Source organism: Notamacropus eugenii, chromosome 5, assembly GCF_028372415.1.
Source record: "Notamacropus eugenii isolate mMacEug1 chromosome 5, mMacEug1.pri_v2, whole genome shotgun sequence".
NCBI classification, from domain to species: domain Eukaryota; kingdom Metazoa; phylum Chordata; class Mammalia; order Diprotodontia; family Macropodidae; genus Notamacropus; species Notamacropus eugenii.
This window is the reverse complement of record NC_092876.1, coordinates 266,261,768-267,322,872: the sequence shown is the minus strand read 5'-3', so window position 1 is coordinate 267,322,872 and position 1,061,105 is coordinate 266,261,768. Positions and strand designations below refer to the sequence as shown.

Below are 1,061,105 nucleotides of genomic sequence, written 5' to 3'. Positions count from 1 at the left end.
TTGCTTTAGCTAAAAGTAAATAAACAATCCATCACCAGGTAGACAGGCTTGTGGCCCCTTGCTTGGGAGGAGGGGGAAACAGGGAAGTGGCCTAAGAGGGGCTATACTTTAACTACACCTGGGGCAGTGTACCAGACCATGAAAAGCTCCCCCAGAGCCTCTGGCATCTAATGCCTTTGTCCAAATTAATTAAGAACCGTGATGTCCCATCAAAGATCATAGAGCTAAAAGGGAATTTTGAACTCATCTAGTGACTGATACTGTCTCATCCTTGTTATTTTACAAATAAGAAAACTGAGACCCAGGGATGCTAAGTTACTGCTCAGTCACACAGATGTCAAATGGTAGAGCCACAATTTGAACTCACAGCCTCTGGCCCAAATCTAGCACATTTTCCACTTTACTCTGATACCAACGTATGGCAGGACTGGCACAACAACCCCAGCCTCCCCATTCCCTTTCTTTCCTTTTCTTCTCTCTTCTTTTCTTCTTTCTCTCAATCTCTCTCTCTCTCTCTCTGTCTGTCTCTCTCTCTCAATCTCTCTCTCTCTCTGTATTTCTTTCTTTCTTTCTTGTTTTTGCGAGGCAATCAAGATAAAGTGACTTACCAGGATCAGAGAGTGTCAAGTGTGTAAGGCAGCATTTGAACTCAGGTCTTCCTAACTACAGGGCCAGTGCTCTATCCACTGTGCCACCTAGCTGTCCCTCCCCATTCCCTTTCCATACATTCTTTCTGTAACACCATATTTACTTCTGGTGTCAGAAAAGTATATAGTGGGAACAGAGGTCAACATTCAAATGAAGAAAGTTGTTCAGAGACTTTTATGGGCCTTTGTAAATGAGCTCAATGTAAACTGTAGAGGGATGGGATTTTACATTCCCCTTTCAAAATGTATGTTTTACTCTTGTTAAGTTAATTTGAGCAGTGCTAGGAGGATGGTGGTGCCCTCAACAGTAATGGAGATGTTAGGAAGGAGAGGATAGTTTGAGAAAAAAGATGATGAGTTCAGCTTTGGACATGTTGAGTTTAAGATATCTATAGGACCTCTAGTTTGAGATGTCTAATAGATGGTTGGAGATGTAAGACTGGAGGGCAAGAGAGATTAGGGCTGGATAGAAAGATTTGAAAATCATCAGCATGGATATTATAAATGTATTCATGGGAGTTGAAGAGATTACCAAATGAAGTAGTAAAAAGGGAGAAGAAAAGAGGGCTCAGGATAAAGCCCTGTGAGACATACATAGCTAGCAGGTGTGACCTGGATGAAACTCCAGCAATGGAGATTGAGAAGTGGTCAGAGAGGTAGAAGGAAAACCAGGGGAGTACAGTTTCATGAAAATCTAGAAAGAACAGAATATCAAGGCGAAGTGGATAATCATCAGCGTCCAAGAATGCATTACAAGAAGGATAAGGTTTGAGAAAAGACCATTAAATTTGACATTTAAGAGATTGTCAGTAACTTTGAGGAGAACAGTTTCAGTTGAATGATGAGATCAGAAACCAAACTGTAGAGTGAGGAAGAGAGTAAGAGGAAATGAATTAGTCACCCATTGTAGATGGTCTTCTCCAAGATTTGAGTCACAAAAGGGAGGAGAGATATGGACCAATAGCTAACAAAGATAGATGAATCAAGGGAGGGTTTTTTTTGAAGATAGAGGAGGCATATACATGTCTGTAGACTGTAAGGAAGCAGCCAGTAGACAGGGAGAATTTGAAGTTAGTCTTTTCAGGTCTTCCTGACTTCAGGACTGTCACTGTCTACTCTACCACCTAGCTGCTCTAGCAGAAGTAGCAGCTGCAGCTCCAGTGGCCATCTATGAGCATAGGGTATGGTCTTTTCAATCCTCTCTCCCACAATTTCTCTGGACTTAGAGATGTTCCCTACACAATTTGAGAGATTCTTTTGCATGTCATACTTCTTCTGTAAGGTATATACCTATCTGATTTGGCCACCATCAGATCAAATATTAATTTAATGCCTGGCAGGACGTGGGGTATGAAAGTTCAGTCTCCTTTTTTTGATCAAGCACCAGGGAACAGTGAAAACAGGATAATTATATTAAGTCCAGGCACCCAAGCAGTGGAAGAATGAGAGGAGTGGGAGAATTATGGAAAGATATGCCCTTTCCCAGAGTAGAACATCAGAGGAGAATTAGGGAGGATATGTGATAGAGATCAAAGAAAAAACTTATTCAAATCCGGTCAACCTGGGGCATAAAGAAAAATGGGTCAATGTGATATGTGCTAAGAAGCATTCTTGGTAGGATGAATTAAGAAGACACATAAGTCAGAAACTGTTGAGAAAAAGTCTGCTTTTGGAAGCGTTGAAATAAATCTCATGACAGAAGAAGGGTATTGTGTACGTGTTGTGGAGGGGCATCAGTTAGGAAGACACAGTTTCAAATCTTGCCTCAGATACTTAATAGCTGGGTGTGACTTTGGATAAGTCAGTTAACCTTTCCCTCACTTTCCTCATCTGGAAAGCAAGGGTAATAATAGCTCCTACCTCCCCAGGACCATTGTGAGGATCAACTAGATTAAATATACAAAGCTTTATACAAAGCAAGTGGTTGTGGTTGTTATTAGTAATGATGTTGGTCTTCTAAAAGAACATTCATTTTAAATCTTTTTTTTTCAGTCATTAATGGTCACACACTGTGTTTACGACTGTTACTAGAAATTGCAGACAACCCAGAAATTGTGGATGTGACAGATGCCAAAGGACAGTAAGTGACACACTCTCTGCTCCATGGTTTGTGACATGTCAATGATAAATGCTATTGTTGTAGGTTGCTAAACAATCCCAGGATGAGGATTGGTATATCCTAGGTCTGGGGTGAGGAGTGCACATACTTGGAAAAAGGACATAGATAGGTGCTTTGGAATGGAAGCTTTCTCTGCGCTGCTGCCTTCCTCATGTGTTACTTTCTTTTCATCCTCTCAAGCTTCTATCACTTCATTCTTAGAACCATTAAACAAGAGCCTAACATGACTGTTACCCTTAGCACTTGCATGATGCTTCTATTTTTTCAAAATGTTTCCCATCTACTACTCTGTTTTTTCCCCTTATCACAATATTCTTGTGTGGAAGGAAGATATTTCTATGTCTGTTTTGCGGATGGGAAAACTGCACCACCAAGAGTGAGTGACTCGTAATTAGTTAGTGGTGGAATATACAATTATGACTTCAGATGCTTGGTCTCCCAATCAACTGCTTTCTCCTAGGTTACTCTGCTTCCTAATATCAACCTGGGCTTCCTTCAAAACAATTCCAAACAGATAGTTCTCATTTTTCTGAAGTTGTGTTAGAAAAGAAATCTAAACTTTTCTACTTTGTCCTCTCAAGTATATTAATTTCTTTATAATTATTTGACTTTTCATGAACCCTGATACCTTTTCAAGGATAATAGTTCAACATGGTACAGTATTTATCACTCTTGCCATGCCATGCAATTAATGAGTTCTTAATAAATGTGAACTGGTTCTGAAGATGGTGGAAACAGCATGTGTCTTTTGGCATTGGCCAGATTAATACAACATCCCCTTGCTGGCTTCTCCATCTCCTCCTCTTACACTCTTACTTTAAAATATGTGTCCTTCCTGCTCAGAGACAAGCAGACTGTGTCTTTATAGCATTTGACACATTGTGGACATGTGGAAAATATTAAGAGGGGGCCAAAGCAGTATCTTACCCCTGAGAAATGGTTACTGGTTTTGATCTGGTTATTAATAACTTAATTTGCTCCTCTCTCCTAGAACCCCACTGATGCTGGCTGTTGCCTATGGACATATTGATGCTGTTTCTTTGTTACTTGAGAAAGAAGCAAATGTAGATGCTGTTGACCTCATGGGATGCACAGCTTTACACAGAGGGGTGACTAAATTCTTCCTGAGCTTTGCACAAACATTTTGACTATTTTTTAAATGAATGTTTAATGTAGAAATTTTTTAATGACATATTATCCTAATAGCCAAAAGGAAATTTATTCTTCCAGAGATGAAAGTAATGACAGTTATGTTTAGATTAATTCAACAAACATTTATTAAGTGAATACTATTTGACAAGGTATTATGACTATGCCAGCTGCTGAGAGAGATACAAAGTTTTGTCTTTCTTCAAGGGTGAAGTAAGGTAGATGAGTGGGATTCAACTTTTGATTATAATATATTTATACATATGCACACACACACATATATAAATGTGTTATAATGTGTTGTATTATAGTAATCTCAACTCTTTAGACCATTAAGCCCTATTCAGGTATTGTGGCTTTTACAATCATCCTACCTATCTACTCTAGGATCCAGCACAGTGGTAACACATAGGCATTTATTTGCTCAACTCCTCCTCCACCCTTTGGTAACACCAAAATCTTAGGGAAGAAATCCTCTTGAGCCTCAAAATCATACAGTTGCTTCAAGAAAGTAGATAGAGCTAGAAGGGAACTTAGAGGTCCTTTCATTCAATTCCTTCATTTTACCAATGAGGAAACCGAGCCCCAGAGAGGTGAGATGATTTGTCCAAGGTCACACAGGTAAATAGGTGGTTGAGCTAGGATTCAGACATAGGTCTTCTGACTCCAAATCCTGCCCTGAGCACCCTGAAGAAAGCTAAGTGCTTTCAGTCAAGGGATACCCCTAAGTGAATCTTTGACGCAGTGGTTTTCTTGAGTGCTGCTGTTATGACTTTCCAATTATAAATCATGCTTTAGTTCTGCCCATTACTCTTCTCTAAGTTATTGTAATGAATGCTTTCCATGAGGACTGGTTGAGTAGATCTGAATGGGCTCATTCTTTGAGCCCAATTATTTTTTCCCAAGGGCACTAACTCTAAGGGACTCTTGTATTTCCACATCATGTTCTCGCCTCCAACTTTCTGTCACTTTAAAAACCTGTTTGCTTGTGTTTAATCTTTATGCACTAGATCATGACCGGGCATGAGGAATGTGTCCAAATGCTATTGGAACAGGAAGTCTCCATTCTGTGTCGGGATTTCCGAGGAAGGACCCCACTGCACTTCGCAGCAGCTCGTGGTCATGCCACGTGGCTGAGCGAGTTATTGCAGATGGCACTTTCAGAGGAAGACTGCTGTTTCAAAGATAACCAAGGTTACACTCCATTGCACTGGGCTTGTTACAATGGTAAGTTTTTCATCCATGTCTGGAGGACACACAGTATTGTTGATGGTCCTCGGAGTGTTACATGTTGGGACCATTATGATTGTAACCTAAGCTGTGAAAAATATTCTAATAACATGAACTAGTCTGCAAAACCATGCAATGTGAATTCTGTCTTCAGTCAGATCCTTCAGTTCAGCCAAGTTGAAAAAGTAGCAAGTAGGCAGTTGGGGCTAGCAAGGAGAAGAGTGAGAGGGTTAGTGTGTTACAGTCTTAAGACTACCTATGTCCATTTCTAGATAGGGTCCTTGATTTCATTGATCTGAGTCCTCTCTCTACTGATACAGATGGCAATGCCTACATGTCTTGGTAAATGGTCTTTATGAGTTTCTGTAGCCAAAATAATTCATCAACTTGTGACCTACCTTCTCAGGATGACCTCTTTCAGATTTAATAGCCTCAGATAGTTACTAACTGTGTGACTAGGCAAGTTGCTTAACTCTCTGTCTTAACTTTCTGATCTGTAAAATGAGGATAACAATAGTGCCTACATGACAGCAGTGCTATAAGGATGAAATGAAATAATATTTGTAAAATTCTTTGCAAGCCTTAAAGCGCATTATGTGTGTTACTTCTTCATCATCATCATCATCATCACTGAAGTCAGACTGTTGCTGAATATGTGCCTGAAGCTTTTCCAGTTTTCTGGGTCCTTTGATAATCCACATCTATACCACAAAGAGACATCAAAGAGGACTTTAGTAGAGTTTAATCATTTCTTATACTTTGGAAGAAACATCATCAATCTGTTACTTTTATCCATGTCTTTTTTTAAGTACTGAGAAATTGTAGTTTTTGAAACTACAGTTTTAAGTTCTTAAAATTGTCTAGTTCTTAAAATTGTTTCAGGAATGCTTTGAGATCCAAACTAGATCGGTTAAAATCAGAGTTAGAATTTGGACTGCCACTAATTTTATGCTGATGTTGATCTTAGGAAGGACCTGCACTGATCTATATGTATTTGGTCATCATGTTTACAAAGTGATTTTTTTCCCTTTTGCTCAAATTCTAAAACAATCCTATTCCATACAAGTTGATTCCTGTAATCAGGAAATTCACTTAGAATGCAGAAGTCACTGTGGTTTTGCTATGACTTAGATGAAGGGTAATAGTTACACAACAGTGAGTGAATTATCTATGGCAGTCTGTCTGCCTTCCCTGTAGGACCCATGCAGATTTCTTCTGACAGGTCCAGAAAAGTAGTCTCAAGCTCTGGAAGATAACTTATGGTGATAATATGTGTGTTTGAGAAAGCATATAAAGCAGCCTATATTATGAAGATAAAAATGGAATCATAGAATCTCAGATTTAGAAGATGTTACACTTATCTAAATATAATCTTTACCTGAAATGTCAATCATCACAATAACATCCTCAAAAAGTGGTCTTCAAGTCACTGCTCAAACATTTCCATCAACCCATATCTCACAAAGCCTACCATTTCATTTTTTTTTTCATTTGAGGGAGCTAGGTCATACTACACCTAGGGCACTGAACCTGGGTTCAGGAAGATCTGAGTTCAGTATATGCATCAGACATTTATTATCTATGTGATCCTGGGCAAGTCACTTAGCTTCTATCTGCCTCAGTTTCCTCATTTGGAAAATGGGGATTATAATTGCACCTGCCTCCCAGGGTTATTGTGAAAATAAAATTAGACAATATTTGTAAAATGTTTTGCAAACCTCAGGGTGTTATATAAATTTCAGCTTCATTATTATTGCCTAAGCTCATTAGAAAGTCCCTCCTTATATTGAGACAAAATGTGCTTCTCTTTAATTTCTTTTTATTTTTCACTCTGAATTTAGATATTAAAAAAGAGCATTTCCATCCATGTAGCAGAACACAAAAAGAGATTTCTTTATGAAACAGTGAATCTCCATTTTTCACACTTTTTTTTTCAAAACTGCTTGTTTTGTTTCCTTCTGAATTTCCTTTTTTTCTCCTCAGTGCATTTTTTAAAATGCACTCTTTTTTCATCATTATTGTTAATCCCCCACCTTGCTGAACTCCTCAGACATGAACTGAGTGAAAAGAAAGGGGGGAAAACTCTTGCAACAAATAAGCGGTCAAACAAAAGAAATCCATCCAATGACTGCATCCAAAAATTTATGTCTCTTCTCATTTTATACATTGTATCTCTATTAGGAGATTATAATCATGCTTCATCATGGGTCCTCTGGAGACATGAATGGTCATGCTTTGATCAGCATTCTTAAGTCTTTCCACATACTACCCAGGATGCTCTGAAATCATCTCTTTCACCATTTCTTAAATGTAACAATTTTCTTTAAATTCGTGTACCAGAATTTGTTCAGCCATTCTCCAATGGTCTGAGACCCTCAGACAATTTAAGGCACTCTCTTAAATTCTAATTCTTTTCCTCACTTTTAATCCTCCCTTTTAGGATAAAAGAGTTTGGTTTGCAGCTATTCATTCCTTGGTTTTATCTTTCCTGTAAAGCAGGGGTTGGCAAATTATGACCCAAGGGCCAAATTCTGTTTTGAGTTAAGGATGATTTTTATATTTTTAAAAGCAATTAAACTTTATTTAGAAATATAAAAACCATTCTTAGCTTCCTTTCCCTATAAGCCATAGTTTGCTACAAACTCTACACTCTCCATTTGTTTCCCTGTTAGGTTGACATATTTCTGCACCAAGCTGTACGTATATGTGCTTTTCAATTTGCCTTTGTCCATTTTAAATAATAATTTGTTTCATCTGGTGGTGACTCCCCTGCCCCCCTTCCTATGTGTTTGTATATTCTTCTTGTCATGCACCCCAGTTATAAGAAACAGCAAGTTCAACTGCTAACTACATTAGCATAGTTGTCCTTCTACCCTCCTTTCTCTTTTCCATCTTAAAATCCTCAGAACACAACCATTCCTTCCAAGAACCTCTGTGTTGCTCATTTAACTTCTTCAATACCTTTTGAAGACATTAAGCTTCTGAAAGAACACTTGTTTCTCCTTGCCCCATTAGTGTTACATTTAGCTCTTTCCTAGAGCTGAATGTATTTACTTTCTTGGTTTCTCTGGACTTGTGTTTGTGTTTCAGAGTTCCTGCTCAGATAATATCTTTCCATAAGAATGTTTGAAAGTCATCTAGTCCATTAAAGATCCAATTTTTTTCCTTCGTAGATTTATATTTAGTATTAAATGGTAAGTTATTCTTGATTGTAAGCATATTTCTTTTGCCTTTTGGAATATTCTATTCCATGATCTCCTCTGGTTTTAGTAGAAGCTACAAAATCTTGTGTGATACCAACAGCAGTTCCTTGGCACTTTTGAACTGCTTCTTTCTTGATGTCTGCAGTATTGTTTTTTTGTTGTGGAAATTCTAGATTTTGACTGTGACTTTCCTGAAATTTTGGTGTTCCTTTCAGAATATCGGTAGATTCTTTATCTTTTCTTTATCCTTTGGTCCTCATAAATCTAAGCAGCTTTTATTTGTGATCTTTTAAAATGTAGTGTCCCATTCCATCCCATTTCCTTCAGCAAATTGCTTCATTTATCACCCCACTCTTTCATTAATCTTTAGTCTCTCAGTCGTGTCCACCTCTTTGTGACTCCATTTGAGGGTTTTTTTGGCAGAAATACTGATGTGGCTTGCCATCTTATTTTTAGATTCAAAACTGAGATAAACAGGATTAAGTAATTTGGCCAGGGTCACATAGCTAGTAAGTGTCTGAGGCCAGATTTGAACTCAGGTCCTCCTGACTTCAGGGCCAGTTCGCTATGCAGAGGGCCACCTAGCTGCCCCTTCTGTTGAACTATCCTACTGTCTGCAAGCATGTCCTTGTCTCTCTTATCCTCAAAAAACCTTCACTTGATTTGTCTAAGCCTATGAGCTACTGTCTTATATTTCTTCTCTCTTTCATGGCTAAAAATGAAGTCAGCCTTCTGACATCTATGAGTGTCTCCGCTTCCTTTCCTCTGACTTTAACAGTCTGGATTCTGTCCTCAAAACCAGAAAAAATCCTCTCTCCAAAGTTATTGATGCTTTCTCAGTTGCCAAATCTAATGATCTTTTCCTAATCCTCATTGTTCTTAACCTCTCTGCATCCTTTGACACTACTGACCCCTATCTTAATACTTTTTTCTCTAGGTTTTTTTGTGGTAATACTAGCTCCTGATTCTCCTCCAAATCCTGCGCTCTTTCTACTTTACTTCTCTGCCTTCCTGTGGTTATACTTTTTTTAAGGATATTTTTTATTCCCCCCACCCAATTACATATAAAAACAATTTTTAACATTTTTTTTTTAAGTTTTAAGTTCCAAATGCTGTCCTTCTATCTTTCTCTTCCCCTGTCCCTGAAACAATAAGACATATGATCTGGGTTATACATGTGCAATCATGTAAGACATATTTCCATATTAGTTATTTTGTGGAAAAAAAACTCAAACCAAAAAATAAAAAAGACAGGAAAGAAGGAAGGAAGAAAGAATGGAAGGAAGGAAGGAAGGAAGGAAGGAAGGAAGGAAGGAAGGAAGGAAGGAAGGAAGGAAGGGAGGCAAGGAGGGAGTATGCTTCGAGCTGTATTCAGACTCTATGAGTTCTTTCTCTGGAGGCTGATAGCATTGTTCATCATGAGTCTTTTGGGATTGTCTTGGATCGCTGTATTGCTGACGATAGCTTAATCATTCACAGCTGATAGTACAGTAGTCACAGTACAATATTGCTCTTACTGTGTACAATATCCTCCTGGTTCTGCTCACTTCACTCTGTATCATGTAAGTTCAGGTTTTTTCTGAAATTATGCTGTTTATCATTTTTTATAGCACAATAATTTTTTTTATTTTTTATTTGTTTTTTTATTTTTTATATTTTATTTTTATTCATTTTTATAGCACAAATAAATAAATAGTATTCATGTATAATCCTATACCATGGTTAAATATGTTTAAAGCACTTTAGCATCAATATAAACAAAAGATTAAGTTTGGCCAGTATAAATAACCAAAATTCTTTTTCCTTCCTCCCTTAAAATGTAAGCTCATTGAGTGCAAAGACTGTTTGGCTTTTGTCTTTTTAATCCCCAGTACTTCATATAGTGCATGGCACATAATAGGCACTTAATAAATACACATTGATAGATGCAAAAATGAAGCTATTTTTCTAGGACATCAAACTTTGTAAACCTTGTCTTAAATTTTTTTCGGAGAGTTTCAAAACATCTTTGAGCAGAATTAATAGCAATTCAACTTTTAGGTTTTTAATTTCATGGAGAATACATGCAGCCAGTTCAACAGTAAGAATTATGAGCTTCAAATCAATATTTAGGTTCTCAGGATTTTGTATGTTTTTAAAAGATATTTAACAACTCTGAACATTGTAACTGAATTCATTTGATCCTTTGCAGGTAATGAAAACTGTATAGAGGTACTTTTGGAACAAAAATGTTTTCGCAAATTTAATGGTAATCCCTTCACTCCATTGCACTGTGCTGTGTGAGTATAAATGTTAGATGTTAATCTAATTGTTTTGTTATTTTAAAGTACTTAAGGGAATTTGCCTTATTGCAGTTGAGAGGAGGCCATCTTTAACATGACCTGTTGTGTATTACATTCTACAGTTAAAAACAGATAAGTTTATGTTGTTGGCATTCATAGTCTAATTTGCAGCAATCAAGTGGGACAACCTGAAATATATTCTTTTAAAGTGGCTATTTAATTGATGTCCCAAAAGTCTTAGTCCATTTTAAAACTATTAAAATGCAAAACTACATTGAGGCAGTTTTAAGTCAACTCCTATATTATGGAGTTGATGTATCTGTATATGTCATCTCTTTTATTAAAAGTGTAAGCTTCTTGAAGGCAGAACTTGTTCCAGCTTTGTCTGTGTAACCCAATTGCCTAGTACAGTGCTTGGTACATAGAAGGTGCTTAATCAGTGCTTGTTAATACACAGAAGTTACCCTTCTGTATTGATGAATTCAGGATCACAGATCTAGAGCTGAAAAAAAATTTGGAGGTCCATTTAGTCTAATCTCTTTATTTTATAGATGAGGAAGCTGAGACCCAGACAGTTTACATGACTTGTCATGGCAGAAATAAAATTTTAACATAGGTCCTCTGTCGCCAAATCTACCACTCTTTCCACTATAACACAGATTCCACCACCCTCCAAAAAAGGCAAGATTGAAATTATGCACAAATGTTCTGGATTCTGCATGAATGGTAGAAACATTGGCACTTGAGGAGGCATGGCATATTTCATTTTGAATCAAATAAGCACATATTTATTAAGTACCCATGACTCACCAGGCACTGTCCTGAGTATATGAAGGCAAAAAACAAAACAAAAAGACCCACCAGCCTCTACTCTCAAAGAATGCAAAAGTCTAATGGGAGAGATAACATGCAGACAGTTATATAAAAACAAGATATATACTCTGGAGATAATACCAGTCAAAAGAATTAGTGTTAGGGGGACCAGGAAAGGCTTCATGCAATAGGGATTTTGAAACAAGTCAGGGAAGTGAGAAGACAAGATGAAGAAAGAGAGTTCTAGGCATGGGGGACAACCAGTGGAAAATGCTAGGCTTGGGAGATGGAGTGGGTTGTGCAAGAAATAGCAAGGAGGGCCATGTCACTCTATCACAGAGTATGTGGAGGGAAATCAGGTATAAGAAGACCAGAAAGGTATGAAGCAATGAGGTTATGAAAGGATTTTTTATTTTATTCTTGAGGCATTAGGGATCCATTGGAGTTTGTTGAATAAAGGGATGATATAATCAGACTTGAACTCACTTTTTTCTTTGCAAATAATGAAACTTTATAGAGGTACTTTTGAAACAAAAAATGTTTTTTGCCAATTTAAAGGTAATGATAAAAATGTTTCTATTTTAGAATTAATGACCACGAAAATTGTGCATCACTGCTTATTGGGGCCATAGATCCCAGCATTGTCCATTGTAGAGATGACAAGGGAAGGTAAGTAGCTATTTGTGTCTTAATGAATCCTGGTCTCTTTTAAGAGTATCACAGTAGTTATTTAGTCTAAATTCATGGCTTGACCCAAACAATTGGCATGACTTACTTTTCAAAGCGCTTGAATGGATCTTTATAACATTAAATCTAATCTTATCTTTTTCTTAATATTATTTTAGTATCACATATCTAACAAAGATAATGGAGACAAAAGTAACTTGATTAAAGTACAGTTAAAGATGGCATTATTACGCTTAATAAAGTCATCACTTTTAAATTCTCAAGATGAAAGATAAGGGGTTCATATTACACAGAAGGAATAAAAGTTATAGTCCACTAAGTTCAAGTAAAAATATATATTTTTTTAATCCTCAGAACCCCACTTCATGCTGCAGCATTTGCTGATCATGTGGAATGCTTACAGCTTCTTTTAAGCCACAATGCACAAGTGAATGTTGCAGATAATTCAGGGAAAACACCACTCATGATGGCAGCTGAGAATGGGCAGGCAGGTGCTGTGGGTATGTATTGGCTTGGTAGAGTTCATTTTTTGTTTTTGTTTTTACCCTGTGGGAAACAATAAGTTAAATTGGAAAATTCAGTTACATCCCATCTTATATGGTGCTATTGGTGCAACCCTGATGGATGATTTTGATATTCATTAAAAATACTGGTTTTGTTTCAGTTGGTTTACAGAATGGCAGCTGTGGTTAGCAGGTTTAAACTCTTACTTACCACATATGCCTTGCAAGAGCCATAGAATCTTAGTACTATAAGACCCCACTATAGGAAACCTCAACATTCATGTAGTCCAATTCATACTTGATCAATAACCCTTCTTTTACATGCTCAACCAGCATTCAAATGAAGAGCTCTGACAAGGGGAAGCCCTCTAAGTCTTGGACCAGACTATTTAGTTTTTGGATAGATCTGTTAGGAAGTGTTTATTTATATTAAGTCTAAATTTTCCTCTTTGCCGCTTGCAACTATTGTTCCTAGTTCTTCTTTCAAGGGCTGAGAAATCTATTCCCTCTTCCATTTGACAACCCTTCAGATACTTGAGGACAAAAATTATTTCAGCCCTTGGGGGGTAGGATCCTTCAGATTAAGCATTCCAAGCTCACTTATTCAACCTTCACATGGCATGCTCTTAAATTCTTTAAACATCCCAGTTTTCCTTCCCTGGATGCTTTCCAGTTTATTAATGCCCTTCTTAAAAATTATTGCCCATAAGTGAACACAATTTTCCAGATGTATTCTGACCTGGGTGGAGGACAGTAGGATTTCTAACGTAGTCCTAGATAGTATACCTCTTAAAATGATTGACCTCAGAAGAGTGTTTCAGGTGCCAATAAGTATTCGTTGATCTTCATGCACAAAATCATTCTAGGTCTACCACCTGGTGAAACAATAAGTACCCACACCTTGAGACAATTTAATAATATGGAGTCAGGTAATAACATATCTTCTTGGTCTTCTGGGGAACCAGCAGTTCATTGGAACTTACTATCACTTGGAAGGAAAAATATGGGTCCATAGGAGTCTGACCAGTTAAGGCAATACACCTGCAACTATTATTACTCTTTTCTGCTTTAATATATAAGCTAGTCCTGGACCAGGTGGAAACACTAGCAGCATGTACTTTCTCCCTGTCCTCAAGGTTTAGTTACATTGCCTTGACTTAGCTGACTCCCAAAAGTCGCTTGGCTCCATTTGCTATAGCTACCCTCTGAAATTTCTTGATTGTCCATGGAATAATGGAAGTGAATTGACCTTTCTACAGTAAGACCACTACACATTATAAGAAAATGTTTTATTGAAAACTCTCATTTTTTACACAGTTTACCAACAGGAATTTATTCAATGGCTATTATTGTGTGCCAGACATTGTGTCAGGTACTAGGGACACAAAGACAAAAACAACGATAACAACAAAAGTCCAGTTCCTGCTCTTGAGGAGCGTACATTCTGGGGGCAGGAGGGCAACATGTATATGTAAAAGTTTAGACAGAACACACACACACACACACACACACACACACACACACATACACATATATATACATACACACACATATATATGTTTTGTAAATATATGATACACACACACATATATATGCAAAATATAAAATAAATGCAAAGCAGTGGAGGAAGGGAGGACACTCACAATCGAAGGATCAGGAGAAGTTTCATATAGAAAGCCTTTGAGCTCTATTTTGAAGGAAATGGGGTATCTTGTGAGGCAGAGGTGAAGAGAGATTGTACATCAGGTATGGGGTACAACCAGCCCAAAGAAACCAAGAAGAATAATGGAGTGTTACGTATGTAAAACAGTAAAGGTTAGTTTTGCTTGATCGTGCAGCATGCAAGAGTTGAAGTAATATATAATGAAAATGCAAAAATAGGCTTAGTTAGGTTGTGAAGAGGTTTAAAAACCAAACAGAGGTAATATTTTATCTTAGAGTCCTATCCTAGGGAGCCACTGGAATCTAGTACATATTTTTTAGGATATAGAAGTGACATGGTCAGATCTGAGCTTAAGGAAAATAACCTTGGCAGCTATGTGGAATGGGTATAAAGAATAGAGAATCAGAGAGACCAAGTAGTAAGTCATTGAAATTGACAAGAGGGGATGAGGCGTGTGATGCTCAGGGGCATAGTAAGTAGAGTGCCAGATTTAGAGTCAAGAAAACTCATCTTTCCTTGTTCAAATCTGGCCTCAGATACTTACTAACTCTGTGACCCTGGGCAAGATACTTAACCCCCAAAGGTGAAAATAGGTGGTCCACTGTGGCCCACAATACTCTCAAATGTGACCCCAAACTGACTGAAATATATTGAGAAATATGTAACAAAAAACATAAAAGTATAATAGAACATAGATAATGTTAATAAATGTGGTTTTCTAAGACAGTATGAGGTCCACAAAAATTCTTATGTACAGTTTAGTGGCTCTTGTTTCTGAGTTAGACACCACTTCACCATATTTTAATAAGCAAATAAACCCATTAATAACATTACTCTGAAAAGAACCAATTAAATTATTTAACATTAATGCCTGGCACCACTGGGTATAATCAATATCTTTTTTCCCATCTAATATACAGGATCTGATTATGGGCAAATGCTACCTAATATCAGGTGTTTGCATGAAAACTTACAGGTCTTATAAATTATCAACCTGACTTTAGATTATAATTGATTAATGATATCATTGACCAGAACAATGTCATGTGGGCTGTATCTGTACATACTGCTTTTATTTATTTTAACTTCTTCAAATTGCATATGATTAGCATTTGGTGCCAATAACCCTGTTTGAGTTTTTTCTTCTTTTTTTAGATCTTTTGGTGAACAGTGCCAAGGCTGATCTGACTGTAAAGGATAAAGACTTGAACACACCCTTACATTTGGCTTGTAGTAAAGTATGTAAATAATTTCTAGGAATTGTGTTATTTATATCTATGTATCAGGATACTTAAAGGATGGGTCAGGATATCCTCAGGTCAGAATATCTATTTCCCAAAATGCTGCTACTTTTAAAGATGAATTTCAAGTGAACTTGTAATCCAAAAAAGACCACAGAACCCTATAAACTTTTGCACGCAGCCTGGAAGCTGATTGCCATTGTAGCAGTTCTCATTCATTGCCTCAATTATGTAGAACTACTTTGAACTAAGGGTAGATGAAAACCTTGGTGATATGGTTAGATGCTTCTTCAGAATGCAAGCATTTTGACTTGGATTCTTGGGCTTCAGCATATAGTATTGTCTAAACATAGCATAACAATTCTAATATGCAGCAAATGAATATAATACTGAAAGTATCTGTGACCACTTCAAAAAAATGTGTTTTTTTCAATAAGCACCTTTCTTATGCATTTCATCCTTTCTACCCTAAAAGGGTGACAAGCCTGAAATCTTATATTATACTTGTCATAACCATCAACAGGTATTTATTTTGCATTACTACCTTCAAGTTACTCTTCTAGATCCTATGAGCAAATTTTAAAAAAGATATCTTCTAACTGTACTATCTCAACTATATAAACTATATCAGATAGGCTTTTCAATGAGGGAGGAGGGGAGGAACAGAAGGAGAGAACTTGGAACTCAAATTTTTAAAAGAACTAATGTTAAAAATTGTTTTTACTTGTAATTAGGAAAAAATAAATTTAAAAAATATGTTCCCTCCCTCCAAATGAGACCTATGACTATTAAAAAGACAATTAATTTACATCATAACATAAATGCCAGATAAATGACAAGGACAGTAAATACTCTGATAGTTCTTTAAAGGAGGATATAGTCAGAGGAAGAAGATTCCATGAAACAGGAAGAATTTATATACTGAAAGTATCCCTGAAAGAATTATAGGTTATTCTCAACTCCAATCATTATAGCACCTCAATAGTCTGAGCTTGCCCCTCCCTTGGTTGTCTACATGATTAATGCTAAATGTTAATTCAGAAATGTCATTTTCCTGTAATTCATCTTGCTTCTATAGATATCTAACACGTAAATCTTAATTGACTTGAATCTGACTCTTGAAGGATGTACTATATCCATGTCCAGACAACTTTCTCCCATTTGACTTTTTGCTACACTATCCTCCTTAGGTTTTTCAAGACAATGACATTCATTTTAAATTTTAAAATTTAAATTTGAAGTCTTAAATTAATAATTTCCTCCATAAGGTTACTTTCCATCTATCTAACATTCTTTGCCATTTTTATATATTTGTTTTCTTAATTAGGGTCATGAAAAATGTGCCTTGTTAATACTTGACAAGATACAAGAACAGAGCCTTATTAATGCAACAAATAATACATTGCAGACGTAAGTACCAGCTGCTGTAATTTTACTCTTTAAATATACACAGTCATTTATGGAAGAAAAAGAATTCTAAACTTATAGTCAAGTGACCTGGGTTTGAATTTTGTATCTGATCTTTAGTAGTTTTATGAGTATAGACAAGTCACAAACTTTTGGAGTCTATTTCCTCATCTGTAAATAAGGATAATAATAACTGTGTTATGTGTCTTCAGAGAACTTCCTCTCTGATCTTTCTCATAATTGATTTAGTACTAGGTACTTATTTTGGCATATGGAACATAATGTTTGCATGAAATGACTTATGACACATAGAAGTATGAGCAGAAGATGGCAAGTCAGGTGGCCAGATCAAAAACACCATGGACTGAGACATGCAAAGCAATACAGTGTTCAGATAATATTACTATATTATTCTATTTCTGTCTACCTAACAAGGTTAGTGTGAGGATCAAATGAAATAAAAGATGTAAAACGCTTTGCAGAACTCAAGGTGCAGGGGGAAATATGAGCTGTTGTTATTCTTGGGAGCTGTAAAATTTGGCCTCACTCAAAACATTTTAGGAGGCATCCTAATTCAAATCTAGTAGCACTGATTTCTCTCTAGGAAATTCTGTGGAGTCCTTATTAATTTTTAATACTCCTCTGTTGGGGAAACTCATTACATAACTGTGTTATCATAGGATCGTTAATTTAAAACTAAAAGGAACCTTAGAAGTCATTTGATCGAACTCTCTCAATTTATAGAGGAAGAAATTAATGCCTGGAGAGACCAAGCCACTTGCCCAAGGACATAGAGGTAGTAAGAAACATAGCCAATAGTCACACCCAGAACTTCTCACTCCAAATCCAATATTCTTTCTAAATCTAGTGTTAGCATGGTGTGTTGTTGCTGAAAAATGGTGATTTTATATTTCTTTTCTCCCCAAGGAGACATGAAAAACTTCCACATTTCAGTTGCATTCCATGTAGTCATTAATGTGAAATAGCTGAAAACTGCTTGACTTCTAGTTGTTCAAAATCACTTTGACGATTGTCTTGTCACTCAAGAAACATTTAGGAGGGCAGGGCAGGAAAAGGATCTAAACAGGCACTGAGCTAAACAGTTTGTAAATATTATCTCATTGCATCCTTACAACCACCCTGAGAGATAGGTGCTATTATTATCTCCATCTTACAACTAAAGAAACTGAGGCAGACAGAGGCTAAGTGCCTTGAGCAGAGTCACACAGGTAATAAGTGTCTGAGAGTAGATTTGAACTCAGATCTTCCTGACTCCAGCCCCAGTGCTGTAGCCATTGTGCCACCTAACTGCCTTCAAACATTTATTAAGCACCTGCTCTATGTTAGGCACTGTGCTAAGTATGGGCAATACAAAGATAATAGAAAAATGGTTTCTGACCTCAAAGAGATTGCATTTAATCATTTGAAACGACATTTAGAAATCAGTATATTAAAAATGTATATAAACTACATAAATGATAAGTTGGAAGGATACATATTAGCAGCTAGGGAAGCAGAAAAGGCTTCATATATAAAGTGTTACTTGAACAGAGTTTTGAAAGAAAGAAGGGATTCTGAGAGGTAGAGGCCAGGTACTTAAGTTATTCCGGGAATGTGGGACAGCTGGTACAAAAATGCAAAGACCAGAGATGAAGTGTAATGTGTGAGAAACAGCAAGATGGACATCCAAGTTGGTGGGCCATAGAGTGTAGGAAAGGGAATGATATATCATAAAGTTGGAAAAGTAGAATGTTAAGGGCTTTAAAAGTTAAACTGAGGAGTTTATATTTAATTTGATAAACAAAAGGGAGTTTATTGAGTAGGGTCGTGTCCATATTTAAGGAAAATCCCCCTGGTAGCTGAGTGAAGAATGTATTAGGTGGGAGGAGTACTGAAGCAGAGAGATAAGTTAGGAGGCTAATACACCAGTCTAGGCAAGTAGTAATGCAAGCCTGAACTAGGGTTCAGTAGAGAGAACTAAATGCTACCCTTGTGAGTATAGAGAAGGAAATAGATGCAAGAGATATGGAAACAGGATGACAAGATGATAAATGACTGTATAACATAATCAAAGTGAGGAGTCAAGAATAATGTCACACTTATGAAACGGAATAAATGGAAGCATAGCACTGCCCTGGACTGAAATATGAAAGTTTAAAAGATGGGGGGATTTGGGGAGGGAAATAAGGATTTTTGTTTTGGACATGTTGAGTTTGAGTATCTCCAAGACATCCAGTTTGAAATGTCCAATAGACAGTTGGTAATGTGTGAGTAGATCTCAGGAGAGAGACTAAGGCTAGGTATAAAAATCATAAAATATTTGAATAGAGGTTTTTTTTGTTTATTTGACTTCTTATTTCATTTCATTTTTTAAAAATTAACATTTATTTTGTCTCCTTCCAACCCTAACTCCATTTTAAAAGAAAAAAGAGGAAAACCTTTGTAACAAATACATACATAGTCAAGCAGGACAAAATCTTGCTTTGTCCACATCCAATAATGTATCACCTGAATTTTGAGTTTATTACATCTCTGTCAGGAGGTGAGGAGCAGAGTTCATCATCAGTTCTCTGGAATCATTGTTGATCATTTCAGGAAACAGAGTTCTCAAGTCTTTCAAAGTTGCTTGTCTTTAAAATATTATTATAATATAAATTGTCCTTAGCGTTCTGTTGATTTCAGTTAATTTATACAAGTCCCCCCAGGTTTCTCTGAATGTTTATCTTTCATCATTTCTCATGGCACAATAGTATTCCATTACATTAATATACCATAATTTGTTCAGCCATCCCCCAATTGGGATGATAATTAAACCCTGTGCCCCGAGAGAAAAAGTAAAAGAAGGCATCGGAGAGTCTTAGGGTATACATACAATGAGAGGGCATGACATAGATGATGAATATAGCAAAGTAAAAAGAAGGAGCTTACAGGTAGACAAGTAGGAGGACCAGGAGAGTAGTATCATGAAAACCCAGGGAGAAAAAAGTACCCAGGAAGGAGAGAGGATAGTCAATTATGTCATATGTTGTGGTTTTTTTATTTGGCAATTAAGAAATCATTATTAATTTTGAACAGAACCAGTTCAGTCAAATGATAAAGTCAGAGTCAAGATTGCAAAGGGTTGAAAATGAAAGGAGAGGAAATGGGGCAATGAGTAGAGAACTTTTTCCTAGGAGGTTGACTGTGAATAATAGAAGAGATGTAGAACAATATTTTGAGGGGATGGCACAGTGCAATGTAGGGGTTTGTTACAGGATGATGGTGAAGGAAGCAATAGATAGGGAGAGATAGAAAACCAGAGAGGGAGCATAATTACATGGGTAATCTGCTGAAGAAATTAGGAAGGCATGGCATGAAAGGCATAGAGAGATAGATTGGCCTTGTCAAGGAGAAAGGTCACACCCCTCTTCATCAGAGACTTAGTAAAGGAAGAAAGAATAACCGACAATGTAATGGGTTTTGAGATACAGAGAGGAGGAGAAGAGAGAGATTTAATGCAATCTAATAATATAGAAAAAAAGAATTTCTTTGAAATTTGAAAATCTAAAACAGTGTTATAGTAAAGGATGCTGGGGGTTAACATTGTTTTCTTGTGTTTCCTATAGTTTCTCAACTCCTAGTTGAGAAAACAGCCTTCAGTGATGCAGGCTGAAACCTTCCTTGCAATTTGTAGTCCTAGAGATTTGCTTAGGATGCTATGGTTAAGTGAATTTCCCAGGTTTACACGTCCAGGATGTATTAGAAGTAGCACTTGAACCAAGCGGACAGTTCACAGTGGAGAGTTCTGACAAAAGGTGATCCAGAGGAGAAGGAAATGACAAATCACTCCAGTATCTTTGTCAAGAAGACCCCATGAACAGTAGTAAAATGATAAAAGAAATGACATCAGAAGATGAGCCCATCAGGTCAGAAGGTATAAACAACAAACGCAAACTTGAATAGAATTCAAGCAATAATGAAGGATATAAGGGCTTGGTGTGCTATGATCCATGAGGTCATAAAGAGTCAGACACAACTGAATGACTGAAAAACACAACTTTCTAGCTCTAAAACTACATACTGCTAGATCAAATCCTTAATAACAATCTACTGTTTTCCCCTATGTCTGAAAGGGGAGGGAGGGAATCCTCTAAGAACTTCTTAAGGTTAGCAACTATTTAACAGTAATAGCTGACCTTCCTGTAGCATTTTCCATATACATACATACATACATACATACATATATAGGTATATGTATATGATCCTCACAAAAATCCTTTAAGTAAACAATAGTACAAATGTTGTTATTTCCATCTTGAAGACTATGGGACTAAGACAGTGAGAGATCTAGTAACTTTCCCACAATGATACAAGGAGTTAGTGGCAGAGCCAATACTTACTATTGTTTGTTTTTTTCATGATGTTATGTTGCATTTCCATGCATTCTATTCCCTTTGTATCAAGTGACTACATGTTATTTCTGTGTATTCTATTCTTGGAATTAGTATGTAAGAGTATTATTTATAAAGGAGCTTAAATGGCCAGGATGAAAATGACATCATATAAGATATACGGTAGCCTGATACATTGAGTAAGGTGGCCTAGATTTCTTCCTTTGGCCCATAGAAAAGAGTTTCCTTATTTCTATTGCCATCAGGATTTTCTGAGAGCATATCTCCACCTGCAATCCATTCCATCCATTTTCTATCAAAGGATCTAGGCATAAATTGGAAGACTAAATTGATCATTATCATCTGTAGCAAGTTGTATCAACAAGCATCATAAGAAAGCCTAGACTAGAACGCAAAAGGTTTTCAAATATCCTTTCCTCACCACTTCTTTTGACATAGGTAATATTTTTATCTTGAAAGTGATTCCTTAAGGTAGTTTTGAAAGTTAACCTTGAAGCTAAGTGTTATATTTTGTAGACCTCTCCATATTGCTGCACGGAATGGCCTGAAGATGGTGGTTGAAGGGCTGCTGGCCAAGGGAGCCTGTGTCCTCGCTGTCGATGAAAACGGTAAGAGAAAACATTCTTCACCTTCTTGCTTTACCTTTTTGTATATTTTTGGAAGCCAGAAAGACAAAAGATAGATAGGAACTGGTTAAAAAAGTCAAAAGACTGAATGTAGTTTCTGGAAGCTCATTGTGTGTCAGGCATCAGGCAAGGAGGTCTTGCCCTGTCTGTAAACCACATACGCTACACTCTACTAGAGTTTTTCATCTTGCATGTAATGTCAGCTGTTGGTCTCTAACTCCTCAGGGTAGGTAGTAGTTAAAATGTTTCAGATTCATTTGAAGCCTTTGAACTTGGCACAATAAATGCTAACTGCATGCCCTGAAGAGTTAAGGGTGATATATGTATATATGTACATATATATATACATATATATGTATATATATATATACATATATACATATTTATCATTAGTGCATGTATGAGGGCTCAAATACTTGAATGTCTGCTTGATTGTGTCCCAGATCATTCTGACATCAACCTTGGTATTTCTAATTGTCAGACTACAATGGAGGTACTATTAAAAAAGATTCTTGTTATGGAAATTTTAGGGATGTATGTGAGAATTGAGAGGCAGCATGACATAGTGGATAGAGTTCTGAACTCGGAGTCAGAAAAATCCAATTTCAAATCTTGCCTCCGATATTTTCTGGCATATTTCTATCTTCTCTTAGCCTCAGTTTCCTCATCTGTAAAATGAGGGCATTGGACTAGATGACCTCTAAGATCCTTTCCGATTCTAAATCTATAATTCTATTATGATTTTTGGAACTGAATATATTTCCTTATCTATAGAAAGTTCCTTTAAAAATATTTTCTCTTTGAGGGATCATCAGTCTGCTATATTAGAGACAGCTGTGGAATTGGAATCAAAGGACTTGAGGTCAAATTCTGGCTTTGCAACCCATTAACTATGAGACCTTGGGCAAGTCACTTGATCTCTTTGGGTCTCAGTTCCCTCATCTGTAAATTAGTGGGATTAAACAAGGTCTCTAAAGTCCCTCTCAGCTCTAAATATATGTTTCTATGTTTTCAATCCTATAGGAAATTTCCATTTCTGTTTCTTAAGAAATTCTAAGACATTTGGCATAAAGGATGGAAGGCTGTCCTTAGAATCAAAGACCTGTGGTGAGCGCCTATGTTTCATACACATTGGCTATGTGACTTGGGACCTACTGCTTACTTTCTCAGTGGCCCCAGACCGCTCTCTAGAACCGCAGGTTATAGGCGAATTTCTCATATGTGTTAGTGTAGGGAATTCCCCACACCAGTGAAACACTAAAACAGGAACATGAGTTTAGAGTTGGAAGGAAACTGAGGTTATCTAGTACAACTCCATCCTTTTACAGAAAAAGAAAGAGACTCAGAATGATTAAGGAAGTGATTGGCCCAAGATCACACATATAATAAGAGGAAAAAATCGGATTCAAAAGTAGGTCTTTGACTTTAAATGCAGTATTCTTTGCAGTACACACCATGATACACAAAAGAAATCTGAAGTCAAATTTCAAACATTTCCTTTCTGGTAAAAGTGATTAAGGACTGAATGTTAGGTGTCTCAGTACTCAACTTCTTTTAGGACAATATCAATTATGCTTGAAGCAAATAGAAAATTCTTGATACTTATGAGTTATGAAATAAAGAATGTGGCTCAATTGTAGCATTATAGTAAAATGTATTAACATAACTCACTTAAATGCTTATTACAGGTGTTGGAATTAGCAGCGCATGCATATTTCTCAGAAGTAAGCAGCCATACTGATATCATTAGCTAACTCAATATTTTTGGTTGTTTAGCTGCATTTTATCCTAGCATGTGCCCTGCTCTGCCCCTTACCTAATTCATCCAGAAAGAGAAGGGGAAATTTGTTCCCTACTCCATTTCCTTGGTTTTTTCTTTCCCTTTCTCTTCCCCCATCACTCCTCTTCTCCCTCTTACCACCACTACTGCAGTTCTATTGATGAAGTGTATACCTACTTTTAGGCCACTTTAATATAGTTGGGGTATAGAGACAGGTGAATTTTGTGGGCACTAAAGTTTAGTGATCCACATCTGCCTTTGCCAGGAATGGTCAAATACATTTTGGAGTTGGAGGTTCCTAACCTTTTTTCTGTGTCATGGACCCCTTTGGTAGTCTGATTGAAGCCCAGGGAACCCCTTCTTGGAAGACTGGGTTATTTTATTCATGATTGAAGAAAAGGTTAAATTTCACTTTGAGTTTGGTAAATTATGTTAATAGACCCCTTAAATTTATCCATGGACCCCATGATGGTCCATGGACCCCTAGGTTAAGAACTCCTATTTTTAGAGGCTGTTTTGTTCAGCATTTTGGAATCATGGAGTCTTTATTTATCAATTACTTAACTTGTATAGTATAGTATCATACCTAATTTTTTCTTATTTTTTTTCTTTCTTATCAATATGGGGGTGGGAAAGTGAGTGGCAGGGAAATTTGATAGATGATCACAGATAAGAAATGAAATGGTGATGACCCCATGGGAATTTCTATTCATTGGACCAGATCCTGTGGGTTGTGAAAGTTATTCCCTGAGGATACTAATAATAGTTCACATATCTATTAGCACTTTGTAATCCTCCAGCTAGTGCCAAAATGCAGCATTAGGCGCTATAATAGTATACATTAATAGTATAGTAGCTCACATTTCTACAGTGCTTTGAGACTTATATTTTCCTCATAATAACCTGGAGAGTATGGATAATACAAGTAGTATTATCACCATTTTACAAAGGAGAAAACTGAGGCAAAGTGAAATAATTTTCCTCAGGAAGCATATTGCTAAAATGTGACAGGGCCAGTATTCAAACCCAGGTTTCAAGACTCCAAGTTTGGTACACTTTGCAGTATACATGCTGCCACCATTTTGTCTAAATCACTAAGGTAGAATGCCATAAAAAAAAAAAAAACCCAACCTACCTTCTCCACGTACCTGATTTATAATGTAAGAGCATTTTATCTGCAGGAACTGGATCAAGTGTTCAGCAAGAAATCACTAGAATTTTTTTTTCTGTCCAGATTTGTGAAGCTTGAACTGTGACTCAGGCTAAGAATTCCTCATGTCATTCTTCCCTTTGCCATATCTACTGGGTTCTAGAGCAGGGTTTCTGTCCTGTTTGTAATTTTCATTAACTGAGTTGCCAACTTGAATACCAAGAAAAGTAAATTTTGATTCAACAAGGACCAGTTTTTTCATGGGTCTGATTTATTGTATCTGTCCCAACTAATACATTTCAGTCTCTTAAATACCAGTTGATTAATAGTCATTGAATGATAAAACTGTATAATTTGATGTTTAACATTAATTTTTTTGTTATCTAACGCACATTTGTCTACAACTAAAAGTCATTGTTCTCAGAATGAGACTTGTCCCTATGAACCAAGTCTGAATGCTGTATCGGGTTCATAGTGCCATGCGCGCTATGTTGTATTCATCTCTGTTGTTGTGGATCTATGTTCTCCCAGTGTTTTTGTCCATTTGGTGAAGGCTAAATTCCCCCTAACTTAAAATAGAGTGCTTGTTGTGGTCACATGAGCTGAAAACCTTCATAAATCGTCTCTTCCTCCCTTTTCTCCCCCAATTCCCTTACCCCAACCTTCCTTCTCTCTGAACCAAGCTCCTAGCATGTCTACTTAGTATAAGTAACTCATCCTCTTGCCTGGCATGGTTTTAACTTGATATACATCTCTCGCTTTACCAAATCATCTTGAGATGTATTTGTGGAATGCTCACTTTCCCCTTTGATTTCCCCAGTACTAACCATTGCCTTGTCTGCATTTATGCCCAGGTCATACCCCAGCCCTGGCTTGCGCTCCTAACAAGGACGTGGCTGACTGCCTGGCACTCATTTTGGCTACCATGATGCCTTTTTCTCCTTCCAGTACAATGACGGCTTTCAACTTCGTTTGTTTTAAAAAAGAGCATTTGAGCAGGACACAGATCTGTGATGGCACCAATCTGAGTGGCACCGCTAGCTCTTGCACTCACAATATAGGATCACAGGATGGATACAATGAGAATGATTCTGATTCGGAAACATTTTGACTCTGGACTTCAGAAACTTCCACTCAATTATTTACATTAGGTGAAGGCGGGACAGGAAGAGTTTTTATTCCCCCAATTATGTTGTGTCAAGTGTCATTATGGACCCAAGCTTTGAGAAAACAGGAGAGAAGGGTTCTTAGTAAAGTGTGCAATGAATCTATAGGAGGGGACTTGGAGTTTTTGATGGAAAACATTCTCACAAAATGTGCCCTGACTTTGATTTGCGTCATGTTTTTTTTCTATCTAAAGTACTACTGTGAAAGTCTACCTCTCATCTTAAGTAGGGAATTTTTTTAAAAGGCATTTTATTATTTCTTCTTTTGAAATAATGCAACAGAGTAAGGGGCTATTATATCAAGGATTTTTTTTTATTATATCCTTGCTGTACAATGAATTATCAGAAGCTCATCCTTGTGGCTTTCTTGTACCATGGGGAAGTTTGTTCTCAAATTTCTCCTCACTCTGATGTTTACTTCCTCATTACAAGCCAAAGGTAAAGTTCACCTTCAGAGATATTGCCTGGATTATTGTTGCTAGGAGAGTTTAACCACTCACATGTATTCTCTCTGCCTCTCTATCTTTGTTGGTCTGTCTCTGTCTATATCTGTTTTTCCTTTCCTCTCTCTGCCTGTCCATATACACGTACATGCATACTAATACATTAAGCACACATGTCCAGAAGGCATGTGTCAGGAATCTTTGCCTAATAGATGAATATTAATCTAAAATTTGATCTGATTTTTAAAGTACAATACAAATATGATATATGCTAGATTATATGATGGATCATTAATAATTTTCACCTGATCCATTCAACTCTGATCCACCATAGAAAGTTTAGCTGATAATTACAGAGTCCATAAACTTTGTAGCAGTTTGCCAGTTTAAAGTGCAGTGGTGGGTTTTTTTCACTGATTCTTCCTCAATTAAATCAGAATACTTCCTTTTAAAAAAATAAATTAACCACTAGGTTGAAAAAATATTTTTTACTCCATACTAAGGTGTTAAATAGTCCCTTTGGTCAAGAATAATACAAATCAAGAAACAGTGTAGGTCCCAAAGTGAACATAGGCACAAAATGGGGAGTAGCAACTAAAAACTTGGAAAGAAAAGCCAATTGGCACTTGCTTGATAGTGGGATCAGCATTGTGAATACTGTATCTGCTCCTTCTGCCAAAGCTTCTAGGTCAAATGGACCCCGTTCCTCACCTGGGACAGATGTATAAAAAGAAGAATGAGACTCTTTGAAAAAAACATATATATACATATATGTGTACATACACATATATTTCATCAACCAGCTATACACGAGGACCAAAATGCTTCAGTGTCTAAAATGGAAGATAATTTTTTTCCTTCAAAATGGAAGTGAGAAATGATGTCACTTTTCTAAAAAGTTAAAATGTAAACTTTTTGAGTCTTGGTTGTATTTTACATTTCTTATGACACAGATTTATAGTTGATGGCTTAACATTTGTAACCAATGATGTGTTGACCACAATTTATTTTTTTGCCAAACCAGAGAAAATGTTCATATATACTTTTGATGTAAATGTGTTTATATTTATTTGAAGCAAAAGCCCGGGAATTTTCTCCATAGTTATGTTTTAATTGTTATGTGTCTTATCTGGCCTATCAAAGAAAAAAAAACAGCAGGAAAAAAATTTGACTCTGGGCTAGCTAGAATGCCTGGGGTCCCTATGCCCAGTATATCCATTGTTAAGCTTTCCAGGCTAACCTCAGGTTCTTCCATGTCTATTAGGAGGGGATACAGAATGCAGAGTCATTCCATTGCTCACATCCTCTCTCACTGTAGCTTGCAGGGCATTGCTATCTCTCAGTAAGGAAGGCCAAACTCCAGATCTGGGTATACTCTAGATATAGTTCTTAAGAAAAGAGAATAGAAATGGATGGTGGTGTGTGTCAACTTGATCCAGAAGTGAAAGGTTCAAAAATGATCCTACTAAACACAAGATTGCACATAAAAAGATCCTAGCAGGAGAACTATGATAGGCTGTTGGCTCATGCTCTGAGAGAAGTTAAAATCTCCACACCACATGCTTAGTTTTCCATTTGAGCCAAGAAAAAGGAAAGAAATATACTTCATGAGGGACTGTACCTCTGATATTTCTTTCTTTTTCTAGTTTAGCCCTGGAAATTTCTATTTTATAATAATTGTGATCATTTTTAAAAGCAGTGTTCTGTGAGATCTAAGTAAACTATAGATACTATATTGTGTTTTTCTATAACTGTAAAATACCTTAATGTTTTAGCATCTTGGAAGAGTTATAAAATTGGAACTCACTTTACTCATCATGAATGAGAACTTGTTCCAAGGACTTGTAGAATTGGTATTAATTTCATTGAAAAAGTTCTATGACACTTCTCTAGAACTCTGAGGAAAAAGGAGTGTTTTCTCCTTTCTCCTCTTTAATGTTAGTACTGTATTCCTTTTTTGAGAAGAATGATTTAAAAAAAAAGAAGTTGCTAATTAGCAATAACTACCTTATCTTTATTAAAGCACTGAAAATAAGGAAGAACCAGCTTTGAAGGAGAGCTGTGTACTGTGGTGTCTTTTTCTAGAAGTGACTGGAAATCTCACTAAAATGGTATTTGGTTTGGAATGAAAGGAAATAGCCTTTTGAACAAGAAATGAAATGTCTTCTTTTAGGAGACTAGTGTTGAATTTTTCTGTAGAAGAGCAGAGAGAACAGGTAACATTATAGCAAACCACAGTGATTCAACCTAATCTCAGTGGAACCGTATTTTGCCTTTCCACTCTATTAAATTGTAAGGAGGACAGGAACAAAATTGAAACATGCTTACCAGGAACTGACCATTAAATTTATTTTTTTCCTTTTCTCAAGTTGTTTTTGGAGGCTACAAAATTTGCTTTATTTAGGACATAAGTAAAGATTGCATTTAATTTTTGTATCTTCTAAGTCTACTGCTACAAAGAAAATCATATTTTGAACAAGAATCACTAAGAAAAAAGTTTTTTAAAATGAATTTTCAGATTCCTATATCATGGTGTTTATTGCTCTTACTTAAACACTTTTTTAAGACTGTATTTTAACCAGAGACACGGGAATTTTTTGCATTGCACATCTCTTCTTGTTCACCAGTGTCTGCCTATCTTTGATAATATGTTACTATCTATCTCCAAATTGCCTAAAATCTGTTCTGATTCTACAGTAAATAGCTCAGGGGATTTCTATTTATCACTACTAAAAGGGCACCATAGTATGTTTGGTACTTTATGCAGTAAACAGCTGCTTGAATTGTTATTTTATTATTAAACTAGAGCAAGAACATCAAGTGAATTGCTGCAGTAGCTATTCTTCATACCGTTGAGAAACTCGGTTAGCTCTCTGTTGGTTTGGTTTAAGAATTTGTGTCTTTTTTGGTTGTGTAATATGAAGTTAGAGTGCCTTTTTATATTTGTGTATTCTGAAAATGTTTTGTGAAATTTATCGTATTTTTTCCATTTGAGTGTTATCAAAGCAATATAATACCAGTCAGTTTTTATTTCAAACTTTCTTTGAATGTATAAAGTCTTTTTCCCCATTCCCTTTCACTTGCTTTGAATTTAAATGAATATGCTAAATTTCCATAGGAATGATGTATGATTTTTTTTTGCAGTGCTAAAAATGTTTTCTTCTTACAGAAACTGTAAACCATAGATCAGTGTTAGAGGGAAAAAGCATTTTAAAATAGTGACAATCTGAGCGTGTGTATAAAATGTAATTCTATGCGTTTCTTATGCAGTGATCTAAACATTCAAAGCCAATATCATGTTTGTAGTTTTGTCGACATATTTTATGCTTTAGCATGTGCAATATATCTTTTCAAAGCACGATGATACGAATCTGGTGCCAGTGTTATATTTTGCATAACATATTTGTAACAGCAGAAATTATTGGTTGATGGTTTCAGTGGGATTTTGTCTGTAATGTTTTATTATGTAAATTGGAGTTGAATGACTTCAGTAAATGTCATAACTGTAAAAATGAGAAAAAAACTTAATTCATTGAATGATTGATCCAATCTGAATCTTCTCAAGCACAGTTTAATATCTTTTTCAACTACTGAATGCTCTATTAATGTAATGAAATACCTAACTGTAAACTATTGTAATGCATTCAGATGGTTATTTTTACAAATAAAAGCGGTACAAATATTGTGATTTGAGTATGACTTTTATTTTTCCCGATTATGTTGAATTAAACATTTGTCCAGAACACTTATACATACTATACATTCTGTATATTTAGATATATACTATGTATAAAATATATTTTAGGTATAAATATACAGACATTCATTGTGCATATATACATATATGCATATGTATGTATATAAACTTATACATAGCACCTACCTAATTTACTGATTTGCTGTTTAGAAATTTGTAATGGCAGTTTTGTACAAGTTATATTAGAAGCAGGAGTTATCATTATCTACATCTATAGAGCTCACACAGATGTGAAAAAAGTCTGACAATGTAAGCTGTCCCAATCAATCAACAAGCATTTCTTAAGAATTATATTTGCCAGACACTATACTAAGCACTAGAGATATAGCTAATGTGAATAATGAATCCCACAAAGTGGACCTATGTATTTGAATCTGCTTTATTTAGAGTTACAATTATGTAAAAATATAGTAATTGGATGGAAATATGAAGCTCAGATGTGAATAATATAATGTGAATAATAAATGTGAAACCTCTTCATAGGTTTCATTATTTTTACTAATATGATACAAAGCAAGTTAAGAACAGGGCCCTCCCCCAAGGAACTAACATTCAATGGGAGAGACAAGAAATATACAGTATAAATAGGAAGTAATCAGAGAGAAGGCACTATAGTAGATGGATCAGTGAGGAACCAGAATAGACTTCTAGCAAAAAATACTTTTTTAATAGAATTTTATTTTTTCCAATTACATGTAATGTAATTTTCAACATTCATTTTCATAAGATTTTGAGTTCTAAATTTTTATCCCTCCCTCTCTCCTCTTTCTTCTCCCTTCCCAAGATGTCAAACAATCTGATATAGGTTATACACATGCAATCATGTTAGCCACGTTGTGAAAGAAGAAACAGAACAAAAGGGAAAAATCATTAAAAAAAAAAAAAGCGAAAACAGTATGCTTCAATTTGCATTAAGACTCCATAGTCTGTTCTCTGGATGTGGTTAGCATTTTCTATCTTGAGTCTTTTGGAATTGTCTTGGATCACTGTTTGCTGAAAAGAGCTAAATCTATCATAGTTGATCGTTGCACAATGTTGCGATTACTGTATACAATGTTCTCCTGGTTCTGCTCGCTTCACTCTGCATCGGTTCATGTAAGTCCAGGTTTTCTGAAATCCACCTGCTCATCATTTCTTGTAGCACAATAGTATTCCATTACATTCATATATCACAACTTGTTCAGTCATTTCTCAATTGATGGGAATTCCCTCAATTTCCATACAAAAAGTGCATTTTAAGTTGATTCTTGAAGGAAGGCAGGAAGTGGAGGTGAGGAGGGAATGCATTCCATATATAGGGGATTACCCCCATATATTAAAGGCACAAATTTGGGAAATAGTGTTATCTGCAAGGAACAGCAAGACCAGTGTGACTAGGTGATAGTGTGTACAGGGGGGTTAAATGTAATATGACTGGAAAAGAAGAAATGAGTCAGGTTGTAAATGGCTTTAAAAGTCGTCCCCCCCCCCCCATGCACCCTTTTTTTAATCTGGATTTTGATCTGAAAGGACCTGAAGAGTTCTTGAGTAGGGGAGTGACATGGTAGGACCCATGTTTTATGAAGACTACTTCAGCAGCTAAGTGAAGGCTGGATTAGAGTGGAGAGACACTTGGGGCAAGAAGTTTTGTCTGAGACTTAACGGAGCTAAAGACTGGATCTATTAACAACTTCTAAGATTAAAATATACTCTCAGTTCTTCCCTATACTTTGTATTACTATGATGAAAGCCCTTGAGTTTTGTGAGTGTTAAGTTTCCTCAGATGCAAAAAATAGTCAAATATGGCACAAGCCAACCTACAGGGGTGATTTTAAAGCTAGACAAACTGATACAGAAATGTTCAACAACATAATTATTTTGATAGACACCAGTGTTCTCCATGTTGAAGACAGCATAATTGTAATATGTGGAAACATTATATCCAAGGTTGTTTTTGAAAAGCTAAATTTAGAAATAATAAAAAAGGAAAACACTAAGTTTCCCAGTTAATAGCTTGGGAAAAGTGCTGTGAGTTTACTATTGCAATGAGGAAAGTACATCCTTCACTGAGCCATTTTGATGAACCAGGCACTCAAATATGGTGCAGTTTGAGGTAAGTTGACTTCATGGTTCCAAGACGCCCTTTAAACTCATTCATTCATGGGGTGATTTGCACTTGCTATGTTACAAGCATTCTGTTAAGCACTGGGGATACAGAGTATTTGTTTTTAGGGAATTCACATCCTTATTGGGGGAGAGAACACAGAAAAGAAAGTTCCACTGAGGGAATGGGATTAGAAGTTCTAGATTTGAGATGGATCTGGGGCATCTAATCCAGAGGTGTCCAACTTGCAAAACTTTTCAGTGTAGCCCAATCCAGATTAAGATGTCATTGGGAAATGTTTAACGAAATAAATCAAAATATAATACAATACAAATAATGTTAATTTGCTCTTGTCTAAGTCAGTATATGTCTCCCACATTATTATCCCTTTTAAGTTTGACACCACTGAATCCAATCCTGTTGTTTTACACATGCCCAGGCTCAGAATTTAAGTCATTTGCTCAAGATCACCCAGGTGTAAGTAGCACAGCCAGGAGCTGAAATACATTTCTCTTTAATTTTTTAAAATTAAAAATATATTTGTCCACCTCTCCCTCAACTGGAAAAAAGAGAAAAACAAAACCTTTGTAATAAATGTGCACAGATCTAGGAAAACAAATTCCTGCAGTGGCCATGTCCAAAAACTTTGTTTTGTTGTGTACCCTGAATCCTTCACCTCTGTCAGGAGGTGGGACTTGTATGTTTCTCTCCATAAAGACATTAATCCAGTTACTTGTTCACAAAGTATGTGTGGGGGGGGAGATGAATTTGCTTGAGTGTTCTCATATCTGAGAGAGCAACCCACAATTCAGGGAGACCCTGAGAAGTCCTAGAGAAATTCTTGTCATCAAGTTAAAAAAAACTGTTGGAGTAGTTTTTAAATACATGAGTGTTTGATATTTCCCGTTTCTAATCATCTTCCACACAAGTGCCAAACTGATATTATTCTGTGAGTACAGGTCTGAACATGTCATTCCTCAGTCAAAAGGACTCCTGTAAGTACCTTTTTCCTCTAGGATAAAATATAGACTCCTCTGTTGAACATTTAAGTCCCTTCACAGTATGACTGTAGTCTACCTTTCCAAGCTTATTACACACTATTCTAATTCATGCACCCTATGATCCATTCAAATTGATCTTCTTGCTAATATACAATACTCTGCATCCTATCTCCATGCCTTTGTACAGGCTGTGCACCCTGCATAGAATGCATTCCTTCCTCACTTCTGCCTTTTGGAACTCTTAGTTTCCTTCAAAGTTTAGTTCAAGCATCACTTTCTCCAAGTGGGCTTTTCTGATTCTCCCACACACATACACCCCAGATGCTAGTGTCTCTCTTTCTAAAAAAAAATGCCTTGTGTTTACTTTGCATATAATATATAATAGCAAACATTTATGTAAAATTTGCAAAGCATGTTACAAATATCTAATTTTATGCTAACCACAACCCTGGAAAGTAGGGGCTGTTATTATCATTTCCGTTTTACCGATGAGTAAACTGAGGCAGATAGGTTAAGTGACTTGCCAACGATCACATAGCCAATAAGTGTCTGAGGATAGATTTGATGCCCCCCTCCAAGTCATTCTGACTCTTTTCTCAAGAAGTTCAGTACCTCGCAAGCTTACTTTCTACACAAACGTCTATCTACCCAAACTTTCTATCCAAACGCCTATTCTTATGCTAGAGGACATAACATGTTCTTGATATGCCTCTTCTACACACATTCTGCAGTTCCTTCAACCAGTTACCTACCAGGTCCTTAATGTATTTAATTTTCATATCCTACTGCTCCATGCCATTTTATCTACACAAGAATGCTCACACCCTTCATCTTGCCATCTCCCATAAGTCTCAATTTCATAATCAAGAACTATGAAATCTCTTTTATCTAACCATTGCCTCTTATTCCATCTTCTCTGTGTATTTATTTCTCATGAACTTACTCATCCTCACCATGTTCTCTAGTTCCTCTACTGCTTATCACTTTCCCCAGGCCATCACCTGTATGACTTACATCCCTTTTTAATATTGTTAACCAGTTCTCTCTTTTACTACAGTCTCTGATGAAAAGGTGACCTTTTCCCCTTTCCAAGGCGAAGTTGTCTGCAACAATCCTAACCCCTTGATTTTCTCCCGCAGATTACCTTCTTGTGCCACCTGGCTCTATCCTAGGGCTTTATCCCCCAAGGGCTCTATCCTAGATTCTCTTCTCTCACTATGCTTTGTCTTGGTGACCTCCATATTGATGGCTTCAAATCCACATATCCCTTCTTAATCTCTCCCTTGATTTCTAGTATTGCATCTCCAACTGTTAGATATTTCAAGCTGGATATTATATAGGTATCTCAAAATCATTATGTCGAAAACAAATCACTATTTCTCCAAAAATCTATCCCTCTTTTGAACTTTCCTATTTCTAGCAAGGGCACCAGCATCCAGTTGCCAAGCTTATAACATGGATTCATCTTCAACTTTAACTCTCTTTGTCTACATATCTAATCAGTTGCTAAAACTCATCATTTCTACCTCTACATCTCTTGAATTTATGCCCTTCTTCAATCACACAGATACTAGCTAAGTATAGGTCTTCATTATGTCTTGCCTTTGACCATTGTAATAGACTCCTAATTGTTCTTTAAGCCTCAAGTCTCTCAGCTCTACAATCTATTCTCTACATAGTTGCCAAAGTGATTTTCCTAAAGTGCAGATGTGACCTTTGTGCAATAAATTCCAATGCTTCCCTATTATCTATAGGATCAGATACAGGAAAGTGTTCCAAAGCCTTAGTGCAGTTTTAAACTATAAAAGCTTAAAACTACCACTAAGACTTTTTGGGACACACTATATAAAGTTATCTATTTTTTGAAAGAAAAAGTTTTCACTGCCTAGTCTCGGCTCACCAAAAGAAGGAGAGGGAAAGAGAGAGGGAGAGTGAGAGGGAAAAGGAAAGAGAGAGAGAAAGAGAGAGACAGAGACAGAGACAGAGACAGAGAGAGATTCCCTATGCTTACTCTACAATTCAGCCAAACTGGTCTTTTAATCAAATTAACCAATGGTTTATTTCTTTTATTGTGTTCTTTTCTTCATAAAACCAGCTCCTACTTCAATGGATTTCCTACTTTCAATCTTAATCATCTCACCTTTGATTTTCAAGATTTCTATTCTTGTGTTTAATTGGGGATTTTAAATTTGTTTTTTCAGTTGAATATTCAATTCATTGATCTGCTCTTTCTGTTATTGAAGTAAATGTTTAGAGATAGAGAATTTCCCCTAAGTAATGCTTTGGTTGCAATCCACAAATTTTGGTATGTTATCTCATTGTTGTCATCATCTTTAGCGAAGTTGGTTGTTCCTAAGATTTGCTCTTCAACTCATTCTTTAGGATTAGATTGTTTAGTTTCCAAATAATTTTTAATATATGCTTTCAAGGACTTCTGTTGAATTTCAGTTTTCTATAATGGTCTGAAAAGGATGCATTTAATATTGCTGCCTTTCTGCATTTGTTTGTGAGGTTTTTATAGCCAAATACATGGTTAGTTTTTGTGAAGGTGATATGTATAGCCTAAGAAAAAGATGTGTTTCTTTTATTCCCATTAAGTTTTCTCCAGAGATCTATTCATCGAACTTTTCAAAAATTCTATTTATCTCCTTAGCTTCTTTCTTATTTATTTTATGGTTAGATTTATCTACATCTGAGAGGGACTAGTTCTGGAGGCCTTTAAATTTTCAATACTTCCAAAGTGGTGTGATCTGGGGAGAGATGTGGTCACAGCTGTCCTTTTGTGTGCCCTGGTCCTTACCCAGATAGACCCCTGCTCTCTCAAAACCACATGTCTTCTCCTCTCTGGAATTGCAACTCATACCCAGGCAGGATTCCTGCTTCCTTGTAACCAGAGTGCTCCTCTCTGCCCTGGAATTGCAACCCAGAACTGGGTAATGGTCAATGGAGTTGCTAAATAGCACCGGGTCCTGCACTCGGAGCTAACATAGTGTTCCCCTGTAGTCTCTTTCTGACCAGGCCTTCAACCCTTTTACTGTCTCATGAAAGCTACTCCTGATGGTGCTGCCACCTACAAACTGGACTTTAAAAAAAAGCTATTACTTACAAATGACATTCCATCTCTTTTCTCCAGGCATTTGTATTAACTGTCCTCCCTGCCAGGAATGTACTGTCTCCTTATCATACCTAATCTCCTTTAAGACTCAGCTCAAGTGCCACCTTCTGAGCTTTTCCACATTCTCCAACTTGTCATACCACCCAGTATCTTTTATTTATTTTTAAATTCATTTTTACCTTCCAAAGATCATTCCATTCCAGAGAAAATAAAGTAAAATAAGATTTCAGAAGCTCAGTTTTCTGTCTAACATATGTTAATCATGGTGCCAGCCACCCTTCCTACTCTCTCTTTGATTCTGTTTTCCCTTATATAGCTTTAAAGCCCTCTTGCTGCTGCTCCCAGCTTTACTTAGCAATCTCAACTTATTCCGAAGTTAGTGTTCCTGACACTTCTTACAAGGGCAGGCCAAACATTTATTCACTCTGTTACTTACCTTAGTTTCTGTATTCTGTTAATGTCTTAAAAAAAAAAAAAAACTAAGGGAGTTGATAATTTCCCTAATCCTCCATGCCAGTCCATTAGTCAATTCTTTTTCTTTCCAATTGATTTTTCTGTTCAGATATTCATTCTTGAGAGTTTATCATCTCTCCTAGTCTGACTTCTCTTTTAAAAATGTTAATTCATAGGATCCTACCTATTATTGATACTTTCCCTAAACCCATTGAAGTCAGCTTTTCCAAAATATAAGGTACATGTCAAATTATTCATCCAATGTCCAGTTTCCCTCTGCTCTAAATTTAAAAATGGAATGGTTACTTTTCCCCAAGTTTCTGCCATTTCCAGACAGCTACGTAGTATAATAGAGTGTTGGAGCTAGAGTTAGGAAGAACTGAGTTCAAATCCTGCTTTAATCACTTTTCAATTGTGTGACCCTTGGCAAGTCACCAAACCTCTCTTAGCTTCAGTTTTCTCATCTATAAAATGGGAATAATAATATCTACCTCAAAGGACTGTTGTGGGGATCAATGAGATAATATATGTAAAGTATTTTGAAAACCTTAAAATGCTATATAAGTACTAACTCTTATTATAATACTTGTATTCGCTGTTTTGCTTTTGGCAGGAAAAGACCTCCAGCAGAGTCCAGATAATTAAACTTCTCTTATATGATATCATGCCTCTGTGCCAAGCTTGGGAGGTTTCTCAGATTCTTCATCTATTTCATCTTTCTTTCTGAGTTGTCTGTAGTCTACTCCAAAATCAATATAATTTGTTCTTGACTTGCTTAGTCTTTACCCAGGCATTTTTACCTGGGGTCTTTGAACTTCAAGAAAATATATTCAAGGGGCAAAGCCAAGATGGCAGAGTAGAAAGACATACAAAGGCAGGCTCTCTCCCCCCTGCCCATAAAATACCTGTAGAGAGGGACTCTCAACAAATTTTGGAGCAGCAGAAGTGGAGAACAACAGAATGGAGGGGATTTCCAGCCCAGGGTGACTTGAAAGGCCCAAGGGAAACGCTGGTTGCACCAGACACAGAGCAGATCCCAGCTCAGTCTTGGCTGTGCAGCGTGGCAGGACTCTGGGAGGAGGACACCTCGGGGGAAGAATCTCCAGTTAAGAAATCCCCAATCCCAGCAGCAGCAGCAGCAGCAGCAGTCCCCAGATTCCTCAACCCACAGGTGCCAAAGGTCAATGATGGGTTTTTTTCAGCTGACCAGGAAGGGAGAAGGGCCTTCCTATAGCTCCAGCCTCAGGCAGCGGCAACAGAGGGGCCACATTGGGCAGGTGGCAGCAGTTCCCACAGCAACTGTACAGCTGCTGGAGTCCATTGTTGGAGCATAAAAACCTCTGGGGGCACTGAGGAGCTGAATATTACCTCAGCCCTGTATAGAGGCCCTGAGGGAACTGATCTTTATCTCACACTGAATGGCTGCCATGCCCATCCAGTTTATCTGAAAATCAGCCCCCAGTGCTGGCTTGGCAGAACTGGAGACCAGGTGGCTGTGGAGAGGTAACTGCTAAGATTCTGGGCACAAAAATCTCTGTCTGCTCCCAGACCAGTGTACATGTTTGATTATGCCACCTTGGAGGAACTGAGATCTTACAGATTCCCAGAGTATACCCTACTCTTGACAAAGGACCCAAAAGTCAAGTAACTGGTTGGGAAAATGCCCAAAAAAGGGGAAAAAAATAAGACTATAGAAAGTTACTTTCTTGGAGAACAGATATCTTCCCCCATCCTTTCAGATGAGGAAGAACGATGCTTACCATCAGGGAAAGACATAAAAATCAAGGCATCTGTATCCCAAACATCCAAACTAAACATTCAGTGGGCTCAGGCCATGGTAGAGCTCAAAAAGAATTTTGAAAATCAAGTGAGAGAGGTGGAGGAAAAACTGGGAAGAGAAATGAGAGAGATGCAAGAAAAGCATGAAAAGCAGGTCAACATCTTGCTAAAGGAGACCCAAAAAAATGCTGAAGAAAATAACACCTTTAACAATAGGCTAACTCAACTGGCAAAAGAGGTTCAAAAAACCAATGAGGAGAAGAATGCTTTCAAAAGCAGAATTAGCCAAATGGAAAAGGAGGTTCAAAAGCTCACTGAAGAAAATAGTTCTTTCAAAATTAGAATGGAACAGATGGAAGGTAATGACTTTATGAGAAACCAAGAAATCACAAAACAAAACCAAAAGAATGAAAAAATAGAAGATAATGTGAAATATCTCATTAGAAAAACAACTGACCTGGAAAATAGATCCAGGAAAGACAATTTAAAAATTATGGGACTACCTGAAAGCCATGATCAAAAAAAGAGCCTAGACATCATCTTTCATGAAATTATCAAGGAAAACTGCCCAATATTCTAGAACCAGGGGTCAAAATAAATATTGAAAGAATCCACCAATCACCTCCTGAAAGAGATCCAAAAAGAGAAACTCCTAGGAACATTGTGGCCAAATTCCAGAGTTCCCTGGTCAAGGAGAAAATATTGCAAGCAGCTGGAAAGAAACAATTCAAGTACTGTGGAAATACAATCAGGATAACACAGGATCTGGCAGCTTCTACATTAAGGGATCGAAGGGCTTGGAGAATAGGATATTCCAGAAGTCAAAGGAACTGGGATTAAAACTAAGAATCACCTGCCCAGCAAAACTGAGTATAATACTTCAAGGGAAAAAATGGTCATTCAATGATATAGAGGACTTTCAAGCAGTCATGATGAAAAGACCAGAACTGAACAGAAAATTTGACTTTCAAACACAAGAATCAAGAGAAGCATGAAAAGGTAAACAGCAAAGAGAAATCATAAGGGATTTATTAAAGTTGAACTATTTACATTTCTATGTGGAAAGACAATATTTGTAACTCTTGAAACTTTTTTCAGTATCTGGGTAGTTGGTGGGATTACACACACATACACACACACACACACACTCACACACACACATAGAGAAAGAGACAGAGAGCACAGGATGAATTGAATAGGATGGGATCATATCTTTAAAAAAATGAAATTAAGGGGTGAGAGAGAAATATATTGGGAGGAGAAAGGGAGAAATGGAATGGGGCAAATTATCTCTCATAAAAGAGGCAAGTAAAAGACTTTTCAGTGGAGGGAAAAAGTGGGGAGGTGACAGAAAAAACATGAAGCTTACTCTCATCACATTCGACTAAAGGAAGGAATAAAATGCACATTCATTTTGGTATGAAAACCTATCTTACAATACAGGAAAGTGGGGGAGAAGGGGATAAGCAGGGTGGGGGGGATGATGGAAGGGAGGGCAGATTGGTGATAGGGGCAATTAGAATGCTTGGTGTTTTGGGGTGGGGGAGGGGAGAAATGGGGAGAAAATCTGGAACCCAAAATTTTGTGGAAATGAATGTTGAAAACTTAAATAAATAAATTTATAAGATTAGGAAGTTTTATGATTATGATCTACATCAGTAAGGAAAGTATGAACTTCTACTTCTTTAGGGGTGTAGTAGCTATCCTTGCTGTCACCCAAAGTCCTGAAGTCCTTGAACATCTGTCTGTACAATGATCTTGATGCTATGGGTACCTTATCTGCTTCAAAGTATATAATGGAATTTTTTTTAAAAATATCTTAATTAAAGTAAGATGAAAGAAACAAAGGAAGGCCTCCAATATGCTATGGATATGTTGTATGGAGGATTTATGGAAATAGCAGAAGAATGGATTTCATGAAATGAGGCTGTGATCTCTGACTAGTAGAAGAAGTAACTGCATAGGCAAGACACCAGAATCAGTAAAGTGTTGGAATTAGGAGGATTTCATTTAATATAAACTCTGTAAATTAAAACCAACTGTTATTCAATCATATTTTTGGAAGAGTAAATTCATGGAATCAAACCAATACAAAAAAAAAAGAAAATATATTCTATCTTTCAATAAAATTGATTTCCTTTGAATCATATGTATTTTATTTTATGCATTTGTAATGTTAATGGGATTTAAAATCTCCCCTGCCCATTAATAGGCCTCATGTGGAGCCCATTAAGGGAAGTTTGCTTAGGGGAGGCTTGCTTGTAGGAAGGCTTTCACATCTTTTGCTAATTTCTAATTAGGCAGTGAGGCATGAGGGTTGTGATGCCTTCTGGTTCTGAGAAGTGTATATATACTCTGAGTTGGTATCTCACTTTGAGGGTTCACTTATGAGAAGGATCTTGTGATTCCCTGTTCAGGGCTGCCCAAATAAAGGCTCTCTTGATCCAAGGATGTATGTAAAGTGTATAGCAATATTGTTTAGATTCAGGCAGTAGAGCCCTGTCTATTGGTCTTTATTTCTGTGCTTATATTTTCTTTATGTTTTCTCTGTTTGCATTTTCTCTGAAGTTCAGGTTGCTGATTTTCCCCTGAACTAGTGAATGTAATTTTTAAAAACTGTTAACCCTTTAAACAGCTATCTCTCCTAGTAAAGCAGATCCAAGAACCTGTCTAGCAGGTCATCCTGAGTATGTTAGGGTGCTTGCCTTTACAGTATTTTAAAAAGTTATTCTGAGAAGGGTCTATAAGCTTCACTAGACTGCCAAAGGGGTCCATAACACATATACATTAACACAAAAGATCAGAATTCCTGAGCCAAAGGTTCTTTTTCCCTGGCTCATGCATTTCTTCATGTGAGATTTTAATTTTCAGTGCTACTTCACAACATTTTACTTATTCTGTTTCTTTTGATTAGCATATACCCTTCCAGTATAATATTCTAGTTTTAGATGTCATTCTACCATTTCAATGATATTCATGAGATCAGATGTATCACCTCACATTAGGCTGTCTAGTACATATTGTTTGCTATACTTTCAGCTTTTGCATCTAGACACTCAAGGCTCCTTTCTAAGACTTTTTTTCTTGTGAATTTCTGGGAGATCATCCTGCTTTTCTTTCATCAGTACAACTTCTCACTGAGATATCTAGCTTAATACATAGATATAATTTTCTCCCTCTCTTGCCATTTTCAATTTTAAATCATTTTAACTAATGGTAAGACTGAAGACAAAAACATTTTTACCATGTCTTGTTAAATATATATACTCTGTCTTTGGTCAGCAGCTTGTCTTTCCCATATTTTAAGCCATGATCAAGAAGGCTAACTCCTATTCTCAGACATCTTTTTTCTTAAATAACTGCTTACCTTCCAAGTCTACAATGAACAATCTCTTCAGTGATGTGGTCATCAAAAAAAGCTAATGTAATCTTGGGCTGCTACATCAAGAGATATAATTTCCAAGAATAATGAGGTAATATTATCAATGTAATCTACCTACAACAGACATCATGTGGAATGTTGTATTCATTTCTGGGTGCCACATTTTATGGAAGAAATGTCTTTTTTTTATAAGATAAAACTCAAGAAGAGGGAAACAAAAATGATGAAGGACTTTCAGTTTGTTTTATATAAAAATTATTTGAAAGATATGGGGAGATTTAGCCTGGAGAAGAGAAAGTCTAAGAGAAGACATGCTAGCTTTCATCGAGTATTTTAATGTGTGTCTGGGGTTATTATTAAATATACTCTATTTGGCCATAGAGGGTCAGACCAGAAGCACTAGGTGAAAGTGTCAAAGAGGTAAAGTTTGGCTTGGTGTATAGAAAAACTTTAAAACCATTAGATCTAGCTAAAAGTAGAATGGATTGCCTTAAGAAGAGACGTTTCCTTTCCATGAAATTCTTCAAGCAGAAGATGGATGCCCACTTTTCAGATATGTGATAGTGAGGATTAGCAGCATATCTGGCAAATAGTATGTATTTAATAAGTGTTGATTGATTGATTTCTTTCTGGTATGAACTAAACTAGATGTTAACTAAAGTTCATTCCAACTCTCAAATTCTGTGATTCTGTAATTGTGGGAAACAAACTCCACAGAGTTAAAACTCCTCCTAGCTTTGAGTGATAGCAGTTAATCAGAGTTGTGACCTAGCATGGTCAGGTAAAAGCTCAGAAACTTGTGTGCAGGCTTGAAGGTGTTTGAGGGGAAGCCTATGTTAACCTAAAAGTTGATTAAAGAAAAGGCATCAGGCTAAAGGCATGCATTTATTATTAATTCCCTTTAAAGAAATGGTAACATGGTACTACAGAGCCAGGATCAAGACCTGGCTGCTCAGTACAGAAATCGCCAGGCTTAAGTACATTTTTACCATGAGAAAAAAACTCTCTTAGTTGAACAAATGGTAAATTTAGTGAGACAAGACAATTAACAAAGTAGTGTCAGTTGGGTTTTATTATTCCAAGCTGTGTAAACTTCCTCTCTGTAGCATATGTTTCCATGACATACGATAAAGAGAAAATCCCACCACTCTAGTGGCAGGCATCCTGTCGTAAACAGGTCCTTGAAGTTGCTGACACAAGAAAGAGTATCTTTAACAGAGTTGACAAAGTTGAAATTACAACCCAGAACATCTGTGTTTTTCCTTAACATGCCATAAAAAGGGTCTCCTAAGGAAATTACTAAGTCAACCCCATCTGCTTCGCTGACATACCAAAAGGCATTCTCTGAGTTTACTTAAGATAAACAAAAGAGACTATTAGGTCCAGACTCTTCTTAATTCAAGCTCTGGCCTTCATTAAAATCTAAAGCTTATAATAAAGAATTGTCACTTATCAGAGAGCATGAAGTCATGTGGCCAATAGATGTCGTAATGGGAAGATCAAACTTGGAACAGTACAAAGGGGCTTGCATTGGTCTTAACAAATTGTAGTACTCCCCTAAGAGCTAGCTATTCATTCAGGCGGAATGAACATCAACATTAATGAAAGCTTTCCTAATTTCACAATTGTTCTTTGTTTAAGGTGTGTTTACTCTTCTCTCACAGTAGGGAATGTGCTCTCTTCTTACAAGGATCATAATAAAAGATTCTTCTTTCACTCCAGACTTTTGTTTTGTTATTGGGCCAGGTGTGAGCCTTACTCTAGATGGGTAGAGGGATTCCGGTGGAGTTCTATTTATAACAATTGGTGCATTGGCGGGGCTACTCAAAGAAGAACGCTGGGAAGAGCTCTCCTGCTCAGATGGAGCAGTCTCAGCCTTCTTTTTCAACTACCTCAGGTGCAAGTAAGGTTCCCAAGACCTCAGTGTTTGCTGAACAGTGACTGAACCAATCAAGGGAAGACCACGATGACCAGGGACCACACAAGTCTGAGATCTCAAGCAAGGTAGGAAACTGGCGGCAAAAGTACTATCTTGTTGGTCAGGCTCATTTTAGTTGAACCAGTCCCATAGGAGGGACCTTCAGAGGAAAATCCTTGGATGGGGGGCCAGGGTTCAAAAGGAAGGGTTCCAGGGGAGGTGAAGCATCTCCAAGAATTCCCTGAAACAGTCCAGTAGGGAGGGAAATGCTAGCAGATTGGGGTGGTACATCTACCCAGAAGGAGCATTTTAATGGTCAAAAAATCTAATTCTTGGATCTGTATTGATTGCTCTGTCTATATATGTTGTGTTGATGTTTCTGTGTGAATGAAAGTCTATGTCTGTGTTTTGTTTGACACCTTGTAAGGATGTAAATTTAGCCAGCCAGTCAGCAAGAGCAGAATGCTGCATTATCTCCTTTCTTCAACCCTCCTAGATCAGTTTCAGAGGAGCGGATAGACAGGAAGAGAGAAAAATTATTTTACTGTTTAGTTTATATGATTGCTAATAGCAAGTAGAAGAGTGTAGGAGAAGTGTCAGATCAGTAGAAAGAAATAAGGTATGTGCAGTTTTAAAGGGGCTTTAATCAAAATCCACCAGAAAGAAAGGCGAGGAAGTTTAAACGGTAGAAATAAGAGGAGCATGGGTACTGTGTGATCAGAAGGCTTGAAAGAAAAAAGGAGGGAGAAGGGAATCTAGATTCTGGGAAGGATCCTTGTGAAATTGATTAGAAATCAGTCAGAGTGCATTACAACTCTGTTTTTGACAGGTCTGAATTTGAATTGAAAATGGGTGTGCACTCCACAAAGCTTGGTCAAACATCTTCTCGGTTTGTGTAGGTGATTGTTGTGTAAAGTTGTAAATGCAGACAGTCTGCAAGGAATGCCTTCCTCTTTATCCTCTTCTATCCCACCTCTGGAGCAGGTTCAGTGGAGTGAGTGGAGAGGGAAGGAGAGAGAAAGAGAGAGAGAGAGAAATATTTTGCTGTATGGCTTGGTCTTGTTGTAGGAATGGTGTTAATAGAGAGTTTGAAAACTTTTAAAGTTGTTAAAAAAAATCTTTCTGCATTCTAAACTCTGGCCAAGTTTCTGAATGTGAAAAGAAAGATAAAGGAGGGGAAAATCTTTTTCCATCAGATGGGGAGAGGCAGGCTAACCTGATATGTGACCATTTCCCGCCTCACCTAAAGGAGAGGTTTTTCTGTGTTGGGATACAACTGAAAAAGTGATTAAATAACAAGATTTTTTCTATCATAGCCTTAAATGTGATTCATTTTAGACTTTCAGTGATTTCTTTTAAATGCATGTTAAACATTAACTCTCCCCAGATTCTGAAAGATGAAGACAAGGAGAGTGAGTACTTAGGCAGTCAATTATTTAATCTTTATCTTTGGAAACTAAGGAGGCTCTTACCTGGGGAAACTGGCAGCACCCTGTCAACATTAAATTAAATTCCTTAAGCCTCTGCCTGGACCAAAAGTACCAGTAAAACCTAGTCTTTGAATATTGGTATATCTTAAACTCATCTGAGGTATGATTTCAAACTCTTTGTAGAACTTCATATGAATTTCCTAATATTCACTGTCTGAAAAACCCAAGGGGATGGAATGGGAAGCTGGAATGCTTAGGAAATCTCTTTATCTGATAAGTCTTAAAAAGGAGACAGGATTTCAACTCTTTAAGGAAGGAGAGGAAAAAGGCTATTCAGAGCTGGGATTGATCACCACATTTCTTTAAGGAAATATGTGAAGTTATGGATAATGTTTTCTTTTAAGTACCAAAAGTATTCAACTTAAAAAAAAATGGCTCTCTTTATCTGTAAATTATTAGACATGGAGGTGGAGGTGGTTTGAATGGAGATTGGAAAAGAGAGATGGAAGATTTGGAAGAAATATTTAGGTGGGACAGCAGTTAGCCCATGTGCCCACAGGATCATGTGTTCTTAACCACTCTTACTTTAAGAGACTTGGGAAAGAGTGCAAGGTCAGAGAATCAAAAGCAAAAATGTTTAGCCTGATTGGAAAACCAATAGACAAAGTTATAGGAAGTTTTATAAAATTTAAAAGTGGGTAATGTTTGATTATAATGTAAGAATGATATTAATGTTTGATATGATGGTAAATTTTCCATTTGAAATCTTGGCTATTATGAAAATATGGATATAGTAGTGTTAATATTTAATATAAATTTTAGACTTTAATAAGGGCCAAAGTTTGAATTAAGAAGAGTCTGGACCTAATAGTCTCCTTTGTTTAGAGGAAAACACAGATACCTGGGGTTGTAACTTCAGCTTTTGTCAAACTCTGTTAAGGCCTGTTTAGGACAGGATGTCTGTTATCTGGGTGATGGGACCTTTTCCTTATCTTGAATCGCAGAGATATGCTACAGAATGAAGATGCCCATTGCTTGGGATCATAAAACCCAACTGACGCCACTTTGTTTACAATGTGTTTATCTAAGAGAACTCCTTTCTCATGGCAAAATGTACTTAAGACAGTCAATTTCTGTACTAAGTCAGCCAGTTCTGATCCTGGCTCCATAGCGCTATGTAACCGTTTTCTTTATGGGGAATTGATTAATTAATTAAATCATAAAATGTATCCATTTAGCCTGTTGCCTTTTCTTAACAAGTTTTCAGGTCAACAGTAGGTTAAGGTGATAGTGTGTGTCCACATGTTGGTGAGGAGATGAATTTCTGTGCAAGGTGATTTGGAAATACGTATGAATAATTCCATGAAAGAGTTTCTGTGTTGTAGAATTCCTGTTGAGAAAATGAAAATCCTTAAGAATATACATAAATATATATGGGTGTGATTTTCAAGCCTGTTTCATGTAAGAATGTATTGAGTATATTAAAAAGTTTATTCCTGCTATTAAGAAGGAAGTTTTAGCTAAAATTGTTTTTGCTATAAATCAATCATTTACAAAAGTATGTTTGTGAAAGGAAACTTGGTAATTATGCAAAGACCTTGGTTTTAGATCTTTTCTTGTAATTTTTGTCAATTAGGTTCAAGAGAGTTTTGTGATAAACTGTAAACAATTTTTAAGAAAGGGAAATTTTTTTTGTATGAAGAAATATTTTATAAAATCTTTTGTATGCTTTTTAGAAGGCCTACAAAATTTATATTTGTAAGCTAATTTGTTATAATAACTTGATACTGAAGTGAATTATGCTGATATATGGAGGCTTTATGGAGGTTGAAAGATGAGGGACAAGATAATGGAGACCAGGAATTTATGGCTCCAGGAAGCTCTGTGATATTTTAAGACAAACAGCCTCCTGGTGATCTCCTCATTCACCTTCAAAGTCTAGTCATTATTATAGAAGGACCTCTTAAGATCTAATCTGAACTCAGAGCTGCCCAGACAGATCTGGGAAAATGTTGACTCTTTCCTATTGTTTAATGATATGGAAATTGATGTCTCTTTGGTCAGGATTAAGTGACTTAGGTCACTGTTCAAGACTTCATTTTAATATAGTCCACCTCCTACGTGGGTCAAGTTGTAAAATAGTTAACTAAGGTATTTGGAATTACTGTTTTAATGCTAAAACCTAAAGCTAGTCATTGATTACTGTGTGTTGTATGGAAAGGAAGGTTCTGCCCATTGAGAGCAGCCCTCAGAGCTAATCAAAAAAGTACAACCCCCAGCAGCTCTAAGGAACTTGTTTGAGTCATGGAGTTCCTAAACAAGGAACTTGTTTTGGTGATAAATGATTTCTGGTGATTGGCTTTTAGGACAAATTTAAGATTCAAGATGTAAGTCCTGGTAAAATTTTTGATTAGTGAAACTTGGCATCTGATGCAAAAGCCTCTGGGACCATAACAAATTATGTTCTACTACCCAGAGAAGAATGTGACTGTTTACAGGCAGAGGTTTGCCTCAGCCTGGGATGGGATCCTTCTGGTTCAGTTTTCCCATTGTATTCCTCTGAAAAGGAATGTTTTCCCACCTGACTATTCCTGAGTCTGGCTATAAGGTGGAGATGATGTCTAATTAGGTCCTTGCTTTTCATTTTATGGCATGTTTTTGTAATCAAAGGAGGTAGTTTGATAATCCTTTAATATAAACTCTAGATTTTAGTAAAGGCCAGAGCTTGAAGAGTCTGGACCTTGACAAATCCTTTGATATAAACTTTAGATTTTTGGGAAAGCCAGAGTTTGAATTGAGAAGAGCCTGGACCTAATAGTCTCCTTTGTTTAACTTAGAAGATGCCTTTTGATGTCAAGCAAACAAATGGGACTTCCTTACCAGACCCTTCTTCTGGCATCTTAGTGACAAGGAAAAAACACAGATATCTTGGGTTGTAACTTCAGCTTTGTCAACTCTGTTGATACCACAACCTCAAAGGCCTGTTTAGGACAGGATACCTGTCATCAGAGTGGTGGGATTTTCTCCTTATCTTATGTCACAGAGACAAGCTACAAAAAGAAGATTCCCACAGCTTGGGATCATAAAACTCAATTGACACTACTTTGTTAATTGTCTTACCAAATTTACAATTTGTTTAACTAAGAGAGATCCTTCCTCATGGTAAAATGTACTTAAGACAGTCAATTTCTGTACTGAGCCAGCCAGATTTGATCCTGGCTCCAGAGAGCTATGACTGTTATCTTTAAGAGAGGATTAATTAAATAATAACGCATGCCTTTAATCTGATGTCTTTTCTTTAACCAAGTTTTCAGGTTAGCAAGTTTAAGATGTGAGCACAATGCAAGTAGTGAAATCTTGCTGTTTTTGATCAAATAATTGGGTAAATTTGTACTCTTGTATAGTCTAGTGAAAGATAAAATCCTTGGAATAGAACATTCTTTCTAAATGCTATGAGCATAATTAAATAAAGGAAAGGAAACAAAAGTATAAATATGATGTTGAATCATTGTTCCATAGAACAAGATTAGGATTTAAAGTTAACTGTAATAAAGGTGTATCTGTATGGAAATGTTGAGGTTAGGGATGCTTGGGACCCCAAAATAGTGACACACTGGGTTCTGCTCTAATGAATTCAACCCAAGCCTTCTTTCAGTCAAAGAAAATCAAATTTTATTGAAGTTTCTCAATATTGGGTAGATACTTAAGGAATCTGAGCATTTGTATCACTAATGCCAGTGGCCAGATTGAACATTTTGTCTTTATAATGATAGTGTAAGCAGGTTAGATAGTCTGAGTACTTTCATGGACAGAGGGACTGAGGAAGGAGTCCAGGGGTGGCCAGGTGGTCTAGGGGTTCCAGGGATGATCTTGATGGAAGTGGCCAGTAGCCTGGAAAATTGGATTGATAGGATTAAGGGAGGGAAGTAGAACAGAGATTTGGGCATAGCAATAAGGAAAAACTTATGGGCCTCAGGAGAGCCAGATCAAGTGGAGAAATCCAAGGAGCTTTCAAGGTGAGCTTTTCCAGACAAATGTTTTAGACATATGGGATTAAAACTCTTTTGGGGGTAAGGGACAAAGGTCCCTATTTGGGCCATTGGAATAAGGTCCTTGCAGGTTTCAAAATGATGTAGGAGCAATGGGGTATTAATACAATTGATTGAATTAATTACTGAGAGTAGATCAGAAACATCTTCAGTTTGGGAAAAAGAATTTCAGTATAAGCTTCATAGAGCCAGGTAACGTCTGGTAATATTTTGCATTGATGGAAAAGCTAAATGTTTCTGTTTTGACTTGAATTCATTTCATGAATATAAGTTGAAGTTAGTGTTCAAACTTATCATATGTGTAGCTCATTCTTTTAGAGTGAGCATAGTTAGAAAGGGATAGAGAATCTTGAGAAACAGATGTAAATCTATTAATGCAATAACATGATTTTAGTGGTAAATTTGATTTTATGATTGCTATTTAATCAGGAATTAGAATAAGTATAGAAAGGCATGATAGCTACTTAAATGTGTTCCCCAGACAATGTTAAATTAATAGTCATATCTGAAACTGATTATTGGAGCTTGCTATTTTAAGATTTGTATGGGATCATTAGCTGACTGTTCTTCTGAGTCTAACTTCAGGTGTCGATATTAAGAAAGGCTGTCTGAGTCACTGATCAATGATGTCAAAGAGTCTGTGAGATGCTGGTATGAACCGAAAAAGGGTGATCTCATGGGAAGGTTGGGAAAATGATTTTTCCACCTGAGTTGAGATAAGATTCTCTTGACTCAATTTCCCCACTAACACATGGCAGACTTTAAGCCTGGCTAAAATGCTGGTTGACAATCTATTCCTGCCTGGAATTGACATGGTTAGGGAGATGTTGTTTCCCTGCTATGTCCCTACTCTTACTGGCAGATTCCTATAATCAAAAGTTTTGTAAGCATAATACCAGATCTACTAAATAATAAGTTGGTAGGGGAACCTCTGAGGTTAAGATGTAAGTCTACGATTAAGCTATTAGGTTTAGGATTTTAGACCAACAACAATAAGTTAGGGTCCTTTAATTCTTAGTAATAGAATAGAGATGATCAAGTCAAGGGCTTGTGAAGTTAGCGTAGTTAGTTAATATTATTGTTGTCTCAATTAGTTATTGTTAAAAGAATAATGGTTTGTGGTCTATCTTGTAAATGCTTTAAAAGAAGCATCATGCAACCAGAGGTTGGAATTTCTTTATGATGTAAAATGTATTAAAAATAGTTACTTATTGTATTTATATATGTACTGGAGCCTGTTATTAATTCCTTAGTGAAATTCCATCTTCCAGATGGGGGAATGAATAGTGAATTAATGTAAAAACTGGATTCTAATGTGAATTTCTTTAAGCATGATAATTAGCCAAAGTTTCGATTCTGATTTTTTAAGAATGATAAGGATATGTCTTAGGAATGGTAATCTAAAATGGTATCAAGGTCAGTTTTGTAGGGGAATGGACATCTGAATTTCTGCAGGAAGCTAGAGGGAAGAAGATGCTGAGATGCTGTGCTGAAGATGGCTTAAATGAGCATCCAGACCAGAAAATTGCATTAGATGATGTTCTTCCGCAGATTGCTGTATGAGATGAAACTTCTAAATGCATAATTCATTGACTTACCTTTCTCTTTTGAGTCTCTGCCCTCTTGTAATTTGTCAATGTATTGATCAACTTTGCTCCTTTCCCATGCTGACTTAAAGGAAAGACAGATAAGGGGAAGAACTCATATGGGAAAGTGAGGTGGTATTAATTGGATTTAGGTGTGGAAGCAAAAATTTTGAGTAAAAAAGGCAGGGAATTTGTGGGAAACAAAGAGAGGAATTCTGTTTCCACAGGGTTAAAACTCCTCCTGGCTTTGAGTGATAGCAGTTAATCAGAGTTGTGACCTACTGATGAGGTTAATGGGTGATTGGGGACCCCAAAATACTGACGGTCCGGGTCGTGCTCGAATGAATTCGACTCAAACCTTCTTAAAGCCAAAGAAAACAAAGTTTATTAAGGATTCGCCTAATTGGGTTGCCTCTTAAGGAGCCTAAGCTTTTGTAACGCTTGTATTCACAAGCGGGCCAGACACAATCCCAGCTAGACAGAGTCTGAGCTGGATTGCATCTGAGCACCTTCATGGAGGCAGGATGGAACTTAAATACAGAAAAGAGTATAGGAGGGATCTGGGCAGGGGGTAGGGTGGGGGTGGTGGTCTGATAGTCCAGGGTGATGGGAGGAGGGGTTTAGGAAGGGTCTTGAGGAGAATCAACAAATATCAGACTTGGGGGCGCCTAGGTGGGAAGCAGGTAGGGCAATCAAGGGATAACAGACAATGATCACAGATCTGTGTATGAAAGGCCAGATTCTGTGAGGAGATACAGGAAGAGATCAATGTGAGTATGAAAGGTCAGATTCTGTGAGGAGATACAGGAGAGCTCAATTTGAGTATGAAAAGCCAGGTTCAGTGAGGAAATTCCAGGGGAGCTCAAGGAAGTTCCCAGAGTCTGAACCTCATCACTACCATGGTCAGGTAAAAGGTCAAAAACTTGTGTGCAGGCTTGACAAGGTGTTTGAGGAGAAGCCTGTCAGAGAGAAGAGCATGAAGTCATGTGGCCAATAGATATTGTAATGTGAAGTTCAAACTTGGAACAGTACAAAAGGGCTTGCATTGGTCTTAACAAATTGTATTCCCCTAGGAGCTACCCATTCATTCAAGGGCAATGAATGTCAAAATTAATGAAAGCTTCCCTGATTTCACAATAAGTATTATTCTTTGTTTAAGGTAAATACTTCTCTCATAGTAGAGAATGTGCCCTCTTACAAGGATCGTAATAAAAGATTCTTCTTTCACTCCAGACTTTAGTTTTATTATTGGACCAGGTGTTAGACTTTCTCAAAAGGGGAGGGAAGGTCCAGGGGGGGCCCTATTTGTAACAGTAATTCTGCAAAACCTTTTCCTTTGGTTGGAAATGGTGGTGAAAACACCATCTATGTTTCTAAGGTTCCCCCCCTTTTTTTTTTTGCCCAAGACTTTATCATCTCCAGAAATGCTTTCTATTAGATGCTATTTGGCAAATTACACTCTCATTTTTGCCTACATGAATCAAGAGAAGTGGATAATAATTATCTGGTTTGATTTTATCTAAAAGTCAAACTTCTATAAAAGAAGAATTGGGTAGATTCTTGGTCACATCCTAAAAATATGCTCTAGAAAGAAAACAGATCTCTCTTTTGTGAATATCAGCTCAATAAATAGATGTTTCAGTAATCTTCAGTAGAGAGACCCTAGTACCCCCTTTACCCATTGGCTCGTCTTCCTCTCACTCTTATCTGATGATCTCTCATGTGCTAACAAGTGTGGATCCCATCTTTCCTTGGAAGATAATAATCTGCTTCTTCCTTAGGGGATCCATCTCCTTTCTCTCATAGAAAAGCTTTTTATCCTAGTCTGTCCTGACTTTATGGTGTCTCTATTTTCCTTTGACCAATCTCTATGCAAGTCTAACTGCCTTTTAAAGATCAAACCTATTACTCAAGTGTGTGAGTTAAGCCACGAACTGGATATAATGCCACAAAAAAAGGGCAATAAGGATACAGCACATGCAAAAGTCTCCCCGTCTTGGGAATTATAAGAAGACATCCTAGGGCATACCTATGCACACCCACTACATTTAGCCCTGATGTTTTCCTAGTCAAACTATTGTGGCTAATCAAAATTGACCACTCTGAAACCTCTAATGCTATTCAGGTGTTGTACATTTTTTTCCACTTCTGTTCTTGTATCCTTTTGTCTTTGTGTCTTTTTATGTGTTGTTTTTAGAATGGAAGGACTGTCTTTTTGCTTGTATTTGCATTCCCAGTGCTTAACATAGTGTCTGGCACATAATAAGTGCGTAATAAATGTTCGTTGAGTGGAATTGAATTACTTTGCATCATGTGTTCAGCACCAGCTTTTTGTCCAAGTTAAAGTTCTGTTCCAGGAAATATGAAAATGGCCAGTTTTGGACAGAATTCAAATAATCACATTCATTTGTGCTAAATACAAACAGACCTTGGCTTCTACATGGCAGCAGGTTTTTGGACCATACGGTTTAACCTAAATGTATCATAGGTCTTTCTAGGAAACATAACAGATGGACAGAAAGTACAGTATGACTAAAAGGATTATGTGAATAACTGTTACAATAATAGAGGAAACATGAAATATTGAGTCCTTAGTGGAGGACCGAACTGTCAGGTTTGAGTCACTTATCCTATAAGTGGAAACCTAGTGAAAGGAGAAATAAAATCTTGATCTTTTGCTTTGAAAACAATTGCCAAAACTGGTCCTTGTATTTCCTACAGATTTCTGATTTTGGCTAAAAATATAAAGTTATTCACTTATTTTAAGAAACAGGATGTCATTTTTAAGTTCTTCCTTTGGGAATATAAGATTTTTTTATCACATTATTATTATTATCAAAATTCTAGTTAAATTTCACTTGTTTACAGTTAGTTGTTAAATTGATTAATATCCTGGCCCACTTTATTCACAAGGACTCATTCATGAGCATGTAAATTTCCCTGAGACTGCTGGCCTGATTAGGTTTTGGACATCTCAATTAAAAATCCTTATAAAAGGGCCATTTGGTGCCATCTGGACTGTTTGATTTGTGATGCCATGATTATCAACAAGAAATAAGATTGAAATTATAGATTTTAAAAGTTGTTAATTTTCCATAGGATGTATTGCATTATGTATTAAAAGAAAATACACATATATTTTTAATTTGCTAACATCCGTAGAGACACGAAACCTCAACGCTTACTTTATCTACTGCCAGTTCAAGCTCTTAAAGAATTTTTAACATTTTTGTAGGAGAGGTGAATTCAGTTTAATTTAAATATTTGTTGAGTGTCTGTGCAAGACACTGTATGCAAAATGCTAGATATAACAAAGCAAAAATGAAAAAGTCTCTTTCACCAAGTAAATTTGTACTGAATATGCTGAAGCATGGTGATTGGAAGTGTGACGCTTTCAGCGTCATAGATCAGGGAAGAGATGGTACCACAGCTGAATATTGAAGGAGGATAGGACTGTGGCAGATAGGAACAATTAAGTATATCTGAGGAGTTGGGGACAGCTTGTGAGAAGGGAGAAGGGAGGTACAAAGTCAAATTCGGCAAAGAGCTTGTAGTTCAGTTTGGCTGGAATATGGAATGCATGAAAGAAAGTAAAATACTAACGGTTGAAGAGATAGGCTGCAGTCAGACTGTGAAGAGTCTTAAAATACCAGGTAGGCAGTTAGTTGGAGACAGGAAGATGAGTTTAAATCCTACCTCAGACTCTTACTAGCTGTGTGAACCTGGGCAAGTCACTTAACCTCTCTTGGCCTCAGTTTCCTCACCTATAAAATGGGAATAATAATAGCATCCACCGCCCAGAGTTGTTGTAAGAATTGAATGAGATAATATTTGTAAAATGCCTTGCAAACCTTCAAGCAATATATAAATGCTAGCTGTTATTTTATATATATATATATATATATAATTATTATTATTTGTCTAGGCTTAAGAGTTTATATTATATCCTAAAGGCAATAAGGAGTAATAGAAGGTTTTTGAGAAGAGTAATGGCATGATCAGATATGTGTCTTAAGGAAAATATTTTAGAGAAGGCAGAGACTGAAAGCACGGAGACCAGTTACGAGGGTATTAGAAAACCTATATGAAGGTCAATGAGGACCTGAACTAGTGTGACAATGTGAGTAAAGAGAAGGGGATTTTTAAGATTTTCATCATTCCTTGGCAACTAATTGGATACAGGGCATGAGGAAGATGTAAATTCAATGATGATGACTGATTTTGTACCTGGGTGACTGTGAGGACAGTGGTGCTCTCAGGAAGAGGTGGATTTATCAATGACAACAAATTATCTTAAACTAACACAGCCACGGTCTATGGGCAAAAGGTAGTGGGAGTGAGAGCAATAGGAGAAATGTAAATGGTAAATTGGTCTTCAGTTTGTTTTTTTAACAATTCTGTTGCAATTTTTTTCAATTCTCTTCTTTCTGTCCTTGCTAACTTTAAGGCATATGGGAACTTGTGTTCAATTTGAGGAGTTCCTGAATCAACTTGATGCAATAAATGGAGGTCATGAACCTTTGTCTTAAGGGTACCTTTCATGGAAGTAGCCATGTGTCCTAGCTTCTTGCCCAGAGGAACCAGAAAACTCTTCAGATTGGTCCCCAGTGACAATGGCTAACTCCAAGATGACTGGCAGCTGAGAACAGGGTTAGGTGGATGGGTGGAATTCATTGTAGGAGTCTATAAGGGCAAACTGTAAGACAATTATAATTTCCCTATTTCTTTTCTTGTACTTTCTATCCCTTGGACTTCCAGACAGAGGAAAATTTTCTTTCCCTGGACTCCCATCCCCATCTCCAAGAAGACAAAGGGTCAACTTTTATAAGAAAACCATAGCAAGTGATCTGAGGAGGGATTTTCTGACTACCTTCTACCTTTCTTTTCTTTTTCTGAGTACAGGTAAGAGACTGACTAGAGATATTGATGGCTATTTCTAGCCTTTGGGATCACCTGATGGATAATCTTACCTTCAAGGGTTTTCAAGTTCAAAAGTTTCTGGATTTCAGAGTTGGACACTGGTCTCCTAGAGAGAAATTTCTAAATGAGGAGTAGATTCTTCATGGGGAACTAGGTGGAACTAGAGTGCTGGGCCTGAAGTCAGGAAGATTCTTCTTCTTGAGTTCAAATATGGCCTCAGACACTTCTAAATTGTGTGACCCATAGCAAGTCACTTAATGATGTTTACCTCAGTTTCCTTTTCTGTAAAATAAGTAGGAGAAGGAAATGGCAAACCACTCTGGTATCTTTGCCAAGAAAACCCCAAATGGGGTTAATAACAATTGGACACTCCTGAAATGATTGAAAAACGACAAGATCCTTCACAGATCATTTTGTTGCTGAGGGACTAAAGCCATGCCATAAAGGGTCAGGAGAGCGGGACCTTGCCAATCTTCTATGAAATTGCAATAAGTTGCTTAAATGGTGAAAATCCAATGTGGAAAGAGACAGTCCCATAAAGTGGTTTTCCTTTTTTTTTTTTTTTTTGAGGTGGGTGGGTAGTGGAAAGGGGATTTCTAATCTAAACAATGAGTTATGCTTATTGAGTTATTTGAGTTATGTTTCTGTATTTGTTCATGAATTCCCTTAAGTCCTTTGCTTCTTATGATTTTCCTATGATGACTGGTGAAATAAAGGGTTTCTCACCCTTAATATCTGTATTGTATATTGAGTATCTACGTGGGAATTGGGGTGCCTGTTACCTGGTTTTGAAGAAAACCTACATGAGTTATAATTAAGTTTGATTTACTTTGGGGTGGCAACAATAAACTAAAGAGAAAGAAACTGACCCTTTGGAGTCAGATTCCTAGATCCATCCTGGTATCTGTGAACCCAAAGTCCTTGGTGGCACCCTGGGGGTGAATGATAGCTCCATTTTGGAGCGTTTTTCTTTTTTTATTTGATGTAGCAAAAGGGAGCAGTGCCTAGGTTTCCTCTCACTCTGTTATCCTCCTAGAAGCCCTCATAATTTATTATTAACAGGATTATTTGTATGCATTTCTAAGAGGAAATAGTGATTTGTAAAGTCCCACATCCCTTCATCAAGAACTAGTCATGTCAGACCAATTTCATTTTCATTTTTAATAGGTGGCATATCAGAATACTCTGCTTCAAGAGTTCAATAAAATAAGCTCTTAAGAAGAGATTGATTTTGAATATTAATAAGAAACCATAGAATATCCAAATTGTAAAGATCCAAAAATATTTGAAGACAAGCTTACCAGAGCTCAGAGGTCATCTAGTCCTACTTATACATAAGAATTCAGTAAAAAAAATTTTTTTTAATAGTATTTTATTTTTTCCAATTACATATAATGACAAATTTTAACATTCATTTAAAAAATATTTTAAGTTCCAAATTTTCTCCCACCATCCCCCCTTCTTAAGATGCTGAGCAATTTGATATAGGTTATATATGTGTAATCATGTAAAACATATTTCCATATTAGTCATGTTGTGAAAGAGGAAACAGATCAAAAGAAAAATAAAAAAATAAAGAAAGTGAAAGTAATATGCTTCAGTCTGCATTCAGACTCCATCAGTTCTTTCTCTGGATGTGGATAGCATTTTCCTTTTCTGTCATATTAGCTAATCTAATGGGCGTGAGGAAGTATCTCAGAGTTGTCTTAGTTTGTATTTCTCTAATCAATAGTGATTTAGAGCATTTTTTTCACATGACATAGACAGTTTTGATTTCTTCATCTGAAAACTACTTGCTTATATCCTTTGACAGTTTGTCTATTGAGGAATGACTTGTATTCTTATAAATTTGACTCAGTTTTCCAATATATTTGAGAAATGAGGCTCTATCAGAGACACTTGCTTTAAAAATTGTTTCCTAGCTTTCTGCTTTCCTTAGAATCTTGATTGCACTGGTTTTGTCTGTGCAAAAACTTTTTAATATAATCAGAATTATCCATTTTATATCTCATAATGCTCTTTCCCTCATTCTTCTGAAATATCCTACTCCAAGCCCTTCGTTCATTTAATGTTGAAGCTGCCAGATCCTGTGTTATCCTGATTGTATTTCCACAGTACTCAAATTGTTTCTTTCTAGCTGCTTTTGCAGTATTTTCTCCTTGATCTGGGAACTCTGAAATTTGGCCACAATATTCCTAGGAGTTTCTCTGTTCGGGTTCTTTCAGGGGGTGAGCGATGAATTTTATCAATATCCATTTTGCCCTCTGATTCTATAACATCAGGGCAGTTTTCCTTGATAATTTCATGGAAGATAGTGTATAGGCTCTTTTTTTGATCAAGGCTTTCAGATAGTCCAATAATTTTTAAATTATTTCTCCTGGATCTGTTTTCCAGGTCAGTTGTTTCTCCAATGAGTTCTTTCACCTTATCTTCTATTTTTTTTTAATTTTTGGTTTTGTTTACTAACTTCTTGGTTTAACTCATAGTCATTCTTTTCCCTGGACTCAATTCTCTCTTTCAATGAATTATTTTGTTCAGTGAGTTTTTGAACCTTCTCCTCCATTTGGCTAATTGTGCTTTTTTAAAACCTCCTTCTCCTCGTTGGCTTTTTGGACCTCTTTTTCCAATTGAGTTAGCCTCTTTTTAAAGCTGCTATTTTCCTCAGTGTTTTTTTGGTTCTCCTTTAGTAAGCTGCTAACTTGTTTTTTAAGGTCTTCTATTGGCTGAGCCAAGTTTAAGTCCCCTTTGGAGGGAGCGCCCTTGACTTCCTCTGTCAGTATGCCTTGTTCTTCCTCATCCAAAGGGATGGGAGGAGACACCTGTTCCCCAAGAAAGTAACCTTCTATGGTCTTATTTTTTTCCCCCCTTTTCTGGGCATTTTCTCAGCCAGTTACTTGACTTCTGAGTTTCCTCTCCACACCCACCTCACCTCCAGTTCCGCCCAGCTAGTGCTTAGGGGCTGAGATTCAAATGCTGCTTCCCAGCCTCAGGCTTTTGGCAGGGCAGGACTGCTATTCAGTATGAGATTAAGGTCAGCTGCTCGGATGGAGGCAGGGCCGCCACACGGGGCTTAGTTCAATAATGGATCCGAGCTCCTGCCTGGTTTGGGAGCCCCTGTCCGCTGCTGCCTTTGGAAGGGGCCTGAGTTATGGGGACACCCTGCTCCCCCATCAGCGAACTGAAAAACCCTCTCACTGACCTTTGGCGCCTGTGGGTGGAGGGACCTGTGCTGCCACTGGAGATTCTGTCCCTGAAGCCTGCTACGATCTGCTCCCCTTGGTGCTGCGCGGCCAAGGCAGGGCTGGGCTCCGCTCCGGGTCCAGTGCATAGGTGTTGGTTTTTCAGGTCTTTCTGGAACAGAAATCTCCTCCACTCCATTGTTCTGTGGCTTCTGCTGCTCCAGAATTTGTTGGGAGTTCTTCTTTACATGTATTTTATGGGCTGTGGGTTAGGAGCTAGCATATGTGTGTCTTTCTACTCCGCCATCTTGGCTCCTCCTCTTTCTCTTGTTCTGCATAAATTGTTCTCTTCTCTATGGATTTGACAGATAAACTATTCCTTGCTCCCTTAATTTGTTTATGGTATCACCTTTTACGTCTAAATCATATACCTATTTTGACTTTATTTTGCTCTGTAAGATGCGTATGATGTTGATCTATAGTTTCTGCCATATTATTTTTCAGTTCTCCCAGCAGTTTTTGTCCCAGAAGCTGGGTTCCTTGGGTTTTGGGTTTATCAAACACTAGATTACTATGGTCATTTACTACTGTGTCTTGTGTACCTAGTCTGTTTCACCGATCTACCACTATTTTTTAGCTAGTACCAGATAGTTTTGATGATTACTGCGTTATAATATAGCTTGAGATCTGGTATGGCTATTCCCACCTTCCTTTGCATTTTCCTGCATTTTCCTCCCTTAATTTCCTTGATATTCTTGACCTTTTATTATTCCAGGTGAATTTTGTTATTATTTTTCTAGCTCTCTAAAATAATTGTTTGTAATTTGATTGGTATGGCACTGAATAAGTAAATTGATTTAGGTAGAATTGTCATTTTTATTATATTGACTCAACCTCCCCATGAGTAATTGATAGTTTTCTAATTCTTTAGATCTGACTTTATTTGTGTGAAAAATATTTTGCAATTGTGTTCATATAGTTCCTGGGTTTGTCTTGGCAGGTAGATTCACAAGTATTTTATATTGTTTGCAGTTATTTTAAATGGAATTTCTCTGTTTCTTTTTGCTGGACTTTGTTGGTAATATACAGACATGCTCATGATTTATGTGAGTATTTTATATCTGCAACTTTACTAAAGATGTTAATTATTTCAAGTAGTTTTTTCAGCTGATTCTGCAAAGAGTGATAGTTTTGTTTCCTCATTGTCTTTTCTAATTCCTTCAATTTCTTTTTCTTCTTACACATGTGTGTATATATACATGTATGCATATACGTATGTATATTTTACATAAACACATTTCTAGTACAATTTTGAATAACAGCAGTGATAATTGGCATCCTTGCTTCACCACTAATCTTATCAAGAAGGCTTTCATCTTTTCCCCATTACATACAGTACTTGCTGATGGTTTTAGTTAGATACTACTTATCATTTTAAGGGATGTTCAATTTATTCCTATGCTCTCTAGTGTTTTTAATAGGAATAGGTGCTGTATTCTGTCAAAAGCTTTTTCTGCATCTATTGAGTAAATCATATGATTTTGGTTGTTTTGTTATTAATATGTCAATTATGCTGACAGTTTTCCTAAAACTGAACCAGCTCTTCATTCCTGGTATAAATTCCACCTGATCACAGTGTATGATCCTTGTGTAATCTCTTTGCTAATATTTTATTTTAAAATTTTGCATTAATATTCATTAGGAAAATTGGTCTATAGTTTTCTTTCTCTGTTTTCGTTCTCCTGGTTTTGGTATCAGCACCATATTTGTGTCCTAAAAAATTTTTGGTAGGACTTCACTTATTTTTCCAAATAGTTTATCAGTATTGGAATTACTTGTTCTTTAAATGTTTGGTGGAATTCATTTGTGAACCCATCTGGCCCTGGGCATTTTTTCTTCAGGTGTTCATTGAATTCCTGTTCATTTTCCTTTTCTAAGATGGCGTTATTTGGGTATTCTATTTCTTCTTCTGTTAATCTTGGTAATTTACATTTTTTGTAAATATCCATCAATTTCATTTAGATTGTCAGATTTTTTTGGCATATCATCAGGCAAAATAACTCAGAATAATTGCTTCAATTTCTTCTTCATTGGTGATGAAGTCACCCTTTTCATTTTTTTTCTTTTTTTCTTTTTAACCCAGTTTATAACAGATAAAGCAATTCAAACTCACCCTTTTCATTTTTGATACAATAAGATTGATTTCTATACCCAACTGATTGTGTATATTTTCCCTCTTTGAGTTAATTCCAATGAGAATGAGGTTCAAGCAATGCCCATTGCCCCCCACCACGTTATCCCCTCCACTGTAGTAGATCTTTTGTACTTCTTCATGTAAGATAATTTACTCCATTCTACCTCTCCTTTATTTCTACTCCCAGGATAATCCTCTTTCTCACCCCTTAATGTTTCTGGGGGGAATATCATCCATCAAAGTCACCTGATACCCTCACCCCATCTATGTATACTCCTAACTCACTAATAGTAATACAGTTCTTAAGAATTGTAAGTATCAATTTCCCATGTAGGGGTGTAGAGTTAAACCTTATTGAATTCCTTATGTTTTCTCTTTTCTTTTTTACCTTTTTATACTTCTCTTGAGTCTTGTATTTGAAAATAAAAATTTTTGTTGAGTTCTGGAATTTTAATCAGGAATACATCAAAGTCCTCTATTTCAACAAATGACAATTTTTTCCTCTGAAGGATTATTATGCTCAGTTTTTCTGGACAGGTGATTTGTGGTTGAAATGTTATCTCCTTTGGCTTCCAGAGGATCCAGTAAAATATAAACTCTTTGAGGTCAGAGACTTTTATTTTTGTCTTTATAGTGTCAAAAATTAGCACAGTGCTTTGCATGAAATAAAGGCTAAATAAATATTTATCAAATTGAATTGTTTTCTCTGACAAGTGGTGCTCTAGCAAACATTGTCTGAAGAGCTCCAGTAATAGAGAATTCAATGTTTCTTTCAACAGCTTCCTCCTCTTTTAGACAGTTCTAATCATACCAAGAAAAACAATCCTAACATTGAAGTGGAATCTTTTTCTGCAACTTCTACCTACTATTTCTTAGTTCTGTCCTCTGGGCTCGAGCAAAATAAGTCTAATCTCTCCTCTACATAAAGGCTTTTTAAACTAGAGGTTCAACTTGGATTTTTAGAAGACTGTATATTTTACATGAATAAGTATTGTGAAAAGCTAGCAAAAAAATCCCATGGTCCTCAGTTGCACTGAGAGGCACAAAATGAGAGGATAACATGAGATGGGTAAAAATAAGAGAGTCTTTATTATACTCTACTTAGTTAAAAATAATTTCTAGGGTATTATGTTCAGTTTTGGGTACCATATTTTAGAAAGGATTTTGCAAAACTGTCATGCATCCAGAAGAGAAAAAAGTAGCATTTGGTGGTAATCAAGACAATACCAAGTGATCTGGGTTTGAATATCACCCCTACCACTCACTAAAGGTGGTTGAAACCTTTAAACTTGAAGCTGGCACTTTTCCCCCTCTATATCTGAATGACAGCCTATTTAAGATTATTACAATAAAGGCAAATTTCAATCCATTACCAAAACTAGAAAATTGGGTTCAAAATGAAACCTGACTTAATTCAATGCTCAGAAATAAAAACAGTCACTTTGACTCTTCACTCACTCTTCCTTACTGTTATAAATCATTCCATCCCCCTTCTCCCCCCCAGCCCTTTCCCCAAGTAGAGCGAGGCTCACCCCTGGCCTGATGGCAAAACTAAAGTCTGAAGTGAAACAAGAATCTTTAATTATGATCCTTGCAAGAAGAGGGCAAATTCCTTACTATGAGAGAAGTACTCACTTTAAACAAAGAACAACACTTGTGAAATCAAGAAAGCTTTCATTAATTTTTACATTAATTACCCCAAATGAAATGGTAGCTCCTAGGAGTGTACTACAAATTATTCAGACCAATGCAAGCCCCTTTATACTGTTCCAAAATTCAAATCTCCTGCCTCACCATCTACTGGCTAGAAGGAACCTCTTGGACACCTCACTTCATGTTCTCCTCTCTGATTGGCTTCCCCTCAAACACCTTATCAAGTTCTGACCTTTTACCTGACTGTGCTAGGTCACAACTCTGATTAACTGCTATCACTTAAAGCTGGGAGGAGTTTTAATCCTGTGGAAACAATTTCTTCTTTTTCCCATACTTACCAAATTATTTTACAAATTTTTATTGCTTCCATCTCCATAACATCTTTCACATCCCCTCCCTTCTTTTTAATCCCTCAGCCTCTATCCTAGTTTAGGCCTTTAACAACTCTTGCCTAGATTATCAGAACAGCCTCTTAATTGGTCTGTCTGCTACCAGTTTCTCCTTTCACCAATTTTTCTTAGAAAGTGATATTCTTAAATATATATTTGACCCTCTGTTCAAAAATCTCCAGTGACTCTATTGTCTTTAAGATGAAATACAGATTTCTCAGCTTGACATTTAAAGCCTTCCATTATTACTATAGATCTTATTTAATTTCCTTCTCATTTACATAACACCTTCATTCACTCTGCATTCTAATCAAGCAAACACACTAGCTGTTCCCTGAATGAAACCATTTTCCTTCTGTTGCCATGTTTTTGCCTATGTGTTCTGCCATATCTGGAGTACTTTCCTTCCCTTCTTCCATCTGACATCTCTAGCTTCCTTCAAAACCCAGCTCAGGAGCTACTTTCTACAGAAAACATTTTCTGATTCTCTTCATTGCTAGTGCCTTCACCCTCTCGAAATTATTTTTCATTTGCTTAATCACAGGTCATAAATAGTATAAGCTAGAAAGACTTTGGAAGCCAACCAGTCTAACCCTCATTATTTACAGATGAGGAAACCTGAGACCTATACTTACTCAAGATAATGAAGGTATTAGGCATGAGAACTAGGTTTTGAATCTGTCTTTTGACTCTAGAGGCCATTTTCTTTCCACTGGGCCATGTCTGGCCAACATATGTGTTGGGCTCCCAAACTCTCATAGAATGTAAGCTCCTTAAAGGCAGAGACTGTCTCACTTTTTTTTCCCTTTGTATCCTTAGCACTTAGCACAGTGCCTTATCCATGGTAGGAGCTTAATAAATGTTCATTTTATTTATTGTGGTACCTGTGTGACCAAGGGAAGTCACTTTAACCTCTATGTGCCTCAGTTTACTTATTTGTAAAATTTGGGGTTGCATTAGATGATCTAAGACTAGTTTTCCAGCTCTAAATCTATATTCCTGTGATCCATGCTGCTCTATATTCATCACATACATTATTTCTTTCAGCATAACAATATTCCATTACATTCATGTACCATAATTCGTTTAGCCATTCCTCAATTGATGAGTATCTACTTTTTTTCCAATTCTAAGCTGTCACAAAATTGGTATAAATGTTTTGGTGTATATGAGGACTTTCTTCTTATTGGTAAACGAGGCATTTAAGTAGAGGATTGATTAAGACTTGTTTAATATTGACAAGGAATTGTAGAGGGGATTTTTATACAGGTACCAGTTGAGTATACGCATAAAAATTAAGATGCTGTTAGGCAGAAACAAATGCACAATATTATATATGTTGAATATATGATATGACATTATATATTAAATTTTAAAAATTGAATTAAAACAACAAAAATAAGGAGTATAACTTTTGCAACAAATCCTGGTCTTGAATCTTGGCTATGTTCATGTCAATGCATTGAGATCAGGGAACGTTGAGGTTTGGGATGCTTGGGACCCCAAAACACTGACACCAGGGGTTCTTGTCCTAATGAATTCAATCCAAGCCTTCTTTTAGCCACAGAACAACAAAGTTTATTAAAGATCTGCCATATTGGGTTGATTCTTAAGAAGCCTCACCATTTGTGATGCTTTTATGGAGGAGCTGGCCAGCTAGAATCAGAGCCTGATTGAATCTGAGGGCCTTCATGGAGGCATGCCGGAATTCACGTACAGAAAGATTGTAGGAGGCATCTAGGGCTGGCCAAGTAGTTTGGGGTGATGGGAGGAGGGGTCTGGGAGGGTCTTAAGGAGGACCCTGATGGGACTGGGGTGACTAGAGCTTGGAGCCAAGAGAGTGGGATTTTGAGGTGATCTATGGTGGGAAACAGCTGGAGGCAATTGGGAGATATCCAACTACCCAAGGCTGGGGTAACAGATTTAGATATGAAAAGCCAGAGGAAGTAGGAAGGCTCTGGGAGAGTTCATGGGGGTTCCCAGGGTCCACACCCCATCTCCATCTGTGGAACATAGTAACTTACTTAGTCCAGGGGACTCTAAGAGAATTCCCACTTGGGCCTCATGTAAGAACAGAAGGACTGGGCCTAAGCCTAGGGGGCCGCTACCCCATCCTGCCAGACCAAAGCAGGGCGGGGGAGGGGTGGGGGAAACACAGGCTGGGAAGCCTCGTGGAATCATTTTCCCCAGTTTTTTTCAATAAATCAATCCCTTTCCTTGCCACTTTTACTGATTTTAAGCCAGCGTATTTTAGTCCTGGAGCCTGCCATGTGGAGTCCAGCGGCTTAAAAACAAAGCCCAAAGCACCTCGTTCACCTGCTCTCCGTCCCGCCCGGCCCCGCCCGGCGCGCATTTCGGGTGAGACCCCCTGCGGTGGCCTCGGGCCTCAGTCGGAGGGCTCCCCCGGGGCGTTTCCCAATTGAACCCAAGGCTAAGCCGGAGGCAGAAAGGGAATCCGGAGGGACACCTGACGGCCTCGAGCCTTTCATTACCCTTTACTCGCCTTCCTCCTTCCTCCATTTCCTTTTCCTCTTCCACCATTACTCTCCCAGCCCCGGAGGCTTTGAATTCCGCGAATCCCCCTCCTCCCCTCTAGTGATGGTACTTTTAAGGAGAGGGAGGGGGCGGGGAAAGCAAAACACACACACAGACACACACACGTACGCCCCCCTCCCCTGCGCGCGCTCCCGTTCCGCGCATGCGTGTTGACGGTCGAACAGCCGCCGAGGCGGGCGGGCTGGCAAGCGGATCGACCGATGTGGGGGGGTTTGGGGGAGAAGAAGAAGAGCTGCATGAGCGCATGCGCAGACGCGCTCCTCCTGCCTGGTCTTCTAGCAGGGAGTCGCTAGGGTGTCCTGGTCTCCGTCAGTCAGCCGGTCGGCCCGGGCTGGGGGCCCGCGCTCTGGGTGCGAGATGGTCTCGTGGGCCAAAGCCGGGACGGTGACGTTTTACGGGGCTTTGGCGCTGATGGTGGCCCTCGGAATATGGGACGTTTTCTTTGGGTACGAAGAGAACCGGTGCAGCATGAGCTATATGTTCGAGTATCCGGAATACCAGGTGAGCGTGGCTCCGCCCCCGCCTCGGCCCCACCCCTCCCCCAGCCCCATTTTTTTCTCCCCTCACCCCAACATACCCTGTCTCTGTGAGCCCTCCTTTCACCGAGCACCCACTCGTATTTAATGGGGATTGCTGCCAGGTGCTAGCCCCCCTCCCGCCCCCTCCCCAATTTTCCCCCTGCTCCTTGCCTCATCATAGTTTCCAGATCCCAAGCCCTGGATTCTTATTTTTGGCATGTCCCTACCGAACCCCCCCATTCCCATGGTTACCCCAGGATTTCCTGCCCCCCAACAGGTGCCTCCCGATACCTCGTTATCCTAACTCCCCCTCCCCCCGATATCACGGGTGACAGCTCTCCTTTTTTTGTAACCGGGTATAAAATGCTGCATAGAGGAAGGTGGGTGACGTCCGGGCTGCCTGTGGAAGGCGTTGTTGTCCTTTGTGGGAGCTGCGTCCCGCAGCGTTTGACGCCCGGCTGAATGGGGGGACAGAGGGAGCGTGCCTCTCGTTAGAGCCTGTTGGCACCGATACGCTGTATAAGCTGCATCCCTTTTGTGTGTGTGTGTGCCAGCACTTAACAAGCCCGACCTGTTACCAGTTGCATGCCCCACCTGTTCCACGGTGTTGTTATTTTTCTATTCAATTCAAACATTTATTAAGTGCCTACTGTGTGCAAAACAGGCAGCGCTACAATGTAAAAAGAATCAATTTCTCTCCTTTAATGTGCGTACAACAAAGGCCTTGCTTGTATCAGTTTAGCCACGCCCCCTCCCCTTCTAAGTATGCTCAACCTCGATTTTCTCACCCATGTGGTGTACTAGAGCCTGGGATGATGCTCACAGTAAAATGGTTCACTGTTAAAATGATGGCACTGTCCTAGTTAATTTTTCTGTAATCTTTATCCAGAATATGTTTAGCTTTAATTATAATAATAATGTAGTGGAAAGCATTGGATTTGGAGTCAGAAAACCTAGGTTCTTATCTCAATTTCCTATGTTACCTTTGTGACCTTGGGTTAGTCAGAGCCAAAGGTGACTTTCTGTAGGTCCCTCAGTTATGTGAAAAAGGAGTTAGACTAGAGGATGAAGATCTTTTTTGGTGCTTACATTGTACAATAATAACTCCTGTAATAATTCCAAGAAAAACACCTCCATATGGCTTCTAAAACTATATTTTGGTAACTCGGAGAAATGTAGTACCACACTTATTCAGTGAAATGTCATGGAAAAGTAGTAAGTTTCTGCATATGCTTTCCTACTACTGTTTACAGTTCTATACACTATTCCGTCTGAAGTGGTGATCTGTTTTCTAAGGACTAAATTTGTGGAAATAAGGCTCTTTTTTTTTTTTTTAATGTGCTTGCTACTCAGGGTTTTTAACTAGTGACTGACAAAAGAAATGAAATGGAAACATTTGATGATAAATTTTGCTTGGCCTAAGAGAGCAAAACAAGGAATAAAGAGTAGAATATGCAAAGAGCAAATTTAGGTCTGATGGCAGAAGTGATGAAATTATGACATTTTACGATTGCTTTTTACATTTTACTGATTATTTGAATGGTTCTGCTTTATTTAGTCTCTTTAGCTCAAGGATTTTTAGGTTTTTTTGTGTGTGTAATAGACACCTTTGATAATCTGGTGGATTCTGTGAACCCCTTTTCAAAATAATGTTTTAAAATGCATAAAGAATTAACTTTATTGAAATACAGTTGTTGAAATATTTTTTAAAACAAGTTTAAAGATCCCAGGTTAATAACCCTTGCTCTAACTGAATATTACTTCCTTTCTATTTTGTGTCATTTAAGAATTAGGAAGATCTCAATAGGACAAAGTAGGTTACCTTAATTATCTATGACAGGTGTTTGGTTTAAATCATACTGTGGAATAATGGTAATTTCCATTTATTTTTAGACTACAAACAATGAATGAAGGCATTTTAGTTGTAGTAGTAGTAGTAAACAATTGCCCTTTCGCAGAAATCAGAGAATTTTGGAATTGGAAGGGCCCTCACTGGCCATTTAGTCTAGCCTATGATTGGAAAAGAATTCTGTCATATAATGTATCTGACATGTGGGTATTAAACCTTTACTTGCAGTCTTAGACTGCATTCTTCCCATTATTCCCTCTCTAAATCTTCATGGTGAATGTTATTTACTATATTAGTCATTAATTCTGTCAGCATTTATTAAAGGCCTACTACGTGCCGGGCGCTGCTACATTTTATTTGTATCTGTATTCATTAGGGATATTTCATCATAGAAAGAGATAGAAATGATATCTTCTTTTTTATTATTACTATTATTGCAAACAGTTTGTGTAGTATCAGAATTTGTTGATAGAATTCCCTTGTGATACCAACTGGTCCTAGAGTTTTGCTTTCCTTTGTGAATTCATTTATTATCTGTGCAATTTATTTTTCTAAATTGGGTTATTTAAATCATCTATTTCTTCACTTGTTAATTTGGGTATTTTACGTTTTGTAAGTATCAGTTTGGCTAGTATGTAATTGGGCAAAGGAGTTTCTAATAATATCATTTGTTCTTTAGTTTTAAAGTTTTTTTTTCATTTCTGATAACTCAATTTGGTTTTTCTCTTTTAATCAAGTTAGTTAATTTTGTCTCTTTTGTTATTTTTAAAAACTAGTTCCCATTTCTGTTTATCAGTCCAGTGGTTGTTTTGCTTCCAGTTCTATTAATATCTACAATTTTCACAATTTCTGCTTTGTTAATTAGTTGAGGATTTTTGATTTGTTGATCAAATTGTTTTAATAGTATGCCTTATCATTGATTTGTTCTTTTACTTGTCAGTGAAAGTATTTAGAGAGAGAAATTTTCCCCTTATAATGGCTTTAGCTGCATCCCATAAGTTTTGGTATATTGTCTTATTATTGCCATTGCCTTTGATGAACTTTTGTTTCTATAATTTAATCTTGTTACCTTTATATTCTTTCTTTAAGGGCTCTTTATTGAATAGAATTTTTATTGCATTAAGATCAGTAAATAATCTATATAATTTACATTTTTGTTGAGGTTTTTATTCCCTAGTATAGTCAGTTTTTTAAAGGTGCTGTATGCAGCTCAGAAATACATAAATTCATTTCTACTCCCATTCAGTCGGCTCCAAGATTCTATCATCTCCAAGTTTTCTAAAGTTGCATTCAGGTCCTTAATTTCTTATTTATCCTTTGGTTAAATTTCTTTATATCTGAAAGGGATATATTACAGTGCCCCACTATTATAGATTTACTATCTATTTTTCCGCAATTCAGTTAAGTTTTCCTTTTACTATTTTGCTATGTTATCAATTACATGTATGTTAAGTATTAATATTGATTCATTATCTATTGTATCTATGGGAAACAAGGAAGAAATTCTATTTCCTTAGCTTTGGGTGATCAGAGTTGTGACTTTGCAGAGTCAGGTTAGAGGTCAGAAACTTGTGCACAGGCTTGGAAAGCCTATAGGAGAGGAGAACATGAAGTCACATGGCCAGTGGATGGTGTGGTGCCGGGTCCAAAATTCGGAACAGTATAAAGGGGCTTGGATTGGTCTAAACAAATTGTAGTCTTCCTGTAGACTACATCATGAAAGTTCCTTTCATGAACATAGAATTAATAAAAGCTTTCCTGATTTCACAAGTATTGCTCTTTGTTTAAGGTGAGCATATTTCTCACAGTTTGGGGGCTTGTTAGTTGGGCTCATTTCTCACAGCCCTTCATCATACTATAATTTCCTTGACTTATTATCTCATCTCTGTTTACTGTAGCCTTATCTAAAATCATTATTGCCACTCTTACTTTTTTGAGTCTAGGTGAAGTGTGGTAGATTTTGCTCCTGCCCTTCATTTGAATGCTACGTGAGTCTTTGTGTTTCAAATTTGTTTCTTGTAAACAACATGTTGTCAGATTCAGCTTTCTAATCTATGCTGCCACTATTCCTTTTTGTGGGTGAGTTCATGCTATTTCCTCTCACAGTTTTGTTTTTTAATTGTGTATTTCCCTATTCTTGCATTTTTTTTCTTCTCTTTACTTCTGCCTCCCTATTTACAAATAAGGTGAGAAAAATGAGAAAATTTGCCTGATACTCATGATCTTCTAAATGAAACAGCTTACTTCCTCTCTGTTATAGCCCTTTTTTTCCTTCTTAACCTTCCCCTCAGGTTTTTTACTCTCTTCCTTTTCTTTTAATCTTCACATTGCTTTATCCAGTATTCAAGATTGTTTTGCTTATGATTGTTTCTTTCTCTTCTCCTCCTCTTAATCTTCTCCCTTTTTCCTTTAAATATATTTCTGTATCTAGATCATTATGTGGTTGTGTATATTTTTAACTGTATCAGTCTTCCTTTATCTAATTCAGATGCAAATGAGATTCATGGGATGCTCATTTTCTCTACTTCTTCATTCATGACTATTTAGTCTTCATCTTATGCACTTTCTTTTATGCAACAGTGATTTCCCTCCTCTTCTTACTCCTTTCTTACCCATCATCATCTCCTGGTCTCTTCTTCTATTTTTATCTTTTCCTAAGATCATTAAAAAAGAACAAAATCACTTATAGACCTTTTGTCATTTTTACCTTTCTTCATTGTTTTCTACCTGGTCTATTCTCATTTTTAGAGCATTTAGTTTTTGAGTGAAATTTTCTACTCTTCTAAGATAGCCATTTTCTTTGCCAAGTAAATAATGTTTATCTAAGCCCAAGAGCAATGGTTATATATATATATAGTGAAGAAAAGTTAGAAGCTTTACCAGTAAGATGAGAAGTAAAGCAAAGATGCTCATTTTCACCACTGCTATTTAACATAGTTCTTGAATCTGAACACGTTTTTGACTTAGGGTTCCTAAATACAGCAATAAGAAAAGAAAAAAAAAGTGAGGGAGTAAGCATAGGAGAAGCGGAAACAAAATTATTAATTTTTGTAGATGATACAGTATTGTACATAGAAAACCCTAGGGATTCAACCAAAATTTAATTTAACTTTAGCAAAATTGTGGGTTGTAACATAAATGCAAATAAATCATAATCATTCCTATAATATATTCAAGAAAACCAAGTAGGAAGACCTAGAATGAGAAAATCTATTCAAAATATCAGCAGAAGCAATAAAATATCGGGGAACTTATCTGCCAAGATTTGCTTGGGACTAACTATAACTAGCAATCTAATTATTTACCCTTTGCAGAAATAAAAATATCTAAATAATTGGTGAAATATTAATTACTCATGGGTAAGTGTAGCCAATATAAGTTTTGAAATTCCAGTACTACCTAAATTCTCAAATCTGCCTCTACTGTCCCATTATCTATCCTGAACTACAATCTCACATTTCCAAATGCCTTTCAGACATTTTGAATTGGATATCCAGTAGACATCTAAAGTTCAATATGTCTAAAAGAAAACTCATTATCTTTTCCCCTAAACATTATCCACCTCCTATCATTCCCTGTTACTGGAGAGGGCATTATTATGCTCTCAGTCCTTCAGACTTATAACCTAGGAACTATCCTGGATTCCTCACTATCTCTTACTCCCGATGTCGAAGTTATTGCAAGGTCTCTTAATTTCACCTTTGCTGCATCTCTTGAATATGCGCCCATTTCTCTTCTGACTCTGCCTCCACTCTCTGCTACAGGTCCTTATCACCTCATGCCTGGATTATTGCAGTAGCTTGCTAGAGGGTCTGTATGTCTGAAGTGCTCCCTAATCTATTCTCTATTTAGCTACTCAAGTAATTTTCCTAAAATGCAGATCTGATCATGTTATCCTTCTACTCACTAAACTCTAGTGATTTCCTCTTGCTTTCAGGATAACTATAAGCCCTTTGTAACTTGGTCCCCTTCTACTTTTTCAGTCTTCTTATACTTTTCTCCCCTTCATGTACTCTTCAGTCAAGTGACACTGGCCTTCTTGTTCTTCTACAAATAAGACTCTTCCATCTCTTGGCTCTGGCCATTCATTCTGACTGTTCCCCATGCCTGGAATGCTCTCCCCTCTGTTCTCAGACTGCTGGTTTCCCCTTAAGTCCCAACTAAAATTTGACCTTCTGCAGGAAGTTTTCCCCAACCTCTCTTAATTTCATTTCCTTCTCTCTGTTAATTATTTCCTAATTATCTTGTATATAGCTTGCTTTATATATATATTGCATGTTGTCAGTCCCCCATTAGACAGTAGGCTCCTTCAGGACAGGGATTGTCTTTTTGTATCCACAGTGTCTGTCACAGAGTAGGTACTTAGTAAAGATTTATTGATTGATTAAAAAGAATTTTCTTATTTTGTATTGTATCAGTTGAAGTCCTATAAAGTATTTTGGATCTAGAAATATAGTAACAAAATTCATATGGAGTCAGCTAGTATTTATTAAGTGCCTATCTATGTCAGACACTGTGCTAAGTGCTGGAGATACAAATAAAGGCAACAGTTACTGCTGTCAGGGAGCTCACAGTGTAATGGGGTTGATGACATGTAAAAAACTATGTACAAACAAGATATATACAGGGTAAAATGGAGATAATTACAGAGGGAAGATACTAGCATTGAGAGGGAACAGAAAAGGCTTCTTGCAGGATTTGAACTTAGGGCTTCCTGAGTCCAGACCTAGAGTTCTACCCACTGTTCCACCTGGCTGCCTACTTAAAATGAAAAAGAGGCATACATTTTGAGTTCTTTTTTTATATTTGATAGCTAGAGGAAGTAGTGAGAAGAGGTTAATTAAAATACTTGTTAATTAAAAAATAAAAATAATGAAAAAGAATCCCCCAAAAGGCAATATAGGACAAAAATGATCGCTGTCTGTAAATCAAAGAATATTACAAAGAGCTAAAAAATTATAGGCCAGAAAACCATGACCAAAAGAAAATATGGATAAAATGATGACTGTTTATGAATCAGAGAATTTATTACATAGAGCTAAAAAAAATTGTACACCTGAAAACTATGACTAAAAGGAAAAAAAAAGGAACCTGAATCTTTTTTCAAAAAATTGTGGAAGGTGACTTAGATTTCTTAGGGGGACCATGTGAAATAGGAAGATTCCACCAATCACATTCTGAAACAGACTCCAAAATGAAAACTCCTAGAAACACGATAGCCAGTATCTGGAAAAAATACTACAGACTGCCAAAAGTTTAAGTACTAAGGAAATACAATTAGGATCACACAAGGTTTTTTTTTATAGTTTTATTTATTTATTTTTAGATTTCGACATTCATTTCTACAAAATTTTGAGTTCTAATTTTTTCCGCATCTCTCCCCTCCCCCCAGCTCATAGCATCTTGCATTCTGCTTACCTCTTCCCTCAATGTGCCCTCCCTTCTATCATACCCCATCCTTCTCTTATCCCCATCTTCTCTCTTTTCTTGTAGGGCAAGATAAATTTATATACCCCATTGCCTGTATTTCTTATTTCCCAGTTATATGCAATAACAATTCTCAACATTTGTTTCTAATACTTTGAATTCCAACTTCTCTCCCTCCCTCCCTCCCTCCCCTCCCATCCCCACTGAGAAGGCAAACAATTCAATACAGACTATATATGTGTCATTTTGTAAAAGACTTCCATAATAGTCATGTTGTGTAAGATTATCTATATTGCCCTCCATCCTACTCTGTCCCCCCTTTTTTTCTGTTCTCTCATTTGATCTTGTCCCTTCCCAAAAGTGTTTCCTTCTAGTTAATCCCTTCTCCCATTTGCCCTCCCTCCCTTCTGTCATCCCTCTCACCCCTCTTCTCCCCTTCTCCCCTACTTCCCAGTAGTGTAAGATAGATTTTCATACCAAATTTAGTGAGCATGTTATTCCCTCCTTAAGTCATATGTGAAGAGAGTAAGCTTCACTTTTCCCCTCTTACCTCCTCCCTTTTGTCCTCCATTGAACAAGATTTTTCTTATCTCTTTTATGAGTGATAGTCTGCCCCATTCCATTTCTTCCTTTCTCCTCCCAATATTTTCCTCTCTCACACCTTAGTTTTATTTTCTTATGGATATCATCTCTTCTGATTCAACTCAATCTGTACTCTCTGTCTATATGTATGTGTGTGTGTAATCCCTCCACCTACCCAAATACTGAGAAAAGCATCAAGAGTTACAAATATTATCTTTCCATGTAGGAATGTAAACAGTTCAGCTTTAGAAAGTCCTTTATGATTTCTCTTTCTTGTTTACCTTTTCATGCTTCTCTTGATTCTTGTGTTTGAAAGTCAAATTTTCTGTTCAGTTCTGGTCTTTTCATCATGACTGCTTGAAAGTCCTCTATATCATTGAATGACCATTTTTTCCCTTGAAGTATTATACTCAGTTTTGCTGGGCAGGTGATTCTTAGTTTTAATCCCAGTTCCTTTGACTTCTGGAATATCCTATTCTCCAAGCCCTTCGATCCCTTAATGTAGAAGCTGCCAGATCCTGTGTTATCCTGATTGTATTTCCACAGTACTTGAATTGTTTCTTTCCAGCTGCTTGCAATATTTTCTCCTTGACCTGGAAACTCTGGAATTTGGCCACAATGTTCCTAGAAGTTTCTCTTTTTGGATCTCTCTCAGGAGGTGATTGGTGAATTCGTTCAGTATTTATTTTGCCTTCTGGTTCTAGAATATCAGGGCAGTTTTCCTTAATAATTTCATGAAAGATTATGTCTAGGCTCTGTTTTTGATTGTGGCTTTCAGGTAGTCCCATAATTTTAAAGTTGTCTTTCCTGGATGTGTTTTCCTGGTCAGTTGTTTTGCAGTGAGATGTTTCACATTATCTTCTATTTTTTCATTCTTTTGGTTTTGTTTTGTAACTTCTTGGTTTATCGTATAGTCATTAGCTTCCCTGAACTCCACTCTCATTTTTAAAGAACTGTTTTGTTCAAGGAGCTTTTGAACCTCCTTTTCCATTTAGCTAATCCTGCTTTTCAAGTCGCCTTCTCATTGGCTTTTTGGACCTCTTTTTGCAATTGAGTTAGCCTATTTTTAAAAGTGTTATTTTCCTCAGCATTTTTTTTGGTTCTCCTTTAGCAAGCTGCCAACTCGCTTTTCAAGCTCTTCTATGGCCTGAGCCCATTTCATATTCATTTTAGAGGTACTGGAGGCAGAAGCCTTGACTTCCTCTGACAGTATGCATTGTTCTTCCTCACCCAAAAGGATGGAAGGAGATACCTGTTCACCAAGAAAGTAACTTTCAGTGGTCTTATTTTTTTTCCCCTTTTTAGGCATTTTCCCTTACAGTTACTTGACTTATGAATCCTTTGTCAAGAGAAGGGTCCTAGTGCTCCTCCTCCCCCTAGGACCATGCTCAGGTCTGAGATTTAGATCAGCTGCTCAATTCCCTCAGGGGTTTTAGGCAGGGGCAGGGCCACCACTGAGGGCTGAGGTTCAGATCTCCTGCTCACTTCCCCCAGGGGCTTTAAGCTGAGTTGCCTAGACAATGGACCCAGGCTGCCACCATAGCCACGCATAGCCTGCTGCTGCTGCCACCTGAGGCCAGTGCTAGGGGGACCCCACTCCCCTCTTGCCCAGCTAGGAAAACCCTCCCACCCTGACCTTTGAAGCTTTCAGTGTGGCTTGTGGGTTGAGGGATCTGGGACCCTCCCTGCTGGGGATTCTGCCTTGGAGGCCTGTTCGGATCTTGTTCCTCCCTGTGCATGGCCAGGGCTGGGCTTCGCTCTACTCAGCGTCCTGTGGCATAGACCTTTCCTGTTGGCCTTCCAGGTTACCTTTGGCTGGAAATCTCTTCCATTCTGTTGTTCTGTGGCTTCTGCTGTTCCAGAATTTGTTGAGAGTCATTTCTTACAGGTATTTTTTGGGCTGTGGGGGAAGTGCTAGAGTATAGGCATCTTTCTATTCCGCCATCTTGGCTCCACCCCTCATGCAAGTTTTAGTAGCTATCACAATAAAGAAGAAGAGATCATGGTATATGATACTGCAGAAGGCAAAAGATCTAGGTTTACAAGCAAGAATAACTTACTCAGTAAAATTGAATATAATACTAATTTTACGAAGGAAATGGACGTTTAATGAAATCCTTATGAAAGACTGAATTACAGTAGAAATTTCAAAATAAAAATATAGAAGTGAAAAGAAACATAAAAAGACAAATACAAGTGAGGAATTGGAATATATTTTATAAGGAAGAAGGGTTTACATTCAAATGGGCAGTGGTTGGATTTTTCAAATATCCCTGAAGAACAGCTGTCAGTAGATTTCATACAGGGAGTCAATTAAGATAGAGGAACTGGGAGTGATTTCTGTTATGTTTTCATGTTGTGAAAAAGAAGAAAAGAAATGGAGGCTGAAAAGAAATAATAGAGAATAAAATGGAAGGAACAGGAGAATTTATTTCACATAATTGTAGTCACAAGTAGAAGCATTTACTTGATGAGGAAGGGTTGGGGGCAGTAGGTGTTTCATGAATCTCACTTTGATCTGATGCAGAATAAAGTGATTAGAACCAGGAGATAATTTTTATTATAACAACAGCATTGTATAAATGAATCATTTTGAAAGACTTAAGAATAGCAGTCAATGGAATAATCAGCCATGATACCAGAAGACTGATAATTTAGAATTTCACCCATCTCTTCACAGCTGATGGACAGGATATGTAGAGTGAGATGCAGTTTTGGAAATGGACATTGTGGAATTGTAGAAATCATGGAGTCAAGTAGCATTTTTTAATCATCAACTGTGTTAAGTACTGGGGATTCAATGAAGAGCAAAAGCAGTTTTTGTTCGCAAGGAGCTCAAGTCTAGTGAGGGACACAATATACAAGCAACTATGGTGAAACAAGATGTATGTGGGATAAATTGTTAGTAATCTCATAGAGAAAAGACATTAAAATTAAGGAGGACCAGGAAATGCTCCTTGTGAGAAGGTAGGACTTTAGCAGAGATTTGAGGGAAGCCAGGAGGTTGAGATGAAGAAGAGCAATTCAAGCATGAGGAGCAGCCAGTGGAAACACTTGGGAGTTGAGATGTCATTCAGGATACAGCAGGGATATCAGTGTCACTGGATCTCAGAATACATGGTTGAGTGTAAGGTGTAAGATCAGAAAGGTAGGAGGGGACCAGGTTATATAGGCTTTATAAGCTAAATAGGATTTTATATTTGGTCCTGGAGGTGATAGGGAGTCACTGAAGTTTGTTGAATGGAGATAATGGAGATAATTGTGCAGCTAGATGACACAGTGGATAGAGCAGCAGACCTAGAGTCAGGAAGACTCAAGTTAAAATTGGCCTCAGACCCTTAATAACTGTGTGACCCTGAGCAAATCACTACCCCTGTTTGCTTCAGTTTCCTCATTTGTAAAATGAGCTGGCGAAGGAAATGGTAAGTCACTCCAGTGTCTTTGCCAAGAAAACCCCAAATGGGGTCATGAAGAATCAGACATGACTGAAAGCACTGAACAACAACAAAGATAATAACTCACAAAATCTCAATTGAGTGATTAAATTTGGATTGAATGAACTTCAGAGGAAGAGAGGTTATTTGTGGTATGATAGTGACAGAGGGAGAGTCTAGACATTATAATGAGCAGCAGAGTTGGTATATTCTCACTGTCTCACCATGACCAGTGAATGCAGGATATGAGTGAAAGGTAGCCACAGATATAGTGGCATTGGGAGGGAGCCAGGTTGCAGTGAGAGCCAAAAGACGGAGGGAGTGAGAAGAAAAGATTTTTAAGATTGAAAGCAGGTGTTTCAGAGAATACAATGGAAGGGACAAATAGATTTGGAGCGGAACATTTGAGGTACAGGGTTGAGGAGAATGGGAGTGAAGGAGCAGGGAATGGGGGATGGGGAATGGGATTTGGTGTTTATAGTCCTTGGGGACATGGAGAGTATAGGGGACTAGGAGTATGCCAACCATTGAGGAGCAGAAGCCATGCGAAAATATTGGTGATTGCAGAGAGATTCATTAAGGGAGGTAGATGATTATTCTGTTTAAGGCTCTCCCATATGGTTTAATCTCATGGCAGGTGGTTAAATATTCCTTGGGTCCCATGATGTCCACAGGATCTTACATCAGGAAAGGGCAGGTGATGGCATGTCTTGAGGGCGTATGGACAGAAGGCAGGAGCTTGCAATTTTGTGAGGGGACTTTAATATACACATAATCCCTCAATTACAAATTTCCCAATTCTATATGTGTACACTGCATATTTGCCTCTTTGATAACTCTAATTTTAACTAGGTAGAAAAGCATATGTAAGGTTACTGCTGACCCCAAGCCTCTTGGGTGTTCAGGTGATATTAACTTTTGATGTCTTGTGAAGTAGCCTAATACAACATTGGGGCTATTCACCTCTTACCCTTTTCTCTTGCTGTGTAATTGGCCCACCACTTTCTCCATTCATCCACATGTTATACCCCTTCCATGAAGGTCACTGTTAGGAGAATCAATGAATGAATGAAGGAGAAACATTTATTTATTTTTATTAAGCATTTATTAAGTGTGCCAAAAACGCTAAGGAGTGAGGTTAAAATTCAAAAGTAAGTTTGCCTCTGTCCTCAGTTTATGTTCTAATAAGGGAGACAGCACACTGGGAGTAGCATTTTGGATTGGGTAGTCACTGAGATGACACAAGGGAGTTGATTTGATGTAGCAATGGCAGTATGGATTTGATTACGATTTCCAGAAGAAGAGGTGGGAGAGGAGGGGCTAGAGTGTTGTGTGCAAAGCCAGGAAGGTGGTAGATGGCAAGAAGAGGAGTGGGATAGAATTTGAAGCATGACTTGGGCTGGCTAAATATATTAGGCCATGGCACACCAGCATTGTAGATGGGCATAAGATGGCTGGGGTGGAATCTAAGCTCCTTGAGGGCAAGGATTTTCATTTTTGTTTGTATATTCTCCTACCCTGATATCTTGACCTGATAGATTAACAGATGTTCTATTGAACTGAATTAGTAATATGATATAGATAACTTAAGCTGTTTTGGGGTGGTAGATAGTCCCATTTGAAGTAAGCAGTGGACTTGTGATTTCATTGGCATAGGGAACTTCTTGATGTGGGTACTCTCCACCAGTGCCACTTAGTTGTTTAGGGTATTGAATGAAGTTAAGTGACTGCTTAGAGTTATACAGCCAATTTGTGTAAGAAGTGGAACGTGAACACAGTTCATCATCTCTCACAGCATGCTGCCTTTATATTGTTTGAACAGTGCTAGAATTATAGGATATATGTGCTATGTTGAAACTTTTTCTGTTTGAAATAGTAACCAAGTCAAAATGCAGCCTTGTAAACTGCTCAGAAGCTTAATGAGAGCTAAGTGTGTGTGTGTGTGTGTGTGTGTGTGTGTGTGTGTGTGTGTGTGTGTCTATATCTATCTATCTGCTTGGCCTTTAAAGTCAGCAACGAATGCTAATACCTTAGCTCATCTGTGTAAGAAATGTAGGATTTTCTCACAAAGCTTGGCTATAGGGTTAAAATATATTTGCTGAGCCCATTACAGAACAAAATATATAAAACAGAGGTCATAAATCTGCTCTATTAAAAATAACTAGTTTTCTCTCAGTTAGGTAGCATATATGTTTCGATGAGTATTTGGGGATATGAATTAAACTTCAGAAAGAAAAAAAGGATTAGTGATGTATTTTTTGTTGATTTTTTAATATATTTAATTTATCCTACTTGATTCTATGAGTACTTTGCTGTGGTAGTTAATGGATTTTCTAAGTATTCAATGACCGGAATTCTTTAGCAAAGTTAAAGATATATGGCAAAAATGTTTCTTTCCACAGAAAATCAGCCTTCCGCACAAACTGACTAGACAGTATCCAGCTTATGAGTTGTATTTGTATGGAGAAGGGAGCTATGCCCAAGAAAACAAAAATCTCTTGTTGTCAGGGATTCCAGTTCTTTTTCTTCCTGGTAATGCTGGAAGTTATAAACAAGGTAAGACTGTTTTAAGTGAATTTTGAAAAATATTGCATTAAAGAATCTTTTTATCCCTACAGTGTGGTTATTAGTAAGTACTATGTTAACTTGGGGGTAGGGAAGTTCTAAAATAAGTATATAATATCCTGCCTTCAAAGAGTTTGCAATCCAGTTGAGACAGCGTTTACTTTAAAAGTGAAGAATAGGACTAAACAATGTAATTATGTGATTAAAATACCTAATATATAGATATTAATTTCTATGGGAGGTCAAAAAGGAGAAAGAGTATTATGGGCTAGAGTTTTCAGGAAAGGCTTCATTTAGCACAGTTGGGAGGATTTGGGATAGGTGGTGAGGAGTCAGATGAGTTTTGCAGGTGAAGCAGCTGCAGAGCCATCCAAAAGCAGAATGGGCTTCTTCTTAGAGTAGAGGCTTCTCCTTCAGTGGAAGTCTTGAACTAAAGGATGAGTGACCCTTAACATGACTGTGTCACACAGGGGGTGCTTACTGAAGTACAGGTTGGATTTGATAGATTCTGAAAGGAAGGAATGGGCGTATTGTGTTGGGAAGCATTAAAGAGGATGAACGAACTACAGCTGAGCTTGGTTTTGATGGGGAGATGAAGATGATGGTAGTGGTGATAACTACTATTTATATAGTGCTTTATAAATACTAGCTCCTTAGATCTTCACAGCCACCCTGTGATGTTAGATTGATAAAGTCAGGGGTTATAGAAGGGTCTGGATACCAGAGTGGGGAGTATGAACTTTATATAGGTTCTTTAGGGGGATTAATTTTGTGGTGGATTCTCTCAAGCTTGGGTAGACATTCCAAAGCTAATATTCCATTGTGAGAAACAAAGAGAATCCAGGGACATCTCTGTGTTACTATGTGACACTGGACTACTCCATTAGACACTTTGGGGATGATGAATTTACATATCACTTAATTAGTTTCTATGACACTATATGGCTTTTGGAGTGATCAACTCACTTTTTCCCCTCAATTCTAAACCAGCAGTAATTTTTCTGAATAGAGAGGATGATACTGCTAGAATGAAGACATTCCATTGTTGGTTGTTGCTTGCTACCATTATGAAATATGCTATTTATGTTCAGTTCCTAGTGGGCAAGTCATTATTTGAAAAAAAGACTTTGTGTTATAGTAATATTTGTCTAAATTATTTTGGACTTCCTTAAAATAATTTCCTCCCTTTTCCATTCTAGTGCGTTCTCTTGGCTCTATTGCACTTAGAAAGGCAGAAGACATTGACTTCAAATACCACTTTGATTTCTTTAGTATAAACTTCAACGAAGAGCTAGTGGCACTATATGGTGGAAGTCTTAAGAAGCAAACAAAATTTGTTCATGAATGCATTAAAATAATACTTAAACTCTATGAGGTAAGATAAGATAGCAGATCTTCATCTTCCTTTTTCTTTATAAAGCAGTATATGTTAGTTAAGTAGTTATGGGTTTTTTCACTTTGAGGTATTGTTTATTTCAGTTATTAAATTCACAAGAGTTTTAAAAAGTTGCGTGTGCACACATGCATACATATGTGTGTGTGTGTGTGTGTGTGTGTGTGTGTGTGTACTCAGCTGTGGTTTCTGAAATTTAGAATTCACGCTAAAATTTCTTGTGATGAACTTGAATATTTATTGGGATGGGGATTTTGGAAAGTATAAGTTAACAGTTATTATTAAGACTAAGAGTGTAATACTATTTATTCATTATGTTTATATAGTCCCTGACAGTAATTTTCTTCACTTTAGAGATAAGCACATTGACCATTTACCTAGGATCACATAGCAAATTGCTTATGCACCTGGCTTCAGTTTACATGGTGTAGTACTAAAAGCTGCATTTAGTAATAAGTATTTGAGTCTCTAGTAAGTTACTAAAGAATCGTATTTAAGATACAGTCTTTGAATGTAATGCACATATAACTTAATACAGGAAATGACATAAGTAGTGTGGCTGTATAATTATTGATTTTTTTATACATATGTATACTGTTTAATTACGATATTCACACTATGTACATGTACTAAACAGAGAATAAGAGAATATCTAATGATTTTGTAGTATGGACAGTAGGTTAAATTAGAGAAGGAGATTATAGGTGCCTAGAGCCAGTAGTGAGGACCATAGAATTGGAACATTCGATGAGTTTTGAATATGCAGGATTTAGATAGATAGAGTGGAAACAATATGAGGAACTCAGCATGGGGGATTGGGGAGACTGAATGAATGAATGAATGAATAAGTGATAGATCATTTAGTAATGATAATAGCAGAGGAAATAACAGACCTGCATTGGTAGAGGAAGTTTCCTCACTTGAGAGTTTTCTGTACCAATGACATTACAGGTCCAGTCTCTGTTACCTTTAAATTGATGTTTTCAAAGGTGTCAAGCCTTATTTATACATTTTTATTTTTCACAGGGTCAAGATTTTGCTCCAAAAAGTGTTGCAATAGTTGGTCATTCAATGGGTGGCCTTGTTGCAAGAGCATTGCTTACAATAAAGAATTTTAAGCCAGGACTGGTAAATCTTCTAGTTACCCAAGCCACACCTCATATAGCACCTGTATTGTCATTAGATAGCTATCTGAATGGTAAGTGTTTGAATAAAAGTTCTCAACTTACAGATACAAGTTATTGATTGCTAATTTATTTAGATTATGTATCCCAGGAAATACCTGTAGTATATGTTATGGACCAGAACGTACAGAACAATCTTTTGTTTGCTATTTCAGCAGTATGAGTACAGAATGAGTGTTTTCTTAAAGTTGTTAATTGTTAAATAGACCAAGTTGATTTCAACTAAGATTTGAATTATGTAAGGAAGTCAGAAAGTAGAAATATAGATAATATTCTGCTTACTGTTTTCTGAGGAATTTTGGAACCAAATGTATCTTAGAATAAACTAGATCTTTTTAATGAAGCAGATCTTATTTTTGGAATATGATGATGTTAAAAAAACAAAACAAAATCCAACTCTTCCTATCCCAGTCTTATGCTAATTAGAGTCAGGGGTACTTTGCAGAGGATTAGAAGTGTGAACACAAGTTTATTTTGAAAATGAAAATTATTTTCCTCACTCTGTAAAAACAACACAAGATTCCTTTCTTACATGTGTTTTATGAGCTTTTCAAGATCAGGGACTGATCTTCTGTTTAAATCTCTGCTGATTGGCATATAGAGTAAATAAACTCTATCTGTATATTAATGTCATGGTAAAAATTCTGAGATGACCATACATTAATTGTTATTTTTTGCCTTTCTGGCCATTATTATATTATCATGTTGTACAAATGAAATCATTTGTTGAACAGAATTCTTTGGGAATCTGAAATAATGTAGCAATCATAATGTCATTAAAGTGACTTCTAATTTATTGCCAAAAAGTAGATTTATGCTAGGAGAGAATCTGACCCAGCAGTCCTCAGGAGGAATCTTGCCTTATCCTTTTGACCTCCTTGTACTTATCCTGTATCAGTTTTTCAGTGAGGAAGCATTTTTGTTGTGTTGTTGCTGCATGACTTTTAATGGTAAGTCATCAGTTAGGTTAGAGACGATTTAAGGCTGAGTTGTCAGTCTGTGTAGCATATGCCTGGAACTAGGACTCAGGGACATTTTTCAAATGGTAGCATTTAAAAGCCTTAGTGTTAAGACTTAGCATACTGTGAAATTTTAAGGCCCGCATAGACAGCGGGATACCACGTACGCAGGGCGTGAGAGTCTTAGAGCTTTTCTGTGGAGGCAGGTTCTAGTCTTGATTTTGATGAATTTAAGGCCTAAGGTTCTCTGATAAAGTGTATTTCTCATTGATTAACAGTCATTCAGATGAGATATCTGTAACTTTGCTTCTGTGAATATGGAGGTGCCAGAGGAGATTAAATTTGTAGGTATTATTTTTTTCCTTTTTTTGACTAGCCTTACTATTGGCGTAACTACTGACCTGTTGGTAAAGTGGAAATAGATAACGATGTTTTTCTTAGGTTTCTATTCATTTTTAAGGTAAGACAATGGTAATTATACATTGTTGAATATTAATCCATTTTAATTTCTTGTTTAATTACAGGCATTACAGAAATGTTACTATTGTATAACATATTTACGTCACCACCTTATTAATTTTTTTCTTTCAGATTTTTACAAAACAGTAAACAACTACTGGCTTCTGAATGCTCAGGACATAAAGCTAATCACCCTCTCAATAGCTGGAGGATTCCGAGATTATCAAGTTCGATCAGGACTGAGTTTCCTGACAAAACTAAGTCATGAGACCAAGACTTTATCTGTTGTGGTAATCAGTTTTGTTGATTTTGGATTTTTCTCTTTAGGGTTTACTGGGTTTCTTCCTGATGGCAGATGGGGGGAGTCATATGTAATCAGTCAGCAAGTGATGATTAAGCTTTAATATGTTCTCATCACTGGAAATAAAAATGCAAAGAATAAAACAGTCCTTCTCAAGGAACTTACCTTCTAATCAGCAAGACAACAGTTATGGATGTAGGTATATACAGAATAAATCTGAAGAAATAAATACATGGAAGTGTAAGGGAGGCCACTAACGATTGAGAGGATTAGGAAAGCCTTCATTTAGAGGGATGGGTCTTCAGATACTTCTTGAAGGAAGACAGAGATTCCATGAGTGGAGGGAAAGCAATCAGGGATCTAGATGGAGTTCATTGTATTCATGGGATACCTAGAGCAGGGACACTGGTCAATTTATTAAGTCCCTGTTAAGCACTGGCATGAGAATGGGAGGTAGAAGAGCAGATCGAAGGCCAGTTTGCCTGGACTGAAGAGTGTGGGAGAATAATGTCCATTGAAGCTGGAAAATTAGGTGGAGGCTGTAAAAGCTAGACACAGAATTTATATTTTTATCCTAGGAGTTTATTAAGTAAGGGCATGAGATGGTCAGATCTATGCTTAGGAAAAATCCCTTTGTCAGATATGTGAAGAACTACAGTAGAGAACGACTTGAGGCTGGGAGACCAATTATGAGACTGTTGAAATAATTTAGGCAGAGGTGGTGATAGGAAATAACATGTAATTCTCCCTATTGCTTAGACAGTAGAGTTGGACATACTTATAATATCTCTGTTAATGTTAAAGAAGATTTGGAAAATATAACTAATAATTTTAAAAAGGCTGCTTCCTATAATGGAGAAACTATTGGAAAGTTTATGAATGAATATTTTCTCTGTTTGCAAAGGCATTATAATCATTTGTTATATTTAGTAAGACCTACTTCTCTGATTATAATTCTCATAATGAGAAAATATTGACTGAATTTTGTCTCTGCTATGAAATTCATTATGTATAAAAAGTTTTAACATACCAGTGAAAATTCATAGTTCGTTTATTCATAGGCACCAGCCCTTAGTGAAGTTATGCCAGTATTAATAGTAAATGATTATTCTTGATAATAGAAATGTAGTCAGGGTCCTTATTATAGTGAATTTGCAAATTATACTTCCTTCCTAGGTCATCAGATATTTGGGTTTTAGTAGGACAAATAACTTGTCCTGATTGAGTTTAACATCACTTTCAGGTTAATGGAGCTCTTTGGTTATGACCATAACTTCATGATTCACTATATAGTTGGCAGTCTGAACACAATAATACAACTAGTATAGATTGCTTGAGGTGCCGGAATATTCAACTTGATCTATAGTTTGTTCAATAAAACTGTAATAATTATAAAGGTTAGCCTTCTCAAGTCTCCTAGTTAGCCTTCATGGACTCCTGTCTGCTCAGATAGATCCTTAATCTTCTACCATAGATAAATCTCTGGCTTCTTGCATACTTATTTGTATGTCCATTCCTTGTCTTTTTTTTTAAATTAAGTTATTTGCTTTCAGTTTTCAACAGTCACTTCCATAAGTTCTAAATTTTCTCCCACTCCCTCCATGAGACAGCATGCTGACTTATATGGATTCTACACATACATTCTTATTAAACACATTTTCACATTAGTCATGTTGCATAGCAAAATTAAAATGAATAGGAGAAACCATGAGAAAAACCAAAACAAAACATAATGCAAGAGAATAGTGTGTTTCATTCTGTGTTCACATTCCATAGTTCTTTCTCTGGATGTGAATAGCATTTTGCATTGAGTCCTTTCGGAATGTTTTAGATCCTTGCATTGCTGTGAAGGGCTAAGCTATCAGAAACAGTCCTCGCATCCTGTAGCTCTTACTGTATATAATGTTCTCCTGGTTCTGTTCATTTCACTCAGCATCAGTTCATATAAGTCTTTCCAGGTTTTTCTGAAGGCCACCTGTTCGTCATTTCTTATAGCCCAATAGTATTCCATTACATTCATATATCACAACTTGTTCAGCCATTCCCCAGTTAAAGGGCATTCCCTCAATTTCCAGTTCTCAGCCACCACATGTTCCTTGTGTACCTCCAAATTTAATTGGAGACAGATTTTGAAAATTTCTTATTCTACACTCTCCAGACAGATACCTAGTCTGTTGTCCACTTGTCTGGCCTGTCATTTTTCCCCTTTATGGATCTGTCCTTCTGACCTATTCCATTTATATTTGGCCAACTTACTTAGCTACCTGGTAACTTGTTGAGTGAGTGCACACTATGTGAAGCAAAACCTTTATTAATACAAATTGTTTAATGACACCAAAAACTAAGGCAGCAACATTAATAGGATGAAATGCAGAAAAATTGCATAGAGGTTATGATAGTGAATATGCACAGTGGATAAGCCTTGAGAAAGAAAGGATTGATAGTATGATATTAATCATTGAATGAATGGAAAAATATTTATGAAGTGCTTACAATTCCTAACCTCAAGGAATTTACATTCTAACAGGCAGAGACAATCCACACAGGGCACTGGTGGCTAAGGAAGAATATTTTGGTATAAAAAGTTACAGGGATGATGTGGAGCCATAGGAGAGCAGATTGACATACCCTTTTAGGAAGAAAGACAGAATTGATTTGTTAATAGTTCCAGAACCAGACAGGGTGAGTTTGGGGCAGGATACTTTTGTTGCAGCATGTGGCTGGTGAAGAGAAATCTAGGGAGTGAAATGAAGCATGGCTAGGTTCCAGACATAGATATAGTAGACAACTGTCGATCAGAACAGCATGATCTCATGGCAAGAGTTCTGGTGATGAAAGGGCTAAATCTTCCAGGGCTTGGTTTTTGGTACAAGTACATGGCAATTGGCAAGGAGATGAAGGAATGTATTTGAAAAATAGAGAAACAAAATGTGTGGTTCCCAAGGAACAAGAACATATTACCATCTATGACTGTCAATCACTTCCTAGTAGTAGTTCCCATTGGACTTGTCCACAAAAATTCTGTTTTCTTTTATTAACTTTCCTTGGCATAAATATTCCATGGAGGGATAAACTCTTAGCTCAGTTTTTGTGTATCTGTTCTCCTCTCGATTGGCCTCTCTAACCTTTGCCTGAATCAATAAGTCCACATAAATCCACTGAGACTTTTTCTTATACTTTCTCGAACTCTATATGCCGTTACTCAAATGAAACTGTGTCTTATAACTTAAGAAAAGAGACACTTGAATTAGATAGAATTCTCAAATTTCTAAACTGTGATTTAAATTCATTCTTCAAGTGTAAATAGTCATCCAATTTTGTTGGCCTATTAACTACAGGAATTTGCCTTTTCTCTCTATAACTTCCTCTTGGGACCTTCCTCTTCTCATTCAGCCCCTGACTCTTTGTGGCAGGACTGACTGGTTAGTAAAAAGGGAGGGTAAACCTTTGAGATTGTGCTTCCCTTCTGTGCTTCCTTTCCAGACCCTCAATATTATCCCCAAAATGCTGGTTGCATCATGATCCCAATCAGTCTGCCAAGTTCTCTCCTTCATTTGTCCTTTACCTCTTACTCCTTTCTATTTTTTACCTCAAAGCCATAGAATCGTAGAATCATAGTGCTGGAGACAGAAGGGACCACAGAGGACCTTCATTTTTTTAAAAATAAATTTACAAGTAAGGACAATGAGACTGAGAAAAGGAAGGTAAGTGACTTACCCAGGATAATATAGCCTTTAAGTGTTTTAAGTTGGGAGACTGGAACTCTGGTCTCCTTGACTCCAGGTCCACTGTCCTGTCCACTATACCACACTGCTTCCTAAATATGTTGACTTTGAGATGCTTGTTGTTATTGTCCAATAGACACTTGGTGTTGCAGGACTGAAGCTCAACAAGGGGAAAGCTAAGGGATGGATGGGTATATGGAGATAATTAAACTGTAGAGATAATTCATTAAACTCATGGCAGCTGATGAAGTCAAATGATAACAAAGGGAAAACAGAAGAGGTGCTAGTCCGTGGTTAGTAGATATGATTAGGAATGTGAAATAGCAGAAGAGATGGAGAAGGGCAGACATGTAGCAGGTAAATCAGGACAGATAATTGGGTTACAAGTTTTAGAAGAGAGAGGTTACAAGAGAACAGGGTGGTCAGCAGTGTCAAGTGCTGCAGAAAAGTTAAGAATTGAGAATTGACCATTAGTTCTGGAACTTTGAGAAATCATTTGGTACCTTTGGCATTATGAGTTCTAAGTAATCAACTTTTTCTACAAATTGGATTTGTCATTCACTAACGAATAAGGAACTACCGGTTTGGTTTGTCTTTCTGCTACTTCTGGTAGTAGTCAATATCCTCTCTATCAACTTCTCAACTAAATGTGTCCTTTGTAACAAATCCAGATTATTCAGGCCAAGAATAAGTTAGATCCAACTTTAGCTTTGTTAACCTTTGTCTTAGTCTAGAGGCTAATTCTGTGTTGTGGCACATTTACACACAACCTCTTTATCTTCCTAATTAATCTCTCTCCTTTTTCTGTTACTGCACTAGTTGCCGATTTGTTATAGAAGAGAATTGCATTTTTTCTAGCATGTGATGCTGTGCTAGTTAGGAGAAATAGCCTATCACCTTTTGCTTGTTTCCATGAATATTCATTTCTGAAATAATTACCAACTATATGATGACTGCTGAATAAATAATAGCTACCCAATGGATCCTGGATGACACTGACAGCTGTGAGGACCAACTATAGTACGTTAACATTTTATATACATGGTCTTATTTGCTCCTTGCATCAATTCTGTGAGGTAAGAGATATAGGTCTTTAATATCTCTATTTTAGATCTCTATTTAGATAAATTTATTATTTATTTATTAATATTGTTTTTATTCCTCTATTGAGGAAATGAATCCAGAAAGGGCATTACTTGCCCATGGTCACAGAGGATACAGAATTTGAACTCAGATCTCTTCCAAGGTCTACATTCAGTGCTCTTTCCATTATTCCATGCCACTTCTCAGTACAGACAAGTATTATGGCAGCTGTTGTTACATATTTTGTATTATTTTTCTTCTGTTACTTCAGAATACTTGCCTTATATCCTTTATGATGGTGATTTGAATGAATAAATAAATGAAAAGCTTTTGTGAAGCCCTTGCCATGTTCCAGGTATTGTGATAAGTAATGGGCATGCAGATACAAGCTAAGACAATCCATGCCCTGAGGGAGCTTCTGTTCTAATATGGAAAGAGTAGGAAAGATACCAAAATAGTGGTAGTTTTTTGTTTACTGCTTTCAGAGCTGTAAACACAAGGCAACATTACATCAAGGAGTTTGGTTTTTTATGACATACTTGTTTTCAAGCTGTGAAATGGCCATCTAATGTAATCTTTGTAACTTACTTAATTTAACTAAGCTAATTTATTTAGTAGCTGATAGGGTTAAGACTTAAAGATAGTGTCAGATGCTTACATTTATCAACAAAACAGAGTTTTTGCATATTCCCTATATGTCTGTCTTTGTTAAATCTCAGAGATCATGGTAGGGGCAAAGGTCACTCTGTGCTTCTAAAAGCACTATTAGTAATGAGACATGGTAGGCAGTTTAAAAAGACTCCTCCTGCCCCCCAACCTTTTGTGCTGTTTCTTCCCTTGAACCATTTGTCACAATATTCTTAGATTATATGACTCATTTTTAGTAAGCCTTTGTTTTGCTGCATGGGAAGTACTTTCTGAATTCTTTCTTAAGGAATTGAGTCAGAACCAGTGATGAATACTTATTGTACATGTGGAGCTAAGAGGGATGCTGTGAAAATCTCATTCCCAAATGAATATCATTGCTTACATTGTTCCAGACACAGGCTTAGGATGTGGAATCTAATATTGCAGAAAGTCACCTTATCGTTCACTTTGTTGGTTCTCAAAAGAAGAGCACTGTTAAGGTATTGTTAGGGAGCATTTTGAAGACATTTCCATTTTCTGGGAGATTTAGTGACACCATTTGCACAGATTAATTATATTGTTAGCTTAGATCTAGCCCATTAGGTAATTTGGCCAACTGCTCTGCACTGTGTACTTCTGTAGTCATCTTAACTTTCTTTATATTTTCAAAATCCTGTTCTTTGAATGTCAGTTATATCCATGATGTTTTAGGTAACATTGAGTTGAATTTCTTACTAAAGCCATGTAAGGGATAATTTCTAGTAACCATTAACTTCAGTAAGGAGTGATTTATAGAAGCTTTGACATCTTAAAAATAAGGGATCATTAAACTTCACAGTAGTAACATTTGGGTTAGGTGGATTTTTAAAGCTTATTCTTAAAATGCTTTAATGCTGTTAAGTCATCTTCTGGCACAATGAGAAGAATACTGGATTTTAGCATTAGGGGACCTTGTTTGGAGTCCCACCACGTCTAGGACCTTAGACAACTTCAGTTTCCTCATCTCCAAAATGAGGGAGGTTGGACTCCATGACCCTTCACATTCTTTCCAGCTCTTAATCTAAGATCCGATATTCTCTCTTTGGAGGACTGTATTATTTCAGAATGGACTAGCATTGGATAGTACAATGAATATATCACTTATGTGTGTAAATGTTTGCTTGTAAAACATATTTTGGAGGCTCTGAAAATGTTTTAAAGTCTGAGTTTATTTTTTTCTCTTCCTTTAGAGCACTGCAGTACCTAGAACTTGGGCTTCAACAGACCATCTCTCTATAGTTTGGTGAGTAAGATCTGTGATTAATAAGGCAGCTGTCATTTTTGCCATTCATATTGTGGGGCCCCTACTTACCATTTGGTCCACTGAAGGGTACTTCAGAAAAAGGCTTGTTTTTTTAACATAGAGACTTAATTAGCTACCTGGTAGGCAGGATTTGGAAAAGTTACTTGCGTCTCTTAGATCTCATACTTCTCAACCTTAAAATAGATAAGATAATAATCAATACCTATTTACTCTTGCATAGTAAGCATGACAAAAATTAAAGGGGCAGAATCATTTTGTCCTAATTCTTCCAATTGTAGGGTGGCACCCCCTGAGAGAATAGAGGTACCTAAGAAAGCAGGGTTCATACCAGCTTGGATATTAATAGGTTTAATTACGATTAATTAGGCTAATTGAAAGAGTTTACTTACAAGAGGCCCACTGTCCTGGGTGGCAGCAGAATATAGTAACGTTGTAGATCCCCACCCCAATCTTAGGTCAGATATTATATAGAAACAGAACAAAGAAGGCATAGTGCCAGGATGGCCCAGGGCCACATACAAGTTTTCACATGGACAGTTGGAGTTTGTTTTGCTTTTTACATTTACTCAAGGTAGTTTGCATTCTCTGTGAGACTCAAAGTAATGTTCTTAGGCTCTGGCTACCACTGTACAAGGTGCTATACCGTATCTAATAATAATGATTAAAATGATAAAATTATAATCATTCCTGAAACCAGTCACATGATACAGAACTTTCCTGTTTTAAATATTTAGATAATTAAATATTTCTTATCAATTTCTTTAGGTGCAAACAATTGCAGTTAGCTACAATTAGAGCTTTTTTTGACCTTATTGATGATGATACTAAACAGGTAGGTATTCATTTATAAATTACATGTGTATTTCAGTAAATCATTTTTAACAAAATAGACTCCTGTACCTTACTGATTTATGGACTTAATACATAATTTATTTTTACTGTTACAGAAATAATAGCTTTCGTGATTAAGATACCAGAAATGCAGGGCTTAGAAAAAACCATTAAAAATGTACAACTTAATACACAATATGAAGCTTTAATAGCTTGTAGTTAAGTTGTTTTTCAGTTGTCTTCAACTCTCTGTGACCCCATTATATCATTTGCCTGATATAGGTAAAATGGAGTGGCTAGGTAGTGCAGTTGCTAGAGTACCAGGCCTGGAGTCAAGAAGACCTGAGTTCAGATTCAGCCGTAAACACTTACTAGCTCTGTGACTGTAGGCAGATCACTTAACCCTGTTTGCCTCCATTTCCTCATCTATTAAAAAGAACTAAAGAAGGAAATTGCAAATGGCAACCCCCTCCAGTATCTTTGCCAAAAACTCCCCAGAAAGGGTCCAACATGACTGAAAACAACAGTAGCAAGAATAGAAGAATCCCAGCTTCCTACTCTTGTGGGACTTCAGAGTATAGTAATTGTACGAGTGATCCGCTCTTCTCTTTAGACTGCTACTGAAGTATGGTTGACTTAATACCATTTACATAAACCATGAAAAAGGTTGCGTTTTTCTTTTCAGATAACTATGAAACCTAAAAAGAAGATGTCTGTTTTGAATCATCACTTTGTAAAATATCCAGCAAAGCCTTTTGAGGAAATTCCTAATATAGCTGCTGATTTAACAGGTTGGTGATAAGGATAGCATATTTTATACTTTAGTAGTATGTAAGAATATCTGGAAATGCCATCATTATAGCCTAACAGAGTTTGAGACCTCATGGTGATTAAACAGAGAGATAGAAAGATGATGGGTAGGTAGGGAGACAGGGAAGCAGTAGGTAGATATAGATATAGATATAGATTGATAGATGTAGATTGATGGATGATAGATAAGTAGATAAAGATAGATAGATGTAAATAGGTAGATAGTTAGATAAATAGATGATAGAGCATTTACCAAGCAACAATGTGCCAGATTCTGTGATTAGTTGTGAAGATACAAAAACAAGAAAATGAGATTCCTGTTTTCAAAGAGGTTATATTCTAATGGGGGAAGATAAAGCATTAAGAGGAATTGGGAAAGGTGGGAGGAAGGTGGAGAGAAGGGTTCCCACACAGGGGCAAGGCTCCTGGGGAAAGGTGGAACAGATCAGAAAGTGACTAAGCTCCAGCCACTCTGGACATTCACTAGATAAAGGCTGTCCTGGACAAGTATCTATCTATCTATCAGGAATCAGGCCTTAGGACAGAGTCATTCTTAGATAGACAAGGGAATCTGATAGGAAGATAGGGGAAGACTGAAGAGTGAACTAGAAGTATTTGCTATATTGTAACCTTTAAAAAATTCATAGTGAAACAGTGGCATTTATGAATCTTTTTGTGTATTAGTATGACATATACATGTGATGATATATTAATATAATACACAAGTAAGAAACCAAAGGAGAAAGGATAGAAGCAGGAAATGAGAAAAAGAAATTGTCAGATATTGTGGATGAAAATTTTCTTCTACTGGCAACAGTATTACAAAATAAGGAAGGTATTTTCCCATGAAACTGTGGTTAAAATTTAATTAGCCTAGTACCAGATGAGTGAATTTTCAAAGGAAAATAGAGGTAATAGGATAAACATAATAGGTATGGACTTAAGTAATGATGTAAGAAAAGAACTCAAGATTCTTACATTTCCAGACTAGGTAACACTTTATCTTTCAAGGTGATAACCATCTTGGGTGAGAAGTGACCCTGGGTTTTCATGCAGAAATATATCTTAAACATTTTAATTCTGAAGAAGATAATGGTACCTTCTTTAGTATAAATACTAATTATACTATAATTAGTGTATAAATACACAATAAAATGGCTACTAAACTTTAGAGGGTGTGTGAAATTCTTTAGTTCTTCTCCTGACTTGATTGTGATTGCTTCAAAACTTGATTTTTGCACAAATATTAAATTTGAAATTTTTTTTAAAATCCACCTCACCTCCAGGGTATGGAATTTTTTCTACATAAAATTAGGTCCACATTCTCACAGTTATTGGTGCAGGGCAATAATTTACCAGGAAGTTCTGCCAGATGAATTCTGCAATCTGTCTACACACACAATTTTTCCTCTCAATCCATTTTGAAGAGCCTAGGAGGAGAACTTGCCAAAATTCAAGTCTGTACCAAATTCAATACAAAAATTTTGTTTCTGCTTTCAAATTTCATGCTTGTTACATAGCTATGGCCAAGGGCTGGCAAATGAGTACGATGTTTAAGATATATTCCTTCCATTTTCAAAAGCCAGTTCAGTAATTTCAGCTGGAATTTGCACTGAAGGAGTCATCATAGCAACCTTTGTTCTCATTTAACCGCTGAAACTTTTCCTCTGCCAGCTGATGTGAGCATCTTCGAAAATTTTAATCTTGTTATCTTGTTACCATATCAAAAGCCTAGCCTGCTAGGGCAGTTTGTACAAAAAATGTGACCCATGTATGCCAATGCATTAAGTACTTGTTTCTTATCCAGTTGAAAAAATTAAATGAGCACTTTGTATACCTTTCTCATGCAGGTCTTGTATAGTACCAGTGGTAGAAATAGTGAAGTCAGAAACTTTGGGAAAAGGATACATTGTTTGAGATACACATGGCACATCTAGGCAGAGGCATCTTGGATGCAGTTAAAGACTTGGGTCTGGAGCTTAGAAGAGAGGTCAAGGTTAGAGAAAACATACTTGTGAGTCATCTGTGGAAATGAATTACTTAAATCCAGAGGAGTTAGTGGAGTCACCAAGGTAGAGAGAGAAGAGGATGTAGCTAAGGAAGAGGAGAAGGTAAGGAAACAAACACAGAATCAGCAGAACATGTATGATGTCTCAGAAGCCAAGAGGAGGAAAATTTTCCAGAAATACAGTGATCTGCCTTCTCTTGCTCAAGACAGGTCATTACATTGGGTGATTTGGAGGACACTGGTAACCTTTGAGAGAAGTTTCAGTGAAGCTGTGCAGACAGAAAGTGAGATTGCAAAGGACTGAAGAGAGCTAGTAAAATGGAACATTGGAATAAAGGATGCTTTTTTGTCGCAGTGTCCAGAAATGAAGAAATAATTTTGCCTTTCTCTGATCAAGCTACATTGACAATAGTGTGTGTAATTCTGGGCACTACATTTTAGAAAAGTGTATACTGGAAAGCATCCAGAATGTGATGGACCTTGGGATCCTGACAAATAAGGATTGTTTAAAGGAAAAGGACATATTTAACCTGGAGAAGAGAATATTTAGGGGAAACATGATAGTTGCCTTGTCTTTATATCTTCAATGGTGTTTTACACATAGTAGTTACTTAATTTATGCTTTTAAATTAGAAAAAAGCATTGACCACAAAGTGGAAGAAAAGAAATGGAATAGTAACAAAATGATTTAGAAGGGATACATTTTCCTTGTTTTATGAAAGAAGATAACTTTGTTTTCCTTTCTGTTGATAGCTCCATAGTGAGAACAACACAAAATATAGTTATTAAATTATTAATGTAGGTGCTAGCTAGTTATGGAGTACGATAGAAACTTTTAATGGCTTATATTGAGGAATGTAGACTTTGTTTAATGTCATATTATGAAGAATAAATATTTCTTCCTGCAGCCAGCAGGAAAGCAGTTAAGATTTTATCATTCAGAAGTGAGAATAATTTTCTCTACTTTAGGGACTTCTAAATGGGTTCCAGTAAAAGTATCAAAATGGACCTTTATGGCTTTTAATGTAAGTACTTAACCAAATATTTTAAAATGAAGATAACATCTACTTTGTGAGGGTGATTGTATATAGTGATTTTTTTTCCTCCCTATTTTTTAGGAGTCTTATGCGATGTATTTTTCATTTCCTCTCTCAAATCACAGAAAAACCTACAGCCATATATTCTGTCAGAACAGCATGATGGTAAGAAAATGTCTGTAACTTATTTTTTAAAATTTAAAATGGCAAAATATAGTTCATCCTTTAGAGCCAATCACATAATAAATAATAATTTTTGTCTTCATTGGACTGAATTTATACTCTTCCCAGTATTTAGGTATCTGTGACACTTAATAAATAATCAGGAGGTTCTTGAGTGAGTATAGAGTTAAGGCCAAGAGAGTTAGCTGTCTAAAAAAGAATATTTTTATGATACTATAGTAACCACGTAAGTAATCCTTACCTCCCACAGAGGTATCAGCTGTACAAATAGGAATTCCCATATTGGCAGATGAGAACTCTGCTAGACACTACCACAGATAAGATAACATTATTTTTCCAGATATTCTTTTCCTGGACTCCATGAGGTCCACTGTCCTTCTGTTAGCACTTTCATTATATGACCAATCTTCTTAATTTCAACATACTGTCATTATTAGCATGTAGCAGTTCCTGTCTTTTTAGATGATTTTTATCTGTGATTTTTTAGTATGGTTGATTTCTGGTGAGAACTCTGCCCCTCCCACTCTTCTCCCTCTGTTCCCCCCATGTCATCAGTCAGCTTCTGAAAGGGTTTGCATTAAGTTACACACATAGACAGACAGACACACACACACACACACGAACACACACTGTCTTTGAATTCATTAATATAGGATACTCGAAGTGAGGACACTTCCTTTATCAATGAGGTTCAGCAGCTCTTCCGAAATTTCTACTCTCAGAACTGGCAGGAGCATTGATGGTGACTTGCCCAGTGGTACAGAGGCAGACCTTGACCCTAATTCTAAGTCTAGCTCTTTGTTCACCACATCACACTGTTTTTGTGGGTATAAATGTCATCAATCTATAGGTTTTGTCTTACAGCTCTGTTGATAGATCCAGTTGAATCATTGGTGTGGAGAATTCCCAGTGAGAAACTTCAGTCAATGCAGATCAGCAACCCTTCTTCAAATTAAAGTCTTAGAATGGTGGTTGCTTCACATCTAGGCCCAAACTCAAGCCATGTTTCATTTGATTCTCCAGATTTCTCCTCATTAGCCACCATGCTCTGTCATACGAATGACCCTACCATCTGTCCCTTTCCTAGTTAGGGAACCATGACCAAATCAACTGTCTTTGCTCATGGAAAATATGTCAGTCTTCAGTCTACTCCCTTGTGACTCTACTCGCCATCGCTGTAACTTTCCAAACCAAGAGATTCCTCCCAGGCAACTGTTTTCCTGTATGTGTTAGTTAGCTCTCTTGTTAGAAGGCTAGCTTCTTGAGGGCAGGGGTTGTTTTTGTATTTGTATTTGTACCCTCAGTGTTTAGGACATTGTACAACATGTATTAAGCATTTATTAAATGCTTTTTTATTCATTAATTCATTTCATTCATTTTTAAGAATTGCACGCAGCACTAAGAGATTAAATGATTTGTTGAAGGACACACATCTACTCTGTGTGTCAGAGATAGGATTTTCATGTGAATCTTCTGACTCCAAGCCAGGAACTGTGTCCACAGCATTCTGCTGACACATGCACACACATGCACACATGCATACTTTCTGTACATCATAAACATGTGCACATCTATGTATAAGTCTCTCTGTAAATACATGTATGTTTATATACACACACATGTAAAATAAAGTGTTTCTTCTCTTTGCCAAGGTCAGTACCTCTACATATATCCTTAATTCCATGCCTTCCCTGAAGCTTGTCCCTTCAGTCATTTCCTTCCTCTCTCTAATTCTCAGTCTCTCACTTGGCTCATTGCTTACTACCTTCAAATATGCCCGTTTCTTCTCCACCCCTCCATCATTTAAAAGCCTTTACAAGACCATCCCATTTCCACAAGCTATCATATTCTCATTCCTTTCTCAACCAAATTCCTAGGACAAAAAAAAAGCAAGCTCCCACTTAGGTTGTCTCCACATGCTCTCATTCCCTCAAATGTTTGCAATCTGGCTTCTGCTCTTATCCTTTAGACCAGAGGTTCCCAAACTTATTTGACCCACCACCCTTTTAAAAAAAATTACTCACCCCCCCTGGAAATAATTTGTTTAACTCTTTAATGGCTTTAAAAAAATTTGTATCATTTCAAAAATATATATAAAATAATTTATTAAAAAAAATTGCACCTTAAATTTAATAATTTATTATGAATTTTGGGAGTTTTCCTGCATTGAAATTTTGATGGTACAATATTGCATCATGTAACTATATTGTAAATAATGTGCAACACACTTGCCTGCCAACACTTCCTTGTTAAAGACCTGAGAGTGGACATGACCACTGATCTGTTAAAACTTGCATTTTGTGTGTTTATTTGGAAAATAATATAATCACTATGACTTTAAGTCTGTTGCACAACAGATGAAACATGTGTGAACAGTTTTTCAAAATTTTCTTATTTTCTCTTCTTTTCTTATACTTTCACCACAACCACCTCTTATTTTTATTCAGTGTCCTGCAGTTTCACCCAGTGCTACTACCGACCCCTTATATCGGTCCAGTGCCCCAAGTGGGGTACTATTGCCCAGTTTGGAAACATATACCCCTTATACTTCTCTCTAGGGTTACCAATAGTCTCTTAATTGCCAAATCACAGACTTTTCTCAGTTCTCATCCTTCTTGATCAGTCTGATACATTTGACAGTGTTGACTACCCTCCTTGCCTACATATTCTCTCCTCTCTGCGTTTCCATGACACTACCCTTTCTGTTGCTCCTCTTATCTCTCAAATTAGTCCTTCTTAGATGCCTATTACTTAAAATTAGAGATACTTGTGTTTTAGAAATAGTATTTTTAGAGGATGAAGTTTTTAAATATATATTTAATTTTTTTCTCTGCTTGTTTCACCAGCAGTGAATTGGAGACATCTATGTTATCATTTTGTTTGTTGTCTGTAAGCATATCTTAAGACCAATGTATGTCATCAGTCAGTTTCACCCTTCACATATGAAGGGTGTCCAATTTTCTGTTATTGATTCAATTGATTTATTGGCACTGAGTTAGGTACTGAGGCTTAGGGTTAGGTATTAACTCTTCAGATTGATGAGACATAGGCACATAGGTCTAGAACTGGAACAGACTTCAGAAGCTTCCTCTAATGCAACCCTTACCTTTTACAGGTGAGAATAGTAAGGCCTAAGGAAGTTAAATGACTTGCCCAGGGTCACATGGACATTAACAAGTCCTTGCTCTCCAAAAGTTTATAATCTAGTAGAATATTTTGGCTGCATGACTTTTTGCAGAGTTTATCATTATTTTTGTGTTTGTCTCTGTTCTCATGGTTGACTTATTTATTGATTTCCCAGGCCTCTCTGTTCTAGTCTGCCAACTGCCTTAGTTTTTCTAGAATTTCACAGTTATATCACACTTTATATGAAGTTATTTATCACTTTGTTCTTCATGCATTTCTTTTATCGTCTTTGCTTGTGGTTTACTCCATTTAAATTCATTCTGCAGCTGAAATAGAATATTCTATTATTTCGTCTCCTTAAATGGCTAACACAGTCATATCCTGTTTTGATGAGTATTGCTTCAGTTTTAGTATGCTGAATATATTTTAGGGCCAAATGTGGCATACTTGCAATATTGATAAAATTTATCAGGAAACTGGATTTAATGCCTTTTGTAGGTTTAGGATGAAAAACTGCTTAGGAGATTAGATGACATTATAGCCAAGGACACTCTTGTCTAGGAATTTGATGTCCCATTAATACCAAACTTTTCTGCCAGCCTTCCACAGCACATCTTGACTTCTCTTCCCTCTCACCCTCCAACCATTTAAGTTCCTCTTTTTTTGTTAAATCATGTAAGATACATAGTAGGTCATCCTACTGCTTTAGAATTCCTGCCATTCATGTCTTCCTCCCTCCCAAGCATCCTGGGTGGAATTCTAAGTAACAGTATCCTTACCTTTGTTTATGTTGCTTCTCCACTCAGTCTCTAGTGGATTTTTAAAAAGTTAATGTTGCCTTTGTCCTTATTTTAACTCTATTTAACAGTGTGTCTTGTTTTGTGTTAACTGACAGGATACACATAGTTGGATTTATGGCTGTATAAACAGTGTTTCTATGTGGTGAGTATGTTATATTGTATTAGAAATGTATCACTTTGCCTCCATTTAGAATCACTTAAAGACCAAAATTTAAGCTTTTTCCCCAATATAAATTAAATATTCAGACCCATAAGATTGTGTTTTAAAATAGTTTAATGTTACATGTATAGTGGAAGAGTGCCAGACTTGAAGTCAGAATGACCCAGGTTTGAGTCTTCATTCCAACACTTAATATCTATGTGACTTTAGACAAGTATCTTAAACTCTTCGCTTTTGTTAAATGAAGATTATAATACTCTCACCACCTTACCTCCAGGAATGTTGGGAATAATGAGATTTATAAAACTTGAAATGCTATATGATTGTTACAAATTACATAATTCGTGATGGTTGTTTACAGATGTGTTACCAATTTTAAATTTGTGCCATGGTTTATTTGCTAATTCTTTCTCATTCTTGCTATTTGTTTACCAGTTGGTTTTGGTTTTTGTTTTTCTCATATGCAACTGTTCTATTCATCAGAGTCTAACTTCAGGTAGTTTTCTCTTTTAACAACTTTGTAATGGTTCATTTATAGTACTCAGGGTGTTGACCTGTCCTGGAAGAGTGAACTACTGCCAACAATGAAGGTAAATGATACCTTTTTAATTTTGGTTCTTCCTGGTAAAAAAAAATACTTTGGTATATTTGTAAATACTTTGAAAAGATATTGCCACACGTAGTTTTAATCTATCTTGGTATTAAGTACTTCCTGCTATTATATAGAGTAGCCTTATAGAAACATTTTCTTAAGGAATATTAGAAACATTTTTTGTTTCCTTTTATTATTTTCCTGGTTAATTGCATATCTGTTCAAATAAATCTTGCAAATAATTTAATGGTTTATTTTTTTTTGTTAATAACCTATTATCCCACTGTTTCTCCCATAGTTAATTTTTAAAAAACAATAAAAATTAAGCCATTCAGTTTGTGAAGCCATTCCCCAATGAGAGGATACCCCCTTAGTTTTCAATTCTTGCTACTGAGGAAAGTGCTGCTATACATATTTTTGCACATATAGGTCCTTTTCTGCTTTCTTTGAGGTATAAAACTAGTAGTGATAGCTAACTCCATTTGTCTTGGATATGGGACCTTTACCAGAGAAACTTGTTGCGAAGATTTTTTTCTCAGTTACCAGCTTCAATTTTTACAATATTGTTTCAGAAAAACTTGTTTTACATTTAAAAATCTATAGTAAATGAGTCAAATTATTTAATGTAGTTATTTCAAATTGCATTTAACTTACCATGCTTACAATGAAATATAAAGAACACAAAGGTAAAATTCCTTTTTTGGTCTTGAATACCTAAAGGTAACATTTGTGGAATCTTTAATCAATATAATTATTAGGAACTTGGTTTCCAGTTATTTTATCATTATTGATCATTTAAACATGCCATCAAGGAAATCTTATAAAGTTCCAAATAAAATTTGGAGGCTCTGTCATAACTATGAACATAATTCATATATGTTTAAAGCAAAGTTTTATAGCATATATCAAGCTATTATGCACCTGATTGAAACCATTCTCATTTGTTTTAGACTTTCATGCTGAAGCTCCAAGATTTTCCAAGATTGTCTCATGTTGTTGTTTATGTACCATCTACTAATGGAAATAAGGTAATAACAGTTTTTAAACATTCTCAACTTATCTGTTAATGTAAAAATATTAATGGAAATAAAATATTCTAATTATATTTATGATAGTTATATAAAAATTTTAAAATAACCTTTTATAAAATTATATTTGGTGATTGTATTTATTTTTTCTTTGCCTCTTTGCAAATAACAAGATGTGCACCATGTGTATTTGCAGCACTGTTTAGAGTCATAGAAAAGCATTAATTCCAATTTTATTCTAATTCAACTTTGAATAAAAATCCTTATCCAGGTGGGAACTTTCAAGTTACATTTTTCTGCCTTAGAAAGGTTTGCAAGGAAAATTCTCAGTCGTAAAGTCTTACCAAGTTCCTATATTAGATTCATTATTTTCTTCTACTTAGCTTAAATCAGAGAGGATTCTTCAGCTGCATTAATTTAATAATCCTTTTTTTACTTTCCTGTTCACTTTTTACGTTTAGGACTTTTTAATTTTCTACTACTTCTACTGCTACTAATAATTTTTATAAATACATTTTGTTGATATCTTTTGGTTTTTTGCATTGCCTAAATTTCTTCTTGTATCCTCTTCCTTCCCCCTCCTAGAGAGTTGTCCTGTATGGGCTATAACAACAAAAGAGGGAAAAAATACCACCAAAACTTATGGTTATGTTTTTTTTTAATCTCACAATATGTTCCCATGTTCCATGACCATGGACTTCCCACTCCTTCCCCTTAAACTTACACGAAGAAGTAGGGAAAGGTATTGTATCATATCTCTTCTTTGGGGCCAACCTTGTTACTTGTAACTTTTCAGCATTCGTTTTGATTGTTTTGTGGTTGTTCTTTCCATTTCCATCCCTAGATATTGTGTTTATTGTTTTCTTGACTATTCTTACTTCATTTTCTGTCTGTTCATGTAGTCTGGGCTTTTCTGTATTCTTAGGTGTTTCTCACAGCACATTATTTTCTTTAGTCATTACCCAACTGTTGATTATCTACTTCGCTCTCAGTTCTTTACTAACAAAATGCTGCAATAAAATGTTGTATATAGAGCCTTTCTTACTACTCAATAACTTTCTTGGAGTGTATGTATAGCATATACTCTGGGCCAAAAGATAAGAACATTTTAGCCCCTTAATTTGCTAATTTTACTTAATTCCAAATTATTTTTCAGAATTGCACTGATTCACAGGTCCACCAACAATACATTAGTATGCTTATCTTTCTACAATTCTTCCACTTTGGTTCTTTCTGTGTTTTGCCTTCTTTGCCAATTTGCTGGATGTGGGGTGTAACTCGGGCTTGTTTCAATTTGTGTTGCTTTAATTATCATTGATTTGGAGCATTATTTCATATGGTTTTTGGTAGTTTGCAGTTCTTCTGTTTAGACTTAACTTCTCTATATTCTTTGACTACTTGTCCATGGGGGAATGTAAGATCCCTCTCTTCCAAAATGTGTTTCAATTCAGATAGATTTAAATGATTTTCCAGCCTTTACTCAAATTTCAACAATTTTTTCTTTAGGAAGTTCCTTTAATTTCTTTCCATTTACTGACTTTTTTGTCTTACAATAAGCACTATTATCCTGAAGTATTCCTTAATTATAAGACCAACCATATACAACTGATCTACAAGTTTGCAAAAACCTTTTATGGTTTGTGTTTTGGACGCACTGCACACAATAGATGTTTCTTTTAAGTGTATAAATCAAGCGACCTTTTCCTTTTGACTTAGATATTCAGTAAAACAGTCTGTTCATTTATAATTCATCCTCATATGTTAGTAGCTCCTAAAGTACTTTTGATATTCTCTCCCTTTCCTCTTTCTGATCCTGTCTGCCAAGTATGTGATTATTTATAAACTAATACTCAAAAATAATAAGCAAACTTGCTATTTAAAGATATATTGCCATTTCTCCTTTTATAATGAACATAACTTTAATATTTGGGGAAAGTTAAGTGGAATGTGTAGTATAAAATTTTCTTAAAAGTTGGTGCACCTTTAATAGAAGTTTTTTTTTTTTGCAACTTATGTTGATTGTTATGTTGAGACAGTTAAAGATCATTGGTATCATTGATATAACTTGGTTAGAGGCTGAGTTTTGTAAACTTTTACAGTGACTTTTTGTTTGGTTACCACCTTTACTATAAGGTCAGTTTTACCAGTAAGGTTTTTTTGTATGTGTGTGTGTTTTCCTCCCAGTTTGTTGTGGACTGTGAATTTTTTCAAATAGAGTTACGAACTGTACACCTTCCTGTAACTCATCTCTTTTCTTTTGGTAGGTATCTTATTTCTGCAAATCTTGAAAACTACTTTTATTTGTAACATATTGTCTTTAACAGATTATTTTATGTTTTATAGTTTCAAAGTATCTTTTACCTGTGTCCCGGATTCCTTCTGACGAGTAAGAGGCACTGGAGCCTGCTTCCTTATGTTGTTAAAGATTGTTATTTAACTGAGGCAGCGTAAAAACTGTTTAAAGCAAACATCATAATTATGCCTCTCCTGGGGATGGTGACGTAGGAAGGGTTCTCACCTTATATGACTTCATTTGATGCTAATACTACCCTATAAAATAAATAGGACTGATATTATTCCCAGTTTACAAATAAGAAAACAGAGGCTCAGAGACAATGTGATTTGCACAGCTCCTAAATAACAGCACTTAAGCTTGAATCCAGGTCTCCTCAATGGCTTCCTGTTTTCCTTCTACCATACTACCATACCTGTGTAAATATCAGAAGTGGCTATGAGTATGAATACTCTTGTCATAATGAGTCAGTACTTTGAAATGACCTTTGTCTTTCCTTTATAATAATTACATTGATTTGCAAATTACATTAAAAAGTGTGTGAATCTGATTTTTTAAAATTAATTTTACTTTTACTTATGTTCTTGCTCTATGTTGACCCTTTATGAGATCTTCATTTTCCTCACAACTTTACAAGATATATCTAAAATGTTCTTTGCATTCTATATGAGAAAAAAAGTGTTATTTGAAAGAGAATCCTGTTTTTAAGTTAAGCCTCATTTTTAAAAAAAATACTAAGATTAACTCTTAATAAGACTATGGTATCCCATTATATAATTTCTCAAAAAATGATGTGGTAAAATTTTTAACTTGATAAAATTAATTAATCTACATTTTTAAGCATGTGTGTATATGACTGAAAAGTTAGTGTAGCTCATTATTTGCTTTTAAATGAAAAGGGAATAAGATGTTCAAGTTTTTAAATTTAAAGATACTAACCCAAATAAAATCCTAAAACTTAGATCAAAGAAATCAAGACACTAAAAGAAACTATACAGAGTTGATTGTAGTGTCATATATCCCCTGTAGTAGTTTTTTGACTGTGTGAGGTCAAGCATACAAGTAGATGATATATAGGAATTCAGTCCCTCATTATTTCTCCTTGGTATTTTTATAGCTATACGTACAATTTTACATTCTTGCTGAATTTTATCTTGCTCTTATTGGACATTTCTTCAATTTGCCAAAGATATTTTTATTCTATTCCTTAATTTTTATCCTAATTCCTTAATCCTCTTCTCTAAATTGTTCACTATATTTCTAAATTAATGTAATAACCTTTAATATAAATTCTGTCTAGTTGCTTATCCATGCCCATGGCTTTTAAAAATATTTCTGTTAGATTCAGAAGGATATTGTACCTCTGATGTAGCTCCTTTTTCCTGTTGAAAACTTCTTGTGGTAATACCCTGTAAAATTAAAAGGTTATTGCATTTTTCTTTGAGTAATCCAGATTTCAGCAGGTGCTAGATTTGGACATAGGGAAACTAGGAGATACATTGGATAGAGAATTGGGCATGGAGTCAGGAAGGCCTGAGTTCAAATTTCCTCAGACGCTTATAGCTATGTGACCCTGGGCAAGTCACTTCATTCACCCTGTTTGCCTCAGTCTCTTTATCTGCAAAATGAGCTGGAGAAGGAAATGGCAAATTATTCCAGTATCTTTGCTAGGAAAACCCCAAATGGGGTCATAAAGAGTCAGATACAACTGAAAAGCAGCAACAGATTTGAGCGAGTCATTTACTCTATGACTATTTCTCTGTCTTCAGAGTGGGGTTAATAATACTTACATCCTGTGAACTGACTTCTGAGCCTCTTATATGTTCAGCCTGTGGTAAACAAGTTTTTGAAAAGTGTAACCTGTGACATAATCTATCAGACTGTTGTCCAGTAAACCCTGACTTTTATACCAATCTATGCCTTAGTAACTTTCCTTTATATACTGCCACCATTGAAGTCTCTAAGTCAGTTTTCTTTCTTCATCCATGAACTGGGCATCAAGGACATGTTTGGAGAAAAAGACATTTCAGGAATGTTTTCTTGTGGAAGAAAAACTTGATCTAGAATCAGAGAACCTGGTTTCAAATACCATTTCTGTTTACTTGCTACCTGTGTAGCAAGTCACTGAATCTTTCTGGGCCTCAGTTTCCTCGTATTTAAAATGAGGGAGTTGGATTAGAGCTATCTAAAAGTAGAATATGTTACCTTAAGTGGTAATGGATTTTCCTTCCTCAGAAAAAAGTGTCCAGGCAGAATTTGAAGACTACATATTAGGTATGTTATAGAGAAAATTCTTATTCTTTACAAATTGACCTAGATAACCTCAGAGATCCCTTATAAATCTAAGATTTTGTGACAAGATAAAACATGAAAGCATAGTATTTAAAAGATAAATATGGAGGCTATTCACTTTCATGATGACTCAAAAGAGAAGTTACGTTTAATGGTTATGTCATTTTTCCCAATTAATTGCCAAAGGACAAATAGAAAACCCTACTGAAACTAAGATTTATTACTTCTGTTACAATTCCTAAGTTTTTTTTTTAATTTCTCAGTGAAGGAAATTATTTTTCTCTGAATTCAAGAAGTAATGTTAATTTCATTTGCTACGGAAATGTAGCTTTAAAAAAGTCCTTTTTCCATTTTTAGCATTGTTCATTCAAAATGTATATTTTGTCTACTGCCTCACATAATATGGTATGAATAAGTGTTTCCCAAACTAAGTTGAACTGAACAGTTGTGGGCTTTGAAATACAGTGACAGAACCTTAAAATTCTGGTTCAGGGACTGTGAAAATGGTATCTCTCAGGAATAAAGGAGGGTTGGGAACATTTGAGAGCAAGTTCAGCGAAATTAAACTTATTTTTATGTAATGAATTTTGCACGTAAGAATTTCACATTAAATACTTTAGAGGGAAGCATTTTTTATTGATATTTTATCATGAAATCCTTTTTTTTCATAATTTGTGGAGCATGAAGACTCCACAGAATATAGTTTGGGAAATGTTGACATGGAAGATGACTGAACTGTGAGGACACTTGAATTTGAGTTCTAAGCATTTGGACAAATCACATCAACTCTCGAGCTTCAGTTTCCCCATCTATAAAATGGGGATAGTTCTTGCACTGCCCACGTCAGTGTTGAGGGTCTGGTCAGTGTTATGGGTCCACTCATAACAGGTATGAAAACTCACTGAAAATTACAAGTGCTATACAAATTAATATGTTATCAGTCCTCCGTGACTTTTCAGTAAACAAACCTAAACCTTTTTGGCAATATGAATTCTCCAAGTGTTTTATCAAAATATCTTATAACCTCCCTTTTCTGTTTTGATTTAAACATTCCTTTGTCATAGTTATGTCAAAATTCAAATATTTCTTTTTAAAAAATCAGAAACATGTATAACCAATATTCCCACCTAACATAACGAATTTTTGTCTAGAAGTGTTTAAGAAATGATTTTCTATTTTCTATTGTCATTTGTCTCTCACATATTATAAGACAAATGTGTCAAACACGAGGACCACATGTGGCCAAGTATGGCCAAACCTGATTAAATTGTAATTGAGAAATATTTAACAAAATGAATAAAAATACAACAAAACATAATAATACATTTTAAAACTGAGTCCATATACAGCCTGCAGGGATCCTGCTGTACAGTTAGGGTCCCCCATTTCTATTCTTTGTTTGATACCACAGTTGTAAGAGGCAAAGAAATGGGGCTCTTTGTGTTTGAAAGAGCTTTTCTATTCCAGGCTTTATCACTTGTACAGAGAAGTCTATACCTGCCTACAGTAGGACCTGTATGATGTTAACTGAGAAGTTTCCTTTCCCGGGTTTCAATTTCATTGTCTGTGAAAATGAGAGATTCCTTTTTCAGTTTTTCTGATTTTCTCTCAGTTCAGGATATTTTCTTATAAAGCAGAGCCTTACTTATTAAGACTATTTGGAGGAAAGAATTATCTTTATTATACGTTATATTGAATGCAACAGGAACCAATCAGATGTTGCCTGGTAGAAGTGCCACTTTAATGAAAAAAAGTAATTTGAATTATTATCAAAGGGCCAACTCAAACAGTTTTGGCTTCAGCTTATTTGGCAGGTTTTTATGTGTAAGTGAACACAAAAAAAAGTTTTCTCCCTCTAATAGGTAAACATTCCCTTTCCAGTATTATTTTTATCGGCTTTTGTGTAGTAGACTCCTAAATACGTATTACGAAATATTATTAGAAATAATAATATTAATAATAATTAATAATAATAATAATAATTAATATTATTAGAAATACGTATTGCGTATTTCTTGAGTGATTTATTTGCTTATTAAATAAGCAGGTTCCTCTTTTTTAGAAATTGTTCAAAGGTAAATCACAACACAGCACCTGTTGATAGTAACACAAATACCAACTTAGTAATAACCAATCTAGATACCTGTTCTTAACATATCTTTCTTAGCTGTTTTTAAAAAATAAATTTTATTACTGTGTTGACTTATTATTTTTCAAAGTCTGATTCTTTGGTAATCATTCTAATTCAAACCAAATTTTAATTAATTCAACAGGGTTAACTTCAAGGCAGATCAAATTAAATTCAAATGGCTTATTCTACACTGTACCAGTCATGAACTTTGGACAGGTAACAATTCTAAGGGAAGAAAAAAGAAAAACTTTATATTTCCTATTTGAGGTATGTAAATAAATGAGTAAATTTTTCTTTTCAAAATTGTGCTTAGATATACCAAGCTTTCAAAATGGAAGTAAAGAGTAAATGCGCATCAACCAAAGGTAATTTTAATTCCCCTAAAATAAGATGTACAATCTAAGCTTGCTTGTTTTGATTTTTCTCAAAATGCCAGCTTTATATGTTTCCTTAAAATTGAAAAATATATAGGAGATTTGCAGTCACATTAGATATGTTTTTAACTTCAGAGTTTAGGGAATACTATGGTTTTTTAGACTTTATAATAGCGAAATTTTAGCTATTTGGCAGTTTTCCAGTCTTTTAGTACTATTGAATTAAATCAACAAGTATTTATTATATTCAAATATGTTAATTTATAAAATCATCATAATTAGGAATGTTTTTATATAGGAATGTTTTATAATCTTTTGTTAGAACTAGTAACATCCCTGATCCTAATTATGATAATGATTAGAGAACTTGTCTTTTGGCCAAGTAGAAATTGTCAAAATCTTTCATACATTTTATTTAGATGTGATTTTGAACTACAGTAGATTATCTTAATTTTGATGATATGGTAATAATTGATGACATATTTTTCTTATTTTAGTTTCAGTAGAAAAAACCAATGTCTTTAGACTCCATATACCTTGGTACCATGAAGATTTCATGACTATTTCAAAGTAAGTGTCTGAAAAGATTTATCTTGGAATTGGTGTTTTCCAGGTAGCTTATATGCTGTCTTGGTTTATTCACTAAAAATCACACAGACAAATCTCAGGGTATATCGTTAAGAAGTATTCTTTATTTCCTCTGATACTTTGCTTTATATATAATATTGTCAGATATGATTAACTTGATTTGGAGAACCAATCACCACTAGAGGAGAGGAACTTTGTGTTTATGTATTCCTAGTATCTAGTACAGAGCTTGGCAGTGTAGTAGTTGCTTAAGAATTGTTTGTTGAATGAATAGATGAATGAGAGATAGTATGGCATAATAGAAAGGCATGGAAAAATGGAAAATTTTAGACCTGGAATAAAGGGTGATCTGTTTTATTGTCTTTGTGAAAATGGCTTTTCTAAGCATTAGTTTCCTCATCTGCAAAAGGGGATACTATCTATAACTCCTATTTCATAAGATTGTAGTGAGAATAAAATAAAGTAATATAGTTCCTTGTAATCCTTGACATGATACAGAAATACGACTACAGTTATTCATGTGAATTGTTTCCAAACAATCCAGTGAAAATATCCACTTTTTTCTATGTCTTCTTTTCAGATGTCATCATCAGCTCCACCCTAGCTGTCAGCCTTTAGTTTATTTTGTTGGTTAATATCCATTGCTCTTACTATTTATGTTATATTAAAAAATGAATAATTTGCTTCTCATTTCAGAGCCCCAACTTCCACAGAAATTAATTTAAAACTTCATGTTGCACAACCAGAAAATGATAGCCATGTAGCTGTGTTCCATATGTTTACATCATCAGAATGTCGCTATGAGGTAACATAAATTCGTAATTCTTATTACACATAAGGGAAATTTATTTGTGTTATATTTGATATATTTTTATAATTTATTCAGTTAATTGTCTAAAGCAGTGGTGTCAAACTCAAATAGAAACAGAGCCCTTGCAAGTTACATATTGACTTATAAAACCATAGTTAGTATTATATTGTATTTTCATTTATTTTGCTTTTCAGTTCTCAGTTTCACTTAAATCAGATCCTGGTACATCTGAGAAACTTGACACCTTCTATCCGACATCTCTGATCTAAAAGCACACAATATTGTTATGGTCATTTTAAATAAAAGCTCATGTGATACAGTCCCTTAGTTGTGTCCTTGGCATCTTTAATTTTGTCTCTTAATATCATCTTAGTTTTTCCTGAATTAAATAAAAATAAAGTAATAGTCATAAAATGAAATATTAATAATTTATATTATTTTATAATAGTGATGCCATGTGTAGATATAAAATATTTTCCAAGTGTTCTCAACTTTGCTTTTAAACTAAACATTTGGTTTCTTTGTAAGAACTCCCTTAGGATGAGTAAAAATTGATATTAAGTGCCATGGAATGCAATTAATTTCTTCCTTCCTGAATGGTAGATTCTTTGAGAGAAGGGACTTATTCCTTGGTTAAAATAAGGACAGTATCAGTGACTTAATTTAGAAGTCTTAGAGTTGACCAAAGGTAAAATGAATAAATGGCTTTATAACGTACAATATATTGTAGTTTTGTAGAAAATCTTAAATTCTTAAGATACTTCTGAAATATGAAATATTTTTGTAATGTCACATTTTAAATGTGTTCTCTCAATAACATTTCATTTTATAAAACACTAACTTAACTAAATCTGAGTTGATAAATATGTAAAAAGAAAAATACTTGATTTTGTTATTAAATAATTTTGCTTGATACTATAACTGAAATTGCTGTATGCTTTTAAAAGCTTGCCAATCTTTATTAAAAAAAAAATGTAGGACACCTATTACCCTAAGTTAATTTTACTCTTCAAAAAAACTCTCTTTTCTCATTTTTAGTAATATAACATGAATTAATTTTCTAGGGAAATACAGGGAGAATTAATGATGAATTTACTCAAACGTGTATTTTAACCTTTAAATTTAGTCAACCTGGTACTATTTCTTTTTGACTTTGTATCTTGATGGAACACTTCTTATGAAGTTTACTCCAAATTAGCAGAATTGTATTATGCTACTTAGTATTGACTTTGGATGTTGAAGTAACTTGATTAGTTCACACATGACTATTTTTCCCTACAAAGATTTATATACTTTCTAGATTTAGTCATTTAGTGAGCTATATCAGTCATGATCATGTCTATGGAATAATGTATTTTTCAGGGTAACCTAACATAATTGTTAGTAATTACCAGATTGACTGCAAGGCACTTAATATTTTGTTCCCAGCAACTTTTGAAGACTATCTACTAGGTAACAGAAGGATTATAAACTGAATTACTGGAGGAAGTAACTATACCAGAGAAATTGAAAATCACTGAAGTATTGAAGTACTGTATATATCAATTTCCAGTTCCCATTTTCAAAGACATCAAGTGAAAAAAAAATATGAATGCCAGAGGCTCCAGAGTTGTCATGGTATGCATGCATCTCTGTAAATTATGGCAGAGAATTATAATAAGGTAAAAGAGGTTAAATTTTCTGTTCATGGTCACACAGCTGGTGTCAGCGTAAGGATCTGAACTGAGGTCTTCCTGACCACGAATTCAGCACTCTCATCATTATGCCACCCTACTCTTTGCCCAGAAATAACCCCTACATGTAAGTGTACACAGTTGCACATACTAGCTCTGTTTAAATTTGGATCCTTTAGACTGATAACCCTTCAAGATCTTGAAATACTTTTAGGGTTTTCTTTAGCTATAACCATTATGCCCATGAGTCATGAGTATCCTATAGCTGTTTGGAGGTATAAGTTTAATAGCTCTGGTTGATGCAATAAGTAAGAAGGTTTATTATAATAATTTCTTCACTGTATAAAAATAATCCTGACATGTTGTTGAAATATTTTTTTTTAATCAGATAACACTTAGGACTTCATTTTTACAAATTCTTGGACAGGTAAGAAATGTTTCTAGTTAATTACATTTTTTCTTGCTATATTTATTTATATCTTTGAAATGAATAAGAAATGACATCTGAACCCCATATGAATTAAATTCTTTTACTTTATCAGGTATGTAATATGAGGTGTTGTAAAGATGTTTTTATGTTTATTTGTCATAAGATTTAGAAATATTTTAGAGTTACTTTTTTACTCTTTTCTTTTAGAGGGGAGAAGGCAAGGCAATTGGGGTTAAGTAACTTGCCCAAGGTCACACAGCTAGTAAGTGTCAAGTGTCTGAGGCCAGATCTAAACTCGGGTCCTCCTGACTCCAGGGCCAGTGCTCTATTTGCTGTGCCATCTACCTGCCTCTAGAGTTACTTTCTACATATTGTATATTTTGGTGAGCAGAAGAGATGAAGAATTTTATTCTTTGTGAATATATTGAATCATCTTGAATTTACTTGTGCTGCCCTTATAGAATTCCTGGACAAGGGTTAGGGAACCTGCAGCCTTGAAGGTGACACGTGTCCCTGTAGGTCCTCAAGTGTGGCCTTTTGACTGAATCCAGACTTAAATCCCCTTAATAAAAAGATTTGTTCTGCAAAACCCAATGACATATGTACAGTTATTCTCTTTTGAGAGGCTAAATGATTTGCCTAAGATCACATAGCTAGTAAGGTTTTTTTTAATTTTTATAATGACTCTTTAATAGTATTTTCTTTTTTTCTCAATTACCTATATATCAAGACAGTTTTTAACATTTATTTTTACAAGATTTGACTACCAAATTTTTCTCCCTCCCTCCCCTCTTCTCAAAATGGGAGGCCATTTGAAAAAGGTAATACATGTGCTATCATGATAGTAAAATGTATTTCCGTGTTAGTCACAGTTGTGAAAGAAGACACAGATTAAAAGGAAAAAAAAACATGAAAAAAAATAAAGTAAGTGGAAAAAAAAGTATACTTCCATCTGCATTCAAAGTCCATTAGTTCTTTTTCAGGATGTTAACATTTTCCTTTGTGAGTCCTTTTCATACTTATCTTGGTTCACTGTATTACTGAGAAAAGCTGTGTCATTCATAGTTGATCATGACACAACGTTGCTGATACTGCTCATTTCACTTTACACCAATTTGTACAAGTCTTTCCAGGTTTTTCTGAAATCTGTTCGTTCGTCATTTCTTATTGCACAGTAGTAGTCCACTATATTTATGTGTGTGTGTATATATATAATGAATATATATGAACAGTCTGTTCAGTCATTCCTCAATGGATGGGCATCCACTGAGTTTCCAATATTTCACCACCATGAAAAGGGCTACTATAAATATTTCTGTACATATAGATCCTTTTCCATTTTTTTATGATCTCTTTGGGATACAGACCTAGTAATCATGTTACTAGATCAAAGAGTAGGCATAGCTTGGTTGCCCTTTGGGCATAGATCCAAATTGTTCCCCAGAATATTTGGATCTGTTCACAACTCCACCATCAGTGCATTAGTGTCTCAATTTTCCCACATCTTTTTCAGCACTTACCATTTTTCTTTTTTGTTATGTTAGCCAGTCTGATAGATTGAGGTGTTTTAATTTGCGTTTCTCTAATCAGAGTTGTTTTGATTTGCATTTCTCTAATCAATAGTGATTTAGAGCATTTTTTATATGATTATAGATAATTTTGATTTCTTCATCTGAAAACTGCCTGTTCATTTCCTTTGACTATTTATCAATTGGGGAATGACTTGTATTCTTATAAATTTGATTCAGTTCCCTATATATTTGAGAAATGGGGCCTTTATCAGAGATACTTGCTGTAAAGATAGTTTCCTAACTTTCTGCTTTCCTTCTAATGTTGGTTGCATTGGTTTTGTTTGTGCAAAAGGTTTTTAATTTAATATAATCATAATTGTATATTTTACTTTTCATAATGCTTTCTGTCCCTTGTTTGGTCATGAACTCAATTAACTTTTCTTTTAAGAATTTGAGTGCTTCACCACTTGGTGCATATATGTTTAGTATTTATATTACTTCATTGCCTATGATATCTTTTGGCAAGATATAGTTTCCTTCCTTATTTCTTTTAATTGAGTCTGATTTTGCTTTTGCTTTGTCTGAGATCAGGATTGTTACCCTTGCTTTTTTTACTTCAACTGAAGCATAATATATATTACCTTTATTCTTTGTGTATCTCTCTACATCCAAAAGTGGGCAACCAGGATGGTAAAGGTCCTCAAGTTTCTGCTACATGAGGATTAGTTAAAAACCTGAGCATGTTTATTCTGCAGAAGAAAAGAGTTGAAGGTGCAGGAGTGGGATAAGAGGACAGGATAGTTCATTTAAGTATTCAAAGGGTTGTCACATGGAAAGTAGCATTATACATATTCTGTTTAGCCCATCAAGACAAAACTAGGAACACGGGGTAAAAGTTGCAAAGAGACAGATTTCTTTCTTGCAAGAAAATACTTCTTAACCATCAAAGTTTTCTAAAAATGGAATGGTTTTCCTTTGGAGGTAGTAAATTCACACACAGATGAATAATCACTTCTTAGAGAGGGTCCTTCTGGAGCCCCTTTCATATCAGTGATTCCATGATTCTTGTAGGGTAGAAATTCTAACCTGGCACCCATGAAGTTTTTTTTAAAAATATTTTTGATCATTGTATTTCAATATTCATAACTTGTTTCTATTGTCATCCTATGTATTTCCTATATCTAAAAATATTATTCTGAAAGGTAATCCCTAGGTTTCACCAGTTTGCCAAAGGGTCTATGACACAAAATGTCTAAGCACAGACTTATTTGGATGCCGGAGCTGTATACTGTCTTTATTTACAAATGTTTGTTTTATAGGGGGAACAGTGGGGCAGAATTGTCTGAAGTGTCATATTGAATGTCCACATTTGGGAAGTTTTTCCCCATTTCAAAGATTTTGGTTTTGTTCCTAGCTCTTTTTGTTGTTGTTGTTGTTCATCTTTTCTGAATCTTTGATTTTCCCTTCTTTTTCATATAGGAGTTTTTTGTCTTTTTTGCTTCTCTTTTAACAGATCAGCTTGCTTGGTGGATGTACTTTAATATGTAACTTAATTTCTAGATCTAAAAAATCTGTTTTTGCATGCAAAGTACGTCTGCCAATCTAGCAGTTCCCTTCCTTGCATTTTTTTGTCTCTTTTCTTTTATGTTTCACTCCAGCTGTGGAAGTGTCTTGGAAAGATGTCATTGGGCAACCTCTTGTAGACCTCAGTTTAGCAACAGTCAGCATATTTGCGTAATCTGGAACTGTTGTTGATGGAGCCAACCCAGTAAATGTACTGGATTGGTAGATGTATTATTAATATGAAGACCAGTTTACAGGTAAGACACCAGCCTGGTTATTCATTGAACTGTCCTTAGACAGAGGTACTTCTCTACATGTAAGAGAGTCTAAACACATGGAGCCAAACAACAGGAATGCTTAAAGGTTAGAAGCATTTTTACTTTGATTATCTTTAGCAGATATGCCTCTAATAAACTAAAGAGGTTCCAAAATTAGATTTAAAAGTCAGTTTATGTCTCATTTGGAATATCTTGAAAGTCTACTTATTTAGAGGACCTGCAAATTGTTTCTTTATACATGTGTGTTTTTATAAGACCTAAGTCTGAGATCATTTGTGGGAATCATTCCTGACAGGAATAGGTACTTGGGCCTGCCTTCATCAATATTCCAGTCAGTTGTATTTAGTAAAGCTAGAGAGACCTTAGACAAAATATTGATTCCATGGCCAATAAAGGTGCTTCGTGAGGAAATCTTACTTTTCATTTTTGTAATTATGGCTTTCTTAGATATAATATGATCTTGAAAATGTCATTCCAAAATGTCATTAACTGGTTCTACAGTTTTAATATCCCTCAAAGCTAATAAGGTTTTCCAGAAACTGTAGTCTCAGCTCTGTTTTTAGAAAAGTATTTTATGTCCTTGATAGCAGGTTACCTAGCCCTGGTTTTTCTGCTTTGTGGGAGGGCACTTGAGTTAGCCTATGAAACTCGTTTCTACTCTCGGAAAATATATTTGGAGGAGATTTTAGCTCTAATGACTATAAACTGATTTCCCTCAAATCATTTATATTTATGGTAGGAAAAAGGTAGAGGTTAAATTACCAGCTCCAGAGGAAGAGATCTTTAGAGTACTTCTAAAGAGTCTAACTGGAGGTGAGGAACCTGCAGCCTCAAGGCCAAGTGTGGCGTTCTAGGTTCTTGGGTGAAGCCTTTTGACTGAGTCCAAGTTTTACAGAAAAAAATCCTTTTATTAAGATGTTTTGTTCTGTGAAGTTTGGATTTAGTCAAAGGATCTATTAGGAAAGTTTCCCAAACTTCCAAAGGTTGCCAGAAGTTACAGAATTTTTCCCACTGAACACTGAAGAGAAATGATTGCATTTACTGCTATAATGAAAAAAAAAAATACTAACAGTATAGAATACAATAGACTCTAACCCAATTAGGAATAAGCAGATGCCACATTTAAACTGTTTTTAATGTTTAAAGTAAACATATTTTGAAGTCGTAGAGATACCCAACTATACTTATGTTATCTAGGTTCTACCAAATATTTTTATTTGATCTCCTCCTATCATAAAGATCTACTTTGGAAATCTGTCATATATATATTCTAAGAATGTCATTTAACAGTAAGTCAGAGAATTAAGGGAAAATTATTTATATGATTCAGTTATAATGAAATGTACTCTTTTGTTGAGATTAATATGAGCATAAGTAAGAAATGTATTTTTTCCTAATAATATTGGGCAAAATATATTATGAAAGATAATCAACTTATTACCTTAAGATTAGCAAGCAGGTGTAATTGAGTGGAGGCTGTAGCAACTCATGAAACAATTTATTAACATTTAGAAGGGATTGAGATCTAAGTCTGTGGTAGGCTATCGCACATTGACATAGTCATAGAAGTTTTGAAATATTTAAGTATGAGTAATAATGAACAAAAATTAACAAGTTGATATACCTAAAATACAATTAATCCAAGCACTTTTAAAGATGAAAAAGAAGTTAAATTTTTCCTAAAAGCTTTTATTAGGAAAATATATCATGCTGCATTTTTATTGTTTCTTATATGTATTTTGGTCTTGAACAGTGATTCTCTCCTTTCTTTGGAATTACAGTATCCTTTTATTTGATTTTGTGATAGTCCTTCTTGAAATGGTAGCATGACACATACTTATTTTATGAATTAAAATGAATTTTATTAACTCTGCCAGATATTTGGTGATACTTTTGGATGTATTTCTAGAATGCCACCTTGAGATTACGCTGGGATGACTTAATTTTTGTTTTCATAATCTTTGGATTGTCTCCATTTTGCTCTTCATTCAAAATCAGTCCTAATTTCTCATTTACTTCATCTTTGCCTTCATTTTTTCTGGTGCCATGGTACTCTGAATAGAAATAGGAGAAATATTAGGGAATTAGGCCAGTGTTCTTTTACTTTGCTATCTATCCCTGTCTCATAAAATTGAAGTAAGGGAAGAAATGATTATTTAGTTGCTGGTACAAGTGAATATAGTGAAGTAGATCTCTAAAATTGTGACTGAGCCATTTTTTTGTGTTCTTTTGTGTAGTTATAATTAATTGAAGCACTTCTAACGGTCTAGTAGGAAAGTTTCCTAAAGTTTTCCAGAAGTTACAGAACTTTTCCCACTGAATACTGATGATTTCATTTACTGCTATGATGCAAAAAAAAAAAAAATGCCAACAAGATAGAATATAAATATAAACTTAATACAAAATGGGATATGATAAGTGCATAAGGGAAGTCTATAGCAGAGTACATCTCAGGAGAAATAGCACTTCCGAATAACTATGACCAAATATATAGAGGCAGAAGAGAACATAATGAATTTGGGAAATAGATATTCAGATGAATTATGGAATCTATGTGCATGGATTAGAGCCTGTGTGAAATATAGGTTGCTAAGACAGGTTGAAACCAATATGTAAATGACCACACAGTCAGTAATGGAACTCATAGGGACTCACAGTCTAGTGGGGGAGAGAGTATGTAAACATCTGTGCACAAGCAAATTATATAGAGGATAAATTGGAAATAACAAACAGAAAGAAGACAGTAGAATTAAAGGGGCTCAGAAAGGGCTTCTTGTAGAATGTGGGATTTTTGGTGGACTTGAAAGAAACCAGGAGGCAGAGATGAGGAAGATGCATGCCAGACATGAGAGACAGCCTGAGGAAATGGCCAGAATTAGTAGATGGAGTGTCTTGAGTGAGGAACAATTAGGAGGCTAGTGTCTTTATATCACAAGGTATGAGTGGGTGTGGGAGTGTAAGATACCAAAAGACTGGACAGAGTCAGCAAGTCATGAAGGATTTTGAATGCCAAACTGGATTTTGTATCTGATCCTGAAGGTTTTGGGAGTCACTGGAATTTGTTGAATGGGAGAAGAGAAAAAGAGGGAGTAGTAACATGGTCACGTCTATGCTGTAGGAAATTTACTTTTACAGCTGAGTACAGGATAGACCAGATTCAGAAGAAATTTGAGGCAGGCAGACTAACCAGAAGGCTATTGTAGTAGTGCAGGCGTGAGGTGATATGGACCTGTACCAGAATGGTGACAATGTTGGAAGAGAGAGGGGCACATATATATATATATATATATATATATATATATATATATATATATATATATATATATTCGGAGGTAAGTTCAGTTTTGGTCATATTGAGGTTAAGATGTCAAAGGGACAACAATTCAAGATGTCCAGCAGACAGTTGGAGATGTGAGATTGGAGGTTATCAATAGATATGAGAATCACATGCACAGAGGTGATAATTGAATCTGTGGGAGCTGATGAGATTATCAAGTAAATAGTATAGAGGGAGAAGAAAGAGGGCCTGGGACAGAACCCTGTGTGACACTCCTGCTTAGTGGTCATGACCCCGATGTAGATCTAGTAAAGGTGACTGAGAAGGAGTCACAAAGGTGGAGAACTGGGAGTTATCCAAAAAACTAGAGAGAACAGTGTTAATGGATGGCTACAGAGAGGTCAAGAAGAATGAGGACTGAGAAAAGCTCATTATATTTGGCAGTTAAGAGACTGTTAATAACTTTGGAAAAGGCAGTTTTAGTTGAATGATAAGTTCAGAGGCAGGGTTATGGAGAGTTAAGAGAGTGTGAGGAAAGGAAGGGGAGGCACCTGTTGTAGACAACCTCCTCAAAGAGTTTAGCCACTAACAGGAGGAGAAATATTGTACACAACTTATTTAGGATGGATTGATCCAGTCAGTTAACATTTGTCACTGTTTGCCAGACCCTGTGCTAAACACTGGGGATACAAAGAATGACAGAAGACAGTCCTTTCCCACAAGGAGCACCCTGTCTAATGGGGATGGGAGAAAACAGAACATAATAGCAGGATGGAGAAGGTACTCATCTTACAGGCATAAAGAAGTCTAGAGTGCAGCTACATGTAAAATAATGAGATGGCCCTGGGATCCCACCTTCAGAGAAGTTGTGGAGGAGCTCACCCCTGTCTACCCTCCACCTTCCCCAGTCAGAGGAAGGGAAGAGCCCCAGTGGCAAGGGAGGCTGAGAACCTGTACATTTCAGAGTTAATGTTCTTTGGGATGAAGATATTCTGGAGATTGTTGAGAACATGAAATGAAGAGAGACTGTCAGTGAAGTGCAGAAGAGGGTACGTGGGTGGGAAATAATGAGGGGCTTTTGAGGATGCAGGAGACATGGGTGTGTTTTTAGGCAGTAGTGAAGCAGCATGGTAAACTGAGAAGTTGATACTTTTTTCAGTAGGTAGAGATCCACTGAAGATTTTTGAGCACGAAAGTAACATGATTAGAGCTGAAAATTATTCTCATTGCTCTGTGTAGTCTAAATTTAAAGTGGAGATAAGACTGGAGGCAGAGACCATGCAGAAGACTGCTGTCGCTAATTTGACAAATCCGGATGAAGATTTTCCAACAGGCAGTGAGAGGTGTGACATCAGAGCAAAAGAAAAACGTCAGACCTGGAAACCAAGACCTAGATTTTATATTCTCAAGATGGTAGTTGAGGATAATGGTGTTCCATGAGTTCTTTTAACTAGAGGTGACAGTTATTATCATTTGGAAGTTAGAGTCAGGATTCGGGGATCAACACTTTAGATGTAGAACCTTACTGACTACCTTGAAAATGTCTATTTTTGGTGAAAAAGGATCGATGTAGATAAGTTAAAGCAAACTTATCACTTATAGTCAAAAAAGAACAGAAAGCATATTCTTTAATTTAAACCAATATTTATTCAGGACCTGTTGTATGCCAAAACGAAATGAAAGTGGTTACTATCCTCAAGGAGCTTTCACATTGATGGGGGGGAGGAGTAGTGCTACTAAATCCTCTCAAAAACTTACTGTCTTAGTGGTGGTGTATCACTGAGTTTCCTCATCTGTAGATAGAAAAGGGTAACAAATACCTGTAGTAGATCAAATGAGGTAATGCTTGTAAAGTACTTTGCAAACGTGAGTGATAGATGAATATTAGCTATTACTTAGTAATAAAGTAGAGGACGTGGGAAGAGCCTACATATAAGGGTCTGCTCTTTTGCTTGAAATAGTCTTGGAATTTTGAAAAATTGTATGTTTCTGCCTTTGCTAGAAGTGATATGGGATGAGGATGAATGACCTCAAGAGTCTATAATAATTTGAATAAACAGTGTATTCATCTGTCAGGGTAAGGTGAACACAATATCCAGAAGGCCTAGTTTGTGTTTTCCACTTGACAGATGTTAAAAATGCACTGAAGAGCTCGTTTTCTTTGTAGGGAAACTATAAGTCAGGTCTTTACATTTCAAAGATTGTGAATTGGACACTTGAAGGAAAATGTTATATGATTTTCATTGTCTGTAAATTGAGGCCCAGAGAAGTTACAGCTGTCCTAAGGTCACAAAGTTAGTTAATGGCAGAGCCTAGACTAGAACCCTAGATCTTCCTGACTCTCATTTTAATACTTTTTCTACCAAACTTACACCATTTACTTTTGAGTATTCAAGTGCAAGTTTAAGACTAATTTTTATACAGTAATACTCTCTGTCTTGTAAGAAATGAGCCCCAACAAGCTCCCAACTGTGAGACACATGCTCACCTTAAACACAGTCAAGAAAGTTTTTATTAATTTTTACATTCATTTACACCCCCTCACTCCCTGCCCCAAATGGACAGGTAGCTCCCAAGTAAGGCTACAGGAAGTCTGCAATTTGTTCAGACCAATGCAAGCCCTTTAAACTGTTCCAAGTTTGAACTTCCTCCATGCCATCTATTGGCCAGAAGTGTCCTGAACACCTCACTTCATGTTCTCTCTGATAGGCTTCCCCTCAAAGATCTTGTCAAGCCTGCACACAGATTTCTGTCCTTTTATCTGACCATGCTAGGTCACAACTCTGATTAACTAATATCACTCAAAGCTGGGAGGAGCTTTAGCCCTGTGGAAACAGAATTCCTTCTTTGTTTCCCACGGTGTGATGCTCAGATTTCTGGCATCCTTACCTTGCAAATCCCTTAGGAACCTGGAAATAAGAGAAATCTGTAAGCAGAAATAACTGTGAGAAGAATTGAAAATTAAAGAATGTGAATTGTGATTGTCCAATTAGTTCCCTGAGCCAGTGGTATATTCTTACTATTTCACAGTTTACTACAAAAACCTTAGAGACACTAAAACTGAATGAAAGAGAGAGAAACAAAAAGAAAGCAAAAAGGAGAATGGTGAGAACAGGCCAAAAAAAAGTCAGCAAGCATTTGTTATGCACCTACTGTGTGTGTGTGTAGGATTCCAGGGATAAGTCAACAATCAATAGTATTAAACTCTAATTATGTTCCAGGTACTATGGTTAAATAAAATAATCCCTGCCTATTAATGGGTGCAACAACATAAAAGAAGTAAGTATACATAGCATAGAATGAAGGCTAGAGGAGAAAACTGTTGCAGGAGGGGAGGGACAAGATTGGTGCTAGAGTTGAGTCCAGAGTGAGGGCATTAGGGACAGTGAGAAACTGATCAAGTGACCCATAGAAATACAGCCACCAAGTGGGAGAAGGTACCACCTCTAACAGTATTCTGGTAGGCTACTCCTCTGCTGCAGGGGTTCTTAATCGTTTTTGTGTCTTTGACCCCTCTAGCACTCTGATGAGGAAATTCGAAATAAAATACATAGGAATATAAGAAGAGCCAATTATATTGAAATATAGCAATCAAAACAGTAAAAAAAAAAAAAACAACAACAAAAAAGTTCCCATTATCTCAGGTTAAGAACCTCTCTTCCAGTGAAAGGCAAGAGGGAAAAATTTAGGTTGTATTGTTAAGAGTTGTGCTAACTTTAAAATAAATAAATAAAATAAAACAGAAGATTTCTATATAAAAATGAAAGGGTACATTTTAGTGGATCAATCAGAAAGAGCGTCAGGTCATATTATTTGTTTAGTCACCTAAAGCTATTAAGCATGGATTTTATATGGTTCATAGCTAAATTTAAACGTTTAACATGAGATTGTTGATAAATAAGTGTCCCTATCTTTTTCCTGAATTTTAGTTGAAAAGCCAAAATGCTTTTATGAATATATGCAGTTGTTGAGATCTTCATAGTTTTTCAAAATATTTTTAATAATGCACCTTTGTTTATAAATTTGTAAAAAAAAAATTTAGCACGCACACCCTGGTAAATACATATTTGTGCTAATATATTGTGTATATTACTAAAATGCACAGAAAGGAAAATTTTAAAGAGAAAAGATAAAGGTGAAGTAAAACAATATTAGTGAAACAAAGAGCACTGTATTGTACTAAAATATTACTACTATTTTAAAAATAATGCCTGTAAGATGGGTACCTTCCCCATCCTGTTATTATGTTCTGTTCTCTCCCATCCCCATTAGACAGTGTGCTCCTTGTGGGAAAGGACTGTCTTTTGTCATTCTTTGTATCTCCAGTGTTTAAAATGAATATGCTTCATTATTTTTGAAAATTTTCATTTAACACTTTTTGTGATATATTAAATAATAACCCAGTCTTATGTTATTTTGATACTTGGTTTTAATAGTTAACATAGCTTAAAAAATATACTTCACAAATATCCTAATAGGAAACCTGCATTGTTGGTTGTACTTGACTAAATTGTGTCATTTATTTTTTGTTCCTGTCCATTTAAAGGTTTTTAATTGAAGTTTGTCCACTAAATTTCCATCTTGCCTGTTATTAAGCAGTAGTTCTTAAAACTAATCAGAACTCCTTGCATTTTTATATTTTAAGTAAATAGCTTCAAAACCCATTTTTTAAACAAGTTAGAAAATTATGTTTTCAAGTTTGTGTGCACCTTTGAGAGTCTTTTCTAGGCAGCACACATTATTTTTGGCAACAAAAGCTTAGTTTTTAAATGCCATTCTGTCATAATAGCTTCATACTATTATTAGTAGTTTCTAAATGTACTATATACATTCAGAGTAAGGGGTTTTTGTTAGTAATACTGGGTATAAATTTGTATTTCAAATTATCTTGTATCTTGTGTTAATCTTACATGTATTCCAGATAATAATTGTGTTTTCTTGTTCAATAGAATTTCTTTTTCTTTTCTTCCTGAGTTTTGTTAGTAAAATTTTTAGTAATTTTTTTTATATTCTGCATTCTGCTACTATATTAAAGCTATTACTTGAAACTATTGCTTTTCATTAATCCTCTGGGGTTCTGTCAGTAAATCATCCTACCATCTGCAAAAAAATAATTTTACCGACTTTTTTCCTTGCTTATTCCTTCTTTTTTTCTTGTTTTATTGTTATAATCAGCATTTCTAACACTGCATTAATTAATAGTGGAGATGGTGGGAATCCTTGCTTTACACCTAATGTTTTTGAGACATTTTTTAGCATTTATTACAAATCATGCTAGCTGTTAGTTTCACATATATGCCCTAATCATATTTAGGAAAGAATTTCTTATTCCTTTGTTTTTAGTGTTTGGGGTGTAAATGATGGCTGTATTTTTCAAAAGTTATTGTTTATACTTTTCCTAATGTTGGATCATATTTGCAAGTTATAAAAATAACTGAGTCATATTTTTAAAAATTTCAATGATGTTACTACAGTATCTTTGCCACTATTTTATTTTATATTAATATATGTATATTTTCTGCTTCCTCTCTTCCTGATTTTACTATCAAGATTATATTTGTCTCATAAAACAAGCTTATTAAGATGTCATCTTTCTGGGATTTTTGAGAATCATTTTCATAGAACTTATTTCCTTTTTATAACTCATATTTATATAGTATTTTGAGATTTGCAAAGTACTTTATATATATTATCTCAATGGATCTTCACAACTCTGTGAGGTATGTGCTATTATTACTCTCATTTTACAGATTAGGAAATTGAGGCAGAGAAAGGATGAGTGACTTACCGAGGGTCACATGACTATGAAATATCTTAGGCAGGATTCAAGCTTCAGTCTTCCTAATTCTAAATTGAGCTCTATCTATTGTGTCACCTAACTTTCTCATTTAGTTTTTTAAGTACTTGATAAAATTCACGTATTTGTTCATCTTGGCCTGGTTTGTTTTGGGAGGTGGAAGCTTGGATTTTTGACTTGCTAAAAGCTATAACTTTCCTGCATCAGGCTAATTATATTATTTTCTGCTTTGTTAATCTGGGTATCCTATCTTTGTAAATTTCCATTTTATTCAGAAGTTTGGACAAGGAGTCACATATAATTGAGTTTAGTGGTTTCTGACAGTTTCATTTTCAACAGAAGGATGAAAGACCATCTATATTTGTTGTTTCCTTAGATTTCTTCTCAGCCATTTGCAATGTTGTCTAGTTCAGGGCTTCTTAAACTTTTTCCAAAATTGATTTAATGATTTTGTATATAGAATCAAAACACTGCAATTCATAACGTACAATAGTCTCGAATCTGAGCCAAGGTGTTTCTGGCAGCATTCATTGGCATTGTGTGGCATGACAGCGTGCAAAGTGCACATGTGCATTCGGAACCAAGGCTGCAGCGAAGTTGTGCGATGCAGCACGTGCAAGCGCTGCCAGAAGCACCTTGGATTCATTATGCATTTGATTTTGAATTACTTTTTGGTCCTTGCACATTCAGAAACCTTTTATTGTTGCCAACTCTTTCAAGACCCCCACAGTGAGCCACAGTTTCAGGGGTGCTGTTGTGGTTGACCTAGGAACGCTCATGTTTGGCAGTTACAGTTCTGGATCTAACCTAGGATGTTCCTCTTCAGTGGCATCCTATGAATTTTGCGTAGCTTTGGTTCTAGTACTTTTGGGCCATCGATATCTAAAAGTAGAGTATCCATGTTTTTTATTTCGTTAGATTTCTGGGAGGTCCTTGATTCTTTGTTAGTTTTTGAAACTGTTTTTCATATTGATTGTAACTGTCTCATGTGTTCCGAATTTGCTTTATAAATTATTTCTAGTATTTCTTGAACTATTACATTTTTAATTTTTTCTTTTCAAGAATTCCTCATTTTCAAGAATTCAACATTCCTCTTTGGCATTCAAGCACTCCAGTTTTACTTCCTTTCGTCTGTTTTGTTTTTTACATTGTAAACTTTCTAATTACTCTTGGGGGTTTTGTGGCCATTCCTTTTTCTTTTTTCAAATTCTGGTTGTAGTTTTTACATAATTTTCTTCTCTTGAATTTTATTCTGGGAGTATCCTAGACAATGGTATTTTTTCTTTACTCATTTTTTCACTCTCCACTCTTCCTCCATCCCTCCCCATCACTGAGGCTTCTGTTAGAATTTCTCTCCTTTTTGTTATTGTAGTTAGTGACTTCTTTTAAGCTCATTTGTTTTTCTGACTTTTTTGAGCATCTGAGAGAAAGCTAGGTAAATAGCTAGAGTACTAACTGAACATTTTCTTCCTTATTATTGGGGACTCTTTCTTTTTGGTCCTAGATAGCCCTGGAACAGAGCTGCTGAGTCCGTCTTTCATCCAGTGCTGGCCCTTTTCTTTTGTCTGGGTTATAATCCTTGTAAATTAGGTTTTGCTCAAATGGACCCATGAACTTCATCTTATCTAAAAATGAAGGAACCTGGTTGAATTGTTGCTGGAAACAAACTCTGAGGAGTGTCAAGTGGAGTGGCTTTTGAAGGTTCTTGGTGGGAATCTACCCCACCTGCTAATAATAACAGCCTCCTGTAACCACTGCTACCAGCACATAGAGCATAGAGCAGGAAATACACATCTTCGGGGTCTCATTAGTATGACCCCCTCACTTTTTTTCTGTCACTTACTAAAATGTGTTTCTTGCTGTTTTGAAGTGGTGAAGAGAATCTGCTTAGATCCGACCTCCGTCATCTCACTACACATCTAAACAGTTTTACAGTGCGGTTAATATTGGTCAGATTTGGGAGTGCTGGCCACAAGTGAATAAGGTCTTCTTGGGTTTAATGAAAGGTTGGATGTTATTGATGAATACTGCCACATTCTTACATAAAAAAGATGCTGATTGAAAAACTTAGTTACCTTAGAGTTTTCAAAGTTGCCATGTGTATATGTTGCTCATAGAACACATACTGATGCATAGAAGAACAAAATAATTTCTTTTCTGATCAGTTCTACCCTAATTTTATACCTGCAGGTAAAGAATATTTCAGAATCATGGATTTCTCAAGGGTAGCAAAAGTAGTCTGTTACTAGACAGATGCAGAGCTGATAGTGATACTGACCAAGGCATAGTATTGCCTAGTAATAGATCTGCCATCTCTGGCATCCCATATTTGTTGATTCAACTTGTGAGCCAGGCTGTTATTCAGAATATGAAATATTATTAGTGAAAAGATTTTATAAAAAAGTTGATTTCATCATGTGCTTACTAACTGATGATTTTCAAATTTATAACATTAAGGATATAATTCGTAATGTTGCTTGTGCCTAGGATTATGTATAAAGTCAAGCATAACGTCAGGTTCCGGGGAAAAGGTTAAGGATTGTATTATGTTTTCAGAAGCCTCAGATAATGATGATGGTGATTTTGAAAGCATTAGGTTAAGTCTTCATGAGAATGCGGTAGCACAAATTCTTGAAACATTGATTTTTTTTTTTTAAAGGCTTTCGTGTCATATTACTAAATTTTATTGAATGAAGAATACATAAGAGGATTCAGGTGGCAGGGAATTTGTATTTTGGAGCTGAAGAAGTCCTTGCAAAAAAAAACCCAATGCATATATCTGTCAAAGATATGCATCCTATATATGAGAAGTAGAAATACGAGAAGCAGTCAAGCTAGACTAGCTTATGAAGTGGCATGGATTAGATCTTTGAAAACAGATTTGCAACACAGTCTAGCCCAACAATGGATTGACTTACCCAAATTATTGGGAAAATTCAGGTAACATTCATAGTACAACAAATTCACAATATTTATTGTACCTAGAGCCATGATTTTATTTTTCTTTGATGAAAGTGATTGTATATGTATATGTATATGATTGTATAACCATATTAAAAAAGATAAAAGAAAAATAACATTTTTATTATACATGAAAGTACATTTTCGTCAATAATTTGAATTATTTGAAATACCTTGTTATCTGTTTTCTAGGTAATTCGATTCCATGGTGGAGCTCTTCCTGCCTACATCATGTCCAGTATTCTCCTTACTTATGGAGGACAATTACAATCCCTTATTTCAATAGGTAAGAATGTCCATGAAGATTTTTTGTTATTTTGGTTATGAGACTTGAAGTAAAGAAGTTATTAATCTACTTTATTTTAATGATATTTCAAATTCAGGAACTTTAAAAATTAGCCACATAGTAGCAGATGATTTTTCTTCCTTCCCTACTTCTATTAGCTAATTTTTAAATGGTTAACATGTTCTAGAAAAATGTTTAGATATTTTCTCCAGATACTTTATTAGCCATCAGTCCTGCTGTGAAAGTCAACATAGTACAGCACTGAATTTGTAGTCAAATGACTAGGGTTTGAATCCTGGCTTTTCCATTTCCTATCTGTGAGATTTTGGACGAGTCATTTAAACCTTCTGATCATAGCTCCCTTCATCTGTAATATGACGAGAATGAACCAAGATGACCTTTGAGATCTTCTCTAAAACTTTTAACTCTTTTGATCCTAGGATCCAGAGTTGTGCTGATAAAATGCATAGACAAATAGATTTAAAGCCTGGTCATTAAATCCCCTAGCACATCATAACTGTTATCTTGAGTCCTTCTAATGGTTTTCTGAACTACTTGGCCCCCACAAGATGACTTTTGCTTTGCATGTTTTCATTCAGCTGACTACATTTACCTTTCTTTCTGAGAGGATGTATGATACAAAGGGTGGGGAAAGGGGAGAGGAAAACTGAATTTGAAGTCATTGCATCTGGGTGTAAATTGTGGCTCTGCTCTGGCTGACTACAGGTATGATTTTGGGCAAGTCAGTAACCTCTCTTGGCCTATTTCCTGTGTGAAATGAGGGGGTTAGATTAAATGACTTCTAAGATTCCTTCCATTTCTTATTAAGCTGTGAGGTATTTGAGGATAAACTTTTTATCTCTCCCATTGCCTAACATAGCTTACTGCCCTGCACCCAGATATTTATTGTTTATTAATTTCTTTTTTGTAGCATGCCCTTCAAGAACTCCTGGATCTCAGATGTAGAGAATACACTCTAGAATGTTTGACTGATTTGTAGTATGATTGATTTAGACATGGAGGCCTTGATGTTAGAAGTCATCTAGTCCAGCCATCTTGTTTAGTCTTAGATTGCTTCTTTTAAAATCTTCCTTGATTTAGAGACAGCTGTGGGATAACAAAAATGGCACCCTACTTGTCATTAAAAGACCCAAATCGTGTCTGCTATTTAATAGCTAGATGAGTATGGACAATTATTTAAATGGTCTGCTCTTTGGTTAACTCATCTGTAAAATGGGGATAATTAAACTCCTTTCCTTAGATTGTTGTAAGGAGCAAATGTATGCTTTGTAAATTGTAAAGTGCTGAATGACAGCTGTTATTATTATTTTGTTCTTTGAAAAGACTGAATGAACCAGATTGTTTCTGAAATCAGTTAGCTCTTTATCAGGTATTACTCTGGCAGTTACAGACATGTACTGTCCCTAAAACTAAAGCTATTGCAGTTATTTCCAATTCTTTAAAATAACTCATACTTAATTAAATTTAAACTTTCTCCCAGGCCATTGTTTAGACTATACTAGTATGTTGGATAAAGAAGCCAAACCATACAAAGTCGATCCTTTCGTAATAATTATGAAATTCATGTTGGGGTAAGTTACTTTTTCATGTTTAATTTTGATTGTTAACTAAAGCAGTATGCTATTTGGTAAACACCAACTCCCAATGTTACTTCCCTTTCTTTACAAATTGGCTAAAAACAACTTTTATTATAATTTGAGTAATTCAAGATCAGTTTAAAATATTAGATTTTTTCTTTGATTTTTTTAAATTGTATGTATGCCAAGATTGATAATTATCTTTTATGATATAAAATAAGAAATTAGACAAATTCTGTTTATTATAGTTTTATTTTTTAAAATAAGATTCACAGTGTCTTTGGTCACAGTTGGTTCTGGAAATTATCCATTTTTCCCCTTCCAAGTTGAACCTTCCCTTTTAACAAAGAATGAGTTCAGAAACAATTGCTAAAATAACTATTCTGACGATGTATACAGCATTCTTCCCTCATCATCTGCTGTCTCTCCCTGAAGGATGGGCTTGTATTTCATTATCTATTCCCTGGGAGCATTTTGGTTTTTCAGTTATTTGTTTCTACTTCCTCCTAGTGACCTTTGTGTTGACATCGTTGTAGTTGTCGCATATATTGCTGTTTTGCTTCCTTTTATTTTCCTCCGAGGCTACTCTGAGTTCCTTGACTTTCTCAGTTCTTGCATTAGAGTGGTTGTCCATTACATCCCAACTATCAGTTTCGCATGTACCATCCATCAGTTGGTGACCACTCACTTTTATTTCTAGTTCTTTTCTTCCATGGAGTGCTGTAACGAATATTTTACAACTTTGTTTCTGTAGTTGACTGGTATAGCTTTATTTAATAACAATAATAGCTACAGTGAGGTGGCACAGTGGATACAGCACCTGGCCTGGAGGGAAGACTCATTTTCCTGAGTTCAAATCTGACCTCAGACACTAGCTGTGCGACTATAGGCCCGTCACTTAACCTGGTTTTGCCTCATCTATAAAATGAGCTGGAGAAGGAAAAGGCAAACCATTTCAGTATCTTTTCCAAGAAAACCCCAAATGGAGTCACAGACAGTTGGACATGATTGAAATACAGCAAATTGTAATAATTGTGTAAACGATGCTTACCGTGATGCAGGCATTGTGCTGCTAAGCACTTTCTAATTGTTATCTGATTTAATCCTCACAATAACCCTGGGAGGTAAGTTTTATTGTTAGCCCCATTTGACATGAGAAAACTGAAGCAAATGGAGGTTAAGTGACTTGCCCGGGATCATACAGCTAATAAATGTCTGAGGCAGGATTTGAACTCAGGACTTTGTGATTCAAGACCCAGTGTGCTATCCACTCTGCCACTTAGCTGCTTCCCTGCAGAAAGTGGCACAAGTTGCTTAAGACCTTTTGAATCATGTTGTATTTTCTAGTAGAGCTTCTGAGATAACTTGATTTTGAGGCTGGATACAGCATAATGTGGTGCATTTGGAGTCCAGCTACATTGGTTTAGGTTATTTCATAGGTCCCTACTAGCTCTCAATTTGTTTTCCTAATCTAGTATAGAATCCCAGCTTTTGGTTAGTCCTTCAAGCACCAAGAATAGCCTTTTCTTTTCTTTCCTTCCTTCTTTCCCTCCCTCCCTCCCTCCCTCCCTCCCTCCCTCCCTTCCTTCCTCCCTTCCTTCCTTCCTTCCTTCCTTCCTTCCTTCCTTCCTTCCTTCCTTCCTTCCTTCCTTCCTTCCTTCCTTCCTTCCTTCCTTCCTTTCCAGCAGTTGGGGTTAAATGACTTACCCAAGATCACACAACTAGTAAGTGTCTGAGGTCAGATTTGAATTCAGAGACCTAGAGAAGGGTAGTCACTTCCCCCTCTATGACCCTACTTTGATCTTCAAAAAAATCTGGAGTTTCAGGAGCTGCGTTTCATTAGTCCTTTCCTGAAGAACTTCAGTCCCTGATCCTGTGCGATGCTTTTGGTTTTCTCATTGATCTGTATACAGGTTCCTTAAATAAAAAGAATTATATTGATATTGTTGATTATTCTCATGTTAATAAGATGATTTGTATTTATGGAAGACATTAAAAAAAGGACATAATGTAGTTATAGTATTCTGTTTCTTGATGTGCCCTACTCTATATGGCCTTATTTGTGGGACCTCTAGCCCAGGTCTAGCCTGATTGTCATTACACCAACTCTTACTTCTGTCTCCCAAGATCTTTGCACATTTCCTCTCCCAGAGAGTCATTTGGATGTTTGGGAAGCTTCTATGCACTGCTGGGTTACCTGGAACCATTGTAACTAAACTGCAAGTACCGTAAGAGCCAGAGGAGGATAAAATTGAGTAAAGGAAAAAGATTTGAGTGGGGGAGATGCAGCTCCAGTAATAGTGCCCCATATTTAATTTACAAAAGACTTTTAGAGTGACTGATAAAAGAGAAATGCAGTGTTTTGGGGATCATTTTGATAAGAAATTTAGAAAAGGAGCTACTCTGGGGATCAAAGTCACCCTTTTCAAATTGCAAGAGTTTTGTAAGAAACAGAAATGGGAAATTATTAGACCCAATTCATATTGATCTTTAAGATTTTATTAGAGAAAATGAGAATAAGTACAGAAATTAAAAGCATGAGCTCATCCCAGTCTTCTATTACAAAACAATAGTTAGGATCTGTGGAAAAGAACTATGTGAACTTGGGAGCATTCTGAGTATAGTCACCTTTCATAGAGTCATGGTATTTCAGAGCAAAAAGAGACTAATGTTAGAAGTTAGCTCCTACCCAAAAGCCAGATTCCTTCCACAGTCCATGTAATAAATGGTCATCTAACCTCCACTGGATCAAAGGCTTTGCTTCCTAAGACGGCTCAGTCCAGTCAATCAGCCAGTAAATATTTGTTAAGCCCCTACCATGTACTAAGCCCTGGGAATGTGAAAAACAGTAGAACAGTCCCTGCCCTCCAGGAGCACAAACAACTATGTTCAAACAAACTCTTTACAAGATAAATTTGAAATAATCAACAGATTTGTTGTGTCTAATGGTAGCCATCTCCAGGGTGGGAAGGAGGAAGGAAAAAAATTTACACGATAACTTTATTATATATTTAAAAGCATTAGCCAATTGTACATAATAGGTTTGCAGTTTCATGTGCTATTATTTTTTCTTATATAGTGTGTTAGGAAAATGCTTGTTTTATTCCGTAAATTAAAAATAAATAAAATTTAAAAAATAAAATAAAAATACATGTACTAAAATAGCTAAACATAAAGAATTTTCTTTTATTTGACTACTTTGGTATCTGCAGCACTACTCACTTTTTTTTTTTTACCATACAAAAAAGTTTACTGCATTTTTTAAAATCAGGCACAGTGAAATAAAATAAAGATTAGGCACATAGCCATTTAGATAATTACTTTGATAAATGTTTAGAAATGTTAATGGGTATCATAACCCCCCCAAACAGGGGTTTTTAATATGAACTTGTTTTTTTATGTATATTTAGAATTGTTATTCAATGAAAATGATTTATAATTTCATATTTTGTTCTATTCATTTAAAAATATTCTGAGAAGGGTTCCATGGACTTCTTTAGATTTAGAGGACTATGACCCAAAAAAGGTAAAAAACTACCCTACATGGTTCTCAGAACGTATTTTACCTGTGTAATTCCTTTCAAGTGTTGTTTTACCGCTGTTGCAAATATGTACATGTAGGACAATAGATAGTGATGTTCGGTTAAGTTTGAACTATTGCACTTTTGATTTAAAAAAATAAAACTGTTCTAAATGAATATGAAAGTTGAGTTCTATAAACCTGCTAATAGTTGAGTTTCAGAAATAATTGTTTTGCATGGCTCAATAAGAAGTTAAATCATAAGTGTATATACGCATCATATCTGACTATAAGCGTGATATTTTAATTACATCACTGTCTTTTTTCTCTACAGCTATGACTGGTTTAAACAAATTTGGGATAGTTTCTTCTTACCAGAATTAGATGCCATTTTTCTGAATACACAGAGTATGTGTTTCCCACTTGTATCGTTGGTCCTCTTTCTATTTGGAACCAGTATTGCCTACTGGGGTGGCATGCTCTCATCTTTATCTGTGAGGTTTCTTTCTTCACTGTGGCTAACCTTACACAGGTAAAAAACAAAAGCATATTTCAATAATTGGTTAAAATCTTCTATTATTTAAGAAGATTACATGTTGAAACTATTAAATATTTTAGTAAGCTAAAGTTATTTTCTTAAAAGAGAACCTTAAAGATTAGTTTGCATATTTCCCTGAACATTAACTGGTTTCTGTAGATAATTTACAGATTAATTACTCTTCACTTTTATTATAAAAGTTAATCATTGTAGGGTGTTCTGTAGTGGTCTAACAAATATGAGTAATCAAAATATGTTGTAATCTGTACACATATTTGAATTAGACTGTTTTGCATTTCTCTCAGTGGGTGACCCCATTCTAGGACGGTATTTTTGTATTTTCATACCTATGGTGGAATCATAGTATAGTGGTTCCCAACTAGTGTTCTATTTATCCACCTCAAAACTGTTTTCTGATTCCATTTTCTTTTATCAGAGCCCTCTTACATCATTTGCTAGGATTTCTGGCAGGAACTAGAGTAAACCTAGCTTTAGAACCCCCTTACCATTACCACGCTCAGATACTGTGCTTTTAGTATCATTCCCTGCTCAGTCATTAGAAACAATTATCTCACTTTCTCCCACAAGGTTTCCTCACAAAAAATATTTGGCATCCTGGGCTCTAAGGGCTCATGTTAAAATATTATTTTTCACAACAGGCATATAAATAGAACTACCATTTCATTGCTAATTGTCTTCCTCTGTTTTATAAATATGCCACTTTAGTCTTTATTAGCTATAATATGTATAGATAGAATAACTAATGTATTTAACTTTGGTTTCTATATCTGCTTATAATGTGAAACTTTGAAGATGCCTCTTGTATTAATTAGAAGTGCCTTTAAATAAATAATTTAAATTTAAATCATATGAAATTACACTCATAAAATTAATATAATGTATGAGATTATATTAATTTTATTTAAATTATATAATATTAAGTGATATATTAATTATGTATAATGATATTCAATATATAAGAATTATATAAAAATAAATAAATCTATTCAGTAATATAATTGTATAATTTACATAATGATATAAAATTAATCTAATAGAAATATATTTTGTACATATAAATTATATAAAGTTTATTTAAATTATATATACACATTAAGTTATATAAACATAATATATACATTTATACAAAATAACATATAGTATAAAAATTATATATAATTGCAAATTATACAAAATAACTTAAATTTAAATAAATTAGATTGTTTAAAATAAGTCTTAAAATATTTAAAAGTTTTGAGATTCCAACAATTAACATACTCTAGAGCCATTGTAAATACCTAATATTTTCTTGAACTTGCCTTCCCCAAAATGCATAGAACATCTGATTCGTGTTGTTTCTAGCATATGACCATATTAATAAATGCTTAAATTTTTTTTTTCAGTTTTGAAACTTTATTTCCTCACTTTCCTCTTCATCCCATTGGTTGGGGGCAGGGAGGGAATGAAATGTAAAACTCTTAAAGTAAATAAACATAGTAAAACAAACAAATTCCCCTATTGGATATGTCCAAAAATATTTTTCTGATTTTGCATATTAGTACGTTACCTCTCTGTCAGGGGGTGGGTAGCATCCTTCATCAGCATTCATCTAGGATCATGATTGGTCATTGCACTGATCAGCATTCTTAAGTCTCAGAATTGTTCATTGTCAAATTTATACTGATATTACAGTATAAATTGTTCTCCTGGATCTGAGCTCTTTTTTTTAAAGATTTTGAAAGGCTGTATTCTTGTTATTTTAGACCTTCTGAAATCCCTAATGATCCCAGGTTGATAACAGCAAGATTATCATTTCTGATTATGCTTCTGCTAATAATTGGTTGGACAACTTGTGGAGCACTTGCAATACTTCTCATCTATCTTTACTATGTGTTTAAGGTATGAACTTAAAGTCTTTTAACTTGAATGCCAGAATGTGCTCATCACTATATCAAACATCATTCCATACAGACTCTTCAAAAAGAGTTTATAAATTCTTAAGTTAAAATGTGGGTTTACAGTTTATTTTGCTGGACAATTTTAAATATTTTTGTTAGTATTATAACCATTTGTGTATGTTGGTGTGATGTAGATCTGTAACAAGAATCTGTAGCAATTAATATGGTAGGGTTTGCTGGTTAGAGGCCAAAAATGGAAAAGGGAAGGGAGTAAGCATTTAAGAGCCTGATATAGTTCCAGGCACTGTGTCAAGTGCAACTATTTTCTTATTTGATAAAAGGAAATTGGGAGAGTTTGAAATCCACCTTGAGTTGTGAGGACAGGGATGGAAAGGAGAAGCGTGCTTTGAAATGATGTGGGAGAGAGTGGTTGACATGTACTTAGAACAGAATGACGACAAATCAAATAATGAAAGAAATTACCTAAAGTGCAAAACTGTCAAGTTATAAAACATAAAGAAGGTTACTTGCCAAGAGTGGTTACCAAAACATTCTGCCTTGCTAGTCTATATACAAAATTGAGAGGGTAGGTAAAAAATAAGGCAATAGCACAGTGTATCAGTAAGCACTCCAGCATACACAGGGCGGGGAGCTACTACCACAGGTTCTTTGATCTGCTTCTGTTAAAAGAAAGGCAACTTTTGAGGGGTTAACAATCACTTTACTCAAACACAGGTATCAGAGAAAATCAAAATGAAAATTTCAGAGAAATCAAAAATCAACAGACAGCATTTCCAAACTGCCTGACCATTAACATGCATACATCTTTACCAGAGAGGGAAGCACCAACATCTGGGTTTTCAAAGCCAGGGGACTCCTTAGCTTCCCAGAGTCTCATCTGGTACACAAAGCTTCTTCCAAAAAACCAAGCCCCTCAGTAAAACCTCACCCTCAGAGTATTTATATACTTTTCAGACCCTCTGACCCAATGCCTCAATAGAAAAAAACCAAAGGTACTTGGGACCCTCCTACAAAACAACTCCCCTAATCAAGCTTCCCTCAGTGGGCAAGCCCATTAATGGGTAGGGAAGATCGAATAGAGGTATGCTTCTTGATTATACTGAAACAAAAACAGCAAAAGATCTTACTTTGCTTGACCTCACACACAGGAAGATAGCATAGACTAGTAAACTGCTTTTTTTGGAGAGGCAGGGAAGTCAGTATTTCTTTTTTTTTATTGATATGTTTTGTTTAATATGTTTTCAATATTATTAAGCAAAGGATTTTTGCTGCCTTTCCTCCCACTTACTGTGGATATTGCTGTTATCCATAGCAGCAAATTAGTATAAATGGTTTGGTATGGAAACTTCTTTGATGGTTCTGTGATCCCATCAATGGGCCACATTCATGTTTTCTTATCACTCTTGTGCATGTCCTCCCTTAAATTCCACATGGTTGTCCACCCAACCTACTAGGAATCTTCCTCTGGATCTCTTGAAGTTTTGTAGCTCGAAAATGGCATGCACATCATTTAGTCAGTTCTAGATTTTAAAATGAGAAGATAATTGTGTGTAATTGAGGTGGATCCAGTATAGTCTATTTAAACAGCCTGTTTACACTGAAAAATAGAATAGCATAGACTCCTACCATTTTCTTAGGACATTCAACTCATGAAATCAGTTACCACATCAAGGAAATTAAAGGGCCTGAAACCACCTGAACAAAAAAATTGCAAATACTGTCTTTGCCAAATACTAAGAGATAATGGCCAAAGATAAATACCAGTTTAAAAAATATTAACACGTTTTTAAGACAAGACAAGAAAGCCAACAGATGATTATGAACAGTGTTGTGGCGTAAAAACTTCTCTGTTTTAACAAGATATTTAATAACAAACACAACTAAGCTCCCACACATACACAAGGGATGAAACTTGAAAGACAACAATCAGAAAAAATGAAGATTTCTGTAGCCAGTCTCCTTCAGTGACTATGATGCATTCCATTTAGAATCCATCTTTACACTACCCTAGTTGCATATAACGGAGAGCTAGCCCAAAAGAAAGCTAAGGCAGAGGAAGCTGGAATAGAAAAAATTTTGTATAGAGGAGGTCCATGCTGAAGGGAACACAATTTTGAGGATATTGCGTCTCAAGGATGGAGGAGATGATGCTCAATGCTTAGGAAAGATAATATTATTCCTTTTTCCAGAAAAGGTGATTGGGAAAACATATGCCTAGTCTACCTCTATAAATCTTAGTGACAAGACTTACATGATGAAGAATAAGATAAGTGGATCCAGGAGAACAGCATAGAAAATGATTCCTACATTGTAAATGGAAACAACACTAAAAGGCAACTGGACTGATTAGTAGTGATCAGTCTTGGTCCTGGAGAACAGGTGATGAGAGAGACAGAGGACTGTAGCTATGGAATGTTGCCTATGCTGTTGAACACAGTTGTTCTATTAGTTGGTTTTGTTTAATCGTTTTTCTCTGACACAAGAGAAAGTTCACTTGAGGATGTGGAGTAGATTCGAAAATGACATGTTAAAAACAAGGCATCAATAAAATATTTTTTTAAAAATATCAAGATAATTTACATGGATGTTGAGGGCGATCTTGATAAGTGTGTAAATTCCTTCAAACAAGAGACAGTAGTCTGCAGTTACAAAATTGACTCAGAAGTGTAGAATCCTATATAGCCCTTGACCATAAAAAAAGCATTTGTTTTAGAATAGCTAATATTTTCAACAGGTTATCCTTCAGTGAGGTGTCTTCCTTGCACATTGCAAAATCATATTAGATTTCTAAATAGATTTAATGGAAATAATTTCAAGCCTTTTTGCTAATAATATCAAGTGAAATATAGAACAGGAAGAGGTGCATTTGCCACTATTATATGAGATATTGAGCATGGAGTCCAAAGGAGATATCTCCTATAGATGTTCCTATTTATAGCTGACATTACCTTGAAGAGAATTCCATAGACTTTACTAGATTGTCAAAGGGGCACATGACATAAAAAAGAATTCATCAGCAGAAGACATTATGTCTTAATGTTAACTAATTCCAAAGTTATTAAAAAGTGAATTTATGTTCTTTTTGGAAGTAGTTCCAGAGTTATGAACACCCAACTTCTCTTATGTATATTCCTTACATATTAACAGCTGCTGCATCTAATAACTGCAATATCCTTCCCAAAAAACACATGTATACACACACACGTACACACGCATATGAATGCATATATGTAAACAATAAGTATGAGTAAGTATAAGGTAATTAAATACCTTGTAATTTGGGAGGGGAACATTCACATTTGGGGGAAATAGTTAAGGCTTTATGCAAGAGATGGTTTTTGAGTGCATCTTGAAGGAAGAAAGAGATTCTGAAAGGCCAGGTTGAGTAGAAAGTATATTTATGGCATGGAGTCTGGCCAGTGCAAAGGCACACAGACAGAAGACATGGAGTGCAGTCTGTGAAGAACAAAAGAGGCTAGTTGGGCTAGACTGCAGAGTGTAGGACAGGAAAGATAGGTTGAACCAGATTATGAAGGAATTTAAATGCTAAATCCAGGGGTTTCTATTTTATCCTAAAGGCTGAGTTGATTGAGTAGTGCAGTGGTTGCAAACTCAAATAGAAGCGGGACCCCTAAACCCTACATAAATATCGCTATTGCTGCATATTGACTTAGAAAACCACAGATTAACATTATGTTCTATTGTATTTTTATTTATTTGGTTCAATATTTGCCATTTATATTTTAATCTGGTTCTGGCCTCATTCAAGAATGCTTGACACCTCCGGAGTAGGCCAATCACACAGTCAGATATGTGCTTAATGTGTATTAGTGTGTAGAATGCACTGAAATGGTGATATCTTTGAGGCAGGGAAACCCAAAAGGCTGCTATAATAATCTAATCAAGAGTTGATAAGGGCCAGGTCTAAAGTGGTAGCTGTATAAGTATCAAAAAAGGGTTGGATGTAAGAAATGTGAAAGTGGACCCTGTAAGACTTGGCAATGATTGGCTATGTGGGGTGAGGGAATGTGAATCAAAGATAATGTTGAGGTTACATGCCTGGGAGACTAGAATTCCCTTCAAACAGAAATAAGGAAGTTTTGAAGAAGGAAGGTTGAGGAGAAAAGATAAGGAATTCAGTGTTGGACCTGTTGAATTTATGCTACCTCTGGGACATCCAATTTGAAATGTCCAGAAAGTGTTTGGTGATTAGGACTGAAGTGGGAGGGACCAGGGATACACAGATGTGAAAGCATGTGCATAGAGATAATAGTTAAATGCATGGAAGTCCATGAAGTTACCAAGTAAAGAAAGAAGAGGGCCTGGTGGCCTGTCATAGTTAGGAAGTGTTCTATGAATCCTTAGCCAGCAAAGGAGACTGAGAAGAAGTAGTCACGTATGTTGGAGGAGAACCAGAGAAATTGGAGGGAGGAAAACCCTGAAAAAAAGAGAGCATCCAGGAGGAGAATATGATGAAATCCAGCAGATGGGTTGAGAAGATTGAGGACTGAGGAAAAAAATACATTAGAATTGGAAATTAAGAAGTCTTTGAGGACTTTGAAGAAAGTAATTTTAATTGAAAAATAAGATGGAAAGCCAGATTGGAAAGGATGAATGAGTACCGACATCAAGTGGAGACTGCTTTTTCAAGAAATTTGGCTGAGAAAAGGAGGAGAGATACAGGAAGACAGCTAGAAATTTTAGCGAAGGCTTTTTTTAAAGAACAGAGACATAGACATGTTTAAAGATCATAGGGAAGGAAATAGTAGAGAGTGAAAGACTGGAAATTTGAGAAGCACTATTGAGGATGCAACTCAATGGAGAAAATAGTAGGGGATGGGTAAGTGATTGAACTTGGCAAGGAGAAGAACCGCCTTTGTCAGATACTGGAAGAAAAGAGGAGAGAGTGGGAGATTGCAAGGTTTGGGGGATGAAGAGAGGGAGAAGGGGGAGCTCACATTGAATGACCTCCATTTTCTAAGTCAAGAGGCAAAATTCTCAGCTTAAAGAGAGGGAAGGGTGAGGTGTGGGAGGCTTTGAAGAGGAAAGAACATTGAGAATAGCTTCTGTGGCAAGTAAGATACAGAATTAATTAGAAAGGAATACAATCCCATTGCTCCCGGTTTTTTAGTCTTCATTTTAAGAGGGATTAAGTGTATTAATGAATTTTACAAGGACACTCAAATAGTTCTTCATCCAAAGCAATTTTGAAAACAAAAATTCATTTCTTTTCCTAGATTATTAAATTGTACTCCAACTTAACAACAATGAAAAATAACCCTGATATGGTAAGTTGGGTTTTTTGGTAAAACATACTAAATATTTTTATCATCTTTAGCCATTTATCATTTCATTTATCATTTACCAATTAATCCTTATGAAAATCAAAGATCATTTTGATTGCCTTATTTAAAATTAGTAATTACTTTCTCTGTCTCTAATGTCTTGCTAGGTCCTTTATCCATCTTCCCTTCTAGCTGTCCCTCAGAACTCTGGGGTTAATGTTTCTGGTACCTACTGTATTCACTTGTATTCCATCTTGTCAAAAGGTGATTTTAGCCTTGAACTTCAACTATTTGCGTCTTAATTTTTAAGAAAATATGGAAGCTACATGAAAACTTAACACTCTCACCTTCAAGGCTCAGTTCTTCTTAACTGTAGCAAAATTAGTCATTTGTCATTCCATGAATTAGTCTATCCAGCTCTATCCGTACCAAATTACTTTTTGAAAACAAGTTTATTTCAAACTTAAATTGTTTAAATTGTAGTTCTTTGTCTTAGATAAAAAATTGAGGAAGAACCAATGTCTTTTGTCTGTTGTGGATTAAGGAGAAAAATTTTAGAAAGAAGATCATCTTTTGAGGATATATTAGCCATAAAATTTAGAGTGGCTAATTCAGAAGGCCCAGAAGTTATTTCCAGTTGTACTTGTAGGAAGACAGTGAGCTTCATTATCTAGCAAATCTTCAGTTGTGGGGATTGTATCCTATGCATAGTAGTTTTTTAAATAAGAGTTTGATTTAAAATGCAACTATCTTGAACTTGGTTTTGTTTAAGATAACAAATATCCTAATTAATAAATTCTTGTGTTCTTTATAGATTCCAAATGTCTCTGCAAGAGATGAAAACAATACAAACTCCTCTGCTGAAGAAAGAAAGAAGAATAGATCTAAGCAAAGCCCTCCTCCCAAGCCAGATGTACCTCCTATAAGTTTAGTCATTGATAATGCTGAAGATAATTTTAAGATGCATATTACTATTGTTAACTTAGTAATATGGGTTGTAATACTCAGTATGCCATCCTTCATTTATTGGCTGAAGAATCTCAGGTAACGATACAATTAAATGTTTAGAGTTGTATAGAAACAGTGGTATAATTGCTTTGGTCCATAACTAAACTGTCCATCCGGAAAGCTTAAGTAAGATTTAAGATGCCCGCACATCTTCTGGTCATTGTATGAAATTTTTTTATTAGGAAAATTTACATTGAATCCATTTATATTTTCCAAAGTTCTTTCTTTATCTTATTAAACATAAATTTCCATAAATATTTAACAAAAAGAGAAAGGTAGAACTTCTGTTGCACTTTATTGTAACAGAAATAATTGCATTTGAAAAGTTCAGACATAAAAAGTGGATTTCTCCTTTGCCAGGAGTCCCTTATGTTGACCTAAAATGACTTTAGTGACTAAAAAGAATTTAGCAACTAGGAAACTATCATCAACTCTCCTGACTGAAGTGGCAAGTCATACAACTCTTTCAGCAGTGTTACAGAAGTTTGCTTTTAGAGTTTATATTTTCATGAGTTTTTGAAAACATGCTAATTGTTACAGGAGTTTTACTTTTGTTTTTCTTTTCTTCAGGGAGAGGTGTGGTAGAAGGGAAAGAAAATAAATGCTTGTTAATTAAACTTTTTCTAAAGGAGACAAGTAGGTAAAACCTCAGAGTATTCAGGGACTCCTACTCAACATAGATTTGAGAAATAAGGTTATGTACTTTTTAAGTAGTTCCCTAATCCCTTGTTGTCTTTAAGGTTCAGGCTTTTGCTATTGGATCACTTTTATTTGAAGAAACTGCTAATCTTGTTTTGTAAGACTTCAGATATTCCTTTTTTTTAAGCAAAACTAAAATGTGGAAGTTCACATTGACCCCAGAAGACAAATTTTACTTTTTGTAACCTCTCTTGAATACTCCCTTTTCTCTTCTCTGTCACCACCGTCACTCTGGTACATGCTCTCCCCATCTCACATCTGGACTATTGCAATGGCCTGTCAGTGGGTTGCCTCAGGTCTCTTTTCACTCCAGTCCATGCTCCATTCAGCTTCCAAAGTGATTTTCCTAAAGCACAACTCTCAACATGCCACTCACCGAATTAGGGGCTCCCTGTCATCTCCAGGATCAAATATAAAATCTTCTCTTTGGTGCTTAAAATCCTTTGTTACCCTCCTAGTACACTTCTACCTTTCCAGTCTCCCTTACTCCCTAACACTGGTACACTTTGATCCAGTGACACTGACCACCTGACTGTTTCATGAACAAGGCCTCCATTTCTTGGTTCCAGACATTTTCTCTGGCTGTTCTTATAACTGGACTGCTCTGCCTCCTTATTTTTTCTGGCTTCCTTTAACTTTTAACAACATTACATCTTGTTTAGGAAGCCTTTCCCAACCTCTCATAATTCTAGTTGTTTTCCTCTTTAAATTATTTCATATTTTATCCCATATATAGCTTGTTTGTACCTATTTGTTTGCTTATTGTTTTCCCCATTGGATAATGAGGTGTTTGGGGGTAAACATTCTTTTGTTTCTTTCTGTATCCCCAGTGTTTAACACAGTGCCTGGAACATAGTAGATGCTTAATAAATGTTTCTTGATTAACTTGCAAATTCTGGATGGTGTGGCTCACAAAGCCATTTAAATGATTTAATATACAGTAATTTGATTTACAAATGATTTCTTATAAATATATCTGTTGTGTAGAGTTAAGTATATTTTTGTAGCATGCTTTATTCTTTCTCCCTAGTATTCCTTTATACATCAATTCCATATACAACATCTTACGGATAAAATATGGCCTGGAGAATAGATATCTCAGTGACAATTTGAGGTGTAGCACATGAAAGTTTCTGGAGTTTTGTCCTCATACCTTTGAGATAGGTAGTGTATTATCCCCCCTTTAAACTGCATTGCCTCTCACGTCCATGATTTTTGGGTGTTTTTCAGAGTTATACTGGTTTGAAATAACCATGTCTATGTAACCACATTTTTTTCTCCCCCTTTCCTCCATATAGGTACTATATTAGACTTAATCCTGATCCGTGTAAATATCTGTCATTTTTCCTCGTTCCAACTCTGGGAGTTCTTGGAAATTCTGACATTGTTTCAGTAAAGTCAAGGTATAATACTTTAATCTTTTATTTCCCACTTAGATTTTTAGTCCTCATTTGCAGAACATAGTCACATTTGATATATAATTTTAGATTACTTTTTTCTTTCCTAAGGTTAAGTAGATTGGAATGGGAACTATGGTGTATATGCAGATTCATACTGCTAACCATTTAGTAACATTTCTGTAATTAAGTTTATATGTATCTTCAGACCTTTAGATATTAAATTAGCATTGTGCTTTGTTATTGTTTTTAGACAGCTCTTCCTATACCCTTCCTTTTCTGTTTTGTTTTTGTTTTTATAGGCAGATATTTTACTCTTGGTACACAATTAGTGATCACCTTAAATTAACCTACATCTTTGTAAGGAGAATATTTTCAGCCTAATAAATTTCCATCTTTATTTGCTAGTGCTGATGATTTTGGATCATTTGAAAGAGCCAGATATTTTGGTTGTTGGACCCAGTGCAACTAATAGTCTAACTTCAAGATGCAATGGAACAAGCCATACTCAGTATCCAAAAACATTCACTTCTACGTCTTGTCTTTCCCATGATCATTTTCCTTTCCATTTGCCATGCAGTCTTATCTTTGGATGTATGTCCATCGTCCCTCTGCGTTCAGTAGCCCCCAAAAGCTCCACTATGACATTGTCTGTAGAAAAATAACCTTTTCAGGGAAGATGATCTCCCTGTGTACTATGTGTACTACCTCCCCACAGATTAGACCCATTTATATTGTATTTTTATATATTTAAAAATATATTTCCTTGGAAGTGTTATGTACTACACATGGCCTAAAGGACCTTGTTTGACACCTCTGGAGGAGAGTGTATTTTTTGAGGATTGTGTTGTAAAAGATATGACCTAGAATTTCATTGACATAGAGAATTTCCAGGTAAGGAAACTCCCTCTATTGATGTAGGTTGGACCCTTCTCTGCCACTTATATATAGTCTTAGCCTATAGAGAACACTGAGAATTTCAGTGTTTCAGATTTTCTTAGGCTCACACAGCCAGCACAAGCTACTACTGTGTAGTCTCTAATAATAATACCCATTATTATTATTAACAACTAAGGCTGATAAAAGGGAAGAATCAAAAATACATAAAAATCAGACAAAAGAATTTAAAATTTCAGCAGTTTGGGTCCATTTTGTTTGGTCTCAGGCAGGCATGTACTCCTCAAAGGACCCTAAGGGTATCACTGTTTGGCAGCATATGAAAATCATAGAGTATTAGTACTAGCTATTAAAAATCATTTACTTCAGCTCTGATCTTTCACGAGTGTGCTAAGCCCTCAAAGTTAAGTGGCGTGTCCAATGTAATAGAGTCATGATGATGACCCAAGAGTCACTAAGAAAATATTAACCCTGTTGTAGAGCCCATCTGAATAGTTAAGAAGGCTGGGCAGTGTGCAACATATTTTAGAGCTATTTTCATCTAAACTGGTTAAAAATTGTACAAAATGATTTCATGTTTGAAGAGACAAATCTTCAGCTTTCTAGAAAACTTGGTTTTTCAGAATAATTCCTTGAGTGTACAAAATTGATGAGATTTCACTGCGTAAGAAAAAATTTAGTATGTAGGGAGAAGTAATAATAACTAACATCTACATGGTACTTTGTTTTCCAAAGAACTTTATATACATTATCTCTTTTGATCCTCACAACTACCCTGTAATTTAAGCTTCATTTTACAGATGGGGAAACTGAGACTGAAAGATTACATGACTTGCCCAGACTCACACAACTAGTGATTGAGCCAGGATTTAAATCCAGGACTTCCTGACTGAGCCTAGCACTCTCCCTATCACTATACCATAGGGCCTATGGGAAGACAAGCAATGGTTTCGAATAAACTAAAAGATGAAGTAATTAATAATATAAATCACCTAGATGCCTCAAGATGGGAAGGATGAAGTAGTATATGCAGGATCTGCATAGATGCAGTGATTTTTTAAAAATGTTACTGTAATTCTCAGCTTTATGTCACTTGCAAATGTAAGTCCATATAAGACCTCATGGTATAGTGGATAGAGAGATGTCCTCAAAGATAGGAATGCCTGCATTCAAGTCCCATCTGTGACTTTGGGCAGGTCTCAGAGCTCTAATCACAAAGAAGGTGCCAGACTGTATTGAGAGAGAATTATCTCATCTTGGAGTCCCCTTCTATCAGTGATAACACAGGTCCAGTTCCTATCCCTAACATCAGCAAAAATAATGTCAATAAGAAACGTAGCAACCTATGTTTTGCAAAGAACTGTACATCCATTATGTCATTTGATTCTTACAATAACCCTGACTCCAGGCTCATTACTCTTAACACTCTACTACCTTTTGAATAGAAAGACCATACACTTAGAGCTTTTCTAGTCTGTGTCCCTTATTTTAGAGGTGAGAAAACTAAGGCCCAGCAAGAGTAAGTGACTTACCAGGTTCACTCAGGTAGTTACTTAGTAAAGCCAAGAGTTAAACTCTGAGCCCCTGGCTCTGAATGCAAGGCTCTGCACTCAACCACACTGTCATGAGTGTCATGCATTCTAGTAGCTGCCCTTCTCTCTTCCTCTAATTGGGGGAACATGGAGGCTTGGAAAAGAGGCAACAGGTATTAAAATTGACTGAAAATGAAATAGAGTCTGAAGGAGCCACTTCTAAGGGCTCACACTTGAATAAAGTGCAGAGACGTAGGAACCTCCCTTTTGGCTGCTTGGGAAGTTTTTTGTTCTTTATCCCTGGTTCTCAGATGTGTCCTAGCTGGCTGAATTTAAGGCATGTGAAGAGTCATCTACTATATTGGTTTGTTAAGATCCTCTTATGTGCTTACTTAGAATGCGGTAATTCTCTAAGAATGCAATAAATTACTGATGTTTTCCTTGAGTATAAGGATAAGGACTAGATCTGTGATATCATTGGTATAGGGAGCTCTCAGGTCAGGAAACTGTGGACCAGTACAGGTCAGCATCACCTCTGCTATTTATGGTCTTAGAGAGTTTCCTGGAGCACTGAGAGGTTAAGTAATTTGCCCAGGCTCACAAAGCTAGCATGTGTCAAAGTCTGGACTTAGAAACAACTCTTCCATTACACCACACTACCTTTTTTTTTTTTTAATTTGTTGCAATCCTGTTTCTAGAATTGTAAGTTTTTTCCATGTCCAATCCTTATTTTATATACTGTATTTTGATTTTTGCCTTTGAAAATCCTGAAATTTTTTTTATTGTTGTGATTTCATGGGACATATATCTACCTAATCAGTTATTTTCAAAGGTAAAATGAATGGAATTCACAGAATTTCAGTGTCAGAAGGGAATTTAGGGACCCTTCTCTATAATATCCTCAACAAATGATGGGGAGCTCATTACTTATGAGCTGATGTTAACTGTAGCCCATTCCACTTTCTGTCAGAAAGCTTTTCCTTTACATTGAACCAAACTCTGCTTCTCCATAACTTTTACTCACAATTAGAATGTAAGCCCCTGAGAACAAAGAGTGTCTTAATTTTTGTTTGGTTTCCTCAGTGCTTCGCACGTAATAAGCATTTAATGTTTTTTCATTCGTTCATTATTCACTTCTCTTACTTATGCTCTCTAAACTTTGCCCAGTGAGAACAAGTCAAATCCCTTCTTCACCTTTTTCCTCTTTTCAGGGTTTTTTCCCCTGCCTTTTAAAATTATTCAGTTGCTTTTATGTTCTTTCGAACATTAACATACCAGCAGTTTTGAAGTTTTGTTTTGCTTTCAGATGATTTGGTTCCTGTTCTGAGCTGTGTACAGTCTCTTGGTTTTATCTGTTTGTAATAATTAAGTGTTATAAAAGGATTTGGAGACCGGTTTTTCAGAACAGAAGGAAAAAATCATGAAAACCTTTTTAAGGAACAGAACAACTCAGCATTTGAATGTCAAGAAAATTGCAAAAAATGTCCCAATGATGAACTAAATAATTTTAGTTGGACTCCTAATAAAATTTACAAATACAATATTAAATATAATAAGGTTTATATATTTACTTAGGTATAATTGTTCATATTCGTATTATATACAATATACATTTATGATATTTATTATGGTTAAAGTCATATTTTTCAGTCAGTCTGTTTTAATATTTGAAATCTTTAGTTTTTGGAATGTATACATATATTTGTATTTTAAAAATAAAACCTTATATTACATTTATTTATCAATTTCAGAACATTTTTGTCCTGCAAAATTAGCACACTCATAGAAATATAATTTGTAATCATAATTTGTACAAAATAAAAACCATAATATTCTTTCCTTCTCCGTTAACTTTGACTGTTTTTAATTGTGTAAAATGGTAACCTAAATAAAGTGGTAAAAACTCTGGATTTGGAATGAGAGAAGCTATTTTCAAAACATGATTCTGCTGTCTTGTGACCTTGGACAAGTGAAATTTTCATGGCCTCAGTTTCCTCAGCTATGGAGTGAGGGAGTTGGATTCTCTGAGGCTCCTTATAGCTCTAAATCTGATATCCTAGTAATCTTATAAACAAGTGACAATGAAATATGCATTTTCATACCCAAATTTTAATGTTACGTATATACAGAGTGAAACCAAAGCTAAGTTTTAGGAATTCAAACTCCTGAAAGCAGTCATTATATTTAAACATGAATAAATATTGAAACATTTGAAGCATCCTTATACTCTTACATTGCTGATAAAGTTATGTTTTGATTTGCTGTGTCATGTAAATATATACATACAGTCAATAATGTAACCACACTTGCCTCTCATCTACCACATTATTAGAAGTTATAAAAGGGACGTTTCCAATTGCACTAATCCCTACACATTCCAGATTGCTTACAAGCCCCAGGTGTTGAGGAGGATTGGCAGAAAATTAAGCTTTCGGAAGCCTATCTTGCTTCTATCATCAAATGACAAGTTTTTATGTGCCTGTTACTGCCAGTACAATTCCCTGCCTTTTTCATTAGGATTCTAAGAAAGCTTTAACTTTACTACAAAACTGGCATTTGAAATGTTCTGGATCTTACTTTGTATATTTATTTTTTGTTTGCAAGTGAAATTAATATAACAGTGTGCAAAGACTTAGCTGTAGGCTAAGCTAAAGAGATGTGCCTTTTAAAGTCCTTTTTTATCTGACTTCTTTCTACGTTACCAGTCTTTTAACATTTTGTTGCTCAGCATAGATGGTCCTCTACAATCCAGTGATACCGGCTTCCTTGCTGTTAGCTTCTGATTGATTCTGTGCATTTTCACTGTTTGCGCCTCATACCCAGAATGCTCTCTCTTCTTACCTTGTCTCCTGACTTCCTGGGCTTCTGCCTTCAAGTCTCAGCTAGGTTCCCATCCTTCTGTAAGAAGTCTTTACCGACTTTCCTTTCCTTTCCTCCCGTGGCCACTTCCAGTTTGCCCCTTGTACGCTTTGTTGGTACGTAGTCTGTGCGTCTCTCTCATTAAAGCTGAGCTGCTTCAGGGCGGAAGCTGTTTTTGCCTTCCTTTTGTACGTATCCCCAGTGTTAGCACGGTGTTTGGCACATTGTAAGCATGTTATAATTAGTGTTTATATGATGTTTAAACATTATATCAAGTTGTTCATTCTTCCCTCGGTTGAGTTTATTTTATATGAGGTTCTCTGTGCTTTTATAATTTTTTTCAACCATTCATCATAATTGTCATATGTAAAGTTGAGTATAAAATGAAATTTGGCATAAATTATAGTAACAGAAATAATTAGTGCTATCTCGCATTGTAAATTTCCTCCATTTAGAGAATTAGTGCTTTTCTAGTGGTAAAATTTTACCAAACAAAACTCTGATTATAAAATATAATTTTCAAAATCAGCTTTTTTAACCTTTAGATACAGAAAAAATGTGCAAATGAAACTTCACAGTTAGCAAAATATTACATTTAAAACCATAAAATATTTTAAGTTTTTTTCTCAAAGTCATGCATAATATTGACTTTACAGAATTCCTCTCTTCCTTGTAGTTTGTAATCCTAACATATAATTGTGTTTCTTTCTTTTTGCAGCAAGCTGTTGAAGACTGCAGCACAGTTTCCACTCATAGTGGCCATTGGTGTGGTTGCCTTTGGCTCTACACACTTATACAGAGTGCCATACTTTGTCGTCATTCCTCTTTTGCTCCACATGTTGTCTAGTATTTGATTTGAGAAATAGTAGGAAGGTAGTGAGAAGGAAAAACAGAGAGACTCATCCACTCAGACTGCGGGATCCTTTGGAGAAGACAAGTCTATTTTTGCAATATGGAAATTCAAAACTAGTTTTGTAACCCCTAAGGAAACTATCTGAGGCATGGTGTTGTATTTGTCTGCTGATCATTTTGAAAAATGAACATAAGGAGTTTAGCGGCCAGAATCTTGGAAGATTTCATTTCCTGTGCATACCAATCTATTTGGTTTGTGATGCCAGTGATGTTTTATAGTCTAGATTCGGTAGATACAGCAGTGTTTGTATTGACATTGCAAGCATTTTGTTCTTTCATCCAATTTTTCTACTAAAATGTGTGTTTCTTTGTATTTACTGTACTTTGTATATTGAGAATTAAGTCTTAAAGAGATGGATAAAATTCATAATATCACAGTTTCCTCAGAAAACAAAATACTAAGAATACTTTTTGATCAGTTTTGAGAAACCATATTTATGAAGTGTATTGTTAACATTCTATTATGTCTACAAGGTTATATTCACTTTGAATTTTTCTTGGCCTTCTGACAAGATATTTTTCAGTAACCTTTCAAAACTTACTTAAAAGCATCAAGAGCTCAGACGTTAAAGAAATGGTCTTTTTGTTATTTTTCAAATGCTGGCTATCATTTTGTATTCATGACAAATATCTTAAGTCTCCTAAATAATGCTAGTTTTTGGTCATAAGAAAACAATAGGTCATAGTTAATCACTTACTGGCATTGAATTAATTATTTCAGTTTGTGCCTTCATCAAACCTAAGTTTGACTCTTTGCAACTATTGCTTTTGTTCTGCCCTTTGGGGCCAAACAGAATAAGCCTAATCCATCTTTCACATGACAGCTCTTCAAGTACTTGAACACAATGATCTCTCCTCTTCCCTCCCCCTAGCGTCTTCTGTTCTCTGGGCTAAACATCCTGGTTTCATCAGTCAATCGTTATATAACATAGGCTTAATGTCCTCAGTTTTCCTGGTTGCCCCTCTCTGAAAGTTGTATTGATGTCCTCAAGTGGTGATGCCTGGAACTGGACATAGTGCTCCAGATGAGGTCAGTGATGGGTAGATGCAAAAAGACGATAACCTCTTTATTTCTGGAAACTATGCCTCTCTTAATGCAGCCCAAGATCACTTGAGGCTTTTTTGGTAGCCACATCACACTGTTGACTCATGTTGTACTTGCAGTCCATGAAAACCCGTGGATCTTTTTCAGATAAACTGTCTATTCATTCCTCTCCCATCATGTATTTGTGAAGGGGGGTTGGGTTTTTTTGGTACTCATTTATGAAACTCCACATTTTTGTAGCCAGTAAAATACTTTCCAAAGTCCATGATATTAGACTCAGCCCATTACTAGTCTACCAATATATTGGAACCTGACTGCCCACTCTGTTAGCTATCCCTCCCAACTTTACGTCACCTGCAGATTTGATGAGCATGCCATACATATCTTTGTTTTAAAAAATAGTTTATTTTCCCCCAATTACATATAAAGACAATTTCTAACATTCAATTTTTTTAAATTTTGAGTTCCAAATTTCCTCTCTCCCTCACTCCCCCCAAGACAGTAAACAATTTGATATAGGTTATACATGTTCAATTATGCAAAACCTATTACCATATTAGTCATGTTGTAAAAGAAGACACAGACCCAAAGGGGAAAAAAATACAGAAAGTGAAAAATATTATAGTTTGATCTGCATTTGGACTCCATCAGTTCTTTCTCCAGAAGCAGATGGTGTTTTTCATCATGAGTCCTTTGGAATTGGATTGGATTGTTGTATTGCTGAGAATAGCTAAGTCGTTCACGGTTGATCATCATACAGTATTGCTGTTACTGTGTATGGTGTTCTCCTGGTTCTGCTCACTCCACTTTGCATCAATTCATGTAAGTCCTCCCAGGTCTTTCTGAAACCATCCTGCTTGTCATTGCTTGTAACACAATAGTTTTCCGTTACAATCATATACCACAACTTGTTAGGCCATTCCCCAACTGATGGGCATCTCCTCAATTTTCAGTTCTTTACCACCACAGAAAGAACTGCTGTAAATATTTTTGTACATATAGGTCCTTTTTCCTTTTCTTTGATCTCTGTAGGATACAGAACTAGTAGTGTTATTGTTGGATCACAGTTTTATAGCCTTTGAGCATAGTTCCAAATTGCTCTCCAGAACGGGTGGATCAGTTCGCAACTCCAACAGTGCATTCATGTCCCAGTTTTCCCATATCCCCACCAACACTTGCCATTTTTCTTTTCTGTCATATTAGTCAATCTAATAGTTGTGATGTGGTGCTTCAGAGTTGTTTTAATTTGCATCTCTAATCAGTAGTGATTTAGAGCATGTTTATAAGACTATAGATAGTTTTAATTCTTCTGAAAACCACCTATTCATATCTTTTGACTATTTTGACTGTTTATCAAACCAATAATAAATTGGATTTTTGTATGATATGATTTCATTCTAGTGTGAGATAAAACATTTCATAGCAGGGATAGGGACTGAACATTTGATTTTATTGATAAAGGGAGCTGCCAGATGAGGAAATTCCTTCTACCAATGTAAGGCAATACCTTCTCCCCAACTTATAGTTTGAAAGTTGCATAGGGCACTGGAGGTTAAGTAACGAGCAGAATGATGTAGCCACAAGTGGGACTTAAATCCAGGTGTTTCTGGCTCCAAGCCCAGGTTTCTGTTCTTTGTGCCAGTAGCCTTGCATTTGTAGTAATGGTAAAGAAATAGATATAGAGAGAAATCAGAATTATACATTATGGAGAAGTTTGTCCTAAGACTTAGCAGTTCATAGTAATAAGTGCTTACTTTGTCAAATTAAATTTATTACAGTTTTTAATAATAATCCATAATAAGCAAAGGTATAATCTGTTTATGCATCATAAAGGGAAATAGGGAATTAGAAATATTCACTTAAGTTGAATAGTATGGACCATTTATATGGCCTGAATTCATAGGATCATGGTTTGACTGTCTAATGAAACTAGACAAATAGTTTCAAATTTTCCATTTGGATCTAAATAAATGCAGACTGAAAAATGCTGGTCTGTTTAAATAAGTTGAGAAAATTATTTTTTTACATCTACAAATTGAGTATTTACTAAAATTCAAAATATTTCTATACCTTTGCTATAAATGCTTATTTAACTTAGTTACTAAGAACATCAGTTTAATGGAAAGTACAAAAAAAAGGTAATCAGGAGACACAGAATATTGTATTTAGAGCTGGAAGAGACCTTAGAGAACACTGAGTTCAACTCTTCATTTTATAGATAAGGAAACTTAGGCATGGAGACATTAAATGAAGTATGTTCTTGACTTAGGCCTACTATTAATGACTCATTTAGCCTATTCTGATTTTTTAAAAATGTTGAATAAAACAAGGAAAGTTGAACTAGATAGATGATATCTAAGTTTATTTTCAGCTCAAAAATTATTAATCTAATTATTTCTTGATTTGTTGATTTTTATATTAAATTTTTTCATGAATTAGGATGCATTATTCTGCAGTATTTGAGGCATCACAATGCTAGGCTTATGAAGTTAACTAGGAGAAGGCATTGTGGAGTGTCAGTGACAAGTATTTATTTGGTATACCTACTATATTCTAGGTACCATGCTAAGGACGGGGTATACAAAGAAAGGCAAAAAGCAGGCTTTGCTTTTACAGAACTAACAGTCTAATGAGAGAAAAATTCAAGCAACTGTCTACTAACAAGAGATAGAAAATAAAACTGAGGTAAATAATGGAGAGAAGGTAATAGCACTAAAGGGGATTCGGATCTTCACAGTAAGGAAATATGAAAAGTATCTTTAGGAAGTTTATACATGTAATCAAATTATACAGAAAAAGTTTTCCACAAGCAGAAAAACTGTGTATGCTTGTGTATGCATACTTGCATACCCATGCATGTTCTTAGGTAAAAGTGAAATGATACTTTTACACCGTAGAATCAGTATTTTGCTTTAGAATCAGAAAATTTGCTTCCATCTTTTTGAACTAAGGGCACCACTTTGAAATCAGAAGACCTAAGTTCAGATCCTGGCCATGCCACTTAATGCCTGTATGACCCTGGACAAGTCATTCAATGTCCTTGAGTCACAATTTTCTCCTCTATAAAATGAGGGGTTGGACTAAATGACCTCTGAGGGCCCTGCTCACTAGCTCTGAATCTTATGATCCTGTTATAACCTTGCTTCAAAGTTCTGTGCCGCTTTTGTAATTAGGCATTTAACGCTTCATGTCTTACCTCATTCTGAGGAAACAGGAAACTCCAAATTCTAGCCTTGTGTTCTTTTTAATTTGTAATGATTAGAAAGTAAGGTTCAGTGATGCTAATTGTATCAAGCTAAAACCTTTAAAATAAATATGCCCAAATTTCCCAAATGCCCAAATCTCAAAATTTATAATAATTTACTGAGGCTGAACTGATTTTCTTTTGAAATTAATAAATTTTTAAAGAGAAGATCTACTAAAGAAAATGAATCATTTTGAGGTGTAATAAAAGTGCATTCATTTTATTCTCCCCTAAATTCATCTAGAGTGAGTAAAAAACTCACAGATGTCTAAAGCCATCACTATTCTTTTCTAACACAGAAAATGATGGCTCTAGTTTTGTTTTCCAGATCTCTCTCTCTCTCTCTCTCTCTCTCTCTCTCTCTGTTGCTTACAATTCTTCTTTTAGAGCTAAAGGGAAGATTTCTTTTTGGTGTAATCCAGCATTATCAGCCTCCCATTGATTACTGAGAGACCTGCACATTTCCCTTCAATAACGCAGTCTGCATGAGTAGCCAGTAAGGGAACACAAAGCAAGGGGACCTTTGTTGTTGACTTGTTTGGGTTGTCAGGGCTTACTGGATTTGAAACCATGAATCCTGAACTCTAAATTCTTTCCTATAGGAAATTATGGCACATGAAAAGGCAACTAGAACTGACCTGAATCCTGCTTTGATAGACTAATTGCAAATAATTCTTATTCATTTAAAAAACCCTCTTTTCAGCAATATTTGGTTAATGGAGCTCTAGTTATTATATTTAATTACTTGATTGCGATGAGGCAACATTTTAGTAATTCAGAACAGTCTTTGCTTTCAGTTCATACTGTAAGTTTTCAAGATTCTGTCGTAACTGGTAGCATAAGACAGTTTCAACACTTGATTCATAAAAGGCATTGCAGCAACCACACAGTTCAAAGGAAAGACCAAATTAAAGCATCCTATGGTTGATGAGAAAAGCTCCATATGAGAAAATATTGTTAAATTGGCTTAATTGAACTAGAAATGCAAATATCTGGTTCTTTGTTCCTTATAAACTAAAATATAAAGCTGTCTAAGGTCCAGAGAGAAAATATTAGTGACCATAAAATGCTTAAGATTGATATGAAAGAATAAGAATGTGAAACATTTCATTATAGGATGAATGTAGACAATGCACCTCAAATGTGAAGGGAGAAAATATCACAACCTCATTTAGTTTCTTTGCAGAGCTGTATCTTGATGATAGAACTTCATTTTTTCTATGGTCTTTTCATAACTTTGTTTGGCATGGTATATTAACAACAGTAATTGTTTTGAAATGCCAAGTCATAGGTTAAATTGGTGATGATTTTTTCAATAGGACTTGATAGATACCAAATCAGAATCAGTGTGTCTTTATTCTATAACCTCTAACTTTGAACATTTATGAAGAACTTTGTTGATTTATTTTGTTTGGGCCAGTGAAAATTTGCTTCTGAAAACACTAAGAATAGCCATTTTATAGGTTTATATTTGCCTTTATTTTTTACATTACTTTGATTTTTAGTATTTATATAGTAACATAATTAGTTAAAAAAAAAATTATATGTTCCAGGGCCTCAAAAGGGCACATTTTATATTTTACATTACATTTGTTCTGTGTCGTATTAAACTTTTTAAAATCTTTTTTGTAAGGAAGAAAAATGAATTTTTTTTAAGTTTGAGCATAAAGCACTGAATTGGAACTTATTGAAGAGTATTCATAAATTTAGCAGAATGTACTTTAGCCACCAAAACTACATGCAGCTATGGTATACCTCTGGATACTTGTGCCAATGAACTATATTTAGCAAACAAATGCAGATTGGGATAAAGCAAAAATAATTTTTTGCATTTTTTAAGCTAGCACTTATAATAACAAATTTGTAACTGGCAAATTAAAAGCTTGTACTTTGTACTCCTGTTTTTCTATATCTTTAAAGATTTTAGTATAGTATCAAAACTTTATTTGATTTCTGAAATAGTGGTATCTGGTTCTTCATTTGAAGTATCTAATTTACATTATTTGACAGTAATTTGTCTTAATTTTTATATCATTTGGCCTTTTTGTGGTCACTAAGTGTCCCTCATTTGATGGAATACACCAATAGTTCCAGGGAACTTTGCTTGGTTCGTTGGTTCCAATTTTTCCAAAAAGAACTTGATTGCCAAGGTAATACTAGATGTGTTATGTTAGGGAAGAAAAAAAATGCAAAAAAAGTTAGAATTGGACTTTAAAGATATTCCTCTTGTTTTACAGATAATAAAACTGTTGTCCCAAGAGAGAAAGTGATATATCATCATTCACCTTGGGAGCAGTTCACCTTTTAGAGTTGGGGTTAACCATAATGACTCTGCCAGCAGATCAAACTGCACATGTTCAAAGGCAATCATTCAATTCAGGAAGTATTTCTTAAGCATCTACCATGCATTAGACACTGTGCCAGAATACAAAGACAAAAAGGAAAATTCTTCCTGGGTTCCTTCCAGCTCTTTAGATTCTCTGACTCTGGGACTACCATGAAGGAAACTTGACACAATGAGCCTACAAGATGTACTCAAATAAAACTTTAATTTTTTAAAATATCAAAGTTTAGGGAAAATCAGGATGCCACGTTAACCATGCTAACATAATAGTTGTACTGTTGTATTTAAGTCACAAAATAGAATTACTAAAACTGAAAATGTACAGCAGTCGTACTTTGCCTCCAGTGTATAGATGTAGTAGATTTGCCTTTATGGCAAGCCCTAACACTTCTAACTTTGCATATCAGGCAATCTTGCCTTATTTTTTCTACTTTTACATCATGTGACTTCACTGGCTTCTCACTGCCTACTAACACTTGTACAGTCGAAAGGTCAGCAAGATTTTGTGCTAAGAGTGCCTGGGAGTTAGAGACCTCTTGCTCTAGTCCTGACCCAATCCATAACCTAGTTGCATGACCTTAACCTGTCTTGAAAAAGAGGGGGGTTGGACTAGATCCCTAAAAATTATGTATAGCTATATAGTATTATCCTATACCTTGTCTGACAGCTACTTCAACAACAGTTAGTAGATTGTGCATAATTGTTTATTTAACTGAATAATCGCTGCTCTCTTCATGTTAAACACTGTTGAATTTTAGCAAGTGCTGTAGTTTTCGCTGCTGTACACAGATAGCTCATAGAAGTTGTTAGTGGCAGCAGGACCATGTGGAAGTAAAGGAACTATAAATTCAAGAGAAAAATGTTGCAATTTCATTCATTCTTAAAGTGCTTTGCAAACCTTAAAACACCAGAAATTTGAGCTAAACTCCAGATTAATGTTGTTAGTATCTGTGAAGTGGGAAATATGTGTATTTCATGTCTTTACATTTTGTATATGTTCAAAAGTATATTTTTGGAGTACTACTCTGAATTCTCCCATAGTGGGTTTTTCTTAATGCAGATCATTTAAATCTTTTATTTTAAATATATGATATTACTTCTAATATAATTTTAGAACAAGAATAATTTGACATTTTACTAACTATAAATGTGGCAAAATGCAAAGGTCAATATGGCCTGTGCTCATAGGGAAACCAGGGCAAAACAGCTTATATTCTCATGTGACCTTGATTTCTAGTTTTATAGGGCAAAATAGACTGTGCCTTAAAACAGTAAAGAAGAATGCCCTATAGATTTTTGGAAACTGTAGATTTCATTATGGGTATTCATCTCAAATTGGCCAAAAATCTTTTTCTTCAAGGTCAACAAAATTGGGCATTAAAAATATGAGCAACTCATTTCCTTCGTATTTGGGGAACTGTCTTTCAAAGCATCTCCCTTACTTTCCAGAGATTTCATTTAAAATTCAAATGAACAGCTCTAATACAAAGAAATAGGGAATTGATGACAATGATTAAATTATTTTTGCAGCAATTGGAAGAATCTATGGCTTTGACATTACATGTGAAAATCTAAATATTTACATGTAATTGTTGTCTTAAAGATCCAGCAGTCACACATTTCTTCCCAGGATTTACTTTGGCCAGGGACCCCTCCCCTCAGAGTGTGTAGAAGCATGTGGTATGTGAGCATTTAAATGTTCTTCATATTAAAAGAAAATTGGTGACTCATACTCGTAATGTACCTGTTTGAGATTCTTTTCCCTCTCCACCTCAATTGTCAAGACTGAACAGATTTTTTTGTCAAAGAATTATGTGTATATTTTCCTAAAATAATAGATGTGATTCTGAACAATAGTTTGAATTCCAACTTGTCTTTTGATCTGTAATCTTAACTGAAATTTTCCCATATTTGTGGACTTGATAGGCCAGTTCATTTCAAGTTGATTTTTTAAAAAAATCATCCCTTTTCATGTTAAATTTCTGCTCTCACTGATTTTTATGAAGTTTTACAGTTCTTTGAAAGTCTCTAGAAACTATACCTTTCTTGAGTACATTGAGATGGAAGCAGAGAAAAGGGAAAGTAATAGAAAAAATTCATTCCCAAACTCAGTACTGTCCCATATCAGCTTTAATACTCTAATTGCAGGCTCATAGAAAGTCTGTATGTAATGATAAGAGACATAGAAATCTTTTTACAAATAATGTTCACATGCAGATCATGCAGTGCATAGTAATTGAACTATTCTGTACACTCATTGTCATTCAGTGCAAAGGATTATTATACCACAGTGAAACTCCAACATGGACTAAAAAAGATAACCCTCTTCCAAGTCTTTTCCACATGGACATGCATGCTTTTCTTCAGAACTTTGTACAGTATTTGTTGTGCTAAAGACACATTTGTGTGTACTTGTTTTGTATAGTATAATTAACATTATTATATCTAACTTCTAATTCACAAGAAGTGCTACTTACCGTGCTCTATATAGAGTGTTGTTAAATGGTTTTTTTACCTTGTTTCAACTCTCTGCTATTAGGTGTAGGGTGCAGTGTGTGAATACTTCAGTCCTTGCTCAGGTATTATTGTGTAGCAGTTTTTGGTGCTTTCTTTTTAACCCATCATACTCAATGTTCTAAATGTTCAACAATAAATTTGGTGAAAAAGAGACTGTCTTGTGTAAGTGGCATTAATTATGACCTCTCTTCTGAAGATCCTTAGTGCCAGCTCTAAAGTAAACTGAACTATTTTCCCCTAAGCCTAACTACTTGGAACACTACTGACATGGAATACAATGACCAACGCATCATAGACAGTACAGTTATAAATCAAATTACACAGAGGATGTGCTGTGCCTATGAGATGTCAAATCAATTTTTAGAAGAGAAGTAAGAGAAGTACTACATTGTGATTGAAATTTCATTGTTACTGCATTGTTTAAGGGTTTTTCTCATTTCTCAGAATCATGTACATGCTTCCTCAAAACAGATCCGAGATGTTCCTCAGTGCCTAGAAGAACTAGGGAGCCAACAAGCTAAAAGACAAATTTCCTTGGTATTTAAAGCATGTCAGGAGGGCTTGGGAATTCAGTTAGCCAGATTTTATCATGGAATTGATTTCATCTGGCCCTTGCTGTAGTACTTACCCAAGAATCTACTGACTCTTGATTATCTTTTTCTCTCTCAGTCTTGTACCGCCTTTGAATGGGTACCTTGTGCTCCTCTCTTCCTTGCTATGTGTTTTCCCATCATATTCTTTCTGCCTTCAACCTCCCCCCAAAAGCCCAAGTAAGTTTTATATTCTTGTAGTTCAACAAGGTTCATGCTCCCTGTTCTTTATTTGAAAAAGGAGATGAGTATATTTCTCAAATGTAAAGAAAACCAATTTTAATTTTTTTCATGTTTCAGTAAAAGATTTTAAGTAAGCCATAAATGAGAGAGGAGGAAGTTCACCCCTAAATTAGCCCTTTATCTGGAGTGAGAATATAAGAAAGAGAGGGAATATGTCTAAATTAAAACTTAACCAGTCAGGAACAGATTAGGGGCAGAAGAACAGTTAGGACAGAACCTGCATTGCTTGGCCTTCTGACGAGATCAAGACAAGAAAGGACTAGGACAGAGATGAGGAAACTGGCCTTGAGGCGCCTTCTAGGTCTTCAAGTGTGGCCCTTTGACAGTCTAAGTTTTACAGAACAGACTTGAACTCAGGCAACGGGCCGTACTTAAGGACATAGAGGACTGCATATGACCCCAAGGCGACAGGTTCCCCACCCTTGGGCTAGAAACGTCTGAGCTACCTTGTCTGATGAGCACGCCATGTTTCTTCTAGCAACAAGACTAACAACTGCCTTTTACTGAAACAAAACATGCATCTGAATCTCTGTATTTTTGCCTTGAACTTCAAACGCATAGTAGGTTACAATCTTCCATTCTAAAAATAGAGATGATTTAATTATAATATGTATATTGCCAGTAGTATATATACTCTGTCACTATCATAGCTTGAGGCAAAAGTTCCTGAGATAACTTTTTAATTTTAAATTATGATAGAGAAGCTTTAGGTAGTTAGTTAGTAGTTAGGTGAATTTAGTCTCACCTAAATGTTAAAAATTGTAAGGGATCACGAAAGTTAGCTAGGTACAGAAAATGGAGCGCTTGACTAGGATTCAGGCCACTAACTAGCTGTGTAAACTTGAGTAAGTACCTTATCTTGTCTGTTTCTGTTTCCTCATCTGTAAAATAAGAGGTTGTAATAGGTGCTCTCTGAGCTCCCTTTCAATGCTAAAAGAACTATAATTCATTGATAATAATAATAGCTAACATTTTATAGCACTTACTGTGTGTCAGGCACTGTGCTAAGTGCTTCACAATAATCTTATTTGATCTCATGACAACTCTGGGAGGTAGGTGCTATTATTATCCCCATTTTACAGTTGAAGAAACTGATGCAAAGGTTAAGTGACTTACTTAAGTGAGTAAGTTGGATTAGATAGATTGGATCTGAACTCAGGTCTTCTTGCCTCCAGGCTAAGTAATCTATCCATTGCAAAAATTATTCATTCCTAAAGTGGTGCCAGAAGTTTCTGTAACAGTTGTACTGTCCAACTGAAAATGTCTCAAAACCATGATTGATGGTGTCCCTGTGTGCACCTCTGATCATCGTAACTCAAGAAAGACAAGCAGAGCCATCCATTGAAAGGCAGGTATAATGTCGAGGCTGTTAGACTAGAATCAGGAAGGTCAGCGTTCAAGTCCAGCCTCAAATACTTACCAGCTGGGTAACCCTGGACAAGTTACTTAATCTCTTTTTTGCCTCAATTTCCTCAACTGCAAAATGGGTTGATAACAGCACCCACCTTGTTATGTGCCTGGAATATAGAAGGTGCTCTATAAATGTTACTGTCTTTAACCTTACCTTATGAGGATACTCTAAGACTCCTCCATCTCTAAAAAACCAAATAGAACCCTTCTAAAATATTGAAGAGTCATTGTGGATATGTGACCATGGATATGTTTTAACAGTTATTCAGCCCTTCAAGTTGAGAATTTAATGTTTTTTGTTTGGGGTTTTTTGTTTGCTTTTTTAAACACTGTGTAGTACTTATTACCTCCAAGAATCAGGAATGGGGAACAAATGCTAAAATACAGATACTAGCAATGACAAGTTCAGAGGGGAAAAAGGGAATATAGAAGACCAGAGGGAGGAAAAGACAGCAGGAAAGGAGACTCGTGAGCATTGGGGCAAAAGAAAGTAGAAATAGAGACAAAAGAATTGAGAGGTCCAATCCATCTCCAATACAAGCATGTTGGTGAGAATTAAATTGTTCTCACAAGCTCTGTTCACTTGGACTTAGAGAAAATTTTCATATGAATCATCAAACATTAGAGTAGAAGGGCCTTTAGAAATAGTTGGGTATAATCATTAAATTTTTATCACCATTTCTGAATTGATGATTACTATTTATAATTAAGAAATGGCTTTGAATGAAATTTCCATTATCAGCACCAAGACAATGTGATACACTGGTGACAGGGATTGTGGGTGAGAAATAGTGTGATCTCTTGTTTGGGGTCTGGATGACATCAAGATAGAAGACTAGGAATTCCCCGTCCTAGGAACACAGCCTAAAAATGGAAATAGATCTGCTGAATTAGTCACTGCCTATCATAATTGTTAGCATTTTTTTTAAACAGAAGAGAATTTTAATATTCTTAGAATGTTCATTTTTAAAGAGACGCATTATACACACCTTTTTTTTTTCACCTGGGAGAGTCAACATTAACTTTTGTATGTTTAAGTCTATTTTTATTATTTGATTTATACAAGAGTTTTAGGAGGTTAAGGGACTTAGAGGTGATCAGATTCTCCAGGTCCAATGTCCCCACTATTCATCAAGCAGGGTATTTTAAATGGATGATTTTATGGTAAGTCAGCAGATACATCAGAAAAATGCACAAAACTTAACATATCTAAAGCCAGATTTATTAGGAAGATATTTTTGAGGTACGGTCAGCTAGCTTTCAGTCTCATGGCCTCCAGATATTTCCAATAGAGGCCATATTCTCCATTTTCCATCAATACCTCTGCTTGGTTTCAATTCCATGATATACCATGCCACCCCAAAGATAAGATGATCACCTGAAATCTCTTGCAGATTGGCTCAGTTTTTGATACTCAGCTCCTTCTCAGTTCTTCTGCTGCCTCTTCCTTCTGACTGGAAGAGAGAACATTTAATTCCCAGAGCCTTCCTTTATACAGGGCTCATAATTTCTGGGTAATTGTCCATTTTTTGTTGGTAGCTGTGCTTGGTTTAGATTTGCCTCATGTTTTTTTCAGGTCAGAGGCCAGGCTTAATTTTAGCTTAATGATAAGATCTTGATTTCATTGAGCTTGGGCCTTGGTTTTTTGAAGAGACATTCTTATTAGCCCATTGGCCTGAGGAAGCAGAAGGGTTCCTCTACATGACGGTCCAGTATATAAACCCGTAACCAATGTTTGGCAAGCCAGAAGGACCTCCTCAGTTTTTAGGAATTGAAGGCATCCAGAAAACACACACACAAAACAAAAACTAAATAAGACTATAAGGGTATTTTATAGAAGCAAAATATAAATTTATAGATATGTATTAAAATGTGTTACATATACTACCAATACAAATATTTTCCAATTAAAATCCTCCAGAGTTTAGTATGCCAGAATTTATTAGCATACTTCACAAAGAATCTGTTAGCCTTTTGAAAATTCCCGGTAAGATGAATCAATAAACATTTATTAATCACATACCTTTAGGCAGAAGAAACTAATAGGTTCATGTCTCCTATATTTTGGGTCAGTCTAGTTTAACGGAGAAAAAAAGTAGTGAGACTTCCCTCAAAATTAGAACAGAAGCAGAGCCAACACAAGAATTCTTACATAAGTAGATTTTTTTTCCCCAGCAGGGGGAATTTCTTTGGAGTATAATCTTACACTAACACGACTCAATGGTGATGAAATAGAAAAAGCACTCTTAACCAAAGGTAATGCACAAATAAGTCTCCAGGCATTACCATCAGTACCACTATTGATACATGTTTGATAGTGGTAAGCATTTCTAGTTACGAAAAATGTTGCTGGTTTATCATTTTTTAAAAAGTAAATGTTTTGTTAGAAACTTAACATTAAATATGGATATAAATATACACTAACAACTTATATGTAAATTAATTCATTTCACTGCAAAAAAAACCAAACCACATTTCACACCTTCCTCTTAAGTCTGTAGCAAGGTTATTTTTCATTATATTCTCATCCTATTTTCCTCACATGTTCATAGTTAATATACGTTCCCTTGTGCTGGTGCTTTTTAAACTTTGTATTACTTCATAAAGATCTTTCCAGATTCCTTTGATTTCCTCACACTTGTCCACAACTGTCCACCTCTCCCTAGAAGGTAAGCTACATGACTCCCTTTCCTAGGTATGCAAGAAGTCCCTCTATCCTCTAGAGGATTTCGGTGACTATATCCACACCCTCCCTCTGACACAAAGGCTTAAATTTAAACAACTGATCAAGAAAATCCCTTGATTAACCTCCAGGAACTATAATAGAAAGACTATATTATTTACTGCCTCTAGAATATGAATTCTTAACTTAAGGTCTGTGAACTTTTAAAAAATATTTTGATAGCTGCATTTCAATATATTTGGTTTCCTTGATAATTTATGAAAATTTATAAAAATTTATTATGATAATTTATAAAAATATTTTATTTATGATTTAGAAATCATTGTTTTGGGCTGGGGGGGTGGGGCAGGATTGTTCATAGGCTTCTCCGGACTGCCAAAGGGTTCCATAATACAAAAAAAGGTTAAGACAGTCCTCAGCACTCAAAACTGAATAATCCAAAGGGCAAAGGGAATGATCCAAAGGTTCACATAGTGCACAGACACACTGCACCATTATTTCCTAAATGACTTAATAAATGCCATGGAGCAGTTAGTAATATCAGAAAAATAGGTGGATCTTTTAGGTGTAGGAGAAAGGGATTACATCAACAACCCAAATATTGCACTGATACCTATGAAATGTAAAAAGACGAAGAAGAAGGCCTCTAGTATGATCAGGAGATCTTCTGTGGAGGATCTATGAGACACCATGGACAAAAATAGTACAATGGAATAGGCACAGATGGACTTAGAGTCAGCAACGTTATAGAGAATACTCCACAGAGCCATTGAAATAGAAAGCTTTTTTCTTGCAATGAAATGAAAAGCCTTATTGAGTTTCTGTGTAATTAATAATCAATGTATTAATTAGGTTAGCAAATAATAAATTGATGGTTAGTGTCTCTCCCAGTAACCAAAGATAACTAATGGAGATACTGAATGCTTTAATGTGCTTTTAGAAAAGGGGATTCCACTGACAGGTGAAAATCAACCCCGATTCTTGAACAATTAATGAGGGAGCATGATGAGATCCTAACAGAGCTGCTCCCAGCCCCAATATTCTAATTTCATTACAGGCCCACTGTACCTACCAAACCCCACCCCCAACCCTCCCCTGTCAATGTCCTAATTTGTTCATATATACTCACTGGAACAACAAATATGGCCCTGAACTCTTAGTTCCCACAGAAACAGCAGGCATGTCTATATGATGGTACCCCAGACACTGCTCCCCAGACCCATTCCTGTATTTGAACAAGTGCGTTCTTGTATTCAATCACAATCACATCATCCATCTAGACCAAAACAGGAGCACAATACCTAACTATCTATCTTGACCAGACAGGACTACAAGAGCTAGCCAACTGGAGGGCAGCACGGCCAGAACGTTTAACCACCAAACCATAGATGGTACCCCTCCTCCATTATCTAATTACTTAACAAATTCCTCCTGCTTTTTAAATATTAATCATATCCCTATGTTCTGTGTAAATTTCTGTTATGTAATTGCATCTTTATCCTATAAAATCCATCTTGCTTTCTCTGAAGTTGCTGGTTTCTCTTGGAACTTAGCCTGCTTCATAAGAGGCATCAATCTCAATAAATGCCTTTACCTGGATTAGAGGTGGTCTGACTGAATTCTTTGAGATGGTTCCACCCCAACATATCATGAAACTCCAACAGTTTTTGGTGTCCCAGAGTTGAAACCTCAACAGTTTGACTTTCAAATAAGAAGGTAGGTCAAAGGCCTTCAGCTCCTCTTGCTGAGAATAAGGTTTGATTGTGAGACTCAACTACCTCTAGCAATTTGAACAAAGTAATTCATCTCTACCCAGACCTCTCTGGTTGCTTTTCTCTTTCATGAGCTGGGTTACCTTAAATTCCAGTGGGGGTGGGGTGGGGTGCAAGGGCATAGATTTAATGCTTTAGGACTGGAATTCACCTAAATTAGATTCTATTTACATTCTCAACAGAAGTAATGTCTTTTGGTTGGTTGGTTTAATGGTAAGAGATTTTGAAGATCTTCCCAGGCCACTGTGACCTGCTTTGAGCTCTAACCCAGCCCATAGCTTGAGTCACATGGAGTCTATGGTGAGAGGAGCTTGCCAAACAGGTGGGGTAGGAAGGACAGATCTGGGAGAGAGTGAGGCAGAGCTGAGAGAGTGCAGGCAGAGCAGGGTAGCTAGCTTGAGTGAAAGAGGGAGTGATTTTGCCTAAGGGAGCTTGTTTGTGGGGAGGCCTGACAGAGGGAAGGCTTGGGGATGGCTATGCTCCCTGCATTGATGATGTGTATAGATTTCTTTATTACTATGATGGATTTGGCTTTCTGGTATCTGAATAAATATTTTGGTTTCCTCTTTGAGGAAGAGAGTTTCTATTTTGTGAATTTGCCCCGGAAATACACATGCATATCCATAGCAACTGCTGTGGGTATTGCATTGGTGTTACAGGTAGGGACCTGCCCAAGATTGAAGAGCTTGTACTACGATGCTTAGGCCAATAGCATCTATCAGCCCTCAGAGACTGGATGAATGACCTATAGGAACTGGTCTCTGCATGAGGAAATAGAAAGAAAAAGGCTTAATCCTAATTTAACAATTGTTTATTAATATAACAGAAAAATAATTTCTCTCGTTCTAATGTAACAATGGCCCAGAACAGGGGTGGAGAGCCTAAGGTTTCAAGGCCACAGGTGGCCTTCTAGGTCCTTAAGTGTACCCATTGACTGAATCCAAACTTCACCGAAAAAATCCTCTTAATAAAAGTATTTGTTCTGTAAAACTTGGACTCAGTCAAAGAGCTGTACTTGAGAAGCTAGAGGGCCACATGTGACCTTGAGGCTGCAGGTTACCCACCCCTGGCCTAGGAATTTGAAAGAGAACCTTGTCAAGCATTCTTCCTTTAATGCATTAGCACAATAAGATTAACTGTCACCTTGATAGAGATTGACCTTGAGGTTAATTTAAGGACAAAACAGATGCTGTTGTTGTTCAGTTGTTTCAATTATGTCCAACTCTTTATAACCCCTTTTGGGGTTTTCTTGGCAAAGATATTGGAGTGGTTTGCCATTTTCTTCTCCAGCTCATTTGACAAATGAGGAAACTGTAGCAAACAGGATTAAGTGACTTACCCAGGGTCACATAGCTAGTAAGTATCTGAGGCCAGATTTGAGGCCAGATTTAATCCCAAGTCTTCCTGACCCCAGGCCTACTGGGATACCCACTGTATCCATTGTGCCACTTAACTCCCCATAAGATGAATACTGGCTTTTTTTTTTTTTTTGAGAGGGAAGGAGGTTGTGATGAGAGGCATAGCATCAGGAAGTTGATGGAAGTTGCCAAATGGGCTAAAGAGAGAGGGCCTAAATAGGGTACCTCTGTGCTTTGAGCCTGAAAGAAGAATTTTTATGAATTGGTGCAGAAGACCCTTGGTTGGGTGTGGTGTCTAAGGTCCTAGTCTAAGGTGAGTTTCTAGGTTCTGGGAGCTTGATAGTCTTGGAGGGCTGTGACCCATGACAGAGTGGGTAGAGCTTCCACATGAGGCAACAATTGAAGGCATGGGTGTCCATCCACCTTACCCAGAATACCTGGTTCATTAACTTGGAGCATCCTCAGCCCGTCCTTCTTCCTGATCCCTACCAGGATTAATCAAGTGTCCAGTGTTATTGATTCTACTACCACACCATCTTTTGCAACTGTTTTGTTCACTCCGCTACCACAGTTTCTATCCTGGTTCAGGCCTTCATCATCATTCTCCAAACTAGCTTGTCTGCCACTCTCTTTACTGCCTATGACCATACTAGCTAGAGTAACCTGGGCCAAATGTCCCTCCTTCGAGTGAGGCTCTAGGTCCCTCACTTCCCTCAGGCTCTAGAGGCCCTATGAGCAGGGTCCCTGGGAGTTCTTTCTCAATGAGTTTGCATTTTGTCCCACTGCTGAAATAGTCATGTAAAAGTGACCCACCTGTGTCAGCCTCCTCCTCCAGTGGGAGAAACCTGCTGAAGTTCTGGGATCTGAGAATTCTCTGTCTTCCAAATGGAGAACAAATTGGTAACCTTAGCTTAGAGTCAGTCTGAATCCTAACATGAGCTATTAGAGAAAGAGAAAAGGTGAAGGGGGATAAGATGGGAGGAAAGAAATTTGTCATTGTTCCCAGCGGTGGAGTTTCTACTAAACCCCTGATGGATGCAGGGTGAAAGTGGGAGTATGATATGGTACTGCAGAAGCGATGAGGTGGGGAGTGGGGGGAAAGAAAATGGTTGGGAATTACCATCTGTTTTGACACTGTCACATGGAAATGAGGCATTGAGAAGGAGGGGAGACCTGGCAAGACACTGCTTTCCCAAACTGTATCTCCTAACATTCTCCAGCTCTAATTTCCAGAGAAAGAACTGAAGGAGTCTGAATACAAATCGAAACATGCTTTTTTTACCATTTTATTTTTCTTTTTTGGTTTGTGTTTTCTTTCATACTGACTAATATGGAAATATGTTTTGCATGACTGCACATGTATAACCTGTATCAAATTACTTGCCTTGTCAATGAGGGGAGAAGGGAGGAAGAGAGAGAAAGAGAGAATTTGGAACTCAAAATTTTAAAAAATGAATGTTAAAAATGTTGTTACATGTAATTGGGGAAAAAATAAAATATAAAAAAAGATTCCCTAGCTCTAGAAGTAATTAAGTTTTTATATTTAATCTGAATGGAATTCTTCTAGGAGAGAAGTGACAGGGAGTGTAGGGGACACAGAAAGAAAGCAATTAGTGGCCAACAAAAATTCCCACCATTTTATATGGACATTTTTGTTTAATTATTTTCAGTATATTTGATGATATTTATATACTTTTTTCCTTTCCAAGACAACTCATGTTAAGAAGGCAGTCTACATTGTGACCAATAAAATATTTAAAACATAAAGTTAGATAATATATTCCAACATTACATCTCTCTTAGATAACTCCAGTTTATCCTGAATATAGACAGACAGATAGAGAGATAGATAGATAGATAGATAGACACATAGATAGGCAAACAGACAGATAGATAGTTTGTACATGGTTGTTTGCATGTTGTCTCCCCCTTTAGAATGTTAGCTCCTTGAAGTCAGGAATTGTGTATGTTTCCTTTCTTTGTATGCCTAGTGTTTAATACAAGGCTTGGTATATTGCATATAGACTTGATTGGGCTCCTACAGAAACACCTGTACCTCCTGCCAGAGAAGGAGAACTCTTGAGGCTCCCCCTTGCCCTTTTCAAAGAAAGGAAGAGAAAGTTCTGCCTTGGCAGAGAGGGCTTTTGGTATTGTCTGGTCAAAAGAAAACTATGAAGACAAATGATGGGAAACTACACTTAGGGCCCCTGCTGGGAACAAGGGTGAGGGAGGGTGCTCCAAAAGTAGACACAACAGTGTCTTGGCAACACTAGTCAGGAGCAGGAACCACAAAAGGAGCAGTGGGAGGACAGCTGAAAGCAGCCCCCTAAGCCATCTGCTAGGATCTACACCAGGAGGGGAACTCTCATGTTTGGATTCTAAGGGACTCTATAAAGAAAAGATAACATTTTAAACTTGGAAACACTCTGCCGGGCTCTGTACCCCAGTCCTTTAACAAAATATGGCCATTTCTAACCTTAGTTATGACTACTGGGCTTTACCCTTATCAAGGAGACGTTTTTCTAATCACCACTGCACTTCAGGAGGTAGTTCCAACGAACTACCAGGGACCTGTAACATACAGAAGTTTGATGACCATGAAGGCCAGGGACCTGTAACAGACAGAAGCTTGATGACGGCGAACCCAGAGGAGAAACTCAGCAGCACTCAGCAGAGCGGCACTGAATGGAGACCACATGCCTGATCAACATTGACCACAAGGCCAGTGGAGATCCCTTGCTTGGAGCCCATAGGTATTCAGCAGAATGTGACAGAGAGCAAGGTGATTACATCCCCAGAGACATCAGCACTGATTTGATCAGATTGCTTTCACACAAACTATTATCTAGTCATACTTCATTTTTTACTTCTATGGTTGATTTTTAAAAGTCCAAATGTAAGACTTACCATTTATTTTTCTTAGACATTTTCTGATTAAATTTAGCCCATTATTTTAGCTTGTTGTGATATTTATGTTGTCAACCCACATTAGACATTCCTGCTAGCTTTATGTCATATGTAAATTTGATCAATTGGTTGGTTGTTGACCTTCATTTTTAAAAACCAAAATGACATCACTGTATTGCAAATTTGATCAGTGTTGGTACACTGACAGTGGTAGTGGTAAGGAAGGAGCATGTGCACAGGGCCATGAGCCAAGAGAAGTGAGATAATTCCTCAAAGTGTTCTGAGGGTCCCCTTTGTGCCATAGGAGTCTGTGATACAAGCATTAGACCCCTATCATTACCTACATCTATGTAATTTAGTTGTTCATTTAATTTGAAATAGGAGTAGACTTTTAAAAGTAGTTATCATTTCCGTCCAAAGCCTCATTTGACTTATTACCTCATTTGGCTGATAATTGGTGGAAGACGAAATCAACTTAGCTACTATAAAATTGAGAGTTCGGCAAGTTCTGAATGGTAGGACAGAGGTGTGGTTTGAAGAGTTCATATTTGGGGCAGGATAAGAAGGATTGCTCATTTTTCCATTTTGTCTAAAAGTAATTGGTACCAACAGAGTCTAGACTCTCAGGACACTGCTAATGGGCTCCAGGAAAAATCAGAAATGAGTAACAAAGGATTTTTTTAAAAAGCTATTTGGTTCCATTTCAGAGCTGACAAAACTGAGAAAGGGAATCATTTGCTCAATTATGTGTCAAAGCCAAAAGAATCCAAAGAAATATCCCTCTATTGTTATTGGTTTTCCTCTATGGTGAAACTACCCTGCTTTGTCACAGAACAATACATACATGCGAGCTTAGCTAATATTTTACAAATCGTGTTTGGTTCCTTTTTCCAGGAACTTTAACAACTTTTGTAATGGTTAGAGAATATAGTCAGTGATGTAGTGATATGATTCATGGGTTACATGAAGTATGGCATGGAATTTTGTCATTTCCTTGCCCCTTTCTACAACAAAGGCCTTTTAAGGCATAACAGTATTAAAACCTGGTTATCTAATGCTTACTTGTATTTGAACAGTGGCAGAATCGTAGAATGTGAGAAGTGAAAGAGACTTCAGAGGATGTAGACAAGCAAGAAGGGTTCAGCAGGTAGATTTTGACTAGAAACAAAACTCAGCCTTACCAAAAAAAGAATGTGGCATCTGGCACCAGGGTCTTGGTCTGCAATGTGCTGGGATCAGTGGGAGAATAGACAGCTGGTTGTTCCTCCTCTGCAGTGGGTAGTCTGATATTGTGGAATCCTCCAGTAAAATGAGGGGGTTGAACCAGATGATCTCCAAGCATTTCTAGTACTAACATTTTAAGATTCTATAATTCTATTCTAAGGTCCCAGACTATTCCCAAATCCTTCCATCTGAGGGGATCCCAGTCCTCAGGGAGGCCCCAAAACATGGTCTGCCAAGATTCTTTCAAATCAGGGCTCACCTCAAAGTATATGATACTGAGTTTGCTAGTATAATCCTGTCCCAAACCAGATCTCTCTGGAACCAGCACTTAAATTCTTAAATCAGGGATTCTTAACCTGTTTTTGTGTCATGAATCCCCTTTGGCAGTCTGATGAGATGTATAGACCCCTCTCAGAATAATGTTTTTAAATGTGTAGAAGAAAACACGTAGGATTATGAATGAAGGCAATTGAAATACAGTTATCAAAATTTTTTTTGAAAAGTTCACAAACTCAGGTCAAGAACTCAAGGCACCTTTGAATAGCTGAGTAGGAAGCCTGCAGTAGAGTTGTTCAACTGTCTTATTGACAGCTAAAACAAATACATCTTTAATACCCTAATAAATCCACAATCACATCAATATGGGCATTCCCTCCAGTGCAAATTGCTACCTAACCATGCCTTCTCAATCCATGAGATCCCTGTGCATGTAGGGCTAGGGACTAGACCTGGGATTTCATTGTTTTGGGGAACTATCAAATTAAGAAATTCACTTTGAAGGTGCTGGTTGGCATATTCTCTGAAAGTTATAATCTTAGAGAGGCCCTGGAGCACTGAGAAGTTAAGTGACTTATTCAGGGTCTCACAGCTAGTACATGTAGGAGTGTAATTGGAACTCAGATCTTGTGGGCTCGAAGGCCAGCTCCCTATCCCGTATGCCATAGTGCCTCACTATTGCCCACATTTTCTCAAAAATCCTCTGAAGCAGATCCACTCAATGTGCTGGAAGCCTTTCTTTAGATCAAGGGTTCATCTGTTTTATATCTGAGACCCCTTTGGCAGGTGGGTAAAGCCTACTGAACTCTTCTCACAATAATGTTTTAAGTCCACACAATCAAGTAGGAATAAAAAAAAAAGCAAATATTTTGAAATCCAGTTCTCAAAATATATATTTTTTAAAGTTCACGGACTCTAGGTTAAAAACCCCTGCTCTAGATCTTTATAATTTTATTTGCTAAAATAAAATAGCTTATAAAGATTTACTTGCTAATGATAAGCTTTAAATGTACACTCTGAGTGCATCCAAATTGTGGCAGAGGCATCCTTCCAATATAGCTTTAAGTATGTATGTAAAGTCAAGCCAAGAAGCATTCTTTAAGTGCCTACTTTGTACCCTAGCACTGTGCTAAACAGGGAGACAGAGAAAAGCCAAAAGAAGTCCTGCCCTCAGGAAGCTCACAATCTCCTGGGAAGGGGAAGCAAATAAACATTTATTAAGCACCTACTAAGTGCCACACACCAGTGCTAAGCGCTTAACTCATTTGATGCAACTCTATTATCCCCATAATAGAGCAGCTCACCCACCATGGGGGAAACAACATGCTAACAACTATGTACAAAAAACATACAGGCAGGATAAATTTGGAGGTGATCTCAGTAGGATGGTACTAGCATTAAGAAGGCCAGTAAAGGCTTTTTTCAGAATTTTAGCTGAAACTTGTAAAAAAAAAAAAAGCCAAAGAAGCCAGGAGGCCTAGCTGAGGAAGAAGAAGACTGCAGACATGGTAGGCAGCCAATGAAAATGGAGTTGGGAGACCAAGCATCTTTAGTAAGGAGGTCAGAGGTGTTTGTAGCCGATGGCCTAGAATTCCCTAAACTCTGACCTCACGTGGCCTGGGTCCAATCTTGTAGGCCCCTGGAAAAAATTTCCTTCATTTGTTTGCTCCCACCTGGAGTTTTCTCTAGGAATTGGAATAAAGGTGGATGAAAGGGTTCCAGATCCTATCTAAGCAGACAAAGTAACAATGAATACTGGATGCAGGACAGCCTTTATTTCACCCACATACACAATGGAATTAACACTGAGGACACCCAGTAGCCCATAAACATATTTAAGTGTTCCTGCTTCCCTCTTCACTGAGGAAGTCACCCTTCCCCTAGGGATCTACGCATTACTCCCTATTAATAGCAATGTCTTCTTGTGTTGTGGACTGCCTCTCCCCTCCCTATTTTCCTCACTTCCTCCCCCCATCTTTGGAAAGTAAGCTAATAAAGGTTGCTAGAGGAACAGGCAGTCTTTTCTTCACTTGAGGGATCTACTTATATGCCTCCTTACATGGTACTTACCACCTTAAAGGTCTTGGAAGTAAATGCACTTGAAGTTGTTGGAGAGGCAAACTCCTTTTCCATCAGACCTGTATCAGAGGCAAAGTCTAGGGTTTTTGCTTCTCTATACTGTGCATCAGTCCCTTGCTGTTGTTCCAACACTGGGGATCATATGTGTGATCTTTTTCTCCTCTGGAAGCTGTCAAAAAACTCCCTTAGCTCTCTATAGATAGATAAAATCAAAGTCCCAAAGGTCCCTCTCCCCCAAATCTTCCACCGTGTAGCCTCAAGTTGATCAGGACACTTCAATATTCTATACTTTGTTCCATTTTAACTTACTTCTCTTGGTGGAGCCAAGAGATGGAACTACTCTAGCTCCCTCTCCCCCCATAGCCCATAAAATACCTGTAAAAAATAACTGAACAAATTCTAAAGCAGCATAAGTCACAAAACAACAGAGTGAAACAGATTTCCAGCCCAAGACAGCCTGGAAGGTTGACAGGAAAGGTCTATCGCACCAGGCTCAGAGCAGAGAGCAGCTCAGTCGTAGCTGCTACACAGGACTAAAGCAGACTTCAGGGTGTGGAATCACGGGTAGCAGCTGTGATTCCCAGATTTCTCAACCCACAAACACCAAAGACAACTTCAAAGTCAGTAAGAAAGTTCTTTCACCTGGATGAGAGGGGGGCATGGGTCTGGCCCAAGCCCTGGCCCCAGGGCAGCGGCAGTCACTGCAACAGTGTACACTTTTGGAGTCCTCAGCCTAAAGACCTTGGGGGAATCAAGTGACTGATCTGGATCTCAGCACTGAGTGGCAATCCTGGAGTGAGCCTGGAGTGGTGGAGCTAGTGGTGATAATGGAGAGGGAACCCTACTCGCAGATCTTGGGAAGAAAAGATTGCTTGTGGTTGCTCCTAGACCAAAGCACAGGTCAAGAGAGGAGTAAACTCCTCTCCCTTGATAGCGCCACCTTGGAGGAACTGAGAACTTACAAGTCCCTAGAGTATATCCTCTACTTGTCAAAAGACTCAAAAGTCAAGTAACTATCTGAGAAAATGCCCAAAAAGGGGAAAAAACAAGAATATAGAAAGTTACTTTTTTGCTGAACAAATATTTTTTTCCATCCTTTCAGATGAGGAAGAAAAATGAATACCATCAGAGGACGACATAAAAGTCAAGGCTTCTGCATCCGAAACTTCCAAAATAAATATGCAATAGTCAGGTCATGGAAGAGCTCAAAAAGAATTTTAAAAATCAAGTAAGAGAGGTGGAGGAAAAATTGGGAAGAGAAATGAGAACGATGCAAGAAAATCATGGAAAGGGAGTCAACAGCTTACTAAAGGAGATCCAAAAAAATGCTGAAGAAAATAACGCCTTTAAAAATAGACTAACCCAAATGACAAAAGAGGTCCAAAAAGCCAATGAGGAGAAGAATACTTTAAAAAGCAGAATTGGCCAAATGGAAAAGGAGGTTCAAAAGCTCACCGAAGAAAATAGTTCTTTAAAAATTAGATGGAGCAGATAATGACTTTATGAGAAAACAAGAAATTATAAAACAAAACCAAAAGAATGAAAAAATAGAAGACAATGTGAAATATCTCATTGGAAAAACAACTGACCTGGAAAATAGATCCAGGAGAGATAATTTAAAAATTATTGGTCTACCTGATAATTATGATAAAAAAAAGAGCCTAGACATCATCTTCCAAGAAATTATCATGGAAAACTGCCCTGATATTCTAGAACCAGAGGGCAAAATAGAAATGGAAAGAATTCACTGATCACCTCCTGAAAGGGGATAGGAAAGGGAAGATAATAGAAGGGACAGCAAATTGGGGAAAGGGATAATCAGAAGCAAACACTATTGTGAGAGGACAGGTCAAGGGAGAGAATGGAATAAATGAAGGACAGGATAGGACAGAAGGAAATGTGGTTAGTTTTTTTCAACATAACTATTATGGAAGTTCTTCGCATCATTACACATGTATGACCTATATTGAACTGTTTGTTTTCTCAACGAGGGTAGGTGGGGAGGAAGGGAGAGAATATGGAACTCAAAGCTTTAAGAATGAATGTTAAAAATCATTTTAGCATGCAACTGGAAATTAAGCTATACAGGCAATGGAGTATAGAAATCTATTTTGCCCTACAGGAAAACAGATGAGAAGGGGGATGGAAGAAGGGTGGGTAATAGAAGGGAGGACAGACTGGAGGAAGGGGTGGATGGGGTGTATGCTGTCCTGGGGTGGGGATCGGGGAGAGATGGGGAGAAAATTTTGAATTCAAATTCTTGTGGAAGTGAATGTTAAGAACTGAAAATAAATAAATTACATGTATATATATATATATATATATATATATATTAAATATCATTAAAAAAAACCCAATTTATACCTCTTGTCTCAAGCTCCCATCCCAAAGCCTTGAAAACACATTGTTGTGGACAGACCAGTGTCCCACACTTGGAAGTACTCTGAACTCAAGTCATGAAAGAACTTTTAATGAACAATTCTAAAACATCATCAGTAACTTTGTTTGCAACAATTTGCTAGGACCTATCTCTATACCTTCTTTTAGAGGCTACTTCTCTACAGGCCCCTTCAGTGGTCACTTATTACATTGGATAGCCACTGTCACCAGTCTCATTTCATTGACAGAACTCTGCCTCCTTTGCCCAATGTGGTCCTTTGCCTCCCTCATGTCCCAGTGGGCTTCTTTCAAGTGTGCTCCGACTTCTTAGTTGATGGGGATACATATGGTCTGATCCAGTCACTCCTTCCAGAGGTTTACAACTCTCCAGAAAGGACCATGAGAGACTAATATGTGGAAACATTCTCTAAACTTTAGAGCACTACGCAAATCTTCCCCATGCTCATTATTTAGTATGTAGCTTTTTTTAACCGGACTCTTGTACTGTTTTCACTAATGAAGTTCTAATTCACAAGTCATTCCCTGTTTGGTCAGTGTTACCTCTGGTTTTCAGTAGTCACTGCTATTTTAATAAAGAGTGGGGTAGTGCTATTGTTCTCAAAAATTAACATACCCTTTTCCCCTCCAAAACTTCCCTTCTGAATTCACTTCTATTTCTGTTATTGATGGAGTTACCATAGGATCACAGAATCTAACTCCATAGAAAGAAGAGCCCCTTGTTCCTTACCTTGTTTGGCTAGGTAAGAATTGAGACAGGGACCATTTCTAGTCATCCTGATCTATATCTTGGCTCTGGAGGAGAAAGTGAGGCTGGTGACCTTGCACAACTATCCCTCACTTAAATCCAATTCACTTGCAAGTCATGGCATCATCTTCCTGATGCCATGGTCTTCCAACAACAACAAGAATTGAGGCAAGAGACAGCCTAATTTACCATCACAAAAATATCAGTCTAGGAGGGGAAGACCTTCAGCATTTCTGGCCAGAAGAGAAAATAATTGCTATTTACACTCATTTTAATCAAGGACTAAAGATGAACAACACCTTGTTTGGCAGATGATGTGTCCTTCACTGAAAACCTGCATCCTAGCTCTGGGATTTTCCAGACACCTTCTGTTGGCCATAGAGTATTCTGTAAGGTACATATGTTATCCCTTCCTCAGGGTATAAGGGTGTAGTGCCCCCATGATCTGGAAATTCCTTGTAAAATTTTTTGGCCCTCCCTTCCTACAAGAGGAGTCTGAATTTTTTTTCTTTTTCTTTTATGGGGTGTTTACAGTAACTTAATGTAAAATTTGAGTTGATACCATACAATACTACACACATATTTTATGCATTTTTGAGTTTCTAAATTTTTTTTGTGTCATCTGCTGGCTTTCGTGTGTCATCTGTGGCTTCCACAAAACTCCCCCAAAATTCCCATTTAATTTCTTATGCCGATGGGGAAAGTCATGGTGTGGAAGGAATAACTGCATTCTAGGTAGCAGAAAGAAGCAACTCTCAAGAGCTGTGAATTACTTTTAGAAGGTGAGCAAAGGAAACAGGTGAGATCCAAAGACATTCTTCCACTAGGTGCCATTTGGTATAGGTAACAATAATAATGATAATTAACACGTATATAGCACTTTAATGTTTGCAAAATGCTCCACAACTATCTCACTGTATCCTCACAATAACTCTGGGAGGTCGGTACAATTATTATCCCTATTTTACAGAAGAGGAAACTGAGGCAGGCAACAATAAAGTGACTTGTCCAGGGTCACACAACTCATAAGTGTCTGAGGCTGGATTTGAACTCGGGTCTTCCTGACTCAAGGTCTAACATTTTGTTCACTGTACCACCTAGTTGCCTTAGGGTAATACTAGCAGGTATAGTATGGCGATAGTATCCGGAATGAAGGGCCACTGAGCCTACCATCTGAGTAGCTACCACAAAGAGGATATTATCTTACTACATCATATTGCAGTCTCTTAAGATGCTGACGTTCAAGGCCTCAAGCATTTAGCCATAGACTTTTCTTCAAAAATATAATATTTGCTTTGAAAAATGATAATTATGAAGTAAATAAGTAATTCTCTATAAGTTATAGAAACACAATAAGGAACATGATTTAAGTAGCAACTATCTAACCACAAATGACTTTCTCCTACCTAGCTACTTCCCTTATTAGCAATTAATTCCATGTGTATTGTTAAAACTCTGTAAAAACTTCTTGGTATCCTCAGCACCTTGTAGACTGGAAATAATAATTTTATCTCTAACAAAAGATGTTTTAGCTAAAAAAAATACTGCTTCTTTGATATATCTCAAAGTATCTTGAAAAGATCATTCTATTCGTTAGGAAAATCATTATCAAATTTCTAGCCTTAGCATATATAAAGTTTTCTTTAATTTTAGAAAGGGAGGGAGTGGCCTTCTTTTCATGCAGAAGAAATACCTGTCTTGTCTCTCATTTTTTGCCCAGTTCACATAAAATGTTCCATGGCTCTTAGGGGTGTGTGCTGAGTTCCTAGGGCAAATGGATTTTGTGTTATCATTGAAGTACCTTTAGGATCAGATTCTCAAGGGTCTTTTTGTCATGGATAAAAATGGAATCATTACTTTATTTTTTAACTCCCCTTGCTAACGTCAGTGACACCCACCCACAGCTAGTCCACTAGAGATATAAGTACAGACGACTCAGCTTGCAGATTACTGAAAGGATAACCAATACAGGGCTAGGCAAAGCCGAACTCTCTGGTAAGCTTTATTTTAATTCTACATGTGTGTAATTATTCTTTTTGTCCTCTGGGAGAAAACAATTTGGAATTCTTGTGAGTGATGCTGGCTTCCCAAATCTGTATATATCTTATACATTTATACTCCGATTTCTCAGGCTCCATGGTCTGCAGGGAGAGATATCATGATCTGTGTTGGATTTATTCCTTTAAAAGAACAATTTTGGGAGAGGGCTTGTAGCAGAGGAAGGACAATAAAGGCACAGTCAGATTTTCTGTATTTTTCCTAATTCGTTTCCTTTTGTGGACCACTTCAAACTAAACATCTGGATATTTATTCTTCTTTTGTAGGTGAAAAGTTCTCCAGGGGCTAATGCTCTCTCTCTCTTTCCCTTTTTTCCTCACTCTTTTTGTCTTGTCCTCCTATTGTCCTTCTTCTTACTTTTCCCTGCCAATCCCTCTCTTTCCCTCTGCCTGACTCTGTAACCTCTTTCTTACCCTCATCCTTCCTTTCTGACGGTCTATACATCTCTTCAGCATGTCCCGGGTGATGATTCTGCTGCCTCTGTGCATAGCACTTATGCCAGTAAGGCTGGGTCAGGGAGTCCCACTGAAAGAAGAGGAGAAATGGAAACCTTTAGACAACCCCAGAAACAGAGATCTGGTAAGACAATCTCATTGGGACTGAAAGGAGTAACAGGCACTGTTCACCTCTGTATACACTGCATTATAAATTCTGGTTAAGAGTAGTGGTGATGATACATGTCAGGTAATCACTGAGGTGATGAGATGTTCCACTAGAATCTAGATAGCTTTGCTCTCGCTGGTTGATTTTTCTGTGGCTCTAAAGGTCAGTTTCAATGTGGTTTTTTTTTCTTTCTTGAGTGGAGATGATCATATAAATGCAGCTAATGTACTGTATACATAATTCCAATTTCTAATATAAATACAAAAGCAAGACCAGAGTAGGCAATTGCTTCCTACCCAGATTAGATTTCCCTGATAATGAAAAGAAGTTTACATAAGCCCAATGCTTCAAAGATGGAATGGAAAATTTGGAAACTGGTAGCATATTTTCATTAGTCATCAGGCAATATTTTAAAGGTAGAGCTATATGGAAAATATGGTGACTTTACATAAAAGTTCAAATGAGGTCTCACTAAAATGAACAAATACAGTGAAGAGAATGGAATTTTAAAAAAATTTATACATGTATATTTCTTTATAGTTTATATATACATGTATATACATAGATATGTACTTTCTGGAAAAAAAAGGATGCAGAATGTAACAATGGAAGATTTTTGGTAAGAACTGAAACCATTTCACATGTCTTTTGTGATGACACTGAAAAATCCAAGTCTGAAAAAAGTTCTCACAAATGGTACTGATTTATACCTTTGTTAGTTGCCATAGAGAAACTCAAAATTCTGATTACTCTGAAGCTCAAGTTAACATCTATTTCAATAGTCACAGGTACTGAAAATGAGAATAATTTACTCCAGGATTGTCGTGCTCTTAAATGACCTGTATTCTTTAAAGCTCAGCACAAATGCCAACTCTTACATGAGTTCCTGATTTCCTTTGGTCATTTAGATACCCTCCCATTACCTGGCATTCATTGTAGATATATTTTGTGTATATTTCTATATGTACATGTTCTTTCCTCCAGTAGAACTGTTGAGGGTAGGGGCTGTTTCATTTTTGTCTTTGTAGTCTCACATCTTACACGGTGCTTTGCACATAGTAGGTACTTAATGAATGCATATTGCTCCATTGACCTCCATATTTCTGCCACTTGCATCTCAGAATCATGGAGCCATAAGGAAGTTCAGAGGGTGTCGAGGCCAAATTGTAGCAGGCATCATATGTGAGGTTAAGATATACAGAAAAATGGAAGAGAGGAATGGGATAGAGAGTGAAAAGTGGTTAAAAAACTATATACTGTGTATTGTATTTTTATTCTATATTCTGTTCCTTTTAAACACTAAATTGAATTCAGAAACACAGAAAAAAAAAGGGGGGGGGAAACCAATTGCTGACGTATATACTTGGCACATTTTTGAAAGTGTAAATTGTTTATTCAGTTTTTCAGAACCCTCCAGGCATATTTTTTGAGAAGAGGCCTTGATCTTGAAAAGGTTCCAAAAGCTTTCTACATAAACAACGAGAGACCTTGGCCTTCCTCCTTCCACTCAGACCCCCTTACTTCTGCATTTACAGATTATGAGGAGCAGAAAAATTCCCTTTCCAATGATTTCAGAGGCTGAAACTCTGCTCAGGTAAAAAGGAGCATTTTGTTCCCAATCACAGTAAGCACATGAAGATCCATCACATAAAAGGAATACTGATAATATTTGTATTATCTTTCTCTCCCTAGAACAAGTTGACATTGTTAATTATTATCATTATCTTTAAGACCTAATCTAGTTCTGTTTGAATAAGATAATTTACAGTCTAATTTTAAAAATGTAAGAGCTTGCTGATTGTAATATTTTAATATTTGTATGTGTGTATAAACGTATTAAAGTAATAGGATGACGGCTGCAAACAGCATTAGTATATATGAAGAATGTATCGTGACTCAGGGCAGGCATGTGCTTTTTGAATATTTTGGTCCTTTATAATAGTATGGTGAAGACCATGGACCCCTTCTCAGAATAATGCTTTTAAATGCACAAAACAAAATACATAGGATCATAAAAAAAACCAAATTATACTGAAATGTAGTGATCAAACCTCAAGTTAAGAACCTTAAGAAGACTTTTTTAGAGCTACATTTTTTTTCTGAGGAGTGGGACACACATTTAATAATATAGAAAACCAAAATTTAAAGAAATAATTGAATACTAAAATAATTTATTAACACTGCTGAAACTTATGGATACCTCAGAATAATGTTTAAATTCATAAAATGAAATACATAGAATTTCAAAGAGAACTAATGATACTAAAATAGTTAGCAAAATATTTTTTTCATATAAATTTATTTAATTTCAGTTTTCAACATTCACTTCCACAAAATTTTGAATTTCTGTTTTCTCCTCATCTTTCCCCTACCCCCTACCCCAAGACAGCATGTATTCTGATTGGCCTTTCATCCAATCTGCCCTCCCTTTTATCACACACACACACACACACACACACACACACACACACCCCTTTCCCTTCTATTGTCCGGTAGGGTAAGATTGCTTATGTATCTTATTTCTTTGTTGCGTTTAAAAACAACCGCTAACATTCATTTTTAAAGCTTTAGCAAAATATTATTTTGAAAAACAAGTTCATAGACCTCAAGAAATCCATGAAACAAAATACACAGGATTGCAAAAGAAACTAATTATACTAAAATACAGTTAGCAAATTAAAAAACAAATTCATAGACCCAAAGAAGACTTGGAGCTACTTTTTTGGGGGGAATGTGCCACACCTCTTAATAATAGAGAATAATTAAAAGGAATAAATGAAATTGAGGACTAGGACCATTTAACTGAGCCAGTAGCAAGAAGACGACAAAAGATATTAGCTATAAAAGATATATGGAAACTCCTTTTGCCAAATATCTGACTTGGTCTTGAGTTTGAACTTATTTGTGGAAATAGTATAGGATTTTTGTTGTAAAAATAGTCTAGGATCTTAACAGCAACTAAAAAAATTACGCTTATTATTCGTTCTTAAGGCTAACATCTCAACCTCAGTGAAAGGGATATGTCACTGGGCCTTAAAGAGACTGACGTGCTAAGAGCTCCTCATTATAATATGTTATATGACACTCCTGAATGAATAAATGTATTCTGTAAGAATACACTGCTTAGTGGGGAGAGAGGAGGACCAATATAACCTAATAGGCTAACAGTGTTCTATCAGACTTTTATTGCATAAAGTTGTTTTTTACAGGGAATATGATTTGATTTTCTGATATATTATAAAATAAAAGGCGTGGTAGCATAGTGGATGTGGAAGACTGGCCTTGGAGTTAGGAAAACTTGGGTTCAGGTCGAACTTTTTATACATACTAGCTATATGACCACAGATAAGTCACAAGACCTCCCAGGTCCCCAGGCAACTCTATGAGACTATAGGTTGTAGATGAGTTGCTGATCTGTATGAATGGAGGGAGTCTGCACACCAGAATTTCCCTGACATTGTTGACATCACAGGTCTGGAACAACAACAATAAAATATTTTAATATATTATGAGTCATATCATATTGGATCCTAACATGACATTTTTTTTTAAATATATGGCTAATTAATTAGGTCAATTGTTCTTATAGGAGGTTAATTAATGAAATTGGTTAATTTTCCTATAAGTGGTTAATTTAATTAAACTTTTTTAAAAAAGTTTGCATTTGAGATGTGATACCAACCTCTTACTAGTCCAGTTATCCCATTGTTTCAACACTCTGACCCCAATGGTGTCTTCCTAAAAGGCAGGTATGGTTACACGACAGTACACCGATGTTACTCTATCAGTAAAGCAACAATTTTCCAAATCAAATCACTGAGGATTTTTTAAGTGCTAACTGTGGGCCAAGCACTTCACTTACCACAAAGGCAAAATTGTGCCTACCCTCAAGTAGTTCACAGTCTAATGGAGGAGATAGTGCAAAGACATATACAGGAGAAACTGGAGATGATCTCAGAGGCAAAGTGCTAAGGGGAACTGGTAAAAGCTCCTCGCAGAATGTGAGACTTGAGTTGAGATTTATTCAATGACATTGCAAAGAAGCACCAAGGTAGAAAAAAAATGATCATGAAAGGACTTCAACTGTGAATCAAATTGCACTTCACACCTCCCACAGACTGAGGAAATAGACCACATCACACTTCATGGTAAATGTAATAACTGACATTTATAATTATCCTTAAACTTTACAAAGTATTTTTTTAATATATGACCTCATAGAGCTTCCCCAGCAATACTGTGGGTATCATTATCCACATTTTGCATATGAGGAAATTGAGGCTGAGAAGTTAAATAACTTACTTGCTCAAGGTCACACAACCAGAGGTAGAACTTGAACCTATGCCTTCATGATTCCAGGTCCAGTCCTCTAGCCATACATCTCAAGGAGATATATTCACTCATCTAACATAAGTACCAGTTTTATATGCTATAAAACTATGAATGAAGGCACTTGAACACAGAACTTTGAAATGAAAAAATAAACTGAAGTGAAATCTTTGATCTGCTGCACTAAGACTTTTGAGATGCCCAGTCTATTTCACACTAGTGGTGAGCTTCATGTGTGGAATGAGGCATATATTATCAAATATGTTTGTAGTGCCTGTCTGTTCTTATTGGAAAACCTTTATTTAAATAAAAAAAGAGACTTCCATTGGTGGCAGAGGTTATTGAGGAAGGACAGTGGCATATGGGCATTTTTAAAAGCTTCAAAAATCACTTAAGTCAAAGCTTCTATCTAGTATAAAGTTGAGTTGATCAAGTTGTGTTCTTTGACTGAAGGGCTCTGCACATTGTCTGATATTGAATATATATTTTGTGGGGCAGAAGGCTTATGGCTTATTCCATTTATAAAGTTTCTCTTCTACATGAATTTTCTGACATGGACCAAGCTGTGTCCAGAAATGGCAAACCTTCCCATCATGGAAACTGAGAAATGCCATGGAACACTAACCTGGCATTTCTCCTCCAGTAGGTCTTAGGGCATTTTGTGTTCCATTTTTCCACTTTTAGCGTGATTGATGTGTTTTGTTTTTATATTAGAAACATTTACAGATTATTCTTGCTTCATAAAAGGTCTTTTGTAATGAAGCAAAACTAATTATACAGTGAGTATGCTTTTGTAGAATAACTAAGGATTCTTTCTAGGAGTTTATTTTGTCATGTCAACTTATCTGTGCTACAAAATCATGAATAGAAAAATGTATACTTTTTTTTAAAGGATGTTTATTCAACTGTTTTTGTTATTCATGCTAATGAAAGATTCCTGATAGGCTCTCCTTTTATGACATTTGTGTTTTTTTCTTTCAGGTGGCTATTTTTAATCTTCTTACTAGAAAAAAATGAATAGCAGGTGTGCTGACCTTTCCTACTTCTGGCCCTGCTCTTATCTGACTCTGTACTACTGTACGTGGAGAAATCATCTGGCTATATCTGTTACATCTGTACGCTTACTGAATGCGATTTTTGAGAACCATAAATCTAGCTCAGGAAGTTAATGATTCTCTAAGACTCTTACTGGCAGTGCAGTTAGCCCCTGTCTTGGTCCCCACACTGAAGAAATCACAGGTCCAGTTCAAAAAACCTCCTAACATAGCTATGGAGAATTGTGAGGATTTGTTGTTGTTTACTGTGGTTATAAGTATACCAAAAAGTCTAAGAAAACACAAACTCCTAAAATGTTTTTGATCAGGAAACATAAAGAAATACATGTTATCTTTTGTGCTTATTACCACATCAGCTCACAAGTCTAAAGAGATTTTACTGTGCTATCACTGAACCACACAGTGTAGAATTTTAAATCCCATTTAAACTTGAATCAGTGTGATGGGGATTGTACATATGACACACTTTTAAGTTTAAACTGCACTGTTAACACTTTCTTTATTATTTTCTCAAGTCTAGACAATAAATACAACAAGTCAATTTGTAGTGATCTGCAGTGTTTGCAGAGTTCTGAGTTGTAAATGTTCAGAATGAAAATTTAACAACTGACTCCCATAAGCCAGTTCAAGCTGGCTCTAGTACACTCTTGATTGATTCTGATTACAGCTCTGAAAAGATGACACATTCTATCTGCATAATATGACTCAAAAATAATCCATATTTAGACGTGGCCAGGTGGAGCTATGGATAGCACAGCAGCCTTGGAGTTGGGAGGATCTGAATTCAAATCTGACTTTAGACTGTGTGAACTGGGATAAGTCACGTAACCTCAACTGCCTCAAAAAAAACCCCCAAAAACTCAACCCAAAACATATTTACACAATATAATAAAGATTCACAAAGACACTAAAATACAAATTGGATAAATTTAAAAGTGACGAAAAGCCAATGGAAAATCATGGAATCAAAGTTTTTCCCTCTATTATATTATAGCTTTTGCATTTATATATGTCCTATATTATATATTATATGTCACACCTATATCAAGTATGTCAGATACCTGTAAGTTTGCTTCTTCCCCAGCTAGCACACAGTGTCTACAGGACTAGACATAGGGGAAGGTGGTAAAGATTTTTCCTTTTCTTCTACTTAATCCTGATCCCTGGACTATACCCTAAGCCTGAACATCTGCTTCTCATTTTCATATGATTAAATGTCATACTTTGATATAAAGTAATTTTTAATAGCACCATCATTTTCTCCAAGATTTCTCTTCTTTCCTTTCCCCTCCCCATCGTCAAAGGGATACCAGTAATGAACAAGTGTTTGCTTGCTTTTAAATTCAGTGACTGAATTTAAACTAATATGGAAATTGGCATCATTACTGTACTTTTCAGTTATAGTGTTTTTGTGGATAGTTAACATTCATTACCAGTAATAAAGAAGTTAGTGAAGAAAAACTTTGCCATTGTTTCTTTTCTTTCTCTGAACCACTTTATAATATGTTTTCATCCCAAGTAGTTATTGAAGTCAACTTCAAATTCTTTTAAATTATCTTTTTTTTCCCTTTAACAATCTAGGTAAGACTTTTAGAAGATTAGAACCAGTTAGGACACTAGAACATTTTAGAACATTAGAACCAAAGAATGAGACACATGAAAGGAACTTTAGAGATTCCAAACCCCTAACTTTACAGATGCAGAAACTGAGGCACAGTGAGGTGAAGTGGCTTGTTCAGGGAATACGATGAGAAAGTAGCAATGCTAAAATGAGGAGGAGATGCATTCCACCAAATAGGATGCCTTGTAGAGAGAGGCACAGAATGGGATAGATGCAGAGAAACCTGGGAAGACTTGTCTAAATGGAGGCAGAGTGGAATGAGCAGAACCAGGACAATGCATTTGTGCAATACCAACATTTGTACAATAATAACACTATAAAGACAAACTACTTTGAAAGACTTAAGAACTCTGATCAACACAATTACCAACCTCAGTTCAGAGACTCATGGTGAAAAATGCTACCAACCTCCAGATAGAGAGGAAAGGTCAAGACACAGGGTACAGACTGAGACATATTTTTTGGACATGGTCACTGTGGGATTTTATTTTGCCTAAATATGCACATTTGTATGAAAGGTTTTTGTTTTCTTTCTCTTTCAGCAAGGAAGAGAGGTGGAAAGGAGAGAAAATGGATTTTTGTTCATTGAAAAAAAGAAAAGAAAATAAGAAAAAAAAGCAATAAATAATGTTTGGGGATGAGGATGATAGGTCAAGTGCAGGGAACAAATAGCAGACTGTTCCAAAGAGATTATGGAGAGAAATAGGGTGAGATTACTCTGGAAAGGTAGGTTTGAGCTAGGCTGTGGCAGATCTAAAATGTCAAGAGAGGAAACTGAGGCAGACAAAAGTTAAGTGACTCATCAGGGTCACAGAGCTAGTAAGTGTCTGAGGCCATATTTGAACTCAGATGTGTCAGCACTCTATCTACTGTACCACCTAACTGCCTATTTGAACCCAGAGGAGAATCCTTAAAGAAGGAAGTACATATGAAGAGAGAAGGAGGTCCCAGAATAGAGACCCAGGGGACTCCTGCACCTAGCAGATGGAAGATTAATGATGATTTAGTGAAGGAAACTGAGAAGAGCAAGCAGGCAAATAAGAGGACAAACAGGTAAAAGGAATGTTATAGAAGCCAAACAAACGGAAAGTAACTGGGATGTTCAACTATAAAGACTTTGATCTTTCACTGGCCTAATCACAGAAAAGAATGGCATAATAAAGTATTCCCTTGATGATTGTGTTTGTACCCTGGTGTAACAGTGGATAATGTACTGGACTTAGAGTCTGGACAATCCTGAGTTCAAAACCTGCCACAGACATTCATTAGCTTAGTGATCCATAACAAATTACTTAATCTCTCATAACTTCAGCTAAAATAAAAAAATCTTTTTTTTTTTTGATTTTCAGAATTTCTATCTTTAATTTGTTGGTTTTTTAGGGTGGTTTTTTTTTTTTGTATTCCCAGTTCACTGATATGCTTTTTCTCTCTTTTACTTATAAAAAGTGTTAAGAAATAGAAAATTTCTCCTGTGTATTGCTTTGGCTGCATCCTCAAATTTTTGGTATGTTGTCTCAATGTTGTTATTATCTTTAATGAAATTGTTGGGGGTAGAGCTAAGATGGCAGAGTAACAGCACAGACTTTCTAGAGCGCTCCTGTCAAGCCCAGCCAAATACCTGTAAGAAGTGGTTCTAAACAAATTCTGGAGCTGCAGAACTCACAGAATGACAGAGTGAAGCAAATCTCCAGCCCAAGACAACCTGGAAGGTCACTGAGAATTGTCTATCGCACCACGCTGGGAACAGTATAGTGTATGCCACGAGTGCACAAAGGGGACCTGAGCAGGCCTTGGGGAGACAGAATCTCTCACACCTGTGGTGGTTTCTAGATTTCATGACCACAAAACACTGAGGATAAATTGGAAGGTCAGTGGGGAAAGCCTGTGGGACCAGTGCAGGAGAGTGGAGTGGTCCGGTCCCAGTCCCAGGGTGGCAGAGGGGGCAGAGGGTGGAGGAACCCTCAGCAGCCACAGCAGCAGCAGGGGCAGCTGCAGCCACTGTTTCTGGAGCTCTAGGCCCACAGACTGTGGGGGGATCAAGCAGCTGACAGTATACCCTCCACTACCACTGGAAGCAGAGAACTACCTTGACAAAGAACTCAAAAGTCAAGTAAGTAACTGAGGGAAATAAGAAAAATCCAGAAAAAGAATCAGACTATAGAATCTTACTTTGGTGACAAGAAAGACCAAAGCATGTAAATAGAAGAAAACAAGTCAAAGCTTCTCCATCCAAAGCCTCCAAGAAAAATATGAATTGGTCTCAGGCCATGGAAGAGCTCAAAAAAGGATTTTGAAAATCAAGTAAGAGAAGTAGGTCAAAAATTGGGAAGAGAATGAGAGTGATGCAAGAAAATCATGAAAAATGAGTCAACTGCTTGCTAAAGGAGACCCAAAAAATGCTAAAGAAAATAACACTTTAAAAAAAAGAGACTAACCCAAATGGCAAAAGAGATTAAAAAAGCCAATGAGGAGAAGAATGCCTTAAAAAGCAGAACTGACCAGATGGAAAGGAGATTCAAAAGCTCACTGAAAAAAATAATTCCTTACAGATTAGAATGGAGCAGATGGAAGCTAATGACTTTATGAAAAGTCAAGAAATTATAAAAGAACACCAAAGGAATGAACAAATAGCAGACAATGTGAAATATCTCATTGGAAAAACAAGTGACCTGGAAAATAGATCCAGGAGAGACAATTAAAAATTATGGGACTACTTGAAAGCTATGATCAAAAAAAAGAACCTAGACATCATCTTTCATGAAATTATCAAGGAAAACTGCCCTGATCTTCTAGAACCAGAGAGTAAAATAAATATTGAAAGAATCCACCAATCACCTCCTGGAAGAGATCCAAAAGAAAAACTCTTAGGAATATTGTAACCAAATTCCAGAGTCAAAGAGAAAATATTGCAAGTAGCCAGAAAGAAACAATTTGAGTAGGGTAGAAATAGAATCAGGACTACACAAGATCTAGCAGCTTCTACAGTAAGGAACTGAAGGGCTTGGAATATAATATTCTAGAAGTCAAAGGAGCTAGGATTAAAACCAAGAATCACCTACTGAGTATACTATTGAGTATAATACTGTGGAGGAAAAATGGTCGTTCAATGAAATAGAGGACTTTCAAGCATTCTTGATAAAAAAGATCAGAGTTGAATAGAAAATTTGACTTTCAGACACAAGAATCAAGAGAATCACGAAAAGGTAAACAGGAAAGAGAAATCATAAGGGACTTACTAAAGTTGAACTGTTTACATTCCTACATGGAAAGATAATATTTGTAACTCTTGAGACTTTTCTCAGTATTTGGGTAGTTGGAGGGATTGTATACATATAGACAGAAGGCACAGGGTGAGTTGAATAGGAAGGGATGATATCTAAAAAAATAAAATCAAGAGGTGAGAGAGGAATATATTGGGAGGAGAAAGGGAGAAATGGAATGGGGCAAATTATCTCTCAGAAGAGGCAAGAAAAAGCTTTTTCACTGGAGGGGAAAAGGGGTAGGTGAGAGGGAAAAAGTAAAGCTTACTCTCATCACATTTGACTTAAGAAGGGAATAACATGCACACTCAATTTGGTATGAAAATCTATCTTAAACTACAGGAGAGTAGGAGAGAAGGGGATAAGTGGAATGTGTGAGGATGATAGAAGGGAAGGCAAATTGTAGAAGGAGGTAATTAGAAATAAACACTTTTGGGGAGAGACAAGGTCAAAAGAGAGAATAGAATAAATGGGGGGCAGGATAGGATGGAAAGAAATATAATTAGTCTTTCACAACATGACTTTTATGGAAGTCTTTTGCATAACTACACATGTATAACCTATATTGAAATTCTTGCCTTCTCAGTGGGGATGGGTAGGGAGAGAGGAAGGGAGAGAAGTTGGAACTCAAAGTTTTAAAAACAAATGTTAATAATTTTTTTTACATGCAACTGGGAAATAGGAAATACAGGTAACGGGGTACAGAAATCTATCTTGCCCTATAAGAAAATAGAGGAGATAGTGACAAGGGAAGGAAGGGCAGACTGGGGGAAGGGGTAATCAGAATGCATTGTGTCTTGGGGTAGGGTCAGGGGAGAGATGGGGAGAAAATTTGGAACTCAAAATCTTGTGGAAATGAACATTGAAAACTAAAAATAAATAAATAAATTGGGGAAAAAAGTGCAAAAAAATGAAGTTGATTGTTTTCATGATTTCTTCTTTGACCTACCCATTTTAACAGATGAAGTTATTTAGTCTCCAATTGATTTGAAATTTTTGCTTCAAAAGCCCTTTCTTGAATATAAAGTAATATTGAATATAATGGCTTTTCATTGTACTTGGTCTGTAAAAGATGTGTTTAATTTTTCTGCATTTCTTATGGAAAATCTAATGCCATATCTGCTGCAAGCAGAAGCTCAAAGGAAAAAAAAAGGATTTTTTTTTACAAAGAATAATGGAATGCCTAGAAGAGATAAAGTAAGGGATGAAAAATGAAAGTCAAAGAAAGATTTGTAAGGAGAATTAGTAGCTTAGAAGAGTAAGTCATAAGTTTTACTCATGAAATGAGATCCCTGAAAGCTAGAATAGACCAAACAGAAATCAATCAGTAAACAAGACAGCAAGAACTAGTAGAAAAACACAAAAGACTTTTAAAAAATAAAAGACAATGTAAAAGATCTGGAAAATAGAAGCAATTTAATTGGACTAGCTAAAAAGTAAGATTTTTTAAAAGATCTGGTCACTATATTTCAAGAAGACTAAGGAAAAGTGCCCCAGCTATATTAGAAACAGAGGGCAAATAAAAATAGAATCTGCCAATCACCTCTGGAAAGGAAAAAAATCACTTTCCAAAAGGAAAAGTTCAATAAATATCATAGCTAAAGTACAGTACTCCCAAAGAAAAAACACTGAAAGCATCCAGCAAACAGCAATATGAGTTGCAAAAAATTTAGGACCACACAAGATACAGTAGCTTCTACAACAATTCTGAGAAGATTTCTTGGAATATAATCTTCTAAAAGGCAAAAGACTCAAACTTACAACCAAGCTGAATATAAACCTACAGTGTACAAAGGGAGAGTTTTGTATAGAGTAGAAAACTTTAAAGTATTTCTGATGAAAAGACCACAGCTGAGTAAAAACTCTGACATGCAAACCCATTAGTCCAGAGAAACCTAGAAAGGTATATTTATTCGAACAATTCAAAGGAGCTATATGATGGTGTGGTGCTAACATTCTAATGGAGGAGAAGAAACAAGGGTCTTCCAGGGTATTGAGGGAGTCAGAAATGAAAAACAGAGGTCCTAGAGCAGACTGTCTCTACTTTGCCAGTTGAAGAGGGAGAAGAAAAGGGAGATAAAGAGAAATAACCTAGGGTAGAAGGAAAGGGGTAAAGCGGGGTGGAACTTGTTATTTCTCATAATCGGGATGCATAAGAAGAAAATGCAAACATGAAGGAAGTGGTGGAGGAAGAGGGCATGAGATGAACCTCACTTTTATCTGAAATGAAAAAAGGAAGGTTACACATACAAATATAAACAATTTGGTATAGGATTGCAATCAAATTCAACAAGGAAACAAATGGAAAGCGCGGTGAAGTTGAGGGAGGATATTATGAGCAAAGTAAACTTTTGTCATCCTGAAGGGGAGATTAAAGGGAGTGAGAAGTAAGAAGAAAAGAAAAAAAAAAACCTAGATTATAAGGGGATGCCTTGGATTGCCTCTTAGATAATGAAGGAAAGGGTGAGCAAATTGTAGTGTATGAATATAATGGAGTATTATTGCTCCATAAGAAATGACAAAAACTCTTTTAGAGAATCCTGGTTAGTATGAATTGATCCAGAATGACATGAGAACAATTTAGACAATGACAGCAACATTTGAAATAAAAACAACTTTGGAAGACTTCAAAACGCAGGAAAGGACTTATGATGAAATTTGGTGCCCACTTCCAGAAAGGGAGTGGATGGACACAAAGTGCAAAAACAGACATTTTTGAGCACAGTCACTGTGTTGTCTTGTTTTGCTCGACTGTATTTATCTTTGCAAGTGGCAATGTGCCAGAGGCAGCTTGAACCAGGAGAACCAATTCTTAAATTTTCAGTGTGAGTATTTACACTTAGAAAATCAGCAAATGCTAAAAATCAGGACTTTGTTGATTGTCTACACTTAAGAAAGTGATTAAGATACTAAGGATACAGATTAAAGTTCAAAGTATGTTGTCTGTACGTTCTCTCTCTAGGCTGACCATCAGCCGTCAAGCTTTTACCAGCACATCACTGGTTACAAGGGTTTTTCCTCCCCCACCTTTTTTTCAGTTACTTGTTTGGGGTAGGAGGATAGAATGGCAGGGGGACTGTTGAAACTCTTTTTTGAAATGCACCAGAGAATAAAAGTTCAGAAGGATGCATAGACAAGCAGGATGGTTTTGAAAGTAATGTAATTTATTATATGGTTTGTTAGAAAGCATATGCCGGGACAAAGAGATTCTTAGTTTCATAGAGAATCTTTTCTGTGTTTTCTGGGTTGGAAAAAATAGTAATATAAAATCTCATTGGTTTGTGGTCTTTGGGGATTTATTTCTCTTGTATTTAGGCAGGTATAAAGTATAGTCAGAAAAATTCTCTTTTTGTGTTTTTGCTCGCAAGGTGATGTGATGGATAGAGGGCTGAACTTCAAGGCAACAAAACCTAGGTTCAAGTCTGGCCTCTTCACACAACAGCTGTGTGACATTGAGCAAATCAATTCACTTCTCCCTGTTTCTCTCCATCTCTATAAGACTATATTACATGTAAATTGTTTCAAATAAGGAAGGAGTTTCCACAAGCAGGAGTTCTCTGCAACAAAGAAAGCAGGCCAGAATAAAAACAAACAAAAAACTCATGGCATCACGTTCTGATTAATTTACACAATTAAAGGATGTAATTTAATTTAGAAAATCAATTAAATGTACTCATTAACTAAGCATAAACCTAGGCATGACTGCAATATGAAATAAGTAAGATTAACTTATTTAGAAGCAAATGAAAACAATACTTCCAGGTTGCCTTTCTCTAAAAGATCTGTGCTTTCTCAGTACCAGTTTTGGAAATTTTAACTTGTTCTTACTCATTTAGATCAATTAAGCAGCAAGCATTTATTGAGTCCCTACTATGCATCATCACTGTACAGGCAAGACAGTCCCTGTCCTCAAAGAACTGCCATTTTTTCTTTTTATAATTTTATTAATATGTTTTGCTTTAATATCAATAATGCCCCCAATATATCCCTCCATTTTTTCCCCTCTTAAGCAGTCATCCCATATGACAAAGAACAAAAATTAATGAAACAAAACAGTTTGGCAAAATTAACCAAGTCCAATATTACACGCTGTGTTCCACATCCATAATGTTCAAGGAAGACTATGTAATGAGGTGAAAAAAATTTACACTCTCCAAGGGAAATATAACATGTTCAGAGATAAGTAAACAGAAGATATATAAAAAATAAATATCAAGTGGTTGATGAACCATTAACAGCTGGAGGGAATCAAGAAAGACTTCTTGAAGGAGCTAGTACGTGAGGTCAAACTTGAAGGGATTCAGGGGTTTTAAGTGGTAGAGATGAGAAAGGAGGACATTCTAGGCATGATGAACAGCCTATACAAATGAAAAGAGATGGAAGTTAGAGCAAAAAAAAATGATTGACAAGAGATTTGAAAGGAGGGAATGATATAAAAATTTTACCTAGACAAGAAAGTAGGCATATGGGTCAATAGTTACTGACTTGCTCTTGACCACTTTTTTCATCAATAATGCCACCTGTGATCTTTTTCTTAATCATTTTATGAGAATAAGCTACACTAATGAAAATTAGAGAGAATGGATTTTTACAAATCATTCTCTGCAGCAGATGACATCTTCAGGCACAAAACTGACTGAAAGAATACTAAATTCCACTGTTTGTTGATTTAAAAAATATTTGACTCCATTGAATAAAATGAAGGATTAAAGCCTCCCCTCCAAGTTCTCTTCCATATACAGCAGAATGAGTGGACCCCACACATATAGAGGAGAGGCCCCACAAGTGGTGAGGGGCTGTCTTTGTGTGTGGATAGATATCCCTTGCCTCTTCTCTGTGCCCCTCCCCTCAGCCACTTTCTCCAAGAGGATGTTTAATTAATGCCAGGAAGGGATGTAGGAATTTGGAGACAGAGGCCATTCTGCTCTCCTCAGAAAAAAGGGGGTATTGGGATGCAATGATATCTCTCTGTTCCCTTATATATTGTTTGTCTAGGGGATATGATCAGGTTTGAGTGAATTTCTGATTGCTTTGTCATTTCTGGGGAAAAGGGGAACTCCTAAGCTCTCTCTATAATGCTTTATCCCTTTCCCACCAAATATCAGTTCCACAATGAATGCACATAGCAAATAGCAAAGAAACCTATTTATCCAAACCATAGCAAAACAGAAATCCGAGATCTATCTATCTATCTATCTATCTATCTATCTATCTATCTATCTATCTATCTATCTACCTACCTACCTATCTATTATATTTATATATATATGTATATATATATATATCAGAATATGTACCTGTTAATACAGAATAAAGTTGTGCCCCCATTGAAAATGAGATAACTGTTCAACCAAGAGAGGGAGCCTAGGATCTCATAGAAGGGAAATTCCCCCAAAGTTCTAGTACACTAAGGTGAGAACAGAGATGTGCTGGAGATTGCTGGTTCCACTCAGGTCTTCTCAGAGTATATTCCTTCAGCAACCTGGAGTGGGGTTGGCCTCTTCCATCTTCTCTCTCAAACCAGAAGTCAGAAGAGTTTGCTTGCCTCAATTAAAAAGACTCTAAGCTTGATAAGTCCCCAAAGAGGACTTACACTAAAGAGTCCCAAAGGAGACTGGCCTTGAAGACTGGTGAAGCGGGACTGGCAAAGCCTGGAGCTCTCTTGCCTCTCATCAGCTCTTTCTCTCTCCTCCAATACAGGGCAGGGCATTCATCTCCACCAATAAGGAGAGAGTTCTATACCAATGGACTTTAGGAGTTACAAATACTTCAGATGACTCCCCAATCTGTTATTACCAACTTGAGAAGGAAGAAACTCTCCCCACCCCCCAAGGTACACCTTTCTTTGTACCCCTAGGGCTCAGCCTACAGCATGGTACATAGTAGGTACCTACTACCTGATGGTTGACTGACTTTACATCCAGTTCTCCTTCCTCTCCAGTTCTTCATTACTCTACCATATACTTACCTGCTAGATAGCTCCTCCTAAGGTCCCATAGCCATCTCAAACTTGAAAATGTCTCCCAGAAAACCCATTACTTTCCTCCTAAGCCACTTCTCCATTTCTGCGAGGGCATCGCCTTCTTTCCAAACATGCTGATGTCCAGTCTGAAGGTTACCTTGAGCTCTTCCCTCTCCTCCACCCTTCAGAAGGGATCAGCTGACAAATCCTTCCTATTCTCTTCTCCACAACGTTTCCCACGTGTCTCCTCCCTGTTCTCAGGACCTTTGCCACCCATCCTGGTGCTGCAGTAGCCTCTTCATTGGCTTTCTCCCTCAAGTCTCTACTTTCTCCATGCTACCCTCCACAAAGCTGCCAAAATAGTTACTCCCCTGCTCAGGACCTTCGGTGGCTCCCCATTCTCTGTAGGAGGAAAATGCAGACTCCTCAGGTTTGCCTTTCTGATGCCATCCACCTTTAGTCTGGTAGTCTGATAGTCCGGCTCCCCACTGTCTTTCCAGGTGTACCTGAACATTACCTCCATCTCACCCTATCCCGTTCCGTGAAGACTCCATTCCAAAGGAATGCAGCTTTTGCAATCCGTTACTCTTTCTTTCCTTTCCTTTTTATTTACTTTAAACATCCATTTTAAACAATTTTGAGTTTCAAATTCTCTCCCTCCCTTCCCTGTGCATCGAGAAGGTAGGCAGTGTATCACTTATACATGTATAAATATGTAAAACATTTCCATATTAGCCTACTGCAAAAAACAAAACCAGAAGAAAGCAAGAGAAATAAAGAAAGGGACGAAAGCATGCTTCAGTCTGCATCAGAGTTCAGCGCTTCTTCCTCCGGCGGTGGATGGCATCTTCCTCTTACGGTCCTTCAGAATTATCTCGGATCACCGTCTTGGTCAGCGCAGCCAAGTCTGTGTTACCGTAATTACGCTACTGTTGGGGCTGCGCACGCCGCTCTGGTTCTGCTGTCTTCCTTTGCGTCGGCTATTATCCCCTCCCTCTTCTACCACGGAGACACAAACCCCGCCCCCAGCCCGGAAGGCGCGCCCATCCAGGGGGCGGAGCCTCTCTAGGAACTCTTGCGCTCTAGCTCCCGAGGCTGCCGGGCTCCTTTGGCTGGAGGACACTTCCTCCGGAAGTGGGCGATGCTGCGAGAAGAGGCCGGCGGCCTCCGTCTCTTCATCCCCAGGTCCTCCCTGTAAGAGGAGCGGGACCAGCGGGGACATGTCGGGGTTCAGCCCCGAGCTGATCGATTACCTGGAAGGCAAGATCTCCTTTGAGGAGTTCGAGAGGCGAAGGGAAGAGAGGAAAACCCGCGAGAAGAAAGTGAGTCGAAGCCCCTGCGGCCGGACACCCGCTCCCCAGCCCGCCGAGGCCGAGAGGGGAGCGGGCCCGGGGGGGTCCGGGGGCCAGGGAAGCCCCGCTCCCCTCCTCCCCTTCTCCCTCCCGTGGTCTCGGCCTCGCTGCGCCGAGGCCGCCGGAGAAGGAGGCTGGGACGGGGTGGAAGTCTTTGAGTCTGCCGTGTAGGGGCGTCCCGCAGGAACGCCGTAGAGTCTGCCCCCGCCCACTTTTACCGCTGAGAACCCCGAGGCTCAGAGAGGTGGGGGGCCGCCCCAGGGCTGCACAGGCCGTCGTGGGGAGCCATGGAAGGCCAGAGCCAGCCTCTTTCCCCTGCGCGCTGATCTCCACCGTAGGACAAGGCCTCAGTTTCTCTCACCTGTAGCATGAAGCTGTCGGGTTGGAAGGTGCTCCGTTTGCCCCGAGGAGGCCCAGAATTGCCCGGGCCTGTTGGAAGCGCCCTCCTTGTTAAGGGATGATTCTTTGAGAGGGGCATTGACCCGGCCAGACCCGCGTGGTGGGCAGCAGCAGTCGTTGTGCCCGCACCTCCTGAGTCCGGACGCTCCAAACCTGCTGGCTCGTGTACAGTAAGGGTTGGACCGCGGTCCCCAAGGTCCCTCCGGCCCGAAGCTCCCCGTCAGCCTGCTGTGGAGAGGCCGCACGTAGTCCGGAGGGAGCAAAGCCCTGGCTCACCCTCGGGCGGCTGTTTGATTCACATGGTGGATCGCAGTCTTCTATTTTCAATTCTCCTGTCTAAAAGCATCTGACAGAACTTTCTTATTCTCCTGCGCTTTTCCTTTAAGAGAATTGCACCCCACCTGTAAGCAACCACATGACCAGGAGGACGGTTGTTTATGTCTGACGAATAATATCATTTGTGATTTTATTAATGTGGCGAGTTCTTCCATTGGCAAAGATTGCAGACTCGTTCATACTTCCTCATCCTGTTAAATTCTTGTCCTAACTTCTATAGGTGTTCCATGAAGGATCCACCTTCTGGAAGCTTTCTTTTAGGTTGTTTTTCCTTTTTTTTAACCATTTCAAGGCTGCTAGGAGAGTATTCAAGCTGTTCGCCTTTTGTCTCTTGTAAATTCCGCATGAATGACTTCTCTTAGTATTTGGCCATTCATTTCTTTAGATACGTGTCTTATACCTGAGTGTAGGTCATCTCTTAAGAGAACTTACTATGTGCCAACCACCCATCCCTCCCTTGAGCCATCTGTAAGTTTAATTTCTTAGAGATTGTAGGGTTGCAGAATTTCACAACCACAGAATGTCTGTGGGAGAACATTTGTATTGAGAAGATGGATCTTTGTACTAGGAAATAGTCTGAGGTTGAAAGCGTGGTACGGTTTCCCAACTGTAATCCACTCCCTTAGTTTTTCCTATTTAGTTCTAGGCCCAGTTTATTGTTCATGTAATTCAGTGGACTGGCTACCATGGCATTGCGTGATATAAACAATAGACATCATAGCTTATATTTGTCTATGTGGCACTAAATACATATCTCATTTGGTCCTCACAACAACCATGTGAATGAAGTAGTACATGCATAATATGCCATTTTATAGATGAAAAAAATAAGGCTGAGGGAGGTTTAGAGACTTGCTCAGGTTGACAGAGTTGTAGTAGGGCTTGAATTTGAACAGTAGTTTTCTGTCCACTGTACTCTTACTTTATAATTATCTAAACTGAACAGAAAACCCCTTGTTTTTGAGACTCAAGATACTGTAAAAATTACATTTAGAAGTAAACGTCTCCATCATACATGCATGCACATGTTGTCAAGAACAGAAAGTGGCATACATATGTCAGTTAAAATTTGTGATTGCTAGATTTTTTTTGTGCATGTTTTCTGTACTAATAAATTTTAAATGCTTCAGGCTGGTCCAGAAAAAGGAAAAGTTTTAGCTGAGGAAAATCTAAATGACTCAGAGGTTCCATCTTCTTCTGGAATTGACTCTATCAAATCTCAGAGCCAAGATATCAATGAAGGTATGTTGAAAAGGTTTAATATCTACAGTATGTAGTAAGAGTTATAAAAGTGTTTATTATTTTGTGATTAACGTAACATCTGACTGCAAATGTCCTATGTATTTGGTGATTGTGTTTATTTTTGTGACTTCAGTGTAGTAGTTAGACGCTCCTTAGAAATGGTAGTTTTTGGTCTGCTTTGTGGTCATCTTTAGGGATGTTTCTTACATTTTTAGTTTCTATTCCTCAGGATCATAGAAGCCATATTCTAGTGCATAGAAGAAAAGACATTTGTATTCTTAAAGTAGGAGACAGCTAGGTGGCTAGAGTAGTAGGATATAGATATAGATAGAGAGAGAGTAGTAGGCCTTCAGTCAGAAACTCCAGGAACACCTGAGTTCAAACCGGCCTCAGATACTTTAGGACCCTGGGCAAGTCACTTGACCTCTGTTTGCCTTAATCCACTGGAGGAAGAAATGGCAAACCACTCCAGTGTCTTTGCCAAGAAAACCCCATGGACAGTATGGACCATGGGGGCACATGACTGAATGACTGATCAGCAACATTCTTAGAATGACTTCAGAGTCATCCTTAACTAAAATCTTTTATCCAGAAATTATGTGTAGTTAGTTCTGCCTCGTAGCTAAATTGTTACTCCCAGAGTGTAACCTACTTCTAATATTAAATTGTTCCAGATTGTTTCTCTTTCTCCATTCCCCTCCTCCCCCCTTCCCCAGCCCTCTCTTATCCTCTGATCTATATTTAGGTTAGTAGCTTTAACCTGGAAAAGTTTATTAGGCAGCTTTTTTAGTTTAATTTCTTATTACATTACATTACATTTTATTGAAAACTTTGATGAGTCTTCATTATAATCTTGTTAACTAACAAAAGACACCAAATATAATATATGAATTTAAATAAAATTTACTACTATTAGAATCTTGGTACTCTTTTGGGTATGTGCATATTATCTTATGAAAAAGTTTTTAAAATGTATTATAAACCAACTCATATAACCCAAATGTGTTAGATGCTTCTGTTGGGATATGTTTTGATGCTTGACTTGGTCATTGACCTGTATCTTCATTTGAAATGGCAAAATTACTCTTAATAATTTAGAAACTCATACGGTATACCTTATAATAATTAACATTATCATTTAGGCATAATAAATTCTTATATAAGACAGGCAGGGTATCGGAGTGTATAGAGAAATGGCCTGAGATTCAAGACCTGGGTTCAAGTCCCATCTCAGATATATACTGTCTGTGTGCTCTAGGGCAAGTTATTCATTCATTCATTCATTTATGAGGCAGTCAGGGTTAAGTGACTTGCCCAGGGTCACACAGCTAGTGTGAAGTATTTGAGACCGAATTTGAACTCAGGTCCTCCTGCCCCCAAGATTGGTGCTCTCTCTTCTGTGCTTGGGCAAGTATTTTACTTCTCAATGCCTTAGACAGCTCTTGAAGACTTAAGTTGTAAAGCAGCTGCAAATCTGCATTGATTGATAGAGGGAGTTTCCTTACTAGGGTTTTTTTTTTAACTAGTGAAATCACAGGTTTGGTTCCCTTTTATATATGCTACTTCCTTTCCCCCAATTAAAATAGCTATATTTATTTTAGTTTAGTTGAAAACTTTAAAAAACAACATGGTAATGTTTCAAATAACAATTTTTAAAAGCCAGACTTGTGACTTTATCAGTGTAGGGAACTACAGGTAAGTAGATCCTACCACTACAACTGCCTGGGTCACTGAGGGGTTAAATGACTTGCCTGGGGTCACATAGCTCTCTATGCACAAAGCCCCTCTCAGTTAAAGATGTAGTCATTTAAATACTTTTGTTTGTCATTCTTAGACTTTAGAGTGATTGAGTGTTCAAAAAATTAAAATCCTGCAATTTAAGTGAAAACATACTTTTCGCCTTTATTTGTGTATTCATTTTATTTAATCAAAAATTATTATGTTCAATTTTATCCAGCATCTTTATGATGTTATTTATTTTTTCATTATTTTTATTACTGAAACTTAAATACACAAGAAAAGAAAAAGAAACATATTATACACTTAAATACAAAATAAGAAAAGAAAAAAAGCATCTCATGCACACAATATAATATAAGAAAGGATTAAAAATATATAGCAATAAATTTCCAATTCATTGTGTTGTGTTGAGAGCCGTCCATCTTTTCTCTTCTTCCTTGTTAGTTTTCTTTTGTTCTCTGCTGTGCACTTTTTACTGTGTTCTTTTTTACCCCTTCCTCCCCCCACCCCAGCTTCTCAGAAGACTACAGTTAATCTCGGTTATATTTGCATATAGATATATAGATACACATATACACGTATATACATACATACATAGATATATACTTTCCCTAACAAATTCTATTTTTGATCTTTGTTTTAGTTTGTACATCTCTTATTTCCTATCCCTCCTAACTTCTCTACTTTACAAACCCATAGTTTTCCCTCCTGTTATTTAATCTACCCCCCCCAGTGATCCCTCTGTTATCCATTCCCATTAATTTGACTCTACCTTGCCTTTAACCTGTTCTGTCACCCTTCCCCTAGAGATCAGTCCTCTCCCCGCTTCATATCCCTTTAGCATTTTATTTCTTTCTGAATTTAGAAGACTTTTATACTCTTCTCAATAAATAATAATAAATGCATTGTTCCCTCTTGAACCCATTCCTGATGAAAGTAGGTTTCTAAAACTAACAGCCCTCCTCCCCCATCAAATTGCTATCTCAGTTCTTCTTTATGCACCTCATTTGTATAAAATAATTACTCTTTTTAGCTTTACTAAGCGATTTTACTTTTTAAAGTCATATCATACTCAGGTCTACCTCAGTCTTTCTTATGAACTACCCAGTTACTAATAACAATCTTAGACACACATTTTACATACATTAAAAGTAAACAGTCTGCCCTTATTGAGGCCCTTGTAATTAGTCTTTATATTTCTTTCATTTAACCTTATATTTCTCTTGACTCTTGTATGTCAAATCTATTAAATTCAGGTTTTTGTTTTTGTTTTTTTTTAACAAAGTCCTGAAAGTGTGATGGTTCATTAAATGTCCTTCTGTTTCTTCATTCAGGACTCTGCTTAGCTTTGCTGGATATGTTTTTCACCAGAGCCCTGATAATGTGTTCTACATAGTTAAATTTTCTAAATAACTGACACTTACTGCTTTAAGTACAAAAACCATTTCCATCTTTAAAAAACATACACCCTTATCTGATTTCTTAAACAGTTGTTATGAAGAAGAACCATTTCTTGATGATTCAGGTCATTTTTCAAAACATCAGTTATTATTCTGTACTATAATACTGGGATGTCCTGAGGGGTTATTGAAGTGTTTATTTCTATTTTCCCCTGTACTAAGTTATCCCACTGCTATGCTTTTAAACTTTTTGTTTTCTGTAGTTTTTCTCTTAGTTGTCACTGAGCTCTGTTTCCAGTCAGCTGCCTTAATTCACACATAGTTGTCTAGCTGTGTGCCCGAGTGTGATAGTGCCTTTCTTATTGAGCAGGATATAGCTGATAACAGGCCTCTCCTCATCTCCCCCAACTTAATTACAGGTTTGTGGCTATATTCTGGAAAATCATGATTAGAAGTCTAACCTCTTAATGAGTAGGGTACTGCAGTAATAGGTTGTAAAGTGACTACCTTTTTTGAAAATCAAAGTGATTGTGTTTGGTTTTGGCTTCTCTTTACCCAGGAGAAACATCAGATGGAGTCAGCAAATCAGTCCACAGGGTCTTTGCTTCCATGATTGGAGAAAATGAAGATGAGGAAGAAGAGGAAGAAGAGGAGGAAGACGATGAAGAAACACCTGAACAACCTACAGCAGGAGATGTATTTGTGTTGGAGATGGTCCTTAATCGAGAGACTAAGAAAATGATGAAAGCAAGTAGATTTTTATTTTGAAGAAAAAGTAGTTAGTACATATTTTTTCAGTGCATGAAAACGTACCTGAGACTTGCCATAATAGAGACCATATTCAACTAAAATTTCAATAAAAAAACAATTCAGCAAGCCTTCATATGCCTGCCCTGACAAGGCACTGTATTGAGGAAGATGACAGAGAAAAAATGTGACATCATCTTTGCTGTGAGAGACCTTGGAGTCTAATAAGGGAGGTATTGAAGGCTTGAACTAGAGTGGTGCCAGTGGAAATGGAAATGAGGGGACATTTTGGAAAGATGATGGAAAGGCAGAATCAACAGGATGTACGGGGGACTAACAGGGTTTGATTGGGGATAAAGGAGTCAGTGGTTTGAGTCTGAGATTTTCAGCATGTTGACTGAGCAGATAACACCATTAACATTAATAGGCTATTAAGGAAGGGGCAGATTTGGGGAAAAAAGATTCAGAATTTCTGGTGCAGGAAGGAAAGAAATGGTCTTGTGTCCTGTTGTACCAGACCTTCTCTGTAGTCTTTTATCCTAGTCTAAGTCTGATGGCTAATTTCACAGTATCTGGCAGAGGGTATATGGAAAGCAAACATTGTAGTTAACATAAATGTGAAAGAAAATTTGGGAGCATGAGAAAATTTATTCTGTAAAAGAAAATTTATGGTTCCGAGCTATATTAGATTGTGTCATTGCGGGGTTCTGGTGTATTGTAACTTCCATGTTTGCCTTAAAAAGCACATGTGTGCTTTTTTATGTGTACACACATACCTGCACACGCATGCACACAGACACATATGCGCACACACATATACACCCACCCACCCAATCCACAGAATTACTTTATAAAGTTATTTGGCGTTCACAAAACCTGTTTCAGGTAAAATTTTAAACTTTATTTTTTTAATTTAATTTAATTTTAAAATTTTAAACTTTTAAAGCTCTAGCCTTTGAAACTGTTAATGAGATAATTTTTGTCCTTTTCTGTAATTGAATTTTCAACTGTTGTTCTGATAAAAGTTCATTAGTCAGTCAGTTAAAATTGCAGCCATTTAGTCTGAACTGTTGAATTTTGAGCTTGAAAAGATGCCTTTTTAAAAAAAAATGTAAGATTTTGATTTTATTATTTCCTAGTTTTATTAAAGTATTTTAAATTAATATGTAGAATCTTATGTTATTCAAATGTAAATGCCATTTTTCCTCTGTAGGAGAAAAGACCTCGAAGTAAACTTCCTAGAGCTCTCAGAGGGCTCATGGGAGAAGCCAATATCCGATTTGCTCGAGGTGAACGTGAAGAGGCCATATTGATGTGTATGGAAATTATAAGACAAGGTACTTTACGTGGGGGTCTATATGTTGACTATGGGAACTGAAAATTTTGTCCCTTAACATAACAGATAATGGAGTAGAGATTCATACTACCTTGCTAACTGGAAAATACCAGTTGTTTGAAAATCACAGCTATTTATGATGGCATGTATCTTACTGCTTTTTCTTAAATACAAGTGTTGACTAAGAAGAATTTAAAATCACTTAATTTAATTGAATTAAATACTTCAGGTGGCAATAGAATAGCAATATATTCTATTCTCGTTACCATTGAATTTGCTACTATTTCTCTCATTGGTGTTTTGAACTCCTGGTTTTCAATTTTCCATTATTCTAAATTTGGACTTAATGTATAATGATAGACTTTCTTAAATATATCAAGGATATTATGTTGAAACAGAATTGAAGAAGTTTTGCTTTTCCATTTCCAGGTCAGATAGTGTCAAGTGATGAATTTAACCTGTATTTCTTTTTGGCAAAAGACAGTTCTAAACTTGTCATCTTTCTTCTCCATTTGAACCTCAAATCTTGTTAATAAGAGTACCTTTAAAACTGATTTTTCTTCTTTTACTTAAAATTATTGTTTCATTTTCTCAGTGTTTTGCTAAACTACTACTCACTATAGAAGATAGTCAATTTAAAAAAAAATTCCTTAAGTTATACTATCAAGAACCTCTTAACATTGGTTTGAATTTTGAGAGCCGCCTTGCAGACTTTATACGTTGTAAATGTCACTGCTTTTTCTTTCTTATTCTTTTAACAACTAATAGTATGTTAAGTTTCTTTTTCTTTAACATTTACTTAATTTAACACTACTTACTATCCTTGTCGACCCCTTTATCTCAGTCCATCCTTCCCTTTTAATATAAGTTTAGGGCATTAATTTCTAGATGTGTTTGTATTTGATTTTTGGAATTATTACATCAAATATCAACACTATTGGGCATTGTCATGTAAGTTATCTAGTTTCTTCCTGGTTAGGACATGCAGCTCCAAGGGTGTCCTGGACATAATCCCAATGACTGAAACACATTGGTGTCTGTCCTTTATGGCAGGATGGAGAGGTAGTGGTAAAAGTTCCATGTAGCAGATGTTTTACTAAGGCATATTTTTTGGTCTTTTTTTTTCCTGAATAGAGTACTGAACCTGGAGTCAGGATGACTAGTTTTAAAATTTGCCCCTGTTTAATAGCTATGTCATTTTGAGCAAATCATTTAGAGTCTCTGAGCATGTCTTGTCACCTGTAAAATGAGAATGATAACACCTATGTTACCTATCTTCTGGGGTGATTGTGATGTTTATATGAGATAATCTGTATAAAAGGTTCTACTGGCTTTAAAAGCACTACATAAATGTCAGTTATTATTGTATTATTAATAAAATAAAATAAAGAAAATTATAGTTATTAGTTTATATATACTTAAAGGAATCTTGAGTTCCATTTTTAGTTCAGTTCTTGAGGTTCTCTTAGAGTGAAATAAAATGAACATGAAAAATATTGGCATGTTTGAATTTTAGAATAGTTTGTGCACCCTGAGAATGTAGCTACCTCAGTCATTTTTTCTCCTTTTTCAGCCTTTTGTAAATATTGAAAAAAAAATTTATCTTTTTTAGCTCCTCTTGCTTATGAACCATTTTCTACACTTGCCATGATATACGAGGACCAAGGTGATATGGAGAAATCGTTGCAGTTTGAGTTAATTTCTGCACATTTAAACCCTAGTGACACAGAAGAATGGGTTAGACTGGCAGAAATGTCACTAGAACAAGACAACATTAAGCAAGCTATTTTTTGCTATACAAAAGGTAATGTATTTTAACATTTTATATCCACTGTAATAGACAGATATTTTTGAAGACAAAATCTAGAATTATTTTAATTGCTAGTCTGTGTTACAAAGTTTTTGAAAAAGAATTTAATTTGTAATTAACTCTGCTGAGATTTGAAATTTGCAATTTGAATTCTCCTGTTTTTACCTTTGTCATTAGTAAGTGAGACAAATGATACTAGGACTAAATCTTTTATCCTGGAGGATACTTTGGTTCAGAACCATCTCTGTGTGCCTAATTTTATCCCAGGGTCAGCTCATAGGAAAAGATTTGCATCTTTAAGGTGTGAAACAGCTTTGAATTGAATATAATCCAGAACTTTTTCTGACAAGATGGTTCACTGAGGCAACTTTAGAGTCAAAGTTTGCTCTGGTGTGGAAACTGAAGAATTGATTTTTAACAGGTTCAATTTATTGTCTGAGAAGATACTGGTAAAATAAGTCTCTGAGAGTTGGAAGGTACTTCAGAAATTATCTAATGTAGAGAAGACTTCAAGAGGGATCTACTTTACCACATTCCCAATAAGTGATCATCTAGCCTCGAGGCCATATATGGCCCTACGGGTCCTCAAGTGTGGACATTTGACTGAATCTAAACTTCACAGAACAAATCCCCTCAATAAATTTGTTCTGTAAAACTTGGACTCAGTCTAAAGGCTGCACCAAAAGACCTAGAAGGCTACATGTAGCCTCGAGGCCACAGGTTCTCATCTAGTGTAGGCAAACCACTAACTGCCCAAGACACTTCTGCTTTAATTGTTAAGACGTTTTTCCTTAGATTTGTTACAGGAACTGCTGACCTGAGGCCAGATAGTTAGGAAGTTTTAAATTTGGGTCACTCAATTGGGGCAAAGTAGGACCGGGATATATTGACAGGAAGAACTTTGCAATGTGGCCATTTTATTTATTAGCCTCACCTTGATTTCATTTTGCAGTTTGCTAAAAGAAAAAGAACCAAGTGTTTGTATGAGACTGGAGTTAGCATATTACTTCCAGTGCTTGTCCAAACCCTGGCCATAATGGAGGGTCCAGAGCATCTTATGATGCTTAGTTAGGAATTTGGAGCCACCCTGGAAGGATCTGACCCTGAGGTGTGGTACCTTGGCTTAGAGGTGAACTGGAAAATGCCTGAGGGTGTGGTGGAAGAAAGTGCTGGATTTGGAATTGGAAGGCCTGTATCCAAATTTTGGCTTTGCTATACGCTACTTGTTTGACTTTGGGTTAATCACTTCAGTGAGTATTGGTTTCTTCATTTTTAAAATGAAGTGTTTTGAATTAAATGACTTCAGAGGTTCCTTTTGGGTCTAAATCTAAGATACCATGAATTGCCTTAGTTTAAAACATCATGTAAATAGGGAGGTTAGTACTTTGTACTGTAGTTTTACTGTGTGTTAAACAGAATATATGTTATTTGTGGTTGTATTTTTAGCTCTTAAGTATGATCCTACAAATGTGCGTTATCTTTGGGAAAGATCAAGCCTTTATGAACAGATGGGAGAACATAAAATGGCAATGGATGGTTACAGACGCATTTTAAATCTCTTATCCCCATTTGATGGAGAGCGCTTCATGCAGTTGGCCAGAGATATGGCAAAGTAAGTGTGTATGGAAGCCTGTTGTAACATCTTACTTTTTTAATACTTGAAATAATAAATTCTGTACTTAACATGTCAAAAAAGCAAGACATGTGTGTTTGAAATTTTTCTCTTCAGCTTCAGGTAGTTATGCTTCAGTGGATCCAAGAATGAAACAGAAGTTGCCAACTTGGAAGTGAGTTGTGTTGTAAAAGATCTTCATAAGTTGGCTATTTGAAATTCAGAAGATAAAAAAGCAAGCATTTATTACATGCTAATTTCCTATCAGGTGCTGTGCCCAGCACTTGCAATACGCAGACAAAAGTGACATTGCGCCTGCCTTCAAGGAGCTTTTATTCTACTGGGAACATTGTATTAGAAACAGTTATAGTAGGCTAGCATGCAAAAGCTAATCAGTCTCTAATTAAAATGTGATAGTATACATTTGCAACAATATTGTTTTCTATTATTTTTCTTTAAAATTGTAAATTGATTTAAATGAGAATATGTACCTTTACTAAGGTTGTACTTAATACAAGGCACAACGCTAACTCTTAGGGATTTAAATAACGTGTATAAAAGTAACAGTAATACATGCTAGAATGGGAGTAACTATATCAGGCTGAACAGAGTAGGTACAGATTTGAAGAAAAAGATTACCTGTGGCTTGGGGTATCAGAGAATGCTTCATTATAGAGGTGGCTCCTGAGCTAGCTAGCACTTGAAGGAAGAGAAGGATTTGAGTAGTTGGAGGTATGAGCATTTCTACGAATGAGGGGTGGGAAAGGTGTATCCAAATACACTGAAATAGAAAAGGCTAGGAGAAAATAAGGAAAGATGGTTATTGCAGTTTTACTAGAGTATAGCATGAATAAGGGGGAGACAGTGAAATAAAGCTATAAATGTAAATTGGAGCCAAATTAAAGTCCATAAATGCCAGAATCTGGAGTTTATGTTTTATTTAGTAGGTAATGTGGTCAATAGAAATAGCAAAGATTGGAAGAAGGGGAGGTTTTTGTGGGGGAAGATGATGAGGTCAGTTTTGGATATGTTGAATTTGAGGTATAGTGTAGACAAGCAAGTGGAGATATTTTAGGGATAGGAAAAGCAGGAATGGAGCTCTCAGTGGGAGAGATAGGGACTAGTGATAGGAATTTCATTTATGTAGACGTGATAAAAGAAGTTTCGGGAATAAATGAGCTCACCAAAGAAGAGAATTTAGAGAAAGTTGAGGCCCAAAAGAGGGTTTTGGAGTCACATTTAGGAGTCAGGAAAATGCAGTAGAACAAATGGAGTAGTAGGAGATAGAGCCAACATAATGCTCAGGAAACCCTGGCTGGAGCCACGCTATGAGAAGGGGCCAGAACAGTGACAAGGACAGCCCCAGCACCAGGAACCCACAAGAAGCCTAAAACCAATGCTTTTGTCAGAGCTACTGTAAAAGACAGAACTAACAGAGCAAGACAAACTAGCACTGGGGCTGTTATTACAATTATTATTCAACATAGTGCTAGAAGTGGTAGCTGTAAAAAAAAAAAAAAAGAAAAATTGAGGGAATAAGAATAGGCAAAGAAAAAACAAAATGATCACTTTTTTCAGATAATATGACGATATACTTAGAAAACATGTAAAGAGTCAACTGGAAAGTTATCTTCAGCCATGTGGTAGCATATGAGATAGATCCTCAACAATCATCTGCATTTCTCTTATCAATAAAACCCAGGAGGAAGATGGAGAAATTCCATATACACAGAATGTTTAAAATGCTTGGTCTCTGCCTACCAAGATAAACACTGGAACTATATGAATACAATGACAGTATGATTTCACAGTTAAAGTATGGGGCTGAGGCAGAATTTATTATGCTTTAAACCAATTCAGAAAAGCAGGAGTAGTTATCTTGAACTCAACATTAAAAAGAGATATGGTTAAAAAGAGATAAACAGGGAGATTATGTTACATATATGTTTAAAGGTATCATAGATATTGGATCACAAATTCCTTTAATGAGACAAATGTGGTACTTATACCTAAACCAGGGAGAGATAGATCTGAGAAAGAAAACTTTAGACATATCTCTAATGAACACTGGTGGGAAAAAGTTGAAAAAAATTAGAAAAATCAATTAATCAGCATTTATTAAAGCTTACTGTGTCCTAGGGACTGTTCCAGGCACTAAGGATGCAAATAAAATGAATAAAACGATCCCTCCTCACAAGGAGTTTACATTCTAATTAAGGAGACACACACACACGTTGATCAGTCAATCATTTATTAAACTCTTGTAGAGTAAGTAAAAAGACAAATCACAAAATAATTATGTACAATGTAGTTTGAGAGGAAAGCACTACAAACTAGAAAGATCTGGAAAGGCTTTATGATGAAGGTGGTTCTTGAGCTGCATCTTGAAGGAAGAGAAGGATTCTGTGAGGTAGAGGTCAGGAGGATATGCATGTTAGGCTTGAGAGCTTGCAAAGACATAGGGATTAGAGATGGAGTGTCATGTGTATAGAATAGAGAGAAGACTAGTTTTCTTGAATTGCAGAGTTCCAGAAGTCAGTGAGGGTGAAGCAAAGATATTTGTTACTTTGTCTTAATTCATCTGGTTCTAGAAATACTAACTGTAGCAAGAAGGTAAAAAGTGAGGAAATAAGTATAGGCAAAGGTAAATTAGCGATTTTTTGCAGGTAACATGATAGCTTACCTAGAGAATTCTTGAAATTCAACTTAAAATTAATAGAAATAACTTCATAAAGTAGCAGGATATAAAATAAACATATAAAGATCTTTTGTGTGCATAGGACCAACAAAATCCAGTATAAAGAGAAAAGGTATTTCATTTTAAATTGCTTCAGAGTTTCTGGGAGTCAGTTTACCAATACTCAAGAATTCTATAAATGCAACCTGAAGATATTCTTTACAGAAATAAGGAATAAGAATGAATTAATCGAAGAAAAATTAATTGTTCATATTTGGGTTGTACTACTAAAATACAAATTATAATACTACCTAAATAAATCTGCAGATTTAGTGGCTTACCAGTTGAAACTACCAAGGGATTACTTTATACAGCTAGATGAAATTATTTTTAAAAATTCATCTGAAAGAACAAAAGGTCAAGAATCTCAAGAAAAATAATGGGGAAAAAAAACTGAGAAGTAAGGGGACCTAGCAGGACCACACCTCAGATTATACTACAAAACAGTAATTATCAAAACAGTTTGTTGCTATTAAAAAAATTTTAAAGTTGTTCAGTGGAACAGCTTAGGGACATAAAATCCAGAAGCAACTGAAAACAAAAGGATATGAACTTGGGTATTAACAAGGATGTTAACAAGAGTAATGCTTCATTGAGCAAAAAAAAAAAAAAATAAGAAAGCATTCTGGGAGAAATTAGACTTAGAGCAACATATGCCATAATAAAACACCAAATAGATACTTGACTTAGCTATAAAATTCACTTAGATGAGAGCAAAAAGAAATCCTTTCATAGTTGTACATAGTTTTTCCATCTGTAAAATGAAAGTGTTAGATTAGCTGGTCTTTAAGACCTCTTATAGCTCTAGAGCTATGGTCCTATTATCTTAAATGTTAATTGCTTGCCATACTACCTGTTCTATAAATAAACTGTTAACTTTTACACTGGTGGCATAATTGTGAATTCTAGCTTGTGAACTGTTTTGGTTATCCAAAGGAGACTGGTTTTTTTTTTTTGCTTGCCATATTTCATGTTTGTTGGAGGAGTGGGATCTGGATTCTCCTTCTTCTGTTCAGTAGAGCATACATAAAAGCAGTTATGTCATCCCAGCATCTGATCAATGGGTTAGAATAGCCATCAGCAAACCATTGCCGGCTTAGATAGTAGTTTGTCAACCCCTGGTTTGTAGAATTGCCCTGATAATTGCTTTAAAGTCTAATTTATGTTGGAGCTGTACGAGTCTCTCTTTTTTCTATGAGATCTTATTTAATCTTTGGATAAGCATTTCAGTACACTTCTTATATTTTTAAATACAAGGATCCCCTCCCTCCAAAAGTTGGAGTAGAGAAAAATATTGCAAACTGTGTGAATGTCAAACATAGATAAAGCTTGATAACCTAAATTAACTAATTTTCAGTCAGTTTTTGTATGCTTATCTTCCAAGGAGTTATTATGAAGCCAGTGATGTCACCTCAGCTATTAACATAATTGAGGAAGCTTTTTCAAAACACCAGAATCTTGTCTCCATGGAAGATGTTAATATAGCAGCAGAACTGTACATTTCCAACAAGCAACATGACAAAGCGTTAGAGGTAGGAGAATTTGTATATGCCAGGTTTAGATTTTGAACAGATTTCTGCTCTGTGTTGAAGGGAATCATAGGTATTTCTCGATTAAAACTAAAAATAGAATTTGACAGATTGACTCCTCATTAAGTTGTATGTATAAAAACTATAGCTCACATTTGTAAAGTGTTTTATGTTTTACAAAAGTGATTCCTGCACGTTGACTCTGTGATGTAGGGAAACAGTCCCATGCAGTCCGTGTATGTTGTTGTAATGATGGCTTTCTGATTTTGTGATCAAGCTTCTTAAAGAGAAGACACATTTAAACTACTTTTAAAAATCTAAGTTACAGTGTTTTTCTGGTATTTAGTATAGCTGCCAGAGTTCTTTATTTATTTATTTAGCTTAGGACAATTGCATTCAAACTAATAGCTGTGGTATGTATAATTCTTAGACTTGAATTTTCTTGGTATTGAATTACATATACATTTTTTACTCAGTGTTTACTCCAAGTACAAATTTCATATCGTAATGAAATTTTTTCTAAGGTATGATTGATGTCAGTTGAATTATTCTGCGAATTGCAAAGATATTTTTCTAAAGTAACCCTTATGCATTCATTCTTCTTTTGGGAAATAAGTTACAATTCTGTTCTCTTTAGGTTATTACCGATTATTCTGGAATTGTACTATGGAAAAAAGTTATTGAAAAGACCATGTCGGAAGAGAACAGAGGTAATATCACACATACAATAAGATTGTTGCATCTTTGCAATGATCATGAATTTTAAAGTTAATGTCCTCATAACCAGCTTTTCTGAGAATTTTTTTACGCATAGATATTTTATTTAAAGCTTCCTCCCTAGTCTTCTGTCCCTTGGTTGATTGCTTCACAGACAACTTCTTTACTTGTTTGTAAATTTTTATTATCAGTCAGGTTGATGCACATTGTACCTCATTGATGCAGAATTTTTTGCCTTGTGCCCATTTGAGTAGTGTGTAATAAATAATCAGTACTCTCAGAGTCCAGAGAGTTAAAGCAATTTGCTTTTTTGAAAAGTACCTAAAAACCTTTTTTTAAAAAATAACCAAAGCTCACAGAAGTAAATATCAGATTAGGTAGAAGATAATATAGTTTGAGTTGAATAAAGATTAAATTGCTTTAGTGAACAGTAACTTTCTGACTGATGTTTTAGAAGATTCATTCCGATTTCTAGGTTTCTCTAGCAGCCTTTTTTTCTAGACCAAACTCTTTTCACTGTGCAATGGTGGTATTAGCAGCATCATTCATTTCAAAAGCATGCTTTCAGCACTTACTATGATGTGCAAAAGGCACATAGTGCTACATACAGAGAGATATAATAAAAGATAATAAGATGATTTGTGGTAAGTGTAATAGATTTTGAAGTATATGATTAAGGAGTTTGAGCTAGTAGTAGCTTGAGCTTATTTTCATAGCTTTTTGGTATGGGACCCAGTCTACCATGATGGCAACAGGGATTGTGTCCTACATGTAATTAAAGAGTGGTTTAGAGCATTGGTGTCAAACTCACATATTAATTGATCCCTGCTGCTGAATATTGACTTGGAAAACCTCAAATTAACATTTTCTCTGTTGTATTATATTTTTACTTATTTTGTTAAACACAACATTTTAATATGATTTGGGCTGTACTCTGGGGAGTTTTGAGTTTCGGCTATAGTGCTAGGGCATTTGTCGCCTCTAGTTTAGAGAATGGATGTGTGAGATATTTTTTGAGGGGTGTTGAAGGGATTTCTTGCATTAAAATATTTTTCCATTCAGTTATTTTTTCATTCCCTGAACATACCACCTCCCTTTTTTTGCATTTATATCTTTGCTTCACTTTTTCCCTTTGCTTAGAGTGCCTTCCCTTATATCTCTTTATGACAAAATTCTCTCAATTCTTCAAAGTCTAGTCAATATGCCACTTTGATGAAGCATTTTGTGGTCTAACGAAGCAGACATAATTTTTTCTTCCTCTCAACTTCCTATAGCACTTTATACCTCTTATAGCACTTATGCTACTCTACTTTGTATTATAATCATTCATGTACATACTTTGTCCCCTCTTCATCCCAGATTGGTAATATCCTTCATTATTACCCAAAGCATCATCTAGCAAGAATCAGTAAATGTTAGTTGTTGAATGAATGAATGAAAATGTTGTAAGCCTGATGATATTGTTTCCGTGAATTGATCTTAGAAGATAATTTTTTATTGTTGTTTTAGAAAAAAAAAATATTAATTGGGAATACTTTTTTATGTCCATAGGATTATATTGTAAACCAAAATTTAAAACTGGTAAAGAAAATTATTGTCCATACATGAAAAATACATCTGATAGATAGGATTCAATAGTCATACTTAACCTTTTTTTTGTTATTCCAAATGGGAAAGATTTGATGGATGTTCAGGAAAAGGAAGAGTCAGTGACAAATGAAGCTTTTTCAGAGGATGCCGTTCTTATACGTAAGTGACAATTTTAAATCAAGGGCTTCATTTTAAAAACAATTGAAGATCAACTAAGATCTTGGGAAGAGACATCAGTGTGACATCAATCAGCATCTGTCTGTTATATGGTAGGCATTGTTCTAGGTATTTGGAATACAAATACAAAAAAAAAGAAAGAATCTCTTAAGGAGCTTGAGACAACACTTGCATTTATAAATATGTAAAAAATAAATCTAAAATAAATGTATAGTAGGGAAAAAAATCACTAGCAGTTGGGGGATCAGGGGAGACGTTAGGTAGAACACTGATAGCTGAGCTGCTTCTTGAAGAAAGAGAGATTCTGTGAAAGTGGAGGCAGGTGGTAGTGTTATCCAGGCATGGGGTTGGCAGGAAATGAGTATCATGCCTGATAAATGCAATGAAGGCCAATTTGATTGGAGCATGGAGCAAGGGAGGAGGAAAATAGAGGAAGGGAACTAGTGCTTATTGAGTATTACTATATTCTAGTAGGCCCTATACTAAGTGCTTTACAAATATTATTTTATTTGATCCTCACAACAGTCTGGGGGATAGGTGCTATTATCTTCTCCATTTTACTATTGAGGAACTGAAGCAAAGAGAGGGTAAATGACTTGCCTAAGCTCACATAGCTAGTAAGGCCAGATTTGAATTCAGATCTTCCTGACTATAGGCTTAGCACTCCTATTTACTGCACCATTTAGCTGCCCAGAGTAACATATAACAAGTTGTGAAAAATAGCTTAGGGCTTTGAAAGCCAAACAGTTTTTATTTTATCCTAGAGGCAGTAGGATGCTACTGAAGTTTATTGATTAGAGGTGTGGCATGATTAGATCTGTGTTTACAGAAAAACTTCAGCAGTTATATGGAGGATAGATTGGGGTGGGGAGAGATTTGGTGAAAGGAACCCAATTAGGAAGCCATTGTAATAGTCTAGGTGAGGAGAGAAGAGTCACTGTATGAGTAGAGGGAGGGGGCCAGCTGCAAAAAAAGTATGGCAGTAGAAACAAGATTTGGCAAATGATTCAATGTATGAGTAAAGTGAGAGGTCAAAGACAACACCAGTGTTATAAACCTGAAAGATTGGAAGAATGGTGTTATCTTTGATAAAAACAGGAAAGTTTAGGAGAAAGGTTGGTTTGTGAGGACAGGCAGTGGATTCAGTTTTGGATATTTGAATTTGGATGTCTCCAGGACTTTCAGCTTGAAATGCTTAATTAGGAAGTTGTGATATGGGGCTTAAGTACAGGGGAGAGGTAAGTTGGATAATACAGATCTATGAGTACTCTCTGCAGAGATTGTAACCGAATCTGTGGGGGCTGATGAGATCACAAGGTGAGTAAATGTAGACAGAGAAGATGACCCACTGTAGAGATGTGGAGAACATTCATAGTTAGGGAATATGTTATGGTTTTTGAGCCAGCAAAGTAGACTGAGAAGGAGCAGTCAAACACATAAAGGAACCAGGAGAGATCACTGCCCGGAAAAGAGAGGAGACAGTATCTGTGAGCAAAGGATAGTCAGCACTTAAAAAATGAAGTAGGTTGAGGTGGATGAAAATTGAGAAAAGACCATCAGATTTGGCATTTAGGACATAACTTAGACAAAGGTAAGTATCAATTGAGTGAAATTTTTTGGTTACTTTGTAACCAGTGTTTATTTGGATCGGTAGGGGTTATAAAAGCTGATGATAATAGAAAAAAGACATTAGGGTTTTAGTGGATTGTGGGCTCAGTCTGAGTCACCAGGTTGATGTAGAAGTCAAGTAAGCTAATCCAAACTTATTCTTCATTAAGAGTGTTCAAGAATAAGAAGATAATAAGCATATAATATTGTGTCAGACCATATCTGTGCTTAGTGTTCAGTTCTCAACTACCATATTTTAGGATAGAAATTGAACAACCTGAAAGATTGCAGAGGACAGGGCCTCATGTTCATCCAATCCAATCTAAACGCCTGTATGTTGTGTACTGGACACTGTACTAGGATACAAAGAAAAAAATGAAAAACAGCTACTGTTTACTTATCTGGGGAATACAACATGTAAACAGATACACATATACATAATAATTTGAGAAGGAGGAGAAATGGACTAACAACCAGGAGGCTAAGGAAAGCCTTTCCCATTGGTATGTCCCATGATCTGAGTCTTGGAGTAGTTAAGGATTGTCAGTGGTAGAGGTAGAATGCTGAGTTCAGGAACAGTAGTAGATTTAACTTGGTTCTAAATCCCAAAGTGATTAATTTATATTTGATCCTATAGACAGTAGGGTGCTGCTGGAGGTTCTTAAGTAGGGAACTGATATGGTCTTACTTGAACCTCAGGAAGATTATATTGACAGCTTGTATGGGTGATGGATTAGAAACTAGAGAAACCAGAAGCCTAGAATCTGGAAACTTTTATAGTGGACCAGGTAAAAAGTAATGAGAGTCTGAATTAGGTTGAATTAGGCTTAAATACAGAGAAGGGATATCAGAGATATTGTGGGGGTGGAATTAACAAGACTTGGCATCTCATTGGATATGGGAGGAAAAAGAAGGAAGAGGCAAAAATGAGGTTTTGGCTTTTAGTGACTATGAATATCATCAAAGTAGTATTGATCTATCTACAATGACATGAAAATAGATTTTTGGTATAGGTTTAGACAGTCATAATGATAAAAACCTCTCAAGTTCCTTCCAGCTCTATGATCTTATGACTTTACATATAATATCTGAATGATAATAAACTATGACATGACTTTTCCTCTTAATGACAAGATTAAAGAACTATGATAATAAAGATAAATAAAGGCAATAAAGATGGTGTATCACCACGGCAATGTTCACAGCACCAAGGGTGACTATGAATATGCTGGTATAGTTATGCATCACAAGTACAACACACTCTTCATATAGAAGGCAGAAGAAAAACATTTATGCAGACACCAGAAAGCCAAATCCCATCGTAGTAACCAAGAAGTCAATACGTGTTAGCACTGCAGGGGACAACGCCATTCTCAAGCCTTCCCCCCTTTCCCTTCAAACCCCCCACACCACCCCCCTGCCTCCCCCCCCAAGCCTTCCCACAAGCAAACACCACCTGTGCTTACCTGTGTCCTTTCTCTCTTCTGCCCTAACTGCTTTCACCAACTTCTCCCAGCTCTACTCCAACCTTCCTGTTCCACCTCTTCAGCCATCTTTTCCCACCACATGTGATGTAGGCTTCCTTGTGATTTAAACAGGTCATATGGACCTATTAATGGGTGGGAAAGATCTTCAAATTAAGCAAAAATATATTAACAATACAAATGGCTGATAATTACAGTCTCATAGTTTTGAAATCTTGATTAGCTTGGTCTAAACTTTGCCTCAGTACGTTTTAAACCAAGTTCACTGTTGCAACATCATTCTATGACTAACTTTCTGAAACAAATTTCCTGCATTATTAGCTTTTTAATCTTTTGATTTCATTGTTTCCAAGTTGCATTTTGGGGTTTTTCCTGTCCCTGGTGTTTCTCTGAACTGAGAAGATTATGCTTTTTAATAAAATTGAGATTTATTTACTATAAAATGTAAGTTATTTTTCAAATGCAAATGAAATCTCTTTATGTTAAATGTTAGACCAACCTCTGTGTAAGAAAGCCAGATTCAGTTTTTTTATATCTAGAGGTGGAGTGTTTTTGAAGGTTTTCAGGATGTTAGCTTGTGTTAGTTACTAAAGATGTTAACTGAAATATTAGTTAGATACTAAGGAGATACCTGTGTTCTGAGATGAAGATAAAGAAGGTATAAACTTTTAGCATTTTTAAAAAAATATGGCTGTAGTTAGCTAGTCATTATAGAGAAAAACCCAGGATTTTTGCATCATTAATGTTGTGCTAATGTGGGGACTGTGGCTTACCTCCAAGGAGTGTTCAATCACCCAGTCAGAGGAAGGAAAGGTGAATCAAATTCCACCCTTCACACAGTGGCCAGTTGTGGAACTTAATTCAAATACACCCTCACCTACTGTTATCCTTTTAACACACTCCCAGGTCCCTTGCCTGCGCAGGGGCATAAGCTTCACCTTACTTCTAAATTTGGCATTTTACTACCACTTGGCATCCACTGCAGCCACTACATAGATGCCAGTGGAAAAATGACTCTGTCTCCAATGACCCTTTCTCCTTCTGTTCTCCCTTGTGGCTGTGATAGAGGACAGCCTCTGTGCACCAGAGCAGGGACTGTTCCCCATTTTCATTTGGGATGAAACAGTAAGTTTTAAGACATGAGCAGTCACAGAGAGGTTGTGATCTTTATTGTACATATTATTACATTATCTTTTCTCTTTTCTTTCCAATTTTCTTTTTACTATCTAGGATACCACCATCCTTCAGGCATCCAGGTTCAGAATCTTGGTGTAATTTTCAACTCTTCACTGTGTTTCACAGTAGTATTTACATTTATAAGTATATACATATGGGGGGGTTGTGCTCAGAAACTTTACTAATAGGTGTGTATGATGAAAAATGTTTAGAAACCATTGCTTTATTTTGTATAAAGGCTATATATAGAGATGAGAAATTATTTTATATAAATTCTTTTATTTCTGCAGCTGAAGAAAAAGTTACTTGCACTATACCTGAAGGAGTGCCAATTGATATCACTGTTAAATTGATGGTGTGCTTGGTTCACCTGAACATCCTTGATCCACTTGATGTAAGTAAAAAGAGTTGCCCTAAAGGAGCTTGTTTTTTGCAAAGTTGCCATCATTTTACCCATGTGTCAGAAATTGTAACCTGGATCTAGATTATTCACATTTCTTTAGAGCCAGGGAATTTATTATGACTATTTATTGTGATTTCTACCCAATCCTTATAATTTCTTCTTTGAAATTGAGTTAATTGCTTTTTTCCTTTTAAAAATGAAACCAGATTTGATTAGAATTAGAAATTAGACCCTTTAAAAGACAGTTGGGTTTTCTTTGAGTACATGTTAAGACACAATTCTTTTTTTCCTGATTAAATACTACTCATGTAATTCTTTATCTTCCATAAGGTACAGTTCACTAGTTCATTTCTCTAGACAGAACTGATAAGAGCCACTCTGTGATTTTCCTCCTATTAAATTTGGAAACTCATTGATTATTGCTACTCGTCTTTCTTGATAAGATTGGTTTGTTTTTGAGTTAAACTGAAATATACATTTACATACATTTGTATTTATCCTCTGAATGTGGACCTGAAACCCTTGTTTTGTGTGATGACAGTCGCTCCTGACCACACTAGTGGAACAGAATCCTGAAGATATGGGAGACTTGTATCTTGATGTTGCTGAAGCTTTTCTTGATGTTGGCGAATATAATTCTGCACTTCCTCTTCTCACTGCATTAGTCTGTTCAGAAAGATATAACCTAGCAGTAGTCTGGCTCCGGCATGCAGGTAAAAATCTTGACATAGTTTTACATTTTGGGAGGCAACTCCCTTTCAGGATGCTAATAAATGTTTGAAATGCTAGTATTAAAAAAACCAACTCCAGATGTATTGTAGTTTTCAGCAAGTCATTAATGTTTTAATATGGAAAACAAAATTATTTCTTTAATTTTCAACAGTCACAGGCTGGAACTTAATAGCACACTAGAAAAATAATTTACTAAATAACATTCCAGTTTAAAAGGGTTAGTGTATTCACCTATGTCATATCTTCTACTGGATCATTGTTTAAGGCCCTAAGGGGCATTTCCTCATCTGGTCAAATCTGCTCATCTTATAGATGATGATATTGAGGCCTAGAGAGGTTAAGGAGGTGTCCAAGGGCACATAGATAGGAAGTATGGAGGTAAGATTTAAACCTAGAGCCTCTGGGTCCAAAACCAGAGCTCTCTCCACTGTATTTCTTGTGGGAACATGGAGTTACTTACATAATCCAGATCATTATTTACAATATCTGGGGAAATATATATATCTCTATTTACTTGAGCCTTTATAGATTTATTTAGAGAAGGAAATGGAAAACTACTCTAGTATCTTTGCCAAGAAAAGTGACTGAACAAATTTACAGATTTATTATTCTAAAAATAAATTTTTGTATGAAATTTAATAGCTTACATTTGTTGAATGTTTTATACTTTAAAAAGCATTTTTGCATGCATTACTTCATTTTATCTCCACAAACTCACAAAATAGATAAAGTCAGTATTACTTCTGTTTTACAGAAGAAGAAGCTGAACTCAGGTTGTAATTTGCCCAACTTGAATGTGTACTTTATACATTTCAATTTGTTAGATTTGATCTATCATTGCCAGTTGAGATTTTTTTGATAATTATTCTTATGCAGTACGTTTATTATTCCTCTCAGCTTCATGTCATCTCCTAATTTAATTAGTGTGTACTGAACAGCATAAGTCCATGTACCTTCACTAGAGATCTCATTATAAGTTGGCATCAAACCATCCATGGTTATCTTTTGGGTCTCTATGATCATTCAACCAATTCTCGATCAACCTAATCTTAATTGCCATCTTTCTTTCATCTTTCCATCTTGTCCACAAGTATAATATGAAAAATCTTTGTTGTATACTCTGCTGTAATCCAGGGTTAAAGTTGTACAGGATGAACAGACATTGAATGCGATGCTGTCAGTCAGTCAGCAAAGATTTATTAAATGCCTACTACATTCTAGGTGTTATGCTAGTTATTGGGGATACAAAGACAAAAATTGTACCCTCAAGGTATTTATGTTCTATTGGGGGAAACTGTATACAGGTGTAAGTATATACTATTGTAGTTTTGGTGGGAAGAATAGTAGGTATTGGGTGGATCACTCAAAACCTTATGTAGATGATGAGGCTTAGAATTAATCTTGAAGGAACTTGCAGATTTGAAGAAGTGGAAGTGAAAGGGAAATTTATACGGGCACAAATGCAGAGAAGTGGCCCGAGTGTCGTGGGTGAGGGAAGTTGAGATTTGAAAAGGCTACAAGAGTAGGTTCTAGCCAGGTTGTGAGATAGAAGAATTAGAAGTAATAGGGAACCTTTGGAGTTGCTGAGCAGGGAAATGACAGTGAGCAGGTCTGTGGTGAATACCCATGACATTCCTCCAATCTACAGGTTTAGTAACTGTGATAAAAAATAAATGGAGATTAATAGGACATAATTTCATATGATTAAGCCAGGCTGGGTTTTTGTGACACTGCTTCCTTTCCTAGTTGTTCATTAATCATCTATTTCATAATATGTTTTAAAATTTTTCCTGGAAGTGTAGTTTACAGATTTCCTTTCCTTTCCTTTTTTTTTTTTAATTTCCTCCCCTCCCCCCCCCCAATTTGGAACATATGCTTACCTCCTTCCATTTGGAACCTGTCCTATAATCTGTAAGTCTTTCAAAGGTCCTTCATAGTGATTAGTACTTTAATGTACACACACACACGCACGCATGCACACATGCACACACGCGCAGATAATAGTGCATTTTTCCTTATCAGCTTGAACTTACTTATGGTACTTTATGGTGATATCATTTCTTCTTCTTTCATCTTGAAATTAACTTTCTTCTTTTGTTCTTTCATTAATGATCTCAAGATCATGATCTTTGGTAGAGAAAACCGACGCAAAATAATAGTTGAGTAATTTGTTATCATCCCACCTAGTTTGAGCCATAGTTACATCTATTCTTTAAATATTCATTTCAGATCGTTTAAGTATTTTGATCATATATGTACTGTATAGGTTTTATTTATGACTGTCATAATTAACTGTTAAACTTTTCACAATGTTAAAATTCCTTTTCTAATCTTTGTGCTTAATTTTGATTTTTTTTTTTTTAACAGAAACCTTTTCTTTATGAATATAACTTTTTGGGTTAGGGTAACTTAGGGAAATTACTCTAGTTATAATACTGAGAACTGTTAAAATTTTATGTTTCATTATGTAAAATTATAGTCTTTCTGTTTTGTCTTTTTTTTTTTTTAATGTTTCTGTAGAATGTCTAAAAGCCTTAGGTTATATGGAACGTGCTGCAGAAAGCTATGGAAAAGTGGTTGACCTGGCTCCATTACATTTGGATGCAAGAATTTCCCTCTCCACTCTTCAACAGCAGCTGGGTCGTCCTGAAAAAGCTCTGGAGGCCCTGGAACCAATGTATGATCCAGATACTCTGGCGCAAGATGCAAATGCTGCACAGCAGGTCAGATGTGCATCATACTTTCTGAGTTTTTTTCTTTTTCTATAGTACTTGGTGTTCATCCTTTTCTACACTTTCCAGCTGTTGACACCCCATACAGTTTAAGCTAAATAGTAATGTAATTCGTAGCAGAGATAAAGTATAAATGAAACATATATAATTTATACTAAGGTATACTACAAATGATCTGTGCTTCTATCGGTATCAATACTTTATCCACTAGTTTCTCCACAGTCTCATAGAATGATACGTGATTAGTGGCAAAAAAGAAGTTATTGCTTCTCTGGTTATGAGCCTCTCTGGACTTCACTTTTTTTTCTGAAAATTATGTCTTATAATTTTTTTTGTAGCTGATAAGAGTAACTTTTTCTTCTGGATTAGTATTAGAAGTATAGGTAATTTTAAAAAGAATGACAGGACCTGGATTAGCCTAGGTGGTAAAATGTGTACTTTCTGATTACTGCTGAAAGCTGGGACAAGAGACAGAGATATGAAAAAAATAGGAAAGACAAATTAAATATTAAGTTATAGAGTAATTTTCAAGTATAAAGGGATGAACTTCTCCTTTGGGTCTTTTCCCATAACCATGAAATTCTCTGACCTTTCAGATTTTATGACCATTCTCTTAAGTGTGTCACTTACTTGAATTATTAATATGAAAACCCAGTGTTGATAAAAGAATTGTAAAGATTTGATCCATTTACAACATAGATAAATAGTTGATCGCTAAGACTCTAAATAAAGCCTTTCCAAACGAATGTTGGAACTCACAGGTTTTACATTCCAGCAACATTACTTTTTGACCACCTGGCTTAATTCCATGCCTTAATGAGGCATTGGAGTAGGACATTTGAGAATATAGTTTATATCCACATATAAATGAGGCGATAAAATTTAAATTCAAAAGTTTGGTTTGAATACATTAAAGTTAGTGTGTTTTTGGAAAGTGAAATCAAAACTTGGATTTCACCGATTTATCTTTTCCAATTATATCTCAGTGAAAACAGTGCCCAGAACATTTCTAGTGATTTATTAGTTATTCTAAATGGGGGGATATCATAGAAACAACCATTTCTATATGGGACACATACAGTGTTCATTGAAGGTGATCTCAGAGGGAAGGCATTGGATGTGGGTAGACCCTATGCAAGGTGGAATTTGAGTCAAATCTTAAAGGCCACAATTTATGAAACAGACATTTTAAATTAAAGTTTTAAAACTGATTTCCTTTATATGCAAATGAATGGTCATCAAACCATTTGTCATTTTCATATTTACTTAGGAACTGAAGTTACTGCTCCATCGTTCCACACTGCTGTACTCACAAGGCAAAATGTATGGATATGTGGATACCTTGCTTACCATGTTAGCAATGCTTTTAAAAGTAAGTAATTAAAACAAATGGATGGAAAGTACAGGGAAGCAGATTTTGACTCAATAGAATGAATGAATAAAAAGTATTTAGTCAAGTATTAATTCTGCCAAGCTGGGGATACAGATTATCACAAGATAACCCTTACACTCAAGGGGCTTATGTTTTAATGTGGAAAGACAAGATATGTAGGGGATTGGTGACCAAGGAGGGGAGGTTTCATTTAAGAAGTCACAGAGATGATGAGTGAACTGAGTCAGTGAGCATGTTTATTAAGTGCCTGCTATGTGGAAAGTACTGTGCAAAGTACTGGGGATACAAAAAAAAGGTAAAGGGTAGTCCTTGTTCTCAAAGAGTTCACAGTCTAATGGGGGAGACAAGTTGAAGACAACTACGTACAAACAAGCTATATAGCTATATACAGGATAAATTGAAGATAGCAGGAAAGACACTTGGATTAAAAGGGATCAGATGAAATTTTAGCTGGGACTTGTAGGAAGCTAGGGAAGCCAGGAGGCAGAGATGAGAAGGGAGAGAATTCCAAGCCTAGGAGAATGCACAGTCAAATGAAGTGTCTTGTGCGAAGAACAATGAGGAGTCCAGTGTCACAGGATTCGTACCTCGGGATGAGTAAGGTGTAAGAAGATTGGAAAGGTAGATGGGGGCCAGGTTGTGAAGGGCTTTGAATGCCAAAGAGAGGGTTTTATATTTGATTCTCAAAGGTGGTAGAGAACCATTGGAGTTAATTGAATAGAGCTGAATGGAGAGGACTGGAATGGGGAGAAAATGGAGGCAGGGAGAGCTAGAATAAAGGTATTGGCAATAGCCCAAGTGTGAGGCTATAAGGATCTGCTCTGGGAGTTAGTAGTGTTGGAGGAAAAAAAAAGGAACATAAGCCAGAGAAGTTGTGAAAGTAGAGTTGACAGCCCTTGGCAGCAGATTGGGTGTAGTGGGGTGAAAGAGAGTGAAGATTTGAGGATGACTCCCAGGTTGAGAACCTTTGTAACTGGGGAGAAGGGCAGGGTATCTTCAACATGAATAGGGAATCTTGGAAGGGGGAAGGATTTGAGGGAAAAGATAATGAATTTAGTGTTGAACATGTTGAGTTTAATGTGTCTGTAGTACATCCAATTTGAGATATCTAATAGGCAAGTGGACATATGAGTTAGGTCAGAGGTAGATATGAGAATCACTCGTGTAGACATGATAATTAAATAGGAGCTAATGAGATTGCCAAGGAAGTCGGTATAGAAGGAGAAGAATGCCCAGGGTAAAGCTCTGGGAGACACTTTATACTTAGCAAATATGACCTGTATGAAGATCCAGAGAAAGAATAGCAGACAGAAGGAGGACCAGGATAGAATGGGTCATGGGTACCTAGAGAGAGCACAGAGTATCAAGGAAAAGATGGTCATTTGAAAGTGTTAGAGGCTTCAGGTAGATCAGGAAGGATGAGTATTGAGAAAAGGCCAGTAGATTTGGCAATTAAGAAATAATTGGTCATTCTGGAAAGGGCAGTTTTGGTTGAGTGATGATGTTGAAAACCAGACTTAAGGGAGTAAGAGGAAAGAAGTGGAGGCATCTATTGTAGATGGTTTTCTTAGAGTCTAGCTACAAAAGAAAGAGAGATATGGGGTGATAGCTTGTGAGGGTGGGTGGATCAAGTGAGAGTTTTTGAGGATGGGAGAGATGTGAGCCTATTTGTGGACAGTTGGTAGGGAGAGTTTGAAGGTAAGTGAGAGAGTGGGAATGATAGAGGCAGCAATCTGCTAGAGAAGACATTCCCTTTCCAAAAATGGTGGTGTTGATTCCTGTTTTTCAGAGCTAGAGGTAGAAAAAAGGTGGGGTACGGCAGGACAGAAAGATGGCTGGAATACAGTGCACAGTTTTGTGGATGTGGTGGACTGTTAGCAATAGGGAGAGCATTGATCCCATTACAGGAGTAAAGAGGTAGAGCTGTGACAGTGGTAATGGAAGAAATTCTTAGTAATTAGAGTTATTAAAAAATAGAATGAGCTGCCTTGTAAGGTAGAGTTTGTTCACTAGATGATTCACAGGATTTAGAATTGACAGGCCTTTTTAGATTGTGTAGACCAACCCCTTTATTTTGTAGATGAGGAAATTAAGGCATAGAAAAGGCCACGTGGGTGCTAAGATCCAGAATTCATACCCTGGTCTTTGCATTTGGATCCAGCATCCTTTCCACTATACTATACTGCCCGTCAAGCAGATGAGTAGGATAAGCATTTGTTAGGGATGCCATCAAGCTGGATTAGCCAGGGTTGAACTAGATGGACTTTAAGTTAGTTTCTGTGGTTAGTGGCTATTTTGCTTAATTTGTACGTTAGAGTCATGAAAGGTCCTGAATTTAAATGAAGTGTGGTTTTTGCTTATTTTGCACCTTTGGCTTACCCAGAAACACGGATAGAACCAAAAGTGATTGGAAAAATAAAGTGTAAGGAAAAAAATGAACTTTGGCACTCAGTCCATAACTCAAAGTTCCCACAAAAATGGACTTTGGAGTTCTTGTTTTGGCTAAGTTAAAGCATAGTAAATAAATCTGTCTACATTAGCAGACTCAATACAATCACATTTGTGTTAATATTTAGAAAAATCATAATGGTGTTACAGTCACTTAGTTCCACAGATAATTATGTCATAAATTATTGACTTTACTGACCAATCTTTTCTTCTGCCTGTGAGCCTGAACCACATAAAATAATTTGATATTCTTTTCTACCCTGGACTCAGATCATGGTCTAGATTGTGTTGAGATTGTTCATAGAAGTAAAAGGTTTTTCATTTATTTCTGAATGGTAAAACCTAGAAGTTGCAGTTTTGACACTGGCTTTATTTTAAAGTGTAAGACTCCTTTTCTTATACATAGATAGATTAAGCTTTGATGTGAGGAAAAACCTCATATTATCTTTAATTTTAGGTAGCAATGAATAGAGCCCAGGTGTGTTTGATATCCAGTTCCAAGTCAGGGGAAAGACATCTATACCTGATTAAAGTATCAAGAGACAAGATATCAGACAACAATGACCAAGAGACAGCAAACTGTGATGCAAAAGGTAATTAGTTTTATTTGTTTAAAAAATATTGTGTTCATGTAAGTTTTTTTAAAATTAAAAAAAAATTTCACAGGTTTGGAATCTGGCATGAATCTGCATAATTATTAGAATAAAATTACTTCTTCATCTTTTTTTTTGGTGAGAAGTACCAGGAAGTCAGTTGGAATCATCTTATGTGTAGGTTATTATAAGGTAGCCTCTTCCTTGTATACAGATACATGTTTGCTTATGTTTTTCTGTTATACACATATATTCTGTGATGGAATGTACAATGCTCGAGGGCAGAGACCACTTAGTTTTTGTCTTTGTGATCCCAGAGTCTAGCCTAGTCTTTGACACATGGTAGACAATTAATGGTTAGTGATTCACCTGAGGCTTTGATACATTTAGGTTTTCCTTGAAGCATTATTTTTTCTGTTTAATACTTTTTTATATCTTGGAAACAGTATTCTAAACTGAGGTACCTTGCTGCCATTTCAGCCATATTTGCTGTACTCACAAGTGTCCTGACAAAAGATGACTGGTGGAACCTGCTGTTGAAGGCCATCTACTCCCTGTGTGATCTCTCCCGATTTCAGGAGGCCGAGCTCCTGGTGGATTCTTCACTGGAATATTACTCATTTTACGATGATCGGCAGAAACGCAAAGAGCTTGAATACTTTGGTCTTTCAGCTGCAATTCTCGACAAAAACTTTAGAAAAGCATACAACTATATCAGGTGAGACTCCACTGCAGTGATTACGGTCTTCTAGATCTTTTGTCATAGGAAGGAGGTTGTGTTCATCGGCTTTGGAGTTTGTTTCTCTTTGTTGTTCAGAGTCACTTCTTTTGCTCCTGCTTTTCAGTGCTCATGGGCGGCTAGTGGCCCAGGGGATAGAGCACTAGGCCTGGAGTCTGGAAGACCTGAGTTCAAATCCAAGCTCTGGCACATACTAGCTGTAGGACTCTAGGCAAGTCACTTAACATCCTTCAGCCTGTTTCCTTATCTGTAAAATGGGCATAGTAACAACCTACCTCGAAGGTTGTTATGAAGATCAAATGAGATGTTTGTAAAAAGTGCTTTGACCAGTGCCTCGCATATAGTGAACACTATATAAATTGTAACTTTTTGTCATGCTATCTTCATCATCATCATCAGCCTCATCATCACTATTTTTACTTATCTCCCAGGACTGTTGTGAGAATCAAATGAGATAATAGGTAAAGCCCTTAGCCCAGTGCCCAGCACATAGCACTAAAAAAGTGCTGTTATTATTCTTTTATGGATTGGCAGGGTACAAAAGGTGGCTAACCTTAAAGCAATTGCTTTTGTTTCTTTGCATTGAAGTTCCTATATTTATTTAAAAACTGGTCCTAAAGTTGTAAAAAATTAATTCCTACATCATTCCCCAGGAGAGAGCTTTCACTGAATAGATTTTGTTCAAAAGAGCCGGCAGTATCCTGCTTTTCCTAATGGTGGTGCTTATAGCTCACTGCTGACTGATTACTTGATTGCAGAGCAGGAGGGTGATTGTGTGAGTGTTGTTGTGTACCTTTCTCCTTTTGCTTTAATTTTAGGATTATGCTCATGGAAAATGTGAATAAACCTCAGTTGTGGAACATCTTTAATCAAGTTACTATGCATTCTCAAGACGTACGACACCATCGTTTTTGTCTTAGATTAATGCTCAAAAACCCAGATAATCATGCTTTGTGTGTCTTAAATGGGCACAATGCATTTGTATCTGGTAGTTTCAAACATGCGCTTGGTAAGTATCATCACATGTTACTGTGGCTTTTTCACAATTTATTTTACATTGAGTTTGTGTTTTATACGTGTTTTTTATAACAGAGAATTCTTTTTTTAACTACATAGTTTAGTTCTCAAATAAATTTTGCGTTTTTAACTTCAGAAGTGTCAACAGATTTAAACTCCTTGACTTTACTGGACAGTAAACTTCATGAGTGCATGGACTGTTTTGTTTTGTATCTTCCCTAGAGCTTATCATATATTCTTCATAAAGGTAGAGATAAATAAATGTTTATTGAATTTAAATTTTTATTTTTTAAGAATTTTTGTCCTGAAAATTTAAACCAAAGTGTTTTTTTATGACAGACCTACACAGATCAAGATTTTTTTTTTGTTGTGCTTTTTTATTCTAATTTGTTCAGGGAAAACTAATTAATATATTGGCAAATTGTTATAAGAAGAAATTAAAAAAAATTAAAGCTAAGCAGATGCTTTGAAATTTAAAGTTATTTATATACGTTCTTCTGCTTAAAGGACCATGTTTTCCATTTTTGCTTATTTAACAGCTTGATGTCCTCATTCATATTTTTAAATTCTCAGGAAAGAGTATCTCAAAAATAGTGGGATGTTGGATTTTTGTTTCCTATGTTTTTTCTTAAATATTGTGGAAACATAAAGGAAACCACAATCTTTTATCCCTTCCTGTCTCCTTCAAAAAACATTCAGGACCTTGTATATTTGAAAAGTTGAATAAAATTCAGTGTGGGATTATCCCTTCCTTTGAAGTCCTCCTTTGATGCCCCATTCTGGTGTGGAGATGAAACTGGGTTAGTGGAGTAGAGGACAAGTTGTGGTAGGTCCTACTTACACGTAGGTCTAACCATGTCACAACAAGACCCCTTCCCAAGTCCCCCAATCAGTTAACTCCAGTGGCTCCCTGTCCTCTGCAGAACCAAATACAAAATCTTCTATTTGTGTTCAGAGCCTTTCATAACGTAGCTCCCATCTACCTTTCCAGTCTTCTTGTACATTTCTTTGCCCTCCCCATGCCCTTTGCTCCAGTGACAATACCCTCCTTGCTGTCCCTTAAACAAAACACTTTATCTCTTGACTCTATACATTTTCTCTGGCTGTCCCCAATGCCTGTAATATACCTCCTTCTCTTTTCTGCCTCCTGGCTTCCTTCAAGTCCCAACTAAAATCCTACTTTTTACAGGAAGCCTTTCCCAGTTCTTCTTAATTCTAGTGACTTCCCTCTGTTGATGATTTCCTATCTATCCTTTATATAGCTTGTTTGTTCATAGTTGCTTGTATGTTGTATTCCCTATTTGATTGTGAGTGCCTTGAGGTCAGGATTATCTTTTGCCTTTTTTTTGTATCACCAGTGCTTAGAACAGTGCCTGGCTCCTCATAGGTACTTAATATATAACTTTTGACTGACTCTGTTGGAAAGTCTTTGAGTACAGTCCTAGTGTGGACGTTGATTCTGTGGTCCAGTTGCTAGAAGTTTATATCACCAGAAAGTTTGCTGGCAGGTAATGATTTTTTATCCATAGTAACCCACAGGAGATTCTCATTCCTGATAAAAGTATATTTATCAAGTTCCAGACCTCCTTCTCCTTTACTTCCCAAGAAAAAAAATGTTACCTAAAATGCCCTTGTATCATATGGTGCTGAGGGTCAGGATTACTTCTTTTCTGAACCCTGAAAATTGTGAGGTATTGAAATAAAGAACTTGACAGCTTAAAATTTTTGATTTTTCTTGGAATACATATTATCTTATGGTTTGATAAATATAGTGTTTATCTGAGACTGCAAAAAACAAAATTTTTTTAGTAAACTTTTTTTCTGCTAGAGTCTGATGTCCCATCTTCATGTAGAGATGACCATGGGTTCTCAAAGGTTACGCTAATGGAGCATAAGATCTTGCGAGTCTTATTAGCTTGGCCCTCATAATGGATCTGAGGTCTTATGCAGAGGTCAGCACAACTAAATTTAGAGGCTCATAGGTGATGAATTTTTTAGCCATAAGGACCATCTACTAAGCTGTAGAGAGGTTTATGTTTTGTATTGGCGGAGGGAATGCCTGTACTGATGAAATTCCAGATCTTTTAGTTATTGAAATAAGGAACTTTTTCCCTCACAGATATCATGGTACTTTGTACATTTGGGGAAAAACATAATTCATGTGGTTTAGAATTATTTTGATTTTATATACCATACTTATTTTTTTTTTTTTTAATTTTTTTATTTTTTTAATGTTTAACAATCACTGCCATACAATTGCGATTTTATCCCTCCCCACCCACCCCCCACTACCTCCCTCCCTCCCCACGACTGCATACAATTCTGTATAGATTCTACATATACTTTCCTATTGAGTATATTTTCACTATAGTCATGCTATGTAGTCAGACTAAGATAAATGAAAGAATCCGTATAACAAATCAGAACATGATACACAAACAGATACACATACACAAACTATACCATACTTATTACAAAGCAATATAACTTGTATTTTTCCTTCAAATATAAACAACACTACTTACTTAAATATTTACATGTGTCTGTTTTATTTATACATATATTTTTAGTTGTTGTTTGGTTGTTTTTCAATCTTGCCTGTCTCTTTGTGACCCTATTTGGGGTTTTCCTGGCAAAGATATGGTTTGCTGTTTCCTTCTCCAACTTATTTTACAGAGAGGAAACCGAGGCAAGCAGTATCAACTGACTGGCCCAGGTTCACACAGATAGACAGTGTCTAGGGTTGGATTTGAACTCAGGTCTTTCTGACTCCAGCCCCTGCCCTCTATCTACTGCACCACCTAGCTGTCATCTGAGAGAGAGTGTGTGTGTGTGTGTGTGTGTGTGTGTGTGTGTGTGTGTGTGTGTGTGTGTGTGTGTGTCTCTCTCTCTCTCTCTCTCTCTCTCTCTCTCTCTCTCTCTCTCTCTCTCTCTCTGTCTGTGTCTGTGTCTGTGTGTCTATGTGTCTGTGTGGGTGCCTGTTTTGTATACACATTTCATGTATCTGTAAGTGCAAATATCTCTTAAAAAATAAACCTAGGAGAGAAGAGCTTAATATTAAATCAAATTAATAAATTGTAATCCACGAATGAGATTATGTAAGGTGTTTTGCTAACTTTAAAAAGTACACTATAATGCACATAAGAATTTATTACTATAATTGATTTATTACTATAATTGTTATAAATCTTGTAGTATATATTTATATGATGGTATTACATGTTTAAACCATTATCTTATGTTGTTAAATAATTTAGATTTCTGGTTGACATGGTAGGTCATCTATAAAGTTGGTAAATAGTGCCTCCCAGTCTCATTTGTAATTCTGGTGAGAGAACATCACTCTAGATCATGACTTCTTAAACATTTTTACTTGCAACCCTCTCAGCACTTCTTAAATTATGGGTCACCACTGCAATTTAAGAAGTGCTGCAGTCTAGATAAGTGTGTGCAACTGTTTCCCTTGTATAGATGCTTTTTTACATGTCTTTTCTTTCCATTGTTGTGTTAGAATAGCTTAACTCACAATGTGTAGGCTTTTCTTTAACAAAGTGTGTTAAAGTATAGTTGTGCCTCAGTTAAGCAAATATGAATTTATTGAGCATGAATTAGGAGTTTTTCACCTTACAAAAGAATTTATTATGTGAACTTAGATTTAGGATTCTTAATTATTTTATTTGTATGCATTTTCAGGATTATCTGTGGGTAAAGTGCACTCTCTTTTGCTAAAGTATTGGATTTTTTTTGAAAATATTAATCTACAAGTAAATGTTAGCATTAAAATGGAGCTAATATCTAAGAGGGAAAATATTTTCATTTTATATAAATCATGGACATGTGTTCATGATTCTCATAAAGATTTGTAGACTACAAATGGTTCATTATTTTAGAAAATCAAAGTAGCTTTCATTCTGATCTGCTTTGAAAATATTCAGATGACATGGCTATGTGGCAAATTATCATAAAAAACAATATTTATCAAAAAATAAAGTTCATTAATTGTTCTTAAGCCTTTGCAGTGCATCTTACAACCTCATCACTCAACTGAAACTGCTTTCTCCAAGATTATAAAAAAACAGTGCCTAAATCCAATGTCTTTTTTCATATTCTTAATTTTCCTTTATAATTTTTGACAGTGTCAATCCATTCCCTCTTTCTGGATCTTTTCCTCCTTTGTCTTCTGTGACCTTGCTTCTTGATTTTCTTCTACCTGTAGAAAATGTTCCTTCTCAGTCTCATTTATTGGATTATTATCATGATCACATTTATTTAAGTTAGGCTGTGGTTTCTCTGCAGCATTTCTCTCAGTAACCTCATCAACTCATACAGATGACTATATAGCTAGCCTTATTCTCCATCATGAACTCTAGTTTTTCCTTTTCAACTGTCTTCGTGACATCTCCCCTTGGATTTCTTATCGACAGCTCAGACGTATCAAAGCCCAGGCAGAACACATTGTCTCCTCCTACACCCACATTTTACTCTGTTTCTTGAGAACATCTATGTAGTCATCCAGGTTCCTAACGTCAGAGTTATTCTTGACTCTTACTTTCCCCTTACTCTAGATGCCAAATCTTGTTTATTATATCTTGATAGTGTATCTGACCTCTATCCTCACTTTCTTCTCACATGATTACTAACCTAATTCAGGCCAGTGTCACCTGGTGGCTTCCTTCCCTTCCTTTCTCCCCAAAGTTAGTACTGTACACTTTAAAAAATCACTTTGAATCTCCCCATCTGTGTATTTGTTGTATCTCCTAGTAGATTTTGTAAAGCAGGAAATTTTAATGTATTGTCTGTTTCCCTAGCAAAGTCTCTTAATACATGTTTGTTCAATTGAATTTGTGAAAATGTTTCCTCATGAACTTATTTCAAATCATGCTTCTTTTCCTTTTCTTTTTCTGTTTAGGTCAGTATGTGCAGGCTTTTCGCACCCATCCCGATGAACCTCTCTATAGCCTGTGTATAGGATTAACATTTATTCACATGGCATCTCAGAAGTATGTATTAAGAAGGCACGCACTTATTGTGCAGGTAATTCCTTTTGATTTCTTCATATTTGTGTTTTTAGACCTTTTGATGCCTTGACTTTGATCAGTAAGTTTAATGTTCTACGTTGGTTATATTTGGTTTGGGCTGTAAAGATAACAAAGGCTAGAGAAATCTTGAGTTATTATTTACTCTAAGGCTGTGACCACTTCTGAGCCTTTTCAGATTATTGAATACGGTTGGGATGACACTTTTTGTTAACCCTACTAACTCATCTACCTGTTTTTATTTCAGTGAAAGGCTGACAACAGTTATCTTTTAAGATATCTAAAGTAGAAAAACCTGGGATGAGCATTAAAAAACAGGCTATGCTTAACCTGCTTTCCAAGTGTTTTTATAAGCCAAAATTTGAACGTAAAGTTCTTATGCTGTTTTCATAGTTGAAGAGTGAGGTTTGGATTTTTTAAAGCTGCTATAATATAAACACAGGTGTTTCATCTTTGTAGTTTTTTTTATGAACTACTTTAATTGACTATGTTTTTGTTTTTCCTGCATACATATGAGACTATCCTTTTCTTCCATGTCGTTTTCCTTAATGTGGTTTTCTATTTTTTATATACTCTTTTCTACCAGTGCCTTATGCTGAAAAACTTTGAATGTCTTCTTTCCACTTTTGCTACCATTTGGTATTTTTCATTTATCAGGCAAACTTTGTATACCTAGCAAATGCTCAGTTTCATGAGAATGATCAAGAATATATAACCTGGCTAGTGTGGAAAGATTATTTCTTTAAGTGTAAATGTATTTTCTCCAGTTTAGTTTTCTCTAGTGTAATGACTGTATATGTTATTAAACTTTTAAATTTTTTAACACATTTTGAGTTATATTTCATTTATTTATCAAGAAACCTTCATTTTTAGTAAACCTTTACCCTGTATGGATGTGATAGCTTCTTATGATAGTGTTTAAATTCCTCTGTTGGGTCAAAAAAAGATGTGATAATTTATATTAAGTTGAATTCATCTCTGAATGTATTTCTTTTTTTCCTCTGGCTTTTGTTTTCATATCTACCTCAGTCACCTTGTAATTTTAATCTAACTTAAATTCTAAAATGAGAGAAAGTATAGCACATTGGAAAGATGACTTAAAGTCAGAAACTGAGTTTGACTTCTAAATAGGACATTTATCTATGTGACTTTGAGCAAGTAATGTATCCTTCCCAGCCTCATTATGTTCTTATGTAGAATAATCATATTTGTACCACTCTTTATCTGACAAAGTTGTTTTGGGAAAAGCACCTTGTAAACTACAAATGTGCTATATAAGCTGTTGTTATTTAAGACATTTCTCTCACATCAATACCCTAATTTTCTATTATTCATTAGTGTAATAGATTCCATGCTTCTGAAGAGTATATAGTCCATATTACTATACACATATGGTTTCCTTTGTTATATACATAAAGTGCAGCTAACCTCCATTCCATCAGACATAAATAATACCTCTTTAATGGGAATTTATGTAAATTTTGGAGTATTCTTTAATACTGATATTTTGAAGGAAATCTTTAATAATTACCTGACATTACATGGGGAAGTATAATTAACCACACTTCACATTTGAATTTCCCAGTTATTGTTTTTTGCTAAGAACCTTTTTTTAAAAGTTATACACTTATGCTGAATAGTTGCTTCTTTAATATTTTTAGCTTTATGTAAAGAGTAAATATGGAGGGTGGACTAAAAAAATACATTTGGGGAAGAAGTAAACAGTTTTGTTGTGTACGTCAGTGAGAAAATGGGTTAGTGCAGTCTCCCAAAGATTCTGCTGTTCTAGTAAAATCACTCTGAGAAGCTCTTCATAGGAAGTATGAAAAGGGGTTAGGGTCCTTAGACTTAATTTACCAAATGGGACCTTGTTAACACCAGAATGTGCTTTAATGGGTTTTCTTCTAAGGGTAAAATTTTCCTGTTTTGTCAGTATATGGTCTTCCCAATGCTAGGCATGTATCACAAATTAAAAAGATTTGCCTCAGTCTTCATGATGCGGTTTTGAGGGCTTCAGGGACCCCCTCAAGGATTGAAGTACAGGACATGGTCCTCTGGAAAGAATTCACAGACTCAAACAACCTTTAAGTCAAGTTGGCAAAAGTTTATTTTCACACTATTCAGCGGGCAAAAGTTCTTAAGGAGTTTGTGGCCTTAGAGGGTTATTGTTAAAGTTTATATAGGAAAAACTATAGTAAACTTGTGCCAGGTATGCTAATTAGGTGATTTCAGGGCAGGATTAAGGAGTGGTTAGGAGTGGTCAGTTCTTAAAGGAACATGCATCTTTTGTATTTCCTGCACAGGTGTTTTACCCAGAGCTCACCAGGAAAAGTCACAGAGTGGTGTGGATTTTAGGTTTGCTATGTCACTAAGTTTACTAGTGGTCAGGGCTGACTGACTGAAGATTGTATAATCTGCCACAGTCAGCATCTTGTTTGACAAGATAGACGTAGGGAATGTGCATATATCTTAAGCCTTGGATACACATAATGAATAGTCCAGGATGTACGTAAAGAGGTAGGGAATTGGTATAGATAGTCCAGTGGGTACCGAATCTCTTTATGAGCCAGTCCAAAGTAATAATTCCCGTAGGTGCAGTTTGTTACTATACCACGGAGAGAGATGTGTTTTGCTAGAGTCCAGTCATGAGTCATTGCTAGGCATAGTGTCCTTGGACTGGGGAGAAACTGCCAGGGACAGTGTTTTGAGGCCAGGGGAAATGACAGTCTTTGAAATGAGGTCGGAGCACAGGCACCCGAGCACCCTTGTCATCGGCATTCAGTAAGCTAATTTGAACCCTGGAGCTCCAAATGTTCTGGCATTTGACTCATAATTTCATGATTTCATTGCAAACAGCTAAATCTTATCAATTAGAATCATTTTAGAGTGCACTTGACTTTTTTTTAATATTACATGTTACTTCTCTTTTGCAGGGATTTTCCTTTCTTAACCGGTATCTGAGTCTCCGTGGACCTTGCCAGGAATCATTTTATAACCTGGGACGTGGCCTTCACCAGTTAGGACTGATGCATATTGCAATCCATTATTACCAAAAGGCCCTTGAACTCCCTCCACTTGTACTAGAGGTACTTCTATATGTTTTTATTCAGAACTGAATATCTAGTTCCTTTTTTATAGATAAATTTGTGAGCCAAATTTTGTGGCATACTCAGTACAACAAATTATGGCTTATATGATTGAAATGATTCTCTAGGTTACAGCTTCTTAACCTATTTCCACTCACAACCCCTTTTTGGGTTTTAGTAGCATTTGTTGGCATGGCATGACCCAAGAGCATGCACAGTGCAAAGTGCACATGCTTTGTGTTCAGAACCAAGGCTGCGGTGAAAGTGTGCAGTGCAAAATGGGCAAGTACTGCCAGAAACACTTTTTAATTTTTAACAGATTTTAAATTAATTTCTAGTCATTGTGCTTTCAGAAACCTTTTATTCTTGCCACATTTTTCACAGCCTTATATCATGGCCCACAGTTTAAAAAGTGTTGCCTAGGTTAGGTAGGTTTATTGAGAAATAAATTTTAAATGTATAGGTCTTAGAAATCCAAGAAATCTAAATCTGGAAGGTACAGGAACATACAAGTTTTAAACTTATGACGTGATGATATAGTAGCCACAGGAGTAGCTGGTGGACATCCAGCCTAATTGCATATGGAGTCAATATTCATTTTGAAGAGAAAACCCTTCCTTTTTGCAAATATTAGGAGTCTGAAAAATTTAGAATTTTATTTCTTATCCTTGGAAACCAACTTTTACTTTGAAGATAAAATATTGACAGGGAAATTGTTTGCATCTTGGTAATAATACTTTTTTGACCCCTATAGAGAATCATGTAGGTATTTTCCATTTTAGCTCAGTGCCTGTATTTTAGATGGAATTTAGAGCATAAACAATAATTCTATTCTCTTGAATTCAGTTGCTGAGTTATTTATTGGAGAGTAGTTTGATTTGGAGAGTAGTTTGATTTGGAGAATGGTTTTTTACACATTGTTCTTTTCTAAAATATCTTAAGAGAGAAGAGATAGGATCTTTAACTGTTTAGGGGTAAACTTTGTTAAGTCTTCCAGTTGGATATATCCTACCTCTTTGATTCTTTGCTACAAAGATTTTATATTCAGTAGACAGATACTTGTTTTTAGATAAGCATAGAAGCAAAAAACCATTTGCTAGTCACTGTGTATGGTAGACACATGAATCAAAACTTATAACAGATACTACCATGAGATCAGAAAACTTTGACCACTTCATTTTACATTTTACAACCTTGAATCCCTAAGAAGTAAAGTATCTTGCCCAGTGTCTGTCACACCCTAGGAAGGGGCACAAGCGTGATTTAGAAGCCATATCTGATCCAGTTCTCTTTCCAGCTGCACCATACACTCTTTGGAAAGAGTCCACAAAATTTCAGCATTCCCATTTATTAGACAAAAACAGAGAGAGAGAGAGAGAGAGAGAGAGAGAGTATATGTGTGTGTGTGTGTGTGTGTGTGTGTGTGTGTGTGTTTGAAACTTTACTAAAGTACAATGATTTTTTGGAGAGAGTTGCTATTGGGAGATCTAATCTTTTCAGTCTTCCCCTGGGTAGAAATACTTGCTGCTTGTGTCCCAACAAATGGACGGTCAGTTGCAGGTAGCAATTTCTGGTAAAGACTTACCGTATTTATTTCAGTTTCTATAAGGACTATGGAATGTCTTTTGTAAATATTTGATAAAATTATAAAAAGGAGAAAACATTGATTTGATATACCTAGGAAATCAAGACCCTTTTATATGGGATTGCGATCTTTGGTTAAAACAGGCATTTTACTCAAGTAGAGATCTAGACTGTTCTTGGACCTTTGTAGGTCAGGTGCAGTGATAGTCAAAATTGACAAATATGTAGTGTATCCTGCGAGTGTTTAATATAATTGTGTGATGTCTGTACAAGATACTAGAGGCCTTTGGTGGCTTGAATACTGTTAAAAATTCTATTTGATGATATAAACATTTAAAATTTAGGAGAAATGATCTTTTTGCTTCACTGATAGAAACTCTCAAATTACTATATAAATCTTCTTTTACTGATGCCTGAACTTTACGAGCTAATTTAAGCTAAGTTCCTTTCTAAAACTGCGTTTTCTGTTATGCTGTTCTCCCAGGTGGCAGTGCCAAATGTAATGGATTTTCCATGCTTCTTTCTTCCCTCTTTTATCGCAGGGTATTGAAAGTGACCAGTTAGATTTGCGAAGAGATATTGCATACAACTTGTCGCTGATTTATCAAAGCAGTGGAAATATGGGAATGGCTCGAAAGCTATTGTATACCTATGGAACTATATAAGTTATCTTGGCAAGAAATGGAGTTTTTATGCAATTCCTGTGAACCATCATTTTGCTTTCTGACTCAGGATGGATGATTTGGGCACCCTTAAGGAAATTATTATTTTGGCATTATTTAACATTCAGAAGTGTTCTTTTTATTATAAACCAAGTGCAAGTGTATATATGTTTTAAAATGTTTGATAATGCTGTTTGGAATGTAGCTTTATGTGTTTCCCCATGGATTCCTGTACACATCCTAGATTTGTGAACTTTTTTCCAGGACAGACTTTACCCATCCTTTAGTAAATTATAACAAAGCACTTCTCAACCTGTTCTGAACCTGTACTAGGCAGTATTAGGTATTGAACCAGTACTTTGTATTCGTCTGCTCTTTTTTCCTTGTTCCTTGTTAACTTCTGAGGTGCTATTCAAAGACTTAATGTTTCTAAACATATTCTCTTAATGAAGGACTTGAGAAGCTACAAATGTGTTTTTAAACCCTTCGTATTACACTGCATTATATATTGTGATTGTTGTCCAGGCAACTGTTTCTTGGTACTTTGTGTTTCAACCTTTTTGCTTTGACTCTTGGAGAAGCCAGATTTTCACACACTTTCAATAAATCAATATTCTCTGGCTAAGGAAAGACTATGTCCATCAGACAAAAGCAGCCAGGTGCTTTAGTCCCTTAGTGCAAAATTAATCCAATAGGTTGTTTTGTTTTCTCAGTTTAATTGAATTTTTCATGTTTATGCTGCCCATTGATGTCTTGTTAGCTCTCTGTTATCAAGGTTGTGACTATTTCTGTGAAACAGATACCACTCTAGCAAAGACTGGACCAGTTCAAAAAATCATGTACTGGGGAAAGGGGGAATCACAGCTTCTTTGCTTGTTGTGGCTTTGGTCACCGTGATGATTGTGGAAGCTGGTAAACTGGTTAAGGTTAGAGACCTCAGAATATTCCATAGATAATACAAAAGATGAAATAAAAGACAAACTGGCATAACTTTTCATCTTAAATGTTACTTTCTGGGAAATCTTACCAATGCTTTACTGATATGCACTTAACTTTTCTAATTTAGAAGCAGAACTTTTGTTTATTGAATAAATGTGTCATTTTGGAGAAAAAAATGTGTCAGTTGAAATTTAATAAACTATTTTTGTAAAAAAAAGCTTAGACCATTTTTAAATTTTTTGTTTATTTTTTTGAAGTCTACTATTCATTTAGGAAAACTATTCATAGTTAGTATGAGTTTCTATGTCTTGGATGTACTGCTCTGTCTTCACTGAATGTTAAACTCCAAAGACACATTTATGTCTTTGACCTAAGGCTGTTATAATGTAATAATCTCTTCTATCTTTATAAAGTATCTGATGTATCCCTGCTCATTGATCCTTTATGTTAGTTGAAATTAAGGCAGTTGTGATCTGTCACAGATGTTACACTAATCTTTATCTTTTCCTTCTAGTATGGAAAAAGGAAGATACATCAACACTGACCATTTGTTATTTTTCCGAGACCCTTATTCTGTTAATGATCTTCTTTCCTGAATAGCTTTTATCCATTCCATCTTTTCCCCCTTTCTTCCGTGTTTATTTATTTTAGTAAAACATTTTAGGGATCCAAAGCATAGGAGCTAAGATGGGCCCTAGAACTTTGCTTGCAAAGCTGCCTAGAACTTTCATATAGTTTGAACTCTGATATAGTGGGGAAAAAAGGAAAGTCTATTTAACACAGCTTTTGTCAGAAACGTGAAAAGGACTTGGCTGCCTCACTGCATTACCTACAAGCATTCTTGCATGAGAAAGAGCTTCCCTATACTGTGTCATGTAGAGCATTTATGCAAATTCAAATATGGCTTTGCAGTTCTCCAGTAAGCAAGGCAGTGATTTGGGAGTTGGAGAGTTCCCCTCATCATTTATTATGAATGGAACACAAAAAAAATTCTTTATTTTTTATTTACAACATTCAGTTCCACAAGCTTTTCGGCTTTAAATTTTCTACTCCCACCCTCTTTTCCCCTCCCCACGATGACAGGCAATCTAATATAGGCTCTACATATACATTCACATTAAACATTTTCATATTAGTCATTTTGCAAAGAATTATGAGCAATGGAATGAATCATGAGAAAGAAGAAACAAAACAGAGAGAGCAAATAGTGTGCTTTGTTCTGCATTCAGCTTCTGTGATAGTTTCTCTGCACATGGACAGCCTTTTCCATCATGAGCCTTTTGGAGTTGTCTTAGAACCTTGCATTGCCAAGAGGAGCCAAGTCTATCAAAGTTATTCATCATGCAATGTGACTGTAACTGTGTACAGTGTTCTGGGTCTGTTCCTTTCACTCAACATCAGTTCTCAAAAGTCTTTCCAGGTTTTTCTGAAGTCCACCTTCAGCCATTCCCCATTTGATGGGCATCCCCTCAATTTCCAGTCTTTGCCACCACAAAAAGCTGCTATAAATATTTTTTGTACATGTGGGTCCTTTTTCCTTTTGTACTATCTCTTTGGGATACAGCCCTAGAAGTAGTATTGCAGGATCAAAGGATATGCACATTTTTGTAGCCCTTTGGCCATAGTTCCAAATTGCTCTCCAGAATGGTTGGATTAGCTCACAGCTCCACCAACTATGAACTAGTGTTCCAACTCTCCCACATCTTCTCCAACATTTATCATCTTCCTGTTTTGTCATGTTAGACAATCTGATAGGTGTGATGTGGTATCTCGGAGTTGTTTTGATTTGCATCTCTGTAATCAATAGTGATTTAGAGTATTCTTTTATATGACTATAGATATCTTTAATATCTTCCTCTGAAAACTGCCTGTTCATACCCTTTGACCATTTATCAATTGGGGAATGACTTGTATTCTTACAAATTTGATTCAGTTCTTTATATATTTATATATTTTAGAAATGAGGCCTTTATCAGAGACACTGGTGGTAAAAATTGTTTCCCATCTTTTTGCTTCCCTCCTAATATTGGTTGTATTGACTTTGTATCAAAACTTTTCAATTTAATGTAATCAAAATTATTTTGTATTTCATAATGTTCTCTATATCTTATTTGGTCATAAATTCTTGTAATCCTTAAATATGCCAGGTAAATTTTTCCTTGTTCTCCCAGTTTGCTTATAGTATCAACCTTTATATCTAAATATACCCATTTGGACTTTATTTTGATATACAGTGTAAGATATTAGTCTATGCCCAGTTTCTGCCATACTATTTTTCAGTTTTCCCAGAAGTTTTTGTCAAATAGTGAGTTCTTATTCCAGAAGCTGGAATCTTTGGGTTTATCAAACAGTAGATTACTATAATCATTGACTACTGTATCTTGTGTACCTAAGCTATTCCACTGATCCACTACTCTCTTTCTTTGCCAGTGCCAAGTAGTTTTGATGACTGATGCTTTGTAATACAATTTAAGATCTAGTATGGCAAGACCACCTTCCCTAGCATTTCTTTTCATTAATTCCTTTGATATTCTGGACTTTCTAGCTCCATAAAGTGATTTTTTTGGTAGTTTCATTGGCATAGCACAGAATAAGTAAATTGATTTAGGTAGAATTGTCATTTTTATTATATTAGCTCAGCCTACCTACAAGCAACTGATATTTTTCTAATTATTTAGATCTGACTTTATTTGTGTGAAAAGTGTTTGTAATTGTGTTCATATAGCTTCTGGGTTTGTTTTGGCAGATAGACACCCAAATATTTTATAATGTCTACAGTAACTTTAAGTGGAATTACTCTTTCTATTTCTTGCTGTTGGGCTTTGTTAGTAATATATAGAAATGCTAAGGATTATTTTATATCCTGCAACTTTGCTAAAGGTATTTATTTCAAATTTCAAGTATTTTTTTTACTTGACTTTCTAAGATTCTCCAAGTATATCATCATATCATCTGCAAAGAGTGATAACTTAGTTCTTCTTTGCCTATTCTAATTCCTTCAATTTCTTTTTCTTCTCTTATTGCTAAAGCTGACATTTCTAGTACCATAATGAATAACAGTGGAGATAATAAACATCCTTGTTTCATCCCCGATTTATTGGAAATTCTTCTTTACCTTATCTCCTTTACATATAATACTTGCTGTGGTTTTAGGTAGATGCTACTTATCATTTTAAGGAAGACTGCATTTATTCTTATGCACTCTAGTGTTTTTTAATAGGAATGGGTGTTGTATTTTGTCAAAAGCTTTTTTTTGCATCTATTGAGTTAATCATATGGTTTCTGTTAGTTTTGCTATTGATATGATCAATTATGCTCATAGTTTTCCTAATATTTAACCAGCCCTGCATTCCTGGAATAAATCCTACCTGGCAGAGCACTTTTTAAATACTCCAATAATTATACTTCAAGGTTTCAAAACACTTTATAGATATTATTTAATTTTATCAGTAGTAAATATTTATAATGAATTTATAGAGTTACATATAGATCTAGAATTGGAAGAGACAGCAGACACCCTGTAGTCCAACCCACTCATTTTACAGTTAAAGGAATCAAGATCCAGGGGAATTAAGGAACTTGCACAAGGTCAAGAATAGGCAGTAAATATTAGAGACAGGATTTGAACATAAGTCTTCTGACTCCAGAGTCAGAGTCCAAAATGCTGCTTTTCCATGAAACTATAAAGATATGCTTAGGGGATGGAATTGGATTTTCTCTAGTATAGTTAAATTTTTCTTCCACTCTTGGAGACATCAGTTTATGTCATGTGCATATGTCTCACTTCCCGGACTAACAATTGTCTGAAACCTCAATTTCTATCAACTGAAACTTCTCCCCATTAATATCCATAAAATTAGAATCCTTTCCACTGGAAATATTTTAGTTCTAAGGCCAAATAAAACCCATAGTTATTGTAACATTTTTCCTACAAGCTTAGCTCAAGTGCTTTTTGTTGTGTCTTCTAGAAATACCTATTTACGAAGAAAGCAGTAATGAATTTTGGGAGACAGTCTGTATTCTCAGTTTTGAGACCTAGTCCTAGCCCCTGCCGTTATTGTGATTCTCCTAAGGCCAATATATCCTACCTGGATCAATGTTCTACTACCCTTGGAGCTGGTAGCAGGAGTATGCTGGAACCATCTTGTACCAGCTCATGAAAGCTAATTGTTCATTTTTTGGTGTGAGCATTTTATGACTCAGAAATTAGCAATTGCTACAAATCAGGGTTTGGATTGTTGTTTTTTGGTTGTTGGTTTAAGAAAGTGACGGAGAAAGTGTTAATAATGCAGATAAAACTTAAAAGTGTGTCATGATAACTTTTTTTTTCTTTCAAAGGGCTGGTTTAACATTTACCAGCACAACCCTGCCTGGCATTATGAGTTCCTCAAGGACAGAGAGCGTCTTTTATCTTTCTTTCTATCCCCAATGCTTAACAGTGCTTAATACACAGTAGGTATTTAGTACAGGTTGATGAGAATGATCACCATATTTTTTTGTTATTATTTACTTTCTGTTCCTTTTAAATCCCTCTTTGTTCTTTTTTAAGTTGTTCAATTTATTTTCTTTTTATGGTAGCCTAGAAACATATGGTTGATTTCATTGCTCAGTTTTTTCCTGAGAAGCCAACTTATTTTCCTGTCTTGTGTTTATCTTGTTAAGAGTGTCAGCAGCAGCTCAAATATGCTGTTCGTCTTTGAAGTGTTTTGTAGGAATGACGCAAATGCCTCTTCTATTGAAGTTCCATTGTTTTTCAATGATAATTAGGCTCAGCTTTTCAGGATATGCCATTTGGGATTGTATCTTGGAATATCCCTTTCCATTCTTTTCACTGATTTCTCATGGCTGTGGAGTAATCCTGGGCTATTCAAATTGATATTCTTTTATAGCTGAAGGCCTTTCAATTTGCTGCTTGCATAATTTGTTGTTTGGCATTAAAATTTGGAATTTCAAACATGGGATTTTTTTCTGGTTTAATCAGTACTTTGTGGTATATATTCAAAATTCTGGGTAGTTTTCTTGGATTATTTCTTAAAGTTTGTTATTCATGTCCCAATTTTTTCCCTTTTTTTCTCCTTGTTTGGGTAATAATTCCAGAAAAATATTCAGATTATCTCTATATTTTATCTTCAAGGTCTGTTGGTTTGGCCTATCTGGAATTCCTATGTTCTTTCAAGATTGTCTTTTGCTTATCATTTGACAAATTTTCTCCCATGTGTTCATTTTTTAGATCCAAATCTATCATCTTTTTCAGAACCTCCATTGCTTTGTAAGGTTTTCCATTACGTGTTCTAAGTTACCTACTCTATTTTTTCTTTATCATCTTTGCTTTGCTATCTCTGATTCTAACCCAATGTCCATTCCAATATCTTCTTTTAGAGATTTGATTTGTCTTTTGACCTACTTTCAAGTTTCTTGCTATTTCGTGATCTCTGGGGAATCTTCAGTCTCCTTTTTCATTGGAGGTTTCATTTTCCTTCATAGTAAAAAATTTAGCAAATATGTTATGGACTTTAAACTTTTTTCTAGTCATTTTTCCTTCTGATTTTCAGTGTGTCAATCCAATCCAATATACATTTATTAAATTCCTCATTTGTACCAGGCACTGTGTTAAGCACTGGGGATACAATTAATAAAAAGATAGACCCTGCCCTTAAGGAACTTACAGTCTAAAGGGGGAGACAGGAAAGAAGGGTCACTGTTTGTTTGTATCTTTTGACTGTCAACTGGGGAATGACTTGTATTCTTATAAATTTGACACAGTTCTCTATATATTTAAGAAATGAAACCTTTATCAGAGACACTAGTTGTAAAAATTGTTTCCCAGTTTTCTGCTTCCCTTCAAATCTGGGTTGCATTGACTTGATTTGTGGGAAAAAAAACTTTTTAATTAAATATAATCAAAATTATCCACTTTTGCATTTGTTCTCTATCTCTTGTTTTGTCATAATTCTTCTCCATAGATCTAACAGGTAAACTGTTCCTTGCTCTCCTAACTTGCTTATAAGTACCACCCTTTAAGTCTAAATCATGTACCAATTTTGATGTTATCATGGTGCATGGTGTAAGATGTTGGTCTATGCCCAGTTTCTGCCATACTATTTTTCCAGTTTTTCCAGCAGTTTTTGTCAAATAGTGAGTTCTTATCCCAGAAGCTGGAGTCTTTGGGTTTATCAAACAGTAGATTACTATAGTCACTGACTACTGTGTCTTGTGTACTTACCAGTCCCAAGTAGTTTTGATAATTGCTGTTTTATAATAAAGTTTTAGCTCTGGAAGGCCACCTTCCCTTCCATTTCTTTTCCTTGATATTCTGGATATTTTGTTCTTCCAGATGAATTTTGTTATTATTTTTTTCTATGAGTCCTGAATTAAATTAGATTTATGGTTTATGGAAAGACCAGGTTACTAAGCCTTATTTTATATTTGGGAAATGATATAGAGATAGTTTGATTTGCTTTTAGCAAATCATTTGACAAAATTTCTCCTGCTATTCTTGTGGACAAGATAGCTTTTGAATTGCTTGTATTAATTATTAATGGTTATGTCAGCTTGAAAAGGTCTCTAGAAAAGTGCTCCAGGGATCTTATGCTTGACCTTTGTGGTTTAATATTTATATCAATACATCTCAATTTTATCAAAGACTTTATAAATAAATAATTCGCAATGACACAAAATTCGGTGAGATAGTTACACACTGAATGATGGAATCAGATATCAAAAGGATCTTGACAGCCTTTGAGAATGCTGAGCCAAATCCAATCAGATGAAATTAATTAAGAACATGTGTCTTACACTTATGTTAAAAAAATCCAACTTTCTAAGTACAAGATGGGGAAGTATGGTTAGATAATGGTCACTTCAAAAAAAGATTTGGAAATTTAGTGGATTACAAGTTAAATATTCATATGTAGCATTAGGTGGCACCCATGAAAGTCAATGTGATCTTCAAAATTACAGAGATGGTACTGTCAGACCACATCTGTAATACTGCGTTCAATTTTGAGTCCTGTATTTTAGGAGGGGCAGAGATAATCAAGTGAATGTCCAGAGGAGAGTGATTAGAATGGCAAAAGGCATCTATGGTCATCTCTTATAGGGATGATTTAATGAACTATTTTTTTTATTGATAATTCCAATAGGGAGTTCTCATGCAATAAATTTAATATGCAGTGGATGGCGGTAAAGACCCACAAACTTTGACATATGTGAGCTAACCTGTTTTGCTAGTACAGGATGCGCCACAATCTGGCAAAGTTTTTAAACCTGAAGAATATTTTTATTGAATCTGAAATTTTAAAAAATAGACTTCTCAGTATTCACCAGTCATATCCCCTATTCTGTTCAAGCATTTGTGCCCACTCACCCATTAACATGCAAAGAGCAGCCTGACATAACCAGGATTATCTTACTTTTACTTACCTAGTTCTCAGTTGTAACAGAAATATTGACTAGTTCAACGAATTACATTGTAATAGTATCCCAATAAACATATCAAATGTTAGGAAAAGCTCCTGCGGTGAGATGTGCCAATAAATTATCATGCACTAGGAATTTTGTGACTTTTTGCTCATAAGCAGGTAAAGGTTACAAAGAAATAGAATTTCTAAACTTTAGTGGAACAACTCAACATTGTTTGTTGTAAATAAAGTCATGGTAGCTCATCCTCAGGAGTCTGGTCCACTGCAGCTAACTCTTAAATGTAAATTATTTGCTTCCTTCTCTTGAAACCTGTTTGTTACCTCATTTCGTCTTATTTTTAGTGGGTATGGACACCCAATCATCCAATGCAAGAAGTGTGAATCATCTAAGCATAGCCTCGCTCCTCTCTCTTATTTTTGTTCTCCCTCTCCTCCTCTCTTTTCCTGTCTCTCTCTGTCTCTGTCTCTCTCTTGGTAGTCTTTTTTTTCTCACAGCATTTATGGTCAGATACTTTAATATGTTTGGGTGGACAGATGGTCAACTGTGATTCTGGGAGGTTTGCTTTCAGAATGATTCCTCCACTTCTCTAGCTGGCTTATCAGCTAGAGATAAGAAGAAAGTATTAATTTTATCTCCTTATTTTGGGAAACAAAAATCATCTCCTTAAAGAGAGCTTGATTGAACCCCAAGCATTATAGATAACGTATATGTAATGAATAGTCAGAATGTCTTGAAAATTAGTTTTCATTGAGAAACGAATTTTATACTTTGGTGGATCCATTATTTCATCAAGAGGGTACGTCACTCTATGCTGTTAAACATTTTTGTCATTACCTTGAATAAAAGAATAGATGATATGTAGATTACACAAAAGCGGGAGAGATATGTAACACATTAGATGACAAAGCTAGGATCCAAGAGCATGTTGACAGGTTAGAGAATGGGGCTGAATCTGGTATAAAGTGTTACACTTTGCTACCAAAATCAACTCCATAAATACAAGATGGGGCAGGCATATATAGACAGGATATGGGTAGATTAGTGATCTGAAAGTTCAGTGAGTCAGTAGTGTGATGTAGCTGCTGAAAAAGACTATTATAATATTGGGCTTCCATATTAGGAGAGCACATCTTCCAGAAAAAGGTAGTTGATAGACCCACTGTACTCTGCTCTTGACTGACTTCAGCCATAATAATGTATTCTAGGCACCATCTAAAAGGACCATTGATAAAAGCTGGAGACTGTCAGGGAAGAGAAAAGGGTCCAAGAAGGTTTTGTAGAGGGTTACCCCAATTAGTGGGTATGACATGGCGAAAGTTTCAGCAAAGGAAACTGAAAGATGGTAATAATACAGGTGAAAAAAAACAAGAGAGAACAATGTGAGAAAAACATAGAGAAGAGATAGAATCCAGGAAAAGGAGGTGATCAACAGTATGAAATGCTGCATAGAAGTCGAGAAAAGGTCATTGACTTAGTTTATTGAGAAATTATTGGTAGCTTTCGGAGAGAGCAATTTCAGGTGGATGATAAGGTTGAGTGCTAGATTGCAGATTTAGGACAGAGTGGGAAGTAAAGAGGAATGGGTTTTTTCAAGGTGTTTCGCTGAAAAGGGAAGGCGATAAATATGACAATAACAGGGATGGCAGGATCATGGGAGGATTTTTCAAGAATTGGAGAAGCATGGACATGTTTATAGGCATCAGGTAAGGAGTCAATAAATTGAGGCAGAGAATGAAGGAGAAAGAGAAAGAGAGAGAGAGATAGAGACAGAGAGACAGAGAAGAGAGATGAGGTCCCAGAATGTAACACAAGAAGCTATAACTCTTGTTAAATGACCTCAATCTCCAGTGAAGTATGAAGTATGGTCCTTAGCAGAGAAAGATATCATAGGAAGGATGAGAAGAGATAAGATGATTAGGAACATCCAGTGCAGTGAGGGGGCCAGTGAATCAGCTAGGGAGAATTGCCTTGTTGTAATAAGGAACCAGTTGAAATTAGATTACATTTGTAGTGGACTCAGCCAGTAGTTTTGTGCCTCCCTCCAGGTCTACTCAGAAGCACACAAGTGGAAGTAGAGGAATAGATGGTAGGAGCACTACAGAGCTGGATTTAGCAAGGTGTGAATGATGATAGGATAAGGGTGAGATAAAAAAAATTACAGAGACACTAAGGGAACCTGTAGCCTAGAAATCACCTCAGCCAGCAAACATCTGTGGCAGATGAAACAAAACTGCCTTAAAACACACTTGTAAAATCTTACAGAAGAAGGTGGTTAAAGATTATGAGTCAATTCATAAAACAGGAAGGAAAAACAGATGCTAGAGGATTTAGCAGATATCCAGTTAAGCAGGAGTAGGCAATGGAATGTGGAGATGACCTGGAAGTGGTGTGGAAGTCTAGTTCTGGGGCAAGATGAAGCAAAAGCTCTCCTTTCAGAGACCAGGTTTCCAGACAGTCTATCTTATCAAATCTAATTTATCTGTCAACTCTATCATCCATCCATTACCTGTCATTTTATTGACCTATGTCTGTCATCTAAATCTATCTGTCCATTCACCCATCTACCATGTCATCTCTATCATCTATCAATGTTTGTCTGTCTGTCTTGTACATGATGATCTGGACCCAGAATTGAAGAGGGAGAGGAAAGCAAACTATAGATTGCTTTTGAGAGACTGCAAAGCTTTTTTTTTTATTTAACTTTTAACATTTATTTTCACAAAATTTTGGGTTACAAATTTTATCCCCTTTTATCCCCTCCCCCCCCCAAACCCACGCATTCTAATTGCCCCTGTGACCAATCTGCTCTCTCTTCTATCCTCCCTCTCTGCCCTTGTCTCCGTCTTCTCTTTTGTCCTGTAGGGCCAGATACCTTTCTTTACCCTTTAACCTGTATTTCTTATTTCCTAGTGGTAAGAACATTACAGTTGATCCTAACACTTTGAGTTCCAACTTCTTTAGCTCCCTCCCTCTCCACCCCTTCCCTTTGGAAGACAAGCAATTCAATATAGGCCAAATCTGTGTAGTTTTGCAAATGATTTCCATACTAGTTGTGTTGTATAGGACTAGCTATATTTCCCTCCATCCTATCCTGTCCCCCATTACTTCTATTCTCTTATGATCCTTACCCTCCCCATGAGTGTCGACCTTGGATTGCATTCTCCTCCCCATGCCCTCCCCTCTACCCTCCCCCCCACCCTGCTTGTGCCCTTGTCCCCCACTCTCCTGTATTGTGAGATAGGTTTTCCTATCAAAATGAGCGTGCATTTTATTCTTTCCTTTAGTGGAATGTGATGAGAGTAGACCTCATGTTTTTCTCTCGCCTCCCCTCTTTATCCCTCCACTAATAAGTCTTTTGCTTGCCTCTTTTATGAGAGATAATTTGCCCCATTCAATTTCTCCCTTTCTCCTCCCAATATTTCTCTCTCACTGCTTGATTTCATTTTTTTTTTAAGATATGATCCCATCCTCTTCAATTCACTCTGTGCACTCTGTCTCTATGTATGTGTGCGTGTGTGCATGTGTGTGTGTGTACTCCCACCCAGTACCCAGATACTGAAATGTTTCAAGAGTTACAAATATTGTCTTTCCATGTAGGAATGTAAACAGTTCAACTTTAGTAAGTCCCTTATGACTTTTCATGGTTCTCTTCATTCTTGTGTTTGGAAGTCAAATTTTCTTTTCAGCTCTGGTCTTTTCATCAAGAAAATTTGAAAATCCTCTATTTCATTGAAAGACCATTTTTTCTCCTGAAGTATTATACTCAGTTTTGCTGGGTAGGTGATTCTTGGTTTTAGTCCTAGTTCCTTTGACTTCTGGAATATCCTATTCCATTCCCTTCAATCCCTTAATGTAGAGGGTGCTAGATCTTGTGTTATCCTGATTGTATTTCCACAATACTTGAATTGTTTCTTTCTAGCTGCTTGCAATATTTTCTCTTTCACCTGGGAATTCTGGAATTTGGCCACAATGTTCCTAGGAGTTTCTCTTTTTGGATCTCTTTCATGCGGTGTTCTGTGGATTCCTTGAATATTTATTTTGCCCTCTGGTTCTAGAATCTCAGGGCAGTTTTCCTTGATAATTTCATGGAAGATGATGTCTAGGCTCTTCTTTTGTTCATGGCTTTCAGGTAGTCCCAGAATTTTTACATTGTCTCTCCTGAATCTATTTTCCAGGTCAGTTGTTTTTCCAATAAGATATTTCACATTATCTTCCATTTTTCCATTCTTCTCGCTGTGTTCTGTGATATGTCTTTCTCATAAAGTCCTTAGCCTCCATCTGTGCCATTCTAGTTTTGAAAGAACTATTTTCTTCAGTGAGCTTTTGAATCTCCTTTTCCATTTGGCTAATTCTGCTTTTGAAAGCATTCTTCTCCTCATTGGCTTTTTGAACCTCTTTTGCCAATTGAGTTAGGCTAGTTTTCAAGGTGTTAATTTCTTCAACATTTTTTTGGTTCTCCTTTAGCAGGGAGCTGATCTGCTTTTCATGCTTCTCTTTCATCCCTCTCATTTCTCTTCCCAGTTTTTCCTCCACCTCTCTAACTTGATTTTCAAAATTCTTTTTGAGCTCTTCCATGGCCTGAGCCCATTGGGTGGGCTGGGACACAGAATCCTTGATTTCTGTGTCTTTGCCTGATGGTAAGCATTGTTCTTCCTCATCAGAAAGGAAGGGAGGAAATGTCTGTTCTCCAAGAAAGTAGCCTTCAATAGTTTTATTTCTTTTCCCTTTTCTGGGCATTCTCCCCAGCCAGTGGCTTGACCTCTGAATATTCTCCTCACACCCACCTCGCCTCCTGGTCCTCCCAGCCAGCGTTTGGGGACTGAGATTCAAATGCTGCTTCCAGCCTCAGGGCTTTTGGTGGGGGCAGGGCTGCTATTCAGTGTGAGAATTAAGTTCAGGTGGTCAGGTCGGGGCAGGGCCGCCTCTCAGGCTCAGTTCCCTCAGGGGGTTTATGTACAGACCTTCCACAATGGATCCAGGCTTCCGCCCGCTTGGGGAGCCCCTGTCTGCAGCCACCCCTCAGCTTCTATCTTCTATCTCTCGACCCGCCAAAGAGACTCCCCCACTGACCCCCGTTACCTGTGGGTGGAGGGGCCCGCGCTGCCGCTGGAGATCCCGTCCCTGAAGTCTGCTCGGATCTGTACCTCTCAGAGCCGCAGCCGCCGCAGGTCTGGGCTGGGCTCCGCGTCCGCAGCGCGACGGACCTTCTGCGAGAGGTTCGCAGGTCCCTCTGTGGGTGGAGGGACCCGCGCGGCCGCCGGACACCCCGTCCCCGTAGCCCGCTCGGATCTTTTCCTCACGGTGTTGCGGCTGCTGCAGGGCTGCCCTCTGCTCCCAGTCCCAGCGCCCAGTCCGCAGCGCGAAGGACCCCCCGCGAGAGGTTTGCAGGTCTCTCCGGAACAGAAATCTCCCTCGCTCCACTATTCCGTGGCCTCTGGGTGCAGAATTCACCGTGAGTTGGTCCCCTCTAGCCGTTCTGTGGGTTGTGGGTTCGGAGCTATGTGTTTGTGCGTCTTTCTACTCTGCCATCTTGGCTCCCAAGCTTTTTTTTTTTAATGATCCAAGCTTCTTCCTAAAATAAAGCTCATCTTTTAAATATTCTTTCACCAAGTAAAAGCACATAGTAGGCACTTTAAAAAAGTGTTGTTAATTAATTAATAGCTATGAGTCATGGACTCCAAGAAACTGAAGTTGAGGATAACACAAAGGGTAATGGAGAGATGGATAAGATGGATGGTAAGTGTGAGCATGCCACAACATGATACAAATAATTAAAAAGGATAAAGGGTGTAAAAGATGTCATCAAAGAACTATTTGCTTTCAAAAATGGTTTGTTGATGTAAAAGAGAATGAGAGATGACTGAAGCTAATTGTTTCAGTGCTGGGAGAATTAGAGGAAGATTCCCTTATACATTGAGTGGATCTCCCATGGTGAAATATGAAAAGTCAGGCGCAAACTACACAGTTTTGAAAGACAGTGTTGGATGGTGATTTGCATTGCTGGAGGCACTATTCTCATTGATCAGATCACAGTCATTTGAGTTTTATGTATGAAATCTTCTTGAGAATAATCTGCACATGCCTCTAGGATATCTCTAACCAAGGGTTAAGAATGTAACATCCAGGTTCTTGTAAATGACATTTTGCTTGAGACATCTTTATATAATACAAATGACTGAAAGATGCAAAGAATTGAAGATCTCATTCTGCTTATTGTTTGTCGACTATAAAAAAGCTTTTGATTTGGTAGAGAAAAATGTCACCTTAAAAGGCTCCAATAAAGGGGTCACATGCAAAAATAGATTTTTGAAGCATGTAATAAGAGATAGCCTTATTTTACAGCCCTCTGATTATTTATATCAAATGAGATATGAAACAGGGAGACCCTATACCCAGCAAAGATGTTTGCCATTGCCATTAAGGATATCCAAATGAAAGGGGAATTTCCTATATACCTCACCTATATATGGTGAGGTTCTCCATATTTGTGGATGACAATGTACAGAATTGCCTTAAGTTCTAAAACATAACCAAACTTTCTCAATGAGATCTGTAATAACTGTTGTTTGGTTTAATTATTCACTTAGGAAAAACCAAATGCATGAAGAATGTTGACTAGACTATGCCATTTAGTTGGACAGGTAAACCTATAGAGCTGGTTTATCAGTACATATATTTTGGACAAAAATTGAATAGGTAGAGGAGAGTGGGTTGGATTGTCCTTTGAATACAAACAGTATTCTTAATGATCTCAAGATTGTTCCTGAAGCAAAGGCTCATCTTTTTTAATATCAGCACTCTTCTGGTAATGCTAAATGGTTAAGAATGATAGAATGACTCTGGGGAATTACAGCTGTTCCTCACCTAAAAGACAATGGCTGAGGTGCATGGTAGGTGTGAGCAGGCTATAACATATTACCAAAAAATTGCAAAGGAAAAGTGGAATAAAGTATATTATCAGAGAAGGACAATGTCAGAAGAATATTTCCAGAGAAGGATATTACCATGAAAGGATAAGAACTGGTTATATGGTAAAAGTGAAGATGAATGGACTCTGTTGGTATCCAATACAACGTCAAGAGATCTAGGTAAAAGTCCTCAACATATTGGGTGCATCCCCATTCAGGATTAATAGGGAGGCATGTATGAAAATTAACATATTTACTTCAGAAATAGCTCGCTGATTTCTTCCCCTTATGGTTCTCTATCCAGAGTCTTGCTTCATGAAGGATACTAGAGGATTAGACTCTAAGTGGAAACAAAAGTAGCCGTCAAATTTGGTGTTCTACAAATGTTTTTAATGATGATTTTGATTGAAATATCTTAAAGTATTCTATTAAAATTATTTTAAAAATTAGGAATATATTAAAGTATCCTATAATACAACTAATAAACATATTATGCATATAATTCTAATAACTCTAAATAAATACAACAAATTCTAAATAAATACTATGTGGATGGGTGGGGATTTGGCCTTAGTTTTTTTCCTATTGATAGAAAAGAGTTCCTAAAAGGATAGTCTTGAAGCAAAATCTTCAGCCATCATCAAAGAATTCAAGCCTGCCAAAGTCCCGAGGCTCACATGATTGTGGAGCTGTACTAGCAATTTTAGATGCTTTTTTGTTTGTGGTGGGGATCACTTCCTGTCCATCTCTGACCGGTACTTCTTGGACATGTATCTAAGTTGCTGTTTAGTCTCCCAGCGGTGCAATGCTGACTGAGCAGGTAGCATATTATACCTTGAATTTTCATCCTGCTAAAGATACAACACAGAATGAATGTAATTAAGCACACATTATAGAGAAGAACTAATTTTGTAAAAGAGGGGTCCCAAATTTTGTCCTTGTATGTCATATTAAAGCATCAGTATCAGTTTTAGGCAAGTTTCAGAAAAACAGGAATATGAACTTCTATTCTTTATGAGAAAGACAAAACCTACATCAGCAGTTTGAATCCACTATTCTCGCTGTTTAAACGGTCTATAAACTGGGGTATGGTTAGGAAGTAAAGATAAAGAAAGATCTTTAGTAATTAGTTAGTAAAAGTAATCCCATATGAAAATGAAGATGTCCATACCACAAAAGTTACGTCTTCCTTCCAACTCTGTTGCTGAGGAAGCCGCTGTAACCGGTTTTTGCTAAGCTCCAGTTGCAGGCCATCAAACTTAGACTTGAACCAACGATGAGCTTCTTCTAGGTTAGCTGTTATCTAAGAATGTGAATGACTGGGAGTCAAACAAAAGGAATAGCCATAAATGTAGCAACGTATTAGTCTGACACAAAGCATGTATTTGGGTAGAATGGGTAAAACTCTGAACTCAAGCGCCTTAAAACCTTTTTTTTGATAAACTCTGATTATATGTTGTCTTCTGAGACTTGCTTCTTTCTAACTTGTTACTTCTCGTTGCCTTCTCAGTTTTTTTCCCCAAACCTGTGATTTCATCAGCATAAGGAACTCTCAGTATAAACCTTTCCCTCACACAGATGGGCAGCTTGTTTCCAACTATAATGGTAGAAAGTTGCTTAGGAGAGAGAGAAGTTAAAATGACTCACCCACTCTCACACAGCTCCCATGTAGTAGAGGGAGAGCTCAAATTCCTGTCTTCCTAATTCTAAAGCCAGCACTGAATGTACTGGAACAGACAGGCAATAGAGTCATAATGTAGGGCTGCCTTCTCAGATAACAGGCAGGACAGGTCTTAGGGTCAGAGTTCAAATTCTGCCTCAGATACCTATTAGTTAGGTTCCCCTGGGAAAATTACTTAGCATCTCTGTATCAGTTTCTTCACCTGTAAAATGAGGAAGCTGGAGACTTGGTGACTTCTAAGGGATCTTTTAATTCTAAATCTAAGACCTTTGTACTTTTTCCAATTTCATAAATTTCCAAATCATAAACATTAACTGGAAAACCTATAAATAGTTACTGCCTACAAAATGACTTTGAGGACAGGCTCTCCCAATGCTTCAGATCAAAGAAAGGTGTCACTGCTGGCTGCTCTGCATTTCCACAAGAAGGTCAGCTCGTATCTGCTCAGTAGTAGATCCTCTTTTGCAAAGAACTAAAAAGACAGGTTTTCCTCTCTGAATCTTGATATACTGCAGTTACACTCTTTGTCTTTAAAGGACTGGGGATAAAGAAACAGGATTTTTCCTTCCTTTTCCCAAGTAAACAAGTAAGTCAAAGCCATACTACATCCAAGTAACATTCAAGATGATGTCTAATAGAAAGGTTTAAGTACTTACTTTTAAGAACATAGTTTAAGATAAAATCAGTGCCAGAAGACCAACGAACAAATTCACTAATTAGAATGTCAACAAATAATTATATTAGTTTAAACTAGAGTCGTCTGTCTTGTAATGCCTGACAATAAATAATTCCATCTCTAATTTTAGAATTACATATTCTGTAGTAGGTACTTGAGGCTAATTATTTTTACATAATGATATGTTAATCAAGGTACAAGGTCTTGCTAAACTAAAAAAATATTTGGGACAGAGAAATCTGCTAGTGGCTAAAGCCATTTGACTAAAGAAAGAGACTAAAACTCCTGTACCTGTCTTTTATGTCCATGCTTCTGGCTCACCTGTTCCGATTCCACGCTGGCTTCTTTCAGTTTATGTTCTGTTACCTCTTTACATTTTCTTAGGTGTCTGATTGTTTCTTCCATTTCCTGCAGAGGAAAGTGATGCAAAGACTTTTTTAAAAAATGCCATTTCTGTTCATTGAGCAAATAGCTTTGGCAGCAAACAGGCAAATAGTAAAAGTGTGAAAGGAGAAGCCCTGTTAGTGAAACGGCAGCAACAAAAGGAGGACATGTGAAAGCTTCAGTCTGGCTCTGTCCTCATTTACATGGTCTTTGAAAAGTATTTTGTAATTGTGTTCATGTGATCTCTGGGTATATCTTAGCAGACAGGCTGAGGAAGGTAATACATTTTTTTCAAAAGTGAAAAATTTTTATTTTATTTTTTCCAATTACATGTAAAAATTTTTGACATTTTTAAAAATTTGAGTTCTAAATTCTCTCCCTTCTTCCTTCTTCTCCCCTCTCCTTGAAAAGGCAAACAAGGTGCTATAGATTACACATGTGCACTCATTCAAAACATATTTCTATATTAGCCATATTGCAAAAGAAAACACAGATTAAAAAAACAAGAAAAATAATGTAAAAAACTGCATTCATATTTGCATTCAGATTCCATCAGTTCTTTCTGTGGAGATGGATAGCATTTTTCATCATAAGTCCTTTGGAAGTGTCTTTGATCATTATATTACTAAGAATAGTTAAGTCACTCACAGTTGATCATCATAAATTGTTGCTGTTACTGTGTACAATGTTTTCTCAGTTCTGCTCACTTCACTTTTCATCAGTTCATTTAAGTCTTTCCAGGTTTTCTGAAACCATCCTGCTCTTAATTTTTTATAGCACAACAGTATTCCATCACACCATATATCACAACTTGTTTAACCATTCCCCAACTGATGGGCATCCTCTCAATTTCCAATTCTTTGCCAATACAAAAAGAGCTACCATAAATATTTTTGTACATTTAGGTTCTTTTCTTTTGATCTTTTTGGAATACAGGCCTAGTAGAGATATTGCTGGGTAAAAGACTGCATAATTTTATAGCCCTTTAGGAATAGTGAAGGAGCAAATTTGAAAAAATAAACATTTTATTTACCCCCACTTACATATAAAGACAATTTTAACATTCACTTAAAAAATTTTGACTTCCAAATTTTCTCTCTCCCTCTCTCATTATCCTGCTCCTTGAAACAATAAGCAATTTGTTATAGGTATATATGTTCAGTCATGAAAAACATATTACCATATAGGTCATGTTGTGTAAGAAGACACAGACAGGGGAGGTAATTCTTCAGAAGTCAATAGGTAACCAAACCTTTGGGATATCTCAGATAGATCCAAACAGAAATAATTATCTTTTCTTCAAAATACACTCCTATACTGAAATTTCCTACTTAAAATGATATCCCTGCTATTCTTGGAGTCTTCTAGGCTCATAATTCTGCTGTTAGACTCAGCTCTTCATTCTCCTTCACTCTACCCAACTCATCAGCTGCCAAGTATCATTTTTACCTTCATGACTTCTTGGACATAGAACTCCTCTGTACTCATGCCTCCACACCTTACTTCAGGCCTTCAGCACCTTTCTTTGGACTATTGCAATTGCCTCCTAAGAAAGCGCATGTTTCCCCACTTTCACTCTATGCCATCCTACACAAAGCAGGCAACATGATCTACCATAAGCACAGAATTGACCATGTAAGTCCCCTACAGAATAAACTGGAGAAGGCTGTCTACAACAGGTGCCTCAGCTTCTCCTCTTGCTCTCTCTTTTTTTTTGTCTTCAGTTTGGTTTAGTAAGTGGTAAGTTTATAGTTAGGTGCACAGTGGAGAGAGCTCTGGGTCTGGCATCAGGAAGACTCATTTTCCTGAATTCCAATTCATCCTCAGACATTTAGTGTCTGTGTAACCCTGGGCAAGTCACCTGCCCTTGCTTGCCTCAGTTTGTCATCAGTAAAATGAGCTGGAGAAGGAAATGGCAAACCACTTCAGTGTCTTTGCCAAGAAAACCCCAACTGGGATCATGAAGAGTCACATGCAACTTAACAAGTTTACATTATCAATGTGCACTAGAAGCAATGATGCAGTTGGAGGATACTGGACCTTCCCCAAGCAGCATGATGAGATCTACCAACAGTATAACAAAACTTGGGGCTCTTTCCAAGACCTTGGCTGTTCTGGCCTGTGCATCTCTTGTGTTTGTGTACTACTTTGGTGAGCCACTGAGTGTCAGAATTTTGTCTGATAACTTTGTGAAACGAGTCAAGAATAACCTAAAAGAATTTACAAACTGAATCTTCACCCACCCAGTAGGAGTCCAAGTTTTATTGTGTTTAAGTAAACAGACACAAGTCTTCAGTAGTTAGTGACCACTGCTGTCACTGTTTCCAACTCCACTCCTCCCCAGGACTCCCCCCCCAAGTCAGGTGGTCTGAGCCTACCCTAGAATTACAGTTATGCAAAATTATAAGCTTGTCCTTTTCTGGCACATTGATAATAAGGGTCTCCAGGTCTTCATGACATTTTTCCTTGACCTTATCAGGGTTTGTCATGAGGGGCACTGATGATGGTGGCGTGGCATTTTCCTGCAAGTGGCAACCTCACTGTCATGAGTCAGTCATTTACTTCTTTTGGTAAGGTACAAGCCTACTGATTACATTAGTTTTGATTGCAAAACCTATACCAGCTTCACAGCACTCCCTTCACTGCAGTCATTCCAGAAAAACGTGCATCCAGGACCAGCTTCAGTAAGCTGGCCTTCGTTTGCCAGACTTGTTTCACTCAGAGCTGCTATTTGGATGTGATACGTGCTGAGTTCTCTTGCAACAAGAGCTGTTCATCTTTCAGGTCTACTGGATTTTGTGTTTTCTATATAAGCGTGTGCACATTCCAAGTGCCCATGGTGAGTGGAATCATCTTTGCAGAAATTTTCGTCCATTTTGTGTGTGTGTGTGTGTGTGTGTGTGTGTGTGTGTGTGTGTGTGTGTGTGTGTGTTTCGACTGCAGGATGGGATTCCCCATCCGTCTTATCAGGCCAGGGTCGGGTAAGCAGGCAATGTTTAGGGCACCTTTTCTAGCCCCTTCCTCACACCAGGAGGTGAGCAGTGTGATCCTTAAAAGGCTGCTCAGACACCCAAGGGGCTGCTGAGTCCCACTGCTGCTTCCAGTGAAAAAAAATAGGGCCCAGGCCCTATGGCCTGGGCTGCCTGTGTGCAGGGTTGTGACCACAGCTCCCAGTGTATATGCACCTGCTGCTTCATCACTTGCCTGTTGCCACAGGACTTTGGGATAGATAAAATGGTAAAATAGTATGGGGGATATCTTTTGATTCGTGCGTAAATTGGATTTAAGTGAGGCAGAGTTGCATGAAGTCATCAGTCTCACTCCTGCACAGTCATCATAGCCCAGTGGCAAGATAGCATCAAGATGACTAATGATGGTTGAAGATGCACTGGATGACATTGGCATCTTCTGGTGTCTAACCAAGCTCTAAGCACTCCACATAGCCTACTTCAGCTGCCTTCATGGCCACTGGAACAGACTGTTCTCATCCACCCATTCCACCAGGGAGGAGTTTTTACATTCTTGGGGTAGATACCCCACTAACTCACCAACGAGTTTAAGACCCCTCGGTTATCCTTAACCTGGTCTAGCCCATCTGCTGAAATGGTTTATTGAGGTGTGGCCAGTGTGCATGCTACAGCTTCTTGGAGAAACAGGTGAGAGTTAGGTGGAACAGGTGGACACCAAAGATGGAATGTAGCCCTGAAAAGGGATCAGCAGCCATTACACCAGAAGTATTAGTTTTTCTGGATTCTGAATAATGGACAATGCTCTCTTGCTTTCCCAGGCACCAATGGAGTGAAATGAGACTGTGTGCTTGCTCTCATGCACATGATGTTTTCAGTCATGTTGTCAAATGTTTTCAATGAGGATGAACACAGCATCAAGATCAGCTATCACACTGATGGTAAAATTTTCAACCTGAAAAGGCTACAAACCAAGGCCAAAGTGGAGAGAGTGATGGTGCATGATTTTCTGTTTGCAGATGATTATACACTCAATGTAGCCTCTGAAGCCGAGACACAACAAACTATGGATCAATTCTCTGCTGCTCACCCTAAATTTGGCCTAACAACACCAAGAAAACACAGGTGCTCTGTCAGCCACCACCACATCATCCATATGTTACAGCAAATGGAGAAATTTTGAATGCTGCGGATAAGTTCACTTATCTTGGTAGTATACTTTCCAAGGACACACGTATTGACGATGAAATTGCCAGAGCTAGCTCAGTGTTTGGGAGGCTCCAAAAGAAAGCATAGGAGAAAAGACTACCAAACTGAAGGCTGACAGAGCCATTATGCTGACCTCATTGTTATATGCATATGAAATCTGGGCAATATAGCAGTGCCATGCCAGGAAATTGAATTGCTTCCATTTGATTCTGAGGATTCTGAAGATCACGTGGCAGGATAAGATACCAGACACTGAGGTCCTTTCTTAAGCTGGAATGCCAAGCATTCAAACTCTGCTTCAGAGAGCACAACTCCAATGGGTTGGCCACATTGCTTGAATGCAAAACACATGCTTGCTAAAAAGACTATTAAAGGAGAACTCACACAGGGCAACCACTCACATGGTGGTCAGAAGAAGCAATACAGGGATTTTCTCAAAGGACAGCAACCTACCATGGTGAATGCAAATCTGGTAGATGACATAGCCATGTTTAGTTTTGTATCCCAATTTGTGAGCTTTCTCAAGTCTGGTTGGCCAGGGAGCTCTATTGAGGGCATATAACTGGTGGTACTGCCAGCAATTCACCTGTAAGAGGATCTGAATTACATCTGACTATTTCTTCCTCCATGATTCTTGGATGTATTTCTAAGCCCCCATTCTGGCTTCACCTGGTACCTTCCATCAACTGGAAAGGAAAAAGGCACCTTACCACAATCTTACTCATTCTTTAACTGTTTACTTACTGCCTAGCTTCTGATCTCTTCATTCAAAACTGCTTTCACCAGTTACTAACCATCTCTTAATAGCCAAATTCAATGGCCTTTTCTCAAATACCTGTGATTCTTAACCTCTCTGCTGCCTCTGATAACTGTCCTCTTTTCCTTGATCCTCTCTTCCACGTTTTTGTGACCCTATTTGATCCTAATTCTCCTCCTACCCATCTGACCACTAATTTTCAGTCTTCCTTGCTGGATTTTTGACCAGGTCACACCCACCTGTTCAATAGCCATGGATGTCTCCCAAGGTTCTGTACTAGGTCCTTTCTTTTTCTCCTTCTACTTTGCTTTGTGACTTTATCAGCTCCCATGTATTCAATTATCACCTCTATGTTCATGATTCTCAAATTACTACCCAGACTTAATTTCTCTCCACATCTCCACCTATGGGATATCTAAAACTGGATGTCCAGTAGACAACTTAAATTCAATCAGTCTAAAAGAGGACTCATTATTTTGCCTGTACATCCTCCCCTCTTCCTAACTTCCCTATTACTCTCCAGGGTAGTACCATACTTCCAGTCACTCAGGCTCCCAACTTAAGTGTTATCTTCAACTCTCACTTTATTTCACCCTCCATATTCAATCTGTTGCCAAGACTTGTCCATTGTACCTTTGTAAAATTTCTTATATCTACTCCTTTCTCTTGTTTGACACTGATATGACTATAGTACTGGCCCTCATCACATCACAGCTGGCTTATTGCAAAATAATGCTGGTTGATCTCTCTGCTTTAAGTCCATCCTCTACTCAGCTATCAAAATGATCTTTCTAAAGATCATACCTCTACTCAACAAACTTCAGTGGCTCCTTATCAACTTCAGGATAAAATATAAAGTTCTCTATTTGACATCTGATGTCCTTTATAATCTCCCCCTTCTTACCAACTTTCCAATGCATATACCACACCCACCTCATGTACTTTACTGTCTAGTGACACTAGCCTCTTTGCTGTGCCTCATACAGCATACTTCATTTTCTGGTTCTGGGAATTTTTTTCTTGCTGTCCCCTATGCCCAAAATTCTCTCTCTCCTCATTTCTACCTCCTAGTTTCCCTGATTTCCTTTGAATCTCACCTAAAAACCTACCTTCTACAAGATGTCTTTCCCAATCCTTAATTCTAGTACCTTCTTTTTGTTGATTATTTCCAATTTATTCTGTTTGTAGCTTGTTGCAGAAAGGTGTTTATATGTGTCTCTGTCATTAGACTGTACACTCCTTGAGTGTTGGTATTCCCCATTAGATTATGAGCTCCTTGAAGGCAGGGACTGCCTTATGCCTATCTGTGCTCAGCACAGTGACTAGTTGTTTCTGACTCATTTCAGCTGTGTTTGATTCTTTGTAACTTTTGCTTGGCTTTGACTCTTTTTCTTGGCAAAGATAGGGGAGTATACTGCCATTTCCTTCTTCAGCTCATTTAACAGATGAGGAAACTGTGGCAAACAGGGTTAAGAGACTTTTCCAGGGTCATGTAGATATTAGGTGTCCGTGGTTGAATTTGAAATCAGGTCTTCATAACGCTAAGCTTGAAGCTCTATCCACTGTACCATCCAGCTTACCTGACTGGTACATGGTAGGCACTTCATAAATATTAATTGTCAGACTGCCCTATTATCTCTAGGATAAAATGTAAAATCCCCTCTTTGTCCCGTAAAGCTCTTCTTTCATAACTTGATCCCAATTCATCTTCTTAGCCTCATTCCTTTCCTATATTCTATGTTCCAACCAAATCGAGCTTCTCTGCTTCTTACACATCATTTCATTTCCTGTCTTTATGCCTTTGCACTGGTTGCTCCACATCCATAGAGTGCACTCCTTTTTTCCCTCTGCCTCACCAAATCCCTCGCTTCTTTTAAGGTGCAAACAATGCTCACGATTTCAGAAAAGCCTGGACTTACATGAACTGATGCAGAGTGAAGTAAGCAGAACCAGGAAAACATTGAACATAGTAACAGCAATGTTATATGATGATCAACCATGAACAACTCAGCTATTCTCAGCAACACAATGATCCAAGACAATCCCAAAGGACTCATGATGAAAGATGCTATCTACCTTCAGAGAAAGAATTGACAGAGTCTGAATACAGACCAAAGGATAGGATTTTTAGCTTTATTTTTTCTTTTTTGGTTCAAGTTTTCTTCACATGATGACTAATATGGAAATGTGTTTTACATTATTGCACATGTATAATCTGTATCAGATTGCTGTCTCAGGGAGGAGAGAGGGCAGGGAAGGAGGAAGAAAGAAAATTTGCAACTTAAAATTTTTAAAAAATGTTAAAATTGTTTTTTACACATAATCAGGGAAAAATAAAATATTATTTTAGAAAAATATGGAACCTTTTACCTAAAGCCTTTCTTCATATAATAAATATCAAATTGCTTGCCTCCTCAAGGAGAGGGGAAGAATGAAGGGAGAGAGAGAATTTGGCACTCAAGATCTTAAAAAAGGATGTAAAAATTTTACATGTAATTGAAATATTTAGCAAAATACTTAAAAATAGATGAAAAAACCTTTCTTAATCTTCTCAAAATCTTCCCTCCATAATTACCTTACATTAACTTTGTATATATTTATTCTAGATATATTTATAAAAGTACATGTTGATTCCTCCAATAGAATGTAAGCTCCCTAAGAGCAAGGGTTGTTTCACTGAGTGACTTTGTGTCCCTAGCACTCAGAACAATTCTAGCCCTGGGCTTGTTGACTGATACTACTAGGGTAGTAATACTTTCTACAGGGTAGATATTAAGAAGTAGGAAGGCCCTGAAAAAGAAGATCTCAAATATCTTTTGAGGCCATACTTAGTTGACTACATTTTAAGAATGTGAACTTTGTTCTCATAAATCTATAAGTGCTATTTTTTTTTGTAGTCAAGGCTATAGTTTCCTCCCAGGTATTACTAGGGGTATAGGCCCAAATTTTCTATTTCTATATTTAAGGGTGGACTAAGACTTTTCCACTATACTCAGAAAGTACATCAGCTGTTATGCTAGGTTTCAACATGTGATCATGGATGACTCAGCCTCTGACCTAAACAGCTCTTTACCTGGCATCGACTCTCCAACTCTAGCCTAATTTTTCGTTCTGCCTCTAGTCGTAGTTCTTGTTGCTTATTTCGTGTTGATAAGTCATGTTGGCTCTTTGCTAACATCTGCATTTCTCGATGTAGAGTGGTAACTTCAACCACAAATTCCTGGATACTCAATGACTGGAAAGGCATACACACAAAAGATTGCAATGAGCAAGTTTAGGATTTTTATATTCGCGGATAAACACAAAATTAGTAAAAAGTATCTACCTGTTCATAATTCTTTTTCTGATATTGATCTTTAATTAGTTCCACTTGCCTCAATTCTCTTTCTATTTGCTGAAAATAAATGAGGAATAATGTAAATAAGATCATGGAAAATCTGCTTGCCCCATTTGCCAGTAGGATGCATAGAACCACAAAGTGTGAGTGGGCTTTTCTTCACATCTGGTCTCCTGGCCCTGAAGAACAAGCTCCAGTGCTATCAATGTGAGGAGGAATGGTTCAGTGGCCAGGACACACCTCATTTTTTACCACATATATTCACATCAGTATTTACTGTTGGAGGGGAAAAAGTAGACTGTTCATTTTCACCCTGTTGCTTTTCTGAAATTTATAGTTTCTAGAAACTCATCATTATGCAAGATGAATAACTCTGAAACACACCTTCTCAGCACCCCCTACTCCTAGAATCTCTCACTCTAATGGGACAGGGTAGAAGGTGGACATTGGAGAGCTTGTCCCAGATCCTCCCCCATTTAAAGAGGACAGCCAGGAAACTCTCATCATTTCTCACCCAGATGCTTTCCTAGACTTCATCATCTCCAGAAACTCATCATTCTGAAAGATGAAATCAACTCGGAAACTCACACCTCCTCAGCATCACCTGCCCCTGGGGCCCTCCTTCCTTTGGGTTGTAGAAGGTGGAAAGTAGACATTTGGGAGCTCCTCCCTGATCCTTCACCATTTGAGGAGCCCAATCAGGGAATTTTATTCATCATTTCCCACCTGTATGCTTTCTTGAACTTCATGGTCTCCAGAAAATCATCATTTTGCAAGATGTGATCAACTCTGAAACTCATACCTCTTCAGTACCTCATCCCTGGGGCTCCTCCTTCCCTCTGGTTGGAGTAGGTAGTAGGGAAAGACATTTGGGAACTTCTCCCTGATACTCCACTATGTAAGGAGAGCACCCAGGGAACTCTCCTCTTTTTTTTTTTTCACCTGGTAGCTTTCCTGGGCTTCATAGTCTCCAGAAAGTCATTATTCTTCAAGATGAAATCACCTCTGAAACTCTCACCTCCTGAGATCATTTCCCACCCCTGCTGCTCTGTTTCTGGGTAACTTCCCTCCTAAACCCTCCCATTTTTCAGTTTCATTTTGTTTTGTCTCCCCCATTAGATTGTGAGTTTTTAGAGGATAGGAACTACCTTATGCCTTTCTTTGTTTCCCAGTGCTGGCACATAGTAGGCTCTTAATAAATGTTTATTGACTCTGTTTCAAGGCAACCTTCCCATTTACCAGCTATTGCTAGTACTGCCCAAGGCCACCACAAGCTATTAAATATTCTGAAAATTTCTTCTCCTGGCATCAATTGCTTATATTTCAGTCCAGGGGACAGTGTTAACAGAGACAGAGGGTCTTAAGATAATTCCTTGTGACAGAGGGCCTTCATACAACCTTCATTCTCTCTGTATTCTGGACATTTTGAGCTTTGGAAGACAAATGGTGCTTGATCTGGGCCCTCTGGCTCTTTAATTTTTCCTTGAGACTGGCTAATGTCTTTTCTAGTTCTGTCACTTTCTGCCGCAGCTCTCTGTTGGCCCGGGACACTTCCACTGATCTGGAGTTGGCATCATCAAGGGCTTTCCTCAGCTGTAGGGCACAGATAAAACCATGAGAATACTTTCACATTCCATTTCAGTTATTTAAGTTTATATCAGTAACTTTACATCTTTTCTTTCACTTATATTCTTTTTAGCAGGAGAGTCGGATGCCTCATTGAGGTATGGAGATTTCTTTTAATGGTTAAAAACTCTATCAGTAGAGTACAAGATCTAAGAAGTCTTATGCCAAGAAAGGCTCCAAGAATGAGCCCAGTGACTTATAAGAGAGTCATCACTTGAGCTGACTACTGAGTGATGAGTTTTTAAATCATAGCAACTTTGGAAGACCATCTACTAAAATGTACAGGAGTTGTATAATCTGTGTTGGTAGAAGAAGTATGATCACAGATCACTGGAATACTGAAGCATTTAGTCTGACCCCCAGAAATTAGCCTAGAGTCCAACTCAAAAATCTTCCAGAGGTAAAGTTCTAAAGACAATTCAGCTGTGGTTTATAGTTTGAAAAGACATTCTCATGGTCCAGCACCAACAACTTATATTTAATTCTGGAGGAGAATGTTAAAAAGAGACTTGAGATAATGTCGTGTGGTTTAGATTACTGATATAACATTTATATTTGAATTCTGGGCATTATGGAAACTTTGGAAAATTTGAGTCTTCTAGCATTTTAATTTCTCCTTGTCACTAATTAATATTTTTTCTAGCTCTACTAGTTCTATTGAAGATTTCTATTGGCTCATACAAATTCCCAAACCAAAGGATCCTTTTCCCCTTGTTGAACAAAAGATAACAAAAAAGTGCATAGAACCCATATATTGCTTGGTATAATAGAGATAATTACTCCCTAACCCTTACACCAAAGTTTCAGTTCTGTACCAACATCAAAAGGACATCACCACTTGGATATCTCACCATCAAGTCAAAACTTAAGATTATCTAATGTAGGAAGGGATTGATCAAAGGAGTTCCTGATGATAATCAACCTGGTGAACTTAGAGGGTGGAAATCTTTGGGATTTTTGATTAGATTTCATGAAGACTATGGATATGCCCCTTCATATCTCCTGGAGAACGGGTTTCACTACTGGGGTCATCCAAAATTGGTTGGCCCTACTGTTTTGGGAAAAGCCACCCACTTGCACTGACCAATGAAATGGAGTTTATAGGCCCTTTCAGCCTATTCTTTTTGGAGAGATACTATGATCACATTAGGACCAAAAGTGGAACCTCTGAAGGCAGCCTTTGGGCAAAAGAACACAGTTGCTACAAGTGTTCATCTGCATGTCCTAGAAGAAGTTTTTGGACAATGTAAAATTCCAAGCCCAGGAAGCAACAGAGTAACTTGCCCAACCACGAGGCAGTTATGGAGAAGAGAACTTTGTGGTCAAGTCGTGAGAAATCCTGGGGGGTTTCCACCTGAGAACCCCCAAGACTGAGAGCCCAGAATGACCTTCTAATAAAAGAAGGGTGATTTCCTCAGCAGCAGCATCCCAGAATCTAACCTTTTTATGAGAGATGCTATGTTTCTTGGGTTGGACTTGTCTTGGGAACTCCCTTGTGAATGGGGTTTCAAGTTTAAAAGTTTGGGTATATGGCCTTCTACTGAAAGAAGGGGAACTTAAGAATAGCATATATAGCCCCTGGTAAAGAAAGAAGTAAAACTAGGACATGGAAAAGCAAAAGATTTAGATTTTGCCCTGCTAGTACTGTTAGTCACACTGTGTAGGTCTGATGGGAAAGGGATGATCTGTCAAGCAGTCCCAGGTGCAGTTCCCTTCCAGGGTAAGTCTAAGCCTTCTGAGTAGAACAATAAAGTTGGATATCTGTATAGGTTTCTCTGTGGGGGTGAAAATGGAATGGATTGGAATGCTGGAATGTTACCTGTCCAGCAACACCATGTTTTTCTGTTTGGAGGGTAATCTAACCCAGAAGGTACTGCTATTAATCTGAGGGACCCTGTAGGTACCTCTATGGAAAATAGAACTCACAGAAAAATAAGAAGGCAGTCCCACAGCAACATAAAATTCATTTTCCTTCTCAGGGGTGTTTAAACCATAGGGGAAAATTCTGAGCCTGAAGCTCTTGAAGACATTAGTGGAAAGTAGGAATCATAGGAAAAGGAGGAGAATTATGTTGATATGTTTTTGTATTTTCTAGGGGATAGAATGATATTTGATATCTGTGCATGTTAAAAGCATTTGTTAAATTGAGAACTAATAGAGTTGCTTGCCCTTGTGGACACTGAGACATGAGCCATATTCTGAGATTTCCCAAAGACTTTAGGGGAGGGCATACAAAGCAAAAAAGATAGTGTTATTTTTGATTTAATAAAAAATACATTAAACTGAAAAAAACATAGCATCATACCCACTTCTATCTGTCATCCTTTTTCCTCCTAAGGTTCAAAACCCTGAAATTAGTCTTCTTTGATTCTTCTTCCTCTTTTGCTCTATAAACCCATTTTAGTCATCAGTTTGGATAATTCCTCTACTGAAATGTCTTATCTCAACACTCTATTCTAATTCAGGTCCCAATTAACCTCATGGTTAGGTAATTCAGTACTTAAATAGTTTCCCTACCTACAGTCTTTCTTCATTGCTCTTCAGCCTACACAAGATTATCAGATTTTATTTCAATGAATCTGTAATCTCAATGACATTGATATCCCATCCAAAGTTTTAGATCATAACACATTTGGACCTTTTAGTTCTGTGTGATTTTTGACCATGTTTGGACAGAAATCTTCCATGTAGAATCTCAACATATTGGAGTACTTTTTCTAGATTTTAAAATATTCTCTTAGTACCAGTGAGTCCTTGGACTATTCATTTACTATCTTCTTCCCTCAATATACAATTAGCCTACATCCTCTTCTATTTAAACATTACTTAATGCCACTTATTGTACCCCAGCCATCATTGTGCTCAATGGAACTCAGTACAGTAGAATCACAGAATTTAAGAGTTAAAAGGGATTTTAAAGGCCACCGATCAACCCATATGTGAATAGAATTGCCATTATAAAAAACCTGAAAAATGATCTGACCTCTGCTTGAAAGACTTTTAAAGAAGGGAAACCTAGTATTTCTCTTTTTTTTTCTTTCAAATTCAACTTTATTTAATTTTCAGTTCTGAATTCTCTCCTTCCCAACTTTCTCCTTTTCTAACTATTGAGAAGGCAGGAAAAATAAAACCCATCACAAATATGTATAGTCAAAGAAAACAAATTCCTACATTAATCATGTCCAAAAAGAAAGAAAAGAAAATATGCTTCAATTTGTCCAGAATCCATCAGTTTTGTATGTGGAGGTGGTTAGCTTGAGTCCTTTCGAATTGTATTAGGTCATTGTGTTGAACAGAATTCCTAAGTCTTTCAAAGTTGTTTATCTTTGCAATATTATTGTTATTGTGTGAATTGTTCTCCTAGTTCACTTTATTTTGCATCAGTTCACACAAGTCTTCCCAGGTTTTTCTGAAATATCCCACTTCATAATTTCTTACAGTATAAAAACATTTCCTCACTTTTCACACATAATTTGTTCAGCCACTCTCCAACTCTTTGCCACCACAAAAAGAGCTGCTATAAATATTTTTTGTACAAATAAGTCCTTTTCCCTTTTTTTGGTTTCTATTTTTGTGGTATAGAAATAGTAGTAGTATCACTGCGTACCCAGTATCAAACTGTTTTGATGATTGTGACTTTGTTTTCAGTATACCTTGGGATCTGGTTTTGCCTTCCTACTTTTTTCACTAATTCTTGACCTTTTATTCCTCTAGACCAATTTGGTTACTATTTTTATAGCTCTTTTATAGTAATCCCTTGGTAGTTTGATTAGTTTATCATAAAATAAGTAAATTGATTTAGGAAGTATTGCAATTTTTATCATATTGACTCAGTCTACCCATAAGCAATGAATTCTTCTCCAATGACTTAGGTCTGCATTTGTATAGAAATATTTAAAATTAGGTTCATATAGTTCCTGTGTGTGTATTGGCAGCTAGACTCTCATGTATTTTATAGTGTCTGTAGTTACTTTAAATGAAATTTCTCTTTCTGTCACTTCCTGCTGAATATTGCTGGTACTACAGAAATGCTGATGATTTGTGTTTTAATGGCAGCCCATTCCACTTTTGGAGATTTGTAATAGGAAGATTTTTCTGACCCTCAGATGACATTGACCTCTTTGCAGCTTTCCCCCATTGCTTCTTCCTTCTGGAGCCCAACAGAACAAATTTAAATACTCCTCCAAATGACAGACCTTCAAATACTTGAAGACAGCTATTATTACTCTACCACCACCAACAATTTCCACCAAATCTTCTCTTTCCCAGGTTAAACATGCTCAGCTTATGCTCATATAACATAGACTCACCATCCTTTCCCAGCCTGACTGTACTCTTTTGAACCTTCTTTAGCTAATGTCCATCTTAAATTGTAGCACCTAGAATTGTGCATGATCTCTAGATGAGGCCTGATCAGGGCAGAATACAGTGAGACTATTATCTCCCTATTCATAAAAACTATGCCTTGAAGACCAAGATATAGTATTTCTTTGTTGTTGTTTTTTTTTGGTTGCTACATCACATTACTAACTTATATTGAGTTGTAGTTCACTAAATCCTTGAGATTTTTTTCAGAACAGCTGGCCTTCCTCATGTTATACTAAGAAGTTGATATTTTGCACCCAAGTGTTAAGACTTTTCATCTATTCCTACTGAATTTGATCTTATTAGATTTAGTGCAGTGCTCTAGTCTATCAAAATCTTTTGGATCTTGAACATAACAGTATGTTAGCTATCTAATGCAGCTTGGTGTTATCTGGCAATTTGAAGAGCATGTCACCTATACCTTTCATCAAATCATTTATAAAAAGTTTAGGCAGTACAGAGCCAAGCACAGATTCCTGGGGTACTCCATTGAAGACCTACTGGCATGATGACACTTGTTAATTAACAATCATTCTTGGAGTCTAGCCTTCCAGCCAGTTCTAACTATATTCAGTTGCATCTCTGTGGTGTATATTTCTCCATCTTCTCAAGAAGAACATGTAATATTTTACCAACGATATTTTACAAAAAGGTTTACTAAAATCTAACTGTATGCACCACATTTTCTTCACCTAAATTAGTGGAAAACAAAGAAAATGTGGTTAATCTGGAATGACCTATTTTTAATAAAGCCATGCCAATGTGTAATCATTTACATCACCTTCAAGTTTTATTTATCTCTTTAATGATTCATTGTTGAATTTTCTCAGGAAGTAAAGACAAGATCACTGGCCAATAGTTTGCAAACTGTTCTATTTTGTTTAATCAGAATTTTCCTTTCTTCAATTTTGTGGTATCTCTTCTGGTTTCCAGGATCTTTTAATTATCTCTGATAAGGGCTCAGTCATCAAGCAGTCTTTTTTAGCCCCCTCCAACAATGAAGTATGTCTGCAATAGGTGACTTGAATTCATCAAGATGTTCTCTTACTATCTTCTGACTTGTCTTGGGCATTGACTCTCTGTTAGTAATTTCTCTTCTATCATTTCTAGTGCAGAAGCCAACCTTTTCCTCAGCAGAGAAAACAGAAGCAAAGTTAAGAACCAAGTGGTTCCACTTTCTCTTTTTTGTCTGTTACCACAGATTCCTCCACTCTTATCTCTTCTTTGATCCTTTTTCCCCCCTTACTGTAGCTTAAAGTTCACTCTTAGTTTCGATACTCTGGACACTTATTTTTACAGGACCATGTTATGCCCTTAGAGTCCTTTATACATTACTCCTTAAAAGCATCTGTCTCTTCAGACAAATCCCAGTTTCACTTCTCAATAGAAGGGATTTTCATTCTTGAGCATGTTCTCTACCTCTTGGACTAACTTTCCCTGTATCATTTTAGTCCATTATTATCTTACCTATATTTCCTTTGATCCATTTGAAATCTGCTTTACCAAAATCTAGCCTGAATGTCATAACATGCCAGGATTTCCTCTACTTCTCTATCACAAACTCCGGGAGAGAGTTGTCACTTCTACCCCAACAATGAGAATTGGATCCAGGATAGAATTTCCCCTTGTTGGTTCCTTTTCCTTTTGAAGGATGAAATTAATATTACAGCAGATCAAGAAGTTATCTGGTCTGTGTGTGTGTGTGTGTGTGTGTGTGTGTATGTGTATGTGTGTGTGAGAGAGAGAGAAAGAGAGGAGAGAGAGAGAGAGAGAGGGAAAGAGAGAGAGAGTGCGAGAGAGAGCATGTGTTTATGTGTGTGCTATGGAAGATGTCTGGATATTTGAAATCCCCCATTAGTACCATATGATACCTCTATGCCAATTTTGTGACGTTTTTCAAAGTGAATCTATTTCTTCTTTCAGTATAGGTGATCCAAATGACATCACTTCTGTTTTTTCCTTTCTTTGACCTTAACTCAAAGACTCTCCATTAAGCCTTTCTTCTCTAGTCCCTTGATTCCTTCACCTGAATATACTTTCTTAATATATATAATGTTGCTCTTTCTGCTTTGACCTATCATGTTTCTTTCGAATAAAATATATCTATCCAGAGCACAATCCAATCATGGGTTATATTGCCCCAAGTTTCAGTGATATATGAGGTCAAATTTACTAGGACCTCTAGTCCTTGTATGTTGTCTAAACTTTAAGTATCTCTATGCAGATATTTGAAATCAGTGACTTTACTAATGATAAGTTTTTGGGATTTTGTTTCCTGTGAACTTTTGGTATTTCAACTGCTTTTCTTCTTTTTTCATTGTGCCTACTTTATAGTATGTAGTTTGGGGGATATCCATACTGTAAAGTAGGCACAATGAAAAAAGAAGAAAAGCATATATATAAGCAGTCTTGTCCTTTTCCCTATCATTTTTAGTTTAAAGCCTTTTTTTCATTGGACTTGCAAGGCACCTAACAAATATAATCTGACCAGCCGCTATCTCTGGAGATGAATCTGTTATTTCTATATTTTAAGTCAGGGTCCATAAGTCCAAATCCTTTTCTCAGACACTGCATTCTTAGCCAGCTGTTCACTTCCCAAATTAGTTTTTCTTTCTATATTCTCTCCAACAATGACAACACAATTTGCACTCCTACATTCTTCAGTTCCTTGCCCAAGATTTCATCATTGGTAAAGCAATGTACTAGGTGGCAGGATAATATCTGAGGTTAATATTAGCATTAACGTATCATGTCTAATTATGCCCACCATGAATCTTTCCATTGTCCTTTGGATCTCTCAAAATGTTCGTTTTTGTGCAAGTGCAATAGTCCATTATTTGTAGCCATATAGCATTGCCAGAATCTCTATGCAATTTTCCAAATACAATCAAACCCATCTGCTTTCTCCTATTTAATTCTTGGCCCAGCTTATAAGCAATTTTGCCCAGCACACACACACACACACACACACACACATGCACGCACACACACACACACACACATATGAAGTTGAACTAACTCAAAGGGCTGCCCATTTAGTTGCATGTCATAATTCAGACAACTGGCATTTTTTTATTTTGTCTTTCTTTGTGGCTTGTTAGGTCAATCTATTTTTAGCAGTTGTGGATCTAATTGAGGAGTACCATTATAATTTTGGATTAATGCATTTAGCACAATGGCAAATAAAAACATTTACCTTACTTTGAATCTTTTCATCACTTTATTACTTTTCTAAGCAAGTCCTTTAGAATTTTGCTTTTTAAGAGTCCCTTTGATGTATTCAATTAATCAGTAAGTATTGAATCAGAACTTACTATGTTAATTTTAAAACAAAAAGAAAATTTCAAAAAGGGTCTTGTCCTCAACAGCCCTAGAAACTGCTTGACTGATGACCAGAAATGTAACAATTGCTCTAGACCAAATTGATAAAGGTAGACTCCAGAAGCATTGACTGGTTGGAGTGTGAAGGGGGAAATTGTTGCACATAAATTAAGTGCTTGATAAATGCTGGTTTAATTAAACTAATTAGAAAGGTAATTTCCTATATGTAAACAGAAAGTCTTGTTATTTATCATGCTTGATAACCAATGGAATAGGAAAAATGTTTGCATATTGGTAGTTCTTTATTAGCATTAGGCATATTCACTTGTTTTCTTTAGTGTAGTACCTACTGCCATCTTATGAGCAACAGTGAGTTTGCTTACCACATCTGGTCTGCCTGGAAAAGAAGACTAGAGTAGTGAAAAGATGGGAAGCTAAAGAAACTACTAGATTCAAAACTCTTCAGCTTGTCTCTTTTTGAAGGATTCATGGGGAGGGAAGGAGAAAGAAGGGAAAGAGACAGACAGAGTGACAACAGTTTTTCATAATCTCACATACCTCATTTGTTTCCCGTTGTGCAGCTTTCCTGGCAGTCTCTCTTTCAGAATGAAACTGTTTTCTCAAAGAATCTATATGTTCAGCATTCATCTCAGCTTGCATTTTGGATTCCTCAGCTACCTGTTCCCTATTTATTTTGAATGGAGGAAGGATTATGAATCATATTTAGAAATTAATCTTAGTTAAGTTTATAAAAGGAAACTTCATATAAAAGTGAACAATACCTACTTTCAGAAAGATTATGGGAACAGAATTCCAACTCTAAAACAAATACAAAAATCAAAGAATCTCAGAAGTAGAGGGGAGCTTAAAGGTCACTTACCCCATGCCCCTAACGACTCTCCCCCAAGTGGTCATGTAGTTTCCACTTGAAAGTCTCCAGTGATGGGGACCCCAGTCTTTTCTGAGGCAGCCTATTCTAGTTCATGATTCTTTAATTTTAGGAATTTTCTCCTTATATCAGACTCTGTGACACTTCTCCCTATTCCAGTTCTGCCCTTTGGGCCCAAGAAGAACACATCTAATCCCTCTTCCAAATGACAACACTTCTAAAATGAATCTGTGAAAGGGAAGAAGACTGGAAGATGGGAAGGGGCTAGTTTAGGAAGGGCTCTAAATGACAGAAAGAGTATTTTGCATTTGATCCTGGAGGTTGAGTGGGATAGACTTAGTGAAGACTCCTCAGATTGTAATTCTTCTCCCAGGGGTGAGGTAAGGCCTAAAGGCTCAAGGTTACAATATTTTTAGAATAGAATAGTTCCATATAAGGATATAAAACTGTGTAGTGTATTAGGGTCTCAATGATTGGACAAAACTTACGTAATTCCTCGATGTCTTCATTTCAAAATGGATTGGTTAGATTTCGTGTCTAGAATGTAAGACCATATTCTCAGCTAATGAGGATAATGGTCAGTGGGGGGAGGAGGGACTTGCGTTAGGGTCTATATAAATCACTGTCCTGTTCTTTGTCTTCGGCTTTCTTACTCCTACAGGTGAGCCCTGCTTCTCGAGAATCGAATAAATCACTTTTCTGTCATCACTTTGAGAGGCCTCTGAGTAATTGATTTATGTAGGGACCTGAGCCATCCCACACAGTTTGGGGGCTTCGCCCAGGATCTGTGACCTTTCTGAGAGATGGCTGACAGCTCAGTTCAAAGACTGGGCGCCCGTGGGGAGATTTCCCTATCGTCCTTGAAAAGGGCTGCTGGGCCTCCCTCTCTGCAAGGTAACGACCCGAAGCAGAGGAACTCAGTGAAGACAGAAAAGAATAGAGATAGGGACTCCAAAGACTCCGAAGCTGTGAAGTGTGTAAAAATGCCAACTGGTTGGTGTTGAAGTTTGCAGTCAGGCAACTTGTACGCATATATGACCCAGCGGTAAGCGCGGGGTGGGGCCTGGGGGTCAATTCGTTGAGTCTTAGATAGATTCAGGGAGAAGGTGACGACTCCCAACCAAATTAGTGGACTGCGGGACCCCAGGGTGAAGGGCCCCCCAAAAAACGTTTGCTGGGTGACTGCTGGTGACGGGCGACCCTCACCTGAGAGCTGGCAAGAGAAGCTAGCAAGGGAGCTAGCATAATTCGTTGAGTCTCAGACTCGGAGGTGTTGGTGACAACCCTAGACCAAAATGAGACAAAAGTGGTCCAAGAATAGAGCTTTGGAGTGGAGTCAGGAAGAAATACCGGTAAATAGTCCCTTGGGAAACCGATTACAAAATTGGCATGAATTACCAAAATTATAGAGAAAAGAATGTAGAAGATGATTAAGTATTGTTGTTTCATATGGGGTGAAAAGACATTGGAGGAGGAGGCACAATCTGGCCCAAATATGGTTCCTCCGAGGATTGGGTTTGCCAAAAATTTAAACCTATATGTACTATTCTATTCTGTTAAATGTTTTGTCTGTATATGTTGTGTTGGTATTTCTGTGTGAATGAAAGTCTGTGTGTCTCTGTTTTTATCTGATAAGGTTGTAAATTTAGCCAGCCAGCCAGCCAGCAGGAGCAGAAAGGCTGAGCTGAACTGTCCTTGAAATTCCTGTTACTCCCTTTCTTCAACCCCTCCAAATTAGTTTCAGAGGGGCGGAGGGACAAGGAGGGAGAGAAAGGAAAAAAAAAAAATTCTTTCTCCCTCAGACCTAAGAGGCATGCTAGCAACCAATTAACCATTTCCTGCCTCACCCAAAAGAAGAAATTTTAGTGTAATGGGAAATAACAGAAAGTTAAGTGAATTCATTCTGGTTGTATTTGGAATTGTGAATAGGTGAAATATGTCATTCTTAATTTAATGTTTCAGATAGGTTAGAATTTATTAAAGTTTGGTGGAAGTAAGCAGAAGATTAGAAAGTAAAAAATCTCAAGCAAGCAACTTAGAGCTGAGAGTTTTGGATTTAGGTTTAATTAGATCAATATATTTGATGCCAGACAATGTATTTAAAGTAAAAAGATAATAGGTTTAGGTTTTTCTTTTTCTTTACAGAGTGGGAGGGCCAGAAAGGGGTGGCCTTGGGAATCCTGGCACAAATAAGAGGAGGGCAGAGACACCCAGGAGCATTTCTGCCAAAAATGTTAGATCCATTAACAAAAGGATAGGTATTTGTTAGATGCAACATTAATCTAATGTAACTGTTACACGATTTTAAATTTTGTAATTTATTACATATAGATTGGGGTTTTAAAAAGATGTAATAGAAATTTGATAATTTGAAACTTACATTTGGTTATAAAAAAAAGAGCTGAATAGGTTAATGGCTTCTTTTAAGTTTTAAGTGAACTTAAATAAGTTTAAATTTTTAGGTAATCTATCTAAATATTGTATTAGAAATTGCATTGTTAAGTTAATTAATGAATTGGTCAAAAAGAGCTGTTATGAATTTTTTTTATAAGAGTTTCCTTGTTGTAGCATTCTTATTAAGAAAATGAGAACGCTTTAAAAATGTACATGTATATATATATATAGGTGTGATTTTCAAGCCTGTTTCATCTGAGCAGGTATTATGTTAAAAGTTTATTTCTGTTGTTGAAAAGGAAATTTTAGCTAAAATTGTTTTTGCCATGAATCAAGCATTTACTCTAAAGTTATTTTTGTAAAAGAAAGTTTATGGGCAAATGTGAAAAGGCTTTGGGTTTAGGTCTTTTCTTGTGATTTCTGTCAATTAGTTTCAAGGGGATTGTGATAAATTGCAAACTGTACATAAGAGAGGAAATATTTGTTGTATTAAGAAATACTTTGTAAAATCTTTCGTATGGGTTTTTGGAAGGCCTACCTATCCAATTTGTATTTGTAAGTTGCAAAAGTGGGAAGAATTTAGTTTCTCTAATAGGATATGAAAATGCAATTGGTGTCATCTGAAATTTATTGTTTGGGTTCATAGCTAAAACAATTTGTTATCACTTATGAAAATTATGTTTGCCATTTGTAATTCTAATGCTAAAACCTAAAGCTGGTACACTGTGTGTATATATGGGGAAAGAAGCAGTCCTCAGGCTAGTAACAAGTACAGCCCCAGCAGCTGAGGAGATTGTATATAGAACTTGCTTTGGTGAGAATTTGAAAATGTACAAGAAATGATCTTCAGTGATTGGCTCTTTAGGGCAAATTTAAGATCGAAGATGTAAGATAAAATCCCTGGGAACAATCTTTCTAAATCTAATGGGAATAAGTAGATATTGTATCATTGTTACATAGAACAAGACTGGGATTCAAAATTAATTGTAATTGTATTTTATTTACAGGGGGATTCAAGGAAAGGAATCCCTTACAAAACAAAAAGGGGGGAGGGGCCCAGGTGGTCTGGGAGCTCCAGGAATGGTCTTGATGGGAGTGGCCAGTAAACTGGAGATTTGGACTGATAGAATTAAGAGTGGGAAGTAGAACAGACTTGGGCATAGTGATAGAGTGGATCTTAGGAGAGCCGGTTCATGTGGAAAAAAAAAACAAAAACCAAGGAGTTTTTAAGGTGAAGTTTTCCAGGGCCTTTAGACAAATGAGACTAAAACTCTTTTGGGGTAATGGACAAAGGTCCCAACTTGGAATAAGATCTTTACAGGTTACAAAATGATGTAAAAGCAATTAGTATTAAAACAATTGACTGAATTAATTACTGAGACTAAATCAGAGGCATCTTCAGTTTGGGGAAAGAATTTCAGTCTAATTTTCTTAGAGGTAGGTAGCCTCTGGTAATATTTGGCATTGAAAGTTAAATGATTGTTTTGATTTTAATTCATTACATGAACATAAAAATTCAAGTTAATGTCTGAACTTATCACATGTGTAGCTCATTCTTTTAGATTGAGCAGGGTTAGAAAGGGATAAAGTAGTTTGGGAAACAGATATAAATCTATTAGAGCAATGACTTATGATTGTTATTCAATCAGGAACTAGAACATGTATAGAAAGGCATGTAGGCTACTTAAGACCTGCTTCAAAAGATGTTCCTTGGCCAATGTGAAATTAGTCATGTCTGAAACTGATTATTGGAGCTTGCTATTTTAAGATTTTTGTGGGACTATTAACTAACTGTTCTTCTGAGTCTAACTCCAGGTGTGGATAGCAAGAGAGGTGGTCTGAGCCACTGATCCATGATGCCAGTAAGCCTGTGAGAGGCTGGTATGAACTGCAAAAAGGTGATCTCATGGGAAGGTCGGGAGAGCGACTGTTCAGTCTGGGCTGAGGTAGGATTCTCCTGACTCAATTTCCCCACTGACACCTGGTAGACTTTAAGCCTGGCTGAATGCCAGTTGACAATCTACTCCTGCCTGGAACTGACATGAAGTAAGGGAGATGTTGTTTCCCTCCAGTGTCCCTACTCTTAGTGGCAAATTCCTAAAATCAGAAGTTTTGTAAGTAATAATACCAGATCTGTTGAATAATAGATTGTTGGTAGGGGAACATCTGAGGTTAAGTCTAAAACTGAGCTAAGAGGTTTAGGACTTTAGACCAACAACAATAAGTTAGGGTCCTCTAATTCTTAGTAATAGTGTGGAGATGATTAGGTCAAGGGCTTGTGAGACTAGCATGCACAGTTATTATTTTGTCTTAGTTGGTTAATGTTAAATGAAAAATGGTTTGTGGACTATATTGTAAATGCTTTAAAAGAAGCATCACATGATCAGAAGTTGGAATTGTTTTATGATGTGATATGCACTGTGTTAAAAATGATTATTTCTTGTATTTATATAAGTACTGGAGCCTGGTATTGACTCCTTAGTGAAATCTCATCTTCCTAATGAGGGAATGAATAATGACTTACTGTGAAATGTAGAAGCTGCATTTTAATGTGAATTTTCTTTTCTTTTAAAAAAAATGACAATTTGTCAAAGTTTCAATTGTGATTTTTGCAAGAGTGATAGGAATGGTAATCTAAGATGGTATTAAGTTCAGTTTTGTAGGAGAGTGGACATCTGGATTTCTACAAGAAGATGAAGAGAAGAAGATGCTGAGATGCTGTGCTGAAGACTGTTTGAAGGAGCATCCAGATCAGAAAACTGCATAAGATGATATTTTTCCCCAGACTGCTGTATGAGATGGAACCTCTAAATGGACAGTTCATTAATTTAAATCTCTGTTATCTGTACTTATGACAACGGGACTGCCCCCTGTAATTTGCTAATGTGTCAGTCAACTTTTCTTCCTTCCCATATTCATAAAAAAAAAAAGGAAGACAGATGAAGGGAAGGATTCATAAGGGAAAGAATGTGAAGAGGTATTTATTGATTGGATTTAGGTATGGAAAAAGGAATAAATAAGAGGAGGGGAGGAATATGGGTAAGATTGAACCTTGAACTATCTATTCCCCCATCCCAATTCAGAAAATGTTTAGCATGATTGGGAAGCCAGTAGACAAAGTTATGGAAGGTTATTGCATTTAAAAATTTTAAAGTTGTTTACTTTCATTTATAATTATTGCTATTAGTTATTAAACTCTCAAGCTTCATGCTTGGAGACACACTTTGTCAGTATTTAAAAGCTCCATTTGAAGCGTGTGTGAGAACACACAGAATTTGGAAAGGGATAGCCAATGAGGTATATATATATATATATTCATTATAAGTTTTGTTATTTGGGGAACTATACTAGGATTATTATTGTTTGTTCTTAACAGGATTCTCTGTTCAGCAATTGTCCTAAGCCATTAATCACAATATCTAAACAGGACTCTTCTATTAAGACTGTGTGGACTTGACAAACCGTGGGAACAATGCAACCAAAATGTAATACCCTGGGAATGTCCCTTTTAGGCATGATCCTGTTCCCACTGCTGGGACACCAGGCCCCAGTTATCAACCCCACTCTTGAAAATAGTTTCCCGGCCCTAATTCAGACCATTGTGGACACCTTTGAGGTATCCGACTGTTGGATTTGTGGGAGGACCTCAGCAGTTAAGCCAATGGCCATGGGTAGCAGTACCGCTGAGTCCAGTATGGATTTTAAGTAATAGATCTGTAGTACATGACAGAACAAGATTCTGGACAAGCCAAGAGAAACACCAATGGTCTTTGTCTGAATCAGTTCCAGATGAACATTGTTTAAACCAAACAGGACCTGAATTGCAGGAGACATGGCTGGGAGAAAGTAATTGTAAATGGACATTCACACAAAGGCCAGAAACACTGGCTCATACTGATTGTGCCCAGTATGCAAACAGATGGGATCAGAACGGTATTACCTGTTCAGATGGTAGGGTGATTCCCTGTACCCATTCATTTTTCCCACCCTCTTCATATGAAGAGAGAGAACAAAAGGGGAATATCACAGAGGTTGTAGGTATAAGTTTTACAACCCCTCTGATCCCAGAAAACCATGTGAAGGGTGTCATGACCATGACTATCTGTGGAGATATATATATATATATATGAATAGTATTAAGAATAACACAGAATATAAAGAATGGGTATGGAAGTGGGAGAATGGAACACATAGGATGATGTTTGATACTTTCTGGAGTGTAATCAATAGAACTGGGGAGAATTATCAACATTGTATATGGAAGAGGAAGCAACAACTATGGAAGGGTAAGTCAGAGATCATGAAAGGGGCACCATTAGGCCCGGATGATGTGAAGTACTTTCCGGCTGTGGATTATAGAGTAAGACTGTTTCTAGAGGAAAATCCTGCTATGAGAGGGCACTATTGGATATGTGGACAGACAGCCTATACTCACCTTCCGCTAAACTGGAGAGGTGTTTGTTACATTGGATTGGTGAGACCTAAATTCTTTTTCTTGCCTGAATCAGGGAAACAGCATCTAGGGGTCCTTCTATATGATGATCTAGCAAAAAGAAAGAGGAACATCGACACCTCCCTCACTCAGACTGGAAATGCAAATGGGTGGGGTGATACTTGGCCTCCTGAGAGGATAATCAGAGAGTATGGCCTACAACTTGGGCTCAAGATGGGAGCTGGGGTTATAGAACCCCTATATATCTATTAAACAGACTAATCAGACTCCAAGCAGTAGTTGAAATTATAACCAATCAAGCAGCAAAGGCTTTGGACTTATTGGCTGATCAAGCCACACAAACTAGGGAAGCAGTACTGCAACATAGATTATTTACTTGCAGAAGAAGGAGGAGTTTGTGGGAAACTCAGTTTATCTACATGTTGCTTAAAAATTGATGATAATGGAAGGATAGTGAAAGAGATCACCAAGAATATCAGGAAAGTTGCTCATGTTCCCACACAAACTTGGGGCTCCACTTTCAATACATCCTGGTGGTCCTGGTTTGAGGGGAGCTGGTGGAAGAGGTTACTGTGGTTTGGCCTTATAGCAATTAGTGGCATTGTATTACTTCCTATTTGTTTATCTTGTTTGATTTCACTAATTACTAAAATAGTTAGAAATTCTTTACTAAAACTTGCTGGAGTAGGAGAAAGGACTGAAGGAGCCATTCGACTGATGATATTAAAGAAGGAAGGTTGGGCACCTGTGGAGACAAGAGACAGGAATGATCCTGATTGGGATGAGGAGATTAATAGACAGTGTGAGATCATGTTACAGAACTTTGGTTGAAACATCCGTGAGAAGTCTTCAGGTTGATAAATAAGAGGAGGGATTGAGTGGGATAGACTTAGTGAAGACTCCTCAGATTGTAATTTTTCTCCCAGGGGTGAGGTAAGGCCTAAAGGCTCAAGGTTACAATATTTTTAGGATAGAATAGTTCCATATAAGGATATAAAACTGTGTAGTGTATTAGGGTCTCAATGATTGGACAAAACTTACATAATTCCTCGATGTCTTCATTTCAAAAGGGATTGGTTAGATTTCGTGTCTAGAATGTAAGACCATATTCTCAGCTAATGAGGATAATGGTCAGTGGCGGGGGAGGGACTTGCATTAGGGTCTATATAAATCACTGCCCCTTTCTTTGTCTTCGGCTTTCCTACTCCTACAGGTGAGCCCTGCTTCTCAAGAATCGAATAAATCACTTTTCTGTCATCACTTTGAGAGGCCTCTGAGTAGTTGATTTATGTAGGGACCTGAGCCATCCCACACAAGGTCATACTTTGAGCCCCTTGAGTTTATTGAGAGGGGTTTGTGTGACATGATCAGACCTTCACTTTAGAAAAAAACACTTGAATGGATGACTAGAGGAAGGGGAGAATGAAGAATGGAGTACGGGAAGACTTGAGGCAGGTAGACCCACTAGCAACTTCTTGTATTAAATTAAGGGATGAAGTGAGGAGGGCCTGTTCTAGAGTAGCGGCAATGTCAGAGGAAAAAAGGGATGTTATTTGAGAGATGTCGTAAAGATGAAATAAACAGTCTTTGGCAACAAATTGGATTGGGGGGGGGCGGTCAAGGATAGTGAAGAGTCAAGGATGACACCTAGGTCGTAAGTCTCAGGGACTGGATGGTGTTGTCCTCTATAGTAATAGGGAAGATGGACAGGAGGAAGATTTAGGGAGAAAAATAATGAGTCCTGTTTTAGACAGTGAGTTTAAGATATCTGCTAGATAATCAACTAAAAGGCAGTTGGAAATACAACACTGGAAGTCAGCAGAGAATATGGAGGTGGGATTGGTAGATCTGGGAGATGGTAATTAAATCCATCTAATGAGATCATCAAGTGAAGTAATATAGAGGGAGAAGAAAGAGGGCCCATTACCAATCCCTTAAGGACACCGATTAGGTAAAGAAGACTGGGATTTCACCTTTTTCCTATAAATATTCCCACCAAATGCTCTTCAATGATACATTTTGCTGTTTGGTGGTCTTTCCTCTCATCACAATGGCTATGATTTATGTGACCTCCCAAATTTTGTTTCTCTTTGCTTTTTCTTCTTTCCTTTCTCCCCAAGTCTTTTTCTCTTCCTTTTGTTCTCTTAGTATGTGTCTCTACTTCTCTCCTCGTAGGGGCAAGCTTAAGTATACGTCTGCCCTAAAAAAGCTCCCTTACCTGCTGGCTAATTCCTGAAATTCTACATTATAACTTGAGGCACCTAGTTGGTGCAGTGGATAGAGCACCAGTTCAGGAGTCAGGAGGACCTGAGTTCAAATCTCACCTCAGACACCTGACAGTCACTAGCTGTGTGATTTTGGGCAAGTCACTTAACCCCAATTGCCTCATCCTGGGTCATCTCCAGTCATCCTGATGAATATCTGGTCACTGGATTCAGATGGCTCTGGAGGAGAAGTGAGGCTGGTAACCTGCACAGTCCTCCCTCACTCAAAAACAAAGTCAAGTGCAAGTCATGTCATTATTTCTCTGATGGCATGGTCTTCTTCGGTAATGAAGGGCGAACACACACATATGTTATAGCTTAAGTCAAACATTCTTAGGGTTGGAATAAAATTCAAAGTCCACCTAGTCCAAATGATGTCTGAAGAAGAATCCCCTCCACAATTTTTCCTAACAAGTGGCTATCCAGTCTTTGTTTGAAGACCACAAGTGAAGGGGAGATCACTACTTCAAAAAACTTTCATTTTACTTTTTTTCTTTTACAAAGTTTTTTCTTGTATCATGCGTAAGTCCCCTTTGTAGCAGCTTCCAATCATTACTTCTACTTTTGCCCTCTGGGGTCAATCACAAGCCTAACTCTTTTTCCCCACCTCCACCACTTTCCAACTACTAGAAGACAGCTACCATGTTTCCCCTAAGGCCTATGTTTTCCATTCCAACTACTGTGTCGTTTACTGTTCTGCATGTGGTATGGTCTGGGTCACCGTTGTCTGGATGCACTCCAGGGTGTAATTCCTAAAGAATTGCACCCAGAAATGTACATAGAACACCAAAATTCTATGAAGATTGCCTCTTTTGAAAATTTAAAAATCATGCACCAGAAAAATTAAACACAAACTTAGCCATACACATTTTATGGCACAATAACATGTCATAAAATTCACATACCACAATTTGTTCAACCATTCCCCAACTGATGATACACATTTTAAGTTCTTGGCTACAAAAAATTACTTCTATAAATATTTTTGTACATATAGGTGCTTCTATTTTTCCTTTGATATCTTTAGGGTATATGTCTAATAGCTGTATCACCAGAAGAAAGTTATAATTTAACAGCTTTTTGGGTATAGTTCAAAAACGTTTTCCAGAATGGAAATGAACTGACTGGACAGGGAATTAGCTCCACTAATAGCTCATTAATTTGTTTGTCCTTCCTCAGTCCCCCCAACACTTGTCATCTTCTTTGTCATCTTGGGAATCTCAGAGTTGTTTTAATTTGCATTTCTCTTATTATTAGTGATTTGAAACATTTTTTAAAATGGTTTGATAATAACTTATATTTTTTTCCCCTTGAGAACTGTTAGAACTGTACCCTTTAGTGAATGCAAAAATTCTATTCCCTGTTTTCTCATTGCTCTACTACAGTTTATTATATTGAACTTAAACTGCATAAAAATTTTCAGATTTTTTCCAGATGAACTATTGTCTAGACATGTTTCCCCAGTCTTGTATTTGTAAAATTGATTTTATGAACCCAAGTATGGGATTTTACATTTACACTTATTAAATTTAATCTTATAAATTCAACTCATTATTCTACTTGTCCAGATATTTGAAGGTTGTTTCTTTCGCCTAAAAGCTTTGAATTATCTGAAAATTTGACAAGCACGCCATTTATATCTTAATTTATATCATGGATGAAAAGTGTTGAAAAATACAAGGTTAAACATTGATCACTTGGTCACTATTAGAGAGACCTTCCTCAAATTAATATTAATCTATTAATGAATTTTCTAGGGAAAAGTAATTTAATCAGTTCTAGTCCATCTAACTATATTATTTTTTAGCTATATTTGATCACAAGGATACCATGAGAGACTTTATCAAATGATATGCTGAAATTTAGATATACTACTATGCCTAAAACATTCCTTTGATTTACTAATCTAATGATCCTATCAAAAAAAGGAAAGGAAAGGTAACAAGTATTTATTAAGCTTACTATATACCTGGTATTGTGCTAAGTGCTAGAGATATAAATACAAGAAAAAAGAAAGACAGAAGCTCTGACCTTAATGGGGGAGCTGAATAGCAGGGGTGTGGGGGAGCTAAGGAGATGAGGTCCCTCTACAAGGGCATGTTGTAGAGGTCAGAAGCAAAGCAGACAGGGAAATGAAGACTGTCCAGTTTGGGTCTCTTCTCAAAATGGAAGCTGTGAGAGAATTTCACCAGTGCAAGAAGGGGGACGGCATGATGGAAGGATGTTCAAGGTAGAAAAGGTCACAGGGATTGTGGACGTTCCAGGATGAGGAGACCTTAGGCTCTGAGGCATGGTGTCAAAGTCCATAAAACCAGAGGCAAAGCTGGGAAGAAAAATTATGTTATTTTGCCATATCCTGTTCTAAATGAAGCCATGCTGCCTTTTAATGATCACTGCTTTCCTAATGGCCAACTGCTCCCTCAAACAAACAAACAAAACCACTCATGCATTCCTTAAAAATACTGAAGAAATTTAGAAAGAATTATAATCAAGTGCACCGATCTACAGTCTATATTATCTTCCCTCTTCAATTTTTGAAAATAAAATTAAAATTTTTTTGTCTTCAGTCCTGTGGCTATCCTCATACTCTAAAAGTGCTCAAAGATCATGGACAGTGACTTAGCCATCTTAGCTATCAGTTCTCTTAGTGCTCAGAGGTGTAGTGCGTGGGGGCCTGTTGGTCTGAAGTCTTTGAGGGCATTTAGATGTTCTCTTATCATCTCACTCATCTTGTATTTCTATTTTCTGTTAACCATTTCTCTTTTCTGATCATACTCTGTCAGGCAATAGATTGCTCTCCTTAGCCAAAAAGACAAACAAAAAAAAAGCTCAATGATTCTGTTTCTTCTTAGTTGTTGGCTATTGTCCCAGCCATCAGGAACATGATCCTTTCTCTTCTTTGACCTTCCTTATGTGCCCCAAATAGATTTTTTTTAATTTAATTTTTTCTCAATTACATGTAAAAACTATCTTTAACATTATTTAAAATTTTTGAATTCTAGACTCTCTCCCTCCCTCCCATCCTTACCCCCTTCTCAGAAAGGCAAGCAACTTATTATAGATAATACATGCCCAGTCATGCAAAACATATTCCATATTAGCCATGTTGCAAAAGAAAACAAAGAAAAACCTCCAAGGAAAATGAAGTAACAAAAGATGCTTCAATCTTCATTTGGATTTTGTCAGTTCTTTTTCTGGAGGTTAATGACATTTTCCATCATAAGTCCTTTGGAACTGTTTTGGATCATTATATTTCAAAGAACAGTTAAATCATTCACAGTTGATCATCTTTACAATATTTCTGCTACTGTGTATTGATTCTGGTCCCTTAATTTCTCATTAATTCATGTAAGTCTTCTCAGGTTTTTCTGAGAGCATCTTGATCTTCATTTCTTATTAGTATTTCATCACAATCATATACCACAACTTGTTCAGTCACTTCCCGAATTGATGGGCATCCCTTAAATTTCCAGTTCTTTGCTGCCACAAAAAGAGCTGTAAATATTTTTTGTATAAGTAGGCCTTTTTCCTTTTTCTTTGATCTCTTTGAGATACAGACCTAGTAGTGGTAATGTTGGGTCAAAGCCTATGTACAGCTAAATAGTCCCATAGGCATAGTTTCAAATTGTTCTCCAGAATGGATGGATCAGATCATAATTCCATCAACAATGCACTGGTGTCCCAATTTTTCCACATTCTCTCCAACATTTGTCATTTAAATTTTCTGTCATATTAACCAATCTGATAGGTGTGAAGTGGTACCTCAGAATTGTTTTAATGAGTATTTCTTTAATTAATAGTGATTTAGAGCATTTTCCCACATGATTATTGATAGCTTTGATTTCTTCTGAAAAATGCCTGTTTTTATCCTTTGACCACTTATCCATTGGGGAATGAAATCTATTCTTACAAATTTGACTCAGTGCTCTATATGTTCCAGAAATGAGCCCTTTATTAGAAAAACTCATAAAAAATTTTGCTCCCAATTTTATTAATATTGGCTGCATTGGTTTTTTGCAAAACCTTTTTAATTCAATGTAATCAAAATTATCCATTTTTATATCCTGTGAGGTCAGCACTGTCCACTGGATTGCAAAACAGTTAGAACTGAGCATAGAACACTGACTGGTTTAAGATTGGAAAAGGAGCACAACAAAGCTATCTATTGTCACCTTATTAATTTAACTTATATGCAGAATATATCATGTGAAATATGAGGTTGGACAAATTAAAAGCCAGCATTAAGGTTGCTGGGGAAAAAGCAACACTCTTAAATATGCAGATATCACCCTGATGGCAGAAAGTGAAGAATTAAGAAGCCTCTTAATGAGGGTGAAAGACAAGTGTAAAAGCTGAATTGAAGCATAACGTTAAAAAAGGTGAGATCATGGCAACTGGTCTCATCACTCCCTGACAAACAGAAAGAGAAAAAATGGAAGCAGTGTCAGATTTTATATCCTTGGCCTCAAAGATCATTGCAGATGGTGACTGCAGCTATGAAATTAAAAAATGGTTGTCCTTTGGAAGGAAAGTTATGGCAAATCTGGACAGCAAAAGTAGACATCACTTTGTTGACAAAGGTTCATATGATCAAAACTACAGTTGTTCCAGCAGCAATGTTTGGTTGTAAGTGCTGGACTATAAGGAAGGCTGAGTGCTATAGAACTGATGTTATTGATGCTTTTAAACTGTGGTGCTAGAGAAGACTATAGAGTCCCTCGTACAGTAGGGACATCAAATCAGTCAATACCTAAAGTAATTAACTCAGACGACTCACTAGAAAGACAAACACTGCAGGTGAAGCTTAAATACTTTGGTCACGTAAGGAGGAGAAAGGACTCAAAAGCAGAGGATAGAGGGGCGTGGTGTGTTATGGTCCATGAGGTTATGAAGAGTCAGAAATAATTGAACAAATGAAGAACAACAAATGCTATCTCTTGTTTGATCTTGAATTCCTCCCTTATCCATAGATATGACAAGTAAACTATTCCATGCTCCTTTGATTTGATATTGATATATCCCTCTTTATGTCTAATTCATGTGCCCATTTTGACCTTATCTTGATATATAGTGAGATGTTAGTCTATAACTAGTTTCTGCCAAACTGCTTTCCAGTTTTCTCTGCAATTTTTGTCTAACAGTGAGTTCTTGATTCAAAAGCTTGGATCTTTGCATTTATTAAACACTAGAGATTACTATGTTTTGTTGTGTTTTGTTTTACTATACTATGTATTATGTACCTAATCTATTCCACTGCTCCATCACTCAATTTCTTAGCTAGTACCAGACTGTTTGGGTGATTACTATTTTGAAATACAGTTTGAGATCTGGTACTACTAGGTCACTTTCTTTTACTTTTTAAAAATTGATTCTTTTGATATTCTTAACCTTTTTTTCTTCCAGATAAATTTTGTTTTTTCTAACTTTATAAAATATTTGTTGGTAGTTTGATTGGAATGCCATTGAAAAAGTAAATCAATTTAAATAGAACTGTCATCTTTATTATACTGGCTCAACTTACCCACAAGCAGTGTTTTGTAACTGTATTCATATAGTTCTGAATTTGTTTTGGCAGGTAGACTACCTAATGTTTTATATTGTCTATGTTTATTTTAAATGGAATTTCTCTCTTTCTATCTCTTCTTGTTGAACTTTCTTTGTAATATATAGAAATGCTGATAATTTATGTGGGTTTATTTTATATCCTGCAACTTTATTGAGGTTGTTAATGTTAATTATTTCAAATAATTTTGTACTTGATTCTCTAGGATTTTTTTAAGTATACCATCATATCGTCTGCAGAAGTGATAATTTTATTTCCTCATTGTCTATTCTAATTCCTTCAAGTTCTCTTTCTTTTTTTATTGATAAAGCTAACATTTCTAGTACAAGATTAAATAATAGTGGTGATAATGGGCATTCTTGCCTCAACCTTGATCTTACTCTAAAGACTTCTGGCTTATCCCCATTACAGATAATGTTTATTGATGGTTTTGCATAGATACTACTTATTATTTTAAGGAAAGGTCCATTTATTCTTATGATTTCTGGTATTTTTAATAGGAAAGAGTGTTAAATTTTATCAAAAGCTTTTTCTTCATCTATTGAGATAATCATATGACTGCTGTTGTTTTTGTTATTGATCTGATCAATTATGGTCATAGCTTTCTTAATATTGAACCAGCCCTGTATTCTTGGCATAAATCCCACCTAGTCACAGTGTATGATCTTTGTGATATATTGCTGTAATCTCCTTGCTAGTATTTTATTTAAAATATTTGCATAACTTGTAAATCCATCTGGCCCTGGAGATTTTTTACTAGGGAGTTTATTGATGGCTTGTTCAATTTCTTTTTATGAGACGGTGTTATTTAAGTATTCAACTTCCTCTTCTGTTAATATGGGCAATTTGTATTGTTTAAAATAACCATCCACCTCATTTAGATTGTCAAATTTATGGGCATATAGTTGGGCAAAGTAATTTCTAATTATTATTTTAATTTCTTCCTCATTCGAGGTTAGTTCACCCTTTTCATTTTTGATATTGATAACTTGGTTTTCTTCTTTCTTTTTTTAAATCAAATTGACCAAAGATTTATCAATTTTATTGTTTTTTTCATAAAACCAACTCTTAGTTTTGCTTATTAGTTCAATAGTTTTCTTAATTTCAATTTTATTAATCTGTCCTTTGGTTTTCAGTATTTCTAATTTGGTATTTACTTGGGAATTTTCAATTTGTTCTTTTTCTAGCTTTTTCAGCTGCATGCCCAAGTCATTGATCTCTTCTTTATTTTATTTATGTAGGCATTCAAAGATATAAAACTTCCCCTAAGAACTGCTTTTGTAGTACCCCATAAGATCTGGTATGTTGTCTCATTATTGTCATTTTCTTGAATGAAGTGGTTGATTGTTTCTGTGATTTGTTGTTTAATCCACTCATTCTTTAGGATTAGATTATTTAATTTCCAATTAATATTGGTCTATCTTTCCATGGCCTTTTATTGCACATTATTTTTATTACATTGTGATCTGAGAAGGATGCATTGACTCTCTCTGCCTTTCTGCACTGGACTGAGAGGTTTTTATGCCCTTAGAACATGGCCAGTTTTTATATATGTGCCATGTGCCGCTGAGAAAAAGGTATATTCCTTTCTATTCCCATTGAATTTTCTCCAGAGATCTATCATATCTACCTTATCTAGAGTTTTATTTACCTCCTTAACTTCTTTCTTGTTTATTTTTTGGTTAGATTTATCTACTTCTGAGAGGGGAAAGTTGAGGTCCTTACTAGTATAATTTTACTGTCTAATTTCTTCTGTAATTCATTTAACTTTTAAGAATCTGAATGCTATATCATTTGGTGCATATATGTACCATTGATATTACTTCATTGTCTAAGGTACCTTTCAGCATAATGTAGTTTCCTTGCTTATCTCTTTTAATTAGATCTACTTTTGCCTTTGCTTTGTCTGAGATCATGATTGCTACCCCTGTTTTTTTCTGTTACTTCAGCTGAAATATAATATGCTGCTCTAGCCCCTTATTTTTACTTTGTGTGTTTCTGTTTCAGATGTATTTCTTGTAAACAAAATATTGTTGGATTCTGGTTTTGAAATTCATCCTGCTACTTGCTTGCATTTTATGGATTCCATTCTATCCCATTCCATTCCATTATGATTAGTATCTGTGTATTTCCCTCCATCCTATTTTCCCCTTTTATCCTTTTTTCTCTCTCTCTCTTTAACCTATCCTTCCTCAAATGTCTGTTTTGCTTCTGACCACTGCCTTGCTTTATCCTCCTCTTTTCTATCAGCAACCTCCCATCTCCTTCTCCTTCTACTTTACTGCAAGGTAAGAAAGACTTCTATACCCAACTGAGTTTATATGTTATTCTTTTTGTGAGTCAATTTTGACGAGAGTAAGGCTCAAGCACTGCCTACCATTGCCCATTTCCCCCTCCACTGTAAAAGCTCTTCCTTTTATACCACTTTTGTGGGGGAAAATTTCCCCATTTTACCTTCCCTTTCCCCCTTCTCCCAGTGGATCCCTCTTTATTGCCCTTTGATTTTAATTTTTTTTTTTGAAATCATCCCATTGTGGTGAACTCACCCATGCCTTCTGTCTATGTACACTCCTTCTAATAAATAATTATAAAGTTGTTAGGAATTACAAGTATTATCTTCCCATATAGAAATGTAAACAGTTTAACCTTATTGAATCTCTTATTGATGTCTCTTTCATGTTCACATTTTTATCCTCAAGTCTTATATTTGAAAGCCAGATTTTCTATTCAGTTCTGATCTTTTCATCAGGAAGGCTTAAAAGTCCTCTATTTCATTAAATATCCATTTTTTTTCCACTGAAGGATTATACTCAATTCTCCTCTAGTTCCTTTGCCTTTTAGAATATTATATTCCAAACCCTGAAGTCCCTTAATGTAGAAGCTGCCAAATCTTGTGTTATCCTGGCAGTGGCTCCATAATACTTGAATTCTTTCTGGCTGGTTGCAATATTTTCTCCTTGACCTGAAAGCTCTGGAATTTGGCTATATCATTCCTTGGAATTTTCATTTTAGGATAGCTTTCAGGAGGTGATCAGCAAATTCTTTCAATTTCTATTTTATCATTTGGTTTTAGGATAGCAGGAAAATTTTCCTTGATGATTTCTTAAAATATGATGTCTAGGCTCTTTCTTTGGTCATGGCTTTCAGGAAGTCCAGAAATTCTTAAATGATCTCTCCTTGATCTATTTTCCAGGCCAGTTGTTTTTCCAATAAGATAGTTCACGTTTTCTTCTACTTTTTCATTCTTTTGACTTTGTTTCATTGTTTCTTAATGTCTCATAGAGTCATTAGCTTCCGCTTCTCCAATTCTAATTTTTATGAAATTATTTTCTTCAGTGACATTTTGTACATCTTTTTCCATTTGCTCGATTCTTCTTTCTAAGAAGTTCTCTCTTTGACAAATTTTTGTATTTTCTTTACCATTTGTTCAGTTCTGTTTTTAAGGTGTTATTTTCTTCAGTATTTCTTTGTACCTCTTTTACCAAGCTGTTGACTCTCTTTTTATAATTTTCCTGCATTGTTTCATTTTTTTTTACCAAGTTTTTCCTCTATTTCTCTTACTTGATTTTGAAAATCCTTTTTGAGCTCTTCTAAGAATTCATTTTGGGCTTGTATCAATTTATATTTTTCTCTGAAGCTTTGCATGTAAATGTAAATGACTTAGTTGTCCTCTTCTGAATTTGTGCCTTTACCTTTCCTATCTCCACAGTAACTTTCTATGATCAGATTCTTTTGTTGTTGTTTGTTAATTTTTTCAGTCTAATTTAATGACTTTTGACTTTATGTTAAAGTTAGGCTCTGACTCTGGGGTGGAGATAACACTGTTCCAAGTTTCAGGTTTTTCATGTTGCTGTTTTCAAAGCTAGTCCTGGGGGTCTGTGACTTTTCAGTTCTTCCACGGTGGTGCAATCTAAGGAGCAGGGTGGTCATTGCTTTACTGGCCTATGTTCTGTTCTGTGAGTGACCACAAGTACTCTTCTCTACCTTAGAACTGTGACTAGGACACTTGCTCCCCTGTGGCAGCAAATGCTAGTGTGCTAGTCATCCTCCTTGCCCTGGGATTGTGACCTAGGAATTTTGTATGGGAAATGCAACCATATACTAGTGTTTCCAAAGGGACTCATGTAATCTCTTTCTGATTAGTTTTCTTACCCCCTTACTATCTATGGACTGAGAATTCCAGAACCTGTTGCTGCTACTCAAACAGCTGCTTTCAAGGCCTGCCACTGGCTTGCTGGAGCTTGGCCTATATTGCACTGCACTCCAGGTCTGACTACCACCCTGGTGACACAGACCTTTCCTGCCTACTTTCTAAATTGTCTTGGGGTGGAAAATTGTTTCACTTAGACCTTTTGTTCTGCCACTCCAGAATTTGAGAAGTGTTATATTAAAACTGTTTGGGGGGAATTTGGGAGAGTTCAGGTGAGTTCCTGCCTTTTCTTTGCACTCCTAGTTTTGCCTCCACTCTAAAGTAGTTTTTTTAAAAAAGACCTTTTATTGTCTTTAGCATTAATAGTCAGATTCAGCTCATTATTAAATTCAACACTTTTTACATTATTCTGACATGACTGTTCTATGCTTTAAAAAAAATTCATTCTTCATTTTACTCCATCTTTTTCTTGTTTAATCTCCTATAGATGTATTTTTAAAATCCATGTTGGTTGATATTCATTGTACATTTATATTAGTTTCTTTAGGAAACTCCTTTTCTTCTTCACTGAAATAATTTCCATTTGTCTCTTAGGAATTTAATTCTTATAAGTTTTTCATTCTTTCTAGGATGACTTCCTCTGTTGAACATGAGGCTTGAGCTCCTATCTTTTTATATATTATTTGAAATCCATTTCCCTCAAATTCAGGCTGCATAGGGGACTACACCTGGTTTTCCTTTCCTTTTCTACTATGAATTTTAAGATGGAGTGGTCATTTTTACCCTAGCAATTAGTTTCTCTTTGTTGGTAAGGATCAGATCCAGGACAACAGTTTCTCTTGTCACATCCTTCAAATCTGAAGAATTTATTGGTTATTCTATTCCTAGCAGAAAGAACTCCAGCAGAATTTTGGATAGTAAGCCTGGATGTCTCTTAAAATACCCCAGTCATTGTGTTATTACGTCTTGATGTCCAGTTTCTGAAGTTTTTCAAACTTGTTAATGTCTTTCTTTTGATGAGTTGTACTATAAGGCACACCAAAAATATTGCTTCTGTTTTTCCCTTCAGTGATCTTCACCCAAATGCTTCCTCTCATGCTTGATATCTTCAAATTTTTTATTTCTTCATATGAATATCTAATTAGCACACAATGTCTGACCCTCCTTTTTATCTATTATGTTTCTTTTCTTAAAGCAAAAATATTTCATTAAGACATATAGAAATATAAATAAGGAAAACTCCCCTCTTTTCACATGTGTATGCTTTCCCTAAAAATTCATATGTGATCCATAAAAGAGAAAAAAATGTGCTCAACAATCCCATATGAGAAAGATAATGTGCAAATCAAACCAGGACATTTTAAGCTTCCAGGACAGACTCCCACTGGCTCTTTGTCTCTGACACTGGCCCTGTTTTGCCTAGTTATCTTCTCTGGTAATACTGCTCTCTATTACAATAGTGGGAAAGACCAAACTCACACTCACACTAAACACAAACTAAGAAGACAACAGTGTAAAAACGCTACAAGCAAAGCCTCAAAGAAGAAAATAATATTTTAAAACAAAACTGGCCTAATGGTAAATGAGACACAAAGTGTCAGTAAAGAAAAGAACTCCTTAAAAAACAGAACTGGACAAATGGAAAAGGAAGTATAAAAATTCACTGAAGAAAAGAACTCTTGAGAAAGAATTGGGCAAATGGAAAAAGATGTACAAACTGTCACTGAAGAAAACAATTCCATAAAAATTAGAATTGGGCAAGTGGAAGCTAATGACTTCATGAGACATCAAAAAACAATAAAACAAAGTCAAAATAATGAAGAAATAAAAGAAAACATGAAATATCTCATTGGAAAAACAACTGACCTGGAAAATAGATTGAGGAGAGATCATTTAAGAACTATTGGACTACCTGAAAACCATGATCAAAGAAAAAGCCTAGGCATTATATTTGAATAAATTATCAAGGAAAATTTTCCTGTTATCCTAGAGCCAAAAGGCAAAATAGAAATTGAAAAAATCCACTGATTACCTCCAAAGTGAAAACTCCAAGGAATATTATAGCCTAATTCCAGAGCTTTCAAGTCAAGGAGAAAATATTGCAAACAGCCAGAAAGAAAATTCAAATATCATGGAGCCATACTCATCACCACACAAAATTTAGTAACTTCCATGTTAAAGGAGCAGAGAGAAGGTTTTAAACACAATATTCAAGAAGACAAAGGAGTTAGGATCACAATAAAAAAGTACCAACCTATCTAGGAAAACTGAATATTACCCATCAGTGGAAAAAATTTATATTTAATGAAACAGAGGACTTTCAAGTGTTCCTGATGAAAAGATCCTAACTGAATAGAAAATATGGCATTCAAACACAAGACTCAAGAGAAGCACAAAAAGGTAAACATAAAAAGAGAAATCAAAAGGGACTCAATAAGGTTAAACTGTTTACATTCCTATGTGGGAAGATAATACACGTAGCTCTGAAGAACTTTATCATTATTAGGGCAATTAGAAGTATTCCAACCTGGTCTAAACATTTTGGAGAATAATTTGGAACTATGCTCAAAGAGCTATAAAACTATGCATAATCTTTGACCCAGTAATACCAGTGCTAGTTCTGTATCCCAAGGAGATCAAAGAAAAAGGAAAAGAACTTATATATACAAAAATATTTATAGCAGCTCTTTCTGTGGTGGCAAAGCATTGGAAATTGAAGGGATGCTCATCAGCTAGGGAATAGTTGAACAAATTATATATATTTGTGAAGGAATACTATTGTGCTATAAGAAATGAAGAGAGGGATGGTTTCAGAAAAACCTTGGAAGACCTATATGAACTGATGCAGAGTAAAGTGAGCAGAACCAGGAGATCACTGTACACAATAGCAGCAATATTGTAATGATGATCAACTGTAAAAGACTTAGCTACTCTGATCAACAAAATTATTCAAGATAATTCTGAAGGACTCATGATGAAAAATGCTATCCACAACACAAGACAGAACTGATGGAACTTAGAGTACAAACTGAAATATAATTTCTCACTTTCTGTATTTTCTTTGCTTTTTTTATGACATGGTTAATATGGAAATATGTTTGACATTATTTCACATTTGTAATTGATATTATATTGCTTGCCTTCTCAGTGGATAGAGAAAGGATAGGGGATGGAGAGAATTTAGAAGCTGAAATTTAAAAAAAGAATATTAAAAATAAATAAAACATTTTTTAAAAGGCCTATTATTTCTAGATTTTAAACCAGGGTCTGGAAATACAGATCTCATCCTTATATACCTTTTTCTCCACCAGAGGTTTATTTCCTACATTTGCCATACTTAATGCAACTATAGTGATGAAACCACCTATGACCTTAAGGTCTTCAATTCCTTATCAAGGAATAATTAATACATAGTAATGATCTCTAGATTTCTTCTAGTAGTGAAACATATTCCCACATTAATCTTAAGAAACTGACACTGACTAACAACTTAATAATTTAGGATATTCTTCCTTACCTCCTAGATACGTGCAATAGGAAAGAGGGATGAATTTGGTATCATAAGACTTTGGTTTGAATCTCAGTACTGCAACTTTGTATTTTGGGCAAGTCACTAAAACTCTCTAGGTAGACTTCAATTTTCTCAATTATAGAACGAAGGAATTAGACTATACTGAGGGTTCTTAAAATGGGGTCCATGAATTTGTTCTTTAAATACTTCAATGACTGCAATTTAACCTAATCTGTCTCCTTCATATTCCCATATTTTTTTCATGCCTTTGAAAAGAATGCTGTGAAGCCCATAGGCTTCATCTAACAAAGGGATACATGACATAAAAAGGTTAAAAACACTAGGACCAGATGGTATCTAAGGCTCTAGATCTATGGTCCTATGGTAAAAAAAAAGATGCCTCAGCATGGAGTCAGTATTGTTATTTAGCTAGATGGCATACTGGATATAGGACTGGGCTTAGAGTCATGAAGACCTGAGCTCGAATTCTGCCTTGGACATTTACTAGGTATATGACCCTGGACATGTCACTTAATCTTTCAGTTTCCTTGTTCCTAATTTTGTACATTTATAAAATAAGGATAATTACATTTTACAGAGTTGTTGTGAGGATCAAATGAGATAATGTATATAAACTTCGCAAATCTTAGTGCTATGTAAGTGCTATTATTTTTCCTCCTTCCTCAGGATGCTGTATTGGATGTTCTTTTTCTTAATTCCTACATTCCTTTCAGGACAAGAAGTTGTTTCCTTCTGAGCAAAACACAGCTTTCTCCTTAATAGGAAGAGTTTCATACCTACTATTCTGCTCTAAAAGTTCTTTTTCTACTGTTTCCCCTCTCTGTTATATTTTTCTAATCTTCCACCTTGAGACACATTGGGATTTCCTTCAACATCTTAGGAATCTTTCTGTTTCATGTTTTGTTCTAACACTCAACATACTGCTTCACCAAGAGGGTTTCTTGAATTGTTTCTTGAATGTTTCTTGAACTGAGGTACTTCTACTATTTTTTCAAAGAAAACTCAAGAAAGTGTGATTGGTTCAAAACCTGCCTCTTCTTTTTAGCTGGTTGCTAGACTGGGAATTTTCCTGGGAGAACAATTTAATGTGTATGAGCCTCAGGTTCCTGATCTATAAGATAAATATAATAATATTTGTAGTTCCTAATGAAGGAGGCTGCTGTGAAGATCAAATGAGAATATTATGTACATGTTAGTTATCATCATCGTTGTCCTCACTATCATTAATCTCATCCTATTCTATTAAGTTTAGAAAGAAATGACCCTGGGACAGGTCACTACTTGCTATTATTCTCTTATATTTAGTGTTTTGACTTCTGGGAGCCAAGATGGTGGAGTAAGCAGGAAATCTCAGTAACTCATTCATACTCACTTCCAAATAAACATAAAACAGCACCCCAAAGTGAATCCTGGAGCAGCAGAACCAGCAAAAAGATGGGGTAAACAATCTTTTAGCCCAAGAAACTTGGAAGATTGGCAGGAAAAGTCTGTCTCAGGAAAGGAGTTAAAGACAAGAAGTATCCAAGTAAGCGAGCAGCAAGTCCTAAAGCAAACCAGCAGGAGATTCTAACCTGAATGTGGTGAAACAGATAAAAGCAAACACTAGGACTCCTCATGTGCCTCAGCATAGCCAGGGGAATGAGAAGATGTTAGCTTTGGGAAGTGCCACGTGCTTCAGCATACCACCAGCAAATAAGCACCTGTCAGCAGCTAGACCACCAAGTGTTTCAGCGTAGCACCTGGGAAATAGGTAGACACCAATGCAGGGACCCCACAGGTATCTAAGCAAATGGGTAGGTACCCACACCAGGACTGCCTCCTCCCCACCAACCCAGCATGTTGAGGTGAAAAGGCAGCTGCCAGCACCATGTGCTTCAGCACAGTCCCAGACAAATAGGCAGATGCCAATGCAGGGCCACTTCACAGGCCTCAGCATACACCAGAAATCAGCACTGGGAACCAGCTCAGCACCAGGTAAGCTTCTAAACTCCTAATGCCTCCAGCAGCACCAGTCCTCCCCTTCCTACCCCCTCAGTGCAGACGTCAGGGCTACAGCAGTGCAACACCAGGTACAAGTGCATCACCCTTGCACAAGAAGCTTGGGACAATGCCCCTTCCATCTTAGAAGCAGAGCTCAAATTTAAAAGTGAGGGAAAAGGCCAGAAAAGATGAGCAAAAAAAAAACAACAAAAAGAGAATCTGGCCACAGAAAATTAATTATTATGATGACAGGGAAGATCAAGACACAAACTCAGAAGAGGGCAACAATGTCAAAACACCAATAGGCAAAGCCCCAAAGAAAAATGGGAAGTGGCCTCAAGTCCAGAAAGAACTCATGGAAGAGCTAAAAAAAGGAGCTTGAAAATCAAATAAAGGAGTTAGAAGAAAAACTAGGAAACGAAATGAGAATGATACAAGAGAATTATGAAAAAAGAGTCAACAGCTTCAAAAAAAAAAGCAACTGCTTAAAAAGTAGAATTGGCTAAATGGAAAAGTAGGTATAAAAACTGAGGAAAATAATTCTTTAAAAATGAGAAATGGGCAAGTGGAAGCTAATGTCTCTGTGACACACCAAGAATTAATCAAACAAAATTAAAAGAATGAAAAAATAGAAGAATATAATTTCACTGGAAATACCAACTGACCTGGAAAAATAGATCCAGGAGAGACAGTGTTAGAATCACTGGACTACCTGAAAGCCATAATCAAAAAGAGGACCTGAACAGTGTCTTTCAAGAAATTATCAAAGAAAACTGCCCTAATATCCTAGAACTAGAGGGCAAAATAGACATTGAAAGAATTTACCAATCACCTCAGGAAAGAGATCACAAAATAAAAACTTCAAGAAACATTATAGCCAAATTACAGAACTATCAGTTCAAAGAAAAAATACTGCAAGTGACCAGAAAGAAACAGTTCAACTATCAGGGAACCACAATCAGGATTACACAAGACTTAGCAGCTACAACATCAAAGGATCAGAGAACATAAAACATGACGTTCTAGAAGGCGAATGAGCTAGGACTACAACAAAGAATCACCTACCCAGCAAAATTAAGCATAATACTTCAAGGAAAAAAAATTTCATTCAATGAAACAGAAGAATTTCAAGCTTTCATATGGAAAAGAACCAGAACTGAACAAAAAACTGATCTCCAATATGAAGACCCAAGAGCAGTGTAAAAATGGAAAAAGGAAAACAAGGAATTCAATAGAACTAAACTGTTTACGTCCCTACATGGAAAGATGACACTTGTAATTTTTAAGAATTGGGTCACTAATAGTGCAGCTAGAAGAAATATATAGACAGAATACAGGTATAAGATGAATTTGAGGGAATGACATAACAAATTAAGGTATGAGAAAGAAGAGTACACTGTGTGCAGAAGGAAGGAGAGGTAGAATAGGGTAAATTATTTCACATGAAGAGGCATGAAAGACCTATGACAGCAAAGGAAAAGATAGGAGGATGGGCATTAGGCATTTCTTGAATCTTAACTTTCTTTTTTTTAATTTGTTTTCAGTGTTCTACAACCACTTCCATATATCTTAGATTTCTTTTCCCCTCCATCCTCTTCCTTGCCCCCTACCTCCCCACTCCCTCCCTGAGACAGCATACAATTTTATATAGGTTCTACACATACATTTCTATTAAATACATTTTCACCTTAGTCATGTTGCATAGAAGAATTAAAATGAATGGGAGAAATCATAAAACAAACCAAAACATAATAAAAAAGAAAATGATCTGCTTCATTCTGTGAACAAATTCCATAGTTCTTTCTCTGGATGTGGAAGGCATTTTGCCTTAAGACATCATCCGGAATTTTTTAAGTCCTTGCATTGCAATGAAGTACTAAGTCTACCACAAAAATTCATCACACACTATGGTTGTTGCTGTATAAAAAGTTCTACTTGTTCTGCTCCTTTTGCTTAGCATCAGTTCATATAATTCTTTCCAGGTCTCTCTGAAGTCTTCCTGCTCATCATTTCTTATAGCACAATAGTATTCCATTATACTCATCTTCCACAATTTATTTAGCCATTCCCCAAATGATGGGCATCCCCTTGATTTCCAGTTTTTGGTCGCCACAAAGAGAGCTGCTATAAATAATTTTGTACATGTGGAACCCTTTCCCATTTTTACGATCTCTTGGGGATACAGTCCTAGAGGCAGTATTGCTGGGTCAAAGGGTATGTACATTTTGTGGCCCTTTGGGCATAGCTGAACCTTAATTTTCATCAGAATTGACTCAAAGAGGGAATAATATCCATAATCAATTGAATATAGAAATCTATCTTACCCAACAAGGAGGTAGGAGCAGAAGAGATTAAATAAGAGGCTGGGGCTGGAGAACTGACAAAAGGGAGGGCAGATTGGGGGAGATAGTAGCCAGAAGCAAAACACTAGTGAGGACATAAAGGGTGAAAGGAGAGAGAGAACAAACAAGAGGAAAAAATAGGATGGAGGGAAATACACAGTTAGGAATTATAAGTGTGAATGTGAATGGGATGAATTCACCTATAAAATGGAAGCAGAGAGCAGAGTGGATCAAAAACCAGAATCCTACAATATGTTTACAAGAAACATACTTAAAGCAGAGACACAAAGAGAGTAAAACTAAGGGGCTGGAGCAGAATCTATTATGCTTCAGCTGAAGTAAAAAGAAAAGTAGGGGTAACAATCCTGATCTCAGACAAAGCAAAAGCAAAAATAGATCTAATTAAGAGATAAAGAAGGACACTAGTGTTTTAAGGAATATTACATAGCTGAATAAAATAATTCAGTTTTATAGTTGAGTAAAAATATTGGGATACCAGTTCATCTTCTATTGGATCAATGAAAGCAACTCAATATAACTACAGCTGCAGGACCACAAGAATGATATGTACCTCATTCTGTTCCCGTATGATTTTGATTTCTTTTGCAAGGTCTCTGTATTTTGGTAGTTTTTCATTTCATTTATCTTGGATGTTGAATATTTGGCATAGAAACGTCAATTAAAAACACTGCTTTTAACTTTTTATAGATTAATGTGATATTTAGACAATTACAAATAACAGTTCTGTTTGTGATAAGTTTGTTAGTACAGTTTATGTATTCTTAAGGATATCTTAAGATTTATAACATTTGTAGTCTGTCAATCTGTGAAATATAGTGAATTTTTAGAAATCTAGTTATTGGGTCATATTTTGTGAGGCCTTTGGAACGAGCTAAATTTTTGCTGCTGCAGTAATATGTTGCAAAATATTTTTTATTTCCTCAAATACTCTATATTAATCACTAAGTCCAGAGCCCTTTTTAAAAGTAACTCTTTTGTAATTTCTGGTGGTCATGATTTAGGTCCAAATCTTCATCATAAACCCTTTATTTTCCACAAACAGATCTGTATGACTCAGTCGTTTGTTAGATGACTCTTTGTTGACATGTTGCTCGTTGAGTTCATGTGGCCATTGCCCATGGGTGGAGAGCCCTTTGATTCTGTTCTTAGATCATAATTCTTTCATAGACTCAATCCAGAGGTACATAAAACAAACACAATGGGCTGTTATTAACCTTTACTTTTGCTCAGTGATGTCAGTTTGCTCCAAAAGATTTCTTTAGGTTTTAGACCTATTTATTATGTGATCTAAGAAAGTCAATTAGTTTTCATCCTTTTTATTGTTGAGAAAATATTAATCTTTCTATTGTCATGTTAGGTAACAGGCTTTATGTTTCATAATTACTATTATTATTTTTACGTTCATTTTTGTTGGTATACTTTCCAAATCTGTTATTATCTATTTCACAAGTCCAAAAGCATACATTAATTGCATACAGTATTGCATAAGTGTTAACTGCTTCAAATGTGTTCTCATTCAGTTTGGATTTTAGGTTATCAGTAAGTCTCAACGTATTTAGCCACAGTCTTCGTTCGTGTGTGTGTGTGTGTGTGAGCGTATGTGTGTACTCTATTATCATCTTGTTCTCATATTTATCAGTGGATTTTAGATAGAAACAGATCTGGGACAAATTACTCTTATTCTTTTATTTGTAATGTTCTATAGACTATTGCACCCGTGAAACATTATTAATATCATCAACATCATCATTATTATCAATAAGTTCTTCTCCCTGATAACTTGGAAAATGAAGAGGTATTCCTCTAGCCCTTCCACCTTTTCCTAGGGGGTAGAGCATATTTTCCTCTGTGCACAAAAACTGCTTCATTTCTAAAGAGGACCATGGCATTAGGAAGGTGATATCATGACTTGCAAATGAAGCAGATTTAAGTGATGTAGGGCTATGCAAAGTCACCAGCTTCACTCTCTCCTCTGAAACCATCTGGGCCCTGTGGCAAAATATAGATTAGGATGACTGGAGATGGCCAAGGATTCAGTGGGAGACCTTGGCCTTTTTAAGCTAAGGGCTTTCCCAAGTCTTGGTTTGTCTGAGGCAATGCCCATCCAGTGATTAAGGCTAGGTAAGAAATAAGGCAAAGAATAATCTCTTTTACTTAGTCAAAAAAAATCAGTCTGGGAGAGGGCCCTCAGGGTTTCTGGCCAAAACAGAAACAATTGCTATTTACACTCAATCTGAGCCATCAAAGCCCAAACAATGAGAAAACTTGGGCTAGGATCTACTGTTGATCGATCAATCAATGAGAGCCAGGGTGATCTGGGTTTAAAGCTTGGTCCTTAAAAGAGAAATGTAGCCTGTAAACCCTAAAATACCTTGCAAAGTTTCAGTGATTAAAATTTATATTCCTCTGGGTAGAGCACTTAGAAGTAAGGATATGATTCCCTTTGTGGACAGAAGGAGAGGAGAGAAGGAAGGAAGGAAGGAAGGAGCTGTGTTGCCCAACTGGAACTAGACGGTTGGGTCCACAATGGGGCAGCTACTACTACCCACAGGTTGCTGTTTGTCCTTTCGTCTCAAAGAGAACCATTACATCAGTAAGGTGATGTCATGATTTGCAAGTGAATTGGTACAGAGATGTTACTTGAAACTAGCAGAAACGTCAATCAGTCAAGAAGCATTTATTCAGCATCTACTATGTGCTAGGCACTCTGTTAAGTGCTGTGGATACAAATACAAAAAATGAAATAATTCCTACTCTAAAGGAGCATACATTCTATGGAGGAAGATTACACACACATTTCTTATGTATGTACAGAAGAAACCCTAAGTAAATACAGGTAGCAAACAGTTAAAGAGGAAGGGTGCCAGAAATTAAATTGGGAAAGACTTTAATTAGAAGATTGTGCTTGAAATCCAGCTCAAAGGAAATGAGGGATTCAATGAGGCAGAGGTGAACAGGGAGTGTATCCAAGCAGGGGTGATAACCAGTGCAAAGGAAATTAAGATGGAATGCTGTTACAATGAACATCAAACTTTCTTTGCAGATTAATGCAAAATATCAATTGTCCTTCATACTTTCTGGAAAGGATATCTTCTGCTTTTTATCATTTTTTCTTAACAGGTCTCATGACCAGTTCTCCTGGAAAATATGGCAAACTGCTGCAGGTCTTCCTTGAGACTCCTGGGGCTTTTTTTTTTTTTTTAAACAGTATTTTCACTTCCTATTTTGAACTTGTTTGACTTCATTTGATGGGCAATTAGGGACTTCATCCAAAAGCCTCATGCAAATAAGTTAAGCATACTGATGAAAGCTGTAGTCTTTTTAAAACTTCTCCAGTAGAATCCAAGTATCAGTTTGGTACCTCTTCCTATTTCAATGTTCTACCACTGATCAGATTTAGATGCCTTCTCCTTCTCTGTAGCTGCTGCTTCTGTTGTTAAGGCCTATGATTTTGAACCCTGTTAAAATGCACACACCCCCCCAGGAGGGGTAACACCTTAATCCAGGAGTTCTTGACCTTTTATATCAAGAACTGGACCCCTTTTTGGCAATTTGGTAAAGCTAATAGACTCTCTCTCAAAATGATAAATTTAAATACATAAAATATGTTATCAAAATATGAAAAAAAACAAGTTCAAGGGCCCCAGCCTAAGAAGCTGTGCCCTAATTTTTTGACTTTTAATTTGAGTACTCAGAATAAGTTTCATAAGGGGGAAGATGAAAGTTTATGAGGAAGATACCAGATATCTGAGAGCTGTCAAGGAAAGTGGGGTGTATTAAAAAAAAATACAAATATTAAAAAAGGAAATAATAAGCATCAAAGGAAAAATTTGCTTTTTCACAATTTTCCATTATTGCTCAGCTAGTTATGTTTATTTGCATTATTACAAATATAAAATACTCCTACATTTCTACTTCTCAGCAAAAATTTACACCCAGTTTCCACCTGTCATAGATCTCCCCCTCATTACTATATTGCTTCTTCTCTTGTCCCACTCATCTTTTCTAGGTTGAATTTTCCTAATCCCATCCCAGTCCTAACCTTATAACCTTACCAATAGGGACCTAACTAAAATTTTCCCATCTACTACTAGAGGAATAAAGAATATATGATAATAACTGTATAACAAATCACTTTAGGTTGCAAATATTTAGCACCAATGGCCAGAACGATGTAACAGAAACTTACTACCCTCCATAACCTAACAAAAGGCAAATCTTTATACTACGAATACAAACAATAAAATATCCTTGATAATCTAACAAATAAATTGTAGTGGCACCAAAGAGTCATCACAGAAAAAAACTTTGCCCCTAATCACCTTGCCAATGACAAGGACCTATAAAAATCTATGAACAAAATTTTAATAGAAGTCACTATACTGAATACTCAAGTTCTAGACAATTTGAAATGAAGATCTTAAAACATAGAGATTTCACACACAAAAATATCCAATCTATGTGGGAACAGGATAAATAATATATCTATTATCCTAATTACAGACAGTTAGGTGGCACAGTGGAGACAGTATTGGACTTGGAGTCAGGAAAACCTGAATTCGATCTGGCCTCATATACTTATTAGCTGTGTGACTCTGGGCAAGTCATTTGACCCTTGCTTGGCTTAGTTTCCTTTTCTGTAAGATGGTGATAATAATAGCACTTACTTCCCAGGGTTTTTGTGAGGAAAAAATGAGATACTATTTGTAAAGTGATAATACACATTTAGTTATTATTGTTGTTATTATCCTTCTGTACTGTCTGCTATTGGAGCTCTCTTAGGATGCTCTGAATGAATCCAGAGAAGATGAGCTAATATCTCACAACTTGTACTCATTTATAAAAACTAAATTACTTTTTCCATCTGCACAATACTAAATTAAATATATAAGCTGTCAAATATTAAACATAACACACAAACATTAGGATAGCAACTTGTCCCAGGTCAATTTCTATTTAAACTCCACATAAGATGAGAAGAATAAGACAATAGCAATGGTAATACATGAAGAATCAGTGATTTCGTCAGTACAGGAAACCATGGGAATTCCTATCAGCAATGCAGGTAGATGGGAAGCTAACCAAGACTCAGGAGACCCACCCTAAGGTGTCGCCTGAGACAGAGAAGGTAAGTGTCTTGTCAGGTCACATAGTAAGAGTCAGAAGTGGGATTCTGAACCTATATCTTTCCTTATAAACTTCTAAGTACCAAATAGTTACTATCAATGTAATTATTAGTTTTTTATTGTTACTATTAGCACAGAAGCAGCACTGCATAAGTAATAGTAGAATCAAGACTACAGAGAGTTAATAGAATTACCCAGTTCCTATTTATGTGAAGGAATTTGTTCTTTAGATTAGATAGGCCAAAATCCCCTGTAAATGTGGAAAAAAATATACAAAATAAATACAAAATAATTTTTTGGGTGAAAAGTAGTGAAAAGATCATGAAAGTCTTTATGTAGAAGATGGCACGTGAATTGAGCTTTGAAAGAAATTCTAAATTCTGCTGTGGGTGAAAGATGAAGCAACTGAGGGAACAAAGGTTTATTCTTCTGAGTATATCAATTTATTTTTTTCTTTCTTTTTTTTTATTTAACTTTTAACATTCATTTTCACAAAATTTTGGGTTACAAATTTTCTCCCTTTTTGTCCCCTCCCCCCCAAAATACCGAGCATTCGAATTGCCCCTATCACCAATCTGCTCTCTCTTCTATCATCCCTCTCTGCCCTTGTCTCCATCTTCTCCTTTGTCCTGTAGGGTCAGATAACTTTCCATACCCCTTTACCTGTATTTCTTATTACCTAGTGGCAAGAACAGTACTCGACAGTTGTTCCTAAAACTTTGAGTTCCAACTTCTTTACCTCCCTCCCTCCCCACACCTTCCCTTTGGAAGGCAAGCAATTCAATATAGGCCAAATCTGTGTAGTTTTGCAAATGACTTCCATAATAGTCGTGTTGTATAACACTAACTATATGTCCCTCCATCCTATCCTGTCCCCCATTACTTCTACTCTCTCTTTTGATCCTGTCCCTCCCCATGAGTGTTGACCTCAAATTGCTCCCTCCTCCCCATGCCCTACCTTCCATCATCCCCCTCACCCTGTTTATCCCCTTATCCCCCACTTTCCTGTATTGTAAGATAGGTTTTCATACCAAAATGAGTGTGCATTTTATTCCTTCCTTTAGTGGAATGTGATGAGAGTAAACTTCATGTTTTTCTCTCACCTCTCCTCTTTTCCCCTCCACTAATGAGTCTTTTGCTTGCCTCTTTTATGAGAGATAATTTGCCCCATTCCATTTCTCCCTTTCTTCTCCCAATATATTTCTCTCTCACTGCTTGATTTCATTTTTTAAGATATGATCCCCTCCTCTTCAATTCACTCTGTGCACTCTGTCTCTATGTGTGTGTGCATGTGTGTGTGTGTGTAATCCCACCCAGTACCCAGATACTAAATAGTTTCAAGAGTTACAAATATTGTCTTTCCATGTAGGAATGTAAACAGTTCAATTCTAGTAAGTCCCTTATGACTTCTCCTTGTTGTTCACCTTTTCATGGTTCTCTTCATTCTTGTGTTTGAAAGTCAAATTTTCTTTTCAGCTCTGGTCTTTTCATCAAGAATGCTTGAAAGTCCTCTATTTCATTGAAAGACCATTTTTTCCCCTGAAGTATTATACTCAGTTTTGCTGGGCAGGTGATTCTTGGTTTTAGTCCTAGTTCCTTTGACTTCTGGAATATCCTATTCCACACCCTTCTATCCCTTAATGTAGAAGCTGCTAGATCTTGTGTTATCCTGATTGTATTTCCACAGTACTTGAATTGTTTCTTTCTAGCTGCTTGAAATATTTTCTCCTTGACCTGGGAACTCTGGAATTTGGCCACAATGTTCCTAGGAGTCTCTTTTTGGATCTCTTTCAGGCAGTGATCTGTGGATTCCTTGAATACTTATTTTGCCCTCTGGTTCTAGAATCTCAGGGCAGTTTTCCTTGATAATTTTATGAAAGATGATGTTTAGGCTCTTTTTTTTATCATAATTATCAGGTAGGCCCATAATTTTTAAATTGTCTCTCCTGGATCTATTTTCCAGGTCAGTTGTTTTTCCAATGAGATATTTCACATTATCTTCCATTTTTTCATTCATTTGGTTTTGTTTTGTGATTTCTTGGTTTTTCATAAAGTCATTGGCCTCCATCTGTTCCATTCTAATTTTGAAAGAACTATTTTCTTCAGTGAGCTTTTGAATCTCCTTTTCCATTTGGCTAATTCTGCTTTTGAAAGCATTGTTCTCCTTTTTGAACCTCTTTTGCCAATTGAGTTAGCCTATTTTTCAAGGTGTTATTTTCTTCAGCATTTTTTTGGGTCTCCTTTAGCAGGGTGTTTAATTGTTTTTCATGCTTTACTTGCATGTCTCTCATTTCTCTTCCCAGTTTTTCCTCCACCTCTCTAACTTGATTTTCAAAATCCTTTTTGAGCTCTTCCATGGCCTGAGCCCATTGAGTGGGCTGGGATACAGAAGCCTTGACTTCTGTGTCTTTCCCTGATGGTAAGCATTGTTCTTCCTCATCAGAAAGGAAGGGAGGAAATACCTGTTCACCAAGAAAGTAACCTTCTATAGTCTTATTTTTTTTCCCTTTTCTGAGCATTTTCCCAGCCAGTGACTTGACTTCTGAATATTCTCTTCACATCCACTTTGCCTCCGGATCTGCCCAGCCAGTGCTTGGGGTCTGAGATTCAAATGCTGCTTCCCAGCCTCAGGGCTTTGGGTGGGGGCAGGGCTACTATTTAGTGTGAGATTAAGTTCAGGTGCTCAGGTGGGGGCAGGGCTGCCTCACGGGGCTCAGTTCCCTCAGGGGGTTTATGCAGAGACTTTCAACAATGGATCTGAGCTCCTGCCTGCTTGGGGAGCCCTGGTCTGCTCCTGCCTCTGCTGCTGCCTCCCGAGGGGGCCTGAGTTATGGGGGCACCCCACTCCCCTCTCGGCAAGCTGAGAAGACCCTCTCACCAACCTTTGGGGCCCGTGGGTGGAGGGACCTGTGTGGCTGCTGGAGATTCCGTCCCTGAAGCCTGCTCAGATCTGCTCCTTTCGGACCTGAGGCCAAGGCAGGGCTGGGCTCGGCTCCAGGTCCACAGAGTGATGGACCTTTTGCGAGAAGTTTTCAGGGCTCTCTGGAACAGAAATCTCATCTGCTCTGTTGTTCTGTGGCTTCTGCTGCTCCAGAATTTGTTGGGAGTGCTTCTTTACAGATATTTTATGGGCTGTAGGTTCGGAGTTAGCATATGTGTGTCTTTCTACTCTGCCATCTTGGCTCTGCGCCCCCCCCTCCCCCCCCAGTATATCAATTTATTAAGAAATGTATGACAATTGCCTAACAAATAGGGACCAGGTCCCTTCCTTAGCTTATGGCTTGACCCTGGAAACAGGTTGAACCACACTTTTCTACACTAAAAACAATTAATCAAATAAGGCCAATTAATTAAAAAGAAACAATATAATATTAGATTATCTGATTTTTAATTGGAGGAAAGATTAGGGACTTTCCAAGTTGAGAGGGGAAGAGTGAACATGGGCAATTGCTCAAATTCAGAAAAAGAGGTATAGTACTCTCCCCAAATGGCTGTGAATAATCAAAGGAACATGGAAACAATAACAGATTGTTTAGTATGGGGCTGGTTTTCAGAAAAGACATATGGGTTGCTTGAGATGTATGCATGTATGTATTTAAGCTCAATAATAATTTAACATCAAGCTTTGGATCTGAGTTTTTGGTTAGCACAAGCTAGATCATTGGCTAAATGCCTCTAAGCAGCAAGGAGATGTGGTCTACTTTCCCAGTCATGCAGGGATAGGTTCAACTAATGCAATAAAGTTTTTTCCCAATTCCTACAAATGAATAAAATTTTTTCACAAGACCCATAATTGAATAGAAACAAGCTAGCTCCATCCAGAACTGAATCAAAGGATGGAATCAGTGTGGTTCACTTATTTCCCACAATTAACCACTTACTGTCCTAATCCCCTCAATTTCCTTGGTTCTATGAAGCACAAATGAAGAGTACGGCTGACTGCTATCATTCATGGCATTTATGTTTTATCAAGTTGCTGTGATTCACTGAATGAGTGAATACTGAAACGTTGCTCACAGGGGGAATACAGGGTTAGGCTCCTGTGAGCCTCTGGTCCCAGTGTTTACTTTAGTACTTTCTTCAGTGGCCATGAGTTTCTTTTTTGTAGCTACTATACTGTAGATTCAATAATACTGAACTCACAGCCAAAAGCACTATAACTTGTGCCTGAGTGAAGCTGATCTAACACACATATTTTCTCCATTAAGGCACATTATAGTCTTATTCTTAAAAAGCACTTGAGTACTAAATAACACTATGCTTGGGGCCATTTTACACAGTAAAATCACCAATAAAAAGTACAAAAATGCAAAAACAGTGACACTAGACTGCAAAAAGAATACTTGCTTAGAGTAAGAGAGCTAGAAGAAAAAAAGCAGAGCATTGCCTTACTTGACCTCAACTGGGAACGTGTGTTAGCAACTCAAATTTTTTGCCACTCTGTGTATGTTCAGAAAAGAACTTTAACTGCTATGAGTATCGATTTTGAGATTACAAACAAATTTTAGCAAGTAGATGAATTTGCAAACACAGACTTTATGAATAATGAAGATCATCTGTATATTCTGGGGATGTGGGACAGCCACTGCAAAAACATGAAAACAGGAGATGGAATACTGTGTGTAAGGTCCATCGATAGAATGCACGAAGGGGATGAATAACATAAAGTAAGTCTCAAGAAGCACATTGGAGCCAGATTTTCAAGGGTATTAAATGTCCAACAGAAAAGTTTATACTTGACCATAGAAGGAGTAGGGAGCCACTGGAGTTTCTTGAACAGGGGAATGGCATGTCCCAACTTGTGTTTTAGGAATATCACTTTGGATACTATATGGAGGGTGGATTGGAATGGGACCAATTAGGAGGGTATTCAGATAGCTCTGGCTAGAGGTAATAAAGATGTGAACTACAGTGGTGGACATGTAAGCAGAGGGGAGAAAGATGTAAGAGATAGTGTGGAGATAAAATTGAGAAGACGGCAACTATACATGAGATAAATGACAGTAAGGAATTAAAGAAGACTCTAAAGCTGTGAACCTGGGTGACTGAAGGAAATAGGAAAATCTGGAAGGTTAGAGAGTTCTAGGGGAAAGATAATGAATTCAGTTTTGGACATTTTGAGTTTGAGACATCCTATTTGAAATGTCCAACAGCTAGCCAGTTGGTGATGAGAGACTGGAACTTAGGAGAGAAACTGGGGATGGATATATAGATCTGAGAGTGATTTGCTTAGAGATAATAATTAAGCTCATGTAAGTTGGTGAGCTCACTGACAGTGTAAAGTGATACATGTGAAGAGCTTTGTAAATTTTAAAGTGATATATAAAAATTAGTTATTATTGATCTGTGTCCTGACTATCAAATCAATGGTTGATATTTTCTCTCCAAATCACTATAATGTACAACTATATCTAATAATAGTTGTCTTACTCCGTTTTTTAGTAGGTAAAAAAGCCTATGAAACCTTTCATCAGAATATAAAACTTGCATGGAACTCTGGGTATATTTTTTAAAATGATCCTTTCTTCCTATTACCCTTTCCTCTGTGATGCATATCGTGAAGAAAGGAAAAATGTTTGTATGTAGTTAGTATTTTTCCTAGGTAAAAATTCCCTAAAAAATTCTAGCAGAATTGAAAGACAACTGAAAGTATTTTATTTATATTTACATATTTTATTATTTTTCCTATTATATTTTATTGTTATATATTTATAAAATATAAATGCATATAAATATATAATCCAAGCATTTATTTATTTATTTTGTATTATATATTTTATTTATATTATTTCTTTTAGGTTCATAGACTGATTTCTTTTAGATCCATCCTGACCTAATTTAATTTAGGCTGTGGACACATGAGATGCTTGATCTTTTTTATGGCCTAAATCTTATTAGTGACTTGAGGGAACCAAGAACAAAACAGTTACTTAGTAGACTCCATGCTCAGCTGAGTTATTTCACTGCTAGGAGTTGGGTAGTTTTATCTGGCTGTCACTCCACCAGTATTCAAAGGACTGCATTCAAATCATGAATAAGGTGGTCGTTACTTTGTTATTCCTGGCTCAGAACGGAAATGAAAATCAGTTATCCAGACAAAAGAGCCATAATTTACCTTCGGTAAGACATTCCCTATCTTTACCACGACCGAATTGTTCTTACCTATAGTTTTCCAAAGTCTGCTGCTCAATTTCTTTGCTGTTCAATTTCTCTTGAATATTGTCCAGCATTTTTTGGAGTTGGGTATTAGTCTGCAGGGCTTGTTCCAAGCTCAAAGCAAGTTTCCTGTTGTCTTCTCTGGACACATCTAGTGCATTATGTAGTGGTTCCATCTGAAAGAACATGGCAACAGTATGCTTTAATTTCCTTGAAGTATGTATGAGGAACATCTATATACTTTGTACATTCATATCACTTTTTCAAGTAGAAGTGGTTGGCTGGAAAACAAATATCCCAGATATCTACATTAGTATAGTGACAACATGTAGAAACTTATAATGAGTACATATTTGATTTCTAAGAATTTGCTGTCCTTTTGAGTGAATATATTGATCCTATTAGAGGTAACTGAAAAAAATTGTCTGTAAAGGGTCCTCAGAGCTTTGAAAATATAGCTAGTGGATACATTTTAGATTCTCCTGACTGGAGTTACAAATTTTTTTCTAAATCTTTTAACTTCTGAATTTTAAAAATGTATTAAATGCAAAAATTGTTAACAGTAGAAGACACAATAAGAGTCATTATAATAACTGACATATACGGAACTTTAAAGTTGTCATGAGTAAAAGAGAGTAAAGTGAATTTTGCTTCAGGTCTGACAGTGACATTGTACCACTTACTTCATGGAACCTGTTTCCCATTTGTAAACCTGTCACTGTTCAAAGTCATCTTTAAGTAAAAAGGGAATTTAAGTAATTCTTTTTCATTCAGTTTTCTAGTTCTTCAAAAAAAACTGGTTCAGACATTTCCCATAAAAATAAAAAGTTTTATTTTATCACCTATGAAAACTTGGCCTCTACCTCACTATTGTGCTGGGATTCTGCAATAAGGAGTCTGGATTGCCATTCATCCAATTCTGCTTCTAACTTCTGTACCTTCTGCTGATTCAAAAGCCTAAAAATTAAAAAGAGAACAAAAATGACTATAGTAAAGAATAATCTTGACATAATAGCATTTGGAAGCTAGGTAGTAGTTTTCATTAACTTAAAAGTCTTAATATATGTTACTTTATTGATTCCCAAGACATTTGACAAGACAAGTTTGTGGAAGGCAGTTACAACCTCAATTTCAGATTATAAAACTAATAACAGAAATTAAATAATAAATAATTAATAATATTCCTAAATTCCCACAGTCAGTGTGTCAATCAATAGTCATTCAGACAATAAATGCTTATTAAATATCTATGTACCAGGCACTTTGCTAAGTGCTAGGAACACAAAAAGAGACAGAGGACAATTCATATCCTCAAGGAGCTCACAAGATAATGAGGGAGATGGCAAGTAAACAGATATGTACACAGGATAAGTACAAAATAATTAAAAGAGGGAAGGCATTAAAATTAAAATTAAGAGGAGTTGGAAAAGGCTTCCTGTAGAAGATATGGTTTTAGTTGGGACTTGAAGGAAGCTGGGGATGCCAGTAGGTGGAGATGAGAAAGCAGGGCATTCCAGGGCAGTCAGAGAAAATGCCCAGAATTGAGGGATGGAGGATGGTGTTCTTGGAATAGCAAGGAGGCATGTCACTGGATCAAAGAGTATCTGTCTTAAGGAGTAAGGTGTAAGAAGACTGCTAAGGTAGGAATGGGCTAAGTGCTGAAGGGCTTTGAATGACAAAGCATTTTTTATTTAATATTGGAGGCATTAGGGAGTCACTGGAGTTTATTGAGTAGGGAGGCAGAAATGGTTGAACCTGTGCTTTCTGAAGACCATTTTGGTGGCTGACTGGAGGATCCATTGGAGTGGCTGGAGACTGGTTGGTTGTTGTGCTTTGGTCTTGTAAAGGACCAAAATGACATCACTAAGAGGGAGGCAGACCCACCAGCAGGCTATTGCAGTAGTCCAGGCATGAGGTAATGAGGGCCTGTACTAGAGTGGTGGCAGTGTCAGAAGGAGACGATGAAGAGGTTGCAAAGGTGAAATCAATAAGCCTTGGCAACAGATTGGATATGGGAGAATGAGAGATAGTTGATAGTTGAGGATGACACTTAGACTGAGAGTTTCAGAAACTGGGAGGATGACATTGCCCTCTACAGTAACAGGGGAGTTAGGAGTGGGGAGAGTTTAAGGGAAAAGATAATGAGTATGTGGCATAATTTAGATCAGAAACTATAGGGCAGAGAACTGAGTTTTCCATTACCTTTTTAACTCTTTATGGTTTGTAAGTATACCACTCTACAAAAAATAGGTACTTATAACATGCCATTGATTAACTTATGATAAGCACCATTTTCCAAGGATCTACTATGTTATTCAGGAGTAAAGAGATGATCCATTTTCAGCAGAGACCCTGTCTTTGCCAAAGTCAACCCACTCTCTGATTTCCTGAGAACTTATGCTATGATTAACCCCTCTCAATTTCTCTTCTTTTCAGACTTTCTTTGTTCAAAGGCTCCTTTATCGTTGCCTGCAAACATGAAGACCCCTCCTCCATTCTAAAAAACAAAAAAGCTTCTGTGACCACGTTCAGTTATTTAAGTTCTGTCTGACTCTTCATGACCCCATGGACTATATAGCATGACAGGGTCTTCTATCCCCCAATATCTCCCAATATTTGTTCAAACTCACCTTCATTGCTTCTATGACATTATCCATCTCTTCCTCTGTCATCTCTTTTTCCTTTCGCCTCCTATCTTTCCCAACATCAGGGTCTTTCCAATGAGTACTGTCTTATCTTAAACTATAAAACTGTAGCTTGACTCCTTTTTATAGCCAAAAACCTAGAAAAAGCTCCCTACAATCCTGCCTCCTCTTTCTCACCTCCCACTCACTTTTCAATCCTCTGAAACCTGGCTTCCACCCCCACCACTAGCGCTTCAGTGGTTCTCTGTTGGCATTTAAAGCCACAATCTAGCTCTAGGCTACCTCCTCATAAATGACAGTGAATGTCCTTACTTCCATGTCCTTGCCAGGATATCTCCAATGCCTTTCTCTCATTTGCCTTTTCTTACTGTCAACTCCTTCCAACCTCTACAATCTTACTTGTGAAACCTCTTTGAAATCACTTTGTATATATCTTGTATTTACTTATTTGTGAATCTGTTGCTACCTTCAAGTAGAATGTAAAATCCTGAAAGGCAGGGACTATCTTCCTCTTCTGTTTTTTATCCCCAGAACCAGGGCAGGGTTTTAGAGAATATCTAATAAGTGCTTGATAACTCTGCTGGGAAAAGTGGGAAGTAAATGCTATAATGAAGCCAGTGGTTTTTTGCTTGTCTGATTTTGTAAACCAGATCAATGACTTGAAACTCAAATAGAAATAGATCCCAATTACATTTTAATCTGGTTCAGCTATACTCCAGAGTTTTGTAGGTTGGGCAGCATGCTGTTTCTTTGACATCTATTATTAAATTAAGTAAAGGCAGCTAAGTGGGGCAATAGATAAGAGTGCCAGGCCTACGTTCAAATCTGGCTGCAGACACTTACTAGCTATGTGATCCTGGACAAGTCACTTAATCCTGTTTGCCTAAGTTTCCTCAGCTGTAAAATGAGCTAGAGAAGGAAATGGCAAATCACTCCAATATCTTTGCCAAGAAATTCCCAAATGGGGTCATGAAAAGTCAGATATAACTGAAAAACGGCTGAACAACAACTAAATTAAGTAATTGTTAGTCATTACTGGTAATTATTTTGAGTATTACTAGTAATTATTAGTAGTAATTATTACTATATATAAAATTATTAAATTTAAGACCAATGTTCTTTCTATTTTCATTCTCCTCCAAAAGATTATTAGCTGACTTAATTTGTTTTTTCCTTCCAATAGAACTCCTTTAAATATGGTTTCATTAAAACAATTTTTATTAATACATTTTATTTCATATACAACAACCTTTTCTCCTTATTAAAAAATAAAAACAGCTAAACAAAAGGGATTGACAAAATTACCTCATCTGTCAGCATATGTGACATTTCAGGTCTATCATCCCCCACCTCTCTGAGAAGAGGGAAGTGCATTTCATCATCTGTCCTCTGTGATCAGGAATAAGCATGTGATGTGGTTTTAAGTGAGAATAAACAAATGTTTCTAAGGTCCTGTTATCTATGGAGCATATATTTTCAAACTCATAAAGGAACCACTGTTATAATTTTAGCTGATCTACTTAAAGCAAGTCTGTGACAGAAAAGTCTTTAGTTCTTAGAACTGACCACTTGAGAAATTTATTTCTGAAATATAATTCTAATAAATAGAATGTAAATTCAAGTTGGGACATCCTGGTGAATGTTCAACAACCAGGCTCAAATGTATCTGCATGATTAACACTTTCAATCCACAGAACGACAAATTAAGTCCTGATTTGTAGTAATTGCCAATGTCTTAGGAATAAATGCTCATACTGAAAAGTTAAAAATGAGCTGGTAGGCTTAATAGAGCTATCTCCAGCACGCTCTTAAGTTCAACCCAGAGAGTGTATTTACCCTGAATTATCTTTATAACTATACTTCATAGACATGAGTCAGGATAAAGCTACAATCTATTCGTCGAACAGTATAACAATTCTAGTTTATTGAAGAATTTGTGCTGAAGAAGATTAATTGCAAGGATCCATTGTTTCATTTGGTTCCAGTACAATGATATTTGAAACTGGATTTCTGAAAACAACATTCACTTTTACCTCTGATCTGAAAAAAAAAAAAGCTTCTTCTTCAAATGTCATATTATTAGCCTCCAAAAAAGAAGAGGTAAAAAGTAATTTTATAACACTGGGTAAAAAGAAGGAATGTGGAGAAAAATGAATCACATGAAATTTTAGATACCTCTCTTTCTTGAGGCCCGAAATCTCTGAATCCCTCCTCCCTAATTCCATCTGCACCTTCTCCAGAGCTCCTTGCATTTTACTGTGAGAAGCTAGGACATTCTCCAGCATGACGGTGACTTTGCAGTTATCTTCCTTAGCCTCTGCCAGCTGTCGCTCAAAGTTCCCCATCTAATATAAAATCAAAGCAGAGGGAAAAGTTTGATTGCAATAACCGGTGCTTTACCATCCTTATTTCTGAGTCTTCCCTGGGCCAATGCATGTATATGGCAGCATACTTTGGATTATTTTTCAATGTGTATAGACAAATGGATGCTAGGGAGAAAAAGAGAATCCTGTGGGTTTTAAAATTTTTTCTTCCATTCAGCCGCATACCACATCATCCTATGTGAAAAAAGTTTGACTCTGCTCTTCATTAAGAACTGCAAAGATTATCTCAGGAGATTTGTTGAAAAGTTTAGAGGTTTCAGAAGAGCAATGTAATGTATGGAGCCCTTTTCACAGTGTAAATCTTTCAGCAATTGATATCAAGGAGAAGGGACCCAAGCTGTGCTTTCAAGAATGACATTGTAAACTAGGGACAGTATTATGATACTGTTTTAAAATGTTTTAAAAAATTGATTTTTTTTTACATCACTTTCATTTCCAAAAATTTTTCTCCCCTTCCTTTTCCAGTGGATCATCACTTGTAACAAAAGTAGATGGGAAAAAAAGACATTCAGCTAAACTAACAAACATATCATCTGAGTCTGATGCAATGTTCTATACCCAGAAGATGCCTCCCTTCCCCTGCAATCTCTGCAGAGAAGAGAGGGAGAGATGCCTTTTCTCATATCTTTCTGAGGTTTGAGCTTGATCATTAAAATTACATGGCATTCAGGGTTTTTGTTGTATTCTTTCCAAATAATGTAAATGGAAAGACTTCAACAAAAACCCTGAATGCCATGTAATTTTAATGATCAAGCTCAAACCTCAGAAAGATATGAAAAAAGGCATCTCTCCCTCTCTTTGTCATTGTGTGTACTGTTGGTCTTTATTCTGCAGCAGTTCTTATATGCCTTCCCCTACTTCTCTGAATTCTTCATATAAATCACTTTTTATGAAGTAGTAATAACATTCCATTCCATTCCTGCACCACAATTTGTTAATCCATTCCCCAGCTGACTGGCATCTATTTTGTCTCAATGGTTTGTCTTTTAAAAATTAACATTAGCTTTCTATTATATTAATATAAACATCAAAGGGTAAGTTATTTTTATTTGGGGCCTAAAGATTTTAAACAAAAACTCCAACAGAGAAAAAAGTCTGGCTTCTTTCTTTGATTTTCTAAGACAGAAAAAAATTAGGAAAAAAAGAATTTTGGAGGGCAAATACTTTAAAGGTAGTTTAACGTTATCTTTCCTTCAAGGGGGGAAAAGCATCAAGGAGGTTAGAGAAAGGTCTCTTTTCTGTTTAGTTTTCCTCCCTGCCAACTATGGCAACAACATAAGGAATGTGACTCATGAAAAGTTTTCCCTCATGTTTCAGTAACAGGATATTTCCCACTCTATCAAAAAAGATTTGCCAATTTCCTTGCCTTGATCCTTTCCCTTTCTTCCAAAGCCTCCAGGTGCCCCCTCATTTTATGACTTTCTCTTGATGGCACATCATGGGATTTAATTGCCTGAGAAAAAGCATCTTCATTCTTTTCAAGAATAGTTTGCATCTTATGAGAAAAAAAGAAATGATTAATACTTTGCAAAATATAGGAGGTGAATGATCAGAATGAGAAACTTAGGGCAATTTAGAAAAAAATGTTAAAAATACTAAAAGTATTATTAATAGTCATGTTTTCTGGATTTTACGAAAGGTAACATGTTTTCCCCATAATGTTTTGTTATAGTTAAAAGTAAACATATGGGCAAAAATAGCACATAAAGACTACAATGGCAGTAAATAAAGAATTTTAATGAGATTAAAATGTAGAACAAAGAAATGAACATTATTTAAGTTCTTTTTTTAAAAAATACAGGTTTGGAGGTGACAGAAATGAAGACTAGTTTAACAGAACTGAAATAGTAATAATGATGTTAGAAATGCACAGGATCATTGACAAGAGTTGGAAGGCACTTTACAGGTCATCTAGTCCAACCCCCTCATTTTTCTGACAAGTAAACAGACCTAGAGCGGTTAAGCGACTTGTTCAGTGTCACACAATAAGTAGCAGAGATATGTTGTGAACTCAGATCCTCTAGAGAAAGCCAGTGTAGAAAGCTACTGTAGAAATTCTAACTAAGACTAGTTTATTTTCTACTAGTTTCCCCTTCCCCCTGCCAAAACACCATCAAAAGACTTTTTTGTCCTCAATTTTTTTCCAACTTTTAGCATATCAAGGAAATTTCTCTAGATAACCATTATTTTAAAACTTTTTTCCTAAAAGATTTTTTCCTTTAACTTTTTTTCTTTTCAAATATTTGAAAAGTTTAGTATTCTTAAAATGAAACTCAATTGATTCAAAGGTATTGCCTTGTAGACTCTAATATCTCAGTTTTTTTCCAAGAAAAGATACAAGAAAGAAGTATCATTGTGCCAATTAGCACCAAGGTTCAAGTTCTTACCAAATATTTCCACACATTCCTGTTTTAAGATGTAATATAGCCATTAACTATAATATATACAACAGGGTACTTCTTGCTGTAATGTTTACAGAAATCATGCAGAACCTACTCAATGCCTATAATAATTTCCTTCTATTTTTAATATCATTTGAAGATGTTTTACTAGAACTTTTAAAAAGAAACATACTTTTCCATGCTCAACTATTTGAAATAGAAATGGAAGTTATGGAGAAAGTTAAATATTTAAATAGAATAGAAATGCAAATACAAAACATTTGACCAAGACTTTATTAATTCTAATATGTCCTGATTTGAGATTGGAGATATCTAAAAATGTAGAATTTTTTTCTAAAAATGATATTTAAAACATCTCTTCACCTCCACCTCTTGAAATAATGACTTTCCCTCAAGGCCTTTCCACATCTCTCCAGTTGCTGGTATTCTCTTCCATCACCTACAAAATTACTTTGTATTTTGTAATACAAAGTAATGCTTTGTATTACTTTCTCTATGTTTAGTATTTATTTAACTGTGTATTTGTTATTTCCCTACAATAAAAGAGTTCCCTGAGGTCAGGGACTACTTTTCTTTTGTACACCAGCACTTATAAGATTAAAATGGTCAAATTTTATATCTTGATCTCCAAAGTAAAAAAGGAAGTGATTACATGGCATCCAGAACTGGAGCTGAGATCTAAACCCTCCCCTGTATTTTCTATTTCAGTATGATCTGTTTCTTATGTTGAAAGGCTCTTTCAGTATTACCTTTATATATTTTCACTTACTGTATGAATTTTTCTTGCTTTTATACTTGGAATTGCAATAAGGTTCCTAATCACCATTTTAAATGCTCATGGTCTTCACTCACCAAATCTCTTTTTAAAATTTCAGATGTTTCTTCAGTTGTTAATGGTCTGGCAGCAAGAATATCTATTTTACCTTCCAGTCTTCCCTCCATGGTTTTAATAGCATTCAAAAGAGTGTTCAGAGAGACCTTTGTGTCTCCCAAATTCTGAGGAGACCTCACAGAAGGTAAGGAAGGTGCAAAGCTGACTCGGCGTGGAGGACTTGAAATAACACTGGGTAACCCAACAGTTGACATTCTTTCCTTTCCATTGTTTAAAGTGGACCTAGCAGAACTTTCAGTGAACTTTGTAGACATTGGTCTTTCTAGAGATTTCTTCCTTCTTGACGGAAAAACCATTTCAGAATAATTTAATCAACAAAAACCAGAATGTGGGGGAGGTAGACACTTGCTCAGGAGAAATTACTTAATATTTTGTCTGACTTAACAGTAAAAGATATTTAGAAGATGAAGAAATCACACTTCTGAGAATACCCTACTGAAGACTAAGATCTATGTAATTTCTTAAACTAAAAGCACTATCTTCAGAGTAACCTGTCCAATGAAATCCCCCTTTGTGACCTCATCAGTCATCATCATGATCAGGTAGTTGACTGGAACTTTAAGTGAATTCTGTGTGAAGACAAATTGCAAGTCCTTGGTTACCAGGTGCCATATACACAGAACTTTGGAAAAACATCAGACTGGGAGTCAGGGACTTGAAGTATAGCTCTAATGCTGTCGTGTGACTGTAGCCAAGTCATTTAATTAATCTGAGTTTAAGTTTTCTTATCAATTCAAATGAAGGGCTTAGACTAGATGATCTTGAGGATCTCTTCAAGATGCCATGATTTTAAGTTTTAGTTTAAAAATTCAACTCAACCCATCAATAATACTTCCCAGTCATTTCCTCACTGTGTGGCCTACATTCTAGGCATCATCCTCATCTCTCTTACCCCACCACTACCTTGGAAGACATCATGGGACGGCAGGTTTTGATAGGTGAGATTATGCCTTATTTTATAGGAAAATTTGGCCTTCATGACACTTCCTGATCAGCTTTCCAGCATGTTGCTGGTCCCCCGCCTCCTTTCCTAGCTCTCTTCTATGTAGAGTCTTTCTTGATATAAACTTCCTCAGGACAGGGTTTGTCTTGTTTGGTCATATTTGTGTCCTCTGCACTTACAAAAGTGGCTGGAATATACTAACTGTTTAGTAAGATAAATACTCATTCTATCTGTCTGTCTATCATAATGATGATGATTAACTTACAAAGTCTTATCTTGACAATTTGGTTTCAACCTCTCTTTTTCTAACTCTACATTTCAGTCACACTAACCTACCTGTTGTTCCCTGTACCTGCTTCTTTCCCCCCTATTTTTGCACCAGTCCCTCATATTTCCAATACTCTCCTCACTTTCACCTCTTGAAATTACTATTTTCCTTCCAGGTCCAATTCAAGTGCTACCTTCTATACGAGGCTTTTCCTAATCTTCCCAGTCATTAATATTCTCCTCTACTATCTACAAAACTACTTTATGTGTGTATATGTTCTTTTGAAAATATTTTATTCATGGTTTTCTTTGCATTAGTCACTTCCAATTAATTACTTTCCCCTACCACCACAGAGCCCTTTCTTGTACCAAATAAATAGTCAATCAAGACAAATCAAAACATTTACCATGTCTGAAAAAATATGTCTCATCCCTTACCTGCCTAGCTCACAATCTCTTTACTGAGAGGCAGGAGACATTATTTCAATATTGGTATTTTTTAAAATTAAAATTTTAAATCAGCAAAAATCTACCTTTTCTTTCTCCTATTTCCCTCCCACCCCCTAACTGAGAAAGAAAGAAATATAGTAGTTTGTAACTTCTGTTACAAAAAATGTTGATGGGGACCCCTTTATTTTCTAATTCTTTGCCACTGCAAAAAGAGCTGGTATAAATATTTTGGTACATTATTGAAGTTTGTTTTGCTTAGGACTAATTCCTCCCTTAATCTACTCTTGTTCCCCCCCTTTCCTTGTTCAATGAAATTATTTCTGCTCTCACTGTGTGTGTGAGTGTGTGTGTGTGTGTGTGTGTGTGTGTGTGTATTTTTACCTCCTTTGACTAAATCAGGTGAGACTGAAATTCAAGTACTGCCCATTCTCTTACCCCTTCCTACTTTTTTTATAGACTTCTTGTATTGACTTTCATATTCTGATTATGTAAAATAAATTTTCCCTATCTTTTCTTTCTTTCCTTCCCCTCCCTGTAGTATATTACTCTTCTCCCTTTCCATTATTCTTTGAAGATCATCAAGATATAACAGAACCACTCACAGGCCCTCTGTCTAATTAGACTTTCTCCATGACGCCTAATGACAAAAGAGCTATGAGTGAACGGACTGAATTATCTCCCTGTATTAGAATGTAAACAGTTCATCTTTCTTTATTCCTTTATGATTGTTTACTCATGCTGTGTTCCCCTTGATTACTTTGTATACACTTCAAAGTTTTATGTAACTCTGGTCTTTTTTTTTAAATCAGGAATACTTGGAATTCCTCTATTTCATTAATGGTCTACCTTTTCTCAGGTAACAATATATTTAGTTTTGCTAGGTAAATTACATTTGGTTATAAGCCTATATTCTTTGCCTTCTGGAATATCACATTACAAACTTTCCATTCCTTTGTACTATGACTACAAAAATCATGTGCGAGCCTTACTATGGCTTCTTGGTACTTTTTGTCTGCTTGAAATAACTTTTCTTTGACCTGAAATCTATGAATTTTAGCTATAATGTTCCTAGGAGTTTTCATTTAAGGGTTCTTTTGGGAGATTATTGGTAGAACCTTTCTATTTCCCCTTTGCCCTCTGGTTCTAAAAGATCTGTGAAGTTTTCATTTAAGATTTTATGAAATATAATGTCTAGACTCTTTTTTTTTAGTCATGGCTTTCAGGTAGTCCAGTGATTCTTAAATTTTTGCTTCTTGATCTGTTTTCCAGGTCAACTGCTTTTGCTTTAACATACCTTACATTTTATTTTCTTTTTACAGTATTTTGACTCTGTTTTAATATTTCTTGTTGTCTCATGGAGTCAACGGTTTCTTTTTGGTCCATTCTAATTTTCAAGGAGTTTGTTGCTTGGTAAGTTTTTGTAACCCTTATGCCCACTATTAATTCTCTTTCCAATTCTTCTGTACTCTCATTTCTTTTCCAAATTTTTTCTTTAGTGCCCTCATTTCATTTATAAAAAGCATCCTAACTCTTTTTTTATATGCTTGCTTTATGTCTTCTTGAAATTCTGGACGAACTTGTTTCCAAGCCATGTTTTCCTTTGAGGCTTTACCTATAGATATTTTACAATCTTCTTCTTGAGGGTGTCTTGAGGATCCTGTTGTCATAATAGCTTTTTATGGGGGGATTAGTTTTTGTCATTTGCTCATTCTTCCAAACTACCTCCTGACTTCAGATTTTGTTAGAGTTGGGCTCTGTAAACTACTGGAGAGAATGTCTGAGCTGGTCCTGTTGCTGCTTTCTTGGGGTATCAAGTATTCTGTTATTCCAGGATCTCAGGGATGATGCAGGCTGGGGATGTGCAAGTTTTGAGCACTCCCAAAACGGTCTGATTCAGGGAAAAGTCTGATTTGTGCCCTGCTGCACAAATCTGCAAGTTCCTGAAGTGAGTTCATGTCTGACTCAAGTGCTGTGGACCTGCCCCATTTCTATGAGACTATTGCATGATTCAGCCAGTATTAACCAGCTGGAAAGTTCTACTGGTCCATAGTAATAAAACTGCATGCTCGCCTTTGCCCTGGCATTCCTACCTTGCTTATTCTGCTGAAGATTTCAGAATGGGCTGGAAACTAGAACGAAGACCCTGCTTCGCCACAGGAATCTGAATCACAGAGATTTCTATCTGTTTTTGAATCTGCTCATTGCTCAATGCACTGGCTCAGGCCTGTGACTGCTCCTTACCCTGGAATGCTACCCCTAGGTTCTGGTGCCCTCCTTACTCAGTCCTGGATTTGTGACCTGGCACTTGTTAGTAAAGGACAGAGCTGCCAGTTTGCACCTATTTCTGAGCCCCAAACAAGTTTAAACCTTGTTGGACTTGGAACTTCATCTTGTCTTGGTGCACTGCCTGTCCCTGTGTTGTGATGCTCCATAGGTCATTTCAAGTCACTGCAGAACTCTTATACCTATTTTTCTAGAAATAAGCTAGAAAAAATGACTGATTTTTTTTGCTTCTCTTTCCTGATCAGGACTTAGTCTGGTGCCTTTTTTATGCCTTTTTCCTTTTTTTTTTTTTTTTAAAGGAGGTGTGACAACATACTCAGTTGTACTTTCTGCTACTCTGTAATTTTGGATCTACCTCCTTTATACATACTTTCTTTACATATTTTGTAGCTTTTTATGTATGTATTTATTTCCCTACAGCAGAATGTACTGTACTTTCCCTTAAGGGAAAAGAGTTTTATTTTTATATGCAAGTACTTAACACAGTGCCTGGCAAACAAGTAAAATGCTTGTTGAATTGAACAAAACTGTGATTTAGGGAGTATAAGTATTATTATTTCCATTTTACAGATAAACAAATTGAGATCTAAAGAAATGATTTATCCAAAATCACACAGCTGATGGTGTCAGAGCAAGAATATGAATTCAACTTTTTTTCCTATATATTGAAATATCTCATTAGTTCTTTTGTGATCACTGAAGATTGTCATTTGCCTTAGGGGAACCCATTACTGGAGGTGTTTTTCCCACTAGATATTTTAAAAAATCTGGACCATGTTATCCTTGTATTAATTTTTTCTCTCTTGTAGAGAAAAAGAATATATAACCTCATACAAAATAGTCCTCTGTACTTTTCTCTGTCCAGGGTTATGTAAATTCAATGTATTGACAAAAAAAATGTCTAAGTCAATTAAGTTTTAAGTTTCTGTTCAATAAGATATTGGGGGTCCAATAAAGCTGTTTTATAATTTAACCAAAAGGATATATTTGTATTAATGGGTGTCTGTATTTTAACTTAAGGACAAAGACTAAGGTTAAACTTCCGACATGCATGACTACCAAAGTCATACCTTCCTACTTGTTGGCATATTTAATAGGCTTACAAATAACCAATGTATTTATTTTCATACCTCTTTCAGGTGAGTTTCTATCTTTCGTAGGTTTATTTTATTTTCAGTGAATTCTGAGTTTGCCTATAACAATTTTTTAAAAATGACATCAGTTGCTAGTACATTGATTATACTGGACGAGTGTGAGAAGAGTCTGTTAAGAGATAATTATACTATAGCAACTACCTGACTTTTCAAGTACTTATCATACCCGAGCATATTTTGTCTCCAGGGCTTTATTCAACTTGTGTAGTTCGTCATTCTCTGAACGAATATCAGCAAGAGAGTTTATTTCTTTTTGTAGCTGTTTAACTTTTGTCTAGAGGAAAATTAAAAAAAAAGGTAGCATAAACATCACGAAGCCTCAACTTCTACCAAAAAAAAAGAGGTTGAAAAGAAAGAGAAAGAAGTTGAAGATGGGAAATCAAACTGAAGGGCTGGGAACATATGGAGAATCCTTGATATTTTCACAAAATTGATGTATTTTTATAATACATGGAAATGACTTAAATTTTTATAGCTTGTCATAAGTTTAACTTGATATAGCTTACATATTCACATTTTAAAATGACATTTTATAGGACATTTCTCTATTTCAACATAATTTGGAAATCTAGAGTAGAGTGATTATAAATGTCAAGGCCTGCAAAATAGACAGAAGCAGGTTATAGATCTGTACTTACTATACCTCATGATATATAGGTATAGGATATCTGAGTAATCTTTAAGTCTTTTTTGCCTATTTTGTTTCTTGATTTTAAAACATATTTTCCTTTATTTCTTGTTTCACATTGAAGTTACCTAATATCAAGGTATATTATTGACTTGATTTAGATCTTATTGAGTTCTTCATATAATGTATTTATTATTCTCTGTAATGGATACTTGTGCATAAGCTACAATTGTTTTTATAGTGCTCTGTATGCTTTCAGTCATCATCACCTCCTAAAGTTGAGATAACAACATAATCACACCATTAAATTATTTTCTTATTGCCTTTGGGAACATTGTGGAACCAACTCTACCCATTTCTTTATTTACCTCTCCAAAGAGCTGACAGTTCATCTTCCATTTACTTGTGAAATGCTTAACATCTTTGGATTTTATTTACAGCAAAATGTCAATAATTACATATATTACTTTTGCCAGTAGCTGTGATGGCAGGCAAAGTGGGATCTTTTGCTGTTTTTGTTCTGGTATAATTAAATGCCTCTGACTGAATCTTGCCTTTATCAACCAAGGGTCTTCACTAGCAGTAAAGTACAGAAACAAGTTTCTTTAACTAGAAACAGTTTATGTATTTGTATTATTAATATGATTAAAGATCCTCCTCATCCAGTAATGGGCCTGCCCATTAAAAGAAGTTTGATCAGCGAAGATTTGTAGGAAGGCCCACATCTTTTGTTAATGAGACACTGGTTCTCAAGGGTTGCAATGCCCTCTGTCTCTAAAAAAGGTATAAATACTCTGAAGGTGAGGTTTTACTATGGGACTTACTGGAAGTGTTCTTTGGCCAGAGGAGGGCTCTGGGAAGCTGCTAAGGGGCACCCCCACCCCTTTTGGAAAACCCAGATGTTGGTGTTTCCCTCTTTGGTAACTACGGTCCACTAGGGCAGCTAGGTGGTGTAGTGGATAGAGCACCAGTGCAGAAATCAGGAAGATCTGAGTTCAAATCTCACCTCACACACTTGCCAATCACTAGCTGTGTGACCTTGGGCAAGTCACTTAACCCCAATTGCCTCATCCTGGGTCATCTCCAGTCATTCTGATGAATATCTGATCACTGGATTCAGATGGCTCTGGAGGAGAAGTGAGGCTGGTGACCTGCACAGCCCTCCCTTACTCAAAACAAAGTCGAGTGCAAGTCATGTCATTACTTCTCTGATGGCATGGTCTTCTTCAGCAATGAAGGACAAATGATAAAAATAAAAAAAATAAAAAAAAACTATGGTCAGACAGTTGTATCTTTCTGTTGATGGTCAGGCAGAGGAAGACATGTCTGTTGATCTTTGATTTCTCTGTATTTTCTGTTATATGTGCTTGGTTTAAGGAATGATACATGTACTTGATTAAAATGATTGTTAACCCTTCAAAAGTTGCCTTTCCTTTTATGAATGCAGATCTAAGAACCTGTGGTAGCAGGCCCCCCCTGTGTTATGTTGGGTGCTTACTGATACAGTAGCATATCAATATGACAGACTTTGGATAAAGGCAATATGTTGAAAGTAATAATTATATTAATTACCTGTGGATAGTCTTTAAAAGTGTGATACTTGGTATCTTCTACTTTCTTTTCTGCTTCTATGCTATTGTGGAAGTAGAAGGGGGCCTTAAAAGATTGAAGTCAATTTTGCATTTTTGTTCTATTTCATGGCTCCATATGGCTAAAAAATAATTACTACCTGGTGGCCAACCGTGCTCATACTTGAGTAGGTTGATTTTCAAATAGGCTAGTTCTTTGACAAAAAGGCTAAACCTAATGTCTTTCGAACTTGGCAGGATCCACCTGAGCTTGTGTTCCACTGGTCTAGCCTGTAAGCAGCTCAGGCTTAATGCCACAATAAAGCATCAGAACTGGACTTTAGTCAAGTGACTGCTTTATCTGAGAAGAGAAATGGAAGATGTTGTCTGCAGCAAATAATACAACATCACCAAAAAATGACTACATCTTCATGTTAACAATGACTAAGAGAGAGACATCCTTGTGACTGACTGTCAAACTAGGGAATGGTTCTTATTGCTATAAATTTGGATCTATTCCATGTATTTGAGAAATGAGACTAACCTGTTTGGGGCTCCCATGAAGAGTTTCTGTAAACAATAACGAACATAAGGGTCTTTTCCCTTTCCCTTTACCTTTCTAGAGATGGATAATGGAGGTATCCTTGAACTTCTGGGGGATAATCTCTTGCTATATAACCTAGTCAGCTTTTGTATGGACCGCCCCCACACACCTTGTAAAATCTCAGCTGGAATAGAATTAGCACCAGATGCTTTGCTATAAAGAAGGAGCCTAATGGCATTCAAAACCTCTTTTTCAGTTGGAAATTCAGCTAGGGAGGGACTGACTACAACCTGAGGTAAACAATCAATGCCTTCAGCATAGATTGATGATGGTCTGCTGAGAACACTATGAAAGTGTTCAGCTCATCTCTCTAGGATCATGTCTTTATCACTAATCAATGTGGCTCCATCAGCACTAAGTAGTTGAGATGCATCACAGGTCTTTGGTCTATAAGTAGCCTTCAGGGCATAATAAAAGTACTTTGAATCCTTAATATCAGCATAAAACTGAATTTCATCTGCCTGGTTATTGAGCCAAGAATCCCACATCTTTAAGCTTTGCTTGTACTTTGCTTTTGACGGAGTTAAAAGCTGCCTTCTTGGAGACAGATGAACTATCCTGTTGGTAAATCTTGTGGAGTTCTCATTTTTCATTTAGCAGCTTCTGGATTTCTCCATCATTTTCATCAAACCAGTCTTGATGTTTGCAAGTATTCTGACCCAGATGAACAAATGCAGTGCTGTACACCAAATCTCTGAAAGCTACCCATTCCTTTTCTGCTCCACTGTTGCCAACTCAACTTTCTCTCCAAGTTAGCAACTAACTGTTCCCATTCAGAGAAGGGCTCTAACCAGTTAACATTAATTCTAGTAGTCATTTTGCCTTGGGGCTGTCACTACTATTGAATGCAAACATATAGCTTAGAGAGGATAAATCTATGATCAGTATAGCACTCTGCACCGCACACTGCCTCTGTTACTCTGACATACTGTCCGTCTCTTCTTACAGTCACATGGTCTATTAAATGCCAATGTTTGCTGCAAGAGTGCATCTACAAAGTTTTATTGTGTTTAGGTAAACAGGAGACAGTGTTGGTGTTGAGAAGGTCATAAGATGCACAAGTCTTCAGTAGTTAATGACTACTGCTATTGCTATTTCTAACTCCATTTCTCTCAAGGACTCCCTGCCATGTCTGGTAGTCTGAGCCTATCCTAGCATTAAAGTCACCCAGAATTATAAACCTGTCGTCTTTGGCACATTGATGATAAGGGTCTCCAGGGCTTCGTTAAAACTTTTTCTTTGATCTCATCAGAGTTCATGGTGGGAGCATATGCACTGATGATAGTGACTTGGTGTTTTCTTGCAAGTTGTTCATTCCATTTGGTAGACATACATGCCTATTGATTAGATTAGTTTTGATAGCAAAACGTATGTCAGCTTCCTGGCACTTCCCTTCACTGTGGCCACTCCAGAAAAGCATGTATCCAGCTCCGACTTGAGTAAGCTGGCCCTTCTTTGCTAGCCTTGTTTCACTCAGGGCTGCTATTTGGATGTCATACCTTCTGAGTTTTCTCACAAGAAAAGCTGTTTTTTTTTTTCAGATCTACTGGGTTTTGTTTTGTCTATTAATTTGTGCACATTCCCAGTGTCAATGATGAGTGGAGTCATCTTTGCAGAAGTTTTTGTAGTTTTTTTATGTTTCAACTGCAGGGTGAAATTCCCCACCTGCTTTGGTAATCAGGTCAAGATTGAATAAGCAGATAATTTTTAGGGCCCTTTTTTTAGCCCCTTCCTCACACCAGGAGATGAGCAATGTGATCCTTAAAAGGTTGCTAAGGCATCCAGGGGGCTGGGAAATCCCACTGCTACTTCCAGTGAGAAGATAACCCTATGGTCTAGGCCGCCTATGTGCAGGGTTGTGACAGCCCCCAGTATATCTGCACCTGTTGCTTCTTCAATTGCCTGTTGTCACAAGACTTTGAGACAGGTAAAAATGTTAAAATGGTATATGAGTGATATCTTTTGACTTGTGTGTGAACTGGATTTAAGTGAGGCAGAGCTGCACAAAGTTGTTGACTTCACTCTTCTTTGCACAGTCATCACAGTCCAGTGTCAGGACAGAGTCAAAATGACTGGTGAGGGCTCAAGATGTAGTGGATGACCTTGGCATCTTCAATGTCTAACAAACTCTAAGTGCTCCACAGCATCTGCTTCCAGCTGCCATCATGGTCGATGGAACAAATAGTTCTCATTCACCCATTCCAAGGGAAGTCTTCACATGCTTGGGATAGATACCCTCCTAACTCACCAACAGCTCTGAGACCCCTGGCTTAGTCCATCTGCTGAAGTAGCTTAGTGGGGTGTGGCCACTGTGCATGCTACAGTTTCTTGGAGCCACAGGTGAAAGGTAGGTGGATCAGGTAGACAGCAAAGGTGGAAAATAACACTGAAAAGGACTGGGCAATCCTCACACCAGACCGACTAGTCTTCACTGAACACACCCTCCACCGAAGTAAATATAAACAAACACTATGCAAAGATATACAAACATTCAACAAGGATACATAGGTACAGCTCTCCAGAACCCAGCTCTGGAGACATATTCGGTTCAATATATCAACAAAAGCCTGGCAGGAACAAACAAACTGTGAAATCTAGAGAGCTACTCTCTCTCCATAACACTGGTTAATATAAAATTTCTCCAAAAGCAGGCCTTAATGCATATAGCTTTTCCCTGTTTTGCAACTAAAGAATATGCTCGAACATTAAATCATGGATACAAAGCAGCCTTATCAGCCCTTCAAGGTCTAAGGCCTGGGCAAAACAAATATGACAAGGCCTTCTTTCTACATATTCCTCCTATTCTCAGTGGAATTTTTAACTACCCTGTCCTGTATCACTGTGTGCTGTTTGCTATTATCTACAAATCATTTACTGTTCCAGCCTCCTTCACTACTAAGGACTCAACTTTGCTGTTACTGAAAAGAAGTGTTGTTTCTCACTATACCAATATATGGCCAAGACCATGGCCACATCCTTTACTTGCACTGGGATTGTGACACAAGAAGTGTATAGTGAAGTGACCCTATGATTACCATGAGTTGATGAGTTCTGTACTACATAACATGGAAATCATTATTATTAATCTTCTATCATCAGCTTATTTCCTGGGCCGTGACAGAGAGGGACAGAAGAGCAAAGCGACTGTTGACATATATTCAGTAAAGTTCTTCATGACCAGAACATTAACAGTGACACATACCTGCTCCTTCTATGATGAAATGAGTAAGCTAATCAATTGATACTTTTCTTATCTCATGTCTAATAAAATCCTACCTTCTATGTACTAATACCTGTAATTCAGAGGACAGATCCTGAGCCCAATTTTTATCAGCAAGAAAAGTACAACTCCCACATTTCAACTCTTGCCACCTCAGTACCTGACATCAAATGTGAAAAAGTGGTAGTGGCCACTGGAAAGAATGGCTAGATGTGACTAAATATACTAAAATCTGTGATCTCACTGATTTAGAAGTTCTCTCCAACAATCCAGATTGCAACCTGTCAATGACTATCTATCCTATGTGTTTCTAGTTCATCGTCTCCCAAAGGTTCCGCACAGCTGACATGCTAGGTCTTCCTTGCTTTCTCCTGAAATTACTAGGGTAGCAGTATAGCACCGTGGTTCCACTTATCGTTCTTGCTCTTGCTACACGTCCAAACCATCTACTCCTATTACCTGATTATTTTATATTTGTTAGATTTGTCCAAATCTGAAAGAAATAGCAAAGTCTCTAGTTAATACCATGTTTACTATGCCATCTTGTAATTAAATTAATTTTTCCTTTACGAATTAAGAGGCTATGGCATTGGGAGCACATATGCTTCACATATTTGCTTGTTGTCTTCTTGTTCCTCTCAGAATAAAGTAATTTCCTTGTTATCTTTATTTTGTGAATTTTTGTTTTTGCTTTGTCTAATAGCATGATTACAACTGTTTTTTTGATACACCTGAAGCATGTAAATTTTGTTGCAGCATCTCATTTTTACTGTGTATATCTTTACTTTTTTAGGTAAGTTTCTTGAAAGCAAGAGATTATAAAGTATTGTTCTCTTATTCAACCTGCCATTTTCATTTTATTGGTTTAATCCATTCACATATAAAAAGCTATGAGCTAGGTGTATATTTCCTCCAATTTTCTCTAATTAAGGCAACCCTATTCTTCCTCTCACTCTCAAGCCCCATTTCCTTGTGTTTGTCATCTTTTCCTCTAGTTTTGGGGGTTTGTTTAACTTAGTTATTTCTTTTTTTCCTGTCTTTTATTTAGTTATCTACTCCTTTTTTTCTCAGTTAAGCAGTTAATTAAAAGCTTTACTCTCTTCTCTACTTCAACTTTTTTTAGTTTTTTTTCCTTACAGCACTTTTTTTCTAACAAAGTCCACTATCCTCATTCTCTTCCTTAATTTTCTTTCCCTTCTGTTACCTTTTATTCTTCTGTCATGGTTCTTCTACTTACCTACTTCCAGCTTTAGTGTTTGTGTTCTTCACAGAAGCAAAGCTTCTAAAGTACCTATTTTTAGTTACTTTTTCTAAACAATTTCTGTTATTACCTCATAGATCTTGTCACCTTTCTCATATGTCATTCTGTCCAATTCTTAGAAGTATAAGTTTCTGTGATAGAATATACGTATGGCCTCGTGGCAGAAATTTCCTTATGTCCTTAATTACATGGTCCATATCAACCCTCTCTCTGCTCTCCCATGATCATACTACTTCCCATTTGCCATGAAATCTCTGTCTCACTCTTCTGGATGCTAGTTGTCCCAGGACCACTGATTCTTCTTCTCCTGAAGTAGGATATCATCACTGGAGGCATAACACTCTCTCAAAGGTAATCTCTTGAGAGCCATATCCCTGTAGATATATATTGTAATGCTCCTGTCTCCTATTACAAAATATCTCTCCCTTCATTTAAGTGCTCTTATATGGGACTAACTCCCAACAGAGAACTGAGGTTTTACTCTTTCTTTCCCCCTCATTTCAATCCTTCTTTTTACCAGTTCATCTATTCTATGATAGACCCCTTTCTTGACCATTTTTTAAGAGACTGTAGGTGTTCTTTTCCTTTCACTATTTACCAAAGACATGCTAAGGATATATCATTCATTCCTCTCAATCTTCTCTCCTCCCCTTTCCCTTTTATGGGCTCTTCCATTTTGTTGTTTATTCCCACAAAAAACAGATTCAAGACTATATGTGTTCCCAAGAGAAGGCAATTGGTTAAGATATTAGTCTATAATGTTTCAAGAGTATTCTTGCACCATTCTCCTATTGTTCCCCTTTCACCTTTAACCCTTTGGGTACTTTTAGAAAGAAATCTCTAATTGATACCTTTGTTGTTATTTTTGTGGTGTTTTTAACTCTATAGGTGTCTTTCTCTTTGTTTTTTTACTTTTGCTTTTAATAGTTTCTAGAGATAGGGCATTGCCCAATTGGAACTGACCACTTGGGTACCCAGTGGGGCAGCTCCTACTAGTCATAGATTGTTGTTTGTCCTTTGTTCTACAAGAGGACCAATGACATCAGGAAGGTCAGGTGATATCTTGACTTGCAACTGAATTGGATTTCAGGGAGGCAGGGCTGAGGGTCTTCCCTTCTCAGATCGATTTTTTTTTTTGACTAGGCAAAAGAGATCATTCTTTGCCTCATTTCTTACCTAGTCTTAATTACTGAATAAACATTGCCTCAGACAAACTGAGACCTGGGAAAGACTTTAGCTTAAAAAGGCCACGGTGTCCCACGGCATCCGGGGCCATCTCTAACCGTTCTGATCTATATCTTGCCAGTGAACCTAGATGGGTTCAGAGGAGAGAGTGAGGCTGGTGACTTTATACAACCCTGCCTCACTTAAATCCAATTCACTTGCAAGTCAAGAGAGCACCCTGCTTATGCACCCTCCTTTTCAAGAATGAAGGACAAACAACAAAGCAGATGGGGTAATTTATTTTGTTACTTGTTTTCTTGGTAGCTATATTTATTCACCTTTTTGTGATTTGTTGTCCGGGGCATTTACAAATTGAATAATTTACCCTTGTCTGTTTTCTTTTTTTTTTTTTGTAGGAATGCTTCAAATGCTTCTGTTTTATTGAACATCTGTTGTTTTTCATTCATGATTAAGTACAATTTGATAGGTTATTCAATGCTGGATTGCATCAAGCTCTTTTGCATTTTGGAACATATTCTATAGGTTTTGGTGGGTGCAGAATAATCCCATGCTATTTAAATTTCCTTCTGTTTGTATTTGAATGTCTGGTTGCTTGCAGAATTTGTTGTATTGAAATTGTTAAATTTAATCAATATGTGCCTTGCAGTTTTAAGCATGAGTTGTTTTTTTTTCTAGAGATGGTCTACAGCTTCTTTTGACTGAGACTTGTTTTCCCTATAGTTCTAGAAAGTTTTCTTGTTTTACCTCTGGTGTTAAAAATTTTTGACTTGTCATGTTACATGAGGACTATGATTCTTATTTTGTCTCTGCACATCTTGTCTTTGAGTTCGACGTGTTTGGCTTAAATAGAGAATATGTTCTTTTATTTTTTCAGTGTTCTACAATCACTTCCATATATCTTAGATTTTTTCCCCTCCCTCCCCTTCCCTCCCCCTTACCTCATGACTCCCTCCCTGAGATGGCATACATAGATTCTACACATACATTCCCATTAAATACATTTTCACCTTAGTCATGTTGCATAGAAGAACTAAAATGAATGGGAGAAATCATAAAACAAACCAAAACATAATACAAAAGAAAAAGATCTGCTTCATTCTGTGATGGAATTCCATTGTTCTTTCTCTGGATGTGGAGAACATTTTGCCTTAAGAGAATATGTTCTTTTAACAATGCAAATTGCTTCTCTCCTCCCAGATCATCCTTCACTAAAATACAATTGTATTAACAATCAGGTTTGCTTTCTTTCATTTCTCTGGAAAAACTCATTGCCATGGATTCAAGTATTTCTACTTTGCTATTATTTTTGTTATGCAGGTTTAATTCCTAACATCTGTTCCCTTTTAAATTCTGCTTTCAAGATTTTTATTTTTTTCTTGAACCATCTGGTAACATCCTGCTATGATTCCATATTCTTTTGGGAATCCACAGGGTCCTCTGCCCAATCAGGTTTCTTTGTTTTTGCAAATTTTATTTAGAAATGTTTATGTTTGTATAAATGTTTAAATATGTTTCTGTTGATTTATCTGATTGAATTCTATAACTGATTTGTTTTTCTCCCAAGATCTTTGATAATTTCAGTCCTTTTTCCTGATATTCTTCTATTACTCATTTTCTGTTTCTTTCCCTTTTGACTATGAATTCCTCCAGTGGCAAGAATAAATAGCTGGCTCAACTCACATTGGGAAAGTCACCTTTTTATTTTTAACCAGCCCCAGTCCCTGACTCAAGTGACTTTTGGGGAAGCACCAAAACTGATCTCTGCTGGATGCCAGTCCCCTTTCCTTCAGGCCTGGTATGGCCCCACATACATGCCTGCATCCTATCCCAGTTTCCTGTATTCTTTAGTTCTCTGGTTGAGCACTGCTCCAAGGAGCTACTGCCCCAGGCAGAGCGTACTTCCACTTTCCTATACTTCCCCTTCTTTCATGAGAGGATGGACAGAGTTGAGGTTTGTTACTAGTTGTCACTGAATGGTGGGGCAGGGGCAAACTGTACTGACAGCTGATAGTAGCAGCAAGAAAACTGCCGAATGGATTCCAGAGCAGAAGTTGGTGGGATAGGTTGTGTCACACTCCCAGACTGTGGGGGTGAGTGAAGGCAAGGCATAGTGAAGTGAGCCTTCTGGGGATCAGCCTTCTCTGATTTAACCAGGTTGTTACATTGTTGGGCTTCCTAGTGTTTTAGCTACTAAGAACGCTATAATTGCTTTGTCTTGTACGCTTAATTTCTGATTGAAGAGTTTTGAAAGCTTGTGAAGGCTAGACAAAATACATAGTCCTTCATCCAGAAATGGACTTCTGGTAATAGTACCTCATGCCTGCTGATGAGCTTGTGCTGACTGGATCAATCTGCATAATATTACAGAGCACCTACAAGATTCTCTGCAATTCAGAGAATGCATCATTACTTCATAGCTACTAAAGAGATCTAACTAACAATCCACATATGAAAACCAAAATGGATTAGGAATGTCAGTTGTCTAGGTAATGATATGAAGTTCGATAAACAGTCCACTAAACCATCCTTCAGTATATAAATACCTTAGGTACTACTGATGGACAATGAGCTAGGCCTAGAAGACACTAGGAGGAAGAGAACGGTATCAATTGCATTGGGGAAACTATGTAATGTTTTCAACAATCAGAAACTTTTTTCCCCCAGAAGCTTTTTAATGACATAAACACCCTTCTTTAAACATCATTATCCTTCCATTGATGCTATATGGTTACAGATCATGAAAAACCCCAATTTTAAAAGAGAAAAATTGCCAGTGAGACAAGGGCAAACTTGACTATTCTTTTTCCAATGTATTGTTTTTGTGGTCTTTAAAGTGAAAAGAAACAAAAGAGTGGCTAACTCTATTAGACCAAGGGCAGTAAAAAATTTTTAGTTTACCTAATTTCTCAAAATGTCTCATGGCATATAAACAAATAATAAACAAGCCCTTTATCATTGAGGAAATACAAAAAAGCCTATAGTAATATAAATAATCTTTCTCCAAATTATCTTTTTCCTCAATTCAGACTGTAAATTTGAATTAGACCCATATAATGGAAATCAGAGCAACAGCTACTGATATGACTGTGGGTATGAAAAACATATTCTTAAACTCTAACAATTTCAAAGTGCTAATTTTTCCTTTTCAACCCCTTTACTTGAACTCCTAAAAAAATAATAATTAATTCTGATGAATTCTATATTATTCATTTCCAATTCAATACTAAAAGGTTTCTTTTATAATATGTGTAGTATTCCACTTACAATAGCACTCAAAATTATTACTTTTTTAAGGATTCTACACATGGATTTTCCTTTAATATTTCCTCTAATTGGTCAGTTATCTTTTATATTTAAAAAAGTCTGTTTCCAATCGGAAGCAGACCATTTTCTCTTGTGTCATGCTTTGTTTTGGTCTGGTTTTTCTCACGGTTTCTACCATTCATTTTAATTCTTCTACACAACATGACTAATATGATAACGTGTCTAATAAGAATGTATGCGTAGAACCCATATAAAACTGCATGCCATTTCGGGGAGAGAAAGTGAGAATATTTAAAATTTATGGAAGTGATTATTGAAAACTGAAAACAAATAAATTAATTTTAAAAAAACAGTCTTGCAAATGACTTCCATAATAGTAGTGTTGTGTAAGACTACTATTATGGAAGTCATTTGCAGAACTACACAGATTTGGTCTATATTGAATTGCTTGCCTTCCAAAGGGAAGGGGTGGGGAGGGAGGGAGGAAAAGAAGTTGCAACTCAAAGTTTTAGGAACAACTGTCGAGTACTGTTCTTGCTACTAGGAAATAAGAAATACAGGTAAAGGGGTAGAGGATGGAAACAAGGGCAGAGAGGGATGATAGAAGAGAGGGCAGATTGGCAGATAGGGGCAATCAGAACACTCGGTGTTTTGGGGTGGGGGGAGGGGACAAAAGGGGAGAAAATTTGGAACCCAAAATTTTGTGAAAATGAATGTTAAAAGTTAAAGAAAGAAAGAAAGAAATTAAAAAAAAAACAGTCTGTTTCTCAAAGTTCTGAGTATTCTCAGACCACATTTCTTGACACTGGTAAAATCAATAAATTAAAAAATTAATCACATTCTAATGAATATTTTGTACTATTTTATTATTTCAAAATTTTTCTTTTACAAATGTGCCTGGCTAATAAGTGGCATGTAATTTATATTAAATTAATGGACAGATTAATAGATGTATATTCTGAATGAGATAACTTATTTGTAAAATAGCTTGTCTTTAAAGCTACCCACTTTTTAATTTTACAAAAATTATTTAGTATTATTCCCAATTACTTGCAAAAACAATTTTTAACATGTTTTTAAAATTCTGAGTTCCAAATTTTCTCCCCTTCCCCTCTCACTGAGAAAGCAAGCAACTTAACATAGATAGTACCTGTATAGTCATGCAAAATATATTTCCATATTGGTCATGTTGTGAAAGAAAATATAGACCAAAAAACCCAAGAAAAATAAAAGTATGCTTCGATCTCTATTCAGATTCTACAGATTCTTTCTCTGGGGATGAATACCATTTTTCATCTTAAGTTTTTCTGAGTTATCTTGGATCACTAAGAATAACCAGGTCATTCACAGTTGATCATCTTACAATATTGCTGTTTCTTTGTACAATGTTCTGCTTTGATTCATTTCAGTTTGCATCAGTTCATGTAAGTCTTTCCAGGTTTTTCTGAGAGTATCCTGCTCATCATTCTTATAGCAAATTATATACCACAACTTGTTTGTCATTCCTCAATTGATTGGCATCCCTTCAATTTTCAATTCTTTGCCACCAGAAAAGAGCTGCTATAGATATTTTTGTACAAATAAGTCCTTTTCATTTTTGTTTTCTATCTCTTTTGGGATATAGAACTATTAGTGGTATTGCTGAATCAAAGGGTATGCATGGTTTTATAGCCCTTTGGGAACAGTTCCACATTGCTGTATGTAATGGTGGAACCAGTTTACAACTTTCACCAACAACGCATTAATATCTCAATTTTCCCACATGTCCTTCCAACATTTGTCATTTTTCTTTTCTGTCGTATTAGCCAATCAGATAGGTGTGGGATGATACCTCAGAATAAAATACCCGCTTTAAAGAGTAGTTATGAGGAAATAATTTTCTAAATCTTAAAATGCTACATAAATGTGAGCTATTATCATTATTCTTCCCCTTGACTTGCCTATTTCTCTTAAAGGTTCTGTTATCCTTCCAGTAATCAAGCTTCACAACTTAGGTGTTCTTGACTATTCACTCTCACTCATCCTAGGCCAATCAATTCCAAGACTCATCAATCCTTCCTTTACAACATTTCTGGCATCTATTCCCTCTCCTCCATCATATCACAACCACTCTAGTTTAGATCCTCATCACCTCTCTCAAACTTTTATAATGACCTAATTGGTCTCCCTAATTCCATAACATCTTCCATAAAGCTGCCAAATTGACATTTCTAAGCTACAGATCTGACGATGTTAGTCCTCTTTTTTTCCAGTTCTCTTTTCAAGAATGCCTCTGGCACTTGAAGTTCTGCTTCATCTGACTTCAATTTATCCTTTCAGGATAATTACATATTACTCATCCTCATATACTTCAAGTTCCATTCAAATTTGTCTACCTAGGTTTCCCTGTACCAAGAGATTCTATCGCTTAATTCCATGATGTTCTTCTTCTTTAGCTTTGACTGCGGGAATCATTAGCTCCTTTCAAGACTCCGTACAATTCCCTGTCCTTCAGGAGGCCTTTCCTAATTCCCCCAGTTGTTGGTGCCCGTTTTCCCTGAAACTACTATGTGAAAATATACACCACATACAACAGCAGAATGTAATTCCTTAAGGGCATGGTTGCTTTTGCTTTTATATTTGTATTCTCAGCACCTGCATAATGTCTGGTATATAAGAAACCTGTAATAAATGCTTGTTTATAATAAGTGAATGAAGGCCAAGTTCACTCCATTCATACTAGATTCATAATTCCCTGGGCTATTTTTATTAGGAAAAGTAATGTATTAAATTAAAAAAAAAATCAAGCAAAGAACAAGAGGTGCTCTATATTTTCTGAGAAAATTACTGCAAAACTGCATTTACAGTGGATTTCATTAGCTTGTGTATAGAGAAAAAATATTTATGGAAACAAGCAAAGTTTGACAAATCTTATACCTGGAGCTTCCCTTTCTGATAGGCCAGTTTATTCTTACTATCAGTAATTTCTCCCAGGACCTTTTCCACTTGCTGCTGGGTATGCTGGTAAAATAAGCAAAGACATGTATATTTAAGCCCAGAAAGTTGAAAATACATATTAATAGTTTAAAAAACATAGAAAAGAGACCTCTACATGCAAAAAAAGAAATCTCTCATCACCCCTAAAGTGATAAAACCAAAAGCTGGCTAAATTATTTATTGCTGCCTCTTTAATTTCCCCTAAACCACTATCCACAGGGGAATACACTCTGCATCCAGGGCAGCTAAGTGGTGCAGTGGATAGAGCACCAGTGCAGGAGTCAGGAGGACCTGAGTTCAAATCTCACCTTAGACACTTAACACTCACTAGCTGTGTGACCTTAGGCAAGTCACTTAACCCCAACTGCCTCATCCTGGGCCATCTCCAGTCATCCTGATGAATATCTGGTCACTGGATTCAGATGGCTCTGGAGGAGAAGTGAGGCTGGTGACCTGCACAGCCCTCCCTCACTCAAAACAAAGTCAAGTGCAAGTCATGTCATTATTTCTCTGATGGCATGGTCTTCTGTGGCAATGAAGGACAAACACACACACACTCTGCATCCAAAAAGATTACTAGAGGAGGTAGTCCTGAGAGTCATAAATGTACTGTTCTTGAACACATCAATTTCTTTTTCATAGTAGACACCAAACTCAAAGGTTTGTGCACTGTTTTTATTATGTTGGAAGCAGTATTTGCATATAATTCACAAAATATCATAAAACAATGCTATGCTATGTCCCTGAGATCACAGGGACATGTATATCATGCCAGCTTGTCTTGATGTTAGAGACATTTCACTTTCTATAATGAGGAAAAAATAGAGAAATCTTTTAAGACAAGGAAGTTATGATGGAAATTCAAATTAAAATTTTTATAGCTTCATCAGAATACCCCAAATAGGGAACTGGTCTGGGAAACTAAACTATTGGAGTATTTTAGAATATATGTTTATTTTGTTTTAAAATCAACAAGACATTTTTGACACCACAGATACTACCCTAAAACACCTGACACACTCCATAAAATATACTCTCTGTAAAGAGTAAAGCAAAACTACATAATAAAGTGAATGTTACTGAAAGTATGAAAAATAAAAATAAGTAAACTAAAAAAAAGGTAAGTGTATGCCATTTTTTCCACATAGGAGAAACTGTAGTACAAAGAAATGAAAGTTGGTTTTGTACTTAGAGGACCTTATTACATTCAATCCTGGCTCTGATTTTCTGTTCCATGATTTTGGGCAAGTCACCTCTCTGGATTTAATTTTCTTGGTCTCTAAAATGAAAGGATCACACTAGATTGCCTTTAAGGTCCCTTCTAGCTCTGAACTGGTGATACTTTGATCTACTTTTGTAGTTGATTATAGAAGAATGAATAATTTAACTCACATAAATATCTCCTGATTTCATGCATTTTCACTGGCTATGCCCCATTCCTTATCTCTACCCCTTCATTTCCCTTAATTACTTCAAGTCTCAGTTAAAATCCCACATCTACAAGAAGTCTCCCCAGTTCCCATCAACATTAGTGCCTTTCTTCTAAGATTATCTCCAATTTTGTTGTTTATCAGTCGTATCTGACTCTTCATGACCCCATTTGGGCTTTTCTTGGCAAAGACATGACTGAACAACAAAAAATATACAATATCCCCTGATCTACCAATCTAGTAAATTTGTCAGAAAAAGAAATAAAGGCTAGTTTGACTTGTTTTGATTAAACCATGATGGCTCTTTGGAAACAGTGAATCCTTTTGAGAATATATTTTATTATTTTACCAAGAAGAGAAAAGTCAGACTCATCGGCCTGGAGTTGGTAGATCCTATCTGAAAATCTGGACACTTGCCCATATCTAATCTTAAAGCACCTTTATCATTTTCCACAGTTTTTCAAAGATTATTGGCAGTAGTTCAATAATTACGTACGTCAGGTCTTTTGGAATCTAACGATTTAAATCATCTGGGTCAGATAACCTGAAGTCGTCAAGTACAGTGAGTTACTCTCTTACTATCTCTCTCCCCATTGACCTTGGGTCTCTACTGGCTGCTACCTATTTTTGTTTGTTTGTTCCATTTCTTCTAGCATGAAGATCACTTTTCCTGGCTAATTAAATAGAAGATTCCTTGTATATGAAGTCAAAAGTAGGTTGTGACTGCTTCATAAAAAGTCATGTAATTCTTTTAAAAAACTTGCCTTTGCTATGAAAATAAAAATATTTTCAGATACTGAACTAGTCACATAAGAAAGCACTACTTTAGTAGCCTTAGAAATCACACTTCAAATCTAGTATTTGACAAAACATGACCATATGTCACAAATGACCTTAAGTGGAGATTTACTCTACCATTTACCTTATACTAAAAGGTATTTCATGTAATTTTTTTTGTCGAAATTTCTACCAGCATCTCTCTCTCTTCCTTTCCACAGAGGTCTATCCTATATGGCAATATTTTTAATGCAGAAAAGAGGAAAAAATCAGCAAAACATCAACACATATCTGAAAACATATTCAGTGTTCCACATTTGTGCACTTCTCACTTCTGTAAGAGTAGGGTAAGAGTGTCTTTTCATATCTCTCCTTTGGGGTCAGTTAATAATTCATAGATTTAACACTTCTGCTTCTAACATTTAGATGGGGAAAATTATATGTAGAAAAAATAACTTCATTCAAAACTGAACAAAATGGAGACAGAGAGGAAAAAAATACCAAAGTAAATACGATAGAAATAATTTTTGCTTTTTTTCCAGATTGTGGGTTATTTATTATCATTACTTCTTACATTGATTCAGATAACTGAGAGTTGGCTATAGAGCTAATCTAAATCTTAATTTCTTTCTACGTTTCAATTATTTTTATGTTATGAGGATCCGCTGCTGTATTTAGTTTTCTAACTGACTTTCAGTAAAAGCAGAAAAAAAAATCCACTTCATAAAGCATAGATTATACTAGTCTTTTACTACATACCTCATGGTTTTCAGAAGTTACTTTTTGGTGTTCCATTGTTGTCATTCTATCTATCAACTGCCTATTCTCCTTCTCCAGGGCCTGTAGGGTGCCAGTTAAGGCACTTATTTCTTGCTTTAAAAACAAAAGGGAAACAAAGTAGTCATTCCAGAGCTAAAACACTATCTCCTTTTTCTTATTCCAAGTCTTAGTGAAAATGGAACTCATTTAATGTACTTGATGACTTATCCCTAATTTTGAAGGTCTGAATAGCCAATCTGGAGAGACACAGCAAAAGGTGTTACAAATAGTAAGTAAGCACTTAATACATATTTGCTCAAGCTAAATTTAAGTATAATTGTAGCACATGTCCAAATTACAGAATGTAACCAAATTGTAGAAATTATAGCTGGAGTATAACTTGTCAGAGTTCATTTGTCTTAGATTGTTTTGTCATGTGAATTAAGGACAGAACTCCATGAATGGTATGATGCAATTTGTCTCTAGGTTAGAATGTGGTCTACTGATACTCATCAAGTACAGAAACTATGAACAGATGAACAACAATTCACTTGTGGCCTCATTTGGCTCCACTGTCTCACAGGGCAGCAATCCAGGGAGTAGCTGGTAGAAGAAGCAGGATATGCCCTTTAGCTAAAGGCAGAGAGACATAGGCCCAAGTTTATACAGGGTTTTCAAAGAGTCTGGTGTGGTCAAGTGGCAGGTGGAGTAACAGGGTCAGGGAACATGGACTAGTAGCAATAAAGTTTTGGGGGGGCTAATTTGTAAAAATTAACCTGGAAGCCCTATTCAGAATAAAGAAGGTGTAACCACAACTAATTCTGCATCAGTAAACTTTCCAGAGAGTTGTAGCAGTCAGTTTAAAACCAAAACTTCATGCAGTTTAAACTTTAAGTATGCCAGAGATGTGTGACAGAAGAAAGGTCTGGGAGAGTGAGGCCACAGCCTCCTCTGGCTATTCAGTTTTCAGAACAGATCAAAGATGATTTAATGGATGTTTTGTATACCAAGTAGGTGATTAATAAATGCCTTTTGACTGAATGAAAACTGGTCAAGGTAAAGTTCTTTGAAAATGTGCTATGTTGTTAAAAGTAAGCTTAAAAAGTTTTTAGCTTAACCTCTGTTAAGGAGCCCTATAGGCAAAACCATAATTCTATGCTGATACAGTGCATTCACAGAGGCAGTCTTTGATGCTGCTACATCTACCATTTGGCATTCTATGTTCTAATACCAAAAAGAGTTGACAGTGTTTAGAAAGAAGTTCGTAGTTAATAATAGTCACCATCTTAAATTTTGATAGCTTAACTGGGATTGTATAGAGTTTGGCAAATTTTTGTCACAAGCTTCAGGGGCAGGGCCTTTTCTCTTCTCAAACTAGATATTTGAAAGTAAGACAACCATGTCATGGGGAGGTAAATATGCTTATCCAAATTTAATAAGCTATTAAAGGTACCATTTCATACCCAACATAAATAAAAAGCAACAAAAAGTGACAAACTCAGTGTCATGATTGTAAACAAATGGATATTTTTTTTTTTACTCCTAATGGAATTATAAATTGGCAAATTTTTTATGGAAGGCAATCTATCAGGAGACACAAAATACAAAAGTACTCTTGGACCTGATAATCATATTTTAGGAACATATTCTTAAAGTGATGTTATCAATGGAAAAAGATTATTTGCTAAAATGTATATGACAGCAATATCTATAGTTGCAAAGAACTGGAAGCAATCCAAGGTGGTAAATGGTTGAAAAAACTGTGTGATACCAATTTAGTAGAATTCTACAGTATCATTAAAAAAAAAGTATGACAAATAAAAAATTTAGAAAAACTTATATGAAGTAATTGAATTAAAGGAAGAACTATAGTATATAAACAAATTACAAGAAAACAAAAATATCTATATAGATATATTAACATAGAAAATGGGAGAATATGCAGAGGGAGTAATTAATAACTTGCTATGGACATACTACATATAACACTGATTTTTTTCTCTTTTTTTTTTAAATTTAATTAATCTATTTGTTTTCAACAATAATGTCCATAAGTCTTAAATTTTCTCCCCCTCTCTCAACTCCCTCCCCGAGATGGCATGCAATCTTATATGGATTCTACACATACATTCTTATTAAACACATTTTCACATTAGTCATGTTGCATAGAAGAATTAAAACAAATGGGAGAAATCATGAGAAAAGAACAAAACAAAACATAATGCAAGAGAAAAAAGTCTGCTTCATTCTGCATTCCAATTCCATAGCTCTTTCTCTGGATGTGGATGGCATTTTGCCTCAAGAGTCCTTTGCATTGCTATGAAGGGTTTAGTCTATCAGAAACAATACTCACATACTGTGACTGTTACTGTGTATAATGTTTTCCCGGTTGTGCTCATTTCACTCAACATAAGTTCATAAAAATCTTTCCAAGTTTTTCTGAAGTCCAACTGTTTGTCATTTCTTATAGCATAATAGTATTACATTACGTTCATATACTGTTCAGCCATTCCCCAATGGATGTGCATTTCCTTGATCTCCAGTTCTTGACCACCACAAAAAGAGCTGCTATAATATTTTTGTACATGGGGGACCTTTTCCCATTTTTATGATCTCTTTGGGATACAGCCCTAGAAGCTATATTGCTGGGTCAAAGGGTATGCGCACTTTTGTAGCCCTTTGGGCATTGTATAACGTTGATTTTTAAGTGTAAATTGTTGTAAATGTACACTTAAATGGTTTTGTAGTTGCTTAATGTTAAATGGATAATTTTATATAAATATACACATACATAAATACATAATGCATATACATACACATACATACACATTTGTAGATAGATAATCATCCAGAAGAAAAATTTTAAGTCCAGTGGTAAATGGGTCCCAACCTGGTTCACAAACCATCAGCATTTTTGACTGCTATTACACACTGCTTACTTAAATTGGGCTGTAGTCCTCTTAAATCCCCCAATTTTTTTTTAAGACTAAATGCTGTCTAACTACACCTTTCCACATTGTGTACTTGTGAGGTTAAATTTTTGTGTATCAGATTTTAATTTATTCCTCCTGAATTTTTTTGTTAGATTCTGCCCAATGTTTTTTCTGCGCCAAGATTTTTTTTGGAGCCTGAATCCTAATCCCTGCTCTTACAACAGAAGTTCAGCTAGTTATAAGGATGCTAGGTAGCTACCTAATTGGAAGCCAGACCATATCTACAAGGCAGGATCTATCTATAGTTGATCTTTACTGGGCTAGCTTCACCTTTTAGGGCACAGGTTAATAGTCCTATGATAGAAACCAGATAGGAAGATGGAGACAGTTGATCTTATCTCCATTCATAAATCTGGAAGCCAGTTACATTTTAAGTATGTGTGTATTTATATATTCACATGCTGGGGAGTGTGTGTGTGTGTGTTCCCAATCAGAGGTTTGCCTAAGTTGCCTAATATGAGACTCAGGAAAAGGTATCTTTATAAATAAATGACAAGTACAAAAATGTGCAGATGGCAAACTAATACTGTTTCTCCCCAAAAAGGAATTGGGTGCTGTTGGTTCTGGCTTTTACAGGTCCTGTAAGGGGCCATTCCTGTAGAAGGGATAGAATTGTTGGTAAATTCTCCATCCTTTGTTCAGAAGCAATGATATGACTTTGTGTTTTAATAACATATATCTTTAGTACTAGTCTGCAATTTAGCCAATCTCATGTTTCCATTTTTCTCCATGTCTTACAGCAAATAACTTCATTTCTCTGAACCTCAGTTTCTCCATCTGTAAAATGAGGGGGTTGGAATGTTTGGTTTCTGAAGTTCTTTCATGCTGTACATCTGTGATCCTATTTGGTTGCCTCCAGATCTAAACCTATAATCTTATGATCATTATCTCTTCAAAGATAAAGAACATTCAGTGGACACCAACATGTAAGGAAATGAACAATCACTGATGAATAATAAGGTTCAATAATACCTTGTTTTTCTTTAATTCCATTTCAAATTTGCTTTTCTTTTGTGTTATGTCACTCTCTGTTTTCTTTAACTGTCCAAGAGAAGAAATGGATAATTTTTAAAGATACTGACAAGCTACTAGAAACAACCTACACATCAAATTATTCCTACACTGCAGAAATAGCTCATCCTCTCAGAAAGAGGCCAAGAAGGGAATTTCTGGGGCAAATGGGTTTCAGAAGATAGCTCTGAAGTCAGAAACACATATCTGTGTTTACACAGGTTTCTTCCTAACTTCTCTTTCTCCACCATGGCTGAAGAAGGTCATTATTGGGAAAATCTCATCACCTGGCAAGATCTCATCAGCTTTGGTACACTAACTTATCACTACCTTTTATCCCTTTGATTGGAGGGTGGAACAATGTACTCCAAAAACTTCCCTTTAAGGAGGGAGCTCAGGTTAGATATCTTCTCACTTGTCAACTGGCTATACCACTCTGGGATTTCTCCACTTTGCTCCTCCACTAAGTACCTTCCTTCTCTACCTCACCTTTCCTGGTTTTTCAGTCTTTTCTGCATTGTCTTCCCCCATTAGATTATAAACTCCTTAAGGGCAGTGTCGATCTTTCTTTTTTTCATTTGTATACCCAGACTTTGCACAGTGTCTGGCACATAACAGGAGAATAATAAATGTTTCTGTACTATTGACTAACTTGGAAGATGTAGTAGCTCTTCCTTAATCTCCACTACCCTACTCATTTTAGGGGTAATCATTTTTTAAGCCAGTTGTTTTAACTAATATACAGTATAGGATATATGAACCACTGTTAACATTGATCATTTTTGCATATGGATCAACAAACTGATTAATCAACATTTATATGTGTAGACATGTTCTAGGTGCTGGAGACACAAATACAATAAATGAAACGTTGACATTTACAAATATTTCTCAATTCAAATTTCTTCCAATTTATTTTACTAAAAACTATAATTAGTACAATGAACCAGTCAGTTGAACTAATTTAATAACTTGCTTTTTAATGTAATTTTAAAACAAAAATGTCACCAATGGAAGATGTATCTTCTCCTACCTCCTTGTGGAGATTCTCTCTTTCCTTCCATAGAGATTCTTTGTCTTTTAGTGCTACTTCCAGTTCGCCTCGCAATCTAGCAATAGTACACTCTTGTAGATCTTTTTGTGTTGCTGTTCTCTCCTCCACTTTCTTTGCTTTTTGTCTACATTTGCTGTGTTCAAGGTGTAAGGCATCACTACGGGGGATAACAAGTCAACATGGATGGAAAAAGCTGGTGAGATTTCTGCTTTAATAGAAATATTCAATACAAGAGATTTTAGAACATGTTCACTTCCTGAGGACATTAACAAAAATATTACAATGACATTATTTGATATCTTTTTCTTGTTGTTTGTTAGAAAGCAGTACATCTGAACAGAACAATGTGCAAGAAAAAAAGCAAAAAAGAGTTGAAACTAACTCACAGGCATTTCTGAAGTTGGGTTCTTTCATTCTGAACATTTTGTAATTCTTTTGCAATATTGGTCCTGGTAGCATTCAACACTAAATCTTGTTCCTGAAACTTTTGAATCACTTTTCTTTGCTCTGTCTGCGAAGAAAGAGTTAAACATGACCATTAACTTAGATAATAAAAAAGAGAATTACTTGATAGGAAGCCAGTGAAAATAATTTAAAGACCTGAAGTTTTAGAAATGAGCTGGTAGAAAAATGAATAAGCAGAATGCTATTTTACAGAATACAATTTTAAATTCATAACTTATTCCCCGCCCAGAGCTTTACATCCCCACCAATGTGCAGCTTCTTTACATAATGTCTTCCTTCCTGCCATCATGGCTCAAATTCTAAATCCATTACTAATATTTTGAAAAGCATATTACTTCAAGTAATAAAATCTCATATGATGGTCATAGACAGTTACAACAGAAAAGGGCAGCAGTATTTACTCTCATGCTCCTCTACCTCAAAACTCACTTTTGTAAAACAGCCTCAAACTTCAAATTGCTACTGTTTGTAAATTCAAAAGTATTTGCTTTATGTACTGAGAGATAGCATAATAAAATAGAGAACCAGCTTTGAGACCAGGAGCATCCAGATTCAGTCATGCTTCTGACACATACTAGCTAGGTGACTGGACAAATCACATGAGCTCTTAGCGTTATAGAACAGAAGTGTCAAACACACAACCAGCAGGCCCACAACACCCTTCAGTACTGCCCAAATCAGAATAAAATGCAATTGGTAAATATTTAACAAAATAAAAATACAACAAAATAAGACAGTAATATGTTGTTTTCTGAGTCAACATGTTCCTTCAGTTCCTTTCATGTTTTTTGGACCTTTTCCTATTTGAGTTTGACACTACTGCTCTTGGTCTCTAAGACTCTTAAGTTGTGGGGAACCTGCTTTGAAAGAGAGTTCACTCACTTGGGGGTTCCTTATACTAATAAAATAATAGGTCCATAGATCATTTTGGACATAGGATTTTAGTCAGTTAGGATCATTTTGAAGAGCTGGTGATGTTTAGCCTGAAGAAGATTCATTGAGCAAAGAATAGCTGTCTTCAAGTATCTGAAGGGTTGTAATATGGAAATATGGATTTCAGAAGTGGGGAACCTGGGCCTCAAAGGTCACATGTGACCCTTTAGATCCTCAAGGGTGGCCCTTTGACTGAAAGGACCTAGAGGGCCACATGTGGCCTCAAGGCCACAGGTTCTCCACCTCTGGTTCAGATTTATTCTACTTGATCTCAGAGGGCAGAATGAGGAGGGATATTTAGAAGTTGCAGGGGCAAACTAAGGCTCAATGTCAGCAAAAACTTGCTAAGCAATTAGAACTGTAGCAAAGTTGAATGGAAATGCCTTGGAAAGAAATGGTGTGATTTGTACTAGTGGAGAGAATGCTCCCACTGGAGAGATCATAGAAATATAGAAGTACTGATGTAGATCACATAAATCTTGAATGTGATAAAATACATGAATAAAACATTTAAGAAATGATCCACCACAGAAATTTAGAAACTTAAAAGTGATAGAAAACTATTGGTACAATGTATAAAAGAGGTATACTGTATTCACAGAATCAGAGCTTGGAAAGGACTCCTCTAGTCATATAATCGATCTCATACCTAGAAAGGGATCCTCAGTATAACATTTCTGATAAGTGATCATCCAGATTCTGGTCAGAGACCTCCAATGAGGGAACCACTTCCTTCCAAGACATTCCACTCCACTTTGTTATCATTCTAATCAATGGACTTTTCTGGAAAGAGATATTTTGTGTGGAGGGAAGGACAGAAGCAAAGATATATACACAGGAAAGGACAAAGTATACTGAAAGGATTTATGTAATCATGAGGTGTATTTCTGAGCAATCATTAACAGGAATATAGAATAAGTATTCTTCTAAGGTAATACAATTTTATAAAGCACCAGAAATATAAGTCCTAATATAAAAGAAAATGAAATCACTGTCCAGAAAATGAGACGTTACAATTAATTTTTTTGAAATTCATTTAAAGTTTTTGCTTTATCATACATTTTACCTGTTCAAATATTCCACCCACTCCTTGAATTACTATGGTTTCATGCTAATTGTATTAGATAGCAATTTAGTGTTAATTGAATACCTTTAGAATAGCTTGATGAATTGCAATGAGTCTGATATTTTCCAAAGCAGTAGTATGAAGCTTGTTATTCAGATCTGAACACTGTTTGTTCAATTGATTATTTAACATCTAAGCAAAAAGATACGTATATTTAGTACTTAATAGGTCTATTTAACATCTAATAATTCATTTTCCTCAGATGACTCAAGGGTTTAATTTTTTTTTTATTTGGTAGTTTGTTCTAAAGTTTTACAAAATATGTTAAAATGTTTATTAAAAAACCCCTGAGTGGATCCACATTTAAATAAGATCCACATCCATTATTCACTGGACCAACTTAAAGCTTTCAGAATTTGATTAACATTGTATTCTTCATTGTCTAAACATCTGTCCATACCAGCAAGGCTTCTGCAATAAAATTCTGAGATGAAATTTTAGTATAGGCCCTTGGGCTTTTAACTGAAACCTGTCCTCACAGTTTTGTGAGGAGCATCCAGAATTATTCATCTCACAGAACTGAATTTTTTTTTTACCTGTATTAAAAAAAGTAAAACATAATTGTATTCCACAATATTAGTGTGTTTAAGAAAAAAATACACTGGCAATATAGAATGATCAACATGTAGACTGTCATACTTTTATTTTGGTAAACACTAAAATTTTATTCTGAGAAAAAGATGGGGAATTTTCTTTTATCACTTTTTAAAACAATTTTCTTTTGATACTAGGCATCAAGCATTTATTGCTAGCAAACATTTGGAAATAGACCATTTTGTCAATAGAGAGTTGGTTTGAACAAAGAAGAAAGTTATATGAGAAGAGACAGTGAGGAAAACAGCGGGCAACATAGTAACAAGCAAAAGAATATAACAAATCAATTCTTAACAACTAATTTTTCCTTTGTCTTCTTAAAATATAGAGAGAAACAGAACTGAAAATAGAAATGAAAGATAGTAACAGAAGACTGATAGGGAATAATGAAAAAAAATCACAACATAGAGAACAGAAAAGCTGAAAAGATCAGTCCAAACAGCCAAACTGTAGACAATGAGGATGAAATGGAATATTAATTAAGAAAGTAACTATATCATAAAAGCACATATATTTGAAACCACAGGGCAGTACATTCATTGGAATATTATATATATATATATATATATATATATATATATATATATATATATATATATATATATATATTTATATATATGAACATTCCTATTGAAAACATATAAAGTGGGACTAGTTGCCTTTATCACTCGTATTTAATACATTAGAAATAATAATGAGGCATGAAAAAGTAAATAAAGGAAGAATCACATGCAAGGAATAAATTAAAACATCTCTATTTACAAATAAGATGATTGTATATTTAGAAAATCCAAGAATTTCAGCAAATTTATTTATATAGATATATATAGACAGATAGATGTGAATTTGACAAAGTAGCCAGGCACATGATAAACCTAGAAAATGACCTATATTTAGATACATCAATACAGGAAATCAGGAACAACGGATAGAAAGAGAAATGTAATATAATATGGTAAAACATAATCAAATGTAGGGGCATTTACTTATCAGCACATGTAAGAGCTACAAAAAATCAGCATCATGATAACTTACACAGATAACTAAGATCTGAACAAATAAATGGAAGCTCATGCCCTGTTCATGGTTAAGTTGTACAAACACAGCAAAAAATGTCAAAAATTCCAAATTGCTTTATATATTTAATGAATTCCTGTCAAAACAGTAACCAGCTATTTCATAAAATTAAGCCATAAAAATTTACAGGGAAAAGCACTGGCAAAAAAATAATAAATAAAATTTATAAACCTACATGGAAACTGAAGACATGATTAGATTAAAAGAAATAATTTAAAAAAGAAACAACAGAATCCTTAAAAGATAACAACAATAATATCACATCAAAATGTATGGGATGCAGCCAAAAATTTTCCTTGGGGGGTGAATTTATATTACTAAGTGTTTACATTAACAAAAGGAGAAAATAAGGTAATAGTCTTGTACCTCAAGGCACTAGAAAAAGAATAAAGCAATAAATGATCCTCAGGAAAGTTTAAAAACAAAACAGAAAAAAGATTATTAATGCAAATACAGATATAAACAGCACAGAAAATGAAAGGATGATTTAGTTGACAAAATCAAGTTAGTTTTTAAGACTAATGAAATAAACATAGACTATTGGCAAATTTAGCAATAAAAAAGGAGAGGAGCAGCTAGGTGGCGCTCCAGTCCTGGAGTTAGGAGGACCTCTGTTGAAACTGGACCTCAGAAACAACGCACACTTACTAGCTGTGTGACCTTGGGCAAATCACTTAGCCCCAGTTGCCTTGCTTCAGCCTCTCCCAAAAAACAAACAAAAAAAAGAATGAAAACTTTCACAAATGGAACAACAGACATAACTTAGGGAATTCAATACAGCCTATTCTAACAAATTAGAAAACTTAAAGGAAACAGATGACTAGCCACAAATATAGAAATGATCAAAGCTGACAGAATAAATCAATAACTTCAAATAGACAATTCAGAGGAAAACAAGGAAAACACATCATCAAAAAACTACTTAAAATACACAAATGGATTTTGAATCCCTTTTGAATCTCAGTGATTCAAAAGTTCTCTTCAATAATGCAGACTGCATCCAATCCACATTCACCAGTTCTCTGACTTTTGCCCACTTCTTTCCTAAAGTTCAATACAGGAGATCCACAGAACACTCTGGAAGGCTTCCTCACTTTTTCATGGTATCACCTGGACACCAGAGGAATACTCTCATTGTCTACTTATTGCCAGCTATGGCCAAGTGAACAACCCATCTTGATGATGTCCTTTACTCCTGTGATTTTTCTGCATTCTTAGGCATTATGATACAGCCTATGCACATCTACCATGTACCTCTCCATAATCATCCATGTGATGTACATTTTTGCTTTTTTGGAGGTAGTGATATTTTAGGTTTCACTGCCTTACAGAAATATCAGTAATATATGATCATTGGAAAGATGGGTTTGGGGTCAGTTAAAGAGCTTTGAAATCTTCCCAAAGCTATCCAAATCACTCTCCTGCTCCTGTTCAATTCTGAACTCAACACGCTGTCCTTCTATACTGTTTGAATCAGATATACATACTGCTTGACCAGCTTTGCAGGGTGTCCTTTCAAATGCATGTTAAAATATATTCAACAAACATTCATCCATTTGGTTTTTCCCGTACAGATATGCTGGCCAGATTCCTCAGAATGACTACAAATCACTTCCAACAAGCTTTGTAATGTCCTGGGGCTTGTTACCATAAGCACAATGTTATCTGCAAACAGGAGTATTTGGAGGCCTTCACCATCTATAGGAAATCCCTCTTCAAACTTGATTCTGCAGTGCTTTTCTTCAATAAAACTTGTGAATATTTTTCACAAAGCATATATCTCCTTATTTTATATCTGATCGTGTGTGGGGGGAAAGCACAAACCTCGTTACTCAAATTGACTGCTCAGAGGCGTCTCAAGGTAAAAACAGAAAATCTCCTTTGTCCGGTTCTCCCGAGAAACCAGATGGTCCCTTCACCAGTAAAGCTCGAGTAGGGAGGCGCCTTACAGAAGCAGAATGGCAATTTATATAGACCCTGACGTGAAAATCCCCCTCCCACCACTGACCATTATTCTCATCGGCTGACAAGCAAGGTCTTACATTCTAGGCATGAAATCTAACCAATCCCCTTTGAAACCTGGTTCAAATTTCCCGCTCCTGGACGTTACAAAGCCCATGAAAATACATGTCATTTTATGCAAATTAGGCATTGAGGAGTCAGTGAGTCATATCCAATCATTGATCCTAAAGCAATGCATAGCCTTATATGGAAATCACCTGACTCTGGAGGAATGGAAACCTGGGCCCAAGGTCTCCTCCACTCCAGGGAGAAGATTCCATATTCCTGAGAAGTCTTCACTAAATCTGTTCCCATTCACGATTTTTACCTTATAACAGTTATACTATTTATAGGGTTATTTATACTATCACATCTTTCAAGGAATTCTAAATGATCTAGATGGGAGACACTTTGTTGTAAAAGAAAAACTTTTAAGGTAGTACTTTGTTCTGCCAAAACAAAGTGTTTTTCATAATCATCAAATAAGGACAATGGGACCTTAGATTCTCTACATCTTTCAGTTAATTGGGATATAGTAAAAATTTGATCCACTGTTGAATGTCACTTGTAAAAGCCTACTTATCCCTAATAATAGCCTCATCAAAGATAGCCTTAATTTTTGTATACATTCTTCTTCTAAACATTTTGTATAGAGAGGCGGAGCCAAGATGGCGGAGTAGAAAGACACACATACACATAGCTCCGAACCCACAACCCATAGAACGGCTAGAGGGGAGTAACTCAAGGCGAATTCTGCACCCAGAGGCCACGGAATATTGGAGCGAGGGAGATTTCTGTTCTGGAGAGACCTGCAAACCTCTCACGGGGGGTCCTTCGCGCTGCGGACTGGGCACCGGGACTGGGAGCTGAGTGCAGCCCTGCCGCGGCCGCAGCACCGAGAGGAAAAGATCCCAGCGGGCTTCAGGGACAGGATCTCCAGCGGCCATGCGGGTCCCTCCACCCACAGAGGGACCTGCAAACCTCTCGCAAAAGGTCGGTCGCGCTGCAGACGCGGAGCCCAGCCCAGACCTGCCACGGCCGTGGCACCAAGAGAAACAGATCCGAGCAGGCTTCAGGGATGGGATCTCCAGTGGCTGCACAAGTCCCTCCACCTACAGGTGACGGGGGTCGGTGAGAGAGTCTCTTTGGCAGGTCGAGAGGGGAGTGGGGTGCCCCCATAATTCAGGCCCCCCCGGGAGGTAAAAGCTGAGAGGCAGCGGCAGACAGGGGCTCCCCAAGTGGGCGGGAGCCTGGATCCATTGTGGAAGGTCTGTGCATAAACCCCCTGAGGGAACTGAGCCTGAGAGGCGGCCCTGCCCCGACCTGACCACCTGAACATAATCTCATACTGAATAGTAGCCCTGCCCCCGCCAAAAGCCCTAAGGCTGGAAGCAGCATTTGAATCTCAGACCCCAAACTTTGGCTGGGAGGATCAGGAGGCGAGGTGGGTGTGAGGAGAATATTCAGAGGTCAAGTCACTGGCTGGGAAAATGCCCAGAAAAGGGAAAAGAAATAAGACTATAGAAGGCTACTTTCTTGGTGAACAGGCATTTCCTCCCTTCCTTTCTGATGAGGAAGAACAATGCTTACCATCAGGCAAAGACACAGAAATCAAGGATTCTGTGTCCCAGCCCACCCAATGGGCTCAGGCCATGGAAGAGCTCAAAAAGAATTTTGAAAATCAAGTTAGAGAGGTGGAGGAAAAACTGGGAAGAGAAATGAGACAGATGAAAGAAAAGCATGAAAAGCAGATCAGCTCCCTGCTAAAGGAGACCCAAAAATATGTTGGAGAAATTAACACCTTGAAAACTAGCCTAACTCAATTGGCAAAAGAAGTTCAAAAAGCCAATGAGGAGAAGAATGCTTTCAAAAGCAGAATTAGCCAAATGGAAAAGGAGATTCAAAAGCTCACTGAAGAAAATAGTTCTTTCATAATTAGAATGGCACAGATGGAGGCTAAGGACTTTATGAGAAAGCAAGAAATCACAGAACAAAGCCAGAAGAATGGAAAAATGGAAGATAATGTGAAATATCTCATTGGAAAAACAACTGACCTGGAAAATAGATCCAGGAGAGACAATTTAAAAATTATGGGACTACCTGAAAGCCATGATCAAAAGAAGAGCCTAGACATCATCTTGCATGAAATTATCAAGGAAAACTGCCCTGAGATTCTAGAACCAGAGGGCAAAATAAATATTCAAGGAATCCACAGAACACCGCCTGAAAGAGATCCAAAAAGAGAAACTCCTGGGAACATTGTGGCCAAATTCCAGAGTTCCCAGGTCAAGGAGAAAATATTGCAAGCAGCTAGAAAGAAACAATTCAAGTATTGTAGAAATACAATCAGGATAACACAAGATCTAGCAGCCTCTACATTAAGGGATCGAAGGGCATGGAATAGCATATTCCAGAATTCAAAGGAACTAGGACTAAAACCAAGAATCACCTGCCCAGCAAAACTGAGTATAATACTTCAGGGGAAAAATTGGTCTTTCAACGAAATAGAGGATTTTCAAGTATTCTTGATGAAAAGACCACAGCTGAAAAGAAAATTTGACTTTCAAACACAAGAATGAAGAGAACCATGAAAAGGTGAACAGCCAAGAGAAGTCACAAGGGACTTACTAAAGCTGAACTGTTTACATTCCTACATGGAAAGACAATATTTGTAACTCTTGAAACATTTCAGTATCTGGGTACTGGGTGGGAGTACACACACACACATGCACACATGCACACATACATAGAGACAGAGTGCACAGAGTGAATTGAAGAGGAGGGGATCATATCTTAAAAAAAAAAATGAAATCAAGCAGTGAGAGAGAAATATATTGGGAGGAGAAAGGGAGAAATTGAATGGGGCAAATTATCTCTCATAAAAGAGGCAAGCAAAAGACTCATTAGTGGAGGGATAATGAGGGGAGGTGAGAGAAAAACATGAAGTCTACTTTCATCACACTCCACTAAAGGAAAGAATAAAATGCACACTCATTTTGGCAGGAAAACCTATCTCACAATACAGGAAAGTGGGGGATAAGGGGACAAGCAGGGTGGGGGGGATGATAGAAGGGAGGGCATGGGGAGGAGAGGCAATTCGAGGTCGACACTCATGGGGAGGGATAGGATCAAAAGAGAATAGAAGTAATGGGGGACAGGATAGGATGGAGGGAAATATAGTTAGTCCTATACAACACAACTAGTATGGAAATCATTTGCAAAACTACACAGATTTGGCCTATATTGAATTGCTTGCCTTCCAAAGGGAAGGGGTGGAGAGGGAGGGAGGTAAAGAAGTTGGAACTTGTAAAGTTGGAGGTAAAGAAGTTGGACAGTGTTAGGATCAACTGTCGAGTAATGTTCTTGCCACTAGGAAATAAGAAATACAGGTAAAGGGGTATAGAAAGCTATCTGGCCCTACAGGACAAAAGAGAAGACGGAGACAAGGGCAGAGAGGGATGATAGAAGAGAGAGCAGATTGGTCATAGGGGTAATTAGAATGCTTGGTGTTTGGGGGGGGAGGGGATAAAAGGGGAGAAAATTTGTAACCCAAAATTTTGTGAAAATGAATGTTAAAAGTTAAATAAATAAATTTAATTAAAAATTTTGTATAGATGTAAGAGCAGGCATATAGATTGGTAGTTAATCTGGTTATCTTTTTCAGTATTAACAAAGTATTATATTTCACCCCCACATTTTTATCATTTTTCCCATCTTCAAAGTCCTCAGAATTGTTTTAACTCCACTATAGATTTCTTGTGTGTATATACACACACATACATGTACGTACATAGACACACACACACACACATATATATACATACTAATTCAGTCTGACTGCTTTTACCATTTTGGTTATCTTTAGTGGTTTCTTTTCTTTTTTATAAACATGTCTGGGGATGTCATGTTAGGGTACAAATTTAGCAGCCTAACTATTTTTGATAGAGAAAAAGTTAAATTTTTCTTTTGCAAGTCTTTTCCCTTCTATTTGTCAGTCTTTCATTTATATCCTTGAATTCTCTTGGGATGACTTCATTTAGCTGGATATCTTATCAAGCTTTCTTTAAACTGATTTTACCCTTCATTGCCTTTTTCTTCTTCACAAAATAATAATGTTCATAATCATCCATCATCATTGTATTTGACATGAGTTTGTATTCAACCTTGTGTTGCCTTTGGTAGCCATCTTTCTTTCTTCAACAACTAAGTCAATCACCCGTTTGATGATGAGGGTCATTTCTAGGTATTTTTGATCTTGTGATATTGAATATATACTTTTTAAACTTTTGGATGACATTATTAGAATCAGTTTCTAATAATGTTAATTGTCCATTTCCCACTTTTGGTTTTCAATTCTTTTCAGGGATTAGTAGTTTCAATTGTATATTTATCTTTTCTTCTCATTATTTTTCTTGTTCTTTTAATTCGATGAGCTAATTTTAACTAACCCAGAAATAACTTCCAAAACAATATCTTCACTATAAACCATTTCATTCTTCTTGGTGTTGTTTGGTGCTTGTCAAATCATTCTGGCTAGTGACTACTCATTTTTTTCCCCAAAGAATTCATGATATAGAGGCATGACGCTTCTGTATGATTTACAAGCCTTTATCCTCTTCCATTCCTTCTTGCTGAACCACACTTTCCCATATATTTCTCCCCGCCCTTCACCTTTTCCACCTTTGCAATGGAGTTGAAGAATCAGAGTATTCTTTGTAGAATTTCTCTACCACTTCATCTTCAGCAACCAATATTGGCACCTTAGCTGCAATTACTTTCATGTAGAAAGTTACTCAATCCAAATACTCAAATGGATCAGTGATCTCATTAGTGTGGATATTCCAATGACACAGACTACAATTTGCCCTTGCCTGCCCATCATGTATGACTTGTTTTCATGTTCTCTCATAAGTCTATCACAGGAGATTCACTTAGGAGGTAAGGGCTTTCATTTAAGTTTCCTTACTATCCAAGGATACCATTGTAAAAATGATGTATTCTCTACATCTTTCAGTCAATTTTGTGACAGTAATTAAGTTATCTTCTATGGGATATCAGGGAGGTTTATGAAAAGCTGACTGTTCCTTTTGTGTACCCCTATTGAGGATGCTATCAATGTACGTGCAAGATTGTTTTTAAAAATTATATAGATAGAAAAACAGGCATATAGGTTAATGTATTTGTGTTCTCTTGGTCACTTAAAAAATAGTAAGAGGGTCTGAGGGTATTCCATGCTTTTGGCATCTTTGTCTTCTTCAGATACTTTGAAAATGGATATTTCATTACTCTCAAAATCATCACCTCTAGCATGGTCTCTGGGTATAAGTTTTAATTTTATAATAATCATAAATTTCAAAATACATTAAAATGAAATTAAAAGCAGGCATCCATTTTGCATTTTTTTTTTTACTAAAAAACATATCTAGGGCTGAAACAGTTTTTACTTCAATGTCATTAAATCAAATCTTGCCAATGGAAAGTTTCTACGAATTATGATTTTAGAAGTTGTCCCATTTATATATAATTGTTTGGGATCCTGTATACTACTCAAATAAACAGAAAAAGTACATATCTCTGCATTGTTCTGGTTATGGGATACAAAAGAATAAACAGCTTTTGTTTACAATCTAGCCAGATAGATAAAGATATATCTATATATAGATATATATGTAAGAAACTTAAATTCTGCAGGAATTCAGAATAGGGGGAAAGTAACTGGACTGAAAAGGCAGTTTATTAATGAAGAAATTAAAACCATATATGGTCATATAAAATACTTTAAATCATTATTAACTAGAGAAATGAAAATTAAACAACTTTGAGATATCATCTTATACCTATCAGATTGACTAAAATGATAGAAAAGGAAAATGGCAAATGTTGGAGGGGATGTGGAAAAATTGGGACATAACTGCATTATTGGCAGAACTGTGAACTAACCCAACCATTTTGGAGAACAATCTGGAATTATGCCCCAAAAGTTATAACACTGGATATACCCTTTAACCCATCAATACTATTAGGTCTGTTTCCCAAGGTGATCAAGAAAGAAGGAAAAGAACCTATATGTTCCAAAATATTTATAGTAGCTCTCTTTGTGGTGCCAAAGAACCGAGGGGATGCCCATCAATTGGGGAATGGTTAACAAGTTGTGGTATATGATTATGATGGAATCCTACTCTGCTGTAAGAAATCATGAGCTGGCTGATTTTAGAAAGACATGAAAAGAGTTGCATGAAATGACAAAAAGTGAAGTGAGCAGAACCAAAAGAATGTTGGATACAGTAACAGCAATATTCTTCCAAAAATAATTGTGACCAAGTTATTCTGAGGACCGTAAGTAATCAAATAAATTATAAAGGACCCATGAATGAAGATGTTATCCACCTCCAGAGAAAGAACTAATAAGTAGAAGTACACATAGTACATATTTATAAGTATGTGTCCAATGGTGACCTTCTCTAGTGAGGAATAGGAAGGGAGAGAGGGAGACAGTCAAAACTCAAAAGGTAACAAAAACAACTAAAATTAATTTTAAAAAGAATAACTGGGAGCTGTGTAAATTCTGAGAAGTCTTTATGGAATGAAGAGCTTGGGGAAGTACTGAATTTGGATAATCAGCATGAATGGAATTTAACTAACCAGGGTTAAATGAATTCTAATCCCTGGGCTCTCTTAACATAATAAAACTAATCAACAACTCAAGGAAAGCTCTGTCACTCCTATTTGTGTAACCTAGAGCAAGTACTTAAAGTCATTGGCCTTTCTTCACCTATAAAATGGGAGGGGGGGAGACCTAGATTAGATGACTACTAAGAACTCTTCCCACTCTAAATCTATGACACTATAAGCCTATGAAATGGACAAATGAGGAAGAGTCTTTCAAGAAAAGCCATTCTAATTACCTGTACTTTTCTTGTTTCTTCAAGAAGGGATTTCATCTTAGCCTTTAAATGTGTAGTCTCTTTATGCTCTTGACTAAATGACAAGTACAAAGTCTAGAAGAGAAAAAGCAAATAAAATTTTTTTTTGACATGTAAAGAGTCCATTAAAGTTTACCTGCTCATCTTCATAGCTCATGTTTTAGGTGGTGCTCCCATTATAATAAGACATATTTCATTACCACTGTTTCAAGACTAGCTAAGTTTTACTCTATGCTAGCTCAGAAACTATCACAAAAAGATTTAAGTTACTGCATTAAAAAGTTTTGTGAAGAATATGGATAGCCACAACCCAATTCTGTCTCCAATCCTGTTATTTATCAAAATAATTCATTCAGTTATGTAAAGATTTTAGAATTCCAACTGGAAGGGATTTAACTTTACATTTGATTTAACTGAATACCCAATTCTCATCATCTTCCATAATTTTCAAATTCTAAGAACAAGGTTTCATACTTTAAAGTAACTTGTATATTTATAAATATATACTTAGAACCCCTCACCTTATAAATTCCAAATCCCAATGAAACTAAGGTCTCTTTCCAATAAATTTATAAGTAAATATGGGATTTAAGTCACTATGCAGAATGGAAAAGCTAAAAGTGTTACTTAAGAGAAATAACTGAGTGAAGAAGAATAAAATAATCTGGCCTTATGATAAAAAAATCTCTGGTTCTTTTTAAGAAAGGACAGTTGGGAAAAAGAATCCAAACCTCAAACTCTCAAATCCCTAAAAAGAAGGTAGAAACAAGAGAGTAAATCCTATAGATGCAGAAATACAGTTCTGTTACCCAGGAGAAAATTGTCTTAGAGAGGACAGGTAAGACGTAATTAGGCTAGGCAACAATTCTAGGTAAAAAGCATACATCAAGCCTCATTTCTTAATACATGGGGAGACATAAAGGTTGTGGAATTTATTGTATTTCATTGTGAAATTCTGATTTATGGAATAGAAAACAATGGAAATATACCTATCTTTTTGAAAGCAGTATAATTATTACTTATACATATGTTGTTAACTTGACCACAGTCCTGAATGCACTTCAATTACTTGTTAACACTTAGCAGGTTATTTTCTGAAGTATTAGCTGGGAGATTCAGCAGAACTGAAAGTAAAGACTAAAAGGAAATCACAATTACTTAGTGCAGGGAAGAAATATCCTTTGTTTTCTAATGATTTGCAACTTGCCTTTCCATCTTCAAGTAGTTGGGAAATGATGTCATCTTTGGATCCTAAAACAAAAAAATTCATGTAATTTTCAATAGTATATTTGAATCATATAGTATTTTTCCTGTGAAAATTCCTTTCTAAAAATTCCTTTGAAATAAAAATTTGGCAGATTTTTGTAGTCACATTTTTATTGGTCAGAAATGAAGCAGAAAGCTACCAATTGATATACAATCTATGCAGAAGGAAGCTTGCTCTACAAGCCGTATTTTTAAATTATCGGTCAAATGGCCTATTCGCTAGAACAATTTTTGAAAACATTCTAAAGGGACAAACTCTTCACTTTAAACAACAATTTGGCTAAACTCTGAAGGTAAAATCTTGTTACATTATTTTTGATGCTCACTACTAATGGTAACACATATCACAAGACAACTTAAAAACCTTATCCTATTTCCTGAGGCTAGCTTTCTATCCATTACATCATGCTCTCTCCTGAATGCCACCTTTTTCTGAAAGGTGTGACTATTTTTGAGAGAAAAAAACCATGAATACTTTTAGTTTTGTTCCAACAAGATAACATTCTAAGAATCAGCACTCACTAAATCCATTTTATTGATTTGAAGGAAATACCTTGAGAAAACCAGAACAGATTTTTCTAAAACTTGTGCAAACAATTAGGTTCAAGCCTTAAAATGATACCATCCCCAATAATACTAGATCCTAATCCTGAATAAATAAGTTTAGAGTATATGAGGATTCTGATACGTGTGGGGCCAAAGTTTACCTTTATAGTATATGGAAGAAATAGGTTGCTAAGTAAATAAACAGTATAAATATGTTTGAAGGGAATGTTTAGCTTATTTTAAATAATTTAGAAAAATTTTTATTTGCTCATTAAGGCAAAGGAGTCCTTTGTTAGCTTAATTGGCATTTACTACATACACATGGAATTACAGAATTTCAGAATTACAAAGCACATTAACAATCATTTAGTTCAACTTTTTATTATAAAGAAACTGAAGCACAGTTGTAATGACATCTTCATAGTCGTACAACTTATCAGTGAAATAAAATAAAAATAGTTCTTTCTAAAGAGAGTAGTGTATTTGGTTTAAAAAGCCATGGATTCATATCCTGGCTCTGCCAACAACTAAGTTATATCTTGTCTTAGAGTCAACCACAACACTAGGCACTACAATATGAGGTATACAGTTGGTAGTCAGTAAGCACTTGTTGATTGACTGCAGGGTGATCTTGGAGATGAAGGAGTGCCTTATAATGTTATAATGGGATGTGACCATATTTTACAGCATGATTAACATGGAACATAGATGACAGTGAAGGATGAAGAAGAATGAAGAACACTGAGACAATGGACTTTAGGTCCATGAAAAAATCAGGTAATAGTGACCTCTTCAAGAATTTAGGATCCTTAATAAACACAAAAGCTGTTAGTAATACTTGTGTACTTCAACATAAAGACCTTACTTTGAAAGATCTTAGCAATCCAAGCTTAAGCCATGACACTTTGGAGAACTAACAAGATAGTTTGATTTCTAAAGTTTCTTTTCATACTTAGCTCAGTCCTAAGCTTCGCACAGTCAGACTCCAGCTGAGCTGTTCGTTGCCGTTCCTCATGCAGTTGTTCTTGAGTAGTCTCTATATTTTTTCTCAGGGTTAAGCAATTTTGTTGTAGAGTTTTTACCTGAAATAGGAAAATCTAATTTTTATGAAGTAAGGAAAATATTTAAACTATTGTAAGCAAATTTCAACTCAAACATCTTTTACAAGCATGCTGTAGTCATGACTTTCTCCATAACTAGCAATAAAACCTTGAGCTAGTTATTTTGACCTCTGTAAACCTTTATGTCTTCCTTTGTAAAATGAAGGTGATATACAAGATCTATTAAGTCTTTTCCAGCTTCTAAATTCTGTGAAATAAAATAAGAGGAATGTGTAGCTAAAGACCTGAACAGAATCCAAGGTCCACAAAAGTGAAGACCTATTAGGTCACTGTAAGATAGGTAACCGTGGATGGCTAGTGCTGGAACTGAAATCAGGGGAGACCCCAGTCTGAATTTCTTCAAATACCTGTGATGCTGGGAAATACCTCTTTTGGACCTCAGTTTCTTCATCTGTAAAATGAGGGGGTCCCTTCCTGCTCTGAATCTGTGGCCTGAGGATGCATGACCAAATTACTGAAATAAATTTTTTTCTTTTTTATCAGAATAAAAAGAAGCTAACATGTATATAGTGCTTTAAGGTTTACAAAGTACTTTTCACATACCACCTCATTTGATCTTCACAACAAGGCTGTGAGTTAAGTACTATTATAATTTTCCCCATTTTAAAGTTGAGGATGTTGAAGCCCAGAGAAGTTAAATGACTTTAGGGTCTAACAAATACTCCTGTATTTGTGTTTGTACTTCAGTGTCGAAGAAGACCATGCCATCAGAAAAATGATGACATGACTTGCACTTGACTTCATTTTGAGTGAGGGAGGGCTGTGCAGGTCACCAGCCTCCCTTCTCCTCCAGAGTCATCTGAATCCAATGACCAGATATTCATCAGGATGACTGGAGATGACCCAAGATGCAGTGGGAGACCCTGGGCCCTTTAGGCCAAAGTCTTTGCAGGCAGCCACTTAGGGTGAGGCAATGCCCATTCACTGAATAGGCCTGCTTAAGAAGTAGCCAAGGCATGGCCCCTTTAATGAGGTCAAGAAAAGAAAGACATCAGGCGGGGTGGGAAACAGCAACAGTTACTACTGATAATCACTGTAAAGCTAGGAAGATCCAGAGTAGCCCTTAGGCAGGGCCCCAGTGGAGTCCCAGTTTCAGAGTGCAGTATGTTTAAGGTTTTGGGAGAGAACAGGACACGGACAGGAGAGGAAAGGAGGGGAGGGAAGGGAAGGAAAAAAGAGGGGAGGGGAGGAGAGGAGCCAATAAAACCCAAGTCAACTGTGCATCTTTTGGTCATCCAAGTTCCCTTGGAGAGGAGAAGGAAGGGGAGGGGGAGGCAGATAGGAGAGGTGGAGGTGAGTTACCCAGCTGCATCTATTGTGTTTGTCCTTCGTGTCGAAGAAGACCATGCCATCACAGAAATGATGGCATGACTGCCTGCAAAGACCTTGGCCTAAAGAGCCCAAGGGCTCAATTCCGTGTGGACAGTCTCGGGCGGGTAAAGGTGGGAGCTTCTAAATCTTAGAGCTCTCATGAGACCCCCCCCAGGAAACAGCTGGGAATCGAGGTGAACCGAGCTATCTCGAGTAATTCCGCCTCTTCCCGTGAGAAACGTGATGGGAGAGAGATCTTCCCGCCCTCGAGATTGTCCCGGATCTGGGCACACCTAGTTACCTAACAGCATGGTATTCAGATGCAAACTATGCGGCTGAAGGTTAAGTAGGATTGAGGAAGCCTGAAAGCTCTCTTAGCACGTGAGGAGCCAAGAAGACAGTAGGCTCCGCTTCTCTTCTTTCCTCTCTCCCCTCCCCCTCTCTCCCCGCTTGTACTTCTACTTCCAATCCCTTAAGACCTTAGCCTCCTTAGGAAATCTCCCCCTCTTCCTCCTAAGGAAGACCTCCCTTCACTTGTAACCGAGACCCTGAAATAAAGCTCAACCCTTGTTCGACTCTGGAACGTCCTTTCTCTCATATGAGCATCCGGTTTTGGCCAACTGAAGACCTCGGAGGTGAGGTAAGAAGACTCGGGTAGCCCACACAGGCCTCTAGGCCTGGCAGTTGGCGCCCGAACAGGGACAGGAGCGCAGATATCCTGGGTGTTTTTGGGGAACACCCGGAAGGGGCTGTGAAAGAAGCGAGTCCCGAATCCTAGATTCGGAAGGAGAGAAAGAGTGAGAGAAGCTTCCCACACCCATGGGAAAAGGGCAGAGATGGGGAATCTATTGCCAGTAACAAAGCCAGAGGAACAGGAGGTCTGGGCTGAGACATTTCACAGGGAAGGCAGGGAGGCGGCGGTCACAATAGAGTTAAACGACCTCCGAGAATTTTGTAAGGAAGGGCCGGAGAGGCCAGGGCGGGATTGGAAAGAGAGTGGAAGTGGAGAGAGGGGAGGGGAGGACCTTGGCGAGCAGAAAGTTAAGGAGCGTAAAGAAAAAATAGACTCGGAGCTCCATCTAGCGGATGGAAAAGGCGAGGCAGGGGAGAATATGCCGTGCCTTCCCTCCGCGCCTCCTTATAACCTGCTCCATTGGTCAGACAGTCCAGGGCCACAGTCCAGTTTGGAAAAAGGAATAAGAAAGGCTATAGAGAAAGGAGAAGATGTAGGGACATTTCCTGTGCTAGAAATAGCGGACCCCAGTGTCCCCGGTGGCGTTCGAAGGAGCCACATACCCATAGAGTGGAAGAGAGTGGCTACTCTTAAAGAGGCTTGTACCAAGCATGGCCCTAATTCACCCTTTGTCATAGCCATGCTTGAAACTCTCAGTGGTCAGTTCGTTCTGACTCCTAATGACTGGAAGAGCTTAGCTAGAGCCTGCCTTACCCCTGGGCAGAATGTGATTTGGGTATCAGAATTTTCTCAGAGGGTAAAGAACACTACCGGTGGGCTAGGGGCTCAGGCCCCCCAGGCTTATCAGCAATTTACAGGAACAGGGCAGTTTGAGGCTACAGGAAATCAATTATAGTACTCAGCCTCTGATTATGTTTTGATTGCCGGAATTGCTATTGCCGCCTGGAAGGTTATAGCCTCTAAGAAAGAGAGAGAGTTTCCCATGACTAGGATTACGCAAGGAAACAATGAGCCATTTACTAATTTTGTGGCCAGGCTGCAGGAGACAGTAGGTCGAGATATGGGAGAGGAGAATCAAGGGAGACCAGTGTGGGGAACAGGAGGGTGCCAAAATACCTTAGAGACAATGTACCCAGTAAAGTGGGAGGCAGAGGATCGCCAAGGGACCGTATGGCCGTTGGTGATTCCAGGACTTAGTTTTAACATCTGGGGCAGACACATTATGAGCCGCCTCGGGATGAGGTTATCAAATTTTTAGTAAGGGCCATTGCTGTTGCTCTGGAGTCACCACCCTTGAACTGGAAGTCAGACACCCCGATTTGGGTGGAGCAATGGCTTCTGACTCCAGAAAAACTCCAGGCACTACAACTATTGGTTAAGGAGCAATTAGAAAAAGGAAATATAGAGCCATCAAAGTCACCCTGGAATGCTCCTGTGTTTGTTATAAAGAAAAAATCCGTAAAGTTCAGGTTCCTTACAGATGTTAATCAAGCATTTGTAAGTACCTGGCAGCAGCTATACCAAAATAAACAGCCGCTATGCATCCTTATCAATTTTACCTTAAAGGCGATTCTCGCTAAAAAAAGAAGGGGAGATAGAGATCGCCTAATACAATCAGAGCTTGATACAGCTGTCTCAAAGAACTCACATACTACTCCAGCTATGAGACATTTTAAGATACTAATATGGGGTCGAGGGTATGTTTGTGTCTCCACAGGAAAAGGTCATGCGTGGATTCCCATTAGAAGGATCCGTAAGTGGGAACCGATGTCGGAGACGGCGGAGACGCAGGAGGCGGAGAGCCCGGAGACCCCGGAGAAGGATCATACACCACCTGAGCCTGCTGCTGACAGCTTTAACCTTGTTGCCCAGAGAGGAGGCAGCACTCATCGCAACCGCAGACACTGCTGCTGACAGCTTCCCATCTAGGCATCTCTTTCCACCGGCTGAAGGAGGACTTTGATATCACAAACCCAGGACATTGGGGGGGGAAGGGGTGACCAACTTTTCACCTGAATACCACAGGCTTGGCCATTCAGGCTTGGCTGTTGAGATCCATTTGCATGACTGAGGGGGTGGTGATGTGTAGGCGCCAGCACTAGCTGCTTCTCTTAGAATATGCTTTGGCATTAGTGATTGCCCTTTCTCTTGCTGTAACTCAGCCATTTAGTTCATCTTTGTTTTATTTGATGCCTCCCTTTGTCAGTTGTGCTAGCTGCAGATTTCTGTGTGAATGAAGTCTTGTTGTAGGGTACTCATATGCTAAAGGCCTTCCTAATCCACTCAGCCTCCAGCCACCGTTTGCTCTAGAGCCAGGTGCGCTCCGCGCATAACAAAGAAGGGGAGATGTTGGGATTGGAAGCTCAATTCCGTGTGGACAGTCTCGGGCGGGTAAAGGTGGGAGCTTCTAAATCTTAGAGCTCTCATGAGACCCCCCCAGGAAACGGCTGGGAATCGAGGTGAACCGAGCTATCTCGAGTAATTCCGCCTCTTCCCGTGAGAAACGTGATGGGAGAGAGATCTCCCCGCCCTCGAGATTGTCCCGGATCTGGGCACACCTAGTTACCTAACAGCATGGTATTCAGATGCAAACTATGCGGCTGAAGGTTAAGTAGGATTGAGGAAGCCTGAAAGCTCTCTTAGCACGTGAGGAGCCAAGAGGACAGTAGGCTCCGCTTCTCTTCTTTCCTCTCTCCCCTCCCCCTCTCTCCCCGCTTGTACTTCTACTTCCAATCCCTTAAGACCTTAGCCTCCTTAGGAAATCTCCCCCTCTTCCTCCTAAGGAAGACCCCCCTGCACTTGTAACCGAGACCCTGAAATAAAGCTCAACCCTTGCTCGACTCTGGAACGTCCTTTCTCTCATATGAGCATCCGGTTTTGGCCAACCGAAGACCTCGGAGGTGAGGTAAGAAGACTCGGGTAGCCCACACAGGCCTCTAGGCCTGGCAGACCTTGGCCTAAAGAGCCCAAGGTCTCCCACTGCATCCTGGGTCATCTCCAGTCATCCTGAGGAATATCAGGTCTCTGGATTCAGATGGCTCTGGAGGAGAAGTGAGGCTGGTGACCTGCACAGCCCTCCCTCACTCAAAACAAATACTCTAAATTTTTGGGAAACAGATTCTAAAGGAAAGATAGGTGGACCTGGACTGAAATGCTAGAGGGGAAGTCAGCTCAGAAGGAAGGGAAGATGTTCAAGAACAAAAATCTGAAGACAAAGAGAATTACTTCTAATGAGGTAGGAAAGTGAGATATAGGTCTAAAGACAATGATGTGGATGCACAGGAAATTCACTAAACAATTTACATTTAAAAAATAAATATACAGAAAAGGGGGAGCAAGTCCAGATAACACAAGGTGAATGAACATGAGTGTGACATGGTTCTGTAAAAATAATGCCAGGAGTACTAAAGGTCAGAATGAGCTGAGGCTATGGAAGCAAAAGGGTTTTGCTTTGATTTGTTTTTTTGTTTGTTTGCTTGGCTATGTTGAGAAAAAAAGGAGGATCAAATTAGGGATAATATCTGTGCTTGGGATGGACAGGACATTGATAACTGACAGTATAAAGAAGCCTTCTTCACTCTTATCTTCTATTTTCTCTGTAAAGGAGAATGACCTTTACGCTGGAAAGGACAATACATAAATGATGCACCTGAGATAAGTAAGGAAACAATAAGAAAACCCTAGCTGCCCCTGATGAATTCAGGTCACCTGACCCAGATGAACTACATCTGGAAAAAATGGCAGATGCAATTGCAGAGCCCTATCAGTGATATTTAAATGATTACATAAAGCAAGAAGTTCCATAACGTTGAAGAAGGGCAAATATTTTTTATTACAAGTTTCTAAAAAGGGAAAGAGAACAGAGTTTTCGAAGTATAGGTCACTGAGCTTGATTTTGATTCTTACAAAAATTTTAGAAAATATCATTAAAGAGAGAGTTGGTGAATACTTAGAAAAGGAAGTAGTGGTTGCAGAGATGTAGCATGTTTTTTTTTTTTTTTATTAGAACAGGTTATGCCAGACTAATCTCATTTCCTATTTTGACAGGTATATTAAACTGCTGGAAGAAAGGAGTGCTGCAGATATCATATATCTACCATTTATCAAAGATTTTGAGAAAGCATCTCCTACCATTCTCGTAAAGAAAATGGAGAGATATGGATTAGATGATAATAAAATCAAATGGATTCACAATGGTTTAGAATGTCAGACTCAAAGAATAGTTGTGAGTGGTTCAATGTCAACCTTGAAGGTCTTGATTGGAATATTAAAGAGATCTGTGCTTCACTTGTGCTGTGTAACACTGTTACCTGGAGATTTGAATAAAGGCACAGATGGCATAATCATCATATTTGCAGATCACGCAAAGTTCTTGATCTCCTTGAGAGAAATGGCAGTGTTTTTGCCTTTCTTTGTATCCTTTGTACCAGTCACATTGGAAGTGCTTAATAACTGCTTCTAAATCGACTGACAGTGGGTGACCAAATCAGAATCCAGAAAAGATCTTGACAAGCTGGAGCACTGGACTGAATCTAATAAGGTGAAATTCATGGAGATAAATGTAAAATCTTGCACTTAGTATGATGAACTTCACATGTATAAGATAGGAAAGGCATGGTAGGATGGCAATTTGTCTGAAAAAGATGTGGAAATTTTAGTGGATTGTAAGGTCAATATGAGTCGGCACTGAGATAGCCAAAGAAGTTAAACATAATCTTGGGTTGCAGAAAGAAGAGTATAACTTCCAGGAACAATGAGATGATAGTACCACTGTATTCTGCCTCATTAAACCTCATCTCCAGTGCTGTTTTTTGTTCTAGGTATAGCAGTTTAAGAAGGACATTGATCGAATAACTGCAGAATGTCCAAAGGACGGGGAAGGGCCTTGAGGTCATGACTGAAGAATACTGGTTGGAGAAAATGGGGATATTTAGGTTGAAGATTTAAAAAAAAGATCCATGAGAGACATGGTAGCCATGTTCAAGAACTTGGAAGGACTGGCATATCAAACAGGGATTAATATTGTTCTGTTTGATCTCAAGAGGCCAAACCAAAAGCAATGGGTGGAATCTGCACAGAGACAATTTAGGCTTGATACTAGGAAAAACTACCTAGCAATTATAGCTGCCCCAAAATATAATGACTTGCAATAGGTGGCTTTTGAGATTGCTTTTCAACTTTCAAATTCCATGATTCTGTATTTTGCCTCAGGTCACAAAGCTAACAAGGGTCTGAGGAGGGGTTCAGACCCAAGGGTCCCTGATTCCATAGCTACCACCTTAACTATTACACCGTGATGACTATGAAGGATGACCGTTTGTTAAGAGAAAAAAGATGCTACAATTACAGATAGCAGCATGTAAAATAATTCCTGAATGCCTCAAATCCTCCCCACAAAAGACCTCAAGATATGATGGATACATTATATTTCTTTGTACACATTCAAACAAAGACAAAACCCTATTTGTCTAGAGTTTAAAACAACAGTGTAAATGTAATTTTATATTATGCATTTATTGATCTTCCTCACTTTATGCAGTAAGCCCATAACTGGAGGTCTGCATAATGTTAAGACTAGAAGAAACTGTAGAGATTGTTTAAAAAAGGAAACTTTTCTAAAGGCCTAGGAGAGGTTAAGTGGACTTGCCCAAAGACTAGGTTTGTGAAACAGTAAACGGAATATCAAGAACTTAAACCCAAGTCTTCTGACTCAAATGTTTAGTGTTTCTTCCATTATACCATATTGTCTCTATTGTGTTTACTGTGTCAGAGAAAAAAACTGTTTGGATTAAGATTGTTTTCAGAGGATTACTAAAAAACAATGAATGATTTTTAAATCTAGGCAAAATTATGAACATTTCTAGGGATTTAGGCAAAAAGAATACATTTTCTTCCTGATTCACCTCATCATAAAAATGAACAGAAGAATCCTGATTCTCACCTACCTGTTCTCGCTCCAACTCAACTGTTGTTTCCATATCCTGCACTCTGCACAGCATAGCTTCTTGGGATTTCTCAAGAGATTCCCGTAGATTCTTCTCCTGAGATAGCTGTTCCCTTAGCTACAAGGCAACACATATTAAATCACCAAAACTAACAAAGATGACATTGACTTAGCAAGAATTAAGGTAACTGTCACCAGGTCACCATATCCACAAACTCTGTAATTCAGAAATTTTGTTTCTTCCTAATGAAATAAACTGATTCTGCCACTTACTACCTATTTGACCTTGAGCAAGTAATTAAAAACCTGTGGACCTCAATTTCCTCATGTGTAAAATGCAGGGGTTGGATTAGATATCTAAGGTTTCAATTGTAAATTCTATGATGTAGAAGATCCAGATAGAAGATCAAGAATGTAAGCATATAACTTAATTCTGAAGTTATTATGCAGTGTCCTGGTACCCTTACCTTCTCCTCTTACTTTGGAGATGGCTTACAAGCCGCAAACTATTATTCATCAAAGTATACTCTTACACTGATAAGAGTCTGTACTAAAACCTGCATTCTAAACTACAAATGCAATTCTGATTGAGTTAGATACTCCAGAAGAAGGTTGATTGTTATCTTACTATCAAATGATAATCACAACTACCAATATATATAAATATATATACACTCTGTCACTCAGGTTCATAAATTATGAATGGTATGGACTTTCAATTCTATCCATAGAATTTTACTTAGGCAATACTGCTCAAAATAGTTTAATAAGGTTAAATACAATTCACAAATATTCTTGCTCTTTTTGGGTTATATTTTCATTTTTCTCAAGATGAAGACATATATTTGTATTTTAAAAATATGAACTTCCCAAATTAAGCCTAATAATTACATTTATCATCTCTTTTAGACTAGTAACAAAATGCCTAGGAAATGTTTTACACGAGGAAATTTTATGTTAATTATAATACTAAGGTATTTCTTTTCAAGATATTAAGATCAGTCAATTCTTTCAATACTCATTTGAATTAGATATATATTAATTATACTCAGTAAACTGGGTATTAGACAACGGAAACAGATGTGAAATGGCATTCTAGATCACATTTATAGTGCAGGAACCTCTAGAAATATATAAGTATGATTATACTAGGCTGCTATGCTTTTAATAATACTTCACCTTCACTAAAACCAACTGCAACGTTTTTTTATTGTAGGAATGTGATGCTAAATTCTCCAAGGCCACATCATGACAAAACAAGTTTTAGCAAGTAAATCCCACAGTTTCAAATACAAAGCACTTTGCCTGCAACCTGTAAGTGTGAAAAGTGGAGCTCAGAGAGGTTATTTGACACACAGCAAGGGTTAGAATCCAATACCATGTAAGCTCTTTAGAGGTAGGAATTGTTTTTTCTAAGTACAGTGTAGGTACTTAGTAAATGTTTGCTGATATAAACAAGGATTTAATTCAATGGTCTTCTAATTCCAACTTCCATCATCTTCCATTCTACTATACTGCCTGTTGTTAATGATCTTCTCCCTGCCTACAAACTGTCACTTTTCAGTGGAATAACTTCTAGCAGCTGTCCCTCCCCAATTCAATGCTTTTTTTTAAATCTATAAGCCACTATGACCTAGGGGGAAATTGGGTTATCAGTGAAATCCTGATAAACATGCTTATTAAAATGGTATCCTTAATTTTACACATAAACTTAATGGTAGTAAAATCTACCACAGGAGTCATTCTGGGACCTTCCTAGGTAAACTACTGAGGCTTTATGACAACTATTTTCCTTGGAGATCAAATGTCTTTTCTGAGTATTCCTAATATTACTATGTCAGAATATTAATGCTAAAAGAGATATTAGAGATTAGATCATTTCCCTGATTTTATAGATAAGGAAACTGAGGGTGGAGAAAATCAGCGACTTGCCTGAGGTCACACTTCTGTTTAGTGGCAGAGAATTAGTAATCAAGGTTCCTGAGTTCTCATTTCACTATATAGTCAGTTCTGTTATAACTCAACATATATGTTCCTAAAAATTACCATGCAATGAAAAACTGAGCAATTAAAGAAATCACAGGACTTATGGGGAAAATGGCATACTCAAAAACTCTGTCTGTGACACATTAAAAAAAAAAGACAAGAAACTAATGAAAACAGCAGCGCAGTTTTATATATGTTAAATACGAAATTCAAAAGTGCTGCAATAATTAGTAATAGTGTCAGCAGCATCAGGCTGCTGCTCAGCCTGGCCCCAGTCTAGAGAAGTTGATGGCTATACCACAGGGTGATCCTGGTGGGCAGCAATTCCAGGTAAGATAGTAAGGGAGTTAAGTGGATGAGTGGGTTTGAACAACTCCTCTTCTGCCCACATCTACTACTGCATCAGAAGACATACAATAAGTGTGAAAAACGCATGGTGTTTGCCTATGGAAGTAGGTATGAGAAGGGTTACAGATTGTTATTGTGAAGTGCTGGATAACACATTGAGTTGAGGTAGCTGGCAGATGTTTGAGATGTACACCTTTGTGTGTTCTGTGGTATGTTCAGCTGGGTATAGTTTTCTCTTTCCTACTAACAAAGTCATGTTATACTCAAATTGTTCCTTAATATGTCATTTTTTCTGGAAATTGGTTCACTTTTTTTTAAACAAGTGTTATAGCAGAACTGACTGCAGAACAGTACCATGATGCCTCAAGGCTATGTCCTAGATGGCTGAAGTTGTCTGAAGTCTAACTACCTAATAGAGATGGGAACTGACTGGACCTGTCACTTCCCTATGACATTTCAAAAAGAGTTGCTCTTCAGCCAGGTTCTGATAAATGCAAATAATTAATCTAGCAAAGTAGCTGCACTATTCAAATTTGTACCATATATTTCCATCGAAATCAATTATCACATTTCACAATCATGACTCTGAATGGTACGAATTCAAATACATGTGACCACTTTAAGGGATTCATTGTTTTTATTAATCAGGATATAACTGTAAATATTTTCATATCTATGGGTCCTTCTTTCTTTGATCTCTCTGGGACATATATGTTTAGTAATTACATCAATAAGTAGTCAAAGGACATACAGTTTAGCAATGTTTCTGGTACAGTTTGAAATTGCTTTCCATAATGGCTAGAGTCTAGACCAATTGATGTTTAATAAACCATAAGGTAAAGGCCAAAAAAAAAAAAAAAAGAAAGAAAAATAGAGAACTCTTAGATGAAGAAACTCTCTTTACCAATACAGGTTGGGACTTACTCTGGAATTTATAGTTTGAGATGCCAAGAGCACTAACAGGTTAAATGACATACCCAGGATCACAAAGCTAGTATGTCAGAAGAATGACTTGAACCCAGGTCTTCTTGTCATTCCACAATTCGAACCATCTTCCCATCATCCTTTTGCCTTACCTCCTGAATTTTGTGTTTTTTGGCCTTCAGCTGCTCTGTATCTACTGTAGCATCCATCTAAAATTAGGGGAAAGGTAAAGTTTCTCAACGTAAAAGTTAAACAAAATTTCAAATCAAGGCTTCTCTAGCATCCCTGCTAGAATATGTGATCTTTCTTTGTCATTATGAGTGAAATAAGAAAATATGACACCGTAAAGTAAAAGAATTTTTTTTACTAATAATTCAACCTTTAGATTGCAGCAAATGAGTGATCACTATCATATGGAGAACTCCAAAAAAGTCTAGAAAGCAAGAAAAACTGGTTCTATTAAGCTGTGAATGATATACTAAAAAGAATGGGGGGAAAAGAGGTATTTCAAAGAATTGTTTAAAAGTACTTGGAGGTGGAAGATCCCACCAACTTTGCAGGTGACTTCTAAGACTCAGTGGCCCTAGCCTAAAACACCTCCACTTGATCCTCTTACTATAATCTATTTCTTACCTTCCTTTCACAGTCAGAATTCAAATGGTCATTCTACCTCTCAGCTTTGATATTTTTTAACACTTCATCATACACTCCAACCCTGTTGATTCCTTGAGATTTGTCTTTCATTCCTACAACTCTACAAAACTGCACAATGAAAGGTTAATGAATTTATTCTTGTGAAATACAATAGACTTTTTTTTCTCAGTTCTCACTTTCTTTCATCACTCTATGGCATTTTACACTATCAATAAAAGACAAGTTTTTATTAAGAGCCTGCTATGTGTGGTACCATGTTAGGTGCTGGGGATTCAAAGACAAAAAAGATTACCCATTTTTTTTACTCTCCAGAAGAATAAGTTCTATCAGGAAAGATAACACATACACATATAAGCATACATAGAATAAATATAAGGAATATAATTACAAAGCAACATGTTATTAGGGAAGGAAGATCATGAAAGGCTTAATTTAGAACATGGTACATTATCTGTATCTTTAAGAAAGTGAGGGATCTATAAAGTAGAAGTGAAAAAGCAATGCTGTCCTTGGGGATAGCCAATGCCAAAGCACAGAGGCAGGAAATGGAGAGCCGTATGTAACAGATTAAAGGTGAGTTTGGCTGGGTCATAGAGTGTAGGAAGAGGAGTAATGTAAAAGATGGGTTGGGACCAATTTGTGAAGGGTTTTCCAAGCCAAAGAGAGGTATCTGTATTATAACCTACAATAACAGGGAGCCACTAGAATGTATTCAGTAGGATATTTACATGAGAAGATCTGCATTTTAGGAAAATAACTTCAGTTGATAGGAGAAGGATAGAATGGAGAAGGGAAAGGTAGGACAGGGAGAACAAACAAGGAGGCTGTAACAGTAGTTAAAAGGGGTGGCTGTAGGAGCAGAGAGAAGGAGATGGATATAAAGGATATTATAGAGGCAGGTGAGAAAGAGGGAGGAGTAAATAATGTTACTGAGGTGATAAATGCAGGTGTGTAATGCTAATGAGATTAAAGAGCTTCCCTATCTATTAATGGATCTGCCCATTAAGGGGAGTTTGATTAGGGGAGATTTGTAGGAAAGTCCATACCTTTTGTTAATGAGGCACCAGTTCTCAAGGGTTGTGACGCCCTCTGGCTCTAAAAAGTGTATAAATACACAGAGGTGAAGTTTTGTTTTGGAGCTTACTCTTTCGGAAGTGTTTGGCCAGATGGGACTCTGGGCAGCAGCTAAGGAGCCCTTCCTCATCCACCTCATCCACCCCCCCCCCCACCCCCCCACCCCCCCCCCACCCCCCCCGCTTTAAAAACCCAGATGTTGTGCTTCTCTCTCTGGTAACTATGTATGTATGACCAGACAGTTATCTGTCTGTTGATGTGTCAGACAGTCGGAAGCCCTATCTGTTAATTTTGATTTCTCTGTATTTTCTCTGAAGTTCAGGATGCTGACATTTCCCTCTGAACTAAGTGAATGATATACGTGCTTGATTAAAGTGATTGTCGACCCTCAAAAGTTGCTTTTCTTTTAGAAAAGCAGATCTAAGAACCTGTACAGCAGGCCCTCCTGTGTGTGCCCGGGTGCTTGCTTTTACAGGGTAACTGGAAGGATGGTGAAGTTCTTGATAAAAACAGGGAAGTTTGGAAGAGAGGTAGATTTGGGGAGAAAGATAATTAGTTCGACTTTAGACATGCTGAGTTTGAGATGTCTCCAGAACATCTACTATCAAATATCCATGGGCAATTGGTGGTCTGGGATTGATGGGCTGCATAGATCCACTAGTCATCTACAAAGAGATAACAACTAAATCTATAGGGGCTAATGAGGTCAACAAGAGATAAGAGTTTAGAAAGAAACGAGAGGAGAGTCCAGGACAGAGCCTGGGGAAACATTCACACTTAGGGGGCATAAAGGAGAAGATGAATCAGTAAAAGAAAAAGAATGGTAAGAAAGTAGGAAGAGAATGAGGAAAGGAGTATTTGAGACAAGAGTTCTTAACCTGGGATCCTTGGATATATTCCAGGGAATCTACTACTTTGAATGGGAAAAAACTATATCTTTAATTTTATACAATTTTGTTTCCTTTGTAATCCTGAGTATTTATTTTATACATTTAAAAACATTATTCTGAGAGGGATCCATAGACTTCCCTTGACTCTCAAAGGGGTCCATGGCACAAAAAAGTTAAGAATCTCTGATCTGTGCTACAAGAGGGAGGTCAACAGTGTTAAATGCAGTGGAAAAGTTAAGAAGACTAAAGATGGAGAAGAGACCATTAGATTTGGTAGTAAAGTAATCAATGGTAACTCTGGAGAGAAAACTTACAGTTGAGTAACAAGGTTAGAAGCCAGGTTGCAAATAAAAGGAGAGGTGGTTAAGGTGATTAAGTGTAGAAAATGTGTTTTCTTTAAAATTTATTTTAAAAATTCTGAACTTAAACTATAAATAAAATTAGTATGGCCATTTACACTGTGGAACAAAAAAGGATTTACATAACACTGCAAGACTTAATTATATAGAACTTTCTTTTCTCTTTAAGTGCATTCAACATGTAACTTTCAAAATGGTCCTGCTTGTCTGTGAATTGTTCTGATCCTTCCTTCTCTTCTCATTTTTTTTGGGAGGGGGGCAATGAGGAAGGAGCAAAGCCTATCCCTAACCACCCTCTCTCTTCTACCTCTTCCCTCTGTTGATAGCTCTTTCTAAGGGATTTAGCTGAAAAAAAGGAGAGAAAGGATGCTACCTTGATGACAGGGTTTCTGGAAGGTTTTTAAGGATAAAGGAAACAAGTATGTGTAAAGACAGTAGAGAAAGAACCAGTAGACAGGGACAGATTGTTGGAGATGATTGAGAGAGCAACTGGATACAGAAAATGAAAGGGGATGGGATCCAAACACAAGTAGAGGAGTTGGCATTAGAAGGAGAAGAGTCATGACAACAGAGTCTGGAAAAAAGAAAGCAGAGCATGGTGAATGAAGTCAAGGGATTTTGACATGAAGCGAAGGAGACAACTAACAGCTTTAATTTTCTTGGGGAAAAGGCAAAGAAACTTCTTAGCTGAGAGGGTAAGAGAAGGGGTTGTGTGGGAGGCCCGAGCTCAGAAGAGAAGATTGTCAGTAATGAGCATAGCTTAAGCCACTAAACTCTTCTGACTGTTTATTCTTTGATCTTTTTCTTTCACCAACTAAAATATGCATATTTCACAATGCTCTTTTCTCTTTCTACACCTTCTACATTGCAGTTCTTATCCATTTCTGAGACTTTTAACCATCATCTCTATTTGGACAGCTTTCTAACTTGAACAGTTCCCCTGAACTCCAGACACATCTCCAATTATCAACTGAACATTTTCTTTTGGATTTATTTTTGCCTTAAATACTGTCTACAAAACCATTATCTGTCCTCACCTCTTTTCTTCCATACTTTTACAATTCTCCCAGTCATCTGGGATTTTAAGTCGTCTTTAATATGAAGTAGAGGGAGAAGTATAATTAGTTTTAAAGTCCCATTAATTCATTCTTCACAATGTCTTCTGATCCACTGCACTACCAAAGTCCTAGTTTCAGGCCCTCATTGCCTGTTGGAACTATTGTAGTCTCTTATTCCTGTAATCAAAAACTAATACTGCTAATAAGATTAATCTTCCTACAATAATGCTTTTATCACATTTTTCTCCTATACAAAAACCTTTAAATGTTCCTTGCAGCCTAGAGGAGAAAGTCAAATTCCACAGTCTAACATCCAGGGTCTCTACAATCCCTTTACATTTCCAACTTTATCTCAAATATTCCTTTATACAAACTCTATGCTCTATCAAACTACCTGGTCACTGAACACCCACCGTTTGCCTTAATACTATTATTCATGTGGTTTTTACCTTTGCCTGAAATGTCCTCTTTCTATTCTCCCTGTGTTTATTATGTGTATTTAAACTTTATAAACTATTCAAGGCACAGGTAAGGTCCTATCTCCTTCCCAGATCGATGGGATCTCAACTTCTGAATCCATAGTACTTACAATCTATATCTATCACTTGGTAACTAATCCTGCACTTCCTTATAACATCTCTTTCATTACAGTTTCATATCTTTTAACTTTTCATTTTTCAGTATTTGTTTCTTCCTAATTAGTCTGTTAGACCTTTCATTTCAGGGATTATTGTGCCTCTTTGTATTCCTTTCCCCTGTGGTACCTTGCAAATAGAAGGAATTTAAATATGTGATTGATGATACCATCCAAAAGCTTGAAAGTTTCAATGTGGGTATTAATCTCAAGTCAACAAGCATTTATTCAACACCTACTATATACCAGCAAAAGTACACTACTTTTAAAAGTTAGTTTTCAGAGACTGACTCAGGTTCTCTCACTCTCTATGCATGAACTTAAATGAACACAACACTAGGGTCAAACCTTTGTTGTTGCTGCAATCTCCAGTGCAGCACTCAACCTTTGAACTTCATCTTGTGCCTTCTCTCCTTCTTCCTTCACAGCTCTCAGCTGATTATGCAAATTAATGACTTCCAGACACATCTCCCTCAGGTCCTGTGAATGCTCTTCCTGTAGTGAACTTAGTTGATCTTTCATATAAACTATTAGACAATACAAGACAATGGAGCATCACCATAACCAAAACAAGCAGCAGAAAAGAGAAAAAATGAGTTTATTAAGTGCTAAGTCAAGTACTAGACTTCTGCTCTCATTGTTCTCTCTATACCTGAATTCTTTGGATTGAACTCTTTTTTAATCCGAAGTTGTGAGATTTTCGCCTTCAGATTTTGCATGATGCTTTCTAGTTGGCACATACGATTCACCAGAGATTCACAGTTCTTCCAGAAAACATTATTTTCTCCCACAAAAGGACCCCTGGCCTGGAGAGGATGAATGATCTTCTGGTTCTCAGAATCCTCTAAAGGTACTGCAGAAAGAGTCTGGAGACTAATTTTAAAAAAATGGATGTGGAAAAATTAACTCATGTGAAGTTTATTATGCTAGTCTCAGTTGTTTTGAAGTACACATAACTATGAAACTGGTTATCATTTGCACTAAACAATACTAGATAAATTAGTTAAAATGATATTCTTAACACTTCAAACTAATGCAGAACAGAGGAGCAACACAGTATGGTAGCTAGAACTTTGAACCCAGCAATATCTGAGTTCAAGACCCTAGGCAAATCACTTACCCTCTCAGAGACTCAGTTTTCTTGTCTGTAAAATGAGGATAATAAAATCTGTAGCACCTAATTCATGGGGTTATTGTGAAGCTCATATAAGATATTCATAAAGTGTTTTGCAAACTTAAAGTGTTAAATGTAATATTATTATCATGTGATGAGGGCAAGGGTAGCACAAAATGAATAAAAACCAGTTATTAAAAAAAGACTATAAATTGATTTATGGGGGAAAAGTCCTATGTAAAGGTTATAAACTATGTAAAACTAAAACAGAAAATGAAGAAACAGATGGCAATCCCCACAGTGTACCTAAGACAACATATTCATATGAATTTTGAGAAAAGTTTATAAAATAATGCAAAGTCAATCAGAAGGGACTAATTAATTTTCCTTTGAGAGAATTAAATTTCCTTTTAAAGTTCAACTCCTACTTGAAGCATGAGTTCTCTCTATGATATCCCCAACAACTGCTGTTAAAGCCCAACAACTGGGGAATGGCTTAGCAAGCTGTTGTATGTGATAATAATGGAATAGCATTGTGCTACAATAAATAATGAGCAGGATGATTTCAGAAAAAACCTAGAAAGACTTATACAAACTGATACAAAGTGAAGTAAACAGAACCAGGAGAATATTGTATACAGTAAAAGCAAGATTGTATAATAAATATCTATGAATGACAACTATTCTCAGCAATACAATGATTCAAGGCAATACCAAAGGAATCATGCTGAAAAAATGCTATCTGCCTTCAGAGAAAGAACTGATGGCATCTGAATATGGAACAAAGCATATTATTTTCCTTCTTTTTTCTCTTCCTTCCTTTCTCTTTCTTTCCTTCTGTTTGAGTTTTCTTCCACAAAATGACTAATATGAAAATGTTTTACATGATTGCACATGTATAACCTATATCTGATTGCTTACTGTCTCAGGGAGGGAGGAGGGGAAAGAGAGAGGAAGAGAATTTTGAACTCAAAACTTAAAAAAAATGAATTTTAAAAATTATTTTTACATATAATTGGGAGAAAATAAACTACTATTTTTTAAAATAAAGGTATATATAATCAAATTCAGCTGTTTCTTTATCTAGATTCTCACAGAAATCTTCCCACGTTAAGCATCAAATAGTGTGAAATGTCTCTCTGTATCCGGTAAATAAGTCCTTTGTGAGACTTGTTTCCTTGGTTTGTGTATCTCCTGTCCTCCTCTGCATCAGTAAGTCTTATTAACTCTCATAAACGCTACAAGAGGTCGCAATAATGATATTCATGGGGCTCCAACTATTCTCTTGATATGTTTTAAGACTATCTAGTTTCCTGATGACTTGGTATGAAGGGACCCTTCAGGGGTCCACTCTTGTATTTTCCTAAGACAGTATGATTTAATTGAAGGACTTTATACTTAAACTCCGTTTAAGTTCCTGATAGCAAATTCAAGCCTTATATTGTTTGTTGTTCTTTTCTGCTCTTTAAATGCAAGGCTGAAGTTGGCAGTTAGCCTCTTTCAACTAGTGTCCCAGCTGACTGGAATACTGGTCATAATTCTCTAGCTCTTCTCTCCGTAGAAATTCCACATAGTAGGTACTTAGTAAATGTTTTTTAATTGACTGAATTAGATCTGAAGTTTTCTCTTGGCCTAAAATCTTCTTGGAGGGCCTTCGTAATCAAACAATGGTAGGCTTTTGGGAAGCGTTCACTGCCTTCTCTTGTCTCACGTAGAACTGGTTATTGTCCAGCAAAGGATTTCAATCTTGTTAGATTACTACGGACAGGGGCATGCCTTAAGCTGAATTCACTATGACTTCTCAAAGGTTATATCCTTCCTGTTGGCCAATATTACTACAATTATTACCCACCATCCTGAAGTCGGGTTTGCCATTGGTTGCCACTGTTGTTCAATCTGGGCAGAGAGGGATTGGTTAAAAGCTACATCATACTTTCAAAAGTAGTACTCCCCTAGATTGTTTCAGTCACTTTTCTCAATTAGAGGTCCTGCTCTGTTCATGTTACAGATATCTTTACCTGCTCCATAGGGATTACCATGGCTTCTAATGCATAGGGAGTACAAGATAGGGCACCTGCATGTGTGTTGGTTTTCCTTGACACTGAACACACCGAACTCATAGTTGTATAAGGCCATTAATACTTCTTTTTTTAAAATTAATTAATTTATTTTTAGTTTTCAACATTCATTTCCACAAGATTTTGAGTTGCAAATTTTCTCCCCAGCACTCCCCTCTTGCCACCCTGAAACTGTGCACTCTGATTACCCTTTCCCCAATCTGCCCTCCCTTCTATCACACCCCTCCCTTGCCTTATCCCCATTTCCTCTATTTTCTTGTAGGGTAAGATAGATTTCTATACCCCATTACCTGTATTTCTTATTTCCCAGTTACATGTGAAAACAATTTTTAACATTTGTTTTCAAAACTTTGAGTTCCAACTTCTCTCCTTTTCTCCCTCCCCACCTATTCCCACTGAGAAGGCAAGCAATTCAGAATAGGTTATACATGTGTAGTTATGCAAAAGACTTCCATAAAAGTCATGTTGTGAAAGACTAACTATATTTCCCTCCATCCTATCTTGCCCCCTATTAATTCTATTCTCTCCTTTGACTTTGTCCCTCCCCAAAAGTGTTTACTTCTATTTACCCCCTTCTCTCATTTTCCCTCCTTCTATCATCCCCTCCACACCCCATTTATCCCTTCTCCCCTACTTTCCTGTAGTGTAAGATAGATTTTCATACCAAATTGAGTGTGCATGTTATTCCCTTAAGTCAAATGTGAAGAGAGTAAGCTTTACTTTTTCCCTCTCACCTACCCCTTTTCCCCTCCAGTGAAAAAGCTTTTTCTTGCCTCTTCTGAGAGATAATTTGCCCCATTCCATTTCTCCCTTTCTCCTCCCAATATAATCCTCTCTCACCCCTTAATTTTATTTTTTTAGATATCATCCCTTCCTATTCAACTCACCCTGTGCCCTCTGTCTATATGATGTATATAATCCCTCTAACTACCCAAATACTGAGAAGAGTCTCAAGAGTTACAAATATTACCTAGGAATATAAACAGTTCAACTTTAGTAAGTCCCTTATGATTACTCTTTCCTGTTTACCTTTTCATGCTTCTTTTTTTGCTTGTGTTTGAAAGTCAAATTTTCTACTCAGCTCTGATCTTTTCATCAAGAATGCTTTAAAGTCCTCTATTTCACTGAATGACCATTTTTTCCCCTGAAGTTTTATACTCAGTTTTGCTGGGTAAATGATTCTTGGTTTTAATCTTAACTTCTTTGACTTCTGGAATATCATATTCCAAGCCCTTTGGTCCCTTAATGTAGAAACTGCTAGATCTTGTGTTATCCTGATTGCATTTCCACAATACTCAAATTGTTTCTTTCTGGCTGCTTGCAATATTTTCTCCTTGACCTGGGAACTCTGGAACTTGGCTACAATATTCCTAGGAGTTTTTCTTTTTGGATCTCTTTCAGGAGGTGATCAGTGGATTCTTTCAATATTTATTTTGCTTTCTAGTTCTAGAATATCAGAGCAGTTTTCCTTGATAATTTCATGAAAGATGATGTCTAGGCTTTTTTTTTGATCATGGCTTTCAGGTTGTCCCAAAATGCTCAAATTGTTTCTTTTGGATCTATTTTCCAGGTCAGTTGTTTTTCCAATGAGATATTTCACATTGTCTGCTATTTTTTCATCCTTTGGTTTTGTTTTATAATTTCTTGATTTTTCCTAAAGTCTTTAGCTTCCATCTGCTCCATTCTAATCTGTAAGGATTTATTTTCTTCAGTGAGCTTTTGGATCTCCTTTTCCATCTAGCCAATTCTGCTTTTTAGGGTATTCTTCTTCTCATTGGTTTTTTTGAATCTCTTTTGCCATTTGGGTTAGTCTATTTTTTACAGTTATTTTCTTCAGCATTTTTTTGGGTCTCCTTAAGCAAGCAGTTGACTTGTTTTTCATGATTTTCTTACATCACTCTCATTTCTCTTCCCAATTTTTGCTCTGCTCTGCTTACTTGGTTTTCAAAATCCTTTTTGAGCTCTTCCATGGCCTGAGACCAATTCATATTTTTCTTGGAGGCTGTGGATAGAGGAGCTTTGACTTTATTTTCTTCTGTTTGCATGCTTTGGTCTTCCCTATCACCAAAGTAAGATTCTATAGTCTTATCCTTTTTCTGGTTTTTGCTCATTTCCCCAGTCATTTACTTGACTTTTGAGCTCTTTGATAAGGTAGTTTTTTGCTTCCATGGGGGGTGTACTGTCAGTCCCTCGATTCCCCCCACCATCTGTGGGCCTAGAGCTCCAGAAACAGTGGCTGCAGCTGCCCTTGCTGCTGCTGTGGTTTCAGAGGCTTCCTCTGCCCCCTTCCCCCTTAGCCACCCTGGGATTGGGGCTGGACCACCTCACTCTCCTGCACTGGTCCCACAGGCTTTTGACACTGACCTTCCAATTTATCCTCAGTGATTTACCGTCAAGAAATCTGGAAACCACCACAGGTGTGAGAGATTCAGTCTCCCCAAGGCCTGCTGAGGTCCCCTGTGTACACTCATGGCCCACGTTGGACTGTACTCTGCTCCCAGCGTGGTCCGACAGACACTTCTTGGCTACCTTTCAGGCTGCCTTGGGATGGAGATTTGCTTCACTCCGTCATTCTGTGGGTTCTGCAGCTCCAGAATTTTTGCAGGTATTTGGCTGGGCTTGGCAGAAGTGCTCTGGGGCCATTAATACTTCTGGCTGTTGTCATTTTATTTAGTACTTATCAGATTATAGTCAATGGATTATTATCTGTCCATACCTGAAATAGAACTCTATATGGTTCAAAACTTTCGGTGATGTCCTGCTTGAAGGCCAAAAGAGTTATCCACTAGTAAGATCATTGAGAGACTTTAAAGTAACACAATGGTCATTTACTCTAAACAGTCACTACACTTCAGAAACATCTTCAGTAATCTTTTTATTCTTCCAACATCTTCCCAAACGTAAAATCATCCACACAAACCAACAACTCTAAGCAGTTGATGTCCAACTACCTTCTCCATGAGCTGCTAGAAAGTGATAGAGGCCCTATAAATCCCTTGGAGCATGCACTCAAATTGGTTAATGCCACTGGGCAGAAAAAAGAATTATCTCCACCAGGGGAAACTGATAGTATCTAGTATATGTATTCACATATGAGATTCATGGGCTGCCAAAATGACAGTCCCTGAATAGTCTTAAATTTATAAGAGGGCATAATAGTTCAACTCAGTATACTCATTCCAAGTACAATAGTATCCAACATATCTTAATTTTCCCAGTTTTCTTCTGTAGCATTACTATGGGTAAGGTATGATATGGATTACAGGATTTTGTGATGATGCTATTGACTAATGCCTTAGGTATTTTTGAGGCCCTCCATCTCTGAGAAAATATCTTCCTAGGACTGCTCTGAAAATTTCAAAGGTGTTAGTGATGGACTGATCATAAGCATCATCTTCTGTGAGGGAGCTTGGTGGTAAGGTGAATAGTATATTAGCCTGGGAGACAGGAAGAAATGATTTTGAACCCTGCTTCAGATTCTTATTAGCTATGTAACCCTGGACAAACCACTTGGGCTCTTTTAGCCTCAGTTTCCACATCTATAAAGTGGGGATAATAATAGCACCTACTTCAAAGGGTTATGGTAAGGATCAAATGAGATAATATATGTAAACTGCTTTGCAGACTTGAAACTGCTATATAGAGGCTAGCTATTATTTTTTATATTATCATAAATTAAAAAACATAACCTATTTGTCAAATGGGCCTGACACTAGAGACCTAAATGAAATCTCACAAATCTCTGGCTTGTGGCCCAGGACCAAAGATTTTGGCTTATCTCTTTCTTTAAAAAAAAGAGTTCTTAACATTTTGATGTGTCATGAACCCTTTTTGAAACCTGATAAAGCCTATGAACTCTTTCTCAGAATTGTAGCTTTAAATATGTAAAAGTAAAATCACAAAGGAAATAAAAAATAGAGATATATTTATTAAAATATTAGAAAAACAAGATAATGGAACCCAAGTTAAAAACTCTGCAAGCACTGAGGATAAGAAGATAAAAATACATGATAGGGCAGAGCCAAGATAGCAGAGTAGAGGAAGTACTAAGCAGAGTTCTCCCAGTATTCCCTCTAAACAATTTTAAAATAATACCTCAAATCAAATTCTGAGGAAGAGCCAACAAATGTCAGAGTGAGACATTCTTGTGGCCTAAGACAATTTAGGAGATTGGAAGGAGAGATTCTATGATATGGGGATGAAGACTGACTCAGAGCTCATGTGGATGAAACACCCATTATGGGACTAGGTGGTGGCAACAGAAGCAACATTAGTTTCAGGAACACTCAAGTCAGAGATGGTAAAGGGACCTGGCAGTTAGAAAAAGATTACAGGGCACCTCTGTGTTAGCATGAGAAGAAGTAACAAATATGATTTGGCAGTTCCATTTCCTATACCAACTTCTAGGTTACAGATCAAGGGCAGAAAGGAGCACTTTTGGTCAAGAGGAAGCAGAAGTGCTGAGGAATAGTATCACTTTCTGTCACAATGTATCAGGGACTCTGAGGAATAGGACTGCTTCTAGTTCTGTGGGAACAGAGACCCTGAGGAGTAATACTGATTATAATCCCAAGGGATCAGGAGTCCTTCCTGGCTAAGGATGAGAGTGAAAACCAGGCGAGCAGTAACCACACCTCTCATATCATGTCAGCTTGGAAGCACCAAAACTTCCAATCTCCCAGAACTAGCTTCGAAAAGCTAGTAAAAGCCTGAAGGTTGAAACAATGCCCTTGCCCCCAGCTCTACCTCCAACACTAGCAACAGAGTCCAACCTTAGCATACAGTTCATAATCAAGAAACAGGGTAGAAAATGAACAAACAAAATGAACCTGACCATAGAAAGAATTTTGTCACTGGAGTGATAAGGAAGGGCAGCTAAGTGGTGTAGTAGATAGCATGACAGGCCTGGAGTCAGAAAGACTCACCTTCCTTAGTTCAAATCTGGCTGCAAACATTTACTATCTATGTGAGCCTGGGCAAGTCACATCACTGTTTGCTGTTTCCTCATTTGCAAGTGGAAAACCAGCATCTTTGCCAAGGAAATCCCAAATATGGTCTTAAAGAGTCAGACATGACTGAAATAGTAAACAACAATATCATTCAACTTCAACTGTTAACTGCTGAAGAACAGTCAGCTATGAGAAAGGCAATAGCAAGTGTCCCCCCACAATAATAACCAGAACAAATTTCTGTCCCTCATGGAAAATAAATCAAGACCTATTTATTACTGAGGAGATTTTTTCAAGAAAATCACACCAAGTATCCCCAAGAGATCATAAAAATGGGAAAGGGTCCCACATGCGCAAAAATATTTATAGCAGCTCTCTTTGTGGTGGCCCAAAACTGGAAATCAAGGGGATGCCCATCAATTAGGGAATGGCTGAATAAATTATAGTATATGAATGTAATGGAATACTATTGTGGAATAAGAAATGATGAACTGGAAGACTTCAGAGAAGCCTGGAAGGACTTATATGATCTGATGCTGAGTGAAAGGAGCAGAACCAGGAGAACTTTGTGCACAGCAACGACCACAGTGTGCAAGAGTTTTTTCTGGTAGACTTGGAACTTCGTAGCAATGCAAAGGCTTAAAAAAAATTCCCAATGGTCTTCTAAGGCAAAATGCCCTCCACATCCAGAGAAAGAACTATGGAATTCAGTTGCAAAATGTAGATCATTTTTTTGTGTGTGTATTATGTTTTGGTTTGTTATATGATTTATTCTTTCATTTTAATTCTTCTACAGAGCATGACTATAGTGAAAAGGTATTTAATAGGAATGTAAGTGTAAAACCTATATAAAATTGTATGACATCTTGGGGAGGGAGGGAAGAGTTAGCGGGGAGGGAGGGAAAAATAATAATGTAAGTTATATAGTAGTGATTGTAGAACACCGAAAATAAATAAAATTAATTTAAAAAAATAATAGTTACTTCTTTCCCAGATCTAGGACAATTCTTTTTTTCTTCCTACACTATCTAATTCAAGAAAGTGCTTGAGATTAAAAAACAAATTCACACATAAAACACAAAACTATGAAGGTTCATTTATTCCCCCAGGCTATACAAAAGCAACAAGAAAAAGGTTAAGATGTAAGTGGGCCTAGTGTAGCAGCACAATCTAATATTTAGAATTCGCATGTTGACCTTGATAAGTCTATTATTAGTTTTAAAAATTCCATATTTCATATAAGTAAAATAGTTTAATGCATAAGCTTGCAGATCTAGTTAAAATGATATGTATAGGGGAGGACTCTGGGAAGATGGTGGAGCAAGTAGGTCAGAAAACTTTAGGGTCTCTAAAATTCCTCCACAAAAAAAAAAAGACAATATTGTCAGGTAAAGCAGTTGTCCTCCTAAGACCTCAGGAAAGACCTGACCTCCAGGGGTGGAGGTTGGGGAGTTAGCAAATAACAAGCCCAGGAAGCAGCTGGTTTGGGAGGCAATTTCAGCCTCAAGAACTTTCACCTAACACACACCCTGGGGGTGGGATGGCTGAATAGATCAAAGGACTTTCCCTGGTAGAGGGACACCAAGCATAGTTGTGCTGCCCAGACTTAATCCTGGGCTGTGGCTGGTAGGCAGGGTGGGAGTGGGAGGGGAAAGAGACGGTACATGCCTGGTAAATCTGGTAGCAGAGGAGCAGGGACCCTGCTGGCTATGGACACTTGTAGGAGGGCAAGGTCCCTGCTTTAAATTCCAGAGCAGAGAGGACAGCTGAAGTTTGCATCCTCCTGTAGAGGCGATTACGATGAGCAAGAACATTAGTGGGACAGTGTGGCTAGAGGCCCTGGCCTTGGCTTAGGTGTGGAGTGTAGTGACTAAGGTTGGGCCCACAGGACTGAACTCAAAAAATAACAGCAAGAAGGACCTGAGGCCTGGGGCATCACTCCCTACACCTAGAGACTAGAATCCTTAAAATAATCAGCTGCTAAAAGTAAAAGAAAACAACAACAATAATAAGCAAAGTGGAAAAATTCAACCACAGATAGCTACTATGGGAACAGAGAAGGTCTGGGTTCATATTCATTGGAAGGTAGTAGAGCTAAAAAAAAGCCACTCCTTTTTCACTGAGAAAGGTCAAATGGTTCCAAGCCTAAAAAGAGTTCTTGGAAGAACCTGAAAGGGACTTTTAAAGTTAAGTAAGAGAGACCAAGGAAAAAATTGGGAAAAAAAATTAGAGGAATCCAAGAAAATCAAGGAAATTATGAAAAGGAAATCAACCATCTGGAAAAAGAGAATCAAAAACTTAAAAAAGAAAATAAAAATAATGAAAAAATAGAAGAGAATGGGAAACATCTCATCAGAAAAACAACTCATCTGGAGAACAGATTTGGGAGAGAATATAAGAATTGTTGGACTCCTGAAAGATAAGGTGATAAAAAGAACCTTGATACAATATTACAAAAAAATATTAAGGAAAATTGCACTAACATTCTAGAACAAGAAGGCAAAGAAGAAATAGGAAAAATTCATTGATCACCACTTAAAAGAAATCCCAGGAGGAAAACTTATAGGAATATTATAGCCAAGTTTCAAAGCTCCCAAGTTAAGGAGAAAATGCTGCAAGCAACAAGATAAGAACAATTTAAATATCATGGAACTACAATCAGGATTACACAAAACCTAGCAGCTTCTACCTTGAAGAACTGTACATCTCAGAACACTATTTTTCATAGAGGAAAAGAACTTAGGTTATGACCAAAGGTAACTTGCCTAGAAAGTTAAGTAAAATCCTGAATGAAAACAATGGACATTTAACAAATTGAAAGAATTTTAGGCAGTTGTGACAAAAACAACATGGAAAAGTTGACATTTAAGAACCAGTAAAAATATAAGGTAAACATTAAAAACAATGATAAGGATGAATTTAAGTCCAAACTGTTTACTTGTATGTGAAAATGTTATCAGTAGTCTTATGAATGTCATCATTTGGGTAGTTGGAGAAAAAGGCTTGCGCTGAGCTATGTAGGATGGAGTGATTCTAAAAAATTGGAGGGAGAGATGAAAAAGAGCAATTGTCTCATACAAAGGGGCATGAAAGGAAAAACTGATAAAGATGCAAGTGGGATGGAGAGCAGGTAGTGCTTGAACCTTACTCTCATTGGAAATGTGTTAGAGGATAAAATAAGTGAGGGACTTAAGGGTGTATAGATTAATAATTAGGAATGGAGAGGGGATAAGGAAGAAACTTAGGCAGATTGTGGTAGAGGGTGGGGGGAAAGGATAAGGGAGGGTCTCTTAGAGGGATGGGTAGATTAAATAGGAGGGCAAGGTGGCCAGTAAAAGAAAATTAGATTAATGAGGAAGGATAGGGTAAGATGAGAAAGTAAGGAAAAACAGGATGGAGAGAAATACATAAGGTAATTATAACTTAGAATGTGAAGGGGATGAATTTACCAATAAAATGGAGCCAGAGAGCAGAATGGATTAAAAATATGAATTTAACAATATGTTATTTTCAGTAAACACAATAAAAATAAGAGATACATACAAAGATAAAATAAAGGGCTGGAGTAGAATTTATTAAGTAAAAAAAAGCAGGGATAGTAGTCATGATCTCAGACAAAGTTAAAGCTGAAATTGATTTAATTAAAAGAGAAAAATAGGGGAACTACATTGTGTCACGAATATTCAATATTTTGTTAGGCCATTTAAAACAACTGGACAGTATAAAATAAGTCATACCCCAATGAATGAATGGTCAAAGGATATGAACTAGTAGTAATGTAAATTAAGATATATTTGAGATACCATCTTACACTTATCAGAGGGGCTAAAATGATAGATGCTCCTCAATTGAGGAATGCTATGCAAAGGTGTAGTATATGACTGTGATAGAATACTGCTGTGATATAAGAAATGATAAGTTGCTTGATTTAGAAAAACATGGAAAGACTTGGATCTATGAAGAAAGATGCTATCCACCTCCAGAGAAAGAAATGACAAATAGTAATATGCATAGGATGGACTTACATATATGTATATGTATGTGTGTTTATAGATATGCATGTATGTGTATTCACAGCCTTCTATAGGATGGGTGGGTAGAGGGAAGAAGAAAAAATAAAATAAAAAGTGCACACCAGAGAACAAAAGAAAACCTAGAAGGAAGTAGAGAAAATCTTGGTTGTTTTAAAAACAATGTGTAGGATTTATTACGTAGGTTGTCATGAAATAGAATTTTTTTGTTTTATACTGAATCCTGTCTTGTGTTCTTTTTTCTTTTCTCATTTTGTATTTAAGATGAATAAATTTTAAAAATAAAAAAAATCTGCCCTCATTTATGATGGCTATTTTACTATAAGAATGCTAAATCTATGATTACTGTTCAATATTATCAAGATTTATTTAAGGCCTATTACATGTAGTGAAGCATTTTGCGCTAGATGTATTGTTGAACTAGAGATGACTGATTTACTTCCCAATGACTTCAAAACCAATTTTGGTATTCTCAGCTTTATATTCAACATGGAAAATAATCAAGAAATCAGTTTGTCCAGGTAGCTGCGACATTAATGTGAAAATATAAAATATATAATTGCTATAAAATGTACGGAATGTTTTCTAACAATTGTGAGAAATGATCTCTCGGAAGTGAAGCCTCCTCAAAAGTTGTTTATTGTATTATTGAGACACACTCCCTTGAACATCTGCAGCTAGCTGACCTTGTAGAGAAGAAGCATGCTGTGTAACATAATCTTGTACTGTGCCTGACTCCCCTTTCGTCCCAACCTTGTCTATGTCCCACATCTTCCCCCTCTTTCCCTGCCACTCTGCTTCCTTTCTTTTTTTGCTCAGCAAACTGTTCCCTGTTTAGCACCTTTCTGTCCTTTCTTTTTTTTTTTAATTTATTTAACTTTTAACATTCATTTTCACAAAATTTTGGGTTACAAATTTTCTCCCCTTTTATCCCCTCCCCCCCCAAACACCAAGCATTCTAATTGCCCCTATGACCAATCTGCTCTCTCTTCTGTCATCCCTCTCTGCCCTTGTCTCCATCTTCTCTTTTGTCCTGTAGGGCCAGATAGCTTTCTATACCCCTTTACCTGTATTTCTTATTTCCTAGTGGCAAGAACATTACTCGACAGTTGATCCTAACACTTTAAGTTCCAACTTCTTTACCTCCCTCCCTCTCCACCCCTTCCCTTTGGAAGGCAAGCAATTCAATATAGGCCAAATCTGTGTAGTTTTGCAAATGATTTCCATACTAGTTGTGTTGTATAGGACTAACTATATTTCCCTCCATCCTATCCTGTCCCCCATTACTTCTATTCTCTTATGATCCTATCCCTCCCCATGAGTGTCGACCTCAAATTGCACTCTCTTCCCCCTGCCCTCCCTTCTATCATCCCCCCACCCTGCTTGTCCCCTTATCCCCCACTTTCCTGTATTGTGAGATAGGTTTTCCTGCCAAAATGAGTGTGCATTTTATTCTTTCCTTTAGTGGAATGTGATGAGAGTAGACTTCATGTTTTTCTCTCACCTCCCCTCTTTATCCCTCCACTAATGAGTCTTTTGCTTGCCTCTTTTATGAGAGATAATTTACCCCATTCAATTTCTCCCTTTCGCTTCCCAATATATTTCTCTCTCACTGCTTGATTTCATTTTTTTTAAAAATATGATCCCCTCCTCTTCAATTCACTCTGTGCACTCTGTCTCTATGTATGTGTGCGTGTGTGCATGTGTGTGTGTGTAATCCCACCCAGTACCCAGATACTGAAATGTTTCAAAAGTTACAAATATTGTCTTTCCATGTAGGAATGTAAACAGTTCAACTTTAGTAAGTCCCTTATGACTTCTCTTTGCTGTTCCCTTTTCATGGTTCTCTTCATTCTTGTGTTTGAAAGTTAAATTTTCTTTTCAGCTCTGGTCTTCGCATCAAGAATGCTTGAAAATCCTCTATTTCATTGAAAGACCAATTTTTCCCCTGAAGTATTATACTCAGTTTTGCTGGGCAGGTGATTCTTGGTTTTAGTCCTGGTTCCTTTGACTTCTGGAATATCCTATTCCATGCCCTTCGATCCCTTAATGTAGAGGCTGCTAGATCTTGTGTTATCCTGATTGTATTTCTACAATACTTGAATTGTTTCTTTCTAGCTGCTTGCAATATTTTCTCCTTGACCTGGGAACTCTGGAATTTGGCCACAATGTTCCCAGGAGTTTCTCTTTTTGGATCTCTTTCAGGTGGTGTTCTGTGGATTCCTTGAATATTTATTTTGCCCTCTGGTTCTAGAATCTCAGGGCAGTTTTCCTTGATAATTTCATGCAAGATGATGTCTAGGCTCTTCTTTTGATCATGGCTTTCAGGTACTCCCATAATTTTTAAATTGTCTCCCCTGGATCTATTTTCCAGGTCAGTTGTTTTTCCAATGAGATATTTCACATTATCTTCCATTTTTCCATTCTTCTGGCTTTGTTCTGTGATTTCTTGCTTTCTCATAAAGTCCTTAGCCTCCATCTGTGCCATTCTAATTATGAAAGAACTATTTTCTTCAGTGAGCTTTTGAATCTCCTTTTCCATTTGGCTAATTCTGCTTTTGAAAGCATTCTTCTCCTCATTGGCTTTTTGAACCTCTTTTGCCAATTGAGTTAGGCTAGTTTTCAAGGTGTTAATTTCTTCAACATTTTTTTGGGTCTCCTTTAGCAGGGAGCTGATCTGCTGTTCATGCTTTGACTTCATGTCTCTCATTTCTCTTCCCAGCTTTTCCTCCACCTCTCTAACTTGATTTTCAAAATTCTTTTTGAGCTCTTCCATGGCCTGAGCCCATTGGGTGGGCTGGGACACAGAATCCTTGATTTCTGTGTCTTTGCCTGAAGGTAAGCATTGTTCTTCCTCATCAGAAAGGAAGGGAGGAAATGCCTGTTCACCAAGAAAGTAACCTTCTATAGTCTTATTTCTTTTCCCTTTTCTGGGCATTTTCCCAGCCAGTGACTTGACCTCTGAATATTCTCCTCACACCCACCTCGCCTCCTGATCCTCCCAGCCAAAGTTTGGGGTCTGAGATTCAAATGCTGCTTCCAGCCTCAGGGCTTTTGGTGGGGGCAGGGCTGCTATTCAGTGTGAGATTAAGTTCAGGTGCTCAGGTCAGGGCAGGGCCACCTCCCAGGCTCAGTTCCTTCAGGAAGTTTATGCACAGACCTTCAACAATGGATCCAGGCTCCTGCCTGCTTGGAGAGCCCCGGTTTGCCGCCGCCCCTCAGCTTCTGCCTCCCAAGGGGGCCCGAGCCATGGGGGCACCCCACTCCCCCCTCGACCCGCCGAAGAGACTCTCTCACCGACCGCCGTCACCTGTGGGTGGAGGGACTTGTGCGGCCGCTGGAGATCCCATCCCTGAAGCCTGCTCGGATCTGCTTTTCTTGGTGCCGCAGCCGCGGCAGGTCTGGGCTGGGCTCCACGTCTGCAGCACGACCGACCTTTTGCGAGAGGTTTGCAGGTCCCTCTGTGGGTGGAGGGACCCGCGTGGCCGCTGGAGATCCCGTCCCTGAAGCCCGCTCGGATCTTTTCCTCTTGGTGCCGCGGCCATGGCAGGGCTGCACTCAGCTCCCAGTCCCGGCGCCCAGTCTGTAGCGCGAAGGACCCCCCGCGAGAGGTTTGCAGGTCTCTCCGGAACAGAAATCTCCCTCGCTCCAATATTCTGTGGCCTCTGGGTGCAGAATTCGCTGTGAGTTACTCCTTTGTATTTGTTCGATGGGTTGTGGGTTCGGAGCTATGTGTATGTGCATCTTTCTACTCCGCCATCTTGGCTCCGCCCCCTCCCTTTTTGTCCTTTCTTCCTGGGGAGAAGTTCCCTCATTTAGACTGTGAGCTCTAAGGACTAGCCAATGAGAGGAGTCAGTGGATGGATGGGGGTTCCCTGTTAGGGACTATATAAACTTGCTTTGAGCTGTGCATATTTGTACTCTCTGGCTGGTATTATCAGGGCAATGCTGGGGGGGGCGGGGGCTACTCTTTCTTGTAAGAAAGCAATATACTCCTTTTTGCCTTTCCCAAAGCAAGTTTCTGACTGATTATTACAAGGGGATCAAAAATACCCCACATAGTTTTGAGGGCTCGTCCAGGATTCCCCCTTATTTGCTGAAGGATCTCCCAGCCAGTCCTGGGACAGGTTCCCGCAGGCCATTTGCCAGCGGTCCTGGAACGGTTTGGGGGTTCCCTTTCATTTTTAAGGAATGGACCCTCAGTGAGACGATCTTGAAAGGCAAAAATGAAAGTAAAATGGAGCTTTTGACCATATTAGTGAAGACACCTCAGAGGAGGAGAGACTGAATCAAGAAGGTCATGTGCACACACCCAGGTAAGCAAGACCCGCGCCAGTCCTTTTAAGAGGGCAAGACCAGTGAGTTTCTGGGGTGACCATACACTTAGGGTTGAAGACAAGAACAGTGAGTATCCCTCTAAAGGAGGGGGCGGGGCAAGAACTGTGAATCTCTGCCTACTCCCCTAGGCAAATGAACTATAGGGAAAGCTAAAAAATGTCTCCCTCCAAAACTCCAGATAATAGTCTTCTAAAAATTCAGAATATGATTAAGTATTATTGTTTAGTTTGGACAGGCACTCAGCTGAAAGGAAATGTCTTCTGGCCAAAGTACAGATGCTCTGAGGACTGGGTTTGCCTATATTTATTTAAACCTATATGTTCACTCTGTAATGTTTTGTTAAATGTTTTGTCTGTATATGTTGTGTTGATATTTCTGTGTGAATGAAAGTCTGCGTCTCTGTTTTATCTGACACTTTGTACGGTTTCAAATTCAGCTAGCCAGCCAGCAAGAGCAGAAAGACTGAGCTGGACTGTCCTTGAAAGACAGGCTTTTTAATCTGATTCAAAAACCTTTTTTTTTTGCAGAAACTGGGAAGGTGGGGAATGGCAGACCATTCCCTACCTCAACTACAAGAGGATCTTTTGTAATGGAAATTGGCAGAGTAAAATACTGGCAGTCTGTGAAAAGTTGAGTTTTGGTTTAATGAGATCTCAAAGTTAAAATCTGTACTTTATGTTTAAATAAGTAAACATATCTGATACCAGACAATGTGTTTAAAATTGCAAATTCACTTTAGAATTTCAGTGATTTCTTTTAGAAACATTAACTCTGTCCATGTGCTCAGACCATGTTCACAAGGGGAAGATTCCCGCCCCTCCCCATCTGAAAGTGTGTTTGGTGGGCCTCAAAGAGGGGGGAGGGGAATTGGTGTTTCAGCTCTTTAAGGAAGTAGGGTAAAAATAGATTATGGGAAGTTATAAAGTTTTCTTTAAAGTAGTAAAAGTATTTGATTTAAAAAAAGGGGGCTAAAATGTTTATCATTAATGATTATAAATCCAGATTTGATACGATTCAAGTTAAAATCTGTCCTGAAGGAATACAGAGCAGTATCTGAGAATGCTCTTCCTATCAGGATTCAGCAGAAAAAGATATTACTATTCAGCAATTATGGTTGTAAAGTGCTTAACACAAGGATGGGTAATGTTAGATGCAACATTAATCTAATGTAATTGTTACACAATTTTTAAATTTGGAGTTTGTTATATATGGATTGGGTTTTTAAAAGGGATGTGATAGAAATTTGATAATTTGAAACATATTTGGCTATAAATAAGAAGACAGAAAAATCATGTAACTTGATTTGATAGTTAATAGCTCAATCAAATTTGAGATGACTCTATCTGATCAGGTGATAGAGTGTGCCCATGTAAGGAGATGAATTACTGTTCAAGGTGATGTGGAAATGGGTAATGGTTTATTTTAAGTTTTAAGTAAACTTAAATAGCTTAAAATTTTTAAAGTAAGTCTAAATGTTGTTATACTAGAAATTGTATTGTTAAATTAATGATGAATTGGTTTTTTAAAAAGCTGTTATTAATTCTGTGTAAGAGTTTCTGTATTGTAGAATTCCTATTGAGAAAACGAGAATCCTTAAAAAAATACATATATATTTTTATATATGGGTGTGATTTTCAAGTTAGTTCCATCTAAGGATATATTAAGTATGTTTAAAAAATATTATTTCTGCTGTTAAGAAGGAAGTTTTAACTAAAATTGTTTTTGCTATGAATCAAGCATTTACAAAAGTATGTTTGTAAAAGGAAGTTTATGGGCAAATGTGGAAAGACCTTGGTTTCAGATCTTTTAATTTTTGTCAATTAGGTTCATGAGGACTTTGTGATAAATTACAAACTGTTCTTAAAAGAGAAAGATATTTGTTGTATGAAGAAATGTTTTGTAAAATCTTTTGTATCATTTTTGAAAGGCCTACCTACCAAATTTATATTTGTAAGATAATTTCTTATAATAACTTCAGGTTTTATGGGGGTTGGAAGATAAGGGACAAGATAAGGGAGACCAGGAATTTTATGACTCCAAGAAACTCGGTGGTAATTTTAAGACAAAAAGGTCTCTTGGTCCCATCCCCCTTTCCTTTTAAAGTTGTCATTACAGAAGGACTTCTTAAGATCTAATCTGAAGTGGAGATGCTCAGAGAAGAGATGTTAACTTTTTCTATTGTTGAAGGACAGGAGTGGAACCAGCACCACCCAGGGCCCCTAAGATTTGAAGAGTCTAAAATGATGACCCAAGAGATGTGGCCCCTCACTTTGTTAAAGTTGTAATCTCTATGTAAAGTGTAAACTATTTGTATATGGAGTTCCTAAACAAGGAATTTGTTTTGGTGATTAAAAAAAAAATCTGTAGTGATTGGTTTTTAGGATAAATTTAAGATTTAAGACTTGAGTCCTGGTAAAATTTTTGATGTGTGAAACTTGCCATCTAACGAAAAGCCTCTGGGACCATGACTTGTGTCCTACTATGCAGAGAGGAATGTGACAGTTACAGGCAGAAGTTTGCCTCAGCAGATAATCTTGTCCTCAGCCTGGGATAGGATCCTTCTAGCTCAGTTTCCCCATTGTAGTCCTCTGAAAAGGAATGTTTTCCCACTTGACTACTTCTGAGTCTGGTTATAAAATGGAGATGATATCTAATTAGGTTCTTACTTTTCATCTTCATGGCATGTTTCTATAATCAAAGCAGACAGTTTAAGATGTAAGAACAATGCAAGTAGTGGAATCTTGCTGTTTGCAATTAATTGGATAAAAGTTTATGGGTCTCTAGAGAGCCAGATCAAGTAGAGAAATTCAAGGAGCTATCAAGGCAAGGTTTTTCCTGGGCCCTTTTAGACAAATTGGACTAAAACTCCTTTGGAGTAAAGGACAAAGGTCCCAATTTAGAATAAAGTTATTACCTATTACAAAATGATGTAAAAGCAATTGGTATTAAAACAACTGACTGAATTAATTACTTAGACTAGATCAGAGACATCTTCAATTTGGGGAAAAGAATTTGTGTACTTTCTTAGAGGCAGGTAACCTTGGGTAACATCTGGCATTAATGGAAAATTAAATGTTTCTGTTTTGATCTGAATTCATTTCATGAACGTAAGTTCATGAGTTAGTATTTGAACTTGCACGTGTAGGTCATCCTTTCAGATTAAGCATGGTTAGGAAGGTATAGAGAGGCTTGGGAAACAGATGTAAATTTGGAGCAATAACTTACGGTTTTAATGGTAAATTTGATTTTGATTGTTATTTAATCAGAAACTAAAACATGTATACAAAGGCATGTAAGGTACTTAAGACTTGCTTCAAAAGATGTTCCTCAGCCAACGTGAAATTATAGTCATATCTGAAACTGATTATTGGCACTTGATGTTTTAAGATTTTATGGGACTATTAACTGACTGCTCTTCTGAGTCTAACTCCAGGTGTGGATAGCAAGAGAGACTGTCTGAACCACTGATCCATGATGCCAGTGAGCCTATGAGATGCTGGTATGAACTACAAAAAGGTGACTTCATGGGAAGTTTGGGAAACAACTGTTCAGCCTGAGCTGAGATAGGATTCTCCTGACTCAATTTCCCCACTGACACCTGGCAGACTTTAAGCCTAGGTAGATGCCAGTTGACAATGTACTCCTGCCTGGAATTGACATGAAGTCAGGGAAAAGTTGTTTCCCTGAAATGTCCCTACTCTCAGTGGCAATTTCCTATAATCAAAAATTTCATAAGCAAAATACCAGATCTATTAAATAATAGATTGTTGGTAGGAACATTTGAGGTTAAGTCCGAAAAAAAAATTAAGGTATTAGGCTTAGGATTTTAGACCAACAACAACAAGTTAGGGTCCTTTAATTCTTAATAACAGTATGGAGACAATGAGGTCAAGGGCTTGTGAGGTCAGAATACGTAGTTATTATTTTGTCTCAGTTGGTTAATGTGAACTCTTTAAACGTGACAATTGGTCAAAGTTCCAATTGTGATTTTGTAAGAGTGATAAGTGTATAAAGCTTAGGAATAGTCATCTAAAATGGTATTAAGGTCAGTTTTGTAGGAGAGTGGACATCTACAAGTGGATTTCTACAAGAAGACATAGGAAAGAAGATGCTGAGATGCTGTGCAGAAGACGGCTTGAAGAAGCATCGCATTACCAGAAGTTGGAAGTATTTTATGATGTGTTAACAATGACTATTTAGTATATTTATGTAAGTACTGGAGCCTGTTATTGATTCCTTAGTGAAATTTCATGAAGGGGACTGCCCCGTCTTGTAATTTGTCAATGCATCAATCAGCTTCATACCCAAGTGACGGGACTAGTGCCAACTCCAACCCAGTGGACTGTAGTGTCACAAGATCCTAGAACCTTAAAATTAACCTTGAAGAAGGGACTGATCCATTCATGACTGAAAAGACTGTTGTGGGTTTTGTTCTTGTTAGCTGCTATACTTTTTCTTTGCTTTGCTGCAGGTATTTTCCTTTGTCTCTGGCCTCGAGGTCTTAGCCATTTCTGTTGCTATGCATGTTGTGAGGAGTCTTCAAATTATAAGAAATAAGAGGGAGGATTGTGAGAGATGATCTCTCAGAAATGAAGCCTCCTCAAAGAGTTGTTTCTTGTTTTATTAAGACACGCTCCCTTGAACATCTGCAGCTAGCTGACCTTGTAGAGAAGCATGCTTTGTCACATATCTTGTACTGTGCCGGACTCCCCATTCATCCCGACCTTGTCTATGTCCTACATCCCCCCACCTTCTTTTTTTGCTGAACAAACAGTTCCCTGTTTAGCACCTTTTTGTCCTTCGTTCCTGGAGAGAAGTTCCCTTGTTTAGACTGTGAGCTCTGAGGCCCAGTCAATGGGAGAAGGAGCCAATGGATGGTGGGGGTTCCCTGTTAGGGACTATATAAACTTGCTTTGAGCTGTGCATATTTGTACTCCCTGGCTGGCAGTATTGGGACGACGAAGTGGGAGGGGGGGGGGTACCGTTTCTCATGAGAAAGCAATAAACTTTTTCACCTTTCCGAAGGCAAGTCTCTGACTGATTGTTACAAGGGGATCAAAAATACCCCCCACACAATGAATTCTCTTCCTCAGTTGTTTGATGCAATCTTTATAAGAAGAATGCATTTTTTCATAGGAAATTAATTAGATTTAATGTTCTAATCTAGAAATATAAATCAAATGGCTTTAATTGCTTTTTCTTCCTGACCACCCCCAACCCCCACCCCAATACTAGGAACTGCCAAAGAAATAAGATAAAGTTTCTTACAAGCAGCTTAAAATTTACAAACAATCCCTGCCCCTCCTAAAGAATAGTTATCAGTCAAGGCAACAACTGTGAAATAAATTAAATACCAAACTGCTAAGTGAATATGAGGTCAGACTATTTGAGGTAGGTTTCCTGGGAAAGGGAATTTTGAGCCAGGTTTCAGAAAAAAAAATTGAGATTGATGGAGAGGTAAAAAGAAAACATTCTATACTAGCAGGGGCAGTAAATTGAGTAAATTTGTGGAGTTGAAAATAAACAGTTTGTATTTAGAAGATGACAGACAAATGTGTTTTGTGTGGAAAAAATGAGTTGGAATGAGAGAGGATAAAAAGATACAGGGGAGTCAATAGAATACTAGGTTGAGGAGTGAGATGGATAATAAGAAACTACTATAGATTCCTGAAAGGGAGAAGGATATGAAAATAGTGTTTGAGGAAAAGGAGGAGGAGGAAATAAGCATAATGCCTTGTATGTGCCAGGCACTTTTACAAATACCTCAAGTATTCCTTACAATAACCCTGAGGGTAGGTGCTATTATTATCATCCCCATTTTACAATCGAGGAAACTAAGGCAGATAAGATTTTTTTTTCTTTAAGTGACTTGCCCAGGGTCCCATAGGTAATGTTTGAAGTGGGATCTGAACTCAGGTCTTTCCTGACGCTTCCTTTTATTAAACCAACAGCTGCCCTTGCTAGGAAGGGAGGAGAAGATGCTACAGACTCATTCTAAGAAACTGGGCTTCCCAACTCCTTCAAGCATTTTTCTCTCCCTCAAAAACCATTGCAAACACTTTTTCAACTGAATTCCAAACTAAAATTCTCAAGTGTAGCTTTTATTCGCAAGGAAGGAGTGCCACACTACACAAGCCCAGCTGATCGCGCTACCTTTGTCCGAGCAGACCCAGCTTTCTGAGGTCCTTCATTAGGGTGTCTGACTGCTCCTCCGCTCTCCTCATCCCCTTCTGGAGCTGGGGCTGCTGCCACATCCGAATCCATCTGCAGTTTAGAAAGGGACAACACTGGGAGCATCAGACTGGCCCTAACTGGTTTGGGGTGTCTTACTTTCATTATTACACTGGCTTGGAAAAACGTCCTGTACCTTTAGTGGCCACGACACGGACGCACGAAAACGCCCGAATTGTAGATAAAGGAAAGGAGCCGGGGTCACAGCAGGGGCTCCCGCCGTGCTGGGGGCGTCCTGGAGGAGGCGTGATTACAGGGGCCTCCGTGGCTCAGGGGTGCGCTTCGTGACCTGGGCAAGGGGACGGGACCTTCTCCAGCGGCTCCAGTGACTTGCCCAGGGTCACACGGCTTAGCAAGGGTCGGAGGCAGGACGTGAACTCGGGTCTTCCCGACTCCAGGCCGGGCGCTCTATCCACTGCGCCACCTAGCGTCGCCCAAGTGGAGTGCAGGCGGTTGAACGAGAGGGTTGGCGTCCCAAGGACTCTCGCGCATTAACCACGACCTTAGACCGGTCCCTTTCTCGCGCTGGGTCTCGGTTTCCTCATCTGTTAAGTGAGAGGCGCTCGCCTTGTCAACAGCCGCCCAGGAGCAGGCGAACTTCCCCTTCCCCTCCCCCCGCGCCCGGAGGAGGAGTGAGCCCGGGCTCCTCTCCGTCCTCTCCATCCCCAGGCCTCCCAAGCCCCCCGGACCCTCACCCCAACGACTGTCCGGCGCTCCTCCTTCGTTCACCCCAATGCTTCAGTCAAGGCGGTTTCCACGGAGCTCCAAGCCCAGCTTCAAACCGACCGCTCCACAGCGAGGCAGCGCTCATGCGCATAGCGCCCCCTCGGCTAGAGAGCATCTTGGGAATTGTAGTTGTACACGCGACGGACCCGCGTCTCTAGAGCAAAAGGAGCCGTAGATAATATAGCAGGTATTTTGTTCGGTGACTCGCGGTGCTCGCTGGGACATGTAGTTCTGGATTGGATTTCCTCGCTCCTCAGGCACGACGGGAGGTAGTCAGGGTGTGTGTAGGGTGGGCTTTAGAGCTTCTGCGTGAAACCCTTCCTCTTCCCCTCCACGTGCTGGGGCTCTTTCTCTCAGACTACCATTTTGTATTTGCCACTTGGCTATGATGACTCTGGAGGAGAGAGTGGGGCCAACGACTTCCTGCAACTCTGCCTCCCTTACTTCCAACTTACCTAGGAATCAAAAGACAGCACCCATGCCAACCACTTTATAAGCCGATTTAGTCATTCGGTAAGCATTAATTCAGCTATTCATTATTTATTAAGCATGCATGTCTATCAGATATAAGCAAGGGTGCACCTACTAAGCGCCTACTTCTTTGTTACTGTGTGCACGTGCGTATACGTCCTTAGAATGGAAGTGGGAACAAATATATTTATTACTAACTTTATACTTATTCTCTCTCTATTTTCATATGTACTAGTTTTCTCTTGCACTAGAATCATTGGGAGTAGAGATGGTTTCATTTTTTGCACCCTGTACCCCTTGCCTAGCATGGTGCCTGGCACACGTAGTGGGTGTTGAATAAATTCTTCTTGATTATTTGATTTATTTACACCTGGAAGAGGCCTTAGACATCAATGAAATTCAGCTGACCTCATTTTGCAGGTGAGGAAACCAAGGTTCAGGGAGACTTAGGGATTTTCCTGAGGTTGTACAAGTCATAAACAGCAAAACCCGAATTCAGACCTTAGGGTTTGAATCTACTTCCTCCTCTTCAGGTGCTCCCCTTATTGTTCAAGCCATGAGATGGGGTCCTGGCCTTCTGTCTCGACTCCCCAGTCACCCTGGGTGGATCACTTCCCCCTCAGCTTCAGTTGTTGCACATCCTTCAGTCTCCAAGAGGCCCATGATATCCAGAAGGTGATGCTGTAACTGATAAGTGAATGGATTTGAGTGAGGGAGGGCTGTGCAGGTCACCAGCCTCACTTTCTCCTCCAGAGCCATCTGGATCCAGTGGCCAGATATTCATCAGTGTGTGGGATGGCTCAGGTCCCTACATAAATCAATTACTCAGAGGCCTCTCAAAGTGATGACAGAAAAGAGATTTATTCGATTCTCGAGAATCTGGACAATCCTACAGCAGTTCACCTGGAGTAGGAGAGCCGAAGACAAAGAAAGGGCAGTGATTTATATAGACTCTAACGCAAGTCCCTCCCCCCCCCCACTGACCATTATCCTCATTAGCTGAGAATATGATCTTACATTCTAGACACAAAATCTAACCAATCCCTTTTGAAATGAAGACATTGAAGAATTAGGTAAACTTTATCCAATCATTGAGACCCTAATGTACTACACAGTTTTATATCCTTATATGGAATTATTCTGTTCTAAAAATATAGTAACTGAGTGGGATAGACTTGGTGAAGACTCCTCAGATTGTGGTTTTCTCCCAAGGGTGAGGTGGGGCCTGGAGGCTCGGGGCTGCAGTGTTTTTGGAATAGAATAGTTCCATATAAGGTATAAAACTGTGTGGTGTACTGGGGTCTCAATGATTGGACAAAACTTGCGTAATTCCTCGATGTCTTCATTTCAAAGGGATTGGTTAGATCTCGTGTCTAGAATGTAAGACCATATCCTCAGCTAATGAGGATAATGGTCAGTGGGGGGGAGGAGGGACTTGCGTTAGGGTTTATAAATCACTGTCCTGATTTTTATCTTCGGCTTTCCTACTCCAGGTGAACTGCTGTGGGATTGTCCAGATTCTCGAGAATCGAATAAATCACTTTTCTGTCATCACTTTGAGAGGCCTCTGAGTAATTGATTTATGTAGGGACCTGAGCCATCCCACACAGTTTGGGGGCACGTACCGGGATCTGTGACCTTTCTGAGAGACGGCTGACAGCTCAGTCCAAGGACTTGGGCGCCCGTGGGGAGATTTCCCCATTGTCCTTGAAAGGAGCTGCTGGGCCTCCCTCTCTGCAAGGTAACGACCTGAAGCAGAGGAACTCAGTGAAGACAGAAAAGAATAGAGATAAGGACTCCAAAGACTCCGAAGCTGTGAAGTGTGTAAAAATGCCAACCGGTTGGTGTTGAAGTTTGCAGTCAGGCAACTTGTACGCGTATACAACCCAGCGGTAAGCGCGGGGGGGGGGTCTGGGGGGTCAATTCGTTGAGTCTTAGATAGACTCGGGGAGAAGGTGACGACTCCCAACCAAATTAGTGGACTGCGGGACCCCAGGGTGAAGGGCCCCCCCAAAAACGTTTGCTGGGTGACTGTTGGTGACGGGCGACCCTCACCAGAGAGCTGGCAAGAGAAGCTAGCAAGGGAGCTAGCATAATTCGTTGAGTCTCAGACTCGGAGGTGTTGGCGACAACCCTCGACCAAAGGAGCCAGCAGGAGAAGCTAGCAAGGGAGCTAGCATAATTCGTTGAGTCTCAGACTCGGAGGTGTTGGTGACAACCCTCGACCAAAATGGGACAAAAGCAGTCCAGGAATAGAGCTTCGGAGTGGAGTCAGGAAGAGATACCGGTAAATAGTCCCTTGGGAAACCGATTACAAAATTGGCATGAATTACCAAAATTATAGAGAAAAGAATGTAGAAGAAGATGATTAAGTACTGTTGTTTCATATGGGGTGAAAAGACATTGGAGGAGGAGGAGGCACAATCTGGCCCAAATATGGTTCCTCCGAGGACTGGGTGTGACAAAAATTTAAACCTATATGTCCTATTCTGTTCTGTTAAATGTTTTGTCTGTATATGTTGTGTTGGTATTTCTGTGTGAATGAAAGTCTGTGTGTCTCTGTTTTTATCTGATAAGGTTGTAAATTTAGCCAGCCAGCCTGCAGGAGCAGAAAGGCTGAGCTGAACTGTCCTTGAAATTCCTGTTACTCCCTTTCTTCAACCCCTCCAGACTAGTTTCAGAGGGGTGGAGGGACAAGGAGGGAGAGAAAAAAAAAAAAATTCTTTTTCCCTCAGACCTAAGAGGCATGCTAGCAACCAATTAACCATTTCCTGCCTCACCCAAAAGAAGAAATTTTAGTGTAATGGGAAATAACAGAAAGTTAAGTGAATTCATTCTGGTCGTATTTGGAATTGTGAATAGGTGAAATGTGTCATTCTTAATTTAATGCTTCAGATAGGTTAGAATTTATTAAAGTTTGGTGGAAGTAAGCAGAAGATTAGAAAGTAAAAAAAATCTCAAGTAAGCAACTTAGAGCTGAGAGTTTTGGATTTAGGTTTAATTAGATCAATATATTTGATGCCAGACAATGTATTTAAAGTAAAAAGATAATAAGTTTAGGTTTTTCTTTTTCTTTGCAGGGTGGGAGGGCCAGAAAGGGGTGGCCTTGGGAATCCTGGCACAAATAAGAGGAGGGCAGAGACACCCAGCAGCATTTCTGCCAAAAATGTTAGCTCCATTAACAAAAGGATAGGTATTTGTTAGATGCAACATTAATCTAATAGATTGGGGTTTTAAAAAGATGTAATAGAAATTTGATAATTTGAAACTTAAAAAGAGCTGAATAGGTTAATGGCTTCTTTTAAGTTTTAAGTAAACTTAAATAAGTTTAAATTTTTAGGTAATCCATCTAAATATTGTATTAGAAATTGCATTGTTAAGCTAGTTTGTGAATTGGTTAAAAAGAGTTGTTATGAATTGTTTTTTTGTAAGAGTTTTCTTGTTGTAGCATTCTTATTAAGAAAATGAGAATGCTTTAAAAATGTACGGGTATATATATATATAGGTGTGATTTTCAAGCCTGTTTCATCTGAGCATGTATTATGTTAAAAGTTTATTTCTGTTGTTGAAAAGGAAATTTTAGCTAAAATTGTTTTTGCCATGAATCAAGCATTTACTCTAAAGTTATTTTTGTAAAAGAAAGTTTATGGGCAAATATGAAAAGGCTGTGGGTTTAGGTCTTGTGATTTCTGTCAATTAGTTTCAAGGGGATTGTGATAAATTGTAAACTGTTCATAAGAGAAGACATATTTGCTGTATTAAGAAATACTTTGTAAAATCTTTCGTATGGGTTTTTGAAAGGCCTATCCAATTCGTATTTGTAAGTTACAAAAGTGGGAAGAATTTAGTTTCTCTAATAGGATATGAAAATACAATTGATGTCATCTGAAATTTATTGTTCAGGTTCATAGCTAAAACAATTTGTTACCACTTACAAAATTATGTTTGCCATTTGTAATTCTAATGCTAAAACCTAAAGCCGGTACACTGTGTGTATATGTGGGAAAAGAAGCTGTCCTCAGGCTAGTAACAAGTACAGCCCCAGCAGCTGAGGAGATTGTATATAGAACTTGCTTTGGTGAGAATTTGAAAATGTACAAGAAATGATCTTCAGTGATTGGCTTCTTAGGGCAAATTTAAGATCTAAGAGGTAAATAAAATCCCTGGGGACATTCTTTCTAAATCTAATGAGAATAGATATTGTATCATTGTTACACAGAACAAAATTGGGATTCAAAGTTAGCTGTAATTGTATTTTATTTACAGGGGGATTCAAGGAAAGGAATCCCTTATAAAAAGGGGGGGGGGGGCAGGTGGTCTGGGAGCTCCAGGAATGGTCTTGATGGGAGTGGCCAGTAAACTGGAGATTTGGACTGATAGAATTAAGAGTGGGAAGTAGAATAGACTTGGGTATAGTGATAAGAGTGGACCTTAGGAGAGCCGGTTCACGTGGAAAAACCAAGGAGTTTTCAAGGTGAGGTTTTCCAAGGCCTTTAGACAAATGGGACTAAAACTTTTTGGGGTAATGGACAAAGGTCCCAACTTGGAGTGAGATCTTTACAGGTTACAAAATGATGTAAAAGCAATTAGTATTAAAACAATTAACTGAATTAATTACTGAGACTAAATCAGAGGCATCTTCAGTTTGGGGAAAGAATTTCAGTCTAATTTTCTTAGAGGTAGGTAGCCTCTGGTAATATTTGGCATTGAAAGTTAAATGATTGTTTTGATTTGAATTCATTACATGAACATAAAAATTCAAGTTAGTGTTTGAACTTATCACATGTGTAGCTCATTCTTTTAGATTGAGCAGGGTTAGAAAGGGATAAAGTAGTTTGGGAAACAGATATAAATCTATTAGAGCAATGACTTATGATTGTTATTCAATCAGGAACTAGAACATGTATAGGAAGGCATGTAGGCTACTTAGACCTGCTTCAAAGATGTTCCTTGGCCAATGTGAAATTAGTCATGTCTGAAACTGATTATTGGAGCTTGCTATTTTAAGATTTTTGTGGGACTATTAACTGACTGTTCTTCTGAGTCTAACTCCAGGTGTGGATAGCAAGAGAGGTGGTCTGAGCCACTGATCCATGATGCCAATAAGCCTGTGAGATGCTGGTATGAACTGCAAAAAGGTGATCTCATGGGAAGGTCGGGAGAGCGACTGTTCAGTCTGGGCTGAGGTAGGATTTTCCTGACTCAATTTCCCCACTGACACCTGGCAGACTTGAAGCCTGGCTGAATGCCAGTTGACAACCTACTCCTGCCTGGAACTGACGTGAAGTAAGGGAGATGTTTCCCTGCAATGTCCCTACTCTTAGTGGCAAATTCCTAAAATCAGAAGTTTTGTAAGTAATAATACCAGATCTGTTGAATAATAGATTGTTGGTAGGGGAACATCTGAGGTTAAGTCTAACATTGAGCTAACAGGTTTAGGACTTTAGAACAACAACAATAAGTTAGGGTCCTCTAATTCTTAGTAATGGTGTGGAGATGATTAGGTTAAGGGCTTGTGAGGCTAGCATGCATAGTTATTATTTTGTCCTAGTTGGTTAATGCTAAATGAAAAATGGTTTGTAGACTATATTGTAAATGCTTCAAAAGAAGCATCACATGATCAGAAGTTGGAATTGTTTTATGATGTGATATGCACTGTGTTAAGAATGATTATTTATTGTATTTATATAAGTACTGGAGCCTGGTGTTGACTCCTTAGTGAAATCTCATCTTCCTAATGAGGGAATGAATAATGACTTGCTGTGAAATGTAGAAGCTGCATTTTAACGTGAATTTCTTATTTTTCTTTAAAAAAAAAAAAATGATAATTTGTCAAAGTTTCAATTTCGATTTTTGTAAGAATGATAGGATTGGTAATCTAAGATGGTATTAAGTTCAATTCTGTAGGAGAGTGGACATCTGGATTTCTACAAGAAGATAAAGAAAAGAAGATGCTGAGATGCTGTGCTGACGACTGTTTGAAGGAGCATCCAGATCAGAAAATTGCATAAGATGATATTTCTCCCCAGACTGCTGTATGAGATGGAACCTCTAAATGGACAGTTCATTAATTTAAATCTCTGTATCTGTACTTATGACAAGGGGACTGCCCCCCTGTAATTTGCTAATGCTTCAGTCAACTTTGCTTTCTTCCCATATTCATATAAAAAGGAAGATAGATGAAGGGAAGGATTCATAAGGGAAAGAATGTGAAGAGGTATTTATTGATTGGATTTAGGTATGGAAAAAGGAAAAATAAGAGGAGGGGAGGAATATGGGTAAGTTGAACCTTGAACTATCTATTCCCCCATACCAATTCAGAAAATGTTTAGCATGATTGGGAAGCCAGTAGACAAAGTTATGGAAGGTTATTGCATTTAAAATTTTAAAGTTGTTTACTTTCATTTATAATTATTGCTATTAGTTAATAACTCTCAAGCTTCATGCTTGGAGACACACTTTGTCAGTATTAAAGCTCCATTTGAAGCGTGTGTGAGAACACACAGAATTTGGAAAAGGATGGCCAACTTGCATACAGGCTGTGGCAGCCACTGCCCTCCTAGTAGAAGAAAGTAGAAAAATCACTTTTGGAGGCTGTTTGATTGTGAGTGTACCTCATCAGGTGCGATCTATCTTAAATCAGAGAGCTGGGAGATGGCTGACAGATTCAAGAATTTTAAAGTATGAGGCCATATTATTAGAAAAGGATGATTTAATACTGTCCCAAGACCATAACCTTAATCCAGCTAGTTTTCTGTCAGCCTCACCCGAGGAGCCTGTAAATTTGGAACACTGCTGTTTGGATATAACTGATTATCAGACAAAAGTGCGGGAGGATTTACAAGAATCCCCTTTGTTTGAGGGAGTGAATTGGTTTATAGATGGGTCCTCCCGGGTGATAGAAGGAAAGAGACAGAATGGGTGTGCCATAATAGATGGAGATAGAAGTTCTCTAGTACAAGCTAGTAGCTTACCTAAGACTTGGTCAGCACAAACTTGTGAACTGTATGCTTTGCATCAAGCTTTAAAATTATTAGAAGGGAAAGAAGGATCTATATATACAGACTCTAAGTATGTTTGGGGAGTAGCACATGTTTTTGGAAAAATTTGGGAAGAAAGAGGAATGGTAAATAGTAAGGGAAAGGAACTAGCTCATACCACCCTACTGACTAAAGTATTGAGTAGTTTACTGTTGCCCAAAGCAATTGCTATTGTGCATGTGAAAGGACATCAAATAGGGAATACCTTTGAGGCTAGAGGTAATCGCCTTGCTGATGAGGAAGCGAGGAAGGCTGGGGAAAAGGAACCTGGACAGACTGCAATGTTGGTATTAATTCCTACTTTGCCTCCCAATCTCCCCTCCCCATCCTATACTCAGGAAGAGAAGAAAAAGGCTCAAGACTTGAGAGCCAAGGAGACAGAAGGAGGGCGCTGGTTTCTCCCGGATGGCCGTGAGGTACTGACCAAGGCAGGGATGAGACGAGTCTTGCAATACCTACATCAAGGTAGTCATTGGGATGTCCAAAACCTGTGTGATGCTGTATTGACCAAGTTTGTGTCACCGGGCTTATACACACTGGCCAGACAATTGGTGGAGGGTTGTCTGATTTGTCGAAGGACGAATAATACTGCTCAACGCCACCCCCCCCAAAGGGGGCAGGCCCCCGGGATACAGACCCTTCCAAAGCATTCAGGTGGACTTCACCGAACTACCATCAGTGGGCAGTCTCAAATACCTGCTAGTCATAGTAGATCACCTGACCTCATGGGTAGAAGCCTTTCCCTTATCACGAGCTACTGCCTCCTCAGTTAGTAAGATATTATTGGAACAGATAATTCCACGGTATGGCATGGTGGAGAGGATACTGCCAAGGTTTTGCAGTCATTAATAAAAGCACTGGAGATTACTTGGGAGTTTCACACTCCCTGGCATTCTCCTTCCTCAGGCAAAGTAGAAAGAATGAATCAGGGAAACAGCATCCAGGGGTTCCTCTATATGATGATCTAGCAAAAAGAAAGAGGAACATCGACACCTCCCTCACTCAGACTGGAAATGCAAATGGGTGGGGCGATACTTGGCCTCCTGAGAGGATAATCAGAGAGTATGGGCCTGCAACTTGGGCTCAAGATGGGAGCTGGGGTTATAGAACCCCTATATATCTATTAAACAGACTAATCAGACTTCAAGCAGTAGTTGAAATTATACCCAATCAAACAGCAAAGGCTTTGGACTTACTGGCTGATCAAGCCACACAAACTAGGGAAGCAGTACTGCAACATAGATTAATCTTAGATTATTTACTTGCAGAAGAAGGAGGAATTTGTGGGAAGCTCAATTTATCTACATGTTGCTTAAAAATTGATGATAATGGAAGGATAGTGAAAGAGATCACCAAGAATATCAGGAAGGTTGCTCATGTTCCCATACAAACTTGGGGCTCCCCTTTCAATACATCCTGGTGGTCCTGGTTTGAGGGGAGCTGGTGGAAGAGGTTACTGTGGTTTGGCCTTATAGCAATTAGTGGCATTGTATTACTTCCTATTTGTTTATCTTGTTTGATTTCACTAATTACTAAAATAGTTAGAAATTCTTTACTAAAACTTGCTGGAGTAGGAGAAAGGACTGAAGGAGCCATTCGACTGATGATATTAAAAAAGGAAGGTTGGGTACCTGTGGAGACAAGAGACATGAATGATCCTGATTGGGATGAGGAGATTAATAGACAGTGTGAGATTATGTTACAGAACTTTGGTTAAAACATCCGTGAGAAGTCTTCAGGCTGATAAAATAAGAGGAGGGATTGAGTGGGATAGACTTGGTGAAGACTCCTCAGATTGTGGTTTTCTCCCAAGGGTGAGGTGGGGCCTGGAGGCTCGGGGCTGCAGTGTTTTTGGAATAGAATAGTTCCATATAAGGTATAAAACTGTGTGGTGTACTGGGGTCTCAATGATTGGACAAAACTTGCGTAATTCCTCGATGTCTTCATTTCAAAGGGATTGGTTAGATCTCGTGTCTAGAATGTAAGACCATATCCTCAGCTAATGAGGATAATGGTCAGTGGGGGGGAGGAGGGACTTGCGTTAGGGTTTATAAATCACTGTCCTGATTTTTATCTTCGGCTTTCCTACTCCAGGTGAACTGCTGTGGGATTGTCCAGATTCTCGAGAATCGAATAAAACTCTTTTCTGTCATCACTTTGAGAGGCCTCTGAGTAATTGATTTATGTAGGGACCTGAGCCATCCCACACATAACCTTGAGCCTCTCAGTCTTACCTCACCTCTGGGAGAAGAACTACAATCTGAGAAGTCTTCACTAAACCTGTCCCACTCATCAGGAAGGCTGTGGATGGCCCAGGATGCCATGGGACGCCCTGGCCCTTTTAGGGTAAGGTCTTTTCAGGTTCTCTCTTTGAGTGAGATAGCCTGTTCAGTGAATAGGCCTCTTTAAGTAATTATTCAAGGGAAGGCCCTTAAATCAAAAAAGAAAAAAAAAATCAAACTGGGAGGGAAAGACCCTGAGGGTTCCTGGCCAAAAGAGAAACAGTTACTATTTACCTTTAGTACGCATAATAACAGCACAATGCCTAGTACACCGTAGGCTCTTAATAAATGCTTATTCCCTTCCACTTTATAAATGAACTATTGTATTATCTCAGTGCTTAAGTCCTTAAGGATCTAGCCCACCAGTACCTGGGAACAATACAACACTTCCAACCACCTTTAGCAGAAGGTCAGAGAATTGTGATCCCCCAGAAGGGGAACAGAAGGCAGACAATTCCCCAGACATGCTTCAAGGGATTTTCTCTGTTCCTAATGTAATTATAGGAAACTTGACCTTTTGATAATTACCATAACAAAAAAAGAAAAAAAACCCAACCCAAACCCATCCCCTACTTTTTTTGATGAACTCATTTTTTTTTTTCTAAATACACATTCATAGAAAACAAAACCAAACCAAACCACTCACTTCTCCATAAGGAATAGGTTGATATTAAAATGAATGAAACCTTCCTTCTTGTTGTTCAGTTGTGTCCAACTCTTTTTGACCCCATTTGGGATTTTCTTGGCAAAGATGCTAAAGTGGTTTCCCATTTTCTTCTCCAGCTCATTTTAGGGATCAAGAAACTAAGGCAAACAGAGTTAAGTGATTTGCCCAGGGTCACCCAGCTAGTAAGGGTCTAAGGCCAGATTTGAACTCAGAAAGATGAGTCTTTCTGATTTCAGGCCCAGCATTCTATCTATTGTACCACCTAGCCACCCCCATTCATTTACTAGCACAGTATAAATTGTCACTTGCCTTGTGAGAACAGGTATGTAGCTTTTTCTAAGTCTACACTGTACTTATCTGTATAGTTTTAAAGAACATTGAAATTGCTATATATCCAGCAAAGCCACAATAATTTGAGGAGATTCTGGGGGACACCTATCACTCTTTTAAAAAAAAAAAAACAAACCTTTGTAGCTAAAACACAATATGTTTTTGATCTTTCAGTGATCATGGAAGGAGCATGTTACCACTCCCAGTGCAATTAATGCAATTCCATCTTCCCCCTTGAGCCTCCACAGAGAAGCACCTCTCTACAGTAATGAATGCAGGCAGATCTAAGATGAGTCATCATTTACTTAGCAACCCAGGACTTGATTGAATTGACCTATTCTTTGTTATATCGCTTCTCACAACTCTTCTACTACAAGGATAGAGTGCACATCAAACCACAGTTGTAAACTCTCTTTATCAATCCTGTTAGTGCGGTATTAAAAGAAAAAATAAAAGCCCTACAAATCACTCAGGAAACCTAAGGCATTTCAGCAAAGGGGGCTTAATAAAGCTGTTAAGAGAACTGAAAAGCATTTCAGTCAATAGAGGGAGCTAATTATACTTCATTATTCAGATATTCTCCTGAACTGATTTTCAATTATCCGTAATCATAGGGGAGAAAGTTAACACAAATAATAGCTCATAGATAATCTTCCCACTGCAGTTGAACAATTGTGTCACCTTTCTCCCTAAAGAGCTTTTTTTTTTTTTTACTAGAAATGCTAACAAGAAGCCTGATTGACTAATTTTAAGATTTCTTTTTTCCTTCTTTCTTATCCGTCCAAGTAAGTAACATGACCTAATTAAAATGACTAGAAGGCAGGAAATGGTAAGGAGAAAAAGAAGCTGAGGTAGAGATAAATTAATTTGTAACCTGGATAATCAGCCCCCGAATAGCTGAGAACTGACTAAACAATTCCATTTTAATATCTTAATCCAAAATCCCCAAAAAGAAAATTTCCCTTTATTTTTGTGGTTTTTTTGTTAGCCCAGTTGATGATTTGATAGACCAATTTTTTTATACTTTTTGAGGTTATGGAACCCTTTTGAATGGGTTTTCATTTTATGGAGCAGGGTTGGGGGCCCTGAAGTTGGCTAACAGACACCAATTAAAAATGTTTACCCTTTTCATGGAAACCCCTAGAGATTCCATTTGGAAGACAACTTGAAAACCAGCTCTGTAAGCAATGACCGAAGTGATAATGTGTCAGACGAAGTCAAACTAGAGAATCTTGTTTTTATTTCCCGTCAAAATTAAAATTTACTTTTCCACTCTTTCATTCCTTCTTATATTTCTTTCCTCTTGAATTTTCAATTATTATGTAATTAAAGGCCAAAAAAAACTATACTCTTCTCTCTGACATGCTGACAGATACTAATAATGATTTAAGATTTGCAATTTGCTTAATGTGAATATTACAAAATTATTTGCAATATTTCCCCCTTCCCCCATTTTCCTCATAGTAAACTTGTAACTTAAACAAAGCTTTAACTCTAAGATGCCTTGAATCTCTTTGAGTGTCAAGGAATTTGAATTTCTAAAATTTTATTCATTCATTCATTTTGGTGCAAGTATTGTTTTTGTTTTTTTTTTTTAATTGGTTCTCTTAGACTCCAGAGCTTACCCTAGAGAAAAATTACTGCCTGCGCTTTTTATTTTTTTCTATGTATAGCTGGAAAAATTTCAGGGATAATCTATTTTGCTTTTGACTTATTTATATTTTATTTTTAAATGTAACAATCATCCAGTAAAATAGACATATCCATCTACATTGTAGAACAGAATAAGAAGAGTATACGTGAAATCTCTTATCTCCAGTATGAACAACTTGCTTATCTTTTTAAGTATGTAAGGTCAACCTATAGCTTTCAAAGCTGTCCTTTTTGTCTGTACTTCTTTTTGACTTAAGGAAGAGTCAGAATGAATAATTTTCTGGACATGATTCATTGTCATTTCCACCTAAGGAAATGCAAGCTATTTCTTCAGATTCTTTCTTTGCTTAAGGATGAAAATCTTCTTAAGGGGACTCTAACTTTTTCTGTGAAGATCTGAGAAGAGCAAGCTACCAGAGGTCATCTCATCTACCATGTAATGCTTCCAGGTTTGTGTCTTTTAGACTCATTGGCAGAAATTGTTGCTCATTCAACATTCTTCTATTCAGCAAACATTTATTTGTTCACTTATTTCAGTTGTGTCTGACTTTTCATGACCCTATTTGGGATTTTCTTGGCAAAGATACTAGAAACTCCAGCTCATTTTGCAGATGAAGAGCTGAGGCCAACAGTAAGTGACTTGCCTGGGATCGTACAACTAGTAAGTGTCTGAGGCCAGATTTGAACTTAGGAAGATGAGTTTTTCTGACTCCAGGCCCAGCATTTTATCCACTGCGTCACCTAGCTGGTGATTGTCACCTAGACATTTATCAAGAGTTTGATATGGACAAAGCACTGTGCTAAGCACTAAGATGAAAAGAGAAATGACAGTTCTTGCCCTCAAAGAGCTTACAATCTGATCCAGCTATAAAATAATGTAAAAAAAAGATGTTCAACCTACAAGAAAAGAGCAAAGTGTATTAAGAATACTAAGAAAGCAAAGATGATTTTTGATCGGTAGTCGGTTGTTGTTCATTCAATAAATATTTTTAAAAAATTTTAATCTGTCCCTCCTATTATTTTCCCATCTCTGAATGAGCAAATGAAAAATGAAAACCTCATTCCAAACATGCATTGAAACACATTCCCACATGGGCCATGGCTGGAAATATAGTTTCTCTTTGTTTTTTAAGTTCATCATTTGACTGGCAAGATGTGAAGGACATGTTTTATCTTTAGCCTTTTGAAATGATTATTTATCATTGCATTGATGAGAATTCTAAAGTCTTTCAAAGTTTCAAAAAGCATTTATTAAGAGCTTAGTAAGTGCTAGACATTATGCTAAGTGTTGAGGATACAGAGAAAGACAAAAAAAGTCCTTGCTCCCAAGGAAGGTTTACAGCTCCTTTGTAGATCTAGTCTAAGACTAAGATACTAGATACTAGAGTTGTGATAATATCACTGCTACTCTACCCCACAAACTCTGTAGATTAAATTACCTTTATTCTTGAGAGGTGATATATAGTAGGCAAAGGGAATAGGAATTTGCATGATTAGTGAAATTATCAATTCCAGTTGTATATGCTAGAAGTCTTATGCTTCTGGTGAAGTTAAAAGTTCTAGCCCTTCAGTAAAAAATGAGATATAGAGATATAGATATGTATGTCTGTATTTGTATGTATGTGTATGTACATATGTTATATGTGTATATCTCCAGTGGCTGGCATTGGTGACAAGATAATATGATAAGTATTGCCCCTTTCTTGAACAGTACACCACAAGCCCCCCAATTATTTCTCCCTCCTCTGTTTTCTCATAATGCAGGGCACAGGGGTGGAGAACCTGTGGCCTCGAGGCCCTCAGGTACAGCCCTTTGACTGAATCTGAACTTCATAGAACAAATCCCCTTAATAAAAGAATTTGTTCTGTAAGACTTGGACTCAGTCAACTGTACTCAAGAACTGAGAGGGCCACATTGTGACCTCGAGGCTGCAGGTTCCCCATCCCTGGAGCCTAGACCCTGCCTTTGCACTTATTTTCTGTTTCCTCATGTGAGTCACTTGCATCCTTATCCTCTCATCCCATTATCTATTCTCTTCTTCCCCAAAACCCTCTTCTCCTCATTGTAAGATCCTTGACAGCAGGTCCTCCATTAGATTTATATCCTAAGCATTTTGCACATGATAGATACTTATCATTGAATTGAATGAAGAATTCTGGAAGCCTAGGATGTGTCTTATGCTGTTACTATTTCCTTTTGAAATTATCCATTACTGGCTATTGTCTCTAACACGATGGTCGAGTGAAGTTAAATAGAATCAGCTTGGGTAGAACTTGGTATTAAGTAAAAGTCTGCAAAGCACTTGAAGGATTAGGAAGAACTACCAGGACCATGTGGTGATACTATTAATGTTGCCTTTCTTATTGCCCCAGATAGTATGTGATCTATCATGGCTCCTTACACCCCCCAAAAAACCCCCTGTTGAAGGATGGAGAAGTTAGTGAGAGAAATATTGGCTTATGATATAAAGTGAAGCTTTAACTATTGTTTCTTTTTCTGTGGTCATGGAAGAAATAACATCTCTTGAAAACAAAACTTGCTAAAAAATACATAAACTATTTTGATAGGTGCATACCTAATGAATGTCCTTTTCTTTCCCTTGTAGGATAGATATTCCCCGAAATGAATCAAACTGCTCTAGGCTGCAGTGCTCAAAGAATTCATTCATTCGTCTGCTGAGGACCTATTGCTCTGAGATAAATAACTGATCAATACCAAGACACAAATGCTTATCATCCCAAAGGCAAGTGAGTGAGAATGAGAGATCAAACTAACATTTCACCCACTTGATACTGCAATTTAAATGAATAAGTTGCACATTCTATTTTTGATTTCTGTTTATTCTGTGTACCTTTATAGATATTTCTTAAGTAGATCTCAATATGTGGAATCAAGTATAAGGGGAAAATGATCACCAGACCTTTGTGGGAATGGAAAACCTTAGAGGCTCTACGTGGAATGACGTTTACAAAATACTTTCGTCCAGTATGAAAGAATTGAAGAATCTTATAGTTATTTCCTATCAAGGTAACCTTTATAGACCTTTAGAATATATGACCTATAGAGTAACAAGGATTATCTATAGAATATATACTTTTAATAACAGTTTTCCAATGGAGCTTGTCTTTTAATGAATGAAAGTGAGACAATAGTTGTTTGGCAAAAAGGCAGCTTGTTTGACATCCAAAATGAACTCTAAATGACGTCTTTTAATGGATTGATGGATCTAACTTACAAAGAGGAAGTAGGTTACTTTCTACATGAAACAGAAAATCTATACTCACAGTGGTTTCTCCTTTGTACCTTCTATAATGCAGAATAGAAGAGCTTTCAGAGTAGCAATTTTAGTTAGACATATTGACAACAGAAAATGGAGGTTATGTATAGCCTTTGAGTCTAAAGTGTCTCTCCAAACCTTTGAGATCCCAGCTGGTTTTAATTTTCTGCCCCCATGCACTCTCTTCTTGGAAAGCTTCCTGGCTTCTCAAAATAACTGTTCATGGAAAACACACTTTAGACAGAGTTCTACTAGAATACAATATGTGTCCAGTCCTTGCCTTCTGGTATATGGTAAATTCCTTCTAAGGTTTGTCAAACTTGTGCTCCATGAATTGATGAAAAAAGAAGTCTTTGGTTCATGTAGAAATTTATTTATGTAATTATTATTCCCTGGATTTTTTATAAGTACAGAGATCTCTCTCTTTCTCCCTTCTTTTGTTATCTTCCACCATTCCACGTCCCCTCATGCCAGCTGATGTCACATTTCTCAGACCTCATTCTCAGTACTCACAAAAACGGGATCCCAAATCTACTATCATTAAGATTCCATACTTGAAATCCTGCTCCTTTGAGATATTATTCTTCACATGAAACTTCTGTTTCATGCACCTTTGTTACCTCTAGAACTTTGACTCAGTAGACCATTTTGTGGAGGAAAGAACATAGGGAAATGTGTTCAAGGATATTCTAAAACTTCTTAGCATCTGAAGTGAAAGTAACACAGGGTTTGGCACTGATTCACTTTGTGTGCAAGGCAGTGTGTATTTTAGTTTAATAAGATTCTGATTTCTTGTATCCTTAAATTTCTTTTTCCAACCCTTTCTACTTGTACTATAGTAGCATTGTTTTTCTAGAGTAGGATTGGCAGTTTATAGAAATGTTTGAGTCCTCCCACGTTTCTCCACTCCTTCTTTTCTGCGGTTGTCCATTTCCAGTGTGGGATGGTTTGCATGTTATAAATGTGAAAAACAGCAGTGCATGTAGGAGGAGGTATTGGTTTAAGCAAAGAATTTAAAGGCAGAATGTATAATAAAGTTATTCCACTTTTTGGGTGATAACCGAAAAAACATATGGCCAGGGCCATACAGCCTCCTGCTTAACCCTCAAAGCAGACATGTATAGTAATATTTCCTCTGAAACTTGTAGCCACAGGGCACTAAGAATACTTCTAGTAGTGCAGGAAGGTAAATAAATAATAGAGACTTGGATTTGGAGTCAGGGGACCTGAGTTCAAATTTTAACTCTGAAATTTAAGAGTATGTTTGTCCTTGGGAAAATCAATAAGGTTAATTAATAGGAATAACAATCACCATTATAATTTCTCTTGCCCGTTCAATTCTGTTCAATTCAATAAGCATTTATTATTCATGGATTGTCATGACTAAGCCACTCATTACAGCCCAGGGAGTCTATGATGATGAACCTCTTGGAACTGAGCTAGCCTGGCCATCAGAAGGCAGTCTGTTGCTGGGAAAGTACCTGAAACCTTTCCAGCATAATAAAATCTCTTAGAGCCTGTGCTCTGTTGGTCCAGCCTCTGAGAACGCAGACTCACTTCTCTACTGCAATAAGGCATCGCAGTGGAGTTTTACAGAGGACTTTATATAGTGAGCTTTAAGGTTACAAAACACCATCCTTGCAAAGCAACTCCCTATTTCCCCTCCCCCCTGGAAAAAAACCACCCAACTGTAAGAGAGATAACGCAAATATTATAGTAGTTATTTTACAGATTGTAAGCTCAGTGGAAGCTCGGAAAACTTAAGTGACTTGTTTATGGTCACAGAGATATTAAGTGGTGAATTCAGAACCTCAACTCTAGTACTCAGCTACAGACACAATGCTCTTTTCACACAAGTTTCCTCATCTGTGAAAACAGAATAATGATACTTCTACTATTTGTCCAATAGGGTTAGTATGAATATTGCACTAAAACAGTGCACATAAAATGCTTTTTAAAGAATAATTTTTAAAGTAAACATAAGCCAATATTATTAGGTAACCTTGTGATAATTGGTTAATTTATCCAATATTTGCTGCTTTGGAGAGGTGGACAAATTGAGGTAGGGAGATCAATAAGGTTATTACAGTAATCCAGTCAATCCAGTAATCCAGTAATCATAGAGTAGGTAAGTGGCCATGTGAAGATGAGGAACATGCCAGAGATGTCATGGAGATAGAATTGACAGGATTTGACAAATGATTGGAAGTGAAGGAAAGAGAATGAAAAGTGTGATATGACTTCTAGAAGGCTGGGAGGATGGTATTGTCCTCAACAACAGAAATGTCCAACCTAAATTCCATGGTCAGCCTACTTTAATGCCACTCTCATTATGATTCTGTACTCCCTTTTCCCTTTAATCTTCAGATAGCTCACCCTGTGCCCAACCCTAGTTCATGCCCACCCGAATGCTTTTTCTGTTTTTGCTTCTAGACCACAGAGCATTGCTGGAGAAAATTATAGGTTGTTACTAACCTGGTTCACTATAAATTGGTGCTGTATGACTTCAACTACTTAACTGTTCTATTATTCATCCTTTGTTGATCCGACAGCATTCATCACCTCCACTTTTCTAAAATTTCTCTACTTTTCTTAACTCTTTCACTATGTAAAGATGACTCTTCTAAATAAGTTGATCAGATGATAATCTCCCTAATTTTTTCCTTCTCTATGTCAACATAGCTCTAAATCTTACCTAACCATCTCTTTCTCTTGTCTCAAAGGAATAGGTATCCCTTTCTCCCCTCTAATGCTAACTCCTCTACTTGAAATCTTAACTGTCCTCTCTTACTTCTTTCATAAGACTACTTCCTCAGTTGGGGCAGCTAGGTAGTGCAATGGATAGAGAACCAGTGGAGGAGGCAAGAGGACCTGAGTTCAAACCTCATCTCAGACACTTGACACTCACTAGCTGTGTGACCTTGGGTAAATCACTTAACCCCAATTGTCTCATCTTGGGTCATCTCCAGTCATCCTGATGAATATCTGGTCACTGGATTCAGATGACTCTGGAGGAGAAGTGAGACTGGTGACCTGCATAGCCCTCCATCACTCAAAACAAAGTCAAGTTCAAGTTGTGTCATCATTTCTCTGATGGCATGGTCTTCTTTGGCAACAAAGGACGAACACACACTTCCTCAATTATTGACTTTTTATTCGGTATCTTCAGTCTCCTTTCCACTGATTCCTTACCCTCTGTGTGTGTGTGTGTGTCTGTGTGTGTGTGTGTGTGTGTACATATTTTATTGAAACATAAGAAAAGCAGTTCTCCTGATCTTGTTTTCCAACTGTTTGCTTGGGAGCACAGAAGGCAACCACTGGATGCATAGAATAGAGACCTTTAATTGTAAGGAGTAAGAATCCTCACCTTTAACCTTTCTGCATCCAACCAGTAAGAATCCAGCCCTCACAGTGAAGTTACAGGAGTTGCAGATCACTGAGGAAAAGCCACTATTACTGGGACAGACTCCTGAGGCTGCCAAGGAGGCTGAGTTAGCTACTTGAATTCTCTTAGGCCAAGGATAGATTTATTTTGTGGAGATCCCCTATGGCTCCATCAATTTCACTGTTTATAGCATCCCCAAACCCAAGCAGCCAGTGATCTTCACCTACTTACTTCTAGCCACTGTTTCAGTTCAGGGGACATATAGGATATTGTCTAGAACTTTGTTTGGGTTCATATGAACTCCTCTGGCATGGAAGAGGGGATACTTGTGTTCCCTTTAGGGTACTGGTATCCGTCTCTGGATCAGTTTATAGATCTGATTGCTTATATCCTGATTGCTTATAAAATGTCTCCACCATAGATGGAATTGCATCTGGAGCTAGAATCTATGATGTTTCAGTAAGCTCTTTCACAAACACAGAGAAATGTGACAGATTCTACTGGGACATGACTGACCTTTTGATTTCTACTCTAACCTTGACCCCTAGTGTGTGATACCCTCCCCCAAAACCCTTGGAGAGAGATCCTAATGTCTCTTAGGAACCCAGACTCCTGATTTCTCATTCCTGAATTGTCTCCCTATTTTGGAGGAAGACTTACCCCTTGTTCCAGGAACCTTAAGATGAAAAGAGAGGGCTGCTGTATTCCAACTCAGATTCTTCTTTTCTATCTCAGGTTAAACTATAATAAACTATAATGAATATATATGTATAATATAATAAACTATAATAAAGGCATCTGAAGGATCCCTTGAGAATGGAGTTACTAATTCTGATTCTGAAAAATCCTTACTCCCTAATGAGGATGGGTGTGTGAATGTAATATGAGTGTTTAGGAAGCTTGTTGGGTATTCAGAGTCAGCAAAGGCCTTAAGACTGCAATGGGGTTCAGAGGATAGAGAAGTAGAAGTGGAAAGTAGAGAGTGTGAATGAATGTGTAGGGGTCAAGGCTAGCGTCAGGAGCTAAAGCAGAGAGGTAGTCAGGGCTTCTTGTCTGCAATAACCCTAATAATAATCAGTTTTATGGGGAGTGGCATGGGGTCAGTTCAGGACTGTACTGCTTAGGACTTTGCATGAAGGGTGGTAAATGCCCAGGGAACAGGATTAAGAGTCTTGGGGGCTCTGGCCACATTATAATAGAAGGGAGGTTACCCCTTTGAGAGCCTCTTGTGCCTCACAGCCCCCGTTGTAACAATAAACTGTAGGCAAAAAAACCCTCCACTTAACCCTGATCTCTCCTTGAGCTATTGATCTATTGATCTCTATCCTTATACCATTAAGCAATTTGAATAAATGCTCTATTCTTGACACCTCCACAGCTCATGACCATTTCCCCCTCAACCCCCAGAAATCTGTACCCCCATGACCCTGCTGCATCGACTCTCTCAAAGGGATAGCGATCTTGAAACCAGGAAATCAATTGCCTTGCCTCAGTACTTCTCCTCCTTGATTTCTCTGGTTAACCTTCCACACTCCTTACCTCATCCCCTTCTGGAATTACGCCTATAGTTTCCATGACATCGTTACTGGTTGTTCTCCTGCCTCTTTACCACTCCTTTGTGTCATTTGCTGGGTTCCCTTCCTTTTCCCATTCTTAAATGTTGTTGTTTTTTGTCCTCTGTTTTTGAAGAGGGCCATGACATCAGGGAAGTGATGCCATGACATACAAGTGAATTGGTTAAGTGAGGCAGGGCCGTGCAAAATCACCAGCCTCACTGTCTCCTCTGGAGTCATCTGGGTTCAGTGGCCAGATATAGATCAAGATGACTGAAAGTGGCCTTTAGATGCAGTGGAAGGCCTTGGCCTTTTTAAGCTAAGGTCTTTGACAGATCTCGGTTTGACTGAGGCAACACCCATTCAGTGATTAAGTCTAGGTAAGAAATGGGGCGGAATGGTCTCTTTTACCTAGTTAAAAATCAGTTTGGGACTAATGCATAGTACTTGTCAGAGACTACAGCAGTTGATGGATGAGTCCCAACAGAATTGATTGATAGGTACAGTGAAAGAATCTTGATTATTTGTAAGGAGATATCAACAAAAAAAAGTCTGAGTGAAAACCACTTCTTGAGGAAGATATCAGAAACAAAGCCAATAGATCAGTCCAATAGATCAGTCCAAGAATCATTAGTGGAAAACTATGGAGTTAGTGTGATTCCAGGTAAGTTAATGAGCTCAGAAACTGAAATAAAAACCATATTTCACAGAAGAAAATTTTTAAAAATAAGGAGCTTATATTGAAGAATCAATAGAATACTGCCTACATTCAATGGTAGTCTCACAGTGTCCCTTTACAGATCTCTGTATATTTTTATAAAGCTAATTGTCATGAATGCGTATGTGATTCTGGTTCTGTTGCTACTATTTTATATAAGTTCATATAAATCTGGGTATATTTCCTTTTGTTCTTCATAGTTTGTGATATTATAATGTTCTATAACTGTAATATACCCAGCTGTTTGCAAATTTCATAAGCATATTGTTTATGCCTTCTTCCATGTAGTCAATAAAAATGTTGAACAAAACAAAGAAAAAGGCCAAGCCTTTTGGCACTCCATTAAAGACCTATATGTGAGTGAACTGCATAGTCTGAATAATATTCTTTCTTTACTTTTGGAAAAATCAGGAAAATATTTGCCCCTTTCTAGCCCTGTGTCTGTTCTCCCATTCTCCACTATTTTTCAAAGCTCTTTGACAATCATTCAGCAATCCTGTCTGTAAGGTTCTTCCAGCATCCTGGGCTATATATCTTGTGTAGATATCACTCCTGCTTCATAATAGTCATGTGGTGCTTGCGTTACTGAAAAGTAGTCAAATTGGAGCTACCCTCTAACCAAGTAAAGAATGTATTATGCAGGCATATATCATGAACAGGCTCTCTCTCTCTCTCTCTCTCTCTCTCTCTCTCTCTCTCTCTCTCTCTCTCTGTTTTACTGGCGACTTCTCTGCTGGATTAGCTGAATCTTAGAAGCCTCAAACATTTCTTATCCTAGCATAAGTACATTTGCTTGTCTTTATTTCTTTATGACAACTGACAGACATAATTGGTAAGATTTGCTGATTAAACATCTGCCTAGAATTTTTAATTTACACAAAGTTTTTCACAGATAGTCAACGCTTTAAAAATTATCTTTTCATTAAAAATGTTTTATTGGTACCTTTAAAATATGTTGTATTGATACTTTGGTCTTTACGTTATTATAGTTTTCTTATCCATGGTCTCCAAGCCAAGTCAAGTAGATAGCCATTGATGAAGTGCAACTTCTTTAAGTGTTGTAGATATAAGAAAGACAAAAACAGATACTGTACTCAAGTAGCTCACAGTTCAGTGGGGAAGACAACATGCAAGCAATTATGTACTAACAAGAAAGATACAGGAGAAACTGGAGATAATTTTGGGATAGCAGTCTCTAGATTGAATGCTTTTTTTTTTTTTTACAAAGAAAAGCAAGTACAAAATGTAATAAAGAGATCATATCTGGCAAAATATACAACAGCGTAATCTACTAGTCTCCCATTTCTCTATTTAGAAGAAGGCGTGGTTCATTTTTTTTTTTCTTTTTTTGGGACTTGAATTGGTTCTTCATTACTCAAAGTTTAACTTCCTTTTAGTCATCTGCTCATTTATGTTGTTGCAGTCATTTCTTATATTATTCTATTGGTTCTGCTTACTTGGCTTTTCATTAATTCATTCAATTCTCCCAATAATTCTCTGTATTCATCTTATCTATACTTTTTTACTGTCCAATAATAATCCCGTTATCTTAAAAATTTTATCAGATGTTCACCAATAAATGGGCACCTACTTTTCTTCTTCTAGTTCCCTTTGCTGTCATGAGGAATGCTGCTATCGGTATATATTAGACCCTTATATCTGACTTCCCTGGTGTATATGGGCATAGTGAGACTGCTCAGTTAAAGGGCATGTAGAGTTAATCATTTTTCTTGCACAATTCCAAATTCAAATTCAGAATTATTCTACTTCCATAGCTACATAGTATCAGTTTTCTGAAAGATCTTTCACTATATGCTATTTCTGTCTTTTCCCATCTTTGACAATTTGGATTGGGTGAGGGGAAACCTCTGAGTTCTTTTTATTTTTATTTCTATTTTATTATGCTAATGGTTCACAGAATGTTTTTATATGGCCTCTTATAGTTTTCAAGTGCTCTTCTAAAAACTGTTCCTAGTCCTTGACCATTTAATTTATTGAGGAATGGTTCTTGATGGTATAAATTTATGTCAATGTCCTACATATTTTGGATATTGTACTTTTATTGGTGATATTTGATGTGAATATTTCCCCCTTTTACCATTTATGTTTTTTCACTATTTTATTTGTGCAAATATTCTTTTTTAATTTTATGTAATCAAAATTGTCTTTTATCTTTTGTTATTTCCTTGATTACTTGGTTCATTAAGAAGTCTTTCTCATCTATAGTTATGAGTGGTGCTTGATCTTATTTTCAAAATTTTAATGGTATAACCATTTAGATTCAGGTTGCATATTTATTTTAAGCTTAACATGACATGTGGTGTGAAATGTTGTTATAAATCTAACTTCTATCAAATTATTTTATGTTTCTCCTAGTAGTTCTCCTTTCCCTAGTAATTTTTTTCTTGAATTTACTGACTAGAGTCAGGCCTCAATTAGCATGAATACTGAATCACATGAAGTGGTCACATGTATTCGAATTTATCCCATTCAAAGTTATAATTATATAAAATACAGTCATTGGTTCCAGCCCAATGGAAATATACACTAAGAATGCAATAAATTCAACCAATTCACAGCTTTTCATTATCTGCAATAATCAGTAGTAATATTTGATTACTGTTTTTCAGTGTTTCTGCTTCTTGCTTATCTAACCAGTTCTACTTCATTACTTTTCTGTTTTTTTTTAAATCCAATCCAAATAACTTTGATAACTACCACTTTATAATGTAGTTTGAGGTTTAGTAATAATTTGCCATCTTCATTTGTACTTTTTTCTCATTTTCCATTAGATTCTAGGATTATTGTTCCTTGCAGTTAATTTTATTGTCTGGTAATTTGATTATTGCAGTACTAAATCTGTAAATTAATTTAGATAATATTCTCATTTTTTCTTATATTGGCATGACTTAACCATGTGTAGCACCAACATAATATTCACAGTGCTTACGACAGATATGAATATGCTAGTGTAATTCTGAATCACAAAATATAACAGACTCTCCACATGAAGACAGAGCCAAAACATTTATTTAAACACCAGAAAGCCAAATCCCAACACTAAAAAGCCAAATCCATCATAACAACAAAAAAATCTATGTACAATAACAATGCAGAGGGCAACACCATCCCCATGCTTTCCACCTGCTAGGGCCTTGTTACAAAGGAATACTCACTGCTCTCGGCCTGCTTCCTCTCTTTCTCTCAGCTCTACCTGCTATGACCAACTTCCTCTTAACTCTGCTCCACCCTTCCTGTTCCACCCCTTTCTGCTCCACCCTTTGGCAAGCTCCTTCCATCACAGACTCATGTGACTCAGACTTCTGTGTGACTCAGGCAGTTCACATGGGCCTATTAATGAATGGGAAAGAGCTTCCCATTATGTAAAAATACATTAACAATACACCATGAGTGATGAATCTCACTTCAATTATTATTTTTCTTTGTTTTTATAATGTGTTTTGCAGGTTTAATTCTATAAATCTTCTTTGTGTCTTGGTAGGTTAGCTCCAAGTTATTTTGTACATTTTGTAATTAATTTGAATGAAATTTATTGGAATATAAGAGAAATCATGGTGCTCTATCTGGAGTCAGAGGGTCTGGATTTGAATCTTAATTCTGTCAGTTAGTAAGGGTATGACCTTGAGCAAATGACTTTAATTTTGGGGGCCTCAGTTTCCTCATCTGTAAAATGAGGGGTCATACTAGATAGCCTTTAGGGTCCCTTTTAACTCCAAATCTATGATCTTACAGTCCTTTTTTGTTGGTACCATATAGAAATACTGATAATTTTTGTGGATTTATTTTGTATTCTTCTGCCTTGATGTAGTTATTAATCACCTAAGTTATTTTACTGATTTGTTAGGGTTTTCTAAGTACAATATTTTGTCGCAATTTTGTCTGTTGTTTGCTGATGTTTATACTTTTTTGTCTTATTGCCATTGTTAATATTTCTACAATTATGTCAAATAATAGTGAGGAGAAGAAGCATCCCTGTTTTACTTCTCTTTTCTGGGAAAGCCTCTACTGTTTCTACATTGCAAACAATGCTAGCTTTTGGTTTTTAAATGTATGTTTTTGGACATGTTATGATAACATACTTCTGTTCCTATGCTTTTTAGGGTAAATTACTTTTCCTTCTTGTTGCTGAGTCATTTCAGTCATGCCCAACTCTTTGTAACTTCATTTGGGGTGGTTTTTTTTTTTTGGCAAAAATACTAGAATAGTTTGCCATTTCCTTCTTCAGCTCATTTTACAGATGAGGAACTGGCACAGATAGGGTTAAATAACTTGCCCAGGGTCACACAGCTAGCAAGTGTCTGAGGCCAGATTTGAACTCAGGAAGATGTCTTCCTGACTTCAGGTCCTTCACTCTATCCTCTGTAGCACATTGGACTTTTAGATTCAATACAGAGACTTCTTTTTTTGTTTCAATGAAATATAATGTATGCATTCAGTGAGTGTTTATTGATTTTTTTTATATTGCTGTCATTTCTCACTGACCACCTCTCCCTCTCCCCCACAGAACTCTCTCTCATAATAAAGATTAGCTAAACAAAATAAACCAACACATTTTCCTTCTATGACAATATATGAATCATTTTGCATCTCCAACCCCACAACCTCTCTGCTGAGAAGGGGGAAAATATTTTAGTACCTATGATAAAGATTAGTTATTGCATTAATCAGAGTTCTGTTCCAGGTAGCTAGGTGGCACTCTGCATAGACTGCTGGACTTGGACTCAAGAAAATGAATTCAGCTCCAGCCACAAACACTGACTAGCTGTGTAACACTGATCAAATAATATAGTCTCTGTCTACCTTGGTTTCTTTGTGTGTAAAATGGAGCTAATAATGGTACTTACCTTGCAGGGTTGTTGTGGGGATAAAATGAGATAATATTTGTAAAGTTCTTCACAAACCTTAAAATGCTATTTAAATTGTAGCTGTTATTATTCTGCTGTCTTACACTTTTGATTTTTTTTACATTATTGTGACATATAAATCATGCTGGGTGCAGAATTAAAGAAATGGAAGAAAATGTCTGGATTGCCTGAGGGAAATTGAAAGATTCCTTTAATAACTTCAAACTTCTCTCTTCTCTGAAAGGCTCCTAATTTGATACCTGGTATTATTGTATGATTGTGCATCATGGAACACTGTTCCTCACTGTACCCTCCAAAGGAACTTTCATTCCTTTGAGTATTTCTCAGAGGATAATGGAAAGGTATATTGTAGATATGAACAGACCATAACATATAACAATAAAGAAGAAGCAGAGTAAAAGATCCATATCATTATTAAAATGAAGATGGGCTGGTAGTGTGGGGAGGATGGTGAGCTGATGGAAATCTATTTTGCATTGGTATTATTGCAAGAAAAAGTGAGAAAGACTTACCAGCATGTTAGATAAACTCCTTGTGCCAAACTTACAGGAGGACAGGGATAAGAAAGGCATAGATGAGTTGGAATATGCATTGTTAGGCAGTATATACATATTAATGAGCTTACAGGTCTATTTGGATATTTTGAGTGTTGTGGCCATTGTGTAAGTTATTCTTTTGGTCCTCCTTATATTTCTCTGTATCACTTTATATAGATCTTCCCAAGTTTATCTGAACTTCTCATATTTGAAGTTTCTTGTGGCACAGTATTATTCTATCATATGAATATAACATAATTTGTTCAGCCATTTCCCAATTGATGAGCATGTGTTTTGTTTCCAGTTTCTTGATACCTCCAGAAAAGTTTTAAATATTTTTGGATTTTAAAGACTTTTTCTTTTTGTCTTTGTTTTTCTTATGATAACTGCTAAGTTGTGGTATTGAAAGAGTATAAGCAGATTAATGACTTTCCTAGTACTGTTCTAAATAGTTTTCCAAGTTATTTGGAGAAATCCAGTTTTACCAATAGTGCATTTATGTGTTGGTCTTTACATATACCTTCCAACACTCATCCTCTCATCTTTTTCAATATGATAGGCATAATAGTTTGTGCATATTATTTATAAATAAATATACACATATTAGAGATGCATGATCACATTTAAAAGAATTTTCTTTTCTAATGGGGCATGCAAACAAAAACATTCTGAGACCACTATTTTAGAAAACTGGTAAAACTACAGGGACTTTAGTTTCAAGGAGTATTTATCTTTAAAGAAACACTGTTAGGAGTCTGGCTAGAAGAAGGAAGTTGTAGAGTTTATAGCTTTGGAAATGTTTAGATATGCATTTCTTTGATTCTACTTGATTCTTTTACATGGTTGTGGATAGTTTTTATTTCTTCTCTGGAAAATGGCTATTTCATATCATTTGGCCACTTATTTATTGAAGAATGACTCTTGGGAAAGAATAGAAAAAAGGCCAGAAAGGAGGCAAGACAATCAAAATAGCTTTGAGAGCTATCTGCTAACTTTTTACATACTTAAAAAGGCTTTAAAAAAAGCTACAGGCTAATCTTTTATATACTTAGAAAGAAAAGTCAGGTATAAATAATAGAGATTGAGCTTCCATGTACAATCCTATTTTTTCCTGTTCTGCTATGTATATATGTATGCCTGTTTTATTTGGTGTTAAGTTTGGAATACTAGTAAAATTAATTTTAAAAAATAGGGTGGGTCTTAGAGAAATTATGCTTTATAAATTCTGCCATGTATATGTAAACACTAGGAATCACTATGGCATGTCTGTGTTTATGTCCATATCAATGTATATATCTGTTTTTACATCTGTGTTTGCATACAGCTAAAACGACTGAACAACAAAAATGTCTGCATCTACATCTGGATCTCTACGTACAGCTTATTTATGCTATAGCTATATGCATACGTACATATCGACATCTAAATCAATATATGTATATATAGATAAAATATGCACATTTATCGATCTATACACACATGTATGTATGTATGCACACACAACATATAGATATAGGTATAATATATCTATAAATCTATATTGTCTATATATCAATTTGCACCAGTCAATTGCCTTGCAGTCAGGAGGTGGCATGTTTTCCCATGGGTCCTTTGGAATCATGGTTGGTCCTTGCATTGATCAGCATTCTGAAGTATTTCAAAGTTTTTTATCTTTACAATATTTCTATTTGCAAATTGGTCTGCTCTATTTATAAATGATTCTGCTTACTTCATTTTGCAACAGAGTGAAGTGAAGAGAGAAGAAGAGCCTTTAAGTAGAGTTTTATTCCACTGAACCAAATACTGGTTTAGAGTTGACAAAAAAAAAAGCCAAAGTAAGATTGTGAATTTTTTACACCTTTCAATCAATTATGTGATAGTAAAGGAAGGGGAAGGTAACAAGCATTTATAAAGCACCTTCCATATGGTGGGCACTGTGCTAAGCACTTTACAAATATTATCTTATTTGAGATTTTGCAACAACACTAAGAGTACGGGGTATTATTGTTCTGATTTTACAGTTGCAGTGATTGTCATGGTTATTTGCTTTTGCTTCTTGTGAGAATTGCAATGTGAGATAACAAAGCATCCCAAGAAATGTGACTTCTTGTTACACTCGAGTGCCTGATGAGTTTGACTCCACCAACTGAATTTCTTTGTCTGAATATGGAGGAAAAAGTGATGTGTGGGAAGTGTGAAAAATGTATATATTATTTATTCCCAGTTCACGCTGGAAATAGTATTTGAAAAGGATCCTGTTCTATTTAATAGTAGACTTGCTCTGAAATCTGTGGATAAGGAAGGAATTAAATAAATGCTCTGCTACATAACTGCTCATTGTAAGAGACCAATCAAAGGGAATTATAGTATTATGTGCCAATTATACCAGTAATCTTTTCCTGTTACCTTCTTTGCTAGCTTTGTTAGATATTCTAAGCAAGATTTATTTGATTATGAAAAGACTGAATACTGGCAATTTTTAGAGAAATAACTTAGCCACTTGTAGATGAACATTCTTTTACTACATAAACAATAACCTAAGAACAGAAGTCAACCATTAATCAAGTAATAAAACTTCATGATTGTTCTGTATTCTTAAACTTTTTATTGGGACCTAAGATAAAAGCTTGCTTTCAGAATTTCTACATCTGGTTATATGGAACTTAACAATTAGTTTCATTCCTACCTACACTTTATATTATGTTCAATGCTTTCTCTGTGTGTGATTGGTTAATACTTTATCTACCAACTATAAGTGGACATTTTTAAATTTATTTTTTTCAGTTTATTAAAAACCATTTTCCTCTCTTTTATCTTCTACAAAGCACTTGCAACAAAGATATATAGTCAAGCCAAATTAATTCCTTCTTTGTTTGAACTTCAATATATATGTATATGTATATATATATACACATACATATACACATATAATATATATATATATATATACACATACATACACACATATAATATATATATATACAACTCAGTTTACACTGAGTCCATTACCTCTCTGTCAGAAGATTGATAGTATGTTGTATTTTGGATCTTCTTGAATTGTGGTTGGTGGTGCTGATCAGAATCTTTAAGGGTTTCAGAGTTAGTTTTTATAATATTGATGTTATAATATAAACGTTCACCTGGTTCTGCTCACTTCACTTTTCATCAGTTCATACAAAATTTTCCAGATTTCACTGGAAATCTATTTTGTTATTCTTATGGAATGTTACATTCATATACCATTATTTGTTTAGCCATTCCCAACTAACAGATGCCCACTTTGTTTCTAATTCTTTGATAAAACAAAACTTATATATATATATATATATATGTATATATATATATATATATATATATATATGTATGCACACTCACATATGTTCTTTTCCACTCTAATCTCTTATTGGGGTATGTTAGTAGTGGTATTTTGGGGAATCAAAAGCTATATGCAGTTAGGTTAACTATTGGAACATAGTTCCAAATAATTTTTTTCTGGACTGCCTGGACCAACTACTCACAGGTCCACCAAAGGTTTAATAATATCTCTCTACTCCCATATAACAATGGTCAATTTCTTCTTTATTATCTTTATTAATCTGATGGGTATGCGATTTAACCTCAAAGTTTTTAAATGTCTATTTCTCTTACTAGTGTTTTATAGCATTTTTTCATGTGGTTATTAATAACTTGCCTTATATATCTTGATATATAGACTTCATAAGGTCTTTTTTTCAGAGAAATTTGCTACAAAAATTTTTTTCTTTGTTAAATGTATTAAATACCACGTATTGTAACCCTTTCTGCTAGCATGTTAAAAGTTAAATGTATTCTTTGAAATGGTTCACAACAATTTGTAAATGCTTAACTTGCATGTTAGAAAATCAATGGGTTTTTTTCTTTGTAATTTTATAAAGAAACCTTATTATAAAGGCTCCTTTGTTCCTTTTTCCTCTGCCCCAAAGAAACAGTAACTCCAACATTATAGAATCATAGATTTAGATCAGGAAGTTCCATAAGAGTTCATCTGATGAACTGAGGTCTAGAGAATTTAAGAAATTTGCACAAAACACAGTAGAAATACAGGTATTAAAACCTAGCTCCTCTCAACCTAGATCCAATATTTCCACAGCACCATGACAATATGTTGTTACTAAACTATTAATAATTACCATTAGGTCTGGCACTATGCAACTGATAGTATCAAACTATATTACTATTTTTGACATATGCAGGGTTTTGCTGGAAAATGTTTAACAACCAGTTCTTTGAGGGGGAAAAAGTACAATGTGATTCAACTAAGTGGTACAAAGAACAGAGTGTTGGACCAGGAGATGAAAGACCTGAGTTCAAATGTGACCTAAGACACTTACTTGCTGGGTGACCCTGGACAAATCTTTTAACCTCAGTTTGCCTCACTTTTCTCATCTGTAAAATGGGGATAATAATAGCACCTACTTCTCAGGTTTGTTATGAGGATCAAATGAGATCATCATGTAGTGCTGAACACAGTGCCGAGAACACAGTAGGTGCTACATAAATGTTAGCCATCATCATGTTAGCTTTTAATCTGCATTATTAACGTTTTCTCATCACCTTCTTAAGCCTAGAAAACCAACAAAATAATAAATCAAGCCCTGATTTTTAGCATTTGTTCATTTCTGAGGCATAAATGCCCACAATGAAAACTTAATGGTTGGCTCTGTTGAGTGGGTATAAACTGACTCTAGTACATTCCTGGTATCTTTTATTCAAGTTGTTATTTGTGCTTTTAGTATATATATATAATTTGTGTCTAATGATGGCCATTTCTAGGGAAGGGGGTGGGAATGGGAAGAAAAAAATGTACATAACTTTGTTGCATATTTAGAAGGAATAGCAAATTGTACATAATAGATTTGCAGTTTCATGTGCAATCTTTTTTTTAAAATTATTATACCGTGTTATGGAAATGCTTGTTTTATTCCATAAATTTAAAATAAAATGAATTTTAAAAAAGAATGGTCATATATCATAATGGTCATATATTTGCTATCTCAGTATGCAAAGGTGGTGACTGTGAGTGAAGAGGAAAGGAAACATATGAGAGATGTGAAGGGAAAAATGACAAGATTTGACAGTGAATTGTGTGAGGTGAGTGAGAGTGAAGAGGCAGTGACATCGTTGAGGTTGTGAATGTGAATGAGAGAGTTTTTGCCAGAAAGAGGAAAGTTCAGATGAAAAATGGTTATTGAAAGGGAAGATAATGAGTTCTGTTTTGGACATGCTAAATTTGAGATGACTGTAGGATGTTCTATAGGAAATTAGTGGTATGAGATTACAGTCATAAGCATAGAGATTGGACAGCTCCAATAGCTCCACTTGTAGTCAACAAGTGAGAATGTGGATTTACAAGAGAAGAGGGCCCAGTAAAGTACTTTGCAGTACATTTACAGGTGGAGGGCAAGGCACTATGCTAGGCATTTTGGGTAGAAAGATGAAAAGAAACTCTTGACTCTAGAATATTGGGGAACTCTGACATGTACATAAATAATTTTATGAGGTAAAAAGTGCAAATGACTAAGGGGACTAGGAAAGGCTATGTGTAGTGTCATTCAAGTCTTTCCTGTTTTACCCAGTTGTTAGCCCCACTTTAAATTATTATGTTTTTATTTTGTATTACCTATATTTGCTTATCTGTGAACTTATTGCCTCCCTCTAGTAAAATATAAGCTCTATGAGGACAGGGACTGTCTTTTGTATTAGTGTCTCAATAATTTAGCAAAGTGCTTATTCCATAGTAGGTTCTAAATGCCAGCTTGTTAATTAGACACTGATACTACAAGATTTATTTTTATTTATTTTGTCACAGTTTTTTTCATTTTTAATTTATGGAATAAAACAAACATCTCACTGCAAACATAAAGATACATCTCTGCCCTAGTGGAGTTCATGAGTTATGATATGTACTTACTTCGGGGTAAGTTATGATGAGTGCAAGGTCAAGATACAAAGAGCTAAAGCTGAACTTTGAGGGAAGAGAAAAATCTTGACAGGTTTGAGATGAAGAGGGAGGACATTCCAGGCTATACAAAAGCACAGGGGCAGGAGACATTCCTAAAACTGTCTCTCTGGAATATAACAGTATGAAACTAGTAAAATAACAAAATATAATTTCAAATAAGATTTGGAATAAAATGACTCCTCCAAAGAAACGATATAAAAAGCAGTAAAAATTAGGAGGATCAGTGTGGTACAGAAAGCCAGTCTTGGTCAAGGAACACTTGGATTTCTGTTCAGCCTAGAGGCCGAAGGGCTACCCGAGCCTTCTTACCTTTCGTCCAGGTCTTCGGTGATCAGCCGGATAAACGTGTTGAGAGAAGAGACTTTCCAGAGTCGAACAAGGGTTAGGCTTTATTCAGGGTCTTAGTTACATATGCAGGGTGAATTCTTCCTCAGGAGAGAGGAATCCTCCTCCTCCCAAAGGGCAAGGATCATACAGCAAGAGGATGGGAGCAGAAGAGGGGAGGGACCCTCTTCCCTCTAAGGGCCCTTCAGCAAGAAGAGCCCCCACAGGGGACTCCACATCCAGAAGAGGGCTTTCATGCTTTCCTGTCCCTACTTAAGCTCTCCCAGCCATATAGTTTGCACGTGAATACCGTGCGTACTATCAGCCCCTAGCTAATTAACAACAGGTGTGCTCAGACCATGGACCAATCTCAAGGGAGGGATGCTCTCCCCAGCAAGTTTCCCACTGAGAAGAGGTGGAAATGCACAAGATAGCCTGTGTTTCATGCCTCAATCCCCAGTTGTTCCCTGGGGGGCCTCGTGAGAACTCTGAGGTTTAGAAGTCCTCACTTTTACCTGCCCGAGACTGTCCATGTGAAAACTGAGCTTACACCCCCAACAGATTTCAAGTTTTGCCACTGACACATATAGGATGTATGACTCTGGACAAGGCAAAGCCTGTTAATATTCTATGTAACTCACCTCTAGTAATTTATGTTATGTCTGTGATAAACAAGGATTCTCCAGTGTTCTGAGACACTTCATCAAAAGATGGTAGAGAGGAAGTGTTGTGTGTGTTCGTCCTTCATTGCCGAAGAAGACCATGCCATCAGAGAAATGATGATATGACTTGTATTTGACTTTGTTTTGAGTGAGGGAGGGCTGTGCAGGTCACTAGCCTCACTTCTCCTCCAGAGCCATCTGAATCCAGTGACCAGATATTCATCAGGATGACTGGAGATGACCCAGGATGAGGCAGTTGGGGTTAAGTAACTTGCCCAAGGTCACACAGCTAGTGAGTGTCAAGTGTCTGAGGTGAGATTTGAACTCGGGTCCTCTTGACTCCTGCACTGGTGCTCTATTCACTGCACCACCTACCTGCCCTAGAGGAAGGGTTAGTTTTGGAAAGAAGACTACATAGATCAAAAGAAGGGAAGAAGTGTTTTGAGGTGCTGAGTGGAGACATTCACAGATGTTCTTTGTTTTTTGGGCAAATTTGGAAGTAATAGACTCTGTTGAGAGTGAGGGTGGGAGAAGGTAATGTAACAGAGGGAGTGCAGAGAGCACATACATCTCTATCTCTATACTCACACAGTCACTATCCTAGCTTAAGAGAAAAGATGTGAAGTAGCTGTTATAGAGACTGTGATAGTCAATGAAGGAAGAATAAAGGGAGAGAATACCTACTTAAGTAAAAATAAATAGACAAATGAATAACGCGAAAACACAGCATGGATAGAACTTAGGATACATCAAGAGGAATAATGTTAGTTGAGTCTGGAAAGATAGGCTGGAGCTAAATAAAAAATCTTCAACTGAGAGTTGGAAAATAAAGTCTCTGAGGGCAACTTTTAAGACAATATTTTTAACACGACTTTCAGGTATGGCTGTTGATTGCAAATGGAATGTCATAAAAATGTCTGTTTCAATTTGCTGGGAGAGCCCTAGCTTAAGAGAACATTAAAGAAGACATATACCTGGAGTCAAAGCCAAATATGTCTTAAATATTGGCTTTATCCCCACAATTTTCAGATTTACTTCTGCTTTGTAGAAGCAGGAAAGAAAGAAAGAACTAGAAAAGAGTAAAGGAAAAAATGACACGAGTCTCTGATTATCACTGTTCAACTAGATCTCTTATGATGTTTATGACATCAATAAAAAGGAATCTTCTACACATAATAAATAATATTTTGCAAGATGATTCCCTGAGGAAACATCAAGGATGATGTCCTAAGGAACTCTGCTGTCAATAAATTAAAAGTGTACTGAGTAACTTGGGGAAGAAAAATACAGAATATATTAGTAACGTAGTATAATCCCTTCTAAAAAGAATAGGAAAAAATGGGAGCAGAATTTGAGAGACAGTTATTTTTTAAAGTACATTGGATTAGGCTTTTTTCCTTTAATTAAAGATTTATGCTCCATAAATAAGTACTGGTGATAAGATGTTAATTGCAAATGTTTTTTATTTTGAGAGAAAACATTTGAAAGACAATTTATATATGTATATATACAGAAAGATTTACACACTACCTATGTATCTATACTATATACATGTATGTGTGTGAATATATGTATATGTGTGATTATATGTTTGTATATACACACATTAGCCTAGGGAGATCATTTTATGCAGATGAAAGTTAATGTTAAAGTACATGCCACCATTCTCTTCAGAAAACCATTGCTAGCTCTAATTTCCACTAAAGAAGAATAAATAATTCTGGAAAAGGTGCTGTATTTAGCAAGAAGGCAGTGAACTTCCAACCTTGTAATTGTATTCTCACAGTCTTTCAAATCAATCTTTTTTAAAGTCATAAAGGAAAAGCAAAAGCAAAATTTACCCTGTTTCTTCTCAGAACTATTGATTTCAAACCCTTCCCCACCCAAGTTTTTAGTTTATTGTTTCTAATATTCTCTCCCTCATCCTTTAAAATATTTTCCTGATTAAAAAAGAATCACATACTTCTCAATATACAGTCAAGGGAAACAAAACAACACATTGACCATGTCAGAAAAGTATGCTGTATTTTGTATTTACGATCTACCTCCGCCAAGAGGAGAGGTGCATGCTTTACCAGGATTCCTTTGAAGCCAGGATTAAAGATTCTTTCTTTTCAAAAACTTTCATTCTCATTACTAACTGCATGCTTTACCATCCACTTCTTGTGTTGGTGAGCATGAACATTTATTTCAACAACACAGATTTTTCTTTTTGGGGTGGGAGTGAGAGACAAGTTTAGAGTTGGTATTAAATTTTGTTTTGCCTTAGAGTTTATTGTAAATAAACCTACCTGGTTAGAATGGACTTGAGGGATTGGTGTGTCGTGACTCAAGGAGGAGAAACTAAAAGAACCCTCAAGCAGGTAAACTGGTTAGCTTATATAAAAATAGACTTAATATATCATTACACATAGCAATAATGATGAGCTCCAATTCTATTTCTTTGAGAAAATGTGATGACATTAACAATCTTAATTTTAGTTCTCATGGAAACCATATCTCAGGGAACATCAGTTGTAAGATGTATATGCAAAATAAACTTGCTGTAGAATTAACCTCTTCATGGCCACAAGACTTGCAAGAGCTTATCAGCTCTTGGCTATTTTCCTCAGTTTGGAGTGGGAAATTGTGTGGATTTTGGGAGGAAATTCTTATGCAATATGTGTGAAATTAGGGGTAATTAGGGAAACCCATACTGAACTATGAATTTATCACCCAGTTGGGCATGCATGCTTTGGATCCATGAGGAAGAAAACATGCTCTTCTTTCTTGCTGGAGAACATTTGTGACCAGTGGTTCCTGTCTGGTCCTCATATATTCCCATAACTGGGTTCTGTGCCAAGTTTCTGCTTGTAGTTGTTATGGAGTTATTCTTTCATTTTAGGTTGAGATTTTGGGCTTTTCTGTCACTATTAGAATTCTTTATAAATGTCTGTCACTTCTTTGGTTTTCTCAACCTCAGTTTGTGAACTTGGGCCTTGTATCAGTTTTTTCTATGTCTGTCCCCTTCTGAGCTTTTGGGTAGGGTGATCAGCCATACTTGGTCATGACTTGGGTCACTTGTGCTGACCTTCATCTCCCAAAGTTAGGTTGCCCTGTGTCACTGAGGCTCACAGGAATGTAGTTCATGGTTCTCTTTAGCATTTCAGGACAGGGTGTTAGGAGTCTCAGAGCTTTGGGCCTGGGTATCCTGATGTGAGCTTTGCTTTGCCTTCGATGGTCGTTGCTGCTTCTCCTGACTGTGGGTTTCTGACACCTTACCTCCACCCTCTCCCCCTCCACCCAGTATCTGACATATAAAGGCTTTCTTGGGGAAGCATCTGTGCTGACAGACTCAGGATCCAAAGCCTGGCAGGCTACATGTGTCTCTGGATAGTCTCTGCTCCATCTGGGAAGTTCCAGGGTTATCTGTGTTAGTGCTGGATTTTTTGCTGGGCCCCCTTTCCCAATGCCTTTGGGCTTCTGGCCCAAAGTTCTGGGACAGATAAAGTCACTTCTATGTAGTTTCTCATTAGATTTCTTAATAATAATAATAAATTATAATAATAACAGTACCAACTATGTGCCAGATACTGTGCTAAATACTTTATAAATATCACCTCATTTGATCTTCATAACAATCCTGGGAGCTAGGTGCTATAAGGATCCCAATTTTTAAAAGGAGAACACTGCAGCAACAGAGGTTGCACAGGGTCACACAACTAGTAAGGGTTTGAAGCTGGATTTGAATTCAGATCTTCCTGAGTACTTTCTCCACAGCTTCACCTGGCAGCTCAATTATTCAGCCTAGTGCTATTTTTTAGGTTTTTTGCTAGAGTAGGAGCTAGGCTGTCTATCTCTATTTAGACATCTATCTTGGTCAGAAGTGCCTCTGTTTAGCTTTGAAAGTCTTTTATGACCTTACTCCGAACTCACTTTTCAAACTTATACATTTTCCCCTTTCCTGCATTGTACAGTCCAGCTAAACTAGACTTGTTCATCCTCACATACAATGTTCCCTTTCCTCTTTCTGCACCATTGTACTAATAGCCAAGTCTGGAAAGCACTCCCATCCTGACTTTGTTTACTTCACTCATACAATGTTTGAAGTTTTTCCATGTATGTATGTATGTATATACAGAGAGAGAGAAAGGAAGAAATAGAGAAGTTTTCTCCCTGATAGAAGGTAAACTCCTTAAGGGCAAGAACTTTCTTTTCTTTTTTTTTAATTTGTATTCCTGTGTATTCCTAGCACAGGGGTGGGGAACCTGTGGTCTCAAAGCCACTCATGGCCTTCTAGGTTCTCAAGTTCAGTCTTTTGACTGAATCCAAACTTGAGGACCTAGACAGTCTTTTGACTGAATCCAAACTTGAGCACCTAGAGGGTCACATGTGGCTTTGAGGCCTCAGGTTCCCTACCCCTGGCCTAGCACAATGCAAAATATAAAGTAGATGCTTAATAAATGCTTGTCAATTGGCAGGTGAGCTTGAGTTGTACCGTAATCTCAGGGTACCTCTTCAGTTTATTTCTTTCCCTAAACCCAGGAGCCCTTTAAGGGAAGCTTGATTAGGGGAGGCTTGTTTTGTAGGAAGGTTCATACCTTTTGTTAATTTCTAATGAGGCACTGAGTTTCAAGGGTCATGATGCCCTCTGGCTCTGAAAAGTGTATATATACTCTGAGGTGAGGTTTTACTTTGGGGCTTACTCTTTGAAAGAAGGTTCCTGTGTCAGAAGAGACTCTGGGTAGCTATTAAGGACCCCCTCCTTTGAGAATCCAGCTATTGGCACTACTCTCTCCAGTAACTATGTATGTATGTAATGGTCAGACAGTTGGATCTGTCTGTTGATCTGTGATGTATGTATTGATCATGGTGAGACAGTTGGAAGTCTGTTGCTCTTTATTTCTCTGCTTCTGTTTTCTCTGTTGGTATGTGTAATTAAAGACCACTGAAAAATTGCTTTCCTTTTAGAAAAGCAAATCTAAGAACCTGTGCGGCAAACCATCCTGAATGTGTCAGGGTGCTTGCTGCTACACTCTGTCACTAACCTTGTGAATTTGAGAGTCTGGGAGCTGAGATGGCCCAGAGATTTCTACATGACATTCCTGGAGCAGAAAACTATTGCCAAGAGTATTCAGCCAAAGATTATGAAAGTCCAAGCCATACTCTGACTTGCCAAAAGATCTGGACTTGTAAATTATGCAGATGACACAGGTCAAAGCTGAAAGTGAAATATCTGTCCTGAAGTTCCTATAGAATTATCTTTACCTCCTCAGAGGGAATAATAGGCATAACTGGTTTTTGTTGTTGACTCATTTTTCAGTTACTTGTGTCTGAGTCTTCATGACTTCATTTGAGATTTTCTTGGCAAAGATCCTGGAGTAGTTGACCACTTCCTTCTCCAGCTTATTTTACAGATGAGGAAACTGAGGCAAACAGGGTTAAGTGATTTACCTACAGTCATACAATTAGTAAGTGTCTGAGACCAGAGTTGAACTCAAGCCCCTTCCTCTGCCCTGGGCCACCTACCACATTATATTCAAAAGTTTTGTTAATGAATACTTTTGGGTCTTGTATGTTATGGCTAATGGAAGATTGGCCACTGAACCTAGTCCTTATGAGCATGAAGATTGCCATTAATGAAATTCCCCACATGGAAAAGACGATGCAAATTCAAGTTTTCCTGACTCTGAGCCCAGTACTGTGACCACGTGTAACCTAACCATGGCTTTTAATTATCATTTCTATGCAAATGACTCATGTTTATATCTAGTTCTAGTCTCTCCAGTTCCCACATCACCAGTTTTCTATGATACACTTCAAAATGGCCATCTCAAACTCAATATATCAGAAATTGACCTTGTTATCTTTCCCTTCTCTCTTCTAAACTTTCCTATTTGTGTTGAAAGCATTCTATTCCTTCAGTTTCTGAGGTTTATAACCTTAGCATTGCTCTTGATTCCTCATTCTCCCTCACTTCACATATCTAGTCAAATGTCATCATTTCTACCTTTATAACATCCCTTAGATCTTTCGCTTTCTTTCATTTCACAGTGACTGGCTTAGTTCAAGGTCCTTCATACCTCTCACCTAGATTATTGCAATAGCCTCTGAATTGGTCTCCCTACCACAAGTCCAGTTTACTGTGTACATGGCTATCAAAGTGATTTTCCTTACGCTTGGATCTGACCATTTCACTCCCCTATTCGATCAATCCCAGTGGCTCCCTATATTACCTTTGAGTAAAATATAAACTCTTCTGTTTAATTCTTAAAGCCCCAAGCTACCTTTCCAACCTAGTTGGCTATTACTCCTCTTCTTGCACCCTGTGATCCAGCCAAACTAGTTTTGTCTTTGTTTCTCACAAACAACATGCCACCTTCCTTCTCATGCCTTTATGCTGGCTATTCTCACCCCTGAAATACACTCTCTCCTGACTCCCCACCCAAACAATCTTTTTTCCCTTATACCCACAGCTCAAGCACCAACTTCTACTTGAAGACTTTCTTAATGTCTTCAGTTGTTAGTGTTTTCCTTTCCAAATTACCTTGTATTTAACTACTTGGAATTTATTCTCTACATTTTTATTTTATGAATTTGTATGAAATGTACTTTTGCTTCACTTCTAGAATACAAGGATTGTTTCATTTATTATACTTGTGTCCCCAGTACCTAACTCTAGCAGGTCCTTTTAAAATGTTTGTTAATGTTGGACTGTATTTAGTTCTGCTTTTGGAACTCTAGAGCTTAGCACAGTGGCTTATAACCTTTTTCAGGGTGCCAAACTTGTGGTTTCATTGGTATAAGAAACTTCCAGTAAGGAAACTTCCTTTGGATTGCTCATTCTCTCTTTCTTCACATATCTAGTCAAGCGGCACCATTTCTACTCCCTCAAATATTACCCTTTCTTTCTACTCACAGTTTTTAAAAAATTGCTCAGGTGGTGGGAAGAGGTAGTAGAAGGGATAAATTGATATAAAAAATACCAATAAAGAATTTTTAAAAGGAAGAAAGGCATATGGAAAAACGCTCCAAATCAAGGCTTCTTAAACTTTTTCCACTTGCGACTCCTTTTCTTGTTTTGGCAGCATTTGTTGGGGGTTGTGTTGCCTGAGAGCATGTATAGTGCAAAGTGTGCATGCTTTGGGTTCAGAACCAAGGCTGCAGTGAAGTCACGAGATGCAGCATGGGCAAGTGTGCCAGAAACACCTCAGATCCATTATGCATCTGATTTTTAATTAATTTTTGGTCATAGCACATTCAGAAATCTTTTACTGTTGTCAAGGTCACAACCCACAGTTTAAGAAACATGGCTTCAACACTCTATTGGAAAAGAGAAAAGAGATGATTAATAATATTATTAATTAAAATCTATTATTAATAAAAATAAATAAGGGAAAGCAATGAAAATAATTCTGATGTGCCACCTTACAACTCAAATTGGCAAAGATGACAGAAAAGGAAAATGGAAATTGTTGGATATCATGTGGAAACCCAGAAAAACTAGTTCATTGTTGGTAGATGTGTAAAGTTGGTGGAAATGCCATTTTGGAAAGGAATAGATTCATGGTTTATTGCACAATCTTTTCTTTCAGGCCTTCTTTGTATATTGAAATGTTTATTTTTGTTGACAATTAAAAAATTCATAATAAAAACCTTTTTTTAAAGTGAAAAAGCTCAACCATAGAAATGTAAGGCTGGAAAAGTGTGTGTGTGGGGGGGTGGGGGTGGGGGTAATAGGAACTCCAAGACTGGAATCCCCTACATGGGCTGTCTGGAGAAGAATTCACAGACTCAAGCATTGTTGAGGTCAAGGTAAAGATTTATTATGCTTTTCAGAGGGCAAGAGTTCTTAGGGAACCTGCCACCTTAAAGGGTTACAGGTGAAGTTTATATAGGATATTCTATGGTATAGCATGTGCCAAATATGCTAACTAGGTGATTCAGGGCAGGATTAGGGAGTGGTTAGTTCTTAAAGGAACATGCACTTTTGGTATCTACTGAACAGGTATTTTACCCAGAGTTCGTTGGGAAATAGCCCAAAGTGGGGCCAAATGGAGGTGTGGTTTTAGGCCTGAAATATCACTAATGGTCAGGGATGACTCAGGAATAACAGGCTGTTTTCATCAATGTCTTGTTAGACAAGATAAATGTAAAGGAGTATCTAAGTCTAGGATACATATGATTGGTCAGTGAGTAGTAAATGTCATTATGACCCAGGGCACAACCAGTTCAGTCAGTGCACAGCTGGTTCAGACTGATAAGTTCCATAGGTATGGCAGGCTGCTGTATCAGGAAGGGAGATAACGGTTGTTGCTGGGGCAGGCTGTGTCCTTGGGCTGGGGAGAAACTGCCTGGGATAGTATTTTGAGGCTAAGGAGAAATGTGATTTTTAAAGAGAAATGTGATTTTAGAATTGAGGCTCAAGCACATGTACCCGAGCACCCCATCACTACTACAACTACCACCACCACCACCACCACCACCACTACTACTACTACTACTACCACTGCTACTACTACTACTACCACTACTACTACTACTACCACTGCTACTACTACTACTACTATGATTTATATAGCATTTACTATATACCAGGCACTGTGCTAAGTGCAATTACTATCTCATTTGACCTTCACAACAATCCTGGGAGGCAGCTGTTATTATTTCCCCTATTTTACTGATAAAGAAATGAAGGGTCACTCAGGAAACTAACCCTAATCCTTCTCCTTTTACACCTCTCTCATAATTCATTATTGATTGAACTGCGGAATTAGATGAGTTCATAATTACCCAAGAATCCAATATGTATTAGCCTAATTAGTCAAATTCAATTAGCCAAAATCCAAACAAAAATGCTTGTAATATGGTGACTAAGGGACACTCCACCTATGAATCAAACTAGACTAGTCTCATGGCTTATGGAAGTTGAGGGGGAAAAAGGTACCTTTGGGAACTTGATTTGTATTTTCTTGGGAGGAAGGGGAGAATGAAAACAATATAGAATTCTCTTTTCTTCTCCCACAGCTCTGAGCAACGTTCACATGAAGTGGAGCCTCTTTGTTGTCCTGGGCATATAATCCCTACAGACGCTTGTTAACCTCCTCTGCCACTGGAAGGCAACACCCATTCCCTAATTGAAGCTCCAAAACAAATAATTGTGGTGGACGGCATTCATGGCATCTCATAAAGAAGCGAGTGGAAGAATGGTCGTTTCTATAGTTTGCTAGAGACTGGGCAGGGTCAGAGTTTTTTCAAGTCTCCCTTTAAATTTCTTTAGGCACAGGGCTGCCTTTAGATGATTCCACCATTGATTTTTAAAGTTGTGATGTGATTTTAGAGGATTTGTTTCTAAAATGTTTGTCTTGTTTTTCTTTTTTTGGTTGGTATAGTCTAAGAAAGTTTAGCAAAATATGTCTATTAGGGCATTCAGGAAGGTGATTAAATTCTTTCCACTTTTTTCTTTTTCCTTACCCCCTCCACAAAGAAGGCCACTGAAAATCTGACTGTTAATGGTTAGCATTTTTAAAAATGTTCAGTTATTCTTAGCTATATGTAAACAATCATAGTCTACGTAATTTTTTAGTGTCATAGACAGCTGTCTTGTGCACCTAACATCATCTATTATTTACAAGATTAGTAAACTACAAGGATTTCCCCCCAAAAAAACTTGCCCAAGGTTGCATCATTTAACTTTGTTTGCCTCAGTTTCCTTATCTGTAAAATGAGCTGGAGAAGGAAATGGCAAACCACTCCAGTGTCTTTGCCAAGAAAACCCCTGAAAATGACTGAACAACAACAAAATAAATTAACCTTGGTCCTTTTACTTCAGAAAAATGAGTTGGTGTTTTTTAAATTGCATAGGGAAAAACTGTATTAAGGATTGTACTTCAGGGTGTTTAAATATTCTTTAGTGGAATTACTAATGCTCTTTTAATAAAGGCATCCCTCCTATCCCCATCACTACCCCACACACATAGCTACTATTGTCAGGTAGGGCATAAATTCCCAAGGATTTCATTGGATGAGCCATGATATTTAACAATATATTTTTAAAAGATCCAGTGGTCCCTGTGTGAGCAGAGTTCATAATACCGTTTCATGAGCATAGTAAGTCATCCTCTAGGCAAATGTAGATTGAAGGATGATTGCTACTGATAAGCAATTTTTGATAAAGGATTATCTTCAGTATGGCCTATGGACAGACTGGATCACATGGAGGTGGGTAGTGAGGGTTTTGGCTATGGACATGATATGATTATCTGGCTGGTTCTTTCCAGTCAGAGATAGACCTCAAATAGGGTATGCCTTCAGTCTTTGGGAATAAAATAAGCAAACTTCATTCTGAATGGGATAATAATAATTCACACAGATTAGATTAGCCATGTACAGAAATCTTCCCAGAAGCAATGTATTTCCCCTTCCTCTCTCCCATCCATAAGCAGATGATTTACATGTATGACTGGAGTGTTTTCTAAAATTTCATTCAAAAGCCACCAATCTAAAATGTATCTACTATAAAATAAATTATAATTTTAGAAATTTTAACATAAGGAATGTGGTAATTTTGAGACTGATAAAGAATATTGCATTGAAAAACAGAAGCTGGATAGAAAGTAATTTGTCACGGTCTCCAACACAGTGTAAGCCTTTTTTTCAATCACTTTTGATCCTTTACCTCCTTGGTTTTCTGTAATCGTGTAGTAAAGAAAGCACAGACCTGGAGTTAAGAAGCGTGGGTTCAAATCCCACTTCAGACACTTACTAGCTGAATGACCTTGCACAAGTCAAAAAAACTGTGACTCCGTCTCCTGATCTGCAAAATGAGAGGATTGGACTAAAAGGCCTCAAAAGATTTGTTTTAGCTCTAAATCAATGACCCTATGAAACCTTCCCATAAATCCCTATTCAGTATGAAAGGAAATAAATTCTAGGATTTACCATGAATATGCATAACAAAAATAATAGATTAACTCTGTTTTCGTAAAGAGAATTTTATATAGTACATCACTTTTTTTTGAGTATCACAGTTGTTTAATGTTTATCAGAACAATCAAATTCATTAATAAGACCTGTAATTCTGTTTCTTGTTATCTTTTTATAAAAAGACACAATATTATATTCAGTTTCTTTACTATTTTGGATTTGGTTGAGAATAGGACTGAGAATTCTGATTCACTGTGATAAATTATTATAAATGGAATTAGAGACTTATGAGCACACTTAGTAAGCATAGGATATACTCTTAAGTACATACCAAAAATATTGCATTTTCATTGCTTGGAAATTAATTTGGAATTTCTGGTTTTTGCAGAAGTCAGTTAGCTCACCTTTCATTGGTTCATTGTTTCTCATTTTTTTCTAGCTCAATATAAAAAGGATTCTGTATCCAAACCTCATTCATTTCATTTTGGTCAGTAAGAACTATTTCTTCAATTTTCTTTCAAAAATTTTAGATGCACTATAATGTCCCTGACTCCTCAATGCTCTCCTTTCAAACCACATTTTAAACAATAACACTACTACTTTGGCATTAGTAAGACAATATCATTAATTATGAAGTATTATCTGTATTTATTTAACAGTGATTTTGTAGTAGATACCATACTTATTTTTATAAAGGATAATTTTTATTTGATTACAGTGATAATGAAGCAAAGAGAAAAAAAAAAGAAGAGTATTAGTGAACCATGGTCCTAAGTTCTTGGGATACAAAACCAAGAAAACAATATGGTTCATAGTCTGAAGGAGATTACATTCTTATAATTAGCTTAAATTCATACGCCTTCCCCTAGATAAGCTTCTTATACCCAGGGGTATTAGTTCCCCAGGTTGGGAAACCATGTTCTAAAGGAATCCAGAGGAATCTAGACATGTCCTTAGAGTGATGAGGGGCTATTCATCAAAATATCATCCAATTTGTGGTTACCACCATCAGGTAGGCAGGGAAGTCCATCTTTGTTTGACAAAGGAAAGTAGTAATTGGTACCAAGACAAATAGCCTTTCTCCCACTCTGATGCTGCCTGTAGGCAGAATATAAAATCAGGATCTATTATAATATTGTGACTGAATTGTGTATTTTGGAAGGAAGAAGAGGAAGGGACTAAGTATGGTTACCTGGGCAATTTTCTTTGTGTTCTTGTCTTTCCCTAGTCTCAATCAATCAACCAATATCCCTTCATCTACTGTGTGACCCATGAGGCCATCTCTTTTAGGAGGTAATGCACCGGTCCAGGACTTGATGCAACCAGCACAATGTTATCCACAGATAGTAGCACAGGGAGAAACTCTTCATCTATAAGGAATCTCTCTTCACTGGATAGTCTTTATGACAGTGAAAAACTTCTTTAGCAAGCATTTGGCTGCCTGTTTTATGCTCTTTCAAATTAGAGAGCTGCAAATTAATTTATGGGGGTCAGCTGGGTGGCAAAGTGGATAGAGTGCTTGTCCTGGAGTCAGGAAGACTCATTTTAGTGAGTTGAAATCCAGCTTCAGATATTTCTTAGCTATATGATCCTGCGTAAGTCACTTAATCCTGTTTGCCTCAGTTTCCTCATCTGTAAAATGAGCTGGAGAAGGAAATAGGAAACCACTTCAATATCTTTGTCAAGAAAACCCCAAATGGAGTCATGAACAATAAGACATAACTAAACAACAGTAACAATTTATGGAATTATGAAATGGGGGCAGGAACACCTGGTAGTTTAGGTACTTTCCAGGAAAGATCAAGATGTCAGCAGGGAGTAATGTTTCAATTATATTTTAATAAGGTACAGAGTAAGCAGGGGCAAATGTCAGAAAGTATAGGGACAAGTGGGACACAGAGGAAGTTGGTGTAGGGGTAGGGGTAGGGATAGGGGTAGGGTGGTGGAGAGAGGCAGGCTGTATCATCAGGAAGAGAATGGGGAGGAGGAAAATTATAAAGAGTAATTCACGTAACTATGGATTAGAATTGGGAGCACTTGGAAGCATAAACCCAAATGGAGATGGAAGACTGCTGGAGGGTAGAGTAGGAGTTGTCTGAAATTGGCAGTGTGTAGAACCATTTGTCTCTGACAGCAGGGCCTAGATGACTTACCCTGATTTAGCACATATTCTCAGGGTGTGAATTTTGGTAAATATATGATAGTTTGCAGATCATGTGATTTTGATCTTTGGGATGGTTTATACAATGACTTCTAGGTTCTCCTTTGCTACCTTATTTCTTGCTATTGTTACTTTATACTAGTTGCTTATAAATTTACTATACTGACTAGAAAGGTAGGGGTGGCCAGAGGGACCAGAAAAATATACGATCTTTTTTTAACACAATTTGTAAATCAAATGAGATAATATATTTGTAAAGCATTTAACACAGTACCTAGCACATAGTAAGTAGAATAATTTAGTAAATTCTCCTTCCTTCCTTCCTTCCTTCCTTCCTTCCTTCCTTCCTTCCTTCCTTCCTTCCTTCCTTCCTTCCTTCCTTCCATAAATAGGTAACACACAAAATAGAATCTTTTATTTAGGTTATTGAGGACAAATCTTTTTCATATGAAAAGCACACTTGTTTGAATTATATTTCTTATTGTTTCACTTGTAAATAATGCTTGAAGGGAGAGAAATAAACAAATAGGGATGATTTCCTGAATGCATACTGCTAAAGAAAAACTCAATTAGCTTGGAGTAGAAGAAATAAAACTGTGAGCAGCAGACTACATGTAGCGATCCCTTGAGTATTAAGGAAACTGGAGTGATCAGAATGGGGTCATTCCTTTGTGAGTCTTAAAAAAAAGGTGTTTTAAAAATACATTTTATTTTAGTTAAGGATAAAATAAGCTACATAGGGAAGAGCATGGAACTGGGAGTCAGGAATCTGAGCTATTATATGAGTTCTACTACTGACTTGTTCATATTGGTGCTACTGACGTATTGGTGCTTCATTTGTCTCAACTACAAAATGGGTATAAGGACACCCCCCCGCCCCCAACAATTCCTTCCCCATACACATGATATGCTTGTTGTGACAATCAAATGAGAAATCATACATTTTAACATAACAATATTTAGGCTCAGACCTTCCCTAGCATTGAGAGAGAAAGTCACAGAGCAAGCAGCGAGGCCCTTAAGAAAGGAAAGTAGTACAGCTAAACTGCCCTGGCAGGAAAGGCAGCAATATCACTGAATGCCAACCTACCAAATCCCTTAAGTTCTGGGAACAAGCAGTCATTATGTAGTAATATCAGATCCAGTTTAGTTGAGACAACTGAATCACATCAACTAAACTTGCTTCCTCAGTTTCTCTCCCATTTGAGGCTGTCTGCAAATAAAAGAAGACAGAAATGGATCTGTCATTGCTAGGCTTTGTTTAAGTCTGGCTTAAATGATACAATAGTACTTGGAGGAGGAAGAGAAAAAGTGACAGAATTTCATTAAGCTAGAGGGTATGACTTCAAGGTTGGATGTCCTAGGTCTCTTTCCCTCTGTGTCTTCAGGAGGTAGTAGGGTTTAGATTGTACTATGAGTGTTTCCCTGGAGATAAGGGACCTTGTGTGCCATATCTTGCTACTATTCAATTTGGGCTTGGGCTTGGACTTGGGAATGGAACCTATTAAAAGAACTTAGCTGTAATGAAACACAAGATCAGTGAGGGTTGTTTCATAGATTGCCATTGTGGTGATATCTACTCTGGAAGTAAAAATGAGCTCAGCTAATATGATTTAATAAAGAGTACTAGCTTTGATATGATATTAATACATCTTTATCAATCACTCTACACTGTTAGATATTATATGATCATGATGTTGGTGCAAATCTGGGTCTTGCCTTTTCCATGAAATCCCACAATCACCACTTAGGACAAAGGCCCAGGGCCAAGCCATCGTTGGCATAACAATCCCTGCTGTTCTTTCCCTGTAACGTACTGGATCATCTCATGTCCAGTGATACATTGCTCTTTCTATCATTTATCAGTTGTAAATAACTGATTCACACCAAGCTGCTCAGCCTTCTCCATACCAAGACCAGTGTCCTTCACCACCAACTGCCAGGCACCAACAACCTGCTTATTTCTCAGCATCCCTGAATGCCATAATTCTTTATCTGTCACTTCTCAGGTTGCTTCCACTAGTGAAAGAAACTTTCTGTGATATGAATGGCATCATGTGTATCTCTTCCTCCCAGCTTAGTCTCCTGAGAGGATTCCTTTTCCTGACATGGATGGTAAACTGACATCTTCACATACATCACATATACATCAGGGTCTTGTGGAATATTTCACATTCACCTTGGATCTGCGTTACCAAGTAAAGTCCAGATCATCTGGTTGGTTAGGCATGCCTCTTCAGACTCAGGCTGTTACTATTAGTGAACATCTTCTCTGGGAAATGGTATAGTAGTAGAAAATACCTCTTACTGGGTAGCCAGCACCAACTTAGGAACTCCCAAACTTTTGAACTTGCCAAGGGTCAGAAATATCCAAAAGTGAGAAATATCCATTTCTTAGGATGTTGTGAGGTAACATGGGTTCAGATAAACACGCCCATACATTCATATCTATAAACCTCCATATACACAAAAGAAAAGAGCTCAGCACAATGGTACAGAACTGGGAGGAGAATGAAACATACAGGCACTAATGCCACAATCTATACACAAAGTGGGAACCCCCCAGTGAGACATGATGACTCCTGGGTCTCTCAGTTTCCCTTGCTCCTTTCCAATATTGGCTTTTTTTTTTTTGCATGATCAAGACCACTACATGTCTGCTGATTGATCCATACTCCACCACCACTAGTGTCTGTTTCCTGCTTACTATGGCCAGTCTCCTAAATCACCACTAGTCACATACCAGCAATTTCTCTGCTTCCTGGCACCTTCAAATAGGTCCCAGTGTTGTAATCAGTTGTCTCCTCTCCAGGCATCCCTTCAGTGGTGAGAGAGATGAAGAGACTTTCCCACACTGTTGACCATAGATCTTGTATGTTTCATCTGCCTCCTAGCTGTGAACATCTCAGTCTCAATAGCATACCTTTGGAGTCATACTCCTTTTCCCTTAGGACCTGTGAAGTCAGAGGTCAGGGGATGCTAACATTTACAGTGAATTTTTCCCATTCCAGACTATTCTAATCTATTCTTGTTTCTCCTAAAAAATGAACTGAAAGTTTCCTCAAGGGGTTTCCTTCCCAGGAACATGCATAGTCTGGACAAACTGTCCTGAAATGGAGATAAGTGGCCAAGACCTTAGGAGTATACACATTTTTACATAGAGGAGAAAGTAGAAAAGCAGCCCAGGGCACATATGAATCAGAAGTTTGTCAAAACCCAGACTTGGATTGGAATATAATGTTATTCACATGCACAAAGCAATCTCTGCCAGAGGTCATTCTGACACATGAGATGGGTGGCCCCATCACCAGCAAAGATTTGCATCATTTTTGGCTGGGATAAGAATACAGCTGTAGTTCATTAGTTAGGCAGGGAAAGCTAGGTGTGGGGTATGGCAAAGAGACATTGCAGATGATCTGAAGGAGAGCCTATGAAATCGTTGCATCTGGAGTCTATAGTTCTGTGACTCTCTGTTGCCCATACTTGGTCCCCTAATCCATCCCAGTACTTCAGTCTTCTCTCTAGATTTGTCCAGCATTTTTGGGGGGGTGTTTACCCCACCCTTCCCATTAGCACTTATCTAAAGTAAATCACTCCACCTATCTTATCACCTAATTTCAGGCTGTAGTTAGGAAATAGTTCTGGACCTAACTCTGCCTCTTTGGCCTGGAGTGGGACAGCACTGACAGTGTGGGATGGTTCTGCCTTGTTGGGCTACCTCTACTTCTCTATTTGTTCTATTGGTTTTGATGGCTGCTTGGTTATGTGGGTAGAGCCCTTAAAGCTTTGAAAGGCACAACTTTACACATATAAAGGCTTAATAGCATGAACAATTTACTTGTGAAGTATTTTTTAACCCAAGGGATACTCACATTTTTGTTTCTCCCATAACATTGAACCTTGTATATGGTAAATACATACATATTTACTGAATGAATTTTTATACACACAGAAAAATCTGTAGAAAGTGTGTTCACTTTTCCATCCAAGCCAGCTATAACTCTGCCCTTCAGGGTCCTAGGGTGCCCTGAGAGTTTGGATTATGTTTCTTCTACTGCCAATGACTGCAACCCACATCTCTGGGTTCTTCTCATTGTTAGGTGCTAGTGACTAGTTTCTCAATTACATTTAGCCACTCAACATCACTTAGCTTTTACAAAGGGATCATGATTTTGAAGATGTAAAAAGAACAAAAGTATAGAAATTTACTCCCAACAGCTGGGGATACGTTCTCTCTTACCATACAACCGTCTCTGAGGAGAGTCAGTTCACCCTTAGCTCAGTTTCAAGATAGCATGGGTCTCTCCCAAATTCCACATAAATGCAGCCTGACAGGTTAATTCTCTGAGCTACTCCTGGGTAGGGTACTGAAGACCACTTTTAGTTTTTCTGAATTCTGATGCTGTTTCTGACTCTTTGTGACCCCATTTGGGGTTTTCTTGGCAAAGACACTGTAGTTGTTTGCCATTTCCTTCTATAGCTCATTTTACATATGAGGAACTGAGGCCAACAGGGTTAAGTGACTTGCCCAGGGTCACGCAGCTAGTAAGGCAGATTTGAACTCATGAAGATGAGTCTTTCTGACTCCAGGCCTGGGTGTTATAAAACCTGGTTTTTGGAAAGCCCAGACCCTTGCTTTCTTGCCTTTTTTTTTTCCTGACTCACAAGATTAGAGACTCCAATCCCTTTCCCTAAAATGGAAAAGTATAAATATAGAGGCCAAGGACAAAGTCTACATGCTCTGTATGAGGAGAAAGTCCCAAAGTCTTTCCTCCCACAACATTGTCGCTCATCCTCAACAGAGTCAAACTGCCACAGTGCAGCTGAAGACAATGAGGGGAAAAGATGAGCCTGAGATGATTTAGCCAGGGGTAGGGAACCTGCAGCCTCAATGGCCCTCTAAGCCCTCAAGTGCGGTCCTTTGACTGAATCCAAACTTCACAGAACAATTTCCCTTAACAAAAGGATTTGTTCTATAAAACTTGGACTCAGTCAAACGGCCACACTTGAGGACTTGGAGGGCCACATGTGGCCTTGAGGCCACGGGTTCCCTACTCCTGTTTTAGCCCTTTTTGAAAGCCTATTCACCACATAATTAGCATGGAACCAGTTACAGAATGTCTATGCATGCTCCACATTCTCTCCAAGATATTTCTTTTAAACATCATCATGACTCTCCTGGAAAGCTGGCTCTCCAAATTCTCCACTTGGGAAATCTGTGTAAGCCCAACACATTGATACCTTCTTTACATGTTCCAGTCCCCAATTACAGACCTGAAAATCTGTGAAGTAATGCTATCACTGTAGAAATCTCAGCAGCAAAATCTAACGAACTTTTTGACTCACCTCTTGAGAGGATAGTGGAAATCCCTTTGTCTAATTCACTCCATATCAAACCAGGGGAAATATCTCAGAATGTGCCATAGTACAAAGATCAACCAAAAAGGGAAATTCAGAAGAGAAGTGAGAAATATATATACATACATATATATATATATATATATATATATATATATATATATATATATATATATATATATATATACATGTATAGCATAGTCAGCATAATTTATCTTTGGCAACCTCTTAATATCTCTTTCAGCACCCTTCCTCAAACTTAAGCAGTTTAGGTAATGGCTAGAGAGTTGGTTATGGAGCCAGGGAGACCTGGGTTCAAGTGCAGCCTCTGACAAACCCCTGACTACATAACCCTGGGCAAGTCAACTCCTCAGTACTCTAGACAACTCTCTAAGACTTTAACTTGCAGAGAAGGTACCTACTTGCATTGGTAGAGATAATTTCCCTTGGGAATTCCCTGTACTAATAAATACCAGACCCATTCCCAACTCTAGAACTCTACATTTCCACTGTATCAACCTACCCTGGCTGGCCTTCTTCACTACTACTTCTTACTTCAAAAATCACTTATCTCTTCCCTCAAAACTTCTAGTTTCTCCATACCTTGATTTCAACTATCTAGCTTTCACAAAGAAAGTATCTGGTAAATAAAGTCACACTAACATGTGAATAATTAGAGATAGCATTTATATTGTACCAATTCCCAGGGTAGTTATGTTTTTTAAGCAGAAACATAGAGCAATATTTTAATCTGAATTAATGAATGATTAATGGTAGAATTTTTGGCAGTATAATCAGCTGATAGAAGAGATGTTTGAACCTATCAAATATCCCTCAACTCACACAATATAGTCAACCAACTCTATTTTGTACAGAAATAGTCATGCAGTGGTGTACTGAGCTTATACCTAAACAAGAGAGGGCAGGACCAACTGACCCATAAAAGATAAAAATAAAACTTGTGACTGACTAGATGAATGAAAAAACCATCCATCAAAGATATGCTGGCGATCTCTTCTGATTTTTAAGTTCAGCTCTCCACCTGCTTTCTTTCTACCTTGTTGATATCATTTGTGATTGTCCTTATTCCAGATGACATGTTGCAGTTTTGATTGTCTTTCCTACCTCTGTCCTCTTATCATGCCCTCTTTCACTTGGACAGCACTTCCCAGGTGCCTCTATGAGAGGGACTTGCATCTTATTTGCCAGAACCACACCTTCCAGGTACCCTATGAGAAGGACTTCTGACTAGTGGCCTTTTTGCCTCAGTTATTGTCACAGTTTTGTGCTGTTCCCTCATGTGCTTCTTTAGAGTGGAGCATCCTTTAGATTCTGCCTTATTTCTTGTCCCCAGAGCATGGCGTGGTATTCCTTCTCCCCTTCAATTTCCAGCTTCCTTGGCCACCTTCAAGACTCAACTTGAGTCTCACCTTCTGGAGGAGGCATTTCCTGACTCTGGCCCCAAACTCTTAATGCCTTTCCTCTGAGATGACCTTCCATTTGCACTCATATATCTTGTACATACAGTTATTTGTATGTTGTCTTTCCCTTCAGAATGTAAGTTTCTTGAAAGCAGAGATTGTACTTTGCCTTTCTTTGTATTCCCAGTGCTTAACACAGTGCCTGGAACATGGTAAGGGTTTAATAAATATTTGTTAACTGTCTGACAGATTGACTCACTGTGACCACCATTGTAGTCAGCTTTATCAGCTTTAAGATATGTGCACTTGCTAAGCCAAAGTGGGGTTTGTATCATAACTCTCTGAGGGATCTGATCCTAGACCTTTAAGTCTGTTTGAACTTTAGCATCCCAGGGCTCCAGCTGTGCTGCATGGAATTGGTCAAGGGGATCCTTTAGTTAGTTTTCACCTCCCAATATTGTCTAAATCTTTTTTGATCAACAAATTCCAGCTCTGGCTACTATAAATTACAATCTTCCTTCATCTCTGAGTTGAAAAAAAAAGGCTACTCTTAGTAATTAACTTTGTTGCCCATTGTTCAAAGCAAAAATGCAAAAGGGAGATATAACAAAGATAATTTTTCAAGGAAGCCAGAATTCAGCCCAAATCTGCTCTATTCTCTTAATAAGTGGAGCTGTGAGTCAGAGAAAGGAAAAGGCTCTGGGCTCCAAAAAGACGTTCTGCATCTTCTGGGAAGTGTTTTCCACTGATCTGCTGCTGCTGCTACCTCTACCACCACTACCATGGCTACTCTCTTCTTGTCCCTCTTCTGGGAGCTTTTTAAAAGTTCCACTGTACAGGAAGTTCTGTCCTCTCGTCATCATCCTGCTATAAGAATTCTCTCTTCCTTACTTGGAAGAAATGAAACTCACAAGGTCTTTAGCAACTTAGTCCTCCTCTAGGTAGCTCTTGCAAGTGGAGTGTGTATTTTGAGGAAAGTCCCCCAGGTTTTGGGAGGAAATGCTTTATTGATAATTTTTAAAATTATGCTATTTTATTAAATACCTTTTCTTTGAACTAATTATGTTCTTTGACTTTTTAAAGTTGAACACATTGGTGGGGGCTCATGAACAATAGTTTTTGAGATATAGACATACAGCGTACCTTGAAGCTGGGTTAACTGTGTCTGGGAAACCTGCCTTATGAGTTCAGTGTTGCCCCCAGGCATTATAAACGATACACCAATATGACTCTGCAGTCCAAGGTATAATATAAATACAAAACAGAGATTTTAAAGAGAATCAATCAATCTAGCATTTATTAAGCATTTATTTATTTGAACCAAGTCCTGTACTAGAAAAAAAATGAAATATTACCTAACCTCAAAGTCAACTCACTAAGCATTTATTAAGTGCCTAACATACCTAACTAACTGTGCTAAGGTCTGGAGAAAGAACGGCAAAAATTACTCCTTGTTATCAAGAAGCTAACAATGAATTGAGAAAAACAACTTACAAATAATTTTATTTCCACAATACTTGAATTGTTTCTTTCTAACTGCTTGCAATATTTTCTCCTTGACCTGGGAACTCTGGAATTTGGCCACAATGTTCCTAGGAGTTTCTCCTTTTGGATCTCTTTCAGGCGGTGATCTGTGGATTCCTTGAATATTTATTTTGCCCTCTGGTTCTAGAATCTCAGGGCAGTTTTCCTTGATAATTTCATGAAAGATGATGTCTAGGCTCTTTTTTTGATCATGGCTTTCAGGTAGTCCCATAATTTTTAAATTGTCTCTCCTGGATCTATTTTCCAGGTCAGTTGTTTTTCCAATGAGATATTTCACATTATCTTCTATTTTTTCATTCTTTTGGTTTTGTTTTGTGATTTCTTGGTTTCTCATAAAGTCATTGGCCTCCATCTGTTCCATTCTAATTTTGAAGGAACTATTTTCTTCAGTGAGCTTTTGAATCTCCTTTTCCATTTGACTAATTCTGCTTTTGAAAGCATTGTTCTCCTTTTTGAACCTCTTTTGCCAATTTAGCCTATTTTTCAAGGTGTTATTTTCTTCAGCATTTTTTTGGGTCTTCTTTAGCAGGGTGTTTAATTGTTTTTCATGCTTTACTTGCATGTCTCTCATTTCTCTTCCCAGTTTTTCCTCCACCTCTCTAACTTGATTTTCAAAATCCTTTTTGAGCTCTTCCATGGACTGAGCCCATTGAATATTTATTTTGCCTGTTTGGGATACAGAAGCCTTGATTTCTATGTCTTTCCCTGATGGTAAGCATTGTTCTTCCTCATCTGAAAGGATGGGAGGAGATATCTGTTCACCAAGAAAGTAACCTTCTATGGTCTTATTTTTTCCCCCCCTTTTCTGGGCATTTTCCCAGCTAGTGACTTGACTTCTGAGTGTCCTCTCCACACCCACCATGCCTCCAGATCCTCCCAGCCAGCACTTGGGGTCTGAGATTCAAATAGTGCTTCCCAGCCTCAGGGCTTTGGGTGGGGGCAGAGCTGCTATTCATTGTGAGATTAAGTTCAGGTGCTCAGGTCAGGGCAGGGCTTCCACTTGGGGCTCAGTTCCCTCACGGGGTTAATGATGGGACATTCAACAATGGATCTGAGCTCCTGCCTGCTTTGGGAGTCCTTGTCTGCTGCTGCCTCCCGAGGGAGCCTGAGTTATGGAGACACCCCGCTCCCCCTTTGCTAGCCAAAAAGACCCTCTCACTGACCTTTGGTGCCTGTGGGTGGAGGGACCTGCATGGCCGCTGGAGATTCTGTTCCTGAAGCCTGCTCAGATCTGTTCCTCTTGGTGCCACACGGCCAAGGAGGGCTGGGCTCTGCTCCAGGTCTGATGTGTGACGGACTTTTTGTGTCAGTTTTTCAGGTCTCTCTGGAACAGAAATCTCCTCCACTCTGTTGTTCTATGGCTTCTGCTGCTCCAGAATTTGTTGGGAGTTCCTCTTTACAGGTATTTATTATTAATTATTTATAGGCTGTGGGTTGTGAGTTAGCATACATGTATCTTTCTACTCTGCCATCTTGTCTCCTCCCCTACAAATAATTTTATACAAACAAGATACAGACAGGATAAATTGGAGATAATCTCAGAGGGAAGGCATTAACATTAAATGGTATCAAGAAAGACTTCCTATAGATGGTATGGTTTTTTTTAGGGAGCCAGGAGGTGGTGATGGGGTGCTTGGGTACATGTGCTTGGACCCAAATTCTAAAATCACATTTGTCTTTAAAAATCACATTTCTCCCTAGCCTCAAAACACTATCCCAAGCAGTTTTCCCAGTCTTTTCCTGACACAGTAGCCCGCTGTATACTGGCTGAACTGGCTGTGTACTGGGTCATGATGACATTTAATACTCAGTGACCAATCGTATATATCCTAGACTTACACATACATACGTATACTCCCTTACATTTATCTTGTCTAAGAAGACATTGATGAGAGCAGCTTAGTATTCCTTAGTCAGTCCTGACCCTTACTTGAATTAGTGATATTTCAGATCTAAAATCACACCTCATGTAGCTCTCCCCTTGGGCTATTTCCTGATGAACTCTGGGTAAAATACCTGCTTGGTAGATACTAAAAGCACATGTCATAGAATATCTTATACATGTGCCCCTCTAAGGTTGCAGGTTTCCTAAGGACTCTTGCCCACTGAAAAGCATAATAAATCTTGGCCTCATGAATGCTTGAGTCCTGCAGTTCATTCCAGGCAACTTACCCCTGTACTCCATTCTTTGTGGGGGTCTCACCCCCTTCCAGTTCTCATCAGTGGGCGATGATGAGGGAGAGACAGTTGATAAACATTTTTTAAACACCAACTGTATGCCAGATGCTGTGCTAAGTGCTGGGAGAGAATTCAGCCAATGAAGGTGATGGAGTATCTTGTTTGAGAGATAGCAAGGAGGTCAGAGAAAGTGCATTGTAAAGTATGTGAAAGGGATTATGTAAAAGAGGACTGGAATAATAGGAAGGGGATAGGTGATGAAAGACTTTAAAAGCCAAAGAGAAGAGTTTATATTTGATCCTAGAGGTAAGAGGGAGCCACTGGAGTTGATTAAATGGGGGAGGGGGAGACATGTTCAGACATTCTTTAGGAATGTCACTTTGACAGCTGAGTGGAGGATGGATTAAAGTGGGGAAGGATTTGAGTCAGGGAGACCCACCATCTGGCTATTGTGAGAGTCCATGTGTGAGATAATTAGGATATGCACAGGGGTGGTGGTCATGTCAGAGGAGAGAAGGGAGCAGATAGAAAGGTGGAATGGATGAGACTTAGTAACTGATTGGATATGGGGAAGAATTGGTGAGACAAAGTAAAGTAACTGGGAAGATAACAGTGCTCCAGATGGCACTAGGGAAATTAGAAAGAAATGAGGGTTTGGGAGCAAAGATAAGAGTTTCGTTCTGTATATGTTGAGTTTAAGATGATGGAGGCATCTAGTGGAATGGTGGAAGGAGTATTAGACCTGGAGTCAGGAGGTCTCAATTTCAAATCCAGTCTCAGATATGTACTATCTTTGTGACCCTGGGTAAGTCCCTTAACCATTATTTGCCTCAGTTTCCTCATCTGTAAAATGAGGATAATAATAGTACCTACCTCAAAAGGCTGTTATGATTATTAAATGAGATAATACCTGTAAAAATTTAGCATGGTTTCTGGCACATAGTAGGTCTTATATAAATTTGCTTTTCTTCACAGGACATTCAGTTCAAGATATCCAGCAGGCAACTGGAAATGCCAGACTGGAGATCAGGAGAAGAATTAAAGCTGGATGAACAGATCTGAGAATATTTTGTATAGAGCTGCTAACTGAATCTGTGGGAGCTAATGATATCATCAAATGAAACAGGATCAAAAGAGAAGAGAGTTCTGGATAGAGCTTTGGGGGACATGAGAGTTAGTAGATTTGACCTGGATAAAGATCCAGCAAATGATACCAAGAAGTAATAGTTAGACAGGAGTACTAGTACTAAACATTGTCATGAAAACCTAGAGAGAACAGAGTATCAAGGTGAAGAGGTTTATCAACAGTGTGAAAGGCTGCAGAGAGAAAGATGAGGCTTGAAAAAAGGCCGTTAGGTTTGACATTAATAACTTTGGAAGGATCAGTTTTAATTTAACTTACATTCTGTTGGGAGAGACAACATGGAGATAACTGAGAAGTGGGAAAAAGCAATTAAGAGGAAAAGATGAGATTTTTAAAAAGGGGGGAGGTGGAAATTTAGGAGGACAAGAAATATTTTTTTCTCTACAAAGTATAGTAGTATATGTTTAATAGCTCTGAAAGTGTGATACTTTGATTAAAAAAAAAGAAGCAAAGCCTCAACTACAATGCTAGCATTAATCATAGAATGGTAGAATATTAGATTTGTATTTGACTTTTGAATCCACCACTGGACTCCACCATAAATGAAGAAACGATGGCCTAGGTGATTTGCCCCACCTGTTCCAAAGATTGTTGTTAGGAAAGCTTTTTATAAAACATAAATGGCAATGAAATGTGAATCAGAGATTATTATCTGGAGAGGTTTTTTGCAATAATGGAGAGGGAGGCAATTCTGGTGTCAGCAAGACTTGGTTTCAAGTATTGTCTCCGATATATACTAGCTGCATGACCACAGGCATGTCATTTATGCTGGCCCTCAAGGAGTTCACAATCTAAAACAATTTATATACTTCACTTTCTTAAGCAGAATATCGGAAATGGAGCTTAACCTTTTCTCAGTGATTCAGGATCATCATTAAGAACATAAATTACTGTAGTACAGTTATAATACACGGCTGGCCCTAAGGCCTACTGAGGTGTATAGAGCTATTTGTCTTATAAGATAAATATCCCAAACTGCCATTTTCTTTGAAACTGGATCTCTGTTTTTCATAGTTTTTTGGGTCCTCACTTACCGTTCACCAGGCTGTCAAGTATTGCTTCTTGTTACAATTTGCATAATTGTCTCTAGCTTTCTTTTGACCTTTTCTCATTTGCTGCTTCTACTTTGTCCAGGGCTGGAAGGTTACGGTAAGGTTTTTATAATTATCTATAAAGTAAAAGCAGAGAGATCTGAACCCTTGTCCTCATTGGTTTAGTGAAATCCTGCAATGTAAACTCCCTCCTCCATCACAAATCAACAAGGTATCTTCAAGTGATAGTCTTGTAGAAGTGCCTTTGATCCTACCAATATTGTTACTGGTCAGTCATTTCAGTTGTGTCTGACGCTTTGTGACCCCATTTGGGGTTTTCTTGGAAAAGATACTGGAATGGTTTAACATTTCCTTCTCCATCTCATTTTACAGACAAGGAAACTAAGGCAAGCAGGGTTAAGTGACTTACCCAGGGTCACACAGCTAGTAAGTGTCTGAGGCTGCATTTGAATTCAAGTCTTCCTGACTCCAGGCACAGCACTCTATCTACTTCACCACCTAGTAACTCCATAATTCTGTATACTATTTAAAATGAAAATTAAATTATACTAAAAAAAATTTTCAGACTTGGTCTCCCTATCTCTCTGAAGTATATCAACCACTCACAATTTTATCCCAATATGGATCAGCATGGAAGCTTTAATCTGTGTGAAGGCAATTATGATTTTCATATTAATTGATATGATATGTATAATGAATAATGAATAATTTAGTTTTTTCAAGAGACTCTGGGTAGGGAGTCAGAGACTTACAATACAGCTTGAAATGATCAATCAAACCCTTGACAATGATCTCAAAATCACTACATTCCTGTGCCTATATACATTAAGTGAAGCCAATCAAAGATTGTAGAACCTGTTCTCATCACAGAACTCTGATCCTGTACCCCACTAAATAACAACCCCCAAAGACCTGAAACAGTTCTGTGAGGATTAAAGTGAACCTGTATTGTGGACTCGTGAGCTTGTTATGGGAAACCACTCAGGCAATGGAAATAATTGTTTATAATCCACCTTTCCCCCCTCCTTCCCCACTTGTGATTTATGTATATAAGCTCTGTCTTTACTCTAGCACAGGGAACATTCCTCACTCTGAAAGTGATTAATTAAACTATTACTTGATTACTGGCACTCCTGTCTCTAGGCCTGCTTTGTGCAGCCCTGAGTATTCCCAAGTTAGAGATTGGCTCAGTAAAATTCTGTTAACACCTGCTCTGTTTTTCAACCTGGGTTGGTTTGCCCCTCCTTAGGAAGCCTGGTGGTCCTCTCAAGGGGTTCACCATAATGGTGCCAGACTTAATGTGGACATCTAATTGCTTTTAGCCCTACTGAAACTCAGGACTCCCAAGCTCAAGTGATTTAGCAGCTTCAGTTCGCCTTGCAGCAAGAACTATACCTATTGGATCCAACATTTAATAAGGATGTTGACTGTAAGTTCAAGATTGGACAGCGGTACATTGTATGTGGTTTATCCTTTGATATGACCTTCAAAACACCTAATGTATGTAACATTAGGTTGTATCAATAAAAATATGATGTTCATATCAGGGAGGCGATAGTTCTGATGATCATAAAACAGCTAGTATACTTTTTAGGCCCAGACTTTAAGAGGGCCATTGATAAATTAGAGAATAATCCGGAGAGAAGCAGTTTTGATAGTGAATTGTTTAGAAACTATGCCTTATGAGCAACAGTTGAAAGAAGTAATGATGCTGAACTGAAAAAAGGGAAGATTACACGAGGAATGATGGCTATCCAGTATTTGAAGGGCCGTTGAATGGAAGAGTAAACTTTTTTTCCATGTAGTTCACAGAGAACTGGAAGTTTTTCGGTCTAAAAGGATCCTTGAAGGTCCCCTGCTGCATCTGTTGGTGATCTCACAAGGATTCAATTTTATGTAGATTGCTACCAAATCTACATATCCAGCACTTATCTCTCTCCTGAACTAGTTTTGCATTTTTAAAGGCTGTGCTGGATATCTTCACTTGGATATACCATAAATATTTCAAATTTACCCCAAATTAAATTCATTCTATTTCCCCTAAACACACACCACATCCTTCTAACTTCTCTATTTTCATTGAGAGTAACACCAATTTTCCAGTCATCCAGACTTATAAACTTTAAGTCATTCATAAATCTTTACTCTTACCCTTACTTCAATTAGTTATCTAAGTCTACCTTCTCTCCTGTCTCTGCCCACACTCAGTCCTCATTACCTATGACTTGGCCTATTGAAATAGCCTCCTAACTAATCTCTGGCCTCCAGGCTCTTCCTTCTTTAATCCAGTTTCCCTAAGTATTCCCTGTTCAAAAAGCTTTAGTGGCTTTCTAGTGTTTCTAAAATAAAATACAAATTTCTCTGTTTGGCATTTGAAGTTTTTTACAATTTGGCTCCACTCTGTTTTGGATTATAGATTATTCCCTTTTTGGGTCTGTACTGGAGCCAGTTCTAACCAGCAAGAACCCATTGTTAAATTTTCAGTGTGAATTTTTTGTTGCTGTTATTATTTTGTTGATTATCTAAATTTAAGAAAGTGATAGAGAAAATGTTAGTAATGCAGATTAAACTTAAAAGAGTGTTCAGCAATACATTTTTTGAGGGAGAAGTGGTTATTAAACATTTACCAGCTCATTTGCCATTAGGGTGCTTACTATAACCACCATACAAACTGACTTACTTGTCATTCCCTATATATACGATATTCCTTTTCCCATCCATGTGCCTTTTGCCCAGCCTATGACTCATACCTTGAATGCTCTGCTTCTCAGAACCCCGGTTCAGCTAAGTGCTACCTACTTTAGGAGGTCTTTCCTTTTTACTTATTTGTTAGTAACTCCTTTCTACAACCTATTGTATTTGGGTACTGTGTATCCTAAATTCCTTTTCTGTGAACGTCTCCGCCAGGTAGAACGTAAACTCCTTATAGTGATTAGCTCTATGTTCACTTTGGTGCCTAGCATAATGCCTGGTGCTTAATAAATGCTTATTGATTTATTGAATTAAGTCAACGGTCCCCCCAACCTTTTTTTTTATTTTTTATTTTTACAGAGGAAACTGAAGTGCAGAGAAGTTAAATGATTGACTAACTTCACATAGCTAAGAAGTGACAACTGAACTCTATGGATGAAATGGAAAACTGAAAACAAAAACAGCAGTTTCTATTTTCAGAGACAAAACAGTGCAAGCACTGGGGTGAGTATTTTGTCAATCATCACTCTTCCTTATGTCGTCTGGTAGATGGTATTACTGCCACCTGGGTTCTACCTTTTCTGAGCCTCGGTTTCTTCATCTGTAAAATGGGAGCGCCAGAGTGGATCACTTCTGGGGGTCCTTTATACCTCTAGATCTATGTTTCCATGGTCCTCTTTGGAAAAATTAGAAGTATTTCTGTCTGGAGGGAAAGGAGACAGTGTGACTACAGATTTAATCTGAAGGTCCTTAAGCTTTGTGGGGAGCGAAGGAGCAGCTTCTAAGGCCGGTGGTGGTACCTGTTCCACCTAGCAGTAGTGGCCAGTAATCTCTCCCCTTGAGGACAACCTTCCACCCAACCTGGTCCCGAACACTCCGCCCGGTACTCCTCCATCCTGGTTACCTGATGCAAGAGGCATTGCAGAAAAGTGCTTGGGAGGGAGGGCGGATGGGAGAGATACTGAAGAGGCGAGGAGGGATGGGGGAGGCGGGGGACCAGGAGGCTTGCAGCAGCGTTTCTCTGGGCAGCATCCTCTCGGGTAGCCGCTCTGCGGCCGCTTGAAGGTGGACAGCTCACCGCCCGGGCTGCTGCAGGGCGAGCGAGCCCAGACGGAGGTGGAGAGGAGAACGGGCGGGGGGGGGCGAAGGCAAGAGGGAGGAGACAGAGGCGGAGACAAGGAGGGGACTGCTGGCCAGTGACGCCCGGAGGGAGCCTCAGAATTGGAAGCCGGGCTGGCTTCACCGTTGACGTTGCAGGCGCTCCTGTGGCCAGTGCAGGGTTTGAGCGCGGCTGCTGTGGTGATCCTTGCCCGGGGATCCGTCCCTCCTTCCCTCCTCCTCCTCCTCCTCCTCTTTCCCTCCTCCTCCTTCTCTTCCTCCTCCTCCTCTTCCACCCCCTCCCCTGCATCTCCATCCAGAACAAAACACCTCTGCAGGTTTCTTCCCTCTCAGAGCCGAGGCAGCAGGCTCGCTATGGCTTCAGGTCCCCCCGGTGCGGCCGCTGCCCACACCGCCGCTGCTGACTCGGCACAACTGGAAGGTGTGGGGGGTGAAGCGTAGACAGGGAGAGGAGGGCGGACCGAAGCAGCCCCGGATTGATATTGGTTGGGGAGTAGAAGATGCCAGGACCCAGGAGGGCGAGCGAGCCTGCCGCTGAAGTAGGCGGTGGCGGAGGCAGCCTGGAGAGCGGTCGCTGAGGAGAGAAGCGCATCTCTCTGCTCTCCCTCTCCGTCTCTCCCTCCTCTCCCTCTCCGTCTCGTCACCCTCTCCGTTAGGCCGTGTCGGTGTCGGCAGGAGGCGAATCCTGCGCTAAGTGGCGGCCGCAGCCACGGCCGCAGCCCGGCGCTGAACGCTGCCAGCCCCGGATGACTCCAGCCGCTTCCTCTCTCGGTGCCATCAGCATCGCCCCCCGCCTCTGCTGGAGCGAAGGGCCGGTGCGTGCAGAGAAGCCTCCCCGTCGGAGGGAAATTGCTCGGGAAGCTCCCTCGCTCACCCCCAGGCTGGAGGCGGGAGCTCGGCGGCCGCGCGCCGGAGGTAAGTGACGGGGCTGCGGTCTGCGTCTGGCGCCGAGCGATCCGGCGTCTGCTCCTAGGCGGAGCGGCTCCCGAGGGCTCCCCGCGCTCTGCCCCTCGGGGGGAGCCCGGAGCAGGTACTGGAGAAGGAGGAGGGGGCGGCTTTGTTGTCCGCGCTGTCCGCGTCGGGTCACCGGGTCTGACATTCGTGCTCGCGGGAGCCCAGCCCCGGCGTGACAGCCGCCGTGTACCTGTCATGCCACGGCCCAGACCTGCGCTAGGAGCTTGGGAGCAGGGAAGGTGCTCAAGTCGTGGCGAGGGCCTGAAGGGACCCGGAGCTGCAGATTCGGGGGGACCTTTCCTGCGACGTGCAGCCGCAGATGGCCAGCTCCTCCGGGGCTGGATGGGCTCCCCTCGTTCGTACCTCCCGGCAGACTTAGTGACTGTCCTCCTCGAGCCCTCCCACCCCATGCTAAGAGAAGATTCTTTCAAAAACATTCTCCCCTCCCCCGTCTTCATGTTTCATCGCCTTTGTAGTAATGCAGGGAACTTCTGTTGGGGCTTTAAAAAGGGTTAAATCAATATTAGACTTTTAGAAGATGACCAGTAATTACTAGTGGGCAGGCAGAGAGGGGAAGCCACAGAGGAAGGTAACTTCTTACTGGGATGTAACCTGGTACAGAGTGCCAGGGGAAGAATTCTGCTGTTTGCTCTCCTTGCCTTACACGGATGCAGTATTGTGTCCAGAACTCTCATTTACAAGCATCTTACCCCTGGGTGAAGCTGACTCTTCTCAAGTAACTTCTTTTAATTTCTGTGCCTTTAAGTGACCAGATTGTTTTAATGAATGAAAGCTGCACCAGACCTTTGTGAAATTTCACATATTCATTTTGTCTTGGAAATATGGCCATCTCTCTCTTCTCTCTTCTCTCTCTCTCTCTCTCTCTCTCTCTCTCTCTCTCTCTCTCTCTCTCTCTCTCTCTCTCTCTCTCTCTCTCTCTCTCTCTCTCTCTCTCTCATATACCTGTCATTCCCTCAAGGATTTATTCCTCCTGTTGCCTAGAGATTTTTTTTCTCCTGATTTCTCTAGTCTCCTTTCAACAGATGGCTTTACCAGCAAAGAGATTACCTTGAAAACAATTTAAAAGATTTTTTTAATTTTAAAACATGCATACATTCACACCGGAAGGGTTCTTATGACTTTAGAGTTAGTCAAACCAGGAGCCCATTCTCGTTGGGAATATTATTAGTTCTGTGAAAATTTGGAGCTTTGTTAATCTATGGGATCATCAGAAGCTGCTTGCTGGGCTTGTTTATAAATGAAATGGAGACAGATGTCTTTTCCTGTCTGCTAGGGATGCTGTGTATAAGGAGTCATTGTATTAGAGAGAAATTTCCACTTAACTGTTAAGAAAAAATAAAGCAATTGTTTGGTCGCCCAAAGGGGACATTGTATCATTATCACCTTATAGCCTATCAAGTTAATTTCTTCCCCTTTTGATCATTTTAAAAACCATCATTAAACTACTTGCTTTTCTTTTCCTGTTGTTTCTGGACTAGTACATATGTCTCCAAAGGCATTGACTCCTTCCATCCGAAAGAAGTGAAACATCTAAGATGCATACATGTCATATATGTATGTGTAACACATATGTGCATATATATTTTTCTGAATTTGAATTTTTTATATCAAGTTAGGAGAAAAACCTACCCATATCTTAGATTCTATTTTAAATACCCTCAACAACTTGGAAGGATTAACAGAGTTGGAAGAGATTTTAGAGGGCCTCTAGTTCAATGTTTTCTAAACTATGTTCTGATAAAATCTAGTATTCTGGGTTGATGTGAAAAAAGTGCTGTGAGAAAATTTCATTTACTATTAGCCTTCCTTCCATCTGTTCAATTTGTTTTTGGTGGTGATGGTGCCAAGGTCCTGTGGTTTTATCAGTGTAGAGAACTCTCTCTACCCATGCAGATCATCAACTCATCTGTAACTTCTAGACTCAGTGCTTCCAGGGACACCAAGAGGGTTAGTAACTCTTTTGGATTACATAGCTAAAAGGTGTCAAAGAAAGAACAAGTATTATGAGGCTAGGTATGTATCAAAAATACTTATTGTATGCAACAAAATTGTGTTGTGGAAATAGGCTCAATTTCCTCTTTGCTCCAAGATTTCCCTGACCATTTTTTTTATCTTCAAGGCCAGTACTTATGGCTTGTGGTAATATATTTCAAGCCCCAACTGTTGGAGGGCCAATTACTTTAGGGAAAACTGTCCTAGTTTAGTGTCTCCCTTGGATGTTCACATAAATATTGATTGACTGTTTTCTGTGACAGAATTTTTACTTAGTCATCCAGAAATACTGTTAGGCTGCATCGAAAGCTTATAAAAACAACATTATCTTTAGGAATAATTGTGTGTGTTTGTGTGTGTGTGTGTGTGTGTGACTGTGTATAATATGAAAGTATGAGCATCTTTAGATGTGTGACCTTGGACAAGTAACTATTGAGAGAAAAACACTTAGCAAATTGTGAAAGATTATGTAAATGTAAGAGATTTGTGGTTATTGTTAGCAAAATTACCTTTCTTTAGGCCTTAGTTTAAAGATTACTTGCTGTGGAGTCAGAGACTGATTTCAAAGCCCACTTCTTCTATTTACTGTGTGACCTTGGGTAAGTCATTTAACCTCTCTGTGTCTCAGTTTCCTCCGTAAAATGCAAGAATTGAACTCGATTGTCTTAGATCCTGCAAAGCCCTCCAACATTGAGAGGTTCAAAGTAACATTCCAACGTACTCTTTCTAATCCCTTTCCTTTCCTAGGTTGCATAGAGCATTTATGTGTCATGTAATGGCAAGTAGATTACAACACTGATTGTCCCAATTTAGAAAGTGCTTTTGATAATCACTCCTCTTGTGAACTGGTAGGGAAAATATTATTGCAAAGTAACTGCCCGGTGTGCACAGGTCTAAATTTAACTGAGAGCATGAGCAATGCCTGACCTCTCAGAACAAGGGGAAGGAATTTTTTTGTAAGTATTAACTATGTTTAATTCAGGCTGGAGGCCATTGGGTTAAAAACCATACCTGCTCATTCTTTTAAATTTTAAAATGCTCCTTTACACCTACCTCAGCAAAAGGGAAAGAGAAACTGATGCTGTTATTTTTATTTCAGTCCCACTGTGATAGCTTTTGACTTGTTCTTTTGGCATCCACCCAGGATAAATGCTTCTGCAAAGAGCTTCTGCCTGATTTCAAGGCATGCCAGGACACTTGATTCTGCAAGGTTGACAGCTAAGAAAGAATGAACTTGCAGAATCGATTTTACTTGGTAGGTAGGTTTGTAGATGATACCTGTTTCCTCCTTTCCCCCATCTTCCAAGTGTCCTCAGGACAATGTGTCTTCAAGAGAGAGGGGACTTTCTCAGTAAGGCTTGCTAGGACTGTAGGCCAGAATGATCCATTCTGCTACCAGCTTTCCTGAGAAGAAATGGTACTCGTTTGCCATCATTCATTTGAGAGGGAATGGTAATGTTGAATAAAGAACCTACCGATTCAGGTGAGGCAGTTCTGACTTATGAGGAGAAAGGGACCAATTATGGACCTTGATTGGAAATTCATGAAAGACCTTGGAACCAGAACTGTCAGAGACAGAAGCCAAAGCATGATGAAAATTAAGTATAAGATCATTTTTGAAGGATGTAGTTCGGAAATTTAAATTATTTCATCTTAATCCTTTGATTCCAGCATCAAATCAATCTTTGTGTTACATCAAAAGACAATTCAGAAATAAAGTAAAATACAGAAACACTGATTATTGAGGAAAACAAGATTCTTGTGTGAGTGTGAGTTCCTTAAGGATAGGGTCTGTCACTTCTCTGTCCCTCAAAATAGGTATTCAGTGTGTTCTTTGAGCTTAATTCTATTTGAGATCCAGTCATAGGTATGTATAACAGGAGGCTGGTGACAATGTCTTCACTGTCACACAAAACCCCCTGGCATTCCCCTTACTTCACCCTTTGGCACTTTACTCTGACTTCATGAGGAACTGGGGCTATGTAGCCTCCTTCTGTTCCAAAAGGAGAGGGAAGGTAGAATCCATGTAAGAAGGGGTGGGGAAGGGGACAGAATCAGAATTGATTAAGTGTCTACTATGTACCATGCTAGAAACACCGTTGAAAGCAGATATTTGGGGCTACCCATGCCAGCATGAAGAATGGGCACATTGGCAGTAAGGGAGAGGGGGCTGCTGCTGTTGCTGCAACAAGAAGCTATGTCTGCTGGGAATCAAGAGGGACACCTCTAGGAATCATGAAGGCAGAGTGCTAGGCTATGTAGGACAAGGACTGTGTGACTGAACCGTGTACCAGAAGCATGCAGCAGGCCCTGGGTTTGTTGGCTGATTTTTCATGCTTCTCTTTTCCTTTCTACTTTGTTCCTCTTCCAATGAAAGGTGTTACGCTTGTTCCCCAAGTCTCCATTTCTTAGGAGTTTGCTTTCTGTTTTTCTTTTTGATTTTAAAACTGGTTTTTCTGAGAGAAATGTAGTTAAATTGTGTTAACTTTATGTATAATAATAGAGAGGAGCATCTTGGGTATCTTGGAGGGGGAGAATGTGTGTATGTGTGTACATGTGAGAGAGAGAAAGATAGAGAGAGAGAAGGACAGGGGGATGGGGAGAGATAGATTTTGCAATGGTAATATACAAGGTTAAGCTTTAATAGGTTAAAACTGCATTGAGACATTCAGGACACCCTGTGTATCTGCCAGTGCAGATTCCCCGGCTGGGGCTCTGACCTATAGAAGGGAAAATTATTGATTCACTTTTATGACTTCCCAGAGCAGGGAGGGAAATATGGAACTGGACCTTTCTAGACAAAATGAGCTAGAAGTTTGGGTTAGGAGGAGGCTGTGATGAATTGGGCCTAGTATGGGAGGGGGTGTCTTGGCTGTTTTCTTTACTTATTGTCTTCTCATGCCAGATTGAAAAAAAAACAACCAAAAACATACTGCCAGATGAACAGAGCTGAGGGAACTACAGATCAAGTCATACATTGTGAGGAGCTAATAGGTACTATAGTACAGTAGAAAGACTGTTAGCTGTGGAATCCTGAGTTCATATCCTGCCTTTACATATATGAGTGATCCCATTCCATCCTGTCTTCTCCAGCAGATTTCCCCCTTCTATCATCCCCTCCACTTAATCTTCACTCTCTGTTGGCTGCTTCCCTACTGCCTATAAACATGACCCCATAAACAAAACACTCTCACTTGATATCCCTTCTCCCCTTTGTGACTTACCTCTTTTGAAGGCCTTCTGCAACCAATAAAGTGATTTATTTTCTTCTTAACTCTATATAGTCTGGCTTCTGAACTCATTCAACTAAAACTTCCTTTTCTAAAGTCACCAGTGATCTCTTAATTGCTGAATCTAATGTCCTTTTCTGAACCCTCATTCTTCAACTCTGTGTAGATTTTAATACTCTTCTTCGATGCTGCACTCTCCTGGTTCTTCTCCTACCTGTGGGGCCTCCTCACTCCTCTTTTCTAGATCTCCATCTAGGTCATGCTCATAAACTATGGTTTGTCCCACAAGGTCCTGAGACCTCTTCCTTTCTCTTTCTGTGGTTTCACTTGGTGATCTCATCAGTTCTCATGGATTCAATTATTAACTATGCAAATTATTCTCAGATTTATTTGTCTAGCCCTAACCTCTCTCTGGACCTCCCATTTCTCATTTCCATCTGACTTCTAGATATCTTAAACTGGTTGTTTTGTAAACATCTTAAAGTCAACACATCCAAACTGAACTCATTTTCTCCCTCCACAAAAAGCTCTTCTTCCTAACTTTTCTATTACTGTGGAGGTTACCACTATCTTCCTAGTTACTCAGGCTTACAATCTAGGTGGCATTCTTGACTCTTCACTCCAAGTCCCACCCATTCTAGCTTTGCAGTATCTCACATTCATACCTCCTTCTCTGCTTTGACACTGACAACACCCTTGTGCAGACCCTCATTAACTAGTGTCTAGACTGTAGACTGTGGCAGTAGTCTGCTGGTTGGTCTCCTTGCCTCAGTCTCTTTATTCAAATCTGCCCTCTACTCAGCTGTAAAATTGATCTACCAAAAGTACCAGTCTGACAATGTCACTTGCTTAGTCAATCAGCACCAGTGGCTTCCTCTCACATTTAGGATTAAGTATAAAAATCTCCTGTTGGCTTTTAAAACCCTCCAGAACTTTGCCCCTTCCTACTTTTCCGGTTATACCTCAAGATACACTGTGAGATCCAATGACATTGTTCCTGCACATGAATCTCCATCTTACTATATGAGCATTTCTACCCATTCCTGGAGTCCTCTCCTTCCTAATCTCTGATTCCTTGCTTCTTTCAAATCTCACGGAAAATCCTGCCTTCTGCAGCAAGCCTTTCCTAGTTCTCTTATATCTTAGTGCCTTTCTATACTCTGAGACTGTCTCCATTTTAATATATGTGCATATATATATACATACATATATATATGTCTCTATGTATCTTGTTTATACATCGCTGTTTGCAGGTTGTCTCCCCCATTAGATTGTGAGGTCCTTGAAGATGGGGACTGTCTTGCTTTCTTCAAATCCCCAATGCTTAACATAGTGCCTAGCACATAGTAGGTACTTAACAAATACTAGTTGACTGATTGACTCAGTTATCATCTATGTGATCTTATTAGATAAATGAGTGTCCTCTCAGAGTCTTAATTTCCATATCTCTCAAATGAAAGGGTTGGACTAGAAGACTTCAAAGGTCCCTTCCACTTTTAACTCTATAATCACATGACCCTCCAAAAGGTATCACTTGTATTGGCAGAGGGATATTTGGGGAGGGAATGACTAGTTCTTCTTACTAGCAATACATCATCCCTATAATACTTCTATAAAATAAATTAATCCTAGTCCTCTTCAACCTAGTAAAAGAATATTAAAACTGTAAACTCTAATATTATCATGCCTGAGGTACTATTAACCCATCTGTAAGCATTAGTACATGCCTAATTTGGGGGCCATCTGTAAGGAACACAGAAGGGGAACTCCTTTTCCAGTTTTTATGGGAGTCTATCTTTGATTTCCCTGGGCAGACACATTAACTGTGTGACCCTGGACAAGTCACTTAACCCTGTTTGTTTCAGTTTCCTCATTTGTAAAATGAGTTGGAGAAGGAAATGGCAAACCACTTTAGTATCTTTGTCAAGAAAACCCTAAATACAGTCACAAGGAATCAGACGTAACTGAAAAACAACTGAACTGAATCTTTGATTTAATTTGTTGGTGGCTTCTTGTGTATTGGTCTAGTGATATCTGTGGACAGTATGAAAATTAGGAATGGCTGCTTTTAAATGTGAGTGGTATGAGTACACAATCAATAACTAGGTGAAAATTTTGGTGGATTCTACTTAAACTAAAAACAAGCTCTTGCAGGACCTTTTCTTGGCATAGACACATTTTGTGACCCACCTTAGATTGCCCGTCTGTGAAATGCATGGGAATTCTTGCATTCATGTTTGGTAGGTCTGCTAGTTGTTTTAATATCTGGTATTTGCTAAGAGTGCAGAATCCCCCCAATTTTCAAACTGTGTGTGCCATTTTTGTGGTGGCCTCTGTATTCACTGCTCCCTCCAGACCTTGGCGTCTATCACCAAGAGCAGTCTTTGATCTCAGCCTCTGTCTATAACTGAGGTGTAAAAGCATGAAAGTGATTTCCCTGGTCTGCTGTTTCTACTGGGTGGATTTCTTCTCAGAGACTTATATTGAACAGGTTACTTCGGGATGGTATGATATTCTCCAAGAAAATCTGAATATTTGGTGCTCATGGCCTAAACTTGTGCAAAAAAAATGCCATAATAGCCAAAGCTGTATTGAATGTGGACTATGCGCCAATTTATAATAATGCCTTTGCAGGCTGCCCAGTCGATGTAATGATTAATTATGGATATAACCTTTTCATATCACTCCACTAAGATCTTCAAAAGCTTGGTCAGCATACCCAAATGAAAAGAAATGCCTAAGTGTTGTTTCTAAGGGATCTACTGAATTGTTTAAGTATTTTGTCCCACAAAGGTAGTGTACTGTGGTTGTTTTTTTAATGGGAAATACAGCGGCAGGTATACTACTGACCAAATTTATTAGCTCTTATGTAAGGGAAAAACCCTCGTACAGTGTCTTTACCTGTTCCAGATAACTGTGATCTTTATTGTGCCAAGGATGACATTTTTCTGCTTTATGTATTCCATGTGCTCCTTTCACTTTTCCCATTCCTTTCTCCAGTCTTTTCCTCCCCTCCTCCATGCATGGAACACATTCCACGTTTCCATTTATTGAAATTCTTTTTTTTTCCAGTTACTGGTCAGGTGTCACCTCTTCTAGGAAGTTGATCTCTCCTGTTAAAAGTGATCCATCCTCAGATTTTCCTGGAGTGCTTGGGTCTCTCCTTTGTGCCTATCACATACAACTTTCTATCATACTTACTAGTGTACAAGTCATATCTCTCTAGTAGATTTTAAGTTCCTTGAGGTAGTTTTCCATTTTTGTATCCCCAGTTCCTAGTATAATGCTTGGCATATAATAAGCATTCATAAAAATGAGTTGGTACAGTGGATAGGTAGAGTGCCAGGCCTGGAATCAGGATTACCAGAGTTCAAATCCAGCCTCATACACTTATTAACTGTCTGACCCTGGGTAAGTTGCTTAACCTCTGTTTGCCTCAGTTTCTTCACCTGTAAAATAGGAATAATAATAGCACCTACTTCCCAGGACTTAATAATGTAATAATTGTAAAGCACTTAGCACAGTACCTGGCACATAGTAAGCAACTCTATAAATGTTAGCTGTTATCGGTATGGATACTTCTTTCAGTAGCTCCTCATATTGTAGCTTCTATAGGCTGGAGTAGATGACTTGTCCTTTGCGGCCACCACTCTGCTGACCAGCTTCTTACATGAAGGCCTTTTCTCTGGTACCAGACACGCAACCAGAGCAGTGATGGAATCATCAGACTAGGGGGTGATCATCTAATCCAGGGGCTGACAAACTATGGCCCATGGACTAAATCCAGCCTACTCCTTGTTTCTGTATGACCTGTGAGTTTTGTTTTTTTTAAGTAAAAAGCATTCCATTAGTTCATAGGCAAGGGCACTTAGGTGGCTCAGTAGATAAAGTATTGGGTCCGGAGTCAGGAAGACCTATCTTTCTGAGTTCAAATCTGACTTCAGGTATTTACTGGCTGTGTGACCCTGAGCAGGTCACTTAATCCTATTTGCCTCAGTTTCCTTATCTGTAAAATGAGCTGGAGAAGAAAATGACAAACCACTCCATTATCTTTGCTAAGAAACTCCAAATAGGGTCATGAAGAGGCAGACATGAATGATCAACAACAAACTCACAGGCTGTACAAAACAGGTGGCTGGCTGGATTTGGTCTATGAGCCAGTTTGCTTACCCCTGATCTATTCTGATCCCTTCATTTGACAGATGAGGAAGCTGAAGCCCAAAGAAATGAAATAATTTTCAAAGGTCACACAGAGGAAACCACCTAAGCAGTTGGGAAAAAAAAAACAATTCAAGACTATGGCTGAGGGTTAGTGAACCAATAAGAAAAGTGAGTTTGTGTGACTCTTCTTTGACTCCTCTAGTATCTGTTTTCCCTACTGCAGGGCTTGGAAATGCCAGGCATTGGTGTCAAAGAGGGCTTCCAGGATAATCATCTAAGATGACAGTTCTCAAAGTATGGTCCATGGATCCATGTACTGAAGCCTGTTTTAATTTCTAATATGAGAAATATTGATAGATAAAACCCACATAAACAAAAGTTCTTCAGCATTCTTATGATTTTTTAAGGGTGTAAAGGAGTCCTGAGACCAGTAAGTTTGAGAACCACTGAACTAAGGTATCTTGGTCAGTAAGTCAGTAAAATTCATTTCTGGTGAGGTATGAACCCTTTTCCTTGTGGGAGAGTCACTGGACACACCTAGAGAGCTCGATCCTAAAAAGCCAGCAGCTCACATTGGTTAGCCTCCTTCTTGTGTTTGTCTTTCATTTTTGAAGAGGACCATGACATCAAGATGATGACGTGACTTGCAGTTGACTTTGATTTGAGTGAGGAAGGGCTGTGCAAGGTCACCAGCCTCACTTTCTCCTCCATAGTTATCTGGGTCCAGTGGCCTGATATTCATCAGGACTACTAGAGATGGTCTAGGATGCAGTGTGGGATCCTGGACATTTTAGGCTAAGATCATATCACATTCTCATTTTGAGTGACATGCATCCATTCAATGAATAGCCTCTGTCTAGGGCAGAGAGGGAGGGAGGGAGGTGAGTATCACTATCTTGCCATATACTGGAATTGCTGCTACACTCATGAATGACTGCAGAGTTTCCTTCTATCTATGTTGGTGTTGCCTTTCATTAGACTGATCTGAATGACATTCGGAGTCTTACTTATCTTTGAACTCACTCTGTATTTCTGCTAGCACAAAGCTGTGAGCTTATTATCAGCATTAACTGTTTTGGGAGCATGTTGGTAGCAATATTTACAAGATCTATTCCTAGGTTTCTCCAGGTGCACTACAGGAATTTCAACCTTGTCCTTCTCTGTTAGATAGCAGAGTTAGATAGTAGAGTTCAGTCCATTCAATTATATGACTAGTCAGCCTCTCCATTAAAAAATTCACTTCAACAGCCAAACTGTATGCATATCACCTACAGTATGCATGGATGGAAGACACATATCTGTGCAGAGCTTTGTGCTGAGGGAGATAACTGGGAAAGATGCAAAGACACGATCCTGGTCCTTTTGGAGTTAGCAGAGTAGTTGGAGTTAGGGTAAGGGATATTTTATTTATACAGATAATAATATTACAAAACAGTAGAATAACATATGATATCGAGACATACAATTAAAGTTCTATATGTGTGATTGGGTAGGAACAAGGTCATTACTGACTAGAAGGGATTGAAGGAGGCTTTCTGGATAAGGTGGTATTTGAGTTTGGCTTTGAAAGATAAATAAAGATTTAACAAGTGGAGAGGATTTTATCTTCAGTTTCTTTTCTCCCCTCTTCCTATCTCCTTTTCTCCCTACCCTCCCCCCCCCCCCACTCTGTGGCTTGAAGTTGTTAAGATAAGCACTTACAAGTGGGGGGGTGTTGGAAGTGTGGCTATGTGGTACTGAAATGGGTCATTTTCAATCAATCAATTAATCAATAAACATTCATTAAGCACCTACTGTGTCTCAAGCACTCTACTAAGTGCTGAGGATACAAAAAGGGGCAAAAGAGAATCCCTGCTCTCAAGGAGTTTACAATCTAATAGAAGATCTTAAAGTCTTGAAGTTGCCTTAAAGGCAGAATCAGACAAAGGACTGGTTGTGAGTAGTTGTGTTTTGAAGATAGAAGGTTTGCTGTTTGTTTTTGGAAGTCGTGTTGTTTTTTCTATCCAACTATCCAGTTTGGGAATTACACATACAGACACTTGGCTGGATATGATGAACGGAAGAGTCAAACACATGGCCCCACCCTCCCCATGAGGCCCATAACACTTCTAAGTGTGGTCCAACCTAGATTAAAATGTAAATAGAAAATATTTAAGAAAATATAGGTAATACTACATTATAGAACTAAGTCAATATGTGACCTGCAAGTATCCTTACCTACATATTTGTGGCCCTCTTTTCTATTTGAGCTTGATACCACTGATATATTAGACACTGAGCACAGAGGATTCTGTTGAAGTTCAGTGTCAAGTCTTTGATGGTTCTTGGACATTTCTGCTCAGGAGGATAATACAACCTCCTTTAAAAAGACATTCTAGAAAATTTAGGCACCCTGATAGATCAGTAAATGGGTGGTGGTAGGGATAGTATTGGTTAGATGTGCTACTCATCCCCTCTTAAATCATATCACATGAGTGTCTGACTCCTCTACTTCTGTGCAAAACTGGTCTATTTCATCAAAATTCATAGCATTCCAACCTGGAAGCCTGAAAGAGGTCAATTTGGGATAATTTAAGTGACTAAGGGGTGAGGATATGGGGTCAACGAGTTTAGCCTCCATTTCCTCATTTCTTAGTTTGACTGTGAACAGATATAGGATGATAGCTTGAGTGGATAGCATAGTCATGCCCTCAAATAAAGGGTTTCCCTTCCTTCTTCCCTCTTTTCTTTTTTCTTTCTTTCCTTACTTTTCCTCCCTCTCTCCTTACTTTTCCTCCCTCTCTTCTTTCCTCCCTCTCTTTACTTCCTTCCTTCTTTCCTTCTTTTTTTCCTCCCTCCCTCCTTTTCTCTTTCTTCCTTTTAGGATGGAGAAAGTCACAGTGGTATGATGACAGAAATCCCATACCAAATGGTTATATAGGCTGAAAGTATAAGTGATTTTTAGAAAAACTAATGTAGATATTCTTGAAAATCATTATTATAGGGTTCTCCTAAAAGTCTAGGCACAGATTCCTTGAAGGTACCTGGATAACCAAGCCATAACTGAGTAAAAAGTTAATTAGGTTGTTTCAAGGTACAATTCTGACCTTTTGAGATTGATATCAACTAGTGCAACCACATTCCTTGGTTCTACTGTTGGGAACAGCATCCTGGGACTCTTTTTCATTAAACAAGCATTTGTTAATGGCAAAATACATGCAGTCTAGAATCAGATGTGTAGTTCATTGTGTAAAGTGCTAGACACACACAGATAAATAAGCCCACAATCCTGTCCTCTAAGAGCATGTGGTGTGATTGCAGTGAGGTGATGTACATAAGCAACTATAATATATTAGTGTAGAAGTACATGAGGGAAGCCAAAAATGGAAAATGCAATGAGTTCTGATGAAAAAAAATCATAGGTTCATAAGATTTATCAGTGACAGAGACTTTAGAGATTATCTGCTTCAACCCTTTCGTCTTAAAAATAGGGAAATGAAGGCCTAGGGAGGTGAACAGATTTGCCCAAGTTTATTACTGGGAAGGTCATGTAGGAGGTTGCATTTTAACTGGGACTTGAAATTTGAGTAGGATTTCTACAGGCTGAGATTTGGGAGAGAGGGCATTCTAGGCCTGGTGAAAGTGACAGCTGGAGATATGAAGAATGTGTTCAGGGAATGACAAGTAGCCCACTCTGGTCTATAAAGTATGCAAGAGAGAACAGTCATGTAGGAAGTCTGGCAAGGTAGTATAGTCATATAGGAAGTCTGGAAAGGTAGTTTGGAAACAGCTAAGGAGGGTTTTTTGACTTTGCAGTGCCTCTCTCTTAACAATCTGTGGAATCAACAACAGAAGAGATACTTTTGGTAGGTATAGACTGGTATCCTGCTCAATGGGGAGAGGTAGATTTAGTATAGTATAACCTTAGGTATTTCTTAGAAATAAATAGCATAGATGTTTGATAGGAGTATAAATGTAAAGCCTATGTCAGATTGCAGTCTGTCTTGGGGAGGGAGGGGGAGAAAATTTAAAGCTTATAGAAGTGAATATTCAAAACTAAAAATAAATAAATTAAGCAAAAAATTAAATGAATAGCCTAGTAGAAGCAGGAGAACAATTTTTACAATAACAACATTATAAACAACTTTGAAAGCATGAGGACCTCTGGTCAACACGATGATAAACCACAAACACAGAATCCTCATGATGGAACTTGCTACCATTTCCTGATAGAAAAATGATGGACTCAGAGTATAGAGGCACACACACAGTATATGTAAATATCTGTATATATGCATATGTATGTTATATATTTTGTATGTGGTCAGTGAGGGAATTTGTTTTGTTTGATAGGTTCATAGAAGATTTTGTTTTTCTTGCTTGTTTAATGTAAGAGCGAGATGGGAGGAAGAGAATGCAGACCTGAAAATAAAATTAAACTAAATTAAACGTTAAAAGAGAAATAACTATTATGGTAAAAAAACAAAAACAGAAGTTTCACAAAAGGACACCATCCTGTCCTCTATGTCCCTCCATCAACAATATTTGGAGATGATTTAGGGTAAATTTGAAAATCCTAATCTACAGACAGATAGTTGAAGAAAGGAGCTAGCCAGTTACCATCTATGATCACAAATAGGCTGTAAAGAGGGGATGGGACATAGGTTCATGTGAATTTTAATGGAAGAGAAGGAGAAATGACATAATTTGAAAATATCTGAATGTTGTCCAAACCTGTATGTCCCATTGCCATGGATGCAGGAGTTTAAGGATACATAACTAAAGTAAGCCAAAGTGGTCATGTTAGCCTAGGACCTGTTCTAAACCATGATGATGGCTTATCTTATTTTCTGACAGTGCAGCGCATCCATAAGACTGGAGAAGAAGAGCCCTGGGTTCTGGTTCTGGACCTTTTGCCTATTTATTGTGTAGCCTTTGGCGGCTCACCTAAGTACTCTGAGTCTGTTTCCTCATCTGGACTTTAGAATAGGTGATTGTAAGGGAGTTTCATAATCTGTTTTGCCCTATCCTGGAAGGTAGAGGATAGACTGAGTCACCGTATAGGTCTAGAAAGAATTGCTAGTGGTTGAATTTCATAAGCCATTCTTAGGGTATCATGGCATTACAACCCTAAATCTAGAAGAGACCTTAAGAACTCATTTAAACAGTTCTATGTTTTCAGGCAGAGATCACATTTATACCATTCCAAGAAGAGAAAGGAGATGCTGCCCTACCTTAAGATAACCCTTCTAAATTTTGAATCATTTTCTAATTTAGTCAGCTATATAATTATTCAAACTTAAGCTTTAATGATTCAGTATAAACCTGTTTCCAATTTTTCTGTTGTTAACAGGAATAAGATCAATGATTTAGAGCTAGAAGGGACTTTTGAAATCATTCATTTCAAATACTTCACTTTATAGATGAGAAAACTGAGGCCCAGAGAGGTCAATTGACTTGCCAAAGATCATACAGATTTTGAGTGGTAGAGCAATTCAGAACTCTTTCCACTGTACCAAGATGCTTTCTAGAATGCCTTAATCCTGTTCTTGGTATAATAACTCTTATTTGTCTACTTCATTTCAATAAAACTTTATTCATTCAGTTTCAACAAACACTAAGTAACTATTGTGTATCTATCACTGCCTAATATGTCCCTTAATTTCATGGATCTTATGGTAGCTGGATTGATGAAACATTACCAAATCCAGGGTGATGCAATATGAAGCAAGTTAATTGCTTGGACTTAACTGGAAATGAGAGGTGTTTATGTCCTTGGAGAAATAGATGGTAAATAAAATTGTTCCTTGTAAATTAGAATCAAGAGGCAGTAGTGTGGTAGGAAGGAAAATGGGATTTAGAGTCAAAGATTTAGATTCAAATTCTGAGTATGTTTCTCTTTGTTCATGTGTCCCTGGCTAGGTAAGTCTTTTTGTTTCTCAAGAACTTGGTGGCTAGATAATTTTAATGGCCTTTGTGGCTCTAAATTGCATGATCCTGAGTTTCATTCCTGTTTCATAACATTGTGTGTAAGTTGATATGCTTGAATACTTCTCACTCGAGATAGAGATCTGATTAAGGTGAAATATGGCAGAAAAACTTAGTTGTTATGGTGGGTTACCAATTGCACATAAGTTAGATTTTGAACAGAGTGATGAGGATGTATAAATAAAATTATAGCATGAGGTAATTTCTATCATATTCAGCACTGATCAGGTGCTTACTAGAGCACCAAGTATAATTTCTGTTTCTACAACTTCAGGGATATAGGAAAATTGGACAGGGTTCAGCAGAATGCACCAAAATGATGGAATGAATAAACCTTACAAAAACATTCTCAAATATTATTTACCTAAGAATACAGAGAGCTGAAAACCACTGAAAGCCGAGGTTGTGGTTTAAGATTACTTCTCATTCTATCCCTAGATTTAGGGGGCTTCTGGTTACATAGAGTCATAAAATCTTGGAGTTGGAAGAGGTCATGAGGTCTGACCTTCTCACCATGGGAGTTCTTTTCATAAAATCCCTGACAGATGCTCATTCAGCCACTAGAAAACACTTGATTTTTTTCATTCATCCAGAGTTCTCTTGGTGAGTGAGACATACCTATCCAATGTATGAAGTATTAAAGCTTTTCTGATTTGTCATAAGTACTCTGAGCCATGCTCAGTCATAGGATCTTTTACTAAATTCGGCATGCAAAGCTATTAGTTGCAGAATAGTTCCTGATCTTCATTGATAGAGCAAGTTTCCTTACAATCAGTTCCCTAAGTTAATGAAATCACAAGCCTACCCCTCTGACCCACCATATACAAAGTCCAATGTTTGGTAGTAGGTGAGAAATGAAGATAATTGTGGCTTTCTATCTCTAGGAGCTCACAATCCATCTAGTGAGTGGGTAGGAAGAGGAGAATATGATACAAATTTGACTAACCACCCACTGTAACGTTGGACAGTAACTTAAGCTTCTGAGTGTCAGTTTTCCCAAAGGGTTGTTGTGAGGATCACGTAAGGAAACTTTTTAAAGCAAAAGAAAATACCCAAAGGTCTGAATATCAGTGATGCAGTGGTATTGACATTGACAGGAAAGAGGAAAGTTGGAATGAGTCAGTTTTAAGTCCTATTTTGAGCATGTTTCAGTTTGAGATGCTGCCAGGACAGGCAAGAGAAGATGTCTAAGAGGTAAATGGAAATGTATTTCAATCTTGGGACAGAGGATGGGACTGGAAATATACATTTGAACACCTAGCTAATAGGGATGTAAGGTAAAATTTACAAAATCGTAGTCTCCAAACAATTATTTGACTGACTACTTTGTGATCACATTGTGACTCATTTTGTGAATTTTAAACTCTAACTCTAAAATCAGTTCTCTGAGTAATCTGAGGTATTACAATGCCTTGCAGCCTTCATCATTGCTGTTCTCAGATATGTTCTTTAAGTTTTCTAGTCAGTTCTTCTAACAATCTGTGTTTGTCATATTTGATCTGAAAACTTCATACTGATTTGTTTTTCATCAATGGTTTTTGTCGTTTTCTGAAACCAAGCTGTTCACATATGGAAGAGACAATACCTCACATCTGTAACAAGTTGATTTAATTCTTTTTCTTATCTAATCATTCATTTTTTGCGCCTTTTAGCCGTCAAATTGTTCACACAAGAAAAGGGCAATTCTTTACACTGATATTAGTTGAAACTATGGATATAGATGAAATTGCTAAGGAATAAAGTACAGGACAGAGAAAATGGTGGTCAAGGACAAAATCTTAGTCAACTCCCATTTAACAAGGACCCAGAGATGAGTGGTTAGGGAATTACGAAAACCAAGGAAACGTGGTATCACGGAACCTTAACCAATTGTATAGTTCCACTTCTTTCCCTGTGACAGGAGGGAAGGCATAGAAAATGAGTGAAGCTGCTGAGAGCTTTAGAGATATGGAGGCAAAAAGTTGAGCAGGGTCATAAGGAAAGCCTCATTCTTCTCAATATAGTCATCTGCCTTTTTTTAAGTTTATTTTTAGTTTTCAACATTCACTTGTATAACTTTTGAATTTTCCCCCCCTCTTCTCCCTCCCCTCCCCAAGACAGCCTGCAGTCTGATAGAGGTTCTACATATATATTCCTATTAAACATTTTCACATTAGTCATATTGTATAGAAGAATTAGAATAAATAGGAGAAACCATGAGAAAAAAAAAAACCAGATTAAAATAACAAAAAAAGAAAATGGTCTGCTTTGCTCTGTGTTCAGAATCCATAGTTCTTTTTCTGCATGTGGATGTCATTTTCCATCATGAGTCCTTTGGAATTGTTTTAGGCCCTTGCATTGCTATGAAGAGCTAAGTCTATCAAAGTGATTCCTGGCACACTGTGGCTGTTATTGTGTACAATGTTCTCCTGGTTCTGCTCACTTCACTCAGCATCAGTTCATATAAGTCAGAAAGTTATCTACTTTAAGTGTGTGAGGGTTGGTGGGTGGGTTGGAGAAGTTTAAGAACTTGAGGAGAAAGGAAAAGGTTTGAAGCAGTTGCTGTAGGCAAAGAGATTCTTGGTCCTTTTTTCTCATCATATTGATTTTCCAACAGCAATGAAGCCCCAGCCGTGATCATACAGGTAGCATACATTTTAATGAATGAAATCGGTTCCATTTTGAGACTTTTTCCAGCAATGCTTAGTAACTTGGCAGCAGGATTACATAAATTGGATGGAGGCTACCCAGGTTTTTTTTAATTAATTTTTTATAGAATATATAATTCTATATATTTAAACACCAAAGAGATTATTTCTATACATACAATCAAATGCAAAAAAGAAGATTGTATATGAAACTGTCAATCTCCTTTCCATGCTGCTTGCATTATGAGTTTACTCACATTTGACTATAAACAGGGAAGGAAAGGAAAAAGGCCAGTGAGGCAAAGAATTCTAGGGTAGAGAAAGATCATTGAAGTTGCTTGGAAACTAGGTAAGGAGGTGAGTGAAGCAAGGGAAGGAGGAGAGAAAATGGAAGAGATAGGGGGTCGAGAGAGTGGAGATCATGAAGGGAGTGAAGACTAGGTTTGCTGTGAGTGAGAATAAAAACAGAGAGAAATTTAGGAAGTTGTGGTTAGAGAGTAGAATTTTGGTATTTCAGGATTGGAGGTGGGAATTCTAGGCTTTTTGGGAAGAGGGGGGGATTGGGAAATGTATCAGCCCAAACACACACTGCATTTATTCCCAGCTCCATACCTTTCTTCATAGTTCACAGTGAGTGGAGAGAAGAAGACTTGGGTTCATATATAGAGAGCTGGAAGGGACCTCAGAGTACATCTAGTCCCTCCTTTTACAGTTGGAGAAATAGAGGCCTGGAGAAGTTAAGTGACTTGTCCAAAGTCACACAGTAGTGTTGGAGTTTTCAAACCTAGGTCTACTGACTGCAAAACAGCATTCTTTCTACTGCCCCAGTGTGCCTCTCACTCACCTTGAATTACTTTCCCTTTGCCATTTAAGGTGTAGCTCTAATTTCAATTCCTTCATGGAACTTTCCCTGAATCTTATGGTCTTCACTGATTTCCTCCTCTACTGAACTCCTCCTGTAATACAATTGAGCATCAGTCCTATTCTGTTACCTTCTTCACCAGATGTTTTGTTGGTTACTTTTAGCCCCCCAATTAGCTTGCAAACGTCTTAGACACAGAGACCTCTTATGTGTAGCCTTATATGACTTAGCTCAGTGTGAGCAAAAAGTAGCATAATAAATTGATTGATTTTGCCAAGAAAGCCATTTTCATGGCCGTGTTTTGGATATTAAATGCTAAGCTGTCAAATAGAGATATATCAATAGGTCAAGTATCCATGATTTCATCAGTTTTGGAGCCCTGACTGTAAATTAGTCTTAGAAAGTTCTCTGAGATTCAGAATGCTTTGCTCCTGGTTACACACTGCCCTTGTATCAAACACAGATGTCACTCTAATATTATAGTGCTTAGGAACAAATAGGTCAGAGAGACCAGCTGGGCTTTGAGGCAATAATGTGCCAAACTTCATTCTTACACCTTCAGCCGCCTTCGGGAGAAGACTCCTCCATGTTCCACAGTTCCTTAAACTCACCGAGTACAAAGCAGAGTTTATCTTACCACCTCCAACTGCTGCCTGATTTCAAAATTTTTGCCTCAGTACCACAATTAAGCCAATCTCCCATGTTTTAAGCCTTTTGACTCTTCCCTCTTCCTTTCTTCTTTCATTCAAGCGCTTATCAAGTCTGGTTGATTTTCTCTCCAAAAAGGGAGGCTTTCTTCTTCATTCTCAGCACTCTAATACAAGGCATCATTGTAAATTGTGTGGACTATTGCAGTGTCCCCCCAAATGGTCTATTTCCATTTTTTTCTATCTCCACACAATCTGCCACACCACTGTTAGTTGAATCTTTCTTATGCATAAAACTGGTAATAGGATTATAAGATTTAGAACTTGAAGGGAACTTGGAGGAGGAGCTTGATAAAGGCTTATTGGTCATTGACTGAGTAGAGAAAATTTGCCCTAATCTCATTTTATAGATAAGAAAAGGTAAGTAACTTGCCAAAATCACACAGGTAGAAAGTGGCATAACCAGTATTTGAACACAGGTCCTCTTTCTCAAAATCCAGGATTCTACATCCCACTGCCGCAAACATTCTGTCCTGCTCAGAAGGCCTCTTACTGCCCACCAAGGAAAGTTCAGACCCTTTTGCTGAGCCCTCTACTATTTTAAGACCCTCCGTAATCTGGTACCACCCTGTCATTCCTTTCTTTCCTACCAGGTAGGAGATAGAATGAATTTCCTTTCTGAGAGTTCCTTATGACAATGAAATCACAGGTTTGGTTCCAAAAAAAGGGACCTTAGAGATCTCATTTTATAAATGAGGAGACTCAGGAGACTGAGGCCCAGGGAGGTGACCTGTTATAGTGGTAGTATAGGAAGCAGGAGCTTGCTGGTAGTGGATAGCATGCCTGGTTTGGAGTCAGGAAGACCTGAGTTCAAATCTGGCCTCTGACACTATGTTACCCTAGACAAATCACTTACCTTCTGTCTATCTCAGTTTTCTTGTTTGTAAAGTGGGAATAATAATACCTACCTGCCAGGGTTGTTGTGAGGATCAAACGGATAACAATTATAAAACCCTTAGCATAGTACCAGGCTCATAGTAAGCACTGTACAAATGCTGCTTTTTATTGCTGTAGTTGTTATTCAGCAGACGTGGCATTCAAACTCAGGCCCTCAGTCTCCAAATCTGGGGCTATATCTTCTACACAACACTGCTCCATCACAAATGGATAATACAACCGGGGAGAATTGGTTATAAAATAGAAAATTGCTTTTTTGCTCCCATCTCTTAAAACAGTCTTTAAGCATCTGAATATAGAACTTTTGTTAAATTGAAATTTACTCTTGCAAAATTATATATTTTTTTAAGCAACAAAAATTGTTTTTAACATTTTGCCATTTGAAAGTGCAAATCAAAGTGTTTATGCAAGGTTCCCTGTAGTGTACGAATACAACGTAAATTTCAGTATTGCCAATTAATCCCCCTGTCCAATGCCTTTTTTTCCAGTTATTCCTTTTGATCCCTAAAATATTTGCTATGTTGTTAACTGTTTTCTCCTTTCTGAAACCTTCTTCTCCCTTGGTTTTTAAAATGGTATTTTTCCTATGTTTATCCTCCAGATTCTCTGCTTACTCTTTCATATTTCCTTGATTGGTTTCCTCTCCTCTTCCTTCCTTTCTAACATGGGTTCTGTCCTTAACGCTCTTCTCTATCAATATTCATTCTCAGTGAACTTACCCACTCCCAAAACTTCACTATACAAATGGTTCCTAAATCCTTTTCTATTTTCAACTTTTTCTATAGCTTTATTTTTTACTATTTCTGACTACTGGATTCTCCCAACTGAACATCCCAATGGCACTTAACAATGAGTTACTGATTTTACCTTCAAAATATTCCTCTTCCACTAACTTCCTGTATCTTTTGATGATACTACCATTCTCCCGGTGACTAGAGCTTCTAAACTCAAGGTTGTCGTTGACTCTTTCCTCTCTCTCCTCCCCTCTCCCCAATCAGTGGTCAAATTCTATCCTTTTTATCTACGTTATGTATCTTATATTCATCCCCTCTTAACATTACATTTTAAATATTGTGAAAGACACAGAAGAAAGGGTCAATATGCCTTCCCTAGGTTTCCTGATCTCTTGCATCCTCTTTTGAAGGATACCCATTATCTGATTAAAAATTATATTTTAAGGTATCACATTATCTTTAATTTTCCTTCCTGATTTTAAAATTTCCAGATACTATCACTACTACTTTTGTTATATTTTACTTTTTAAAGTACTTGCTAAGGTAGATATACTTCATGTGTAAAAAATTTCATTCATCTATCTCTTCTTTGCTATACAACTCTTTTCTTCTTAGTATCCAAGCACTTTCCAGACATTACCTCATTTATTTCCCATCCTGAAGGATTCTTTCTTCAATTTTCAAATGAAATCAGAGGTCAAGTCATGTCCAGGGTCAGAAAAGTGTTAAATAGAATTGAAAACACTTAATAATCAGTTTGTACTTTAAACCATCTAATTTTTTTATACTCTGGAACAAGTAGGAGGAATACAATAATACATGTGAATGAACAAAAATCATAAGCTATTAAAAAACATCTTTTGTAAGAAAATGTTGTGGATTTTGCATATTGGAGAGAGACAAATATATAGAAAAAGAGAAAGCTTATGTTCAAAGTAATAAGGCTCAAGGTCAGTTATTTGGAAATCCATTTTCCACACTGCTGAAATGGTTTTCCATGCACATCTGAACATATTCTTTTACTCAATAAACTCTAGTGGCTTCCTATTTCCTCTAGGATCAAATATCAACTTCTTCTCAAATTTACTTACAAGGTCCTTCACATCCTGACCCCAAGCTATCTTTTCAGCCTTCTTACATATTACTTTCTTTCACACATATTGTAGCCCAGTCAACTTGTCTTCTTACTATTCATCATTCATAGTATTGCATTTCCCACCCCTGTCCCTTTGCACTGGCTGTCCTTCCAGCCTAGGAATGTACTCTTTCCTCATCTCTGCTTGATAGAATCCTTCACGTCCTTCAAGACTCAGATCTAACATTGCTGTACCTTCTAAATAAAGTGCTTCTTGATTTCCCTAATACTGGTATACTCTGTCCTTAGCTACCTTGTATTTAATCATATTTATTCTTATATCCAGTCTTATATTCTTAAATATCTGTATATACTTATGTATGTACATGCTGTCTTGACCAGTAAAATATAAGCTCGTGAAAGTGGAGATTGTTCATGTTTTTGCATCTATGTTCCCACTACCTAACACAGTGAGTGCAGGATGAAGACATTTGTGGCTATAGTATAGTTAACTAAAGTTCCTTTTCAATGAAATGCTTATGATGATCTAAGAAACTGGCTCAAAAATTTTTAAAATTATAGCTAGAAAGAACCCTAGGGAATAGGTAGATTCATTGCCTAATTTTACAAATGGGGGAACTGAGGCCCAGAGATGATTGGTTTAAAATAATGAAGGAATGCTGTTCACTAATTTTCATCTACTAACGCATGTCAGAGTGCTAAGCACTTGAAAAAAAATAGCAAAACGTGAATAGTTCCAGTGCCTGTCCATGAAGTAAGAAATAGAGCTATATGAAGTGTTACTTTTGGCCTTGGGCCTATAAGAAGGATGAGTGAAATCAAGAATTTGATGCATGGATTTTTCATCGTCTGTGTTTGTTCATCTCCAGAGTCTCACTTCCGCTGGTCACTTGATTTTGGAGGGCTTAGGTAGCAATATGACGTATTTAGTCCTAATATTCTCAGTGCTAAAGCAAGGATAATAATAGTACCTTCCTCCTAGGGTTGTTGTGAGGACTAAATGAGATAGTATTTGTAAAGTGCTTAACACAGTGCCTCGCACGTACTAGGCATCATATAAATGATAATTGCTATTATTATCATCTCTTCTAAAAGAATACTGGATTAAGAGTCTGGGCTGTGACTAACTGGGCAAAGAAGCATGACCTCTCTGGATTCAGTTTCCTTATTGAAACACAGCTTTTTGGAAAGAAGCTTCACTTTGCTAACCACTGCCTTTGATTCATTTGGAGCTCCATTTTTGCTTTCTGGTGTGATTGGAAAAGGATATAGATTCCCTTCAGAGTGGAATTAAGGTACGTTAAAAGTTTCATTTTCTTCCTATCCAAAGTCTAATAGATTGATGTGTATTCTTCAGGAGGTACTTTCTAGACAAGGAACTCCATTCTTCTGGCCTGCTTGGATAATAAACAGAACTAAGCAGGCATTAAGGACCGAGGGGAAGGGGCCTTGAAGACTAGTATATTGGAATATAGATGTATTTAAATGCTGGAAGCTTGGGAGCATTCTTGGCTATCCTGGGACTGTCTTCCTATGGCAAGCCTGATGCAAGGAAGATATACTCTAACGCAGGCACTTTGAGGTAATGGATGTTGGTCTGTTTATTGCAACACCAATGCTATTTTTTTGTGGGAAACAGCAGATCTGTTTTATCCTTGATTAATCATCACTGGGAAGCAACATTTCTTTTGGGGGGGCGGCGGTGCCTCTTGCTTTATCATCTTGGGATGAGGTTACAGGACTTCACAGAGCTGAGCTTCACTAGAGATTGAAATACCTGTTATTATTTGAGCAGACAAAACTCCCTCCTTTTTACACCCTCTGACTCTGTGTATTTGGAGTGATCAGTTAGGGAAGCTAAAACCACTACCCTACTTTGGATCTCTTCTTGGTCATCCCTGGAACTTGAAGAGTGGGCAGGCACCCTGATCAGCTAGTTCTTTTTATCCTCTGTCACTACCCTTCCTCCCTGCATGTTAACAACAGGCATGATCCTAGCTCCCACTCCCCTTTTCCCCTTTCCCCTGTCATTCAGCATCACCATCTGCAGATGTAAAATTCCTTTTCTTCCTGTACCTCTCTATATTTTCATCTCTATTTGCCTCAAAATGATTTTGGAGGAGGAAAGAAAAGATTTCGAAGAGTCACTTTGGAGACCTTGATTGTCTGTTAGGAAAAATAAAATGATTCCCGTGCAGCAGTAATGGCACGCTTCTTCGGTCTGCTCCTCTTCTGTTCTCACTATGTGCCCTCTAGGAACCTCCTCCTCCAGTTTTTTAATTTTGTTTATACACTTCCCTGAACCCTAGATCTCTCCATGTTCTTTCTGGGTCCTTGTGATAATGTAAACTTGACTGTCTCTAGAAGACCATTGCATCCATGGCTAACCTTTCTTGTAACTGAATGTTTCTTCTTTTCTCATGCCTTCCCTGGACCAGGAAGAAGGATAGGCACATTCTTTGCTGCACAGTACTACTCCTAAGCTAGCCAGTTACTACCACTATTCAGAAACCTCATCTCCTTGGAGTTTTAATCCATTCTTTTATGTAATTTGTTCTAGATCTTTTGCTCTTTATCCTTCTTCCTCAAGGAACTCAGTGCTTGGTTCTTGGTCTTTCAACCCCTTTTCTCTCCCCATTCCATAATACTTTACTATATATACATAATACTCTAGTATACATGTCAATATTCCACTGAATTACCCTGACCTTCCAGTATGTTCATCAATTTCTTTAGCTCTCATCACTTGTAACTTCACTCCACCTAAGACATACACAGGAACATTCATACTCAAATGATGTAGAGTGCTGCTAGAGAAAGTCAGGCCCCTACAAATCTGTTACCTGATCTCAATCAGATCATCACTGCTGCATGTGATCCTTTTATTTTGCCCTGCTTGTCTATCACACTCTCTTTAATTGCGGTTCCAAGCCATCGCTTCCCTTCTCAACTTGCCATACTATTCTCTTCCCGCTCTGTCTCAAAAATGACAATACATGCTACTTTGCTGAGAAAATCAAGGCCATCTACCATTAGCTTTCTCCATTCCTACTCCATGCCTTGAAATGCTGCTATGTAATCATCCATTCTCTCTTCTCTTGTTCTAGTCTCTGAGTAAGAGATGCCAAGGTATACCCCTGTATTTGTACCTTTGATCTCACCCCTTCCCATCTCTTCTGGGAGCCTATATTCTTGACCATTCCCTACCCTTTTCTCATCTTCAAGCCCTCCATATCAATTGGCTCCTTTTCTGTTGCCTACAAATATGCTTAGGTCCCATCTATCCTTAAAATTTACTTGGCTCTGCCATTTCCTCAAGCTATCATTCTACATCTCCTTTTCCTTTCACACCCAAACTCTCTGAAGTGATTGCTTAAACTTGTTGCTTCTGTTTTCTCACATCTCTCTAGCTGGGTCTGACTTAGGTCTCCATCACTTGACTGAATCTGCTCTCTTCAGAGTTACCAGTCATTTAAAACGGTTAAATCCAGTGGTTCTTTCTCAATTTTCATTCTACCTGATCTCTCTGCATCATCTTAAACTGTTATATTGGATATTCTTATTGAGTATTTTCTTCTTTCCATGCTTCTGTAACACTTTTCTTTCCTAGTATTCCTCTTACTTGTCTACACCTTCCTCTCAGCTTCATTTCCCAAATCATCATCCATCTCTTGATCATTAAATGGAGGTGTCAAAGCTCTTTTTCAATCCCTCTTCTCATCTTTTTCAGTAATCTTATAAATTCTTGTAAATTCAGTTATCATGTCTACACAGTTGACCCCACAATGTATATTTCCAGCCCTAATCTCTCTTCTAAATTCCAATCCCATACTATTAACTACTGGATATCTGAACCTGAATGCTGAATCGAAAACTCAAGCTCAAAATATCCAGTCCCTCCTCCAAATTTCCCTATATCTATTGAGGTCTCCACCATCCTTCTGGTGGAAGTTTGAAGTGTTAGAGATGTCTTTGTCTCTCATTTGTTCCTTACCACCCATATGCATTAACCTACCACGTCTTGTTAGTTCTAACTTCTGATGTATTTCACATTAACGCTCTTCTCATTGACATAGCCATTGCTGTCCTTTAGGCCCTTACTGCTTCCATCTGGTACTGTTGCAGTAGCCTCCTGCTTGTTGTCTAACCTTTCCCCCTTTTATTTCATCCTGTAATCAGCAGTCAAATTGGTATTCCCAAATAATTTAGCTAACCATGTAATTGGGGCAGCTAGTTGGGAGTAGATAGAGCATTAGGCTGGAATCAGGAAGACTTATTTTCCTGAGTTCAAACGTATCTTCATTCACTAGCTGTGTGACCCTGGACAAGTCGCTTCATCCTGTTTGCCTTAGTTTCTCATCTGTAAAATGAGTTGGAGAAAGAAATGACAAACCACTCCAGTATCTTTGGCAAGAAAACCCCATATGGGTTCATGGAGAGTTGGACATGACTGAAAAATAACTGGACAGCAATAACAACAAAACCATATAATTTCTCTGCTCAGAAATCTTTAGTACGTTCCTTGTTGCATCAGGGATAAAATGAAAACTTCCTAGCCTAGATTTTAAAGATTTTCAGAAGCCATCACCTCTCTTTCTAGAATTAATTTATATTACTCCCCTTACCATACTCTACAGTCCACCCAAAATGGTCCACTTACTGTTCTGCAAACTGGATATGTCATCCACCATCCTCCTTGTTTTTGCCTCAGGCTCTTCCCCCATATCTGGTGTGTACTCCCTTCTTAATACTTTGGAATCTCCTGATTCCTTCAACTCTCTGGTCAGGTGCCCATTCTTTTCCGAAACCCCTTCTCTGCCACAGTTGTCATTAATCTGACTCTCCTGAAATTATTCTTTACTGACTCACCTGTGAACCAGTTGTGGTACCCTCATAAGAGCAAGTATCTCAAGGGCAGGGACTTTTTTATTGTTTCTTTGTATCATCTGTATCTAGTACAATGCTTTTACACATTGTAGATGCTTAAAAATCTCTAGTGAATTGAATCTGTAAAATGAAAAAGCTAGGACTGGAAGGCAATTTCATTTTTCTTCTTTCATTACTATTTTTATTAGTAACAGCCAACATGTGAATAATATTTAGATTTTTGAGATGCTTTGCCATCTGTTCTCATCTTCACACATGATAATTCTTCGAGGTGTGTAGAAGTCATTTAAGAGGTGAAGAAACTGTGATTCAGTGGGATTAAGTAATCTGCTAATTACTGCCAGAACCCATATTAGAAGACTGTCTCTCCTGAATTGTACATCCTTATTTTTTACATGAAGTCATAATCTCTTATGAACGAAGTAGGGCAGGGAATAAGATATAGCAGTCAAACAAGAATGGAGTAGAAAATTAATGAAATGCAACTAAAAAGGAAATATATAAGGGAATAAACTGAGTTACTAAACTCAATGTTTTAAAAGACCACCAGATAACATTTCTAGGAGCTGGTATCAAGAGAGGGATATGATTGTTGAATTTAAGTTTGCATTTCTTTTGGATATTGTTTGTATTTTGTATTTGCTGTTGTACTTTGGGCTTCTTGTCCTGTTCATTAATTTTAGCTTTCTCTTTTGTCTCAGCTGAGTGTGGCTAGAAATAGATGAGAATAAGTAAGTACTCTAAGTTATTTTTAAAGTTTAACAGCTTTGTCTGAGTCTTTTATAAGAAAAATTACTGTAAGATGGAAAGAAAATATCTCTAAATTTTAGCTATGCGTTTGTGGACCCCTCTGACTTTTTCCCCCAACATGCAAAATCTGACCTCAAAAGCATTTCTTTAAAGATTCTCAGCCAGGTTTGGAAATGGAAGGGTAGGGAGAGAGTGCATTCTAAGCAACATCTTGTTGCTTAGAAAAATGTTAAAAGAAAATCTTTATGAATTGATGTAATTTCCTGAATTCCTAGGTCTCAAAAATTTGTATAACCTCTTTAATGCATTAAGACCTGTGTGGAATAAGATTGATAGAATCATGTGGTATTTTGGAAAGAGCACAGGTCTTAGAGACAGGAGAGACCTGAATTGTCATTCTTCAGCTAGCACTTCTCTAGCTAGCCCTTCTCTAGCTAGCCCTTCGCTAGCTAGCCCTTCTCTAGCTAGCCCTTCTCTAGCTAGCCCTTCTCTAGCTAGCCCTTCGCTAGCTAGCCCTTCGCTAGCTAGCACTTTGCTGTCTAACCATGAACAAGTCACTTAGCTTCAGTTTATCATTTGCAAAGTGAAGAGTATAGTATCGCCTATCTCACAGGGTAAAGATGTTGTAAAGAACAAGTAACAGCTAATATTTAAGGCACTTTGAAAATCTTAGGTGCTATATAAAAACTGGCTCTTATATTTCTCTAGTTATTTTCTTACCTTTCTTACCTTCTTTCATACCTTTCTTAATGTGTAAAAACCTCATTATAATGCGTATTATCTGATTTCTCATAGCAGAAGGACTAAAACTTCTAGAGTACAGTTTTAGCAAGACATGTACTGTTTTGGGAGAGATAGTGTAATGCAGTGGACAGAGCACTGTACTAGGAGTTAGGAGGCTTGACTTGATTTTGGGTAAGTGCCTTTCTTGGGCCTTCGTTTCATTATCTTTAAAGTGATGATGTTCTTCAAGGCATAACAATCGTTTAATCTATATGCATTAAAAAATTCTTTTAAACTTAACAAAATCAAAAGGAAAACACTTAAAACATTATCATTTTACCAGCAGAAAAGCTGTTGTTTGGTCAGAGCATATATTTAATGATAGTTGAGTTCTCATGCTTAAATATTAAAATTTGGATCAAATTTGGTAAAGCCACACCATGAAGTTTAGGTCATTAACTAGAGTGGTATGTCCTGGAATTTCCATGTGTCCATTAAGACCTCATAAGGGCATAAGCTAAGGTTCTTACCTGGTACTGCCAAAACATGAATTTTTGTCTCATGACATGGCAGGGGATGCTTTTATGTAGTGATAATGTTTTAAATGAGAGCTATGTTCTTAAAGAGCTAAAATTTGAACTATATAAGCTTAAAATTGATTTTCTCAGACTTGAAACTATAATAGATAGTGAACTGGTTTGGACAGGGATACTTGGCTCTGCTAAGAGACTGGAGTTGTGGAAATCTAAAATCTCAAGTTTTTGGAGGGATCCCTGAGATTTGTAGCTGGTGAACAGCCTTTGGAAAAGGGGAAATTTCATCTGGATGGAGTCCTTCATATGAGACAACAAATAAACATGGATGTCCACCCTCCAAAATAGATTTAGAGCTGGAAGGGAACTTAGAAGACTGTTAGTGAAGCCTCTCATTTTTGAGGACCCAGAGACGTTATTTGTAGAAACTGAATTGGTGATGGGAAGAAACGCCTAACAATAAGCTTTAATATGCTACTGATTTTTAAAAATAAAACGTATTTACTGTATTGGCATACTTTTCTTTAAAAAATTAAAACTCCACTATTTATTAAAAAATAAAACCAAAGACATACTGAATGAAGAGTAGAATACAATGCTTTTCTTATAGCAAGAATGACTTTTGCTCAAAATTAAAATAATTGTTAGCTATTTTATTTAATTATTAATGGCTTTTACCATAACAGAGTTTTTAAAATTATAGTGTTAACTATATAGTTCCTCAAACTGTGTTTTTTCCTACATATGCTTTTTTCATATGCAGAAGGCACAATTGCATTTTTTTTTTGATAAGTATCCCATAGGATGATTTCATTTGGAAACTTTAAAAAATTTTCTTCTTAAAATGCGTTACTGCTAGAAGAAATTTATTCCGGCAAAATATTCTTAGTACATAGTTTTGGTATGAGGGAGATTTTTAAATCCCCCTGTAATGGTTAATGGTTTTCCGTGAGACTAATGAGGAATAGGTTTTAAAATGTCTTTTTGAATCTTTAAAATATGACTGATATCTACCTGTATGGGTTTTGAGAGAGGATCAAAGTTTAAATTATCTCAAAATGTGTTCTAGTCTATGATTCTTTGAATATAATTCTTTATTTGTATTTCACTTAATAGGTGTAATATGAAATTTGAATGCTGGGTGATAGTGAGTGGAGAGTGAAGCCATCAATAAAAACAGAAGATAGAGAGGAAGGAGGAGACGATGATTTTTAGTTTTATTAGTTTTCTTGGTTACCGGTTTTCCTTCTCAAAATGCCACCTAGAATTTGTATCATTTACTTTTTTCAGGGCTATGTTGCCTTGAGTGAGAAAAACTTAGAATACATTTCAGAGATATGGTTGGCTTGTTTTCATTTTACTGGAGTTTCACATTGCTTGCTGCTATCTTGGTTTCAGAGATGAAACTTGATGATTGTTTTGGGAGTTCTTAAATTAATCCTTTTTTTTTAGATCTATTATTAGTGAAAGCAGTTGTAGATAAATTATATGCCATAATGGAAAGGAGCCATGGCAGAGTATGTATCCAAAATGAAGTAATCAAAAAATTATCCTTGTGTAGTTTTGTAATTAAATGTAGGATACATTTTATTATAGGTTTACCTGTCTAATTGTGTTTTGCTTAGCCTAATAATTAAATTAGTTTACATCCTTAGGCACACTGAGCCTAGGAGACAGTAAGAAGATTAGATTGTGTTGGGCTGAGATTATATAGTTAGCATATGTAATTTGTAATCCGGGTAGTAGTTAAAGAAGAAAAAAGTAAGGAGCATGTAGATCGCTGCACAAAGATTCTTCCGATTTTTGTTGTACATAGTCCCTGACGTATCAACATTCAGGTTTTCCCACTTCCATTGTCAAGGTTCCAGGAGATTTTCCCCCATCCTGGCACTTAGAATTTTACTACAAATAATGTTAAAATGGCAATCAGGGGTAGTTAGAGAAGGGTATTGTGAGAAAGATGTGTTAGGATTTAAGGAACATTTTAGGTTAAGCATGTTTTGTGGCCTAGCCTGGGACTCTAATCTCCTATATGTAACATTGTTTCTGCAGGAAAATGCATCTTCTCAACCCTGCTATTTTTCTACAAGCTGAAGAGCACTTATTCAGTGTGAAACACTTAGAATATGTTCTTTTCTCCATAAAAAATGATGAGGATAGATTAACCTTTTCCAGAGGAGAATCTACTTGTAATTTGTGACAGATCTTAAGATCACTAGTGGGAGTTAAGAGGGCTCCCTCTCTCTCTTTCCCTCTGTGCGTGTATGTATCTCCAGCTCTGCTTCTGTGTGTCTCTGTAGCTCTTTCTTGTTGTCTCTTGTTTTTGTAGGGGAAGGGAATGATGGTTATCAAAGTTAGAAGTGTGGGGAGGAGATTATACCTGCCAAACCTGCAATTCACAAAGTTGGTCTTCAAAAATCTAATGAATGAGGAGACTAACTTAGTATTTTTAAACTGCCTTGCAATTTAATTCATCTACCAATTCATTCAACAGATTAGTAGCTTCTCTATGGGGAAATGGTTACTTGGTTTATGCATGGTTTCACAGAGAAAGTGAAAAAGAAAGGAATAAAACTTGAACTTTTATGTATTCTTTAATATATTCTGTTTTTTATGCTTCTTTTTGGAGTCATTTAATCCAACCTATTTTTTTTCCTTTCCTTTAAAAAATGTATTTAAGTTCCAGAATTGCATGAGAGGCAATATTATGTAAGGAAAAGAAAAGGGAACAAACTTTTGTTAAGCACCTACAGTGTGCCAGGCACTTATCTTTTAGTATAGAGGAAAGAATAGTGGATTTGGTGTCAGATGACCTGGTCTTGAATTCCTATTCTTTTATTTACTACCTATGTGACTTTGGGCAAATTATTTTACTTTCTCGGGCCTCAGTATTCTCATCTTAAAAGTGAAGGGCTTAGAATAAATTATGGGTTCTTACCAGAGGTCCTTGGATAGATTTCAGGGAGTTCATAGTTAGATGAGAATACACCTTTATTTTCTCTAACCTCTTGTGTTAGGGACTCTAATATCCTTGTCTGGCTAGCTTAGTTTTTTAGAACATTCTCCAAGTAATCCCAAGGTTATGGTCTCAGTCTGCTTTGTACCTATTCCATGACCAGAGACTGAAATTCTGGCTAATCAGAGTTGTTGTTCAGTCATTTCCAATTCTCTGTGACTTCATTTTGGTGTTTTCTTGGCAAAGATACTAGAGTGGTTTTCCATTTCCTTTTCCAGACCATTTTACAGATGAGGAAACTGAGACAAACAGTGAAGTGACTTGCTCAGGGGCACACAGCTAGTAAGTGTGTGAGATCACATTTGAACTCCAGACCTGGTATCTACTATGTCACCTAGCTGCCTAACCAGTATATGCCTTTGGGCATATGTGGATTAGGACCAGTCTCATTGCTCCAACTGCAAGCATGCAAAGCACAACCTCTACAGAAGGAGAAACAGTGTGGTAGAATGGGAAATGAACTCTGGTGCTAGAGTCAAAAAAGTGAGATTCGGATCCCACTTCAGATGCTTCCTACCTATATGACCTTGAGTATGCCACTTTACCTTTCTGGATTTTACTTTATTTTTAAATAAGGGTGGGGAGCAGATGTATTAAATGGCTTCTGAGATCTAGTTCTAGTTCTAGATCTGGAACATCTTTTAACATAGATTCATACAACCTCCCATTCTATCCTCTTTACAGTATCCCCCATAGACAACCATCTAGCCTCTGCCTGAATACTTCCAATAATGGAGAACTTGCTATATCCAAAAGCATACCTCTTCAATGTCCAGACATCTTCATGTACTGATTTCAAGTTTGACTCCCTATAGTTTTCACACATTGCTCTTGTCTTTCTGGAGTCAAGTGGAATGTCAAATCCAGCTTTCATATTCAATCTTTTCAGCTATTTAAAGATGATTATTTTCTTCTTTTCTTCCCTTGAAGAAACATTCTCTGTTCTTTATCCTTTCCTCATATAATTAGGTTAAGTGGTTTCTGGAACCTTTATTATTCAGGTCACCCTTTGAATATATACGTTTTTCAGTGTTCTGTTTAAAATGTGGAGCCCAGGCTTGAACATAAGACTTTGAAGTTAGCTTGACCAGTAAGAGCATTATCTTTCTTGAGTTAGATAATATACTTATATGGTTGCAGCCTAAGGCTGATTTTGCTCCGGTAGTCACCTTATAATTTTGTCTCACATTGGACTTGTTGTTGAGTCACGTCTAGTTCTTCATGATCTTTTCTGGGGTTTTCTTGGCAAAGATACTGGAATAGTTTACCATGTCCTTCCTTCAGCTCATTTTGGGCAAGCAGAGTTAAAAGACTTACCCAGAGTCACACTGCTAGCAAGTGTTTGAGACTAGAGTTGAACTCAGGTCTTCCAGATCCCAAGCCTAGTGCTCTATCCATTATGCCGCCTAGCTGTCCCATATTGAACTTGGATTCAATTTAAAACACTAAGTTGTTGGGTCACCTCATTCCCATCCCCACCCCACCCCCTAGTCCTCTAGAAATCTCTTTCAAGTTAGGTCTCTTCTATTCTGTATTCATGCAGTTGATTTCCTTAACCCCAATAAAGCATTTTACATTTTCCTGTTAAGTTTTATTTTGTAAGTTTTGCTCCATCTTTCCATTCTGTTGAGGAATTCCGAATTCTAGTTTTGTTGTACACTGTATTGGTTCTCTTTCCCAGCTTGTGTCTTCTGAAAATTTGATAACCATATGTTCATCTAAGTAATTTAATAAAAATGTTGAACAGTATAGTTACCTGTGAGATCTTGGAACAAATGACAATCTCTTTGGGACTAATTTTCCTCATCTGTAATAACAGGATAGCAGACTAGCAATAAATGGTTATTGACTGACTGATTAAATAAACTTTGAGGTCCCCTCCAGCTCTAAATCTATGCTCCTAAAATGGGACCATTAGCTCGCAGAACCCTGTGATATGTCATTAGAAACCTTCCAGCTTTACCTCCATTCATTAATCAATGTTTTAGGACAGGGTAATTCAAACAAATATAGCTCCTGCTAACCAAGGAATCATCTGACCAATTGTTCATAGGATATTATGAGAGATGGTTGCCTTATTGAAATTCAGCAAACAGTACATACATAAGATTCCCTTTATTTGCTAGTCCAGTCACAATACCAAAAATGCTTGTTGGATTTAAATTAGGGTTAGTTTGCTATGACTCAGTAAATTTTATATACCATCACTGATCACAACTTCCTTTTAAATTCCTTTCTCCCTCAGAAAGTCTATGATTTTATGTATTCATAAATAATCTGTCTAATAATTTGCCCTAGAAATTTGAAGGTAAAAACTGTTAGCTCTATAGCTTTTAGGAATGTATCCTTTGCCGTTTCTCTCATCCCACATATCCAAATAGTAGTTAAATCTTGTTAATTCTCACTATACAAAAATCTCTGGCGCCTGTCTTCTCTCTGTATACACTGTTATAATTCTTGTGTAGATCCTCATCTCTGAACGAATGCAACAGACACCTGTAAAAGCTCTTTACCTTAAGATTCTCTTCTCTCTGGTCCATCCTCCATATTGCTGCAAACTTGATTTTCCTAAAGTACAGATGTGAATATATCACTCCCCTGCACATTAAACTCCAGTGGTTTCCTGATTACTGCTGAGATAAGCTACAAACTCCTCTTTTTTATTTCATAAGTTTGAAAAAACTTTTTTTTCACTCTTCATAACTTGCCTCTTACTTGGGGTGTAATTTGTTAGGAGCTGGAGATTTGAACTTATTAAAAAAACTAGGTGATTTTTTTATTACGACATAATATTTTCTCTTTCCTTGGAATTTAATTTCTCCTTAACTATGTTTATTCTACTTTTTTCACTGTGAGGATCATTCCTGTTCCTAGAGGAAGGACGCAGAATAGAAGTTGAGTAGTGTTGCTCTCTCTCTCTCATAAATTAACATTAGACCATCTGCCCAAACAGTGGACCAATCCTCTTCCTTGTCATCCTTGCATCCAACATAGCTACAAAAGCCCTTTTTATTGTCCTTAACATTTAGCACAAGCCTCAGCTTATTCTGGGCTTTAGCCTTCCCAACACTGGTCTCACAGATTCGTGCCTTGCATTTTTATTCATGCTTAGTCCTCTTTTCATCTTCTAAAATTTATGCTCATTGTAGATATTCTTGTACAGCTGCATTAGATGCCACCTTTACCAGCTTTCCTCCCTTACTACAATCATTTGTGATCAAATTGTCAGATTAATTTGTTTATTATAGCTTAAGTATATTAAGGAAGAGGGTCACTGGTATGGTGAGAGAATGGAAAGCTATCCCATGAAAGATCTCTAGAAGTCAGTGGGGATCTTTAGCCTAGAGAATGACTAATTTTAACATATAGTCTTCATTTGAAAGGTCAGCCCATGGAAGACATATTAGATCTGTTTTATTGGGTCCTAGAAATCAGAACTAAGACTAATTAGTGGAAATTATAGGGAGGTAAGTTTTGGAGCAAAATAATGAAAAATTTCCAAGTAATTAGAGGCACCCCAAGATGGAGTGGGCTACTTTGGGGGTTATTAAGTTTCTTTTTACTGTAGATCTCTTAAGACTGGATGACCATCAGTTTGGTTTGGCTAAACTTCCTTTCGGCTTTGAAATTCTGTGATGTTGGTTCTGCTAAACACTGCCTGTGCTTCTAGGTGTTGTACAACTGGTGTGAGGAGCAATGCTATAGCTTGAGCTGTTTCACTGAGACTACCCTGTCCTGGCTCCACTCAATCAATAACCAGCGAGCGCTTAAGCACTTAGGATGTGATAGACACTGTACTAAGCTCTGGGAAAGCAAAAGTAAAGGCAGTCCCTGCCTTCAAGGAGCTAACATTCTAATATTGAACATATAAATAAAGAGGCATATAGAACATACATAGAGAGAAGATACGAGGTAATCTTAGAGAGGGAGACCTGCCCAAGGTGGCATTTGAGAGGTCTGGAAGAAAGCCTGGGGATTCTAAAAGGTTAAAAGTGAGGACGAGCATTCCAGGCATGTGAGACAACTGATGCAAAGACACAGAGGTGGGAGATGTAGTTTTGTATGTGAGGAACAGAAAGCAGGCTAGTATGGTTAGATCACAGAGTGAATGGAAGTGAGTAAATGTGTAAGATCACTAGAATGACAGGCAGGGATGAGGCTGAGAGTTTATATTTGATCCTAGAGACTAATAGGGAACTACTGGATTTCACTGAGGAAGATGGTGTGACATGGCCAGATCTACACTGAGAGAAAATTGTTTTGGCAGCTTTATGGAGAATGGATTAGACTGAGTCATATATACTCAATAGAATCCTATTGCAGTAGTCTAGATGAATTCAAATAGCAGATTTGGAAAAATTCCTTTGTAGCCAAGGCTGACTTGTTTATTGTTCTTTCACCTACTCAATTAGTTTTGGGCGGTTCCCTAAAGGAACAATTTTGTTACTATAATTCCTTCTTAAAGACGGAGACCTAATTCTGGTGTGCGGGAGCTGTCTGTCTGCTATTGATTACTGGTACTCTTGAGTACTTGCCAATGTACTTCTCACATAGTGAAAAAAGTTGTACATGAAAAGAGTTCAAAGCTGTAAGAAAACTGTAGAAAACTACGGCTGTCTCTAGTTTCCTATAATATCATGTTTATGATGTGTTTTTTTAAAATCACTAATGAGATAGAGATTTAAAAGATTTTCCAGATTATCAAGAAGAATAATATTTAGAACCTCTTTTGATGACAGCACCAAGTAACATCCTGGCCCAGGACAAAAGGCAGAGTACTCAGAGTTGTTAGTATTATTTCCACACTTTATATGCCGTTCGTATTCAAGTAGCCTTCATGAAGTTTGTTTTCTACTTCATGCCCTTTCATCATAGTAGTAGCAATTTAAGCATAAAGCTGTTTTTTGTTTCAGACCATGCTTTTGTTAATAATAGGTAATATTTACATAGTATTTTAAAGTTTGTTCAGTGTTTTCCATACATTATCTCATTTGGTCCTCATAACAATCCTGTGAAGTCCCATTATTATCTCCATTTTGCTGTTGAAATAACTGAGTCTCAGAGAAATTAAGTTCTCTCTCCACTGTGCTATCTAGTTGCCATCTTGTTGGTTTGTATGTGGTCTCTTCTGAGTTATTTATCATCATCTTATGATTCCTTCATCAATTTCGAGGAGCTAGATATCATCCATTTAGCTTATAAATGCCTTCTCCATTGACTTCATGACATAATGCCAGGGAGGAAGGAGCATTGCCTCAAGAAAGGCACGTTGTTGAGGCAAACTTAAGGTTTCAGTGATCTCATGTTGCCCTGGAATTGATGTCATTGATGTGTATGGCCCTTTGCAAACCTGGTATTCCTGGATACCTGAGTATTTCAGCTTGGTACGAGGTCACTATACATTCTTTACAGAATCTAGGTGAAGAAAAAAGCCTCTCTGAGGTTTTTAAGAGAGACTGGACTAGTGATGGCACCTGCGCTGATATGGTCCAAGACTTCTAAATGAGGACACAAGTGTGCGCTTTGGTTAAAATCAGCGTTAGCTTCACTATCTCTTTCTGTGATATAACTGCAGAGTGGTATGCTTGGTAGCCACTTTCTAGTCTTGTTATGTCTTCCTTAGTTCAGTTTTTAGGGATTTAAACAGATTCTAGAGACCTGCTCTGTGTTTGTTGTTACTTCCTAAAGTTGAATCTTTTGATTTCTACAGGCAGGTAGTTTCTGTAGCTAATGCAGAATTTGGCTCCCAAAGGTGTGATACTCTGAGGGTTTAGAGGCAGAAGGGAGAAGAAGTGCAGAAAGCTAAGAAGATCCTATATAACATATATATTTTGTCTTTAGAGGTTATACTAATATTTCAGCCTGAATCAGGAAAGATGCAGCATATAAGCATAGCAAAGATGTAAAATAGTGATGATAAAATCATTAGTGTCATCAATGAGGTACAGATGTTGGGAGCATAAGAAACATCATGGTAGACAGGGAGGACTGTAAGACCTTTTTGTTATTAGAGGTGCTGTCTTTCAGCACCTCTTTCTACCTCAGTGGAAATTTCTTTTGGTTACACTCAGGAATAAGTTATGGTGGCAGATTTTGAAAATAAAGCCAACTTCAGATATCTGTTGTTTTTGCTTCATCCTTCTAAGTGGTTCATTCGGTATGATCTTTGCTCTGGGAACCTGCTGATTTCTGATGTGAAACTCCTGAGAAAAATCATCACCTCAGTTCAGGCTAAATGTCAACAAATTGATCATATGAATCTAAGTTGTTTTTACTCCTCAAAATCTTTTGTGTTTATATAATTATCTGTAAACAATAGTTCACAATTTTAAGCAAAATACTTTCTTCACTAACACCTACCTCTAGGCTTGAGGACTCCAATTTTACTACTTGGTGTGGTACCTCATTGAACTTTATTTTAAAGTGAATTTTCACTGAAAGATGTTGGGAAACAAAAACTGAGTTTAAGATGGTGATGCCAGGGTTCACTTTGTTTTAGAAACATTTTAAGCATTCAGCCCTTTGACCTAGTGGGAAAAAATGAACCAGTATAACAATTGTTCTTTTAGTTTGTGGCTGTATATCCTTAAAAAAATGAGTGGGGCTTTTGAGGGTGAGGCAAGAAACAATCCTGAAAAAAAAATCAGGATTATTGACTGAAGAGCTAATGGTCAGTGAAATGGAAACAATGACTTATCACAGCAAATGTGTACTTTGGGACTTGTGGGTTGGGTGTTATTGATGTTGTAATGGTCCATTAGTCAATTGTGTGAGAACTGCTTAATTTGAGGATCATTGATCTTTTTGCATGCCTGGCTCCATAGGCAGCATGTAGCTGCATGTAATATTGACAACCTGGAAATTTTAAGTTTAAGCAATTGTCAAAGAGCACTGCCCTGGGAATTGAAAGATCTGAGTTCAAGACTTGCCACTTACTGATTCTGAGACCTCAAGCAGCTCTTTTTGTCTCTTTATTTTTCACTTTCTGCATCTAATGAATCTGGAGAACTGCTCGATAATGGGACTTCAGTGTTCTTTCATAGTTAGCCCTGACATTTGGGTCCTAAGAGCCTTAAGACTATGAAGCATTTTTTCTCAAAGAAGATCTATTACCAAGGACTATGAAGGGAGTATAGAGGGCAGGGGGAGTGAGATAATAGTGAATAATGACTAATATTAAGAATAAATTGTGCACTTTAAGATTCTTCTTTAATTCTGGCACTAAGTCCAAGCAAAGGACTTCAGTGATATTCTTCTTATATTCCCCCATTCACCTTATTTTGGTTTTGATGCTAGCTCTGGCCTAATTACCTTATTTTGAATTGGTTGGCCTGGACGCTCCACTGTTCACAGTTGTCATGGTGATGATACACAAGGTGTTAGAAAAAAAGTAGAAGATAAATATTTCGATGTTTACACCTTTGGAAGATTGACAGCACAGTGTTGTTATTGTCTTGAAAGTTTAAGATAGTTGGAGGAGGGAAAATGGGGTGGGAATGCAGAAGGGAAGGGGAATTGTAGTGGGTACAGTGTATGTTGCTTTATAATATGCCTGATAGCTGATCAGCAACTTTTACTCAGTCCTAGAACCTCTTCCAGCTGGAGCAGGGATTCTGCCTATAATCTACACTACTGGGCAGTCTTCCAGGAAACATCGTATCTGGTTTATGACCAGAAGAACCTAATTAATGATGGTATCATAATAAATTGCTTAAGTTGGTCCAATTCCCTCTTTCTGGAAAAGAACCAAAGTCTCTGTGTACTTATTAATGATTTGCCAAAATTATTGCTAACACAAAGGCTAAATCTGATGATGCAAAAAGCAGTTGTGGTGCCCCACGGCATTGCTAAGAAGATCTGGATGTAGGGACTCTATACAATTATTAGTAAATAATTTTATTGTAAGACTTGGAAGTGAAAAAGGCTTAATACATTGTCAAATGTATTCCATAATAGTGATTTTAAGATTTTTTCACTGAATGACGTTTCTCCCAGCCCCTTTTTACCAAGAAACATCTCTTTGCCCTGCCAGCTCTCTGCTGTCATTGGTGAATTCCAGTTTAAGTTCCTTGAGGGAGGGCTCTCTTTTGGGAACAGCTCAGACTAGTGGTACTTCATTCCCTGCCCAGCTGTATTTCTGACTCTCCCAGACTTAATCACCATGCCTCCAAGAGAGAACCATCCTCTTCTTAGCTTTTCAGCTCCTTTTTATGTGTTTTCCTCCGTTAGTATGCAACTCCTTAAGGTCAAAGACTGTCTTTCTTTTTGCTTGTATTTCTATCTCCAGTGCATGGCACAGGGTGTGATCCAGAGTAAATGCTTAACTGATACTTTTACCTTTTCCTTGAAATTTGTGAGCTTCTACCTGTGTTAAATTTATCTTCAACTTCTCTTTCTTGTCCTCTTCATGTCCTACCTTTGTTTTCACTCCTACTTCTCCGCTATCAGCCTCCATCTCTTATATGATCCCCCATTAAAAAGAGAAATCTTTCATTTTTACCAGTAATGCTAATCACTGATTTTATATACTGTTTTAAAGTTTTCTATGTGTTATATGTACATTATTTTGGTATATTATTTATGATAGACATAGAAATTGAGCAGAAGTTTATCCTTGTACTATGTCTGAAGAAAAGATTTTAAGCTAATTAATGTTATGAATAATATAGAAGGATTTAAAAATATGAAAATATTCATTGCATGTAATAGTTGTTACACTATTGATAAACTATTCTTATCTATTCATTCTAATAGTTCCCTTAAGTATCTCTATTAAGCAGCACTTAGACTAACTTAAGTATGTTATTTCTATTGAGTCCAAACCTTTTTCTCATTCTTTAATTAGTAAACTTGTATTCTCTGTTCCATGGTAATCATATAATGAGTTAACATTTGTAAAACTCCTAGCACAGTGTCTGCCACACAGTAGGCACCTAATAAATATATGCTTATTTGCTTTCCTCTTCCTCTCCCAAATTCTCTATGCTGGGGAAGGGGCAGGAAGACATAAAGGTATAAAACATGTTTGTTTGCCCTGAGAAGATAATAATAACAGATATAAACTACTTGATCGTATTCTACTCATTCATTGTTATATAAATTCCAAGAATGAATGGTATAGACAGTAGTTGATATAAGAGCTTGGAGGAAAAAGAGATCACTGTGGACTTCGGAAGATTGGAATCCTTTTAGAGGGAAGTAGGACTTAAAGGAGTCCTGTAGGATTTTGATGGGGGAGGGGAGTTGGTATTTAGCCAAAGGGAGCAATATGTACAACACCAAAGAGAAATTTGCCTTGGCTAGGGAGATAATTGTAGAAGGTAAGGTCAGGTCAGCCAAGTAGAATCATGTTGTAGTAGAAAGAACTAGAGTTGGAATCAGAAGAGCAGGTTCAAGCTCAGGCTTTCTGACTCACTACTTGATGTGGTCACTTAAATTCTCTTGGCCTCAGTTGCCTCATTTGTAAAATGAAGGGATTAAACAAAATAATTCATTTGTAAAATGAAGGGATTAAACAAAATAATTGCTAAGGTCTCTTCTAGCACTAAATCTTATGATCTTATGATGGATTTGAATGTTGAGACTATCCTGTGATAGCTCAGATGGCTTTTTGAACAGGGCAATAATGTGATGAAAATGGCATTTAAGGAAATGAATTAGTATGTGAGGTGAAATGGATTTGGGAGAACTTTTGGGGAAATGAGTTAGGAGTTATTAACATAATCCAGGTTTGAAGTGATTGTGATGGTAACACTAGGAATGAAAGGAAATGGATGGGCATAAACTGTTTCAAGAAAGTAATTTTAGGACTTAGTTCAAAAGGGAATGAGTCAAAAAATGACTCAGATTTTGAGTCTGGATGACTAAGAGAATGAATGGTGGTGTCAGTGACGTAAAGAGGGAAGTTGGAAGGGGGAACATGGTTTTGGGAAATATGTGGGAAATAGTTTATTGGGGTAAGTACAGTTTGAGGTTATAGGACAAACAAATGGAAAAGGCTTTGAAGCACTTGTAAGAACAAGTAATGATCCTTGGAGAAACGATGATTAATTGTCTCAAAGAAAATAGAGGTGAATGTAGGGGCTTGGTATGTCTACATAGAAAGGAGAAGGCTAAGGGCAGACATGATTCAAATCTTCATATATTTGAAGGACTGTCATTTAGAAGGGGGTGGAATTTGAATTTGTTCTCTCTTGTACCAGAAGTGATAACAAAGATATATTTCAAGGAGGTAAGTTTTTTTTTTTCCAGAGAATAAAACTTTCTATCAATGAGTCATTCAAAAATGGAATTTGACTTCCTTGTGAAGTAATAAGTTCCCTATGATTAAAGGTATTCAAGCAGAGGCTGAATAACCTTCTGTTATGGATGCAATAGATTCCTTTATTGCCTTGATTCCTAATGTTCCTTCTTACACTGATTCTATTTGAATTTGAAGTGAGAGGGCAGGTCTATGGATTTATATTTGGATGTCCTTTGCTAGTTTTATAGATGATAGTTTGATCACATCTTGACTGAAATATGTAGACAGTACAAGATGTCATTGTTCTTACTATTCATTAAAAGAAAAAATTTGACCTGATAGAACAAAACTTCCCTCATGGGCTCTTTTACAACAAGATATCTCAACCATCTATCAAGATAGTACAGGATTTGCCAGAGGATGTAATGACAGAAATACTTGGTTCAGTGACTTTCTGATAACTAACATCAGGTAAGGCGTTAGATGGGAAGATGTTCATTCATCAAAAATATTCACCTTTGTGATTGAGATCAAGCACAGAATTCATGTTAAGGGATTCCCTTATGAATGTTGAGTCCTCCAAATATTACTGTTTGTGTAGATTTTATCAAGTCTGAAGACATTGCAGAGCCTCCTGAAAGACATGTAAGTACTCAAAAGGAGTTTGACTTATGCATCACATAAGATATACCAAATGGTTAAAGACTGTTTATTGGATGGTCATCTTCTAGAGCATGTCCAACAGACTATATCTGGTATAGTTGATACAGATAGATAAGAAGTTGGACTGACTGAAGTGTACTGAAAAAGAGGTGGGGGAGTAATCTAGATTATTTACTCGAAATTGCAAAAACACTTGTATTGACTCCCCTCACTTCACCTTCTCATAACTGCAAAGACCCATGTTTTCAGTACTAAGCTTTTACCATTGCCACATGGCAGCAAAAGACATCAGTGGGCAATGAATTACATGGTTGATGTAAGCTGGTTGAAATGCATAACCAATGAGGAACTCCTGGGAGGAACCAGAGTAAAGGATGTTGTCAAAGAATGATGTAACATAAAAAGAATATGGGCTGGTCATGTGAGCACTGTAAGGGGTGATAGGGGTTTGGCAAGTGTGCTCCACTGGAATCCTTGCAGTGTTAGGAAAAGGATAGGAAGACCAGAGTAATTCATGTTGAGTGTACCATTGTGGCAAACTTTTGGGAGGACAAAAATAAGAGTCACATGGGATAGGAGACAATTGGGTTGCAGTTTGTATTATTGGAGAAAACTATTGATTCAATAAGATCACAGATCCATTTGAGTGTTAGAAACCTGAAACCACAAGAATAATTTTGTAGCAGGAAGAGTAGGGAGCCAGAGCTCAGAAGGCACTAGTCTCAGAGAATACCAACAGTAAGAAGATGGGAAGAAGACTAGAAACAGCAAAGAAAACAAAGGAGTAGTAATGGAAGAAGAAAATGAAATCAGGATGATGTAGGTTATGAAAATGAAGAGAACAGAGGGAAAGGGTGATCAGCCATGTTAAATGGTAAAGAAAGGGAAAAAAAGGACAAGGACTGAGAAAAGACCATTGAATTTGGCAAAAAGGAAATCATTGGTCATCTTACAACAGCCTTATTAGAATGGGGATAGAAATCAGACCAAATAGAGCTATGTAGGAGAGAATGGAGGTTATACTCATTACCTTCTGAGACAGCCTAATTGACTTTTAGATAGCTCTAAATGTAACAATTTTTTTTCAAAATTTCTGTATGTCTTTTTGCAACTTCTACTCATTTGCACTTCTGGCCTTTGAGGCCAAGTAGAACAGATTTTATTATACACATTTGAAAGCAATAAAACTGCATTTCTTTGAAAAATACCACATAATAATTTAGATATCTAATTTGAACAGACTATTTGTCAAATTAATGAGATTTAAAAAAAAAAAACCAGGTATGTGTTGTAAAGAAAATATTTTTATTTTATTATTGATCCTTTGGAAAAAATCCTCCGACCTTTAGGTGACTAAAAGCTACACAATTCTGCAGCGTAAATCTGCTGTGTGTCTATCTTTACTAATCCAAGAAATTTAAACGGTATGTGTCATGGTTTGGGGTAAAAAAACAAAAACAAAAACAAAGCAAAACCCAGAAACAAACCTTGTTCTAGCTTGAGTTGATAAAGATTGATTTTTGTATCATACAGGATTTGTAGTGTTCCTTTTCTACCATTCATCAATTCCAGTCAAAATAGTGTGAAAACATTGTGTTGAACCTCAAAAAGGTTAGCACTAGCCAGAAGAGTGATATTTAATTGTCATTTTTTCCCTGGGCTGTTTTCTTTCCTGTGGAGTAATTTGGTTTTGATCATCATTGTGTTTATTCCTAGTAGTTGGTGGGTGTGTCTTCCTTAAGTAACTTCCATAGTATGACATTTTTCTTGTCCCTAGGGCTTTACATTTCTTTGGCTCAGTCTAAGATGTGTTCAGCCTATAGTAGTGTTTATGTGTTCTGTTGTGATGGAGATGGAGGAAGTTGGACTAATTTCTAGTTCAACTAATTTCCAGGTTTGACCTTGAAGGCATGAAGTTTTTGTTGGGCAAAAGGACAGACAATTGGATTTCACCCAGTTTGGGCTCTGAAGAGACAGGTTTGATTTTTGCTTTTCATGCACATTAGCTGAAAAGACATGTGGAGCGAAGATTCACATCAGCAGGTTTCTTAGTCATGTAACTTTTCAGATGGTTTTGCAGAACTTCATTTATTTTCTGATATCTTTTGCTCATAGATCAGGAATTGGAAGGGACATCAAAGGCCGTCTTTTCTGAACTCCATCAGGTTTTCCTGACTCCAACTCCAACAATCTCCCCTCTGATTGGAGGGTTGGAGGACAGAGTACCAAACTCTTCCCAATACCTTCCTTTATAGGGGGCAGAAACTGACTCTCAGGTCACCCCAATTTGCATCTACTGCTGTGCCTGGTTTCAATTTCACAGAACAATATGCCCCTGGACCAGGTACTCCTAAGGTCTCTTGGCCCAGGTACTCCTAAGGTCTCCTGGCCCCTTTTCCCTGCCTAATTTTAACTGTTATCTCTCTCTTTAGATTCTAAGTCTCTTGAAGTCAGGGACTTTCGTTTTGAAAAATAAATTATATTTCTAGTGCTTAACGCAGTGCCTACCTGGTACATAGTAGGTGCCTACTAAATGTTTATTGGATTGGATTTGCCACCTAGCTACTTTAGCTTTTTGTTCTTTTAAACCTTCCTTTCAAATACTACTACTAACAAGACCCCAAGCGAAAAAAAGATTCAAGTCAAGTTTCTAAATATTGTTACATTTTTATCACTAATCTAAGGAATTCTCATTTGTTCTCAGTATATTTACCTACTTATACTTCATCTATTAAAATTGTTTGTTTTCCCCCAACATCCATGTGGTCAAATTCTTGCAAACTGCCCAAGCCCTACTTGTACTCTCATAAGCTAGATTTCCAAAATAATTCTTTTTGTATTCCATCTGTAAAATTTGATTAACATCCATTACCTTTTTTATAGGGTTTTTGTGAGGAAAATGATTTTTAAGGCTTAAGAGTTTACATATTAACTAATTATAATAATATGTTAATGAAATGAATGTATATACCTATACATACAAATATATATTAATTATACATTATTATACCAAGACCATTTCCAGTGGTCTCAGAAGGCTGGGGGAAAAGAATGCTTTTAGAATCAGAAGATCATAGATTTAGAATTGGAAGGGTCTCCTTAGGGGTCATTTTATCCAACTCTCATTTTATAGATAAGGAAACCAAGACCCAGGGACTCCCTTGCGCCCCCATATACAGAGGTATTAAGTTCCAGAGCTTGGATTCATGCTAAGTCCCTCTGATGCCAAATCCAGGGCTTTCCCACTGTGCCACACTGCTTCCCTCTTAATAGGAGGAAGTAACTCTTGTGCTGAAATTGGATACTTAGACAATGTGTCTCTGAGGAGTCCTTACTGGAAAAGTCCTTGCTGTATTAAAACACATGCTAAAAAGATCAGAAAGGCAGGCTGTACTGGTGAAGTGGACAGCCTTATAATACCAGTTCAGACTTGAATAGCAGCAATTTTTCTTGTGGCTGATCTAAACTACCCCAGAACCAATCTAAACTCTTTCATTTTTGATGGCTCAAAACACCAGGATTCCCTTCTTCAGAGGCCCAAGTTAGATGATGATAGAGCAAAAAGAGACTCTGGTTAGTTAGCATCAAGGCTCATCTTAACAGCCTGTGTGGTAAGGGCATTTCCCTTTAAACAAGACTTACTTATAGACTTATCAGATCTTAGAGTTGGAAATTGCATTAGAAGTCCTTGAGTTCAACCTATGGTTTAATGACGTAATTCCCCATATGATACTCCTGATGGACATTTTTGCTGTTCCTGGTACACAATACCCATCTCTTGATGCCATGTATTTTCTTTGGCTGTTGTCCATGCCCAGAATGCTTTCCCTTTTCACCTTTACCTCTTGGCTTCTTTGGCTTCAGCTCAGATCCCACCTCAGATCTCAGAGGCTTGTCCCAGACCTCTTGCCCCACCCCTCCTATGCCTTCCCTCTGAGAGTATCTTCACTCTCTCTCTCTATTTTTTTCATGCTCACACACACATACACACACATATACAAGTGTGCAAACAAACACCAATAAATAATTATTTGCCTGTTGTCTACCCCATTAGGATACATGTTCCTTGAGAGTAGGGACTATTTTTACTTTTCTTTGTATCCCTAGCACTTTTTGCTGTATTTGGCATATGATTGGTTGGTTGTTGTCCTTTGTCTTCGAAGAGGACCAAAATGACATCACCATTGTAAAGTGAACCAACTATGGCTGATCAGAACATGAGCTCGGAATGCTCTACCACAGGTTGGGCACAGATAGTCTGTTTGAATATTTGGGGTGCATATCTCAAATTTGTGCATCCTGTGTTTACTTTGTGCTGTCTCAATTCTGCTTTGCTCAAAGAGCACAGCACCTTTTCTTATGTGGGCATGCCATGCTGAGCGGTCCAGTGCCAGTGTCTCCCATGTTGCACAGTCAAATCCAAAGTTCTTGAGAGACACCTTCAGAGTGTCCTTGTATCGTTTCTTCTGGTCACCATGTGATCGCCTGCCCCATGCAAGTTCTTCATAAAATTGTCTTTTTGGCAAGCGTACATTTTGCATTCAAACAACGGGGCCAGCCCATTGGAGTTGAGCTCTCTGAAGCATAGTTTGAATAGTTCAGCTTGAGCAAGGACTTCAGTGTCTGGTACCTTATCATTCCACATGATCCTCAGAATCTTCCTAAGACAATTCAAATGTAAGCGATTGAGTTTCCTGGCATGGCACTGGTAGACTGTCGATGTTTCACAAGCGTATAACAAAGAAGTCAGCACAACAGCTCTGTAGACTTTCAGTTTGGTAGTCAGTCTAATGCCTCTTCTTTCTCAAAACTTTCTTCAGAGCCTCCAACATTGAGTTAGCTCTGGCAGTGCATGCATCAACCTCATTGTCAATATGTACATCCCTGGAAAGTACACTACCAAAGTAAGTGAACTTATCCACAGAATTCAAAACTTCTCCATTTGTTGTAACTGATGGTTTCATGTATGGATGGTGTGGTGGTGGCTGATGGAGCATCTGTGTTTTTTTGGTGTTAATTATTAGGCCAGAATTAGCACAGGCAGCAGAGAATTGATCCATACTTTGTTGCATCTCAGCTTCAGAGGCTGCATTGAGTGCACAATCATCTGCAAACAGAAAATCATGCACCAGCACTCCTTCCACTTTGGTCTTGGTTTGTAACATTTTCAAATTGAAGAACTTACCATCAGTAAGGTAGTTGACCTTGATGCCATGTTCATCCTCATTGAAAGTATTTGTCAACATGGCTGAAAACATCATGCTAAAAAGCATGGGAACAAGCATACAGCCCTGTTTCACTCCGTTGGTGACTGGGAAGGCACGAGAGCTTTGTCCATTATCCAGAATCCAGGCAAACATGCCATCTTGAAATTGATGTACAATATGGATGAACTTCTCTGGGCAACCAAATTTTGACATAATTTTCTATAAGCCTTCACGACTAAGGGTGTCAAAGGTCTTGGTCAGATCCACAAATGTTGTGTACAGACCTCTGTTCTGCTCCTGGCATTTCTCCTGGAGTTGTCAGGCAGCCAACACCATGTCAACTGTTCCTCAGCCCTTTCTGAAACCACACTGGCTCTCAGGTATATGCCCATCTTCCAGGTGAAGGATCAGCCTTAAGGACTCTAGCAAGAATTTTGCCAGGATTGACTAAGAGAGAGATCCCCCTGTGACTGTTGCAAGACAATCTATTCCCTTTACTCTTATAGAGATGCCTCTATCCTTGAACTCCTGTAGGATAATCTCTTGCCATATAACCTGGAAAATTTCAGTCAGCTTTTGTATGAGCAATGGTCCCCCTACCATGTAAATCTCAGCTGGAATAGAATCAGCACCAGGTGCTTTGCCACATGAAAGGATCCTAATGGCCCTCAAAACTTCTTCTTCAGTTGGAAGTTCAGCTAAGGAGGGAGAGATTGACTTCAACCTGAGAAAATGGTCAATGGCCTCAGCACTGATTAATGATGGTCTGTTGAGAACCTATGGAAGTGTTCAGCCTATCTCTCTAAGATCATGACCTTATCTAATCAATGTGGCTCCATCAGCATTGAGTAGTTGTGATGCACCATAAGTTTTTGGTCCATAAATGGCTTTCAGGAAATCATAAAAGTGCTTTGGATTGTTACTATCAGCATAAAACTGAATTTCATCTGCCTTCTTACTGAGCCAGGAATCCTGCATCTCTCTAAGCTTTGCTTGTACTTTGCTTTTGATGGAATTAAATGCTGCCTTCTTAGAGGTGGATGAACTATCTTGCTATTAAATCCTGTGGAGTTTATATTTTTCATTTAGCAGCTTCTTAATTTCCCCATCATTTTCATCAAACCAGTCTTGATGTTTGCAAGTGTTCTGACCCAAATGAACAAATGCAGTGCTGTACATCAAATCTCTGAAAGCCACACACTCCTTTTCTGCTCCACTGTTGCCAACTATGTTTTGGCTCAACTTTTCTCCAAGTTAGCAACAAACTGTTCATGCTCAAAGAAGAGTTCTAATTTGTTGACATTAATTCTTCTGGTAGTCATTTTGCCTTGGGGGCAGCGCTTTTGATGAATGGGAATATTTAGCTTGGAAAGGATAAGTCTATGATCAGTCCAGCACTCTGCACCACACATTGCTTTTGTCACTCTCACATCCTGTCTGTCTCTTCTCCTTACAATCACATAATCTATTAGATGTCAGTGTTTGCTGTGAGGGTGCATCCATGAAGTTTTATTGAGTCTGGGTAAACGGAAGAGAGTGTTGGTGATGAGAAGGTTATGCAATGCCCAAGTCTTCAGCAGTAAATGACCATTGCCGTTGCTGTTTCCAACTCCATTTTTCCCTAGGACTCCCTGCCAAGTCTGGTTGTCTGAGCCTACTCTAGCATTACGGTCACCCAGAATGATGTTTGTCCTCTTTTGACACATTGACCATAAGAGTCTCTAGGTCTTCATAAAAGTTTTCTTTGACTTCACCAGGGTTTGTCATGGTGGGAGCATAGGCACTGATGATGGTGGCATGGTGTTTTCCTGTGAGTTGCAATCACATTGTCATGCACCTGTCATTCACTCCTTTTGGCAGGCATACCAGCTTGCTGATTATATTAGTTTTGATTGCAAAATTCATGCCAGCTTCACAGCATTCCCCTTCACTGTGGCCACTCTAGTAAAAGGTGCATCCAGCTCCAACTTCAGTAAGCTGGCCTTCATTTGCCAACCTTGCTTCACTCAGGGCTGCTATTTGGATGCAATACCTGTTGAGTTCTCTTGCAATAAAAGCAGTTGTTCTTTCAGGTCTACTGGATTTTGTCTATTAGTGTGCACATGTTCCATGTGCTGATGGTGAGTGGAATCATCTTTGCAAATATTTTCGTACATTTTTTTGTGTTTCGACTGCATGGTGAGATTCCCCATCTGCCATGATAATCAGGCCAGGGTTGGATAAGCAGGCAATGTTTAGGGCACCTTTTCTAGCCCCCTTCCTCACACCAGGAGGTGAACAGTGTGATCCTTAAAAGGCTTCTCAGACACCCAGGGGGCTGCTGAGTCCCACTGCTGCTTCCAGTGAGAAACGACCCTATGGCCTGGGCTGCCTGTGTGCAGGGTTGTGACTACAACTCCCAGTATATCCGCACCTGCTGCTTCATCACTTGCCTGTTGCCACAACACTTTAAGGCATAATAGTGAAATGGCATGGGTGATGTCTTTTGATTCATGTGTAAACTGGATTTAAGTGAGGTAGAGTTGCATGAAGTCGTCAGCCTAACTCTCTCCTCCTGAGTCATCATAGTCCAGTGGCCCAACAGAGTCAAGATAGCTGGCGATGGCTCAGGATGCAGTGGATGACCTTGGTGTCTTCAATGTTTAATCAAGCTCTAAGCGCTCCACATCACCTGCTTCATTTGCCTTCATATCTGTTGGAACAAATTGTTCTCAACCACTCATTCCACTAGATGAAGTCTTCACTTACTTGGGTAGACACCTCCCTAACTCACCAATGGGTTTGAGAACCTTTGGTTACCCTCAACCTGGTTTGGCCCATCTGCTGAAATGGTTTACCAGGGTGTGGCCGCTGTGCATGCTGCAGCTTCTTGGAGCTACAGGTGAGAGTTAGGTGGAACAGGTGGACACCAAAGGTGGAAAGAGCCCTAAAAAGGGCTCTGCAGCCATCATGCCAAAGCTACTGGTCCTCCTTGAACACACCCTACACCCCATATGATATATATGGGACTGATGACTGATTACTGACTGACGAGAATACTTTTAATGAAGGATTATATCCCCTCTCTTCAATTCTGTTCTTTAAGTCTAAGAATTTTCACAGAATTCTCAACAGTTCCTCATGCAACATGATTTCCAAATCCCTGTTATCCTGAGTACCCTTCTCTGGTTGACTTCAGTTTGTCAATGACCCTCTTAGTGGGAGTCATATTCTAACACCTGTAAGCAGCAATCCCTGATCCCTAGGTGGGATCTAGCCAGTGCCCAGCTGTATGGACAAAACTGTCACTACTTTTCTTATTCTCCTTACATGTCATAAGTCCATCTTCAGGTTATATGTGACTTTTCTTGTGAAATTTTCATCCCTTATAATGAATGTGACTTGTAGGTGAGCAAGCTGATCTAATATTTTATTGAACTATGAACCTTGTGGGATCATCAAGTGACAATTTTCCGTTTGTAGGTTTATGGCTCCTGGAATTAAACATCATCCATAAGAAAAGAAAGTGGGATTAAGGGTTGACTAGGTTATAAAATATTTAGCTGTGTCTTATAGAATAGCTTCAGAACTGAATATTTTTTTAGCTCAGTCTTTGACAAATTCCCAAACATGAGATTTGGAACTGAACCTTCTCAGTAATCAAACAAACTCCTTACTAGAAAGAAATGATTTAAATAAACTTTCAAAGAAAATTCAGAGGCTACAAAAACATTACTTTATTTTCTCTGCATACCCTTGGTCTACTTTGCAGAGATGTTTCTAGAAGAAAAGAGAAAATAACATACTAAGCTATGATCCACTTTGAAGGAAAGACATTATGTAAATGCAGGGTGTTGCTGTTACTATATTTTTCTTTGCCTCTATTATAACTCCTATTCCTTCATTTTTGTGTATCCATTTGCTATATCTCATAATAATGTGTTTGGTTTTATTTTATAGTAAGCTAGTTCAAAACCTAAACTGGGGAATACTTTAGTTAAAGTTTTTATATGATAAAAAAATTCAACTAGTCTGACTGACAAAATGGAAGTAAATGGCAGTGCTAAAGAATAAAATCTTAACTATTTGAAATTGTGTCCCTAAAATGCTTTTCTATTTTATGATTAGAATTTCACTTAATATGGATTGAAAACAATTTTTAGCACAATTCTGGACTTGAAGCACTTGCAGGTTTTTAAAAAAGATAATCTGACTAGAAAATAGCTGCTATTTTTCTTCACTGAAGGTTATCTTTGTTATTCTTTATCCTTTGAACTTCAAAGAAACATTACATCCCCTCATAGTTTAAAAAAAAAGAGCTTCATTAAGAAGCACATGAGAGGCAACTGTAATTTGCTGAGAAGGTGCTCACCTGAGCTGGCAGGAGAGTTTTCCTCACCAAACTACCCGCTATCTGTGGAATCACAGGCTCGGGTTCAGTTCCTATCCCTAACCAGTGTGTTATTTGCCTAACGTTGACTCTGCCACTACATACATATGTCTTTGTCACAAGGATTTATATTTGAATTGTTATGAAGAAATCGATTTGAACGTAAGCAATAGGTAATGAAATTTGGAAGGAGATTTTCCAGGCAGGAATCAGGAGCTAGTTGGATGGAGGCCAAGGTTAAGAATCAAAATCTGGATGCCTAAATTCTAGGGTTTAACAAATATAAACTCAGAATCCTGGAACCTCTGAAATAGAAGGAATGTCAGGGATCCTTTGGTCCTACCTTGGTATCCCTGACAAGTAGTGATTTGGGACTTCTGATTACAGAGAACTCATGACCATGGAAGTCGCCCATTTCCCTCTTGGTGTAGAGGATTGGCCTCTTTTCCAGTCCATTCAAGAGGAGTTGACTAAGTGCCTGTTATGCACAAAAGCTGCCTATTCTATACAATTACAAGGCATTCTACTCTGCACACAATGGTGTCTATATAAAGTAAGACAGTCTCTATCTTTAAGATATATGTACAAATAATTATAATTTTCCCCCAGATTCTGTGATTTCATAGGTTTAGGTCTTTCTACTGACACAGATCGCAGTCTCTTTGCAGTTTAGTGATGATCTTGATGAGTTCCATGGACAGCCCTCCTCATAAGGGGCAATACCAGAAACAAATGAGAAAGGGCCAATGATCCCATTCAGCTTTGCAAGAAAGCACTCACTTATGAGTTCAAAAAATGAAATGTCAGGAAATGGCCAAATGAAAAATATAGTTGGATGCTTCTCATTTTACATTTAAAAAATATTTTTTCTTAGGAAAATGGGATAACTCAGAGCAAGTGTGCTTCAAGTGGAAGTCTGCATACTAATTTAATTATAAACAATTAAAAAAACCAAACTTTTTGTAATATTAGATTTAAAAATTTTAGATACATTTTACTGATGTCTCTTAATGAATTATCCCTTTGTTGAACAAAGCAATACAATTATGAAAAACACATGATTTGATGACTGCCTCAGACAATATATGCTTACATGTATTTTTCTAGAATGAAGTTATTTGTTTTTGTGAATAAAAACTTATCCTAAGTCAAAGCATTTCTCTTTGGGAGATATAACCTTAGCTTGGTATCAGGAGGATGTGAGATTTCTGAGGAAGAGTAGTGGAATTGGTAAACAGAAACAGGGTCAACTTAATATTTGGCTGGATGGACAGAGGAAATTAATTTGAATGAATTTGAAATTAATTTGTGGAATAATATTTGACAATCATTTATAAGGATCACACAGAACACAGAGAGTTGTATATATTCCTAAAACAGGATGATTTAAAAGGATAAGATGACATAATAGTGACTCTATGTTTCCTTACTACAGTTTTGTGTTTTGTATTTATTTAAAATAAAGGAAGACACAGCCCTTCCCCTGTGACTCCAGTATCTTTAAGATGCGTTCAGGAAATAAGCCAGCAGTTAGGCATGTTATTCATTCCCCAGTGCATCCAGTTAGTTCAACATAATCTTTCTTTAAGATCTCTCTTACTTAGAAAAAGGACAAATAAAGTTGCTGTGATCTACATGTGCTCTATGTAAGATGTCCCATCATAGTTTTATGAAAATTGATCAATGTCTTGTTGGCACCTGGTAAGCAACAAGCTGGATGATCCTGATGCTAAAAATAATGTAAAAGGACCCCAGAACTAAAATAGTGTCAAGAGGTTTTCAACAAAGATGCTCAGTGGATACCTGTTTTGATGTGCTCTGCTTAAATGGGTCAGTGGAAGGGAGACCCCTCAACAGAAGCAAGCACAGCTTCAGGGTCTTCCTCTGACAAAACTGTAATGCTATAAATTAGAACATAAAAGAACAGAGCATCTATTTTGAGTAAGATGAAAATGCATTGAGGTAGTCAACTGGCCAGATTTTGTCTTGTTATTTGTATGTTCAAAATGGAATGGATAGAGAATCCCTTGTATTCTTTTCAAAGAAACTACTTTTAATTAAAAGTATCCAAGGAATGTGTTCATACTAAGCAAAAATAGTCCTGATGGTAGAATGGACATGAAAATATTACTCTATAAGGAAAAAATTAATGAGAATGAGTGGATAGACAGAATCCTGATGGGGACTTGGAGTAAGGGAAAAATGTTGATGCTTTATATGATGAAATTAATTTATTTAAATGTAAGTAATTACTAAGAAACTTTAGGTGATTATATTGCTTTTCAATGTTAAGATTTTAATAGAGAATGGGATAGCTAGTGTAAACATTTACTAAGCACTTGTTATATATCAGACACTGTGCTAAGCACTGGATAGGAACAGAACTTCCTCGTGAAGAAACTTCCTCTACAAATGCGGGTCAGCACCATCTCTGCAACTAATAGTTTTAGGCAGTTGTCTAGAGTATCAGGAGGTTAAGTGACAGACATATCCAGGGTCACGTAGCTAGTATGTATTAGAGGTAGGACTTGAACCCAGGTATTTCTGACCCTGAGGCTCTATTTGGTGTATATGACTATACTTTAAGTTTTTAATAAAATATTCAATTTAAAAAGAAAAAAACTAGACTCATGATAAACTTGGATACTTAGAATTATTAGTATGTCTGCATTGCTATTGAGTGAGTTATTTCATGATCTTGGAATTAATTGGAAGCAGGTCTACTATATCCCTATCAGTAATATATACCCCTTATGTAAGTACGTTTACTTATTTGTATTACTGTATATTAATATATCTATATTTACTTATTCATATCCATAAAATATATACACATAGTAATAATTATGTACATTGTAAAACATAAAATAGAAATTAAAAAAGATTTAATAAAGATGAAAAAGCATAGTTATGTTGGGAGATAAGGTAATTGTAGGGAGCTTGGGATGTGACTCATTTTCTACTCTCTATTGGGATGAGCATATCTGGTAAGAGTCAGGCTGAGAGGCTGGCCCCCCACTTTGGAGAATACTGTTCAAAACTCCAGGGAATAAATAATCTAGTAAAATGCTTCAATCTAGCATGGGTAAATGTGGTTTGTCAGACTTGGAAAGGGCTTTGCTACCACTACCAGGATTCACAGAAATGTTCATACCAGGGTAGGCCTAACCTAGTATTCTGTTTCCAGCTCTGATGAGGTCATGTTATGGATGGGCACTTTAAGCAAATCTTCAATTGAATTGATGTTTAGGAGCTTATGATTTAGCTGCTTACACTTTGAGAGATGACATTTTCATTTTTGACTTGTGAAGATAATTTAATTCAATTCAACCACTGTTTATTAAATGTTTATTGCATGAGAGGCAACATAGTGCAGTCAATTGAGATCAGGCCTCAGATCCAGGAAGGCTTGGATTCAAATCCCACTTCTAACACATACTGGATGTGTGACTCTTGGTAGGCTATCTAAACCCTTTGTGCAACAGGCAGTTCCCTAAAGATGCCTACCAGCTTTGGTCAAGAGAATTTCCTTACGAAGAAGTTCCCTGTACCAGTGAAATCACAGGTCCAATGTGCAAGGCACTGTCCTTTTGACAGTGCACAAATATCACTTTTTAACCAAGCAAGATTATCCTGTTTTTTTTAATGGTTAGGGGTTAATCTACACCATGCAAGCTGCTGTTGTTACCACCTCAGCGTCTTCCAACCATGCTCTGAAGTACCACTGGAAAGGGCCCACATGACAGACTTCAACTATTCCTCTTGTGGCTAGTTGAAGACCATTTCAAATGCTGGGAAAGTGGGATCTCTATTTGTGGACATAGGTTTTGGTGATTATCCAGTCCATCAACCTCACTTTTAAAATTGATGTCTACAGTGATTGAATGGCTTGCCCAATATCACCCAGGTGTTAAATAACAGAGTTGAGATCCTATGTTCTTGGATTCCCAGAGCATGGCTTTTTCTGCTACCTTACACTGTCTGACCCCAGGAAGCCAGGCCATGGGGCTGGAAGTCCAGGTGCTCTGGACACTTCATGTCAGCGTTTCAAATTCAGGCAGGCATGATTACAAACATAGGTCAACAGATTAAATCATGGTCAAGGGTTTTTATAAAAAAAATTATGATAGATCTCCTGGGAGCCTTTTCTTTAGAGCGTGATACTATGGAGGCCAATACCTTTATCAAGCTAAAAGCTATGCAAATAAAACAGCTTCCAATTGTGCTAATATATCCTCTACCCTTCAACCCAAACCTGCTACTATATAATTTAGTGCTATTTTTAGGATAGCAGAGAAACTGGGGAAAATTATATAGATGCCTCTGGGCAATTCCAATACTCCTGTGGGTCAGTACCAATATCTTGGTATGAGACACACACAAATTATTTAAAATACATGTAAGGGGAGTAACAGTTAAAAGTACAGTTGCTCTAATTCCTAAAATTTTTGCTATTTAATTCTTAGGGAAATAGGCAACAATGTCCCTTAAATAGACTCTGTAATACCTTCTCAAAAAGTTCTAAAATATGAACTCTGTTGTAAAACTTCATTCAGAAACTAGTTGCCAGGATTTAGAATGAGTTTTAATAAGAAATGATGTAAATTCTCAGGTTAGCTCATAGAAATCTACTTAGCTGAGTAAAAATAGCACCTCATGATAACTCATGTGTATGTAGCACCTTCAGATTTACAAATCGTTTTCTTCACAACAGCCGTATGAGGTGTAAATACTGCAGAAATCATCATACTCATATTATAGAGGAGGAAAGTGAGGCTTAGAGAAAGTGACTTGCCCAGGGTCCCAGAGTATTATAAATTTAATTATGAATGTTACGTGGGAGACTAGAACCCATCTTTTTTTTTTTTTTTAATTTTGTAATGTTTAACAATCACTGCCATACAATTGTGATTTTATCCCCCCCCACCTACCCCCCACTCCCCCCCTCCCTCCCCACGACTGCATACAATTCTGTATAGATTCTACATATACTTTCCTATTGAGTATATTTTCACTATAGTCATGCTATGTAGTCAGACTGAGATAAATGAAAGAAATCGTATAACAAATCAGAACATGATACACAAACACATACACATACACAAACATGATCTGCTACAATATGTGAGTGACTTCCATATTTCTCTCTCTGAGTGTGGCAGGCATTTTGCCTTGAGATCCTCCATTGGGATTTTTTTTTTTTTTTGGTAAGAAGTTCTTGTGTTATTACAAAAATCTAAGTCTACCAGAAAAAACTCTCACACACGGTGGTTGTAGAACCCATCTTTTTTACTTCAAGGATAATATTTGATATTTTTAAGAGGAAAATGTGCTCATGGTTCCCATTACCAATGTCTCTCAACAGCAGAAAGAAAGAAGGAAATAAACATTTATTAAGCACCTACTGTGTACCAGGCACTGTATTCAGTGGTTTACAAGTGCCTCATTTGATTCTAACCATCACCCTGGGAAATTGGTGCTATTATTTATCCCTGTTTTCATAGATAGTGAAACTGAGGCAGAGGTTAAATGATTTGTCCAGATTCACACGACTAGTAATGTGGGACTGGATTTGAATTTGGATTTTCCTGACTGCAAGTCCAGCCCTCTACTGCCTATCTGCTTTCACTACAGTGATACAGCTAACTTGTAATTCTCATTGCCTTCCAGGTTGGGCAATAGGAACCCACAGACTGAGGTACTAGTGGTGGAGTTATAGTCAGAAGTAGGAATTCCAGAAGGGCAGAGGGGTCATAGAATTAGAGCTGGGAGGGACATCTAATCCAATACCCTCATTTTATAGATAAGGAAAATAAGACCCAGGGAGGTGGTGACTTGTCCATAGACTGATGAGTAGTATGCAGAAGTAGGATCTGAACCCAGGTCCTGACAAAAGGCAATGATCTTTCCATGGTACCATGTTGCCTCTTACTCATAATGCAAATAGCCAAAGGAGGATGGGTTGAGTTAAGGAAGCTGGAGTCCATTACCTCTGATGGTCTCTTTCCTTCTTCCTGTTACCTCCTAAGAACATAGGTATATACTTGCATACTTACCTGTCTTAGGTAGCACAGACACAGATTAAAAGAGAAGAGTAAAGGGCATTCTCAAGTGATGGTAGCCAGGAGAAACTGCTTATCGTCTTTGGGTCCTTGAAGGTACTGTTCTAGAATGGTCATTTCTATGGTACGGACGTAAGCATAGACAAGACTACATCAGGAGTTTCCTTTTCTATCTGCAGCATCAAGCCACATACCCAATCTATTATTCTTTGGCTTCCCATAATCGTAAGGTCATAGATTAAAAGCTGAAAGGGACCCTAGGGGCCATTTGGTCCAATTCTCTAATCGAGGATGTGGGAATTGTGAGTAAACTACATAGATTCCATCTTGTGACTCAATTCTGGATGTAGCTCACTTCCCTTTCTATTAAGCCATGCGTCAAATCCAGTTTCTGTCTCGTGAGAAAACTTTACTCAATTATGAGAATTGTGAGAAAACTTTATTGCATTCTTTGAACCTAGTCCTTTGTGGCTGGGAAGCTAGAATCACCTCTATTTCCTGCTTAGAGACCCTTAGCTAAGGACCTACATTATGCTGACTAGAAAACAAGTCAGAGCTAAAGACTGATGTAAAGAAATTTCTACATTCATACCTCTCAAGCAACCCGTATGTCTTATCCGAAAATTGCCCCTGTATCAGTTAATCAGTGGCTGTTTCCATGTTTCTTTTATTGAACACAGACACTTGGGGAGAGTGGGAATACCTCTTTTTCTTATTTCAGGGAATTGTACTTGCTTGCTTCTCTACCTCCCAACTCTCAAAACTCAGTTATCCCCCTCCCAACTTGGAAAATCCCTAACCTTTCCTCTAATTAGAAATCAAGTTACCTAATCTTGTATCGTGGTTTGTATCTTTTTGCTTGCTTTTAATGCATAAAATATTGTCTGCCCTTGTATTATTGTCTAGAGCCAAAGCTGAGGAGGCCCGGTCCTCATTTGTCTTACAGTTGGCATGCCCTACTTAATAAATAGATATGCTCAGAAGCTCGAACCTTCAATTCCTCAGTTATTTCATCTTTCACACACCACAAGAAAACTGAGATGCAGATATATCTAAGGACTTGCCCAGTGTCTACAATTAGTATCTGAGGCAGGATCTGAATGCAGTCCAGTGCCCAACCTACTACCATGCTGCCTCTCCCAAGTAAGAGTTTCTATTTTAATACAAGGGACAGATGATTAAGAGAACATTAGCAAAATTCTTTGATCCAAAGTATGCTCTAAGAATGAGTGCTACAATTGTTTTCATTTCAGGGATTTTTAAAAGATGCTATAAATATGCTATAAAGTGACCAGCAATGGGGAAATGTAGATATTGAAAACAGGGGATAGTAACAGAAAAAAAATAAGGAAGACTTCTGAAAGACTTGACACATACTTGTATGACATATGTAGAGTTGCTACAGTCAGGCCCCCATGGAACTACCTTTATACCATGTCATACCAGTTTTAGTTGGAGATGCCCATTATGTTTTCGTCACCATTGCTTTAGATTTATTAAATAATAATAATGATAATACTTATATTTGTACGATACTTTAAGGTTTATAAAGCACTTTCTTTTCAATGATAGTGAGGATTTGTAATGTAGTCATATGTATACCCTTTCACAGCTGGGGAAACTGAGAATTAGAGAAGGGAAATAACTTCTCTCAAATTATATGGAGTCAGGACTGCAAACCAAACCTGGCAATCTTTTCCCTATATGATTCTGCCTTTAAAAAAATAATATACTTTGGTTCTGTCTGGAAAGGCCTATCAGCTTCAGAAAGGACCTATCTGATCCTACTTTTTGCGGGAGACTATTCCCAATGCTTTCAGCATTTTTCTCTCTCATTACCTCCTATCTACCTTGTATTTATATACATCTTAGGTGTACTTAGTTATTTACATGTCTCTTCCACTAGAAGGCCGTCCCCTTGAGGGCAGGATGGTTTTCCTCCTTCTTGGTATCCACAGCACATCCCTTAGAACAGTATATGGCACTTAGTAAGCATTTTAAAAAAGATTGTTAACCTCATGCTTGCCAGACTGAACCTTTTTCACTAATTCCTGAAGAAGAACTATTTCTAGTTCATGTTATATAGAGATAGGCATAGAGAAGCTCTACTTGTATTTTCTGGGGTAGAAAAAGCTTCTCATGTTTTTTGGGACTGAGAATGGTGGGATGAAGGGTGTGTAACATGTGGCATTTGGATTTGACCTGTGGCTGTTTTATTTTGATTTCCCATTTACATTTAAACCAACAACTATTTATTAATTTGAAAAACTAAATTTAGATACTAGTCCCTCTGTATTTGTAGATTCAAGTTCTGCAGTTTTCACTCACTTATATATCAAATATTTATTAACTATATATTATATGTACATATAACTATGCTAAGTACTGATAGCCTGATATTTATAGTAATGATACTGTTTATTATATGTTTGATCTGGATGGAACCTTAGAGCTTATTTAGTCTAGTGTTTCCTAACCATTAGTCATCAGCAAGTTTTTACCAGCCATACATAATTTTACTGCCAAAGGGCTTATTTATAACTTAGAGACTTAAAAAAAAAGATTCTCCCTAATGCAGGACAGCAGAAAGCATTGAATTTGGAGCCAGAAAACTGTCAGGTTTGAATTCTACTTTATATCTATTTTTGTTGTTGTTCAGTCATATCTGACTGTTCATGACCCCATTTGGGATTCTCTTGGCTGAGATACTAGAGTGGTTTGCCATTTCCTTCTTTAGCTCATTTTACAGATGAGAAAACTGAGGCAAACAAGGTTGTGACTTGCCCAGGGTCACACAGCTAGTAAGTGTCTGAAACACGATTTGAACTCAGGAAGATGAGTCTTCCTGACTCCAGGCCTGGCACTCTGTCCGTGGTGCCACCTTACTCTCAAGCAAATGTTTACCTCTCTGGGCCCCAGTTCTCTCATTTGTAAAGTGATGTAAGACTTTTCCAAGTTGGAATTGGTAGCAGTAAGTAGAAGATGATATTCTACAGCTTGGACCCTTTCTGTTGTGAAGAAAGGTAACCATCAGATTCAGTGACTCATTGGTGGACTTGGATCCATAAGAAAAACAGGTGTTGTTAATTGTGGAAGAACAAAGCTTTGATAGCAGGGAAAAAAGATAAGCACTGCATTCCTTCTTTTCCTTCTGAGGGAGAATTTCTTATGCTTTCCCTCAAAATAGCTGCTTTATTTTTCTGTAAAGGAGTAATGAGGAGGTGGAACAAAGGAGAGTGAGCACATGATAAGGGGCTAATATTCTAATGGGAGATCCCATGTAAACAGCTGAGAACTACAAGATGTATACAAGGTAGATCGAAGGCAGAGAGTAGACGTTAAAAACAGCTAGATTTCTTTAAGTAAGAGATTTGAGTAGCTGGGCGCTCTTAAAATCCAACTAGCTCTTCAAGGATCACATTTATAAAAGGAAAAAATTTCCCCTTAAAACCACAATTGGTCTCATAGGCACTGACTAGCTAGTCCACTACAGTGTGTATTACTTGTATTATCTCTTGCCAGGAATTCACTCTCCAGGGGGTCCTTCCACCTAGTTTTAGAACTAGACTCTCATATCCTCCTTCATGTAAATAGGATGTGATACATAGCTGGTCAGTCGCATTCACTGTGTGATCATTCCACTGAATAATTGTAGTGGTGAAAAAATAATGTACTTACTTTTGCTGGGTTTTTTTTTCTTGGCTTTAAAATAATGTATGCTAAGTATGGAGGGTATTTGGAATCTGGTTTCCATTATGCATCATTCTTCTTTGGGAAAAAGAATCAGCTTCATTGATACTTATTAAAAAAAGATTGTTCCACCCAGAATTGAATATTTGAAGAATAACTGGTATCTTCTTGTCTTTCCTTTCAACTCCTGTAGAGACTGAAGAAAGACTATTAACCATTGCCTCTTGGCTAACTTTTGACTTTTTATGTCTTTTAGGTATTATACTTGTGGATTCATGGATTATTGATAAACGTGATGGTAATTACATGTTAGATTGTTTTTGTTTTGCTTTTAATAAATGCTTATTGATTGAATGTCTGACTTTGGGGTTTCTTGGCATTAAAAAAATTCGTTTGCATGTTTAAGAACAGATAATGATTCTTCCTAGATGGTGTGGTATATAGAGTGTTAAGCCTTCTGAAGAAGATATGAGTTCAAATCTAAGCTCAGACACTTACTAGCTGTGTGACCCTGAACAAGTCACTTCATCACTCTCTACGTCAGTTTCTACAACTATAAAATGGGGATAAAAATAGTACTTATCTCCCAGGCTTGTTGTGAGACTCAAATAAGATAATATTTGTAAAATTCTTAGCATAGTGCCTAGCACAGTGTAGTTGCTTAATAAATGGTTGTTACTTTCTCCCTTTCCCTTCTCTTTTGGATTTATCCAAATATCAGGCTAAACTCTGGAGAGATGCTAAGTAAAGTTCTTCCTCCCACGCTTACTGTGGAATACCCTCACTCTTACCAGTGATATTTTAGCTTCATGAATCACATAATCTAGGTTAGAGGGGATCTCATTAGCCAGTTAGTCCAGTCTAAATCTTCTACAGCGTATCTAAAAAGTCATTATTATCCTGCCTTTGTGTGACGACTTTCAGTGAGTTTAAATATTGGCTTTACTTGCCCAATATCACACAGGTTGTCAATATGTTCCTAAGTGTCCTGAGCTTCAGTTTCCATACTTGCAAAATGATCCTTGTTATATCCAAAACTGAACTCATTATTCTACCCCCTCCCCACCAAAAAACCCCTCCACTCTTTACAATGTCCCTAGAATTGTTGAGAGTAACATCATCCTCCCTGTTACCTAGGCCAGAGGTGGGTAACCTGCAACCTTGAAGCCACTAAATTGTTTGGATTCAATCAAAGGGCTGCACTTGAGGACTTAGAGGGCTACATGTGACCTGGTAGTTGCAGGTTCCCCATGCCTGATAGGCTCAAAATGTGGGTGTCATGCTTGACTCCTTATTCTTCCCCCCACCCCCCCAAATGTCCAGTTTGTTGCGAAATCCATCTCTTGCATAGGTGCCTTTCTCTCTAATACTGCCCCTGCCTTGATTCAGGCCCATCTCAGTCTGTGCCTGGACTTATGCAGTAGCCGGCTAGTTGGTCTGCCTGCTGTAAGTCTTTTCCCACCATGGGCCATCTTTTAGACCCAGCTAAAGCCTGTGATCTACAGGAGGCCCTTCTCAATCCCCACTAGTTTTAGTGCCTTCCTTCTGTTGATTATTTCCAATTTATTGTTTATATAGCTTATTTCTACTAAATGGTTTGCATTTTGTCTCCCCCATTAGACTGTGAGCTCCTGAGAGCAGGCACTGTCTTTTGTCTTTCTCTGTATCTTCAACACTTAGCACAGGGCCTGACACATATAGGTGCTACTTAAGTGAATAGTGACTATCACAGCATTTTTGGAGGGCTAAATTGACATAATGTATAGAAAGCATTTGGCTGAGATGTATAGAACACCTCAAGGTATGCCAGTTATTCTCCTTCTCGTTGATGTTGCCTTTGTTATTTCCTTTTCTGGACTTCCTGGCCTGAGAAATAAGTGGACGTGATCCTGGGACTTTGAAGTGCTTAGGAACTTTAACCGCTGTTAGGATAAATATAAAGGAGACATGGAAGCAATAGGTGAGGAAGGGACTATCTCTCTTTGCCACCAGTGACAGGTTTTGCCTCTTGCCCTCAATGAGAATGGAATGTTGTTATTGGATGTCAGAAATTAGAATTCCATTGATAAAAGGGGAATAATGCTGCAGAGTTCACAGGGCTTTTGTAAAGATAAAATCAGATATTTGTGAAAGTGCTTCTTTGACTGCAAAGCACTAAATAAATGTAAGGCACCATTATTGCTATCACGCAGATTCAGATTTCCAGGAGTGCCCTCATGTTAAAGTGTGACATGGTTGAGCATGAATATTTTTATAAACTTAAAAGCAAAAATTGCTCCCACCAAATGTCAGAACATTATCACTTTTGGGGGACTTTCAGTGTTAGTCCTTGATCTTTTTACTGGGAGACAGCTAAGTGGTATAGTGAATAGAGTGATGATGGATTTAAAGAACTGAGTTCAAATCCTGCCTCAAGCATTTAGTAGTGGGACCCTAAGCAGAGGTTATTCACTTAACCTTTTTCAGCATCAGTTTCCTCATCTGAAGAATGGAAATTATAATAGCACTTATCTCACACAATTGTTTTGAGGATCAAATGCGATAGTATATTGTACTATAGTCACCAATTTTTCTTAACTATTCAAGTCTAGTTCTGGAGGTAGGTTTTGACTGGTTTAATTCAGAAAAAAATTAAACTACTTATCTTGATGGACTTCTAGGTAGCTCGGTAGATAGAGCACTGAACTTGGAATCTGGAAAACCTATCTTCCTGAGTTCAAATCTAGCCTCAGATACCTACCTTAGCTAGCTGTGTCACCCTGGGCAAGTCACTTAACCCTGTCCTCGTCTATAAAATGAGCTGGAGAAAAAAGTAGCAAACCACTCTGGTATCTTTGCCAAGAAAACCCCAAATGAGGTCATAAAGAGTTATACATGACTGAAGCACCTATCTCAATAGGCCCTGGTCTGCTCTCTGACCCTCCTCTTGTCTCTGAAATTCCTGGGACCCTGAGCTATAAAAGATGAACTTTCACCTTATCTTGCCTGAACCCAGGCTGCTATATCATATTTTAGCCATCTCCAGACAATGCTGCCTGTTTTCTGATCTTTCCCCTCTTTTCCAACTCTATCGCCCCTATATCTGTTATCATTCCTTATTAGAATATGAACTGCTTTTTTGCGTATTTGTATTTTTATTTTCAGTGCTTACTACAATGCCTGTAAATACTTTTTTATTCATTCATAAGAAATGTTTTCTGTCTTAAGCAGGCCATCACAAATCACATAGATCAAGTCTACTGATACCTCTCTTGATGTGAGACTAGCCTAGCATCAGAGTCACAGTCTTGACCACAAATGTTAAATTTCCTTTTCCTTTTCTTTTTGTCAATTTGCTTTGTTTTCTCTTGGTTATTGTGAGGTAGATGGGGTGATTTTCAAGTATCTAGTCTGAATTATGGTATGTCAATAGTCTTCCATCTTTGCAGGAGGCTCCTCCATGTCCATCTGGCTTTGGTGAGTTAGACCCTTCCATATCTTCCAAGGACCAAAATACCTCCTCTCAGGCCAGCATGTTTGGCCAAACTACTTCACTACAATTAGTGAGAGGCTACCATCTACATGCAGGGAGGCCACTGTGGATGATAGTACATTCAATGGATATGTCCCTATCTGTCCAGCTACTTCAATCTAGGCTCTTCTCATCCTGGGTCCTTCTGCCTCTAACTTCAATTCAATTCAACAAACATTTATTAAGTGCCAGCTATATGTGCCAGGCACTGTACTCAGCATTGGAGATAGAAAGAAGAAGAAAAAGATAGTTCCTGCTTTCAGGAAGCTTGAAATCAAATAGGAAGAAACAACACACAAATGGAAGCTGAAAAGGGTTTAGGAAAGGGAATAAATAGGCAATACACAGCATGGGGGATTGATCTACTGTGGAGGGGAAGCAAAGTATATTTGCTGATGAAAAACAGAGAGCTTCCTGGAAATGCCTGAGTCTTCCATAAAGAAAGGCGTTGGGACAAGTTTATTGTTCCACCCTGTTGCCCTCTGATCAGAGGGGAAAGGCAACTGAGGGAGTTAGAAGGTGAGTATCAAAACTGAGTCAATGTGCATGATGAGATTCCAGGTGATCAACTTATCTTGAGGGGAACATATTGTTCCATGGAGTGGAAACCAAGCAGATCTACTGATATAAAATGGAAAAATTTCTCCAAGAAATGTGTATTCTCATTTTCTTCACATTTCCTGTCTTTATATCTTTTCTTGGGTACCTATGAGCTCTTCCCTTTTTTGAAAACAACAGTTTGTACTGAACTAAAAGCCTTTTCTCATTAAATGTCCATTGTCTTGAGCCTGGATGACTGAATTTCCCTTGGATCTATTCTTTTGCACCCAGAAACTTTAAGTCTGTCCTGGAGAAGATAGAAGGGCCTTACTTTCCCCCCCATTAATAATTCTGTATGAAACACACACACATACACACACACGTCTGTATGGATCCCACTCTCGTTTTCCCCAACAAATAAAGCCTGTAGAAACATCTCTTATCTATTTTTTAGTAAGTACCTGTATATATTATATATATTACATATAAAGAGGTCCTTTAAAGAACATAAAGGACCTGTCATATATTTGGACTGACTGATACAGTGCAACCCCTTTATACACATAGGCAACCCTCCATTTATCCATGGATCGTACTCTAAATCTTCATTTGTCCGTTGATTACTTGGAACTAGGGACACATTTTCCCATGGAAACAATGCTATAAATAGACCAACCCACAAATTCCATTAAATCTCAGATATAACTGAACCATAATAGTAATTAATAGTAGTAGTCTTAATTCTGGGGGTCAGGGAGAGGGGCCATGTGATTCAAGAGAAAGAAACAATTTCCTCTCCTTTTTCTGTGGTAAGGATGGCCTTGGCAAAATTTGAAATAGATAAAGTTGAAGTTTGTCATTCTCCCTTTCTGCACCTGTCTACCAACTCTCCCCCTCTTGGAGCTCCTCTCTGAGCTCTGAAGTGACCTCATGGTAGTATAGACAGTGCCTCTACTTCAGAGGGCAGCACAGAGAAGGCTTGTGAGAGAAATCGCCTTCACCCTTTCCCAGGACTGAAGGAGGCAGGACATCTGTCTCTGCTCCGTGTGTTGCTATGCTTTTGTATTCCTAGAGAAGTGTGAAGGTTTCTCTCAATACCAAGGGATGGCCCATTAACCTACTAACCATCTGTTATCTTCCCAGCCAAGGTACTGGGACTGGGACTCTTTCTCTGTCATTTCCCTTGTAGGGGAGAAGGGCTGATGGCGTGAGTGGGAGGGAGAAAACAGTCAAGGATCTTAAATAAATGGCTTTGGCCAGTTTCCTAGACAACTTTGAGACTGATAAATTAGAGTGGGGGTTGGGTGCTGAATAAAACCAGGCCTGCCAAACCTCTCTCTGGTTAGACTCTATTTACTTTAGGATAAACACTCTTAACTAACTGTAAATTTAGTCTATTTTTGAAATTTCTTTTTTCTTAGCAACAATACAGTATTAGGACTTCCCTGTAACCATATCCTATTGGTGCATGATTGTCTGATCACTCATTTATAACATTTCCCCCATGGAATTCACCGTTCCCTGTAACACTGTTTTGTCTCCTATCAGCAGAATTAGTTGGCACAGGTTTGCCCTTAGTTCATTCTGGAAGCACTGATGTATTGGAATGCCACTATTTGGTGCTTTATTTAGCTCAGGCAGTTCTGAGGAAACTAGTTAATGTTCTTGGCATGACTTTAGAATGTAATCCACATCTCTCAAAGTGGTGGTAGGAGTCATATCACATCTGCTTGGGTTCTGACCTTGATTTTATATCTATTCCATGGAGGATTTTTGCAACTATACCAGAGCAAAGTGGGCTCTTGCTAGCGATGTAACTATTTTCTCTTTGGAGAGAGGGAGTTGAGATGATTTTTTAAAAAGGCCCTAATAATCACAATTGACATTTGTTTTAAGTTTAAACTTTAATGTTTGCAGAGCTCTCATTTAAGAAACAACAGAATAAGTAACCTTGTGAGTTGGGTGCAATAGGTGTTGTTATCCCTGTTTTACAGATGAGGAAATTGAGGCCCAGAGTAGCTGTCACTTGTTCCTGTCAAAGACAGAATTTAAACCTTGGTCTTTCTTGACTCCCAAATCTAGTACTCTTCACATTATGCTAAATGGTTTAACAAGACGGGTAGAATTTCATTATTAGCAATGTAAATCTATTCTCTTTCCAATCATCTAGCAATTTGTTTAGTAGGATTGTGCTGAATGAATAGGTCATTCATTTGAAATGAAACATCATCCTTCTTGTTAATTTACTGTTCAGCCTTTCCAAAGTCATATTTTATTTAAACATTAAAGGTCAGATAGGATTGGGTTTGTCTCATACTAGAAGAAAGATGGCTGCTTCTAATGCTACGAGGAAGAAAGAAAAGGCCCCAAATTGCGCAGTTTGTTGCAGGTAACATTTCCTGCCCTGTATAGCTGCTGAGCTAAGGTAATGAACACCATCTTTTCTTTTCTTTTCTATTCTTTTTAATAATAAGGATTTATAATACAAATGTCATTTAAAGCTGAAGCAGACAGTCATGTTAAGCAGGTTCACCGTTTACAGTACCAGTCGTTGTCTAATCCCAGCTGGAGCTACTTTTAGCTCTTTCAAAAATTCATATTCCAAAGTCTCAGCCCCACTCTTGCATCACAGCAACTGGCCTACATACACAGAACCTGCAGCAGCTCTTCTGAGATTTGGGATGGCTGAAGAAAAATGCAATAGAAGAACAACTTTCTTGGATTCTATTTCTATTTCTACTGATTCTCATGGATAAAATTTATGCCTCCGTCATCCCTACACATGCATTATTTAAAGAGAAAAAAGATAGAATGAGGTCTGGCCCATGTTTCGCCTTTCCTGCACTGAGGTCTCAGAGCATATTGTTAACTAATAATTCATTTCCTATTCACTAATGCTATCCTATGAATGGTACAGTGCCTGGGCCTGAAGCAATGAAGAAACTACATAATTTAAGAACCAAGCAGAGTAAGGATTTCTCGCTGCAGAGGACTGGAAGCCACAGCACATACTGAAGATTCATTTATAGTTAAAATGAACTGTTCTAGTGGTCAGGAAATACATTTGCAAAGTATGAATATAAATAGCTTACTGTAAAGGATGTCAAAGGTTATACAGACCATCCTGAATGTGTCTGATCTCATTGAGCTCAGGAAGCAAGGTTAGGACTGCTTAGCACTTGGGTAGGAAGTCTCTCCAGGAACCTTGAAGCAGAAAATTGATGATTTCTTGTGGGTAGAATTCTGTAATTTTTTCTTTAACTATCTGATATCAAATGCAAAAAGTAAATCTGATTCTTAGGAAGAACAATTAGCAGGAAAACAGTGTGCATTATTTTAAAATTTAGAATCTATAAACAGCCAAATTTTTGCCGACAGTGTCAAGTGCAGTAGATGTCTTAGACTAAAGGTTTCAAGACTCTGGAACATAAATTGATGGGCCACCCTCTTTCACAAAGCTGATGTTTTATTTAAGACACAACATTTGGTTTCTTATTCTTAATGCAAAGCAAAAACTGAATCACTTAGACTGGTTTGTTCTTATACCCATAATTAAATTGTAGGAACTCATGTTCCCATCACAGCTACTTTACTGCTGAAATGAATTGTTCCAGGAAGAATTCAAACCTGGTTTGGCATGATGGTAGCATAATTCCCTGTCTCTTCTCAAACATGGTGCTAATGGAAAACTGGAATTAAATAAAATTTACATATTATTTTTTTGGTGTCAGCATCGTGGGGAATCTTCATCTGCATCTACTGAGATAAAGGGATAGGAGAGAGTCTTCGTTACAAATCATGGCTAGTAAGAAGCAGGAAACAACAGACAAGAAAAGGAAAGTGGTTAGCAGAGCCTTTGAATAGCCTTCAAAATAATTTCTGGTTAAGTTCACCTGTGGTAGGTAAGTACTTAGGCCTGGGATCCCTAACTCTTTCCTCAATGGGAGGCTTATGTACCACCAACTCTTATTTGGAAAGTACATCTAATAAATTATCTACCCATACAGTGTTCCTGACATATGGTCATGCAGTCTCTGCTTGGATACCAGGAGTATTTATTTGTACTGACTCAGATCTCTAAGCCAATAAAAGTTCAAACCAGCTCATTTCCCTACTGCCAACAAAAAATGAAACATGGCAGTTTTTTTTTAATAACAGTTGTGGTTAAGAGGAAATTAAAATTCATGACTAGGAAAAGATACTGTAAGAGAACACCTAACTGATTTAAGTGAATTCAAGGCTCAAGACCCTAGATGAAATGCATTTCAGGATTTTGAAAGGATTTCCAGATGTTATCAGTGAACCAGTGTTTGCAGGTGATCTTTAATAAATCATGAAAAATGAGAGAGGTCAGAAGATTGTTGAAAAAGTTAAAGTACTAGCTTTCAGAAATAGTAACAAATGTAAATTCTGGAAACCATAGCTCAGTCAACTTGATTGCTGGAAAAGTTTAGAAATGATTATTAAATAGATGACAATGTATCTTGGAAAGGTGATGGAAAAAGAGCCACTTTCTGTGATGGAAAAATTCTACCTTGGTTGCCCTTTAGGAAAGAATTCTTGTTATTACTAATTCTTATGTTAGGAAGCTTCTTAAAGATCCTGCTATTTTTTCAATTGCCCCTTGGAAGTGTACCTGTGACTTTCTGCTCTTATAGATTTTTTTAGTGGATAGAAAGCTGTTCTCAGAGCCAGAAAGTCAAGACTTATCTCTGACACATACTAGTTGTGTGGTCCTAGGCAAAACACTCTCAGTGTTCTGGGCAACCCTGTGAGTTGCAGAGAAAGGGCCAGCCTACTTTGATAGGATAGGTTTTCTCTTCTGAGTGTTTCTTCCCAGAAACATAGGTTTTGCCGTCATTCTTATCCCTTAGTGGTCTCTAAAACTGGCTGTGGAAGGAATCCTGAGTTGTTAAGTGAGGTCTTTAAGTGAAGACTAGGAGACCATCTCTTCCTATCTTCTCTGCCCATCTCTCTCCCTGCTTCATTCTCTTCTGGTCACTTTCAGAGATTCTGATATGGAACAACAATGACAAAAAACCTCTCTAACTAGGTGCTTGATCAGTGAGTTGTTGGCATCTTAACTTTGAAAAGATCAAGTAGCACTCAGACAACTGACATTGAGCAAGAACATGTCTGTGAAAGAATTCTAGGCTTGACCTTTTCTGACAATGCTTTTTTTCCCTTGCAAAATTTCATCTTTATTTTCTTTAGGTAGTAAAGCCTTAGATGATGATTTTTAACTGTAAAACTGTACCGTGAACACTCCAAATACACAATCCAAAAAACAGATCAAGCAAAATCTCAGCTTGATATGTTGATTGAGGTTAAGTGGTTACTCAAGGAAACAGATATGAAAATCAGTAAGCATTTCTAGTGCTAATGTGTATAATGTTCACAACTGGTGTTAATTTGGAAAAAAGATTAAAATGTATTAATTTACCTTACCTATTATACTTTTGTCTCCCCAACTAGGAATTTGTGTAATAAATGTGTACATATGTCTACTAAGGCAGACAAAAAGTAATTTTTAGTGTTAGTAAATTCTTTTGAAAGTCATCCCATCTAAAATTTCTGACAATTCTTATGACCATTATTACTTAGAGGACCTGGGATCAAATCCTATCTCTGATGCTTGTGATCTTGGTCAAATTACACAAAATCCCTAGATCTCAGTTCTTTATCTATAAAATTAGGCGGTTCAGCTAGATGGCTTCTGTGGTCCCTTCTAGCTCTAAATCCATGATCCATCAATGTAGTATCCTATGATCTGAGAAATCTCAGTTGGGTTGTTCCAGTGCACCTTTTGTGGGAGAGCTCTTCAGAGCTTTTACTTCAGGAATGTTTGTAGGTTTAGGTGCTACCAATGTGACATGAGGTGTCCCAAATAGGAATGCCTATCTCCACTGTTTCTTCCTGAACTGACTTTGCTTTTCCAAGCCAAGAATCACCTCCACCGATGTATGTCTCAGTCCTTCTTAGAAGACAAGTTTGCCAGCTTGAGGTTAAAAAAGATAAGTTTGATTAATGTCTAGTCCATTGGTAATAGGATTGTTTTCTCTTTGTTATGCCAGTCTTTCACAGAATCATACAATTTAAGAGTTGAAGGGGACATTTAGTCTAACCTATAACTGAAAGGAATCCCCACTGTTATGTACCCAAGAAGTAGTTATCCAACCTGTGCAAGTAGAAACCTGCAAACTCTTGAAGCAGCAGCTACCATTTGACAGATATGCAGTCCATTCCTAATGCTGTACTCAAAGCCTTTCCATTTTTTTTCCTCACCAAAACATGCTCACAATTCAACATTGTATATCTCAGTTAGGTGGTACAATGTATGGCGTGCTAGACCTGTAGTCAAAGAGATCTAGTTTCAAATCCTGCCTCAGATCTACCATGTCTTGGGCATCACTTAACTATCTGCCTCAGTTTTCTCATTTTTTAAAAAATGAGTATAATAATAGCATCTCACTCCCTGTGTCATTGTGTAGATAAAATGAGATAATGTGTGGAAGGTACTTTGGAAATCAAAGTGCTATATAAATGCTAGCTATTATTATTGTAATAATAGCTAGCAGTAATACAAATAGAGATGTAACAGAGCTTAGGGAGGATGATATTGCTATAAGTAATTTATGTGGATATCTGATATATGCATTAATTACACTACATTACCCTTCCCCATTTCCTATTATTGGCTCATTTCTGTAATAGTCTTCTACCTAGGTTCTAAGACAATGAAAGGATCTAATATTTCCTCATAACTTAATAGAAATGTATTAATAGAAAATAATATTTCTCTAATCAGTTAGCTTTGAGCCCCAACCCTACCTTAAAAATAAATAAGTTAATCCAATTTTCCCCAAGGCTGCTGCTGCTTCTTCTCTTTCTTCTCCTCCTCCTCCTTCTCCTTCCCCTTCCTCTACTATAATAATGATAACTAACATATGCATAACACTTATGTACTAGGCAGTGTGCTTTACAATTATCTCATTTGATCTTCACAATAACTCTGGGAGGGAGTGCTATTATCACCCCCATTTTGCGGATGAGGAAACTGAGGCAAACAAGGTTAAGTGACTTGCCCAAGGTCACTCAGGTGGTAAGTATCTGAGGCCACATTTAAGCACTGGTCATCTTGACTCCAGGCCCAAGGATTTACCTACTGTGCCACATAGCTGCTAAATTTAGCCACTCAGTGTTATAGATAACTCTCTAAGGCTTTCACCTATGGAAGTAAGAGGGAGTTATTTGAATTTATGCCATGGGGGTGACATGCACTATGCTTGGAGAAAATTACTTTGGCAGTTGAGTGGAGAATGGATTATAGTGGGGAGATATTTGGGGTAGGGAGACCAAATTAGAAAGTTATTGGAGGAATCCAGGAAAATTGTGATTATGACCTTATCTTGGGTGGTAGTTTTGATGAGTGGAGAGAAGGGGACTTAAACAAGAGATGATTGCAGTAGGTGAATCACTGGAAATCCACCACACACACACACACACACGCACACACACACACACACACACACAGTTGGAAGCTAGGGTGCTTGTCATGGCTGCATTGTTATGACACACCTCATTGAAGAGTATTCCTCACTTTTCTTGTTTGCAGATTGCTTGACTTTACCTCTGAAGAGTAACAGCAGTCTAGTTTAAACCAGCAGCATCTTCCTTTTGCTGGATCTTGCCTTAAATTTTTTTGTGAGTAATCATAGAGACCCTTTTGAGAATAAATCCTAGCAGATGTTTTTAACCAGTTGATAATTCATAACTAGATGGAGACAAAAATCAAGGCAAAAACAGTGAGTGAGGATGCTGATGCAATGTAGATGGTGGCTACCTCATCTTTGGTGGTGGTGGGTGTGGGAAGGGATTTGTGCCTATTGCTTAGAAAACCGTTCAAGGATAAGTGTAGTTGTCATGGGAGTGTGCTTCTCATCCTTTTGGGGATTGGGAGAAAGTAGACCCAGGAGATGGATATCTCATGAACAGGACCATAGCTAGAAGTCATTGGAGATGGTTGTGCCCACATGGTAGTGTGGGCAGAGTATGAAGTAAGGTATAGGAAAGACTTTCACTGCATGTATGCATGTCCCCCACATGGTTTAAAGCCCTGTTTACTTTATGTCACCTTTGACCAGGTAAAAGCACCTGCTGCATATTGCTTCTCCCCTTTCTTATGCGTCATTGGTTTGTGATTGCCCTGCATATCTGCTTACTCTTTATTAATTGGCATCATAGTGGGAACAAACATAGACCAAAATAACCCTTAACTTTATATTGAAAAAGGTATTTTCAAATGAAATTTACTGTCTTCAAGAAGCCTTCCCTAACATGTGTGGTTTTTATTTGTGGTTGTGATCCTCATGGCCGTTTTATTACCCTTCCCCCATTCCACTTATATTCTTAAACAAATGTGTTGTTTAGAGACAAGAGATGATCTAATTCCTAAAAACCATGCCTCTGCTAGCTCTCTGAAGCTATAACTTTCAGTGTAGATCAGAGAAGTAAATGATATATTGGCATTCTTGAGTATTTCCTCAGCCTGGAGAAAGTCATATTTTCTAATCTATTTTGCGTTTTAAAAGTTATTTCTACTAAAATCTAACTTGTTTTTGATTTTGTGGCTTTATTTGCTGATGATTTTGAACATGAATTCAGGGGAGGGCAAAGGTTTGTTGTTTGTTTTAATAGTATAGAAACATGAGATTCTTCTTTTTTCGTCTATGACAGAGCTGGGTTTTTCCAGTTCCGTTTGCTTGAAATAGCCTTTACAGCACAATTGTGACTGTTTTGATTAAGAATGAGGAAAACAATGAGACAGTGATGTACTGACTGTGACTTGGATGGACACAATAGCAGGGCAGTGTTTCTCCCTCTTTATTTTTTATTTTATGTTCTAGATGACAGGGCATAGGATTGTGACTCAGGAGGTTTAGTGTCCATTTTTGGTTATTCCATGTACTCTTTGTATGTCCTGTTAAAAATATCACTTTGGGGGTTATCTCTGGTTTGCCATCTGTAAAATGAAGCTGTGGGAGGGTTGGAGTGCTTTTTACCTGAAACTATGGTAAGTAGAAGGATGTTGGTCATAGTAGGATAAAGGCAGTCAGTATATCTAAAAAGATAATTTTTTTCTTATAATGAATTTGGAAGTTTTCACTTTATTTGGCTACTGGCAATAACTTGAGATTTCTTTGAAAAAGAACCCCAAATTGACATTTTGCCCTTTTAAAAGCTATTATCATCCATGTATTTGTGTTCCATTACAAAACTGAGATTCTTAAAAAATTAACTAGGAGAAATTTGAAACTCTAGCTCATTTGATTTTGGGGAAATTCAATTGAAATATGGCATTCGCCTTTTTAAAAAAATATGTTCTCCTGGGAAATCTCTGTGTTTATGTTTTCTTCATTTAAAATTTTTTTTGGTTTGACTTGTATAGAATTGATGTATTATTATAACATTGTTGCCATTTGCTTCTTTTTCAGTGACTTTTTTTTCTACACTTTGATATTTATTTTCTATTTCTCATTCTCTTTCTCATGGTTTCTACTTCTTTGGAGAGATTCTCCATCATTTCAGTTCTTTTTCCTACTCTGCAATTTGTGTTTTCTTATTTCTATATTGAGAGCTCTAATTTCTGGCCTAAATTCATAACTAATTTATCTTAGGATTATCTTATTAGTCTTTTGAATCATTCTAGAAATTCTTAATATTGTTCCATGATCTCTGGGGAGGGTAGAAAATATCTTTCATAGGCAAGAAATATTGATTCATTTTCCTTCGTATAATATTTGTTCAAAGTACTTTGGTTTCTTTTCAAAGTTTTGTTCAGTCTCCTTTCTGTTTCTGGGATCTTCTCTGTTGGCTTATTTAACTGTTATTAGGTTTTTATCCAAGTTTCCTCTTTCGATCATCTGGTCTTCAGTTCTTTGGTCTGTTGGAACTATTGGGATGTTCCAAGCTATGGGAGTTGATGTTTTAGGTCCCTCCCCTCAAAAACCTTCAGAGGGAGAGGATTATCTTCAGCTCCTTTTCCAGTCCCCTTTCCATCAGCCTTATGCTCTGCTTTTCTCCAGTCTGTGGCTCTGAGTGCCCACCATTCATCATGGTATATTTATAGCCCATTTGGATTCTTCTTTCCCTTTTGCTCTTTCATAAGGCTGCACAGAATTGGCACCTGCTGCTTCTTGTGGGTTGGTAATAATTCATGGTGTTTGGGCAGAGTCACTACAGCTGAGAGTGATCCCTGTGATTAGCCCCCAAGTCATTAGTCTGTAAATTTGCTTGTGCTTACTGTGTTTGGGTGCTGAATGAGCTCTAAGTATTAACTTTTTCCACTGTTCATTCTTGGGGTTTTTAATGTGCTTTCTTCTCTCTCTCTCTCTCTCTCTCTCTCTCTTTCTCTCTCTCTCTCTCTCTCTCTCTCTCTCTCTCTAGGGATTTCTATTTTCTTATTTTGTGAATCAACTATAATTAATTTATACTGGTATTTAAAAGCTTTTTGTTTTAAAAAGGAGGTTGAAAAGGTTTTCAGAAAGTCATTATTCTTCCATCTTCCTTGAAATTTGAACTGATAGAAGTGGACAATTAAATTTTGGGGTTCACGAATTCTGGTAACATGATTGAATGTTAATTCTTTATATTAAAATATTGGTTTTTATTTTTTTAAAAAGATTTCATTCTTTGAATTTTCCCTATATTAAAAAAACCCAAGAGGACTCCTTTGTTCAACTTTCATTTTTAACATTGTACGTGCTAGATGGGAACTTGAGCATTGCCATATGCTTTAGCTTGAATTTGCATGACTGTTTATAAGAGTTGAATGTAAAATCACAGGGTTTAAAATTACTTTATTGGGTTTGCATTGGCAAGCAATGCACTGAAAGTGTTAAAATGACACTTATAGCTTTATATTTACATTCATGCTTAAGTTCCTAAAATTCTTTGAGGGGGAAGAACACTTTCTATAATTAGTTGCTGTTGAAAGTTTATTTGCAGAAGTGAATCAGTAAGTCTGTGGTAGGTTTTTTGCTTTGTTTCATATGTGTGCCAATTTAAAAACATATATTTTTGTGGGTACTTTTGTTTTTTACATCATTTATTTCCCAGTGTATCCCTCCTCCCCCTTCTTTAGAGGCATACCTTTTAACTAAGAAATTTTTTTTTAAAGAAAGCAATTCAGCAAAAATAGCCACCACATCAAAAAATAGTCTGCAGTGTTCCATGTTCACAGATGTCAACTTGGGCAAAAAACAAAAATCTTCTCATATACCTTCTCTGGGGCTACTTTTCTTTAAAACTAATAGTAATGATTAGACACAGTGACTTTAGTCTAGTATGGTGTTCATAAAGGGAAAATTCACTCTCTTTGTACTGCTTACCATTTCTGGCTCCTGCACTTATTGTTAAGAAGCATTCATCATTTACAGGACTGGAGAGCTGGGGACTTGATTAGTAATTACAACACACTGACAGATACATTAGTATACTTACTACATCTTTTTCTTCTCCCTTTGCTTGAAAAATTTCAAATCCCAATAAAACAAAAGCTTTCTAGGATATTGTGACTAGAAGTATGGTGGTTACTGTTGTTTAGTTGTTTTTCTGTCTTGTCTAACACTTTGTGACCCAATCTGGGTTTTCTTGTAAAGATACTAGAGTAGTTTGTCATTTCCTCCAACTCATTTTAAAATGAGGAAACTGAGGCAAGAAACATTATGTGATTTGCCCAGGGACACATAGCTAGTGTCTGAGGCCAGATTTGAAATCAGGTCTCCAGGCTCTATCCATTGCACTATCTAGATACCGCTAATATGGCATAAAGGGACAAAACCAAGACTCAAAATCAGAAGATCTGAATTTCAGACTTGGTTCAGCACTAGCAGGGTGACGACAAAGAGTTTTAACCTCATTAAGTCTCATTTTCCTCATCTTCAGAATGAGTATAACAATACACATGTATTACTTACTTGACAGGGTCATTGTACAGAATGTACCTTATAGATCTATAAAGCTCCATGTACATGTGACCTATTGTTGTAATGTTACAGTTTAAATTGTAGAAGCTCAGCACCTGGGAGTTGGAAGGGACCTCAGTGGCCACCTAGTCTAACTTGCATGTATTTATTTCAGCATACCTCACATGTGGTCATCCAGGTTCTGCCTGAAGATCTCCACGGAAAAAGACAAATCCATCACATCCTGAGGCAGCTCACTCCTCTTTTGGACATTCAATTATTAGGGTTTCTTGACTCTCAAGTCTAAATTGCTTCTTTGAACCTTCCACCAATTACACCTGCTTCTGTCTTTTGAGGACAAATCGGCAATTATTTAATATTGATGTTCCATTATTAACAATAATCAGTCTATTTATTATATTAAACATAATTGATTTTGCAATTTCTGTATAGTTCTGTCCAATTATGATTAGTATAGCAATTACAAATTTCTAACTTAGCCTTAAGTAGGAATAGAGTAGGAAACTCTACAGAAGAGCACAGTAGGTAATATAGTGATACCCTATTTTTCTAGCACTGCTTTGGAACAAGGAACTTTTCAGATAACTAATGCTAATCCTTTTGGGTGTTGAATTTTTAGCATATTTCATCTATTTTTTGATGGAAGTATTTTAGGAAGGGAATGATAAAAGATTTTAAAATCTTCATGGAGGACATAGAACATAATTTAAAGCTCTTGATGTCTCAAGGTCATCATTACTTGTTGCATTTTGCAGAATACAGTGATTCCCTCAGAGGCTATTGAAATGCATAGGGCTGCTTGCTGGTACATTAAATGAATCCTTTGGTTGCATTGTTTAGTCCTTCAGTCATGTCTGACTATATGTGACCTCTTTTGGGGGTTGTCTTGGCAGAGATACTGCAGTAGTTTGCCCTTTCCTTCTCCTGCTCATTTTACAATGAGAAAGCTGAGGCAGACAGGGTTAAGGGATTTGCCCAGGGTCAGACAGCTAGTAAGTGGCTGAGGCCAAATTTGAACTCAGGTCTTCCCAACTCCTGGCCTGGCACTCTCTCCACTATGCCGCCTAGTTTCCCTTTGATTGCATTAGGTCATACTAACAGCCAATTTAAATCTTTTCCCCTCAAAATCAAACAATTGTTACTTTAACTGTCAGTGTACATACTTCTTATTGTCTTTTCCTTTTAATTGTTTTTAATGTGTTATGCCTGAGAAGTCAAATCATGAAATTATAACTTCAGATCTGTAAGGGATCTTGGGGCCCCATTTTACAGATCAAGAAACTGAAACTTAGGTTAAGCGACGCCTCTCTTGTCACTTACATTTTAAATGTAAGACATGGGATGTGAACTAGATCTTGCTTCAAGTTCAGTACCTCATTCTCTCTCCACGCAGCCCATCCCCCAAGTTTTTCAGGAGAATAGAAGCTTCTTAAGGGCTGAAGCTGCTTTATTTTTATTTGCACAAACAAAAATAAATACTGTAACTTTTTAATGTGTATTTATTTGAATTGTTCATGTCACGTATGAAATGAGAGTCAAGAAGCCCTGAGATAGAGCCTGAGTGCCTTTTCTATGAGAGTAAAGAATCAGAGCTTTTGATCCCAAGTTCTGTTACAACTATTTCAACCAGCCCAGACAACTTTCTTTTGTAACAGGCCATTGGTCAATTAGAGTCCAATTCTGAGAGCATTGATGAACCTGCTTCTGGAAAAGCATGATTGCAGGACTTTCCTCTCTACACGTGCAGGTATCCTGTTTCTTTTTGACTTACTATATGATGATGAAAAGACTAATTGGTTTCTGAGCCATAACTGAGTGTGCATGCTGAAGGTTGGAGTGAAGAAGAAGAAGGAGGAGGAGGAGGAGGAGGAGAAGGAGGAGGAGAAGAAGAAGAAGAAGTAGTAGTAGTAGTAGTAGTAGTAGAAGTACTGGTAGTGGTGGTGGTGGTGGTAGTAGTAGTGGTAGTAGCAACAGCAGCAACTTCCTGCTTTCTCTATAGCCACCATGTGGTCATATGTGGTCATAAGAGTCATGGTGCCTCTGTCCCTCTTCTTTCCTGATTCTTAGGTGACAGTATTACAGACAGATCTGACTAGATTATAACTTTGTGAGCATTAAATGATTGAAGGGGGCCACCAAAGGTCCAGCAATTAGAGTGTCTAGCAGAGATTGCCATTTGCCCCCATAGCCAAGTCTGATAAGGAACCAGACCTGAGAAGTGACCTGCTTGTTCATTCTAGCAGTGAACTGACCTGGCCATCATGAACAACGTAAACTACAAGCAGCTCTTCCTTCCTCTTAAGTTTTCCTCCATTCACTACCCTGACTTTCTTCAATGGTTTTTCTTGGAAGGTCATCACAACCCTTTTGTCAGTTCCTGGATAAGATTGCATTTGAGCAGTGACAAAGAAGGAATTGTCTATACTACTTTCTTAAACATCTTCCGAGGAGATTCTGTGTTTCTTTTCTCTAACATAGAGAAAAATCCTCCCATCACTTGGAATTTCTTCCTAAATTCTTTTGAAAATATTTTGCACATTTTAAAAGATTTCTAAGGATAGATATTTGCAAATTTAGAAGGATACCTATGTTTGAAGAGGAGTTGCATATGAGGATGATTTTCCTGTTTGGAGAAGTGAGTCAATCCACCTCTGGAGGGACAAAATGGTCACTTGTGTACCTGGGAAGTTTGCCTAGCTCAGGGTAATAATTAAAGAAGGATATGCATATAAGCCTAGATTTGTTGGTCAGACTTTTAGACATTGACATCATCTCTCTTTTTAAAGTAAGTCAAAAGAGTTTTTACCTAGGAAGAATAGTGCAGAATCAGAGACTTTTTAGGCCAGAAGGATACCAGAAAGTACTCTCATATTATAGAAAATCTGAGAATCAAGAGACCTGGTCTCTTACACATACTTACTGTGTTACTTTTGGCAAATCATTTTATTCCTCTGGGTCTCCATTTCCTCATCTGTATAATTAAGGAGACAGCTAAGTGGAATATTAGACAGACTGAAAGACTTGGAGTTAGAAAGATTTGAGCTCTAATCTTGCCTCAGACAACCAACCTTTGGCAAGTCACTTAAATTCTCTGTGCCTCAGTTTCCTCATTTGTAAAATGAGGGAGCTAGACTTGATGGCCCAATCCCTTCCTGATCTAGATGTATGATATTATGACTAGCCAAGTCTTCTCATAGCTCTGAAATTCTACTGCTTTGTCTAACCTTGTCATTTTATAGATGTTGAAACAGAATCCTATAGAGATAGGACAAGAACCTAATGGATATATGAAGATAATTATGGGAATCATAGCTAAAATGCGACTGCAAATCATTGTAGTTTTTCCAGTTCAATTTCTATCTTTTCTTTGGCTATGTTAACATTAAACATTTTGCTGAATATACCTTTTTTCACACAGTTCCCAAGTTGGTTTTTTTTGCTTGTTTAACCACCTTTTCTTCTTTAATGATAATTTCTCTCTTGACCACTAACAACGAATTAAATATATCAGAAATATTTTCTATCTGTAAATATGTACAGTGCCCTTCTTCCTTTCATGGCTCAAGTTGTAGTGTAGATTCAGTCTCCTCCAGAGTTGAAAGGTCATGGTCCTAACTATTTCTTTGAATCAATCACCATTTCTTTCATTTGAGTGCAGTTTATTTTGGAGTTTTAAGCTTTCGAAGGTGGGGCAAGTTTTTGCTAACTTTCTTTCAAGCTACCAGAAACTGCACAAGATTATTTTTGGTCAGATTTGGACTTATAAACTGACTGAGATACTATTGTCACAGCTGAGGAAATAACACGATATTTTATCTTGAGTACTGTGCCTTCTTCAGTTAGAAATATGTTTGGAAAGCTTATTGGTGCGTGGCTACACTGTTGCCCAGCAAGAAATTGTTCATGACTGTTCTGAGGGTCTACCTATATAGACAGATCTCATTTTATCTAACAGTGCCCCTGAAGATTTGAGTTGAAACCTAACTTTTGTAAATTGGATTATAGTCAAAAAAATTCTATTGGAATTCTTGCTTAAAGGATCCCTGTAGTGGATTATTTTGTGATGTTGAGAATCCATTTTTAATGTGAATCGTTACTCCTTAATTTATGTGTTCTCCAAGTCTGGATAGTGGCTTCTTAAAGCCTCGTGTGTTAATGTTTCCAGGGCCCTTGTGATAATATAGTCTCAATCTACTCAGTTTCCAGCACTCTCTAATATTCTCCCAGGGTCATTTTCAGTGGGGTCAATTTTATAGTATCTCATCCTTCTCCCCATGTTCTCCCTCATTATTTAAATATTGATGAATCAGGTTGGAATGAATATCAAAGGGAATAGGAAATATTATACCTGAGCTGGGAAAAAGAAAGGGAATAATGAGGTGAAGTGAAGATTTGTGAATCAGTGGGCAAGAGCTTGGAGAAGATGGGCAGTATGGAATCAAGGATAAGAGTAAAAGATTGGCCTCAGAAAGAAGAAAGGGCTACTTCTTCCACAGAAGTCTCAGAGAATAGAAAGAGATTATTGAAGATGTGTAGCAGTTTTGAAATGGAATAGGGAACTCATGACAAATGGCCTCAGTATCCTCGATGAAATCAAAGGTGAGACCCTCTCAAGTGACTTCGTTACATACAAAGGGAAATGATACGAATATTTAAGAACAACGATTTCCCAGTAGACAAGTGGTCAAAAGAGATGACTAGGCAGTTCTTAAGTGAAGAAATGAATGCTCCACAACCATATGAAAAAATGTTCCACGTCAGGAGTAGTAAGAGAAATGAAAATTAAAATAACTCTGAGGTGACATAGTAAATGTCTGAGGCTGGATTTGAATACAGGTCTTCCTGACTCCAGGCTTAGAGCTGTATCGACTGCAATACCTATCTACCTCAAATGAAGGATAGCCCTAAAAAAAATCTATTTGGCCTGTGTCTATACCCAGAGAAGCCCTAGGAACCTTAGTAATTAGCTGTTTCCTTCTCCAAAGAGCATCTTCATTTCCTTGTGGGCATTCAGGCCAATAAAATATGGAAAATACATGAACTTATAGTGAAGAAAATATTTCTCTAACAGGGATCCATGCATTCTTGTTGACTTACAGTGTGTGGCCCAGGGTCTCTAAAGAGTAGACCTCCCTACTGCCCAGCTGTCCAGATTTGTGTGGAATGTATGGCTCACAGAACCAGTACAGGAGCTGTGTGGATTTGTGCCAACACCTCAAGGCTCTGTAATGTGCTGTTTCTCTGTTCTGTTCTCTGCCAGCTGTCTGACAAACTCTCTCTCTCTCTCTCTCTCTCTCTCTCTCTCTCCCTCCCTCCCTCCCTCCCTCCCTCCCTCCCTCCCTCTCTCTCTCGCTCTCTCTCCCTCTGTATGATTTGGCTTTCTTTTTTTCCATTAATCTTTCTTTTCCCTGGATTTTCTCTCTCTACAATCCTTCCCACCCCCATTAAGTAACACACACACACACACACACAAGAAAGGAAAGAGAAGGAAAGAAAGAAAAAGAAGCTCCCCCCAATAATATTAATAATTAAATAAAGCAAATTCTAGCATTGGCCATGTACATATTATTTTTAATACATTTAAAAAATTTAGTATGTACCAAGATTTCCCCATGAGTCACAAGAAAACCCACTAAACACTGAAAAATTTTATTTTGGGATCTTTATTGAGAATTAGTCTTTGGTTCTAAAGGTCATGCTTTTTCATTGACTTGTGTGATATTAGCTCATTTGGCAACAGAATATCTTGAAAAACAGTTTTACCTCTTTGGGATATAGACCCGCACAATACCATTACTATGTCTGTATCCCAGAGATTTTTAAAAAGGGGAAAATGAAATATATGCTCAAAAATATTTGTAGCAGCTCTTTTTCTGGAAGCAAGAATTAGAAATTGAGGAGATGCCCATTAATTGAGGAATGGTTGAACAACTTGTGGTACATGATTGTGATGGAATATCATTGTGCTGTAAGAAATGATGAGGATAATGGTTTTAGAAAAAAGTGGGCAAGACCTTTAAGAATTGATGCAGAAGGAAGTGATCAGAACCAGAAGATCATTGCACACAGTGAAAGCAATATTGTAAAGATGATCAGCTGTGAAAGGATTAGCTACTGTGATCAATAGTCTAGACAATAGTCTGAGACAGTCCCAAAGGACTCAAGATGAAAAATGCTATTCATCTGCAGAGAACTGAAGAATTGAGTGAAAATTGAATTACAAATTTTCTCATTTTCTTTATTTTTCTTGCTTTTTTTTTTTTTTTACAACATGGCTAATATGGAAATGTGTTTGCACAATTTTATATGTATAATTGATACCTGTAGTGCCAATGCAATATTCACAGCACCTATGATGGCTATGAATATGCCAGCACACTTCTGAATCACAAAATATAAAAGACTCTCCACATGGAAGACAGAGGCAAAACATTTATTTAAACACCAGAAAGCCTAATCCCAACACCAAAAAACCAAATCCATCATAGCAACAAAGAAATCTATACACAATAACAATGTGGAGGACAACACCCCCCAAGTCTTCCTTCTGTTAGGCTTCCCACAAACCAGCTCCATTAAACAAATCATAAACAGGCTCCCTTATACAAAATCACAAACAAGCTTTCCCACTCAGGCTAGTTGCTTCCTGCTCTCTAGGTCCTAGCTCTGACAGCTCTGACTCACTTGCTCCACCCCTTCCTGTTCTACCTGTTCATCAAACTCCTCCCACTACAGGCTCCATGTGACTCATACTTCCAGGTAACCCAAGCAGGTCACATGGGCATATTAATGGATGGGAAAGATCTTCCCATTTAAATTACCATTACAATATCACATTGCTTGATTTCTGAATGGGAGGGGGAAGGACTGGAAGGAAGGAGAGAATTTGGAAATAAAATTTTTTTAAAAGGATGCTAAAAATAAATAACAAATTATATGTACATATGTAATACTAAAAAAAGAAAAAGAAAAACAATTTGAAAAGATCATTGGACCATTTAAAGAACCTTAGTTTTTTTCCCCAATAGATTACAGTTTTTTAAAACTGAAATGCTCTCATTTTCAGAATTTCTATATAAGGAATAGATACAATGCTCTACCATAGATAATATTTTTTAATTACATGAAAATTCTGTGCTTTGTAATTTTTGTTGTCAGAGTACCACAGGTATCATAGGTTAAGGTGGCTGCATTGCCATCATTCACTCCCTTTCACCCTATATATTTTTAATATTCCAAAGGAAAAGGCTTTTTTTTTTTTTTTTACTATTCAGCAAATACCATTCTCAACCAGAGTAAGGATAATAAACACACAAACAAAAAGCAAGTATGCACAAGCCCATCTTGATTGGATCTTTGTTTTTGGAATGCTCAGTACCAGACAGAGAACAAGTCTCCTGGTAGAAGAGGTTAGAAGATTAGAAGGAAAATGAGAGGCAGTACAAGAAATATAGGCAAATCATTTCTAGAATATATAGAGAACTGACCCAAATGTATAATCATACAAGTCATTCCCCAATTGATAAATGGTCAAAGGATATGAACAGGCAATTTTCAGAGGAAGAAATTAAAGCTATCTATAATCATATGAAAAAATGCTCTAAATCACTATTGGTTAGAGAGATGCAAATCAAAACAACTCTGAGGTACCACATCACACCTATAAGATTGGCAAACATGACAGAACAAGAAAATGATAAATGCTGGAGAGGATGTGGGAGAGTTGGAACACTAATTCATTGTTGGTGGAGCTGTGAGCGCATCCAACCATTCTGGAGAGCAATTTGGAACTATGCCCAAAGGGCTACAAAAATGTGCATACCCTTTGACCCAGCAATATCGCTACTAGGACTATATCCCCAAGAGATCATAAAAATGGGAAAGGGTCCCACATGTACAAAAATATTTATAGCAGCACTCTATGTAGTTGCCAAAAACTGGAAGTCAAGGGGATGTCCATCAATTGGGGAATGGCTGAATAAATTATGGTATATGAATGTAATGGAGTACTATTGTGCCATAAGAAATGATGAACAAGAAGACTTCAGAGAGGCCTGGAAGGACTTATATGACCTGATGCTGAGTGAAAGGAGCAGAACCAGGAGAACTTTATGCACAGCAACAACCACAGTGTGTGAGAGTTTTTTCTGGTAGACTTAGATTTTTGTAATAACACAAGAACTTCTGAAAAAAAAAAAAAAATCCCAATGGTGGACCTCAAGGCAAAATGCCTTCCACACTCAGAGAGAGAAATATGGAAGTCACTCACATAATGTAGCAGATCATGTTTGTGTATGTGTATCTGTTTGTGTATCATGTTCTGATTTGTTATACGGATTCTTTCATTTATCTTAGTCTGACTACATAGCATGACTATAGTGAAAATATACTCAATAGGAAAGTATATGTAGAATCTATACAGAATTGTATGCAGTCGTGGGGAGGGAGGGAGGTAGTGGGGGGTGGGTGGGGAGGGATAAAATCGCAATTGTATGGCAATGATTGTTAAACATTAAAAAAATAAAAAAAATTAATAAAAAAAAAAAAAAAAAGAAATATAGGCAAAACGGGAGATACTGGGGAGGGATAGTATTGTTAGTATATCTATAGTATAGATAGCAGTACCAGCTGCACTGGGAGGTCCTTGTTTCCTAGCTGTGGAAACTGGCCTATGAAAAGCTTTGTTACTTTTCAAGTCTGCCTGTATTCCTTGGTTCTAGGTTGGTACGCAGAGCTTTTGACTCCCTTTACCTTGAGCCCTATCAGATTGAATGCTGGTCTTTTTTTTTTTTTAAACTTATATGAAAAGTCATAAATCTTAGAACTTAATGGCAAGAAGACTGTGGAAAAATTAGTCGTTATGCAAGGAACACCTTTCATTCAGAAATCAGAAGTATTTTCTAAGGGTAGGTATTCATGGTCTTTAAAAATAGGGAAGGCAAATCTCCATTTCAGAGCAAATCCAAATCCACATGTCAAATCAGTTGTAGAGGTGGAAATATAACACCAAAGTCTACTCCCTTTTTATTCAATGGGCTGTAATTATGCAACAAAATAGGAACTTAGTACATGAAAGAAGCTTTCTGACAAGGAAGCTAGGTTTATTATAATGGTCATGCAACCAAATCACAAATTTAGAAGCCCGAAAGAACAATGAAATTAAAATAGGTACATACAGCAAAACCACCAACTTCAGGAAGTTCTCAGGATTCATAAAGTTGGGGGAAAGCCAGTTTGGGGAGGGTTAGAAGAATATTAATGTACAGTGTGAAAAAACATTCAACTTTTATTCAGGTTCATCTTACCGTTTTATTGAAACACCAATATAGCTAAAGAATCAGAATGCGAAGGCGTGAGTATTTTCCTATAAGGCTTCTCTAAATCTTGGGACTTAACTTTGCTAACAAGATAATTTAGGAAATTTACTGGTCTACATTTGCTGCTAGGAAGGTTGGGGGTGAGATTATAAAATAAATGAACCTGTGTGTCTGGGGGTTTCACAGTAGGGTATTTAAATCCAGGATTAGAATGCAGAGAGAATTAACTAGAGATCTTATTGCCAAGGTAAACCTCTTAAACTGCCTAAATGACTCCTTTGCTTCATTGTCTATTCTTACCCCAGCTTTAGGTCTTCTTGCTGTGAAATCTGTTGACACAAAGGGTCGTTATTTACTGGTGTTTGTCATTTGACCCAACTCAACTGCCAGCTGTGAGAGTTCAGCTGCTATGTTTGCCATCATCCTGAAGATAAAAGGAAGGCCTTTCTTCCCCTTGGGAAGGCAGCTTGGTGTGGTAGATAGGAAGACCTTGCTTCAGATCTAGCCTATGATGTACGACCATGGGCAAGTCAGGACAGTGCCTGGCAAAAAAATATTTATTACCTGACTGACAGCTACTTTGTGTGTCTGTTTTGTTCTGTAAAACAAAGATGATAACAGTTGTACTTACCTTGGAATTATCATTAAATTCAAATAAGATCATGTATGTAAAAGCATTTTATAAGTCTTAAAGTGTGCTTCGACCTCCATCATATATTCTGATCCACCTACTTCTTAAATGGCTGCTTGATTTGTTATTCATATAGCAGAAACCTTTCTTGTCATCCATGAAGACTTAATTTAATTTACTGATGAGCTGGAACTCTGTGGATATAGAAGCAATCTCAGCTTTCTAACTTCTTGAGCTCCATGAGTCATCCTTACACGTCTAAGCCAACAGGAAGGAGAGGTTTGAGGCCGGGGATTCTTTAATATATTCAGGCAGTCCCAGTTCAGCAGCCAATTAAATGAGTCCTCATGGTCATCTGGAAGGGCCCATCCATCATGCATCCCTAAGAGAGTACTACATTCATATATTTATTTGATTGTGAACTGCATGTCAGAGCCTAGATTCTCTTTGTGTGTGAAGCTCTTGAGGGCTCTATTTATTATAGAAATAATGTGGTATGGTGCATCAGCCTTAGAAGAACTGAGCTGATTCTGGCCTCTGCTTTGGCTCCGTTGTACTTTTAGGAAATATAAAGAAAACACCTCCTTTCCCCCAAAGTTTCAGTCCCACAAGTTTCCCTAACTTTCCCTAAATATGTATTCACCTCCCTACCACTTCCCAAGTGTATGTTTGAAGGAGGAGAAAAGGGTTATTCTGAATAGGTAGAAAGTTACCATTTGGGAGGGAAGGATGCATTCAGTCTAAGAGATGGACTAAATAATGCCCAACTTAAAAAAATAGTAATACAACTAGTTTCTCTCTACCTCTCCTCAATTAGCTTGGGTTTACTTTGTATGTATTTTGTTTTTACTTTTGTGTATTCTTGTCCTTTCCCCATGGAGAATTAGCTCCTTGAGTGCAGGAATGCTTCATTTTTTTTTTTTTTTTGGATTTCACAGTACTAACATAGCACATATAGTGGACACCTAAATTCTTACTTGTTTAAAAAGAAGAAAAATATTTAAGAGATATTGCAACTGGGGAGGGATTAGAGGGATCTGTAGCATTCCTAAAGCTATTAGATGCTTGTTCTTTGTTTCTCCCATAGCAGAGCAAGTATGTTTGGGTAAATGAGTATGTATGTAAAATGGCTTGGGGGACTCATAAACCCTTGATATGGATTGTAGGGTAGTGTAGTTTGTGTGCTTTTGGGGATGCCATCCCTGATAAAGTTGAATTGAAAGCTATGATTTTATTGAAAATACAGTATAGGAGATAAGGGAATCATGAAGGGAGGCGGAGCAGTCAACGTTGGCACAAGTTGTAAACTGCACAGGGACAGCCTTGTTTCTACTTTCTTGGGCAAAGATCTTAGGAAGAATATTTGCCCTGGTTTTCCCAGCCAGTGGGGAACAGTAGTATTTGCTTCCTGACCTCTCAAGAGGATTTTTTTGAAAATCAGGACTAATTGTAAAGCAGTAAGACTCTTTGGAAGAAAAGTGCTATTTAAATTTGAATAGTTAATTTGGTTATTTTAAGCTTCAGTGGGAGTTCTCTGCCAAATAAAAAAGAAAAATGGTGCAGCTTGGAATCAGGCTATAATAAGAATATGATCTGTTTGTATGATAATCTCCCAGAAAAATTCTTGTTGTTGCTTACTGTTAAGACATAAATATTGGGGAACTACCATCGTTATCTTATATGTCACTGTCTGGGGCAATGAATAATTCAAACAGTGTTTCAAATTGGTTTCAATACTAGTATGTAATGCAGTGATAAAGTCACAGTCCTAATGATACCTTGTCTTCAGGGGCTTGCAATCTTGTTAGGGAGTCAGCACATAATAAAAAGATGAGAAAGAAAGAAAAATCAGAGTAATATGAACTAAAAGAAATGCTACCTAGCTTTTTAGAATGTTTAAGAGAAATATTTTAAGCATTTTCCTGAGAATTGTGCTATTGTAGAAAGAACCTCTGAATCGGAAAAGTCCTGTAACTAAGAATTTTTGAACCTGGGATAAGCATTGAACCACACCCAGGCCAACGAACACAAAAGGCACCTTCTATTAGTTTGGAGGAGATGGGGATGGAGATGGAGGCTTGAGGATAACATGGTATAGCTGATAGGGAGGCTGTTTAAACTTACTCCCAAAATCTTTGTTGCTCCAAATTATTCTTGATAGTTAGGTGCTCATGTTAATTGTGTGTGTTTTTTTCATATTTGGAATTCAAAAAAAATCAATTGCCCCCAGGGATAGGGATAGAGTGGTAGCCTTTTATTTTATTTTAATATTTAATTCTGAATATTTAATATTTTAATAATAATTAAATAACTGATAATTATTAAATGAATATAAATAAATATTATACATTTATATATAAACTAATTAAAATAAATAATTAAATTATTGTTAAATAATTAATAAAATTTTAATAAATGAGGGCATGAAGGTGACTTATTCCCTAAACACTCAACCCATCATGGTAGGACAGAAAGGGACCTTAGGCATCATCTAGTCAAGCTCCTAAATTTTACAAAAGAGGAAACCAAGACTCTAGAGAGGGTTAAGTGATTTGTGCAAGGTTGCTTAATATGCTTAGTTAGTTTCAGAAAGAATTATAGAGAACCCACTTCTTTTTACTGTCAGTCAAATGTCCTGTCATCCACATTGTTGGAATTTTGCCTTCCATGGAGACACTGGTCAACCAAACCCTCCCAGAATGGCAGTCCTTGGTCTCTTGACTCAGGATAATCATCAAAATTGGGAGGAGGTTCCCTTTATACTTCTAGGAGCACCTCTGCCCCTAAACCCTCCCCATATGCCCTCACTTCCCTAAAGCAGCTTGAGAATACAAAGCTTTGAGGGAGAGAAAAATATTATGGATGGGGAAGTGGGGCCAGAGGTATTCTCAGGAAAGTCAGGCCATCCAGCAGAGGATCAGGGACTGAAGCTGGTCCTCTCTGGCTTCACCTGAAGTGAAGGCTGACTGTATTGAGATAATGGAGAATACTTAAGTCTGGGAAAGCATTTTCCGATTCCCTAATGAAGTCTGGACTCTACAGAAACCTGGTGTTCTTAAAGTGTTTCCCTCATCTCCCTGCCTTCACCTTGAAGGATGCTGCTGCCTTTCCTAGACTGCAAGTCTCAGAAAAGTTTGAGAAGCAAAGGCAAACAAGTGTTTGGGGAGTTGAGTTCACTAGGATGAGGGTAGACAGAGAGGTCTCCATAAAGGCATGGTCCTCTAACATGAGTATGGGTACCATCTTCCTTTCCATTCTCCCTTGTCCCTGGCTCTGGGGGTCTTCCTTTATGCAGATCATTTGTGGGTGGGGTCTGCTGCTAGTCCTCAGGCTACAAGATGTGCTTGGAAACAACCCTTGGGTCACTTCTATTGAAACCCCGGGGACAAGTTCCTGAGGGCTAAGATTCCACCTACTTTTCAGTGCTTAGGCCCAGCCAGAGCTTGTCTAAGGAGCCGCTTGAGATAATCAAACTGCTCACCACCTGCTTTTCCCTACTATAACTATCAGATCTCAACAAGACCCTCAATTATGCTCCATCACCAAACCCTGACTACCACCAAGGCTTCTTCTTTAGGAGAATATATTCAGTGATCTTTGAACTCTTCCACTCTAGGAGAAATGTCTTACCCTTGGTCAGCTGTCTACCCTAGGGCAAAGTCCTCCTTATTACCTCTTAAGTAATATCTCTTAGGTAATACTTCTCTGTAACATCTCTTGGTTACAGTTCTGTCTTCGATTTGGAGTCACAACTGACGTTCAAATGCGATTTTTGCCACATACTACCTGCATGACTTTAGACTATTAATTCCATTTTAACTTCAGTTTCCTTATCTAGAAAATGATATTGTTAGAATTAGTGGTCTTGAAGGTCCTTTACTCCTGAGAAACCTAATATTCTACAAATGCTGAAAACTGAAATGTGAGGTCTATTAGAAAGGAATTAGGTTTTATCCAGTTCATTTTGTAGAAAGTAGTTTGCTACGATTATCTGGTTCGCAGGAACAGAGCTCTAGAGTTGAAACATGACCCCCAGGACTGTCTAATCTATCATCTCATTTCAAAGATGAGCCCAGAAGCCAAGCAGATTTGTTGAGGAAGGCCTCATAAATAGGTCTAAAATGCCGATTGATACATAGGACACTCCTTTATGTAAGCTGCCATAAATGTGGGTCCAATTCTATTCAGAGAAGATCTGATGTGGCGTTGGAGTAGGTTTAATATTGAGTTCTAGAATACCAGTATTTTATTATAGATTTGAGTAGACCGAAATGACCCAGTAATGTTAACTACTTCCACAGCAACAGCATGGGAATAGAGCTTTGTTCAGAGCCTAAGTGATATTGAATGTTCATAAATTTGTGGAAATAGTGAATTTATAAATGGTTCCATGGCTGGATTGTTACAAAGCAAAACATGCTCTCAGTGGATGTCAGTAAGCAGGCAGTACATCAGCAGGGCTACTCTGTCCTGCTAAGTGTCGGAAAGCACTAATGTTGAATTTTATCTAAAGAGGATTGTGCTTTTTTCCCCCCTACCCACTGTTTAATAATTTGCCTTTGAGTAAGTGTTCCAGCACCAGTGGGCACATCCCCTCTCTAGACAGAACCTTGCACAATTGGCTAACTGATTAGGTGTTTGCTTCACATGTGGAATGGCTGCTTTCCTTTTTTAGACGTATGAGAAGTGACTAGTTCATTGATTTCTCAATTCACTGGAACCTCAGAAAGATTGAATTGAGAGTTTGTCTTCCAAGAATCACCTGCCCAATTCACACTTCCATGCATGCCTTGTGAAGGGGCAAGTAAAATAAATGGATTTCTGGGGATTATTCCTTATCTAATTATGGTCTTACTAGAAGCATTCACAAGATTGCTTCTCTGAATCTGTAATATGTCTGATCCAAGTCGTCTCTGTGTTTTTTTTTCCCTTCGTAGTCAGTGCTCTGTTCTCTTTTTGAAAGCTTTTGTGACAATAATGTATCCATTTTTAAAATACACAAACATTATAAATATGCAGAGTTTGGTTATTTGTGTCAGTAATGAGAGTTCAAGTATTAATAGTTGTAAAAGACAAGCTAAGGTCTCTCTTCTTCAAAGTTATGACAGTCAAGGTTAAGGCTGAAATATATAGTACCACGTGTACCATACAGCTTATCTAAGCCTTTCCAGAACATAATATTTTTGTCCAAAAAATCCTCTAAACTTCTGGAATAAAAATATATTTGATGAGAAGTAACATCTTGAATGAAAACTGACTACAAAAATGGTAATTTGGTTACTGCTTTTCCTTTTGGTATGGCTGCTAGTGGATAGATTTCCCAGACTTTAGTCTTTGGCAGGGTTATTTCTGCATGGCCCATGTCATACAGTTCTTTCTATGTAGCCTTATGTCAGTTGCTTATATAACCCCAATGTCAAAGCATCCTTCCTGGAATGAGGATCTGGGTAAAATTTTCTGGGTACCTTTCACAGAATCTTTCTGGCTCATGTCCCTAGCCAAAGAAACCCTTGGAACGTTGTGTTCTGTTTTGCTTTTCTCTTAAAAAAAAAAGTATATTTCACATTCCTCCAAAATATATTGATGGCTCAATCTTGAGACAATATTTTTATTTCAAATATCTTTAAAGTGATTTTTTTATATTTGAAATTGTTGAGAATTATAATTTCATGCGCCAAATTGGAATTTACCTTTCTGACTTAGAGACTTAACTTTGTTATTAAGTCCCTTATTAGTAAGGAATAAATTACTGTCATATTAAAATCAGATTCATTTTAGGAAAGAAATTATATTTAAGAAATTATATTTTTGATGGGTACAGCACATTCATTCTAAAAGTTTTACTTTCCTCAGAAACTGGAATCTCAAGAAAATTTGTGAATGTTGTTCAGTTATTATACTACAAATGCACTGTTATTACTCTAATAAGATAGTTGTCTGGTATAACAGTTTCTGAAAGTGTATTATGTATGCTCTAGGAATTGTGACTATGCAATGTGATACGCTGTATTACAGACAAGTCATATTAAATAGTCTTGTTAACTGTTCTCATGGCCTTTAAGGGCTTTTGGGTCTTCAAAAATTTGTCCTGCCTCAACCACCTTAATTATGACTCTGCCAGAGGTAACTGGAGAAAATTGCTGCTGCCCTGCTTCTTGTCACTAATGGCAAAAGCTTAAATTTGTTTTAGTGACTTCTGGTATAGTCATAACTAGGATGGAGCACTTGGGACTTTAAGAATTACCTATGTAGTGAATACTTAACTGTGCTCTCTCAGAGTGAGGATGGCTATATCACCTTCTCGTGGTTAGAGTAATTTTTTCAGAGGGCGCCAGGTATCTCTTTTCCAACGTCATTGGATAAAGGCCCCATTCTGGTGTGTTCTGACCTGCATCCCAGCCTCTAATGATTACCTCCCTAGATCCTTTAAACAATGAGCATTGATTAACTTTTACAAAAGGATATATACATCAAAGGTGTAAAAGGAATTGAAATACAAACATCCACCCTCCAACACCTGGGTGGCACATTCTTCCCTATACTGACTCAGACTCTGAAAAGAGTGGGTTCCAACTTAAAACAATTTCCATATAGTGCTGGTCCCACCAAGTTCATGTCCATATTTGGCATCACTGCTGGATAAGTTCTTAGCTCAGTGACTACTGGCCTTGGACCAAAAACTGCTACTTCTCTGGTCATTGATGCTAGACTTCCTGAAAAATCTGGCGTGGCTTCTACTGCTGGACTTTCTGGTGGTTTGCTTTCCTGACCTGTGTCACAGAGTAAGAACTTATAATCTTCTTTATCTAAATAAAAGCACAGATGTTGAAGCAAAAGACAGAGGCTCATGTGCATGGATCATATGTTGGCTTCAGAAGGGGAGGGCCCAAGGCTTCTCATTCATCATTGTCTCTTACCAGATGCTACCAGGCTAGGAGTCAGCCAAAGAAATCAGGGTACTTTTGGCTATTACCCTTTGAATCTCTATTGCTGTACAGCCAATCCAAAAGGCTACCCTTTATCACATAGTAGCAGCTAGGTGGCGCAGTGTATAGGGTACCAGGTCCAGAGTCAGGAAGACCTGAATTCAAATTTGGCCTGAGATACTAGCTATATTGTATGACCCTGGATAAGTCTTTTAACTTTGTTTACCTCATCTGTAAAATGAGCTAGAGAAGGAAATGGCAAACCGCTCCAGCATTTTTGCAAAGAAAGCCCCAAATGGGGTTGCAAAGAGTCAGACACAACTGAAATAACTGAATAAGCAGGTTGGAACCAATTATAGGCTATCTATAAAGGCTCCAGAGCTCTTTAAGACACTTCCCTTACATTTCATCATGACTCTACGGAAGCTGGCTTTCCAAGTTTTTCATGTTAGAGACAGCATAAGCTGAACATGCTAATGATTGCTCACCTTCCTCCCCCCATTACATTTTCACCATGTTGTTTTTTTTTTTAATTACTATCTTTAGCAAATCAGCCGGGGGTAATTTTGAACATATGATTCAGGGCCCTCTTCCAGAAGTCTTTTTGTGTTCCAGAGAGGTAAACTATTGTAACAGCAGCAAAGTGGATTTTTTTTTTTTTTGGTTTGTTTTCTTTTTGGAGTTCAGTTTCTCAGGCTCAGGCTAAATTGTGAGCATCTGAAGGCTCAATCTACTTTGAATCCTGATAGTTCACAGTTGTGCTGAGTCATGTAAGTTTCATGCCTACTGACTGTGAGTCAATCAGTGGCAGAGTCTTTGTTATAAAATGAGGGGCATAGATTTAAGGGTCTCTAAGGTTTCTACCAACTGCAAATCTATGATTGTATGATCATGGAAGCTACCATCAATAGAAATTTTAATAACTAGTAGCATTTCTATAAAATTTTAAAATTAACAAAGCACTATCAAAACTTATAAGGTAGGCAGTACAAGTATTTTTATCACTGCCCTTTTACAGAAAAGGAAACTGAGGCCCAAAGATGATTATAATCAGACAGAAATTAAGCATCACTGGATATAAGATGTGATAGAGTTTTTAAAATCTTCTGTTTTTTACATTACTTCATTACCAGATATATCTCTTCTCTCTCCCCTGTCTAGAGAGCCATCTCTTTATTACAAAAAAAGAAATAGTTTAGCAAAATTAACACAGTCAGTGGAATCTGCCAATAATAATCTGTTTCCACACTCACTATTTTTCACCTCTGAAAAGAAGGAATGGAGTTGCCTTTTTTCTTCTCTTCTTCAGTGTCAGGCTTAATTATTATAACTATACAGTGTTCATTTTGTTGTTCTTTTTTATGTACATTGTTGTTCTGTCTCTTCAATTGTGTCCAACTCTTCAAGTCTCTATTTGAGGTTTTCTTGGCAAGATACTGGAGTGCTTTGCCATCTTCTTCTCTAGCTCATTTTATAGATGAGGAAACTCAGGGAAATAGGGTTAAGTGACTTATCCAGGGTCACACAGCTAGTAAGTGTCTGAGGCTGAATTTGAATTCAGATCTTTCTCATTCTAGGGGCTCTATTCACTGCACAATCTAACTGCCCTGTTCATTCAATGTTTTAGACGTTGTTTATATTGTTTCCTGTTTCTGCTTAGTTCACTTGCCGTCACTTCATGTAAGTCTTCCAATTCTTTTCTGTGTTCATCATTGCTTCTTAACAGTGCAGGAATATCTCATTATGATGTGTCCCACAATTGCTTAGTCTTTCCCCAGTGGGCTTCTGTTTTGTTTCCAGATGCAAGATATATCTTAAGAGCCTAGGAAATGTGGCTTTTGCTGTCTGAGAGAAGATAGGCAACAAATAGGGTTTTGGGGATACTGGAGAAGAGAGGTTGTTTTGTTTTTATTTTATGTTCTTGGAAAAGAAGATCAAAATTTACTAGTTTGAGAGTGTGTTCTAAATATGATTTATGCCAGGACAAACCTGTTGTTCAGGATGGTAATAACCTAGAGGCTAGTCTGATGGAAGACTTTGCATGCATAGCCAGAAAGATGATACTGGGACATAGATATGCATTTTCCTAATCAAATAAAATAGGTGTGTGATTGTAACAAATATGGGAGAAAATGACCAAGAATTAGAGAAAAGACAACATTATCTAATTGCTAATTTAAAGTTTTGTGGCTGAGCACATTTTTGTTCTCACTGAGGTTTGTTTATATGCTTTCCTTAGCAAGCTGATTCAAAAATAGAAAGCATCACGAAAGGATTTTAGAATTCCCATCTAAGCAGTCACATTCTGCTTGTCTAATGATGCCTCACCCATGAGTATAATATCTGGTAAATGCATTAGTCTGACGGATTGCCTGTCTTGTGTGCAAATTCTATTTCATGACACTCTTAAAGTGCTTGAGCCCTGCATTTGTGGGTAATTACTACATTTCTTAGATGATTAAAATCATTTGACCTTTGGCCTCCCATCCTAGAGCACCATCTGTATCAAAGTCAAATCATCTGACAATACATTGCCTTGAGGGACTCAGCCAATTATTTGCAGGCCCTTTCTGCAGGTAATAGGGCTGAATAAGTCATTTTGGTTCCTTGGAAGATTCTAGGTTTCTATCTAGGTTAGGATTCACTTTTTACCGCATTAGCCAGAAAGACTTGGCTAGGGTTAAATCCTTCAAGGAATAAACAGGAAGGATTTAATCTTTAACTGGGCAGAGAGTTACTGTAAACCTCGGATTTGGCATGTTGGGGACTACAGGTTTTTAATGACATCAGTATAGTGACGGTGTTTCAAATTTGTGTTCAGGGACTCAGTATTATTCTCTGGTGATAACCAGGCTTCCTTTTGGGCCTCTCTGCTTCTCCTTACTCTCCAAATCAAACTGCAGTGACATGCTGTTACACACTGAACTTGGAGTCTTTTCCAGCTCTTGCCCCTCTTTTTGCCTTCCTTCTGATATTTTTTCATTTTCCCATCATCCTTGTATGCATTTAAAGTTTCATGGCTGAGCATGCACATGCATAATTCTCACATAACACTCACTCATGTACATGTATAATAAGACATAACACCCAGTTCTGAATATTTCCCAAATTCCCTGTTTTTCCTTGAGCCCAGAGTGGTTTTTGTTTTTGCATGTGAATATCTGGGACTTGCAGCTCCTCAGCATACTCTGATCCACACAGGAGATGTATTTGAACTACCAAAGCCAACTAGTGGAAGGAAAAAATATAAACTGCTCAGCACAGAGGCCCCTCGGAACTACTAAAATGCTCATTAATTTGCATATGCAGTGTGGGAAGTCCTGCCATCCAACTGTGAATTTTCTCTCATTCTCTTTGTTGTTCTGTGGATGGCTCCTTGCATGCAAAGTAATCCAATTCAGTGCTGTTTTGGGGAGTAGGTCGGGTTTTGTACTCCATTACCCACATCGTCTTTCAATGGCGTCATCATGGAATGGAGGTGGCTTGGTTCTCAAGGGCAATTCCAATAGAGCAGAAATTTTGGTAGATCCTACTCAACTGGGAAAGACTTCAAGTCTGGGCCGATAAATGGACTTCATGTTTATCATCCAAGCACTAGTTTATCTAAACTCAAAGAGCTCAAGAGAGAAGGACATGAAGTAATATGTCTATTTAAAGATTTGTTATCTTGGATGTCTCTCTTTTTACTGGTATCTAGATTTCTTACCCCTTTCCCACTTCATGTTTTTTTAAAAAAAGTCATGTGTGGTGACCATTTTCTATTTCTGCAAGTATGACTCATATGAAAAAGTAGTCTTATGGTTTGCATAGATTCTTCTCAGTGCGTTTGAAGGAAACAGTCCTTCACCACATGGTGTCCTCTGCTTCCTCATGAAACCTGATCCACTTTGTCTCAATTTGTTCAACAACTTGATCTGTCTGCCTCTGTCATCTTCTGACATATAATGGAGATCCCAATTTCATTCCTCCTTTGTTTATTCCAGGGGTGGGGAATCTGTAGCCTCAGGGCCTCATGTGGCTCTCCAGGCCCTCAAGTGCAGCCCTTTGACTGAATCCAAACTTCACAGAACAAACAGGGGTTCATTCTTTGAATTTTGGATTCAGTCAAAGGGCTGCACTTGAGGACCTGGAGAGCCATTTGTGGCCTCAAGGCTGCAGGTTCCCCCACCTTAGTCTAGACCAAGTGATTATTTGATGCCAGGAGACCAATTATGCTCTCTAAGCTCATGCTTACCCTGGTCTTATGAGGGATAAAATGACTTACAGATGTTGCTGGTCAAGTGGCTCAAGCTGATTGTGACCTCTGAGGTCTGCTTAAATCTGCTACAGATCTGTGGATTTTTAGTTTGCTCTTTATTTCAGTGCTATCCTGAATTTATTTTAGATTTTTTAAGAAGAAGGTAATTAGGGCTTTCTTGATTTGGTTTTTGTTTTTGTCAGTCATTGAGCATAGTGTTTTGCATACATACCAGGGTGTGGTGACTGCTTTTCTCTTCATGGTGGTCCCAGGAAACCAGAAAAATTAAGCAATTTAACTTTACTATTTCTTAGTAGAGCAATGAGGTGGTCCAGTGGAGAGAGCTCTGGCCTGGAGTCAGGAAGTCTCCTTTCTTAAGATCAAATCCAGCCTCAGACACTTACTAGTTATGTGGTCCTGGGCAAATCATTTATCCTCTGTTTGTCTCAGTTTCCTCAGATGTTAAGTGGGAATAATAATAGCATCTATGACCCAGGATTGTCTTGAAGACAAAATGAGATAATAATTGTAAAGTGCTTGGCATATAATAAGCACTCTGTAAATGTTACTTATGATTATTGCTGCTATTATTATAATTTGTACTAGCTATACAAAGGTTTGAATTTATTAATTTCAGTGAAGTTTTAGGTCATCAGTGAATTTTATCATTAGTGGATAACCAAAAGGTTTGGTCTAGTTTAGGGCTTAGTAGTTTTAATTGTATCATTTTCACTTTTAAAGACCTTTCTTTGGAGCCTCCAGGATAGTCTGAGATTCTTAGCCTGGTATTCAAAGTCTTCCATAAGTATATTCTAATCTGTCTTTATTTCCTACTGTTCTAGAAAAAGTTATAGAATGGTATCTTAAACTTCTCTGTATTGAGAAGGAAATGTAGCAAATTCAAGAGGACATGGGACTTAGCAATCAGAAAGACTTGGGTTGAAATCTCATGTAATAATAGTTGTATAACCCTGAGCCAGGCAGCTAGGAGGCAATGTACAGAGTGCTGGACTTGGAGCCAGGAAGACCCATTTTCCTGAGTTCAAACTGAGCCTTAGACACTTAATGACTGTGTGGTCCTGGGCTCTAGTGACAGCCCTATTTGCCTCAGTTTTCTCATCTGTAAAATGAGCTGGAGAAGGAAATGGCAAACCACTCCAGTATCTCTGCCAAGAAAACCCCAGATGAGGTTATTAAGAGTCAGATGCAACTGAAATGACTGACAAAAACATTTTATATATTATTATTATATTATATTCCTATTACAAATAATACATAAAATATAACAACATATATAATATATAACATATGTGTTATATATTTAATCTGTATGTTATATATGCTTATATACATTATATAAGCTTATATTATTTATGGTTAACTGAATAAAGTTGGTCTGTATGATCAAAAGTAAAAGAATTTTTAGAAAACAAGATGAGGATGGGTTAGATAATTGTGCCAGAGTTACTATGATGGTTTTGTCCAGAATACATATACAAATGTCAGCTGAACTGACCAACAGAAATGGTCACACAGATCAGAAACTTTGCTTTTCCAAACTCTGAAGGGTAAAAGTTGTAGAGTAACAAAGTAGTATCTATTTTTTCAGTTAAATTTGTAAAGGAAGATTTGATGAGAAGAGTTTGTAAGAAGTCAAAAGGAATTACCTTGCAGCCCTCTGGTTATTTCAGTCTCATGCAGCATATTTCCACATTGTTTGATACTATGATATGCTGGTAAATGCTTAACAACCAGTTTTCAAAAAAAAAAAAAAAAAAAGGAGAATAAAGAGTAAGAGGAGGAGGAGGAGAAGAGGAAGAGGAAGAAGAAGAAGAAGAGTATGCTGGACATTTTAAAGTTTAATCTATCACATTCTTAAATCTAGATAATTAAAAAAATAAATCAAGACCTGATTTGTAGTATTTGCTGATTTCTGAAGCATATATAATGCTCACTTTGAAAATTTAACAATTGGCTCTCATGAGCTTGTTTAACCTGGCTCCAGCACACCCCTGGTCTAATACTTTCTTTTGATGATGTCAGGTGATGTTTCTTTCCCTCCTTCTCTTCCTTCCTTCTTCCTAAGTTCATGACTTCCTCCCTGAAGGAAGTCTATTCATCTAACCATTTCTTAAGCACCTAGTATGTATAGAACAGGTACTGAAAATTTTACACCTTCCTTTGACTTGGTAAGAACTAATAGGAACTTATAAAGTCTCTTCCAATTCTAAGATGCTATCCATGAAGATACTTAATGATTTAGATCAGCTTATCCCTTCTCTTTTGTATGTTGTGATCTGTTTCCTCCAATACCTATTAATCGATAGTAACTTAATGATTTAATCTGGAGGTTCTCTTCTAACATGAGAGTTTTGTCACGCTTGGCCCCAGCCCTTCTCACATTTTACAGCTGAGTTACTGATAGATGATAGTGTGTTATATACCAGTGGTCCAAATAGAAATGGTGCTTTCAGGGGAAATTTTTATTTTTTCCTGTTGGAATAAAAAACAAAAAAGCAAACCAAACAACACCAAAAGAACCTTCTCCAGTCTGGTAATGAAGACCCTCCGCAATCTGGCTGTCTCCCTTTCTGGACCTCTTCTCTTCATACACTTTATGTTCTAGTTAGATTAGGTTAAAGTATGTAGCTGTGTCTGAAGGTAGGCAACATATAATGATATTAGACTGTACTCTTTAGAAAATGAACTCAGTTATGGAGTCCAGTAAGAACAATACTCATTTTCACTTCAGGAGAAATTTTATCATTTGAGGCTGAAATTTGTTCAGCTGTTTCCATCATCCTCTTTTAAAGGACTTATTGATTTCAGAATGGTAATTAGTATCATTGCCCCATTTTATTCCTGAGCAGATTACTGTGAAAAGATTTTTAACTGTAGAGCTTTTTAAAATGAATGTTTGATTCAAATGCTGTTTCATGGTGCTGAGCATCTGGAGAAAATGCTGAAATGACATTAAGCTTTTGGGTAGTTGTGTGTGAGCAGGAGAATGGAGAAATGTAACCCTGATTTGGTGGCTGGAGTGGAAACTATAAATGGGATTGTGGTTTATACCCCGATTTTACAAATAATGTAAACGTTATGAAGCAAATTCTTTCATTTAGGGGTTTTTAACCTTTTTTTCTCTCATGGAGCCTTCTGGCAGACTCTTGAAGTCTATAACTCCTCATAACAATATTTTTAAATAATTGAGGGAAATACTAAATTTCAATTAGAAGCTAGTAAAAAAGATATTTTTTCCCATTCAAGTTCACAAACTCCAGATAGGATAAGAAAACCATCTACCAGGATTTTACCTTCTCTTCTTTCCATGAATTAGGCTAGTTTTTCCCAAAAAGAAAGGAAAAAGCTGTCTCTGGGACTTGATTGTGGAACTAAGGCTTACACTGTTCCTTCTTTGATATAAACTTTCTATTAGACTCCAGCTGTATTGTGTTGCCTGGTGCCCTTATCACTTAAAGGCATAAAAGTCACAAAGTGCCAGTCCATCAGACTTGGCAGATGTCCCAAGATCTTACAAATCACCATATATTGTCTTGCTGACCAGAAATATTTCCATATAGAATGTCAGGATTCCCATGCCAAGATCATCCCCCTCTTTTTACTCCTATCTTTTTTCTCTTAGGAGACACCCTCTTTTCCAGAGCTAAAGCCCAGCAAGCAGGCTATGTCCTGAGCTTGACGTAACATCAACCCTTTGCACTTACCCTCTGGATGAACTCTGCTGAAACAAAATCCCAGAATTGTTTCTCACCAGCCCCAAGTGGTCCCTGAGCTTAGACAACCACCTGCAGGGCCCATGTTCTGGTCCTGAAGCCCTGCTATGAATCACTGTTTCCTTTACCCCTCATTGTCAGGGCTACAGCTCTTTGTATAGTCATTGGTATATGTGTTGAGATTTGCCCATACCAAAGTGGATCTCCTCTCCCTGGCACATGCATCTATTTTCCCTCCAATGGAATATAGAAAGCTTTTTGCTTATGACCACTGTCAGTGCTTTGGTTTTATCTTGTTTTTATTTTATTTCTTAGAGTTAACAAACTATGTGAACTCTTTGGTATTTTTAGAATTAATAGTGGTTGTATAACCTTGCGATTTTCTGGTCATTTGTTTTCAGAGTTGACAAGAGGGAAAGAGTGGGGATGTCAACCCAAGCTGATCACTTGTTGGGAATGTTGTATTGAACTATTTTGCTTACTTGCACTTATTCTGATGGCATTTATTCTGTATATTTTTAATATGTACTTGTCTTCCTTATTAGATGGTAGGATTCCTCATGAATAGGAATTGTTTCACTTTGCTTGGTATATAATAAATGTTTAACAAATACTTGTTGATTGATCGATTCATTTATAGATTGGATTAAATGACCTTTAAAGTTCTTTCCAGCTTTGAGATTCTGTGATCAAGGAGAATTTAAATTATGTTGAACGCATTCTGATTAATATTTGTTGTACTAGATGACCTCTGCATTTTTCATGACCTTAAAAATATAATCCTAATATATCTGAGCAAGATTTGCACCCAAAACTGTATAAAAGTAAGAAAGAATTTTGATGCTTATTAACAGAAAAATTCATTCTTGTGGAGCACCTTATTGCTAATATTGCAAGATAATTGAGCTATTATTGTCAAAGGCCACAGGAGTTTCCAAGGGAATGAAAAAGAGACACAATTTTGTTGCCTTCACTCTTATTTTGTTTCCTCCTTAGTCTTTATAGGGAGTAAATTCTTTCTCTTGTGGAATAGCTAACAATGGAGTAAAAACTGATTATATTTTAAACTACAGTTCTAAGAGAAGGATCATCTGAAGTGACTTCTGTGTGAGGATACCCTCACACACAAACGTATTTAGGCACAGAATTTGTTAAAATTTATTAAAAACAGAGTATACGGGCCAGAGAAGATTGAATGTTACATCTCAGTCTTTTTAGGAAAAGGCTTTAGCATCTTGACGCCATCTCTGAATTACCTTCTTTCTCTTTTGGGTCAGCTAGACAAAATTAGAATTTGGAGAGGAAAGAGGTGGTGAAGTTTATAACCAAGGGGGCCTTTCCTGGTGCTCCTTCCAGTGGCACCATCATTTGCCATCAGGCTCAGCAGAAAGTTTGGAAAAGGTGAGGAATGGAGAGTAGAAAAGGAAGATTTAAAAGAGCTAGCAAAAGAATATTGATTGCTCAGGTGGGTACCAGGGAATACAGACTATATAAGAATGCATTGGTAATCTGCGTAGCTGCTGCCATGACATTCCATATTTTCTTTCTCAATCTGACTTCAAATATTGGAAAAATCCATAGATTTCCATACGGCTGAAGGATCATGATTAACCTTTCTTCAGGAGGAAGAACTAAAATAAGTCTTAGGCCAGTTCTATACAAATGAAACAAACATTTTATTCAAACTTGGAAGAAAGCTAAATAACTGTCCAGTGACCTTTATTGTGAGGGGCAGTGATCTTTACTTGTAAAGGAGTACCTAGGAAGGAAATAAGCATTTATTAAGTACCTACTATGTGCCTTCCCAGTTTAATTTTTTTTTTTATTAAAGGGGTCATCCCTTGAGTAACTTTAAGAAACCTGTTCATTAAATGGGTGTATCTCATGTATAGTAAGATTGTGATAAGACCTTAGGCTGAAAGGGCCAGGGTGCCAGGGTCTCACATTGTACGTTGGGCCATCTCCAGTCCTGATGAATATTATGCCACTGGACCCAGATGGCTCAGGAGAAGAAAGTGAGGTTGGTGACCTTGCACAGTCCTCCCTCACTCAAATCAAAGTCAACTGCAAGTCATGTCATCATCTTGATGTCATGGTCCTCTTTGAGAACAAAGGACAAACACAACCCGTGAGTGAGTAGCAACTCCTCCCTTTCCCTCCCCTCGTCTCCTCTTCTCTCCCATCTCCTCCCCTCCCTTCTCTCTCCTCTCTGTCCTCTGGAGTTCTGCCCAGGGGAAGGTAAACTCCATGGCCAAAAGCTGCCTTTTTTTCCTTTGGGTTTACTGGATACATTTCTTGCTCAAAGATCAAACCTTAAACCCAATTCACTCTGGAGTTCATAGACTGGACATCAAGTTCCCACTCACTTAGTGCAGAGTGGATGTAATAACTAAATAGTGATTGTTTCTCTTTTACCCAGGTACCCTAAGGGTCTTCCTCTCCCAGTTTGATTTTTTTTTTTTGATTAAAGAAGCCATCCCTTGAGTAACTTAAAGAAGCCTATTCATTGAATGAGTGTATCTCAAAGATTGTGATAAGATCTTAACCTGAAAGGGCCAGGATCTCCCGTTGCATCTTGGGCCATCTCCAGTCCTCCTGATGAATATCAGGTCATTGGATCCAGATGGCTCAGGAGAAGAAAGTGAGGCTGGTGACCTTGCACAGCCCTCCCTCACTCAAATCAAAGTCAACTGCAAGTCATGTCATCATCTTGATGTCATGGTCTTCTTCAAGAATGAAGGACAAACACGACTATGTGCCAGACACTGTGCCAAATGTTTTACAAATATTAGCTCATCTGATCCTCACAACAATCCTGGAATGGTAGGTGCCATTATTAGTGCCGTTTTACAGATTAGGAAACTGAGGCTGAGAAAGTGACTTGCCCATGGTCACACAGCTAGTAAGTATCCGAGGCTGGATTCAAACTCAGATCTTCCTGACTCCAGGCTCAGCCACTTTGTTCATTGAACCATTTAGTTGACTCTAGGTCTGTGAATTAACTATCAGTAAGTGTAACTTTAGAGGGTTATGACCCACTTCTAATGAGTAGGGAAATGTCAAAATTCTTCCCTTATTTTACACCTCTCTTGCAACTTATTTCCAAAGTGATGATATTATCACAACACAAGACTACAGCCTTGCTTTTTAAAAGCTTGGTTGCTTTTATTTATGGTTGGGGACTGAAAAAGGAAACCGATAATCTAGAGATGGCTATGTATTAGTGCAGTACTTTGAAGGATGGAGGAAAACTGAAAAAAATGATCAAACTCAACCATACTATTAGTTAATGAGAATGGAGTTCCCATGCAGATTTTTTTCTTTGTTTTCTTACTAACTTTATCTGTGCTATAGGAATGTTGGGCAGATTTTTATTTTGCTTTTTAAATAGATCCTTAGGCTATAATGATGCAATCACCTTGAATATTTGAGAAAGAAAGATTAAGTAGTGCAAGCTGGGAACTAATTAGAAAGCTGTCAGATAAACAGATGGTCCCTAACTGGTGGCCTTTACATAAGCCATAAATTGCTGACCTCTTGCTACTAAGACCCTGGGTTCAAGTTCAAACATCATTGCAGAGATTTCTACCAGTATTTGAGCTTTTCCTTGTCAGTAGCTTGTATTTTTGCAGGTTGCCCAGGATTTTGCAAGATTAGTAGCATCAACTGAGTTGTGAAAACTTTGATCGTTTAAAATATATTGGTAGGATTGTGTCACACTGTCAAGTGAGGTGCCAAGAAAGCTTGTGAGAGGCACAGGAGGCATGAAGCACAGTGGAAATATAGGAGCTTTAGCTGAGAAACTGGATTGTTCTTTAACATTGATGCAATTATAAATGAGGCTGGGGAAAGGAATGCTGGGACTGCATTCAAGGTCCGCAGGTGCTGCCCTTTGATTGAATCCACATTTCATAGAGCAAATCCCCTTAAAAAAGGTTTTGTTTTGTAACACTTGGACTCAGTCAAGGGGCCACATTTGAGGACCTAGTGGGCCACATGTGGCCTCGAGGCTGCAGATTTTCTACCCCTGGTTTGATATTTGTGCAATAGGTTCTATGCAAGAGGGACTTTGTGGGCCTAACAGAATATGCTGTTTTATTTTCTGTTCAAACAGATATTTTAAGAAGTCAGGACATCCAGAATTATATGTATATATGTGTGTATATATATATATATATATATATATATATATATATATATATACACATATATATGTGTGTGTGTATGTGTGTGTGTATGTATATGTGTGTGTCTATATATACGTATATATATGTATATACATATGTATATATGTATATATATATAGATAGGAATAGACATAGTTATATAGATCTCTCTGTGTATATATATATGCATATATGTACATGTATATACACACACATGTGTATATATATATGCATATATATATATAAAATATACTTTTAAATGTTACCAATGTGGGAGGTTTTTAGGTTGACTATACATAACTGTCACAGGGGACTTTTCCTTCTTGCTTTATTTTCCCCTCTAGTTTGAGAGTTAGTAAGATTTGAAAAGGTACTGGCAATGTGGTTTCAAAAAAGAACAAAGAAAAAGAGAGAAAAATGTCATTTTGATGATGAGATATGCAATGTACCTCCTGACAGAAATGATGGATTCCTGAAGCAGAATAAAATATTTATTTTTGTACATGGCCAATGTGGGAATTTATTTTGCTTGACTATGCACATTTGTTGCAAGGGTTTAGTTTTTTTTTCTTTCTTTCTATCTTTCTTTTAAAAATGAAGTTTGAGAAACAGAAAATAAATACTATCTAGTTGAAAAAATAAATTTTGATAAAAGGAAAGGTCATTGAAGCATTTAAGTATATATAGAAATGAAGCGTAGTTCAGAAGGAAGTACAGAGAAATATGACAGCTTTGAAAATTTTATCAGTGAATTCATTAAACTGAAAAGTAAGCTATAAATAATAGAGATTTTCAGTTTCATGTATAATCAGTTTTTCTGTTCTACTTTATATATGGAAATGCTCAGTTTATTTTGTTGTTGTTGAGTTAAGAATAAAAAGTAAATCAATTCCTAAGTGGGGTGTCTCTGAAAAGTAATGTCTTTTACTAGATTCATTAATATTTGGGGGTCACTAAGAAAAATACTGCTAGTAGTAGCCAGTTTCCTTGAAATAGTTTGGGAGAACCATTTTGTATTACAGAGGGTGCTCAATACAGCTGTGCTCTTTTTCTTATTTTTTTTTAAATGAAGATAAAGTCCATTAAACCTGGGCTAAGGAATTTACCCAAGGTCACATTATAGCCTTGACAACACTAAGATTTATGAGGCCTATTGTTAGGACATATTGCCTATCATAAATTTTGTTTTTTTAAAAAAAATTAGTTCAAAGGTTTTAGAAAAAAATCTTTTGAGAGTCTATAGAAATACAAACTTACTTTAAAAAAATCATAATAATGTGCAGAGAGAGTTTTCAGCCTTTCAGGGATATGTACTACTCTGTGCTCCCATCTGCCAAGGTGTTAATGGCTATGTAGCATCTCCTTGGCAAAGGCAAGCTAATGCTTTTTGAGCCCCTACCCCTAGCCAGGAATCTAACAAAAACCTGCAGAAAATCTCCCAGCTAATATTAATCCTATGTTTGGGGGGATGGGGGTTGGGTCTTGTCTTTGTCTAATTTGAGATCCTTGACCCTTGAGAACTATCTAGCTTGGATTTAGAAAATTCCCTTTCATTCTTGTTAAATCTCTAAATTCAATCCCTGTATTGATAATGCATTTTTGCTTATTAATATAATTTTCCTTCTTAATGGGAAGATCTTCCTCACCCCCTCAATGGACCTAGGAAGATTTGTAAGAGGGTCTACACCTTTTGTTAATGAAGCACTGGTTCTTGAGGGTTGTGATGCCCTCTGGCTCTGAAAAATGTGTAAGTACTCTGAAGTGAGGTTTTACTTTGGGGCTTAATGATTGGAAGTATTTGACCAGAAGAGACTCTGGGCAGTTGTTAAGCAGCCCCCCAGATTTGAAAACCCAAATGTTGGTGCTTCTCTCTCTAGTAACATGTATGTGTATGATGGTCTGACATTTGGATCTCTCTGTTGATCTATGATGTATATGTATTGTTTATGTCAGACAGTTGGAAGCCTTGTTTGTTTTTTGATTTCTCTGAAGTTCAGGGTGCTGACTTTTCCCCCTGAACTAAGTGCATGATGTATGTGCTTGATTAAAGTGATTGTTGACCCCTCAAAACTTGCTTTCCTTTTAGAAAGGCAGATCAAAGAACCTGTGATAGCAGGCCCTCTTGTGTATGTTGGGTGTTTGCCCATTTGGGTCCTCTATTATAGGAACTCTCCTTCCTTGCTTCCCATGTAGGCTCTGTGGAGGCTGATAGGACACTGAACTGAGCTTCATCCCCTCTATCCCTGCCTTCATTATCCATAGTATTCATAATATTCCATTCCTTCACTTTTACTTATTTGTTCAACACAAAAACTTCTTGGTCTTCTTATGTATGAAATGAGTATGAATTGGACTTCTAAGGTTGTTTCATTTCTAAATCTATAATCCTTTGAATAACATGACTCTGGGGGGCCTGGAAAGTTACTGGACTTGGTTTCGTCAACCCCAGTTTAGAGAATTCGAGGAATAAAGCTTAGTTTGTGAGCTATATTGGTGGCTTGATCATAGGGAGAGGCATTGATTTAGAGCTGGAAGAAGGTTATCTCATCAAATCTGCCCCCAGTTTTAAAGATGAGCAGACTGAGTCCCCAATAAATTAAGTAAGTTGTCCAATGTTAAAAGATAGCAAATGGCCGGGTTAGAATTTGAATACAGGCCTTTTGAGTACAAACCCAAAACTCTTCACTATGCCAGTTTAATCCCCTGTAGGTTCAGAAATAAGATGGTATGGCCTCAGTCTAGAGTACTTTTACCCCTGGACTGGTTAGAAAATAGATAAGCTCATAGTCTAGCCTGTATTCTTCTGTAAGGCAGGGAGCTAGGCAGTCTCTTCTTGTTTAGAAGTTGAATAGTTTGGCTTGATTGGCTTGGGAATACAAACTGGGGCATAATGGGAGACAGGGCTAAATTACTGTTGCCAGCAAGGAAGAGAATTCAAGCCTGTTGTCAGCAGTTAACTTTGCTGAAGGGCAATAGGGAGCTTTCTGAAGGGTTTTGAATGAGGTAATGAAGAAGTTAGTATGATTAACATGAAAATTAATTCTTTCAGCATTATACAGGTCAACTGGGAAGAGAAAAAGGCCAGAGGATTTTCTTTTGGGAGAAAAATCACCAGTCTAAATGAAAATGTGTGGCCTTGTGGGTCTATGACCCAATGGATATTTTGTTCTTAACTAATCAGGATAAGGTAAGAAAATTTCAAAAAGAACCACAACTGTGGTGTCATTCTCATTTCTAGAGCTGTGTTTTTTCAAGCTATAGATGCCCATTGGAGTTAATAGCAAATACTTTTTTTCAGCTTAATGATATTTTAGATTATCCATTGAGGATTGTCATCTTGTTGGAGGCAAACCCTACTTGGCTTTTAGTATTCATTCTTTTTCTGGCTAGTCATTAGATTTTATTGCAATACAATGCCTTGCACCCAGTAGATACTCAGATTGTTGTTGAATTGAATTTTATAAGATATAACTGTTGGTAAGCAGAATGACTTGATATATCTATATACATGCATGCACATCTATATATATGCATGCACAATTGAATTTACCAATCATTTATTATATATTTACTTCATACCAGACACTGTGATAGGCATTGGAAATGCAACGACAAAAGGGACCAAGGGTTAATTCTTGGCCTATCCTTTAGGATAAATTCTTAAATTCTTAAATTTCATAAATTCATAAATTCATAAATTCATAAATTCTTAGTAATTTTGGTGGTAGGAGAGAATGTTGACTGGGGAGATCGGGAAAGATCTCGTGGGGGATGTGTTGAGTTTTGGAAGAGGAAGTAAGACTTTAAAGAGGCAGAAAGGTGAGGAAAGAATGCATTTCCAGGAGTAAAGGTCAGGCTGAATACAGGCTAGCAGGCATCTGGAGAAGTAATGTTGAACAATGGGGAAAAGTAAGTCTCATGAGAAAGGCTTTCACTGTATGAAAGTCTCAAGTTCATTTGGATGGAACTTTTTCAACCCTTACCTTGGAGCACTTCCTCCCCTTCCAATCTTCCCTCTGGGAAAATCACTACCTATAATATCATATAAGTTAACAGTGATTCACCTCTACATATTTCACAAACGTAAAGAAGGAAAATTTGAAAAATAAAAATCAAGTTAGATTTCTAAAGAGAGGCTGCTATGGATAGTAATTTGGATAACAATTCTCTGATCTGAAATCAGAGAAACTGAATTAGAATCTGACTTCCTCTACTTACTATGTAAGTACTTATTGTGGATGACTGTGGAGAAGTAATTTCATTTTCTTGGTCTTTAGTTTTCTCATCTGATGACCTTCTAGCCTTAATTTACATGCCCATGCATACAATCTCCAGTGAGCAAACTTCTTCCTAAGGTCTATGTAGATTATCAGTCAGCTAGATTCTCAGTATGTAAGATTTCTCTTCTTTCCCTTCCTACTTCCTATTTTCTCTTTCTCAGCCTGGCTCCTCCTGCAATTCTGCTTTGTTCAAAGTGTGTGTATGTGTGCATATGTGCATGTGTGCATGCATGCATGTGTGTGTGTGTGTGTGTGTGTGTGTGTAGGGCGTCACTAGATATTACTCTTAGGAAAATGTAAAAATCCTCTGTTGAGCCATTAATTGGATAGTTTTCATCATCATGGAGGGAACAGCTTTCAAAGTTTTCCATGTAAGAGAGGAGACAATTTTCCTTTCAGTATTCTTTGTTTATTTATGTAAAGACTAGGTATCCCTGCCTTACCCAGTCTGGCAACAGGGAGGACTCTCTGCTGAGTTCCACTCTGGCAAAGGAACTTTGATATATTCCATGTCTGACCTGGATCAGTTTTTACTCTTCCTTAGGCAACCTAAAGGCTCCCAACTCCTAGGGTTTTACCAAATTGATGTCAAATTTAATGTACCCCAATGCAGCTTAGAACTGCTAAGATTAAGACATCCATTAGCTTCAGCCTTCTGGGAGCTGGGATTACAGGTAGGTGGAACCATACTTGGCTTGTCCTTGCACTGCAAGTATAGTGGTGAAATGATAAAACTAGAGGTATCCTCTTGCTGAAGGCATCCCCCTTGGTCACTACTTCTGCCAACCTCTAGCTTCACAGAAGCTTGCCGAGGGAGGAGGGACAGGCTGCTCTCTTATTTTGGGTATCTTGAGCACCAAATTCTACATTCAGATAAGGTAATTACAAATAATGATACTTTTTCTCCTCTTTAATACTTGTAAGGGGTTTTCCTCACCAAAGACAGTACTTCTCACTTGTTCAGATGCCAATAAAGTACCTTAGTTTCTCTGTAGTTCTTTTTCACATACTGAAGACAAGTATGCAACTAGGTAAACTTAAAAAAAAACTTTATAGGATAAAACAAGAATTTCCATAACATAGTATAGTAAAAAGATTGCACATGAAACTGATAATCTATTACATGCAACTTACTATTCCATTTACATATATATATGTAATGAATATATATATAATTTACATATAATTTCTTTTTTCTCCTTTTTTTCCTTCTCCCTCTCACCCTGAAGATGGCTACTATTAGACATAAATAGGTATATAAAATTATTCCATACATACTTATATTTATCAATTCTTTCTCTGGATACAAATAGCATCTTTATGTCTTTTGCAGTTAAATTGTGTATTTATAATAGAATGACTTATTTGCTCAAAGTCATTCTTAAAACGATATTGTGGTTACTGTATACAGTGTTCTCTTGGTTCTTCTCATTTTGCTTTATTTTGTGCAAGTCTTTCCATGTTTTTCTAAGATCATTGAACTCATCATTTCTTATAGCACAGTAGTATTCCATCACAATCATATATCATGACTTTTTCAGCCATTCCCCAATTGATGGGCAATTTCCAGTTCTTTGCCACCACAAAGAGGAAACATATAAGTTCTTTTAGGACATATAGATTCTTTTCCTTTTCCCCTAATCTTTGGAAATAGATCTAGTAGTGGTATTGCTGAATTGATGGGTAAGCTTATTTGAATTCTCCTAGGGATGGGTTGGGAAAGTTGTTGTTTCTCTAAGTTGTCCAGTAGGCATCTCCTACATGTGTGTACATAGGTGTGTATATACATATGTGTATACACATGTGTGTACATATCTCTGTGTATATATGCACACTGTGATTTAAAGAATTTAGTTATAAATCAACAGATTTATTGATTAGAATCTTATACAAATCTATACACATTGAATGGAATCTTGTCAGACTTCCTAGTGGCATCTGTACTCATGGAGATGGTTTTTATAGAGCCTTCTCATGAATTCCAGAGTGTTCTGAAGATTTAAGTCAACTAAAAATAAACTTGTTGGTGACAATCCCATATATGAATGTCATTGGCCAAAGAGATTTCTATAGAGAGCATAGAAAAAATGAATTTAAAAGAATGATTTCATTAAAGTATTCTAAGCATAAAATATTTTTTAGTCTTCAAAGAAATGTTTCTTTTGTTTACAAAGAGTACAATATAATGAATATGCATACTCATTTATCTGAAGTCACCCATAGAATATATTGAGTGTAACTTTGCATGGCCCATCCTTGTCAAGAGTTTAAAACTTTAGTCTATGATACTGACCCGGTGGCTCTTTCACGTGTCACTAGTGCCCATGTGCTACAGTGGAAAGAATCCTAGCTTTAGAACTGAGAGAAATGGATTCAAAATTTACCTTTGTCATTTGTTACCTGTGTGATCTTGGGCAAATAATGTCTCTGAGAGTTGAACTGGATATAAACAATGTCTACAACAACGTACAAGGCAGCTAGGTGTTGCAGTGGATAGAGTGTCAGGCATGGAGTCAGGAAGACCTGAGTTCAAATCTGGCTTCAGACCCTTACTGGCTGTGTGACCCCAGTCAAGCCCCTTAACATCTTTTTGCCTTAATCCACTGGAGAAGGAAATTGGAAACCATTCCAATATCTTTGCCAAGAAAATCCCATGGACAGTGTGGTCTATGGGGTCACAAAGTCAGGTACAACTGAATGACTAAATAACAAAATATTCTTGGCTGCCAGTATGTATGACAAGACACATGTCTATTTATTGTATCTTTCTGACACCATGATAGCACCTCTGAATGCCTGTGGCCTTAATATTCTAGTTCTCCATTGAAGTCTGTATAATTGAACAATAATTAAGTTCTGTGATAAATGTTTATTACTTCAACGAAATTTTAATAACACATACCAAAATGTCTCATGTGTTTATGGCATTATGATAGGCACTGGGGAGACAAGGAAAATAAAATGATCTTACATTCTATTAGAGAAAAGGAGAGTGATATAACTTTAGACCCAGCTACTATATATAATGCACTGTGGTACTTGGAATCTGTTTAGAAAGAATGTGACTTCCTTTTGATGTCTTTAAGAAATGCCTTTGGATTGGAACAAATTTTTCCTCTTAAGATTTCATCATTACAGAATGATAGTTTTTTTAAGTTATAGTGGAAAAGAAATTATAAATCTAATAAACTTACTAAAATATATATTCTTACGATTTGGCGTAGAAGGTCTAGGCCTAATCCTTAGGGAGTCTCTTAATTTATTTTTTTTTATTTTTCATAGAGTAGTGAGTGGCTTTTTGTTTTTTTAAACAATAAGAGATCGTTATGGAGTGGAAAAGATACAATCGAAATCACCAGGGAACACAGTCATCTATTGTTTTTCAACTTATATCTGGGATCAGCTAACTAGGACCTACAGACCAAATCTGGCCCACCACCTGTTTTTGTATGACTGCTAAGCTAAAAGTCCCCATTCTTAGCTTTTGCCTTATACAAAAACAGGTGGTAGGCTAGATTTGGCCTGCAGGCTGTAGTTTGCCTATCCCTGACCTAGATCCTGAATTTTCCAAGTAAGTTTGTGTATGTGTGTGCACGTGTGTGCATAATATATGTTTTTTGGCTAATTGTGTATACATATAAGGCAAAAATACTGAATTTAAAGGCTATTCTTGTAACTAAGAGTAGGAGTGTAAAATTGGGCTTAGCTTGAATTGTATCTAATATTGTAACTTGGCTTCTAGGGAGGATAAAAATAACACCCAAGTGAAGGGGTCGTGGAAGCCAGGTTAAAAATGGTGGTGTTCTACCTAATTTTAGAGTTAGAAAAAGGATTAAAGTATTCAAAGGATCTCTACTTAAAATATGTAATGCCAAACAACAGTTATGCCATATGCTTCTAGTACTTTAAATAGACCAGAGCATGGGGACACATTTTCACAGAAGGCTTTAATTAAGAATGTGAAAATCTCGAATTTTTCTAATATAAATCCTAGACTGGATAAAGAATACAAATGATTTGGTTAAGCGATCAATCAACAAGCATCGTTAGCCATTTACTCTGTGCCAGGCATTATGCTTAATGCTGGGAATGCAAAGAAAAAATAATACGTTCCCTGCCTCAAGGAGCTTACATTCTAATTGCTGAGACATATGTATAAATACATATGTGTACTCATGTATATATATGTGCAATATATATCTGTATACACATGTGTATGTGTATATATACATATATGTGTATGTCTAGAAATATACAAATACAGTAATTTTATTCACATAAAACAGCATGATCAAGTACAATGTCAAATTCAATCACATAGACTCTGAATACTTTGGAAATTCATAAAAAGGAAGTATGCATGTAGGCTGTAAAAGATAGAGGACAAATAGATGGAAGAGGAGGAACTGACCTCATCTGACTTGAATTTTGTGTTTTTGTTTTGCTTTTTCGCCACTGACTGCCTTTATCTCTCAAGGGTCACCATTTCCAAAAGACATTTAGGAATTGCATCAAGTTCTGGAATATCACAGTCTTCTAAATGAAATTCATGACTATTGATGGTTTAACAAAATGTATAAGAAAAGCTAAATGATTAAAAAAAAGTCTCTTGTCTAGATTTTTGTTGTTGTTCAGTCATGTTCAACTCTTTGTGACCAAATGGACCATAGCACACCAAGCCCTTTTATCCTTCACTATCTCTCAGTCTGTTCAAGTTCAAGTTGGTTATTTCCATGATACTTACTATCCACTCATCTGATCCTCTGCCATCCTTCTCCTTTTGCCTTCAATTTTTCCCAGCATCAGGGTCTTTTCCAATAAGTCACATCTTCTCATTATGTGGCTACAGTATTGAAGCTTCAGTTTCAGTATTTGATTTTCCAGTGAATAGTTTGAATTAATTTTTCAAAATATTGACTGATTTGGCTTCCTTGCCAGCCAAAGGACTCTCAAAAGTCTTCTGTAGATCCATTATTCTAATGTGTTGATTCTGCAAAAAAAAAAACACCATACCTTTGACTATATTGACCTAAATTGACCTTTATTGACGAGATGATGTTTCTTTTGTCCAGATTTGCCATAGCTTTCCTTTGAAGGATGAAGCATCTTTTAATTTCATGGCTGCAGTTGTCATCTTTGGATGACAGTGATCTTTGAGTTTGAGAATATAAAATCTGACACTGCCTCTATTTTTTCTCCTTCTGTTTGCCAGTAAGTCAAGGGACCAGTTTCCAGATTTTAGTTTTTTTTTATGTTAAACTTTAAGCCAGCTTTTGCACTCTTCTCTTTGACCCTCATCAAAAGGTTTCTTAATTCCTTTTCACTTTCTGCCATCAGAGTGGTATCATCTGCACATCTCAGGTTGTTGATATTTCTCCCAGCAACCTTAATTCCAGCTCTTGATTTGCCCAGCCTGGCATTTCACATGATATACTCTGCATATAAGTTAAAGAAATACGGTGACAATTACATCCTTGTCATACTTCTTTTCGAATCTTAAGCAGTCAATTGTTCCATTTCTGGTTCTAACTGTTGCTTCTTGGCCCATCTACAGGTTCCTCAGGAGACAAGTAAGATGATCTGGTACTCTCATCTCTTTGAGGACTTGCCACATTTTGTTGTGTTTCATACAGTCAAAGGCTTTAGTGAAGTCTGTGAAGCAGAACTCCATGTTTTTCTGAAACTTTCTTGTTTTCTTCATAATTCAGTGAATGTTGGCAATTTGGTCTCTAGTTCCTTTGACTCTTTGAAAATCAGCCTGCTTTTCTTGTCATCCTCTGGTGCACATATCACTGAAGCCTAGCTTACAGAATCTTAAGCGTAAACATCCTGGCATGTGAAATGAGCACAATTGTTTGGGAACTTGAACATTCCTTGGCATTACCCTTTCTTAGAATTGAGATGTAAACTGATCTTTTCCAATCTAGCGACCATTGTTATTTTTTCCAAATTTGCTGGCATATTGAGTGTAACACTTTAACAGCTTTTTAGGGTTTTAAATAGCTGAGTTGGAATTCCATCACTTCCACTAGCTGTATTGTTAGCAATGCTTCCAAAGACCCATTTGACTTCATGTTCCCAGATGTCTGGCTTTAGATCAATAATCACACCATGGTGGTTATCGGTGATGTTAAGTTCTTTCTTGTATAGTTCTTTTTTGTATTCTTGCCAACTCTGCTTCTATTAAATCTTTACCATTCTCTGTCTTTTATCATGCCCATTTTTGCTTGAAATTTTCCCTTGATACCTCTAATTTTCTTGAACAGACTTTTTGTCTTTTTCATTCTATTGTTTTATTTCTTTGCATTGCTCCTTTGAGAAAACCTTCTTATTTCTCCTTGTTATTCTCTGGAATTCTGCATTCAATTGTATATTTTTCCCTTTTTCCTTCTCCTTTCCCTTTCCTTCTTAACTCAGCTATTTTTAAAGCCTCACCAGACAGCCTTTTTTATTTTTCTTGTTCTTCTTTTTCCTTGGAATGGCTTTTTATTGCTGTCTCCTGAACAATTTTGTAAACCTCTATTCATGGATCTTCAAGCACTCTGTCTCCCAGATCTAATCCTTTAAATCTGTTCATTACTTCCACTTCATATTCATAAGGGATATTATTTAGGTTACACCTGTATAGCCTGATGGTTTTTCCCTTTTTTCTTTAGTTTAGAATTTTGCAATAAAAAACTCATGATCTCATCCACAGTCAGCTCCAGGTCTTTTTTTAACTGACTGTATAGAGCCTTTCCACTTTTGGTTGCAAAGTATATAATCAGTCTGATTTTGATATTGATTATCTGGTGATGCTCATGTATAAAGTTACCTTTTGGATTGTTGACAAAGAATGTTTGTTATGATCAGTGAATAATCTTGACGCAACTCCATTAGTCCCTGCCATGCTTCACTTTGTCCTCCAGGGCCAAACTTGTCTGCTATTCCAATTATCTTTTGATTTCCAGCTTTAGCATTCTAACTCCTGTGATGAATGTGACATCTTTTTGGGGGTGTTATTTCTAGATGTTATAGGTCTTCAGAGAACTGATTAACGGGCCTCTTCAGCATCAGTAGTTGAAACATGGACTTGCATTACTGTTGTACTGAATGGTTTGCCTTGGATTATGAAGGCAGTTGATTAAGATAAGGTAGTCTACTAATTTGCCTTTTATCCAGTTTATCTTGGAAAGCTGAATAATGACTTGGGAAATTGCTCCCTGAAACATTAATATTCTTCTGAGGCTGTATGACTGTGGATCATGAAACACCATAGGTAGTTCCTATTCTCAACCCTGAAGTTCACATGTGGGATAAGAGTCATGCCTTTGTCACTTACTTCTCTGTGTTCTGCTTCTAGGGTGGGGGCAGTTAGGTGGTGCAGTGGATAGAGCACCAGTGCAGGAGTCAGGAGGACCTGAGTTCAAATCTCATCTCAGACACTTGACACTCACTAGCTGTGTGACCTTGGGCAAGTCACTTAACCCCAACTGCCTCATCCTGGGTCATCTCCAGTCTTCCTGATGAATATCTGGTCATTGGATTCAGATGGCTCTGGAGGAGAAGTGAGGCTGGTGACCTGCACAGCCCTCCCTCACTCAAAACAAAGTCAAGTGCATGTCATCATTTCTCTGATGGCATGGTCTTCTTTGGCAACGAAGGATGAACACACATACTTTTAGGGTAAAGATGACCATTTTTAGAGGGTCAGTTTGTGACAGGAATTGTTATAGCATAGTGATGGTAGGTGCCTTGTTGAATATTCTCTGCTTTGATTTTCAAGTAGGAAATAGTTCTTCCTTTACCCATAAAAATGGTCACCAATGATTCATCCGTTCCAGGAATGGCTCCAGGTGTCACAGAACCCAGAATTTTCTGTCTCCCACAGCTCTCCCACCTTTTATCTAAAATTTGTCGATGAAAAATACGAATATATTATATAATTCACCATGACACAGTATGGCAATATTATTGCTTATATTGCTCTTAATTCTCTTCATATAAATAATCAAGCCTTGCTGCCTGTTGCAAATGATGATCACTCAATCCGTCCTCTGTGGTGCCCATGAGCATTGTGGTTTAGCGCTTTCTTTTTTGTGAGATCCACTATTAAGAAAATGGTTTTTGAAGATTCTAGTTTGACTCCCCAATTTACTGCAATTTTAGAAATTGTTTTTGTGTCTGCTTTTGGCTGGTACTTGTTCTTAAATATGATATGAATAATTTTTATATTTAAATGGAATCTTAATGTAAAATTCCCATGAATGGAAGAAGGAATGCATGCATCTTTTTCAGTGCTATCTAGCCTTCCTTTTGGGAAGCACAGAGCAGGACTGCTTTCTTCTGCTATTCTCCTGGTGTAAGTTATTCTCATCTATGTCCTGGGGCACTCTTAATTGTCCCTATTTCTTGCTTATGCCATCCTTTGTCAGAATGTCTGAAGGGATTATGTCAAAATCAGCTGTTAAGGGAAGACCAAGTAAAAAATAAATCCAATTTATTTCCTGCACATCTTTTCTATTTGTCTCCACTCTGGTCATCTGTATGCAGGCAGCAGGAGTGGAGTCATTACTCTGATGATAAGTGAAGTCAAATGGTTGCTACTTCAGAGCTGTGGCAGATTGAATGCCCAACTCTTTAATGCTGAAAATACCAATTTCTATAACACTTAATGTACCAGAATCCTCCACTGATGTACTCCTCTGAAGTGTCATTGTGGCATCTCAAAAACTATGCCAATGGGACACAAGCTCAAGCTATTGCTGTCAAGCCTAGAAAGGTCTTGAATATGTTGCTTCTGTCTCAAGGTCAGCCAATCTAAGTCTGGAGATGCTTGTTACCAGAAAGTTTGGCACCTCATGATTAACTTTTTTGGCCACAGTGATGCATTCCTTAAGAAGTGAGGGGTTATAATCTGTACAGGTAGAGGGCCTACCCACAGAAATGGTATCACAAATCTTTGAAGAACTGAAATATGCCAGCGCACATCTTTGCATATATATGTTTTCTGGTCACAGTCTTCCTCCAGTTCCCTAAATGTGAGTGTCACTCCAAGCTTTCTCCTTAGTTCTCTTCTCTTCTCTTTCTGGTTTCTTCTTCAGTGAGTTCATCTGCTCTTATGGGTACAATTATCTTCTCTGTGAAAATAATTCAAATTTCTCCCTTGAATGCCACTTCTCTAGCTCTAATCTCCTGCTACACATCTATCTTTACCTGAATAATATTCTTATCACTGGTACCTTAAACTTGCCATATTCAAAACTAAACTCATTGTCCTCATATCCTCACCTTTAAATGAGGTGGTTGTACCAGAAGATCTGTAAAGTCCTTTCCATTTCTAAATCTATGTTCTTATCATCTTCACCCCCAACTCTGTCTCTTCTTCTAACAGCCTTCTTTCTATTATACCATTGCCACTCTTTTGATTTTTTCCATACAGGCTGTGTGACCCTAAGTGCATGTCTGACCTATGAGTGACATTTCAAATACTATATATTTCAGAGAAGGCAACAAACTTTATTGGTAATAATAAAAGTAGCTTGTATATACACACATCTATCTATCTTTATAGTTTACAAAGTGCTTTACATATATTTTCTCATGTAATCCTCACAAAAACTGTGAAGTGGGTGCTATTATCATTATTCCCATTTCAACAGTGAGGAAACTGAGACTGAGGGAGTTTAATTGCCTTACATAGCTAGTGTCTATTACAGGACTTGAACTCAGGTCTTTCTGACTCCATGTTCAATCTTCTATCCAAGATACAATTGATTGCTTGATTGTCACCTTTCATCAACCCATTACACCTGTGGCTTTGGCCTGACTGTACCTCTCAACTTCCTGATGATGAGCATGGCCCATGGCCAGGTGCCCACCAATGGGCACAACAGATGGCCTATGTGTCACTGTTTTGAGCAGGGGACAATATCATTTGGTGATGCAGGTTGAGGTCCCTGGGTATCTGTTTTGCAAGATACTCCTATTTATATGCATGACTGCTGGCATCTTTTCAAACAAACCCCTTTACTTTAGAGTTAACAGTTATATAGTGCTTTAATACTAACAAAATATTTGACATATATTATCTCAATTGATCTTCACCACCCCTGTGAGGTAGGTGCTATTGTTATCCCCATTTTACAGATGAGGAAACTGAGGAGGAAAGAGGATAAGTAACTTGCTAGTACTCAGGGTCAATCAGCTAGAAAGTATCTAAGTCAGAATTTGAAACTTAGATCTTCCAAACGTTAAGTTTGGTGCTTTATCCACTGTGCCACTTAGCTCTTCCTCACTGAGAGCTCTTTACAGTGATGAATTCACAGGTGATATCACCCTGTTTCAAAACCTTCAAGTTATTGTTAGCTCTTCCCTTTTCCTCCTTTTCTTGGACATCCAATCACTGATAAAGTCCTGTTCATTTTGCCTCTGCTATATCTCTCAAATCTATTCCCTCCTCACTCCTTATACTGCTACCACTCTACTTCAGCCCTGAGTCACCATCATTTTGTCATGTCTCTCAAAATTTTCTTCCTTGACTTCAGACTTTCCCCTCCCAAGTTCAGTAGGTCTGGGATACATTGAGATGAGTATTCCCTCCATCTGTGTAGATTTGAATCCATCAACCTTTGATCCTGGTGATTTTTTTTTTCACTTTCTTCTTTAGATCTCCCTGAGAGAATCTAACCACATTACTGGAGGGTTTTCCTGTTCAGCACTCAGGCTGACCAATTATCATTCATCACTCTTGCTACATGACTGGCCTGCCTCTGCTGATCATAAATTTCCTCAGGAGTGTCCCTTATGGCACTTCTTAAGCCTAAATCATTTTTGGAAATATTTTGCAGCCTTATTATATGTAACATATGTCTCTCAGTTGTCCTTTGGGTCATTTGCAACTTTGATTTTTCAGAGATTGTGGTATTCTAGTATTTGCTACATAGAGTTTCTCAATACCATTTCGATTAATGCAATTATCATCAATTGCTTTCTTACTCCTATTCAATTCCAGACCCAATCCTTTGTTCATCTCCACTGCCTCTATGTACTTATGGATTAAGTCAATGGATTCTCCATCCAACCATTTGTCATTTGGACAATAAGAGTTTTTTATACATTTATTTTTCACATGTGGATGATCATGATGGTTGACTGCTCTTGAATAATGACACATCTCATCTAGAAGGCCACATCGAGTCTGGGACTTGATACAATTGGCAAAATACCATTCATAATACAAGAGCATCTGAAGGACTTCAGTATATATAGGCAATATTTCTTTCATCTGGGCTGGGTGCAGAACACTCCCCATGATAGTGGCAAATACCTTTTTGGCCCCATTTTATAACTTGTATGCTCTGTTTTGTCCATGGATGGATGTTCGTGATCACGGTTGTCTCTGTGATTACATTTAGCGATGAATTTTAGGTATATGGGAGGACTATGAAAGATTATTGAAGATTCTTTGTGGAAGACTGACTCAAGTGGCTTTTGCTATCATCATATACATGGCAGAATTTTGTATATTTTGCACCCTGCAGTCAATTCTGTGTGCTGTCAAGATCAGTTTTAAAAGCCAGTCTTTTGTCTTTTTATATTTTCATGAAGGTGATCCTTAGAAGTGATGAGGCACCATGAAAATGATGCTGAATGTGGAGTCAAAGGATTAATTCTGACTTGCTATTTACTGTGATAGTGGGCAACTCATTTAAGCTTTCTGGAGCTCAGTTTCCTCGCGAGTTAGTAAATAAGTGTGTATTAAGTTATTGTTATGAGCCAGGCTCTGTGTTAAGTGCTGAGATCAAAAAGGCAAAAAACAGTCTCTGCCTTTCAAGCAACTTAAATTCTAATGGAGGAGAAAACATGCAAATAATTAATTACGTACCAGGTATTGTTCATCCTTTGTCTGAAGAGGACCAATGTAGTGTCCCTGACACCAAGGCTGCTTCTCTGTCTACCACACCAGTGGTGTCAAACTGCAGTAGCAGTGGAACCCTATGGGCTACATATTGACTTAGAAAACCACAAATTAACATGATATGTGTTGCATTTTTGTTTTAGTAAATATTTCCAATTACATTTTAATCTGGTTCAGCTACACTTGGGAGTTTTGCTGGCTGGGGGCATCATGCTATCCCGCTTCCAGTGGAGGTGTCTTTATCTTATTTTATCTTCACCTGAATGGTCTTGGCCTTTATAGCTTTTCCATTATCTATCCATACCCAGAGTCCATGTCAATCCAAATATCTTCTATGGAACTTTCTGTGACTACTCTACAGCCTGGAAAAGTTATTTAACCTGTTTGCCTCAGCTTTCTCAGCCGCAAAATGGGAATGAGAATAGGGCCTATCTTCTAGGAATATTGTGAGGATCAAATGAGATAATTGTAAAGAGCTCAGTGCCTGGTACATGGTGGGCACCACATTCTCTTCCTCCCTTCCCCCACCCGTCACTTCGTCTGTCATCCTCTTTTCTAGAGTTCTTAAATCTGTACCATCCAGTGGAGCACTTAATTATGTACTGTGCAGTATTTACTCACTGTTTGTCAGTAGTGACCCACTTAGTGCCTCAGACATGGTGCTTATATATGGTACTGCTCATCAGTAGTGGATAATATAATGCAGTATATAATTAGGTGTTAAATTGTGCAATACCAAATTCTGTGATACCAGTGATGGCTGATGTAGTCATAGAATGAATGACATGGGAATTAGTCTTGGCTTACCAACTAGAATGTCAGTTCCTGGAATATGTGATATCTGTCTCTTCCTATCATTCATATTGTATAGTGGAAAAGAGTGTTGCACATGGAGTGAGAAGAGCCTGGAACCTGTGTGCGAAGATTGCCTCTGTCTGAGCTGACTGAGTCCCCTCATCTGTAAAACAAGGATAGAGGTTAGGGACTGGACCTGTGATTTCATTAGTATAGGGAAATGCCTAGGTGAGAAAATACCCTCTACCAATGCAGACCAGCACTTTCTCTGCAATTTAGTCTCAGAGAGTTTCCTAGAGCATTAAAGGATTAGCTGACTTGCTCAAAGTCACATAGCCAGTATGGGTAAGAGTCAGGACTTGAACCCAGGACTTCTTGACTTTGAAGTCAGCTCTTTATCCGCTATGCTGTGCTGTCTCTGTGAAATTGGGATAGTAATAACTGCAGTACCTATTTTATAGGGTTGCAGTAAAAATAAAATGAAATGATATATATATTATATATATGTGTGTGCATATATACATGTATATATCTATAAATATGTATGTGTATATATATATACATATGTATGCATATATATATATAAATAATATGTCTTTGTAAACCATAAGATGCCATGCAAGTGTCAGTTATTTTTGTTGTTATGATATGTAGTACTTGGTGTATCCTCTTACAAAAGTGAGCCTGAAAACAGCAATCCCAGGTTCAAAGTACTGTATGGTTTCAGCACTTATTCGAAGCCATAGTTCATAAATTCCCATTAGTGGGCTTATTTTTACCACCAGTCAAAGGGTGTAGTTCAAACCAAAAGACATTTAATAAAACCATATAGCAAATAAAGAGATAAGAAAAGATCTTTCCACATACACATGGGATACACAGCATTCTCACACCTTCAGTGGAGGAGGTTATACATATCGGGAGCACATATGATGAAAAATAGATTATTTCAATCTTTTCACCAAAACCCTCCTGTGTTCTTAGCTTGCCTCTTACAGTCAAAGGTACTGTCATCCTCCTAGTTCCCCAGGTCCTACATCTCAGTGTCATCCTTAGCTCTCCACTCTCACATCAAACAGTCAATTCTCTGCTGCATTTTACTGATTCTACCCTTACATCTGGTATAAGTTCCCTTCTCTCTACTCACATATCTGTCATCCATGTTTAGGTCCTCATTACCTCTTACCTGGACTATTTCAACAGCCTTCAAACTAGCTTCCCTACTGTACTTCTATACTACAAACTAGTCACCACTCAGCTGCTATGTGTAAACTTGCTGCCCTTTTTCTAAAGGGTAGGTAGGTCTGGCTATTTCACTTTCCTGCCACCGATTCAGTGAGCTCCAAAGACTCTTATTATCTCTAGAATCAAATATTAACTTTTCTATTTGTCATTTAAAATTTTTTGTAAACTAGCCTCTAGAGATTCTCTTCTATGTGCTTGGTAAACATGTTGTCCCCCTTTATGATGTGAGCTTCTTGTGAGCAAAGACTGCGTTTGTCTTTCTTTGTATCCTAAGATGTTAACACAGTGCCTGAGACTTAATAAATGCTTGTTGACTGACCAACATGCACAGAGGGTACACATCAATCAATCAGTAAACATTTATTAAGCGCCTACTATGTGCCATACACTGTGCTAAGTGCTAGGGTTATGTGTAGGAACTCTTGCCTTGGGCCCCTGCTGTCCTGATTAATGAAACCTTGCTCCTGATTTCATGGTTTATCGCATGCTTCACCTTAACCTCCCTATTTACTGGGAATCTTCTGGTACTGCCCTTCCTTTACTACTTTCTAGTTCTAGAACCATATTCTAATCAATTCTGCTATTGCTTCTATAAGGGTGTGTCATTCTGTCCCCAAAGGCCCCACCCACCATACCTGTAATTTTCTAGACGAAAATGCCACCGTTTATTTCTATGTAATGTTTTCCACTTTTAGAATGTACATTTCTCCAGAGCAGGGATCGTCAATGTTTTTTAATTTATATCCTCAGCATTTAGCACAATATTTAAGAATATAGTAGCACTTAGTAAGTGCCTTTTCATCCATCCATCCATCCGTCCGTCCATCCGTCCGTCCATCCATCCGTCCGTCCATCCATCCATCCATCCATCCATCCATCCATCCATCCATCTATCTGTCTGTCCATCCATCCATCCATCCATCTATCTATCTATCTATCTATCTATCTATCTATCTATCTATCTATCTATCTATCTATCTATCTATCTATCTATCATCTATCCCTCTATCTATCCCTTTGACCTAGTTCCCTGTATCAATGAAATCACAGGTCCTATCCTATATTGGGCTATTATATGAGGAAATTCTCCCGAGCATGGCAGGTTGGTATCTTTTCTGTAATTAGAAGTCTTATATTGTTGCCCAGAGCACTTATAGGTTAAGTGACCTGCTCAGGGTCCCACAGCCAATGTGTCACCAGATCGTAGCTTCAAGGCTGGCCTCCCTTTCCTTTTCTTTCCCCTCTCTCTGTCTCTCTGTCTTCCTGCCTCTTAATAATAATGAGGGCTTTTTCTGCAGCTCTTAAATGTGCCCCTGTGTTGTCACACTGGTAACGTTGTTAAGTCAATAAATGACAGGAATACGTGTTTTACCTGGTTATCAAAAGTCTGCTTAAGTATGTGCTTAAATTTTGTACACTTATCTTTCAACAAAGAAAATATTTAATTCCCATTATTGTAAGTAGGATAAACGTGCTCAGAAGTCTATAGTCTACCTGAGTATTAAGATTTTTAGTTTCATTGAGCATTTTATTTTTAGTTAGATAACACTTTGGCATTTTTTGTGATTCATTTTATTGAGGGAATTTAACTTTCAAAATCTTTGTGAAATATATTTTTTCTTAAACTTGCAAACTTAGCCCTACAGTACCTCTCCTTGCATTTTATTGAGCTAACTATCCATAATTCCATATATTCTGAAGATGTGCCAGTTTCTAAATATGTTCCCCATTCTACTTCCAAAATACATATCAATAATTGGAATCAATTGGAGAACACTTTTAGCACTTGTCAAGTCAAGTCAACAAGCATTTATTAAGTGCTTATTATGTGCCAAGAACTATAAGTATCGGAGATACAAATAAAGGCAAAACCAGCGTTAATGTATGGAGTTGGAAGGTGGGGTGTATTGTGTGAGGACAGCACACAAGACAGTGTAGTTTGATTGTATAGTTCTTGGAACTGGGAAGGTAACACTGGAAAGGAGGAAGGAAGGAAAGAAGGAAGGACAGATAGAGGAAGGAAGGAAAGAAAGAAACATGTATTAAGCTCATGTTTTGTGTCAGACAGTATGCCAAGTGATTTTACAAATCTTATTTCATCTGGTGGTATTATTACTACAAGGTGGTATTATTATCCCCATTTTACAGCTGAAGAAACTGAGATAAAGATTAAGTGTCTGATACTGAATTTGAGCTCAGGTCTTCTTTATTCCAGTCACAGTGCTCTATCCACTGTGCAATCTAGTTGACTCTACAGCTAAAACAAAAAAAAAAAAGAAATAACCGTAGACAAAAATATTTTATAATAGGTCTTTGAGGTAATAGAGAGGCACTGGAATTCATTGAGTTGGATGTGGGGGTGACATAGTCAGACCTGTGCTTTAGGGAGTTGGTTTTGGCAGCTGAGTCAAAAATAGACTGGAATGGGAAGAGATTTGAGGCATGGAAACCAAATGAAAGGCTATTGATATAGTCCAGGTGTGAAGTGATGAGCTAGGGTGGTGGCAATATTAGAAGAGAGAAGGGGTATACACAAGTGATGCTGTGAAGGTGGAATTGACAGGACTTCAAAACATATTGGATTTTGGTGGGGTGGAGGTGAGAAAGAGAGTTAGAAATTGAGGATAATACCTAGATTTTAATCCTGTGTGATTGAGAGACTGGTGGAGCCCTTGATAATGATAGAAACACTAGGGAAAGGGGAGGGTTTTGAGGGAAAGAAAATAAGTTTCAGTTTGTACATTTTGACTCTGAGATATCTATGGGATGTTACATTTGAGGTGTCCAAAAGATAATTGGTAATATGGCACTAGAACTGAGGAAAGAGGTTAGGGCTGGACACACATATCTATTTATAGACATATACACATGTATATATATACACATATGAGCATGTATGTCATCTACATTAAATGATTTGTATGTTTTTATATAATCTGTGTAAAAATAGGAGCTGGTGAGATCACCAAGTGAGATAGAATATAGGGAAAAGAGAAGAGGGTCCAGGACAAATCCTTGGGGGACAATTACAGTTAGTAGGCATGATGTAGATGAAGATCCATCAAAGAAGTCTGAGGAGTGATCAGATTGTTCGCAAGTGAACTTGGATGGCAACATTATATACACCTAATGAGGAGACAGAGGGTAGTTAACAGTGTTAGTAGCTGCAGAGGAAAAAAGGAAACAAGCACTTATTAAATGCTTACTGTGTACCAAGCACTATACTAATCTCTGGGGATACAAATACAAACAAAAATAAAGACAGTTCATAACTTCAAATCGATTATATCCTAGTAGGGAGAGACAGTACACCAAAAGGGACTGAAAAGCATGGCACAAGTGGTTGGGAGGAGGAACGTCCTCAGCCTGATGGTCAGTGGTTTTGAAATATAGAAAGTCAGAAACTGGGGTGGGAGGAAAATGAAGACAGACGATTCTGAGCTCTTCCACAAAATCCTCCAGGAGGAACTCACCAATGGGAAGAGAGGGGTCAGACCTCATGAAAGAATATTCCAAGATGAACAGCCCACAGGTGTAAGAAGGCTGTTCCAGGGCAAACAGGTCTCCAGTCTATGAAGAGATGTTCCGGGGTGAGCCAACAGGAGAGAGAGCATGCAGAAAGTCAGGGACAGGAGTGGGAGGAGAATACATAAAGGTCAGGAAGAATGAGGAGTGAGAAAAAGTCATCAGACTTGTCAAATAAGAGATTATGGGCAACTGTGGAGAGAGCAGTTTCAGATGAACGATGAACAAAGGATCAGCTTGTAGAAGTTTAAATGCAAATGAGAGAAGTTGAAGGTCCTACTATGGACAGTTTTCCCAGAGGAAAGATATATGGGGATGATTCTGTGGCACTCACTTCTTTTTTGCATGTTTCCTATGTTAATTTTCAAAATTAATTTAAAATATAACGTTGAAAGCAAATGCTTTCATAACTCTTATTTTATTTGACCATCTACCTCCAAACCTGATACAAGTTTTGACCTCTAGAAAATTAGTTTGGTTTATCCTCAGGCTATATTTTTGTGGGTCTGGAGTAAATGAAGTACTCAACTCACTTCACTAAGAAGTGGTAGCGTCAGCTCATCTTTGAAACTCGTTTTTAGGCTTTCTGGTCTTTGGACAAGGATAAGAATGCTAGATTTTCCATGAAGTCAGTAGTGATGGTCTAGGAAGCAAAAGATTAGTTCAAGGAGCTCATAAAACTAAGTCTTCCTCTAACCAGATGCAATAATTGAGTGTTGGAGTTTTATTTGTTTACACTGTGGGTTTTTAGTGGAATATGTAAGCAAAATAAACTGAGCACAGCTTCTGGGCAAAATAAATTGCCTGAAATCTTGAAAGGGTCACTTTGTATCTTGGCTCAATGAGGACAAAGTTGTTGCTGGTGGGGAATTAAAAGAAAAATGAAGGGAGCCATTGAAGGGACTTGAAAATGTCAGCTAAATTCAGATAGCGTTTTGGTTTAACATTTACTAGAGGTGAAGAGATTGTCAATGCGGAAAGGCAAACATCAAAACATGTTATTTCTTTAGAAGAGTGGTTGATTCTTATTCAGTCTGAGTTGAAAATTGGATTTTTTTATTAAAACCCATTCTTTACTGATGACAGAAATATTGTATTATATTTAGCCAGTTGAGAGCAAGATTTCATCAGAATGAAAATCAAGCATCCTCAAGTCACTCAGCAAGCATCTATTAAGCTCTGTGCCAGGCTCTGTGTTAAACACTGAGAATACAAATAGGAGCAAAAAGATATAATCCCTACCCTCAGGGAGCTTACATTCTAATGGGGAAGACAACAGATAAAAGGAAACTGAAAAGGGGGTGACAGAGAAGATATCCAGTAGAACATGAGAGAGTAACCCAGAGGAGTGCAACCATGTGGGAAATGAAACTGTAGCTGGCCTTGATGATCTCCTTAAGTAAAGGCTCTGGGAAGAACCAATCAGAGGCATGGGGACCCCAAGGTCAGGGGACCACAGAGGCAGGGGCTACTTCCAAACTATGAGTTCCACAGTTGAGGTGATCTTCTGGGATGTAGAAATAGATTTCTGGGACATGAAAGAAAAGTTCAGAGGCTGCAGCCTCATGAGAACTAGCTAATTACTTATTGTCCTTGCAATTACTTGGACCCCCATCACATACTCAGGTCCTTATGTAAAGCTACTCTAGGTTAAAGACATATTTTGGGTCAGCTTCTACTGAAAAAAAAAAACTACCACCACCTATACCTCATCTACTACTAACAATGTTTCTTTTACCAGGCCAACCAAAGCACAAGATGTCAGTTTAAAATAAAAGTAATTGAATCACATAACAGCAAAATAAGTTTCAGGGAAGATCTCTCATTATACACAGGGGTATGCTGCCCTGTAGCTGGCACTGCCTGGCTTACTCACTGTTCTCCACACAGTTCAAACATCACCTTTTGTATGAAGCCTTTTCTTTTCCCACAGCTACTAGTGCTATCTCCTGCCAATTAACTTGTATTTATGTATTTATTCAGTAGATACTTAAATGATGTGGTTGCATTCCATGATCCCTGGGTCGTGTCCAGCTAAATCTATGATCCCATGAAGTTAAAGTCCAGAATATTTTTTAATTCTGTAATTAAAACCTCCACATAATCTCTAGCCCCAACCTAACTTTGAAACTTTCTTGTGCTGTTTTGCTAATGAACCCCTGCTCCACTGAAAGTGTTCTTAGTGGATATTCTCTCGGAATCACTCTGTAGTCTGTTGCCTTTGTGTCTCAGATAGTGTCCAGTCCATAATGACCCTTAGACTTGAAATACTGGCTCTCTCTTCTACGTTTATGGAAACGATCCCAATGTTTCAAAGTCTAGACCAAATGCCACTTTTTCCATAAAGCCTTGTCTGAGCATCGTGGTTCAAAGTCATGAAGCAGAATTCAATTTGAAAACAAATTAAATTAAAATTTTAAGTTATTTATTAAGCATTACCATTTGCAAGGTACTGGAGATAGACAAATATGAAACAGCCCTTGCTCTCTAGTTTACATTTAGGTTGTATGTGGGAAAGATTCACCTAGAAAATAATAAAAGTATTTATATAACATTTTAATGTTTACACAGTTCTTTACAAATATTATTTCATTTAATCCTCACAACAGCCTTGGGAGATAGCCTATTATTGTATCCATTTTACAGATGAGGAAATTGAGATGGGATAAATGACTTACTTAAGGTCATACATCTAGTAAGTATCTGAGACAGAAGAAAGAAGTTCTGCCTAATGCCAAGTCCAGTGCTTCACCCTCTCTTCAACGTAGCTGTACCTATATAAGCAAATACATGACAATTTGAGAAGGAAGAGAATCCGAATAATTAGGAAGATAAGGAAAGACTTCCAGGACAAACCAGGGACAAAATCATGGGCATAATAAACTTTAAAAAATTTTTCCCCTTTGATGTGATGAACTTGGTTTGGGATATTTAATGATTTGAATTTATTCTCTCAGTGGTTACAAAACTAAATGTTTTATAAATTAATCAAGATTAGACAGTTAAGCGGGTTCTTTTGCCTCTAATAAAAGAGCTTGGTAAATATTGATTTGGTTTATGTGTGATGGAATTAAAAATAGAATCTAGCACAGTCAGTTTGAATTTTAGTTTGATGAAGAAAGGATGGTGTAGAGGAACGAGCCTTGGAGTTGGGCCTATGATGTCTTTGACAGATTTTAGCTGTGTCATCTTGGGCAAGTCACATAATCTCTGAGCCTCATTTTCCAAATGTAAAATGATTATAAAAATACTTGCACTTCCTGCCATGGAGGATCAAATGAATAATATATATGTATATATACATATATGTGTTTGTATGTATGTATATAAAAGGAATGTGCATGCATATGCATGTATGCTGAATTTGGATTGCCTTGATTAGCCTAGAAACTTATTTTATAGGCTTAAGTTTCCCCTCCTCCCCCCAGCAAAACTACCCAAAGCAGGAGGGGATCCACACCATTACACCAATTCCTTAGAGTTTTTCAAAATGTTCAAACGCATCTGCTTAAGATATTGCTGCCAATTATAACAAGAAAACATCTAGTTGGATACTTGATGTGTATGTGTGTGTGTGTGTGTGTGTGTGTGTGTGTGTATGAAGTTACATCACAAATTGGAGGAGCATTTAAGAAATGACCTTTTAGATCTATTGATAAGGAAAGAATTCACTACTAAACAAGCGATAAGGAGGGTTCCGCAGGATTAAATGGACAGTTTTGTTTATGTTAAGATTTAAAAGATTTTGTATAAACAAATCTAATATAGCAAAAATTAGAAGAGAAGCAGGTGATTGGGTATAAACCTTCACAACAAGTTTCTGGGATAAAAGTTTCATTTCCAAGATACACAAAGAACTGATTCAAATTTGTAAGACTAAAAGTCATTCTCTAAGACATAAATGGCTGAAAAAAACAGGTAGTTTTCAAAGGAAGAATTCTAAGCTATCAACAGTGATCTGGAGACTGCTCTGAATCAGTAATGTAGAAATGCGGAGTAAAGCAACTTTGAGCTCACACTTATCATACTGGCAAAGATGATGAAAGAGGAAAATGATAAATGTTGGGGGCTGCCGAAAAACAGGTACGTTAGTGTATTGTTGCCATAAGTTGGTTTGTCTGTTTTGGAAAGCAATTTGGAACTATGTTCAGAAAGTTACTACACTGCATACCCTTTGACCTGGTGCCATTGGTAGGCTTATACTCCAAAGAAGCCAAAGAAAGATGAAAAGGCTCTATATGTATAAAAATATTTATAGCAACTCTTTTAGTAGTAGTCAAATGGGAACAGGAGCTGCCTTTCCATTGGAGAATGGCTGAATAAATGATGGAATATTGATGTAATGGAATATTATTTTGTCATAACAAATGATGAAATAGTCCATTTCAGAGGAAACTGGGAAGAACTGATACAGAGAGAAGGGAGCAGAACTTGCAGTACAATCTGTACAAGGGTAACATTACAGGGAAAAACAACTTGGAAAGACCTCAACTGTGATCAATGTCATGTTAAGCCATGAGTGCATAAGAATGAAGAGGAAACATATCACTTACCTCCTAAGTGAGAGGGGATTATCTTAAAATGCAGAAAAAGACATATTTTTTGGACACTTCCGATGTGTCAGTTTGCTTTGTCCCTGACTACGTCTTTTATAGGTGTTGAGAGATTTTTTTAAATGGTCCATGAGAGGGAGGAGGGTAGTGGGAGGAAAAGTTTAGTAAAAAAAAATCAAACAAACCCAAAACAACAAACCACAACCTTGTTACCTGAAAAATAAACAACAGTTAAAAAAGAAATTGCTGCTTTAAATATTTGCTGATCCAAATGAAGCAAGCGGATTCTGAACTCTACAACTGCTTATAAGTGCCTTGAATTATTAATATTGTAGTATCAGATATCAGAGCCATGTCTTGATTTCCAGGTATAATGATGTGAACTAGGCAGAGAAACTTTTAGGAATCCAGGCTATCAAACTGCATGAAAAACCTGATGAGTATGACTAGAACTTATCTTGTTAGGAGACGTGTCCTTATTTTTATTATCCTGTTTCCTAAAAGTGCCCTACTTCTTTTTTGTCTTTCTGAACCCAGTCTAGCTTCAGTCGTAGGCCCCAGGATCATAAGAGTACAGAATGAGAGCTGGACAATGACAGGATGAGGTTTGGCTTTTTGTTTTTCCAGAGCTTGGAGCCAGACTTTGAGGTTTGCCTTGTTAGAAGCTTTCACCCATTCCAGATTTTTTGGTGGTTTTTGTAATGGAACCTAGTGTTTAATGTTTGAGCTGAGTCACTCAACCCTTGTCATTTGAGCTCTTGAAAGGAAACAGGCTTGGCTTGAGCTTTGATGGAGCCATCACAGTTCATAAACCCAAAGAGTGTGTGTGTGTGTGTGTGTGTGTGTGTGTGTGTGTGTGTGTGTGTGTGTACCAAAACAAAAGTGGTGATATCAATATAACTTTTTTTGCTAGATAACAAAGTTCTTAATTTGTGTGAGTCATTTTAAAAACAAGCAAACAAACGCATCAGTTTCTTAATACAGAAGGAAAATTGAGCATCATGAAGTTTTTATGAGGTCACTTGCAGAGCCTGATTTTATTCTCTGGACCAAATAACCCAGCTAATTTTATCTGCCTGACATTAATGTATTACACAAAGCAGATGCTTAATTCAGGTTTGTTGAATGTTGAATGCTGCCAGACTGGCCTGTCATCTTCTATCAACCAGATAGGAGGAAATCGTTGAGTGGTTTTCATGATGGATTTGAACACAGATTTTTTTTTTAAATGGCTCTGGTAGATAGGTTCAGTTCAACAAAAATTAATTCACAGTGCATCCATGGAAGGCATTGTGTTGAGGGATTGCTTTTTGTTTTCCTTTGGACCTGTGATTTCAGTGGGATAGCAAATGCATGGTGGGCGCCTGCTCTGAACCTTATTCTCTTAGAGAGTTGCCTAGAGCCCTGAGAAGCATAGGGACAACCTGTATATATCTGAGCAAAACCTGAACTCAGGTCTTCCTGAACCAGAGGCAATTCTTTATCCATTATGCCAGGCTGCCTCTGATGCTGTGAGCCATAAAATTAAAAAACAGGTGTGACCCTTGCCCTCAAGGGTCTTACAATCTCTTAAAATTATTTTTTTCTAATTTACAAGAATTCTTTTTGTGTCAAGCAAAACAAATTGCTTCATTTCACATTTTCTAAAAATATGTCCCAGTCTATATCCTGAGTCCCTCACCTCTCTGTTAGGAATTCGGTACAATTATTCATGATCAGAAGGACCTTATTTTTTACTGATTTCACAGTCATGTTATTAGAGTATGGAAAGCCTCTATGTGAGGAGGGTCAAGGTTGGGCTGTGAGTAACAAGAAATAAGGAAGTTCTCTTTACTTTCTATGATGGCCCAAGGAGTTGAAGAGCCTTTAGAAGCAAGCCCTGTTCTTTGAGGGGCTGTGAAAATGGGATAAAGTAAAAGAAACAAAAAAAATTGCATGTGTTTGCAGGGTGAAGCTAGAAGTCTGAGCTAGGGGGACAGCTCAGTAGAGAACCCCAGGTCCTTGCAATAAAGAGCCAAATTGTCTGAGGGAATCTAGATAATTTGAAACAAAATTTAGGTAATTCAACCAGACTTCATTTGCTTTCTTGCAGTACGGAATTGCAATCGGTATGCATTCCATCTGTAAGTAGGATCACAATATTAGCATAACTTTACCTTGACAAATCATTATTGAATACCAGTTGTAGGAAAGGCAGGCAGGATTACCAAGATGAAGTATAGCTTCTCATTCAAGGAACTTTGTCTAATAGTGAACAGAGGGTGCAAATACCTAATGTTTTCAAGCCATGATGCAGGTAATAATAGTGCCTGTCAGTATCCTGGATATGTACAGATATTGCTCATGTTTTGTACTTAACATTTTTATTTAAATTTGTACCTAGTAGTCACTGGCCTGTTTTGTGACTAGCTTGATTTGCATGGCTGTAATAGAAACCCCTCTCTGCCTCTAGCTGGGACTGAATCAAAAAATTTCAGATGCATGAGCAGCTCTGCTGTTTTTGAGAGACTCATTCATTAATTCGATAAATATCTGAATGCCTGCTATAAGCACGGATCGTTCTATAGTCTAGTAGGCTAGACAAGACAAGACTTGTATATCAATAATTACAATACAGGCTAGAGTGCATTAAGAAAGTGCTTTTGCAGAGGAGGAAGAGAGTGCTTTTAACTGGAGCGTTGTGGAAGGATACAGCCTTGGAGCTAGTCCTTGAAAAATGAATAAGAATTATATAAGCTGAGAGGAAGGGGTGGTGGTAGAAGGTAAATCAGATGGAGTCAACTACATAAATCAAATCCAAGGAAAGAAAGCACATGGATTAGCTGGGCAAGTCATTCAGTTTGATGTGGAACATTCAGCCTGCAAAGGAGAGTAGTGGGAGATAAGGCTAGAAAGATAAAGTGAGGACACATTCTAGAGACAGCTCATTGATCTCTCAATAAGCAGTCTGCCCTTTACAATTGATAAATGGAGCAAACCCATTTGATAAAATTTAAGCCACTGTTCTTTTATTCTGCTATTATAATATGTATACACATATTATATATTCGTTTATCATATGTTTCATATTAAATACCTAAGTGTATTTGTGAGTGTGTATAAATATACATATATGTGTGTGTACGGTGTGTGTGAGAGAGAGAGACAGAGAGACAGAGAGAGAGAGAGAGAGAGAGAGAGAGAGAGAGAGAGAGAGAGAGAGAGAGAGAGAGAGAAGACCTGGGTCCAAATGTTGCCTCTGATAAATTGACAAATCCTGGTTTTGTGACCCTAGACAAGTCACAATCTGTCAGTGCTCTACGCAATTCTCTAACACTCTTAAGTTGCAGAGAAAGTGCTAACCTACACTGGTTAGAGAGTTTCTTCTCCTGGCAGTTCCCTATACCAAGGAAATCATGTTCCACTTCCAATCCTTATCCCTGTCCCTATCTCTATTGAATGTAGAGTTGATGCTGTGTCCCGCTTTCTGGATTTAACCACTCGAGTGTAATTAGGTAATATTGGTGAGAGAATTAGGAAAGAATTGGGTCTTTTCATATCACTTTGTGGGCTCTCAAGCTCTCTAATGCCCACCCTGGCCTAGAGCTTTGGTACTGGTAGAGATAAGAATGTTACTTCTATGGAGTTATGTTCTCAGCAATAGGAGTACCCCCTCTCACAATGCACCTGTACCTTCTCATCCTGGGCTACTTTTGTCCATGTTTTCCCATATATCTTCCAGAGTGAGATCTATCCAAAATGCTGAGAGCCATCCTCTAGGTTCCTTTATATTATGAGGCTACAAATGCAGCATGTAGGCTTTCTATCTGTTATCCTTCACTTTACTCTGTGATTCACTTTTGTCCTGTCATGCATCTCTTCTATGCTACTTTTCATGTGCAGTTTGCCATTGGTTGCTTGGTATAGTTTGTTAATGCTCATCAAGATGCTTTCCGTTTTCTTTTGGTGACGTATGGTTTTTATTCTTAGTAGGCTGTGGTATTCCTTGATTTACAGCAGCATAGTATCACTGGGAGAATATTATTATTAGTAAACTGTGGTTTTGTTTCATGGATAAGCTCGGGGTCATTGAAAGCACCACGCAAATTCTCGAATGCAAGGTAGGCCACTCCTTGCTTCAGTTCTGGGTCAAGCTCAATGTCCTTTTGCAGCATCTAAGCTCTGTGTATTTGTAGATGAGTTCAATGGACTCTTTGCCAACTGCCTACTTTTTCATGTCTTCAAAATCTTTATGAGAATACCTGCTGCTTGGAAGAGTCCTTGATGAAGGTGTAAGAATGGAAGAGGCAGGCTTTTGCAAAATGATATCCTATAGCAGAAGACATCTGAAGTCATGTAACGGATTGAAAGTTACAAAAGATCGCAAGATTCTATTGTGTTTATTGTTTGACTATAAAAAGATGTTTGATTCAGTAGAATGAAATCCTGCCTTAAATGCCCTGCATTTAAATACAAGGCATTTCCCATTTGTAGGGTAAAATCATGTAAGATTTCTTGATTGATGCAGTAATTACAGATAGTAATAATATTAACTAGCATTTATGTAGTGTTTTAATGCTTGCAAGCTGCTTTACAAATATTTTCTCCTCACTACAGCCCTTTGAGGTAGGTACTTTTATTATCTCTATTTTAATGGATAAATAAAGTGTAGCAGGCAGAAATAAAGTGCTTTGCCAGGGTAACACAGCTAATAAGTGTTTGAAGCTGGATTTGAACTCAGGTCTTCCAAGTCTAGTTCTCTGTGCACTGTGCCATCTAGTTGTACTAATGGAGAAGATTTATTTAATGATCCTCTGATAATTAATATCAAGTGAGGCATAAAAAAAGAAGTAGGTTCACCAAAGATGTTTGGCTGTCACTCTAATGGAGACTCTTTAGAGTTCAAAGGAAAGAGAACTTCCATAGATCGTGGGGTCCTTCAGATACTCCTGAAAGCAGATGACATTGTATTGATTTTATGTTATCTTGGAACACTACAGAGCCTCTTGAACAAGATCCACAATCCTTCAAAGTAATTTAGTCTAACCATCCACAGAAATTAGAGTTTTCAACCTTTTTTTAGCTCCCATACCTACATTGGCTTTCAATAAATCTTTCTGTGTGTCTATCCAATGTGAAAGGAGATTTATTCTAGATTTTATTATGTATATATAAATATGAAATGGAATAGATTAATTTTTCACAAGGAAAACTTTGATATATGATAATTTTAATTTTAAGAAGGTTTTTACAGAACACTCAAATGAATAAAGGTGGACCCTTCATTATGTTTCTTGTCAACTAATGGTTTTATCCTTGGTTTTGGTTTTTGGAAGAGGTACCAGCATATCATGGTCAGCCTCATGGGTTTTATTGAGAATCCTGATTCATAGAGATAAGTTGTTGTAAAGTTAAAGCATTGCAAAAGCACATTTAGAAAGCATGAGATATACTCTTCCAAGAATACCTAAACATTTAGTAACTTCATTGATTAGAAATCAATTAGGAGCTTTTGGTGGTTATTGCAGAAATTAGCTCTTTTTCTTGAGGTTCTTGTCAATAATCTTTTCTATCTCAGTATGAAAAAGATTTCATATCCAAACCTTATTCACTTGGTTTTAGCCAGAAAATTAGGTAAAAGATTTTCCTTCAACCACGTCTTAACATTTTCAAATTCGCTCTAATGATAACACTCCCACCCTTCACCACTTAGCCCCTTCTTCCTCCTCCTATTCCTCCTCCTCCTCCTGCTTTTCTTTCTTCACTATTCTCTCTTTAATGCACTTCTGTTTTTCAGTGCCACTATAACTTTGGGCATATTACAATAAGATGGCATTGTTATTTACCAAATATTCTCTGTGCCCCCTTGACAAGTTTCTCATATTCTGCTGGGAGCATGCATGTCTTAGATTGAGAATCTCTGAAATAGATGAAGAATTTAATGTTACAACTAGCAGAAATTAGTAACATTTGCTGGGACACAATGTTGGGTCTCTGGTGTGGGATACTATCCAAAATATGAAACAAAAAGAAAGTTACAAAGTATAATTGGTTCCTTTCTCAGATTGTACTTTAGACTTATTTTCTCATGTTTTAGTAAATCCAATTCCTGAGCCTTGCCCATATCCATCCAATGACTTCATTGCTGTTTTGGTCCTTCCTTCTTTAGGAGAGGGTATTCATGAGTTGGTGCTGGTGAAAATACTCATCATCTACTGGCCAATTTTCTGGAGAGGAACCTCTCCAAACCTAACTAGGTTGGTTTTAGGTTGAATGACACATAGACTGTCTTCAGGCTTCTACTTAAAGCTTGTTTTGCTTGTTAAAACCTGCCAGACATACTAAATAGTAAAGCCTTGGAAGATCCCCAGGGTCACCTCTACTCCATGATAAGTCATCAGGGTAGGGTTTTATTGGAAAGGGACTTTCCTTAACAGGTTTTGTTTTTATTCTACCCTGAACCCTTCTAGTAAATCAATCAGTTCATAAACATTTATTAAGCACCACTATGTGCCAGGCATTGTGCTAAGTACTGAGGATACAAGGAAGGGCAAAAGGAAGTCCTCGTTCTAGAAGCTCACAATCTAATGGGAGAAATAACATGTAAACCATTATGTACAGACTCAATTACATATAAATTATATTATGTATATATAATATATATTATGTATATGTGTGTGTACATATATGTGTGTGTATTGGAGATACTAAACAAAGAGAAGGCTCTAGAATGAAAGGGGATTGAAAAAGGCTTCTTATAGAAGGTAAAATTTTGCTGAGACTTGAAGGAAGCCAGAGCAACCAGGAGTTGGAGGTAAGAAAGGAGAACATTCTGGGTATGGGAGACAGCCAGTGAAAATGGCCTAATCTGGAATTGAAGTGTCTCGTATGAAGAACAGAAAGATTTTTTATCTCTCTGAAATAGTGGAGTTCAAAGAATATTCGGTCTTCTTGACTAGACAGACTGAGTAATGGACAAGAGCAATCAGACATGAAATTGATACCTTTGGTATTGTTCTGTATCATTTTCATTTACCTCAGAGATTTCCAAACTCAGAACATCCTTGACTCTTCAACTTCATCAAATTTAGGAATTTCTCTTTGAGGAGGAATCCTTATTAATATTTGTTGTTGTTGGGTTGATTTAGTTGTACCTGACTCTTCGTGACCCCATTTGGAGTTGGTTTTGCCATTACCTTCTCCAACTCATTTTACAGGTAAGGAACTGAGGCAAACAGGGTTAAGTACCCCACTGTGTCTCTGTTTCCTCATCTTTAAAATGAGGAAGTTGGCCTTCAAGACCTTTTTCAGCTCTAACTCCATGATCATAATAAAAGTGAAATCTGTCTATGCAATTGTATTTCTGGGAAGTACTGAGTGCATTGGGTTCTTTAATCAGTATGCTTTGTAGCCTGACCTGATGGAAGCCTATACCAGTAATTGCCAGTCTCAAAAATATTAATGTTTCCAGAATTGTCCTGACAGTTGGAGTGATTTGATAAGAACATTTGTCTTGGGGAGTAAGAAGGTGAGTTGAACAGAGAGGTCTGTGCTATATACTTTTAGCTGATCTCCCTGAATCTTTATTCTCTCTGAATCTATATATACCAATATAGACTATTGAATACTGTTTTTAATCATGTTATCCACCAACTTAGAAATGTTCAGAGACCCCCTGTTCCCTGCTAGGTTGTGTCAAAACTTTGTTGTCTGGTTTTCAAGTATCCCTTAAAGCTGACTACATGCTATGGATCCCACTGTTTCTCTCCTCTCTCTACCTCATTACCTCTTCTTCTTTTCCCCTCCCCACACTCAGGATGATATCTTGGCTGTATTCTACAAGTCATGCTCATTTCTGCTTCTGTATCATCGTTTGTATTGTGAACTAGTGTGGAATGGCCCAGCTCAAACACTGTCTGCTCATTTTGAATACTTCAGTCCTCTTTGATCTCTTGCTTCTGAATCTCATCACCTTAATTATCTAGATTAGCCATATGAACATTTAATACCTATATATGTGTATATATATTTGCATTCTTGCTCCTGTTTCATATGGTAATCAAGTTTCAGATTTTCTCCTTGGAAGCAAAAACTAGGTCTTAGATTTCTGTCATCTCCCACCTTGGCCAGCAGAGAACTATGTCCATAGTAAAACTTGCCAGTTGATTATTTGTCTCACTATGCTGTTTCTTAGGAAAATGAATAAATATCTCATCAACTTTGAAGAATTCTACAGTCTTTGCCAAATAGTTGCTGTAGAGTTTTCCCCAATTACAACATACCACAGTACACGACTTTTTCATGCTTTTTCAAGTAATTGGGTCTTAATGGAAAAGTCAGTTCTACTGGTGATAGCATCCTACCAAATGGGATAGGGAGTGGTACAAACCCTGGGTTTGTAATTGGGTTTGAATTCCAGGTTTGCCCCTAATGAGCTGTGTGATCATGAGCAAGTCACAATCCCTCTGGACCTTAGGCTCTTTAGCTGTATCTGGGGACCAGAATTTTAGAACCATAAGGGACTTCAGAGGTCTTCTAGTGTTTATCCTCTCAATTTACAGTTTACAGCTCTAGAAAGATTAATGACTGCTCTAAGGTCACACAGGTAATAAGTAGTAGACCTGAGATTTGAATTCAGGTCCTAAGATTTCAAATTCATTGCTCTTTCCACTGTACCAAGATGATGGCAAGGGATTAGATGATCTCTCCTTCTAATAGAAAGTTGTATGACATCTGCATAGATAAAGAAAGAATGATTTTAATTTGGTGAATTGCCATCTGCAGTATTTTTTGCTTTGTTTCTCCCTTCCCCTCCTCCCTTGGAGAGACTTTTATTTTTAGTGTCCTACAGTTATGTCATCATATCACAAGATTTAGAATTTTACATTTTTAACTCTTTTCCTCACCTACTCATTAGCTATTTGATTCTCTTTAAAATAGATTTCTAGGTCTAAGAAATAGAAATTGATTAATTTGGGCATGTGTTGATTAAGAATTTGCTAGGAAAGACAAATTAAAAATATTTCCAAGTGAACCATGAAAATCAATAGGTAAAACTTTGGCTCTGATAAAGAGCTGCTTCATAGGAATGATCATAGTTCTAGAGGGACTAGAACATAATTCCAGAGGAGGAACCTCAGAGACCGTTTACTGTTAATAATTTTTCAGATGAGAAAACTGAGCCTGGGGAGGGTAAGTGACTTATCCAAGGTCATTTGGGTAATAAGTGGCAGAAGAAGGATATTAATTGTACATTTATTTAATTTTAAACTCCTTGCGGTTAAAGGACTGACTGCCTGTTTTTTTTATAGCCCCCTCCCCCCATGACTAATATAGTAAACTACATATAGTAATTTCTCAATCAACATTTGTGAAGTGAATACAAAAATGCTAAAGAAAAAATGAGAGCAGCTATGGAGGCTATCACCTTTAAAATGCTGACAGCTTCTTGGAGGAATGGCAATTTCCATGTCAGGTAATTAGAATGATGTGTTTGGCCCTGTTAACTTTCCTTAGCTTGACTTTTATTGTGTTTTCAAGCATGAAGTGAGCTCAGAATTTCTGTAGTTATTTCTCCCAAGTCTAATAAGAAATTGTCTCAGGAGAATAGGAAATAGTACACCATCTGGTCATAATTGAGTGTCATTTTTGCCTCTTCTCCCATTGCTACATTCAGGGGTAATATGATTATTCTGATCTGAATGGCTTTAGAATAACCTTTATTTTAGCAGCCAGGACATAGACCACATTCTATAGAGCTTTAGGGACTTTTTCTCTGCTATATTACTTTAGATGAGAGATTCAGGATGGCAAAAGGAGTAAAGTGTTAGGCTTGGAGTCAGGAAAACCTGGGTTCAAAGTCCTCACATTGCTTCTAGCTCTAAAATCTTGGGCAAGGGACTTAACCTCTATGTTCATCATACCATTTCTAGAATGTATCTACTAAGTCATGAGAGGGGTGGCCATCTCTATTGGTGGAGGCCATTTTCACACTGAGGGCTCTCCCTAGAAATTTCAGCTTTTTTAAATACTCATGTGCCACAACAAATAGTTAATCTTATGTTTGGGCTGATCTTTTAACAATGTATTTAGGAAAATGTAGAAATGTGTGATCTAGTAGTCTGTGGGAGGTAAATTCAGTAGCATGTAAGCTTTCATTCTACTTTTTTTTCTTCAGCTTCATTTCTGCCTTGGAAAAAGAATCTATTTCCACTTGTTATGTGAAAAATGGGGGGACGAGTCTGAACCCTTCAATATTTAGCTTAGTCTGATGTGTTGGTACACTGGCCTCCTTTTAAGTAAAACAATAGCAATTGTCAAATGTTATGTGACCTCCATATTCATCCCTTTTGGGAAGAGTAATTAGGGCTTAGTTTGTGTCCTGGATGTTTTTGGTATCTAGAAATAACCCTGCATACTTCCCCGGTGGAGTTGGTGAGAAATTCAATCTTCTTTCTTTCTAGATCATTTATGAAGTTTGAGGAGACAGTGTAACCAGTCAGAAATATTGGGCCCAGGATTCACTTTGGAATTAAAGTGGTTCAATACTTAAGCTATAATCTGAAAAATTAAAATATTGATGCTATTTCTACTACCTCTTCCCTTTATGTATGTCACATACCATACTAGATTATATACTGCGTACAGATAGTCTTACTGTTTCTTGAATTTCTTTTCTGCGCTTGGTGGTTTAAGTAATAGAATAATTGGTAGTGTATCTTTTCAAATGGTAATGTCTCACAGTTGTTCATATTATGATTTTTTTCTACCACAAAATGTTATATTTTCCTATTTCTGTGGTCTTTGGGGTATTTATGTAGTAGCATTGGTTAATTTAAATTGTTTCAATTAAACTAAATTGGAGACATATTTTGCCAAAAGAAAGAAAATGACCATGTGTTGAAAAATACACATACAAGAGAAGACATTCAAATGGAAAAGTCCAATGAAAACAAACTTTAAAGTAGTTCTGAACCCATAAAGCCAAAAATAAAAATCCTGATGACCAAGGTTGAGGTAATTTTTAGAATATTTACTTTTTATCCGCCTATATTTTGCTTAGCTGAGGTAGTTAACTAGGTTGGTTGATTGAATAAACAAAGGGAGAAAAAAGTGTTTATTAAGTGCTTACTATGTAACACTATGGTAAACACTGGAGATACAAATAAAAATAAAGCTTTCATTTAAGGTTGTTACCAACTCCAAGGAAACATATTTTGATAGTACTTTTGCCTTTTTAGCAGTGAAGATATGGGAGATAGGAAGGGTACTACAGAGGGCGGTATTTACTTCTCAAAAGGCTGCACTAGTAATTCAAGTCTGTTGCCACCAGGGGGGGCGTCATGCCATGGTTACATGGTCCAATGTGTTCTGCCTGACTCAAGTTCACTTTTAAATTAAACCCTGCTTTCCCCCCTATCTTCATTATCTAAAAACTGATATCTTTAAGAAAACAATTAAACAAATATTACCTATCAAAGCCACAAATACTTTTAGAACAGCTTTTAAATTCAAGAAAATCCAAGATAACCTTTCCACTAAAAAACAATTGTTCATTCCACCTTGTAATTTAACCTTCATCATGTACTAGGACAGTGATAGAATGCTAGCCATTTTAAGTCAAGTATCTAGTTTAAAAGATGGTGAGTACATATACAACTGTCATAGGAGGCAGTATGAAGGTGATAGGAGTAATATAAACAGAATGTTGTAGGAATTCAAAGAAACAGAGCTCTCTTTTGAGATTATCTTCCATCTATTCTGTATATATCTTCTAGGCACCTAATTGTTTTCATATTGTGTCCTCCATCCAAATGTGAGTTCCTTGAATGTAAAGTCAATTTTTGCCTTTCTTGGTACCCCAGTACTTGTCACTAAATACTCACAGTCTGATTGACTAGGGTGATGAGGAAAGTCTTTGCAGACTTGATCAGACCACAAAGAATAGGTAGCATTTCTCCAAGTGAAGATGGTTGGCAAAACATTTAAGGTAGATTAAAGTGGAGGCAGGAATGTATTGATAAATTTTTGACAATGGGCTCTCCCAAAAACGTGTGACACACTTTTGAATTTAATATGTTTTATTAACATTTTCTTCATAACTTTCTTAAGACAATATTCTCTAGACAGATCAAGACAAATTTCCCTAGACAATCAACAAAACAAATCAAGCCCTGATTTGTAGCTTTTGACAATTTCAGAGTTGTAAATGTTCACTGAAAATTTTATATACCAACTGTCATGAGCTGGTGTGAGCTGGCTTCAGCACATCTCTGGTTAGGGTAAATGGCATGTACAAAGGTAAGGAGGTATAATATATATCTGAGGAATCACTGAGTAGGTCCATTTTCCTGAGTTTAGGTTATATAAAAGGGAGCAACAAGAGAAATCTAGGAATATAGATTGGAGTTTAATTGTGGGCATTCTGGAATGTCAAGCTTAGAATGGAATGTGCTGATGGTTTTTGAAGAGGTGACATTCAAAATAGTACTCTAGAAAGATTAATCTGGTAGTGGCATCAGGATGGATTTTAGGGGAGGAAGAGGACCAGTTATGGACAATGGTGATAGTACAGGGACGAAATAACGTTATCTTGCACTTCAGTGTGAACTGAAAGGAGGTAGCAGATTCTTCAGGAGGCATTTTAACTACATTTTTCTACATGCTGTTGTTATATGTCACCTAGTCCAAGCTGAAATCTGGGTTGTAGGGTGTAGCTTGTTTTTCTGTTTTTCCAAAAAATCATAAATCCTTAATGATTCTATGAAAATAAATATTTGTAAACTATTGAGTCATTGATTTTTATGATTCTCTTTCCTGAATACGATTACCATTATTTTCCATCTCAGAGAGTCCACAGCAGTGTGTGTATTCCCTTCCATGGTGTCCTTATTATGGATCAGAGGTGCTTCCAAAGTCAGCTAGCCTTTGGGAGGGTGCATGCTTCACATAACTGGGCATACTTTAATGTGTCCCTACCCACCTCCTAGACAATGATACATCATGTCTTTACGCTTACTTCTGCATTGAACCTTGTAAGGACTTGCTGAAAATCAGCTGTGTGTAATGGTCACCATGAAATGACGCAAAGTTTGAAAGGCTCTTCCTCTTCCTGCCCTGTGGTTGGATGAAAGGGTGTTGAATTGGAGAAGTCTTGAATATCAGCAAGGGGAAAACCATTGTGCGGTGTGTGTGTGTGTGTGTGTGTGTGTGTGTGTGTGTGTGTGTGTGTAAAGGAAGCAAGAATTTCATATTTGTTACTCAAAAAAAGGTGAGTCAAAACTGGTGGGTCTTTGGACCTGTTCCCCAAAGAGATAAAAGATTTGGGAAAAGGACTTCTGTGTAAATATATATATGTGTGTGTGTGTGTGTGTGTGTGTGTGTGTGTGTGTGTATACGTATATACACATATGTATGTATTTTTGTGTATATTTATGTATGTATGTATACAAACTTTTTGTAATAGTAAAGAACTGAAAACTGATGGAGTTCCCATAAATTGGAGAATGGCAGAACAAATTATGATATATGAATGTAATGGAATAGGATGATGCTATAGAAAAAAAGAAAGTTTCAGAGAGACCTGAAGAGGGTGAGGTGGGGTGAGCAGAACCAGAAAAACAGTTTATATTAATAACACCAATATTTTAAAAATGAACAGTTCTGAAAGACTTAAGAACTCTGATCAATGAAATAATCTACCTTGATTTCAGAGTACTGTTGAAGAAGAATGCTGTCCACCTCATGTCAGAGAGATGGACTAATATGCAGAATGGGAAAAGCATTTTTGGACATGGATAATATGGATAATGGGAAGCATATTCCTTTCTCTTTCTACTCCTTGTCTATTTTTTCCTTCCTTCCCTTTTTCCCTCCTTCCCTCCTTTCTTTCCTTCTTCTTTCCCTCCCTTTCTCCCTTCCTTCTTTCTATCCTTTATTTCTCCCCTCCTCCCTCTATCCTTTTCTCTCTCTCTCTCTTTCCCTCTTCATCTCCCTCTCTCCTCTTCTCTCCTCTCTCTCTCTATCCCTCTCCCCCCAGTCCAGCTCCTTTCTCCATCCCTCTTTTCCTTCCTGGGATGGAAGGTAAAATGGAAAATAAAATAATGTTTGATAATTTAAATTTTTAATAGATCTTTCCAAATTAATTACTATTTTCTTTTTTCTTCCAAATATATTATCTGTTTTCAGTTTCAACATTCACTTCCATAAGTTTTAAATTTTCTCCCTCTTTCTCCTCTCTCCCTCCCCAAAACTACATGCAATCTTATATGTACTCTACACATACATTCCTATTAAACATATTTTCACATTAGTCATGTTGTATAGACAAACTATAATGAATGGGAGAAACCTTGAGAAAAACAAAACAAAACACAATAAAAGAGAAAATAGTCTGCTTCATTCTGTGTTCCGACTCCATAGTTCTTTCTCTAGATGTGGATGGTATTTTGCATCATGAGTTCTTTGGAAATGTTTTAGGTCCTTGCATTGCTGAGAAGGGCTAAGTCTACCAAAATCAGTCCTCATACACTGTGGCTGTTACTATGTACAGTGTTCTCCTGCTTCTACTCATTTCACTCAGCATCAGTTCGCATAAGTCTTTCCAGGTTTTTCTGAAGTCTGCCTGTTCATCATTTCTTATAGCACAGTAGTATTCTATTATTTTCATATACCACAACTTGTTCAGCCATTCCTCAACTGATGGGCTTCCCCTTGATTTCCAATTCTTGGCCACCACAAAGAGTGCTGCCATAAATATTTTTGTACATGTGGGTCCTTTTCCCATTCTTATGATCTCTTTGGAATATAGTCCTAGAAGTGGTATTGCTGGGTCAAAGGGCATGCACATTCTTATAGCCCTTTGGGCATAGTTCCAAATAGCTCTCCAGAATGGTTAGATCAGCTCACAGCTACACCAGCAATGAATTAGTGTTCCAATTCTCCCACATCTTCTCCAAAATTTATCATCATCCTGTTTTGTCATGTTAGCCAATCTGATAGGTGTGATGTGGTACCTCAGAGTTGTTTAGATTTGGATCTCTCCAATCAATAATGATTTAGAGCATTTTTTCATATGACTGTAGATAGCTTTAATTTCTTCCTCTGAAAACTGTCCGTTCATATCCTTTGACCATTTATCAATTGGGGAATGACATATTCTTGTAAATTTGACTCAGTTCTCTATATATTTTAGAAATGAGGGCTTTATCACAGACTAGTTGTAAAAATTCTTTTGCAGTTTTCTGCTTCCCTCCTAATTTTGGTTGCATTGACTTTGTGCAAAAACTTTTCAAATTAATGTAATCAAAATTATCCATTTTACATTTCATAATGTTCTGTCTCTTGTTTGATCAAAATTTCTTCCATTCTCCATAAATCTGACAAATAAACTATTCTTTGCTCCCCTAATTTGTTTATAGTGTCAGCCTTCATACCTAGATTGTATACTACTATTTATTTTCAATCCCACCTTATACATCCTGGCTGTGAGACTGACCTAGTGGTTCTCTTAAATTCTTAATATTCTAGGTCAGTGATGTTAAATTCGTATAATGGATCACTAAAAACCATTATAGATCTCTGCAGGCTCCATATTGACTTAGTTTAAAATGCAATATCATCTATATTTTAAAATTTATTTCAAAATATTTCCCAATTACATTTTAATCTGAATAGAGCTCTCTGAATTACTATGGGCTGCACACACTTAACTGGTGATTTGCTCAGACTAACATTGCACAACAAGTTGTTGACCTGCTTCAGTAGCCGAGATTTCCTCACTTGAAAGTTCTCTATTATCAGTGAAAGTATAGATACAATGCTCACTCAGACTTTCTCCCTGTCTTACCTCCAGACCTCAGGAAAGATGTCAGTTCAAGTCCCTCCTCTGACCGTGTAACCCTAGGCAAGTCATTACTTCTCAATGACCCAGGCAATACCCAGACTACAAATTACTGGAGTTTCAGAATTTGCATTGGGGGAGGGAGCTTCCCTACACAGGGTTCCCCAGCTTCCTTGTGAACTTCTTACACTAATGATGTCACAGGTTTGGCATCTCCCCTCTCCCCCACCCCAATCCCGGCAAGAGGTTAGGAACTAAAAGTATGTTTCCTGTTCTTAGATGGTACAGTACTTTTCTTGTAAAAGGGTATCTTTCAAAAAAAACCAAACTGCTATTCAATAACTTATTGAATATATGTCAACTGCCTGAATTGCTTTTTTCTTAAGCTTGCATGACATTTAAAATTAGTACTTGTAGTTAAGCACTATACTCTTAATTTAATAAAGTTTTAATGGTATAGATCAAGGTTTAAAAGTAAAGTAGATACTTGTGTCAATGAATATCATCCTGGCGATGGAACTGACTTAATTTGTGCAAAACAATAGAGATGGAGAATGATATAGAGAGGAAGGGGGAAATATATTTAAAGAGTCAATATATTTTATTTTGTACTACTAGAAACTGAAAGGCAACACGGCTAAATGGTTTCAAGAACGTTGGCAGCTTTGGGGCTGGAGACTCACCTGAATATGTTACTCTTCTAAGAAACTAAAATGAAAGGAAACCTTCCTAGTTGTATCCTAAGAGTCTGAAATCCAAAGAACTGAGTTGGAATATCATTTTTTACTGTATGACCTTGAATGAATTTCTGGACCTCTCTGAATCTCAGGTTTTTTGTTTGTTTGTAAAATGAGTATTGTCAGAATTTCTTCCAGCTGAGTTTGTGATCTTTTTCCCTTCTTTTATTCTACTATCCAGAGTCTCTTCACACTTTGTATATGGTAGGGCCCATATGCAGAAATTAGCTCATTTTCAAATAACGAAATGAGACTTAATTGCCAAAGTAAAGAAAATAATGTTAGAGAAATTCAAAACTAATTAAATTAATTTAGAAAAAATTAGTGGTTTGGATGAAGAAAGAAGGGGACAAGAGTAATCTTTTTTTTTTAACTTAGTGGGAATATTTTATCAGTTATGTTATTCATAAGTCAGTTTTAAATTTGGTAAATTTAAAAGTTAATCTTGACCTCATTGTATTTGAAATAACTTTTTTAAGAAAAAGTTTTATAGATTTTTTTTTTTTACACCATAGATATTTCTCAGTGTTCTCCCCTTGACTAGAGAAATTTCTCTTGTAACAAAGAAACGTTTAACCCAATTACTGACTATTAGTGTGTGCAGCATTCAGCAATTATAGTGTCTTCTTCCTTTCCTCTTTACCTCCCAAAAGGAGCATTTTTAATCATCTGTCCTCTGGAATCAGTCATGATAGTTTAATTTAATCTGATGAACCTAGTTTTCAAAATAATTAACAATGATTAAAAATTGTTAACAATCTTGCATTTGGATTTTCTTTCCATTTTTGCAGGCCTGAATTACCTTTTGATGTTTTATGTACTGATTTTTAATGTGGGTTGGCCTTGTCACATAATTTGATACTTGGTACAAGGTCAACACTTTGCCAGACGGTCATCAGACATTTTCCTGATGGCTGGCATTTCTTAAATTTTTTGATTATGAAGTAGGGTAGGGGGATCATTTATTGCCTATTTACCTTGGAAACCATCCTAGCGAATTAAATACAATTTTTCTGGCTTATTTCATAGAAATAATTTTTTTTCTGTATTTATACTTATCTTGAGAGTAAATATAGCATTATCTACAAATAGAAAGATAAAAACAGGATTAGGATTATCTATATTAAAATTAATGTTTCTGTAAACTCATTCTTTTAGAGTAAATATGTATTTGTGGGCCTTTTCTAGCAAATGCTTATCTGTGATTTTGCCCATTGGGAATCAATAGGATTGCATCAAACAGAAGCTGATGAAAGTACTTTATAAGTTATGGTAAAGGCAACAGTTTTGGTTTGGCAAATATGAATTTGACTGTGAGGTTTCTCTTACTATGAACATGTTTTAATAATTTTTTTCTGAAGGACAAAGTTACTTCTATGAAAATTTTATTTTGCAATGGCAAACAGGAAACTACATGAACAGAACCTATCATAAAAGAATATAATCTTGTTCAGAATATGATCTAGTTTTGCCTATCTTGGATATTATCTGATTTATCAGCACCACTTCAGTGCTCCATGATTGTTGGTTCCTTGCCTTTTCATGTATTATTTTGTTTCCAATTTGGGTCAGCTTCCCTCAGTTCTTCTAAAAAATTTATTTCGTTCTTTCCTCTCTGAGCATTCTTTGGTCAATCTTCTTTTATTATATGCTACTGGAAGCTGAAAGTCAGCACAGCTAAATGGTTTCAAGAATTTTGGGAGCTTTGGGGCTGGAGATCCACCTGAATATGGTACTCTGTCAAGAGGCTGGAATCACAAGAAGCATTTCTAGTTGTATCCTAATTCCTTCGTTTAGTACTGGTCTTAGGGACCACTCTACTGTATAAACAAAAGGTTGCCTCCTTTTGTCATTCAAGTGAAATGGTATGAAATGCAATGAGATGACATCCATTTCATGATTGATAAAAATTATGTTAGAGAACATCCATTTCATGATTGATAATTATTATGTTAGAGAAAAGCACTAAAATGATGTATTTGTAATCTAATCTTTTCTCTGTCTTTTAGTTAAAATGTATTGGTCTTTGCTTTGAACTTTTATACTATGGTGCTTTTGTAGTTGGTTAGTAATTAAAACTTTTGGAAGTAAAGCAGTAAATTTTGTTGTTGTCAAGGAAGGTATCTGATAGGTTAAAAATCTATCTATTGCAGACCGAATTCTAATTTTCTTCTTTTATTGATGGCTACTTCTGGTAGAGTTTTGCCCGTTGGGAACAGGCTTCCTCAGCACTGGAGTATTGCTACAAAAAGGATTAGAGTTATTTTTGAAGGGGAGAATTTTTTGTTTAATAAATGTAAGGTGAACTACATGGACTCTTCTACCACCAATATGCTCTAGCAAAGATTTTCTAAAGGGTACAGCTTCTTTTATAAAAACAGAAACAAAAACAAAATAGATGTGTGTCTCATTGCAGAATGTAGTGACAGGCAATCACACTAGTATTGGTCAGTAGCATGATGAGAAAAAAGAAGTAAAAATAAAATCCAGAGTCTGGTGCCACAGTGGTTAGAGGGCTAGAGTTGGACTAAGTTCAAGTCTTGTCCCAGACACTTACTAGCTATGTAACCTTGGACAAATCACTTCACTTTTGTTTGCCTCAGTCTCCTCATGTATAAAATGGAGATAATAATTGCATTTACCTCACAGAATTTATGTGAAGGTAAACTGGGATGACATAGGTGAAGTGCTCTGCAAAAGCATTTTAAAGAACTGTATCTAAATATTAGTTGTTATTGTAAGTAGTAGACTATAGGTATTCTGTAGGGGATTTTTAGCACCATTTATTACCACAAAATAAATATTTATGTTTCTATAAAAAAAGAAAAGAAAAAGTAAGCGATGTGATATGGTGGAAAGAATGCTACTGGTCTCAGAGCCAAGAGAACTTGGGTTCAGAGAACAGCTGCTCCAGAATACCTGTGTGACTTTAAAGAAGGTGCTTCATGTCTTTACAATCTTCTGTAAAATGAAGGAAATTGATCTAGATGATCTTTAGTTGCCTTTGCTGTTGATCAGGTAATCCTATAATCTTCTGTGTAAGTACATCACAGTATTGAACGACATACTCTCACCATCGAGCTCCCAGATTTCCTTCCAGCTTCTTTCAAGTTGTGTGTGAAGCCAGCTGATTGGCTAGAATACTGGCTTAGTAGGCAAGAGACCTACCACTAACTTGCTGTGGATAGTGGGTATGTCACTGGGCATTGCCCTCTCTGGTCTCCATTGCCCCATTTGCAAAAGGAAAGGGTCATACTAGAATATCTTTAAGTATCCTACCACCTTGAATGAATAAATGAAAAAAGAAAGAAAAGACCGTTTATTTGCTTACAATATGCAAAAGACTGAACTAAGTGCTACTTAGGGGATACTAATAGAAAACTGAGAGTCCTTTCTGTGAAGGAGCTCACATTCTAATGAGAGATAATATGTATGGACAGTTTCTGCTGCAAATCAGATGGTTCTACTTGGGGTTCAGTGGCAAAGCAGATGGTATGTCACTTCCATGGATAAAATGCCATCAATTTTTTATGATGAACCGTTTGACAGTGCTAAGGATTTTGGTGGCAAAAGCTTTCTTTTCTGAGTTTTCAAAAGCTGTCACTGGTGCTACCACAGAAGCATTTACTACAGGGGTTAATTTCTAGAGAAAAAAAATGTGTGAATAATATGCCCGTAGATTGTTAGATGGAGCTATGCTACGCACAGTATTAAACCTCACAGAATAGTTATGTTTCTATGTTTTAGGCTGTTTTACATTAGCTCTAAATTACAGGCTTTAGAATGGTTTGAATGTTTGTAATTTTAGTCAAATGTACAATTGGTTTCATTTTGTTATCTTGTGCTTCTTTTCTTTGAAGTATATCTCAGATTGCTAAGAACTACTCAGCCTTTTTATTACAATAGCAAAATGAATTTTTACAGGAACAAATATGCTAATACCCTCTCCAGAGACTTTTAAGCTATGGTTTCAGATTTTACACTCACTTCTGTGAACAGGTTACCTTAAGCCATTTTTACTGAGGTTTTCAAGGAGTCTGTGTTAACCTAGTGTCTAGTGCAATTTTAATTTTCAGCATTAACTTCAACAATTTTTAATTGAGTTTTTGCTATGTACCTACCTACCTGTGACAAAATTCTTTCTTTCTCAAAAATGATTGTGGGAGAGGAGCAGTGCTGAGTCTGACCCTTTTCTCATGGGGTTGGTTTGCATGGGAGAAGGCAGTCTTGGGAAAGGGGCACCATGGTAACTGCACTCAGGGAGTGCTACAGTCTGGCAGAACATGAAATTGGCAGTAGCCACAGGGAAGAAGAGCCCCACTTTCCTTGTTGGGACCCAGGGACAAAACCCCAGTTGCCCCATGCTAGTTACAGTAACCTCAGACATTTACTAGTTCGTGTGACCTCTTAATAGTTTCCTTTTCTGTAAAATGGGAATAGTGATACCGGAAGTACTTAGCTCACAGCATTTTTGTGAAACTCAAATAAGTTCATCAGTAGGTACAGCACTCTGCAAATCTTGAAGTATATCAGTGTCAGTTTTTATTATTGTTATAATTTAGTTACGCACTTGCGAGAGGGTAGGGGAGGAGGGCAGATAGCAGGAGATACGCCCAGTGGTCTTGGATGGAGAAATATGCCTGCCTCTGACCTGTTGAAGTTAGCAGCAAAATCATAACCTGACGTTTATCTTGTCAGCTGTGGGGACAAGGGCAGGAAGAAGGGAGAAAGGAGTGAAGGACAACTGTAACATAGGGAAAATTCAAGTTCAGTACTCACTTGCTATGTGACCTTGGGAAAATCACTCTGCCTCTCTGGTTTTTTATCATTTGTAGAGTGAAAAGGTTGGAGGAGGTGACATCTTAGGTCCTTTCCAACTCTAAGATCTAATGGCTCCATCATCTCCTCTGAGTATGCTTCATTGAATTTATATAGTAGCAACTGCAAGCTACAGATGCTATTTTCAGACCACAGCAGTTTATAAAACAGCATTGGGCTTTATTTTGTCAGCAGATTACTCCAGGGTCACAGTTGTAAGAAACATTCCTGCAAAGCTTTATCTTTGGGAGGCTTAAATCTGATTGCTTGCATTATAGCATTAATGCCTCCTGCTTGTCTATTTCTTGCAGATCCTTAGGAAGCTGACTTCAGAGAGGTAGACAGTATGGCTAGCTCAGCCCGGGAGCACCTGCTTTTTGTGAGGAGGCGCAACCCTCAGATGCGCTACACGCTGAGTCCAGAGAACCTCCAGAGTCTCGCCTCTCAGGGGTCCATGCCTGAGAACATGAACCTGCAGAGGGCTAATAGTGACACTGACCTGGTGACGTCGGAAAGCCGCTCTAGTCTGACTGCGAGCATGTATGAATATACCCTGGGCCAAGCCCAGAACCTCATTATCTTCTGGGACATTAAAGAGGAAGTAGACCCTACTGACTGGATTGGACTTTATCATATAGGTGAGTCAAGTAGAATGGAACTGTGAGGTATGTGTATATTGTGGGTGAATAGATGGGTGAAACATCATCTGTATTTTTCTTTTACCTTGGCATTTTATTGATCAATTATTTTGGCAGTCACTATATGAAAAATATGAAATATACATGTTCTTTCTACACTTATATTTTAAAGCAAATTACAAGGTATGATTAAGAAAAGTTTTGAAGATTTCACATGAGGCTTCTTTAGGGCCATGCTATTTTAAAAAGGAATTGTTTGTTAATCTTGTTGTTAAATTGCAACCTGAGACAACCCCAAAGAAAGCATTTCATAGACAGAAGACGAATATTCTATATACCTTCTTCTATCCCCTTGAGATTATATCCCCTTGTTAGACTATGTAGGTAATTAATTTAGATGATGATGCATATTTAAACTGTACAAAATAATATCTTGTTTCGGATCAGTTCTGAAGGAGTAAATGAAAGAATGAAGATATAATTATTAAATATGGTGTTCTAAGCACAGTGGTTTATACTGGGGATCCAAATAAGAATGTCCTGTGGTATGACTAGGCAGTATTTTCTAAGGCTTGCTCTTTCAAAAAACAAACCACAAAAAGCTCAAGGTTTGTTACTCTTATCCAGAGTCCTTAGATTTGTTCTAGGACAAGAAAACCACTTTCATGGCAAATGAATTAGAAGTAGTTAGGGAAATTGGTGTTCATGAAAATGATCAGTTCATCTTCATCTGATTATTTATAGGTAGAGAATAGGGGATGTGACTGCCCTGAGATTTGCTTAAAAACTGACTCAGTCACTTTCTTGGAAACCACAAAATTTTAAAGCAAAAAACAAATAATATCCATAAAATCTGAGGGGGTGTCTGTACTGAGTGGAGGCTGTAATAGGATAGATTTTTCTATTTAGATTTTGCAGTCTAAACCTTCCACTTTACTCCCTTTTTTAAATGAAAGTAGAATTCAACTGAAAATAGGGAACACACACAGAAATGGGTACAGGACCCACTGTCAGTTTATGAAATTTTATTTACTTGATTCTTATAAGGGACATGAGTTTTGATTTTAATTGGATTAAGATTAATCTTTTCCAATCACTGCTGATAATACTGTAAAACTCTAAATTACCAAAGAATGGCTTAGCATTTATTTTTGTTTTCTGAGTGGTTAAAAAAAAAAATCTATAAAGTTTAGAGTTCTATCCATGTTTCCACCCCCATCCCACCCAATTTAGATTAGGTGGGCTACTTCATTTACAAATTGTATTATATTTTTTTATTTGAGTTTTATTTTGTCTCTCAGCTATAATAAAATTTTGTCCTTTGGTTTTGAAATAATTAGCTTCTTTTCACTGTCCTTCCCTTTTTTCCCCAATATTTCATGCATGATGGCAGGGGATGCCTTCCTTGTTTTAGGTTCTGCATGTGATAATTCTGGAGAAAGAAGTCAATTTTGCTTTCTTGCAGAGGGAGGTTATTTGTGAATAATTTGATTCCAGGTCTACTGTGGTCACTTGAAAAAATTCCATGATGAATTTTTAAACCATATACAAAATATTAGTTCCTTCCTTTCCCCTCCCCCAATTATTTTGTCCAGTCTAAATTTAATCAGGAAGGAACTAGAGCCTACAGTATAGTACATCTTATCTCTGATTAAACAGAACCATAAAAATCCTGGCACTGGCTATTTTACTCCTTACAGGAAGAGTCCCAATTCAGAGAGCCAATCTCTTCAATTCTAGAATGCCTCCAAGAGTATATCTGGAAAAGTAGGAATTGAAGAATATAGTCTTGAAAAAATACTAATTTGCCTTCTGAATTGTTTTCAAATATCAACCAGAATATATGTTTTCTGTTTCTGGTGCTTTGTGGTTCTTTGAAACAGCTTTTTTTTTTTTTTTAATATTCTGCTCTTTTGGATTTTTCCCAAAGCGAGAAATCTCATACTGTAAATGATTCTTAGTGGTTTACATGTTTAATCATGCTTACTGTAGTGTTATGCACCCAAGCATTTAATGTTTATTGAATGAACCAATGGGTGAACAAAGACTGAGCATTTATATACACTTGAGGAAACTAGCTTAAGATCACACAAGATGGGAGAGTTTTATTAAATTCTTTTTACCCAGTTCTTTTTAAAATGTGAAAGTGCTTGACCTTCTCTGAAGGAAAGGGACAAGTAACAGGTGTGACAGCATAATCTGCTGAGAGCTAAAATAAAGTAATATGGTGGGATATATCAGTCTTCAAAGGACTGAAAAATGAAATGGAGGAGGGAAAATTGTTATAAGAGTATCTAAATATTAATGTTGATCCAAAATATTCCTATAAAATGGAGGGGAAGATAGATAGATACCCCACCTATCTGGCACTCAGCCCTCTGGAAATATCACATAGTAAAACTCATGACTGTCCTCTACTCAGAGGATAATCACTCTTGCCACATAATTTTTTTAAACAAATTAAGTTATTGAATCACAAGCTCACCTGTACTATATATAAACAATTAATTATAAGGGAAAAGCAATATTGGTCACAAGAAGTCACAAATAGCAATCCGATTTACAAGAAAGGAAACAGAAAAAATATAAAAAAACAGAATGAAGAGCTAAAAAGAACTCTACCCATTACTCCCATTAGCACCATCAAGAGAGGGGATAAAGGTCTAACATGTCAGTAGCCACTAAGGACATCATTGTAGTATTTTCCAGTATAATAACCTTAAACCCTTAAAATGTGTTGACAATCTAACAAGGCAAAGAATGAATGTATAATGTATTTTGGAAAGATCGTCTTTCAAAATGGTCAATACAAAAGAGTATTTGGTACTTCAAGTGTGCAGAAAGTTTCACTATCCAGAAAGACTCATACAGAGAAGGCATTTTATAAATTTTAAAGTTCAAGGTAATTGTTACCTTTTACCAACCACTGCAAACAATAATCATTCCCCTACAGTTGAATTCTCAACCTTTTTTGTGTCATAGACTGCTTTGGCGGTCTGGTGAGCCTGTGAGCTCCCTCTCAGAATAATAGTTTAATGCATGAAATAAAATATGTAGAATTACAAAGGAAACCAATTGCATTGAAATATAGCTATCAAAATATCTTTTAAAAATAACCTCATGGACCACAGGTTATGAAGCCCCGTCTTAGCATTTTACCATATAAATATAACTATATAGATTCAGTTACAATTATTTTATTGCATGAGTTCTATAGAGAACTTTACGTATTTCTTGATTTAAAAAAAACAAATTATACAAATGCTATTGTTTGTAAGATAATTTTGCTAATTTCTAAAAATTTAATTTTGAAAAGTTAGTTATATTTAAATTTAAAAGAAATTAAAAATTGTTGCTTTGTAAATGTTTCCGATTTTTCTTATTTTCTTATAGTTTTGTTTCTTATAGTTTGTACTTTTCTTTTAGTTTTGTTCTCTCCATAAGTAAACTCTAAGCTCTATGGTTACAGTTTGTATATAATGAATGGGTACTTACTAATGTTTGTTGAAATTCACAGGATTGATTGACACTGACTGGACTGTATTCAAGTTAGTCAAGGCTGTTAGACTAGTGTTTGAGTTAGTCAAGGCCGTTCTCAGAGAGTTTGTAGCAGAGGGCACTTGATAAAACTAACACTTGATTAAACTGATATAAATGAAAGTAAGGTTAGGGAACAACTTCTTTTTCTTTCTTTTTTGGTACAACTTTGTTACTATAACCTGCTGCTTAATTGTGGTTTTTCAAACTTGGCAAGATTTTTAAAGTGCCTCGAGGTCATTAGTGTAATTATTATCAAACTAAAGTAAATCCCACTTATTTCCTAAACCTTAAAATTTTACCAACTGCTGAGAGTGTCTTGTAGTAAGGAAAAAAAGCGCCAGACTTAGAATGAAAATACCAGGTCTCTAGTCTTGTCTCTGTCACTTGACAGATGAGTGACTTAAGGCAAGTCACTCAGCCTCTCTATGCCTGCTTCACAGGTCTCTTCTGAGCATCAAAGGAGATAATGTACATAAAATAAACTTTGCCATTTTAAAGCATTTGATAAATGCAAGGCATGCTTATTATCTTAATTTTAAAAAATAGTAAACACCAGATTTATAAAAGCAGTGAGTCCTGAAAATACAGAAATTTTGTAGAGTTCAGTAGGTCAGATGATATGTTTGGAATAATTTTCAGACTAATAATAAAGGTCTCGAAAACACTCAAGGCAGTATTATTGGACACAACTAAGTGGAAGATAGTTGTGGTAATAAATATATTAGGGAAGGAAATTAAAGGGGAGAAAGTAATACTATAACAAAGGGGAAAAAATCACATGCCTTGAAAGACTCAATTCCCCAAAGACTAGGTCATTAATTGAAAGATGCTATGACTCAACAGGAATTTGAGTAACAGACAGAATTCTCCAGTGGGTTCTGTGATAAACATGGGCTGAGAACTCACGTTTCATAACAATATAGTATATCTGTCCAAAATACACTCCAGGTTTCTTTCTTCCTTGGTATAAAGCTACTAAATGATACCCCCCTCCCCAAATCCCGCCCTGCCCAAATTCAGTCATGATCTGAGAAGCCAAACTGTTTCCTAGTAACTTTAACTTTATTTATGGAAAAGAGAAAAGGTCCTTAAAGAAATCATTCCCAGAGGGGAAGGGTTTGGGTAGAACACAGTCCTGATGAGGTGTGGTTTGTTGGCATGAAATGTATTTTGATTGTGTTTCTATCTTGGTGTGCTTTTCCCTTCAGAGTATATGTTTTGTTTTTGTTTTGTTAAATTAATAGTGTTTTGCATTGTACCACTCACTCCAAATGACTTTCCTGGAATATGCTGGCACACTGATCTGGAAAGGGGGTAGAAAAAAATGCAATTTATTTTGGTTAAAGAAAAGTAAATCTTGCCATAGGTGATTGAAATTTTTGGCCTAAATAAAAGTTCCTTCTATCAAATGCAAATGTAGCCCATGGAGGAGCTTTTGGAAGGTGACCACATGCCCCCAAAATAGACATATCTTATTCTCATTCATGTCTGACTTTTTTTTTTCTCCCCGTGGTGGTGGTTTTTATCCATTTTTGAAGTTCTGTATATTTGCTGTGATTTCTAGAGAGATGACAAGAATTCATCTGTAAGCCTGATGGATGAGATATCTAACTTTTATATGGTTGTGGTTATCTTTGGTTCATGAATCCCAAGACCACTGTGTGTGTGTATGCAACATACACACACACATATACACATATATGAAATTAGCTGATATTTGGAATAGACCTTTGACTTCATTAGTATAAGAAACTCCCAAGGAAGAATTTGTCAATGCAAATAAGTACCTGTTTTGCAACTTCTCGTTAGTATGTGTCATAGATGGGACTTGAATCAGGTCTCCTTGACCCTGAGGCCAGTACTGAATCCACTCTGCTAAGTTGCCTTTCACATTGCTGATCATTTGTCAGCATTCACTGGTTCTACGTTTTAATTTTCCGTGTTAGAATCGCCTCTAATCATACTTAACAGTTCCAGTTGTGATATTTCTTTATTACCAACCATAAAGAACATAAAATCCATCTTTAACAAATACATTTAAAAAACCTTCACAGATTGGTTCCTTTGGAAGAAAAATAAAAATATAATTGAAAAGAAAGCCAAAGTATATTCAATTTGTTTTAGGTTCAATATTTGATTCCTTCTTACTTTTTAAGCTTTTTTTTAAGTTGGATTTAAATTTTATGTAAGTCTTACCTTTTCGTTTTTCTATTAACAAGCAGGGTTAGAATCCTGAATAGTCCTGGAAAAGCACAAATTTTTTTAAATCTCCTTTCAATTTTCAAAATATTATGCCTGAATGATATTGTATTGTTCAACTCTTAAAACTGATACTTTAAAATGTAACACAAAATATCACCCCAACACCTTTTCTTTTTACTTTTCCTCAAAGTCACACATCTTGAACTTTCTCATAGCTTTCCTCAAATTTCATTGAGCCTATGCTGTAAAGTAGAATTAGCTTATAACAGTGGGTAGAGGTCTGATTTGCTTGCTTTTTGTAATCTAGTTCATGTCTTACTGGTGTCAGACAACTCAGAACTGACATAAGCACCAACACGTTGAACAGAAGCCCTAAGTACAGGATTTTGTCATTTGCTTTTCTAAGTCTCAGGACTGGTTCTATCCCATAATATGCTGTGGTACCTCTGCTCAAAAAAAAAAAAATGAAAACCATTCCTCTGAGACAAAACTGTAGCGATTATGTAGCGATTACATAAAGCACTTGAAGCATGAATGCTAAGTAACGAGGCATTTTAATTTGAGTATTATGTAGGGTCTAGGGTCATGGGAAAAGCTGCTATTTAATCTGACAGTCAAATGGAACAGAATTTTTGCTGCTAGTGGCTAGCCATGAATATCCATTCAATATGGCATTTACTCTTGCACAAATCTCCAGATGTTCTAAAGCTTTTGTATTGGTTTTATATGAAGATCGTTAGGTATAAAGGTTTTAGGTAGGGCATAATTAAATATTTTGAAAATCCATAGAAAAGAGGAGTTTGGGTAGTAAAGTCCCCCTCCCCAATATTGGAAAAACTCTTAAATATCCTTTTGGTATTAGGATAGACTTTATAGACTTGGCATGTCTGTCTGGTTTGTTAATAGAACTGAATATTATTTTACTATCACTGAGGATACATTCGGAGTGGGGGAGGTAGAGACTCAGAAAGCACCAATGTCTTGCTATGAGGAACATTCCTGAGATGAAAAGATGAAACAAGTGCCTTTTACAAATATTATCTCATTTGATTCTCATAATAACCCTATGAGGTAGGTGCTGTTTTTATCTCCATTTTAGAGTTGAGGAAACTGTGCCAAATAGAGGATTTTGTAGGGAGAATTTCACTGGTGTCAGTAACAAGAACCGCTGTCCCATTGGTTCCCAACTCTTTATGATATGAAAAAAAAATTATTGGATTCCCTCTGCCACCCACATAAGAATGTATTTTAGTGTTGTATGATTCTTTGTTTTTGTTGCTTAATGTCTCAGTACGTATTGAAGCAATGAGATAGTGACCATTATGTGATTTTGTGACTATACAATCTGTCTTGCCATAGACATAACAATTGCTGCTCTTGCCAGATGACTATCTCTACCAGATACTTTCATAGCACCATAGAAGTTGATATTGACCACAGAGGACTCTATAAGGGTTTCCAAATACTATATAAAAAAGGCTGAAAATTAATAGCAGTAGTAGCAGCAGCAGCTAGCATTTACATAGCCCATAAGGCTTGTAGAGTGCTTTATAAATATTGTCTCTGGATTCTCACAACAGCCTTGGGAGTTGGTGCTATTATTATCCCTGTTTTACAGATGAGGAAACTGAAATAAACAGAGGTTGAGTGCCTTGCCCAAAACTCCATTGCTGGTAAGTGTCTGAGGCTGGCTTTGAACTTGGGTCTTCCTAACTCTAGGTCCTGTGCTCTATGCACAGGGCCACCTAGCTTCCTCTCTGTGTTTGAGAGACTCAGAGAATTAATTATAAAAACATCAAAAACCTTAGAAACCATCTAACTATATTCTCTTATATAAAATAAGACACTGAGAGCTATACAGATCAAATACATTGTGCTGAATCACATAGCTGGCTGGTCAGTGACAGCCCTAAGACTTGACCCAAGGTCTTCTCCCTCTAAGTCTAGCCATGTGATGGCCAATCTTCTCTGAACTGATTTTCAGACTATAAACCAGGTCTGCCAACTAAGAAAGGAAAGGGAATAAGAATTTATATGGTATCTACTGGGAAGCTTGGCAGCACAGTGAATAGAGTACTGGACTTAAAGTCAGGAAGACTCAATTTTGTGAGTTCACATGTGGCCTCAGACAGGTACTAGCTGTGTGACCCTGGGCAAGTCACTTAACCCTGTTTGCTTCAGTTTCCTCACCTTCAAAATGAGCTGAAGAAGGAAATGTCAGACTACTCTTGTATCTCTGCCAAGAAAACCCCAAATGGGGTCACAGAGAGCTGGACAAGACTAAAAAAATGAAACAATAGAGGACCTACTATGTGCCAGATATTGTGTTGTATTTTTTTTTACAAATATTGGATCCTCATAACAACCCTGTGTGGTTGGTGCTAGTATCATCCCCATTTTACAGATGTGGAAATGGGGCCAGATGTTTTTGTAGAAAAAACTATATCACTATCAAAAACAAGAACCATTATACTACTAGCTTCCAATCTCTGGGAACATGAGTATCCATTTTTAATAGGCAAAAATGTATTGGCTTTCCCCTCACTATCCATACAAAATAATAGTTGTGCTATTTGTATCCATTGAGAATCTACACTATGACAAAAAGCTACTATGATTTCAGTAATGTTTTTAAAATAAATCTATGCTTTATTATTACAATAGAGCTGCCCACATTTTTAAAAAAATGTTTAAACTATATGCATATAAGATATTCTTATTCTATGGAGGTACATTTGTTATTACTGAATCCTTTAATGGGTGGCTGGTGCTGGGCTGCAGTTTTCAGAAATTGTAGGTTTTCCTTTCAGGTCTGATTCCACATCAAATGTGACTTGGTATTTCAATTTCAAACCGATATGGTGCACATGGGTTTGTCCTCCTTTTGCATATATTCCTGTCCTTAGATCTAGAAGGGACTTCAGAAACCATTTAGTCCAATCCTTTTATTGTATGGATGAGGAAACTGAGGCCCTTGGAAGTGAGGTAATTCCATGGCCCATAGTTTGGGAACCATTATCTTACTATATATCCTATTGATTTCCTAGATGATTAAGATTACATTAGATTTAAGGTCTTGTCTGGTTCTAAAACCTATAATACTACATGTAGATTGGAGATGGGGTTTTCTGTCTAGATGTCAAAAATGAGCTATAAATGTGGAGCTTTATTCAAAAGGAATTGTTCTACTGTCTATGTGTGGAATGTGCCAATGTGTACCTAGATCTTGATTAGTGTTTGGTATTGTTACTATTGATAATAAGTATAATTTCAAGTTCTCAAACCATAATAACAATAACAACCATATATATCCTGCTGGATCTTATTGTAACCTTGTGCCACTCAGTCTCTTAAACTTCAGAAGCTTGAAATTCAAAGATTCTGGGTGTCCAGGGGCCAGCATCACCTCAAACCTTAACCTGAAGCCTGTCCACTGTGGGCTCCACACTCCCACTCTCTTTTTCTTAAGACAGGAACCCAGAGGGAAGGAATTTTCCAATTTGGTTTTACTTGGCAGGTTGGACCAATCATAAATCAAACAATGAAACTGAGTGGGCGTGGGAATGGAATTAAAGAAACAGTAATCTGTAATGATATGGGCTGAAATTTCAGTCGTGTGTGTGTGTGTGTGTGTGTAAGTACTTTTCTTATTTCTCTCTTTCCATGCCCTATATCCATGAGTTTACCTTACCCTGAGGGCAGAGACTTAGAGCCACTTGCTTTTGTACTTAGGATTTTTAGCTGCAACAAGCCTCTCAAGTGGAGAAAGTACATTTTGAATATTTGGAATGGACATTTTTTTTTTCAGTAAATCTCTTCACTGCTGGGAAATTCTTCTTTGTATTGAGCCAAAATCTTCCTCATTGTGATTTCCATCTACAGATTCTGCTACCACTCTCTAAAGTGATGGTGTAAATCTAATCTCTCATCCACATGACAAGGTTTTAGATATTTAGAGACAACCATCATTTCCCAGCATTTATTCATATGCCAGCATTTAATCTCCATCGTCATTCTGGCTGCTTGGATAGGGATATACCTTAACTTGTCAGTGTTTTTCCTGAAATATAATCCTTGGAACTGAACAGAATATATCAGATATCAAGGATCCTAGAACCTATAGTGAGAAGGAGCCTTAGAGGTAACTTAGTCTAGCACCGTTGTTTTTTAGATGTATAGAATGAGGCCTAGAGCAGTGAAAAGGCTTGCCTAATGTCATGCAGATAGCAAGGAACAGACCTGAATCCTATTCTTCTGACTTCAGATCCAGAGTCTGGTCCCTAACCCACAGATGCATTCTACTCATGGCTAGCATTTATATAGTGCTTCAGGGTTTGCCAAGTGTTTTTTGTATATTACCTCATTCTTACAACAACTCTGTGACGTAGGTCAGTAAGTTAGTGATCTAATAAACTTTTATTAAAGTGCCTAGTATGTGCCAAGTCCTGTGCCAAGTGCTGGGGATACAAAGAAAAACTGAAGACAGTAGTCCCTCCTCTCAAAGAGTTCACAGTCAATTGGGGGAGATTACATGCAGAGCGATTTATCATGGATCACACAGCTAGTAAGTGTCTAAAGCAGGATTTGAACACAAGTTTTGCTGACTCCAAGTCCAACATTCCATCTGTTGTGCCACCTAATAACCTAGTTTGGCATCTTCCTTTATTAAACTGGTAGAAATTAGTGAGAAAGGTTTAACTCATCTTTAGATTCTTGAATACATTTATTGTCTTGCCACACATCAAAGAAGAAAGTATGTCATGCTACAAGACTATATTTTAAGTTATGGGTTATATGGATTATATTTTATGCTACATGACAAGCAAACGAATCTTGGCCAGTGGAGTTTATTCCCTCTCCAGTGTTTTAGCTGTATTGTTGTTCATGCTTTATATAGTCCAATCATCCAGATTGAGTATTTTTTCACTAATTATGAAAGTGAAGTTCATAAACATGTCTTATTCTGGATATGCAGTGCATTTTTATTAGCTGTCATCGGTCGTCACATTTATTTTCGTCTGTTTTTTTCCTTATGATCTGGATGATATTATTGTTGAAAGATACAGAATGGTTTGCATTTCAAATGGACTGGCTGCGGTAGAATTGAAAGGCCATTTAGGTCATCAGTTTGCTTTTCCTTCTGGGAGGACAAGTGTTAGATATCAGTTTAAGATTGGTCAAAATTAAAACAAAGAAAAGCACTTACATGATTCCCCTGTGATACATTAATGCACTTAATGGGCAATTTGGATCAGACAGAAAGATGAAAGAAAATCTTCATCCAGGCCCTAATTCAGGCCTGTCTTTACGGTTATTTTAATTACAAATTGAACAAAATTAAGTTGATGGAAAAATTTGATGGTTTCTTTTTTCTTCCTGTATGAAAACTTCTGGAATAGTAACCAAAGATTTCATGGCAGATAAGATGGATTATATAAAGGTGCTAACAGCTCGGTAGCATTTATATAGCTTTATAAGGTATGGAAAGCACTTCATATATGCTATTATTTGAACCTCACAACAATCCTGTGTGGTAGGTGCTATTAGTATTCTCATTTCGCAAATGAAGAAACTGAGGATGAAAGAGATTAAGTGACTTGTCCCAAAGTCACACAATTGCTAAGTGTCTGAGGCAAGATTCAAACTCAAGACTTCACTTTATCCACTCTCCCTCCTAGCTGACATACTCCATGATGATGGTGAAGATTGTGATTCCTCCGATGTTTGTCCTGGTCTTTGCTTCTTCCACAGAGGATTTATGGTGCCTCCCACTATCATTTTGAAATTTCATGGATGATAATGGAGCATACGTTTCCCCATTTGCTATCTCTTGCCCTTGCCTTGTGACCAGCACATTTTTTTTTTGTGGACATGCAACTCTTTATGTAACTTTTTATATACCTTTTTCTACATATACCTTTTCTGTATTAGCAACATTGTATAGTCTACTCATATGGATCATTTACTGATAACTTTAATTCTTCAGAGACTATGACTCACAGAAATGTAGCATCATTGGAGGAACATGGATTTTAAAGAAAACGGGCATTTGTTTCAGGGGGAAATCGTGTCATTAGATGCCCTGTGTGATTTCCTGAAGACAATCCATTCTTTCCCTGTTATATCATCTTCAAGGAGTTTTATGTTATTTTCACAAATACATGAGAGATATCTTGTTGGTGGAGAACCTTTAAAGTGGTGTTTTGCAAGCACTGAATAATGCATTATCATCATAAGAATCATAATTATTGGGTAGTAAGATTTTGTTGTAGAGAAAGGTTATAATATAATTTCTATTTTCACTTTATTTGATTTTTCTCCTCTCCTTCCAAGTCATTGACTGTGCTTTGGATTTGATATGAGCAAAGTAAAAGAAGGAGGAATAGGTATGAATTAAAATATATTTGACTAAATAATACCACTTCTTAAGGAATCATTCACTCCTAGCTATGTGGTCCTTCTAAGTTGATACTGAACCTTTCATTACTACTTTTTGGGTCCCATTATTCAACCATATACTCAAAAAAATTCCTATACTATCTTCAAACCCACATCTATCCACATTGTGTACAAGAATAACATGAGAAACTTAAATAAATGCTCTGCTAAAATCCATGTAAACTTTAGCTAAAGCATTGATCTGTTTCCATGAGCATAATGTAATGGAGTCAACAGCACAACATGGCTTGACTATACCTATGATGTACGTTACATTCATTATCAGAGAAACAAAAAGAAAAATCATATTTATAGCTTCATTATCCAAAGATCCTTCCAAACCTAGGCATACCCCAAACTCAGGAATTACCAAGATATTCAATTTAGATTGTCAGTTACTTTTACTGGGAACAGACATTCCCCATGTACTTTCTCATTCATGGCCTTAGTGTCCCTCCCCCATTAGCTGTTTCACTCACAGATTCCCAAAGGATCAATGTCCACTGGGCTACTATTCAAATCTAAGGGTGCACCCATGACATTCCAAGGACTTGCAACAAGGAACCAGTTTCCAGTGTCTGTACTGCTCTTTTTCTTGATGGTGTTCTAACACTGTCAAAGACCTCTGATCATTCTTTCTTGGTGCTTCTTTACATGATTGAAGGGATAGAATCACCAATAGGCATATTCTTTTCCCATTTCCTTCCCTTCACTCACCCCCTGAAGCCACGATGCTTTGACATAGCCTTTCATAGCACTTGTATGAGGTAGAATCACTGACTACAATCCTGATAAGATGGAAACTTATCAGTTCTTACCTGACACTGCATCCTAAAATCCTCTAGACCATATCATTTGTTCTGCTGCTATATCTTCCATACTACCAGGCACTTGCTGATGTGGCCCTAAGGTCCCTGGAGCCTCACCATCTACCCCACAGAATTTTAGGCCTTCTATCTACTCTACAGATGAAATCGTGTGTGTGTGTATGTGTGTGTGTGTGTGTGTGTGTGTGTGTGTGTGTGTGTGTGTGTGTATTGTCTCCCCTTGAGAGTTGGTACTGTTCTACCATTTCAAAAAGTGGCCCTTATCCCTTTAAACTTCTGATACTCTTCTACTAATAAACCCCAATCTAAGTAATTCTTGCCTTCAAATGATCTAGACATCTACTGGCACACTTTAGCAGTAATTAATTAGTAAAACTCATAATTGATTGACTCCAATTCAATTCTACAAACATTTAAGTACCTAAAAAGTACAAGTACAAGTACAGTTTGGAATATCTAGTCAAAATCAAAACAGCTCCTGCCCTCAACGATCTTGCATTCTGTTAGGTGGATACATACACATAAGTAAGTAGCTACAGAGTATGCATGAAGTAATTTCATGAGGGAGTTAGTATTAATAACTGTAGGTTTTAGGAAAGGCTTCATGTAGGAAGCAGCACCTGAACTATGTTTTGGAGTAAGCAAGAGATTTTATATGTCAGAGCTGCGAAAATGAGTTCTAGTTGTGGGTGAGCTACTTGTACAAAGGCAGAAAAGCGCTTATACTTAGTCCAAAGCTAGGGACATATGGCCCCATGTCTCAAGTTGGAGTCTTTATTCAAGAGACAAGGTGCCAGAGAGGGTAGAAATTATCTAAGATGCAACCAGAGGAATGGTGGTTCAAGAAGAGGAAAAAAAGATGGCAGCTGAAAATTCTGTGCCTAGACCTGTCTTTGATTCTAATTCATCATTCTACAAAGGAGGAGTAGGCAGCAACGATCTTAGTCCTATACTGCTCTGTCAATGAATGAATGAAAAACTATTAATTAAGAGGTTACTATGGGCTAACTACTGAGCTGTGTGTGCTGGGGATACAAATAGAACTAATGGAACAGTACTGGTTCTCAAGGAGAGATAGCACATGTGCATACACACATACACACACGATTACATCTGTAGAGCAGATAGAAAGGCCTGAAATTCTGTGAGGTAGATGGCATGGCTCCAGGGATCTTAGGGCCACATCAGCAAGTATCTGGTAGTATGGAAGATATAGCAGCAGAGCAAATGACATGACCTAGAGGAGAATACAGTGTCAGGAAAGAGGGGAACGCCTGATAAGCTTCCATCTCATCAGGATTGTAGTTAGTGATTCCACCTCATATGGGTGGTGTGAAAAGCTATGTCAAAGCATTGTGGGTTCACAGGGTGGGTGAAGCAAAGATTTGTAGTCACAGGTTCAGGGCATGAAACCTGGATCTGAAATTGACTATCTCTGCAAACATGGGCAATTCACCCACCTAACTAACCTCTCTGGGCCTCAGTTTTCTCATCAATAACCAGAGAGAGTTCTGTTAGGTGACCTCTGTGATTCCTTCCAGCTTTAACTCTGTGCTACTATATGGTAACAACGCATAAGGGGTATGCCAAGTCCTCCTCCCAGCCCTGTGCTGGCATTGAAATGTAAATCATCTGAAAATAGCATTTGTTTTTGCCACCTTCTGTCTTAAGTGCAATCCAGAACCTTTCTAATTTTAATTTTACACTTGACTCTGAAATTCTCAATTCCCTCTTCTGGCTGTGGGAAGAAATCTATGGGAAACACACCAATTATCATTGTGCCTTGTAGGAAGAAGAAAATGTCCTGGTTTGCCACAATCTGATTAAAAATTTCAAATGTATTTGATTGGGAGACCTATTCCCAACTTCCAGCCCCTGTTCTGCCTAGTGCTATTGCTTGTTTTTAGATGCCAGGCCTTGATGGGCATGTGTTCAGAAGAGCGAGACAGGTCACAGTGTGAGACGCTGGGCAACACTGACTTCCTTGGCTGTTCTTTTGATGTTGTCATGCCTTATATAACACCACGTACTCAAATATTTGTTTCTCCTCTTAGAAGAAAAAAAAAATCACCCTTCTTCTAAGACCTTTTTTCCATTGAATTAGAGTTAATGAGGTGATGTTTCATTGACTACATGCTCATATAATTTAGAGTCTAAAAGGTGATCAAATAGAGGTTTGTCTGGGAGTAGCAAGGTCAGTATAGTTAATATACCTTTTTGGTCTTTGCAGCTTGAAATCATTATACCAAGAATCTTTTATTTGGGATAGGGAGGAGGGGTAACTATAGTCAGGAAGTCTGAAAGGGAAAGAAGTTTGTTAGGTGCATAATGATTATAACAGCTAACATTTATATAGCACTTTAAGATTTGCTACATACTTTATAATAACCTTGAGAGGTATATGCAATTATTATCCCCATTTTTTTTTTTTTACAAATGAGGAAACCAAGGCAGACAAAAGTTAAGTGATTTGTCCAGGATAGTGTCTGAAGGTGGATTTAAAACTAGATCTTCCTGACCCTAGGTCTAGGGTTCTATCTACTGTGCCATCTAGCTGCCTCTTATTAAATGCCAGTTGTTAACACTCTACTAAATACCTTGTATATATTTTGCATTTGCTAATATATGCATTGTTTCCTCCATCCTCTCCACTCTTTCCTCACCTCCTCCCAGAATTTGAGACCTTTGAGGACAAGGCTTTTCCATTAATTGCTCACACAATGCCTGGCATCATATAGTAGTTACTTAATGCATACTTACTGAATTGAAGGTCTCTGTTTGTACACTATTCTCTTAATATTTTTTTTTAAACTGCAATGACTCTTTTTAGTATTTGCATGAATCTGAGAGATAGAATGGATGCCCCATGGACCACTTACCCTGACATTCTCAACCAAATTCAACAAACACTTATTAAGCACTAGTGTGTGTGGAAATTTCTGAGAATCAGACTAAAATGAAACAGATTCTGTCTTCAAGGAGTTTATATTCCTGAGCATCAAAATATATGCCCATTTTTCAGCTATAACCTTACTGTTTCTCTACCTCAGCATTGTTGTTGAGGAAATTTGTGTGTGTATGTGTGTGTGTGCGTGTGTGTGTGTGTGTGTGTGTGTGTGTGTGTGTAAAATAATTAAATCATCAGAATTCAATGCACTCATTGTTTTGGGCTCTTCTACTTTTTCAAATGCCCATTCTTATTCTGTGGTTTCCAGCAATCTGCTGCAATAGGCTCTCATGGATCTGTATTCCTCTTGTTTAGCTCAGAGGCTATGCTTGGCATTTTGATCATTCTGAAGTAGGTCCAATACATCCTCAATACAGATATCACTGTTAGTTGCATATGATTGTCATCTTCTATCATGGAATCAGTGCTGGTGTCATGAATCACTGTCTCATCAGAAATCAGTATCTGCTTCTGGTGATTTACTTGTTATAACTGGCATTAAATATTAAATGTGAAGTATCCTAATTGAAGCCTGAGCAAGAAAACAAATTTCTTCCATTTTAAATGTATATTGAGTAACTTAAAGGATTCAGAATGGTTATAAATGGCTTTTAAAATGAGGAAAGGAACATTTTAAAAGCCAGAATTTGTAGCTTTTGGGGGGATGAAATATACTTTGGCACATTCAAGTTGGTGAACAGTATTCATTGCAAATTGCTGTACGTTAATAACCATGATGATAGTAACTTTACATGGTATTTTTAAAGTTTTCAAACCATTTTACATAATCTCATTTGAATCTCACAACAACCCTAAGGTAGCACTGTGGGTATTATCTACAGTGTATAGATGTGGAAAGTAAGGCTCAAAAAAGGTAAAAGTTAAAAGTGTTTTGACCATGGGCATATCACTAGTAAGTTGGCTGTGGTGAGATTTGAACCTGGAAAACATAGATATCATTAAGGTAAATCTGTAGAAGTTATAAGGCATAGAGGTATACTTTTTAGTCTTGGACTCCTTGCCAACCATCTTTATATAGTTACTTTTACTGTCCAATCTTGTCACTTGAGGAATGCAAAGAATGTCTACAAGGAGATAAAAAAAGGTAAGCTTTGCCGAGCACGTGGTTCTGAGGTACTGATGATTTAGACAGTCACCAATCACCAGGTCTGGTTCATCACGTGGAATGGTATATGCTTTAAATGCTTTGAATCTAATCAAATTGCCCTATCATGCTGACTGTTGTAACAGTTCTTATCACAACAACATTACTAGGATAAGTTTTTGGTATATAATGCTTCTTTCAGATGTCTGGCAATGCTAATGTAATACATGACATGAATTTAATTTCAGAGTTATTTTATCCTGCTGAAAGAACTGGACTATTCCCTCTGAAAAGGGGTGGGATTTGGAGGAATGTATGTTTGAAATATTTTGTGATTTTCTTTGAGGCCTTTAAATTCCTTTAGAAGAGTGTGTGATTTTTTTAATCTTATTTTTAATATAAATTTGCATTTTTATTATGTTCCAAAAATGATTTCAAAGAAAATGCAGAATGAGAGAAAACTCATTTAGTTTTCAACCTGTCAAATGCATATTCTTCAAAATTCAATGTAAAACTATAAGATGTTGGAAGAATCTCTTCTGACATCACTAGTCAGTTTTCAATGACTATTGCATTAAAATTATTACTTATTTTATAATAATTCACATTTTCACAGAATCACAGAATTTTAAAGTTGGTGTTCAGTGGGGCTCTAGTCCGATCCATATCTGCAAAGGAATCCCCAGTATAAGCAGATCTGACAATTGCTTTACTCAGGCCCTGCTGGAAAACCTCCCACAAGCGTTGACCTGCTGCATCCCAAGGTAGCACATTTACTTTCTAGATAGCTCTGATTGTTAGGGAATGTTTATCTTTATTTATTTTTTTTTACATCAGGTCTGATATTGCCCCTTTGTCACTTCTACCTATAAATCTTGGTGGTTCCCCTGCGACCAAGCAGAGTCATTTGAACACTCTTCCTTGTGGCAGTTTTTCAGATACTTGAAGGTTCCCATCATATTCTTCCTCAGTCTTTTCTCCTCTATCCTCTATCCCCTCCCAACCCCACAATTTTCTTCAGCTTAATGTTGTGTCTGACCCTTCATGGTCCCATTTTGGGTTTTCTTGGCAAAGATGCTGGAGTGGTTTGCCGTTTCCCTCTCCAGCTCATTTTACAGATGAGGAAACAGAGGCAAACAGTATCAAGTGACTAACCAGGGATCACATAGCTAGTAAATGCCTGAAGCTGGATTTGAATTCAGGAAGATGAATCTTCCTGACTGCAGGCCCAAGTGCTTTATCAGCTGCGCCACCTAGCTTCCATATTGCTTACTACTGCTAACATTTCTACGATTGACTGGAGTTTAGTGTGTTTTAAGGGCTGTAAAGCACTTTACAAAGATTATCTCATTTGATTCACACGGTAACCTGTGGTCCCCATTTTACATTTGAAGAAACTGAGACATACAGGTTCAAGGACTTGCTCAAAGTCACACTGCCAGTAAGTATCTGAGGCTGGATTTGAACTCAGAATTTCCTGACTTCAGGTTCATCAGGGGTAGGGAATCTGTGGCCTCGAGGCCGTGTGTGGCCTTCCAGGTCCTTGGATGTGACGTTTTGACTGAATCCAAGTTTTACAGAACAAATTCTTTTATTAAGGGGATTTGTTCTGTGAAGTTTGGATTCAAAGGGCCACACTTGAGGACCTAGAGGACCACATGTGGCCTCGAGGCCACAGGCTTCCCACCCCTGCATCCATTTTGCTACCTCAGTGTTATCCTGTTCTGGCAGATTTTACAAACTACACTTTTCTCTTCCACATCACGACTTTCTCCATCACAGTTTTGATATACCATGGGTCAGAATAAGAAATTAAATGGGATGGATTTTCCCCTTTTGTTCTGATTCTTTTTTCACAATATGGCTAATGTGGAAATGCTTAATATAATTGTACATGTACAGGCAATATTAGATTGCATGCTGAATTGGGGTGGTGGTGGAATTTAGCACTCAAAATCTTATCAAAGTAAATGTTGAAAACTAAAAATAAATAAATAAATAATTTAAAAAAGAAATTAAGTGGGAATTTTGGGAGAGTTTTGCACAAATAGCATGCAAAGTCTAATAGATAACAGAAAAAGTTTATAAACTCAGAAATGCCTAAAATATATGTATGGTATTAAATAATATCAGCATATTTTATCTTTTAATACCATAATCTTCTCTGGTAAGAAGGGAGGGCCAAAAAATTTTTTATGTAGATTTTCCAGGTTTCTGTACCTTTAACTCCTGCAGTGTGGAAAGGATAACTTTAATTAATATTCTAATGTTTCCCATACCTGTCATATCTCTCTGTTTGCTGGTATATAGGTTAAACATGGGAAACATTGGCAATCTCTATTTATATGTGGTTTTTTTTCTGTCTTCCAAAGAGAAAAAATGAGAAAGGTATGTCAAGATTCCTAAAACAACATTTCTCTCCCCACCCCCCATCTGCTTGGGTTCTAATCTCACCACACTTAGTGAGAAAGGAGAAACAGCCCTAGGGAGAACAAAAACATGAAGATGGAAAGAGCAGCCAGTCTAGAGTGAAGATCTAGAGAGGAGGTCTTTGTTGGAGGTGAAATAATTTTGAAGGTGTTTAGGGATGGATTCTAAAGATACTTGAAATTGAGTAGGATAATAAATACTTGAAGGAAAGTTCCCCACAGCCTTTACCTTACTATTTTCAACAAAAGATCATCCAGACCACATAGAAAATGGCCAACTTTCCCACTCTACAAAATCTTCATGAATATGATTTACAAAAGTGTCCATGGCCTTTCTCATCTTTATCTCTTGGTTTCTCTGGCTCCATTCAAGGATCAGCTAAAATTCTACCTTCTACAGGAAGTTTCTCTTGGTCCCCTTTTAATTTTAGTGCTTTCCTTCTGAGATTATCTTAATTTTATCTTGTATATATCTTTTTTATACAGTTATTTACTAGTTATCTTTCTTATTAGATTGTGAGTTCCTTCAAGGTAGGGATTGTTTGTGACTTTCTTTGAATCCTCTGCTCTTCTTAGCACAGTGCCTGGAGATAATAGGAGCTTAATAAATGCTTGTTGACTTGACATGTTTTAACAGAGAAGCTTTCACAAATTCTATTTGAGAATTTACCACAAAGAAGGAAGTGTGGGACAGTGAAAAGAGCACTGGCTTTTGACTTAAAGGGCCTGGGTTTGAAACCTGGCTTTGCTGTTTAACTCCCATTTTGACTGTGGTAAGTTATTTAATTTCTCTAGGTCTGTTTTCTCACCTAGAAAATTATAGATGGGTTCGTTGGACCAAATGGTCTCTATGATGATATTTTTTTCTAGTAACACAACTGACTGAAAGGCATAGGGAATATTCTTATTGTCTGGGATTATTTAAAAGTGTTTGATTCAGTAGAACAAAATATTGCCTTAAAGGTTGTCTTCCAGTGAAGTACTACACATGCATATAAATGATAAAATAGCAGAGAGAGTTGTGTTTGATGACACTATGGTATTAACATTCAAGGGATATAGAAAACAAGACGTATGCTCACCAGAAATGCTTACCGTTGTCATGGAGAAAGTCCAGTATAGAGTCTAGTGGGATCTCCAAAGGTGATGAGGTCATCTAGATTTTCCTGTTGGATGACATGGGGACAATTACATCAGTCCCTGGGACATCACAGAGACTTCCAAATGAGATCCATAATCAAGAGTTCAGCCTAACTATCTACTTAGTTTTGTTTTGTTTTTTTAAAACCCAAATAAAACAAACAGAAACAACTGCTGAAGAATGACAGTTGTTCAGACTGTGATATTCAGTTGTATGGACAGTTCACAGAATTGTTTCAAGACAGTGATTTTTAATAGACACCATAGAACAATTCTTAAACTTTTCTATGTAATAGAACCCTTGGTAGTCTTGTGAAACCTTTGAATCCCTTCTCAGAGAAGTAAAAGAAATGCATGACCAGAAAAGGAGGTAGGTTGGTCATGTAACAAGAGAGAAGTTAATTAACTGTTGGACAGCATACATGCTCCATTAGTATCCAATGCCAAGAGTTCTAGAGGAAGGCCTCCAGTATGTTGTTTGGACCTTCTATCAAGGGAGGTTTTATAGGAAAACATGATAATGGCAGAGAAAGAGAAGGTGTGAATGAGTGGTGATCTGTGTTACTGGAGGACATGATGAGACCACACAGGTTTATACAAACAATGCTCTTTATGGGTTATAGGAAATGACATATCATTTTTAATCAAGAATTAAGAAAATGAACTTAGAATGTGAATGAGGAACTTCATTATTTTCGAGCCACTTCCTTAACTAAACATTTGATATCCTCTCAGAATTAAAATGCAAACTCACACCAAACATTTCTTTTTTGTTTAGATTCTGTTTAGAAGCATCTCCTCTGGATCCCATTATTTTTGTAGCATCTCCTCTGACCCCAGAAACTTTTCTTCATCATCTGTAAGGTGTCAAGACTTGCTGAGAAGTGAGCTTTTTTAATTAACTAAACTGCTGTATTTAATTTTCTCTCCATAGATATTGACTCTTCACACTGAATCAATTGTGAAACCTTTCCATGTTTGCTCCCCACCTGATTGAAATGGAAAAGGAACCCTGTCTGAGCATGGGATCTTTGGCATTCCCCTGTTCCCCAGATTATATCCAACCCAGACTAAGAGGAACTGACATATACATACTGCCTTTCAGAAGTAGAAGTCCCCTTCCCTTTTACTTCCTGTCTTTCATGTGCCTTGTTGGCATCTCATCCCTGCTCTACAGTTTAGATCTTTCTTATGCAGAGCCAGAGTATTTGATGCCCTAAGCAAGTTTTATTCTTTATCTCAACCTACCCCTGTTCTCTTTCTGACAGATCTTTTTTAAAGGAACCAAATCACTTTTGAACAATTTTGAACTTAACTTTAATGTGATGCTCTACATATAGAATAGTTGAACCAGTGGTAAATCTATAATCCTATGAACCTTCGTGCAGAGATGTTTTATGCTCGATTTCTGCTTTCTAGTCATAATTTTTAACTTTCTAGTTTACCAGTGCCTCAGTCTCTTACTGACATATCTGGGTACATGTTGTGTCCCCCACCTAGTAAGTAGCATGGAAACTCCTTGCAGACAGAGATGATATCATTTCTGCCATGATTTCATCAGGACCTAGAACAGTGCTTTGCAGTTGGTGCTTAATATATACTTTTTGGAAATGAATCACCTAAGATGCCTTGACATCTTAACTGGAAGGATGAAGAAAACGAGCAGAATGATCTTTAACCTTTTGAGAGAATTTATTGTCCGTCTGAAAACATTTGCTGGATTTTTTCAATTTTTTTTTTTTACTTTAATCCTGATCAAACTTGACATTAGATCCTTCTATTACTAACCTTTCTTCTCTATACTTTTCTATTAAGAAAATTTAACGTAACACAAGAACTTTAAACAGTTTTTTTCTGTACTCATTTTTTTAGGTAATACAACCTCAAAGGGCAGGAGGAACTGAGTTGAGGACTTTATTTTTTTTTTAAAGTAGCATCTGATATAAAGGGTCAGTATAGGATTTAGCTTAGTCCTGGTCCAGTATTATATGGTGATTTGATACCTAGAATTATGATCTCATGAAGAATATATAAATCATCAAAATTAAATTATATTAATTGCAGAGTGCTTACTGTGGCAGGGTAATTTGCTACTAAAGGCAGATTCTTACTAGCCAGAGTTGAAACAAGGGGATTTTTAAAATTAGCATTTAGCTGACCAGAAAAGTAATTGTCCAAAGCACTCTGTCCCCAGAGCATTTTCATTTCATAATTTCATTTCATTGGGGAATTTGTGCTTTTAGCTTTAACTCAGATTTTTTATTTCACTGATGGTGAAGCTGAAGGTTATTGGTTGTCATGGGGTCAAGATGACTTTCTTAGTGAGGGCTTGGCCCCTTTAGGAAGAGGTCAGAGTCCAGTGGGAATACTGAGTAAGTATGAAGCTAGTGCTTAATGGTGAATCTCTGAGAGCAGACTTGGAACATTCTAGTTTAGGGAGTGAGACTATAAAGTCTTTATATAAATCATGCCAGCCCTGATGGAAAGGATATTGATGATATGAATGCTTTCCCCACCCCCAATCTAGTAATTCTTTTCTAATCTACATATTTTCATTCTCCCAAACCCCAAAACTGTATTCTCATAGGTACTGTTTAGATTCCTGATACTCTATCTAGCATTCAAGGTTCCTTATAATCTGACCTCAGCCTCCCTGTCCAACTTCATTTCCTTCATACTGTGTGTGTGTGTGTGTGTGTGTGTGTGTGTGTGTTCGTCCTTTGTTCCCGAAGAAGACCATGCCATCAGAGAGATAATGACATGACTTGCACTTGGCTTTGTTTTGAGTGAGGGAAGGCTGTGCAGGTCACCAGCCTCACTTCTCCTCCAGAGCCATCTGAATCCAGTGACCAGATATTCATCAGGATGACTGGAGATGACCCAGGATGAGGCAGTTGGGGTTAAGTGACTTGCCCAAGATTACAGCTAGTGAGTGTCAAGTGTCTGAGGTGAGATTTGAACTCAGATCCTCCTGACTCCTGCACTGGTGCTCTATCCCCTGCACCACCTAGCTGCACCTCCTTCATACTATTTCTCACATAAACCTTCAATGCCTACCAGTCTAGTTTCTTCACTGGCCCCTGAGCTATCACCTCTTATTCTGGTTGTTGTGCTTCCTATCATCCCTCCTGAATGGAATACCTCCCTTTTCTTTCCTCTGTGAACCCAGACACTACTCATACTTCAAGGTTCTAGTAAAATCCAGTTCATTCTCTTGTTCTCCATTTCCTTATCTGTACAAGAAATAATTTGGACCCAATATGATCCTAAAGTTTCTTCTAGTTCTAGACATCGATGAGTCTATCTTATCTCTCCATTTTGTAAGCAATTACATATATGGTTAATTCCCCATAACTCTTCTCTACCATACCTTTGCTTTGATTCTATATTGTAGTGTGGAGATACTCCTGGGTTCTAGAAACCTATGAATGTATGAAAAATCATTAAATGCTTACTATGTATTTTACATTGTATTTTCCATTAATAGGACCAAATGGGTCTCTGATAGTCAACGATTAGATAGTGCCAGTGATTAGATAGTGCCAGACTTGGCACATCCCAACAACATGGAAGCCTCCCATGATCCAGCAATGGATATCGGTGGTCTAATTCAAGACCAATTCAGTGAGGCTTATCATTAGATTGGAGTGAAAATTTTCAGCCACAAAATCTCTTGAAGATTAATAAGTTTTAGAGGCGTTATTATCTGTATCATTATCTGTACCTACATAGAGGAAATAATAGATCCTTGACATGTTGGTATAGAACGCATTATTTAACATTTAACTGTAACCTAATTCAGGTACATTAATTTTGTTTCCCACAACTTAGTTCCTTGAAGGAAGAGAAGATATCATATATAAACAACTAACAAATTCTGGGCACATTTGGCTTCATAAATATTTGTTTGATTTAGAGCTGGAGGGGCCTCGGAGGCTATCTGTTCCAACTCTCTGATTTTACAGATGATGAGAGTGAGGTCTGAAGCAGAAAGTGATTGGGCTAAGGTCACACAAATGGTAAGCATCAGAGGTGAGATGTGAATCCAGTCTGATCCACTGACTCATGCTCTTTGAACTGTATCTCCACTGTATCAAATGCTTCTTCCTGGTCTTGTCATCTGTGAAATGAAGATACCATATTTCCCCCTGCCATGAGGCTGGAAGGGAAGACTTAGAACAGTTTGAATATCACTTATTCTGAAACCCTGGCTACCAATGCACACAGCATAATGATGGTGAGACTTTTTTCTATGTGCATTTCTGTCTTTGCTGATGACTGTGGGAGCCAGTTGGAAGCAGAACCATATATGGGTCTTAGGTGCAATGTAATTGCTAGGTTTCTTGGTCTCAGGTCCTGGACTATTTTCACCTTCCTGATAAGAAGTGGTGGTGGTAGAGGTGAGCTGCTTCCCTATGCTGTCAGTGAGAATTAATGTTATTATTGGTGGGAGTGATCAACCTCTTCTCTATAGAATTTATTAGGATAGTGGTCTCAATCTTTCCACTCCTTTTCATTCTGTGTAATATCCTTCTGTCTTCCATAACTCCTCTGTGAAATATCAAAACAACTTGCTTGGAAGTCCTCTAATCTTATGTTATCCATTTGTTATCCACAATTTATACCTTATGACCAGTCCACCTCCTTTAGTAGTCATTCACAACCTCAATTATGGGTTTTATGCAACTTTCCACATGCTTGTAATTATTGGCAATGTGTTGAAGCTTATTTACTCTCACCACGTAACTTTCTTTTGCCCTTTTCATGATTCAATATTTTTCTTCTTTCGATATTATGGTGCTCTGTGATTCACATAGAGCACAACAAGCATATTATTAGTGTTGAGAAATGGACTTTTGTTTAAATAAACAACCTGAATAATTGAAAATGTTCTGTAGCTTTCTCTTATTCACTAGTTGGGTACAACACTTTTTGAAGATTTCTGTTTACTGTTGGCTCACTCAGTGGTATGCCCATCCTACTTTATGTTGTAATCTGGACAATATTCATATTTTTTTCACTTTATTTTCCTGCTACAGATAACTAAACTGATCTCTTTAGAATGCCTATAGATTTCATTGAGGAGGGACTTTTTATCATTAGTTATAATATCACCTGTGAATGTATTTGGAGAACATCCTGATTAATAATCCTCTTTGTATTTTGAACTCTATATAGAATTCCTTAAATGACACTGGTGAATACATTGGATTAGCATATGTCATTTAGATGGAAATCGACTATTGGATTTACAGTCAGAAATGTCTAAGTGACCCTGGACAATCGCTTATCCTCTCAACATGTTTCCTACACTATAAAATGATAAGGTTGGTTTATGTGGTCTCCAAAGTCTTTTCTAGCTCTAAATCTATCCTCAATGATCCTATGATTATACTGTTAACCTGCTTCCTCCTTCCCCTGCATCTGCAAAGATGTAATGTTTCTTCCTTTAAAAAAAAAGTTGCTAAGTGTTCACCAAGTTTAACCACCTTTTGACTCCCATATTGCAGAACTTATTATACGTGTGAGTCATCTGAAGAGGTTGCAAGCCTCTGACTTATTTTTTATTTCTTGATCTCCTAATTTTTTCCAAAGCAGTTTAAACTGTCCTCCTCTGTGCTCACATTTACATCAGTCATCAACTATCAAGTTAACATTGACTTAAAATGTTTTTGGAGGATCTTGTCAGTTTCTTCTTCATCCTATGTAACAGATGTACAACAATTGGAATCAGGAAGGCATGAGTTCAGATCTAGCCTTTTGCACTTATTAGGTGTGTGATCCTGGGCAAATCATGTAACTGCTAAATGCCTCAGTTTGCTCATCTGTAAAATTGGGATAATAATAGCACCCATCCTCTTGGGGTTATTGTTTTTTTTTTAATTTGTTTATTTATTTTTAGTTTTCAACATTCATTTCCACAAGATTTTGAGTTCCAAATTTTCTCCGTCTCTCCCCTCCCCCACTCCAAAACACTATGTATTCTGATTACTTCTTCCCCCAATCTTCTCTCCCTTCTATCACACCCCTCCCTTCCCTTTTCCCCATCTTCTCTCTTTTCTTGTAGGGCAAGATAGATACCCCACTACCTTATTTTCCAGTTGCATGCAAAAACAATTCTCAACATTCATTCCTTAAACTTTGAATTCCAACTTCTCTCCCCTCCTCTCTCCCCACCCATCCTCACTGAGAAGGCAAGAAATCCAATATAGGCTATATATGTGTAGTTTTGCTAAAGACTTCCATAATAGTCATGTTGTGAAAGACTAATTATATTTCCCTCCATCCTATCCTGCTCCCTTTTTATTCTGTTCTCTTTAGACCTTGTCCCTCCCCTAAAGTGATTACTTCTTATTACTCCCTCCTCCTATTTGCCCTCTCTTCTATTATCCTCCCACCCTGTCTATCCCCTTCTTCCGTACTTTCCTGTAGTGTAAGATAGATTTTCATACCAAACTGAGTGTGCATGTTATTCCCTCCTTAAGCCAAATGTGATGAGAGTAAGCTTCACTTTTTCCCTCTCACATCCCCCCTTTTCCCCACCATTGAAAAAGCTTTTTCTTGCCTCTTTTATGAGAGATAATTTGCCCCATTCTATTTCTCCCTTTCTTCTCCCAATATATTCCTCTCTCATACTTTAGTTTTATTTTTTAGAGATCTTCCCTTCCTATTCAACTCACCCTGTGCCCTCTGTCTCTGTCGCTGTCTCTCTCTCTATATATATACATAAATCTATATATCCATATCTATATCTATGTATCTATATCTATCTATATCTATATGTATAAAATCCCTCCAACTACTCCGATACTGAGAAAAGTTTCAAGAGTTACAAACGTTATCTTTCCATGTAGGAATGTGAACAGTTCAACTTTAGTAAGTCCCTCATGATTTTTCTTTCCTGTTTACCTTTTCATGCTTCTCTTGATTCTTATGTTTGAAAGTCAGATTTTCTATTCACCTCTGGTCCTTTCATCAAGAATGCTTGAAAGTCCTCTATTTCATTGATTGACCATTTTCCCCTGAAGTATTATACTCAGTTTTGCTGGGTAGGTGCTTCTTGGTTTTAATCCTAGTTCCTTTGACTTCTGGAATATCATATTCCAAGCCCTGTGATCTCTTAATGTAGAAACTGCTAGATCTTGTGTTATCCTGATTGTGTTCCCACCATACTTGAATTGTTTCTTTCTGGCTGCTTGCAATATTTTCTCCTTGACCTGGGAATTCTGGAATTTGGCTACAATATTCCTAGGAATTTTTCTTTTTGGAGCTCTTTCAGGAGGTGACTGGTGGATTATTTCAATATTTATTTTACTCTCTGGTTCTAGAACATCAGGGCAGTTTTTCTTGATAATTTCATGAAAAATGATGTCTAGGCTCTTTTTTTGATCATAGTTTTGAGGTAGTCCCGTAATTTTTAAGTTGTCCTGGATCTATTTTCCAGGTCAGTTGTATTTCCAATGAGATGTTTCATATTGTCTTCCATTTTTTCATTCTTTTGGTTTTTTTTTTTGTAATTTCTTGGTTTCTCATAAAGTCATTAGCTTCCATCTGCTCCATTCTAATTTTTAAAGAACTAATTTCTTCAGTGAGCTCTTGAAACTCCTTTTCCATTTGACTAATTCTGCTTTTTAAAGCATTCTTCTCCTCGTTGGCTTTTTGGACCTCTTTTGCCAATTGAGTTAGCCTATTTTTAAAGGCTTATTATCTTCAACATTTTTGGGGGTCTACTGCTGACTTGTTTTTCATGATTTTCTTGCATCTCTCTCATTTCTTTTCCCAATTTTTCCTCCACCTCTCTTACTTGATTTTCAAAATCCTTTTTGAGCTCTTCCATAGCCTGAGACCACTGCATATTTATTTTGGAGGTTTTTGAATGCAGAAGCCTTGATTTTTATATCTTCCTTTGATGGTATACATTGTTCTTCCTCACCTGAAAAGATGGAAGAAAATACCTGTTCACCAAGAAAGTAACCTTATATAGTCTCATTTTTTCCCCTTTTCTGGGCATTTTCCCAGCCAGTTGCTTCATTTTTGAGTCCTTTGTCAAGAGAAGGGTATACTCTAGGGACCTGTATGTTCTCAGTTCCTCCAAGGTGGCACAATCAAGGGAGAGGAGTTTTTTCTTTTCCTGGCCTGTGCTCTTGTTTGGGAGCTACCAAAGCTTTTCTGCCCAGGATCTGTAAGTAGAATTCCCTTTCTAGAGCCTCCACCAGCTCCACCATGTCAGCACTCTTCTTCACCCCAGAACCACCACTCAGGGCTGAGACTCAGATCCCCGGCTCAATTCCCCCAGGGTCTTTAGGCTGAGGGCTCCAAAAATGAATGCTGCAGCCTTCTAGGGCCAGGGCTAAGGGAGGACCCTACTTGCTTCTCACCCAGGTGAAAGAGCTTTCTCACTGACCTTTGAAACTGTTTCTGGCATTTGTGGGTTGACCAATCTAGGAACCACAGCTGTTGCTGGGGATTCCTCCCTTGAGGCCTGCTCCAATCCTGTTTCTGCTGGTGCTGCATGGCCAAGGCTGGGCTGAGCTCCATGGGCTGTGCTCCACTTTAGGCCCTGAGTGATAGACCTTTCCTGTTGGCCTTCCAGGCAGCCTTGGGCTGGAAATCTCTTTCACTCTGTTGTTTTGTGATTTCTACTACTCTACAGTTTGTTTAGAGTAATTTTTTACAGGTATTTTATGTACTATGGGGGAAGTGCTAGACTAGGTGAGTCTTTCTACTCTGCCATGTTGGCTCCCCTCTTGGGGTTATTGTGAGGATTAAATGAGTTAATAGTTTTACAAGTGTGTATCATGCCTTTAAATGGTATATAAAGCTATTATTAGTTATAGATCATATTTTTCGAACTTAGGTTTCAAGTTGTAACCTTATGTGTTTAAGGAAATGATTGCTTCAAACCTGTGATTTCATTGATGTCGGAAACTCTCAGCGAGAAAAGACTCTCTACCAATGAAAGTCAATCCCTTGCCTCGAGCAGTGAGAGGTAAAGTAAATTTCCTGTGGCCACACAACCAGTATGTGTCAGAGGTAGGACCTGAAGTCTTTCTTGCTGTAAGACCACCCTGCAATCCCTGAATCCATGCTGCCTCAGGAAATGGTGTTAGAAGAGAAACAGAAATCTTCATTCTGTCTTTGGTTCAGTGGTCAATAGGGTGAAAAGAAAGTTCTGATTAGGACTTGGTAAAAGGGGAATGTGAATAGGAAATAATGTAGCTAAAACACTCATTGGAGTCTAGCTTAGATGTAAGGATAATTGAAAGCTGTACTTAATGTTTTTAGAGAGGGTTATTTTTGAGAAAAGAGTGGAGTGCACAGCATGCCATTGAACTCTTTATGGAAAAAGAATAGCCTCTCAGTCAGAAGTATAAAAATGAACATCAAAGAGGATCATCATCTAAGTATGTTTTCGATAACTCAGGTTGGAAATACCCAGGAGCTGGACAGAAATGGAATGGAATGATCATTAACTGCTAATTTTAAAGATTGCCTGTATTTAAGTCTTGTGGCATAATCTCATGATGACTTGTGCAAATTTTTCTCTCTTTTTTTTTTCTTGTCTGGGAACTAATGAGCTGACCTATGACTTGAAATGTGAAAGCTTGAAACTAGAAAAGCTGAAGAACCACTATAGACACCTGCCCAGATTCAAAGTACCTTAGAAATGATTATGGGGGAGGAGCAGCCACCAATGTGTACAAACCTCACAGTGCACCTAGAAGGGCTAAACTTCAGAGAAAATAAGGAGAAATGGAGATAAATGCTTTCTGAAAAGCAGATTACAGCAATATCAGAGACTTCTCTGGCCATACAGTTCTTTTCATTTTATTATCTAAGAAATAGAACTTGTCACTGAATGTAATGCTTTCTTTCCATTATATACTTCTTTCCTAAAATGTGTAGCATTTATGTGACTTGAGTACTAAGAACTAGTGAACTTTTAAAGAGGCAGTGTAGCTCTCAGTATTAAAAAGAACAAAGAAGGTAGTGTTATATGGTGGTTAGAGTGGAAAAATATTTTTTTCGAGTACCCCACATTCTAGTTTACTAGTTACTTCATATTTTGGGTTCTTAGTTTTCTAATGTATGAAATTGGGATTGTACTTTACCTACTTCATAGACCCTTTTTTTGAAGATAAAATGCAATAATTTATTTCAAGTTTTGAAAAGTGTCAATGTAAGGCATTGAGACTTTTTTTAACTTCCGTTCAGATCTACCCCCTTTTCTTTTTTTTTCATTTTTCCTTGAGAGATGTCTTATTTTTAATTCAATTTTGTTTTATTTTCAGTTTCAAATTCTCTCCCTTCTCTCTCCCTCAATTATTCAGAATGCAAGAAAAATAAAATACATTACAAATATACATAGATATACAAAATAAATAGCTATGTTCCAAGAAGGAAAAATTTTAAAATGAAAGAAGTAGAAGAAAATATGTTTCAGTATTCCCTCTGAGTCCAACAGTTCTCTTTATGATGGTAGCATGTTTCATCTTGAATCCTGTGGAATTGTGGTTGATAACTATATTGATCACAGTTACTAAGTATTTCAGATTTTATTATCTTGAAGTTATTGCAGTTACTATATCAGTTGTTTCCTGGTTCTGCTCACTTCATTCTGCATCAGTTCTTACAAGTCTTCCCCAGTTTCTTTGAAATTATCCCTTTCATTCTTTCTTCTAGATCCAAGCATTCTGTTTTATTCATATATCAAGCTTGTTTAACCATTCCCCATTTGAGGGTATCCCCTCAGTTTTCAATTCGTTGCTACCACAAAAAAGAGCTACTATAAGTATTTTTATATACATGTGCCCTTTTCCTCTTTGCTCTCTTTGGGTCATAGACCTTGTAGTGGTGTTGTTGGTAAATGGTATTGTTGTCTTTTGTACTCTAAGAGGACCAATGACATCAGGGGCGTATTGTCTTGACTTGGAAGTGAGTTGGATTTAAGTGAGACAGGGCTATGCATAGCTTCATTTTCTTCTGGGTCATCTGAGTGGCAAGACATAGATCAGAATGACTGGAGATGACCTCAGACTTGGTGGGAGACCTTGGCCTTTTTAAGCTAAGGTCTTTCCCAGGTCTCAGTTTATCTGAGGCAGCCCATTCAGTGATTGAGGGCTAGATAAGAAATGAGGCAAAAGATGGCATAGTTTGCCTACTAAAAAAAATCAAACTGAGAGGGAAGACCCTGCGCATGTTGCTCACCCTGAGTCATCAAAACACAAACAATGACGAAATGAGGTTTGGGCTGGGACCAGAGTGATTTGGTTTTAAGACATGGTTAAGTGGCTCCATTTGAATCCCAATGGACTTTATCAAAGCCTGGTTTTCCAGTGCCATATTTCAAGAAATCATACTTTTTGGAGGAGAACTAATAGATGTGGTGGACATAATTTTGCATGTCTAAACATGTATATCATGGGTTTTGTTTTTCTTGCCTTCTCAACAGGCATGGGAGGGAGAGGGAGAGGGACAGAATTAGGAACTGAAAACAAACAAAACTGAATTTAAAAAATAACTATAGCTTGTTCGCTATAGTTCCAAATTGCTTTCCAGAATGTTTGGACAATAGTTCAGTCCCACCAACAATGCATTAGGGTACCTATTTTCGCACATCCACTCCAGCTTTTGTCATTTCCCTTTTTTGTCATCTTAGCCGATATGATAAGTGTGAGGTGTCACCTCAGACTTGATTTAACTTGCATTTCTGTGATTATTAGTGTTTTAGAGCACTTTTTAATATGACTGTAGCTTTGATCCCTCCCTTGAAAACTATCCTTTGACCATTCATCAATTGGGGAATAGCTCATATTCTTGTAAATTTGAGTCAATTCCCTATATATTTTGAAAATGAGATGTTAATCAGAGAAACTTGCTGCAAAGATGCCTCTCCCCACTTTCCTGCTTTTCTTAAAATCTTGTGCAAAAACATTTTTATTTTTATGTAATCAACATTTTCCATTTTACTTTCTGTAAGCCTGTCTACCCCTTTCTTTCCATGCAGAAACCCTCATACTGTCCTTCATGTTATTCCTAGACTAATGAAGCAGTTGTTTACTAATAGTCTTGCCCCTGGATTCTCATCTCCGTATTCTGTTCTGTGTATGACAGGAAGAATCTTAGACATTTAGAATAAAGAAGAACCTTAGGAATAATTTTGTAGATAAGAGAGTTCTCCTGACTCAATTTTATGCAATAAATATGAAGTATTCCCTAAATGTGAGACATGATCTTAGGTTCTAGGGATAAAATAATGATGACCAACAACACTGTCCTTTCCCACATGGAGGAATTTTCATTCTGCTGGGGGAAGAGGAGCAACACAACATGCATAAAGATAAATATAATACAAGTTAAAGTGTGTTGTAAAGTTTGGAAAAAATTGAGGAGAGAACACTTTAAGATGAATAGGATGACAAAAAGTTTTGTGTGAGATTAGCTGTTGAATTGAAAAATGAAATTAGAAGTAGGTGGTGCAGTGGGATAGAGCAGTAGACTTACAATCAGGAAGACTCATCTTTATGAGTTCAAATCTGGCCTTAGACACTTAATAGCTATGTGACCTGGACAAGTGATTTAACCCTGTTTGCCTCAGTTTCTCATCTGTTAAATGATCTGGAGAAGGAAATGGCAAATCACTGTAGTGTCTTTGCCAAGACAACTGCAAATGGGATCATAAAGAGTCAGATACAACTGAATGATTTAGCAACAAACAACAAAAATTTTCAAAGGAGATGAGAAAAATGACATTCTAGGCATGGAGAATGCAAATTGATGGAAGCAGATTAAGTTCAGGGAGAAGCTAACAGCTTAGTTTGGCTAGAAGATAGAATAGATTTTATGAAGGGGAGTAATGTGAAATCAAAGTGGCAATGGAAGATGGAGCCAGATTGGAAGACCTTAAGCACTGGGCTGTGGAGTTTGTATTTTATCCTATTTGGATCAGGAAGCTTGAAGAATACTGACCAAATGAATAATATGGTTAGGCTTTGGCAGCTATATGAAGGATGGATTAGACAGGGAAGAGTCTGGAGGTAAGTAGACCAATTAGGAGATAATAACTTTTTAATTGTATTGTTTTGTTGTATTATATTATAATAGTCTCAGAAAGTGGTAACAAGGGCATGTACTAAATTGGTGGTAGTGAGAAGAGTGGGTAGGGCCCAGATATGAGAGACATTTGGAAAGTGAAATTGATAGGACTGGGAAACTGATTGGTCACAAGAGATGAACATAGAAGAGTCAAAGATAAATCCCAAAGTTTTAGTCATAGAACAGGGGAATGGAGATTCCACATAAAATTCTGATTCTGGGCAAGCAATTAAATGATCCATTTTGGAGATGGGCTTTTAAAAACCTGCTTTTCTAATTCAACCTTGCTGTTCCATATGGCAGTTTTCTAGATTCTGTTCTAAGTTTAGACCTCTGGCTATTTTTAATTTCTGATCTGTATAACCGTGCTTTTTTGGGGGATGTCTGGCTGTCAGCACATTAACAATTTGGCTCTTTTGGGAAAAAATATACTTATAACTTTCAGGATTAAGTCCAAATATACTGTTGCCATTTACTAAACATTTTCCCCTGAATATGTATTATGCATTTCTTCTGAATTTACATTCTGCCTTTGAAATGTGGAGATTGAATTGCAAAAGTATCATAAGATAACATTTGTTCATCTTTGCCATTACCACTAATAGCATGTTTGAATGCATCAGCATTATTTTTGCCTTGTACTCGTGACCAGGCTGTTCAGAATGACATTGCAGTCCTCCTTTGCGGGACTAGATTTGTGCTGGAAGTAGCTGTTATGCAGAGCCTTTTGCTGTACAGGTCAAACCAGCTCCTTAGACAAAGGAAGCTTGTTGGCCAAGAGACTTCTTAGAAAGTTGGACACTGATCCACATTCCAAATCTGGCCACAAGTTTCAAGGTCTCTGGGACAGGTTTCCTTGAGGAATTAGGCCAGAGTTGGGGCTGATCAAGTCCATATATTCCTTGGAATGTTCTGTCTAAACTCAAAATCTCGTATACCCATGGCACTTGCACAACATATTATTTCTGGGACCATCCCAGGAATTCTTAAGAGGTAAAAATTGAAGAGTGCACATAGCCAAGAGGCTCTCTATGAATTTTTTTTTACTTTCCCAGTTTCCCAAATCCTGTAAGCTTTAGAACTGCAATGGGGCTTGGACTGGAGTTAGGTGACCCAAATGCAGCAAACCTGAAGGTATGCCAAACCATACAGTAGTGAGAAGAAAGATAAGGAAGGGTCTGTGCCACTCAGCTCTGCTTCATGAATGAGTGGTCATTGGTGTTATTGATAGTGCCTAACGTCTACATAACACAGCATATTGACAAATCACCTTGGGAATCCTCACAGCAACCTTGTGAAGAAAGAAGTGAAGGTATTATTTCCATTTTCCATTCTAAGGCCAAGAGCAACTGTGACTTCATTGTAACTTTATAGCTAGAAGGGAACTCAGAGGTCTAGCTTCATTGGGTCCAGCCCTTCCATTAAAGTATTCAGTACTTGGACATAAGTTTGTTTTATTCCCCAAGTTCAGTGCTTATTTAATTAGACCAGCCTTCTTCTATGATTCAGAAAAATAAATGCTTTACCATGGCATGGTAACCCTCAGTGAGCCAGGAATGCAAACTCTGGCAAATTTTACTAGGTCAGAAAATCTTCCAGCACAGACTTGAAATGGATTGTCTGCCTGTCTCATGGGGGGAATCTGCCCAGCTTAGTTTGGAAAGGCTTATCACCAGAAGAGTTGGCCACTGGAGTCTGATTTTTTTTTTTGGCTTTAGAAATCTATGAAAGTGTTAAGCAAGGTGTGAACCACCCACATAGATTAAATCATAGATTCTTGCAGAATTCGAGAATTCCTACTACCAAACTATGCCAAGTTGTGAAGATCAGTTGTGAATTATTTTGTAAATCTTAAGAAGCTAAAAATAACAATGAAATCATCAGTATTATATTTCTTGAAGTTTTTCTTGTATTGTCTAGTTGCATATTTCTTAGTAGTTAAGGCAAGAAACTGACAAAGATATAGATAGTATCACAGAAGTAAGAAGACACAACATAACAAAGGACCTTAGACAATAAATCCAACTCCATGATTTTGCAGATGAAGCCTGGAGAGATTAATTGACATGAACAAATCCAGGCTAGAGCACGCAGTTCGATGGACAGCCCATTCAGTTGGCTCATCAGCATATATGCCCTGGACGGATACTGTACATGAACAGTGAACTTGGCTCAAAATTGAACAGGAAGAGAGGAAAGTGGACGGGGTTGCCTTTGGAAAATTGTACAGGACCTTTAATGATTACAAACTTGTCCCAGAAACAAAAAGCCATCTTTTTAATGCCAGTATGCATCTAGGCATTCTGTGTGGCCATGAGTCATAGACTATCACAATCTGAATTAAAGTTGTGAGTCATCTAGAGGGCAAGAAAGAGGTGCATAAAGGGCATGGATAGATTGCCACCAAAAACTTTATTTACAAAAGAAGTGGCATAAAGGATATCATTAAAAAGATGCATAACCATAAAGGAATATGGACTGATCATGTGACAGATCATGTGATAGAAGTGAGGGTTAAGGTGAGAGTTTAAGTGGCTCAGTATTATTCACATAGTCAGTCATTAAGTATTTATTAAACATTAATATGTGAGGCATTTTGCTAGATGCTGGGCATACAAATAAATAGATAAAATAATCCTTACAGTCAAAGAACTTGTATATGATTAGTTTAAAAACCATAAAAATATATAAAATATATACAAAGTAATTTTTGAGAGGGGAGGGGGTCTAGGTGGATCAATAAAGGACTCATTTAGGAGATGATGTTTGAGCTGAACTATGAAGAAAACTTAGAGATTCTAATAGGTGGAGGTGAGGAAGGAGTATGTTCTAGGCATAGAAGATAGGCTGTAATAGTACAGAAAGGGGAATGCATTTCTTGTGTCTCTTAACAACGATGCTGAGAGAAAGACTTCCAGAAATTTAGGTGAATGCCTTATGGAGGATTTGTGGGAGGATTTATGAACAAGATAAAAGGCTAAAAAGGCAGAGATGGGTTCTGATCTGTACCTTGGGAGGGAAAGTAATAATGACATCACAGATCAATCAAAGGTCCGAATTAATGCAAATAAGGAATCCCTTGAAGTGGTTGCATGTATTTGAAGCCACAGTACTTGAAGTTATAATTATATAAAATATGGTAATTGATTCCAGCCCAACAGAAATATGCAGTGTGAATTCAAATAATGCAACAATTTTTTCTTGTTTTTTCACTCTAATCAGCACCTGACTCAAAATTCAAGTTGATTCAGCAAGTTAATGGTGAAACTCTGGAACTCAACCAGTAGTGTGCTGATAAATGTTTAACAGCTAACGTTCTGAAAAAAAAGTATGCATGATAAATTTTTCTTTAATCTACATTATTATTTCCCCTGTCATTTTCTTAAGTCTAGAATTCAACAAAATAATAAATTAAGTTCTGATATGTTGTTGTTGTTGTTGAGTTGTTTTCAGTTGTGTCTGGCTCTTTGTGACTCCATTTGGGATTCGCCTGGCAGAGATACTGAAGTGATTTGCCATTTTCTTCTACAGTTCATTTGCATTTGCCAATTTCTTAGGGGTAAATGTTCACACTGAAAATTTAAGCATTGGCTCTTGCAAGCCAGGACAAGCTGGCTCCAGCACACCCCTGAATTGAACACCAGTGTCTTAACATAAGGTCCAGTTCTATTTTCATTCTTTCTTTTCCTATGTGAGGGAATGTGACATATGTTGTTAGCCTGTAATTTTAGATTAAATCTATCTCTAGATTTCCAAACTCTCTTTTGATTTTGTCGAGAAGTCTAAAAATAACTGAAGGAGTTGGAGGAAAGCCCTCTGTTCTTTCAATACTTCCAATCAATTCTTTAAAGTGTCACTAGAGAAGACTTAGTGGATATGATATGAATATAAACCCACATAAAATTCTCGTGGTCCATAGAACCCCTTGTTAAAGTAAATCAATCAACAAGTGTTTATTAAGGACCTACCATGTGCCAGACACTGGGGATTCAAGTACAAAGAACAAAACAATATCTGCAAGAAATGACCTTGCATTCTCATGGGGAGACAAGCATGTGCACACACACACACACACACACACACTATACATATAATGTAAATATGAAAATACACAAACTATATAAATAGTATACATACTGAAGTCTATAGTTATACATGTCTACAGTTTGGTTCAGTTCAGAGTAAAGTATTCAGTGCACATTTCGTTCATCACACTAGTCTTTGTCTTATGAGACTAGTTCTTCCTTCTCCAGTACTTCTAGGAGCTATCTTTCTAGGAGAGTTGATACCAAAAGGTTTACTTAGAAACTAAGGATTCCAAAGTGGTTTAGTGTATGTAATCAAGCAGAAAGTAGTAGAGGATTCTTTCCTAACTAGGACTCCAGAAATCTTGGTTCAGATCCAGTTCCACCCTTTATTGCTTGTGTACCCTTGGACAAGTCACTTAGCATCTTTAGTACTCAGTTTCCTCATCTGTAAAATAAGAGAGTTGGACAAGATACATTGTAAGATCCCTTTTAGTTCTAAATACTATGGCCTATCCAGGGGTGGGGAACGTGGGACCTTGAGGTCACATGTGACCTTCTAGCTTCTTGGGTATGGCCTTCTGACTGAGTTCAAATTTTACAGAACAAATCCTTTCATTAAGAGGATTTGTTTTGTGAAGTTTGGATTCAGTCAAAGGGCCATACTTGAGGACCTAGAGGGCCATGTGTGGCCTCAAGGCCACAGGTTCCACACCCCTGACCCTGTATTCTAATTCCAATGCCAGCACTCACTGTGTGACCTTAAATAATTTGCATATCCTCCTTTTTCTAATTCATGTGGAAAAGGGGAAAGGATGATAATGGCTGTCCTACCAGAAGCTGGAAGATTCAAATGCTTTAATGTACTGAAAGTGCTTTGCAAAGTATAAAATGATACACAGATGCCATGGGTTATTACTATGATTCTAAAAGCTGACAGCTTCTTTTTTCTTGTTGGAAGGCTTTGTAGCTTTGATAAAGCTTCCTATTCCCACTCTCTAAGTTCATCTCCAAACTCTAGCACTGGCAGACTGGGTCTCCAAAGGGCAGCTGATCACTTTTCCTCTTGAATTCTAGGGGGTAACACTGAGGGTCTGGGCATGGTTTTCTATAACTCTTGTTTAGAAGCTCCTATAAAGTATGTTTCTCAATATCAATTAACTGATTGATATCAGTTATTTGCTAAGGTTTTGTAGTAAGCAAAATTGGATCAAAACATTTTTTCCAAATCAGAAGCATGCTCTAATGCATTAGGGGAAAGTGAATAAGCATTTATATAGCACCTAACTATGTTCCAGATACGTGCCAAGTACTACACAAATATTATGTTATGTTGTATTGTATTGTATTATGTTATGTTCTGTTATATTATATCATATCACAGCAGGTTAATGGGGAGAGTGGGCTCAGTCTTAGAGAACACACATGTCTAAGTCCCTAACTCCTATTACTGGCAGTCCTTTGCTCCATTAGTAGCGTACTCATGAAGTTCCCCTTAACTGGATATAGCTCTCTGCTGAGCTCTGAGGTTCGGTACCTTTTTAGAGTCTGAAAGTTGCGTTTCCTTAGTGTGTCTAATTACTTCTCAGCATATATCTAAGCTTCTGATTTAGACACTTCTATAAGTGACTGTTGTTCTGTTGAATTGCTACCAATGCAGATGGAAAATCCAAAACTTCAGAAGTTCACAATTTCATTTTCTGGACAGTATGGAGGAGGAGGAAAAAGAGAGAGAAAGAGAGAGAGCCCAATTCTCTTTGTCTTCCTGTTGCCATCTTCTTACAGATATGAGGGTCTGCCTCTTCAAAACATTCTTAAAGATTCCTACCCTGATTATGTACTTTTTCTATGTACAGAAGACCATATCCTTTCTACTAATCCCAACACTGATCTTTTTGTGTCCATCTTGCATCTTCACTTTACCCCAATTGATTAAATACTTGGTCACACATAATTTATACCTTTGGTTGATTGGATAGATTGATTGGGATGCCTAAGACTTCTTTATGCCCAGTTTCTACTTTTGATGGATTGATTCTGGGACTCAATCTAAAGTTTTCACCTGATTAAGATTTTCAGAGTGTAGAGTAGTGGTATCAAAAGGGGGCACTAATCTGTACATAAGGATCCCTAGTTTAACATGTAATATTTTCTAGTTTTTTGTATTTTTATTTATTTTGTTAAATATTTCTCAATCACATTTTAATGTTTTGGGCCATGAATGGAATTATTGTGGGTTATGTGTTTAATACTCTGGTGTAGAATATCTTGATAGTTACACTAATTGCAATTGATGGGCACAGGACACTCTTACTATACTATGCATTATTTATGCTCTATGATTACAAAGTTTACTCATGTGCAGCTACATTCCAAGCTGGAAATGTAGTTTCCTACAGGAAAATTTCTGTTGGGTTCTCGTATGATACTTCTGAATTTAGTCCATGATCATATCTACCCATTCTCAGTCTTCCAATTAGTCCTGTACTTAGTAACGAACATTATATATAAAATGTGTTTTTACTAGTCTAGTGGGTAAGAACCAATTGGTGCCAACCTTTCTGGATGGCTAGAGGACATGGAGAGCAAGAACAACCCTTACCTATACCACAAAGGATCATCCTGTCTTCCCTTTTCAGTAACCCTGGCACTACTGTGCAACCTCTTTAACGAGCTGGTTATGGGGAAATAACCACTAAATTTGGAATCAAATGGGGTCATGAAGAGTCAGATATTACTGAAATGACTGAACAAGAAAACTTAGCATGACTAGCTCATGGCATTGGTGTAAACTTTGCTCCCATCTCACCCCCCCATCCTCCACCCTGCCTTCCAGTGACATAATATCAAAAGACCTGGGATTGAATCCTGGTTCTGTGACTTGTTAACTGCATGTCCTGGAGCAAATCCCTTATGCTTTCTGACACTTTGTTCACCTGTACAGTAGTCAGACGAGATGATCTCTAAGGTTCCTTCCAACTCTAAATCATGTTGTCCTCTAAAGTGCGTTATAAATATGATTTGTTATAATTACCTGCACATTAAGCTGAATTATTTATTAATTTTTTTGCACTGAGAGTCTGGGACTGATACTTGGCTATTCCCTTTCCCTGTATACTTCCTTCGTCTTGCTAGTCTCACAGTGGCAGCTAGCTTATCAGACCTGCAGAGAAGGAATGTTTTTTTCCAGGATGTTTTGGCTCATTTCCTCAAATATTTTTAAGCTTTTTGAAATTTTTTTCACTCATAAGAGATAGATGAAAAACCTTTAAGGAAGTGACTCAACCTCTTGAAATAAATCACTTACTGAGCCAAAGATATTGTAATTAAGCCACATTGTGCATAGTGAACTGCATAATATAAAATGTCTTTTAAAAGAGCATTTTTCAAATGATGGTTCTTTAAAATCTGAATTCTGTTTTTTAATAGGTTATAGCTTGAGGCAGTCGAATGATGAGATAAACTGTTTCATTCCAATCAAACTTTCCTTGAAACACTTCAAGGTTTATAATGCTTGGGCTAGTGTAGGCAGTCCTGTTTTCATATGCCTGACTTCTGCTCCTGTATTGCTGTGATGTGTAGCTATAGGAATTTCCCTTTGTTTCTGGGATTTCCCTTCCTAGCTGCAAACTGTTGCCTGGGACAACCCCTAGGACTTATTCCTTACCTCACCTTGGAACCCATTGTCTTCGGGGTAGGACTAGTGTTATGGCAAGGCAAAGAAGCCACAACTTTCCCCTTCCTTCCGACCCAGGCTGCTCCTTCTTATCCTTTCTCACCTCTCATTGTCATTTGCTCCACCCTCAACTAATGCACAGTAATTCTTGCTCTATGTATTTGGCAGGCTTTTTGTGAGGTCAAAACTCCAAACTACTGTCCAACTCTTAGTAAGACTACAGTCAATTCTTTAACACTCATACTTAATGGGTTTGTAAACCAATTAATCCGGACATTGTCTTCAGCACTGCTTAGCTCAACCTATTCATGATTGTCAATTCTGGGTGACTCTTGTTTACTTCCTTTCATACCTCAATTTCATTCCTTCAAAGATTATAGAAGTAATCCTTTAAACATCACCAAGAGATGGTTGGTGTTTGAAAAAAAAAAAAGATTGGTCTTTACTTCAGGGAGAAGCTTGGAGTCATTCAAGCAGCACTTACTGTATGCCAGGCACAGTGCTAAGTACCAGGGACACAAGCAAAATAAAAAATAGTCTCTGCCCTCAAGAAGCTTGTATTCTAATGAGTGAGACAACAGGTACATAAAAAATATATATGAGATACATACAGAGTAGATGGAAGGATTGGAACTTCTGAAAGTCAATCTAGCAATTTTTCCTTATTTAATTCTAGCCTTGCCTTCTTGTTTATTTGTAGTGACAGGCCCATATATGTGCGTGCTGACGGGTGATCTGTATAGGTTGTCTGTTCCATTGTGTATCATAGTCTGAATAATAGGCATGCTTCTTTTTTTAAATTTCATTTATTTTTTTCTGAACTTAAGAAATAAAACAAACATTTCTATAGCATAGTAGAATTTTAAAAAAGACGATTGCACACAAAACTGTAAATCTATTATGTGCAATTTGCTATTCTTTTGAAACGTATAATAAAGTTATCATGTAGCTTTTTTCCCCTTTTTTTCTTCTGCTCCTCACCCCCCATCCCGTGCATTTTTCTTCCGCATATGGTTTTGCCTGTGTGAATGGTTAGTTTTGAATGATTATGGATCTAATTTAATAGACTTTTTAGCAATGTAACAAGTACAGTATCATTTATAAGTAAGAGCATATGGAGGACCTATCAAGGGTTCTTTATTTGGGATCTATAAATTAAAAATCTTTTTTTTTTGCTAAGTATATTTCATTATAATTGAATTCCTTTTTAAGTTTGTGTATTCTATTTTATGGCTAACAGTGATTACTCTGGCCTCTACTGCCTGAGAGTCAGGTATGGTACATTTCCACCCCTTCCCTGGTACTCTTGAGAGGGCTGGGAGGGAGGTGTCTTCCATTGGCTCAAGTCCCACTGATTATGTTCCTTAAGTCATAGGGGCTCCCAGCACCTCAGTTCCAATTAATCACCTAGATTAGCTTTTACAAAAGAATATTTACTTCAGTGGTATAAGGGGGAGAAGGGGAAAAGAACAAGAATGTAGTAAACACCTACTAAGTGCCAGGCTTATTATGTGCTAGGCACTTTACAAAAGTTACCTCCTTTGATCTTCACAACAACCCTGCAAGGTAGGTGCTATCAATATCCCTATTTTGGTTAAGGAAAATGAGGCAGACAGAGTTTAAGGGACTTGCCCAGTGTCACAGCTAGTAAGTGTCTGCGGCCAGATTTTAACTCAGATCTTTCTGACTCTAGGCTCAGTGTTCTGTCCACAGTGCCTCCTAATTGCCATAATAATAGCTAGCATTTATAGAGGGCTGTTTGAGGTTTGCAAAGCACTTTACATATATTAACTCTGCTCTTCACAACCAGCAAGAATAAACACCCTCCCCCCCAAGACCTGGGCAGGGGAATGCCCCAGCATAATTCTCCTTATACCATCTCAGTCCCTGGAAAGGGGGAATCAGGCTCACAGGTTAACTCAGGTCCTATGTAGCATGATCTCACCAGATTCCAAGTTCAAATCTCCCTGAATTTGTGGCTTTGTACCCTGACTTCTCATAGCTTCCCCACTGGGATGGCAGTAACATGCAGCTTAGAATACTGGCTCTGCAATGACCATGGCTTGAGTTTTCAGGTCCAGTTACTTTCTCCTCCCTGTACCCAGAACTGAAAAGAATAAACCAAAGAAGCCAAAACCCAAACCCATTTCATGGGGCTCTAGGCACTAATGAGAAGGGGAAGGCCGACCTTTCCCCTCTCCTTCAGCTTGGTGAAGGTTGCCTTTAATGCAGACAAACAAGACTTTCAACTTTGTATGCCACCAGAAAGAGAAGGCAAGAGACTGTCCCAGTCTGCTCATTGTAAGGATGTGGGCCCTTTTGGCTATAAAGCCAATGGGAAGAAGCTGCTCCTCCTGCAATGTGGTAGAGAAACCCAGAAAGCCTTTTTTTCCGGAAACAAGGCCCTCGTATCTCCTTTATGGAAGCATCCATCTTAGTGTGGAAGAGAGAGATGGGAGATCTAGTTTAAGATGCGGATGAATTCAGTAGATCTTCTCTGTAGCCATTGGGAGCTTTATTGATGCAAAGGCAGTGGGCCTGAGGTTTAGCAAGGAGCTAAACAAAGGCAGTGATAGAGGAAAAGGGCCAGACATATACACAACCTATAGGATGATGATGCAATTTTTAGTGTTTCTAATGGGGGTTGGAGATTTAGGGAGAATGAGGAAGATGGATGACACAAGATAAGGGAGACAGGGGAAACTTTATGACCCAGGATGAGGGAAGACAAGGAATTTATGGTCCAGTTTAAGAGGGGAGTTTTATAGTATTCCAAAATAAGGTACCCAAAATAGAGCAACTCAACCCGTAGGGTGCCTTTGTATCAAGAGACTTCAGGGCCCCTGTAGAGGATGAACGAGGAAAAGGGCAGCTCAACCTTGAAGGCACCTTTGTATCCACAACATTAGGAGATGTGAGCACACACCAAAGCCCTGTTATACATGCACTTAAAAACATTATTCTGAGAGAAGGCATCAGTAGGTTTCAATAGACTACCAAAAATGTCCGTGACATGCAAAAGGTTAAGAACACTTGATCTATGGGGAATTCTTCCATTTGGACTCTGCTTTGAATTTCTTCTTCTATGACAGTGGGAAATGCCTTTGGCAAGAAAATCTCTTCACTGTTCTATACCTCACTTGAATTAATAATCAGAAAGCTGCTAAAGTTTTTGCACTTGCTTTCCAAGGTATCTTATGTGGTTTTGGAATGAATTTAACTCTCTTGGAGCACCTAGCGCTGTCTCTAGCATATAATGCTAATACATTCCTTCTTTTTAAAGGTAGAGTTTTGCTGTATTGAATGAAATTTTTTTCATTCAATCAACAGATATTTATGAAGCACCTATTATGTCTCAGACACTATTTTAGACACTGGGGATGCAAAGACAAAATTGAACAGTCCTTGACTTAGGGAGTTGACATTCTGTACATAAGTATGTCTTCTATCTAAGGCAGAGGTGGGGAACCTAGGGGCTAGAGGTCACATATGGCCCTCTTGGTCCTCAAGTGCAGCCCTTTGACTAAATCCAAATCCCACAGAACAAATCCCTTTGGGTTCACTTGAGGACCTAGAGGGCCACATGTGACCTCGAGGCCTCAGGTTCCCTATGCCCTGGTCTAAGGGAACAATAAATACAAAGTGTGTGTGTGTGTGTGTGTGTGTGTGTGTGTGTGTGTGTCTGTGTGTGTGTGTGTGTGTGTGTGTGTGTCTGTGTATTTGTTGGGGGAAGGGAGGTGAGGAGAGGTGATAGCAGCTGGAGAGGATTAAGAAAGTCTTCTTGTAGAAACTGGCATTTGACCAGAGTTTTGAAGGAAACTCTGGGTATTCCAAGGAACTGAGAGGTTCAGGAAGAGTGCATTCCAGGCATAGGAGACAGCTAGTACAAAGGAGACAAAAAGGAGATTTGCTTACTCCCCAGGAGGGAAAAGATATTTGACAAAGATGTGCTCTGAGGGCATCATGAAGGGATTCAGCCAAATGAAGTACGCTTGCTTCTGAGTTAGCCATGGTGGTCCAAGGGTCAAGCCTCTGAGAGCATCTGGAGCTTTGTGTGGCTGTTTTGTACTCACATGACCAGCAAGCAGTCTAAATAATCTAAAGCTATTAATCCTCTGAGCTAATTAAACCTCAAGGATGGTTCCAATACTTTTTAAGGAAAAACCAGCTTAACCTGTATGAAGGTAGAAAAGCAATTGCTCCAACTACATAATTTTTTAAGGTACTACTTTTTTTACTTTAATATATTTTATTTTTCCCAATTACATGTAAAAACAATTATTAGCATTCATTTTTTTTTTAAATTTTAAGCTCCAAATTTTCTCCCTCTCTCCCCTCCCTGAGACAGTAAGCATTTGATATAGGTTACACATGTCCAATCATGCAAAACAAATTTTCATATTAGTTATGTTTCAAAAAAAGGCACAAACCAAAAAAAAAATCAAAAGTGAAAAATAATATGTTTTGATATGCATTGAGACTGTCAGTTCCAGCATTTTTTATTACGAAGCCTTTGGAATTGTCTTCGATTACTGCTAAGAATAGCTTGATCATTGCTGCTCAGTTAGTATCAGTAATAGTATTGCTGCTACAGTGTACAATGTTCTCCTGGTTCTGCTCAATTCACTTTGCATCCCTTCATGTAAGTCAAAAAGTATTAACATTAAAGTCACAGGACTTGAGTTTGAATCCTGACTCTAAAACTTACTACCTGTGTGACCTTGGTCAAATAATACAATGTCTCTGAGACTCAAATGGGTAGTTCCGTTCAATCACAACTAAAGTCCTTTCCAGCTCTAGATTTATAAACAATAACAAGGAATTGAATGTGACTTTTGGAAAAGAAAAATATCAATAACTATTAATCACATGCTTATTTTCCCAATTATATAAAATATTTTGTGAATAATTAGTATAGTCATTGAAGACATCCTTCATGAGGGCATCAGAGAGGAAAAGGAAGGCTTTTCATGTCACAATCTACAGTAGAATGTATCACTATCACAGATCAGACTAAAAGTCATAGAAAAGGCAAGATTCCATTGTACTATTTGAATAATATCCTATTATCTCTAGGATCAAATAAAAATTTCCTTTTAGTCTTTCATAACCTGGCTCCAATCTACCTTTCCAACCTTATTATTCATTACTCCTTCTGAGGATTATATGATTTTCTGAAGTTCATAGAAAGTGTCAGAGTCAGAATGAGAATCCACGTCCTCTGATTACAAATCCAGTGTTTTGTCTTCTGATCATGCCACTAATGTTAGTGCCCTCTGTTGTTGTTCAGTCATTTTCAAGAGAGAGATGAGGCCTTCCATCATATCCTTCTCCTCATCCCTGCATATCATAAGCCTGAGTCCTCTAGGAGCCTGTCTTCCCTATATTGCCTCATATTGCCTTTCCTGCTCACCGCCAAATGCATAGGACATAAACTTCTGTCTTCCCCATATTATTTAGTATGTTCCCTTCCTTTGACTGCATTTGGAGGGTGAGTTCTGTGTTTAGTGACAATGACAGATGAAAGAACCACCACCCCCTTGACCTCTCTGACCCTCAGCTTCCACATCTATAAAAGGAGTGGGTTAGACCAGATTATCTCTAGGGTCCAGAGAAGTTCTTGATCCAGCTGTATGGTGCTGCTTGACCTTCAGCTTTGTGACTTGTATTTTGATTACTGACCTAGGCTTTTTCTACATACTACTTCTAGCTCCTGACTTACATGTGGCAACCATGCTGCCCCAACTGAGAAGGCTTCAGTCAGGGCCATTACTTGGCTATGAGGAATGGAGAGAGATGAAGTCTCATAGCTTCAGAATCTGTCCTTGATTTCTACTTTTTAAAAATACTTACTGGTATTTTTTATCATGTAATTCATCTCTTAAGTGCAGAATTCATATAATAATTTTAGATTTTGAGCTGGAAAGGCTTTCAGAGGTCATCTAGCCCAGCAATTCTTAACCTCATGACCTCACATGGGTCAAAGTACTAAAAGGGTCACAAGTGGAAAAAGTTTAAGAAGCCTTGATATAGTCTACCTCCTTCATTTTGCAGGTGAGGAAACTGAGGCCCAGAGAAAGTACCCCCATTACCCAGGTAATAAATAGCTCAGGAAGCCATATTTTGTTCCCTTTTAGAATTTTTATCTTTAATGTGAGGAAATAAAAGCTATTTTAAAATTCCATCGTAGGTGGTGGTGGTGGGGATGACAATTTTATCAAAATAAGAAAATGTTGAGACAGATTTTCCTGGATTTTTCAAAATTTGAAGCAAGCAGAGTCTTTAGAGCAGCATTCTCAATTACTGCCTAAATCCCTGAGAACAGACTTCCATTTCTTCAATTCTGCTAAAACAGTGCCTTTTATGTTCTTAGAAGTTAGAATACTGCATTATAAATATTAAAGTACTCCTTGAATTTCCTGACCTTTCCATAGATATTACCACGTCTGTTTTGTAATTGGGACTTAAAATGGCTAGAACCTGAGAAAATATGGCTGTGGAGCTCTTGAAATTCCAGAGTTTTCCCATTTAACCATGAACAAAAATCAAGGATACAGGGTAGCTTTAGTTGTTTTCCTTTGTGAAACTGAAAAACACACACTATTAAGTGAAGTCTGAGTATTCAAAAAGAGGAGAGGTAATTGGTTAATATTAATAAAATAATTGTGACTCCATGAAAATTATCAGAGATAGCAAAAGGACTGAGAAAGAAGGTTTCCTTGGTAAAATTAGAAAAAGGAAGGCCCTGACGGTAGAAAAGATTAATGACTGTGCCTCCTTTACCAGGATGTGCCATTTTTTTTTGTGAGTGAGGGGACAGGATGGGAAAATGCTACGTGCTTATTGCTTGGAGGAACCCACAGAGTAAACCATTTGTCAGCAACAATGTGAAAATGAAAAATAAACAAAAATGGAGGAGTCAAAGAGGCAAATCAGCCAATCTCTCTGGTATAAAAGATGAGACACAGAAAACACAGAGGCATACTTACAATGAAAATACCCAAATTAGAAAGGCTGTAAGAAAAATGAATACGTATTTAAGGACCCTGATATCAAATAGGCCAGTCCAAATGCATGGAACATGGAGAGAATGCTAGATCTGTAACCCAGGATTTCTGGGTTTTGGCCTTGGGCATATCACTTGATCTCCTCTCTCGGCCTCAGTTTCCTCATCTGTAAAATGGAGTTGAACTTGATGACCTTTACAATTGAGGTCTCAAATATTGATCCTTTGATGCACATTGCAAAACTTTCAGTTTTAATTATTTAAGCAATATCAATAACGAAGGAAAAATTCCAAGGAAATAAAGACTATAGAGGACTGGAGGCCTGCTATGTCATTTAAGAACAAAACAAGGACGGTGAGAAACACCTCTCATCTCGGTTCCCTTGTTTGGTAGTGAATATCTTAGCTCTTTTCTGGACAACATTTTAAAAGAAGTTGTTGCCGGCAATTCAGATTTAATTACAAAGAATCTAATTAGAACCAAATTGTTTCTATTGTCAATGATTAGAGACAAGTTATTGAGTAACTGCATTTGAGGAAATGACATCATCCTAAAGATTTATCTTCATGACTTTCCTCTGTCTCAATGAGAAGGAAGTTGTTTTTATCTGTAGAGGACAGAGGGCCTGTTTTCTAATTTTCTTCGTGTTGATAATGTTAGAGACACATATTACATCACTATAGATGAAGTTATGTTTCACATAGATAGAAAAACCTTCTTAAACTATTTTCCTATTTGGCTCAGAGAAAGAAATGAAGTGCAAAATACTTCAAGCAAAAGATAAATGGTATTAGTGGGAAACTAATTTTAGTTCCTTTCAGTCTAGCTTCTGATTCCTTCATTGACCTGAAACTACTTTCTCCAAAGACACCAGTGATCCCTTAATTGCCAAGTCTAATGGCCTTTCCTCAGTGGTCTTCCTTTTTGACCTTTTTGTGGCATTTGACAGTGTTCACCCTCTCCTTTCATGTACTCTCTTCTCTTTGGGGTTTTGTGACATTATTCTCTCTTGTCCCTCTTCTTACCTGTGTTATCCCTCCTTCTCAATCTTCTTTGGTAGGCCTGTATCCATGTCACGTCCACCTCCTCTGGGCATCCCCAAGGCTCTGCCCTAGACCTTCTTATTTCTCTACATTCTTTCACCTGGGCTCCCATGGGTTCAATGATCATCTCTATGTACATAACTCTCAGATCTACATATCCAGCCCTAGTATCTCTTATGAGTTGAAGTCCCACATCACCAGCTGCCTATTAGATATTTTAAACTGTGTTCATCTCAAATTTGACATATCCAAAACAGAACTCATTTTCTTTCCCCTTTCAGAACAACTGCGTTTCTAAATTTCTTTTTAGCACCATGATTCTTCTAGGTTTTCACCCTCAGCATCATCCTTTATTCTTGACTCTTGCCTATTCCCACATATCAAATCATTTACCCATCTTGCCATTTCTTTCTCCACAATCTCTTGCATAATACATCCCCATTTTACTCACAAAATCATCCCCATCCTGGTTTAGAGGATTTAGCCCTAATCACCTCTCACTCAGAATAATGTGATAGCCTTCCATTGGGTCTGCGTTCCTCTAGTCTTTTCCTGTCCATTTTTTCCCTCACACAGTCACCAAATTTGAATTTTCTTAAACTCCAGTTCTCACTAAGTAACCTCACCTTCTCATTCAACTCCACTGACTCTTTTACCTCTAGGGAACAGCTCTTCACAACCTGGACTCAAGCTATTTTTCTAGTCTTATTTAACTTAAATATTAATCTTCTTGCATTTCTCACCTAAGTTAATTTCTCATCTCTATTGCTTTGCACTGACTGTACTTCATACCTGGAATGTACTCTCTCCTTGTCTCCATTTCTTGGAAACTTTGCTTTTCTTTCAAACCCAGGTCAAGTACCACCTTCTTCATGAGACCATTCCTGATCCCAGCTACTAAGACTTTTTTCCAAGGTTTCCTTCTGTATGCCTTGTATGTTTTCTATACACCTGTATTGATGCTTATTGTCTTTTCTGTGAGGTCTTGTCCGAAAGAACAATTCTAAGTTTCCTTTTTGTCTTTGTAGCCTTATTACCTATAACAGTGCTTGATACACAGTAGATGCTTAATAAATGTTGGTTGATTGAATGATTTCTTGTGGGAGAAAGTTCCTTGAATCGTACTTTTTTATGTTAAAAGTCTGATCATGATTACCTCATGTTCTCCGTATTTCATTTATCTCCTTTTCTTCTAACCCTTGCTCCTCTAATTTTCTGTGCCCTCCCATCCTTGCTTTGTACATCAGCTCAAACAGGAAAATAGGACTCAATAAATTTTACTGATTGTTTTCATTATGGTATTGATTAATGCATTTGGAAGGAAAGATGGCTTAGATAGAATGCTTATTTGGAGTCAAAAGACTTGGATTCCAGTATTGCCTCTTTGCTTCCTTACAATGTAACTATGGTCAGACCACTTGATCCCTCTGACCTTCAGAGAACTCCTTAAGACTTAACTAAGTCACAAAAAAAAGTTGCAGCTCAATAGAAGAAATAACAAGTCCTTGATACAATTATGTGTTTGGAGAATATTTTCTGCTAAAATGATTTTCCTTTTAGTAATATATCCTCAACTTAGTTTTGTTAACATTCCTCTCTGAAATGTAACAATTTAAATCATAAGTTGAACAATGTTCTAATTTTAGCTGCTCAGATAGTTAGAATTATGGGAATCTGGCACGCTCTTACATAATTGTTGAACTCAAATTTTTTTTTTTTTGATAAAAGTCAGAATTGTGGCTTGTTTCAATATGGAATCATCATGGAAATGGGAGGACCCTTAGACCCTTAGAGAACATGACTTTTACCAGATGGACTATTTTAAAATAATTTGCTTTTCATAGTTTCAGATATAAACTTCAGATCTGATCGTATGGACTCCATAGCATTGTCAAACAATGGTGCTGTAGTCATCGGTTATTAGATACCATGGGAAAATACACCGTAAGTTAAGCCATGCTATTTTTCACAAAAATATTTAATGAACAATTGTGGAAAACAATATAAGGGACAATACCTTTCAATAGGACTGCATAAAATCAAGCAATAATGACTGTAAGATCTGGGAGTTAACCTCGGCAAAAAATTATTATTTATGCTTATATATTCATTTATTCATTCAACAAACCTTTAAGCAAAAATACAAATGAAAAAAGGAAACAGTTGGTGCCTTTAAGAGAATGAACATGTACACAGAAAAATAAATAAAAAATATACAAATTAAATAGAAAATAATATTGGGGATGGGAGGGTATTTATAACTTGGGGCATCAGGAGGGGCTTTGTGCAAGAGGTGCCACTGGAGTTGACACTTGAGGGAAGATGGGGTTTCTAGAGAGCTAAGTGATGCAGAAGATAGAGTGTTGGGTCTGGGGAGTCAGGAAGACTCCATAACTGATCTCAGACACCTACCAGATGTCTGATCCTAGGTATGTAATTTAACCCTGTTTGCCTCAGTTTCCTCATCTGTAAAATGAGCTGGAGAAGGAAATGGCAAATCACTGTAGGATCTTTGCTAGGAAATCCCCAAATGGGGTCATAAAGAGTTGGGCATGACTGAAGTGACTGAATGAGGGATTCTATTAGGTAGAAATGAGGAGGGAACGTATTAAAGGAATTGGGAATGGGGATGCAGGGAAAAAAAGAAGGTACAGAAATGGGAGGTGGAACTGATGATCATCTGAAATTATCATGATAAACTGATCACTGAAATCTCATCACTATGCAGATTGACTCAGCTTTTGATACACAACATCAGATCCCTTAGTTTTCCCTCTCTTCTGGAGGGTAGAAAAACAAATTTCTCTGAAAGCCTTTCCTTATAGAGGGTTCAGAACTTTCCGGGTAACTCCCTCAAAGGCTGTGCTTGGTTTCTACCCCATGAACATCATGTCCCCCCACCCAAACAGCAGCACCTCCCCTCCTCTCCCCTGTGTGGCCACCATGCAGAACCAGGTACCCTCTGGTGCCCCACCTCTTGCTTTATGTTCACCTTTTGTGCATTATCCCCTCCCATTAGACTGCAAGCTCCTTGAGGGTAAGATATGTCTTTGTTCCCCCCAACACTTAGCATAATAAACTTCCTGGAACACAGGTACTTTATTAATGTTTATTGAATTAAACAATATTAATCAACCAGTCACCAAACATTTATTAAGCCCCTGCTATGTGCCAGGCCCTGTGCAAGGTACTGGGGATACAGAAGACCAAAGAGAGACAGTCTCTGCCTTCAAGGATCTTGCATTATGTTGGGGGAAATAACTTATAAACATAAATAAATGCAAGATATGCACCAAATTAATACAAAATAATTTAAGGGTAGAGACTTTAGCACTCGAGGGAATCAGAAAAAGCTTCTTAAAGGAGGAAGAAATAGCTGAGATTCAAAGAGAGTTCAAAGAAGGAGGAGTGAGAGGGGAGAGAATTCCAGGCATGGTACAAAGAAGTTTTAGAGTGATTGGGTAAAGAGAACAATAAACAAATAGGCCAGTTTTCTGAAAGTGGAATGTTTAAGGAGAAGTAAAGTGTAATCATCCCAGACAGATAGGCTGGAGCCAGATTGTGAAGTGTTTCATATGACAAATGGAATAGCCTGGATTTTATCCTACAGGCATTAGGGAATCACTGGAGCTTCTGAAGATAAGGAGTGACATTGAATCTCGGCTATAGGGATGAACAAGGGCAGATTGGTGGTTCAGTGGATACAGTGCTGGGCCTGGAGTCAGGAATACCTGAGTTCAAATCTGACTTCAGTGACTTCAGAGACTTACTAGCACTGTGACCCTGGGCAAGTCACTTAACTGTTTGCCTCAGTTTCCTCATCTATAAAATGATCTGGAGAAGGAAATGACAAACCATTCCATTATGTTTGCTAAGAACACCCCAAATGATGTCACATAGAGTTAGACATAAGTGAACAACAACATTGTTTTTAAAGCACAGTAAACGTTTTCCCCTGGAAGTTATGTGAACTTGATCATATCCTTTGTCATGTGATGTCATGAGCAATTTTAGCTCAATTCCCTCATAAAAATGAGAGAAGATACTCAAATTTGGTTTCATAAACTTTTTCAATTCATTTCGTGTTGAAGCAGCCATGCATAGGTTGGATTTGAGGCACAGTTTTCCCTTATACTTGGAAATGTGTAAAATTAGAAATCAGAAGCAGTTGCATGCTTAAAATCATGCAGTGAGGCACACATGACAGATGAAATAGTGTAATACAGGTGGAAAGAATTAGAGATTTAGAGTCAAAGAACCTGGATTGAAATGCTGCCTCTGCAACTTACTTTATGTGTCCTTAGCAAGTCATCTGTAAAAAGAGAAAGTCAAATTAGATGCCCTTTAAAATCTCTTCTCTAATTCAAAATCTATAAGCTTATAATGTAAATTGTAAAATTTAAAAGTTATTTTTAACCTGGAATGCCTTAAAAGAACTGATATAAAGTTAAATGAGTAGAACTAAGAGAACATTGTACATAGTAACAGTAATATTATGCGATGATCAATTGTGAATAATTTAATTATTCTCAACAATACAGCGATCCAAGACAATTTTGAAGGATTTAGGATGACAAATGCTATCCATTTCCAGAGAAAGAATTGATCAAGTCTGAATACAGATAGAAGCATACTTTTTTTAAACTTTATTTTTCTTGGAGGGGGGTGGTTTGGTCTCTGTTTTCTTTTACAATATAACTAATATGAAAATATGTTTTGCATAACTATACATTTATAACCTATATCAGATCACTTGCCTTCTCAATAAGGGGGGAGGGAAGGATGGAGAGAATTTGGAACTCACAATTTTAGAAACCAGTGTTAGACAGTGTTTTTACGTGTAATTGAAAAAAACTAAAATATTAAAAAAGTCTTTTTTAAAATCTTCATTTAAAACTCTTTTAATGAAAGTAAAGAGTGAGGATTATTACTTTAAATGGTGTTTGGGAAAACACCAGCAAACGGTATTTGCCAGGAAAGCAACTTATCCTTTCAGAATGAGGGCAAAATACTCTTTTGCCTATGAGAAGTGGAAGTCAGTGGAGGGAGATGACTCCCCCAATCCAGAGGATATCTCATGTAAATTGATTCCTAATTACATTTTATTATGATTCATGCATATAAAAACTCTGCTTAAGATTTGATCCAAGAAGGTCATTTTGGCCTGGGACAGTGCAGATTGGTAGGTATCAGGATAGAAATGGAATAACAACACTTCCTGTGCGTACTTAGTTTATAAAAATAACCTCTTTGAAAGCACATTTTCAAGCCTAGAGAAGGCAGAACTTCTGAACTATTTCTAGGCTTTCTTCATTCAGCCAAATAACTTGGTTTGAATACAATACACAACCTTATCTTTTCACTGAAAAACAAACAAACAAAAAAAGTTGTATGTTTCCCGAGGAATGCAGGCATTAGTCATACGCCCTACCCTTCCCTCCCCCACTAGAAAATCCTTCCTATGTCTGTAGTGCTTCCTCAGTGATGTATGGAAGGGAAGTGATGCACCATCTCCGCAATGTTGGCAGCTATAATTAGGTGATCCTTTTAAGAAAGCACTCAGGAATCCCACAGTGCTGCGTGCTTACAAAGGTGCCACTATGCTATCGACCAGAGCTTTGCTGTCAAATTGTAAGCTACTTATTTGAGAATGTGATAAAAGCTTGAAATTTGACTCTTAGATTTCTGAAGCAACCCTTGAGATTCCTTTTAATGCCTTCTTCATTCTGACTATTTAGAGATCCTAGAACACGGGCATTCTGTTTAGAGACACAAGAGGAGTTGACCCCTTTCGTTAGGTGCTCTTAATTTCTCTGGACCAATTTATTCAGGGAGTTCTCTGTGAATCGAATTCCATGAAGTTCCTCAATTGCAAGGCCGATCACATGTCAGCCCTCACTAAATAAACTCTGGCTTCTGATCACCCCTAGGATCAGACAGCACACATTTATTAAGTGCTCACTGTGTCTCACGCTGTACCAAGTCTGGGGATACAAAGATCTAATTTAAATTCCTCTGTTTGGCTTGTAAAGATTTTTACAGCCAGGGCTCCAACCTGTCTTTCCAGCCATATAAATTATTCCCTTCCCCACACTGTGTAGTGTAGACAAACTGGCCTCCTTTGGTTTTTCATGCATAACACTACACTCCATCTGCCGTCTCTGTACCAATGCACCAGCTCTCCCTCATGCCTGGAACAACAAACCTCTTCTCTACCTCTTAAAATCCCACATTTCCTTCAAAATTCTCTTTAAGTACCACCTTCTACATGATTCCTTTTTCTAATCCTACCACTTGCTAGTGCCTTTCCCCCCAAAAAATCCACCTTGTATTTACTTTGTATATGTCACATGTACAAAATATAAATGTATATAGATCTACATGTACATTAATGCTTATATATATGCATGTATACTCATGTATATGCTTGCATGTGTACATATATACTTGTACTTATTGTTGTATATGTGAATAGATATGTATATACTTGTACATGTATTGGTATACTTTTATATACTTACACACATGCAGGTACACTTATATATGTATATACTTATACAAGTATGTATATCCATATGTATACATTTACACACATACATATATTTATATGTATATACACGTATACATGTACATGTGTGTTTTATCTGTATATATTTACATGTGATATACATGCATACATACTCGTACATATACATATACTCATGCATACTTATATTTGTACATATGTACTTATATGTGTATTAATATATTTATATGTCTTTACTTATATGTTCATCTATACTTATACTTATATATGCTTTTACAAGTGAATATATACTAATTGTACTTATATGTGTGCTTATATACATGCATACATACATATATGCATATTTGTTAACATATATCCTTAAACATGTACATATGTGTATTTATTTATGTATATGCATCTGTAAGTATATCCATATGTTGTTCAGTTGTCTTTTCAGTAGTGTCTGACTGATCCTATTTGAGGTTTTCTTGGCAAAGATACTGGAGTGATTTACCATATCTTTCTCCAGTTCATTTTACAGATGAGGAAACTGAGGCAAACAAGGTTAAGTGACCTACCCGTGGTCACACAGCTAGTAAGTGTCTGAGACTGGATTTGAACTCAGGAAGATGGGTTGACTCCCAGTCTGGCACTCAATCCACTACACCACCTAGCTGCCCATATACATATAGATATAATATATGTATATATTTATGGATGTACATATATGTTCATGTGGGTGTATACTTCAATATGTACATATAGTCTCCCCTAATAGAATGTAATGTCCTTGGGGATAGGAATGGTTTGATTTTCGTCTTTGTATTCTCATACCTAGAATTCAGTGGTGCTCAATATATGCTTGTAAATTGTTTGATCTAGAGACAACTTTTACTGTTTCATATAGGCATGAAAACTAAATTAGCTGATGTCATATGCCATATTCACTATTTAGAATATATAAAGGGACATAGATAATTGTGTTGTTATTTTGTTTGTCCTTCATTCTCGAAGAGGACTATGACATCAAGATGATGACATGACTTGCAATTGACTTTGATTTGAGTGAGGAAGGACTGTGCAAGGTCAGCGGCCTCACTTTCTTCTCCTGAGCCATCTGTATCCAGTGGCCTGATATTCATCAGGATGACTGGAGATGGCCCAGAATGCAATGGGAGACCCTGGCCCTTTCAGGCTAAGATCTTATGACATTCTGACTTTGAGTGAGAAACATCCATTCCATGAATAAGTTTTTTTAAGTAGTTACTCAAGGGAGGGCCCCTTTAATTAAAGAGTATCTGAATATGTGAAAAAGAATCCGTGATCAGCATGAGGAACTCCCAGTGTGGGAAATCCTTATGTCAACAGGTATTTCAACCTTGCTATAATTTAGCAGATAAGTCCTAAGGAGCTGCTTTGAGTACCTAGAAATTAAGAGACTTGTTGAACGTCACCAACTAAGAAGTAACAAAGTCAAGACTTGAATCCAGATTTTTTTAAACTGACTCTAAGCACTTTATTCACTGTGCCATGAAAAACTCTGCAGGTGTATTGCTTTCACCATTTTACTTTTTTCTTCTCAATTTTTAACATAAGTTGTCCTCAGCCTTCCCTCTACAGCTCCTATCTGGAAGCTTTTCTTGAAATTGCTAGAACATAATCAGAAAATTGAGACTTTGTCCTAAATAGTCATGTAGCGAGGAGCAGGGAGGCAGTAAGAGCCAGGAGGACAGTGTTGGTGGGGAAGTGGCAAGAAGGTTTCCATTCTATGTTATGCCAGTGGCTGCCAGTGTTGGGGATGCCTTTGAGCTTGTTGGTTGGTAGTTTACACCACTCTGGGCTCCTGCTGAGAGCTAACTATGCACATTTGTTTGTTCAACAACCATACTATCAAGACACTGTCCTAGGTAAAGGAGGGGTACAAAAATGACATAGTCCCTGACCTTGAGGAGTTTACAGTCCAGTAGGAGATATAAAACTTGGACTATAGAAGAGAATAGGATAAGTATGGAACAGAAAGACAAAGTGTTATGACAGTGAAGAAGGAAAGAACTGTTATGTCCTCCTGGGATAAATCAAAGCAGGCCTTATGGATAGGAAGGCAGCATTTAAACTGGGCTATAAGCTGAATAGAGTTTCAGTAAGCAGAGATGGGAGAGAGGAGGGCATTTCTGTGCCATTCACCTCAGACTCACACTTATAGAATGGATATAGCTTTGGTAAACCGCATAGTGCTTGGTGCTTGTTGAATATTTTATGGAGCTGATCAAACTCTTCTCAATTCGGTTATTTTGGAGCAGGGCTGCCTATGTGGTATTTCTGGGCATTGTACGAACAACTCAGAATCAAGAACCCAGCAGATGAATAAAGCTAGAAGGGCCAGAGTTGGGGGCAGGGGAGGTGGGAGGGAGAGAAGATTCAAAAGCAGGGTTGAAACCATGAAGTACCACAAAGTTCTGAGTGGGGTTTTGGAGTTCAGCCTGTAGTAGTCCAGTGCCAAGCAGGTAGTAGGGTGTAGAAAAATGGCCTCGGGTTTCCATATTCATTTATTTTCTGTGGTCTTGTGGATATTTTATGGCCAATCATATGCAGTTGGCTTGGTTCTCCATTTCCTTCTGAGCCTGGAGAGTGTCCACTGCCATCACCTTCATTAGTTTTCAAAGAAATGGGTGAGCCCCTGTGGACAATGTGGGTCATGGAGAAGACCATGAATAAGAACAGAGGTGAGAAAGCAATGGCTATACTTGGGTAATGATGAGTAGTGATCTTTCCAATGCCCTGATTTTACAAATGAACAATCTGAGTCTCAGAGAAATGATGACTGTATCCATGGCAGCACAGCAAGTCTCAGTACTGACTTTAGAATCCAAGTCCTTTGAGTCCAAAGCCAGTGTTTTGTCCACTGCATGGCTATATTCAAGGAATAATTATGATTTGATGGAGCTCCTTGTTAGCTCCATAACTTAAGACAGAGATAGGATGTGAATTCTGTTGACATTAAAATTGTTTTAAAAGCATCAATTAATTGGAGGTTATTTATTTGCAAATTAGACATTACCTCTGTATTCTCTAATTCTCAGAGATTTAGATGTTTTCACTGTTCTAAAGCTTTTACTGTGTTTATCATGGGAAGTATTTAAAGACATTTAGGACTCATTGTTTTAAGGACAGAAGGGAAGGTATGATGTAAACAACTAATATTTGCATGGTTGGTGGATTGTACAGAGAGGTAGAATTTTAGCTGGTATATGAGCTTTGAAGTTTGCAAAGCATTTTTTATGGGGAGGAGGAGGAACCAAGCATTTATTAAGCACCAAGTATAAGCCAGCCTCTGTGCTAAGCACTTTACAAATATTTTCTCATTTGTTCCTGTGATCAAATATAACATACTTATCTTATTGTGCCCTAAGGAAGATACCATATGTATTTACTAATCCCCTTTTTACAGAGGAGGAAGCTGAGATTCTGGATGAAGTAGTTTGCCCATAGTTACACAACTGGAGTTACAGCTTCAAAATTAAAACTGGACATCATTGCCTTTAGTTCTTTCATGATGCTATAAAGTGACTTATCCTCTCTACCCACAAGGGATTTACCATATAATTAAAGGAAAATTAGTTTAATCCTTTTATCCCTAAAATGATGGAGCTTGGATTAGCCAACTCACATTTATGTGGAACTTTGGAGAGTTAGTGTTGTACATTGTTGTTAGAGTACCAGATTTGGAGTCAAAAACATCTGGGTTTAAGTTCACCTCTGACACATAGAATTTTGTAATGATGGACAAGCCACTGTTCTCAGTGCCCCTGGAAAATTCTCTAAATTATAGAGAAGTTGTTGATTTGCATTGGTGGAGGGTTCTTTCACACTGGGAGTTCCTATACTGATACAGTGACAGGTATGAGCTATACCTCCCTTCAAAAAAAAAAAAGAGTAACACTTAATGGTTTAAGAAACACTTTACTCATAACAACCCTGTAGTAGTATGAGTATCCCCAATTTAGGAAACTGAGGTTCAACAGAGATAAAGTGACTTTGTCATGGTCACACAGCAACTGTTGGGCCTGAGATTTAAAAGCAAATCTCTGGGCTCCAGGTATGATACTCTTTTCCCTATACCCCCTGCTATAAATTATATACCTATTATATACCTGCTATACCTATTAAATACCTATTAAATAACATCTAAGGTCTCTTCCTGCTCTATGTTGTATAATACATATCAAACAATTAAACAATGCCAGAGAGATAACAATTCATTGTAGCAATATAAAGGATTGTTATAGGACAGTGCAACATTAATGGTGAAATGTAAGCAACCATGTTAATAAACAAATCAAATTGGCAACTTATGGGATTTACTAGGCTTTGTGAACATAGCCGAGTATAAATACATTGTGTTAGTCTATTGAATCAACCAATTTTTGTTTGGGTTTGAATTAGTAGGTACCAGAAATGACCACACAGGAGAGATTTACAAGTTATTTATTGAAGGTTATATAGGACTATGTGGAAAGTGTAACTTCATGGTAAAATAATGCTAGCTCCAAAGTGTCAAGCCCTTTTCAGCATAACTAAGAAAGCCCAAGCTTTCTGGCTTTCTGAGGCCAACTTAATTTCAATTATGTGGGCAACATGGAAGACATTATCCAAAACCTTGAGCCTACCCATTCCTCTTTGTTGCCCTCCCACCTTTTAGCATCATCAGAGGAAGAAATATCAGCTAATCAAGAGTGTGTTGCATTAAGGTTGGAGAACTCTCCAACGTGCCCTTCTGCTGACTTTATATTAAGCCTGTGCCTAGCATGTACAATTGTCCCTAGGCTAATGAGGAGACGTGTGTTCCTTCCCTTCTTTGTTCTGGGAAACCAAAAGGGTACATAAATAAATGAACTCTTTCATTAATTAACAGGATATGTGTTGTATCTAAGAAAAAGTTCTGTATCTCACACCATCCATCATTCCAAACAGGAACGTGCCAAACATAGATACCAATAAATCAGATCCCAGCCTGAGTGTGTAATTTATCTCTCCTAAGATAGCCTTCTGCAGAACATCCCTTTCAAATTTCTAATTTATATTTTATTTTTTGAAGATGTTTTATGAATGCTTTTAAAAAAATCAGTTACTTCCTTGAGATCTGTCTTCCACTCCTCAATAGAATCATCCCTTGTAACAAAGAAATACAGTTAAAACAAATGAACTTATTGGCCATGTCCAAAATTCTGTGCAGAATATCTTTAGATTGGAGGCAGCCGCCTATGGTGGGTGGTGTAGGAGCTTTATCAGAAGGTAGAGCTAAACAAAGTTTAAGGCCTGTAGTCAGTGGAGTTAGTAACTACTGCTATCCTTTCCACACATATCTGGGACCTTTCCCTAAGCACTTTATCATCACTTTGGAGAAGTAGAAACAAAACTCATGTCTGATTTGATTCCACCTAATTATTCCCAAGTACTTTGCTTCTAGCAACAGGTATTCATGCACTTATGAATGAATTATATTCATTAACATTAAAGCAATTGTTACCCTATGGTATAAAGAAAGTTTTAAATATTTGACCAGTGAATTCAGTGCTTTGTCCATATTGCATAACTAATTATAGTCACTAAAGAGTAGATAAGATGACAAAATTTATCCAACTTAGACAGGGTATAAGAAATTTTGATCATGAAAAAACTTGCTTTTTTTTAATGAAATGGTCCATATATACTATATATCTGTACTATATGCTATATATATGTATACTATATACTATATGCTGCTATATCTGATATTTATTTATAGTTGTATTTATTCATGACATTTCTTGAGAATATGAAGGTTTTGAGGCATAAACCGGTTGTAACCTCCTACGGGTCAGACTTTGTGTGAGTTGACCATTAGATTATGCTGTCCAATTTATCCATCGCTATTACTATTTGTTGTGGAGTAGAAGCTCTTCTGCATTGGTAGAGGGTGTTTTCTCATCTGGGAGTTCCTTATGTAAAGGAAATAGCTATTCTAGGCTCCATCCTTATTAAGGTTCCTGCTGTAAAGGTGATAATAATAAGAATTTGTTTTTATTCATTGAACTTACTAGCTAATTACATTGAAATGAAAGTTCTTGAAAGCAGGGGCTGCCTTGCTTGCTTATAATTATATCTTCAGTTCTTAGCATAGTGCCTGGGGAATGTAGAAAGTGCTAAATAAATGCCCTATGATAAAGCATATGCCTAGGGTAGTCCGCAAAGTTCATTTTGCTTTCATTGTCATTATTCCTTTATAATAACACCACCACCCCTCCCACAATTGTAGAGAATTTATAGATTTCATTGTTTATCAAGGCATTTTCCTTTATTAACTCCTTTTTAGGAAGGTTAGAGATAAAGACGTACCATCATTGCAAAGTTTGTATCACTATTAATTGCTTATTACAGAAAATAATGCTCTTCAATTTCTTCTTATCCCCCTTTTGACCCATTTTTAAAAAGCTCAACCCAGATGCCACCTTCAATGTGAAGTCCTTCTCTGAAACATGTATTGACAATCATCTTCCCCCTTAGACATCCTGTACTACTTTGCCCACCTCTCTAAATGACATATTAATATTTTCAATTATATTTATCTATTTGTGCCATCCTCCTACAAAAACTAAGTTCCAAGAAGGTAGGAACTTGGTATCTCACCTACCCTACATTTTAGCATAGTTCTTTGAATGGATGGAAGAATCCCAGTCAGTAAGACATCTTAGGCTTGTAGCTTCCTTGAAATGATTCTATCTCCTAAGTATAAAAGCCATAGCCCAATTGACAAAGTTTAATAGATACAATGTTTAAAATGCAACTCTATGAGTCAATAGCCCTTGCATCTGTGAACAGTTGTACAGATCTTTGAGTGATCAGGATGTTTTGTCTTCTCTGTAACCTTTTGATTGTTTCTCTCTTGAAATGTAGCCTTTAGTCATTTTCAGAAGTGACTAAACGGTCTCCTGAAACAGATAATAAAACTCGAGAAGCAGAACTTTATAGGCACAGTCAGCTGTGGTCACTATATGGGCTGGTTTTGCTTTGTCATAGGGCAGACTTCACAGCTGAGTGCTAGGGGAATATATCCAAAATGACTGATGTTGAAGAAAAGACATTAATAATAAAACCTTTAAATAAAAGAAATATTATCTTTTAGTGCCAAAGTTCATACTTGATTATTTTTCTTCTAAACCCTTTTCTCCTTGTATACTGTAAAAATACATGAAAATTAATATATATGTGTCACCTCTGAGAAAAAGGAACACGCTAAACATTCCTACATGTATAAATAAAATTTTCTGAGTAAATGGAGTGACAATTGAGTCTTAGAAAAATCATGATTCTTTGCTAAGATTAAGTAATAATATCCTAGATTAGAAATACAGTTGTAAGTGTTTCTTCAAGGAACTCAATATGTGTAAATGTTATCTAATGGTGGCTTTGCTTTGGATAAAGAGTATTTATTATCTCTTGCTTACAGAGAGGAAAAGGGAGGATGAGCTGAATCCCACTCCTAGAAGTTGTTAATGAAATAGTATGTCCAAGATATGTCTCTTGCCTTCTGATTTGTCAATGCAGGATACAAAGAATGTATTTTCTCACCATGTATTAAGAAATACCAGTATGGCATACATATTTCAGTGGTATGTTATGATCTTCAGTTGGCTTAAGCTTGGACAAGTGAAGCCAGTGACCCTTTTATTGTAAATAATGAACTTCTTAGGAAAAAGATACCTCAATCCTTAAAACTTCATTTTTTTTTTCAAAAGCAACATAGTACCTACTGAGTGGAGGATTACCCTACACTCTTTCCTGTTGCTGTACTAAAGCTTGATGGCAGGGATGGGTGCAAGAGGAAAAGATAGCTCCCTTTTGTTACATGTTGTGAAATTGAGCCTAATAGGTGGTGATTTATCTTTTCTTCTTTCTTTCCTTTTGCTATTTCCTTTCCACTGCTCTTTAACTCTTTTTTGCCTTTAAATCATTTCTTTTTCATGCTTTTTAGTGATAGCCATTTGGAGGGGTTGGTAGAATAAACATTTGAGAAATAGTTCTGTTGTGTGTCATCTTTTTCTCACACTTCTGAGTGATGGATTTAGGCTTAATTAAACTATATTTGTTAGGAATTTTTATAGGAAGTTCAAATTAGATTAATTTCATTTAGGTTCATTGAACACAATCATGAAGCACTTGGTTTGATAGAGACACTAACATATCACACATATACTGCATTGGCAGGGGGAGGGAGGAGGAGAAGCAGCCTTGTATTATAAGTGCTAGAAGCAAAGGTTAGCTGTAACATATTATCATGCCAGAGTTTCTCAGGATGAGAAATGGTTTTCTAGAATTATAAATGATATGTTTTAATAACCCAAATTTAAATGGCTCATTGAAGGCTTTCATTGATAGTATGACTCACATTCTGATTGAAAATAAAAACTAGTGTTTGTATGATGAGAGGAGTTTCTTCAGTTTTTATAAGATTGTACTAGCAATGCATTTTTTAAAAATAGCTATGTGATAGGCATTGTGTTAGGTGCTGGGAAGACAAGAAAACAATATGGAACAGTTTCTGTCCTCAAGAACTGTGCATTACATTGGGAAAAAAGAAAACATGTGACTTACTATACATGGGATATAGGAAGAAAAACTACTGAAGAGAATATCCTTTAAACCAGTGGTTTTCAAATGTGGTCTAGGGACATGTAGGGGTTCCTGTGATCCTTTCAGTAAGGTCTAGGAGGTCAAAACTATTTTAATAATAATACTGAGATACATCCATTTCTATTACATTCAATATCAAAGATATCCATGGGCGTGCTGGTAAATGTTGAACAACCAGCTGGGGGTGGGGGGGAGAAATGTGTGCATGACACACTTAATTTAATCTGCATTATTAACATTTTCTCCATCACCTTCTTAAGTCCAGACAGTCAACAAGATAATAAATCAAACTCTGATTTTGATTTCTGAGGTTTAAATGCTCACACCAAAATTTTTTAACAGTTGGTTCCCACTGGCTGCTCCTGCACATCCCTGGATATTGATCCACATAAATAAAAGGTTTTTGAGAGTCCTGATTAATTGTTAAGTTTAATAGGGTCCTGAATGAAGTCCAAAAGTTTGAGAACTATTTCTTTAGAATATGGCTTTTTATCTAAATCCAGAAACCTACTATAATGACCACTAGCAATAGCATCCTTTTTGAATACAAATAACAAAAGATTTAGAATGAGATATAAGGGATCAGAGGATCTAGTGTTGGAAGGGATCTCAGTGTGCAATAGTGCACTGTAATTGGTGAGTGAAATAGATAATCTCTAAGCAATCCAGCAATTAAGTGTACTAGACTTTGAACCAGGAAGATTCATCTTACTGGGTTTAAATCTGTCCTCAGACACGTACTAGTTGTGTGATCCTGGGCTTAACCCTCTCTGCCTCAGTTTCCTCATATGTAAAATGACCTGGAGAAAGAAATGGCAAACCACTCCAGGATCTTTGCCAAGAAAAGCCCAAATGGGGGTCACAGAGCATCAGTCAGACACGACTGAACAAGAGCAGCTATAAGCAATCCAGGTGTTATTTATTAGCAATCAATGTAAAGAATTGCAATTTCTGACAACTGGGGAAAGTGGTATAGTAGAAAGAATACCCATCTATGAGATGAAAGGCTTGAATTTCAACCCTGATTCTGAAACTCACCAGCTGAATTGACCTAGGGAAAGTCACTCACCTTCTGTAGACCTCATTTTTCTTTTTTCTATAAAATGCCTGTAAAGATGGTATTCATACTCCTTACCTCGCAAGGTTGCTTAGGGGTGGGGGACCGTGCTTTGTAAACCTTAAGGCATTCTATAATATGAATTGCTAGTATTATTAATAATGAGATAGTGATAATCATTACTGTTATTATTATTTCCTCCTAGTTTCATAAAGACAATCTAGCTGCATCCCTTCCGATTTTAAATACCATGTCATTCAAAAATATTTATTGAACAATGCTATCTGTGAGGCTCTTGAGATAGACGAAAAGGTGATTAAACATCATCCTTACCCTCAAAGAGTTTATAATTTTAATTTGAAGGCTACAAAAAAAATGACAAATTGTAAATTTTGTCATCTAGAATTCTAGAAATCTTGCTTTTGTTTTTACACTAGCCACAGTTTGTTGCAGATTTTAGAGCCAATCTTTGGGGGTTATACTGGAGTAATTTTGTTATAAGGCTTATTTTGTGATATTTTAGCAGCCATATAATTAAAAACCTTAATTTATTTTTTTACTTTGTATTTATTTACTATCTCATTAAGAAAGAACATTTAATAATAAACTTTGTAGTAAAGTCTACCTTTCCTGGAAACATTACAAAAAGTAATTTAATGTATTTATCCAGTTTCCATACACAGAATTTCTGTTTTGCCCTGTCCTATCAATGGGAGAGCTCTGCACGGAAGACATACATAGATATCCAGTGAGATTAGGATCAAATCGGGAGGAGACATGAAATCACAGGAATAAACACCATCTTAAAATTACCTCGGGGGTTATAAAGCAAAACTGCTTTCAACTGTACTTGGTTCCTGTGGTCACTTGTCTCATTCACTTATTTCTTACTTGTTATTCTTGACTTCATGGGAATTTTGCAACAGTCTTCTTTGGAGTCCCCTATCATTACAGAAACTAGCCAAAGAAGCGTTTTCATTTGCATTATTCGATGTAGATCTTTCCTGGCAGTTTCCAGAAATTAACATTCTTATATCACACTAAGCTTCCAGGTCACAAACCATCTAGCATGCTGTAGCATGAGGCCCCTGGCTTGTTAATGAATCCTCTGTTTTCAGCTGTGCCTGAATTCTGAGAAACTGCTGGCCTCCTGGTAGGAGGTAAGTGTCAGTTTCCTGTCTTCCCAGCACTCTTCTGACTTTATTTATTGTCGTCTGAGATCTATTTCCAGGCTATTAATAAACTAAAATCCACTTTTTCTTGATCATTTGACACTTTAATAAACTAGAGACGAAGGACTAGAATCACTGTTGCTTCTTTTAGATGGAGAAATTATTAGGAGGCCAATGGTGTGCACTTTTAAATAATTTGTGTGTAACTGATACAACTCAAAGAATAATAGACTAGTTGAGTTCTTCACTGAAGTCATGATTTCTTTGATATGGTGGCTTCTTCCACCTGTGTAAATGACAAACAACACCCGCACTTTTTATGGGAAATCCCTATCGTGTCTCTGAAAATTCTCCAGATTGAACTACCCAATATGCAAGGGAGCTTCCCCCTGGTTCTTTGAAAATTTTGGAAATGCTCCAGTATCCAGATAAGTGATTTTTCATTACATCATTGGCCCTCTTCCTTTTCAGATCACACGTCTGCATGACATCATTGGTAGTAGTCTGTTACTGTCTCCCTAGAACAGCCATATATTTTTCAGTTGCATATTGGGTCACTTATAATTGTAGTTAAAAGATGATGATATTCTGTGATTTGCAGTCATCTCATGTTCTCATCAGGATAAAGGAGGTATTTTTTTAAAAAGCAGGTATGGAGGTCAGTGAGCACCTTGGAATCCATGTAGGGGCTGCAAAGTTTCCCAAAGTCAGACTAGCCTCATCCCCTTTTCCCACAGTATTCTGGACTAAACTCAGTGTCCTATCTTCAGTGCCAGAGAGAGGGGGGAATGGGATGCAGAGAGGGAGGAAGAGAGAGAGAGAAGAAGAGAGAGAAGGAGGAGAGGATACACATATATACTAATGGACTAGGAGATATTATATATTAATGTACTAACTTGTGTGTTGGATGACAGAGTTAGAATTCAAACAGACCTGGACAGTCTAGAAGGCTGGGCTCAGTCAAGGAGAAATATAATAAGAATGAATGTAAAGTCCTGCTGTTCAATCATGTCCAACTCTTCGTGGCCCCATTTGGGGTTTTCTTGAAAAAAGATACTGGACTGGTTTGCCATTTCCTTCTCCAGCTCATTTTACAGATGAACAAACTGAGGCAAATAGGGTTAAGTACTTGTTCAGGGTCACATAGCTAGTAAGTATCTGAAGGCAAATTTGAACTCAGGTCTTCCTGACTCCAAGCCTGTCTGTTCTAGCCACTATGCCACCTGTCCTGAAGTGATGACCTTTTGTCTGGCATGTTGGTAGAAGGCATTCTTATTCAGGTATGGCTTGGGACTATGTTACTTATGATGTCCTTTCCAACACTGAGAGTCTGGGATTCTGTAAAATCTGTAAATGGATTGATTATCAATCCATTGGCCATAAGTTGGGAAATATTTGTTCTTTACCACTTTTGTTTTTCTGCTGTAGTTGGCTAAGCCATTCTCTGTCAAGTGATTGTGGATCCCATCAAGGAACTGTTTTGATATTCCTGGTGATCCATTCAAAATTACCATGATGGTAGGGAGAATGTCAGTAAGGTTGTGGTTGAATTTCTCTACTTTAGCATCAACTGGCTAATATTAATATATAGTTAATATATATGAAATATCATATATTAGTTAATATAATATATGATTAATATAATAACTGGACAATTATTGTAGATGGAATGCCAGCAATTTAATTAATGTTTGCAGATAATCTAAGAACTCTGTAATTCTTTGCATATACTGTCTCCTTTCTACTTTTCTGTTGTTTGTCCTTTGTTTTGAAGAGGACCAGTCATATCGCAGGGTGAATTAGATTTAAATGAGGCAGAGTTGCACAAAATTGTCAGCCTCACTCTCTATTCCAGAGTCAACAAAATCCAGTAATAAGACAAAAGTCAGGTCAACTGGAGATGACCTGGGATGCAGTGGATGACCTTGGCATCTTCAATGCCTGACCAGGCTCTAAGTATCCCAGAGCACCTGCTTTAGCTGGAGTCATGACCAGTGGAATAAATTGTTCTTATCAGCCCATCCCTTGGGGAGGTCTTCTTCATGTTCTTTGGGTAGATATCCCCTAGAGTTTGAGGCCTGTCACCTCCCTCACCTGGTTTAGCCAGTCTGCTGAAATGGTTTTACTAGGATGTAGTTGCTGCACATACTACTTGTAGCAGTTTGAGAGTTGGATGAAGGTGGACACCAAAGGTGAATGAACAGCCTTGAAAATGGTTCAGCAAGACCTCACACCAGAGGTGCTAATCCTCCTGAACCCACTACTCTTCTACCATCATTGTTAAAGCAGAAGGGAGTTCCAGAGGCCTGAATGTTGTTATCACTTTGACAAATCCTGATGTTGAAAGGTTTACCCAGTCGTAGGAAGAGCCTCCCCATACTTGATTTAATTGATACTGGAAAAGCTGACCCAGCCTAGCCCTGGGACAAAATTCAAATCCTTTCCAGCTTGGTACAAGTTACTGGAACTGTTGCAGTCTAGGGGTGCTAGAAACCCCAAAATTCAAGGATATAGAGGGTGGGTCCGCCTCAAAAGTATTCAACCACTCAAGCCTTCTTTCAGTCCAAGTAGTAAGTTTATTGTTAACACCAGTAGAAGTAGGCCAGAATCCTAGTGAGTCTGCACATTTGATAGGATAAAATTGGTACTTTTATACAGAAAAAACTGGGAAAATCTGGATGGGATTAAGGAGTGTAAAGTAGCCTGGGTGGGTGAGGTGCAGACAATGAGGGTCACAATGAAAGAATAGTTAAAAGGGTTATTGACAAGGATGGGTGATGCCTCAGGTGAACACCAAGTATCTGGGTCCAGGGCCTGGGTTCCTGAAATTTGTGGGAAAGTACAAGACCTTTAAAGGGTCCATTATTAGCACCCCCTCAGAACTTGCACTCTGGTGGCATAATTCTTTGACAACCCATAGTCTCATTATAATAGGACATTTTTGGATAGTGACATGTGTAGAGATAGGATGCTCATACATAATCACTAGGGCTTTTCTGTTATTTTTCAAGTAGTGCATGTGGGCTTGTGCTGAGCTGGTTCTTCTTGTGGTCAGTGGCAAGATGACTGTGTCAGTCACAGAAGCAGAGTGTAAAGGGATGATATCTGTGACCTTGGCCTCTTTAGTTATTTTTAGTCTAGATTTGTGATTCAATTGGTATAAAGACTTCCTGGTTAAGGAAACACCTTCCATCACTGCAGAATATTTACTACTCTTCAACTAAATCTCAGAGAGTTGCTTCGGAGCATTCCGAGGTTAAATTCCTTGTTCTGGGCCATTGGGCTAATAATATGTGTCAGAGGTGGGACCCTGAACCCAGCTTGTGGCGAGCCCTTCCATTACCCACACTGCTTCTCTTAATACTGTATTTAAAACGTAGAAAAGAGGGGTTCTGAGAAAATTGCTTAGATTTGGCATTCTGCAAGTGCTGATTATGGAGAAAAATGTTTATTTACCCTCATTAATAGTTAACTTTGCATAGATCACATAATTCTTATATGAAAAAATGTCTTGCCCTTGAAAAATCCACCTTGCATTGTTTTTCATACAATCTTGATGGACTTAATTGAAATCAACTGAGGCAGAGTGACATCACTATAGGTCTTGGTATAAAAAGGGCATTTTAGAAAAAGAAATAAATGAAATCAGCTCCTGTGATCAGGTCAACGAGAGGATTCCTTTACCAGAGAACCATAGAAGGAAGATTTAACTTCTGGAGGAAGGTTGTTCAAAGAAAGGATAGGATGCTGCTATTCTAAAACCCAACAAAGAAGTACATTTGGCACACACACAAAAAACAACTTTGTATGTAAAACAGCAGAATAGAAGAGCAAAATGAAGATATAATTGGCAATGAGACTGCTTAAAAATAGCTGTGACTAGAGTAAAATCATTATGCATCAGGCTGTTTTCTTGGTTCCACAGTTTGTGATATTTATTGTTGATTAATGACATCTACTGAGTTCCTCTCAGGACTTTATAGCACAGAGGTAACTGGGTTCTTGAAGGCTCTGCCATCAGAGTCATTGAGATAGAAAGGTTTGACTACAAGGCCCAGTGACAGGCTGTTTGCCTATCATCTGAGGACCAGCCTGGCTAGCTCTAGAGAGACTCATCACTAAGCAGAGAACAGGGGATTGCTATTGTTTTGGCAACTCTCAAAGACCATCTATCTGGTTGCTTGTCAGTTCCCTTACCAAGAAAATCATAGATCTTTGACATATAGATTAACTAATTTTTTTATTTTCTTCATCTGACATTCATCAAGCATTTGCTATGTATAAGGTATATTAGGTGCTCTGGAAGTTACAAAGATAAGCAGTACATGGTTCTTATCCTAAAATGTTTCATTATCTAATAGCACAAATAAGGAGCATATAAAAAATAACTGTGTGAAATAGAACATAACAATTGCCATAATAGAAATATAAACAAAGCGCTGTAGTATTTGAAAGGAAAGAGAGACTTCTAGTGAGAAGTAGGTGTAGGGACCATGGAAGGCTTCATAAAGTAGGTGGAAATTAAGCGAGATTTTGTCAGATACCATAGAATTTAACGAGATGAAAATTGGGGTTGTTCCAGTTAGAGGGAACCTCATGAAGAAAGGCACAGAAGTGGGGAGGCTTGGGTCATATTTAGGTAATAATAGTAATTGTCTTTATGATAGTTCACGTTGATATAGTGCTTAAACTTTACCAGTTACTATTGGAATGTATGGAAATGACATGTTGACTGCAGCATGGAGCCTGGGAAGACAGAAGGGGGTCAAATTATGGAGGGCCTTTGATGTCAGGCTAAAGAGTCTAGATTTGGTTAGGTTATGGGGGGCTACTGAAGACATTTGAGCAAGATGGTGATAAGATCACGACTATGGTTTATGAAGATGAATTTGATAACAGGTTATAGTAAGAATTCTCATCAATTTTTTGTGTGTATCATGGACTCCTTTGGCAGCCTAATAAAGCTTCTGAACCCCTTCCCAAAATTACATTTTAAAATATGTAAACTGAAATACATATGATTACAAAGCAACACCAATTATATTGAAATACAGTTATCAAAACGTCTTTAATAACAAATTGATGGGCTCTGGTTTAAGAACCCTTATGGGAGATGCAGTGGAAAGTGGGGTAGGTCAAAGGAGAATGTAATCATCTGGGAAAGATATAAAGGACACCTAGACTACAATGTGTAGCAGCAGTAATCACCTGTGGAGGGTTTAAAGGATTTTTGAGGTCACCTAGTTCACTCTTCTCTTTTTACAGATGAGGAAACTGAGTCCCGGGAAGCTGAAGTCGGTCAACAAACATTTATTAAGCACTTATGTGCCAGATCCTCTGCTCAGCAGAGAGAATACAAAGTAAGGCAGAAACATGGCCTCTATCTTTAAGGAGTTAACAGTTTAATGGGGGAGGCCACGTGCAAATAACAATGTACACACAAGATATATACATATACACACTGTACATACGTATAGAGACACATGTATGTGTATACATATATATACATACATACATGTGTCGGCACATGTGTATATACACATATATCTTGTGTGTACACACATATATCTTATGTGTGCATAGTTATTTGCATGTGGCCTCCCCCATTAGACTGTTGAAAGCACTATAAATAAGAGGACTGGGAGAGTCTTCCTATAAAAGATGAGATTTTAGTTGAGAAGTTAGGGAAATCAGTTGGCCCAGTTGAGGGAGGAGAGCCTTCCGGGAATGGGAGGCTTCAATGGGAGACAGCCAGAGAAAAATAAGCACAGGTCTTTTTCTTTTCCTTTTCTTTCTGACATTAGTTTACCTATAAACTGTAAAGTAGTATCCCTAAACCAAGGGATACTACGGCATCTATAATTTAGAAAAAAATAAACTGATCAATTTTGGTCCCAATTCTGTGATTAACTTCATTTAAACAGAAACTAGAAATGTGATTTTCATAAATGATTATACTGAAATTCCTCAAAGTTGTTTTCATTTGGAGTTAGTTTCACCAAGAGAGCCTAGGATTTTGAATACTCTTTTATAGAGTAGTTGATTTAAAGTATATGTTAAAATTCCAAGTGTGACCAGCTCATTTAGAGATTTGGGATCATAGTAATTAAATACCTGAAGATCTGACTGAAAATTTTTAGTCTAAAAGTAACCACTTTTAACATGACCCTTCTGTCCTGTGGTTATTTACTGTTTTTGCTTCCAGATGTATCCTGAGGTTTATATTCTATCCCTTAGAGGTGCCCTTAAGAGGACTGACGCTTGCCTTTTCCTATATCCTGTGACATGGAATTGAATATGTATAGTTGACTACAAGGTCATTCTTTTGGGCGACATCATCCAGTAGATGGAAACTTCCTTTTAATAAGTACCTCATAAATCTCCACTATAAATGATTTCAGGAGAGCATGGAATGGTACAAAGAACCAGCCAAGGAAGAAGGAAGCCCTGGGTCTGTCTCCCCTCTCTTTCTCCCTTTCTTTCTCTCATCTTTCTCTCATTTATAGTGGAGATTTATGAGGTACTTGTTAAAAGGAAGTTAAATTACTATGATCCCAAATCTCTAAATGATCTGGCCACAAGATGCTAATTTTTTGAGCATATGTTGAATGCCTTATTTTATTTTGCTTATGTCACAGCTGAGTTCTTAATGTGTTAAATCACTACTGAGATTTTCATTTCATGCAGCTGGGTTGTTTTTTTTTTTTTTTTGCATTTTTTTCATGGAGGATTGCAATTTTAAAAAACAAAAGCTTTTGTGTATTAGATTCAGGAACTGGTGCTTAATCGTTGAGCAGGTTTATAAGACAGAATCCAACATTCTGAAAATAGGAGTTTACAATAGAAATTCAGATTCTTAAATATAGCCTAGTAGGGGAGGGCTAAGAGTGAATGGCGCCGTTACAGTTTGTTCCAGGAAAGGCGTTTTGGATCAGAGCCATCTCCTCTTATAAAGACGTCCTCTGGTTAGTTTTATCTGTTCCACTTAACCTTTTCCAGGATGATTGCTGACATACAAAGCGCAGTTAAATAAAAGAATTTATATAATCATGCAACTTTTAAATTAATTGGAGACAAGTCAGTTCTGTGCTGTCTGTGGTTTTTATTTGTATTCTAATAAAAAACTGTACTGAAATTAGACCTTCCAATTTGAATTAGTCATTTAGGGAATTCTTGTTTGCTCATCATTTAGCACAGGCAGCTGCCTATAAGATGCTCTGTACTGAATATAAATCTGCCCCATCCTGTCATATATCAAAAAGAGATGAAAACTCTTATAGAACAGGACTGTTATGTCATCAAATGAGATTGTACATATGAAAGCATTTTGTAAACACCAAGTTCTATATAAATTGAAGCATTGTTTTTCTTATTTCTCCAATAGCCATTGTGGGGTAGTGGATAGAGAACTAGGTCACAGTTCTGCCTGTGGCATGTTGGCTGTGTGACCCTGGGCAAATCACTTAACCTCTCAGTGTTCTAGGCAACTTTCTAAGCCTAGAGTGGTAGAGAAGATACTATCCTGCACTGTAACAGGGAATTTTTTTCTCTGGGGATTTCTCTATACCAATAAAATCACAATAAAATCTCTCTCCCCTATTCTTTACAAAAGCCAAGTAGCTATCAATTAGAAGTAATCTCATTCCCCTCCACTCCTGAAATTCCTTTGTGAATTTACTTATTTGTGTATACATTATTTCCAGTAAAAGCTAAACTACTTGACAGCAGGGGCTATTTTGGTTTTTGTTATATTCCAGAATCTAGCACAGTGCCTAGCATCTGCTGAATGTATAAAAAAATTGCTTATTGCCTTCATACTGATTACCCCCATGCCTAGAATGCTCTCCTTCCTGACTTTCCCCCCTCAGAATCCCTGGATTTCTTTAATACTCAGCTCAAGTGCTACCTCCTTTAGACCAATCCCTGCCCCCCCCCCCTTCTTCTCAACTACTACTGCCTTCCCTTGTAAGATTATCTTCCATCTTTTCTTCCATGTATCAACTGATATATGGAATATGTTGTCAACTCTATTAAAATGTAAGCTCCTTGCTTTACTTAAAACCATCAGCAAACATTACCTGCTATGAAGATAAACTAGAAACCTTTCTGATAAGATCAGGGGTGAAGCAAGGCTGCCCACTGTCACCACTATTATTCAATAGTTTTCTAGAAATGCTAGCTGTAGCAATGAGACAAGAAAACAAATCGAAGGAATTAGAATAAGCAAGAGGAAATAAAACTATTGCTCTGCAAACAATATGATGGTATATTTAAAGAATCCTAGAAAATTAATTAAAAAACTAATTGAAATAATCTACAAGTTCAGCAAAGTTTCAGGATATAAAATAAATCCACATCAGCATTTCTATATATTGCCAACAAAGTCCAACAAGAAGAGAGAAATTTCATTTAAAACAACTGTACACAATATAAAATACTTGGGAGTCTACCTGCCAAGACAAACCCAGGAACATTACAAATTTTTTACACAAAAAAAGTCAGATATAAACAATTGGAGAAATAGTAATTGCTCATGGGTAAGCTGAGGCAGCATAATAAAGATTATAATTGTAACTAAATTGAATTTCCTGTTCAGGGCCATACAAATCAAATTACCAACAAATTTTTATAGAGCTAGAAAAATAACAAAATTTATTTGGAAGAACAAAAGGTAAAAAATATTAAAGGAATATGTGAAAAAAAATGTGAAGAAAAGTAACTTAGCAGTACCAGATCTCAAACTGTATTGGTGTTCAGTCATTTTTCAGTCTTTTGGATTCTTGTCTCCCCATTTGGGGTTTTCTTGGCAGAGATAATATAATGAGCTGCCATTCCCTTCAAATCGTATTACAAAGCAGTAATCATCTAAACAATCTGGTACTTGCTAAGAAATAGTGTAATAGATCAGTGGAATAGATTAGGTACACAATACACAGGAGTGAATGATCATAGAAATCTAGTGTTTGACAAACCCAAAGATCCAAGATTTTGTAACAAAAAATCACCACTATTTGACAAAAATTGCTAGGAAAACTAGAAAGCAGTTTGGCAGAAACTAGGTATAGAAGAGCATCTCACCGTATATCAAGATAAGGTCAAAGTGGGTACATGATTTAGACATAAAGAGTGATATCATAAGCAAATTAGAGGAGCATGGAATATTTTACCTATCAGATTTATGGATAAGGGAAGAATTTATGACCAAACAAAAGACAGAGAGCATTATGGATGTGTGAAATGGATGATTTTGATTACATCAAATTAAAAAGGTTTTATACAAATAAAACCAATGCAGCCAAGATTAGAAGGAAAGAAGGAAACTAGGGAGAAATTTTTATGACAAGTCATTTTGATAAAAGTCTAATTTCTTGTATAGAGAGCTAAGTCAAATTTACAAAAAGATGGGTCATTTCCCAGTTGATAAATGGTCAAAGGATATGAACAGGCAGTTTTCAGAAGAAAAATCAAAGCTATATATAGTCATGAAAAATGCTGTAAATCAGTATTGATTAGAGAAATGCAAATTTAAACTGCTCAGAGATACTACTTCACACCTATTAGATTGACTAATGACACAAAAGGAAAATGACAACTGTTGACAAATATGACAATATGAAAATGACAAATATGGGAAAATCGAGACACTAATGCACTGTTGGTGGAGTTGTGAACTGAGTCAACCATTCAGGAGAATAATTTGGAACTATGCACAAAGGCCTATAAAGTTGTGCATACCCCTTTGACCCAGCAATTTGACCCTCCTTTGACCCTCCTTCGTTTAAATCACAGAGAGATTTTTGAGAAAAAGGACAAGGACCTATATGTGCAAAAATATTTATAGCAGCTCTTTTTGTGGTGGCAAAGAATTAGAAATTGAGGGAAATGTCTGAACAAGTGGCAGTATATGATTGTGATAGAATTCTACTGTGTTACAAGAAATGATAAGCAGGGTGGTCTCAGAAAAGCCTGGGAAAGGCCTATAGCAACTGATGCAGAGTGAAATAAGCAGAACCAGGTGAACACTGTACACGTAACAAAGATCAACGGTGAATGACTTAGTTATTCTCGGCAATACAAAGATCTGAGACAATTACGCAGGATTTATGATGAAAAATGCTATCTATGTCCAGAGAAAGAACTGATGGAGTTTGAATGCAGACTGAAACATAACTCTTAAAATTTCCTTTACTATTCTTTGTTATTATTTTTGTTCTGTGTTTTCTTTTGCAACATGACTACTATGCAAATGTTTTGCATGATTGCACATGAATAATTTATATCTAAAGGCTTGCCTTCTCCAGGAGAGAATATGGAACTCAAAACTTTAAAAAAATGAATAGTAAAAAATTGTGTTTACCTGTAATTGAGAAAAAATGGAAACTCTAAGCTTCTTGAGGGCAGAGACCATTTCTTGCTTTTCTTTGTATTCCTTGCATTTAGTTAGTGCTTGACATAGTGTATGATATATAGCTAGTGCTTAATAATTGTTTCTTGTTGTTGAATTAAATTATCAATCAATCAATGATCATTTATTATTCAATTCTTAAAGATGACCTAGGGAAAGATAGGCTTCAACCTTCCCTAATACTTTACTTTAGTATTATTTAGAATGATAGAATTTAACCTCTAGAAGAGAATGCTAAAAGTCATCTAGTATAACCCCTTCTTTCTACAGATGTAGAAACCAAGATTAAATTATTTACACAAGGTCGTACAACTTAGTACCAGAGCCGCCACTGGATCCCTAGATCTAGTAACTTTTAGTACATGGTGAGTTCTTTGTCAGGAAAATGATTAGATGAGTCAAAATAATCAAAATGAGATTACCTTTTTAAAAAATCCTAAACACACACACACTAGAAACTAGCAAATAAAAGAGGTGGTTATTTTCTTTTAGAGACTGATCCTTTACTGTCTTTCTTAACTTTATTGAAGTAATAATATGTTAGTTTTCCCCTGAGTCTTTGTCTTTAGCCCAATGCTAAAGGTGAGGTGCTCTTCATTCATCCATGGAGGATAAAAATAACTCAGTTTTTACTAATTTTTGGTTGGTTGTCTCTACAGGGGATGGGAGGGATACAATGACATTGCTGGTTATTATGTGTTTAGATTTGTATTCCCAGGCTCTCTATCTAGCACCTTTTTATAAACATTTTGTTTAACTTCGAGAGGAAAACAAATAGTTATTCTTGGCAATGTTCATAAAGCAAAAGTCGGACGCAGCAGGGGACGACCCAGAGGTTCTACTGACCTGAAACAGGAACTGTATAGAGGGTATCCAGCATTGAACTTTAACACTGTTCAAAATCCAGGTCTTGCTTGCTTGTTATTCAAAGCAAACATTACAGACCTTAGCTAGAGTTCAGGAAAACAGTAAAGTGAGATATCCTTTACGTCTATGGACCTGAAGTACTTGCTTTTACTTTTAGATTAATATTCAGTTTGCCTTTGCCTTTTAACTTCAAGATATGAGCAGCTAGAAGGTAAAATGGATAGAGTGCTAAACCCCAAGTGAAGAAGTCCTGAGTTCAAAATAGGACTCAGGTACTTAATAGCTACGTGGGCAAATCAGTTGGTTTTTGTCTGCCTCACCCTTTTCTTCTGTAAAATGGACATAATAACACTTACCTCCTAAGGTTATTGTGAGGATAAAATGAATAATATTTGAAAAGTGCTTTTTGTTCCATAGAGTGCTATATAAGTGCCAGCTAATAATGAGTGGAGCAGATAGGTGGATCAGTGGATAGAGCACCAGGCTGGGAATCAGAAAGACCTGAATTCAAATGTGACCTCAGATATTTATTAGCTGTGTGATGCTGGGCAAATCACTTAACCCAGTGTGCCTCAGTTTTCTCATGTGTAAAAGAGCTGGAGGAAGAAATGGCAAACCACTCCAGGATCTTTACCAAGAAAACTCCAAACGGGGTCATCAAGAGTGGGACATGGCCAAAATAACTGAACAAGAAGAGGAAGAAGAAGAAGGAGGGAGGAGGAAGAGAAGAACAAGGAAGAGGAGGAGTAATACTGTATTTATTCTTCTAGCTGCTGAACTTCAAAAGAAAGCTAACGTTGCTGAAAGAGTCCAGTGGAGGGAAAGGGGGGCCTAAAAACAGTGGTTCTGAGAACACATTATTAACTTTTGAGTCTGATGTTAGAGTAACCATTATACCCTTCTAATTTTTTGTCCACTGATAGAGGTAGAAGGCCAGGCAAGATGGTTCACAAGTCAGATAGAAAGTAGTAGATGTTATGGACCAGTATATCTATCCATCTACCTATCTAATCTAATCTAATCTATCTATCTATCATCTATCTATATCTATATCTATAGATATAGATAGATATGCACATATAGAGATATAGACATAGATATAGATATAGATGGATCAGCTAGATTCTAGTAAATCCTACAGGTAGAAAGTAGTTCTCCACTTGTGCTATTTTCTCTGCATGACTGCCATATTGTTTTTCTTTCCTTAATAAATTAACATAATTATGATTGGTGGAAACTGATTACTGAGAACTGAAAAGGCCTGTTACATGGGGGTCCAACTTTTTAACACATCTTGGAGCTGTAATACACATGACTTCCTATGCTATATGGGTGTAGACTTTTGTACTCAAATCAGCATTCATTTTACCATTGATCCTCTTTTCTATGAATTCTTAGGATTTTTCTTTCCTCTTTTTGGAAATTCACATGAGGTTTACAATATGATACAAATTCAGAATAAAAATTCCTCAGTGAGGCAGAAAGTCATCCAGTATATGCACAATAAATTATTCTGGTCATTATGCAACATCACTGAAAAATCTCTAGCAGAAAGTGCAACAGAACTGGACTTTGTGTGATCTAGAGCTTGTATAATGCATAAAAATGGTAAAGTGTATAAAGTGTAAAGTATGTAAACACAACAAAAAGTAATGAACATTTCAGGGAAGGGAAGAGTGCTTCATTCATTCTTCTCATTCTAAATGTGAATTCATTTTTATAGTGCATGTCCCTCACTAATATCCTGAAAAATCAGTTTGAATTTCAACCTAAAATCTGTCCCTTATTCTTCATTGCTCTGCTTATGAAATTTGCCAAGAAAATTAAAATTTCCAAGAAATGCTAGTAAAATAGTATTTATCAACAAATGAGATAAATATAAAGCTATCTGTAAATCTTAAAGCACTGTCTGAATATCATCTATTATTAATTTACATTCATTATGACTCATTCCATTAGACATCCATAAATCAGATTGTCACCAAAATATACTTTAATGTTCATTTAGTTCATTTGGCAAGCATTTATTAAGTACAGTTTAATTCTACCATGTCACTTGTTTTAAAGACATGAATTTGTGCCAATAGGATTGATATATTGGGAAACAATTTAAGCATACCAAGGAACAAGGATAAAAGATAACATCAAGAAATTTTATGGCAGGAAGGGTCATATGGCAAGAATGAAGGACGACAGGTGAATAGCCAGAGTATCTCCTAGTACTCTTGAGATATTGCAAGAAAGTGAGAAAGGTTTCTGAAACCTTCTGGACCCCCCTTTTGAACTTCTGGGTAAACATGGATGAGAGTTATATAGGATGGACAAGCAGAGATTGGTTGCAATTTACATAATTGGAAGGAACACCTGAAAAATAAGACACAAATTCATTTAAATATTTTATAAAACATAGGGAGTATGGGACTTTTCCCCCTTATATTTTAGGTCATAGAGGTGGCATGGAATAGTGGATAGAGTCAGGAAGACCTGGGTTCAAAATCCATCTCTAATAGTACTAACTAGCTTTGTAATATTGAACAAATTACCCTACAGGCAACTCTCTAGTGATTAAAAAGGTTGTCTGTCATTTGTATTGTAAAACCATCTCTATGCTGACAAAATTGCATATATACAGAGCTTCCTTCACTTTATCTTTCTGACAGGTATTTTCATGTTCTTTGGGTTGTCATTCATTCAACAGTGTATGAAGGTGCAAAGTGCCTGGTGCAAAATTCTTATTTCTCCTTCCTTTTCTTCCTTAGTTTTGATGGGCTTTGAGTGGAATATATAAGGTGTGATCTGGAAAGGATAATAAAAGTCATCCTCACTCTATAAAGACTGAATAGATAGATGAACATAATGCTACTTTATCTAAATGAAATGGGCTGATGTGTTTGAAATGTTTCTCAGAACTCCACCTGAAACCAAAAAATGGCCATCTATATGCTTTATTTAATGCATTTCAGATAAAATATATCCTTAGTCTAAGCTCATATGTGAATATAGTTTATATCCCACATTTTGGCAGAACAGCAACAAAGAATTTAAGGAGCATGCTAAGTAAACATAGTGATGATGGTGGCATCTTTTGATTTCTTTTGGTAGGTTGGCAGTCCTGATTTCCTTCAAAAATCTATTCTTTAGGTTTTGAAATGTTGCTATTCAGTCATTTTTCAATCATGCCCAGTCCTTTGTAACCCCATATGAGGTTTTCTTGGAGATGATACTGGAGTGGTTTTCCATTTCCTTCTCCAGCTCATTTTACAGATAAGAAAATTGGGGCAAACAAGGTTAAGTGACCTGCCCAGGGTCACACAGCTAGTAAGTGCCTGAGGTCACATTTGAACTCAGGAAGATGAACCTTCTTGACTCCAGTCCCCATACTAGTCCACTTCACCTGGCCACAATCAGCCAGGAGGAGACTGGGCAGTGAGTCCATGTGATATCGGGAATGTGGTAAAGTGGAAGGACCACTGGATTTGGAATCAGAGAATCTAGGTTCAGATCCTGCTGGAGCCCCTTTTATACATGTACAAATCTCAAATCTATTATCTGTTAAACAAGGGAGTTTGACCTAATTGGTAGGCACAATGCTTGTTTTAAGTAGACAGCATTGGTTTCACTTTAAGAGACCAGGGAAACTATCCTTGGGATTTGTTTGGCCTGAAGAATTAGACATTCAAAGATTGGTTTGGTTGCTTCCTTTCCCCCTCCCTCCCTGCCTACCCTCCACCCCAGTTCAAAAGGTTCAACCTCTTGGGAACTGGTACTCTGGAGGTTTTAGGGGAATTCCTGCTGCCTTTCAGAAACTCTTTCCTGGCCCAGTAATGCTGATCCTTGTGGTAAACAAAGAGGTGAAGGGGAGAAGCATTTGTATTTAAATTCAATTAAAAGTTATAGCTTTTTAAGTTTAATCCAAAAAGTTGTTTTTATTGTATTTTATGGTATACCAGTGCCTTGTTAAATGCTAACCATGAGCCTGTATCACTGGACTCTCTTGATTTAGGCCCAGTCCAAAGGTAGGATAGAGTCTGGAAGATGCCATTGTTTTAGACAAGCAACTAGTCAAGACCAGGGAGGTGAGATGAAGTAGGGAAAACAAGCATATCATCTAGGTCTTAGAAAGCAGGGTACATCTCTAAGCCGGAGAGTTAGAAAGAATTACACTTTTGAGCAGGACTGGTAGATGTGCTGTCATTTGCTTTCTATCCTTATACTGTACACTATACATAGGCAATCCTTGGTTCAAAAATATAACCATAAAGAAGGCCAACGACTATGGATAAACCCTGCTTCTGATTGGAAGAGGGCAGAGAGGCTTCTGGATTTTTGAGTGGCTACTAGTTTGAATGATAGTGGTTTGCTAATCTGTGGAATGTAGTTATTCCAGGAGGCCATAGGGTGAAACAAAAGTAATTCATTTCTTAAAAGATGTGCTGTTGTCTTGCAGTTTTCTTTTGCTTTTTTCAATAAGGAGTGCAGAGCGGGGAGGCTGTGGACCAATTGGCTATCTCTTTGCAGCAGTGAGTTCACTGGTCACTTTTAAGCCCCCCTCTCTTCAAGCTTAGGACTGACTTTTTTATAAATCATAAGGTGTTAGAACTAGAAAGAATTGTAGAAACATTTCAGGAGCATGTAGAACTATATCAGAGTTGCCATTCAGAGCTAGGATAAATCCAGATCTGCCATGATGATGGAATTTCTTTTCAAGACCCAGATCACCTTAAATGACTGAAGGATCCCCTCACTGCATAGCCTGTAGCCTGAAAGGTGTCCTTCAGAAAACTGTGGTCCTCTTGTCTACTGAGTTTCTGACCCATAGCATTTGAAGCCCCTTAAAATTTCAGGACCACTTTGATTTCTGGGTTAAACTATAGTTGGAAAATAATGTAGCCCAATAGTAAAGGGTTTTAATTCAATCAGCCTCTCTTTCATGAGAGCCACTTGTTATAGAATTTTTCTTCTTTTGTCAGTGGAGTTGGGTGCTCTGTGAAGAGATGAGAATGTAGCACAAAGAGGGCATTCATTCATTTAACAAGTGTTTACTGAGTGCTTTCAGCTGCCCCAGGTGGGGCCTATAAGCTTACAGGACCATCAGTCTTTTCACTAAATATGGGTGACCCTAAGCTTCCTCCTCTACCCCTGCCCCCAGCTTTCCAGGACAAGGAAAACAAAGTAGCTGGAATCACGGCCTTTCTCCAATTTATTATTTTTTTAAAAGTTTTATTGATGCCGGTTTTTAAGACATTTCTTCCAGTACCCTCTTCCACTACAGAGCCTTCCCTTGGAAAAATGAAAAGTACTCAAGCAATACAGAGTGATGCATTGGCCTGTCTGATAGCGTGTTGTTACATGCATGTAGGTTTCCCAGCTCTCTGTGCAGCAAACCCATTTCAGCATTAAAGGCAAATCTTTGACAGGAGTCTGTTAGACTTGGAAGACCTTCTAGAGGTTGCTCCCTAAACCATTAATTTGCACATTATCATCTCCTCCATGCGTTGGCTAAGAATACCATATAACTGTTTCACTACATAATCATGCCGGTAAGCTGACAGATGGTACACTGGATAGAGTGCTGGCTCTGGAGTCAGGAAGACCTGAATTCAAATCCGTCTTAAGATATTTATTAGGGGCATCATGATGGGCAAGTCACTTGACCTCTGTTTGCCTCAGTTTCATCATCTGAGAAATGGGAAGAATAATAGAACCTGCCTCCCAGGGCTGTTGTGAGATTAAAATGAGATAATAATTGTAAAGACAAGTGTTTATCACTGTGCTTGGCACATATTAGGTGCTATACACAGACTTATTTCCTCCCTTCCTCCCTCTAATTAATGAAATTGGTTTCACTCCTGTTAATTATCAGAGTCCACTGAGTTCTGTTTCATCGTGTAACTAACTCATAGTTATACTTTTAAAAAAGGCCAGGTTGATATCAATCCATTTTACTCGCGTGAGTGTGTGTGTGTGTGTGTGTGTGTGTGTGTGTGTGTATGTGTTCACACAGCTTGTTCTTTGGAATTCTCCCATGGAAAAGTAAAGGAAGGAAGCTGAGGGAGGATGGGCCGATTGCATCCTGTACCCTTTGCAGGGGAGTGGCCACAGCTGGCTGAGCTTAAGGGACATAATACAATTCTGTTTTTTACTTAGGATGCCTAAACACAGATAAGCTTTCATTCAAGCAGGGAGAGGTTGTCAAGGCTTTCTCCCAACTGAGCAGAGCTCTCTTGATGAGTTAGTGTTTCGCTAGCACCCCGTTTAAATGCTCCATTGCCGGACACTTTCCATAAGGGGAAGAGAAGCATCTGGAGCATCTGGAAAGCAGATAGAGGAAAGGATCAGCTTTGAATTACTTCTCCCTCTCTGCACAGAACTGTCTCTCCTGGGACACAACACTCCTGATCACTCCCTTGAATGTTGTGGAGATAGGCCCATTGTTTAGCAAAAGAGAATGAACTCACGGAGAATGACTTATTTTTCTTATTTGCCGCTTCATGAATCTGGTCTGAAGTGATGGATGCACTTAGATCTGGAAAAGGCAGAACCCCTCTGGGATAAGAAGAGGTAAGATTTCCCTGTGCAGTGACATATGCTCCATTCTAGTAAGGTTTGCTTTGTGATAAACCAGGTATTAGGGGTTATTTACAGTTATTTCTGTCATCCTTTCTGCGGTGTGCTTACAAATGTTCCATTCTCCCACAGCATGGCTAGGGAAAGTGAATAATCCTATACCTCAACCTCTCAACAGGGTAGACTCTGGCTAGATGTTCAGCTAGTCAAAGTTTTTCAAAAAGCGTCCAATTATTGCAAATTATTATTGCCTATTAGTGCCTATTATTGCAAATCTGTGTCTTCTAAAGGGGATCATCTGAATAAGAATGTGAAAGGACAGTGTCTTTCTGACTGCTGTAGTAAATGGTGTTGGATTAAGAATCTGAATAGACCTCATGACCACAAACACATGGAATCATCAGTGGTGTTTTTGATGGATTGAGAAACTTCATTCTCAGAACATTTTACTGATGATATAAAAATACAAAGTGTTTCTACCTAAAGCTTACATAGCTAGATATACATAGTGAAACATTCTAGGCACTGCTCTCTTGATGTGAGAGGAAAATCAGTTTATAAAATTTTAATTTAAGAATAAAAGCCTAAACACTGAAGGAGTTGGAATAATGTGTAGACCATGCAAACTTTAATAGAGGGGCTAGGGAATGGACCTGTGTGGCAAAGTGGATAGAGCACTGGTCCTGAAGTCAGCAAGGCTTGAGATGGAGTACTACTTCAGACACTCACTACCTGTGTGACCCTGGTCAAGTCACTTCACTACGTTCTGCCTCAGCTTCCTTATCTGTAAAATGGAAATAATGACAGCATGTACCTCCCAAAGTTGTGAGGATCAAGTAAGATATTTGTGAAACACTCTGCAAACCTAAAAACAAGACACAAATGCTAGTGATGATGACGACGATGATGATGTCATTAGTATAGGGAATTCCCAGGTAAGGAAACTGCCTCTATGGAACTTGTACCTCCTCTGCCATTTTGTAGCTTTAGCGAATCTCCTAGAGAGAGCATCGACAGGATTAGTAACTTGCCCAGGGACACTCATGGTTAGTGAGTGTGTCAAAAGTGGGCCTTGAGCTCTGGTCCACTTCTGCAAAGGCTCACTAGTCCTTAGTTTCTGCCTAATGTAAACATAGTGAAACACATTCTAAGTGCTACTATTTTGACTTGTTAGGAGAATTGATTTCTTTCATTTTAAACTTAAGAACAGAACCCCGAATTTAAAGGATGGAGTGACTTGTAGACTATGCACGCTTTAGGAGAGAATATTTAAATCTGTGATAGAGTTTATTATTTTCCTCTCTTATAGAGCCCAGTTATTTAAGGGTTTAACATCATATTAGGATTGTTAAAAATATAAATAAAATGTACATCCTTAAAATATTTGTGGATGCCCAATCCTTTGGACAATTCATAGACATCATTTTAATGATGGTTTTAAAGTTTCTGAGATACAAGACCCAGGAGTAATTTGGAAGTAATGATGGTTCTAGGGCATATCCTAGCCATTATCCTGTGGAGGACAAAATCATTGTTTTCTCATTAAAATTAACTATCTTTTGGCAATGTCCATATTACAATATCTAGAAACAAAACAAAAATTTAAAGGTTCAATTTAATAACAAGTAAGTTAATAATTAATTAAGTTTCAGGGGGTACTGTCAAATAAAAGTCAGTCTGAGAAAAATTGAAATTGGCTCCAAGGAACACTTGGACAATAATTGTAGATGGATGCCAAATGTCTTGGAGTGACTGTCTATTGGGTCATCAGGGAAGTGAGGGAAATCTAAATAGGGTATGGACAGGAATAAGGGATGCTTTGCAGAACAAAAGGGCATGGGGTCAAGGGAGTAGTCGTTATTATAAATCATAAGAACAAGTTTAGGAAAAGTAAGGAAATACAGAGGATAATTTTAGTATCCAGTTTTTTGAAGCAAATATATTTCTGGGTGATGGTGAGTTCTTAAGTGTAGTATTTCCTGGTAGGTGCATGGAGCGGAGGCAAAGGTCAAGAAACTAAGGTATTAGGTCATTAAAATGTATATTTAAGGTGAAGAGAATGAGGTCAGGAGTGGGAAAGAAAGGAAAAAGACTAAGCCAGATCCTAAAGAAATCCAGGAACAGAGCCAGAAGGTGGGGAAATGTTCTGGAAGGCACTATACAACAATTAGGAAGACAGGAATAGGGTGGAAATTTTTGTGGTCTGAACTTCAGAAGAGAGGATTTTTCAGTACTATGTAAATTCATTGAGGATAGGAACTGTTTTCTCTTTTATAGTTTAAGCCTGATGCCTTTCCTATACTGAGCACTAAGATAATTGTTAGGTTGAATAATCAGTTCAAAAAGCTTTGCTTTCATTTCCAGATAAAGCAAGCTTTTAATAGATCCCAGTCCTAACTCCCAGGGATAACCTAGTAAAAGAAACTAACAAAAACACATATTGTATGTTATATGTCATAATTACGTAATTAAATAAAGCTTACTACTTACTCATAGAAGCCCTCTGTGAGAGGTGCTATGTAAGAGGAACATTAATCCTCCCAAAGGATCAAAAATTCCCTAGAAACTTCACCCAATATTGAAAACTGAGCCTGTTTATAGAGTGTACTTGGCAGTGTTTACTTGTTGCTAACTCTTAAAGGGAAATAATGGAAAGTATTTAATTAAAATCTCATTATAGATCTTGGGCAGTTTTTACAATGCTTGTTGCTAAGGAATCTTCCGTTGACTCTATGTCCCTAGGGTCTGGTTTTGTAACACAGGGGAATGATAGTACCTTTCTCGGTAACCTATGACTCTTTACAGGGGCCCTGGTTAACTGCTGACTCAGATAAGGATGACTTCTGTTGAACTCATTATGTCGTATAAATACTTTCAGTGACCTATTCAAAAATTCTGCAGCACTACCTTTACTTGCCCTGTAAGCTCCCAGTTGGTTACAGTATAGCAGGTTATCATATGTGTTACATGTTTAAGAATTTAACACATGATACTGGGCCATTTGGTGAATAAAAGAAAGTAGAGTGTTAAAACAAAATCAAATTGAAACTGTTGAAAAGAATTTTGGACTGAGGGCAAAATCAAAGAAAATAACATACATTATAAATGGATATGTTATACATTATACATGTGTACATGCATGCACGCATGTATATACATATATATGCATATGTGTGTTTAAAGGGGTAACAAAGAAATGAAATTAGGAAATGAAGGTATTTGCACATTTAAAGAAAAACAAAGGCAGTGCTTCCAATGGGGAATGGGTAGATTAGTTGTGTTTATGATTATTATCATAAAGATTTTAAATGACCGTGCTAAGAGTTATGCAGAGAAGAATTATGCAGGTTCATGTTTCAAGTAATACATTGCGTATTTAGAACAATATATTTGAAGGTATACTAGAAGCACCCTTAAAGTCTGGAAGTCCTAAGCAAGTCATTTAACCTTTAACTGCTCAAAGCCGTGCCCTACAACAGTCAAATCATAGGTCCAATGTTCAAAATAATAATAATAAAAAACCTCATATAGATGGTTAAAGAGGTTAAGGGTACCAATTTAATAAAAATAAGTGTTAGTTCAAGATAAGGGTAAAGCATTCTTAGACTTGACAAATTTTAATTCATATTCAGAAAAGGTTGAGGAAAGTCATTTTTCTTTGGATTACTTCATAAAAATTTCATGGAGAAGACAGAATTCTTGGTGTTAGAGGAACAAAAGGAAGGGAAGGGGCAGATGGACAGGTGGAAAGAGGAAGAACTTGTGGTAACTTACAGTGGGCATTCCAGGAATATAGTGTAGCTTAGATGAAATAAAAGATGGTCAAAGAGGGTACTGAACTTGTTTCATAATCCTCTCCATGCTGTCAAAAGTAATTTCTCTTAAGTGCTGATCACACATATGACTCCCCCACTCAACCAATTCGAGGGCTTCTTGTTGTTGTATCTAGGACAAAGAACAAACTCTTCTGATTTGTTTTTAAGGCCTGGTCCCAACCTGTCTTTTAGCTACGTTGGAGATTCTGATGGCTGTTTAGCTTGTGAGGAGACCCAGAGCTAGTGGGCTTGTTGTGTGCCTGGAGTATCTTGACAGCTTGTAAAATATTTTGCTTTGTTAATCGCTTCCATAACTGAAATTTTGGTCTTCCTAACGTAGTAGATCTGCATTTCTTTAAATTTCTCTGTAGCCTAAGTTACTGACATCTCCCATCCTTCTTTTTTTCCTTTCCTTTACTGTTTGGCCATGGAGAGAAGTGTGTTCTGTCAAGTCAGAACTAATGGATGGAAGAGATTTGAAGAATCACAGAATTTTAGAGTATTTCTTCCTAAAGGCATCATTTTGGGTCTTGAGTAATGCTTCTTGGTAAACTACAACCTCCAGCAGCACTTGACCCTTCAAATACACTTGGATGCATACTTTTCTGGAAATACACACTTCATTATGAATTCTTCTTTGTAATTTCTGTTCTCTGAAAGGAAAACATAGAAGGGAGAAAACAACTAAAGCAAGAGAAAAACTGATGAGATAGCACTGGTATATGTGTGTCCGCAGGATCCTGGAAATTTAAGGATCCTATATAAAAGGAAGGCAATCAATGCCACCTCCTCTGTTTTGATCTAGAATTAGACCTAATGCAGGTGCTCTGTTCTGCTTTCCCAATATATTCTATTACATATTTTTAGCTTTGGTAAGTAAAACATGGGCTCCTGGTTTTTGTAATCCTGTGCAAGTAGTATTTTCTCAGTTGGAAGAATTTATCAATAGATTTCTTCTAAGACATTATTCCATACCAGAAAAAAATGTCTATTTAGCAAGCAAAAAAAAAAAAGGTTCTGAAAAAGATTTTCTTCTGACTATGACTATCTATGACCATGATTTTTTAATCAGTGGATATTTCAGCTGGGAAACACTGGAACACAGTGTTCTCTGTTTTTATTATGAAATCCTTTTGTTAGCTGAGATAGGACTTGTTTAAGAAAATGTGTTTAAATTTTGCCTGAAATTAGTCACATGACAGTGGGCAAGGTTTCACACAGTTTGCCAAATCCTGGTTTCAGTACCTTCTTTATATTCTAAGTCAAGCTGGCAGTATATTTTTTAGAAATGGGGGGAAAAAGATGTCCAAATACCAGGTCCCCTACAGGTAGCTTTCACTGCTGCACATCTGGCCTTGAGAGTAAAATTAGTACCCAAAGGGTAGAACTTGAAAAGAAGCTAAGTCAGGCTTGAAATAAGGAAAAACTTAACATTTTGGAAGAAAGAGGTTTCCCCATTTTTGAAGTTCTTCAAACAAATGTATGTTGTAGAGGAGATGCTTTTTTAGATCTGGGTTGAAGTAGATGTCTATTGTAGGCAATCCAACTACGAAATCGTGTGTGTGTGTGTGTGTGTGTGTGTGTGTGTGTGTGTGTGTGTGTGTGTGTGTGTGTCTAGTATTGAGAGGAGACAGAGTTTGGGGAAACTTTGGGAAATCATTACACTTGAGTTATGTGATTTTAATGTCTTGAATACTTTTATACTTTTTTAACCAAAAGAATCTAGTTGTCCTAATCCTTTATCATAATCACCCTATAGAATTTTCAGTCTTTTTTTGCTACTGAAGAAATGCGAACTCAGGTAAAGGATGAGTTTCAGCTAGCACTGGACACACACTTTATGACTTTTAACTTCAGAACCTACTACTGTGCATATCTCCTCAGATATTCACCCCTTTACCATGCCTTGCACTCCTCTATTGAAACCTCTATTGAGGGAAAGGAGATGTTGAGTAGACACAAGGGAGAATATGTACAGAGATGTATGTTCAGGGGCACAGCAGTCCTGTGGCAGTCTAACTCTTTTTAGGGATACCATGAAGTAAGGGGGAAAAGGGAAGAGTGGGTCGAGAAAGAAGGCACCTGATGCCACATTTTGCAATGAGTACACAGGTGGGGTTGACAGTCCTGCTTCTAAGTTACTATGCTTATGTTACTGAGTCAGGTGGCTTTTAAGTCATATGGTTTGCAATAGGAAGGGATCTATTTCTCAGCTGATCTTAAGGCCCTGAGAAGCTTATCTGAAAATAATATCCTCGCTACTCACTTATCACCATTTTATTGAAAAAGAGATGTGTATGATGTGGAATGTGACCAAACCACTTCTACACACTCAAAGTACGGGTTTTATTTAATTATCCAATACATAGGAATCATTTTAAAAACCAACTTATTCATAAGGAAGAAAGTTTTGAATTCACAAAGTAATTGCACACTTTACCTTTTTCCTCTGGATAACCAAGGAAAGCCCAAGAGAAGGGGGAAAAAGAGTGAAATTTTGGGTATTATATATCCAGATACAGATAGAATATTAAAATTGGTCAGAGTTGTCTTTTGGAACCTAACTTTCCTTATCCCCTTTCTATTCTCCACTGCACTCATTTTCTCTCTCATCCCATCCACACTTTGTGAAAAATATGGTCTGTAAAATATTTTAGTTATTCCAACACTTCAAGGCTCTATAATTTTATCAGGGTTTAGTGTTTCCTCTTTCTCTAATGTGGATTGTAACCTTGGCTGTGAACTTTTTCAGAACAGGAACTGGTTTTTGTCTTTGTGTCATGGGAGTTTAGCACAGTGTCTGGATCACAGAAATTGATTTGAGTATTTAATTGAGCAAATTCAGTAAAGCTTTCTTTAGTTTTTCTTGGTATGTTTTGTTGTTGCATCACTTACATTTCCCAGTTATATCCTACCCATTTCAGAGTGTCATCCCTTATAGCAAAGGATAAAAAAAAGTTGGGGGGAAAACAGTGCAGCAAAATTAAATAACATGTGACCCAAGTCTGGCATTATATGCATTTCATATAAGACAGAAACAGAAACAAACATAAAAGTCTTAGCCCTCAAGTAACTTACGCCTTACTGGAGAAGCTTACATTTTTTAAACTTAGTAGCTGTTTTACCCAGGTGTCTTGGCACCTCCAAAAATTTTGTCATGTGTAGCCAGGTTACTTGCACGTTCATCCTCTCTCTCTCTCTCTCTCTCTCTCTCTCTCTCTCTCTCTCTCTCTCTCTCTTTCTCTCTCTCTTTCCATTTAAATCTAGATGTTGATGTATATATCTATAGATATATACATATGTATATATAGATACATATATATGCATTTTTATATATCTCTGTGTATATATGCACACGTGTGTATGTGAATGAATTTTCATATGTGTATATTCATATGTGTATACATATGCGTGTGTATTCCATTGATGAGTTTATTACCAAAACCTTTCCCATTGGAAAGGTAGGCCATACTAGAGCATGGGTTTTTCTGGTCCTGTCTTCCCAAAGTCATGGCCAGGTTCACACCGTAATAAGACATTGGAATAGGATTTTAGTGGAAGTGAATCTGAGAGCTTTTTTATTTAGGTTTGGGATAAGGACTAGCCCTGTGATTTCACTAATACACCAAATTTCTAAATGAGGAGACTTCTACTAGGACAGGTCAATACTTTTTTTTGCCTGTAGCCTCCATTGTAATCTCAGAGAGCTGCTCAGAGCGCTGAGGTTAAATGACTTGCCCAGATCCATGTGGCCAGTAAGGGTTAGAGGCAGAATTTTAACCTAGGTCTTCTTGGCTGTGAGACCAGCTCTCTATCTACTTCTACCAAGGCTGCCTCAGTTTTTTATTTATAAGAGAAAAGTTGGGTGGTAGTGTTGGTAATTGATTAGCTTCTATGTTCTTTGCCCTCTTCTCTCTTCTGCTTCTTTCACTCCCTGTGACTGTCTTTTTTCACATCTTCGTTTCACAGTATAATGTAGTGAATGCTGGAATTGCAGTCAGAAGGTGTGAGATTTCCTCCCAACTCTGTCACTTGTGGGTACTTGAACAAGCTGCCTCTCTGGATTTCCTCATCAGTAAAATAGAATTAAATGAGGTGATCTATGAAGTCCTTTCTAGCTTTATAGTCTGAGATTTTTCTTGAGATGACAGCTGAGTCCTGTGGAAATATAGAGAGAAGCATAGATGGTAGAAAATAGAGTTGGGGTGAACCTGGGATCCCATGCAGGAGAAGACCTGGGTTCAGATATTGTCTTTGCTGCTTGAAAGACACAGAACCTCCTGAATCTCTCTTTCCTCATCCATTGAAATTGGAAACTGAGAAAAGGGAGACACTGGGCATGGTAAGGCATTGGATCTGCTATCTTCTAAGGTTAAGACCTCTTCTAACTCTAAATTTGTGATCATGTGTAACTTAAGCCCTTCAGTTTACAGTGGGAAAACTGAGGACACTGGATTTCCACAAATCAGAACACAAGATTTTTTTTCCCTAGAAGTTAAGCGAAAAATAAAAATAAAAATCTCAACCCCCAAACCATCTTGGTTGCCAATTTCAACCCAACTGTCAGGTTTTTATAAAGCTTTCTCTTCTCTTTTCCACTTCTCTGCCTCCTACCTAGCAGCTAAAATATAAAATGCAAGAAAAATAGCAAAAAGAGAGCATTTGGGGGGAAAAAACTCTTTTGTTATATTTCCATATTTTTTATGTCTTTTTAGATAGCAATGACTTGTAATGTAGTGACCCTGTGTTTTATTCTGTACATACTATAGCTTTCATCTCAGTAGGTATTGCTACATAATTTTAAAAATCATACTCCTTGGATAACCTTCACCAGAATTTGGGAGACTAACCAGATATCAATCACATTTTATGAAACTTTTTATACGTGTTCTTCCAGAGCTGCTGTAGGAGCCCTTTTTCAATTCTAAAAATATAGTATGTGAGAAGTTGATAGAAAAGACTTGAAAAGTTAAAGGCAAAAAAACTGGAGGAAACAGAAAGCTTCTGCTCAAAGCCATATTTCCTGGGGCATATGTCCTTTGTAATAAAACTGGACCTCCCCTGCCTGTCTGGGTGTGTTTATGCTGTCTCTGTAGCTGCCTGTGGTTTTTCCCACTGGGGCATCTCATTGATCAGTTCCTTCTCTCTTACTTGCCCCTCCTGCCTCTCTGACTTGCCCAAGGATGCATAGCTAGTAAATGTCAGAGGCAAGCTTTCACCCCAGGTCCTCCAGTTCCAGAGGGGACTCTTTCCACTGTCCTGTGCTCCCTCCTATCAATATGTCAGCCATTTGGGATTTCAGAAGGCCATACCAATTCCCTCTAGAAGTGGTTATTTTCTTTAGAAGCTTTGCATCTACAATGGCAGGGGTGCTTTATTATTTGAGTGATTTTAACCTTCCTCACATCTGTCATGATGAACAGTCTCTTTCATAGAAAAAGCTCACAAGGTGTTATCAGAATATAATTATTTGTAAATTCATTGGCAATGATACTGGGATAAACTTCAATGTAAATGGAACAAGAGCTGAAAACATGGAGTGGGAGGTGAGGAGTACTTTTTATCATCTCCACTGTTGTTGCCTTAATGTTAAGCTTTGCTTCTAATGTTTTTTTGTCAAATTTAAATCTTGCCAAGAACCCTTCCTTGGTACCAGAAGAGACCTTGTGGGGTTATAGAAAGAAAATGGGGACTGGTTAGGGGAAAAAAACCCTGCAGATTTATATCCATTTTACATGAGGAAACCAAAGCTTAGGTTAAGTCATTAACCTTCGAAACCCAACAAAGTTTGGGGTCAGGGTCTCTTAAGATTTTCCACAAACAGGCAGGAATTTAACCTAATCCTAGGGCAACTGTCAAATGAATGGGGGACCAGGAAAGAGCAACCAGTTTGGAGTCAGAGACCTTGTATTCTAGTTTTACATCTGCCACTGACTACCTGTGTAAGCTTGTACAAATAATTTGACCTCTCTGGGTCTCACTTTCACCATTTATAAAATAAAGAGGACCCTATAGGCAGCTAGGCAGGGCAGCAAATAGCACTGCACCTGGAATCAAGAAGTGAGTTCACATCCACCCTCAGGGTTTATTAGCTGTGTGACCCTAGGCAAGTCATTTCACCTGTGCTAACTCATTTTTTTGACCTGTAAAATAGTAATAGCATCGACCTCTCAGAGTTACCAGAATCAAATGGGTTATTTTTGTAAGGTCCTTTGAAAACTTAAAGGGTCATATAAATGTTCATGATTCTAAGATCTCTTCCCTCTGAAGCTATCATTCTATTATTATAATGGCTGCTGCTGCTGACTGGCCATTGTTACATGTAATACATATCTCACAGGGTTGCTCTGAAGATATATACACGTAGATACATACATATGCATATATAATATGTATATATATATATACACACGCATACATGTAAACACCCATGCACACTCACGTCTATATACACACATGCATATATAGACACAGTACATATATAAATTTTTTCCCATGAAGGAACTCTTTCTACTAATGCAGATCAACAACTGTTCAGTGACTTAGAGTCTCAGAGTTTCCTGGAGAAGTAGGAGAATACGTGACTCACCGGGCTCAAAGAGCTATGATGAAGGCAGGATTTGAACCTAACCAAGTCTTCCTGACTGTGAAACTGACTGTCTTCTCCATTGTGCTCCACTGCTTCTCAGTATATTCCTCAGTATATTATAAAATCCTATAAAAATGCCAGCTCTGAAATTCTCTATTTTTTATTTACCCTCCCCAACGCACGCAAAAAAGTTCTCATATCAACTCTTCTATCAGCTGTAGTTGGTTTTCCTTAACTTATTTGCATACCTTATTATAGAGGTAGGATTGGAACTTGTTTTGATTAAATGTCTACAAAATCAACAGCTTTCCCCAAAGTAGTTTTCAGCTACTGTCTTCTCCATATGTGATCTTCTAGGTCCTTGGGGGTGGCCTTTTGACTGAATCCAAGCTTTACAAAACAAATTCTTTTTTTAAGGGGAATTGTTTTGTGAAGTTTGAATTTAGTCAGAGCTGCACTTGAGGACCTAGAGGGCCACATGTGGTCTTGAGGATGCAGGTTTCCCACCCCTGCTAGAGCTAATGTGAAGCCACTGGAATTTTGTGAACAAGGAGGTGAAACAGTCACACATGGATTTTAGAAGCTCACTTTGATCTATAAGTGAAGTTGGGTTAGAATGGGGAGAGCTTTAAGGCAGGGTGACCAACCAGCAGGCTATTGTGATAGCTCAGGCATGAAGTGAAGAGGGTTTTCACTAAGGTGGTAGCAGTGTCAGAGAAGAGAAGGGGACATATCTGAGAAATGTTATGAAGGTAAAATTGACTAGACTTGGCAACCAATTGGATATGGGGTGGGGTAGTGAGAGGGAGGAGGCAGGGACATGAACCTGGGGGACTGGGACATGGTAATAACCCCAACAGTAATAGGGAAATTAGAAAAGGGGAAGGGCTTGACATGTTGAGTTTCAGAAGAATTATATAACACATTCGATTTGAGATGTCCAATAGGCAATTGGAAGTGTTGGAGTAGAGGTGAGGAGAGAGATTAGGGCTAGATAGATCTGAGAATCATCTGCATAGAGAAGACAACTGAGTCCATCAGAGCCCAAGTGAAAAAGCATAGAGAGAGAAAAGAAGAGGGCTCAGGACAGAACTTTGGGGGACACCTGTGGTTAACAAGCATGACCAGAATGAAAAACCAATAAAAGAGGCTGAGAAGAAACAGGTGGTGGGAGACAATAGCACTTCAAAAATTTAGAGAGAAAAGAAATTGATTGAGGGTGTGAAAAGCTTCAGAGAGATCAAGAAAGATGAGGATGGAGAAAAAGTTTGGCCTTTAAGAGTTAATTGGTAACTTCAGAAAGAGCAGTTTCATTTGAATGATGACATCTGAAGCTGGATTGTAAGAGAGTTAAGGAGAGTAAGAGGAAAAGAAGTGAAGACACTAATTGTAGATAGCCTTCTCAAGGGTGTTAGTTATGAAAGGGAGGAGAAATATAGGACAATACTGTGGGAACTGATGGATCAAGTGAAGGTTTTTTTCAGGATGAGTAAGACATTGGATTATGTTTAGGTGTAGGGAAACAGCCAATAAGATGCAAATGAGGAGAGATTGAAGAATGGTAAAAGAAAATTATGATAGCTTAAAGCTGCACTAAGATTTTGGGGCCACTGTATGAAGGGGATAATCTGTTGGAGAAGTCTTTGATGGAAAGGGATCCATTGTGCATGTGCAGGGATTTGCCTCAGCAGGTAGAGGGGCCAGCTTTTCACGTAAGACGAGGGTGAAGGAAGGGGAGGAGATAGTGCTGGAAGACAACTGAGTGCTATGAGATGAAGATGAGGGGAGAAGAGGGACCACTTGGTGAATGACTTCAGTTCTTTTTATCACAATATGAGGCAAGGTTCTCAGGTGAGAGGTCAGCAAGAGGCTGAGTGATGGAAGATTTGAGAAAGGAAGAAAAGACATGGAAAAGCCACTGTGGTGAGTAGAGTAGTGCATTGATTAAGGGACGTATGAAAGGATTGCCTTGCTTCTTTGAAGGCCCATTTGAAAAAATATAGGATACATTTCTCATGGACCTAGTTAGCACAGTTTCATGATCAGTAATAATATTCTTTCCCCTGTTATTGTTTTCTTTCTTTCTTCCTTTCTACCCCCTCCTTCGCCCCTGAAACTGCATCAGACTTTAAGATATGAAAAGGAGAGCCAATCATTATTTTAGCTAAAGAGGTGTTTTTGCCTTTGGTTTTCCTAGATGAGAATTCTCCAGCCAACTTTTGGGATTCCAAGAACCGAGGTGTGACTGGGACACAAAAAGGACAAATTGTATGGAGAATTGAACCTGGGCCCTATTTTATGGAACGTAAGTAGATGTCTTTAAGATACAATGCAAGGTGACTGCTAAGTGTTATATGAAGATGCAGAAATCTATGGCGATTTGGATGATTTTATGTTGTATTTTCTGATGAATACTCTTTAGTACTATTTACATATGCTTAATATATTTATGACTATTTAAATAGTATATTACTTGTTAAATAATATAGACTTTTAAGAAACATATATGCAATTATCTCTCAGTTTTGTATGCTAACTTAAAGTCATAGAAATTTTAATGTTATAAGGAAAGTATCTAGACCAATTCTTTTTGCAAATGAGCAACCTAAGGCACAAGAAAACCACAGTAATATATTTAATACAATCTAATTAGTGGGAGAGGCAGGACTAGAATAAAATCTTCATGACTTTTCTTCCAAAGCTCTAGCTTCCCTGTCTAGCATGTCCATCACTATACTGCAATTCTTTTGCTACAGGAAATTCACAGAGTAAATAACTAAAAATTGTGTGCATAGTAGTTATATTATGTGCAATATGGTATACTTAAGCCTCATAGATTTCTTAGTATTTTCTGCACCTGCTATTTTTGATATTTAACAAATCAGAGAATCACATAGTTAAAAGATGAAACTTTCCCATAACATCCATGGCAGTGATCATCTAGCCTTTGTGAATCTGTGGAAAATCCAATCATATTTGTAAATTTTACATTTTTTTTAAAATAGGGAAGACATTATAGAGATAGTTGGAATATTTGATTGTCCAGCTTTTGCTGAGGTATCAAAATTCTTATATTCTAGGAACACTGGGAAACTCCAGAAGTAAGGATGTATGTAGAGAGAGAAGTAGTTGTGATGATGCAATTGGTACAGAAGTAACAGTAAAAGAGCAATCATTTTCTAATGAGTAAATAAATAAGTCAAGCATTTAATAAGATCCTACTTAATGCCAGGCACTGTTCTTAGTACTGGAAATATGACCAGAAACCTTCTTAAAGTCCTACTCCAATATCTCATCATGGCGTAGAGATGATTCTTTAAGGTTATACTAATGGGGCAGGTTCCATCCTAGAAAAGTCTTGAAGTATGGTCCTAGCAACATAGCTCAATATGCCATCTTTCTAGGGATCATCCTAGCAAAGTATGGAGAGGCTTATCACTTGTAGTCTAGCTATTTGTTAATGAATTTCTTGGCTATGGCAACACATGAAACAAACAAAAAATTCAGAATGGTACTCCATCTTGTGTAGCTCCCCTTTTCACTGCAGTGATGGTGGCAGTAAAGGCGAAAAGACGGGCAAATTAGAGAAACCAGTGTTTGAACTGTCAATAAATGTGAACTTAAATGTTGGTACTCTAAATGTGATCTATAGATCCAGTGGACATATATATTACTGGAGTTAATGAATCATGTTCATCTTGACATTTTTCTATAATTAAAACCAGATGACAAAAAGAAGTTGCAACTAAATAGGATAATTTGCAAAACCAAAAAAAAATCATTTCATAAGATTCATATTCTTTTTATATTTACAGGGATCATACTAGCAATTTTCAGTACAACTAGATAGATAATTATAGTCTATGCACCAATATCTCTTGCAAAGGTTAAAAAGTTAGAGAAATTGTTACAAGGAACTCAATAAGACTTTCCAAATTAAATCAACATAGGTATTAATACTAAGTGACTTCATTGTAGGGGGTGATGAGCAGAAGGGAAGACAGGAAAATTTTTTGAAAAACATGATTCAAGACTAATAAATGAAAATGGACAAAAGTTTGTATATTCCATAAATTTTTCATTGAGATATATTGTGAATACTTCCTTCATGAAGAGAATTAGGACACCCTGAACACACCAGGCATCAAATAACATTTTAAACAATCTACTATCTTTTAACAGGCAGGAAATAACTAGTTACTGATGTGACGGTTCGTTTTTGAATCAGCTGTCTGAAGAGATTAAGACTAAAGATCCATTAAAGATCAACGGCAATATCAAATTAGAAAAGAAAGAAAATAAAAATGAGGAAAAAATGAAAACATATGCAAGCCATAAAAATCACAGAATCTGAGAGTTGGAAGGAAACTCAGTGGTTAACTAGTCCAAACTTTACAGAAAAAGAATCCACTTTAACCTATTTGACAAGTGATTGTCCATCCATCTAGGCAAATCTAACATGACCTATTTAAACAAGCTGTTGACCTCCCAAGATTAGTTAATGTATAAAAGAACAGTCTTCAACACCAATAAAATTATTTCCTAAAGATGCATAGTAATTAATGTAAATAAATCACTATAATGAGGGCAAATAAAAAGAACCTAGAAATCATCTTAGTCAAAAAGTACAGGAGAATATGCATAAATGAATGAATGAATGAATGAATGAATGAATGAATGAAATAGCATTTACTGAATAGTTATTTTGCTCCAATCATTATGCTAAGTGCTAGGAACAGAAATAGAAAAAGTGAGACAATTCCTGTTTTCGATGATCCCACACTCTGAATGAGGAGGACAATACTAAAAGACAATTCAGCTGTAAGGCTGATGGAAAAACCCAGTAGTTCTTAGATTGCGGCAGCAGGTCAGATAAAAAGATTGGAGTCTCTAAGGCATTATTGAAGAGCAGAGGGAAAGGCCTTTTGTTTGTTCTCCTGTCTGGCCAGAAGAAATAGAGTTGTTTACTCCCAGCCTATCTAAGCAGTGTGAGGAATCAAGCGGCTCATACAGGTTCTGGCCACCTTAGGCTGTGGGAAGAGTTCATGAAGAAGGCCCACCCTAGTCAAAGTCAATACCAATTAAAAACATAAACACATTGGTGAAATCCAACAGAGGAGTATGGTGAAAGATAACAAGCAATCTCACCTTATGAAATAGTGAAAAACCGTAAAGGGTAAAAAACAAGTTAAAAGAGAGCTTAGAGAATGAATTAAGGGAGCCATCATGAATACATTTAAGGGTAAAACTGGAAGAGGGAGAGTTAACAGATAAAAATGGAGAACTGATAAGATGTCTGCTGCAAACTCCATAACAAATGAAATTTCTATATTTGGATTCAAACAGCACAACCCCTAATGTGCTAAATAAGGACTTGACCAAGCATATATGGGGGAGATCTATGCTGGGTGGGAGAGGGACAATTGTGAAAGCATTAACGCATCACAAAATTTTGGAAAAAGGAGAGGATTCAAATGTTTAAAAAATATATATATCTTACTGTTTCAAAAAAGTGACAGAAAATAACAATAATTATTACCCCATATGCCTACTTACCTTTTAAAAATCTTTATGAGAACAATTATAAGCATTCTTGACAAAGGATATAGGTAGGCTTTCCCAAATAATGTTCCACAACAGACTACATCTTTATAGTCACAACTGAATAAAGGATGTAGAAAATTCAAGATTTCTTGTGCTTATTATTTGTTGACTATGAAAAGCATTTGATCCAGAAGAACAGTTCTCTTCTAACCAGATCTCTCCCATAAATATGTAAAAATTATATTTCTTGAAAGATATATAACAGCTGAGATAACTTTGTCTGACAAGCCTTTGATTTTTAGTGTCAAATGAGAAATGAAGTGAAGAGACATTGAAGTTTGGTAAATAGAGAACTAGCTTTAATGTTAGGAAAACCAACTTTGAAGTCCTATCTGTGACATATATTGACTGTGCCACTTTGGGCAGCTCACTCAGGTGTCCCAGCCAACTTTCTATACCTGTAACTTGCAGAATAGTGTTAATCAGAACTGATAGAAAGAATCTCCCTTTTGGAGTTCCCTCTACCAATGAACACATAGGTCTGGTTCCAGTGGGAAAAAAAATCACCCCAAAATCTTTGGCCAACTTATTTATGTAAGAAAAAGAGAAATAATGAAGAAGGTCTCTTGTCTAGACTATGATACATAATTAAATGGAGAGACTATGAAGCTGGTCTAGAAGTGCACAGACATTCCAGTGGGCAATGATCCAAGTTCATCACTGAACATGAAAATGAGAACAGGATGGATTGTTTTTCAGAAATGGTAGTGTTTTCAGTATCCTAAGCTCCTCCCTGAAACAAAGGCTCATTTTAAAAATATCACTGATCTAGTAATGCTCTATGATCACAAATCAGAGAATACTGCAGTCTCCAGAGAATTAAAATTTGGGGTCACCCAAAGGAGAATGAAGTGGGACATGGTAGGTTTATAAGCTGTAACATTGTATCAATGAAGAGTAAAAGAGAAAAGTGACAGAGTGTACTCTTTATGAGAAAGATGAATGACCAGAAAAGGAAGTGGGCCAGTTGTGATCAAATCAAGGGATAATGTCTGATGGCATCTGTACAAAATCAAGAGATCTAGAGGAAATCCCCATTTAAAATGTAAGCTCCTCAAGGGCAGAGATCATGTTTTGCTTTTCTTTGTATCCCAGCACTTAGCACAGTGCCTGGAGCATAGTAAGAACTTAATAAATGCTTGTTGATGGACACATAATTTATCACATTTATTGTTAATTTTTCCATTTTACATATTGTGCATACATACCTCTTTAAACTGTAAATTTTTTCTGAGCAAGCACTAAGTCTATTTATACTCTGTATTACCTAGCGGAGTGTCCAGTACTTAATGGACATAAAGTATTTATGGACTAACCAGAATTAGGGTGACTGTAGTCAGAATATTTTAAAAAATACTGTATGAGATTATGTAAATGCCAATTCCATTTGAGCTCCAGCTATGGTCTTCAGAATGGAATGTGAGAATTGGGGAGTGTTATTATTTAGGAAATTTCCTTTCACTTATTTATTTCACTAAGTCTCCCCTACCATTATTCTAGGTCTTCTAAGCCCCAACTAGTAACGTAATTACCAATAGAATTTGGCATCCTGAGGTAGGAGGTAAGAGACAGTACTTGACAGGTGGGTCAAACCAATGATAACCACTCCCTCAGATCCAATAGAGATAGCCCAGGAACTATCCAGGGAGATAGCCCAGATAATTTGGTATTGGGTACCTAAGAACCTGAAGAATAGAAATTGTTGTTCAATTGTGTCTGATTCTCTGTAACCCTATGTGGAATTTTCTTGGCAAAGATACTTCAGTGGTTTACCATTTTCTTTTCCGGTGGATTAAGGCAAACAGGTTAAGTGAGTTGCCCAAGATCACACAGCTAGACAGTGTCTGAGGCCAGATTTGAACTCATGTATTCAGGTCCTGTGCTCTATCCAATCAGCCACCTAGCTGCCTCCTAGTCAGCTATGGTATAAGAATAGGAATAGAAGTACTCACCTTTAAACCTCTCATGCTCCACTCCAGATTATAGACCTTCCTTCCAGCCTGGCTCCTGCAGCCATTCACAGGGAGTCACCCTTGTGGAGATGTGACAATATGTCACTGCTAGTTCTCTAACCTCTACCACCTCATTAGGCTCAGCTACCCAAAACTCAGCAACAAACTAGTTCTATTTTTTATTTCTTTATTTTGTGAAATTGTTCAAAGATCATAAACATATGGTTCCATCAGTGGAAATCACCATAAAAAATTATGCGTTACCATGTCCTTTGCCTCTGTAATCGAAGGACCACTAGACTGTTTCATCTACTTTGCAACTCAGACCTCCTCTGTGTGTTTTTCTTCACCTGTTTGGGCATGAGCTCCTTTCTGAGAACAACAGGTCAGTCCGGCTTTTCTGTTTGTATCCCCAGCACTCAGTACAGTGCTTTGGGCATTCACTAAGTACTTTACGTGTATTATCTCATTTGATCCTGAGGCAGATGCTGTTATCATCCCCACTTACAGATAAGGAAATTAAGGTTGAGAGAGATTCAGTGACTTGCTCAGAGGCACTCAGCTAGTCACTTTCTTCAGCAGGATTCTGGAACTTAGATCTTTCTGCTTCTAAATCCTCTACACTGTACACCTAAGCACTGAGTAAGTACAGATTTAATCATTCATGCCACTATTCCTTCAGATTTTCTGCAGTGGGCTCCTTCCCACTCTGAAGGACTACATCACATAGAATACCTACAGTGATACTGACTGTCATTTCCCTTGTGTTTTTCTACCCTGAGATAATTAAAGAATAGTGGTTAGCCCATTTCAAAGACAGAGCCCTTCACTAAAGAAAATGGAATGTATTCAGGCTTATGAAACACAGACAAAAGTGTATTTTTAAAAGCATGCAAATCACTTGTAGTACCTGACCACATTTCTGCAAAGGGTGAGATTAAAAATGTGACTCATACTCAGCATGGAGCTCTGATTCCAAGATGCTTTAAATAGGAGCCATAAAGATGAAAAATGTAATGAGAACACTTGGAGGGATTATTCATGTTTTAGAATAATTTATAGCTGGTTATTTGGATTTTGTGGCTCTTTCCTCTTTTAAAGGAATAGAGAAATGATGTATGGTCCATAGGGAGAAGAGCTTCATTTGAATTTCATGTGTAAGATATTTTGAAATTCAAAATTTAGTGCCTGAGTCCTAGAAGCACTGAGTTAAATTCAAAGAAAAGATCAGAGGATCTTTATGGCAAGACCTTTTAGGGGAAGGGTAGTATGGAGAAGACATTTCTAAGTTAAATTTTAATACATTAAGGGCATGTTTTAAAAAATAATAATAATGTTGATAATCTGCCCCTGACACATACTGGCTGTACAAATCTCAGTCCCTTAGTGTCCTGGGCAACTCTCTCAGATTATAAATTATAGAGAAAGTGTTGACCTACAAATGTTTTCACTGGCTGAACTCTATGCCTGAAACAATCTAACAAAAAGTAGAACACTTATCTTCATCCCTACCTTCTGACTTCCTTGGCCTCTGTCAAATCTCAGCCCAAATTCCTTGGACTTCTTCAAGAAACCTTTTCTAATCCTCCTTAATCTAAGTACTTTCCTTCTGAGACGACTTCCAATTTATCCTGTACGTATTTTCTTCATTCATGACTGTCTCACTTGTCTCTTTTTCTCTCCCCCCATTAGATTGTGAGCTTCTTGGAAAAAGGGTCTGGTTTTTTACTTTTCTTTGTATCTTAGGACTTAGCAGAGTGCCTGGTACATACTAAGTGCTTAATAGATGCTAGGTGACTGATCAATTTAACTTCGTTGATAAAGGGAATTTCTTCATCTGGGAGGCTAATAATAACACATTTATATAGTTTTTTAATGGTCACAAATGCTTTCTTTTAGGGTAGGCAGGGTATTTTTATCCACATTTCAAAATAAGGAAACTGAGTCTGAGTGTTTAAATTTTAGAAATAAGTGACACAGATGATTGCAAGAACCAAGAAAAATCCACTTATGTTTCATCCATTGTGGACAAAACATCTATCAATGGTGGTATTAAATGGGTTTACAATTAGACATTTGAAATTCAAATGATAGTCACTTAATTTTTATTTCAGTATTTTTTAAGTGGAAAAAGCCTAGAGTTTATTTAGTGGCGTGTGTGTGTGTGTGTGTGTGTGTGTGTGTGTGTGTGTGTGTGTACTGGTTGTTCAGTCACTTTCCAGTTGTATCTGCCTCTTTGTGACTCCATTTGGGGTTTTCTTGGAGAAGATACTGGAGTGGTTTGCCATTTCCTTCTTTAGCTAATTTTATAGATGAGTAACTGAGGAAAACAGGATTAAGTGACTTCCCCAGGGTCACACAGCTAGTAAGTGTCTGAGGCCAGATTTGAACTCAGGAAGATGAGTCTTCCAGACTTCAGGCACTCTGTCCACTGCACCACCTAGCTGTCCTGTGTGTACATATGCATGCATATATTTACCATTGCAAAGCTTCACTCTGACTTTTTAAATCACCCTCTATAAGGAAGTAGAGATCTTCCTAGGACCTTTACTCCAGCATCCAGGAATATACCTTCTACTCCCCTTGTTAGGTGAGAACTCTCCTTCCTCCTCACAATATAGCTTCTTTTCAAGAATGGTATTCTGAATTGTGTGGTATAGCAGAAAGGGCACTGGATTTGGAATCAGAGAGCCTGAGTTCAAATCCCAACTTTTGTTATTTTCTACCTGTGTAACTTTGAGCAATTCATTTACTCTCTGGTCTTCATCTCCAAGAGTGGGGAACCTGCAACCTCAAGGCCACATATGTATGGCCTTCTAGTTCCTGGAGTGTGGCCTATTGACTGATTCCAAGTTTTACAGAACTTTAAATTTTGTTTTTATTTGTTCTGTGAAGTTTGGATTCAGTCAAAGGGCTATACTTAAGAATCTAGAGGGCCACATGTGGCCTGCAGGCTGCAAGTTCCCCACCCCTATCTATACAATAAGAGTGCTGAATAAGATGATCTTGAATGTCCCATCTAGTTAAATATGTCAAAGTCCTGTGCTCTGCTTCCTAGATTTTGGGCCCTAGGGCCACCTGTGTGATTATCCTAAAGGAGTGATTCTGATGGTTTGAATGTACTAATTCATAGCTCCACTAACAATGCATTAGCATGTCTTATCTTTTTACAACCCATTAACACTGACTATTCCCATTTTTTAACATTTTTTGTCATTTTCCTCAATCTGAGGTTGTTTTGATTTGCCTTTCCCTTAGGATTAGTGTTCTAGAGCAATCTTTCATGTGATTGTTTCTGGTTTGCCATTCTTTGGAGAACTATTTGTTCATATCCTTTGACCACTTATCCATTCGGGAATGGTTCTAGGTCATAGCTGCATTGATTTGCTCATGAAAAAACCTCCTATTAGTTTTAGCAGAAGGAGAATGCTTGAGCTTTTTGCTTCTTTCCTTCCCATACTGACGTCTTTGTTTATGCTTATTATGTTATACAGCAGGAGTTCTTAACTTGGGATCTGCAAACTTGTTTGTAAAAATACTTTTGAATGTTAATATTTATTATATGCTTACTTTATAAACATTTAATTTATATTTAAATATGTAAACATCTATTCCCTTTGTAACATATATGTATTATTGTATGCATTTAAAAGCATTCTGAGAAGGGGTCCACAGGCTTCACAAGTCTGCCAAAAGCTTCTAACATAAATGAATTTAAGACCCGCCCCACAGAGTGTATGGTTTTGTTTTATTTATATGAAATGACTTTCCCCACCTGAAGGGCCTTTTGCAAGCACTTGCTACCATAAGTAGGGTCCCATGCCTATTGTTTGAATAGATAAATGCTCAGTTTCACTTAGCTCAATTCAGCAAACATCTATCAATCAATACCATGCATTGTGGATACAATAGCAGAGATATAACAGTTTACATTTGTAAACATTTTGAAAGCAATTTACAAATGTAAACCAAAAGTTTACATTTTTTTCCTCCCCAGATTGAGTTTCCTTATCTTGCCTAGGTTAGAAATGTTGTGGGCTCTCATGAGCTCATTATACTACCTGAGTAATCAGTCCTACATTGTATTGGGATAGAAGCTTTAACCTGTCCCTGTTCTGACTCAGGCCAGTTCCACCCTCCTTAGGCAGCCTGATGGCCACTTGCTCCCAGGGACTCACCCACCATATATGTGCCTGGACTTAGTCAGGATTCTGGATACATTCTGTCAGCACTCCCAAATTCAATGAACCCTCTAGCCTTAGCCTTCCCCTATAGCAGCGATCATAGGTGTGGGCCACTATCTCCTGGAATGACCTTATGTATTCTTGGGGAGGGCAGTGACAGACAAGTTAAATATATATATGCAAACTAAATCTAAGTAATTTCAAGAACGAATGCTAATAACTGAGTATCCAGGAAGAGTCTCCTGTAGGAGCTGTTGATTTACCTTGATTGAAAAAATGTATAGCTATTACTATGTTTATTGTCCTTTTATCTTGTGATCCTTCTTATCTCTTGATTCCCTGCTCCCTCAACCAGCTTCCAGGCTAACTTTACTGTTTTTGTGTAAGGATAGAAACCCTTAGTATCCAGCAGGAAGGGTCAGGTGGTCTTATACCAGATGTTAATTCCTGCATTGACTTCTTCCCTCTCTTCTTACCCTCCCCGCCATAACTGAGGCCCTCCCCCAGCAGTCACTTTAGCTTTGACTCACTTTTTCGCATTTAGGATTAAAGCACATTTGAGATTCAAAAGACTGACAGCTATTATTCTCAGAAAGTTGAATATTCTCAGAGGATAAACTTCTCTTCTCATACTTCTAAAATTCAGAATAAGATTCCTTTGAAGTCTGAGAGAATCTAGTAGACAAGGAGAGATGTCACTCAAGGGAAGAAAACTTGAACACTGAAAAAGGATAGCTCTTAGAAAATTATCAAAGGATCAGAGTCCTGTTATGCAGCTAACTATGGCATCAGGTTTCTTAGGGAGGGAGAAGAAAAGACTTTAGAGATGGCTTTTCATAAAAATATGTTTGATTGATGGGTTTTGTCTCTGTATCACAGTCATTTCTAGGGGAAGAACTTAGCCTTCTGACAAAAAAATTAGCAATTAAGCAAAAAACCTTCAAAACAGTGATCACATCAGACTACATTCTTTATCACTAATAGTCACTCGCCTTCCTGCCATGAGGAGGGAGGCCTGTTTCTTTATCTGTCCATGGTTTTATTATTATTATTATGGGCTTCTAAATAGTCTTTTCCTTTGTGTCATGGTAGTCACTATACAATGTTTTTCTGGCTCTGTTTATTTAGGTTTGCATCAGTTGATCTTCCTCAATATTGAAGGAATCTCAAGCTGGGAGAAAGTGTGTAGGGACTGTGGATGTCATGTTGTTAAAACCCTTCATTTTCCAGATGAGACAACTGTGGTTAAATGTCTTGTCCAAGGTCACACAGGTAGTAAGTAGCAGAACCAGCATTTGAATCCAGGTGGTGAGACTCCAATTTCAGCATTCCTTCTACCATATAATACTGTCTTCATTGCAGTTCTGCACATTGCAGTTTCCTATTGGAGAGCACCCATTTTCTTTCCAATTCTTTACTGCCATGAAGAGGGACACTATTAATATTTTGCCTCACGTTGGATCTTTTTTCCTGTTTTTTTTTTTTAACCTCCTTCAAGTTTAGGCTTAGTAGTGAGATCATTGGATCAAAGGATATGGACAGTTTAGTCAGTCTCCTTGCATAACGTTAAGTGGTTATCTGGAGTGGTTGGACTGCTCCGTAGTTCCACCAACAATATATTAATGTGCCTATCTTCTCATGAATATCTGCCTTTGCTGCATATTGAAGTAACCTGGTTTTTCACCTACTGTCAATATTGTATATGGTTGGAATCGTAGGACTTTGGTTTCATACCTGTCTCTGCCACTTTCTAAACCTGTATGACTTTAGGGACATCTGTTAACCTCTTTGGGCCACCTTTATAAAATAGGAACAGGGTAGTAGATTACATCTGTGCCCCTGAACAGTGCTAGAGAAAGGCATATATCTATGCTGATCAGGTCCTCTACAACGTTATGTTCTCTAATCTCAACTGAGCCATCCCTATGGCAAAGCAATCTTTGTACTCTGCCCAGCTGACTATCTATTGTAGGATGTTTCTTGTAAGCTTAAGTTCTCCCATATTCTACATCTCAAAAATCCTTTGACATTATCCTTCATTGGGAAATTGTGTGGTATAATGGACTTGGAATGAGAAGACTTGGGTTCAAATCTGAGCCCTGCAACCCTGAGTAAATCACCATCTCTGGGCCTCAGTTTCCTCATCTGTAAAATGGAGAGTTGGAATAGATAGCCTGTAAGGTCCCTTACAACTCTGCATCTATGATCCTATATTTCTCTACTCTTTGCTTTTAGTGTTCTTGCCCAGACCAATCCTTTTATCCCCTTGTGATCTTGAGCCTAGAAGGGCAATGGAACCTGTCACAGGTTCCCCACTCCTCTGTCCCCTCCTATCTTCTCTGGTACTCTGCTTGCCTCCACAATCATCCCCATTCTCTTTGTAATTATCAATTTCCCTGTACACTTGTCCTTTTTTTCTGTTGCTTACAAAGATGCCAGTCCCCCTTATACTTAGAAAATGCTCTCTTGACCTAACTGTCCCCTCAAGCTATCATTCTTTCTTTTTGTACAGCCAGATTCTTAGAAGAAACTGTTCATTGTCATTGTGTCTTCTCCTCTCCTTCATTTTTCAGCCCATGCAATTTGGCTTCAGATGCCGTCATTCAACTGAAATTGCTCTCTGCAAGGTAATGGGTGATATTTTAATTACCAGATCAAATGGCATTTTCCATCTTCATCCTTCTTGACCTTCTCTGCAGCATCTGACACTATATTCTCTTACAGAATAGAGTACTCTTCCCTTCTCTCTGGGTTTTCATTATAGTTCTTTCTCTATTCTCCTTCCTGTTCTGCACTTCCCTTCCAGGCTCATTTGCTGGATAATAGGATTATCGATAGAAGAGCCTTAGAGGCCATCTGGCTTAATCTCCCTTATTTAATAGCCAACATCATTCATGCCTCATCTCTTGATGTATGTGGCATACTAGAGCAGTGGTGTCAAACTCATGGAAATGGAGGCTACCAAACTGTCCACAATGATCCCTATGGGCCACATGTTGCCTGGTTTTAAAATATAATATAAATTTGTTTCATTGCATTTTAATTTACTGTTAAATATTTCTCAATTACATTTTAGTCTGATTTAGGCCACACTTGAGAGTGTTGTAGGCCACATGTAGCCTATGAGCCATGTGATTGACACCTCTGTACTCTAGGGATGTAGCCTCAACTCTTTTCTTCTCTATAAACATTCTCTCTCTTGGCAATCTCATCAGAACTCATGGATTCAACTATCATTCTTGATGATGATGACTAAGATTATATATCCAGCCTTACTGTCTCTCCCAAGCATTAGTCTCATATTATCAATTGACTATTGGATGTTTCCAACTGGGTATGACATAAACATCTTACATGTCCAAAACAACTCATTCTCTCTTCCCCTCCCCCTTACTTCCTCAAATCCAATCCTCTTCCTCATTTATCTATTTCTTTTGAAGAAATGAGGGAGCTACCCTCCTAATCTCCCAGGTTTAGTAGATCAGTCAATATGCATTTATTAAAAGCCTTCTATGCACCAGACATTCTGCTAAACTCGGGGGACACACGCACACACCAAAAAGACAAAAGATAGTCCTTGTTCTCAAGGAGCTCATAGTCTAAAGGGTCATAACCTTGAGGTCATGTTTGACTTTTTCCTTTCCCCCACCGCCACCCCTAGGTTCAGACATTTGTCAAGTCTTATCGAATCTGTCCCCACATATGGGTCTTCTTTTTTCTACTTACACAGCCTTCCCCTAGTTTTCTTGCCCATAATACTAAAATGACCTCCGAATTCTTCCCCTTATATCCCATCTCTCCCCTCTCTAGTCCATTCTTCACATACACCAGATTGATGTTCCCAAGGTGCCGTGTCTGATAATACTTCATCCCTGTTCAAGAGGCTCTAGTGCGTCCCAACTGCCTCTCAGATAAAATGCAGACACCTTCTAGATCTTCACGGTATGGTCCCAACTGGCTTTCTAGGCTTCCTGCACATGACTGTTTTACGTGAATTCTCCATTATAGACAAATTGGCCTACTTGCTTTCTCTTCTGTCTGTATGAATTTCATCTATTATCTATGGGCCTCATTGACTCCAGCTGGTTATCTCTCCTAGGTGCCAATAAGGCCAGAATTATACATTCAGTGCTTCCTTTCTCATGGGATAGGGCCTAGGCCATGAGAACAATCCTATTTTTTTCTATAAAATTTGGATGCAGTCAAAAGGTCACACTTTAGGATCTAGAAGGCCACATGTGGCTTCAAGGCTACAGGTTCCCCACCCCTGGGATAGGCAGTTTCACTCTGTTCCATCACCACAGACTAATTCTAAATATGGCCAACCCAGATGTAAATGTAAAGTGCATACTTTTGGTCAAAAGGGGGTAGATAGGTGAGCAGTCAGATAAGTAAGTGTGAACTTATCTGTCCTCATAAATAATTTTTTTAAATGCTGTTCAATTGAATTCAATAATGTCATCTTCATGTATAAAGAACAGTTAGATATACCTTGTTGAATATGGGGAAGAGGATTATGACTAGTGTATACTTTTCATGTTTCTTGGGTATCCACTATACAAGGGATCTGTGGTTGAATAAAACTGCTTGATAATTTCAGCCAACAAGTATCTTACCTAACTAGCTATCACATAGGAACTAGTGAGTATATAGGGAACAAATACTTGTCCGTATGTTAATATTGTCTAATTCCTGCCAGGTGTCATTCTAAATGACATTGCTAAAATGCTAAAAAGAATTTATATCAACCTAAAGGCAGAGGTGGGAAACTGGTGGCCTCAAGGCCACATGTGACCCACTAGGTCCTCAAGTGTATCCCTTTTGACTGAATCCAATTTCATAGAACTAATCCCCTTAATAAAAGGCCTCAAGGCTGCAGGTTCCCCATCCCAGGCCTAGAGTCATACAATCTAAGAGCAGAATGGAAGAGAGGTCATTTTGTCCAGCCCACACCTAATGTAAATCTCTTCTGCAATATACCCAGCAGGTGATCATCCAGGCATTGCTTTAAGATCATGAGTGAAGGCAGGAGCTCACTGCCTCCCAAGTTTTTCTGTACATTAAACCTAATTTTGCTTCTTTTAACTTTTAGCTATCTCCTGTCTAGTTCTAGACCCTATACTTGTCTTAATGCAACAACAACAAAAAATACAAAAAAAGAGATGACAGTAGTTTTATTAGCTGCTATATCACACTGTTGATTCATAATTCTCCTTATTTTTATTTTTCCATTTACTTGGATAAATAACAGAGAGCCAAACACATCCTTGCAGTACTCCACTACAGACCTTCTTCCAAGCCAACATTAATAACTTTTCTTTAGACTTAGTAATACAACCAATTCTCAGGTCATTCCATGATATTTTCATCTAACCCACATCTACCCATTTTTAACACAAGAATAACATAAAAAAATTGGTAAAATATTTTGCTAAAATTTCCCTTAAAAAAGAAATAATAACATGACCTAATCTTTTAAAAAATTATTTAGTTTATTTTTAGTTTATGGGATAAAATAAGCATTTCTATCATATAGTATTATAATAAAAATTATATGAAACTGTAAATCTAGTACAGCTTACTATTCCTTTATATGTGTATATGAAGTTACCATGTAAATTTCTTTTTTTCCCTTTCTTTCTTCCCTCCCCATCATAGAGATGACTACCATTAAACACAAATATGTGTGTATGCATACATATATGCATACATATATTACATATACATATGTAAAATAATTCTTTAGGTACTTCTGTTTATTGATTCTTTCTCTAGATTCAGATAGTATCCTTATTCACATGTCCTTCATAGTTATTTATGACCTATTCTTGCTGAAACCATGCTAACTCTCTGTAGTTTACCTATTTTTCTTGTTTAGCAACCATCCCTTCAACAGTATGTTTTAGAATTTTACTAGTAATTAAAGAGAAACAGAGAGAAGTTTCAGATTCTCTTTTCTTCCCTCTTGGAAAATGACAACTTTGCCCATTGGTTCTGAATTATCTTCGCATTCTGTGGGAAATGTAATGATTCTATGGAAAAGAGGGTCCTTTGGGCAGGGGGCAGTATGTTGCCCCCTCACCCCCAGAAGGCTACATCTTCATGGGGTTGCCTCTTCCTCCCTATTTGGGAAAATTTTGTCTTTAAGATTTCTCAAACTTTCCATTAGCCTAGAGGCCAGTGGTTGGAATGGAGGGACAGAATAAAAGGATGGGTCTTCTTGAGAAGAGAAAGAGGGACCCCTCAGGGATGAGATGCCCCAGTGACAAGGAGATGCTGCCCCATGCCCACGAATTCTCTCCTACTTCTCATCATGGCTTGCCCCAGGAGGGGGTTTGTGAGGGATGGAAACATTTTAAGCATAGCGAGGCAGGGGATGGAGTCAGTTCCTAAGCCCTATCTTGAAGGCTGTGTCTTAATGTGGATGCTTCTGTTTGACCTTCCAGTGATTTTAATTTCCCTTGAAGCTTTGCTTAAACTTTTCCCATGAGATAAAGGTGGTAGGAGTGAACTTGGAGGTCAGGATATATCTAGAAGAATTGAATAACCCTCCTCCTTGTCTAAGTTGCTGGTCCTGAGTCATGAGACCAAGGACTGCTACCCTGGAAACATCCATTCCCCTGAGGGAAGTCAAATTTCAACTACTTGACTGAAAGAATGCTGGACTGAATGAAAGAACTGAGTTCTAGTCTCTGCTCATACATTAACTCTAGGTCCGTTTCTTCCTCTGTAAAATGAGCAGGTTGGATTAATTGGATGCTAAGGTCCCTTCCAGCACTAATAGTCTATGAATATGTAATATCTGGGCTCCATGTGACTCCACTTCAATTTCAAGTCATAGTTGAATATGGTAAAATCACTTAGCCTCTCTAGAAACTCACTTTGCTCCTCCATAGAGTCAAGGAGTTAAGCTAAATCTTTAAGAAGTTTTTGGTGGTAGTGATGGTGGTGGTGGTGTTATGAAGGATGTAACAGCTGATTTTAAACTTTCTGTTTGCTTCAAGGGTTACCAATTCAATATATTCCCCAGTAATCAAGTTTCTTGAATGCTTTAACAGCCTAGTTATTAAGATTAATTTAAATAGGAACTACTGTGTATCATTGTCCTTATAAAGCAGAGGTTCTATGAACTTAAAAAAAGCCTCAACAACTTGATGACTGTATTTCAAAATAATAGGTTTCCTTTGTAATCCTGTGTGTTTGATTTTATACATTAAAAACGTTATACTGAGAAGGGGTTTATAGGCTTTGCCACACTGCCCCAAAAGTCTGTGACACAAAAAAGTTAAGAACCCCTGCTGTGGGAAGGTAGGCAGCCTTCATCAGCAACCCTTAAGGTAACCAGGGTGCTCTGTCTGTCTCCCTAAGGGCTGGTGTCAGCCCACATGCCTTCAAGTGAGGATGCCTGTTGTGGTGCTTACTCTGGGAGGGGTTATAATCCTTATCCTTGGCACAAAAATTTCTAGTTATGATTCTGTCTGAAGCCCTTGTCGTTTGTTGGAAGCAGAGATGAAAATTTCACTTTTTTGCCCTAGAAGTCATAATCCTAATTAATGCTTTCTGTATTCTATAGTAGTAGCAGCAGCAATAGCAGCAGCTGAAGTAACCATAGAAATAACACTCATATAATAGGAATGTTGCTGTTGTGTTGTGTCTGGCTCTTCATGACCCTTGGGGCCGTATTGTTCATGAGGTTTTCTTGTTGAGGATACTGGATTAGTTTGCCATTTCCTTCTCTAGTGGATTGAGGCAAACAGGATCATATAGCTAGTAGTATCTGAGGCTAGATTTGAACTCAAATCTTCCTGACTCCCAGTACTATACTGCATCCATTGTACCACCTAGCTACCTAGTAATCAATTTGACAGATATTGAGAGGTTCTCCATCTGATCCTTGATACATGCCTGTGAAAATGGCAGGTCTCTCTTTTTTTTTTTAATGTTCATTGACAAATAGGAGCCTTGGAATCCCTTAGCAGGGAAGTTCCTACCATTACTCTTCATTTTTTCTAGCCCTTTCCTTTATTGGGTGACCTCTTACGTGACAATACCTGTGTGTTCATATCACGGTACCACAGAATTGAGAGCTGAAAGGGACTTTTGTTACCGTTCTGACCATTCTATACTTGTAAGGAATCCCTGCTAAAACAGACGTTCTTCAGGAGGTGTCTCCTCCCTACTCTAGGTCCACCCCTTCAGAAAGAGACTCATATCTGTGCCTTAATTCCCAGTGTTCGATGGTCATTTCTCCTTTCTTCTCTGTTACTTTCTTTAGCCTTTAACCATCTTAACATGTCAAGTTTACCTTCTCCTTCAGATCCATTTTATTACTATCACCCTGAATTTTTTCTTCTGTTCTTTTTTCTTAAATGAACATTTTCTTCTTTCTGATAGCCTAGAGAGCAGAGAGATGTTAGTATAGCCCCTTCATCTTCTTTTATAAGAGGAAACTAGGATTTTTAGGATGAATAACATTCATTTTAATGTAGTAGGATTGTTTTATTGAAAAACCAAAATTAAGTAGCCTAAACACCATGAATTTGTTATTGTGTGGTCCTTTCATTAAAAAAAAAGTTTATGCCCTTATTTTTGAGTATTTATTATTTCAAATTCAGTAATAATGTCCTTTCAGACCAAATTATAGGCATCTAGTTTACATAGTGGATAAAGTTTGGAGCCTGCAGTCAAGAAAACATCTTCCTGAGTTCAAATCTGACTTGACACTTACTAGCTTTGTGTCCCTTGGCAAATCACTCAAACTTGTTTGACTCAGTTTCCTCATCTGTAAAATGAGCTGGAGAAGGATATGGCAAACCACTTCAGTATCCTTTGCTAAGAAAACCCCAAAAGGAGACATGACACTATTGAAACAGTAACAGCACAGAAAAGCCAAATTATGTGAGAAAAACTTATCCTGTATTGATCAACCAGAATAAAGCTACTCTACATCGATACTATCTATTGATTCATTAAACTCTCTAAGAACAATTAATTCTTTTGAAAACCATTTTAAATGATTAGTTAATAATTTATCATTCACACAGACTTATTAGTGTACTTAATAATTGCTTCTCCAGTATAAGTTTCAGGTTTAAACTGTTCTTTCAGCATCATACAATGGAAAGAGCATTGGTTTTCAAGTCAGAGGGTGCACCTAGCTGGAAGTCTTGGCTCTGCCATTTATTACCTGTGGTATTTCGGGCAAATTACATAAACAATCCCCTGAAATTTGGTTCAGAGAGCATGTCACTGGTGACAAATTCTTGCCTTCCTTCCCTCCAGCTCCCGTTTACTTTTCTTTAATAATCTTTTCTATAGAAGATGACACCTTGGCAAAAAAGCAACATTTAGCAGTTATATGTCAGTGGTTCTGAAGCAATTGTCCCAAGAGAAATACTTTTGACAGAAGGAAATGCCTTTGATCACACTCTGTTTATGCTCTTTGATCTTGTTCACTTTATAGACGCTTTCTCAGGGAAGTAATTAAGATTTGTATTTATCTAATTCTTTTTTATGTATCAAAGATATTTAGAAAAAAACCTTCATTTTTAGAGGTTAATAGGCATCCAAAACAATATTGATACATTAAAGTCTCCCGATGAAAGGTTAAAGCTGCATGGTATCAGACACAACATTTTAAATGAAATAGATACTTGGAAACATGTTTTGGAAGCACTGACCCACTTGAAAGCTTATTTATCTGTTTAAGCTGTGATGAAGAGAATTTATTAAATACTAAATCCTTTTAAAAGACAGCTTAATTCTTAAAGTAGCAAGTTTCTTCTTAAGGCAGCTCTAGATGATGCTAGATGGTAATAATAAACTTAACATAGTTGTAATCCTGTTATAAATATCCCAATATAAAAGAATATGAGTTTTTTGAAAGTTTTAAGTTAAAGTCATAATCTAGCATAATAGAATCCCATTTTTAAGGATTCTGTTAATTCCCAAACCAGTCTGCTACAAAGAAATTTTCATGAAAAGTAGAAATTGACATCCATCTTAAGAAGTTTATAGAAAAAAGTCCTACTTCACAATGAGAAAGAAATCACTAAGTCTAAGTTTGCTTCAAAACAATTTTAAAATCACACAAAAATCTCAATAAGCATAATTAAAATCTGGTTCACTATTGGCTTTTATTTAATGAAACTGACATTTCCATAAAGTATGCCTTTTTTGACTAGCTAGGAAATGTGCCTGGGAAAAACAAATATATGTGTGTGTATAATTGGATGTATGTATTACATATTTATATATAATTGAATTATATATAATATATATATAATTGACTATTAGAATATCATATATATGTATGCATACACACACACACACACACACACACACACACACAAAGACCTAGTGCCTTAAGACAACACATATTATAAAAGTAACTTAGCTTTTCAAACTTTGTTAATTAGCCTGTTTTTACTGGCTATTCTTAATAACTCACTATTATGGGCACATTTAACAAAAAGTGAGTTCTCCCTCAAGTGATTTCAGGAATACCATCACATTTTCAAGTGTGACATTAGGAAATCATATCAAGACTTTGGAAAAGATCAAAGATATGTCAATAAGTACACCAATAACTAACTTGTTTTTATCAATATTCTTTCTCGTTTAAATAATCAATGATTTTCTGATTGGTTTATTACATTTTTTTCTATTTCATTTTATAGATTATCTTTACAATACACATGTATAGCTTTAGTCATGTCATGATAGATCTTGGGTTTTGAATAGATTAGCTAGTCATAGGATTGTAGTTCTAGACCAGAAAGATCCTCAGAAGCCATCTAGATCAACCTCATCATTTTGGTAGATGAGAAAATTGGGACCTGGAAATGTTAAATAATTTGTCCAATGTCATATACTTTCAAGGCAAAGTTTAAATCCAGGTCACAGACTCTAGAATTAGTGCTTTTTCCATAAAGCCTTTGATTTTACACATTAGCAAACTGAGGAGCATAAAAAGAACTGACTAGTGATTTGTCTAACTAGATTATAAAACTCTTTAAAGGAAGGGATGCAATCACCATTTTTTTTTTAAATCCCTACCAACTGGTATAGTGAACTACACATAGTAAGTTTCAGTAAGGGTTGTCTGAGCTTAGTTAAATTGAATACATCGCCTATACAACATGGATGTGAAGCATTCGTATCAGACTTTCAGAGAAGCTGTCAAGATATAAAAGGAAACAGGAAGCAGAACAATTTGTTGCTATCTGATTTGGCTTTTGGAAATGAAATAGTTCTTCAAACTGAGTGGACTATAGAAGCTCCAGTTTGGCTTCATATCCATATTTAATTCAAGAGTGATTTGATGCTACAATTTATTTAGGTAATTGATTGTGTTCTTGTTTTGTTTTACAGCGGAAATAAAAATATGTTTTAAATACTACCATGGCATTAGTGGAGCCCTGAGAGCTACTACCCCATGTATTACGGTGAAAAATCCTGCTGTGATGGTAAGTCCAATTTGCATATCCCATGATTAAATATAGGCATGGACAGGCATCATGATCATTGCTGTTAAAGCAACATTGCCATATTTATGGTGGACAGAACAGGAAATAGGCTCATGACATGGAGAGCCTCCATTCTGAAAGCACAGCAAACCATAGGCATTGCCCCAGTTTAAATAAGGAAGCAAATTCTAGAATGTGTAAAAAGGAGAGATGGAGGAATGAGAGTGATTCTTCTCATTACAAAAGAGTCTTGGCTTTATAAAATTATTAACTGTAGGATGCCTTTAAATGGAAGCCTTCCAGTGAATTCAAGTGTAATATTTCACCCTAGTAAGTGCTTTCTCAGTCGAGGAAATCAGAGTGGTTTGTGCCACTGCTAATCAGTGGGAGAACAAGGACAAGGCATCTCTAACAGTTTTATAACATGTTAATGGCAAAATGTACTTCTCTTACAAAACATGATATTTACACACAACTTTTCTATACACCTATTGAATGAAATGAAGTTTAACTTTTCTTGTGCAAAGTTTTAGACAAATCTAGTCATTACAAAAGAGTGAAAAATATTGACTCTCCTAGACTAAGATCTCAACAATCCTGTGAGAATTTTTTCCCCAAATTTATTAATTTATTTGTTTTCAGTTTTCAACGTTCACTTCCATAAGTTTTAAATTTTCTTCCTCCCTCCCCAAGATGGCATGAAGTCTTATATGGGCTCTATACATACATTCCTTATTAAATTCATTTTCACATTAGTCATGTTGCATAGAAGAATTATAGAGAATAGGAGAAATGGGAGAAATTGTGAGAAAAACAAAACAAAACAAAACCTAACAAAAGAGAAGATAGTCTGCTTCATTCTGTGTTCTGACTTCATAGTTCTTTCTCTAGATGTGGATGGCATTTTTTACATCATGACTCCTTTGGAAATGTTTTTGGTCCTTGCCTTGCTGAGAAGGGCTAAGTCTATCATAAAACAGTCCTCGCACCCTGTGGCTTTTCTGTGCATAATATTCTCCTAGTTCTGCTCACTTCTCTCAGCATCAGTTCATATAAGTCTTTCCAGGTTTTTCTGAAGTCTGTCTGTTCAGCATTTCTTATAGCACAATAGTATTGCATTATATTCATATACTACAACTTGTTTCCTAATTGATACACATCCCCTTGATCTCCAGTTTTTGGCCACCACATAAAAGAGCTACTATAAATATTTTTGTACGTGTGAGTCCTTTTCCCATTCTTATGATCTCTTTGGGATACAGTCCTAGAAGTGATTTGGCTGGGTCAAAGGGCATGCACATTTTTATACCCCTTTGGACATAGTTCCAAATTGCTCTCCAGAATGATTGGATCAGCTCACAGCTACACCAACAATGAATTAGTGTTCCAACTCTCCCACATCTTCTCCATTTATCATCTTCCTGTTTTGTCATGTTAGTCAATCTGATAGGTGTGACATGGTACTGCAGAGTTGTTCTGATTTGCATCTCTCTAATCAATAGTGATTTAGAGCATTTTTTTCATATGACTATAGATAGCTTTAATTTTTTCCTCTGAAAACTGTCTGTTTATATCCTTTGACAATTTATCAATTGGGAAATTACTGGTATTCTTGTAAATTTGATTCAGTTCTCTATATATTTTAGAAATAAGACCTTTATCACAGACACGAGTTATCAAAATTCTTCCTCAGTTTTCTGCTTCCCTCTTAATCTTGGTTGCATTGACTTTGTGCAAAAATTTTTCAGTTGAATGTAATCAAAGTTATCCATTTTGAATTTCATGATGTTCTCTATCTATTGTTTGGTCATAAATATCTCCATTCTCCATAAATCTGACAGATAAACTATTTCTTGCTCCCCTAATTTGTTTATAATATCAGCCTTTATATCTGGATCGTGTACCCATTTGGACTTTATTCTGGTATACAGTGTCAGGCATTGGTCTGTACCCATCTCTGTGTGAATTTTGTAGGCTGTTTGTGGAAAAGTATCTTTGTATAAATTGGTGTATCTTCAAAGGATCAGACTATCCTAACCTAGGTTCAGAAAGAAATCTCTCCATACTTGAAGCTGTCTCTTGGAAATCCACTTGAGGGACCAACGCTAATACAAACTATCTCCTGCTTCCCACCTCAGCAGTTTTTACTGTGCCTAAAGTATCACAGATTTAGAGCAGGAAGAGAACATGGACCATTGAGTACAGCCCATTTATTTTACAAATTAAGAAATTGGGTCACAGAGAAGTTAAGTGGCTTCCCAAGGTCATGCATTTAATAAGTCATCTAAATCAGGATTTGAACCCAAAATCTTTCTGACTTCAAATCCAATCTTCTACTCTGCCATATTGCCTTACCATGAAAAGATGAAATTGACTTAAAAGGGGGATATACTTAGTGTTGTAAGATTTTTGTGAAATGCCCCTATAATCCTATTTTAGTCTTTGTTATTTTGTGCCCCTTTCTTTTTAAATTCAGAAGTTCACAAGAAATAAATGGGAAAAGGGATTCTTTTTCTTATATATTATCTAGTATAGAAGAGAAATTTTTTAAAAATTTCCTCAGTTTTATTAACTGTAGACACCACCATGAGACATTTCTGTCACCTGATTGACAAGGATTAAAAATAGGGGCTGTTGGGTTGCTACACAGATACCCTCTGGTCAGTGTCTTCACTTTAGAAACTGGCTAATGCTTTAGGATCTGGACAAAAAGGGGAAAAAATCAGATTAACATGAAAGAAATTGAGGGTCGTATCTGCCACCCAGAAGGTTTGACATTCCTGGCTTGATGTCACCAGGGCTCTTTCCCGGGATCCGGTGGGGCTGAGCAATCTTTTTCTTCTTCCTTAATTTTTTATCTACATCAGGGATGAGGGAACCTGTGACCTAGAGACCACATGTGGCCCTTTAGGTCCTCAAGTGCAGCCCTTTGACAGAATCCAAGTTTTACAAAACAAATTCTTTTACTAAGGGGATTTGTTCTATGAAGCTTGGATTTAGTCAAAGGGCTGCACTTGAGGACCTAGAGGGCCACATGTGGCCTCGAGGCCATAGGTTTCCCCACCCCTGATCTAGCTCTTTGAAGAAATGGTTATCCAATCCTGAAGACAAAGCATCTAGGCAAATAAATTACCAAAAATTAGATAATCAATTCAAACCTTCAGCTAAGCATTCATATAGGAGTCAATAGTTGGGTAGCAGTCAGAAGAAATAAAAGGAGAAAGAGTTCAGTTTGATTCAAAGAAATGCTCAGGAGGCCTGAATTCTATTTCTCCCTCTCCTGACAAGCTGAGTGACAGTAAATGTCTTTTGACCTTCTGAGGGGCAGTTTCTTATCAAAAGAGAATGTCAAAAGAGAATGAACTAGATAAATTTTGAGGTCCTTTCCAGTTCTAATGTTCTATGACTACATGAATGGGACTTGATAATCATTGAAGTGCAAAACCAATTCCTGAATGGACAGTTAGTTATAGCTCAACATCCCTTGTACTTCCTATTTTCTTAGATGTTTTTAGATATTTGCTAGTTTTCATTATTCATGTCTACATTTTTATGGAGCTTTGAAAACAATTTGAAAAATATCCAGGTATCATTAATCTAGCTGTTTAGTGTCAGATACATCCTATGCCATTCTTGACTATTTTCTTACACTTTGACATTTAACAATTATCAGTACAGACTGACATAATTTGACTTTGGAATGTTAAAAAGTAAGTGTGAACCTTGAGCTAACCAGGGTGCCTTCAGTGACAGTCATCTTTGAAGAATGAATTAATTGAAATAATTTAATAAGTGATTTATTAACTTATTAAATAATAATTTATTATGTGTGCTACACACTATACTGAGTACTGGGGATATGAATGCAAAAGGGAAGATAATCCCTCACTTCAAGAAACTTACATTCTAATAAAGGGAGATAAGATAATAGCTAGAATTTATGCATCACTTGATGGCAGTTAGGTGATGCAGTAGATAGAGTGGCAGGCCAAAAATCAGGAAGATTCAATTTCGTGAGTCCAAATATGGCTTTCAACACTTTCTCACTGTGTGACCCTGGGCAAGTCATTGAACTCTGCTTGCCTCAGCTGGCAAACACCCCAGTATCTTTGCCGGGACAACCCCAAATGGGGTAGGATATGACTGACACAGCCGAACACATACGTCACTTGAACACTTGCAAAGTGCTTTACCTATGTGATCTCATTTGATCCTCACAATGATCCTGTAAAGGGAAGAGCTTTTATTCACATTTTACAGATTAGGAAACTGAGGCTGAGAAAAATTAAATGACTTGCCCAAGGTCACAAAGCTGGTAAGTCTCTGGGGAAGGATTTGCACTCAGCTCTTCTTGACTATGAATTCATCACTCTGTCAATAATACCTCTCAGCTACCTTGTTATGTAAGGTAGTGGTGGCCAGGGAAGGATTTTTTTGGCTTAGAGAATTACAGGAATGGGGAGAGGTATCATAAAGGAAGCATATTGACATATCCTTTCTAGTAGTAATGACAATATTGATTTGATTAAGGTTCTAGAACTAGAAGGGAAGGGAAGAATTACGGAGAATGGCAGAAGATAGGAATGCAGGCAAAGCAACTCACAGGAAGATGATGGGGAGTAAAATGAAACATGCCTGAAACCAGCCTAGGTACAGGAGACAACATGGAACATTTACCAGTAAAAGCAGCCACGCCCCACAGTCTAAGTTCTAGAGCTGAAATGAGAATATATATACATATAACTCTCTGTGGAAAATAGAAATTTATTTTTCTAGAATGACTAATCATTGGGAAGCTAGATTTGAAAAACTCTCCACCACTGTATCTGAGTACTTACTTATGCATGATAGACATGGTACAAAACACTCAAAAGGACCCTCATTTTGTTTGTTTCTAGTTAGCTTTGGTAAATGGTAGAAAGAATTTAAGATATTGCTAATCACAAAATAAAGCATCACATTAGTAAACATTTTGAAATCACCTTTATCCTAGTTAATACTAAAAATAAATGCAGTCAAAAATTAGGGCAATGCAGAAAAACAAAACCAAAAAAACCTCTTGAAATTCCCTGATAGCTTCCAAACCTAATTAGAATCTTTCCAGCTTCTTTTTTCTTGGTCTGGAGTAATCAGAGCCTCTAGATGTCACTAAAGGCATCAGATTGTTCCAGGCTAAAGAAAAGCATTACTTTGGTGCTATTGATTTTGCATTAAGATTACTCTGTCACAATCGGTGGATAACTTTGAGGTAATTAATCTGTGTCAAGCATGCTATGAAGACCATCACCACATTTCTGTATTCAGAAGTCCTCCGGTACTTTAGAATCAAAACAGTTCAGACCACAGATCAGATAATGAATTTGGGTGGTTAATGTGTTTGATCAAGGTTATATAGAGTGCTCTCTTGCGTGCTCTCTCTCTCTTTCTCTCTCTCTCTCTCTCTCTCTCTCTCTCTCTCTCTCTCTCTCTCTCTCTCTCTCTTTCTTTTCCCCTACCCCCCTGCCTTCTTCTCTCTCTCTTCCCTCTCCCATCTCTCCCCTCTTCTCTCTTTTCCCTCCCCTTCCTCTCTCTCCCTTCTACTTCCCTCCCTCCTCTCCTTCCTTCTCCATCTCCCTCTTTCTTTCCCTTCTCCCCTTTCTTCTCTACTTCCCTTCTCCCTCTTTTCTCCTCCCTCTCCCTCTCCCACTCCTTTCCTCCCTCTGTCTGTCTCTGTCTAGTTCATCAGATCATAGAACTGGAAATGCCTTTAAAAGTCATCAATTCTGTCATCTTACAGAGGAGGAAATTGAAACCAATAATGTCTCCCAAAAGATTTGAAACCTGGGTAATCATTCCTCTCTTCAGCCCCCAAGTCCCAAAGGCCCAAGAGACCTTTAGGAAAGAGGGAGGAAGAAAAAGTAGAAAACCTTTAGGATCTACTTTCCTCCTAAAACCCTCATATGACTGTCTAGGTAGCTCCAGAAGGGAAAAAAGTATGAGTAGCAGAGCTGTAAGAAGTCTGTAGTATGCTACATTGAATAGAAGAAATTTATTTTTAACATCCTGTCCAGCTAGCTCTAAAAATTTAAGGGTCCCATAGAAATAAACAGGCTTCATCCATACACAGCACAAGTGGTACAACTGTTGTTTCACAGCTGGATCTCAACAATAGACTGGGAAAAAGGGACTGAGAAAGCTGTTGAGCAATCAGCAGAGAAATACCGCAGGGAAGGAAATGAGCAGCAGTGTTAGCAGTAGTGGTTTCCTCTCTCTCATATCCCTTTTGGGGTGTGTCAAGGCCAAAAGAAACCTTCACCATCACTGTCACTGATGTCTTTACATCACTGTGATTCATCAGAGCACTCAATGATGCAGACGTTTCAGATACACAGAGCAGGAAATCCTCTGACTGTGGGACTGATGAATGCTACCTTCACTGTGACTTATTGTTTCTCTCCTGGGCTGATGTGTTCTGGAACTAATCTATAGACTGAATTTCTTCAAACAAAACACAAATTCCCCTCCTTGTTGTGTATAGATGTCAGTTCCTGACATCCATCTCTTCAATTTTGGAGTAGTCTTTCACAACTTTTCCTGTTGGAGAGTAAAACTGAGCCATGAATTTTGCAAGTGTTGCTTCCAATTAGTGCTGTGTAGGATAATTGGTCTAGTCTGGAGACTGTCATTAGAGGATGTGATTTCATAGAATCAAAGAATTTGAAGGGATCGCAGAGACATCTAATAACCTGTACCTGGACAGGATCCTCATCAATGTTAGCCATCACTTGAAGATCTCCAATGAAGGGTAACCCACTACTTTCTGAGGAAGCCTTCTTTTTCTCTTTTGGATAGCTGTCATTGTTGGGATGTTTTTCCTTACCCCAAGCTTAAACCCACTCCTATTGGTGCTTTCTTTGTAGTATGCCAGGGAATTTAAGAAAGTTAAGGGCTAAAAGGACTCTGATAAATCGAAGAATGTCTACGGGAGGGCTACCCACTTAGAGAAGGGCCTGTGAGAGTATGGCATATGAGAAATGAATGATGTTTAAATTAGAGAAGAGTAGCCTTAGGGAGATGATATAATAGATGTCTTCATCTATTTGAAGGGCTGTTACGTGGAAGATGATGTTAGACTTGTTCCAATTGACCCCAGAAGGGCAAGGAGCCAGCCAAGCAGAAGTAGATTCAATGGGTAAAAGTTGAAGAGAGGAAATTTTAGGCTTGATGCAAGAGAAGCAGAAAAGACTGCTTGCAGAAGTGTATTCCTCTTCTAACAAAAGCTGGACAACCATCCTGCCTGGTACGTTGAGGAGAAGATTCGTATTAAGTGAGGGTTGTACCAGATGACCTCTGAGGTTCTTTACATTCCAAGATTCCTTGGTTTTGTTTGATCTACATGCTCTCAATTAATCAATAAACATTTATTAAGTAAAACTATCTGTCAGGCAGTGTGCTAAATGCAAGGGATACAAAAAGAGGAAAAAGACTTCAAGGAGCTTATGATCTAATGGCTGGAGAGGCAACATGGTAGAAGGGATAGTGCACTGCCTGGGAGTCAGGAAGACCTGGATTTACATCAGATCTCTACCATGGAGCAGATTTTGGCACTTAACCTTTGTGACTTCCAGATTCCTCATCTGTAAAATGGAGATAATAATAGCATATACCACACAGTCTTTTTCTGAGGCTCAAATGAGATATGTGTAAAGTATGCTCACTTGAAAAGCACTATGTAAATATGTGATATTATTTCTATTATCATTAGAATCCCATTGCACCAAATTAAGTCATATATTTAAAATGCTTTGCAAATCATAAGGTGCTATATAAAAGTCGGTGGCTGTTAGTATTTTTATATGAAAATACTATATAAGAAGTAAAGAGCAGATAGTCAAATATAAACTAATATTAAGAGTGGGAACAACCTGTTCAAGCTACTATTTTTAAGAGAATTGTGACCAGGGGTGTGCTGGTAGATGTTTAGCAACCAGCTCTCTGAGGGGGAAAGAGGAGTTACACACAAAACATATTTTTAGGTTTAATCTGTATTCTTAACATTTTTCTCTATCACTTTCTTAAGTTTAGACAATCAGAAAACAAGAAATCAAACTCTGATTTGTAGCCAGTTTTTAAAGTGTAAATGCTCACAATGAAAATTGTACACCCTGAATGTTCCCCTACTTTCAATGAACACCTAGCCAGGAACTAGCAGCACAGAGTGGGTACTCAACAGTATTTGGCAATGGTGATTTTAGCTTTCCCTCTGAAGTCTATTTGGTATAATAGAATAATGCATTTATAAGTACTAAAGATCTTTGATGCTTACCTCACAAAAGCAAGTGAAAAACTAGAACTTTGAGGAAGTTGATTTGTGCTCATGAAATGGGTATATCTCTAGCCTCTTCGTTCCAGAGGTATCCAGCTGTGTTGGAGGTAGCTGGATGGTGCAGCAGATAGATTTGCAGACCTAGAATCAAGATGACATCAGTTCATACGTGGCCTCAAATACTTCCTAGTCGTGTGACCCTAAGCAAGTTACTTAACATCTAGTTGACTCATTTTCCTCAGGTGTAAAATGGGGATGGTAATAGCACCTGCCTTCCTGGGTTGTTGTGAGGATCAAATGAGATAACTGTAAAGCACTCAGCACAGTACTTGGCACTGTACAAAAGTTAACTATTATTACTATTATCACTATTATTGAGATTTAGGAGCACATCTTTGTCTAGTCCTAATAAAACTTGCAACCTTTGCTCCTATTCCCTAAGACTGCCTTTGTGAAACTACCTGGACCTGGGAAAGATAAGACTTGTTATTTACTCAGTGTTGGTAAATCAGTGTTAATTGTGTTACCTGTGTAAGTGATCCTCCAATGCAGGTTGGGTGATAGAATCATTGCTGCTGCCATGACATCATCTCTAATGCTTTCAATGGTTTTCTCTTCAGATGGGGGCAGAAGGCATGGAAGGAGGTGCCTCAGGAAATCAACATTGTCGGAAATTAGTCAGTTTTACCTTGTCAGGTAAGTGATTTTTATGATCTTATAAATCATTTATATGTTCTAAAGACACAGATACATGCTGCCACCGCCCCACATACTCTCAGATTTCACATATTTTTAGGTTTTCTAGTAGTATTTCTCATTGAGTTATAAGCAGATTACTTATCAAACACAATAGTCATTTGACGACCAGGCAAGTTAGCTAATGGTTGCCATTGTAGAAGAAGTTACTTCTTTAAGCTCCTCATTTAAAAACTCAGATGTACAAAAAGAATTAACTAGAATGCAGCATGTGGCAATCTAATTAGAATTCTGTTACATGCTGAAAACAACCTATACTTATCTATTTGTATTCAAGGAAGGAAAATAGATTGTATGGGTATGAGGAAAACAAATATTCTCTGGTGGCAATGGGAAAATATACATAATAGGTTGGAAAATGGCTGAAACGTACTGTTATTAAGAAAGGTGCAATGAGTTGTATGTTTGCCATAGAACTTAGAGAAATGTCTTGAATGACAAAATCAAGCAAACTCTCAGAAAAGCCAGCTTTCTTTCTTTTTTTGACAAGCTATTTTTTGGCCAACATCTGTGAAACAAGGAATTCGTGCACAATAAAGCTTAACAGCTGTCTGTCACTATAAAACTCTCTGTTTTTGTGCTCATGAAGGTGTTGTGTTTCTGAGACTTAAATCACATTCATTTGCTTTTCTTTTCAAGTGACAAACTTGGTAAACAGTCATAGAATTTTTCAGCTTTTCAGGTCAAAATAGAATAGATAAAATTAGCCAAAGAGGGGAAAATTATGCTAGTTCTTAAAAGACCAAAGACGTGTGTGTGTGCGTGTGTGTGCGTGTGTGTGTGTGTGTGTGTGTGTGTGTGTGTGTGTGTGTGTGTGTGTGTGTAAGCATTTTCTTGAAACTGACTGACAAACCCTATTTTTCTGCCCTGGATGAGTTCACCTCTCCTGAGGCAGTCTGGTGACCTCTGCTTCTGGGGATCTACTGTATTGGTGCCAGACTTAATGCAGATACCTGAGCCACTTTAACCTCATTGAAGCTCAGAACTCCTGAGCTCAGTCAACCCATTAGCCTCAGACGTCCTAGCAACAAGGACCATGAATGTGGATCATCACTCTTTGACAATAGTTATTAACAGGTAGAACAAGATTAGAGGTTTCAGTAATAAAAAGATAAAAATGAAAACATTTAAAGGCAACATTTTTAATGGCAACAGTAGTAGGTGTGAAGTCAGAGGAATGGAGTTGGAATCCCTGCCCCCTCCCAACTCCCCCACTCCTACCTCTAAGATATTGGAAAAATCCCTTTCCCTCTATGGACTGCAATTTCTTCATCTATACTCCCGGGGAGGGGGGCTGCCTTAATGATCTTTCAGGTACCTTTAAGGTCTAAACCCTATTATATTTCTATTACCATTACATTTCCGTTACTTAGGGCACATATACAGAACGTTTTATATATATGTGTGTGTGTGTATATATACACACACACACATATAAATTCATTGGTGGTGCATAATCTTTTGAATTTCTTTTCTCCTCCTTTACCTTCCCTGAATGTCAAACTATTTAACAGGAAAGCCATTGTGTAACTTGGTTTCTCTCATAATTTCAGAATTTCTTGGTCTTATTTACCTGAATTCTGGGAAGCCCAGACTTACTGGTTGAGAACAAAGAAATGGGTTGATCATTCTATGGCCTTGTGGTTTCAGAGGTCCTTAGATTCCAGCAGTATTGTTGGGGAAACACAAGACCTATGCCTTTCCCCTCTCCTCCATGACCCAGAAAGCGAACAAAGTAGTCGTTCTGAACAGAGTTTGAGGTTTCTCCCAGAATACATCACAATGAAGCAGTCATTTTCCCCTCTTTCTTTGACTTACTTCCCTTAACCCCAATAACTCTGAGGAAGTTTTAACAAATGAATTGCCTTCACCGCGTATAAACATTTAGTATAACTTGGACTGGGGATGTTTGTCCAGATTAGGTTAGCCTGTTTCTGCATTACATAGATCAGAATAATTTTAGCTTTCTTATCTTTTCTTCCTCATCCTCTTACTCTTCCTACAAGATGTTTATTGGAAACAGAGAAATTTGAGACCCATAAGTCTATGTTACCCTATACTGAAAATCCAACAAAGTATAGACTTTGAGCATATCATATGTTTTTTAGTTTTAAATTGTTGTTGGGTATTCCTGGTAAACAATAAAAAAATGCCATTTTGGCCAGGTTACCATACTAACTCACATATTGGTCTTATGGATGATGAAAGTGTGGATGCAAATGTAGAATTTTTATATTGAATCATTATTAACACACCCCTGGGGAATGACCATCTGGAACCTGAGAATTCTAGGCCATTTTACTAAAAATAGGAAATAAGCTCCAAAACACAGGTCAGTATTTTTTTCTCTAATTAAATTGTTCATAATATTCAGCATGGGTAGAAAAACAACACTTTCCAAAGTACCAAAAAGGACTAGCACATGGAGAATATGATGGAGAAACAACATATAACCAAAGAGTTATGAAGAAGAAAAAAGCCGTAAGGCAATAAAGTGGATTGTGTTGAACTTGGTGTCAAGAAGACCTGAGTTTGATTCCTGCCTCAGCTACTAAGGAGCTGTGTGACCCTTGGCAAGTCACTTAACCTCTCTCAGTTTCTGTGTCTTCATCTCTAAAATGGGTATATTAATAGCGCCCACCTTACAGGTTTGTTATGATGATCAAATGAGATAACACATACAACCCTTTGCAAACCTTTAAGGTTCTATATAAATGGTAAATATTATAATCATTATTAATAATAACTTTAAAAAAGGAATAAAATTTCATCAGAGAAATATATGAAAGGAAGAGAAAATGGATTGATCATGTGGTGAGGGCAACAGTTGATAGTAGGATGGCCAGAGTTCTCTGCTGGTACCCTCATAATTTTAGAAGAAAGGTAGGAAGGCCTCTAGCAAGTTAGGTTGACTCCCTACACAAACTTATGGTAGGACATGGACAGGAGTATTGCAGAATGGTCAAGTAATAATATTTGTGATTTCTGTCATTGGAGAGGGCATCTACACAACTGAGTATACGTTTGAGTATAAGATCCAAAAGAATCTTGACAAGATGGAGCTTCTAATAAGATGACATTTAATAGAGTTGCTTGTAAAGTCTTATACTTGGGTAAAATTTAGATGCAGGAGTCATAGACACTCAGCAGTTCTGAAGAAGGTCTGGGTACTTGAAGAGATTGCAAGCTCAATATGACTCAGCAGTGAAATGCTAATATGGTCTTGGACTACATTGAAAAGAGTTAACTTGTGAGAAATGACAAAAGAGATAGTTTCAGAAAAACCTGCGAAGATTTACATGAACTAACACAAAATGAATTGAGCAGAACCAAGAGAGCGTTGTATATAGTAACAACTCTGTGACCTGAACAAATCGCTTAATCCCTGTCTGCCTCAGTTTCCTCCTCTGTAAAATAGGGATAATAATAGCACCTGTCTTCCAGGGTTGTTGTGAAGACAAAATGAGAAATCTGTAAAACATTAACACAGTGCCTTGCACATAGTAGGCACTTAATAAATGCTTGTTTCCTGTCTTTCTTTTCCTACATTCTACAGTCTAGCCAAACTGGTCTTGTTCTACATATAGCACATGCTGTCTACCATATCCTTTTCTTTTCCCATGTCCATCTCCTTCTTCCTCCTCATTTCTCTCTTTAGAAGCCCTAGAGCCTGCAGCATGGGGCCTTTCTTGATGCCCCCCCAGTTCTTATTGCACCCCACCCATTACATTATCTTGACGTTGTATATATTTAACATGCAATTAATTATATGTGTAAAAAATTGTTTCTCCCAGGGTAAGGAAAGCTCCTCGCTGTCAAGGACCATTTTTTTTTGTCTTAATATCCTCCTTTTATATCTTAATATCCTCCTTGCCTGGCATAGTGTTTAGCACATATTAGGTACTTATTAAAATGAGAGAATATTTGTAAAGTGCTTAGCAAGCAAATAGGCTATATGTAAATGTTAGCTATTATTAATAATAATAATAAATTATTATTGCCTTAACGCCTTCCACATCTAGAAAAAGAACTATGGAATTGGATCACATAATGAAGGAGACCATTTTCTTTTGTGTTATGTTTTGTTTTGTTTTATGGTTTCTCCCATTCATTTTAATTCTTCTATTCAACATGACTATGATGAAATTGTATTTAATAGGAATTTATGTGTAGAACCTATATAAGATTGCAAACTGTCTCGGGAAGGAAGTGGTGAGGGAGAAGGGAGGAAGGGGGAGGAAGGAGAAAAAATCTAAGATATGTGGAAGTGATTATAGAACACTGAAAACAAATAAAATAATTATTTAAAAATTGTTATTGCCTTAAAATAAATAATTAAAATACATTTTTGCCTTACCGTGCCTTCAAATTTTACTCTGATTGCCTTGAAGTTAAACATTTGGAGATAGTAAGCAAATATGTGAGAATGTGTAACAGGTAAAAATTGTAACAACTGCTGTACTTTATTAAATAAAATTAATATGTCTCTAGTATTTGTATTTTGGGAATAAATGACTTTATTCTGGAAAACATGTGAGTAACCATAGAAGTAAGCCTATAATCATAAATGTTCCATTGTTAAGTAAACGTAGTTGAATGTGGGGCATAAATAAATGAAAACTCATAGTGACCACTGAAACCATTCTTTGGTTAATAGCTTCATACTGTAGAGAGCAGTGAAACTGGAATCCGAAGATCTGACTTTAAATTCTGGTACTCTTAGTTGGTTATCTGATCTTGAGGAAGTAATTTTACTTCTCTTGCCTTTAATGTTTTCATCTATAAAATGAACTGGAAGTACTGGATGATTTTTAAGATCCCATTTCTAAGATTTTATTATTCTGAAAATAGCAGCACTTATTTAAAAGTATCTTCTGGCCAATCTGTGCTCGTTATTTTAGTGATAAAGGAGAAGTCATAGCAAAAAACAGTCTGGTCAGCATCTGGGTCCAGGAGTAGGAGAGGAAGTGGGACGTTATAGCATAGTATAGTGGACAGAGAGCTGATCTTGGAGACAGAAAGTTCAGTTTTGACACATACTAACTGTATGATCCTGGGCAAGTCACTTAATTTCATGGAAACTTTAGAGCAGATGCTAATCCGTATGGGGGGAAGGGAACATCCTACAGTATGGAATCCTAGGGGTGGACCAAAAAAGAAACAGAATCAACTATACATTTTGGTGGTGACCATTTACACCCATACACTCCTCATTTGATGAAGAAAAATCTGGTCATTTGGAAGTGCTATTGTAGAAAAATGGATTCTGATACTTGGAAAGAGAACAGGGTCTGAGTTTGAATCTCAACCTTGCTACTCCCTATATGACCCTGGGCAAATAACTTCATAGGGCTTCAGTTTCCTCATCTGTAAAATTAGGATGTTAGACTACCTGATCTCTAAGATCTCTTCCAACTCCGGATCTATGCTCCTATAAAAAAAAGGAACATAATAATTAAGAAAGGCATATATAAAAATGTGGAAAAAACACATTTTTGTCTTGAAGGTATGTTATGCCAAATAAAGTCAAGTGAAATATTATGGAATCATGGCAAGGACAGTAAAATGCTAATGTGACGTTCTTAATGAGCATACTGTTCACAAAATGCCAGGCATGGGAAATGTGATACTAATGAGTTACTACAGCAGCTCCTTTGAAGCATCTGGCTGGTTCTTTATCTGCCTTTTACCACTTTAGATGCCTTTTCAGATCAAAGGTCTTTCCTGTCCTTAGGGGCATTTCAGATAATTTTTTTTTGACATTTTGTGACATATCTTACTCCTCCCCTGCTGTCCTGCAGTGGGGGAATGGCACTAGACTTTCTTACTATGTGGCAATTTTGGGCATCTCTGAACCATAGCAGCACTGCATGTTTTTGACTTCTGTAAAGCAAGTGTACAAGCCCGATGCTAGGACTAGCAGGATGTTAACTAGCTTTGAAGTCAGTAAGCAGAGTGTTCAAGTTTCACCTCTTCCACATACTGACTCTGTGGCCCTGGAAAAGTTACATCCCCTCTCATTGCTCCAGACACCTCTCTGAGACTTGAAGGTACCCATCTTTATTGGAAGAGAGAGCTTCTCACCAAGCTTTCCCTGCACTGACCAAATCACAGATGCAGAGTTTTTTTTAAAAGCTGCATTTGTATACAAGTGTGACGTTGGTGACCTTCTTGAATTTATAATCTGATTACTACCTGACTTGGACTTACTTAGAGAGACTCTAGTCTATGGGTTCTTAACCTTTTTTGTGTCATGCACTCCTTTTAGTAGTCTAATGAAGTCAATGTACCCCTTCTCAGAACAACATGGTATGATGTTATTCAAATTTATAGAATTATAAAGGAAACCAATTTTATTGAAAATACAGTAATCAAAATATTTTTTAAGTTCAAGGATCCCAGATTAAGAACCCCTGTTATAGACTTTCTAACCCCTCAGGTCAGCTCAGGACCAATAAATCACTAAGGTTACCCAACTGCAAGTCTATATGTATATGCTAATCTGAATTATGTTTCCTTAAACCTCCTTAAACCGATCAAAACTATAGAAAGACTTCCAGAATGAATATAAAGTTTCAGAAGCCCCAGAATTCATAGGCACAGACTTGCCCAATGTCACAAGACAGTATGCAATAGAGCCAGAATTTGAACCTGAGGGTCTGTGACTCCATGTCTGACAATCATTCCCTTATATCACTTACTTTGCCAGTCTAGGACCATGGTACATGATGCAGGATAGTGACTCATATTGTTGTTCAGTCATTTTTTTCAGTTGTTTCCAACTCTTCGTAATCTCCTTTGGAGTTTTTTTTAGCAAAGATACTCAAGTGATTTGCCATTTCTTTCTCTGGCTCATTTTACAAATGAAGGAACTGATGCAAACAAGGTCAAGTGACTTGTCCAGGGTCACACAGCTAATAAGTGTCTGAGGTCAGATTTGAACTCAGAAAGATGAGTCTTCCTGACTCCAGTTTCAGCACTCTATCCATTGTGCCACCTACCTGCCCCTTTGACTCATATGACCTGATCTTAAGTTCCAAGAGTGCCTCCTGAAAACACTTTTAGCACACCTCAGTCTTGTGAATGTGTTTGCACTCGTAAGTCACTGTATTTTTACCAACCATAGTGGGTGAAGGAAGGATCAAAAAATCTAAAGTAATATATGGGAAAGAAGTCTCAATTAATGAAATGTAAAATTAATGGTATATACTAGATTCTATACTTTATGGGACATTCAACACATGATCTCTCAGTTACTTAAGATATTAGATACTTTATTTGAATAATTTAGAAACATAACTAACCACTCCATGCTCTAAATTCCTTTTTATTTGGGAGAGTGATATGAGTCATTTAATATATGGTGCAAATGAATGCATTTTTCTGGTTTTTCATTAATTCTAAGGCATTGATGCGAGTTTCCAAAGTTTTAGGATTGCTTTACTGCTTTGAACTCAGTCAACTTACCTATTCATCCCAAAGAGAACCTGATTTATATCTTCTCTAAGTACATAAATGATTCTTTTTTCTCTTTAGTGTTTCAACAGAATGAGGTGGTTGTCTTTTTTGTAATAATTTGTTTATTAAGGATTTCTCCCAGAGTAATATATTAAATGTTTGAGATCAAAATAAGGTTGTCCTGGAAAATAATGATGCAGACATACATGTGGTAATCAAAAGCATTCCTACTCTGTGACACAGGAAATTTCAACTAAAGGCCAGACACACTAGATCTTCCTCCAACCCAGCATTCATCACTTCCTCTGTGTCTCCTGTTAGGAGAATCCTCTGAATGAATTGATGCCTTCAACCACCCTTGTACCAACCATCTTATCCATCTTAGTGTAATAAATTTTACATAAGTTCATTAAGTCGTTTCAAGAAAGGGATCTTGAGTGATAGCTTGAATACAAATCAATATGTTGTTTGTTCTAATGATGATATATTGATGTATGTTTTTCTTTCCCCCTCTTTTATTTTTTAAGATCTTAGGGCAGTTGGACTAAAAAAGGGAATGTTCTTTAATCCTGATCCTTACCTTAAGATGTCAATTCAGCCAGGAAAGAAGAGCAGTTTTCCTACGTTTGCCCATCATGGACAGGAACGAAGGTCTACCATCATCAGTAACACGACTAATCCAATTTGGCACAGAGAGGTAATAATGTATGCCTTTTAAGTCTCTAATGCTTGATAGCTCAATAGTTTGCCAAGCTGGCATCTTATTCCTTCCTTCCTTTGAACAATTCTCACTGTGGTTTACTTCTGGGAGCTAGTTTAGATTGTCAAGGATGTGGTAGTGGTTTCCAGGGGCTGCATAAGAGATTACATGAGGGAGCACTGAATTCTAGTACACAGATGATACCAAGCTAAAGAGATTTCTCTCCTCCTTGGGTTTTGGCTAATGAATTTGTGGATGTCTGTATACTTTAGATTTCAATTAATCAGAGAAATACAATTGACTTGATGAAGGGTCATTGAGTGTTCAACTTCAGGGTAGACATATTGCCATGGACAGTATTGCTAATTCTTTAGAACTGCAACATTCCACAGTATCGTCTTACTATAAGCTGCCTGAATGAAATTAAAGATAGGGTTTTTCCCATTAGTGCTCCCTATAATGATGATAAGAAGAACACACTGCCTGTCTGGTCTGGAGGGCAGAAGTGAGACTTTATTAGAAATGTCCCTGAGATCACTTCTTCAAAGTGATCCTGGGCAAGTTATATATTATCTGCATTTCACTTTCTTTTTATATGAATCCTTTTTTTTTTAAGTTTATCAATTAAATTTTGCCTGATATAGTACATGTTTAAATATCAATAACAACATCCTCTGGAAGGAACAGAACAGAAAGGAGAAAACATTAATTGAGAATAGTAAGCTTTGTGGAATATTTCCACTGAGTATTCTCCTATGGTTATGGAAATCCAAAGAATCCTGTGCATTTTTATATGGAAAATGATGCTGATTGACAGTAATTTGTGGAAGTACTCATAAAGATCAGATGATCTTCAACCTCATTGAATTTTGTTGTGGGTGCCAGAGACTCTCTCCCCAGTTTCTTCAGTTTAATTATGGAGTTTCAGTGAAGTTTAGTTTTAGTGAAAACCATAACATTTCATTCATAGAGTGTTTCCATTTTGATATTAATTTAAAATGATTTTTTAATCCCTAAAAGTCACTGTGGTTCCATAGTACAGTGGAAAGACCACTGTCTTTGGGATCAGAGGAACTGGATTCAAATATCTCCTCTGTCACTTAAAACCTGTGAGACCTTGGGCAAGTCACTGAACTTCTGGGCTTCAGTTTGCTCATTTGTAAAATGAGAGAGGTAGACTAGAGAGGAGTGGATATTGATATTGTTATCAACCTGGTTGATGGAAAGGATGATGGTACTCTGAACAGACAGGGAAATTTAGAGGAGAGATGAGTTAGGGGACATTCATAATAGGTTCCATTTAGACATATTGAGTTTGAGACATTGATGAGATATCCAGATGGAAAAATATAGGAAGAGGGTGATAACGTAGGACTAGACGTGAGGAGAGATATTTGGACTAGATATATAAATCTCAGAATCATCTGCTAAGAGACAATAATTAAACCCAAGAGATCTAATGAGGTCACTAAAGGAACGAGTATATCTGTGGAAGAAAATAGGAGATAGGATAAAAGCTTGGAAAATGGTGTTTTCTATCAAAATCCATTGTATTTGAGATTTATTTTAAAGGTAATGTTATCCCTTTTTCCTTTCTAGAAATACTCTTTTTTTGCACTTCTTACTGATGTCTTAGAAATTGAAATTAAAGACAAATTTGCCAAGAGTCGTCCTATCATCAAGCGTTTTCTTGGGAAACTAACCATACCAGTCCAGAGGTTGCTGGAGCGTCAAGCCATTGGGTAAGTAGTTATTTTGTGGTTCTTAATAAGATTAGTAGCTATGCCTCCAGTGGAAAATATCACTTTTCTGACTAGCTAATATAGATTTTCTCAGTGATCAGATTTCTTTTCTATCCTCAATCCTTTAAACATCATGCAATTTCCTTGCAGTTTTAAAATTCTGACAGCTTAAAAAAACCTTTTGACTGCGATATTTTATGTATAAATTATTATTTCTCTGTAGCTCTACTTGGCAACTCAGTCCTGTGTCACGATATGCTTGCCAATATTCTATATATTTAAGCAATAATTCTGAATAGAATCTTTTAGTGTTAAATAGTGGTGCCCTAGGACTATCTTATGATGCCACCTTTTATAGAACAATATTATAAATAAAGGGCTGCTTTATACTAACAAATTCCATACAATAGGATTTTGTTTCTTAATAATAAGACTTCAAGCATTTTCATGTATCAAAGTAGTCTTATACAAAGAATGAATCCTGAGTGTAGTCTTGTAGTAAATTATATTCATTCAAGCAACTAAACTTTCAGAATCTACTGCAATTGTTCTTCTCCCGTCCCAGACTTTCAGCTTCCTTTTATGTATTATCATCCCTGTTAGACTATAAGGTCCTTCAGGGACTATTATCTTTGCTTGCATTTGTATTTCCAGCACTTAGCAAGGTGTCTGTTACATAGCAGGGATTTAATAAGAGCTTCTTTGTTTCTTCCTTCCTTCCTTCTTCCCTTCCCTTCCCTTCCCTTCCCTTCCTTTCTTCCCTTCCCTTCCCTTCCCTTCCCTTCCCTTCCCTTCCCTTCCCTTCCCTTCCCTTCCCTTCCCTTCCCTTCCCTTCCCTTCCCTTCCCTTCCCTTCCCTTCCCTTCCCTCCCCTTCCCTTCCCTTCCTTTCCTTCCCTTCCCTTCCCTTCCCTTCCCTTCCCTTCCCTTCCCTTCCCTTCCCTTCCCTTCCCCTTTCCTTCTCTTCTCCCTTGTCTCTTCTCTCTTCTCTGTCTCCCTCTCTGAGTGTACATATGTATGTATGTGTATATATACACACATATATATGCATATATGTACACACACATATATTTCCAGATCAGTCTTAAATTTAAATTTTAAAAATGATTATAATTTAACAAAAATATAACAATCTACATTCTGTTGCTTAGTTTTTGTGTGTCTGACAGAGCAAATTTAGATGAATTCCATCATAGTTTGACTCAGAAATAAAGTCAACAAGCATTTATTGTTATTATTATATCATTATAATATTATAGTACCATAATATAAATAATATTATATCATTAATCATAATATATCAATGTAATGCTACAACAATTATTAATAGTAACAGTTAGCATTTATGTAGCACCTACATGCCAGGTACTATGCTAAGTACTTTATTAATATGATCTCATTTGATCCTCACAAAAACCCTGAGAGGTAGGTGCTATTATTTTCTCCACTTTATAGTTGAAGAAACTGAGACAAACAGAAGTTAGGTGACTTGTCCAAGATCACACAGTTAGTACATGACTAAGATTGTATTTGAACTCAGGTCCTCCTGATGCCAGGAGCACTCTGTCTATTATGCCATCTAGCTGCCTACAATGTGTTAGGTACTGTACTTAGAACTGTGGTTACATAAGAAGGGCAAAAAACAGTACCTGATCTTAAGGATCTCACATTATAATAGGAGAGACAACAACCAAGCAATTATATATAAATAAGATATATACAGGATAAATTGGAAATAATCTCAGAGGGAAGGCATTAACATTAAAGGGGATTAGGAAAGGCTTGCGAAAGGTACGATTTTAGTTGAGACTTGAAGGAAGCCAATGCTGGAGGAGATGTCTTTTATCCTTTTTTTGTCTTTGTTCCCCTGAAAGATGTTTTCAGTTGAATGAGGTTGATGCACATCTTCCAAATCCAAGAACCACTTTACCTTAAAAAGGCACAACCATGGGGTATGCAGATGCATAAATAGTGCCCATACCCAACTACAGGTTCTATATCAGCCTGAATAAATGCAATGCCCTGAAACTCTGTGCCCAAAGTAAAAAAAAAAAAACCATTGATGCCATGGTAAAATCAGTAACTAAGTGTCAATATTCATCACATCTCATATGTCTAATACGTCTAATATAAGTTTAGTTGTGTTACTGTACTATGAGCCAAGTTCTATACGAAGCAAGCCAGTCCCTGTCTTCAAGGAGTTCATATTCTAATGTGAAAAGACAACACATAAGGGGTTGCTTTAAAGGGTTGGGACCTACAGGAGCTGCAGCCCAACATGGAGCAGGGAGCAAAGTGGTATGCCCCACAGTAGTGGGCTTTGTTGAGTTAAGGAAATAACTGACCTATAAAAACTGAGATACCTGCAGTCAAGTCCAGGTACAGAGAGGGAGGGGAAGATGTAGGTTCAGGAAGAGAAGATATGGCTGGAGTAGCTGGGGAAGTGACATGGTGACATGGGTTCTGGCAAGATAAAGCAAAATCTGGACTACAAGATCCAAGGGATCTAGGGGCCCAGAGTGTTAAGCTTATATCATAGGATGGAAAATCCTTTCACAAATTCTCACAAGTAAGTATATATGAGCTCTAGATTGACATTTAATGTAACTTGGTTACTATGAACAAATTCAAATAGAAAGAAGCTCCTATCCTACTCCCTATATATTTTACTTAACATCAAAGAGAAAGAACAATCATTAATAGAATGGTTGGTCCATATAATCAGGGGGCATGATGACTATCACATTAAATCAACAAACATTTATTATGAAAGACACTGAGTGAAATACCAAGAGGCTTAGGAGGTGATCTGCTTTCAAAGAGCTTTTTATCATCACTGTGGAGACAAGACATACACAGAAAAAGGAGAATACCACAAGGAAGCATGTGATAAGTCACAACAGTGTACCAAAAAGAGTTTTAGAGCAGAGGATAAGGCTGGGGCCTAGCAAAGTGTTTTATACATAGCTGACGCTGAATAAATAATGAAAAAATGAGACCATCACTATGGAACCAAGTAATGGGAAAGGTTTCATGGAGGATTAGAGATCCTGAGCTCATTCTAGAAGAATCACCATGATTCGTACAAGTGGAGATGAGAGGAGAAAATGTTCAGTATGTACTGGGAAATGGTGAGTAGACCAGACCGGCTAGAGTACAGGCTCTTAACCTGAAGTTTGTAAACTTGTTTTTATTTTTTTTATATTTTGGTAACTATTTAAATACAATCATTTTCCTTTGTAATCCTATGTTCTTTTGTTGTTGTTCAGTTGTGTCCGTCTTTGTGACCCCATTTGGGGTTTCCTTGGCAAAGATGGAGTGGTTTACTATTTCCTTCTCCAGCTCATTTTATGGATGAGGAAGCAGACAAACAGGATTAAGTGACTTGCCCAGGGTCACACAGCTAGGACTTGAAGGAAGCCATCTAGACCAATCTTCTTATTTACAGCTTAGGAAACTGAGATCTAGGGAAGATTGTGACTTGACACATGTGGTAGGGTTTGAACCCATTTCCTCTGACTCCAGAACCAACGCTCTTTCTGCTATACTGTGTTCTATGAGGGCAGGGCTTGGTTTGGAGAAGACACAAGAACCAGAAATTGAATTCTTTGAGAAATAAGGGAGAGTGACTGGGATGTTGATTAATAACTGCACCAAATTTTAAAAACTTAGTATAGACATATGAAATAAACCTCAAAAGAGGAGAGGTTACTGAGTGAAAGGACATGACGTGGCCATCAGGAGTAAAGAATATTCCAGTTCCTCCTCCTGATTCAGTTTGCTAGGGACCTAAGAAGAAGGAGTACCCAGAACTGGAGAGGATGGATACAACTGGAATAGAAAGTCAGAGGTCCAGTAGCTCTTTCCCATATCCATGACAACAAGTTGAGAAGGTTCACTCAAGTCTTCTCATTGTTCTGGCTTATCCCCTATTTCTACTCCATGTTGTCCTTGGTTAATCATTTCACTGCCTGGGCTACATGTTATCTCCCTTCATGGCCTCTTGGGTTTGGCAAAGCTATAGGTATGTCAACTCTCATAGAGCTGACTTCTCAACTCTGTGTTTGGAGGTATAGTCTGAGCCCAGATTGTGTCTTGAACATCAGTCAGTGGATTTGTATTGTATTTTGCTGTTGGGGAGCCACTGAAAGATTTTGAAAGAAAGCAATGATTAAAGTAGACATCAGTGTGGCTGAGAGCTTACAGTATGAATTTGAAGAAGCATAAAAAAGAGGAATGGAAACCAAGAAAGGAACTGTTGCATTATTTCAAGCAAGGTCCAACTTTCTTGGACCTCATTTTCCTCAACTATAAAATAAGGAGATTGATCTAGATGAGTACTGTGGTCTCTCATAAGTCTAGATCAGTGATCCTCCAATACAGTGGGACTTCAGTATAAACACTGATGTCCTCTCGAAAAATTTTTTTCCAGTTCACTGACATCCTCAGTTCTCATGCCCTATAAGCTTCATTTGATCTATTGGGTATTGACACCTCTAGCTATGACAGATGAACTTTTGTCTAAGTTGTCATAAATTCTAAACTAATGAAATTTTAATTTCCAGGATAACTTCTCAATTTCATATATTTCCCAAACAGAGAAAGCTATTTTGTTTCCCTCAACAAAATGATTCAGACTGTGGCCTAATTTTCCTCTAAAGCTTTCCCTTTTTGTTGCATTGAACTCTCCCCATCACATCCAAATAGAGACTCAATTAAGTGCCAGTATGTTTTATAATACCTCTCTTTGAAACCAGATAATCTTCTTTTTAGCAAAAAGGAATGTACCTCAACCATTTCAGGCAGTGGATGAGTTTGGGTGGAGGATGATTGTAAGGAGTGTATGCACCATGAAATTAAAACTATAAATCATGAGTCTATGAATCCAGCAGGTTCTCTCTGTAGAAGTTTTTCTTTGTTTAGTGAAAAATCTTATCATTCTGAGGCCCCTTGTTACAATGAGAGCCTCTCCTCTGGTTCTAAGATTGAGCGAATCAATGACTTCATGTGACAGTGGTGGATCTGGAGTCAAGAGCTGGGTTTGAATGTGGCTTCAGTTACTAGCTGGGTGGCCTGGGAAAATCACTTAACCTCTGTCTGTTTCAATTGCTTCATCTGTAAAATGGGGATAATATAAAACTCCCAGGATTGCTGTGAGGGTCAAATAAGATAATATTTGCAAAGCAGTTTGCAAACCTTAAGGTATTATATAAATGCTATGATGACAATGACGGTGATGATGCATTTGATAGCCAGGCCCACTATGAGTAATACAGAGGTCAATATAGAGGTGAGGGGTAGGAAGATTCTTTACCACCCCTTCCCAGACACGTAGCACTGCCCACATCCCTGCCTTCCTTTCCAACTCTGCCATCAATCCATAAGTGCTCGATAAATGTCCATTATCATTATTATTGACTAAAGTTCCATACAGGGAAAAAGACTTTAAGGAACAATTTAAAATACCATTTTAGTGAGTTTTAGATTAAGTTCTTTAATGTAGCCCAAATGATAGGACTGTACTTGTTCATTTTTTTCCTATTTAGCACTATCCATTAGAGGGCAGTATAAGAGCAGAAATGCTTATGATTTGGTAGAATGAGAGTTTACTGGTCATTTTCTTAAGAATAAGCTGTCTAAAATATAAGTTACCTATTTGTAGCAAAGACCTGATATAAATATATGGGACTATGGTGTTGAAAATAATATTGAGTCCAGTCTACTTATTTTACAGATGATGAGTCAAAGCTGCTAAGGTCTTCCCTCCTAAACGACGTTGTATTAACTGTTTTGTATTCATTTATGTTATATCTAATCTGTGTACACTTAGACAAAGTTTCCCAAAGGTCTTTGTGTAGTTTTAAGCTTTAAAATTAAAGTAAAAAAACTTGTTGAAGCTTAAAACTGAATAAAGACTTTTGGGACACAGTGCATCTGTACTTCTTGTCTTAGAATGTAAGCCCCTGAGAGTCAGGATATTTTTTATGCTATGTATTTTGATTCTTTAATGCCTAGCATAGTACTTGGCCATAGTAAGTGCTTAGTAAATACTTGGTTGGTTGGTTGGTAGATTTATTGGTTAAGAAAGGGATGGGCTAAGTTTTTTTTTTCCTATGGTCCCAGAATTTATTAATGACAAATTCTCTGGCTCCTAGTCCAGTGATCTTTCCATTCTGCCACCCAGACTGTGTCATATGAGATATAGTCATTTTTAGCTTTTTCCTTATTAAATATATGGAGTGTTAAAGTGATATTAACTAGGTATATTCTCATTCTATAATGTTATAAAAAACTAAACCCTTCACAGTTTTGGAGCTAGTGGCTTTCAAAAGACGTTACCACTACTTACTAGCAATAGGAAAATAATCTGTTATCTTTCTAAGGAAATACTATATTCATACTGTGTTGTATTTTCTATTTTTATTAACAATTTCTCTTGTCCACAGCATGATGTCTTTTAGCCTTTCAATTTGAAACTCAGTGATAACCCATTAAAAAAAACCCTGATATTACTGTAGTCACACATACCAGTCTTTGAGCTTTTGATTTATGAACACATGACTTGAAAAATCATGGGGAAACTTGGTCTAAATCTTACAGAATTTGAGATGTGATTTATAGTGGGAAGGCAAAAGATCTTGGAAAACACCATTTGTTTCCTTTTTTTTTTTTTTTTAGTGATCAAATGCTTAGCTACAACCTTGGCAGAAGACTCCCAGCTGACCATGTGAGTGGGTATCTCCAATTCAAAGTTGAGATTACATCTTCTATTCATGAAGGTGAGGTATCTGTGTGAGTAAATGACTGTTAGAGGAAACACTTGAGTTTCTTTAAAGTATCCTTTTGTATTTGTGCAGTTCCATCAAAGAAAGGGAGCTGTCAGAAGAAGTTAACTACTGACATTACCAAGGCAAATGTTAAAATCCATTTCACAAAAGCATCTGAGTCATGCCTGTCTTCTGAAATCAGGATGTATTTTTTTTAATGATATTCCAAATATCAAATCTCAGCTGTCAGATCAACCTGAGTTGACATATACTGTGAGTTTAGTATGTAGGAAAACCTTTACAACTCATTCATGATGAGAAGAGTCCTCAATGGGATGGTCAAATGTTCCCATTGACATATGTGGCCAGTGTACATGGTAAGAAAAATTAAATTTTTATGACTATTCAATCTTCTTCTGTATGAGACCCTACAAAGTGCTGTGTCCTCCCTCCCTCATAGTCACCCTCACTTGTTTAATGCCATTGCCATGCATGATGCCACCATTTTGAAAGGATTCCCAAATGCTAAAAGGGCTGCTTTGGGAGTAGTTTCTTCTGTGGGCTTCCTTTTGTACTAAAGGGCCAACTAAGAAGTCTTATATATTGTATTCAGTAAAGTACAAAGATTGAATAACCCAAGATGTCATTATATATTTTACTACTATCCTAGAGTGGATTTTTGTTTGTTTGTTTGCGCAAATTAAGGGGAAAACAAGCTGGTTCTAAGAGTTTAGTGAACTGTCAATGGGAACAGAATTTGTGGGCTTTCCTCCTCCATTGTTTCTTTAATTAAATTGAAAGCAGTAAAGGTTACTTGAGTTCTGCTGACAAGCCCTGTGATTAGGGCAAACTAATCCCATATATTTACTTGCCAAGTGTTGTGTTTCTATTTAGATGCTTCGCCAGAAGCAGTTGGCACCATCCTTGGAGTTAATTCTGTTAATGGAGACCTGGGGAGTCCCTCTGATGATGAGGACATACCAGGGGGACATCATGACTCCCCTCCAGTCTGCTCTAATGGTCCAGTCTCTGAGGAAAGTGCTCCAGATGGCACTCCAAAGCATTCCTTTAGGACTAGCTCTACAATGGAAATAGACCCAGAGGAACTTACCTCTAGTTCTTCCAGGACCTCCCCTCCCAGAGGACGGCAGGATTCACTGAATGACTATCTCGATGCCATTGAACACAATGGTCCTTCCAGGCCCGGGACGTCTGCCTGTGCTGAGAGGTCCCTTGGAGCTTCTCCCAAACTAAGGAGTAGCTTCCCCACTGACACCAGACTCAATGCCATGCTTCATATTGACTCTGATGAAGAGGATCATGAATTTCAACAGGATCTAGGTTATCCTTCTTCCTTGGAAGAGGAAGGGGGATTAGTAATGTTCAGCAGTGCTTCCCGGACTGATGACGGGAACTCGGGGAGTCCAGCAAAGCCACAAACCAGCCCTGGGGAGGGGGAGGAAGGCCTGGCCATTGAAGCTGCTTCTATAGAAAATAAGCAGGAGGAGGAACTTCCAGAGATTCCTGACAGTTCCTCAATTTCAGATGCAGCTGCAGAAGAAGGAGAAAATGGCCAGGAACCTCAGTCAAGTGCAGAACAGGGAAATGGTGAATTGTGTGACTCTCAAGAGGGTGACCAGCCGACCAGTGATGGAGACCCAGGAAATTCTGATATGCCAGGGGAAAGCAGACGGGCCATCAGCGAAACTGAATCTATTGACCAAGGCTCTGAACCTTCCCAGGTGTCATCGGAGACAGAGCCCAGCGACCCCGCCCGGACAGAGAGCGTCAGTGAGGCCAGCACCAGGCCTGAGGGAGAGAGTGATATGGAAGGGGCTGATAGTTCGTGCAATGAGAGTGTTGCCACCCAGCTCTCTTCAGTGGACACTCGGTGCTCTTCTCTGGAGAGCGCTCGCTTTCCTGAAACTCCAGCCTGTTCATCTCAGGAAGAAGAAGAGGGAGCCTGCACTTCATCGCCTGCCAACAGTGGCCCTGCTGTGGGGTCACAGGATTCTGGATGCACCCCTGGGGCTTTGCCTGTGGTAAGGGTACCAAGTGGTCAGGAGGAAGGGCAGGTGGCAGAAGTGCCTGCTGTGCCTGATGGAGAGATGGGGGAAGTCTGGCAGAGGAGGAGTAGTCTTCAGGCTACTGCAGAGACCCAGTTGCATGAAGAAGAAGCTGGAGATGCCCAAGAAGCTTGTGAGGGGGCCACTGCTCAAGCTGAAGGAGCTACTGGAGGTAAAACCAGGGGCAAATGATTTTCAGATGGTGTTAGTGGAACTACTGGGTAATTAGTAAGGTTTTCACTGAAATATATACTATCATAGAGAATCTTTTCAAGTTTCATTTTTGCAAGTAGCTTGCCTATTATTGATGACTTTAAAAAACTAATGGTTATCCATAGGACATATTATATATGAATATATATATGACATATAGGACTAAAGCAGCATAGTATTTACTTCAGATTTGTAATGTTTCAGTGAAAAAGATTTACCATCATCCTTCCCCTCTCCTCTTCCACACACCTTAATAAATAATCCCCATAAATTATCTAGGACACAATTTATTATCCCATGACCAGTCAATGGTATACCTCTCTGAAATGAACTTACCAGTTCACAGTCTTTTGTGAGACTCCCACTCAAAAGCCCTTCCCACTTGGTAGGACTGGAAGAAGTTCATGGGCCACTAGCATAGCCTTTGAGAACCCAGAGTTATCTATACTACAATAAGGCTTTGAAATATATAGTAGCTATGTATAGTGAAATTTCCCAAAAATGATTAGGAATTTCTTAGTCTGTCAAAGGAAATTCCCAAAGCATACATAACAGACCTCAGCTAGGAACTATGATATGCAATGGCTTTAATTAGGAAGAAGAAAGTACATTACGGGGATGGAGGGGGGAGGGTAGACAGAGGGAGGGTTTAATCTGAAACAAACATCCTGGTTACAATAGCAATGTAATTAGTCCTTAGAGCCTTTCAAAAACCATGAAGTTATATCTTTGTAAAAATATGGCCTTGGAAATGAAAGTCTAAGCATGTGCTTTGCATAAAATATTTCTGTTTCTTGCCACCTGCAGCATAAGAAATGTCAGCCAGATTGCTGAGCATGATTGCACTTGAAGAATAAATAATGCTAGCATGTTGGCCAAAAGGCAATTTAAGACCTCAGTTTGCAAATAAAATTTTGGCTTTCCCAAAGTGAACATGCTGTATAGGAGACTGGCTATACAGTAGCACAAAGTAGAATAGGACATTTCTAAGTGTTTTATTATTGATAGATTAACAAAATCAAAGGAAAACTTTCATCAGATGTCTAAAATAGCAAAGGTCTACTCCACCTAGGCTTTTTTTCCTAGGAGAAGGTAGCTTATATTGGTTGATTTGATTCCTATCTAAATTATTCATTCCTTCTTCCATTTCTATTCATTTTATGTTAGGAATTGTGATTTTAAAGTTTTTCAAAGTGTTGAGATAGAGGCCTGTATTTGGGTGATGGGAGGCGGCGCATGTGCATGTTTGCATAGGGTCACTTCGACTTTATAAGCATGAAGATCTGTTTACCCAAGTCTACCTAGAAGATAAAACCAGAGGGAGGAAAAAAAATTCAGATACATTTTACAGGGTATTTCGGCACTGAAAGGAAAAGATAATACCCAGGTAACTTTTTACCTTTAATCCTAGGTTCTCAAGCCAACGGCCACCAGCCATTGCGATCGCTACCTTCAGTACGTCAGGATGTTAGCCGATACCAGAGGGTGGACGAGGCTCTGCCACCAAGTGAGGACCTGTTAACTAAAGGGCTCACCTTTTAATCAAAGGGTTCAAGGTAGAAGCAGCTGTAAGGATAACGTAACAGGGTAGACCTGTACATGTGATCTAAGACACTGATGCAGGGGGCCCTGAGGAGAAAGAATCAGGGTATTTACTCTTGAGATAGAGGTTAGGACTCCTTCCTTTAACTTCTACATGCCAGAGTTTAGAAGTGAACCTTTTCTTGCAGTTTGAGTGCCAAGTGAATAATAATGCAGTGGTGCTGAGCTGAACAGATGCAGGCGGTCTGGAGGTTTGGAAGAGAATGGAAATCTGTTCTTTTTCTTGGATGCTTAATGCCCAAATGAAGTTTGTTAGCCTCCAAATCATATTATGTAATTTTTCCGCGGGAGGTGTAGACTCATTCCAGCTTTAAATCTATGACCCATTCTGGGCCACAATAATGAACTTTGATAGGTAGCAACTGAAACTAGAGCTTTGAAATGGGACCTTTCGTTAATATTGTTTTCATTATAGAGAGGAATAAGGATGGCTCAGATATATGGGTATTGTGCACTCAGTAGTGAATGAGTGAATGAGGCCCATGGCTAACTGTAATCCAGATATAATTTAATACACTATTAAAACTCCTGGGGCTCATTGGGGGAATGAAATTTTGTAAGCACAAAACATTATCACTGAACATTTAGGAAGGAATTTTAAAAGTCCCACTAGCAAAGTTCTAGTTCAGCAACCATTGCTTCTCTAAAAACACAGGGAGCAACCTCTTTATGCTCTGTGATTTTTCTTCTGATGAGTCAGCCTCTCTCCTTACCTGCTTTACATGTGTTTTTGGCAGGAGGGGGATGATCTCAAATCTCTGCTATTTAAAAACAAAAGGAAAAAATAGATTAAAATGTAAGAAAAGGAGAAACGGTAATAGGGTAGCACCGTACCATGTGACACATATTTAAACAGACACTTGGATAGATGCTGTGTGTGTACTGTCTAGACAAAAGATGAATAGTGCCATATGAACTCTATCAAGGCATGAAAAATTTGACTTTGCTTGTGTTGGAAGTAGTGAACAAAGCTTGCATGTTATCATTACTTTAGGTTATTTATTATTTAGGGCAATGGAAATTTCCTTCAAATCAACTTTAAAGTGTTTTGTATTCTTTTTAAATAGTGATTCTCTTACCTTCCCTTTCCTTCCTTCTCCTTCCCCCTCCTCTCTTCTCCATTTTCCTCTCCTCTCTCTTCTCTTGTCCTCTCTTCTCCACAAAATATTACTTTAATGTCTTAAACTATTATCCTTAGTGGGGAATGGAAAATTTATTTCCTTATCATTTACATTGAGAAAGAAAAAATATAATCCTGAGTGATTTATGGGTTCAATTTCAGGACAAGATTAATTAGAACATCAGGAAAATGTCTTAGCTGTTTTTTGTTTTGTTTTGTTTTGTGTACATGGATTTATCAGTAGAATTCATAAGTAACTTTAGTTACCTTAACCTCGATACAGTAAGGATGGGGTATGGCAGTTGGAGTGCTGGACCTGGAATTAGGAAGACCTGAATTCAAATTCTGTCTCAGACACATACTAGCTTCCATCTACCTTGACTTCCTTATCTATAAAATGGGAATAATACTCACTTTCAGGGGTTGTCGTGAGGGCCAAATCAAATATTTGTAAAATGCTTTGTCAGTCTTAAAGCGCTATATAAGTATTACCTATTCTAATTATTATCAGGTATGTAAATAACTGATATCCTCTTAGCCACATCTGACATTTATAATTTTTATCTTTGTGGTTTTTAAAGTCTTCCAAACTATAAAGACCATATTAAGTGTAACATATCATAAGATCAGACATGGAGAAGAAAGGGGCAAAAAGGCTTTCATATTTTCTAATCCAACCTCTTCATTTTAGAAATGAGGAAATTTTGACCTAAAGAGGCAAAAATGACTTGCTGTAGGTCATAGTGATAGTAAGTGGGAGAACTGGGATTCTAAGCTAAGTTGGCTGATTCCAGATCCAGTGTTCTTTCCTCTGAAACATACTACAAAGGAAAGATTCTGTCACTGACTTATTTGGAAGGATTCTTTTCTAACAAAGTGCCAGTTACTTTTATTAGCTTTAAGTGAATTTAGAAGAAGAAGGAGAAGGAGGAGGAGGAGAGGAAGGAGAAGAGGAAAAAGAAAAAGAAGAAGAAAATAGCTTAGATCTTAGAAGGCAACAATTTTGGCTAATTATAAGTAAAGAATTTTTTAAAATTTATATTGTTGAAGCCTAAACAGCATGTAAATTTTTGAAATTTTGTGCATTTCAGGTCTAGGCAGATCTAGGATAGGGGCATGATATAGACAGTTTCCTTAAGGTTCCACATGTCAGGAGCACAATTCAAAACACATTTTAAAATGACTTTTTATAATGTACCCATTTTTGATGCTAGTGACACAGTGAACAGAGTGCCAATCAGGACGACTCTTCTTTAATTCAAATCTGGCCTCAGGCGCTTACTAACTGTGTGACCCTAGGCAAGTCACTTAACCCTGTTTGCCTCCATTTCCTTAACTGTAAAATGAGCTAGAAAACCCCAAAGAGTCGGACACGACTGAAAAATGACTGAACAACAACAAATTTTTGATTCTAGTAAATTCTCTACAGGTTTGGCGGTGGTGGTGGTAGTTATTCATTTTGTGAGATGACGTATTAGAGAAAATCCTCAAAGATTTTTGTGAACAGTCAGTATAAAAAAAATTTATTAGGCATTTGCTGTGTGCCAGGCACTGTGCTAAGCACCAGGAATACCGTTATATAGGAGATCTAATTTTCAAATCAATGCTTTATCTCAGTTTTAAGCATGTTGCATATTGTAGTTTGAGTTTATCTATTTCCATTAAACTCTTTCTTCTTTTTGCTCACATTGTTTCCATCACCCCCACAAAGGTCTTTTCTGTCTGATTTCATCACTTGGCCATCCTCACAAACTCTGTTCTGTCTGCACAATGAATTCTCTGCCTTCTCCTGACTGACCGGTTCCACTAGCATGACTAACCATTTCTTTAAAGTCTAGTCCTACCATTCTGAATCCCATGGTACTTTACTTCTTTGATCCTGAGAGGCTCAGATTAAGATATCAGAGATGGTGTTTGTTTGCCAGCATTGGATGTCAGTTTATTAGTATTGCTTGATCTGAAATTAAAAGGTGAAGTATCAGGGTTGATGGATGAAAACAAATGAAGATTGTGTCATTCCCTTTTATAAGCTTATCTAGAAGCAGAGTATTAACTTGTACTATTTTTTTTCAAAAACATTTTAGTCTTGTGAGCCTCTCTGATTATAGCAGACTTCAACTTAATAAACATTTATTTAAGGCATTTGAGGTTTCACAGCATGGTCCTTGAGGTCCATGCCCCTAGACTCCATTACAACTGAAAGTGTCTTTAATATATTGTGTGTCCTGTGTTCTAGAAGAGACCCAGTATCAGGAGGGTGATGCCTTGACTTGCAAGTGACTTGGATTTAAGTGAGGCAGAGCTATGCAAAGTCATAAGCCTCACTCTCTCCTCTAGGGTCATCTGAGTCCAGTGACAAGATGTAGATCAGGACAACTGGAGATGACCCCAGATGTAGTGAGTGACCTTGGTCTTTTTAAGGAGCTAAGGTCTTTCCGAGGTCTCAATTTGTCTGAGGCAACACCCTTACAGTGATTTAGGGCTAGGTAAGAAATGAGGCAAAAGATGACCTAGTTTGCCTACTTAAAAGAAAATCAAACTGAGAGAGCAAGACTCTGTTCTGGCCAGAACAGAAACAATTGCTGTTTACACTCACTCTGAGACATCAAAACACAAACAATGACCAAGTGAGACTTGGGTGGGGACCTATTGTTGGCCAGTCAGTGAGAGCGAGTGATTTGGGTTTAAGGCATGGTCGGTAGTTCCTTTTGAATCTCAATAGGCTTTATCAAGGCCTGTTTTCCAGTACTATATTTAAACAGATTCACTGTCAACTTAGTCAAACACATACAGCAAGACTGATCCAATACAAACATCACTCAGTTCTCTAAGCTGAAGAATTGCTGTGGCTGCTACTATGTAAGGCTCCCCTGGAATACCCCTCAGAGAAGCTCATAAGTAGGGAGTACCCAGACAGACATTTTTCTATAAAAGTTTGCTCATCAATCCACTCTTTAGTGGTGTCTAGCAGTGCTGGACTTGGAGGCAGGAAGACACAAGTTCAAATCCCTCCTCAGACACTTGCTAGCAGTGTGTTCTCCCGCAAGTCACAACCTCTTCCTGCCTCAATTTCCTCAGCTATAAATGAGGATAATAATACCTATCTCTCTGAGTTGTTGTGAGGATCAAATGAGCTTTACAAATGAGTTTGTCAAGCACTTGGCAGAGTGCCTGAAAAATACTACTATGTGTAGGCACTTAATAAATGTTTGTTTCCTTCTTTCCTTCCTTCAGTCCCTGCAGTCACAATCTATGTTGCTTGATAGCTCAGAACTTCTGTGGGAAGGCCCTGATCACCATGATCCTCTAATTTACCCCCCCCTTTTTTTTAAACTTAGAGGAAAAACATTTCCTTGTCTCTTTGCCCAAAGTTTACATTGCTAACATATAGTTGGGTAAGACCCTGGAGAGATCACAATAGTTCCTGAAAGATTTTTTTAACTAATGTTTTCAAGAGATCATTTTCTAATTGAGCATTCTACTATGAGATTCCATTTTGTTGTTTATCCTTGTGGTTGCTTGGTATCTTGTTACTTAAAGCAGCTTTTCAGTCCTGCTTTCCACTCCCTCATATCAGGCTATGAAATATCAAACTTTGATCCATAGCAAGCTGAGAAGATGATCTACAATTTTGATCTCAAAAAACTTTTACTACTTCTGACCTTGAGTAGAGATATTGGTGTGTATGAGCTTATGGACCACTTCAATTCAACAGACATTTATTTACTTCCAGCTACTGTTTGAAAGAAGTCCTAATGGTTCCTAGAGAATAAGGAAGCTTCAGACTTACTTGAAATACCACCATCTAGTACTTTACAGTGAAATTGCTGGAGGGTGATTCTCTAGTCTGAGTGTGGTTAGAGTAAGAATTGCCTCTTCATTCTGATGGCTGGTGACTAGAGACAGTTTAGGTCTAGGGAAGCCACTAAAACATTGTTATAGAGACAAATGTTTAGCTTGGGGGTATCACAAAGACAGGGATAGAAAAAATGAGCAAGCGCATTTCCGTCTGGGAACTTGTTTTGGCTTTGAATGGATCTGTCCTGAATTTATTTGAAACAGTTTTACTTTTCTCATGTTGGCCATATGCACTGCTGTTTTTCTGTAGATGACTTCTGTTTCTTACAATATAAATATTCATTCTTATCTGAGTTGCTAGGATTCAAATAACTTTCAAATCTGGTGCCATCTTGAAAGAATTGATGTGTTAGGTAATGGAAGTGAGTTACATCTGGAAAATATGCGTTTAGTTACCCATGGACTCTGATCCCTGCAAAGTAGTATGGGGGGAAGTGTTTTCTCATATTTCTTCTTTGGGGCCAAATTCCACAACTCTAATTTCAGTTGTAAAAAATCAGATGATACTGAATCTCTGTATGAGGATTTGGGGCAGAATGGGAAATCATCCCTTAAATTATTGTGATCATGTTGACACGAATCATAGAATTATATGTTAAAAACTGGAAAGACTTCTATTACTGAGGCTTAGAAAAAGTGAAGTGATTTGCCCAAATTTAAATAGCAAGTCCATGGCAGTGTTAAATCTAGAACTGTATTCTTCTGCCTGAGGTCTGCACTTGTTCAATTATACTATGCTGTAGCTGCCACCAGGATAAGCTAGAACATATTGACCTGCTCCTTCCCTCCATTTAGGAAGGATTTAAAAATATTGTTTTACTAATTTTCTCTTCTAATAAATGCTGACTGTGTATCCTCAGGCAAGTCACTTAAGTTCCCAGTGTTCTAGGCAACTATACAACTTTAAGTTACAGAAAAAGTACCAAAGTTCCTGAAAAAGTACATTGGTAGAGGGCATTTCCTCATGGGGCAGTTTTCTATGTCAGTGAAACCACAAATCTGGTCGCTATGCCTGTTTTATTCTTTGGTATTTCTTAATCCCCCATTCTCATTCTACTGTAAGTTTCATTCCCAAATCTATGGTCAGAATGAGTCTGATAGATAGATAACCCTTTAGATAATCCCATTCTCTAATTAGCAGAGTGCAAATCTATTATTAATAGCTAAGGAACCATTGGCATGCCATTAAGACCCATAGAAACAAAAAATTTAGGTGACAATCTCCAGTGGACTGTGCCTGACTCACACTGATGTCATGGTAGTTTAGGTTCAATAGGAACAAAATGAAATGTCCTTAGGTCATTGTCAGGAAGGAAGGAAATAACATTTATTAAGTGCCTACTAAGTGCCAAGTACATTGCTAAGCACTTTATAAACATTATCTCATTTGATCTTCATAACAAATATGGGAGGTGTTATTGTTACCTCTATTTTACAGATGAGAAAACTGAGGCAGACAAAAATTAAGTGACTTGACTTGGGTCACACAGCAAATAATACCTCCAAGGAGTTATCTGAGCTCAGATCATCCTAACTCTAGGCCTAACATTCTATCCATTGTGCCCCCTAGGTAGCTCAGTTAACAAATGGCTCTCTTCTGGACCCTCCTGGCTTCAGAGTTATTATCAATAGCAACTGTTGTTGTTTCTCTCCCAGCCTGATGTCTTTCTTTTTCTTTGCCTCGTTGAAGGGGTCATGCCCTGGCTACTTCTTAAACAGGCCTCTTCAATGAATGGGCGTTAACTTACCCTAAGTGAGTACCTCAACAGACCTTGACCTAAAGGGGCCAAGGTCTCCCAGTGCATCCTGGGTCATCTCCAGTCATCCTGATGAATATCTGGTCACTGGATTCAGATGGCTCTGGAGGAGAAGTGAGGCTGGTGACTGCACATACCTCCCTCACTGAAAAATAAGTCAAGTGCAGTCATCATTTCTCTGATGGCATGGTCTTCTTCAGCAACGAAGGACAAACACAACAGGGGAAAGAGATTTACAGGAATATCCAACGAGGACATTACATTGATTCAGCAGAGTTGGTTATGCTGTTGATTTGCGGTCAGAAGCCTCAGAGAGCTATTTGGAGTGGCTTGTGGAATGAACACTGGTCTGAGAGTCAAGGAAAACTTAAAATCATATATATTTGAGCTAAGAGGGCTCTTAGAGATCATTCATTGATCCAACCAAAGTCACACCTGCATTTGAGTTTTGTCCCTACCGTCAATTTCCTATGTAATCCTGGCCAAACCACTTGCATCTCCCCAGGACTCAGTTTTATCAGCTGTAAAATGCAGGGATTAGATTAAGTTAGTTCTAAAGTCCCTTTCCATTCTAATGTTCCATGGTGCTTCAAAGAAATTTGATTAGGAAACAGAATCTAAGCTTAGCAGTCATTATGTTCAAACAAAACCGTAATAATGACATGCCTCTCCAAATTCCCAATCAATGTGTCCCTTTGCCCAATTCCTAAATTCAAATCCAGTTCAGAATCATCTGTGGAGTTGATCTGATAATGTTTTTGCCATCCAACAGTAATTATCCTATCCTTTTATGTTGTGTCCCCTCCAATTTCTTTCCTAAATGGGGAATTTCTTTTCTTAAACTTATTTAATTTTACTCCTCTGACCAATAAACTACTCTGGCTTAATGCACACCTTCTCTTCACCTGGAATAGAGTTCTCAACTTCTTTCATTATAAGGAGATGAAGCCCTATGCTGATTGTTAGATTTAATGAGATTAAAAATATTTGAAAGTGTTTCATAAGTATAATGTCTTGTAAATGCCAGTTGTTAATAGTTCAAAAGAGCTAAATTAAGCATTGTTAGTAAAATAATGGTTGTGTCATTCCTAAGTCCAAAAAGACGAAAGAATGTATCCTGGCTAACTTTGCAAATATTATTAATCATATTTTTTCCAGTGGCTAAATATCCAATCCTGAAATGTGGCAGAATGAAGAAAAAATGTAAAGATTTAGAATTTCAAACCTTCTCGTTTATTTTTAACATCTTATGTCTATAACAGAGCTGGTTATTAGAAAGTGGATTTCCTAATTTCCAGTTTTTAGGCAATTTTTCTGTGCAGTGCTTAGTAGAAGATAGACAAAGGACTCTAAATTTTGTCAAAATTAGAGGGGCTGTGAGCTGTTTGGTCTATATGACAACATAATTCTCCCAGTCTTCATCCATCTCCCAACTAAAACCAACTTTACTGCCTTAATAGCTACATCCACTTTGTAATTGGAACACTGCTTTCTCCAATAATTCAGTCTTCTTAGCATTACATCTTCAGAGTACCCATCATCTGCTATAATTTTAGAAAGCCTCTATGCTAGGACTGGTAGAGATTATGGTAAGGTTTCACCTATGGGGAATCTTCATTGGGAAGACTGCTTCCTCTGGGCCATCTGCCTAGGGATAAATGTTTGAACCAAGAAAAGGAGAACATCTTCGCAAATATTTTTATCACCACCATCTTAAAATATAAAATGACAACCAATGAATAAGATGAGGTAGCACGTTGTAGATTCTTCTACTTATTATCTCTGTAATATTAGTTAAGTCACAATCTCTCTAAGGCTCATTGGAATATGTGAGTGATAAATTTTCAAAGTTATGTTTTAAAAGGACCAAATGAAAAAGTGTATATGAAGGTGCATATACATATACATATATCATATACACATATAGGACTGCATTATTGTCATTAATAATAGTAACAAATCTAAGGGGAATTGCAAGCATTTCTACCTATTACTTAATATTTAGTAATAGGTCCTAGATTAGGTATCTGATGCTTGAAATTGTGCATCCTAGCCTGTGTTGATTATTATTGTCCTCATTATTATATAATGTATTATATGATATATTATATTGTTATTGTTATTGCTAATTTATTAATTTTATTTGAGCTCAACCTCACAGCCTCTTAGTTTGACCATACACATTATTAAAAAGGTGAAATTTGAGGAATACATAGGTTAAAGTAGAATGAGAATACTTCCAGTTGTTTGATTCAAAGCCCAGTGTGTAAGGGTATGTTAGTTTCCTGTTAAAACCCTCTTTAGGAAAAGGCCTTCCCCTTTAGCTTTGTCCAGTATATAGGCTGCGACCACTCTTGAATGGTCCTTATCTGGGGGGGTAGAGGGAAGGAAGAAGAGAGAGAGAGAGAGAGAGAGAGAGAGAGAGAGAGAAGTGTCCTATCTTTTGGTTTGATAAAAAAAAAAAAAAATGGCCCCAGAAATTTAGAGGGGGGAAACAAAGCAAATCTCAAGAAGAGTTGTAAATGTACCATACATTGACTTTATTTTATGTGTATATTTTAGTAAGTAAACTTTTCACATAAATTTTCAGAGCAGGGGGGTTATCTGACAGAATATCAATCTACTTTGAGTTGTTAAAGAAAGCATAATTGCTTAGCCAAAATTTTATCATTTTTTTAAAGGTAGAGAGGGAGAATATATGGAAACTTTATAGGTAGATAGAGGAATTGGCCATTCTAGAAAATTGTTGCTGTTTGGGATGGAGCAAAGTGACTAGACTATGAATGAATACCCACTGGATGATCATTGGCAGCGGAGGTCACAGTCCTTTTGGTGATGAAATTCTATGATGATCTACTCACCATTTGTAGGGAAGTTGGTTCTACCTACAATGGCTAGCTATTGGCTTTTCCTCAGGGCTAGAAAATTTATAGATTTAGAGTCTCTTTGAACAAAATAATTATGAATACAAATAAAGGAAACCAATACTCAATTTATGTACTATATATACACCTACTGATCTTGCTTTTTAAATGTAGCCATTATCATAAACTATATATGGTGTATAATTGATATTATTTCTTGCCTTCTCAGTGGGTGAAGGGAATGGGAGGAAAGGAGAGAATTTGGAACTCAAAACTTAAAAGAAAAGAATGTTAAAAATCAATAAATAATAATGAAAACTATATGTAGGATGTATATCTGCATAATATTGAATTTTCAGGACTTTTATTCTAAGGAAAGATGTAAATTTGGAGACACTTTAAAAAGTTTGTGCTCTGGCTAGGATATACTTAATAAGCTGTCACTAAAAAAAAAGATTCTGGAATCTCCAAGGGGAAGTTATACAAGGAGGTGTATTATTATAAACACAAAATTACAGTATTTAAGTCTCAGGAAACACGTGCTGAACTCAGTAAACACAATTATAGTCTTACCGCCTAAAAATTCTTGTTGTATTGCTGCGCTGTAGATTGGGAGGCTCGGATTGACAGCCATGGAAGAATATTCTACGTGGATCATGTAAACAGAACAACAACTTGGCAGAGGCCCACTGCTCCCCCCGCCCCACAGATGCTTCAGAGATCCAATTCTATACAACAAATGGAGCAGCTAAATCGTAGGTGAGAATGGCCACCATGGCTGTCACCGCTTGGGTGGTGATAACTGGGGAAGATGATTGTCTCATTGTCATTGGATATTAATATTAAGCCATTGCCATAACTCTTAATTTGATGACCCTCACTCTGGTGTGGTGCGGTGTGGTGTGTGTGTATGCATTTAGTAGCTTTTTACAAAGGAAGATAAGTAGTTTTTATTTGGAAAATGGAGGGAAGCAGTAAAGACTACAATTTTAATAAATAAAAAGTTTTGAAGTCTGATAAAAACGTGTTTACCTTTTCTAAATTCAAGTAGTATGTTGTTTTTATTTTCTAATCCGTAGGTCATTCATTCACAATGAAGTTTTGTACTAGGTTTTGGTTTTTGTTTGTGGGCTTTTTTTCTTTTTGGTTTTTCTTTTTGACCGCAAATTTATGGAAAACTGAACTAAAAAGAGAGCTGAAGTTTCACTTCAAACATTTAATAATTTAGTTTTCCTTGATTAAATGATACCATGCTTTCTTAGATTTAGCTAATGTACCAAGAAATTTTCTAAGAAGTAATGGACAAATAAACCTAATTTAGGTAAGGATCTAATGTCAAAGAGATTTTTAGAAAAAGAGTGGATGGTTGTGTAGACAGTACATATATCTCCTTGCTCTTGTGAAATAACTCAGCTAGATTTGGTTTTTTTATGGTCTGCCATATGTAACTCAAGGCTTTTGATGGTAGGTATCAAAGTATCCGCAGAACAATGACTAATGAAAGGCCTGAAGAACACCCTAATGCCATTGATGGAGCTGGAGAGGACGCAGACTTCCATCAGTCCAATGCAGGTGAGAATCAGTTGCAATGCTGAATCTTAGCAAGGTGAGGAGCCATCTAGGCATAATGATTCCTGAGAGAGTATAGTTTATTTGTAGGGCAAATTATCATTTTTACTGTATGATATGGATCATAAGAACCGCAACAAAATGGTAAAGCTATAGTAGATGAACCTTCTGCTAGGATTATGAAAAGTAAAGTTTAGGAAATAGGCCACATAATCCCAAATGTCATACTTACCTTTGGCTTTGATCTGGATGGTTGGGAAAGAAAAATTTACTCACTTAAAAAACTTATTAGTTGCAAAAGATGAAGCTGTTCTATTTTGATATTATCAAATACAGTTAGGACTTAGTATATTAATTTAGATCAAAGGCAAGCCTTTTTGATGGCATAAAAGTTTCTGTTTAAGTCCAAGTGCACTTAAAGAAATACCAGATATCCTTTGCTTTTTACTTCATGCTTCAGATCAAAGGGACAGAACTAGTCCAACTGCGTAAGAGGGTTCTCTTGAAAAGTTTTATTTGTTCCTAATAGATTTTCGACGGGAGAATGTGCTGCCCCACTCTACCTCCAGGTCCAGGCTGACGTTACTGTTACAGTCTCCACCCGTGAAATTTCTCATAAGCCCAGAGTTCTTCACCGTGCTGCATTCTAACCCTGTGAGTATCCCCTTCTGCCCTGGGTTCAAATCTGAATGGATGTGATAAATAGGAAATAGAGGCCAAAAGTGGCGGCAGGGGGAGGGAGAGAGGAATTATTATGTATCTTCATTCAGATATATTTTTTTTCTGAGCCTTGCCAAATGACTGGACTGAACTTTGGAAGGAAAGAGATGAGCTTTGTTTTTTATTGAAGAATGTTGTAACCCATTGAAGAAATCTTTAAAAACAAAATTAAAGCATTTAAAGGCAGGTTAGGTTTGGAAAGGATGTAGGGGGAATGTATAACAAAGCGTTGAACCATGTGACATTGTAGAAGTACTGGGTCTAAGGTCTGATTGGGAAGCCAGCTTTTAGGCTCATGAGCTCGGTGGCCTCAGGCCATTTCACTTTTTCATTTGTGAATGATGGGGTTGAATCAGATCAGAGGCTCCTAACCTGGTGTCCCTAAATCTGTTTTTTTTTAAAATATCTATTTTGATAACTATTTTAATATAATTGGTTTCCTTTGTGTTCTTATATATTTGATTTTATGCATTTGAAAATATGGTTTTTCAGAAGGGACTCATGGGCTTCCCTATAGTGCTGAAGGGGCCCATGACACATAAAAAAATGGTTATGAACTCCTAGAGGTGATTTCTTAGACTCCATCCAGTTCTAACTCAATTATGACCCCAATCTTCATGTTGTATAAGGTGTGTATGATGGATAGAGAGCAGGAGATCTGGATTCAAGTTCAGCCTCTGCCACAGTGTTTGTGTGATACTGGGCGAGTTGCTTTATCTGTCTGGAACACTTCTGTAAGGCTATGAGATGCACAGAAGGTACTGACATGCATCAGGAGAGGGCATTTCCTAACCTGAGAGTTCTCTATTTCAATGAAACCCCAATTCTATCCCTAAGACCAAGAGAGTTTGCCTAGGGCCTAGAGGTAGCTACAAGTTTTTCTCCCCCTTGAGAAGTTGTCCTTCTTAATTATACACCTTCTCCCCATGAGTTCTCAAGTAGAATATAGGAATCTTGGTGTTAGTAATTAAGACTTTAGCACTCTGTGAGTTATTGTCATTTTAGCCTACCTCCCAGTGCTACCCTGCCATCCCTACCCATAAAATACCAAGGGATATTTTACCAGTACCCTTTTCTCACTTCACATCTTTCTAAATCTTCTTCAAAACCCAAATTTCACAGCTGCCTGTTAAAATGTCCTCACTTAGAGTTTTTCTGACTTTCCATTTTCATCCTCTTATCTATATTCAGGGATGATACCTGGAATAGAAAATCACCTTACTTACTTACTTACAAGAAGTATTAATTGAATGCTGTTTGTTACCCTATGGCATAGGCGTTAACCCAGGGAATAAAATAGAAGACCCAGTCTTTGTCACTGAGTAATTGGGGAGATAAGACATCTTGCAAAATGATTATGTAATCCCTAAGGCCTTCCCTCTCTTCTACACTTACTTCATTCTCCTGCGTATCCTAATTATTTTATACTTGTCCTTTCCCTCACTCCTTTATTGCGCTCTAAGAGCAGGGTCTAGGTATTTCAATCATTATTTCTCCAGTAGGGTTCTTGGAAGAGGGTTTGTGTAAGGAAGCAAAGGATATCCTTTGGCAGAGAAGAGGATGTGAGGACATGTTAAATGAAAGAACAGGATGAGCAAAGAAATAGACTTAAAAATCAATAAGCACTTATTAAATGTCTACTAGTCTCAGATATCATTTCGGTTGCTAGGGAGACAACAAGGGTACATACATTCTATTTGAGAAGGCAACGTAACCTCCCCCTACATATATGTATGTGTATGTATAAATGTACATATATACATACATATACATATATACACACATGCATATATACACATGTGTGTGTATCCCTGTGGATATTGAGCAACCCATTAGAGAATTTCATCACCAAAAGGACTGTGATGGCTGTTGCCCCATGATTGCCAGTGGGTATTCATTTATAGCTAGTCACTTTGTTTGCACCATCCCAAACACCAACAGTTTTCTAGAATGGGGTTAGTTTCTCTGTCTACCCATAAAGCTTCCATATACTCTTTAACTTTGCCTTTTAAAAAAAACTCATAAATTTTTGGCTAAACAATTACACTTTATTGACTGAAAGGAGATTAATATTCTGCCAGATATGCACACATAATGCACATACATATGCACATATAACAGTCTATAAAAAGATATTAAAAATATATATCAGAGGGGTCACATGGAATAGTAGATAGAAAGCTCATCTCAGAGTCAAGAAGATTTGGGTTCAAATCCTGCCTTTGATATATATCAGCTATGTGACCTTAGATAAGTCACTTGACTTTTTAGTGCTCCAGGTGATTTTCTAAGACTACAATTTGTAGACTAGGTGTCAGCAGATGTTGGTAAAGAGACTTTATTCACCAGAAGTTCTCTATAGTAATAAATTACAATTCCACCCTCCCCCTCAAAAAAAATGTAACTGAAGCTATCACCATATAGGAGGTGGTACTTGAGATGAGCCTTGAAGGAAGCTCAGAGTTCTAAGAGGCAGATGAGAGAGGAGTGAGTTCCAGGCATGGGGAACAGCTTGTACAAAAGCACATACAAGAGTGATAGAAAATTGTGTATGAAGAATAGCATGAAGTCCTATTTGACTGGGCTGTAGAGTGTGTGAAGAGGTTTAATATATGATATAGCTGCACAGAAAGGTTGGAATCAGGTTGTTGTTCAGTTGTGTCCAACTGACTCTTTGTGTAATCTCATGGAGTTTTCTTAGCAAAGATACTGGAGTGGTTGACCGTTTCCTTCTCCAGTAGATTAAGGCAAACAGAGGTTAAATGACTTGCCTAGCATCACACAACTAGTAAGTGTCTGAGGTCAGATTTGAACTCAGGTTTTCCTGACTCCTAGCTTGGCACTCTAGCCATTGGGCCACCTAGATATCCCTAATCTAATCAGGTTGTAAAGGGCTTTAAATACCAATCAAAAGAATTTTTATTTTATTCTAGAGGTAAATAGGGAACCTCTAGCATTCATGGAACAGGGGATAACATAGTAATACCTATGCTTTAGAAATATCACTTTGGCAGCAAAATAGTATATGGTTTGGAGAGATGTGGGAGTAGAGACAGAGACCATTTAGGAAGCAGCAGCAGTATTTTAGGAAAGAGATGATGAGGGCGTGAAATAATGTGGCAGCCATATGAGTATAGAGAAGGGATCAGATGTGAGACTAAGGAAGACATGTGGGCAATGATTAATGTAATTAGACCTTCTGGAGTGCTGAATTCAAGAGGAAGGAGCCATTGAGTGGCATCAGTTGATAAAGTACTTTAAATGCTATGTTGAAGTATTTAGATAATATCTGATGGGCTATGGGGAAACATAGGTTCTTGAGAAAATAATATTGCATGCTTCTTGAAGTGCGGGAAAGACTAGGCATATAAGACTCCAACTTGAAAGCCATAGAGGCAATCTAATGTGAATATGAGTTAGGGAAGTCCTGGGTTAGAAGTAGTGGATGTGGAAAAAGAGAAGGGTCCAATGGGAGAAACATTATGGAGGAAGAGTTAGTGTGACTTGTTGACAAGATGGACATGGGAGTGGGCTGCAACAGAATGTTCCCCCTCAGGGCTTGGGATAATACTGATCTTGTTAACAATAACTGGGCAAGTTGGGAAGGAGAGGAAGGGAGAAATAGTCTAATATGTTTGAACTAAGTCCCAAGCATATTAGAACTGTATTAGGCCTGCCCTGGACTGAGACTGCAGAACATGCTCATCTAGAGAGATTATAGAATCCTTCCCATGGGGATAAAGTCAGGGTGGAGCATAGGGAATTTGAAGGTGAAAGACCCAATGTTATTCAAACCACATAACTTCCCATTACTCTTATGGATGCTAGACTGGTTTGGAATCTTATGCTCACATTTAGCAGATGGTAAGGACAAAATAAAGCTTAAGGGAGGGTCCAAATCCTAAGTGAGTTGTGTGAACAGCAAAGCTCTCAGGAACCATGGCAACAAGGAGGCACTAAATCAGAACAAGAGAGGGCCAGGACCTATGTTAACCAAGCTGAACTGAAGGCTATGGTAAGCCCTATTCTGGTGATGAAGTAAAGTAATCCCTAGACTGGAAATACGCTACATTTTATGCAGTGAGGAGTCAAGTAGGTTTCTTGAGTTCTGGCATGTTGGCTTTGGGGGATTCAATCTTTGGGTTAAGTGAATAGTTGAACCAAATTTATTGTTGGATCTCATTGATATTTAGAAGTTTAACTATGGTATTGCCACTTTGGTGAAATATTTATTCTGTCTGTAAGTGGAGATTTACTAATTATGGAACATTATGAAGAAAAGAAGAATAATTTTTCTAAAGTAAGATGAAACTAGAGTTGATAACTAAACCACTCACAAAAGCCCTTGTTGCCGTTCAATTGTTTTAGTTGGGTCTGACTCTTCCTGACCCCATTTGAGGTTTTCTTGGCAAGGATACTGAAATGGTTTGCCATTTTCTTCTCCAGTTCATTTTACAGATGAGGAAACTGAGGCAAACAAGATCAAGTGAACTGCCCAGGTTATAAAGCTAGTAAGTGTCTGAGGCCAAATTTGAACTCAGAAAGAGTTTTCCGGATTTCAGGCCCAGCACTCTTATCTACTATATCACCTAGCTGCCCTATAAAAATCTTAGACAACTGAAAAAACATATTATCACCCTCAAGGGGTGGGACTAAGGGGAATGAGGTAATTAGCTCTCTGATAGCTAGAAGCAACTAGGTGGTACAGCAGATAAAGTACTACACCTGGAATCAGGAAGGCCTGTGTCTAAATATGACTTCAGGCACTTAATAGTTATGTAACCCCAGACAAATCTCTTCACCTCTATTTGCCTCAGTTTTTTTCAACTATAAAATGGGGATAATAAACACCTGGGTTGCTATGAGGACCAAATGAGATAATATTTGTAAAGCACTTCTCACAGTACATAGTAGGTACTATATACATGCTTATTCCTTCCCTTTTGGCCTGGATGGTATGATAGATGGGGATCGATTAGTGGTACTTAGTCCTTTCTACTGAACACAGTCAGGAGGTAGCAGTAGTGCCCACAACATCTGGAGACTCATCCACAATACCATATCCAGACCCACTTGGCTGGATGTGGCTTGATGGCATTGCTTACTCAGGATCTGAAATCCTGCTCAAATTCAGTCATAAACCTCCCACATGAAATGTTATTAGCCACATAATATAGGCATGGAACACCAGACATAAATCTAGTGTCCTCAGGGAATAACCACAGCTTATCTACAGTTGGGCCCATCTCTTTCACCTTCAAAACATTCTGCTCTGGACTCACACCATTGGGCACTACTCTTTACATCCCACAGATGGGCACCTTCTGCAGGAATGCTCTAAGACCAAGTTACATGTGTTACAGAAAGGATAAAGACAGATATCAAGAGAAAAAATGTCAACATGATTCTGAGGTCAGCAGGAGTCAGTATTGCCCATCATTATGTAAATATTTATTCAACTCAGGAGGAAGTGATCTTGTTTTCAGCATAAATTTCAGCAACTTTCAGCATAAATATTGGCCTTGCTTTTTTGATCGTACTATGTAGTGAAGTGGAGTAAGAGGACCTGGATTTAACTGATTCTTATCCTATGACCTCTGCTGAGTTAATGTCGTTAACCCTCTCTTTCCTCATCTATAAAACGAAGGGTTTCAATTGGATGACCTCTGAGTCCCCATTCAGTGCTGTATCTATGATCCTATGACTGTGAACGTGTAACATAATTTTAGGTTTTCAGTTGCTTATGTACCTTCATCTCCTCATATAATTTATAAAAACAAGCCACTTGCCAAAGATTTTATTTGCAACTCCTCTGGCTTAGTTGTCCCTTCTTGATTTCATCAGGTCTCTTTTCAAAGGAACCTTTTAATTGTTTAATTGTTAACTTGTTCTCCCCCTGAGCTGCCTCTGCTACCAAATCCTGTGTGATTTAAATTTTGGCTGATTTAGGAAAGTTTCTTATCTTCTCTGTGTAGCTAGCAATGGAAATTACCTTGAATGTTCTTGCTGATGCCCCAGGATTTTTCACAGGGGAAAATCCCTCCTTTTCTTGGATTAACAAAAGACAGTATAGAACAGTGATAGGATTTAACCTGGTGGTTTTTGAATCCACTTTTTCCTGTATTACTGGTGCTTTGCTTATATTTTCACAAGATTTGATGAATAATTCTCTCCTATTTTAATGTATTAATTCTAAGGCATCCTTAAATTATGTTTCTCTGACTGAAAAATGGCCTCTTTTTGTATGCAGTTGTACATGCCATGGCCTTCTGCTGGTTATAATCTAACTTCCTCCAAAATGTGTAGGTTTTTGTTCAACTACCTTACTTCAGAGGAGGGTGGAGTTGTATTACATTCTAATATTGTGAAATCTGCTTGTTGATGATGGTATGTATATATATATATGTATATATATATATATATATATATACATTTGGCTATAGTTATTCATAAAAAATATTGTGAGTATACAGGGGAGAATGGTGCAAGTCTAAGTAATAATTATTTTGGCTTTTGATGACTTTTAGAAATACATTGATTACAACATCAAGGCTGCCCTTAGGGCTTTATGGAGGAGGAAAAATATTTACTTTTCTAAAATCCCCTGTATCTTCTTCTAAATATGTGTCAGTCTTAAATAATTTGCAACTCAGATGAATGGACAATCAATAGTCAGGTATGTGAAGAAGTGAATTTTTCCTTCCATGTTTCTAGTAAACTGGGTAAAATTTCAATGCTTAATACCATTTTTATGCCTTTATTATTATGCCAAAAATGCCATTGCTAAAAGGTCCCTAAAGCACAGCTATTTCTAGGTTTCAGCACATGATAATATTTGATTTAGTTACCTGTTTAAGTTTGTAAAATATAGCACTAGGCACTGAGGGAGATACAGAGTTTAGATCAGACAGCTCTGCCTTCCTGGTGCTTATAATTAGGACAATAAATAAAATAATACAAAGTATTAATTTATAACAAGTTGTGAGTGTGCATTTTTAATCTACTTGTTCATTAGATAAACATCGAAATTTAATTTCTCTGTTTTCATTTCTGGAAAGGAAATATCCAGGAAAAAAGTATTATCGATAACTCAGGAAAAGTATTATCTGCAACCCAACCTGGAGTTCTTTCATATTAATGCAGGAGTTCTTAAAGTGGGGACTGTAAACTTTTTAAAAAATAATTTGGTCATTATATTTCAATGTAATTATTTCCTTTGTAAACTGATATATTTTGTGCATTTAATAACCTTATTCTGGGAAGGAGTAGATAGACTTTACTAGATTACCAAAGGTTTACTTACTATACTAGAGAAAACATTCTTTGTTCTCCCTTATAACTTTAGTAATTTTGTCTCTGGCGTTCAATGACTGCTCATTACTACATGGAGACTAAACTCCTGAATTTTAGCTTCAAAGTCCTCAATGAGTCTTGTTTGAATGTTTTAGTTTCTCTCCATTCTTAGTTAACGTTCCCATTCTTTTAGTTTTACCCAGGGAGATTCTTCCTCTGACTCTGCTTTAGCACTTAACTGATAATTTAGTCTCTATTTACAAAATCTAAGAGTTGGAAAGAACCTCAGAAATCAAGTCTTACTTCTACCCAACTGAGAATACTTTCTCCCACACCCTCGCAAGTGTGATCCAGCCTCTCTTTCAAGACCTCTGATGAGAGTGAACATAGTATTTCCCCATGTAGGCCAGAGGAAAAAACTGGGACTAACAAGTAAAAATTGTAGCACATGTTCTTGGGCACTACCTACACAGTGCAGTGGATAGTTTTCTGGGCCTGGAGTCAGGAAGACTCATCTTGCTGAGTTCAAATCTGGCCTCAGACGTTTGCTAGCTGTGTGATCCTGGGCAAGTCACTTAACCCTGTTTGCCTCAGTTTATAAAATGAGCTGGAGAAGGAAATGGCCAACCACTCCAGTATCTTTGCCAAGAAAACTCCAAATGGGATCATGAAGAGTCAGGCACAACTGAAACAACTCAGCAACAATATTTATGTTCAACCTAAGGAAAGACTTTCAAACAATTATAAGATAGTAGATTTCCCCTGATTAGAGGTCTTCAAGCAAAGACTTGATGACCACTTGTTAGGGATATTTTAGAAGAGATTCTCATTCAGAGCTTCCAACAGTTGACTCTCCTTGTATCCACATTATATCCTTCATTCAATGATCTGAATACTACGGACCCCTTACCAAAAGTAGTGGTATACCTACAACCTACCATCCTATTCTCACCTCTCCAAAAGTCATGGGAAATATAGTTTAAGTATTCCACCAACATAAATGCTTTTTGTTTTTTTAAACAACCAGTAGTCATTACATCTTTGTGACATATATATGTTGTTGTTCTGTTGGTAAATTGTGCCCTCCTCTTTGTGATTCTGTATGGGGTTTTCTTGGCAAAAATACAGGACTGGTTGGCCATTTGCTTCTCCAGTGGATTAAGACAAACAGAGGTTAAATGACTTGCCCAGGATCAACTTGCTAGTTAGTGTCTGAGGTCTGATTTTAACTCAGGTGTTCTCGACTCCAGGCCAGTGCTATCCACTAAGCCACCTAGCTGCCTTATACATACAATGCTTCAAATATCCAATAAAATTCCATGAAAATTTATTAAACATCTGCCTTGCATAGGACACTTTGCTGAGTTTTCAGGAGACAAGGACAAAGTAAAAAACAGTCCCTAACCAAAGAGCTTATGTTTTACCAAGGAGTATAATACTATCTGATATTTTAACAATAGAAATACTTTAAATATTTTGACATAGAATCAGTCAATTTTTGACATCAGAAAGGTATTTAGAGATCCATTAGTTAAACTCTCTCATTCTAGTTTATCTTACTTTATCCTTCTGCTCATGGGAAAGAGGTAGGAGCCTTATACTCATTTAGCAAGTGAAGTGTCACCTCGGGTCACACTTCTAGTTAGTAGCAGAGTAAGAACTAGAACTCAGCTGTCCTGATTCTCACATTTCCTGTCTTTTCACTAGGCTACATTACTTCTCTGCATAAAGTAGCATGTTGAATACCCTGAAGATTGAGGCCAACCAACATGAGCTTCCTCTACTCCCTTCCTCCCCATCTTCTAACCTATGTGTTCTTACCTATACTGAAGTGGAGTGGCATTTCTTTTTCCAGTGTGTACTCATTTTATAGATTAGGAACTGAGGCAAATAGGGGTTAAGAAAGAGTAAGGGAGTGACTTGATCAGGCCTGTGCTCTAGGAAAATCACTTCAGTAGCTTTGTGAAATATGACTGGAGTAAAAAAGACTTCACTGAATCAGTCACCAATTAGCAGCCTTTTTTACAGTTGTCTGAGTGGAAAGAAAGGTATGTATGCAAGAGATGATGTGGTGGTACAAATGGCAAGATTTGGTAACTGATTAGATTTGTGATATGAGAGTGAAGAGTCAAGGATGACATCGAGATTGCAAACTTTGGTGACTAGAAGGATGATTGTGCCCTCAATAATAATAAGGAAATTTTGAAGAGGGATGGATTTGTGGGAAAGGATAAACAAGTTCTGTTTTGAACATGTTGAGTTTGAGCTGCATATAGGGGATCTGTACAAAATGTCTAATCAGTAAAGATGCTGAGGAGATAGTCTAGAGTTGGATATGTGGATCTAGGAGATATATTCCTAGAGATGCCCTTTAAACCCATCTGTGACAGTGAGGTGATCAAGTCATAGACTGTAGAGACCAAAGATGAGAGAGCCAAGGATAGAGCTTTGGGGATCTATCTATAGTTAAGAACTATGATATGGAAGATTTGAGACTACGGAGGAATTATCAGGCAGGAAGGATGAAAACAAAGAAATAATAGTATTATGAAAACCTAAAGAGAAAAATGTAGTCGTGTCAAATGCCTCAAAAATTAAGGGCTCAGGAAGTTTGAGTTCTCCTACACCAAACAGGCTGTTTGAATATGGGATAGTTATAATATCTCTGGACCTCAGTGACTTCATCTGTAAAATAAGAATGAATACTTTTACTACTCATCTCACAGGGTTATTGTGGGGCTAACATTTTGAACAATTTTAAGTGCTAAATAAATGTAAATTGTTTTGGATGTTGATATTGATTCCTCTTTAATATTCTCTCCTCTTCTGCTTCTGTTAATATAATCTCATAGTTTTCCTCCTGCCTCTTTGAATATTCATTCTCTTTCTTCTTTGTTCATTCCTCATTATCTTCAACAACTTAACTGTGTGTATCCCATAAATCTTTGACCTTGACCCGTTTTTTCTATTGCTTTACTTTCTCTTAGCAATTCCATCCACTTCCTGACATCAGTTATTACCACTCTGCTCATGATTCCAAAATCTCTTCTCAGATTTCTAGTCCTTGATTTCCAAATGTGTAGTGGACACATATTTCCTGAACCTCTTCACATCTCAAACTCAACACATGTAAAATGGTATTCATCGTATTCTTGCCAACACCTTGTCTTTCCTCCCAACTTTTTGATTTTTCTTGTTGGCTCTATCGTTGCCCTATTGTCTAGACTCTGGGTCGTTTTGACTCTTCCTGTTATTTAACCCTTTATAACCAATCAAATGCCTCATCCTATCTATTTTATTTCTATAACTCATATCTATCCAATCTCTTCTACTTTTATTGCTACTATCCTACCTCAGGTTCTCATCGTCTCTCACATAGATTGCTCTGATTCTCTCCTTGTCCTAGCATATATAGTAGAAGAGAGCATACAATTTGGAATCCCAGCAGACACATTCAAATCCTGACTCTCTTCGTGAACCCATTTGGGATTTTCTTGCTAAGAACAGTGGAGTGGTTTGCCATTTCTTTCTCCAGCTCATTTTACTGTTGGGGAAATTGAGGCAAATGGGGTTAAGTGACTTGCCTAAAGTCACATGGCTAATAAGTATCTGAGGATGAATTTGAAGGCAAATGCTCCTCACTTTAGGCCCAAGCCTTTCCCAAACCCTGGTAATTCTAGTGTCCCCCCTCATTTACTTCTTATTTATTCTGAAAATAGTTTGTACATATTTGTTTGCTGATTGTCTCCCCCCAATCGACTGTAAACTCCTTGAGGGTAGGGACTGCCTTTTGCCTCTTTTCATATCCCCAGCACTTCACATAGTGCCTGGAACATAGTAGGTGCTTAATAAATGCTTATTGATTGGCAGAGTGGGATGAGGATGGGGATAGTAAACACATTATGGCGGACAGCAAAATAGTGTAGGTTGTGAAGCATGTTATGGGGATGGTGTGATCTAGTAGGTTATGTGAGTTGGCACTTACCAATCCAGATCTCTTGGTCTCAAAAAGGAGTTATAAAACTGAGTGTATTAAATCTCCCAGAACGTGGTAGTCCAGGAAGTGTATCAGCAGGGCAAATGGCAAGAGGGCCAGAGTGGATGGCATCTCCTAATACTTAATTTGCTGAACTGAATTTTTTCTCTTCACATGTTACTTTCATCAAGATGCTTTATTCTTTTTTTGCTTTCTGTTGAATACACCTGTTGATGTGGACTAACTCTTGGTTCTTCATACTTTTTTTTCCCAGAGTGCCTATCGCATGTTTACAAACAACACGTGTTTGAAGCACATGATCACCAAAGTCCGGCGGGACACTCACCACTTTGAACGCTACCAGCATAATCGAGACCTAGTGGGATTCCTCAACATGTTTGCTAACAAACAGCTGGAGCTGCCAAGGGGCTGGGAAATGAAGCATGATCACCAGGGCAAGGTAAATGAATGAAGTTTGGAGGGACTGGCTAGGTGTGAGGTATTTGACTCTTTGTGCCCTTTACCACTCAGTCCTTCACAGCTCTGCCTACTCAATCACCTCTATTCTGGTGCTATTAGAGAAAGGCAGGTCTCCAGGAGCATCGTATTCTGAAACAGTTTATGGAATGTAGAGAAGAGAGGTATGAGTTGGCTTCCAGCAGAATGACCCCTTATTCCATCTCTTCTATTGTTTCTAACTATAATCTATCGGTGTGGAAGACTGTATGCAGTATATCCTTCCGATGACTTATGTCAAGAGTTGTGACTTTCTTTTTCATAGAATAAGCAGACGTTCTATTTATGTCACAAATATCTGTCATATATCTGTTGCTTTAAGAAAGAATACATGGTGTGATCTCAATAAGAAAGAATTTCCTTTCTAGACTAGTAGCACCTTCTCTGTTCTTTACCTTCTCAAGAAAAAGGGAAGATAAAACAGTAAAGAAGATTTTGCATGTATGCCCCAGTAATAGGATTGGATTGTCAAGTTCCTCCCTTTCACACTCTCATTGTCCATGCTCCCAACCTTCCTGACAAAATGGATTACAAGCCATTTTTACTCTTCTGTCTCTGTGTGCAGTCATTTACTAGAGCTAAGCCTATTGTCTGGAAAATGCTCTCTGCTAAGGTCCACCTGTGGAAATCTTCCTGTTCTTTGAAGGCCTAGTTCAGGTGTCACTTCCTCTGTAAAGTCTTCCCTGATCAATTAGACTCCTGCCTTTTGGCCATAGCAGACAGATCCAAGAACAAAGGGTCAAAGTCAAACAGAGGTACAGCTAGGCTGGATGCCAAGAGAAACTTTTAAACAATTAGAGCTGTCCAAAAGTGGAATAGGCTGCTTTAAGAGGTGGTAGGTGTTCCCCTCCTTTACATATTCATGTGGAGGCTAGATGGTCATTTATGGGTTAAATTATAGAGGGGATTTTATTTTGGGTGTGGATTGGGGTAGATGGCTGCTGAGATTCATTACTGCTCTAAATCCTCTGTTTGTTGGCTCTCTAGCTAAAATTTCTTTTCCTCCTCAGATTTTCCTTGAACACTGTGGATCTCTTTTACATTCTATACATATCCTCCTATTATATTATAAACTCTCCAAGGGCAGGGATTTTACTGTTTCTTCATTGTGAATCTTCAGCACCTAGCATAGTGCTTTTTCCCTTAGTAGGTATGTAATTAATACATAGTGAATTTAATTGCACATTCAAGGACTTTTATACCAGTAAGTTAAGTATCTACTCCAAGATAGTGAGGAATCTCTATAGGGTTCTTTGGATGAATAATAGGGATATTTCTATACGGGGCAGCTAAATGGCACAGTGGCTAGACCTCTGGGCTTATAGAATCAGGAAGACTCATTTTCATGAGTTCAAATTCAGCCTCAGACACTTACTAGCTGTGTGATCCTGAGCAAGTCACTTAATGCCATTTGACACAGTTTTCTTATCTGTAAAATGAATTGGAGAAGTAAATGGCAAACAACTCTAGTGTTTTTGCCAAGAAAAAAAACAAAATATGGTTACAAAGAGTTGGACAAAACCAAAACAATTGAATGACAACAAATATATGTGGGATCATATATACACATATTGGTATGTGTGTATATATGTGTATGTATATATATATGCATATATATATACATACACATACACACACAAATATATATGTATGCATCAGCACTTTCTCTATAAATTACCAATCAACCCAATCTATCAACAAGCATATATTGAGGACCTACCAAACACTGTATGTGTATGCATGTGATATTCTTTACCTTATATCTTCCCCCTTTTCTCTTCTTAAGAAGTTAAAGGACAGAGAAGGTGCTACTATATTACAAAGTCCTTTCTAGTCTAGTATGCATACATATATACATACGTATATGTGTGCATAAACACAAACACACATATAGTCGTGGAGAACTCACATTGACTCTTCCAGTCATTCTTTGCATAACAGCTCTGAGTTTTGGCTTGTGAATGTTTGATCCTACAGGTTGCTGGCATTTTTGGCTTTAGACAGCCTCAAGCTATTTTGGCTCTTAGAGGTTTGGAAGAGTTAGCTGCATCTCTTCTAAAAAGCCTGCACCCAGAACCAGAAAGACCTAAAAGCTTAGCACCTGAACCTACAGATGGTGCCCCTTCAGGCACAACACCTTTAATTAAGCACTTAAGCTAACACTTTAGCTAAAATCTCTATCTGGGATTTCTTTCTGCTGGTGTCAGCAAGGATCTAGGGAATTATTTCCCTGGGTGATATCTTTCTATAATCTCTTGGGGTCTGCTCTGTCTGGTAACTGCCAGCTACCAAGAGAAACCCCTAAAAAGAAAGGTGGAAATAATGGTAACAATTTCAGTCTCCTCAATGACAGTTCCCTAGTCGAAAAAGACCCAACATTCATCTACCCCAGGACCCGAATCTTCTACCTTGTCTATGTTTTGACTTTTAGCTCTAGAATGTTAGCACTTTTTTAGCTTGGGCCTTTCTGTTCATAAAACTTCTAAAGATACCAAGCCTCTTGTTGTCTATGAATATTTTAAAAGTAACTTAAATTTAAATATGATTTGCAGAGACATTATATGGTGGAATAAATGCTAGATTTGGAGTTGGAGGCCTGGATTCAAAGCCTGGCTCCTTTTAATATCTTTGTTACTTTAGTCATGTTACTTAACTTCTTTCTGGGGCTCAGTTTTCTAACTTGTAAAGTGGAAGAGAGAGAATTGAACTTGATGTTTGCTGGAACCCTTTCCAATTCTAAACCTGGGATTATCTGACTCTATAGAATGTAGCAAGCAGCTATTAAATGTTAAAAAACAAACAAACCCAATAGCTTTCTCAGACAAGTGATCCCTAATGTTGAATCTGAAGGAACCAACTTTCTTTTTCTACTACTTGAACCTAAATTAATCCTTAAATTATGCTGACATTCAAGATCAAGATATCTGTGAACTGGACCTGGAGAGAGAGAGAGAGACAGAGACAGAGACACACAGAGAGACAGAGAGATACACCAAGCAGAGACAGTGTTGGTTTTTGCCTAGGCTTAGCTTATGACTTTATGTGTGCCTGTCAGATCTAAGCTGTATTATTTGATGTATGTGATACAGTTTGATTTGCCTCAAATGGAAAACTACATTATGAAAGAGGAAGTCACATATTGGAAAGGGATATAAAATCCATTTGCACATCATTCTAAAGGTGCAGTTATTTTAGCCTCTCCCAGGGGAGAGAGAATCAAGAATATTTGGTCAGTTGAACTCTGGATCATGGTGGTAATAGGCAAGTTTTAGGTTTAAGTAAGAAGTATTTGTTGGCACTAAAATGTTGGTTATTTAATGGCCCTCAATACTTGTAGCTCTTGGCTAAGTCTGACCATTAGTCCATTAGTCTGTTAGTTTTTACTCAGGGCAATAATATATCTGGAAGGCAAAACTCAGCTCTGATGGGGGAGGGGAGGTAGGTGTTAAATATATGTGTACGTGTGTGTATAAGTATATTATACATATCTACAGTTATGCATGTTTATAAATATATATTCATTCAGAAGGATAAATTTCAGTTTGCTAATTTTATGACTTTAAGGAAATTATGTAGCAAATGAAAGAGTAAGAATTAAGACCCAAGCTTAGGAAGCAGGAGACCTATTTCCCAGTCTTGGCTATGCTACTTAGCTATGAGACTTGGGTAGAGTGATTTAAATCTCTCTGGATGTTATTTGCCTCATCTATAAAATGGAAATGAAAATTGCCCAGCCTTAGAAGTCTGTGAGAAGCAGTAGTGTCATGGTAGGCAGGTAGGTAGGTAACAAGCACTTAAGTACTTACCTTGTTCAAGGCACTGTACCAAGCACTAAGGATAAACATAAGCAAAAAGAAACACCGTCCCTGCCCTGAAAGATCTTGCATTCTGATGGGGGTGTGGGATATTGTGACAAAGCCTGACAGCCAGGGAGGGAATAAAGCATGACTGGCCTGGGATCATCCCCAGAACAGAGACCCAAAAGATCATCATGGGGGTGTGGGGGAGGCCAACACAGAAGAGGGATATTGAGGGTGAGAAGTCCCAAGGCCCTCCATCTCAAAATCACATAAACATTTATTAAGTATCTACCGTGTGCCAGGCACTGTGCTAAGCCCTGGGGATGCAACTACAAATCAATAAAAAAGACAGTCTTCCCTCAATGAGCTTACATTCTAATGAGGGAAGGCAAAATATAAAAGGAGGCTAAAAATCTCGGAGTAGGTAGAGGTACCCAACATCAGGGCATGGTAGAGAGAAAAGTCCCAAAGTTGTAAAGCTAGATAAGAAATGCAGAGGTATTGAAGGACGTTCCAGGCACGAAGGCAGCTGTGAGTGATGGTGGCGGAATGTTTAGAGACAGAAAGAGGAAGAGCCATGGTCATAGAGTTAGAGGTCCTAGTTCTGATACTTTCTTATTGTGTGACCAGATTAAAATAAGGCCTTGACCACCTGGCCCCTTTCTACTCTTCCAGCCTTCTTACTCCTTACTACCCAACATGTACGCTATACCCCAGGGACATTGGTCTCCTAGTTGTTCCTCCCACATTACATTCCATCTTTCAAGTCTGAATATTTTCATTGGTTGTGCCACCCTCCCCTGCCTTTCCCTAGGTATCTCCACCTCCTAGTTTCCCTTAAGTCTTAGATATAGTCCCACCTTCTGCAAGAAGTCTTTCCCATTGCTAACTCTTTGTCCCCTTCCTCTGAGACTACCTTAGTCGTTGTATGTATATACCTTGTTTCTACAGTTTGGATGGTTTTTTGGTTTTTGGTGAGTTTTTTTGGTTTGTTGTCTTCCCCATTAGACAATGAGCACCTTGAAAGCAAAGACCATGTTTTGCCTTTCTTTGTATCCCTAATCCTTAGTACACTGCCTGGCACATAGTAGGAACTTAATAAATACTAGTTGATTGATTGCGTGACCCAGGGCAAGTCACTTAACCTTCTGTGTTTTAAGTTTCCTTATATGTAAATGGTAATAGTAACACTTGTATTTCTCACCTCGAAGGATTATTGTGAGGAAAAGGTTTTTAAATATTAACAATTTTTTTTAAATCATAGAATCATAGATTTCGAATTTTAAGGAGCCTTAGAGCTTATCTAATTCAGTTCCCTCATTTGATAGATAAGTAAATTGATTCTCAGAGAAGTTAAATGATTTGTCCAAGATCACATAGATATCAAAATCAGGTCTTCTGTCAATCAGTCAATCAACAAACAAAAATTAAGTGCCTTCTATGTGCCAAACACTGTGCTAAGCATTCAGGATACAAAAAGAAGCAAAATACAGTCTTTGCCTTCAAGGAGATTACAATCTAATTGGAGTCAGGGATAAGAACAAAAGTGGAGAGGATCTGGGAGTCTCCTGACAGGGAAAACACCTAGGAGTATGCCTCTGACTGCAGCACACTCCTTTAGAAAATATATGGAAGTATTTTGGAAATTATAAATGTCTATATAAGTATAAGCCATAAGCATGGGAACTGAGAATTCAGCAGTCAGGAGATTTGAAGAATGGAGTGTGGTAGAGGGCAGAAGTTAGACTGCAAGTAGTTAATGATAGTGAGGAGGAAGTAGTGGGGACAGTCAGCATAGAATTCATTCAAGAAATTTGATTTGAGAAAAAATAAAGTACAGGGCCCTCCATTACTTTGGCCTATTTTTTTTTCTGAAAAGCTTAGTTTGAAAAGGGGGATAATTTTAAAAAGTCTAAGAAATTACTTTGGAAATTAGGAAGTTTTACTTTGGAGGTAATTTTAACACTTTTAGAATTCATGCCATAGGGCAAATGTTAGATATTATTTTACACAAATGGTTTGCCTCCCTTATTAGTGCTATATTTTCTTCTTCCTGACATGGCTGAAATGATAGTAAATTCATACTTTCTTTCCCTGACCTCTTCCTTGTCCTTCCCACCTCATCTAGCTTAGGAGATATTTCTTAACCCCTTCTCCCTAGATAAAGATTGGAGATACTTAGAGATCCTACCCAATTCCAACCTAATAAATGCTGCATGGGAGAATTCCATCTCATTTATAATGATCTTCAAAAAAACCAATCATTAAGCATTTATTAACCACTTAATATGTTCTCAGCACTGTGCTAAGCACCGAGAATCCAAAGACAAAAGTGGAACCAGTCCTTGTCATAAAGGAACTTATAAATGTGTCTTGTATTCTTACCTTTTTAAAAAAAAGTTGCACTTTTCCAAGTCTAGGAATATGCTTGTATCCTTAGCCTTTACAGCTGAAGCTGGCCCTGGATTTCATGCCTACTAGTCAATGTTTGGCCCATTCACTGGTTCCTAAACCATATCCTTAAGATGAAAATTGAGGTGGCGGCAGCAGCAAAGTGATGGCAGAGTTGGAGTTTTCATTGGAGGAAGAATATCATAGTCAGTGCCCACTCCTGGTTTCACCAGAATTTAATGTTCTGTTTAGCTTAGTAAGTTATACTAGTTATGGCATGGGTCCAAGTCTGGAGTCAGTGATCCCCAGTTAATAAACAAGTTCTTTTCCAGAAGTTCATTTGCAAGACTCTTGTTTAGAATTCAGAATTCATTTTTCCATAGAAAGAATGTTATAAATGGTGATTAATATTTCAGGCCAATCCACAAAAACCTTCTAACCCATAATATACCTGTTTTATGAATGGAGCCTAATCTGACCTAGTCCATGTAGCAGTTTGTGTGGGAAAATTCATTCAGAGTTCCAGTTTGAAACTCTTCATGCTAAAAACACACACACATACATGCACATACACACACACACACACACACACACACACACACACACACACACACACACACTGTGTATCAGGTAGGGCTAGAAATACTCCCCTTGCCCCTGCTCTAAGTCACTAGGTGGCTCTTAGGCCCTAATACAAGAAGTGAGAGACTAGAGCAAGGGGTAGGAGTCGAGGGAGTAACTGTAAAGGATGAAAGCTTCTTGACAGGGAAAATGCTCAGGAATACTTCTCTATTCTGGTTGTCATTCCTGCCATCCCTTTTCTTTTCTTCTTTTTCCTCTAGGAATTAGTCACCTGGTTTTCTTTCTAGAGCTATTACTTGTTGCTTCTGCCCTGGATCTCTCTCGTCCCTGACCAACTGTGGAAGACAAACACAGGGTCATAACTTTTCTCCTTCACAGTTCTTTGTGGTTGTTGAGTCATTTTCAGTCATGTCTGACTCTTTGTGACCCCAGTTGGGGTTTTCTTAGCAAAGATGCTTGAGTAGCTTGACATTTCCTTTTCCAGCTCATTTTATAGATGAGGAAACTGAGACAGACAGGTTAAGTGACTTGTCCAGGGTCACATACCTAATAAGTGTCTGCAGCCAGATTTGAACTCAGAAAGAGGAGTCTTTCTGACTTTAGGCATTATATAAGGCCCTTGCCTCTCTCCACTGTGCCTCCTAACTGTTTTATGTATAGAATAAAACTATGGTCTTTTTGAAGTGTTCTAAAGTTTTTTTGCTGTTAAAAGAGCAGGGATTTTAAAAGTCTTCTTGAGTTCCCCTTCCTTCTCTCTCTCTCTTTTTAAAAATTAAACTTTATAAGTAAAGATGTAGAAAGAGTTAATAAAGAGACTTTGTACTCAGAGAATTCAAGTAAGATATCATATAATTCTTGAGTATCCTGAAGCAAGAAGAACACTGAGAAACAGGGGACTTGTATTCCATCCTGGCCTAATATCTCTTGGCTTCATTCTTCTCACCTAAAATGTGAGGGAGTTGTACTCATGTTTTGCTAGCTGACTTTCTATAATTCTTCCACATTTCCGAGGAACAGCTGTCTCAGACTATCCTGGGTACTTTGGTTGCCAAAGAACAGGGACCCTGGGATAAAGAGGCCAGTGGAATGGGGGAGAAGGGGAAAAGAGAGGACCAATCTTGGGCCCATTTTGTACTAGGGAGCCAGGAGGAAGAAGAAAAGAGGAAAGTTATGGTAGCAAGGAGGGAAAGCTACATCCTCTGACTGAAAATAGGTAGGTAAATGATAAGAGATGTGGTGTGACAGAATAGATAGAAATCTGACCTTGGAGTGAAGAAGGCATGAGTTTGATGCTTGCCTGTGACACACACTGACTTTGGGAACATTGGGAAGTCATTTAACCTCTCAGTCATCTAGACAACTTTCTTAGACTATAAAGTTTCAGAGAAGATGCTGACTTGCATTGGTAAAGGGAGTTAATGCACCTCAGAGTGCCTTTTACCAATGATATCACAGGTTCTGCCATTGCCCCTAAATAAATGATACAATGCTTGTACAAGGTCTAGTGTTTGCCATTTATCATATCACATCCCACTAATTGTGAACTTTTGTGAGGGAAAAACAATCTAATATCTTAGCAACTCCTGAATAAGCAAAAGCTTACCTGTAACGGTGTCACTTCTGTACATCACCTTTCTAGTTTTATTAGGCTACTAGATGGTATTGTAGATAACGTTGAGCCTTGAGTCAGGAAGACCTACATTCAAATTTGTCCTCAGACTGGCTGTGTGATCCTAGGCAAGTTGCTTAACCTTTGACTGTCTTTTTCCTCATCTGTGAAATAGGGATAATAACAATAATAACAGGGTTCTTGTGAGGATTAAATGTGATAATATTTATAAAGCGTTTAGCATAGTGCCTTGTTGTAGTAAGTATTTAATATATCCCTCCCACCTTCCTCTTCTCTCTCCTTCCAACTTTCTTCTCTCCTTTACATTTTCTTTTGTTCATTCTTTCCTTTCTTTGCTCCTTCCTTTCCTTCCTTTTTCCTCCCTCCCTCCTTTCCTTCCTTCTTATAAATTACTTCCCTTCATAAAACTTATCCAGCAAAAAAAGGGGCTTGGAAGCATAGACAAAAATTAATTGAAAACTAAATAATATAATCCTAAATAATGAGTATGTCAAAGAACAAATCACAGAAACAAACAATAATTTCATTAAAGATAATGACAATGAGACAAAATGCCAAAATTTGTGGGATGCAGAAAAAGTAGTAGTTAGGGGAAAATTTATATCTCTAAATGGCTACATCAATAAAAGAGAGAAAGAACAGATCAGTGAACTGGGCAAGAAACTAAAAAAAACTAGAAAGAGAACAAATTTAAAATCTCCAATTTAATGCTGAAGTAGAAATTCTGAAAGTCAAAGGAAAATTAATAAAATTGAAAATAAAACAGCCATTAAACTAATAAATAAAATTGAGAGCCTGTTTTATGGGAAAAACAACAAAACAGATAAACCATTGGCTAATTTGATTTAGAAAAGAAGAAAACCAGATTACCAATATCAAAAATGAAACAAGGACAGTACCAGCAAGGAAGATGAAATTAAATTATTAGGACTTATTTTGCCCCCTTATATGCCAGTAAAATTGACAATCCAAGTGAAAGGGATGAATGTTGACAAAAATACAAATTGCCTAAATTAGCAGAAGAGGAAATAGAATATTTAATAACCCTATCTTAGAAAAAGAAATTGGACAAATCCTCAAAGAGCTCCCTAAGAGAAAAGCTCTAGGACCAGACAGATTTATAAGTAAATTCTACTCAACATTTAAAGAACAATTCATTCTAATGCTACAAAAATTATTTGAAAAAAAATGAAAAAGGGAGCCCTCCAGATTCTTTCTATGACAGAAATATGGTTTTAATACCTAAACTAGGGAGAGCAAAACCAGAGAAAAAACCAAAGACCAATTTCCTTAATGAATATCAGTGTAAAAATTTTAATTAAAATACTTTCAAGGAGAACACAGCAATGTATCACAAAGTTGTATATTATGACCAGATGGGATATATAGCAGGAATTTAGAGCTGGTTCAATATTAGAAAACCAATCAGCATAATGGACCATGTCAGTAACAAAAACAATAAAAACCATATGATTATCTCAATAGATGCAGAAGAAGCTTTCGACAAAATGCAATATTTATTCCTATTAAAAATACTAGTAAGTATAGCAGTATATGGAGTTTTTCTTAAAACTATAAGTAGTACCTGTCTAAGACCAAAAGCGAAACAGTGTGTGTAAAGGGAATAAACTAGAAGCCTTCCCAGTAAGATCAAGATAAAACAAGGATATCCATTATCAGCGTGATTATTCAATACTGTTTTAGAAATGCTTCCTGTAGCAATTAGACAAGAAAAAAGGAATAAGAAAATGCAACAAGGAAACAAAACTATCCCTCTTTACATGTGATTTGATGGTATAATTAGAGAATCAACTAAAAATATAGTTGAAACAATTAGCAACTTTAGCAAAGTTGCAGGATATAAAATTAAACCCATATACATCATCAGCTTCCTATATATTACCAACAAAACATAGCAAGAAGAAATGAAAAAGGAAATTCCATTTAAAATAACTGCAGACAACACATTTTTCATGCAAATAAAAACAGATGGTACCACACCAATCAAACTACCAAAGAATTATTTTATAGAGCTAAAAAAATAGTAAAATTCATCTGGAACAACAAAAGTTCAATAATATTACGGGAATATATGAACAATATGTGAAGGAAAGCAGCCTAGCAGTACCAGAGTTCAAGCTGTATTACAAAGCAATAATTATCAGTCTGGTACTGGCTAAGAAATAGAGTGGTGGATCAGTGGGGTAGATTAGGTACACAATATACAAGAGTAAAAGGCCATTTGTTTGTCAAATCCAAAGATCCAAACTTTGGGGGCAAGAACTCATTATTTGACAAAAATTGCTGGGAAGACTAGAAAGCAGTCTGGTATTAACTAACCATAAACTGACATCCCACACCATTAAGAAAAGCTCAAAATGGGTATGTGATTTAGACATAAAAGGTGATCTTATAAACAAATTAGGAGAGTATGGAAAAATATACCTTTCAGATTTTGTGGATAAGGGAAGAGTTTATGACCAAACAAAAAAAAGAGAGGATTGCAGGAAGTAAAATGGATAATTTTGGTTACATGGAATTCAAAAGGGTTTGCACAAACAAAACCAATGCAGTCAAAATTAGAAGGAAAGTAGGAAACCAGGGGAAAATTTTACCATAAATTTCTCTCAAAAAAGTAGTCATTTCTCAAATACATATGGAATTGAACCAAATTTATAAAAATAAGAGCCATTTCCCAATTGGTAAATAGTCAAAAGATATAAACAGGCCTTTTTATAGAAAGGTAAATCAAAGCAATCAATAATCAAATGAAAAAAAATCTAAATTACTAATAATGAAAGAAATACAGAGTAAAACAACTGTGATGTATTACCTCACACTTATCAGATTGTCTAACATGACAGAAAAGGAAAATGACATGCTACAGGGGATGTGAAAAAATAGAATAGTAATGCATTACTATTATTAGAGTTGTGAATTGGTCCAACCATTGTGGAGAACAATTTGGAACTATACCCAAACAGCTATAAAACTGTGCATAACCTTTGACCTAGCAATTCCACTAATCAGTTTATATCTCAAAAAGAACCAAGAAAAAGGGAAAGGACCTATCTATGCAAAAATATAGCAGCTCTTTTTGTGGTGACAAGAATTGGAAATTGAGGGGATGCCCATTAATTGAGGAACAGCTGAAAAAGTTGCAGCATATGATTGTGGTGGAATATTATTGTGCCAAAGGTAGAAAGTGAGAATATTCCATGGTTGAACTTTGGTCAGTGTAACCAGTGATAAGACAATGGAGCACAAGATCCAAGAATAAAGGATAGTGTAGACAAGGGGAATGGTGTCAGAAAAACTTGGGAAGACCTATAGGAACTGATGCAGAGTGAAGTGGGTAGAATCAGGTGAATGATGCATACAGTAATAACAATAATTGATGTAATGATTATCAATTGTAAAAGACTTAGCTAGTCTGATCAATAAAATAATCCAAGATGAATCTGAACGATTCATGATGAAAAATGTTATCTGCTTCCAGAGGGAAAACAGACGAACTCTGAATGTAAATTGAAACATATTTTTTCACTTTATTTTTCTTACTTTTGGGGGTGGGGGTAACAACTAATATGGAAATATTTTGCTTGATTTTTGCATGTATAATTGATATTGCATATGCCTTATTGATATGCCTTCTCAGTGGGTTGGAGGGAGAGAATTTAGAACTCCATTTTTAAAAAATGAATGTTAAAAATAATGTGAACAAAAAGGTCCTTGGGAACTTTCGGAGACAGTAGTTTCAGTTGAATGATAAGATCAGAAGCTAGTTTGGGCAGACTGTAGAAGGGAAAGTGAGAAGAAGTGGATGTAAACTTAATTTATCTAATGTAAACAGATTTCTCAAGAAGTTTAGCTGAGAAGGGGAGGAGAGGTGAAGGATAATGGCAGAGATGGTAGGATTAAGTAAGGGTTGAATTTTTGTTTACAGATAGTGGTGACATAGATGTGTTTGCAGACATCAGGGAAGGAGGCAGTAGAAAGAGAAAGATTAAAGATTAGAGGGAGTGAGGGTGATGATAGATGAGGAAATCTTCTGGAGGTGAAGTCAGGGGATGTGATCACGGGTGCATTTAGACAGTGTATTCTTGAGAAGGATAAGGGCCATCTCTTCATCTGAGACTGGAGTACAGGAGAAGATAGTGGGGGAAGATGTCTGAGTGATGTGAATTAAGGAAAGGAGAGGAAGGAGCTCTCAGATAACAGCCTCAATTTTTAAAATTAAGTGATATTTGAGGTTTCCTAACTAAGAGAGAAAGGGTGCTGTGGATGATTTAAGAAACGATGAGAAGGCTTGGAACTACAGATGTGAGGAGTTCAGTAGCAAGTTGATCCAAAGAGTAGAATGATTGCCTTGCTTCAATGAGGGCCAGAGATTGGATAACATAAATTTGAAGTAGACCCAGTTAGCATGTTTCATGATTTTCTCTAGTTCGTTTCTTCTGGGAGGTAGAAAGTGGGAATATTCCATGGTTGGACTTTGGTCATATGTGACCAGAAAGATGTAAGAGCAAGAAAAGTGGGATTTTTGTTGTTTTCTTTTTGGAGTTCAATGCCCCAGGCTCAGGCTAAATTGTGAACATCTGAAGGCTCAATCTCCTTTGAAACCTGGCAGTTCACAAGTGTGCTGAGTTACATGGGTTGTGATACTTTCTGGCTCTGAGCCTATTAGTTGAAAACTGTATATACTGGGAGGTTGGTGTTTTGCTTTGGGAGTTTCTTTTGACCTTTTGATTCCTTGGACAGGATTCGGAGTAGTCCTTTTTTAAGAGTTTCACCCCCCTCACTGCTCAATGTTGGCGTATTACTTTGTCAGACAGTTGCAGCCCTGTTGATCTTTGTGCTAATTTCTCTGCTTATATTTTCTGCACCTTCAGGGTCTCAACTTTTCACCTGAACTAGTGAATGACTTATACATGTTTAATTAAAAGAAGGATTGTTAACCTCTTTGAAGCTGTCTTTCCTTTATAAAGCAGATCAAAGAACATGTGCTAGCAGACCATCCTGGGTGTACTAGGGTGCTTGCTAATACATTGGACAATGGAGTAAAGGATCCAAAAGTAAAGAGTAGTGTGGAGTTGAAATAGTTTATCAAGAGGTCATGATAGGAAAGGGAGGAGAGTTTAGCCAGTACAGGGGTGATGGACTGAGAAATAACTGAATGGTATAGAGAACAGAAGTAATGAAGGATTTAAAGACTGGGGTTCAGGGTTCTAATGCATTAGGGAAAGATGTAATGATAAAAGATTGTGATCAGATGAAAGGAATTTCAGAGTACAAAAAGGTGAAACACTTGGGGAGTAATAGTGAGGTTTAGATAATTTAGATAATGGTTTAGGCGAAGTGGAGTTGAGGACTATTAGGCTATAATAACTGAGTCTATTGAGGAATAGGGAAAGTTAGGTTATTTAAGGGATCATTAATATATATGTTACAGTCCCCTTGTATAAGGGTAGGGGTTCTGGAGAAAGAGACTTGGAGTCAAACGTTGAATCCATTGAGGAAGAAAGGAGAATATCCTGGGAGTTCAACAGAGTGTTGCTCAAAGGCATGCATATGCACTTTGAAAAGAATATGTGTGTGTGTGTGTGTGTGTGTGTGTGTGTGTGTTTTCAACCTTTCCCTCTTACTAATAACAAATTATCATTCTTTAACCAAAAGGATCTTTGCTCTGCTCATCGCCATCATTTGCCTTCTAATTAATTTTACTGAAAAAAAGTGAAACGTTCCCTTTGTCTTCAGCAAACAGTGTCATTCGTGCCTCTTCTATTCTTCTGTGATGGTTGAAGGATTATATGGGAAGACAGGGAACAATGTAGAGAAAGTAGTGATATTTACTCCCCCACAGCACTGGGGAAAGAGAGGTAAGAGATTTCAAGAAGGGAAGGAACATGTGAGTAATATTTTACTTTTAATTGGAGTAAATTAAAATAAATTATGTCTTCCAACGTGTACTTTACACAACTAAGATTTGGATCACCAATCTAGATTTACTTTAGTGCTTCATTCTTAAATTACGGTTCTTTATATTGCAATCCAAGCCCAATTGCTTGGTGTATATGTATGAACCGTGTAGGTGTGTACACTTTTCTGGATCCCCACTTTATTTGACAACGATTTCTATGCAGACAAATTTAATTTCTTGTAAAGCTACATTCTAGTTTTGTTGTGGCTGTAGTTATGTCTTAAGAAATACTGATGTCCTTTTCCATTCCTAAAATAATAACTTTTTTAGTATTGTGTGAAGAAAAAGTGTATTTTTTTTGGCTTTGGTGAAACACTACTTGGCTCCAACTGTCTTAAATTTCCTGGCTTTGACTGTGCCCTGGAGCAGTGAAAGAGTAGAAGTTTTTCAAATGAGTCTAGATTTTAGTGTGTTTGCGTTCCTTTTGTTTTTAGCTGTGATTCTAGTGCTCATTAGTGCAGAGCTAGGAAGCTTGAATTAATTTCTTTAATGAAACCACATCAGTGGTGGTGTGCCACTCTATTCCACAATTTTACTTTATTGGGAGCTAGCCTAGATGTTCTTTGATATAATCCTCTGTTCATGCAATCAGTGTAATGCATTGTTTTTGAAACAGAACACATAAACAAATGTGAGGTGCTTTTAATAGATAATTACATGGTATTAGGGAATTATGAAATATAGTGTGCCCTAAATGAAAGAATATTAGGTCAATTTCTGTGCCAGCTTGAGCTAGTTAAGATGTCCTATGGGACACATTCCTTCCCCAAAAATTAATTAGAAAGCTTTTGATGGTGGTGAGCATTGGAAAGATTTCTTGTAGTAATTAATACCTGCATCATATAGAGAAATGACAGTCCTGCTTATATTGTGCCTTTCAAATGCTTTCCCTCTCCTTTGAATAACTGTGTAAATTTGCATAGCTCTCCTGTGAACTAAGTAATCCTTTATATGCAGACAAAGTCAGAAACTAAGCAGTCTTATCCAAGGTCATACATTGGGCCAGCAGTGGATTCCTCATCCTGCATTCTCTTAGTGCTGTAGGTATGTGGTTTTGAGGGAGTTCTTACCCAGGACCTTGCTCCCAAAGTACTTGGCAGACCTAATGAGCATGTGTAAACAATACACATAGCATTCCATCTGCCTCTGAAACAGAACCCTTTGTGAGGTAGAAAAATGTCACCTTTCTACCACCCACAGCAGTCTCACAAATGGCTGCTAGGGAAGGGTATTTCATGCAGTGAGTGACAGAAGCATGCTGTCCATAGCAGGTTCCCAGTGCCCTTTTGAAGCCTGAGATAACCAGAGTAGTTGTCCAGTGTCAGTGAAGCCACTAACAGGCCTAAGGCAGAGGTTAGGAAAGCAGCATAAATGGGGAAATAGAGGAACAAAGAAGTAGATCATAGGAAGAGAAAGAGAGAAATACAGAGACAGAATTGGAGAGAGAGAAAGTGTATTCCATGTTATAGGGAGTGGTAATGTCCTCAGTGCACTAGTGGCCTCCCTGTCAGGTTTTTTTCGTTTGTTTGTTTACTCTAGATGCATGATTTCATCAGCATGGGTAACTCCCTCCACGTATGCAGATCTTCAGCTCTTTACAACAGATTTTAGGAGTCACCTGGGCACTGAGAGGTTGGGACTTGCCCATAGTCATACAGCTCATATGTGTCAGAGGTGAGATTTGAACTTAGGTCTTCATGGCCTCATAGATGGCCCTCTAAATTTACTGAATGCCTACTAAGTGACACAACACTATTTAGTAGAGGAAAATAAATAACAGTCTTTGTTGTCCTAGAACTTACAGGGTTTTTTGTTGTTCAGTCTTTTTCCAGTTCATTTTCAGATAAGTAAACTGAGACAAACTGGGTTAAGCGACTTTCCCAGGGTCATACAGCTAAGTATCTGAGAGTCTGAGGCCATATTTAAACTCAGGAAGATGAGTCTTCCTTACTCCAGGGCCTGCACTTTATTCACTGTACCACCTAGCTCCTCCAGAGCTTATAGTTTAGAAGGAAATAAGATATTCACAAATCATTATCCCACATAGGACTTAAAATGGCAAGAAAAGAGACTCAGAAGAGGGAAAACTTGTAGCTTTGGGGGGATTTGGGGCAGCTACATTGAATCATTACATTTAAATTGAGCCTTAAAAAGGATTAAAATGAAGTGAGCAGAACCACAAGGGAAGGGCATTCTAGGGAAGCAAATGCACAAAGGCAAGAAAGCATGGGCACATTTAGGGAATTGTGTGGTTTGGTTAGAGCTTATTGTGCATGAAGAAGAATGATCAATAAGCCTTGATAACTAGCTTGGGGCCAAATCATGGGGAGGGCCATGGTGACCAATAAAGATGTCACCCAAGGTGAAAATCCAATCTTCCATTGCATTTGTTGTCCTATCAAGGTGGGTATTCCCTTCAGTGATGTAGATTGTAATCCTCCCATTCCTGCCCATCTTATATGAATCTTGTCCATACCTTTCCATAAGTTTACTGCAGGGAGTCCACCCAATGTGCAAATGGCATCTTGCTGCCTTTGGAGCAAGAGAGCAGTCTGTATGAGAGAGTTGCATTCTCACTACAAGACTCCCCTAATCTTCTTTGATCATGCAATTTTTTTTGAGAATGATATAAACATATCTTTGATGAAAATATTCCATAAGGACAGGTAAGCTTTTACAGATGGCTTATAGCAGACTACATCTTCTCAGTCACACAATTGGCTGAAAGTTGCAAAGAATACAAGATTTCTAGGTATCTTTTTGCCTATTTCAAAAAAAGCATTTGATTCAGAACAAAGCACAGTTTTAAAGGTTCTCTTCTAATAAGGACTCTTTTATGTATATGTTAATGTATTACAAGATTTCTTGGTAAAACAACCATATAGATAATTCACTTTAATGATCCTCAGATTACTTCCATCAAATAAGGCATAAAACAGAGAGACATATGTTTACCAAATGTGTTTTCCATTGTTATTAAACTGGTCCTGTGCTAAGTATAAATGAAAGAATTCCCTATTCTTGTTGAAATAGTCCAGACATCTCAGTTTGGGGATGATACTATGTTGATTGCATCAAACCCAGAGCATAATAATGCCACCTTAGTGAAACCCATGGTTACTCAAAAAAGAGTGGTTAATGAAAGAAAAACTATATGATTGAAAAAGACCCTTTTCAAACTATGAGATAGTTTGGATAACCAACTGGTGACCAGTCCATTATCAGTACGTTAATGTGTTTAACTGGGACCAGAACTACAAATACATGGTAAATTGGATCCTAAATTACATAGGAGAGAGTAAATTGTATTGCATCTGCTTTTAACAATACCAGATTGCTCCTCACCAAAAAGTCCATTTTTTAAAAATAAAAATGCTCTTCTCTGTGTTGCAAATTGTTGACCACCATAATTCCAAGGAATAAAAGTTGTAAGAGACCCAAAGGTCAATTGAGTGGACAAGTTGGCTGCAGCCTACTTCCAGGGATTCCTAAGTTGGAACAGCCATTTAAAAGATATCCCAAAACTCCAGAAGACCTGTCATTTCATCAACATGGGTATTTCCTCCAGAGACAAAGGTCACAGTGCATGCCAGTTCAACCTGAGTGATTCCTATTTATGGCCTTCCAGAGTTCATCACAGTGAGTCAACTCAGTGTACTAGAGACCCACCTCATGTTCTCTTGAAATTTTGAAGCTACTGTGGAGCACATAAGTTGTCCATCAGACTATTCCTCATTCTCATAATAAGCTCAGCTCTTTTTTTTAAGGAGACATTTCTTTGATGGCATTCTTTATATCATGTATTTTTTGTAACTCTTTGTTTGTAATGTGACCTGCACAGCCCTCCCTCACTCAAAACAAAGTCAAGTGCAAGTCATGTCATTATTTCTCTGATGGCATGGTCTTCTTTGGCAACAAAGGACGAATACATACATACAGTCCTCAATGCACCAGTTGAGTGACTTTCTTCTGACCTTTAAATGATTTGCAAATGTATTTCATTTTTAAGATAAACTAATTTTTTTCAAGTGTCAAGCATTTATTTTTTCACACGCATCCCAACTGGAAAGGAAAGAAAAGAAGGCAGGAAGAAAGCAAAGAAGTAAAGAAAAAAAATGAAGGCAGGAAAGAAGGAAGGAAGGCAGGAAAGAAAGAAAAGGAAGGCAGGAAGGAAGGAAAAGGAGGGATGGAAGAATGGAGGGGAAAGAAAGGAGGAAGGAAAGAAAGGAAGGGGAAGGAAGGAAGGGAGGGAGAAAGGAAGGAAGGAAAGAAAGGAGGAAGGAGGGAAAGGAGAGAGGGAGGGAGAAAAAGAAGGTTTTATATCATGTAAGAAAAGTCAATTAAAACAAATTCCTATTTTGACCATATCCAAAAATACATTTCTTGGTTTGTGTATTAGTCACCATCATTTTTCTTCTTCATGTCTTTAAAGATTATAGTCTTTGGTGATTCACAACCACACAACATCACTAATATTTGTGATCCTTTGTTTCACTGAGAAATTTGTGATCATTTAAAGAATTTTGCAATTTTCCAAAGGCCACAAAGTTGGTTCTAGAAGTTTCTCCTTTTCGCTTCCGGGCCCAAGTTTGCAAGATCTCTCCAAGATGTTGGTCTTTATATGTACACATATACGTGTGTGTATGTTATATATGTGTAGATATAATGTGTAGATATACATACATATTTGTGTATTTTGTCCATTCAACTGCATACTGTAATCTAGACAATAGGTATTCTTCATCCATTTCTTTTTTCCCTTGTGGCTAATTGAAGCAAATTCATCTTTGTAATGCTATATCTTATCTGGGAGGCTGAGCACTGTTTTAGGTGTTGATGTACTATGTATAAACAAGAACATCTTGAAGAAATCCAACATCCTGTAGGATGAGAGTTCTTTCATGAATTTTCTAAAAATAGTTTGATAATGATATTTCAGCATAATTCATTTCCATTTTGATCCTATATATTTTATTTTATGAACTTAAAAATCTTGTTTTGAGATGTGATTCATAGGTTTCACCTTATTGACAAAGGTGTCTGTGTCACAGAAAAGGTTAAGAACTCCTGCAATAAGGAATCTCTCTCCAACTTAAACTCTATTGAATCTTCTCCTTGACAGTGACAAACACTCTTCCCAAACGCTGTTGTTGTTCAGTCATTCAATTGTGTCTGACTCTGTGTGACCCCATGAACATCGTATATGAGGTTTTCTTGACAAAGATACTGGAGAGGTTTGTGATTTCCTTCTCTAGTGTGACCCCATTTTGCAAATGAGGAACTGAGGCAAATAGGGATTGACTTACTTAGGGTCACACAGCTAATAAGTGTCTGAGGCTAGATTTGACCTCAGGTCTTCCTGATTCCAGGCCCAATGCTCTCTACCCACTGTGCCACCTATCTGCCCCAAGCATACATCTTCCTACTTTTTGCTTTCCTTGATATAAATAATCATTGAACAAAGGTATATTGAATAATAATCAGTTTCCTCATTATGGATGGCAATTGACTTGCATTGGTTGAAATTTTGTGTGAACCTGTTTTCCATTTTTTAAGTATTAATAGTTTATTGAAATAATCTAGATGGGGGAGTTATAATTTTAAGGAAGCTCATCCAGGAAATGTGTGATGGAGAAAGGAAGTAGGCCAGTCACATAGTGGGAATAAGGGATAGAAACCTCAAGTGTTACACTACTTCCCACAAAATATAAAAAGACCTAGAAGAAGATCTTTAACATGTTGTGTAGATCCTTTGTGGATGATCAATGAAAGGGAAGGGATAAAATTTACACAGAATTAGAAAGTATGGATGTGTTACAGTTTGCACTCATAGAGAAAAATCCATTCATCAATGAGCTAACATATCCATTGAAGTGAATGGGGAAGAAACGTATGTTCGTCCTTCGTTGCTGAAGAAGACCATGCCATCAGAGAAATAATGACATGACTTGCACTTGACTTTGTTTTGAGTGAGGGAGGGCTGTGAAGGTCACCAGCCTCACTTCTCCTCCAGAGACATCTGAATTCAATGACCAGATATTCGTCAGGATGACTGGAGATGACCCAGGATGAAGCAGTTGGGGCTAAGTGACTAGCCCAAGGTCACACAGCTAGTGAGTGTCAAGTGTCTCAGGTGAGATTTGAACTCGGGTCCTCCTGAGTCCTGCACTGGTGCTCTATCCATTGCACCACCTATTGGGAAGAGAGAGATTAGAGATAAAGCACCTAGTTATAAGGCTTTTGCAATAGTTTAGGAAAGAAATAATAAAGACCTGAATTAGATGAGTAGGGACAAGAAGAAGATGGTTGCTAGAGAAAGACTTAGTAACTGATTGATTATAAGGGGCAAGGAAGAGAAAGAAGAAAAACATGATTCTTGAATAATAATAAAATTATAATAATAGCTAGCATTTACATACCTTTAAAGTTTACAGAGCTTTTTTATAAATATTTTCTTATTTAGTCTTCACAACAACCCTAGAAGGTAGGTATTATTATTATCCCCATTTTATAGTTGAGTAAACTGAGGAAGATGGAGATAAAGCAATTTTCCCAGAGTCCCACAACCAGCAGGGATTTGAATCTTCCTGATTCTGGGTCAAGTGCTCTATACACTACCCAGTGGCTGCTTCCTTGAAATAATTGGGAGGTGGGGTGGTGTCTTAAATATAATGTCCTAAATATATATTAAAATATCAGGAAGAAGGCATAGGTTTAACAGCAAGAAGGTGATGACTTAAGCTTTGAACTTGTCAAAACACCTGTGTGGAAAGCTCTAACAGAGTTGGAAGTAGAGTTCTGAAACTAGAGACAGGTTGGAATCAGAGGGAAAGATTTACTTATCATCATCATAGAGATGTCAGCCAAAGTCATAGATACAATTGCCAACGGAGAAAGTATAAGTGAGAGGAGGCTCCTGGTAGAATCTTATTGTTGTATTAGAAACCTAGGAGATCCATTAAAGGGAGACAGTGAAAAAAATGAGTCAACAAAAGAGAAGGAAAAAAGAGTCATTTGGTAGGAAGAGAACTGGGAGCAAGCTATGTCACAAAACCACAGAAATAGAGTTTCCATGAAAATAAGAAGGAACAGAGTCTAAAGCAACATAGAGTTCCATGTGCATGAAGACTGAGAAAAAGAACTTAAATATAGCAATTTATAAAGGAGGATATTCTTTACAGTGTTGAGGGTAGAAGCCAGAGTGTATAGGTTTTTAGGATTAAAAAGGTAAATAAAAGCAGTAAGTGTGGACTACTCTTTCTAACCCTTTTGCACAAAGGAAGAAGGCCTGGGTAGGGAAGGCAGTCAAGGTTACATGGGGGAAGAAAATGCAGTCACTCCAGATGTCTAGAGAAAATTTCTTTGTTTACATATTTGTTTTAATTAAAGACAGCAGAAACTTCATCACAGTTGTATTCAGAGGAATAGGACATAGTGTAGGGGAGAGGGTGAAGATTAAATGTTGAAGATAAGAGGGAGGGAAGAGAAGAGAGGTAGGATATCTAACTTGATAACTTTCTCACTTTATCAACTGAAATAATCAAGCATTTTGGTGCTTCTCCAGTGGTACAGGATTTTTTTATTACTCTCTTAGTAAATTAATTTATTATTTTCTTGGCTCTAGGTCTGTTTTCAAATAATTTCTTGTAGAAAAACTTTATTGAGAGAATGGACACCAGACAAGCTTCTTAACACCCAATTATACAGTGACACTGATTGTAAATCATGTTTGACTTATATGTACAGTCCCAATAATTACATAGGGGGTTGTTTTTCAAAATAAATTGCTGATGCTATTAAATGACCACGCTACAAAAAGCATTTCAAAGAAATTAAATTGAGTAAATACATGATCCTATTTTAATGCAAGTGCTTCATCTTCTTTCTTAATCACTGTGGCTTGTTATAATTAAACAACATATCCTTCGGTCAGCAGATGCTATTAATTTTTTAAGTGCATGAGAACTGACCATGACTCTAGGAGGTAAAATTTTGAGGCTGGGATGCCCATTTCCTTAAAATAGGTATAACTAATATCCATGTGTGAGAACCAGTTAGTTCCCATTGAAAAAGTCTGAAAGCAACTGCTTAAGTGTACCATGAAGTGATGTCTTGTGTTGCCTCTTTGGCAGTAGTATGGGCAGAGCTTAGAATGTAGGCCTAGTCTTAGAAGATCTAAGATGCCAAACTATGCCTGTCCTATGTTTCCTTTTAATGAGGGCAGAAGATCTGACAGTAGAGGGGAATAGATTTAAGAATGCTTTTTCATCCAAGACCTCTACTCTCTATATTCTTTATATCCTGTAATTCAATGATTGTATATCCTGTAATTCAGGGATTGATGGCACAAAATGGATAAGTATGTGTGTGTGTGTGTGTGTGTGTGTGTGTGTGTGTGTGTGTGTAAGTGTGTGTGAGGTTGGGTTTGTTTGTTTTTTCCATTTCTGGTGTAGAAAGATACCTTGTTATAGTGGAAAGAGTACAGAAACTAGAGTTTAAAAGCCCTGAGTTTGAATCCTACTTCTAACTTCAGCAACTGAACAAATTACTTAACATTTTTCAGCCTCAGTCACTTAATCTGTAAAATGGGAATTATAATACACATAGCTTCTTTATGGAACTGTTATGAAAATCCAATGAGAAAATGTACTTAAAGCTCTTTATAAATGTGCTCCATAATAGAATGAGCTACTTAAATGTCCATTATCATCACTGTTTTAATGTTTATTTCTCTTTCCTGATACTATAGCTTATTATAGTTTAAATGGCCTATTTTTCATCAGTGAGAATCATGAGATCGTCCTCAGAAATCTTTTAAAAAGTGGTTTTTGTCCAGTTTGCAGGTGTTTTATCACAAAGCAAAATGAGCTTCAGTCTGTAACAAAGTATTTCAATATCTAGAACGGTTTAACTATTTTTCTTAGTCAGCATTTTTCCAGTAGCACAAAGGAATTCATCTAGTCACATTCTTCCCTTTGTGGTCACAGTAGCCTGTGACATCATTTTCCCCAGTGTGAATAGCCATTGCTTTTATATTTGGCTTGTGCAGTAAGTAATCCCCTCCGCTTAAAGCCTGAGATCATCTGCCCTGACACATTCTGTCATATTTATAGGTTGTGGTTTACTAGCGTTATCCTGATAGGCCCTTTTATCTTGGATGGCTTAATTAATTTTATCCCGATAATAGCAAACTTACTTAAACTAATTTTCCTTTAAGTAAGGAGTACTAATGCTGGATCCAGACTCAAATCTTATTATCTATGATGGTATATCCTGCCTTTTAAATGTATGTAATTAGTCGCTCCACAGAAAAGATCTGGGGCTTAATTCTCCTAAGAGCCTTGAGGTCAAGTGTTTAGGACACAACCTATAGATTTTTATTCTGTGGGTCAGAGGACATCAATAAAAGGCTTTGAAGGTGATGGAAGAATTCACCGAATCAAAGCACAAGTTTCAGAAAAATAACCTAGCAGCAATGTGCCAGATGGATTGTGAAGGATCCTTAAGAGATTAGAGATAAGGTTACCATTTAGAAGACTGTTGCAATAGTTTGGGGCCTAGACTCTAGGCCTAAGGTAGGGGGCTAGCAGCAGGAACAGAACAGAAAGGAAAAAAGTCAGAAATACAACAAAGGAATGGCCCTGAGAATTTCTGGGGTCTCACTAAAAACAGCTATTTGATCATAGGCAAATCACATGATCTCTCTGGGCCATGGTTTCTTCATCTGCGAAAGGAAAGTGTTGAAGTAAATGACCTTTAAATTCCACTCTAAATTCAAAATCCTACAAATCAATACTGATATAGTTAATTATGTAAGCCCTGTTGTAAAAGAATGTTAACGATAAGACAAAAATTTGAAGGACATTGTAAAAGTGGGCTAAGGAAGTAAATCCTAAGTATATTCATAGAATCCCAGAATATACGAGAGCTAACTACTGTAGGAATGTTAGATCTATAGATGTAGCAAATACTGACTACAAGTTTGTCTTCTAGGCTTTTTTTGTCGACCACAATTCCCGTACCACCACCTTCATTGACCCCCGGCTCCCACTGCAGAGCAGCAGACCCACAAGCGCTTTGGTACATCGACAACATCTGACCAGGCAGCGCAGCCACAGTGCTGGTGAAGTGAGTCACAAAGTTTTCTTGGGGACTTTCCTGATGGTTGATGAAAACTCATCAGGATGTGGTTGCACTTAGGCAGAGATAGCCTAAAGAAACATTTTCCTTCTGTTTTTTTGTAGTTTAATGTGAGGTATTTTGATAAAATTTGAGAAAGTTTAAAATATCAGCAATTCTCTGAAACCACACAGAAATATGAAAGATTTTTTAAAGTAATGCTCTTGTCCAGAGGAATGGGGGGAGAGAGTCACAATCTTTGTTTATACATCCTTGTGCATAGATGGCTTCATAATCATTTGTTATACACATCAACGGAAAATAACAAGGAAGTATAAAGTCAAGTAAAATCAACACAATTTTTTTTGAGTGCCTACTGTGTGCCAGACACTGTACTAAGTACTAGAGCTGTAAAGAATGGCAAAAACTGTGCCTGCGCTCAAAGACCTCATAATCCAGGGAAAAAGAGAACATGCAACAAATGGGTAGAAACAAACTACATACAAGACAAATTGGAGATAATTTCTACCATTAAGGAAAACCAGAAAAGATTTCTTGCAAAAGTTTTAAATTTCAGTAATTTGAAAATTAGGTGAAATCTAAGAAAGAATTTCTTGGGAAAGGGTTAGTAAAATAAAAGTTGTGGAATTTCCTTTACTAATGGTCTATCTGTGGAGGACCCTCTGATGCGCATGCTTGCTGGACCTGAGCAGATGGGTACATGATGTCATTGACTTGAGCTAGAATGGACCTCAGAAGTCAGTTAAGCGGTTGAACTGGCTGCACCTTCAGGTTTCTTACAGCCCTAAATCTGATAACTATTGATTCTGTAAGGTTTGGCCTGTTTTCTGTAGATTCTTAATGCAGTGCCATATTGTAACCACTTGAGGGCACTCAGATTTCCTAATTACAAGTCATAGACAACTTCACTTTATTACTGTAACAGTTTGTGTGAGCAAAGGGAATGTTCAGGTATATAAGTCATCTGTCCTTCCCTCAACAGCTTAAATACCTTTATTACTTGGGTTTTTTATACATTATATGAGATGTGCTTGGCATATAGTAGGCACATAACAAATGCTTTTACGTTTATTCATTCAAATGCATAATTCAAAAATTTTCCCTAAAGCATTATTAGATGACAGCCAAATTTGCATTCTATGCATCTTTTCAGCACCAGCATGATATCCTTTACCTTCTGAATTTTTGACAGAGTATTTCCTTGATAAGGAGAAAACATAATAGAGTGAAATTCCATGACTGTATTTGATTCGTTTGGGTTTAACTCTTGTATTCCCCTTCTCAATGCATAGTCCAGTTCTGACTGACTGTGCATTTGCTAATTGTGTGTGTATGTGTGTGTGTGTGTAAACATATTTATGTAAAGCTCATATAAAATTTATGGACGCTTGATAAGCTCGGTATTTATAACTCAAGAGCAGCATATAAATCTTTACCCTCTTTATCCTGTAAATTCGTAATGCCATATTGCAAGATACTGGCATAGTCCATTCTACAAACACAAATAAATCTTTTACCTTTGGACTTGATAAATAGGCAGCATGTTTCTACTGTGCCTGACGTCACTTTGTTATTCAGCAAACACACTTTATTTTTCAGTTCTCATTAAGCCAATGGTTTTACAGACTATTCAAAACCATTTTCAGGGATGCCACAAATAAAAATTGTAACTGTCACTGAAGTCTTTTATATCTTTTCCCCAGGACCTAACGAACCCAATTTCAGGAAGAGATACTGAAATAAACACTAACATTGTTTGAAGATTACTTTTCATGTGAAAGAAAAATATATGGGTATATCAGAGCTCACCCCTCCTAATGTTCACCTCTTTTTTTTTTTTTTACAATATTGTCAAACCTTCAAAGGAAATGCTTACTGTCAAATTGGTGGTAGGAGATACATCCTGTGTTATCTCCTTTGCCAATTTGCCTGTTGACTGGGTCTGATTTCAAGAAATGAGGAATTGGGGACAGGTCTCATTTCTTGTTCTAAGAACGGTGACACATAGTGCCCTACTTGTAGGAGAAAAACCTTATGTCTGTCATTGGTATCTTTAAATAGTACCTTCATCCTGGTTAATAAAAAAAATGGGTAATGATTGATTTCACAAAGGCAGTGACTGACCTCATTATACAAACCCCCAAATTTGCAATAAGTCAATGTGAAAAAAGACATATGAGCCTTTCCAGCGCCCTACCTTTGACATTTAGAATATTCCAAAAAGTTAAATGATGTAATACATTAAAATTGATAGCAGTCTTTGAATGAATAAGAGTAGGGATACATTACTGAGTATTAATATATAAATATGATACATGGAATCTCTTACTCCTCATAACTTGGTATTCTCTGAAATTTTGATGGAAGAGAATGTGTGTTTATAAAGATAAAAAAATCATAAAATATAAACTCTCCCTAAAATGATCAGATCTTCAAAACAAAATTGTTTTACATGCATGTACTTGCATATCTAGTTCAAGAGCCTGTTTCTATATTATAAAATAAATTAATTCAAATTAATACAATTAAATTAAATGCATTTAGTTGCTACTGCTACCAATTATTTTGTGTGGTAACTTCCAAATAGAAATACCAGAAAAATAGGCATTAGGAATCTAGCTAATAATAACCAGTCAGTTCATCTGCTGAAATTTTTAAAAAGAGGGAGGAAGCTTGGTTTAAAAATTGAACATTAGGACATTGCCCTAATTCAGTTCCCAAATTGGCCCTTTTCTTGTTCGTTTGCGGGACTCAGTTCTTTGAATGTACAAGCTATTTCCAACTGACACCTTCCGAAGGCATGCTTTAGATGAGGATTCCAGTTCTTTGGCAGGACATGACTGTGCTTCTCTTTACAGGTAGGAGAGGACTCTCGACATTCAGGACCACCAGTTCTTCCTAGGCCATCCAGCACCTTCAATACTGTCAGTAGGTCACAGTACCAGGACATGGTTCCAGTGGGTATGTCATCAGCTGTTCTCTTGTTCTTCAGAGAAGGAAATTCTCATTTAATTTGTCATTTCAGAGTGCAATATACGTGTGTATATGCTATTTGTTGCTGTGGGTTTGGAGTTTGGATGATTCTGTTCATTTGACATTCCTTACTGGGAAATTTTGACCTTTGGACACATAAGATTGAAGTAATTTAAAAACTGCTAGCATGTCATGAGTGTGTCATGTTAAAAAGCACTGGCAGAGATGCTTTTGTACTTTGAAGTTGTGTTGCATTTATCTTAAGAAAACTTTAACAGATTTAATTCATATTTGAATTTCAAAAGCATTGCATTGTTAAAAAAAAAAACAGAAAAATTAAGGTGGACTTTTATATTCTTTAGCCTTTTCTGAATATGAGTATTTGACTATTGAAAGTGACAGAAAAAATAACTTATTAAGGAAAACATGAAATATGATCATTATAAATTAGTTGACTGCTGTTTTGAAATAAACATGCCCCAAACCATATGGTCTAAAACTGAAGTCTCATGACTTTACAGTGGCGTAATTGATTAAATGGGAAAAACAATTATACTACATTTTAAAAGACTTGAGAAAAGTGGCACCTCAATCCTGCTGCTCACTCAAGCAAAGTAGAAATATTTCCCCCAATACCAGAAAAAAGTAGAGAAGGATCATAGTGTAGTGGAAAGAATGCTAGTCAGGACACCTGGGTTTTGTCTTTCCGCTGTCATTAAGTTTGGTTATGTCACCTAATCTCTCTGTCACATTATTTTCCTCATCTATAAAATGAGTGGTTAAACTAGGTGATCTCTTAAGATTCCTTCTCATTTTAAAATTCTGTGATCTCATGATTCCATTGCCAAATGATAATGAGAATTTTCCCTTATGTGAAATATTAATAGATTTACAATACTTTTGTAGATATTAAAATTTTGTTTAATTGAAAGATAGTGTCTTATTAATTATGTTGACTGATATAAAAATGAAAGTAGAGAAAATCTTGAGAAAAACTTGAAAAATTTCCAACTCTTTTGTTTTCATTGTCATCTATGGTGTTCTTGATTCCTTTGAGCTTTGTTGGAATTTTAATGCAGTATTCTTTTTCTTTTTACTTCATCTTTTGTCTGCTTTATAGTACTGTCAAGAATAGGTTTGATTCTGCAAAAAATTTTTATCTGTCTTATAAACAAAAGTGAGGAAAGACATGAAGAAAGCAATGGTATCCTAGATGAGACAGTTCTTTGCCAGGCCTAGAGGCCTGTGGGCTACCCGAGTCTTACCTTACCTCTATCGGAGGTCTTCGGCTGGCCAAACTGGATACTCGTACGAGAGAAGAGACCTATCAGAGTCGAACAAGGGTTGAGCTTTATTCAGGGTTCTGGTTACAAGTGCAGGGGGAATTCTTCCTTAGGAGGGAGAGAGAAAGATCTCCCAAGGAGGCAAAGATCTTACAATAAGAGATTGGAAGTAGAAGTGTAAGTAGGGAGAGAGGGGGAGGGAAGAGAGAAGAGAGGGAAAGGGAGGAGAGGCCTTCTGTCGGTCAGGGCCCCTCCCGAGCTAAGAGCACTTTCAGGCTTTCCTGATCCTAATTAAGCTCTCCAGCCTCATAGTTTGCACCTGAATACCGTGCCTGTTAGATAACAATAGGTGTGCCCAGACCCAGGACAGTCTCGAGGGGCATGCTCCTCCTATCATGTTTCTCACGGGAAGAGGCGGAAATACACGAGATAGCTCGGTTCACCTCGATTCCCAGCCGTTTCCTGAGGGGCCTCGTGAGAACTCTAAGATTTAGAAGTTCCCACCTTTACCCGCCCGAGACTGTCCACATGGAATTGAGCTTCCATCCCCAGCAGTTCTTCTTACATGAGTCAGCCATTTAGGTTCCTGGTTCTAATACAATCAGACCAATTATCAGTCTTTAAGATTTATTGCTGTCCTTACTTGTGTACTGAAGTCCTTTACCAGGTATATAAAATACATAATATTTGTTTCTATAGAAACAATATGCTAAGGTAAAACAGGTAGGCATTTTCTTGGAGCAAAATATCAAACCATGTGTCATTAAAATTGCCAGTTAACTCAGATTAAATGTAACCTGTATGGACAAAGCTATTGAATTTTTTTAACTGCTTTCATTCTTGGGAATTAATATAAAAATCATAGATTTAAGAAACTCCATGTTGAAAATGGGATTATATGTTAGCAGTTTAAAAATATTTTTGATTTTATGTAAAATGGTCAACAATATTGGCCATTTTGAATATTTTATGTTATTATTTATATGCTTGTTTTCAATGTATGTATACTAAGTAACAGAACGTAAAGATAAAATGGTGAAATCAATAGGAAGCCAGCTTCAGAGTCAAGAAGACCTTGGTCCAAGTTCTGCTCCTGTCAGGTACTAGCTTTGTGGCCCTGGGAAAGTCACTTGACTTCTTAGAATCCCAGACAGCTCTCTGAGGCATTTAAATTGATAAACATTAACCAATCTCCACAAGTAGAGGAGTTTCCATACCAGAATTTCCCTAAACAGTGAAACCACAGTTCTAGAAGATAATGATGATGATGATGATGATGAAGGAGGGGGAGGAGGAAGTGGAAAAAAAGGAGAAGGAGGAAGGGGAGAATAAGGAGAAAAAGAAAGATAATGTGTTACGTTAAAGTCTAGCAAATGTCTGCAGCAGGGTTTGAGTATCCTTCTATTATAAATAGATAATTATTACTTGGTTTAAGATCTTATATATCATTTATAGAATATAAAAGTGTTGGCTGAACCTGAATCCATGATGAGATATTCATAACCTAACATTTAAAAAGACTTGTAGCCATTTAAATAACTTTTATGGCATCCTGGAATGTCACAGATGGAAAAAACCTCAGAGACCATCTGATCTAACCCATACATGGAAAAGAATCTATGTTTCAGTATACCTGATAAGTGGTCAGTCATTCAGTTTTTACTTGAATACCTCTAGTGGAGGATGTGGGGAGGAGAGGAACATAATATGCAACCTCTTGAGGCAATGCATTCCATTTTTTATATCTCTAATTGTAAAATTCTTCCTTACTTCCAGGCTACATTTACTTCTTTGGAACTTCAACTCATCAGTCTGATTTCTGCACTCGGGAGCTAAATGAAACATCTATTTTTAATGTTTTTTTTTCTTTAAACCAGGCACTGATCAATCAGTCAATTTGACTTCCATATAAGTCTGTTTTTTATCATTTGCCCTTGTTTAATATTTTAAAATTTTGCTTATTGTCTATAAGGGCACTTCTTTAAATTTTACAAGTCCTAGAATGTGGGTTCTTCTCTACGTTCATGTCAAGGTTAAGGCAATATAATGAAACTCTCAATATTAGCCAAACAATTTTTATTGCTTTAATGTGGTGCCACTCAAGGTACCAATGGAGAACTTCATAAAATTAAGCAAAACCAAATGTGAAGAGTATCAAGATAAATTGTAAGGGAAAAAAATGAAGAAGTATTTGACTGCCAGATATCTAATTATGTTGTTCTGTTAGCAATAAACAAAACTGTATAGTAGTAAGGAAGAAACATTAGAAAAAAAGATCCATGGAGTTGAATCCATAATCCAAGAGCAGACTCAGAGAAATATGATGTGTATAGATTTAACATAATGAAATACTGGAGGAAGAATTCTTATTAACAACTTTGGAAAATCAGATTATAGTATAGTAAAAAAAAAAAAAAAGATTATATCTGAATCCCACACAATACATTACAATAAATTTTAAATGGTTCCATGATCCATTTATATTGTCTCACAGTCACTAATAGCTTTGATTGCAACAGAATATTTTACTTAAAACAAACAAAAGAGGAAGAGTAAAAAGAATTCTGATTCATGGATTTTCTAATTCTTGCTGCAGACATTATTAGCCAGTATCAGCCAAGACATCTATCTATATGTGTTCTAAAATCTGAAGCAACTGCTGCTAATTGGGGGTGGGGGGTGGGATGTAGCTTTCTTTGCAGATATGATGAAAGAGACCCATCTGTGGCCTACTGCCATTTATATATTTCTTTTAGAAATGACTTGTCCCCTTCCTTGTGTCCATCATTCTTACTCATAGAACTTATAGAACCTTTTAATTGTGGCTCTAGAATTTGTCCCATAGGCTACCTAACATTTCAAACTCTAAAAGAATCTCTCTATTTTCTGAATGTTGCATGTTAGTGTGAGATTTCTATTCTTAGCCTCCCCAGAGTTAATAGATATAGCTTATTTTCTTTATGTTCCCTGCATTGTAGTGTTCTTAACATTTTTATGCAAAATCGTTTGTAATTGCCACTATTTGGCTGTCACTCATCTTCTATGTATCTGTTGTCTGTTGGGAATTGTCTGATGGGGTGTACAGAGTGTCTTAGCATCAATCTTATCTTGCCACTTGATAACAGCAGTGATTCTATTAGATGATTCTGATAAAAATGCTTAATGAGACCAGATGTGACATATGGTAATAGGTTAGCCATAAAGTAAATGTTAGTTATGTCTGACCCTTCATGACATTATTTGGGGTTTTCTTGGCAAAGATACTGAAGTGGTTTGCTGTTTCCTTTTCCATCTTATTTACAAATGAGAAACTGAGGCAAACAGGGTTAAGGGACTTGCACAGGGTCACACAGTTAGTAAGTGTCTGAGGATGAACTCAAAGTCTTCCTGATTCCTAGCCCACTGCTCTGTCCACTGTGCCACCTAGCTGGCTAGCTATAAAGTAAATTAGATGCTAATTAAAGTCATAATAATTACACTAACTTAAGGTATAACCAAAATATCCAAGTATCTTTTTAAAATTTTTGTATGGGTCTTCATTATCGTTGTTTGTACAGCAGAAATTCCATATTCTTAAAAATATTCTCCTTTTTCATTAACACAGCCTACAATGACAAGATTGTTGCATTTCTACGTCAGCCCAATATCTTTGAAATTCTGCAGGAGCGTCAACCTGACCTTACTAGGAATCACTCACTCAGGTAACCATGATGCTGTTGGTTTCATTGTCTTATTTCTGGGAAGCAACCATCTCCTTTTTTAAAAAACACTGACAAATACTGACATTGGTCACTCAATCTTTCTTTTTGGTACATTAAGATACAAGATGCCTTACAGAGAGAGAGACTTCAGAGCAAGGGCTGTCAACATTTGGTATTGAATGTCAGCTTCTTTTGTGTGATAGGTCAAAGAACATCCCAATAATTTGGAGCTTTCACCAACAAAAGAGTTCTTAAAATGAGAAAAGAGTAAGTTATATCTGCTCCCAGAGGTCATCCCAGTTTTCCAAACCCAGTAGAAGAAATGAGACAGCAATCTTTCTGTTTTGAGAACCAGCTGTGCTCCCAAAAGTAGTACGGAGCTGATTAAAATCAGGTTTTCCAAAGTCCAATGGTTGACATTCTCGTTTTATTATAACAGTAATGCATTATAAACCCATTACAACATTGGCACATTGCACAAATTCAGATAGAAATCACAAATTTCAAGAGAAGAATCGAATTGTATTTCTAGAAATGTGCTATATAAAATGAAAGCCTCATAAGGCATCATTATTATTCTTGGCCCATGATATAAGCATTTTATGTTGTAGAAGCCCATTCCCTATAGTCCTATTCTATTATCACACCTGCTGTGGCCCAGAATTCAGTGCAATGTGGTTCCATGTTATGCAAAGGGATTTTGTAACCAAAAGTGCAGAATGTAACAACTCAATATCTTAACTAGAAATTTGAGGTTCCAGAGCAGAAACTTTATAGTTGTCATGGTTTTTTGCTACATGCTCTAGCATGTATTGCTTGGGCAATAAAGATATCTCTAGAGAGCTCAACAGGTCTTGTAGTTTCCCCTATATTTTTAATAATTAGCCCTCTATAATATAAGAAATTAATTTTCAGCAAGTGGGGGGTGCCCACCCACAAATTTGGAGGGTTTTTCTGGAGAAAGCGTATACAATAGATAAATGGAGTATTTTAAAGAGTCTTCCAGGTCTTTGATAGCATTGTCAGAATCCTTGTTGAATTAAAAGATCTTCAAGCTAATAAAAGGGAACTACTTTGGTCTCTATAAGGTAGCCTGTCAAGTTGGTTTTTTGATCCCCACTTACCTAAAATGTTTTAAGGTCTATTTGTGTAATAGTTATGGAGGAGGAAAAGGAAAATGAGTCTAGTATTTCAATTTAATATTGTTTCATCTATAATATGGCCTGTTGCTTAGACTCAGAGGACGGTATTCTCATGAGGTTCCAGTGTATTTGTTACTGACTGAAAGCAATGAGTTGCCAGGTTTTGGATTGTTATTGTGTGCATTCATAACTTAGATACGTTATAAAATGGAAAAATTGCATGCTGTCATGAGAAATGGAAGGAAATGAGACCAACAAATCAGTGAGATGGCATTGTTCCTCTAAGCCAGTGTGTATGTCAGTTTTTTCTTATAAAAAGGGCAGTTTTGGGTAGTCAGACCGTTAGCTTATCATAACAAAGTAAAGGGGAAGTTTATATATCTGAAAGGACAGTCTGTCCCATGCAGTTCTAAATTGCATTGCAAAAATAATTTCCAGATGGACCTTCCGGGCTTGTCTGTCACTAATTTTTGATACTTTTCATAATGGATTTGCTTACATAGAATAGACCATTTTTAAAAAATCCATTTGGAGATGAAAGTAATCTATGATGCATTTCTGATACATACAAGGTAGTACTTCCCAACATCACAGTATGCTATTTATAGCCTTTATATTTTCCATTCTATGGAATTTTTCCCACTTATTTCCCTGGTTTCCATCTCAGAAATCTGTTAATTAGGAAAGATAATTTTTTTTCACTTTAAATCATTGTGTCTTGGTTATGATTATCACAATGATAGAAAACAATTCTACTTGTTACCTTAACTTATCTGATTTTACATAGGTCTTTTCTTTTTCCCCTAGAATCCACAATTATGTTTATAGATGTACACATACATGTATTTATATACATACATGTGCATATAGATGTATATGTGTGTATACACATATAGACATATAAACATATGTTCATGTTGTCTGTACACACATCATAAAACATTGATGGTCTTTTGATTTCACTGTCCTGTCTACTTCTTCTGTCAGCAGTGCTGGCAACCTATGCATTCCTTCTCCTCCTGTGTGAAATTTTTCCATATCATTGCATGAATCTTTGATAGGAGAGCCCATGCTATCATGCTGTAGGCCTACCTCAATTTCTTTGGATTATTTTGTGACTTCCAGAGCAGCGCATAGTGTGTCTAGTAAGCTATTCATCTTTCTTGTTAGGTGACTGAGCCATCTTCCTTTGTAGTCATGAAGGTCCTTAATGATGTTTTTTGGGCTTGTTATTGCATACAAATCTTGGTCGATCATACTACAATCTGTTTGTGTCCACTCTTCATCTTTCTGTTGTACTCTGGATCACCTATGGTTTTGAATCTGAGATAATATTGTTTATTTTTCACAACCACACATGCACATGGTAAGAATATTCCTTACAGACATTTTCCAGAATTATTCCAATTGAAGTTTAAAAGTTAAAATTGATTAAATCAGCCAACAACCTGAGACTTGTTAGGCTAAATTCAAATGCTCTAATATTTCAGCCAGTCTGAAGCCAACTAATTTCTGAAAATACAACAGATTTTTAAAAGCTGTTTTTTACTGGCATACTTAATCTGTGTAAATACAGTACAACTTTTAGTGTTGTCTAGACATTTCCATCCTGTCAAAGAAGGAAATATATTGATATTTGTAGCAAACTTGATATCAAAGAGAGATTCTAAGTACTAAGGTATAGGACTAGGGATGAAAAAAACGAAGTTCTGTTTCTAGTTCAGCCATTGGTTTATATCAGCATCATTTTAGATAAATAACATCTCCTCTGGCCCTTGGTGTTTCCAGTGGTAAAAATGGAAATAGTTTGTTAATAAATCATATTAATTGCTATACTTTTTAAGTATGTATGAGTGTTTGTGTGTGCCTGTGGCTACTTGTATTCCCTGAAAGGTCTGGTAAAACGGGTCTGATGTTAATCAGCATAGCTGATGGCTGTCAAAAATTTGCACATCATCATTTAAACATTTAGAAGCACATTTTACAAGGTTAATTTTGTAGTTTACCAAATGAAAATGAAAAAGTTGTTCAACTGGTTTTTTCCCCCCTTAAACTTGTCAGACACTTTAACTTGGGTGTGTGGACCCAGAAGTACCTTTGGTTTCTTTTACTCCTAATCTGGTATCGATTTGTATGTTTTTTAAAAATAACATATACTTAGGAAGGTAAAGAGGGCTCGACTAGATAGCCTCCTTGTATATACATCACAGTAATAGTGGGTAAATTTGCTGCCTTTGTGACAGGTTGCTTTTGTAAAAATAACAGTAATTCCAACAAAACTACTAATCTATGTTGGTAAAGATGAATCAGAACTATAGCTCTGACTTCATTGCTAATGACATCTCCAGGATAGCTAAACTCACTTGACTAATGCAGGTTGGTCATGGCCCTACAATTTATGGTCTTAGACAGTTGTCTACCACACTGGGAGGTTAAGGGACTTACCCAGTGCTTGTCAGAGGTGGTCCTTGAACCCAGGACTTCTGGCTTTGAGGCCAAGTCTCTGTTATGCTTTTAGAATATAACATGCCCTTTGAGCTTAATTTCCAGTTGTAATAATGGAGTTGAAGTTCCTCAATGATATCTTTTATTGAATACAAGTCAGTGGTGATCATATGCTGTGGTCCATTTATGCCTACTCTGGATCTTTCCATTGTCCATTGGATCACCTACAATGCTGTACTTTTTCTTTGTATCCCTAGTACTTAGCACAGTGCCGGGCACATTAAGTGCTTAATATATGTTTGTGATTGTTGCTGCTGCTGCTGTTGAAAATGGTTGTTGTTGGTGGTAGAATATCAGTGTATAGATAAGAAATAAGGTATTGTGGAAAGACATATTTATAATAACAGGACTTATATTTAAAGAGGGGCCTATAGCAATGGTTGTTGTATACTTATAATAGTTCAAGGAAATAAGTCTAATCGCCCACTTCTTAAGCTAACTGTGTAAAGAAGTCTTTTGCTGTATATAAATACAGGAGATGTGATTTCACCTATGATCTATCCAAATCTATGTTATAATGGAAAATCAGACACAATAATGATGATGATAGTAGTAATAACAAATTACTTTCTGAAGCCATGGTACTAGTTTGGATAGATACTTAATGGCCTCTTTTCAACTCATTTGCTCAGCTAGATTAGTTGTCATGTTTTGTGCTTTCAGGCAACTTTCATATTTAACAATCTGACATTAAGGGAGATATTTTTGATTCAGCATTTCATTTATTCTTGGAATAACTTCTAAGAAACCTAGTCCCCATCCCTAAATGATAAAGAATCAGTCAAACAGATCGTGTTTACTGGGTCTCCATGGGGTGTAAAGCATGGTGTTCATCTATCTATAGGAAAGAATAGACTATGGATCCTTCCTCAAGAAGCTCATTGTCTAATCAGGTGTACAGGAGAAAGACCTATACAATTAACATTTGCTCACACAAGCTCAATAATTACATAAATGTTGAGTGATTTAAAACAAAACAGAGAGAGTACTGGTGAAATCTGAGAGAATTAAGTAAATTTCTCCTCAAGTTAATGGACTAAATAATGGGAGGGAGAGAGAGAAGGAAGTGATTTGATATACTGGAGGAAAAATAATTATTTTATTATTTAAAATAGTTTTGCATGTATGCATGATCAAAATTGTGGAGGGGAGCTAGTGATTGAGAGAAGAAAAGGGAGATGCTTTGGAAGAGAAAGAATTAAATTTTCTATAAAAATGAGCTAGACAATGTTCCCTCCCCACTCACCTCTGGGTCTAATCAAAATGCTGTACTTGGTGCCTCTATATTATACTAATTTAATTAATCCTACATCAAGTCGGTTGTCCTGGTTGGATAGTTGAGCAATTCAAATCCATTAGAAAAGTCAGTAAAATATACTTTTGATGACTTTTTTCCACAGTGATCAACTTAACTTACTCCATGAAATTCCAATAGTTTCTAGGTTTTTCTTCTGTCTTTTCTTCTATTCTTCTTTCTTTTTCTCTACTTCTGTCTTCCTCTGTCTCTCTGAAATACTCAAATGGTTCTGTAATCTCATTGATTCAGAAGTCTTTTCCAATGATGCAAATCACAACTCATGCTTCCTGCTCATCCTAGATGACACCTGTCCATGTCCCCCCCATAAGTTCATCACAGGAGGTCCATCCCACATGCTAGAGACATTTCTTCCGATACCATGAGGGTACCAATGGAACACTTTGGCTATCCACCTGTCATCATCTCCCCCCCACCCCCACCCCTGCCCCAAGTAGCCAGTTCATCTTCTCTCCCTGGCACATATTTCCTTGATGTCATCTTTTATTCCTGTTCTTCAAATCTTTTCATTGAATACATGTTGCTGCCTCCTCACAACTCCCATGTCCCTCTTCATTACCCTCTATATAATTTTGTTGTCATTGTTGCTGAGTCATTTCAGTTGTGTCCAATGCTTCATGACCCATTTAGAATTTTCTTGACAAAGATACTGGAGTGGTTTGCCATTTCCTTCTCCAACTCATTTTTTACAGATGAAGAAAATGAGGCAAACAAGGTTAAGTGACTTTGCCTAGGGTCACACAGCTAGTAAGTGTCTGTATCACCAAGGTCATATTCACAGCACTGATGGCAACTATGAATATGCCAGCATAATTCTGAATTGCAAAATATAACAGACTCTCCATATAGAAGGCAGAAGAAAAATATTTATTCAGACACCAGAAAGTCAAATCCCAACACCAGAAAACCGAATCCATCATAACAACAAAGAAGTCAATACACATTATCACTGCAGGGGACAGCACCGCTGGGGCCTTCCCACAAACAAACACTCACAATCCTAGCTATCTCCTGCCTGTGTCCTCCCTCACCACTCTAACTGCTCTCACTCACTTCCTTCCAACTTTGCTCCACCCTTCCTTTTATACCATTCAGCAAGCTCCTCCTACCACATGTGATTCAGGCTTCTGTGTGACTTAAGCAGGTCACATGGGCCTAGTAATGGATGGGAAAGATCTTCAAATTAAGCAAAAATACATTAATAGTACAGTGTCTGAAACCAGATTTGAACCCAGGTCTCTTTGACCCCAGGTCTCTTTGACCCCAGGCTTGGCACTCTATGCTACCTATCTGCCCCATCTGTGGAGATATTTCCATTCCATATAGAAAACTGACACTGAAAATGTGAGATTTCATTTCATGGAATGTGTGACGTTACTAAAAGAGTTCCACAATTTCCTGAAGGCAAACAAGGCTTCTCTCTCCTCTGTTCACCTCTGGGGCCAACTCATTCTCTACTGTACTATTATTGATCTCTGATATATGATACTTTTGGACAATTTCTATGTTCTATCCAAATGCATGTTGTACTTTGGGCAGAAGAAGTCTGCCTGGTCTTTTCCATGTGGATAGTCAGGTAAAATTCTTTTGAGTGGTGACAGTTATCTTAAAGAAGTTTCTGTAGTGTGCTGGGGTTTGATACAACCAGCACAATGTTGTCTGCCAATGGGAGCATCTGAAGGACCTCAGCACTCACAAATAATCTCTCTGCAACTTGGACTCTGTGCTATATCTCCACTATCACAATGACAGACTTCTACAACAAGAATGTATCTCCATGTTTTATGTGAATGATCCAAGAGTCACTGGACAGGTTTAATTCTGTTGTTATAGCAAAGAATTTTGAATGATTTTATGTATGAATGGGAGGCAATTTGTTAGAAAATAGAATTTTAAGAAGGTATTTTGTTCTCCTGAATCAGACACTTTTCTCATTTAACAGACTAAGTACAGTGGGATTTCATCTTCTCTTCCTCTTACAGCTAATTGCAAAATGCTTAAGATGTGGATCATTGTTGATTATCACTTGTTCTCCCCTAATACCAAATTGGACAGAATTGAAATTTCTTTATCCTGGAATTATAGCCTTATCAAATTAAAAACTAGAATGACATCAAGCTATGCATACAGCTCTTAAAGCACCCCATGTGGTGCTGATTTCTAAAATTGACACTTAATGCTACTTTCTAATTCATCCGTTGACATTTCCATCACTCCTTATAAATCTACTTTGCTTGCTCTTCTCTGTTTCTGGATATGCGGTTTGACTAGTGGACCCATTTTTCTCAGGTGTGCTAGCAGGCCATTCATTTTTTGTTGTATGTATTTTTGATGGTGCTACAAGCAAACACATATGCCAAAGAGTTTGAATTTCAAAATAAGGTAACAAAGAAAGCATTGATTGCTAAAGCACATTTTAAAATGTTTTGATAGTTGTGGGTTTCTGTGTTAACTGTATAAACACTTTGTTAACCTCTAGAAAAAAGTGGTTTTATTATTACTGCTGCCTCATTGTAATGCCAATTCAGAGTCCAGCACTTGAGATGCATTTTGGGTGAGGCTACCTTATAATTAGATTAGATAGTATTTACTATTAAAAATTTTAGGTCCTTGAGGAAAGTGACTGTTGTTTTTCACCTTTGTCACCCCAGTGTCTTGCACATAGAAAGGGTTTAATAAATGTTTCTTGAATTGAAGTGAATCATAAGATTGTCATTAACTGAAATTCTTTAGCTAGGCTTTCAAGACACACCTGCTTCTTTTTCTATATGGTATTAGAGTGATGTCTTCTCATATATTGAAATACAAAGAATTTAAGCACTTCACATATTCTCTTTCAAGCTATTGTTTTCCCAACAATACGTCACTTGTGGAGGAAGGAAAACTGAGGTGCAGAATAATACATAGACAAAACAAGAAAGAAGGCCCATCCACTCAGTCCAGCTCTCAGTCACATTATATATTGAACAATCCAAAATAAAGAGCTTTATTTTCTCCCCTTCTAAACAAAAGCCTTTTAGTGAAGAGCCCTGAAAAGTACAGCAGTTTCTGTGCTCCACTCTAGGTACTTTCCGTATTTCTGCTGTGCCAATCTGTGTACCCTCAGGTAAGAAGCAGGATGTATAGCTCCCCATGTCCCCCTTCCCCCCAATACTGTTGGCTTTGTGTCAACCCCAGAGGCTATTAGATTGTCCCAAACATGTTGGGAACCTTTGCTTTATGATGTAAAGTTAATGAGGTAGTAGTTGGAAGAGAGGTTGTGGAGAGAAAGGGATCTCTATATGTTAGGAATCCAGTGGACATCTCAAGCTAATACAGAAACACAAAATATTAAAATTATAGGAGAAACCTTAAGAGCCATGTAATCCAACTCATTCCTGAAAGGAATCCCCACTCTAACATACCCAACAAGTGATCCCCCAACATCTATTTGAAGACCTCCAGAAGAGGGAGCCCATCACCTCTCAAAGAAACCCAGTCCACTATTGGACAGTTCTAACAGAAGGGAAATAATCCCTGAGACAGAACCTAAATTGCCGTTTTATACCTTTTACCTGTTGCTCTTGGTTCTGTCTTCTGAAGCCCGTGTGCTACTAAGCTTTTGTTCTCCCATAGGACAACCCGTCAAATACTTGAAGACAATCATTTCAAACCAAACAACCTCAACTCCTTCAAATGATCCTTCCAAGACTTAAAGGCCCTTCCTTGACCTCTTCTTGTTACCCTCTAGCTTATTAGTGCTCTCCTTCAACTGTGATGCCTAGATCCTGATAAATCAATCAACAAACATTTATTAAGTGCCTGCCATGTGCCAGGCATTGTGCTAAGCAATGTAGATTCAAATGTGGAAAAAGAAAAATAGTTCCTCCCCTCAAGGAGCTTATAACCTAATGGGGGAAGATCACATGCAAAATGAAATTAAAGATATGGGGGTTTAAGGGGGTGTGGTTGGAAGGAGATGGTGCCCATTGAGGGGGCATGGTGGAGAAATTTGTCAGAGAAGTCCTCAAGTACTGTAGGCAGGTGAGAAATGAGGAGAAAGATGTCTGAGCTGAGTGCTCTGTCTGTCTGTCTCTGTCTGTCTGTCTCTCTCTAAATAGAGGTTGGGAGGAGAGTGATGAGATAGAGTAGTACCAAGGCTGATGAGATCTTGCAGATGATGGGCTTCCTGGGGCTTGGTGGAGAAGGCAGTTAGAGAAGTCTCAGAGTAACACAGTCAGATGAGAAATGAAGAGAAATATTGACCTACCTTGTGACTGTGGTACTAAGGCTGTTTCTGGAAAAGGCCCTGTCCCTTTCTCCCTAGTATACAGCACCACGGCTTCTGTGGTACTGTGACCTGAAGGGCAACACTGGTTGGGAAAATGGGCTATAGGCAAGCTTTAGCTAGGCCTTACAAATAATGATGAAAAGAATGGGTATATGAGGCTCTCCCTTCCCCCCTTTGGCCCCTTTGAGTTGTTGGGTCCTACCTATCATTCAAAGTTGGGTGAAAACAGCTGTGATCTTTTGTTCCCCTACATCTTTTTTCAGACTTGTGGTCAGGCTGGAGGGTGTAAAGAGCTGTCTGTTCACCTTGTATGAAGTCCCCTTCCTGCCCAAATATATGCAAGTGGAGGAAGTGGAGACTGCCTGCTTGCCTACCTGTACATAATCTGGCTCTATGAACATCTTTATTTCACTGTCTCTTCCTGTGAGGCTCGTATCTTTTTTTTTTTTTTTTTCACTTAAACTTCCTCTCTAACCTCAGGACTAGAAAATCAACTTGTGATTGCTTTGTCTTTTTGCCCCTAAGCCAAACACAATTTGTTGGTAGGAGCAGGGGACTACAAAGGGTAAACAGTTGCTGATTTGTTTGCTTTGTTGTGGGGTTAGTAGTAGATATAATGAAGCATGTGGCACTATTTTATATCCCTTTCTACAGGAGACTAGACAATGGGACAGGGGTAGGGACTGGACCCATGCTTTTATTGGTGTAGGGCGAAGAATTTCCTCTACCAACAACAAAAAAGGGGAAAAAACTGCTACAAAGCAGGTTTCATCTGGATTTGTTCATGCTTCAAGGAAGATATTCATCTCTAACTATAATGTTTAAAGAATTGCATGGAGCAAAGACGCTTCAAGTGACCAGCCCAGGATCATATGAGTAAACTGTAGCAAAGATGTGACTTGAAACCAGGCCTCTCCCAGGCTCCAGTGCCAGCTTAATACAGTAATAGGTCTAAACTCAATTCTAAGCCAAGCTGAAATGGAAGGGGAAGACAGATGGTTTGATTCATTCTTCAAGTCAGATATTAACCTCTGATGATAATGGTGAGAAGGAACTTGAAATGAGCCACATTTTTTTTCTACCTTTGAAATTTCTGCTTTGGAATGGGTAAAGACACTTTTCTTTAACTAAATCAAAATTTGTATACTATTGCCCTACAAACAAAAAGCTAATTTTTTTCTTTACTTCTCCCTTTCTCCTCCTACGCTCCCTGACCCCCGTAGTTTTATGCATATCTGTGAAATTATTGCCAAATTGAAGGAATCAGTCAAGAAGCTAACTCGTTTGTAGGCAGATTTTGCAATCCAGAGCATTTTGTGGTTTAGAAGCATTGTTACTTCTGATTATTTCAGAGCCCATACTATATTTTGACTTCACCAAAATGAGTACTTGGCTTCAACAGAGCATATTCTGTGGGAATTTTTGTCTTAAGACTGATTGTCCTAAGATGGCCTGCTGGAGCTGATTTTCTAGGGCGTATCTGTGTTCCGGAGGAAGTGGTGAAAGTACTTAAGTGTTTGAGACACTGCCAGATGGCTAGCACAGGTGATCATTTCCTGGAGTTAACTCCTCTTCTACCTAGCATCTCCTTTTAGAGCTATTAGTATCTAGTAGCTATTATTATTTTCAAAGATGCAATTTTAAAATGTTTCATTAAAAACAACATTGAATATCAATGCAACAAAGTAAATGTGCTTTAATCTATTTACAAGGAAATTGCTGGATTTCATTACCTAAAGTATCATAACAGTTTTTCAGTCATTCCCTTTAAACTCTCATTGGGATTCTTTGTCCATTCATTATCATCTACATTGTCTCTCTTAAATATTCACAGTTAGTATGTACTCTGTTCTTCTAGTTGTACTTTATTTTTCCACTCGCTTTATTTTATAAGTGCTTTTCCAGAGAGGAAGGTACAGTCTTCCTATGCCTTTTTTTTCCTTAGAGTTACAATTGTTCTGTTAAACTATTGATTTGAGTTTTACAAGGCTCCTCTTTTCTTCTAGAACAGAGAAATTATATCAAAGTGGGGTTTTTTGATCCACAATACTGAAAATACTTTTATGTAAATGTTAGGAATTAATTCTATATTTTTTAGTGCTAGTTTATCAGTTGTACGAGCCAGGATTCCAGCTTTATTGTGTTGCCAAGAAAATTAAGTTAATTTATGTAATTGGTTCACTTAAGAGAAGAAGAAAAATGTGGCTTGATCCTGGCAATAAAATGAGAGGGCTTTTTTTTTCAAGTTCAGTGAGTAGGATCCAATTAGTGCCTTATTTCTTTTGGTCACTAAAAATATATGGGTTGGTCATGAGAAAAAAAAATCACAAATCCAAGGGCTGTCAGGTGATGAAATGGGCTATGGAAGACTTTGAGCATAACTTGAAAAGAAATTAGATCAATATGAATAAGATAGACATTCTTCATCCAGGAAAAAAAAGGAGGTGGGAGAGGGTTGGGTGAGGAATATTATGATTCTGTCTGATTTTATGAAATAAGCCCTTTTGTGACCATGACAAGTAAATATGCCTCCAGAATTGTGCTTCTAAGCCAGGTCAGATTTGTCAGATTAGTTCTGTAGAAATCGAGGTAAATGCTTGATGGCCTAATTCACTCAGGAACTAGGAAGTGGTTCCCTTTTGTTTTAAGTCAGGTCAGTAGGGTAGAACATTTGTGAGTCACTTGCTATTGAGGTCTAGTTCTGCCACATCCTTAATAGCAGTCCATGTCTGCCATAGGCCTAGCACAAAAGATGCAAAAGACTGATACAAAAAAACTGATACAAAAAGAGAAAAGAACTTTTAGTTGTGTCAGGGAGATGTTCTACATGCGTGAAATCATGAGTGAATAAGACAGTGATATATTTGCAGGTGTATATGTATGTGTATGCACATGTGCATAGTGTATGTATGTATATATATGCATGTATGTATATGCAGGTGTGTATATATGGGGAAGTCAGGTTTCATTTGGGTTGGTTCATTCTTCAAGGAAGATACTCATCTCTAACTATAAAGGGGAAAAGGAACTTGATATACGTGTGTACACATGCCCACATCTTCTACCAACAAAAGGAAGTGCTAAGTTGTATGATGTAAAGGCAGATAATCTATTACTGTCCTTCCTGATGCCCACTTCCAGGAGGACATGGCCTGTGGCCTTGCCATTGTGATAAATACCTTATGGGTATGAGCCTGTCTCAAAACAATCTTCCTTGTAGGGTTAGACCCGGGGTGGGGAACCTGCAGCCTCAGGGCCACATGCCCCTGTCTAGGTCCTCCCGAGTCCAAACTTCGAAGAATATCCTTTTGAGGGCCTACAGGGTAGGGACCTAGAGAGTCACATCTGGCCACAAAGTCATGGGTTTCTCCCATCCCCCAAATTAGACACATTTACTTTTGTTTGTTTTAGACTTAAATACTAAAATTTAAATTACGTAATGCAAAAATAAAAAGAAACATAATATAAATTCAAGTATTTATACTTAAATATAAAATTAAAAAAGAAAAATGTCATGTACACAGCAGAACATGAGAGGATTCAAAACACAGAGCAACAAATTTCCATTTCAAGACAGCCTGTGTCATAAATACTACACGCTATCTTTTCTTCACTTCCTTGTAGGTGTTCTTTTGTTCTCTGCTGTACATTTTTCACTTTGTTTTTTTCCCCTTTCCGCCCCTCCCCAGGTTACAATTAAGCATGGACATATTTATATATAGACATATACCTAAACGTATACCCATATAAATATAACGTACTATAACATATAAACGTAAACTTTCCACAACAGTTTCTGCTGCTGATCTTTATTTTTATGTTTGTGCCTATCTCTTATGTCTCCTAGCCCTCCTGACTCCTCTACTTTACTTCTGCCAGCGATCTTGCCCTCCTATTACTTAGCCTACCCCACCTCCCCAACAATCCCTCTGTTATCCTTCCATTTTCAGACCCATTTACTTTGTAGTTGCATCTGGCTAGCAGATGATTTTCAAGGAGTGCTACAAAATTCATGAATGAGTAAATTTTCCTCTGCTTTCTTCCCTTTTCCTTTTCCATAGCATGTGATTCATACAACCAAAAAAGCTAGGTTTTCTTACTCAAGACACAAGAAGCATACAATCCACAGTGGTTCAGTGAGTTGTCACTGGTCTTTCATATTTTAGCTAGTTATTTGTAATCTTCTGCTTGAGGAAACTGGAAAGAATTGTTAACCTGTTGATTTTTAGATTTATTTTTTATTTTATCTGTACTTCAGAGTTCATGGATGTTTTATTGATAGCCTATGTAGAAAAAAAATACAAATGCTATAAAGAGAAATTTTATTCTTCTCGTATAAGCATTTTGATCAGGAAATTGGTATTGACCCACTGAGAACATTTCCTAGGTTAATTTATTACTCAGTTCTGACTAATATAAGATATCTCCAAATAAATTTTATTTTCAAAGATCATTTTTAAGAAATAAGAAATCAAAATAAAAGTTGCTAAAATGTAAGATTTTGTTTCCATTATATACATTAAATCGAGTTTTACCAAACATCTATAAGAAAAGGTTTTTCCTGGTTCAAAATTTGAAATAACCTCAAGCAGAGTCTTTCAGAACAATTGTTCTGTGTCTGTATCTGTGAACTTGCATATTTCTTGGGAATCTTTTTTGTCTGGGCGTCTGAACAGAGCTGAAGGAAATCCCACAACTGTGATGACTGGGTACATGCTATCTAAGTACCATCAACTCCAGTGGCTTCCTGTTGCCTTTAGGATAAAATATAAAGCTCCCCTGTTTAGTTTTTAAAGCCCTACACAAGCATCATTGGACATTACATCCCTCTCAAACTTTGGAATCCAGTTAAACAGGTCTCCTCTCAGTTCTTCACTCACTATATTTCATCTCTCGTCTCCATGCCTTTGTACTGGCCATGCCACGTGCCTGGAACTCACTTTCTCCATCCTTCAGCCTCATAGAATATCTCTTTTCCTTTATGGTGAAACTCAGGCACTATCTTCTATATGAAACCTTTCCTGATTCCTCCAAATGCTACAAAACTCCCTGTCACATCACCTTATTTAACTACTTGGTTTACATTTGTATTTGTTAACTTAATTACTTTATATATATGTAAATGATTTTTATATGTACTTGTTTTCTGCCCCCAATAGAAACGGAGCTCCTTGTGGGCAGGGTTTCTTTCTTTCTTTCGTTCTTTTTTGCCTTTGTATCCCCAGTAACAGGTACATATTATGTACTTAATAAATATGTAATTAATAAATTAATAAACATTTATGTTGTATCTCTAGATAAGTTAAACTGAACATATAACTGATCAGATGCTCCAAGAAATGTTATATTGGGGCAGCTAGGTGGTGCAGTGGATAGATCAGCCTTGGAGTCAAGAGGATCTTAGTTCAAATCCAGCTTTAGACACTTACTACCTGTGTGACCTTGAGCAAGTCTCTTAACCCCAACTGCCTCCAGAAAAAAGGAGGAGGAAGAAGAGGAGAAGGAAGAGGAAGAAAAAGAAGAAGGAGAAGAGAAGAAGAAATAATCATTTTTCACTAACTACTTTACTGAATAAAAACATGTAATGACTGCTGTGGTCAAGGCCCTGTGCCAGGCATTGGGGAAGACACAGTGATAAATAAGACACTGTTCTTGGGTCAAAGGCCTTAAATTTTGTAACACACATCTAGATGCAATAACTGGGAGATTAGCCTCCAAAGGTTTTTGGTTTTTATTGTCGTTTTGTGGACACAACATAGTACTGTGGAAAGTATGCTAGACTTGTTAGGGAAACCAAGAATGAATCCTGCCTCTAGCACTTGCTAGCTGTGGACAGATTTCTTAATTTCTCTGAGCTTTTTTTTCTTCTGTATCTATACAAATGAGTATAATAAGGACTGTGGTGCCTATATCATGGATATGTTGAGACAGTCAAATGAATTAATACATAGAGAACACGCTACGAATCTTAAAATCCCTTAAAAATGTCAGAAAAAAAAGAAAAGTAAATTCTGTTTATAATCTGCTAGCATACTTTTTGATTGTACATTAATCAAATGATCACTCTGTGCATCAGCTGTTGATTCAGTATTCTGAGCCTGCAGTGAGTAAAATGTCATCCAGAAACAGAAGCATTTTTAGGGAATCCTTTTCTATTTGAACCATGCACTGGACATCTTTCTTGACAAAGGCAATCACCATTTGTTCTCTGCTTTACTTCAGTCCAGTTCAGTAAATAGTCACAATGTGCAAGGCATTAGGATAGGTAGGAATAGATCCCTGGCTCTGTGGTCAGAGGACCTGGGTCCAAATCCTGCCCCTGGTACTTTGTAGCATCTTGAGCAACTTGATTAACCTACCTGGGCCTTAATTTGCTCAACTATAAAATGAGAGGACTAGATCAAAGAGTCTATGAGGTCTTATGATCTACCTCCTGCTGTTCAGGAGTTTGTATTCTGCATTATTAGTCAGAAGGTTGTTGAACCTTCTGTGTCTCTGTGATTGAATGGATCAAGGAATCTTGTATTATCTTAACAAAAGTCTTTTTGTTGGAATTTTTAAGACTGCATTTTGTTATACTAACTAAAGCAAATGCTTTTTGGTAATCAACAAATAATTAATATAATAGCATTTGTATCCACTGTATTGTTCAGTCATTTTTCAGTCATGTCAAACTCTTTGTGATCCCTTTTGGGGTTTCTTGGCAAAGCTACTGGAATAGTTTGCCATTTCCTCCTCCAGCTTATTTTATAGATGAGGAAATTGAGGCAAACAAGGTTAAGGGACTTGCCCAGATCACACACCCAATAAATTGTCTGAGGTCAGATTTGAATTTTAGAAGAGACTTCTTGATCCCAGACCCAGCAGTCTATCCGTTGCCCCGCCTCACTGCCCCTGAATATTTCTCCATAAATTTCTCCATAAAAAGTGTGAAAATGTGATGATACATTCTCCTAAAGGTTCATCTGTGAAAGCCAAACTGTCTCCTCCTTTTTCTTATTTTCATCAATATATGTAAAGGCCAGTCCCATAAAGGAGAATTATGTATGGGTATTTGCTTTCATCTTTTTGGCTACCTTTTAAGAAAGTAATATCTTTGACAATCTTTGCCATATTTTAAGAATTTTCTCATCTTTGATATATCTTGAAAACTGATATTTTGAGTACCTGTAAAATTGTATCTCCTCAAGCCTGGTCAGGTCTTGCCCAACTACTTTTTTCTTGAGCACTGTTTCTGCTTTTTCATATGACATGAGAGTGTTCGGATTTTAGAGTCCAAATGTGGTTGTTTCACTGTCATAAATAGTCAGAAGAAATTACTACTGGAGTACTGGCAGCTCCTTTCCATTTCAAGTCTGCTTGTTGTGTTATTTCCAGTCTCAGTTGTCCACACTATTTCCTTATCTTTTTTGAAAATCAGGACAAAATGTGCCCTTCTCTAGCCCTATGTACTTTTCCTGCTCTCTATGCCTTTTCAAAGATCATTGGCACAGCAATCATATCTATAGGTTATTTAAATACCCTTAGATGTAATTCTTCTAGGTCTCACTGAAGGCAGCTATTTGTTCTCTCACCATCTTCATATTTCTCTTGCTTTTCGGTTTCAATTTTTGTTCTTGATCTGGCTTAGTTAGGTTTCACACACCAATCTTTCTAGAGGCTCTTTTCTATTTCCCCTTTCTCTTTTCCCCCCACTGTTTTATTAGGAAGTTCCATTTATAATCTTCTCCCATTCCCTTCTATATTCATTTTACAAATGAATTTATATTTTAAACTATTCATCATCCTTGACAACTAATGTCTCACTGATTGGCAAGGAGAGTCAATGCTTGTTCATTGATGCAGTTTCTTTTGCCCTGCTTATTGGGACATTTAACGATAAGACATGATGGAAATTCTCTAAGAAATGAGAGGTTTTACTCTTATCCATTTCTCATTTTTCAAAATTGACAGCTTATTGAAATAGATCAACATAGAGTAGTTATAATTGCATGCAGTGCCTTATCAAGATAAGATAGGCTTTTCCACTTCTCGTTTGGTGTCCATTTTGGCCTTTGCTCTAACATATCAATGTTTTGACTCTGTAGTCTGTAGATAGTTCCTACATGTCTATGAAGATATTGTCCATTTTATTTTTAGTGATAGTGTTCTGCTTGCCATATCCATTGCCTTCCGACTTGCCTGTGGAGAAGGTGTTCATGACATGTAGGTATGAGGGTCCTAAGGAATTTAGAGACCTTGGTCACTTTCATTTTGTAATCCTAAATTATATTTTCCAATGTATGCGTGTGGGTTTATTTGTGTTTTTTGCTATTTTGCCTTGTGTTCATCTTTTTTGTTGCAGTATACTTTTACATACTTAGAAGTATACTGGTTTGGCTTGGAGAATCTTGTCAAGTTTTTCATAGGATTTCCCTCCTCCTTTACCCTCTCCAAGACATTTTAGTGCATTAGCTACAATCCTCTTGTCTGTGGTCCTCTTACATGGAAGCTAATTAAGAGCCCTGAAAGGAGAGCTGATGAAATGTCACATGATATAATGTTCCCTGTTGCCATTAGGCACATAAAAAAATCCAACTTCAACTCTTTATTTGCCACTCTGATGAGCTATTGGGTTTCCATTTTGCTCCAACTTCTTTATGTCGTAGATTTTATTTATAATAAGAATGTCAATGTGGATATGATTCGTTTCTTTCGGTAATGTTTTGATTCATTGGTTGTTGGACGCTACATTTAGAACAACAAGATTGAATGATGTTTGTAGATTGTCTAAAATCTTCTGTCCTCTTTTATTCAATTCTCAATATAGAAGTGGAAGGAGGCTACGTGAGACTGTGGATTATTTATTTCTTCCTATTGGGTCTTCACAGCCAAATAATTTGCTTCATAGTCAACCAAATAGTGTCAGATTCTCTGGACTTAATGAGGCCACTTCTTGGACAGCTGGCACAATCTGTCATCCTGGTGATATTAAAAGCTATTTCAGTGTGGGATAGCCTTCCAGACCTAGCTCTCTCCTGACATAGCCTTCAAAACCTCTACTCATCCACAATGACTCAGAGTAGGATTTGGTCCTGGAACATATAATGGAACTAAATCAATATGTATTTATGCAACTGGGAGTTATTTCTTTGTTACTAAAAGTAAAGTAGGATGAAGATATAATAAGCAGGATAAGGGTTTCTATCAACTTTTGATCCTATGTTCCAATTGTATTAATATTTTTTTCAGTACTCTCAAGAGGTTTATAGTCTTTTCCTCCTCTATAGCCAAAGACAAATTAGTAATTTAGCATTCTGAAATAGTATTAAGTAACATGGGAAAAACAACCATGAGAGTTTCTTATTAAAACTATATAGATATAGGTAAGATGAGCAGCTCAGAGCTAAGAAAGGAAAAGATTACTCTTGTAATGTTAAATAGATAATGCCAAAGGAAGCTAAAGAATGAGAAAATATTATAATAATATAATAATAATATAATCTTTGAGTGAAGAAAGCCATGAAATATCTGAAAATTATATATGTTGTAGTAATTAATAAACATACATGGGATGAGATAATATGCATAGAATGTGAGGTAGTTAGAGTGGTGTCGTAGAAAAAGCACTGGACTTGGAGTCAAGAAGGAATGAATTCAAATTTTGACTTAGACATTTACTAGCCATGTGACAAGATGCTTGACCTCCTTCAACCTCAGTTTCCTCATCTGTAAAAATGGGCATAATAAAATAGCACCAGATTATTCAGTCACTCAAGCATTTAAGTGCCTGCTATGTGGCAGGCACTGTACTACTGTCCTACAATGACAAGGCCCGCTCACAAGGAGTTCATGGTCTAACAATATGGAGCAGAGATGGCAAACACATGGCTTGCATCTAGCCCCCAACACTCCTAAATACAGCCTAAACAAGCTTAAAAATGTAGTTCCTACTTGATTTCAGTGTGTTGATGTGTTATTTAAAAAGAATCATATAAACGTATAGTTTTCTAGATCAATATACAGCCTACAATGATCCTTACCTATGATTCTATTCGAGTTTGATACCAGTGGTGTAGATAGCATGAAAACAAATAGATAAAAACAAGATATATACAGAATGAATTGGAAATAATCGACAGAAAGAAGGCTATTATTGTAAGGATCAAGTAAAAAAATACATGTAAAGTACATGGCATACCTTCAGCTTCTATTTAAATGTGAGCCATATAATGATTACTTTAAGATCTATGATGTTGATTACTGTGACTGAAGAGTATATGAAATGGACAGTCAGAACAGGGTGTTACAAGCAGAAGAAAGATGTTTAAGGATGCCTGCTTTACTGTATGAGAAGCATATTACATGTAGCTTAAATTTGTGTCTTAAGAAAAAGGAGCGTATCCTTTTAAAAGATCCCTTCTGTAAGTAGCAACCTTCTCCTGAATACTGCTGGGAAGTCAGTGCCACAAATGCTATTGACATGAGAAATTTGTTTCCATTAGTTGAATGGTTCTGCTACCTGAAGCAGCTCTAGCATCAGAGATGACAGCAACAGATAGCCCTTTCATTTCAGATCTTAGTTTATGAGATTCTCTTATTTTCATGGAATTGGCAGAACTAGATTAAAAAGTGGTGTCTGAAAAATAAGAGATGGGGATATGGGAAGAAGGGAGGGGTTATTTTTTCATATCTTATGCTTTTTCCCTCTTACTCTGCTTTGTGTTGTCTTGTTATTCACAAAACTCATCTTTACTTGATTAGGGAGAAGATTCAGTTTATCCGGACAGAGGGTACACCTGGACTGGTACGTCTTTCCAGTGATGCTGATCTTGTAATGTTGCTAAGGTAGGTAACTTATTTGACCCTGAGCTCTTAATATAGATGTCTCTGCGATTGTTTGTTGCAAAGCAGTTCAAGTATGTAATGTGATATGAAGGGGTGACAGATGGCTCCATGACCTGTGAGAGATTTGGTTAATTTAGTCCTACTTTGTCAGCATGAAATAGAGGAAAGAGATTTACTGAATTAGACTTAGAGGGGACCTCAGAAGTCCTCTAGTCTAACCTTTTCATTTTGAAGATGAGAAAGCTAAGGCCCAAAGGTCAGCGAGTGACAAGTATCAAGGCCAAGAGTTGACCATAGGTCTTTTGATTCCAAATAAAATAGTTTTATTCCACTGTATCAAAGAGATCTGAAATCGGAATCCTGTGTCTAAACATTGCCATCGCCATTTATTTATGTCACCTTAGGTCAATCACTTTTCTTTTCTTGGTTTACTCGTTTCTAAAATGAAGGGGCTAGACTAAAGCAATTCCAAGATTCTTTTCTGGCTGTAAACTGATGATTATTTTGAAGTGATATTTGTATTATTAATTGTTATTTCATTATTATTTATTATTATTATACATTATTGGGAGAAGAGGTAGAAAGGGATGGAAAGATAAAAGAGGCAAAATTCTAATAAGGGAGTATAGTACATTGGCAATCCAGACTAACTCTAATTCAGAGGAGAGAAAAATGGATAGTTATAGCCTTTAAGATCATTGTTATTTACCTTTCACTGTCATATAGATCCACAAAATGTGCTTTGCTCCCCTTTTCTGTTTCAACTTATCCACTTAGTTGTGTGGCTTGGAGCACTTATGTGTGGAAATTTAGGACCTGAGTTATCATTTTGTCAATAATACTAAATACCAACTTGAAAGTTCTTAAACATGCTGACCAATTTTGTCTCCGTTGTTGATAAGACTTGCTGTGGTTAGAGAGAAGTGGAAAGAATTTATCAATAATCATTGTCATTTATAATCTGTCTAGAAAAGAGTAATGACTGCTCAGTGTTGAGGAAGTCCAACACTAACCATAGAACAGTACAGAAAATTCTTATTAAGCCATTCAAGAAACGTGCAATTTATTTCAGAGGTAAATAAGAGCTGCAGGGACTCTTTAGTACTGTTCTTGTGGCCAAATGCATCCTAACTGACTGGTAATTGATTGCCTGATGCCTCATAGAATGACAGATTTTGAGAGTTAGAAGGGAGGTCAGTGACCAGAGGGATCCCCACCATGACAAGTGGTCGTCCAGCTTCTACTTGAAGCTTCCAAGAAAAAAATCTCTAGGCAATCCATGCCACATTGGACTAGCTCTGATTGTTAGGAAGTTTTTTTATCCCGTGACATTAAATTTAAATTGAATTCTTTGCAATTCTCATCCCTTTTTCCTAGCTCTACCTCAAACTACTGATCTCTAAAACTAAACTAAAATTATATTATTCTTCCTTGTGGAGTACTTAAAATCTGTTTAATTAAAAGTTTACAGATCCCTTTCCCAATGTGGTATGCTACTTGATAATATCTCAAGGAGTGAAATCCATGAAAAGAAAATGCCAGCAAAGGCCATAATTAAATTTATTTTAAAATCTTCACACAGGTGACATGGCATCTAATTTAAGATTACAGCAAATAGTTGTGTGCATTCATATATATTCTATGCATTCTACCACATTTTGGTTATCCCCCAAATCATTTATGTAACAATAATCAAGCTGGAACACAACTGCTTGATTTCACTCAACACACCCTGGTGTGTGTCACCCAAATCTAAATGGAACAGTTTTATTCTTGGAGATAGGAAAAAATGTGTCACAGCCAAACTGATGAAAATACCAGTCACCATCTACACTTTAATGAGCTTCAGGGTAGGATGCTGAATATTTTAAGCCATGTCATTATTAGATTATTTGCACTTTGGAAGAGTACAAAAGTTGATAAGCATCTTCCCCATGATTTAATTTACCCAAACAAGTGATTTTGAAGTTCATTCATACTGAAAGAACAAGTTAATATTTTTCCTATGGAAAATAAAGATACTTTTTAAAACTTGTGGGCATTTTGGAGAAAGGAAGGAAAAGTTACCTATACACAGTATTCCCTAATTGAAAAGGGGGAAAAAAGACTTTAGATAAGAATGGCAATTTGTTTTAAATTCTAGGAATTTTATTGGGTGACTGATTTCTAATATGCAAACTCAGCATACCTGGATATTTAATCACTATGTCATGGTGATAATGGAAAATTGTCTTCATAGTTTTATGTCTCAGTTCATCAACATTTATTTTGATTATATTTTTAAGTTTAAGTGATTTGATTGGTGCTTAAGTAATTTTTCCACAGATGAAATGGTAAGGGAGAATGTGTGTTTCTATATATTTATATTTCTTAAAAGGAAAATCATCTGTGGTAAAGGGGAAAAGATTATGATAAACCTACAATTTCAAGATTATTGCTCTAGGAAATCATTCCAATTTAAAATACATCTTTTTCTCCTTACTGTGTGTTTTAAATAGACAGAGGATTCTAAAGTTTGAATAAATCATTCAGTTTCATTAGTTCTTTCAGAAATTCATCTCATATAAAATATGCTCTGACCCTTTAGATAATTCCATTTTAAAAAAGTAATTTCAGTACTCATCTTAAGAAATGATTAGTTATTGGATTTTATCAGTAAACAAGGAAGAATGCACATCATAATTTCCCTAGCTTGAATGAATAAAAAGGGTGTGTATATACATATTTCAGCATTCAGATATAAGTTAATTGCAGAAGCATCTATTATAAAATCTTTGTGTCTGTCTGTATCTATCTTGAGATAAATAGTGAGTATTATAAACCCACTCAATTCTCCATCATTATAATTTTTAAAAAAGAAAATCTAAGATTCCTATATTTCAAGCTTCTGTGTAGGTATTAATTAATATCTTTGGGAGAAGCATATGAGCAAAACCATTTTGAAAAAAATATTACTGACTGTATTAATATTATGTGCTCACACATGTTTGTAAAAGTAAGGTGAAATAAAACAGATAGAGAAGTTAATTTTTTCTAGGGAGAAGAGAAGACCAAAAAAAATTGGTATATTTCTTATCTATAATAATAATAAATAATAACAATAATTAGCCCTTAAATCACTCTTTAATATTTACAAAGCAGGTTATAAATATTAATCCTTATAACAACCCTAGGAGGTAGGCACTATTATTATCTTCATTTTACAGATGAGAGCACTGAGGCAGACAGAAGTCTAGTGATTTGCCCAGTAACACACAGATAATAAGTGTCTGAGACTGGATTTGAACTCAAGTCTTCCTGACTGTAGTCCAGCGTTTTATCCACTGTACCACCTCCCTACAGCATAAATATTTTGAGGGCAGGGATTATGTCTTAGATTTCTTTGTGGCCTCAACAATACCTGGCATACAGAAAGGTGCTCAAAATTTTCTGTTCCTTTGATTTCCTTCTGATTTTTTCCCCAAATCTTGAAGCCTTAGTGTGATGTCTTAAAATTTCACATTTAAATCCAGAAATACATAGTTGAAGGGAAAATAGTTTAATTTCAGAGATTGGTTGAATGTTGCATATAATTGGTTTAAAGAAACACCTCATAATTAATGAAAAGAAATGTAAAGGAAGGTGGCCTAGCCATACCAGATCTTAAATAGCAGTACTACTTGGTACTGGCTAAGAAATAGAGAGGTAGATCAGTGGAATAGGTTAAGTACACAAGACACAGTAGTCAGTGATTATAGTAATCTACTCTTTGATAAGCCCAAAGACTCCAACTTCTGGGATAAGAAATCACTATTTAACAAAAACTGCTGGGAAAACTAGAAAACAGTATGACAGACACTAGGCATAGACCAGCATCTTATACTGTATACCAAGATAAAGTCAAAATGGGTACACAATTTAGATATAAAGGCTGACACTATAAGCTAACTTAGGTGAACAAGGAATAGTTTACCCATCATATTTATGGAGAAGGGAAGAATTTATGACCAAACAAGAGATAGAGTACACTATGAAATGCAAAATGGATGATTTTGATTCCATTAAATGGAAAGTTTTTGCACAAAGGCAGCGTAACCAAGTTGAGAAGGGAAGCAGAAAGTTGAGAAACAATTTTTACAGCCAGTATCTTTGATAAAGGCCTCATTTCTAAAATATAGAGAGAAGTGAGTCAAATTTATAAGAATACACATCATTCCCTAATTGATGGATGGTCAAAGGATATGAACAGGAAGTTTTCAGATGAAGAAATTAAAGCTATCTATAGTCATATGAAGAAATATTCTAAGCCACTCTTGATTAGAGAAATGCAAATCAAAGCAGCTTTAAGATACACATCACACCTATCAGATTGACTAATATGACAAAACAGGAAAATGATAAGTGTTGGAGAAGATGCGGGAAAATTGGAACACTAATGCATTGTTGGTGGAGTTGTGAACTGATCCAACCATTCTGGAGAGCAATTTGGAACTTTGCCAAAAGGGTTATAAAACTGTGCATACCCTTTGATCCAGCAATACCACTTCTAGGTCTGTATCTCAAAGAGATTATAAAAATGGGAAAAGGATCCACATGCACAAAAATGTTTATAGGAGCTCTTTTTGTGGTGGCCAAGAACTGAGGTAATGCCCATCAGTTGGGAAATGGCTGAACAAGTTGTGGTATATGAACATAATGAAATGCTATTGTGCTACAATAAAGGATGAATAAGTGGACTACAGAAAAACCTGTAAAGACCTATATGAACTGATGCTGAGTGAAATGAGCAGAACTAGGAGAACATTATACACAGTAACAGCCACAGTGTTTGAGGACTGCTTCTGATAGACTTAGCCCTTCATAGCAATGCAAGGACTTAAAACATTCCCAAAGGCTCCTGAGGCGAAATGCCATCCACATCCAGAGAAAGAACTACGGAATCAGAACACAGAATGAAGGAGACTATTTTCTCTTGTGTATAGTTTTAGTTTGGTTTGTTTTTCTCATGGTTTCTCCCATTTTTTTTAATTCTTCTATGCAACATAACTAATGTGAATTTATGTGCTGAACCCATGTAAGATTGCATGCTGTCTCAGGGAGGGGGGGACAAGGAAGGAGGAGAAAATGTAAAACTTATGGAAGTGATTGTTGAAAACTGAAAACAAATTAATTAAATTTTTATAAAAAGAAATGATGAGCAAACAGACTTCAGAAAAACCTGAAAAAATATATTTGAACTGACACTGAGTGAAATGAGCAGAATCAGGAGAACACTGAACACAGTAACATCCACATTGTCTGATGACTAACTTTGATAGACTTAGCTTTTCTCAGCAATGCAAGGATCTAAGACAACTCCTAAAGACTCATGATGGAAAATGCTATCCACATCCAGAGAAAGAACTTTGGAGTCTGATTGCAGGGTGAAGCATACTATTTGCCATCCTTTTTTTGTTGTTTTCTTTGTTTTTTCTTTCTCGTGATTCCTCCATTGGTTCTAATTCTTTACAATGTGACCAATGTGAAAATATGTTTAATATGTATGTATATGTAGAGTCTATATCAGATTGCATGCAGTCTTGGGGGGTGGGGAAGGAGAAAAAATTTAAAACTCAAAATCTTATGGAAGTGAATGTTGAAAATTAAAAATTAATTTTTTTAAAAAAAGAAAATAAGAACATCTTGGAGACTTGATTGGTTTAGGGAAAACAACTAATCTAACTTCCAGGCCTATTAAGGCATAAAATCTCAGTCCACAAGTAATCAGGTTTCCTCAGTCATGACTTACTTCCCACTGCCATACAAGTAGAAAAAATTCTTCTGATTGTGCCCCCTTGGAGAATTGGGAGGGGTAAGGGTGAGGGGAGTACCAAGGTGAACTGTAGCCAACTGAACCAAGAATGTATCATAGTTGAGTAGCCTTTCCATGTTGTTGTTGAATAAATTTTTGTTAGATGTTAAAAAAACAGAACGAAATAAAAACATCTCACAAACAGATGCCACCTCTTTTAAAGGAGATCAAGAAGACTTATTTTCCTTCACAAAAATAACATGAAAGGCCCCCTTCCCTAGGAAGCTGAATATAACCTATAAGTCCTATGGAATGGAAGGAGAGTGATAGTAGTCACATTATGATAAAGTGAGAATACCTGTTATATGCAGAATTTTAAGAGTAAGGAACTTTGGTCTCTGATGGTAGCCAATTTCTCCTCTCTGGTCTTTCCTAGTTTATTTGAAGAAGAGATAATGTCATATGTGCCTCCACATGCCTTACTCCACCCCAGCTATTGCCAGTCCCCACGCAGTTCCCCTGTGTCCTCACCTCAGAACTCTCCAGGTAAGCTCACACTGACCATGGAAGTCCTGTCTTTACCAGGGACAAGTGAGGCAATAGTTTGGGAAGACATTTCAATGGTTATTACCTGAGTAACTCTTTGGTTACGCTTGTATTTCTTAGAACTTTAAAACTAACTTATTTCTAGGATTACTTTTGATAGACAAAGTTATCAAGATTCTAGAGCATGAAATAAATTGCCGATAGTGACATGCTTGTTGGTCACTTTCTTATTGTTTGGCTAAACTATGTTTAGTATTCTGCAACAATGAAAATTATCGATGTAAATTTCAGTTTACTCATGTGCCACGGAAATTACCCATCATCATTTTGGGGAATCTCAAATAATCTCCTCTCATTCAGGGGGGTATATTTGATGAAATAATTCTATTGCCAGGAAATGTTCTCTAAATACTTCAACAAATCTGTGATTTCAATGATGTAGGCGTTACCTCCATTAGTACAGATTACAACCTATCTATCCCTTCTCATGCTATGATTTTCTTGTTCATGCCCTTCTATAGATCCCTCATATATTATCTGCCTACTCTGCTAGAGGACTTTAATATTCTTTTGGTACCAGTGTAATACTAAGGTTGTCTGTCTGCCATCCTTTTCTCCTTTTAATACATGACAAGTTGACCAGTGATCATAAATTTCCTGGATATCTTGGATACCACTTCTTGTGCATGAATCATGGTTAATAATAGGCTGCAGCCTGCTTACTCATGTACCAAAAACCTGATTCTGAGGTGGCTTACTTGCAAATTGTCTTGATAAATAGAATATGTAAAACCATTCTCCTATCCTTCTACTTTGCCTTTTGGGTTATTTCATTATTTCTAATGATCTTTACGATAATAACAGTTTCTACTAAATCTAAATATTTTCACTTCTCCTGATGCTAAAAGTTCTAAGTTATTGAAGAGATACATGATGTTTGGCAGCTCATGTCAACCAAGAATATGTTTCCCATACTTGTTTTTTAAGACCATAGGCCCAATGACTTTTTAGAACTGGAAAGGATCACAAAGATCATGTAATGAACCCCTCTCCTCATTCTCTTCATTTATAGATGAAACAGATGAATCTGAGAAAGCATTCTTTGAATTCTTTATCTAATGCTAGCTCAGGTTTCTCTCTAATAAGTTCTTCAAAGATTGTCACATATTCAGTTTTTCTTTGAGGATTCCAAGTTAATTATGGGATAAGGGGAACCTTAAGTTAACATAATTCATCTCCACAAAACAATCATATAAGGTCATCAGTATTTCCTCTGGATGAATTGAGGAATAGAAATATAGGGTCATCCAAAGCAGAGATTAAGAGGAAATAATAATAACGAGAAACATAAGATATCACCAAAATGCTTAGTCTTCTTATTTAGTGTTTTAGAAATTAGTTACTTCTTATGTAGGATACTTTCATTTTAAAGTCCCTACAGTCTATCAAGCATCAGTCTTAGATAAATTGTACAAAGATATGAAAGACATATCTGCAGAATTGACTTTATGTTGGAATCAAATGCATTCAGGACTCTCAGATTTAGGATAATATATTTTCTGAGTATATGTATAACCCAGATATCATGACAGTAATAGGAATATTTGGGTACTTTTTAATTTTTGGAAAGAATGATCTCCATATTTTTAGCCAAGTCTCTTTTTAGTGGGACTCCTTTGTTTTTGAAGTTGATGTGTATTGCTTGATACTAGTGGAAACCATTATAACTGATTTCACATGCCAAAAGATTAGGATCAGCTAACACTATCTAATGAAGGTCCTTTTGAGGCTTTTTAATAGATTAAAATTTCCTTTTGAAATTGTCCCTTGAGTTTTTTGAGAAAGCAACATTTCCAACAGACTCAAAGTTTGAACTCCTTTCTCTAGAATTTCACCACTTCAGGCTGCAATGAAAATAATATTGTTAAAAGTTACTACTATATAATAAAATTTAATGATCATTTAAAAAATCCCTCTAGAGACTTGGTAGTCTTTTCAAAGTGCTTCTTATCTCCAGTACATTTGCATTTCTGCAAGCAAAAATGGTGATGGGAGCTATGGAAAATTTGATTCATTTTCTTTACAGCTGTCAGACTACTCATCTAAAATTTATCAAAATCTTGGAATGGAAGTGTTTGTTTTTGTGGGATAATTCTAATGCCAGCCTCAACTACAGCTACGCCAACAGGAAAAGATCTTTTAAAATTTCATATGATTTATTATTCCAAATATGAGACCCAATAGTTTAAGAAACATTTCTAAAAGCATGTCATTTTTATTACCATTTGAATAATGAGATAAGTGTTCTCTTATGTGAACACCTTTCAGATAAATGAAATTTACCCACTGTAATGTCAAAACCTTTTAATATTTAATAATTTTTTATAAAAATTCAGGTCAGGCACACTTCCCTGCCTTCTCAGAGTAAGATAAATGATTTCTTGTTGACTCAGTCATCATTATAATTATTAATAACCATTCTGTGCTAATCCATAGTAACTTTAATATCTTTATCCTTTCTGTCGGTGGCTACTTATGTTGTTTCTCCATAGGTTTTATTTAAAATATATACATAAATAGTATTTTGTAGGATAAGAAATCAAAAAACCATTTTTGTTGGAATTGTGTTCAAAATAAATTGTTGATGGACTCTGAGCATCTCTTCTACAAAAGCAAGTCATGGAATTTCTGAGTTCAAAGAGACCAGATAGAGGTCATTCCTACAGTAACCCTGGCAAATGATCATCCAACTTCCATCAGACTGCCAAAATTTACATATCCAGCCCTCATCTCTCTCCTGAATTCCAATCCGTTATCTCCATCTGGATGTCCCATAAACATCTCAAACTCGATATACCCAAACACAACTCACTATTTTCCCCTCGAAATCTCCTCTTCCAAAATTCATGTTTCTTTTGAGGACACCATCATCCTCAATCACTGTTCCTGTTATCCAGGTTTATTACCTCAGAGTTAACTTCCTCTTCTTCCTTTCCCTCATCCACCATATATAACCAGTTGCCAAGCCTTGTCAATTCAAACTTGGCAGCATCTTTTCAGTCTGTTCTTGTTCTCTACTCACACAGCCATCCCTCTGAGGAGACCCTTATCATCCCTTACTTACCTAGCCTCCTAAATGGCTGGCCTGCTTAAAACCTTTTCTCTCTCCGTTCCATTCTATACACAGTTGCTACAATATTTTTGAAGTATAGGTCTGACTCTATCAGTCCCCCACTCAAGATACTTCTGTGGCTTCCTTCAAATTGTCCCTGGGATAAAATACAAAATCTTTGTCTTAGTATTTGAAAGCATTTACAGTTTGTATCCAGTTTCCTTTCCCAGAATTTCACATTACATCCCTTAAATATATATTCCCCACAAACTGGCCTGAACTCAAATTTCTATTTGCCACTTTAGCGCCTTTTTCCAGGCTGTCCTGGATGCCTGGAATGCACTCCCTCCTTACTTTTACCTCAGACATTCATCTTAAGAAGACTTTTTGGATCCCTCCAATTACTAGTGCTTTCCTCCTCTTAAATTGTATTGTATTTCCATTTTTTGTATAAATGTCACCTCTCCCCTGAGAGTAGGGACTGTTTTTGTTTTTTCTTTCCACAGCATCTGACACAATGTCTTGCACAAAGTAGGGACTTAATAAATTCTTGTTCGTTGAGTTGAACTTAAATGCTAGAACATTTGTGCATAGGCATTATGATGCCAGTTGCCACAGTTCAGAGATTTCTTTTGCTTGTTTCCTGATTCTCACCTGTGTTTTGGATACCCAATACCTAAGCTCCATATAATCAGGATGTGGCCATCTTTATTGTTTAGTTTCATTGTTATATTAGCCTTCAGCTAGATCTGGTGCCAACAGGAGATGTTTAAGTTGGCATGAGGATTTCTGTTTTTTAAATAAAAGGATTTGGAAACGATTGGCATCATGAGCCTTCCAAGGACTTGACCATGGAGTGACCCAAAGAAAAGAGAGTTGCAAGCAAAATGCAGGGCAAATATCTAGTCTCAAAGTCAATCCAGACAGATGTATGGAAAGACCAGGAGGGAACAGTGCCACACCCTAGGAGTCAAGTAGAGTCCTTATTTCCCTGGTGTCTATTACATTATTCATATATTCGTAGGTAGATGGTATCCATTGTTGGTAGTTATTGACATGAGAAAAAAGACTATGTGGATGACTCTTAAATCTATTTATGTGTCTCCTAAGGTCCAGCCCTGTATTACCAGTTGCTGGATATCACCATCTGATTATTCCATTGGAATTTCAAACTGGAAAATATCTGAAACAATTTCAATTCATTATTTTGCTCCCCCCCAAACTTGTCCTCCTTCCTAAACCGTCTATTTCTATAAAGTATACTTATCATACTTTAAGTCACAAAGATTTGTAACCTCTTGACTCTGTCTTTTTCTTCACTCTTCATATCTAGTTGGTTGCCAAGTCTTGTCATTTCTGCTGCTACAACATATCTCATGTCTGTTCCTTCTCTCCATTCACAGTCACCATCTGCATTTAGGTCCCTATCATCCATTGCTATTACAATTGCAACTAAATAGCAGTGATTAGAATGTTGGACTTGGCATCAGAAATATTTAAATTCAGATCAGCTACTGACTGTGTGACGTTGAGCAATCTTAATCTGTCTCAACCCTCAGTTTCTTAATCTGTAAAATTGGTGTAATAGTAGCACTTATGGGGGCAGCTAGGTGGTGCAGTTGATAGAGCATCCACCCTGGAGTCAGGAGGACCTGAGTTCAAATCTGAACTCCAATACATATTAGCTATATGATCCTAGGCAGGTCACTTAACCCCAATTGCCCCCAAAATAATAATAATAATATCACCTACATCACAGCAAAGTTGTGAGGATCAAATGAGATAACATGTAAAATGCTTTGTAAACCTTAAAGTGCTGTAGAAATATTAATAATTATCATAAATCGGTTTCCCTGCTTCTAGTCCCTCTCCAGTCCAATCCACTGAAGTGCTGAATTTAGATACTGACAGTACCAACCTGCCATGTCACTCCCCATTCAAGAAGATGCAGTTGTTTTCTTTTGCTTGTAGGACAAGAAAGTGAATCCTCAGTTGGCACTGAAGGCTCTTCACAATCCAGCTCCAGTTTGTCTTTCCAGATGTATTTCCCCTTGTTCTTTCTCATACACTCTAAATTCCAGCTTCCATTCAAAACTCAGCTCCAGTGCTACCTCTTGTCTGTCTTCATTCCTCAATTATTAGAATTTTTATTTTGTGGTTGTTTTGCTGCTGTTCAGTAGTTTCAGTGTCTGACTCTTTGTGACCCTGTTTTGTTTTGTTTTTTTGGCAAAGATGCTAGAATGGTTTGCCATTTTCTTCTCCAGCTCATTTTACAGATGAGCAAACTGTGGCAAACAAGGTAAAGTGACTTGTCCAGGGTCACAAAGCCAGACAGTGTCTGAATCCAGATTTGAACTCAGGAAGATGAATCTTCTTGATTTCATACCTGGCACTCTATCCACTGTACCACCTAGTTGCCCCCTCTCCTAAAATTATTTTGCATATGTGTTGTATTCATTTGTGTTCTGCTGCTTCCCCTAATAGAATATAAACTTTGGAAGACAGGAATGGTTTCACATTTTTTGCATTTATCTCCAGCACCTAGCACAGTGCCTTGGCATATGATATTTGTCAAATGGAATTCTATGTTAAGAAAATTATTGGATTGAGTTGTGAATGTGCATCTATGTATGGATAAGTTAACCTACTATGAAATATTATCTTATTGTGCTATGCAGCACAACAAAAACATAAAATGAATGCTAGAGATTCCTTCCTACATAAGATGGACAAAAGAAGAGGAATTCAAACCAATATTTTAACTGGTTATTTCATAAATATTGGGATAGATCTATGATTTCATTAGTATAGGAAATCCCTGAATGAGTGCGCGCGCACACACACACACACACACACACACACACACACACACACACCAATTCAAGCCCCTTCTCTGAAACTTACAGTCTTAGAGAGTTGGCTAGAATGACTTGTCCAAGGTCACCAAGCCAGGGTATGTAAGAAGCAGGTTTTCCAAGATCTGAGGTCAGCTTTCTATGTCTCTATCCGTTATGCCATATATATATGGAAAGATAGATCCATATTGAGAGAGCACACTTGTTTCCTTTTTTGCTTTCTTTCTCAAAATGCTAAACATAAAACTAAACTATTCATGAAGATATTTTGTCTTGGTCCTCTTTTTGTGGTCATGTTAATACCACAGTTGCATTGGTTCAGTCTTTCAGGACTATGGTTGATTCCCAAAGTAGAAGTAATTATTGTATTTTTCCTGGAGTTTCTTGGCACTTACAGCTGACTTGCAATAAGAATTTGTCATTCCTGGACAGAATCATTTAGGGGTAATTTTTTAACCATGAAATCATGCATGAGTGATTTTAATTTTTCCATAATAGAACCATTTCAAAGGTATTTGTGGACTTGATAAGTTTCAGTGCCCAGATCCTTCAGAATGGGGTCCTTTTGCCTAGCATGAAAATGGAGTTTAGGTTCATTTTATGAGCTCAATATTGATCATGGCATCTCACACTTCCCTTCAACTATCTTAAATGATGGGGAAAAGGAGAATAATAGATTTGTCATTTATTTAAAGTTGTTAGCTATTACAAGGGTTCCATTTCATTCTGTTCAGTACTATGAGCTGGTTCCTTTGTTACCTCTAGTCTTATGACTGTAATATCCCCACAGCTCTGTACTCTGAGCTTTGTGTGGTTGCCCCCTCCCATTCCTATGCATGTATTACAGTTTCATATTTCCAAATGGCTATCAGACATTTCCATATGGATGTCCCATAATTTCTACATGCTCAACAAGCCCAAAGCTGAACTCTCCATCTTTTCCCTGAAGCTGACCCCTTTTCCCAACTACCCTATCACATCAGAAAGGGATAATAAATAGATAGACTTGGGAGTCCAGAAATCTGGGTTTGAATTCCACCTTATATATTCTCTGAGCAAACCTGGGAGAATGACTTAAGGTCTCTGGGAGAGTTTTCTGTGTAGAGCTGGGCAACTGATTTAAACTGCCATCTGTAAAATAGAGGTAAAAACAGTAGCACTAGATTTACCTCTCTCAATTCCCGCTACATACATTGTTTGTTGGCAGTCCAGTCTCTCTGGTGAAATGGGCAACTAGGGAGAGTTCAAGGAGGAAGCAGGAGAGTCTCTTGGGGTTCATTCCCCCTCCCCTCAGTAGTCTTTTGATTATAGGCACAATGGTCTACTTCTTCAAAGTGCCTCAAATCTTAATTGCTTTTCATTGATATCACCTTCTATGATATGACTAAGCACAGAAGCATGTCTAATTCTTTAAACCAGTTCCAATATATTTTGTTGTCTGATTTCATCCAATGACTTAACTCCTTCCAAAATGAATAAGGACTTGTTTAGACCTAGATTACGCTTTTGATTGGTGTTTTTGCTTTAATCAAAAGGTGGTCTCACCAGACAAAGGCGTCAGGGTGTAGAGCATCTTGTTGCTTAGATTAATTGGGGTTAGGAATCTGAGACCTTCTTCTTACACTTAGATTATTGCAACAACTTCATAGATGGTTATTATGTCTTCATTCTCTTTTTTTCCTCTCCATATTACTCCTAGACTAATCTTTCTTAAACACTACTGCTATTTTAGTTGTACTTTCCACCCCTACCCCCTTTAACAGGCTACAACCAGGATTATAATTAGGATAGGGCAGCTGGGACTTCAGCCTAGATAATTTAGAGGGTATTACTAGAGGGTAAGTGCTATCTGGGAGCCATTTCCCTCAAACCTATCCCTCTCATCCTTCCCTCTCCCTCTCTCCAGGAAGCAGCACTGTAATTCATCCTCTACCCATCTGGCCACCTACCTTGACTACCAGCACTGCTGATCCCTTGCCTAACTCATACCCCTAGTAGTTTATTATTTACTCCCTAGCCCACTCAAATCCCCTCCCCCCAAAATGACAGAGAACGTTGTTTTTCCCCTTTGGTGAAGCAGCTAGCCACAAACAGTGCAAAATCACAAGTTTTCTTTCACTCATGACACTCTGGTGGACCTTCTCCCTCCCACTCCTCCAATGCCACCACTATTTGTCTTAGGTGAAGTTTAAAAGAAAAAATTAGGGGAGGTTGGTTATATCTCTGGCTACGAGGGTTCTCTGCTATCTGCAATATTAAAACCAAAAGTATCTCCCTGACTTTTAAGACCCAGAGCCCTGAATAATCTGGCTCATTTCTACCTATTTAACCTTATTTCCTTATTATTCTATGCTGTGAAACATCTACTTCATTCATGTGAGGCAACTCACTGCTCACAGGACAGGGGATGTTCATTCCTATCTCCTCTCTTCAGCTCTTGCAGTTTCTCCACACCAAATTTTTTTTCCTCCATTACAATTATCTAGATTCTCCTGATACTTCAAGACCCAGATCAAGGCTCTTTTCTTTCATCTGTACTTCTCATTTGTATTCCATTAGTGGTGAACTTTTGGAGGACAGGGAGCATGTTGTTGCCTTTCTTTGTGTCCTTCATTGTGTCCAGGGAGGACTAGCATGTCTGGTGTGTGGGCTTGCCTAACCCTTTTCAGGGCTGCTCCTCCACCTTTGGTGTCCACCTTCATCCAGCTCTCACTTGTGGCTCCAAGAAGCTGTAGCACATGCAGCAGCCATACTCCAGGAGGGCCACCTTGGCAGAATAGCTAAAACTGGTCAAAGGTAACTGACAGGCCTCAGACTCGTCAGGGAGTTTTACCCTAAGCATGTGAAGACTTTTTCATTTGGAATGGGTGAATGCAAACAGTTTGCTCCAAGGGTCATGAAGGTGACTGATGCAGTGCTTCTGTGGAGTGCTTAGAGCTTGGTCATCCACAGAACATGCCAAGATCATCATCCACTGCATCCTGGGGCCATTGACCATCATTCAAATTTTTTTCTTGCCCTTGGATTTTGATGACTCTAGAAGAGAGAGTGAGGCTGAGGGTGTTATGCAGTTCTGCTTCACACATAGGACATCACCCTGATGAACGATTAACACCAACAGTCCTCTGCACATAGCACAGCACCTGGTACCATAGTAAGTAATAATTGTTTGTTGATTGCCACCGGCTTTTCTAGGTATGCAGTGAACTGTATGAACCCTAAACTTATAAGTACTGTGCTTGTGCAATCTACCATGAATTGTATGGAAGCAACTCTTGCAATCACATGGGTATGCTGAAGTCTCCAATCTCTTTCTTGTTGTGTTGTAGTTCCTCACAACAAAAAAATGTCATGAGCTAAAACAAAGTTCAAGAACCGCTGGTTTTTATGAGACGTTACTCATCTACTCCAGCCCATGTTGATCTCTAGTCCCTCTCCCTGCTTCTGCAACACAGAGTTGGAAATGACTTCAAATATCATCTGGCCTAACCTATACCTGACTTGTAGTCATCTACTCTCTGTGTGAAGACCACCATTGAGGAATTATAATAACAATGATAATGGCTAAATAACATTTATATAGCACTTACTACGTGCCAGGCACTGTGCTAAGTGCTTCACATTTATTATCTCCTCTGATCCTCATCATATCCCTGGGAGGTAAGTGCTATGATTATCCCCATTTTACAGATGAGGAAACTGAGGCAAGCAGAGGCTAAGTGACTTGCCCAGGGTCACACAGCTTAAGTAAGTGTCTGAGGCCAGTTCTGAACTCAGGTCTTTCTGACTCTAGGCCCAAAGCTCTATCCTCTGTATCCCCCAGCTGTCCTAATACCCCAACACCTGTGGAGGCAGCTCATTCCATTTTTGTTGGTTCAGTCATGTCTGACTCTTTGTGGTTTAGGGATTTTCTTGGCAAAGATACTGGATTGGCTTCCCATTTCTTTCTCCAATTTATTTTATAGATGAAGAAACTGAGGCAAAAAAGTTTAGGTGACTTGCCCAAGGTCATACAACTAGTATGTGTCTAAGGTTGTATTTGAACTTGGTTCTTTCTGGCTCCAGTCCCCTCTGTCAGCTGTGTCACTTCAGTGCCCCTTGTGCTACCTAGCTGCCCCTGTTCCGTTTTTTGAACAGCTCTAATTATTTGAGAATTATTTCTTATATCAAGACAAATTTGCCACTTTATAGCTTTCTCCCCATTTCTGCCTTTGGGGGCTAAGCAAGTGTGAGCTCCCTTCATCTTCTTGAAGAATATCCTCCAGGCTAATTATCCATAGTCCATTCAACCACTCCGCATATAGCACAATCTCAAGCTCCAACCTTGTCCTATCTGCCCCCTTTAGGATACCGTGTAGCTTATTCATCTCCATGCCTATCATGGTGCCTGACAAAGAGTAGCCACTGAAGAAATGCTTGTCAGTTAATTGATCAATAGCCTTCCTAAAATGTGGTTCCCAGAACCAAATATGATACCCCAGGTACTCTTCAGGGCAGAGGGCAGCAGGCTTATCTATCCCTTCCCTAGTCCTGGTCTTATTTGTTCTCTGATGTTTTCACATTTATTAGCTGTGCTTCTCTGCCTACAGTGTTAGCTTTTTGAAGGGCAATACTGTCTCATACTTTAGCACATTTCATGCTACCCAGCAGAGTGCTGGTCACCCAGTAAGCACTGGGTAATTGATTCATTCATTCAATATGTATTTGTTGTTGAATTATTAGTAGAGGCAGTAGATAAGAAAGCTGGACCTGAAGTCAAGAAAATCTGAGTTCAGATATGGCCTTATATACTAGCTATATAGCCTTGGGCAAGTCACTTGCCTGCTCTCTGCCTCAGTTTCCTCAACTGTAAAATAGAGATCTCCCAGGGTTGTTGTATCAAATGAGATAATATTTGTAAAGTGCTTAGCACAGTACCTGGCACAGAGTAGGTACCTAGTAAATATGTTTCCTTCCTTCCTACTGTCTATTTGAAAGGGACATTTCTTTTGTGTTTCATGCATTTTGTGGAAATACCCATGTTTTTTTCAAAACTCTAGGTCTGACATCCACATTCCCTCTCAGTTTTGTGCCCCAGCTTGTCAGTCATCCTTGTGACACTGAACAAGCTTCTCATGAAAAGTAAGTAAGTAGGGCCTCTTATACTGTTCACTAGCAATGCTTACATACTGTTGAATGACATTTAACACTCTGTGCTGTTTCCCCACCCAGAAGTAGTGTCCTTGGCAGTAATGTCAGTTCCTGATTTTATGTCAGGATTAAGTTTTACTGTATAAAATGTTTTGCTTTCTCTTACATAATTATGTGTCTGAATTCACTTTTAGTAATGGGGCATGTCTGACAGAAGTTGATTTTATGGGGGAGTTCAGGGAGAATTATGAAAAGAAAATCCATTATTCTTGGCCTGTTGTCTCACATTCTTTCATACTGTAACTCCCTGTCAAGTTACCATTATATCCTCCCAGCACCAAGCTGAGAGATTCCACACATTGAACAGTGGCCCACTGGAGCTGAGTTACTTGTCTGACTCATGTTGGTTTGGGATAAAGAAAAGAACGTATTTCATTAACACATTCTTACTGTTTTGTCTATTAAAATTTGGAGTTGATAATTATTGACTAACATTGCCATAATGGCGTATTTTGAAAAGAAGGTATCCCTTGAGAGCTCTGTTAAGTTTAATTATGCCTTCAACTTTAAAAGAGATTAAAAGGACCTGTTAAATATGCTATTGGCTTTACTTTATAATTTTGTTCTTAAAACCATAGCAGTCCTTTTTTTAAATGATGACTTCTGGGAAGAGTTTTCACTGTGCTGGTTACCTAAGGCTGTACCATACCGATTCATCCTCTTTGTGTCCTTTACTCTTAGGTACACAGCGTGCCAATGCTCGAGCTCCCGCCCCTTACAAACGAGATTTTGAAGCCAAACTACGGAACTTCTACAGGAAGTTAGAAACTAAAGGATATGGACAAGGGCCAGGGAAGTTAAAGTAAGTAACAGTCATCTGTGGAACTAGATTTGTAGATAATCAAAGAATGATCTATGTTTAGGAAATCACTAAATTGATTCTGAATGAACATGACCAGGCTTTGCCTTAGTTTTTTGCTGGTGTCCTGCCATTGTTCAATGAGATCTTTATATAATCAACGTAATTCTGAGGATGTGTCATTCAATCTTAAGCTTTTTTGTTTGTTTCATTGCTTTAAAAATAGCACCATTCACTGTGTGGCAAGAAAAAAATTACAATTGGGGAGAGAACTGTATTTTTTCTCCCCTTAAAATTGCATCTTTTCTCAATAGCTCATACAATGTATGCTCTAGATGCCTTTCAACATGTCATGAATTAAATTTTACTATTACCCAAGTTCATCCATAAGCATTAATAACTTTCATCTTCATTTCTTCCCACACAATAAAAAATAATAATAGCTCACATTTGTAGAGAACCTTACAATTTACAAAGAAATCTTTAAATATCCTAAGTGATTAAGGAACGTTATTGCTCCCTATCCACATGCAACTTCCTTCATATTTGGAACTACCAGCACAATCATATGGTTGTGCCAAGAATGAGTTTTCCCTCTCTCTATTTTGGGGGTGTGGGTAGGGACCAATTATCATTACATCATTTGAGAGTGCCAAAGAAATGGATTTTTCTTGCTGATTATATTGGAAACTTTCAGTCGTCCAAGTGAACCAATGATATAAGAAGTAGCTTCTGGTTGGAATTCAAGGATAGATTTCTGGACCACAGTCCCATTTGAAGACCTTTTAGCCCTAGATGTAAGTCTCATTTCTCCACAATACCAAACTCTCTCCCAGCTGCTTACAAGGTAGCAAGAGATACGCCATAATTTTAATAAAATTCATAATTCTCACATCTATATAGCACTTTACAAAGCATTTTCACATCTATAATTTCATTTGATCCTTACCAAAAGCCTCTAAGAATAAGGAGGGCATATATTATTATCCCTATTTTATGGATGAGGTTCAGAGTGCTAATTAACTTTCCCAGGGTAACACATCTTAGTCAGTGGCAGAACCAGGACATAGATCCAGGTGATTCTGATTCCAAATTCAACACTCTCTCCAGTATAACCATCCTGCCTCAGGAATTGTACAAAGCAGCAATAGATATTTTTCATCCTTTGACTGATGCCATGGACCTTCTTTTGCAATGAATTCTCAGAGTAGAGGAAAGCTAAAAAACATCCTTCTTATTTCTCCTCTCCTATTACCAGATGACCAAGCCATTAGTCAGCATCAAGCAGGCCAGGACATTGTTACACCCAACTGAAACCAAGGACATTCAGGCCAAGAAATGCATCTAACTACAGATGCCTCATAGCTACCAGGGAGTTGGTGAAAGGACAGAAGAAAAGCTTTGGGAGATGCCCCCATCTCCATACCTCATCCAGAAGTAAAAACTCCATTGTTTATGTGGGAGAATCAGAAAAGATTGCTGGTGGTGGGCAGAGAGCAGAGCAGTAGGGTGTATGAGGAGTAGGATTTTCATTGGAGGGGTTCGCAAAACAAAAGCAAATCTTACCATCTATCATGCACATGGGAAGCATCATGATACAGTAGAAAGAACACTGAAATTATAGTCAGAAGACCTATATTTGAATCATGGTTCTGCTGCTGTCTACCTGTGTGAACTTGGGAAACCCCAGCAGTTTTTGAACCTTTTTCCTCCTCTGTGAAAAGAGAGAGAATTGGATCAGGTGACTTCAAAGGCCTGTTTTAGTTCTGTCTAAAATAATTTCATTATTATCTAACTTGATATTGATTGATAACTCAACAAAATCCTAGTTTTTATGTGCCCCCAAATTAATTCTGGGGTCATGTTGGTTCACAATTCCTACAGATAACTCTGCTGTTACTGAACATAGACACTCCAGCTTCTGGGGGAGTTCCCATTCTTGCGTCACTCTCAGTGGTCTCTCTGTAATCCCTTTTGGGGACCTCTTCAAAGGAGAGAAAAGGGAAAATTACTTCAGGCAGCCGTATTGACCTTGGCAGTCGTTGACTGTGCCAGAGGGCACTTCTAGGGCCACCCATGAGGGCTCTTTAGAAAGAATGTCTAGCAAAGCTTCTTCTAGTTGACCCTTAACAGATGGCTGAATGGAATGCAGTTGAATGGAATGAATGCAAAGAAGCTCAGCACTGCATCAGTAGGAAAAAGATGGTGAGAATGTCATCTTGACCCACTCTATGCTTCAGGTACTGAGGTTTATAAGATCATAGCCACAGCACTGGAAGGGACTTTGGAGGCTATCCAGTCCAATCCCCTCATTTTACAGATGAGGAAACCAAAGTTCAGGAAAGTCTTGTGCAAGGGCACACAAGGAGTAAGTGTCAGAGGAAGGATTTGAACTCTAGTCCTCTGACTCCAGAGTCAGTGTTCTTTTCATAACATCATCATGATCAAAATTAATGTTTGTATAGGACTTTAAACTGCAGAATGTCCTTATATACATTATTTCATTTGAGTCTTACAACAACCCTATGAGGTAGGTGCTAGCTGTGGGTCCCACTATCCCAGGTTAGCATTGAGGAAACTCAGGTTAAGTGACTTTCCCAGGGCCACACAGTTAGTAAGAGCAAGACATGGTCTTCCTGTCTCCAGGCTCAACGTCCTCTCTCGCACAGCACAGCTCACCATTATCTCCTCTTTGACATCTTTATAGTCTTCCAAGTCTTGTCATTTGCTTTAAGAGCAACCTAAAATGTCTTTAGCAATAACTCTGATTGTGGCTCCAGCAGGTGGTCACTTCACTTCTGTCTGCCTCAGTTTCCTCAGTTGGAAGATGAGAATAATAGTAACCTCTAAATCTTAGGGTTGCTGGGAGGATCCAATTAAATTATAGTTGGGAAGCACTTAGTCCAGTGCCTGGCATACAGCAGTTACTTTATCAATGTTGGCTGTTGTTATTATCATGAGGCTCATAATTCAAGACTTTTAAATACAACTCAGCAGTGCCTTCCTCTTAGTGAATGCCACGTTATGGATGTTTGAATTTAGAACAGAATTTAAGAATCATGGTAAACCTCTTTGGGAAGGATATCTTCTCTCCTTGTTGTCTAAGTTAGGTCCTCAGGCACTTAGTAACTAGATGCCTTGCCTAAGTACAGTGAGACCTGCAACATTACCTAATGGGGTTGTAATTCCTTTATTAAACAAAAGTTTTATGTGCTTTATTTGGTAAGCATTTCATTCTTGGGGGAAAAACATCATTTCACTGTGCACAATGGACTCTCTGGGGTTATTATTCCAGATCACAGGCAGGCTGCTCTGTCTACCAACTTGTATTCTCACATTTACTTTAAAAAAAATTACACAACATACTCATGTTAGAGATGACTGGGGATTTTTATTTTTTATTTTTATTTTTTGCAAATAGGCTGTGGTGCTTTTAATTATCAAGTTAACCTAAAAAAAAGAATATAGTTTTATATGCAGAGACATAATACATATAGATGGTATATGTTTTATATATTTTACATACATATGTAAATACATATTATACATGCTTGTGTGTGTCTCTCTCTAGGATTAGTAATGGAAATCATTTGTATTTTTAAAATAATTATATACAGGTTAATCATCAGAAGAGACCATTTGTTGGAAGATGCTTTTAATCAGATTATGGGATATTCCAGAAAAGACTTGCAGAGGAATAAGCTCTATGTCACCTTTGTTGGAGAGGAAGGGTGAGTAGAACAGAGAAGTGGTCTGAAGAGCACAAGTTGCCTGTTATGCAGCTGTGCCCGGATGTTTCACCACCATGTTGTGGTTGCCTGAAACAGGAAAGCATTCTGGCAGGAAATACCATTCATGTAAGCTTCAGCCTTTAAACTCAATTCCTTCTTTTCTTTTTCTTTTTTTCTTTTTCTTTATTCCTTATTTTCTTTCTCTTTCTTCCTTCCTTCCTTTCTTTTATTTTTCTTTCTTTTCTTCTTCCTTTCTTTTTCTTTTTTCTGTCTATATCTATTTTTCCCTTCCATCCTTTCTTTTCTTCTTTCTTTTCCTTTTTCCTTTCCTCTTTCTTTTTTCTCTATTTCTCTTTCTCCTCTTTCTCTTTTGATTTCTCTCTCTTTCATTTTCCCTCTTTTTCTTCTCTTTCTTTTTCTTGGCTTCCTAAGGTATTTAAAAATTATTTGACATTGAAATATATTGAAAAAATTGAAATGATTATGAATATTCAGCTGAAGACAATCTCTGAGGGATTTTTGGCTCCCCTTTTTTCGGAGGGGTAAGGTAGGACTTAGGAGAGGGAGGAGTTTATATTTGATTGTCCTTCTTCTTTAATTACGTGCAGAGGTGTGTTGGGTAAAAACCATTACACTATTTTAGACAAAGCCAATTTTGCCTTTACTGTTTGAAATCCTATTAACCCTACTAAGACATCCTTGTGAGCAATGTTTCTTGGGCCCCCTCCCTAATTAGCTCCACCTCCAGCTTCTCTGTTTCCTTGGGAAAGGAAGGAAGCCATGCAAAATACCCACCTGACAAATATATCAAACCTTTATGACTCTTCAGTGAGTAAGCACCTACAGATAAGGGTTAGGCAATAAAGGTATCCTAGACTCCCACACAGTTGAAGACTCATGGAGCGAGACAGACACAACAGTTGTGAAGTTCTCTTTCATTTCCCAGTGCTGTTCTTTCCCAGTCTCCCCAGTCCCATCCTGCACTTGACTTTTCAAGGGTGAGGATGACCTTAGATAACCCAGGCTCCCCACTATGGGAGCCTTTGAATTGAAGGTATGTTGAAAAATCTCAGCATCTTCTATCAGCCCATGTCCATTTGCATGGTTTTGAAGCCTCTCAGTCAGCCAAGTTTAGGAATGTCTGTCTGCTCAGCTCTTCAGGTGCTGGATGGGTCATGGTACAATAAAGTTTCTTCACCTTCAGTTGTATTTTAGGGTAATGTTTTATGTGGATTTTTTTTCTTGCCCTTGAATCTCCTTTGTCATTCCAGTTAATGACTGATTCTTGCTGTTTTTGTAGGCTCACCCTTCTGCAGTTAGACTGAATGCAGCTTTTACAAGGCAGCCAACAATGTAGACATGTGAAAGTATTAGCATGGAGGCCAAATGGTTTGAGTCTCATGGCTTTAATGACTAGAATTGCCTCGTGTTTATTAAGGTAGCTGGGAGACACAGGTGTGCCAATGAAAAATGAAGAAATATATTTTGCTTTAACACAGCTATGCATAGGATGTGAAGTATGCTCTGCCCAACCAGTGAGGAGAGAATGAATTCCCTCACCTGACACCCCAGTTTCCTTCCTACTCAACTTCATTTACCATGGAGCATTATTGCGCCATAATGAGTTTAAAGCATGAAGCTATGGCTTGAAGAATCTTAGCCAGCCATAAGTGAGAGAAAGCATGGAACAGTGGAAAGGAGAATTGGATTTGAAGTTAAAAACCCTGAGTTTGAATCCTCCCCCAGACATTTACTAGCTGTGCAACCCTAGGCAGGTCACTTTATTCTTATGGACCTCAGTTTCCTTATTTGTATAATGTGGGTGGTAGATGTGATGACTTCTAAAGTCTCTTCCAACTCTAAATCTAGGATCTTATGTTCCATCATACCCCAGCCTTGGTTATTGTAATGCTTGATTATCCCAAACCAGCTTGCCTGTAAATTGAACACATTGCCGCCATCTCCACCAGCAATACCAGAGTGAATGAGTTTGGCACCCTTTTCTTTGATAAACATACATAATCTCTGCTCTCCCAATTCCCAGTGCCTGTCTTTTCCTACGAGTACAGCTACAGTTGATCCACAGGAAACACAAGAAGCAGGAGAGTTTGCTGAGTCTTTGACTATCCCAACCACAGTCGGCTGTTCCCAGGGCCTACTTTGGCCTATCCACTAGCAGTACAAACTTCTATGAACAAGACCATCTGATTTCATGACCTCACCCCTAAGCAGCTGCATATGGAAGCAGATCCTGTTGACATCACTCTGGTGTTATGCTGGAGTCTCTTTCTTAGATGCATGCTTAATCTAGGTCTTAAAGAGAAGTAGAATTGAGGAACAAATAAATTTTGAAAAAGCAACAGGTTGCTATTCCTAGGAAGCAAAATAGGAACAACTTAAAATTAAGCATGTATTTCTGTTTCCCCAAATACATTAAATAAATAGTAAAAGATCATTAGTCTTTCACTCTGGTTTACACTGGGAATCCACATTAATTTAATTATTTTTTAATGAAGTAAAAAAAGCAAATCTGAAATATATACCATTTATTATCCTTAGCTGTACTGTGACCCTTTAGAAATGATTCTTTTTAATGCTTTGAAAGCTTTAAATATGTGCATCATTTTGTCCCATAGGTAGCTATAATGATAAAAAGTTTGAAATTCTGGCAGATCCAGTTTGTGATAAAAATTTAACAGAATTTTATAAAAGAATCAGGAATAGTTTTCCACAGCCAGTTTTTATGTGAGGTGTCCCAAAAGTCTTAGTGCCATTTTAGACTTAAAAACAAGATTCAATCCCTCCACAGTCTAGTTGCTCTTTACCACTCCCTCCATTGACACAGAACAACAGTGACTCCTCTATGCCTTCTCATCCTCTTTGATTCTCATCCAAGACTTTCTATAGATTTTTCTTTATGCCAGAGGGGCATCAATGTACCACAGAGGCTGATTCTTTTGACACATGTGACATCTTGTACCATATGGCATCACTAACAGAATATGGGCTAATGCCCATAATATGACAGACTTTTGTGGCAGCAAGCTGCTTAGAATCAATCCTTCAAAATGCACATTTCTCAAATGCACATCACAAGCTAATCTTATCATCCTTGTTATTCTGCTCTGCAGTCAGCACTTTGTCTGCAAGCATCCTGATCTATGTTATCTGCGTGTGTAAGTATGTATGTACATGCATGCCATATGAATTTGCTGATGGGTAAACTCAATACACTGTCCATCCAGCTGCTTCGTATAATTTATACCAGAGGAGTCCAACGTGAAGTGACAACCCTCACCCCCAGTGTAGCTCAAACCAAATTAAAATGTAATTGGGAAAAGTTTGACAAAAATAAATAAAATTACAATACAACATTGATAATGTTAATTTGTGGTTTTCCAACTCAATTTGGAAGCCAGGGAGCTATTTCTATTTGAGTTTGACATCACTCATCCAGGCAATATAGATTTTTTCATCCACTTTAGTTTGGTTTTTGTTTTTCAAATAAAGATCCCTGAAAATATTAATCATGTCACTGAGGCATGCCTGGAGTATTACTTGGCTTGTGTGAATGAAGCATTTGGAAAACAAGTTATTCTATTTGGGCTTTATAGGAGATGTCTTCCATTACCTTGATTAACACCTTAGAGCACTGAAGTAATAAACAAACATTTATTAAAGACCTTGCTGCTCTAGACACTGTGTGTGTGTGTGTCTTTGTGTGTGTGTGTGTGTGTGTGTGTGTGTGTGTGTGTGATTGGCCTTTGTTCTTGAAAAGGACCAAAATAACATCACTGTGTTAGATTCAAATTAATAGTGAGAAAACTGTGACTGATCAGATCAATACGAGCTCAGAATGCTCTGCCACAGTTCAGGGACAAATAGTCCATATGAACATTTGGGGTGGATTCTCTAAATTTACACATCTGGCATTTCTTTTGAGCTACTTTGATTCTGCTTTGCTCATAAAGTGCAGCACCTTCTCTGATGAAGGCATGCCATGCTGAACAATCCTTTGCCGGTGTCTCCCACATCATACAATCGATTCCCAAGTTCTTAGTAGAGACCTTGAAAGTGTGCCACCATCAGAGCAATTGCTCTGAGTGAGTTCTATGTAAAATAGTCTTTTAGGCAGATGATGTGAAGCTGAAAAGCAGCAAAGTATGAATCGATTCTCTGCTGCTTGTGCTAATTTTGGCCTAACAACACCAAGAAAACGCATGTGCTCCATCAGTCAGCACCACACCATCCATATGTGGAACCATTGCTTATGCAAATGGAGAAGTTTTGAATTCTATAGATAAATTCACTTACCTTGGCTCCAGATACTGTCTACTTCGGAGGTGGGGTGCAGCAGGACTATAATAGTAGACCATGACTGCTTTAAAGGTCTTTTGATTCTACAGGGAAAATACAGCATAGTCAGATAAGTAAAATCTAAAACTTCAATAAGTAACTTTAGATAAGATAAGGAAATTCAGGATATATACAAATTAAATACAGAGTTACTGGGGAGAGGGCACTAAAAGCTGCAGCAATCCCTTAAAGGTGGCACTAATTTAGCTGAGCCTTGAAGGGAGTTAGGAGACGGAACACCCAAAACCAAAGGGAAAGACCATCGTAGGTGTCCAGAACAGACTTCGCAAAGGCATGGAGGTGAGAGATGGATTATCAATCGTAGGGAACAATAATATAGCGAGGGTAGTTTGACTTTGGGTGTTTGAGAGTGTAATAGGCTAAAGTTAGATCAGATCCTGAAGGGTTTAAATGGAGAACAGAGGAGTTTTGATTGCCAATAAAGTTTCTGGAGCAGCAATCAGGGAGTAACATGGTCAGACCTATTTGGGAATATCTCTTTGGCAGCTGTGGGAAGGATGGATTAGATAGGGGAGAAGCTGAATGAAGGAAAGCTTATTAGGAGGCTATTGCAATGTGTAGTTGAAAAGTAGGGCGGTTGCTAAGTGTGGTAAATATATCTCTTTGTTATATATACCTCACTCAATGTTAATACCAATCAATCCACAAGCACTAATTAAGTGCCTTCTTCTGGTTGCATTCGCCATAGGACATTTTTACATATATGTGGGAAACACCTTGTTTGAGAAAAGCATTTTAATCTTTATATTATTTGAATCTCTTGAAAAACTGAATGACTGTGAAGATCTGTCCTACTTGTAAAAGTCATATACAAAAGTCTACTTGCTATTTCTTCAAGTTTTCATTAAGGAAACCTATGGAATAAACCATTCTCATAAAGAACCTTTAGAGATGAAAAAGTAGAGAGCATTGGATTAGAGTCCTATGACTAGAGTTCAAATCTCAGCATTTCTGCTTATTGTGTGACCTTATTCAAGTCACTGAACATGTCCATGACTCATTGTCCTCATGGGTAACATGACTGGGTTGGATAAGATGATTTCTAGGATCCTTCCCAGTTCTAGATCCATGATCTTATGAGCTTGTGATGGTTGGTGATTGCTGATGGCTTCTCCGTTGCTTCACTTTCCCTACCTCCACCCCCCAAGCAGAAGTTCCTTTTGTGATCATTTTCATTCTTTGGAATCTTCCCCTCTTTGAGATGTCTTAAAAATCATGCCAATGTGCCTTTAAATTATTACCTCCTGGATATATTTCTTCTGTGTGTATGTCTTTGTCCAGCTGTTTTTCCCAACTTTACCTTAAGTATTTTTGCCACTTGGCTCTGGAATGATAAAAAGGACATGCAAATTTAAAGTAGACCTCACTTCATAGAAGTCCCAAAATTATAGGTTCATTGGTCTATAAGGCAATTATATTTTCTCTAGTTTTTGTATCCTTGCCTTTTATCTGCCTCCTCATCCCCCCCTCCCCAATTGAGTTTAATATTGTTAAATTTTAGTTAAAATATTGTTGTTCAGTTGTTTCAGTCATGTCTAACTCTTCGTCACCCCATTTGGGGTTTTCTTGGCAACGATACTGGAGTGGTTTGCCATTTGCTCCAGCCCATTTTATAGATGAGGAAACTGAGGCAAACAGGGTTAAGTGACTTGCCTAGGGTTATATAGCTAGTAAATGTCTGAAGCCAGATTCAAACTCAGGTCTTCCTGATGCCAGGCCTGGAGCTCTAGCCATTGAACTACCTAGCTAACCCTTAGTTAAAATCAGAATTCAACTCACTTATCTGTTGGAAACATTCCTTACAGATTATTACTGATATCACTTGCCCTGATTGATGAACAAATTTGAGCTATGGTATACATAAATGATATAGTGAAGATAGAGGACTGACCATGGAGTCAGGAAGACCTGAGTTGAAATTCCACCTTGGACACTGGTTGTATCATTGTGTGCAAGTTATGTAAACTTTCTGTGCCTCAGTTTCCTCATTTTAAAATAAGGGGTACAGACTTGATGACCTCTAACTGCTACTCCAAGTACAACTACCGTGGCAATGACTAGATTGCCAATAGCACCTATATAACATGTTTAGATTTGCAAAGTGCTTTTCAAATATTATATCCTCAAAACAACCCTGGGAGGTGAGTGCTATTATTATCCCTATTTTGTCCCAACTCTAGAGCTATGCTCCTATGAACCTGTAGGGTCTGTATTTCTAGTAAGCCAGAGAGTATAGAAAGAAAAGATATTTTAAAAATGGTTTTTAGCCAACTTGGGTATGAATTAGAAAGTTTGCTGAGAGAGAGAGAAGCTGATCTTTGTCATCAGTGTAAGGGATACTGTAGTTCATTCTCATGATAGACTGGAATTAAAGGAGGATTGAGGCAAGATAAATGATTGGAAAATGTAATCTCCCCTTTGCAGGGTAGCTCTGGGAGGTATTTTAGTTGAGATCATGTGAATTCCCAGAGTATCACACAGATGCATTTGTTAAAAAGAAATCACAAAAATGCTTCCAGAACCAGCAAGAATTTTTCAGTTGTCAGTGTCACCACTGATGCAGATGACTGTGCTCTAGTGGAGAGAGATGCTAGATTTGCATTTGCTCCTTACCTCTAGAGTGGTTTTGGGGCTTGAACTTGAAGTCCAGAAGACCTGAGTTCCAATCAGACACTAGCTGTGTGGTCCTGGGCAAGTCACATTACACTTCTCTCTCTCTCTCTCTCTCTCTCTCTCTCTCTCTCTCTCTCTCTCTCTCTCTCTCTCTCTCTCTCTCTCCCCCTTTCTCTCTCTCTCTCTCTCTCTCTCTCTCTCTCTCTCTCTCTCTCTCTCTCTCTCTCTCCCTCTCCCTCTCCCTCTCCCTCTCCCTCTCCCCTTATCTGTAAAATGAGTGGGTGGGATTGGATGATCTCTAAGGCCATTTGCAGTTCTATAATATGTAACAACCTAGTTAGCTGAACAATTTTTTAACCCTGTTGCCTGGTTTCTTACAAAAGGAAAAGTAGTCATCTGACTTGGTCATAGTTGGAAGTTTTGTTCATGCCACTAAAATACCCATTCAACTTAACAGGTTGGCTGTCTTTGCCAGGGAGCAAAGGGAAAGTGGAATTATGCAGTGGCTTGTAACTAAGTCATCTTGACAGAACATGGTGGGAAAATGTGCATTATGCTTGCCTTCTCTCAGGCTCCCACAATCATACCAGCGATCGCTTTGTGCTCATAAATAGTGAAGTGCCACATGTTATTCCAACTTATTATTTTCTTTGGAACTAAAGGTCACATATTATGCCCTAGAGAGTCAAGGAAAGGTGGCTTTTTGTGTGAAAAGGCAGAGAAGGTGGCTTGTGTTCTTCTGCTGCACCCTGGATGAGCCCTTACCTTCTGAGAACCCCAAAGCCACAAAGGTATAATAGTCTGGAAAAGAAGCATCTCTTTTCGCCTCCCCCTTTTCCCTATTATGGCCAACCCTGTAAAAAGGTGCCTTTCTTTAAGATGAAGAATGAGTTCATTATTACTCATGTGTAATCAAATGATGTCAGTCACTCAGCTTGCAAAGCTATGTTTCAAACAGGGAGAGGATGTGTGAAAATAATGTTAGTTTGGGGGTTTCAGAGCACTCAGACTCCAGGCCACATTTTATTCTGTGCTGCTTCCCACAAGATGAGTAAAACAGCATGCCTAAAGAGGAAGAGAAACTGGAACTTCTTTGTAACATTTACAAATGAAATGTAATCCTTCATGTTGAATGCAGATTGCCTCTGGTAATTCTGAATTAGTATTTCTAGTTTTTATCGATACTAATAGCTCATACATACATTGGCACCGTACAGTTTACAAAATCCCATCATCAGAACAACCCTGAGAAATGCTAGTGTTAAATGTTATTTGCCCCAATTTAGAGACGAGAAAGCTGAGCCTCATAAAGGCTGGCAAAGTCATGTGTAGTAAGTCAAGGCTCCAACCCCAAGAGTTGGGAAGACCTGAGTTTGAATCTAATTTTGGACACTTAGTAGCTATGTGACCCTGGTGGGCAAGTCATTTAACTTGCCTCAGTTTCCTCATCTATAAAATGGAGGTAAAATAGCACCTACCCCCCTGGAGTTGTTATGAGGATAAAATAAGTGAATAAGTTGCAATGCTAATCTGAAAATATTGAATAAATCACAGCTACTATTATATCATTGCTGCATATTCTATATTAGTCATTTCTTATTATTATTCATAATAATAATAGTAGGAGGCAATGTGGCCTCATGAAGAAGGCACTAGACTTGGAGCTTTCCTTAGTTTCTAAGTTTTCCTCAAACCTGGGTTCAAATCCTGCCTTGGACACTTGCTACCTGATCATCCTGGCCAAATCACCTCTTATTCTGGACTTCAGTGACCTCAGGAAGTGGACACAGTGGCCTCTAAGTTCCCTTCTTGTCATATATCTATCAGCTCTTCAATCAGCTATCACTTCATGCTAATAGCTGATATTTATATCACACTGTAAAGTTTATGAAATGCTTCACATACATTATAAAATTTAATCTTCACAACATCCCTCAGTTTCCTCATCTGTAAAGTAAGAAGGTAAACCAAGATGTCTCCCGGTACTTAGCACAGTGTTAGCATGTAGTAAGTGATTAATAAATGCTTGTGGGCTTAATTTGGCTCTATGGTCCCTTACCATTCTAGGTCTCTGATCTAAGATCTTATCTGTGAGCATAACTTTCCAAAGAAATAGGCATTGCAGATACTGTTATGCCCATTTTCTAAGTAAGGAAACTAAGACTCAGAGAGGTTTAGTGAGTAGCCTGGGGTCACAAAGAGATAATATCATGTTGGAGAGGAGGTGGGAAAATTGGGACACTGATGCACTGTTGGTGGAGTCGCAAACTGATCTAACCATTCTGGAAAGCAGTTTGGAACTATGCCCAAATGGCAACCAAACTGTGCATACCCTTTGATCCAGCAATATTTCTACTAGGTTTGAATCCCAAAGAGATCATAAAAGGGGAAAAGGACCTACACATGCAAAAATTTTTATCGCATCCCTTTTCATGGTGGCAAAATTTTGGAAATTGAGGGGATGCCCATCATTTGGGGAATGACTGAACAAGCTGTGGTATATAAATGTAATGGAATACTATTGTGCTATAAGAAATGATGAACAGGTAGATTTCAGAAAATCCTGGAAAGACTTGTATGAACTCATGCAAAGTTAAATGAGCAGAACCAGTAAAACATTGTATGAAATATCAACAACATTGTGTGATGATCAGTTATGAATGTCTTAGGTCTTCTGAGACACACGATGATCCAAGACAAGTACAAAAGATGCATGAAGGAAAATGCTATCTATATCCAGATAAAGAGTTGATGGACTCTGGATACAGATTGAAGCATAATTTCTTCACTTATTTTTTATTCTTTCTCATGTTTTTCCTTTTGACCTGTTTCTTCTTTCACAACTATGACTAATATGATAATATTTTTACATGATAGCACATGTATAAACTATATCAAACTGCCTACTTTCAGAATAGGGGAGGAAAGGGAGAAAAATATGAAACTCAAAATCTGGTAAAAATAAATGCTAAAAATTTTCTTCACATACAACTAGGGGAAAAAATAAAATACTATCAAACCAAAAAAAAAAAATAAGAGAGGAAGAGATTGTATCAGAGGCAAGATTCAAATCTCTCTTCTGACTGAGGGATCTGTCCTTGTTCCATTGTCCTGCATAGCCCATCCTAAGCAAAAGGCTATGAAATCCCACTGTAATCCTCTTGGTTTTAAACCAACGAATGACAGACTTCTTATTGTTTTCTTCAACATTTACCTTGGCTAAAGTATCTACCCACCAGATTCCTAAATATTTCAAATCCTGATGAGAAAAGATAAATGTTTCTGTGTTCTCAGCTCCGATTTGGTATAATTGGGACTAGACCCTTGTTAGCAAGGAAGCTTGCTAACGTGATGCCACAGTAACCTTCTAGGCCTTCTTAGATAATTCAGTAATTAATAGCTTGCTTTCATAACTGTGACAGGCTGACATCAACAGCAGTGTGTCTCCAAAATGATGTACAGGACAGCTGAAGAACTATCTTTCTATCTTAAAGCCAACATCCAGGAAATGATTTTCAGGGGTTGGTTTTTGTTGTTGTTGTTACATCATATCCTGTCCATTTGTCACATGGATGTTCCATTTTCGGTGATTCTTAATTGAAAAAAAAAATGCATCATCTCATTCCAGAGCCCCCACAGCTTGTGTGGTATGTCAAATAGCATAGTACTACAGTGATGTTAAGCAAATGCCTGAATAACACTTCCCAGAACTTAAACCACACGGCTACCATAGGACATCTGCATTTGGATACTGAAATGCTCTTTGTTGCAGCTGTTGTGTGGCTACATGCCTGCTGTAACGAGCTTCTGAATTTCTGTGCCAAGGCTTTAGCCGTGGAACCAACCCGACTGGCAAAACAGGAATGCAACAAATGATCCGTCTGATATGAGTCATATTAACTCTTTATATAAAGGATGCTGTTGAGAGATGATAGAAATAGCCTCGATGGTGTGCTGCTCTGACATGTTTTGTTCAGTTAAATATGCTGGAGTAGGCAACTTGCTCTTCAAACGGCTCTCAAGTTTTGTGTAGATTTAGGATATGAAACACAACTAAGCACAACTTGCTTACAAGCTAAGTGTTGACCTCAGTGTAAATCTGGGACTAATTCCAGAATTCAAGAATGGATAGATGAAAACTTGCCCCATGAAGAAGGATGGTTCATCTTGGTTGAACTGGTGATGATTAGGTTGGTTCTTTCTGGGAAAAAAAAATCTGTTCTTTTTTATTTTGCCCCATCTGAGAGTATTAATCTTATTTAAGCTCTGAACTCAGTAAAGAAGCATTCTCTGTCTGAGAATGATGATGTTTTCAACATTTTAAAGGGTTTATTTGAATGTTACAAAGCACTAGGCTTTTAAGGCATATTCCAGTTATGAGACTTCTGCAAAATATTGTTTGTTTTCTTTTCTGGTAGGCAGTGATGAGTAGCCCAAACACCTCATAATACTGAGCTTGTATAGTCCCTCGAGGCAAACTGCAGTCCCACTCATCCTTCGCTGATTTGTTCAGCCAGCCTTTTTTGAGCACCTACCTACTTACTTTGCATAATACTCTAATAAAAATGCAAATGATGTTCATTTTTTTCTTCAGAAATAACAAAAACTTCTCCCACAGAGTGAAGATGCTACCAGAATAAAGTCCAAGAGCAATAAGCTTCTGATGTGACAGTTAAATTTTAAGCAGGAAATAAATGGCTTCGCTTTACGTGTTAGCTCCTGTGGTGCAAAGACAATAATGCATCAATTTTTGTAGCATTGATTCATTTGCTTCATGTTCAACTCTCTTTGTTCTATATGTGATATCTCAAGATCCTTGAAAGCAGGGATTATGTCTGCTGAATTCAACTTAGTATAGCCTCCAAAGCAACACCACATACAGAGGACTTAATCAAGAAAATGCATTAGATATATGAGTAGATAGGATTGTCCTTTTTTGTTCTTCTTATCTGATAATTTTCAGAATCCTGTTTCGTTCTCTTGAAATAATCTAACCCAAGAAATGGAAATGTATAATAAATAAAATTAATGAAGTGGATGACATTCTTCTGTTCAGTCTCCTATCTTGCATCTTCCCCTTTCCTGGTTGTGCCATAGTGAATTCCTAAATGAGGCCTCTGACTACTTTTTTAAGTGGTGCCATAGCTTACTTCTTGAATGGCATTAATATACCTCAATTCTTATTTTTCTCTTTCAGCTCTACAGCTTCAGCCACAGCAAACTCTGGTTGTTTTCATTCAGACCATTATGATCTCTTCACTTTCCCCTTTGAATTCATCAGTGTCACCCTAAACCTACCAAAATCTGCTTCTCTTAAAATTCACTGTGATGCTGTAGATGTGTTCATGCAATGTATGGATCAAGTTCAAGATCTTCATCCTCCACTTTAAAAAGACTTATTAGGCAACAGCCAAGGACTTCCTCATCTTCCTTGTCTCTTTCTAATCCCCAGTCTGTCTCTTACCTTGTCTCCTCTAATTTACTTTAGACCTTGATTGCTTGAATCCAAACTTTCCAGTTCTGCTTTTTGATCATCTTCTCAGGGTATCCTTCTCCTCTGAAGTTTCCAGTTGGCCATTTTTCAAGCCCTCTCTCTCTTCCTTCAGTCAAGAAGGCAATCGCTACATGGCAGAAGAAGCACTTCATTCTGTAATGGCTGCGAAGTTTTTTAAATCTAGCATGGTGTAGTAGAAATAACACTGGTGTTGGAATTGGGAGACCTGAATTTAAGCTCTGAGTCTGTGGTCCTAGAATCATAAGTGTTTCAGGGTGCCCTTCCTGAATAATTGGAGAAAGACTGAAAATCTCCTCCCACTCCCAGCTTTCCTAAACAAATAACTTCTATGACCTTCTCTTCCCCCATTTCTCACAATTCTGCATCATGCACTTTATTAACTTCAATTCTTCACATACTCTAATAAATCTATGACTTCATTAATGGGAGTGCTCCTTCCGTACAAATGGATCACAATCCTTGCATACCATCCCATCCTGGGAGGTGCCATCAGTCCTCCATAGAAGGTCCTCCCCCAGTATGCTAGGAAATCCTTTTCTAATTCTCTTAATTTCTTGGGGCACCAGGGTATCCATTGTCTTTAATGCTCATTCCCCACCTGGACAGTGCCATTTTCCAGCTATACATCTTCTTGAATAATATATTTTATTATTAAGGAGCTTCTGCAAATAATGAAATCACCAGCATGGAGTTTCTCCTGTGTATTTAATATTTCCTTATGTTTTCTACATTTTTTTACCTCTATCTGCACCATTGTTTTGAGTTCAGAATTTGAAGCACAACTGTTTCGTCAATCTTCTGTAGGTCTTGATAAAGTGACTTAACTCTCTTTGTGATGATGAACTATGTAAAATACACTTGCTACATATAGCATTGGGTGGAATAAAACCACTAATTTTTTGTTTGTTTTTATAGGCTGGATTACAGCGGACCTTCTAGAGAGTTTTTCTTCCTGGTATCCAGAGAACTCTTTAACCCGTATTATGGCTTATTTGAATATTCAGCTAATGATACATACACAGTACAAATAAGTCCCATGTCTGCTTTTGTAGACAATCACCATGAATGGTAAGATGATGGGGTCTGGGAAATTGTGCTTTCCTCTCTTTTTTCTCTAACACTAGTTTATGCTCTGATTGTTTTCAAATATAGATATTTACTTTAATTCTTGACTAAAACCACAATTTTGCTTAGAAATCTCATTTGATTCTTTAAAATTGCTTTTAAATATATAGACAGTCTCCAACATGTTGAATTATTATTTTTTTCAGAAGCTGATTTTTAAGTAGTGCTTGGAACACAGTGCTTGGAACACAGAACACATCATCTCTGAAAAACCATGTTATAAATTATGACAAGCTTCTCAGGCTAGTCCACAAAAGCTTATTAAAGTCATTACCTAGTCAACATAGTACAAAAGTTGAAAGCAGTTGAAAGCTAACTCAGATAGAGTTAGCCTAGGAGTCAAGAAGACCTAGATTCAAGGCCTTTTTCTGACACCTACTGACTGTGACCCTGGACAAGCCACGTATTGTCTCTCTTTTTCCTGGTAATTCCCTAAGAGTGTATGCTGCAGAGTAGGTGCTGGTCAGCATTAGCAAGGGATATTTCTCACCAGAAGTTCATCACGCTGATGAGATTACAGGCCTGGTTAAAAAGAAAAAGAAGGAATACAAATGCTAAAAATTGAGTTCTTCTGTGCTTTAGAAACCTTAAGAAGGGCAGGAAAAATCTGAGGAAATTTGCCGTGGGCAGAATCTGTAGGGTAGCGTCTGGTGAAGTCTCTGGCAGCCAAGGGCTTAGAGCTAGTCCAGCATCTGCAACTGTGGTTGTCAATAATGAATAAACTGTTATTAAGTGCCTACTGTATCAGACACTATGTTAAGCCCTGAGATACAAAAAGAAACAAAAGACAGTCCTTGCCCTCAAGGAGTTTACTTGCTTATTTTGGTCAGCCAAAGCAAGGATGAAGCAAGCAGAGACATTAGGGATTCTTCATCTCTCTAAGTAAGATACAGGGGGAGAAAGGACTCTAGGCACAGAGGGGAGGGTCCAGAGCTGGTGAGAGGGCACCAGCAAAAGGCATTAATTATGGAAAAGAATTTCAGTAGAAATGATTAGTCATTGCTCATTGTAAATCCACACTTTCCAAATTGATACTACTGATTTTTCATAAAATCTTTTTTAAAAAAAAGATGAAATTGTTTTATGAACATTTCAAGTTAAACTTATTTTTTAATTTATATTATTTCATTTCAGGCTATTTTTTCCAAATCCCTTTACTCATGTTCATTAAAATTTTCGAAGCACCTATTTTTTACAATGTCTTTTTTTTACACTGGGTACAAGTGAGTAAAACATGATTTAGTCATGTACTGAGATCATTCATGTCCTTCTTTTGCCAGCATCTTGAGGAAAAATCTAATTATGACTTAGAGGTTAATGTGTCTGACTTTCACCCTAAATTCATTTTAGCTGCCCTTTGCAGTGCAATCACTGGTATCTAAGTGACATTTGGTAGGAGGAATCCAACTTTGGTGGAAGAAACAGTAAGGGACAAACTGTAGCTCTTAGTACGTCTCATATCTGCTGTTGCTCAAGAGACTCACTTAGAGAAGCTATCCGATTCAACCACCAGAAACATCATTCTCTCAAAATAAAGAGAACTGTAGTGGCATACATTTCAGTCATCTAGGTGCATAATGTCAGTTATTTTCAAGAAAATTTCCAAAATGAATCAGAGTAAATTGTGCCTTGAGATGTTTAGAAGGTGGTGCATTATCTGTGGGAAACCCCAAAAACTTCCAGAGGCAGAGACTTTCATTGCCCTGAAGGTTGAGAGAATAACCACTACAGTTAGGGAGGAGAGAGAGAGAGGAAAAAGGGGAAGTTCTCCAAAGTAAGCTATTTAGTTGTATACCAGAGTGACAGAAAATGAGTTGGTACTAGGTAGATACAAGGAAAATGCCACTAGCATTAGTCCAAACAAACTGGAAGTGAAATCAGTACTACTTTCCCTATCCTCTGCAGCCAGTATGCATTGGTTAATACCTTAAGTGGTAACCCTCAGGGATTTCTCACAAATGCCAATGAGCAGCTCATATTGGTGAAAGTTAGTGCATACAGAATGCTATTTATACTACAAAATCTTTGGCTGTTAGTAATAGGTTACAGTTATATAGCACTTGCTAAGAGCCAGACACTGTGCTAAGCACTTTAAAATCATTATCTCATTTGGTCCTCATAACAACCCTGGGAAGTAGGTGCTATTATCATCCCCATTTTATAGATGAGGAAACTGAGGCACACAGACTCATTCAGGGTCACACAGCTAGTAAGTGTCTGAGGCTGAATTTGAACTCAGGTCCACCTGACTCCAGGCCTAGCACTCCATCTACTGAACCACCTACGTGCTCGAATACAGAGATAACTGAGCCAAACAAATTTGACTCAGAATTTAAGATGTGAATTTTTAGCCTACTGTAGGCCTACTTAGCCTAGACCTCCTTGTGACCATGGAGAACCATTTAATAATTCACTAACCCAGGTCATGTGATGTTTCCTATTTTCCTTATTCAGGTTCAGGTTTAGTGGTCGAATCCTTGGCCTTGCCCTGATACACCAGTATTTGTTAGATGCTTTCTTCACACGACCATTTTATAAGGCCCTTCTCAGAATGTGAGTAAAATTATTTTTATTGTTCTTTTAATCAGCATGGAAAAAATACAGTATTTCCCTTTAACTGAAATGGAAAATTCCTGTTGTCAAAGTCAGTGTTTCCTTATCCTCTAACAATCTTCATTGTGATGTTGTTTTTATAGCTGTACAAATTTTCTGAAACTAAATAAGTTTTGAAGTTTTGTTTATTTGTCCAGCCATATTCTCTTTTTTTCCCTCTTTATTTCTGGATTGCTCACAAAATCTTAGGTTTGCTATCTTCTGAACCATTTTATCTTTCTCATACTTAGTAACACATGTTTCTTCCAAACAATTGGACTTCAAATACAGCTTTGGAATGCTTATGGCATTAATTCAGATTATTAATAGAATAGTTGTGGGTTAGTCTTTATGACTCACAGAGTCTTCTTCCCTTTGAGATGGATTTTATATTTCACATTGATGCAAACTTTAAATTACCCTTGGCTCACTTCTCATCTTCCATGGCCCTTTCTATGTCTTTGGGATACCCTACTTGCTCAAAGCCATCCCTCTGTGAAAGGAAAATTTAGATTTATGGAGGGAGGTACAAATAAAATTTCCATGGGAATTTTCAGTACTATTATAAAAATGAAAGACTACAGCTAGCAATCTTTCATTGGAGCAAACAGCTGGTTCTGGCCTATAATAAGCAGTACATTGCAAGGCCAAGCACAGGTAGGCAGTTGTTTGTTCTGTCTGTGGGACAAGTAGAAACAAAGTAAGGAGATCTTAGCAGAAATGCTTCTGCTGCCCATACTCCTCTCCACCTTTGACCATCAGCTCTATCCCTGCACCAACCAACTTCTTTGTCTTCTTTAAAGTGAATTCCTGACATTCAGAAAGAAAATTTGGAATCAACAAAAAAAGAAGGGACCACTGGAGAAATGTTCCAGTACCCAGTAGGAAAATATAGCCTTGAAAGATAATTGATTGTTTGAATGGAAGACAGTATTTTTTCCTTTCCTTCTAGCTTCTTTTATGAAGATGGGCTGACATTCCCAGAAACTGTATGAAACATTGCTTGCATATTATTCCTCTCAAACATCCTCGGTCTCCCATCTTGGTTCCTGAAGACCACTCACTTAGTACTTCTACAATCTAGACTCACTAGTTCCCTTCAGGGCTTGACCCAGGGTTCACTTCCTACATCACGCCTTTTCTGATCTCTACAATGGCTGGTTCCTCTCCCTGCCCCACAACTGCATAAGTTGCCCTTGACCCTTCACCTCATGGGATGTAAACTGCTTGAAGGTGGGGGCTTTCATTTTTGTCTTTTTTTTAATGTCCCTAAGGGCCTGCCTAGCGCATTGTAGGTGCTTAATAAATGCTGTTTGATTGATTGATTTTTATTCTGGCTTCCTATCTGCCCTCATGGTTTTGTTGCTGTTGGTCTACTTTCCACATTCCAAACTCATTGCCCTCTAGCTGTATATGGTCCAGCTCTTCTTCTCTCTATACAATGAGAAATCATTGTTGGCAGGCTGTGTGGCATGGTGGCAGTAGCCCTGGATGGGACATTAGGGGACCTGGATTTTAGTTGAGACATCCAGAACATAAGAGCATTGAAATGGACAATCTCAACAACCCTGACTATCTCTAAGCTCTATGACTTTTACAAAGTTTCTTTATTTTTTTTTTCACTAGCTCAGTTTTAGACTCTAAATAACAGAAATCTAGGAACTACGATTGCTTAGTTCATCTTTTTCCTAATGTCTGTCAGTGTCTACTAATGACAATTTTTAAAAATCTTCATCTTTCTCTTTGATACATTAGTCTGTGTGATTTGAGTGATCTAGAATACCTTGATGAGGAGTTTCACCAGAGCCTGCAGTGGATGAAAGACAATGACATACATGACATTCTAGACCTCACCTTTACTGTAAATGAAGAAGTTTTTGGACAGGTATGTGCGTGCTAAAGCATTGTGGTCAAATTCTTTATTTGCTTTGTTAGAATTTATTGCTAGGTGATCAACTATGTCAGTGGACAAACATCAGCCATGGGTATTCGTGGTTTAGTATGACAATTCCTAAATTGGGTGAGTGTGTCCATTGACTCAGTAAAGGTACTTCCTCATTGCAGTCTGTCTCTCGTAACTACAATGCCATCCCAGAGGGAGAGGAACTAAATGACTACATATTACATGTGCTGTTGTGTAATCCGTATTGTTTTCAAAAATGCGATATCCACTATGAGCTACTTTTTATGTCTCTAATACACTTCTAAAACCTTTGTTTTCATAGAACCCACATACTAAATACGTATTGGTGCACAGTTATTATTCAGACAGGAAAATGCAGTTGTAAAATGAATAGAATGAATATTTTGATGCTGATGTGCAAAATAGAATTAGTGACATTGGTCTACATTGTTCCTGCAGCATTAGTGTGGGAGGGGCATCTTTCATTAATATACCTTGAGGTTAGCTTTTTGTTATTTTTCCAGAATTCATGCTATCTTTTAAACGTTGGTCCTCATCTGAATGTAAATCCTATACTCTCAAAGTTAAATCCTCATTTAAACATTAGATACCAATACATAATAAATGCTAAACTATATTGAGATTTATGAAAAGTCCTAATCAGCTATTCAGATGGCAAATAACCAAAGCCTCAAAGAAATGCAGCCTAATTTATGAGAATTAGAATTAAGTACTGATACTCTGAAACTCCTTGATATCAGATAATCAGTCACATGAGGTTTACTAAGTGCTCACTATGTGCATAGCATTTGATGAGGGTCTTGTAGATAAGGTATGGAAGACACAGTTCTTATACTACAGAGATACACGCAATTATACAGTGTTTTCATGCTCTTGGTAATGGTCTCTTTTGTGACTAAACTGTAATACTTTGACTCCATTAAAAATATTTATGTAAATACATATATATGTATTTGTTCCAAGATCACTGAACGAGAATTAAAGCCAGGGGGTGCCAATATCCCGGTCACAGAGAAGAACAAGAAAGAATACATCGAGAGAATGGTGAAGTGGAGGATTGAGAGGGGTGTTGTCCAACAAACAGAGAGCTTAGTACGGGGTTTTTATGAGGTAAAGAAATTGGGTCTTTGTAGTACATGCTTTGAATTTTGGTTTTTGCAGATGTCAAAATCCATATATGGGTATCCACAGGTGTCAAAATCCATATTTTGTGTCTACAGATGTCACATGTTATCTCTACCTGCATATTCTTTTTTACATAAAGCATTCATAACTCAAATTAATTTATGGTGATTACTCTTTGTTTATATGATAATTTTTCTGAGAAAACGAAGTGGGTTGGGTGGATTGTTGAATTCATGGAATTCTCTGGTTCAAGAGGTCTTTGAGTTAAATGTTTTGACTAGAATTTAAATAGGATTTGATGATTTAATGACCACTAATATCATTTTAAGTCATGCATGCTAAGATATGGGTAATCAAATCTCATGCTTGAGGGTGTGAAATGATCACACATAATGGTCAGAATAGTTATATGTTCCATGAGGCTTTTTTCCTTGGAAGCCACTAAGATCCTTTTCAGAGCAGAAAGGTAGATTGGACCAATCATTATTTGACGATGCCGAGAGGAAATACTTTGATTTAACTAGAAATCCCTAATACTCCTGTACACATACATGGAAACATGGTCTCATAGATGTGAGTATCCACTTTAGCAGAACAGTCAGTCAGTCAGTAAGCATTTATTAAAGACTTACTTTGTGCCACTTAACACTAGGGATACAGAGAAAGATGATGTTATTATTCCTGCGTTGTAGACACCAATGCTGCAATTAAAATTATACCTTATAATAGCTTACATTTATATACAAAACTTGCACATAAATTAATCTATAAGTGTATAAAAATAAAAAATAAATGCTTGTTGATTGAGTTATCATAGAAAGGGTATATTTAGCACCACTTACTAAATTCCTTCTCCCAATGCTATTTTTCTCTGACAAGACATTCACAGAAGGGATTTCTTTGACTCATTCCCTTGAACTCTTCCTTTCACAGGTGGTGGATGCTAGGCTGGTGTCTGTTTTTGATGCAAGGGAACTGGAACTGGTCATTGCTGGAACTGCTGAAATAGACCTAAGTGACTGGAGAAACAACACAGAATACAGAGGAGGTGAAACTGGCTGAGTTTGAAGCCTTTAACCAAAGGAAGGGGTAGGGGTTGGCACTTTGGTCTGAATTCTGTGCCAAGAAGAACATCTGGTTTCTACTCAAAGACCTTGAGCAAGTCATGTTGCCATCTTACCCTAGTTTCCTCATCTACAAACAAGGGAAATGCCATTTACATACCACCCAAGCATGTCATCACAATTAATTGTTAGTGATTATGTGAACACTAAGTAATTGCTTCGAAGCAGGGGATCACTAGCTGACTGCCTCCAGCCCATCCCTTCCTCCACTTCTGTGGAACTTTAAGGGCCACACCTTGGCTTCCAGACCAAGAAGTCTTGATTCACTGAGCCACTTACTCCTTGACTCAAAGTGTGTTAAGCTAGCTTCCTTGCTCTTCACTTGTGAAGGGAAACTCCCTGTATAGAAGCACCTTCTACCCAATGCAATCAGAGTTTTAGAGAGTTGTCTGGAAACACTGAGAGGTGAAAGGAATTGTGTCAGAGTCAGACCTTGAACCCAGATCCTCCTGACTCTAAGGTCAGGCCTTTATCCACTATAAAGGAATATGCTAGAAACAGGTTATACAAGCTTCCAAGAGTCAGTTGTTAAATTTTTAGTGTGAACATTTATATTTTGGAAGTCAGCAAATGCTACAAATCAGGGCTTGCTTTACTGGGTTTGTTGTTGTTGTCTGGACTTAAGAAAGCGATGGGAAAAAAATGTTAAATCAAATTAAGCTTAAATGTGTGTCATGAGAATTTTTTTTCAGAAAGCCAGTTGTTAAACATTTACCAGCACCTCCCTGCCATGATGCAGAATTTCCACTTACCTAATATATGGCAGGCAGGCAGACAGACAAACAGCTGTCTATCTGATTAGATAGATAGACAGAGAGATAGAAAAATAGAGAGATGATGGATAGATAAATAGATAGTTGATAGACTGACTGATAAATAGATAGATATTTTGGAATATCTATGCAGATGTTCCAAATAGATATTATGAATAGATTATCTATCTACAGATAGACAATTTGAAAACTGGTATTTCTAACAGTCCACTCAAATCTTTGGTCAAATAAATCATACAAATGCCTTAGAATCATGTGCAATGAGGTAGACCTGGTTAAAAAAAGAAGCACAGTTAAAGTTATGAAGCTTGACTTCAGGTGAGCATTAAATATAATCTTGGGAAAGCTAAAATCCTTGCCAAAACTTTCACATAACAAGAAAGCTCTATAAGTTCAAAGGAAGACAGCAATTTAAACAGAAATTAGTTATCAAAACAAAATAGGGCCATTGTAAAAGTACTTACTAAAGTATTTTGTCTTAGAGATGACCCTAAATATTAGCTGCCTGTGAATCACAGAATCACAACATTTAAGAGTCAGAAAGAACTTAAGAAGCCATCTAGTACCATCCACACCATACCAAAAATGAATCCCTGTTGTTAATATAACTAGTGGTCCTCACGACTGCTTGAAGACCATCATGTGGGGAGAACTGATCACCTCTCGATGCAGCTCCTTCCACTTTGGGACAGTTCATTTAAAAGCTAAATCATTTTAACCCTCTTAGCTATAAATCTTTAGTCTTCATGGTTTGAGGTAAGAAGTGGATATCTTCAGAAGCCATTGTTGTCCTTTGTTCTTTGCTCTTGAAGAGGACTATGACATCAAGGAGGTATTGGCATGACATGCACGTGAATTAGATATAGCTAAGGGAAGGCTGTGCAAAGTCACCAGCCTCACTTTCTTGTCCAGAGTCATCTGGGTCCAGTGGCAAGATCAGGATGACTGGAGATGGCCCTTGACGCAGTAGGATACCTTGGCCTTTTATAAGCTGAGGTCTTTAATATGTCTCCGTGTGACTGAGGCAATGCCCTTTCAATAATTAAGGCCAGATATGAAATGAAGCAGGGAATGGCTTCTTTACCTAGTCCAAAAAAAAAAAAATCAGTCTAACAGAGAAAGACCCTCAGGGTTTCTGGCCAAAACAGAAACAATTGCTATTTATATTCACTCTGAGCCAATCAGGGCCCAAATAGTGACCAAGTGGGGCTTGACCTGTGACCTGTAGTTGACCAATGAATGAGAGCTGGAGTGACTTGGGTTTAAGATATGGTCTCTAGGGAAAAAAATGTAGCCCATAAATTCCAAGAGATCTTTCAGGATTTAGCTTAGCTTCCATTAGTCACCAGCTTTAAGCTAAGATCTTTTCTCACTCCCCAGAAGCAATTTCAGATTTCTACTTTTATTACTTCTTCTCTAAGCCTTAATACTTTAGCAACTAGGAGAGGCAGTGTGGAAGAGTGGAAAGGGCTTTGGGTTTGAAGTCAAAGGACTAGTATTTAAATTTTCTCTGTCACCTAAGTTACCTTGGGCAAAGTCATTTAACTTCTCAGATATCAGTTTCCTTGTCTAGAAAATGAAGGGCTTGTGCCAGATGTCCTCCATGTCCCTTCCAGCTCCAAATCTATGACCCTATGGACTACTTTCCAGTTTCCTCATGTATTCTCTACACAATATTCCATTCTTAAAACTAACTCAATTAACTAAAGTGTTTTTACTAACTAGAACACTGTGCCCCAACTTGCTTTTCTCTGCACTAAAAACCAATCAAGTCATATCCCCCATTATATTACAGTGATAGCGTTGGAGGTAAAAACTGGTTCAAATTAATGTTACTGTGTGCATTTTATAAATATTTTCACTCTAGAAGAGCATTTTCCAAGGATGTTATTAAGTTTACGAACCAAAATAGGTACACTAGCATAGGGAATGGGTGAGGGCTACCCTCTTTATTTCCTGACTCAGTCAGATGATGGTAGAGGAAGAATTTCCCCAAATAGAGTTCTGATCATAAATACAGGTAATAATAGTGGGTGGGAAGACAACCTTGCTCACCCCTTTTTTTCTGAAGGGATTTTCAGAAGATCTTTCTTGTAGCCATGTAAGATGAACCTGTAGAGCAGATGAGTAAGCAAAGGTCTAAAGAGTTTGTGGTTTCCTCAAGGTCATGTGGCTAAACCACTGGCAGGTCCAAGATTTGAAATTAAGTCTTCTGATCTCAAGTCCATTATCCTTTTCATGGTATCACACTGCTGCTTAGTTTGAGTTGGGAATTATTGTCCTGCTTTTGAAGAAACTGAAATGATGATCTGTATTTGAAGGTTTCGGTGGTGGTGTTTTTAAAAAACGTTTCTTCATAGCTTAAATTATAATTAAAATAACATAAATTCTTGATCTTGCTTTCACAGGATATCATGACAATCATATTGTAATCCGGTGGTTCTGGGCAGCTGTAGAAAGATTCAACAATGAACAGCGACTAAGGTTGTTACAGGTGAGATGGATGTCCATTGAGCTCTTATATTTTTCAATACAGTATTGTTGACTTTCAAGTCTTAAGCCATCAGGCACATAATCGTGCCTAAATAGTCCAGGGACCAGATCTATGGTTCCATTAATACAGGAAACTCTCTGGAAGAGAAAACGTTCTCTACTAATGCAGATTGGTGCCTTCTCAGCAACTTGGCCATCTTAGTGAGTTGCCTAGAGCACTGAGAAGTAAAATGACTTTGCCCAGGGTCATATATCCAATATATGGCAGAAGCAGGACATAAAACCAAGTTTTCCTGATTTCAAGGCCACCTTTCTATCTACTGAGCCACCCTTCCCTCTTCCTCAGTAAATGCTGGATTCAACTGACTTCTTTTCTTTCTCGAGACGTGTAAGATCTACCAACTATTAATTTTCCATGGTCAAACCAAGGCCAGTGATTTCCCCTTTCTCCTAAAGCAGACTAAGAGGTTAAAACAGCTCTGGCAGGTGGTCCCACCTCCCAGGAGGTTGTAATTAACAGTAGGCCATTTTATAAGTCCTATTTATCCAATATTCCTTTATTTAATTTTGCCTCCTCTTTTAGTATACAAATCTTTCATTCTTCTCTGGCTGGATGTTAGAATTTCTGTGCTGTGATTATTCTGTGCCAAAATCCCATTTGATATAATAATTAAAGCCTAAGAATGATGCCAGCAGGAAACAGCACGCTGCTCTTACCCAATAACTTTAAACAGAACTGATCATTCTCCTTTCCTTTCCACTGAACCATATTTCATTTTCTTATCCTGTTTTACTTGCATTGGCAGTTTGTCACAGGCACATCCAGCATACCCTATGAAGGCTTTGCTTCTCTGCGAGGGAGTAATGGGCCAAGGAGATTCTGTGTGGAGAAATGGGGGAAAATCACTGCCCTTCCCAGGTAAACAAAGCAAACCAAAAGAAAATTAAACAAATCCTCTTCACTGTTCCAACAATATTTAATAAAGAAAATTGAAGTTGCTTCTTAACCTTAACTGGTTAGTTGTCTTCCCATTAAAAAAGTGGGAGTGTGGGAAAAGTCTTCAGGTCAATGTTGTCTTTCTATCCTGAGCCCTTAGCATCGGAGCTTAATTAATGTTTATTGAAAAGAATTGAATTACATTTCTAGTTAGATCTTCCTAAAGGAATTTAAAATGCTTTCTCATTGATGCTTGTACCTGCATTTTAAGACAGAAAATGCAACGTAACTCATAAGCACAGATGGTGTGTTTGTCGGTATGTCATGATGTTGATATGAAGATGCCTTTTGCAATCATATTATGGTTTGTTAGGATCATCCCAGTTTCTGTAGTGCCAGTTATCTTGGAAGTATTAGATGTATGAATTCCTTCTTAATAAGTAATACTGTGCTCATTTGTAAATCATATTAGGTTATCTGACTGTGTTCTGTACTGTTTTACTTTCCTTTACAATAAACTCAGAGTTTCTTTCTGATCAGAAAAATATTTATTTTACTAATATGTAAATATTAATTCACTTTTGAGTGAGAGCTGTTATCTGTGACTAATTTAAGCCTTGAGAGAAAAAAATGTACGTAATAGAACGATTGAGGGCTAGGGGCAGGGCATAATAATAATTGACACACACAGTTCTTTCAGGTTCGAAGAGAACTTTCAGCACAATGAATCTAGGTCAGTTTTGTAAGTATGATTATCTCCATTTTACAAACATAGAAACTGGGGCTCTACAAAGCTAAGTGACTTAGCCAAGATCACACATCTAAGCATTTGAGTCAAGATCTGAATCCAGTTCTTTCCAAACTTGGATTTAGACCTTTATGGATTATAGTACACTTCCTCTCAATTAGAGAAATAGCTTTAGGGTTGTTTTATTTATTTAACTAGAATAATAATCCCCTTCTTCCCCCAATTTATGGATAAAGAAATTTAGTGTCAGAAAAATTAAGTGACTTGTCTAAAGCATTTTGCCATGAGATATAATCGAAAGTTTCCTTAAGTCACTGACAGTGAGTGGGTTTCCAAGGACTTCTTCAGTCCACTCATGGTTTGATAAATCTTAGTGCATCACATTGAACAGAGTTAAAGCTTATTTTCATTCTGTCTACATCAGCATGTTACTTCCGTAAAAACCTTGCTCTAAATTGCGAAACTAAGGTACCACATCCTGCAACCTCAGAACCCTACATGTTACCATCAGATCCTCAGTTGGGAAGGTGACTGGTGTATCTTGAATCAACTTTGGGGGATGGTAACTTTTATTACTTGAAGAATAATTTTACTTTATTGTTTTTCCACATGGCAATTATGCCATACTTGGAGAATTACTTGTTTGTGTCAGATTTAGAATGTCTCTCTAAAGCCTTAGGATATGGTTTTATTTTTTCTCCCCTCTCAGAACTTTTGGGGATTAGCCTTCACAGGACAGGGTGTGGTCATTGTGTTACCTTCCTTCTGCTTCACTCTGGGCATTCTAAGCCCTTCAATATGCTTTGACACTAAGCTGGTGACATTAACTACATTTGTTCAGTCACCATATTATTCACTGAACTTGGAAAAGATACATGAATATTGATGAAAGCCTATAGATTGCCATTCACCTTAGATAACAGATGTGCACTTATAGGTAGGTAGAAGTATATTAGGGAGCTGGTTGGGTCAGTATAATCTCCCTATTCAAGAGACAGGTGATTCTGTGCTGACTTATTTGTAAATGGTGGAACCATTGCACAGGAACAGACAGTAATTACTATACAACCTCTTCTCTTTCCTGCATTTGTAAGCTAATACTACCACCAGATTCTGAGTTGTTCTCCACTCATCAGATCACACAGAGAGATGTAGAATAAGACACACATAGTAAATCTCTTCCCTTCATAATTTCAGCACTATTTCAAATGAATTGATTTTTACATGATCACGGAAAGGGCTTTTGTTAGCTAATATAATTAAACTTGACTGTTGTAATCTTTACCTTTTAATCTGGACTTTCCTCTTAGTAATCTAAACCTGCAGAGTAAGCGAATGTTCTACTGAATGTTAGATTTGGAGCATACTTTAACCTCCACTAGTACAGGATGTTGATTGCTCAGGCACCACTACTATTATGAGAGCTTTATATTTGTTTCATGAACAAAGCTGGCTCCCAAATCTCTCTAATTGAAATCTGTGATGTTGCATTTAGTCTAAACATATCTCTGTGGTCTAGTCATAAGATTTCTTAGAATTTTCCAGATGACATTTCTCACATACATCATCAGAAAAGATAAACTAGATCACTTCTCAGTATCATTAGGTACCTGACTTTGTCAGTGAGAATTAAAATCTCTCCGATCTCAGAGAAGGGTCTTCAATTCCATTATCTTATATCTTTTTCTTCCTAGTTAGTCACTGTCTACTATCTAATCCAAAATGGTAGTATCATGTGATGATTGCAGAATAGCAATATGCTAGATCGATGTGGGATGATGGAAGTGGTTGCTTGCTTAACCCTATATCGTACTTCCTCTCTGTGGTGGATAGACATAATGGAAGAGGGGAATCCCAGCATCTTTTGTACACAGTAATCTGCATTCATTATACTTTTCTCTAGCAACCAAATATAATTGTCATTCCATCTTCATTCTACTTAGACCTATTTTCCTCTACAAGTTTGTGAAATCACCCAAATAGGATAGTTGTATAGCAAGATGCACAGCTCTGAAGCCATTAAAAATTTTGTGCATCACTGCCTTTTCATTCTTTTGTGGAGAATGAGTAATTTGAGATTAAATGAAAAACAATTCTGCAGACGGATGGGTGTCTCTATGGAGACTTATATGCTGAACACGTCAACAAGAACTTACTGCTGGTACTTCCTCTGCTTTGTGGTTGCTGGTTAGTTCTGTATTTTTGAATTTGTGTAGAATACTTCCTACCACCCAGTTTTCACACACAGCTTGTTCACTTGTAGCAGTTGCTTTCTGGGTAGTCCAATACTCAGGCTTCTAGCATGAGGGTGCAGGGTTGGGGGAGAAGAGGTATGCCCTGCCAGACCAAAACAAGTCAGAGTTAATCCACTTTCACCACATGGGGAAAGGCTTCTATATTCATCCATGAATATTTAGCCATGTGATCTGAAGGGATAAAAGGATTTGAGAGCTACAGCAGGGAAGATGTATTGACTGGGTGAGACTTCTCAACCTCCCCCACCCCTACCCCAAAAGATCCTATTTTTTTAATTGGATGATGAGTCTAGAGAAAGATATAAAAAATAAGCTGAGAATCTGCTAATTGCAATTAATAAATGAAGGTTTGAAAGTAGACAGTCTTTTTTCTCAAGGGATTTAATTTGAAATGGAGGGAAGTTCATTTTTTTTAATGTGAAAATCATCTTTTAAAGTTTAACCACAAGTACTAATAAACCAGGATTCCATTCTCAGTTTTAGAAACCAATGGGCTTGAGTTAGGTCATATTACCACTGATATTTTTATTGTTCCATCCTGTGAGATATTGTGATACATACACAACTTAATTTCAACATGTTTTTCTTCTCCTTAAGAGCAATATGTTTGGTTAAGTAAATATGAAAACATACTTTTCTGTAAAGAAATTATTTCCTTAACAACAAGATTAGAGTGGTTATTTAAATGGATAATTGCACTAGACACTGTGGAGAATAGCACGATAAATAAGACAAGATCCTTGCCTTCATATAGTCTAGTAGCATAGAACACGTACAAATTTGTTAACAATGTAGACACATAACTGTAGTGCACAGTAGAACATGAGAGCACAGAAAAGGTATGAGCAGAGTGCTGTGGGATGTCCTAGGAAGAGAATATCCTAAGAAGCAATCTGGTAGAGAGGAAAGAGCTCTGAATTTGAAGGCAGAGACTCTTGATTTGACACTTACTACCCATGTAACATAGTGGAAGCCACTGAATCCCTTTGGACACAGTTTCTTCATTATTAAACTAGAATATTAGAGAAAAGTTATATTTAAATTCTATGATCCTTTGAAAGTAAATTTATTGGTGTAATGGAAAAGAGTGCTAGATTTGGAGTGAGGAGAGACTTGGGTTCGAATCACATACTACTGTTTGGCCTCAGTTTCCCCATCTAGTTTACAAAGCACTTTACATGTTTTCTCTGTTGATAGCACCTATCTCATACTCCTTTTGTGAAAAAACAAATAAGCTCATATATGTAGAGCACTTTTCAAACCTCAACTCATTATGTTTTTGTTGTTTAGTCATGTCCAACTCTATGAGACCCCATGGACCATGTCCATGAAGCTTTCTTGACAAAGATATTGGAGTGGTTTGCCAATTCCTTCTCCAGTATGTTGTCATTTTATAGATGAGGAATGGAGGCAAATACAGTTTAAGTGACTTGTCCAAGTTTACACAGCTAGTAAGTATCTGCAACTGAATTTGAACTCAGATCTTCCTGATCCCAGGCCTGGTGCTCTATGAACTATGCCACCTAGCTGCTGTCATTTCTTGATGCCGCTTTGAATGCCATCATCATCATCAGTGAGAGAGAGTAAGAGGAAGCACTTGTAAATGTTTAGTGTCACAGAAGATAGAAAAAGAGGTGAGATAACAAACACCCTATGTGACAACTTTCCAAAAACTGCTCCCTTCTCTTCCTGTTTCTCTACTAATAGAGCCACATTTAATTCATCTGATATTTCTTAGGTTTCTCCCAGACAAATCTAAACTACATAGTACAAGGGGGAATCTCACTTTTAGAAAATGTATTACACTGAAAAAAAAGAATAAACAATAAATTGTAAAAGAAATCTTAACCTTAAAAAAATTTTTAAAGGAGATATTCATTCCAGGTCACCTTTAGGACTTAGCCAGATACTTTTAAATGTTTTTCATTCACTCAGATCTGCCCTCAACATACAGAAGCATGTGAGCTCAGATCCGTTGAACTTCTGAAAAAAGGATCCCATCTCTCTTCATCAGTGTTGCAGTATCTACAAGTTCTTAAAGACTTGACAAAGTAGTTTGCAGTGGGAATAGAAGGGGCATGTAAACTTTAGCTTTAAATGTTAAAAGCCATAGAAAAAATAAAGCTAGAACCGAAATTAAGAAACAGCATTTTCAGAATTAAAGTGCAAAAGATTAAGGCAACAAAGATGTTGTTTCCAGGAAACGCTCTAGTACAGAGAGGTACATCTATGATACATTTCCGGTTCATTGAAATAATTGTCTCTTCTGTCTGAGGATAAGAAGGAAGTTTCTGACTGGCAGGAATTCTTCATTGAGCACTTGACTGGCAGCGCCTGAGATATAATAATGTTTGTTGATTAATTGATGTCCACATAAAAACAAAAATATTAAAATGGACTAGATACCAAAACGGTGTCCAATGGATGGACCCACTTCACCTCCCCTTCCTGGTTCCCCTTTCCTCGTTATTCTGGCTGATTAGGTGAACACAACATGTATTCTTTTCAACTTCTGATACTTACATGGGTAGCAGTGTCTGGCAGTACTGTATTAGTTTTTAAAAATATCCTTTTACTGAAACCCAAGACTATGAGTTGCTGTTGCCAATATCAACAAAGTCCTAAGTCCCCCCTCTTATTTTTTTTGGAAGAGTTTTCTCTAGGACGAGGAACTGGAGAGTTAAAAGCCTCAAGTATTCTGTTGTTTTGTTGTGTTGTTTTTTTCTTTTCCTGGCTCATACAGTGAATTGATGGTAAATATTGGGCAAGTATTTTGACCACTTTGTTCCTCAATTTCCTCATTAGCAATACTCTCTTGTTTATAAGGCATTTTGAAACATTAGCACAAAAGATGTGTGAATGTGCAAAATGTTCCTATTTTAACATTGACTAAACTGGAATTTTTCATAATTATTTGAAACTGGTAAAATTATTTTCAAAGTCATCATTGCTTTTCCTGTAATTAGTCCGTGTGTCTCAGGCTCATTCCATGGAAGCAGTCAAACAATTGCTGGAAAGAAGGACTGATGCTGCTCAGTGAGTTAAATTGACTGGTTGGCTTCACATGCCATTCTGTTTCCTACCTCAGTGAGCATAAGTGATATGTTATCTATCAGCAAGAGGCCCTAGAAGGAACACCTGCTTTTAGCTACTAACACTGGTCACAGTGCAAGCTTGAGCATCCATCCCTGGGTAAGCATTCACTGTCCAAGTGTTGCTTCCTATAGGAAAGGTTCCAGAGCATTTTCACCTTGGATTACAGGAAAACCCCTGGCATACTTGGCTTGGGAGTATGGAAAGAGAAGTGGGAGAAAATAATCACTCCAATGGCAGTCGGTTCTCCTCCTACTTCAGCATTATTTCATGTCCAACATGGACACTTGAGAGAGTTGGTTTAACCTGGGACAGCCCTATGGGGAGAAGTGAAAAGGTTTGAGGCTACCATGGTCCTAATGTAGCTGGTCCTAAATTGTCCCTATTCCAGAAGTCCTAATTTAAGGCTGAACTAAAAGTCCAGTTCCACTACAGGTTATGTCTCAAATCAAACTAAACTCCTGTGATCACACTCAATCCAAAACCTTGAATTGGCTCCAGAAATTCCCCACTGTCCTCATGTGAAGCTGGTCTTGTGATGACTCACTGGACCACTTTCCCCAGGGCCATTCCAAACCATCAATTCATTCATTCCATAAACACTTAAAGAGCCTCTACATGTTGGATCCCATGAAAGATAGAAATCTATATGAGACAAGAACTTCTCACTCCAAGTAGTTTACAGTCTAGTAGAGGTGATGTAGCCTAACATTACACCCTCAAAAGTAGAATCCAACCATCATTTCAGCTTCTAAGAGTAAAAGGATAGAAGAAATGGGTATTCATCTAGCAACCGTTGAGGACTTCCCCTAAAAGTCTGGAAGTGTAGGGTCTGTTCTGGGCAAGGCCATTGACTCAGCCTAGGACCTTGGGAAAATCATCTAATCTCTTTTTACAGTTTTTTCCTCTATGGTATATTTTCCCCCTACTTAAAATATATTTTCCAAAGTTACTGTTAAAGCTATTTAGAAGGAAGGAGATGTGTGACACAAATGATTTCAATTATACAGTGACCAAGATCTAATTCAGGTGGTCATGGTAACCTTTTATTATAATTTAGTAACTGCAGCTACATTTTAAGCTGCAAATGACTTAACAAGAGTCATTTTGAAACAAGATCAGACTAGAAAGACCTCTAAAAATCACAGAATATTAGATTTGGAAGGGACCGGAGAGATCATTTCATTCAGCCCTATCATGTTACAGATAAGGAAATTGAGATTCAGAATGTTATGCTGATTTGACAAAGAATACACAGCTAGTAAGCAGGATTTGAACTTCAACCCAGGTCTTCTGGTTCCAAAGACAACATTGCTGCCACTCTACTAAGCAGCACCTTAGCATCCTTTGATTGCTAAAGCATCTTTAAAGTTTGAAGTCAAGAGTATAGACCATTCCCTGTCTACATCTAAGATTATACCTACCCATCAAAGGAAGATGGATAAATCTGTTGTAGAGAGAGACAGAGAGAGACATCATATACTTCCTGAGTTGTTGGATGTGGGAAAGCATGGGAAACTGTATAGAATTCATTTCTTTTTCCCAGAAATCTCCACAAACAATGGAAAGGTGCTTTGCCCCCAAGTGCCATCATTAAAAGGGGGGTTCTATTAAGTCACATTCACCTCCATTTTCACCTTGCAACAATTTTTTTCTTTAGCTCATTTGCTGCCTTGAGATTTCACTCTATTAGAAAATAGAATTATTTTTCCAAATGTTTCTGAGAAAGAAATCTGAAACTTCCTACCATAAATATAATAGCTATAATTACTTCTTTATGAATTTACATTCACAACCTTTTGTCTCTTCATTATATGGGTATTCTACTAACTCTTCTATAGTGTAATTGCTGTACATGTGATCTCTAGTCAAGTAGAAAATAATTTAATGTTAAGATTCTGGGGAGAGAGTTGATTTAAAGTGTTTTATATGTAAAGTGCAACAGAAGGTATCCTGATTTAAGCAAACAAAGAATAATTGAGGATGATTGTTCACTTTAACAATAATTCTGTTTTATAAAAGGACCCGATTTGTAAATATGAAATATATGTGTAGATGTGAAATAATAATGGACTCACCTGGTAAGATTAAATACACAAAAACTCAATTCACTGTTCATAAAAATGGAACACTGCCCTTTCAAGATACTGTCTAACTATGCAATGATCTAGAAAATCTGGAAATAAAGCGACATGTCAGGAAGGGGAGAAAAAAAATAACAATTTATGCCCTCATTTTCCTCATCATTATAACAAGACATTTGGATAGAATGGTCTTTATAACATCTCATACCTCTGAGATGCCATGATTTTAAAAGATTTGCATATTCACATAGGAAAACTTTTTCCTTCCTGATGAAAATTAAGAAATAATTATTGAATTAGGAGGCTCAAAACTGAGGTAAAATTATCATTAAAAAATCTTTACTATGGATCAAGATGGATTTTAAGCTTTTCCTGGATATCTATCTCTTTCAGGAAGAACAGTTAGGGCAGGGAAAACAAAAAGCCAAAATATTAACCTGAAGATCAGTTTTAGGTTGTGGTAAAAAGTAAGGTACAAAAAATAGTCATATAGCATATAATTCAGTCACCTGTATTACATTTTAAAAAATCTAGAAACACTGCTTCATTAATATTAAAGTAAAAAGTATTCTCTTATGTAAGCCAACATTTAGGGAAAATATTAAATGACTCAGGTCAGTATTTGCTCTGTGTGTCCAGAAACTGGACAATACGCAGGAATCCCGAGGCATCTATGGGACATAGAGAGGGCCACCCTTAGCCCTACTCACAAAGGACCTCTAGAACTAGATTAACTATATTGAAGATGGAGAAGGAAGTGTTGGGGGAGGGGATCCAAGGGGTAGAAGTCCATATTAGAATAGAAGCTTGGTCAGTGAAAGTGCTTAACTTTTTCTTTTCTTTTTTCATTCTCTTTGTCTTAGTTGCTTCCTGTTCTGCTCCCTCCAAAAACACTTCCCTTTAAGAAGTGGTAGATTAGATTAAAGGAATTAAGAACCCTAGATGTTTGAATGTGATAGGATTATCTTCCCAATGGGTACTTGCTTTCAGATCTTCGTTAATAGAAAAACCTTTAGTGGTTGGAAAAATGTGGAGAAGATATTTTTGAGGGGATATTCTTGGCTGATGCTAGCCTGCTGCCTCGTACTCCTCCACAGACTAGTCTAGCTAGCGAGTGAAATGTCTGGAGTCCACATTGCTTAGTAACTCACAGAGGCACCCCAATGACCTCCCTATTCTGTCTTAGTTGTTCTGTGTTGCAGAGAACTCCATAGAAAGGTCATTACTGGTGGGGAATGAGGATAAAAGTATAGACTGGAGAAATTCAGAGGGTCTCCTGCAGTATGAATTAAAGAAGTGGTTTGGTTTTTTAGAGTCCTTACTATAAATTCTTTATGGATGGCAGTATGATGAATAAGATAGTACATGTACATTCATTTCATTTCACAAATCTATAAATGATGTATAAGATAAGTTAAAGCATAAATGCCCAGGGACAATACTTGATTGTAAATATTATTCTTAAACTAAACTGTTTCACATTCAAAATAGAATGCTGCTTATTCGATGTCAAAAGTTCAGATCTCTTTCCTGATAAGATTGTACTGGCTTCAGACCATGTTTTTATTGTGATTCAGGTGCAAATAACAGGAAGACATATTTTATTCCTATCTTGGGGGAAAGGAAACATTTGTAAAAGGAAATAGTTCATATAGGGATTGAATAGCCATTATTGCTCACTGTGACCCAGGGGAAAATGTTAAGGCACAAGATTCAGATTTGGATGAGCTCCTTGAGGTAGACTGGGAAATTCCTGATGATTTCAGTCTGATAGGCAGAGTTTCCTAGGTTAAAGAGTCCCTTCTTGATCCTAGGAAAAATGCAGAGTTGTGAGTTACTATAATAGACCACAGATGGGGGTCCTGGTCCTAGGTGGAAGATTATAATCTTCTTGTCAAGAAATGATCCACACCAAAATAGTGATCCTTTTAAATTATAGATTTCACCTGTTGTTTAGAGAATAAGACAAGGTATGCTCTATAACAGATTTAAAATACCCTTGAAAAACAACAGACATATTTAATTCTGGTTAATTTGTAGTCATATAGAATCTTTTTTCCCCCAAAAAAGCCAGGAGATAGTGGAATTGGTCATGAAACCGTATATAAATTGAAAAAGTATATGACAAATCCATGGTTAATTTAATTTGAAGTTTTAGATAGACTGATACTTATGTGTCTTTTTAAATTTTTATTTTTGCAGGGCCCATACTTGTTTTAATCGTCTGGACCTTCCCCCCTATCCATCATTCTCCATGCTTTATGAAAAACTTTTGACAGCTGTTGAAGAAACAAGTACTTTTGGACTTGAGTGATCTGGCAACCATAGCGTCTAACCCTTTGTGGATGGGACTTCATGCAACTTGCCCTCTTGAAGAATGAGTGAACCGCGTTTGGGAGTTCCTAGAGAATGGTTACTTTATAGTGTGTCTAGGGACTGAGATTCCAAGAACAAATGCTCAATAATTTCTGGGGCGTATAGGACGGTGGTGACAGAGTCCTCTTGGAAGAATCTGGATAGGCCTGATGTACAAGGAAAACCCAACAGTCTTTCAATCACCAGTTCTTCCTGACTGCCAAACTTTTTTTTCTTCCATTCATTATGTTCCAGGAACAAGATGAGACTGTACAGGATCAACTACACGGTAATTATAAGGACTTATCAGGATCCTGAAACTAGTCTTGGACTTTTATTCAAGCCAAATTGTGGTATCATTTGACCCAACCTCCAAATTAGCTAAAGTTAAATGATATAATAAAGAAAAATATTTCCTGAAATTACATTAATCTATGCCCACTCTTATGATAGAACAAGCCTTTCTTGCTATACTCAAGACTGAGCGCCTGCATGGTGTGCACCATACGTGTCAACTTTTAGAGTTGTCACGAAGAGGAATCTGAGTCACAGGGAGGTAACTAAAATGGGCTGCCATAAAGCTGATTGGTGAAAAATACATATTCAGGTGGGATGTGTCTAAGTAAAGGTGGCTACAGATGAATGGTTATACCATGAATTACTAATGAATTACAGATTTTATGCTTTATAATGCATGGAAACCATTTTTAAAATATCAATTTATCACATCATATCAGGAAAAAATACACAGTGACTTTTGTTTATTTTTATAGGCTTATTATATTTGTGTTCTTTAAATTGTGAATAAGAACCTTGCATATGTGTCTCATCTCTTCCATTTTCCATGCATTGTTTTAGTGTGGTACTTTTAAGTACTCTCAAGGGGAAAAAAATACCTTTTATTTTTATAAGGACAAAAAAATTTCCCCTAATATTTTGCACTGAATGTACCAAAGTCAACGAGATGTTACAGTTATGACTGACAGCAACTCATTCACTCTTAGAAGTAAATAAGGAAGTTTCTTAGAATTCACCTTTCTTCTCCTGGCAATGTCTACCACTATCAAGTCTGGTCATGAAAGGAATCTTTTTCTGGGGGGGGAGGGGACTCATACTGTGTAATCATGTATTAAGTATTTATTTTAAGTTCACCAGTTTTTTTCCCATCCATTAACTACTTTAAGATAGCATTTAAAAGGGATATTTTTCTATTCCTTCCTGCCCCACCCTCCCCACACATCTAGTCGTACTCCACTGTTCAGTACTAAGCTCACTTGGGAAGCCCAGAGCATTGTGTAAGAAATCAACCCTTTTAAAGAGTACCAGTGGCAATTTCCCTCATTCGTGGCCACCTCAGGAATTTAAACTGTCCATAATGTGTTTCTAAGCCTGAGTTGTCGCTGATGCATAATATTCTTAAGAATGTTAATTAATTGGTGGTATTTTCTATGGTATCTCAATAACTGCATGACATCTTCAATTTTAAGTATGTTTAATTTCACCAAAGTTTGTCCTTTACCTGAAAGTCGTCTGAGATGTCTCCACATGTCTTTGTACCATTTTTATGGTCATAATCTCTCATAATTTCAGTTGAATGAAGTATATTTGGGGGTGGGGTGGTTAACATAAACATTAGAGTAATTGGTCAGTCTAATGTTATTAGAATCTTGCCTGAAACATTCTTTAAGAATTAGATACAAGAACAACTCCAGGGTTATTATTGTAAAACATTGGAAATTTGGTATTCTCCAGAGGTGATACATCTGACTTTCAAGGCAATAATGTAACTGGTTATTGTTCAGTTGGTTGGGTCGCATTTACTGTTGTGACCTCCAAGGAGGATGCCATTTATTCCCTGTGGACTATATTACAATCCCACACTGATGGCATGATCGGTGTGGTGAAGAATATCCTTAGAGAGGAAGATCTGTGTGTGTTCTCTAAGCTTCCCAGAAAAACAAGGAGAAAAAGCAAACAACAGATTTGGACTTAGAATATTTGTTTGCACTTAATGAGCACAGCTATAGAGATCATATCTTTAATTATGCAAATAATTATGGCCTCTTTTGTATTCTGTTTTCCCATGTTATAAAGACAAAATAGTATGGCATACTTTTATGCACATGTCTTTGATCAATGTGTATGAAAATATATTCGTATACTAGTATTTACAATGTAGTCTTTTAACAAACTATCTGATATACATGATCTCACTTCTTCAGGAATGACACTCAATTTTCACATTTGCTGTCCTTTCAGTTTGCTTGCCATAGTCTATAATCCATCAGGTAAGAGATTCAAGTGGAGCGAGAAAAACAGCTTTTCTGTTATTTTAAAAGCAGATCACTCTATGAGATATGTTAACTTCTCCCAAAGTATAGAATTGCCTAATAAATACAAACATTCTTAGTGAGACTATGTGAAGCTTTTCCCAGAACCTGGAATTTCTGATGACCTCCTTAGCATGTTTGCCTAATTTATTCTCCTTCATTAGAAAAGGGCAGAAAACACAGAACTATGACTAAACAAAAGCATTCAAGTAACATTTCTTCACAATAAACAAAAAAATCTTTTTTAAAAAAAGCATTCCACTGTTGAGAATACCCATAAGCATTTTCCTGTCCATGACATATGTACTTTTGAAAACCAGGCTTTAAAGAATTCAAAAGTGATATGCATTTATTATATCAACAGCAGGATCCATATATGTAGTAATTCTCAATGCCAAATATCTCAGTAAATATCCCTTGGATGGAAACAGAGATACAAAGTTGTTCTCGAATTTCTTTTCAATTCCCATTCTGTTTCTTCGCTGACAGTCCCCCAGATCCTTTAATTGCTATTTATATTTGGTTAACTTTGGCATGGAATCATTTGTTAATGCTGGTCATGTCCTGGATAGACAGTGGGCATTTACATTGAAGAGTTTCAGGTGCCCCCAGTAGCAGCACCTGGTCTGTGAATTCCAGAGGAGGATGAACCTAGAGCATAGTTCTTCAAATTATCAAAATGAAATACCAAAAGAGTCATGTAGTTTCACATTGCTTTGACTGCAGTAGACAGAACGTATCTTAAGTTTGAAGCATGAAAATCTCTGTCCTACTAAATTCAGGTCCATTTGAACAGTATTTATCACCTTCATGTTTGCTTACAACACAGATCCCAAGTCACAGAATGTTTAACAGGGTAGACTTTATTGGCTTAAAATGGACTCACGTTGTATTCCTTAAATGATTTTAATTCAACATCAACCCTTATATTAAATACCCACTACACACAGAGTACTATGTTGGGGCCAGGTGATAAAAATATGAAATAAGGCACATTTCCTGCCCTCAGTAAGAGAGATGAGATTTGTACATATGACTTCACTGTGTGCCCTCCTTCCACTAGTGCAGAATCCCACTTTTCTGTGTCCTAGTAGATAGTCTTCATGAATTTCCATGGCCAAAAAATTTGTCACCTATTGGCCAAACTTCTGGTGATAAACCTTTATGATTATACCTAGGCTGGTCCTCAAACAGTATACATATTACTGTCAGAGATCTATACTAAAATCTTTTTAACATAAGAATATTTCTTTAGCATAAATATGTTTTGCTACATATTGAAAATTATTATCGAGCCATTTAAAAGTACACCTATAGCATAAATCTTATCCATTCCCATAGGTAACTCATATCAATATAATGAATCAAAAATGTGATTGAATATATGAAATGAGACTATAGAGGAATAAGATCAATTGTTTGTCTGTGGTTTATAGAGACGTGGTATAGTGTGGCAAGATTCATAGATTTCAAGTCAGAGGACCTGTAGGCAGATTCCTACTCTACCACTCACTTGTGTGACCATGGCCAAATCGTTTAACCTATCTGGGCTTCAGTTTCCTCAGGGGCCTAGATGGCCCCTCAGGTTCTTTGGGACTCTAAATGTATTATCTTGTGAATATCTTATTCCTATAAACTCATATATTATACAATCCATCCTAGAAAATGACAAAATCATTGCTTTAGTCAACATATTCCAACATCAGTGGATTTTGTAAGTTTATTGACTTATGCCTTTTATCTTTTTAAACTATCTTATTAAAATAAGAGAGTCTCCTAAAAATATCTGTAAACCTACATCCATGAAGAGAGAAAAATACCTCTGCAAATTTAATAGTTGCTTTTTAATTTCTTTTGGGAGAAATTCAGACTTCAGCCCAATGTTTTATTTTCATTGTCCTGCTAAAACATATTGATTCAGTATTTATGCTCTGACTTCAAGCTACAATAACACAAAACTGACACAACTCTCATATTACATATTTATATAACATAGGTTTATAATAGTTCTCCTTGTCATATATCTCTGTGGATATCTGTTGGATGATACCAGAGGCACACATTGCCATTGTTATCACATGATCGTTTCTTTGTAGTTAGATGGAGACCCTTCCACTGAAGTCCCCATCCTCATTCCTCATATTGATGTGGAAGTAATCCTGGGTTGTCAGCAGAAACAAAACTCTGGCAGATCCTACCAAGGTGGAAAAGCTTCAAATATGGATCCGGTGAGAGAATACATGTCTCTCCTCTGGGATCAATTTAGTTAAAAATGGAGACATAGCAATGGATTAGCCTCCTCAGTCATAGCAATTCATGAACGTGGAGCACTTAGGTGGCACAGTGGATAGAAGAGGAAGACATGATCCACTAAGAGATGAAGGTATTATAATAGAGTACCCAAGGAAGATAAGATCATGAATCCCTAAGATATTCCAGTAAAGTGACGTGGATGGAAGCACATTTAACAGCCAGCGCTCACTTTCCTACAACCAACTCATGCCAAGAGCTCCTAATTCATGTCTTTTTTCATTGGTGAGATTAGCTAAAGGAAATAGGAGTTTTAAAATTTTGTACCCAACTATTCTTACTTCTTCTTCATAATAATTCATCCCCAAAAGTATATGTCAAAGATACTCTTTAATTATTTACACCTTCTATTTTTGTCCACACAAATGAAACAAACAAAACAAAAACTGCTGAACTACCTTCACTGGTAAATGGTATAGCAATAGTACCCCGACCCAGGAAAAGAAAATACTTTTCTTCAACAGACAAAATATGTACTCTTACATGAGAAAAAATTTCTCCAAAACCCACACTCCACCTCTCACAGGACAGTCCTCTAGCCATATATGATGGATTATTTTTTTAAAGTGTACAAAAAAGTGTCATGATAGTTTAATGCATTAGAAATTACTACCAAAGGATACAGAACGTTTTCTGCATATTTTTTGTTTGAATGAGTTCTGCCAAGGTTACTTTTTTACATTATTACTTAAGTAACAATCAAATTCCACCTATGTTGTTTGTAAAATTAGCACATGATAATTTCATTAAAATATTTTTTTCATCCTAGATGATTTTTAAAAATGTAAAGGATTTGGTATGATTTCCAAGAGAAATGAAAATCTTAAATCTCCTTGCTATGTCTCTGCATACATAGTCTCGCTGATTTTTAGCAATATTCTAGCAGTCAAAAAGCATTTATTAAGCAGTTATATGTCATATACTGCCCTGAATGGTGCGGATGCCAACAGAAGCAAAAACTGTACCTTCCTTCAAGGAGCCCACATTCTAATGGGAGAGACAATGTGCAAACGACTACGTACAAATGAGATAGGGCAGATTGGCATCCAAGCATCTTCATTCTTCACCATAAGGTGACTTGGTTGAAGCCAAAGCAAGATGCCTTTTTTCTAACATGAGAATTTAATTTTTTGAGAACTCCTTAAGTCTTCCATGACTATACCCTTTGCCTGGTACAGAGCTAAACACATGCTAGTGACATGAGAGCTAGCTGTGTTTTGGCTTATGGCCAGTTTCTGCCCATTAGGAGGGCATTCAAAATGAGAAATGGAGACAAGGAGCCTAACATTTGAGCCACCCCGAGAATGTAAGTCATTACTGACCAGCTGTCGGGCAATGGGAGTAGCAACAGTATTCTATGGGTCTGGCACAAAGAATGTATTAAGGGTGTGTGCTACTTACATCATAGCATTTTTGGACCAGAAAGGAGTCTGAACAGATGAAGTGATGGTAAAGACCAAGAGGAGGGGTGGAGAGAGGGACAGTACTAATTTTGTTGCATCTCTTTTTGGTGGAGCAGGGAGGAGTAGTATACATATAGTTGAACTTGATTTTCAACTATGAAAAATATAATGTATTGTCTAGTGAAGCCATTTTTTGAAAATTCATTCATTGAGGGGTGGGGGGAAACACTCATTTTGTAACTATGGTAGGTTGATTATTATCTATACTGTACAGCAGAATTTAGCCAAAAAGTATTAAAGCTAGTCATATATTGACCAGGAGGTTCAAAAGTCTAGCATTAATATGCATTGTGGGTTTTTAAAATTAATTATTATTATTGAGCCTTGTATAGTAAATAAAATGAAGGGTGGTGCTTCGATACTTTTATTATATTTAATTTATGCTTAGTGGACATTCTTTCAATGAGAAGAGCTTTGGGGAAATTATTCAAATCATGTTTTCTAGTGGCATCTTAAATTTTATCTATTAAATGATATAAGAAAATTTAAGAGTTTAATTATAGAATGACAAATCAAGATCTGAGCAGGGTTTGTAATTTAACAAGTTAATTAGAACTGAAAGGTCTTTTATCCACAAAAGGTCATTTCTTTTGGCTTTCATGATTCAGAAGGATAGAATATTATTTTAATGCAAAGGTTAAAATACTTGGGAGGATGGCTTTAGGGTATCTTACAAGACTAAAAGTTTCATTTATACAAAGTTTTTATGTCTAGTATCCTTGGGTAGGTCAAGTCAACAAGCATTTATTCAGCACCCACTATATGCCAGGCACTGTACTAAGGGTGTGGTAATGTTTTTCCATCACATCTTCCTTTTAAAATGTCATGACTTTGAAGTATATGCTAGAGATGGTGTATGGGTCAAAGTAAATCAGTAATTACTGAGACAAGGCAGGGACCATCAGTGTAGCTCTGACTGACTACCACCCTTTGTAGAAAAAGACAAGTAGGAACATTCTGGAAAGATTAAAAGGGAAACACACAGTATGAAACCCTAATGCTCCAAAATGCTTAAAGGTAATGTAGCTATCTTTTGTAGGGTGTTCCAAGCAACTCTGGGGGCTGTCAATATGAGGAAAGGGCATAAAATTACATGTTTTTATAATAGGGATGCAGGCATTCCCAAATGAACTCATAAAATCCATGCATCTCCTTCATCTCTTACTGAAAGTATTACTTAATCTAATTTTATAATAAGTCTTTCTTTTTAAAAGATTTAAGACACTGTAAAAGAAAACACATTTATTTCTAAGGTTTAAGTCGAGCACCGGCAATGCGTTTTTTATGCCTTTTCATGCTTTCCTTGCCTCACGTGTCCACTATTCTACATATCACATGCAATAGCAATGTTTATATCTTTCAGGGAGTTTGATTTAAGTTGCACATTCATTCAATGTAATTTTTAATAGAGATTTTAAAAATGGGAGATATTTGATAGAAGCATTAAGATTACACATCTCTCATTTCATTCTTCATCAGTTAAATTTCATCTTCTTTCTTCAAGGCAAATACAGCAAATTGTAAAACATACAGGAAGTGGTTCATGGGCAGTATTATATAAAGCCTGTGACTTTGAAATGTAATATAATGTTTGCTTTCTGGGAAATTTGTATACTGATCCTCATCTGAATATCTGACGACTCTTGTGTTGTATTTTTTATGATTCTAAAATGCTTTGAGGGAAAGATATTTTAATGTGTACAATTTGTTTTATTTTCATACTGATCTCTATTTTTGTTTAAAACCATGTTGCATCATAAAATCACTTAATCCAAAATAAATCTTCTTTTATGAAAAGGAACTTTAAATTATAGCTTTTCTGTTATACTTCTGAGGAAAAATTACCCTAGAGTTAGTAGCACAAAGCAGGGTCACGGGAGAAAGCTATTTCCCATCTAGGCAATTCTGTGTCTTTTCAATTGAATTGATTTCTGCTCCCTGTCTGGTGCCCTTCATCCAAACATTGTAATGTGTTTTGTATCATTGAAAGAAAGACTCAGCATTTTCAATAATATTAATTGCTTCTGTATTCACATGTTGAGTAAGCAAAAACTCAGGTTGGGGCTGCTGGATCCAGTAATCTTGCTTGAATTAAATCATCAGTTCAGGGTTTATTTTCTTTAATTTAATCAGCATGGCCATGTACACATCAAGGCCATCACAAATGAAAACATCAGAAGAAAACAGAAAGATTTTATTTTCACAGGTAATTTTCTGCATACTTCGTTATGGTCACAGAACTGAAAATAAAAAGAAGTCTTTATTGTTTTCTGACAAAATTCAACCTGGAAGGCTCTCCTCAGACAAGAGGTTTCTCACCTATATATCCAATTCATATGAGTTGGTAATAGTATACAACGGAAGAGATAATTTTATTCTTCTATCTAAAGGATGCTTTTCACCAAATGTGCTTAAGCAATAATATCCCAGGTAATGTCTAAACAAAAGAATTGCCTGTTGATGCTGTCTCTTCACATGCTGTTTGCAGATGATATGGTACTGATAATTGTCTCTGGAATAGGAAATCCATAGCCGTATAAAAGAGATCAGACTAACCATCCACAAAGGAAAATGAAGTGGATGAAAAATATGCAGTTTCAAAGTCTATGACAAGTAGTTATAGAGGCAGCCCATTAGACCATCCATATGTTTGGTGTATAGCAAAGAACCACAAATGAATAACGGGCTCACGATAGAGTAGTAGGTGGAGATCAGACTGGATCACAGTTGGAATACTACAGTGTTTTCAATAGTCAAAAACCTCATATTTTTTATCACCAGCTCCCCCAAAGATGCTCTCTTTGTCTTGAAGTTATATAGTGTTACCTTCAATGACACTGGCAAAATGCCTTTGGCTGTGAATGCTGGAACACCACAATCCCAGGAGACTTAAATACAATTACACACAGCCTGAAGGCCAATGGAAATATGCAAATTGAGCATCAGCAAGCTGAACACTTTGCCAACAATGACTTGCATTCAATAAATGTCATAAAAGATTATCAAGGGAGAAAAGGTAAGTTTCTAATTTTAAAGTATGATAGATGGACAGTCTGAGTGTTACAGCCCTATCCCTGAAATACTTACTCAAAGAACCTCAGGAAAGGTTCCACTATATTAGGTAATCTTTTGGGAAATGTGTAGAATTGGCAGAAAGCGTTCTGATGAGAAGGCATACCAATAAGTCTTGGGTGATGATCTCCCTACCTGTGTAACACCTTTCTGGATGTTAGTACTCAGTAACAAATCCATCAGTTTAATTGTTTCACTGAAATTACTGGTTGTTTAACTGAACTGACCAAGTTGTCTATTTGATTTGGCAATCAGAACGTGGGAAAGAGGTTAGGTAAGAGGAAGAAAAGGATTTATTAAGAAACATTATTCTTTGATCTTTTTCTCTTGTATGTTTTAAATAAGTTACCAGGTTAAGTCCTTAGAGAATATTCTTAGCTTACTGGTCTCATCCTAAAGATTAGCTCTCACTATGGGTTTATGTGAGGTTAGAGGTTCCCTCATCATAATTCAAGTTTCCTCCTAATAGATGTACAACAGACTCAGTCATTAATCTCTTTATTGTATTTCAGACCAAAATGGCATTTAGGACTTCTTGCAACAGCAGTAAAATCTAAAGACCTGTCCTATGTGATGAAGGCCTAGTTTATGATACTGTTACTAGAAGGGATAAACAAAATACTGAATCTACAGAATTTACTGCATCCACAAAAGTTCTCTGAAGCCTTTGACCCCATTACACTTAAGTAGTGATAAATTTATTTTCATTATGCTCTTTCCATATGAACTTCAACATGGTCACAGACCTGTTTCTCCCCTAGTACTTAGCATGATGCATTCCATGTTACAGCCAATGAATGAACAAATGCTTGCTGATATCAACTGAATGAACAGTGCATACTACCTTGCTTTCTATATGTAAGTATTCCTCCTACCACCCTGAAAATTTCCCCAGGTCCTAATTTTTTTTGGTTACTTTCAGTTTTATTGATGTGTCTTGTTTTTGCATTATAGATACTTACAGGCCCCTACCACTTCATGAGAAATCTATTATAACAAAGAAAAATAGTTAAGCAAAACTAATAATAAATAAAATATGATGACCTCCTTTGAAAGTACAAGTAATATTGCAAATCTGTATTACCCCCAGGAAATCTTTATTTTTTAAAAAATGGAGAAATCAAGTTTCTCTCCCTCCTGCCCTCCACCACAAACTTCTTGTAGCAAATATGCAGTCAAGTGAAACAAATTCCCTTAACGATGGTATACAAAAATATGTATGTGTGTACATGTGTGTTTCATCATCTTATTTAACTTGCCTCCTGTCTTTTCAATCCGTTCTTACCTTCCCGAGATTAGAAAAGACTCCTTTTTTTGTTTTTGGTACTGCTATGTCCCTTGTTGGAGATACTTCTTTCTTCTCAATCTGGCATTTCAATCATGATTTACATTGTAAACTACAGCTAATGTTGGAATTGCATCAAGGACAAATGCTAACAATGCGCATCTGACAAAACAAATATGATAAAGGTGATGCACAGGAGACAAAATTCACCAGTGTTGACATATTTCTTTTCTAAAAAAAACAACCAGTTCAATGTCCAGAAGTTGTGATCTGATGCTTTACTGATAGTAATAACTTAGAAGGCCTCAGCTAGGTGCTTCTATAAGAACAAATGATTGGGAGCATATATTTCCTTGGCAGTATATATAATCCACCTATTAAAATCCTGACCTCTGATTACTGAGTTCCAAAATGAAGTAGTAAAAAGACTACCTTCTGGCCCATAAAACACTTGGGAGCTAAGATTGAACAACTAGCTGCCCAGAATAATAAAAAGTATCTGCCAAATGGTGTTCTCAAGGAATTATTTCACTAATCATCCGTAATTGCTCTTATTTCGGTTGTAGTAATGTAGACTCTACATTTATTTGTCAGGGTCAGGTCTTTCTATTATATATCAAATAATGATGCTAGAAGAATTTTCTCTTCTCCCAATCCTTCCCTTCTATAGTATCACTTATGACTATGTCTTGGTGGTAGAAGGCTAATGGGAGGCAGAGCAGAACCCCCAAATTTCGTCAAAATACATGTGATGCTATGTTGGAAATTCAGTTACAATTTACTTCAACTTCTACCATATGTATTATTGGTCTTAATATAGGATACCCCAGCAAAGTGTTACACTCCTAAAATGAGATCTTTCTGAGAAAAATAAAAAATACTAGTGTAAAAGGAAAAATAATGGTGAATATAAATCATGCTCAGTTTTAAAACAAACCAACTCTGGGAAGAAAGTATGGCTTATACTCAGACCAATACAATGGTATTATTAAAGACATATATGGTAGTGATTGTAAACTGTTAAACTCATCCAGCTACAATTAATCTCATCATGCCCATAGGTCCTTATAACTTTAAAAAAAAAAAAACCTTTTACAGCCCTAATCACAACAAATCCATATTTAAATAACATGGAAGGATTGCTCAATTATCTTGGAAAATTTTTATACATATTTCCCCACAAATCTTTCTTAGAGGACCAATAAGCCATCAATCAAGAAGAACTTGTTGAACTCCTATCATGTGCCATGCACTGGATTCTGGGGATAGCGATAGAATAAATAAGGCCTACTTTACATTCTAGTGGTGAGATCAAGTACATATAGGAGTTAAATAGAATGAATACAAAGAAAACAAAGACAAATATATTCAAAGCAATTAAATACAAGGTATTTTGATAGGGAGAGCACTAGGAGTACTGAGGCACAGGAAAGGCTTTTTGTATGGAAGGTTGTGTTGAAGATATGTCTCAAAGGAAAGGGAGGAGTCTAAGAGATTGAGGCAAACAAGAATGTCATTGCAGAAGCATGGAGAAGGGTGATGAGCTGTCATCTATGAGGAGCAGAGATGTGGCCCAGCAGTTGGGCTGGATCCTGAGCTACCAGAAGAGTTTTAATATCCAATGAGGACAGCAAAACAGGTTAGAACCATGTTGTGAGGCAGCAATTGTTGACAGTTTTATTTTTCTTCTAGGATTTGAGCTGTAAAAGGGATAAGAAATATAAGATAGTAGCTTGAGGGGATGATAGGATGGAGTAAAAGTTTGTTTTGTTTTAAGGATGGGAAAGACTTGGGAATGTCAAATCAATGTGCTAGCTAACTCTAAAAATAGAAGGATAAACAAAAACACAATTTATGTGTTTACCAATTGTTCTTTCCTCATATTAGAAATTAACTGAGGTTTGGTCTTCAGCTATATTCACACTGGAAAAAATACAAAAGAACAGAAGCAACTACATTAACACTGAAAAAATGTTGACTGAAATGAAAACGAAAACAAGTCAATACACAGTGTTTTTACATTGTCTATAAGCAGCAATTAAAATACATTATGTGTGGTGAAGACTAAATTGAGAATGTTATATTTTAAGTAATGTGGGATCAGGGCAACAGGAAGAACTCCAGATTACCCAGAAAAGAAAAATTACCCAGAATCTGTTAAAATAAAGAGAAAGAACCAGGGAATTAAAGACTAACTATCCAATGTAATTATTGCAAAGAAAATCTAGCTGGTTGGACTTCAAACTATCGTGACTGATCGCTTGGTGTTAAATATTACGAGTTATAAGACCTCCCTACTCCCCAACCCATGCCACCACCCAAGCCCCCAGAGAAGGGGTGCTGTGCAGATGACAAACCTGCTAAGGAAATAGGAGCATGGGCTTAGATGATATTTCCAAAAAGGAATGACTCATTCCCAATGTCAGAACAAGGCCATCCCCAGGATCTTTCAAAACAAATGAAGAATGGAGTCCTGTCTCTTTTTCCTTCAAACCTGTAAAAAAGATCATTCTGTGAGATCAGACAAGCACTTTGAGGTACCCTTGGGAAATTCAAAGTTGGTAAAGGTGTCTGCAGTCACCTCATTAAACAAAGCCACCCCAACTGACAGATCATAGTGCTTAGCTTCAGTCCTCTCAATCTCTTCCTCCCTGTTCAGGAGCAAGGTTTTTCCAAGGAGACCAAGCAGTACTTCTGGAGGGTGGCCTAAGCCTGTGTCAGTATCCAGCATGGCTGGATAATTTTGCAGGCACTGACAAATACATCACAATGGAGTGGGGGTGACATTCAGGGCTCTTTATATCTCTCATTGGTCTCCCATCTGTGACTAAGATCCAGGAACTCCTTAACATTCATTGAACTTGATGGTGAACTAATGTTGAGGAAGAGGAGGGTTCCTAAAAATGTCCAAGCCAAATCTCTTTGGAAAGCATGACCACCTAGCAATCATCACTGGATAGAGTGGTGGACCTAGGGTCAGAAAGACCTCAGCTCAAATACACTTACCAGCTATGTGACCCTGGGCTTAACCTTACTTGGCTTCAATTTCTTCATCTGTAAAAATGGGGACAATAATAGCACCTACCCTTCTGGGCTGCAGTTCATCCCCGGAACTCACAGCTTATCAGTGCCTTCTGCCCCTCCCTCTGACTGGACAGTAGAAAGCTTCTTCCAGAACTTCCACTGAAGGTGGGTGCCCATGTCAGCCCTGTCTTTATTTCCCACCTGGCTGCAATCCTCCAGATTTCCCCATCATGTCCCTGCATCTCATAGTTCCTAGTCCCCTCCCTCCCTTTGATGTCCTGTCTTCTCTCATTAGAATGTAAGCCCCTAAAGGCAGCGACTGTCTTTCTTTTTGCTTGTTTGTACTGTATTCCCACTGCTAAGCACAGTGGGACCTAGTAAATGTTTCACCAACGCTTGTTACATTGACGAGGACAAAATGTTGGGGAAGAAAAGAGAAGCATTTTGCAAACGTTAAGGTGCTGTATAAATACTAGCTATTTTACCAGCTAACAGACAGCCAAATGATTCCAATGTCAAGTATAGTAGCGGATGATTTTCTTATTCATATCAAACAAACCAGCCATCTGCCAGATTGGATAGGTTGTATGAATAGCGTGCAATACATGCAGCACCTCATGGGCAAGGGGATTGCCCACACAAGTGACTTTTCCAGATAATTGAGGGCTACTTACTCCTTTAAGCGCCCAAACTCATTAAATTATAACCATTTTAATAAGGATTTTGGGGGGATACATTAAGTAATGATAAAATATATCAAATAATTCCCTTTTTTCTCTTCAGTCATGCCTGGCACAAGAGGGTTGGTAACACGACTAGTCTGAGGTAGAATTGACTTGGCATCTTGTTGAGAACTGGTGGGATTATCTACCCCTAAAGAGATCCTGCTTCTTCAACTCAATTCAAAAACTCATATGCCAAACATAGATAGGGAATATGGGAGATGGGTGGGGAGGAAAAATATGTGAATAACTGTTGCAAGGGAAAGTGAAAAAGACAAAAGCCATTATTCTGAACAACCAATAATAGAAATCTGAGGGAGAACATCACTTTCCTCTGGGTCTTCTCTCAGTGTTTGAACCTCCTCCCTTATTAGAGGTCATCCATCCTATATGGCCTAAGACTGTACTTTATTTGCTCTCTGCATCTGCCCTACCCCTCCCAGCCCCCCTTACCCAGACCCAAAGATTCTTTCACAAGACTTGTGGCCATGAGTCACTTTCCCCTCCCTTTTTCCTGTTCCATTTCAACCCCAGTCTTCTATGGCTCTAGGAACCTAAAAGCTGTGCCTCAGCTGCTAACCTGTTTCTAATTTTGGTCCTGTATAATAGACTGATAAATGATTATTCAATCACTAGAATTGTAGTCTGATAGCATTGATAATAGTAAACTAAAATTCATTTTCTATGAATGAATATCAATAATTTTGGTATATATCTTTATATTTATAAAATAATCAAGTACTTATGATAAAGTGAAACCTGATTTTTATGTGATTCAATTCAGTTTTCTCTTGCAAAAAGAATGATCTTTTGACTAGCAAGTCAAAAACAAAGAAATGTGAGTAAATGGTAACAGGTGAACAGATGGCACTACTGTCGTCAGTGAGTTCCAGTAAGTTTCTTGGAAACAGAGATAGTATTATTCGTTACATCTGTATGCTTACCACCTAGCACAGTGCCTGACCACATAGTAGGCATTTAATTAAACATTTATCTGGACACTTTCACTGGCGGCCTCCTATGCCTAGAATGCTTTTCTTTTTCATCTCTACCTCCTGATTTCCCTGGCTTCCTTCAATATCCAGCTAAAACCCCACCTTCTAAAAAAAGCCCTTCCAGAATTCCACCTTAATTCTAGTACCTTCTTTCTGTCAATTATTTCTAATTCATTGTGTATATATCTTGTCCGTACATAGTTTTTGCATGTTTTTCTCCCCCATCAGATTGTGAACTCCTTGAGAACAGAGAGGTCTCTGGTGAAATGTCCCTGGTTCCTAACTTTGACCCTGGGCTAGTTAACTTTAATTAATAAATTGGGAACATTGTGATAGTCTTCAAATATTTCCAGGGCTTCCTATGGATGCGAGATTTAACTTCTACATATTCCTAAAATTCAGGGAGGAACAATGAGTGGGAGTTACAGAGAGGCAGATTGGGGCTTGACATTAGGAAAATCTTTCTTACATCAATAGTTATAGTTACGCAAGAACAGAAAGGGCTGCTTTGGGAAGGCTAGCATATTATCCAGGATGACTACTTGCAAGCAATGTTGGAGAAGAGATTCTTAGTCAAGTAAGAGCTGGATCTGATGAAATTTGTGATCTCTTCCACTTCTGAGATTCTATGATTGTGTGAATCAAGTAGGAGTGAGATTGTAATACCAAACTACAATCAATGGCAAGTGTAGAAACATATAAAAAAACCTGATTTATCACTATCAGACTGTGTGACTATATAGTGACTCAGATATAGTTAAGATTCATTGAATAATAGCTAGCATTTATATAGCACTTTAATTAAATCAACCCTTCCTTCCAAACACATAAAACCCCAAAACTTCCCAAACAAGAGAAATTGTATTCCTAATGAGTTCTAATTAGGATATATCACATTTGTAGTATTTTGTTCCATTCTAGCTACCACATTTTACAAAGGATATTGACAAAACAGAACATATCCAGAAGAGGAAGACCATGATAGCAAGATGACTGAAGATCATGTTGTATGGGGAGTGGTTGAAGGAATGAGGGATGCTTCCTTCCTTTCCTGTCTATTTTTTGGAAGAGCCCTCAGTAGACTGAATTTCTCTTCCTGTTTCAAAGTTCTCTCCCCTGGCTAACTTCCCTTTAAAGGGCTCTTTCAAAAGCATCTCTAAGCCTCAGAATTTTGATGGAGTTGAGATGATATGTACTCAGACCTATGAATGGCAACAAATGAAGTTACTGGCTCTATCTGCTTCCTCTTAACTTCTTTCAGATAATTTATCACTCAAATATTATATTACCACCCCACCTCAAAACCTGAGGATTGTTTTTTCTAGTATATTCATTATACATTGCAGAGTGAAAAACACATTACAAGAACTTCCTCCAAAGGTCTTTCCCTCTAAGTCTAAGTAAATGACTTCACATGTTATGAGCACAAAAAAAAAAAAAATCATCACAGTTTTCACATACATCATTGTGGCTTGGTTTATTCATTGGAGGACCAAATTCAAAACCCTTCCAGCTTGGTAGTACCTTATGAAGCTTGTGCTCCAATAGCTTAGTCTATTAGAAGGGTCACTTCCATGTCACGATCAGAGAAAGACTTTTGTTTTCCTCTAATATATATAGCCCAGTATATATAGTAAATAACAGACAGTTCCTCCCCCAGTGAAGCCAGGAAAGTATAATGGCCTTCTCATCTCGTGAAGAAAACCAGGCACTGACTTGCCTGTCACTACTCCTGTAACAACATCGCAGGGTAGACTTCAGATAGGAGAGAGTATGACAGATGGGACTGAGGTCTGGATTCTGAAGCCTTCACTCTGGTTATGTTAGCCTTTTTTCTCTGATTCACATGACTGCCATCCTATGATGAAATAGCCAACCAAAAAAAAAATTTTCTTGAAAATGGAAGTCACTGTGGACCAAGAAGGAAAGAATTATCTGCATGATTCTCCTCCCTAGGATAGCCCAGTATAGACTATTACATACTCAGCCACCCTGTAAAGTCTAGGACAGAGGACGCCGAGTCATTCTAATAAATGGTGCATTTGTGCTAATAAATTTGTCCAGGTGTGTTTGTCCTAATAAAAACATAAACATATAATGGGTGTTTTCCATCTTATTAAAGTTAATTAGTTCCCCTAAAACAGTCTAATGCTACAGATGAGTATAAAATTGTCCTTTCCCATATTCTCTTTTCCAATCTTGGGGGGGAAGGTGGAGGGAGGGACCAGAAGACAGGAAGGAGTCAAATAAATCAAATGTCTCTATTTATGTATTTAATGTGACAACATATGTATGAATATATGGATAATTTTTAACAGCTTTTTATAAATTATGGACAAAGAGTAGCTTTAAAATCAGAATAATCTTTCCTATCTCATCTGTTATGCTGAAGATGAAATGAAATTATGTATACAATTTGAAAACTGTAAACCAATCTACAAATGTAAGCTATTAGTATAATTAATAATAACATGGGAATAACTAGCTTGAGGTTAGCATCTTTTCAGGAGTATAATCAACCTCATTTATTCATGCCATTCAATCTATTTTCAGGCTTCACGTGTCATCTTAATATTTGGATGATGATTCAAATTTCTATCTTCAACTCCCATATGTCTGAAGAATTCTAGTCCAGTATTTCCAACTCTCTTCTGGATCCTCTCCCTCTGGACATCCCACTGACTGCTCAAGCTCAACATGTCCAAGATTGAACTCATTATCTTCTCCCTTATTCCTCATAACTTCTCCACCTCTGTGGTTGGCACCAGTAACCCCTAGCCATTCATGTTCACAACCTTTCAGGAGGTATCCTTGACTTTCCCCTCTTACTCCCCATATCTAATCAGTTGCCAATTCCTTTTTAATTCTGTCTCTGAAATATCTCTTTCCTCCTTTCCCCACCCTAGTTGTGCATATATGCATAAATATATGTACAAGTATACACATCTGTGTGCTCATATAGGTTTGCATATAGAGGTACATATATATATATATATACATACATACATACATACATTCATATTTAAGTAGCTTCTCTTAAATTCCTCTAAAATTAAGATGAATGGGGATGGGACTTGGCCTGTGGTTTCTTTAGTATTAAGAACTCCCTCTTTCAGTGCAGATCAGGGCTTTATTTGTAATTTATAGTTTTAAAGAGTTTCCTAGAGGCACTGAGAGGTTGAGTATTTTGCTCAGGGTCACAACCTATTTGTGTAGGTGGTAGTTGAATCCAGATCTTCCAGGATCCACAGCTCGTGATCTTGTATACTATACTATCTTGCCTCTCAATATTAAAATATTACCAGTTACCAGAATCCCTGCCTTTGCTTTTTCTTGATGAAGTTTCTACTATGTAAGCACATATCTTGTTACTTAACCTTCAGACACAACTACTCCCCCTCTGCCCATACACATACTCTTATACATAGACAAATTGACACATCTCTTACCTTGTCCAGTAAGTATCCTGGCCCATTATTGGTAAAGATCATTGTATCTTTATTTCTACCCATCAAAAAAGGGGTTGGGCTAGAATTTTGGATATTTAGAATTGTAATGAATGTTAAAAATCACCTAATGCAAACATCTCATTTTGAAGCTGAGGAAACTGAAATTGAACTGAGTTGCACACAGTCACATGGTGAATTGATACAGTGAAGAAGGTCTGTTCCAACTCTAACTATGCCAGGGCCTTGGTAGAAATGCCGTAGCCTAATGTTTAATGTAAAAATAAGAAGAATGGGTGGAAATTACAAAAAGACTAATTTAGATGTGATGTCAGAAAAAAACTTGTCACTTGACACACTCATACTGGAAGGGTATAGGAAGACGTTCTCATTTTTTGATTTATTTCCATCAAAGTTTTGGGAGATTTTTGCCCCCAAGAAATGAAGCTATACTTATAATTGCTCATAGACAGCCAGCTTTGTCTGGTCAATACCAAGGGCTGTGAAGTTTTATACTGAGACAGACAAAGGGAGACAGAGTTTCTTAGAAATACTTTAATTTCAAATGAAGGCTGGTAGGTGGCACAGCTGATAGAGCACTGGGCCTGAAGGTAGGAAGGCATCTTCCTGAGTTCAAAAATCCAGCTTCAGACACTTCCTAGTTGTGTGACCGTAGGCAAGTCACTTAATTCTGTTTGCCTCAGTTTCCTCATCTATAAAAGGAAATGACAAACCACTCTAATATCTTTGCCAAGAGAACCCCAAATGAGGTCATAAAGAGTCAAACACAACTGAAAAGTGACTGAAAGTCATGTAAGACTAAACACAAGATATGGAATTAATTTGGCTTCAGGAGCTACATTCTAGGGTATTCTTCAGTCACTTTAGCTGTCTTTAATCATATGCCCTCCCTCATCTTTACAAAATGGGATCAATCTAGCCAAACTATATTGATATGTTTAAAAATATTCAAGATTTTGTAATAACAAATTAAACCAGAGAGATAACATTGTCCAATAGGCCAATAAGTACCAACATCAACTGAGTCTTAAAACAGGGAGATGTATGCTCATGAAAAATGAGCATATTCTCTGGTATCATGGAGGATATCCTATAAGACAAGGAATCCAAATAGGCAAGGTGTTCCTTACTGATGGCAAGGTTTTCTAAACATTCCTCTTTGCAGATGACACTGTGCTAATTGTATTGAGCCCAGACCAATGCAAAGCCTCATTAAATCCACTGTCACTTGAATGAGGTTTCCCTATATATTCGTACTTGGAAATGAAAGAGAATGAAAAATGTAATCTCTAGATTATGATTTACAATTGTGAACAGGCGACCTATTGAGGCTTTATAAGTAGCTACATATCTTAGACAGGTGCTGCAGGTGAACAAGTTAGGCCCAGAAGTAAAAAAGAGACAGAGATCCAACTGAATTGCTCTTTGGAAACTTGAACACTTTACTTTATTACAAGTTATTTGTTACCACAAGAGCCTATCTTTAAAACTAATAACCTCTTGATAATAAAATATGGCTACAATTCATGGGACGCAGTAATTTCAGAAGAATTAAAATAATAAATAACTCAAAGGCAAAGGTATGCTGAAACCAGTTTGAACTGACTCAGAAAAGTAAGTCTTTCATGAAAGTGGAAACTGCTAAATATTCATTCTTAGCATTTACACCTGAGAAGTCAGCAAAGGTTACAAATCAAGGCTTGATTTACCGTTTTGTTGATTGTCCAAACTTAAGTAATAGATAATATAATAATGCAGATTAAACCTAAAATTCTCTCTCTCTCTCTCTCTCCCCTTTCTCTCTCCTCTCTCTCTCTCTCTCTCTTTCTCACACACACACACACACACACACACACACATGCACATGTGAGTTGTTTTTAAAACATTTTACCAGCCCCCAAAGGACATGGTGGGAATAAGACCATAACATAGTACTGATAGTGATCACATAGAAAGAGTAAGGGACAGGAGATAGACATTGGTACCCAGACAATATTAAAATAACAGGAGGAAGGCTTCTAGCATGTTGGGTGTTTGTCCTCTGAAGGATTTATGGGAAGATGTCAAGAATTACACAGCATGAGAAGCTGTGGATAAATTGAACCCTACATTGGTTGAAGAAGTGCCTACATCAAAGAGCTCAAGTATCAATTGAAGAATCAAATTAATAACATTATTAGGAAAGAAAGTTGCTCAGGATAAGATTATGCCCATCCTTGAATTCCCAGAATCCAGAACTTCTTGTCTAAAAATAAGTCGCTGACTAACTGGAAAGACAAGAAAGATAGCAGAGTTGTTCATTCAAATATGCGAAGCCTAAAAAATTCTCTCAAAAAACTGACAAATTACAAGTTTTCCCAACTTGGGGTACTTTTTGGTCCAGTTCAAACAGAAGGAGGATGTATTTTCAAGCCATGATTAGTTAAATCTCCAGCATTTTGAGTTAGTAGAAAATGGAAAAATTGGAAGGGTCTAAATGTATTTGTGTTTTGGCCCTTGAAATCTGGTCTGCTCCTGACAAATGACAGGCATCCCCCTGGCTGTCCACCAGTCCTGGAACTCTCTCCCTCTTCATCTCTTCCCTCCTGTTTCTCTGGTTTCCTTCAAGTCCTACCATATGCAAGAGCCTTTATTAATGCTGCTGCCTTCCCTCTGAGCTCATCTTTAATTTGCTTTTGTATATGAATATGTATGCGCATGTGTACATGTATATGGAATTGTTTACATGCTCTTTGTCCCCATTTGACTGGGAGGTCCTTCAGGACAGAGATTCGGGGGTTTTGTCCTTATTTGTACTCCTAGCACTCAGCAAAGTGCTTGCCACATAGCAGGCTCTAGTAATAATAATAGCAATTATTATTAAAGCTAGAATTTATATAGATCTTCAAGACTCGCAAAGTGCTTTACGTATATTAACTCATCTGATTCTCACAACACTGTGAGGTAGACCCTTTTGTGATCCACATTTTACAAATGAGGAACAGGGCCAAATGGAGGTTAAGTGACTTACCCAGGGTCACGTAGCGAGGAGGTTTCTAGGCAGAACTTGAATTCAGGTCTTCTTTACTACTACTACTACTACTAGTACTACTAATATTATAACAAATATTATAATAGCTAACATTTATATAGTGCTTACTATGTGCCAGGCACTATGCTAAGCAGTTTACAATTGTTATCTCATTTGATCCTCACAACAACTCTGGAAAGTAAGTGCTATTATTTTCCCCATTTTATAGATGAGGAAACTGGAGCAAATGGAGGTTAAACGACTTGCCCAGGGTCATGAAGCTAGTAAGTGAACTCAGGTCTTCTTGACTCCAGACCCAGTAGTCTATCCATTGCACCAACAAATGCCTGTGGACTTGACTTAAAAGGATGAAAACATCTTTAAACTTTGTTTGCAAAACTATTATAGACCATATGATTTTTTTAACCACTGGAGTATGAAAAATTAAAATCACAAGTTTTATCTTCATATATCCCATTAAGTAATAATGCAAAGTTAAGTAATAACACAGTCACCCAACTGAAATCAATTTCAAATTCTCACTCAGGAGTATGTGTTACATTTGGAATATTGTTTTGTTCAGAGCCTTCTCAGAGCACTCAATAAAACAAGAGACTCCTGAATGCATTAGAAAATTTCTGTTTTAATTGGCTTTAAGGAGCTTCAGTTACTTGAAATGTTTATAATGAATTAAGCACATGGCCTGGCTTCGTCAGCCATTCTGTGCAGCACCTCCTGCCCATTTTATAGAAATTGTGAAACTCGGAAGAAATACAGTGAGAATCTGAGCTTGTGCTGGGACTTGAAAATTTAATCACTATTCCAAAGTCTAGGTAGAAGATAGAGGCGCACTACAAGTCAAGGCACGTTTTGCATCCTTATAAACAACAAACTTGTTAGTCTGTTTATGTAATCTTTGCTCTATAGTAGGTATAAGGCAAGGCCAAGAGGTGCCCGTCCCCATCTCACTTGCCTGGATAGATTAAGGGGAATCTAATTTCTGAATTTTCTGAAAAACTGTTGCTAAACGAGGTCAGCACATCTGACTGGTATGCTTAATTTTTTTTTAAGTATGTGAAGTTTCTCAAGTGGCAAAATCTAAACTGTGGCTGGATAGTCACTCTGTCATTAGAGTCAGCTGGTTCTAGTGTACGAATTGACATTGAAATTGAACAGTGCACTCTTTCTGCAGTTCTGTTATATACTTTATTCCAGGTCCTGCAAGTTGTACTCAAATGATTTTGGCAGGTTTAGGCCTGCTTTGAATTACTAATGCCCCAGTATTGTGGGAAAAAAAGATTGCAAAAGTCAAATCAGGACTTCATTATGATGATTTTATTGTGTTCTGGTTTAATCTAACAATATCTCCTGTCTCCTCCTCTATACTTGGTTCTTTTAAGACAGAAGGAAGCATAATGAAGAGCCTACTGGTTTCACAAGATTCCCACAGTCCAGGTTCAGATCAAGCAGGAATGGATGGTCTACTAGGGATCTAAGAGTGAATGAAGGGCTATGTGTATACATGTATGTATGAATGCATGGGCACATTTGTATATGTTGTATGTCTACACATGTGTATATCTACATATATAGACAAATACTTTCAATACTATACATACATATTTTTTAATTTACATACATACACACACATGCACACACACACATATACCACATGGCTCAGTGGATAGAGTTCTGGACCTGGAGTTAGGAAGACTTTAGTTGAAATCCAGCCTCAGACACTCCCTAGTTAAGTGACCCTGGATAAATCATTTAACCTCAGTTTGCCTTAATCCACTGGAGAAACTTCACCACTGGTAAAACACTGCAGTATCCTTGCCAAGAATATGCTGTCCCACAGACAGCAGGGGCATGCTGTGGTTCACAGGGTCAGACACAACTGAACGACCAAATGACCACAATGTACGTGCATACATACATATACGTGTACAGATGCACACATCTATATATACATACACAGATACACATATTTACATGTATGTGTGTAGGCATGCAAGGTAACCCAAGCTAGTCTGGACATACCCAGCACGAGTGGGGTGGTCTCCTTTTATTAGCCGCCTGAATTTTTCAAACTGGTGTTCCTAAGCATATTCGCCTTTGCCAGCTGTCTTCTTTTCTACCACCCTCCTCTTCTGCTCTCATCATTCACCCACAATGAAAATGCCATGAACTGAACTGGTGAGAGAAGGACATTGCTTCCCTTTTTCCTTCCCTTTTACCCCAACTCTTGAGGAATGGACCTGGGAGTGGCTGTTTCTTTTGTGCTGCTTGTCCTCCACAGTTTCAGGTGCTCAAGATGATCTCCACAGGACCCAGGAGTTCAAGCCATGGCAACCTTGGAGCCAGGAATGTAGACAGGAGGGTGCAGTTGGTCAGCCCAGCATGGAAGCTCTGAGAATCCAGGGCACTTGGGACTGGTTTCTGAGGGAGTTTGGAATTGCTACTAGGACTGTGCTCTACGGAAACTGAGCTAAATTAATGAACCTAATCCTCTTCCCCTCCCCAGAGACAGAGGTGCTGCAAAGGGGGAAGGGGATGAATTATGCCTGCCATGTTTTGGTGGACTAAGCTAGTATATTTGTGATTTGAGCACAAATATTTAAGCAAATATTTCCTTGTAAAAACGAATCCAACTGTTAATGACTAAATGGAACTGGGGTGCAGGGGAGTATCCTCTAGAGTTGAAGGAACATGATTGGTGGGGACTGGAACCATCTGCAAAGAGGCTAGACATTCCCCAGTACCAAAGAACTGTAGGGGAAAGGTGAAATCTAACACACCTGGTTTTCAGGCAGTAAGGACTGTGGTGGTCAGTGTTATAGATTGTGTGTGTGTGTGTGTGTGTGTGCGTGTGTGTGTGTGTTCATCCTTTGTTGCCGAAGAAGGCCATCAGAGAAATAATGACATGACTTGCACTTGACTTTGTTTTGAGTGAGGGAGGGCTGTGCAGGTCACCAGCCTCTCTTCTCCTCCAGAACCATCTGAATCCAATGACCAGATATTCATCAGGATGACTGGAGATGACCCAGGATGAGGCAATTGGGGTGAAGTGACTTGTCCAAGGTCACACAGCTAGTGAGTGTCAAGTGTCTGAGGTAAGATTTGAACTCAAGTCCTCCTGACTCCTGCACTGGTGCTCTATCCACTGTACCACCTAGATGCCTCAGTGTCACAGAGACAGAGAGAAGAAAGAGGAAGGAAAAGAGGAAGAGAGGAAGGAAAAGAGGAAGGGATGGAGGAAAAGAGGGAATGACTAAGGGGACTGGACAAGAGCAATCAAGACCAAATATTGTGATCTTAATTAACCTTCTCAAAATGCCTGTGATCTTAAAGGGGTTTCTAAACTATTCTCTGCTAATTTCTTTTTCTATCAGGTGGAGATATGATATTCATAAAGGTGTTTGGACAAATAACTATTAAAAAGAACCGAGAAGGCTTTGACAACAGGCTCTGTTTCCTGACAAAGCTTTCCTCTGGAGCAAGTATCATTTAAATTTACCAATATTCTCAAAATTTTTCGTAATTACAAGGAGTTAACTAGTAAGGTGTTATGTTGCTTCTCTTTTCAAGAGGTTTTCCAGAATGTTCCTGAAGGAACTCACAAAATAGTCTTCACTTTATCCACTTCTAATTAATATTACCTGATGTCAAAAAGTCTCTCTCCAATGAATGGCAATCATTTTAATCCTCTCAGATTAAATCCAAGTCACCCTCCTATCAGCAAGATTTCTAACCCTCTTTGTATCTCCTTGAATTCCCAACTCCACCCTCCTCCACCTATCTCTCAACTTGATCTCCTATTGACAACATCTTAGCCATCCTTTGTGAATTCTCTCATTTCCCACCCTCCCTTCCCATCTCCAAATACCTCTCTGTCTTTGCCCAGTCTCTCCTCCTTCTTTGTGTTCTGAGCTGGTTCCTTCCTCCTTTTCAGGGAGGACATTTATGTCTTTAATGCCATCCAACTCCTGCCCTCTTTGGAGCCGGCCCCATGATCTTTGTTCCTTTTCTCTTAATAATCTCCATCTACTAGTGGTGTCTCTGACTCCCTTCTCATTTGTTATGTTTCCTATCTTAAAAAAACAAAAACAAAAAAACTTCCCTTGAGCTTGCCACCCCCTGGAGCTATTCTATATCCTTCCTCTCCTTCACTGTTAAACTCCTAGAAAAAGTTGTCTGGACTTGCTACCTCTACTTCCTCATGATGCAGCGTTATTACCTCATCTTCTCTCACCTAGACTATTACAGTAGCTTCCTAGCACAGAGGAAAGAGCACTAAGTAAGGGGAGCTGGCTTCATATGCCACTCTGGGCAAGACACTGAACTTCCCTGGGCCTCCGTGTCCTCACGTGTAAAATAAGAGGAGATGGGCTAGATGATCTCTGAGGTCTCTAGATCTAAGATTCTCTGATGCTAACTCTAGTTTCTCCCGTCTTTCACACATATGCCAAAATAAGCTTCCTATTGTACAGGGCTGATTGTGATACTTGTCTGCTAAAAAACATAAATGGATTCCTATTGCCTACAACATACATACTCCTAAGCTTGGCATTTAACATTTCCCACACACACATACACACACACACTCACATATATACAAAACATGAATACAAAGTTCTGCCTTTCTAGATTTGCTTTATATTATTTCCTTCACCCACTCAGTATTCCAAACAAACTGAACTACTACTACTTCCTGATTTCATTGTCATCTTCCTTCCCAGCCCTCACCGAACATTCCACCTTTTCATATCTGCATGTTGAAATGCATCTCAAAGCTCACCTTATGTGCCCCCTCCTCCATGAAATCATTCCTGATATCTTTCCCCCCCAACACACACACCCTAATGAAAGTGTTCTTTCCCACCTCAGTAATTCCTAGAGTAATTTTACTGAGTCTCTTCTTTGCTGCAACTACACTATATTTTACTATATTTATTTGCAGAGCCATAAGTCGTGGGGGGGAGGAAGGTGGCGCAGTGGATAGAGCACCAGGCCTGGAGTCAGGAAGACTCATCTTCCTGAGTTCAAATCTGATCTCAGACACTTATTAGCTGTGTGACCCTGGGCAAGTCACTTAGCCCTGTTTGCCTCAGTTTCTTCATCTGTAAAATGAGCTGAAGTAGAAAATGACAAACCAGGCCCCACACGTACAAAAATATTTATAGCAGCTCTCTTTGTGGTGGCCAAGAACTAGAAATCAAGGGGATGCCTATCAACTGGGGAATGGCTGAACAAGATGTGGTATGTGAATGTAATGGAATATCATTGTGCTATAAGAAATGATGAATAGGAGGACTTCAGAGAGGTCTGGAAGGATTTATACCAACTGATGCTGAGTGAAAGGAGCAAAACCAGGAGAACTTTGTACACAGCAACAACCACAATGTGTGAGGAATTTTTCTGGTAGACTTAGTCCTTCATAGCAAAGCAAGGACCTAAAAAATTCCCAATGGACTTTTGAGGCAAAACACCTTCCATATCCAGAGAAAGAACTATGGAATTGGATTGCAGAATGAAGCAGATCATTTACTTTTGCAATATGTTTTGTCTTGTTTTGTTTGTTTTTAATTTTTTAAATTTTTATTCTTCTATTTTAATGCTTCTATTCAACATGACTAAGGTGAAAATGTGCTTAATAGGAATGTATGTGCAGAACCCATATAAGATGGCATGCCATCTCAGGGAGGGAGTGGGGAAAGAGGGAGAGGGAGGGGAAAAAGATCTAAGATATATGGAAGTGATTGTAGAACACTGAAAACAAATAAAATAATTTTAAAAAATTAAAAGAAAAGAAAAAAAAGAAAATGGCAAACCACTCCAGTATCTTTGCCAAGAAAACCTAAACGGGGTCATGAAGAGTCAGACAGGAGAGAAACAACTGAATAACAACAAAAGTAGAAAAGAGAAACCAGGGATTTGCCCCAGGGCACTGACATTTAGAGGGTAATAACAACACTTACATTTCCTCAGTACCTAGAAATATCTAGTTAATTAGTGAATCTAATATCTAATTAATTAAAATAGGAAGCTACAAGACCCCAGATGAGCTGCTTCCTAACCTTGACCTATTCCTTGCAATGAACTTCCCAATATTCTGAGGTCTCTGTCCACCAAGGTCACTCTCCTAGGATCTCTCTCTCTCTCCTGCCCTTAACTGAATTTATATTACAAAGCTGGCTTGAGGGCCATTTCATGCTGCTTGTCCCAATGGTTTGTGGAACTTCTCGGAGTGCCAGAACTGCTGATGACAGCCCAGCTTATTTGTGCATGTCAGATTCCTCCTAGTAGATTTTAAACTTCTTGAGAAAAGTTCAGTTTTTCATCTTTGTATTCCTTGCACCTAGAAACATGACTTGTACGCAAAAGGAATGTGGTAAATGTATTTGGTGCTTGATTAAGTTTTTGAAAAAGTCATTGGTTTATTTTCTAATTCTGAAAATATCATGAAACTTCTGCTGACTCTGCTTTGATTTGTCAAATCTTCACAAAGAATCCCTACTGAACCCTGGTTGGGTTCAGTTCTCCTCTGGTTGGGACCAATCAATTTTTAAAAATTGATGTTAAACTGACTCATTTCTTCTTTTCAGGCAAATGATGAAGTTCTGCTCCATTCCTATGGTCAGGCAGTGACCAACTGGAAGTGTTTGATTCAGTGTTGTTGACCATTTTAGTGCAAATTCAGACAATAGCCCCTGTATTTTTTCCCTCAATAATTTACAATTACTCATATTCTATTACTATTTAAACCAATAAAAATTGGCTGTATGAATCTTTAACACAAAATGTAATAGTTAAAATAATTTCCCAATGCTCCTAAAAAAAAAAAACAAAATGAAGGCCTTCCATTACCTAGTGGCTAATGACTGATTATAAACTGATGCAAGGGCCACAGCCCATCTACACACACAACAAACCCCTCCTACCCAGCTCTGTGCTTGCCAAGACTTTGGCCACCTTTATATAGCACTTTAAGCTGACAAAGTATTTAATTCTCAACATCCCCTGGTATTGCAAGAATAATTATCCCCTTTTTGAGGATGAGGAAACTGAGTCTCAGAGGTGTAAAGTGAGTTTTGCAATTGTTAAAAAGAAACCAGTTCTTCTAACTCCTCATCACAGTGCCCTTCCCAAAACAGAAGGAGCCTCCTAGCTCAGTTTACAAAATTCTGCCCACACATTATCTAAATTGATCCTCACAACAACCCTATGATAAAGGCAGGATTAATATTCCATTTTACAGATGAGAAAAGTAAAGCTCAGAGCAGTTAAGGACTTGTCCAAGACCTTTTTTCATCTATGCAACGTTTGATGGATGAATCCATCCACATATCCATTTCCCACCATGGACAGGAAATATGGCTGACTGGAGACCTTTCTTTGTCTTCTATCTGGATTTGTAACTTGCATGATAGAAGAGCAGTCAGTGGTACTCCTGTTGGAGTCTTTTATGCTACTCATACAGAACAAATTTGTGTTGATCAAACACAGGATTCTTTCTCTTGAAACATGCAGCAGCTAGGGGGAGTTTCCTTAGGAAAACAGATGGAGCAACTAATTTTGGTTGGAGAAGCACCTTGGTAATTGACAAAGACCCAAGAGACAAATATCTATAAAAATATTCAAAACAAACAAAAATGTCATTTATTACTTTGTTCCACTGAATATCTAGTTGGACTGGATATAGCATGCAATTCTAAACTCATAAGCACAGTAACACTTTATACATGGGATCTCCAATAGATGTATGGCAATTCATAGGGTCACTCTTGGAGATTTATGAGGTTTGTCTTCTATCTGCCTCATGTCTTCCAAGTAAAGCTATAGCTGGGCTGAACTACTGGAGTTTTGCCCAAGGGCAGAAAATTTGGAGGACAACAACAGTATCTTCCTGTTGGCATTTCCTCTTTGTTCATCCTGCTATGCAGCATATTTCCTCTTCATGGCAATTGTATTTACAGTAAGGCAGAAATCTTAGAATGTGCTCTTCCCCACTCAGGCTGTATTTTAGCTGAGTTTTTTCCTCTTTGCTTGTCCCAGGTGAAAATATCAATAGCAAATAGCTATGTGGGCTATAGTTTGAGGAAGTTATTAAGATCGCCATCAGTTCTACTAGGGGTCCAGTAGGACAAAGTCATAAATATGGATTTTGTGTATATGGTTTCTTTTGTTCCATATTTCTGTAGATATGACTCTATGGCCTTTCTCACCCATCAACATCAACCATCTGCCCTCAGAATTTCCTCATTGTAGTTCAACCTGATTCCCAGCCAAGCAGGGAGTTTGGTCAGCAGCCACTCTGCCTCCATTGTCAATGACTGCACTGTTAATCCCCATTTTCCCTCGTATGGAGCATAAGATTTCAGAGGAAGTGAAAAAGTGGCTCATTTGGAAAAGACTGGGCATTCCTACCCTATACAAAATACCCTTGATCTTGCCATCACCCACAAATGCACCACTTCTGTATTCATGAACTCACCAGTTATTGTCATTCCACCTCTCCCTCTGCCTTGAAATTCCAAACCCTATTCTTCATCCATACCAAGACCTCCTCCAATCTCCTTACCTTTATCTTTAGTTTTTCCCAAGCAATCATCCCTGTGATGGGGTGCATGGGTGTTTGTACTTGGACTCCAGATTTAAAAATCATATTTCTCCCTAACTTCAAAACACCATCCCTGATAATTTTCTCCCCAGCCCAAGGACACTATACTTAGCAATAACTCATGAGTGGGACCCAGTAAGACAAATTACCTTTCCCCACAATTACTCATGAGTGGGCCCAGGTAAAGCAAACTATCTTTCCCCATCATAAGAACAAGCTGACCTCTGAAGAAATTCTCTTGTAAAAACAGGACTGTCTTGTAACCATAGAATTATCATGTATTAATTTCCAAAGTTATCATATTCAAATCACAGGTGAAGATATAGTCATCAACTCTCAAAGCTATCTTGCTACAGATGTAACAGACCAAAAATATACCCCTGAGAGACTCCTTACTCGGGTTTCAATAGTGAATGAAGCCTGTGACCAAGGTTGTAAATTATTACGTAATTCGCATATCTGCCAGATAATCCATTACTTTTCCTATGTAAGCTTTAGCATCACTAAAGTTAAGTTGCAAGTTCCTTAGGGAATGCAAATCCTCTAAGGAGCTCTGCCAGCTATATTGGCATTACAATAAACCTTTGCTACCTTGTCTTAAAGAATGCTTGAGTCCATGAATTCATTTCAGATGACCTTCTCCTGGACTCTGGTCTTTGAGGCAGGGAACCTGAACCATGCCCAAACCTCATCACCTGCACTAGCTATACTCACCTCCCAATTAGTGAACCAATTCAATTCTTCAGTGTCTTCTTCTCTTGGTTCCTTTATCCCCTTATCCTATCATGGACCTTGTCCTGTCTCACTTCAGCCTTGAGTCTCTCCTACCACATACTGCCTTCATTCTTTCACATGTGATACTGAATAAAGGTAGAGAAAATTATTAAACCATTCTGATTGGATCTACTACAAATTTATATTACATAACCTCAACTGGGCTCTCACTGCTGCAAGGTATCCTTTTATACCTCCCAAATCGACTCACTATCCCACTCATCACAGCAGTAATTCCAAATGTTTGAATCTTTCCTTAAACCTCTCCCTCCCTCTGCCCTCTCAGCTGAGAACCTTAACTCATATTTTCCTCCAAAAAGCAAGACTATTTTCCAAGAACTCTCTTTGCCTCTCCTAATTTCCCAACACCCAGATGCTATCTGTCACTATCTTGTCTTTCATCCCTGTATCAAATAATAAAGTAGCTCTTCTCTTTGCCAAGGCAAAACCTTCTACGTGCAAAAGGATCCCATTCTATCCCATTTACCTAGCACATTGCCCCCTCTATTATCACTATTCCTTCACTTATATTCAACCTTTCCCTTGTCTACTGGCCATTGCCCTACTGCCTACAAACATGCCCATGTCTCTTCATTCTCACTTGATCCATTCATCTCTGCTAGCTCTTGTCACATTTCTCTTTGCCCTTTTGTGGCTAAACCCTTTGAGAAGTCCATCTCAATACCTACCTCCAACATTCTTTCCTTTCACCCTCTTCTTAAGTCTCTAAAGTCTGATTTCCTACCTCACCAAACTAACCAAAACTGCCTTCTCCAAAGTTACTAACAATCTTAGTGTGCAAATCTAATGGCCTTTCCTCAATCTTCATTCTCCTTGACTTCTCTGCAGCCTTTGGAGTGTTGCATCTTCCTCTTCTCCTTGATACACTCTTCTGTTTAAGTTTTCATGCCACTGTTTTCTCTTGGTTCTCTTCCTACCTTTTTGACAGCTTCTTTTAGACTCCTTTGCTGCATCTTCATCCAGGACACATCTGCTAACTGAGGATGTCCCCACAAGGCTCTGTTCTCAGTAAATTACAGTCTTTCCCTATCAGTTCTAGGATAAAATATCAAATCCTCTGCTTGGTGGGCAGAGTTCTTTATAACCGCCCCCACCTCCTTTCCCGTCTCTTATACCTCTCCACATATTCTGTGATCCAGTGACATTGGTTTCTTTTATGCTCCTCACACAAGGGCTCCATCTCCCAAATTCAGGCATTTCCCTATGTCTGGAATACTCTCCCTCCTCATCTTCCCCTCCTGGCTTCCTTCAAGTCTCAGCTAAGATCCCACTTATTACAGAAATCTTTTTCAATCCCCCTTCATTCTATGTTGCCTTCTCTCAGGTGATTATTCCCAATTTATCCTGTATGTGGCTTTTTTGTTCATAATTGTTTGCACATTTTTCTCTGATTGGACTGCGAGCTCCCTGTGAGCAGGGCTATCTCTTGCTTTTTTGTATCCCCAGTGCATATCACAGTGCTTGGCATATAATAGGCACTTAATAGATATTGATTGACTGGTTGACACACTTGTGCACATTAATAGCTGCTCCTTGCAAAGCAGTGTCTTGAGGGACTTGAGCCTATAAGAGTTCAGGTTCACTGATGCTTTGCAACAGCTTCTGCTAATTATTTGGTTTGCAAATATAAAATACCCTCTGAAGCACAACCAGAAATAGATTACCACAGATAGTTGGAAGGAAACCATTTCAAAGAGAAATTACCAGGCTTCTACAGTAAAGAAACTGAGGGTCAGTTTTGAGCTGAACCAATCAATGTGTAGAAGTGAGCAGATTCCAAGATGGCGACTGAATCAATAACTGTAGAAGCAAGGGTTACTGCTGTCATGTTAGATTTTTCTCCAACAGCATCCCACCACCCACAGCCACACTCACACCCCCACACACATACACCCCCAGCATAGAGAGAATACATCAGAGAGTTGATCTTAGAGACAGGAAGACTTGGGTTTAACTTACATCTCTGCCACATCCTGGCTGTGTAAGCAAGTCACGTAAACTCTCAGTATTCTGGGCATCAATCTAAGGCTAGAAGAGTTGACAAAGAAAATTTTTCCCACTGGAATATCCCTATATCAATTAAATCACTGCCCCGATCCCTATCGCCATAGCCACCATAGTGCTGATAACTGAGAGCCCTGAAATGACTGATATCCATTTCTTTAAAAATCAGGGCAAACGTGAATGCACCTGTAGCACATTCATATGTATGGTTTCCTCTCTCTCATTAATGAAATCATTCTTTGAATAAATGCGAAAAGCAATTCATTCAAGTCATATCATGTACTGGCAAGATTGTGGGACTAAGGATCAGATCTTATTCTAGTTTTAGCTATGCCACTAATTAATTGTGTACCTTGGCCAAATCATTTAATCTCTTTGGGCTTCAATTTTTTCATGTCAAATAACAGAGTTAGAGGGTAGCTAGGTGGTACTAGCTACTAAGTACTACAACTAGGTAGTAATTGGAGTACGAGACCAGAGTTCAAATCCAGCCTCAGACACTTACTAGCAATGTGATACTGGGCAAGTCACTTAACCCTGTTTGCCTCAGTTTCCTCATCAGTAAAATGAGCTGGAGAAGGAAATGGCAAATCACTCCAGTATCTTTGCCAAGAAAACCTCAAATGGGGTCATGAAGAGTCAAGACACAACTAAAAACAACAAACAACAACAAACAGAGTAAGACTGGGGAGCTTTTTAAATCTCTTCCAACTTCTAGTCTATGATTCCATGAAATTTGGTATAGGGGGAAAAGACCATAAGAGTAAAGCTCTAGAGTTCTGGGTTACCATCTTAGTTCTGTCCCTAAGAAGCCGCATGACTTTAGCCAAGTCACTGAAGCTTTTGCCACTTCTCTTTTCTTATATAACAAATGTTTGGGACCAAAATGATATGATTTGTTGAGAACCTACTGATATATCTAGCACTCTGCTTGGGACCTTTCCTCACAGAAATTCATCCTCCTTTCAGCTGCCAAAACAATTTTCCTAAAGTGCAGGTTTGACCATGTCACTCCACCCCTCCCTCCCCAAACACTCCCAACACATAAATAGTCAATAATCTTCAGTGACTCCCTATTACTTCTAGTATCACACATAAAATCCTTTATCTTGACATTTTACAACCCAGCTTCTTCTGTCTTTCTAATCTTCTCATGCTTTACTCCTCTCTGTATATTCTATGATCCATCTGACATGGGTCTGTTTGTTATTTCTCTCACCTGACACCCCATCTTCTGACCTATGCTTATAATGCTCAGCCCCCTCACCTCCACCTTCTGGCTTTGAAGCTTCCTTTAGGACAGCTCAGATTCCACCTTTTATAGGAGGTCTTTCTAGGTCTCTTCCTCTTCCCATCTCTCCCCAACTGTCAGTGTCTTCCCTTAAGATCACTTTCCATCTACTCTCATTCTCTCTCTCTTCCCCCCCTCCCCATATATATGTGTGTATGTATATGCATGTATGTATATATACATATATATATTCTCTATAATACACATACCAGACACACACACACGCCCATAGTTGTTCAATAAAAGGCAGAGACTTATTTTGATTTTTCTTTTATACTCCCCCCTCCACCCCCACCCCAATCCTGTTTGTACAGGAGCCTTTTTTGGTGGAAAAGGATCACTCAGTGCTGTATGCCTGAATGAAAAGCAGAGATACTGAGAGCTCGGGAGAAGAGAGATCCTGGTCTTCAACCTCTATCCTTGAAATAATAGTGTGGCTCTAAACTCTCTTCATGCCCCAGAAAGGAAAAATTCTGGGAAGAAACGGAAATGTAGAAGAGCAAGCACCTCTATCAAGTCTCTATCCTCAGGCTACTATACTAGAGGTTTTGGATAATTTCCCCTTGGGTAAGATCTGGGCCTCTCTTAGTTGAGTTGAGATATCTTGATCCCAGTAGGAGAGCTCATTTACTCTGTGCATCATCTGGTATAATCTCATTTATACACCTCTGATTTCTATTTACTACTGGCTTGGATAAATTATTTTATTTGCTATTTGCCACTTGCATTCTTTGGGGAATTGGGACTTGACGAGAAGGGAGTCAAACTGTAGATATATAGCTTGGAGAATGCCTCCATTAAGGGATAGCAATCAGGAGCTCAGCTTGAATGTAAAAATTATCTCCTTTACATTAAACATTTAAGGGAGCAGACAAATATTATTCTAGCCAACCACTCCACTTTTTTTTAAGGAGAACAGAGTGGCTAGCCCTCGGCCCCAACCTCCCACTTCCCCTCTTTTAAGGAATCAAAGTTTCTGTTGGCGGATGGATGGAAGAGACTACAGAAATATCTATCTATGCTTCCCTTTTAACCATATCTAGACAAACCCATATGGACTCACATAACCTACTTGGGTACTACACGCACGCGCGCACACACACGCGCACACACACACACACACACACCCCTTTACTTTCTGTATTCCCAGCACATATCAAAGTAAGTGCTTAATAAATGCTGAATAAATGCTTGTTAACTGACTGAATTTGAAATCATTAAAATGAAGAGTCCTCATTTACTAGCTTACAGTGTATTTGGCAGCATAAGACAAACATGAAATTGCTAAAGAACAATTACAAGATAAGACAGTGCACATTAGTTCTGCATAAATAGTTTATATATTGAAAGAATTCTGAACAAAAAAGTGCTCATAGGGGAGGGAGAGATAAGGCAGGAAAAATTTCCAGAGGAGATAGGTCTTTAAGATGGGAAGTTTTAACAAAGGAAAGGTGGGAAACCATTATGGGTGAGGAAAATCCGTGAGCAAAGACTTTAGGTGTGTGTAAAACATGGAAAGGGGACAATAAGATTGCCCTTCTTAAAGACAAAAGATGATGGTGGAAGATCTGTGGAGAGAGTAGGAAGATAATTATGGGGTACGAAGTGTGGGTAAGGAGAAGATGGGAATATTAGGAGTAATTACTAAATGAGGCTATGTGCTAGGTAGAAGAATTTAGATTGGTTCTAAATAGAAATAGTGAGCTATTCAAAGTTATTAAGCAGTGGATAAAGTAGCATAAATGCCATTTGAGATGATAAAACTGTAGGATGGAGTTAAGCAGTAAGGGACTGGAGAGATTGAGGAGACATTTAATGATCTAGTTGTAAAATGAAACAATGAACTATTAGAAATGGAAAGAGAGGGTAGAGAATTGCTAAGAACTGATAACTGATTAGATGTTTGGAGATACTTAAAAATAATCACTTCATTGTGATATTTAATTGACATCTATTAAATTTCCTTAGGAAATGATAAGAGTCTATGTTGATGTTTTTTTTTTATTCATGTTCCATGATTCACTCTTGTTTAAGTAGGTTAGATTGGGGTTGTTTTAATCAGTCATATCTTCTTTACTCTTTTTTTCCCCACTTTGGTATTGATTTTGATCTTTCATGTGAATGGTTTGATTAAACATGGAAAATAATTCAGAAATAATTCGTGCATCAGTAAGCAGTTGTTTCCCCTCTGTTTCCTTGTTTTTGTTTTGCTATTTGGTTCTTGCCATGGGCAGTGTCCCTAGACTCTTTTCTTAAGAAAATATTTATGATAAATAGACCCATAGTTTCTGTGTATTCTATGTATTTTACAAGATACTTTCCTTTATACTTCTCTATGTCCATCTTTGCATTGAATTTACCAAGTATAAAAGCACAGACTAATTTAATTTGGAAGGTCTTATTGGGTTCTTGTAACATTTCTCCACATTCTAATTTCTTGTTACAGATATTGGTACATAAGCCTTAATTATAGTCATCATGACTTTTTACATATGTTTCATCAAGAGGACTGCACTGAGATGACTAGGAATACTATGGTGATAGATCACAGAGAGAGAGAGAGAGAGAGAGAGAGAGACTGACTTATTAAACACTTACCATGTGCCCGGCATAGTGCTAAGTGCTAGGGATACAAATACAAGGAAAAAAGACAGTCCCTGTCCTCAAGAAGCTTACATTTTAATGAGGGAAGACAAGATAAAAAATATCTGCTCTGAGTCAAGGCTGGTGGGGTGGCATAGTCTGGGTAATGAGGAAGCAGAGGAGAGGGCTGTAGGGCAGAGGTAGCTCCAGGGTGAGAAGGCCACAGCAATGAAATGATGTTTTCTGTGGCCTTTGAATATACAATAAAAACCAACTTCCTTTACTCCGTTATTTGCCTATCCAAGGAAAACTTGTGAAGCTTCCTTTCATTTAGCTGCATTTCCTTTTGTCTTTTGGTTTCCTTTATAGTGAGAATGTCAAGATTGCTATGATTCAGTTCCTCCCTTATTTTTTCCAATTATGGTTCACTGGACAAGGATCTCGCACTTAGCACATTAACAACTAACTAAATTGATGTTTATAGGTGGCCTAAAAATTATGTGATTCTTAGAATCACTTTGGGACTATGACCACTAAAGCAGAAGGCGGAATTTACCCAGGACTGAATTTCCCTTTTTTTTTTCATGGGTTGCTATGGCCAAAAGAATGCATTGCCAAGTGGCAGTTTACTGGTGATGAGCTGGGAGCTTTGTGGAGGAGAAACTGGGTAGGGAGAGACTAGAGGTAGGAAGACCAATTAAGAGGCATTGTGGTCATTGATCTCCAATAAATATTTACCAAATGAGAACTTTTTGAAAGTAGTAGAATAAGACATAGGATCAGATCTGGAACTAGAACACACTTTAGCAACTATCTAAGTCAAAAGCTTCATTTTACAGAAGTGGTACTTGAAGCCCAGGGCAGTTTAAGCTTAAGGCTCCACACACAGTAAATAGTAGAGCCAAGATTTAAACTCACGTCTTCTGATTGCCTGTCCTATTGCTTCTTCCTCTATACTTTATCTCTCCATGAAAAATTCCTATGTGTTATAGAATATGGAATTTTATAGCCCTGAATACATATACACATGAAAATATGTATACAATTGAATTCAACAGTTTAAACAATGCTCTACAGCCATCTCAACCTCTGTAAATACACACACTACACAGACACACACACACACAACACACACAGTATGGGGGCAGCATAATATAGTATACAGAGCCAGGATCTTGAACTCAGGATGATGAGGGTTCCAGCCCTACATCTGATACCATTATGGCTCTTAAACGTTGGACAACTCATATCTCAGCATTTCAGGCAATTCTATGAAGCTAAAAGATGATGGTCAAGTTTTTCCACCTGGAAGTTCCTTATACCAATAAAATCACGGATCCAATCCTTATCCCCTAAATCTTTAAAAGTATTCTTTGTTGCAGCCCCTGTACAGTTATTCTCTAACCCAGAGGTGTCAAACTTGGTGTGGGGCCTGAACCATATTAAAATATAATTAAGAAATATTACACAAGATCAGTAAAAATGCAATAAGACAGGTAACATTACATTTTAAAACTAAATGAATATGTGGCCCCCTGGGATCCTTATATATATATATATATATGGATTCGTGGCCACTATCTGACACTACTACTTTAACCTGCTGCATACCTTGCCTGTCCTGGGGCTGTCTTTTGACAACTTCTTTATATCAAAAGGGCTTTTCTAAGTGTTCTACAATTCATTATTGATGCACCCTGTTACAAACAGAACATTAAATATACATGTATAATTATATTCTGTTGAGAACATCTCTTTCAAGTAATAAACCATCTCAGTACTTACTATTTTAATTTTCATTCATTGAGAAAATCTAAATAATCAGTAAGTCCTGGTAATTGCACTCCTCTGAAATGTTTAAAAAAAAGGGTCAATGTTCTGTTTACAAGAAGGGGCAGTGGGGATGGAGATACTGTTACAAATCTCAAGAAGGGGCAGTGGGGATGGAGATACTGTTACAAATCTCCCTGCACAAGCTCCCATGCTACAAAAGAATTTGCCTCTACAGTCCCAAAGAAAGGTTCAGATCATTCCACTGCCGCTGGAGTGCAAAGAAGCCTGTTCCACGACTGCGGAAAGTTCTCCCTGGCCCTCCACTATCTCCAGTCCCTTGTGAGCATCCCCTGGCCCTGGGTCTGACCTCCTCTCTCTGCTGATGACAAGTACCACGGAGCAGCTTTGCACGTCTCTGTCTCCCCCTCTCCCTCTCTCTCTCCGTTTCCCCTCTCCTCCCTCCTTCTCCCCTAGTCTCCTCTCTGCTTCTCCCCCTCCTCTCCCTCTCTGCCTTTCGCCTCCTCTTTCTCTCCCCTCTTCCCTCTCCCTCCTCCTCCCTTCTTGTAATTAGCTCTGCCCCACCCCCAGCCAGCCTGCGGTCTCTGCAGACTCCCAAGTCACCGCCCGCCACGAGACACCCCGGGCCAGCCTGGGACAGGGCTGCACCCAAAGTTTCCACCAGCCAGCCCTCCCTAGAGCGTCACGTGTCAGCCCCGCCCCTGAACTTGACCCTGATTGGTTCGGCGGGATGGAGGGGGCGGAGTCCCCCGGGCTGGGCAGCCGGACGACGAGGCTGCAAGTTTTCAAACCTCAACTGTAAGACCTGGTTAGGACCTGGTTGCTGTCGCCTCCGTCGCTGCTGCGGCCGCTGCTGTGGCTGTGGCTGTCCGAGCCCAGGTCTTCGCCGCCGGGAGGGAAGGAGAGGACACGTCCCGCGTCCTGGCCTCGCCCAGAGCTTGAGGACTCGGGGTCTCCCCAACGCCTCCGTTGTTTGGCCCGGGACCTAGGGATTTCCCCCGCCGAGGGGGCAGCGTGTGCGGAGAGCCGCCGGTGAGTGTGGGAGGAGGGGAAGGTCCCTCCGCCCTGTCCCCGCCCCCACCAGGGCCAGGGGATCCCACGGTCTGGGGGGGGGGTTCCCCTCCATCCCCCCTCCGGGCTGGAAGGTTTCCCCTCCATGCCCGCGCCCAGCTGGGCGGGGGCAGGGCGGCAGCTTCTCGGAAGGGTCCCGAGGGCCTTCGGGGCTGAACACAGGTGGCGCGAGCTGCGGCTACCGGGGGTCAAGTTCAAGTCCTTGGCGCTTCGGGGCGGGGAGCGCGGTGGGCAAGGTGTGAAATCTTCGGTGTGAGCGTTTTACACCTCGGAAATGGGCAAACCGTGCAAGTCCGGGCTGGATTTATTGTTCTGTTGATTCTCTGGGTTTAACAAAGTGGCTGCGAAAATGTTAATGCAGATTAAATGTGAAAGTGTGCCTCGAATTCTTCCCCAGAGCCGGTTGTTAAACTTTTACCGGCACACCTCTAGAAAAGGGCTTGACAGTTGGCACCCTTCGGTGTGTTCATTTATTTACTGCTCCTTTCAGCAGATCTTGTCCATTCCCCCTATTTCTTTCCCCAAACCCTGAGCTTCTATTCTAGCCTCCTAGCCTAGTATCCATCCCTGAGTCGTGGGGGAGAGAAGGGTAGAGGTGTTAAAGGTTTTCCCCGTGTGTCATCCTTGCCCTCCTGAAGTTCTCAGACTAGGTAAAAGTTAGGAGACAGCTCCCTTCTGCTTGTCATGTTTGTTGGCGCCTGCGTTTTCAGGTCTGTTTACTTAGAATGCACTTTTTCTCCTCGTTGGGAATGTGCACCTTGGGACCGACAAGGTGAGGGGGGACCTGCTTTTCGTTTAATGAGAATTTACTCCCCCTGATGGGTTTTACTTACCCTCAGTCTCTCAGACCTCAGTTCATTTAGTTTTGTTTTCTCTTTCTTGTTTAGTCAGGATCTCTTCGTTTGCTTTCTTCAAGCTTCTCTATAACCGGCCTTTAAATAAAAAGTAACTTTTACTAATAGGGGTATACACAGAAATGTACTTTTGTAAGGGTTTGACTTTGTCCCCATAAAGTTGTTTTCGTTGTCACTCATTTTAGGCAGATAGCTCATATTTGAGTCATCCCAACCTAGAAAATAGAGGGAAAAAAATTAATATATCAGTGTTGGCAGCTCAGTAGTCTTAGTTTTTATTATTTTGGTGGCAGAGAGGCAGCACTTCGTATATTGAGGTTCTGTAAAGAAATCAACTTCTTCCAGTATACCTAAATGCAAAATATTTTAAGTGAATTTCAGTTAAAAAAATAGCAAAAAAAAAAAAAAAAAAGACTCCCCAAACGGAGCCCAGAGGAGTGTATGACACATTTGCTGTTTTGTTTATCTAGTAATGAGATGTACTTAGTGCTAATGAGATTTTAAAGTTTGTAATGAGACTTCCTGGTCTGGTGGAATTGGAATTGGAATCTGAGAACATGGGTTGAAAACCAGACTCTGTCACCTGCTACCTAGGTGACCTTTACTTCTCTGGGTCTTAGTTTCTTCATCTGTAAAATGAAGGGCTTGGACCAAGGGAACTTTGAAGGGCCATTTCCAGTTCTGAAACTGATCCTTTGAGTGCGATTGGTTGACTCTTTTAAGTGGTCATATCTTTTATAAATATATATTTTCACTGTGACACCCTGTTGTATTAAAGGAAACATTGGACAAGGTGGAAAATATGTGAATGAATATTTCATAAATACATTCAGAACCCTTCTGAAATTTGTCACTCAACTTCTGAGCCCAGGAGCATTATTTTATTTAAGGTCAGTAAATTTACTTTCTCACTGAAAGCTATGAGAAAGTATTTTTCAACAATTTTATAGTGTAGCAGTTAGGGCTTATTTATTAATTTTTGCACATTTAAAAATATTTCTTGGCTTATAAATGTTAAAAACATATGTGGAACTACCTTTTTCCTAAGAAATAATGTTACCCCAATTTCCTCTCTGTTGCTGGTAGTTTGATGGGCGTTTTACAAACAAATGATTGTATCTTTTATGTGCTAATATCTCAATTATGGCACACTTACTTTTCATGCTTATCTTTTCTTTATTCCTACACATCTCTCAAATGATACTTTTCCATTTTGTAAAATATGGGCCCAAAAAACTGAAGGCAACTTAAGAAAAAATGGGAAAATGTTATGTGTAATTTTATTAAAGGAATGCTATTTTTTTAAACTTAGAAATATTAATTTTCGGTAACAAAGATCTGGCATTTATTTTTGTGTGATGATTAAATGGTGAATTAAAATGGTTCCGTTAATGACAGCATCAGGTTTGAAGGAAACTCTAGACTTGACGAGTATGCCAAATAATATAAAAGTCTTAAGTCTGATAATTCTATGGTAATAGACATTTTACACTCAGAAGGTTCATGGTTAATCTTGTTCCAGCAATCTTTTACCACTGTTACATGAAACTAGTAATTCTTAAAAGGTTAAAACTGTAGAACTGTATTCTTCCAATACTGGGGATTTCCTTACCCAATCAGTGGCTAACATTTCCTTAATTTTAGCTGAGCTGCCACAAGCTAAAATTTTAGCATGTGTTTTTGGTAGGATGTATGCCTTATAACTTGACAGGGCTCTTCACATTCAATGACATTTAAAAAGTTTTTTAGTGCATTTAGGGATATATCTTAGGTCAACATTGTTAACAGTGTTACTGCCTTTTAGGCCATATGTATGAAATTTTCCTGTTGCTTATGTTTTCAACAAAAGTGGTTTACATTTACCTTGATAAGTTTAATTTCACCTAGTTTATTATTTAGTAATATACTATTATTAAATGATGTTATTGTCAAGAAGATGATCTTTACTATCCATAAGTTTAAAAAATATTACTTCAGTAATTATGCTTTTAATTATTTTTCATCATTAGTTAAAACATATTTATTAATAAGTGAGCAACTGTTAATGTGGGAGAGGAATTGTCTAAATCTGTGGTTTTGTCAGTTTTTTTTATAAACTCACAGTATGCCAATTTCATCTACTGATAGAGATCTGTAATTCATTTTAGTTTTAGAAAGTTGTTCAAGCACTGAGATTAAATTATTTACTCAAAGTCACTCAATCTGTGTCAAGCAATCAACAAGCATATTAAGGATACTGAGAGATAAAAGACAGTCCCTGCCCTCAAGGAGATTACAAGGTACTGGGGAGACTGCTTTCAAACAAATATATGCAAAGCAAACTATATACAGGATAAATAAGAAATAATTAAAAGAGCAAAAGCACTGGAATTAAGAGGGGTTAGGGAAGGCTTCACTACATAGGCTAGATGATGGACGTCAGAGATAATAATAAAACATCCCTGCCCCTAAGGAGCTTACATGCTATCAGGTGCAGCACTTCCATACTTGCCTCTCAGTTAATATGTTGAAGATTTCTTTCCATCTGACCAAGTGTCTGTCCTAGCGGTTCTTCAGTCACAATACTGATTTAATAAGCAGACTAGACATTTTCTCATTTTAATGTAATAGTTTTTTTTTTAAATTTCATTGCTGTCCAATTCCTTCTTATTGTCACTCACCCCTTCACCCCCCTTCCATGTATAATAATGTAATAGGGCAACATTTTTTCAAACTTAACAGTCATATGGTATTAACTTCTTTAAGTTAAGCAGAAATTAACGGACTTAAATTTATAATGTGTACTCTTCTGCTTGTAGTTTTTAATAAGAATAATTTATTGTTTACAGTGGAAACCTGTTTTTTCATGATACTGTGTATTTCTTGGCCTTTATGCATTCCTCAGTTTCTGTCTATCCTGGTTGACAATTATGGTGCCTGTTTCTTCTTCTGAAAGTACTGGAAGAAGAAAGCAGAGTGGCTCACTTTCTTGGCATAGAGTTCAAGGCTGGGGCTGGTTCTGGGGACTTCAGCCCTGGGGCAGTTAACTACCTAAATGGTCAAGCTGGAATTAGTTAACTGAAGTGCTCCTGTATTTGTCAGTGGAACTAGATATACTTTTCTAGTTTATACTTTTCTTAGTGCAGGCATTTTAAAAACTAGGAGATCAAAAATGCTTAAAGAGGGATTGGGATACAGCCTTCCCTTTTTGAGAATCTAGGGGGAAAAAATCACCTGAACTTGTGTCTTCATGGCTCTCTTCCAAGGTTCAGTGCCATTCATTAGCTCTTTTCAATAACTCCTTCCTTGTCTTTCCACACTTATGGATATGTTCTCTGACCACCTCTCCTTTGTGTGATTGGGCAGAGATTTCAGAAAGAGCTCCCTTACCCTTTGTCAAGTGCCAACAGTTCTCCAATACATAACTGTCCTCTAAAACTAAGCTTTCAGGGGATCCCTCAGTCCTATTTATGGCTATTAAAAAAAGGCAGCAGTATTCAAATATGTGTTGCTCTGACTCTAGGTAAAGGTCTCCCTTGCTTTTTATACCCTTTATACTCTTCCTTTGATAACTAGCAAAATAAAAGTGCACAGCAGCCCCTCAATATGATGAATAATCCTAATAGTGCATAAAGATTTTTGGACTTTAGAGTCAGAAGTTGGGGGGCTTAGCTGCAGCACGAGTGGGTGGTATGACCACGGATAGGGTACTTTAACTCTGAGCCTTGGTTTCTTCAGCTGTAAAAGGAGGATAATAATACTTAAAACTGCTTTTATCACAGGATAGGTAGGGGAAATACTTGGTAAACCTTAATGGGCTTTTGATAAATGGTAAACTGTCATTATTGATGGTCTAGCTTGGGAAGGCAATATGCTTATGTAATGCTCTGTAGAGAAATGAAGGCCTCTGATAAGAGTGTAAAATAGTTCTTTATTTAACTGAGTCTTACATTATCAGATAATAGCTTGCATAGTACAGTACTACTTTAACTTCTTGGTTGGATTCTTGGGACTTCTGAATGTGTGTGTTGGGGTTGGGTTAAAACTACAGTATATGCTTGCTGCTTGTAATACTTGATATACATTTCAGTTCCTGACCACCTAACTTCAATCCTAGAATGTGTAAATAGTAGTTCAGATGAGAACCAGTACATATTATTGTCTGGAAGTCCTAGACATAGAAATCTTATCTTGCCTTTTTTTCTTTTTTAATGGAGGGGTAATATGAAGAATTGGTTATAAGGAGAGAATAAAGAATGAAATAGTGAAGTAAGAGGAAAACCAATTTGTTAATTTCCTTATTGTTGCTTTCTACTCTACCTAGTGGGCCTTTTTAATATTTAGCCACAAAATGTAAGTTATAGTCTATATTAGTTAGGCATACTTCTTATTCCAACATAAATCCACATAATTCAACTCAAAAAGCATTTTTATTAAACATTTATTAAGCACTTACCAGACCCTGAGTTTGAAAAGGTAAACATGAAAATAGGCCCTATCCTAAAAGATGTTAAATTTTACTGGAGAAGTCATGTATGTGGAGGGAGGGCAGTGCTTCCGGAATCGGGAGAGGCCTATTTGAATGGAGCTAGGGATACCAAAAAGCAGAAGTGAGGAAAGGAACGCATTCCAGGCATGGGAGGTGGAAGTAGGGAGAGGAAATAGGGATAGGGAACAGCTTCTGAAAAGGGACAAAGGTGGGACATGGAATTTGCCATTCGGGGAACAGAAAATAGGACAGTTTGGCTGTAAGGTAGGGTGTATAATGGGAGGAGTGATGTCAATTAAGTAAGTCTGAAAAGATGGAATGGAGGGCTTGAAATCTCAAATGGGAGTTTGTTTTTTATCCTGGAGGCACTAGGGAGCCACTGAGCTTTTGGAGAAGAATAGTGACATAATCAGGCTTGTTTTGTTTGTTTTAGGAATATTAATTTAGGTCTGCGTGAACGCTGGATTGAAGGAGGAAGGGACATGAGCAGGGAGACCAGTTAGGAGTCTACCACAGTAGTCCAGTTTATTATAAACTCTTAGGACTGTTAGCTCTGACTTCATGTACTCAGGACAAATGGGAGTGGGCCGCTTTCCATATAAAGCCCTCCTAGAAGTATACAGTGTCCATCAACATTATCTTTACAGTGCCTAGCACAGTACTACAATGAAGTTCAGATAAACTTGGTGATAGAGTTTTCTTTACTATAGTTTTTCAAAGTAGTTACCAATTAAGACACTGCTGTTTTATTTCATAAGATTGTCTGGGTCTGTACAAGAGAACTGCTGTATAGCCAAACTTTAGTAGAGTGAGGAAGGCAGCCAAGGCAGTAGTTTTTATGTTTTTGTTTTTGTTTTTTTATGATATTTGGGGAAGGTAAATCTGGAAGTTCTTCTGAGTATTTACTTTTCAAGGCTCTAAATATGATACGGTGTTTTAGGCCTATATGATTAGCAACTCCCCTCCCCTCCCAGTCCTCAAATATATATGTTAAAGGTGTACCCCTACTTGTTCTAGAGCTAAGGGAACACATTTTTCCACAGACAGTACTCTATAACTATACCTTTTGCTACACTTAGCTTCATAATTCTAGGGCTGGAAACCAGGGTGTGCTGGTAAATGTTTAACACCCAGTTTGAGGAGAGGGGAACAGAATGTATGTTTCATGCACTTTTAAATTTAATCTGTATTACTGACATTTTCTCTGTCACTTTCTTAAGTCTAAACAATCAGTAGAACAATAAACCATGTTTTTGTAGCACATGCTGATCTCCAAGACATATACGCTTACACGGAAAATTTAACTACCAGCTCTCTCTGGAGATGATTTGAGCTGACCCCAGCACACCCATGGCTCAAAGGGAGTTTGAAGATGTTTTACATAGTCCAATTCTCTTATTTTACGAATGAGGAAACTGAGGCCCAGAAAGTTAGAGTGACTTGCTAAAATTACTAGTAGTAAATGACACAGCTAGAATTTTCACTTACATTCTGACTCCAGGTTCAACATTCTTTTCACTGCATTCATTGCTATATCTGAATTTATGTTTGTCATCTGCCAACCTGTACATAAAAGATACCATAACATTCCTCACATTGCACTAGTTTTCATACCTGGGCAAATACGATGTGTCAGAAGAGCCATTATAGGGGGAAGGTAACCAATGAGTAGGAAACAGGGTATGGTCCCAATGCTGCAGCTTAAGAAGGATGCTTTCTTAAATTGTTCCCCAGGGTGACAGTGTTGGACAAGCTCAGCCTGAGTAAAGGGAACCTTCTGTTCTAGGCTACTCTTAGACTGTCACTAGAAGACTCTTCCCTTGTGGGTGCAGAGATGGTTTGATTTGGTCTTTCCTGGTTTAGAAGAAGGTATTGCTTCTTAGTGTCATTTAGCACATTAGCAGTAGAAGACAAGTATATTGCATTTGTATTACCAGAATAGCATATAGGGGTGGGGTGGGGGGAACAGGGGATGGGATGATATAGGTAAGTATGGTAGAGATATGTAGGTAGCTGAGAATTTCAGGTCAAAGAAGAATGATGACTACCTTTGTTGGATAATTAGATTGACCACAAGCAAGATGAATAGCACTAGTTCAGGGGTTCTGAATCTTTTTATGTGTCATGGACTCTTTTGATTATTTTCTAAAGCCTCTGGTCTCCTTAGAATAATGTTTTTAAATATGTAAAATATGATTTCAAAGGAAACCAACTTATTTTGAAATACAGTTATCAAAATATTTTTTAAAAAACAAGTTAGCAGATCCTTTAAAACTCACAGAGCTATTTTCCCCAAGCCTGTGAACCATTTTCACCAGGCCAAGAACATCCATAATGCTCACAGAATCAGTAAATGTGGGCTCCAAATACCTGTAGGCTGAGAGAATTCTTGGAATAATTATTTTATCCAAAATATAGCCAGAACTTCTGTCTCTATCTCTCTGAATGACCTTGTCACCACAAAAAGGGGAAGACATAGACAATATCCAGTCTCAGCCTTGGTGTGTGCACTGGGGACAAGACACAGATGCATCCCCATCAGGAAAACTTAGCAGAAAACTTAGTCAACGTGGCTACGACCTTCCCAAGTCCCTGAGGCTTACCTGGCTTGGACTCTCAACGTGGACACAAGCAAATCCACCTAGTGTGTGAGTTCTTAAAAGGGGAAAAATAGAATTTTAAGCAGTGACAGCTTAGGTCAACGAGACTTGGTCTAGTTATATAGTTTTGGTGACTCTTCTAGTGCTTAAAACTGTGCCAGGCCCCATCTGCACCCCTAAACTACTATCAGTGCTATACTTGTTTTAAGGAGCAGCTGGAGTAGACACTGATTTTAGTTGGCCAGTGTGAAGTACTTTTTGAAGACTCAGTCCTGCATCTTCCAGTGCATCAAATAATTTTGCAGTGAGGAAATTAGGAAGAGCTGTGCTCCATTAAACAATTCCCCAATGGAAAAAGGAAGTTTACAGTTAATAGATATAGCTGTTTAAAGAGCAGTTCTTAGACATGTTTGAATACTGAAATTGGAATCATACTAAGAGAATGATGCAGAAGCTCATTGCCAGTAGTCCATGAGCTGTTTGGGGCCACAAAGATATATTTGGATTGAGGTATTTAGGGAGGAGTTAAGTGAGGAATTAAAGAATTCGTGCTTGTGGACTTAGCTGAGTAAATATGTCTTAATTTTAATGTTCAATATTTGGTTGAACAAGAGAGAGGTATGGGCTTGTGTTTGGAAATAAAGTAAAGTGATTAGGGACTTGAATCTATACAACTGGAAGCAAACAGGGATTCCTGGTTCATCATAAACTTGACTTTGGTGGCCCTGACCAAACAGAGAAAATAAGAACTTTCCACTTAGAGAAAGTTCTCTGAGAATTTTACTAATATTTATTAAATGCCTACTTAATAATGGGAAATTAGGTAGGACTTAGTGAGTCAAGTCTGACAAGAAGTAGAACAGGCGCAGAGTGGGAAGACACTAAGGGATTGGATGAATAGAACCTTCCATTCAGTGAAATAGAAGCCCTTGGGATGAATGAACTAAGTGTTGCTTGCTTCTGGGCATTCAGATCAAGAAATGGGCACTACTTCCTTTACGTAAGTCTGGACCAGAGAAAATAGAAAGTTGATATCTCAGAAGTATGGTTGGCATGGTCTGAGCCTCTCATTGGCATGGAAGGCAGAAGGTCATGTGGGACACATCATTTTGAGGGATATAAACATAACAGTATTCAAAGTGGTATCTGGATTCCGGTGGCTGAGATGATCCCAACATTGAGTGGAATTCAAACTACTGTGATTTTTTTTCAAGCACGAACTAACTTTACATAAAGGCTTCTACTTCAGCAATGGTCACATCTCTTAAGTGGAGGATAGAAGGAATTCCCACTGATAAAAAGACAAGGCTTGTGAGGCATCTTTCACAGGAACACACAGACCAGTTCCTTTCTACCGTTCTTATAATTGTCCCTTAGACCTTTAGTCCAGTTCATCCCCTCTGGCAGAGTTTAGTGTTAAGTGAGCAGGAAATGCAGGCACTGTGAGAATGTTGTTGTTGAGTCATGTCTGACTCTTCATGACCCCATTTGGTATTTTCTTGGCAGAGATACTGGAGTGATTTGCCGTTTCCTTCTCTAGTGCATTCTACTGATGAGGAAACTGAGGCAAACAGGGATAAGTGAGTTGCCCAGGGTTACACAGCTAGTAGGTGTCTGAGGCTAGACTTGAACTCAGGAAGATGAGTCTTTCTGACTTTAGGCCTTATACTGTATCTCTGGAGCATTTGCCACTGCTAACTAGGTTCTCCTTGATATGATCTTCTCTCATCTTCCCTGATATTGTGTTCCTACCTTCTTTCCTGTCATCATCTCATTCACAGACAGAGAGCGTTAGAGATGAAGGAATCTTTGAGATCACTGAGTTTAACCTTGACATTTTACAGATCTGTAAGGACCTGAGCATTAAGCGCTCTGTCCAGGGTCAGGTAACTGGAGGCTGAGCCAGGACCAGAATCCAGGCAGCCAAGCTTAATCAATGATCTTTTCCTGTTAGTTCTCCTTGACTGGCTCCTCTTCTCAGGCCATTAAGGTTTGTTTGCATGCTATCTCTCCCATTAAATTGTAAGTTCCTTGAGGGCAGGGACTTTGTGCCCCTTTTTGTATTGTCAGCACCTGGCACAGTGCCTAGCACGCAGTAAAGGCTAATAAATGCTTATTGAGTGATAAGAACAAGCTAAGAAAAAAGTCTCCAGCACCACAGTTTGAAAGCATTGATTCTTTGGTACTTAGCTCTCCTTGTGGTCCCGTTCTCACAGCCATATAGTGACACTGGAAGAACAGTAGCTTTGACTATGCAGACTTTTGCCAGCAGGGTGATATCTCTGCTTTTCAGCATGCCGTCCAGATTTGCCAGTTTTCCTTCCAAGGAGCAAGCGTCTTTTAATTTCATGATTACAGTCACCATCTGCAGTGATCTTTGAGCCCAAGAAGATAAAATTTGATACTGCTTCCATTTCTTCTTCCCTCTATTTGCCAGGAAATGATGGGACTAGTTGCCAAGAGTTTAGTTTTTTTGATGTTGAGCTTCCAGCCAGCTTTTACACTCTGCTCTTTAACCCTCATCAAGAGGCTTCTTAATTCTTCTTCAGTTTCTGCCATCAGAGTGATATCATCTGCATATCTAAGATTGTTGATATTTCTCCTGGCAACCTTAATTCTGGCTTTTTGATTGATCTAGCCTAGCATTTGCATGATTTACTCTGCATATAAATTAAATAAAAAAGGTGACAATATGCAGACTTGTTGTTCTCCTTTCTCAGTCTTAAACCAATCACTTGTTTTGTGTTCGGTTTTAACTGTTGCTTCTTGATCTGCATTTACATTGAGATTAACTGGGAACTGCTAGCTAGAAAGGCTCCCTTAAGGAAGTTAAGCACTAGGTCCCTTTCCTATTGAACCACAAATCATTTATATGCTTCCAGGAGATCCAGATCTTATCTAGATATGATACCCAGTGGCAGTTAACTGTTTTTAATTTTTTCCCCCTCCAAATACACCTAGAGTGAGAAAAACAGCAGACATCCTGTCTTAAAATGAGTAAAAGGAGGCCCAGACCTACCCTCCTCCTGCGTATGAGCAACACCAATAAGGAAGTGTGGGTGGCCTCAGCTGTGGGTCTTCCAGAGTTACTTCTTAGTGCTATCACTGTGAAGAAAAGGTCTTGCATTTGTTTGAACTGATGCAAAGTGAGCAGAATCAGGAGTGCTATTAATACAGTAATAACAATATTGTAAGAAACAATTTTGAAAGACTTAGGAACTTTGATCAACACAATGACCAACCTCACCATTCCAGAGGAGTCATGATGAAACATGCCACCCACCTCTTGACAGACAGGTGATATACAGATTAAGGCATATTTTTTTTGGAGATGACAAATGTAAGAATTTGTTTTGTTTGACTGTTTGTGTTTAGAACACTTTGTTTTTCTTTCTCAATGGGGGAGAAGGAGAGAATGAGGACTTGAAAATAAAATTGAATTTTAAAAAAGTAAAGATCTTGCAGGCTTATGATGACACAGTTAGCTAGACATGAGAGAGAGGTGAGAGTCCAAAATTAAAATTTTCAGTACTATTGGTGGCCAGACTGGGCATATAATGATTCTTGTTCTGTCTGAGACTAGGAGAGATGGCATGATGTGGTGGAAAGAATAATGGAAATTTTTTTTAAAAACCACAAACTAAAATATGAAGGGGAAAGAACTCTGGATTTTAAATCAAAGCAGCCTTCTCATTTTCTACAGTATGGCTGGCAGGGCAAGACACTGCTTCTTTGGACCTTGGACCTTTAAAGTCAAAAGGAACAGAAACCTGTTGGCAGAATAACTGGCCAAAATAACAAGAGTGGTAAAGGATCAGCATAGGTTACAGTGTATTTGCATCACCTTTGCTAGTTGTGGGGTTGGTATTTGGCTAAAGTACTGGAAGAGAAGAAAGGATGGTGACTGCCATCTGTAGGTAATAGACTGACCACAGTCTGGCCCTCAAGACAGATTTGGTTGTTTGCAGATTGAGAATCAGGTGCAGGCCTTCCTATTCTGGAAGGAATGAGTGTATTTTATTTCTGATAACTAGGAAAGCACCCCAAGACATGCTGAGTTCTGTTTGTATTTTCTTTCCTCTGGCTTATTGTGGCAGGAGTTAATTCTGTCCCCAGTGTTAGTGAATATAGTGTGCTGCTACAGATAAGTCTGAGTTCACACCATTCATACTCTCATAGATACATTTCTGATAGCAGTTGTCAGATAATTTGTCATCATAACGCAGACATTTTGAGAGCCCAGATATATTTAGCCCTGACCCCCCTAAAGGAAGAGGAGGAGTTTGAGGTGTTGTAATTTCTGAGAAATGAAAAAAACTTTGCAATTTAACACGTAACTGTTGTACTAAGTTCCATGCTGCAATCAACCAGTCAGTGAGCATTTATAAGCACCTACTGTGTGTCAGGTACTGTACCCCATGGACGCTGGGAATACAAAGACCAAAAATTGAATTGTTCTTACTTTTAAGGTACTTACATTCTCTAAGGGGAATCATATGCACATTATAAATATATAAAGAAGAAATACATACCAGATACATACTTGCTAATTAGGAAGCGAAGATACCAGCAGCTGGAGACTTTCTGAAGAAGGTAGTCCTTGAAGTGCATCTTGACTGAGGTGTGGGACTCCATGAGGTGGAAGTGAAGACAGTTCATTCCAAGAGATGAAGGGCGGCCAGTACAATAGTGCTCTTTATTCTCTAAGAGGACTTTGACATCAGGAAGGTGATGCCATGACTTGCAGTTGGCTTGGATTTAAGCAAAGGAGGGTTGTGCAAAATCGCCAGCCTCACTTTCTCCTTGGGTCCAGTGGCAAGATTTAGATCAGAGTGACTGGAGATGGCCCGCAATAGTGCCCAGATGAAATGGAAGAGAAAGTAGTAGTGTGTCTGTGAGACTCGAAAGATATGTGGGAGCCACGTTGTAAAGGGCTTCAAAAAACAGAGCAGTGTGTTTATTTTATCCTAGAGGCTATAGGGATCCACTGGAATTTACTGAGTTAGAGGAAAGGCTAAGTCAGATCTGAGCTCAAGGAAAATGACTTTGGCAGTTAGGTAGAGGATGCAAAGGAGTGTGTGGAAGAGGTTCGAGGCAGGGTAACTTATTAAGAATCTGTTGTAGTAATCTAGATATCGGTAACTCTGAACTAAGAATAGAGAGAAGGGGTTAGATGGGAGAAGTATAGCAAAGATTTCAGTATATTACCACCTTTCCTCACATAAATTAATCTCGTGGTTTAAAAGTGGCGGGATCTACAAGTGAATACAACACAGATAGTGTATGGTTGCATGTACAAAAAATGACCTCATACCATTTAATTTTCACTTCTATCTTTCCTCAGCTTGAAGCATGAAGCTTAGTGTTATTTTGTTTCAATTAGAGTCCAATCATTATTCCGAACTGAAAGAGGAAAATGTGGTGGCGTAGCAGAAAGTGCTGGGTCTAGATTCAGAAGGCCTGGGTTCACGTACCAGCTCAATTACTGCTGTGAGACCTTGGACAAGTCACTTCATCTTCCTGAACTTGAGTTTCCTTATATGTAGAAGGAGAGGCTTGGGGTAAATGGTAGGCTGAATAGATGGAAGGACTTTTGAGAATATAAAGGGTGTTTTCAGGTATTTTATTTAGTTATGTTCTGAAAATGAATAAAGCTAATTAAGTCTACAGGCATACTTTTTTTTTTTAAATCCCCTGTGGACTGAAAAGGTGTTAGATTTTTTTTTTTGGTTTTGTTAGTCATATCTCATGACTATATTTGGAACCATACAATGTAACTCATATCCTGTCTCTGTGAGATAGCATCGTATTTTATAATTACATTTAAGTTGGTATGTCCTGTATTTTTTTTAACAGGTGAAAATAAGCAACTAGAGAAGAACACCTTTATACTCAGTATGTCCAGAAGAAGATTTGATTGCTGGAGCCTTTCAGGTCTGCTGTCTACATCTATCCAAACTCCAATAAAGACAGAAAATTTTCACAATTTTTACATGCTCACATCTAAAGAGCTCGGAAGGTAAGGAAACTGCTGAATGGGAACCAGAGATTAGTATCATTTAATTAAATAAAGTGATGGCATGGGATTGTTTTTTTAAAACTATTGTTTCTATAGTTGTGCTCTTTTTCATTTCTTTCCTTTTTTAAAAGGAATTCCTTTTAGAACACTTGTGGACGTGAATTGTAGTGGTAAATTACAGGATTTGTTTTTCTGACACGATCTGAGGAATAGTTATTCCTTCCACATCACGATTTTTCCCACTGCAGTTTTAATATTTCACAGGTCAGCATAAGAAATTAAATGGGAATTTTGGAGTTTTGCAAAAGCTGCAAATGAGATGCAAAGGCCTGCAGATGACACAGAAAAAGTTTAGTAATTTAGAAATGCATAAAATATATGGATAGTATTGTATAATACCAACATTTCATCTTTTCATATCATGATAATTCAGACTTCTTCTTTGGTACAAAAGGAGGGTCAAAAAATTTTATACAGACTTCCCATATCTTGGTGACCACTGACCCCCTAACCCCTATGATGTATTCTTAACTGTTAAAGTCATGGCCTTAACTATTTGTCTACCTGTGTAACAATGCCTCTAGAAGGAGTCCTATAGGAACCTAGGTTATGGATCCCAAAATGAAACTCTACATCTTTCAGTCATAAAAATGTGCAGACAACGACATATAAGGGAGACTATTTACCTGATATCCCAGGAAATAGACCTAGTGCATTCTATTTAGTTGAAAAAAAAAAAAAAAGAACAGAAAGAATGATGTTCTTCTAGTTTACTTTTCCTAAATATGTTAACATAGCCTTTAGTAGTGTGTGAGAGTTTGTTTTGGGAGGTTTTTTTGCAGTTTTTTGTTTTTTGGTTTTTTTTTGGTAACTGTAATGGATAAAGAAGGAGGATCATTTCAACTTAACAAATGATAAATGGAAACAGAACTGCTTAGCTTTTCTTTGCTTCTGTTTGCTCATTAAGGAAAATTATCTTTGACTTGAAAATATTTGAATAAAATAACTAATAAGAAGTTGAACCCAAAATAAGAAGGAAGAGAGTAAGAAAGCAGCTAACTGTCCTTGATCATAGAGTACTAAAAATATTCGCAGATGTGATTTGAGTTGTAATTTGTAAAAATAGAAAGGAAGAGTATAATATTGCAAGGTAGAGTCAATGGATCTCTGACAACTAATTGAACATATAAAATGGGGTTAGAGGAATTAGCATAAGGAGTATGTCGATAAATGTTTAACAATTGTAGTTCAGTTTTGGGACATGTTGAATTTGATGTACTGGTAGAACATTAAGGTGGAGTTATCTAGCAGATATTTGCAAATCTGTAAAGTTGGGTCTGGAGTTCTGGAGAGAATTCAGAACTGAAGATTATATTTGAGAACCCTTCCTATAGAAGTAACATTGAAGCTATTGGCATGAATGAAGCATACTAGGGAGAGAGCTTAGACAAAGACAAGAAGATAAACGTTGAGGAAAATAATCCTTAATGGGTTGAGAAGAGGAAGCTGTCAGGGCGACCTAGAAGGAAAAGGACATGGATTAAGCTTGGCTGCCTGGATTCTGATTCTGGCTCAGCCTCCACCTGACCTTGGACAGAGCACTTAATGCTCAGCTCCTTACAGACCATATAGATGAGTTTCCCTCATCTGTAAAATGTCAAGGTTAAAGTCAGTGAGCTCTAAAGTTCCTTCATCTCTAATGCTCTCTGACTGTGAATGAGATGATAATAGAAAGGAAAGAAGCTAGAAACAAAATATCAGGGAAGATGAGAGAAAATCATATCAAGGAGAGCCTAGTTAGCAGTGGCAAGTGCTCCAGATATACAGTATAAGGAAGATGGATGATTCTCAGATTAAGGAAAGGTTATGATATTTGGAGATGAGATTAGGACTCTTATCAGCAAGCAGTTTCAGTAGAGTTGTAGGTTTAGCAACCAAATTGCAAGGAGTTCATGAGCATATGCATGGTGAGGAAATTTCTGCTTTGGAGTAAGAGTAGTCTTGGCACTGACATGTCATGTATGAACTGCTGGCACAAAAGCATAGAAGGTTTGAGGGACAGTTTTGTTTTTCAGCACTGGGAAAACCTGTAAGAGATGGAAGATATAGAAGAAAGAAGTGGAGGGTCAACGTTGGAATAAAGGGATAGTTTCAAGGCACAGGGGGAAGGATTAGGAACTTTGGAATATTTTGGCAAATAGAAGTTTGAGAGATTTAGAGCACTTAATCTTTGATAATGTATAATGGAACCATTAATTAAAGATGTTTTGTTTTTACAGATGAGGCATCTTTAGTAATGGAGAATCATTGGTTTAAGATTAATGTGTAGTTTCAATATACTTATATATTTGTACCTGTTTAGTAAAGAGATGGAAAGTGATTAACTTCTCCATTGTATTTACTCATTCTCGCCTCCCACAAAAAGAAAAACCTTCTTATCATTTAGTTAGGATAGGGTAATAATTCCTGAGTGAAAACTGATTTTTTTTTAAACACTGATATATTGAAACTTCTGACACTTCTTTGATGAACTTTTAAGATATTCTTTAAATTTGTTTACCAAATTCAGCTGGCATATGGACCTGGGAAATAGAAATTAGGATCTTGTTGCCGTTAGTATTTTTGCATATTTTTAAGTGCAGATACATACAGATTCAGCGGGTGATGCATGATAAAGCTTTCCATTCAAGCTGTTTTTCATTCCCATAAAGTATTTCAGAAAAGAAAAACATCAGTAAACAGAAGGAAAACATACAGAAGTTACTAGTGAAGTTTCAAGTATTCTTAAGAAACTTGAGCTGTTCCTGTTTTTTAGAATATGTTGGGTAAAGTTTAAGGTTTTTTTTTTTTGTTAAGTGAGGCAAGTTTTCATAGAACTTCTTGTGGTTGGAAGGGCGAGGCAGATTCAGAAATAAATGTCAACTTCCTTTGTGGGTTTTTTTTGTCTTTCAAATTTTATTGTGTATTGTAGAATGCTGTAGACTAACTGCAAGGCAATTTAGCTGCTGAGTGCCTGAGTTGAGGAATATTGTTAAGAAAAGACTTTTAGATGCCAAGTTAAGATGTGTAATTCATTTTACTTATTCCACCATTTTGCAATTAAATACAGAATAATTTATTTTAGGAGCAGGGTGCCATTTAACACTTTTAAGATGTGACTAGCATTTCAGAGTTGAAGGAAAATGAATTACCTGGCAATACATTACCTGACATTTTGACAAAAGCAATTTAAATAACATAATTTAATAGCATGTAAATGAAAATTTTAGCTTTGGTGCCAGTCTTCTGATTTATAAAATAGAGATGGGAGCAGACCTCTGATTTCATGATATGGGGCACTCCCAATAAGGAAACTAACTTCTTATGCTGATTGAAGGAGAATTTAAGTAATTTGTCTAGGATCAAATAACCTTATTTGCTAGAGTTGGGACTTGAACCCAGGTCTTTCTGATTTCAAGGTAGGCTCTCTAACTACTTCACCATAAAAAATATTCATCGTAAAATGCAACTGCAAATATCTACAAATAAAAATTTGAAATTTTTCCGAGAAGGTCTTATTTAGGGTTAGTGATCCTAAATTACCCAGTACCCTTGCACATAGTAGGTCTTTAACAAATGTTTGTTGAATTGAATAGTATCAAAATCTTGGCCCAGTTATGATTTGCTCCAAGCATCTATGTGGTGAAGTGGATAGAGCACAGGCTTGGAGCCAGGAAGACCTGAGTTCAGCCCTGTCCTCAGACACTGAACCTGGGTAAGTCACTTCCACCTCCATTTTCTCCTAATCTGTAAAATGGGAATAATAATAGCAGGTACCTTCTAGGATTTTGTGAGGATCAAATGAGAGGATAACTGTACAGCACTTAGCAATGTGTCAGGCATATTATAAGTACTGTATAATGTTAGTTATATTATCATTCTCATCATCATTATTATTGCTAATATTTAGTTTTCAAGAATGTTAAACCTGTTTTTTTTTCTTCCTGAAACTGGTCATTCATGACATTAGAATGCAGCTTTGAGGTCAATTGTTACTATAAATTGTTACTTTTTTTTTAAAGGATACTTTATCTGTTTTTTAGGATGTTTATTACCTTGGCTAGCCATTAAATATCATATGTATGAGAATGTAATTCTTTTATTGAGACCAACTTTTTTTATTATCTTCTGTTTATATGTCATCTTGATTTCCCCTGCATTTACTAAAATCTCTTCATCTACAGGAAGCCTTTCCCACACCCCCTGGACTCTACTGTCTTCTTAATTATTTCCTATTTATCCTGTACATAGCTTGCTTGTTTTACCCATTGGATTGTTGAGACCTTGAGGGCAAGGGCTGTGATTTTTGCCTATTTTCTAGATTTAAAAAAAATTTCAGATTGTAATTTTTGCTTTAAACACAGTTTTTGCTTTCCACTGAAGTAATATTTACTAAGATCAAGTAAGCTGCATTTTTGTTTTAAGGAACTATATTAATGAGAGGAGTTGTTTTCTGATGATTAGAGCAGAAATGAGAATGAGATTGATAGTTTTATGTGTTTATGGAAATAAATCTTGATGGTCAGTTTTCATGTTTATAAGACATTTAAAATATTTGAATGAAAAATCTCACAAAAGATTCCTCTCCTTAGCCTTGAATACAAATAACTTAATGTATGTGGGCAGTAAATTACTTTTATAAATATTAATACTTGGGAAAATCTAAATAGCTGTAAAGCAGGACTTTAAAATCCCCTTACCTCCTTGTTGTGAGGGTGATATTTGTGTCTTTGTTTGTTTTGGTCAGTGGCCTCCACCACGTGTACACTTGGTAATAGTTTAAAGGAGCAATATATATACACCTGACTAAACTTTAAAATCAATTTGCCTGAGAGAGTAACTTCTTTATTTCTCTATCACACTGGTTCACCATTGATTTTTCAGTCTTGTTTCATCCATTGTATTCTTTAGAATCATAATTTACTCTTATCCATTACAATTTTGAAGACCAACTTTTAATATCTATCTAAGCAATCAATCATCTCAGTCTCTTAAGGCAAGAAAATCATTTTGTTTCATTATTATTGCCCTCTTTGTAAGACTGGGTTTGATGAGCTGCCATAGTTTCCTTGATGTAACCGAACACACAGTTTATGTAACAGATAAAAATGTAGTCTTAGTTTGGAAACAAAGATATGGCAAGTACCAGGTGGTATGGATATTTGAAAGGCTTGATGCTCTCAGAGGAATTACTCTGTATCTGGCTCTTTGATTTAAAAACCATAGTTGATTTTTCCCTCTCTTTTTCAGAGGAAAATTTGCTGTGGTCAGACAGTGTATTTCAAAATCCACCGACCAAGAATATGCTGCTAAATTTCTAAAGAAGAGAAGAAGAGGCCAAGATTGTCGAGCAGAGATCCTGCATGAAATCGCTGTGCTAGAATTAGCAGAGTCCAGTTCCCGTGTGATTAATCTCCACGAAGTCTATGAAACTTCGAATGAAATCATTTTGGTGTTGGAGTAGTAAGTATGCGTTTTACCAGTTTTGTGATAAATTAGTAACTGATCAGCAGGGTTTATTTTTTGATACATCAAGAGCAAAGAAACAAATATTTTCAGAACAATCTCATGTTAATATGTGTAGCGATTTTAATGAGTTGCTAAGAGTTCCATGTCAAAAACTTATTAACAAATACTTTGTCCTCTATGTTGGGGAATTACTTTCTTTACATAAAAAAGAAAGCACCCAATCACATGAAACCAGCTAAAATTTCTGCCTCTTACCTTCTTTATTTTTTTTACACTGTTTAAGAAATACAAAGCTTTATGTTACATTCCATCTCTTCTCTTTACCTTACCAATGTACGTATATTTGCCTGAATCACTCATTTAATTTCATAGCTGAAAGCGTTCAGTAGAACTATCTCTGAAATAGAGTCAGAAAATCTAAATTCTTGTTTTAGAGAAGAGATCGTGGGGTTTTTTTTAGTTGTTGTTAAAATTGGGCCCGAACCATCCATTGAAAACATCAGTCATGGTCAATTGAAAAACAAACATCCCTGTTCTAGACCTTCCATTGACCAGCTATTACCTTAAGAAAATAACTGTTTAAAGCTCTATCAATCAATGATAAGAACTAACTAAAACTGTGTCAAAGAAACTCAGTATTGTTAAGTTGGCAAATGAGAAACTTAACTTCAGATTTCAGCTCTAACGTTTTCTAAATAGACGGCCACAGAGAAGACCCTTAACTTCCCTAAGCTTCAGTTTTCTCTGTAAAATGAGGCTAATGGTAATTAGACAACTTACCTCACAACAGAGGTTGTTGAAAAAGCACATTGTAAACTGTAAAGTTCTTTACACATTTTAGTTCTTATGACTGAGTTTGAGTGATGTGGGAAGAAATCTTTGTGTCATACTTGTTTTAGCAGTGGTCAAGTTCAATATATTATGGAGATTTTCATGTTCTTTTTTATTTAATTTTTTTCCCAATTAACAAGCATTTATTTTCTCTGTCTCTCACCTCCCTGACCCACCTTCAAAAATATATCTTGAGCGTATTTTAGTTCAATTATAAATTCCATTTAGCATTCTGTGCAGATGTCTTTTAACAGGTTAAGATGTGGATCCAATGGTACCCTAAAAATTGTGCACTTCTTGTAAGCAGTAGCAGAAGAAGTAATAGTACAAGCCAGAGAAGCTTATTTTCCAGTGACTTGTAGTAATTCAGTGCAAAGACAATAGCTTTGAAATCCTAGAATCATAACTCAGGTTGAATCATGATTTGAGAAAGAGATTTTTTCCCCTTCCTACTAACCTATTAATTTATTAGTATTAAAATTTACATTTAGCTAGAGTTGCAATGCATTAAAGAACACCACCACCACAACATACTTGGTATAGAGTAAGACATTATATCTAATGTAGTTCCTACTGATTTCTTGAAAGCTGTGCCAGCAGAGTATAATCCTTGGGTTGCAAGGTAACATTAGCTCTTCTTTAGAACTAAAACTAAAATTAAAGTGATAGTGTCCATACACAAAGTAATATATCCAGCATATGCTACATGATATATGCCTGCCCTAATAATACCTTATCCAGTCTTTGTTAATTAAAAAAGAAAATGTTGTATTTCCCTTCTCATGACATCTGCCAAGATTTTTATGAAGTTTTTTTCACATAGTAACCACTGTCTTCTTTACTTGATGTGACCCTAAAAAAGTGAATTTAGTTCTTATTGCTCCATAAAATATATATAGTTTAGTTATATTAAAAAAAATACATCTTCCTCTTTCAAAATTTTAACTTTAATACACTATTCAATGAATGGACCTTTGATTTTGTTATCAGTATTTATTACCAAAAATACCATATGGAGGAGGATGGATATGAAAGTAAGGAGATGGAGTGTTTTATTCAAAGACCAGCAAGAAGGCCAGTGTACTAGAGTTTATTGAGTAGGGGGATGATATAGTAAGAGTCCTGTGCTTTCAGGAAGATCAATTTGGCAGCAAAGTGGAGGACAGACTAGAGTGGGAGAGAGACTTGAGGCAGAGAAACCAACCAACAGGCTGTTGTGATACTCCCAAGTAAGAGGTAGTGAAGACCTGTATGAAGTTGCTGGCTGTGTCAGAGGACAAAAGGAAATGTATTTAAGAGATGTTGTTAAGCATGTCTGCAAGAAGATCTGAAGGTAGATACAAGTAACAGCAGATTCAGTATGTGGGGTGAGTGAATGAGGACTTAGAGATTGTATGACTGAGAGTCATAGGACAATCATAGGAACTTAGAGAAGAGGGCTTAGAAGAAAAGACAATGAATTCAATTTTGGACAAGCTGAGTTTGGGATTTCTATGGAATGTCCATTTTAAGATGAAGGTGTAGGACTGGAGGTCAGGGGAGAGATTAGGGCTGAGTAAACAGATCAGAGAATCATCGATATAGAGCTAATAAATGGATCCATGGGAGCTAATGAGATCAAGTGAAATAGTATAGATGAAGAAGAAAGAATATCCAAGGACAGATCCTTAGGGGACAACCATCAGAGGCATAGCCTAGATGAAGAACCAATAACCAGAAATGGAAATGGAGGACTATTCAGCTAGGAGAAGAAGCAGGAGAGTGTCATGAAAAATCTAGAGCAGAGAGAGTATCAGGAAAAGGCTGATTGACAATGGCAAAGATGAAGAAAGGTAAAAAAATTGAGGATTGAGGAGAGACCATTAGATTTGGCAATTAAGAAACCATTGGTTACTTCGGAGAGAAATTTCAGTTGAATGATTTGGTTGGAAACCAGATTGCAGAGACTTTAAAAGTAAGGGGGGAGGAAGTGGGAACTCTACTTGTAGACTTCTTTCTCAAGTTGTTTAGCCATGAAAGGGAGGAGAAATATAAGTTAATAGCTACCAGGGATGGTCAGATCAAGTGAGAATTTTTTCAAGGATGGAGGGCACATGAGTGTATTTATAGGCATCAGGGACAGAGCCAGTAGATAGTGAAAGACTGAAGAATAATGAGAGAGTGGGGGTGATAGAGGAGTTGGTCTCCTAGAGAAATAGGATGGAATGGAATCAAGAGCTCACACAGAGGAGTTTACCTTGACAGTGTCAGAGAGGTGAAGGAGGAGATAGTGGCAGAAGGCATCCACGTGACGTGAGACGAGATGAGGAGAAAAGGGAGCTGTTGGCAAATGGCCTCAAGTTTTTCAGTGAAGTGTAAGTCAAGGTCTCCACCTGTTAGGAGTGAGGAAAAGAGGAGTCCCTGGAGGCACAAAAGGCTCAAGAAAATCGCTCTGGTGAGTGGCACACTGAACTGCTTGGGTAGGTGTCAAAGAATTGCCTTGCTTTGGAGAGGCCCCAGTCGAGATTATTCTGCAAATTGCCAGTTAGGTTAAACCCTTAGATCTTTTCAAAGTTCCATAATTTCATTAATATGAGAACTCAGCTCAGTTAGGCAGAGCACAATGTCTTCATGTCTTAATCGTTAGTTCCATGAGTTGCTGCAGCCAAAAAATGGGTCACCTGGTGACTTTTTCTGATTTACCTAGACTGCTTTTCCTAAGTGACATAGGTAGATTATGAAGCTTGTATTTGGTGCATTTCCAGCCAAGCAGAGCCTGCTCATGTTTTGTTGGCATGGCTTTTAAGGGCTCAGAAGGAACTTCTTCTAAAATAACATTTTAAAGATTGGCTTCGGGACACTGTGCAATTTTCATTAAAATTACAATTAGAAGAGACTAACAATACTGCAGACAGTGTGATTTGGGTGTTCAGAGAAGCTGGGAAAAAATGTGGATTTGGGTGTTCAGAGAAGCTGGATCCATTTCCCAACTCTGCTACTTAACTCCTATGTAGCAGAGGTCAATTGACCACCTCTACCCCGGATCCGTGGGCTTCAGGGGCCCCATTTATATTATCAGGAAATGAGGCTAGAAATATCTAAGGTTGCTTCCAGGTCTAAATTGATGATCATACAAATCTCTTATTTTACAGGGCCTACTGACTGCATTATGACCTTAAAAGTGATTATACTATTTCTTGGTAGTACAGCTTATCAAATGAAATGAAATCTTCAACTTAATTCTTGTCTTTTTATCTGTAATTTTTTTTCATGAACTGCTGCTTTTACTTTTAAATCATTTTTCAAATTACAATACCTCTGTCTCAGCATTTTCAGGTGAAAGAAGTGACCTTAGACTATTAATATAATACATCAATATGATCTAATACACAAAGCACTAGATCATGAGAAGTGACTTATTTTTATCTGCCCTACTTTCAAAAGCCTTATGATATGAATATAGAGTACCTGGTTATTGTCTCCTCAGTTCATACTTAATATCCCTGTATGGCACTGTCTCTATATCAGCAAAATGGGGATAAAATATTTGTTCACCATCTGACAACATGATTTTAAGAAGTGCTCTTTGTGGAGCAAAACCGTCATCAAAAACTATCATTTTGATTTGTGAAATTATTCCTTAAGTCAAGTCTCTTTGGCACTTATACTGTCAGTGAATTTTAACAGAATTGTTCAGTCGTTGAAGGTTATTCGAGTGATTAAGGGATTGTTTTGCCTAGAATCCATGCTAAGCTTTGGATAAATGAAAATAGTCAAGCCTATTTTCTTGCAATGTGTAGTGAAAAAATTATTGAAACATTTAAGCACCTCTAGAAAATTGCCATTTTATCTTGTTGGAGTTGATATAGGACATTATATTTGGTGATATTTCCCCTATAGCTCTTTAATTATAGAGACTCAATTGTCTTCCTAAGTCCTATAAGATAATTCAGAACAAGAAAGGATTTCAAAACAAAAAGCTATCCCATCCCAAAAGCCTCATTAAATAAAAGGGATTTAGGTTTTGTTTGTTTGTTTTCTGTCCATTTAATTAAGGCTTTTAGAACTACCTGAATAAACTACTATTTTCTTTTGATTATTAATGTTTTCTGTTAAGAAATATGTTCAGTTGTTCATAGTGAAAATTCTAGTTATTGTGATAGCTAGAAGTTTAATTTCTGGGTGCTAGAACTTTCTTATTTTTACTTTTTACTTTAGCAATCTTTATAAAATGTACTATATACTTCTCTGTCTTTTAAAAATAATTATACTGTATTGTAAAAGTAGCTGTAAAGGGTGGTATCACTGTGCTGCAATACCACATTGTATAAGTAAACATTGTATGAGTCTTACTAGTCGGTACGCTGCCAACCTGTTACACTGATGCCCTTAACAGCTTCCTGAGGTACAGGTGTTCTGGCTTTTTGACTCCCTCCTCCACAGGGCATAGAACTTTTCTGTCTTCTTTTCTTATTCTTGATCCTTTTCTTTTCCATTGCCAGAGCAAATGCTGGTTACCTTATCCAAGCAACATATTCTTATTCTCTTGTCTCTGGTTTTCTCCATCTCATCTACTTCTAGAACTTATAACCTGTCTTCCTGTCCTGAAAACATTTAGCCCCTTGCAGATGTTACCAACTAGGAAACAAGCATTCTTTTCCTTTTGTATGGTTTGCCAGCTTATTACAGTATGTATGTTGGTCATAAATTCCTTGGTCATGATTATTGTCATTAGGGGCTCTGATACTCCTGTACTTCACCACTAAGACATCTTTTGGGTAAAAGTGAAGTTATCTCTATAGTAGGAGTCATTTCAGAAGCCCAAGGATTCTGGGAAGCTTGTTACTGGCCAGATAGATAGTCTTTCATATGTATATACTTAAAGTTCTAGGTTAGTGAGAAGCTCTAGAGTTAATATTTATATTACTTGAGTTGTGATTATATTGAATAAACACGTGTGAAGCCTTAGAGAATTTTTTTCCCTCATTTGCTAAAGGTAAATACTCTTTAAGTTTATTAAGTCTATTGTGATTACAAGTGAAAATTATTTTTAAATCCTTCCCAGAACTTTTTGTTTCTTTAGGACCTCATGGTGCATCAGAATATCAACTAATTATTTGAACTTGAATTTGCCAGGTGTTTATCAATACAGATGAGTTTTGGATCAGAATTTTAATTTAGAGACTTAATTACCTAATTCTGCTCTCTTTAGCCATCAAATTAACCAAAAGTAATTGCAAGCAGTATGGTTTTTTTTTACTGTTGCAATTTGTCCTATAGACCAGAAAGGTATTTTAATTTCATTTTTAAAATGGATAGTCAAATAATCTTTTACTTCATTTCCATGGTCTGCACAACCATGTTAATATAAGGAGGCTACCAACATGTTGTACATGAAGTTATCACAAGCATACTTCAAGTCACCTAGTGAAAAGTAACACTGGCCTTCAGCTTTTCTTAGTGGTACTTAATTTACAAGGAAGAGGCAGGCTAATATGGCAGTCAGAACAGCATTGACTTCTAAACCCGAAATTTATATAATTTCTATAATAAACATTCTTGTTCTTTCTCATTAAATTTATTTCTTTTCATCTTATTAAATGAATGTGTTGGCTAAACAGCTTATTTGTTTAAACTTAAAATAGAAATTATTTCAGTAAAAGTTACAACCCAGAAATATTATCTTGGATAAATTAGTGTAAAAATGTTTAATCTGATTTTATTTGGATTTTCTTTCAGTGCTGCAGGTGGAGAAATTTTCAACCTATGTTTACCAGACCTAGTTGAAATAGTCTCTGAAAATGATATCATCAGACTTATTAGACAAATATTGGAAGGAGTTTCTTATCTACATCAAAACAATATTGTGCACCTTGATTTGAAGGTAATGTTACATGTGACTTGTTACATGTAGTGTTTCTTTTCCTGTCTAGTTTTCAGTTAGCAAGGTCAAAGAATATATTGGCATCCTACAATTTCATTATGTGTTTTGACTTATATATTGCATAGACCTGTTTGTATGTTCATATGAAGCCCTCAATTTAGCCATAAGATTACAAAAACTATCATTATATGTTATACTCCTTCCTGGTAAGAACATTGAAGTCCCACAGATTTGTGTTAATTCATGGATTAGCGGATCTGAATTAGTGAAAAGTCTTAATTTTTTTCTAAACTAACTGCTGTTTTAAATAAAGGTATGTTCCATCCTGATGTGATGAGCAAATATCTGTAGTTCTCAGCATATAGTCTAAATTCCTTTAAAAATTTTAAGTTAGTTGAAAAATTCCTCAGAACTATTCGATAAACTTAATTTGCCAGACAGATCATTTCTTCATAGTAAACTTCAGCCCATGGGACGTTATCACAAACTTCCAATTAATGGAGGCTAGAGTACAATAATACTCTACTTGTCCAGAAGTCATTTAGCCATCTACTTCAGTTACAAGAACATAATTAAAAACAGGGAAATGAGCAGAAAAGTCCTCTAAACATGAAAAATGAATTTTGCAAAGTTCACAAGCTCAATTCACGCAATTTTCTCAGAAAAAGAGATCTTCTCTCAGAGCCTAATTGTTCTTTAGACCCAAATCAAACTAACTTGATTATGTGGTTGCCCATCTCAGAGCAACAAATTCAAAAAAGAATTAAAATAAATCCTGTGTGTTCTAAGGGGGAACAGTAGATAGAGTGCAGAGCCTGGATCAGCTTGAAGACCTGAGTTCACCTCTCGCCTCAGACACTTCCGAGCTGTGTGACCCTGTGCAACTCACTTAACCTTGTTTGCCTCAGTTTCCTCATCTGTAAAATGAGCTGGAGAAGGAAACTGCAAACCACTCTGGTATCTTTTCCAGGAAAACCCTAAATGGGATTGCAAAGAGTCAGACACAACTGAAACAGCTAAACAATAAAAATATGTTCTAAGTGGTAAGGGAAATAATTAAGAAACAATGCGTGCCCTTAAAGAACTCTTGTATCTAACTGAGAAAAAGACATGCATAATAGTACCATATAATACCTAGGAGCTTTGATTTTGCCAGTGTGGGTATTCCATCTACTAGTAAAGATGATAATACCAATAGCTAACATTCATATAGCACATTGCCTATAATATCATTTTGTCCTCACAACCTTTTAAGGTATGTGCTATCATCTCCAGCTGTGAAAAGGTTAAGTGAATTGCCCAGGGTCACACAGCTTTTAAGCGCCTACATCAGGATTTGAATTCAGGTCTTCCTGATACCACGTCTAGCACCTACTATGAATATTATATGAATATATTATAGTATGAATATTATAACTCCTTTTAGTAGATAGTCTTGTTGAGTCATAGCTAAAATAAAAATTCGTTCTCGCCTGTGGCCATCCTGGTGACGAGCCTCTCTAAATTTAGGTAGGCTACTCCTTATATGACAAAAATATAGTCCTAGGGGCCTCTACTTGATACCTTTCCAACTTGCTGGGACATGTGAGATTGTGAACTCTGCTGAGACAGGCTTCCAGAACTCATGCCATGATCAGGCAGCTTAGGAAATTTTGGTGAGGCTTTTCTCGTGTGTACAAAAATTGTTTATAATAATAATGTTTATAATAACAAGATGGATAAAGAAGGAACTGTGCAATTTCTGAAGAAAGATATTACTTCTGGTGGAAGGACCATTAGAAGGCTTTTGGAATAGGTAGTTTTGAACTGGATTTGGAAGGATAGGTAATATTTCAATAAGTAGGGATGGGGGTTAAGAGGTACCTGCTATGAGCAAAGGTTCTGAAGCAATGTGCTAAGAGTTTTCAGGGCACAAAACAGTGAGTAGTCAAGCTTGACTGGAGTATGTGAAAAGTGTTACTTTAAGATAAACTGGAAGAGTTGGTTTGTAGAAAGATAGTGGTTATCACAACAGATTAGATGCAACAAATTAAGGGGATGATGAGCTAATAGAGCTGGATATCCTGAAGACCTGGCAGGAAGAAGATAGCAAAATTATAAAAAGCAACCATTAAAAAAAATAGCGCTTTGCACCTCGACTATTCAGCACAGAAAGACATAGACTCAGGTGCCTTTGTAGCCGCTGAGGAGGGCAAAGTATAGGATAGTGAAATAATTGCTATTCCTCATGATGACCCTGAATCATCAGAAAAGGCTCTATGTAATCCACATTTATTTTTTCACAGCAAAGTTCTTTTATGTTTAAAAATGTCTTGCATTTTGTTTTGGCTCAGCAGTTGCTTCCCAACAGACACCCAAACAATCTTACCTTCACTTTGAGTTTCAAAATCTACATTAGAAAGCTTGCAATTAAAATAGTTGTGATCAACTTTGACATTTAAGTAGTGTGATATTTTTATGTCTGTAAAACACTGAAGATCATGAATTATGTAATTATGAACTTCAAAAAGAGAACATAAAAGAAGCAGCACAGCATAAGAGAACGGGCCTCAGAAGGCCTCTGGTGTAAAATACTATCCTTTGCACTTACTGGTTATATCACCTAGAGTACCCTCATAGTCCCCCAGGTAATCAGTTCTTGAAAAATGGTTTCAGAGCAGGTGCTGATTTGACCTGCATTGGTAGTGGAAGTTTTGCTGTGGTTGCTCAGTCATGTCCAGCTCTTTATGACCCAGTACATCATAGCACACCAATGCTGTCTATAGGATTTTCTTGGCAAAGACACTGGAGTGATTTGCCATTTCATTCTCCAGTGGTTTAAGGCAAGCAGAGATTAAGTCATTTGCCCAGGGTCACACAGCTAGTAAGTGTCTGAGGCCAGACTTGAAGTGAGGTCTTCCTGATTCCAGGCCCAACACTATCCACTGAGCCATCTTACAATAGTTCCCCAAATCTGTGAAACTGCAGGTCCAGTCACAAACAAAAATAAAACCTATAAGTGATTTTAATCTGGAAGATTTAGTGTTGTAATTCTCCTTTATAAAAAGTATTTACAATGAAACCTGAACTTTAACTATGAATTATGAATTTAGGTATGTAGACATAATATTTCCATTTTTGCCTCATATTTCAGTGATTCCAAAATAATCATAACTGAATGAATTCAAATTTGGTTTATTTCTTGCCTGAAATTAGTGTTGAGGTTTTAACATTATTAAGCTATTTCATAATACATTAATAATCTTTGTATTTTCTTTTGTGTAGCCTCAGAATATCTTATTAAGCAGCACATCTCCACTCGGAGATATAAAAATTGTAGATTTTGGAATGTCTCGGAAAATAGGGAATGCGTGTGAACTGAGGGAAATAATGGGAACTCCTGAATACCTAGGTAAGAATTTTCCTATTACTTTCTATAGCTGAATTAAATTACTTTTTTTTAAAAAACAAAACAGTGCTTTAAAAAAGCAGTGTAGAGAGAATTATTTGAGACATCTGTTTCCAGTACATATTTACTCAGCATATTTTTGGTGGAATCCATGAGTCTTCTTTGATGCTGACTAAGCTTTTGTACCATGTGTCACCAGGCCAGCAATAGATCAATAATTGATCTGGGACTTATTGATATTGAGGTTGTTAACAGAAAGAAAACTCATTGAGAGTCTTTGAGGGAGAAGAGAGCCAAAGGTTGGACTGTCTAACAGAGATGAAGAATTCAGTACCAGGTGTTAAACTCAAGGTCTGAAGCAATTGGCAGCCAAAAAGTACTGGGCTGTGAAAGTGGAGATAAAATCAACAGTGTAGGCTAACAAAACTAGTAACAGGTTACAAAGTAGAGTCCAGCTGTAGCAAACGGCTCACCTTAAGCTCCTTCAGATTTTAAAAGGCCGGTCAGACCTGCCTAATGTCTGTGAAAAGTAGCTGGGAAAGACTCCAGCTAGCTGCTGCATGCTTCTGAGAGGAGGGGCAAAGAGCAGCAGGGCTAGTGGACCAGCGCGTTCCGTGCCATTGTTTAAAAGCGTACAATGCTGTACAGAAAGGGGGTGCTAAAGTAATAGTGACAAAAGGAACCTATTGGAATTCAAGAATGTTGTGCTGAAATTATTTGTGTGAAAACAAATGGGAAAAATAGTATAGAATTTGCCATTTTTGTTCAGATTGACTCTCCCTACACTTAGTCTGGACTAGTGAAATTTTACTACTCAGACAAGAGCCATTCAGTGTGCTTTGGACTTCTTTGAGCAGTTATTCATTGACAAATATGTTTAATGATCAGCCAATCGCGTGCTTGACATTGCACTAAATGTGTTAACCAGATAATCTCGTGAGTTCTCAGTCTTTCCAAAGTCAAAAACAAACATGAAAAGCTACTTAAATAAAAGTAATTTAAACATGATGTGTAATTCGGCTTTTACTTTTCAGCTCCAGAAGTTTTGAACTATGATCCTATTACCACAGCAACAGACATGTGGTAAGTTTTAGTTGACTATCTTCAAATTTTTCTGTCTTAACCATTTTAACATTTTTTCTATCAGAACATTTTAAGTTGCAAATTTTCTAATGTGGATTACATAATTTAGGGTGGAAAGGGGATTGTTTGGGTATCTGTTGGGAAGTGTCAAAAACTAATTATGATTGATAACACTTGATGTTGGAGATTCATTTGCTACATGAGAGTTTTAAAATTATTCTACTTATTACTTGACTCAAATAGCCATATTAAGCACTGAAAAAGCATTTCCCAATATTATACAATTTTCATCATTTTATTATTTTATGACAGCAAACTTAAATCATAAATATGTAAAATACATTATATGCAGGCAGAAGGCACTCCTGTTTTTACCTGCCTGTTTAATTCACCTTAAATTTAACATGTTAAAAATTGAACCCATCTTCCCCAACTTTTTCCTCTTCTAACTTTCTCAGCTAAGGAATTTTTTTCTTTTCTGATTCTTTTTCAGGAATGTTGGCATAATTGCATACATGTTATTAATGCATACATCTCCATTTGTGGGAGAAGATAATCAGGAAACATACCTCAATATTTCTCAAGTCAATGTGGATTATTCTGAAGAAATGTTTTCAACAGTCTCACAGCTGGCCAAAGACTTTATTCAGTGTCTTTTAGTAAAAAACCCAGAGTAAGTAATATAATCAATGAATATCAACAAAGTATGCTATTTGAGCAGTAAAGGATATATATATATATATATATGTATGTATATTTTCATTAATTCAGATAAATTGCTAAGGTGGGACTGAAGAAATAAAATTTTAACTCATATCTTAAAAATTGTTTCTTAAAATTTTTTTGGCATTTTATAGGTGTGCACACATATAAACATATTGTATACATACATATTATACCACAGTACATCTAGGACCTTCAGTTTCATTGGTTTGGGAACTCAAGATGTGAGAACTCCCTCCACCAGTACAGGTCACTGTAGTCTCATAGAGTTGCCTGAGGTTCACAGAGGTTATATAACTCGCCCCTGTTCACACAGCTAGTAAATGTTAAGAGAGGTTTTGAATCCAAGTATTTCTGAATCAAAGTCCAACAGACTCTCCACCAAGCCATGCTGCCTCTCACATACACATCTTGCATTTAAGAGTGGGCTAAAAATTAACCTTTCTGAATTATGACAGAATAATTAGATGCAATTTACGTGACTGAAAGGAATCTAAAGTTTGGTATAGGAATTGTGTGGAAGTGTTGAGGAAATTCTCTATAACTGGACTTCTTTAAAGTGAGTTTGTTTAGTCACAGTTGAAGGTTGGCTGTGTGATGTTAATCATGATATCTTTGCCTAATATCATAATTAGGTGGCTTCTTTTATAACAGAAGAGCTCAGAAATTTTCCCTTTCTGATCTTAATCACCAAGCCTATTAAGATGTACAACAGATGGTATTCCCATTTTGAACATAAGAAGGCCACGGCAAAGAAAAACTGAGTACTTTCTAAGTACTTTTGTGAATGTAGACCCTGGACAAGGACCACGCATTCTTATTGAGGGCTTACAGCTAGTTCTATTAACCTGTCTTTCCAGATTAGGCCTTGTTGTTTCAAAGAAAAGATCCAGAGAACTGAGAGCATTCTCTGGTGTGATAGGAGACTACTCTGAGCCTTCTTCGTTTCGTTCACAGGGACAGACCAACAGCAGAAGACTGTCTCTCTCATCCTTGGCTCCAGCAGCGGGACTTTATGGACTTGTTTCATCCTGAAGAAACTTCCTGTTCTTCTCAAACTCAAGAGCACACAATCAGAAACTCAGAAGACAAAACCATTAAACCTACCTGTAATGGAACCTGTGGCGACCGAGAAGATAAGGAGAATATTCCTGAGGACATTAGTACGGTTTCCAAACGATTTCGTTTTGATGATTCCTTGCATAATCCCCAGGAACTTGTTCCAGACTTGTTGTGCTAGCAACTTTCTCTTCATCATTTGAACTGAATTTAAAATCCACTGCAGTGTTGCCTGTGAGATGTTATGTTTTGTAGCTTCATGTATAATGTGCTTATACTGAACATGCACTTTTGATTTGGGGAAAGATTGAAGGAAATGTATTTGTGTTAAATCATTGGTTCATAATAAGAGATCTTGTTCCCTGTCCTGGAACCACAGAACTCACCAGAGAAGAAAATTTAAATAGTATATTTGCACATTTCAAATATTACTCCAAAAATGAATCATTTTGAACATTTTTAGCTGTATATTCTGTAAATAAAAGAAACTAAGCTAAATTTCCGTAGGTTTGCCAAAGAATTGCTCTACAGTACCAACTAAGTACTTTTGGTAATTTTTTTGGTTGACGTAAATACAGCAGAATGAAGAAATTGAAAGTTAGTCTATTGTTTTCCCTTAGGGCAAATGCTGTGTTATCCTTCTATCAGTTGAATTCATTTAGAACAGCAACATCAGAATTAAGCTGTTCCCTTTACTACACTTTCCACCTAAAACCCAGGAACCATCTTGCAACTGAGAAGAACATTCAGCCCTCAGTTTTCTGGTTCTGCATGCATCGTACAAAGAAAGTGATATTTTTCTTGATGAAAAGAAACAATAGGAACTTCCTCTGTGGTTTGTCACTCAGGAAAGTGTTTTGGAACTTGGGTTTTGTAGTCTTAATAGGTTTTTTCCCCACCCCCAAAATATACCCATTCAAATACAGTTTGGAAGATGGTTACGAATAGCGGGCAAAGCCTTGTGATGGTTGCTCGTAGAGTATTCCCTGTTGTTAAGCAGCCATATCTATGGAGGAGAGAAGAGTATATGGCCAAATTTAGCTATGGAAGTAAGTAACAGAATTTAGGATGCAGAATAATGAAATGAAGAATCTGAAACCAATCATTCAAAATAGAAATAGGTCTGAGGGGAAGCTGTTAGAGCACAGTCTCGCTAAAGTACAAATGAGTAGAGTCCAGGAAAGAGCCACACTCAATGGCTTTTAAATAATGTTGGGAACAAGCCCCTTAACACATCTTTTGTACACATACAGCTCATAGTGAGTGACAAATTTCATAAGGTCCTGTGGTGGCCTGTGTAATAACTGAATACTGTAAAACATCACTTTTTTTTGGATTTACTCCAGAGATTGCCACCTGGTGTCCTTGGTGTCCTTGAAAAATATCCAAACAAGGAAGGGAGACACACTTCTCCCTAGCCAGTCCTTAAAGGTGTACAAAAAGAGTGACCTTCATTAGCAGATGTTTTGTCATCCCAGTAGGACAGCATAAGGCAAGGTAATGGGAGATTTCATGACCTATTGACCTTCCATCTTAAAGAAGAGGCCAACTTTGGCTAAAAATGGTGGACAACATCTCTAGTTACTTTCCTAAAAGTCATAAAACTCCAAATGTCTCAGTAAGAGCTTTCAGATATCACCAGTATTACTAACAGCAAACAGGGGTGGGTGGGTCCTTTGGCCTTAATATTGAATTTACTTAATGTTGTCAAGAGTTCTTTAGGGAGAAATTGTGCGTTCAATATATATGTGTAAGTTTTAAATATGTAATCGTTTCCACAACTCTTGATTCATGATAACCCTAGATTCTTCAAAGACCTGTGAATCTATTTTATTCAACTCAGGTGCCAAAAGAATTTTTTTCCTATATCATGTGTCTGTGTATATATATATATACGTATATATATATACGTATATATATACACATATATATACATATATATCATGTGCGATATATATATAAAGAAATAATTTTTAAACAACAGACTAGAAATTCTAAAATGGGCATCTTCCCATTCCTCTATAAAAGCGAAGGTTTATAGTTTTATAATAATTGTTTCCATTGATTTCTCATCAGTATTACGTTAGGGCACTCAAGGGTATTGGGAAGTGGTTATATGTATCCATTTTCTATGATAAAATACATGCTCACATGTCCAGAGATCTCAGTCCACATCAATAAATGAAACAAGCAAGAAATGTAAAATGTTTGAATATTATGAGCACTAAATATTTTTGGTGCCTTTCATATCAGTTTCTTTTTTTTTTTTTTTTGCTGGAAAACCTTACATTCAGCCAATCTCTGCTTTCCCCTTTGGCTATAAGGATATATTATATATCAAATTTTAAGTTAAATCTTTAAAAGTCTACTTCAATTATTTACTTCATCTCCTAAAATTAATTAAGGTTTATTGTGAAAAGACAGCAAAACTTGAATTATGGTAGCACTTACCTTGTAAAATTTCAGTTGTTTCTATAAAAATGAATGTAAGTATTTCCAGTAATGGGCAAAGTAAGCAGCACCTTAAATAATTTTCTGGCTCCTTTTATTGTTTCAGATTAAGTTGAATCCTGTGAATGAAGGTATTATTCTGAAATGCATGATCATTAAAAATTTCTGATCTTATTCCAAGATGTTAAACTTTTCAAGTTTCCTACCTGAAGTGTTTAAAATAAAGTGTCATCTTAAATTGCTTTAAAAGCAACTAAGAAAAACTATAATGAAATAGTATAAATATTATTTTATCAAACCACAGTAAAAGAACTTTTCAGAGATTTATAGGGGTTTTTTCCCTATTATTTTAGTTGACTACAATAATAAATTTTTAGTTTGCTAACTTCACTTCACAAAATAAAGGTCAGTATAGTTATAGCTTTAAAATGGACAAAAGCAATTCAGGAATAAATTATAAAATTATTGTCTGAAATTTTGCTGATGTTTTAAAATTACTTTAAAATGGCAAAACTGAAATGATACAGAAAAGGTTGCAGAAAGGTTGAAAAACATTTTTACTGAATTGCAATGTTTTTCATATCCCTCAAGGATACATTGGTAATTTAAAAAAAATTTAAGTTTTTTTCTACCCAAAACTAAATGTATAATTATTCTTTTTTCATTTTTGAGTCATAGTGACTCCTATAAATCTTATTTCTATTTTCCCAAAGGGCCAAATTATATTATATTAAAAATGAAAAAGGTAGGGCATTTTCACCAAGTTAAAATGGAGATCACCTTAATAGGAATAAATATCAGTAATTTCTCAACTGCTCTAAAGTTTAATTCTAAATTATAATAATTTTGCAAAATAAAATTTGCTTTCTAAATATGGAGTTCAAAGAGTTGGAGAATACCTTAAAAATAGAAAATTAGGATTTTATTATCTATGGTCTCTTTGACTTGATTTTCCACCGTAAAGTTACAGCAAGTATAAAACATAAAAACAAAGCACTTTAAACATCTACATACAGATACACATGGAATAGTGTGTTGCTCCCCAAGGAACATTTATCTGTTTTGATCTTTAAAATTGTTTACATTTCTTACTCTATCTACAATTTAGCAATTGGATTTCCATATGAAGCCAACACCTAGTAATGAATACTTTTTTGAATTGTGTAAACAATTGTACTTTTTCAAAGTATAAAAGCAAAGTTTGAATTCTCTGGATTAATATAAATGTCTAATTTTATAAGAATCTTTTAGAGTGCTTTAACTTACTATAAAATATGTATATAATTGAAGTATAGGTCCAACTGTCCTGTGGTAACTTTTGTTAGATAATTTAAGTTTTTAAGGATAGAATGACAGATGTGATCTAGACTTTTGTTAGAGCACTGTTCATTCAATGTACTTAATGAGCCTTTTGATTGTAAATTAAATGGCATTTTTTTTTGTACCTACAGTTGTCTTTATTTCAAAGCAGTCTCAGATATATTTTGAAAGTGTACTTTTGTCATCTAGGTGATGATCTTAATTCCTCCCCGCCCTGCAGAAGGGTCTGTCTTCCACTTGGTAAAGCAGTAGAACCAATTATAAAAAGCTAAACCCTCCCTTCCACAGAAATTGTTTAAATTTGAGACAAATGATAGGTACCCTTTGGTGTACAAGTTATAAGTGTACAGACAAATCTCATAATTGTTGATTTAACTCCCTGGTTTATTGATAGTCTATAAAGTGACTTAGCATGCAAAAAAAATTGTTTTCCACCTCACTGCCATCCTGGGTTCCCACTTTTGCTTGATCTGAGGAAATGAGGTCACATAAGTGTTACTAATTCCCAGGCAACCAAGCAGTTGTGGATGACCTACAGCTGTTATAGGATCTGTGGTTTCATTCTACAAGAGAAAAAAGATCTTCAGTCATGAGAAGGAACACAGAGACACCGTAAAATGATTAATATTCAAGGGTAGCCTCGACTGAGTTTTTAATCAACTTTTTGTATTTAAGCTCATCTGACTTAACTCATGATTGCTGAACAGCATGTTGAACAGAAGGGACTGATGATCTTTAGGTTTCAGTAGCACAGCCAGTGGGAGGGCTCCATAGTTCATCTTATGGGTAGAATTAAAATTGGTGACTTAGCTTGTTAAATGTTGTGAATGGTTACATCTATCATGGCAGCCAGGACACTGGAGGTCCACAAGTCTTGGGAAGGAGGGAAAGCGACTGACAGTGATGAGAGTTCTAAACAAACAAAATTTGGACTTGGTGACTGACACATGAAGGACAAACTTAAACGAGGTGAGATTTCCCTCTGTTCCTCGTACAGGAATAAGAATTGTAAGTCAGGGTTCAGGTAGAAGGGTGGGGCAAAGGGAATGGGAGATCCTACATGACCGAGTCCACTGGACCTTTTGTGCTTGAGGGATCTGACCAGGAGTGGGTTACATGTAAGCTAATACTGTTGAACCATACTAAGTGGGTTGTCTTCCCCAAATTAGAATGTGAGCTCCTTGATTGAAAATAGGGGCAGTGTTTCCTTTATTTGCACCTAGAGTGCTTAACACAATGCCAAAGATGTAGGAATCACTTAAATATGTTTTCATTCATTTCATTTACCTTTATTCATTCAGTTACATGATAGTTTTTATTTTCAAGGAATTTAATTGCAAGCCTATGTTTGTTTCTAATCAAAATGATAGAGGAGGAGGTGAACTAATCAATTTTAGGTAATTATAAATTAGACTGGAATAATAGCTTTAAGATTAAATGTATGTTAGCTTGCAAAGGTATTTTAACTGCAGAACAGTTACAGTTAACATCGCTCATGATTCATTCAAAAAACATTTTTTTGAGGTTCATGCCATTTGATACTGAATCCGTTCTTTTTTTTTCCTCTAATATACTGGCTTTTGTGTCAATTTTTACAAAATTTTAAGCTCTTTGGGGGGGAAGGACAATATAATTTTTTTGCCTTTTATATGTCCAGCACTTGACACATCTTAGCAGCTTAATAAATGCTTGTTGAAAGAACAAATAGCTTATATTTCACCATCACTCAGTCTTTCTTAAACCCCCCTACCTGTTCTCACCTCTGTCATAGCAGGAGACCTTACCTTCTACTTTATTGAGAAAATTGAGACTATCTGCCAGGAGCTCCCTCTTGTCATCTTCTTTGAGGAAGAAGACTTCACTTTCCTGGTCCCCTTGGCTCCACCCCTTCTTGTCCCGTTCTGGTCCTTCTTTCTCACTAGCTTAGTGATCTCATTAGCATGCAGGGAGTATAATGATCGCCTCTGGGAACATGATCTCCAATGTGTATCAATACAGTCTCTGTCTTCCTAGTCTCACATTTTAAACTATCTGCTGCACTCAGACTCAACATCTCCAGAATAAAATTCATTATCTTTCCCCTAAACCTATCCCTCCTCCAAACTTCATTAGTTCTGTTGAAGGTACAGTCTTTCCAGACACAGATTTTCCTTGGAGTCATCTTTGATTCTTCCATTTTCCTCACCCCTCATATCCAGTCAGTTGCCAAGTCTTGTCAATTCTACCTTTTCAAGCCTTCCATCTCTCTCCTCACTAATGTGGCTAATATCCTAAGTCAGGCCCTCTTCACTTTTCCCCTAGACTTCTGTAAGAGTTTTCTAGTTGTTTCAGTCTTGTCTAACCCTTCATGACCCCATTTGGGGTTTTCATGACAGAGATACAGGAGTGGTTTGCCATTTCCTTCTCCAGCTCATTTTACAGATGAGGAAACTAAGTCAAATAGGGTTAAGTGACCTGCCCAAGGTCACACAGCTAGTAAGTATCTGAGGCCATATTTGAATTCAGGAAGATAAGTCTTCCTGGCTCCAGGCCCAACACTCTATCCACTATATCACCCAGCTGCCCCACTTTGCACTAGGGGATGCTTAATAAATCTTTGTTAATTTTAGTTTAAAATGTGGATAAGGTGCATATATTTATGTATGAAGGAATAAAATAAAGCATCAATTGCTTACTATGGAAAAATTATTGTGCTAAAGCATGGAGGGTACAAATAGAAAAGTAGGAAAGTCCCTGCTGTCAAGAAGAACAAAAGAGGAAAAGAGAGATGGTTTCAGAGGCAAGTCAGTGGGAAAGGTCCCCATGGCCGTTGGGGGTAGCAACAAAGCAGATGGTAATGCCTATTTGTTCATGTCATTTCCAATCATCCCTTTCTAATGAGCCATATGTTAGTTTCAAGGACTTCTATGGCAAGAACTCTCTTTCTTGGTCATGATACCCACAGGAAGAGTTGCCAGGACATATCTCCACAGGGGTCACTTCCCAGGATCATGGCGTCAAGAGCTGAACTAGAATCAGAATTGCTATTCTGGGAGGTGCTGCCACTCCCAGGCCTCTTGGGGTTAACGCGACTATCAGTGACAGTTGGTTTAACTGTTGGTATTGGTGATGGTGAGGAAGATGAGTCTGTTCTCCACAGCGAATGCACCCCACACTGATGGCTGCAGGGGGCTGGTTTAGAAGCAGGCCCAGTGATCTGGAGGGCATTGGATATTCCAATGGCTCTTGCAATCAAAGTCCTAAGCTATCTCCATTAGAGTCTAAAAGGAGGTAATGGTTGATGAGGTGGTAGTTTGACTTGCTGTATATAATTGTAAGCCTTATCATAACCAATTTTCTCTGTATTAAGTTCTAAGTTGTTTACAATCATAGTTTGTTGAATACTTTTGGTGAACATAAACCTAAGATTACTGATTAGATCTGGATAGGAAAAAGTGCTGCTAAAGTTTAAAAGTTCATACTCTTAACTGAGATATTATAAAATTCACAAGTAATGTAAATATTTTCTTCTTTCTGTACTGATGTGTTTCAGATATCACTGGCGTCGGTGTAGTAAAGAAAACATTTCCCTAGTCTTGGGGTCAGATACCCTTGCCAATAGACTAGAAAGAGAAACCACTAATTATGTTATTCATCTGTGATTTGACCAAGGTCATCTATTCTTTTCCTTCTATGTATTGCCGACAAATGCCTCCTGGTTATCGTGACTTCGTTTCCCTAACAGATCTCTCTGTCCTTGACTCTTTTCCTGGATAGCTGAACAGGAAAATGAGAGAATGCCAGAATTTTTGTGGCATCATCTTTGAAAGACACTGTTTTTGAAGTGCTGCTATAAAGGTAGTTACCAGGAATGTGGGAGATGCTGCAGAGTAAGATAAAGCAACAGACTGCAACACAGGTAGACCTGGGGTTTCAGACATCATGTGCATGTTTCTGGGAGAACCCATCTCTTTCTTCTGTTCCCAAGATGTCTAACTTGGACCGTACTGTCTTTCTTATCTTTTTCAAACAGATCTTCTCTTTCCCTTGGCCTTCGATTACAATTGGTACATAAAGTCTGTCTAAGCTTAGTTATGTCCTTTCCAAACTACCACTTAAGCGTTTATCCCTAGAGGTTCTCCCACTTAGAAAGAATAGTTTCTGGCTTTGTTATTGGAGTTCTATCTGGGGTAGACCAAGGTCATAGGACCCAGGGCAAATTCACCCTCCTGACAGAAAAATTCACTCTATAAAATTTTTTTTTGTTTTTTTCAAACGCCTTCCCTTTCCCATGCCTCAGCTTCCAGTCTAGTGCTATTTGGTATATCATGGGGTTTAGTAAATGTCCTCTTAACACAGAGATGTCAAACCTGATGCTTAAATTAGATTAAAATGCAATTGGGAAATGGTTAACAAAATAAATCAAAATACAATAGAACATAGATAATGTTTCTAAGTCAACGTGTCACCTGCAAGGATGCTTATGTATAGTTTAATGACCCCCTTGTGTATTTTGATTTTGACAGCACTGATCTTACAGTCTGTTCCAGTATGTCAGGTAGGTGTATGCTTGTTTCCTAGGTGAGCCTCCTGTCAGAGACACAGACAGACAGCAATCCCAGAAAACAAACTTTAATAGGTGCACGGTATTTTTAAGGGCTTTCTTTTTGATCAATTTGAGATCTTTAGTTTCTTCTGCTATCTATTCCCAGATGTCTTTGGGATAGCTCAAAATGAGCACTTAATGAATGCATGTGGAAGGAATGTTTAGCACAGTATAAACTGTGATAATATTGTGATAATAATTATAAAATGTTTAGCACAGTGCCTGGTACATAGTAGGTGCTCTATGAATGCTAACTGTCTTTGTTGTTGCTGTTATTATCATAATTATTATTTATTCCTCTCCTCCACCTTCCTTTCAGGGATATGTGTCAAAAACAGTTATATCAAATTAGAAGAATGGATTAACAACTTGAAGTTAGAAACAGTATGACAAACTTGGGAGAAAAATCAAGTGCATAGCAGTATTTTTTATAGAGGGAAGACAAGCCAAGAAAATACAAGATGGCTAAGAGCCAACCATATAAATGTGTTATTAAAAAAGACCTAGAGGTACTAGTTAGTCAGGGGCTGAACCAAGAATCGGTAACACAGTCTTTGAATTTTTGGTTTAGTTGTTTTGTTTAAAGAACCAAAACCAAAATAATGGTTTTGAAATGTTCAAATAGTAAAATAAAAGCCATGAGGTAATCTTTCAATGGGGCGGCTAAGTGGCACAGTGTATAGAGTGCCAGCCTGGAGCCAGGAAGACTCATCTTCCTAAGTTCAAATGTGACCTCAGACACTTACTAGCAGTGAGATTTTGGGCACTATTGGCCTCAGTTTCCTCATCTATAAAATGAGCTGGAGAAAGAAAATGGTAAACTACTCCAGTGCCAAGAAAACCCCAAATGGAGTCAGGAAAAGTTGAACATCACTAAATAACCTCTCAATTTCATACAAGGTCTATGAAAAAAAAAGAGTGCTGTAAGGTTTGGAGCTCCATCTTTTTGTAACTTCACCTTTAGAAAGGGGAAGAATTTAAAATAGCAAGAATACATTTTTTTAAAAGTTGGAAAATATGTATTTTTAAAGTTGGTGTAAGGGAACAATTATTATTAGATTATACAATAGAAATAATTTTAAATGCATAAAAGGATAAATGAAAGATGAGGATCCCCTACTCTCCATCAAGGATAGAACTGTAGCAAGGCGGGAGGGCCAAAGGGGAGAAGGAGAAATATACTTTTTCAAATATTTCGTAAACTATAAAGCATTATAAAAATGTTAACTGTTGTCATCATCATCATCATTATGGAGATAACAATATATGTAACATATTATATGTTATATTGTATAGTATAAGTATAATATTGTATGGGTACATATTATATATGGTGTATAATAATAATATAATAGGCATTATAATAGGCTACTTATAATAAAGTAATTATGTAAGTGTATTATCCATCTTATAATCAACAATATATGTAATATATTGTATTTTATATAATAATCATATAAATATGAGTTATTTTAATTTGTTGTTGTATAGGTATTAATACCATAGAATACAAGTTCTCACATACCCTACCAAATGGGAAAAGCTTTGAGTAGGGATCCTACAATAGACTATATATCTGTCATCTAAGGAGTAGTGTAGCTAAATTGGGAGACATATTCCTGGGCAAGTTATTTATCTTCTCTGGGTCTCAGTTTACTCATGTGTAAAAAAAAATGAAATTGTACTCAATGATCTCTGATAGACCTTATAGCTCTACCATATCTACCAATATGACATTAACCCTATGTCTATGAAGACCATTTACTAAAACTTACAAATGCTGTGATTTGTGTGATTAGAAGTATTCCCATTAGTCAATAAGCATTTATTAAACACCTACTATGTGCCAGGTATTGAGCTAAGTACTGGGATACAAAAAGATGTAAAAGACAGCCTTTGCCCCAAGGATCACACAATCTAACAGGAGAGGTAATACGCAAACAAATATGTACAAAAAAGCTATATTCAGGATAAATATGAAATCATTAAGATCGGGAAGACACGAGAATTAAGAGAAATTAGGAAAGGTTTCCTGTAGGAGGTCAGATTTTAATTGGGACTTAAAGGAAGCCTGGAAAGTCAGTAATTAGAACTGAGGATAGAGAGAATCCCACACAAGAAAGACAAAGAAAAATGTCCAGAGTCAAAAGATGGAGTGTCTTGTTCTTGAAACAGCAAGGAACAGAAATTGAGGGTGGAGGATGAGGGAGGGGAAGGAAGAGGAAGACATAAGAAGGCTAGAAAGGTGTGTGTGTGTGTGTGTGTGTGTGTGTGTGTGTGTGTGTGTGTGTGTGTGTGTGTATGGGGGGGGTAGATTGTGAAAAGTCTTTGAATGCCAGAGAATTTTGTACTTGATCCTGGAGATGATAGGGAGTCATTGGAGTTTATTGAGTAGGGGAGTGACATGATTAGTCCTGTGCTTTAGGAAAATCACTTTGGTATTGAATGGAGGATGGATTGGAGTGGGGAGAGACTTAAGGGTGGCAGATCCACCCCCTGTTACAATGCTGTGTTTGTCCTTCATTGCCAAAGAAGACCATGCCATCAGAGAAATGATGACATGACTTGTACTTGACTTTGTTTTGAGTGAGGGAGGGCTGGGCAAGGTCACTAGCCTCACTTATCCTCCAGAGTCATCCGAATCCAGTGATTGGAGATGACCCAGGATGCAATGGGAGACCTTGGTCCCTTTAGGCCAAAGTCTATTCAAGAACTCACTTAAGGTGAGGTAATGCCCATTCAGTGAATAGGCCTCTTTAAGAAGTCGCCAGAGGATGGCTGAAAAAAACAGACATCAGGCTGGGAGAGAAACAGCAACAGTTACTATTGGTAATCACTCTTTAGCCAGGAGGGTCCAGAAGAGAGCCCTTAGGCAGGGGCCTAGTGTCCTCCAATGTATGAGCATCAGAGTGCAGTAGGTGATAAAGGTCTGCCCTAGAGTGGTGACAAAGCCAGAGGAGAGAAGGGAATATTCTAGAAATGTTGTAAGAGTGAAATCAACAGGCCTTGACCACAGATTGGATAGGAGAGGGGGGGGAAAAGAGGATAGAGATAATGAGAAGTACAGGATGACACCTATGTTGTGAGTCTGGGTGACTAGGAAGTTGGTGACGCTCTCACAGATAACATCATGAAACCTTAAATTTAGAAAGAGACATTCTACTTTATATCTGCATTAACAGAGAAAATTAAATCACTGCAAATTCCCTACACTAATAAAATCACAGAACCAGACCACCCCTTGCCAAATAAAATAAAGGAAAGCTTGTATTTTGTTGAAATTCTAGGAAAAGTTGTCCCCCAAATATCATAGCCTCGGAGTAGCTAACAGAACATAAGGAATGATTAAAATGGATGCAGGATTAGCTGGCAGTTGCTGCACAGAACTCTAGGTCCTTTGTCAATCCACTGTTTCTTAGTTATAACCAAGTCTGCTCAAGCAAATACAGATTTTAGTGATTGTTAAAAAATTTAATGACAAAATTGAAGAATTTGGCCTTTTTCTATTCATGTGCTCTATAGACACCCAGATTTTAGAAATCATCATCCCTATTAAATTAATTAAATTTGAATCTATTACATGTACAAGTTTAAATGAGACTTCCAGCTAGCTCTTAGAGATCCAGTTGTACTGTGAATTAATTCCAGGAATAATTGAAAGTATACATTGGCTGCAAGCATATACATTAGATCTTTGAGTATAATAATTGTATGCAAGGAAAGAGTTAAAAGCTTGGTCAGAGGAATAAATTAAATATACCAGATTCTCCTTTCTGCTGCTTTTAATATGGGGCATTTTCCCGCCTCTCATTCCCATATCCACTAAAGAAATTAAAATGACTAAATTTGAAATCCCTTGTGATCTTACCTAAATTAAGTCTCAACTATTGGGGTAAACGGATATTAGAATAGCAACCATTTTTGTAATTGAATTTATTGCCTGTCACACTGAGTGGGATTCAGAGATGAAAATAATGTGCTTTCTTCCTCACTATGAAAGGGGTTGCTACCTCAATTTAAGAAAAACGTGGAGGTTTTGTTAATTGGGGTTTGCACAAAAGAGACCCCCAAATGAATATTTAAATAGCTGAACACTAAGCACCATTTAATTCAAGTCATAAAAGAGAGCTTGGACATTCAGTTAGAAACCCTTTAAAGCTGCTCTGGGTAGTGTGAACATTGTCTAGTCTAGATTTTTTTTTTCAAGTCAACAAGTTATTGGCTACTTTATTTAACTATGGATCTCATTCATTAAGTGTGAGAGTTTGAAGACACTAGAAATAAACCTTTCTCTTTTCCAGACAGAAAGAGGCTTGTTACAATGGTTTCAGACTCTTAGAGGACTCAACTTGTAAGGGAGCTAATTTAAACTGACAAGACCCCGCCTTTCCAAGCACAGCATATGTACAGAACCCTATAACACTACATCTGGGCTGTGTTTTATGTCTAGCATTGAAAGTCATGTTTTCCAAGGTCCAAGGTCTGATAATAAGAAAGGCATATGGATATTCTAAAACCTACCAGGCTCCCATACCATGTGTTCAAACGTGTTTATGCCAAGTAACTACAACATAATGACAGTGTACGCCCACTGTGTGACTCCTTTAATACGTTATATGCATTAGAATTTTTAATATTTTCCAGATTTTATGGGAGAAAATAGGTTTTGTGACATATTGTTGAAGTGTAGAATTCCGTTTAGTTGACTCAACAATAGACTGAGAGCTAGAAGAAAGGACCTCAGAGGCCACACACACACCCTGATATTCTCTCATTTTACATGAGCAATCTGGAGGTTGTAACTTGTCCAGAGGTCACATAGGGAGTTTAAAATGCTTGACACAGGTCGCCTTAAAAGATTCTGTTTCCATGCTTTCACATATCTCTGTTCTTCTTGATATATATAGGGCTTTACCACCAATGATGCAGATGGCCATCCCAGTCACACCCTGAAGTTCTCTGGACTCTTTATCCATAATGTCTTACCGTGAATCCTCCATAGAGGGTCTACCTGCTCTGAATTTGCTTTCCCCTTTACCACTTCCTCATGTTTTATTTGACAATATTGCTTACAATCTTCCATCTCCCTCTTCCATAAGGCTTTACAAATGAGTTGAAATTCTAAACCAACATGGATTTTAATTGTATTCACTAATTCTGTATATGTTTATACATCTACTTGTTCCCCCATCAGACCATAAGAGCCTTGATAATAATGTCAGTTCTGTTATGATACATGTTTCAAAATTACAAATTTGTTCCAATAAGACTGATAGATGAGGGAACATTTTTAATATAAAGTAAAATTTCAGTTTGCTGGTGTCTGATTTCTTCCTCAAAAAAACAGCGAGAGAACTCCCAACTCCACCATTTCACAGAACTCAAAAGCCGAAACCCTGCCAGTGCCCACTTCCACGAGCAAACTTCTGGTCTTTCTCAAAGTAAAGTGCCATATTTATTGTATATCTTGTCCTGCAGTAGTAGGAGCTAAGGGCACAGGAATATTGCACCTCCATTCTCACCCCATCCCCCTTCCCCCATGGTCTACAGCCCAAAGCAAGAGATTTTGCCAGTTAGGTCCCATGGGAACCCAGGCACAGGCAATTAGCAGCCCAAGGCCACAGCCCCTGCCACTATTTATTGTATTTGTAGATTTCTTAACCATTTGACATGTGTAAAACCGTGCTGCCATTTTTTATTAGGTTCCTATGTTTTCTTTTTAATGTGTAACTGGCAAAGTTTTTTGGTGCTATGTTGTTAACCCCACTTTCCCCTTATTTTGTGATTTTGCCTGGCATGGTACTTTTGGGGAAATACATATGTTATATCAGAGCTGACTGCGAGATTGTTCCATGCTTTATACAGTGTTTGGCACATAGGAGGTATTTAATCAACATCTGAAAGTTGAATTTGATTGTCTTATCTCTCTACTCAATAAAGATATTAATCCTCCAGGCCTGAGATGCTCTCCTTCCTCATCTCTGTCACCTAGCTTTCCTGCCTAAAATCTCACTTTCTACAAAAAGCTTTTCTCAATCTCTCTTGATTCTAGTACCTTCTCTCTTTTGCTTACTTCTAATTTATCTCACTTTAGTTCATTTGTACATAGCTTTTTGTGTATTTCATGGTGATCAGAGCCTGTCTTTTGTTTTTCTTTGTATCCCTGGTAATTAGCACAGTGCCTAGCACATAGTAGGTACATAACAAATGTTTATTGTCTGAGGTAGTTTTTAGACTTTTTGGTTTCCTCTTGTACAGATTAATTTATATCAGCTAAAATTCCTTAGAAAATTATAATGGCCTGTGTCAAATTTTTTATTCCTTTTTTTCCCACTTTCCCATTATTGGGGGCATCAGTATCTGGTTTGGATAGGTCAAGGTGAAGTTACTTCATTTGCATGTCCATATCTTCTCATTTTTATTCTTTGATTTTGACTACCTTCCACATTAAACCTTTCCTGATCCCTCCAAGTATTAATAGCCTCTTTCCCAAACTATCTTGTATTTAACTATTTTGTATTTATTTGTATTTATACTTTTTATTTCTATTCTGTATATAATAATGTATGTTTTTTCCCTCATTAGAATGGAAGTTCCTTGGGAGTAAGGGTTGTTTCATTGAATTTATATTCCTTTTGCATAGAATAGTTTGTGGTTCACAATTGGTGCTTAATAAATACTTGTTGATTGATTTATCTTTGCTGTAGCAAGTCAATGACCTGACAGACACAGTATAAAAATATATGTTGTATTGGCTAACATGACAAAACAAGAAAATGATAAATCCTAGAGGAAATGTGGGAAAATTGGAGCACTAATGCATTTTTGGTGGAATTTTATGAACTGATCCAATCACTCTGGGGAGTAATTTGGAACTATGCCCAAAGGGTTATAAAACTGTGCATACCCTTTGATCAAGCAATACCACTACTAGGTCTATATCCCAAAGAGGTCTTAAAATTGGAAAGGACCTACACATACAAAAATATTTGTGGCAGCCCTTTTTGTGGTGGCAAAGAAGGAATCTGAGGGGACGCCCATCAACTGGGAATGGTTGAACAAGTTATGGTATGTGAATGTAATGGAATACTATTATTCCATAAGAAAGAATGGGTAGATTTCAGAAAAACCTAGAAAGACTTACACAAACTGATGCTGAGTGAAGTGGGCAGAAGCAGGAGAGCACTGTATACAGTAACAGCAACATTGTACAGTGACCAACTCTGATAGACTTAGCACTTCTCAGCAGTGCAATGATCTAAGACAATTCCAAAAGACTCGTGATGAAAAATGCTACCCGGAGAAAGAACTATGGAGTTTGACTGCAGATCAATGCATACTATGTTCTCGTTTGTTTGTTTTTTCTTTCTCATTGTTTTCCCCTTTTGTTCTGATTCTTCTTTCACAACATGACTAATGTAGAAATATGTTTAATATTATTATATATGTATAATCATACATGCATAAAATGTGTTTAGATTGATAAATATTGACTTGCTTTGGATGATCTTATCAAGTTCTTACAGAATTTCCCTACCACCTCATTCTCTGCAAATATATGTTTACTACTAGGCTGCTACTAGTAAACATTTTTTAATTGCAAAAAGACTGCAGTGATTTTGTTGTTTGGATTTTGTTTTGTTGTTTTACAAATGCTTGCCATGAACATGGCAATATGAAAGAACCATAAATGTCTCACAAAATTATATTCCTTGTTGAGTTTGGACTCACAAGAATCTATGCTGGTCTGTATCTTTCTGCGGAAGATCTGAGTTACCTTGCTTCTTTCCATCAGGTAGTTTCATTTAAAGTTGAAAATAAAAGTCAAGATTTATATAATTTAATTCCTTTAGATGTATCTCAAATTATCAGTCATTGGTCAAGGATTTTACATTTAGAGTATTGGCATTTTAAATTTTTGTTTATAAACATTTGTGTTAATGCAAAAAAAAAAAACCAATCTCTGGTTTTCTGGGACATTCTTTCAGTAGGTTATCTCTGCTCTGGACATGTCCCTTTCTCCTCCCCTTCTTCCTAGTCCCTTTTTTAGAATCATTCTTATCTGACTAGAAATTTTCATGTCTCATTCAGCTTGCTAATTGGTAGCTTCCTACCTATGACATCAAAGGTGGAAAACCAATCACATTAACTTCTGAAGGCTTCTCGTCTCCCAATAAAATGCTGCCTTCTTTTTTAACAGGGAGTATCCCCACCTTATAGAAACTCAACCATTCTTGCACTGAACTTGGAGGAATAGTAAGAGCCTGACAAAATCTGAAAGACAGAGTCAAGAGAATGTTGCTTGAGTGGCCTTCCAAATATATGCTTCTTGCTCCTTCCGTGGACTGAAAATTATCTCCCCACATCTTTTCCAACATTTGTCATTTTATTTTTTTGTAATATTAGGCAGTTCAGTAAGTGTGAGGTGGTACTTCAGAGCTGTTTTAATTTGCTTTTCTCTAATCAATAGTGATTTTGAGCATTTTTTTATATGACTGTAGATAACTTTAATTTCTTTATCTGAAAACTATCTGTTTATATCCTTTGACCACTTATCAATTGGGGAATGACTTGTATTCTTATAAATTTAACTCAGTTCTCTATATATTTTAGAAATAAGATTTTTATCAGAAACACTGGCTATAAAAAGTGTTTCCCAACTTTCTACTTCCTTTTTAATCTTGGTTGCATTGGCTTTGTCTACGCAAAAACCTTTTAACTTAATGTGGTCAAAATTATCCACATTGCATTTCATAATGTTCTCTATCTCTTGTAGGGTTATAAATTCTTCCAGAAGGTGAGAGTTTAGCTGGGAGTTGAAGGAAGCCAGGAAATTCAGGAGAGACAAAGAGGGAAAATGTTCCAGGCACCTCCAAAGGGACAGTTAATGAAAATGTCTGGAGTAGGCAGAAGTTTTTTGGGTGAGGAACAGGAACAGGAAGATGACTAGAATCACTGGATTGTGGAATATTTATTTGGAGGGGAGTGGGGTATAAGAAGAACTGAAAGATAGGAAGAGGCCAGGCTAGGAAGGGCTTCAAATGCCAAGCAGAGGATTTTGTATTTTATCCTACAAGTGATAGCCACTAAATGGCTTTGGGGAAGAGGGTGGTGACATGGTCAGACCTGGGCTTTAGGTAAATCTGTTTGACAGCTGTGTGAATGGTGGCAGCAGAGTCATAATAGCAATAGTTAGCATTTGTGTAGCACTTTAAAAGCTGCATATGTTATCTCATTTGATCCTCACAACAACTCTTTTAAGAGAAGTCTTATTATTATCTTCATTTTACAGAGGAGGAAACGGAGTCTGGGAGAAATAAAATGACTTGCCCAGGGTCACACATCTAGTAAGTACCTGAAGTCTACCTCAGATTTCAGATTTGAAATCAGGTATTCCTGACCCCAAGTCCAATATTCTTTCTCCACTGAGCCACTCAGCTGCCCCAGAGTACAGCTTATTGGAGGTCTAACTATTCAAAATTACAAGCTTTGCCAATCATAAGTAATGTAATGATTTTAGTAAGTAGAATTGAGAAATAGGGAGATTTTAAAATGTCTCCCTGAATAACTTCTTTTCCCTAAATGCATGCTTAAAAAGCCAAAATAACGAAATAACACTATTTAGTATATGGTATGCCTATCTTGGGCTCAGTTAATTTGCAGTAATGCTGGATCTAACTTCTTTGAAATAGACGAGTCACATCAGCTCACGGATCCTCCCTTTCTTCATCTGAAAATTGAGAATAATGAAGTTCACACTATCTACCCTTTGGAGATGTGAGGAAAATAGCCTTGTAAATCTAAAAATGCTACATAAATGTAGGTTATACTTTGTAAAGTTTAAAGAGCTATTTAAATGTTAGCTGAACTTATTATTATTAAATTCCTAATAATCTCATGAAAAAGGATTCACAGAACTATGGCATTTGATGTGGGCACGTTTGACCAGTCTCATTTCTTTGGCTTAAATGAAGGCTAAATTCATGAAGGAACTTCCTAACACAACATGAATTCTCCTAAACCTTGTGTTTATCCTTAGCTGACTTAGCCATTACTAGTATATTCCGAGGTGCCTGGAGTATGTTTACTCTAGATTAGAGTATCTGGGAAAAAGCTCCAGTCTCCTTTTGTCCTGTTGAGTATAAAATAGAGCCAACCCCAGTCCCCTGGGCTACTCAGATCAAGTTATAGTTCTGGGCAGGGCTAGTTTCCTGAGCTGTGATTATGTGGGGGGCTTCATTTCTCAAAATTGGAAAAAAGATTGAGACCTGGAGTGGCAGTGAAGTGAGAGCACAAGCCTCCTGTATCCTTCTGTATGTGAGAGTGTACCAGGGTGGATGGAATGCTACAAGCAGATTCTATTTAGGTGAAGGGACTGTGTGGCAGTCTCTGTTCCTCAAGATCCTCTGTTGGGTTAGCAAAGCATTCTCTTATGAACTGTATCCAAGTACGTCCAGGCATGTGTTTTCTTTGGTAATAATTAACTCTTCCTTATTTTTTCCCACTTTTCCATATCATTTTATGAAACAAAATAATCTTGGAATTGTTCATGATTTATGTGAACATTGAAGACCAGCCCTGCCCAGAACTACACCCTAATTCTAAATCTCAGAGGCCTGGGAGGCTAGGCCTGACTCCAGTCACAAGAACCAAAGGAAGCCTAGAGCCTTTTCCAAATAATCTAATTTAGCTCAGAAAGACTCTAGCCACCTTGAAATGCAATAGTAATGGGTAAGTCAGCTAAAGATAAACATATTCATTAAAATGTTATTATTATAACTGCCTTTTAGTGGGATAGATTGATTAGCTTGCTAATGTGGAAGCTACTCTCAAAATATGAATGAAGCCTCTAAATAGGAACATTGAAACAAATTCCAGATACGGTGATAACAAAGGAATAAAATAGTCTAGAAGGGATGATTCTTCTATGTTAAAATTTCAATTAAGTCATATATATTTTTAAAAAATCTTCATATAAATGTCCTTGTTTTCTGATATTTTTACACTAAAAGGCATATTGGCCAAGGGCAATTCTAAGTAGGAGGTGGCCTTATATAATGGAAAGAAAGGCCTGACTTTGGAATCAGAGGACGTAGATTTAGACTCTGGTACTTCTTGCCTGTATGGTCTTGGGTAATTCATTTAACTTCTCTGGGTTTCAGTTTCCTTAACTGTAAAATGATGGGGTTTACTAAATTACCCTTGAGGTCTCATCCACCTCTGGATCTATGCTTCTATGAACAACTGTTCTTTGAAACAATAGTAGGAGTTGAGAGGCACTGTGCTGCAGTGGATCCTGGGCTGGTGCTGGAGTCAGGGAGACTTGTGTCATTGCCTACTGGCTACCTGACTAGTTGTCTAAGATTTAAATTTGAGATGAATTGCTGATGTGCCTCAGGTAGGGGAGTTTCTTTACTGGAAGTTCTCCATGCTGATATAATCACTAAAGTTTGTTTGTTTTTTTTTTTAGATTAGGAAATAGGCAAATTTACACTGATATTCAGCTTCTCAAGGATAAAACTTTGTAATTTCTGAGTTTGCTCCAATGCACTGAAAGAAATCTATTTCCCATCCCCCTCAGAATTCTGAAATGTTGTTTGATTTTTATTCAGAGGAACACACCACTTAGTTTTAAAGCTAAAACCAATAGGTTACAGCAAAAACTCTGATATTCTCCAGCCCTTCCTGCATCTGCTTAAAAAGGCATTTGTTCTTATTTTAAGAAACAAAAACCCCAGAGTTTATGAGCTGAGAGCTGAAATTTTCCCTTTATTTCCACAATTAAATTTAAAGTGACCATACTTGGTTACTTTTATAGAGCTCCATTATTTAATCTGTACATAGGACCTATGGGCAAGTAGGTGAAGAAGGGAGTGCCAGGCCTGGAGTCCAAAAGACTTATCTTCTGAGTTCAAATCTGGCTTCAGGCATTTATTAGCTATGTGACCCTGGGCAAGTCACTTAACTCTGTTTGCCTCAGTTTCTTTATTTGTAAAACACTCCAGCATTTTTGCCTAATGGGCAGCAAAGAGTGAGACACAATTGAAAAACAAGTGAACCACAACAGTAACATGGGTAAGGCCACTAATCTGTCAGTTTACGAATAAGTTCTCTAAGGCTATAATTTTGTGATCTCACTAATGTGGGTTTTCCTGTCATCTGTGCCAATGGCAACTAACTCATGGCTTCTTGGCTTGTGCAACTCTCATTTGTATCCTCCATAAGGCTTTGCTGGGGGTCTTTCTCTACTTCTTTTTACATTGCATAAAATCTAGTGGAGCATAAGACCTGTCCATCAGTTATCCATTGTTTTTACCACATGGAAAGCTCACCTCCCTCCCTGTTCAGTCATCCTCTTTTTTTTTTTGGTTAATCTACACAGCTTCTCCTTCAGAATTCTTCCTTATTCATTTAATGCAGTCTAATTACCCTCTCTCACTTGCTCTGTGAGTAACTTGTAACTTTAATTTTTCAAAGATCGTTGTATGTCATATGGCATCATGGGAAGGATGGAGATTTTTTTTCTTTTATGGTCCTTTGTTTCAGGATAAATTTAGGGTTGTTAGAAGTTCTGAAGTCAATACAGTCTGCATTTTCTCCTCCCATTTAGCAATTAGATTGTATGTATATGTATATTCACATACATATGCACATGTACACATATTCACACATGTTCAATCAATTAATAAACATTTCTGAAGTACCTACTATGTGCCAGGCATTTGCTCTATATTATATGCAATATATATACACATAAATATATTGTACATGTATGTATGAATATATATGTGCCCATTTAAATGGATAGTATAAATCATATACAATACATAGGGTGTCCTGAAAATCTTAGTTTAGTTTTAAGCTATTATGAGACACCATGAAATAAGTTCTAATAATTTAATACTGTTAATAACTTAATAACCTCTAATAACTTAAGTTCTAATAACTCAAGACTTTGAGTTATTATTATTAGCATTATAACATATTATAATGCTAATAATTATAGATGTATGCATGTATGCACACGTGCACAGATAAGAATACAGATACTGAATGAGTACCCATCCAACTGTGTATCATAATTCTATAATAGGCATTTTTATCCTATAGTAAATAACTGGGCACCTCTTCTCATATGTAGGCCCCTCAGAAAAACTAACTTAAATTCAAGGCAATCTGTGAATTCCTATCTATTCAAAACAGCTCCTGAGTGCCTTCCACACCTACCCCATCACCAATGTTTTTGCTTTTACAAGTCAGCCACAATACACAATTAGTTTGAAACAAAGATATTTAATAAAATACCAGAGTGAGAAAAGAAGCAATAGAACATATTCTTCAGAAATCTGGGGTATTTGTCCCACACATACGTAAGCCATCAGTAGAAAGAGTGGATATGTGTACGGACCATGTGTGAGTAGCAACCACATAGGGAACAAAGGTGACTAGGACATGCAGGTTCAGAGATAACTCCTGCTTCCAATGCTACAGGCCTGCTGACACCAACAGCTGGTGCTATTGTGGGGCTCTTAAACGTCACATTGTATCTGTAGGACTTCTTACGGAGTATTTTGCTGTAACTCTTTTGCAATACATCTCTCCTAATATATTCTACAGTCGCAGCTTAGATCTCAGAGACTAACTCTCAGCTCTTTTAAAAAGGAAGGCAGGTTCTTCAAATACCCTATCATTGAATTGCAGAAGAGTAGTTTTCCTCTCTATTAAGAAGAATAATTTGTTATTTTTTGAGTCTTAGCTTTCTGGAGCTAAACTTCATTGGAACACAAAATTGTTAATAAGCTAATTAGAGTTCATAGATGTTTATTCTATTATTTGAAATCCCTGTGTCTCAGACAAATGTATGACTTGGAGTAAGAAATTCCTTCTAATTTCTGGTAAATCCGTTATGGGAATTATGTATTTTTAAAAACTATTTGGGAGGTGAAAGGGTATCCAAAAGAAACCCTGCAAAATTGTGTGGGTCTAAGATATAATTTTCCTTTAGTCAATAAGAGCCTCTGGGTCTCCCATACAAATAGGATGGATATAATAAGTCACAGTCCTCTATTTGACTTTGAATTACCCTACAGTCTATCTGACTTTTTTTCAGTGCAAATAGTCACACCTTACTTTTTAAAATATGGGCCAGTTAGGTGGTGCAGCAGATAGAGCACCTCATTTATGAGGCTCTACAATGTTCATAATTGTCATGATATCATATCTAAATGGGAGCCTCTGGAAGACTCCTCTATATTTACAAATAGTTGTTCATGGGTTTTTCCTCTATGATGATGTCCAACAACTTTGGCAAGCTTAAAATCTCCCTGTTTTAGCCCATGCTTCCTATTTATAATCAGAGAATACTCAAGGAATATTTTTCCTCTGTTACAATGTTCAGGACCTTTATGATTTTACAATAAAAGGGGGGGATACTTCTTATCACGAGGCTCTCAAAAAAGAGTTCCTAACTGACCCCTAGAGTTGTTCAGTCAGTAGGCCAATTTACTTTTATTAAGGGCTTTCTATATGCTAGGTACTCTAGGCACAGGAAATATTTTGTTGTAGAAAAAGAAAGACAAAAGACTCTCACAATCTAAAGGGGAAAGTAGAATACAAACATCCATGTACAAACAAGATATACACACACATACAGGATAAATTACAGATAATTAACAAGGAAAGGCACCAGAAAAGGCTATTTATGTAAGGTAGGATTTTAGCTGGGACTTGAAGAAAGCCATGGTATCCAGAAAACCAGTTAAGGCATCTGTTCAGGGGCAAGATGTCAGCTCTGCTCTAACAATGGGCTGGGCGAGATCCCTCCCAGCCCTGTGCTAGGAAAGACCCTTCCCTCCTGTGTGACTCCCATTGAATCCTGCTTCTGCAAACAAAGGAATGTGTAGCAATATGATAACAGGGTAGACCACAGGTGTTTATGCGAAATAATGTTTAATCTAGATAATGTATTCTTTTATAAAATACATTTTAGAAAAAAAAGCACAATCAGCAGTAAGGCTGTGAGTAGGGGAGGGCCTGCAGCTTACTGATTTCTCTCAACACATGAGCAAACACCCATGATAAAATACTTAGTCACACAGAACTCTCAGCTTGTCCTTTTAGATAGAGATCTTCCCTCATAGATGTGACAAAGGGAACTGTAGAAGTGGCAGGTTCTTACTGGCTGCTGCCTCAGTTGCCCTTCCTCTCTCCCTTCTTCTCATTCTCTTGGAGAGTCCCCTTTCTCCTGCAGTTACCATGTGGGTGAAAAACCACTGTGCCTGCCCCCTTCCTCTCCTCTATCTCTTGTTAATTTTCTCTCTTTTCAAACTAGGGGTGTTGTGATCCATAGCTCCCTTGCCAGGGGTTGTTACGCATATATAGTTGCTGAACTAGCTCTTGACAAGAATGTAAAATTAATTCAATTCAATATAACAAGCTTTCATTAGTTAGCTACTTAAATCCCTCCTTAGACACTTAGCAACTGTGTGATCCTGAGCAACTCACTTAACCTCTCTGTGACTCAGTTCCCTTATCTATAAAATGAGAAATTAAACTTGACTCCTAAGATCCCTTCTGACTTTAAATCACTCGATCCTATGATTGAAACTCTAGCAGTTGAATTTGAACTTCAATCTGAGGACAGAAGAGGTATTGGTGGGTCAAGAGGCCTTAGCCCAGTACACTGGAAATCATACCACTTAAACGGATCTCCTACTGAACCTATTTATAAGGCTGGTCTTAGATGGATGACACTAAGGAAACAGCATAAGAGGCAAGATCAAATGAAAATCGGGGACTCTTAAAGGGCTTGTGAATGACTGAACTTAAAAATAACCAGTTACCTTCAAAGTGGCTTAAAGGGTACAGACATTGCTAGAAATTTTAGAAAGCAAAATGACCAGTGAAGTGAAATCTATACAAAGCTTATATTCAAAAATTTACAATCTGAGCTTTGAAATGAAAGATCCTCTATTTGATTCCCTGATTAGGACAAAGGCACAATGTAACTTGGACTGTATCTGGGAAATAGATTAGCCTGGAAAGAATAAGCTAAGGTAATTTCTTTTGTTTTTCCTTAGGAACTCTAGCTTCAACTGTGATCTTAAAGATGCAGACATTTATGAGCCAGCCATCCAGAACCTGACAGGAAGCCTCAAGATATATCTCCTGAGGCCATACAATCATCTTAAACTTGTTTAAAGAAATTTGATGCAAAAAAAAAAATGGTACTTTGCAGCCAGGAAAATTATGCTGCCAAGAAAATTTTTATTTGACATGTCCATCAAATCCTTCCCATTCTTTGAAAAGATGGAAAATGACTGCTCAATGTCTGAATAATTTATTTTGTATGCTAGAACTCTCCTAAATGTTGACTAATGAGCTACTTCAAGGAGAATGAATCCTAGATAAGTTTAGGAATTTTGATATTGGATCTAAAAGCAGAAATGCCTTCAAGTAATGGAACCATACCATTCTATCCAAAAATTTTAAAAAAGTTCTACAGGAAGCACATAAAATACAAAGCATTACTCCAAGGGCTGAACTAAAATACTATCATTAATTTTAAAACTTTTAAAAATAAATGACTCTCTTTCCACAACTTATAATTTAAATGTTCTGCATTTCTTTGTCTCACACTCTTTCCATCTTCTTTTGCACAGAAAAACCTAGTTCTCTCCAGAAGGTACTGAACCTCTGATTACCTTTTCTGGTGTGGACTGTTTGAGGATAGGATGAGAACACAAATGGAAGGAATCACTTTGATGAGGAGGATCAGTTCTTCTTTTGAGACTGGAACAAGGAAAGAGAAGGTAGGAGAGATGTGTAGGGACTCTGAGGTGCAGAGGGATAGTTTCAGTTATAAAGTAAGAAACAAGGTCATCTGCTATGAGGTGATAGATTTAGGTGGCTTGAAGAAAGAGAATGTTTAGAACATACACTTTGAAGATTATAATAGAGAACCAATAAGAAAAGAATAAAAGAATCGCTAGATAGCAGAATGGGCCTGATCGAAAGTAGATAATGTGAATTTATAATAGACTTAATCCAAATAGTTACATCAGTTCCTCCAGTGGCATTTGGTAGCATGGGAGGAGAAGAAAAGGCAAATAGTGGGGATGATCCAGGGTTGAGGAATGGTAAGATATAAATAGTAGTAAGACAAAGAGGCAAAGGATTCAAGATTAGAGGCCAGTGTATAGTTGGCTAGTCAACTATAAGGTCCAATTCAATTCCACTCAATAAACATTTATTAAGCACCTACTATGTGCCAGGCACTGTGCTAAGTGCTAGGGAGACAAAACAAGACAAAAGACAGTCCTTGTCTTCAAGGAGGTTATTTTCTAATGATTATGAAGAAAGTGGGACTTAGAACACTAAAAACAAATAAAATCATAATAATTTTTAAAAAGTGGGACAATAAAGGAGCAAAAGACTTGAGGTTACTGTGAGAGGAGGAAGAGATTTTGAAATGAGATGGGGGTAAAGAGACAGAGATCAACAAAAACAGAGAGAGACGAGAGAGAGAGAGAGAGAGAGAGAGAGAGAGAGAGGAGAGATTGTGAGCAAAAAAAGGATTTCAGAGTTTGAGATCATAGGATCATAGATCTAGTCCTGGATGGAGCATTAGAGGCCATCTAGGTCAATCAATCTTCCTTTCACAAAAAGGAAAACTGAGACTAGGGAGATTAAAGTGATCTTCTCAAGGTCACAGTAGTAGTAAGCATCATAGGTGACATTGGAACCCAAGTCTTCTAACTCTAGAGTTGGTGCTCTTTCCGTGGTATCAGTTAGCATAGTTGAGGATGAGGGCAAGATTTAAAATAAGACCATCCCTAGGGATCACTGAAATGGAGTGAAGATGTAGGCAAAGGGATTTGAGAAGGTGGACAAATTGGGAGGCCATGGAATTTGAGGGGAAATCCAAATTGATTTTGATTATCCTAAAGATTAAAGGTAGGGAGAGGGTATAGAAAAAAAGACTGTGAGCTAGGTACCAAATTCATTGAGAAAGGAAGGAGGATCACCAGAGGCTGGACTATTACAATGAAATAGTCAGTGATGTATAAGGACAAAAGTAACCCTGCTCCTCTACGCAAAGGATATGATTTGACATATATGAGTAAGGGGAGAAGGGAGGAAGATAGAGCATAGAGAATGCTGGATAACTCAAACCCACCTAGGCACCATGACTTTTACATCATATGTGTTTAATCAATATTTATTTCACTTGAATTGGCATTAATTATCCCAAGACTGTGATAAAGGCAGACATTCTTCATCACCTACATCCTTTACCATCAACCAATAAATTAGTAAGCATTTATTAAGCTTCGCCTATATGTCAAGCACTATGCTAGTTGCTGGTAATAAAAACATCAAAATGGAATCCTCTAAGAACTTCCATTCTACAGTTATCCCTTCCACATCATGACTTTCTTCATCATGGTTTCAATATATTGCAAGTCAGCATAAGAAATTAAATAGGAATTTAGGAGGAGTTTTGTGGAAGTCACAGATGACAGCAGATAACATTGAAAGTTTAGAAACTCAGAAATACATAAAATAGACACATAGTTTTATGTAAGATCAGTATATTTTATCTTTCAATACCATAATAGTAATTCAGACTTCTTCTCTGGTACAAAGGGAGGGCCAAAAAATTTTATACAGTTTTTCCAGATTGCAGGAGTGCTGCATCCCTAACCCCTGCAAAGTGGAAGGAATAACTGTACTATGGTGGCTACAAGTAGGCTGCAACACATCTCCAGTGATTACGTGCACCTGAGAAGTGGAATAAGAGACCTCATGGAAGCTACTAATGCTTAGAATAAGAGATCCATTGATTATGAAAGGAGAATGAGGGACAGCCAGGGGCAACCTAAGGACCACATTGGCATCAACGTAAAAGAAGATCTAGCGTACTGAGTTGGTTTTCTTTGGAAGATTTTATGGAAAGACATGGATAAGATTAAATTAGGTCATATAGGAGATTTGTAATCCTTATCGTGCTGTATTAATGCTAGCTGGTATATGAATAACATAAAATAAGAAAGTGAGAAGGAGTTGTGATGGATGTCTCCATCAATGGATGGAGAGCTGGAATCATCAGATGCAAGGAAATGATTCAGGGACCTGTTCACTTTATGATAGAAGATGAAGACAGGCTCAGGGAATGGAAAAGATTTGTTAAACAATTGGTGAATGGCAAAACTAATCCATGCTTTCTAATAGCCATGCAGGAAGCCAAAGATTGGTCTTGTTTGCTTTATTCTTCTAAGAGTTTCCAAATTCATTTAAATATAGAGAAATTCAAGTCTTTTGAGAAACAATGTTTATAACTCATAAATCCTGTGCATCCATTATGCTTTTCTCAAAGGTAAAGAAAGATTCCCATGACACATACTAAATTGACTTCTCTTTTCCCATAACTCTAGCAAATGCTATCATTCCCAGATAAATTAATTAGTGAGGAATGCATTATAAGTTGAAAACATGTACTTTCTTTATATAACATTGTTTTACATTTTGGGATAGCTTTCAGTTCTGTAGATTTCTGTTACTTTCATGCCATACATATTTACTAAGAACTCTGCCAACTCTGCTTTGACCTGGTTCTGACTTAGGGAAGTTTGATGTAAGTTAATGCAAAACTATTTGAGAAAATAAGAATGTTCTGATGTTTTCACAAAAACAGTGATACGTATTTAGAGCTGTGAGCTGGGAACATATATATAGAACTATAATATTATCGGTGTGGATGCCTACTACTGGGTACCCATCAATACAGGTAAACTGTCCGCTGAAATTTATAGAGATATAGCTAGAGAGCTAAAACTGTACTTACCTTTTCTTCTTCCCTATCTTCTTTTTACTTTCCCTCTTCCCTTTTCCTTCTTCCTTCCTCTTTTTCTTCCTCTTCTTCTTTTTGTCCTCCTTTCACTTCCCTTCCCCCTTCCCCTCCCTCCTCAACCTGAGTTCAAATCTGGCCTCGGATACTTACTAGCTTTGTGATCCTGGGAAAGTTATTTAATCTGTCTGCTTCAATTTTCTTGCCTTCAAAATGGGAATAATAATTCATAGCACACTATTTCCTCCTCCTCCTTTTTTTCTCCTCCTTCTTTTCCTACACCTTTCTCTCAACTCCTTTTCTTCTTTAATATCTTGCTGTTATTGATATTTCAAAAACTTTTGCATACATGAAAATTCCAATGAATTTTTCATACTGTTTTTTAAAAGTCTTTAAATGTTTCCTGCATTAGTCTTCTTTTTAGAAGCATGTGTTGCATATGATCTTTTTTAAAGTTAGATCTCCCCTTAATGTCTAAAAATGAGCACATATGTTCCATTGGAAATAGACAAATACTTCTCTGAACTACATGAGACTGAAGGTTTTTCTTTCATGAGCACAGAGCTAAAGTTTCAAATAATAATTTGACTTAAAGACTGTTTAAAATGGAAAAAAGTTGCAGAATTCTATAATTTTTATTTAGCCTGGACTTCTTTTGAGTGTTCATTATATTCACAGTTTCCTTTTCCTACCAAATAAAATCAAATTTGTGCCTATATACAGTTAACCAATGTAATTCATATCCTTTCTCGTATTTCATATATTTAATTATAGATTCAACAGTGCTGCCATTTTCTGAGAGCTTTCTATCATTTAAAGGGACAATAGGCTTGAAAGGGGAAAAAAATCATAAAATTCAAGATCTGGCCTCTTAGAAGTATGACGCCTATTATGATCCTAGTCATATATTTGCACTCATTATATATATATACATATACATGCGTACTTGTTATCCTTCAAGATTTTGTAATACTAATTAATATGAGACAATATTTTCAATTACTTTTTATACATAAAAAAGAGAAAGAGAAAGGAATAGGATGTAATGACACTAGTTAAGCTAGCACAAAAGTTATTTTGACACAGAAAAATTACAGAATGTAATTCCCAGAACTTTAGCAGCTCTCTAATTCAAAGTCTTCATTTTGCAGATTAGGAAGCTGAGGCCCGAAAGGTTAAGCCAAAAGTCACATGACTAGTAAGTTATAGTAAGTTATATCATACATCTTGATTCCAAGTTCTGTGCCCTTTCCATTGCACCTCTACATTTGGATATTAAAAAAAGAATAGATATTGAAATGAAAACCTAGAGAGAAAAAAATGCCTAGAAGAGAACAAGACCCCCACAAGATCATTTCAGAGTGGACTTGCTTCTTTCTAAGTCAAAATGATAGCCAAGATCATAATGGCATTTATATAGCACTTTAAGGGTAAGTGACTTGCCTAGGTTCACACAGATAATAAGTGTTTAAGGCTGTATTTGAACTTAGGTCTTCCTGTCTCCAGGTCCAGCACTCATATCTAACCTCTTCTTTCTATTCATACAACTACCATCTTAGTTCAAATGCTCTGGGATTATTGCAACAGCCAACAGATAGGACTTTCTCAAATCTTTCTCCACTCCAGTTCATACTCCATATGGTTGCCAAGGTGATTTTCCTTAAGGTTATATCTGACCATGTCATTTCTATACTCAATAAACTCTAGTGGTTACCCATTTCTTCTTAGTACTAAAACTGAACTGTTTTGTTTAGCTTCTAATGCTCCTTGCAACCTTGCCCTAATCTATCTTTGCAGCCTTTTGGTACATTGTTCTCTCTTCTGCATTCTGCAATCTGATCCAATTGGCTTTCTCTCTGTTCTTTATACATGATACTCATCTTCCTGTCTCTATGGTTTTGCATTGACTATTCCCCATTCTCAGAATGACTTCCCTCATTTCCACCCTATGGAATTCATCTCTTTCCTGGATCTTCAAAATGTAGCTTGAGCACTACCTTCTATATGAAGCCTTTGCTGATGCCCTCAACTGCTAATGCCCTCTTTTTCAACCTACTTTATAGCTAATTCTGTTTAGTGACTTTTTTACTTATTCTGTATATGTTCTTATTGTCTCCCACATTAGAATGCACACTTCCAAACAGGGACTGTATTCTCTGTATTTGTATACTTGGGGCAGATAAGTGACATAGCAGATAGAGTACCAGCCCTGGAATCAGGACAACCTGAGTTCAAACCTGACCTCAGACACTTCTGTGTAACCTTATGTAACCTCTTAACCCTGTTTGCCTTGGTTTCCTAATCTGTCAAATGAACTAGAGGAGAAAATGGCAAACCATTCCAGTACCTCTGCCAAAAAAAAATCCCAAGGAGGGTGGTGTAATGGTAAGGGAATTTAAAAATCTTCCCTGCTCCTAATTAGGCTCATGTCACCTGCTTTGAGCTCTGACCGAGCCCACAGCTTGAGTCACATGGAATTGATGGTGGGAGGAGCTTGACAAATGAGTGGAGCCGGAAGAGTGGGACTGACAGTGAGGCAGAGCTGAGAGAGAGAGAGCAGGCAAAGTGGAGCACGGCAGCTAACCTGAGTGAGAGACGGAGTAATTTTGTCTAAGGGAGCTTAGTTGTAGGAGGTCTGACAGAGGGAAGGCTCAGGGATGGCCATGCTCCCTGCATTGATAATGTGTATAGATTTCTTTGTTACTATGATGGATTTGACCTTCTGGTGTTTGAATAAATGTCTTGGTTTCATCTTTGAGGAAGAGAGTATATATTTTGTAAATTTGCCCTGGAAATACGCATCCATATCCATAGCAGCTCTGCTGTAGGTATCCCATTAGTGCTACAGGGAATCATGAAGATTTGGACACATCTACTCAACTAAACAACAACATTTGTACAGTCAGTACCTAGCATGGTGCTTGGCAAAGAGTAGGCACTTAATAAATATTCTCTGATTGATTGATTACAACACCCATTGGTACTTAGTCCATTTTTACATCAGACGTTTAACAAAGTGTTTTTTTTTCCAACCAGGAATCACATAGGCTTTCACAGTCTTCAGAAAATATAATATTTTATATACTAAACCAAATTTAGGTTGATGAAAGAAATCAGTACAAAGTTTAGAAGATCATTGTTCAAACAAGGATTCATAGGTTAATAATTGCTAATATTTATATTGATATAATTTAGAAGTAGACAGAGGTGAAAAAAGGTATTTTCCCCTTACACAATGCCAAATATCCATACAAAAGTGAAAGCCTATGTATGTTATGAAAAATGTCAAGTTTAGCAAAGTAAATCATACAGATTCTTTTCCTGGATTTTTTTTTTATTTCCCCTGTATTTGAGAGTCAACGATTGTTAAAACTGGAAGGGACTTTGTAGCCAGGAATCATGTTGAAAAGATCTACGTGGCTATCAGCTTTATAGGTAGTCCTGCTCTGACATTTCTGGCTAACTTTGCCCTAGATGTATGTCTCATATAGGAGACACTCGATAAATATTCGGTGAGTAGTCATTTGACTGAATGACTGATCCCAATAAATGAACTTTGCTCAGAGTCTGGGCATACATTCAGAAATTCTGAGTCAAATTTATTGTTATTTTTGTTGTTACATGTCAAGTTGGAATGTAAGATGGAGCTATTAACTTCAACTTTGCTTGTGAGTGAGTTAAGTATTTGAATTCTTGTCTCTAAAGAGGATGAATTTCTGTGTTCAATTCTGGCTTCAACAACTGAGAGAGTGTCAAATATCTGGATTCCAGTCATTGAACAAATTTTCTATTAATAGAGAAAGTCAAGGGTCACAAGCATGGAAGAGGAGCAGTATCTCTATTTTCCATCTAAATCACACCATAATTGAACACGAACAGTAGAGAAACTCTTGCCAAACAAATAACAAAGTGCTGGCCTAGAAGCCAGGTCAGAGGTTCATGAAAATCTTAAGAGATCCAAAACATAAAACTCAGAACAAACATTATGGATAGGGGTGATTATGGGTAGAAAGAACCACAAAAGGAGCAGTTGGTTTCTTTTTTTTTTTAATGCAGAAAAAGAAGGGCCTTATTCTGGAGTATTCAGAAGAAATGCCAACCACAATACCTCTGTTTCCTAACTACGATGAAATACAGCAAACATACATTAGTCATAATTCACATTGGCATGGTGGTTTTTATGTGTCAAGGCATTGTTGTATACCTATTTTGTTTTTCGCAACAACCTCATAAAGTGGGCAATGTAATCCTATTATTCTTATTTTGTAGATGGGAGACTCAGAAGCAGAGAGGTTAAGTCACTTCTCTGAAGCCACAAAGCTGGTTAGTGATAAAACCAGGACTAAGGCCCAAGACTTTGATTCCTGAAGCAGAGGTTTTTTTTTTTTTCACTTCACTGTACTGAGTATACAGATTATCATAAACATGAGTGTAAAGTCCAAATGCTCAATGGGAGTGGTATGTCCAGATAGACATCAGACAAGTATAACTTTTAACCGAGAAAGATAAATTGTTATAACTCTATCATAAATTCCAACTCCAGCACAATCCATCCTTTCATTCCACAAGCATTTATAGAGTTATTTCATTGGCACCATTAGAGAGCTCTAAAGATCTGTGCAAAGCATTGGCATTGTGTGGAGGTGGATGCTAAAGCGGGTACAAAAATGAGAAAGAAATGTAAGAAAATATACAGGAACTCAAGGAGTTTATGTAAGAAAATATACCTAGCAGAAGACATATGGTCTTCTACAATACAACTATAATACATATGCAGCTAGGTGGTGCAGTGGATAGAGCACCAGTGCAGGAGTCAGGAGGACTTGAGTTCAAATCTCACCTCAGACCCTTGATACTCACTAGCTGTGTGACCTTGGGCAAGTCATTAACCTCAACTGCCTCATCCTGGGTCATCTCCAGTCATCCTGATGAATATCTGGTCACTGGATTCAGATGGCTCTGGAGGAGAAGTGAGGCTGGTGACCTGCACAGCCCTCCCTTACTCAACAAAACAAAACAAAACAAAACAAAGTCAAGTGCAAGTCATGTCATTATTTCTCTGATGGCATGGCCTTCTTTGGTAATAAAGGATGAACACACATAACACATACTCTATCAGAGTCCAAAGGAAGAATAGACCACTTCAGTCTATTTGGGGACCAATTTCAAGAGGTGGAATTAGTTTGGGAATGAGATTATTGCATCTAAGTGTACGGGACAATTTCCGTACAGGTGCAAAAGTGGGAAAATATAGATCTAATCAGAGAATAGGAAGGAACTTGCATTGGGTCTCTTTTTTTATCTGTACCATTTGAGTTATACATATATTTGGAAAATCACAGTAATTGGCCCAAATTTTCCCATTTTCATTTTGGATGCATTTTGTAAGCATAGTCAAGATGAAAAGTGATTATGTGGCATTTCAATTCAATTCTATTCAATAAACATTTATTAAATGCTTGCTATGTACATGATTTTTGCTTTTCCAAATCTTTCTTACCATGAGCTGTTTAACAATTTCCCATGAAGCAATCTTCTATCTTCATTTTGGTGTTTTCTCACATGTGTTTTGAGATTTTTTCCCCTTGAGAGCATTCTTCTTCAAACCTCTAGTTTTGTCTATAACATTTGATATTCAAGATGTTACGTTCTACCTTCACTTACTTTTCAACACTGCAGCAACCTAGATAAGTGAACAAAACAATCTTTGTTCCCTTTACATACATGGCCCTGCTGCTTAATATATTATTTCCATAATGATTTGATCTCTTGTGGAGAGTCAACTACATAATCAGTCAATAAGCATTTATTAAATGTTTATTATACATGCATTAGGGATATTAAAAGAAAAATGAAATGATCCTTGCCCTCAAGGAGCTTACTTTCTAATGGGGGAGATATATGAGTATACAGATATACAAGTATGTCCATATATAATTATACACAAAATAAAGAAAAGTAATTTTGGGAGGCCGTCTACTAGAGGGTGAAAGAATCAGAAAATACTTCACAGAGGTCCTGGCAATTGAGTTAAATATTGGAAGAAACCAGGAGCTCTGAGAGACAGAGGTGAAGAGGGAGTACTATCTAGACATGGGAGAAAACCAGTGCAAAGGAGTAAAGGAGATAGAGAGGTGTGGGCTTGTAACAGTGAATATGCTAGTAAAGTAAGGCTGTATCAGAGTACATGGAAGGGAGTTATCCATAAGAAGACTGGAAATGTAAGAAGGGTTCAGGTTGTGAAGAGATTTAAGGTCAAACATAATACATTACATCTGATTCCAGAGGTACTAAGGAGCCAACAGAATTTCTTGAATATGGGGTAACATGATCAGATCTGAGCTTTAAGATAACACTTTGTTGCCAATATTATGATAGATGAGTAGAGAGAGACTTGAGACCAAATAGTAGGCTGCTAGAGTAGTGCAAGTAAGAGGTGACTAGGGCCTGAGTAGATTGGTGACTATGTGAATAAAGAGTATGTGAGACATGTGGAGATAGGAAGGACAAAATCAATTGATTGGATATGTGGGAGTTGAGGATAACACTAAGGTTGTGAATGTGGGTTATTGGAAGGATGGTAGTACCCTTGACAGCAATAGGGAAGTTGGAGATGATTGAAGGAAAAGATAGTGAGGTTTTTTGTGCTTTTATGGTATGTATTGAGTTTGAGATGCATCCATTTTGAAAGGTCCAATAGGCAGTTGGCCATGTGGGACCAGAGCTCAGGAAAGATACTAGGGCAGGAAATGTAGATCTGGGAGTCATCTGCATAGAGATGGGAAATGAAATTCATGGGAGCCTAGTAAATGAGAAAGTGTGGAGAAAAAAGAGTAGAGACCCTTGTATAGAGTCTTAGTAGACAAGAACAATGAATCAGCCGAAGAGACTGAGAAGTAGTCAGGTGCCAGATGCTCAAGAGAGATCAAGAAAGTTGAAGATCTTGAGAAAAGGCCATTAAGAGACCATTGGCAGTTAAGAGATCACTGGAAACTTTCCAGAAATTGTTTTCAGTTGAATGATGAGACTGGAGACCAGATTGCAAGAGCTTAAGAGAGGAATGGAGGCAGAGGCATTGAACATAGACACCTTTTCCAAGGAATTTTGATGAGAAAGGGAAAAGAGATATAAGATAGTGATAACAAAATGTTCATACATTCAGTATGTATATCCTAATATGTTTAGTATTACATGGACTAGATTCTACATTAATAAGTAGAAGATATGCAAATTGTTGGTTGATTTATATCTAAGAGTAAATGTCCGGTTAAAGTGAAAATAATAATTACAAATGGTCAGTAGCAGGCCCATATCATAAATTATTTGTGTCTAAGATAGCTACAGTACAGTTTTGCCACTTCTACCCTATAGATATTTTTGAAGAAGAATGTTAGTTTAGAGAAAGGTCAAAACAGTTCCATAAACAACAAAACCCATTAAAGATGTTGGCATCCCGCTAGAGGAAGCCAAATGTTTTTGGTTCCAAGTCAACTCTTTAAATTCTCAAGTTTCTTCCTTGGCTAATGAGAGTTTTTGACCACACTTCTGTAAAGTTTTTTCCTTTTCTATTTACTTCTTCCCACTCCTCTATTCCCAATGTGTTTCATCCTTTTCTCTAATGTTACCAGCCCTTTAACTAGATTTCCATGAGATATCATGTACTTCAACCTTTTAAACTCCTGAGTTTTCTAATGTTTCATAAAAAATAATTATTTTGCAAAGTAATGCACTAGTCTTTTATATTTTCTGTCATGTATTCATTTTTTTAAACTGCTTACCAAGTGGTAGTGTATCATTTTAATCACAGAACCATCCCTTGCTTGATTGCAACATTTTCTGAAAACAATTTATCAGATTTATTGCAGTGCCCTGAATAGGTCCTGAACCAGGAAAGTTATGAAGACAGACAAACAATCCTAACCATACTCAAGGACCTTCCATTCTAGTGGGAGAGAGGACAAGTGTGCCAATAACTGTGCTGTAAAGTGGAATTAGGAAAGTTTCGGAAAGATGCTCCCAGAACTGAGAGGAGATAAATGTCACTTTCAGCTAAGAAGATTGGAGAATGCTCATGGAAGATGCCATATTAAAAGCACTTAAGTGTACTTAATGAGTTCAAAGTCACCAGTCCAGGATAAACTATGTCTCAACTTCCTGAAAGAGCTAGCAGGTATGACTGTTGAATGCCAACAACTGTGGAGAATGTGCAGGTGTCATAGGAGTGGACACTGGCAAATCTTGTCCCAGTTTTGTTTTTGTTTTTTAATGGGGAAGATGATTAATTACTTTAATATTTAGGCTGTTGAATTTAAATTGAATTCCTGGAAAAACTCTAGAGCATATTAAAGCAATGATTTTTAAGCATTTGGAAAAGTAAGTGGTGATCTTTAAGAGACTGCATAGGTTCATCAAGAACACGTCATGCCATTTCTTTTTTTCTTTTTCTCAAATATTTATTTATTTATTTTTAGTTTATAACATTCAGTTCCACAAACTTTTGAGTTCCAAATTTTCTCCCCCTCCCCAATACGGCAAGCAATCTGATATAGGCTTTAAAAATACATTCACATGAAACATATTTTCATGTTAGTCATGTTGCAAAGGAGACTTTTAACCAATGAAATGAACCATGAGAAAATAAGAAACAAAACAAAAAGGAGGGAGCAAATAGTATGCTTGCATCTTCTTTCAGCTGCCATTTCTTTTTTTGTTAGGATGAGTTCTGAAGCAATCTTCTCTGGGCCATTTCATGACCTCGCACTCATAGCGGCAGATGAAGACCCCAGAAGACAGATGACTAATTATTACTTCCCCCAAGATTCTAAAGATAACTCAGAGGACTGAGGACTTTTTTTTCTGAGCACTATCTCGAATGAGTTCCCATCAGCTGTGCTCCTCCCTATTGATTATCCAATTGATATCTTTGAGCCAGACATGGTTAATTAACTCCAGAAAGGGTTATTACTTATGTGGTATAATAAGCCCTGAACCTGCCTTTCTTCAGTGTGTTTAGTTTATCCTTGACTCTTGATGCAGATTCTGCCATGAATCACTGTGGTTCTGGGGTCACCATTATAAATATCCCAATACAAATCCAAATCTTCAATCTTTTGAAGATCAAAAGGGCATTCTTTGGTCAAACAGGAGGGGAGAAGACTGAGACTCTTTCTTTTTCTTTCCCCAAGCAATTCTCCCTCATTTGCTGGGCTTTAGTTATTCCATCATTAGGCTGGCCTGTTATTAGAATGCCAGGATCTGAATTGATTTGCTGTTTTATTGCAAATCCCCAAGAGGGTGCCTGATTCTCTTTAACTAACCAGAAGCTATTTCTCAAGTTATCTTTCATTCAGTTTTTACTCATTTCTTACCTAGCCTTAATCACCAAATGGGCATTGCCTCAGTCAGACTGAGACCTGGGAAAGACCTTAGCTTAAAAAGGCCAAGGTCTCCCAATGCATCCAGGGCCATCTCCAATCATCTTGATCTATATATTGCCATTGGACCCAGATGGCTCCGGGGGAATAAGTGACTAGCGATTTTGCACAGCCCTCCTTCACTTAAATTCAATTCACAAGTCATGGCTCCACCTTCCTGATGTCATGGTTCTCTTAGAGAACAAAGGACAAATGCCACCACCACCACCAACAACCACATAATTTATACGTTCAATTGATTTTATAAAGATATCTAGAAATTGTTCATTTCTTATTCAATCCTTTGATTTATTCTGTAACTCAACCATCTCATAAAATTATCTGGGCATAGAGCATCTTATTAGTTACATTAACTGGGGTTGAGGGTTGTGAAGTATACCTTTTACGTTACACTGATAGAATAGACTAGAAGATTACTCAAGACATAGGATACCTCGATTTTAGCAGAGTTTGACAAAAATCCCTCATTCCATCGTTGGGTGGTAAGATGTAGTTACAGAACAGACTAGTTTGAGGAATTTGAAAATTCTTGAATGACCATACCCAAAGGGTAGTAATTAATGAGTTAATACATTAATGTCAAAGAGAGGTATTTAGTAGAATGCTCCACGGAAAGGTAGTTGTGTGTGTGTGTGTGTGTGTGTGTGTGTGTGTGTGTGTGTGTGTGTGTGTGTGTGTATGGGTGTGCATAAAATATACACATATGCATTTAGTAGAGTGCCTCAGGGAGACATAATTATCACTGCTAATTTATCAAGCTCTAATGAAACGGAATTGGTAGATATGGATAACAGAATCGAGTTTCAAAAAAAAATCAGTAGACTAGAGTATTTGGCTTAAAGTAATAAAATGAAATATAATAGAGATAAACATAAAAGGTTACATTTAAATTCAAAAAAATAAATGCACGAGTATAATATAAAAAAGGCATGCATAAAGACAATCATTTGAAAAACATTTAGGAGTTTTAGTGGAGTGAAAGTTCAAAATAAGTCGATAATATGACATGGTGTGTGTGTTCATCCTTCGTTGTTGAAGAAGGCCATGCCATCAGAGAAATAATGACATGACTTGCACTTGACTTTGTTTTGAGTGAGGGAGGGCTGTGCAGGTCACCAGCCTCACTTCTCCTCCAGAGTCATCTGAAGCCAGTGACCAGATATTCATCAGGATGACTGGAGATGACCCAGAATGAGGCAATGGGGGTAAGTGACTTGCCCAAGGTCACACAGCTAATGATTGTCAAATGTCTGAGGTGAGATTTGAACTCAGGTCCTCCTGACTTCTGCACTGGTGCTCTATCCACTGCACCACCTACCTGCCCCCCCCCCCAAAGGTAATATAATCTTAAACTATATTAATAAAGACATAATGTCCAGAAAAAGGGAGGTGATTGGAGATGACCAATGTATTCTGGTCAGATGGTCAGATCCAATAAGTATTCAGTTCCAGGTGCCACATTTTAAGATATATGCTGAAAATATGAAGTGCTGTCCAAAGAGGGAGACCAGGGTGGTGAGGAGGCTAGGGAATCCAGATTGACCTCCCAAATATAATGAGCCATCGAAATAGAAATTTGTGTAAGGCTAGATTACAGATAGGGCAGTTAGGTTGCACAGTGGATAGAGCACTGCATCTGGAATCAGAGAGACTTATTGTCCTGAGTTCAAATCTGGCCTCAAATACCTACTAGCTATATGACCCTGGGCAAGTCACTTAACCTTGTTTGCCCCAGTTTACTTATCTGTAAAAGGAACTGGAGAAGGAAATAGCAAACCACTTCAGTATCTTTGCCAAGAAAACCCTAAATGGGATCTCAAAGAGTCAGACATGACTGAAAAACAACTCAACAAGAATAAGATTACAGAAGTATTTAAAGGCCAGGCTGATGAATTTTTATTTTGTATTTATAGGCAGTAGGGAGGCTTTGAATGATTTTGAACGGGGTAGTGGCAGATGCTTTGATAGCTTCGTGAAAGAGGGATTAGAGTGAGAAGAAACCAGATGAGACCCTATTATGACAAGAAGTAGGAAAGGGTGTGTTGGGGGTGGGAAAATAAATAGGATATTGTGGTAAGAGAGCGTAATCTCAGGGTGAGGTGGTGCAGTTCCAGATGATGATAAGATTTGAGACAAATCTGCAGTAGTGAATGACTACAATGGGATGAGTGGAGGTTACCAGTCAAGAATATAAAGTTAGACTAGAGTACTTGGTTGGTTGTTGTCCTTCATCTTTGAAGAGGACCAAAATGACATCACCATTGTAAAGTGAAATTTCAGCGTGTCCACTGTGGCTGATCAGACCAATACGAGCTCAGAATGCTCTACCATAGGTTGGGCACAGATAGTCCATGTGAACATTTGGGTGAATATCCCAAATTTGCGCATCGTGCATTTACTTAGTGCTGTCTCAATTCTGCTTTGCTCAAAGAGCACACCACCTCTTCTTACGTAGGCACGCCATACTACGTGGTCCCGTGCCAGTGTCTCCCATGTTGCACAGTCAAATCCAAAGTTCTTGTGAGAGACTTGGAGAGTGTCCTTGTATCGTTTCTTCTGGCCACCATGTGATCGCCTGCCCCATGCAAGTTCTCCATAAAACAGTCTTTTTGGCAAGTGTACATTTTGCATTCGAACAACGTGGCCAGCCCATCAGAGTTGCTCTCTCTGAAGCATAGTTTGAATACTTGGCAGTTCAGCTCGAGCAAGGACTTCAGTGTCTGGTACCTTATCCTGCCAGGTGACCCTCAGAATCTTCCTAAGACAGTTCAAATGGAAATGATTCAGTTTCTGGCATGGCACTGGTAGACTATCCATGATTCACAAGCATACAACAATGAGGTCAGCACAACAGCTCTGTAGACCTTCAGTTTGGTAGTCAGTCTAATACCTCTTCTCTCCCAAACCTTTCTTCAGAGCCTCCCAAACACTGAGCTAGCTCTGGCAATGCATGCATCAATCTCGTTGTCAATGTGTACATCCCTGGAAAGTACATTACCAAGGTAAGCTAACTTATCCACAGCATTCAAAACTTCTCTATTTGTTGTAACTGATGGTTCCACATATGCATGGTGTGGTGGTGGCTGATGGAGCACCTATGTTTTCTTGGTGTTAATTATTGGGCCAAAATTAGCACAGGCAGCAGAGAATTGATCCATATTTTGTTGCATCTCAGCTTCAGAGGCTGCATTGAGCACACAATCATCTGCAAACAGAAAATCATGTACTGACACTCTCTCCACTTTGCTCTTGGCTTGTAACCTTTTCAAATTGAAGAAATTACCATCAGTATAGTAGTTGACCTTGATGCTGTGTTCATCCTCATTGAAAGCATTTGTCAACATGGCTGAAAACATCATGCTAAAAAGTGTGGGAGCAAGCACACAGCCCTGCTTTACTCCATTGGTGACTGGGAAGGCACGAGAGCTTTGTCCATTATCCAGAACCCAGGCAAATATGCCGTCATGAAATTGACGTACAATATTGATGAATTTCTCTGGGCAATCAAATTTTGACATAATTTTCCATAAGCCCCCACGACTAACAGTGTCAAAGACCTTGGTCAGCTCTACAAACGTTGTGTACAGACCTCTGTTCTGCTCCTGGCATTTCTCCTTGCAGCCTTTGACACTGTTTGTAGGCAGTAGTAGTGAAAAGCTATTATAATGGCTGTTCAATTTGTTGTGGATTCTGGAGAGAGATAGAATGGAGAGGCACAATCAACTACTCAACACACATTTATTAAGCATCTGCTATGTGCCAGGCACAGTGCTAGACACTATGAAACAAAGACAAAAATCATTTAATTTCTGTCCAAAAGGAGTTTAAATTCCAAGGAGGAAGACACATAAACATGTGCAGGGCGGTATACACATATGGATTATCGATATACCCACACATGTGCATATTTATATGTTCACATACTTTTACATGTAATATAAACATGTAATAAATATGTGTATATACATGTATATATTATAGTATCCACACGTGTGTGAGTACACATACACATGCAAGAAGCATAATGTACATTTGGGAGATCGGGAGAAAACACTAGTAGCTAGGGTGGAAGATTGTAAACCAAATGCTGAAGTCAGTGGGATAGGTGTCAAAAATGTCCAGGAATTCTGTAGATAACAAAGATGAATACACATAGGATTAGGTTCCTATAATTGAATGACTAGAACTTTATAGAGGAGGTTAAGGGATGATGACAGGACAAATTTTGGAAAAGTCAGTGGTAGGACTGAGTATTAGCATCACAGGATCATAGAATTAGAGTCAGGAAAAGTTTTAGATCCTCTTGAGTCCAACATCCTCATTTTATAGAGAAGGAAACTCTCTCAGAGAAGTTCAGTGCCTTGCTGAAGATCATACAGCTAATAAATATCTAAAGCAGAATCTGAACCTAGGCCTTCCTGACTCCAAGATTGTGGCCTTATCTACTACATCAGGGTATTTCAATCCTCGTTTTGGTCATATGAGTCAACTGGAGTTGAGTAAGAAGTAGATGGAGAAGACTTGCAACATCATCTGGGCAAGACTAGGCTGGACTAATGCAAAGAGACTCATGATGCACCTGAGAAAAAACTCAAGCATAGAAGAGAGTTTGTTGACAATAAAACATGAATATCAAAGGACAGTAGAGTGATGGAATGGGATGAAATGGACTTCATCTTTGTCAGAATATGAACTAGCACCTTCTATGCCAATCAAAGTTTCACTGGCTAATTCACTTTTTGCTGCTCTTGCTCTACTCAAATTTTTTTGCCCTCTTTACTTTGTCACTCTCCTCCCCTTTTTACTGCCAAATCAATTTAGCAACAATTAGTAATGACCAACAGTTGACCAATAACGTTGATCTAGCACTTATTTATTATGTGTAGAAACACTGTTTAAGGCACTGCCTTAATCCTTTTGCACAGACTATCTCATGTTTTCATATCTGCAATTCTCTCTCTCCCTCCCTCCTCCCTCCTTCCCTCTCTCCATCCCTCTCTCCCTCCCTCCCTCCCTCCCTGTCTCTCTCTCTCTCACTCTCTCACTCTCTCTGTCTCTCTCACTCTCTCTCTCACTCCTTCTCTCTCTCTCCCTCTCTCTCTCCTCTCTCTCTCTCCCTCTCTCCTCTCTCTCTCTTGTAATACCAGCTCCTTTCGAGGCTCAATTCAAGTGCCATCTCTTCCAACAGATCTTTCCTTATCCTTCCCTTCACATGGCAATGCTTGCCCCACAAACCTTAATTCACTGATCTTGTGCAGATTGTTTCCCTCCAGTAGAATATAAGCTTCTTGAGGGCAGAGACTGTTTCATCTAATGCTATGCCTAAAACATTTAGTAAATGATTATGCAATGAGTGAGTGTGGGTTGACCATCCACTATCAATCACCTCATATTTTTCATACTGGTGTGTGGACACCTACTCATTCTCTAAGCTGGTTCACTTCCTGCCACCTGTTCTCACACTGGCAAATCTAGATTTATAGGAGGACCACCAGCTCATGGCTACACTCAAACTCTCTCTGGGTCCTCAGGGAAAACACTCCCTCTATACATCAACTCTTGAGCCCCTACCAGTGTATTTCCATTTACATGAACCCACCACTCACAATAATGTTACTTTTAGGTCATAAACATAACCTTTACTTGACAATAAAACAAAATAAAAAATAAACACCATAGTTGCTCATGAATAAAAGCAAATTCAGGAATCACAGTCGATAAACTTGGGTCACATTCTTGCACTAATATGCTCAATACCTATGCGAGAGAGTTTGTTTCCAATTGCAGAAATCTTGCACTGAGAATAGGAATAAAGAAAATTCATGTGGCTGCCATAACTCACAAACCTGGGATTGTAAACTTTGGGTATTCGCTTTTATCTATCCATAAAAGTTCTGCAATGAACATATCTTCTTACATTGAACATATACTTCCATTGCTAACCTAGGTTGCCTGCTCAGTTTCTCTATCTCTCAGAGTTAAAATCTGAGTTAAAATCTTATATAAGATGCTGTGTGACAAGGACTTCAGGGTTATTCTCTTTACCTTCATTTTCTCAGTTATAAAATTAGGGTCCTGGATTAATCTCTTCTAGTACTACATCCATGATCATTTTATTTTGCAATTTGACCACCACTCCCTGCTTCAGTCTTCTCTGACCCCATTTGAGAGGGCTGAGGGAATGGGAAGACCCACTACCACCAGGGGTTCCTCTGCTCCTTGTTTTTGCCTCATTTCCTCCTCTATGTGAGGACCCTATGTGAACTGCTTGACAATTCACATCACTTAGAGGAGATAGTCATTCAATTCTATTTTTTCTCATGAGATGAGGAACCACTAGACCTTGCTATCTATTTTGCTTCTATACCCTCCAGACCCCACATACTGTCATTTGACATATTGATACAACCTAAAGACCCCTGGGTGTTGACCTCAACCTTGCTATTTTTCCCTTTTGATTTCCAGGCCCTTCCATTACCCTGCAGCTGAATTGTCTTTTGTATAGTCTTTCCCATTTAAAGTATAAATTTTAAAAAAATGAGGACTATTCTTACTTTTTAAAATTTATAATTCCAAGTGTTTAGCTGAATTCTTGGCATAGAGTTAGCACTTAATAAATGCTATTCATTCAATTATTTATCGTAGCAATATTGTACATCATAGTTATCTGCATTTTATTCTACTTTACCTCCCTACTAGATTGTAAATGCCATAACATCAAGGGCCATGACTTATGTAAATTATGTATCTTCCCAGTGTTTGTCATCAGGTTCTGTACAATCAATCAATAACACACTCAGTAACACAATCAATAATCAATGACACACAACTACCCCCTGTATGTCACACACTGTGTTAGACATTGGAGACACAAAGATAAAATTAAAGCAGTCCCTGTCCTCAAGAAACATACATTCTTATAGGACATCATAGACATTTACATTTTTGCTAAATTAATAATTTGAATAAATTAGTCAATTTCTTGCAGGGAAAGTTAAATGTTAGTGTATTGATGTTCCTAAATGAAATGCTATATTTAAACTATTCCTGATAAAATATATATCTTTGTCTTTTACAGCATTATCTGAAAATATACTACTACATTTCATTGAACCGGAAGTTGATCTTTTTGTTTTAGTAGATCTTAAACAAGGGTGCATTACAATTTTTTTTCCTGTACCTGAACACAGCCTTTTCTCTCTCATCTCTCATGTTTCCCTTTATCTGCATTATGCAGTATCTATAACTGGCATTTTCAAAGTCACTCAGTTTGCTTTTTCACTGAAGATTTTTTTTATACCCTTTCTATTTCCCTTGACAATGTACTTGACCAGGGTATTTCCAAAATGACTTCAAGATTGAAAGTAGTTGTTATTGCTTTGCAAATGTACTTGCCATTTCCTAACTAACTGGAAATACAGTAACTGAACAATTCTCCCCACACTCCAATTTCTCACCTTTTTTATTTGTTATCTTTAAAGATTTTTATTACTGTTGCATTGGGATTCTTATTCAACTATTTCAAGCTAGATTGTCATTCTTGTAGCTATTTGATGAATGTAAGCTCCTTGAGGGCAGTATCATTTCATGTTTTGGTTTTATATCTCTAGGAGCCCAGCATCATATCAACATAAAAATTTACTTAATAAATGCTTCTTTGAGTTGAATTCCAGAGTATTATTAAATATATTGAAGAAGTGCTTAGATATTTCAATTGAAGAAATGTAACTCTATTTATAATAGCTTTCCTTTGCCCTATTGTTCCAGCCAGCGTTATGTGTGTTGTGTGGTTTGTCCTTTGTTCACGAAGAGGACCATGACATCAGGCAGATAATGCTATGACTTGCAAATAACTTTGATTTGAGTGAGGGAGGGCTGTGCAAAGTCACCAGCCTCACTTTCTCCTCCAGAGCCATCTGGGTTCAGCGGTCAGATATCAGGACAACTGGAGATGGCCCAGGATGCAACGTAGGCTAAGGTCTCACCAGATTCTCGCTTTGAGTGAGATACACCCATTCAATGAATAGGTTTCTTTAAGTAGTTACTCAGGGGATAGCCCCTTTAATAATAATAATAAAAAAATCAAACTGGGAGGGGAAGACCCTCAGGGTTCCTGAGTAAAAGAGAAACAGTTACCATTTAGTATGTAAATAAATACTCAGGGTTGCTAGCCAAAAGAGAAACAGCTACTATTTACCAGAATGTAGCTGTCCTCTGAGCTAGGAGGGCCCAAAGTGAGAACCTGAAAAGGTCTCCCACTGCATCCTGGGCCATCTCCAATAGTCCGGATAGATATCTGGTCACTGGACCCAGATGGCTCTGGAGGAGAAAGTGAGGTTGGTGACTTTGCACAGCCCTCCCTCACTCAAATCAAAGTCAATTACAAGTCATGCCATCATATCCCTCATGTCAGGGTCCTCTTTGAGAGTGAAGGACAAACCACAAACTGGGAGCAGGCCAAGCTGCCTGAATGGGAACCTAGCTAGCCACTTCTATTTGGGCAACTCAGCTTCTCCTCCCCTCCCTTCCCCTCCCCTCCCTTCCTCTGTCCTCTCCTTTCCTTTTCCCTTACCTGAGGATGTTCTGCCCAAAGGAAGGTAAATTTTGATGGCCAAAACTTGCCCAGTTAACTCAGGGTTTACTGGCTACATTTTTTTCTCAAACACCAAGCCTTAAACCCAATTCACTCTGATCTCAAGGATTGGACAACAATAGGTCTCTAGACAGGGTCATCCTAATATAAGAACTAGTAGTGGGACATTGGTAAGAGGGCAGGAGTCAGAGGGCCCCAACTCAAATCTTAGATATGTTGCTAATTATCTGTGTGACTTTGGACAAGTTGCTTAACCTCTCTGCGCCTTGGTTTCTCATTTGTAAAAGGAGAAAATGGAATTAAATGACTATGAAGATCCCATTCAGTTTTAAATCTATAATCCTAAGGAACTTTTCCGTGTGTCACGTGAATACAGTCATCTTGCAGCTAAATTTTGGTCGCCTCTCTCAAGGTAATCTGTTAGTAGTTATTTCTATATTGCTCTTAGCCAAAGTCATAGAATTTTAAACAAACAGCTGATGGATGATGCTGCCACTAAATCCCTAAGGTAGTTCAAACAAGAAATGAAAATGGGATCAGGGATTTTTTTTTCCTAGTGACATACATGGAGTTCCTAAGGGAAGTTATGTTTGAAGCTGATAATCAGTTTCACTAGTTGGCAACATTAGTGACATTTTTACATGCTTTATGTGCCTTTTCAATAGAATTTGGGGTTTGTTTCCTATAACAAAAAGCAATCCTTTATAGATCACTTAGTCTAAACCCTATAGTTTAGACTCCCAGGTGTGAGAAACTTGACTGTGGGGATCACAGGACTTCCCAGGCAGGGTTAGGGAGCTAACCCAGAACCAACTGCCGGCTGCTTCCCTGGTAGCAGACCACTGGGAAGATCCATGTGAGATGCCCCTTGGCATGCCCATGGGGGGGTTCACAGGACTTCTCAGGCAGGGTCAGGAAATTAGCCTGGGACGAGCTGCTACTGCCCATTGCTTTCCTGGTAGCATGCCATAGGAGGGTCTACGTGTGATGCCCCTTAGTACAATAAACACCTTCTCACTGAAAGACCTCAGAGACAGAGTGGGCAGGGAAAGGCATTTTATTATGTTTCTTGTGAGCAAGCAGGTGAGGTGCTTGCTAGGAACACTCACACTGAAACAGAGGCAGGAGTGAGGTTACCCAGTTCTGTCCCTCCTCCTATAGTTAGAGTGAGTCAAATTACTTAAATTCTTTACATTCTTTTCCCTACATCCCCTTCAATATGTAGATTTATGTAGATCACATAGGTGTTGTTATGAAGGTACTTGGGACCAGGATATGACCCCTCAGGTTTGAACTGGTTTTTCCAGTTTAACCTTTCTAGTTGTCCTGGCCCCTGGTGGTCGTTGTCTTGGTAAGATAAAGTAAATGAACTTCCCCATGAATCCTGATTATTTCCCAATAACTTTTGTGGAAGCAAAACAAGACACAATAGCATCTGTTACGCAGGGGAGGGGAACCTGTGGTTCCAAGGCCACATGTGGCCCTCTATGTTCTCAAGGGTGAACTTGAGGACCTAGAAGGTCACATGTGGCTTCAAGGCCACAGACTCCCCACCCCTGGCAGAGATTAGGAAACGGAGATGAGCTGGAGTTAAGTGACTTGCCTAAATTCACACAACTGGCTAGTGGCAGAGATAACTGAAGATCCAGGCTTCTTGGCTTCCTTGACTTCTGAAGATCTAGGCTTCTAGTATTCTTTCAGTTACAATATAATATCTCCTTATGTAAGAGGACTTAAAAATCAATACGTTTACTATTTATGGAAACTGCTTCTTTTAGCTGTAGTACTTTGTGGCTTCCTGGCATATTTACAGAAACAGAAAATGAAGATAGCTTATAGACATATCAAGGGAGTACAATATGCAACACATTAAAATGTAATAAAACACTAAAATTTTTATAAGATCATAGGAACCTAGATTTAGATTTAGATGGAAGGAACTTTAGATCTCATCTCTTCCAATTCCTTCACCTTCCAGATGAGGAAAATGAAGTCTAGGAAGGTTAAATGATTTATCCAAGGTCATACAGCTGTAAATGTCAGAAAAAAAGATTTGAACCTTGTTACTCTGTCTCCCTGTGTGCTGTACTTTCCATTGACCTCTTCCCTATGTCTTAAGAAAAACATGCCATTGCTTGTGACAGAATTTAGTGTCGGTAGCCACCAAACTGATCCCAAGCTTTTCTTTACCCTTTGAAACAAAGAAGACCTTTCAACTTTATTGCTGTGATCAAAGAAAGATCTCACAGCTGCTGCACAGCTGGGAGTGGATCAAAAAGGTGTGAAGCAGGGGGCTGTTGTGTCTCTGATTGGCCAGACTATTACTTGATAGATTGTTTGACATCTCTCTTATCAATGTAATTTAAAGAGTCATTTCAGCTAAACTGTTCCAGATATCCTTGAAGTTAATGTTTGGTGATCTAAAACTGTTTGGTTGGGGGAAGGGAGTGAATGATGAACTCCTCATAATTTACATCCAGGTCCCATCCCCTTCTGACAAATTCCCATTTCTATGGGAAATTTTTCTACTAGAATAGAAAAAAAATTCCATTTTCTAGATTTTCTCCAAAACTACCTAGCCCACCAAGAGGAAATCATGTGGTTCCTAATTTATCTACCCTGGGAAGCCGACGGCTGAGTCATCCCTGCTGGGACCTAAGCCCCTTTGGTTCCAGGCAGTCTAAGTACAGGATGCCAGAACTGATGCTCAGATAACCAAGTTGTCCCCTCTGGCATCAATATCGATTTATCTCAGGATCAAATTCAGGACACTTGGATCATAAAGTAACACAGTGCATACCAGTTTCATTGGATAATCTGCTTTCTCCATGCTCCTCTGTTGCTAAGTCTTGACACTGTCATGGCTGTACTTTAAAGACACATTACGTAGGTAAGAACCCTCTGTCCTTGGGGTTCAAGCAAAGAGTTGTAAATCTTTATCCTTCCTCAAAGCATCCGTAGAGGCAGCTGGTGGCACAGTGGTTAGAGCAAATTGGCTTGGAGTCAGGAAGATCTGAGTTCACATTTGATCTCAGACAGATCACTGTATGACCTTGGGCAAGTCACTTAACCTCCATTTGCTTCAGTTTCCTCAATTGTAAAATAGGGATCACAACAATACCTACCTTGCATGGTTATTGTGAGTATCAAATGAGATAATATTTGTAAAAAATACTTAGTACAATATGGGCAAATAAGGGTCCAGGTGAATAGAACACCAGACCTGGAATCAGGAAGACATATTCCTGAGTTCAAATCTGGCCTCAGACATTTACTAGCTATTTGGCAAGTCACTTAACCCTGTTTCCTTCAGTTTCCTCATCTGCAAAATGAACTGGAGAAGGAAATGGCAAACCACTCCAGAATTTTTGCCAAGAAAACCTCCAAAGGGGTCACACAGTGTCAGACACAACTGAAAAACAACTAAACAATAACAAAACTTAGCACAATGCCTAATACATAGTAGGTGCTATATATATAAATGCTCATTCACTTTTCCCCTTCCACTTTCAGGCTTATATATAGGCTTATATCCTGGATCCCTAAGCAAAAGTTCTGGAAAGCTTCCGTTCTCCCTTCACAACTTTGTTCATACAAAATTAATTGATGCATCTTCAATATGGGCTCTCCTCTAATAGCCTAACAGCTCCCTGCTCCAAAATGCTGGAATGATTTCGACAGTCATTTTATCTGCAGCGACACTAACAGGAGACAACAACTGGCCAGATGTCCTCCTGGTTTTGACCCCAGCTTGCTTGATGAATTTTGCTTGCTCTCAATCAAACTTCTATAAACATTCTTTGTAAGCAGAACCTTAGTACTAAGTTCACTTAAGTGCATGTGATCATTTTTCCTGTGACTCCTTTGGCCAGAATTTTGGTGATTAAAACAAAATGCAAGGGAAGGGAATACACCTATTAAGCACCTGCCATGTGCCAGGCATTGTACTAAGCACTTTACAAATGTTATCTCATTTGGTCCTCACAATAACCTTATGAGACAGGTGTTATTTTTGTTACCTCCATTTTACTGATGAGGAAACTGAAGCAGAGGTTAAGCAACTTGCCCAGGGTCACATAACTAGTAAGTATCTGAGGATGGATTTGAACTCAGGTCTTCCTTACCCCAGGGTCTACCTATTGTGCCACCTGGAGCAGCAGCTAGGTCTTCATGTGGTAAGGACACCCTTTCCTCTCCAGAATCCTTTCCATTCTCAATGGGTTTTCTGAAATGTCTTACTTGCTTGATCCTTTAATGAGTATAGTCCCTGGAGAAGAAAAATCCTTTTTGAGTCGATTCTAGGCCATGGTCAGGATTGGAATGGAAGAGTGGACCATGAAGATATAGACTGCTGAATGGCTTTTTGACTCTGATTCCTCAGGTCAGACCTTAGCAAAGTAGGAGAGGTGTGCAAAGAGATGCACGAGGCTCAATACTATGTGTAGGAAAGGAGGTAGAAGTTACTCTCTCCCCTCCACAAGGCTAATATGGGGTCTACTTTCCCAAGAAGTGCAAAGGGAGAAGACTGTCCTGGGTACCACATAAATCTCACAGTACTTTGCAAAAAAGATTGAAAATAAATCCTTAATTTTCCATGGGAGGTTATCTGATTTGCCTCAAGTCTGAGAAAGCTGAGAATCTGAATTCTGTCCCCTGCTGTTGGTGCAATTTGCAAAAGTAGATTCATTATCTTGTTGAGTTTAGGATACACATTATTAATTTCCTTCCACAGACTTCCTGGTCTCATAGGAGATTCAGTCCTAAGGTGTAGGTTATCAAGAAAAGCCTAGATTTTTTTTTTTTGAACTGTTTTCTGATTACATAATGTGCTGAATTTCAGTTCTAGGGAGTTAAAGGAAAATATTTCCTTTGTAGTAGGCAGTGTCTGTTATGTTTGGGGGGAATTTTTCCAGTAAATCATCTAACAGCTGCTTTGCTGTACAGACATTGAAATTTTATCCTTTCACTGGTTACATACGCTTTTACTTTTGGAAATTTCACATGCTTTTCTTTACCGGCAATAATTTGTTCCCTAAATGCCAATTCCTGGGGAGAATTTAATAAAGGCTAACCCAGCAAGACACTGTTTTGAACAAACCCTATGGTTGTCTTTGGAATAGACCCTAGGTGCCATGTCCCCTTGAGGTGCAGTCCCTCATAAGGAAGGAAAATTACCATTGATAATGTAGGAATACTACCCCCAGTTGCTAGTCATAGATGTATAATTATGCCTCTGCAGACTTTAAAAAAAAATGGGGCCTATCTTAATGTCATACCTCATGATGCATTTGTGTGCAAAAATATTTTATTTTGTGTTAGTGATTCCATCTTGTTCTATTTGTATAGAATGGAATATCAAATTGGTTTTGGAAAAAAAATAAGAGACTTGGCAGAGATCTGGCCAAAGGAATCCCTCCCCTGTGAGCGAAAATTCCTCCTGACTCCAGAGAGAGCTCTTTCCCGAGGTGACCCTCAGGACAAATGCTTCCAATGGGTTTTCCTGGGCCCCAGTTCTCACAATTGAATGGGTACAGCTTTCTCAATTCCATCTGGTTAACAGGGAGGCTGTGTAAAGATCACAGGACCTTAGAATCAGATCTAAGGGTTTAGAACTGGAAGAGAGATTTGAAAAAGTGAATAGGGTGCTGGAGTAGGAGTCAGGAAGATCTGAGTTTGAATTCCACTTTAGATACTTACTAGCTGTATGATCCTAGGCAAATCCCTTAACCTGGGTGGTTCTCAAATTTATCTGTAAAATGGGGATAACAAAGTGGGGTCACAATGAGAACCACAGGGGCAATAGTAATACAGTGGAAAGTGGGTTCAATCTGGAGTCAGAGATCCTGGATTTGAATCTAAACTCTACCACTTCCTCTCCATGGGACCTTGGGCAAATGACTCGGTCTACTTGGGTTTCAGTCTTCTCATTTGTAAAGTGAGAGAAAATTATCCCTAAGGCCCCTCCAGGTATAAACCCATGATCTATGACACAAGATAATGCATGTAAAAGACCTTACAAAATTTAAGAAGCTATATAAACTTCAGCTGTTTTAGCTATTATCTAGTCCAATCCCTTAATTTTATAGATAAGGAAAATGTGTCCTAAAGGGCTTTTGACTTGCCCAAGGTTACACATATAGAAAGCAGAAGAGTTAGAAGCCAAATTCAGGCTTTCTCACACCTTTCTCACACTAATTCCCATCATGCCCTCTTGCTCACACTAATTCCCATCATGCAGCTCTACTTAGAGTTGAAGAGCCCAGTGCTTCCATCTGTGCTCTGCCATTGCTAGCTTTGTGACCTTGGGCAAGTCAAGACTTCCCTGGGTCTCAGTTTCCTTGTCTGTAAAATGCAGAGGAAGTATTAAATCAGCTCTAAATTTGATGATTCTATGAGCCTATAATCTCAAAAAGCAAGAGGTCATAGTGAACAGAGAACCATTCTCAGAATCAGGACACCTGTCTTGAAGTCTCACTTCTGATACTTGCTGTCTGTGTTGTGGTGAGCAAGTCATCACTATAGAGTGAGAGCATTGGTCAGCTACTATTGAAACATTTTTAGATTAGTCCGGCCTCAGGCACTGAGTAGTTATGTGATCATGGGTTAGTTTCACCTCCGTTTCTTCAACTGTAAAGTGGGGGTGAATGACAGCACCTACTTCACATGGTCATTATGAGGATCAAATGATTCAATACATGGAAATCACTTTGCAAATCTTAAAGCACTGTACGAATGATCCCTTGGAGGAGCAAGGGGAACTGCTCACAGGCTGACACAGAAATGGGGTTTTGAAACAAAGGCATAACAAGCTTCCCTGAAGATCACATATGATATTAATCTAAATCTTTCCCATTAATTACCCTATCAGCCTCGTCTATGTCTCCTCTTAGCTCCTTTCCCACCCCAGATCTTTCCTTTTGCTTCTCCCTCCCTCTGCAGAACAAAATGAGAAATGTTAAATATCCTACAGTGAAATGGTCAGAATAAGGCTTCTTAATACTTCTCAGTTTTTTTCAGTACAAATTGGGAGACACTGGAAGTGGCCCATGAAATCTTTTTTTTTTTTTTTTTACTTCAAAGGTATGCAGAATGTTTAGTTTGCAAACTTCTTGTCTAAAGATTAGGACTGCTTGCCCCAAAACCTAGTTACTATAGGAATTTTAGAAGGATGATTCATCACCAACAGAAAAGATTCTATTCCTGGATAATTAAATTCATTTCAGTGAGGTGTAGTGAAACAGTGCCACTCTCGGGGCCAGGTAACCTAAGTTCAAGTCCTAGCTATGACATTAGACAGGTCTCCTAACTTCTCTGTGCCATAGTTTCCTCAGGTGCAAAATAAGATTAATATTACTTGCATTCCCTACTTCACAGGGTTGTTGTAAGAAAAGCATGTTATAACCTTAAAGGATCATATAAATGATCTTTTACTGAAAGCCTTCTTTAATCCCTCTGACTTCTGATGACTTCTCTCTGTTAATTATTTCCTGTTTATTCTGTATAGAGCTTGCTTTGTATATATTTTTTTGTAAGTTGTCTCCTCCCTTAGACTAAGCTCCTTGAGAGCAGGGACTGTCCTTTGATTTTTTTTTTTTTTGTATCTCCAGAGTTTAGCACAGTACCTGGCACACAATAGCACTTAATAAAAGTTTATTGATTGGTCAACTGATATAATCATCATCACCACCATTCATGACAAAATTTAAATAATCAGCAACTAGAAGATCCAAATAAATCTCAAAAATAAATCCACAAAAGGGCAACAGTTTAGATTACAGTTAAAGAGACTACTAAGAGATCAGCTGGTCTGACCTACTCATTTGATTAAGGATGTGCTAAAGGCAAAAGAGTCTAAGAAGAGACTTTTTGAAAGTTATTTGGTTAGTTGATGTCAGAGCCAAGATTAGAATGCAGGTGGAGTAATCTGGAAACCCCCTGTTTTTTTATGGCCTAGTTTTTATCAGTCCAACAGGCAGTTTTTTTCCTAGTCACATTCCCTCCTTCTGCCTAGTAGCTTTCTCTTTTGTCAAAACTCTTCTCTGGAACATCCCATATCTGGAAATTTTTATACTTAGAACATTCATCCCACGCTAAAAATTTTCAGTTTCTTGTTGATTGGTCAGTTTTCTGCCTCTGACTTCAGGGTGGGAAACCAATTAGACTCACAAGCCTTCTTCTTTCTATAAAACACCATGATCCATAGCTGACTCCTGAAGGACTGAGACCCCAGACCTACCTGAGCTTCACTGAAAGCATGGAATTGAAGACCATCATCACCTTTCTCAATCTACTATGTCCTAAAGACCACTCTGCCCTAGAATCCCTGGTGGCATCCCTGAATGTAGCCTTACCTCATTTTTTCCAAGTCCTTCAGGGTGTTACTCTCAGCCTCAGTGTGAGAGGCTATGATGGTTTGGAGGTATCAGTCCTTGCTCCATTGGGAGGGGGTTGAAGAGCTTTCCTACTTTGAAGGGTGGGTCACTCCCGTGTGCTAATTAGATTGCCTTATTACCCGTCATCCTTCATTATTTCCTCATCCTTTTTGGGGTGTCTCCAAATGAATCATATGGACTTTCCTTTTGAGACGTTCCTTAAATATCCCAAGTAAATGGGTCTGTTATTTTCCACATTGACTTAATCACCTAATTCTTCTTTTCGTCCTAGTAACAGCTGCTGACAGCAAGTCCTCAGAATTCCAGTTCAGGAGTCTGTGTGTTCCAACATAGTGCCCTGTAGTTAGGCAGAAAAGTCTATAAATATGAAGCATCTGTTAAAAGAAAAACAAACAAATCTATTAAAATGAAGAAAAACAGAGGAATCCGTTCAGGTCAGAGCTACCCATGAGGCTCCCTGGGAGAGTACCCAAAGTGTGTGGGTAGGTACGTATACATGTGTAAGTATATGTATGCATGTGTGTGTTCTGTACTCCAGTGCAGTGAGGCATGGGGGGGAATGCCCAAGAGAAGTAGAAATCTGGGCAAAATCTCTAAGAGGAGGGTCAGACTTCTCTAAGGCAACATGATGTAGTGAATAGCAAGGGATAAGAAAGGCCTGAGGATGAATTCTACCTCAGACTTTGATTAACCGTGTGATCCTGGTCAAGTCCCTCAACCTCCCTAAATATCAATTTCCTCATTTGCATGAGTTACAGTGAAGAGTCCTGGTTGAAGAAGGGGTTCCTATTGAAGATAGGGATCCTAGCTGAAGGTGGGGTCCTCCTGTTTGTAGATGATATACTATTGGAGTAGAGTGGAAATAATTCTTCACATGTGTCTGGCATCTGTCTTATAGCTGTGCTTCATGTTTTATGTGCTAATGAGATCCTTACCCAATACACAGAGACTCCTTTGTCAGGAACTAACAGGGCTTTCTTAATTACTTGCAAACTTTGCAAAATCTACAGTTGTGTTTGTCCATATATCCATAAGACCCAAGGCTATTGACAGTCTTTTTTTAGGGAATAGTCCAGTTACTTTGTCTCCTCTTTTGGTTCCCATTTGGACAATCATGCATACCCTTCCTACCTTACTTGGGCATTTGTTTCATGTAGCTTGTCCTGAATTCCTTTCTTCCTCCTCAGTTTCCCAGGAATGTGAACATCAATGTGAATGCTAAATGTATCTTTTTTAAGACTCCTTTTCTTTCCCCACTTTGATCTCACTAAAACCCTTCTGCCCACAATCCATAAAAATTCAGCCTTGTGGATTTAGGAATTTTAGAAATATAACCAGATTATTATGGCTTTGGAATTTTATTTGATTTTTCCAGCTGGAAGAAGCAAACTTTGAATAACCATCTGTTCAAGGTAGTGTGAGCTTGTTTATGCCACAAGATTGGCTGCACTGGCCTCTAAAATATTCCAAATCCTCTTGAGAGAGATAAGAAACCACTCTAGGGAGTTTGATTTAACCACCCACACAATAAAAACAAAGTGGATGAAGAATGTCTATTGCCCAGACAGATAATACAAGTAGACTATGAATTGGACCCAAATTTAAAAAGGAGGAGTAAGTGGGCTAGAGTATCTTCAGGAAATTACAAAGCTCCTTTAATGATCCCAGATTCTCTCAGAAATGAAGACCCATGTTTTTAATATCAAGATTCTATAAGTATTGCTCATCAGAGAGTCATAGAACACTGTATCTGAATAATTAAAAGATAAATATTATAGAGAGAACAGTAGAAAAGCAGATAGAAAAAAAGCTTAACAAAGAACTTTACAGAACTGAAGCAAAAAATATTGTTACATATATAATATGTTTTTAACATATACATACAAATATATGTTTTACATATATTTCAATTATATATTATATGATTGAAAGCAGATGATTGTCTCACCAGTTACAAGTGATGTTTATCAGGTAGACAACCCAAATTCTCCATTTGGTATCCTTTTTAATGTCAGGAGAAGGCAAGGATGGCCCCAGTTTGTTAGGGTAGGTCACCTGAGATGTGCTCATGGGAGGACTTAGATAATAATGTGCGTAGGAATGGAGGGAGTAATGATCTTCATTGTTTCAGGAAAGATGCAAATTGATGAGGTCATAGATAGTTTTGAGTATTATTATTATTATTATCATCCCCATAAATGTTCCAAAGAGTGACAATAAGAAACACAGAGCAATAGGAATAAGGTTTGACCAGAACGTAGGTTACTTGTGGCGCTTCAAGGTTTCATTATTAGTATTGATGCATAGTGTTTTCCAAAATATTAGAGGATGTTTTTTACCTTTAACTTCCAGATCTAATTCATTTCAATAAACATTTATTGAATGCTTAGTATATGCAAGGCACCGTGCTAGGTGTTGAAGATACAGATTTTAAAAAATGAAAATTTCTGGTTTCTGGGATGTTGGAGGAACACATGTGCACTGACAGGTAAATAAAATGGAATTTGAGGAGGTTTTCTCTTCACAACTAAAGGGATAAAGGCAGAATTCACAGAAGAGGTTCCATCTGAATACAGTCTTGAAGAAAGATAAGAATCCTGAGGAAGGACTGAAGGAGAGGATTCTGGGCATGATGGGTGGCTTATTGGATGTGCAAAGATGAGAGATAATATGCTGAGTATACTGCTGAAAAGGCAACCTGTCTCATTGTGGAGAATTCCAAATACTGTAACAATAATTTTGAGGCACTCTAGTCAAATGATAAGCTCAACTTCAGTTAAGTCTCAGTTTCTTCATCTGTAAACTGGATATCATTTTTGTTCAGTCATTTCAGTAATGTTCAGCTCTCAGTGATCCCATTTTGGGTTTTCTTGGCAAAGATGTTGGAGTGATTTCCTTCTTCAGCTCATTTTCCAAAAGAGGAACTAAGGCAAACATGGTTAAGTTACTGCTCAGGGTCACACAACTAGTAAGTATCTGAGCCTGGGTTTGAACTCAGGAAGATGACTGTATCACCTAGCTACCCATAAAGACTATCTATTTCTACCTATTTCATCTAAATATAGCATGATATGCATGAATATATAAGCTATTTGGAGAAAAGAAGTTATGGTGAAATCCATATTTGTACTTTCTAGATCCCCTAGAACCTTTTTTTCTTTTACATCTGGAGGAGTCACTCCTGCAGAGTGTTAATTGTTAAAATCCTGAAATGAGGATTTTTGCTTAACGAAGCTATTTGAAAGCAGGTACCATTATCGTTTTTGCTTTTGCATTTCCAGCACTGGACATATGACTAGATCCATAGTAGGTACTTAATAAATGTTTTGAATTGAACTCAGATATTGAAGCCAAGGAATTGTTACATTTGAAAGAAATAATGCACAAAAAGGAAAAAAATCCATTTTTTACTTGTAATTTACCATTGTGTCTACCTGGATGTAGCAAATATTATACTTGTAAGTATGGTTCTTTTGTGGGGAATCTATTTGTGGGGAATTGAGAATTTTTATATGTTGCAGAGAAAACAAATTAGAGAAGGAAAAAAATAATGAAGGTTGAAAAAAGTTGAAGAAATAGATTTATTCAGTTTGTAGAAGAAAAAACAGAAAATTTAGCAATTTTCTTCAAAGATAAGATAGATTTACAAAGAGTATAATAATCAGTCTTGGGCTTTTTTCCACAGAGAACTTTCAGTCTATTGCTATTTATGACTTCCAATGAAATTGCCAATGGCATGCTTCAGGAAAATGTGCTTTCCTTTGGTAAGTTACCTGCATCCTGCAGGTCTGAGCAGGTGATTCACTTAATTGAAGCCTCTTTGTTTTAGGAAAGGGCATGAAGATAATCTGAAACATTAAATGTATCCTCCAGTTTTCATTTTTGTTTTCAGGTGCTTGATGCCATGCTGGGTTGGGAATTTTCAATTAAAGTAATTACTGCCTTAAGCAATATATAGGTATAACAAAAAAATGAAAGTGATACTGGTCTAGATCATTGCCATGGAAATTTCCTCAGAAGTCATAAATAGCTCAGGAATCAGGAGATTCCATAGAATGTATGGAATGCTCCACGAGGGCAGGAGTTTTGTTGTTGTCCTTGTATCCTGTTGGACAATCATAGTGCCTTTCAGGTAGTAGGCAGTAAATGAATATTTATTGAATTAAAAATCTAGGATCTACAGGCTTTCCCGTTAGTCAGCTGTGTGGCTTTAGCCAGAAGTCATTCAACTTCACTGAACCTGACAGTCAATCAATCAAACATTAAGCATTTATTAAGTACTTCCTACGTGCAAGATACTGTGCTAAACTCTGGGGATGTAAAAAGAGGCAAAATACAATCCCTGCCCTCAAAGAGCTCACAATCTAATAGGGAAGACAAGTAAATATGTACAAACAAGCTATATATAGGGTAGATAGGAAATCGTTAAAAGAGGACAGGTGCTAGAATTAAGAGGGGTTGGGAAAGGCTTCCTGTAGAAGATGGGATTTTAGTCAGGACTTGAAAGAAGTCAGGGAACAGAGAGAGATGAAGAGGGAGAGCATTCCAGAAATGGGGAACATTGAGCAAAAGATGACCAAAGGTGAAAGATGGAATGTTATCATCACGGAACAGCAAGGAGTCCAGTGTCACTTGATTGAAGAGTATGGTGGGGAGTAACGAATAAAAAGATAAAAGGGGTAGAGAGGAATTAGGTTATGAAGAGCATAAGAGAGGGTTTTGGATTTGATCTTGGATTATAGGGAGCTATTGGAATTTACTGGGTGGGTGGGTTTATATTTGAACCTGCACATGGTCTGTTTTTCCAGCCTCAATAGTCCATTATGATTCTATGGAGAGCAATAGGGGTGGAAGCAATTAATGAATGGCCTACAAAGCAAGGGTGACAAATTTGGACTTAATTTCAGAAGCATTTGGGGTGTGAAGGATGATTAATTATCAGTGATGTATTGGATGGATTTAAATAGCAAAAGATTGATAGCAAGGAGACCATTGAGTGTATTTCAGAAACCCAGGTGTTAAATCTATTCAACTAAAAGAAAACACATAAAAATTATGTTGCAGACTGACAGAGAAAGATGATGCAGTTGTTCATTATGGGAAAAGAAACTCTAGGCAACTGAGTGAAAAGAAGAGAAGCAAGTGTTGTTGTTTAGTTGTTTCAGTTTCACGCAACTCATTACAACTCCATTTGGAGTTTCCTTGGCAAAGATACTGGTGTGGCTTGCCATATCCTTTCTCTAGTTCATTTTACAGATGCGGGACTGAGGCAAACGATAAATGAGTGACTTTCTCAGAGTTACACAGCTAGGAAGTGTCTAATGCCAGATTTGAAAGCAGAAAGATGGGAGTTCTGATTCCAAGTTCAGTGCTCTATCCACAGAGCCACCTAGCTGCCAAGCAGTGGTCTACCTCAGTGCTTCTTAAACTGTGGGTTGTGATCCACAGTGGGGTCTTGCAACTGAATGTGGGTATCTCATTTGGCAAAAATCTGGCAACAGTAAAAGGTTTCTGAACACGCAACAACCAAAAATTCATTCAAAATCAAACACGTAATGAATCTGAGATTTTTCTGACAGTGCTTGCCTGCACTTCATGGGCAATCTCACTGCAGCCTTGGTTCTGAACACACAACATGGGCACTTTGCATTGCGCATGCCATGATACCACGCAATGCAAGTGAATGCTGCCAGAAACGCCTCAGCTCAGATGTGAGACTATTATATGTTATGCATTGTAGTGTTTTTATTGTACATACAAAATTGTCAAATTAATTTTGGCTTGGGATTAGGACAGAATTCCTAGCAATTTCTAAATGGTCCTAAACATACTTCTGCCATGTTATACTACAAATTTATGTGAAGTAGCACTCTCAGCATTAACAATTTTAAATCAAAATATTGATCAGCTCTGAAAAATATTGAAGATACTCTATGTCCTGTGATATCAAATATTCTGCCAAGATTTAATTCTATATGTAAAAATGAACAAGGACATTTATCTTATTAATATGCAGATTTGTTTTCATCCTTAATAAATAGTAAAATTACATGTATACCAAAGAATTGTTCTTTCTGATTTATCAGTAAATGTTTGATTTGTATACCTATTTTATAGACCTATATACCTATATAAAACTTTCTCAATTGAAAAGGGATCACAATTGGAAAAAATTTAAGAAGCCCTGGTCTAGCTGAATGTGAAAAGTGAGTCTAAGAGAAGAGTCATCATGACCTAAGTAGAGATAATGAAAGCAGAGGCTAAATTTCCAGGTGGGGTATGGCTGGATTTTCAGGAGAGGAACAAAATGCAGACTGACACACTATAGAAGGTTAAGTAAGAAATAGAGGCAGTAAGTAGAGGCTACCCATTCAGTGATTTTGGATATAAAAAAAAGAAGGGACACATAGGATGGTAGGTGGAAGGGCAAGCAGGATCTTGTAAAAGTTTAATTTTATGATAGAAACCTGAATAAATTTGAAAGCCAAAGAGAAAATGATCAAACTATATATTTTCAAAAAGTATTTGTTGAATTGAATTTAAATGGATGTTTCTTGCAAGCGAGATAGTGGTAATTTATAGCAAAAATACAGTGTATATAGGTCACCAAACTTTGTAAGGTAAAAAAGATTTTTGATTACTTTTTATCTGGGTCATAATCAGACTCTGAAGGAGAACAGGTGACCAACTTCTAAGGCAGCCCTTAGAGACATCTACCTGGTTGATGAAGGCACAGAAGGTAGTTCTAATTCTAACTTTTGACACCATTTTCTCTGTAGCTTGAATAAATTCTCTAATTTCCATTCATTTGACACTTATAAGTGACTCTGTGCACATAATATATGCATATTATAGAAGGTTCTTTTAGTATTATAATTTCATTTAACATTTATTCACCATCATATAGAGTTTAGTAATTGTAACCCTGTGGCTTACTATTGAAGTTCTGAGCTCACACAGATGGGGTTCAGTTTTGGAGGCTTCTCACTAAGTAATTTTCTTTGGCTCATGCCTCCACCAAGAATTACCCCCTGGAAATATCAGAATTTGGTTTGTTTGCCTCCACCCAGAGCTTCCCCTGAGAACATCAGAATTTGACTCAATTCTAGATCTTCAAAACAAAAAGAAAAGTGCTTTTAGTTCACGTACAGATCCTCAGGCTAACAAAATATTGACTGTAGACAGAACAGTTTATATTTAACCTAGTAGAAAAAATGAAGGCCCTATACTCAAGCCCATAAATAGTTAAGCTAACTTCCTTTCCTTTTCTGGAGGCTGTTTGACCTTTCCAAGTGAATATATAGTCCTCTAGACTTTTAATACTTCCCTAGTTGGGTTTTTCTACATATGAAAAGAAACTGGAATTGTTAGAGAGTCAAGAAATACTCCTTCTCCTGTGGGTTTCTACTTTTCAGGGAGTTCAAATATCACCTCAGACATTTACAAGCTGTGTGACCCTGGGCAAGTCACTTAACCCTGCTTGCCTCAGTTTCCACATCTGTAAAATGAGCTGGAGAAGGAAATGGCAAACCCCTTCAATATCTTTGCCAAGACAATGCCAAATGGAGTCACAAAGAGTCAGACACGAATGAAAAATGACATAGTTATTCTGGACATAATATTACTACCCTGTTTGATTCTTTCTCCCAATAGGAATATCAGTCAGAGTTTGCTGGAAGTCAAGCAACTCACACCCCATTTTTTGAGTGGAATTCCTCTTGACTTATACTACCACCTCGGTGTCTGATTTCCTTCAAAAGGGGAAAGAACTTGGGGTTGGAAAATTCAATCTCTGTCCCTTAGACCTGCATTATTCCCTTGGCTCTCAGTACCAGTTCAACTCTACATTCCTGCTGGACCCTCTAGAATCTCTACCAAATTTCCCTCCATCTTAGAACTCTTCCAGTGCTTGTTTTATCTTCTGTCACTCACCAAGACCTGAATCCCCTCAGACTATATTGCCTCTCTAGCCATCCTTTCCAGCATTGATTACACTTTCTTATAGCACCTGAAACACTGGTCCTGAAAGCAGGGAAGGGAGTTGGCATACTCCTTGTTCTCATTTTTTTACGTCTTGATGTTCCATTTGTTACCACCACTTAGCAGCCTCTTCTCTTTTGAGGGGTAGCTAGATGGCACAGTGGATAGAGTGCTGGGCCTGGAATCAGGAAGATCTGAGTTCAAATCTAGCCTCAGACTTACTAATTTTATGAGCCTAGGCAAGTCATTTAACCCTGTTTGTCTCAGTTTGCTCATCTGTCAAGTGAGCTGGAGAAGGAAATAGCAAAGCATTTTAGTATCTTTGCTAAGAAAACCCCAAATGGCATCACAAAGAATCAGATGTGACTGAAACAATTGAATAACAAATCTGTTTCCAGTATTCACTTTATCTAGATATGGCACTAAATCTAGATGTGTAGCTGTTGACTCTATTCCCAGGCCATTCTCCTTCCTTTCTCAGGGAGTTTATTATCTACCTGGCTCATAGTTTTCCTTTCCACTCTAAATCTTGCCCTTGTATTAGGAGACCTCAATAGACACATTGCTATTTCCTCAAACCATCTGGTCTATGAGTTCCTCAGTCTCTTAAGCTACCATGACACATCCCTTAACTATTCCTCAGTCACACATGGGGACCATCACATTCTTGATCTTCCCCATCACCCAAAGATATTCTGTATCTACAATCAAGAGTTCTAAAATTCCTTATCTGACCAAATGACTTCATCTCTCCCTATGATTTAGTCTTCCTAAACCTATTCTTTGTGCATGAAATCCAGTCCTTCTACTCCCTCAGTATTTTAATCCATTACCCCTACTCTGGAGGGATTTTCTTCCCTTCCTAGTTTGATTCTACAGTTAACCAGTTCAATGTTATACAGTCCTCAGATTTCCAGCCAAGATGGCAGTCTTAACTAGAGGCAGATCACAGAACTACCCTTCTGCAGTAAAAACCTGATATTTGTATCAAAACAAATAATGATCTAGAAATCCACTGAAAAACTAGAGTGACTTTTTCCATCTCATGGCTGAACAAAATGTCAGCCAGAAGCCCATGTGCACTGGGAAAAATAGTGGCCAGCAAAGCCAGTCCAGATATGGGTTAACAAATAGGTAACTTTCTAACATGACTGGACATCTGCCAGAGGCACCTGTAGCTTGCCTGGCTCTATGGAGGAACCCAAGTAGCCAAGGTCAAGAAAAAACAGGGCCAATCATACACCCAAAAGTACCATGGGGAGTAGAGGTTGGTCCTGGCACAAAAAAATATTCCCAGTGCAGAGACTAAAGTTGTTGAGATGTGTAAACCAAAGAAGGCAAAAACCAACGTGTGTGTGTGTGTGTGTGTGTGTGTGTGTGTATATGTATGTATATATGTATATTATATATGTATATATATATACATATATATGTACAGTAGAGCTAGAGATTCCACCAAAGCATAGAAAGAATTACTCTTTAACAATTTCCATTGAAGACTTAAAGCGATAAAAATGGATTTTCCACAATGAATATCTAGAAGAAATAAAGCAAGAGTTTTAAAAAAATGAATTAAATCTCTGGAGGAAAGAATTACAAGGAAAATATATGACTTAGAAAGAAAGTAGTAAACGTTGCTCAAGTAATGGACTTTGAAAATTAGAATAGACCAAACTGAAGCAAACAACTCCATGAGGCAGAAAGAAATAATAAAACAAAATCAAAAGTTTGAAAAAATAGAAGCAAATGTAAGATATGAAAACAGCTCGTATGGAAAACAGGTAAAGGTCATCATTTAAGAAGTTGTTAGTCAGTCAGTTAACAAGTATTTATTAAGTTCCTACTATGTGCCAGGTATCATACTAAGTACTAGGGATATCTGGAAAGTTACATAGCAGTCCCTTTTCCCAGGGAGTTCACAGTCTAGTTGGGGAGACAATATGCAAAGTACTATATACAAACAAGATATGCACAGGATAAATAGGAGATAATCAACGGAGAGAAGAACCTAGAATTAAAGGGAATCAGAAAAGGTTTCTTGTACAAGGTGTAGTTTAAGCTGAGACTCAAAGGAAGCCAGAGGGCAGAGATAAGGAGGGAGAGAATTCCAGGCATAGGAGACAACCAGGGAAAATATCCAGAGCAGGAAGATAGAGTGGGGTTTTTTTTGTTTTTTTGTTTTTTGCAGAAAAATAAGGACAATGTCACTGTATTGTAAAGTATTTGTAGGGGTGTAAGGTACAAAGAGACTGGACAACTATGAAGGGGCCAGGTCATAAAGGTATTTAAATACCAAGCAGAGGGTTTTATATTTGATTCTGGAAATGATGGGGACCACTGGAGTTTGTTGAACAAGAGGGTGATATGGGCATCTGTACTTTAGGAAGATTGACTGGACAGGTCTGTGCAGGATGGACTGGAGGGAGGAAAGATTTGAGGTAAGGAGACCAACCAGAAGGCTACTGAAATAGTCCAACCATGAGGTGAAGAGGGCTTTCACCAGAATAGTGGCAGTATCAGACCAAAGAAAGGCTCATATACCAGAGATGTTAGGAAGGTAGAATCTACAGAATTTGGCAACACATTAAATCTGGGGGGAGGGTATGAGAAAGAATGAGGAGTAAAGATGGCATCTACTATATTTGAAATTATAAATGAAAAGTTCCCAAATATGTTAGAACCAGATCACAAAGTAAAGATAGAATCTACCTATTACCTATTACCTGAAAGAAGCCCTTCCCTGCCCCCTGCAAAGTCTCAGGAATAATTTAGCCAAACTCCAGAGCTTCTAAAGCGATGAAAAAAATGCATTCAAAAAAGGAGTTCTAGTACCAAGGAAATACAGACAAGAGTACACAAGATCTGGAAGCCTCTATTATAAACAAGAGATTTTGAAATACTATATTCTTAGGGGTAAAAGATAGAGGCCTACAACCAAGAATATCTTATTCCACCAAACTGGGTATAATCCTGGGGAAAAGAATAGATCTTTAATGAAATAGAGGACTTTCTGATGAAAAGACCAGAGCTGAGTAGGAACTTGGAGATTCAAACACAAGAGTCAAGAGAGAACCTGGAAAGGTAAGTATATTTGAGCAACTGGCAGGATCTGTATGATGCTGCAGTGGTAACATTGTAATAGGCAGAAAAAGAAATAGGTTTTCCTTCCAGTGCTTTAATGTCTTCAAAGGGTATTGAGAGGCTGAAAAAGGGGGGGAAATACAGGTCTTGGGCTGGGATTGGTTCTCTTTTTGAGAGTTTTAAGAGGGGAAAGAAAGGGAAGGGTAAAAGGCATACATTACTATAGGAAGGAGGAAGAAGGTGGGGCTTAATATTTCTTATCAGTCAAGTCAACATGTATTTATTAGATGCCTACTACATTTTGGGCACTATGCTAAGCGCTTAATTGAATTACAGGAGAAGGATATACAATAATAGAGGAAGGAGTAGAGGGAGTAGGCATTAAGTGATCCTCACTCTAATCTGAAATAGAAAAAGGAGAACTGAATACAGACATCTTCACATATGCACACACACGCACATGCATTCATACTCTCTGTCTCTGTCTCTGTCTCTGTCTCTCTCTTTCTCTCTCAAGAATAGTTTGGTGTAGTAATATACTCAATAGGAAAACAAATGCAGTTGTGAAGGTGCGTTTAAGAGAGAGGATAATCCTAGAAAGGAAATAGCCACAAGGAAAACAAATTTCCTGATCTTGAAGTGGGGGATTAAAAGGAAAAAAAGGGAGGGACCTAGACTGTATAAGAGTGTTCATTGATTGGGAAACTGTTGCAAAAACTGTGGTATATAAACATACTGAATATTATCATACCATAAGAAATGATGCAAGATACTATTTCAGAAAATCCTGGGTAGTATGAACTGATGCAGGGTGAAGTGAGCAGAACTAGGAGAACAGTTAAACTGGAACAATAACATTTTAAAGAGAAACTCTGAAAGACTTAAGAACTCTAAACAAAGCATTACCTATCATGGCTCCAGAGGATCTATGGTGACATATGTCATCTATCTCCTGACACAGGTGATGGACACAAAGTGCAAAGGCATACATTTTTGTATATGGCTAACTATGTGGATTTGTTTTGCTTAACTATGTTTGTTATAAGAATACTTTTCTTGGGGCGGAGCCAAGATGGCGGAGTAGAAGGACGCACATACACATAGCTCTGAACCCACAACCCATAGAATGGCTACAGGGAAGTAACTCACAGCGAATTCCGCACCCAGAGGCCACGGAACATTGGAGCGAGGGAGATTTCTGTTCCAGAGAGACCTGCAAACCTCTCGCGGGGGGGTCCTTCGCACTGCGGACTGGGCGCCGGGACTGGGAGCTGAGTGCAGCCCTGCCGTGGCCGCGGCACCGAGAGGAAAAGATCCGAGCAGGCTTCACAGACAGGATCTCCAGCGGCCACGCGGGTCCCTCCACCCACAGAGGGATCTGCAAACCTCTCGCAAAAGGTCCGTCGCGCTGCAGACACAAAGCCCAGCCCAGACCTGCTGCGGCCACGGCTGCGGCACCGAGAGAAACAGATCCGAGCAGGCTTCAGGGACGGGATCTCCAGCGGCCGCACAAGTCCCTCCACCCACAGGTGACAGGGGTGGGTGAGAGAGTCTCTTTGGCGGGTCGAGAGGGGAGTGGGGTGCCCCCATAATTCAGGCCCCCCCCCCGGGAGGTAGAAGCTGAGAGGCGGCTGCAGACAGGGGCTCCCCAAGCGGGCGGGAGCCTGAATCCATTGCGGAAGGTCTGTGCATAAACCCCCTGAGGGAACTGAGCCTGAGAGGTGGCCCTGCCCCGACCTCAGCACCAGAACATAATCTCATACTGAATAGCAGCCCTGCCCCCGCCAAAAGCCCTGAGGCTGGAAGCAGCATTTGAATCTCAGACCACAAACACGGGCTGGGAGGATCAGGAGGTGAGGTGGGTGTGAGGAAAATATTCAGAGGTCAAGTCACTGGCTGGGAAAATGCCCAGAAAAGGGAAAAGAAATAAGACTATAGAAGGTTACTTTCTTGGCGAACAGGCATTTCCTCCCTTCCTTTCTGATGAGGAAGAACAATGCTTACCATCAGGCAAAGACACAGAAATCAAGGCTTCTGTGTCCCAGCCCACCCAATGGGCTCAGGCCATGGAAGAGCTCAAAAAGAATTTTGAAAATCAAGTTAGAGAGGTGGAGGAAAAGCTGGGAAGAGAAATGAGAGACATGAAGTCAAAGCATGAACAGCAGATCAGCTCCCTGCTAAGGGAGACCCAAAAAAATGTTGAAGAAATTAACACCTTGAAAACTAGCCTAACTCAATTGGCAAAAGAGGTTCAAAAAGCCAATGAGGAGAAGAATGCTTTCAAAAGCAGAATTAGCCAAATGGAAAAGGAAATTCAAAAGCTCACTGAAGAAAATAGTTCTTTCAAAATTAGAATGGCACAGATGGAGGCTAATGACTTTATGCAAAACCAAGAAATCACAGAACAAAGAGAGAAGAATGGAAAAATGGAAGATAATGTGAAATATCTCATTGGAAAAACAACAGACCTGGAAAATAGATCCAGGAGAGACAATTTAAAAATTATGGGACTACCTGAAAGCCATGATCAAAAGAAGAGCCTAGACATCATCTTTCATGAAATTATCAAGGAAAACTGCCCTGAGATTCTAGAACCAGAGGGCAAAATAAATATTCAAGGAATCCACAGAACACCGCCTGAAAGAGATCCAAAAAGAGAAACTCCTAGGAACATTGTGGCCAAATTCCAGAGTTCCCAGGTCAAGGAGAAAATACTGCAGGCAGCTAGAAAGAAACAATTCAAGTATTGTGGAAATACAATCAGGATAACACAAGATCTAGCAGCCTCTACATTAAGGGATCGAAGGGCATGGAACAGTATATTCCAGAAGTCAAAGGAACTAGGACTAAAACCAAGAATCACCTACCCAGCAAAACTGACTATAATACTTCAGGGGAAAAATTGGTCTTTCAATGAAATAGAGGATTTTCAAGTATTCTTGATGAAAAGACCAGAGCTGAAAAGAAAATTTGACTTTCAAACACAAGAATGAAGAGAACCATGAAAAGGTGAACAGCAAAGTGAAGTCATAAGGGACTTACTAAAGCTGAACTGTTTACATTCCTACATGGAAAGACAATATTTGTAACTCTTGAAACATTTCAGTATCTGGGTACTGGGTGGGATTACACATGCACACACGCTCACTTACATAGAGACAGAGTGCACAGAGTGAATTGAATAGGATGGGATCATATCTTTAAAACAAAATGAAATCAAGCAGTGAGAGAGAAATATATTGGGAAGAGAAAGGGAGAAATTGAATGGGGCAAATTATCTCTCATAAAAGAGGCAATCAAAAGACTCATTAGTGGAGGGATAAAGAGGGGAGGTGAGAGAAAAACATGAAGTCTACTCTCATCACATTCCACTAAAGAAAAGAATAAAGTGCACACTCATTTTGGTAGGAAAACCTATCTCACAATACAGGAAAGTGGGGGATAAGGGGACAAGCAGGGTGGGGGGGATGATAGAAGGGAGGGCATGAGGAGGAGAGTGCAATTCGAGGTCGACACTCATGGGGAGGGATAGGATCAAAAGAGAATAGAAGTAATGGGGGACAGGATAGGATGGAGGGAAATATAGTTAGTCCTATACAACACAACTATTATGGAAGTCATTTGCAAAACTACACAGATATGGCCTATATTGAATTGCTTGCCTTCCAAAGGGAAGGGGTGGGGAGGGAGGGAGGAAGAGAAGTTGGAACTCAAAGTGTTAGGATCAACTGTCGAGTAATGTTCTTGCCACTAGGAAATAAGAAAAACAGGTAAAGGGGTATAGAAAGCTATCTGCCCCTACAGGACAAAAGAGAAGACGGAGACAAGGGCAGAGAGGGATGATAGAAGAGAGAGCAGATTGGTCATAGGGGCAATTAGAATGCTTGGTGTTTGGGGGGGGAGGGGATAAAAGGGGAGAAAATTTGTAACCCAAAATTTTGTGAAAATGAATGTTAAAAGTTAAATAAATAAATTTAATAATTAAAAAAAAAAAGTTACTCTAGTACTAGAAAAAAAAAAAAAAGAATACTTTTCTTTCTTCCTTTCTCTCCATTAAAGGAGACAGGAATTCAGAGGAGAGGAAGATTAGCAATAATGATGCCAAAAAGAAAATCACTGAAAAATTTTTTAAAAAAATGAAACAAAGGAAAATTAAAAGGAATCACAGAAAAGCAGGATAGTTTTGAAAGTATAAATTTTATTATATATTGTTAAAAAGCAAGTGGATTTGAAATGGAGAGTTACAATTTCATATAGAAACTTCCTTTTGTGTTCAACTGGGTGTATAGAAAGGTTCATGCTTCAGTTAAGGATAAAAATAAAACTTAAAAATCCCTGCTCTCTACTTTTGAATTCGTTGTCCTATTGTTCATATCTGGGGCAAATCCCAACCCTAGACTTCCATCATCCACCATCTTTACTCCTACTGATCTACTGCTGAATGGTGCTGGAAGAAGTCATGCAACTATACCGACTGGATCTACTACAAATTTATGCTGTATAATGTTGACTGGCATCTTGCAGAAGCAAGGCAATCCTTTTATTCCTCCCTAAGTAAATATCCCATTTTGCATGGATGCTGTTAAAGATCTGGACTCAAATCTTGCCTCTCTCACATAGTACCCATGTGACCTTGGGTAAGTCATTTTAAACTCATTGGGCCTCAGTTTCCTTACCTGTATAAGGAGCTGTTTAAACTAGATGACTTCTAAGGTCCTTTCTAGCTCTAAATCTATGACATATGACTAACGTATTTTCTTCTAAAGACTCCCACATCACTCCCCCCAATCCTTTCAGCAGAAAATCTCACTTCATTCTTTACTGAATAAATAAATCATGTTCAGTGAGATCCCTTTTGTCTATATCTCAAAATTCCTTGACATGATTCTCTACTCTCTCCCACTTTTATTCCAGTCTCAGATGAAGAGATGGTACTTGCCCAGCCATTAGTATGGAGGAATTGGATAAATACTATCAAAAAGTCATTGAAGTTTGCATTGATGAGAATCCTAAAGAGCATCCCTGGGTTGCACATGTTATAAAAGCTTTGTTAATAGATGTAACAGTGATCACTTAGGATTCATATTTTTTTTTTTGCAAACATGGTTATTGGTACATCTAACAATCATGTTTTTATAACAAACAGGAGGTTATTATTGTTATTATAACAACATTTAATTATTAGGATTTACTGAAATAATCTAATAAGAATTGAAATGCTTTCACTGAAACTGAATGAGTCTCTAACATTAAGGATGCTTATTTTGTACTTATGATGCTAACCTTTTAGAGGTGATGTTATCAGTGGGTTTTCATTATATTCCATGTAGCTATCTATCTGCTCAAGTGCTCACGAGAACTTGCTTTATAGACTTAAAACACTGTTAATAAAGTTCTTTGGATTCAGTGTCTAAAATTGTTTTGGGTAGAATGGCCATTTTTGGCACCTATACTTAAGTTAATAAATGTCTTCTTATAAAACTCCCATTTTCAAAGGGTTGATTGAAATTTATAGAATACAATATTTCAGTTTAGGAAGGTGTTCCTATTTCAAAATATTTAATCTTTTATTTGTGTTTACCTGCTGTGGTCATTAAATATAAGTGGTGGAATGTGAGAGAATTAAATCACATTAAAAAAAATTCTTTGGCTGCTTCTTTCAGGTTTGATTTTCAAGAGTAGGCATTTCTTGTTTGAATAAGTTGCTTTGGCTCTCCTTAAACACTCAGGGTCCCAACCTGAGAGTTACTGTTTATAAATCATAAATTTACTGGTTTGGTTATAATTCTCTAATTATATTCATATATGTATATATGTATACTTATACATACACACATATGTATATATAAAAGAAGACTTTAAAAGAAGTCTTTGCCAATGTTAAATCTTTCATATAGTCCCCTCCCATTGCCTCCAGCAGATTGCTCCCACAATTTTCCCCTTTTCTCAGTCTTCAATCTGTCCCTATCTACTGGTTCACTGCGATCTACAGACTTGTTCAGTTTTCTTTATATTTAAAAAACCTCTACTTGGCTCTACCATCCATCCCCTTAAGGTACCATCTTATATTTCTCCCTTCTCTTACAGGGCCACATTCCTGCTTTTCATGCTTTTCTTGCATCTCTCTCATTTCTCTTCCCAGTTTTTCTTCCACCTCTCTAACTTGATTTTCAAAATCCTTTTTGAGCTCTTCCATGGCCTGAGCCCATTGAATATTTATTTTGGATGTTTGGGATACAGAAGCCTTGACTTCTATGTCTTCCCCTGATGGTAAGCATTGTTCTTCCTTATCCGAAAGGATGGGAGGAGATATCTGTTCACCAAGAAAGAAACCTTCTATGGTCTTATTTTTTTCCATTTTTTGGGCATTTTCCCAACCAATTACTTGACTTTTGGGTCCTTTGTCAAGAGTAGGGTATACTCTGGGAATCTGTGAGATCTCAGTTCCTCCAAGGTGGCACGATCAAGCATGTACTGGTCTGGATGCAGAGAGGGATTTTTATGCCCAGAATCTTAGCAATTACCTCTCCACAGCCTCCTGGCCTCCAGTTCTACCAAGCCAGCACTGGGGGCTGATTTTCAGATAAACTGGATAGGCCAGGCGGCCATTCAGTGTGAGACAAAGACCAGCTCTCCCAGGGCCTCCACCCAGGCTGAGGTAAGACTCAGCTCTTCAGAGCCCCCAGGGCTTTTTACACTCTGACAATGGAGCAGTCCATAGGGGCTGGTGTGCAGCCTCTGTGGCTGCTGCCTGCTGCCAGAGCTATGGGAAGGCCCTTCTCCCTTCCTGGCCAGCTGATAAAACCCCATCACTGACCTTTGGTGCCTGTGGGTTAAGGGATCTGAGGACCCACTTCTGTGACTGGAGATTCCGCCCCTGAGGTGTTCTCCTCCTAGAGTCTCGTGGTGCCTCGTGGCCAAGGCTAGACTGGGCTCTGCTCCACGTCTGGTGCACCCAGAGTTTCCATGGGCCTTTCGGGTCACTGTAGGCTGGAAATCTCCTCCACTCTGTTGTTCTCCACTTCTGCTGCTCCAGAATTTGTTGAGAGTCCCTCTCTACAGGTATTTTGTGGGCTCTGTGGGGAGACCCTACATAAGTGTGTCTTTCTAGTCCGCCATCTTGGCTCCGCCCCCCCCAGGGTCACATTCCTTAAGGAACAAAAAGCTATCTCTATTTTCCCTCCTTTTACTTTCTTCACAGTCTCTTGCATTCTGGCTTCTGACCTTATCACTCAACTGGAACAACTCTGAGCAAAATTACATATGATCTCTCAAATACCAAATCTGACGATCTTTTCTCAATCCTGATCTTTCTTGACCTCTCTACATTTGACTCTGTTGATCGCCTTTTCTTGGATATACTTTCTTCTCTGAATTTGGGTGATATTGTCCTCTTTTCATCCTCCTCCTACCTGCCTGACCACTAATTCTCAGTCTCCTTTGTTAGATTATTATCCATGTCCTGTTCCCTATCCATGATTATACCTCAGGGCTCTGTCCTTGGCCCTCTTCTATTCTTGTTCTACACTCTCTTGATCTCAGTATTTCCCATGGATTCATTTTTTATATCTATGAAGAAGACTCCTAGATCTATATATAATATGGCTTTTTTTTTTTTTTTGGTGCATTCCCAGATCACCAAACATGAAGACACCCATGTGGGAGATTCCAGAGAACTGCCTCCAGGATGGGAGTAGCCTTTTTCCTTTGACTGCTTATAGAGAACAGGTTGCATCTTTAAAACTACCAGCCTGGGACAGCTTCATTTTCCTCCCTATCCCTCTCTCCTTCCCCCCACTGGCATCTAAGGAAGAGGAGGGAGAGGATAAAGTTACTGTTTAACTACAGCACAGGAGGCATGAACCAACCTGAGTGGGGGAATGATAATAAATAAATTAATAAAAAAATTTATGTGACACTATGTCAGGCACTGTGCAAATCACTTTATAATTATTATCCCTTAGGATCTTTACAACAACCCTGGGAGAAAGGGGTAATAATTTTACAGTAGAGGAAACTAATGTCAGAGCAAAGAGACGCTAAGTGACTTGCCTAGGGTCACACAGCTAGTAAGTGTCTGAAGCCAAATTTAAACTCAGGTCTTCCTGACTCTAGTCCTGAAATTCTATCCATTGTACCAACTAGTTCTTGTCTAGCTAAGCAAAGGTAACCCTCCCCACTCTAGGCCCTGAGAACAGAGTCTGGGGTTTTGTTTGATTTTATTTTACATGTCCTTTTCCATTCTAGCTGCAGGCATTGTGGTCCTGGGACCCAGACCTAAGCCATGGTGACCTTGGAGACAGGATTTCAGGCTAGATATTTTAGTCAACCCATCAAGGAAGCACTGAGAAGCCAGGGCACCCAGGACTTAAGCCCAAGGTGGGTTTTGGCATTAGACTATATAGGAACTGAGAAAGCTGTGAACCAAATCCCCTTCTGCTCCCCAGATACTTAAGAGGTGGGTGAGTGGGTGCAGGGATCATGTTTGCATATTTTTATTATACCTTTGAAGTAAATATTCTTTTGTTAAAACTAACTTGACTGTTAAGTGGTTAAATGAAACAGGCTGCAGGGGACCTCTAAAATTGAGGCATCTCAAAGTGTGGGGGTTGGACCCAGTAGAAAAGAGAGACTGAATACCTCCTACCCCCCTCAGAAGGGACCAGAGAACTCAGAGGGAGGGGGTGAAATATAACACACCTGGCTCTGAGGCAGAAGAAGCTAGAGCAAGTAGGGTTACATAGATATCCAACCCTAGTGTCTCTCCTGATCTCCATTTCCAAATCATGGATGGACACAATACCTAGCATTTATTTCACACTTTAAAGTTTCCAAAAGAGAAGGGGATTTCTGAGGGGTGTCTATGTGAAAGGGAGAAGGAGCTCTTCAGAAGCCCTGACCCAACCAAGTGCAAGCCTGCCCTCTGAAGTGCAGAAATACATAGGTATGGAGGACAATGCCTCTTCCCTAACCACAACCCTATATTGCCCCATTCCCTATTCGCCTAAAATTGGTGTAGCTCCTATCACACTTGATCCCAACTCCCACAATTCTTGGCCTGACTAGGTCCTTGATTCAGAAATTTCTGTCACACTTCCATTACTGATGTGTTGCAGCTGACCTTTGCTCCTGCAGATGCCATTTTGTCACAACAGCTCCTCTGATGATTCATTTCCAGAGGGGTCATGTGAGTTGTGTGTACGTGTGTAACTTTCCCTTTCCTCTCTTTAGTTTCCTCTTTCTCAAGCACTTGTATCCATAGGTAGCCCTCTTTTAAAAACAAAGGTCAAAGGGATAGCTCAGGTGTGGGAACTAGCTATGAACTTGAGTTCATTAGTAAGTTGATGAGGACATGACATCTTATGTAAGGAATTCACTCTTTGACCAAGAGATACATGGAGAAGGAAGGATCCTTCCAGGGATATGCGTGCATCTCCCTGCTATAAAAGCATCATGTTTTATAGAGTATTAAACCAAAGTCTGTTTACAAAACAGTTTACTAAAGGTTATGAAAGGATTAGTTAATAATTGATAAGCTGTAGTAGCACTATGTCTCCCTATTAGGTTATTTCTGTAAGTAACATTCATTGGCAAATGACATCATGGCTAATGTCATTTTGTGCCAGTTGTAAATGGAAAACTAATCAAAATCTATTACACATGATTGAAGTCAATGGTTAAAAAACAGCTACAGCAAAAAGCAGACACGGCAGATTTTTGAAAATCCTTCCTTTCATTGTGATAAAGAGCTTTATAAAGCAGGTACTGGTTCATTTATGTCTTTATATCCTCAGCACCTAGCACACTCTCTGGCTAATAAAGTGTTTAATAAATGCTTGTTTATTGATTAAAAAGCTGTATCAATTTGAGGCACTATTGCTATTAGTTGAGAAGATGGAAAGGAAGAAACATTTATCTATCATCTGCTTTGGGCCAGGCACTGTGTGCTAAGTGCTTTACTAATATTATCTCATTTCATTCTCATAACAGCCCTGGGAACCAGGTGCTTTAATTACCACCATTTTACAGATGAAGAAACTGAAGCAAATAGAGGTTAAGTGATTTGCCAGGGTTGCACAGCAAGGAGGTGCCTGAAGTTGGATTTGAACTCAGTTCTTTCTGACTCCTAGCGCAGAGCCCCATCCATCCCACTGCCCAGCTGCCTTTTTGGCAGCTCGTAATAATGAGAATTGTAATTACCTTCTTTCTGATGCCATCAGTGAAATGCTTCAAATCTGGGCTTTTATACATTCTTTCGAGAACTCTGCTGTAAGCCTGTCTGACAACAGAGTTAAAGAAAGGCTAAGCATAGCTACTCTTCGATTTAGCACCATTAAGTTAGGGCCTACTGAGGAAAAGAGTCAGATCTGGATTCAAGTTAGCTATTTAAACATACTGTCTACATAAAAAAGTCCCTTTACACCTCAGTATTCTAGGCCAGAGGTGTCAAACATATGGTGGAACCAAATTAAAAAGTAACTGGGAAATATTTAGCAAAATAAATAAAAATACAAAGTAGATTATGTTAATCTGTGGTTCTCTAAGTCAGTATTTAGCCCTGACGGTTGTTTCTGTTTGAGTTTGACACCACTGGATGGTATAATTTGCAGAAAAGGTGCTAACTTTCATGGCAGAAGGAGTTTCCTTCTCTTAACTAATGAGATCACAAGTCTAGGTCTTATTCATATCCCTCCCCTTACTATGTGCCTAACACTGTGCCACGTATTTAGAAAATATGAAAGAACTATGGAACAGCATTTCTGTCCTTTGTTGTTCGGTCGTATCTGAGTGTGACCTCATTTGGGGTTTTCTTGCAGAGATACTGGAGTGGTTTGCCATTTCTTTCTCCAGTTCATGTTACAGATGAGCAAAGTGAAGAAAACAGGGTTAAGTGACTTGCCCAGAGTCACACAGCTAGTAAGTGTCTGAGGCCAGATTTGAACACATGAAGAGGAGTCTTCCTGACTTCAGGAACCATCTAGATAGCCCTTTAGGGGTTTATAATCCAGTTGGGGAGGTGAGATCCATAAGTCCATAAATCTATAAACATTAATTAAGTGCCTACAATGTACCAAGCACTGTGCTAAGTGCTAAGGATACAAACACAAAAAAAGAAAAGAAGAAAAAGAAAGAAAGAATAAATGAATGAATGAAAGATAGGAAGGAAGGAAGGAAGAAAGAAAGAACGAAAGACAGAAAGAAAAAGAAAGAAAGAAAGACAGAAAGAAAAAGAAAGAAAGAAAGGAAGAAAGAAAGAAAGGAAGGAAGGAAGGAAGGAAGGAAGGAAGGAAGGAAGGAAGGAAGGAAGGAAGTCCCTGCCCTTAATGTGCTTACACTCTAATGGTGTTGGTGGAGATAACATAAAATAAAACTGAAAAGGGAGTGTGGGAGAATTGTGGAAAAGTTCCAAAGATGTGCAGTCAGGTGAGGAATGAAGAGATGTGTGAGCCATGTTATCTTCTTAAATGGAATTTGGGAGTTCATGTTCCCACCCTCTACTCAGAGGCAGAACATGGTGATGAGGTGAAGGACCAAAGCCAAGGCTGATGAGATCTTGCAGACTGATGATATTATCCCAATAATGAGCTTCCTGGGACATGGTGCTCAAAGTAGTGCTGCCAGGTGAGATAGGAGTAGCCTGACCTGGACTGCCCTTACTGGGAAAGGAGAGAAATTCCGGTCCATTTTGCTCCCTCCTACACTGGTCTCCTGGCCTGGCTTGCCTGCAAGCCATTCTGTGGAGATCCCTCCATAGGTCTCCTGGACTGGGTCTGGGGAAACATTATTTATTGTTTCCTCTAAAAGTCACCTGACTAAGCCAAGAGAGATTTGGGGGGACTGAGGGGAAAGTGAAAGGGGAGGGGGAACCCTTCTCCAACCATACTTTTCAGCTATAATGTTCTCCTTCTTGTACCACCTTCCAGCCTGGGCTTCTTCTGTCTTACTGTATTTGAATTTCCTTTCCTCCCACCTAGTGATGTGATGTCACATCAAGAGAAGGAAATAGAGTGAAGAAGGAAGAAGTTTATTGAATCTCTATTAGACTTTTTAGTTTTTCTCCAAGAAGGTAAAAGAGAGTATGCAGTTTATATGCCCTCCTCATTTCATTTAATTAAATTCAGCAAATATTTCTTCAGGGCCTACTACACACAAAGACAAAGATGAAATAATCCCTGTCCCCAAAGAACTTACATTCTGGTGCCTTTTGTTAATTCCAGTGGATTTAATAGTCAGGTCTTTGGTCAACCAGTTGGGGAAGACAGGCAATATGAAATAGTCCATTAATGGATACACTATGTTCTCCGTAAGCTGTCTGCCAACACATCCTACATTGGCTCCATTAGTTGGATTGTTGTGCTAATGCAGTCTCAGCTACCTCCTGCCCCCATAACTTAGCCATTTATCTCACAAGTCTGTGTTATTGGTCATCAGAAGGTATCTGAGTGAGAAATTACTGAAGGTACTGTACAAATCCATCCATTATCACCCCTGATTAAAAAATAGCCCAATGCTAAAATCAGACATGTTGTAATCTTCACAGATCACAGATGGTGTAATCATTCACATAAACAAGATTTTTTCAGTTTTATCATTTAAGAATTGCAGAGTTTTAAAGCTGGGATAGACTTTTGAAGTCACTTAGTCCAGAAGGATTAAATATGTGGGTGCCACAGGAACCAGATTAAAATGTAACTGGGAAATATTTAACAAAATAAATAAAAATACAGTAGAACACAGATGATGTTAATATGTGGATTTCTAAGTCAACACATGGCAGAAAGATCGCTATGTACAGTTTAGAGATTCTGTTTCTATTTGAATTTGACACCTCACAGTCCCACTCTTTCCTAAATAGGAGTATCATTTACATTTTCATTAACAGGCGTCATCATCCATCCTCTATTTAAAGACCTCCAATGAGGAGAAACCCACTACCTCTCAAAGAAGCCTATTCCACTCTAGCATACCTTTAATTATTAGCAAGCTTTTCCTTTCATCATGTCTAAACCTGCCTGCCCCCCTGCAAATTCTAACCATGTTCTAAGTCTGGGCTAGCAGTCTAGGAACAGAACAAGTCTGACCCAAGGATAGTCTTTTCTCCAGGATAGTCCTTAGAAACATTTCAATGTTGAAACAACTGAAGAGGCCCCTTATTAAATTAGTTACAAAGTCATAGCATCTCATTATCCAGACTTTAGTTAAATGAGATATTTGATAGGATTGGAATTGTTGAATAGGGTTTTTCTTCAACCTTTGGTCTAGATAGGAGATGGCTTTATGATAGGTTCCTTTGAAAGACTAGCAAAGCAAATAGAAGAGACTCCTAGTTGCCCCAAGCAATCATGTATGATACTCTACATATCTACGTGATTATCTAGCAGAGCAAGAAAGCATTTTTTTATTGGGCAAATAAAAAGTTGGAATATGAACTGAATGCCAAAGACCTTTAAGTCACCTGACAAACACAAAACAAGCTGGAGTACAGTATGTTCTAGGAGTCTCTATGACATAAGGTTAGAGGTAAGTGCTTTTGACATTCTGGGCATACAAGGAACATTTTACCAGAACTCCCAGGAAGCCAGTATGTCTGCTAAAAATGTAATTTTTGCTTCTCAAAGTTAACCTGTGTTGATTTTTAAAAAACCATCCTCTATTGCTATGTCAGTTTTTTTAATAAAGCAAAATCTTAAGGATACATAAAAACTTAGATTGTGGATGACCTCTGAGGTCATTTTCCTTAGATCAGAATCCATGATCTATACCCTCAATACAAATTAATAAATATAAAATTGCCTTGTGGTAATAGTTGGTTTAACAGATGGCAAACTTTTAAAAATGCTCATTGTTTTCTTTAAAAAAAATATCGTGTGGGGTCTTAGTACTTTAAAAAGTCAAGATTTTAATCCTTTATATGGTGCTACAGTGAAAAAACAAAATGTTTTTGGATCCATAGTCACGGTTTTTCTCCTACCACTAGTTTGTCAGTGCATACATCGCCATCTAGTGTTCAATAGAACTAAATGCAATGAATGATTTTAACCTTCTGGTTATGATTAGCAGGTCAATGCGTGGTAATAAACAAGGATCTTTTCTGCATTTGTTTTTACGAGAATTCATCCATATATAGCTCTGTTTTTTAGAAAACAGATTCCACATGTGCGAATTAGTGTCCAAATTTTATGGGATTCTTTCTTGTCTAGGATATTTATTGTTACTGTAACTGTGCTTGCATAACCCTGTATAGAGGATTTCAAAACCCTCAAGTAAACATTTTTATTATCCCCAATTTCATGGTAGGAAAACTGAGGCATCACATGAAAATTAGCACCAAGCAAAGAAAGAAAATGCTATTTTTTTACTCCAAGTTATACCAATTTCTCAACTTCTTTTCCTCTAATTAATAAAATTGTATATAATCTATAATAACAAAAACAGCAACTGTCATCAAATGGAAAACATGCAATAACCCACTATCCCACTTTCAAAAATCACCATTTCAAAAGTCTTTATTATTTTTTTTACAGTTACTTGTGGAATGAATTCATAGGGAATTAGTTCCAAAACCTTGGACTCCTTGGCCTGGGTTTTCCTAGTTTGTTTCCTTGGGTACGGATGGCTGGTGCTTCAGGTGAATCCAGGTAGCTTTCTCTGCCACTTCTTTTTAATTCTGATCATATTCCTTTGTGCTCTCCAGAAAACCCTCTCTGCTCAATATGCATCTCAGTTCTCTTCACCAGAATTTTGCCTCTAACCTGCTGGTTTATTACAACGTCTCTGTATGCTGACGTTAGTAGAACCTTTCAAATCTTGCCATGGGAGCATGATTCCTCCCTGAACTATACCTATACCCTTGATATCTACATCACCCTTTCTTGTAGATCTAAATGTAAGTAACCAAAGGGATGATTCCATGTTTTAAAAAGGGCCTACAGAATACACAGCCCAAACCTCTCCTCTTTCCTTTTGTTAGAAGATATAAGTTGGGGGAAAGGGCCTCTTTCTATCACATATTTACCACATTTTCACATCTTTCAAGCAGGAGATTAAAAAAAGCAAAAATAAACTTTAAAAAGCTTCTTAGTGCTTAGCAGCTGTATTAGTTTACATAATATACTTTATAGGAGGAAAGAGCGTTTCTCAAAAACAGTTCCTTCAGAATCAGTACAAATTTGGGCATCAAATCATTAAGCAAGTGTTTGTTTCTAATAAAAGCATTTTTTAGTAAAAATTCACCCAAGTCATAAAAGAAAACACACAATTATCAACATAACTAAACTTGATGCTTGGAGGACCAGAAAATGAGCAGATTAATTAGAGTTCTCTAATCTTTCTTAAAATCTGGCTAATTGAGCTAATCTCTTAAAACAAAGTCTTAATTGAAGATTAGTAATTCAAAACTTAATAGTTTTCCCCAAATTAAAACTTTATTTTGTAAAAAACAAAAACAAACAATTTTCTAAGACAACCAAAACAAATTATCATCCCTCTATTACTTTCCCTTTCCCCATATGGAAGTTTCATGCAGTCAACCAACACCACTGATCTTCAATACACTTATGGCATTCCAGAAGGGACACTGATTTGGGTGTGAGCTTTTGATCCTTTTCTGGGTCTGGGCATTTTACCTGCTGATATACCACTGGCCCTAAACAGATGAGGACTGAGGCTGAACATCACTAGTGTACCTCATGGACATCGTTTTTCAGTTCTGGTCTTGAGATGGAACCAATGCAGCCACACTTGTCACTCTTGGGTTTCAGCTTCCTCTATGTAGGAGACATTTAGTTAAAGGCTTCATGGTGGAAACATTAGAGGAAAGGGAAACAGAAATGGTTTTGAATAGGGCTCATGATCCAAGCTTTTAGATTCATTTTCTCCTCTTATTTCCCCCCCCTCCACCCACCCATTAAGTACATTTATTAAGGACCTGGAATTATCAAAATTGACTGGTTTCCATTTTTAATTACCTAAGTGTCCCACTAATATCAGCCACGCTGAGTTGTGTGTTGAGTAGCTCAGAGGGTACTAAATTGCAATCATGAGGGGTTATTTCCCTCCATTAACAACAAGCATAGCATTATTTGGTACAAAAGTACCTAAGAAAAGATTCCACAAGCAGTGAGTTCCACACACAGGTTTACTGTGGAAGGCTAGCTCAGATACTGGGAATTTAGAAAAAAAAAAAATAAATTGTGATAATATGAATAGTATAATTTGAATGATTGAATTAATTGCAGTCCCAAGGCTTGGATGAGATTAGAGCCAAAGACTCCCTTCCTTCTGATGA

General features: G+C 37.4%; 7 protein-coding genes and 2 long non-coding RNA genes across 56 annotated transcripts in view; 7 read left to right on the top strand and 2 right to left on the bottom strand.

Annotated features, from left to right (window-relative positions):
* The window catches only part of ANKRD44 (ankyrin repeat domain 44), a 360,684-nt gene extending 332,974 nt beyond the window's left edge, over positions 1 to 27,710 (top strand). For 7 of the 10 annotated variants that reach the window (XM_072612773.1, XM_072612772.1, XM_072612771.1 and 4 more), the window contains 10 exons: positions 2,640 to 2,727; positions 3,758 to 3,875; positions 4,926 to 5,142; positions 10,540 to 10,627; positions 12,029 to 12,112; positions 12,485 to 12,630; positions 15,452 to 15,534; positions 16,865 to 16,947; positions 21,852 to 21,943; positions 25,746 to 27,710. In XM_072612773.1, the coding sequence (XP_072468874.1) occupies positions 2,640 to 2,727; positions 3,758 to 3,875; positions 4,926 to 5,142; positions 10,540 to 10,627; positions 12,029 to 12,112; positions 12,485 to 12,630; positions 15,452 to 15,534; positions 16,865 to 16,947; positions 21,852 to 21,943; positions 25,746 to 26,002 (1,256 nt within the window). In that variant the 3' untranslated portion in view covers positions 26,003 to 27,710. The remainder of the gene's footprint in view (positions 1 to 2,639; positions 2,728 to 3,757; positions 3,876 to 4,925; positions 5,143 to 10,539; positions 10,628 to 12,028; positions 12,113 to 12,484; positions 12,631 to 15,451; positions 15,535 to 16,864; positions 16,948 to 21,851; positions 21,944 to 25,745) is intronic. The other 3 variants (XM_072612776.1, XM_072612775.1, XM_072612774.1) reach the window with 1 other exon arrangement.
* A 16,092-nt stretch (positions 27,711 to 43,802) lies between these two features.
* Positions 43,803 to 159,660, top strand: PGAP1 (post-GPI attachment to proteins inositol deacylase 1). 9 transcript variants are annotated; one of them, XM_072612765.1, is made up of 29 exons: positions 43,803 to 44,074; positions 55,812 to 55,955; positions 80,157 to 80,310; positions 81,519 to 81,694; positions 82,739 to 82,910; positions 84,447 to 84,604; positions 91,280 to 91,332; positions 92,119 to 92,185; positions 92,870 to 92,975; positions 95,972 to 96,027; positions 96,121 to 96,204; positions 100,244 to 100,290; positions 100,847 to 100,898; positions 101,851 to 101,928; positions 104,113 to 104,188; positions 106,457 to 106,495; positions 108,787 to 108,860; positions 108,958 to 109,009; positions 109,516 to 109,588; positions 110,303 to 110,411; positions 112,479 to 112,517; positions 128,100 to 128,193; positions 129,695 to 129,785; positions 133,646 to 133,843; positions 135,613 to 135,748; positions 141,006 to 141,056; positions 141,868 to 142,097; positions 144,059 to 144,163; positions 150,164 to 159,660. In XM_072612765.1, exons 5-29 carry the CDS (start codon positions 82,784 to 82,786, stop codon positions 150,297 to 150,299), a joined length of 2,331 nt encoding a protein of 776 aa, XP_072468866.1. In that variant the 5' UTR covers positions 43,803 to 44,074; positions 55,812 to 55,955; positions 80,157 to 80,310; positions 81,519 to 81,694; positions 82,739 to 82,783; the 3' UTR covers positions 150,300 to 159,660. The 9 variants fall into 9 exon arrangements, 6 of the variants coding, with proteins under 6 accessions (XP_072468866.1, XP_072468865.1, XP_072468861.1 ...); XR_011967745.1 differs by lacking the exons at positions 43,803 to 44,074; positions 55,812 to 55,955 and adding an exon at positions 66,083 to 66,445 and having other exon boundaries at positions 150,164 to 151,387; positions 156,884 to 159,660; XR_011967743.1 differs by lacking the exons at positions 43,803 to 44,074; positions 55,812 to 55,955 and adding an exon at positions 66,083 to 66,445 and having other exon boundaries at positions 150,164 to 151,387; positions 152,066 to 159,660.
* Positions 159,661 to 179,684: 20,024 nt separating this feature from the next.
* C5H2orf66 (chromosome 5 C2orf66 homolog) lies at positions 179,685 to 181,495 on the top strand. The gene is made up of 2 exons (XM_072612759.1): positions 179,685 to 179,831; positions 181,255 to 181,495. Exons 1-2 carry the CDS (start codon positions 179,706 to 179,708, stop codon positions 181,435 to 181,437), a joined length of 309 nt encoding a protein of 102 aa, XP_072468860.1. The 5' UTR covers positions 179,685 to 179,705; the 3' UTR covers positions 181,438 to 181,495.
* A 15,605-nt stretch (positions 181,496 to 197,100) lies between these two features.
* On the top strand, positions 197,101 to 240,655 carry GTF3C3 (general transcription factor IIIC subunit 3). Its single transcript, XM_072612758.1, has 19 exons — positions 197,101 to 197,404; positions 199,300 to 199,411; positions 203,111 to 203,298; positions 204,512 to 204,635; positions 206,247 to 206,438; positions 207,891 to 208,056; positions 212,178 to 212,325; positions 212,960 to 213,032; positions 214,717 to 214,788; positions 219,365 to 219,468; positions 220,019 to 220,190; positions 222,730 to 222,932; positions 224,212 to 224,313; positions 227,240 to 227,375; positions 227,856 to 228,093; positions 228,933 to 229,123; positions 234,041 to 234,165; positions 237,101 to 237,253; positions 239,380 to 240,655. The coding sequence occupies exons 1-19, from the start codon at positions 197,303 to 197,305 to the stop codon at positions 239,500 to 239,502; spliced, it is 2,724 nt and encodes a 907-aa protein (XP_072468859.1). The 5' UTR covers positions 197,101 to 197,302; the 3' UTR covers positions 239,503 to 240,655.
* Positions 240,656 to 255,133: 14,478 nt separating this feature from the next.
* On the bottom strand, positions 255,134 to 405,609 carry CCDC150 (coiled-coil domain containing 150). Of its 20 annotated transcripts, none has more exons than XM_072612738.1 (28): positions 405,475 to 405,609; positions 404,916 to 405,324; positions 404,702 to 404,812; positions 382,691 to 382,911; positions 382,387 to 382,565; positions 377,522 to 377,578; positions 374,113 to 374,229; positions 365,994 to 366,123; positions 364,437 to 364,480; positions 363,212 to 363,304; positions 352,659 to 352,766; positions 350,497 to 350,621; positions 350,090 to 350,267; positions 349,018 to 349,086; positions 345,053 to 345,166; positions 342,027 to 342,110; positions 327,547 to 327,654; positions 320,356 to 320,484; positions 318,781 to 318,950; positions 314,824 to 314,917; positions 313,967 to 314,136; positions 275,649 to 275,775; positions 267,177 to 267,371; positions 265,767 to 265,835; positions 265,515 to 265,676; positions 257,417 to 257,533; positions 255,940 to 256,071; positions 255,144 to 255,619 (listed from the first exon to the last, which is right to left on the bottom strand). In XM_072612738.1, the coding sequence occupies exons 3-28, from the start codon at positions 404,800 to 404,802 to the stop codon at positions 255,500 to 255,502; spliced, it is 3,213 nt and encodes a 1,070-aa protein (XP_072468839.1). In that variant the 5' UTR covers positions 404,803 to 404,812; positions 404,916 to 405,324; positions 405,475 to 405,609; the 3' UTR covers positions 255,144 to 255,499. The 20 variants fall into 20 exon arrangements, with proteins under 20 accessions (XP_072468845.1, XP_072468848.1, XP_072468841.1 ...); XM_072612745.1 differs by having other exon boundaries at positions 255,145 to 255,619; positions 382,691 to 382,844; XM_072612740.1 differs by lacking the exon at positions 404,916 to 405,324 and having other exon boundaries at positions 255,140 to 255,619.
* On the top strand, positions 322,881 to 356,080 carry LOC140506036 (uncharacterized). The gene is made up of 3 exons (XR_011967742.1): positions 322,881 to 323,221; positions 333,280 to 333,405; positions 355,880 to 356,080. It is a non-coding gene; the product is annotated as an uncharacterized lncRNA (long non-coding RNA).
* Positions 405,610 to 407,119: 1,510 nt separating the features above from the next.
* On the top strand, positions 407,120 to 914,806 carry HECW2 (HECT, C2 and WW domain containing E3 ubiquitin protein ligase 2). Of its 11 annotated transcripts, none has more exons than XM_072612727.1 (36): positions 407,120 to 407,868; positions 415,111 to 415,362; positions 418,301 to 418,397; positions 420,555 to 420,692; positions 420,809 to 420,976; positions 461,992 to 462,083; positions 463,835 to 466,484; positions 468,107 to 468,250; positions 625,289 to 625,615; positions 722,937 to 723,044; positions 743,853 to 743,947; positions 752,873 to 752,948; positions 760,994 to 761,163; positions 762,766 to 762,908; positions 769,585 to 769,685; positions 770,568 to 771,911; positions 773,364 to 773,459; positions 783,762 to 783,912; positions 784,622 to 784,725; positions 785,252 to 785,376; positions 796,986 to 797,171; positions 821,604 to 821,738; positions 824,609 to 824,711; positions 829,611 to 829,707; positions 849,683 to 849,766; positions 855,973 to 856,082; positions 867,921 to 868,041; positions 871,656 to 871,769; positions 885,190 to 885,342; positions 887,854 to 887,952; positions 889,747 to 889,876; positions 890,879 to 891,025; positions 891,974 to 892,088; positions 895,346 to 895,431; positions 896,237 to 896,349; positions 906,750 to 914,806. In XM_072612727.1, the coding sequence occupies exons 9-36, from the start codon at positions 625,324 to 625,326 to the stop codon at positions 906,859 to 906,861; spliced, it is 4,710 nt and encodes a 1,569-aa protein (XP_072468828.1). In that variant the 5' UTR covers positions 407,120 to 407,868; positions 415,111 to 415,362; positions 418,301 to 418,397; positions 420,555 to 420,692; positions 420,809 to 420,976; positions 461,992 to 462,083; positions 463,835 to 466,484; positions 468,107 to 468,250; positions 625,289 to 625,323; the 3' UTR covers positions 906,862 to 914,806. The 11 variants fall into 11 exon arrangements, with proteins under 11 accessions (XP_072468828.1, XP_072468829.1, XP_072468827.1 ...); XM_072612726.1 differs by having other exon boundaries at positions 407,127 to 407,868; positions 413,355 to 415,362; XM_072612722.1 differs by lacking the exon at positions 407,120 to 407,868 and having other exon boundaries at positions 407,881 to 415,362; positions 463,835 to 464,032; positions 465,428 to 466,484.
* On the bottom strand, positions 871,594 to 891,985 carry LOC140506033 (uncharacterized). Its single transcript, XR_011967741.1, has 4 exons — positions 891,883 to 891,985; positions 877,388 to 877,470; positions 876,084 to 876,169; positions 871,594 to 874,082 (listed from the first exon to the last, which is right to left on the bottom strand). It is a non-coding gene; the product is annotated as an uncharacterized lncRNA (long non-coding RNA).
* A 31,764-nt stretch (positions 914,807 to 946,570) lies between the features above and the next one.
* STK17B (serine/threonine kinase 17b) lies at positions 946,571 to 983,026 on the top strand. 2 transcript variants are annotated; one of them, XM_072612734.1, is made up of 8 exons: positions 946,571 to 946,696; positions 960,514 to 960,676; positions 965,966 to 966,178; positions 972,734 to 972,878; positions 976,143 to 976,269; positions 977,301 to 977,349; positions 977,843 to 978,022; positions 979,030 to 983,026. In XM_072612734.1, exons 2-8 carry the CDS (start codon positions 960,555 to 960,557, stop codon positions 979,310 to 979,312), a joined length of 1,119 nt encoding a protein of 372 aa, XP_072468835.1. In that variant the 5' UTR covers positions 946,571 to 946,696; positions 960,514 to 960,554; the 3' UTR covers positions 979,313 to 983,026. The 2 variants fall into 2 exon arrangements, with proteins under 2 accessions (XP_072468835.1, XP_072468836.1); XM_072612735.1 differs by lacking the exons at positions 946,571 to 946,696; positions 960,514 to 960,676 and adding an exon at positions 960,683 to 964,430.
* The last annotated feature ends 78,079 nt before the right edge of the window (positions 983,027 to 1,061,105 follow it).

Bases quoted from the DNA above. Each gene is read 5' to 3' on its own strand.
- HECW2 (XM_072612728.1), top strand. From the start codon at position 625,324: ATGGCTAGCTCAGCCCGGGAGCACCTGCTTTTTGTGAGGAGGCGCAAC. The intron at 752,949-760,993 runs GTAAGTGATTTT...TTATTTTTTAAG, and splicing joins AGTCAGTTTTACCTTGTCAG to ATCTTAGGGCAGTTGGACTA. The intron at 849,767-855,972 runs GTAGGTAACTTA...GGTCTTTCCTAG, and splicing joins GATCTTGTAATGTTGCTAAG to TTTATTTGAAGAAGAGATAA.
- STK17B (XM_072612734.1), top strand. From the start codon at position 960,555: ATGTCCAGAAGAAGATTTGATTGCTGGAGCCTTTCAGGTCTGCTGTCT. The intron at 972,879-976,142 runs GTAATGTTACAT...TCTTTTGTGTAG, and splicing joins TTGTGCACCTTGATTTGAAG to CCTCAGAATATCTTATTAAG. The intron at 978,023-979,029 runs GTAAGTAATATA...TTTCGTTCACAG, and splicing joins CTTTTAGTAAAAAACCCAGA to GGACAGACCAACAGCAGAAG.
- PGAP1 (XM_072612760.1), top strand. From the start codon at position 66,302: ATGGTCTCGTGGGCCAAAGCCGGGACGGTGACGTTTTACGGGGCTTTG. The intron at 82,911-84,446 runs GTAAGTGTTTGA...TTTTTCTTTCAG, and splicing joins ATTAGATAGCTATCTGAATG to ATTTTTACAAAACAGTAAAC. The intron at 100,899-101,850 runs GTAAATGATACC...CATTTGTTTTAG, and splicing joins AACTACTGCCAACAATGAAG to ACTTTCATGCTGAAGCTCCA.
- CCDC150 (XM_072612736.1), bottom strand. From the start codon at position 404,884: ATGAAAGTAAGACACCCCAAACCAGTTAGGGCCAGTCTGATGCTCCCA. The intron at 350,268-350,496 runs GTGAGTTAGTTT...TATCCCCCGTAG, and splicing joins ACCCAACTTCAGAAATGCCT to TGATGCCTTACACCTTGAAC. The intron at 265,836-267,176 runs GTTGTATGAAGG...ATTTATTTTCAG, and splicing joins AGAATACAGAGAGAATGAAG to CAAATAGAAAGAGAATTGAG.
- GTF3C3 (XM_072612758.1), top strand. From the start codon at position 197,303: ATGTCGGGGTTCAGCCCCGAGCTGATCGATTACCTGGAAGGCAAGATC. The intron at 203,299-204,511 runs GCAAGTAGATTT...TTTCCTCTGTAG, and splicing joins AGACTAAGAAAATGATGAAA to GAGAAAAGACCTCGAAGTAA. The intron at 204,636-206,246 runs GTACTTTACGTG...TATCTTTTTTAG, and splicing joins TATGGAAATTATAAGACAAG to CTCCTCTTGCTTATGAACCA.
- C5H2orf66 (XM_072612759.1), top strand. From the start codon at position 179,706: ATGTCCCGGGTGATGATTCTGCTGCCTCTGTGCATAGCACTTATGCCA. The intron at 179,832-181,254 runs GTAAGACAATCT...TTGTTTATTCAG, and splicing joins ACCCCAGAAACAGAGATCTG to TTTTTCAGAACCCTCCAGGC.